The following is a 1,153,433-nucleotide window of genomic DNA, read 5'->3' as shown; positions in this document are numbered from 1 at the left end:
GGAAGCCCACATAGGACTTTCCCAGGCCTGCGGGGGAGGAGGACAGCGTTTCGCCAGCAGGACAGGACGCCGAAGCAAACCTGAACCGGCAAAGACGTCGGGGGCCCCCGCCCATGCACCCCGGTGGGAGGCCGGCTGAAGATGTTTCTCATTGAGTGGGAAAAGATCACCAGCAGCAGATGAGTGCTGGACGCTCTTGGCCAAGGACATACCCTCGGATTTCAGCACAGGTGTCCGTGGATCCCTCCGGTGGCCCATCAGGAGCAGCACATCCCTACGAAAAGGGGTGATGGAGCTAGTTCCCCAGCGACTCCGAGGCTCTGGAGTCTATTCCAGATACTTCTTTGTAAGAAAGGACGTCTGAACAAGTACCTCAAGTCTCGGAAATTCAGGATAACGTTGCACACGTGGTTGGCCAACTGGAAAGGGGGGGTTTCTTGACGTCGCTGCACCTGGAGGATGCCTACTTCCGTGTCCCCATTCACAGGAAACCCCTGAGGTTTCTACGCTTTGTAGTGCAAGTACAGCACTACCAGTTCAAGGCCCTACCCTTCGGCTTGAAGTCGCCCCCCAGAGTGTTCACGAAGTGCCTGCCACCGGTGGTGGCCCATCTGCGTCTACGGGGGATTCACGTATACCCGTGCCTCGACGACTGACTAACCCGGGCCCACTCGCGAGATTTGGCAGTCGGACACATGGAGGCGACCGTCAGGCTGCTGACGGGATCCGGGATTCTCCATCAATTATCCAAAGTCCTGCTTGACACCTTCGCAGAACACTCTGTTCCTGGGGACCAGACTCAATACAGTGTCCTGCCTAGTATCACCCTCGGAGGAGAGGGTGGCAGCGATTTAGGGGAAGGTGCAGCGGCTGTTGATGAAGATGGCCACGGGGTGGACCATCCAGTCATTGCTCGGCATGATGTTGTCCGGCATCTACCTGATCCGGCTCTGCAGGTTACAGATGCGACTTCTTCAGGAGTTCCTGGATGCTCGCTGGGTACAAGTGTCTGGAAAGTTTGTGGACAAGATCACTCTGGACGACGAGTTCCATTGGGCGAAAAAGTGGTGGGGTGTCCGTTCCAACATCGCCCAGGGCATGAGGTTCGAGAACCCTCCATTCCATGAAACGGTCACCAGGGACACTTCCCTGGAAGGCTGGGGAGCCTTGAACAAGGTACATTTGGCAGCTATCTTCCGCTACACCAGGACTCCAGGAAGGTCTTCACTTTGGTTTTATCTACTCGTCAAGGAATTCCTTAAAGGACTTGTTTGTTCATTCCCTCTGGTGAAGGCTCCTGGCCCGGCGTGGGAACTCAATGTGGTGCTGACGAGGCTCATGGGGCCCCCCTTTGGGCCTATGCATCAGGCCCCTCTCAAGTTCCTCTCATGGAAAACGACTTTCCTGCTGGCCATCACCTCTGCCAGGAGGGTGGGTGAGATACAGGCCCTATCCTGTAAGCATCCATACCCGACTTTCCACAAATCGAGGGTGGTGCTACGAACGCACCCCTCTTTCATGTCAAAGGTTCAGTCGGAATTCCACCTCAACGAACCTTTGATGTTGCCCATTTTTTTTTTACATAACCTTAGTCACTGGCTGAAAGGGACCTGCACTCTCTGGACGTTGCTCATGACATGAAGCGTTTTCAAAAGACTTCACAGCTTTTTGTGAACTTTGGTCCATTGAACCATGGGAAGGCCTTTTCCAAGGCTTCCATCTCAAGGTGGCTCTCCGGCTGCATCATGCAATGTCATTGGTTGGCGAACCGACTGCTGCCCCGCCGTCCAAGAGCCCACTCCACCAGAGCGATCGCTGCGATGAAGGCGTTCCTATGTGGCCCTGCTGGACATCTGCAGGACTACTACGTGGAAGTCCACGCACAACTCCACAAGTTTCTTCTGCGTTGACAGGGATTCCAGGGAGGAGTCCAGAGTCAGCCAAGCAGTGCTACGCAGCCTGTTCGCTTGAGGTGAGTCTTTTCCAGAGGTAAGAGTTATTTGCTTCTGTTGAGCCTTGCCACCTCACGTGGTTGTGTAATGTACTGCTGTGTATTTGTTATTCATGAGCATGTGAATACATGCCAGATCCCATGCTGGAGAAGGAACAAGTTACTTACCTGTAATTATTGTTCTCCAGCATGGGTCCGAAATGCCAGGTGGCATTTGCAGGAGATTGGGCAGGAGGCATTGTGAGGAGAGTGCGCAGGAGGCATTGTGAGGAGAGTGCGCAGGAGGCATTGTGAGGAGGATGGGCAGGAGGAATTGGGAGGAGATTGGGCAGGAGGAATTGGGAGGAGGATGGGCAGAAGGCATCGGGAGGAGGTTGGGCAGAAGGTATCGGGGGGAGGTTGGGCAGAAGGCATCGGGAGGAAGGGTTAAAACAGCAGCAGGAGATTGGTTGGAGACATTGGGAGGAGATTGGATTGGAGACATTGGGCGGAGGTTGGGTTGGAATCCAGGAGGGAGGTTGTGCTGGAGTCACCAGGGGGCAGGTTGGGTTGGAGTCACCAAGAGGAGAGTGGTTGAAGACATTAGGAGGAGATTGGGTTGTAGTCACCACGGAAGAGGTTAGGCTTGAGTCATGAGTCACCAGGAAAGAGGTTGGGTTGGAGTCACCTGGAGGGGGGGTTGCGTTGAGTCACCGGGGAGGAGGGGGGTTTGTTTTGGGGTCATCAGGAGGGAGTTTGGCTTGGAGTCACCAGGAGGAAGTTTGGCTTGGAGTCACCAGGAGGGAGTTTGGCTTGGAGTCACCATGAGGGATTTTGGCTTGGAGTCACCAATTGGGGAGGGTTGGGTTGGAGTCACCAAGGGGGAGGGCTGGCAGGAGTGAAGCCCACGGATGGAGTAGGAACAAGTATGTGGGCTGATGTTGAGGAGGTGCAGGAGTAGGGAGGTGGTGGGGAAGAGGAATTAAGGACCCAAAAGGAAGGAGGTGGGGTGGTTCCTCTTGAACCCGCCTATGTGAAAATTAAGGCAGGCAAGCCATGTTGACTCAATCACGAAGTTGAAAAGCCATATGGGGAGACCCAGGGAAGACCAGAGAAGACTGCTGCAGTAAACCCGTATACCCGAGATTTAGTACCAAGGAGAGAGAGCCTCCAGGAAGATCACAGGGAAAGGGTTCATGAACCACTTAAACATACTAGAACCAGGGATTAATGACACTAAGACCACCACAAGACTGAAAGTGAGACTCGAGAGAGAGGGGAAGACCTAGACAAGAAAGCAGAAATAGGGTGCAGGAAACCTCTTGAGCCTTTGAAGTTGAGCTTGCAGGGAGATACTGGGACGAAGGGTGCATGCCCCCCTTAGAGCCATAACCGCAGTCATGCTGTAGGTCGACCCGCAGGGATTCAAGGGCACAGGAAAACCTTAAAGCTCCCTATTAGCTTTTTGTTTTGGCCACCTTGTATTCTTTTCCTGACATAAAAGAAACTGGTTTTCACAGCTTTTTATCTTGGCATGGTTACTGATCTCTGTCACCTTCGTGAAAGGATCACTTGGGCAGCACATCAAAAGACACTACATATATGTGTCTTAGAACTGGTGTCACTAGTTCTAGCGCCGGAATCAACTCTGGCTGCATTAAATGTGCTGATGAAGACAGACAGCAGGAATGCAATTGTTGACATAAACATTATGGAACACTCTCCAGTGAGCTGCCCAAGGAAAGGCACTTCAGGCACTGCCACCTACAGGGTGTTGTCACTCTAAGAGCAGAACACACTCCAAAAGTCGCACCATTGCAGACTCAGTAAGTAGTACATTAAAGGACACATGGGAATGGGAACTAGACAGAAACTAGACACACACACACTTTAAAGAATTGTTTGAGCACTGGGATACACTGCAAATAGATTTATTTGCAACATAAAGAAACAGAAAAGACCAACGGTTTGGTTATGGAACCACAGGCACGGTCCAGGGAATTACCCTTTCATTCAGCTGTCCCGCCAATAACATTGATGCAAAAGACGCTTAACAAGATGAGGACATCCTCTGACACTAATACGCCCCACTTTGTGCGAGAACAATGTGGGGTCTTCAATTGTCAAAAATGTCTGTAGATTTGAGGGTACATAAAACCCTCTTAACATCAAATGAGAGCAATTTAGCACACATCAATTCACTGCCCATGAGCGTGGCGTACTGGTTTGAAAGTGGAAGTGGTTCTAGCTTGGATTCTACATTTGTTTCCAAGATGTATTGGAGTATTTCGGGAAGCAAGAAAACCATGTTATGCTACCAAATGGAAGAGATTTTTCAAATAGTGCAGTAGTAACAAGACTTGTTCGCTGCATTGTTCATAGACATTCTTACTTGCTTATTAAAACATATAGATAACAAATTGTCCAATAGTTTTACTAGGTTTCAACTGGAAGTGCTGAATCTGGATCATTCATCCCTTCTCCCCAGAGCGAGGCCACCCCCTGTGATACTAGGGAGGTGACCCCGATCCGCAAGACCCTCTCTAGTGGTCTGGGCAAGTGGTACCTCACTGGCAGTGACTCCCCTCTCGGGGACAAGGACTGCCAGTCTGATAAGGACCTCCCAGACCAGAATACATTGGCCCTCATCACAAGTTTGCCGGTCCTGTAGAAAGTGCTGGTAATGTGGGTTACCGGCACCTTTTCCAGACCGGCAAACTACAAATCTGCTGATAAAGGCTTTGAATTACCGGCAGGCCTGACCTGCTAGTAGTTCTGGCCCCTGCCAGCAGTTTCTTCACTAAAACACTGGCACCGTTACTAACTTAAAGTTCCTCTGCTGCCCTTTTTTCCCGGTATTACTGGGATATCGGGCGGCGGAAACAGTAGGGTGAGTCTGCCCGTAACTTGCCGATGCTACCGGCGGGTTATCAGCAGACTCATAATGAGGGACATTGTCTGCCTACATGGAACTTGTACAAGCTAATTTATTTCCTCTTTTGACTCCAACAAGCCATGACAGCCCTTCCCTCCTGTTGGCTCTAGGCAATGCTGGATTTATGAGTGCTAAAGACACAGAACAACCTTTGTTGTTCATGATGACGTACTGAAACAGGAGAGGAACTGTGAATGGAGCGAAGGAAACTCCTATGTAGGGGTGTGTGCGATCCGTGCGCAGAGGCAAGAACTCTGTAAGAGACGTCCTGAAGGGACAGAGCCATGCTATGCCACAGAGCCCACTGGAGCATGTAGAGCGAGGCCAACACTAGCCGGACTCAGGAAGGCTTGCGTTTTCTCCCTCCGACCGTGATGTCCAAGTTGGGGGAAGAGGTGGAGATGAAGCACCCATTTCCTCTGGTACCGTTACTATAGACCGGCTATGGTTGGCTCGGAGACCAGTGTCTGATTGCTGAAACCAGCTTGCTGTGGAGAGCCCGGATCCCCAAGCTCTATGCCCAAAGGACGTTGGCTGAAGACACAAGAAACCAGGAGGCCAACGCTGGCACGTAGACACTCCAAATTATAGGTACAAACATTTTGATGGAAGGCTGGGAAAACCAACGAGGTTACAGGAGCCTGAGAAACCTGAGTGGGCAAGCGTCCCTTGTGAATCAGAACGAAAGAGGTATGAACACTTCAAAACCAGGCTGCGAAAACAATTAGGCTACAGGAGCCCGAGAAACCAGAGCAGGCAAGTATGGCATGTGCATCAGAACGAGAAGGGTACAAACACTGTGAATCAAGGCTGGGAAAGCCAACAAGGTTACGTTGCCTGAGAAAACCCAAATGGGCATGTACCATGTGTGAATTACATGAATTGAGACAAACTATTCTGCCAGAATGCCGTAGGACTTTGGGGAGTCCCAGAGGCATGAAACAGTTTTAAAGAGAACTGTGTTAAAAGGGACCCTGTAGAGGTATTGAGAAAAACCCTTATTTTCCAGATGGAGAGGAAATCATAAGGAGGAACACTTATTTTGACCAACACTCTGCAAGAACACTGTGAACTTGTTTTTTTTTTATATTAATGAGCTTGAAACTATCGACAGACCATCCAAGTGATCGGGCCAGGCAGAAGCTGAGGAAAGAGTTCATTGCTTCGGTTTCTCTTTTTTAGTTCAGTTTTCCTAAGTGGTAGGGCCAGATTAGTTGGATAGGATTTTGGACCAAAGACTGTTTATTTCAACAAGCACCATTAGTTTTGGTTTTTCGTTGGGGAATTTACCTCCTAAAGATAGGGCAAGTTAGGTGTTTTCTTTTACTTTTTAATAAAGATCCTTACGGACATGTCCGTCATTGGTCCAAGTCCTTCTTCTGGTTCGCCACAGTGCACAATACAACACAACATCAACTATCATGATAGAAAATACCAGCATTGGATTATACACATATGTAACAATTACCTACTACATTTGTCAACTATTTCCTGAGTCATCCTACAACCCTGTAGCTGAAGCCAGGCTGGTGAACGCCATGGAATGCTCGAGTCTCATTAGTGATGCTATATCTGCATTGGCGAGTCTCACTAGGAACCGGAGTGAATGATAATGGAAGACCGCAATGGATCCCGATCTGGAATTGGTATGAACTGCCAAACCATTTTACACCTTTTTTTGTGTAATATTTGAACACTTTTCCTTTTGACTTTATGGAAAATCACTTGGCGATTTGTCAGTAATGGCAGTTTATTCCTCGAGCGCCTGCTTGTAGCCAAAAGGTACCTGATTAGCTTGACCTAAGAAATTGTAGGGCCTTTTTATAACTTCCCCAGGGCAACTGTTTGATAGTGTATAAAGGAGCAGTAGGACACGTTTAGAAGGGACGCTAGATATCGCTGGCTTCTCTGTAGGTTAATGTTACACTCCATAGAGTCATACGTTTACCATTCAGATCCATGGATGGTATAAATAAGTCACACTTGCAGAAGCTTCCTTACTTAATACTAATTGCGCTCCAAGAGGCAGTGAGATGCATGCATTGGCAATGAATTAAACTTTTCTTTTGATATATGCTAGGAAGGTGCCGTTAAGAACACATACTAGATATGCACCAAAAATATTAATAAAACTATTGAGCTTCCGTTTTTCATTAAAGAACCACGCTGATGCAGAACGAAGCTTACATACTTTTGTTTTCCGCAGGACAGTCATGTTTTATGCAGATGTGTTTATGAAATTGAGAAGACTAGGCAGTTTTTGTTGCAGTCAGCAGACATCAACAAGAAAATGCTATCTGTGTGGTTAGATGCACAGGGCATATTGCACATTGCAATCAAGATTCGGATCTAACTGGCCACTCGAGCATACATAAAAGGCACATTCCAAAATAGCAAAGGGTGCACTCATTGCATAGCATGTGAATTTCTCTACAGAGTGTCTGTAGAGCAGCTGCATTCCTGGGCAGTGCATTATTTTATTGCTACCTAGACACACACACACACACACACACCATTTGCATCGCATGTAACACATTATAAGATTCACAATGCTAAAGAAACGAGTACCTTACATGTAACAAACATTTTTCAAATTGTGTCTGTTATATATTTGTAAGCGGCCCACAGAAATTACCTGTAAACAGTAGGTACATATAAAATACAAGGGGGAAATGGTCAAGTTTCGAGCTACTAGCCAGGCATACAAAAGTCACACGCTACCACAATGTTATACATACATACATACAGACAGAACACCATTTCTTACTAACCAAGAGTCAGTTATATTTTGCACCCTGTAAAATGTATCACGAAAACAATGCACTCAGTGCATATATTGCCATATTGATTTCTTTATTTATTTGAATTTATGAAGCGCACATCGGCTCTGGGGCATCGTGGTGCTGTTACAGAAAACTTGCTTGGTACAGATTTGTAAGTACAATGCCGACAAAAAATGACAAACGGTAGGCGAGTAGCACGTTCACAATTATGTTACAGTGGGTCAGTGAGGTACGAACAGAGCAAGTGATGCAGGTTACAGAGGCATACGGGGCATAGTTAGTTGAACAGTTTCGTTTTCAGGCATTTGCGGAAACTTGTGTATGATTTTTCATTTCTGAGTGCCGTGGGGAGGGCATTCCAGTTTTTTGGTGCTAAGTGTTGAAAACTGGAGCCTCCTGCTTTGGCTCTTTTGAAGGAGTGGACATAGATCTGGTCGGTGAGATGAGATCTTGTGTGTCTGGATGATGAGACGATGGCAGATATTTTTGAATGTTGTAATAATAACAAAGTTAATCCAGAAACACACATTTGATATGGCATATTCACTGCATGTGAACCTACTTATTACATAGATCAAGCTGCAAACTACTGTTGTAGGTAAATGATATGTTTCTTATACTTAAATTACTTTAATTTGTTTTTTATTATTTTACCACAAAAGGAATAACGGAGAACTAATTACAAGTGGCAGGCATAAAAGAGCACCACGCTATAATGTGTATTTTTGTGATATGCTGAGGTTGTTGGAAATGTGGGTATGTGCTGAGCTCTTTCTATGTATGTCCTTTGGTGTACGTTGTTTTTAGATATTTTGTACGAAGTAGAAATATCTAAAATAATACTTTTTCGATGCTTTAATCACATTTTGAATCTGCTTTTTACAATTTGTTAAATTTTATTTTGTGTCTTTGGTTGTGATGTCGGGATATGTTGAAATATTTTACGGTACTGGCTGGTCGGGAAAGCGGTGTGTGCAGAACAATGTCCCTTTTAATTTGGCCTGTTAGCTTATGTTATGTTAAGTTGATTTATACCGCGGACCGCTACCGTTTGCATGGTCTCCACGCGCTCATGTGGCTCTGTAAGAATGTTGATGGGGTAGGTTAGTGAGGGCAGAGGGATAGGATAGAGGTTGTGCTCTTCTTTTCGTCCTTGCAGATCCAGGAGAAACAGGCATCTGGGCGTGTTGATTTTCTATGTGTGCATGGATTGAATGCACTCAGGTCATCGTGTCCGGTGGGCAACGTCCAGTGTCTGGATTATTTGTTTGGGGTAGTTTGTTCTTTTGGCGGAAGTGTGGGTTGTGTGTTTAGTGTGTAGAAATGCTAGCCCATTAGGGTGTGTGGGATACGTGGGAGGTATGCTGGAGAGGAGTAAGGAGCTGGGGTGGTTAGTAGTTAGTGTGGTTGTTTTATTGTTGGTTCCAGTATCTGTACTGTCCCCTGATTACCTTGGGTTTTTTCGGGAAAGTTTTGGGAGATGTCTGTTTTTATGCTAATCCCGCTGAGTTGAATAGCCAGGTTTTCAGTCATTTCTGAAAGTTAGGTGATCTACAGTCGTTCTTATTTCCTTCAGGATTGCGGCAATAGTTCGCTTATCAGTCTGGATTATGTGGTTTCATCAAATCACCTTTTCTCGTAGTGTTTCGTTTCGATTTGAAGGTCATTGCTCGATCTTAGATTTGTTCCTGGTTGGTAACGGTTGATTTTGGCTTGGAGGAATTTGGCGTCTTGTCTGTGTAGTGATTTCTGAACGATACAGAGGGATTTGAAGCTAGTGTAGGCTTCTCTGGGCTGGTGTGAAGTGGTCTCTTCTGTTGAGTGTCAGAGTCTTGCTGCTCTATTTTGGATGCGTTGGAGTTTTTTCGTGAGACTTTCTGGTACCCCAAGGTAGAGGCTGTTTGTGTGCCCTCGTCTTGATAATACCAAGGCTTATGTGTGGGAAGGAGAGGAAGGGGCGTATCTCTCTAATTAGTCGCAGGCGGTAGAAGCATTTCTTTGACTTGTGGTTCTAGTGAGAGTATTTTGTCCATGAGTATTCACAGGATTTTTTATCACAACGTGTGTGTGTGTGTGTGTGTGTGTGTGTGTCGTTATCCTCTGTAAGGGAGATTTCTTGCTGTTTTATGTTATGTTCCAAGGTTCGGAACGGCGAGGTGTCATGCCAGGTGTTCATTGAACAGTCCTCAGCAGTACACTCAAGGGGGAACAGGACTGGGGAGGCGTTTTCCGTTTACAGGGTCACTTATTTCCCTCGGGTCTGTTGGCAGGGAGTGGGGAGGGATGGCTGCGCGTTCAATCCCCCACGCTCAAGTAAGGTTATTAAGCCGTACCTATTGCATTAGAGTACAGATGGGGAGAAATGGCATATGTGGAGGGACACAAAGCTTGAAGGTGTTGTTTGGTTATTTACCCACCCATTGCCATGCTAATCCGTATACGGCCATTCCCACCTAGTTCCTCCCCTCCCAAATCACTCCTTAATGGGAACTCGTTGAGCTCGCTTTAATAAAGTCTTACCATCAAACTTTGCACTCAAAGTGCCTGCCAGTGTTTTCTCAAAGCAGCCTTCTGAGAGTTAATGACTTGAGTGTAGTAGCAGTTTCTTAACCAGGTCTGCCTTCAGCCGCTCGTTTTACAAGCACTATGCATGTCCTTCACGGAAGTCCTGGTAAAAACAAGCAGTTTTGGCTTGTGTATAAGTATTAGGCATTGCCCGTGTACTGCTGTTAGATGACCAGGTACTTGTACCATTTTGCAACTGCTACCATCAATAACCAGTTAATACCACTACAGCAGTGCCTGGCAAGTGCCTTTCCCATGCCCACACACAAGTTCTAACTGTTGGCATTGCCAATGCTTGCTTACTGAAGGGAGTGTGGGTAGTGCATGAGTAGCGGAGAAATCGGTTCTTACTAAAAATCCTGACTTTCTCTTTTTGAGGGAGATTAGTAAGGTGGATGCAGGTCTGTGGTGCAGGCTGCATTTCATGTCTTTTTAGGCTTAATATGAATCTTATTGTCCTAGGCCTTTTGAGACCAACCCCTCCCTTCTGAGGTTGTGCCAACTTGCTGGGAATACATTTCCAATAGCAGTTGGCCAGGAATGCCAACTGCCTTACCATAGAGCTCTGTGTATCACTTTTCTCTGGATGAGACTGGATGTTATCTATAAAGGGTCTTCTGGGAATGCTTGTTTTCCTTAGCAGCGTGCTCTGCAGTTGGCCTATCAAGCAGGACATCCTTAAAAGCTTTACATTTATTAGTGGCTTAATGTTAATGATGTGCAGATCATGGGTGATTTATAGCTCACAGGTTTAAATACCAAAGTGTTCACTCAGCCTTGGTTTTATAGCATTTTGATGCCACCAAATTGGATGCAAGTGTTCTACAAAACTGAAATATGCTCAACAGCCCTTCTTCCAAGTTCCCTTGCGTGTCATTCTGTTTAAATGCCTCGGGGTTATTCACAATTAGTTGTTTGCACAGGGCTAACATTTATGGATTTGAGTGGACACTGAATCTGAGCGCTTGAAAAACGTATTGTTTGGGTTGGTCTGCTTTTAATGTGTACAATGCTTTGAATGTACTGCATTAGACTTCTTATTTTGCTGTCCATTTGGCTTAATACCATGTAAAATGCATTTTTGGTGGGCTGTTAATGCATAGCATAATTTGTACGATTTGCACAACCTTTGCACATAAATGGCGCGGCTCCTATAGGGCAAGCATTGCCAGACCAGCTGAACCACCTTAGAAGTTCTTCACTACCGTGGGAGAAGAGACTTTTTTGTATGGTTGTGGGTAGAGAGAGTGAAGCAGAAAAAGTAGTGAGTTACGAAGCAAACAAAGTGGGCAAATATTGGAAACACTTGGCTCACCACGGCTGCAAAAGAGTGATTGTCACAAGGACGTGTAGCGCGCATGTGCATGCAGCGCGCATCGATTCCCCCGGGGTGACTGGCTGTGGCTTTTTGTTTCCAGCTCGTGAATCTATGATCTGGGAGTTGGAGGAGCATCACCTGCAGGAGCGGCACCAGCTCGACAAGCAGCAGCTGAAGGACCAGTACTTCCTCCAGAGGCATGAGCTGGTTCGCAAGCACGGAAAGGTAAGGTCGTCCCGTCCACAGAAGCCGTGTGCTTTTATGGTGCAGTGTGGTCAGGGGTCTCATTTGTGGCTGTTGCGCAGCATGGTACGGTTGGTTCAAAACCTGCTGGTAAAATTGGTGAAGCATAGAGCTGCCAATGAAACCCAGAAAGGGGGGGGGGCTTACTAAACTGCGCTGGGCACCAATTTTACACCCGGATAGCAGGCCAGGGATTCCAACACTAAATAAATAGTTATTAACAGGTATTATAGTCTCTGTTCTTGTCACTAACACTATTCCGCTATCTGCTGAAACCAGTGACATCAGCAGCACGCACCACAATGAGGAGCGCGCCCTATTACATTGACGCATCTGTACAGAGCATTGGCGCTAACAAAATACTCTTGTTAATTCAAAAGTTCCACTGTCAACTCGACCTACTCAATCAAATCCTGCTCGTCTTCGCAGAATAACCAAATGTTTAGCCAGTCAAAGCCCCTAAACTACTGCAACAGCATCTCTGTGGGCATCCCAAAATAAAAATATGAACAATTCCAAGTGTTCCAAAACCCTGTAGCCCGACCACTGCTTGTCCTAGAACATATCACTCCGGCCATGAAGGCCCTCCACTATCTCTCTGTAAGTGCTTCATGAAGGCTGCAGTGGACACGTGCCTGCAAGGAACACAAAATCAGCCAAAAAAGGTGAAGTTCAACCAAGCCTGGGGAGGAGGGAAACGTCTCAGAATGCCTGGGCTAAACCCTGGCAACCAGACGCAGAATAGTGTCCTGTTCTTAGCGGCCTTCCAAGAGTACAAGATAAACTGCATCCTTAAATGTATACAATGTTAGGAGTTTTTCATAAGGAGTCAGTCACCAGGGAAAAGCTCTAACAGGGCAGAGGCTTATCCAGAGAGTGGCACATTGTGACCTTGAAACTCTGGTCTTTAAACTGGTTCACTTAAAATTGTATTTTAGCTAACATCTTTACCACTCTTGCAAATGTTCCGACACCTTCTTTAGTCGCTTGTCATAATTCCTCTTTTAAGCAAGGCCATGTTCCTGCAGTTTTGCGATCAGCATGTTTTATCAAAAATTCCACCCTTCACCTCCAGTCCCACTTTCCTTCTCCCTGCGTTTACCTAAGCTACTGGAGTTTGCAACGACTCCTTTTCTCTACGACTTCCTGAAGGCTTGAAATGTTATGCATCCTTTCCAAGTGGGCCTTTCTCCAGCATGAGGGACCAAATCAGTCCTTATAGCTGCCCTAGATGATCTCGACTTGGTCATGATGCTGGCAGTGTCACCGCCCTGATCATGCTTAATCTGCCAGTTACTTCAAGTTGCCGATTGGCTGGCCAATGTGTGGATCCCTGGCACGTGACTGTACTGATTTTAATCCTTTTAGACTGATGTGCTCAGAGAATTGTTTTTCTGCCCAGTCTTCAGAGCTTTTTAGAAGTGGTCCTCCCTTTCCCATCAATATCAAAGCTGAGATTCTTGGTTGCAGTCCTCGTTCTAACATTACCCTGCCACTGATGGTTTCTTGCTTCAGACTGTCATGCAATGGACAAGGGAGCCTTTTCCACTTTAGCTTCCTCCTTGCCTCCCTCTGGAACCATTTAACCATCCACAGGAAATTGTTTAATAACCACCTGTTAAACAGACACTTACAGAAAACACATACATTTTCTTGGTAAGCTAGACTCTTCAGGAGAAGGTCCTATGTTCGTGACTCCTCAGTTTAGTGGCAGGGTACGTTTTGGCAGCATATAAACTAGTAAAAAGTACCCGTACTCCACACGGGATCTGTAGGCAGACACGATAACACTCTTATCAATTGTTGAAAATCAATGATGCTGTAGGTCGCTGTTCTGAGTCACTTATCGCTTTATGTGCTTTTCACTCTGCAGTAAACTGCAATGAGTATGGGTACGTGTGACTGGCTGACATAACGTGGAGCAGACGTGGAGGGGAGGCGAGAGTTTGCGTGCTGCAACATACTGGGACCTTCTGTGCGCTCTCCCCACCTGTGCCTCACCCTGGTGCATTACAGTGCATTGCGGTGCAAATATTTCAGAAACTGTGCATCCTTGGCCTTGAAATGTGGTTTTCGGGTCTTTGAGTTCTGTACCTCGCTTCAAAACGCTTAAAATTAGCTTTGTCTGGTCCTTCTATGACCTCATAGATGCTTCGCTGATTGCAGGCAACCGTCTCATCTGTGAGAATAAGTGGCAAGGCGGCAAAGTGGTGTGGAAGAGGAAGATGTAATGGAGATGGGAGGGGAGCAGAGCTGGGGGAAGCGGAATGGCCATGGAGAATGCAGGACATTGTGGCACCAGAGGCTGCAAAGAAACGCGTGCTTAAACAGTCTGTGCAAGCCCGCATTCGTAGCCTGCCTGGGTGCTTATAGTCCATCACCCGGGAAGATTCGACTCCATCACACCTTTGACAAGTCTGGATGATCACTACCTCCCTTTCCTTTCGTTTGCTTGCTCCAAACAGTCAACCTTTAGCTAGCTCTTAGCATTGTTTCCTTATCCCGTGGTGAGGGTGAACATGGCATTGACTCGCGGTCAAATGACGGGCAGTGAAGGGTGACACTTCCTAACAACAGTGAAACTGATCAGTTAAACAATGTGATAATGTCTGCATAGCACTGGAATGCCAAAATGTAGCTCATGGTGGACTGAAAAGTTTTTTTTTTCTTTCTTTTTTGTGCTGCCTTAATCAAAAGTGGCACAAATAGCCTGCAGTAATGGGGAGGGCGTTGTTGAGGTAGGCGTGGGGCTACCAAAGTAAATTGCCAAAGAAAGGAGTTCTACGAGGAGAAGAGGAATGGGTATTTATGTACGACTTTTTAGCAGGTGATTTGGCTCATTTTCTTGTTTGTGAGATATTTTAGGGCAAACAAATGAGTGACTCCATGTTATCTGAATACCATTGGGGTTTCTTATGAACATTGTTTTCTGGTATGTTAATCGAGTTGAAACAAAATACTACAATTCCCAGAAAGCATTGCTCTGTTAAACGAAAGCCTCGGACTGGAAACACGTGTTCCGGTGACATGGAATTACCTTGCCAACTATGCTCTTTGCTGGTAGGCAAAAACAGTTTCAGAAAGTATGGAAACAAGTAATGTTTGGTGCTGCCAAAGGGATCGGGAGTTGGAAAAAATCGAAGGGTTGAAGGCTGAGGCTTTTGTACTCAAGGGGATTGCTGCGATTGTTTTTTTGTTTTTTTTGTGTTTTCTTTACTGTGAAAAAAATTTGTACAAAGGTAGAAAATAAGGATTCTAGAAACAATTAATGGCAAAGCCAACAGTGTAGAGAAAAGGTTTTCAGACTCAAGCACTTCACTTCAAGGGTGTTCATTCAAACTTACAAGAGAAACGCCTATCTGTCCCTATTGCTAAGAGGGATTTCCCTTCCTATCAACTAAACTAAGCGTGCTTGTCTTTAGTCAAAATAAAAAATAGTCCTCTGTGCAAGCCCTATCAACTACCTGGCCCTACCACTTTAAGAAAAACATAGATATAAGCCAGAGCACTATGCCCGCTGCGCAGGCTTCTTTATACCAGTCTTAGTTGGATACCTCAGGATTGCTTCCCGACTCTGTGTCACAATCCCAATGTTCGTTCTTGATAGTTCATCGTAGAAAAGTTCCCCAGTCTTTCTTAGTGCACAACAAGGACAAATTAAAGTTTTTAAAGAAACCAAATGTCCCAATGTCTTTAAATGGAGGGATGATTCCCTTAATCCATCTACACCAATTTGGTTGCTTGCTTTCGTGTTCTGATGTTATACAAAGGTAGTCACCCAGTTCCCTTGGCTCCTGCTCTTGGTTTGGCTAATTGAACTCTCCAGGTTCTCTTTGCCTTATAGGTTACAATACTCCACTTATCTCAATAGGGCTCTCCAGACCCTCTCTGGCCCTCCTACTATATTAGCTCTTGGTGCCGTCCCTTGGGGCTCTGCCAATGTCCAATACTCTGGTTTTGAGAGCTCCCGTAACCCTCTGGGATATTATTTCTCTGTGGGTCGGACTGACCCATACATGGTTTTACACCACTGGCTTTTCTTTCTCCCTTCTTCTTCTGGTTGGCTTGCCTCCCTCTTCACTGGGCAACCCTCGTACCTTGTGTGCTCCAGCGGGGTGGCGTCTCTGAGGGGATGTTTCCATTCCCTGCTCTCCTCAGCGTCTCAGCTAAGTAAGTGTTTGGGTCAGGCAGTGCGTTTACTGCCCTCACTTGCTTCTTTAATAGCCTTAAGACATTTTACCCATGGGGTAGGGGAAATTTGCTCAGTTAGATCTGGGCCCTGCGGAAGTATTATAATAATGACTAGGTTAAATCTGTTATCCTTGAAGTATAGAAAGAGGTGGAGCATAAACAAATGTCTAAGATCTGCCTCTGTAATCAGGATAGCGATGAGGACTTAGTTCACTTTTTTCTGGTTTGTCCACGGTACTTAGGCTTGCACAAACGGTTTTCAACTCAGTATTTTAAAGCCCAGGATATTAGATGTTACTGTGATGCACTTCGTAATTATGGAGTACAATTATGAAGATTTTGTGTATAACTTATATAACTATGTTTTTAGAGCACTTAAGAGAAGGGCATCTATTTTAAATATTGTATAAGCTATGTCAAATTGAAATATGAAGATGTGTATATATGCATGCATTTAAATGTAACTCTTTTGTTGTTAATGGAGGCAACCAAATCTAATAAAGTATCTATCAAGTGTTCGGGCATCTTTATTCTGCCAGCTTCGGTGCTTTCTTTGGTTCTCACACTGAAAACTGAGTTTTCATTCGTCCTGGTCTCCGCGCTTGTTCGCGGGCCCCAGGCCCACCACGGCTGCAGAGTGGTCACGCCACCAGGTACGATGGGGTTTCTCTTGTCTTTGCCTGAGTGATATTGCGCTTCTAAATGCCTGCCTCCCAGCGTCTCTCTTCCGTATCTGGTCTCCACACAACAGCTAGCTCTGTAGTGGAGCATGGATACAGCCCTCCAGGACGTTGTCCTCAGAGGATTGCCAATGTCTGGTATTTCTCACCCTCCATTTATGATTGGTCATTCCTTTATTCTTACCGCCGTACTTCCAGGAGGCGTGTTGTTTCTCATCAGCTGTTGTGTTTCTGGGGAGTTCATCATTACCTTGAGGCAACGGTATGGAAGCAATGTCAGTATGTTTTGAGTTTCTAGTGCCAGCTATATCTCCCATATAGGCAGACCAGATATTTCTTTTAGGGAGTTCCTGTCAGGAATGGGAGTCCTTGTCTTGTCGAGGGCAGTCACTCCCAGTGCGGTCCCTCTTCCCAGTACTCTAGGGAGGGTTTTGCTGAGCAGGCTCAGCTCCCTAGCCCCAAAGGGTGTGGCTCCCTCCTGGGGAGGAGGGATGAATTTCCTGGATTAGTCAGTGTAGGTATTGAGATCACATGCCTATGTACCTTCACAACTTGCTTAGTGTTACAATTACATGTCCAAGTTACCATCTTTTGATCGGTTTGGCCAATATATGTTAATATAAAACCTATTACAGGTATTATCATCCTACAGTTAAGAACTCTCCTCCTTGCCAGGTATTCACACAAATGGACAGCGTTTCACATCAGACAACAGCAACTAGCAATTTACTAGGCATCTCAATATGCTGGCATTGTACTTGAATCATATAGATAAAATGTGGTGATTTGTATAGAGATTCACATAGACGGACCATTTCTAAGCTCTGTATTAATCAGTGTTATTACCCACTGGTGGTTCTCGGTTCATTGCCGTTGGAATGAAGAAGGGCCTAGTCGCTGTCACCAGGGTTTTCAAAATTGTTGCATGGCTTTGTCCCAATCCTAATAACATCACCTTGCACATGAGCTATCCATCCAGCATGCAAATATTTGACAGATGTGAACATTATAAGCCCAGGAACTCGAGCCATTGGGTAGAAGCACTCATGCCATTTGCTAGCTGTTGCTATCCTATACTCCTGAACCCTCAACATATACAGGTTTTTTCCATCAAGTGCTCTTGCACCATTTGGCAGGTATTGTTGCACTTTGTCTAGGTGCGCAGATCATATGCTAACATGACTCCTTCACCTCATACCCTACCTACTTCTCTGCTCTTCCCCTGTAGCACTTGAAGGTAGTTTCTAGGCATTCGTTGTAGCCTAACTTTATTCGATATAGCTGGGAAGAGCCTTCTTTTTCACCACCGCCTAACTCGTTGCATTGATGTCACACCCATCTCCCATTCTTTTGCTGGAGCATTTGGAACAGCCTCTGCGCGCTTTGTTCACCAACTGAATGGAGTTATTTTTAGATTTTCAATTGAGACAACATTGTGGAAAAATAGATGACAGCAGCAATAGACACCTTGGCAGCAGCAACATCTAGGAGCGTGCCTTTCATTTAGACAACAAACAAAAACATGATAGAACATGAATTTTATACGCAGTCATACATACAAATAAATAAAACATTATTTAAATTACATTGATTTCTATTTTGTAAAGGAACAGCGTGGGGGAGGAGGGCGTAGTCTGGTGTTTCGCACTAGGCGCAATATTGTCTAGAAAATGCCCTGCCATTAAACCATAGAAATCCCAAGGAGATGGCTGAAGATGTATGTGGTTCATGACCCTGCCTCCTCACCATTCCGAACGCAGCCTGTTTCATATGCTGGCTTTGACTTACAGGAATCTGAGCAGATGCAGCGCTACAACCAGCGCATGATTGAGCAGCTGAGGATCCGCCAGCAGCAGGAGAAAGGCCGGCTCCCGAAAATCCAGCGCAATGAAGGCAAGACCCGGCTGACCATGTACAAGAAGAGCCTCCACTTGACCCCAGGCCTGAGCAGCGCTGACCAGAGAGAGCGTCTGAAGCAGGTATGCTAATAATTCCATTCTCTAGTTTTTATATAGTGTTTAATTACAGATTCCTACTGCATCACTGGTGTTGCAGTGTGAGCACAGATCTCGGCAGCAAGCACCTAACCTACTTGGGTATATGACCTGTAGCTGAATGTGAGAGGTGCAGATGTGCTTTACTAGAGGCCAGCCATCTGTTTGAGGTCATGATGTTAGGATGGAGTGCCTGGAGAAAGTCACGGGTACTTTAAGTGATGTGAATAGCACACAATTGTATTGTTTTATTTCTGCTGAGTCAGCCCTTGGCTTGGCCTGATGGGGAAAGGGAGCAGTGTGATGATCACATGCACCGAGGCAGCTCGTCGAAACCAGCATGTGACCACCCCAAAGGCTTTGTGTCTACCGTGCAAACTCCCACTCTATTTAATGTGTGATTGGGGTTTCTATTGCTGTCCACTACCATTTCCATGCTCTCTTGGTGTTAAATGTCCAATAAGCTCCTGGACAGCCATAACCCCCAACCACAGGTTGGAGTTTCACAAGATTTTGGGAATTCTACCTTTGAGATTGTGTGGGGTTTATATCGCTAGTTCTGAGCAGACTTGACTCCCCCCCACCCCCTCCCTCCCACGGCTGAGAATAGCGGCACTCTTCAAGGATTCTCGCTGAAGTGCTGGTTGTCTCATTCTAAATTACCCCAAGCAGTGGCGGCTAGTACATTTTGTAAGAGGAGGGGCATACACCAATTATTTTGGGTAGTGGTATGTTACCTTTTCCCCCACCTGAACCCGAAAAACCTTGGAAATATTTTAAATAATTAGGTTAAATCATGCATTCTAAGGCACATGTTTCAGAACAATTTGGTTAAAAAAAACACACACAATCTACGATCTGTTATGTGGGCAACACATCACAAACTACAATGCTAAATCACCAACCCTGCACAAGAACATTTTGAAACATGTTTCCAAGCTGGATGTGTCTAAAAAATAAAAAAAAATAAAACTCCATGAGTCCTGTGTCAAAAATGCATGCCTGCAAAACACATTTTCATGCTCATTGTGTCCAATATATGTCAGTATTGGCACTGTAAAAATACTTACATGCTGGCTGTGCCCAGTATATGCCATAATAAGTTAAGCCCTATGTCCCAAGTCTTCTGTGCCTAGGAACACAAGCAGCACCTTAACTGATGCCCAATGAGGCCAAAGCGGGTTTGATGTGGAGTGTGTTCTTCTGCAGAAGGGATGTGACATGGCAGTTGGTGCTGGACTACCTCTTTTTGGGTGGGGCTAATCATGATTTGCATATGGTTCCGCTATTTATAGTGGCATTGCTGGCTGAAAAACAATTGCTTCACAGGTTGGAGAGTTTAAAGCCAGTGATTCAGTCAAAACCTTTCTCCCATTAGTAATGCCAAAGAATACCACTTCAACACACCTTTCTGTTCTTATTTTAGCCAGTGTATGCTTGCATGCTTTTGTAAGAGCCAAGAAATGCCAGCATGCACTTGCCAGAAAACCATGTGGGGCCAAGACCAGACAAACTTTTTTGTAAAAGATAAATAAAACACATATTAAGGGACTTCAACTAAAGGGTTGGGACAGTCGCACACTTCCTGTTTCTTGAACCTCCCATTCCACTTCTTTGTGTTAGCAAAGGCTGGCCGATTTATCAGTGACTGTCTTTTCCTGAAATCCAACAAAATGTTTGAACCCGTAGGCCCTGTAAATGAGGTAGCGCTATCTGGGATGGATGGGGATGCAGAAGCTACTCTTACACCAATAATCAGACCGCCTCAGGAAGTTGGCAAATCTTAGCTATTTTAATTGCAATTGTCTAAAACAGGGAGTACAACGGACGTCAACGGACGTCGCACAAGCATTCTCAATGTTTCACATGAAAAAACACATATTTATAACAAAAATTAATCATCAGTGATGTCATACTACGTGACAAAATAAGAAAACCTACTTGTAATAGGCTTAAGGGAACATCTAGGTATACTTTCTAAGGGGAACAGGATTGTGATTGGATCTCTAAGTCAGGTGGACAGCTATGTCCACCCCTAGTGCAAGTCTCTTTGCTGTCATGAAATACACTACGTTTCATTGGCTTTCAAACTATAGGGCTCTACACTATGTGACCCTTTATGATTGGTTGGCACGCTTGTACCCTTCTGGAAAATTCCACTCACTAGAAGCATGCAATCTGGTACCCCAGGTGCTGGACGGTTGGACTTAACCATGCCTCCCCACCGAATTAGCCCATCATCCATCACCACGCCTACTGTCTGGCATTCAAATTAGTCTTTGAAATCAGCCTTGCAAAGTATCAGTGCACCTAAGAATAGAAGGGATGCCTAAGAAGCATGGCCTTATCTTCAGGTCTCAGTGTAGCCTGCCCAAGGTCTATTTTCATCTTGACTATGTGACAGGAGACCGTGTTTGGAGCTCCTTTTCTGCATTTAACACTATTAAATTAATAAAACCTGCCACTTCTAGTGTTTTTCCATTACACCTCAACAGGGGCTCTTCCGCTTCTCACGTTCATTGTATCTTCTCAAATAGATAACCAGTTTCTTGGCTGCCTTGACACTGGGCCAGGCAGCCTTTCTCGAATCTTCCCTCGTCGTCAGCTGTTTTCTGTAGCAGTAGTGCCACACTTTCAGCCCTTCTGTTCATGGGGTTCTAGTTTGCTAAAATGCGTTGTGGAACATCCAGATTCTATATACATATATATAATGGCATCACTGCCTGCTATTCACTACGTATAGCCAGCCTCATGATTACTTAGTCTACTTGCGTTTCAGCAGCTCTACAATTCTAAAACGGCTTCCATTTTCTTCAGTGCTTTCCGCACATGCAGTCTTCATTTCGCACATGAAATATTGCTCAATTATTTTCTGCGCCATCAAATCTGTAAAGGTTTATATACTCTCTTCATTGGCATCTTCTCGGTGTGTAATTTCTGCTTCGTGTGACGTCACCAGTCTTCTTTCATTCATCTTCACACTTCTTCCGGAACCTCCTTTAAAAGACTGTAATTTCTCAGCGGGTACATTATGTAGGGCTTTCTTAATGGATACCTTGTTTCGAGGACTCTTTGCAGTATAGGGACCATTATTTGCATCGTGCATGACCTAATTTCCGGTTTCCAACATATAGTCAAAATTGGAGCAGGACTTCCGGTAGAGACACTTGGCTCCTCCTCTACAGTTTCATAAACCAAGGGCAGTTGGGTGGAATCCTTTCCCAGGCAAATCTCTCAAGCGCTCAGGCGTTTAGGGTCCCCACACTTTTGGGGGGTTTTAGTTTTGTCTCAGGTGTTCTGCTCCTCCTCCTTGGGTCCTATTTCCATAAAACGCTATGCAACAATCAAGACAATGAAGGTGGCTGGATTGCCACCAGACTGAACCCCTAAGCACCCACCATCATAGGCGCAGAGTACATGGGGGTTGACAACAGTTGCACCTGTTCTCCTTTAACCATGGGGAAAGGAGTGTCTTTTTGCCCCTGTTGTGATTTTGCAAGTATCTATGTGGGTCAAACAAACACGAAAACAAAACTAAATCTGATTGAGTGCTCTGCTTTTTTTATAACTCATCCCTCCATGGCTTCTGGCTCTCCCCATTGTTGTGCTCTGACTTGGTGAAGTGTTAGCATGGTTCTCCAGCATGGGGTCTGGCATGGATTCACATGCTCATGAATATTCCCCGTCGTCAGGCTGGGAATCCTCGGTAAAGAAAAAACCAGTATCAGTTTCGTTTCTGATCTGTCTTTCGTAGTAACAACCAATCACTGGTCTCTGCGTCATACTGACCACAGCCAATGACTGCCCTCTACCTAAGCACCGCCTCTGGCAGCCATCTTCAGATTTTTACCGCACGTTCATGTGTTGGGATCCTCGTGCTATTGCTCTCGAGCGTTAGTGCTATTTTTTTCACGTTTTTTCTCAAAAACTTCGTTTTTTCGGTCAAAAGAGCCTCAAGCTCCACCGACTCTCCATCCGATCAACGGGGACCCGTGTCGGATTCGTCTGCGCCCCTCAAGGGTGAAGATTTCGTCGAGCTACGCTTCTGGAGGACTCAAGAAGTTTCTCAGGCCCGGACATGGCCCAGGAGAAGGGAAGCTCGACGCCCGGAAAGCTGTTCAGGATCTGACATGAGGACAAGACGCACGTGGAGAAGGACTGTGCGTTTTGCGGCAATATGTCGGAACGGACCCCGCCACCAACGTCTCGCCAACTGGCTGGAAGGGAAGAGCCCGTCGGCGAGAAGAAGAGGAAGAAATCCGAGCGGTCTTCTAAGACCTTTGAGGACGCCCCGGCGACGGGGGTCCAACATAAGGCCAAGCACCGCGAGTCCGCTGGCACCGGGAGCGCCGAACGGTCGGGCTCTATGGGCGCCAGGCAGGGCGCACCCTCCCCGGCACCTTCAGCCACGAGCCAACGCTCTGGGTCGGGTAAGAGGAAGGGCGAGCACCCGGCGAAGCTCCTGGAGAGGCCCTGGTCGAGCTCGAAGGCCCCATCGGAGGGGGAGCGAGGCAGTGTCCCCCCCCCTCAAGGATAAGGCGGTGAGCGCACCTAAGGTGGTGAAGGCCTTAATCCATCCGGCCAAGCCCTCTATCGATACTGTCGCGGCGGCCCTGGCTCAGCCTGTGGAGGCTACACCAGTGGTGGCGACCTCGGGGCTCAGAGTCTCCCTGCCACCTCGGAGGGAGTCCTCTTTTGTGCCCATCGATAGGACCCCCGTGAAACCACCGGCGGGGCAGAAAAAGGGGGGGCAGGGCGTCGTCGTAGATTCGGCCTCAACCTCAGAGGAAGAGCTGATTGAGGTCTTAAGCCACGGCCTTGGTTTCCGACGCAGGTGACGACGACATCGTCGAGGGTGCCGACGGGGCTCCTGATCGCCCGTCGGATTCCCCTCTGCCAGTGCCGCAAGACAACTCGGCGGCCATTTTGTTGGCTATACAGTCCTTATGTTCAGAGATAAGGACGAGACTACCGTTGCCGACGGAGGAACCTCTCCCGTCGGGGGATCCTGAACCGGGACCTTCTGGTGTTCCCCCGCCCAAGAAAAGAAGGATTCACCCTCCACCTCCTTTTCAGCCGTCGCGCCCCGTCCAGTCCTCCTCCCCGTCCACCCGAGGGGATGATACGGGGACGACGAGGTATACGACGAGGATCTACCGTCGTCACCTCCCACCAGGGTTTCTCCGCCCGACGAGATTGGATCGTTCCACTCCATGATCGCCAGGGCATCCGAGCTTTTCCAACTCTGCCCTGAGGAGAAGAAAAAGGAAGGATTCCTTTACCAACGGCGCAAGGCCAAGAGGAAGACGGTCCTCGCGGTGCCTCTACTGGACGACATTTGGGATGAGGGCCTCGCCCTCCTCAAGAACCCTTCCACGACGCCAGCTAGAAGAGACCGGTACGAGAAGAAGTACCGGGTCCCGGACGCGGCCCCCCTGTGCCTCCGGGCGCAGCCTACCCCGGACTCTGTCGTCTCCGCGGCGGCCAGGAAAAAAGCGGGTGGGGGTGCGGCCTCCACATCGACTTCCCCACCGGACGGTGAGGGAAAGAAATTGGACGCTATGGGACGCAGGGTCATCTCGTCTGCAGCGACGACGATTAAAGCGGCCAACGCCTTGGCTATCGTGGCCCGCTACGACAGGGAGCTATGGTACAAACTGGCTCCCCTGCTGGACTTCCTACTGGACGACAAGAGGGCGGATGCCCTGGAGATCCTACAGGAAGGCGAGGTGGCGTCGGACCACGCCATCACTATTGCGACGGACATCGCCGACACTGGGTTTCGCCAGTTGGGCAACGGCGTGTGCCTTAGGCGGCGTGGATGGCTCAAGGCTACGGACTTCCGTCAAGACGTACAGACCAGAGTCCTGGACATGCCGTTCGATGGGAACAACCTGTTTGGGAAAACAGTGGACGATTCCCTTCAGGCCATTAAAGCGGACACTGAGACGGCCCGGGCCCTTGGGGTTCTGCAGCAACGACGGACGCCCTTTCGGAGCAGCGGAGGCAAGGGCGCCTCCAAAGGTTCCGGCGGCGGTTTCTCCACCTACCGTCAAGCGGCCCGCTCGTCGTCTCAGGAGGCCTACAGAGGACGAGGCAAGTCTGGCGGACCCCGCCGTCGTCGCCAAGGAGGTCAAGGCGGCAAAGCCTCGTCGAAACAGGATTGAACCGGCCGTGGGGTCGGGCCCCCACCGAAGCACCCCGGTGGGAGGCCGGCTGGCGAGCTTCGTCAGCGTGTGGGAGTCCATCTCCACCGACCGTTGGGTGCTGGACGCCTTAGCCCGGGACCACGCGCTCGAGTTTCAAAGGAGGTGCCCGCGCGTCCCCCCCATGGCCAGGAAAGAGCTTCATGTCCCTCAGCTTCTCCTGGAGGTAAAGGCGATGCTCAGGAAGGGCGTCATCGAACTCGTCCCAAAGAGGCTTCGGGGCTCCGGAGTTTACTCGAGATACTTCCTCGTGAAGAAGAAGACGGGAGGATGGCGCCCCATCCTAGACCTGCGACGTCTGAACAAGTTCATCAAGGCGCAAAAGTTCCGGATGGTCACCCTCCAGCACGTCCTGGGGCAGCTGGAGGAAGGAGACTTCCTGTCGTCGTTGGATTTGGAGGATGCCTACTTCCACATTCCCATCCTAAAGGGGCACCGAAAATTCCTCAGGTTTGTGGTCCAAGGGCGTCACTACCAGTTCAAAGCCCTCCCCTTCGGACTACGGTCGGCACCCAGGGTATTTACCAAGTGCCTTGCACCGGTGGCGGCGCAACTGCGCCGCGAGGGGATCCACGTCTACCCCTACCTGGACGACTGGCTCATCCGAGCCAAGACGAGGGAGCTCGCCGTGGAGCACACGGCAAGGACCGTCCAACTTCTCACGGACCTGGGATTCTCCGTGAACTACGCCAAGTCCCACCTGGTACCCGCGCAAAAGGCACTGTTTCTGGGAGCGAAGCTCGACACAGTGTCCCTTCTGGCCTCCCCGTCGGAGGAAAGGACCAGGTCCATCCTGGGCAAGGTACAGCGGATGTTAGTTTCCGACGCGGCCAAGGTGAGGTCCATCAAGTCCCTCCTCGGAATGATGTCTTCTTGCATCTACCTCATTCCCATGTGCAGGCTCTGGATGCGCCCGTTGCAGGAGTTCCTGGACGCGCGCTGGATCCAAACGACGGGCGGCTTCGAGGAGAAGATCACACTCGACGAGAGTTTCCGCCGAGCGGTCCGGTGGTGGGGCACCCGCGCGCATCTGACGGCGGGCATGGACTTCCAGACCCCAGACCACCAGGAGACAGTGACCACGGATGCCTCCCTGGAAGGGTGGGGAGCGCACACCGAAAATCTGCACGCGAGAGGCCTCTGGCTCCCGACGGAGAAGTCCCTCCATATCAACGTCCTGGAGCTCCGTGCAGTGTTCTGGGCCCTCAGGTCCTTCCTTCCGTCCCTCAAGGGCAAGGTGGTGAGGATCTTCACCGACAACACCACCATCATGTTTTACATCAAGAAACAGGGCGGAACCAGGTCCCCAGCACTGTCCAAGGAGGCGCAGGACCTGTGGCATTGGGCAGTCGCCCAAAGGATGTTTCTGGTGCCGTTTCATCTGGCAGGGATAAAAAAACACCATCGCCGACTCACTCAGCAGGGAGCTGCGCTCGTGCCACGAGTGGGAACTACGGCAGGATCTAGTGGATCGCCTCTTCCGACAGTGGGGCACACCCCAGATCGACCTGTTCGCGACGGCGACGAACTCCAAGTGCCGGAGGTTCGCCAGCAGGTTTCCCCAGGCGAGGAGCATGGGCGATGCTTTCTCGTTCCCCTGGGAGGGCCTGTTCCTCTATGCGTTCCCTCCTTTGCCACTGCTAATCCGGCTCGTCAACCAGCTCAAGAGGTCACGGTGCAGGATGATCCTCGTCGCACCTGCGTGGCCGAGGCAGATATGGTTCCCGGACCTTCTGGACTTCTCAGCGTCCCCGCCAATCAAGCTGCCGGTGGACGCGGATCTACTCTCCAGGGAAGGAGGCGCCATCCTCCACCACGACCCGAAATCGCTGAACTTGCAGGCCTGGCTCCTGCAGCGCTAGAGTTTGGAGGATACGACATACCGGCCGACTGCAGAGAGGTTCTTGCAAAGGCCAGGGCGTCCTCGACTCTTAAATGCTACGGACACAAATGGAAGAGGTTCTCTGTCTGGTGCCACGCACAGAAGATTAACCCTCTACGGATTACGGCTCCCCAGGTACTGCCGTACCTGCTGACGCTGGCCAAAGCTGGACTGGCACACGCGTCCATCAAGATTCATCTTGCTGCGATCTCCCGTTACACCAGAACCACGGGCCGGACGTCCCTGTGGTCTCATCGTCTGGTGAAAGAGTTCATGAAGGGACTGTTCAGATCGTTCCCGCCGGTGAAGGCGCCGGCCCCGGCGTGGGAGCTCAACGTGGTGCTGACCAAGCTCATGGGACCTCCGTTCGAGCCTCTGCACTCGGCCCCGTTGAAGTTTCTGTCGTGGAAAACAGCGTTTCTTGTGGCCATCACCTCCGCACGACGGGTGGGAGAGATCCAGGCCCTTTCCTGCAAGGCCCCGTACTTGACTTTTCACGACACGAGGGTAGTGCTCAGGACGCACCCCTCCTTCATGCCCAAGGTACCGTCGGACTTCCATCTCAACGAACCCTTGGTGTTGCCTGTGTTCTTCCCGTCGCCTTCGTCGCCTTCGTCGCCGGCTGAGAGGACTTTGCACTCGCTGGATGTGGCTAGAGCGCTGAAGTTCTACGTGGACCGCACGAAGTGTTTTCGGAAGACGTCACAACTCTTTGTGAACTTTGGACCTGTCAATCAGGGGAAGGCTCTCTCGAAGGCTTCCATTTCCAGATGGCTCTCCGGCTGTATCTTGTACTGTCATCGGTTGGCAAACCGACCGCTGCCTGGCCGTCCGAGAGCCCATTCCACCAGAGCGATCGCAGCTACCACGGCGTTCCTTTCTGGTGTGCCCCTGCTGGACATATGCAGGGCTGCTACGTGGAGGTCGACGCACACCTTCACGAAATTCTACTGCGTCGATCGGGATTCCAGGGAGGAGTCCAGGGTCGGCCAAGCAGTGCTGCGCAACCTGTTCGCCTGAGGTGAGCCTGGTGAGGAGGTAAGATGCTTAATGTTGAGTTTGATGTAATGCTTAATGTTGAGCCTTTGCCACCTCCCGTGGTTGTGCATGTGTGTACTGCTATGTATTCTTTATTCATGAGCATGTGAATCCATGCCAGACCCCATGCTGGAGAAGGAACAAGTTACTTACCTGTAACTGTTGTTCTCCAGCATGGGTCTGGCATGGATTCACATGCGAACCCTCCCGCCTACCCCTCTGCGGCTCTTCACTTGGTCATACTGCCACTTCACCTGCTTCCAAATCTGAAGATGGCTGCCAGAGGCGGTGCTTAGGTAGAGGGCAGTCATTGGCTGTGGTCAGTATGACGCAGAGACCAGTGATTGGTTGTTACTACGAAAGACAGATCAGAAACAAAACTGATACTGGTTTTTTCTTTACCGAGGATTCCCAGCCTGACGACGGGGAATATTCATGAGCATGTGAATCCATGCCAGACCCATGCTGGAGAACAACAGTTACAGGTAAGTAACTTGTTCCATCTTGCAACATTTAGCAAGTGCTGCTTGCTTCAAAGTGGGAGGCTGCCTCATCAATGGACCACCCGAACCTTGATTGTAAGGGAGATGTGTGACAGGTCAGAAATGAGAGGCGGACAATATGTTGTAATGATTTCAACAGTAGCCATTTTTATTAAAATAAGAAGGGGTTTGGATAAAGGCCCAACTCTCCCTATCCTAATGAGTGGCCCTGCCTATGAAACTAAACTAAAGCAAGCTGATCTTGTGTCCAAAAGATATCTGACCCTCACACTAACATACACAATCAACTGGTGCAATGTAAATGTCGCTGTTTCCAACTCAACAAAAATGTGCAAAAGTCCAAATGTGAAATTCCAACAAAAGCACTCCTTGTGTCCAGGGGTTGAATCCCTTACCCTGAACTAATTCAGGAAAACTCTTGAAAGTGTTTTGTTCCAACAATGTTCTGTTAAAGTCAATTAAAATGTCTACTTTCCTCAGTTTGGCAAAGCAAATGTCTCTTCCATCTCATATAAAGAGATGTGTACCACTTTTTCACTGGTCCTTCAATTCTACTTGGTTGGTATTCAAAATAATTCTCCAAGTGTTCATTAACTTGTTGGCACATCCCGGGGCGCCCACCTACTCTGGGTTGACTCACAGGTATAACATGCAGCTATGGTGAAGGTTTTTCGTTGGTAAAATTTCCCCCATCAGGCAGAGACTTTTTTTTGTTCTGGCGTCAGCATTTCACTCTTTTGCCGATGGAACCATTGCTGCTCCCCAAGACTGCGACTCCCCCGGTACCGCAGCAAATGTCCCACTTCTAGCGATCCCTCCAAAGCACCCGCTTTGACTTTACCGGAGTTCCTCTCTTTTGGTATGATACGCCTCCAGGTGGGTGCCAGTAATCGTTTTCTTCTTCCTGCACGGCTCACCTCTGTGAACCTGCCTCTGCCTTTGTTTACTCCCCGCTCTGCGCTCTCTGCTGCTCTCCTCTCCTTTCCTCTGTGCTTGCAGGTGATCTTCAAGTTTAAATGTCCCACGCAGCTGATTGTGAACCTGACAACTAGACCGCCCATTGTACTTGGTATTACTTTCATTCCATATTGACTCCTTGCTCCTTCTTCGTCTCAGTACTTGCAGGCTTTCTGGGACTTCCAAAGGAAGTTTAGACTGTTTTAAGTTACGTTGTTGGACACTTTTGTTTAAATAAGAACCATCATAAGCATTAGAATTAAAATGTGTTTGAGGTGTTATGTACATATGAAGAGTGAAAAGTGTTCTGTTTTAAATGTTTGGTAGAAGTGGGTTTCAGGGTCTTACATTTAAAGGGTTCTGAATAATGAAAATATGCCATCAGAAACTCTGGAATGATGGGGTCTTCTTCAGAGGAAAGGGAAGAATAGTGTGTCTCTCCTGTTGGAGACATCACCCCCCCCCTGATATTTATCCCCTCCTACATGATCCTTCCACCTGATACCACCCCCAGAGTCGGGATCAGGCAGCCGCTGCCTTGGCCATGTGGGAGGAAACTACCGCCGGGTGATCTGGGATGACTCTGCAGAATTCATGACAAATGCGACAGGACAAAGCTGTTTAGCGGGCATGGGAGTAGTAGAGGATCCTAAAGCCAAATGTTACAAAGCCAGTTGGGTGGCTGTTGCTGAGATTTTATATGTTTACACCTTCCTGTAAACTCAGATTCTCAAACCTTTTGACGGTGCAAGTGTTGAAATGTGCTAGCAGGGATCTGAATGTGTGTATATTAGATGCCCCCACTCAGATGCCTTGTTCACCCCTTTTCTCAAGTCAGGGCTGTTTTTGTGAATTTAAAAGTGCATTGACCAATGGTGGCCACATTTAAATGTGCAGGAATGGGGCACATTCCTCTGCGCCTTTTCGGGCAGGTGCAGAGGGAATGCGCAAATCATGGCACGCTCAAGACCACGGATTAACCGACGACTGTCACACTTGTATTTCCATCCCACATGCAGGAATGGAAAGGCTATTTTATTTTTGTTTACATTTGTCTCGTCACTGTGAAATGTGCTCCCAGCACCCCCTTAGATGATGAAAGCCAATCATGTATTAGTCTCAGGAGCAGGCTTCTGTAACTAATGTATGCAAGGAGGCTACCCAGCTGATCTTTCGCACTGCAGAGACCAGTCCCCAAGAAAGGTGCAGGTCCCCTATAAGAATAAGGGCAACTGCACATGTCTAAAACTAACGCAAATGAAAAAAGTGCATTCTCTGCGCTTTTCAGAACAATGCCGAAAGGCCGGCAATTAAATTGTGCAGACGCAACAGTTAAGGGACAGACAGGAATTTGGAATTGAATTTATGGCAACAAAGCCTATTGAGGACTAAGAGAACACAAGAACATCCTAAGCCTCAGAAGAAGAGCTTAGGCTCGAAACACGTGTCAGGCTGACTCTGTACTGAATAAACACACATGGATCTATGCATGAAAATCACAGTAATTGACGCAGTGTGTTTGTATTTGTGGCTACCATTGATTTGCACTTAATTGCTTGAAAAAGAACCTTCCTACTAGACGTTGTTCTCCCTTGAGCATTTCAGCTCCAAACATTTACAGAGACATGCTAGTGTGTTTCACTCCTCCCTCTTTACTTATGAAAGTCTCATTGGTCTTCCCTTCGTCTTCACTCAAGCCAAAGATGGGGAAAGAATTCTTCACAAACTCGACATTAAATGAAATGAGCACCAAGAGTTGATCTCAACCCGCCTGAGGCCCTCGATTTGAGAGACTGTGACAGAGAGGCTTCGAGAGACTGGCTCAGTCCTGCACACAGGGCTTGAACCTAATCCGGTCAAAAAGGCTACGAAGGCATTAATAGCAAGACAGGCTGTCTATTGCATTCCAAAGTATTAAAAGGCCAATTGCATTCCTGGCCCGTACCAAATTCATGTTCGTATTGTCAAAGCTGTCCGTGACACCTTTCAGAGACCAGAGCCTGTGTAAATAGCTTGCAAAGCTGCAAAAAGTGCCACTTGTTTGGCATTCTGTAAGTACTCGGTCTCCAGTTTCAATACAGTTTTTCACTGTTCTGCTCAGTCACTTTTCAAAATCCTATTCGTCTAATTTAGGACTCTGGTCCAACGCCCCTAGGATATTTTCCGCAAGTAAGGTAGAAAGGGGATGGAAAGTAGGAGCAAAAACGAATTAAACAAGTAACTTGACATTGTCACTACAGTATTCCTAGTCCATAGTTTGCTTTTCTCCATAAGGTCCACCCTCCATTCCTGTGTAAACATGGCTATCTGGTGGGTAGCAACGTAGTCTGGTGGAAAAGGACTGCTGGGTAAAGTCAGGGAGAAGTGACAGGCCAGACAGTGCCAGCCATGGGTCAGGCTCAAGCATGCACTTTGGCTTCACGCTTTGTATTCATATTTTGCTGTAAAAGACATTATCTGGTCTCCTGCCCTTAGGTGCTGCTCAAAGGGAATGTGATGGATAGAACTCAGTAAATGTATTCCACCTCTTGTCTCTATACCTACTCATAGCAGCTGAGGGGTGCCACAGGGCATCCGTCCTCTTGCCCATCCTCTTACATTACTATGTACAGCCTCTGGACAGATTCATCTATTCAGAAAAGTTCAGATTCTATTTGTTTTTCCGACAACACTCCAGTCCGCCTTTATAGTAAAGGCATGAATCTGTGCAGAGATGTTGAGGGCTTCCTGCAGTGAGTGGATGGGTGTAAGATGGTTGTGATTTAACTCAGACAAGATAGTCGGTACTTGTGATTGGAGGCACACCTACTGTGACAAATCAACTTCCGGGGCATCAGTGGTCCAGGGATGAATATCGGTTTCTAAACCATCAATCAAAAACACACCTCTAGTACAGCAGAAGGGATCCGAACAGATTGGAATACAAGTGAATTATAAGAGCTCCTTGTCCAATTTTGGTAACGTGGACGGAGCAGCAGGCTTATCTCTTCAAGGTCATGGATCGTTGGTTACTTGCAACATAGCGAAAATACATTTATTACCCAATGATAAAAGGGACTGTCCAATCTTGTATAGAAATATCTACTTTATTATTATTACAACAGGCGGTTCTAGCACACAACAAAATACAGCCCACTCTGTAAAGGAACACAGAGGACAGTTTCACGAAGGAAAGGTATGCACTCTGGATACTGACAGTTGGGTAGTTGGTAAAGTAATTATTCTTACAGTTAAAGGTTATTCAATTCCAGCACCAACGGGGACAAGGGTCGTAACTGTCTCTAGGGGCCTTTGGAGAAGGACCAGGGGGGCAGAACCGCAATGTATCTGGTGCTGAAGAAGTTCATGGTGCTCGACAGCAACGAGGCTGTTCCAGGATGCTTTACAGCCCTTGAGACAGAGTTAGTGGCAGGAGAGCTCTGCGGGTACCAGGCAGAAGGCAGTTTGGCAAGCAAGGGTGGGCAGAAGTCTGCAGGCTGTCTGGCGTGGCGGCTCGGGCCAAGAATGGCTGTCTCTGCTGGTTGGCAGATCTGGAATGCTGATCGAGGAATGCCGGACGGCTCTGGCGACTGCAGCGTGGCAACAGTCAGCAGTGCAGCTGGATGCAGTTCGAGGACTCAACTGTCTCGAAATTGTCCTTAAAAAGATGGACTCTGGATGATGCTTGTGTGGCACTCCTCCCAGCTTCTTTGCAGGTTTCGTGTCCTTTCAAGGTGTACGGCCCAAAGCTCAGGAGGATATTAGCAGGCAACGGCCTTGTCCTTTGTCCAGAGACTTTCTGGCACTTCACCCCTAGGAGGGCATGCTCTGTGCTGGCTGGGTGCCGGTGCTGGAGCTGCTGCATGGGTCCTCTGAGTCAGGTATCTCCCTCAGTTCCCTGCGAGATGTTTAGGGGAGGGATTGTGTTTCGCTCTTGGAACTCCTGGCCTTCCTTCACTGGTGGAAGATGTGAGGTAGACTGTACCTTCAGCTCGGGTCCAAATGAGTCCTTCTTACTCCTTTCAAAGTCTTCAGATGATCTGTCAAGTGAGGGGTTCAGCCCTCTTTGAAAGCCAAATGGATCCCACTGATTGGTGTATGCTATGCCTACCTTAATGAACCAATCCTGGGTCTCCACCAACAAACTTCTGTTATGCATGTGGTCAGGACCAGAGTGCTCTAAAACAGGACAGACAAGGAGTGACAACATATACCTACGTTCCACCCATCTTCCTGTCTGTTGTAGATGAAAGCGTCTCTCTGGGAAACTGAGCCCTCTGTGACTTTTGAATAAAGCGCAGGTTTTCCCTTGAAATATGTTCTGGGAGCAGACTTCCTGTCTCCCCCAAACCACATACTTCTCCCCTCTCAAAGAGGTCAGCTCTGCAGGGGTTTGCCTATGGTAAATGGTGGACCTAGACATGCATTTCACTGCCTTTCATACAGAGGAGTGGGAACTAGCTTCAAGTTGACACAGTGCCGCCTTCTTGTTGTCTCTCCGGCAACCAAGCCCACTCGGTCCGCTTGCCTCAATTATCTCTCATTAGTATGCACTCCCACCAGCGGGAGAACAAAGGAATGCAGATCCATGGAGCCTTTGATATTTTAATTAGGCTGCTCATGTCTGGATGAAGGTGTGCCTTCCCCCTTCTTGGAATGCTTTGATGTACCCATGCCTGTCACATTCCATGTGAATATGACAGGGGAAGATGGCGCCTATATGCTGTGTCTTCCCAGAGTACAGGTGACTGCACTCATTTCTCGGGGGTTGGTCTCTCATCATTCATTTTCATTTATCAAAAAATCAAAAAAGCCCAGGCTAGCACACTCTCCCTGTGCGGATGGTCGAATTCCTCACACCTACCATCTGTAATGATATTTTCAGGCTGCCTGAAGTAGGTATCTCTCCCACTCCTACCTTTACGATTACAAATATGGGGGTTGGTGGGTTGATCGACCAGAATCTGACACTAGCACTGCAGATACAGCCGATTACTTTTTCTGTCTCATAATTGTATGTCAGCTACTGCCTTTTCTTACGCTGCAATCCTGGACCACTGTGGTTCCAGCCATTACTACACCCTCGCTAGATTACTGCAATTCCATGTACCTGGCTTGTCCTGCCTCCCTGATAATCAGCTGCAGATGGTGCAAAATCCTTCTGCCCGCCTGCCATCTTGTGCCATAAACCTTTGACCATGTTTCTCCCGCCTTGTGTAGTCTTCATTGGCTAACTGCATCCAATTAAAATCCCTGTGTCTTGCACACCAGGCTCTAAATGGATTGGTACCTCTGTTTCTTCAGCTGGAACTACAGTCTCACTGTCCTTCCTATCCCCTTTATTTGACTGCCTGCTTCTTGCTAAAGGTCCCCCTTTCCCTCAAGAAGAGATATGGAGGCTCCTCTTTCTCTGCTTGTTCCTTTTGCCTTGATTGTCCTTTCGCCGGACCTACAGTCCAGTTCTCATCATTTATCCTTCAGGTGCAGCCTTCAGATCCATCTCTTCAGCTCATCATTTCTAAGAGCCTTTTTGCAGCCTTTCTATTTGCCGAGATTATTCTTCGGTTCCTGCTGGTGGTTTCTGCACCAGGAGACCCTAGTGTAATCGAGCGCTTTATAACAAAACCTAACATGAGTACAGACTGGGAGTGCAGTGTTCACAGCAGTGTGTAACCTATTTTCTGCTGCCGTCATGCCTCTTTATCTTTTAGTGTCTACATGTATTTTGTGCATACAGGAAAGCCTCATTGTTAAAAGTGTACCAATTTAGGATACGTGTTGATAGCTTTGTGCTGTGTATTGACTTTGTCTCTTTCTCTGATGTATGCATGTTTTATACTGTGTTTACAGACAAGTGCCCGCTGTTCTCTTGTTTGTTTTGTCGGTCGACCCAGTTTAGTATAATTTGTTTCAAATTGGTAGTTTGAAGGCAGATATGGAAGGCTACAATCTTTGGGTGTTTCCACGCCATAATAATTCTCCAGGAGGGCATTAATCTTTTTCTCTTTTATTCGAATGCAGTGGTAGTGGTTTAATTATTATGCAGATAGAATGTAAATACCCACCCTGAATTGGTGATGGAGAGGGAGCTGGCGTGTGACACCTGCACACCTTATCCAGAACAGGACTGCAAACCCAGGGATCTTATCTCTCCAGCTCTGAAATCTCTTCACTGGCTGGCTGTGGCTACAAGGATCAACTTCAAGACCCTCTGCATCATCCTCAAGGCTTTCTGGGGCCTGGGACCAATCTACCTCCAACTTTCTCTTCCAAAACATCTTCCTTCTCGAGCTCTCCGCTCATCCCCTTCCAACTCTGAGGGTCAGGCGCTTCTCCAAGCAGATAGTTGGGGGCAGATCTATCTTCTTGGCCGGGGTCTCACTTGACCAGCCTCTCTCAAACTTGAGCAGAACCATCTCCGGTTCCAGAAGCAACTCAAGACCTTCTTTTTCGCTTTCACTCTTCCTCTCCCCTGCTGATGCACCCAACTGCTCCGTGCACTGGTCACCTGGTCACCCTCTGAACTCAGGCCCAGGTATCTGCATGTCTAGTTGCCCTCACACTGCCTCTGGGCTCTCCAGCACTTAAGGGTCTGTATCTGCAACCCTACAGTCCCTTCTCTCTGCATTTATGAGCCACCCGCTGGCTGCACTGGTGAGTTAACTGCACTTTCCCATTCCCCTCCCCCTGGCACTTCTCCTCTTCCCTGCACTTGCACGATCTGAATGACACAAGACCTAGTAAGATCGTTATTTTGTCCTCCCTTTGTTTCCCCCTCCTTGTCTTGTCACGCCTAGAAACACCTTTGAACAGGTGCGTTATAAATGACACATCATATCATCTCAAATGTGGTTAAAATTGTGCGTTCTCAGCACCATTGTCGTACGAAATCTGTTTTTTTTTGTTTTAGTTTTTTAAAGCTGTATGAGTAACATGCAGTTTCAAGGGGCAATACATTCTCTGTTTCAATGCATAATATGCCAGCTCTGGAGCAGAACACAAGAGCAGCTTGCCATAGTAAACCCTGTACTGCCCATCAGAAAGCTGCATGAGTGATGGGAAGACTGCAAACTCACAGTAAATGGATATAGATTTGTCCCACATCCCTGAAGCTACGACTAATTGTGCGATACTATCCGAGTATTGCAAATACTAATGACAAATGATATGCCAGTAAAAATTCCACTATTTTAAAATATTGTGTTAGGAGATTTAATGCACATCACTGTTCCTGTGCTACATGTTGATAAAGTACAATCAAGGACCCAGTCAATAATATCCGGATGTTGCTCAAATGTTCCAGGTCATTACTAATATGTTGATGCCCAGTGTGCCTGCCTACCTCGGGTGCTGCTCAAGTACAACATGGTACACTGAAATGTTCCATCATTAAGGCAAATGTGCCATCCTGAATGTTTTGTAGCATTTATATGGCAGTTTCCACAATGAAAAGAAGCCAGTTTCAAACTGCCCCAGGTAATTCTACATTGTCAGCATCATGTCAGTTTCAACAGTGCCATATCCTAGTTAACCTCCCTATCATTCTAGATTTTAATTACCCGAGAAATGTGCTGTACCAGTTTCACATTACTCCCCAGAGAATGCTCATGCCATTTTCAATCGTGCCATGCTATGGTTGACCCAGCTAAGCACGTTGTCACAGTAGTTTTAAGGTTGCCCCAGGAAATGACCAACACTCCCACAACATTGCCATTACAGTTTCACCCTGCAGCCAGGAAATATCGGTTTCTACGGTGCCATGCCAGGTTTACATCGGGCAAGAACAATGTCATTTTGGTTTCCACATTGCTACTTGAAAAGTCGGGTGCCAGTTACATGATGCCTCTGAAGCATTCCCTGTGGAACATGTGCATTGCCCGTAGAAGAATGACCTTTGACTATGTCACATTGCTTTCAGGAATGTGTTTATTAACTTCGATATTGCACTCAGAAAATAGCTTCATGCTAGTTCCACATTGCCCCATACCACAGTTCCCCTACATTGTATAGAGTGGATTCCCTAGGTGGCCATGCTTTTTCATTTAACAGAAAATAGAGGAAGGCCGTGCATTGATGGTGTCGTATGTGCCACAGAGGGTTTCTACCGATCAATGTGAACCCGGTGTGGAACTAGCACTGCATGCTGTGACCAGGAGTGTATGTTAAAGGCACTGAGGTGGAAGTGGACATTAACATGTAAATGCATGGCATCCAGCTGTTTTCAAATAGTAAAGAGTCCGTAGCTACAACTTATCTGCAATGCCTTTATGATAAAACAGGGGGATTATTGATGAATCGAGGCCTGTGAAAGGTTGGTAGGGCTGGAGTTGATTGATAACGGCGAGGCAGTGCCCAACATATCCACTTTTCCCTGAGCTCCAATAATCAAAGCACCCAGTCCAGCCACAGACCGAGGGGTTGTCCGCTTCGAGGCTTTGTGGGCAACATTATATTCATGAAATGGAGATGATGAGCCTATTAATAACCAAGGGATTTTCTTGTTCCACCTCCCAACAGTTTAACGAGCAGGAACAGAAACGTCAGAAAGCTGAGAAGCTGCAGCAGCAGCAGAGGCACGAGCAGCAAATGAGGGACATGCAGACCGAGTGCGAGACCAATGCTCTGGAGCTAAAGCAGCTGCAGGTAAGTGCACCTGATTCTCATCATGTACTCCTCGCCACCACTTCCTGCACACACGCGTCAACACAGTTCAGAAGAGACTACTCCTTCTCTGACCATACAATACCTATCCAACGCCAAGAGGATTGCTTTCCATCGGGTTGCACAAGTTTGAGGATGCTCGGATGGGAATTTAGTCCGTTTTATTAGTGGTACCAATTAGGGCAGAACCAAAGTAATATTTTATACCCCATGTAACATTTTATCATTCACAATGTTATATAAATCCTGCTAATTTGTCACTGTGTTGTTGTGCTTTTCAGGAGTAGTTTTGGCGTGTGAATTCTGTGCTGGTCTGTCCACAATCATTCTTTTTTCCCCTTATCAACTCCATCACACATGGTATAAAATCACCACCGTAGGTGAGATGATGATTCAATGTGCACAGATGTGAAACTCCCCTCTCACGCATTTGAGCATATGGGCAGTGGGACAAAACAGCAATGATGGACAATGGCAGGTCCTTGTGTGGGGGGCAATGTGAAGTACTTGTGCTGGTTGAATCTTATGGAGTTTGCACTTTGCGTGAGTCACTCGCTGTTGGGCAGCATGAGTAGCGCGCATTGGCAGGTTGTATCACAAGCTCTCACTGGTGGGGCAGCATGAAGTATTGTCATTGGTGAGACTCGCACTCTCGGGCATCCCAAGGATCTTGGGCTGACCAGAAGTGAGAGGAACTCTCGTTGCTGTGGTTGGACTTCTGTCCTCAGTGCTCACTATCCAGCACCTTTCAACGGGCAGATCCACACTCCCACTCATCAAGGGCCCTCCAAAAAAGGGATCCAATTCACTCTGTGCTGTACAAAGATACTCCTGGAGTCACACATCTTGTCCCTAAAATCCCTACGTCTTGCGTTACTGTCTCCTCATAACTGGATGTCTCTTTTTTTTTTCTTTTCACAGAACGAGAAGTGCCACCTCCTGACCGAACATGAGTCCCAGAAGCTGAAATTGTTTGATGACAGCCATAACTGCGTCTTGCGTGAGTGGAGAGAGAAGCTTATGCCACGAAAGAAGGTACAACAGTCACTCGATGGTTCAGCTGATTAGGAAGTCCAAGGTTCTTAGGTCTTTTAGTTCACTGTTCCTTGAGGGACCATAAATTAGACTGTTAGCAGGCAGCACTGTTTCTTTACATACTGCTGTTCCTGAGCTTCCCCCCACAAGGTATTAACCAGTCACAACATTGATCTGTAGGTTCAAGAGTTCTGGCTTTGTTGTGTCATGGGACAGTCTGAGTAGCTTGGCCGAGTGTAACATTCTTCTTTTGTCTGTTAGGCACTGGAAGATGAGTTGAACCAGAAGAAGCGAGAGCAAGAGGACTTCTTCAGGATGCACATAGAGCCAGACGTTCCAACTCTGACGCTGAACAAACCTGCAAAGTTCTTCCCGTACAACTCTGCAGAAGCCTCCTAATGTTGAGCAACTCTTGGTGAGCAGACACTGCACTTGCACATCCACTGGGCTCCTCAGGACAAGCTGGCATTGTGCATGTACATGAACACGGAACTACTCAGGAAAAGATGACACTCTGTCTACACGAAACCATGAGCTCCTCAAAACTGGCAACTTTCACTCATGTACCTCTTTGCTTCCTTTGCTTTCGAGGTGCACAGCTAGCACTTTTTTCTCAATTTCTGTACAAGGCGAGGGATCTGGCAGGATTACAGATGTATTAATCTCACAGGCCAATGTTGAACATGTTCCTTTAATTGATGTGGCTTCCAGGTCTTCTTGAAAAATAAAGTTGGACTATTATATTCAATGATGCAAAACACCACAGAAGATGCCACCAACGCCTGAGGAGCAGGTGAAATGGACAACCAACATTCATATGATAGAAAAGATATGTACCATGAAGATAGAAGCTACACTCTAGACACTGTGAATGAACATGTGTGTTGTGTGAGAATTACAGATTAATCCAGTGCTTTTATTTTCGAGATGTCCATGCCAGGTTGAAAGGACAGCTGACTGTACCTCGGTGTGTCCCAAGTCCGCCAATTTTCAGATCTGGAGGTCCTTCAATGGAGGTCTTGTGGTCCGCTTTCTCTGAAGATAGGTCATGCAGACTCCATGCTTGGGAAATGGTTGTATCCACCTCAATCATAGTTGCGAAGCTGATTGTCTATGGGTGTGGGCCATCATTAAAGCACTTTTCCATAGACCAGTTTGCCAACGCCTTTGGCACTTGATTGGAACACATGTAATGTGTAACCTATGCTCGTGTATCCTCAGAGGATGCTCCTCAAATGTTAATGACCCTCCGGGGCTAGGGGCAAGAGGGAGTGACAAGATTACTGTTGCATTCAGATATGTACTAGTATGAAGACTTGGGAGAAGACGACCATGCAGTGAACTGCACTTCACATGTTTGTCAAACGTTTTAAATGCCCTATTCCATTGTTTTTCTAAACTCTGGATACACCAACCAACAATTTCAGTTGAATCATTTTGGATTGCTTGTGTTTGCAGTGGTAAGACCAGAGTGGCACCATTCCATACCTTCACTTTGCAATTCAGTTGTTTCACATGCAGTCTCTTCCGCAAGTGACAAACTGCTTAAATAATCTCTGTATGTAGTAAATGTATGCTATGGACACTTCAGGCCAGCATCCTCACCACGCCACCCTCGTGTATGTGCCATCATCCCGAACACGCCCACTTTTTCACCATAGCATACACCGCACCCCAACCTCACCGAACCATCAATTTTGCTCTTCCCGTGAAACAAGCCGTCTTCTCTATCCTACGCTGTTCCCCTCTTATGATACCACCACAATACCCCCACCCTTACAAATAGTGCACCCTCCTCACCCCACCACCATTGCATTGCTACCACAACATCAGACCTCATCCTCTTTCATGACGCTCCATCCCCTGCACAACTATATCACTCAACCCATTCCCACCACAACCTTCCTCGTACCACCACTTCACCCCATTCATACATACCACTTCCCACTGTGCTAACATCCTGTGCTGCATACCTTCCCAAGAAGTCTTACAATGCAAAGTATCAGTCACAGCCCTGAGGGAGGAAAATTCATCCTGAAATGTCAAAAGCTTCCACTCTTTGGTATTCGTTTACTGCACTATGATCTGAATATTCAAGAATCTAGGCATGTTACAGGGCCATTGTGCATGAGCAAGGTCGCTGTGTTGGGGGAATTGGGTGTTCCACTGCTGTAGCATTCAGTAAACGGGATGTGTGCAAGTCTAGATTCATGCTTGCCCCTCTTCCCCCACTTATGTCATATATGGGGTGCGTTGCTGCCAGCCCCTTCCATTGGTGTTCATGTCATCCTTGTGCGTAATGTGATTGTGCAGTTATTTTTCTGAAATTAAATAGCACTTGGCAATTTCCTGTTGAGCAAAGGTGCCCTGCCCAGGCACGGGCATTCAAAGGGGGGTGAGCGATCGATGAGCACAATAAATACTCCCTGCCATATGCCGTGTATTTAACGAGGTCACTTTCTCGGTTGCACGTTACTCGTGCGTTTTCCCCATGGTCATTTTGGTCGTTATTTTTTATATATATTTATATATATATATATGTGTGTGTGTGTTACGGGTAGGGGATTGGGCATTGGTGGGTGGCATGGTTTAGGTGTGGGTTGGGGAGAAATCCCCCCCCCCATTTAAAAAATGTGCAAATGAGTAAAGTGGCTTTGTGCAAAGCAGTATAACCCTCCCAGGTCAATACTTGTATTTCTGTCCACCAAACATGGTCAATAATTGTTTTGTAGGAGTGGAGATAGGTTCTCTAGTCCTATACAGAAGCCAATTCTGAAGCATTTACAAACTGTCATTGGCAGGGTGGATTCTTTGATAATTCTCGAACATAAATGGACAAGCAGTCACTTCTTACGGTAGGCCCTATCCTCGGTGTTTCTTGATTGAATTTGTCCAGATTCTGAAGGGGACCAACTTCCTCGTTTCACCCGACTGCACAGTAAGTGTCATTTCCTTGAAAGGCATGACACATGTTACTTCCATGGGAGGCTGCTAATGGCAACATGACTTGAGTGGCACCGTTGAGTAATCTCTGCAAACTGAATAACAACGGTGCTGTTTCTTTCCTGAACACTGAACTATAACATTTAAAAGTAAAAAAAACGATGCGACTAATACAGTAAGACCACAACAACTTCAAATCAAAATTATTTGTAAAACTTGCAAATATGCAAGTTCTATGTAAGTGCCAGGTTAATGGGAATTTCTGAATTCGTTTTAAATCCTGGTCTTTTTCAAGAACTGCTTAGTAGAAAGATTTAACTTGTAACACAATACAGTGCCTTCATCTGTCGCTCTTAGGTCGTGCGGGCACTCATTTTTATTTCATAGAGATTTTGTTCAGTCAAATCTACATGCTTGAAATAAATTTAGGTTGAACAGTGACACACTAGAATGATCTTTTGTCCTCCTTAAAAACCTAATTTGTGTTTTGTTCTTATTTTTTTTATCTCACGGATTTTAGGGTGTTCAATTTTGCGATTGCTCACTAGTTACTTGTTTGTCTATTTTTTTATGGGATCTGAGATTTACAGAATTGTCCAGTTACAACCTGTTACAGGAAGTGAAATGCGCAGTTAAAACTAATTGTAGGAAGTGACCTGATTGGTTGGAACCATATAAAAACGCACTTTTCTAGTTGACACCCACCACAGAATGCCTTTATGTCTAGCTGAAAAGTAGCACGAAGGGACATGTCTAGTCGGAACAAAGTAGAGGTCGTGTTATCACTGAATATCTTTACTGTCGAGTAATGCAATTCTCATCCCTAGCGCTTCAGGAAAGTGCAATATTTATCTTTGGGTGGTAGAAATATATTGGGAGTTTTGGGGATTGTAAAATCTCATATTATATTTTATTTTGTTGAGCTTGTGTTAGTCTATCCCACGGCTTGGGACAAGAAGCCATCCTGTTTATTTGTATTTTATGTTTCAAAGAACTTTTAAAAACCAAAAAGTGAAAACTCTTTTTTGTCCCTTCCAAACATGTCTTTTGCAGATTCATCACTCTAAATGAATATGATTTTTTGTCCCGAAAACCATGTGTTTTGTTAAAGATTATATTCAGTGCTGTTTTGTTAAGATGTTTTCTGTTCAAAAAGCCACAGTATTGTAAATAAGATGCTAATAAAATCACGGAGGAGGTTATAATAATGTATTTACTGTGAAAATACCAGATACCATTTTAAGTAATCGGTATGATTTTAAATGTTTATATTTTTGTAGAGCAAAAAACAATTACTATAAGCTTAAGAGCTGAATCTGAAGTAAACGCTGTAGCATACAATAGGAAAGTCCTGAACAATCGAGGCTTATAGTAACAAAAACACTGAGATATGTGACATTAAGAAAGTTATCCCCTCCATCCCATTTCCCTCTTCATCAATGGGATTTTTAAGGTTCTTGAGTACTCCAGCGTCCTTTTCACCTATGCCTGTGGGATATTGGTAGGGGCACTTTACATTACTGGAAAGGTTAACTTGTGATGTTCAAGTACATGTTTTTCCACCATAACCATTCAGGTCTTGCACTCTCAAGTGCCCTCCTTCAAGCTTTTATATCCATATGTTTTCCCATCTCTGAGATACTAATGTATATTTTGTTTTTTGCTCTGTGTACTTAATATGTTTACCTTTGTGCTCAGGTATTTTTTATTTGTTTTTGGTTGGTTCTTCAGCTCCCATGGGCATATTCCAAGATATTTGTGTATGTTATGTGCTTCCAAGGAATGCCTGTGCTGCAGTCATAATTTTTCTTAACCTGGTATGCTATTAGACTTGGTGGGACCATGCCAACAGCTTCTCCCAAAGAGTGGGCAAAATAATCGGTAACAAAAATAATGATCAATTATCCCAATGAGGCTTGTGTCAAGTTCTATGCTGTCATAATATTACATGATGGACTATCCCTGCCTGCATTGAGTAATTGTGGCTAAACTGTCAGCCTATATAGATGGTGCTGACAAGTAACCATTTGCAGCAAAAAGAAAATCTCTAATTCCCCAGTCATCTTGGGTTTCAATATTTACTGACGATGATCCTCCTGCCCATCAACGTCCCACTCGCCCACTCACTTCTACTTTCCACGAAGGATCAGAGGATGCCTGCGAGAGACAGGGTTCACAACCCCGTGCAGGTGGCAAAGTCCACACAGTCCCACTGGGACATTGAAACAATTAACACCTCTGTCAATTGTCGGTGTTAGGAAATGAGGTGGACATTAGCTATTTTGCATCAGAGAGGCAAAATTAATCTCCATATAAATATTCAAGCCTGGGCCTTATTTCAAGACAAAAACATTTAAACTGGCTTTCATTTCCATTATGCTTTCTTATTTTAACATGCAACGGACGGTGTGCATTTATGCAGAATTCAACATTTTCCTCACACTACACATAAATAAGGATGTCTGAGTGGGTTAACAAATAAGCAGGCAAACGTACCGCAGTAGCCTTTGTTGTGGGGCCTTAATTTTTGGGAGCACATTTGCAAAATGCAAAACTACGCTTTTAAGCTTGCATTACTTTGCATTCTGAAACGTGGATTTCTCCAAGGGGCAGGGTGAAGAAAGCTACAATTATACTGTTTTTGCGTAACATAGTTCTATAAGGATTTATTTTCGTCACCCTTTTTATTAGGATTTCTGTTCTGCTGGTCATTTTTATAAAACCGAAAATTCTTAAAAGCCAAACATTAACACATACAACTACACCTAAGAAGATATGCATTGAAGTGCTTACATTGCAGACTGGTCTGAAATCCAGGCTTCATAAAGTGTACAATCCTGGGCAAATATTTGTTCTCACTGTGCCTTATCTACACAATTTGTACTAGAAATGTGTAAACCCTGCTTTTGCCCTGAATAGATGATCTAATATTTAAACAGAACTCATTTGTGAAATTGTTTTTAATTAACAAAACCGAAATATATTTAAATGTACCCAGGTGGAAATAAATTAGAGATGCTCACAGAAAGTTGCTATTCCTGCGTTACTTTTTTTACATTGCTAATACTAAATATTCTTTTGGTATTTGTGTGTGTGCATATTTAAATACATATATATTCACACACATAAGGGTGAGGGGGTGTGTATGTATATGTATGTATGTATGTATATATATATATATATATATATATATATATGTTATGTTAAAGGTATTTATATAGCGCACCGTCACCAATGGAATTGGTCCCCAGGCGCTCTGGCGGATCTGCAAACAGGAAGGAGGGCGGGTAAGGTTAGTTGGGAGGAGGGCAGTGGGGGAAGTGGTGTGCTGTTGGCAGCTTCAGCTCGGTATACACCAAGTGCTGGGCTTTGCTGCAGGTGTCGGATAGGGAGAGACCTCTTGTGCTGTTGGTGCTGTTTGTGTTTTTTCTGTGGTGTGGTAAAGTGCGTGCGGATTGCTGGGAGAGAAATGGTTGTGTGACTTTTGTGTGGGTTAAGTATGCAGAAAGTTGAGGGTTGGGTTAGTGGGGTCTGTATTCTGATGCCAGGTTTGTTGTCAGGTACTTCTGGTTCCATTCGGGCTATATCCCTCTGGATAGGGTTGTTGCTGGTTCCTTATGGGCCGTCTCGCTGTGGTGGTGCTGCACTGATCCAGCTTTATCGTAGTGAGTATTGTATGGAGTGCCTACCATGGAGCGATAGGTGTGTCTGAACCTTTCCTTCGGGTGTGGAGCTGGGTTGGTAGTATCTATTCTCTTGCTGTCTAATGTGACCCTGGTCGTTTGAGGCTTTGAATGGTGCAGGGTATGAGTGCTGTTGATGGGGCGTCCTAGTGTATCTGTCTAGGTCAGCCTGTGTATTCAGTCGTTGGTTTCCTCCTGCCATGACTATCTTTAAGTTGGTTCTTTGGTTTCCGTGTGGTGACTTCCTTGGGCTGTTGTTTAGTTGTAGTTACTGTGTGATGGCGCATTGTGCTTCCTGCTCTATCGTTGTGAACGTGTGTGTTGTGTATATATACACACACACTCACCCTTTTTAACCTAGGGTGTGGCGAGGGCAAGGCGTTTACGCACTGTAGGTGGCAAGACTCTCGAGGTTTTTGATTTTCAATTGAAGGCAGATCTGCAAATGTCTAATCTAATCTTAAACAGTTGGCTTTCCTAATCTGTGTTTACTGGTGTTATCTACCCTTGACCTGACATGTACTTCACAACATACATTTTCTAACCTTGGTGCCACTATAGGGCGATTTGCTGCACTTAACCAACCCAATTTACATAACTTAAGTCATCTGAGGAATGCCTATGCGCCGACGACACCGCATTCACTACCAGTCACAAAAGCATCAATGGGAGCGTTTAAAACGTGATATTACAATTGCATGAGGGCAAAACAGCAGGTTAAAAGCTGACTGCTCGGTAAGCGAGACCTTTTCTTTCCAGGCCAAACTCCACAAGCCGTTTACCCCATCGCCAATCGCAAACGCACAAATGGAACACAACCTGGTTGTGCGGTAAACATTTCACCATTCAGCCCAGGACCAAGAGCACTATCAAAGATATTTGCGGAAATGCTTGGACAATTCCAGTCAAAGTGGTGTAAGAGAAGGGAAAATGGAAGCGTTTGAGGTTTCGCTGCTTTGGAAAAGAAATGCTAGTTTTAGCCATAAGAAGCCTATTGCAGAGTGGAGTTGTAGGGGTCCGTATGCACAGACGGTGCCACGGCCCTAAAAAGAGCCTTTGCTGTGTATTTGTGATGGTGCTATAGTCATTTGCAGTGAGAGCTAGGGTATGGATGGATGATGCTGCTGCTCTAGATATCTAATGTACATGTGACTGGAACGTGCTTCTTCTACATCCCATTCCGGGCTATGCACAATATTTTTTTTTTATAGGCCCCTCTTTGCTCCAGGTCACTCCTCTGTTTTGTGTATATGCTGACTGGCAACAGGTGCCCTTGCCTTACTCTAGTACTCTTTCTCACCCAGTCATTTATTTATTTATTTGCATTTTTAAAGCGCTCACACAGCCCGCGGGCATCGAGGCATTTTTAGTTCTGTAATTGTTTTTTTTTTTGTTGTCTTATTTGTGTATTTATAACACGCTTAAATACCCAGAGGTTTCTAAGCGCGGACCCGGGGATCGAACCTGTGTTGCTTCGTGTCGTCTTGCTTCCAAGGCGAACACGTTGCCGCTGAGCTATCCTTCCTCAGCTCTTCCCCACAGCCTTCCTCTGAGAGCAGCAGTTTGCCCTCTGGCTCTCATCCGCTCAGCGGCTTCTGTATTCATAATACATATAAAGGAAAATACTTCAGTCGCAGGGACATTAAGGTGAGAACTTAATGCAACAAAACCCCTGAAATTCAGCTAAAGCCAACTTACCTTCGCGCATCCTATGACCAAAATGATGACATCACAGATCACATCACTGATGACATCACTAATTACATGTTGTATTGGATCACTGATGACATTACAAATAACATGAATGATGCCATCACTGGTGACAACACTACTTGCATTTTATATAACTGATTACATCAATAATGGAATTAGTCATAACATCATTCATAAATTAGCTCATGGAAACTTTGATTGCCTTAATAACAATGTATGCAGTGGACTTGTCCATGACAAAGGCTGGGGTCACTGGCCAGCATCAAAGGCCATAGCTAGTGGTCGGTTAGTGTTCAAAAATACCAATGTGTATGGTTAAAAGCCATGCCTAGTAGCCTGTCACTGTTTTAAAATATACAGTGGGCAGCGTTGAAAGCTGTAGTCGGTGACCATGGCTAAAGGCCATAGCTAGTCAATATGTCAGAATATATAGTCGCAACAGCCAAAGGCAGTGACTATTGGCTAGTATTGTGTTGAAAACCATGGCTAGCGGCTGGGTACTGTATATAATATACAGTGGGCACGGTCGAAGGCCATAGCTAGTGGCCGGTTAATGTTGTGTAATACACAGTGGGCACAGATGAAATTTACAGTGGACATGGCCAAAAGATGTACAAACTGATCTAGGTAAAAGGCCATGGCTAGTGGCCCATTTACATGTTAGAATAAATAGTGGGCACAGTCAAAGATTGTGGCTACTGGCCAATATTGTGCTAAATCCAGGGCTAGTGCCTGTTCAGTGCATATAAAATATAGTGGAAACTGTTGAAAGCTGAATCCACTGGTAAATGCCCAAATCTATGGATGGTAGCTTGTTAGTGTTTCAAAATATTCAGTTCACATAGGTGAAAGTTGTGACCACTGTCCATAACTGAATGCCATGACTAGTACCCATTCATGTGTTAAAATATAGTTGCCCATGTACACAGACCATGGCAGAAGGCCATGCTAAATGCCAGTTACTTTTGTAATGTAATTAGTGATGTCATCAGTGATGTGATCTGTGATGATATTGTGGTCATAGTCTGCGCTACAGGGGGTGTGAAGTTAGCTGAATTTTCAGGGTTTTGTTGCATTAAGTGCTCACCTTAATGTCCCTGCAACTAAAGTTTTTTTCCTTGAATTTCAAGGGTTTTGTTATTCCATACATAATTAACATTAATAAGACAGACCTACTCCTTAGACGAAAGTGCGAAAGACAAAATAGCATTGGACTTTAAAAAAAGGTAATGAACACAAGAAAAATAACCATAGAGAAAATGTTCCGAAAAATATGCTGGCAAAGTACAAAAGGTGCTCACCTTTAAAACCCAGAAACCTGTGGTGAAATATTCCCTTGAAAATGAAAATACGAAACAAGTGCTTGTGGTCTTGTGAGTAAGGGCATGCTGGGATCGTGACAAGCTGAGTAAAATCCTTGTAGCCAAATACTTGAGTAAGCTTGCCAACCTAAAAAAAACAAGTGGTTTTGTCTACCCCCTGAAAAAAAAAGTTACACTCTTCACCCACATGTGTCCTTTATTTGTGCCCTGAAAAGCAGCCACAATCGATGGGAAATAACTGCGCCAGTGTCCAGGATTGCAAATACTCATGACTTACTTGCCCTCTCGTCATTTCGCCTCCTAAACCCCATGTCTGGCTTTCAACAATACTCTGCTTTATAAAGCTAACTTGAAAAGTACACATACCATAATGTCACTCAACTATATAAATCCGTATAGAACTGTGTTAGGCAAAAGGTGTACAATTGTGTCATTATTCCCCCTATCTTGACTGGGAGACTACAAATACCAGAATGCAATTCAGCAAAAGGCAAGAAAACTGAGTGCAAAACTTTCATGCAATGACAGTAGCTCGGTTTAAAAAATAATGCGGATGCTGTGTGTTTATGATATATTTAAAACTTTGAGAACTCGCAAAGTTTTAGGCAATGTGCAGTGAGATTAAATTATTTGCCATAGAGCACACACTTTGGTTTACGCAGTGTTCTCCGAACGGTACACCCCTTTTTGGTGCGGGCCATTTTGGCACGGGCATTCCGCTGCAGTGACCATTTTGGCGCAGCCACTTCGGCGCAAAAGCCATTCCAGCGCCGTTATTTTGGCACAAGGGATGTTTGGACGTGGCTGACATTGCAGCCACGTCTAAATGCCCTCATGCTAAATAAGATCCCAGGACTGCACTGCAACCAATCTTGCCACCTCCCACTTGCGTTGCTTTTCTTTTACTTAGAAAATACATCCTTGAACCCTGGTCTGCCAGATTTTCAGGCTCATCATTTAACCACTAGGCCACAATGGCTTGGTGCTTCATGGTGAATACATTTCATACTTAGCCTATCATTTATTATGTTAAATGATAAAAGGCTAGGTATGAAATTTGTGAAAATCCAAACAATAACTTAATTGTAGCATAATGGTTAAGTGCTGCGTCTTGAACTCCTTAAGACCAGGGTTCTCTGATAGCAGCGTTCAGCATAAATGTGATTTTTTTTTTTTTTCTTTTTATTTCCTTTTTTCTGTTTTATAGTGTTGCCCAGAGACGATGTAGTCCTCTTTTTGAATATATGTGCAGTGTAAGGGGGAATGTGTGGTGTGAGGGTGTGCATGCAATGTGTGTGTTAGATGTGAGCTTGTGTGTGTGCCCGTGTGTGTGTGTGTGTGTGTGTGTACATGGTGTGCTGTTGTTTGTGAGGAATCGTTGCATGCAGTTTATAATGTTGCAGTAATAAATGTCATGTTTAATATGTGTTCAATACTGCAATGACGTTGCAGTACATGCCGTATCCTGTTTTATAATCTTGCAGTAAATAAATCTTTTTCACGTTTAATCCATATTACAAAATGCAAAGTTCCTGCAGGTTCATGCCAATTGCGACCTCGCACCAAAACATCCTTGCGCGAGAGGTCCCTACCCCAATTGGCTGCGTCTAGCTGGGCACGCCCAAACCGAACCTGTGGCGAAACAGTCACGCCATAACAGTGTGCACCTAACTGGCCATGCCGAAATGTCCTGTCCCGTGCTCCAAGCCCCTTTGTTTTATGGCTGGTCTCTTGGTGACTGTTGTGATACATCGCACAACCTCAACTACCCGCATAAGCAGCACAGAAAGCGTAACAAATGATTGCTGCCAGAAGAACATATGACCAGGTACTTTTGCCCCCATAGCGAAAATCAAAAGCTGGCACCCATGAATATGCGTACAGTAAGTGGCCACATATTTTAAAGTGAAATATACAAATTAATTGACCTTCTCCTTAAAAGAAAGTATGCAAGACAAGATAGCATTGGACGTTTAAAAAAGTAATGAACACCAGAAAAATAACCTGACAGGAAATCTTTCAATAAATATGCTGCCAAAGTATAAAAGGTGCTCACCTTTTTTAAACCCAGCAATCTGTAGTGAAATATTCCCAGGAAAACAAATCCCAATATGAAACAAGTGCTTGTGGTTACTGGTGCCCTGAAAAGCAACCACAAACTGGGGAAAATAACTGCACCAGTGTCCAGGATTGCTAACTTTCTTGTCACATCGCGGGCAAATACTAATGACTTACTTGCCCTCATCATTTTCCTCCTCACCCGCATGTCTGGCTTTCAGCAGTACTCTGCTTTATAAAGCTAACTTGAAAGGTACACATAACATACTGTCACTCGAATATATAAATTCTTATAGAACTACGTTAGGCAAAAAGTGAACAATTGTGGCATTATTCCCCCCCATCTTGACTGTGAGACTACAAATACCAGAATGCAATTCAGAAAAAGGCAAAAAAAATTGTCTGAGTGCAAACCTTTCATGCACTGACAGTAGCATGGCTTAAAAGAAAATATTGCTGATGCCGTGTGTTATGAGATATTTAAAACTTTGAGACTGTTTTTAGACAATGCGCAGTGAGATTAAATTATTTGCCATGGAGCACACATTTTGGTTAAGCGGTATACCCCTTACGGCGCTATCATTTTGGCGCGGGCCGATTTGGCACGGGCATTCCGCTGCAGTGCCCACTTCGACGCAACAGCCATTCCAGCGCCTTTATTTTGGCACGAGGAATGTTTCGACGTGGCTGACATTGCAGCCACGTCTAAATGCTCTCATGCTAAATAAGATCACAGGATTGCACTGCAATAAACCTCGCCAGCTCCCACTTGCGCTTCTTTTCTTTTAGTTAAATTTAAAAAAAGTACAGCCTTGAACCCTGGTCTGCCAGAGTTCGAGGCCCAGCATTTAACCACATGTGTGATGGCATCTTTGAAGTCCTGAGTGTTAGTCTTAGCAGTGCAGGGGGGTGACACGAATTATGGTTCCTTAGCTTACCATAACTGGCATATTTCTGGGTGTTTTCGGTTTTACTTGTAACCATAAGGTCCCTTTAACAACATTTTTTCACTGAATTTCATAGGGCTTTTATGAGTGAAAATGTTTCATGATGTTACAAATATTATTTATGTTATAAATAATTCCTCTTTTAACATATATGAACAAACTGTAAACCTTCTTTAACAAACATATTTTTGCAACGCATACTGATGTGTGTCATAATCAGCAGCGCATGCTGGGGATGCAAGTCGTGGTTGAATTGCCTAGGGCATGAGGCTCGACCATGACCCCAGCTCACCAAACTACCCTGTTATCCACTGCACTTACCCTGCATCCTAGTTGTATCCACTATACCCACATAATGTGACCAATGGCCGGTGCCCATGGCTTGCCGCCATGGCCAGTTTCCACACTCCATGGGGCATGGGCTTCGGCCATGCTGCATTTCCCAATAGGCAAATCAGAGTGGACATTTGTCATTGCATAGGGTCAGGCACGCTGCCCAGATGTGAAAACATGTCCACTTACCATCCGGTAGTATAACGGGCAGCCAAAAGCTTCTTGTAGTTATTGGTACCATGCATTCTTTTCCCCTCTCCCATCCCTCATGCATGAAACAGACGAGGAGGAGGAGGGAAGTTATCCAGTCGCCAAGCCCGTGTGAGGGAAAAAAAGGAAAGCTTCCAGAAAAAAACCCTTGTTCTAAATGGTCAATGAGTAGAGCTGCCGGTGTCCGAGGGACAGCTGGAGAGCAGACGCTGTTTCAGGGTGAGATAACAGAGATGGAAATTGCTATTGTGAAGGAGCCGAGCCAGACAGATACGCAGCCGAGGAGCTGCAGAATGACGGAAAGGCACAAGCAGCAACAGGGGAAGAAGGAATATAGCATAGGCAGCAAGGAGGCAATGAATTAGATTTCAAAAGAGAATTCCAGGAACAAGTGTCAGCACAGGAGGGAATACCTGTTGAGACGCGATGCACCAGGGTCTCCAGGCTCTGTATAACGCTGGTTACCGGCATGAATTGCGTAGACGGCCATGTTGAACACTAGACCGCAATATCAGGAAGATCATTTCTGTGATGACACAACGTAGCATTGCCTGCGTGTGCACCAGCGGTTTCACAGGGACCAAGAGCCCAAAGTTCTGCCATTATGCCCCCCCCAGGACCCAGAAGACCAGGTTTCCACAGATTAAGCCGTTGGAACCAATGAAACAACCGTGGAGCATGTGTGTTGGATGCTGGCTCTCAAGAATGTTCAGAGGCATTATAATTGGCCCAATCAACCAGGTATTACAAACATCTTCTGTGATAACAGGAATCACATATGCGACAGACTATGTATTCAGATGATCTATTGACTAGCAGAGGAGGTGGTGCTGGTTGTTGCTTGGTTGTCTTGGTGCCTAGTACGTATGATTTTAGGTGAGAGGAATGAAAGACTGGATATATCCATCTCCATGCGATGGGCAAGGACAACTTGACAGCAACAGGATTGATAACCTGAGTAATGTGGAAAGGACCCATGTATAATGGTGAAAATGTGGAAGGAGTCAGTCTTCTTGGTAAGTGTTTGGTAGAGAACCGTACTTTGTCACCTATGTGATAGATAGGTTGCAGAGAGCAATGCTTGTCCGCATAGCATTTGGCCTGTTCTCAGGTCTGTTGTAAATTATTCAAGGCTTGATGGTGCCCTTCTTGGATGCTAGTAAGGTGAAGATCCACAGTTGGAATGGTCGTTGATGGTAGTAAGTTGAGAGGAAGAGCAGTGGGATGAAATACAGAAGCACAATGAAAAGGGGTAGTTTTGATGGATGTATGGTAGGCATTATTATAGGCGAACTCTGCTGTAGGGAGTAATGCTACCCAATCATCTTTGGCGGAACTGGAAAAACAATGTAAATACTATTGCATAGTTGGATAGATCCATTCGATGAGTCCATTTGACTGAGGATGATACCCTGAGAGTAGGGAGCGTTTGATGCCAAGGCTTGAGCCCAAACATGTCCAGAACTTCGATGTGTACTGAGATCCTTTGTATGAAAGGATAGCAGATGGTAAATCGTGAAGACGAAAAATGTCTTGGAGAAAAACAGAAGCCATCTCCTGGGCTAAAGGGAGTTTTGGAAGTGGCGTAAAATGGAATTGCTTACTGAAAGCCTCAACAGTCCCCGTTATTACAGAGAAACCTTGTACTTGGGGTAGCTCCACCACGAACTTGATGGAAATGATATCCCATGCACTTGATGGTAAAGGTGGTTGTTGCAGTTTCCCAATAACAGCCTGAGTGGGCCTTTTGTTTTGGGCACAGGAAACAGGCAGTGATGTATTGTTTGATATCGTGTTTGATGGTGGGCCACCAAAAAGATTGACATAAAAGATATAAAGTGGGTAAGACCTCGTGAGGTCCCACAGCCCTGCTGTCATGGTATAATGAGATCATTTTTTCTTATAGAGCTCTAGAGGACACACAAATGTTGTCCTGTTTAGACAGCAATTCTTCCTTCAGAGAAATACTGGGATCTATGAAAGTTGTTGGGTTCTGTTCCAGGTATAGGCTTGTTCCGTCTTGTAGGTCTTGGACCAAAGTGTTGATATGAAACAAGAAGGTCTGGCATTGCATCATTTTGCCAGAAGGTCTGGTATCGATATGATGACTGCTGTCTTTTCTAGACAGGGCATCAGCCACTATGTTGTTGATTCCGGGTATGTACGTCACAAAGAATTCGTACTGAGCAAAGAAATAAGCCTTTTGGGCTTATCAGCTATTCCTAGATTCCATGTTTTGCAGAGCACAGAGGTTCTTGTGGCCTGTTCTTATCTCGACTAAGTGTTGTGCCCCAAGGAGACGGTGTCTCCACTCTGTGAAAGTGGCCTTGGTAGTGAGCAGTTCTTCTTCAAGGACTATGTAGTTAATCTCATGTTCAGATAGAGTGTGGGGCAGATAAGCTAGGGGTTGTTCTTTGTCTTCTTTCTGTTCCTGTAGGAGGACTGCACCTAGAGCACTGTCAGATATGTCTGCCTCTATGATGAAAGGTCTGGAAGGATCAGGTTGGCACAAAACAGGAGCAGTGGAGAAAGAAGACTTCAGGTAGGAAAAGTCCTCCTCAGTAGCAGCAACAAAAGGAATGTTCCTTTTGAGTCAAAGGAAGTACTATCTATCTCAGCATAGTTATCGATGAATTTTCAATAGAAGTTGGATAAACCGAGAAACCTCTGGATGTCTTTCACTGAAGTTGGAGTAGGCCAGTGTTGGATGGCCTTTAGCTTGCGCCAATCCATTTGGATCTCATTTCTAGACAGGATGTATCCCAAATAAGGGACAAAGTTAATGAAATATGCAAGTAGAGTCCGCTTCGGAATACATAGATCATCATTTACAACCATTAGCAGCCGGACTATCTGCATTCATTAAAGATACCACTCATACCATACAGCAATTAGAAACAATACATTGGGAATCTATTGGTTTGTTACTTTAGATGTTGCAGCTTTATATACAAGCATAATACCTGAGAAAGGCATTCTCACTACCAACCATTTTTTCAAATTGAGATCAATATATTTTCAGGAACGGAACCAGATGATTCTCGAGATTCTCAACTTTACCCCAACCAGCAATATCTTTTGTTTTGGTGGCCAACTTTTCAACCAAACCCAATCTGTTTGTAAAATTGTGTGCAGATTTGTCAAATGACGCAAAATGTATAAGCCTTTCAAATATTTAGGGACCCCCCCTCTCTAATTTTGCTCCCTCTGTAATTCAGAAATAGGAATAGATATCCCCGAACATCTGAGGTGTTTGTGAACATTACAGGACTGTCCCCGAAAATCCAGACTGTTTGCGGGCTTCGTAGAAGAAAAACCGCCTGATTTTTGGCTTTTTATGGCCATATCCGAACCCATCCTCATCACCCCTCACCGCCTCAGAGATTGTTTCATTAGTTTGACAAGTTTAATGTTGTGTTTGTTAATTTGTTGTTACTGCGATGTCCGCGGACAACGTCGGCTGTCCGCGAATCCAACATTGGGACCATTTAAAAATATTTGATGCAGCTCACGTTTTTCAACATCCAATCAGCGGGCGCGTCTGATGTCCGTGGACTTCACACCGGGCCCTTATTGGTCCATTGGAGTGTTTGGGGACCAAATAGGGAAGGAAGTGAGTGTGCCGACTGGACCCAAATATCACCAATTTTTTTTACCTACTTTTTGCCTGTTTTAAAAGGAACTACTGGATGGATTTACAGCAAATTTACAAAACAATGCTTTCGTGACCAAGCTGCCGATCCTGGCACAATTTTGGTGAAAATCCATCCAGCGGTTTGGGTTGTAGGCGTGAGCAAAATTGTTTTTCCATTGCATCTATGAGGAAAACCACACGTTTTGGGACCCCCCCTCCCCTATAACTAGGCGCCCCCTGGACGAAACCTCAAAGTTTGGTGAGGATTTGTCTGGGGGGGCAAAGTTATAAGTACTCTAACTACACGACTGCTTCTGCAAGTGTGTATTATATTCAAACCTCTTTTTTCTGCATCCCCATGCCTGACTTTGTAAGGGATCCTCTGAGGAGCACACAGATCTTTGCACAGCCACAGTGAATCTGCTCATCCACCGCATGCGTGGGTCACAGTAGCTGATTCTCCGGTGGGGCCGGCAGCTGCCCACTCGTCAACATTCTAAAGATGAGGCAATCACTTTGCCAGTGTGAGTAACTTGTTTCATTAGACATACAGATGATAGGATTTCTTGTAAATCTGGGTCTGCCGGCCCCACCAGAGAAACAGCTACTGTGACCCATTTGTCTGGTCGTTGAGTAGATTCACTGTGGCTGTGCCTTGATCAGCTCCACCGTCGCCCTCATCGATTCTTTCTCCAACCTCTATCAATCCTCACTGACCTAGAACACACATGCAAAGAGTAGTATAGTTTATGGGGATTCCACACATACTATAAAGCTGCCCCCTAAAATATAAGGAATATGCAAAAAAAAACAGTAATTTCCCCATAAATACGACTGACAAGTGCCTCATTTTGGCTCCTCTCCGTGATAGTAGAGCCTTCTCTGATCTTCCTGGTATCCTGCATAGCTCCAGCAGGTAAAGGAAGAGCATCAACTACAGCTTCAGTTACCACATAGTTCCCCACACACACACCACTTGTTTATCTAGCTTGCAAACTGTGGACTAGGGCAGTTTGCAGACAAAGAAACACTTCCTGCTTAGACTGCCCATCTCTCGTTATAGTCATGCCATGAACTCCAGTTGGACCTTTTCAGCCTCTGCCTACAGGCCGTGTAACTGTCTGTAATAAATAGCCTTACTCTTTTCTGCAGATGTTTTAAAACCTCTTTTGTTTTTTTCTTTGTTTTTTTTCCATTTGGAAACGCAGTCCCCTGGATTGAGTAAAGTAGTTTGAGCTTTTCACAATTTTTAAAAATGTTCCTGGAAATTCTTTACATCCTATTTTCCCCGTTTTGTTTATCCCTATTTCAAAATGAATTTTCATTTTGTTTCCTTTTCCTTCTCATAGTTCATCTGTTTCAAAAATGTATTCCTTTCTTTTACGTGTTATCTTATGTTTTATTGTACAGTGCAATGTTACACTTTGTGTGTTGGCGTGAACTCTGTACATTTAAGTATATTTAGACATGGGTCTCACTTCTTCAGAAAGCCATTATGTGAGGTGTCCAAATGTCACTAGTGTGACCCGAAAGTGGGGAATCTGCCCGAAGAGCCAAAGAAGCAGAATTGCGGGTCTTGGTACAGCCAACAGAAGAAAAGGTTGTGTAACCTGTGTATAGATTGTATAGATCAGTCCCAACATAACCATCAGGGGTCTGCAACCTTTAGCTCGCCAGATGTTTTGGACTACGACTCCCATCAACACTCATCAGCATAGCCCAGGATGAAGAATCACGGGAGTCGTAGTTCAAAGCATTTGGAGAGCTACAGGTTGCAGACCCCCATGACGTGCAACATAGAAATCCATATTTTCAAATGCAAAAGGACTTAGTCATGGCAGTCTGTCAATCTATTGTAGGGTTTCAAATGACAGGACCCTGGACAGAATCCTCACAACACATTTGCCCGTAGTTTGGTTTCAAGCGGCTTTGTGTGAATTTTGCCTTACCTACGCTGAGTAACACACAAGTCAACATTGTACTCTTTGGGAGAATCTGTTCTATCGGATAAAAAGTGAGCTAAGAAGAAAATACGTTACAAAATCTAGGGGTCCACTGTACTGACTAGTTGGATGTCTTTTCCTGTTGTCCTTCTATGACTGCTGATCGAATGTTTATACAAGTGTGTGAATTCCCCCTGAGCCGAGTGTGAGAGTTAGGGGCCTTCAGTGGAGTGCCCGAAGATGGCTGTGGGTGGTCTCTCTCATAAATGGAACTTGTAAATACCTGTAAATAAAGAAACATGGGGGCTCCTTACAGGTATGCCGGTCCGGAAACAATGGTGCTGGTAAGCCTACTGGCACCATTGTTTCCAGACCGGCATACTACAGGCCTGCCTGCCGGAGCCACTGTGCCTGACAGGTCTGACTCTTAGCAACAGTGCCAGTGCTTCCGTGTCCCCACTCCCATGGGACTCTATGGAAATGGGGACTTACAATTTACCGGCGCCTGACTTTCCAGGCCCCCGGGGTTGTAATCTCCCGGTGGCACCGTGAAGTCAGGCACCGGTCAATATTTACGGGTCCAGCGGCAACCCCCCGGTAGCACCAGCACGGTTACTGCCGGACCCATAATGAGCCCCATGGACTTGCTTAAAAAGTGACTGACTGCAGGTCTGTGTATGCTCTCAGTCTACACTTTCTTAAAATACAACATTCAGTCAGTAGAAGTGGAAGTGTGCCAAGTGTTTATCCCGAACACCTCCCCTCATAACCGTGAAAGGATGTTGGCAATGTACCAGTGTAGGAAATAGAAGGTGATAAAGTGAGATGAAGGGGACATTTTGTTCAGTCATTTATCAGGCAATGGTCCTGCCAACTGTCCCTGTATTGCCCTATGTGCTACCCTAGTTGGGTTCAGGGAAAGAGATTGATACTTTCACCCAGAAAGAAGCTTGTGAGTTAATTGCAGAGATATTAACCATGCCCAAGAGGCTGATACTGCATGCAGTTAGTTAGCTCTGCGCTTGAGAAGAAAGTGAAGGAAAAATCTAGATGCACCCTCATCCCCTTAGCTTTTCTAATGCACTTGTGGGTAAGAGCCCGATCAGGTGAAGGAGGGCTTTAGGAATCCTTTTGTAACATAGTGTTACAGAGGAAATTGTGTTTGTATAAGTGATCGCCAGCGGGATTAAAGTAGGTATGGAACTGAAAAAAAAGGAATTAATGTCAATGCAAGTCTAAGAGGTTCATGCATTCTTTGACAGGTTTTCAAACGGCTACAAGATTATTCAGCAACATCAGGCAAGCTGGAACACTGGTGGTAGAAGAGTGATTTCTCCATTGCAGCTCAGTGATGTCACGAGGATCAGAGGACATGAACCCATTGGAGAATACACAGGGAAAGCAGCAACAGAGGGAAAAGGAGCATTGATGAGGCAGGATCTCATTAAGCAGACACCCTTATAGTGGGGTACAGTGGCAGTGTGAAGATGATCTATAGATTTAGAGGCACTAGTCATTCTAATTCTGCCCATATCCCCCCTTCAGTTATGATCCGTATGGTATCACCCACACTGTTGGGACTTCATGATGACACTTATTCTCATTTGTAACGAATCTCTGGTTTAAATAGCTGCTCACCAGGGAAATACAGCCCTGGAGACCTGGTCCTTGCCAGGGAGGATCACTGCTGGGTGAAGGAGAAGTAAATGGCTAGAAACTGAAGAGAGCAGACCAAGACCAAAGACATTATTTATTTTGAAGTGGCCGTGGGATGGGGGACAAGAGCAAGAAGGTGAGTGAATAAATTAATTGAAACAAACAGAAAACAGAATTGAAAAACAACTTGAAAACTCCACTTTGGCCATTACCACAAAATCCTGATAGTCACTCAACCTTTCCAACCCTCAAACCTAAACCATTCTCAGAAAATCTCCCTTCTAATCCAACTTTCAGTCTTCAAATTCCCATCTTTTAAACATTCTTAAAATACCCCAATCCAAAGTTTGCCTTTTTACCTTCCCCACACTCCAAACCAATTATTCATCATCCTTTTTCATCACCAATCCGAATTCTCACTGCTCACCCTCAACAATCCTCATCAACCTCTGTCACCCTACTCGCCAATCTCTCTCTCTAGCCTTCACCCAACTTACTCTCTCCTCACCAACCAATTTCCCCATTCCTTTGGACACATCACATTATACCCACTACCTCACCACCATTGTTCCCCATCAACCCACCCTATGTCTCTCCTTATCCACCAATTCCCTCAACATTACCTACTTGTCCCGCTCAGATGCACCCATCCTCTATGCCCTACAGTCACCCTGTATGCCACATTATCTCACTCCACTCCCTATTGCACTCTCTTCCCATCAATGCATATCATACATTCTACCACTCGCCCAACTTCCCCAGTCTCGTCACCCACCAATTCTCCCCGACCCACTATTCACATTACCCAGGCCCCACTCCACTTTTTGGACAGCTCCTTTTTTTACTCACCTAATGAACTTCTTTCCCCCTATGCACACAGAATCTCACTCAACCCTTCAATAAGCCTTTTAAGGGTGTAGAAGTCATAGATCGAGACACTGGTAGCATGGTTTTGGCTATTGACTTTTATTTAACAGAAAAAGAGGGTTGGGGAAATGCCTTTCTTTCCATAACACGAAGAGGGGTTTGCCTGTCTCAAAATAATAGTCTATGGGGTCTGTCAGGACGTCCAAATAATATCTGTCCACCGTTGTGTCCAAAGCCTACTTCTAGCTCTCACACTAAGAACTAAAACTAGAGTGAAAGGATTTTCTTCAAAGTATGTAACTCCCAACACAAAGTTCCAATAGACTTTTGATGTATCCACAAAATAGGTCTGTAGTTGAACTGAACAACCTTCCCTTCAAAATGGTTGTTGATTTCCTTTTAACAATAAAGTTTCAAAGTGATGTACAAAACAAACTGCCAATTTTCAGTCTTTCCCTTCTTTACTTTTGCTTCCCAGTTCTCAAAAGGTTAGTGGAAGTGTTTCCTTCCACTGGTTTCCCTGGTTTCTCAGCTAACCTGGTTTGTTTAAACCAGATACTGTGACTCTTTCGACTACTTCCTTCTAGATAAAAAAAAATCATATGAGGGAATGCTTCCCTTGCCCTAGTTTCCTTCTTCCTGCATTCACAGTCAACCTGGGTACTCCTCTTCCAGGTACTGTGGTTATGAAACTTAAATGTGCACACTTTTTAGCAAGGTAATAGTTGCTTCCCTTTTATCTTCTGCCCAGTTAATGGTTTCACTCTTCACCCAGGTATTGCGACTCGGAAGTTGAAGAACTGATGTGTGAATGTGAGTCTACAACTCGCCTGCTTCCTGTATATCTTCTTTAAGTAGACTTGATTTACTCGCCTGCCAAGTAATACTGTTGGAGCATTTTCCTTCAAACATAATCATCCTGGTTTATACTTCCTCAGGCTGTGTGGCTTATGAAGGTAGACAGCTGGCTTTTGGGCGCAAGACCCAGGCGCACTTGTTTTCTGCAAATCATCGTTCTGGTGAACTGTTCATTTGCCTGCCAAGTATTCCCATATGTGACTATTTTGTATAGTGCCGGTATGTGGGTCCCAGACCTGGTTCTTGGGGTATTCCTTGCCCCTCTGCTTGGGGTATTCATTGCCCCTCTCCCACCACGTGTTCAAGTGCCAGGACCCTCTCTGCCCAGCATTACTGCTTTCTGCTACGCGAGGGCTTCCGCTCTGTCTGTTGCTCCGTGTAGCAATATCTAAATGCGTGGTATTGTGCTGCTCTTCGCGAGGACTGCGGTGGCTCTGCCAAGCTAACTCTGCTTTGTGGAAGAGTCCTTGCTCCCCTGCTCTCAGGACCGCCTTCTGACTTTGTTCACCCACTTGCCGATTCTTTCTCCCTCTCGGGATTGGCTTTTGCAGCCCGTTTCAGATCCTGGAGCTCTCGCAGTCTCCCTGCTGCACCACGCAGGCCCCTGCGGTGCTCCAGGGAGGACGGACTCTCATATGCAGCCCTTCTTCCCTTTTTACTGCCCTATTCAAATGGGACTATCTGTGATAATCTGGAACGTTCACCTTTGGTTGATCTTCATAACTCTGCACATCTTCCTCATCCTATTATTGATCTCCAAACTCTCCATATGCTCAGTCACGCTCTCTTTTGTCCCAGAAGTCAGAGTTTAAATCAAGCGTGCAGTCCTTATTCTTCCTTGTCTCAGTACTATGTAAAGGGTCTACCTTACACAAATGCGTGGGTTGATAGGGTATCACAGATCTCTGGGGAGGGTAGGAGGTGGATGAAGCTGGGATATTGCCATGGTTATACTGCGTCTCTCCTTGGTTGTTTTGCCTCATCCCACAGGGGGTATCACTCCCATGTGATCCTCACACAGTGCACCACCCACAGGGGGACTATTGGACTTGTGGCCCCACTGCCCTGGCCCATGGGAAACGTCTTGGCGTAGGTGAGAAGGAACGACATCCGAGGATTCGTCACAACCTTCATCCACCAACCTCCTCTCTTTACCCCATCCTCTTTATCCTCCATTCTGGAGCACCACATACAATGACTCATATCCCTTACCCCCATTCACCCTATTATCCCTGTCCCTCCTCCATGCCGCATTTCTCTCTCATCCCCTTTTCTATCTCATCTTATCACATTGTCAGCCTGCACACTGTTTCTCCTGCCAAAGTTCTGCCTCCATATTTTCTGTCACTCACTCACTAATTTTCAGCCCAATAAACCTTTACATATCTCCCCACATAACCCCTTGCTTCCAACAGCCACCACCTCTCCTCCTACCTATCCACCTTGCCTTACTAGAAAGAAGAAACGGGTACAGATGCACACCAATGTATATATATTGAAGTTAAAGGTATTAGGTAAATTAGTGAGGTGTAGAGGAGAGAAACACAACATTTATACTAGATTGTGATGAACATAGTACGAAGAAAGTGTCCACGGACTGTGGATCACTCGCGTCCCCTGCACACTCAGAATATTGTACAAGGACAAACAATCATTAAATATTTTTCACTTGTGTTAAGTCGGAATAGATTGTATTACCCTCTTCTGAGTATATTCAGGATAAAAGGTAGACTAATCAGTCCGTAAAAAGACCTAACAATTATCAAATGGGATTATTATATTGGTAATTCATCTGTCATAGATATTGGCACTTACAATCAAATATAAATACAAAATTTCAGTGTTCGAGATCATTCAATCGACTGGATATTTCAACAATAAAAAACATCTTTAGAAATCCACAAACATAGTTACAACAGTGCATTCATTTTCATACAATGTTCTGCATTTGGTGATCCGTGGTAATCAAAACGTTGTCCATAAAAAACTCAACGTGTTTCGGAAATCAAGTTTCCTTCATCAGGAGTGGTTATGTGTTCATTCAAAAGGATCAAGTTCACCAGTTCTTGTGTTCTGAAATCAATCTAACTAATTACGGAAGAAAACCAGAGGATACCATTTTGGAGACAGAAGGAATCAAGAAATTTAATTGAACCTGATCCATTATTTAAATATCAAATTTTAATCGAGAATTAATCATAGCACTCAATAATTTTACATCGCAGGAAAGGAATTAAGAACACATAATTTCACATAGTTTCACATATAATCCATCTCATTCGTACACAGGCATCCAATAACCATTCATACATCCATCACAATAATACATGCAAGGTACAACTTTATCCTAAAAAAGTCATAACAATTGATTTACTTATTGTCTTCATAAAAAAGAGAGAGAAAGAGATATATAATAAATATATAGGAAAAGCCACAACAACAGATAGTTCAAGTGGTCATCAGTTTAGGATGGGTCACATCGATGTCCAAAGTTGACCTCATCACTGGTTTCTCAACCGGTTTCGGCGTATTTAACTTTAATTGAGTTACGCCTTCATCAGGAGAATAACAATTCAACTCTAAAAAGACAGGGAGATATACATATATGAGAGACCTCATCGTAGAGCCACTAGAGAAAACAAAGGGAAACCCCCAATTATCAACCAATTCATATTCATTAAAAGTGATTTAAAATCAAAACACAACCTGCCCCCTACCTTGTGCCATAACTCCAAGGGGGGTACTTTGCATGCTATAAACAGTGCTACCATGATCATTGATGCCCCAAAGTGCAGAGAGAATCAACCCCTCGTGGCCATCAAGCGGACCCATTAAGTTAGTGAGAAGATGCAAATTCCCATGTATTAAACTTGCGTGATCTATTTATACAGGCAGTGTGCTATGCGAGCGCTTATAGGTCTAATTTTTAATAACTAACCTTCATGAATGAAGAGAGAGGAGAGACAGCTGAAAATTCCTGATATGAAGAACAGGAGTACCAGCTATACCAATATGCGATGTCCCAACACGTCTGTACTGCGTAACCGTCAGCTGAAGATATGGGAATGGTTCAATCCTGCAGTGGCTGTTTTTCATGCAGGCAGCACCATTTCGGAGGAAAGGATCAATCTTCCAATATAAATTTTCATAGACTCAAGGGGTACACCCAGAGATTCACAACTCTCCCGTTCCCTAAATCAATCTAAGGCATCTGTTTAATATAAAACAAATACATATATATGACTGATATTGTCACTGACCAAGAGTTTTGACTATGTTCCTTGTTCAGGAAATTACCCTACCTCTCATTGGTGCCCCAGCTCGTGTCTGCTTATGTACCTTCCAAAATGGATGCAGTTTTTTCATAAAAGCTGTAGCTGGTCCTCAAAAATGGTCACCTAAAGTGTTAATACAAGTAAACATTTATTTTGGGGTGCAATTAGGTTGAACAAAATTAATTTTACATGTATCCTGTTGAGAATAGGACCTACCTCCTGGTGTGGAGGTGGTCACCAACTCGAAATTAGTAGCTGCAAATATGCCAAAATGGAATTGCAATCGTGGGCAAAAGCCGTTAGTTGCTGCCGTAATGTTTGGGTACACATGATCTGTAAAGAACATAGTTGTGCTTAGAATAGAATCTCACACTATGCTTATACGTGATCTGTTGTCAAGTAAGTAAATAAAGAAAGAAATCATCGCCTACCTCCTTTTGGGGAGCTGATTTATAGATTGGTTGAATCTATTGAATAGATGGAAGTGTTCATTCAACCACATAAAATTGCTGTCTTCACACAAGTAAATCAGGTCTGTAAAAAGCATTGCTGTGCTTAAAATACATTCTGCAAGTATAGCGTTACCAAAAACGATGGTGCGGAAAGTACCAAAATTATGTTACCTTAAGGTACAGGCGGGAGAATTCCAGAGGTTCAATGTCACCCTCTATCAGACAGATCTCCTAAGAGAGTGTAAATGCGTACAATCAATATGCAGCCGGTCGCAAAGCGACTTGCATTGTGTGTTGACAGTTAAGAGGCGGGAAAGACCAGAGAGGCTTACCTCTGCTATGAGTTACAATGCTTAATGGTAGGAAGTCTGTGTCAGATGAAGAAGGAACAATAACTCTGCAGGAGCCCCCGTCTAAAGGTTAAAAATATTAGAGTTCAGCTAATGGTCGTCTCTTAGTTGCTACTAAATCACTGCCTTAGTGTGGATCACTTCAACTAATGCTTACCTTCACTGTGTCCCTTCCGACCTTAGCCGCGGTCCAGTAGTCAGAAAGCCGCGGGCTGGAAGGACAAGTTGATTTAATGTTGTGACGTTTTTCGCATGAGCGTGATGACGTCGGATGTTCGCATCTTGCACATGATTCTAGTCGGAGCTAAGTAGTGAAAAGTAAAAAATGTATATAATCTGACCCAAGGTGGCATGATAATAATCATGTGAAGTGTATTAGTATACTGACAGTAAATAGAATCATGCGCTAGAAACAATGGGCAGAAATCATGTGCAGTTACCTCCTCTGATTTCTACTGAACCAATTTTATGGAGTGGATAATAAGCTCCCAATCAATGGTGTATTGTGAAAGCCATTAGTAATACTAATACAGCATCACAATAAGAATATTCGTTGGCCAAATGTTCTTGGTTAATATATTATTAAACCTTATGTACTGCAAATACAGCATAGGGCACCTTTGATCAATCACAATCTAAGTAAGGAATACAATGCAGATCCAACTTAGTGCTGTTGCCTGCATAAATCCAATATTGAATGTTGTATAAAGCGCCAGATAATGCAATCACACAACTTTCTGAGATTTCTGTATGCCTTACACATTTATTCATTCATCATCGTCACTACCCAACTAACCTTTGAACCCTCTACACTCTCTTTACCCTCTTCCCAGTCCCTCTCTACACTTGCTGTTTTTTTCTTTTTTGCCGCCTATTCCTCCCTTCTCCACTCACCTACTCCACCCTCTCTTGTACCTTAACTGCTCTCACTCCTCTCTTGTTCCACTGACACATCCCCACCCCATGGCATCCCTACACTTCACCACATCACATGCCCTCTCTGACTCCATTCTCCACCAGCCCCTACTCCTTGCTTTAGAACCCCCCCCCCCCACCGACTCCTCTGCCCATCTACATTTCCCCATGTCCCCCCCTCTCTCCACCTCCTTGGTCTTCTGCACTCCCGTTATGCCCCCTACCTCATCTTTGCTACCTCAACTCACCCATCGCCTCTCTTTCTGACCACTAACTTCGATACAACTGCCTTTCCCATACATCTTTCCACTCCCCCTCATGCTCCTGTCCCATCTTCTCCCTTGCACCCATCGCTACAGCTTAATCACCCTTATCGGAACTTCCCCCTGTTCACTATTCTCACCCCCTACATTTATCACTGTGCCCATGCCCCCCTGTCTGGTTTCTCTATCCTTATCTCGTACATCTTTCCTCAACTCCCCTCTAATGCCATTCTTCCCACTTTCCCCTTCTTCCCTTTCTCTGCCCTAGCAAGTTCCCGGCATGCCCTGCCTTTACCACTTTCAAACCATTCCCAACACCCTCTCCACATGTCCCATCTCAATTGCATACCCTTTTCCACTCCCTCTGTCCCCTTCCACACCACCCTTGACTGCCTATCCTTCAGCCTCTTCTCTGTCTCCCACCAGGACTCCCTCTCCCCCCATCAACCCTTCCCATTTCCTAAATCCCTTTCTACTGTCTCTCACCTTTTATTCCTCTCCACCATTCCTTGATACCCTCCTCTATCTCTTAACTCTCTTCTTACCCCCTCACACGGTATCGGGTAATATTATCCACACCAAAAATATCACCGTATATATGGTTGTCGGGAACGGCCATAAGCGATATTTTTAGTGGGAATAATATTAGGGTTTATTGGGAGCCCCCGCTCCTTTTAAAATAGAGGGTTTGCGGGGTGTCCCCCGCAGGTTCCATGCCTTAATATTGCCGCAGAAATAGGGTGATATTTTTGTATGGCGATATTTTTGTGGGGATATTAACAAATGGAACCCCCTCACACTGACTCCACATCTCTACCTCACTTCTTCTTGCCTTTCTTCCACCACACTTCCCTTGTTCCTTCTGTCATCTATCCATATTGGCTGGCTCCTCTCCCCTTCTCCCTTGCATGACCATCTTATTCTCCGACACCTTCCCTTAGCCTTCGCCCCTCATTGACCTCTTGTTTACCCCACCTATCTATCTTCCCACTCCTTCTCTTCCCTCCTCTAACCCCTTTTCTGCCACCCCCTTGGCTCTGCTTGCCCACTTCCTCATCAACTGTCCATTACCCTATAACCCTTCCCATCACCTTGACCTCTTCCCTTATTTTCCCCCCCTCTGCCCTCTCCACTGTAACACTGACCACTCTCCCATCTCAACCGCTCTCCCTCCTTCCTTGTTGCCCTACCACCTCAGTTTCTCCTCATCTCTCTTGCCCATCTGACTGGTCCTTTTCACGTCTTCAGCACTTACCACCTCCTTTCCCCTTGTTAACCCGCCTCTAGCTCAACCTTCAACCTTTCCCCCACCCTTTGTCCCATACACCCTCTACTCCCCTAATCTTCACCCCTCCCTTCTCCCCTCACCCCCTCTCTCCCTCATCCCACTGCTCCTTCTCTCCCCTACATCATCTACCCCTTCTTTCTCCCCCTCTCCTTCCTGTTTTCATTCTCCTTTCTGGCTCCACTTTCCGATGGTGTCATCACTCCTTTCCTGGCGGTGACCTCTCCCCATGTGGCCAGTTTATGGCAGCCGCTACTTGATCCAGGGGGTGGCTGTATGTGACGGGATCACATAGGGGCGGGGGGACAACCTCTGGGAGAGTAGCAGGGCACCTTCGGACAAGGCATGATATTCCCATTCCTCTCTTGAGGATACCCCGTCCATACCCAATGCATTAAAGGCATATTGTTACACCTCCCCTCACCTCCCTAGGACAGGTACTGAAGACATTCTAACTAGATCTATATGTGAACCATCAAGATCTGACTTACCATCCAAAACTCATGACAGTATCTCCTCCGATTCTGCCTACAAGTTATTCAGAACTAACTTGCACTTAAAGACTTCTGAGAGCACTTACCCAGTCGTTCCATGTAAAACATCAAGAATGGACCATTCCCAAAACTTCAAGGATACTGGGACGAGGAAGATGAGTGGAGTGATGTAGAAATACAGAGCAAAAGAGACCAAGAACACAAGCTACGCTCTAGTTGCTGGGAGCGTGTTCCTATAGTCGGGAGATTTAAACCACAGCAACAGCTGACTGGGGGCACTGCTGGAGATAGAAAGCTGCTTCTGTCGATGAGGACCGGGAGACTCTGGGGCTACGAGGAGTTCCGGCTCAGAGAGGAAGAAGAGGAAAGCTGACCGCGAGAGAAGATATGCTGCGAGAACGCCAGAAGCCAGTTTTATTTTGGACATTTTGCCATCTACAAAACTTAATTTTTTGTTTTAGGGAGGGAAATACCTCTAGTGCAGGGACAGAGAGGTGTTTCCCCACCCCCTTTTATTTTAATGAAAGTCTTCGACCAAAACCATGAATACCTTGTGTTCCAATCTCATTCCAGGCCCCTCACATGCCCCTTCTTTCCCTTCCATTGCCCCACTCTATTATGTGGTCTCTTTACCTCTCACCCCTTCCTGCTGACCCCTCCGCACTCCCTCTCCCCTCTCTCTGCTCTCACCCCTGCTCCCTCTCCTTTCCCCAATCTCTCCCACTGTCCCCACATCTGTTCCTTTCTCTTTCTAGTCACCCTTCTCTTCCCCCCCCTTATCTGACTTCCTCCCCATTGCCCTCTCCTTTCGGTCACCTCCCTCTCCCTCAGTACCCTCACAGACCACAGACCTCCTCCCATTGCCCTTCTCTTTCCAAGACACAACCTGTCTCCTCCTCTCCACTTCACTTTTTACTCTGCCACCACCCTCTCACCCCATCACAGCATCACCTTCTCCCTTCCCCCACCCTACCTCATCCTTTTCTCCCATCTCCCCCCCCCCACTCCCTCATCCACAACCCTCCCAGGTCCCTGCATGAACCCCCTTCCCAGTTCCGTCCCTTACTACTTCCCCACCCTCTTCCACATCTTTTTGCACTCTCCCCTCCCACCAATTCTCATGCCCCATTTTTCACCTAACCTCCTCCTTTCCCCTCCTCTTTCGTATTCACTCCCCCCTTACTCTCTAACCTATTACCTTGTCATCTTCATATCTCCAGCCAACCCCTGCCCTGGCCTCCTCCACATCCCCACCCTCCCCCCCTGAATCCTCCTCTCACCAATCACCCGGTCTCCCTCAGTTGTTTGTTCCTTCCATATTCTTTCCACTCTTCCCACTACAGCTTTGACAGACCCCGCCAAACCTCCCCCTCACACTATTTCCTTCTCACCCATCTCTACTTATCCCCTCTCCCATGTTCTCCTTTTCCATCTCTAACGCTGTCCCTTGCCAATTTACAATTCACCCTTCCCTTTCCCACTGTGTCTCCCTCTAAACCTGCATTTATTCATTGTACCTACGTTCTCCCCCCTATTCTCCCTCTCTCCTTTACTAATTCCCATCTCTCCTCCAGACTTGCTTTCATCTTCCTCTCCCCACTTAAACCATGCCCGTTTCTCTTCCTCGGTCACCTGGTGCTCTCTCTATCTCTTCATCTCCCATTTTACCCCATCCCATCTGCCAACCCATTCGAATCTCTGTGTCCTACCTCTTTCAAGTTTCCCACACCTCTCTCCTCTCATCCCCTCCACTCCCTCACAGACCTTGCCCCATGTCCCTTAAAACGCCCTTGCTCCATGTCCCTTAAAGCCCACTTGCCCATTCCATTCCTGTTCCACTCTTCACCCTCTCAACACCACTTTTTTTCCCCACACGTTCCACTTCCTCTAACATCTCACCTCTTCCCTTCATTCTCACCACTTTATCGCCACCCTTCCACTTTAACTCTCGTTCTCCCCTAACCCCACCCTCCTCAACCCCCTCACATATCACTCTCCTTTACCGTCTCCCTTTTTATTACTACCCCCTCTCCTTCAAATCTCCCACTTCTCCTTCCCATCCCCAAAATTCCCTCTTGTTGCCCCCTTCCCTCTCATTGTGTCTTTGCCTCACCCCCTTTCACTTACCTATCTTCTCCCTCTGTGCTCCCTTTATCCCCTTTCGCTTTCTTCCCCTTAGCTAGTCCTGCTCTCCACTCCCCTTTCGTGTTTCCCCGCCACCTTAATCCTCCCCTTCACCACTCCACTCTTAGCCCTCTTGTCCTTAGCTTTGTGCCACCTCTGCTTTCTTCCTCTTTACCCCTTGCTTTCCACACCTCTCTCCCTTCCAAGCTCTCTTTGTGATACCCATTTTACCACTTACCCCTTTCCTCTGCCCACTGATGCCCATCCCTTCCCCTCCCCACTCTGACCACTTTCCTCCTCCCCCTGCCTTTCTCGCTCTCATTGACTCTTCCAGTCTCCATCTCCCAAATTCCTCCTCCCCTTTCACCTTCATCTGTCCATCTCACCCTTTACCACCCTCGCACCCAGCTCCCATCACCAAGCTTGCTACTCATTCATGCATCGCCACCTCCACACCTTTTCACTCTTTCCCTTCCTCCCCTCAATCCCTCTCCCTTCTAATACTTCTGCCCTTTTCTTACATATTCCACCAAAACCCCACAGTCCACCTCTTCCCCACTTTCCCTTTCCTCTGGCTCCCTCTTCCCCATTTTCTACCCTTCAGCACCTTTCCTCCCATCCCTATTTTCTCCCTTTCCCTCCCCCCCTACTTTATCCCTTCCCCTCCCCCATTCTCTTCAGCCCCCCCTTACCCGTATACTCTGTTGAGCCCCCTAACTTCTCTTCTTCATCCCTTTTCATCATCTTCACACCTAATCGCACAATTCCTTATTACAACACACACCCCAAAATATCAGCAAGTGTTTTCCAGAAAGGGAGTGAAAGAAAATCTTACCTTTCGATAGAGCCTGCTGTCTTAGTCTCTGGGGTTTCCAAGAACTAGACGGCAACCATGATTACGCCACAACTATCTCTTGTTCATGTCTTTGAACCACTAGAAGGAGCTAAACACAAATATTGTGCGTTTTCTATGGTGTGACCATTTCCTGTATATCACAATCTTGTAATGTTTTTACATAGGGCTGGTATGGGGATGTTTGCTGCCCTAGATGAAGGTAATTTTTACACCACCCCCACTCAAAATGGTCACAAAGCGAATTGGAAATGGTTGGCAGGGTTTTTGGCATACAGAATTCACAGTCAATAACGCCACAAAGATGGAAAAAGACTGAACTGGTCTCTAGCCAGTTGGATCACCAGAGGTCCTTTTGAATCCACCAACTAAAGGCCCTAAAGGAAGACCAATGTCAGGGCTCTTGACAGCCATCAAAAACGATTTACACTGGACAACGTTACACCCCCTGAACCCAACTCCGTACCAACTGTGGTGTCAGTAGAGATATCGAAGGAAAACTGAATCAAACAGGTATTAGTAATGATCAACATATACTGAAACTTTGTGATGCGAATGAATAAAGATCTACCTGAAGACATTGTGGCTTTAGTAGACGAGCAAAGGAGGAGATGGAAAGATCCTTTCTTCATCATCTTAGGTGACCTAAATTGTACTTGCCTAGATCAACAAAATCAGGCAATTGAAGATGATTAAATACTACTAACCAAAGCAGAAAAACGAGGCTTACTCTGGAGGGAAACCATGCAATCCATAGATATTATTCTGAATTGAACAACTCAAGGTGATATCCCTGGAAAGGAAACATGGAAGGGAACAAAGGGTGGCAAAATCTTGGACTACATATGTGTCTCGTCTAACGTGACCGGAGTTGTTAAACAAACACAAGTGCAAACAATGATAACAAGCGACCATAACCTGATAAAACTCACGTGTACCAACTTGAGTAACAACAAAAGAGTGAAATATGGGAGTAACATAGAGTTGAACTCTGGCAGGAACAGGTTGAAAATACGATCTGAGAAAATTCCCAACCTTAATGAGAAATTGATGTCTAATTATGAGACTGAAGGATGAAGATAACGAGCAAGTAATAAATTGTGACTTTATTTAAAGAATACGTGATGAAAACCATAATTGGAAACACAAAAACAACAGTGTCACGCCATCACGTTTACGATAAGCAAATCATAGAAAGGATAAAAACGTTTACAAGAAGCCTTGGCTCGCTAAAGTACAACTCAACAAGTCAAAAACCATCCTTTATCCACAAGCTCAAACAACAATATCGGAACTTGTTACATTTGCACAAAAAGAAAATGTTGAACCAGGATGCAGAGCAAATGTTAAACAAGATCAGAACATAAAACACAGCAGTAATCTGGACCACTATTAACGAGATGGATGCCCCAAAGGAGGCTTTGATCATAAATCTATCAGCCAAGACTTGGACAGATCATTACGTTAAATTCCAGGACAACCATTTAGCAGTGATCCAGGGAAAGAGTGGCACAAATAACGTGGAAGAACAGCTGGTCATGGACTTCCTTGGTGATGATGTCTTCAATAGACGGTAACTATTGAAGACATCATCACCAAGGCAAATACTCGAGATCCGTGGGCCCAGACGGGTTGACAAACGAAATGATGAAACAAAACCCAGTGGAATGGGCAAGATTCCTTCATCACCTGTTTAAATATATCATGACCTCAGGAAAAGTGCCAACGTCATGGAAATCAGCGGTAATTGTGCAAATCTTTAAGAAGGGGTCAAGGATGGACCCAGACAATTACTGTCCGATATCTTTGCTAGACGTGGTTGGTAAGGTCTTTGCTGTGAAATTATTGAAAACATTAACAAGGTGCATAAATGCTGGCCGTAGAGATTTGTGGCAAGCGGGATTTTTTAAGGGGATTGGGACACCCCTGAACATCATCTTTATCAACCTCCTAAAAGTAAGGACAGAAAGGAAGAAGGGGCAGAATATGTTTCTACCATTTATAGACCTGTCAAAAGCCTTCGACACCATTAGAAGAGAAAATCTGTGGAAAAAATTGACAGATTGGAAATGCCCATGCGTGGTACTGGAAAACATCAAAGACCTATATTTGGAAACATCCATAATTATGAGGCTAGACAAATCAGGCCTATTGACCGACGCCATACCAACGAATATAGGTCTGAAGCAAGGCTGTCCGCTAGCGCAGGAGCTTTTCAATCTATTTGTGTCAGATGTGGAAGACACCTTCTCGCAAACCCGTATATTCTCGCCAAAGATCGCAGGTACATCCATCGGCAGATTACTATACGGTGATGACATTGTGCTGGTATACTAGACACCTATAGGTCTATAGCATCAACTGGAGGCATTACAAGCTTACGTAGAAACCAACGACCTAAGAATAAACCCAGCGAAATCATGACATTCGGAGTAGGAAACCAGAGGCACATAAAGAAGAAACCTACGTAGAGTCTCAATGGTGAAAAGATTGCATAGGTCTGTTCATTCAGCTACTTGCGAGTCTGTGTAACCACCAGTAAGTGCAACGCCCCGAGAGTCGAACGTATGAGAAAAAAAGCAAAAAACCTGGCTGTCCAAGGAAGTATACTGCTGAAGCGACACTGCAGATTTACGATGGTGCCACTGGTGATGTTTTATCGGATGAAGGTGGTGCCGATCTTAACTTATGGTGCAGAGACATCTTTCTCACTCCTGGAAGAAACGTGGTCCATTGTAGAAGGCATATTTTGGAAAACAGTCCTTCGATTGCCAATGAGCCTACCAATACAGATAATAAGAAGGGAACTTGCCCTAACATCTCTTAAGTCGATAGCAATGTGGAAATCTCTCTCATTTAACCGTAAATGTGCTGAGGGCGACCCCAGAGAAGGCTTTTAAGTCTTGAAGAAGGCAATAGAAGACAAGAGTGAAAAAACCTTAACAGAATGGAGGGACATCTGCCAGGCAATTGTTAACGATATGAATGAATCAGATGAGGTTCTGATAAGAGATCCTGGTAAAATCAAGAGATAATTATACACAGGAGACTGGATCGAGACCCAGCAGGACATCCAAAGGTATAAACATCATGGTGATTATTGGTCTAGAGCGTGAAGACTAAGTGTTCTACCCAGCTACTTGAATGTTTTCCCGAACTGGTTTTTTAGAACACAGTACATGCGTTTCCGACTGAATATACTACCTACGGGAGAAGTACTACATAAGAGAAAAAGTCAGAGTATGGACATCTCGTGTAGATTATGTAGGAAGAAGGACTCAACAGAATAAAACACTTGACACTCACCCGCTCGGCACTGCGAGATGAGAGAACCTCCTTATTCGGAGAGGTGATGAAAAACTATGTTGCTAGGTCAGTGGAAGACTGGTGGAAAATACTGGTGGAAGAAGAAAAAACTCACATAACCTTGGCCCTGATCAAGTTCTTGTTGGTTACATTCAGGAAAATTGACAAGTGTGATTTGATAGAAAGGACATAACTGTTAAACAAAAGACATTGAGTCATCTAAAGAACATGGACAACGAACGGAACTTTGTATTTTATTTTGATGTTTTTAATAATTGGAAGAAAGATTATGGCTAAAGGTTTCCTATGTTGTAAACCACTGTGAGCCGAATAATAAAAAAAGAAGAAAAAAAAACCTGGTATGTGTTCAGTTACCCCCCCCCCCCTGTCACCCAACTTCCAGAATGCTGCTTTCTACCTGCATGGTCAGGGAAATGGGAGACTCCTCCTTGATCCACCCCAACACCTTGGATCTTGATCTTAAGGAGGGTGTAGCTCTAACTCTCTCCAGGCAATTGGTTATGTCTCTGGCATTTTTGCTAACTCCCTCAGATTTGGTTGTTGGCTCATGGCTTGCTTGCTTCTTTTCTTTTCATTTCTTGTGCATCCAGGTTTTCTTTATTCTTGGTGGCCTTGCCAGTCCTACCAGGTCTTTGTTCTGTCTCCTAGCAAGTCAGTTACCCTGTTCCTACCAGTTATTGAGCCTACAAGGCTCTCACCTCTACTAGCCTTGGTCCCTTGACTTCTGCGCAACTTGGGCTCCACTGGTTTTACATTTTCCCTTCTCACACCCTTTCCATTTTATGACCATTGAGGCTTGAACACTGCTGGTCACTCTCAGTATGGACTTTCCTGGCTTTTACTATCCTTCACCAGTTTCTGCCACTTGCATCCTCTTTCTGGCTACGATGGGTGGATCTCTGTCTCTCTCCATCTACTCTTTTCTCTTCTTTTATACTTGCTCCTTTTTCATCCTGGTCTTGCACCGCTCCTGCAACTGCCCCACCCATCTCTTGCTTTCTCCACTCCTCCCTCTTTCCCTCTATGTCCTGCCATTCTCTAACTAATCACTCTCCCTTCTCTTGCCACCTTCCCTCTTTCTTATAATTCACATCTTTGATGCCACTGTCTCCCCATATTCTCACCTCACGGTTCTGGGCCGGGTCCCTTTTATATTCTGCCTCTGTGCTGAAGTGTCTTTTTAATTTCCTAAGTGGGAACACATGTGTACGCTTATTCTTCAGGCTTAGGGATTGGTGTCGAACCTTTGGGCTTACCCCAACCCTGAGTGCACTGTGCAGGGATTCCATTGTCAACTCGCAGCTTTGTGGCCAACCTTAAAAGGGCAGGACAACATTTTGGGGCCCTGTCATGGTAACCACTTGGTTTCTCCATGCTATCTACTTAGATGCAGGTGTGTGACTTACAACTCTCTAGCTTATTACGTATGGGGGCATCCATTGTTTGGCATACAGAGCCTCTGAAGCCTTCTGAATGGATGCTTGCCACTGGTAAGCTGGAGCATGTGGTCTACTCCGCAGGCCACATGCCTGAACATATCCTCGCTGGGAACTTGTCTCTTCTGCTCTTGAAAACTGTGAAAGATTAGTTGGTCTGACAAAAATCACTGCATTGTGCGTCTTCCTCTTTCCTCCTCAAGGGGAGTAGTACCTGGCTTACTACACAGGCTGGGAATGGAGGAGAAGTCTGAGGGATCTTATTTATCCTTAAGCCAGGGTTGACATCACAGAGCAAGTGGATTTTTCTGTCCTATAAGTCCCATCTTACCCCATTCTCCAGTCTCATGGATGTGACTGTGTTGCAATCTTCACACTGTAAAACACATTAAGGCCGTTCATCATCTGCTAACTAAAGTGGGTGATTTCTGAAGGCATTAGGCCTCATGGCAATGCATCGGACATGCTTGTGGTTTCCCCTCAGAACGTGCTGTAAGCCACGTTCTCTAGTGCAATTGTGACGATCAGGGAAGGACCTCTAATGAGCTTTAGTTCCATTTACAGGCAGGTTTTCCAATACCTTTGCTGGTGGGCATTAAAACTCAACCTCTTGATGGAGCAACCCTTTCCCTACCACTTTCACTGAAGGATTTGTTTTCCCATAAAGAAAGGAATGGGGGCATGGGCTGGGCCCTCATATGACCGGGGAAAGCAGGTCATGCCACGTCAATGTCCTGGAGCTAAAATCTATTTTACCCCTTTTCTACCCTCACCTCCAGCACTGCTGTCCTAGTTTTTTTTATTTTTTTATTTGTTCAGTTGCTGAACACAACTTTTCAAATATCATGAAGACAAAAGACAAAAAACGAAAGAGAAAGAGAGAAACAAAAAATAAAACAAAACTAGAGAAGATGTGGATAACACAATTCATACAATTCTTACATATTTTCATAAATGCTCATAATAAAATTTTATTTAACAAGAACAAGTAACACAGTACTTCATTAAAAGAAATTGAAATTTACAATACAAATTCCACATTAGCCCCCTAAAATGTTACAATAAACAGCTAAGAAGTAGAATTTCAAGTCTTGTCTAGCCAGTTTGGCTTTAATTATTTGTATCAGTTGTATCACTTCTTGTCCATTCTTATATCAGGCATTATTGCTTCCAAAAAGTGGACTATATCCACTTTTACCGCCAATCTTGGGAATGAAAAAAGTAGTTGCTAAATTTCATCAGGATTTAACTGAGTTTCCCTAACAAATACATGCTGAAATTCTTTTTTACGAGTTGATAGTAGTGAGTACATGCAACCACTTGTAGTGATTCGGACTCTTGTTCATCCGAACAATATCAACAATTCCTTTGATACTCTGGGATTCATTTCCTCCTGAATATATATCTCGAGTAGGCCACAAATTGAACCTAAACCGCATGTATTGGCTTCTGATGTGAGGTGACGGACATTTGATCAAGAATTCCACCATTATCCTATATCTTTTCCCCCCAAATAGGGCCAGATCAAAATCCCTATAACGTTCACAAGCTCTTAACATTAACTATCCAATCATATTTTGGCTCGACCGGGGTTGTTGATTAATAGATCCAGATCTATGGAAAGCCTCTGCCATAGCATTAAACACCATTTTACACCAATTATTAGAGAATGTACTAGTATTTACCAAAAGATGTTGGGCTACTGTGCTCAAAATGTTGGACATATGCACTCCCAATAAACATGTACGGAGTAATGAGCACATCTTCCGTAGAACTTGTGAGTATAGGGATAGTGATCCTAACTCATAGCGTATCATGGGTAGCGGAGTGCATTTAGGTAAGTACAAGACTTGTTTCCAAAATTTGGACTCCAGTTTATCCCATTCTTCTCGGGGTCAAAAGCTTCCATACCATAAGTCAATATGGGTGTAACTTTCATTTGGTAGAATGTTAGTACATGTTTAAATGAATATTTACCAAATCGGTGTGCCAATAGCTTGGCTTGCGAAATTAGCGCCTGCAATTTACATTGCAATTTGCGCTTGTGAGCCTTAGAGTTATTAGAGTTTGAGAATATAATCCCCAAATACTTGTATTAGGAGACCACTGTTAACTCTGTTTTGTAACCTCCAACTGTCTGTGTTTTTCATACGTTTTACATTGTTCTTACACACTACCACCTGTGATTTACTAATATTTATCACCATGTTATTATTTTTGACATGTGTCCAGGGTATGTAACACATTTTGTAAACCACTCGGAGTCTGTGATAAAATTACCAGATTATCTGCATATAAAAGATGTCTTATTTTCTGGTTTCCTAGTCTAGGTGCATCACAGATGGTGTTGACAAAGATCGCCACCATGTCAAATATAAAATAAAATGGAATAAGAAGGATGCTAATGTGCACCCCTGTTTCAGGCTCCTCTCGGTCGTTATTGGGGTCGATAGGGTGCCCTTGTGTGTCAATCGCACTTGCATCGTGGTGTTTGAATGGAGTAACATGACTAGAGCTAATACAGATGGTGGACAGTTATGTTTTCTTAACTTATTATATAGCATGACCCGATCAATTGAATCGAAACGCTGCTCGAAAGTCTATGAATGCCAAGTATAGTGTTTGACCCTGTGCAGTATACTGATTTTTGATCATGTTTAGACATATGTTTGGAACAGTCCCCATTCCTGTAACAAAGCCCGAGGATCTTTTAGGTGGTTCTCGGTGATCCATAAATTCAATTAAATTCTCTTAACAGTAGTCTCCCATAACTCTTGCCCGGGACGTCTAGCAATGAGATGGGTCGATAGCTACTAGGGGGACTGGCGATCTCCCTTCTTAAAGATTGGCAATGTTATTGAATGTGTAACTTTTTGGAAGAACAACATTTATGTCTGAAAAAATCTTAAAGTATGGAGGCCCACAAATCGGGATACAATTTTAACATGTTGTTTGACAACCCATCAGGGCCCAAAGCCCTTGAATTGCTCATCTTGTTTAAAGTTCAGATAGAATTTTTTCATACATTGTATGGAGTCCAACCTTACACTGCCCTCTGGCACATAGCATAGTTGCGTGAAGTAACTTTGTTCATTGAGTGCTTAGCTTGAATGCAGATCTGTGAGCCCACTACTAAATGATTAATAATTGTCCACATTGTTGCTGTGTTTTTGGTAGCAAGGGTGCTCAACATATTTGCTCCATCATTTTGATACATTTGAGCACAATGTTGTTATATCCAATTGACATAGTTATTTTGAATCTTTCTTGACTGAATGACCTCCAGATCAGAAGGGTATTGCGCAGCTTGCCTCAATTCAGCACAATATAATATTTTCCTGTTTTTTACGGCATAATCAAATATGTGAAAGTGGGGTATTTCCCTTTTTTTATATAGTTTGATCTTTGATTTTGGAATAGTTGCATTGTATTGCTGTACTCTATCCCTAGGTGCCCCATTGTCCCACTATTCCCACTATGATAATTGATCAAGTATTGGTTAAAATGCTGCAAACCCTCCTCAGACCATCAGCGTCGATTCAGCCCAGGATTTACAAGTACATAGCTTCCTCGTTGAGCATTTGCACACTCTGGGTCTTGGTCTTCTATCTCCCATTTCATCGCCAAAATGTTATGGTCACTTAGTTTAGACACTCGCACTTCAAAGTCCAGTACAGAGACTAACAAATTATCATTCACATAAATGGAATCAATTACGGACTGGAGATTACCTCTTTTCCATGTCAAATGGGGCGGCATATCTGACTTGGACATGCCATTTAACATGTGAAGGTTACAGTATTTAATAAACCTATTCCATTGCTGTATTCCTGCCTTATTTCCTCGTGCCTCCCCCTCACAACAATTAATATTCAAGTCACCTGCTATTATTAAAAAGGTCACAGTTGGATCAAGGTCGACCAAATTCGATAGCATGGTTAGATCTCTATAGAATACGTCATCCGCTATTGCTATTGAATTCCAATATATATTCAAAATAGCGTACCCAGATTTTTTTTTTATCATTACCTTCACCATTATCATGTGATTGTTTGGCATCGCCCATAATTCTGATGATGTTTCTTTCATGATTTTGATGGCAATTAGCAAACCAGAAGAGAGCCTGCCAGACAGAGGTTTGTGAGCAGGATTGAGATATATGGTGTGATTATCCCATACCGAAGGTGAGGTGAGCCACGTTTCTTGAAGTAATACCATATCTACTGCTCCCAAATTGCTTCTATCATTGTTGAGCAGGTGGGTAAAACCTTGTGTGTTCCAGCTCAGCAACGATAGCTCCCTTTTCTGGCTTCTTAGGACTAGTTATTGTTTCTCGTGGTTGCAGTTACATTGACATGGATTCGTTTTTAAATGTGACACTTTACCCTGCGCACTCTGAGCCGTCTTAGCCTTTTGTTGCATCTTCTGCTTCAGGTCTGTGGGATTGCTTGGCAGTGGGATTGAATCTACCGTTAAATCAAAACCCATCTCATATAAAGTGTTTTTCCTGACCAAATTACATTTTGGACGAACCGTGAGTTCAAGCAAAGTCTAACTGAATGTAGACTACCACCATTAGTGAACTCTACAGTCAATATCTGATGAACTGATGTCCTCTAACTGTGCGACATCGGAAAAGATGGCCATTACCGACCTCATGTTGAGATCGTATTGTATGCAGTGAGGTGGCCGACAGGCTAAAAGAGAATGCATTGCCAATCATCTGCACTCCTGTATGGATGGGGCAGCAGGTTGATCCCTTCTAACCACCTTGCCAGCATCACGATCTATAGATGGTTTATTTGTGCATTCAATATTTTTTAATGCTGTTTCAATTCATTGCAGCACTTCTGCTGTTATATTTGCACACTGGGTGTTTGGCACAATACTCCCTGCTTTAGGCTCCTGCGCTTTATTTGCGACTTCAGATCATTCATTAGTCGCTTTAGAGGAGAGTGATGGTGGGATATGAGTATGCGTTGCTACCTGGAATCCCCTACCTTTGTTTGTATTATTTGTTGTTTTGGTAGGAGAATTATGAGGTATACCCCTAGAAACGGCTTGGCTTTGCAAAATAGAACTTTTGCCAGATATTTCGGCCACAGAGGGCTGTACTTTAGCTTTACCCAATCTTATTAGATCTGACATCACATGACTAGCCATATAGGCATCGACGGCCTTCCGAATCTCTTGCCTATGATTTAACAGAGCTTCTTTATCTCTTTCTAGGGCATAATCCAATTTCTTCAAACCATCATTTGTCTGACACTCAAGGTCCTAAGGTAATGATGGCTGCTTATATATTTGTTTTAATCACCTGTGAGGCAATTATAGCACTCTTTTGTGGCAAAGTAATGGCTTTGAAGAACTGTTTGGATTTAGATTCCAATGAGGTTTTCACTTGCTTCTGATTTTTAGGTAATTTGCCAGGTGGAATGTTTTTGTTTTTTTTGCTTGGCCCGCTTTGCCTGTGTCAAAGATGGTATATGCCATTTTCTGTACAATGGGATGGGCCAAGTGCAGTATATCCCCTGTTAACGCATCTATAATGGGGGCGTTCTGTATGGTTGCCCCCATGTCGTAAATTACATTGTCAATTCACAGATTTTTTAACTTGTCTGGGGGCTGTATATCGCTCCACTTCAATGTTTGACCTGCTCCAATGTTATTTTTGTATTCTCTAGAGGCAACGAAATGGGAGGTCTACTGGTCAGTAGCGGCCCAACGTGTTCATGCCAACTTTGCATATTTTCCAAAAGCTATGCCTGCTTACCCAATTTAACATCTATGGTTCCATACAATTGGCATAAAGATTGTATAGCCAAATTCATGGCTTGGAGTGTAACTTCCAGCCACTGGTCATTATGAGAGCTGAAGTCTGGCTCGTTCGTGTTAGCTAGCGGGACTTGAGCTCTTCTAGGTGTTGGATGGATAAATGAGATACTCAGTGCAGAGATACATTGGGTACCATGCGGTGTGTCAAACACGACCAGAGAGTTGGACAAATTGCCCAGTAAAGTCTGTACGGAAAACACAGAACCCTCTGGGTCTAAATCAATGACAGCCACATCGATGTTGGATCGTTGTACATCCCCAGATTTCAGAGGCTTAGCAGTCGGAGGAAGGGCATTATGCTATCAGATAAGGATCCAGCTCTCGTGAGGATATTTGGATCTGAGAGAGAGTCTGTGTTCATGATTGATACAACGGCAGAGGGATTATTACTCTGCGGTCTAGATGAATCATGAGCCGCTTTCAGCGGCTTGCTGTTTACCATTCGAGGTAACGGAAGCTCCTTTTCTTTCCCGAACTTCGGTTTGCCCACCGCCAACAAAGCAACGGTTTCTAAAGCATTTCTATCACGAGCCTCTTTCCAAAACGCTCGAATGTCTTTACATTTACCTGCGTTTGGAGATGGGGCTGTCTTTTTGGAGGATGAATTTTGCGTACATGGAGTAGATCATGCTATGCTAGACGTACGTTGTCGCGCTATGGGGGTTACAAGGGTCCTTTGACCCCGCACCTTTCCGGTGCCTAATGTTAACAGCATATCTGTTTTCAGAGTACGGGGCTGCATATTTACTTACAGAGCCAAGTCGGGGGTACCGCGAATAATTTCTCTGCCTCGCCACCGCGACAAACGCGGCAAAGAGACCAAGAGTTACTTTGCAGGTATGCACGCGCACAGATGATTATGTACACTCCCAAGTGAGGGGGCATGCTTCAATGGATGACGCTGTTTAGCTGTCCAAAGCGGCGTTTTGCAGTATTATTAAACGCTCTAAACAAAACAAAACAAAAATGAATGAAATTAACACAGATTGTATAAAATACTGTGGTATTCGTTCAAAGTCCTTTGAAGCAACGTTAATAGCACGTACTTCCACAATGACAATAGTAAGTCTCTTAAGAGTCCACCAGCAGGCAAGGCCAAGAGGTCCTTCTCAGGTACTTCCGCTTGGTGCACGCGCGCTGGTGCGTGCGCACAGATGATTATGTACACTCCCAAGTGAGGGGGCGTGGCTTCAATGGATTACACTGTTTAGCTGTCCAAAACGGCGTTTTTCAGTATTATTAAATGCTTTCCACAATGACAATAAGTCTCTTAAGAGTCCACCAGCATGCGAGGCCAAGAGGTACTTCACAGGTACTTCTGCTTGGTGCGCGCCCTGTCCTAGTTTTAGATCAAACAAGCAAGGCACAACCTGCACACAACTTTCTCCCCCGATGACATTGCCCAAGAATGTCCTATTGTCTATGCATCTTTAATCTTCAGAGAACAGTCTCACCAGGCTGACTCATCCCTCCAGTGGAAATTGTTCTCCTTGTTTGCAATCTGGACATCTCCACTGATGTATGCTAATGCCAACATAAAACCTTTACTTCCCATACATGTAACTCACCCTTCTAGGAGGACTCTTTTAGATGTACGGTGTCCCTGCATTTTAGAAGGTGAGGAGGTATTACCAACCACTCGGTCTCTTCCTGCTTGGTGCATCCTGCACACATGGTGATGGGCACTGACAGGTGTGGCCTCTCCAGCCAGATCGATGGTCCTGGTCCCTCCAAAAGACAAAGGCTGGGAGATTGTGAGTGCAAAACTGCCAAGAAATAAAGTTGACCTTGGTGTTTAGGTGTGTCTACCTACAAGGCTGTACACGGGGGATGGAGCCTCTACTGTTGCTTCATCCTGAGCACTTGGATCACCTACACAGGGCTGTGCACCTCAGCTCTCCTCCACTGCAAGGGAAACCCCACTTCTTCAGAACCGCATGGCGACATGCCTCTGCCCACCTCTATTCACACCACAGCCCAGACCAACATAAGAAGCCGCGGAGCCAGGATGGCACTATGCGTGCAACAAGTCATGAATCCTGCCCACTCGTCTTTGGGATGCATACATTTCTCTTTATTTGTCATTTATACCCACTCGCAGGAAGATCCAGTAGCTCTTCATTAGTGGGCTTCGGTACCAACGGCTGAAATCATCTCACTTCTTGGGGTATGTATACAAGCTTTCTGTTTGCTTCTGTTCCCCACAAGCAGGTACCCGGTTCCTAGCATATATTGGCTTTAGCCCACCAAATATCCTATTTTAATATCTTCGGCTTCTACCTCTTAGTATGCCGTTCAATGGTTTCACCTGAAGTTCCCCAGTGCCTCTTGACTCACGCAGCGTCTCCGAGTACAGAAGAATTCTCCCTACAACATATTATCCTCGTGATCTAAGCTCATGTAGTTAGTCTTTGTTCAGAGTCTTATTTGTCTCCGTCTAAGGTCTCCTGATTTTACATCCTGAGCCTCAATGAGAGGCTGCTGACACCATTGCTCTCTTGTCTGGGTTCTGCTCGAGGACTAGAGCCATGCTTTGCATGTGTGATGCATAGGTGTGGATACAGGATGTTCGTCAGAGCAGATCAAAAAGCATGAGCTCCTGGATGCAGCCAAGACTCCAAGCAGCTCTTTCTCTTTCCATAACCCATTTCACAGCCATCATGACTGCTGCGTGTCTCTCTATGGGCTTCAACGGAAACGCCCATCTAAAAAGACTGTATCCATTTGTACGAATGGTACAAAAGACCGAAAAAGGCCTGTAGCATTCGTACAAATGGATACGTTCTTTTTGGACATTTCCATTGAGAAACCGAAAATACTGAGCATGAGGAGTGGGGGTGGCCCCCGCTCCCCATGTTTGGCCTTTTTGGATTCGGATGTTGCGGGTTGTCGCCCGCATTTGGGAATAAAGTAAGAAAAAAAAAAGGAAAGGACCCTGTGGCGCCAGTTCCCAAGCACGTAAGTGAAGGGAACCAGTGTTGCAGGGAGTCTGCGGCACACAGCGAGATGTGCCACCAAAAGCAAAAGGTAAGTGGGGGGGTGTTTGTGGGGTATGTTTGGAGAGGCATTTACTTTGGGTTGTTTGACCATAACGGTCAAGTTAGCTACGGTCTTTTCGGCCGCAAACTTTTCCATTATGGACAAACAACCCAAATCCAGCTTCAACATGTCTTTGCTTCCATCTTGGTCAGCCTGGCACTGCCACCTCGTTGTGCTCCACCCTCACTATTCTCTTACATGGCTCAGTCCACCTGAGATTTCTCACTGACGGGTCCCTCTCTCACACAGACAAGTGCTCATCTTGGCACCCACCAACACCACCAATAACACACCATGTGTGGTGTTCCGTCCTTTCAAAGAAAGGAGCGAACAACAGGAATCCATTTTATTTTTAACATTTATTTGTGTTTTCAGTACACACAGTACCATAACACATTATTACAAAACGGCAATCAAAATAGAAAATAGGATACATAATAAAACTACATACGTACATCACAATCATAATAAAATAACCATAGCAGCATTTAATCCTATTTCATATTTCCTAAAATTCAAAATAACAAGAAATCATTTATACATCATAGATCTGTCTTAAATCATATTCACCTTGCATTGCAACCTTATTCAATTCAGAAACTATTTCCATCAACAATTTTACCAGAGCCAAGATAAGACAGAGCTAGGGACTTATTTATTTAATTTTGCATTTATTGCAGCGCACAAAACCCTTGGGTATCTAGGCGCTAGTTAGATTAAGGAAAGCAGGGTGAGGGTAGGGTAAGGGTGGGAGATATAGGAGGGGAGCAGAACAAAGACGGGGGGGTAGAGTGCAGAAGGGTGCCGCTTGGGGTGGACAGTAAGCTTCATGGTGTCTTTGCATCAGGAAGAGCATCAAGTCTAAGAAGGTGCTTGATTAGGTGAACAGCCAATTCTTTACATTTTTGCGAAAGGTCCACTAGGAAGGTCCCTTTCTGAGAACCGGCGGGAGATTGTTCTACAGTTTGGCGGCCACGACCGGGAAGCTCTTGCCCCCCGACCAAGAACAGACTGAAGTTGGGGATCTTTAGGAGGTGACTGTTCGTGGATCTGAGTGTTCGGGCAGGAAAGTATTTCTCCATGCAGCGCGAGAGGTAGGTCGGGCTGTGTTGGAAAGGCATCTGTGGACTATGGATAGACTTTTGAATTTGATCCTCTTGTGGATAGATAGCCAGTGTGCATCTCTCCTGGCTTCTGAGACGTGGTCAAATTTGGAGAGACCTGTGGCAGCTCAGAGCGCATTATTCTGAATAGTTTGTAGTTTTTTCAAGTTGTGCTCGGAGCTCCCGAGAACAATGCATTGCAATAGTCAAGTGTAGCTCCTGTGGTGGTTGAGGGTGGGGAGGAAGGGTTTGCTGGCGTGAAGGAGTTTAGAGGTGTAGGCCGCTGATGAGGCGATAGAGTTCACTCGATGCGAGAGGTCAAGGGTTGAATCCAGGTCTACGCCTATGGTTTGGGCTGCAGATGAGGTGGGTATCTAGTTTCTGTCAATAGTAAACTCCTTCTAGGCTGGGTCTATATTGCGTAGCATGGAGTGGGAGCCGACGATGTGGATTTCAGTTTTATCATCGAGGCATAGTAAGTGAGATGCCATCCAGTTTTGCACGACTTCATACACACAGTTGATGGTAGCGGAGTCCTGTGCGTTGGATCCGGAGAGGGGGGTGAGGAGCTGCGTGCCATCAGCGTAGTTCATATATGAGATGCCAAGGAGGTCAAGGTGGTCAAAAAGGGGTTTCGTGGAAATGTTGTAAAGAGTAGGGGAGAGGCAGGAGCCTTGGGGTACTCCGCAGTAAAGTCAATGAATACTAGAGGTAACTGTAGAAGCGAGATGGGAGCAGAGAGTCTGGTGGTCTACCAGGTCAAATGCTGCAGAGAGTTTCAACATCATCAGAAGTGCAAGTTTGACAGTGCCCTTGATGGCATCGAGTTGATTTTTTAGGTCTAGTAGGGCAGTTTTTGTTACGTGCCTGGGCAGAAGCCTGGTGGACATCCAAGATGATGACCTTCTTGAGGTAATCTTGGACTTGGATGTAGGCTACATGATCCAGGATCTTGAGGAGGTAGGGTACCAATGTGATGGGGCGATAGTTTTTGGCTATGGTGGGGTCGAGGCAGGGCTTCTTAAGCAGTGGAAGGACCTAGGCTTCCTTCAAGGAGGTTGACACTGATTTGCAGGCGAAGGAAGTATTAACAATGCCTGAGATGATTGGAGTGAGTGACTCGGCGCAGTCTTTAAAAATCGAGTCTGGGCAGGTGTCACCTTTGCAGTGAGAAGGTTTGAGACTGTTGATGATCTTGGTGACTTTGGGGTCTGAGACCGGGTGGATGTTGAAAGGGGTGCAAGTGGGGGTCAGTAAAGCACTGGGGGCAGTGGATGGTGGTGGTTTTCGATAGCATGGCTTGTTGGGAGAGGATTTTTTCTTTGAGGGAGTTGATTTTCCCATTGAGGGCATCCTGGATTTTGTTGCACTTGATGCTGTCCACTGTCAGGTGTGGCAGGGGAGGGAGGGAGGGAGGGAGTCTCTAGCTCCTGCAGGATTGTGAACCGTTCTGAGGTATTGGATTTGGAGTTACTGATCCTGGAGTTGTAGCTGCTAGTTTTCACAGTGTGGATTTCCCTTCTATAGTTTTTGGTTTTTTCTGAAGAGGGCTTTGGAGGTGGCAGATGGGTTTTTCCCCCAGGCCAGCTCTGAGGCACAGTTTATGCCATGACATTGAAGGAGCTCAGGTGTGAGTCGAGCCTTTTTTTGGTGCATGTTTGGCTTTCCGTTGTTTCAGCGGGGCAAACTTGTCAACAGCCTGAGCAATGGTTTTGTTGTAGATGTCGACCAGTGCTACTGGGTCTGTATCTGAGGTTAGGGGGTGGGCGAGGCCAGCAAGTAGCTGGGCAGGGTTTTTCTTGTATTTTGTGCATTGTGCCAGACCTTCTGGTTTTGAAGGGTAAACCGGAGTGAGGCGTTTGCAGGGGGGGATGTCGAAGGCAATGTTGTGGTGGTCATACATGGGCAAGGAGAGGTGACTGGGTTGGTGATGTTGCAATTGAGGTCACTGATCGAGTCAAGGGTGCGACCTTGATCGTGGGTGGGCTTGAGGGATTGTTGCCTGAAGCCAGCTTGGTTAAGTGGTGTGTCTACGCTGGTGGCAAGGGTATCTGAGGGATTGTTGAGGCCTAGGTTGAGGACCCCACAAATTCAGATTTTAGAGTTAGGCATAATGGAGGAGTTGAGGCTAGGAGGTCATCCTCAAAGGAGTAGCTGGGCCCAGGGATGGGCGGTAGATGAGGAGGAGGGTGATAGAGTTGGTGGGTGATGTGGAGAGCTTGGCGAGAAGGGATTCGCAATTGGGGATGGCGTTGGTGTTCGTGGCTCTGATGGTGAGGGTGTTTTTGAAAATGAGTGCAACGCCACCTCCTTTGTTGGGGGATCTGTTGCATTTTAGGATGATGTAATCTGTTCCATAAGCTTTCTGTGAGAATCTGAGATGAGTAAATAAAGGGTCCCAGACTCAAGTTCCTTTGATTTAAAATAAAGAGGAACAATTCATCACCAAATGGCGCAGTCTCTCCAAGGATTCGGCACCACACAGTCTACACCTTCGAAGCTCCTTACGAAGTCCTAATTTGGGACCAACCACCTCAAGAGTTAATAAGTTAATAAACAAATCAATCTGAATTTCAAATACCAGTTGCGGAATTTGTAAGAGGGGAATTCGCTGATATAAATTCTTAGATCATGTTGGGGTAGGTAAAAAAAATGTCTTTCCTCTTGTAGAGGTTTAGTCTCCCCAGGTCCTGGACGTCCATCAATCCGTTTCAATATTTTATTTTCCTTTTTACCACGTCATCTGATTCAGACCCAAGAAGAACAATCCTGTCTTAGACACTTCACATTCCTTCTCAAACTTTTTCAAAAAGGGATTTGATCTCTTCACCAATAAATCATTTAGATGCTAGCTGAGAATTAAGGCATGTGACCTTGATATCCGTGATAACAGGAATCCAATGTGGTTGCTCGCAAAAGGTTCTCTAAGAGATTTGCAAAGATGTCTAAGGACACACACACACTCACACACACACACACACACACTAACACACACACACACCCACACCCACACCCCCCCCGGTGCACAGTAGACTTGTGGTATATTAAGAGCCGCGTGCCTTGCGGCTGACCCCCCCACTCTTCCTGCAGAGCCAGTGAAGGAGCCTGGCCCCTGCTTATGGTGGAGCCACAGGACCGATTACACACTTCCTCCTAACATAAAAATAGCAGGTGGGAGCTTTACACTCTCAGGTGCCTGTAGACCACCATAGCTATTATATATCTGATACTCTTGATGTTCTTGTCCCTGTCATGAGGATCTGCTTGAAGCCCAAAGCTAAGTTCAACTCCTGATACGACTCAGATCTCATCACCCTCAAACGCAAGTGATGGGTGGCTGAGAGTGGGAAATGGCATGCTTCTGGTAGATCCTCTGACAAACTGGCTTGCCGCCTGCTCCAAAGGCAATACCGTCTCTCTGTCTGCACCAAGAAGAGAGACCTCATCCAAGCCCACGTCTCTGTGGCATCCAACAACTCGGCCAAACTCTTTAAAATCTGCAAGGAGCTGGACAATCCTGCTGCAGTCTCTACCTCGCTTGTCCCCTCCCAGACCCTCTGCAAGGCCCTGGCTTCTCATTTCATCTCTAAAACTCATGACATTCTGTCATCTCTCTCTTCCTCGACTCCCTGCTCTCCCTCTGGCCCTTCTGTGGCCATCTCTCCTCCCTCATTCTATGCCTTTGCCCTGTTCTCCCCTGACAAGGTTTCTAGACAACTCTGATCTATGAAAGTCTCGTCAAAACAGCTTCTCCCCTGTTCCTCCAAAACCATCAAGGGCCACATTGACACCCTGGCTCCTGCTCTGGCTGACTTCTGCAACCACTCCTTTGCCACTGGAGTCTTCCCTTCCCCCTGAAGCAGTCCCTTGTGCACCCTCATCTTAAGAAACCCTCAGCTGACCTCTCCTGCCTGGCTAACTATCGCCCAATCTCCATCACTCCTTTCATGGGCAAACTCCTGGAAAAGTTGGCCATCTCCCAGCTTTGAAACACTTGTGTATAGGCGCGTTATAAATGTCATATCATATCGTATCTTAATCTTCACACTGAATCTGTTGGTTGTCTCCATGACCATCAGCCTGGCTTCAGAGCTGCCAGAAGTATGGAAACTGCTCTTCTGAACATCCTTGAAGACCTCCTCTCCAACCTTTATTCCAATACCCCATGTGTCCTCATCTTACTTGATCTCGCTTCTGCTTTTGACACGGTCAACCATGCCATCCTGCTCAACCATCTCCATGATAACGTGGGTATCACTGATCAGGCCCTGTCCTGGCTGACCTCTTTCCTCTCCAATCGACCCACCCAGGTCCATCTTGGGTCTTTTCTCTCCTCTATCTCTACTTGTGGTGTTCCCGAGGGGTCTAAGCCCTCTCCCTGGCTATTCAACCAATACCTGGCACTTTTTGCCCACCTCTTTGCCGCTCTCTGCTCCAACTTTATGTGCTATGCGGATGACATTCAGCTCATTTTCAGGCTCCCTTCCGCAACCTCTTTTCCTCCTCTCATTTCTGGCTGTCTGCTATCCAGGAGTGTTGTTCCACCAATTATCTCTGCCTGAATGCTACTAAGACTGAGATTCTCCTCATCGGCAAACCTGCTCCCTCCTTTCCTGTCGCTCTCTGGCCGGTCTCTCTAGGCCGTCTTCCTGCTTCAACCTGTGAGGCTTAAAACCTTGGGGTCATCTTCGACTCTACACTCTTCTTTTCTCCTCACATCTTGGACGTCTCTAAGAAGTCACACTACCAGCTGCACCTCCTTGGAAGTATTCTTCCTTTCCTCTCATTACCCCAGAAGCTCACTGTCTCCAGAGCTCTGTTTCTCTCGAGGCTGTACTACTGCAACAGTCTCTTTCTAAATATGCCTGCCTCTGCTCTGTGCCCTCTGCAACTCATCCAAAACAGGACTGCGAGACTTGTCCTGGGACTCAAGCCCAGGCATTGTATCTCTCCAGGGCTGAAATCTCTGCACTGGCTCCCAGTGGCTCCGAGGATTAAGTTCAAAACCCTCTGCGTTGTCCTCAAGGCCTTTTGGGGCCTGGGGCCCAAAATGCCTTCCACTCTCTCTTCCTAAATATGTACTGCGTCAACAAACAAAATACTACTAACCTCAGCAACTATTGGCTTTTTTCTTTATTTAACTCCAATATCACATTGTCTCATCTGGCAATTCTTATCAAGTCCATGCCTATTAGGGCACTTTGTGATTCCAACTCCTCTTTGATGTGAACAAAATGGAGGCCTATTCCCAGAGTTTCAGAAACATACAAGCTAGAACCAACGGCGGAAAAAAACCCAGAAGGGCAGAAGCGTGGGCACATCTGCTGGATCTTGCTGCACAGTAGTTGGAAAATTCATGAATATTTTAAAAGCAATAATCAAAAGTGTAGAGGTGGCGGGGAAGTGGGTCCACAGTCATCTTTTAAAGCATGTATCTGTCTGAGATGCTTTCAAGCTCACTTAAATGTGTTTCTACAGTGAGGGTTGCAAAGAGAGTTATACCAGGACTTTACAACTCTCCAGCCGTGCCATCAAGGTCAGAAGGAAAAAATAAGCTGAATGCTTCTTCAAAACAAGCCCAAAAAAAGCTGCCTCCCAACCAAATAAGCTGAAAAACAAGTGCACCTCTAAAACACTGTCGATGGGTCTCAAAAGTTGAAAAATAACTAACGCAAAGAATATATAGAGAGAACACAAACATAAAATGTTAGAAAAAAAACACTTATTAAAATCGTTATTTTTCTAACAATTAGTATCTATTTTAATTTCTTGTATGTTTGCGACTTATAAAAGCATATCATTGGCTTTTTGGATCCTTGCCTTCTCTGTTACATTGTCCAACTGGTCCTTCATTCGTTGCTCTCCTCTGGTCCTTTGCTCCCTTGCATGCATGCCAGGTAGCCCCATGTCCCTTTCTGTTAAATGCTAGGACTGGTATTTTTGTTTTCCCATTATAATTATGGGCCTACAAGGACCAGCATGCAAAGTGAAAATCCAGGACTGGCTCATGGCACCACGCATGACATGGGCCCCGCACCTGGCAGCAACGCCCTTGAGAGTTGCTTCTCTTTCTGTCGGCCCTCTGGCCCTTGACTCCCTTGTGAGTCACTCTCCTCTGGTCGGTCGCCCTTCTGGTCTTAGGGAACCTGCTGGATCACTCTCCTCTGGTCCTTGTTTCATATGGTCCCTCACCCCTCTGGTCATTGGCTCCCTCATGAGTTGCTCCTCTAGTAAATCACTCCTTACATTTTCATGTAATCATAAAATAAACGAGTGGTTACCAATGATACATTTTGGCAAAATAAGAACAAGAGTAGCCATGCAGAATATTTACAAAGCGTCCACTTGTACTCCCCCAAGTGAACTAGCCAGGTGAGGTGCTATGGCAGTACTGGTGAACAGACTCAGTCATCTGGTTCACGCTAGAGTTGGTCTGTCAAAGTAGTGAGCAAGAAGGAAAATTAAACCTACAGGAAAAATAACAACATATGAACTAAAGCACATGCGAGAAAACAGAATCATAGCTGACTGGTAGAACAAAAATGGTCAAATGCAATAGTCCTGTTTTAATAATCTGCTGTATGTAGACTTGTGTGCATGGATAGCCTATGGCAGATATTGCCTTTGTGTACTAGTTACTGGCATCTAAACCCAGCACACTGTCCAGCCACAGCCATTACATGAAGAGCTACAGCTATTATATGGTCAGATGTTCTCATCAAATGTCCAAGTGTGGCCCGTGGTTACATAAGCACAGTTACTACTGCCATATGCCATGTTACAGCGTCACATGCTCAGGGTTTGGCATCATGTGCCTGGTACTGGTTCACATGCCAGTGAAAGTTTCATATGCCTAGGTACTATCATAATGTAGCTACATCTCTCTATGTAAAGCTGTTGTCCTGACCCCCAAATCCCCATTTAGCCTCCTTGGGTTAAAAGGTGACTGTCCTTTTTAGTTCATTTATTATAAACCAAAACTATTGCATCAGAGTACAGATGGGGAGAAATCACATATAAGGGACACAAAGCTTGTAGGTGTTGTTTGGTTAATAGCCCATCCATTGACCTCCCATTGCCATACTAATCACCCACCCAGTTCCTGCCCCTCCCTGCCCAAAACACTGTCTCATGGGAACTCTTTGAGCTCTCTTTAATCAAGCCTTAACATCAAACTTTGCACTCAAAGTGCGTGCCTTCTGAGAGTTAATGGCTTAATTTGAGCTGCAAATGCTACTGGTGTAGTAAAACTGCCTTAACCTGGTCTGCCTACAGCCAGTCGAGTTATAAGCACTGTGAGTCCTTCAGTGAACTCCTGTTAAAAAAAGCATTGCCAAAGCCAACAGTTTTTGGCTTGTGTAAACGTATTCGGCATTTGCCAGGCTCTGCTATTTGGATGCTCAGGTACTCCCCCCATTTTGCACCTGCTACCGTTCATACCACTACAGCAGTGCCTGGCAAAGGCCTTTCCCATGCCTACACAAGAGCCTTAACTATTCACATTGTCAATGCTTGTTTCCATCATGTCTAAACTTTAAAAGTGTTGCCTTAAATGCCATGTGTTTATCTCTTTGCTGGGTAATGAGTCCTCAAAGGGCCATTCATACCGAAAGAGCCCATCAATGCAAAATGCCTACACACAAACCTACAAAGGGAGTGCTTGTGATGAAAGAATGGAGTGCCTCCAGGTCTTTAAGGGGCAGCAGACAGCCCCATCCACAACGCTGCAAGTGGCTTTGCATTAGAATGGCAATCAGCCCGAGCCTCACAGTGTGTGCTTAACTGGATATGGAAGGACGGGACGTTCGCCTCTCATCCATTTTTTTTTCTTTTTGTGAATGGAGCCAAGTCAGACAGGGACTGGCAGACAAGCGCAACAATACGCGCACAATTAGGGGAAAATGCAGACCAAAACCGCGACAAGCGACCTGAAAATATTATAAGCGACTTTGGGCAAAAACTAGCCCAAAGTCGCTTATAATAAGCGGACATGGCAACACTGGCGTACAACTGGGAGCAGGAGTGCAACACACCCTACATTTCAGGGGGGGAGGCTAACTGCTGATGGGCGTGGCCTCTTCAGAAACTGGACAGGGCCACTTCTGAAAGTGGGTGGAGCAAACTTAGAGGCTCCACCCCCTCTGTTCTACCCCAAATGGTTGCCTGGCAGGGGGCCCATATTTCCCATTTCCCCACCTGTCCCTCTCCTACCAACCACCCCACACCCCCACCTCCCAACCACTAGCCACCAGAATCAGCTCCTCCTCGGTCCAGCATTACACATAAGCGCGCACATATATACACACACACACACAAAATGACATTCAATCACTCATTTAAACATCCCATTGATCATACACTTGCTCGTTTACATGCACAACCAGGCTCCATACATACACATTCACCTATACATTACATACATGCATACATACATAATGAGCTGATATGCAACACAATTTAACACTTCTAGTTTCAGAAGAGGCTTCCTCACCTCTCTGCATAACAAAAAGCAAGTACTCACAATAGCCCCCCTCCCCATGTGAAAAAACACACTGCATTGTTACATGTTCGCTTGCATCTGTAGGGAGGGGGCTGAGGTGTGCATTTTATTTTTGTAAGGCAGTTCAGTGATAAAAGCCTTTCCTGATACTATCAGCTTTAAAGTATTGCTGTGTTTGTGTAAACAAATTCTTCTGCACCCCTTAAGTGCCACGGACGAGTATGCTCGTCCTTTTTGCATAAACTTGCATAGTAGCCTGGCACGTGCTGCCGTTTTTCGTAAAGGCTTCTCTCCCCTCTCTGACTAACAAAAAGCCCCACCCCTCAGCTCAAATTTCGTGGAGGGGCTGGAGGGAGGGGCTGAAGCCCAGGCAGCTCAATGGTGTTGCGCACCTGACTAGGAGAATGATTGACTGTCCGCAGCGGTTCATTTACTATGAACCCGCCCATGGTTGGCACACATGGCTCCTCACGTGCACCTGTGTGCCATGCCAGTGTTCCGGAGAGTGTCCAGATCATCCTAACGAAAGCCTTCTTTCTCCACTGCTACTTCTCTGATACTTCTCAACCAAAGCTCCTTTTTCATATTATCCCTTCTCTTTTGTATACATTGAACATGGAAAGTGCTTCATCAGGACACACTGTGCAGAGGGCACATGGATGGCTGATGCTTTACATAGACACGATAACATGCGTAGTACTTTAAACTAGATGGTGGTGGGGGAGGGGCCTGCAAACAGAAACAGCACACAGGGATGGCACCAGTTAGATAATTAACACATCCTCTGTAGTTGCAGTGGGACCCTGGGGAGGGGCGGGCCTATGGAGAGGAGTGATACCTCTCAAAGACTCTAGGGATCCCTCCTGGGGGAGAGTGTGCTCTTAAGGGCGACCTTTAAGCCAGTCAGCTTTTCATTTGGGTTTGGGAGTTTCAGTAATGGACAGCCAGGAGGGTGAAGGAGCAAAAGCCGGAGGCAGCATATGGTGGAATGCAGTGGCAGATTTAAGGCAAAGCGGCCCGATGGGCAGTGAAGTAACTTTGCTGAAAATGTTGGGGGTGACATGACATCTAAAGGAAAGGTGCCCCTGTCAAATGAATGGCGGCAAAATGGCAGGCCATGAAAGTTGGGGGGGACAAACACCCTTTCCCCTTACCTAAAATTACACCCATACCATGGGCAAACATGACAGAGGGCCCCAGGTGGGTGAGTCATGGAGGCGGAGCTTAGAGTGGACGGAGTTGCACAATGATGAACTTTAGGGAATAATGGAGTTCTAAAGAGTCAGGGAGAAATGAAGAGTGAGTGAGGGAGGGCAGGAGAAAGGGAGGCAAGGGATGCAAGTGAGTGAGGAAAGGAGTGGAAGAGGCAGCAACGTAAAAGCAACTGGTGTGTGATGTGGGAAAATTTGGGAAGGAAGAATTGATTGAAGGAAGGCAGGTGAGTATGCGAATAGCAGCAAAATGAGGACAAGAGCAATATTTTTAGAACAAAGACCCTTTGGCAGGAATGGAGATAGAAAAGGCGAGAGGATGATGAAGAAAGCGAGAAAAGAACAGGGGATGACATTGTGTTGAAAAGGAGCAGGAAAGAGTAGGATAATAGAGAGGAAATTGCTGCTAAGGAAAAAAGAGGGGGGACAAGAATGCTTTGTCAAAGAAAAAGGAAGCAGGAGGGAAAGGAGTAAAAGGGGAGCATATTTGTGATGTGAGGTGAGCAGCTTCTGCAATAGATAAATGAACAATGAAACAATTAAAATGCAGCCACTTAGATAAGGTTGCATTGAAATGGCCCCAAAAGATCCATATGTTTGATGAGAATCCCCTTTGTGCAAGTTCTACATGTTCACCTAATACCAGTTGCCAGCGGTGGAGTAACTTTGCTGAAAATGTTGGGGGGGACATGACATCTGAAGAAAAGGTGCCCCGGCCAAATGAATGGGGACAAAATGGTGTGCCATGAAAGTTGGGGGGGTGGAAACACCCCTGTCCCCCCTAAATTTACGGCCATGGTTGCCAGCTTAACAAACCCAGATACAACCCAAGGTTGGGTAACAGGACTCGGTGTGTCTGTAGGGTGGCCAACCATCCAGCATTTTGCAGGACTGTCCCACTTTCATGGGCCGTGTCTCACACACAGCCAGCTCAGACAGGAATAAGGCCTGACTTTTCTCCTCTGATGCAGGATGAGCTGTCCAAAGTCTTCCCAGCTCACACTTTTCATGTGATAGTTCAAAGGACAGCGAAGCACAGTGCCTTCCCCACTACTCCCCCACGCCAAGTTCAGCTTTGTGTTAACCTCATTTCAATAAACTGATTAGAGCTTGATGATCCAGACACAGAAACGCCTCAGTAAGGAATGTTGTCCCTTAGAAGGTGCAATTGGTGGGTGATAATAAATGGAAGGGGAGTATAACACTGCTTGCTGTGCAACATAATGGCTCAGCAGACTACCATATATTGAATTCTCTTTCATTGTGAATACCTTTTTTTTAAAAACCAAATATTTTTTTCGGTCCACATTCCTTTGCAGGTTTCTACTGCAATCATGCATTGGGGGTAGAGGGGAGGGATATAAAGCTATACATGTCTTTTTGCTTGACCTATTTCTATAACAATGTATATAATGTCAGGTTGGTTTCTTATGTGATTTGTGTACTTTTCAAGGGATTGATAGAAATAATGATTTTATTTTTGGAAACTCAACCTTAAGAAATATGTGTGACCTATCACTGGGAAGATCTGTAGTCAAGTGCCTAATCACAGCCTAAGTCCAAATACTGATTTCATCCCTTTAACGAAATGTGTAATCCTGGGCAAATCATTTAATCTCACTGTGCCTGATCAGCTGACATTGGGTGTAGCTAGAAGTGATTTAGTTTGCATTTGAAGAAAAACCCTCATGGTTTACTAAACTATTGAGTTGTTGCATATTAATAATAGTGAATATTTATATATTGCACAGCACATTATTCTCGTGGCTTACAAGTGAAAACTTCTTTTGATGTCTTTACCAATGGTGTCCTAGAGTGCTGAAGACTGAAAACACTGCTTGTAATGTTATATACTGTAATGTCGCTTCTGATCATGTCTAGTGTGCAAATTAGGGTTCTGCATAGCTTTTGCTAGACAGGTCCGAAAGACAAATTAGAACATATCAGTGGCTTGTATGCCTAACAGTCACACAGCGTTGTGATTGTGTTATGTGTATGTGTTCAAGAGCCTCGTGGAAGGGTCGGGGGGCGAGGAGCAGCTGCTGCTATTTTGTCTAATACACATCAACATATTTCTTACTTTCATGGCATTAAATGTGCACTTTGCCTTGTGTGCATGTTACAGGCTTCCCTTTGCCGGCTGCTGTTACCTTAACTGGAGACTTTAAGGGGGTAATTCATAGAATTCAGCGCACAAGTGGTGCACGCGGCTGGCGCACAGTGTGTGTGTGCGACTTTCTGCACCAGCCACGTGCGCTAAAATCCATTTCCGCGCACAACGTATTCATGGATTTTAACATCCAAAACCAGCCGTGGCGCAGCGACCCTGCAGCAGCGCCAGTTACGCCCCCAACCCCTCCCCGTGTGCCATATACAGCGCACAAATCCCGTACATGGCGCACAGGCCCACAACCATGAAAACGCCTATAAAACTCCACGCGCACCCCTCCGAATACACGTACCCTGCTGCGCGGGAAGTTTCACACGTGATTGGCCCAGTGCGAGCAGGCTACGTGGATTTGGGGGGTGCACGGGAAGTTTCAGAGGTGGTTGGGCCTGTGCGAGCGGGGTACGTGGATTACTAGGGTGCGCGGGAAGTTTCACACGCGATTGGCCCTGTGCGTGCGGGCTACGTGGATTACTGGGTTGCGCGGGAAGTTTCACACGCAATTGGCCCAGTGCAAGCGGGGTACGTGGATTTGGGGGGTGCACAGGAAGTTTAACACACGATTGGCCCAGTGCGAGCGGGGTACGTGGATTACTGGGGTGCGCAGGAAGATTCACACGCGATTGGCCCAGTGCGAGCGGGGTACATGGATTACTGGGGTGCGCGGGAGGTTTCACACGCGATTGGCCCAGTGCGAGTGGGCTATGTGGATTTGGGGGGTGCGTGGGAAGTTTCACACGCGATTGGCCCAGTGCGAGTGGGGTACATGGATTTGGGGGGTGCGCAGGAAGTTTCACACGCGATTGGCCCAGTGCGAGCGGGGTACGTGGATTTGGGGGGTGCGCGGGAAGTTTCACACGCGATTGGCCCAGTGCGAGCGGGGTACGTGGATTTGGGGGTGCGCGGGAAGCGATTGGCCCAGTGCGAGCGGGGCACGTGGATTTGGAGGGTTCGCAGGAAGTTTCACATGCGATTGGCCCTGTGCGAGCGGGGTACGTGTATAACTGGGGTGCGCGGGAAGTTTCACACGCGATTGACCCTTTGCAAGCGGGGTACGTGTACAACAAGGTACGGGGGAAGTTCCACACGTGCTTTTGCTGTCAGAGCGGGGTACGTGTATCCAGGGGGGTGCGCGGGGAGTCCCACACTGCCAATTGATGAATGCCAAATGATCAGCACCCCTGGTCATGTCCCACAGGCAGTCCATCCACCATGGGCATGCCCCCAGCCAGGCCACATGTCACCTTGCACTAGTGACCACCAACTCATGTCCCCCAGCACCCCCACCCTCAGCAGTCAGGGGCACCTGCCAGCAGGCGCTCACTCATGTCCCACTCATGTCCCCCAGCACTCCCATCCCCCAGCAGTCAGGGGCACCTGCCAGCAGGCCCCCACTCATGTCCCCCAGAACCCCCACCCCCCAGCAGTGAGGGGCACCTGCCAGCAGGCCCCCACTCATGTCCCCCAGCACCCCCAGCAGTCAGGGGCACCTGCCATCAGGCCCCCACTCATGTCCCCCTGCACCCCCATCCCCCAGCAGTCAGGGGCACCTGCCAGCAGGCTCCCACTCATGTCCCTCAGCACCCCCCCCAGCAGTCGGGCACTTGCCAGCAGGCCCCCACTCATGTCCCCCAGCACCCCCGTCCCCCAGCAGTCAGGGGCACCTGCCAGCAGGCCCCCACTCATGTCCCCCAGCACCCCCACCCCCCAGCAGTCAGGGGCACCTGCCAGCAGGCCCCCACTCATGTCCCCCAGCATCCCCACCCCCCAGCAGTGAGGGGCACCTACCAGCAGGCCCCCACTAATTTCCCCCAGCACCCCCACCCCCAGCAGTCAGGGGCACCTGCCAGCAGGCCCCGACTCACGTCCCCCATCACCCCTATCCCCCAGCAGTCAGGGGTACCTGCCAGCAGGCCCCCACTCATGTCCCCCAGCACCCCATCCCCCAGCAGTCAGGGGCACCTGCCAGAAGGCCCCAACTCATGTCCCCGAGCACCTCCACCCCCCAGCAGTCAGGGGCACCTGCCAGCAGGCCCCCACTCATGTCCCCCAGGGTGTGCAGTCATATTTTCGAATGCAATATTTTCGAAAGTCATAATGTCAAATATTTATTCGAAAAAAATAATGACAAATACAAAATATCAAATTCTTTTCTATGTTTTTTCGAAAATATTAATACATGCAAGGTATAAGGTAAGCATATGTATATATATTTTATTAAGCATGTTTTTAATGTTTAACTTTACAATCTAATTTATAAGCATTTTTTTAATGTTTAACTTTACAATATAAATTAATGTATAGTACTAACTTTTAATAATTATATGAATTAAAAAACTATTTATTTTAACTATAAATGTATTAATAAATATTAAATATTAAATAAGAAGCATGCTTTTTTCAAGTTGAACTTCAATTATAATATTGGTCCATTAGATGGCGCTATTACATTAGAAATGTTCGTATTGCTGTTTTTGTGATATTTGTTTTTGTTTTGTACGTACGTTAAGTGGGCGTACGTATACGTAGGCGCCATTTTTAAAGTTCGTTGCGAAACCGTTTCCTTTGCGTTCGTGTCTCCGTTTCTCCATTCATGGATTTTGTGGATTATTTTTTTTTTCATGGATTTTTTTGGATCTAATGGCTTTTTTTCCATCGGATTACGTGGATGTTATGGGTTTTTTTTCATATTATTTACTGTGCACCGTGGAGTGTGGATTTTTTTTTTCTGGTTTCGTTGGAGTTGCATTTAATCTTCCGTGCTGGATTTTACTGTTCGATTTCCAGATTTTGATTTTTCTTGGGCTATTTTTTGGTTATTTTTCTACGGATTGTTTCTTGTACATTCGGATTTATTGAGTTTTCAGGTCGGTGTATTTGGATACTCTTCTGTGCGGCCACATTGGATCGTAGATGCTTCGAAAACGTAAGTATTTTTAAAATTTTAAATTAAATGCAACTGAATTCAGGAAATTTTCTTTATTTTGCTCGTCAAATTCGCGTACCAGTTGTTCCAGTTTCTGGTCGTAATCTCTGTGTATTTTTCTTTTGGGTTCTGCGTTTGCCAGTGAAATTGTTTGAGATATGCAAAATTCCTGGTGTGTTTCTTCATTCTGCAATTCTTTCAAAAAATGCCATAAATTTGGGTTGTTGATATTGAAATTTTTATTTAATCGGCTATGCCATCCTTCTAATGCATTGTTGGTTTGAGGTTTTCCTTCTAAAGTTGCTTGGTAGCAATTCCACAATGTTACAGGGAATTTTGGTCTGCTTCTTGTCCCACTACGTGTTAATTGTCCTATCCAAGTGTTCTCCATATAATCTAATAAATCTGAATGTTCCTCCTCATGATTCTTATAATACTCACTGTCAATCAAATGTTTGTAAAAAATTGACAACTTGATCCTCTTTCACAAAAGCCAAAGCAAAAAGTTTTTTTATCTTCTATTGATAAGTACTGTCCTCTTTATATTTCGTGCTTAATCCTAGTTTTTGTTATTTTCTCCAAATGCTCTGTGTAAAATGAAAAAAACACCCTTGTACCCTTGTCTCTTTGTATACTGTAGAAAATGCCTTAATCTGTGCGATTTCGTAATCCATGATTATAGTAGTTTGTTGTGAATCAGGTACAGTCTCTTTAAGTTTGTTGAACACGATTTTATAAGTTTCCTCACTTTTCCTTGGCATCAAAACATAAACAAGAGGTATGATTTTGTTATTAATTGTTGCATGAACGGTAAAAAACTGTTGAAACGGTTGTGGGCACACTTTAAATGTGGCGTCACTTTGCCGTTGTTGACTTCGATTGAGATGTTCAAAGTTTGTAGCAGTTGAAAATATTATTATTTTTTCATTGTTTATTTCCATGGTGGCGTGGTGGAAATTGTCTCCTTTTGTGGTTATTTTAAAAACTTCTTGTATCGTCACATCAGTATATATCATTGGTGCCGGTGGCAGATTTTCTTTTTGTTTGGTACGGTTTATCGTACGTTGCATTCATTTTTCTCCTGGTAATTGTGCCGATATATGTAAGGGTAACTTACAAACACTTGAAATCACTGACCCACTTGCTTCACCTTGACTTTCCACTGCTTTTCGTTTCAGTTCATAAATTGTTTTTTTAATTATAATATTTGTTTGATCCGGTAGATGGTTGTGCTCATTTTTGGTCTTTACATTCGAAGCTTCAGTAATTGCTCTTGCGCTGCATTTTGTTTTGCCATACTCAGCGCACTTCCAATAGGTGCGTTCCTTTTTTTCGGCTTCTTTATAGAAAATATAACCATTCAAAAACATCTGTTTTCCTCCTTTTTATGAGGTGATATACTCCACCTTGTCTTCCATTTTTTACTCTAAAATAACGGAGAAAATAAATGTTTTACTATTCCTGTCACACATTTTTATATAGTAAGATACCTTAATATCTAGTTACATGTTAGTTATGATAATATTATCTGTTCTAGCCTGAAGTAACTCTTTTCAATTCCCTGCACTCCGATCTGAAGTGTGGATCTGTCAGGTAATGACGGTTTTCCACAACCGTTATCTGTTCCTTGGTACATAGGCAAGGTTCTTTACTCATGGTTGTCACCTATTTGCTTAACCCTTTCTACCCTTTTGTGTTGTGTATGAGGGGTGAGAGGGGGGCTGGGGGCATGGGGGGTGACTGTGGGGTGTCGGGTGAGTGGGGGTTTGGGGGAGAACCCCCCCTATTAAATGGTACTATTGATGACACTTTACATTGGTATATTACTATTGTTCGTGGACTTATTTTTCGACATTTATTTTTCGAAAAATTGACTATTTCTGTTATATGTATATATTTTCGATTTATTTATTTATTTTGACATTTTTCTCTTGACATTTTTGTAGTTCAACATTATTTTTTCGGTATTATCACTATAAACCGTCCCCCAGCACCCCCATCCCCCAGCAGTGACGGGCACCTGCCAGCAGGCAGCCCACTCATGTCCCCCTGCACCCCCAACCCCCAGCAGTCAGAGGCACCTGCCAGCAGGCCCCCACTTATGTCCCACTCATGTCCCCCAGCACCCCCACCCCCCAGCAGTCAGGGGCAACTGCCAGCTGGCCCCCACTCATGTCCCACTCATGTCCCCCAGCACCCCCCAGCAGTCAGGGGCAACTGCCAGCAAGCCCCCACTCATGTCCCCCAGCACCCCCACCCCCCCTGCAGTGAGGGGCACCTGCCAGCAGGCCCCCACTCATGTCCCCCAGCACCCCCATCCCCCAGCAGTCAGGGGCACCTCCCAGCAGGCCCCCACTCATGTCCCCCCAATACGTCAACCTGACCCACAATCATGGCCCTCATGGCCACCCAAATCCCATGCCCCCCCGGCCAAAAAAAACAACCAAACATAACATACACACCACATTGAAATGGCCATTGCATGAAACAATCCAAATGGCATGTATGTACATCAACACATGTCCGTCACACACACACACACAATGGGTGCCAGTGAATGTGAAAACCCACATCGTGACATGCATGAAACCAATGAGAGAATACCAGACATTGAAAAAATGTATTAAACCAAAAATAGTGTTGAAACAAAATTAAACACAAAACTAAGGACATAAGGAAAACGAAGCAGATTGTCACATAATGATAAAACAAGTAAATCAGGATCCAAAATATAAGAAAAAAAATGGTCTCCAAAGTCTCCCTCCAACAAAGCAAATAGCAAATCCAAACAGAAATGAAAAAGTAAAATCCATTGCTCCATGGAGAAATCCAAAAAGAAATAGTTGCCAAATCCACACTCCAACTATTTAAAAGTATCAAATCCTGGGTCCATGAGCCCAACTGTCCAAATGAAACCTACAAAAATGCACTAACTAACGAAGAACTATATACAAAAATGTGGGGTATTGTCCAAGTGCCCAAAATTTTTTTTTAAAACAAAAGGAAACCTAACCCTACTTTTGGATGTCCCGGGCCAGGGCATCATCGAACTCCCGCTCAATGTCCTGGAGGCGGTCCTCTTCCATGGCCCCGAGGGTTCGCAGGGACGACGACATGTTCACCTCCAACTCCCTGAGAATTGCCTCGAGGCACTCGGCCCGCCTCAGGGCCCTCCGCATGGAGTTCTCCGCCCTGACCATTGTGAGCCGTGCCTCGTCCGCCCGCTGCCACTCCGCATCTATGGCATGGCCCAACCGCTGCCACACGGAAGACACTAGAAATCCTGGGTCCTCCTGCCCTCCGGCCGATGCCTGCCCCTCCGATGTTGAAGGCCCCGAGCCAACATTGCTCCCACCATGTTGCTGCTGCTGCTGTGCCTGTGCCCTGGCTCTTGCTGCTTGCACGTCCTCCTCCGGCTGGGGTGCAGTTGTCGTGGTGGCCACCCCTGCTGGACGTCTGACTCCCGACTGTGGCAGGGATGTGTCCTCCAGCCTGGCCGCTGGGTCAGAGGCAGCTCCACAGGGTACCCAGGTGATACATGGGTGGGAAGATGGCATGGAGGACGACTGGTGCGTAGGGGGTTCAGGTGAGGAGGGGGGTCGCAAGAAGGTCCAGCACACAGAGGAATCCAGCACTGGAGACCCGTCCCAGCAGGTCAACGCGGTCAAAGAGGCATCTGAGATGACGTGCAGTCTCTTCACGAAAAGACCGCAGGTCACCTCGCATGCCCCTTTGACGCAACGCTATCCCAGCCAGGACAGGCTCAACATGGTCCCGGATAGCCATGTCCGCAGGGAGAGGAAGGCCAGTTGTTGTGTGCTCATCCCCTCCCTGAAAACGGGTCTGGACGTAGGCATCCCTGCTGGTGCCAGATGATGCAGTGACAGGCTCAGGGACAGGATTGCACACAGGCACCTCCGCGGCGCCCTGTGCTGCCGCGTGTCCCTGGTCCTGCACTGCACCACTAGCACCAGTGGAATCCCCACCTCCAGACCCCGGGTGTGTCCCTTCCGCAGCCTCCTCCTCCTCCACCAAACCCCCCACCAACCTGGATGACTCCGTGCCATCTTCCTCCGTCGGACCCTGTGGGGTCTCAGCTGTCCTTCTGCTGCCAAGGAGTCCACCTCCGACCTCCTCCTCTTGGACCTACCCTCGGCAGCTGCGGCCTGGAACGTGGCACCAGACTCCTCACTCCCCGACGAGATGACAATCTGGGAGGGGAGCCAGGCCTTGCGTCTCCAGCTGGTGGTGCGATCCCTGCCGCTGTGCTCCACAGCACCCTCTCCTCCCTCTTCATCAGTTGACGCTGCAGACAGAGAGAGATAAAACACAGGCATCAGGGCACTGTACAATGGACTGATACACACATGAGAGTTGTACATGAGTGGCATTGTCAAACTTCAGACATGGCATCACACTCCACAACACACATGTCATTTGTAACCCCACACGTGAGCAAATCCACAGCAATATTGCACCATGCAGCACTATCCATACACATACAACAGCATGAGCATCCGGAGCTGAGCCTGACGTCACAGGAAACACGGGGAGTGCACAACACATGCACACACGACACCACACTCACATGCATGTGTATATGTCCAACAACTGTCACAGTGAAGAGATCAACATCCATGTCACATCTGGCATTCAGCCTTCTACATGTCAGTGCCACATGCATCCATGTTGCATCACGGTTGCACACTTGTCAAATACACACACATGCACATGTACACAGTGCAGATACATGCAGCTGGAACCACCATCCATGTGTGACACCACAACCATGGCAACATACATACACAGTAATGCATACTTGTGTGCTCCCACACCGGCATTTGGCCTTCATGCTTACCAACACATACACCATCCATGTGTCTCACACATGAGAGGACTCACATGTCTCAGCCTCACGCCCCTGTACATACACATCCATACATGGCCCTACAAAAACATGTGTAACCTGCATACTACTGGCACACCACAACACGCACAGCGTCCAATCAGTATGCATGTACACTTACCGCTCAACTCCAGACGAGTCAGCTTCTCAAGGACCTGGACGTGGAGTGCTGGGCGTGTGCGTTCCAGGACCCTCATCTGGTGGTCTGACAGCTGGCCCCGGTGCCCCTTGGCATCGGCTGCCTTCAAGAGGCGCTGGGCCTTGTCGACGGTCCTGGACATGAAGTCCTCCCAGCGCTTCCGAACATGCTTGATGTCACGGACTGCCACCCCCTCTGCGTTGATGGCAGTCACAATGTCCATCCAGATCCTGGTCCGTCCTTCATAGTCGGCGCGCAAACTTCCAAAGAGGGCATCATACTGCCCCAGGACTTGCTCCACCAGGACACCAACTTCCCTGGCACTGAAACTGGTGGCCCTCCTTCTCTCTGGCTGGGGGTTGCCAGTGGTGGTAGATGGTGTAGTGCCCAACATGGCAACCCCAGAGGCAGGTGTGGGTGGGGAACTGGGTCCTGGGGCTGTGGAGCGATGTTATTCCAGTCGGGAGTCTTTGGTTCCAGCAGGGGTGGTCACAGCAAATGCACCCCCGGCTGACGTGCAGGCAGCAAATAGCAGGACACTTGGGCAGCAGGCAGGCAGCAGCAGATGGCCGGTGGGAGCATGCTCGGGGTTCTGGGGGGCAGTAATTCGACCTTATGGGCAGGAAAGTGGTCTTCCGTGTGTTGTTGCGTGGCCAGCTTGATACGGAGTGATTTGGCACGTGAAAATCTTCAACGTCTGCGTGTAATTAGAGGAAAGGCCCTTAGCGCGTAAGCGCGTCTGCGGCGTTACCTGCGCGGGTGTTTCCCTCATGACGGGTGCATAGTGAATCAGCACGTGAAGACCGAGCATGTACGCGAAATCATTGGAGCAAAGGCCCTTAGGGCGTTGTGCGCGTCTGTGACGTGACGCGCAAGGGCGTTTCACTCAACACGGGTGTATGTTCATTGTACACGTGCAAAAACTGCAGTCCGAGTGTCAGCTCGTGTAATTGGAGGAAAGGGCCTTAGCGCGTACACACGTAAGTGACGCTGTACGTGTGGGCCAGTTTAAAAGGTACGTGTAGGACGCCATTTCCTTGTACGTGCTTTTCGTGGAAAGCGAGTGTGTGAATTCTGTACTTCTTGTCGGTTCACAGGCGATTACTTCACAGCGTTTCAAGTTCGTACTCCCTGTTACCTCTGACAGCGTTCAATGTTTTTGTTGGGTCTGTTTCCTCAAACAGCGTTCACTTCTTCTGTTGTCCTGTCTCCTCAGACAGCATACAATTTTTCTTTTGGCGGGGGTGTTGCCAATGCGCACGCGCGTCTTTTTCACCTTCTTTTTCCAGGCAGACGGTGAGTCGCGCACGTATTTACCAACTGTGCTTGCCCCGTGTGTCGCGTACCTCTTCAGAGGTCATTGTAAGCTGCATGTATTATGCGTACGCTTAATTTTGTGTTTCTGGGTGCCACAGCGTAGTGCGGGTTCATTTTTCCATGCACATGGTCTACGAGAGGTTGCGTGCACGTTATTTTTTGTTTTCGGGGTGCCTGTGCGTTGCGTGACCCATCATCTTCCCCCAGGGGTCACAAACAGCCTTGCTAGAGCACTAGGGTATGAATTCCATCTAGTACCCTACCCCTTTCACCCCCAATTGCCCAGGACAATTGTTTACTGTAACTCCCATACGCACAACAACATCAGTGCCATGGTTGGTAGGCGACCAAGTGGTAAGAGAGGCAAAGGTGGCCGACCTCCAAAAGGTGGGCGTGGTGGGCGCGGTAAGGGACGTTGCCAGGATTTGCAGGGTGCCCTTAGACCCCCATGTGTGGAGGAGCAATCAGGGACACCAATGCTCCCCACCCATGGTTGTGGGAAACGTAGCTGACACCATCCCAGCTCAGCCCTTGTTGGACCAGCCCATTGTGGCACCTGAACCGGCACAGGATGACTCCCTGGCTGACTTCCAGGTCAGCAAGCCTAGGCCACGTGTGGCAGTGCAAGATGGTGTCACCAGGCCACGTGGATCTGGGGCAGCTATGTCATCTGCTGCACCAAGTAGGCAGGGTGGGGAGGCTGCAGGGGCAGCTGCAGCTCGATCCACCCCAGCTCTGAGTCTCCCAGCTGGGACAGAGTCGGTCCCGGTCCATCAAACCGACGTTGCCCCTGCCAACATCACCCTGCAGCCAATGCCTGCACCAAGACCTATGGTCATTGTGCATTCGCACACTCCTAGTACCCAGTCCACCGGCGCTTCTGCCCCTACTGGCCAGAGCGGCGTACACCACTCAGGATCCACACTACCTTTGAAAAAGAGGAAGAAGGGTGCTCTGGCACTACAGGCTGAGACCCCAGACACGGCTACACACTCTGGCACGTCAAGGAAGCCTAGCTTTAATGACGCTGAACTTGATGCACTTGTGGCCTATGTGTCTGCCTATAGCCGCAAAATGGTGGTGACTGCAGGGTGCAAGATCATACCTGGTCAACGTAAGGCACACTGGCAGACCATCGCGGACATCATTAGTGCCCTTGGATTTGTGAGGCACACAGCTGATGATTGCTACAAGCAGTGGAATGACCTGAAACGCAGAGCAAAGAACAAGCTGGCCTCAAATCATGCTTCTACTCTGGTGACTGGCGGTGGGTCTCCACAAGAGGACAACCAACTCACTGAACATGAGTCTGTTGTGGAACCTTCATCACAGATGAACAGATCCAAGGCATGGGAGACATACCAGATTACGACGCATTGTCCGGTGAGTGCCCATGCATGTGTGTGTAATCTATGTGTATGTTGTGTGGGTGACAGGTTCTGATTGAGTGCCAGGTGAGGGTGTGTGCACCTGAGTGGTATGGTCACCCATGTGCTTCCTCCAAAACATTCACTGGCCTTGGATGTGGGTATGACAGTATCCCTTCTGCGCACAGTAGCCATTTAGCGCCACATTACTGCAGTTGCCCTTGAACTGTCATCTTGCAACAACATTGTTCAGAATTTGTCAGTGTTCATTCAGGCTGATTGTTTCAATTCTCCCACTTTTGCAACGCATTTTCAGCCCTATTGTCACATATGTGACATGCCTCTGTCATTGATTACACCCCACATTGGCCCACATTTGTTACCTTGTTATGTGAATGATTAGACCATTCAGGCTGATTGAGTATTGGCCTGCTCACATTCATTTTTGGGGCCTGTTTGTATGTGGTATATGATAGTCGTTTCCTGTCAGGTTTAAGTGACCAACCATTGATGTGTACATCTGGCTGCAATCACTGTATTCTTGTACACTGGATGTGTTGCAGTGAGTGACACATGAGTATTTTGTCACACCATGTAGCATTTTTCATCTCATCATGTCCATCTCACATGGATGGCTGACAGTACTCATTCACTGACATATGGCTGTACTTGTGGAATGTACCATGGCTATGCTACATGCCATCTGTGTGATGGCATGTGTCATGTATGTGTATTGGACATGCCACTCACAGGCTAATGTGTGATGCCAGTGCTCCCCAGCATGCAGCAAATGTTTTGCTTTTCCATCTTGGTGTCATCAGTGAGTGCTTTTTGCCTCCCCTTCCAACTCATTGACAGTGCATGCATGCCAGGGTTATAGTCGTGTGGGACATGTGTAATTCATGTACTGGATCTCTGCCTTGTCAGGCCTATGTGTGTGCTATGGTGCTCATGCCTGTTTCCATTTGTTGTCTTTCATGTTTTTGCAGGTGATGACGCACTTGATGCTGTTGAGGTGGAGGAGATGGTGCAGACCCAGGAGGAATCTCAGGCACGACTGGGCACCAGTGGGGGACGTGGTGTGGTGGTGGGTGAAAACCCTTTGTTACTGCAGACCATACTGTCTCTGGGTGCACCTCCACAGACCTCTATTCAGGTGCTGAATCGGATGCTGAGACTTATGTGCTGTCTCAGGTGAGTGTTTCTGGCAGGGATTCTGTTCTGTCCAACCCACCTGCACCAGGGGTAGAACCCTCTATGGGGATGTCAGTGTTGGTTACTCCGCCTTTGGCGGTTACGGATGCAGGGTCACACTCCACAACATCTGATCCTGTTCATGGGCCAGCAGATCAGAGGGGGAATGCAGTCCTGCAGCCTCAGGCAGTGCCAGCACAGCAAGGTGCAGATCGCCTTGCCCCAAACAGGTGTGGTGCCCGCCGACACGGTGGCCATACGGCACCAGGCAATACTGTATGGGAGAACTCCATGTACGGTATGGCAACCCAACAGGCAGCATCAGTTGAAATGAAGGCTCAGGCAATGGAGAGGGTGGCCACTTCCATTATCCCCCCTGAAAGGCAGATGGAGCAACAGCAGCAGGCAACAGACTCCATTTGCCAATCGCACAGGGAAGACATGTTGGCGTCCAACAGGGACCGACGGGCGGCACTGGAGACTCTGCGGGAAACCATTTCTATAGAGTTACAGGGCCACAGGGAAGCCCTGAGGGTAGAACTCATGGCCTCAGGGAGACTCTTGTTGAACTTGAGGCTTCCACAAATTTGAGGACAGAACAGCAGCTGGAGCGGCTCACACGTTCACTCTCAGCTGAGCTTCCAGGCAACTCGGGAGGAGATCTGGGCATCACGGGAGGCCATGCGTGCAGAAATGCAGGCAACCCGTCAGGTGTTGCATGGGGATCTCCGTACTATCATCCTCCAGAACGAGACCTTCCATACCAGGGCTTTGCGTGGGCTGCCTCACATAGCACCACCACCTCCTGATGCAGCAGCAGAGGGTGATGAGAGCGACAGCAGCACTTCTCCCACAGTAGCATAGCCGTGCAGGCCATGAGCCCATGGAGGTGGTTTTTTTTCGCAACATCCACACAGGTGGGTTTTGGTGTGCACCCTGTCCTCGGACCTCCTGGGTGGCCTCCCACCCTGCCCCCTCGCCCCCATGGGCATTTTTCTTTTTTTTTTTTTATTTTTATTTTTATTTTTTATTTTTTTTACAGTCTGTGCCTTGTGTGGCTCCCGTGGGCATCCACTGTGTATTTTTCCGGATGGGAACATGCAGGCTTGTCCTGTGTTTGGGTTAGTTGCTTGGGTTTCTGACACACACACCCCTCCTGCTTCCCGTTTCCATGGGCTCGCAAAGGGTGTGACCAAGTGACAGTGACTTACACAGTGACATTGGGCTCCCATGAGCTGTGTGCGCAGTCTGCAGTCATAACTGTGTGGACATCCCTAGTGGGGTTTGTTTTTGTATTGAACACTGCATGGTGTATTGATATGTGCTTGTGCATCCATGTCTTCTTCCTTATTCGCAGGTACCGTCTTCACAAGGCCGTCTCCTTTGCAGATGCAGTTCATTTTGTATGCAGTACACTGACACGTTTGCCTGACGGCAACACTCTGGAGTTGGAAGGGGTCGATGTGCTGGCTTATTGAGGTTGTATGACTTACATTACTTTGAGCTTGTACTGTCATATTTTGGCAATGTTTCATGCTGTGTTGCTGTATTGTGTTGCTGGTAAGTATTTGGTAATGTGTGCTGTTTGTTATTGATTACTGGGAGCATATTGTCTGTGGCCTGTTTCCATTTGGGACAGTGCACTTTGTGACACTTGTGCCATGTGTTGTGCATTCCTTTGTTTGCTTTCACATTGCAGGTCATGCCATGGTGTGTTGGGTGGCGGAGATGGGGAGGGGCTGGGTGACATGGCGCTATTTCTATGTTGTATTTTGCAAGGGGGTAGTCATTCATGCAGCATAAATGTGTGTCTTTTTGTGACACAGCATTGGTTGTCTTTGGGTAGGTAGGGATGCACACAATGTAACACTTCCAGGTAACCAATCTCAGGCTGGTATGGTTGTGACAGGTGACTGTCCCTTATGTCATCATCATTGATTGTCAGCTGGTATGTGCCAGGGCTGTGTGCACTCCACAGGGGTGTGATTTTAGGTGAAGTAATTAGCCACCAGCTGCGTACGGGATGCCTCACCACGTGCCTTTTCCCCTCCCATGCGCAGTGGCCGTGCTTGTGGTTGGGGATGTGGGGGCACCACCATGTCCACCGGCAGGCCCCGGCGTGTTGCAACGTGGTGCAGGACACATGCTGCCACTATGATCCTGCACACTACTGGGGGCGCGTATAGCAGCTGCTCACCAGAGCGGTCAAGGGAGCGAAAGCGTGACTTGAGCACTCCGAATGTGCGCTCCACTATGCCCTGGGTTGCAATATGGGCTGTGTTGTATCTTATCTCGGGTGGTGTGGTGGGGTTCCGAATTGGCGTCATCATGTGGGTGCTCAGAGGGTAGGCACTGTCCCCTGGGGAGGTGATGATGGGTATCATTAGTGGGGTTGTGACATTACTCAGTATCTGACATGCATGCATGTGCAGGGGCATTTATACTCACCAAGCAGCCATGTATCGCCATGCCGCCCAGCTTCTAGGTCCCGGTTTATGGTTGACATTCTGTAAATGAAACTGTCATGGGTGGACCCTGGATAGTTGGCATATACGAAGGTGATGATTCTCTTGGCATCACATACTTCCTGCACAGTGATGGAATGCCAGTGCTTGCGGTTTCTGTAGATGTGGTCAGTTGCCCTGGGAGGACGTAGAGCCACATGGATGCAGTCAATGGCACCTAGCACTTTGGGGAAGTGTGCCACCCTGTAAAAATCCTGGACGACAGCCTGCCTTTCTGCAGGTGTTCTGGGCCGGTATATGTGCCTGCAGACTGATGGGCATGCAATCATGATGGCCAACACCTGGTGCAGGCAGCGTAACACTGTGGCCTGTGACACCCCCCCACTATGGCACTTGTCCGCTGAAATTAACCAGTGGCCAAGAAGTGCAGTACATTGAGCACCTTTTCCAAGGGGCTCAGTGCTTGGGAGCACAGGGTGGGTGATGTGAGGTCATCCTCCCACTCACTCACCAGGTCGAGTATTATGTGAGGTGGAAACCTGTACCTCCCATACACCTGGTCATCAGGCATCCCAAAAAGGCTGGTTCTGGGTGTAACAATTCTGGCCCTGACTATCCTCCTCCTACTCCTGCGGTATCCCACGACCACTGCTGCAATGAACGGTATATTCATCTTAGCGTATGAGCTTGTTTGCTGTTTGTGTGCACTTTTATGCTGCGTGGGTCCACGTACTCCTGCTTCCTGCTGGCGTACATGTTTCCGGATTAGCGCGTCTTTTTTGGCGCACGCGTTAGCCCCGTTCGATTCCATGAATACGTGTTGTAGGCGCGCGTGTGGGAGTTCCGCGCATTTGCCTCCTGTACTTCCCCCGTGACGCCCACATTTTCACGCGTTGTTCCCCATTCCGCGTGTTACTCCCCGTGTTACGCCTACTTTTGTTGTGTGCGCTGCGCTATGTGTGCTTTTGCTGTGCACGTAGCGCACGCTGTTTGAAGACGTGTGCCCCAGCATGCGCCACGCAGGATTTTAGCGCACACCCATGGATTTACACGTGCATGGACTTCCATGTATCGCTGTGTGCGGGTTTCGCTGCGATTTTCGCACTTGCGCTGCGATTAGCACGCTTTCGCACGCTTGCGCGGAAATTTTCAGCGCACATTAATTCCATGAATCGGCCTGTAAATGTGCGCTATGCAGCAAATTACAGACTGGCTTTTGATAGCACCCAACACACAGCAGTGTTATCACCTCTTTTGTTCTGATTTCATCTACTTAAGTGCCTTGCTGACAGAGCAATTACTAACTTTATTTGGGGGAGTTTAGTGTTTGAGCTCCACTCTGCCTACCTGCCCCTTCAGATCAAAAAGCATTCGTATTTAAGGAGCCCAAGGGTGCCACAGAGTGTGTCCACCCCCCCTAACTGTAAGCAAGGGAGGCACATTCATATTGAAATGTGCCCCCACCAGCCCTATATATTTGCTTTTCATTCCCATGTTCCCTCCCTGTTGCCTTGTGGGCGGTTTGAAACACAATTTACTTGATGTACAAGCGCCTTACAAATGCACAATAAAATAAAGATGAAAAAAATGACAAATGTTTAGCCAAGTCATGTGCTCTTTGTTGTTCCACTTCACCTGACTGCCAGCAAGGAGGGATGAGGGTGTGTTTGTTGTGGCTGGTGTGAAGAGATTTTGAAGGTGTCACCAGGACAAGGCAGGGCCTGCTCGCTCTTTGACCATAAAATAAGTGCTAAATCTGCCTCTGGTAGAATTTCGGGCGATCAGGTTTAGAAGCATTTGGGAGAGTGGATCAAGGGGGTGGGTAGCGGGCGAAATATTCAACCAGATTGGCGGTGCTATCCCTTAAATAGATTTAAATACAAGAAGAACAAGCATGATGCAACTTTGTGTGTTGCTTATTGCAAGGCCCGAGAATCGTGAGGAGATGTAGAGGGGCCGGATAGCAAAGTTCAGCACTTAGTTGAGAGGACCAAAGGAGAACAGTGAAAGACCAGCCTGTTGAATACCATGTGGTGATGAGTGCTTCGGTTGACTGAAAGGTGAGGCAGGCATGCAGTTTACAGATCTTCAGGAGGTTGAGCCTGGCAACCACAGAGGAAGAGGTGCTGAACTTCTGACATGTCAGGTTGCTATTAAAGTGAACCCCCAGATTCCATTCCTTGCCGGGTGGGGTAAGATGTCATGAGGAAAGGATGTAGAGAAGGTTGTTAGGGGGGATGGAAAGAGGACTGCAATGTTTGGTTCTCCAGAAGTTGTGGACTATAACTCCCATCAACACTTGTCAGAATAGTCAATGGAAAGGGATCATGGGAATAGTTGTCCAAAACATCTGGCGAGCCACAGGTTGTGAACCCCTTGCACAGAGGCAGTTGGTGATAAAAGAGCACAGCCCAGCTGTGAAGGAGAATACAGAGCAGGAGATTTGAGCATCACCAATTAAAGAGATGATACGGTAGAGTTTGCTGGGAGTGGAGGTATAGAGTGTGAAGCGACGGGTACCAAGGGCAGACCCTTGTGGTTCCCTTACCTGGAGCGCTGTTAGAGGCGGCCCTGGTGTTCCAAGAGGTGAACATCTAGGAGGCCACCCAAGAAAGGACAGGGTGCCCCGCAACCGAGATGTGACAGAGGCTGAGGGACGATCAGGTGGGCCACAGGTTGTAGAGAAATTCAGGAGAATGTGGGCAGGTGACAAGTGCTCATCCAAAGTGAGTAGGCGATGGGTGTGTATACTCCGAAGCGCAGACTGGATGGTGTCCTTGACGCTCTAATCCTCCACCTGCTGTTGAGTAGATGACTGAAATAATTCAGGGATTGCTGTCATACATTTCATATACCCCTGTTATACATTTCATATAAACTAAAAAGAATTGCTTAAAGGAGGAGCTGTTTGCATATGGATCTGAACAAGCTTTAATAAACAGCTGAGTTAAGTTGCACGCAAAGAATGCACAGTGTGGTCTGCTTACATTTTATACCCATAGCAGTAAATTAGTCCAAAGGTTCACATTTCTTAGTAGTAGTGGTAGTTTGTCATTTACATAGTGCCTTTATCCCATTAACTTGTGGGTGAACGCCTTCAGGGGACCAGAGTCCAAGTATGTAGATTTGTTGGAATGAGTAGAATGCAGGTGCGCATTAGGCTAAGATAGGAGGTTCGGTGAGCTGGCCGTGCTCCACTAAGCAACCCAAGATGGTCAGGCATATGGATGGGTGCTGGGGGAGGTCAGGAGAATTAAAGAGTGCGAGAGATTTGCTATTTGACAAGCTTAACTGAAATGTGTCACAGGTCGTAGCTGCAGTCTGATGGCTGTTGTGCTTTGTGTATTCGGGTGGGGTGTGGATTTGTTTGCATGTGGGTGGGTTGCCGTGGTGTCCAGACATTTGGTCGACCCAAAACTGTTCGAATTACATTTGATCAATGCAATTTGGTCGAAAACCAAATGGTCGAATTTTTCTTTTTAATTATATATTTATTTTTCGGGTTTTCGTTTTTTACAAAAATGGGTTTTTAGAAAAAAAAGGGGGTTGGAGGCGGAAACCCCCCCCCCAAAAAAAAAGGTGAAAATAAAAAAAAAAAAAATTCAACCATTTGGTTTTCGACCAAATTGTTTCGACCATTTGTCTGGTCGACCAATTTTTTTCGACCAAATGTCTGGTAACCGGTTGCCGTACCTGCGGATAGTGTCCACATAGTGTTGTTGGACTACATAACTTGATGCTTTGCTTGGCGCGGAGTGTTGCTGAGAGAATCTGAGTCATTCCAACAGTTCTGAGGGTTGTACTTTAACTTGCAGTGTGAAATATTCTGAATGTAAAAGAAACTGTGACAAAGGCGTATGGTGCCAAGAAGAGAGAGAGAGGGGCAGGGAAGAAACTTCAGGTTGCCGAAGGGAGTTACCATGTTTTGAGGGCCTTTCTGAAGGAGAGGTAATTTTCATTGTGGCGGATTTGTAGTGGAAGGGAGTTCTAGAGTTCTTCTTGGACGGAGAAGGCGGAACCTCCCATTCTGGTGTAGTTGTAAGGGGGGGGTCATGAGGAGCACTGAAGGACCAGATCTAAGGTTTGTGGTGGGTTGGTAGCATGTGAGCTTGTCCTGGAGGAATTCTGGGCCAATGTTATGGAGGGTGTAGTGTGTGATGTACATGGCCTTAAAGGTCATCTGTGGGCTAAGAAGCCAGTACTTTAAGGGCAGTGGTAATGTGTTCTCTGGGTGAGAGGGCAAGGAGGAGTCTGGCTGCAGAGTTTTGGATTTGTTGGATTTTCCTGAGTTGATATGCTGGGGCGCCGAGATAGAGGGAGCCGGGCATACTCCAAGTATGAGAGGATGATGGCAAGAGACTCAGCGTGGGTAGGAGAGGTACGTGAAGATTCGCTTGAGGATGCGTAGGTGTAAGTGGCAAGTTCTGGACACTGAGTTGTTGTGGTGAGAGAGTCTGAGTCCAGCATGCATCCAAGATTCTTTACAGAGGTGGATTCTGCGGTTGAGGCTCCTAGGGAGTGTGGCCAAGGGGTTGGTTGGGGAAGCAGAGGCTTTTTACCGCATATTAGAATTTCATTTTTGCCAGGGTTGAGGAGGAGGAGGTTAGTCGTCATCCAGTGGTCTATTTCAGCGAGGTCAGGGCGGTCGGATGCCCGCAACTTGGGAATCTTGAAAATGACTTGGGTGTCATCCACGTTGTTCTAGTAGGTAAGGTTATGAGAGTGGACGAGTGCTGTTAGGGGACTAAGGAAGAGATCGAAGAGGAGAGGGGACAGGGAGGCTTCATGTGAGACCCCTTCGGGTGCAGGGCAAGAGGAGGAGAAAGGGAGAGGAGCATTATTTGCAAATGGATCTACCTTAGAGCGCAGTCTCTGATGCCTCGGGAGTGGAGTCTGTGAGTTTGGTGTGGTCAATACTGTCAAAGGCAGCTGACAGGTCAAGGAGGACGAGTCCAACACAGCCTTCCAAGTCTACTGTCCTTTGTAAATCAAATGGACACACGAGAGGATTCTGTTCCTCAGAGGGGTCTGAATCCTGATTTGGCTGGGTCAAGAAGGCAGTTGGATTCTGTAAAGAGGCAGAGCAGAGCTGCTTTAAGCTGTGCCGTCTAAGAGTTTGGCAATGAAGCAGGTGTTTAAGACAGGACAGTAGTTGGAAGGAAGGGGGGTGGGTTAAGAGAGGGTTTTTTAAGAAGTGGCTTAATGTATGAGGTGTTGAAGGCCTCCGGGAAGAAGCCAGAAGAAAGAGAATGGTCAATTATGGACCATGCAACGCTGCCAGCACAGGCGGTAGCTAGGATGTTCTTAAGGAGTGACGGGGGTGGGGGGTGCATGGATCTCCAGAAGAACCGGAAAGGCAGCTTTGTTCTAGAAGTTTCAGGAATTCAGGGTAGGAAATAGTGAAAGAGAAGAGGACCGGCAGTGGGCATAGGAGGGGTGGGGGGGCTAGGTAGAGGAGGAGAAGAGTGGGGGTGGCCAAAGCTAGTTTGGAGATGATGGAACGATGTCTATCAATTGCAAAGTTGTGAAAGTGGTCAGACGCTGAAACGTACAGTGATTGGGAATGAGGAGAGGGAGGAGTTGAACATTGTGGCGTCTTGAATTCTGCGATGATCATGTAGTTCCCTGCTCGGGGTATGGGAGTGGGAGATTCGGTTTCCATAGAAGATAACTGCTTACTACCGATACAGGTCTGGATTACATAGGGGTGATTTAGCCTTCTAATCTACCATGGATGGAGGTAGAGCAATAAAAACGTCTGTTACTTTCAGATGTTAGAATCTGCACAGCAAGAAAAACCGTTTGTAAAACGTTACCCAACAGCGCCACTTTGTGGTTGGATATAAAAATGAACTGACAATTTCTTTTTCTACAAGAAAATGTTCAAAAGGAATCAGTAAATTATTGGGAAAAATCAAACTTTAAAAAAAAAAAAAAACTGTTTCTCTGCGATAGCTGCCTGTATGCCAACGGCACTGGTTACCTGGTTCTTTGAAGCTTAGAAGTTACCCCCTCCACACAAGTATAGGGAGGACAATCAGGAGGGCATCACATAAGTCATGTTGCTTTTCCAAGAACATAAGTGCCTCCCTGCCAAGTTTCCCAGCTCTATGTGGGACACCTCGAGCCAGTCCTGCTTTTTGGTTCCGATGGCATGCTGGAACTTGTAGTTTCGTTTTTCCCATTGCACAGGTGGGCCTGCAAACCCCAGAATGCAGTGCGTAAAAAAAACAAACCGGACTGGCCCCAAGATTCTGCATGGAAGTGGGACACTTGCAGCTATGCAGTGTGTGTATTTAGTATGACGGCCCTTCACGTTGTGGGTGGAGCTCACGCTATGGGTATACGTCATTTATAACAAAAATACGTTTCAAAGAGGCAGGCCCTTTCAAGTGCAAGAAAGAGCCTCCCACCCCAGTGGACCTTGGCCAGGGACAGTCAGCTTTTTAATTCCTAAACACAGCCTTCTTTTGACATTTACATTTTTTTGCCTCATATGTTGGCAGATGGTTTTGCGAATGCGCTTAATTTAACTCCAGGCCAGTGTGAAGTGGGAGTAAATAAAGATATACGTGAGAACGCTTTCTTCTGCGGTCAGTAAATACAAATGAAAAAGTACACCAGTACCTGCATGGCTTTAAATGAACAGGGGCTGCGTTCCTGGAGTGACTCTGGGGCTGGAACGGGTTCCTGTTTAAATGGCTTCATGTCAGGAGGGCGCTAGAGGGCCATCCAAGATGGCCGCTTAAGTCTCAGCTCCCGTGTAGCCCCGCATCAATCCTGCCTGATCCTGCGGTTCCTGGCGTTGCTGTGTCCCAGAACCCCTGTCCCTGAAGTGCTGGCCTCCTTAACAACACTCTCCCAAAATTTGAAGGAAAATCGGCGCTCCCTGCCCGAAAATCGGCCCAAGTGGCCCGACTGCCGAACAGCGCAGGGCCGGCCTACTCGACTCCACGCTCCCAGGGCCGGCCACTCTAACTACAAGGCATCGAGCACCTCCTGTGCTGTCTACGGAGAGTGTGCCCAGAGTGAGGGAGAAAGATCAGCAGCGGTCCGAAGAACACGCCCCGGCCAGTGACGAACCATTGGGTGATCCTGACTCCCCTCTCTCCCCCCCGCCTGGTGTCGGCGCCGAGGGGAAAGGTGCAGCCACGAGACGCCCAGGGGGGCAACGGCACGTGCAGCGGAGACAGCAGTCGGTGGATTGGGCTGCTTTACTGACCCCTCTTCCCCCCCCACGGCCTGCGTCCGCCCCCATCTGCTCCGGCAGCCGGCTTCCCAGCCGTGGGCCGTGGAGCGTTGTCTCACCCCCCCGCTCCCACTCCCCCCCGCGGAGGCGGTGAAAGAACCAGAGGGAGCAGCAGCGACGCGAGGAGCCGGCATGCGGCTGCGCGTCCAGCGGCCTCTTCATCTGAGCCCGGCCTCCTCCAACGAGCCCGTCCGGCGATCGGAGCCCAATCAGGAGAAGCTTTAGGAGAGAGTACCCTGTGCGAATCGAGCGCAGTTGGTGGCGTCCCAGGGCTGCCGGGAGGTAAGGAGGGGTGGAGAGACTGCGACTCTCCCCAGGAGCTGCCCCGAGGGGTGGGGACCCACTCCCCCAGCAAAACTCACACACCAGCCCCCGCCAGTCAAGGATTGTTGCGACACCCGTGCGCGCGGAGCGCTTGAGGAACCCTTCAAAGCTGGGGCAACCTGCACCACCAGTGGCTGGGGGGATCCAGCCACACCTTGTTGTGCAACCACCTTTCTGCGGGAAACCTCTCTTCCATGTACTACTACACAGGTGTACGGACATTAGACTATCCCTCCTCCTCCTCCTGCTTTAGATTCACCCGAAAGGCCCAATGTTAAACATCCCGGATATCTATCAATGGCGCACCATTACAGTCGGCTCCTCATTCTAAGAAGCCCATAGGGCGGGTAGCCCTCGTCACACATCACTCCTGCAGCGAAACTTACCGTGGAATCTGCGCTATCCGAGGAGGGCTCCATATACGACGAGAACCGACCCCCCCCATCCTACTCCTGTACTGCCGCTAAATCTCCTATTATGGCGAGCTACGCTTAACCTAGCCCGAAGGTGGACCCAAGAGGGGTGAAAGGGCACAGCAAGACCTCCCGCATCCCAAATTAAGCTGTTTCGATCCCGCAGCCACGATGGGGAAAAACGATAAATCTCAGAGGAAGCTGAACTTCGAAAGTGGCACGGCCCCAGGGCTCTGCCCCACCAAGAAGACCAAGCTTCTTCGTCTGTCTGCCCGCAGCAGGAAGCAGTCGTGGAGAACCCCTTTGAAATAAAAGAAATCCTTCTCGACCTGAAAGCAGGCATTGGCAGTTTGAGTAACAAAATGGACGGCCTCGCGTCCAAGGTCGATCTCCTACAACATCGCATGGATTCCCAATGCCGAACGCATGAACGAGATGGAGCAAAGGGTGTCGGGTCTCGATGATAGTTTGACAACCCTAACCAACGGAGTCTCTCAGCTGGAAACACAGATGAAACTAACCACTGCCAAGTGTGAGGACTTAGAGGGTCGATCGAGGCAGAACAACCTGCGGATAGTCGGAGTGAGAGAACAGCAAACGCAGGAGAAAATGGAAGACTTTGTGGAATCTCTATGCACCAATCTATTTGGCCGTGAAGCCTTGTCCCACGTATTCATAATTGAGAGCGCCCACAGGATTCCCACGACGAGACCAGCACCAGGCGCTCCTCCCAGGCCAATAATAGCGTGGTTGCTGAATTACAGAGATCGCGACTCCCTGCTCCGTCTCGCCAGGGAAAAGGGCGAGCTAAGCCACAACGGGGACATAATCCACCTCTATCCCGACTTTTCCCCAGCAGTACAGTTGCAAAGGAAAACATTTGCTAGTGTCAAACAGAGACTCCGTAACAGCCAACTGCCGTATTCAATGCTCTATCCAGCACGCTTAAGAATCCAGCACGAGGGGAGGGTCCAGTTCTTCCAAACCCCAGACGAAGCTAATCTGTTCCTGGATCGCCTATGTCTCCCAGATCAGAACCAGGCTCGCCCCAGACCTCAAAGAGACAGGAACCCCAGGAATCCTCCTTAAAAGGCACTTCAAAGCTACGTACAAATGCGGCACAGCAGCGCAAAGTAAACCAGTTCATTTACAGCAGTACGAGTCAGGGCAAGGTCACTTGGGAGGCCCCAGGTGCCCCCAGCACAACTACTGTTCAGTTACTGTTTGCCTACGTTGAGTCGGTACATTCGAGGTGTGATCTAACGCCTCGGCATGGCGACTCCATGGGCCTTCTTGGTTATGTGTTGGGTAATTTAGAACCTCCCGGCGGGCCAGTTTGGGGTTGCCCGCCCAGGGGAGAGTTACGTCTGGGGCCTGTTGAGGTTAGCCCGTAGTTCGAGCCCCTCGAAGTTAAGGGGAAAGTTAAGCACCACCGGGTCATGACTGTCCTGCTCCTCGCCAGCCTCCTACCCGCTGCCGAACCCGTCACCGCACCGGGGCTCACAGCCCGTGAGCGAAGAACCCGGCGTAAGCTCAAATACAACCAGGCTACCGCAGCCCATGAAACCGGAAACACAGCACGATATAAAATTTAAGTCGCCCCATTCAATGTTCTAACGTGGAATATAAGAGGCGGCAACATCCCGGCTAAATCTAGGAAAATTCTGCAATACCTAAGACGCCACGAAGTGGACGTGAAATTGATTCAAGAGACTCATTTTACTCAAGGGAAGGACCATCAGTGGGCCAAAAGCTGGGGCTGCCACAGATACTTTTCATCTTACTCCACATACTCGAGAGGAGTCGCCATGCTCATACACAGGCGGCTCAGTTTCCGGCTACTACACATGGCAAAAGACGATGAAGGCAGAGCACTATTGGTGAGCGGCATCATCGCAGGTCAGAAAGTGACCTTTGTTAATTCTTATGCTCCGAATATAGATGGCCCCGACAACTTTGGCTGGGTGTTAACACAGCTCTCTTTGCTCAATCCGGCAACAATTGTCTGGGGCGGAGACATGAACACGGCGATGGATCCTGTAAGAGACAGATCGACGACCGCACAATATCCACCCTCCAAGGCCAGTCTCCAGATAAAAGAAATTTGTAGAGCGTTTGATTTACAAGACACGTGGAGAGTCTCCAATGGGGAACGGCATGAATACACCTTTCATTCGACAGTCCACAATACAAGCTCCAGGATTGACTACTTCTTCACCTCAACAAACGCCCCCCTGTCATGCGGCCGGTGCTGCATCCACCCGAGAACACTTTCAGACCACTCACCAATCCTCCTTAAGCTCAAACCAGCCAACCCCGCTCCGCCATTACAGCGTTGGCGCTTTAAACAGGGATCACTTCGGGACAAGGTCTTTGCATCCGAACTAAGAGAGGAGATCGACGTGTTCCTGGAGGCCAACCTGGGGTCGGTCCCCTCAGCAGGTACAATATGGGAAGCCTTAAAAAGCTTCATCAGAGGAATCTGCCTCGCCAAAGCAAATGGAATTCTCAAGCTTATTAGGAGCGAGCTTACAACCAGCGAAAAAAAATTGAAGCAACTCGAGATCCAGAATCCGAACAAAACCAACCCGCAGTCTGCAGTCGCTTTAAAAACGGAACTACAGAAATTCAACGCAGCAGCGGAGCGCGAGGTTAAGTTTCTATACCGCACCAGCCAAGTCCGTCAATATGGTGAGGGCCAGAAACTAGGTGCTCTACTGGCAAATCTAATCAGAGCCGACAACAAGCAGTCCCAAATTGAAAGGATCAGAACCAGGCAGGGAGAGGAAGTCCACACGGATGAAAAGGTAGCAGAAGTATTTAGGCTTTTTTACCAAGATCTCTACAGCGCCAAGCTCCCGAAAGACTCGAACCTCCCTCTGAAATACTTAAAAGACACTGAACTCTATTGGGTCGAGCATCAGTTACGCGAACCCCTGAATGAACTGATTACACAGGAAGAGATCAGAGCAGCTATAAAAACCCTACCAGCTTCCAAGGCACCAGGCCCTGACGGCCTAACGTGTGAATTTAACAAAGCCTTTGCAGAAACCCTGGCTCCCCTGTTGGCAGCAGTATATGAGGAAGCGTTGGAGCGTGGGTCCCTTCCTCACTCCTCCCGCGAAGCCAATGTCATTCTATTACACAAATCGGGAAAACCACTGGAAGAATGCGCCTCGTATCTCCCGATCTCTTTGCTTAACCTGGACAGTAAAATTCTTGCCAAGATCCTAGCGAATAGATTGATGCCCCTGATGCCTGCCCTGGTGCTAGCTGATCAAGCAGGCTTTATACCAGGCCGCAATATGACCTTTGGCATTCGAAGAATGTTTGGAATCATCGAGGCTCTGGATCCAGCAGACCAAGCAATTGCAGTCCTGTTAGACGCAGAAAAAGGCGTTCGATTCGGTGGAGTGGCCGTTTATGTTCCTGGTCCTCACCAGGATGGGGTTGGGGGCCCGCTTCATCAAGCTCGTCTCCCTCCTATACACCAATCCACAAGCTAATATTGTATTGGGCATGGCAAAATCATCCTCAATAAACCTACAGCGTGGTACAAGACAAGGGTGCCCTCTTTCAGCATTAATATTCGCTCTGGTGATGGAGCCACTAGCCTCCAATCTGCGGGAACTCTGTCAACAGAGGGGTCTCATCATCGGCCCACACAAGCTCATAGTATCCTTATACGCCGATGATGTGGCCCTATATATACGTGACCCGGAGGTTAATCTGAACCCGGTCATGCGAGAAGTCATCAAATTTGGGGCGGCCTCCGGATTGAAAATCAATCATTCAAAATCAGTCGTCTTCCCACTGACCCGAGACACAAAACAGTTTGCCGATGACTTCGGACTCACGTGGAGAACCGCCGGGGTTCAATATCTGGGGATCCAGCTGTCACTAGACCATCAAGTAGTGTTCCGGGATAACTACCAAGAGGTGCTCAAGTCCCTGCACGACAAGGTTTCTCGCTGGAAGACGCTGCCACTGACACTTTGGGGCAGAACCTCCTTAGTCAAAATGGTAGTGTTGCCAAAATTACTGTACCTCTTCAACAATATACCGCTGTTACTACCACAATCCTTCTTGAAAAGGCTGAAAAGCTTGGTCCTTTAGTTACTTTGGGCTGGCAAACCAGCTAGAGTGGCGTATACAATACTGACACTCCCCGTGTCCAATGGCGGACTGGCCCTCCCTGACTTTGAAAAATATTTCTGGGCAGCCCAAGCTCAGTACCTCAGCCACTGGTATGCAACGCAAACAATCCGTCCTCATGTACAGGTGGAACGAGCCCTGGCGACTCCAACTTCCTGACTGCAGTGGTCTTCGCCCAGCTCCCCGTTCCCAATCGCACGATGAACGTGATGCTCATGACATACAAGGTCTGGAGGACTGTGGCAAAGAAGCTGGGGGTGCACACAAGGTACTCTCCCCTCTTGCCAGTCAAATTTATTCCTGGAATCCCTCTTACATCAGAGAAAGTGTTTCACCAGTGGGTTGATAAGCTGCACATACAATCCCTAGGGGATCTATTCACAGAAGAGGGTTTCATGACACCAGACCAAGCCAAACAGAAAGGGGGCAACACTGCGCTAGACGTCGTGTTCCTCTACTTCCGAACTCGCTACACCCTGCAGACCCATCTGCCAGACTTCCCGCGTCAACCACCTACGTGGCAATTGCTGCACGATGTCATTCAAGCACAAGGGGACGGCAGGTTGGTCTCGCAAATATACAAAACTCTAACCGCTGGAACACCCCCCGTCAACACTGGGGCAAAAACCAGATGGGAAAAAGCGCTAAATACAAATATAACAGATGCAGATTGGAGCTACATATTGAATCAGACTCAGAAAATTGCACTTAATTCCCGGCTCAAACTTATTCATTTCAATTTCCTCCACCAAACATACCACACACCAGAAAAAGCTAACAAACATCATCCCGACATCCAGGCAGAGTGCAAGAGATGCGGAACCATATCCGCGAGCTTTATACACTTGGCATGGAAATGCCCTGAGGTAGCCCCCTTCTGGAACAGGGTGCTAGATACGTCAACGGCAATCGTGGGAGAAGCAATACAACCGAGATGCACGGCAGCCCTGCTGGGGATGACTAGACTGCTATCCGCTCCTTCGAGAAAACTGGCCGGAGTCCTACTAACACTGGCCCGCAGGAGAGTCGCCCTGGCATGGGGCCGCGGCCCCCCTCCTTCCTACACTGCCTAGCGAAAGGACCTACTCTACTACCAAGATGTAGAGGCAGACTTCATTAAACTTCTCCCTCAGCACGCGCGCCCGCCCGACATCTGGGACCCGCTGATAACTTTTCTGATAAATGAAGAAGAAGCCTCCTCAACGGGCACTTCGGAGTCAGGCAACGCACCATGATACAGTCTGAACTCAGGCCAATAACCCCTGGTACGAGGACTCAGTGGGGCGAACTGTTGCCCACCAGCATATCTGCTTTGTGGCGGCGGGGGGGCGGGCGGAGAGCCCGGGGTGGGGGATGGAAAGGGTCCAAGTTGACGGCGCAAAGTTAATAATCCACCCTAATGTGGGTGTGTATTTGTTTGGTGTGTTAAATACCAAAAATAAAGGTTTTAAAAATGGCTTCATGTCAATGCTGCTTACTAACTGCTCCTTTTACCAAAGAGTTCCATCCCGTCAAGAGAGCACAGCACGTGTGCCAAGCAGCTTCCGGGAGGTGTGCAGGAGGGGAGTGGTGTTGGGAGGAGGATGAGCAGGCATGTAATGCCATTGAGCTAACCGGGCTTTAGGCTCCGCGCCCCCATCCACCTGATCCCCCCCCCACTACCCTCTGTGGAAATGTGACGTTAGTGGCAGGGCTTCCTTCGACGTCATGAGCCTTTCCTGAAACTGGTGGGGTTAAAGTTTTACTGTGTTTGTGCAGAAAAATGTAATTGCACAAACGCAGTGAAACTTTAAAGCTGTCACTTTCAAGAAAGGCTTCCATCACCTCTCTGCATATTGTGCTTTAAAATATACTATTTGATAGTTGGTCCCCACACCAGACCTTTGGGGTAGAACAGTACGGGCGGAGACTCCCAGTTTCTGAAGTGGCTCCTCCCACTACCAATTAGCCCTCTGCCCTGAAATGTAGGTTTCAGTGCACCCCTGAGGGTGAGGCGTATTGAAACAGCTGCCCCATGCTGCTGCTTCCAGCACTGTCTTGTAAGAAGTCGGTCGGAAAGGAGGGGTCGCATACAATGCCTTTGTTCTGGCACAATTCTCCCGTTCCCACCTGAATTTTTTTATCTTGATGTTGCTCCTGCTCCCTTCCTCCCCCTATTTCCTAGTCTTCAGCTCCGAAAGACCCATGTAAGTTACTAGCTCTGATGGCAGAGAGTAAGAACAACATAGAACTTACTCACGAGATTCCACTGGTGTCTTTTAACAACATCCAAGTAGTATTGTTTTGGACGGCTGCGTGGCAAAGCAGACTGTTCATAAATCCCAGGGAGATTTAAAGAAGCCTACTGGTGGTCATGCCTAAAGTCCTTGATGCCACAGCATAGACAACCCAGCATTGATAGTCAAAGAAGTTTACAAGAATACCTGGTTCGACTTTTGTTAGCAAGACTGAATCTTCAGTCGGTCCTCTGAAGTTGGTGGTTAGGTTGGCTCAGATTGTGTCAAGGCTCATGGTACAATCAAAACAAATTAAGTTTTACTCTCCATAGGTTATTCACTATTACCTGAAGGAAATATCACACAAATCAACTCAAACCAAACTCCTTAAATATAACACACTTGAATAGAATAGATGTAGATGTTCTTAACACAATAACAAAATATATTTGAATACAAAGCACAAGTACACTTTACTCAGAGGGCGACTGCAAAGGATGTTTCTAAGGCATTAAGAGCCTCGCCAGGACACACGCAGGTGCAAACAGTTATGATCTAATGGCTCAAGTCACATTAGACGTCCTGCTTCATGTCAGGGCACTTCTAGGCTGCCTGTGGCAAAACCAGTTGCTATATAGTTTAAAATGTTTACTTTGCTGAACACGGACAGGAGGCTAGGCTTCTTAAGCACATGACCTAGACACAGCCAGGAAGAGAGATGTGCTCCCTCAAGGTGCTAAAAAGAGGCTACTGGTCTCAAACAACATGTAAAGGGGGTGCTCTGCAGAGTTAGCACTTGCACGTATTAAGTGCTTCACAGAGTTACGGTTCTTTAAGACGCTTTGCACAATGGCACTACCAGGTAGTCATAGGGGGCACCGATTTTTCACCAAGTCAAGTACCCTGACATCTTAGGGGCAAATGGCTACTCATAACTAAGTCTGTCAATAGAAGGAACAGGACTGGGTTTTTTAAACACCTAATTTATTGTTACTTCATATTATACAATTAGTCTAAAACAAAATCATGTTACCATTAAAGAGGAAGTTCTCTCAGAAACGTTATTGGCCCAATCGATCAGGCATTTATTTTTGAGCATACATTGATCGACCTTAAGATCTTAAAAAAAATTCCAATGCATCTTACCTTAGTTTTTATCACATTTACTTATACGAAAACGATGCCTACCGCCATCTTGTGCCAACCTTATCCATTGATCCATCGCCCTAGGTTCAAGTGCACTCGTGGCAATAATTGAAATCTGCCGCCCTAAAGCTGACATCACTTGAATCTCACGCCCCTTTTCACAACAACAATGCCTGTCTCATGTCAATATTCTCTGGGCCTGATCACAAGATGGGCGGTAGCCCTTAAATGCAGCAGTAATGGTGGTGCTGTCACATTTAAGGGTCCGCCCAATCTCGAGTCTGGCGTGTTCACCTCCAGGGTATACACGTCAGAAGAATGTCCATTTTCGGTTCAATTACTGCCGGCGGTATTGCCGCACAGTAATTGCGCTGAAAATGGGGACTAACAGTTAGGGCCCAACCTGTGATCCGCTGGAAATACCTCCGGACGGGTGGGCACTAACGCTAATAAAGATGGACGGTATCCCAGACGGGATATTGCCCAACTCGTGATCAGGCCCACTGTGCGCAATCTATTGATGTGTCTCCATGGAAATGCCAAGACACTTCTGTCCTCGACAAGTATAAACAAACCCTTTCTGATCAAACAGCGTTGGTGTTTCTTTTTCCTTTGTGTCATTGTATTTCATTTTGAGCCTCCCTGACTTGTTTCTGCTCTGTCCAACTATCTTCCAAGTACGACACACTGAGATCAGGTACTTACATTGCCTAAAATGGATTAACCGAGTAGTTACTTTTTATTTAAACATTTCTTATATTATGTACAATTGTCTTACCAAACCATATTTAAATTCTACTTTAACATGACATGTTCTTTACATGTGTCTTTGCGAATTTTCAAAGTTTGAGCCTACTAATCTTGTTTTAGCATGATGGGTTTTTGTAACCTGGCTGTTTCTTCTCTTGTTTTTCTTTAACATTGAATTTTAATGTAAAACCTTGTTACTGTATACAAACAAAAACATTTTTACTTTTCTCACTGTTGATTTTGTACTTCTTCAATATTCAGGAACTATGGCAACAATTCAGCCCTACCTGTATGAGCCTGAATATTCGGAAGAGGAAATGCTTGAAAGAGAAAGAAGCTGAGACGATGGGGAATCAGATGAAAGTCGTGATTATCAACCACCAGAGCCTGAACCCAGTCGAATGGAAGATGTTTCCACCTGGTGTACCTGCCCCATTGTGAGGTTATGCCAACTGTGGGGGAGAACTTTGGTTGCAGAGAAAACTCTGGGTGCTTCGCCTACATTGCTGAAGAAGACACACCAGCGCGTTGCGTTACCGAGCTGCATGACTTCAGGGTAGCCTGCCTTACAAGATGCGTATTGCGAATGATGATGGTCCTTATGCGGGAACCAGTTCACCGTCGTAATCCAAGTAACAAATAAGTTTACTCTATATATGTTGTTTGTTTGACAACCGAGTCGGCTAACATTTTATGTTGTTTTCCTACATCATTATAACTTCGATGGATCGCTGACGAAAGATGTTTTCTGTAAATTGACTACTTTTCTCTTTCGAATCTCAAACCAAAGTATTCCTCATTAGATTTAACGTCCAAACAATTATGTTTCTTTCACTTTGGAGGTTACCAACAATATGGGCCTGTGTCCCAAACTGTTTTTGCTGGAATGGGCGTTCACAGTACTTTGCTCGAAATGTACTTTTTAAAGCAGCACCCAATGCCTTACATTTTAGAAGGTAGTGCAAACAAAATAAATGCAATTATTGGGTTCATTCAAGTAAACTATTTCTGTATCTCTTATACAGGTGGTAAAGGTTTGTGGTCTATCATGCGTTTACATGGTGGATTCATGTAAGACTGGGATCTCACGTTCGACGAGTAATACCTGCCTTTGTGGTTCAAGCCGTTTGTGAGAAAGTCCCCAGTGACTTCGCACAATACCAGGGATTTATACAGACAGTACCTCAACCGCAGCAGTACAATTTGTAGTTTGTCATTCCCATCCACTTTACCAAACTAAATTTAAAAAAAATGGTTCGGAATTTCCACAACACGTCAAAACATGTAAGAGGATCATGAAAGATGGATGTGCTTTAACAAGTTTTCTAGCATATTGCGTTCACCTCATCCACATGCATCCCCCTCTGATATGAATGGCAGTTCGCGCCTGTGGCCGTACGCTCGCAAGGGTGCTGGGTGGATGGGAATGCTGACGGTGCCAAATACCAGGTACACCTCAAAGGGTTCTTACGCACAGGGACCATTGTCCCCATGGCCACCTCAGACCTGGTGCCTCCAAGCTTGCTTTTGAAGACCCTGTCCCGGCAATCTACATTATCTCTGTGTCCTTTGATTATGTTGCGGGCCTATTATGATCCCCTCATGCACATCCATCTCCCCTCCGGTATCAATGGCAGTTTGCACCTGTGGTCATGCGCTCGCAAGGGAGCTGCACTGGCAGGATTGAGGTCACACGTCACAGAGGCCTGGTGGGTGTGAACAAACACGTGAGACTGTCACATACAGACCCACTTCTGTAAACCTTTATAAACACCATGAAAGTTACCAAGAAAACATCTCTGAAATCTACAATCTACAACAGAAGTGGTCTCTATCCACTTTTTACCTTGCTTGCAGAATCAGCTCATCTGTTCTTCCAAGTAACGGTTAGTCAACTATTGGTTTCTGGGGTGTCATCGTTTCCTCCTTGGGCAACTTTCTATTGCTTTATACTCAATGTACACTGTAGTCTCATTTTAATTTATCTGAAAGACTTCACCATTATCAACTGTTTCATGTATTTTTATCTCTGGAATTAGTACATAACATTACAGAGTATTGTTTCCAAATGTAATGTTCTGTAATGCATGTTGTCAATGCATGTTTGTTTTAGGTGGAATTTATTTTTAAATGTAAAAGAAATGTAATATCAAAGCTATGTTATGGTTGATTTACCCCCTGTGATACTTAAAAAAATGTAATTATTTTTTTAACAGATCTTAAGTACAATCGAACAATGACTTCATGTATCGTTTTGGGTTGCCCTAATATCAGCCATGTCAAAAGCCATGGTGCCATAGTACAGTGATGCATGTATTTCAAAAAGATTTACATTTAATAAGGACATGGCTGTTGAACTGTGAATTTCGAGTGGCCGAGATTGAAAGCAGAGCCAAGGATGTCTTGGATGACATGAGGGGCAATCGATTCCGCATCTGCAGAATTCACTTCTCAGAACATATGTACAAACCATCAAAATTCACTAAAAAGCATCACCCCAGACTCCTTCACAAATTACTTCCCAATGCAGTTCCAACTGAATTTCAACACTTTCTGACCCAGGTGAGTAGCGAATAATGAATGTTGTATGCATGTTGCTATGTACTAAATTGGTCTGTATACATATGTATTTGAAATGATCACTCATACCAATTGAAATAGTGTGTGAAATGCTGACATGATGAACAGTTTTGAGTTTTTGGGGAATATTTTCATCATTATTTTATTGCACAAGTTTCCTTCATGACACGATGTACTGTAGTTTAAACATGTTTCACTTTAGATTACTTTGTGTACCCCTACATTAGGGATACACTAATAGTTTGGTGCAATAGGAGCCTTTATAAATACTTACATAGCGTCCTTTAAAAATAGGTTATTTTGTAAAATGTGTTAATTACCAATTACCCTATAAATACAATTAATACATTTAGCAGAAAAAACAGGACTATCACATTGTCCATCACCAGAAAGCCTGAGCCTTTTGCCAGTGAGAGCATTGTCCATTGATATCTGTTTGAGATTGCAGGCCTGGTTAATAATCGGGAACAAGAAATGTTTCTGATATTTGTAGTATTGATTTTAGAAAGGAAATCAAGTCCCACAAATTTACAGAAAATTGACATTTTACTGAACGGTTATCCACTAAACAACAAAGCAGATGAACAAAGTAAATTTCCAGCAGAAACTTTTCCAAGCATCGGTTGAGCAGACCATGAAAATGTGCCATGATTGTGGGCACAGCTATACATGATCTTTAGGTTAGTGCCTTTGAATACACAGTAAACTTCACCAATGGCCCCCCACAAATCCTCCAACATAACTTATGATCACATTTAATAATGGGGGCCCATAGTTAATGAAGGCCCCGGGGGCATTACCATAGGCGGTAAGGGCCTGCCATCGAGGGGCTTATTGCCATTAGTTCCCCGGCCCGTTAGACCAGGGTACTAATGTATTAACGCATTGCTTTTCGCAGCCAGAAAAAAAAAGTTTTAAAAAGTTACAAAAAAATGTCTACAGCAGACTGAAAACACAGTCCATTTTCTCTTTCTGCTGCAGCCATGGTAAACAAAGAAAATGGGCACCATGGAAGGGGAGAAGGGAGTCCCTTCTCACCTTCCATGGTGGCCATTCACTACTATTACATCCTTCTATACGTGTTATTGAACTGTGCTCAAAAGTGAGTACTATGCAATCTATCATAATTTTATTATGCAAGGTTATAACCGGGGGTGCTACCAAACTCTTTTTTCTAATGAACTCACAAGAGTTCAATTATCTCATCAGAACGGTGGAGAAGCAGTCATACAGAATGAAAGCAAGAAAAAATTGTTAAGGTATGCAGTCTAACTTTGTTGGCAAGATGGAATCATGTTAAGTGGCTGCAGATTGCAATAGATGAAAGGTTCATGGGCCACAGTGTTAGCCAACATTAAAATAACGGGTGATAGAATGTGTCATTTAAATGCATACTTTGCCGATGTGCCCTATGAACATGTGCCTGTGGACTGCTTGTTTTCATATTACTGTGGAGGCCCACATGTGGAGGACACCCAGGCACGCCTGCAACATTGCAGAAATCAGGATGATTGCTGGACTACACAGAAGCCAATAAGCCTTTCAAAACTCAGCTCATTCTAGGCATGCTGGAATGTTAGTGATTTAATCATGTTTTGTTATCTTTGTGTGCACTTTGCACATATTGCGCTGGGAGCAACAGTCCACCCAGCATGGTGGGCAATTGCCCCTTTGGCCCCCTTCCCGGTCCGCCTATACCGTCTCTATATCTATTAACTCACTGCTTTTTGTCCATCTATATCCATGCATCTGTATTTCGCGCTGTAACCATCTATATATGTCCAATATGATTTCTGACATGTGTTTGTGCATTTTTAATCTGCACTGAAGGTGGATAGTGAATAGCTAGCTTGCTAACTGCAAAACATACTTATCAGGTGTTGGGAAGTAGGTGCATTGAGTAATGTTGCAATAGGTTGCTCAGTCCCAACTGTGCAATTATTTAACCAATGGACAGATGTTCAGAAGTTGTAATGGGGTCAGGGTGAAAAGCATGTTTTCATGGTGTGGTCAGAGAGGTGGGTTCTATAAAAGCCTTTGCGCACGACCTGCTAACATTTTTTAAATGTATCTGTCAAATACACCAAGGTGGTTAAGTTTGTAACCAAAAAAACTCTTTATTGTAAAAAATTAGATCAAAAATATTACATCAATGTGTCAATATGTATAGATTAATACTGTATACATTGGTGCCATCAATCTCTGCTAGGAAGCATGTGCATGCTTTTCACCCCTACTTGGGCTTTTTCAAGGCACAGTTTTGATACTTCTTTATACTTTAAGTATTTAAATATTATTCCAATTTCAGCATCATTTCAAATCTACATTAATTTCATCACCTGTTGCATATTCAAGTGTTGGTTAAGATAGAAACAAATCAATGACTAAATGTGGAGTGGACAAGCTTAGAGGTTCTTTGAATATAAGCTAAGTTCGATTTTTGTCCAGTGAGTTCCTTCTCAGGGTATGCCCCTGCAAGCTCAAGGTTCCGCCTTTTGTAGTCAACTCTCTATGGTTGCGCTTACATTTCGCTTTTCAATTAGTAATTGTTTAGCATGTTGGTCCTTAGTCTGTTAGTTTGGAGTTTCAGTCATTACGAGTGGTTTCTTTTCAGAGCGAAGGCATTCTGTGAAGAGTGGATACCAGTCTTTATGAGGCCATGCAGCAAAGGCTTTGTTGCTTAGATTTAAACAAGCTTTATTCATTGTAATGTCTGAAATTAACCAATAACATAGGTAGAGCCACTGACTAATATTCACTATATCAAATTAACCTTTGTGTTAGTGTGGCAATGATTGACTAGAGAGCACTACCCATAACCAAACTACAAGCACCAACATTATGCTTTAGAAATAATGGTTCAGTAAAGCTTGGTGACAATGAAGGATGTAAACGCATTATGGATTTACAAGGTATGAAAGTTGGCACAGCTGTACTAATGGACCGTTACTGGGCCTGTGGTACAAGAGCTTATATGCAGCTTCCACCCAACTGGGGTGACATATTTACAATAGTGCTACTAAATGGACCAGCATTAATAATACCACAAAGTGAGGTTGACATTGGGACTTTTCCTTCAATGGCAAACAGCAGGAAGAAAATATCCCTATGCCTAAAACACACAAAAAGAACAAACTATTTTTCCAAAGAAGCCAATGCTGCATTTAATGAAATACCAGAGAGTCATAGGTTGTTTGGTAAAACAACAACCTTCTTCACATCCTTTCTAATGCCTGGCCTGCAAGCAGCAGGAAATGCACAATGGAACTAGATAGCTAGGTGGGAACTGTAACAAACTATTACTCCACAATAAAAGGCTTCAATTCCATCAAGGGGGAGTTAAGAGCGGTCAGATTGATGACCCTACAGAACTGGACCTCCTCACAGCCATGCAGGGAGTAGTGTGCACAAAGATAAGGCCAAGTTTCTGTACGTATGTACCCACCCGTGATGAGGAGAATGGGACCTTGACAGAGGCATAGACTCCCTGAAAGAGCTGCACAATAAAATGGAGGAGGAAGTGGATGACATTGAAGACAATAGCTGGTTCCGATATCTATTCTCCTGGATGCCTACCTGGCTGACACATGCATTAGAATGTCTGTTGGCAATTTTGGTAATGGTCCTAATGGCTTTTCGCATCTTGAGAATAGCAATAAGCCAATGTAAAAAGACTGCCAAGAAGGCGCTTCAAATGACAGCAATGGTTAATGAATGTGGCTGACACCGTACATCAGTGCACTCAAACTGATGATGAAGTTCACTGTCCCATGTACCCATTGGGCAGCCAGCTAGACAACCTGGAGCATTGTTTACATGCCCAAAAGATACCCATAATTAAAATGAGCACTGGATGACATGTGACGACAATGGTGAGTGATGGCTTTTGACATGCAGTCCAGCAGAATACGTAGCACTTGGAGGTAACTTGAGGGGGGTCACCAGAGTGTGCCTGCCCAAGGTTGGCTATAATATGATGAGACAAAATGGAGTGGTCGATGACTTGACCAGAGGGGGAAATGTAGTGGGGCAATTGAGTAGAGAGCATGATAAGGCTCTGCCCTCCTACCCCTCAGAAAAAACAAAATTATAAGATAAGAAAGGACACATGTGTAACTGCACTTTAAATTCTTCTGGAAATGCGGCTGGCACAAAGAATAGTTTGTTTCTCTACACAAGTAGGGGACAGATAAGGCATAAGCTTGCACAATTAGTGTGTTTTAAAATACAATAGATTAGGTGACAGAAAGGTGTGTACACAAGATAGAAGCTCACTGCACAAGTAGGGCAGAACAACTGTAGGCAGGATCAGGTTGCGGCTACCCATATGTAGGAGATCATGTGACAGGCATGCACCAGGACTCGGTAGACAGCAAAATAAATGCAAAATAAATGCAAAATAAATGCGTTCTGCAGAGGAAAACACGTGACAAGCAGCTGTAATTTTAAAACTGCACCAAACACAGAGAATTAAACTCTGCAGCTTTATGATATGGCCTTTGTAAAACACCTATACACAAGTGTTTCAAGACGCGACAAGGCAAGGAAGGGGGAACAGAGGGAGGACAGAGACCAATCTTACTAGGCCAAGTGACATTGAGATCGTGCAATTGCAGGGGAGGGGAAAACGGTCAGGGGAAAGGGGAGGGTTCAGTGCTGTACATGGGATCAAAGCAATAAAAAGAAGTGCGGCCAGCAGGTGGCAGGTGCAAGGGTAAGTGCAGACAGCAGGTGTCCAAAAGTGCAGGAAGGGGACTGTAGGGTTACAGATACAGACCCAAGTGCAAGGGTTGCCATGAGGCAGTGCGGGTGTGCAACTGGGTGGGCAGGGACCTGGGCCCGAAATCAGAGGGTAGGCAGGAGACCAGTGCAGTATCAGACAGGAAATCAGCAGGGGAGAGAAAAAGAGAAGCAAAGAGGAAGGTCTTGAGGTGCTTCTGGAACTGGATATGGTTCTTCTCAAGTTTCAGAGCAGCAGGGAGGCTGTTCCAGACGGTTGCCCCAGCTGAAGAAAGGGATCTACCACCAACTTGTTGCTTGGAGAAGCGACTGACCCTGAGGGAGTTGGAGGTGGAGGAGTGAAGAGCTTGAGTAAGAAGGTATTTATGAAGAGAGAGTTGGAGGTTTCGAGGCCCCAGGCCCCAGAAGGCCTTGTGGATAATGCAGAGGGTCTTAAACTTAATCCTTGCAGCCACTGGGAGCCTATGCAGAGATTTCAGTGCTGGAGAGATACGATCCCTGGGCTTGAGGCCAAGGACAAGTCTTGCAGTCCTGTTTTGGGTGAGTTGCAGAGGGCGGAGAGTAGAAGCAGGCAGATTTAGAAAGAGTCTGTTGCAGTAGTCCAGCCTAGAGAGATCCAAAGCTCTAGAGACTGTGAACTTCTGGGGGAAGGAGAGGAAAGGAAGAATACCTCTGAGGAGGTGCAGTTGGTAGTTTGATTTCTTAGAGACGGCAGGGATGTGAGGAGAGAAGGAGAGTGTGGAGTCAAAGATGACCTCAAGGTTCTTAGCCTCACAGGTGGGAGCAGGTAAATGGCCAAGGGAGGCTGGCCAGAGAGCGACAGTAAAGGAGGGTGCAGGTGTGCCGATGAGGAGAATCTCTGTCTTACTGGAATTAAGCCAGATATCGTTGCTGGCACACCAATCCTGGATCCTGGATAGCAGACAGACAGTCATAAATGAGAGAAGGAGAAGAGGTGGCAGAGAGGAGCCTGAAAACGAGCTGAGTGTCATCTGCATAGCACTGAAAGTTGGAGCAGAGAGCAGTAATCCGGTTAAGAAAAGGCCCCAGTTGAACATGCTATTTGAACAAATACATTTAATTCAGGGAAATGCTGTAATAGCTGGATATAGCTGCTTCCAAGGAATATGAAAACCCAAAGCTTCATAGGGGAGGGTTACATGGCGGAACAAGATACCATTGTGTGCATCCAGCTGTCAAGGTAAATTAAGTTACGATAACACTGCAGACCATTTCAAGTCTATGGGATGGACGGAACATCCCAGGAAGTTCATAAGTAGTTGACAGATTATTGTCTCTGCGATTGGCTAGGCGTGATAGAGAAAATCGATGCGACTAAAACGACAAGTAATAACCGCCCACATGGTGAAAGCAGAATGATTCATAGTCATTCATAAATGTGTCAAGACCAGGATGACGCGGTTGCAAGAACAGGTCCTTGAGACTCGAGACATCATAGCAGGGACAATATGGGCTGTTTCCTTTAATTAAGAACAAAGGCGATACGCTTGTCTTCTTCTCCCATCCACATAAAACATGTCATCGTGCAGCCAGTTCATGGAGAGTGTGACCGCATGCTAACTGATGAGCACATGTCTTTTTTCACTGCAGAAGTAATTTAGAGCCTACTAATAATTTTTAAGCATGATGAGGTAGCACATTTTTATGGGATGGTTTATGGGTGGGATCTTAGATAAGAATTGTCCAATCATTAGTTGTGGACATATAGAATTATATATGTAGCTTAGTAGAGGGAGCCAATGACCAGGAGCGCTTGGTTTTTATAACTGTGACATCAAAATGCCTATAAAAGCTGCTCTTTCCTGTTAAGAAGTTGAGAAATATTTGAGTGAGAGCTTGGCTGTAAATCTTGTTTCCCCCCAGTTTATATTGCAATTACCACAATCACTCTGTGTTGTCTCTTTTTTTGGCAAGTACCAGTTGGACGGCTATTTGACCTCTGGTTTTCATCTGTTTTTATGGTGTGTATTTGAGTTCTGTTTTTCGAGAAGTGAGGAGATGACTTGGACATGTACAGGCGTAATACAATTAGGTTTCATTGTGATATTGTTGCTTGACTTTACATTGAAGAAAGACTGCCACTTGTTTGTAAACACTCTTTCGACAGTAATGCAGTAACCACATACCCCGATCTGAACCGTATGGGCAGACAGATCTGCAACCCAACCACAGTGCTGCCAGTTGGCCTCCATTCTGTGCATCCATATCAAACAATAGATACATTTTGAGGGCTGAAATGCGTGTCTGTAAACACTAGCAAACAGCAATGTGTGGTGTACGTGTTATGCTCTCAGGGTCAGACTGGGGCATCAAATTGTGTCGGGCAAAAGGAAAAAGTGGTCCACATTTGTAAATGGCAATAGCAATGGCAAAATGTTGAATAGTACCCGACGGGGATATTTTTAATAAAAAATGAATACATATTGCGAAATTTAAAGAATTTTTACTCAGCAAAAATGGTCAAAACGACTAGCCACATCGTGAAGTAACTCATGTAAGTGACCCACATTGGCCAAAAAAAGTGGCCCAATTTGACTAAAAAACTGCCCCACACTAGCATTTTGCGTTCTTGTTTTGGGCTTTGTCCTATTGCCGTATAGGCTTGTCCGGGCCTCTCTGCATCTCGTCCAGGCGCATCTGTGAAACAATATGTAAATGTTGGTGGACCAGGTGCCTTAATACCGTTAAAATGGAAGTACATATTTTGCTATGTGGAACACTTGAGATCTTTCAATGTGTTTCATTGCATAGCTTCCCATTGAAAGAAGATAATAATATTGTTCATTTTTTGCCATGTTTCCCCTAAACTAAACCAACCCGTGGCTGGCTGAGAACACACAATAAAGGCTCTCATTGTTATTTGTCCTTGAATCAACCATGCTAACAATTTGGAGGGTACAATGTGTCGACATTCCACAAACAATAAGATTGCCTTTACTGAAAGCGGACATAATTAAGTAAAGTTTCTATTACTGAGATCTGTCATTTGAAGCGGTTGGTCACTGTCACATAGAGAGAATGGAAACTCAACAAAAAATGTAAGCATACTTTGACATAATATTTAGGTGACTGAGGATGGCATGTGTGCTGTATTCTTGATGATTAATGATGTGACGAATGTTAAATTTCACGCAAAGAATAGACATTGTACATGTTAATTTGAACTTAAATTGTTAACATATTTATGTGCTGTGTATATTCTATTATAAAATGGGTACTGAAATATATTTTCGCATTCTCTAATTTGCGTAGCTGCGTTCTACCAATGTGCACTTGCCATGGGTTCAATCTTCCAATTGACCCTTCTTCAAACGGAATTGGACAAAAATCATCAGCAATGCATCTGTGGTAACCATTATCTGGGACCATCAGCATACATCAATCTGTCTTTTTGCGGTAGCAGTAATAAGGAGCAACATGGCAGCCATTAGGGTGTGCAAATGTGAAAATGTTGCATTTGAAAGTGAAACTACTTCTTTCTTCTCACTAAAGGAACAACATGTGCGTCGATCAAATATCGGTGATGGAACATAAGCGCGTTGATCAACGCAGTCAGTGTTATAAGATGAACGTTCACAGCTATAGAAAAAATGCAAAGTACGCAATATTTGCTAGCTATAACCTCTATTGGCAAAAGTTATCAATGTTTTCGTGGACATAATCTTCTCTTTTAAGCGTTATGTCACAAATAAAAGTTCTTGTTACATTCCCGACCATTGCTGTTTTCTTCAAAATATACGTTTTTTTTCTCCTTTTTGTGAAAATAAATAAAACGTTTGCATTATGTGTGGATGTGTTTGTATAGGTTTCTGGCTCTGCATTAGGTAACGTTATGACGTGAGTAATGACAGGGTACGTTTGGTTACGCTGCCCATGAACTTCATGACAATAGGTGCAGCATATTGTTTTGACTAGTGATGTCAGCTTTAGGGGTGGGTGATCTGAATTACTGCCGGAAGGGCACTTAAATTTAGGGCGAATGATCAACGGATATGATTAGCACGAGATGGCCGTACACGACCCATCATTTTTGCATGTGTAAATGTGAGAAAAACTGAGGTAAAATACATTGGACTTTTTTTTTTAAAGATCGGTCGTTGTAGGTTCAAAAATACATTCCGATCCAATTGGGCCAATACAATTTCTGACCCAACTTCCCCTTTAAATATCATTCAAGTCAGACATGACAAAGCTACAAACAACTCATAATGTTTATGAATATGTTAAATTCCCTTGCCCGGTCTCCTTAACTTGGCATTAGAACATCAGTATTCTATAGCAGATAGAGGACAGTTGTGTAGCACTACAGGGCAATGCAACACAACACATTCAAGTAACGGCCCAAGGCAGTGTTGTGTTAGATTGCATGTCAGTGGATGGTATCTTCATCCCCAGAGGAGTATGAGTAGGTAAGCAATCCAGTCCAAATACCACTTGGGCAGAATGTTGGAAAGTAAAAGCAGCAGAGGTCAACTTCAGTTCAATTAACTAACCCCTTTCTTGGGGGAGAGTTTCTCCCTCTAGCGCATGAGCACCTTTCATCTTGCAAATATCAATCCCAACTTCACAAATGTATAAGCCCTCAGCAATCTGTGCAGAGCCCCTGCAGGCAGGCCATTGGTGAAAGGGACATCACACTATTAATAATGTCCCCAGTTTCATGTCCTTCCAGGAGTTTTATATCCAATCACAGGTCCAGGCCACATAGAATAAGCTACTGGTTGAGCCTCGCATCTAGGGCATGTTTGGCCTAGTGGGGTCCATCACATACAATTTGGCGGGGGTGTAATATATAAAGCATTTACATGCATAATGCATCAAGCATAGCTTCCGGCTAAGTAAAACATTTCTCATTAGTAAACAAATCTGCTCCTCTTCAAGTGGAGTCTGAAGATCCACTCGCTCTCCGTTTATCTAGGACTGCATGCACAAGATTAGGCCTCACATCTTGCAACTGAAAGTACTTTCTTGAAATCAATATTGTGCTTGCACGCATTGTGACCAGTTTGTACAAAGTTGTTGTAGGAACATCTATCTGGCCAGTGTCATTTTAGAGAAGCCCACAACCTATGATATGGGGGGTGGGCCAGTGGTCCTCCCAACCAACCAGGGGGCTCAGAACGCAGGCTTTACCTCATGGTACTTACACCCTCCTCCCACAAACCTTGCTCCACCTACCTGAAGTGGCCTGGCGCAATGCTGGCACTTGCAACACTTAGTTTTTTCTGGAGCTTCTCCGCCACTGCAATGTCCACCATGGAAAGGGAGAAGGGACTACATGTAGTTAGTTCCCTTCTCCTTTGACCATGGCAGCCATCTTGGTTTGTAGGTCTTTTCTAAGTTAAGAAAAGGCAGGGGTTTTACCATCTCTGGTAAGGCCCTGGGGTTCACATGAAGGCTCTCACTTTCCTCCAGCCTGTAACTGGGCCCAGGGCATTACCTGATCCAGTAAAGCACCCCCCCAGGGGTTTATTGCTCAATTAGGGATAATCAGTGTATTGCAGTTTGAGAGCCTAGTGGTTCCGCATTGGGGAATATGCAACATACAGCAGCGAAGCTATTGTGGGTTTAAAAACGCTTGGAAAAAAACTTCCACCTTAAATGTGAAAGTAGAATGGGCCATTTGAGCCAAGTCACATATGCCACGGAGCCACCACAGTAGCCATAACTGGAAGTTCACATCAAATTCACAGGCACATGAGCAAAGGATTGGGAGTATGCAAATGAGCCCAAGTGACAGCCTTGTATGTGTGTGTGTGAGAGGTAAACACATTTTCTCCTTTGGCTGAGCGGGTGACTGCAGGCAATGCTTCCTGCCCGTGGTAAGACCCTCCTTGGGCCCTTTTTACATTTTTGGGGCTGTTTCTTGTATCCCTCTGCCCCCTCGTTCCACTCTCCCCTTCCGTGTTCCTTGTTTGTCTCCCCTCCCTCCCTCCCGCCTGCCTCCCAGCACGCCCACCACCCTGATTGGCTGCACCCTCCTTCATTACTGGCCTTCCCAGAGAAGCCCCTGCCCGGCCACCCCTCCTCTGCAACGGGCCCCTAGGCAAAGGGCGGCTCCCATTGAGGCGGCTCCTGGCTGTGTCTGCAGGTCTCCGCAGGGGAAGCCAGTGTCCAGCCATCCACCTGGGGTGACCCGCATGCTACCTTTCCTACTCCTATCCACCTAGCAGACTCTCAAACCTAGGACTCTCAAACTTAGGTATGTTTTTCTCATGTTTTAAAATTGCATTGTGAAACCTAGTCCTTTTTTCCCCTCTATTAGGACTCTCAAACTTAGGTTTGTTTTTCTCATGTTTTAAAATTGCATTTGTGAAAGTATTAAAAAAAAAAAGTAAGTGTCTGTCGTCTTTCTTGTCCAATTGCTCACTTGTGTCACCTCTGTCTCCTCTGCTTGCACCCTGCCTTGTGTCCTTCCCTAGCGCTCTCCCCTTCCCTCTCCCTTCCTGTTCTCTCCTGTCCCTACCTACTCTATGGTGCTCTCTGTCTCTCCTATTTTCTCTAACTGCTTCTCTATCGACTATCCTGCTCTACTTACTAAGACCTGCACCCCTCTCTGCCATCTGGACATACTGTATTCACATGTGTTAACCTGTATATATTCCTTTGCTACTATCATTTTTGTGTATATGTGTATGTATATATCATTATTGTCGCAACTAAGCCTCGCAAATTCCTGTAACTACTGCGCCTTGTTACCCCAGGGTATTATGGCGCATTACCAATAATAAACAAACAAACTAAATCTGGTAGCAAGAAGTTAAAAAGGACATCCTGGTCTCCAACCCAGGCCTCCCTATCACTGACACCTATACCAGTGCCTCCTCCAGGCAAACGTTCACCGACATCCTCTTTGTCGTTCCCTCACCAGACCTATGGACCCTACATATGGTCTCTGTGCTCTCTCCTTTCTTTTCCTCTCCCATTAATGGTGGCACCCGGTGGGAGGCCCTCCTGGCCTCGTTCCACTCATCTAAGGTCATCATTAATATTTATGTGAATGGTACTGTCTTGGTCCAAAGCCCTCAGGCCAACCTTCTCCTCTTCGATAGACGCTTCCTGCGCCTCATCAATTTCCTTTCTTCTCCTGCTTCTCCTGCTGTCCCCTGTCCCCCTCCACGGTTTCCTCGCCTCCCTCTGCTCCCTCCACCTTGACTACCTTGCCCTCTCCTCCTTCCCTTTCTGCCCCCCCCCAGGCTTCTTCTACACCTCCACAGGGCGTACCTCTGATTTGTAGCCCTCCCCAGAAGTCTTTCAAGGAAGGCAACCTTCTCCATATTGCCACTCTTAAGTCTCGCTCAGCTGTCAAACACTCCTCTGACATCTGCCGCCTTCTGGAGGAACTTACTGTGGCTACTATCTACCGGCCACCTGGTCAGATCTGGCAGACCTTTCCTCTTCCCTCCTTGTCTCGACCACTCAACTCCTCCTTCTTGGAGACTTCAACATCCACCTGGATGCATCCTGTCCTTCCTCTGGACTCTTTAGCAACTTTTGCGACTTACTCTCACTCTATATTCTCCCCTCTGTCCCGACTCACTCTGCAGGGCATACTCTGGATGTTCTGATCTCCTCAGACCTTTCCCTTTCTATCTCTCTCACCACTCCTCTCTCCTGGAGTGATCACTTTCTCCTTTCCTCCCAGTTCACCCTCTCTACCCGACAGGCCAATCCACTTCCATCACTGCCACCCATCTTCTCGGTCATCCGACCCATGATGCGCGTGTCAGTTGAGGCTTTCACTGCCACTTTCTCACCCCCTCTTCCCTTTGGCTGACTCACACCCTGACACAGCCCTCTCCATCCTCCACTCTGCTATATCTGATACTCTCGATCTTCTTGCCCGTGTCATGAGGATCCGCCTGAATCCCAAAGCCAAATGCAACTCCTGGTATGACTCAGACCTCGTCACCCTTAAACGCAAGTGCAGGGTGACTGAGAGGAAATGGCGTGCTTCATGTGAATCCTCTGACAAACTAGCCTGCTGCCTGCTCCAAAGGCAATACCGGCTCTCTGTCCACACCAAGAAGAGAGCTCAAATCCAAGCCTGCGTCTCTGCGGCATCTAACAACTCGGCTGAACTCTTTAAAATCTGCAAGGAACTGGCCAATCCTACTGCAGTCTCGACCTATCCTTTCCCTTCCCAGGCCCTCTGCTCGGCACTGGCTCCTCATTTAATTTCCAGAACTCAGGACATCCTCTCCTCTCTCTCCTCCTCTCCCCCTCCTCCCTCCACTCCCTGCTCTTCCTCTAGCCCTTCCTCGGCCACCTCTCCTCCCTCCTTCTCTGCCTTTCCCCTGTTCTCCCCAAATGAGGTTTCTAGACAAGTCCGATCTATGAAAGTCTCTTCAAAACCGGTTCATCCCTGTTCCTCCAAAACCATCAAGGACCACATTGACTCCCTGGCTCCTGCCTTGTCCAACTTCTGCAACCACTCCTTCACCACTGGAGTCTTCCCTTCCCCCCTGAAGCACTCCCTTGTGCACCCTCTTCTTAAGAAACCCTCTGCCGACCCCTCCTGCCCGACTATCGCTAACTATCTAACTATCGCCCAATCTCCATCACTCCTTTCCTGGGCAAACTCTTGGAAAAGCTGGCCATCTCCCAGCTCAATCTTCACACTGAATCTGTTGGTTGTCTCCATGATCATCAGTCTGGCTTCAGAGCTGCCAGAAGCACGGAAACTGCTCTCCTGAACATCCGTGAAAACCTGCCCTCCAACCTCGATTCCAACCCCCCCGGTGTCCTCATCTTACTTGATCTCTCTTCTGCCTTTGACACGGTCAACCATGCCATCCTGCTCAACCATCTGCATGATGACCTGGGGATCACCGGTCAGGCCCTAGCGTGGCTGACTTCTTTCCTCTCTGATCGACCCTCCCAAGTTCAACTTGGGTCCTTCCTCTCCTCTTTCGACATCTCTACCTGTGGCGTTCCCCAGGGGTCTAACCTCTCTCCCTGGCTGTTCAACCAATACCTGGCACTTCTTGCCCACCGCATTGCCACTCTCTGTCCTAATTTTCAGTGCTATGCGGATGACACTCAGCTCATTTTCAGGCTACCCTCTGCCACCTCTGACTGTCCGCCATCCAGGAGTGGATTGGCACCAATGACGTCTGCCTTAACGCCAGTAAGACTGAGATTTCCTCATCGGCACACCCACACCCTCCTTTCCCATCATTCTCTGGCCGGCCTCTCTTGTCCCTCTTCCTGCTTCCACCTGTGAGGCTAAAAACCTTGGGGTCATCTTCGACTCCACACTCTCCTTCTCTCCTCACATCTCTGACGTCTGTCTCTAAGAAGTCACACTACCAACTGCACCTCCTCAGAGGTATTCTTCCTTTCCTCTCCTTCCCCCAGAAGCTCACTGTTTCCAGAGCTCTGGTTCTCTCTAGGCTGGACTATTGCAGCAGCCCCTTTCTAAATCAGCCTGCTTCTACTCTCTGTCCTCTTCAACTCATCCAGAACAGGACTGCGAGACTTGTCCTTGACCTCAAGCCCAGGGATCGTATCTCTCCAGGACTGAAATCGCTGCACTGGCTCCCAGTGGCTGTGAGGATTAAGTTCAAAACCATCTGCATTGTCCACAAGGCCTTCTGGGGCCTCAATACCTTAAACTCTCTCTTCCTAAATATCTTCCTTCTCGTGCTCTTCGCTCCTCCGCCTCCAACTCCCTCAAGGTCAGTCGCTTCTCCAAGCAATGAGTTGGTGGTGGATCTCTTTCTTCGGCGGGGGCCTCCCTCTGGGACACCCTCCCTGCCTCCCTGAAACTTGAGGAGGATCATCTCCGGTTCCAGAAGCACCTCAAAACCTTTCTCTTTGCTTCTGCTTTTTCTCCTCCTCTCCCCTGCTGACTTCCTGGCTGAAACTGCACTGGTTACTTGGCCACCCTCTGATCTGGAGCCCAGGACCCCTCCCACGCCAGTTGCTGTCTGCACTGCCTTCCTGGCAACCCCTGCACTTGGGGACTGTTTTCTGTTTCCCTGCAGCCCCACTACCAGCTCTTGACACCTGATGTCTGCATTTGCACTTGCCACCTGCTGCCCTTACTTTTTACTTATTGTTATTTATTCTATTATCCCATGTACTGCACTTTCCCCCTTCGCCCCATCCAATGCACTTGCGCAATCTGAATGACACCTGGCCTAGTAAGATCGTTGTCTGTCTTCCCTCTGTTTCCCCCTCCCTTGCCTCGTCGTGTCTTAAAAATACTTATATCATATCGTATCATTTTTTAAAGATTACTATCTATAATAAAATAAAATCTAATGGAAATACTAATGTTAAGGTTCCTATAAACAATGTATATTAAATATTCATACACATAAATATGGTCTCCCCGGCTACAAATGAAACCTTGACTCTCACTACACCAATTCCTGAAAACACCCACTTTAACTATGGTCTACTCGTGATGTTCATTATCTCATTATTAAGGCGATTGTTGTGAATTAGTGGCAGTTAGTAACCCTGACTAAATACTGATTTCTAATTTTCTGTAGGTTACAGTGTAGATGCATATGAGCGTATTAGGGAGGAGGGTATTGCTTGACATTCAAAACTGTGTTCCTTTGTCAATGTACAAGTACAAATGCAAAAAGTACACGACCCCATGGCGTAAACTGGAGCCATTAATGACGCATATTTACGCCAAATGCATGTTTCAAGGTGAATCTAGCGCTCCACCTTGGAAAGCCGTAAGGAATGCATGCATGATTGTATTAAAGCGCTGAATACGACAGGGGCTCGTTTGGGAGCACCTGGCCTGTATTTAGCTTTAAGATATGTTATGATGAAGACTCGGTGGTAAAATGGTTAAGACTTACCAGTGCCTGCTGCTGATGCCGGTAGCGGAGATGTATTTTGCATTACTTTATCAACATTGAGTTATTACTATTTTAAGAAATTGTTTATATGTGATGTGAGGGTATTAGATCAGAATTTAACTTACCCTCCCGTCCGCAGCACCTCACCTCACCCCTAAACCAGCCTTCTCCAGCCCAGGCCAGGAACATTAATAAGGGAGGAGAGTGGAGGGGTGCTTGAAACGTGCACCTTTAAGACAGTAGAACGATAGAGTTGCTTTGTTCTTCCACTAGATGGCACTCCAAGCCAAAATACTCACTGGCTTTACACATCTCAAAAAAAGAATGTCTGAAAAAAATTTTTTTTTCTCTAATGAGGACAATGTTTGAATCATTCAAAAGGGTATCCAAGCTTCAACCCTAGCATCGTCCAAGGGACACGAGTATGATCTGAAGCAGAGATTTACAGTAAGCCCCCATAACCTTTAGTACTTCACTTAAGGTAATGAGTGCAATCCCCACCCAGTCTGTGGCCACCCCTCATTTGGCCATTCCCTGGTCCTTTTTGCACACAGTGTACAATGCATCTGCTCAAGGGATTAAAAGAGACGGAGAGACGGTGAGAGAGGGAACGAGGGAGAACGTCTGAGAATGGAAAGAGGAGGCTTGACAGCGGCAAAGTGTAAACGTGGCTTAGGAGCTGTCTGCACAGGCCAATACTACCAGTGCAGGGAGAAGGCCAGGCGTTTTGCAACGTTAGGACTTTTTACGCTTTGCTATGATGTCTGAGGCGTGTTCTGCCTTGCATGTCTTGCTGCGCCATGTTAAGCCTTGCAATATGTATCTTGATTGCTTAGGCTCTTAAGTAACCTGCTCACATTTCTTCTACCTTATCCTACACTGCTCCCAGGTATCCTACTGTGATCTCTGCTTGCTGGGATTTGCTCCCATTTGTCCCACTGCAATGATTCTGTGTGTCCCACTATAATTGTGCCCCACTGAAATTTTGCTCCTTGTATTTCTACTGTGATTTTGACTCTGTTGAGTTTTGCTCCTACGTGTCCCACTCAACTATTGCACAGCTGAGATTGTGCTCAGAGTTGTCCCCACTGGAATACTGCCCCACTGTGGTTTTTTCTCCCAGCTGCCCCACTGCGATTCTGCTGCTAGGCTTCCCTGCATGGCTTTTCCCCTGGAGCGATGTACTCCTCTGATGACTTGGAAGCGACTGTTGCCTGCTTCAGCATGCACTCCAAATGTGATTAAGGAGGAAGAGCTGGATGCTGGCTGCTGCTGGGAACACCGCCCATTCCAGGTTGCCTTAGGACTTCGCCTCCTAATGACCCTATCAGATATAACTCACTAAAAGGAAGTGGGCACAACCAAACCAGATGGATGCCCAAAATCCCATCAAGGTCTCAACAGACGGATGTACCGAATCCGAAAAGCTCAGATTATACCATTGCAAAGCCCACTTGCTTGCATTTTGTAATTCAAGCTTTTTGGATTTTTGTTTTTTGTCCCCCGTGCCTTCAGTGTATGCGAGGACACCCCTTCAACTCCCACAGCCCATAATACCGAACTAGGATGGCCGGGGACACCCCCACAACCCCCGCTCACCTAGTTAGCCATTTTGGGATTCGTAAAACATGCATACGGCATTTTTGATACATTTTGGGGGAGTACCCAAGGGAAGGTCCCATGCAATGGGAAAGGGTTTGCAACGCACTATCTTACCTTTGCAGTTTGCTTTTGTAACCACCTTACTTCTGGTTACATGTGGTGTGTACGCCACCATACTGGCAAAGGCACATGGCACACGTGCGTGCAACATGGCTCTGCCATCTTGAAGTTGGCCCGCACTTCCTCCAATGTTGCCATAGCGACCACGACAGGGGCCAGCAGCGGTGAATCACAATAAGTAAAAGCGGTCCATTGAAAAGCGAGTGGTGGTCGCTACGAGCATGGCAGTGATGTAAAAAGTGGCAGTAAAGGAATTATCGTCATTTTTACCACACTGACATGCTAAGATTTTGGTGGTGATGTGGATGAGGGAGGTATCTCCTCCACATTAGTGCCATAATCTGATAGGAATTGTTGCTGAACAATTACCACCCTTTGTAATTCCTCCAACATCACCCTGAAGTCCTATGGACTCTGAAAATGGGGATTAACAAACAGCCATTCTGCCTCTTGTCATCAGGTGGATTTTGCCTGACTGCAAGTGGTGGTAGCGGTAATCAAGTTTGGTAGTAATTTCTTCAGAATTACGGCCAAAGACATAATGAATTTGAGGGTATGTTTTGTTAATGTGCTTTTATGCTGCTCCAAAAAGTAGTATTAGAGTGCCTGAGCTTGCCTGTGGAGTAGCGTCCTTTGCCCTGCGCGGAGTGTACTGACCTTAGGTTGCCACAAGAAAGAAAATGAGCAAGGGGACGAGGATGAGAAAGCCGACAGTAGATGCTGGGAGATGCTGCAGGGTGGGGGGGGAGGGAGAATGTTTAGTGATAGCATGGGTCCTGCTAGGTGGACCATGTTTCTGCAAAAGGGAAGAGTTGGACATGTCCTAAAGTTTTATGATAATTGGGGTTCTTTCTCCAAGGCTGATTTGGAGAATTGTAAGTACACAGTGCAGGATGCATGAGATGTTCTTAAGTATGCTTTGGCAATCCTGGAAGTTTGGTGGCTTATTTGCCCGGGCATCTCTATACTTTGTATTCCAGGTAAAACTCCAGAATGTTGATTATGTGACTGTGAAGTCTGAACCAAAAGTTGAGTGGTATAGAATACACTGTGTATGGTCTAGGTGAAGGGAACAGAGTGTTCAGTCTGGTAAAGTTAAAGAAAACCTTGCACCTTGATGTCAGAAAAAGTTATTATTAAGAGTGTGTTCCACCTCATGCCAATTTTTATTTTAATTCGCAGTGACACAGAGTGGTGGCGTACTTGCAAGTAAGCAAGCAAAGTGTAATAGCACTCGGGGCAGATCGTGGCATTCAGCCCACATTCCGAGCAAAGCCTGCGTTCCGAGCAAGCTGTAAGTTGCTTGCATGCACCCCACTATCTCCTCCTCTGCTCCTCACCGCCCCCCGGTTCTTTTAGCCTCTATCGCTTTCACCCTCTTGTGCATTCACTCCCACTTACTTGTTCGCCCAGCGAGCTGCCGTCTGCTACTGACCAGCCCGCGTGCCACCATGGAAGTGTAGGAGGAGCTCTGTCTGGAGCCATGCCTTCCATTTGCATGGTGGCCATCTTTGATGACTATTTGTTTGAACAAACTGATCGTGGTGAGCAACACTTTCATTCAAACAAATACCTTGCTATCAGCACCCTGGTTTTAACCCCCCCCCCCCTCCACCCACCTTCAGGCTTCTCAGGCCCGTAATGGCTTCTCTCAGATCTATACCAGTCCATGAAGCACACAGGCAGATGTATTATTGCTATAATAATACTAAGCTTTCTATGGTGAGAAAATATAACCCGAGCTCCCCATGCAAGATCTGTTCATTAGAGTATGTTAATGTCATTGTACTGCTCCCTAAAAACTAGGGAACCACGCGTGAGAATGACCAGTTCTGCCCAATTATAGTACAGCAACGCTGATATAAAATAGTGGCAAAGCCCCATTAAAGTTTAGCCGTCCTGCTGAGAAGTTTGGAGAGGACTGTATGAACGTACATCACCCTTGTTCAGGAGTAAATGGGTCAGTGGGCCTCATTACAAGTTACGGTGCTACCGGCGAGTTGCCGCTGGACTTGCAATGTTTATCGGTGCCTGGCTTGCCGGTAACACCGGGGGATTAAAACCCCAGGGTTCCAGGAAGTCAGGCGCTGGTAATTGTAAATCCACATTCCCATGGGAATGGGGACCACAGGTGCACCGGCACCATTAATAACGGTGCCGGTGCTTCAATGACACTCTGCGGGCGGTGTTGCTCTGCCCACCAGGTCTGACCCTGGCGGGCAAGACGGCACCCTCCCGCAGAGTCGTACTGTGCCGGTCCGGAAATAACGGTGCTGGTAGGCTTACTGGCAGAGTTCTTATCAGACCGGCACAGTCAGAATGAGGCCAAGTGTCTGAAAATTCATTGCTAGAGCAAGACAGAGTATCTGGCTTGGCTCTACAAGCTAATCATGAGTCGAGCTAAGTCCTTCTTCCACAAAACAAGACCCATGCCTGGCATTCTTTCTCTCCACAACATCAGACTCGTACCTGGCTTCCAGCCTCCCAACACACCCTGCAACACCTGTTGTCCTTCCTCCAAACGCCCCACAATACAAAACACATGCCAACAACTCAATTGTGGCAGCTATGACACAGTGATTTGAAAAGATGTGACAAGATCACACGCTTTAGTTTAAAGTTGAAGCCGGGATTTAAGCACAGTCTTCATTTAAGACACTTGGCAACATATCTTGTAGCTGGTTTATAGTGATATTTTCGAATTCAATAATTTTGAATGCATTAATTTCGAATCAATAATGTTGAAAAAAAAAGTTGTATTTATTTATTTATTTATTTTTAATGGGGGGATCCACACCAACCCCCCGTTTTTTTAATAACCCTTTTTTTACTAGCCAACCCCCCAAAAAAACATATAAAATAAAAAAAAAAATATTCAACATTTTATTTCTACATTTTTTTTCTCGATATTAATGCATCGAAATTATTCATTCGACATTTTAACTGCACACCCTTGTAGCTCTATCTGATATCAATATTTGTTTAAGGATGCTGTCACAGAGAAGATTTCAAAATAGTCCACGAATGAAACCTGACAAATATACCAATCCTTATCTCAAGAAAACAGTTAATCATTGTAGCTTTGTTTTTCCAATCCTGAAAGTAGGCAAGTACCAGAATACAAAGTATTGTCAGTTTAAACAATATCCTTGGGGGTTTTGCAACAATAGTTGCAAGGCTTAGACAAAAAAACTAAACGCTGGGAAAAGGGCATTGTAGTCATTGCAAGACACTACTATGCAGCTTGCTAGCACGCATGATTTTAAGAAAATGTGAAGTTAAGCTAAAAGCTAGCCCTGTTTGTGCGTTTCAAGCCACCAGATATCATGAAAATACACTGGCCATTTTATAAAGGAGGGTTCATCTTGTGACTCAGTTTATTTGCCTGCGATGGCCTTACTGGGGTAGAGAACTGAGGTGAATGGTTTCTTTTGGGTGCCCATCCATTTCTTAGGACCTAATGGTCACACTAGGACCATTCCCTGCTCCTCCTGCGGCCATCCACATGCACGGCTTCTCAGTTAAAAGTACTGCTGTAAGCAGATGTGTTGAAAAGAATGTGCAGGCCCCAATGCCACGTCCAGCTCTGTGCAGACTCCATCAATTCTAGACGTTAACGGGGGATGCAAGGACTGCTAAGCCCCCAGAGCAACTGTCCATGCTGCAGGTGGGGAGCGGGACAGGTCATCAGTAAGACACCCCGGGCTAGGCAAGACCGGTTTTTCTCTTTGTTTCCCTACGACGGGCGGGTAGGGTTAGGCTCAAGTTTAAAGTGGCTTGAAACTAAAGTCTCGCTAAAGGAAGCAACTTGGCCCAAGCTGGTTGAAGCCTTGTGTAGAGGGTTTCTAATGTGCGCTGCACAGCAGGTGTGCATATGTCTCGCGGCCCCCGGGGAAACAGCTATCGCTCGCACGCAGCGCGTCACACAAGAGCATTCAAACCCTCTACACACCTCCCCCCTTAACCAAATATCCTCAGCACAAAGTCCTTGAATTTGCTCGGTAAGCGTTGCAACCACATCCCCCCCTTCCAGGGTAGCGACCTGAGCTGACCGTTCACCAACCACTCACAATTCTCTAGCACCCACAGCATGATGACCACCATCCACACTCTCAGGACCAACACACATTTCTGTTCTCGTACTATTCCCTTCATCCAACCCAGATTCTTCATCCCTCTCCAAGGTGTGAAACGGAATACAATCAAAAGGCAAATCTTGCAGCGTGACCCTAGTTCCTTCTCTTCCCTTGCTCTCAACGTCATGACACCTCTCTGGTTGTTTCATGCTCCATTTGGTGACATCGTCCAACAACACTACAGTGCCCATAACCCTCACCACCTTCTTTGGGGTAGACAAATATGGATCCTCTGCACCCCTCGCCCTCCGGTTCTTTACCCTGACCCAACTGTCCATGCACATCAGTTTCCTATCCACACACTTCTTACTGTCAAACCACTTCTAATATTTCTCTTGACACTTCTCTGCCCTGCTGATTAACTTCTCCATATTCACTTTAATTGGACCGGAGGTTCCGAGCCATTACGGAGTTAGCTCATCAATTGGATTCCACCCCTTGAGTGCCACAAAAGGCGTTACTCCCGTAGTGGGGTGGGGAGTGGTCCGTTACACCCAAAGCATTCCCCTAATCAGTCCTTCAGTGCTCAAGTTGGACATTTTTGCCAGTTGCAGAGTTCCCGTCACCACTCTATTAAACCTTTCCACCATGCCATTTTGGCAAGGACAAATGTGGTTTCATGATGGACAGCTGTTCCCTTGAGATAATCAGGCACCAAGTTAGACCCATCAAATTATATATGAGACAGAGCTCAGACAGGTTGCACACCTGAGTAGATTCCTAAAAACACTGTATATAAACTTTAATTTGATACACATTAAGAATTAATAAAACACACAATTAACAACAATCATCACCAGACTATTAAGTACAATACAAAAAGGATCAAAATTGATCATCACATAAAAGAACATAGGATTTCGGTAATAACAATCAAATGGTTGGTCAACATAAAGTGAGCAATACATTCAACATATAGCTGATACTGTATCAGTTTCTGATCACTAATAGATAACACACGTTTTTGTTTCCCTGTATAAATCCAGGAAAAAGTCTCGACATGTTTCTGTTCTTGGGCAGTTATTCAAAGAACATTCATCAGGAGGGTTGTCATAGTCACGAAAATCCCAATTAAAAATTCAAGTGCTTCATTAGAAGAATGATATAGTGTGCACGTGCAACCTGTAGATTAAAAGAGAATGGAACAGATACGGAGCTAGTTCTATAGCTAGGTAGATCTGTTATATTCCCTAAAAGGTGAATAGAAGAACCACACAAAGGGAAATTATTACCTTGTGGGGGCTCACAACATCAAACAGTGTATGTTGCGGAGGGCTGTCAAGTAGCTCTCAACCTGTAACTAATACATGAAAAACCTGAACGCCTTAGAGATACAGGACCAGCTGTATGCGGCCGAGCAAGTTGTGTACCGCACGGACGCTTTGATGTGCATAACTGAGGTATGTTAATGAAAAGCTTTTTTGATCTGCCCTACTCCGTGTTCACCCATCGGATCTCCGTTTGCTTTTGGCAAACGCATCCTGACAAAACTTCTCTATTTTAGATTAAGACTCGTGGTGTTAACTCCCGCTGATGTGCTATGCCAGCAATTTCTGAATTCAGCATTATGAATTACAAGTTCCGTCTAATGATTATTAAGGAAAAGAGGTTCACCTCGACCTACGGTTTCCTAATAGATGGACACCTAGCTAAGTACACTGGTATTAGTTACTAAACGTATCTGGTCCCTTTTTCTGAACACGGGACTATTTTCTACAGTCTGACCCTACACCTCGCCTATTTATTTAGACATAGCATTGCTATAGCACTGTCCGGTGTTAGATCTAAATGGTTACACTATCCGATCCCAACCCTTTGGGTACCCATGCCAAACGCAGTAATTGTGTCTTTGTCTAGTGGACCAAAATCAATGGTCCCATCCTATATCTCTCTCGCCCCGTCCATTGACTGCTTACTTGGAGATACACATCCGCTATTACGGGTCCCCACTCTGAAGCACAGCCACATTAAAGGACCTTCTCCGTCCTTCTTTCTGAGTCAAATCTTTAACAGAAGACACACTCAGGTGAGATTGAGGTTAAGTATTACTGATGTTTACACATATACATCTGCTTATTAGCCCTCTTTGACTTATCTATTGAACTGTTTGTTTTTCAAATGAGCTAGAAAACGCTGTACAATCATCAAGGTTTTTCATGTATTAGTTACAGGTTAAGAGCTACTTGACAGCCCTCCTCAACCTACACTGTTTGATGTTGTGAGCCCCCACAAGCACCACGCAAGGTAATAATTACCCTTTGTGTGGTTCTTCTATTACCTTTTAGGGAATATAACAGATCTACCTAGCTATAGAACTAGGTCCTTATCTGTTCCATTCTCTTTGAATCTACAGGTTGCACGTGCACACTATATCATTCTTCTAATGAAGCACTTGAATTTTTAATTGGGATTTTCGTGACTATGACAACCCTCCTGATGAATGTTCTTTGAATAACTGCCCAAGAACAGAAACATGTCGAGACTTTTTCCTGGATTTATACAGGGAAACAAAAATGTGTGTCATCTATTAGTGATCAGAAACTGATACAGTATCAGCTATATGCTGAATGTATTGCTCACTTTATGTTGACCAACCATTTGATTGTTATTACCGAAATCCTATGTTCTTTTATGTGATGATCAATTTTGATCCTTTTTGTATTGTACTTAATAGTCTGGTGATGATTGTTTTTAATTGTGTGTTTTATTAATTCTTAATGTGTATCAAATTAAATTTTATATACAGTGTTTTTAGGAATCTACTCAGGTGTGCAACCTGTCTTTGAGCTCTGTCTCATATATAACTTGATGTGCTTCCCCCTCCCAGGCATAGACAGAGTAGACACTATTTCCACCTAGTAGTGGACTAGCGACTACCGGAATTCCTTCCTTATTAATAGACCAAGTTAGACCCAAACTGTACTCCAATTTCGGTGAGAAGCACAGCGGCAAACCCTCCTACCCTGAAGATTGAATCAAGAAAATCTGTGACAGGCCTGGCGGTCGTCTCTTCGTCACTAGGTGTCCCCTTATGAGGTATTTCAAAAATGCAAGCCTTCATCCCGTTTGGGGTACATTTCTTTCTCCCATGCAGAAGACATCACCCACAATTATGTCTTGACCTATTCAAATTGGGCCCGACACCGGTGGCCCTTCAGGACCAGCCAGGCTCTAGTAGATGAAGAACCCTGACCAACTCAGCATCAACTACACACTCTTCAGACCATCTTCCCATGTCCAAAATTCCTTCTTGGCCCACTTGCGTGATCATACACCACTCTGCCTCCTTAATTGTCTGCCCTTTTAAGGGTAGCCTAGACAAGCAGTCAGCTACTACATTGCATCGGCCTGGGACATAAACCAGGGACAAATTGAATTCTTGCAAAGCAAGAGCCCATTTATTGATCCTGTGAGAACCTCCCACACTTTTCCCACACAAAGCATGGACCAGCGGTGTGTGGTCCGTCTTGACAGTGAAAGGCACACCCAAAGGAAAAACCTAAAATGAATGATGGCCCAGAAACAAGCTAATGCTTCTCTCTCAATGGCGGAGTACCCTGCAAAGCCTTGGAGGCAAAAGCAACTACACATGCCTTGCCCTCTTGTATCTGTATCAATGCAGGACCTAATCCTACAATGCTAACATCAGCCATGAGGAATGTCTTGCAGCAGGGGTTAAACATGCAGAGTATGTGTGCCCCACAATACTCTTCTTTGTTAAGGTGAACACTTTTTGATACTCCTCATCCCAGACAAATTTGACCCATTTTTTTAACAACCCTCTTAAGGCAGCACACATAGAGGCAAACCCCTAGATACATTTGGGGTAGTACTCCCCCAGCCCTAGGAATGCCTGCAAAGCTTCCTTGCTGTGTGGTGCTGGGGCCCACAACACAACATCCAGTAAACTTAATTTGGGCCTGTTTCTTCTTTGGTATATGACATGTCCTATATAAAACACTTCTGTAAATCCAAATGTGCACTTTTCCTTTTTTACAGTTAATCCCACCCAATGCAGGATGTTCAGCACTTCATGAACATAGCGTTCATGACACTCAGGACCTGATCCCGAGCTGGGCTGTATCCCAGCTGTAATACCGCCCAACTGTAATAGCCTTAGCACCCAGTGTCCGGTGGCATTACTGCCGGATCACGGGTTGGGTGTTAACGGTAAATCCCCATTCGGCATTGGGTCCATTGAATCCAATGGGGCATTTTTGGCACTAATACTGCAGGCTTATACAGCCGGCGGCAATACAGTCGAAAGCAGGGCGCTGAATGGGATTTTCACCTACAGAAAAAAGCTTGAAGTAAATCAGCCCATTTAGAGCCCAGCTCGTGATAGGGTCAGCACTTAAATGTGGCAGTAATGCAGTTACCGCTGTACTTAAGGACTACAGCCCAATTTGTGATGAGGCCCTCAGAATCTGGTGCAAACAACAGAATATCATCCTGAAAGCCTTTGATAAATTCAAATCCACTAAAGAGTTTCTCTATTACCCGCTGAAACACAGCGGCAGCAGAGGCAAGCCCAAAAGGCATCCTCTTAAATCGGTACACCCCAAAAGGCATGACAAAAGAAGTCAGTGCCCTTGAGTCTGGGTGCAAAACAATTTGGTGTTATGCACTGGTAAGATCAATAGTAGAAAAGTACTTGTCACCACCTAACAATGAAATTATTTCTTGCACCTTAGGGAGGGGGTGTCTGTCTACCCAGATGTTGTTGTTAAAGGACCTGAGGTCTACACACATTCTTATGTTACCATCCCCCTTCCTTGCCATGACCATGGGGGACAACCACTCTGCTGCCTATATGGGCTCAATCACATCATTCTTACAGAGTTTGTCAAGCTCGACCTTAAGCTTCTCTCTCAACAATAAGGGTATAGAACTAACCTTGCAGACCACAGGTTTAGCCCCCTGTTCAAAATAATTCTGTGGCAGAATCCCTTCGAGCACCCCAGATGGTTATAGAACACCTTAGGAAACTGTTGGCACACATCCTGTCCTACAAACATGACTGGTTCTGGAGCATTGGGGTTCAAAATTATTTGCAGCTCTTTCTGGTGCTTCCAACTACATAGCAACACTCTCTTATCCACCACTTACAATACGCCTCTGTTTGTCCTAGCCTTGAAAGCAATCTCAACACTCTTTGAACCCACAATTTTTAATTGGACACTTCCATATCCCATGGGGCATTTGTTGGGGGTATCCAAATCATCTGCTGCAATCCCTAAGGTTTATAGGGCATCCCTGCCCAGAACAGTGTATTTGGAGCCAGAATCTGCTATCATTCTTAGTACGTGACCATCAACTCGCACCTCACACCATGGGTCATCGACATCGCCCCCATCAATGTTAGCAATTAGTAAATCATTCAATCCCTGCTGAAATATATTTTCTTCCTCTACATATCTCACATCACTGCCAGCCCTGCATACTTTAGACAGGTGCACTTTCTTTTTACAATTCTTGCACACAGCATTTCTAGCAGGGCAGCGACCGCTGGTTGAGAATTGGTTGCCATCCCCTCATGCATAGGATGCAATGTTCACCCTCGCCCCTTGCATGTGAGGTCCTTGTGGGGGACCAGACTTGTTCTGAGCCCTTGCTGCAGAGGGGGTGAGGGGCCTGCGCTCTGAAGTTACTCTAGGGTCTGCTGCTGACAGATTTCACCTCACGCTTGGGGGTGTTCAAGGTTGTTGAGAAGGTCACAGATTGCTCTGCCAGCTTGGCCATTGCAATGGCCTGGTCGAGGGAGAGGTCTTTTATCATTAGTAGCCGTTCCTGCAGTTTCTTTTCCATGGTGCATCTGACTATTTGAGTATGCAGAAGACTGTCAGCGAGGATATCAAATTCACAATTTTTCATCAGACCACAAAAGGGCTGCTAGGAATACTCCTATTTCCTCGCCAGGTTGTTGCATGCGGGAAAAGAACAAATGTCTCTCCATGACAACACTGATGCAGGGACCAACTTGGCCTAGCAGAGGCTGCTCAGTGGCTTGGTAGACATATGTGGCATCCCCTGCTCTTGACCAACGGGGACTACAGGCAAGGTCTCGAAGTTTCTGCATCCCTCTACTCCCAGGTGGTTGGGTAGGATGGCCTGCTTCCTTTCTGTATCAAACTGCTTCCCTCCAATTGCAATGAGGTAAGTGTCAAGGTGGTTCATGAACGGTCAGCTCAGGAAGCAACCCTGGAGCGTGGAATGAGGTTGAAATGCGTAACAAGTAAATTCAAGGACTTTGAGCTAAGGATATTTGGTTAAGGAGGAGGTGTGTACAGGGTTTCGGAAGTGTGTTGTGCTGCATGTGTGCATATGTCTTGCGGTCCCTGGGTGACAGCTGTCTCTCATGCAGCAAGTCACCAGTAGCATCCTTTGAATGCTCCTGTGTGACACGCTGCGTGCGGGAGAGCATCCAGCAGTTACTCAGGGACCGAAGAAGATGGTGCGGCTTTCATGTCGGTAACACCTGTGTTCCGAATAAACCTCAGTGGAACCACCTCTCTGCCTCTGTGGTCGTTTGCTTCTCTGTGGGGGGTGGAACCCAACCACAACAACTTGCTTGCTCCACCCACCTATTTTTAGAGGTATAGCTACTGTTCTATTTCAAGTATAGCAGTGCAGGTTCTGTCCCATTAACAGTCCTACTGAGATGTGACTGTACTGCTCCTGTAAAGCTTTCTGAGCACTGTTGAGAGGTGGCCATGCTATCCCATCAAATGTATAGTATGGCAGCTCTGTTTAGAAGGGCTGTTTTGCCCAGAGGTGGATTTGCCTCAAGTGAAATCATAAGATTTCTAAGCAGGCACTGGAAGAGACGGGGAGCTCAGTCACAAGTAATAAGCGATGGGCTTGTGACTGTACTTCGTAGTAAATTTAGTCATGGCCGGCAGCATTTACCGTGGACTTTCTATGGAATTCACCTAGTAGTTGTAAACAGCAGTCGGATTCCATAGAAATCCATAGGAATCCAATGCATTAATGCCAGCATGAAAATTAGATGCTGTCGGTGGGGACTTCTGCGGCAGAGCGGAAGAAGGTGGCGGAGGCGGTAAATTCCCTCACTGCCCAAGCCCTGTCATACAAATCAATGAATGCAGGATAGCACCTTAAAAGCATGGCATAAATGTTTTACTCCTGCCTTTTAATCATGCTTTTTACGCTACACCCTAACAGAAATTACCTGCAATGCGTAAAGGTGGTTTGGCCTGCACATGATGAAAATTGCACAGAGGGGACCGTTCTGCATTTAAGTGCAAATGCAGCAGGCCCCACCTGCAACTTATTAGGTCTTAGAAAGTGACATCCTCTCTGATCAGGGTCAGGTTTGACTTTCCTTGAGGAGCTAAGCCAGAGATTGTACTAGATTGTGATTGCAGAATGAAGCACTGCGGAAATGCTATTTTAGGTTTCTTCACACCTGTGATGCAAATCAAGCACAAGACCATTAGGATACATATTAAAAATAATATCGTTTCTTTTATTGAGCAGCCTAATGAAGTTACCGATAAACTGCAAACCACCTCCTCGTGAGCGGGGGCCAAAGAGGCCTTACAGAATTTATCTGAACACCTTTCATGAAATGTTCAACTTTCTTTTTTAACCTGTCATTATGGAAGATGCTGGAAACGCATCAGACTACGAGCGCTCTTTCTGAATCAATCTGTCACGCACCTGGAGGCACATGAGTGAGCGCAGAGGCTGACAGCTGAGCCGGGCCCGAAGATGGAAGCCACAGCTGTGACAGGTAAGTGTTTGTGTGACTGTTGTGGTAAACCTTTATAACATGGGGGGAGTATTTGGAAGATGGCGTTTGTGTCTGTTTGGGGGGTTGAGCGGGAGTGTTTGTGGAGGGAATGAGAGGGGGCGGAGGAGCGAGTAAGTGTGTGTGTCTGTGTGTGTGTATGTCTGGTGGGTACTGGAGGAGGACTGTATTTGTGTGGAAATGGAGGGGTGAGGAGGACTGTATTTGTGTGGAAATGGAGGGGGAAGGGGCTTTGTGAGTTCGGGGGTGAAACCCACCCCGGTTTAAACTAAACCCCAGCCATCCCGGGAGAGTCGTGATATTTGCGATTATTGAAGGCTTCATAAAATCGAATCGAAAGAATTCAAAGGGTAATTCATAGAATTTCGCAGAAAAGTGTCGCAAGCGGCTGGCGCAGAGTGTCCGCGTGCGATTGACTGCGCCAGGCACGTGCGCTAAAACCGATTTCCGCGCACAGCGTATTCATGGATTTCAGGCTTCCAAACCAGCCGTGGCGCAGAGAATCGCAGCGACCCTGCAGCAGCGCCAGTAACGCCCCCAAGAACGCCCTCGCGCAAGGAAAAGCCATCAAAATCGCTAAATCATCGCAAAGGGCTGCGCTAACCCTGGACCAGTTCACCGGGCTGGCAAACAGCAAACGCCAAGCGGGGAACGTGTATTGCAGGGGTGCGCGGGAAGTTCCACACGCGACTGGCCCCGTGCAAGCAGGGTACGTGAATTTCAGGTGTGCGCGGGAAGTTGCACACGCGATTCCATCAGGGTACGTGTATTTCAGGGGTGCGCGGGAAGTTACACACGCGAATGGGCCAGTGCGAGCAGGGTACGTGTATTCCATGGGTGCGCGGGAAGTTCCACACGCGATTTCATCAGGGTACGTGTATTTCAGGGGTGCGCGGGAAGTTCCACACGCGATTGGCCCAGTGCGAGCAGGGTACGTGTATTTCAGGGGTGCGCGGGAAGTTCCACACGCGATAGTCCCAGTGCGAGCAGGGTACGTGTATTTCAGGGGTGCGTGGGAAGTTCCACACGCGATTGTCCCAGTGCGAGCAGGGTACGTGTATTTCAGGGGTGCGCGGGAAGTTGCACACGCGATACCAGCAGGGAATGTGTATTTCAGGGGTTCTGGGGAGTACTACACGTGAATTGGCCGTGTGGGTCCTCCCAGGTGTACGCTCCACAACCTCCACGGCCCCTGCAGGCAGCCCACACCACGGGGGACTACCCTGCACCCCTGCTCATGTCCCGCAGGCAGCCCATCCACCATGGGCATGCCCCCCAGCCAACCCACATGTCAGCTTGCACTACTGATCAACAATGCATGTCTACCACCACCCCCACCCCCCAGCAGTGCAGGGGCACCCTCCACCAGGCCCCCACTCATGTCTCCCACCACCCCCATCCCCCTGCCACAATGGGCAGCCCCCACCAGGCCCCCACTCATGTCTCCCACCACCCCCACTCCCCAGCAGTGCAGGGGCAGCCTCCACCAGGCCCCCACTCATGTCTCCCACCACCCCCACCACCCAGCAGTGCAGGGGCAGCCTCCACCAGGCCCCCACTCATGTCTCCCACCACCCCACCCCCCTGCCACCATGGGCAGCCTCCACCACGCCCCCACTCATGTCTCCCACCACCCCCACCCCCCAGCAGTGCAGGGGCAGCCTCCACCAGGCCCCCACTCATGTCTCCCACCACCCCCACCCCCCAGCAGTGCAGGGGCAGCCTCCACCAGGCCCCCACTCATGTCTCCCACCACCCCCACCCCCCAGCAGTGCAGGGGCAGCCTCCGTCAGGCCCCCACTCATGTCTCCCACCACCCCCACCCCCCAGCAGTGCAGGGGCAGCCTCCACCAGGCCCCCACTCATGTCTCACACCACCCCCACCCCCCAGCAGTGCAGGGGCAGCCTCCACCAGGCCTCCACTCATGTCTCCCACCACCCCCACCCCCCAGCATCCAGGGTCACCCTCCACCAGGCACCCACTCATGTCTCCCACCACCCCCACCCCCCAGCAGTGCAGGGGCAGCCTCCACCAGGCCCCCACTCATGTCTCACACCACCCCCACCCCCCAGCATCCAGGGTCACCCTCCACCAGGCCCCCACTCATGTCCCCCTGCACAACCACCCCCCAGCAGTGCAGGGGCACCCTCCACCAGGCCCTCACTCATGTCTCCCACCACCCCCACCCCCCTGCCACCATGGGCAGCCTCCACCAGGCCCCCACCCATGTCTCCCACCACCCCCACCCCCCAGCAGTGCAGGGGCAGCCTCCACCAGGCCCCCACTCATGTCTCCCACCACCCCCAACCCCCAGCCACCAGGGGCAGCCCCCACCAGGCCCCCACCCAGGTCTCCCACCACCCCCACCCCCCAGCATCCAGGGTCACCCTCAACCAGGCCCCCACTCATGTCTCCCACCACCCCCACCCCCCAGCAGTGCAGGGTCACCCTCCACCAGGCCCCCACCCATGTCTCCCACCACCCCCACCCCCCAGCAGTGCAGGGGCAGCCTCCACCAGGCCCCCACTCATGTCTCCCACCACCCCCACCCCCCAGCAGTGCAGGGGCAGCCTCCACCAGGCCCCCATTCATGTCTCCCACCACCCCCACCCCCAGCAGTGCAGGGGCAGCCTCCACCAGGCCCCCACTCATGTCTCCCACCACCCCCACCCCCCAGCAGTGCAGGGGCAGCCTCCACCAGGCCCCCACTCATGTCTCCCACCACCCCCACCCCCCAGCAGTGCAGGGGCAGCCTCCACCAGGCCCCCACTCATGTCTCACACCACCCCCACCCCCCAGCATCCAGGGTCACCCTCCACCAGGCCCCCACTCATGTCCCCCTGCACCCCCACCCCCCAGCAGTCCAGGGTCACCCTCCACCAGGCACCCACTCATGTCTCCCACCACCCCCCAGCAGTGCAGGGGCAGCCTCCACCAGGCCCCCACTCATGTCTCACACCACCCCCACCCCCCAGCATCCAGGGTCACCCTCCACCAGGCCCCCACTCATGTCCCCCTGCACCCCCACCCCCCAGCAGTGCAGGGGCACCCTCCACCAGGCCCCCACTCATGTCTCCCACCACCCCCCTGCCACCATGGGCAGCCCCCACCAGGCCCCCACTCATGTCTCCCACCACCCCCCAGCAGTGCAGGGGCAGCCTCCACCAGGCCCCCACTCATGTCTCACACCACCCCCACCCCCCAGCATCCAGGGTCACCCTCCACCAGGCCCCCACTCATGTCCCCCTGCACCCCCACCCCCCAGCAGTGCAGGGTCACCCTCCACCAGGCCCCCACCCATGTCTCCCACCACCCCCACCCCCCAGCAGTGCAGGGGCAGCCTCCACCAGGCCCCCACTCATGTCTCCCACCACCCCCACCCCCCAGCCACCAGGGGCAGCCCCCACCAGGCCCCCACTCATGTCCCCCTGCACCCCCACCCCCCAGCAGTGCAGGGGCACCCTCCACCAGGCCCCCACTCATGTCTCCCACCACCCCCACCCCCCTGCCACCATGGGCAGCCCCCACCAGGCCCCCACTCATGTCTCCCACCACCCCCACCCCCCAGCAGTGCAGGGGCAGCCTCCACCAGGCCCCCACTCATGTCTCCCACCACCCCCACCCCCCAGCAGTGCAGGGGCAGCCTCCACCAGGCCCCCACTCATGTCTCCCACCACCCCCACCCCCCTGCCACCATGGGCAGCCCCCACCAGGTCCTCACAATCCCCAATCATGTGCGTAATGGTCAGCCTCCACAGCCAAAAAGCCCTACCAAGTAACCCATTCACCCAAATGGAAATGGAAATCACATGTTACACCCCCAATGTTCATGAAGCTAATGAACCCATGTCCGTCACACACAATGGTTGCAATTGAATGGGAAAACACACAACATGACATGCATGAAACCAATGAGATGATACCACACAGTGAAGTATGGAAACAAAATTGTATTGAAAAAAATAAAGAATGCTAAAGAAAGAAAACAAACTACAATGTGAATGAGAAAAAAAAAGCTGCATGTCCGTATAAAAACACAAAACTGCAAATCCGAATCCCAAAAAATGTTGTCCAAAGTCAAATGTAAAAAAATCTCCATGCAATAAAGAACTATGTACAAAACTACCAAGGGTCCATGAGCCCAACTGAACAAAGGAAACCTACTAAAAAACCTACCTAAAAATCAACTATATACAAAAAGTGGAGCAGTGTCCGTCGACTCCAAATCATAATAAGAAAGAAAGGAAACCTAAAACTAAAGAACTATATACAAAGGCGGCGGGCAAGTCCAGCGGCTCACTCCGTGGTGTCCCGGGCCAGGGCATCATCGAACTCCTGTTCGATGTCCCGGAGGCGGTCCAGTTCCATGGCCCCGAGGGTCCGCAGGGACGACGCTGTGTCCTCCTCCAACCCCTTGCGGATTGCCTCGAGGCACTCGGCCCGCCTCAGGGCCCTCCGCATGGAGTTCTCTGCCCTGACCATTGTGAGCCGCGCCTCTTCCGCCCGCCGCCGCTCCGCACCTATGGCGTGGCCCAACCGCTGCCACACGGAAGACACTCTCTGTCCTGGGTCCCCCTGCCCTCCGGCCGATGCCTGCCCCTCCGATGTCGAAAGCCCCGAGCCTTCATGTCTCCCACCATGTTGCTGCTGCTGCTGCTCTGCCTCTGCCCGTGCACTGCCTCCTGCTGCCTGCACATCCTCCACCGGCTGGGGTGCAGTTGTTGATGTGGCCACCCCTGCTGGACCTCCGACTCCCGACTGTGGCAGGGATGCCTCCTCCACCAGCCTGGCCGCACCGTCAGAGGCAGCTCCACAGGGCACCCAGGTGACTGATGGGTGGGAAGATGGCACAGAGGACGACTGGCGCGTAGGGGGTCCAGTTGAGGAGGGGGTCGATGCAAGCCCCATCAGACAGCGGAATCCGGCCTGGGTGACCTGTCCCAGCAGGCTGACGTGGTCAACGAGCCATTCGAGATGACGTGCAGTCTCTCCATGAAAAGACTGCAGGTCACCTCGCATGGCCTGTTGACGCAACGCCACACCAGCCAGGACAGGCTCAACCCGGACCTGGATGGCCACGTCCGCAGGCAGAGGAAGGCAGTTGACGTCAGCTCATCCCCTGCCTGAAAACAGGTCTGGACGTAGGCATCCCTGCTGGTACAAGATGATGCAGGGACAGGATCGGGGACAGGATTGCACACAGGCACCTCCGCGGCCGTCTGTGCTTCCTCCTGTCCCTGGTCCTGCACTGCACCACTAGCACCAGTGGGATCCCCACCTCCAGACCCCGTCTCTGGTGCTTGCACGGCCTCCTCCTCCACCAAACCCCCCACCAACCTGGATGACTCCGTGCCATCTTCCCCTGTTGTGCCCTGTGGGGTCCCAGCTGCCCCTTCTGCTGCCGAGGAGTCCAACTGCAACCTCCGCCTCTTGGACCTCCCCCCGGCAGCTGCGGCCTGGGACGCGGCACCGGACTCCTCACTCCCCGACGAGATGACAACACGGGAGGGGAGCCGGGCCTTGCATCTCCGGCTGGCGGTCGGATCCCCGCCGCTGTGCTCCACAGCATCTTCTCCGCCCTCTTCATCAGTTGACGCTGCAGACAGGGAGAAACAAAACACAGGCATCAGGGCACTGTACAATGGACACATACACGCATGACAGTTGCACATGAGTGGCATTGTCAAACCTCAGACATGTCATCACAATCCCCAACACACATGTCATTGCAACTCGCACACATGAGCCATACCACAGCCATATCGCAACTGCCACCACCATCCATACACATACAACAGCATCAGCAGCCTAAGGGGAGCCAGACATCACATGCAACACAGGAAGTGCACCACACATGTACACACACCACCACACTTGCATGCATGTCTACACCTCTGCCAAGTGTCGCACTGTTCAGACGGGCATCCATGTCACATCTGCCAATCAGGCTTCCACATACCACTGTCACATGCATCCATGTTGCATCACTGTTGCACCCTTGACAAATACACACACATGCACATGTACACAGTGCTCATACATGCAGCCGAAAACAACATACATGCCTGACATGACGGACATGTCTACTTACATACACATTCATCCAAACATGTGTGCACGCACAACTGCATTTGCCATGCAAGCCCACACACACAAGCACCATCCATGTCTCACACATTACAGCCCTCGCATGTGTCAGCCCCACGTCCCTGTACACCCCCACCCATACTCGACCCCATACAAACAGATGCACAACCGGCACAATGCCGAATAATCACCATACGCACTGCTCACAATCAGGATGCATGTACACTCACCGCTCGACTCCAGACGGGTCTGCTTCTCTAGGACCTGGACGTGGAGCGCTGGGGATATGCGTTCCAGGACCCCCATCTGTTCTTCCGACAAGTGGTCCCGGCGCCCCTTGGCATCCGCTGCCTTCAAGAGGCGCCGGGCCTTGTTCAGGGTCCTGGACCTGAAGTCCTCCCAGCGCTTCCTGACATGTTGTAAGTCCCGGACTGCCACCCCCTCCGCGTTGATGGCAGTCACGATGTCAGTCCAGATCCGAGTCCGTCCTTCCTTGTCGGCGCGGGAACTTCCGAAGAGGGCATCATACTGCCCCCGGACTTGCTCCACCAGGACACCAACTTCGGTGGCACTGAAGCTGGTGCCCCTCTGCCTCTCTGGCCGGGGGTTGTCAGTGGTCACAGATGGTGTTTGCCCCGACATGACAACCCCAGAGGCAGGAGTGGGTGGGCAACTGGGTCCTGGGGCTGGGCTGTGAAGCGATGGAATTCCAGTCGGGAGTCTTCGGTTCCAGCAGGGGTGGTCACAGCAACAGCACCCCTGGCTGATGTGCAGGCAGCAAATGGCAGTGCACGTGGGCAGCAGGCAGTCAGGCAGCAGCAGATGGCAGGTGGGAGCGTGCTCGGGGCTCTGGGGGGCAGTAGTTCGGCCTTCTGGGCAGGAGCGTGGTCTTCCGTGTGCTTACGCGTGGCCAGCTTGGTACGGAGTGATTTGGCACGTGAAAATCCTGCACGTCAGCGTGAAAACTGAGGAAAGGCCCTTAGCGCGTAAGCGCGTCAGCACGCATACGTGATTCTATTGGACCAAAGGCCCTCAGCGCGTAAGCGCGTCTGTGACGTGACCCGCACGGGTGTTTCCCACACAGCACGTGATGACAGAGCACACGTGGAAAGACTGCACGTCAGAGTGTCATCGCGTGTGATTGGTGGAAATGGCCCTACACGCAGAAGTGACAAAGCGTGTAATTGGTGGAAATGGCCCTACACGCATAAGTGACAAAGCGTGTAATTGGTGGAAATGGCCCTACACGCATAAGTGACAAAGCGTGTAATTGGTGGAAATGGCCCTAGCGTGTACACGCCGCGTAAGTGACGCTGGACGTGTGGGCCTGTATAAAAGGTACGCGTAGAACACCATTTCCTTGTACGTGCTTTTCGTGGAGAGCGAGTGGGTGAATTCTGTACTTCGTCGTTTCACACGCGATTTACTTCACGGCGTTTCAAGTTCGTATTCCCTGTTACCTCTGACAGCTTTTTCTCTTTTTTCTCTTTTACTGGTTTACCTGGGCCTGTTCCCTCAAACAGTGTTCCCTTCTACTGTTGTCCTGTCTCCTCAGACAGCGTACAAATCTTCTTTTGGCGGGGGTGTTGCCAACCAAACGCGCTCCTTTTTCACGCTCTTTTACCTGGCAGACGGTGAGTCACGCACGTATCTAACATCTGTGCTTGCCCCGTGTGTAGCCTACCCCTTCAGAGGTCATTCTAGGCTGCGTGTGACACGCATACGTTCATTCTTGTGTTACTGGGTGCCACAGCGTAGTGCAGGTTTTTCTTTCTGCACACGTGGTCTAGGAGGGGTTGCGTGCACGTCATCTCCCTTTTTTGGGGCTCCTGTGCGTAGCGTGACCCGTCATCTTTCCCCAGGGGTTACAATCAGCCTTGCAAGAGCACTAGGGTACAATTACCATCTGGTACCCAACCCCTTTGACCCCCAATTGCCCAGGACAATATTTTACAGCCACTCCCATACGCACATTAACATCAGTGCCATGGCTGGGAGGCGAGGATTCCGTAAGGGTGGCAAAGGTGGAAGAGCCACAAGTGGTGGCCGTGGTGGATCCGGTAGGGGACGTGGTCGTTACTTGCAGGGTGAGCCTGTCCCCCCATGTGTGGAGGACCAGTCAAGGGCACCCATAATCCCCCCACCCCCCCCCTCCCGTTGAGGCTGATGTGGCTGACACCATCCATGCTCAGCCCTTGTTGGACCAGCCCATTGTGGCACCAGACCTGGCTGACTCCATGGCTGACTTCCAGGTCAGCAGGCCTATGACACGTGCGCTGGTGCACGTTGATGTCACCATGCCACGTGCATCTGGGGCAGCAAGGTCATCTGCTGCACCAAGTAGGCAGGGCGGAGAGGCTGCAGGGGCAGCTGCGGCTCCATCCACCCCAGCCCTCACACACCCAGCCCGGACAGTGTCGGTCCTAGTCCATGCTGTTGACATTCCCCCTGACACCATCACACTAGAGCCAATGCCTGCACTAACTCCCATGCTGAGTGTGCAATCCCACACTCCTGATACAGAGTCCACCAGGGCTCCTGCCCCTAGTGTCCAGAGCGGCGCAGGACACTCAGGATCACCACCACCTTCCAAGCGGAAGAGGAAGAGTGCTCGTCCGGCACAGGCTGATGCCCCAGACACGGCTACACAGTCCGGCCCATCCAGGAAGCCCAGCTTCACGGATGACGAACTGAATGCACTTGTCCAGTATGTGTCCGCACATGACAACGAGATGGTCATTGTTGCAGGATCCAAGACCACACCTGCACAACGCCAGGCACACTGGCAGACCGTTGCGGACATCGTAAGTGCCCTTGGAATCGTGAGGCGCACAGCCAAGGATTGCTATAAGTGCTGGAATGACCTAAAGCGCAGGGCAAAGAGTAAGCTGGCCTCAAGTCATGCCGTAACTCTAGTGACTGGAGGTGGGTCTCCAGTAGTAGACATGGAACTCAATCCACATGAGTCAGTCGCTGGGACCTACGTCACGGAGGAACAGATCCAAGGCGTGGGAGATTTGGCTGATTACGAGGCATTGTCCGGTGAGTGCACATGCATGTGTGTGTCATCCATGTGCGCCTGAGTCGTATGGGTCAGCCATGTGCTTCATGCAATACATCCTGCGCAGCTGCATTTGGCCATAGCAGTATCCCTTCTGCCAACAGTAGACATCTAGCCCAACTGCACGCCAGTTGCCCTTGAAGTGTCACCTTGCCACAACATTGTTGCTTAATTTTTCACTGTTCATTTAGTCAGATTGTTTGCATTCCACCACTTTTACTAGGCATGTCACAGTCCTCTAGTCACATGTCTGACATGGCTATGGTAAAGTGGAGTGACTTTGTTACCTGGATATCATTTGTTCAAACATGTCCCTGTGCAATTGCACCATTTCGGACTGGCAGCTCCAGGTGAAGAATCTGACCTGTTTGAATTAGAAAAGCTATTACATGCGGGAACTGGACTGAATGAATAGGTGCTGCCCTCCTCTCCTTCTTCACTCAATAGCAATGGTACATGCCATCTGTGTGATGGCATGTGTGTTTCACCTGCCAATCACAGGCCAATGTGTGATGCCACTGCCAGGCAGCATGCAGAAAATGTGTTCATCTTCCATCTTGGTGTCATCAGTGTGTGCCATTTGCCTGCCCTTCATACGCAGTGAGGGTGCATGCATGGGAGGGTTTTAGTCATGTGGGACATGTGTCAAACAAGTACTGGTTCTCTTGCTTCTCAGCCCTCATTGTGTGCCATGGTGCTAATGCCTGTTTCCATTTCTTTGTTTTTATGTCTTTGCAGGGGAAGACGCACCTGATACTGCTGGGGTTGTGGAGATGGTGCAGACCCAGGAGGGGTCAGAGGGCCGACCAACCACCAGTGAGGGACGTGGTGTGGTGGTGGGTGAGAACCCACAAGTGCTGCAGGTCCTGCTCTCAAGGGGTGTCTCTGGCTGCACCTCCCCCGAGCTGTACTCAGGTGTTGATTCGGATGAGACCTACGTGCCGTCGCAGGTGAGTGTTCCAGGGAGGGATTCTGTTCTGTCTCACCCACCTGCACCAGGGTCAGAACCCTCAATGGGGATGTCAGTGTTGGCAGCTACGCCTTTGGTGGTTACGGATGCAGGGTCACACTCCGCGACATCTGATCCTGTTCCTGGGCCAGCAGATCAGAGGGGGAATGCAGTCCTGCAGCCTCAGGCAGTGCCGGCACAGCAAGGCGCAGTTCGCCTTGCCCCAGACAGGTGTGGTGCCCGCCGACGTGGTGGCCGTACGCCACCTGGCAATACCGCATGGGAGCAATCCATTTACGGTATGGCAACCCAACAGGCAGCATCATCCGAGATGATGGCTCAGGCCATGGATAGGGTGGCCACTTCCATTGTCCCCCCTGAAAGGCTGATGGAGCGACTAGAGCAGGCAACCGACTCCATCTGCCAGTCACACAGGGAGGACATGTTGGGGTCCAACAGGGACAGGCGGGTGGCACTGGCGACTCTGCAGGAGGCCATCTCCATTGAGTCCCAGGGCCACAGGGAAGCCCTGAGGCAGGAACTCCTTCACCTCAGGACGACTCTTGTTGAGCTTGAGGCTTCAACACACCAAAGGACAGAACAGCAGCTGGAGCGTCTCACCCGTACGCTCTCAGCTGAGATGCAGGCAACGAGGGCAGAGGTCCGGGCATCCCGTGAGTTGTTGCATGGGGACCTCCGCACACTCATCCTCCAGAACCAGACCTACCACACCTGCATGCTTGCAGCCATGGAGGAGCAGACTAGGGCCTTGCGTGGGCTGCCTCCCATAGTGCAACCACCTCCGGATGCAGCTGCACAGGGTGATAATAGCGACAGCAGTGATACTCCCACAATAGGGTAGCCGTGTGGGCCATGAGCCCATGGAGGTGTTTTTTTTTCCCTGGATCCACGCAGGTGGGTTCTGGTGTGCATCCTGTCCTCGGACCTCCTGGGTGGCCTCCCCAACCCCCCCCCCCCCCCCCTGGGCCCTTCAATGGCCATTTTTTATTTTTTTTTATTTTTATTTTTATTTATTTTATTCCCAATTTTTTTGGGACGATTTGTTGGCTTCCGTGGTTCCTGTGGGCATACGCTGCATTGTGGCTGGGCACATGCAGGCTTGTAATGTATTTGGTTCAGATGCTTGGGTTTGAGTCACACACACCCCTCCTGCTTCCCGTTTCCATGGGCTTGCAAAGGGTGTGCCCAAGTGACAGTGAATTACACAGTGACGTTGGACTCCCATGAGCTGTGTGGGCAGTCTGTAGTCAATACTGTGTATACATTCCTAGTGCATATTGCTGTTGTGTTGTACACTGCATGTTGCATTGATGTGTAACTCATCTTCTGTGTCTACCTCCCAATTTGCAGGTCCCTTCCTCATGTCTACACAAGGACCTCTAGTCTGGAGATGTGGTCCATGTTGGCAGCAGTGCACCTACAACTCTACATGGCGCCAACACTGCACAGTTGGTAGTGGTGGGAGTGCAGGCATTTCCAGGTGGTGAGACTACTAATATTTAACATTAGTGATGTCATGTTAATGGTAGTACGTGCTCAAGTTTGTTGTTGGTCCGGCATTACTGTGAGCATTTCAGGTGTTGCAAGTTTCTAATAGGGACACTGTACATTGTGACACTAGTGTCATGTTGTGGGGATTACTTTGTTTACCTGCAAATAGCACGACATGGCACGGTGTGTCGTGTGGCGGTGCTGGGGTTGGGTTGGCTGACATGGCACTGTCCTCTTGTTGCATTTTGCAAGTGGGTATTCATTTTAGCTGCTTGAATGTGTAACTTCACAAAACTGCATTGGTGGTGTCTGTGTGGGTAGTGATGCACACATTGTGACACTTCCAGGTGAACAATCTCAGGCTGATATGGTTTTCACGGTTCTTTCTCCAGACATTCAGGATCAGTGTCAGGTTGAGTCATCATTGATTGTCAGATGGAATGTGCCAGGGCAGTGTGCACTCCACAGGGGTGTGATTTCTATGTGAAGTAATTAGCCACTAGCTGTGTACGGCTTGCCTCCCCCGTGCCCTTTCCCCTTCCATGCGCAGTGGCTGTGCATGTGGTTGGGGATGGGGGGGCACCACCATGTCCACGGCCAGGCCCCGGCGTGTTGCAACGTTGTGCAGGACACATGCTGCCACTATGATCCTGCACACTACTGGGGGAGCGTACAACAGCTGCCCGCCAGAACGGTCAAGGGAGCGAAAGCGTGACTTCAGCACTCCGAATGTGCGCTCCACTATGCCCCGGGTTGTAATGTGGGCTGCGTTATATCTTACCTGGGGTGGCGTGGTGGGGTTCCGAATTGGCGTCATCATGTGGGGGCTGAGAGTGTAGGCACTGTCCCCTGTGGAGGTGGTGATTGGTATCATTGGTGGGGTTGTGACCTTGCTCAGTATCTGACATGCATGCATGTGCAGTGGCATTCATACTCACCAAGCAGCCATGTATCGCCATGCCGCCCAGCTTCTAGGTCCCGGCTTAGGGTGGACATTCGGTAAATGAAGCTGTCGTGGGTTGACCCGGGATAGTTGGCATATACTGAGGTGATGATTCCCTTGGCATTACATACTACCTGCACGTTGATGGAATGCCAGTGCTTGCGGTTCCTATAGATGTGCTCAGATGCCCTGGGGGGACGTAGAGCCACATGGGTGCAGTCGATGGCACCTAGCACTTTGGGGAATCGTGCCACAGCGTAAAAATCCAGGGCGGCAGCATGCCTTTCTGCAGGGGTTCTGGGCAGGTATATGTGCCTGCGGACTGATGGGCGTGCAGTGATGATGTTCAAGACCTGGTGTAGGCAGCGTGACTGGGTGGCCTGTGATACACCACCCACAATGGCACTTGTCCGCTGAAATGATCCAGTGGCTAAGAAGTGCAGTACATTGAGGACCTTCTCCAGGGGGCTGAGTGCTTGGGAGCACAGGGTGGGTGATGTGAGGTCATCCTCCCACTCACTCACCAGGTCCAGTATGATGTGTGGTGGAAACCTGTACCTCCCATGCACCTGGTCATCAGGCATCCTGAAAAGGCTGGTTCTGGGTGTGAATATTCTGGCCCTGACTATCCTCCTCCTCCTCCTTTGGTAGGCCACGCCCACTGCTGCTAGGAACGGTATGTTCATCCTGGGTCTGAGCTTGTTATTTTGTTAGCGCGCAAATTAATGCGTTGCGCGTGTTGTAGGCGAGCGTGTGACCCGCACACCCCTGAAATCCAGTACCCAGTACCCAGCCGGTCAAGTGGCACAGCGAGTAGAGCGCTCGCTTTGACATTAGTGCAGAGCCTGCGAACGCAGGTTCGAATCCCGGCAGCGCCAAACTCAGCGTTTCATCCTTCCGAGGTCGATAAATGAGCACCACACACCGTGGGTAATAATAAGCAGCGCTCAGATACCTAAGGGTTCGTAGCGCTATATAAATGCCAAATTATTATTATTATTATTATTATTATTAATAGCGTGTGGAAATTCCCGCGCACACCGGGATACAGGTGCGCTGACGTACTTGCGTGTGTAAGTGTCCGCGCACACCTGATATACACGTACATAGGCCAATCGCGTGTACGTGCACTTTTGTCCAATTACACGCGATGACACCCTGACGTGCTGTCCAATTACACGCGATGAGACTCTGCCGTGCTGTCCAATTACACGCGATGAGACTCTGACTTGCAGTCTTTCCACGTGTGCTCTGTCATCACGTGCTGTGTGGGAAACACCCGTGCGGGTCACGTCACAGACGCGCTTACGCGCTGAGGGCCTTTGGTCCAATAGATTCGTGTATGCGTGCTGACGCGCTTACGCGCTAAGGGCCTTTCCTCGATTTTCACGCTGACATGCAGGATTTTCACGTGCCAAATCACTCCGTACCAAGCTGGCCACGCGTAAGCACACGGAAGACCACGCTCCTGCCCAGAAGGCCGAACTACTGCCCCCCAGAGCCCCGAGCACGCTCCCACCTGCCATCTGCTGCTGCCTGACTGCCTGCTGCCCACGTGCACTGCCATTTGCTGCCTGCACATCAGCCAGGGGTGCTGTTGCTGTGACCACCCCTGCTGGAACCGAAGACTCCCGACTGGAATTCCATCGCTCCACAGCCCAGCCCCAGGACCCAGTTGCCCACCCACTCCTGCCTCTGGGGTTGTCATGTCGGGGCAAACACCATCTGTGACCACTGACAACCCCCGGCCAGAGAGGCAGAGGGGCACCAGCTTCAGTGCCACCGAAGTTGGTGTCCTGGTGGAGCAAGTCCGGGGGCAGTATGATGCCCTCTTCGGAAGTTCCCGCGCCGACAAGGAAGGACGGACTCGGATCTGGACTGACATCGTGACTGCCATCAACGCGGAGGGGGTGGCAGTCCGGGACTTACAACATGTCAGGAAGCGCTGGGAGGACTTCAGGTCCAGGACCCTGAACAAGGCCCGGCGCCTCTTGAAGGCAGCGGATGCCAAGGGGCGCCGGGGCCACTTGTCGGAAGAACAGATGGGGGTCCTGGAACGCATATCCCCAGCGCTCCACGTCCAGGTCCTAGAGAAGCAGACCCATCTGGAGTCGAGCGGTGAGTGTACATGCATCCTGATTGTGAGCAGTGCGTGTGGTGATTATTCGGTATTGTGCCGGTTGCACATCTGTTTGTATGGGGTCGAGTATGGGTGGGGGTGTACAGGGCCGTGGGTCTGACACATGCGAGGGCTGTAATGTGTGAGACATGGATGGTGCTTGTGTGTGTGGGCTTGCATGGCAAATGCAGTTGTGCGTGCACACATGTTTGGATGAATGTGTATGTAAGTAGACATGTCCGTCATGTCAGGCATGTATGTTGTTTTCGGCTGCATGTATGAGCACTGTGTACATGTGCATGTGTGTGTATTTGTCAAGGGTGCAACAGTGATGCAACATGGATGCATGTGACAGCGGTATGTGGAAGCCTGATTGGCAGATGTGACATGGATGCCCGTCTGAACAGTGCGACACTTGGCAGAGGTGTAGACATGCATGCAAGTGTGGTGGTGTGTGTACATGTGTGGTGCACTTCCTGTGTTGCATGTGATGTCTGGCTCCCCTTTGGCTGCTGATGCTGTTGTATGTGTAGGGATGGTGGTGGCAGTTGCGATATGGCTGTGGTATGGCTCATGTGTGCGAGTTGCAATGACATGTGTGTTGGGGATTGTGATGACATGTCTGAGGTTTGCCAATGCCACTCATGTGCAACTGTCATGCGTGTATGTGTACATTGTACAGTGCCCTGATGCCTGTGTTTTGTTTCTCCCTGTCTGCAGCGTCAACTGATGAAGAGGGCAGAGAAGGTGCTGTGGAGCACAGCGGCGGGGATCCGACCGCCAGCCGGAGACGCAAGGCCCGGCTCCCCTCCCGTGTTGTCATCTCGTCAGGGAGTGAGGAGTCCGGTGCCGCGTCCCAGGCCGCAGCTGCCGGGAGGAGGTCCAAGAGGCGGAGGTTGCAGTTGGACTCCTCGGCAGCAGAAGGGGCAGCTGGGACCCCACAGGGCCCAACAGGGGAAGATGGCACGGAGTCATCCAGGTTGGTGGGGGGTTTGGTGGAGGAGGGGGCCGTGCAAGCACCAGAGACGGGGTCTGAAGGTGGGGATCCCACTGGTGCTAGTGGTGCAGTGCAGGACCAGGGACAGGAGGCAGCACAGACGGCCGCGGAGGTGCCTGTGTGCAATCCTGTCCCCGATCCTGTCCCTGCATCATCTTGCACCAGCAGGGATGCCTACGTCCAGACCCGTTTTCAGGCAGGGGATGAGCTGATGTCAACTGGCCTTCCTCTGCCTGCGGACGTGGCCATCCAGGTCCGGGTTGAGCCTGTCCTGGCTGGTGTGGCGTTGCGTCAACGGGCCATGCGAGGTGACCTGCAGTCTTTTCATGGAGAGACTGCACGTCATCTCGAATGGCTCGTTGACCACGTCAGCCTGCTGGGACAGGTCACCCAGGCCAGATTCCTCCGTCTGATGGGGCTTGCTCCGACCCCCTGCTCAACTGGACCCCCTACGCGCCAGTCGTCCTCTGTGCCATCTTCCCACCCATCAGTCACCTGGGTGCCCTGTGGAGCTGCCTCTGACGGTGCGGCCAGGCTGGTGGAGGAGGCATCCCTGCCACAGTCGGGAGTCGGAGGTCCAGCAGGGGTGGCCACATCAACAACTGCACCCCAGCCGGCGGAGGATGTGCAGGCAGCAGGAGGCAGTGAACGGGCAGAGGCAGAGCAGCAGCAAGATGGTGAAGACATGAAGGCTCGGGGCTTTTGACATCGGAGGGGCAGGCATCGGCCGGAGGGCAGGGGGACCCAGGATAGAGAGTGTTTTCCGTGTGGCAGCGGTTGGGCCACGCCATAGGTGCGGAGCGGCGGCGGGCGGAAGAGGCGCGGCTCACAATGGTCAGGGCGGAGAGGGCCCTGAGGCGGGCCGAGTGCCTCGAGGCAATCCGCAGGGGGTTGGAGGAGGACACGGCGTCGTCCCTGCGGACCCTCGGGGCCATGGAACTGGACCGCCTCCAGGACATCGAACAGGAGTTCGATGATGCCCTGGCCCGGGACACCACGGAGTGAGCCGCTGGACTTGCCCGCCGCCTTTGTATATAGTTCTTTAGTTTTAGGTTTCCTTTCTTTCTTATTATCGAGACACTGCTTTCTTATTGTCGACGGACACTGCTCCACTTTTTGTATATAGTTGATTTTTAGGTCGTTTTTTTAGTAGGTTTCCTTTGTTCAGTTGGGCTCATGGACCCTTGGTAGTTTTTTACATCGTTCTTTATTGCATGGAGATTTTTTTACTTTTGACTTTGGCCAAATATTTTTTGGATTCTGATTTGCAGTTTTGTGTTTTTATACGGACATGCAGCTTTTTTTTTCTCATTCACATTGTAGTTTGTTTTCTTTCTTTAGCATTCTTTATTTTTTTCAATACAATTTTGTTTCCATACTTCACTGTGTGGTATCATCTCATTGGTTTCATGCATGTCATGTTGTGTGTTTTCCCATTCAATTGCAACCATTGTGTGTGACGGACATGGGTTCATTAGCTACATGAACATTGGGGGTGTAACATGTGATTTCCATTTCCATGTGGGTGAATGGGTTACTTGGTAGGGCTTTTTGGCTGTGGAGGCTGTCCATTACGCACATGATTGGGGATTGTGAGGACCTGCTGGGGGCTGCACATGGTGGCAGGGGGGTGGGGGTGGTGGGAGACATGAGTGGGGGCCTGGTGGAGGGTGACCCTGGATGCTGGGGGGTGGGGGTGGTGGGAGACATGAGTGGGGGCCTGGTGGAGGGTGACCCTGGATGCTGGGGGGTGGGGGTGGTGGTAGACATGAGTGGGGGCCTGGTGGAGGCTGCCCATGCACTGCTGGGGGGTGGGGGTGGTGGGAGACATGAGTGGGGGCCTGGTGGAGGCTGCCCCTGCACTGCTGGGGGGGTGGGGGGGTGGGAGACATGAGTGGGGGCCTGGTGGAGGGTGACCCTGGATGCTGGGGGGTGGGGGTGGTGGGAGACATGAGTGGGGGCCTGGTGGAGGGTGACCCTGGATGCTGGGGGGTGGGGGTGGTGGTGGTACACATGAGTGGGGGCCTGGTGGAGGCTGCCCCTGCACTGCTGGGGGGTGGGGGTGGTGGGAGACATGAATGGGGGCCTGGTGGAGGGTGACCCTGGATGCTGGGGGGTGGGGGTGGTGGTAGACATGAGTGGGGGCCTGGTGGAGGCTGCCCCTGCACTGCTGGGGGTGGGGGTGGTGGGAGACATGAGTGGGGGCCTGGTGGAGGGTGACCCTGGATGCTGGGGGGTGGTGGTAGACATGAGTGGGGGCCTGGTGGAGGCTGCCCCTGCACTGCTGGGGGGTGGGGGTGGTGGGAGACATGAGTGGGGGCCTGGTGGAGGGTGACCCTGGATGCTGGGGGGTGGGGGTGGTGGTAGACATGAGTGGGGGCCTGGTGGAGGCTGCCCCTGCACTGCTGGGGGGTGGGGGTGGTGGGAGACATGAGTGGGGGCCTGGTGGAGGTTGACCCTGGATGCTGGGGGGTGGGGGTGGTGGTAGACATGAGTGGGGGCCTGGTGGAGGGTGACCCTGGATGCTGGGGGGTGGGGGTGGTGGGAGACATGAGTGGGGGCCTGGTGGAGGGTGACCCTGGATGCTGGGGGGTGGGGGTGGTGGGAGACATGGGTGGGGGCCTGGTGGGGACTGCCCCTGGTGGCTGGGTGGTGGGGGTGGTGGGAGACATGAGTGGGGGCCTGGTGGAGGGTGACCCTGGATGCTGGGGTGTGGGGGTGCAGGGGGACATGAGTGGGGGCCTGGTGGAGGGTGGCCATGGTGGCAGGGGGGTGGGGGTGCAGGGGGACATGAGTGGGGGCCTGGTGGAGGGTGGCCATGGTGGCAGGGGGGCGGGGGTGGTGGTAGACATGAGTGGGGGCCTGGTGGAGGCTGCCCCTGGTGGCTGGGGGGTGGGGGTGGTGGGAGACATGAGTGGGGGCCTGGTGGAGGCTGCCCATGGTGGCAGGGGGGTGGGGGTGGTGGGAGACATGAGTGGGGGCCTGGTGGAGGATGCCCATGGTGGCAGGGGGATGGGGGTGGTGGTAGACATGCATTGTTGATCAGTAGTGCAAGGTGACATGTGGGTTGGCTGGGGGGCATGCCCATGGTGGATGGGCTGCCTGCGGGACATGAGCATGGGTGCAGGGTAGTCCCCCGTGGTGTGGGCTGCCTGCAGGGTCCGTGGAGGTTGTGGAGCGTACACCTGGGAGGGCCCACACGGCCAATTCACGTCTGGTACTCCCCAGAACCCCTGAAATACACATACCCTGCTGAAATCGTGTGTGGAACTTCCCGCGCACCCCTGAAATACACATACCTTGCTGAAATCGCGTGTGGAAATTCCCGCGCACCCCTGAAATACACGTACCCTGCTCGCACTGGGCCAATCGCGTGTGGAACTTCCCGCGCACCCCTGAAATACACGTACCCTGCTGAAATCGCGTGTGGAACTTCCCGCGCACCCCTGAAATACACATACCTTGCTCGCACTGGGCCAATCGCGTGTGGAACTTCCCGCGCACCCCTGAAATACACGTACCCTGCTGAAATCGCGTGTGGAACTTCCCGCGCACCCCTGAAATACACATGCCTTGCTGACATCGCGTGTGGAACTTCCCGCGCACCCCTGAAATACACGTACCCTGCTCGCACTGGGCCAATCGCGTGTGGAACTTCCCGCGCACCCCTGCAATACACGTATCCTGATGAAATCGCGTGTGGAACTTCCCGCGCACCCCTGAAATACACGTACCCTGCTGAAATCGTGTGTGGAACTTCCCGCGCACCCCTGAAATACACATACCTTGCTGAAATCGCGTGTGGAACTTCCCGCGCACCCCTGAAATACACGTACCCTGCTCGCACTGGGCCAATCGCGTGTGGAACTTCCCGCTCACCCCTGCAATACACGTACCCTGATGAAATCGCGTGTGGAACTTCCCGAGCACCCCTGAAATACACATACCTTGCTGAAATCGCGTGTGGAAATTCCCGCGCACCCCTGAAATACACGTACCCTGCTCGCACTGGGCCAATCGCGTGTGGAACTTCCCGCGCACCCCTGAAATACACATACCTTGCTGAAATCGCGTGTGGAAATTCCCGCGCACCCCTGAAATACACGTACCCTGCTCGCACTGGGCCAATCGCGTGTGGAACTTCCCGCGCACCCCTGAAATACACATACCCTGATGAAATCGCGTGTGGAACTTCCCGCGCACCCCTGAAATACACGTACCCTGCTGAAATCGCGTGTGGAAATTCCCGCGCACTCCTGAAATACACGTACCCTGATGAAATCGCGTGTGGAAATTCCCGCGCACCCCTGAAATACACGTACCCTGCTCGCACTGGGCCAATCGCGTGTGGAACTTCCCGCGCACCCCTGAAATACACGTACCCTGCTGAAATCGCGTGTGGAACTTCCCGCGCACCCCTGAAATACACATACCTTGCTCGCACTGGGCCAATCGCGTGTGGAACTTCCCGCGCACCCCTGAAATACACGTACCCTGCTGAAATCGCGTGTGGAACTTCCCGCGCACCCCTGAAATACACATGCCTTGCTGAAATCGCGTGTGGAACTTCCCGCGCACCCCTGAAATACACGTACCCTGCTCGCACTGGGCCAATCGCGTGTGGAACTTCCCGCGCACCCCTGCAATACACGTACCCTGATGAAATCGCGTGTGGAACTTCCCGCGCACCCCTGAAATACACATACTTTGCTCGCACTGGGCCAATCGCGTGTGGAACTTCCCGCGCACCCCTGAAATACACGTACCCTGCTGAAATCGCGTGTGGAACTTCCCGCGCACCCCTGAAATACACATATCTTGCTGAAATCGCGTGTGGAACTTCCCGCGCACCCCTGAAATACACGTACCCTGCTCGCACTGGGCCAATCGCGTGTGGAACTTCCCGCGCACCCCTGCAATACACGTACCCTGATGAAATCGCGTGTGGAACTTCCCGAGCACCCCTGAAATACACATACCTTGCTGAAATCGCGTGTGGAAATTCCCGCGCACCCCTGAAATACACGTACCCTGCTCGCACTGGGCCAATCGCGTGTGGAACTTCCCGCGCACCCCTGAAATACACATACCTTGCTGAAATCGCGTGTGTAAATTCCCGCGCACCCCTGAAATACACGTACCCTGCTCGCAGTGGGCCAATCGCGTGTGGAACGTCCCGCGCACCCCTGAAATACACGTACCCTGATGAAATCGCGTGTGGAACTTCCCGCGCACCCCTGAAATACACGTACCCTGCTGAAATCGCGTGTGGAAATTCCTGCGCACCCCTGAAATACACGTACCCTGATGAAATCGCGTGTGGAAATTCCCGCGCACCCCTGAAATACACGTACCCTGCTCGCACTGGGCCAATCGCGTGTGGAACTTCCCGCGCACCCCTGAAATACACGTACCCTGATGAAATCGCGTGTGGAAATTCCCGCGCACCCCTGAAATACACGTACACTGCTCGCACTGGGCCAATCGCGTGTGGAACTTCCCGGGCACCCCTGAAATACACATACCTTGCTGAAATCGCGTGTGGAAATTCCCGCGCACCCCTGAAATACACGTACCCTGCTCGCACTGGGCCAATCGCGTGTGGAACTTCCCGCGCACCCCTGAAATACACGTACCCTGATGAAATCGCGTGTGGAACTTCCCGCGCACCCCTGAAATACACGTACCCTGCTGAAATCGCGTGTGGAAATTCCCGCGCACCCCTGAAATACACGTACCCTGATGAAATCGCGTGTGGAACTTCCCGCGCACCCCTGAAATACACGTACCCTGCTGAAATTGCGTGTGGAACTTCCCGCGCACCCCTGAAATCCACGTACCCGGCCAAATCGCGTGTGAGACTTCCCGCGCACCCCGGTATACACGCACACGTATTTTTTGTCAGCGGGTGTCCGTGTTTGTGGGTACCCCTTTGCACGTCATTTGTCCTGGAGGGCCACAGTATAGGACATTCATCATGGCAGTATATAGGTGCTATTTGTTGGCGCACCTTTTGGCGCACATTTCTTACAGCCGCAGAGACGCTACCGCCTGCTTTCTTGTGGCAGTCGTGTTTGTGCCTGTGCGCTGGTTTGAGCGTGCGCTTTTTTGCCCTATTCTATTCCATGAATACGTGTTGTAGGCGAGCGTGTGGGCGTTCCGCGCACTTGTGCCCTGTACTTCCCCCGTGACGCCCACGTTTTGGCAAGTTGTTCCCCATTCCGAGTGTTACGCCCGTGTTCCGCCTACTTTTGTTGCGTGCGCCGCGCTATGTGCGAATTTCGCTGTGGCCTGTGCGATTTTCGCTGTGACCTGGCGCACGCTGTTAGATGGCCTGTGCGCCAACGTGCGCTGCACACTTTTTTATCGCACATCCGCTGGTTTTCTCGCGCACGGACTTCCATGAATCGATGTGCACTGCTTTTCGTGCGATTTTCGCACTTGCACTGCAATTTTCGCTATTCCACTGCAATTCGCACGTTTTTGCCCACTTGCCCCGCGCTAATTATTCCATGAATCGGCCTGTCAGTCTTTTTGCATGCAGCCTTCAATATTCAGAAATATCGCATAGAACCTTTAGTATTGGATTTGGGGGAAGTGATGCCATGACACGCTGCCAGGAATGCCTCCCACCTGTCAGGCTCACCAGTGCTCGATAAAAGGCAGTCACAGAATGGTAAACAAGCCACAAAAAGCGTAACATTGCATGAACATGGATTAAAAAGCAAGCCATGGCCTACTCTTTATGCTCTTCCATCTTGCCTCTGCACACAGCTAACATTCTCTCTCTCTCCCCCACCCTCTCTCTCTCTTGCTTTCTCCAAGATACATCGTAAACAGCCTGAGGGTGCTCCGAGGAATTCGACCATCCAAATGGTTGGTGTGCGCTCGCTAGGGCTTTTTTAAATTTTAAATAACATTGAATGATGGTAGATCAACCTCCTGAAAATGTGTGGGGCTAATCCACACGTATTTTCCTATGCTCAGCGCACGACATACACATAGGCCCATTTTTAGACTTTGAGCTCACCTGTTGTTTGCTGGCGGTCTTGCTTTTTGTATCATGCAAATAAGGACCGTCCTCTCTGGCTGCCAGGACTCCCTCTGGTGATACAGGGTGAACCTGCGACCAGAGAGTCCAGTCCCCTGAGGTGAAAAAACCCCGCCATGGGGTAAAGAACCTTTTGCCTGGTGGTAGGTGTAACTGGAGATAACACTGATGATGTGGAGACTGGAGTTGTAGCAGGAATCAAAGGGAGCTGAGTGATGTAATGGTAGCAGAATCCAATGGTGTACAAACAAGATGGAAGACGAGGGAAACTCAAGGCAGAGCAGCCACGGGTAAACACACAGGAAGAAGGCAGAGTTGAGCTGAGTAACATTTAGAAGGAATTCGGAGCAAAGAGCTCCAAGGAACAGAGTGGGCAAGGAAACAGCAGTACGCACGTAGAACTAGCGTTTTCACAGCAACTAAGTTGAAATGCGTAGAGCCAGCATTTCATCTCTATATTTGTTTGGAATGATTAGGCCCCTCCTTCCAATGAGTACGTGGTAGCCCTCTTGGGATTAACCGATTCAACTCTGGAGGAATGTAGGCAGCCATGGAAAGGTTGGCAAGGCTTCTCAAAGAGTTCTGCAAGCGCTGATTCCTATTCCTATGGCGAAGAAAGGACCATATGGGACGCCGAGACGTTACACCTGTGTACTCTGGGTGGACACAGCCTACAGGCGCCATCACCCCTGTCATAGTTATTTGGAATATGACAGACAAGAGCCAGCCAAGAGACAGCCAAGAGTACATCAAGGCATCTCAGAACGGGAAAGGCAAAACCTTTCTCCTGGCATGGCCAGCGTAATTAACTAACTAAGGCTCCGTGGATGCGCCCTGTCTTCTGTTAGCTGCTGGTGGCAGCTTTTCATACAAATCGGAGTTAATTCAAGCATGCCCAAGGGAGGCCTGGTCACAGGACTAAAAAGAAAGACAGGAAAACCCCAACAATCTTTGATATGCACTCAGTCCACCTGAAGCTAGCTCGGTATCAAGGTCAGTGACCTGTCATGTCTGGGACTATGTGTTTAAAGTAGGTAACCCCCACAGGTGGACCTCATTCAGAAGGTACGAGTATGTGTATTGATGGGGACAGAAAGTCTGTTCTCGACACAGCTTCAAGGGAGACCTGTCCCTTTAGTGAGGAACCACAGAGAGCTCCATTAACTAGAGTGACCCTTTGATCCACAACAGGCAGGAAGATGAGTTGGACTTAGTATTACATGTTTTCACCCCTTTACCTTTTCTGTTGCAAAGCACTCTGGTTATGATCTCATGCACACAGGAGATTGTTGGTGTGTACCCAGGATTGGTTCATTAAGGTCGGCTTAACCTACACCAATCACTGTGGCCCAATTGGCTTTAAAAGAGGGTGAATCTGCTCTTTTGGCAGATCATCTGAGGACTTTGCAAGGAATAAAAAGAACTAATTTGGACCCTGGCTGAAGGTACAGTCTGCCTTACAGCTTCCACCAGTGAAGGAAGGCCAGGATTTCCAAGAGGGAAGCAAGATTCCCCCCTAAACATCTCCCAAGGAACAGGGGAAATAGTGACTAAAGAGAACCCTCCAGCAGCTCTAAAACCAGTACCCAGCCAGCACACAGCGTGCCCTGCTAGGCTCTGCAAGCAGGCTTCTTAGGTGGGAAGTGCCAAATTAAGGACAAGGCAGTTGCCTGCAACACTCTCCACAGCTTTGGGCAGTCCGCTTAAAGGCAGAAATGAGCCCAGTAAAGAAGCTAGAGGGTGTGCATCGACCAGCATCAACCCGGGTCCGCCTTAAAGGACATTTTTGAGCCAGTTGAGCCCCTCAAGTTGCAACCGACTGGACCACTGACTGTTGTCACGCTGAAGTCACTAAGGTCGTCCAAGACGCCTCGACCAGTGCTTCAGACCCGTCAACCAGCACTGAGACAATGATTCCTGACTCCGAGCTGCTTTGTAGGCCAGCCTGCAGCCATCTTTCCAGCTTTGCTCGCCGAACTGCCAGCCGCCTGAAACTTGCAGCTGTCTCCCGTCTTGAACTCTGTCGCAGGAGGTGCAAAGCGCCTGAAAACCAACTTGGCCCTGTCGAGCACCAAGAACTTCTAAAAGCACAAGGTACATTGCGGGTCTGTCCCCATGGTCCTTCTCCGAAGGCACCTAGTGACAGTTTATGACCCATTGCTCCCTTTGTGTTCAAACCAAGTATGCTTGAACTATTGCGATTAATTACTTTACCAAGTACCCTCCTGCAAGTATCGAGAGTGCATCCCTTTTCCTTCTTGAAACTGTCTGTCCTCTACATTCCTTTACAGGGTGGGTTGTATTTTGTAGTGTGCTAGAACTGTCTGTTGTGATAATAATGAAGTAGATATTTGTATACAACCTTGACTGAACAGTCCCTTTTATCATTGGGTAACAATTGTATTTTCGCTGTGTTGCAACTAACCAACGATCCACGACCTTGCGGAGAAAAGCCTGAAGTTCCGTCCACTTTACCAAAATTGGACAAAGAGGTTTATAATTTGCTTGTGTTTCCATTCTGTGAGGATCCCTTCTGGTGCACTAGGGGCGTGGGGCTGATTGATGGTATAGAATCCAATATTTATCCCTGGACCATTGGTGCCCTGGAAGTTGATTTGTCACAGTTGCCTCTCCTTTCCCCAACCGCAGATCTAGGGCTTCTGGGAAACACGAAGTTTTGCCATGAGAAAAATGCACCCAAAATAAAAAACACATGTGTAAATGCTTTCTTGGTATGCTGGGCGTTAGGTTGTGAAATGTCTCAGACTTTACCCTACCTCGCACAGGTGCTGTGCTCAGTGGGGCATCTGCTTATCAGAAAAACCATCAGTTGTGCAACGAACAGCACTTGACAGGCATTGAAGGAGGCAGGGAGACAACAACATATCTGCTTGTTTCTCCCAGAAATCTGCCCCAGTATTTCTAAGTGGCCTCAAAGTCTTCAGAACGCAGCTGAATCCATGGAGAGGGTTCTGCTAGGGGATTTTGCTGAGATGTAGAGCAGAAAAGATGAACGATGAACAAAATGTTCCACAAAGCAGGGTGCACCACCCTCGGCCTAGAGGGCACTCCACAGCTTCAGGAAGATGATGGATATCAGGTTCATGGTGACAGCAGGGCGGTGGGGGTGAACGGGAGCGGGCCTGCCACTCTCACACCACTGCAACCATGCATCCCTGGTATCTCTCACCCCTCCTCCCCTCCCCCCCTTACTAGGCACAGATCACACAGTAGCAAAGCTCAGCTCTAGAGCAAAAGAACACAGTGGCGGCTGGTGAATGTTTTCATTGGAAGGGCATGGACATTTCCTATGAATGAATGCGAGCGACCAAGCATAGTAGGGGAGACCCATATAACCAAAAAGGATTTTGAGGATTTCCCCATGTAACCCTCTTTAAATAAGAGTTTAAAATGAGGCATTTAGCAGCTCACACCCTTGTGAACATTTGGGTAAAAAACAAACACCCTACAATCAGTTCGGTAGGGTAACACATGAGGAAATTCCAATAGATGCCAGGTCACCAACAAAACAAAGTATTATTTTCCATCACATTTTCACAATGCTTTTGCACACAATATATGCCAGTATTCTACCAGTGTTCGAAGACATTTTCATGCTGGTGTGCCCAATAATGCCATTATTGTCACTGTAAGAAGGCAAGTTCATGTTGTCTGTGCCAATATATGCCAGTATTCACATTTAAGAAGTCATGTTATTGTTGCCCATAAGGGTAATCAAGGCAGGTTGTGTCTATATGTGCCAGCATTGCCACGTAAAAAGAACACTCTAATGTTGGATTCGCACATAGTGCTAGTATACAACATGCTCATGCTAATTCTGCTCATATATGCTAGCATTCCCAAATGCCATTTTTTCCATGTAGGAGTACTCCAATGTTGGCTTTGCCCATAATGCCAGTAATGCAAGTGTTACAAAACATGTGCATGCTGGCTTTTCCCTTATATACCAGTACCACATGTAAGAGCACTCACATTGTGTTTGCCCATGAAAACATGTCTATGCAGGCTGTGCCAATATAGGTCAGTATCAAATAAAACCACTAACTTTGGATTTACCCATAATGCTGGTAATAATGCCATGCACTACAAGAAAACACATCCATAGTAGCAGTGCCATAATAGACCAAGAGCTCCTGTGATCAGCGTTTTAGTCTTGGAATGGGCTAACCCACATTGGTTGTTGTTGTGTATGTCTGCACAGTACCATGTATACATTCCTGCAACCCCAACGTACGCAGAAGAAAACTCCAGGCGGTTCCACGCCTTTCCCAACCCCTGCCATTCCCCGCCACCCCCCGGATGAGTAGGCCACTTGCCTCACACACAATGAGAGCACCCCAGGCCCTACCTGACTCCCAAATATACTTCTTTGCCAGAAAACGCCTCTCGCAAATCCTCAAACAAGCTGTTTTGCATCACGTAGAAATCCTGGCTTATATCTTCCTGTTCACAAACAGACCAGAGCACACGAACCTCCCAGGATGTTGCAGAGTGGGCCGAGCATGGGGAAAGCTGAGCACAGGCATCCTGGCAAGCCTGGGGAGCCTGTTTCAATTGACCCAGATAAATCAATCTTTGCTGCTGCATTGCTAAACAACAGCATCATTCAGAGTGATTAACGGGAATGGCTCTTCATTTAATCAGCAGTGAAGCAGTCCTTAAAATGAAAGAGAGAAAGAACATGGGCCGATGCGGCCATATCAAAGATGCACCCTCACACAGACACACGCCAGCTCGCGCATAAGCACACACATGCGCTCACAGCACACAGACACACAATACTTTAAGACACACGCTTCATGTGTTTTAGCTTCCTTGATCCTGAAGGTTAGTAGCTTAGTCCCAGGCCTTGCTCCAGCACTGCCCATAGAGCGGCATGGGGAACCGTACCAGCGGCATAGACTTTTGGTTTCCCCAACAGGGGCTGGGGAGAGCCGGTGGCAAACAAATAAATAATGTCCCATTGTAAGTATAGGACTTTAGCGAAATTGGCCTTTCTGGGGGGGTCGGCTCCCTGGAGCACCCACGTACTCAGCGCCGCTGGACCGTACAAATTATTACACACCCTCGTGGCTTCCTATGGACCGACCCTCCTCGCTGCCATCTATTGGTTGCTGGGACAGAATCCTTACAGGCCTCCATTTGGGACACTGCTCGAAATATGTTTCTGCATATAATACCAAATATTTCCAAGCCTGGCTACAGGAGTTTTCATCTGGGTGGGCCCTGTTTGTGATCAGGGCGGGCCCAATTTCCATTGGGCGTGGTTTTAGTAGCACTGTAAACACATTGCGCCAGATTTCCCAGATCCATGATCCAGTAAAAAATGTCTTCCTGGATCCGGATCAATCCATTAGCATCCTTCAATTGGTTTAGTCTGTTGGACTGCTTGAAGCAGCCTGGATTAAAACCCAGGTTGTTTGGACCAGGGGCGAGACACTTACCCCTAAAACTGCTTGAATGTCTGATCAGGCTGCTTTTTAGGATTGCGCACATTGGCAGAATTTAGGGAAAAGGATTAATGGGCAAGACTGCCAGAGGGCCCTGGGTAGGCTAGGTATGGGAGTAGAGTTTAGGGTGGGAGTAGCGAATGGCTTTCATTATCGCAACACATGTTCCATGCTTTTAAGTGGTTTCACTGACAAAGTGATTTCCCCAAGATCACTACATTTTTTCAAGTGGGAAATCAGCTCTCCCCCTCCATCCGTGCATCCTTTCCAAAATCAAATTCTCCCCTGTTTCCCTTTCTGAGGTTTTCTGCTCTCCTCTCCCCCTCCACTCCTTTGTTCCCTTCCATAAACTCCCACACTACTTTTACTTTCCATTCGCTACTCACTTCAGCTTCCCTCCTTTCCCCCTTTTCCATAAGGAAAGCTACTGTCAAAGCATGAAAAACGAAGTGCAGACCCCTGAACAAGAGTCTGAAAGGTGAAACGCAATTAATGATGCCCTAAGAACAAATGGTATTTATAGCTTAAAAATTAAAAGTTATAAAAGTAGTACAGAGAGAAGGAGAAGCAAGCAGAATAGTGTGGCAACATCAATTTATCTATCTTCCCTTTCTTTCCCATCTGCTCTTGCCTTTCTATTATATCCACTCTTCCTTCACCTTTTACCCTCAGTCACCTTCAATGAGCTCCCCTGACCGCCATTCCCAACTACTGCTACTCCCACCTTCTCCCACCATTCCTTCCTGGCCTGGCTCAGAGTACCGAGGATGATACCACCTCCTCAGGGATGTCATTTCACAATAATGCGTGGGGTAGCGGACGTGAGATCACATGAACCTTGACCTTTGATGACATCACAGGAATTGATGTCCGGTGACCCACCCCAAAGTGACATCACGGCAAGCGATGGTACACAACCTTTCACCCCTTGACAAAATAGGAAGTGGCATCACATAGCATTGTTTCTAAGTACACTATGAAAAATATGGTTACGGTATCACTGTAAAGCGATATACATTTATACAAGAATGGATCACCATATGTATCATTAATATCAGCGCGTCTAGGCCCATATTACCAAATTACTGTGAATGCAAGCAGACTTCCATGGCCAAACGAAAATGATGTGTTATTATATAGCACTTACATTAAGCACTTCATATAGAACAAATATACATACAATATTACTCAACGTGTGTTGGTACTCATTTATCAACCTCAGCAGGATGAAAGGCTGAGTTGGCTTTTCCGGGAGTCAAACCTGCATACCAGCTATGGCTATCAGAAAACCAGCCACTCCAGAAGCAAAAAACCACATTCTGCTGGCCATAGCCCAGGAGCCTCAATTTAGGAAGAAGAAAAAAGATGAAACAATAGTTTTTTATTTATTTTATTTTGTTTTTATGGGTAGCAAGGAAGACCACATGGGGTAGTAAAGGGGACCTCAGGGGTTGCAGGTGGAACCACTGGCGGCCCCTAAATGACGTCCCTACTCCTCCTCCTCCTCTGTGATGGCCGAGCAATGAAGCTCCTAGTACTAATTCAATCTCTGATGGTATTTGCTCAGCAATGCCTCCCTTAACTCTGTGCCTACTACCAGCATGCCACAGAGGAGGTGTGTGTGGTCCTGACATCTTTTGTGAAACACAGAACCCCCTCCAGAATACTGAAGTAAGGAATAGGACATTTTATTTCTTACAAAATGACATTTTGCAGCACACATTTTAATTTTTTGTTACATTTTTGCAACACATTTTAATTGAGTTGAGGGTTTCAGGGAGGGCTAGCATGCATGAGAGAGAGCCAGGGCAGGTGCGGGTGCAGGCGGTAGATGGTGTAGGTTGAGGAGTTTCTGGCCTCCTGGTATAGCTCCAGGTGTGGCGTGGCAGGGAGGAGGGGGCCTATATGTCATTGTCTGGTACATACCGCTTATAATATGCTATTGTACATGATGACTTCTGGTTGGACGTATTTGCTTTGATTTTCTGTTGAATGTCACAATTTTGTTCAATAAATGCAGCATTATATTTTCCAAAGAAAGATGTGTGCGTGTCTCCTTTGTGGCCCCTGACACCTGTACTGCCCATCTATTAAACCACAGTGAGGCGGTTTTGGAATAGATTTGCCAGGTAAGGCACAGTGACATTGAATGATTTGGCCATGATCATACACTTTTGCTAAGTGGTAGCGCCAGGATTTGAGCACAGTGTTAAATATGAAACCAGTGGCCCCACCAATCCATAGAAACAACACCATGCCCAGACCTATCACCAGAACCACACCCTGTGAAGCATGCACCCATAAGTACTGGTGCCCCTGAAGACAAGTCAATCCCAAGAGATCACACGCAGTGCAAAACTCCCAGCCAAACACCACACAAATGTCTGAAAATGTCACTCACTTACCTGCACAGGGTACCCTCCTGCCTTGCATACGATGCACCCCATTGGGAGACGCATCCCCTGAATGCAAATAAATGCATAGAAACAACAGAAAGAACATACACATCCATGACAACACATGAATTGATCCTGAAAATATTCAGAGAGCACCCACTGCAAAAGCAAGAGGGTGACAGGACATAGATTGTGATCTGCCCATGAGTACAGCATACCAAAACAGAGAGAGGGGGAGAGAGTGACAGTGGGAGGTAATGCAAGTAAAACACATATCAAGGAGTACACTGCCTGGATTGGAGATGGGCAATGACACAGTAGATGTGGCCATAGATGAATTCACTGAGGGAGGTAACACAGTGACATGAGTACCACTTAAATAACCATCTTGGCATGGTAGCATGCAAAGCACATATAAGTCAAGTTACACATGCAGCAAACATGGTGACCAATGACGCATGCTCAACATGCAAGGCAATGCTCATTCTTACCTGCTAACTGCGCCGGAATGGTGTGAATCCCGCATCACCTTCACCAGGAACTTTTTCTCCAATGTAGGAACCGGTGGGACAGTGCCTGGTCGGAGGGCATGGGGAGCATGGACGTCAAAGGGTGCAGGGTGTCTCCCCTGGGACAGCAGTCACTGCCAGATCACGGATTACTACCATTCACACAGCACACATGTGCGAGGAAACACTGAACCCATAGTTACCTGCATATGCCATCCTGTGCACCACCATGCAAACATGCAAGTTGACCACACTATGCATGCCTGCAGGTCCACCACTGCAAACGTCATGGCCTTCAGAGGTTAAATGCACAACTCACTCAAGAAAATAAATAAATAAATGTCCACCAGGGGGGATGGGCAGGGTGCACCTCAAAAATTAATACAAAAAAAAAGTCCCCTCCATGGGCTCACAAACTGCACGGCTACGGTGGACAGGGAGGCATGTCTCTGCTGGCACCACCATCCTGCATTGAATCAGAAGGTGGAAGTGGTGTTGGAGGCTCACCATGCAGTGCCCTGGCCTGGTCCTCAATGGCAGTGACCATGCGTGACACTGATGAATGCACCAGCATACTGAGGGCTTGGAGGTCACTATGCAGAACCTCACAGGTTGCACAGAGTTCCTCCGTGATAGTCTACCTCAATGACAGCATCTCCTGGCGGAACAGTCTTCTGGTGGCTGCCTCTTCCTCCCAGATTGCAGCTCTGTGGGCCAACAACTCTTGCCTCAGGGCTTCCCTGTGTGCCCGACCCTCTGCAAGCAGGGATGACTGTAGACACTGCAGATCTGACCATCGGCCCCTGATGTTGGCTTCCATGTGCAGCCTGTGGGAGCGACATGTGGACCGCATGACCTGCAGCTGTTGCTCCACCTGTGTTGCTAGTCGGATCATGGAACTGGCCACCCTACCCATGCCCTCAGCCAAACTCTCATAGGCAGCACCCTGTCTGGCCCATGCCTGCCTGATCCAAGGGAGCATGGCCCTTGCTGTGATGCCACTGTCTCTGACTGCACTGACCTGGACATCTGCCACAGGACCAGAAACCAATACATGGGAGTGTGGCCTTGCAGTCGTAACCACTACAGATGGGTGTGACACCACTGACTGGCCTCGTGAAGGCACCTGACCCCCTGCAGACTCATGGGCCCCAACTGCTCAACCCATTGGTGCACTCAACTTCAGCAGCATTGAGAACTGCACATCCGGTTCAGCATCAGAGCTACTTGAGTCCAAAGAGTCAGAATTGTCTGCAGCACAGCTCAGGATGGTCTGTAGCACCAGTGGATTCTCACAGCATGCCACGCCACATCCTCCACTGGTGGTCTGAAGCGCCACAGACTCTTCTCCCTCATCTTCCTCCTCCTTTGTATCTGGTGCATCCTCACCTGCACATGGACAGGAAAAGACATGCGGAGTCATGTGAAACGTATATACAGGAAACATGTGTATCGCATTGCTGTCATGCAACAAAATGCAGGGCATGTCACCATAAGAAATACAGCATCCACACACTATGTACAACAGCATGCATGGCATGTTCAAACTGGTAACAACATTCCCTGCTTAAGGCCATGCTGCCAGTGGACACATTGCCAACAAACAGGGTAGTTACGAAGCACATTATGGCCCAGGGCACAGCTAACTGTTGACTAATACCTGTGAAATGGGCATGGTCATGTGGCCCTGTGACATGCATTTACATCACATGGCAAAATGCAGACACACATATCCACATCCAAGTCTGCATTCATCACATGCCACACCAGTGTTGACCTTGTACAGGGACTGTAGACAATGGGAACATGCTGTAAGTGTGTGAAAAAGGAAACAGTCGCAGTTGATATATGGCTGTAAGGGTACCACCTAGCCAAAGTCCGTGAAGTGGAGAGAGTAAGTCATTGGAGTTGTATATAGGAACAGGGTACAGTGACCCACAATAGTGAGCGGGGCATGGACCCATGAAGTGTGGGCTGAGTGTGGGAGGGTAACAGGGATCAGGCCTCAAAATGATTTGCCTCAGGAGTCATTGCCATTGGGGCAGCGGGGATGTGCACAGTCTAGACATATGCACACTCACTCATGGCACACCGTAAGGCATGTTGGTCTAGAATATCTAGTATCTAGTGGTCATCTAGTATATTCTATGTAGCATGGAAGTACCTATATACATGTGTGAAAAGAGATTCTATACCCTGTAGGGCATGAAAGGTAACTCGTATTTCAGACACAAGCGCATGTCTAGAAGAGCAGATTCACTGACGTCAAGGATGCAGCTAACAAGAGTGCACATTGTGGTATCATGTTGCAGATGTTGTGGGAGTATGCTAGTGAGGGGTGAGTACTGTCACACGGCCATGTTCAACTGATGTACAACACATGGGTTGTATGCACTCTTGTGTACACTGGACAGGAGTCAGCACACCACAACATGGTTCACCCGGGGCAGTCATTCAAATGCAGTCAGATGTGCACCACAATCCTACATCTTGGTGATGCTTCAATACACATACTCAGGATGCACAATCTTGGTCACTCACCGGACGTGTCCTCATCATTTTCCAGGCCTCCCATGCCTTGAATCTGCTCCAGTAGAATGAATTGGCTCATAGCCGCTTCATGCTCGGTCAGCTCCTCCTCCTCTGGTGACCCCCTTCCAGTTGTCAGAGCAGAGGTGAGGTTGGCACCCAGCTTGGACTTGGCATGACAGGTGAGGTCATTCCAGCACTTCACTACCTGTGCAGCAGTGCGCTTTTCAAACCCTAAGGCATTGATATCATTCGTGACATGCTGCCAATGCACTATACAATGAGCTGGTGTATGTGTGCTCCCCGGTTGCTGGCACATGTCACGATGGTGAATGGGCACGTAGTCCATGAGGATCTGGAGTTCTTCATGATGGAAGTTCTTCTTCCTCAATGTGCCAGTGTCCTGTGCCGTGCCATGGGGTTGAGCCTGTTCCTGCTGTGCAGGTTTTGCCTTCTTTCCACCAGGTGTTGATGTTGTCGCTGCGCGGCTTCGACCACTCTGCGGTCCAGAAGCCGGATAACTAGTGGCCTGAGGCATGGCATTACCCCCTGGGGCTGGGGAAGCTGCTTCTGCTGCACGTCCCTTACCCTTTCGGTCTGGGACAACTGCTTCTGCTGCACGTCCCTTACCATTTTGAGCTGGGACAGCTGCTTCTGCTGCACATCCCATACCCTTTCGGACTGGGGTGGCAGCTTCCGCAGGAGGTCCCTGAACCCCTGGGCCTGGGACAGCTGCTTCCGCATTAGGTCCCTGAACCTCTGGGGCTGGCACAGCTGCTTACACAGGACAACCCTGACCCCTGCCACATCTGACCCCTTTTCCTCTGGTTGCCTTTCCACTCATGTTCCAGGTGTAAGTGAAAAATGGAAAGCACACCAAGCAATTGTCCTGGGCAATTAGAGTGAGGGGGTAGTCTACGTGATGTAAGATGTAGTTCTGTGGACCAGCAAAGCTCAAAAGTATCCCAGGTGTGACAAATACAGTATGCGTAATGGACAGGCATGCCAAAAATAGAAATAAACGCAAGACCAGGATAGCTTCCGGAAAAAGAAAAGCAGTACGCGATATGCAGCGGCACCCAGCAACACAAGAAATGCATACACAAATGCCGGAAAGCTACCCGAAACGTAAGAATAGAGGTACGTGATACACAGGGGCACCCAGAGTTGGACAAATGCGTACGTGACTCACCGTTTGCCTTGCAAAAATCAAAAGTAGATGCCCATATGCGCAGAGGCAAATCCCCCACCAAAATAAGAAGTTTGTATGATCCCTGAAGTGAACGGAATGCGTGGCACCCCAAAATAGGCAGTATTCCACTCGTCCGTATGCTCCCCTTTTGCCCACAAGTTTGTAGTTGCTTCCTCACATACTAATGTATCCCCAAATATGGCATGCCCAATGCCTGCGCACAGCGTGTGTCACGTATGTTACGCTATGAGGGCCTTTCCTCGTATTTCACATGTCCTCGGTCATTTTTTAGGGGCAAAGTCCTGTCACTTTGTTTACGGCTGCCATCATAGATATACATGGAAGACCCATGCTTCTGCTTCTGTGACTTTTTACCTGCCTCCTACTGCCCTGTGCTGCCTCCAACTTAGCCATCTGCTGCTGCCTGTTCAGTGTGTGTGCCTGCTGCCCACCTACACTGCATTTGGAGCGTCTGCTGTTCAGCCATTGCCTATGCTCCTGTCTTTGGTCCTGTGACCACCTCAGCTGCTTACTTGGACTCCCACCATGCCATTCCACCACCACCGATCCACAGCCAAACTCCAGGACCACCTTGTCCACCCACGCCTGCCTCGGGGTTGCCATGTCTGCACATCATCATCAGACCAGAGAGGCAACCCCACAGTAGCGAGACAGAGGGCTGTCAACTTCGGCGCTAGTGAAGTTGATATCCTGGTGGAGAAGGTCCTGCAGCATTATGATGCCCTCTTCAACCCTGCAATGCAATTCGTCAAGGAAGGACGTCGGCAGATCTGGGATGGGATCATGGATGTCATCAATGCAGAGGGGGTGGCAGTCCGCTGGTTCAAGATTGTGCACAAGCGATGTGAGGATCTTAAATCCAGGACCCACGGCAAGGCCCTGCGCTTCATCCAGGCCGGTGCTACCATGAGGGGCACTGTGCGTGCAGGTGCTGGATGTCGGGGAACAACATGCAGGTCCTGGAGAGGTTTTACCCGGCGCTGCACACCCAGGTCTGCCCATTACGGAAACATCTGGAGTCGAATACTGAGTAGCCAATGTGATGCACTGCTGTATGGTGCATGTGTGTTGTGCATGTGGCAGCATTTTGGCAGTGCCCGCCTTAGGCTTGTAGCAAGTATGCTTCTGAGACAGATGTCTGCATGCATGCCCCAGACATTGCTCTCCATGTGTGCCTTGAGTCATCTTTGGAATTTAAAAGTGTTCTTACTTGCATTGTGTGTTGTACTGCAGTCTAGTAGACCGTGCACATGCAATGTTAATTGTGTCTGCGACATTCCAGGATGGCAAGTGTGCTAGTTGAGGTTGTCTTGTCCACGTCATGTGCATGCATGATGCCCATGTGTATGCATGCAAAATGGAAATGTGTGACTGTGCATTACTCACGCTTGGATGCAACACATGCATGTGTAGGTCTGGCTTAGTCACGTTGGGGCATCGCAGTTCAGCGGATTCTGATGTGATTGGTCATGGCACATGCTCACATGTCCATGTGAAATTATGTGTGCGTGGCATATACAATAGATTGGTTGTTACAGTGCAATGTATCTTGATATGATTATGTGGAGTGATGGCCAAGCAGGTGCCAGCATGTATGTGGGTTGCATGTCAATTTGTGTGGGTGTGAAGGTATATGGTTGTTCCCTTGACAAGTCATGTTCCTGTGAATGTTGGCTGGCTTTGGTGCATTACACTGATGCTGATGTTCCATGTCTCCTTTTCCACAGTTGCATCGGATGAAGAGGGCAGAAGCCGTGTAGTGGAGCAGGCATGCAGGGATGCCTCCACCAGGCAGAGGCGCAAGCCACAGCAACGCCCCAGTGACACCTCCTCTTCGGAGAGCGATGTGGCTGGGGCAGCATCGGGGACGTTGGGTATGGCTGCTGTGGGTAAGTCCGAGAAGGTGACGGTGGGAGTGGACTCCTCAGCAGCGGTGGGGCCATCCATGGGGGAAGATGCCCTGGAGTCATCCAGGTTGACGGAGGGGGACTTGGAGGAGGTGGCCATTGCAGCCCAGCCCATGGGGTCAGGTGGGGGTGTTGAGGTGGGCGTGCCTTCTGCAGTCCTGTCCCAGGGGCATGAGGCTGTGCAGGCCACCGTGGAGGTGCCTGTGCAAAATCCTGTCCCTGGGCCATCGGATGCAGCAGTGTGCACCTGCTGGCATGCCTCCACCCAGACCCATCACCCGGTGTGAGCCGATTTGTCAACCCAGACCGACACCCCCTTACCATGTGATGTGTTCATCTGGGATTATGTGCTACCCCTGATGGCTGGATTGACGAGGCGTACAGGTGTGATTCGGGATGATGCGGAGGCAACTCATTTTATGCTTGCCCATCATCACACTGAGCTGTACGGTCTTGTCAACTGTCTTGCAACATGCCTGTTCCGTGTTATCCTCCATGGGTGGTTCACTGCTGCATCTCCCTCCTCATCGTACTCCTCTGTATGCCAGTCATCCTCCAGGGTGCCTTCCGGCCCAGATACTAACAGGGCCTACTGTGCACCACAGCCACCCACATTGCCGAGTCTGGTAGAGCCGACATCCCTGCCCGAGTTGGGAGTCCAAGGCAGGTCACCATTAGGGTCACCGACAATGGAGGGACAGCAGGCACCCAGAAGCAGTGCACGTGCCATACGCCCCCGGGTACTGTCATCAGCTCAGAGGGTGTACACACATAGCAGGCACTGGGCACTGTAGCAGCAGGTGGCGACAAGGAGGAGGCCATCTTTTCCAGGGCAGACCATCCAAAGGAGGCAAGTGTGAGGCGGGGGGCACACGTGGACCTGTGGGACAGGATGTCTTCTGTGTTCAGAGGATATGGAGAGCAAATCGGGACAGAGAGGCAGCGTGCTCAGGAAGAGAGGGTTGTGATGGCCAGGGCTGAGATTGCGGTGTGTCAGGTGAGGAGGTGGGCTGCCATCCTGGAGGCCAATTGCAGGGAGGTCGAAGTGATAGAGACACAAATGCTGAAGACCCTACAAGCCCTCCAGGCAAGAACAGAGGCCCACATGAGGGGTGATGACGTGGCGCTGGACTCAGCCTGGTGGAAAGGATCAATGAGATTGGAGAGGAGGAGGAGGAGGAGGACTAGCCCACTGCCTGTGTACATAGTTCTTTAGGTGTAGGTTTCCTTTTTTATTTATTATTTTCCCCAGACTTTGAAGACATTCCTTCCCCGTTTTTATTGTATATAGTTGTTTAGGCATAGGATATTCATTTTATTTCATATTTCCCCGGGACTACTTATGAGCTTCATCCCCCGTTTATTTTTTTACATATTTATGTCCAATACATCGTTCTGTTTGTTAAATTCCACGCTTCATGCAGTTCATTTGTGTCTATGCCTCTTTGATAGTTCTATTTTCAGCCAGTGCACCTCTCCATTGCATGCTTGTGTGTTGTTGTTGCTGGGATGGTTGCGGATGGAAGGATGCAATTGTGCCTGACATGTGGGGGTGGGTCCATCAGACGACTGGGTCTGCACTGTATGTTTTCATTAGCATTTACCCCTGTGCAGCAACACTGTGTGTTTAGCATTGATGTGGTTGTGGTGGAGGGAGGTGGGCTCACTGTGCGAGTGTTCCACGGTCACGTTCATAGCACATTAATTTGTCATTGCTGTGTAAAACCCATGTCGTGCAGACACGTTCACCAGCATGTGCAGTCACCCAATGCCTTCTCTCATGTGTTGCTCAAACTCTACCACTGGAATGCAGTAGTGAGCCATGTTTGCTCTTCTGGAGTGGCAGCACAATTCTCCAGTCTATGCGATTCATGCTCTCTCTTACTGCCCTACCATCACCCTTGCATGGGCCTGTCATGTGATTGCTCCCCGACAGGTATTTTGCCACCCAGGTAACTCATGCTCAGGTTGTGGCAAACCTGGCCATTGTTTGTGGATCTTGCAACAACCTTGGGTAGGTTTGCTTCTGTCGTGGGCACACATTCAGTCACTGTGCTTTGATGCCTCAATAATATTATCCACCTGGGCGCTATGGAGACTTCAGAGACTGACCAGTTAGTTCAGTTGTTGGGACAATTATGCGCTGAAGTACATTCAGCCATGCAAGAAACCAACGCTCTTAGGAGGGATTTGATTGTTACTAAGGATCGTACCGACGAAATAAGTAGACAACTGCCTCAATCACAGGCAGGACAGACCCCATTGCCTGGTAACATTCCACCAGCACCTGTACCAACTTCTTGCACCAATCCAGTACACATAACCCTTCATAGGGCAGTTCCTTTAGCTCCACCTGAACGATTTACAGGGGACACCAAGAAGTACGCAACGTTCATGAACCAGTGTCGTCTTCATTTCCTTTGCATACCTGGGGCTTTTCCTAATGACCAAGCGCGGGTTGCTTTTGTCTTGTCATATCTGAGTGGCAGTGCTGCGGATTGGTTGGTACCATTGGTAAGTCGGGATAACCCATTGTTACATGACTTTGGGGGTTTCAAGATGGAAAGGGAAAAACTCTTTGCTCATCATACCCAAGGCCAAGCATTAGACAACAAACTTTTGTCACTCCGTCAAGGAAGTCAAGACTTGCTTACATATATAGCAACATTTAACAGACTAGTCGTTGAAGCTTGGTGACCTAAGGAAAAAAGGACCACACTATTTCATCGGGGTCTACGAGGGGAACTGAAGGATGTCCTTGCTCAAGTGGTTAACCCACCTAAAGACTGTGGAGAATTCATCAACCATGTGGTGCAATTAGATCACAGATTACAAGACCGAAAAGCTGACCGGGTAAGGTTAGACACTCGAGCTGTGTATGTCCGGTCAAAGGATAATGTTCCGTGTACATTGGAAAACAAGGTAGAACCCATGCAAATCAGAGGTGTACAGCCCCCTTTAACTAAAACTGAAAGAGAAAAGAGAAGGCAACAGCAATTATGCTAATATTGCAGAAGATCAGGCCACTTCCTCAAAGAATGTCCAGTGAAACGACCAAGGAGAACTGTTGGAGCCACAGAGAAGGAAGATAATAACAAGGAGTCGGAAAACTACCAAGCCCGGCAAGCGTACAGGTCCGCTTGTCGAGCGAGAAGGATGAGACACAGACCTCACACTTTGCATTACCAGTAATTTTGATCAATCACCAACAACCGTCTCGGATGCATGCTGTCGAAGCATACATAGACAACGGAGCAGTTGGGACTTATGTAGACCAAGATCTGGCAGCAGAGATGGGGCTTCCCTTATGCTCTAAGTCGACTACTGAAAATGTTACTACTGTTGATGGGACAGAAATAGCTTCAGGACCAGTAACCAAATGTACAGCAGCACTAACCCTACTGTGCCAGGATGGAAACCGAGAATCTATTGCATTCAATCTCATCAAAGCTCCGCAGTTTCGACTAATCTTAGGGATGCCATGGTTGGTAGCTCACAACCCTCTAATAGATTGGCGTTCCAAGAAGTTGGCCTTTTCCGATGGTTGTGTTCGCACCTGTTATTACCAAGAAAAGGGGAAAACAGACTTATGTACATCTGCTACTCCCAGTACGGCGGCGATTGTACTAGGGGTGACTAGTACTCTACCAAATGAATTCCAAGATTTATAAGACGTGATCCAGAAAGAACAAGCCAATACTCTAACACTGCACAGGCCCTACGATTGTCAGATCGACCTCATACCTGGTGCGCAAATTCCTTGTGGTCGAATCTATGCACTTACTGAACCAGAAAACCTCCATTTGAAATCCTATCCTGATCAGTACCTGGCAAATCGATTTATCCGCCCATCTAAATCACCGGCAGCCAGACCCTTATTCTTCGTACCAAAGAAGGAAGGAGATTTGAGGACTTGCAGCGACTATCGCACATTAAACCAGATCACTGTAAAAAACCGTTATCAACTGCTCCTTATTCCCGAATTATTGGATCAAGTCAAAGACGCCCTAATCTATAACAAACTGGACCTTAGAGGGGCGTGCCATCTTGTTCGAGTGAAGAAAGTAGACGAATGGAAAACCGCCTTTCGTACCAAATACGGCTTGTATGAATACCAGGTAATGCCTTTTGGACTTCGCAACACTCCTGCTGCATTCCAGTACTTTATGAATGATGCTTTGTGGGAGTTAATCGAAGTTTGCACCCTGGTTTACATTGATGACATCTTAGTGTATTCTGCTACAAAAGAAGACAATGTCAGGCATGTCCGCTCCGTCCTTACTAAACTCTGCCAACATAAACTGTATGCTAAACTCGAAAAATTCTCTTTTCATGTCACTGAAGTTATCCAGTATCCTGTCTTCAATCCATCGCTGACTTCAGTTCCACTCACCTCAAGGTACAAACGCCATCATCCGGCACCGCATGCATCCTGGAATACCATATCCTGGAAAGAGGAGAAAGAATGACAGCATTAGTAAGCATTTACTCACGTTTCATCCCGACGAAGAAAGCCATACATTTCTTACCTGTGTAGTCATCTCCTGGCCAGTATCAGTGCTGGAACATTACGGCGCTCGGCGAGGAACATTGCAACCTTCAAGGAGAGAAAAGAGACAGGTTAGCAATACAAAAAGGTGAAACAGCGCCACGCATCGCGCATTACTCACCGGACAGCATCGCGCACACCGCGCTTTCGTCTACCGGCCCATACTCATCTTCAAACTGCATGACAACACCAAAATACCTTTCTATACCTAAAATGAAAGAAGCAAGACATTATTATTCGAACTAAACGGAACATAAGAACTGCATATAAAGACTGTAAAGAAGCAAACCTACGGAGTCGCAGCAGGCCTGGATTCCCACAGGGGGGCTTGCACCAGTGAAGTAACTTGGTCACTGCTCACCCCCATATCTACAGGCCCCTGCCACGAGAAGCAGGACGGAGAATCCACTTTTTACAGTATTAAGGTGAGGAGAAGGCCCAAGAGGGAGGAAGGAGTTGAGGCCAAGGCAGGTGGAAAAACAAAGACAATCTGGTATTGAATCCAGCTCTCCTATATTGCAGACCCATCTTTAAACCGAGGCATTACCAAGGGACCGGGAGAGGGTTCGAGAGTGCAAGGCTGGGTGGCATCCCCGTGGATACCAGGTGAGCGTAACAATACCCTTATGGCATCCATGAGTGGCGGTACAACCCGGTGCCCTTAGTGTATGTTTTTGCACACCTGTGCGTGCCCCACAGAGCAGGGTATGGGCTGGTGGCAGCTCCATGTTGAATTTGACAGGTGCTCTGAGTATCCTCCATTTTGGGATACCCAGGCCTTGCCATAGGAATCAGTGGATTCCTGATAGGAGACAAGATTGCCCATGTGGCCTCTTGGTTTCTATTACCTGTTACCTTGATTTCCCAAAGTCCTGGGAAGCCCTGACTCTGTCCCTTTCCCTGACTGGCTGTTGGGTGGAAGACCCATTTATGGTATTGTGGGGAAGTCCAGGCTAGACTGTCTGGAGCCTTCCCAGTGACAGTATGTTGTGAGTACACACTTGGGATGGGACCTGGGTGAATGGAGTGTGTGACTAATATGCATGCTATGTTATGGGTGTCTGGTATATGTGTGTGTGACACAAAGAATGTGACAGCCCTTCCAGAAACTGACATGAATGCAGTGTGGTGTGCTGAAAGGCTGGGTGTTTGCCCCAATCCACATTCCTTGTTGTGAGTGTCTGGGTGGAAGTGAATGGCCTGAATGCACTGTGAGCCTGATTGGCTGCCTGCCTGCATGAATGCCCTTCTGGATGATTGGCTGCCTGAGCATGGCTCAACAGTGTGAATTAGAGACAGAACTGTATATCTGGGGACCTCTCACTTATCAGAATTCTTCAGAAGTTGAAGTTGAAACTTGAAGCAGCTTTTCCTTGAAGCACAGCTGGAAGAAGAAGAATTGCGGCTGCTTTCCTTCGACCTGATCCGAAAGCTGTCGAGTCTGCCTAGGACTGATCTGAGAGAGGACCTGGCTAGGAGACCTCTCCCCGAGCTACGAGGGAACATCGTGCAGAGGCTGACCTTCATCGAGGCATCCTGCAAGCCAGTCCTAAAAGGCTGTCGACCGTAGACGGGTCCGCTGAGAAATCTGAAGTAAAGCACCGGACATCGAGTCTGTGAAAGTCCATTGCCGTCGACCGGGGTTTGGAGGATTTCTGTAACTGCTGGAAGCCAGTCGAGTCGTGTTGCCCAGAACCAGGGACAGCTTGACGCTGTGCTAATCGATGACCAGAGCCGCAACACTCTACCTTTTGCCTAAAATAATTTAAACCAAGGATTACCTTGTCATCACCGTCGACCGCTTTGTCCCGCTGGAGAAAGTCGAGGTTGTCGACGAACCGATCAGAATCTGTCAGTGGGTTTCCCGCCACTCGAAGTCCACAAAGACACTGACAAGGAAGATCCGAAGCCAGCCATGGTCGAGTCACGATCGCTGACACCCGACGCCCTGTGACTCCGTGTCATGACCTTATGCCATGACCCAGACAATCTGGCTACTGCCCACGGCCACAGGCTATACCTCAGTCACCAAAGGTATATGACTATTTTTTGCACCTACATTATTACACTTTTCAAAAAATAAAACACGGCACATTTGCAAAACCATGCTTTAATGTCCTTACCAATGCTCCTCACGAGTTTGCTTGAAATCCGCCCATGTTTAATTTTTGTAAAAGTGTCAAAATGTATGTACATACAATAGTCATATAACTTAGCCCCCACGTGACAAAATCCATTCAGTCTTTACACAAACATTGAAGGTTGGGTCTATAATCTTTCTCAAAACTTTTGTCCACATTCGTCAAATAGCAACAAAGTTATAAGCCACCTAAAAATGTTAAGACCCCACCTCTAATTTTGCCACCTCTTGAGAAAATCTCACCAAACGTTAGAAAACCATTTATATCTAGATCCAAAATCGTTTTGCCAAATGTGCAGATTCGTCAAATGACACCACATTTATATGCCTTTACAATATTTTGGGACCCCCTCCTCTAATTTTGCCCCCTCTTGACACAGAATCCCAAAAACCATTCAGATTAGTTCTAGAATAAAATTGCAAAATTACATGCAGTTTCATTAGATGGCACAAAAGTTATGAGCCATCCAAAAACTGCAAAAAGTGTCCACGAACACCACTGCACTGCACCAGGACATCCGGAGTGTTCACGGACATAGATATCACTACTTATTTTGCCTCACGTTTTGGTCATTTAAAAAAAAACTACTGGACGGATGTACACCAAATTAACAAAAGCACACTTTCGGGACCAAGCTGCCACTCCTGCCGCTTTTGGTGAAAATCCGTCCAGCGCTTTGGGCTGTAGGCGTGAGCAAAGGTTTTTCCCATTATGTGTATGGGAAAAAAGGGAATGTTGAGACCCTCCTATAACTTTGCCCCCCCGGACCAAATCTCACCAAACTTTGCAATGACATTCAGAGTGGGCCATATACTTTTTTTGAAGTTTGGTGAGGATTCGTCCTGGGGGAGAGAAGTTATAAGCCGCCCAAAAAGTGCTCTTCCTATGAGATGAGCAACTTAACCATAACTACATGGCCGCTAACGCAGGCCATGTAATATATTAGTGCTCCAAGAGAAGTGTTAACACTGGGATATGATGATGACCCCTATTTGGAAAGATTCTGGGTGAGTGTAATATATCTCAGTTTATATCAAGATCGGGTCAGGGAACTAACTACAGGGCTATTTGAAATAGTTAGCAACAAACATATAGCACATTCCAGCATATACCTAGGTATAACAACCCTGATATCAACACTGTGGTTATAGACTATGAATTCAATAAGCTCTCATAGGCATCACAACATATGCAACAGTGTCTTGGCAAACCATATTTCCATAGGGCAGAACCCCCAATATTAAAGGTCAAAGAGACAGATGTTTCTTCTGCAATACTTAAACCTGCATTTCAATACATGTTCCCTGATAATGTGTCAGCAATCCTATAGGTAGCTGCAGTCTACCACACACGAACATTAATATCACACATAGACAGATGTACGGGAAATATGTTTGGATGTGTCCCAGCGTTCCTTACACATCTCACTGTAATCCCGGAGGCCAATACGGTCGCAGTGAATTTGCTTACTGAAAGAGCACCAAAATTACCCAAATCTGGGACACCCTGGCTTGGAATGAGGGAGGAGGGAGGAAAGAAGAAAAACAGGAGCCAACCGCATAGACACAATGCAACCTCTGGGGAATTTGCAATGTTGGCTCTAATCGTGCAGTGCCAAGCAGAGGCAGGACTAAACAATTCCCTCCACACATGCGACAAACCTACTTTTGTTCTTGCTTTATTTTTTCTCTGAGACCCAAAACAGCCAAAGTTGACCCAAACACTATAATATTCTCGTCACCTACCCAAACACCACAGGACCACCTTGGCACAGACCTGTGGTGCTAATCGCTAAACTGTCCAAACCACCAGGGTCAATAAACCAGGAAAGCTACCCTAAGCGTTCCTTAGTCTGTGAGGGGAGCTGAGGCGCGTGTGTAAAAGCGTAGTCATACATCTTACGGCTGTCCTACATGTCTCACTAATATAATTCCAACCTGTGCAGAAACCAAAATCCAGACGTGGACTTGTGCTGAGGAGTCTTGGAAAACCACGGGAGCCTGAGGTCTCATTTTCATAAAAACCCAAGCGCTTCGGTGTTCCAAGTAAATAACCCGTGTCTCCCTCCTCTTAGGTATGGCAAATGGCACTGCTCTGAGTGGGCTTTGTTCTTACATTCAGAGTAATGATTTTACTTCACACGAGGCCCTGGACACGGCCAAAAGGAAAGCCAGTGTAAACATGATTACACACTGCTGCCAGATAGTGACCCAAATATAAATATGTCATGAAACAAAAAGTAGTTTTGTTTTAGTTCTTTTTTTTTTCTTCACTCAGCCCTCGGGCGAGGTCAATACCCAAATGCACTCCCAAACCAAAATGGCATGAAGCGCCTCCACTTTCGACAGAAATGTGGAACTAACAGTATCAAACAAACTTTGCTTACCTTCACCTGGGGAATGGATACAATTACCCCAGGGCTCACTGCATCATTTTCTTGTCTCTGCTGACCACCAGGCAGTCCTAAATTGGCAAAACTCACCAACCGCGACGAACTGTCAGGAGCTGGAAAACCTGCCAAAGCCAGCAAGCACCGAATCCGTTAGTGATCGCCTTACGCAATGGGAAAGCAGCCACAATACAGAACAAAAAGGCCTGCCAGGAAGAAAAAAAACACAGGATCTAGCTTAGAGTGAGGTCAGACCTCTGCCTGTGAAGGGTGGGAGCCAGCTTCCTCACGCAACTTTGCCGTAAAAATGGTACACATAGACAAGGCTCGGAAACAACCCTCCTCTGTCTCTCTCCACTCCGTGTAGGAGAGCAAACAGAAAAAACCGTGAAGGCCCAAAAAAAAACCTTCTGTCATTCTGCCAGCACCAATACCAAGATCCCTCGCAACGCAATGTTGTTTATTTCGTTCTCTCCCCTTTGACTCTCGCCTCCCGGGCTTTTTTCAGCCCCGGGTACATACCACCACATCACTCCCAGAGGGGGAGCAGCTGTCAGTCACTAAACTTTTCTCCTAAGGAACGCACGTGTTCCCCTGGCGGTGGAAGGAAGCAACGCCCACCATTTCGTGAAGGCATGACACCGACCCCAGATAAAACGAGATGAAAGAAACAGGTGCTTTATTTACTTGACAGAGAATGGTAATAAACCCAGACAACACGGAATACACAAGGAAACCAATACACAGATGACCTTGTTGCTTCGCGCAGGCTATGGAAAGGAGGACGCGCACAACGGAGATTATGGGATGCTTCTTTATTAACCAACTTCTTAACACGAACTGGTGCTTAGCGCGCCTTCCCCAGAAACCCCTTGTTTCCCTGTCCTCCCGCCGTAGGATGGCTCCGCCCCCACAACGGTAGGGGCAGCACTCCTTAACCCCTGAGTGCTTGGCAACAGACCTGCTAATAACATAGACAACTACCACACGTGAGAACTTCCATATATTAAAAGAGACATGTTTTTTTTCTGAACAATCATGTCGTTGTTGGCTAAATGAGAAAAGTCCAAATGGTGAAAATGACACCTTGTTAAATGTACCTGTGGCCCGGGTTAACATTTAAACCAGGAATTTAGTGGAGGGTTACACGTACCTCTTTTTCTATGTATTCTTAATGGTACCAGGCACTTTAACAGTTTTACAGTTGCTTCAATTTAAACACCAGCTTCTACAATGATAACATTCCAACATGATGCAAGTGCATTTAAAACATTTGATTTACTCCAGTTTTAAGACAAGATGGTATGGGAGAAAGGTACTTGAGCAATTTATTTAGAATACATTTACAATAGATTGTACTTCCCTACACAGGTATGATGTAGTGAATGTATAGGCTATGTGTACGCCACTTTACTGTAGACAATGGCCAGCTTATATTTGTCTCCTGTGGGTTTGAATTCAAAGTAATGCTCTCAGCGATATTATCACTCTATTCTGTACTCCGTTCTATACTGTGTTCTCCAAATACCTGAGTGCAGATTTCTTGCAATACGTGTGTGCAACTTTCACTAAGCATGAGTGTGTTACTTTCAGTCTGCACTTGTGTATGTGTGTAACTTTGAATACATCTTAAGTATGCAGTTTTAAATTCCCTTGTGTGCATGTACTGTTTTCAATCTGTGTCCGTGAGACTGACAATCTATAGATATATGCACAGCTTTTAGTATGTCTGCATATGTTGTAACCTTCTCCGGTAGCATGTATATTGTCAACCCTCCCTCCTCTTCCACATCACATGTGAGTCTATTTAAAAAATAAGGGACTGCAGGGGTTTAAAACTTCCCACAATTCTTATTAAATAAAATGTATTCCCTATAGTCATTTGTTGCGCAAGCACCTAATCTATGACTTTGGCCTACCTTGGCTGCATTAATGCACAGTATCATCCAAGGCAATAGTATTTTTCAATGAAATTATAGACCAAAATTACACTAGATGGGCTTAAGCCACTAATTACATTTAAAATAGTACTTAGTTTTACAAAGGCAATCTCACATTAAGGTGGCAACAAAAGTAATTCAGTTTTAAATTTCTTTTCCCTATACAAAGTACATTGGGCTTTAAAGACTGTGCCCCATGTAACTGGGAAGAAACAGGGCATGTAAAATATCAGCAGCTGTGTTCCTGTTCTCAAATTGCATTTCCCTAAGACCTCTGCCTTATACCTTCCCAGATTTATCCTAGTCAACATATATGGACAGTTTCGGGTTAATTGGGGTTTCATTTACCTTCTGAAATGTGACTTCCGGTTTTCTAGACTCAACTGGGACTCAGCAGCCTGGAATCATTTCTTTGCTAAACCTCTCTTCAGTTGGCTGTCTGGAAACCAAATTCCAAACATAGACTGGCCATCCTTCTCTCAATAGACTGGTCTCCAGCCTGCTAGGAGTCAATCCCTTCAAATATCATCTTTGATCTCCCATCTCCACTTCATTCCTCAGTGTTCATCTCCCTATATTCCATAATAATAATTGTTGTCCTGTGTGCATGCAATTATATATCTTTCTGACTCCTCCCATGTGTGATGGATCCAATGGAGTCATCACAGATCCCCCAGTGGTTACCATGTGGCCAGGGGACACCAGTTGCTACCTGATCCTGACCCTGGGGACGACTGTGTGAGAAAGGATCACATGGCAGGAGACAACTATCGGGGAGACATGGTATCACCCATTTGCCCATGGAAAAGATCCCCTGATACCCAATAGCCTAATGGCCTAGTGCCATGCATCTGTTCCTCCTTTAGGGAAAGTAGAGAAAACGTTTCCCAACACCCTTCAGACCAGTCTCCCATTTTTGGTCTAAAAAGTAAAAGCTCCAAGAATACTCTTTTTAAAAACTCAAAGAATACCGTGTTCAGTTGTAGTTCCCCTTCATATAGAACTGATTTTTCAAATGGAATCATTGAGAGAGATCTTCCAAATGCTATGCATCAATTGTCATCAATGGACTTCAATTACCACAACCACCTAAGTACTGGGATGAGGAGGATGAAGGAAATCATGCCAAGCAGAAATAGCCTCAAGCTCAATGAGCGTGCTAGTTTTCCAAAAGCCCCGTTGTGCAGGACATTTAAAGATGGAAACAAAACTATGAGCGCTGGTTCAGGAGAAGACGTTGCATCTCCCTCAGAGGCGTGTGGAAGCGGGAGGCATGAACTGGTGTGGCAAAGCCAAGGGGCTCACCAGCAGAGACGAAAGTAATGTTGCGAGAGCAGGAGATGCCATGGAGATGCCAGGAACGTGAGAGGATCCTTGGGTGTTCAGCTGTTGGAAGAAGCAGCGTTAGTTACCCTCACCAGAGCCTGAAGAGAATCAGGCATGCAGGAGTGTAGCCGCAAGATATGCCGGATAGATGTCAGAGTAACCAGGGTGGGAAGCAAGCGGCAAAGCAAAGCCACGTAACCGCAAATGGGATCAAAGATGCTACAAAGAGCCGGTGAGTCAGCCCAAGCGAAGTGGGGACCCTGGGGCGTTCCAGCGACCGCACCAAACACAGTTTGAACATTGTGAAGCTTGTTTGCTAGTCAAAAAGACAGAATACAAACGCAACCCCCAATAACATATGAGTGCATGGAGTGCAGATGTGGGGAAATTTTAAAAGGGACATTGAAGCAGATATATATATTGAATCAAGACCAGTATAAACAGGTTGGGATATAAAGTGGAACTGTAATAAATGTATGGAAACAAGAGATGTCCTGGCAGGGGAGTATACCTGGCAGTTGGAAGTAGAAGTATCAGAGAAGTCCAGGCAGGAGGGTATACCGGGCACTTGGAAGTATAAGAGAAGTCCTGGCAGGGGAGTATACCAGGAAGTTTAAAGTGCATGAAGAATCCTGGAAGTGGAGAATGCCAGGACCACTGCAAACGTACAAGAAGGAACTTTTGTTGACAGTGTTTTTCTTTTAACAAAGAAGGGACTTGTGTTAACGAGGACACCACAAGGCTAAACAGCTTTGTTCCTAGCAGGATTGTTGTGGGCCAAGAAAGACACAAAGAACTTTTAGACCAAGAGACATTGCTACACCATTGAGGAATCCCTGGGAAGGGAATCACCCTCTGGAACCAAGGTCTTTTTGGGGAACATTTACGTTGGAGCTGTTCTATTTTTATTTATGAACACTTTTACAAACATCAGGTTAAAGACATTTTCCCTTCTCACTTCATTATTTTGTTTGTAGTGTGAGGGTCAGGATAGAACGTTTTGACACAAGGACGGCTTTTGATTTCTGACATCCTGATAAAGACAGATCCTTAGTTTTTTAGTTACAGGTAGGTAAACTCCTCTTAGAGCAGGATCAGAGAGGCATTTTCCCAACCCATTTACGTCAATAAAAGTCTTTAACCAAAAACATGACAACTTTGTGTCCGGCTTTCATTTCTGACCCATCGCACCTGCCAGTGGTGTGGGTTTTCTAATGGTGGCAGTCAATTGGCGAAGAAGGACTAGTAGCCTCAAAGCAACAATGTCAGAATCCAAGTTAGAACTCAACTTGTACCCGTAGTGTAGCTGTTGAGTTCTTTTTACCAATGTAACCCTCTGAACACACAAGGTAAATTACAGAGGGATCAATTAGTCAAAAGATGGGAACACCACACGAAGACCAGGCACTGCAGAGGGGAAAACAAAGAAATGATCACTTGATAAAGCCAGGCAATAAGTCAAGACAACAACAGTGGAACAAGAAAGTAACACTAACCAGGAGATGTTTCCTTATAGCAGATAGATCTTCTTTAACTTGACAATTGGACCGAGATGCGATCTATAATACATAGGAAACCACATGAGCCAATGATAAGTGAGGAATCAAAAGAATGGAATAGCCAGAATCAATACTTACCACTTCTTGGGTTGGGGGACTTTCTAGCTTCACCAGACACCCAGTGTATCCTAACCCTAACCCGACGGCACGAGGATGCCTAGACGGAGAATGGCAGTCTCTAGTCCAAGACTATCCCGCCCGCACAAGGACGCCTAATGACCTCAGAGCTATATGTGGACAGTCTGAAGTTCAGGGCTCTTGGATAGTACACTGGGTGTAGCGAACACCCCAACAAAGAGTTCAGTAATGTTCCCAACCCAAGCCCCGAAGGATAAGGCAAGAAGATTCACAATGTTCCCGGAGGGAATCTGGTTCGGTACACGGGTAAGCAGTCCGAGTTGAATCGACAGGCAAGAGGAGTCCGGAGAGCAAGCTGGTTCGGTGCACAGGTAAGCAATCCGAGTTGAAACGGCACAGAAGAGGAGTCCGAAGAGCAAGCTGGCTTGGTACACGGGTAAGCAGGCCGAGTTGAATCGGCAGGCAAGAGGAGTCTGGAGAGCAAGCTGGTTTGGTGCACAGGTAAGCAATCCGAGTTGAAACGGCAGGCAAGAGGAGTCCGGAGAGCAAGCTGGTTCGCCACACAGGTAAGCAGTCCGAGTTGAAATCAGTAGACAAAGAATAACCAAAGGACAGTCCGGGTCAACAGGTAATTACAAGATGAGGGTACAGGATCAAAACAGGTTTCCAAGAAAGCAGGACAAAACAACGTGGAGCCGTGATTCATTCAAAATCAGAAGCGCTGAGTCGAAGAACCCAGAAGTTTAAATAGGTTGCCATGGAACCCACGTCCCCTCTCTCAGGATTACGCTACGTATGGAGAGCGTAATGGCCGCAATAGTCACCACGGCAACCGATGTCCGCTATTCCTAAGGAAACGCTTATGGCGAGGACTTAAAGAAACAGCAGGCAAATGCTGATATAAGGTAGCTTTGTTCTTTGTACCATCTCTAGCTGGTTTCACTGATGATGGTACAGTTAACATAGAAGGGATCCTGACAAACAACTAATCTGTTGCCCCCATTCCCTTTTTGCATAGCCCCATGAGGGAAGGACAGCATATATGAAAGGTTTGTTTTCCTTTTTTCCTATATGGAGTACGAATCATAGAGACACAGCAACCCAATAATAAAATCCCTTGAAGAATTTCCCCCGAACGAATCACAACCTGCTTTGTAATATGGGAAAGAAACATGTTGCGTCTGAATAGAGCACTAGTATATTGCTCTTCTTAAATTGCTTTTCTAAAATTGCACATTTTATTAGTTATATGTTTAAAGTTTGTGATAGTATTTTTGTGGTACAATTGTTACGTCGTGTTTTTCATTCTGCACTGTTTTATTCGAGTATGATTTACCTCTCAGTTATTAGGTAGCAATTAATTGTATCATACTTTTAAATCTGTTGTTGTCTCTTGTGTTTACTAAGATTCATTCACATTGTGTTTTTCTATTTTTCAACAAGGTTTTTAGAACTAGATATTACATTTTTGATTCAAGCTCCCGGAGAAGCTCAAGTGTTTAAATAAACTTTTCTAAATATTATGTTAACTTTTAGCGCGATTATTGAATTGTTAGTCAGTTATAACCATCCTGTCCCCCCGACGTGTTAGCTCTGCAGATCGGATTGGTTAACGAGCAACCAGTCCATTTGTGTGTTTGGCATTCAAAACCACTCCTGTTAATTAAATGGCAATTTCATTTCATTTTTTGAAAGCAAATGTTTGATTAAAATGTGCTAGCTAATTAAAACCTTTATCACTATAATCTAAATGGCAATGCACACAATTAGACACTTCAATGATCGTGTTGTGATAAGATTTGGTGAAGTTATACATTTAAATTTCTTTTCACCTTGCGTGGCCTGATATATATTTTTTAAATTTTTTAACATGATTTGGTTTACAAGGTCTAGCTACAGAAAGCTATCTGTTTTGTTTGGAACCCGAGCTTACATCGTAATGCAGTGATTACTTTAATGATTAAATATTCAATTTTAGATTTACCTCATGTTGCTGCCTATTCATGCTGCTTGTGTGGAGTTTGTAGACTATTTCCTGCAGGTGGCAGTGGTGGTGCCTCCCCCTACATACTCCTTTTGCATCATATCAATATGTGTCCAGAGTAGTTATCTTTTGTTGTACAAAGAGTTGAATAACCTTTCTCTTGACCTGGGCTAATGGAGTTTGTTATAGGGGGCCTTGACTTGGATAAGTTATGACAAGCCCTTTGAAGCAAAGAGCCCAAATCCATTAGTGATATCTGGCAGAGGATGTATTTGTACAGACCACCAAGGCCTTTGTATGTGCTCTTCATGTTTTGTTATTGTGAATTCCTGATCTGGGTTATGCCTGATAAGTAAAATATTTGAAGAGTTTGTAATTCCCATGTAAGCAGTTTTGAACTCCTCCTTCAATCACAAAACACAGGCAGGCCACTTTGAATCTCGAATACAAGCATTCTGAGTGAAATATATATGTATGGCAGAATGAAATGACATTTTTATGCTAGTTCCTCTACGCCTCTATTTCACATTATTTTGGGTTAATGACACATCTGCAAATACAGTCATTGAATACTAATCACATTTTGATTGTAAATATACTTTCTCTACACATGATATCCAAATTATTAGTACATGTTAAGGAATGTACTTATTTTCAAGCTTCAAGTTGTGAGAATGAATGTTTTAGGACCCAAGATGGGTTCTTATGTTGATAACATAATTCATATGCTTTGGCCAGAATAAACCACTCATATGATTTACTTGTATTTTGTGGCCTAGTGTATTTCTTGGGAAATAAATGCACTTAAATTAGAGGACTTCCAATTGGTTTAAGCTCATAGTTATCAGGTGCGTGCCTTTAGTTGGATATTGTATTTACTGGGGTGCCCTTTCAGCTTGGCTCCAAGCAAAATGCACAATCCAACGCAAAGCAAACTTCTTCCGTCAATGCCTCTCTTGGCCTATATCATTGCTCTCCAGATGTTTTGCACTACTACTCTAATCAGCCCTACCCGGGACAGTCAATGGTGTGGGATCTTGAGAGCTCTAGTCTAAATCATCTGGAGACCCGCACGTTGCAGACCCTTTACCTATACATATGGAAGTAATCATGACGCTCTTAGTGTATTCCATTGACATAACATTTGGTTAAAAAATTACTGACATCAGTGTCTGTTGATCCTGGGAAAAGGTGATGGGGTTGAGGCGTGCACAGCAGTAACGGGGCCACCCAGAAGTCTGTACTGAAGCCGGTGATGTTCCTTAGGATCCATAAGTCCTGCGTGAAGTGCTCTCCAGAAGAAAACCTGTTCGTGCCTGCAGGCAGCAATGAAGGCACAGGTGGACTCACCTGCGAGGTCTTGTCTACAACCATGTATCTGTGGGTGCAGTTGTCCTTGGGTCTGGCCTCTTCCATGGTTGTAGGATCCTTGCTGTGGAACATTTCCTCACTTACTTGAAATTACTGGAGCCAGTTGAGCCTCTATCACCAAACTCAGGTCTAGGGAAAAGTTGACCTCTGCCTCAGCCCGGATTGAGAAAAAAACATGGGCAGGCATGGCGAAGACCCTGAGCATGGTCCCCTGAACCTGCCCAAGAGCCATAATGGTGCCCAGTTACTTGCAGCAAAATAGATGCACTCCACCTCCCTTCAGCCATCACAGTGGTGAAGTGTGCAGCACACACCAGAGGTACAGATTGGATTTCTCGTGGCAATTTGGCTGCCGACCTTGAAGCAAAAAGAGCAACATATTTTTCTGAAATATCTGACATTGCGACTGCACCGAACTAATACACAAGTGCACGCAACATGGAGATGATGGAGAGTTTTAACCCCATAACTGCTGAGTTTTAATCAAGTCTATGCAAAAAGGACAAACATACTCGTCCTTAGCACTTAAGGGGTTAATACACTAACCTTAGCACAAATAAGTGAATTACAGGGAAGAGCACGACCAGAAGAGCAAGAGTTATGGAAACAAAGGGGGTGCGTATTTTCTCCCACAGATATAATGTGGCGGCAGGACAGCACCAGGAAACCAGTCATGCCTATAGGGCTGCTTAAAGTAGCATTACACCAATTGCATCATCCAGCACACACATCAAGAGAGCGTCTTGCAATTCTTATTTCGGAGGAGATGTCTGTCACAGATGTCTGTCACAAATTTTGGCAGAACACGTTGCAAGTTTTGTTGTAAATTCTAAGACGCGCCAGGAGTTTATAGCTGGCCATGCTTTGCGACAGTCAGAGGAGCAATACCCCATTCTACTGGCCCATTTCAGCATTTGCATATTGACTATGTAGATATGCTCCAAATGTGCAACATCTATAGATATATGCTAGTAGTCGTATGTGCCTTTTCCCAACATATCAACGCAGTTCCATGCACACATCCACATGCTACATGTGCTGTGAAAGTCCCTGTTCATGAGGTATTTCCAAGTGGTATGAGGGATCAGTAATGCAAGGCAGACAACTGTTTGAAGCTTTATCAACATATGCCATCTTATTAATGAAAATATAATCAAAACATGCCTCACTCTCCCAACTCTGCTGTGGATTTCCCTGCCTAACCAAAGCTAAGAAGAAACACTCTAACACAGGATTGCAGGCCCGCCCACAAAGCAACAAATACACAAAGTAAATATATGGCAATATGACATAACAAACACCATTCAGTCTTTGAATAACCTTGTAATATCCTGGGTGATTTCCCTCCCCCAGAATTCAAAGTCAGTTCTGCTGATATTCAAACAAAGAAAGAAATGTCTCAAATCAGTTCTTGATGTTTCAAAGCCAATGGAAACGTGTGTTAACCAAAGTTCCAATGATAGCAAATTGCTTCTTCTTGATGAAATATCCACTTTCCACTTCTAACAAATAGCACCAATGGTAATCCCAGCAACAATGTTTTGTCACCCATTTTTCAGTGCTGCTGCTTTCACTTTAACAACCTCACTTCTACTTGATTCAATATGAGAACATTCACCTTTGGTCTCACAGTATTCCATTTGGTTTGGACTACTACAATGTTGCATCCACTGACATCTAGATATACCACCACTGCTTCAGTATTTTGAACTACCACCACAGCTTCAGTGATTTGTATGTCTAGATAGGCCCAACAATATACACTTTAAAGTACTTCAATCACTTCAGGTAGTCAAAGCACACTTCCACTGAATATCTGTCTTTCAAAAGGGGCAGCCTCTTTGCCTCTCTTGTCTGTCTGCCACAATGAAAACCTGCGTGTACCTTTAAGACTCCCTTTTCTCTGGTCTCCACAGTCTCTGACCCTACAGGTTGTGTCACCTTCAAGGGAAGTCAACTTCAGAATAGTCTTTACAAGCAGCCAGTGTCCCTTCCCCAACTTCACCTACACCTTTCTGCCAGTTGTTAGCTCAAGTAATTACTCAGAAGCCTTGACGTCCCTCTCTTAGCTTTGGGTAATGCTTGCACACTTGTATCCCAGGCCAATGAACTGTTGTTAACTTCACAGTATAGTTAGATTGCTTTTCAACTCTGGGAAAGGATAGGTTACAGACTCTTGGCTTGGGCAATGCTTGTTCTCCTCTTCAATAGTGTGTACACTTTCACTTCTTTAGAAATTAAAGGTATGGTCTGTTAAAGGAAAGAATAGAGTTCAGGCTTTCCTTAAAAATCACAATTAGGCACACGCAACCACTTCTTAATGTAGCTTTCAAGGTTTAAAGACTTGTAATAGGTTAAGAGTTCAGTCCTTCTTTTGGGAATCACAATTGGGCTCACACAACCTCTCCTTCATACAGTTTGTTTTATCAAGTTAAAGGTTTCAATAATTGTACTGTCAGAGTTAGGTATTCGGTAATGGTTTTCAAAGTGTTCCCTCTCCTTACTTAGGGGCATGCGACCACTCTGTAAAGTAGTAACTGTCTTTTAAGTGTGAACAATGGGGTTAAACAATGTTAGCTTCTCACATGGTTAAAAGATCTTTCACATTATATGCAAGTGCTACATTTCCATTGTTGAGGCATTTCATTTTCAACAAACCAGTTCTACGAGCTTAAACTCTTACGCGAGTTAACAGGGAGCTGGATACTGTTGTTGGCAATACATGCGCAAGGTATTAAAACACTGTGCTTCACTCACTGGCTTCGTTGACACTTGCTCTACACGCCGCACTGATTTCCTGACTTCTGCCACAACTTCTACTTCTTCTGTGTTCTTAGGGACCCACACCCTTCCTCTGCAAAGGTGTATCTGGTGCGGCCACAAGTTTCAGGAACCCCTCTGACTCCTGAGTCCCATGACTTGACAACTGTTCCACACCTGGTCTCCAGCACATTCTCTGCACGGCAACCATGGCAATCAGGCTCACATGGGGAAAGACAGCTGGGGAAATCTCTGGTGCTATCTGTCAAATTAAACCAGCAGCCCTAGCTGTCTCGATCCCTTTGGAAGTATTGAAGGATATTTCTCCTGATTTACTAAGTGAGATCACAGCAGTCATAAAGGCCTCCTGTCGGATGGGCCCTATTCCTCAGGAATTGAAGGTGGCGACTGTAATTCCCCTTCTCAAAAAGCCTTCTCTTGATCTGGCACTCCCTTCTAATTTCCGTCCTATCTCACTCCTGCTACCTTTTATGAACCTTTTGGAGTCCTTGATTTTAACTCTTTTGTCATCATTTATGGAGTCATCTGGCACCATTGACCCCGCCCAATTGGGCTTCAGGCTCGGACGAGGTACGGAAAGTGTGCTGGTGTCAGTGCAGGATGACATGGCGAGGCTGGTAGATGCAGGAAGGGGGTGGCTGCCCTGATTTTACTTGATCTGTCAGCGGTTTTTGATACCGTGAACCACCCTACCCTGCTGGCTCATCTCGCCCAGGTCGGAATCTCTGGCAAAGTATTGGCCTGGTTCACCTCTTTTCTGACGGACAGATCTCAAAGGCTCTCACTTCCCCCCTTTCTCTCTCGTTTCTGTTTTCATGGCTGTGGGATTCCCCAAGGCTGTGCCTTGTCACCCATCCTTTTTAACATCTATATTTGGCCACTTGTGTGTCTCATCTGCTTCTTCGTCATCAGGTGCTATTCATATGCCGATGACACTCAGATCCTGATCCAGCTTGATCTTGATCAGGCTGAGGTGTTGTTCTTTTTTCGGTGCCTGTCTACTGTGGGGGACTGGATGAACCACAATCGACTGAAGTTGAATGGAGACAAGACTGAGGTACTGGTGGTGGGTTCTCCCCCTGATCCTGCACCCAGGGTGTCTTCTTTTTGTCGTCTTCCTTTGCCTCCTCCGTTTTACAGCATAAACATTGTAAACTGCCGTTAGAGCAAGCACGATCCACGCATTTCTCACCAGCTCCATTGACAACCGTCTTCCTGCAGGCTTAACCACAGCGCCCTCCATTTGTGCGAGACAATCATGAACACCAGGACAATCCAGACAAAGCATGTGTCCATCCATAGCATGTGTCCCAATATTATTCCTGTGCACCTCGGAACAATCTCTTCCTAATCCAGCGCCGGCAAGACACTCACAAACAACGTCGCGTTCCAAGGGGACGTTGCGTTCCAACAGGTAGTTGCGCTCCAGCTGGGCCTGCTGTAATGCCAGTCCTCCGCCCACTGATGCTGGCCCAGCCCTTGCCGACGTCACCCGACATCCTGAGAAAAAAAAAAAAATCTCTAAAGCATTTCCAGGTGCTCTCCGTCCCCTGATGGCCGCGCACCACAGCGCCACCTAGCGTTTGCAGGGGAAGTTAACACCCTGCACTCTGACGAAAACAATTCCAAAAACAGACGACCTCCGGCTCTGGACCAAGGACCCTGCCACCCCGTCTGACAGCAAAATCCTCGGACCCAGGGGCTTGCACACCCCCGCCTCCACAACGACAGTCCAGCAGACCAACGGCTGCAACCTCTGGCCCCCTCGATCAGGGCCTCCTGCCAGCAGGCTCCTCAGCACCCTTCAGGCTAAATTAAAAGCCAATACAGCTGGACATACACAGAGGTATAACAGCGCCACCAGCTGCACCTCCTCCACTGGGACATCTGTTACGGGCCACCCGAATCCTTCAATGCCCCAGCACTTGCACAGCTCCAGCCCGCAGGGCACCTCTGCTTCAGCTGGACCCCGACCTGGACCTCCACTGCACCGCCCGGCCTGCAGCTCCTCTGACAGCAAAATCCTCGGACTCAGGGGCTTGCACACCCCCGCTGCAACGACGGCAGTCCAGCAGTCCAACCGCTGCAACCTCTGGCCCCTGGCACAGAACTCTGCACCACCCGACCTGCTGACAGAGCCGCCTGGCAATTCCTCCTTGTGCCACTGGTTGTGTACTCCGCCAAAATAGGTTCCCAGCCTTGGACCTTCACTGCACCGCCTGGACTCTGGGCCACCTCAGCCCAGGCGCAGGCTGGAATCCGAACCTTCCAGGCGCTGGGCCACCTCCCCTGGCTCCGCCTGGACTCTGGACCTTCCGGGTCCCCGACCTGGACCAATGTACTGGACCCCCACTGCACCGCCCGGCATACAGCTCCTTGGTGCTGGATGGATGTCACCCTGGAAGGCAGCGCTCCTCACCGACTGCCCCTTCCCAGCAATCCCATCCTCGTCGCCAGTGATATAATCTAAGACTCCTTCTCAATCATGGAACTCCAGAAGGTAATTAGTTACATGTAAGTTTATTCTTTAAGATCATAAGTAGAGAAAGCACTGGGACATCCATCTGGTCCAGTATGTTAGGTCCAACTGCCATCAGTAGAACCTTCCACACCAAACCTCACCAACATTCCACCTAGAGTCCCAGTGACATCACCACATAAACATTCCACCTAGAATGTTAGTGACATCACCACCCTTCACCACCACACTCATAGCCATAATCAAACCCACACAGATTATGACAGCCTACTTCCTGTTCCAGCTCGATGGTTAGAAATGTGGTTAACTCTTCTACTCTGGCGATGGATGCACAAGTGTCTGCTGTCTGTAAAGCCGGCTACTAACATCTTAGAATACAACGTAGGTACTCCCTTTTCTACCTTTGGAGCTTAGGCCCCCGGTGGTAATTCATTATACATGGCCCAGCCTAAGGGCCTTGTCCAGCAGCTCCAGCACCTCCAAATTCTGGCTGCACGAGGGGCGAGGGGATCCCCTTATGGGGCACATATCACACCCGTTCTACGCTCTCCCCACTGGTTACCTGTGGACCAACGTATCAAATTCAAGGCACTCTGCTTGGTTCACCGTGCCTTGAATAATGTAGGTGCAGAATATCTGCAGGCCAAATGTACCCGCTACTTCCCAAACCGTACATTGTGATCTGCTTCTGCTGGTCTGCTCTGCGTGCCGCCTTTCCGCCGTCCCGCATAGCTCACCAAGACATTTCTGTGACCGCAGCCTATATATGGAATAATCTGCTGCTCTCGCTAAAAAATCTGCCTAATCATTTTGTGTTCAGAAGATCTCTGAAGACTTATTTGTTTTAGATAGAGCCTGCCAAATGTTTTCCTCCCTCTAGCACCATGATGTCCTCGGGTGACAGTGCGCTTTATAAATTATCTTAACATAACCTAACAGCTCTCATGCATGCCTTCCACTGCGCTGTCTCTCGTAAGAAACTCATGGGGGCAACAGTAAAGACAGACACAAGTGATTACAGTTCAAGGGTGTTTATTAAACTGTATGCGGGTTGGAAAAATGCCTAATCTAAACCTAAATCTAAGATGGGAGCAAGCGTCAACCATCATATGTAAAATAATGCAGTCCTAGTGGTGTGGTGTCCAAATAAAGGCCTATGCTAAAAGAAAAACTATGGCCAAATCCTTACAACTAAATATAGAATGCGTGTGGGATAGGATTTTCAAGAAAGAAAGTGTGTTCATAAATAATAACTCAGGATGCAAGCTGCCAGGGGTCTCCCTACCCCACATTTTCAGCATGGGATAAGGTGGGACTTCTGAGCACAGCACACTTCTTGAGTTTTTCCCAGCATGAGACATCAGTTCCGGTTTCAACTTCTCAGAAGCCTCGACGGCCAAGTCTCCTTTCAACTAAAGTCTATTGCCTTCAAGGGTCAGTAAAATAACAAACAAATGAAAGTTCTTTTCAACTTGTATTTGGAATGATGATTCTTCGTCCCTGGGTCCCCCTCTTACGAGCGCAAACTCCTTTCGATTCTCAGCCTCCCTCCGCTGGGTTCACTATGGCTTTCCTCACTTTTGTGAATCTCAATGTCCTTTTAAAAAGTTCTCGTGGACATCTCTCTGCCAGGTTCACCACTATCAACACACTGTTTCTTGGGACTTTAGACTTTGCCCACTTTTATCAGCTTCACTCCTCCGGGTTCACTCTTGCCACTATTGCTAAACAGATCACTGTGGACCACCCTCGATCGGGTTCATTTCTGTCAACACACTGTTCTTAGGGACTTCAGGCTTTTCCCCTCTTTGCTGGAATCTCTGCGCCGGGTTAACTCTTGTCACTTCACAATTTCCTTTTGCTTTCAATGATTGCATGATTCACTTCCCTTGCTTTCTCACAGTGCAAGATTCACTTCTCTTTCTTTCTCAAAATACAGTATTCTCTTCCCTTGCGTTCTCTACAGTTCATAGGTCAAAGGCTTTCGACTGTACGGTGATTTTGCTAGACCTCCTGTATGACCACTTTGACCTGTTTTAGTGGCTGTCCTATGGCCTTCTGGTATCTGTAGTTTCATCAATATGGGGTAAACCAGGGTTTCTCGAGAGAGCACCCATGTGGTGCTGGTCCCCTCTGCAGCTGGTCTTCCTTTAACAATTTTACAGTTCTTCGAGCTTCTCTCAATATGCCACTTCGTGACTTTCATTCAATACAGCCCGGTTCTTATCGGTTCTCCCTTCGACTCACCGGCTTTGATGAACTGCTTGGCTTTCATTCTATCTGGAGTCAAGGCTGGTTCCATGGTAGCTGGAGTCTCCTTCACTCCGGCTTATTGGCATAGGCATGCCCCGTGTACCGTTGACATCTGCTGCAAGACTGTATAGCTATTGTTCTCAGGTTTACGTTTGCTTCCTTGAAGGACTTGTGGGTTTGGGCCGGAAGGGGCAAGGTCGCTTCTCTCCTTGTCACAATCTCGATTCTCGACGCCTTTCTCCTTCTCTTGAACTGCCGGTTTTGATTCGCTGTCTCGTTGTGCGGTCTGCCTTGCTTATACTGTGCTCTCTTGCTCCACCTTTTATCCCTGTGGGGAAAGGAAAGGGCCGTCAGGTGTGTGTGATTTTGGTAAATTGCCTGACAGGTAAACAGGTTTCACAGTAGTCTGTTGTCTTTGGTGTGAAAAAGTGTTTGTGACGGAAAAGGTTGAGTTGGAATGTCAGAGTATCCTACGGTGTAGGATGGGGAAGAGGTGTTATAGGGAATTATAACCCTCATATCAGGAGCGTTCATAGTTGAAGTGGTTACACAGACAGCAGTGAAGCTCCAAGGAAGGCGTACCTGCATCTCAGCAACGTCAAACTCTACAAAGGAGAAACCCTCCTGCCTGCCAACATCAAGAACAAAGGTTTAGAAGACGTAGGAAGAGTCCAAACAAAATTGATAAGGACCAATCAGCAGCAAGAAGAATAAAACACATTGGGCCTCATTACAAGTTTGGCGGTAGCCTTGCCGATAAAACCGGCAGACTGCCGCCAAACTTGCAATTCTTTCTGGCACACAAAAATGGGCAATTACCAGGTCATTACGCCCCTGCTCGACCTGGTAATTGCCCATTTGCAGGCGCCGGTAAAATGATGCTCCCATTCCCATTTGGCCGCATAGGGCTGAATTGGAATGGGGAGGTCGGATGCACAGGCACCGTTTATATCGGTGCTGGTGCATCCAACATGCTGTGCTCGCGGGTGCCTTTCTGCCCGCCAGTAAAACCTGGTGGGCAGAAAGATACCCGCGAATACAACTCGTAGTTTGCTGGTCCGGGAACTACGGTACCGGCATGCTTACCGGTATCGTAGTTCCAGGACCGGCAAACTTATGAGGCCCATTGTTTCCCTATAGATATACAGGCAAGACAGTTCAATGTCTTTTCAATCCAGAAGTGATACCTCATGGAACAATATTGTTTTCACTCAATTTTACCCTAATGGGAAAAGGATCATCAAACATTTAGGAATCCAAAAGATGGGGATCGGTGTTGGTTAATCATATAATCACATAAAATAGTGTCAAAATTCTTTATTAAATGAATACATATTCTTTTTTTAAAAACAACTACATATACATAATTTATACATTTGATGTGTCTAAATTCAATCTCATTCAAGTTCATTTCAACATATATCAAAGTAATCTAATATACGAAAAATTGACTGTTAACTAGTGCACAATTTGCATGTGCAATACCCACAACTAGTGAGCAACGCACAATAACTATAAAGATGTCAGAATTCAAAACATTTATACCTCACTAGACAGAGTTGTTCCTCTAAAAACTGGATCGTTCAAGTAATAGCCTACTATAGGTGTTTAAGGAGGGCATAGCAAACATTCCTCCTATTGTAATTTACAAAACTTCCCTTATCTATACTTTCAACTACATATTATCTAGATGCCCATTGTTGGGCACTGATGCTCCTCTTCTTCAGGACTTGTAAAGAGGGTAGCCCATATTCTTCCAATGTATTGCGCAGCCAATGGTCCATACTGGTAGAGAGGGATGACACCCTTCTCAGTAATTTTCAGGGATTAGAAGATGAGCTAGAACAAACTGTTTGCACGAAAAGCACATGCACAGACTTTGGACAACCAACTTCTATCTCTATGGCAAGGGTCGCAGGATCTTTTAGCATACATCACCATGTTCAATAGACTGATTGCAGGAACCAATTAGCCAGAAGAAAGCCGAACATCATTGTTTCATAGAGGACTCCTTGTGGAGTTAAAAGATGTCCTAGTTCAAGTCGTCAATCCACCGACTCTCTGCTCAGAGTTCATCAAACGTGTGGTGCAATTGGATCACCACATTCAGGAATGGAAGACAGACTGATAAAGATCCGACCTGCATCCAATGTATGTCCAGCTAAGGGACAATACACCTTGCCATGCTGAACCCATACCAGAACCTATGCAATTAGGAAGAGTTCATGGACCCGTGACAAAGAAGAAAGAACCCGAAGGAGGCAACTGCAATTATGTTTGTATTGAGCCAAATCTGGTCACTTTTTATAAGACTGACACCTCCTCAGTTGGAAAACAAACAAGCCCGGCAGGTGTCAAGACCCAGCTGTCAATCGTTGAAAGAGATTTACAGGTCTCACATTTTGCTATCCCGGTCATTTGAATCAGTGCATGTGATCCCTGAAACTACATACCTTGGAAGCGTATCTAGATTCCAGAGCAATCAGTAATTACATGGACCAGAAGCAGGCAACTCGGATAGGTGGGTTTACTCAATAGAAGGACGTAGTGGAAAGTGTGGTGGCCGTAGGTGGCACTGCCTTGTCTTCCAGTCCAGTGTCAAAACATACTAAGACTGAACGTTTATTGTGTCTAGAAGGACACCGGGAGTTAATTAACTTTGATCTCATAGACGCACCGCAGATGCAAGTCATCTTGGGTTTACCCTGGTTAGAGGCGCACAATCCCCTGGAAGGCTTGAGAGCAAAACAACTGACCTTTCCAGAAGAATGTTTGCAGACTTGCTACAATCAACTCTCCATACAAAAGAATCCTGCACCAGCAATTGCCTTGCATTCAAAAGAAAAAGTGGTGGGTCTCATTGGAGAAATTCCTGCTATCTAAAGAGAATTTGAGGATGTGTTAAAAAAAAGATCAAGCCGAAACCCTACCTCTCCATCGACAGTACGACTTCCAGGTGGACCTGATACCCGGTGCTCAAGTGCCATGCAGCGGTTTAAACACTCACAGAGAAAGAAAACTATCATCTGCATAATTATCTGGATCAGTACATGGCCAATGGCTTTATCGGCCCTTCAAAATCACCAGCAGCATCCCTGCTCTTCTTTGTTCTTAAGAAGGAGGGGGACCTCTGCACATGCATCAATTATAGGAAATTAAATGAAGTCACTGTGAAAAACAGATATCGCTTACTGTCGGCAGCCTTCCACACTAAATATGGCCTCTTTGAGTACCAAGCAATGCCATTTGTCTTATACAATGCGCCTTCCACATTCCAATATTTCATGAATTACAATTTTGCGTGAGCTACTGGACGCGTGTGTTATTGTGTACATTGATGACATTGGGCCTCATTACAAGTACTCCGGTCCGGAATTAACACTGCCGTTAAAACCATACCGGCACCGTTTCCATGTCCGCCCAATCATGACCCGCGGCCCCGGTAATAGCACCACCCTAAACCGCCACCGCGGAAATAGGGGTCCCGTTAAGTCCGTCTGCACGGAAACCCCTCAGTTACCGTCAACACGAAACACCATGAGCATCACAACTAGCGCGGACACGGAAATACCAGAAAAAAAATGGCGTAAATACCGTGATCACGGTGGCAGAACCGCCGCCACCGCGATCATGGCGTTATACACTGCCTGCTGAACTGAATAAGGGCACAGGTGCACCAAATCAGCCTAGCTGGACCTAGCAGGCCACTGGGAGCCTACAAAAGTGCCACACCCAGCACAACACAACACCGAACCATGCAGGCAGCAGGTCTAGTAGCACTGGGACTGGGCCTACTCAACCAACAGGCAGCACTGCACATGATGGCAGTAATGGCGCAGAAGAGGAGGCGTAGGCGGAGGATGCTCAGGCGGCATCCAGCCAACCCTGCAGCTATGACAAACCCCATTGCCCAGCCAGCCCGACCCCGCCGCCAGCCAGCAATACCACGCATCAGGGCCTCACCCTGGAACCTCACCCCAGGACAGATCCACACACTATACCGGCTGGACCGTGCAACAATCCTGCACATCACCGCCATGATTGAGGACAACATCAGCAGCCTAATTGACACCCCCACCGCCACCCCCCCCCCTCTTGAAGGTTGTCTCAGTACTGCATTTCCTTGGCACTGGCACCTATCAACACACGGTTGGTGAGCTGCACGGCATATCACAACCCTGTTTCTCCAAAATCCTGGTACAGGTACTGGGTGCCCTGTTGCGCCATGTGTCGGAACACATAGCCCTACCCCACACCCTCCCCGAGGTCATTGCCACCAAGTTGGCCTTCCATGCCATAGCAGGCATGCCAAATTGCATAGGGGCAGTTGACTGCACCCACGTTGAGCTGACAGTACCACGTGCAATTGAGGCGGTGTTCCGCAATAGGAAACAGTATCACTCTTTGAATGTCCAGATGGTTTGTGATGCCATGCAACTGATTACACACTGCTGCGCACGTTTCCCAGGCTCATCACATGACTCAATGGTACTGCGGAATTCCACGTTGCCACGGTACATGGAACGCTATGCCGGACAAAGCACATGACTATTGGGTGAGTACAGCTGACGATGCTACAACCCTGTCGAAGTGGTGTGTGTGTGTCCAGGCCAATGAGCATTGTGAGTGTGCCGCTGTGACCGCACATGCATCACCCCCCTTCCATCTACCAAATACACAGCGGATGCCAAACATCATGAAGGAAGACATGACAGGGCACCACAATGTGCCCGTGCACACGCTGGCACAGCCAATCCCGTCACTGTCCCATGAACCTTGTGCCACTGCAGACACCCACCCTCAATTGAAACACTGCCTCAAAAGGCACGAGAGGCGTGTAAATGAGACAACGTGAATTTACTTCTTCCGTACAGTGGAGTCACTCTGCCATGTGTGGACAGCACTGCACCGTAACATGCACACAATCAAATGTCACTCGCAGGGCACAGTAAACATGCAAGTTAATCTGTAGGCACATATCCAGTTAGCGACATACATCGTGATGCCCAAAACATACCTCCATACACTGCATGGTACATATGCATGAATGAATGATTATACAAGAATGCACAGCAGCAGATGAGGACATGATGCCACAAACACTGACATGTTCCCCCATCTACATCCCATGTAGGTGATGCGGGATATGCACTCACGCCATGGATGATGACACCTGTACGGTGACCAAGGAACAGGCATGAAGAGGCATACAATAGGGCACATATCCGCACACGTGGAATGATTGAGAGGACATTTGGACTGCTGAAGGCCCGTTTCCGCTGTCTGAGCAGATCTGGCAGATCACTGCTGTACAGCCCAGTGAAGACGGGTAAAATCACGCTCGTATGTGCCATGCTGAACAATATATGCCTGCGCAGGAACATCCCAATGCCACCAGACGCAGATGAGGAAGATGGGGATGGGGATGGGGATGGGGATGGGGATGGAGATGGGGATGGGGATGGGGATGGAGATGGGGATGAGATGGCACCGCCTCCCCCTGGGGGTCCACATGATGGCCAGAGAGCACGGGATGCCCTGATTCGCATTTACTTTTGAGTCACAGCACATTCACAGAAATGCACGAACATGGTGACGACAATGAATTAATAGTTGCACTGCAAAATAAATGATCAATGTCCACACATGTATGTCTTGATACGAAATGGTGATGTATTGATGTAATAACAGGGAAGGAGGTGCATTGGTTAGGGAAGCTGTACACCCGGGGCCACTCACCAACGTGCCCACCCCCACCCAGACCCCATTGTTCAAACCCCCAAAACTACCTACCCCACCACCCAAACGTGCCCACCCCCACCCAGACCCCATTGTTCAAACCCCCAAAACTACCTACCCCACCACCCAAACGTGCCCACCCCCACCCAGACCCCATTGTTCAAACCCCCAAAACTACCTACCCCACCACCCAAACGTGCCCACCCCCACCCAGACCCCATTGTTCAAACCCCCAAAACTACCTACCCCACCACCCAAATGTGCCCACCCCTCTCACACCCTTGTAGTCCACATGTGTCCTGCACTGCCCCACACACATGCCATCACTTCCGTGTGCGCTTCTGTGCAACCTTGCCCGAGGGACCCGTTAGCCTACTCGAGCACCTCCTTGGACTTGCAGTAGTGGAGCTGGATGGGGTGGTTGTGTTTGATTGGGCAGAATCTGGGATTGAGGGCATCCATGCCAGATTTGCCTGTTGGCCAACCAACATGACCTCTACAAGCCTGGAGGTGTGGTCGTTGCCCTCCCGCACATGGCGTGCAAGGGTCATTATAGTGCTCGCAAAGCATCCGATGGACCTCGACAGGCGACGCACTGAGGCGCTGTAGCTCTCCCTCTGCAGCCTGGATTCCTCTAGCTGCCTCTCCACCAGCTGGGTGAGGGTAGCCTGCTGGTCCTCCATCCGCTGCATGCGGGCATTCAGTTCAGCCATGGATGGGGTGGGAGACCTCATGGGACTCCCCAGTGATGTGGGGCTGAACTCCAGCTCATGGAAGGAGCCCAGGTCTTCCAATGTGGGCATCTCCCCCTGTGGCCCCGTTTCCAAGTGCTCTTGTGGGGCACTGTTATCACTGCAGGCCGCCCCCTCTGCAGTGCTGCTGCCTTCGGTGTTGTGTTGGGTGGCCATGATAGGTTCCCGTGGCACCTGTCTAGACTCAGGCCGTGTGGAGACGGTGGGGATGTCGGTGGTGGTGGTGGGCCGCACATCTGTAGTGGCTGGTAATGTGGCCAGAGGTGCAGAACTGCCGGCAGCACCCTCCTGTGTGGTGACGGTGGCTTGTGTACTTGCCGGTGCAGATTGGCTGGCCTGTTGTGCAGTATCACTGTCACTTGAAATGGCTGTGGGGACACAAAGGGCATGCAATTAGTGTTGTTGTGGTGGTAGATGGGTGCATCACATGCGTCATTAAGATTGTACATTGAATAGTGTTAGTCACATGCATCTGATTGCTGGTGTATACATTCTGTGATATTGGTTGCCATACGGATCATGATGGGTCCTTTGGCCCACACATGCACTGCCTGGGGGAGGGGTTGTTAATGGGTCCTTTGGCCCACACATGCACTGCCTGGGGGGGGGGTTGTTAATGGGTCCTTTGGCCCACACATGCACTGCCTGGGGGGGGGTTGTTAATGGGTCCTTTGGCCCACACATGCACTTCCTGGGGGGGGGGGGGGGGGGGTTGTTAATGGGTCCTTTGGCCCAGTACTCACAACTGCATATTTTCATGTGGCATTCATGTTAGGGCACTTACCGGCATCTGCAGGTGGGCTCACTCCTGCCTCAACCTCCCCAATCCCATGGATTCCCTCTAGGTGGAGGACGCTACTGCAACGCTCCTCCCATGCTTGCAGCCTCAGTGGGGAAGGGGGTCCTCCGCCTGTCCCACTGCTGCGTTGGCGGTGCATGGAAATGAGGTTGCGTACCCTCAGCCTCAGGTCGTCCCACCGCTTGTGGCAGTCCTTCACGCTCCTCGCCGTCACGCCCACAGCGGTGCACTTGCATGCAGCTTCGGCCCACACCTCCTTCCTCTGCTGCTGTGTGGCACGCCGTTGGTCGGCGCTGAACAGCATCTCCGCATTGTCCACAATGTGCTCCACCAAGACGGTTAGCTCTGCCTCGCTGAAGCGCTGTTTGCGCTGCCTCTGAGCAGGAATCCTGGCAGACATGCTGGTGGTCCCTTTTGGCTTCTCAGAGTTAGGATTGTGCTTGTGCTGGCTCTGGATGTCAATGGATTGTGCTTTTATATGATGGCCGCCTCTCTGTTTCCTGTTTTGGCGATCATGGTATTTCCGGTTCCGTGTCCGTGGCGGCGGAGGCGGACACGGGTTTTGCACCACTTGTGGCTGCGTTATTTCCATTTCCGTGGGGTTTTCCGTGACGGCGGTAACAACGTTTCCGAGTCCGTGTGGTGCGCGCGACCGACAGCGTGTAATCGGATGGTTTTTCCGCAACCGTGCGGACACGGAAACGTTTTTACCGCCGTCACGGATTTTGCACGGTCCCGGACTGGCAGGTTGTAATGAGGCCCATTATGGTATAATCGTTAAATCTGGAGGATCAAGTCGCACATGTCAGGGTGGTTCTTGAGCAACTTAGGCAACACTGCTTGTTTGCAAAGGTGGAAAAGTGCTCTTTCACGTGACCAAAGTGGAGTTCTTGGTGTTTGTCCTTACCCTGCAGGGAGTACGCATGAACACCCGGAAGATGGAAGCGATTCTTCAATGGCCGCCTCCTACATCAGTAACTATGGTGCAGAGTTACCTCGCCTTTGCCAATTTTTACAGACGCTTCATTCCAGACTTTTCAGTGGTGGTTCCTCCCATTACCTCATTGTTGCGAAAGAATAGAACATTCCAGTGGAGCACCAAAGCAGAACAAGCTTTTCAAATTCTGAAGGAGAGATTTATACCTGCACCAATATTGGGATATCCAAACCCAGAACTATCATTTATCGTGGAAGAAGTAGCATCCAGTGTAGTGATGGGTGCAGTGTCATCACAGAAAGATCCGCAAAAAGGGGGGTTGCAACAAAAAGCCTTTGGGTCGAAGAAAATTCACACCTGCAGAAAAAACTATGCCATAACCGACAAGGAGCTGTTGTCCATCAAGGCTGCATTCACTGGATGAAGGCATCACTTCTAGCAGCTGAACACCAGGTTACAGTCTTCACTGACCACTGAAACCTTCATTATCTGGAATTAAGACAACTACGCTGGCCACTCTTTTTTGCTGAGTACGACCTGGAAGCCACAACCTGCGTCTAGGTGAACTAAAGGCCTCAATGCTTCACAAGAACTCGAAATGCTGGAATCATAAAAATATAGATCTGTGCAGAGTTCATACAGGAGCTGGCAGCCACAGCCAAAGTTACTGTGACCTAAGGGATGGTCAGAACGTTGCAGTCAAAGTATGACATAGCTATTCCCAGAACGCAAAAAGAAAATTCCCAGATTAATTAAGGTTTTATAAAAGAACAATCAGCCTTTGGAAGCCAGATGCCGGACAACTATAAGTCAAAAGACTCCATGAAGAATAAGTCAAGAGTGTCCCCAACGGCAAGAAAAACATAACATTTGCATCAATATTCTCATTAAATGAAGGGTGAAATAATTCCAAACACGGTCCTATCCCACGTGGCATGCCGGTAATAGGAGGACATCACAACCCACGCGGACATGCAAATACCGGCATCCCAAAGGCGGTAATCAGGGGCTGGACGATGCCAGCCATACAGGCATCGCGGACCACTCACAAACAGCAATCAGCAATGAAGCCAACTGCCACAGGTGCACACAATCACCACAGGTGGACACGATGGAGTCTGTCCCAGTATAAAAGGAGTAAACCCACACACCACACCCCTTCCTACACCAAAATGCTACCACTAGCTGTTGCATTCATGGCGCTGGAGGACATGCCTATATTGCTACAACTATAGCAACAACAGCAAATACAACAATAACAGCAGCAGCAACAACAGGCAGCACAGAGGAGACGCAGGAGGAGAAGGAGAGTGAGACAGGCCCAGCAATTACCACCAGTGCAGGCAGTAGTCCCTCATAGGCATGTGCCAATCCCTTGCATCAGACCCAGTCCATTCAATCTAACCCCTGAGCAGATCCACACCCTGTACCGTTGGACCGGGACACCATCACCACCATAGTGGACATGATAGGCAACAACATTGCCAGCCTCATAGAAATACGCACTGCCATCCCCCGCTACTAAAGGTGGTGTCTGTGCTCCACTTCCTGGCCACAGGCACCTACCAGCACACAGTGGGCCAGCTGCATGGCATTTCACAACCACTATTTTCACGCATGCTGACCCAAGTGCTGGATGCCCTCCTGAAGCACGCTAGCACACAAATATCCCTACCACAGACTGCCCAGGAGATAGCCGACACCAAAGTAGGCTTCCATGCACTGGCAGGCATGCCCAATTGTGTTGGTGCCCTGGACTGCGCCCATGTTGAATTGGTTGTCCCCCGTGCCGTAGAGGCAGTGTGCCGCAATCGCAAGCAATACCACTCCATCAATGTGCAGATGGTATGTGACTCCAGCAAGATCATCACACATTGCTGCGCCCGATTTCCCGGATCAACACATGATGCTACGGTACTGTGCAACTCCACGCTACCCCGTCACATGGAGCCTGGCTGCTTGGTGAGTTGCGTGAGTGGGCCATGGCAGTGCATTGGTGTAGGGATGTGTTGCGATGCATACCATACCCCACCTGGGTGGGAATGGGGGGATGCATACCCCACCTGGGTGGGAATGGGGCAGGGGAATGCATACCCCACCTGGGTGGGAATGGGGGGGATGCATACCCCACCTGGGTGGGAATGGACGGTGAGTGGAGAATGCACGCAGAACTAATGACACCTGACCTGAACCCACCAACCCCAACAGGACACATCATTGGCACACATCTGACCATTAACGCATATCAATGACCACATGTAAGACGCACAACCTGACCACCATGTGTATGTCAAGTAATGCATGACTAAACAGGATTTCAACTGTGCCAATGTGGCTACTGTGTAGTATACACAGCATAAATGGGAGGCTAAACATTGTTGTACAACCACAGTACATCCCCCTCAGCATGCATCATTTGACCCTGCATCATCTATTGAACGCCATCCAGACTACCACACCTCATATTAGTATAGTATGCATCTAGATGACATTCGTGCATACGTACAGGGACATGTGCATGTCCTCACCAAATAGCTGCGGTCATGACTGTGATTCCTGAAGGTGGCAGCTCAGAGTGACACACACCTATTTGTATTTGCTTGCAGGTGATGGAGGATATCCCTTGAGGCCGTGGCTACTTACCCCTGTGCGGAACCCGCAGAACAGCCATGAAGAGGAGTACAATCGGGTACACAATCGTACCCGTGTTGTGATTGAGCAGACCTTTGGCCTGTTGAAGGTGCGGTTCCGCTGCCTAAGCAGGTCTGGTGGAGCACTCCTTTATAGGTCTGAGAAGGTGGAAAAGATCACCATGGCCTGTGTCATGCTGCACAACATGTGCGTCCAGAGAAATGTACCACTGCCACCTGACATTGACATGCATGCACCAGGTGAGGATAATGTGGATGGAGACGGAGGTAAAGCAGCATCCCTGCCAGTATGTGATGCACAGGATGGCCATGCAGTACGCATTCACAAATACTTCTGAACCACAGGAACTTTGACAGACATGTGTCAGTGACACACAGGGTCCATGTGGACATGCACACAAGGAATGTTGGGAATTGGGCACTGAACACCATCATACAATAAGTGGATACACACCAAATTACCAATGTCCAGCCATTATGTTTTTTTCTCACAACGGGTGTATTGGATCAAACTACAACAATGTGACAACCGCCCCCCTAAGCCCCAGTGAACTCCCAAACCCCCCCAGTCAACTCCCAAACCCCCCCGGTCAACTCCCAAACCCCCCCAATAAACTCCACCAAATGCTCCCATTCACCCCCAACCATGTGTCCCACTCCCATTGTCCGCCCACACTACTTGCGGGACTTTTTGCTGTCCGGGGGCAGCATTTCGGTGTGCCTTGCACTCCTTCTGGTAGGACACACAGGGCTGGTGGGACTGAGGAAGCAGGTGTGGTGACTGATGAGTCGGTGGCAGGTTCCACGGCTGCTGCAAGGCATGGCTGCTGCATATAGAGCTGGATAGATGTAAGTACCTGTGTTATTGCCCCCAGACAGTCCCTCGACAGCACTGCCAAAGCATTCACTGTGGCTGTGTTGGCGGTAATAGCGGCAGTGGTCCACGCTATGGCAGTGGCTATTTTCCGCCTGGGTTCCTCGCCATCTGCTATGTATTGCTGCAGGAGCTCCAACATGGACTCCTGTCGGCCCTCCACCCTCGCCAGATGTGACTCGAGGGTGTTGGTGGGAGCAGGAGTGGTGGGTGGTGCACTCACCAGGCCTGCATTTTCTGTGCTGTCCTCCAGGAAGGGGCCTAGGTCCGAATCATTGAGGCAGGTATCAGCACCGCTGTACGTGGGTGAGGGCTGACTTTGGTGTGGGGGGGTGGACATGGGGCTTGGGGTGGGTGGACATGTCACTTCTGTGACCCCCCTCCTGGTCCACATTCTCCTCCAAGTCATCCTCAGTGGTGGCCAGTGCTTGTAGGGACCCCCCTTCCACTGGTGTGGGTGTGGGCTGCTGGGTCTCGAGTGTGTCAGGCACACTGGCAGTTGGTGTTGTCAGCTGTGTCTCAGCTGTGTCAGGCACACTGGCTGTAGGTGGGGCCTGCTTGGCTGCCCCGGAGGTGGTGGTGGCGGTAGCCCTTTTCTTTGGGCGGGATGTGGATGCCCTTGCGGTGGTGTCTTGGCTGGCATCTTCTCCATTAGTGCCTGGGGGGGTAGAAGAGATGCAGGGCATCATTGATGGTGTTACATGCCAGAAGCATACTGTGGTGCTGTTCATTATTCATTTAATCATTCATTCATGTCTTACAGGTGTGTCACACAGGGTAGTCTGAGGGGGCATTTTGGCATTCGCTGCATGGCAGGTGGCATGCCGTTGAATTGGGGTTTGTGTGATGTATTACATGGGCACGGTCCAGGTGTGTTGGCTGTGTGTTGGTTATGGGATTGGCACTCAGCATGAATTTTTGTCTGGCAGGGTTTGGCCCGCCATCTGGACTTGGATAAGTTCATATGTGTGTTGGGACATGCATTGCCTTGCCTAGACTCTCTTCCACAACACTTGTGCTACGTCATGGTTTCCCCTACAGGGATCTGCAGGGTCACTCACCTCCTTCTGGTGATGATGCCGCACCCGTCTCCAACTCCCCAAATCCCTCGATGGACTCTGGATTTAATGAAGGTGCTTGTGGTCCCCTCCCGTGTGGTCATTTTGGTAGGAGAGTGGGGACCCCCGCCTGTGGCCATGGCCTCCCTCCTGTCGCTTGCAATGATGTTACGCACCCTCAGGCGGAGGTTGTCCCACCTCTTCCTGCAATCCTTGACACTACGTGGGGTGGTTCCCACAGCGGAAACCTTGCGGGCTACCTCCTGCCAGATGTCCTTCTTCTGCTGCTGCACCTCACGCTTCAGGTTCTGGGACTTGATGACATCAGCGTGTGCAGCAAGGGTGTCCGGTAGCATATTTAATTTGGCATCGGAAAAGCGCTGTTTCCTCAGCCGGGAGGTGGTCTTCCTTGTAGTCTTAGACATTCTCGAAGTATTGCCACAGAGCTCTCCAGGAAACAACTGGTGGTTTGGGAGGATTGCAATGGATTGTGTTTTTAAAGATGGCGGCCGGCCCATTTCCTGTTCTGACGCAATGATGTTATTTCCGGGTCCGGTATTATGAGCCCGGTATTAGCATGTTGGTATTACCGGGTCGGTATTTCGGGGTTGCTCCTAGGCGGTGGCAGTATCAGCGGGTCCCTTGATGGCGCTATCGGGGGGTTGGAGGGCCTTGAGCGGCATGCCGGTATGGCCATTATTGGCATGAAGGTTCGCGTGTGCTTGCGCACTCGTAATCACCCGCTATAGCGGCGTCATACGAGAACGGACCCGCTCGTTCCTCCATGCCGGTAATGACTCCGTTATTACCGCGCTACTCGTAATGAGGCCCTATGTCTTTTAACTATTATCAATTTAGAGGTGGTTGAAGGAGGAGCCATCAGACAAGCGTTACTCAATTAGAAATGTAACCCCAATAGAATGTAAATGTAGTCACCACTATTAACCAATCCCCGCACCGTGCAGGTTTAGTATGATGTCAGTTAAGACAAATGCTGAATATATAAACCATTGAGTTTTTTATGTAACCAGCGAGAGCGCCAAGAATTCTATGCTTGTATACTCTCCCTGATTTCCTTTGATAATAATATAGCTGCGTTTTGCCTTGCACTATGTCTATTTCCTTTATTGAGTCTAGTTTGAACTGGCTCCAGAATCTCTGTGTAAATTGGGACGTCCCAGGCCGTCCTAACACAATTTTCAACCACTGGAATATTTTTGACAGCTGCAGCAGTGCATTCTTGCTAGCAGTCTAGTAAATTTGACATCAGCCTGTCCACATTTGCTACATAAGAGGGGTGTGCAGGATAGAGTCAATGCAACCATAAGCATACTCCCACTTACTTTGGGTCTGTGCCGGGTTAAACAATACAGAGCATATTGTGAACCTCCCAAGCAAATTCAGGTAGACATACTATCAATAATAGATTCATCAAGTTTTTGTATCTGCTAGTGTCTCTATTTCAGCAGCAAATGGGGATATATTAATGGATAGAATTGAGACTTTTAGCTTTAATCCTGAAGATGAAATGGAAGAGTTGCAGGACATGGCCAAACGTGTCTGTATTGTAAGATTATTTGACTGATTTGGGTTTCACAAAATATGCCACTACTGTATATTAACAAACCCCACTGGGAACATTGTGCAGTTCCATTTTCAGATTCACCTCCCACCCCCCGAATTAAAAGTACAATTTCACAATATAACGCTTGGACCTTATTAGAAGGGTGGATACAATTATAACAATGAATATAATTTCACCACTAAATGATGACAGCTTCTACTATTGTTTTACAAACACTGTGGTATTTGACAGAGTGTTTTACGCTAACATGACATGATTCCTGGTGAGAATCAGTCTCTTTGAACACAAGATGGTGGGATTCTTGGCAAGTGCATGGAGATGACACTGTAGATCTATCATGTTGGTTTCCTCATCTCGTGTATTTTATTTTAAATTATACCAATTTTCATACAATCTGTAGCAAACACAGCATATCATTTGGCCCAGATTGGGAAAACAACTAAGGCAAATTGAGGGGTGAAATAAAAGTGATGGAATCCATGCTTAGTGGTAGAAGTTACTTCACATATGTTTCAGGCATGTTGGTGTTGGGGACGGACCCCCAGGTATGCCAGAGGGACACTGGAAGTCTGCGGACTTGGAAAGCCCAACTCCATCCTTCCAAAGATACACAGAGGACTCAGTCAACGGCAAGTTCAAACTGTGGTTTATTACAGGCAAAACCAACAGGGACCAGCACAGGAACAGAGAAAATCCATGCACATCTCACTCTTCCTCGGCTCGCAGGCTGGTTTTACTATACAATTACGTCAGAGTGATGTCACAACCTTGGCCCTTCTCCAGAAAACCTATCGGGCCCACAATTGGGTATTGAGTATTTTACCAACTATAGTGGACTATATAGATGTTATTCTACTGGCTCTCGCATGTCATGTGGGTGGCCGCGTCCATCCCCAAGTTACTATATATAACAATGTTGCATTGTAGTGGATTTACCATTGGTTCTTTGCCCCCTGCTACCCACCACTAGGGTACTAAACTGTGATTGGCTAGAGCTGACGTCCCCAGGCCTGGGACATGCAAGATTTCTCAGCTCTCTGTGTACCTCTTCAAGGTAACAAGAATGACTATGTGTCTGCATTATAACTTGTGTACACCACCTTAGCTCATATGAGTGCTCGGCGGAACACTTGTAACATTTGTTGCAGACTCGTGGCAGTCTGTGTCTAGCAGCCTGGGACCAGTGCTTCTTTCCCACCGCTGATCGCTGTCCATGGTCTGCTTCGGCCACGTCACATGTTCAGAGACCATGAATTTGAGCTGTGCAGCTCTGAATTATGAGGATTTAATAGCTGTCTCTGCAGCTGGTCCCCTTCTCGTTTGTGGATTGGAATGTCATCTGTATCTCTTGGCCTTGGCAGCAGGTCCTGTCCCACACATCTTGCTCTCTGTGCAGTCTGAATTTCAGCTCAGCTCGTCTCTCGCTGAGGGGCCTGTGGCATGTCGTATTTTCCCTAAACCTTGCGGTTTCCAGTGTGTCAATACTATGCTACATTTCCATAGGTTAGTCACACTTGGTTCTGTCAGATCCAAGAGGTGCTCCTGCAGTTCCATAGGGTTAATTACGCGCAGGATCTCTTGTCTCTTGCGGTTTCTGCGTTGCTGTATTTGGCTAATGGCAAAAATAATAAAATCAATGGCAGTATGTGTGTGTATCTGTCCACTAACTATAGAACTGCATGCTCGTGTTCTTCATGTATTCGAGTGCGTGCTTGTGTCCCGATGTGCGGATGGCACGTGTGCTTCATGTCTAATGCTGCTATGTCGTGGTGTCTCTATTAACGTCAGCAACTTGGTGTCTTGGTGCTTAGTCCAGGCTGTCAATAGAGGTCTATTTGATCATGGCCTGTGACTCTTCATCCACGCTGGTGTAAATTCGTACTGCTCCTGTTCTGTAGGGCTGGTTGAGGGGATATGGTTGGCTGACGGGGTATCTCTCGACATACTTGTCAATCATTGGACCACTGGGAATTGGTCAGAAATAGAGTGGGTGATTGCTGTGTTCCCTGGCCTTCTTCCGTGTCAAGAATTTCATATAAGGGGAAGGGGGTGGTAGGCTCCCCATCTCTATTCAGTCCCCACTCTGGCCGACCTGTCAACCACATCCTTATCCGACAGTCCTTTTGCTCTTGGCTGCCATATCTTCGTTATTCCTCCGAGGTGCCCATAGTAGTTTGTGTGGTCATCGAACGACCAGTGCATGTAACAGCACACTCCTTCGGATTTGCACCAAACCCACTTCCCCTCATAGTACTTGGGATCGAATGGGTGGTCACCTCCATCAGGATCTGCATTCTGATAGCCTCTTCTGATGTTTTCTTGCATTTGGCCATGCAGATTGTGATCCCACACATTGATGTTGCTGCCAGTACAAGAGCTCACATTATCACCTTTAGTCCGTCTGACAGCCATGATGGCATCCATGACCATATGTACGCTATCCAGCTTTGGTCCTTCCCTGTGCCCCTTGCTTCATCTTGGCATTGTAACGCTCACCTGGTCTCTGCTGAGGCATTGGGGCACGGTTGCAGCCCTGCCTGAACTTGAATCACCCCCTTCAGGCCTCTCCCTCAGTAGAAAAGCTGTGAGCGGTGGTACGTGGTGATACTGCACCTGCGTGGAGATAACAGTGTGTGAGTGTGCCAATCTGTGATTGTTGTACCTCTCGAACCCTTCACCTTAAAGTACGGTTTCTGTGAGCATACGCCAGCCCATAAAGCTCACCTGTAAATTATGGAAGATAAGCTCTTTGTCCTGCTACTTCTGGCAGGGGCGCGTCAAATGGGATCTAGTTCCTTCACTGATCCCTGATAAGGATTAGTCCAGTCCAGCTCCGACTATGCTTCTCCTTATGATTGGTAAGTCTTTCTTGAGCTCAAACATCCAGTAGTTCACGGAGTACATCATTCATAAAGAATTGGAACGCCACTGGGGCATTGCATAGCCCGAAGGGCATGACCTGGTATTCAAAGAGGCCGTACTTCGTGCAGAAGGCCGTTTTCCACTCGTCTCACTCTTTTACTCTTACAAGATGGTATGCTGCTCTTAAATCCAGTTTTGTGTAGATTTCAGCATGTTTCACTTGGTCCAGGAGCTCTGGTATAAGTGGTAAAGGATATTGATTTTTTTTACTGTGATCTGATTGATGGCTCTGTAGTTGATGCAAGTTCTTAAGTCCCCTCCTTTTTAGGCACGAAGAATAAGGGCGAGGAGGCAGGTGACTTGGACGGGTGAATGAAACCGTTCGCCAGGTACTGATCCCAGTAATTTCTAAGATGCTGATTTTCCTGTTCTGTCAGAGCGTAAATTCGGCTGCAGGGGATCTGGGCTCCGGGTAGAAGATCTATTTTACAATCATACGGTCTGTGCGGGGGAAGAACATTGGCTTGCTCTTTTTGAAGACATCCTGGCAATTTTGGTATTCAAGGGGTAAGGAGCTGATGAGGCCCAACACGATTCCTTTCTTCGGTTTCAGATTGGTGTCATCTTTTTTGTAACATGTGTCTGCACAATCTTGTTACTGCACAGTCAGAACTCGTTTTCGCCAGTCGATCCTAGGATTGTGGGTCTCCAGCCAGAGCATTCCTTATATCATCTGGAAATGAGGAGCACCGATGAGATCGAAAGTAATGTCCTCTTGATGCCGTCCTGACACAGAAGCTTGACTTTCTCGGTGTATTGTGTCAGCGGGCCGGATGATAGCTGAGAACCATCCACAGCAGTGACGTTTTCGGATTTCTGCTTGTGTCGGAGAGGAAGGCCTGTTCGGAGAGCCACATCTTGGTCAATGTAGTTACCCATAGCTCCACAATCAATATATGCCTCCAAGGCATGTATTTTTGATGGTTGGTTGTGATTCACCAAAAGCACTGGAAGGACTAGATGTGAGGTCTGTATGGATTCCTTTTTCATGCTCGACAAGCGGACCCCTACACTTGCCGGGCATTGGCGTTTCCCGAGTTCTGTTCTTCTTCTTCATCAGTTTTGTCTGTTGCCCCAACCGTTTTCTTGGGTGGATTTACCGGGCAGTCACAGAGGAAGTGACCTGCTTGTCCACAATAAAAACAGACTGTTCATGTGGTTTAGTCTGATTCTCACGAGGTCGTACATAAACTGACCATCCCTCTGATCTAGCTCGATCCATTTTCCGATTCTGCAACCTATGATCAAGTTGTACCGTCAGGTCTATGTAGTCCGCACACCTCTCAGAGGGATTAACCACTTGCGCCAATACATCCTAAGTTCTCCACGTAACCCTCTGTAAAAGAGTGTAGTCCTCTACTCTTCTGGCCAGTTGGTCTGGGCTATGAGACGATTGAAGGTTGCAATATAGGTTAATAGATCTTGACTCCCTTGTCTGAGTGACAACAACTCGTTGTCCAGAGCTTGTCCTTGAGTATGACGGGCAAACAATTTTTCCATCTCATGTTGGAAATCCCCAAAGTTCCGGAGTAAAGGGTCATCTTGATTTACCAAAGGCATAGACCAGTCCGCCGCTCTACCTCCTCAATACGAGAGTACAAACGCCACTTTGGCTTGGTCATTAGGAAAGGCTCCTGGTCTGCACAAGAAATGAAGGTGATATTGGTTTATAAAGACAGCAAACTTGTTTGGGTCGCTGATGAAGCATTTGGGAGGGGCTAGAGGCACTGCTCCTGGAAGAACCACCTGAACCAGTGTTGATTGTTGTGGTCTAGAAGAATGAGAAGAATGGGTCACTCCACGCAGTGGAACCTGCGCTGCTTGTGCTTGTAGCTTTTGTCTTGCCAATTTGTCAGTTCTTTCTCAAGTTACAATAAGATCCCTCTGTAATGCATTGGTTTCCTGTCTTGAAGCATGTACTTCTGCCCGTAATTCCCCTAGTAAGAGGGCTAACTGATCTGTTTCTGAAGTTTCCATAACGCCCAGGCATAGAGTATTAGAGGCTTCGCATTCTGTTACACTCACCTGGTCTCTGCGGAGGCGTGGGGGCACGGTTGCAGCCTTCCCTGAACTTGAATCACCCCCTTCAGGCCTCTCCCTCAGTAGAAAAGCTGTGAGCGGTGGTCCGTGGTTATACTGCTCCTGCGTAGAGATAACAGTGTGTGAGTGCGCCAATCTGTGATTGTTGTATCTCTGAAACCCTTCACCCCAAAGTACGGTTTCTGTGAGCATACGCCGGCCCATAAAGCTCACCTGTGAATTATGGAAGATAAGCTCTCCATCCTGCTACTTCTGGGAGGGGCACGTCAAATGGGATCTAGTTCCTTCACTGATCCCTGATAAGGATTAGTACAGTCCAGCTGCGACTATGCTTCTCCTTATGATTGGTAAGTCTTTCTTGCGCTCTTGTGATGCTGTTCGTTATTTTTAATTTCTTTATATGTTGCTCCTATTTATGCACGCAATAATGTCTCTCTTCTGTTTTCTTCCCTTAGATGGAAATGCGACCTCAATGCAGCTGTGAGACGCAAGACGCGGCCAGATGGAAGATGGATGCTACCGCAATGTTCGACATCAAGTAAGTGATGGTTTAAGGAAAAGCGCCAAGTATGGCGAAGCGCAACCTTAAACTGACTGTTTTTTCAATGTCTAACCTTGTCTTCGGTTTTTCCTTGCAAGCGCTGCTGTAGACGATGGAGCGTGTCATGCTGCGGTGCCAAGATGGAGATTTCGGCGTTCCGGAAAGTGTAAAGATGAATACTTGGTTCGCCGAAGAGATGTACAGGTAAGAACAGCTTTCCCCAGTTGGTAAGTATGCTGGCAGGAAGCATGATGTCCAGGAAGCAAGATCTTCAAAGGTAAGTCTGACCTCAGGCGACGGTGAGCGTTACGCTGCTTGCAAGTGCAGAATAACGCGAAGCGTCTGTCTTGAGGATCGGGGTAGCTTATATAGCTGAGATCGTCGTGGGCATGCCCATTAGGGCTGGCTCCCCAGCCACACCCTGCCACTCCTAGAGAGTGAGCATGTGCAAAGGCAATCCATTAGCAGCCACACCAAAGAATACACTTAGGGCTGCTTAATGGATGGAATGTTCAAGGTTAATGCATCTGAAGTGCTATGTCCATAATAAAAGCTTTTTGGTGTTAAATGTATGTTCTTGTTTACTTTTGTTCATGAGCCTGGCACCAAAGGCGCCAGGACAGTGTCCACCCAGGTCTTCTGTACATGCGACGCCTGCATGCCTGTGCCCCTGACTTCATGACCATGACAGGCATGCTTTTGTGCCAGTTGTGCCACTGCATCTGATAGGGTCCCATTATCTTTGTAGTTGGCCGGTATGAATGTGCAACAGGAACTCCCCATCTTTGTGTAAACTCCTCCTTCCATAGCTGTGAGGAGGTCCATAACGTACCTTTTCTGGAGTGCCACCAACCTTATCGCTCTGAGCTCTACCTTTATGGCGTTGAACACATTCACAGTAAAGTTAATCGTTACCATCAGCTCCCAGTGAGTGATCTGTAACCACTTGGCATTTGTGTACATCTGCACAGAGATTATTATTGTTGCAAAGAACATCTGTGTCCTGCTGAAAAGCCTGGGTTCTACTGGGATCTCATCTAGTACCCTTTCTGATGCTTCTGAGAAGTAATTCCCTCTTCTCATTACTCTGCTCAATTCTGCTTGCTTCTCTGCCGTCTCTGTCTTGGCAGTTGGTGCCACTCAATCGATCTCTTCTTTCTTTTGTTGTTGTCCATTTTCTTTTGTTTGTACCACATTTTATTAGACACTCGAACAGTATCGGTGAGACACATGTCAACCCCTTTCATGTCTGTGTCAACACTGCACTTACCTCGCCTTACCTTGTCAGCAGTGTTCTCCCGTCCACCTGACATGGTCGTTCCACCTGCTTGGGTGGGGGGAATGTTAGTAGAGGGTACAGCAGTAGCATTAACAACAATATGTAATTGCCTGAAAACAAATCCTGCCAACACACTTGGGAATAACAGACACAACATGATAATAATGTTCTTTATTGTTTCCCTCATTTTCACTTACTCTGCTCGATCCTTGCAGCCTGAAGATATAGTTGCCTGCCTGAAATGCGCAAAGGAATGTGTTACTTTGTTAGTATTGTAAAATACTCTTAAGCCCCGCGAACCAAATAATCACTGATGGCAACGGCAAATATTTCCTCCCACACCTTTCTTACTGAGGGGTCTCTTAACATGGCAAGCACTGGGGGATCGCTGTGCTCAAACTGAGGGTACGTTTGGGCTAGATACACTATAAAGGAAAGAGTGTATACTCTGAGGGATCAGGCTCGGAATCTGTTGGGTCTCCTTACAGCGTGAACAAATTGTTTGGATAAAGTAACAGGGTGTCTGGTAGAAGGCAGCATGGATGTAAACAAACAGTAAAGTCACCTCGGCTTTCACGTAGGCTGTGTGTGTGCGGAAGAGAAAAATAACAAAAAGACAGTGTGTCCTTAATCGATGTCCACAAGTGTTCCAGTTGCCACTTCTGCTGCTTGGGAGCTTGTGACCATGGAATGTCCTGGTCTCCCTAGTTGTGTAAGTTCAGAACGCACTTGTGGCTCTCCTAGGTGCTGAACGTTGGCCCTGTCGGTCACATAGACTTTTGTAGAGGAGCAGCTGCATGCCTCTTCAGGAAATCCCGCCCCTTATCTCCTGTATGTTGGAAGACTGAGATTGTGCTTTGCTTGACACCAGCAGTTGTGACCATACCACGGCGAATATTCGAAAGAAGGTACCCTCTGAGAAAACTTTATCAAATGTATTCCCGAAGAGTTGACCATCTGAGGGGGGAACTCCCTGAAGGAATATGAAAAATGAGAGAAAGAGGAGCTGGTGACATCACAAGAGGTGAACATGATGGCCTGAGAAGACTGGCTGAAGAGGATGCATGGACCTTAAAGAAACTGATGACAAAGTAAAGAACATAGTAAACTTTCATATGCGAAAAGAAGATTGCACATGTGTGACGCACTGCAGAAAATGCAAGCCGTTCAATAACTGTACAGATGGCACAACGCAAGTAGATTAAGTAATCTTGGAAGCTCGCTATATGTTGTGATTAGACTGCAGGTGGAGCCGCCGTTGTATAGAAGCTGGACATCGCTGTCATGAATTAAGTAAGCCTGGACCCATGGAGAGGAAAGGGCGAGAACTGTGTCGCAGCAAGAATTAACTGAGATCGTGGATACCAATGGCGAGGCTGTTTGGCCTAGGGTCAAAGTGAAAGCAGCCAAGGCCGTTTATCTATTCTTAAAGGAGGTGAACGTGAGAAGCTGAATCATCCCTTGTTAAAGTGCAAAGAAAGAACACCAAGCGTGCCAAGTTTTATTCATTTAAGACATTTAAATGCTGCAAAATCGTCTGGATCGTAGTCTCCTGTCACATGAGCCAAGGATGGAAATAGAATTGAGCTTGGAGTTCTAGAACAGCCATAGTGCATGCTCAGACTCCCTTATATTCCCAGAGACAAGAATACTTTGCAAGGCCAAGTTCAAAAGTCAATCTTCATGGCAGAAGGCATGGGTGATGAGAGACGTTGGGCTAATTGGGTGGGGAGGTAAAGACAAGTACACCTCCTGGCACCTGCGTAAGAGCTTACGTGCTGCTAAGTGAATTGAATGTTCCAGACATGGCACGAGCGTGCCAACCAATTATAGACGGCCATATAACGAAGGGCCTTATTGTTTGAGAGCCAATGATATACCGTGTACTTAATAGTGTTGAAGATGACACGTTTTAGAGGTGGGCAAAAGTTGTCCACCTGACAGTAGATATCCAACCACAATCCCACCCGTTATAGAAAGTATATTTAGATGTTCCCCTATAACAACTCTTCGTAGGTGTTCCTCATTTGCCACGTAGTATGATGTCATGTATGACACATTTTTAGTATATAAAAGTGTTTTTATGTGAAATGAACCGAGAACTCGAGCGAACATCCGTTCATGTCCATTGTAACTCCCTGTTTTAGACAATTGATAAAAAAACATCAAACTTTGCCATCTTCCTGAGTTGGTTCGATTATTTGGTGTCAGAGTTATTCTGCATTCCCATCCATTGCATGCATGTTACCCAAAGGGCTCTAAGCTCACGTGGTGGCACTGCGGAGGGTTCAAGATCAAAACTAGTTTGTCTCCAGAGTTTTGGAGGATCGGGCGTCCTTGGCCATTTGCCGGAAGATCGTGGGGTTTACTGTGGAGAGCGGCCAATAGAAATAAACTTGCAAGAAGAACCGAGACGGTGGGCAGGTCCCTCTTTGATGAAATCTCTGCCCGGTTTCCACAGGCGCTCTGCGGGCAGAAGGGCGAAGGGGTCGATTGGAGGAGGAGTCGATATCAAAGGCCTTGAGTCTTTTAACGAACAAATGGTGAGTAGACTAAGGGCAATGGCAAATTAAGAGGATGGGGTTATGATAATGTTTGTCTAACAGGAAATATTGTGTGAAGAGAAGAATAGCGCCTAGAGTCCTAGCTCAAGGGAGCTCAGAAGGAGACGTCTCAAACTTCAATGGCAGTAGAGTGAAATATATAACTTGTAAACAGGTTTACGTAAGGTGACGTCTCAAACCCTATATACGGTATTAAGTAAAGGCGAGAGAGAGAAATGTGATCACAGTGTTTATTAATGTGTAAAGTCGACTCGTCTGTATATTGTCTATTGAGTAAAAATATCGAATAGCGATAAAAGTTGTGAAGGAATTGGGAAAAGTTGAGGAGCTATAGTGACTACCTAGTGAAGTGGTTGGTACCAATCCAAAGGTGGAGATAGCTAACTGAGAAATTAGAGGCTTGAGCTGCGATATTTGTTGTTTTAAAGAGTTGAAAAAGTGGTGATTTACGCTAAAATATACAGGTTATTTTAGAAGTCTGGTAAGTATTGACAGTCAGTTGAGACTTGTAATTATAGGAGATCCACCTTTGATGCACTTATGCAAGACACTCCCAAAGCACATGCCCAAGCTCAAACAGTATAGTGCGGAATGGGTGAAAGGCACGGCAGATAAGATGTTCATGCCGTGGCCACAAGGGGGATTGCTGTCAAAGTGGTATTGCAACACATGACCACATACTTGCATGCTGCATACACGAGTAAAGAATTTGAGAAAAGACGAACAATTCTAGAGCTCTGGAAAATGTACCAGTAAGAGAGGGAGGATCCACCACCTAAGGAGTGGATGCTTAGTCAGAGAAAGGAGGAAGTTGTTGTGCCCTCAGCTCCTCTTACCTCGCCTGAAGAAAAAAGCGCTAGCACAGAAGAAATAAGATTGTATCCTTTAAAGGAGTTGAAAGCAGCGACGGGGTATAGTAACCCAATGTAGGAACCTCCCACTTATAGCAGCGATGATAGTTCAGAGGAGAATAAGAGAAAAGAAGAGATCTGTAAGATCATACAAGACAAAGAAGAAAAGAGTGAGCGGTGGAATCTGTCAACAGAAATAGAAAGAGATATTAAAAGATGGAAAGGAGAGAAGGGTAAAGCTGACGAGGTAACGCTTGTGCAGAACAAATGGATGGGAGGACAGATATTACTTAAAAACGATGGGAAAAGCATTGAGGAAGATAGGCAAAGAGAAGATAAGGACAAACAAGAAAAAAGAGACAAAGAACGTGAGAAGATATTGAAAGAAGATGAGCAGAAAAGAACGAACAGGGAGCGACGAGAGCAGATGTATCAAGGGGAGCAAGAGAGAAAAGTAGAAGGGGCAGAAGAGCAAAGAAAATATGACATATACAGAGAGCGATAGAAGACACGGATAGAAGAGAAAGGAAGAGAGAAAAGGAGGAAGTGCAAAGGCTAAGAGACAAAAGAATACAGAGACAAAGGGAAGAAGAAGAAAGAAGGGAAGGAGTAAGGAGAGAAGAATGAAGGCAAGCAGAAGAAAGAGTTAGAAGAGAGGTGAGAAAGCAAAGCGAATTAGATGAAGAAATAGAACAAAATTGAAGACAGCGGGGTCTTGATACTAGTCTCATTTGCAAGGAAGCAGTAGGGCCAAGTACAGCAATATGATGGGGTAGAACAGAAGAGTTCCTTCCAATGAAGAAAGCAATGTCAGGGAATCTAGAGTAGTATTAAAAGAAGAAATCTTTGATGAGGGAAGCATCGGGGAGGGAAAGGATTGATAAGGTCTATCAAGAATTAAAAGAACGTGGCAACTATGGAAGTCGAGGGAAGAGGGATCAATCCCTAGCATTTCAGTTACTTTGGAGCAAAGATGAAATTCCGTTCAGTCACGAACATAGAGCATTGTCCTTAAGCAGACTGAACCTAGACAAAGGTGAAGGGGATGATAGTCACATTAGTTGGGGACAAGACATGTCAGACGAGGAAAGTCCATCCTGTAGGTAGGAGGAGGGCGCGAGTGCGCCTCCGAAGAAAGCCTGCAATTAGATAAAGGAGTAAGATGGTCCGGTCTGGAACAACCTAAGGTTAGGATGCCACATTCCATAGCATATCCAAAGTGTCCCCGAGGATGATCGTATTGTGAGAAGGGAGAATCGCTGCCATATGCAAGCAGATTAAGGTCACTTACGGCAAGGAGGCGGAAGGGACAAACGTTCCTGCCATGGAAAGACTAACAATGGAAACCAACTGTTGGTTGGGGTTTACAGATTTTCCCTTATTGGAAAAAGGGGGAGCAAGACCACAGTATATTCCATGGCCGCAGATGGATAAGGATAGTTTAAGGTGTAAGCTCCCGAGTTTGACTTCACGCACAGGGAAATGGATATACGAGTTAGAAAAAATGACAGGAGAAAAAACTCTGGCAATAGGGGTCATAAAAGGTCTCCTGGCAGCTATCCTCGGAGAAAGGGCTGATGACATATGGAGGAGAGCAGGGTATTCAAGTGTGACAGCACAAAACACAGTGCATGACAAACCACCGTTTTACAATTTTAGAGCGGATGTATGGAGGGCTCTCAGGGTACAGTATCCTGACACATCCGATATCGGTGCAATTATGACACATAAGATGAAGGAAGGTGACAAACCTATTGCTTACATTCAGGAGAAATGGCAACTTGAAACTTGCAAGCTGTGGGAAAAAACAGTGGCATTATTTTACCACATTTTTTATCAGGGGTTGCCTGAGCCAGTACAGAGACAAATGAAGATACAAGTGGGAATGGAAGAAACCCTGTGGGCTGAGATACAGCTGATGATAATGCATCACTGTCGGTTGCTACAAGAGACAAATAGGAAGAAAGATAAGACTAGAAAATTCGAGGAAGCCAAGTTAGTTCAGAAAAAGTGAAAACATTTGCCATAAAAGGGGCGGTTTTGACAAGCGGAAAAGGATTGGGAATGCAGGAAGCAATGGGTACATTGCAGGTGAATAATCAGCGCCCAATGACCCAAGGTGGATATTGGTTCATGCCCAGAGGCAGAGGTATGGGCTATAGAAGAAGAGGAGGAGGATTCCAAAATAATCAAGGTGTGTTTCAGAATACAAAGAATGAGACTCAGAGTACCCATGCAGGATTAAACCAAGGGGGACTTGTCAGACGGGCACCCCCAGTATGTTGGACTTGTGGGATGACAGGGCACATTGCACGTGTATGTGGGAGCCAAGGGAATGTACAAAATGGCCAATTTCCAAGAGGGAGACAGCTTATCCTCCACCATATAGCACACAAACTAGGGAAGGGTTCGCCCAAGATCACACAGTTTATCAGATACAAGCGCCATAGGTGCAGCAGGTACAGCAGTAAGACCGAGTGCAAATGAATCCACCACAAGGGCAGTCGCAACAAGCCCACATCGAGACATTGCAGTATGCAAACACAGGACAAGTGCTGACACCCACAATAGGAGGTGTGACTGTGGTAGGAGGAAATCCTTTCACAGTGACGGGGATGAGCCTGTAGTCACAATAGGACAGCTCACTGGATGACTTGTTGTACTCAGTACTATCTGTGACACCAGATCCCCAAGAGGAGCCAAGGGTCGATGTGACGATACGAGGCAAATCTTTTTCTTTTCTAGTAGACACTGTGGCTACTCATTCATGTACACAACAGGGAAAATATCCAATGTCGGGGATTGTCATGAATGCGCAATGGTTCTCTAGAGCTATGAATCGAGTTCCTTCTACTGATGAATTACCAGTCTCTATAGGAGAGTGTGACATGTCTGTTCCTTTGTTATATTCACGACATACACAAGTTAACATTTTGGGAAGAGATTTGATGACAAAACTTAACATGACGATTTCATCCACTGATCAAGGAATAGTGTGTTCCAGACCAGGAATACACTATTTAAACATGGGAGAATTCATACTGGCATTCACAGTGCAAGTAGCTCTGTGAGGCATTCCAGTATGTCCATACGTTTTTCTATATGGGGTGCACATTCTACTGACATGGCTACCTGGCTTTGGCGGTACAATTTTGAGGATACCTGATGAGTTTTTGTTTAGAGTGCGAATACCTATGGACGAAGAGGGGGGACAGACTATCCCTATGGAATAAGAAGCAGTCATAGTACGAAGGGAAATGGCAATTGCTTGAAGGAGTCGATGGTGAGGGTAGACCATGGAGAACAGTAATAGCTCTCGAGGAAGGGTACAGATTTACTGACATAACTGATGAAGACATGTTTAGAGAGGACAGAACAGATGATGAAGTGGTCTTCTTTATGAGCATCACATACTGGATAAGAATAGAAAAGAGGGAAGTTCCACAGTGAATAGTGATTATGCGTCAGCGTCCAGCACATTTTCAGGAAGACTTGGAGAAGGTGCCAAGTGTCCTTTGGACCACAGGCCCTTATGATGTAGGTTTACTAAAGGGAATAGGAGAAGTTAAAATAACGCTGAAGCCAGGAGCGATTTTACCTCGAGCAAGACAGTACCCCATGTCTCGAGAGTCTGATGAAGGTATATTTCAGACTATTTCAGCACCGATGAAACAAGGAATTCTGGTGCCATCGGAATCGTTGTGTAACACTGCAGTGTATCCGATCAAAAAATCTAAAGGAGGGTCGTGGAAATGTATAGAAGATATGAGACTGATTAACCAGATCGTAGATGCAGTTTCCTTTAATTCTTAATCCGGCGATGAAACTAAATAGTATCCTAGTGCAAGCTCGATATTTCAAGGTGATCAATTTGAGAAATTTGTTTTTTTTATCCCGTTGTATAAGGACTTGCAAGTCTAGAGTTCTTTTAGGTTTCGCCAAACTCGACTGAAACATACCTGTTTGCCCCAGGTGTACTGTGAGTCCCCATCAATCTTTAACTGAATCCTAAAGATGGATTTAGGCAATATTGATCTTAAGAGTGCAGTGATACAATACGTAGATGACATTCTAATTTGTAGCACCGCGGAAGATGAGTGCAGACAAGATTCTATTCAGTTGATGACTATTCTAGCAGACAAGGGATATAAGGTAGAGTAGGAGAAGTTACAATACTGCCAAGAAGAGGTGTTCTACACAAGGCAGTTGATTTCACTCAAAGGAAAGAAGGTGACAACTGAAAGAGCTGAGGCGATTATGAAAACCTCAAAGCCAAAAACAGTAAAACAGATGCAACAGTTTTTCGGGCTATGCAACTATGTTTGAGCCTCGGTGTTTGATTACAGTCCATACACAAGACCCCTTCTGCAAGCTTTAAAGAAAGCACAAGTGGATAAAGTAAAAATAGAAAGGACTGAAGACATGGAGGAATTGTTTGAGGAGCTGAGAAAAGCAATTTGTACAGCCCGTTTTAGGAATTCTGAGGAATTGTATCTGTTTTCGCACACAAATGGGACATTTATGGAAGCAGTGCTTACACAGAGGACTAAACTGGGGTACAAGCCTTTAGCATATTACAGTGGGATTTTGGACCCAGTTATGAGAGGACACTTCCCTTGCGAACAGTCATTGGCAACTACCGCATTCGCAATTGAGAAGGCTACAAGAATTGTGATGGGCTGCTCTATGACTCTCTTCGTGGAGCATGCTCTATTTGCCATTTCAGAGAAACCCAAAGGCACGTTGACATCCCAAAGAGCTTCAGTTTATGAGGTAATGATTTCAAATCCAACCATTAAGATAGTAAGATGTAAAATAGTGAATCCTGCCACGTTTATAACAGAGCCAGTGAAAGAAGGCGAACATCTGGATGACTGTGCTAATTGTGTTGAATTTTATGATGATATACCCAGAGTGAAGGAAAATGCTTTAGCATGAGGGGAAATTCTCTTTATTGATGGTTTTTCGAAAATTGATCAGACTAGTGGAGAAAGGCATTCAGGCGCAGCGGTGTTGAGGCAAATATTTAATGGAGAGTTTGAAGTTGTAGCAGGCGCAAGGCTACGTCTCACTTTTCAGCCCAAGCAGCAGAATTGGTAGCATGTATTGTTGCACTCGAGAAACACGAAGGGCAGGAAGTGTCGGTATACAGTGACTCGACTTACATGACATCAACCATACAAGCAGGACTAGCATGTTGGAAAATGAGGGGCTACCTCCGTGCGGACCGCACTCCATTGCAGCACGCATCCTCATTTGACAGGCGTATTAAGGCACTACAACTCCCAGTAGCCTTAGCGTTCGTAAAATTTGCAGCTCACACTAAGCAAACAGATTGGGGGTCATTACAAGGTAGGCAGTAAGGGGTTAACGGCGCCGGTAATGGTGGCGGTGCTGTTTACCCCTTACCGCCGCATTACGAGGTCCTTTAGCGGGTCCCGCTAAGGGTGGCTGGTTTTACCAGGCGCCCTAAGTGGGAGCCGCTAAAGGACCAGCATGCTAACAACGGGCCCGTTAGCATGGTTCCCATTCCCATTGAGCCCTATGGGGGCTCGAATGGGAATGGGGATGGGTTCCCTGAATGGGGAAATAGTGGGTCCTCCAAGGTTGGAATGGCCCGGTAATTCCCCATTCAGGAAACCCGGACCCGGTATGCGGTAAGTGGGTAGCCATGGCGCTAATAGCGCCATGGCTACCTCCAAGCTCGTAATGACCCCCATTGTATCTCTTGTGTGAACGAAGCCGCAGACGAAGAAGCCAAAAGGGTTGCATATTCTCCAGATAGTTTGAGTTTTGATACTAAGAATTTTTTTTTTTTAAACTCTTTTTATTAGTGGCAACATAGGAACACATAGCACCTCATCGTCAACAGCATACATTTTCAAAGCAAGTATAAGTGTCATGGTCACAGTATTTACACAAAATTATATAGATTCATCATCATCGGAGGCCAGGGTACATAAGTAAGTTCTGAAAGGGCCACATATATCTTTAGGCCTGCAAGCTGTGGGCCGGGACATTACATACTGTTCTTCTGATTCATTTATATAGGTCAGTTAACGAAGAAATTGGTTCATATTGGGTGGGTTCGCAACTTTTCCATTTCACCATTTTAGCAATTGCACATGCAACATTAAACAATCTTCTAGTTTTCTCGGAACACTTGCCTATATCACCAAATAAATATTTTTGAGGTTTCAGATCTGGTGGGATCTGTGTGATATCTTCAAGCATTACAGCAACATCTTTCCAAAACTTCATCACCACCCGACAATCTCAATACATATGAAAGTCCCCTGCCTGCGGCATATTACACTTCGGGCATGAATCCGATGCATTGGGGGTAAATTTCGCTATTTTAGTTGGGGTGTAATGCATCCTGTTCAGTATCTTAAATTGGATTAACCGCAGGCCAGCATTTAGGGAGACCTTCTTAGTCAAGGAACAATATCTATGCCATTTCTCATCTTCAATGGGTGTCTGTAGGTCTTTTTCCCATTTATCTTTTACATGGTTTATCGTGGGGGTTTGGGCTTGTACCTCCACGTATAGCCTAGATATTCCCAGGCCTCCCGTAGAAGTCACCATCTGTACACATGGGTGTGGCTGGGGTTCTCCTGGAAATAGCGGCCATTTTTTTTTTAATTCAGACTGCATGCGGTAATACTGAAGTGTCGTGAGTGGCCCCCTTCCGAACACTCTAGTTATTTCCCCCAGGGTCGCAAATTTGCCATTTATGAACATATCCCCTATTTTCATTTCCCTATTAGGGTCCCAAGACTCTTGTATAGTGCTATCATGCGTGGGGGGGGGTATACCTTGGTAGTTCCAAAGAGGTATCTCAGGATTATATGCCATTTCTATTTGCAATCTTTTATATATGGCTTCCCATGCTTTAACCGTACAGCTAACTGGGTTATATTCGCACGTATCCTTGTATTGTGTATCAAATATGACTGATTGAATATTCGTGGGGTGTGTGGTAAATTCTTCTATTAGTGCATGGGGCGTCTCCTGTGCGGTATCATACCAATGCTTTGCAAACGGTGCTTGGGCCACATGGTAGTAGAGTTCAACGTCCGGGGCCGCTATACCGCCCGTAGAGTATGGCTCATTCCTCTTTTCCCAGCTTATCCTGGCAGTTTTCCCATTCCAAAGGAACGTCACTACTGTGGAACGGAGCTTGGCGAAGAAGGTTCTACCCGGCCATATGGGAATATTGACAAACAGGTAGAGTAGCTTAGGCAGGATTATCATTTTAAGAACCGCTACTCTACCATGTAAAGATATTGGTAAGCGCCCCCATATCTGAAGCTTAGTGGTGATGGACTGCAGTGCAGCCTAATGATTGTTCAGATACAGTGTGTTCCTATCTCTAGACACCAGGATTCCAAGATATCTGATCTGCAGGTCCGACCACCTAAGCCTGTGCAGCTCCTCAGGGCACTCAGTGGATGGCGTGAGTGGAAATATTTCAGACTTGGCTCTGTTAACCGTGTATCCCGAGTAGTCAGCAAAATTTTGTATTTCCGCCATTATGGGTGCTATATTTGCGTTAGGCTCACGAATATACAATAAGCTGTCATCAGCATATAATGAAATCAATTGGACGGATCCCTTTATATTTATGCCTTTATCAGAGTGTTTCAGCCTCACCGCAGCTGCCATAGGCTCTATGGTTAACGCAAACAACAGGGGCGAGAACGGGCAGCTCTGCCTGGTGCCTCTACCCAGCAAGAAGAGTTCCGAGATGGACCTATTGGTCAGAACTCGAGCACCAGGCTCAGTGTATAATAGCTTAACATATCTAATGAAGTTCGGTCCAATCCCAAATGCCTCCAGCACTTTTAGAAGGTAGACCCAGGAAACCGAATCAAAAGCTTTCTCAGCATCTAGGGATATTGCAGCAGCGTTCCTCTCGGGGTCAATCTGTGCCATTAGCCCGAAGAGTCTACAGAGATTCAGGGAGGTGGGTCTGGCGGGAATAAACCCATTTTGATCAGGGTGGACCAGGACGGGGACCGCTGGTAAGAGTCTATTGGCCATTACTTTTGCAAATATTTTAGCATCAGTATTTATAAGTGATAGAGGCCTGTAGGTGCTCTGTAATCACTGCCTCCCTCATAGTTGGGGGCAGTATATTGTATTCAAGGGATTCCTCCCACACTTGGAGGAGTATCGGGACAAAGTTCAGCATGGAATTCTTTATAAAATTCTGCCCCTATCCCGTCAGACCCTGGTGCCTTACCCGATGTTAATGTTTGGATAGCTTTTGTAACCTCTTCCGCCGATATCGGCTGATCTAGCGCTAAACGCTCTGCCTCTGCGAGTTGGGGAAGGTTGAGGGTTGCCAGATAATTTTCAATGTCTGCGGACGATTTTTTATCTTGATTCGAGTATAGTTTGGTATAAAACTTGACAAATTCTTGGTTTAGAGATTAGAGAGAGTCCTGCCGGCCTTGTTGCCTTCTCCGTACCTGCGTGCACGCATGGGGGCAGCCATATACTGCATTTCCTTCGCGGCCAGTTTATCAAATTCCTTTAAGTGTGTATGTATATCCGCTAGTAGTTCCCTATTCTGCGTTTGGGTATACCTTCCCTCCAATACCTCCAGTTTACATTCAATGTCTGCCAGTTCAGCCCGCACTTTCTTCAACATGCCAACCGATTTGGACAGCAACACCCCCCTGATCCAAACTTTAAATGATTCCCAGACAGTGGAATATCTGCTTACCGAGCCCACGTTGTTATGAGGTATTCTGCTATCTCAACATGTAGTGTTTCCACCACCCCGGAGTCACCCAGCATTCCGCTTGGCATTCTCCATCTCTTAGCAGGACAAGGGGTGTCCTGAATCTCGAGTTCTATCATCACTGGGGAGTGGTCAGAGAGCATACGGGTCAAAATTGCACAAATCTGCAGCGCAGGGGACATGCTAGATGTAACAAATCAGTAGTCAATCCTGGACTCAGAGTCATGGACTGAGGAGTAATAAGTATATCTCCTGTCCCCAGGGTGTATCAGACGCCAGGCATCTATCATGGACAGCTGTGGGAGAATGCTACTCAGGGTGGAAGCTGTTTTGCTAGGGGCTCTAGTAACCCTGGAGGACCTGTCCAATGCAGGGTCAAGTGCCACATTGAAGTCCCGCCCCATATCACATTTGATAAACCATAGGCATTGATCAGTTGGTATATATTCATATAAAATGAAGGGTCGTCTATATTAGGGCCATATGTGTTAACTAGAAGCATTTGCCGCCCCGCAAGCATGCCCCACACAACCACATATCTGCCATGTTGATCCACCTTATGCCCCTCCACTCCGAACCCCAATTTTGGGTGAATAAGAGTAATTACCCCTCTGGCCTGAGTAGAGTAGTCAGTATAGAAACGCTGCGTTCCCCATTTGGGTAGTATGTGTAAGTTGCTGTTCCCCATTGTGTACGTCTCTTGCAGCTTTAGTATCAGAGGGCCATGTCTAGTAACATAATTAGCAATTTTCTTGACCTTCACTTGGTTATTTAGACCCCTTACATTCCAAGTAAGTAGCTTTATTCTCATCATGTCACCAGAATCGAGCAATAATAGATCTTTCCGAATCTTTGACCATAAGAGTTGTGCCGTATGTACCAAACGACCGGCGCCGTTCCCGATGCAGCCACTTTTTTTAACATAGAGCAAACTGCTAACCATAAACAAACTGTAACCAGGGTCACTCCTCTCCTGGTGACCAAAAATTCTGCCTTCAGTGGACTTTTTCCCACCAAAGATCAACCAACTCCCCCCTCCACCCCATGCACTCCCACCTCCATCATCAACCCCAACTCGACGATGTACCCAAAATAACTCTTGGATCTTTCCGGGGGTAGCCATGTTGCATCACGTGGCCGCCCAATCGTGTCCACATCTCCGTAAATCAAATGGAGTGGAGCCGCCATAATCGAGGCAAGGCCAGGGCCGTAGCCCTAATGGTGTAGCAGAGCAGACAGCGGCAGGCTAAACAAGAAGAGTACCTTAATCTCCTGGTCTGGGTCTATTATTTGGAGCCGGTCCATCTTCCCTGGGTGGAAGGGGTATAGAAGCCTCAATGTATTGCATGGCCTCAGCTGGGGTCTCAAAGAAATGCGCCCTGCCCGCGTGCTGAATCCTCATCTTGGCGGGGAACATTAGGGTGTATGGTATTTTTCGTTCTCTAAGGAGTCTTTTGACTGGTTCATAGGATCTTCTATTTGCTTGGAAACCGGCAGAGAAGTCCGGGTATATGTGTATCCGGTTTCCATCGTGTTGTAACGTTCCAGCCTCTCTAGCCAGGCACAGGATTAAGTTTCTGTCTCTGTAATTAAGGAGCCTGGCAATTATTGTGCGTGGCGGTGCTCCTGGTTTAGGGGCCGGAGCCAGCGTGCGGCGCGCCCTCTCAGTCAGGAAATGTTCAGAAAATGCTTCCTGGCCAAATATTGTTTTAAGAAGCTGTTCAAGTTGTTTTTCCATTTGGCCTCTTCTGAATGTTTCCGCGAAGCCCACCACTCGGATGTTGTTGCGTCTCGACCTGGATTCTAAATCTTCATACTTATTTTGCATTTTGGACATAGCCACTTTTAGTTGGGTGATATCATGATCATGATGTGCGATTGCATCTTCATTGGTGCTTATTCTATGTTCTGCTTCAGTTACACGTGCACTCTCTTTGTCCACCCTAGGGAGCCAATGGTGGACACTATGCCATCCAACTTTGTATTGACTGCTCGAAACCCATCTTGGACAATTGTTGTTAATCTGTCTTCCTTATCGCTGTTCTCCGGGTTCTGAGTTTCCATATTATTGGTTAGTGTATCTGCACTATTAGGTTGTGTTTGGCTGGCCGTGTATACATCCATAGGGCCTTTCTTCTTGCTGCTAGGGGTTTTTGTCCCCCTACCCGATTTTTGGGGTTCACCCATGTCACTAGTCGCAGTGTGCTGTGCCACAATCTCTTTTTCTGGCCGCGGCCTGTGTTCACCTTCTCCGGGTCCTAGCACAGCGTTCTGCTCTGTCACAGAGCTCCTGGCGTGTCCACTCAGGTGGACTGTGTCCTCCCACGTATTGTCTCAGGCTTAACAGCGTCCAGGGCAGCCAACTAGCCAGTGGGGGTCCACTCCCCGCCCCGCCCTTGTCTTCAAAGCTGTGTCCTGGCTGGTGAACACCTCCCGAGAAGTCAATGGAGGACCGAAGTATGGTGTGCAGCTCGGGGAGGATCGGCACACCCGGCACCGCAATCGTGGACCAGGCCAGTACGATGCTATCTGGTTAAGCGGGAGCACCAGCCCCCCATCTGCCCGCAGCCCACCACACCAGCCCCGTCTCACGGGGCATGCAGGCCAGGTGTGGGACACAGGCACAGTTCTAAATATGGGCTGGGAGCCAGCTCAGTCTCATCTGTAGGGTGCACAAAAGTATGGCGCTCTGGGCCGCAGGATTGATAATCGGGTTGCGTGTGATCTCGAGCATCAATTTCCGCCTGTTTCACCCCCCCGGCGACATGGGAGGGCGAAGGCGGCCGCAGGCTCGAACCGCCGGTATGCCGCAGCTCGGATATTTAATGTGTTCACGAGCAGCGAACCACAGGGCATTATTACCCGCTGCCGGCATATTGGTTCTGCTCCCCCGGGCGAGGGACGGGTCGAGTCGCCGCTTCTCTTGACCAAGCGTCACACGCGGCGCCGCCGAACCACCACCCACCAGCGGGGCGCCGCAGGACAAGCGGGGTCCCCGAGGCTCCGCTGTAGCAGCGCCGCTCCAGCATCGGCGCCGTCTCTCCCCCACGGCCGGGGCCTCTCCAGGACAATGTTTCTGGCCACAGGGCGTGGGCTGAGTCAACAGGCCCTGCCCCCCTCACGGCCCGGTGCTGGATTGCGACCGCGGCCTCAAGCTGTATCTTCGTGGAGCCCTTAGGCGGCTCGCGTCTGCAATAGAGGCCGGCCAAACTTCTGGTCCTCACAGCTCCGGTGTCTCTCAGCACGGCGATACTAAGAATTTTAAAGAGTAAGTAGTCACAACCATGTTAGCGCAAGAAGGGTTTAATAAATTGTCAATAAGCCAACTAAGGGAGATTCAAGGGAGTGCCCTGCAGGAAGAGAAGGATTTATGGAAGCTAAGGGGATGTTCTTTATCCCCCACAGACGCATTATGGTGACAAGACAGCACTGGAAAGCCGGTGATGCCAGTAGCATTATTAAAGGTCGTGCTTGAACAGCTGCATTACCCTGCGCATGTAACTACAGAGAGTCTTGCTGCTACAATTGCAGAAGACTGGTTAATTCTGAATTTGTTGGAATACGTTGCACTATGTATAGTGAACTGCATCGTGTGTCAAAGGTTTACTGCTGGGCATACACTGAGAACAATTAGAGGGGTAATACCTCGACCGAATGGTCAGTTTCAGCATTTACATATTGATTATGTTTATATGCTGCAAGTATGTAATGGATATAGTTATCTATTAGTGGTGGTGTGTCCCTTCTCTAGGTGGATTGAGGCAGGTCTGTGTACACACCCATGCCACTTGTGCAGCAAAGTGTTTTGGCATGCAAAGTTTTCCCGAGATTGGGGTGTGTGTGAAGTGCTGAGATCCGACAATGGGCCACATTTTGTGAATGAGGTGTTTGAACAAATAGGACATCTATTGAACATTAAACATAAGTTTTCTTCTGCGTATCCCCTGAAAGCGAATGGGATATGTGAGAGACTCAACGGTCTCCTTAAAGAAAGGATTGTCTAGATTTAAGTGACTTCGAAGAAGGGATGGCTATACTACCTACCCGTAGCTTTATATTCCCTTCGGAATCAGCCTGGATCAGACCATCACCTCACCCCTCATGAGTTAGTGACAGAGCAGCGAATGAGAATGCCTCTTAGTCCTCTTTCTAGAAGCAGAAGTGATGCCTAGAGTGTAGCTAAAACTTTAGGTGATGAACTGCATGATTATTTGACATGTATGACCTCTAGCATCTCTCTCATTTCAGATCAACTCAACCGCCAGGGGGAGGGTCGGTCTCAGAACACAGATGTAGACAATTCAACAACCAGTTCAACTTAACTTTTATTGGCACCCAAGTTGTATGTTGGTGATTTAATGTTCATTAAGAATTTTACTAGAAAGTGACATGAACCATGTTTTAATGGCCCCTTTTGCATTGAAATATAACTCCTTCAGCTGTAAAGGTCCAAGGAAGGCGAGCTTGGCTTCACTTGGGTGATGTGAAAGTCTACAAAGGTGAGACCCTCCCGCTGTCATGATGCCTACCCCCGGGCATCCAGACCAAGTCCAGCAACCCCGGAAGCAGGCATCATGTTACCCAGAGAAAACTCAGCAACCCTTGTTAGGGACTATATGGGTACAGTGCTGGCGTCTATGGTGCCAGGCTCATATGGGGGAACAGTCCTGGTGCCATAGGCGCCAGGCTCATATGTTAAAACTTACCTGATGCAGACCATGCTGCAAGAGATCCAAGCCCATGTGAGGCTTGGAAGGGACTACTTTACCTAGGGACTATTTTGTTACTCGGGTGTGGTTGTGGAGGAATACTTACCTGGGACTACTTTGGAGGCTATTTAAACCACGCCCGAAGGGGAGCACACACTTCGCATTATTCTTCATCCAGCAGCGTAACGCTCACCGTGCCTGCAGTCAGCATCCAGCCTCGGGCCACGCCCGCCTCGAGTCCAGAGCTCCTAGAAAGAAGAGAAAGAAGAAGAAAGGTTAGAACAAGAACATTATTGGGTTTCTTACCTGATTCCGGATTCATCGCATCTTTGCACGAGGAAAATACTTTATTTTAAACACGGCGCATCGCCAGCAGCAGCGCAGCGCCATACTCACTGTTCCTAGCAACATCTCTACGATCCGGCGCTGTCTCCATCATTAAGTTGCCGCATTCCAGCACCTAAGGGGGACAAGAAAACAACAAGGTGAGCCGAGGGGAAACAAATAAGGACAATCTCTTGCCACCATATACTTACCTGATTTTACCGCCGGAGATATTATTCATCAGCACGCCAAATCTTCTTACGCCGCACCTGTAAGAAAAGAGACAGCAGTGAGTTAAACTTTGGCATAATTTAACGGACAGTGTGGAATAGCACAGAACGCTTTCAGCTGCCACAGAACTATCTTCATTTGGGTCTAAGCTGCAAGATAAACAAAGGAATTGGATAAGAGTGATTATTCAGACATTTTTTAACTCTTTAGAACTATATACTTACGGCCCTTCGCCAGGAGTTTTGGAGCCAAGATTGTCTAGAACTCTTCCAATATCCTCAAGCCAGTGAAGTAACTGGCCATCAACGCGCCCCTGCGTTCCTCGCAGGATGGAGAGCTCATCATTCAAAACTATAAGGTGAGCTTGGTGAAAGGGAATATCAGAGGTGATAAATGGGGACGCAGTGAGGGGCTATTACTCAACTCCACGAGTGGCTAATTCCCTTTCTCCGCCTTTAGGAGACTACTTCTATGGGTCAATCAGACGAAGCTAGGTAGGCCAGTCCAGTCAGTCATCTCTGCACTACGCATCACGTTGGTTTAGACCGCGGCTGTCCAGTTCCTCCCGACACCCCTGTGGGAACCAGGTGAGCGTAACACCCGCCCACCATTGCCGATCCAAAAGCAAGAAAAGAAGAAGAATGTCAGCGTGTGCAGACTCGATCGATGACGGAGAAGAAGGACAACAAAGCAAAGATTTGTGAATGATACAGATTTAGCTTGGACTAAAACTCAGGTGATACTACTTATAGATATTTTGGAAGGAGTACAAAGACTTGCAGCGAGTTTTAGTAGGCCAGAAAATGAACTCTACAAACACAATGAATCATCAAAAGTATGCCTAAACATCAGTTCTTGATCAGAAATTTGAAATGAGATCAGTATCCAGATTTATTTCGTGGTGCATACCTGTTCTAAGAAGTTAACCCTATGGTACTCATTGATATTGATGTGCATAGGCTTGTGATTGATGTTTTTGTATTTATTTCTATGCTTATCCTGCTCTTGTCAGAAGAGACGTTGATATTCACACTTTTTTACAGAAGGCTGCTAATTGCAATCATTGAACAGATTTTACAATTGCAAGTGTAAAGAAATTAGACAAATTGTATTTAAGATGAGATATTTGGAAGCTGGTATGGTTCTAGAGGATGAACAACAAATACTAGGATGGTGCAAAAGGTGGTTGTCTATGTTTTGGTGTATAATGTTTGCCTGCACGATTACACTCTTTGCCTTTCTATTTCTCCTCTTTCACAGTCTCTATTATACTAGTACACCCACTGAGGCAGACGCCCTTATAGTTCCCCCCACTATCGGAGCTGCTTTACATTTGAGAGACATAAGAGAGGTGAGGAGGAAGATAGTGAAGGGATAAATACCTATCTAGACAATGCAGCACACTGGTATCAGCACATAGAAAATGTGGGATAAATGACAACTAGGGAGAATTGCTACATCTGCACTCTCATATCCTATGCCATGAATGCAGTGTAAACTTTCATCTCTAGAGAAGTTCCAGAACACGATGCCAGGTGCTTTGTTCATCTTGCAGCATGCATGACCAGAGGACATTTCCAGGGACGTTAGGCTACTTTGCAAAGGAGATCAAAATGGTCATTACCATTTCAGGATGATTATATCAAGACTTCACAGATGGAAAAGCAACCTGGTTGGGAGAGCAAGATGCTTGTGTATCCTGCAGAAGGACAGGAAAAGATGGTCATGAAAGACATGAAGAGCACGGAATGCCCTGATATAACCGAGACAGCTGGAACGCCTGGATGTTGTGAACAAACTCAAGGCTTTGTGACGTACAAGAAGGGATGGAAAGGAGGACTGCTGTCCTGTGCAGCTCATCTACTGAACATTAGAATATGTGCAAGAGGTACAGAGAGTAAATGACGGATGTTTGAAGTCATGGACGAAGCATGCCAAACTGCTGACATGGGTTGAAAATGAATCAGGTCCAATGATTGTGATCCCATTGGCGAATGCGACACTGTGCTTTTGAAGAGAAGGAAGAAATCATGTGGGAGATAACAAAGGCTGCAAAACTACAGTTGACGTTTCCAGATTGGGAGCAGGGACAGCTGTTCTGATGGATCGATATTGGGCTTGTGGGCCTAGTGCCTACATGACGCTGCCCAAGGATTGGGGAGGAACGTGTTCCTTGGTGTTCATTCATGTTCCAGCATTAGTGATTCCTGAGAGTGACCTGAACATTGGAGAATTTCCAAAAGTAGAAATGGCCATTTGAGAAAGAGAAGAGCGCTTGAATTTCTCAATCAAACCAGAAGAAAAAACTACTTCTCAGCCAAGTCAATAGAAGCCTTTGAATCCATTCTGTATGAACACAGGTTGTTCAGCAAGACTGCTTCAATTTTCACAACTATCGTCATGCCTGGGATCCAGACGATGGACAATGCCAAATGGTTGCAAATTACGAGATGGGAGCTCCTGCAGATGACACGTGTTTCGGCTTGTCTTGGAAGCCTTTTTCAAATCAGGGCCTTCTGGTATGTGTCCCCATTGTGCTGTGAAATAGTTGCTCAGCCAATAGCAGGGTTCAATCCCGTAGCTCCACGCACGTCGAACAACTATTTCACAGCACAATGGGGACACATACCAGAAGGCCCTGATTTGAAAAAGGCTTCCAAGACAAGCCAAAACACATGTCCTCACTAAGGGCAATCATTTCATTACTAAGGGCAATCATTTTGAAAAAATGTATGCTTTGAGCACCAATGTTGGCGCTGTCTGACTTCTGAGTATATTTGTAACGCTCACCTGATTCTCGCAGAGGCGCCGGTCTTGACTGGGCGACTACCGTATCTTCAAAGGTGATGTGTAGCACCCGGTTGGCTCTTTGGGCTGGACCTCTGTGCACTGTATGCCTGACGTGTAGAGTAAGATGTCTTAGGTAAGTGAATGCCGAGCTCTCCATCTGCCTCGGGGCAGGGTGCTGTAACCAGTTTCTTCACTGGATAGTTAGCGCAGGCCTCTTGACTTCAGAGGACTGCTGTCCGTCGTTTACTGCACGAACGGTAAGTTTTGAGTCATTCAAATGTCTTTAAAGTCTTTAGTAATGATGTCTCTTGTTTTGCAGGGTTCCGGCGATGGCGGATGACGGGCTGAAGTGAGTTGAAGATGGAGCCCGTGTGATGAATAGAAGCGCCTGGAAGCACGTAAGTAAGCGCTTGTTGCCTGCTTCACTATGCGCTCTAACTGTCTTTTTATTTTGCAGGTACGAGTTCGGAGCGGCTGCAGGGTGCCGGAATACCCACTGGATTAGATGTGGAAAGGAGTAATGGCACGTGAGTATTAAAGTTCCCCAATGTCTTTAAACGCACCTTGTTTTGTCTTTCAGATGCGGGATGCAGCGCCGAAGGCCTCCGGAGCGTGCAAAGAGTTGGTAAACTTTTGTCTTTCAGATGCCGGAATGCAGTGTGAAGACCTCCGGAGCGCATGAAGAGTAGGTAAGCCTTTGCCTTTCAGATGCCGGAATGCTAACCTGTTCTTTCTTGTCTTTATAGGTGTTGCTGAAGACTGGATTCAGGATGGTAAGCCTTTGCCTTTCAGATGCCGGAATGCTAACCTGTTCTTTCTTGTCTTTATAGGTGTTGCTGAAGACTGGATTCAGGATGGTAAGCCTTTTTCCTTAGGCCCAGGACCGGATGCAGAAGACACGATGAGCGTTCTGCTGCAGAGGTTGCAGAATAACGCAAAGCAAGATTCATTCACCGGGTGTGGTTTAAATAGCCTCCTGTAGTGCTTAGGTGTCTCCTTCCACAGCCACGCCTAAGTAAGAAAAGAGTTCCTGGTAAGAAAAGAGTTCCTGCCTTCCAGAAGAGTTCCAGTGTTCTGAATCTAGGGAGTGGCTCCAGCCCCACCCAACAGGAAAAGTAGTTCCAAACAGAAGAGGATCAGAGGCTCAACTGGCAGGCAAGTAAGCAGCATGGTCTGCTGAAGGTAAGTCCACCCAAGCATTATGAGCCCGGCGCTTCCAGCGCTGGGACTGGGCATATTTATGAGCCTGGTGCCACTGGCGCCAGGACTGGGTCCAAAAGGTCCCAATTGGGACTGGTTGGCACTCGGAACCTGGGTTATGGATCTGCTTCCAAGGGAGTTGGGAAAACCCTGACCTTTTGGAAGCAGAGATCATGACAATATTTGACTCATACTTACATATATATTTACAAGTGGTTTATTTGGCCTTGTAACCACAACTCGGGAAGACGCGACAAAAGGTACAATATTCCTCTGTTAATAGATCAATATCTATTTTTGCATAAATTACTTTGGGCCTCATTAGGACCCTGGCGGTTGCTGTGCCCTTATTAAGGGCACGGCTGCCGCCGGTAATTAATTTTTACTGGTTCCATGGAATGGGCAATGACCAGGTTATGCCAACCTTGGCGGACCCAGTAATTGCCCATTCCATGGACCCGGTAAAAATGAAACCCCATTCCCCTTTGTGCCCCGTAGGGCTCAATGGGAATGGGGATGATGCTAACAACGGGCCCGTTAATAACGGGCCCGTTGTTAGCATGCTTGTCCCCTCGCGGGATCGGCAAAGGACGTCTGGTAAAACCAGACATCCAGAGCGGGTCCCGCTAGGGGACCTCATAATAGGGCGGTACGGGGTTAACGGCACCAGCACCTTTACCGGTGCCGTTAACCCCATACCACCCTCCTCGTAAGGAGGCCCTTTGTGTCGCTTTGGCAGACCGGACCCTCCAAGCCAAAACGTTTTCTGTATTGTAAAATAGGTTGTTTGTTCCGTGACATGTTGTGCTGGCAGAAGATGGGGGAAAAGACATTTCAAATGGTTTTGGGCCCCATTGTCTACAGCTAGGAATCCTTCCTGTATATGTTAACAACAATCCATTGATCTGGTATAATTTAAGGTTTTCAAACGCAGAAGCATAGTTTAAACATGTATAGCTATGTTTTGGGGGCACACGCAGTTGTGTGTCCCAAAGCAGATATTTCATCACCCAATTAGTCTAAGCAATGGGAATAATGCATTCAGTGAAACCTAGGCAAAGGACTATGAGGGGGAAAGGAGGATTAGCTGCATTTTGTTTTGCTTATCTTAGAGATTATGTTCCCTAATACAAATTGTATAGGTTGTTTCCCATGATGTTGTCATTGAGGGTGTGTAACATGAGTCACACCTTGAACTTTATTAATCTCCTAATAGACTCACTGCTTCAAGGTAAGAGGTGAAGCAGTATAAATCATATCTGTGATTCTTGAACACTTTTTGTAGAGGTCTGTCTTTGGTCAGCAAATGCACACTTAAAGTGACAGAGTTTTTAGTTTGTGAGACAGATGGTTCATTATGGAATATGTGCAGGCTTTCAGCCCCACTGTATGACTTTGTAAAGTCTTATGTAAAGCAATGGAGGAGGCAGGTGGGAGAGTGAATGATCAAGGAACAGGTCTGGTAGCCTCTGTGAGGCAGAACAAAGAAAGGTACCTGTAGGCTAGCTAACAACGAATTAACAACTTAAGAGAAGCTATTAAGCTTATGTTGTCAATGTCACAGGGAGGGACATTTAAAATAAGATGAAAGGGCCTAACATGGCCCTAGTGATATAAGTGCCTTTTAAGGAGTGTAACCTCCAGGTAGCATGTTTGACTCCCTGCAAGTCTCACTCGGCCTTTAATCCTTCAGAAAGTACTCTCTAAATAGCAGATCATGGATAATCAATTGCACATCTTCTAGTGTCTAAGCCCCACCCACTTTTCTTATCAAGATTTAAACCAATGAAATGGCTGGAGGGTCAGTCAGAGCAGCAAAATCTATGTAGCAGTCTTACGTTAGACCATGAGGTACCACATACATTCCAACATTCTCCAGGTGCATTCATATTACCCAATTTATGGTGCTCAACTATATTAATCTCAAAGCATAAAGGGCTCAGTTAGGTCTGCTGGAATTCAAACCTCTATTGGCAGATTCCACAAACATGCTTTGCTCACTGAGACATGACGTTTACAGACAATATGGTTATATTTCCATTTATCTGAATCATGATCATTTGAAATATATCGTTGCATAAGTCAGAGAAATCCCCCACCCTAAGCCTCTCTAGAGGTTTTGGGCTTGATCGTGGCGTGCGCTCAAAGGAACATTTGGGGGCAAGCATTTATGCCCCACCACTTTACAGAGTCATCTGCCGCAACTGCTGCAGGAGGAGCTGCCGTTGTATAGAAGCTGGGCATCAGTGTCATGAATTAAGTAAGCTCGGACCCATGGAGAGGAAAGGCCGAGAACTGTGTCGCAGCAAGAATTAGCTGAGATTGTGGATACGAATGGTGAGGCTGTTTGGCCTGGTGTCAAAGTCAAAGCAGCCAAGACTGGTTATCTATTCTCAAAGACAGTGAACGTGAGAAGCTGAATCAGCCCCTGTTAAGGTGCAAAGAAAGAACACCAAGTGTGCCAGGTTTTTATCCATTTAAGACATTTACATGCTGCAAAATGGTCCAAATCGCGGTCTCCTGTCACATGAGCCAAGGATGGACATAGAGTTGAGCTTGGAGTTCTAGAACAGTGATAGTGCGTACTCGCACTCCCTTATATTCCCAGAGACAAGAATACTTTGCAAGGCCAACTTCAAAGACAATCTTCATGGCAGAAGGCATGGGTGATGAGAGACATTGGGCTAAGGGGGTGGGGAGGTAAAGTCAAGTCCACCGCCTGGCACCTGGGTATGAGCTGACGTGCTGCTAAGTGAACCGAATGTTCCAGACATGGCACAAGCGTGCCAACCAATTATAAAGGATCATATAACAAAGGGCCTTATAGTTTCAGAGCCAATGATGTACCATGTACTTTATAGTGTTGAAGATTACACATTTTAGAGGTGGGCATAAATTGTCCACCTGTCAGTAGATATCCAACTACAATACCACCCCTTATAGAAAATATACTTAGATGTTCCACTTGTGCCTATCACAACGCTTCGTAGGTTTTTCTCATTTGCCACATAGTATGACGTCGGGTATGACATATTTTTAGTATATAAATGTATTTTTATGTGAAGTGAACCGAGAACCCGAGTGAACATCCGTTGATGTCTGTTGTAACTCCCTATTTTAGACAGCTAATGATAAAACAGCAAACTTTGCCATCTTCCTGAGTTGGTTCGATTATTTGGTGTCAGAGTTATTCTGAATCCCCATCCATTGCATGCACGTTACCCAAAGGGCTCTAAGCTCACTTTGTTGCCAGGTGTTGCCTGCTTTGTAGGGCTTGACGTCTGACAAATGGTTCCAGACTGTCTTACCCTCTAATTTGACAGCCCGGCCGGCCACCTTCTCCACAATATGTGGGCCGGTGAACCTAGGCGCATTCCAGCTCCTCACAAGGTTACGCAGGAGGACAATGTCACCCATGTTCACACTGTTTTTGAGTCCAGAGTTTTTAGGTGTGCTGTCTTCATTGTGCTCTTCGCTGTCTTCTGGGCTTCCCCAGTGTCGTATCTGGCGAGAGATAAAAGAATCACTAGCTACCAGTGAAGTAATGTATTCATTCATTTCCTGACCTAACACATCTGCACTATTCTCACAATCTTTCAGTGCTCTTGTGGGAGGAGCCAAGGGAAGATGCATGCGCCGTCGAGTCAGCGCAATGCAAATAGTGCGAGAGGTAAACAGTGCAGCCAATTTGTCTTGGTGCTCTGCTGTGTCTTGGCTATGCACTCTTTGAGAAGGCCATTCAGGTGTTCACACATCCCGTTCGCTTGCGGGTGGTACCCACAGGCAAATTTGTGTTGGATACCTAACAATGATGTGATATGCTGAAACACTTTGTTGGCGAAGTGAGGCCCATTGTCGGACCGCAGGACCTCACACATGCCCCATCTTGGGAAAACCTCTCTAAAAAGGAATTTGGCTGCCCTGAGGGCATAGGCATGTGAACAGGGCCCAGCCTCAATCTATCTGGAGAAAGGGCATACAACCACTATCATGTAGCAGTACCCTTGGCAGACTTGGTTCATGTCTACATAATCCACGCATAAATGTTGGAATGGACCTCCAGGTCTTTGTATGGCTCCTCTAACCACTCTCAAAGTATGCCCTGCTGTAAATTGTTGGCAGGTCAAGCAGTTACTCACAAATTCATCCACATGTTCATTTAAATTGGGACAGAACCAGGTTTCTCTGATGCTTGTAGCAGTGACCTCTTTCCCTGTGTGTGTTGGATAGTGCAATTGTGTCAATGTTGTGTTTAATAATGCTAGTGGCATGACCACTTTCCCTTTGTTATCTTGTCTCAATAATGCATCTGTCGGGGGCATTGAACACCCTCTCCTCACCCATAGCTCCTTCTCACCTTGGAAGCAGCTCCCTGTAATTCTGTAATCTGTGCTTCTGGAAGCACATTGTACCCTTCCTTGAGTACCATGTTTCTGGTGCATTCTTTATTTATTTTATTTATTTATGACATTTATTGTACGCCCAAACCCTGAGGTATCACGGCGTGGTTACAGACAGTTTGGTTATTACAATCTTACAAATTAGCGGTAAAAAGACATAAGTGCAGCACAGTACATGTAAATAAAAGAGGAACCGAGGCAACTATGGTGGTGAGGAGAGGGCGAGTAGGGGGAGCGGAGTCAGTTAGAATTGGTTGAAAAGCCAGGTTTTCAGAGATTTTTTTAAATAGTTGGAAGGATGCTTCATTCTTGATATTTATCGGGAGATAAATTCACATTTGATGTCCCTCCTAGCTCCTACTGTTCTCCAAAATATGCTGCACACTGTGCCTCAAAATCTGCTGCTTCATTTCCCCTTGAGATAGGATCTTCCCCTTTCGTGCCCTTTCGTGTGTGCTTGACACTTCACTATTGCTACCTGTGTTGGATAAGCAATTACTTCGATCAGTCAGCAGAGTAAAAGTGCATGCTGTACTGGAGTCCTGTCTGCTCTCCTGAACCCTCTCCTCAGCCATCATGCCAGTCCTGGGTGTTTGTTTGTTTGTTTATTTATTTGTAATGCGCGCCAGACCCAGGGGTAACCGGGCGCAGTGAGGAGAATATGCAAAGCTTACAATGTTAACATAGAATTACAGTGTTACATAGAATTGCAATGTTACAAATTTACAGTGGTAGAGGGATAGGTATGTACAGACTTAGCAGGAGGCAGATCTGATCAGGAGATTGAGGAATTGCTATACAGCGAGGCAATCGGTTATATACAGTGTTACTATAATTATTTACATTTGTGGTATATCTCTAATAATACATATATACATTCAGATGAAGTAGCATAGCACAAGTGTCTAGCAGTACATTACATATTTTTGTCATTGAGGTGTTTAATAAGATTCGATCTAAAGTGTGATAAAGAAGGTTGGTCTGTTCTCAGATTGTGTGGCAGGGCATTCCACCATTTAGCAGCTAGTACGGGGAAACTGGTGCTGCCAATTTTAGCAAGTTTAAATCTAGGGATTACCAAGCATTTGGAGTTGGGGGTTCTTGTAGGCCTACTATAGATTTTTCTTTTTATTTTGTCCATCAGATAGCTGGGAGCAGCGTTATTAAGAGCTTTGTACGTCAAGGAGATCATTTTTAGATGGATTTTATTGTCGGTGGAGAGCCATTTGTATTGGTGTCTGATAGAAGAAATATGTTCCCTTTTATTTATGCCTAGAACAGCTCTTAAGTCATTATTTTGTAAGATTTGTAGCCTTTTGGTGATAGTTTTGTTGGCACCACTATAAAGGGCATTACAGTAATCAAGTTGGGATAATATTAAGGCTCTCGCTAGGATCATGCAACTATTGTTAGATAAGAAGGGTTTGCCTGCTCTTATTAATTTACAGGTATAGGCTGTAGTGGAAGCTAAGGAGTTAACTTGTTTGGTGAAAGACATAATGGAATCAAGATAGAAACCTAGTGTTTTTACTTCTCTCGAGACCTTAATGCTATTGCCATCTATGTTGAACATAGGTGTACTTTTGATGTTACGTCGGCGGATTCAGAATAGATTGTCACTTTCTTCTCTATGCTGTTTTCCAGTGCTAGTTTGTGGGCCACTAGTTCTGCTGCTTGTGCTGAATAATGAGATGGTAGGTGTGCACTTGTTACCACTTCACTTGTCCTGTCCTCCTTCAGCCTCACCACTGCATTCCCAGTATGTCTGACCCCATCTGTCTGGTCGATTGTCAAAGAACCATCAATATAGAGCATGTCTCCCCCCTCAAGTGCATCCTCCTCTACCTTGCGAGTGCCACTGAACATCTCTATGTTTGCTGTCCAGTCGTGTGCGTAGTCTCCTACTTGTAGAACGTCTGCTATGAATGTGGCTTGGTTGACAACTCTCCATCTCACTATTTTCTGAACTAAATTGGATAGTATCACCTCATATCCTGATGATCTCTGTGTGGTCAAAGTGCTCTTTGGCTTCTGCAGTAATGCAAAGAGGGCGTGCTCCACAAAAAGAGTGGTGGTGCAATCCATCGGCTGTCAGGGGCAGAACAGGGAATGGGCTAAGGACCATTGGGATTGTGGGGGGTTCAGCGTTAAAAGGACCTTTGTTTGTGGGTTTACAGCCCTATAGACGATTGCTGTGTCCTATGTGCAGGCAGAAGGGACTCAAAGACTACAGGATCCAGCAAAAGGCACGCCAGGACTACATTTCCCAGCATTCCTTGTGGGCCCGCAAGCCAATGAGAAGCCGTGTCGGGTGTGGCATGCGAACGCTCACACGCAAGCCCCAAGGCATGGGGCTTGTGCTTGAGAAACCAGAGGGAGAGGACGTGTGCCCAGCAGCTCCAGGAATACCATATGCGAGGTGCTCAGCGCCTCAGGAACGATCTACCAGCCCCTCGCCTACAAAAGATAAGTACCGCTTGGCCCTGGGAGTTGGTGGGACAGAGGGGAAAAGCGCAGGGGGCATGTCCAGCCTCTCCAGAGCCCCTGCGCAGCCGAACACAGATAAGTGGGCGGGATTGTTCGGGAAAATGTTGTTCATGCTCAGAACAAGTGGAAGCAAGGCAGCTTGGGGATGATTGCAGTTCCGCATGCTTTCGTCCAGGGAAAACAACACCTAGCGGGCACATGAAGCGAAAGCACGCTGTCTTTGTATAGTCGGTCTGAAGGAAGACCGTGATGGGCAGCACCCATTGGTGTTAGAAGCCACGTGCGGCGGCGCACACCAATGGGATCTGGACACCTAACGCACGTCGAGTGCAGGATGTGTGTGTTTTGAACGTGTTGTGAGGAGTGAGTGATTACCTAAACTCCAAGGCATACGCTAATGCTTGTCTTTGTTTTTCTTTTAGTCTGAACTGGTCCCAAGGACTTCAGAGACGTGGCACAGGACTAGACAGCTCTTGCAGGACTGGACTAGAACATTGAAAAAAGCTAAGTGTGCAAGTGCATGTTAACTGACTTTGTGCTATGTATTTGGGCTCAAACCTGTGATTGATACTCATCTGTGGCAGTGAAGTTAACCCATGTGTTGAGGCTAGCAAGTTCATGCTGCCTATAGATTTGGTAAAAACGTGTGAAGGGGGAACACCTTTACATGTAAAGGTGTTGGATAATCAACCCTCTCTAAAATGTCAGTTAAAACACAGTTGGTGTCAAAAGTGTGCATTCGTCATATTTACCCTGAATTCCCCAGTCCCATCCATAACCTCTTCCTATCCCTCAATCCGGTTATCCTACAACCCCCCTACCCATCCAGCCATCGAGATCCTAACCCTCCTTCCCTGTTCTGGTTGAGGAGGTCTGTGTAAGCTTTGACTTGCAGGCACCAAGACCTTTTGAGGGGGTGGTTGGTTCTGCATCGCTCCTGCGCCTAGGACCAGGGCAGACCTGACAGTCACTGCTGCTGATTTCTCCACTGCAAATGTGGCAGCTGCCAAAGCTTGTCCGCATGGCTAGTGTCCTCTCATAACTGGGTTTAGTTGGCCACTGTAGTAGGCTACTGGCTTATGGCCCATGCTTGTCTTTTGTGTCAGTACTGCCTTCATCACTGCGTTGTCTGTATGAGAAAATAGGAAGAATTCCTTTTTGTAGTCTGGGATCACTAGCACTGGTTCTGTGTGTATTGCTTCCTTCAGTTCCTCAAAGGCCTCAGTCATCTCGAGGTCCATGTCAGTGTCTTTGTTCCCTTCTGTGCTTCCTTCAGGGCACCTAGCAGTGGTTTCATGTATGTGCTGTAGTCAAAAGCTCATGCTCTGCTGTAGTTATATAACCCTAAGAACTGTTGCATTTCCCTCACCGTTGTGGGCTTAGGTTTCTTGCTTACTGTCTCTACTTTCTTTGGGGTGATCTGTTGGCCACTTTGTGATATTGTCTGTCCAATGTATAGCACCTCCTTCTGACAGTACTGCAGTTTGGGCTTGTCCACCCTGTATCCCTTGTCAGCTAACACAGTCGGCATGTGCACTGAGTCTTCCCTACACTGATTTTCTGTCGTGCTTATCAAAATGTCTTCTACATATCGCAAGACTGTGCCCTGCATCTGTATGTTTCTTAAGTCCATCTGTATCACTCTGTTGAAGATAGATGGTGACTCGCAATACCCCTGTGGAAGATGAGTATGTTTCCACTTCTAGTTTATATACATAAAGCTGGTCAAGTCTTGTGAGTCTGGGTGTAATGGCACTGAGAAGAATGCATTCTTCAAATCAATGACTGTGAAGAAGGTAGCTTCCGCCGGAATGCTGCACAAAACTGTTGCAGGATTTGCACCTAAAGGATACTCTGCTTCTACAATGTGGTTAAGAGGCCTTCATTTCTGTATGAAACCCCATGACCCCGTGGCCTTTCGCACTGGATACACTGCAGTGTTACATGGGGATTCTGATGGTAGAAGAATGCCTCTCTCAATCAGGGATGTGATTGTCTCATAAATGCCCTCATCTGCCTCTTTGGTTAGGAGATACTGCTTTACTCTTGGTTAAATTGCTCTTGGCTCTAGCTTGATCTTTACTCCCCTATGCTCTTTATGCAACCCTTGTCACAGGGACTTGTAGTCCATAGTGTGCTGGGTACCTTGGCCATGTCCTCCTCCCAAAATGCTGGTGCCGCCTCCCCTGCCAGTGTCTTTCGCTGTGGCACTTCTCTGTAATGTACTTGTAACCAATAGGTCACACTCATTTTGAACACCATTGCGATGTGTAGCCTTTCTTTCATGAAAAGCTCTTCATCTGTCACTCTGGTCAACCTGCATCCCTCTGCCACTGCGATCGCTGCTCTCCGTGCTCTCCCTGTGTCGTCCATCCCATGTACTGCTATCCAATCCTCCCTCGCAGCCACTGCCTCTATATCTATGGGCACTGGTGTTCCTTCTGGCTTGTCCAATGGTAACTCAGGCCTGAATAGGTACTCGTTTGGTACTCGCCACACATTCCCTGCAATCCCTGGAAGCCATGCAATGGCAATGTCTGATCCGTACTTGAGCATCTCTGGGTCCACTGGTACACCCCTCTGTACCTTGCGTCCACAATAAGCTTGAATAATCTGTCTTAAATTAAGCATATGTATTCCTGGTGTGGAGCACACTATTCCCTTGTCTGTGAATGTGATGGACATGTTCAGTCTGCTCATAATGTTTCATCCCAGAATGTTTACAGGTGTCTGTCGAGAGTAAAGCAAAGGTAGTGATAGATCGTGATCTCCTATAGATAGTGAGATATTGTCTGTGAAAGGAACCACTTCCCAAGCCCCAGAGAATCCTTGAGTGTTCATGGCATCACCTGACAATGTAAATGCTCCTTCCCTAATGCAGGACCTAGTAGCGCCTGTGTCAATGAGAAATGAAAAAGTCTTGTCATCTATAGCCACCCCTATATGAGGTTCCTCCGCAGGGTTGGGTGTGATCAACAGGATGGGAGACATCAAGTTCGTCTGTGGGCTGTCCTATTGAGGTATAGGGACATCCCAATCCCGGTAAAGGGGCTGTTCCCTACCATGGTCACTCCCCTCAATTGTCTGATAGGTACTGTCGCCACTGTGTCCACGTGTGCTGGTGCATCAACGTTCTGTATCTGTGCTAATTGCTGTGTGTTCCCTCGACCTGCGGTGCTTGTAAATACTATGGTACTGGTGCTAGCCTTTGCGGTACCTGCATATGGGCTGGTGGTGCTGGTGCTTGTAGCGTCTGCTGATATGTGCCCTGCATCTGTCCTTGCTGTTGCTGATCCTGTGCATAATAATCATCCTGGTCTCCTTGATAGGGCTGCTGGCCTTGCCCTCCCCAATTCTGCTGCATCCCCATATATATCTGCACACTCTGGAGATGTGTCCTGTCTGCCCACAGGTCCAACACTGTGGTGGCTCCTTCCCTTGCTCCTACAAACCCCCTGAAAAATCCCCTGGATTCTGCTGCATCTGCTGCCCATACCCTCAAACCCCCCTGGTAAACCTCCTTGCTTATGACGCATCTGTGGTCTGAATCCACGCATTCGCTGTTGAGCTCCCCTCCCTCTGAACCCTTGTTGTGGGCCACCCACCCCATGTACCCTCCTCTCATGAGTGGTGCAAACTGCTGTGGTTGTGGCTGTTGCTGCGGCTGCAGCACCTGTGGAGTGGGGCTGGTTATTACCGCCCCCTCCATCGCATATTTCAATCATTTTTTCTGCACTAGTTTTGCTTCATCTACCTTCCTGTCCTCTGCCTTTTTCTTAACCTTCTCCTGCCACAGCCTCCAATGATGAACTATAGTGAACTGTATTTCTGGCCACCCTTTCGCCTCCATCCCTACTAACTTCCTTAAACTCTTCTGAACTTGCTCTGGTAGTCCTTGCAGTATGTGGTAGAATATTGCTAGGGTTTTGTCCCTTGGCTCTCAAGTTTCAAGGCACCGAAGCCCTTGAATCTCCTGAATGTACTGCACAGGGTCTTCATCTTCCCTCATCTTGCATGACGTAATGGCCCCAATGTCTGACGTGTCTGGGTATTGTGTCCTTAGTGCTTGCTATACTGCTGCCCTGAAGTTTGCAAATGGTGAACCGTTGTGTGCTTTGTTCTGTCTTGTCACTACCAGGAACCCCGCCCTTTTCCATACATCATCAGCGCCATCTCCTAAGATTGATATTAGTAGTCCCTTTATGTCTCCCACTGCTAGCCTATGGCCAGCTGTCATTTTCTCCATCTCATAAATCCACTTCCCGGCCCCTGCACTCCACATTGGGAACCTATACTTCACATGCTCCTTGTCCGTGTGCTTCCATGGTACATACTGAAGTTGCACCCCTCCTCTCTCGAATAAGGGCATCTACATGAATCCTGCCTCCTCCTCGTGCGTCCTCCTAGTCATTCTGACTTGATGGTCCCCCTCTCACTCTCGATGCCTGCACATGTGTCTGTCGGCTCTAGTGTGGGTACTCTCTTGCTGTCGTCATCCCTCCTTGTTAACCGTTCCCTTGAACAAGCCATGACTGTCTCCCCCTTCCTTCGTCCTGGGAGGTCTCTGAGTCTATCGATGTATGTAGTGGTGTCATGCATGGTGCAAATGTCCTTTGCCCGCTGTAACTTCTCCTCTGAGCAGCCCCCTCCTTCTCCCTGTGTGTGCGTCCTAAACTCCCAGGACACCCGTTTGACTTCCCCTCAGACTGGGATTGAAAATGCTCCCCTCTCTCTTCCCCGCTATTCCTGTCCTCGGTGTCAGATCCTGTGTCCATGTTACTGCGAAGTTCAGTCTCCTCGATGTCAAGTCTGTGTTGGGTGTCATACTGAGGTCGATGTCCCTCAAATTGTACCTGCTTCCTCCTGTCCAAGACCCAAGGCCCGCTCCTTCCCTATCTGCTGTGCTCCTGCCTCGTGAGCTGGAGCTGTCTGGTTCTGTTTGTCTGTCCTCCTCGAAGCTGTTCCCCCTCTACCTGGTGCTACTTGTGTCCTCCTGCCCTTTGTTAGGGTAATTTCTGGGGTCAGCAGAGCTGTATCTAGGGTCCGTGGACCTCCAGCTCTCGGAAAGGCCCTAACTCCTTGCAATGTCCCAAAGAAGTCGAGGTCCACACAAGGAGCAAAGGGTTACTCCTGATTTATTATAGCAAACGGACAGGGATAACATGCATGGAGCAAAATGCAGTCCAGGCACATCTCATCGATTTTGGGCTTGCAGGCCACTTTTGTGCACTTGTGACATCACACTCCGCGTCACTTACCACAAATCCGTCCCCGGACTTAGCGCTACTGCGCGTTGGCTCCCAGAGTGGTAGGTCCAGTATAGGGACATATAGAGCATAAGATTATCGGTGGCCACTGTGTCAAGTGGTGTACTTGGATCGTCCCTAAAAATTGCTACCTGAGAAATGTTACATTAGAAACCCTGATGATTGACTGGAGATTCCAGCCAACAGACCCTATCCCCCAGGGTCCTCATTGGTCAGGCCACGGGCCCTCAAGCCTGGGACTACCGTTGTTCCCAGACCGGGAGACACCTGCTTCCATATGATGTGTATCAAAAAGGTGTGACTATGTGACAATGTGTAACAATGGGGGTTTTACTAATGCCATGAGAGCGCTCCAGTCCCAGAGCATATTGTAGGTGGGTTGTTGCAAGCCGGCGTGAGACGGCTGCAGCTTCCCAGCTTCTCGTCCTTGGCATCATGACAGGTCGGCTGGATCAAGTGTGAGGAGACCGCTAGTGAGGCCGAATTACTTTGATTTGATTTGTATTTTAGCTTGGAGTACTCACTCCTGTAGATGGGCTCATCGTGGCACAATGAGTGAGGAATGTCACTTGCAACATCGTGGCCTTTGCGGTGGCAGTATCCGTAAGGGCCATTTTGCTTGCTCAGCAGCTTGCAGCTTCGGGATTTCTGGGAGATGATTCTCATGTGCTGGATTTGTCTGAGGCCTAGTTCAGCTCTGGTTATTCATGTGATATATTTGTCCATAGGTTAGGGCATGGTTGGTCAGGTCTCTTGAGTGCTCCTGTCCAGCCATAGGGTTAGTGGTATGTAGCAACTGCAAGCATATTCACAAGCTCTTCTAGCTTCTTGCGTTTCTGCAGTGTGGTAGCGAACCTACGTGGCAAAATAACAAACGTGCAGACAGTATGTACATGTCACTGTCCTCTAGCTCATCGAACTGTATGCGTATGTTCTTTGTGTGGATTTGTGTGTGAGTGTCCCGACTGTGCAGGTTGCACGTGTTCTTACTGTCTAATGCAGCTATGTCATCATGGAGTCCCTAACGACCTGCAACAAGGCTTTGTGGGAGAGTTAATCGATTCAATCCATATAATCATCTCCAGCTAGGTCTCGGTTGTTGTTGCTTGGGCTGGATAGAGTTTGTACCACAGCGGGGTTGTATCGTCGAGTGGCTGGGTACTCTTCGTGATGTGTGCCATATGCTGGGAGCGGTGTTACCGGTGACAATCTCGTATGGTCGATGATTATTTTGCCGCGGGTGCTTCTTCCGGTTGGGGGTCCCATCGAGAGGGAAGGGACTCTCAGATTTTCCCTCTTCACCTTATTGCTCGCTCGTCCTCCTCTCTGCACGCATTTTCTCTTGCTTGTCTATCCAGCTGCAACTTCCTCTTCTCCCACTCTGCTAACTTGAGTTTTTCCTGCTCTGCTGCCTCTCTTCGTCTTTCAATCTTCTCCAGCTCCCTCTCCCCTTTCTCCCTCATCTCCCTTTCCGCTATCGTCCTTTCCTTAAGATCTCTCTCGATCCTCCCTTTCCGTTCTGTCTCCACGTGTTCCTTCTCCTCCTTCATTCCCTCTCCAACTTCTTTTCTCTCCTTCTTTCCCTGTCCTCCCGCGCCACTCTCTCTTCCCTGTCCTTTTCCCTCCTGGCCTCTTCATCCATTATTTCTGCTCAGTCGTTTGCCTTGCTGCTTCTCTTCAGGCTCTCCATTGCCTTAGTTGCTCCTTCTGCCTCTCCATCTGTCTTCCCCTGCAAATTCAATAGTATCTGCCCTCCTGTCCACTAATTTGTGACTATGACCTCAAGCCCCTCCTTCGCACCCTGCGCCTCCTTTCTCCCTACTCACCTCTTGATCAGTAGCTGGCTGCCCTGCGCCTTTCGGCTTAGCCTCTTTAGTGTATGGTGGTGACTTATATGTCTGATTTGAGTGCCCTTCTGCTGCCCTTAATTCTCGCATCGGGTGCATTCCCTGCTCGTCATCAGTGTCATCGGATGCTACGCTTGGAGGAACCGAAGGGGTAGTGGAGGGATAAGTACCTGGGTCCTTCACCTCCTGCTGGCTCAGCATCCACTGATGCCTCACGGCATCCCCCTCGCCTTCCTGAAACATGCGCCACAACTCGAATATGGCCATGCATTTAGTTAATTTCATCCCCTTATAGCTACCCTGTTTGTGGGTCAGTAGTGATTGCTGTATGTCTTTGGAAAAACTTCCACAGGGTGACCATGGTTTAGTTAACTTCCCCTCGGTACCTTTAGACTATTCTATGCTATACTTACAAATCTTTTCTCGATAAGGTGGCAATGTCTTACACAAGTGCTGGAGGGGCGTGTTTCCCCCCCGCATTTTCCCATATACATTATTTGGTACCTTTAACTGACCTCAAGTTGAGGGTTTCAATAGTCCCCTGTTAAAGGAAAAAAGGCACAATATAGTGGCAATACTTTTCAGTTTCTACAAGCACCTCCTGTCCACAACTTATCAGGTGTGCTCCGCGCACTGCTCCTCCTTCACACTCGTTGCCCCCTCAGGCACACCCACAATCTTGTGCATGCACCTTCTGCACACTGCTGCTCGTTCACCTCATCTGCCAATCCCATTTCCAATGCTAGCTCCTCACCCTCTCACGTTCTCTGTGTCCTATGTGCAAACTTAAGGGTGACGTCACCAGTTCTAGACAAGGTAATACACAAACAAATACTGTGCACACACCATAGTAGCCTGTTACTCCCAAACCATACAAAAAACCCACAGCTGTCTTCCCGCACTCCAGGCGTAGTATACCAATATTCTCTTGTGATCGAAATGCACCCGCTGCATCGCCTAGCGTGCGAAACGTCTCACTCCAGGAGACTTAACCAGTCAACTCACCTTCCGCAATCTAGGCCAGCTCGCTTGCTAACCCTTACGGGGATACCGTCATCTATGACCCAAGCTAAAACGCCGAACCCACAGGAATACCTTTATTTACATATCTTCTGTCATCCAACCCCTTCAGTCAATAGTCTAGGTTATTGACCAGAACCTTTTACCTCTAAAACAGAATGTGCCCTAAAAATAGAAAATAGACTTCTACCTCCGCTCCTGTCCCTACTACTTTGACAATGCTAGAAAATACTTTGACAATACTCAGTACTACTAAACATTACTGCACAATACTCAATACCCTGCCAAACCCACAGTTGCTGTTAGACTGGGTCAATACTTACACTCCGTGGTCTGCTGGCATTGCTCGGTTGCCGACTCTTCTTCAAGGCGATCAACTACCCGTCCTGTTCTGCTCAGACTACTCATTGACTTCCGACAGGATGATTAACAAGGGGCTCCTGACGGCCTTTCCACATGCACATGATTGCCTGTCTTCTCGAAATATGTGAGGGTCCTGCAGCCTCTCAGGTTCAGTGGTGAAGGAGACAGCCTGGTGCCGAGCTGGCGCAGCCAACCATCCACTCTGCTACCAACTTGTTGGGGACAGACCCCAAGGTATGCCAGAGGGACACTGGAAGTCTGCAGACTTGGAGAGCCCAACTCCCTCCTTCCCAATATACACAGAGGACTCAGTCAATGGCAAGTTCAAACTGTGGTTTATTACAGGCAAAACCAACAGGGATCCACACAGGAACAGAGAAAATCCATACACATCTCGCTCTTCCTCAGCTTGTAGGCTGGTTTTACTATACAATTACATCAGAGTGACGTCACAACCTGGGCCCTTCTCCAGAAAACCTATCGGGCCCCACGATTAGGTATTGAGTATTTTACCACCTATAGTGGACTATATGGATGTTATTCTACTGGCTCTCGCATGTCATGTGGCTGGTCTGGTCCATCCCCAAGTTACTATCTATAACAATGTTGCAGTGTGGTGGACTTAACATTGCTTCTTTGCCTGCTGCTACCCACCCCTAGGGTACTAAACTGTTATTAGCCAGAGCTGACATCCCCAGGCCTGGGACTCGCAAGATTTCTCAGCTCTCGGTGTACCTCTTCAAGGTAACAAGAATGACTATTTGTCTGCATTGTAACTTGTGTACACCACCTTAGCTCATGTGTGTGCTCTCCTGCTTGGTGCAACACTTGTAGCATTTGTTGCAGTCTTGTCGCGGTCTGTGTCTAGCAGCCTGTGACCAGTGCTTCTTTCCCACCGCTGATTGCTGTCCATGGTCTGCTTCGGCAGAGTCACGTGTTCAGAGACCACAAATTTGAGCTGTGCAGATTTGAATTATGAGGATTTAATAGCTGTCTCTGCAGCTGGTCCCCTTCTCATTTGTGGATTGGAATGCCACACGTATCTCTTGGTCTTGGCAGCGTGTCCTGTCTCACAGTTCTTGTTCTCTGTGCAGTCTGAATTTCAGCTCAGCTCGTCTTTCGCTGAGGGGCCTGTGGCCTGTTGTATTTTCCCTAAACCTTAAAATGGGGTTTCCACAGTGTCAATACTATGCTACATTTCCATAGGTTAGTCACACTTGGTTCTGTCAGGTCCCATAGGTGCGCCTGTAGTTCCATAGTGTTAATTACATGTCAGCATCTGCAAGCTGTTTTCAGGATCTCTCGTCTCTTGCGGTTTCTGCGTTGCTGCATTTGGCTAATGGAAAGAATAATAAAAGCAATGGCAGTATGTATGTGTATCTGTCCACTAACTATAGAACTGTACGCTCGTGTTCTTCATGTATTAGAGTGCGTGTTTGGATCCCGAAGTGCGAATAGCACGTGTGCTTCATGTCTAACACTGCTATGTTGTGGTGTCTCTAACGACGTCAGCAACATGGCTTCTTGGTGCTTAGTCCAGGCTGTCAATAAAGGTGTCTTTGATCATGGTCTGTGGCTCTTCATCCACGTTCGGGTAAATCCGTACCGCTCTTGGTCTGTAGGGCTGGTTTAGGGGATATGGTTGGCTGAGGGGGTATCTCTCGACATACTTGTCAATCATTGGACCACTGGGAATTGGTCTGAAATAGAATGGATGATTCAGTGTTTCCTGGCCTTCTTCCTTGTCGTGAATTTCGTAGGAGGGGGTTATAGACTTCCCCATCCCTCTTCATTGGCATCATGGTGTACACAATCCAACAAGTGCATTAAAAGGTGCTGTGGATCCAATGTAGGTCCTCACAGAGCCTGGGCTTCACACAAAACTTCAGAAACATTTGCATTCTCAATTGGGAAGCTATGTTGGTCAGTCAATAGTTGATTAAGCATGTTAAATCCTGCTGTGCCATACATTTATTTTTTATTCATTTATTTTTTTCATTTATAAAGTTCACAGCAGCCCAAAGGCATCCCAGGGCTGTTATAGAGAATAGTTTTGAAATTCTATGCACGGTTACATTATGCGTCAAGTTAGGTACGTTTATGCAAGGTTAGAGCTTTGAATGCCGCTTAGAAATGCACTTTGTTCTGATTAGTTGAATAGAAGGGTTTTAGGGCTTTGCGGAATGCCCTGTAGGAGGGTTCTGCTCAGAGGCTGGGAGGGAGTTCCACTGTTGGGCGGCAATGAATGGGAAGCTCACCCCTCTGGCTTTGGCACACTTGACTTTGGATGGTCTGAGGCGGTGGTCGTAGTGGGTTCTTATGGGCCTCGATAGCCCATGACATACACACATAAACACATTGAGATTGTCCAGCAGTTGGACTGAAATCACACAAATAGTTACACAACTAGGAATGCCTAAATATAGGTACTCCAGGGAACAGACAAAGTCCTTACTGTCCTGGCTGGATGCTGTCTCAGCTACACAGCATCTTGAAGATCATACCATAGAGAGAGATAATACCACACGCAGAGGCTTCTTTGCTATAGATGACAACTCCAGTGTGCTCCAGCCAGGCGCTTGCTTTTTTAGAAACGTAATTGTGGATAGGATTGTCACAATACACCAAAACAAGAATTGACCAATAGGCCTGAGCAAACTTTTTTAAATTGCCTGCCCTGCAACTCACTGACTTTTCCCATTAAAATATGGAGAGTAATCTGTCTACACACGTGAAAAGGCACACTGCTAAGCGTAGTGAGCAAACACTTTTTTGCACCCTCGACTTGGGCTTGAGATGTAACATCTTGGATAATCCATGGGGTCATGAACATTCCAGTCCCCTTTTTGTATTTGTATTGTTTGCACCTTAAGCCTGGGCTACAGGACCATCTTGGATAATCAATGGGGTTTTCAACATACCAATACCTTTTTTGTATTTGCATTTTTTGGACCCTCAACCTGGGCTACAGATGTAACATCTTGGATAATCCATGGGGTCATGAACATTCCAGTAGCCTTTTTGTATTTGTATTGTTTGCACCTTAAGCCTGGGCCACAGGACCATCTTGGATAATCAATGGGGTTTTCAACATACCAATACCTTTTTTGTATTTGCATTTTTTGGACCCTCATCCTGGGCTACAGATGTAACATCTTGGATAATCCATGGGGTCATGAACATTCCAGTCCCCTTTTTTCTATTTGTATTTTTGTATTTGTATTTATATTTTTTGCACCTTAGGCCAGGGCTCCAGATGTAACATCTTGGATAATCTCACAGGTGAACATGGCAGAAGAGTAACCGGGTTTCCTTCTGAAAGGCCAGGAGGGCTGGGGAAGGCGCTGTCACATGCAATGAAAGGTTGAATGTTTCATTGGTGATAGTTTTAGTCATCACGTTATGGATATGGAGCACAATGATCACAGTTGTGAGCCCACTTCCTTTCCCAATACCTCTAACTTCTGAAAGCAGGCTATTTTGCATTGAGGCGCTTTACAAGTTAAACATTAAAAAAATACAATAAATAAATGGGAACACGCGCAATAGATCTGACGTTTTTGTGAAGTGCTAGTTCACACATATTATGTTTTAAAACTGACTTCAATTGAACAGGAAGATGCTTAAATATTCGCGTCCTTTGCAGAAAGTTTCAGAGAACAATGTTGCGTTTTCGTTTGGTTGTGAGGTCAGAACTAAAGATTGCAAGAGTAATGAAGGGCTGCTGCTTTAAAAGCAGGAATGCCAGGAGTATGAGGTCACGCGGCACGTCCTGGCACGTTCGGGTGTATGTATGTTTAACTTAGAAAATGAGCAGGCACGGCCAGTCTTTGCATACGCGCATTACACTTTGAAGGGACGACACTGCTCAGCAAGGCTGCAATGGATTAACTGGCCAGTGCCAAGACTCTGCATGGCGCTACACTCGTGGGAGAGTGGCCCAGCCCCTTCCCTTCAGCCAGACTCGGCAGAGAGTCTGAATGACCACAATACTGAATGCAACCACTGTCTCGAGGACCCCTGCTTGCGGGCTACCGTTGCCAGGAAGCCTCTGTAACTATGGAAGGGGCGTCAGGCCCATGGACCACTGCTGCTGCGAAGGGCTCGTGCATAAATAGACAACCCGCCGCGGCAGAGGGAGTTCACGGGAGCAGGCACTATTCTCCAATATAGTGAATAAGACCATAGGAAAAGGAAAACCTTGGAGGCAAATTCTAGGCTCTCAACAACTATTAGGAAATCTCAGATATGGCCAAGGTACTGAAAGAAAACCAAGGAAGTCTCTGTTCTGAAAGTCGTCAAGCTGTAACCAGGTGACCGCCGCGGCTGTCAGCCATGATGAGGTCAGGCGAGAAGTGTGGGTCAAGAAGAGCAGCGTTTTTCCTAATTCCTCCGTGCTCTGTTGCTAAGGGATTCTGAAACCACTTCACCAGAATCCCTTGAAGAGAGGGGAACATAATTGCTAAGTGTCTGCCTTTTCATGCCATGTCTCCTTGCACAGCTTTAGATTAGGAATTGCCCTCTGTTTGGGGTGCATTTACTATTCGAGTAACTTTAGAGACAGTACTGCAAAGAATTGCTTCACTGCAGTGCAAACACGACGATTCTTAATGTGTAAGTCTTCTAGTATGTAAACTCAAAAATGAAGTGTGATCAAATAAAACATCAGGCTAAACCTTGGTACAGGCACGTTCTCAAATGTCACACTGGTTGAACCGAAATTGGAGGGCGGTTCTGCTATGCTGTGAAGGCTTGGTGCATGAGTAGGTCTGGAGCTGAAAGCAACGCCCTCAATCAATACCTACTGCCCACAGTGGCGGCTGGCGAACTTCAGAAGTGCCAGGGTGTAAATATTGGCTCAGAGTTTCTCGAGGTATGCAGGCTGGACTTTGGGACGCATTTCGCAGATCCAATCTGGCAAAAAAGTCTCCCTGAAACTCTCATCTGGGAAAAATTAAACTGCAGCCTTCAAATGGTTAATTATTTTAGGGTTTTCAGACTTAAGCTATTATGCAAGTCTATTAAAAAAGAACGAGCATACTCGTCCTTGGAAATAAAGGGGTTAAACAGTGGTGAAGCACAGAGCCCATTCGAAGCCAGGTTGTTGGGACCAAAGGAGAGAGCAACAGTTAATACACAAGGCCACTCAAATCTATAATCAAGAATTTGGTGAAATCACTTTTTAGGATTGTAGTCCGCAATATTTTAAGACAACATATTAGGTTTAAAAGGTCTCATCCTTTTATACGTTGCCAGCAACATTACAGCAAACACTCCTCTCAGATTATTTTCCAGGTATTCTCGATTCATCTTCTGAGAGACAAATGTTTATGGGGGTGTGTGGGTAGCAAGAACAAATCCCAACCCCTCCCTCATCACCCCCACGTTGCTAATTGGATCGCAGAGTAAATTCTTTCCATTTCTAGTAGCGCTGAAATCACGGGTGAAAATGGTGCATTTTACTGCACAAAATATCTCTAAAAACCAACTATGTTTCGCATATTAGCAGGTTAGAAACAGAATTATTCGTGAAAAATAATAAACATTACGTTAATTAGTTGTTTGTAAGCACCTCTGTCTGCAAGCCATACAAGAATGGAGATGCTTCAGCAAAAACATGCCTTTACCCCTGCAATGCATTTGCAAACACTTATTGCCCCATTTGCCTGCAAAATAAACTAAGCAAGGGCACCATCGCCTTGATTTCAGCTGAAGTGTCAATATGGCACGAAGCTGTGAGAGTACCTCAGCCAGTTGAGCTATTGTTGCTGAGCTCAGCGTGTGACACATTTTATTAAAAGTTGAGGGAGGCACAGCGTCGTAACCGTAACACAGCAGCTCACGTGACTGCAGCTGAGAGCCATGTGCTCAGAACTGCCGTTTGATCGTATGCCTTGGCCCTTATCTAGTCTGAGCAATGTACTTTCCTATGCACAGCCGCGTGTTTATATTTAAGGGAGGGTGATGGAATAGACACAATGCTGAAATAAGAATAAAGTTTGGCTTTGGAGAAAGCTGCTCCGTAGGGCGACACCTTTTGATCCCAATTTGTAGGCAATGGAGAATCTGGTTTAGTACAATTGTATTTATAAATAACAGGGTGTCGCAGGTCTCTGGGTTAAGACGGTTGTAAAGCCTAACTGTCACCAAAAAGTAACGTAGAAAAAAGTAAAGAGACTCAGGACTCAGCGCCACCAGTGTTAAACTTCATTTACTTGTGTTGTATTGTTACACAGTAAAATGGTTTGATTGAGCCCATGAACGATAACATGTTTCGGCTCCTTCAAAGCCTTTTTCAAATCAGGGCCGAATTTCCAGTTAATCAACGCGTGTGATTTTCTTAGCGCACCATACTTAGATTTAGTTCTGGGGATCTGACCCCTTTACAATACCCATTTAACATTTAGTCTTACGGATTGATTAACTAGAAATTCGGCCCTGATTTGAAAAAGGCTCTGAAGGAGCCGAAACATGTTATCGTTCATTGGCTCAATCAAACCATTTTACTGTGTAACAATACAACACAAGTAAATGAAGTTTAACACTGGTGGCGCTGAGTCCTGAGTCTCTTTACTTTTTTCTAGACACAATGCTGGCCTGTGGTGAATTGTGCATTCTTTGCGGAGTGCTCAGGGAACTATCTATCATTTCCCTTAACACCTGTACCTGGCAGCCGTTTGTGAAAGTTTACTTTGTGTGTTACTTGCATAGCAATGCGTCCAGTGTCCAAATGACAGATCACAGACTGCCAGGCTTCACACCAACCACCCCATGTGCACATAACGTGCCTATGGACATAGTTGCAAACAGCTCTGCCCACAGGTGTGCCGAAAGCTTGCCGTGTAATCTACCTAACAGTGTTTTTGCCTTAAATTACATGGTGTTTGTTCTCCTGGCACCTGAACATACATCTAGGAAATGCGAGTTCCAGTGAATGAGTCATGTGGGTATATATGCCTTGTGTGTACCTCAGCACTCAGCTAGAGAGTACATAGAAGAAATATGATACAAAAAGAGGTTAAGTGTTAGGATTCATTCCGCAGATGGCCTCCACAGCATCACGCTGTAGCGTGACAATTACGCTGTACACCTCCGATCACGTGCCTTAACTACCTGTTCTGCTCACTTTTGGTGGAAACAGACTCTTGGCTTACATTTGGTAGTTGAACTTTTTATTGTTCGCTCACCATTTATTTTTCGAACATGAGTCGCTGTGCAAGAGTTTCACTATTGAGGTACACATTTTTCTGGCCTAGGGCTGGAATCCAACATATTTCATGCAGATCATGAGGTTAATGTTATGTAGGGAATCTTCCTAAAATTCCATTGTTTACGTAGTGCTTGAATGGTTCTGGAATACACACATACTCCAGAACCATTCAGTGTTTTTCTGTTTCCCTGGTGGCTGCCGCTCCGGGGGCTTATTCCAAGTAAACTCATGAAATCAAGTATATCACGCGTGATGTGCATTTATTAACTTATTATACCACTGGTGATGAAGGAACTGCACTCACACGCGGTTAGTAGCCTGTGGAGAGAAGGAAGATGGAGCACCTGCATCAACGTCGGTGTCCTGGATGAGCAGCTTCTGACCCCGAGCAGAGTACAGCGTCAAGCACCGCACAGGAAAGTGTATTCAGCCAGTGTCCCTCGATGCAGGAAGAGATCGGAGCAAAACACAAATTGAATGGTGACTCCAGGTAGCAGCGGAGAAGTGCGTCTTACAAACTCCCCAACCGACGCATTAGAGAAAAGGACCCTCGTACGTGCTTAGCTTGGAGGCTATTTTCAGGGAGATGTTTGTTGTTGCCATAGCAGCCACCGCAGGATTCATGATACGAACGGCTGAGGCAGTAAACATACGGTTTCCCATGCTGCAGTTTGTTTGTACACATTTTGACTGCATTGAGAGACATAAGAGTGAATTCTCACAAGTTACCAGAAGAATTGTGTACATAAGTGCCTGAAAGTTAAAAAAAAAAAAAGTAAAGGAATAAAGAGTGAGTGAAAAGATGGAACACTCTGTGTTGCAGGTGCAGCCAGTAAAGATTCTGGCCAGGAGTGAATGGTGCCTTGGCACAGCACTGTAGCTACACAGACCACAAATGCAATTTTATGAAGCATTTCAAAACTACACCAATGTCTGCATCAAGTTTCCTTTGACTGTTTTAAGTGACATTGCTATTGCATAGTCTGCCCAATGTAGCAAGATGGCTATGCAACATGTAACTGCTCCAATTCAATTCCTGCCACAACCTGGGAATCCCATATGTCTGTGGGAACAATGGGTGGACGGATTCCAGGTATACTTAAGAGCCATTGGTGGGGCCAAGTACAGTGAAGATCTAAAAGAAGCAACCCTATTAAATTGGATAGGAGCGGAAGGACTAAGGATATTTAGGGCTCTTCCGGATTTAGATGATACTGATGGGAGTTCTGGTGACAACAATCGCACATTTGAGAGCGCCTTGGGGAAGTTAGCAAAACATTTTGGCAACAAAATCAATATTGTTCGTCAAAAACACAGGAACAATGGCCAACATAATGCTGTTAAGTACTCTCCAGGCAAAGGTCCTAGAGGGAAGTCCGAAAATCCATCTGGCTTTCATTGACACCTCCCAGGCTTTCGACACAGTCAATAGAGACAAGCTCTGGAGCAAACTGAGGAAATGGAACTGCCCCCCATCAATTCTTAACCCAATCATTGAACTATACTCCGGAACATCCATGAGGGTTCGACTAAACGGATTAGCCAACTCTCAGAGGCGATCAACACTCACAGAGGCGTCAAGCAAGGATGTCTTTTGGCTCCTGCACTGTACAACGCATTCATGGGAGATTACCAAAACTGGGAACCCACCGTAAGATCCTTCCCACCCAATGCAGGGAACGAGAAAATAAGCAGACTCCTCTACGCCAACGACATCTTAGTACTGGATCAAACTGCCATGGGTCTCCAAAGAAAACTTGACTCCCTGTCATCATATCTCCTGACTAATGACTTGAAACTCAATCCAACAAAAACAAAAGTGATGACACTTGAAAAAACAACTGCATGGAGAGAAAAATCAAAATGGTCCTTAGCAGGAGAAAGACTGGAAAAAATAAAATCCTTCAGATATTTGGGAGCCACAATTAACTCTAACCGCTTTGAAATCCCAATGCAGGAAACGATGATCGCAAAGACCAAAATCATGCTAACTCAAGCACGAATAATGGACAAAAATTTCAGGAGATTTACCCTGAAGCCAGCACTGAATTTTTACACAGCAAAAGCAGTACCAGCCATCATCTACGGAGCTGAAGCCATGCCTCTGATACCCCAGAGCATCTGGGCAGAACTAGAAGGCCTATCCTGGAGGAAATTACTGATGCTTCCGCAATCAACACTGATGGCATCTATACGCACAGAAATCAATGTGCTATCATTAAGGGGGAGAGTGAATTTGAACACCTTGATGCTGCACAGGAAAATAAGGCTATCCTCTCAAAAGATCTTCAGGATAATCCGAGAAGAGCTAAACAAAGGCTCAAACAAAATTATCTCCGTGTGGGATCAAAGAAACTCACAGATACTTGAAGAAATAGTAGGCTCTTGGGAAGAACTGGAATGCAATCCAAACAAAACATCAAAAAAATTCAAAGAAATGGACTGGATCAAAACCCTAGAAGATGCCTCCAAAAACAAATTAACTCTCGACTTACCAACCAACCACCAAAAACAAAACGAGCCTATGAGCTATCTCTTAAAAGGCCCTAGCAAACAAATCAGAAACACATACCTAAGGGCAAGGCTGAATCTCCTAAACATCAAAGAAATACTGTCAATCAGAGGCATCGTCACAAACAAAATCTGCTGATTTTGCAATAAATCGGAGACTGTCGAAACCCTGAGGCACTTTCTATTGTCCTGCCCTGTACTGTCCACAAAGAGAATGTTCCACACGTGTTACCTCCTCAAAAACAGAAGGTGCATGGAAGAGGAACATTGGTGGAACATCCTGATGTCAGGTGGAAACACTAAAGTAGTCATCGCGGTCGCCCAGTTCCTTCAGAACATAAACTAAACGATTTGAGAAATGACCTAAAAGCAACAGCAAACGGAAGTAATATGACACAAACCATGACTATGCAATAATCATTCAAGGAACAGTGATCTCACTCTTTGTAAAAACTGTTAAAAACAGTTAAACCAAATAATTAAAAAAATATATATATATTGTTTTGGAAAGATATAGATTCTTTTCGAGGTGTCAACTGAAAAACGAATCCATAGATACTTATATGGCTGCCTGGAGGAACCCAACGTTCACGTGCAAGTTTACAGGTGTCGCTGATGAGTATTTTAGGGATCAATTGGACCTCAACGTGGCTGACTCCCGCATACAACAAAGTCTATGGCAAGCTAGGGATCCGTCTCTAGAGCAAGCATTGGAAATTGCCAGGACAATGGAAATGGGAGAGATGCATGAAAGAGAGGTTTGAGAGCAATGACATAAAAGAGGTGAAGTCCATCCAAGAAGAAAAGAGGGAAAAAGAGGACAGTGATGAATCGTTAGTAGCATTGATAAGAAGGATGACCACCAGTAATTCCAAAACATACCCCAGGAGAGAAAGAGAGACTGGTTATAGAGGTCAGTTCCAAAATCAGTGCCAAAGGTGTGGATGGTACAAACATGCTAATGCAGAGAAAGTGTGTCCTGCAGCTGCAATTGAATGCTACAAGTGTGGTCACCTTGGACATTTTGCCAAAGTGTGTAGGAATACTCGAGGCAGAGGAAGGTACATGTAATCTCAACAAGGGATGAATAGACTTCAACAGAGCGCAGTCAAGTTGATTGAAGAGAGCAAAGGACATAACAGTATATTATCCATCATTGATGATGATGTTCAACATGTGCAAATCCTCACGGTTGGAACAAAAAAGATTAACAAAGGACCTTGGGTGACCATGCATATTAATAAAGTGTCTGTACCCATTATGGTGGATACTGGATCACCATATACAATGGTGAACATAGATGTGTTCACTGGAGTGTTAAAGGGCAACACTGAAGAACATCTGTGTACGAGAATGAAGGCAAATTGTACATGGCAAGAAATGGATTGTCTGTGGTTTGGTGGGATGAACAGGCCACCCTTCGAGTTAGAATCCACCCAGGTGAGGAAGTGCCCATCTTGAGCGTGCTGAAGGAGGAAGGTGACATCAAGAGTGCTCTGGCTAAGCAATTTCCCAAGGTATTTAACAGCTCCGTTGGACTTCTGAATGGGTTTCAGCATAGAATAATACTCAAAAAGGGAGCAAAACCCATAACACACAATGTAAGGGGAATTCCAATTGGAACAAAAGAAGCTCTGCTTTGGAACTTACCAGGCTATGTGAGCAAGGAATAATAGAACACATAGAAAGTTCTGAATGGCTGTCCCCTTTTGTGCTGGTGAAGAAACCTGATGGATCCATAAGGATGTGTGTGGTGGGTAGATAGACATCCTCTACCAAACACAGGGGAGTTGCTACCAACAATGGCTACAGCAAAATACTTCACCACTTTGGATCTTTCCTCGGCATACCATTAAATAGAACTGGAAGAGGAATCTAAACATTTAACATCAGTTGTCACTCCTATTGGCGCTTTCATGTTCAGGAGGATGCCCTTTGGCCTTGCTTCGGCTGCAGCTGTCTTTCAAAGATTCATGTCACACTTGTTTGGGGGTCTAAAGGGAGTGTATTGCTTCCAAGATGACATTCTGGTTCCTGCAGACTCCGAAGAAGAACATGATGCCAAATTAGTAGGGGTGCTGCAAGTAATTCAGGAGAGGGGACTGACATTGAAGTTAGAAAAGGGCAAAATAAAGGAGGAAGTAGCGTATTTAGGCCACTTGATAAATGCCAAGGGAATAAGTCCAAAGAAAGATTTAGTTAATTCTATAATGAATATACCAGAGCTAAGCAACAAGGACCAGTTAGACATTTTTTAGGCATGACTGAATACTATTCAAAATTTTTACCCAATTATACAGAAAAAACTAAACACATGAGAGGGGTGATGTAGAAATGTGCGAAATTTGTGTGGTCAGATGAACGCAAACTTGAATTTGGAAATTTGAAGGCATAGATGAACGATGCTCCCACATTGGGCATGTTTGACTGTAAAGCGAAAGCAGTGAAATCGGTGGATGCCAGTCAGATTGGTCTGGGGGGAGCTTTGGAACAAGTTCAGGCAACAGGGACAATTCCCATCACTTTCGCGTCAAGGACTTTGAGGGATGCACAGTTAAAGTACTCAACGATTGAGAGGGAGGCACTTGGAGTAAAATGGATACTGGAACATTTCAGAAACCTAGTGTGGGGATTACCTATAGTGCTGAAGACTGATCACAAACCTCGTGTGCATGTGTTGCAATCTAAGACACTGCATCTCATTTTGCCAAGGATTCGATGCTGGATTCTGGACATTATGCAACACAACATAAGCATAAATCATACCCCTGGAAAACTCAACATGGTAGCCGATTGTTTTTCAAAGTTACCATGGGACTCGGCACACTGTCAGGATGCATCCAGTAGTGACTCGGATGACATTGTGACCATGGTGAACCCAGGTATATATAAGGAGGAGTGGTGTAAAGCTGGAGATGACGCGGAACAAGAGAATCTGAGAAGAGCAATAAGTAACAAGTGGAATGATTGTGATCTGAAGGAAGGAGTACTTGCAAGTGAAGGATGAGATTTCGATGGATGCATCACATGTATACAGAGGTGATTGAATCATTCCTCCTGTCAGTCTCAGAGAAAGGATAATCTCTTTAGCTCATGAGGGACATGTGGGCAGAGATCTTACGAAAAGAAGGGTAAGAAACAGTTATTGGTGGCCAGGAATGTGGATGGACATGGAGGAAGTTGTCAAGAATTGCATTACCTGTGCTGCAAGTGACAAAGCAAAGAGGGTAAGGAAAACTCCCCTACAGCCTGTGATGATACCTGAGCAAGTCTGTTCCAAGTTGGCGATTGATGTCATGGGACCGTACGAGAATCTGGACAGTGTCAAGATATACAATGTTTGTGTGAAATATTCAACAGAGAAGGTGATCCGAGGGAAATTGTTTATGACAATGGAGCTCAATTTACCTCTGTTGAATTTCAAGCATTTTTAAGGGAAAAGGCAATAGAGCACATAACGACCCCACTATACCATCCTATGGCTAATGGCCTTGATGAGAGAATGAACAGTTTTGTGAAAAGTATTATCCAGTTATATTTGGTGAATGCAATTCCATGGAGAGATACTTTGAAAGAAGCCCTTGTCACTTACAGGACCACTCCACACTCCATGACTGAGGTGGAACCATTCACGATGATGCGAGGCAGACTAGCTTCAAACAGATTGAGGCTGTTTGCAAACAATAGTGGAGGCCATATTGATGTCGGTGAGATCATTAAAAGAGTGAAAGACAAACAAGCCAAGTATAAAAAATACTATGATTGGAAGAATGGTGTTGTGGAGAGTAAAGTCAAGGCTGGAGGTTTGGGGTGTGTTAAAGAACCAAAGAAAGTGTTGAAGGGGGAGTCCAAATTCATATTTCCACAGAGAGTGACATGTTGTTCGGGAAAATCGGTGTTACTTGAAGATGGCAAGAAATGGTCCTGTGATGATGTGGCAAGGGTTGGTGAATCCATGTGCCAACCTGAATCACAGGAACCGGCTGATGGGGGAAGGGTGAGTACAACGGATCAGGAGAGTTGTGGGAAAGCTCATGATCCAAGAATAGAGACCAATGTGCCAAGAGACCGTTTTTCACTGAGAAATCGCAGAGTGATTCAGAACTTCGATAAGGATTTCATCTATTACTGATGCTGCATATCTTGTATACCCTGCTGAAATTTTATATCCTTCTGGTGTTGAAATCTCGCTTTATTTTTTTTCCTTTTGTTCTTTCCCTTTTCCTCTTTTGCCTATCCGTTTGTTTCCTTCATAAATGTAAGGGGGGAGATGTTATGTAGGGAATCTTCCTAAGATTCCATTGTTTACATAGTGCTTGAATGGCTCTGGAATACACATGTACTCCAGAACCATTCAGTGTTTTTCTGTTTCCCTGGTGGCTACCGCTCCAGGGGTTTATTCCAAGTAAACTCATGAAATCAAGTATATCACGCATAATGTGCATTTATTAACTTATTATAACAGCTAAGCCCAATAAATGTGTTAGCAGTTTTTCAAGCTTGCTAACATCTCTCTCACACAATTAAGAATGTGGTTAGGAAACTAACCTAAACAACGGTAAGCCCATGGATTTTACAATTTCCTGGAAGCAGCAGCAGGGGGAAAAGGTTCGGACGGAGCCGCCAGGTGCTGTTTGGATGTTCCCGTGATACCAATGTTTTACTTAATGTGTATGAAGTTCCCTGCCTGTGGAGTGTTGCTCAATATGGGGGCAGAGGTGGCAAGTTAGTGTTGGTGCAGGACAGAGGTTTGGAAAAGGGCAGGGCAAATGATTGCTTACCTGCACAATTCTTGTCTCTTGTAATTCTTCCGACTCTGCACATTCTATGAGTTTTTCCTGTCCTTGGTCTTCTGGAACGTTTCCATCTGGTCAGTCCCTCACGAGGTGAGGAGAGGTTGGCACAAGTTGAGGGAGGCTCCAGGCGAGACCAGAGAGCCAGATCCCACCTCGGCCCTCCCTCAGATTTAGACATCTTGACCCCACCCACTATCGTTTCGCTACAATGGCTGGGGGTGGGGTCAAACTGTCATCACCCCACCCCAGGCGCTTTGAAATGCAGCATAAGGGACGAGGTTAAGGCAAATTTATGCTTTGGGGGCGTTTTGATTTTAGCCCCCGGGCATCTATTTGAGGATGGCTTGGGGGCCTTATCTCCCCAGCCAAACTCAATTGAGCATGTGCAGTGGGGATAGCTCAGAAGAGCGCTCCCCACAGCACACACTGCAACCCACATGAAAGCCATGTCCATGAATGAGGCAATGTACTGCCTCCCACTCATTGATGTAGTGGGAGGGGGCACTGTCCCTAACGCTCCAATGTACAAACCGCTTCTGAGTGCCCATACAGGTGTTCTTGTATGGTGTGCCCGTGTAGGGTGGCCAACCGTCGTGTGGTTTGCGGCACTGTGCCAGTTTAATGGGCTTTGTTCAGCATCATGCAGAGACCCTGTCCTGATGAGTAAACGTCATGCATTGCTCCTCTGAAGCAGTATTAGCTGTCAAATGCCTTCCTAGCTTAGCAGGGAAGGGAAGCGGCTGTCCCCGAGGTGCTTTAAAGCATTACAATAAGAGCGACGAGGGGTTGATGAGCCAATACAGGCGTGCCTGCTGATTGATTATTGTCCCTCAACAGGTGGAAATGGTGGGTACTTTTTTTCCACTTCCTCCTTTGGAGGCTGCTACTGTAATCTTGCATTCAGGATGGAAAAAATAAAACTGTACTCCTTCGTTTTGCTCGACATGTTTCAATAACATTAACAAGTTAGTTTAGTTTCTTATGAGATTTTTTGTACTTTTCAAGGCATTGCCATAAAACTGAAACCTGAAAAAATACTTACAAGAACAATAGCTGTGAAGATATGTGGCCAAGTACTTAAATCGCAGACTCAGCCCAGTTCATGGTTTCACCAATTAAGCAATGTGTGTGTGATTCTGGGAAAATCATTTAATCCCACCTTGCCCGATTGCCAAAATTAGGAGTCCCTTTAAGTAATTTAGTGTGTAACCTTTGATATTAGAACATCCCCTCTCATGGTTTAATAAAGTTTAGAGTTGCTACAAATTATCAATAATAAGCATTCACATATTGCATACTAGAAAGTTATTTGTCGCTTGGCTTATACATGGAAACGTCTATTAATGTCACTACCATTGATGCTCTAGGATTTCAAAGACTGACACTCCTTGTAATGTTATTTTCATGATGTCACTTCCGATGTCAATACAGATTCAAAGTATTGGGTCTGCCGCAGTGGCGTAACACAAAATGTGGGGGCCCCCCTGCGAGCCATGCTGAGGGGGCCCCCCAACTCGGCAACAAATCACGGGTTGCGCCACACTCTGGGCCGGCCTAGACTGTCACGCTTGCACAATACGCATGAACGTGCTGCTGAAGGGGTATGCCTAAGAAAAAGATATAAATATGTGTTTTAATGCAATATACAGCACACTTTCTGAGATAAATTGGCTATAAAGCCAGAGTGTTTGCAATTGTTTTGTAGGGTAACACAATCCAATACATGCAAGTCACCAACAGTGCACAGGAACATTAATGCTTCCAACTGGCTGCACAATGTAGACCAGTGTAAACACGTAATAACATTATAGTACAGAATGCCAGGCCACATTTAGACATACCTAGACTGTTTTCAGCAAAATGCCAGTCAAAGCAATAACACTCATCAAGAAGAGAGCACACAATAAAGCATGTGTCTCCATGGCCTCGAACAACACGGCCAAACTCTTTAAAATCTGCAAGGAACTGGTCAATCCTGTTGTGGTCTATACCTCTTCTGTTCCCTCCCATGCCCTCTGTACAGCTCTGGCCTCTCATTTCTCTGCTAAATCTCAGGACATCCTGTCCTCTATGTCCTCTTCCTCTCTCGGCCCATTTTGGCCATCTCTTCTCTCCTCCTCCTTTTTCCTCTTTCTCTCTGACAACACCTGACGAGGTTTCTAGACAAGTCCGATCTATGAAAGTGTCGTCCAAACAGGTGCTCCGCTGCTCCTCCAGAACCATCAAAGCCCATATTGACACCCTCGCTCCAGCCTTGGCCGATTTCTGTAATCACTCTTTCGCCACTGCAATGTTCCCCTCTCCCTTTGAGCACTCCCTTGTGCACCCACTCCTCAAGAAGCAGTCTGCTTATCCTACCTGCTGGAAAACTATCGCTCAATCTCCACCTTTCCTGAGCAAACTCTTGGAAAAGCTTGCCATCTCCCAGCTTACTCTCCACACTGAATCTGTTGGTTGTCTCCATGACCATCAGTCTGGCTTCAGAGCTGCCAGAGGCATGGAAACTGCTCTCCTTAACACCTGTGCTGCTCTCTAACCTTGATTCCAGCATTCCTTCTATTCTCATCCTTCACCTTTCCTCTGCTTTCGACAGGGTCAACATCGCCATCCTGATCAATCGACTCTGTGAGAACCTGGGCATCACAGATCAGACCCTAGAGTGACTGACCTACTTCCACTTGGACCACCACTCCGCTCCCAGGTCGATCGTGGTCCCATTCTCTCCGCGACCTCTCTCTACCTGTGGCATTCCCCAGGGCTCTATCCTCTCATGCTGGTTTTTCAACCTCTACTTGGCCACTTTGGCCTCCCTGATCTCTACCTTATCCTCTAACTTTCAGTGTTGTGCGGATGACTCAGCTTTCCTTCAGGCTCCCCTCAACCTCCTCTCCTCTCTTGCTCATTCCTGACTGTCTATCCACGATTCAGGATTGGTGCGCCTCCAACAATCTCTGCCTTAATGCCAGTAAGACAGAGATCCTTCTCATTGGGACCCTTGCCACTGTGTTTCCTCTCTCACTATAGCAGACCACCTTGGGCCCTCTTCCTTTGCCTTCCTGCGAGGCAAAAAACCTTGGTGTCATCTTCAACGCCACACTCTCTTTCTCTCCTAACATCTCGGACATCACCAAGAAGTCCCACTACCAGCTGCTCCTCCTCAAAGTGACTCTTCCCTTTCTCACTCTCCACCAGAAGCTCACTGTCTCTAAGCTGGACTACTGCAACAGCCACTTTCTCAATCTGTCTTCCTCTAGTCTCCTTCATCTGCAAATAATCCAGAACAGGACTGCAAGACTTAGCCTTGGCCTCATGCCCTGGGATTGTATTTCTCCAGCCCTGAAATCTCTCCACTGGCTGCAAGGATCAAGTTCAAGAACCTTTGCATTGCCCACAAGGCTTTCTGGGGCCAGTGCCAACACTAAATCCAATGCTCTCTTCCAAAATACCTTCTTTCTCTAACCCTTCACTCAGCTACCTCCAACTCTCTAAGGCTTAGACATTTCTCCAGGCAGAGAGTGGGGGTAGACCTCTCTCCTCTGCTGGTGCCTCCAACTGGAATGGCCTCCCTGCCCCTCTCAAACTTGAGGCGGACAACCTGAAGTTTCGGAAGCAGCTAAAAGCTTTCCTCTTCTCTGCTGCTTTCGCTTTCTCTCCCCCCCTGCTGACCTACCTGACCTACATGTCTGCTGTACTGACTGGCTGCTTGGCTACCCTCAGAGTCTCTCTGAGTCCAGGCTCTTTCTTGATTGGTCACCCTTGCACTGCCTCCGGGCCTACCATGCTCTTAGGGGCTGTAACTGTAACCCTGCATTCCATTGTTCTCCTTGCATAACCAATAGCTGCTCTGCCCTGGCTGCACTTACTGAGAGCATTGCTGCCCTGTTTTCCCCTCCCCTCTCACTTGCTCTTCCCTGCTCCCTTTTCCCTTGCACTTCTCGTTCTCACAATGACACAAGGCCTAGTGAGATCGTTTGTCTTGTCCTCCCTCTATCATCCCTCCCTTGTGTACACTTGTGTACAGGCGCATTATAAATGACTTGAATCACATCATATCATTTTATCACAGATGCCCAGAAAAATATACAATGCCGCAGTAAGAAATGGCTAGACTGGCAGCACCCAAATGCCAATCTAGCCAGGTAATTAAAGTTAGCAGGACTACTTTATCAGAAATGTCCAGTTAAAAGAAAGTCATACCAAACTGAGGAATGACTAGACTGGCTAAATCAAAATGCCTCTCTAGCCACTAATACCACATATCATGCCTGCTTAGCCTGGACATGGACAACCATTATGATTTATCACACAATCCTGCCCCCCCACACATCCACTCTCCCTCCCACCCACCACCCCAACCTCCACAATCAGCTCCTTGGCCCAGAATTACCTCTGCGTCCCTCTTCCTTGTCCCAGAGCTTTCGTATGAGGCTCCTTGCCTCATAGGTAAGTACTGGGATGAGGAACAGTGGGACTAGGAGTGATGAAGATTACAGGTAGCTAAATCAGGCATTACCTCCATGTACCTCTACCTCTTCCCAGTACTTTTGTATGAGGCAGAGTGCCTCAAACACACGTACTGCCTCGTATATAAGTACTGGGACGAGGAAGAATAGGGCTAGGAGTAAGCAAGGCATTAAACACAAGTAGTAGCGCAACACCATTGAGTTGACTGGGCTTCAGCACTACCCCCCTTGACATTTTGGGCTATATTGACTCAACTTGGCTAACCTTTAGAGCAGTTGCTAGACCGAACAGGACACAGATTTTAAACGGCACCTGGTTTTTGCTGTTAACAAGAACCCAGCAATTACCAACGTAAAGCATTTCACTTTTAGTACCTGCATTCAAATTCCACATTGTTTAGGCGATTGAAATCGTGATGTGGGTTTAGTACTTGCATGCCAGGGGAGTGATTGGAAGGGTAGAGAGGGAACAGGAGACTTATAGGAGAGAGTTAACTGCTTGTAACATTGAATCTGCACTAGAATAGTCTCATTAAAATGCGTATATAATTTGGATGCGCACACACAAATAAGTTTCCCCCTCCCCACCGCATGTGAAGTTAGCGCCTCTCCCAACATTTGAAGGGTTAGCCCCCCCGAAATGAAGGTTTTCTTGTGCCCCTGTACACAAGCACACACACCATTCACCTTATACACACCCAGTCATCCACACATTTGAGTGTGCACCCTTTCACCATAGACTCATACACGCACACCTCATGGAGTTGAGGGGGGCCCTATTACTTAAAAAAGAAATTGGGGCTCATTACGGGTCCAGCGGTAACCGTGCCGGTGCTACCGGCGGGTTGCCGCCAGACCCATAAAAAATTACTATGGCCTGACTTCCCGGTGCCACCGTGCTATTTCAAGTCCAGCGGCTGGGAAATCAGGTGCCGGTAATTTCGTTAAACCCCAGACTCCACGGGAATGGGGACACAGAAGCACCGGCACCATTGTTAACGGTGCCGGTGCTTCCGTGACAGGTCTGCCTACCGTGGCTGCTGTGCCTGGCAGGGTCAGACCTGTCGGGCACGGCAGCCCCACCAGGCAGACCTGTAATATGCCGGTCCGGAAACAACAGTGCCTGTAAGCTTACCAGCACCGTTGTTTCCGGACCGGCATGGTCAGAATGAGCCCCATTGTTTCTTTTTTAGGTCACTATAACTTCATTAAGAAATTATTTCAGTTAAGGACCGAACCATAATCAAAATAATTTCTTTATGATGGCTGAGTGGCTTCAAAAACAAACAATTTCTTTTTGAAGGCATAGGGTTCCCCACCCCCCCCCCCACCCCATGACATGGAGGCCTCCAGCCTAGGGTCTTCCATGTCATGGGGTACGGGGGCCCTCAGACTTCAAAAAGAAAGTTTCTTTTTGTAGTCACTCTGCCTTCATAAAGAAATTATTTCTGTTACAGAAATGTTCTTTATGAATGCAGAGTGAATTTCAAAAGAAACTTTTTTTTTTTTAGAATTTTTTTTTTTTTTTTTTTTTTACTGGGGCCCCCTCCCAGCCATGTGCTGGTGGGGCCCCCCACACCGCGGGCCCCCCCGCACCGCGGGGGCTGCGGGGGCCCCTGTTACGCCAGTGGTCTGCCGGTCTTTTGTTACATAGGGCCTCGGAAATCCCAAGACATGCTCAGAAGGGCAATCTAAATGGTCGGACCCATCACGCATAACAGTTCTATAGTCTTTTAATTTTTTATGCTGTGCTTGTGTTAAAAGGACTTTTGCAACTAAAGTTATCATAAAAAGTGGTTTGGGCCATAGGAAAAGGGGGTGAAAATGATGCTGCCTAGAACAACATGCACCAGAAACTGCTTTTGATGCGCCATCGCATGTAAAGTGTCCTGAAAAACCATTTTGTAAAGTTGCCCACCCTAGTGCCCCACTCATAGGCGGGAGCTTCCTTTTATTTCGGGCTGTGTGTCCAGGCCTGGCCAGATTCACAGTGGCATCGATTGTCATCAGGATTAGAAGGCTCCAATCATCACATTATCTTACATTCCTCCCAAAATGTAGCAATCGTATATTGTTTTGGTTTGATTTAGTTTACGGTTTCAGTATCATTGTCCTGCAGACACTGAGAGGGTCTCACATTTCTCCAGAGATGATATCACCCCTTGGGCTTCTTCCTCGATTGATGATGGGGACACCTCACCTCCTCTGTTTGTGGGAGTATTCACCGAGCTTCCCCAAGCTCCCTTTTGTACAAGGAGTCCTCATCAGGGTAATTTCATAGTGCCTCAGGCTCAATCCCCTTGATATTAGGTTCTACCATCAATTTCTTCAACCATGAAATGTTCCTTGCTATGGTAGTCTGTCGGACAGTTATCATGGTTCCTTTCCGTTCTGTAACTTGACACGGATCAACTTCAAACGATGTGTTGAATTTTCCTCTCGGATGTGGTCCTTAATGAGAATCCAATATCCCATCTGCATGGTCTTGGCTTCTTCTTTTTTTTTTTGAAAATCAATTTTATTAAGTTTCCTTGGTGCATAACGAGGTTACATTCTTGCATTGCATTTATTAATGTGAGTTAACATAAAGAGAAAACCAGACGAAACACACCCCATGCCCCCCCCCCTCCCTCTCCCTCCCCCCACCCCCCTTCAGTTCGCGCTTACATAGCCTTGATAAACACTTGCACAACGGGCTCTCTTAATGATGGAGGCGTCAATACAATATGCGTGTGGCACGCCAAAGTCATATGGGCCAAACGAGTTCAGTTCTCAGCCGGGTCCTTGGCCCATGGTCCCACATCCGTGGGGAGGAGGGGAATCCCTCAGCTCAGTCTTCAGGACCTAGACCACTCGGCCGTACTTATCAAAGAAGGGGAGCCAAATTTCCTCGATACTGGACTTAGACTCATCGAGCAGGTGTGTGAGGAACTCCATGTCGTAGATGGCCCTTACTTTGGTCACCCAGGTTTTTTCCCCTGGCATTCTCGGGTGTTTCCATTTCTGCGCTAGACAGCATCTAGCTGCTACCAGCATCACCTGGAGCATGTGATCATGAGTGTTACCCCGGTCCTCTTCGTTACTAATCCCGAAGAGGAAGAGCCACGGGCAGGATACTCGTTCTATCCCATCTACCCCTTTGATCCAGGTCCGCACCTTGTCCCAGTATTTCTGGACCACTGGGCATCCCCACCACATGTGGATATAGTCACCTCTCTCTGTCCTACATTTCCAACAGTGTGGGTCATATCCTGGACGCATTTTGGCTATTCTTTGCGGGGGGTAGTGCCATCTATGTAATATCTTGAGGGCCTGATGGCGATATTGGAGGGAGGATGTGGATCGATTGGCCCGTCTACACATCTCTGTCCATCTCTCGTCATCAATTTCCTCGCCCAGGTCCCTACCCCATTGTATGCGTGCTGGTGGCGGGTCTCGGGGGATGGAGAACAGAAAGAGCTTGTATAGGCGGGAGATTATCCCCTTGGAGCCCCTTGCGGTCAGAAGGAGTTTTTCAAAGTCTGTGAGTTCCCTCCTGAGGGTATCACCCCAAGATGGTTCCGTGAGGGCACCCTTAAGCTGAAGATATCGGAACGGGGAAAGCGTGCCTATTCCCAGGGCTTCCTCAAGGTCCTTCAAGGGGAGGAAGGAGCCCCCCACCCACAACTGGCCGGTCCTACTAAGGCCCGCCTCGAACCATGTCTGGTAGGCTGCTGGTTCCGCTATTTTGGCCAGGAAAGGAGGGGCCCAGATGCAGCTCAAGGGGGAGGGCCATGTCGTGAGCCATCTATAGTAACCTCCCTCTCTCCACAGGGACCACAGTACTCTTAGAATCGGGTGGTTCAAGACTGATCTGGGGATCGTTCTCCTTGGGACCCAGAGCCATTCCTCTAGTGTGACGGGCGCCAGGGGCCTATTGTCCATGGCTACCCACTGTTTTTTCGGTCCCGGTGAGAAGTGATCGACCAGGATCCTCAACTGGGAAGCCCTATAATACGTCTCGAGATCAGGGTAGCCCACCCCTCCATCTTCCTTGGTCCTAGTCAGAACCTCGTATGAAATCCTGTGTTTTTTGCCCTGCCAGAGGAATCTAAGGAGGATGCGTTTTGTCTCGTCAAAAAAGGCCTTGGGGACTTGGCCCGGGAGCATTTGAAAGAGAAACAGAAATTTTGGGAGGATAACCATTTTTATAAGGTTAAGGCGTGCCATCCATGAGAGACCCGTTCCCGCCCACCTTTCTATGTCTCTCCTGATTGCTGACCAGAGGGGGGGGAAGTTGGCCCCATACAGGTCCTCAAGGTTACGTGTGATTTGGACTCCCAAGTAACGGAACCCCTCATCGCTCCGCTTGAAGGGGAGACCCTCCACAAAGGTCACCTCCGTGTCTGGCAGGTTCCCACCCATGAATGCGACCGATTTGTCCAAATTAACCTTATACCCCGATAGTTCTCCATATCTTGCGAGGCCCTGCAGAACCCGAGGGATTGTTTGGGACGGTCTGGTGACATAGAGCAGGGCGTCATCCGCAAAGAGGCAGATCTTGCAGTGCATATCCCCCATCTGTACACCACTGATGTCCGCATCATTGCGGATCGAGATTGCCCACGGTTCCATCACCAATGCGTAGATTAACGGAGACAGGGGGCATCCCTGCCTCGTGCCACGTTCAAGGGGGAATTCCCTAGACTCAATCCCGTTAGCCACCACTCTGGCCGAGGGGGAGGAGTAGAGCGCGGATATCCATCCCAACCACCTTGGACCCATCCCCACTGACAAGAGAACCTCCCTCATGAAAGCCCAGCTGACCCTGTCAAAGGCCTTCTCCGCGTCAAGAGCCAGTAGGAGAGCGCCTTCATTCCTGGCCTCGGTCGTGGCCAATACATGGAGGGTCTTCCTTAAATTATCGGAACCCTGTCTATTGAGGACGAATCCCGCCTGATCAGGATGTATCAGGCGTGGGAGGGAGTTTTCCAATCTGGAGGCCAGGATCCTAGCAAAGATCTTGGCATCTAAGTTGAGAAGTGAAATGGGTCTGTAAGACCCACAAGCTGCCCGGTCTTTACCAGGTTTAGGTATGACGGTGATGAGGGCCTGTAGGAAAGTCGGGGGGATCGTGTCGTTGCCTCTAATTTGGTTGAACAATTTGGTCAGGGGCTTCACTAAGGTGGACTGGGTCTGTTTATAGAAATCCGCTGTGTAGCCGTCAAGGCCAGGAGCCTTTCCGGCCTTCAGTCTCTTGATGGCACCCTCCACCTCCTCTTCTGAAATTTCCCCCTCGAGGGCCTCCAAGTCCTGGTCGGTCAGTTTGGGGAGGGGGTGTTCTGCCAGGTAGGAGGCAATGTCCTCCCGAGATTCGCCCGCTTGCCTAGAATAGAGTTTGCTGTAGTACTCAGCAAAGCATTCCGTCACTTCATGCCGGTTCCCATGAACCCTGCCCTCTTCGTCGGTCAACCGGGTAATCCCTCTCTCCACTCTACACCCCCTCGACCTCTGAGCCAGCAGAGTGCCTACCCTGTCGCCCTGTTCGTAGTATCTCTGTTTGGTATATCGCATCCTCTTAACCACCTCCCCTATGAGAACCGTATGGAGCTCCTGTCTTTTGCCCTGCATCTCGTCCAATAGTGCCCTCCGGTCCACTCCCGGGACTCCCAGTCTGGCCCGCAAGATCTGCAGCTCCCCTCGGAGTCTGCTCTCGATCAGGCCCCTCTCTCTTTTACGCCTCGAGCCCTCCGCTATGAGGAGGCCTCTGAAGGTGGCCTTCCCCGCTTCCCATACCATGGACATGTCCGTCTCCCCCGTGTCATTTGTCTCGAAGTAGGCCAGCATTTCCTGCTTCATGAACTCACGGAATACTGGATCCCTAAGGAGCGTGTCGTTGCACCGCCATCGAGCCGATCTCGGGGCGATGGGCAGGGACCAGTTAGCTATAAGTAGTTCATGGTCCGACCACGTTATGGTCTCGACTTTTGGTTGGGTCATCGCCCCATCTCCCTCCTCTGAGGCCAACAGAAGGTCGATTCTGGTGTAGGTGCAGTGCGGGGGAGAAAAGAATGTGTAACCACCCTGGGCCGGGTACGCCTTGCGCCAAACATCTACCCAGTAGTGATCCTTCAAGAGGTTCTGCAAGGCCAGGTTATCCCTCGTGATCCCCTTGGGTACCCCACCTCTGGCGGACCACCAGTCCAGTTGGGGGTCGGCTATGAGATTAAAATCACCCCCGAGAATCATGGCCCCCTCGGCCCATTCATCCATGACACCAAAGATCCGTGTGAGGAACTCCACCTGGCCCGTGTTGGGCGCGTATACGGTGGCGAGAGTAACTCGCTGCCCCTCGCAAAGCCCCTTGACACCCAGAAATCGACCCCCAAACCCCCTCTTGGTTTCCACCCCCGTTAGTTGGAGAGCCCTTCCCAGGAGAATGCCCACCCCCTCCTTCTTCGAGGTCGGGTGTGAAGCCCAATAGTTGCTACCGATGTCTTTCCCCTTGATTCTGGATTCCCTCCCGCGCTTATAATGTGTTTCCTGTAGAAATAGGACCGTCAGGTGTTGTTTTCGGAACATGTTGCCCGTGAGGGATCTTTTATTTTGAGAGTTTAGACCCTTGACATTTAACGTGCCCACCTTCCCTTCAATCGTTGTCATCATACCGTGTGCGTATTCTGAACCCCTCGTGGTGATTGAATTTTAGTGCCCCTTGCCAAGCGTATTCTTGCGGTCTGAACTGAATTTCCCCCTGAGTCCCCCAAACTACCCCGTTATCCCCCCCATCCCCTCCCCCCTTGCAACTGACCCCCCTCCCCGTGTCTTCCCTCCCCCCTCCCCACCCTTGTACCTTGAGGCGTCCGTCCACTCTCCCCAACATGTGTTGGGGCCGGTCAACGAACCACCAAGGACTCCAACCCCAGCCCCGGGGTTTTCGTGTGTCTGGAGAGTCCCAGATCGCAAGTCCGATTCAGGTCGGCCCCCGCAGGCCTTCGGTGCACTTAACCGAGACAAAAACCAGAGACCCCGCCCGGGCCCTCAACCCACAACCAGAAACCCAAACGCGGGGCAACACAAATAAACAGTTAACTTTTTAACATAATGGTCTGCCGACCCAAGGTCCGGTGGGCCAAACGCGACACCGCCGCGGTGTCCGTTCAAGGCAGTTCGTGGGCCCGGGGCCTCCTGCGTCCGTACCCTGAATCGTCTCTCACCTCATGATTTTCTCTCCTTCCAATCGAACGTCATTTTCATGAGTCAGTGTGATTTTCCGGGTTCATCGACGGGTGTCTGGTTTTCCGAAACTTTCGGGCCCCCTTGACCTTAGATTTCCCACTGTGATTTCCTGGGCCGTCGGGACCCCTAGGGGGGTCCCGTGGTCCTCCCTCCTGGGCGCCCGAATGGCCCGCCTGGTCGTTCACCAGATCGTCCGTGGCTCTTCGTATGTCCTCCTCCGACACCAGGTGGTGTTTCTCACCTAGCCACTCAAACTCCAAATAGAAGGGGTGACCCCACCGATATCGGACTCCTTTTCCCTGCAACCATCTTGTGAGTGTGCCGCATTTCCTCCTCATTGACAGGGTTAGGGCCGAGAGGTCTTGGAAGATGGATACCTTTGAATCACCGTACTGTATGGTGCCAAGATGTCTCGCCTTTTCCAGGATTCTGATCTTGTCCCTGTAGTAGTGCAGCCGAACCAGAACCGAGCGTGGGCCTCTGCCTCCCCCCCCCGCTCGGTGCACCCTGTCGAAGTTGGTCGCCCCCACGTCTTCCGTTCCCAGGGCGATCCTCACGATATCGTGCACTTTGCCTTCAAGTCCTTGTACGGATTCGCCCTCAGATTCCATCAGGCCAAAGATTCGAAGGTTGTTCCTCCTCTCCCTATTTTCCATGTCGTCAACCTTGAACCGAAGCTCTTCCTCGCGCCTTTCCATGTCTCGGAGTCTCATGTCCATTTGGGTTTCGAGGAGTGTCGCCGAAAGTTGGTTATTCTCGACGCCCTCCACGCGGTCTTCTAGGGTGGCGACCTTGGTGGTGAGGTCGGCCAGTTTGGCCCCCATGTCTGTCCTCATACCTCGTATCTCCTCCAGAATCGTTTGGATGTTGTTCTGGATAGCCCCCAGATCCGGGGGTGGGACGGTGGGGCTACCGGCGGCCATGGTCCTTTCTTTGGGAACAAACTGATATTTCAGCAAGTTCTCTCTCCAGTTCATGAGGGGTTCGTGTCGGCCAGTTTACGACGGACGCCGCCTTTCTCCGGGTCAGGCCGGGCCTCGGGCACCAGAGGCGCCGGGCGTGCGTTCCCTGTGTGGGTGGACGGTTTTCTTCAAGTCGGAGGATGCCCAGGGGAGGAAGCGCCGCGGGCTCACCCTCTCGGGCCTATTCGTGGGCGGCGCGGCTCGTGCTGTCTCCTGCGCCACTCCGCGCCAGGTCGTGGGGGAGGGGCAGCCGATATCGCCTTGGTCCGTGTAACTCCGCACAGGAGCGTCGGATCGGAACCAAAGTTGGACCCAGGTGGGGGCCACAGGCTTCCACGTCTTTTGGGGGGGGTCGCGTAGTATATGGGACCCTCGTTTCGCCGATAAATCGTGATTCACCCGGGGCTGGGTGCGGAGCTCGACGTTCAGGCGTCCATCCTGCCCGCGCCCCCTGGTGGCCTCCGGCTTCTTCTTTTGACTCACCTTTTCTTTTTATCTACCTTTTATTGTGCTCTACTTCAGTCGGCAGGAGAAGCGACGATCGCCAGCTGGCATGACTTGGAAGGGTACCAGTGATGGGTTGACCAGAAAGCACTGAAGCAGGTGAGCATCCAGATAAAGAATGCAGTGCCAGTCAATATTCCCTCAGGAATTAATATAATGCTTGGTCTGGATTATTTCCTTGATGTATTTCTATCTACAAGGCCTTCTTGAAAGTCCTCGTGAATCTTTTGATTTAGCCATTGGCCTGCAGCCGCTGAGGTGTAATCTTCAGATGATTACTTCCCAACGCTTTTAAATGTACTTGAAGAATAGTCCCACGCAGTTTCCAGTGAGATAAAATAACCTTTATTACAGGTCATGAAGGACAGACCCTGAGCTCAACCTTACACCTGGGCTGGCTAGTGAAAGTAGTAGAAGCACAATTAAGAGTAAACATTCTCTGGCTACAGCCAGGCTATGACACCCTGCTCAGAACGGTATTACACTGTGAAATTCCACATAGAACTATACTACATCATACACAATTAACACTCTGCTCTCTGTGAATAGCTAGCATGGCCATAACTATTTACATTCAGTGAGACAACTTCATAACATATCTCCCTCTCTTATTACCCACACGATCTTCCGACCACAGTGATTCTATTTTTATTCCAGACTTGTCCTCCACTCACCCTCACAGCACCCCTCAACACTGCTACCACACGTACAAGATCCGAATACAATAGATCTCCCTTCCTCTTGATCACCTCCTTCCTGATCCTCACATAATCTCCACATTCCACTCTGAGTTCCTTATTCCCTCTTCTCCGGTTCTCCCTCATAACAAACTGCTCTTTCATATTTCTGAGATCTTTTCTCAACTTTTCAAACTCACAATCTGATTGCACTCCCCTTTCCATCCAAGGGGGACACACCAAAGAATATCCTTTGAGCGCTCTCATCAATTCAAATGGTGAAACTCCTGTAACAGAATGCGGTGCCATTCTGAACACACCCATTCTTTCTTCTACTGCCAAACTCCTACTCAAACAACACGCTTTCGCCAATCAAACACCCTCCATTACACATCTGTTCATTCTTTCCACCAACCCATTCCCTTCGGGATGGTACAATGCAGCCTTCTGGTGTATTATGCCACAATTCCTCACATATTCTTTAAAGCATCCTGCCGTAAACTGAAGAGCATTATCCGTCAGAATATACTTGGGAAATCCATCTCTCGCAAAAACCTTGTGTAAAAACTTAACAATACTACCTCATTTATGTCTCTATCTTATATTCGCACCAGTGGGAGAATGCATCAACCATTACCAATATGAACCTTCATTTCCCACGGCCCATTTCCACGGTACCCAAAACATCAAATGCCACCGCCTTCCACACACTTCCCAGGATATCGTTAAAGATTATGGGCTGTTTCTTTGCTACCAAACCTTCACCGCTCTCAGCACATTCTTACAATCTTTCAATCTCTTTTCCACCTACTTGTCCAATCCGGGCCACCAATAACCAACCCTCAAAACTGCTTTTGTTTTGCTGATCCCCATGTGAACTTTATGGGCTATATCAATCATCCTGTTGCGGATCTACTCGGGCACCGCAGCTTTGCCCCACCGAAACACAATGCCGTCTTCAATACTCAATTCCTCTCCAACTTCCCAAAATGGCCTTTCCTTCACCCCAAATTCACTTTTTCTGGGCCAATAACTTCAAATATACATTTTCACTTTTGACAGCAATTCATCATTATCTACTACTCTAACCCATTCCTCCTTACATACCACATTATCATTGTTGGCAAAAGCCATTTCTATTTCCTCATCTTGAGTCTCTTTATTCTCCTTCATCGCTAATCTGGACAAACAATCCGCAAATACATTTTCCTTTCCTGATATGACCGCCACCTCAAAGCTATGACACTGTAATCTGGTAACCCATCCTGCAACTCTACGGGATAGTGGAGAGGGAAAATGGGACGATCCCTTCCCCCGATTCTCACCCAGACCATGGCCTAGGACGTCACGACCCAAGCACCCACTACGAGAGGAATTCAACCCGCTCACGGCCGCCCTAAATGCCAAGATCCACTGTGGCCACACCCCACACAGCCAGGGAAGCTGCCCGTCAATGAAACTACATGCCGGAGCCTCAGGTGAAGCTGATACCGACCGTATGGATCAACTCGACAGCAACCACAAAATACCGCCATCGTTAGAGATGCCATGATGACATAGCCAGCGGACACGAACACACGTGCCACCAAGCACATTGGTCACACACACACACACCAATCCACATGAAGAACATACGTAGTGCTATGACTGTAAGTGACTTCAATCCAGCACTCTAACTAAATCAATGCCTAGTCTGGGATGCCCAATGGAAGCCCTTATTTATATCTTTTTATGTCAAAGTTCTTTAAATCTGGATGATGAACCCTTATATAACGCCCCTCTCTTTGGATCTCCCCGACCTCACTGAGCCAAGAAGTAGGTTTGTTTTGCAATTTAAAAGGTTTATTTGAAGAATTGAACAATATATATCACACTTTTATGAATAGAATAATATCTGAATAGCACACTTATGAATATGAACGGCAATCAGCAATGGGTAATATTACAAACTCAACAATCTCTTTAATCAGGGAGGAGTAGGAATAGGAAGGATAAGGTAGCAGAGAATACGTTTATGGTTCAAGGAAATGCAAGATGGAAAGAATGCAACACAGAAATAAACTTGATATGATTTCAACAAAAGACCATATGATCACTTTTTCCTCTGTGACTACTCACTCTCCCCACTATGCAATATGAAGAAATGGAAATGAGGGCATACAGGTTTCAGGAATACAATTAATAATGCAGTTCAATCCCAGTTACCCCAGCACGCTTAGAGAAAACAGGTATGATTTTAAAACAGACAAAAATACTTTTGAATGTGATTGCAATGAATGTGAAAACTATGCTAAAATTATTTTAATTCACTAAAGGAGATTCAGGATAAGTGATACTTTGGATTGGTTCAGGTCAACACTAGCAATGATTCATGAATGATTATCAGATTGAAAACGAATCTCAGCAGTTGCAAACAAGAAACAGCTATTTTGGCATGTGTTGAAATAGGGCTAAATTGCAATTCACTGCAACTTTTCTGTGTGTGTGAAACGTGATTACGGGAAGATGGAATGTAGTCGGAAAGCTTAGGATCGTAGCTTCAAAATGACAGTTAAATTTCGGTTCTAGGACGTGCGGTTCAAAAGTTACGGATGTTTTTGTGAAGGTAGATTTTTCAGAAATAAAGTCAAGATTTCAAAATGACAGATCGCGCTTTAAAGATTTACCAACAAGGATAAGCTTAAACTGTCACGCTCACCTGATTCCCACGGAGGCGCAGGTCTGGCTTCGAGTGCTGATGCTTCTTCAATGGTGAAGCGCAGGACTCTGAAGATGGACTCACTGGCTCGCAGGAATATTCCCCTGTGCGTGAAAAGGGAGTATTATCTACTGACGGAATAATGCTCAAGCCTCCCACTCCCTTCCAACCCTCCACGATACCCTTCCTCGATTCCCCGTGAAGTCTCACCTTAGGGTCTGGAAGGATGAGTTCTCCATCCTGCTTCTGATGCAGGGGCGCGTTGAAACCCAGTTACTTCACTGGATTGAGGTTTGATGGGAGTTCAAATAAGCTTGACTATTCAGGTAAGGCGCTGTAAGAGTTCTGTAGCAAGTTCAAAAGTTCAAGCTTAATAATAATGTTCATTGTCTTATTGCAGCAAGCGCTAACGCTTATGTCTTTTTCCCCTTAGGGGCCGGGGTTCGGAATGCCGGAGATATGGCGCTGACCCGAAGTGAAACGTGCAGTTCCAGTAAATGACAGGTAAGTTCTGGATGAGCGTTCGGGTAATGTCTTTGCATTCGCTCATTCAATGTCTTTGTCTTTTTTCCCCATAGGGGCCGGGGTCCGGAATGCCAGGAAGCGGCAGGACCCGAAATGAAATGGGAATGACCCAACAGGTAAGTCTTAGAAGGAAACTGAGCTTTTCCTATTCCCTTCCTTCTCTCACCTTGTGTTCTTGTCTTTTTCTCTCTAGGCTCTGGGAAGTGGCTGCAGATCTGGATGATCGCTGCTGAAGATGGAGGTGCCCAGGAAAGGTGAGTGAAATGCAGCGCTGCAGCGATCGAAGCGAAATGCTTTTAAAATGATGTCTTCCCTTTCAGGATTGTCGGTGTGATGTCTCCGTGATGCAGCTTTAGCAGGTAAGGTCTTCTTTCTCTCCAATTCTCTCTTAGCAGGTGACCCAGGATGCTGACAGGCGTGGCTGAAGTCCAGATGCAGGAGCTGACACGGTGAGCGTCCAGCTGCGAGGAGCAGAACAACGCGAAGCGTGAGTTGCTGATCGGGCGTGGTTTAAATAGCTTTGGAAGGAGTTCCAGGTATGTATCCTTCCACCGATCAGGTATGTATCCTTCCCCGACCACACCCAGGGAAAGTAGTCCCACAGGTAAAGTAGTTCCATTCAGGCCTCAAGAGGGCCTGGATGTAGCAGCATGGTCTGCATCAGGTAAGTGCACATTAAAACACTTGAACACATGTCTAGCTTTATGAGCCTGGTGCCTAAGGCGCCAGGACAGGGGTCCAACATGAGCCTGGCGCCTAAGGCGCCAGGACTGTGTCCAAAGGGCCCCAGCTTGGGCCCGCTGGCACTTCCCTGGGGGAAATGATGCCTGTCTCTGGGGTTGCTGGGTCGGACCTGGCTCCTTGGAGGTAGGCATCATGACATAAACTAAGGAGCTATGAAGAAGCAAGACACTCAACAGGCAGACACCAGAACAGCGGCGCCTCCGCTCTGATCTCTGTCCGTCAAAACACTTGTCCCTCTTCAGAAATATCAGCGCAAAGATGATTATTGCTACAATTATCACAGACTTATGTGGAGGAGAGGAGAATTTAGGATAGACAAAAGAGGTTCTGTACTGCAGTTCTAGACAGGTTGAAATGGAATAAGATTACTTTAAACTAATAGATGACTATGGACAGTTCTAGACTAAATACTCATTCCTAGGCTTTGGAATGGAATGGGCCCGTCAAGATCTGGTCAAGGGTTTGGACTTCACTCGCCACCGGACAAGTCTCAGGCACTCTGGGTTCTGCTCTCAGCACTGCACGGCGGTCTGGGTGGCCTCTTAGACTGGATCTGACGGGCTCTGGATACAGCTCTGCTTTCTGGGTCTGGACCTTGGTTCTAGCACAGGGACCTTGGCTAGAACAGCAAAACAGCTCAGCCAGGCTGTTGGATTTTGAGATGCCCAGTGGAAGTTTAGGGGTTAGAATCAGGTTGCTAGATTCTGCAGGCCTGCTGAGAAGGGTTCAGCTTGTGAATTAGGCCTCTCTGCTTCAAAGTTCTAGAGTTTGGTTCTAGAGTCTGGTCTCTGGATCTATTTGGAGTCTGGTGTCTTCTTGCAGAGTGCTTCGCCAAGAATAGTTGAGTAGTGGAAAAGTGTGTGTCCTATCTGTCCTAAGCAGTCTCTATTTATGTATTTTCAAAGTGAAGTGGGTGGGGAGGCTGATTCTACATGCCCAACCCTCTAAGGATTTGATAGGTTAGAGGATTCCCTGTCCCCTTATTGGAGAAAGGATCAGAGTGTCATCCTGTGTCATCTTCATGGCTTAGGAAAAAAACCTCGCCTTTATGTCTGTACAGGATATCCTATTTTCCATAAAACACATATTTACAATATATACCACTTGTTAATATTAAATAAATTACATGCCAGATTAATTAAGATCCATTTCTGTTTAACTCTCCTCTTCCTCAGAACTTGGGTTCAGAAATGACCACTTTTTGCGCTTTTGGTGGGTTTCCCAATATTCTTTCTGCACCAAATTTTAGACATGCCTGCACACCCTCTCTGGGCATATTACTGTAATTTCTTATGTTCATAGCAATAACACAGCAGCTATAATATGAATACATTCCGGGGTTTGGTCTCAGAACATCACACGGCGTCCAGCGTAGTCTTAAATCGTGAGGGAATTTTTCATTTTAAGAACCTCAAAGTTTCCCATTTTTGTCAGCTTGCTTGATACAATTTGTTATAAGCATTTTTATAAAACATACATTTGCTTTCAATTCAATTCACATCTCAGTCTGGACCGCCTCCTAGAGCTGGGCTGACTCAGAGTGTCACATGTCTTGTTTCCTGCCAACAGTTTGTGGTCAGTTACACCCCAAATTAGCATTCCCATTCAGTCCAAGGAATCGATTGTTCCTTTCTCCGGGGCTGCACAGAAAATCTCCTCCCTTTTTGATTAGCATGCCAATGCGACATCCTCCTTCTGGTGGGAATGACAAGGTGTGAAAGGTTCTCAGGGGAAGCAAGCCTTTTGGAGTTTTAACTGCATCAGGTTACTTTCTGATCAATTGTAACATAGTTCCTTGTGAAAAAAAATACATTTATAAACTTAAAATAAGCAACATACCTATAAATCAAGTCTTTTTCAACATGAAATCACTGTGTGGAACTCTATATGGCATTTTGATGGAATTCTCTTCTTGGGCATATTTAACTTCTGAAACACCAGTTCTCCTGTCAGAATTATAAATCACCAGCACCTGACAGAGGCGAGTAACGGTACTACACCCATTTTGACAGCTGTCTTTCCATCAAGTATCTTTAAAATAGGATTTTGTTCTGAGGACATATGATTTTTGCTGACATGGTATTTGTGTGTATTCTTGCAGTAAATGATGTGGAAGAGGTTGGATCTTTTAGGTGCTTTGTGATCCCTGATTTTAGCAATTTTTGACAATAAAGAAAACGGATTTTCAAACAGCTCTGTGTTTCTTTTTCAATCAGCATTGCTATTTCCAAGTGGTTTCAGGCTACTTTCTGGGTAGCCCAATGGTGGTTTTTGGCAGTGATCTCCTGTGCTCACTAAGATAGGCAAAAGTAGATGGTGGCCTATTTTTCAGGTTTTCACTGCGCAATTTCTGGTGATTTGTGGCGAGCAGCATGCTTTCCAGTGGTCATTATGATGTTTCTGCTGCCAGCAATGCACAGTGATGTTGCAGGGCTTGAATGAGTGGGTTGATACATCCCACATGATGTAGAGGACCACTCACACTCACACATACATCATTGCTTTTTCACATAGGCCAACTACAGCACTGCAGAAACGCAAGACGCCAGAAGAGCTCGAGTACATGCTTGCAGACGCTTCCTCGCCACTAAAACCATGAAGATGTAACCCTTTATATGGACTAATGCATATTAGTCGTTGTCGCCCCTCGCGACCCCCATAACACGGACTATGTACCACCACCCATAAACCAGGCCAAGGTAGGCCGCAAAGCCAGAGTCCCCAGGCCGGCGCAGCTCAGACAAAGCTGCAAGGTGCTGATCACGCAGAACGAGCCCCGACAAGAGCCCACAGCCAAGGTCGCAATGTTCCAATCTGCATACCGCGCTCCCGGCGTCAAGGTTACACCTGCCACTGCTAAACGCTCCCAGAGCCGAAATACAAATCAAATGCTCATAATTCTGCTCCAGCCACGGTCTCACAACACTTGACCAGGCCGACCTGATAAGATGCCAAGCCCCATGGACCAGAGAAGCGCTGGGGTCTCAAGTCTGGGACACAGACTGCAACAATGAAGTGACAAATTGGACACCGACAACGATGGGAAAGGCACGCACACCAGCTAATAGTCAGACCTGTCCATTGTCTACCACTGACACATAGTCATACTTTGTTGTCAGCACCAGGTACACCGCGAGCTGGGAACAACATGGTCCCATGCTTGGGGGCTCGCGGGTGACCAATCAGAATAGGAGGAGCCCACCACTGATGCCATTATAGTTTAGCCAATCACTAATTGTCCCCTTGTAACAATTCTCTTGTAGCAATTATTAGGGATGGCCCAAGCGTACCACCTGACCCTTCCTACACCACTAACAATCTTTCTTATATGTATCGATACTGACCCCACCACTCGGGAGCCAACCCGAGGTGGTGTTAGGTTTGGGGCTAGTTCTCCCAGGTGACACACATAGCCGCGTCATACAGCTAGAAAAAGGGCCTGCAAGCCCACCATGATCGAGAGGTCTGCCGGATGCCCGTGACCTGAGAGCTCATCCCTGCCTGTTTTATTAATAAACAGCAGTAACTCATTGCTCTTGTGTGTGCCTCATACTCCTTTTTTTCCCCCCGGGAAATTACCCCAACAAGTTGAAGGCACCGCTGAGATCTGCTGAGACTGAGTGAGATCACAGTGAGGCCGCTTGTGTCAAGGTGGTTGGTAACGCGGCCCCCTCTGCCGTTGCCCCCTTTGGAGGACTACAGGACCATCGCGGAACTGCGAGATGACCGGACACCACAATCCAGAGATTGGCTGTCCGGAGCCGAATTGAGAAGTATCCCTCCCGCTGTTGGCGAGTGTCCAGGCGTGGTCCAGATGAGGGGAGGCGGCAAGCTGATTGGGAGGGGTGCCTGCAGTCGAGCAGCACCGGCAGGCAAAAACTCGATGTGAGTATGGCACACACAACCAGCAATACAATGTCGTACAGGAGGTGGGAGGAACTGTAAACAGGGTGGCTCTTACAGGGTGTTAAGAAAATATTTTGGCCATCGAGTGATGATCGGTGTGTAAGGTGTAGCGGGGACTGGCACGAGGGCTGTCCCCCCTAGTGTCACAGAGCAGACTAGGTGGGGCTTAAGCACCCACGTGTGACTGGCGGATCGCGCTGATTGGTCGAGATCGCGGACACCTGTATAAGGAGGTGTGGCATTCCTATGAGTTGGCATTGTAGATCAATGAATAGATGAAGACTCCTATTGATTGAGTGTTTTAGCTCTGTGAATAGATGACGTATTCCTGCAGGAGGTAGCTAGATTGTTTCTCAGTGCGCAAGATAATTGGCTGGTTAAGGTCCCCTAGAGAGGGGGCGTATCACACGTGAGGTGACGCAGTGCGTGCAGTCCGGTTATAATAACAAAGTAATTGACGAATAGACCACTCCAGGTGTGGTGGGAAGAGAGCTGTGGGTATAACGGGGAACAAGATTGTCAAATATGGCGCGCATTCATTTTTGCTGTAATTGTACGTACCAGTAACCCCCTGTAGTAGTTGGTGATGTCAGCCATAGGGCTTGCACAGGATACCACGGTCTTCTTCCTCCAAGAGTGATCGGGGCAGGGACATGCTGTAAGGGAGGGGTCAAGGGGGAGAGGCGGCTGCGCATGGAGAACGCCGGCATGCGCTCAACAACAGGGGTCGCACCGGAGGGGCACGGTGGGAGGGGCACCAGAAGAGCATACACTGCGCAGGCAGTGTGGCAGAGGAGGAGTTAGAAGTACTTGTAACACTCACCTTGTATCCACAGGGACACCTCTGGACTGGTCTGGGACACCTCCGGCCTCTCTGCACTTTCCCCGGACTTTGTTCTGCCAGGAATCAGTTCTGGAAGATAGGAGGGGGGGCTTAGCGACTTCTCCTTCTCCCACGCGGCCCACCTCCCTGTGTTTCCCTTGTGGTTTCCCCTTGGGGCTTTGCTCACCTTGATTTTTGAAATTCCGCACTCTCCGTCCTGCCATACTAGGCAGGGGCGCGTCGTTGTTGGCTTGAGCCGCCGAGTTACTTCACTGGCGTTCGCCTGGAGTCCATACCGGCTGCGACTCCACCTTTCAGGTAAGTCTTTTTAGTGTTTTCGAATAAAGTTTATATTGATGAATGTCCAAGTAACCTTCTTTTCTTGTCTTGCAGAGGCCGATGGATATTGCAGAGGCCGACAACTGAGTTTGTGAAGGTAAGGATGCACTAGATGTGGCGCTGGAAGAGTTCTTCAAGTTGACTGATCAGTGCTTGGTTTCTTTGCAGGTCGCGGAGAATTCCTGGAAGCAATGATGTATGGGGACAGAACGCCAATGGTGATGTTCGAAAAAGGCAGAGGCTTTCCAGGTAAGATGGTAAGTAGTTTCTAGTACTTACCTCTTTCGTCCTGAAGATGTATCTGGGGACCGCTGGAAGAGTCCTCAAAGGCTCCTACTGGATGGAAGAGCTGGAGCTGAACAGGTAAGGATAGCGATGTTCTTCCAAGTTGTTCGCCCGAGTAGGCCAGGATACAGAGCAGGACCCAGTGAACGTCACGCTGCTAAAGCAGAATAACGCGAAGCGCTTGCCTCGGGTCGGGTGTGGTTTAAATACCCAGCAGGTATCCCAGGTGCATTTGGGGCGGACCCCGCCCTGAAGCTAGCCTGCTTGTTGCAGTTCCCCGGTAATCCTCGTGGGGGCAGCCATGTTCACCCATTGTCGATTGGAAACCATACTTGCCAAGTGAACCTGGTGCCAACAGTGCCAGGATTGCGTCCAAGGCCCCCACAGGGGGCTAGTGTGGGTCTTTATGGCCTTGGGACAGTACTGAGGTGGGGCCCATGGTGCCCAAGACCCATAGTCTGGGTTCGAGGTCATGACAGCACTCCCCACCCAAAATCCCCCTCATGGTGACCCTCTTGCCCGGACCTGGCTTTTCTGGGTGCTCTTGATGGAAACGTTGAAGCAGGCGCGGAGCATGGATTTACTCACTGGGCACCCATGTTCTGTCCTGCGGACCATAGCCTTTCCAGTCCACCAAATAGTAGAGCTTTGTCCTCACATACTTAGAATCCAGGATGTCCTTAACTTCATACTCTGGTTCTCCATGAGTGATTACGGGCCCTGGTGGGGTAGTAAGCCGAGTTCCCAACTTTACTGGCTTTAGAAGTGACACGTGGAACACCGGGTGTTTCTTCATGTGGTCAGGTAATGACAACCTTACAGAAGCTGAGTTAATGATGGATTCCACTGGGTACGGTCCCAGAAACCGCGGGCGGAATGTCCGCTTCCCCTTAATAGGTATGTCTTTTGAGGCTAGCCACACCTGATCCCCTACTTGGTAGTCCGGAGCCTTGGTGTGATGTTGATCTGCATATTTTTTCTGGCATGCCTTGGCTAGTTGCAGATGTTCTTGAGCTCTCTTGAAGGCCTGTGTGATGGTCGTGTGGAGGATGGTGAAGGCTGGCATCTCCAGAGTCGTCGGGATGTCTAGCTCGGATGTGCGCGGGTGTCTTCCGTAGACTGTAAAGAACAGCGTTTGTCCAGTGCTGCTGTGCAATGAGTAGGCATATTTGTCGATCCATAAGAGGTCTTTCTAATCCCCTTCCGTTTGGTGGAGCATGCAGCGTAGGTACTGTTCGAGGGTCTGATTCGTTCTCTCCGTTTGCCGCCTGTTTGGGGGTGGTGACTAGTGGACAGTCGGATGTCTATCTGGGCTAGAGAGCAGCATTTTCTCCAAAAGTTGGACACAAACTGAGTTCCTCGATCCGATATTAGGGCCAAAGGGAATCGGTGCAAACGCACTACCTGCTCGAGGAAGATCCGGGCGAGGCCTGAGGCATTAGGCAAACCCTTGAATGGAAAGAAGTGAGCCATTTTGCAGAATAGGTCCACGACTACCAGGATTGTGTCATAGCCGTGACAAGAAGGGAGGTCTGTAATCAAGTCTAGGGACAGTGTGTGCCACGGAGCCGGTGGAATGTCCAAAGGTTGAAGGAGTCTTGCGGGTCTTTGGTTGGGGGACTTGTTCTGGGCACAGATTCCAGAAGACGTGATGAATTCGATTACATCTTTGCGCCACGTTGGCCACCAGTAACTCCTCTCCACCTTAGCCAATGTCTTTGCGATTCCCGGGTGTCCCTCTCTGAGAGAGTCATTGTACTCAGATATAACTTGTTCTTGCAGTTCCTTCACCGGCACGAACAACCGGTTCCTGGTATACGGCAGTTGGTCCTTAACACAGAGGTGCTCACCACTGGAACCCCATTCTTGTAGTTGCTCTTGAGTTAGCACTTGCCGAACTTCATATAAGAGCTTGTTGTGGGTCATGGTGGTGGTGATACCCAGGATTCTGTCATTAGGGATAATGGCCATGGGATTTGGAGGCACACGTGCCATTTCCTCGGTGCCCATGCGCGAAAGGGTGTCCGCTTTGCCATTCTTAACTCCAGGTCGATACGTGATTACAAAATCGTATTCTGCAACAAAAAAAAAAGGCCCAACTTAACTGCCGAGATGACTGGGCTTTTGCATCCTTCAAATGGTGAAGATTTCGGTTATCTGTTTATTCCTGCCAACGATGAGGACAACAGCACGCTATCTGAGGCAGTATCACAGCTGGCCAAGAAGCACGCCAAGATGGAAGAAGAAGCAAAGGGAGTGAAGAAAGATGGTACCTGGTTCTCTTACATCTGGTCCTGGATGCCATCTTGGCGCTCAGATGGTCTTAAGGTTATGGCAGGATGCATAATTCTAGGAATGGCTTTTGTGATGGGGATAACGGTATGGTAGGAAAGGTCCAAACGTACTGCTGAAGAAATGATTGGTATACACGTCCTAATGCCAGCTGAAGATGACCAACACACAGATGTCATTATTAAGGAACGTGAACGGCTGAGCCAGCAGATAGTAGAAGCAGAATTGTACCCACCATCAATAAAGGTTGAGAACCCAAGGAACCCGAAAAGCTACGTTGGGAAATAGGTTTATTGCAAACCCAGTGGCTGATTTGTTTATATCTACTGGTCATTTGAAGATCATGTGGACAGGTATGGGCACTTGGCCGGAATAACAAAGGTATGGCGAGTACGAGGAGACAAGAGAGTGGATAATTTTGTGGTTGACAAGTCGACCAGAGGGGGGACTGAAGAGGGAAAATGGGACGATCCCTTCCCCCAATTCTCATCCAGACCATGGACTAGGACGTCACGACCCAAGCACCCACCGCAAGAGGAATTTGACCTGCTCACGGCCACCCCGAATGTCAAGATCCACTGTGGCCACGCCCCACAAAGCCAGGGAAGCTGCCCGTCAATCAAACCACATGCCGGAGCCTCAGGTGAAGCTGATACCGACATTATGGATCAACTCGACTAGACAGCAACCACAAAATACCGCCATCGTTAGAGATGCCATGACAACATAGCCAGCGGACACGAACACACGTGCCACCAAGCACATTGCTCACACACACACACCAATCCACACGAAGAACATACTCAGTGCTATGACGAAGAGGACCACTCACACTCACAGATACATGGTTGCTTTTTCACATAGGCCAACTAGAGCACCGCAGAAACGCAAGATGCCAGAAGAGCTCGTGTACATGCTTGCAGATGCTTCCTCGCCACTAAAACCATGAAGATGTAACCCTGTATTTGGACTAATGCATATGAGCGTCTGTCGCCCCTCGCGACCCCCATAACACGGACTATGTACCGCCACCCATAAACCAGACCAAGGTAGGCCGCAAAGCCAGAGTCCCCAGGCCAGCTTAGCTCAGACAAAGCTGCAATGTGCTGATCACGCAGAACGAGCCCCAACCAAAGCCCACAGCAAAGGTCGCAATGTTGCAATGTACATGCCGCGCTCCCCGCGTCAAGGTTACACCTGCTACTGCTAAACGTTCCCAGAGCCGAAATACAAATCAAATGCTCATAATTCTCCTCCAGCTATGGTCTCACAACACGTGACCAGGCCGACCTGATACGATGCCAAGCCCCATGGACCAGAGAAGCGCTGGGGTCTCACGTATGGGATACAGTCTGCAACGATGAAGTGACAAATTGGACACTGACAGCGATGGGAAAGGCACGCGCACCAGCTAATAGTCAGACCTGTCCATTGTCTACCACAGACACATAGTCATACTTTGTTGCCAGCACCAGGTACACCGTGAGCTGGGAACAACATGGTCCCCGGCTTGGGGGCTCGCGGGTGAACCAATCAGAATACGAGGGGCCACCACTGACGCCATTATAGTTTAGCCAATCACTAATTGTCCCCTTGTAACAATTCTCTTGTAGCAATTATTAGGGATGGCCCAAGTGTACCACCTGACCCTTCCTCCACCACTAACAATCTTTCCTATATGTATCTATACTGACCCCACCACTCGGGAATCCAACCCGAGGTGGTGTTAGGTTTGGGGCTAGTTCTTCCTGGTGACACACGTAGCCGCGTCATACAGCTATAAAAAGGGGCTGCGAGCCCACCATGATCGAGAGGTCTCCCGGATGCCCGTGACCTAAAAGCTCGTACCTGCCTGTTTTATGTAATAAACAGCAGTAACTCATTGCTCTTGTGTGTGCCTCATACTCCTTTGGGATGCAGGAGGAGTTGGGGCCTCCCCAACCGCAGAGGTCCACGGACGGCCCTGCCGGCCCCCAGAGAAATTACCCCGACAAACCCTAATCTAATCCTTTGTTTTCAAAAATCGACTTTAATGGTTGTGGTTGGTTCTAATCACAAAATGTTTGCTCCATACAAACGTTTGAACTTCTCAATTGCCCATAAACAACCTAAGGCTTCCTTTTCCAGGACTGAGTGCCTTAATTCCACAACTCTCAACGCTCTAGAGGCATGCGCTATTGTTTCTTCACCTCCCTCTTCCTTAATTTGGGACAAAACTGCACCTAAACCCACATCGCTCGCATCAACAGTGAGCACACACTTTCTTCTTGTGTCAAATTTCTTTAAAGGTTCAGCCAGATTTATTTCCTCCTTAATCTTCTTTAATTCCATCTGGCATGCATCGTTCCACACAAACTCTTCACTTTTCCTCAATTACTTTCTCATCTCAGTGACCTTTTCTGCATCATTTTTTATACATTTTTGATAAAACTCTAACATTCCAAGGAAAAATTGTAATCCCCTTTGTTTTTGGGATCTGCAACCTCTTTCATAGCAGTGACCATTGAGTCTTTCGGCTTTATACCCTGGGCAGATATTACATGTCCCAGTTACTCTACCTTGTCACCACGAAATACACACTTTTCTTTCCTTAGAGTTATGCCACTCTCACTCAAAAATGTCAACACTTCACTTAACCTCTGATCATGTTACTCCACATTCTCTCCAGATACTAGAATGTCATCTTGAAAGCAAAATATACCACTTATTTTGGCAAACAACCTATCCATAATTTTCACAAAAACAGAGGATGCAGATACCAGCCCAAATTTCATACGCTTACACTGAAATACACCTTAATGAGTGATGAAAGCCGTTAACGTTTCTGCACTTCTCTTCAAGTTCAACCTGATGGTACGCAGATGCCACATCAAGTTTGGAAAAGATTTTTCCCTGCCCAACCATTGATAACATTTTGCTCATATTGGGCAATGGATTTCTATCGACCATAATCGCTTTATTTACCTCCCTTAAATCCACACACAATCTCAAATCTCCAGATGGATTTTTTACAATCACTAGTGGTGACATCCATTCCATATCAGCAGCTCTTTCAATCACACCCATTCTTGTCAATTTCTCCAGTTCTTTCTTTACTTCCTCTCTAAAAGCGAAAGGAACAGATCTCAACTTTGCTATCACAGGAACACATCCATTCTTCACCACAATCTGATGCTGAATACCTCTCACTTTACCAATCTCTTTTCTAAACAGAATATCTTTCACTTTACCAATCTCTTTTCTAAACACTTTTTCATACTTATCTTCCACACACTGAGAAGTATTTATCTGCATCACCTATTCATTTTCATTGGGATCCCATTTTACCATTAGTCTTTCTGGTTCCTCCAACCAAACAAAGTTTTCCCCTTTTTAGTGATGTAAACTTTTCCTTTGGCATACCTTCCCTTAAATTCAAAATCTGTGATGAAGTATCCTGAAAGTTCAATCCGGTCCTCGTTATACCCGCCAGAATTAATGTCTGGCTCGAGTACATTTCTAACATCCCTATTCATTTCCTCTTCAAACACCTTCTTGGACATCAATGAAATTTTAGATCCTGAATCTGCCATCATCCTAACATCACAACCACTAAGTTTTACAATAGCACATGGATGCTCGCACTCCATTTCATCATCATCATTTATCACATTAACCATAATCTTTTCCACATTTGGATTTTCCTCTTCCTCTGAATACCCAATGCTCTCCTCACCATTTACTACAAAAACACTTCTTCGGAAAGATTGGTAATTTTTACTACAGTTTGCAAAATGGCCACGTCTTTTGCACTTGGCACATATTGCCCTCCTCCCAGGACATACTCATGCTGTCGCAAAATGTGAATTACTCGCACATCTGAAACATAGATGCTACTTTTCTTCCCTTATTTCCACTTTCCATGCTTCCTTTTTGAATTCAGGCTTCTTCTTCACTTCTTTATACAATTTTTCCTTCACCTTTTTCTTCTGTTTTGACTCTACTAAATTGAGTACTTCAATTTTTCCTTCATTGCCATCCTTTTCTGACAACTTTGCAACACATGCTAAGGAGTGTTCTGCTCTTTTTGCTATGTTGAGTACCTCATCCAATGAAGGTTCAGCTCGCAACCATAGTTCTTCACAGATTTTGTTACTTCGGCAGTTGATTATAAATTGATCCCTTATCCGTTCATCAAATGAGCCTCTGAATTAAATGACAAAGCTAGATGTCTAACGCTGCTTTCACTGGGTTCTTGAACCCTCACCCCAAAATTGTATCTTTTAAGAATAGTACTTGTTTTAGGTTCAAAATGAATATCCAACTTCTTTACTGCAATATCCAACTCTGTCATGTCATCTCCGTCTCCCGCTCCTGTTATATCTGGAAGGCTGTCACATATCCTCTGCACCTCATAACCTAAAAAATGCATGAGCAGTGCTACCTTGCTTTCCATTGAGTATGAATTACTGCAATCCGCCCTAATCTAGTGTTGAAACCCTTTTTTCCATTGAGGCCACTTCACCTTTGGATTTCCTGGGCATGCCATAAACAGTGAAGGTCCCGGCACACCTGTCATGACCATGTTCTCCTCTGCACTTGTTTAGTTGCTCTGTATACATAGGTAAAACTTCTATTTAGTTCTTTCACTTTGCGTTTTGCAATACGTTTTGCTTGCTGATATTTCTTACTTTTTGTGCATTTCTCCTTAAAGATAAGTGCTGTCTACTTTGCACCTCTTTAATTTATTTTGTATATGTAAATGAGGTGATCATTCAGTTCTTTCTCCTTGTTTTCTGCATTATTTGTTTTACTTGCTGATGCGTTTAGTGTATACTTAATATTTCGATTTTGCAGCCCAATATCGTTTCGCAAGGTAAATGCAAACTTCCTTGATCTTTTCAATTCGCTCATGCGCACACTGTCACTGTTGCTATACTTTCCCAATGTTGGCCGCTACGAACGCCTTAATTAGGGAATATAAGGCAGAGCGGCTTGTTGCTTTTCTCAGTCTGGAGGTGAATATGTCAAGGCGAGTCACAGCTTGTAGCACCCACGTCGGCCGCTGCAAACGCCGGATGGCAGAGCAGCTTCAAGGTTGTAACTGCAGAGCAAATAGGTTGCTAATCCATTAGTCTGCAGTGCCAGGGGTATATGAAGAATAGTCCCACGCGGTTTCCAGTGGTTTCCAGTGAGATAAAATAACCTTTATTACAGGTCATGAAGTACAGATCCCCAGCTCAACCTTACACCTGGCTGGCTAGTGCAAACAGTAATAGAAGCAACATTAAGAGTAAACATTCTCTGGTCACAGGCAGGCTACGACACCCTGCTCAGAACCATATTACACGGTGACATTCCACATAGTACTATACCACATCATACAAAATGGACACCCTGCTCTCTATGAATAGCAAGCATGGCCATAACTATTTACATACAGTGAGACAACTTCATAACATAACTTGCTGTTCTTGGCCTTGAAATGGGATACTGTGGTTTGTCTTGGTTATTTTTGGGGGGCTGTGGACCGCCAAGATTTTTTCTAGCTTGGGTATCACCATGCTGGCAGTGATCAAAGTGAGCGAGAACGGTCGGGAGCAGTGTTCCACTACTTTTATTTCTTATCTGTTTACCATCCCTCTTCTTTTTACAACCATATTCACCATTCTATCTAGAGGTTTTGTCCATCTAGGTCCCTGAGCAGGTGTAAAGTTGTAATAGGAGCCTTAGTTACTAGTGAACTAGACTAATGCAATGCCCCGGCTGCAACACCTTGTCACATGTTGCACTATGCTTCTGCCTACCCTGTCCCCTGCCCAGAATACAGTTCCACAATTTTGTTTGGTACACTTCTACCACTGCATTCTGGTCATGAGTGATGAGATAATTTCTCCCACTGGATATCACAAACATTTGTTCATTAGAATGAGTAAGTGCTACCCTTTTGGGTATGCACAAAATTTGTCATCGATGACTTCCCACAGCATTTTACTTAAAGTTTCTGAGCAGAGTGGAGCTCAGGAATCACCTGACCCCGTGACTGGACACACCAAGTATTCTTTGCCCCCTGTCTCAACCATGGCGTGGATCCCCTGCAGCCAGGTTTTCGTTCAGATTCTAAGCTTGGTCTTTACTATTCCTTGATGCCTCATGTGAGTGAGTCATCCAGCTCTGGTTCGTAGTGACTGCAGTATCACGATGTGGCAGTCTCACAGAAGAATTCCTTCCAGGGATCAAGAGAGTGCCTGCCTTACTTTCATCTGTGCTTGTAGTTGGGCCCTCATAGATGGTGTGAAATGGCAATTTTCTGCCGGTAGATTCTCCCCCCCCCCCAGGTTCATTGGACTTGTATAACCAACTGTACACCGGGTCCTCTTGAGTTGTTGTTTGCATTTCTTGCATTGAAAGGGTGATCACTCGGGCACTTTCTACTGACAGTTTGGCTTGTTCTTTGACTTGACAAGCTTGTTCAATGTATTACTGGGTAGCCATTCTGGGGTGCCTGGACAAAAGGTCTGCTGGATATGTCATCCCAGTCCTGTGCCCCAAACTGTAGAGATAGTCTTGCAATTGGAGAGGCTCTGTTTGGGTCCTTGGTGGGGGATGAGTCGTTACCTTAATGCGTTGGGCCATTATCAGATGGTGCAGCCTCCCGCTGGATGCCATTATCGCCACAGTAGCACAGTGCTTCATTACAGCAGGAAACTCCAAGGAGGCTGATCATTCACATTAATGACAACCGGATTTTGGAACACAAGGCACAGATGCTGAAGGACCACCTTGCATTCAGCACAGCACTCATGATCTGGCTCTTCACCAGGCCCTATAATGTCACACATCCCTTGGAAGATGTAAAGATCAATTTGACCATAGTATGTGCAATATCCACATGCAGATACTTTGCAAACCACTTAGGGAATAATGTACTTCCTGCACATATGAATATACAGCCAGGAATACACTGAACAGATCCTAAAGAGCCTTGTGCAACCAAACACACTGGAGAACGAACAGCAGACCAGACTGCGGAAATGTTTACGGCCAAATAACCATAAAGAGAAAGTGTGCAGCAGATACGCTAAGCAAGTCCACCTCCAGGAGCACCAATTCACCAGGGCCCCATCAGTGGACTAGATAAATAGAAGGCAACCATGGCATAACTGTTCCAAAAGCTAAAACGAACTACCAACAAACGTTGACACCTGCCCACCCTAACCATCATTGCATCCATCCGCACAACCCTACCAGTGAAAACACATAACATGAACCACCCTTTACCACTACTTCAAAGCGCGCCACAGAACTTCCCACCCACCTGATGCCAAATATACCCAAGGTAATCCCAACCCAGGTCTCATCAGGCACTGTGTCCCGAAATCCTTACAGACTTGCCTACACACATGATCTGATGTCTTCCAATCTGCACGCGTCAATACAGCAGCAACAGCAACCATGCTCTCTTCCCACCTCTCCTACTAAGCTCCCACCCAGACCAACCTGACCCCAACCCGGCCCTTGCAGGCTCCCAAGTGCCAAGGGGGCATGCAAATGACAGATGTTGCGCTGCGCATGGCCGAAAGTCATAACTAAAAAAGCCAGGGGATGAAATGCGTGAAATCTGTTAAGAGCACATATTTCCACAATGGTTTCATTTAATCAGTCAAAAGGAAAAAATGAGGACAATACATCACAAATACGTAATAATCTGCCTACTTTTTCACTAGAGGGCATAGGCAAAGCAAGGTACAAAGCAGGGCCTTCACGCTTGCTGCAAAGGCTGGGGAGAAGTCAGAGAACAACAGGCTGGCGGCCTAAAATACAGTTCCGTTCTTCAGAACTCGTTGTCTTCTGTTATGTTATGATTTTAGTATGTTATACTGTGCGTATCACCACCATAGTGGTCTTAATGTGCAGAGCCATGTTTTTGTAACGGCGAATTGTAACCCCACCCAGGGTGGCAACCAGACTGTGGTCTGTGGGGTGAAAAGAAAGGGGCCAAGGAAAGGGGAAGAGTGGGAAACGTCACTGAGACACAAAAACGTACAGACCTCACAACATATGGGGAAGTCAAAATATATGGGTGAGTGAATGTATCGTTTTTAGTATTTTGTCCACAATTCAATGTAATCAAGTAGAGGGGATGCGAGCTTCCCTTACTGGCCAGCAGAAGTTTCATGCAGACAGTACTAGTTGGGTGTTGATATTAAATTAAGTCGTGCTGTGAGTGCACGATGGCTTTGAAGGGCGTTCAAGAGTGCATATGAGTTGTTGGGGCAGCTAACGAGATAATCATATTTCATTCCCTGTGGCTGATACCCCAGTGAGTTCTGATAAGTGGTATCAGAGCTGGCAATTGGCTGTGTTCAGAATGAGGGCCGAGGGACACAAAAGAAGAGTGTGACCGAGGATCTTCCCTACATCAAGTCAGACTGGACTGGCCCCGGATGGAGAAGAGAGAAGAAGTATCGCCCTTGTATGTAGTCAGTTGGTAAATGCAGAATGAGGGAGATCAAGCTTGTAAAATGATGCATGTCAGGCTAGCAGTTTCAAAGGAGGCATTCACATTAAAGACAATACACTAGGAGGGCAAATGTCCATTATAATGCCTGATTGTAGAGGCTGCCTGACGCCTTAGGCACATGCTATGGGGCCTTCCTGTACTGTCTAGATTGCCAAGTGATGCCCAAGGGAACAGGACAGCACATGCTGTTCTGCAGGTTTTATGTGATTTGGTCGAGTTTTTTTGTCGAATTGGATTTTGTTGGATTTTGTTTTCTTTTTTAAATGTGGGCACAAATCTATACAGGGGAGCCCCCCCCCTGCCCCCTGCAGTTCCCCCCCCCCCCCCGACATCCCCCTTGCTTTATTATCACAATTACCCACCCTCCCACATATATTTGCGGCCAAAGTAGTCTAAGAATTTGATTGATTCTGCCGCAATGTAATCTCCCGTCTCCCGTTCTACATATTCCCTATGCCCCGATTGGCCACAAGCATCTAGGACAGAGAAGATGGGAGGAAGTTTGGGTATTCTTAATGGAGGGTGGGTTTTGATCGGTGGCTACTCTGGGAGCTGGCTGCATAGACCTTCTTTAGGCATGCTGGACGTTTTTTGGGGATGTGAATGGTGGTGCAGGAGGCTGGATTCCTTTCGGCTGTGACTGGTATCTTCTGGAAGTTAGTCTGCATGATCCAGCCTTGTCTACCCTCCCCAACCCAGACTTCAGTTTCTCTGTCATATTAATAGAGAAAAGCGAAGGATTTTAGTTTTAGAAGCATTGTAGAGCCTGTTCACCAGCTTAAATTTATAGATGTACATAGGGGGACTGGCTCTTTTCCGGAACTCAGTGCCACTAATGTGTATTATTTCATTATTTGAGTGTTTGTGGGGTGCTACATGTCAACTTCCAGCTGCTTAACAGCCCTTGTAAAAAAGATAACTACCTAAAGACTGCTAATACTCTTACAGAAAAATTAATCCAACAGGAATATCCTGCAGATTTAGCTAAACACAGAGCCAAAAGGATACCATCAGAGAAACCCTTTTATCCACACACAAAGCATGCAACAATGGTAGTATACTTTAAAAGAAAATGTTTATTTATTTATTTGCAAATTTAGCTTACACATAAACCTTTAGCAATGCGGACACTGTTCAGTTTGCCATCTCACTTAAATAAATTACAAAACGTACAATGGGGAACTAACATTTTACGTGGAAATGTAAAAAAAATAATTCTACTTGTCAATTTAAAAACATCATCAATGGAATGTGTGGCCTGTGCAGCACATTCTGTTACATTAATATCACAAGTAGGGACAGCCTCTATCAGAATTACAGAGCTTTGTTCTAAAATGTTTACCGCCCATGCACAAGCTCAGCTGGCGAGGCGCTATCTAGATCTACAACGCAATGAGGAAGATATTGAATGGTTTTCAATGGTACACTATTGATTCCATACAGCCAGATGCAAATAACGTTTTAACCGCCAACAGACTTTTTAAACTTGAACAACTTTGGATCCAAAGGTTGAGGACCCATCAACGGGGGCTAAATGACCAAATCCTTCCCCTTTTTACATATTATTTTTAAATAAAATTCTTCCTTTTTAGTTAGGGCTATTCAGTGGCATTTGTGCCTCTTATACGCTGAAACTATTGCATTAGGGCACAGATAGGGAGAAATTGCATTTGAGGAGGAATTCAAAGCTTGCAGGTGTTGTTTGGTTATAGCGATGCACGGTATAAATCAACATAACATTTGCCAGTCCATTGACTGCCCATGGCTATGCTAATTCCTATTGCAATTCCCACCCAGTTCCTGCCCCCCTGCCCCAGCCCAAAACACCTCCTCCTGGGATCTCTTTGAGCTCACTTTGATTAAGCCTTACTATCAAAATTTGCTTTCGAAGTGCCTATCAGTGTTTTTTCAAAGCAGTCTTCTGAGAGTGAATGACTACATTGGAGTTATAAACCTACTTGTATAGTAAAAATGTCTCAACCAGGCCTGCCTTCAGCCACTCGATTTATAAGCACCATGTGCTTTACTAACGTCCTGTTCAAAACAAGCATTGGCAAAGCCAACAGTGTGGGCTTGTGTATAAGTATTAGTTAAGTGCCCTTCCTTTGCCTACACAATAGCCCAAACTGTTGGCATTGCCAATGCTTGCTGTCAATTCCCCTATATTTTTGTGTTCTGCTGTTTTTCTCAAAATTGCGGCTCTTTTTCCTTCAATCACATTCAACGTAGTTGCCACACTAGCCATAGCCATTGGCAGCAGGCGCAACTTGAAAAGATACGGCAGCGAGACACAGGTAAGATGGCCGGTTCTACATTGATTGGGACTGACTCCACCTGTCTGCCCTCTTGTTCTGTTTTATAGTGATCTTCGCTCATAATTGTCTTATTTTCAGTGTAATAAATATTGCCTTTCGTGTGAGACAATAGCACACTATTATGAAGCAAATGTTGACGTGTGACAACTTATCAAATCCCCAATGCCAGGGTATGCCTGATTAACCCACCTGGATGTCATACTGGGCAGTGGGGTTCAGTCTCTAGCCACTTCTCAAAATACAGTTTGTCTTTTGCTTTTAGATGGGCGCAGATGAAGACTAAGTTTGATAGGTTATTGCAACATGATTGATGCATCTATTGTCAGCATTCGTTTTACAGTATTCTCTTTCCAATATGTTTTGACATTAAGCTGAAAGCTGCTTGAAACAACTAAATATTATTTGCTGTACTAAAGGAACAACTTAACTGTCATTACACATGAGTCCATACCCTAAGGTTTGGAGTCCTGAAGAAGGCTTGGCTCAAAACAGATGGTCTCCATAGCCGAAACCTAAGTGTACCTAAGTCGACACTCAAGATATTTGTGTACACAATTCTGTTTATATTAACAAGCTGGGCTTTCAATAGGTCCATTTTGTTCCTCATTTTGCTTTATCACAACAGAAGGTTCGGTCTTGAAATTTAAATTGTGGACCCTCTTATGCATGCCCTTGAGGAGGGTCACAGTCTTTTCCTGTTTTTCCTCCCCCCTTTTTCACACACTGGCAGACGTTTTTCCTGAGAATGTTTCCCCCTTTCTTTGTGCATCACCATTTTCGTTGTTGGTCTTGCTATGTTGCATGCTCTCTAATGTTAAGTAATTTATGCATTGACCTACTTATTTACCTGGTTTATAAAAAATAATTTGAAAGAAAGAAAGAAAGAAAGAAAGAAAGAAAGAAAGAAAGAAGGAAAGAAAGAAAGAAAGAAAGAAAGAAGGAAAGAAAGAAAGAAAGGTAGGTAGGTCTCGGGGTACCAGCTGCCAGAAAGAAGCTGTACACTAAAAACAACCATATCATGTAAACGCTTCCGGCAAGATGCATTGCTTCAAAAGCATCTTGCTTAACACAACAACGTTGCATATCGTGTCCCAGGGAAAGTAATTGCGAAGAATAAAATGTCCTCAGATTTGAAGATGACTAGAAAGAATACTCAGCGGCTCTGGGATTCTGCAGAACGTGAGTCAGTCAGCATGTTATTGGTAAAAAGTGGAGCCTATTCAACACTGAAAGTGTTTTCAGACTCCACTAACAACCCACAGAATCCTGGGCAACACTTGCTAGGCGCGAGCATGAACATCGTCCCTGCCACTGCTCTCCCAGTGTGACCGTGAGCCTTGGCGAGTACTTGTTCAGGAGAACACAAACGGAAAACCAACTTGGATCAAATGATTGCCGTTACTAGTTGATTTTGTTCTGTGTACACTTTCCACAGGATGTTTGCATATTGTAAAGGTATGTTATCAATGTACAGTTTTATATTGAATGATAATCGACAATGAAAATGTTTTAATCAACTCATTATAGCTTCACATTTTTACCTGGTATGAAATCCTTCAATGGTCGGTTTTGAGAGGCTCTATGTGCGGTGCAGTATACACACACTATCATGAGCTGGGCTTACGTTCAAACGCGCATAACAAATGTCTTTTCCCGGTTTGTGATCACTCGCCATATACTCGTGCGGCTTTGTAGCCTTGGTGCACATGGGAACGTATAGAACAAAGTTGGTAAACTGATGTTTTGTGGTAAAGATTACATAGGCCCCCAAGGGTGGTAAGTGGGTGTCATTGGGTGCTAGGGAAAGAGGTTTGGATATGTAAATGAAAGGCCATGACATCACGTGATTTGGAGAGACACTAATTCACTAAAATATTTCTATGTTTTGAGAAGGCCCCTTCTGGACCACCCTGATTGATCCCGGGCTTGCTAAAGGAGGCCACGAGCTACCAAAGCCACGTGACACTGGACCATGGGTGTGATTTTAGGGAGGGGACAAGGGTGTTTATCCCCCCAACTGCCACACCATTTTCTACCCCTCATTTGGCAGGATCCATGAAAGCTAGGCTGAGGGGACAAAGGTGCTAGAGGCATGATAGGTCAACTCCAAGTCCAAAAGGGGGACATCGAGGAAAGGAGAAACAAACAAGTGGTGGAGAGTTGAGGTGGTGCAGGTGAAGTCAGTTGGAGGAGGAAATAGAAGAAGGCCTCGTAGGTACAAGCATGTCGCAAAACATCAACGAGGAGTGACAGGGTCAGGAACCAAGACCTTCGAGCCTAAAGGGGGATCGGGCAGGAGCCCAGGAGAAAGCCAGTGGGAGTGCAGGGGCCGTCTCCTCTCTGCCTGTTACTCTGGGCTTTTGTTGGAGACCTGCTCCTGGGCAAACATTTTGGACCAGATAGTGACCTAAAACCACATTATGGACATGCAGGTCTGAGTAAAGGTTCCCAGTATATTCAACTTTCCCACACACAAAGCCAAGAAAGCAGAGAGACCAAAAAGGACCCCAAGAACCAAAGAGTGCGATTAATGAGACAAGGTCACGGGAGATGACAAGAGGGACATTTGGATTTAAATTCTCGTTTTCTCTCAATACCCAGCATAGCTGAAACATGTACATTGCCTGAATACATCTTACATAATGATATTTCTGGGGCTGTGTCTTTGTGCGAGACCCACTCGGTTTCATAGCAATGTGTATGACCCATTTGAAGTGGGGGTACATTAAGCAGCATCCACCCCATAGGTATTCCACCATATTGTACAGATGCAGGATATTACTTTAATTTTGTCATCTTTGATTATTTCACTGCACTTCTGCCAACATCTTTTTTGCACAATGTGTACATCTTCTGTGAAAAATATTTTAGCAGGAACACAATTCAAAAGAGGGATGGTGAGAAAATTAACATAGGATAAGAAATTGTGAGTATAAAGGGTTTTGTGCAATTCTATAACAAAAGAAAACCTTGAAGGTATACAGGGACGTTTTCTGCCCCTACTGCTTCTTGTGTATCTTTAGAGTCTATAAACATGTTGGTACTAAGAGAAAAATAAGGTTTCTATCAACAAGGGGGAACAAAGTGGTAATTTACATGTCAGGTGTAGACAGAAAAGTAATTATCAACAGCCGGTTCATTTTATCCATTGATAGGCAGCATCACTATTACTAAACAGAGAGGATGCTGCCCTATGTGCTGACAAATTCAATAAATGTGTTTCAGAAAACGCATACTGAGGACCAGAGAGTGTGTTCTTATTAAAAATATATAATTTTATTCTATTACAATTTCATAAAATACATCATTTTTGAACAGTTATAAGTCAACAATTCATTTCCAATCAACATATCTTTTTGAGAACAAACTTTTTTTGTGTAAATAGCACATTTTTGGCGTAAACATTTCTCCTATGTGTATATCACTAACATACCATTCTACCATTCATCTTCACAATCAAATCTAGTTTGTATAGGATTTCCAAAGAGGGAAGCAAGATCCCTCCCCTAAACATCTCCCAGAGAATAGAGGGAGATGCTGAATCCAGAGGACCCTCCAGCAGCTCCAGAACCGGTATCCAGCCAGCACACAGCGTCTCCCGCTTGGCTCTGCAAGCAAGCTTCCTACTTGGGAAGTGCCAGAGAGTCTCTGAATGAAAACAAGGACAAGGCTGTTGCCTGCAACACTCTCCTCAAGGACGACAAGAACCCAGTGAAGAAGCTAGGAGGAGTGCATCGACAAGCATCTACCAGCATCCACCCTGAAGGACATTTTCTAGCCAGTCAAGCCACTCGAGCAGCAACCGACTCCACTGCTGATTCTTGTCACACTGCAGTCGCTAACGTCGTCCAAGACGCCTCGACCAGTGCTTCAGACCCACCAACCAGCACTGACAGCAATTCCTGACCCTGAGTCGCTGTGTAGCCAAGACTGCAGCCATCGATCCAGCCTCACTTGCCGAATTGCCTGCCGCCTGGTACCGGCTCCTGTCTCCCATGTTGCACTCTATCGCAGGAGCTGCAAAGCACCATGAAACCGGCTCGACCTTGTTGAACACCAAGAACTTCTACAAGGTACATTGTGGTTCTGTCCTCCTGGTCCTTCTCTAAAGGCCTTTTGTGACATTTTACAGCCCATAGCTCCCTTTGTGCTGAAAACAAGTATCCTTGAACTATTGAGATTAATTACCTTACCGACTATCCTACTGTCAGTATCTAGAGTGCATCCCTTTTCCTTCTTGAAACTGTCTGTCCTTTGCATTCCTTTACAGGGTGGGTTGTGTTTCTGTAGTGTGCTCGAACTGTCTGTTGAATAATAATAAAGTAGATATTTTTATATAACCTTGACTGGACTGTCCCTTTTATCATTGGGTAATAATTGTATTTTCGCTGTGTTGCAGCTTACCAAGGATCCATGACTTTACGGAGATAAGCCTGCTGTTCTGTTCACATTACCAAAATTGCACAAGGAGGCTTATCATTTTCTTGTGTTTTCAATCTGTTCAGATCCCTTCTGGTGTACTAGCGGTGTGGGGCTGATTGAGGGTTTAGAAACTGATATTCATCCCTGGACCACTGCTGCCCCGGAAGTTGATTTGTCACACGTGGATATAATTTTGCTGACTTGCCTCCCCCTGCTGTCTCCCCCTTGGCTACCTTGCCCTCTGCTCCTTCCCTTTCTGCACCCCCTCGGCTTCTTATACACCTCCGCAGGGCATACCTCTGATTTGTACCCCTCCCTGGAAGTCTTTCAAGGACGGCAACCTTCTCCATATTGCCACTCTTAACTCTCGCTCAGCTGTCAAACTCTCTTCCGACATCTGCCGCCTTCTGGAGGAACTTGACCTCGATCTCACCGAGACATGGTTCACGGCCAGCTCTGCCACAAGCTTTGACACACTCCTCCCTGATGACTACAAGATCCTCTCCGCTCCCAGGTCCAACCGTGCAAGAGGTGGTGTAGCCCGGATCTTCCCAGAGTGGATTCCTGCCTCTGTGATTCCTACACAGGGCTACTCCTCCTTTGAATGCGTCTGCAGACTCTCGCTCTCTCTTAACCATTCCCTTGCTGTGGCTACTATCTACCGGCCACCTGGTCAGATCTCCTCCTTCCTCTCTGAGTGGGTGGACCTCTCCTCTTCCCTCCTAGTCTCGACCACTCAACTCCTCCTTCTTGGAGAATTCAACATCCACCTGGATGCGTCCAATCCTTCCTCTGGACTCTTTTGCGACCTCTGCGACTCTCTCTTACTCTCTATTCTCCCCTCTGGCCTGACTAACTCTGCAGGGCACACTCTGGATGTTCTGATCTCCTCAGACCTTCCCCTTTCGAACCCTCTCACCACTCCTCTCTCCTGGAGGGATCACTTTTTCCTTTCCTCCAAGCTCACCCTCTCTACCCCTCAGGCCAAGCCAACTCCATCATTGCCACCCACCTTCTCGGTCATCGACCCATGAAGCGCGTGTCAGTTGAGGCTTTGGCTGCCACTTTCTCATCTCCCCTCCTCCTTTGGCTGACTCACACCCTGACACAGCCCTTTCTATGCTCCACTCTGCCATATCTGATACTCTGGATGTTCTTGCCTCTGCCATGAGGATCCATCTGAAGCCCAAAGCCAAGTGCGACTCCTGGTACGACTCAGACCTCGTCACCCCTAAACGCAAGTGCAGGGTGGCTGAGAGGAAATGGCAGGCTTCATGTACATCCTTTGACATACTGGCCTGCTGCCTGCTCCAAATGCAATACCGGATCTCGATCCGCACCAAGATGAGGGCTCACATCCAAGTATGTGTCTCTGCAGCATCTAACAACTCGGCTGAACTCCTCAAAATCTGCAAGCAACTGGCCAATCCTGCCGCAGTCTCTACGTCTCCTGTCCCTTCCCAGGCCCTTTGCACTGGCTTCTCATTTCATCTCTAAAACTCAGGACATCCTGTTCTCTCTCTCTCCTCCTCTCCCCTAACCCACTCTACTCTCTGCTCTTCATAAGGCCCTTCTTCTGCCACCTCTCCCCCTCCTTCTCTGCCTTTCCCCAGTTATCCCCAGACAATGTCTCTAGACAAGTCCGATCTATGAAAGTCTTGTCAAAACAGGTTCATCCCTGTTCCTCCAAAACCATCAAGGACCACATTGACTGCCTGGCTCCTGCCCTGGCTGACTTCTGCAACCACTCATCACCACTGGAGTCTTCCCCTCCTCCTGAAGCACTCTCTTGTGTACCCTCTCCTTAAGAAACCCTCTGCCGCCCCTTCCTGCCTGGCTAACTATCACCCAATCTCCATCACGCCTTTCCTGGGCTAACTCTTGGAAAAGCTGGCCATCTCCCAGCTAAACCTTCACACTGAAACTGTTGGCTGTCTCCATGATCACCAGTCTAGCTTCAGAGCTGCCATAAACATGGAAACTGCTCTCCTGAACATCCAGGAAGACCTGCTCTCCAACCTTGATTCCTTGATTCCAACACCCCCTGTGTCCTTATCTTACTTGATCTCTCTTCAACTTTTGACACAGTCACGCATGCCATCCTGCTCGGCCGTCTCCGGGATAACCTGGGAATCACCAGTCAGGCCCTGGCTTGGCTGACTTCTTTCCTCTCCGATCGACCCTCCCAGGTTCAATGTGGTTCCTTCCTCTCCTCTATCTCTACCTGTGGTGTTCCCCAGGGGTCTAACCTCTCTCCCTGGCTGTTCAACTAATACCTGGCACTTCTTGCCCACCGCATTGCCACACTCTGCCCCAACCTCCAGTACTATGCGGATGGCACTCAGCTCATTTTCAGGCTACCCTCAGCCTTCTCTTCTCCCTCTCTCATCTCTGACTGTCTGTCTGCCATCCAGGAGTGGTGTGCTGTCAATGACCTATGCCTTAATGCCAGTAAGACCAAGATTCTCCTCATCGGCACACCCGCTCCCTCCTTTCCTGTCACTCTATGTCCGGCCTCTCTTGGCCCTCCTCCTGCTCCCCACCTGTGAGGCCAAAGATCTTGGGGTCATCTTTGACTCCACACTCTCCTTCTCTCCTCTTATCTCTGACATCTCTAAGAAGTCTCACTACCAGCTGCACCTCCTCAGAGGTATTTTCCTTTCATCTCCTTCCCCCAGAAGCTCACTGTCTCCAAAGCTCTGGTTCTCTCTTGGCTGGACCATTGCAACAGCCACTTTCTAAATCTTCCTGCTTGTACTCTCCGCCCTCTGAAACTCATCGAGAACAGGACTGCAAGACTTGTCCTTGGCCCCAAGCCCTGGGATCTTATCCCTCCAGGACTGAAATCTCTGCATTGGCTCTCAGTGGCTACAAGGATTAAGTTCAACACCCTCTGCATTGTCCACAAGGCCTTCTGGGACCTGGGTCCTCAATACCTTCAACTCTCTCTTACTAAATATCTTCCTTCTCGAGCTCTTCGCTCATCCGCCTCCAACTCCCTGTGGGTCAGACGCTTCTCCAAGCAACGAGTTGGTGGTAGATCTCTTTTTTCGGCTTGGGCCTCCCTCTGGAACATCCTCCCTGCCTCCCTGAAACTAGAGGAGAATCATCTCTGGTTCCGGGAAGCACCTCAAAACCTTTCTCTTTGCTTCTGCTTTTTCTCCTCCGCTCCCCTGCTTCCTGGCTGATACTGAAACTGCACTGGTTACCTGGCCACCCTCTGATCTCTGGCCCAGCTCCCCTGCCCCACCAGTCGCACTCCTGTACTGCCTTCCTGGCAACCCCTGCATTTGGGGACTGTTGTTCTGTATCCCTACAGTCCCACTACCAGCACTTGACACCTGTTGTCTGCACTTACCCTTGCACTTGCCACCTGCTGGCCGTACTTTTACATTATCTATCTTATTATCCCATGTACTGCACTGTCCCCTCCATCCCCCCTCACACACTTTCCTCCTCCCCTCCCCATGCACTTGCGCGATCTGAATGACACCTGGCCTAGTAGGATCGTTGTCTGTCCTCCCTCTGTTCCCCCTCCCTTACCTTGTTGTGCCTTGAAACACTTGTGTATAGGTGCGTTATAAATGCCATATCATATCATATCTCCCCTCACACTTTTAACAGTTCCTTTAAAGTTAATTAGCTTTAGTTCAAAACTTGCCACTTTGCGATTCTCACACAACACCACCCGGTGCTTATCGATTCTCCCTTTGACTCACCGGCTGTGATGAACCGCTTAACTTTTCAGCTTCTCTGGAGTCAAGGCCGGTACTAAAGGCGCGGGAGTCTCCTCTGCTCCACCTTATCAACATAGGCGTGCCCTGTGTACCATTCACATCTGCTGCAGGAGACTTGTGCTATTGTTCACGGTCCTAGGCTTTCCTCTACAATGGTTACGGCGGCCTGGGACGAAAAATGAAAGGTCACTTCTCTCCCCGCCACCCTCTCAATTCCCACCACCTTCCTCCTTTGTTTGAACTGCCGCGTGATAGTCATCTTGCAGAGGTATCTGCTGTACTCGCCTTGCTCGTCTTGTGCTTTCCTGCTCCACCTTTTATTCCTGTGGGGAAAGGGAAGGCCCGTCAGGTGTGTGCAATTTAAGTAAATTGCCTGACTTTTCCTGACCCTGGCATTAGGACATATCATGTAAACTGTTTCATCATCAAACCATTTTCTATCACATTAACAAAACATATTTGTATTGCAAAAAGAGGGGGTTAGAGGTTTCAAGTGTCCTACGCGGTAGCATGGGGAAGAAATGTCACAAGAAAGAAAATGGTCATGTAATTCAAAAAGGTTGGGTTTGCAGAAGTTGTGTAACAAACGGGAAGGACCAGTATTCTTATCGGAATCTAAACAAGGAGAATTGTGGGAACGGTGATCTGAGTAAATTGGGAGTGTGGAAAATATTAATCAGAGGGACGTGCAAAAGTAGGATGACCGGAAGAATTGTCGTGAACTAGACAGGGGGGTTTGTGGGAATGATAGTTGGTTTTCCCAGTACGTTGTGAGTGCAGAAAATAATAATCAGTGGACCGTGAAGTAGAATGACAGGGAGTGCACGGGTAGGCAACAGGAAAACAGGGATTCTGGGAGTTATGGGTTTTGAGTGAAACATGATTTGGTCTTCTAAGGGATTTAGACAGGAGAGATCTTATTGGAGGAAACATGACAGAGGTATTATAGCCCAGAAAGGCCTCAGGGATGTAGTACGCATCTGCATAGTACCGCGTCTCATCTGGGGCAATTCCCTGAGCATAACCCTGGCTTCCCCTACTCAGGTGATCCTCCCCCACTGGTCCACCCTCAGAAACTGGATCCAACAGTGATGGCCGTGTCCTGGCCACCTGAATAAGGGATTCCTGGGCTCATCATCGAGATAACACCCTCAGGTTTCTCTTCTCACACTGGGGACAGAGTAGGATGGATGACAACCGCATCTCCTGCTGACTCATCTCCCTAATTCATGTGGAAACCAAAGTTTTAACTAAAATTCTGGCTGACTGCCTATCCAAGATTATCTGAGAGCTGATCCACAGGGATAAATGTGGATTCATTCCCAATAATAAGGCAACTAGGTTGAAAATCAGAAGCCTTCATAATGCTTTTCAGACAATAAAAAACATCTTGGACCACCTGGCGGTTGCTAGGAAAACTTTCATAATTGTATGTAATGTTCCCTCCATGTGTCAACCCCCAAACTTTTTGCTGCTGTTTAGACACCATTGACTGACTTTGCCAGAGAAGAACAGCCTTCAGCTGCACTCCTCTGGGCTTTCGCTTTCTTTTTATGGGGAAACTGACATGCCCTTAAAACATTCAGTACTGGGAGACTTTGTTTCCCTTAGTCCTTTCCTCATGTTGCAACTTTTGTGTAACATGTAACAAGTGTGCAATGTATCTTACTATAGAGCACACTTGAGTCTATAGTAATTTCCAAAGGCACTAGATACTCTCGCTGGACTTTTTATGAACTGTGCAGATGTGTCATGGACAGCACTGGTGGCAGCTATCTTTTCGCATTATTTTTAACCTTGCCCTGCCATATTAACCGCGTTAACCACTTTGGCACGAATAGGTGGCCTGGCTCCAAAATGGCCATGCCACAAGGGTGTTTGTCCTGTCCTTTGGCCATCTTGCCCCTTCACCTTCCCCAGGTCGAGTCGATCTGGGTCAGTCCTTTTTTGGTCATGCACTTTCCCGCGAATCCCAATGCTTTTGCGGGCTTCTGCATGCCTTGTGTGTGTGCCTCCAGCATGTGGGCTGGAACGTCTGGTTCCAATACACATCCTGGGTGCCAGAGAGTCTTGAGTGCCATGAATGACTGGGACCCAGTTACTCCTACACCGCGGAATCGATGGTATTTGAAAGACAAGTCCTAGCAGAAGTTCAAAAGTTGGAGTCTTGTGAAAAGTCTCAACTCTAATTTCAGTAATCTTAAAAAAACTTCCACTTCGAAGCTAGCGAAAGATAAGAATCTCATCATCAGACAAGCAGATAAAGGGGGTGCGATTGTACTGATGAATCGGTGTGACTATGTGAAAGAATGTGAGAGACTTCTGTCTGATGACATCAGTTATTTCAAATTCACTAGCGACCCCTCAGCCAGGCTGATGAAGATTATCCAAGAGAAAGTGTCCTCAGCGATGCCAGTGTGATGTTAATTCGGGTCTGATACAGAGAATGTTGTCTCTGTCTGTGGTTTGTCTCTTTAGGTGTTGTGATACTTCGGCGGACTGTGACGCCCATTGATTTATTGGTTTCCCATTGGCGAGAGACTGGCAATTCGTCATCTTTAGACGCTCCCAGAATGTTCACCATTTGAAGGTAAATCTCTGTGTTCCATCTTTTGGAACCTTTAGAGGTTGGCCCATTTAAAGGCCACCCATCTCTCCACTTGTTGTAGTATTCTGTCCCCCCCCTGGTGTTTAATAGTGTCCTCTGTCCGTCCTCCACAGGCCCTGGTATTTTGGCCATTGAGGTTGCCAGAAACAAACAACCCAGTCACCAGGGTGTTGAGGAGATTTTTGGATGTTTTAGATTATCCCCTGAAGAATGTTCGCCCTAGATGGGTAGTGAAGAACAGAAACATGTTGGGATTGAGATTTTAATGACACATTGAGATTTTTGTGTTTTGTTATGTGATATCTTCTGTGTCTTGTAAAACTGTATGAATTGTGTTTTATGTGTCAGAGTTTGTTTTGTCTATTATCAGAAACTGCACTGTGTCATGCAAGAGTTGTTTTTACGCTTTAATATTTGTTGAAACATATTGATTAAATATTTTGTAAATTAATCAAAGCACGCAGTCCATTTTTTGAGGACTTGTAGTGCCGGAAGATCCAACAGAGGTTTTAAATCTTGGTGGGATGATGTGAGTGGAGAGAAAGAATCATCTTACTCTTTATCTTATGTGTATGTACTGATTCATAGAGACCAGGAGGATTTGGAGGATGTAATGTCTAATGTTTCCTCTGCCAGTGCTGAAGGTGAGGCCATACTTGAACTGCTGCTTAGGCAGAAGGAGCTGGAATTTAACATGGGCAAACTGAATATGGAGCAGGCAGAAAAAGAGAAAAACGGGGATCACCAGTTGGAACTGGCCAAGCTTCAGGTTGCCAATGGATCCAAGGGTCCTGGACATGGGTCTGGGTCCTCCTCTCATCCAAGGTTTCCTAAGGATCTGCTCAGTGTGTATGAGAAAAAGAATGACATTATGGACTGGCTGAATACATTTGAGTATGCCTGTGAAGTTCAACAAGTTGACAATGCTGATAAAATTGCCTGGTTACTGAGCAGACTGCCCCATTCTGGCTGCCGTGCCATTATGGAAATGTCAACAGCTGAGAGTTGAAGCAAACTCTCATCTTAAAGTTTGGAAAGACCCCTACCCAATACTTAAAAAGATTCAGAGAGTACAAAAAGAAAGAAGGTGGTACTTGGGTATCTTATGTAACTGAATCCTAAAAAAACTTGACTTGCTGGGTTGAAGGTTATAAGGTCTCTACTTTTGAAGGTATGATATGTCTTGTCATGCTTGAACATATTTTTGCATCTTCTTCCCCTGAGCTTAAGCAGCACTTGCAAGATTCAAAGGAGATAGATCCTAAGAAACCTGCCATAGCAGCAGATTTATGGGTGTCACAGAGTGTCCCATAAGGACAAGACTCATCCTGGTAAGCAGGAGAAGGGGAAAATGTCCAAAGATAAGGAGGGTGGCAAATCTGATAAAACTTCCTCCCAGAAGGGCCACAAAAGGAAAAATAAGGGTAAGACACAATAGACCTCACAGGGTAGTACAGGTCAGCCTCCAAAACAGAACTCTGGTTATAGTAAGCCTCCCTATGTAAACAAACCCAGCGGATCTTTTTTTGCTTGTGGAGCAACTGACCATGTGAAGGAGGAACCCAAATGTAACTTCAAAACCTTGGGGTCCACTCTGCTAATATGGCAATCTCCTCCTATGTGGAAGAAGAGATTACAGGGGCATCCTTCTCCTCAGACTCCTTCCCCAGTGGGATAGAAGCTGAGGTAATTTTAGTTTCCCTGGGTTCCTGTGAGCCTAAAGTCTCAGAGGCGTATGCTAGGATTCCAGATAATACCAAGCACTACATTACAGGCAGTGTGCTGATCAATGGAGTAGATACTCCAGCTCTTAGGGATAGTGGGTGTAATTGAACTGTAGTGGATTCTACCTTGGTAGACCCAGAGGAAGTTGCCAGAGCTCCCCCGGTACCCACTAAGTTGGTTCATGGCCCACCTCTCATGATCCCAGTAATACCTGTACATCTTACTATACATGGTACAGCAGTCAGAATTCCAGTGAGCATACAGAGGAGTGTCCCAGGAAAAGTCTTGCTGGGAAATGATCTCAGAGCTTTAGGGCTTGTGGGAGATACAGCTGAAAGACCCTGCATAAGGTCTCAAAAAAGGGCAGCACTGGCCAAGACCGCTGCAATGCCCCAGCTAAAGGGGAAACCCATGGCTAAAGGAGAAAGAAAATCCAAAAGAGGGAAAGAAAACATTTCCCCTAACTCACTTACTACTGAGGTGGAGGTAGTTGGTCAATTACCAATTGCTGCACTGCTGTTGGCTTCAGATGTTGAAGAAGAGGAGTCAGAACCTCTTCCTGACCTGTTCCAAAGCAGTCCTTCAGACAGCTCTGTTGAGGGTGTCCAAGTGGCCCCTCACCTAACTTCTGATCAACAGGCTGAGATGAAAAGTTTGCTTAGGCAATTTTCCCCCTTGCTTTCACATTCCCCTGGTTTGACACCTTGGTGCAAACATAACATTGACAAGAGCCAGTGTACCTACCAAAAGTAGGGGATACAGAATGCCAGACAAAGTAAGGTCTTACATTAAGACAGAGGTCAATAAAATGTTGGATCTTGGGGTGATTGAACCCTCCAGCAGTCCTTGGTCAAGCCCAGTGGTTTTGGTTCCAAAGGCAGGTACTTCTGAATTGAGGTTCTGTGTGGATTACAGGGCTCTGAATGCTGTCACCAAGACAGATGCACACCCCTTGCCTAGAACAGATGAGCTGGTGGATACTTTGGGTGCCTCCAAGTACCTCAGCATGTTTGACCTCACTGCAGGCTATTGGCAAATAGCCCTTGCAGAACATGCCAAGGAGAAGACAGCTTTCCCAACTCCAGAGGGTCTTTACCAGTTCAGGGTAATGCCTTTTGGGTTGAAGAATGCCCCTGCCACTTTACAGAGGCTTGTGAATCATGTGCTGAATGGGTTGGATGAATTCTGTCTTGCATATCTGGATGATATAGCAGTTTTCAAGTCCCACCTGGGAAGACCATGTGAAACACCTTGGGATTGTGTTACAGGCTCTTCAGAAGGCCCACTTGACCATAAAGGCAAGTAAGTACCAGATTGGACAAGGATCAGTGGTCTACCTTGGACATGAAGTAGGTGGAGGGAGGATACAGCCTCTACCCAGTAAAGTACAAGCAGTACAAGACCGGCCTACCCCACTACACAGACCTAAGTGAGAGCCTTTTTGGGACTCACTGGGTACTACCGAAATTTCACGGCAGACTATGGTACCATAGCTGCCCCTCTGACTGCTCCCACTACTCCAAAGAAACCCAAGAAGGTAACTTGGTCTGAAGTGTGTGGGAAGACCTTCAATTGCTTAAAAGACTCCCTGTGCCAGGCCCCTGTTCTCAGGGCCCCTGATTACCAAATACCTTTTATTGTGCAGACAGATGCCTCTGACACTGGGATAGGATCTGTACTATCACAAGTACATGAGAAGGGTAAGGAACACTCTATTGGATTCATTAGTCGCCCGCTTAAGGAGAGAGAGCTCAGATGAACCACAGTAGAGAAAGAATGTTTCTCAGTTGTGTGGGCCCTAAGGAAGCTGAGGCCCTACCTCTATGGGACCCACTTCACTGTGCAAACTGACCATAAGCCCTTAAAGTGGCTAATGAACATGAAGGGAGAGAATCCAAAGTTGCTTAGGTGGTCCATAAGTCTGCAAGGCTTTGACTTCACTATTGAGCATAGGCCAGGTGTCCAACATAGCAATGCTGATGGGTTGTCCAGAATGTTTAACCGACCTGAACAAGAAACTCATCCAGGGGTGGATTAGTTCCCCCTGTCCTTAGTCTGGGAGGGGCGAGTGTTAGGAAAGATTTCATAATTGTATGTAAATTTCCCTCCATGTGTCAACCCCCAAACCTTTTGCTGCTGTTTAGACACCATTGACTGACTTTGCCAGAGAAGCACAATCTTCAGCTGCACTCCTCTGGGCTTTCGCTCACTTTTTATGGGGAAACTTACATGCCCTTAAGACAGCCAGTACTGGGAGCCTTTGTTTCCCTTAGTCCTTGCCTCGTGTTGCAACTGTTGTGCAACATGTAACAAGTGTGCAATGTATTTTACCATACAGCACACTTGGGTCTATAGTAATTTCTAAAGGCCCTAGATACTCTCGCTGGACTTTTTATTAACTGTGCAGATGTGTCATGGACAGGACTGGTGGCAGCTATCTTTTTGCATTATTTTTTTTACCCTTTCCTGCCATGTTAACCGCTTTAACCGCGTTTGGCATGAATAGGTGGCCTGGCTCCAAAATGGCCATGCCACAAGGTTCTTTGTCCTGTCCTTTGGCCAACTTACCCCTTCACCTTCCCCAGGTCGAGTCGACCTGGGTCAGTCTTTATTTGGTCATGAATTTTCCCGCAAATCCCAATGCTTTTGCAGGCTTCTGCATGCCTTGTGTGTGTGCCTCCAGGATGTGGGCTGGATCGTCTGGTTCCAATACACATCTTGGGTGCCAGAGAGTCTGGAGTGCCATGAATGACTGGGATCACCGTGTTCCATGATTGGTCCATGTATGGAGTGTGTGTTTGTGAGCAGATCTATCATTGGGTCATCTCTGTTTTGGCGCAAAGGGAACTTTGGATAAGAGGAGGCTGAAACCACCACTACCATGTCGATCTCCTGAGTTCTCACTGAACAAAGGATAGAATTCAAGTATCCTGCAACATGAAGCCGCGTCAAGGAACTGCTGGTGACCGGCTCGAAGGTTTGGCACCCTAAGCCCGCTGTCGCCCCGTGGGACCCCTCTGCATCTGGTGATCCTAGAAGGTCTGCGAAGATGCTTCAACCCATTGGAATAGTGGAACCAACTATTCTCGGCACCTTCATCAAACCCTGCAAGTAAGCTTTCTCTGAAGTGTCCCTGATACAACCAGTGGAATGACCAGCTTACCTAGTTGCTTTGCTCTGTCACCGCCGCTGTTTCGAGGAGGCCCTTGAAACTTGCTATACTGCTAGCTCTGTGTCCCCGGCACCCTCACACCGAATTTCGTACACTTGGCATTCCCAGGTCTGAAGTGAGACGGGTGCGCCAGGAACAGAGTGAACGCGGTTACCGTGTTTCCCTGCCGCGGCAATGTCCTTTGCAAGTCCACTGCATTTGTGACCCTCTTGCCCCTGGAGCCTGCTGCAGTGACACTGGGTCAATTCATCCACCCAAAGCGGAGAAATCGCCACTGTCCCATTTCGGAATCATCGCTGTATCTCAGGAACTGAAAGGTGCCAAGACGTCCTTTTTGCCGCATTCGAACCTGCAAGTGAAGTGGACTGAGCTGGCGAAGTTTGGGTCTGCTTGCGTCGGGGACCGGTGAGTACTCCATACCGAAACTGGTGGCCCCTAGCACAAGGGCCCATATTTACACATGAGTGGGCCCTGGGGGGCCCTCTCCTTTCCAGTGCTATTGCGAAATAGCGACTCCATCTGGAACTCTTGAACTGCCTCTGCCTTCAAGTGGAGGTCCTTCTTGAATAGTGGGAACTTGTTCTGACTCGCCTCATCCACCTTTCCGAGCTGCTAGAGACCCCTGAAGAGACCCTATTTGGCCCATTAGAACAACCGTATGCGCTTGCATTGCATGTACTATTGAGCACAAGACTCCCCTCTTCTTAGGGCTTGGACTGCCTCTTAGTTAGGTGTATTTTCAATGTCGAACTGGGCCTAAAGAATATCTGCACTGCCTATTTCCTTCCCATCTAGGTTGTCGACATATTTCATGCATTTAACCCTTCAGGCCCCAATGGTCTTGTGTATACATTGTATTGATAGAGATGTGTTGGTTTACTTAGTGTCACTGTGATTCTTTTGCTGTGTTCTATGTTACAAAGGCCTTGTAATACATGTGTCTATATTTTTGATACAACACCTGTCTGGAGTAATGTGTAAGTGCCCTTGCTTTGTGTGCTCATTGAGGTCCTTCAGCCACCCTCACCCCTCCTGAGTCTTAGTTTTGACCGCCTGCCATAGCTACCCTGATTGGTCTGGCTTGTACAGAGGTTACCCTGTTCCAAGAAACTAGGCTGGCCTTCTGAGCCTCTGCCCCCGCCCCTGGTCAGAGTTCAGAAATCCATCTTAACAGCGGTCATGCCAATCGTCTAAGAAAAAGCCTTTGACTCTTTATTTATTTATTTGCATTTTAAAGCTCTCACACAACCCGCGGGCATCGAGGCGCTGTTACAGGAATGGTTGTGTAATAGTTTTCAGTTTTTTGTCTTAGTTGCGTATTTATAATGCGTAAGCATGGACCCATGGATCGAACCTTTGTTGCTTCATGTCGTCTTGCTTCCAAGGTGAACACGTTGCCGCTGAGGTATCCTCCCGGGACTCTGTTTGCTGTATCTGTGGGAAATCATTGACAAGATGGGATTTGGCAGGACCTTGATGTCACAGGTGAAGTTGCTTTATACAGGGCCAGCAGCTAGCATTTTTTGTAATGGGGTGACCTCCTACCAATTTACTTTATTAAAAGGCACTAGGAGGGGATGCTCTTTCTCCCAACTGCTGTTCGCTCTGGTAATGGAGACATTGGTGGAGTGGTTGAGGTGGGATAACACATCCAAGGGCTAGTGGACATGAGGATTAGGTAGCATTGTGCACCGATGATCTATTCATCTTTTTAGGAGACCCTCAAACATCAGGACCCACAATCATGGATATCATGGCACGATTCTGAAAATATAGCGGCCTTAAGGTGAACTGGGCTATTACTATGGTATTTATCCTACATAGATAAATAGATTCTGCTGCAGGTGCCAGGAGGAGTAGATGCTATCCCTGCTGGCTCTAAATGAATAATTGTGAATAAGATGTCTAAGTATGTTGGCATAAATATTAACATCTTTGTGTTGAACATTCCAAAATGTTTGTGTTCTGCGAACTCTCCTCTTTTAATTCCAAAGAAAACTGTGAAACCATTCCTAACAGCCTCCCACTTTCGAATATTAGTGTGATCTTTAGTATTGGCACGTATCGGTTTCCGGAATTCATTGCTAATAGGACTGCCGAAATCTTCTCTGGCCCCTGTGAAGGATACTTGTAATGCTTTTGTCCGTATAGTAGGCGGCGCTAGAAATTTGGACCATGTGTTTCCGATTTTGAAAATATTTCATCGGCTTCCTTTTGAGAAGAGAATTTTCTTCAAAATACTTTGTGTCACTTAGAGGCAGTTCATTTCTAGTCTCCTAGGCATCTTTACGATAAATTGAGAATTTCTGGTGGCACTCGAGCTCTCTGCAGCCAAGAGTTGCTTAGACTTGAAGTGCCAAGGTTTAAACGATCATCAACCCTGAAACAGTTTTTTTCTTGTGCTGCAGTGAAATGCGGAGTGTGTGGGAGTGTTCATGTTGTTGGACTCTGCTGCAAAAACAGTGTTTTTTTTCCCCTTTCTGTCCCTGGAGGAGGAGCATTACACACAAGAACTCACTACCGGACGTGGAGCATCACAGAGTGTGTGGGAGTGTTCTTGGTGTTCCTGGTGGTCTGTGGGGGACCGTGTTACGAACTTGTTTCGGATGGATGTGATTCGAGCACAGCGCCTAGCTAGGGTGGCCAACTCTTTTATAGTATTTCGCGGGACACTTGCCCACAAGGCTGTGATCGCGTCACAACGTCATTCACGTTTGGCCCGCCCCTTTTTAAATTTACATTTTTTTAAAGGCTCTTAATTCCTGGCTTAATTGAAATGCAAATGGTTTGTCCTTGGGAGGTGATGGTCACGTTTTTTTAACCACAAACATGACCACCACGACCCCAGGAACAATCCATTAGCATTTGAATGAAGCCAGGTGTGGAGCGTTACAGCTAGACCTGCAGGCTCAAAAGGAGCCAGGGCTGCAGAGCCGCCCTCGGAAAGAAAGCAGCAGGTAGCAGCGCCGTGCTGTGTAAATGCCCACTTCAGTTTGCAGAGTGGCTGTGCTGGGGGAAGGTTGTCCTGACGAAAGTCGGGACAACCTGCGTCCCACACAGCCACACTGCAAACGGCCGGACAGGTTCCCTAATTGCGGAACAATACCTAATCCCCCACACTAGCGTGAGATGGGGGTTTAGATTCTATAAAAGACAAGGAGGCAAGTATTATGCATTACAATCTTTACTCTGAACCACAACAGCAAAGAATAAAAAAAACTTTGTAAAACGAAATTTTTTCTCCAATAAACATAACGTTATAACAATGCAATGGGAAACAATCCCAGTCCAACATGGTGGGCAGGTCAGGCCCTGGAGGTAGCCAATAGGAAGCGAGCCAGTCCCCATATAGGTCCATTCCTTTAGCAACTCCCCCTCTTTCTGACGCTGATCCTTTTCACACGACCACCGAACATTTTCTCCACGCAGAACGAAGAACAAACTCCCATGGAGACGCCGGAGCTGAAACCTTCTGCAACTTGGAGCTGAATCTCCCGCTTCTTCCTGTGTCGAAGCCATCAACTGAAAGCTGAAACAACAACCAACACCAATAAGGGTGGGTGGGTGGGATAATAATCGCCTCCTTGTCTTTTATAGAATCTAAACCCCCATCTCACGCTAGTGTGGGGGATTAGGTATTCTATGGCAAGACAGGAGGCTCATATTATGCAAGTTCAAAGCCCTTGCATTACATTCACAGCTACATGAGCAATACGTTTATGGTAAAATGTCTTAAAAAGTTGATTCCCTTGACCAGTCAGCTGCTTTTAAAATCTGTTCCAAACTACCCCCCAGAAAGGCTGCTTTAGAGGCCATAGCGCCTCGGACTGAGTGGGGGCCAAAAGAGGAAGTGTCAACCCCCGCCCCCCGCATAACCCATTTGATCCATCTGGCCAAAGTAGAAGGGGAGACCGGTTTATGGGGTTTCCTGTAGGGAATCAGCAGCTGAGAGGTATTGGGAGGTCTAAAACCTTGAGTTTTAAACTCAAAACATTTCAAACAGTTGACCACACATAATTTACAATCTTCAGGAAAAGCTGGATAGGATATTGAGGAAGTCATGCATTTAGTCCTTCGTGAGATAAAGAAAGTAACCCCCTGAGGGGTGAACATCTTATTATCCACATCCAGAGCTCTGATATCAGAGACCCTTTTAATAGACACCAGACATAGTAACATAGCAAGCTTGGCAAATAACTGCTACAGGGACAGATCTCCATTAAGAGGCCAGGACCTGAAGAGCTGCAGTACCATATTAACGTCCCAAAGAACCAAATACTTTGGTTGTGGTGGAACCTTAATACGAATAGATTTGAGGGCCCTTCGCACCAAAAAGTGCCTACCCACTGGTTCCCCTTTTACTAAAAGGTGACCGGCTGAAATAGCTGAACGAAACCCATTAACAGTCCTGTAGGCTTTCCCTTCCTTAAACAACTCTACTAGAAAATTAACCACTTCTACAGGAGGGGCAGAAACGGGATTGAGGTGCCTAGCCACACACCAGCTAACCCAGCGGTTCCATGCTGAGGAATACCCAGACTTAGTAGAGGGCGCCCAGGAGTCCCTGATGACCGCCATAGAGTCTTGCGAAAGTCCTTTGAAGCACCAGGAAGAGCTGAAATCTTCCAAGCCATAAGGGCAAAGTGCCCCTGCAGGACCAACTCGTGAGGGAGACCCTCCGGATCCACCAGCAACTGGGGATCGAGAGGGAGAAGACGGGGAATATCTATTGCCAATTCCAGAAGGGCCGGGAACCAAACCTGAGAGGGCCAAAAGGGGGCAACCAGAACCAGAGACACCGCTTCTCTGCGAACTTGGACCAGAACCCGAGCTATCATGGCAAAGGGAGGAAAGGCATACCCCAACTGACCTGACCAATCCTGGAGGAAAGCGTTGGTGGCCAGAGCTAACGGATCTGGTCTCCAACTGTAAAATCTGGGAACTTGACAATTTAGTCTCGAGGCAAACAAGTCTATCATCAGGCGACCCCAGAGGGACGCTATGCGGGCAAAAGAGACCTGTTCAACATCCAATCGCTCCTGTCCTGCAGGTGCCTGGAGTTCCAATCTGCAACCTCGTTGTTGACTCCTGGGAGGTATTCCGCTTTCAATAGACTATCCCTGTCGAGGCAAAAATGCCAAAACTGTCTTGCCAAATCCGCCAGGGCTTTGGACCTGGTACCCCCCAGGTGATTGATGTACCTCACCGCAGAGATGTTGTCCATGCGGAGGAGAACACAACAATTCCCCTGATCCTTGAGGAGAATTCGAACAGCACAGGATCCCGCTAACAACTCTAGGCAATTGATATGTAGTTGTTTCTCTGACTCCGACCATTTCCCACCTGTGGAAACCTGACCCAATCTGACTCCCCAACCCGATCTGCTTGCATCTGACTCTAGAATGACATCCGGAGATGGGCCAAATATTGCCTTGCCATTCCAGGCCTCCATGTGCCTGAGCCACCACAGGAGTTCCAACCTGGCCTCTGGAGGCAATTCCACCATTTGGGAGTAAGAGAGACATTTGCGCAAATGCTTGGCTTTTAGGCGTTGCAGCGCTCTGTAATGTAGGGGAGTAGGGAAGATAGCCTGAATGGATGCCGACATCATCCCCACAACTCTGGCTAACTGCCTGAGCGAGATCCTCCCTCTCCTGAGGAGCAGACGAATTTCCTTCTTTATCTTGGAAAGTCTGTTGTCTGGGAGAAAAAGGATGCAAAGCTTTGAATCTATATTGAAGCCCAGAAATTGGATACATTGAGTAGGCTTCAATATGGATTTTTTTACATTTATCACAAAATCTAGAGCCTGTAAGAGGGTCACAGTGAACTTCAGATGAGAACACAGAGTTTGATAATTCTGGGCTAGCAACAGCATGTCGTCCAGATAAATTATGATCCGAATCCCCCTGGATCTGAGGAGAGCCATCACAGGCCGCATGAGCTTGGTGAAACACCATGGGGCCGAGGACAGGCCAAACGGAAGGGATGCAAACTGCCACACTCAACCCCCCCATTGAAACTAAAGGAACTCCTGATGCGGGGGAAAGACGGGAACCACTTGGTAAGCGTCCTTGAGGTCTAATTTGACCATCCAGTCTGCTGGGAGAAGGGTGTCCCTGAGCAAATGAATCCCTTCCATCTTGAAGTGGTGATATACCACAAACGAGTTGAGGGCTTTCAGATTGATTACTGGGAGAAACCCCTGGTCCGGTTTCGGGACTAGGAAAATGGTACTCAGAAACTGAGCCTTACAGACAACCTCCACATCTATGAGGGACTGTTTGACCTCGTCGAAAACCAAAGGAAGGGGAAAGGACAACTGGCAAGGAGGGGCATAAAATTCTATCTGATAACCTTGAACAGTTTGTAACACCCAAGGATCCGAAGTGAGGGCCTCCCACTGTGGAAGAAACCTGGCTAGTCTGCCCCCTAGACTTTTGAGGGAAAAAACTTTTAGCACCTGAGAAAGTACCTGCTGGCCCTCTTGATCTTCCGGTGCCTCTGCCGGCACGTCCTCTCCAACTCGAGTTTTATTAAGGGTAAAACTGGTTATGTGCTCCTCGAGCAGAGGAGGGATGGTATGCGCCACGAGGCGCAAACTGGCGGGGACGGGAGGAGCCCTGGGAAAAGCAGCCGGAGGAGCGGGCCCTACCTCGTCCAGCCTTGTTAAAAACCTTTGGGGCAAAAACCTTTTTTATATTAACCTGTGCCTTGTCCAGCGCCGTAAATGTGTGAACATATGCTGACAAATCTTTCAGGAAAGAATCACCAAATAAATGACCCTGTGCCGAAGGGCCCCCTTCCCTCTCTGACATGCCCGCCAGTTTGGAATCCAACCTCATTAATAATGATTTTCTCCTCTCTCTACATATGGAGGCATTAGCGTTGCCGAGCAGGCATACCGTTCATTGGATCCACCCCCTTAATGCGTCAACATCTATTGGGGTATTAGAGGACGCCACCTCTTCTGCTATTTCAAAAATCTGCGTGACTCGACCCAGGATGTCCAACAGTCTGTCTTGACAACTACGCCATGCTTTATCGACCCCCTTCTTGGGGTCTTTCCCCTTCTGGGAAAGAAAAGCCGCCATAGACTGGTCTATTTCTGGTGCTAGAGTCACCTTATCGGCGAGCAGAGGTCTGGGACATTCCAACCGTAATTTATTACGTTCCTCCTTGGCCATAGGGCGCCTGATCCAGAACTTGAGGAAAGAGGAATCCTCCTCAGAGGGTTGCCACTCGGCTGACCTGGGGTGTTGTATCAGGGCTGGATCAAAGAAAGGTACTCCACTAACATCCAGTAGGGGACCCTCCTGAGGGGCTACTGATGTAACCTTTCTTTTTCGCCTCTTAGGGGGCGAATCAGAATCATCTGAACTGTCTGAGGATGAGACATCAATAGGGGGGTCCACCGGCGCGAAAGGCGCAGGGGCCGGCCAGGGGGTGGAAGAGATAGGTTGACGGGATTCTTCCCACCCGCGTTTTAAGTTACTCTTAGGGGAAGATATAGGAGAAATGGCTACTAGAGGACTGAGTTGTCCCTGGATATGTTTAGTTTTGTCCTTACATTTTTTTGGGGCCTGAGATGCAACAGACGGGGAAGCATCTTCGGAGGGATGAAAATCCGCAATGCGGGTAATTAACCTGTCAAAGGCTGACGCCAAGGTGTTATTCAAATCAGTTAAAGCTGAGTCCAAAGAGGACTGAATAGCTTGCGCCACTAGAGGCTGGGAATGACAGGCTTGATCCCCCATGTTTTCAACCAATTTATCACTTTTTTTGGCAGTGCGTACTTGAGTGCTGGCATCTGCAGAGGAGGGAAGCACTCCTTTATCCATGACAGCACCAATTTTACTTGGTAGATATATATATATATATACCAACGGTATATTAATAAACAGCAGGGTCAATGATGTACTAACACAAGCCGAGCAGGCTGTAACTTCTCAGTTCGTGAGGTTGCAACAAACCTTAGGGAAGGGCCACCCAGGCAGTACATATACAATATCTGTATTCCCACAGACAAACACGCGAGCAGCATGCGAGGGCAAGGAAAGGCGAATTTTTACACACAAAAACAACTGTAATAATTATTAATGAAACAGAAAAGAAATGAGAACATATTCTGAAAAAAAATAAAAAATAAATATTAGGCGGAGAGCAGGCTTGAACCGCCAACCCTGTCCTTACAAAGCAGCACGCTTACCACGTGCGCCAGAGAGCTTCCTAGCACACGCGTGTCGCCAGTCAGAAAGTAACTGTTCTGGACGCGCACAACAAAGAAAAACCCTGCGGCCTTACAGCAGGCGCACGTGTAAATTGAACGCTGTAGCGTTCGCAACAAGGAAAGGTCAATGATAGTTCAGCAAACACAGCATGAAGCCTCCAGGCTGCATGCAACACCTCTGTAATACAGAGCGGGCCTACAAGCTAACGCCACGCTCGAAGAAATCACCTCAGGAGGCGAACGCGGGCGAAAATAAACAAACGCTCCGCTTGCCTGCCTGAGGAAATTCACAATATATACAATGTAACAAGAGAAAAGAAATACTTTCTCTCGAATGTTGCTTCCTGAAAGCAAGTGTTACAAGTAACGCTTCCAATACACAGTCTAAGAAAAACCAGAGGTGTGACTTAGCTGTGGGCCAGCAGCAAAGAAAGAGGGTGAGTTGCTAAAGGAATGGACCTATATGGGGACTGGCTCGCTCTATTGGCTACCTCCAGGGCATGACCATGATTCGTTTTACAAAGTTTTTTTCATTCTTTGCTGCTGTGGTTCAGAGTAAAGATTGTAATGCATAATATGAGCCTCCTGTCTTGCCATAGAATCCCACGAAATCCGGGACAGTTGACCACCCTACGCCTAGCTGGCCCTCCGTTTGCAAAATCTCCACCTCAGACTTGTTCCCAAGTCCGGCGCTGCAATTCGGTTCCCTTGCAGCCGTTGCAGCCGGAACTAACTGAAAGAAAGAGAAACGAGCAAGTAAGGGGCGGGGAGAGTTTGAGGGAATATGTATGAACATGACCATCTGCCACTCGAACAATAACAAATGCACGCCAGGACGTGAATGCATTTGTACAGATGCAACGTACTTCAACTGCTCCACCACATTCCCTATCTAAAATCAATCTCATCAAATGACATTAAGACGCTAGAGTTTATACAAGAGTCAACATTGGATCGAGTGTTACTCCATGTATACTCAAAGGGCCTCATTACGGTCCGGCGGTAGCTGTGCCGGAAAAACCGCCAGGCTGCCGCCGGACCCGAAATACCATTCCGCCTCCGTGATTGCCGGAATCACCGGGGCATTTCAACCCCAGTGACCCGTTAATTCCGGAGGCGGGATTCTGTAAATCATCATTTCCATGGAGTCCTATAGTCCTATAGGACTCCATGGGGATGGGGACAATGGGAACACCGGTTCTGTCTATGACGGAGCCAGTGTTTCCATTTCTGCCTGCAGGCGGGGGGCGTTACTCCTGCCAAGTGTGACCTGGCTGGAGTGACACCTCCCGCCTGCAGAACTCAGAATCTGCCAGTCCAGAAACAACGGTGGCAGCGGATTTACCGCCACCATTGTTTCCGGCCCGGCGGGTCATAATGAGGCCCAAAGACAATATGTGACATAATGCTGGACGGTCTAGAAGACATGAACTTGTTGGGCTTTGACTTGAAAGAAATCAAATATACAGAGAACCCATCCAAAACTTCTGAAAAGAATTGGAAAAGTAATGGATCCAAGGATAAACATATTTATTTATTTATTTGCATTTTTAAAGCCCTCACACAGCCCACGGGCATCGAGGTGCTGTTACAGGAATTCTTTGTTTTTAGTTGCGTAGTTGTTTGTCTCAGTTGCGTATTTAAAACACTCTTTAAATATCCAGAGGTTTCTAAGCGCATACCAGGGGATTGAACCTGTGTTGCTTGGTTTCGTCCTGCTTCCAAGGCGAGCACGTTCCCCCATCCTCCCGGGACGTAGAAGAATATATGATGGACCAATTAAAAAGCCTGAAGGGCAGAAAAATGTAACTAATCAGGATGAAGATTCGGAAGCAAACTTTGAAGAAGTAAGCCCAACAAAACGAATAAAAATAACATTCCCATGTGATAGGCCTAACACCAAAGGAATAAAGCCTCTCAAAGGAGAAATGAATAAAGAAAGGGATTCCGACAGCTGGAATTGGTTGACAGGAGCATTGTCCCTGAAAGGATCCAGCTGATGCCCAGTATCCCGTTCGACCACATTACAGATGGGCTCCTGGATTATGCGAGGCCATGCTCAACAAATCCTCAGAAATATTAGAAATATTGGACCTTGTCTGTTTACAGGAAACGTGGCTGGTAAATCCTCCATGTGTGGAAGGATATGAACTTGAGATAAATCCAGCAATCAACCCATTAAAAGGACCCCCAATGGCGGGTCTAATTACTCTTGTTAAGTTGGAAAGTGGCTTTCGTATAATGAACTCATGTACTCCATCATCCTACATACAAGTAGCTACCATCGAGCTACAACATAAAACCAATAAGGACACTTCAAAAATTAACATCATTAACGTCTATTGGCAGCATCAGGCTGCAGGCGAAATGGTATTTATTGATGAAATCTGTGAGCTGATGGATGACATAATGGCCAACGATCCGCAATCGAAAATTATTCTATGTGGAGACTTGAACATGGAGATTGTAAGTGTGGAGAGCAATAACAAAGCCAGAGAAACGAAAAACAATACCAAGACTGCTTTAAAAAGTAGATGGCTAGAAGAAATGGACACTGGATGTATGCTTCTGATGAACGGAAACATACAGGGTGATACTCCAGTGAAAGCAACTTGGGAAAGAGACACCCAAAGCTCGATATTAGACTATTTTTTCATTTCGGAAAACATGTCCAGAAATGTCAGCACCTTCGAGGTAATTAAAACATCACAAAGCGATCATAATCTTGTGAAGATGACCATTAAAAGACAAAAGATTGTCTCGCCTACACCGTGGAAACATTCTCTGAACCTGGTACTGGGTCAAATTTGACTAAGAATGAATAGTGCAAAAATTATGAACCTGACAAAGGGGGTCATTACGACCCAGGCGGTAATTACGCCAACTTTACCACCATGGTGTAAACTATGTTTACACCATGGTGGATGGCGGATTTACCGCCCCATTCCAAGGTGAGTGGGGCGGTAAATCCCCATTTCCCATTTTCCCTTCCCCATTCCCATTTTTACCCCATAGGGCATAATGGGAGTGGGGAAGGCGTTAATTACGCCACCGTAAATTACGGTGGCGTAATTAGCATCATGGCGGGTTAGCGCCATGGATTTTAACGGCTGCTAAAAGTAGCCGTTAAAATCTGAATCAGGCGTTAAGGGTTAACGACAGCGTTAACCCTTAACGCCTGAGTTGTAATGAGGCCCAAAGAATCTAAATTATAACAAAATGAGGAAAGAGGGTGAGCATACAGAGTATAGCTCCCTCCTTCAAAAGTATATGGAAGGAAGCAACGGTCGCGAAAAACCAGGGTTCAAGAGGCATGAGTATGATCCAGAAATCGTCGCAAAAAAGTGAGAATTACGCAAGAAAATAAGAGCATTAGCAAAATGCCAGAATATAAATCGAGGTGAGGAGAAAAGGAGACTAAAGATGAAGGGTGTGAAGTTATATAATCGCGGAAAAGGTATCGCCTGTAAAAAGAATTGCGGCAAAAATGCTGTAGTTTGACCCCTTAAAGGTGTACCCCAATACATCATTTAAAGGGAGCGGGGGCGTCCCCCGCTCCACTTAAATGGTATAATGGGTCCAGGGGTTGCGGGGGGTGTCCCCCGCATCCTTTACATGGATTGCAGCATCAAAACCACAGCATTTTTGCCGCAATATTTTGTGTTCACAGCCATTTTTGCTGCCATTTTAACACATGGAACCAGATGAAGTACAAGAACTGGATATGTGGGCATAAAATCAGCATGGAGCAGTATGACGCTGAAAGGATGATGGAAACCTTAGCACAAAGAAATTCTAGAGACCCTTATCAATGACATGGAGGCTCTGCAAAGCTCAAGCCAGAGCAATATGGTAACGGAGGAACAATGGATTCTCCATTACACAAATGTATTTAAAAAACAAGGTTCAATTAGTGAACCGGATCCTCCATGCCAGGAAAATTGGAACATCGAGATCTCGAGGGACGACATACTTTTGAACATCAAGCGCATCAGTTCGTCGAGGGCCCCTGGCCCTGATGGTCTTACAAACCAAATGCTAAAAGAAAATCCAAATGATTGGGCAGACTTATGTGAAACCCTCTTCAAGATGATATCGAAGGTCAGCAGGATCTCATCATCATGGATGAAAACTATAATCGTGCCCATTTTCAAAAAGGGACAAATAGAGCCCAAAAATTATTGGGCCATAGCACTCCTGAATGTGGTTGGAAAGATCTTTGCCACACAAATGCTGAACCAACCAACATCATGGATTAAATTATCTGGTGCTTTTGACCCCTGGCAAATGGGTTTTGTCATGGGCATAGGATGTTGGCTTAATTTACGAATGCTCAATGTGGTGAAGACAGAAGCGATAAGGAAGGGACCAACAGTATATCTCACGTTTGTAGATCGAGCTCATGCATTTGATGGTGTCGACAGGGAGCTGTTATTGGCAAAGATGGCAAAAAAGGGATGCCCTGCAACCTGTTTATGGCCATCAAAGAATTGCACTCCAACACAAATATTCAAATCCGGTGGGACAAAAATTGATAATTAAAGTCCCAATAAAAACATTGCAAGGCATAAAACAGGGATGCCCGTTGGGCTCAACATTTTTTAACCTATTCATAGCGGACGTTGGCAGCACCCTAGAAGAAGTATCATCGTTCCCGCCTAAAGTCAATGGAAACCATTTTAGCTGGATGATCTATGCTGATGATATTGTGATCTTGGATATGACTCCAATTGGCCTCCAGCGTAAATTGACAGCATTAAAAGCATACATTGATAATAATGGGCTGATGATAAAGGTGGCAAAAACGGAGATCATGCGCCTAAAAAATCTAAAATGCTGCAAGGGGAAAACCAAGAGTACATTTCAATGAAAGCTCGGGAATGACATTTTGAATTGTGTAACTCAGACTCCGTACCTGGGAATTCTAATCAATTCCAACATCACTGATGAGCCAATGACGAGAAAAATCAGGTCGGAATGCAAAACACTGGCAGCCCAGGGAGCCCTGCTACACAAGAACTTTGGAAAAGTCTCCTTAAAGCCGGTTGTAAGCGTCTATAAATCCAAAGTTATCCTGCCGTTGATTCATGGGGCAGAGGCTCTGCCTGCATTCGAAATGAAATGGGCTTGACGTCAATCAACGCAAGAGTTATGTGGAACACCCTGACCTTGTATAGGAAGGCAATTGGTGTGGACAAGCTCCCACAGTTTAAGATCCTGAATTTTCCGACACCATACAACCCTGATAGTGTATTGGGCAAGTGGATGCAAAGCTGTGAAAGGATTCTTATGCAACTTAACACCAATAAAGACACCTGCTAACCAACCCAAATGCAGTGAAAAAAAAGCTTTGGGAGCTCGATTGGACAGAAATATGTGATCCGAGAGTCCAACATACATGTATGCGGAAGCATGCTTCAGAGTCTAAAGCGCTTAAAAAGTTGCCAAAATATATGGAGAGCTTTCCATGCAAATACCGAAGAAAGATCTTCTTAAAGTTCAGATTGAACCTGTTTCAAACAAAAGAAGACCACAATATGAGAATAAAAAAGGAGGAATAAGATACCAACTGTAGATTCTGCTTAAACGCAGAAGAAACCTTGAAACATCTCATGATCTCTTGTCCCAAACTAAAGCTGCTAAAAACTAAACATCTGGGTAACAAAATTACAAAATATGCATCACTGGGCGGAGAGGACTGGTGGAATAAAATGCTGAGAGGAGACGATAACAAATTGGTCTTTGCACTGACATTCTTTCTTGAGAAAGTTAATAAGTTGCTGGATAACCAGGAACAAGGAAATGATTTCTCCAAAAATATGGCACTGAGAAGCATGGAGTAGTGCCATTACAACATAGAGTTCACAGCGTAATTTCATAACTTTTAGTGTTGTCCTGTTTGAAATGACACATTTACTTCTCTCTGCGAAGAAGCAGTTATATGATGTATTGTATTATTTTCTTTTTTTAAGTTTGTAATTGTAATGAGTAACTTTCAGCCTTCTTAGGATAACTTGTAAGATGTATTACTAGCTTTTCAAGTACCTTTAAAGGTAGTTTCATAAGTTAAATGCAAGTTACATGAATAGGACAAACACTGGCAGCCCATCACCCAGGCAAGGGGGCTTACCAACTGCCTGGGTTAGAACCCTCACCCATACATTCTCACATTCAGGAATCAACACTCCACATGACATCACAACATTCCTTCTTGCCTAGGCAGGCAATACATAACAGTAATAAACAGTAATAAAATAAAAAAATAGAAAAATAAAAAATGCTGCAATGTCCTTCCAGCTAATATTCGTGCGACACCAGAGTATTTGAAATTTCAGAAAGTGATAAAAACTTGGCTCTGGAAATCTGTTTGCTATGTATTAGGTGGTTTAATAGTTGCCTAATATGCTTTGGCTGCTCCGTCCATTTTTGTGTCTGATATTTTAAGATTCTACTTTTATTGGACCTGCACTTAGGCACATTGTCATTCATTTTCGTGTTTATTTCTCTGGGAGTATTTCTGATTCTGGTATTTAGGACTGTGGTTTTAATAGTGCACTTATTGGTCATTTTAGGATTTTATAAACAATTCTTTATATTTGCTTTTATGGCTGTATTTTACTTGTATCAACAATAAGGGTACCTGTATACCAAAATGGTCCTTCAGGTAAATAACATCTATATAATCAAAACAATAGACCTTGGTAACAAGGCGGGATTAATCCAATGCTAATTCAAAGATCATTACCAAGAAGTTTATTTTACAAAAAAATCATAAAATGTGTGAATACCGTACAAAACTAATTTACTTTCACACATCCGCATGTCTGAAGTGAAGGGCAATCGAAGAAAAGGGCAACGTCTGTTTGGTCCTCTTACGGCCAAGAAAGGGCCAAAGGCCAGTTACTCTGCCCGTGCTACACGAGGTAAATATTACCATGTGTCTACACTCAGCACAACCCATTCCCATCCTGTCCAGGGATCACACATCCAAACGCTGGAAGCAGCTCCGGACAGTTAACCTGACTAACCTCATCATTATCCCCCATACCCTCCCTATAACATGCACCTTCTTTTCACGTCCTCCCGCTGATGATGGTTAATGGCCACTCAGCAGTTGTACATGGTGCTATCTACAACCTCGTAACCAACAATGATCTCAATGCCCTTTTCATTAATGAAACATGGTTTACTCCCTCCTCCTCCTACATCTTTGATGTCCTCCTACTCCATAGTTACAGTATCCAACATAATGTCCACAAAGGGAATACTGGAGGTGGGGTGGCAGTCATTCATAAGGTCGACCGGCCCTGCATGGTCATTTCAACCCCTGCCCACTGCTCCTTTGAATCCCTCCCATGTCAGTTTTCCATCTGAAGCAATAGATCAATTACATTCCACCTTACTTAAAGACCGGCTCAAGGGAATGGTAACTTCATTGATGACATTTCTAGCTTTCTCTCCTCTGCAACAGTTTCTTACTCTAATAATATCCTCTTCTGAGATTTTAACATCCCTGAGTCCCAACTAGCAAAACAACGATGTTACTCCCTATTCTCTATGACTGACTTTATGAACCTTAAACAGAGTCTCCCCCATGCATTTCAACAATCACATGCTCGACCTAATCTGCACCTCCTGTCCGATACTCTAATGTTCAAACCCCCACCCCCTCAACTGGACTGGCCACGCTGCAATCCTCCTTCCCATATCACACTTGCCAATCTTTGAAGAATGTCCCACTAGACACACTAAAGGCAATGTCCGCAACATTCTGCAGCAAAGGAAATGCCTCAGCCCTTCCCGGATACATTTAGCTACCTTGCCAAAGAACTAGTAGATTTTGACACACCTCTAAAATATAGTCAAGGTTTTAGCATCCTGGTGCACACCCAAGCTTGCCGTAAACAAGTGCTCCATCAGATCCCATGAAAAGCAGTGGCGCACGAATTGCAACAAGATAAATGCAATGGTATAAACACCTTTTTTATTAACAAAATTGATAAAGTCAGAGGGCACATTGATGCCACAAAGCCAGACAGAGCCCTGCTATCCATCTCCCCCGGGCACTGCCTTCCTGCACCGACTTCACCCTCCTCTCTCCTAATGATCTCTCAGACACACTTGCTTCACTCAAACCCACTACTTACACAGATGACTTCCTCCCAGCGCCCCTCATTAAACGACTCAATGGCACAGCACTCAATGCACTCCTCAGTATTGTGAATGCCTCCATCATTGAAGGTGCATCTACCCAAATTGTTGAAGATGGGTCTCATACGACCCTTCTCAAAAAGCCCTTGCTTGACCCAGAAGATGTAGCCAACTATAGACCCATCACTTACCTCCCATTCATGGAGAAGCTTATCGAGAATGTAGGTGTGACCCAACTACTTGCCAAAAAAGACCAGCTTGACCTCTTCCACGTTTACCAGTCAAGCTTCAGCCCAATCACAGTACTGAGACTGCAACCATCCAAGTGGTGAAAAATGAGCTCAGAATCACTGACACTAGGGACTTGTGTCTCCTAGTCCTCTTAGACCTCTCAGCTGCCTTTCACATAGTTGGTCATCAAATACTCCTCTCCCTCCTCAGCAACAGGATGGGCTTCTGTGAAACCATTCTAAAATGGTTTGGATCTTACTTATCCAGTAGGCACCAGGTCATACTGATGGCCTCATTCAGATCCCACTGACTCCCAGTCATGTGTGCGGTCTCCCAATGTTCCATTCTCTCCCAATCATCTTCAATATATACATGCAACCCTTTGGAACTCTCTAAAATGACCCCAACATAGCTATCCAGCAGAAAACTGATGACACTCAGGTGTACCTTACGGTCAGTAGCCCCAGGACGTTTCTTACCTCTGTAGATGTCTGGTGTGGCGAACCAGAAGAACGAGCCAGACTAATGACTGACATGTTTCAAAGGTGTTTATATAAAATAGAAGTGCCGGGAGGATAGCTCAGGGGCAATGCGTTTCTCTTGGAAGCAAGACAGCGCATAGCAACACAGGTTTAAATCGTGGTCTTGTTCTTTGAAAATGGTCTCCGGCATTAAGCGCAGTATAAAAGACCAATTATAATTATAAGATAAACCCCAGTCTAGTGTATAAACCCGAGCCTAAAGTTCCTCCCATGTGGCCAGAAGAAATCAGCTGCTACCTCATCCTAACCCCGGGGGTGGTATCAGAGGGAAGGATCACATGGGAGGAGACGGCTATTATAGGAAAACGGTGACTCCACTAGGAGAGACGCAGTATCATCATCTGTAGAGGAAATCGTTCCAAGATATTTAATGGCATACTATCAGTACTCCAATCCTTCTAACTTCAAGGTTCCTGAAACCTGTTACAAAAAAACAGTTAAACAGAGTCAAATTGGTCCATTAGAGGCTCAGGAGTTAAAAAGGCGATCATTTGAATTTAGTGATTCTATCCTAAAGAGAAAGTATCCCTCTAATGTGAAATTGCAGTCTCTTTGTCATAAAAGTGCTTTCTCTGGTAATTCTCAGTCTATAGAACAAGCTAATGTAATTGAAAATAAAAGAGAACAACTTAATATCATTCGTTCTCTTAAGAACTCCATTTCCCATAATGCCAAAAGTACTGGTACGAAGAAGAGGAACTCGGAGGCCATGGGGACTCATAAGCATGAGTATCTAAAGGGGCGGTCTAGTCACTATCAATTAGAGCACCTAAGCAAGATATTGAAATCTTCTCTATGTATATAAAAGGGAAATGTGAGGATATGTGTGTGTGCTACAAACCTGAAATTCGGCATATGGGTAGGTTCCATGGTGTAGACAATGTAAAACATATCAAATAAACATATTTCTAAAATAAAGTATGCTTTTTTGTAAGCAGTCTGCAATGCTTGGCTATGTGTGTGTGTCTGTTAAAAATGTTCAGCATACATCCGAACATGCTACATACCTGAAATCTGGCATGCAGGTAGGTTCCATGTGTAGACAATGTAACAAGTATAAAATATACCTTTTTTTTTTTTAAGCGGTCTGCAATGCCATCTGGCTCTTCGCACCATAGTTCTGCTGTATTTTTACCTTCATTGTTCCTAAAGTTCAGCAGTTCATGAAAACTTCAGCTGTTCATTTTTTCTAAACTTTCACGCTATCAGCATTCTAGTTGACATTAGCGGCACTCACTTTTGAAGTCCTGCAGGTGACACAATACAGTGCTTTTGTAGTAATGCCGGTGACAGGAAACAGTACCTGTCTCTTCAATAGTGTCTGCAATGATGTTGTCCATCACATTGTGGCAAATCTCTCATGATAATTACAGAGCTTCATTTCCCATGGAAGGTGATGAATGTATGCCATCTCAACAGTACAAAGCTTACATGCTTCAGCCATACACATATGGCGTACAGCACTTCAAGCTTACATGCTTCAGGCCTGCATGTATGGTACTTATGTTGAGGTCGCTGCTGCCTCGGCTGTAGATCGGGACACCAATAATGTTGCTGTGTAATCTCAATGCTCCAACTCAAAGTAGCTAGAACTGTTTTACGGGATTCATGCTTTTCTCATGCTCAGCTTTATGTGGGTTGTTCCACAGTTGGAAAGAAAGACAATGTGTTCACACTAGCTCCTGTAGGAAAGACTAGCAATATTGTCTACAAAGAAGCATTGGTTTAGTTCATTAAATAAACATCAAACTAGGACTGAAGTAGGAATTTTCATGTGAAGCACGGGTACACCTGCTAGTCCCAAGATAAGATCCAGCTGGAAAAGTCATGGTTGTGCTGCGATAAAGTTGAAGCAGGGGAAGAAGCAGTCCGGATCTGTGCGGGTGGTGTAGCAGAGAAAGCTCGAGCCGTCCTCACTGTAGGTGTCACCCAGGAGAGGAGCCTGCCAGCAGAAGTCACCCCAGCATGTGAAAATCCGAAGAACTGCAGAGTACATGCAGCGCAAGACGGCATACTCAAGAGAAGCTCTGCTGCGAGGAACTTGTGTTACCGAAGCAACATGAAGCAGAATGGAGAAGTCGCAGAAGATCAACAGAGCTTCTATTGCTCCCGGTGACTGCTACACTGTTTGCCTGAAGCTTGCCGAGACGGGAGAAAGGACAAAGTGATGTCTGAAGCACTGCCGTGAGGTCACACAACTGAAGGGAGGTGCTGCGAAGAGCCAGTGAGTGTTCAGAGAGAGTGTACTGACACCGGAGCGCACCATGAAAGAAAGTTGTTACAACATAAGGTTTTGAATACCAAACATTTAATCAATATTTATTAAATATCAATTAATTAAAACAAACTAAAATAAATGGCAACAAAGAAAGTCTTTGGATAAAACCCCAGAGATGAAACGTTGGAATCAGTATTGCCGGCTGTTATAAGACTTTATGCAAACCCCAGAGAAGAGGAAGGTTCTAATCAGTATTGCTTACAGGCACAGAACTGCTGTAAGACTTTGTGCAAACATCCAGAAGGTTAAGGTTGTAACCAGTATTGACTACAGCCAAGAGACTGCCAAGAGGTTTGGACAAAGTGCCAGTGGGGGTAGTTCCTAACCATCATTACCTGACACCAAGAAACTACAGGTCTAGTAAATCAAGACAAACTCTGGGAAATGTTCATATGCAGCATTGCGAACAGCCAAGAGGTTATGAGAGACCTTAAATATTCTTTTTATTTTTTATTTTTAGTACATTTGGTTAAACAAGAAAAACCTTTAGCACATAGAAAAAGAAATCACAAATAACTTATTACATTACATTAATACCTACATGCATCATAATTACATACCATTAATACTCAAATTCATGAAAGGAATACTCCTCTTTTTTATAGCATTAATATTCCATTTCCTAACAATAAATATGATTCAATTTGTTAAAAAATGATATAACTAATTAAAACATTAAAATACAATTACAATAAAACCAACCTCATCCCATAATAGTTAAACTTATTTCATTGGTTCAATAGTAAACTGAGATAACAATAATGCTTTCTTCCAAACATACAAAGGGCCTGATGTCATCACTATGGACTCTGCTTCATAGATACAGCTCCAAAACTGATCGGTTTCAATGAATTTGATTGAGGATGTTAGAGATGCATCGCCCTGCAAATATGCATTCATTAGTTTAGGACAGGAGGTCGTGAAGTTTCTACTCTGAGAAAGCTAACAGTATTCTCCCACCCACTCCCCCGGGATCTTCCATTCAGGTGGCCCAAGTAGGGCCATCGCTTTTGGATCACAAACCTGGGGGTGGACAAGTGAGGGAGGATCACCTGAGTGGAGGGTCATGAGGGATTGGGAGGAGGACAACCAAGGGTGAGACATGGTATTTCCTCAGTCCCCAAAATACCCCTACCTACTCTCCCTCAATGTTTATGCAGTATTTCCAATCTCACCCTATCCCCCTGCCCATTTCCAACAAATACTGATACGAGGTAGAGGCAACTAAGATCAATAAAGATTACCCATAGGAATAACATGGGGAAAATAAGGGAAACCTACGCTGGAAAGTACTCAAGTTGTCCCACTAATAGAGTCAGGCAGGGTCAGGCCTTTAATAGTAACCATTCCCACCTGACTCCACTTAACTGATCTTTTCACTATAAAAAGCTGTGGTCTCATACAAAGAGTGCAAGTTGGGAGGAGAGTCGAGACACCAGAGCTGTACAGAACGAGAGGCAAGAGACCGGGATGACGAGATGCTGAGAAGCTGCAGTTCGAAACAGCAAAATCAGGGCGAGGGAACCGTGTCTCCAGGGAGCCAAGAAGGGTCTGTGTGTGGGAGCCGAGAGACGTGCTTGTCCTCTTCCGAAACCTGTGAATCTGAATGTTCATTCCCCTGGGCTGATGAGACACCCCAAGAGTGTCTGAGGTGCAGGCAGTGAGACCCTGAGCCGTTGTGAGGCTGAAGCGCAGAGGTCAGCCTGGTGAGCCTGAAAGCATTGCCGAACCGGGTTGTGAAGAGCGCGATACAAAGTAACATGAGAAACACGTAAGAAAGAGGACCGCATGCGTGTGAGTGTTCCATTGAAGCGAAAGGGATGACTTCAAAGGTGAAAAAGATACAAGTAACAGTTTAAGTGCAAAACTAGGGATACACACGTGTGTGAATCAATGAATGGATCGAAGTTCGACATTGAAGCAATATGAATAAAAAGAGGGCCAGTAAAAAAGGTGCAAGAGGCATGAAAGGAAAGGACAGTGGAAAAAGGGTGCGAGAGACCCAAAAAGACAGAAACAATTATAGAGATACACAGAAGAGTGAGAGAAGCGTGCAAGAGGCACATGAACCATAACACATAGAAGACAATGCAAGTGTGCATGATAAAGGGAAAGGAATACATGAAAGTGGTGCAGGAACCACCGGAAGATAAAAAGTGCAAAGGAAAGCAAGAGTAAGAAATCAAGAGAGACGAAAAGGGTCAGGGGGGTCGCGCTGAGGAAAAGCAAAGAGCCTGGGATTTCTGAAAGTCTGCGATTCTACCCCTTTGTTTTTTATTGTGAAAGCTGGAAAAGTCTTGAGCTTGGGGAAGGGAACACTGAGAGAACACTTCAGGAAAGTAAATTGAACAAGCTGAAGCTTGGAGAAGGGAACCCCAAGGAGCTCAAAGACACTTAAGGTATTTGAACTCACCACAAGGGCCCTGTGGAGAAGGTGTAATGATGAACCCTGGTGAGTGAACCCATCTTTGGGACATTTACCAAATTGCACCTGGTGAGAAGACCAACCGAAACCAACTTTGGTTTTGCCATTATTTTGTTAAACTACAGTTTTTCCTTTTCAAAAGACTTCCTATGACATTTTTGCAGAACGTGAGGGCAAGCATGGGTTTAGACACAGACTGACTTTTGTTTTGAACTATTAGAAAACGACAACCATTAGAAACATCAGTTAAGGGAATCATTCCTTTAGAGTTAGGGCCAGTCAGGCATTCCACCAACCCAGGAACCTTAATAAATAAAGGTTTTAACACAAATACTTTGGAGTCTGTGTCTCTCTTGATGCCATGACTGTCTCACACTACTGACAGATTACATAGTAGGCACTTTCTGTCCTTGTATGCCGCCCCTACCCAACTACCAATGAGCTCCATTGTGGGAAATATATTGTATTGCACATAAGGTATAAGTCTTCTGAATTGCTTACTGCACATTTTTGTAAGATAGGTACAAGCTAAATTAGGACGAAAACCTTGAGTGCTACAAATGGCGTAATTTTATTTTTCTGTAGATTGAAGTTAAATCATTATCTAGATCCCAGGCCTTAGTTTTATTTTCCAATATTGTCATTGCATTCAGGAGATCCACCGAATACACCAATGTATTCAAATTCGTTGTCACCGAATCCCAAAGCTCCATCTGGAAATTGTTAGTTTGTTCACGACAATAGGCCTTTGAATCCCAATAATACTTTAGTCGTTACTTGTGGTGAATATAGGGAGAGTATACATTTACAATGAGATAATAACCACAAAGATCTCAGGGAGGAAAGTCTGAGCTCTAGTCTTAGTGCCTGCACCGGGACTGAAGATGGAACTCCAAGTATAGAGCAGAGAAGCTTACCTTCCAGCTTTTCCAGCCACCTCGTTTTTAAGTCAGGTAGTACCAAGAGGCCATATTAGATTCCTGGGACAATACTTGTCCTATAGATGTTAATATGTCCCTCAATATTGTATCCTCCCTTATTACTAACAAACTTTTTTATCACCAACCATTTCCTCAAGACCTTTGAGGTGACAATGTCACCATAAATATTCCATTTCAGGGAGGATTTAATCAGAACCCCTAGATAAATATATGCATCTACCACTTCAGGTGGGTTCTGATTAATCCTCCATGTAAAAGAGGACAGTTTCCTGTGTCTCCCTCCAATTATTACAACATTGGTTTTGCAAGTATTTCTTCTGAGATTATTTATTTGTGTATATAAAAACAAAGAGTCTATTGAATGTTGAAGCACTATAGGGGTATGATCCAGCAAAGCTGTATCATCAGCGTAGCTTAGCCACACCATTGGCTCACCGCTAATTGAGGGACAAAAGTTATGAGCTGCTCCAAGACTCCAAGAGTGATGTCCACATCGGAAATATATACATTAAAAAGCATGGGGGCAAGGGCACACCCCTGCTTTAAACCTTGATTTGTCGGTATAAGTTGTGTTTACTATTCCATCCTTGTTAATGCGCACAGTGACCAATGTATCAGAATACAGTGCTTTACGCAGAAATAATAATCTGGCATCAATTCCTCATTTGCACCATTTGTCCCATAATAATGGGCGTGAGACTTTTTTGAAAGCTTTGGAAAAATCCACAATGCATAGATATCATTTCTTAGGTCTAGCACCCACAGTCTTAGCCATGGCGCAATGCAGAGCACAAATATTGTGTAGGATTCTGTAGTTTTTTTTCCGAAACCCGTTTGGAATTTGTGTAACAGGCCTTTACTCTCTGCCCATTTATTCAACTGTTTAAATAATAAAGTGGAGTATATCTTTTGACTGGTGTCAATCATTGCAAGTAACCTATAGTTAGCTTGACCACACACCTTACCTTTCTTGAAAACTGTCACTAGGATGGACTCCCGCCAACTGGTCAGTTAACATAATCTCACGAAAAAGACATTCTAGGACGTATGCCCAAAAAGTGGGATTTGCCTTGATAACAAAGTTAGTGATACCATCAGGGATGAGGACCCCTGAGCTCTTTAATCTTTGAATGATGTCCAGAATATCGTTATTCTCAATGACAAAATCCTCATTCAAGGAAGGGGGACACTTTTCGGGTGTCGAATGGGGTAATTCGGGGTTGTATTGTAACTCTCTATTAGCTCTTATCCAATGGCCTCTGGTATTGAATTTAACTCCTGAGGTGTCTGGGCTGTGGTGAAATTTCTGATTAATGCCGAGAATATCTTGTTTTTGTTGGCCCTTAACAGTTTATATAGCAATTTCCAATTGGCATTAGTTCTAGAAAATGTATAGGCCCTAAGCCAGTTCTTATATTGGGTGGAAATCCTAGCCAATGTTGTTGATATATCATCACTGGATATCAAACTGTTCTTTTTAATCAGGACAACAAACTGGCGATAGGCCCTTTTCTCCTTGTGTATTATTATATCAAAGGGGCCCTTGTGAACATTGTTTTTAATACCAGTTTTATGGTTCAAACCTAGTTGTATTCCCAAAAAACACATCCTACTCCCAACATCCCAATTACTAGTTTCCAGCCATTTCGCCAGCCATTTCGCAAGAGGCAAGCAATTTACACTTGTATACCTGGTCAACTTTTTAGTTTCAGTCCATATAATTTGATTCCCCTGAACATTGGGGGTTACTGAAGTATCTATATAATTCATTCTATGGGATGTTAAGTTTGCGACCACAATATAACAGTGTGGTCACTTACCTCTGTTTGTTGGCTCTCCATCTCACTACTTCTGGACTAAAGTTCAGCATCCATAAAGACATAGGGCTTCATTACAAGTAGGGTGGTATCCCAGTGGTAAATCTGCGCTGATACTGCCCAACGCAAATAGCATTACTGCAACTCGGTCTGGTGCTGTTACCGTCAGATCCTGAGTTGTGGTAATGCTGTAAGGCTCCATTTTTTTAAGAGTCCATAAGACTCTATGGGGCATGTTGGGCGCTAATAGCGCCGCAGTAATAGTGCCGCAAATGGCCAGAAAGTGGTAAGAAAGCTGGAGGTAAATCTGCAACTTTCCACCCAAACTCGGGATAGGCCAGAACGGCATGTGGCAGTAACAGTGTTACCGCTGCATTTTTACCACTCTGCCCAACCCCTGATGAGGCTCATAGTCTAGACATGATGATACACAACCATTTGCCCAAGTCATACGTTGTGAATCAGTTGCTTGACCCTTGGCATTCAAACAATTCAAATCCTAAATATTAATTAATGTGTCCCAATTCAACTCTCTGGCATTATGTGTGTGATTCAAGTCGGCTCCTACTTGGATGTGACAAGAATGTGACAAGGATTGGTAAGGATGTGACAAGGATTGGTGAATACGAGTATAGACTAGATGCATTAAAGTCCCTGGCTATGATCACATTCCCCGCTGGACATGCATCCACCCATTTAGCCAACAGTTTACCAATCATTTCTGAATTATTTTAGTCAAGGTACCACCAGGGGGGGCATACATATTTACAATCAGAGTTGATAATTTCATACATTTAGGATCATGGAGGTTAGCTGACAGAACATTCAAAGTGGCAATACCCATTTAAGGGGGCCTTAACTCAAATTGTACACGAGCACCAATGGCCAGGCCTCCAAACGCCCGGCCTTTTGCTTTCTGACTGGCTGGACGAAATAAAATGCAGTACCCAACAATGTTACATTCTTTAGTTGCCCATGTTTGTTTCAACAAGAAAACATTGCTGTTAATATTATAAGAATGACCTTGTGGATGTGGCAAGAACGGTCTGAAACCTCTGGTGGCCCAACACATCCACTTTATAGTATTTATTTGAAAGACACATCAATTACCTTTTATACTCAGGGTGTCAGAGATCCATTGTACTACTTCCTTATTTGGCCCTATTGCCTCCCTACTTCTGGCCAATGAAGCCCGTAGGCTGGATCTTTTGGTGGTCAAGATATTGGACGGATCTGAGCATTTTATGTCTGTAGTATTTATAATGTATCAACAACTACCATCATTCCTGTACCTCTGTAACTAAGCTCCTACAAGTAACAGCGCCTCAATGCCCTTGGGCTGTCTGCGTGCTATATAAATATAAATAAATAAATACATTTTAAACCAGCACACTGTAAGTGCAAGGACGTGTTCTCCATCACCTTGGTGGTATGTTTTCAACATACAGTAAGCTGATATCCCAAATTATTGAGCTCCCTTAAACAGAAACTCAATAGTAATACTACAACAGGGGATATAAATTCTTCTGGGTAGCAATTAGTAGGACTGCCCATAACTGGCAACTCAATATGAAGCATGCCCTCTGAACTAATTGTGGACAGGCATTGTATTTTTCTCATTAGGTCCAATACAAATGTTTGATTTAAAAATGGGCCATCTATTCTGGGGTTTAATTCCTCAATTTTCACCCACTTCCGAATCGGTAATGGACGTCCAAATTCATATTGTGTTATATTGCCCAGAAGAGTTTGTTCCGGCAATATAGATGTATAAGCCAAGTTATTAGAAATTATTATGTGTGTGGGCTCTGTTGGGTCATTCATTCGCCCATGTCCCTGGGAATGGTTGAATTGTGACGTAATAAGAAGGGCCAGTAATTTGCCATTCATTTCTGTCTGTTTATGTGCGTGTAGAAATGGCACACTGGTGGTACAACTCATGGGTAATGCCATTCCCGCGTTCAATGTCAGAGGAATGGTAGGTGGCCGTTCTGGACCGGGATGCAGCCATTTATCTAGAGGACCCTGTAAATACACCGGTCTAACAGTCCAGTCACCTTGTACTCTGCTGGTGAATTTATGATCTCTGTTCGGCTAGTGTGCTGCCTCCTGCTGGGGACTATACTGGATCATCTCAGTATTTCCTTCTGTCAGCAGCACCATGCGTTTGTTCAATGGATTCACTTTATGTGTGCAACGCAGCGCTCACTTCTTTCTTCTGATCCTGCAAGGGTGTCAAGGTGTAACATGTCCTCTACACTATGTATAGTCTTCGTTTTCACAGTCTCGGACTCAAGCAGTGTGTAAGTGGTGGAGATGACTGTGGAGTCGTCATTTGTCGAGCAGGAGATAACAGTGAGATGGAAGATTCCTGCTCATGATACCCCTCCACTGCAGCTGCTTCATGGGTGGTCTGGACCGCTTCCAAATGGTCCTCCCACCTCTGATCCGAGTAACACACAAGGATGGCATCAATCATTTTTGCCAGGACAAATTTCAATACACACTGTTCCTCTGTCATTCCAGTACAAAGAGTGAACAGCGAGTCAAGCTCCGCAGACATAGTTTTGAATTCAATGGATGAAGATGTTTCCTTCTTGACTACTAAAAAAAGATGTCCAGGCTGACAACCTGACAGCTAAGAGCTTTCATCTTCACTTTCGTACTCCAATGAGGACTCAGATGAGGAAATCAGTCTTTGTAAATCGGGGTTTACAGATATGTTTGTGCCTATAATATTCTCATGCCCGTCTGATGCGTTTAAATGGACATCTGTCCCACCCATTGTGTTTTTCTGCAAAAAAGCACATATTTAACAGCGAGTTATCATTGTCAATGGTAGGAGAATCAAAAGGCTGTTTTGCCAGTGTGACTTCCGGACTATATCTGCAAGATGGTAGATCATTGGGATTGCTTCCACCAGGCGTTTCAGAGTTATTTATTGGAAAAAAAACTGTAATCTTGAGTTCTTTTTCAATCATCATTTCCTGTTTATCTTTTTTAATACAGGGCCCTTCATTGATTGTTTCACTAATCATAACTGGGCTACGGTTCCGGTTCTCTGCTCGGTGAACCATAAAATGTGAGGTGTGCTTTCGTTGTTTGATAGTTTTCATGGTGTTGACCAAAAAAATAAAGGTTAAAGACAATATTCAATGTAATCCACTCACTGGCGTTCTGTGAAAGTGATCCACTGATTCAAAACTCTGAATCTGAGGGTTGGGGGAGCCAACTAATTAGCTAACACAGGCCCTCACAAGCAAACTATGCACAGCTGGTGACGCCTCCACACCCCGACCACAGCCGAACACACTGAACACTTCTGCCGCACTTTGCGGCACTTCACGCTCTTGTGAGGTATGTGTGCGATTGGTTTAAAGAAACAGGCACAATTTTTCACAATGAATCCAATCTGGCACTGGTGGTGAAACAGGTCTTGCTTGGACGACACTGAGGCCACACTGAACACTTCTGCCGCACGTCACCAATACAATAATACAACCAATGCATAAGTTCCCTTCTAAGAGATATAGGCCTGGAAAAGCTTGTATCTCCCATTGCCATCAGTCAAGAAATTGTGAAATCATGTTAGAAAACTGGTGTGGAGAATACTGAAATAAAACCAACAAGCTGCAAGTTAGTGGTAGGTGTTTTCTTCCTGGCAGGCGAGTATACCAGGGAAGGGCCTTTATTAGTAAGTCCTGGCGGGCAAGTGGACCAGGAGAAGAAGTTGTTGATTTGCTAATCTTGTGGTAGAAAGAGTTGTGGAAAGAATCGTCATCGAATGAAAAGGATTTATATGCTTTATTCAATGTTGAACAATCATAGCATCAATTAAACAAGTTGTTTGCTATCCTAACAAAAGAATGTTATTTTCAAAAATAAGTATTGAGAAAGAATAACGTGTTATTTTGCCAAGAATTTATTTTCTATGATAACAGAAGAATTGCATTTAGAGTTTGTAACTTGTGTCTTGGAAGAAACTCAAACATCCTTGAAAAAGAGATATTGTGAAATACATTGGGCATCATTACGAGCTTGCCGGTCCGGATACAACGTTACCCGTAAACTTGCCAGTACCATTGTATCCGGACCGGCAAACGCCGAGTTGTATTCGCGGGTGCCTTTCATTCCACCAGGTCTGACCTGGCGGAATGAAAGGCACCCGCGAGCACAGCATTTCGGATGCACAGGCACCGTCGATAACGGTGCCTGTGCATCTGGCTCCCCCATTCCCATTGAGCCCTTTAGGGCTCAATGGGAATGGGGGAGAATTTTTTCCGCCACCAAGGAATGAGCAAATACCGGGTGTGGCAAGACCATAATGACCCAGTAATTGCCCATTTCTGGGCGCCGGAAAAAATGCAACTCTGGCGGCAGCCATGCCTGTTTTACAGGCACAGCTACCGCCAGGGTTGTAATGAGGCCCATTGTATTGCTTGAACTATTAAGCAGTTGTGGTGAAAAGGACATTTATTATTTCTTCAAGGAAGAAGGTTGGAAAAGACTTTTCTGTTTCTTTGAACGGAATTTTGTTGGAACAGAATTACACTTTCAGTATTCCTTTGAGTATTCCTCAGTTGATACAGGGTAAGGGAATACAACCCTGGTCACAAGGAGTGCTTCCAAGACATATTCAAATTTGAATTGCAAAACTGTCTTTTTGTTGAATTCGAAGTCAGCCATATGTCCCTTGTATACTTTTATTGTATGTATACATGTGAGGGCCAGAAGGATTTTGGACACTAGTTCAGTTTTCGGTAGTTATCATTTCCTAGGTAGGGATCTCTCTGTTAGGTTAGGGAAAGTGAGGCATTTAACAGGATCCGTTTTACTTTTAATAAATGGCAACCTTTAAGAAAACATTGTCAGTGGGATTGCATTTAGTTAATATAAAGTAAGAACCTAAAAGTGCTCTTGTGAAACTTGTTATACAACCTTCAGTGAGAGATGAAATTACTCTTGAAGTTAATCCACATGATACGATTTTGAAACTCAAACAAAGAATAGTTACCAATTCTGTGTTTCCCTTACACCAGAAGAAACGTTTTTTCCACCAAAGGCTATTGTCTGATTTAAAAAGAGTACAAGATTATAAATTAAAACAATAAGGTAAAGTCATCTTAATCTTAAAAATCGATACAGACTCAAACCTCTCCCTTTCTTGTATTAGACCGAGTCTTAAGAATATTTCCAAAGTCCTTCCCAAACTGACAGAATCACCTGAACCAATAGAGGTATTAGAGGCATTAGAGAGTGAAGAAGAAAGTTATTCAGAAATTAAAGAATTGGCCACCCAGGAAAATCTCCTCATCCAGGTGACTGCCCATCCCTCACAAAGACCTATATAAAGAAGGGGAAGACCTAGGAAATAGTGTTTTCAAATTTGAAATTTTACTGCACCAATAATGGTGGGCAGCTGAGTTAAATTTAGCTACATTATTGAAGGGAGAGATTCACAATTCTTATCATTTATAGAATGCTGTAGGGGTTAACCCCATTTGAAGAGATTAAGGAGGGATTCCTGAAAAAAGTCGGTCAAACAGAACATTTCCATCAACAAAGACTTAGAAACATCAAATTGAATCCAGATGAAGCTCCCATAGAATTAGCCGCTCAAATACAGAATACCTTATCCCTGTGGATAGGAAAGAAACCTTTACACAAAGTGTTAGATATGTCGACTATATTTATAAATTCAGTGGTGCCTTACTTACTTACAAAAGGATATATTACAGTTAAACATGTCTAACTTGTCTCTGGTTGGTGACACCACCCAAAACTCCATGGAAGCCAATTGCCATGTGAGAAACCTTAAAAGAGGAGAGGAGTCCAAGAAAGATTTCAAAAGATCTTCTCACCCCTCTATGTAAGCAAATAAGGTTAAAACTACAGGAAATCGCCCAAAGGTATTAATATGAGAAACTTGTAGTGGGGAAAAATGATTTAACTTTATGAAAGAAAGCAATGATCCAAAAACTGAAGAAGGGCACGGTCCCAGACATACACCTACCCTGTTTGTTTCGTGTGGTCAGTCAGGTAATTTTTCCCGACATTGTCTCTCCAATAAAAAGGAGGAGCCAGTGGAAATTGGTTATTTCGGGGGACACAATTGGGAAGAAGAAGAGTTGGATGTAGTTCAAGTGGAGTATGCTAACAATTTGGTCCTTAGTAGAAAGTCTTTTAAAACGCACAATTTGGCTATAGTAAATGGGGTTCCGGTTAAAGCTCTAATTGATTCCAGAACTAAACAAAAGGCTGTAAGATCCTATTTAATACCTTTAAACGGATGGAAAAGGGGACTTTAAAAAGGGGACGAAAAAGGTACCTCACATGTGTGGGTGCACCTATCGCGGGCGCAAAAGGAAAAGGGTAACCCGCTGGTAACCCCAAACCTTTCGCCACAGCACAATTTGTTCATGTGGGCAACCTACAGATTTGGGCCTAGGGTGTCGAAGCCAGCAAGGAAAACAGGGAACCCCATGCATTTCGCAAAAGAGAACACTCGTGCGAATGCACCGAGGTCTGACTTGCGCGAAGCGGCCCAGAATTTATTACCCAGAACCCCAGACAAAGTGAACATTGTGTTTTTTCCCCACCAAATATCACACTTTGTCAGTGATTGTGGCTAATAAAAACTGGGGCAATTTGCGCAAGGCAGACCTCTGTGGATTCCCACGGGTGTCCTCTTTTGGAAAATGCATGGGGTTCCCTGTTTTCCTTGCTGGCTTCGACACCCTAGGCCCAAATCTGTAGGTTGCCCACATGAACAAAATGGGCAGTGGCGAAAGGCTTGGGGTTACCAGTGGGTTACCCTTTTCCTTTTGCGCCCCCGGTAGGTGCACCCACACCTGTGAGGTACCGTTTTCATCGGGACATGTGTGGGGACGTGGGACGGTAGGCCATGTGTTGTTGGGGGCATGTTTCGATGGGTGAGCCGAGCTAAATGTGCGGAAAATGCGTTTTTTCCCTACATTTCGGACTTTGCGGGGGTGTCTGGGTAATACATTCTGGGGCGATTTGGGCATATCATACCTCTGTGGATTCCCATGGGTGTCTTCTTTTTGGAAATGCATGGGGTTCCCTGTTTTCCGTGGTGGCTTGTACACCCGAGACCGATATCTGTATGTTGTGCCGGTCGGCAGAGCGTCTCAAATTCCGGTCTGAAAACAGACTTGGGGTTACTTGTGCTTTAGGCTTTCCCCTTGGCGGCCAGGTAGGTGCACCCACACATGTGAGGTACTGTTTTCATCGGGACACCTGTGGGAAGGCGGGACGGTAGGCCATGTGTTGTTGGGGGTGTGTTTCGATGGGTGAGCCGAGCGAAATGTGCGGAAAATGCATTTATTTTCCCACATTTCGGACTTTGCGGGGGTGTCTGGGTAATAAATTCTGGGGCGATTTGGGCATATCATACCTCTGCGGATTCCCACGGGTGTCCTCTTTTCGGAAATGCATGGGGTTCCCTGTTTTCCCTGGTGGCTTGGACACCCGAGGCCCATATCTGTATGTTGTGCCGGTCGGTAGAGCTTTTTTAAATTCCGGTCTGAAAACAGACTTGGGGTTACTTGTGTTTTAGGCTTTACCCTTGGTGGCCAGGTAGGTGCACCCACACATGTGAGGTACCGTTTTCATCGGGACACCTGTGGGAATGCGGGACGGTAGGCCATGTGTTGTTGGGGGCGTGTTTCGATGGGTGAGCCGAGCGGAAAATGCGTTTTTTTCCTACAAATCGGACTTTGCGGGGGTGTCTGGGTAGTACATTCTGGGGCGATTTGGGCATATCATACCTCTGCGGATTCCCACGGGTGTCCTCCTTTCGGAAATGCATGGGGTTCCCTGTTTTCCCTGGTGGCTTGGACACCCAAGGCCCATATCTGTATGTTGTGCCGGTCGGTAGAGCTTTTCTAAATTCCGGTCTGAAAACAGACTTGGGGTTACTTGTGTTTTAGGCTTTACCCTTGGTGGCCAGGTAGGTGCACCCACACATGTGAGGTACTGTTTTCATCGGGACACCTGTGGGAAGGCGGGACGGTAGGCCATGTGTTGTTGGGGGCGTGTTTCGATGGGTGAGCCGCGCAAAATGTGCGGAAAATGCATTTTTTCCCACATTTCGGACGTTGCGGGGGTGTCTGGGTAATAAATTCTGGGGCGATTTGGGCATATCATACCTCTGCGGATTCCCACGGGTGTCCTCTTTTCGGAAATTCATGGGGTTCCCTGTTTTCCCTGGTGGCTTGGACACCCGAGGCCCATATCTGTATGTTGTGCCGGTCGGTAGAGCTTTTTTAAATTCCGGTCTGAAAACAGACTTGGGGTTACTTGTGTTTTAGGCTTTACCCTTGGTGGCCAGGTAGGTGCACCCACACATGTGAGGTACTGTTTTCATCGGGACACCTGTGGGAAGGCGGGACGGTAGGCCATGTGTTGTTGGGGGTGTGTTTCGATGGGTGAGCCGAGCGAAATGTGCGGAAAATGCGTTTATTTTCCCACATTTCGGACTTTGCGGGGGTGTCTGGGTAATAAATTCTGGGGTGATTTGGGCCTATCATACCTCTGCGGATTCCCACGGGTGTCCTCTTTTCGGAAATGCATGGGGTTCCCCGTTTTCCCTGGTGGCTTGGACACCCGAGGCCCATATCTGTATGTTGTGCCGGTCGGCAGAGCGTCTCAAATTCGCGTCTGAAAACAGACTTGGGGTTACTTGTGTTTTAGGCTTTCCCCTTGGCGGCCAGGTAGGTGCACCCACACATGTGAGGTACCGTTTTCATTGGGACACCTGTGGGAACGCGGGACGGTAGGCCATGTGTTGTTGGGGGCGTGTTTCGATGGGTGAGCCGAGCAAAATGTGCGGAAAATGCATTTTTTCCCACATTTCGGACGTTGCGGGGGTGTCTGGGTAATAAATTCTGGGGCGATTTGGGCATATCATACCTCTGCGGATTCCCACGGGTGTCCTCTTTTTGGAAATGCATGGGGTTCCAAGTTTTCCCTGGTGGCTTGGACACCCGAGGCCCATATCTGTATGTTGTGCCGGTCGGCAGAGCGTCTCAAATTCCGGTCTGAAAACAGACTTGGGGTTACTTGTGTTTTAGGCTTTCCCCTTGGCGGCCAGGTAGGTGCACCCACACATGTGAGATACCATTTTCATCGGGACACCTGTGGGACAGTAGGCCATGTGTTGTGTTTGTGTGGTTTTCATAACGTTTTGACCCATTTGCTGGTGGCCTTTGTCACACAACCCTTTCATTTCCTAAATGTGACCTACATTTAGTCGCTGCTTTAGGCACCATACACTTTTGTAACCTGCACAAGTCACCTACCCTTGAAAAGGTCTGCCTGTGCTCTTTCAAAAAATGTATGCTTGCCATTCCTCACCACATTGGTTTTCCCGATATACACATGCTAAGTGCGTCTGTTACGGCCGTGAGAGTAAAACTCCTGTGTATCATGGCTCAGTGTTTGGCTTGTGGTATTGCTTGTTTTGTAAAACACTACAAAAAATGTGTGCACTCCTAACTGCAAGAGTCGGGGGAATGTAGTGGAGCATTGCTTTTCTCAAAATTCATAGAAGCCATTGCCGTACCAAGCCAACCATGTCCAACACATACCTTTTTTTTCAGTCATGTTCCCACTTTTCCCCCAATCTATGGCAGTTTCCCCAACCTAGTTGTTGCCTGACCTACGCAAATCACCCCTTCCGAAACTTGGAATTTTGTCTACTTTTCAAAAATACTTGCCTTCCTGTCTTCCAATTCGGCTTTCCTACCCTGTTCTTCCATTCTGTCCATGCATGTCCAATTGGCAAAAATGGCCAAAATCACCTACCTCTCACAAAACGGTTGATAACCACATCAAAATATTTTTTTTTCGTTTTCCACTCAACCTGTTCTTGAAAGCCAGGAAATTGGGGAAAGAACAGCAAACCATTTGTTCCTAGCTCTTATAAGGAAAAAACCACAGGCTTCTTTGTACATCATTTTATTGGCATTTTTTTAAAAAACCCAACATTTTCGCACTTTTTGCTTATTTTCTCTCACCCTCCTACAGCAACGTAGGATTCCTGGGTGGCGTTACGACCGCCTGCATGTAGGAAAAAAAGGAGCCACATCTGGCCAAGATACCTCATGTAACAAAAAAGTTACAAGCCATTGAATGGCCACATACCGAAATCACCAAAAAAGGCCCTGGCACTGGGGAGAAATACCCATGGCACTTAAGGGGTTAATTGGCCCTAAGCTAATCAATTTCTGTGATCAAAACCCGGTTTTCTTGCAAGATTTAAAAAGGGTACATTTGTCAATTTCACCAAATGAACCAACATAGAAATGTACTTGTGGCCTTTTTCCCATCTAGTCCCTGCAAAACATGTTGCTGTTGAAAAAACTGGATCTGTGCAGAAAAGTGTGTTTCTGGTATCTTGGCCCTTGTTGATGCAACCTAGGTTAAATAACATAAAGACGCGCCCTCCTATCTAGCAGGGAAAGAAAACCTTGTTTCAACATAGCCCATTCTGTGGGTTAATGCTATGTAAAGGCTGACCGGGTTAAACAAAGTTTAGTTAAACACTGAATTGTTGTGCTCAGCCTTCTCTGTTTTATCAAATCCATGAAAGACAGCCTTTGAAGCCTGCATGGAAAGGATTACTAGTGTTGATGCTAAAGGCAGATGGGGTTATGTTTCAATGACTTCAAACATGAGTCACTGACCATGAAGTGGTGGAAAGAATATACGATTGAGCCATGAGTAAATTGAAGATTCTTGACATAGCAGGAACATCTGCAAAAAACATAGTTTGTCATACCCACTTGAGATTAGATAAGCATTGGTGAAATTGTGGATATATATATGCTAAACATGTATGTATTTTATAATCTTTTGTAAATGAATGATGAACCAACGGTGTTGGTGCAGGCTCAAGTTGAATAAAAGGAGAGACGATGTATCATTCAGGTACTTCACTTTTGCACTCGCCATAAATTGGTAGAGGTTTGAACTGAAGACTGCTCGAGTGTTTTTATTTTTATGTATATTGTATATTAGATTTGTCCTGCAATCTTGAAACCCAGTCTCAGATGTTATATTTTGTTCGCGTTATAGTGCTTAGAAGTCTCAAATGGTGCCCAGGAACATGGGACCCCACCGAGGATTGGTTTTGGGAATTCCCTACTATTATGGAGATTTGATTTCTCACAGCTGACACTGGCCTGAATTTGGTCAGCCTGCAACCCCAGAAGGTACCCCAGTGTACGAGATGTATGTCAAATATGGGTTAGGGGTGATAGTATTCAACAGTTCATGGCACAAACAGACTAAAAATACACCTAGTTTTAGATGGCCAGAACATGGCTCCTTTGATGTATATGTAATTCAGCATTTAGAAACTGTTTTATTAACTCCGCCTTTGATGTTATCTACGATTGGCGCAAGGAAAACCCACAGAAGATCAAACGCGAACAGAAATTTGCTCGAACACATATATCACAGGCTGATAAAGTTTTAGTTCATGATCAGCAAAAACACCAACAAAATAATAGAGAGATAGACAGAGCTTGTCAATTACAAAGAACAGGAATTTACTGCATTATACTAACTACTACCCCGTAGTAGATCCCGTAATAGAAGAGATTCTCAATAACCCTCACCAAAATATTCTTCCCTCTGCACCTCCTCCTCCGTATGGTCAATCACAGAGCTCATTAGTATTAGGGCCCCTGGGCCCTGAACTCCCTCCCAGTTTTTCCGATCCCCAAAATCCACCCCACTAGTAGAACATGGCATATCAGATGACAGCATAGATCCGCCCAGTGAATATATACATGGCCCATTTACTAAAGAAAAGGCAAGGAAACCAGAACCCTTTATTAGGAATACACAAGCTGCTCCAATGCCTACCCAACAAAGGAAATTGAGGGAGCAGTCTATTCGGTTAGTATTGAGCAGAGTCAGACAGAATGTGGTTGGGGAAGTACTTGAAAACCAAGGTCCTGAGCAACTAATTTTATTAGAATGTTTGGGTGACGAGATTCGAATCAAGTGGGAACAAAAATTGCCTTTGGCAGTTCCTAGGGGATTGCAAGATTTACATTTAGCTGCCTTCTCTTGTCATACGGTGGAGGATGCGTTTTCACCTGTTAAAGGACTTTGGGAGATATCTGATGAAATTAAAGGACTAGAGAAAGCTTGATTGGAATGAGAAGCTGAAACTAATACTTCTGAATATGTCCAACAGCCCGCTATCATCACAGCATGTACAGAATCTTGTGTGTAAGATGAGGAATTACAGTTAATTACACATACTGCTCTTAGATGGGCCACCACTTTGACCCCTCTTTCGGTTCTTTGCAGTATCTTTTGTCACTATGCCCCCCAGATGCAGATGCATGCCATGAAAGCTCTGACCTATAGCTATGGGCACCTGGGCATTACCTGACTCAGTAATGCCCCCGCTGCTCGGGGCATATTGCTTAATTAGAGGCCGTTTTGAATACTTCTATCTTCACTACTAGAGACCTAGAAACCCTATTTTTGTGCCATCAGATATTTGGACACCAATCAGAAATATGACTGACCCTACAATTTTGGGGAGGATATGGGGCAAACTTCTTCGGCTTGACGCTAATAGGACAGCTGGCGAAAGGTCCGCTCTCGCAGTGCTTAACCTTCCCACTATGATAGTTGCACAACTTAAAAAGGGTGGTACTCATGAATTAAATCAATTGGGACAAGCTTGCTGCATGTGTCCAAAATAAAACTGAAGGTGTAACAGAGTATGTTAATATGTTTCAGCAAGTATTTATTGATTTATCAGGACAGGAAATTACTATGCCAGCAGGGAAACAGTTATTTGTCGATACATTTGTTCGGCAATTATTACCAGAAATGTGCGTTCTTATAATGCAATCAGAAAGTGCCTGGCAGACTAAAACACCATCGGATATTTTACATGTGGCTCAATATTATGAAAACAGAGTGAATGAAGAAAAAGAAAAGGCAGAAAAGACAAGAGTTTTAATATGGCAGGTACAATAGGGAACTGGGGGAGGGTCATTTATTGGCACAAGAGGAAGAGGTGTTGGTCCATTTGTACCATTTGCACCGCCAGGGCCCAATCAGTGTGTATATTGCGAACAGGAGGACCATTGGAGGGTGCAGTGCCCAGCCTTGTTGAATAAGGGCAATGGAATGTATCAAAGAAGGGAAAGAGGACGTCAGGGAGGGCAGGTAGGTGGTCAGGCAGATGGGTACCACCTTAGCCTACGGCTGGCCTGGCTGCAACTACAATAGCCCCAGTTAGCTCCAACATTTTTGAAAGTCTGAGTGATTCTTTTGTCACTAAACAATACAACACTGAGGATATGTATTGGGATTCTTCAGAATAGGACAGCCCTCAAATGAAAATGGAACCAATCCCCATTCCTGTGGATCGGGCAGGACCCTATGTCCACATGAGAGTTGGGAGACAGGAGCATTGATTTCTAGTAGCCACGGGGGCGCAGAAGAGCTCTATAGATCATGCTAAGGTTCCAGACATTCCTTTGAGTGGGCATACCAATTTTTCAGTAGGGTTTGCTGGAACATCAATAGCTAGTAAGGTGTCAGCAGCAGTACCGGTTCTCTTAGGACCAGCAGCTAGTGAAATATCATTTTTGTTAACTACACAGTATGGAGAAAATGTATTCGGTTTGAATTTATTGAAGAAATGATATGCTACTATTTATTGCACACCTGATGGGGTACATATTACAGTATGCCCTTAAAAAAATGATCAATATTTAGCAAAACTACCACCTCCAGAGTTTGAAAAAATTCCTGATGTATTATCAGTGGTTTCCGATGATAATGTTGGCCTTATGGATATAGCCCCAGTAAAAATACAAATTTGTCAGAGAGCAATTTTTCAGCGTATTCCTCAGTACAAAGTATCTCCTAAAGGTTATTCAGCACTTGAAACTATTGTTTCCGACCTAGTAAAACAAGGGATTGTAGAAGAAATCAAGGGCAGTGTATGTAATAGCCTCATTTTACCAGTTTATAAAAAGGGGGATATGAATTTGTCGTACGTCTTGTAAGTGATTTGAGAGCAGTAAGTGCTTTGAGAATATTAAATGGGCCCAGGGTTCAGGACTAATGGAGGAAACCTCTGTCAACATCAAAGAAATACAAGAAATGGCTACTGATGAAAAAAGCAGGCACTGGAGAGATAGCCTTGCTATACAGGATAAGGGGTGTTGGGTCACAGGATCTAAAAAACAATGGATGTTGCCTAATGCTTATGTACTCTTGGTTGTGCGTATGACCCATGGACCGGCCCACATAAATGCTGAAGCTATTTGCAAACAATTGGAACATGTTTGGTGTAATTCATTGATCACTACAACAGCTGAGAATGTGGTTAACAACTGTATGATATGCATACATAATAATGTAGCCAGGGGGACTACGGTCTCCGCAGGAACTTTTTACCCTCCTGCTTTCCCATTTGAGGACTTGCATTTTGATTTTATTGAATTAAAAATATGTTATAATTTGAGCTATGTGCTAGTAGCGATTTGTGCCTTTAGCAAATGGGTAGAGGCTTTTCCCCTAAAATATAAGACACCCATCTCCACTGCAAAAAATATGTTAAGAATATATCCTCAGATTTGGATTACCCAGGGTAATCTGGTCTGATAATGGCCCCTACTTTATTGCAGAACAAAGCGTGTGTAATGGATTGCAGATTAAAGAGAAATTTGCATGGTTAATTAAGCGTCACAGTGATATTTTGAAAAATAAATTAGTTAAAATGTGTGCGCACACAGGACTTAAATGGCCAGATGCTCTACCTTTAGCATTGCTCTCTATGGGAACTACAGTCATGAAATAGTCATGGGTAGATCAGTGGATGTTTGGGGTGCTCCTAGACCACGAACATTGAAGGGCATTGAGCACCCACTTCTTGTTTATTATTGTAAACAATTGACTGAACAATTGTGTTATAGTCACCAGCAGGTGAAGGATAATTCACCAGACAAGAATCTACGAGAAGGTCATCGGGTGAAATCTGGCAAGTTTGCTATGGTGAAAAGTTTCCAGAGGAGCATAACACTGGAACACGCTGGACAGGGTCACACCAGGTCTTGCTAGCCACCCAGACTGCTGTTCGGGTGGAAGGAGAAAAACAATGAATTCATGCTGCTCATATGAATTGGTTCCCTTACCCTCACCTTCTCCAATATAAAGTCTTCAGTACAGATACCCACCTTGTTCGAATATCATTCTATTCCAGAGTGACCAGAAACAATCTGAGACCCAGGAAAGAATAGGGTTGGGCTTATGGAATCTACAAAGGCAGATCTGGTACTAATGTCAGTTCTGTGCCCACAAGAAACCTACAAGTGCGGGTATGATATTGAGGTCAGCCCTGCAACTATGAGAAATCAATGCGTCCTGATCCCTGTGCACACCAGGAGGTAACGGGGTATCCAAGGACTGAAGAAATTTGCATTATGGAGCTACACCCACTCAGCGATCAAATTCGAATGAAAGACAATGAAGTGACTCTACCTTCTCGCTCACAAAACTATGGACAAAAGGGGACCGAATCGCAATATTGACATTTTGTACGATTGTAGTGATAAGACTTTCTGCTTTCTACTGGTTCCTTGAACATGATTCTGTACATCTTTTAAAGACACTTCTTCCCAATGACAATGAAGCCACTACCAAGCTCCTTTTTACCCCCAATGTTTTAACCCATACTCATCATCCTTTAGATGTGTTTCAAAGATATGGTTAGCGGAATAAATCATATATATGTATCTTAGACAAGCTTCAAAGAGCTATTAATAGAACTGACTTTTGCCTTTGTTCACATGTCCCGCGAAGTGGTGATGGAACAGGAATACTTTACTATGCCGTTCTGGTTAACTGATCAATATTATGTGCAGTACTTTCTCTGTCTCATAGTAGGTTGATAAATGATTGGGATAGAGCACGTTCCCCGCCTGAAAGGATAATGCTTAACACTTCTATTAAAAACCCTGAAAAATGTAATAACACCCTTAATAGCGATCGTTCAAGTTTTAGTATGGTCTCTAAACTTTCATGGAGATCCCAAACCTCTTATAAGAATGTTACCTATCCTTTATTCCACGTAACTCATAGGATAGGAGAGCCCCTGTTTGCTATAGGAAGGTATAAATAATAATATTTGCAATCCTTTGATTCTATTGTTGACTATACCAGTTATACTAATTCATTCTTACTTATAAGAATTGGTATTATGTTTGTGAGGACGGGAAAGCATATAAGTGGTTGAAGAAGGGTTGGAGGGGCATTAGTTACCTTGCTAATGTATTTCCCTGCGTTTATGTGGCCTCCACAGATAACATCCACTTGAGTGTAAAATTATAAAGAGGGAAAAGAGAAGTGGATCAGACTAATACTGATGCCCATGTGGCAGCAGATTTTGGGAAAGGAATAATACCATTGTTAGAGGTTGCCCTTAACTCCAGAAGCATTCGCAGACTTAGTAGAGTGGTAGAAAGTATGCTGAATGAGACTGCAGATATATTTGTAAATGTGACAACTGAACAGAACACTATTAAATTGGTGGTACTTCAGAATAGGCTGGTGTTAAACATCTTTACAGTTGCAAAAGGAGGGGTATGTAAAATAGTGTGTTCTTCTTGCTTTATCTATATACCTGATAGATCTAGAGATATCTTTGAGGCTATTGAACGAGTACATGTTTTGGGAGAAGCAGTATACTATGAGGTAGGATGAGAAAATGATTGGTCCCAATGGTTCTGGTACTGGACTATTGGGGATGGAAATTGCTGTCCATATTGTCAGTGGTGTTAGGACTAATGTTGGGTTGCTGTTGTTGTATCCAGTGCCTTCCTACATGTTGTTCCCTTTTGTCCCAGAGCTGTGTCAGAGTAGTACAAAAAATGACCCCCCCCCCTCATGGATAGCCATGAAGCCAATGCCATGATGATGAATGAAATGCAAATTCAGGATTTAATGAACATAGATATTGAAGGCCTAACCGATTCAGATTGTTAGTCAGGAAAAATGAATTAGCTTAGGCTAAAAGGAGGGTTTGTTAGAGTATAATAATAAATCTATGTAGTGAATTAGCCCTAAGATAATCAATTTCTGTGAACCAAACCCTGTTTGTTGCAAGGTTTTAAAGGGGGTACATTTGTCAGTTTCACCAAATGAACCAAAATAGAATTATACTCATGGCCTTTTCCCCCTCTACTCATTGCAAGACATGTTGGTGTTGAAAAAACTGGATCTGTGCAGAAAGGTGTGTTTCTGGTCTCTTGGCCCTTCTTGATACAATCTAGGTTAAATAAGATAAATGCACATTCTCTTATCTAGCAGGGAAAGAAACCCTTGTTTCAACATAGCGCATTCTGTGGGTTAATGCTATGTAAAGGCTGACCGGGTTTAACAAAGTCTAGTTAAACACTGAATTGTAGTGCTCAGCCTTCACTGTCTTATCAAATCCATGAAAGACAGCCTTTGAAGCCTGCTTGAAAAAGATTATTAGTGTTGATGCAAAAGACAGATGGGTTTATGTTTCAATGACTTCAAACATGGGCCCCTGACCATAAACTGGTGGAAAGAATATACGATTGAGCCATGAGTCAATTGAAGATTCTTGACATAGCAGGAACATCTGCGAAAAACATAGTTTCTCATACCCACTTGAGATTAGATAAGCATTGGTCATATTGTGGAGTATATATGCTAAACATGTTTGTATTTTATAAATGAATGATGAACCAACTGTGTTGGTGCAGGCTCAATTTGCATAAAAAGAGAGACGATGTACCATTTTCTTTGAATTAGATTGCTTAGATATCACAGGGCCATGGTCGGCCGTGAGAGAGTCTTGCAGTCCTGTTACCCTCCTGAGTGGATCTGCACCGCAGCAGCATTGGAACTCCCCTTGACCCCAGCCGCCGCCACAGGAAACCAGGAGAGCGAGCGGGGCTCTCTGTGCATGCTGCGAGTGAGAGACGGAGTCTGGGGAAGCCGGGAAGCTGAAAACAGGGTTGGCCCTAAGATTTATGGGGCCAAGTGCGGGACATTAAGTGTGGGCCCCTTCATTTGCATGGAGTGACATCACAGGATAATGACCACTGTGTATATATCATCTATTGTCAAGTTTCATTAATGTAAATGGTGCATTAGTAACTTCTAATAGTTTTCCACAGTTGGGGATTATGGGATTGGTGGGTGAATGCCTACTTGGGTTGCCCACATTGCTAAAAGCATGTTATCCTGAAGGTTTTGGAAGGGTGACATGCCTGCAATGTTGGTTGGAGCCGATGATCACCCCAACAAGTGCTAGGGCTAGTTGGGGTACTGTCCCAGTGTATTTATATTCTATTATGTTCCAAGCAGTTAACTCTTCTTCAAAACTGAAACTACACACTTAAGAACTGCTGTGAGAATGAACTGCCTTCTGTCCCCCTCTACCCTTCCATTCACTCCCCTGACATGCAAGTACTAACCCCACATCACGATTTCAATTGCCTAAAAACATATGCATATGAATGCTTTTGGGAGTCTGCACTCTGATTAAAAAAACAAAGAAATTAACATGTGCTGGAGGAGGGCACATATTTTAGGCAACTAGCTGGCGCTTTGCATGTGCTTTCAAAATAAAAATGCCAATTTGCACTTCTTAACACGCTAAGAACATGTTGTCCAAAACAATGGGTCTTTTAAATAGGCCATCAACCGCTTTAAATTATCTGCTTTAAGAAAACGTTATCAGCCATGCTTACAAGGCCAACAGCACCTATTGGGCTGTTAGGAGGGGGTATTTGTCTCTCCAGACTCACAGCAGGAGTTTGAGATGTGACACATTGCTTCACAGGACAAACAATAAGGGTGATTAGCCTCGAGGTAGAACAGCCGCATTTGAAAAAGATATTCCACAACACCGGCAAGCTTACCCATCATTCATGCTGAAGTGTAGGCCGCTTGTGTGCTCAGAGTGCACTACAGCAAGTTTAGCTACTCTGAGCACAAGGTCCACGCTGCAGCCTGCAAAAAGAGGAAGCCAAGAGCACCCTCTGAGCAGGGCCCCATCAACATAGGGCCAAGTGCAGCCGCACTGCCTGGAGAAGCCCACCCCAAAGGACGCCAACTGGAAAGAAGCTGCTGTGTGCGACCAGTTAGTATAAAGCAGGGACACACTCATACCGGGGCTCTATGGTAACACACAACAAAGTCCTTTTTCAATGCTGAATGAACTGAAAGTAATTGCAAGTACTTTTAGAATATCGAGTGAACTGAAAATTATTGAAAGCACTTTGAATGTTGCATAGAGTAAAAAGCACGTTGAATGCTCATGAATGGATTGAATGCAAAGTATTACATGTGGCAGATATTACGGAATTTATTGCATGAAACAAGTATTGGCAAAGACAAGAAAATACCAAGAAGGGTATGAAAAGGAGAAGTCAAGTATTGGCCAAAAGCTAAGTTGGGCCCTGGAATTGCAGGCTTAGAGGAAATCTATGTTTGCAAGAGCCAGAGGAATACAGCAAAGTATAACAAAGTGTATAGAAATGGTGTTGGTTGTGTTACCTGTAATGGGTGGACGGTGTGGTCCGACAACTGCTCATAGACCAAGTGCCCTGTTTGAAAGAAGCCCATTAACATTTGTGTAAAGAAGCATGTGTTTTGCAACAAATTTATATGGGAATTTGAAGTTAAGAAACAGAACTGTCTAAGTGAACTGGAACAAAGTATTGATATTAAAGGAGCTCAGAAGTGTCCCCAAGAAGAGTGTTCATTTTGAAAGCTGGAAGAATTGAGCTCTTGGAGAAGGGGATCCCGAGCTGGAAAGTGTCCCATGGAACTGTTATTTTTGAAAGCTGGAAGAATTGAACTCTTGGAGAAGGGAGCCCCGATATTTTGTGAACTGTTTTGAACTTGGGGAAGGGTAAGCTGATCATAAGCAGAGAGCTGGAAGAGGCTGTGAACTTTCCTTTGAACACTTTCATTTTGATGCTGACATCCCTACACATTGCATACAGTTAGTTATGAGGACAAGTATAGGTTTTGGACACAGACAGACATTTGATTTGGACTTCCTGACACCGATTATTCTTAGTTTTCTTTAGGTAGGGAAATCCGATTTAGCATAGGGCAGATTGGGCCTTTCTCCATCCTGCATTTTAACTTAAATAAAATGTTTAAAACCTATTTGAATCTGTTGTCTGTGTCTACTCCATGATGCCTACACAAATGGTGTCAGGGTGGGATGTGGCTCACTGATTGATACAAGTTGGGAATGCCTACGATTTTAAAAGTGAAGTCCCAGATTATCAGACCCCTCAGTAGCTCTATTGGGTTTGATATCTGTAGCAGTAGGGAGAAGACCATTCCCACAGGTGAAAGAAGACTAATATCCACTGATTTGATTCTGATTGCATCTCCTGATACTTATATTAGACTGGCTCCCAAATCAGGTCTAGCATGGAGGTTTAGAATTGATGTACTCACTGGGGTTGTAGACACAGACTTCAGAGGTGACATCAAAGTGTTATTACATAATCTTGGAAAGGATCCCTTCCAAATCCATCAGGGAGACACAATTACACAAGGGGTGCTCGAGAGACCAGTGTTCCCTAGGATAAAGGAAGAGGCTGGGAAGGAGGTAATGGATTGAGGTACCTGATGCTTTGGGGAGACTGATGATACACCTGACACCCCGCCAGACCCCAAACCCAGAAGGGTTAATGAAGAAGAGAAAGAAACTCTTCCTGACCTTACCTTTGCCCAAATAAACAACCCATTATTGGCTGAAGCCTTTTTACCAGAGCAGGAGGGGTGTGGCAGAGAAGGACCTTTTTTCTTTTTGAGACATGGGATAATGTACCAAGGAGACACCACTTCTGAGGGCCAAGTAAAAACCCAACTAGTTATCCCTTAGAGCCATGAGCAAGTAGTCCTGGATATAGCTCATTCCCATTTACAGGAGGTCATCTAGGACAGACAAAGACTCAGGCCAAAATCCTTAATAAATTCTATGGGCCAGGAATTCATGCTGACTTTAGAAACTTCATTCAGTCATGTGCAATCTGCCAAAAGACCAGTACCCATATACCACCACCAGTTCCCTTACAGCCGTTCCCCATCATTGAAATTCCATTCTCAAGAATTGGTATGGACATTGTAGGCCCCCTGAAAACATCAACATTAGGGAACAAGTACATCTTGGTAATGGTGGATTATGCCACTCGCTATCCCAAAGCCTTTCCCCTGAGAGCCAATACCACCCAACAGATCTTGAAACACCTACTCCCTTTCTTTTCACAAGTGGGGTTTCCCAAAGAAATCTTAACAGATCATTGCTCTACATTTATGAGCAAACTCATGGGGGAAGTAAAACTTTGGAAAAAGACGATGTACCTGAGAAGCAATATCAGGACTCCTTCTGTTTGCATTTATCTCTCCAGACTTTTTCATTGGGAACACTGAGGACTCACCTCCCAATCATAGCAGCACAACACAATGTTGACCGTTTCGATTTGTTCCTGAAATTGTGTTAGGACAGGCAGACATACCCCTGTCCTACTGTGTGCTGCTAATTTTCACTGTATATTTTCCTCTTATATTTTCAGCCTACCACCCTTTACCTCTCTCTTTTCTGCATCTCTGTCGTTTCCCGGACACCACCGCTTTGATTTAAACACATGTTTTTCTGTGATTAGATAACAGATACTTTTCAGGTGTGTGCCACATTACACCAAACCATTTCATGTGATTTGAGACTTATGTTGTTATTTTTCTTTTTTCATTTCTTGTTGATTGTTTCTTTATTTCTTTACATATATTAAAAATATGTTTTTATGACACTTGCCTCCTTTTGGTATCTTGCCTTTCTTGTCAAGAGGATTAGATTTAAAACAAAATATTGCAGCATTCGTTGCTTTAACATTGGGTTGACCAGGGGAGTTTCAGGAATCAAATAACCCCCATCTCTGTTGAAAACCCACGGCACAGCGACACCCCTTTTTCTTCATGATTTATACTCACTATCCCAAAGCCTTTCCCCTGAGAGCCAATACCACCTAACATATCTTGAAACACCTACTTCCTTTCTTTTCACAAGTGGGGTTTCCCAAAGAAATCTTAACAGATCATGGTTCTACATTTATGAGCAAACTCATGGGGGAAGTAAAACAACTGTTACATATCCCTACTTTAAGAACCTCAGTTTATCACCCACAGACAGATGGCCTTTTAGAAAGGTTTAACAAGACCTTTAAAACCATGTTGCAGAAATTAGTAGAACCGGATGGAAATAACTTGGGTCAAACGATACCTTGGGCTTTATTTGCTGTTAGGAAGACATCCCAGGCTTCTACAGGATTCTCCCCGTCCAAGTTACTCTATGGATGGGAGCCTCGAGATATCTTGGATATGTTGAGAGAGACCTGGGAACAAAGGGAAGAAGCCCCAATTCCACTCTCCCAAACTGCCAACTGACTTAAAGAACACATGACTGTATTTAGGTATTTTGTACAAACCCATGTGGCCAAGGCACAGGAACAACAAAAGCCTCATATGATAAAAAAGAGCTGCTTTGAGATGTTTCTCAGTAGGCCAGGAGGTATACGTATTGCTACCCACATCAGAAAACAAAACTAAGATGTAAATGGCATGGACCATGTGAGGTGTTGGAACAGACAGGACCCCGTAACTACAATGTTTCCCAACCAGATTGTCGTTTACAAACACAAATATATCACACTAACCTTTTAAAGGAGTGGAGGGACGATCCCTCAGAGTCTAATGCCACCATTTTGTCCTGTTTGTTTCCTGAGGATTCTGATAACAAAGTTCTGATTCCACCCAAATGTAGTAATCATTGGAAGCAAGATCTATATGACCTCATAGTCACCAGTTTACTGATGTGTTCGGAGAGAAACCAGGAAGAGTGAAGGATATTTACCATCATATCTGTACTCCAGAAGGCAAAGTGGTCAATTTAAAACCATATAGATTACCTGAAACTAGTAAAGAGACAATCATCCAGGAAGTCAAACAGATGCTTGAGGCCAATATTATTGATCTATCTACTACCCCCGGGTCTTCTTCCATTGTGTTGGTGGTAAAACCTGATGGGAGTTGGAGATTGTGTATTGACGTCTGAAAGTCAATGCCATATCTGCCGTCAATGCATACCCCATGCCACTTATTGATGACCTTATTGACTGGCTCGGTAATGATGTCTATCTCTCTACAATAGACCTTACGAAAGGCTATTGGCAGGTTCCGTTATATGGTCCTGACAAGGAACAAACTGCCTTTGCCAAACCTATAGCTCTGTTCCATTTTAAAGTCCTTCCATTTGGACTACATGAGGTGCCCACAACATTTCAGAAGTTAATGGATAAGATCTTACAACCCTACTCTGATTTTTTTAGAACCTATATAGCCGATATTGTAGTACAAATCAAAGTGTGGGAGGATCATGTATATCACCTTCACACCATTATGAGATTACTGAGAAAAGTAGGCCCAACAGCCAATCCAAAAAAAATGCAAGTTGGCTCAATCCGCAGCCAAATATCTGGGATTTTTCATGAGTACAGCACCAGAAGGAAAAAGTTAAGGCTGTCCTTGTTACCCCCAAAATAAAGTCCAAGAAAGATCTTACAGCCTTTTTAGGATTGATCGCCTACTACTGCTGATTTATCCCAAACTTCTCTGGTAAAACCACAAGACTCACAGATAAACTGAAAAAAGCTGACCCCCAAAAGATCAGGTGGGTTATATCACGTTAAAACAGACCCTTTGTCAGAGCCCCATTTTAAAGGTAGCTGACTTCTCTGAAGAGTTCATTTTGCAAACAGATGCTTCTTTTAATGGGACTGGGAGAAGTCCTCTCTCAAGATCATGACAGACTAGAACACCCCATACTCTACACCAGTAGGAAGTTGTTTGCCAGGAAGAAGAATTATTCAGTTATTGAGCTTGAGGACCTGGCAATCAAGTGGGCCATACTCCATCTAAAATATTACCTATTGAGTCGCAAATTCAGACTTGTTACAGATCACTCTCCTTTAGTATGGATCAGCCAATGCAAAGAAACCAACCCTAGAGTTATGCAATGGTTCCTGGACCTTCAGACATATTATTTCACAGTAGAACACCGGAAGGGTCGAGATCAGGGCAATGCCGACTTTCTCTCCTGGTTTCGCTGTGAAACATCTAGGTCCGGCCCGCATAGGACAAGGGTATGTGAGGGACCTGTGGGCATCATCACTTCTTTTACCCCTGGATCCTCCTCTCAGGTGGCCTGGGAAAGGCCATCGCTTTTGGATCCCGACAATGGGGTGGATTTGTGAGGGGGGATCACCTGGGTGGAGGGAATTTCGGGAGTGGGGAGAGGGCGTCCTTAGGTAAAACATGGTATTCCCCCTTTCCCTTTTCACAATGAACCCACTATCCCTAAAGCCTTTATAGGGTATTGTCAACCCTTGCCCTTTATTACCTTCCAAACCGTTCCACAGAAACACCACCATAGTACTGGGACGAGGAAGAGACCAACTAGGAAGACACATCCTCATTTGACTAATACACACATATATAAGAGACAAAACAGTGTTGTAAATTCTCCTTCTATTAAATCAGACAGTTCCAAACACCACTCTCGTACTAAGACGAAGAAGAGGGCTATGGAGGCATACCAGTGGAACAACCAGGCATGTATGCCTAATGGAGTTCTCCATAATCAGGCAATTGAACTCATTGACCTACAACTGGGTTCACTTACCACACCTGATGGATATAAAAATGCGTGCTGCATTGAGAGTGTGAGACCCGGCTGGAGAGAGAGACCCGGCTGGAGAGAGGGAACCGGCTGGAGAGGGAGAGCGGGCTGGATGCAAAGAAGCTGAAGAATCAGGCACCAGGACCAGTATTGTGCAAGATAAAGAGATGGCGGGCCACGGTCGGACGTGAGAGGGTCTGGAGGTCCTGTTACACTCCTAAGCGGGTCTACCATAGCCGCCACCACGGGAAACCAGGAGAACGAGCAGGGCTTGCTGTGCAAGCCGTGAGGGAGAGGCGGAATTTGGGGAAGCTAAAAAAGCCTGGAGAAGCCTGGTCACGAAGGACGCCAAGTGGAAAGAAGCTGCTGTGTGTGACAGGTGAGTGTAAAGCAGGGACACACTCATACCGGGGCACTCCGGTAACGCAAAAGAAAATCCTTTTTGAATGCTGAACTAACTGAAAGTAATTGAAAGTACTTTTAGAAGCCGAAAGCAAGTACTTTTAGAATACTGAGTGAACTGAAACTTATTGAAAGCACTTTTGACTGCCGCACAGAGTAAAAAGAAAAATGAATACTCATGAACGGAATTAAAGCAAAGTATTACATGTGGCAGATATCACAAAATGCATTGCATGAAACAAGTATTGACAAAGTCAAGAGAATACAAGAAGAGTATGAAAAGGAGAAATCAAGTATTGGACCAAAGCTAAGAGGGACCCAAGAATTGCAGGCTAACAGGCTGAGAGGAAACCTGTGTTGGCAAGAGCGAGAGAAATACAGCAAAGTATAACAAAGTGCATAGAAGGGGTATTGGTCGCCTGACCTGTAATGGGTGGACCGTGTGGTCCGCCAACTGCACCTAGATCAAGTGCCCTGCTTGAAAGAAGCCAATGAAAGTTTGTATAAAGAAGCGTGTGTTTAGCAAAAGCCTTAGATGGGAATTTGAAGTTAAGAAACCAAACTGTCTTAGTGAACTGGTACAAAGTATTGATATTAAAGGAGCTCAGAAGTGTCCCCAAGAGAACTGTGTTAATTCGGAAAGCTGGAAAAAATTGAACTCTTGGGGAAGGGAACCCTGAGCTGGGAAGTTTCCCCAGGAACTATGGTATTTTTTAAAGCTGTAAGAATTGAACACTTGGGGAGAGGAGCCCCGATATTTTGTGAACTGTTTTGAACTTAGGGAAGGGAAAACTGATCATAAGCAGAGAGCTGGAAGAGGCTCAGAACTTTCCTTTGAACACTATAATGCTTTATGCTGACATCCCCACTCATTGCATACAATTAGTTGTGAGGGCAAGTATAGGTTTTGGACACAGGCAGACATTTGATTTGGACTTCTTGATACAGAGTATATTTAGTTTTCTTTAGGTAGGGAAATCCCACATTAGCATAGGCCAAGTAAGGCCTCACTCATCCTGCATTTTAAGTTACATTTTGAAGCATACATGAATCTGTTGTCTGTGTCTACTCCATGAAGCCTTCAAACAGGATATGAACCAGCAGGAAAAGTCATGGTCATGCTGTAATGAAGTTAAAGCAGATGAAGAAGCAGTCCGGATCCATGTGGGAGGCATAGCAGAGAAATCTCAAGCCATCTTTGGTGCAGGTGTCGCCCAGGAGAGGGGCCCGCCAGCAGAAGTCACCCCAACAGGTGACAATCCAAAGAATTGCAGAGTACGCACAGCAGAAGATGGCGTACTGAAGAGAAGCCCAGCTGCAAGGAAGACACGTTACCGAAGCAACATGAAGTAGACTGGAGAAGCCGCGGAAAATCAACAGAGCTTTTATTGCTCCCAGGGATGGCTGTACCATTCACCTGAAGCTCTCACAGATGGGAGAACTGACAGAGTGATGTCCAGAACAATGCCTCAAGGTCAGACAACCAAAGGGAACCACTGTGAAGAGCTGGTGAGTGTTCAGAGAGAATATACTGACACTGGAGCACTCCATGAAAGAACGTTGTTACTACTTTAGTTTTCTGAGTACCAAACATTTAATGAATTCAAGCAGAATATATTTAATGAATATCAATTAATGAAAACAAACAAAGATAAGTGGCAACAAAGAAAGCCTTTGGATAAAACCCCAGAGAGGAAAAGTTGGAACCAGTATTAACAACTGCCAAAAGGATGTCATATGATTTTGTGCAAGCACCCAGAAGGGAAAGGTTGTAACCAGTATTGCCTACAGACAAGAGGCTGCCACGAGACTGCCAAGAGACTTTGGGCAAAGTACCAGTGGGGGTAGTTTCTCACCATCATTGCCTGTCACAAAGAAACTACAGGTCTAACAAGTCAAGACAAACCCTGGGAAATGTTCATATCCAGCATTGTCAACAGCCAAGAGGTTATGAGAGACTCTTAATAATACAACCAAGGATGCGTTCCCCCTCAAAGAGATATAGTTCTAGAAAAGCATCTATCTCCCATTGCCAACAGTCAAGAAATTGGAAGTGGCAGGAGTGTTCTTCATGGCAGGTGAATATACCAGTAAAGGGCCTTTGGTAGCTAGACCTGGCAGGCGAGTGGACCAGGAAAGAAGTTGGTGATTTGATAATCTTGTGGCAGAAAGAGTTGTGGAAAGAATCTTTGTTGAATGAAACTAACATATATGCTTTATTCAATGTTGAACAATCATAGTATCGATAAAACAAGTTGCTATTTGCTTTCCTGACAAAACAATATCATTTTAAAGAAAATGTATTGAGAAAAAATAACATGTTATTTTGCCAAGAACACGTTTTCTATGATAGCAGAACAATTGTATTTAGAGTTTGAAACTTGTGTGTTGGAAGAAAGTCAAACATCCTTGAAAAGAGATATTGTGAAAGACATTGTGCCGATTGAATTATTTACCAGTTGTGGTAAAAAAGACATTTGTTATTTCTTCAAGGACGACTGTGTGGTTGGAACAGAATTTTCTATTTCTTTGAACAGAATTTGTTGGAACAGAATTATACTTTGAATATTCCTGAATTGATTCAGGGGAAGGGAATACAGCCCTGGTCACAAGGAGTGCTTCCAAGACATATTTACCTTTGAATTGCAAAACATTTTTTTTTAAATTAGAAGTCAGCCTTATTTTCCTTGTATAATTTGATTGTATGTATAAGTATCAGGGCAGAGGGATTTTTGGACACTAGGTGGGTTTTCCTTAGTTTTAGTTTGGTAGGTTGGGCTCTCTCTGTTGGGTTAGGGAAAGTGTGGCATTTACCAGAACCCTTTTTACTTTAAATAAATGGCAAGCTTTGAGAAACCTTTACCTTTGTGTCTGTCAACTAATGGTGCTCAAAGGGAACTGTCCTTAGTCCAAATCCTATTCCTCTAACAGGCCCTACCACTTAAGAAAATTTAACAAAAAGAAGGAGGCCGGAGCAATAGCCTCTGTGCTTGGCCTCTGCCTGGCCCAACACTTGGATCTCTTCTCGAAGAAGCAACAGGTTTAAAATTGCGTCTAATTCTGGATTCCTCTCTAACAACGGTTTTAAAGTAAAGTTAGTCAAATACTGTTTTTCTTTCCAACAATGGTTTTAAAGAAAAGTTAGTCCAAGTTCATCCATTGCTTGTAGCACAGTCCCCAGTTTATCTGCAGGTTCTGTACGCCACCTTTTGAAGCATTACGATATACTTCATATGATTTCCGTTCCCTCAGAAAAAACAAGGTTTTCTTTATATAACTCTACCCTTTCGAACTTGGTGCTTGAATGTGTCCTTGTCTTGTTTTCAAACAAATGAACCCTCCATGTTCTCTCTCATTCCAGTTCTGTTCACTGGGTTTCTTGTTTCCATGATTCCCCAAAGTCCCCTGGCCCACTATCAGGCTTGTATTAGTAGGTCCTCAGTACAGTGTCTGCCTATTTGGTTTTCCCAGGCCCCCGTAACCATTGTGGTTTCTCCAGCCTTGAGTTTCAATGTTATTCAGTTTCCCAGGGCTCCCCAAACCCCTCCGGCCCTCTGATAGGCCAGCCATATCTCTATTTGGTTATATCTGGCTCCCGCAATCCTTGTGGCTTTCCCAGCCTCGGATATTCAAGTTTTTCAGTTTCTCAGGGTTCTGCTAAACCCTCTAGCCCTCTGATAGGCTTACTTTGTCTCTATTCAGGATTATCTGGTTCACATAACTCTTGTGGCTCTCCCATCCTTGATCCACACCGTTTGCCCCTATCCACAGTGTTACTTTTCGCTGCTCGTCTCGGCAGCTAATGCACTTTTCATGCGGAACTCTGATCCGGGCTCCCCTCTGCAATCTTGTCTCGGCATTGGTAACCGAGCCCCAGGCTTACCCCGGCTTCAGTGTTGTCCCACCACCTGGTGTCAAGGGTGAGTACTTGTCCAGATAGCCCCAGTCACCGAAGCCCGATGACAGAGGTTTCCTTTCAGAGGGAGACTTTTCTGCCCCAAGAGCGCAGCCTGCAGGACTCAAAGATATTCTGATAGGCTAGGGGCTCAGGTGAAAAGGCAGGAGCAACCGTCAGCTAAAGGAAAAAAACAAACACAAAGAAAAGCAAGCAAGTCAGCATTATGAAAGACATGACTGACGTTAGAACATCACCACCCTCTCTCCCCTGTCCCCGGCTCCTTCCTAGTTAACAGTGTGAAATTCAGATGAACCTAAGGATATGTTAACTGCTCCTACCGATGATGCTTTGTCCATAGACCAGCTAACCGGCCTGACGACAGTAGCCAACAGATGCCAAGGTCCTCAAGGAATACGCATAGGCCTGACGCGTACGACACGAGGAAGCAATCTAAATGGAGAAGCAAGCAAGGATAATGTATATCCTGTTCCAGGCACCAGTACAAAACAAGGAAGTCTAATATCTCTGAATAAAAACATGGATAGTCCATTCACAATCCAATAGCCAATGGCAGAAAACTCCAGAAAAGGAGAAAATACCAAAATTAACCAGGCAAACGTGCAAACAAAGAAAATTTCAAAGAAAACAAGATCCAGGGCAAAAACTGTAGAAAAAACGGAAAAACAAACCAGGCAGCAAAAATATCCAGGCGTCACAACAGAGAGGGGAACAGCAAAGCAGTCCAGGAGGCAGAAGAGTTCTAAGCGTCACAACTGAGAAGAGCAAAGCAGAAGCAGTGCAGGAGGCTATAGAGATTCAAGCATCACAACAGAGAAGGGCACCGCAAACCAACCCAGGAGGCAGAAGTATGGATTGAAATGTCAAAACTGGAGTTTAAAAAAAACACACAATAACTGCTCACTGTCCAGAATAAACACTTGAAGAGCACTGCATGGCTCTTTCTGGCTGCTTATGTACAAGTCGCAGTAGATCCCTAGGGATTCCCGGGTTGCATTTGTGACCGTGATGACGTCACCTGCTCTGGAGCCCATTATTTTGGGAATTGAAGACTTGAATACTTTTGTGTGCTGCGCTGTAAATGACGCTGCACACCCTGGTGTGAGAGGCACTATGGGACGGGCCACTGTAGCGGGTGTGGCAGAGGCCGGTTTGAAGGCTGAGCCCGGGCCAGTGGCAGGTGAGTCATGACACCAGGTCAGACCATTGCTTTTCTATCTCCATGTCTTTCCTGATCTTGGCTCCTCAGTTTGTCAGGACACCAGCCTTTCTCTGTTTTCCAAGAGTTTTGTTTGCTCACCCAAAATCTAGGTCCTTTGTCCTCTGTGACGCTCCATGTAGATCGGTAGAATGCTATTCCAAAGGACCATTGCTGGCTCTGAGGTCTGCCCTCCAGTATGTCTTCGCTTCAGAGGCTCGCCTCTGCATAGGATTCTCTCTCTTTGATTCCAAGTTTCTCGTTGTTTTATGTATGTTGTCACAAACAAAAGGGGGTGTGTCTTTCCAATTCCCATGAAGGTGAATAATGTACACTCGACTGGGAATTCCTTATTGGAATGTGAGACCTTGTCTCCGAGGAAGGAGATCCCACTTGCCCTGACACCTACGGAGGGTCTTGCTCAGCAGGCTCACCAAGTTTGTCCTCAATGGTCACCCCACCAAACACCAACATGTGTAACAATGGCTGGATGGCATGTGCCTGGAATGATTCACCCCTCAGCTGTCAACCTCAGCCACATTTCTGGGATTCATTGTTGATAGTAGCTTTTACTTCCAAAAGCACATAGTCAAAAAAGGCACAAACTGCATGGTTATGGATTGACACACTCTGCAAAATCAAACCCTTCATTCCCCTAATGAATTCCGTATGGTGGTCAAACCCCTTGTTATCTCACACATCGATGGAGGAAATGCCCTCCTTACTGGGTGTCCAGTCGCACACCTGCCCATTCAAAGCAACTCACCCGCTGTCTCCCGCCTCACTACAGGTGCCTGAAAATTCGACCGAATCTCTCCAACACTGTGTCCACTTAACTGGCTCCCCGCTGCCTGAATCAAATTCAACACTCCATATATTACCTGCAAACCAGTTCATTTTTTTTATTTAATTAAACATGTTATGGTTAATACAAACCTTTCATCAAAAACAATCCCTCCCACCATTCCCAACACAAAATCAAACACATTATTACATAAAATCCCTTTATCGCCCCGCTTTCCTTCCAAGTCCCTCCCTTTTGTTCTTAGTTAGTAACAAAAACAAGAGCCTAGCCTTGACCTTTTGTCTTATTTAAGATCTAGCACCTCTATGAAAAATGTGCAATTGCCAAAATCACTTTTACTTTTTCTTCACCATGGAACCCTCCCACCATTCCTCTTTTGTTAAGGTCCTGGACTCTTGACCAACCTCAGTTAGAAACCTACTTCTTGTTTCCTCTAGAGCATCACACTCCAAGAGTAGATGCTTGGTTGTTTTGTGGTGGATCTTACAGTACCTACACATAGAAGAATCAACCATCTTGTCCCTCCTGTACCATAGAATGTCTTTAGTCAGGAGAATATTCAACCTTAATCTCATTACACATTCCTATGTCTATTCAAATGGAATGTTACCAGGTACTTGGGACTTGGTTAATAGCTCTCTGTTCCCTCTTTATGATAATGCCGTTCTTACCTCTAGGGTCTAAAACCAGTCAAGTCTTTTTAATTTTATTTTGATCTTGTCGGGATGTTGATCAATGTTTCCTCTTCCGAACCCAGGTCCTCCAATACTGCTCAGCATTTAAGTTTCCATGCATCTGCAATTCCATCTTTTGCTATTTCCATGCCATTATCTCACTTTTCAGAATATCTAGGACCACAGTGGTTTTTTCCAGGATTGTTTTCCTATATAGGGATAATGTCCGCCATCTCGCCAGAAATCTAAGTGATTGCAACCCCAGCTCGAATCTGATCAGCGACACTGGCAGGCTATTTGGGAGGTCCAACACTCTCCTCCAAAAAATCCCTTCTAAGAGATTCCAGAAAGACGGTGGAATATTAAGTGCAGTTTCAGTTCCATATAATAGAATTGGAGACATATTTTGCTTATAAAAGGTTAGAACAGGCACCAGTGTGTATCTCTCAAATTTCTATAATATTTGCTTTGTCTGCATCGCTAACCTGGTGCATTTCCACCTTAGCTCTTCCGTCCAGGCATTCTCCTTTACGTTATTGTTTACCCTAATACCCAAATAAGTGGTAGATTCTGTACACTCGATCTTTTGTATGCCCCTAAATCAAGCAAGTTTAGAATTAGCCTTTCTTCTGGTTTTAGTGATCACCATGATTTTAGTTTTGCCAGTTCACAGCTCGTTTATATGGGTTAGTCTTCTTTGCAGGCCCATTGGGGTACGATCTATTACTACCAGGTCATCTGCGTACATTACCCCAGGGATGTTTTGCCTGTACAGTTGCAGAGGAAATGCCCTGACCCCCTCTTGACTTAGAGACATATCCGAAGAGAATAAGTTGAATATAGTGGGAGACAAGGGGCATCCCTATTTCAACCCTCTACTGGTTGGGATCGAGGCGGAAAGAATCCCCCTGGCCATCAGTCTCACTTGAATTGATGTGCCTGAATACAAACTCTTTACTGCGTCCAACAGATCTGGCAGACAATCCCATCTCGAAATCTTTCCCCATAGTATGTCCCTATTGACACTGTCGAAGGCTTGTGCCAGATCAATAAACGCCATATAGATGTTTTTCTGAGACTCAATGGCTCTCATCTTCAAGATGTTAAGAATGAAGAGGTTCAGACTAGTACCCACCCCTACCACAAACCCTGCTTGCCTAGGATCAAAATGCCCTGACTCCTGGACCCATAGGTTTAGATGTTTTAATAGGATTGTTAAAGTTAATGTTAAAGGATATTTTTACTGCGCACCCGGAGTGGTCCCCTGGCGCTCTGGCAGCTCTGAAAGGAAAAGGGAAGGGGGGTGAGTTAGTGGGGATAAGCTGGAAAAGTGCAAGAGAGCAGTGATGTGCTGCTGGCGGCCTCAACCCGGTTAACTCTGTTGGCTGGGCTTGGGATGTTTTTCAGTCAGTAGTCATGGTGTGCTGTTGTGCGAGCCTATGTGTGGTTTATTTTGTTGTTGCGGAGTAGTGAAGTTTGTGCAGGTTGTTGTGTTACAGGCTTGTGGTTGTGTTTGGTTAGAGGTTGAGAAGTGTATGCAGAGGGTGAAATTGTTAGTGGATTGGTTAAATGGCATTGCTGTCTGGAAGCGAGGCACTAAACTTTCTTATTCTCTCCAGGTGATGTGCGCGAGCATCTCCATCCAGATCTAGGACGGCCAACACTCACAGTCCCTTCCACACATGACGCCCATTCACATTCCTAACCTTGTCCAAATACGGCCGCAGCCATCTCGGTCCAACATGTCTGTATGCGGGGCAAGCAGGCGTTTGGGAGTCCATCCAAAAACAGGCCTGCATAGCATTCCCAATCCAGTCAATACGCAGTATCGGTCAGCCAACGCTACTCCATCGATATCTGGGAGTGGTTGGCATTCATCCTCTTATCCCGCTGCTCATTCAGGCTACCGTTCAGAGCCCCTTTGAAGCTCGACACATGCAAACTCTTGCATTCAAGTCCAGGGGCGGCACCTGTCATCATTCACAACTACATCCGGGCTCGGCCCATGCCGATGTCCAGAACTTAGTTCAAGTGTGGGAACTGCTAACATTCACACAAATTGCATGTAAAAAAGAGGGGGTGAGGCGCGCACTTCAATTCCTGGCCAATATACTACCTGAAGAAAGAAAAAATATATAACTGGGTTAAATCCGAAAAGTGTCGAATTCACTGGGTTAGATCCCAATTGTTGCCAAAATGTTCACAGGGTTGGATCCCTTCTGCTGCATTTGTGCTGCTGTTCTCCTTCTCCTAGCGCTTTCGTGTCCCAACACTCTTCAGGGAGGCTGCGTTGCCTTGCTTTTCAGGTGAATCAAATTAAATTGCTAATGCAGTCTCTAAGGATTATGGGAGCTGAAGTGAAAAAATATTGTTCAGTTCAGGTGACCAAAGAAAGACTCCCCTCCAGGAGCACACATCTTACCCTTAGCAGGGGGAAGGGGATAAACCATAACTATGGTTCTCCACTGTAGGGCAAAATATCCCCGGTGCTGCAGCCTCTGGAGTCCGGATCTCCACAAATTGCATGTAAAAAAGAGGGGGTGTGGCAACTGCTAACATTCACACAACTCTTATTCAAATGTGATACCTGGTAGTGATTATGGAACCATTGGGGTTATTGGCTGGAGTTGGCTAGGGATGCTTATTCTGCCCTCATGGGGTGTTGCATGTGTCTTGTTCGACCTAGCGTCGTCTGTCTAGTTATAGTACAAGTTTCCTTAATCAGTTCTTTACTTTACTTTACTTTATTACATTTGTATGGCGCACCATAAACCCATATGTGTGGGGGCACAGACAACAAAAAAACATCGTCGTTCTGGATGTTTGTCAGTGTCGTCCTAAATTCTGTCATCCAGTTATTGTGTTTCCCATTTGAGTGTTTAGTTTTTTCAATTTGGATCTGTGATGTTGAAGAGCCTGGTTTTTAGTAATTTCCTGAATTGTAGGTGGTCTTTAAGTTTCTTATTTCTTTTGGGTTGTTGTTCCAGGTTTTTGAGGCTAAGTGGGAGAAGGAAGTGCCCCCTAGTTTTTTTCTTAAGGTGTGGTGTTTGTTCCAGGCAGATTTCGTTGCTTGATCTGAGGAGCCTCGTTGGCTTGTAGAATGTTATTTTCTTTTGTAGGAATTTGGCTCCCTGTCCGCTGATTTCCCTGTGTGTTATCCACATTGTTTTGATGGTGATGCAAGGTTTGACTGGGAGCCAATGCAGTGTTTTTAATGCTGGAGTGATGTGGTCTCTAGTTTGAGGAGGAGTCAGGCTGCTGTATTTTGGATGTGTTGCAGTTTCTTCAGGAGGTGTTCTGGCATCCCGAGATAGAGGCTGTTTGCGTAGTCGATTCTTGACATGATGAGGGTGATTATTGTGAGTGTTTTGTGGGTGAAGGAGAGGAAAGGTAAGATTCTTCTTGTGTGGGGGAGGAAGAAGCATTTCTTGATTATTGCATTTATTTGTGGTTCTAAGTTTAGGGTGTTTTCCATCAGATTTTTTACTACCTTAGATGGTGTTGGTGCGGTTCCCATTTACGTTGACCTTGGAATGTAGGTGTTGTTTTCTTGGTTATTTGATATAATCATGATTTCTGTCTTTCCTGGGTTGATTTTCAAGTTGTTGGCATTCAACCAGTTGAAGACATCTTTTAGACACTCGATTAGGGTCGAGTGATCGGTTTGAGTGTCTTCGATTTTGTAGATGATTTGGGTGTCATCTGCGTAGTTGTAGCATGTAATTTTGTCGTTTTTGAAGATTCTGATTACAGGAGTGTGGTAGATGTTGATGTACAGTGGTAATAGTGAGGACCCTTGTGGTACTCCTCAGTCGTTAACTTGTGGGGTGGATTTGTAGGGTTTTATCCATAGAGTTTCTGTTGTGTCTGATGATTTAATCCAGCGCAGTGCCATGTCTGTTATGCCTATGTCTTCCAGTCTTTTGGTTAGTGTGTCATGGCTAACTGTGCCGAAGGCTGCAGAGAGGTCGAGCAGAATCAGAGCTGAGGTTGTGTTGGAGTCTGCGTTCATTTTTAGGTCGTCCCAGATGGATAGTAATGTTGTTTCTGTTCCTCTTGCGGGTCTGAAACCGACTTGTGCTTGGTCTAGCAGGTAGTGTTTTTACTTGTTTTTGGGTTAATTTGTATATGTACATTTCAAGGGATTTTGCCGGGTAGGGAATGTTTGAAATCGGTCTGTAGTTGGAGAGGTCTGCCACGTCACCACTTGTTTTTTTTTTAAAAGTGGTTTGATATATGCTGATTTGAAGGATCTTGGTACTGTTCCTGTTGTGGGTGAGAGATTTGGTAGGCTTCTGTAGTATTTTGATGGTGTTCCTTGTGCAAGGATTGATTTGTAGATGTCAGGGGGGCAGGGGTCCATGGGTGATCCTGCTTTCTTGCTTTGTTTTACCAGCAAGACAAATGCCTCTGCTGATATTTCAGGAAAGTTTTGGTGTTTGTGCTGTGGCTCTGTGTTAGGTCTGGCTGGTTGGATGTTATGGTCGGTTGGTCTGTTTTGTATGATTTGTCAGATGTCGTTGATTTTGTTCTTGAAGTGGTCTGCCAAGATGTTGCAAAGTTTCTCTGAGGGGGTTGGAGCATTGTCACAGCCGGGTGGGTTTCTCATTTCTTTAATGATGTTGAACATTTCTTTTGTGTGTTTGTGGCATTGGTGATTCTGTCATCATAATTCCTTCTCTTCACCTTTTGTATTTCCTTCTTGTATGCACAGATTTGTTTTTGGAAGGAACAAGTTACTTACCTGTAACTGTTGTTCTCCAGCATGGGTCTGGCATGGATTCACATGCTCATGAATATTCCCCGTCGTCAGGCTGGGAATCCTCGGTAAAGAAAAAATCAGTATCAGTTTTGTTTCTGATCTGTCTTTCGTAGTAGTAACCAATCACTGATCTGTGTCATACTGACCACAGCCAATGACTGCCCTCTACCTAAGCCCCGCCTCTGGCAGCCATCTTCAGATTTGGTAGCATGTGAAGTGGCAGTAGGACTAAGTGAAGAGCCACAGAGGGGTAGGCGGGTGGGTTCGCATGTGAATTCATGCCAGACCCATGCTGGAGAACAACAGTTACAGGTAAGTAACTTGTTCCTTCTCCAGCATGGGGTCTGGCATGGATTCACATGCTCATGAATAAAGAATACAAAGCGGTACACACATGCACAACCACGGGAGGTGGCAAAGGCTCAACATTAAGCATTACATCAAACTCAACATTAAGCAATTCTTACCTCCTCACCAGGCTCACCTTAGGCGAACAGATTGCGCAGCACTGCTTGGCCGACCCTGGACTCCTCCCTGGAATCCCGATCGACGCAGTAGAATTTCGTGAAGGTGTGCGTCGACCTCCACTTAGCAGCCCTGCAGATGTCCAGCAAGAGCACACCAGATAGGAACGCCGTGGTAGCTGCGATCGCTCTGGTGGAATGGGCTCTCGGACGGCCAGGCAGCGGTCGGTTTGCCAACCGATGACAGTACATGATACAGCCGGAGAGCCATCTGGAAATGGAGGCCTTTGAGAGAGCCTTCCCCTGATTGACAGGTCCAAAGTTCACAAAAAGTTGTGACGTCTTCCGAAAACACTTCGTGCGGTCCACGTAAAACTTCAGCGCTCTAGCCACATCCAGCGAGTGCAAAGTCCTTTCGGCCGGCGACGAAGGCGACGGGAAGAAAACAGGCAACACCAAGGGTTCGTTGAGGTGGATGTCCGACGGCACCTTGGGCATGAAGGAGGGGTGCGTCCTGAGCACTACCCTCGTGTCGTGAAAAGTCAAGTACGGTGGTTTGCAGGAAAGGGCCTGGATCTCTCCCACTCTTCGTGCGGAGGTGATGGCCACAAGAAACGCTGTTTTCCACGACAAGAACTTCAACGGGGCCGAGGGCAGAGGCTCGAACGGAGGTCCCATGAGCTTGGTCAGCACCACGTTGAGCTCCCACGCCGGGGCTGGAGCCTTCACCGGCGGGAACGATCTGAACAGTCCCTTCATGAATTCTTTCACCAGACGATGAGACCACAAGGACGTCTGCCCCGTGGTTCTGGTGTATCGGGAGATCGCAGCAAGATGAATCTTGATGGACGCGTGCGCCAGTCCAGCCTTGGCCAGCGTCAGAAGGTACAGCAGTACCTGGGGAGCCGTAATCCGTAGAGGGTTAATTTTCTGTGCGTGGCACCAGACAGAGAACCTCTTCCATTTGTGTCCATAGCATTTAAGAGTTGAGGACGCCCTGGCCTTTGCAAGAACCTCTCTGCAGTCGGCCGGTATGTCGTATCCTCCAAACTCTAACGCTGCAGGAGCCAGGCCTGCAAGTTCAGCGACTTCGGGTCGTGATGGAGGATGGCGCCTCCTTCCCTGGAGAGAAGATCCGCGTCCACTGGCAGCTTGATTGACGGGGACGCCGACAAGTCCAGAAGGTCCGGGAACCATATCTGCCTCGGCCACGCAGGTGCGACGAGGATCATCCTGCACCGTGACCTCTTGAGCTGGTTGATGAGCCGGATCAGCAATGGCAATGGAGGGAACGCATATAGAAACAGGCCCTCCCAGGGGAACGAGAAAGCATCGCCCATGCTCCTCGGCTGGGGAAACCTGCTGGCGAACCTCCGGCACTTGGAGTTCGTCGCCGTCGCGAACAGATCGATCTGGGGTGTGCCCCACCGTCGGAAGAGGCAGTCCACTAGATCCTGTCGTAGTTCCCACTCGTGGCACGAGCGCAGCTCTCTGCTGAGCGAGTCGGCGATGGTGTTTTTTTATCCCTGCCAGATGAAACGGCACCAGAAACATCCCTTGGGCGACGGCCCAATGCCACAGATCCTGCGCCTCCTTGGACAGGGCTGGGGATCCGGTACCGCCCTGCTTCCTGATGTAGAACATGGTGGTGTGTTGTCGGTGAAGATCCTTACCACCTTGTCCTTGAGGGACGGAAGAAAGGATCTGAGCTGAGGGCCAACACTGCACGGGGCTCCAGGACGTTGATATGGAGGGACTTCTCCGTCGGAAGCCAAAGGCCTCTCGTGTGCAGATTTTCGGTGTGCGCTCCCCACCCTTCCAGGGAGGCATCCGTGGTCACTGTCTCCTGGTGGCCGGGGGTCTGGAAGTCCATGCCCGCCGTCAGATGCGTGCGGGTGCCCCACCACCGGATCGCTCGTCGGAAACTCTCATCGAGTATGATCCTCGCCTTGAAGCTGCACGTCGTCTGGATCCAGCGCGCGTGCAGGAATTCCTTAGACGGGCGCATCCGGAGCCTGCACAGGCGGATGAGATTTGATGAATTTGTTCAGTCGTCATAGGTCCAGGATGGGACGCCATCCTCCCGTCTTCTTCTTCACGAGGAAGTATCTTGAGTAAACTCCGGAGCCCCGAAGCCTCTTTGGCACGAGCTCGATGGTGCCCTTCTTGAGCATCGCCTTTACCTCCAAGAGAAGTTGAGGGACGTGATGTTCTTTCCTGGCCACAGGAGGGACGCGCGGGCACCTCTTTAGAAACTCGAGCGCGCGACCCTGAGCTAGGGCGTCCAGCACCCAACGGTCGGTGGAGATGGACTCCCACACGCTGACGAAGCTCGCCAGCCGGCCTCCCACCGGGGTGCTTCGGTGGGGGCCCGACCCCACGGCCGGTTCAGTCCTGCTTCGACGAGGCTTTGCCGCCTTGTCCTCCTTGGCGACGACAGTGGGGTCCGCCTGACTTGCCTCGTCCCCTGTAAGCTTCCTGTGACGACGAACGGGCCGCTTGACGGTAGGTGGAAAATCCGCCGCTGGAACCTTTGGAGGCACCCTGTTTGCCTCCGTCACTCCGAAAGGACGGCCGCCGTTGCTGGAGAACCCCAAGAGCCCAGGCCGTCTCTGTGTCCGCCTTGATGGCTTGAAGGGAATCGTCCACTGTTTTCCCAAACAGGTTGTTTCCGTCGAAAGGCATGTCCAAGACTCTGGTTTGCACGTCCTGACGGAAGTCAGTAGCCTTGAGCCATCCACGCCGCCTAAGGCACACGCCGTTGCCCAACTGGCGAAATCCAGTGTCAGCGATGTCCATCGCAATCGTAATGGCGTGGTCCGACGCCACCTCTCCTTCCTGCAAGATCTCTAGGGCTTCCGCCCTCTTGTCGTCTGGTAGGAAGTCCAGCAGGTGGGCCAGTTTGTACCACAACTCCCTGTCGTAGTGGGCTACTCTGCGTCCCATCGTGTCTAATTTCTTTCCCTCGCCGTCCGGCAGGGAGGTTGACGTAGAGGCCGCGCCCCCCCCGCGCTTTCTTCCTGGCCGCCGCGGAGCCGACCGAGTCCGGGGTCGGCTGTGCCCAAAGGCACAAGGGGGCCGCGTCCGGGACCCGGTACTTCTTCTCGTACCGATCCCTTCTAGCCGGCGTCGTGGATGGGTTCTTGAGGAGGACGAGGCCCTCATCCCAAATATCGTCTAGTAGAGGTACAGCGAGGACCGTCTTCCTCTTGGTCTCGCGCCGTTGATAAAGGAAACCTTCCTTCTTCTTCTCTTCCGGGCAGAGCTGGAAAAGCTTGGATGCCCTGGCGATCATGGAGTGAAACGGTCCAATCTCGTCGGGCGGGGAAGCCGGGTGGGAGGTGACGACAGGAGATCCTCGTCGTAAACCTCATTGTCCGTACCCGTTGCGGCCGTGTCAGTCCCCGTATCATCCCCACGTGTCGTGGACGGGGAGGAGGGCTGAACAGGGCGCGATGGCTGAAAAGGAGGTGGAGGATGAATCCTTCTTCTCTTAGGGGGAGGGCTCCCAGAAGGGCCTGGCTCCGGGTCCTCCGTCGGGAGCGGTTCCTTCGTTGGTGGTAACGGCAGTCTCGTCCTTAACTCCGAGCATAAGGACTGTATAGCCAACAAAATGGCCGCCGAGTTGTCTTGCGGCACTGGTTGAGGGAGATCCGACGGGCGATCAGGAGCCCCGTCGGCATCCTCGACGCCCTCGTCGTCTTCTACGTCGGGGTCCCTCCCGACAGGATGGCCTTCTTCCACGCCAGAGCCATGGCCTAAGACTTCGATCAGCTCCTCCTCAGAGGTTGAGGCCGAGTCCATGACGACCTGCTGCCCCCCCTTTTTCTTCTCCGTCAGAGGTTTCACGGGGGTCCTGTCGATGGGCATGAAAGAGGACTCCCTCCGCGGTGGCAGGGAGATTCTGGGCCCCGGGGTCGCCACCACTGGTGTAGCCTCCACAGGCTGAGCCAGGGCCGCCGCGACTGTCTCGATAGAGGCCTTGGCCGGATGGATCAAGGCTTTCACCACCTTAGGTGCGCTCACCGCCTTCTCCCTGGGGGGAGGGTCACCACCTCGCTCCCCCTCCGATGGGGCCTTAGGGCACGACCGGGGTCTCTCCAGGAGTTTCGCCGGGTGCTCGGCCTTCCTCTTACCTGAGCCAGAGCGTTGGCTCGTGGTTGATGGCGCCGGGGAGGATGCGCCCTGCCTGGCGCCCGTAGAGCCCGACTGTTCGGCACTCCCGGTGCCAGCGGACTCGCGGTGCTTGGCCTTCTGTTGGACCCCTGTCGCCGGGGCGCCCTCAAAGGTCTTAGAAGACCGCTCAGACTTCTTCTTCTTCTTCTCGCCTGACGGGCTCTTTCCTTCCAGCCAGTTGGCGAGACGTTGATGGCGGTCCTTCATGGTCCGCTCCGACATATTGCCGCAAAACGCACAGTCCTTCTCCACGTGCGTCTTGTCCTCATGTAGGCAGTAAAGGCAAAGGGAGTGTTCGTCCTCCTTAAACACATTCTGAAGCTGGCATCCAGGGCAGACCCTGAACAGCTTTCCGGGCGTCGAGCTTCCCTTCTCCTGGGCCATGTTCGAGATGTGCCTGAGAAACTTCTGGAGTCCTCCAAAAGCGCGGCTCGACAAAATCTTCACCCTTGAGGGGCGTAGACGAATCCGACACGGGTCCCCGTTGATCGGATGAAGAAACGGTGGAGCTTGAGGCTCTTTTGACCGAAAAAAGAGAATTTTTTCTGAGAAAAAACGTGAAAAATAGCACTAAAGCTCGAGAGCAATAGCAGGAGGATCCCAACACTTGAACGTGCGGTAAAAATCTGAAGATGGCTGCCAGAGGCGGGGCTTAGGTAGAGGGCAGTCATTGGCTGTGGTCAGTATGATGCAGAGATCAGTGATTGGTTACTACTACGAAAGACAGATCAGAAACGAAACTGATACTGATTTTTTCTTTACCGAGGATTCCCAGCCTGACGACGGGGAATATTCATGAGCATGTGAATCCATGCCAGACCCCATGCTGGAGAACAGTATTTTCTTGTCTAGGTTGTATTCCTTCCTCACTTCCAGTTCCATCTTTTTGTTTTTCTTTTTCATGGTGCTTAGTAATGGAGTGAACCATTCTTCTGTTGCTCTTTTTTTTGTGGGGGTGAATGGTTTTTCCGTGGCGATGTTTCCAATTATGTCAGCAATCCATTTGTGCAGTAGCTCTGCTTTCCCTTCTAGGTCAGCCAGCTCTAGTTCTGGAGTTGAGGGTTTGGTCATGTCCTGTTGTTCGAAAAGGTTGCTTGCTTTGGCGGTTTTCCAGTTTCTTTTTGTGACAGTTGTGAGCATGGGGGGCTAGAAGCGAGCTTGAGTTGGTAGTCTGATCACAAATGGGATGATGAGATCGTTGCTCCACAGTATTTGTATCAGTGGTGCTGTGGTGATAGGTTTTTCCTTGGTGAAGATTGCATCGAGGGTGTGTCCTGCCAAGTGTGTTGCCCCTTGGACCAGCTGTTGTAGTTTCATGGTTCTAACCTGTCCAATGAGTGAGTTTTGGGAGTTGGCCTGCCTTTTTTCAAATCAGGTGTTCAAGTCCCCCAGGATAATTAGATGTTCGTGCTGGATGGCTATGTTGGTGATGGCTTCTATGAAGTTATCGACAAAGGTTGCATCATATGTCGGTGGTCTGTACACCAGAATGAATGTGATGTTGGTTTTTGGGTTCGCTGATAGGTGTCTGACCATGGTTTCGCAGTTGATTATGTTGAGGGGATCGCCTGTTTTTATTTTCAGGTGTCCTTTGAATGCTATTGCAAGGCATCCTCCTTTTTATTTTTCATGTTTATCTGAAGCCATTTGAAGTTGGTTGGGAGGCTTTGGAGTGTGATTTTGTAGTTGTCATCCAGCCATGTTTCTGTGATGAATAGGATGTTGATGCCATTGTCACAGAGAAGGTCAAAGATCTCTGTTGAGTGTTTTGACATGGATCTTGAGTTTATTAGGTTGCAGTGGAGTTTGAAGGTGCAGTTTGGTTTGGGCTTTATTGTTGGGGTTGTCTTCTGATCAGTGTTCAGGTTTCCTTCCAGGCCGATCTCTAGTTGAGGCGTTGGTACAGGTGCGTCTGTGTTGTTGAAAACTTCTTCTAGGTGCCGTCTTGGGTTTTTGTTTTCATCAGGTTCTTCTTCAAAAGGTTGTGGGTGTTGGGTGGTAGTTCCTCTTGTTTTGGTGATGTAAGGTGTTATTGCGTCGACTATGTTTTTGCTATTTCTAGCATTCTCCGTTCTTCTTCTGCGTGGTAGTGTTTGTCTGCTGCTGTTGATTCGTGCGTTGGGTTGGTTCATTCTGGTGACTGGTTATTTGCAATTTATGGAGTTAAGTAGAGGGATTTCGCTCTTCCCACGGTGTTGCTTTGGTTGTTGTTCCTCTCTGTAGGAGTATGTTCTGCAGTTGTGAGCCTTCAGTGGTGTTTAGTTGCATTTGTTCTTTCTGCTCTTTTTCTTTCCCTCGGTTCAGGTCGTTTGCGCAGCATTTTTAGCTTGAGAGTTTTTGCTGGTCTTTATATTGTTTGTTGGTGCCAAGTTGATTTTGGTTTTTGGTCCAGCTGTCTTGTGGTATAGTACTGGGTGTAGGGAATTGTCCGGTACAGGTTGGGTTGTGTCTGTAGGTGGTCTTGTCAGCTGATATTGCTGGCTTGTTCAGTCGCTGTCTTGAGTATAGTAGGGGATCAGGTAGGAGCATCAGATAGGTTATATCGTTGGGTAATTTCAGTGGCTGACCTTAATGCAAGACTCCCTGGAGGAGGTTCACTGCAGCGAGCCAACTGTGTGGTGTTAGGAAGGGTGTAGCTGGTAGCAACAGAAATGTCATAATGGGCGTAGATGACAGTCACTGTGTCATTTCATGGACGCGACCCAATAGTCACACTATTACTCCACAATAATCAGCCAGTGATCACTTTATCACGGGAGAGGGCCTATAGCTAACAATACAATTTGACTGGCAGAACATGCAGTTTGAGATAGGGCTTAGCTGGAACTCGAGATATCTGTGCAGTGGGAGAGAGGCTCACGCCTGACAGAGCAAGTGGATACAGTACTAAACAAAGCTACGTTGGAAACACAGTTGAGCAACTGACTGCAATGCTAAACACGGCCAAATCCGAGAGTCCTGTATAGTGGGAGGGAGACCCACGCCCGACAGAGCAATTGAGTGGAGTCCCAAGTACAGTTAGGTTTGAGACACAACTGACCAGGTGACTGTAATGCTAAACAAAGCTAGATTTGAGAGAACTGTATAGTGGGAGAAAGGCCTACGCCTAATAGAACAATTGAGTGGAGTCCTAAGCACAGCTAGGTTAGCTTGTGAAAGGTTAGAACTGAAATCAACTCTAGAAAAGCAGCTACTGCAAGTCTCAACTGAGAAGACCAAGCTACAGACAATGAGGTAAGTACCCCATATGAGAACTGTACCTTTGGGTAGAAGAAGAGGGTCCAGCCGGCTTCTGTCTGGTTGCAGCGATGCAGATCCTGTGTTCGTGGGCCTCAGTCGTGGGGACAAGATGGAGGCCGTCTGGGGGCTCCGGCAGCAGCCATTCTATGGTCGGCGGCAGCTACAGGCTCTTCCAGGATCAGTTGCACCTCACAGCCTCATTGCTCATCAAACAGCACCACCGCAGATCTCCGACACCGCAAAGATTTTCCCGTAGGAGTCAAGCAGAGCGAGGGGCCTATAGTTCTGTGGTTTATCCCTTTCCCCTTTTTGTAGATGGGGACCACTATGGCGGTCTTCCAGAAAACTGGCACCTTTCTAGCAACCAGTACTCGAGTGAACAGGATCATACAAAGGTCTGCCCATTCCTCTGGGTTCTGATTGATGATAGAATTAGTTAGACCATACGACGGGCATGCCGCCCTCGACGGGTTTAGATGTTTTATACGATTAAGTATGTCCTCTGTGTTGAAAGTTATTACCCTGTGTGGCAGGCCCTTTTTGGGGGCTAGATGTTGCTGTTTACCTGATATTGAAAAGAGTTCTGTGAAGAACCTAATCCAAACCTTCTTTGGCAGTGCTGATGTTATGGCCGCCAGTTGGAAGGTGGCATTATTATTAAGAAGCGACCAGAGATTCTGTGTGTTTCTATTGGACAATGCTTTCATCATGGCTTCAGCATCCGCCTGAAACTGCTGAGCCCTAGAGTCCAGCAACCAATTTCTTTAATGCTGTTTTCTCTTCTTTTTCTGGGTCGCTTTATCTTCTAGGTTCTGACATTCAATCCCTCTCAGGTCAGATCTTAACTCTCTTCTTCTGAATTACTTCCCAGTTTGTAGCATGTAGCCTTTCTCAACCTGTTTAGCCCCCATTGTCGTTTTCTGCTGGAAAGCTAGAAGGGCCGCAGTGTATTCACCCCCAACCCTCGCTGCTACTCTGCATAACGCCTCACAATCTGGCCGAGATTTTAGTGACCTCTTTCTGTGGGATTTTTTTTCGATTACAGCCTTGGTTAACCTGTAGTGGCGCTTCGAATGGAGCGGTTAGCCCTTCTACTTCACCCTTAAAGTTTGTTTTAATACAGCTTGTTGACTACTTGCCATCTGTATCAACCTAAGGGAATCCAACACCTCAAAGACATCCTTGGATACAAAAATGTAATCAAGCCCGCCGATGGTCTTCCATGGACTTTCATCAGCGCAGGAGAAAATCAAACATCAAACCCCTCACACGGGGCTTAGTGGTCAACCAGGTTTCTTGCATGCAAATTAAATCCAAGTGTTCCAGATCTAAACCCCCCTCATTGAATAGATGCCTAAAACCCCTGGAATTCTAGGAGATCAATGAGGCTGAAGATCTTCTTGTTTTAGAGATTTAGAGGTCCACTTTGTGAGCCAAAGCAGCGGCTAGCCAATTCCAGTCATCTCCCAAATTTGATCTTCTTTCCTTTCTCCCCGATTGCTTGGGACTATATCCTTTTCCCTCGACAGTCAAAGGTGACCCTCAGGCAAAATTTCCCCTCATTACCTCTAGGGTTGTGGGTCTTGCCAGACTGATCGATATAACTTTCTAAGTCCAAGATTGTCTCCCCCTCCTCGTGGAATGTCGCCATCCTACCCTGGGGATCACATTTCCTCTGTCAAAGGTTGTGACATCTCCCCTCCGACAACTTGAAGCCTAGGGGCAGGAAGTCCATTGTCATCTCCAATAGAATGTTTTTAATCAAGGATGAAGACAAATGGAGCATCACCCAATCCAGGCGGTCCTCCTCACAAACCCTACTATGTTTATGTCTTCCTGAGTGATAAACCTCCGTTTTGGTGAGTAGTGTAGGAGCTTTAGGACATTGGCTCTGTTCAGTATTAGGCCATCCTTTTCCTGGATTAGTCCTTCAATGGTTATGAACGCCTTTCCCAGGTTTTTTGTTTCAGCCGACAAGGGGACTTTTTGATCCTTCTGTCTACCGAAGTTCCGTACCCATTCTTTCTCCCTCATCCTTAAGTCACTTTTCCTCTTAACAACTGAGCCTCTCTTTTGTTCCATTGTACAAAAAATTGGTGACCTCAACCGTGCTTCACCCTTTGGGTTGCGTTGATCTTTTTTGCTGCAGTGCCTGATTCGTTGTTCCTTTCTTGGTGTCATTACCTTAGGGACACTAGCCTCCAAGTCAAAAGTCACGTTCGCCAAGCCCATTGCCCCATTAATGAGTTCTCAGAATTGGTTGAGAGGTTTAATAACAACTGGATGTCTTCCTCCGGGACTTTGATAGTTTCTGAATTTCCCTTCTCACCACGCTCCTCCAGTATAGACCCTCGTCCAACCTTCTTATAACTTGTCCCCTCTTTACTAGCTTTCGGGAGTGAAATATTTCTTTAAAAAGCTCTTGAGCCATATGGGCATCCCCTTCTGTTAGCCACCTGATTTTTAGGGGTTTTTTTGCTGATGGGAAGATCCTGCTTTATCTTTCTCCTGTGTGCTTTCCATGTTTCCAAACACTGAAAAACTTTCTGTTTCGTCCCTTGCGCATCCTCTTTGTCTTGTCACTTGTCCCTGATTTTCCCATTCCCCATTCCTGAGATTATCTGTATGGAATCAATGTCATAAAATGGCTTTAATGGCTTTAATTGCCCCTCACACCTCCTCTGGCCTCCCGCTTTCCTCACTTCTAGAGACCCCGCAGGCTCTCTCTGGCCCAAAGCGTCCGTGACTTGGGCCTAGGCTTCTGCAGGTCATTGTCTTTCTTCTGCTGGGTTGGGTTAGCAATTAAAGGGATTAGACATGAGTTGGTCAGGCTGTAACTGTCTCTCTTGCATTTCCTTCTGGTGCCTCTGCCATTTCATTAGCTCCATTATGGCCGACATCATTGTTGTTTTTTCATTGTTTTCTCCTCTTGCTAAATCGAATAGCCTCGCCTGCCATTGAGCAGCCAATTTGGCTTCTTTGTCGAGCCTTAGATGAACAGTGTTTACAAATGACTGCAGGAACAGAGTTGCTTGATCTTTGCTGGTAGTTTGCATGGTTTTGTAGAGTTCCATAAATAGATTCATGGACACCGCCAAAGATGCCATGATCAAGTTTTGCATTTGGGCCATATTCAGACTTCCCCCCATTGGCCTGGAGTCGTTAGCTTCATGATTGCGAAGTGGTAACGAGTGATTGGATTGCGAGTTAGTGTAAGTTGAAGATTCTGATGACGTTTTACATGGGGAGACTAGAACGGGGATATCCCCTGGTCTGATACGGCATCTTCCATGGGATTGACTGTAAGGGGCTGCAATTTAGGGGGTTTGATTACTTCCTCCCCTTTCTGTGACTCACCTGCCTTCCTCCATCAGAGGGGTCATGTCTGTATTAGCCAGAGGTTCCAGCGAATTACCAGCCCCCATTCCCCCAAGTCTTGCTGGTCCCTCCAGCACAGATGTTACCACCTCATTACATACACTCAATCTTCTTTGCAGAGAGCGTGTTATATTAAGCTGCTCTGCATCCTTGGCAAATCTATTGGCCAGGGCTAGATGTTGCTGTTCTAGATTTGAAAGCACCAGCATGGAGACTGTGGGGCCATGGAGGTAAAAGCACATGGTTTTCTCCATGCTTCATAATCCAGTGAGTCCGGTCTATTAAATACAGCTTCAAGGTAGGAGAAGTCATATATACACACTGAGTCCATCTTGGAGTGGGATATCTTACTTATCACCTCCTTATTTCGATCAGTCACACTCCTAGTTTGAGGGAGCACCTTTGGTGTAGAGGCTAAAATAGCACTCTTTTTAAAGAAGTCTTAATTCGGAACCCCCCCATTTAGGGGTCTTCCTCCTACCACAATTGTAGCCACCTCTTCGGCTTCTGCTGATATGGAAGGAAGTTTATCCATCCCTGGCTTAAGTGGAGATCTCCTCCACCCCTTGTCCCGCGGGGTTAACAACTCACTGCCCACCAACTGAGTTCACCTTTTAATGGCCCCATCTGTATTTAAGTCAGAGAAGGCCCCAATTTACAGGCCAGGGCAGGTTTAGCCAAGGGTGTCATTGGGATGGCATTAGAGGTTGAGGCTGTGCCCAGTATTTGGGGAGGGGGCATCTCCATTTCGGTTGGCTCTTGTGAAATCAGATCTTCGCCCGCTTCCTTGCCGTCTTGTGCGGGATAGCATTGGAGGCATATTTCATATACAGTATCAGTGGGGAATACTGGGACACTAATCCTGGGACACTATCAGGGGTCCCTCATAAGCAAAATGCTGTTTGAATATCTTGGTGTCTCGGATTCTCAAGGATTGCTAATACGTGCAAAATTGCTTGACCTTTTTCTCCGTTTATATCCCTCCGTGCTCCTCAGTGTTCCATACCAAAACAACACAAAAAGAACAGAGTTCAGAGAGGGACCTGTCCTCTTGTCTCTTATCTCTCTTGTCTCTCCGTTCCATTGAGCACAAGACCCAACCTATGTACCTGCGGTCTGAGGTCGCCTCGCCTCACCTCTGCCTCCACATCACTGCCACGGCGGTCACAGCAGTCACGGCAGTCACGGCAGTCCCCGTGGATTTTCGCGGAGCCTGTGTTCCAAAAAAAAAAAAACCTCCTGGGCCAGCTAAGCTCAAGCGAGTCCGCTGTTCACCCCTGCACAACACACCACACCGGCTCCGCTCCGCCACTTCAGCTCCTGTTCCGCTGAACAGATTTCGAGGAAAGGACCTTGCGTAACGTGTGTGATCGTCAAGCCGCACTGAAACTCCACCACTATGTCAGCCGCTTCCGACAATCAACCTCCTCACACTTCAAAGCAGTTCAAACGGAACACCAACCTACTTGGTGGCTAAACTCCACACCTCTGGAGGCTCTTGCACCTCATGTAGCTATACCATGAAAAGGTTAGAGTCAAAGCTAGCCCACAAAATAAAGACTTGCAATCAGTCCTTCTTCTACCGCGCCCTAACCATATGTTCTTCAATCTTGGTAGAGGCTTGACATGTCTGCACCATTCTCCAGTTCTGCAAAAACACTAAAAAAAGTGTCTCTTTCAACAATAACTGCCAGAGGAATACAAATCCCTTTGCCTCTACCAACAGAACTGCGTTACTGCATAAAATGCCAATGCCAATTCTGCCACCCTCCTTTTGTGATGCGCTCCACTCCTCTTGAGCTAGGTTTGCGTTTCAAGCAATAAAATATAAAATAAATGACATGCAGGATTACGAAGGCAAATGGTTGAAGAGTTTTTGTCAGCTCAAAGACAGCTGCTATTGAGGAAGAAACGTTTAATTAATATAAAATGTGATTCTTTTAATTAATATCAAAAAATTAAATTTTGATTTTGTAGTGCATTAACGTGCAACGTTGAGATAGTATCAATCATGAACACAATAGCAAATAAGAAACATACAACAGTAACAAGCTAACCTTTTAACATACATGGGAAAAAGACATGTGCGATTAAGAAACCTTTGGTGAAAATTGAATGAGTGACAAATGGCAGTATTAAGAAAAACAGGATGAATGCATACGATTTGCAAGCGGTTTAGATTTCGACAAGTTGAGTGCATCAAACTGTGCACTACAGAATACTTATTTTTTAATATTAATTAGAAGAATCAAATGTGATATTTATTAACAATAGATATACGGATCGATTTGACAATGATTGCCTTAAACAATACATGTGTGTTTTATTTAACTATTATTAGATTAAAATCCTAACTTCCCATTGGGAACAACGTGTGTACGCTATGTAATATCAGAGTCCCCATGTGAGATGGGGTTCCTCCCATGTGTACTACCTGTTATTGAGGAAGAGGTAGAGCTGATAAAGTGACGGGGGTTGAGCCACTTTCCTTGTTCACTGTCTTTTCCCTTCACAGTGCAATGTTTGGGGCCATGCATGAGAAGTCCATCCAGTCCTGTTTTTCCCTTGGATTATGGGACTTGCAGTTTTTATTTCCCTTTCCCCTTTGCAAGATTGGAATATTACAAATCCCAGAACTCCAATCAAAAACGTGACTGGACGGCCTTCTCAAAATGGCCCCAAACTTGAGAGCTCAATAAATCCTGCAGCTTTTTGTGTTTGTTATCCCTCAAGGCCAGACAGGTGTTAAAGTGTTTCTTGCAAAATTGTGTTTTTTTTTAATTGAGTTAGCTGAAATTAATCAACTTTTTCAATCATTACACAAATTCATCAAAAAGGATAAAACACAACAGAACAATGCACATACTAAGAAAAAAGTAATTAATACAAAATATATTCTTTCAAAACAACACATTTGAAAGAAAAGAAAAATGTACCCTTAAAACCACAGAAGGAAATATCATGAATGAGAGAAAAAAGGTGCTATAACTTCAAATAGATGTACCCAAAAAACTATTTACAACAATGTTAAGGACTATTTAAGAAAACAGAGATGAATAAAATATAATTTATTTAACCCTAGATTATCAACATCTAACATAAAATCACCTCAAATCACATTAATTTACATATTTATTTCAATGCAAAAAATCTTAAAATGACAACTCAATCTATTGTTAACACTATTATCAAATGTATATTTATGCTTTCGTTTTAATCAATGTCAATTAAAGACTACTCCACCTAATTCAAGGCATTAAAAAATGTACAGTCGCTATTCGAATGCTCATAATCTTTGTAGCAACTATTGCTAGCCATCTATTTTCCGGCTATGTTTGTGTAGTTTAAGATTTCCGGTGTGGATGGAGCGAGTTTCTGAAATACCCTGTTATTATCGCTAACCTTTAAGCCAGCTCTGTGCAAGTGTACACTGCACCACCACTTCTTTCAATGAATCTGAGATGTGTGGTGGTCTTTCTTTAAAGGGACTCGTGGGGGTGGTGGGGAGCAAGCGTGGGGTGTCCCAGCCAAAGGCAGCGTTGAAGGAAGCACTTACTGTGTCTTTTGATGAACGTGGGGAACAGTTCAGCTGACAAATGAAACCCTCATCCTGCCAGTGCAGCCCGTTGCATTCTGGGGCTTGTGGTATTGCTTTTGCCATTATAGTAAATCAAGAGCCCACAAGCCACAAATCCGGAGTGGCTGAAGGAGCAACGCATGACGTGGGACCACTTAGCAGCTCGGTAAATGGCCCGCATCTCTGCTGCTTTAAGGGGGGGGAGCCGTGGGGTGGGTCTGCGGGGAAGGGCCGCCTCTGTATGCGCTGGGGGAGGGGCCAAGTCCCTGCTCAGCCTGCGCCAGCTCGAATAGTCGAATCTAGGAGAGAAAGGGGAGCTGGCGCAGCAGCCCAGGGGTGAAAGGACCCGCAGCCGCCTTCCCCGACGAGGCCTCCAGTCCCACACCCCGTAAAAGCAGCGCTGGATTTACCCGCGGCGAACAAAACTGCATGACATCGGCCCCCGCGCGCAGAGGAGGACCTCGCCCGAGCGGGACAGGCTGAGCCGGGAGAGGAGCTCACCCCGAAGGGGGGCAGGCTGAGCCATGCCCCGGAGGAGCGTCGTGGAGGTGAAGGTCCAGGATGTGCAGAAGAGGCGCAACCCCAACAAGCACTATGTGAGTGCGCCCCCTTCACAGCGCGGGCGTGGGCTTTCTGGGATGCACGTTGGTTATCAATGCTGTGAGTAGGGGCTCCGTGGCCCACCAGGGTGAACTGTTGCATTTTTCGGGGTTCGGCGTGCACGCTGGTGGTAGCGGGAGAGGGGTGCCCTGAGATCCGTACCGAGCGGTACGGTGCATCCCTTGTTCTAAGTATTGAATTGACTGAAAGCGGAGCAGCCTCCCGTGACGCTACTCTGAAGGACTTTTTTACCATCTGTTGTTGCGGTGAGGGAAGCGGGCGTCGATACATGCGCAGATATGCAAACTTTCTGGGGAGCGCAGAAACGTGCACCCAGTTCACACGTGTAGACGGAGTAGAGCGCAGACGCGTACCCCTAAGGTGTCGTTTTTTTTGTTATTCCTGTGAGAGATGTGTGGGGCATATCTGCAGCCAGACGCATAGAACAGTGTGACCGGGCCATCACAAGATGCACGGGGAAGATGCCCACCCCAGGAGGGGGGGATCCTGCCCACATCAGGCTCTTGCACATCTGCATGCATCAGAAGTGGGACCTGGTTTGCGGGTGCAGCCTTTGCTGCAAGGGTGTTGCTAGGTCTGGAACAGATCCAGGGCTATGCTAATGCAGGGACTGATGGAACTCGGGGGCTAGGTTAGCCTTTTGGTTGTAGCTCCTGAGCCTCTATCCAGGGCTACAACCAAAAGATCCGGGGCTATAGCCCCCTCCCACACCCCAGAAACGCCTCTGCTTTGCTGACATCTGTACACGTTATGATTTGGAGAATTACGCAAACATCCGACATTGGATAAGAGTTGCAGACGTCCTGCTCGCATCCAAAGTTTGGAAAGATGTGTGTACCTGTTAAGGGACCTAATAGTATATTTGAACGCATAAGAAGTGTCTCTGGGGGATAGGAGGCAGTATGTGCATAAGGACCCAGGTCTTAAAAAAGTGGGGAGACTCGGATATAGGCAACGGGAAGATCACAGGTTGTCACCATACCCTAAAGTGAAATATGCACATTCCATTCAGTTAGTATTTACCAAATCAATAAAGTGCCCAGGACAAATCAGTGTTTACTGAGAGACCAGGCTATCCGTTCTTTTTTTTTTTTTGTTTTAATAAAAGGTGTAACACGGGCCTCTATAGCGGAACATCAATATGAAACATGTTAGAGCCAATAGATTACTTTGGTGTGGTATTGTGGGTAAATGTCTGCCCTCAGAGCCACGCCACCGGGGTTTGAAACCCGGCCAGTCCTGTTTACTTCCAGTGGATGCAGCAAATTACCTGTTTTTAAAAAATCCTTAACTTCTGGGTTTTGGGGGCTGAATCCAGGTCAATTTGAGTTTTCCCAATGAGGAATGTTCTCCCCTAAACGCCCTCCGCGTCCTTTCTGTAATAAACTAGCCCAAAACAGGGTCTCGAGAGTGGTATGGACTCAATGTATTTAAAAAAAAAAAAAAACATTTTTTCAATGAACCTTTCCGATATGATGGCGGTCCGCTCTAGGGTGCGGTGCTGGGAACAAACGTGTGGGTTGTGCCCACAGAACTCCCATCTCCCTGTCACGGTATCCGTACTGCAGTGTTCACATCTGGATTACTCGTCGTTAGTACAAAGGACCCTCGGTGTGCAGCTGCGCTGTTTTTACCGTCTTACTCCGGGCAGCCTTGCCGGCCCTGGACGGTCTCCCCTCGAGTCCGTTTGCCTTTCCGCACGCTGCCTAGCGCGTAGTCTCTCACCGTCCCTTCCAGTGCCACGCTTGCATCCAGGCTGCCTGTCTGTTAGGCAGGGTTATCAAAGGTTTGGTAGACATTTTTTTTTGTTGGTCTCTCACAAAAGTGACGCACATCTTGAAGTGATGACATTGTCTTAATTGTACCTTTTCACCAGCTAGACCTGGGCCTCCCTCTCCTGTGGCATTAAACGAGATTGAGATTTGAGAGCCGCCGGGTTTCGGAGCTAGAACTCCAGGGCTTCCTCCCGGCTTCCGTAGCCTTCCTCCTAGGCAGCGTTTACCAGGCGACAGTTAACCGACTTACCATTTGCAACCCATCCCCCGACTTACCATTTACAACCACCCCCCCCCATTGCCTTTTTCTTGGGAGCTCAAAACATTTGCGATATAATTAAAATATGAGGTTCTTAATATAAAACTCAGCAGCACCCCTGCTGCTACTTTAAATTGTTCTAATGCAGGTGTCTGAAAACATTTGCTCTCCAGGTGTTGGTCTAAAACTCCCATGATCCCTCACCATTGAGTATTATGGCTAGGGTGGTTGGGAGTTGTAGTCCAACATATCTGGAGGGACAAAGTCCCTTGGTTAGCATAAATGCGCAATGCCTTTCCTCTACTAACTAACCCTGTGTGATCCTGCACACTCTTCTCCCACCTTGTTACAGTTCTGGTTACTAGATGCCACTACAGTGCCACATACAAGCTAACACTATTGTATTGCAGTACAGAAAGAAGTGATATGTGAATGTGAGGGACACGCAGCTTGTGGATGTTTTGGGGGTTTGGTTATTTCCCACTCATTGACTGCGCATAGCAGGCCATTCTCTATGGCTGTTTTCACCCACTGCCTGCCCCTCCTCATTGAGATGGCTTTATCAAACAGTAACATTAAACCGTGCTGTCTGCAATTGCTATTTCAAAGCCGTGTTCAGAGAGTGAATGGCTTAGGACGAAGCACTCTGTTGGTCAAGGCTAATAGCGGGCGACAAGACCTCATGGCTGTTAGCATCCTACAACATCTTACGCAACTTACAGGAAATCCTGCAGGCTCCTCCAAATGTAGTGGTGTTTTGCTCTCCACAAACGTCTTCTCCACATTAAAACAAAAGTGTCTTCGCTGATAGTTTCATAGAGACTCAGGACACGAAGTTAGACAAACATTACCATGTGGTAACGAAAAATCATTCCTTCTTTTGTAAAAATCTTAGATTAAAAAAAAAAAATGGCTTAGTTGCAACTGTAAATGTGTTACTGTGCGATTTAAAATCGTCTTATCAGTGTTCCTCCAGCCACTCGATTTATAAACAGCCTGTCCTGTTAAAAACGAGCATTGGCAAAGCCATCAGTTTTGACTTGCGTGTAATTATTGGAGAGGCACTGGCCAGGCACAGCTGTCATATATATGCCCAGGTACTTGCACCATTTTGTAGCTGTTACCATTTTATGGGCACGTTATACCATTATGACCGGACCTGGCAAATTCCTTTCCGCTGCCTCCACAAAAGCCAAAACTGTTGGCTTTGCCAATGCCTGTATTTTTTAGAATTTGCCCTCCAACATTCATTACTTTTGTGGTTTGAAAGGTATTAAAAGCGGAGAAAACAGCCACATAAAAGACATTGACTCTTATCTGTGACTTCTTTTTGGCATGGCCTTCACCTTCACATCTGGTTAACCCTATAAGTGCCCATTGCTAAACACTCAGTGCTATTTTCGGATTTTTTTAGTTATTTCTTTTTGCTGTTTCATCTCAAACTGCTGTAGCTCACTAGAAACCGATAATACTATGGGATTTCAGTATATTTTTCTCTATAAAATGAGCCAAAAGCGCACGTTGGTGTCACACCCTGAGGTCATATGACAGAATTCAATATGGTGGACAAATATCACTGTGAACAGCATGTTTCATTGACAACAAAGGCAGCTCTTCCTGAAAACTTAGGTAGATGGCTAACTTTCAAGTATATTATGTTTGCTGCTCAGACAAAACAAAAAAACGGAATTTCATGTTTTATTTTTTGGGGCAAAGCATAAGTGCATCCCATTAGTGTAAAAACTTTTTTTTTCCAACCTACACATTATGAAAAATGCAACGGGAAAAGACCAATAGTTTAGAAGCGTCATTCGAGAAAGCAGGCTTTACTTGGTGGCAATATGATGCAAAGGAAAATAAATATTCTCAGGTTCTGGGTAGTGTTAGATAAATACATTTCACAATGGCTGACATTGTTTATTTCCCTTGCTGTTTCCCCTGCAAGAATCCCTATTGCAGAACTGAAATTCAATAAAGTCTAGCAAATGGATTGTTTGGTATGTATGTTTAGTCATCAATTTTTTCAGATGACTTGTTATCGCTATATGTGCGCCAATGGGTCACAGTCTTTGTATCTGACCTTAAAATGCACTACATGAAATGTTTTTGCCGTCATATCTTTGTAACCCTAGATCTGTTTGTCCTAATTGTGGTGTCTTTTGAAAAAAGTTAATGACATGCCATGTCCAAATAAAGGGAATATCCAATCAAGGATCTATATGTATATACACTTCAAGGCTGTTGTGCAGAAAATCTATATATCTATTTAAATTATATGTTAGAAAATCGTACTAAAATTTCTTGCATCACTTTATCTGTGGCGCAACACAAACTTCAGAATATAGGCACAACATTTTTACAACAAACTGGCACAGATTACATTTAAATTTCTACAGATCACAGGTTAATTATATTTTAGCACAAATCGTACATGGCCAGGACAGCGCTAGAGTTATGGGGTTGCACTGGACACGTATACTTTCAGTTTTGAAGACACCAAAACTTTTTAAATTGCATAGCGGTGTACACCTTCGACCCTTGAATCAGTGCCACCCCCCTGATCGAGGTAGGGAAGTGCCCATCTTGACATGTGGATCCATTTGTTCAACTCCCTCAGGTCTGCACATAGTCTCCATTGGCCGTTTGGTTTGAGTATCTCCAGTACGGACGGACCTTGAACCATCATCTCTCTGCTACCACGTGAACCCAGTGACCTTGGGCCCTTTAAGACGAGGTAGCAATACTTTGAGATGAATGAGGATGAAGAAGTCACTCAAACATTAATAATCAAACCGACTGAATGGATGTGTGTCCACAGTACTATGAGTCCACTGAAAGATAACTTGGAATTCCAGGAAGACCTGTTTCAGGTTTTCTTTGCTCCTTGGTCTCACAGGCATCAGCAAGATTGATCCTTTCCTCAACCATCTGCTTGAACCCTGGAAGAGCTTGTGCTTGGCAATTTCAGCAGTAACGTCCAGTTGGGTGGAGTGGTCTCTTTTTGATGGTGTTGAACTGGGCAGGAGGATCCAGGGATTCGTGGTACCCTACCCCCTCCCTCCTAATTTCACTGGTCACCTCTTCCACCCTGCAGGGGCAGGAAGAGTACATCATGACATTTCCCCCATGCCTAGTAAGAATCTTTTCTGGAGGAATACCGTTGCTGATGTCGAACAGTCGTTTGAGATTGGTCCCATGATTTCATTACATAAATCAGTAGAATGTCAGGCATCAACTGTCATTCCAATAAAGGTGTCTGCACCCAAAGTGATACTTCAAGGGTCGCTATTATCCACCAATATTCAAATGGTGTTGTGTTCTAGATCCACTAGGAGTGTCGGATTCAGAGACAAACCTTGTTGTTGGAGATGGGGAGTTGAAATGTATACAGGCGTCCTGATATTTGAGATCGCCCCCTCGCTTAATTTTGATGGGTATTGTGATTTGTCACCTGTCCTGGGATGGTAGCCTCTTCTCACACTTTACCGGTTAATCAATTGCATAAGGCAGCAATTGAGTTGACCAGAATGCTTTTTCAGAATTGTCAAAGTCCATGGGGTTACCCCCCAATCGTAACCAGGCTTTATTATTAATTGGGTCCAAATTTATTGCGAACCGATTGAGCATGTCACCTAAATAAAAGGCGGAAGGGACATCTCTCAAGACCCTACAATTATGCTCTATGCTTTTGTCACCAATAGAAATTCTTAGCATACACCTGCTAGGCAGAAGATGTTTGGAGTTTCCAGACCTACTTCCCATTTGTCAATCAACTTAAATGTGGGAATGGTCTGATCTTTTGGAAGTTTCCTGAATAATCCTTCGCTGATGAAGCTCCTTTCATTGTTCAAGCATACTCTGGTGAGCACCGGCTCCCCTCCCCCCCCTCACCCTCCTCCTTTAACTGAATTGGAAAAAACAATAGTTTGCCCTTTTTCTGAATGTCTGTCAGACTTTGAGCAGGTTCTTCCTTGTCTGGCTTCACTGGATGGAAGACTTCTTCTGATTTTGCAATGGTTTAAAATGGTAGGGTGTTTCCTTCCAGCGTCGATTGCCACTTAAAACTGGGAGGAAGATCGATTTTCAAGAATGGAGGATTCCCATCACCAGTTGGTTTTCCCACAGAAATGACAGTTATGTCTGGGACTTGGTTATTCTTGAAATGGAAATCTACTTTACCAACTTAGTGGTGCCCATTTTCAATGTTATAGGTCGATTAGTCTGGATCCAGAGGACCTTGTTTACACAATCGATCAGAGGTCATCACCTTCTCAGGAGATCTTTCCCCAGTAAATAAGGCTTGACACCTGGAGTCACGACTAACACCAGATGTTTTTAAGCAATGTCACCCATTTGATTTGCAGATCGGCAGTCCCTTCGATGGAAATGTCATTCCCGTTGACATTTTGCAATTCAGGAAGTGTTGTGAGGGGAATTTGGTGGCGCTCTTCTGTCCCCCACCCCAGTTTTATATGGTCAAAGGCCATTTTGGATAGGAGGGTGGCTTGGGATAGGTTATCCACCAGAGCTGATAATTCACATGGACCCTGCACCTTGACCAGTGCATACAAATGGCCTTCTTTCTCCTCCAGGTTGCAAAGAAAGTGTGAGTGCATTGCCATCCCGGTGGTCATTTTCTTAATATTGAACTCTGACACTGTGTGATCTTGGGCGATTTTCTGAGTCGTAGATTGGGAATCCTTCTCCCCTGATTATTTGCTGTCCCCATTTTCCCTGGGGGCAGTTCCCAGAAACTGTTTGGTGGAAGGACACCTCCATTTCTACTTTGTGGCTTCCATTTTTGGAATGGAATAGTTTCTTCATATGCATTGGTTACTTACCCTGTCTCACTCCGGGTCTTTTGGAGCCCCTATTTTCTTTGGGAGGGGCGTTTCTGAAAGAGAAGGTCTTTTTACCTGAGTCCACCAGAGGCTCTTCTCTTTCAAAGGGGATCATCTTAAGCTCCTCCCCAAAGTGGGTTCTTCTTTGGCATCTCCTACTTAATTGGGTGGGGTCAAACTGGTTAACGCTAAAGGGTGATAGAACTGAGGGCCCTGTTGTGGGGCCTTCTTCTGTGCCCCCGCCGTGGACCTCCGATTGTTGGACATCTGTATTGGGTCCACGACCTGCTCCTTCTAAAGAAATGAAAAATCTTGGCGGGCAAATCTTAGCCTCTTTATCACTAGACGTTCATATCAGTTCCACTTGCAGTATAGGTCTTTTTAAATTGAAAACTCTGAAAAAGGTGCTAACCTTTATCCCTTCTTGCCACCATGCCTTCATAATTGCTGCCATGATTAATGGGAGGCTCGATACTGCAATGCAGTATTACTTGCCCCACCCGTGCACCTACTTGATTGGTTACAGGTGCTACAAAACGCTGCAGTCCGCCTGGCCAAGAGCATTCTTTTTTGCATGTCGGTCTCATCAGCCAGGCAGGGATCTACACTGGTTACTAGTCAAGGTTTGTATTATTCATTGTGCCTACCATGGTAGAGGTTGTTTGGCACTGCAGGAAAACATTGTCCCCTACTGGCCTGGTCGGTCACTGTGCTCTGCCTGATTAGGCTTGCTTAAAGTCCCTAAATATCGTTGGGGAATGGTGAGGGGGCAGGGCTTTTTATGTGGCTGTCCCTAAACTATGGAACTCGCTCCGCCTCCTCTTCGTATGATCTATGACTTTGATATTTTTAAGAAACTTCTGAAGACTTCTCTTTTGCCTAATCCCTTCTTCCTTTCGGTCTTTCCATCTGCATCTAGCGCTTTGATGCCATCGGTGGTGATTGGCGCTTTATAAAACATCTTCAATCTGCATTCTTGTGGAGAAACGCATGGAAAAGGCCCCGCTATTTATCCGCCATCCCCCATAATTTTAATACACTTTTCGGCAACAAAGTCCTGGAGTAATTCGCAATTCAACTTTAAGGATTAGGAGTTTGTTGCCAACCCGGAATGTACAGGTCTTTTGCAGACTGTTGGGCTACTCAGGATTTACTAGGGTTTTAAAAGACAGGATTATACTGGGATTGTGCAAATTCTTTGATGGACAACCCCAGTATATTGTCACTTTACACAAACTATCAACATACTATGTTTTATACTGCTGTTTTGCAAAACTGGGGATGAATGCCTGGGTTGAACACCACACTCGCAATATACTGTGGTTGGATAAACTGGGCCTATGCTGGATTTGTACCAAGTGTGAAATGCAGGTTTGCAAGTTGATCTATGCTGTGGCTGGTGGACCACTATAAATATAGAGGTATTGCCACAATGGCAACATATCGTGGCTATTCCTTCTTGAATGTACGAAGGCTCATTGAAAACTAATCACAGGATAACCTAACGCCCAGAGAGGAGTCTGTCTTCGGATGGAGTAACTTTGCTGAAAATGTTGGGGGGAGGGGGCATGACATCTGAAGAAAAGGTGCCCAAGCCAAATGAATGGGGACAAAATGGTGTGCCATGAAAGTTGGGGGGGGGGGGGGGGGAGGACAAACACCCCTGCCCCCCCCCCCTTAAAATTACGCCCATGCTGTCTTCTATGTCAGGCAAAGAGAATGGATGTGGCTGAGAGTCCTTGGCATGACCCCCTACAACCAGAAACTAAGCAGTCTTCCTTTCCGGTTTCAGAATATCTATTTGGATCATCTATGTTCAAGTTCAAGGTGTGATGTTGGGAGTAATAACTAGATGAACTTACGGTATTTTAGGTGGTGAGTTTTTTTCCTGCACGGCAGTTGATAACTGGAAACGTGTTGTACATGGTCTGCGTATGCTGTTGTAAACGCGTTTGCATTATATTGCGATGAGAACTTAAATTAGATTTCTGGACCTGTGCATGAAAAAGAATTTAATCCGAATTCTCAACCATGATTAGCTGCTTTGAAGAGTGGCCCTTTGTTAGCCCAATGTGGTCTGAGTATTTTCAATCCTTTGTTCCACTCGTCGTCTTAATATACTGGTTGTCCGACTTAGACTACATGGGGTTTGTGGAGACATGGTTTTCAGGGCTAAGACCAGCCCCTGGTCATTGTGCTGATGCTACAACCAGCAAGTCCGGATTCGTGCTTACGTTTGTGCCGCTGTTCACACGAGTGCTACAAGTGCATGTTTGGTGATTGTGCTGTTGGTTTCACCCATGCAATGCTGACCCTGAGGTCCTGGAGTAAAGGCAACTGGACCACAAACCTATGCCTCACCACCATCTTAATTCATCACACCGTAAACTCTTGACCTTAGCACTTTCTCAGCTGTAACACAAGGGTGGGCCCTCTCCATGGTCCTACCTCAATTTTGGAACATTCTGCCTCCTGTCATTAAGTCCATCCCTAATCGCCTCTTTCGAGCGGCCCAAATTCATGCTTCTCACCTGCCCAAGCAGCCTGCTCTAGTGCCAGGCTGCCAAATGGTGAACCTGCTCTCTACAGAAATGTGCCCATTATCTGGTCACTGCCAGGGTCGGACTAGGCCATAAAAGTGGCCCACAATTGCGAATGGCTTTTCCTTCCTTTTGTGACAGTTTCAATAGTAACCATGGGGTCGTTTTTTGATAGTATAGTGCATTTTAAAGAATATGTATTCAGCAACACTGGTCAGAACTACTAGCCGCAGAGTAAATTAACTCCTCAAATTGGCCCACAGCATCATTTTGTGTTTTTGGTTCGGCCCTGGACCTATTGCCCTATAAGCCAGTCCGAGCCTGGTCATTGCATCTTCCTGTAAAGAAATTAGTTAATTGTCCCGGTACTAGGACAATCTACTTGTGCCAAAAATAATTTCTCTGAGGGAAGTGGTGCCTGCTAGACATGCATGCTAATAGGAGTAGCAGAAATTAAGTGCAAAATGGAAACAATGTGCCAGCTGGGCATAATGGAAAATAGCACTGATCTGCTACGTGGGCTTAGTGTAATTTGATAACTTGACATAATGGAAACGGATTCCCACTTGCCACATCATAACCCAAAACAAGGGATATCGCAAAATGGTGATTAGAATTTAGCAGACAAGTTTAGATTGATAAAACGAGAATATAGTATTCATGAAAACATTTGCTAACTTGCCACTTGGATTTGTATTAGTGGGGCGAATTATATAGAATTTTATTTTTTGTGTGTTCTTCTATTTAGTACGGGTCTTGGCTATTGCTTCTCTCTGCCTGCAAAGAACCGTTTGTAACCTCTTGACATCCAATTTTAAGTCTTGCCTTGATTCTTTGGGATGTACCTACCTCCTAGTTTTCACTGGCGCATACGAGATGCCCTCTAATTCAGGAAGGGCTGATTTTCACACGCACTGGCACATATGCCCTTTGGATATTGTGCAACACAGTACACAGCAGTTCCTCTCCATGGGTCTGGACTTACTAAATTTATGACACCTATGTCCAGCTTGTATACAATGGCAGATTCGCCTGCAGTCTAGTCACTACATATAGCCAGATTCTAAGATTACTTAGTCTACTTGCGTTGCTGCATCTGTACAGTTATTGAACGGCTTGCATTTTCTGCAGTGCGTCGCACACGTGCAACCTTTTTGCATATGAAAGTTTACTCTATTCTTAACTTCATGAGTTTCTATAAGGTCCATGCATTCTCTCGTGACGTCACCAGCTCCTCCTTTTTCATATTCCTTCAGGGAGTTCATCCCTCAGATTATTGTCTTTTTGGGAAAACATTTGGTAGGGTTTTCTCAGTGGGTAGCTTCTTTCGAATGTTTGCTGTGGTGTGGTCACAACAGCTGGTGTTAAGCATGGACGATCTCAGGCTTCCAACATACAGGATTTAGGGGTGGGGGCGGGATTTCCTGCAAAGGTATGCCGCTGTTCCTCTACACATACGCAGAGGTGTAGCCAGGATTGTCTAACAAGTGGGGCCTGAAGCTAATGTAGCTGGGCCCACCGCAGTGACGTTAACATCTGTAAATGCCCACACAGCGCTGCAGAGTGGGCATTTACAGATTTTGGATGGGCCTTGCCTGCTCACGCCCTACCCTGCTTATACCTCCTGCGCGTAAGACACCCGCTTATTTCTGCAGCAGATAAACCTATATGTGCAGTCTGATTCCTCCCCTCCCTCCCCCCCACTGCTGCCGTAGTCCGACAAGAGCACAGCAACAGTGTGTGTTGTGTGTGAAATATCTCGATCTCTGCCCCAGGGCGATTTGATAGCTGGTGGCTGTTTTCTGTAATCATTTTTAGCATCTTTTCTGTGCGCTTGAAGTAAAATGTTCTCAACAAATTTTCAAGGTCCATTTGTTGATTTGGATCCCCACCAGTGTCCATCACTTGGTGTGCGCTTTCTTTCTCCTGCTCCTGTTCTCCCTTCTCTTCGTCCTACCATGTGCGATTTCCAGCTCTCCTACTAATGCGGTGTGTGTACCGTTGGCTGCCTCATTAAAATTCGTAGTATCTGCTCAGCCTTTAAGGATGACTGCACTTTTATTCCAGGGAAATGTCCTCTTGTGGTGGTGTAATGGCTCAGCAGGCCACGTTATGGGTAATATTTCACATAGAGTGAACTTCTGGGACCCAATCTACTACAACTGATTAGATATGAGTTTATTTTAATTTGTTCATGGGTACTCTCGGGTCTAATTGCAAGTTGACTTGTTTATAGTTTTTCGGGCTCTGTGCAGAAGATACCTGTGCCATGAGTCTCGTTTTGTGTAGACTGTCAAGTCTTTATTCATGATGTGAAGACTGTCAAGTCTTTTATTCCAATTTAAGAAGTCTGGTTTCTTGTGATTTCGAAATTGGAAATCTTATTCTAAACTAGGGAACGTTTGACCACGTTTCAAAGCAGATCATGGTTCATAAAAGGTGAAACTGGGAAAATTAAGCCGGCGGGGCCAGGGACAATAAAGAATTGCTGCTCTAAAATGAATGTGTCATAACAGGAAAACCGTAAATTAGTAAATAAAGGATTTTACTAAACAGCCGAGGTCACAACACACAACTTTAAAAAGAGAACTTAAAATGTCATCTTTAGAGTAACTTTTAAATTCCAAAAGTGATCGTAAAATCAATACTAAGTGCTCGATTCATAGTTGAGATAAAAGGTGGACAATGAAGAAATCGATAAACACCTAGCCCATCCCTCATTTAACCTCTCACACCGATGTCCTTCCCACAACTCCCTCCTCACCGCCCCCTTCTCTGCCCCCTCTTACCTGGGACATTGACCACAGCCAAATACTCTGTCCTCCTGTGCCCCTGGCTCTAATGGCAAGATGACACCCCAACTTTTTAGTGAGGGAGAAGTCTCTAACGCATAGAGTTGACTGTTGGCATGTGGAGACCTCTTGAAAGCTATTCCTGCTTTGTATGCAGGATTTGCAGGAAATGTTTTTCCTTGTTCGCACTTACCATGGACAAAGAGAAATGCTTGCTTAACCTTTCTCAAACACTTGCCAAGCTCTTATCAAGTAGTTGCAATGTTTTCCAAGCACGAAATAAGCATGTCTCGTCTACAAACAGTTCACACGACTGTTTATCTAGAAAATTGAAGTTTTTCGTGCCCTCTACGTGCCTATGCCTGTGTGTGTGGTTTGATAAATGTTTTAATAAGGCATTTTGGAAGCAAATTGCTTGCTTAGTTAATGCTTCAGAAATGCTTTTCATTTTGATTTGGTGTCTTAGAGGTAGTCGCAGGTCAAAAGTGCTTATGAGAGGCAGGGAGATGGGGGTGGTGGGGGTCAGATCACAGGCCGTGTCTGGCACTCCCAACATCTGACAACTTTGCCCTTTTAATAGTGGCATAATGGCTGTGCCGTGACTTCCGGGTTCTGGCTGAAGATCCATTCCTTCTAGTTTTTGTCGTACTAAAGAGATCACGAGTACTGCCTGTTGATGGACTGGGTGGTGACCAAGGTGGTATTACTGCCCACGTTACACTGCATGTGGCATTCTGGCTCTTAGTCCTCTGGTGGCTGGCGGGGTGTCCTTCCCATCCTCGGGCCCTTGTGGCTTCTGGGAAAGCGAGAACCCAGCGATGTCTCTGCAAACCACTGTCTGTAGACTATTTTCAAAGACCACAAGCACAACACTGATGACATAAACCCCGCCCCCACCCCCCTCCAGCTTTCAGCCTTGTACTTTAGTGTTTGTAGAGGGGAGAGGGGTGAACCTATTTCAGCAGCAGAGTGGCGCAGCTGCCTCTGTGGGATTTTAGCAGAAATAAGCATTTTTCCATGCTGACTGGCCCAGAGGGATTTTGAAGAGTGAATTGTGAAGCCAGATGTTGGAGTGTATGGTGAGTAATGCACAGCAAATGTACAATAAGGAAAATAAAATGGTGATCTCATCCCCGACGTGTGGATGAGAGGGATGGCATGTTGGCTCGTAGTGGTTAAGTTATCCGAAATGGAAAATGGCAATGTGGGATCTAATCAAACTGTCTTCGTCGCGTGTACAAATTCTCACCCTGAGAAAACCGCGTTCTCTACCATATTTTCTTTTCTGCCCTGATTGGAAGAGGTCAGAAAAAGCCAACTTTTATCATTGAACTTGATTTAAAACAAAGGGGTCTTTCGAGGCCAGAGGCCGAAAGTATGTTGGGTTTTAGTTCTCTTCAGAAAGTCAGGGGTTTGCACTGGAAAGACCCTTCTCTTCGCCTCAAAAAACAAAATATCCGACAGATTAACCTGATTTATAATGCAATCGCAACCTGTGTGGTGTCCTTAAGAATTATCACTTGCCACAAATTTCTTTGATTCCCAAGCCAGATGGGAGCAGCTGATGCAGCACTGGTTGGCCATCTCATGATTGTCCCGCCCTCATAGGCACTACACCGCATTCCTGCTTATTGGGCAAACAAATCAATTTGGAGACCACTACCTCGGAGATTATATACTTTTATGTTTACCATCTCATTTTCATTTTGTGAAGAGGAGAGACATTTGGAAACAATTATAGCCTAATAAAGTGGTGAAAACGATCAATTCCCATTCCCCACCCCCTATTTCCACCTTTCATTAATGACGCATAAAGAAATCTGCTTCCAGCAGTGTTTTCTTTCTAGTTACCGGTTCAGTTAGTGATTCATCGGGGGGAAATGACACTCCAGGAAGTGGTCAAATGTGCTCCTATTCAGCCAGGGCCAGTGGTAGCTAACCGGAGGCAATAACCAGGTGGGTGAGGACAGAGGGTGCACAAGCAGTCATCCATCATACCCATCTCATGGTCATACAGTGCTTGCTCGGAAAGTGTTGTAAAGCATGGCAACAGCTGTTACCCGAAAGTCTCCTTGCTCACCCTACCCCTACACATCATTTTTGTTTGTAGTTTGCAATGTCAACAGAACAAGAAACTTGTCCTCCCTCCCACGATCACCGAATGTCCTGTCCCCTGCCCCCCTTATAAACATTTTAGCGTTACTCGACCTTTTCACATAATGTCCAATATTCGGGGTCTATGTGCACCATTAGGCCATAAAGTCACTCTGAAGGTAGGCTAAAACTGTCCCTCAGTCCTTTTTGAAGGTCGTCTGCTCTCCTTGCAAGCCATATGTCACCCATTCCAAGGCTATACAAATTCCATAGTTTTTGAAGCTAGTCTAGTTCTGTTGGGGTGCTTTCCTGCTTCCATTGCTGCGCTATTGCTAGCCATGCTATTATGACACTTACCATGAATGCCTTCAGTTGTTCTTCGGATAGTGTTTTGTTAGCCGGATCCCATAACCCACACCTTTTTCCATTTCTCCAGCTACTGTGCTAAACATCCCCTTCAGTTGAGCAGTAACCCCTGCCCAGAGAACCCCCACCATATGTGAGCCCAATCTCCAGTTCCTGCACATTGGGGAGTGTAGAGTGCAGTACTTCCTGTGTGTAATGCCATTGCATCATTACCTTGTACCACATTTCCCTGAGCAGGATGCAGTGCGTCAACCTCGGAATATTACTCCACAGATATTCCCACATGTCTACCGGGATGGGGCATCCAATGGACTCTTCCCATTTACGCATGTAAGACCGTTGGGGCTGCTCTGAGCATTTGTTAGGAGGTTCTATAGGGCTGATATCAACTTCTTCAAGCGTTGGTGTGTTGTAATGAATTTTTTCATCGGGGGTGGATTCCTGGTCGCAGCACTCTTTTTATCCTAGTTTGGGCTACCCGGTATTGCAGTTGGTATTATATCATCCTCTCCCCTTCATCCAAAGCCATGTGTTGCCAGCACGTCTCTAGTCCTGCCCGTGGACTGGGTCTCTGATTTTGAGGCATCCTGCCTTTTGCCATTTCGTAAATGCACCCGGCTCCTGCACCGGAGAGAATTGTGGGTTGTTAAATAAAGGTGTGAAAGGGGATGGTTTGGACGATAGGTCCCCTCGTGCTAATAGTGAATCCCATAGGGCCATTAGGCCAGCTATCAAGCTGACGTGCACCCTTGCTGGCCTGTGTGGTATTTTTTTTTTCTTTCTTCCAACCAGAGTACTCGCCTCTCTTCCCCCCCCACCCCCCACCCTCCCCTTCCTGACCTCCAACACGCTTCCATCCTCTCCCATATCCTCTAGGTGTCCCCCAAGAACCATTCCCATATCGCCTGTAGTTGTGCTGCCTTCCATTATTTACAAAGGTTTGGTAATCCTAGCACCCTTTGATGATGGGCACCAATAGGATTTTAATTGCTATCCAGGGTTGTTTTTATTTTTGCCATATGAAGGTCCCCAACAGTTTGTGTTTTTTTTTTTTAAGCAGTAAAAAAAGGCTGGGATATGGGAGATGGCTAATGCCTGAAAAAAGTAGAGAATCCTCAGTTGGACTACCATTTTTATCGTGGCGATCCTCCCCATCCAAGAGATGGATAGAAGGCACCATTTCTGCAGGTCGGTCTTGATTTTGTGTGTGTTCTTTTTGCCTCTTACAGTAGATCCAGATTATGGGTTAGTGTGACTCCCAGGTACCTACGACCCCCCCCCCCCCCTTGCACCCATCTGGATCCGTGGAACCTGCCTGGATCTGCTTTATTTGTTCCCAATGGGTCCATAAATTTAAAATTTCAAACTTTTGCTTGCATATTAATTGTGAACCCTGATATCTCTCCAAATTTCCCTTATTAATCCATCTTGCGACTTCACCAGGTCTGTTAACATCAGTAACATATCATCTGCGAACACCATTATTTTGTGTTCCTCATCCTAAAAGGTATCCCTTTGATTGTATCTATGCTGCAGACCCTAGCCAGGAAGGGCTCTAATTACAATGCAAAAATGAGTGGAGAGAGGGAACAGCCCTGTTACGTTCCCCGCGCTATGATAATCTGCTTGGAAAGGTTCCCATTAATTGATAGTTGTATGGCAGGGATCTATAGTTGGTCCTTTTACGCATTTAGACCCAAACCCTTAATGTAGCAGTACTCTGAACAGGAATGACCATTCCACCCGGTCAAATCCCTTTTCGGCATCTAATGACCTCGTTAGTATCTCGTGCAAACTATCTTCTCTATGCAGTGGCAGACTCCTCTGATGTTATCACATGTCTGTGTCTTGGGAGTTAATCCAGACTGATATGGGCCTGTCTTGGGAGGACTGTGGACAACCTTTTCGCACATATTTTAGTATAAATCGTACCATCAATATTTATCTATGCAATTGGTCTGTATGAACCACAGATATCCGGGTACTTGTTGGGTTTTGGGAAAACTACTATTTTCGCCTCCTCCATCGATGCATTGATCCTCCCTGTGGACCCAAAGGGGTTATATCATTTGTTAGCCTGGGTACCAGTTTGGACTTGTATTTCTTCTAAATGATGGCAGGGTATCCATCCTGGTGCTTGGTTACGCGGTAGGTCTTTAATGATGCCAGTAACTCATCCTTCCTAATCTCTCCCTCTTTTCACTTTCCATACTCGTAGTTTTTGGAAGTGGGACATTTCTCAGATAAGCCCCTTGCAGGGCCACATCTGGACCCTGTGAGGCTTATAACTTGCTGTAATATTCTATGAAGACCTCCCTAATAGTGTCTGTGTGCATGACGTCTTTGCCCGGCTGTTTTATTTATTTTTTAATTCAGAGGATAGTCTGCAATTGTCGCTAGGATGTCTCTTCCACTACCTCCTGCAGAGCTTTTTCTGTCATGTCCATTCCCTCCTCCAGCTTGGCGAGGTCCACTTTCAATTTCTGCAGGGGCATTTTTAGGTCTGCCTTCATCAAGTTGACCTAGGTCTGAAATTACTCCCTAATCTTGTCCTGAAAGTCGTTGATGCACTCCTGTAGGTCTCCCCAGAAAGTGCAATCAGTAAACAGGTGTGTGCACCCTTCTCTTCTTCCAGATCTAGTTCTATCTTCTTGCCGGGCCTCTTGTTCCCAGAGTTGCCCAAGATCTTCTCCTTGGGGATTGCTTGAAAGTTTGTACTTGGCCGCCGGACCCTTGCCCCTTCCTTTAGGCATTAGGTGCTCATTGCCAACTCCACACGCCCTGCAAGGGCCTAATATTAGCCTCCTCCTCCTCATCTGATCTTTTTTACTTCTGGCTGCCCCCTGATCTGCACACTGCCACAGGCCGAACAGTCGGTTGTCCCAGTTTGCCTATGAATGGCTTGTTTCATGGGCTCTGGTTGGGGACGGGTCTCCTTTCCCGACTCCCCCTTTCTTCAGGCCCTTGCTGCTCTGCTGTTCTTCTCCTGGCCTCTACCACCATAAGGGTGGGGTGCGGGTTCGCCTCACCTCCCGGACCTGTAGCAGCTCTTATCTCAGCTACATGATTTGATTCGCTCCACCTCCTTTCTATGGTCCTCCTCATCTGCCAGTTCTAGGACCGTGGGTCCATGCACCTCTCCCCGCACTGGGCCATTCTCTGCCCTCATGCGACGCTCATCTGCTTCCACCTCCTCTGTGTGGCATCCTCCTACTTTTTCTGTTCTGTGAGTCTGTATACCTTTTTCAGTGCCAGGAGACCCTGCGCCTCTCTGAGCCTCTTGGCCGCTCCCCAGCCCACTGATTGCCGCACCTCACTCCTGCACTCCCTCTGGCTCTCTACCACGGGTCTCTGCTGCCCCGTCTATGGAAGCCATGATATCCACAGTAAGGCAGGCATAAGTGACTACAGTTCAAGAGTGTGATTAACTCCTAAACCTAAATCTACAGATGGGAGCAAGCTACGACCATCAAATAATATTGTAGTCCTAGTGGAGTTTTGTTAAAATAAAAATGGCCTATACTAAAAAGAAACTATTGCCAATCCTTACTATTAATTTACATATGTGGGGTAATGCTCATGAAAGAAGTGTTCACAAAATAATGTGTCGGGATGCTCGGGCCGTTGGGCTCCCTTCCCTACGTTTTCAGCACCTGGCAAGGCAGGTCACTCGAGCAAAGCACACTCTGGCTTCTGCGGCTTGAGGATACAGTACCATTCTCTGAGTATTCAGTTTGGGTGTTCAACCTGGATCTGCCTCTGCCGGGCTCAGATTCCTTTCTTTTGTTCAATTAGCCTCACTCAGCCTGGCTCGGACCAATTGTGATGTACATTAAGCTATCAAAGACTGTTGAATGTGCAGTGGGTTTAGCTTGACCCGTTGCATAACCACTTCGATCTCAATATTTCTTCTCTCACACTGGACATCAGTTGGATACCTAACAGAGACTTTCGAATGAGCACCCACGTGGTGCCGGACTGCTCTGTGTATGGTATCTTTTCTTGGCCTCCCAAAGTTCCCCTACTTCTGTTGGCTTCCAATTGTACTTGCGTCGCTCATCCCAAATGCCTTGCACACTGTTCTCTTTATACAATGTTGCCACCTGCAACCTTGATTCAAAATCGCAAGCAGGTTTGGTATCAGTCTCGCTGACTCACCGGCTGTGCTGTCGTTTCTGAAGCTGCTTTGTTGTAGGAGCCAAGGACATTACCACGGCGGCAATCGCTCCTCCCCTCCTTGGTTATCGACGCCGGAGAGCACGGGGTACATTTGACACTGTGCAGGTTTGATTAGCTTTTGTTCCTGGTCTTCGGTTTCTTACTTTCCAAGGCTCACAAAAGTAACAGACTTTACAGGTCAAATGTACTTCCTCATTGCAACCCTCTCTGGTCTTACCGTCTTTCTCCTTGTACTAAACTGCCATCTTGAAACTGCTGTTTCCTTGTGTGTTTTGCCTCGCTCGAAGTGTGCTTTCGTGCTCCACCTTTTATCCATGTGGGGGAAGTGTGATGAAGTTGGGTGTGTGCAATGATCTGTAATTGCCTGAACCATGGTGTTGGGACATGTCAGGTATACGGCTCTGGTGTTAGTCCGTTGTCGCTCCAGTGTGAACTGTCCACGAGAAAGTGTTTGTGTCTGGAAAGTTGGGGGTGGGGTGTTGAGTTACCAGGTATCTTACCTGGTAGGATGGGGGGAAAAGGTGTTACAGGGAAGTGGATACCATATTTCACCCTCCGGTGTCCCACTTCCACTGCCCGAAGACCGCTCATTCAGGTAATCCTCCTGCACTGGTTCACCCCCAGAAACTGTATCCCAAAGCTATGGCAGTGTCCTGGTCACCTGGATGACAGATCCCTGGGGACTAGCGGGTGAGACACATTTAGGTTTTTCACACCTGCCCTGCTCTGATCCCACTCTGCTTTCGCCAGCCCTGCCTCTCCTCCACCGCTGCCTACATCGCGTTACAGAGCCTCTCTTTGCCTTCTCTCCAGATCGGTCTTTAAACCCATGTTGCAGGGTGCGTCTCTTCGCTTCCTCCGTTGTCTTAATTTGGACGCGCCCGAGCCGCCTAGTTACCGAAGGTCTTCCAAGCCTTGTGTGCACGAGCAGACCTTATTTATCAATTTTATGGCACTGCTGTATGTTTTATGCTTATTTTGATGCCATGTGGATGAAGTTCCTTCCCTCACTCCCGTCTCACATTGGCCGCCAATGGAATGCTCCAAAGGCTTTTTTATATTTCATTTAAATGTATGTCGAAAACCCGTATCTTTCATTTAACAAGAACTGAAAATGCATTAACAGTTGTGCATACTCAAACGACTCCGCACACAAAACGGATGCAATTACCCGCCTCCCCTACCCCAATTTATAACCTGCTTCCTCAAGAAGACAGTGCCAGACTCTACCATACAAACGCCACACAAGCAGAGCACACTTGAGCACAAAATCCTGTCTGTTAACCTAGATCATGAAACACAAGTACTCCACAAAAGATGTCCAACCACTGCACAAGTGATGCACACAGGTGAGCACATACATGAGGCAGTGCAATTGCCAGGTTTGTGCCGAGGTCAGTGCAGACCTGCCTACATTTTAAAAAGAAAAACCTGGAGAGGTACGTTGCCTTGATTTGCCCCACCCTTATGTATAAAAAAAAATGCAAACACCACGATGTGAGGCCAGAAAAGGCGACGGATTTGCTCTCAATGCTATGTATCTGCCCACACCTCCATGTGATTGGCTACAAAGATCCTGCTAGTGGCCAATTGCATGAAGGTGTGCTGGTGAGAGATTTGCTGGCACTGCCGAAAACCCAGAGACTCCACGCCCTTCCCCCGAGAAGAGCCTGGAACCCCAGAGACTAGGTAGGGCTTGGTCGGTGTGCAAGCAGAGGGTTCACCCTCCATGTTTTAGTATCTGATCGTGCTGAGAGGCCTGGCAGGAGGCCGCTGTACACAGAGCAGCGCCTGCTCCCTGAGAGCCAGCTAGGCCACAATACCGCGAGAAAGGCATGGGCGGGACAGGCGGGCGCACCCCTGGCCTCAGTGCTGAGTGGTATCTGCACCCTCCGTGAGGACCAGACGGCGAGGAATCCCTCGGCCAGGGCTGATCTCTTCTGGCAGCCGTCCAGTTCCCTGCAAGTTCTGGCAGGCTCTGCTTTTTCCAGAGCTGTTGACATCTCCCAATGAAGCTGGTTGGAGTTCTGGGGAAAAAAAACATTCTTGCACAAGGCAAAGGCTGGAGGGAAGGTGGACTAGATTATGATGAAATTGGGTAGAATTCGCCTTGCAAACCGGTATGCGTGGACGGCTTTTAGGAGTGAGACCAAGCCACTCACGTGTCGGGTATCCCATGGGAACCTCGCACTGTACTCGGTGTAATTCGATACCTGCTATAGCAGAGTTCCTAATGGTCTTGCTCAAATAGTTGATGCAAATGCATTAGCAACCTGGTCGCTTGCACTATCCAATCAGGTTGCAGGGATTGCGGGTAGTGCTGGAAAAGGAAAGCTGTATTCCGTGATGTGATCAGTCCCACCCCGCCCCCCCCCCGATTTCCCCCCTATTATTGTGTGTGGGGAGGAGAAGAGAAAGGGTAATGTGTGGGCAGGGAACAGCCCCGTCCGGAGATGCTCAGCACCCTCTATCTTAAGGGAAACAAATCTTAGCGGTTTGCTTAAAAGCAAAGGGCATTTTGGGAACATGAGAATGACCACGTTTTACACTGGAACTATCTCTGTGATGCTGATTAGCATGAAACCCTTTTGATCAAGTAATGCAAATGGAGTTCTGAGCTTTTGGTTTATCTCAATATTCGCCCCGACAGACCAATGTCTGTAAATCTCAAGGGATATATACCCAATTGTACACCGTATTCACTGGCTGAGGGCCTGTTCTGCATGGCCTCGTCCTAAATTAAACCTTCACTCAGCTTCCCCAAGTCTTCTGAAGCTACCTTGTAGGTGAGCGTGGGTAAGTGCTTCCGCCATGGCGCTCATTTTGGGACTGCTTCTTGGCTAGCTCGTGTTTGATCCTCTGGCTGGAACGGTGCGTCGCTAGACAAACTTTGTCGTAGCTCCTGACTGTGGGCTGAATCCACCATGTTGCCTGCTTTCCTTCTGGTGCTGGTTGCCATGTTAATTCTCTTCGTCGACTTGACGAGTGCCTCACTTCTGGTGGCAATTGGGTGCTGGGAGTGCTCATGACAGCCTTGTGAACCTGACCCTATATGTTTCTCGGGTGATCCGTTTCAGTGCCTACTTGCACTGCTTTACATCACACCTTTTGCCTGGCCTTTGTTTTTTTTTTATATACAAGAGGAACAATGCTCTTTTGATCACAAAAGAACGTACAATAGATGAGATTTTATTTGAAGGGAAGCAGTGACCTTCTTACAATGGAGTGAGTTTGAGGGACGTTCTGGCCAGGTTGTAGAGGGGAATAAATGGAACAGTCACCGGGGACAATACCTAAGTGGACATATATAGATTAAGGACAACCAACATTGGACATTTTTGAGTGCAGGCAGGTGGTACGGCCAGCTGTGCTCGGGACACGAACATGATGGGTGAAGTGTTATAATATTGAAGACCGTGGATGTGAGAGACTGAGGCAGGTTAGAGGCGAGCGGAAAAATGTTAGGTAGCAGGCAGAAGATAGGCAGGTTACAAGGGTAACTCGACGGCGAAGAGGTAGGCTTTTAGTTTGGTTTTGAACACCTCCCTGTGGACTGTGTCCAGGGGTAGAGAATTCCATCCAAGTGGAGCAAGAAGAGAAAGGGCGGAAGTGAGAGGAAGCACAGGGAGGGCGAGGGCCCACAAGGGTAGTTGAGGACAAGGGTAGTCGAGGAGGCAGAGCAGAGATCATGAGAAGGCTTCTAGAGGAGGATAGATACAGTGGTGCCTTAGCGTGGATAGATTGAGCATTCCTCTGGCACCTCCACCCACCCGGATCCTATTGGGGGCTAATTGTAGTTATTGACCCGTGCAGTTTGCAGTGGACTGGCCAGGCCGGTAATGTCCCTACAGTCAAGTTCGAGGACCAGTGCGCAAGTTGTTAAAGCTGGTTATACCGACGGTGGTGGCCATTAATACCTTGGTCAACATGGAGTCCTGATGAGCTATTTACTGTTAAGCCCAGCATATGAGGCAGTGTCATTTTAACATTCACCCTAATTGTGAGTCTCGCGCCACTATGATTCGCAAAACTGAGGCAGTCTGTCTTGCAGGTGTTCTTCCTCTGTCCCCATTTATAGTGGTTCTATGACTATTTGTCTGCCCAGCTCTCAGGGCGTTACCTTATGGTACTCCTTTTATTGATCTCAGTAGGATGAGGGGCCTAGTAGGCCCTGTGAGTAGTCAAATCTGTGACCTGTAGGTTGCACACACCGGTCTGTGGGTGGTTGTGCTGCACCAACCCCTCTGACTCCATGCCTGGGGAATACTATAACCTTTTCACCTCCTTTACAATGGCGGTAAATTGCAGATGGTGCAGCAGGAGGGCCAGGGACCCATCCCACATACCTTCACAGGATTGGTTGGCCACTGAGGTTTTCTTTTTTTCCTTCTTTCCATGAAGGATGTTTTATCCTCCTGGTGTAAAGAAATGCATGTGGTATGCTCTGTAACCGAGGTTGCACTGTTCCTGTACCCTGCATAGGCATGTTCCTAGGATCAGCAAGATTGTCTGGGGACTTGCACAGTTATTGCTATGTGAATTTTCTGTGTTTTTATTTATTGATCTGCAGGGAGGAACAATGCTCTTTTGATCACAAAAGAACGTACAATAGATGAGAAATCAGATTTGACGGGAAGAAGTGAGCTTCTTACAATGGGGTTAGGTCGAGTGACACTCTGAACAGGTTGTACATAAGTGGCCATACATGGATTAAGGACAACCACCGCTAGACACTTTTTCTTTTTAGAGTAAGTGGGTATGTCGTCTAGCTATTGCTGCACTGTGGTCTGACACTGTTGAAGCTCTGCACGAGCAGTGAGAAGTACATGCTTGAGCACTTCAGGCCAGTTCACCACTCGCAATTCTAATCGATTGCCACAGTTTCTGGGGTTGTGGCTGATGGCAGTGTTTCCTCTTGGACTGAAAGTAAAGGGTTAAGTTGCGCAGGAAGGCGTTATCTCAGTATATTTCAAGAAGGTGGTCCAAAACGTCATTGCACTGGAAGAGATCTGCTCCTCTCGCAGAATCCGGGGTGCCTGAAATTGCTTACATTTCTGATGAAGGCTAATGCCATCTCCAGGGTTTTCATACCCTTGTGCAAAATACTTAAAAGTTTGGTGGTGGGGGGGGGGTCACGCCTTTGTTTGGGGGGGTATGCTCATTGGTATGTTTCTGATGGTTTTGGAATCCTGAAAGGTGCGGTTAATGCTCTTAACTTTGGTGTCTTGATCATCCCAGTTGTCCCCAACTCCCTATCCTAAACGAAATTCCCCTTTTGTGTGCTGGGAGTGGAGTTGGAAGAAACCCTGTCAAACATGAGATTATTTTATTTGTAAATGTTTGTTTTTTGATCCGCATGGTCACATAAATGTTTTGTATAATCCTCTGTGATTTTGGATTTGTGTGCCTCGTGACGCCACATGTTGCCATCCACTGCGCTTCTTACCTTGGTGGCCCACCACACCTCATAATTCCCGATTGCATTACTCTTTCTGTGCAGAAGGCCAAGCAACCCTAAGTATCTTTGTGCTGCGCTACTTCTGACGTTGGCTGTCCTTTTTTCTTTTTCTGGACATCGGAATGGTAAGAACATGCACCATTCACTCCTGGAGCACCTCTATTACACGTAATGACCATCAACCAGAGGCGTTGCTAGGGGGGGCTAACGGGGCTATAGCCCCTGGTCTTTTGGTTGTAGCCCCGGATAGAATCTCAGGAGCTACAGCCAAAAGACTAGCTAGCCCCCAGTCCCAACAGTACCAACATCAGCGTAGCCACGGGTCTTTTCCAGACCTAGCAACATCCCTGCTATCAATGTATGCATGAACTAGTTAACGGTATCCCAGAATACTTCAGACCCATAAGGTGGAGGACCCCATGCACAAATGGTTGAGTGCCGATTCAAAACGCTGGCACTGGCGGTGGGGGCAGGTTGTCTGCTTTAAGCATGATCTTAGTAAATAAATAGTTATCGAGGAGCTCCATAAATGCACTATGGCAATTGATAGTACAGGTGTCGCTAAACTGAAAGCAAGTTAGTGAAGGTCCGAAGGAGCACATTGGATGGATTTACTCTATCGCATAGGTGTTGTATTGCACACTTGGACCCAAATGTTCTGTCTAGGGCAGTTCATCTGTCGCGCTCTCTTGGACCCTTATCACAGTGGATCTCTGAGCACAAAGATGTCCCTTTTTTTTCCCCTCTATTTAAAGTAATGCTATCCTTTGCCCTTTTTTTCTAATCCCATACGATTGAAAATGTCCCTTACTGGTTTGACACTACCCACGCAGGCGGGTGGAGGATTTATAAAGTTATAGCATAACCAAAGCAGGATATCCGGTTACATGGGGGAAGAGGGGGGGGGTTTGAAATTGTGTCTAAACTCAAGGTCATCTTCTAAAGATCACAGCGATGATGGTAGCAATTTCAGTTTTGATGCCTGGCCCATGAAGTAACAGCCACCCCATTTATGATATTCGAATTTAGCAGCAGAGGCTGATCTTAATTATCTGAGTGGAGTATTTTGGAGAAAACGGGTGTTCAGTAGAGAGCAACCTTTTTCTACAGTAAGACTGTTGTAGTGAGCACAAGACTTTCAACTCCACTAATTTCCTGACCGGCAAAAAAGTTCCTCCAGGGTTGGAGAGCTAGGATTGTGGCATGGAAGAATCTGCACCCACGAGGCCGCATTTTCAATGTAGAAGAGCTGGGCTAATTCATTTTTAGGCAAATATATATCGCATTGTAGTAGTCAAGACAATTGGCTATGAGAGCGTTAATCAATTGAACCTTGGTTGTAAAAGTGAAAAAATGAAGACCTCTTTTGACTGTTCTTAATTGAAAGAAACAGCTGCTGGTTAGCTTACGGATCTGACAGCTCACTGACCAAACTGTCAAGCCATGCCCCCAAATTGCAGACTGTCTTTGATGGTGAAGTACAAGGCCCTGACACTGGGGGCCAATAACGTTTACACCAAGCCTGCATTCTGTTGGGACTGCTTGAGATGTCTATTTGTTTGGCAAGCCTACTCTTGAAGATCAGGATTTCAGTTTTCTTCGCATTGAGCTCGGGGCGATGCACTTCGAGATCAAGGCTCAACGATCATCTGCATATGTGTAAAAGATCGTTCCAAAACCACCATTTAAATCGGCCAATGGCATCACATGAAGATGGAAGAGTAAAGGGCAGAATGACGATTCCTGTGCTACTCCACAAGTGAAATACCTCTGTTTCGATCCAAAAGGTGGCAGGACAGCTATTTGGGCCCGATTGGTCAAAAAAGGTTTTGACACACTACAGCTTTCCATCGCACACCAAAGTTCAAGAGTCACCTCAATAGAATATCATTGTCCACTGTTTCAAAAGCCACGGACGGGTCAGAGAGAATAAGAGTACCTTTTCCACCAGAGTCTAACCACAGCTTTAATGCTGCTAATACCACTATTTTTGTGTTATGCTGGCCCGAAAGCCTGCCAGTGCTTCATCTAACCATCCAGTAGATTTTGCAGATGTATTCAACTGGGACGTCACCACCCCGGCCAACAGTCTTCCCGGGTATGACAGTTGTGAAATGGGATGGTAGTTTACCGGAATGGTGAGCTCTAAGTTCGTTTTATTATTTTAAGTAAAGGAGTTGCTACTGCTACTTTAAAAAACGTCGTGGATCTTCCCAGCTAGGGAAGAACATTTAATGGTTAAACTATCACACTCTAATCAACATTCTTTAAGGAACCTGGATGGACCAAGACGAAGATCGCGGAGAGAACAGGAAGGGCCTCTATTCCCCTATCAGCTTTAGTAAAGAAGACTTGTCGCTTTTGCGAGTCCTAACATTTTGCTGGAATGGAAACGCACTGACCAGAGATGAAAGGATTTTCACGGTCCCCTGCAAGCTCTAATGGAAGATTGTGATTGTGCCAATACCCCACGCCGCCCCGCTTCTCCTCAAAGAATTGGGTTAACCTTTCACAAAATGCCTGGGAAGAAACTGCTTTGCTGTTTGAAGGAAAAAGCACCTAGAATAGTTATTTGCCACTATTGGAGCTAGTAATTATTTGCTCTGTGATGTAGGATTTTGTTGCCCACTTTATCGGGTGTTTATAGTTGTGCAGATGCCTCAAAGATCTGGTTCATGATTTTTCATCCACCGTCATCCTAGTTCTAGCCTTTTTAAAAGGCCTCCGGTTTATAGTCTATCAAGATTTACTATGTCCTGCACTTTGTTCATCAGTTTTTCTTTTTAGCACAGACAAATGGATTCACTACATCCTGATATTTTATCATTAAACCTTACAAGCAGAAATGCTGAATCCTAATTATTCCAAATCATCAGCCATTCATTTTTGATTATCAGAAAATGTTGCTGAATTGTTTTCTTCAGTTCGATATCCCCCAATTTTTGTACTGGGTGTTTTAATTGATCTATTGCGGGCAGCCATGGTATCCGTGGGGTATAAGAAGGAATAAGTGCATTAATGAAGGGCCATTCAAACGGAGCCTGGTCTAGCCCTGGAGGCCCAAATGCTCCTCAAATCTCCCTAAACGAACAATCCCGATGGCCTGCCAGTAGGATTTTAATATTTTAGTCATTCAATCCGTTGGCTTGGTTGCAAAAAAAAGTGTCTTGACTGGAGGCTTTCACTGGAAAGCCTCTCTGGTATGAAATGTCCTCTAAATACTATGACGTGTTACAGAGAAACTGTTTCATCACCCTTCTAACTATAGCCTTCTACCATAACTTTTTCTTGCATTTCAATCTAAATTTCAGTTGCTGGGGAGGGGGTGGGGGTGTCTCAAGTTGTTTTCTTATTTGTTTAATGCTACCTGCGTCTATTGCAATTTTTCCGCTTTCGTCACACAGTAGTTTTGTGGCTCTTGACTTGTAACTTGGCTTAGACTTGTGCGTCTTTCTCTCAAACTTTCTTAAGGCAACATGGTGGATATTAAATGGGAGTTTTCAACTAGGATGTCTCTTTGGCTCCTATACCAATAGGTTAGTTTGAAAACTCTGTATGTCTAGCATCTTTGCCAACATATTTTGTCCTTCATTATGTTACTAGGCAATCGTCTTGCTTTGAAGAGGTAATGATTGTCATACAAACTTTGATGGTCTTATATTCTCCCAACACATTACTTTTGCATCTTGAAAAGGATATTGAAAGGAATGGGCCTTGTCTCGCACACCCTTTACAATTTTTTATTTTTGGCCACATCTCCTTTAGGTACAATTCTGGTAGGTGGGACTGCCCTCTAAGATCTGACAGTCAGGAACTTGTCTTTCTTTAGCCATCATGTAGTGTTAGGTTGGTGTTGACATTCGGGTGTAGAGCTCAAACTCCTATTTAATCAGTTCCTCATCTGCAGGTAAAAGGTCCAGTGAGTCCTCCAGCAGAGTTCTATAGTGACTCCACTCCCGACCCGCAACTCACCCGTTGGAATGGATAGAGGCCAATGCTATTTTTGGTACCACTGTACTCTGGTACTCTTACTTATTGTAACTGGTTATCTGCGGCTCGCTTTGGCTTCAACAAGCCATATTGACTTTTCTTAAAATGTAAGATGTCTCCTCCGCATCGATGTGGCGAATCTTTGTCCTCTCTCCACTGTTGTAAATGTACCTCTATTTGGTGTCCTCTTTCTGTTGTCTTTACAGAGGACAGAACGACGAGATGGCTATTTATCTTTTAGCTGCAGTTCAACATGTAATACAAAAAAATGCATGTTCGCTTGTGACAACTATAGATGTGTTTCTGTGCTCTATAAAACCCTAAAAAATTAAGGAGATCTTGAAGAACCAAACCTTACTTTGTGGGATCTCTTGGGCTTTTTGGGATCTGACTAGATATTACTGCTTGATGGATTTTCTTCCTTCCACCAATAAGTCTGATTTGGTCGAGGTGGCACATGCATCATAAGTGCTTGTTCTAGCCGTTCAACCCACATGTTGTCAAGGGAGTCTTTTGGAATACCTTGACGCATGGGTCAAATTTCAAGTTGCAAGCTACTAGCCAGCTGTAAAAATGCACTTGCCATTTCAATCTTACATAAACACACAGCACACCATTATTTTCTTTTTTCTTTTTACTCTTAAAGAGTCCATTATCACTATGGACTGGCTACTGGCGAGTGCAAATTGTGCACCCTGCACAAGGATTGCTCCATGTCCGTGAAGGCAATTCATAAATACCATTGGCCAACATCTTGCAAAGTGAGTATGAGAACACGGCCCCTCTTGGAAACTTACACTGGCCTAAATGCAAACGCCCGACCCGCTCCAAATATCATTCATGTTACAGTAGCGTCACTTGCAACTGATAGACTAGGTTTGCCCTATGGAGTGCACGGGAACAGGTAGAGCACTAGGACTACATTTTGAAGCTACAGCACCGCATCACCACTTTCTGGTACATGAACCTCCCTGAGAGGTTTGGGGGTTTACACCTGTGTCCAGTATGGCTTCTGTAGACCATGGAAAAGTAAATGATTACAGAGGTACAAGACTAATGTTGCTGCAGTGAGTGCTGAAGACCAGAACCTTTGCAACCGACAGCAGGCACATCGAAGACCGAAACCTTTAGTGCTCCTGTGCAACCTACCAAAGAAAATGGTGATCTAGGGCACACCGGGCAAATAATAACATGAACGGGACATGAGTGCCAACTAAATGGTAGAATGGACTTTCAAAGAGTAGATTTTGTGGGCGGGTTGGGGGTGCAACTAGTATGAAAACTACAAGAGCAACTGCTGAAACTTCTTGCAAAAGGGCTTTGTGAATCTTGGGAGCCTAGCGGGTGGTTGAAGATGGCGAACCAAGATGGCACTTGGAAATGTAATCCATTCCAAATAAGGATGTGAAACTACAGAATCCTGTGTGGACAGCCTCTTTCTTTAGTACAAGGAAAGAGGCTGCAGACACTAGTTGCAAAGCAGAGTACAGGAAGTTGGAAAGCTGGGCATGGCTACCTATTTCTGAAGCCTAAAGGATCGCACCCATGTGTGACCAGAGCTGCCTTCAAAAATGGAGCTTTGTCTTTTAACCTAGGCATCAATTTAAAGGTGTGGCCTCTGCAGCTAGCACTTCCGCTGGACGGGGCGATTGGTCCGTGTTTTGGGAAAGCAGGAGGTTGATGGACACTGAAGGTACAAGTCATTATGGGAAAGACTGGCCCTCTTGAGTCCAAGCTGGGCAGGGACCATGAACTCCAGCAAGGAAGCAGTCTTTGAAATCTGCTGGTCAATGGATGAAGTATGAACAAGGGATCTATGTGATCACTGCATGTCCCGAAATTTCCACGGCAAAAATGTCGATCCCAAAAATGGAGCTGCGCTGCGCAGTAATCGCAGCACTTTTTCCTGGATCCACCTTTACCCCCAACCCCTTTACCCCTACTTACCTTTCTGCAGCACTCTTCTTTCTGGTGCCTCAACTCGCCCCCACTCCCACTACGACGTCAGTTCCCTATTCCCAACGTGGATGGGAACTGCCGCCGCAGGGTTATTTTTTTTTATTTATTTTTTTATTTTGTCCCAGGCAATCCATTTAATGGAAGCGGGGAACACTCCCATCATTTGGTAAAATGCGATTCTGTATTTTTGTAACTGCCGAAAGCGCAGTAATGTATTTGGCAGTTACTGCCGTCCCCAGACAATTACATTATTCTAAGAGCTGACAGAACTGAGCTAGAAGCAGAGGTTTTGCCATTATTTCTAAAGCCAACCTAGCCATGAGAATAGTTCCCTCTCCTGATGGTAAATCCTGCGAACTCCTATCCATTATACCTACCTCTAAGACTCTACTATCCACCTAATTTACAGACCTCCCGAACCAATAGGATCTTTCGAAGAGGACATCTCTTCATTCTATCGGAGAATACCAAAGTCTCATCCCAAATGCTTCTATTTGGGGACTTCAATCTAGGATTCAATGATCCACATGCCCTATCTGTCGCCAACATACTTACCGAGCTTGGCTTTACCCAAAGAGTGACACGGGCTACCCATGACAAAGGTAGAATCCACGTTTGGGTAGCAACCTTAACTGTGCTGCATCTACCACTTCCATCTTGCCACAAACTTGGACAGATCACTTCTTTTTGACCTTCTCCCTTCCAACCAACTCTACCACCTCCAAAGCTAACAGAATAGCGCCAACACACCCAACCCGCAATAAAAAATCACAGTAGACAAGATCTTACCACTCATTATCCCCGCCCGCAATGCATTGCCAGAATCCTCAGACCCAGACACCCTTGTAAATGTCTACAATACCTTTTTATAGCGCCTCTCAAATTGCGTAAGTAAACCAAATGCGCACCTGAACTCATGGTTCACGCCTGATATAAAATCCTTGAGAACTGAAAAAGGAAGTTAAAATCCACCTGGAGACTCCTACCCTCAGAAGAAAACAAAACGAACCTGGTTAACTGTATTACACTCTATAAAAATGAAATAATATGAACCAAACAAGAAACCTACAACAGTAGGATTCACAAGGCCAGCTCCAGTTCAAAAGAACTCTTCACGCTCTTAAAAGAATTAGAAGCCCCCATACCGCAGATGGACGACTGTATAAAAGACAAATTATGGTGTACTAACATCCAAAATGCCCTAACTAATAATCTCTGTTCTACAGAAAATAATTGTGGATAAAAAAGCCACCTTACCCACCACAGACAATGCAGCCCTAATGGATCCAGCTACTAAACCTACCCAAAGCTTTAGCTTCTCTAAAGTCTTTATCCTTGAGGTTGAAAAAACTATCCTTAAACCATCTAGGTGCCAGGGAGATGGCTGCCCAGCCCAACTAATCAAGGATGCCGCCAGGGACCTAGCACCTTGCATATCCAAACTCATTAATGCTTTGTTTTCATCACGGACTGTCCCTAGTAACTTAAAATAATCATGGGTACTCCCCCTTCTAAAAAAACAATCCTTGGATCCAACTATCCCGACCAACTACAGGCCAATTACTACTGTACCATTTCTCCTCAAAATACTTAACAAAGTGGCCTACATCTCGGCCGCTTTCGACTTGGTTGACCACAAAGTATTGTGTCAACACCTCGCCACTGCTGCCTACTTCTCACAGGATCCGATCACATGGATCAAATCCTTCCTGAACAACAGGACTATGAGAGTCTTCTCTACCACATTCCAATTACCTGTGGCGTGCCGGCAATGTACAATATTTTCACAAAGCCACAGTTTGACAAGTTGACTATCTGGGCGTCGCCTACACAAATTATGCAGATGACACCCAGATCCTCATTCCCCTCACAGGCGACTACAGTAAGGACATGGCTTTGGTGAACAAAATGTATCTAATCATTCAGGCATGGATGGATGCCCACAGCCTATGCCTGAAAGATGATAATACAGAACTCCTGATACTTGGCTTGGCAGCTAACCTAAGCAAACTTAACCCAAACTACTCCTTGTTCAATAATGACGATAATGCCATCTAATTAGTGAAAGAGGTCAAAACACTAGGTTTTTACCTCGCCTCAACTTTCACACTAAATAAAGTGCCATGTCATCCTCCACAGCATATACTTGCAAGCTGATGAGTGCTTGTAAACCTTTTCTATCCCTTTTCTATCTGAAGAAAGTTGCCTGATTTTGGCAAGGGCCCTTATTTTGTCTAAACTGGATTACTGCAATGCACTTTACCTAGGAGCAAATAAGTGCATTGTCAAGAAAATCCAGATTCTACAAAATAATGTGCTCAGATCAGCTTGCGGTATCCCCCGGAGAGAGCATATGTCAAACGTTAGGAGACAGAATAAATGGCTCTCCACCAGTGATAAAATCACCCTCAAAACACTCCCCCTTACCCACAAATGTCTGAATGGTGCGGCCCCACGATACCTTGCAGAAAAAAATTGTGAAGCAATCTTATACTCGTCCAACTAGAACAGCCAACTCTGCCCGATTGGTTGTGCCAAGATTCAAACTTAAAAAGGCTGGGGGGGGGGGGGAGGAGTAGCTTCCCGGTCATGGTTGCCCAACTCTGGATCAACCTTCCTCCGTCATTGAGAGATAATCAACCCTTCTTGCACTTCAGGCGCAACATCATAAACTGGCTTGTTTCCAAAGACTCTTGACTTAACCACATCTGGTCACTTACATCAATCGCTTTGACGTCGATACCTTACTAACGTCCCGTATGATTTTCTTTGCTCTTACCTACCCTCCCATCTGTTTCCTTTTCTCACTTACAACCTGCTGTAATGTAATCCTCTTTGTAACGCCTTTTGTACATACCGTGCTTCCGCTTTTTACACACAACCTACTGCAATGTAACTCCTCCTTGTAACATTCTTTGTATATACTATGTCTAACTTGCACAGATATAGCAATGTAATTTGCTACATCAACTGTAACTTAAGCCTAACATATACTTGTTTTCATGTGCCTTTGTGCAAAGATACCTCTAGGTTTGGCGCACATTACAAATCCACAAACAAATGCGGATTCAGCATTTTTTACATTTTTATTTATTATTTTTTTCTTTGATATTTTCTCAGAATACCTAAACAAGCAGACTGTATTCATTACTTGCCACTGGCAGACCTACTGTTCAGTCTGATGGGTGCCTCCTTTGTGCCCAGCTTTGGGGCGGGGGATCCCAGTAAATGCTCTCGCAATGGAGGTTTTGTGCTGGTCTAATGACCCACCCCGACCCTCCAACTACAAATGTAGCCTTTTGGAAATCTGTTATGTTGCCTAGTCCCTCTTTGTTACATGTTGCTGCCATCTGCAATAGCCACGGACCTTGACCTGTCCCCAGATGGCTCTTTCGGGGCGTGGGGGGGGGGAGGGGAAATTGGATTGCCAAGCCAGGGTTTAATTTAGCAGATCTGTGCAACAAGCCTTTCATGCAATGACTCCTGGGGTTTCTCATCCTGCAGACAGTGTAAATCTTGTGCTAGCACTTGAAGACAAGGAGTTGGATGTCTTTCAACAACTTGCGCCTCGATGTGTCCGAAGTGCTGTTTGCACAAGTCACGGGCGCTGTCGGATACCTCCGACACCGTTTGGCCAATACTGCTAGTCTTTAAAGATCACAAGACGTGTTGTGGTGGGTTCCTGGCCAAGAATGACTCCGACATCCGCGTAGGAGCATGTAACATCTTTACTGTTTTCAGGCTCCAGGTACAGCGTACAAGGCACATCAGGTAAGTACATAGGGAGAGGAATATCCACCGGCATCCTCCCGTCACCCCATCTTCTCAACTGACATTCACCAAACTACTCCTAACATTCTCTCAGGTCAGTCACTCGCAGCGTTCCACCCATGCTAAGCAGGGTGCAGGGACAGCTAAATCGCAGCAACTTGTACATCACTGTCAACAATACAGCTCTTCCCTTGGCTATTGGGTTGCAATGGTTCTTGTACTCCTCCTCCCCTTCATTGTTTAGCACGTCGCTGTCAGCAACTTGTACCTACTTGTTGGCCTCTTTTCTGGGCTGTGGAATATATCCTATCTATCGGTCTGTCATGCTGAGGTTGAAACACCAATCGGGGGAGGAATTGGGGCAGAACAAGACGGTGCTGTGCACTGGCAAAAACTGTCTTGCCGGAGTGCCCTTCCGTGTAGCCACGACGCCAAAACCGCCTCCAAGTTGAGGAAACTCTCTGCCCCGGACTACCGTGAGTCTCCTGACTGCTGTCGAGACACTGCATTCAGGAAACTGCGGGGGTCTTGCCTGTCTCGCACAGCGTCAGGAAACTGCCGCGAGCAGTGGGGGAGAGAGGGGGGAGGCAGAGAGCTTCCTCAACTTGGGTGGTGTAGGGCGAGGTTGCGGCACTTGCTGCACAGCTGCATGCATAGGGACAGTGTCAGACAGTGTTTCTATACGTGCAGCTGAGCCGCGATCTTCGACTTCAAACTGCATCCGAAAGTCGTAGCACAGGTCTGTTTGATAAATTAGGCATTCTTTTGTTCCCAAAGTGCACTTTGTTTTTATGCAAAGCATCCAGCATCCTATATATTTAGGGCACGTAAATCATTTAAAACTTGGCTTCGGCCCCATTTCCGCCCACACCAGTGACACTTTCCACCCGCCCCCGCACCCCGCCAGTAAATGGTGTCCATTTACAGCACTGAACACTATTACGTCTGCCATGCACGCAGCTTTCCTGCGGTCTTACTAATTCTCTCATTTCCAGGAGAAGGAAGCTGACGAATTGTGTTGCAATGGCTCTGAAAAGCCAAAAACACTATTCCTTAAATGTATGCTTTCTGAGCGTTTGGAAGTCTTGTTACAGATGGGCTTTATTGCAACGTTCGTCCGACTGCACATTAAAAGAAGATTATGGTCGGTACTTCTTGCCAGATTCCGAGCCTGGGCGGCTTGAATAATCAATCCTGCAATTTTGATAGTCTTAGTTGAGCCAGCATTTTGGATGTTCTGATTGGTGCATGTGCTTTGCTGTAAAGGGTCATAGAGTTTGGAGTTGACTGTTTCTTGCTTGACCCACATCTTTGTATTCGGGACTAGAGTTGGGCTGCTGGCTGCTGTAAATAAAGAAGAAATCTAGAATGGCTTCTCAGTTTGTGCTGGAATCGCCGCCGCAGGGACACTAGTCAAAAATCCCTGACATTATTAGGAGGCCAATCCTGCCCTCCTGCACCAAGAGCTGTGTTTTTAAAAAATAAATAAATATATTTTATTCAATGTTTTTCCCCTTGCTGTCTAAATGCCCTTCCAAATGCTTTAATGAGAAGAGTTTGTCCCTTGGTCTATAGTTCTGCCCCTCAAAAAACCTGCATTGTTCATAATTCACCTTTGAACCTGGTTCCTCCTTTGCACCCTCTAATCCCACGTTTTTGTCCTTGCTTCTGCTTCTCAACCACAGACCAGTGAATTTAGGGCCGTCCGCACTAGATGTTTCACTAAATCATGAAGGGGTTTAGTCCCAAAAATGAAAGTTGGGGGGTGGGGGGGGGACTCCTAAAAAACGCAATGGGATGTGACGTCACCAGAAAGTGGCATTTGAAGGTGAAATCTGCACATTTCATTAAATTGGCTTTGCATAACCACCGACATTGCACAGGACGAATGGCATTTGCCTTTCATAAAATCAACACACACACGAAACCAAGAGGATATTTTCTTCCGATAGTGTTTTTGAAAACATTAAAGGGTCTGCATGTTTCAAATTCCAAGAACCAATACAAATGTTTTTCCTGGAATTTGCAGTACTGAAATGGGACATTTTATCTTTAGTTTATTTTTCATCCGGTTAGATAGTGCAGAGGTGAAGTGTCGGCCTCAAAACTGACGACTGTGGTTCAGTCCTGAGGTTGGCTTTAATTCATAAATTCAAAGGCAACATTCAATTCAATGTTTCTCATTTTAGCTGGGGTGGGGGGGGGAGGGGCTGAGTCCACTCTCTGAAAAAAGTGTGTGGACTCCATCACACCCCCCTCCTATCCCCCGCGTGTACCCTCGACTTGAGCTCTGAAATCAGGGATCACCCTGATTAACCAACCCCTGGAGCAGTGGATGGCCACTTTCCTTGCATGCCTCACCCCATCTGCTCCCAGCCCCAAACACACTGAACTGTAGCCCAACCCAGAGTTGGGATGTTTTTGAAATATCTAAACGAGAGACCGAGAGCCGTGTAAGACGGGCTTCTCCCAGCAATTCTGAAACACACTTACCAGGGACAGCCACGGGAAGCCCCCTGTTGGGGGTCGGCTGCCATTGACATCCGGCAGGCACCCCTGGGTGCTGCTACCTTCAGCACATGACGGGCCCAGTGCCTGTGGGGGTTGGGGGCCTGGACATCCGGCAGGCCCCATGGTACTTTGGGACACCAGCACCATCGGGGAGGGTGGTGGCACAGCCTGCCAGGCCCCTGACCATGCAGACCTCTGCCACCATCCTAGCACGAAGGTCCCACGGCATCGGGGCCTGCAGGCCTGTACCTCCCACGGGTAGGCCTGTGGCCTACATCATTAAATGAGACACGGACTCGGACCATCCGCTTCTGGAGTCTGCAGCCGTTCTGTTTCACGTGCCTTTAGGGGCTCCATTTATTAACTTGGGCCATGACTGGCCCATCTTAAAGTGGCAACACACGTGCGAGGGACACATCCCCCTTAAAGGGGCAATACTTTGAGTGGGTCGCCCTCCCCCTCCACCCCCCCACACAAGGACAGCTATGAAGATTCCCGGGGTGCTTAAGCGAACATGCAAGCGAGCAAGCCAGGGCCCCCGTCAGGTAATTGCTAGATGCCCCTCCCCTGGAGTCTAGCGGTTGCCAGGCAGTCCAGTAAATCCGTCTCGTTCCTCTTCCTGTAACATTGGTCCAGGGCTGCTCAGCGGTATCTGGACACTGAGTCACCGGAGGCTGCCTCTGATGGCCCACATCCGGTCCACATAAATCAGAGGCTGGTTCTGGGCCAGGCGTGTCGTCTGGCCCACTTGACTTTAGCGTGTGAAATGAGAAGTGTTGGCATCAGAAGGCCCCGGCCGGCACATTGCTGACGGATAATATTGTCACTTGTCGGACTTTGTAAACCTGCACTCTGTGTGAACTTGCAAGAGGCTGGAACTTGGACGGATGCATGCAGGAATCCAAGCTGCCATCGGATGCCCTCACCGGTATAAGATGGCATAGCGGCTCCTATTCGCCAGCATGTGGGTGTTCACATTGAAAACCTGGGCGATGGGAAGGTAGGATCACTAGAATGTTATGTGGTGCTTCAAGTGGCATGTTCGAACCCCCCACGCCTCGATTTCACAAGAGTGGCCAAAGAGCTGGGTGTGGGCTGCAGGAGAGACGGGTGGCTTGTACAATGGCTGCCACCTTAAACGGCACATCAGATCCTGAAAATGGTTGGAGTACTGGGTCTTGTCTCGGGTGATTTTGTTTGCATCTAGACTGCATACTGTTAAATCTCTGGCCCAGTTTGTAAGCAAATCACTCGGGCTAGCATAATAAATGGGCATTTACGATTGTTCTGCTGTGCAGAGGCCAATACATCTGTCACATGCTAATCTGTACCCACCCCTCAATTTTATGTAGTATGCCACAGAATTGAGACCCCAAAGGGGAGCGGATGGTATGCACATATTTTAGGAGGCATCCGTGTTCGCAAACAAAAGGCTGTCTCACTTTAAATGTGAATTTACTAGTCGAAGACAGACCTATCTCTTTAAAAAAATGGTTGGGATGTTTTCTCCTGCTTTTAGCTCTTTGGTGTGGGGCAGGGAATATGCTTGAGGTGAATAATGAAGTTCAAGGTGAGGCTCATGGGAAAGAGGGCGGGCTGGGGGAAATTGCACCAATGTAAACCTGCTGCTTTGCATAAAATGAAATCACATTTTGGGAACATAAGAATGCAAGTCAATTCTTGTATTTGACCAATATGTCTGTAGAGCACACAAAGCGGCTGTGCTGCTCATTTCTTGATAACATCCTAACAGTAAAATCTGTGCAATCCCGAGGGGATGCTCAGCGGGCCCTGTGGAGGGTAACCCTGCGATACAAGCCACAGGAGGCGTGGCTGGCAACACAGAGCAAACGCCAGTATCTGGGTGCCGAGCCGGGACACACTAACGGTGCGCATCGGGACGAAGAGACTCGAAGGCTCTCTGAAAAGCACTGCTGCAGGAGGTCCGGTAGGTGGTTGCTCTACGGCACGTAGCAGCCCCCTGGTGAGAGCAGGACCGAGAGGCTGTGAGAGAGAGTGAGAATGAATTTCTGTCACACTTAGGAAATATCTTACCAGGTGCAGCAACTTTTTTTCGTGTTGGCAATAAAAAGGCTGTGGCTTTTTATTAAACCTAATACTAATACAACATAACTGAGTATAAGGTGCGCAGTGTTTTCTTAGTCCCGTACTTTTGGGCACTTGGTCTAGGAACTGGAAGTTGCCCGTCTTTGCTCAGAGTGCTCCCCGGGTGAGCTGCCAGGTCCGTGTTTTGGGGACCTATAAACTGGGTGTTGAGCACTCCTGTGCCTGCTGGCAGATTCCTTCCAGGCCCATACTGCCACACATGTAATTCTGGCAATATTGTAGTTTTGCCTTGCCTTCCTTGTAACCTTTCTCTGCTAATATTGTCAGCAAGTGTACTGAGTCATTTCGACACTGCTCTTCAGATTTGCTCCAAATCAAAATGTCTACATACTGAATGACGGTACTATCCATCTGTATGTTGCAAATTGAATGACGCTGTATGTTGCAAATTGAATGATGCTATTAAAGATGGAGGGTGACTCGCAGTACCCATCTGGTAATCTTGTGTGTTTCCGCTTCCAGTTTCTATATAGGAAGTCCGTCCAGTCCTGTGACTCTTGGTGGAGTGGTATAGAAAAGAAGGCGTTCTTCAAATCGATTACTGTGGAATGGGTAGCTTTTGGTGGAACGCTACATAGAATTGTCGCTGGATTGGGAACTAATGGAAATTCTGTCTCAACAATTTGGGTCAAAGGATGTAAACTGAGAATAAAACCTCATTAATTCCCCCACACCCGCTGCCTTATTCAGAATACACAGCTGTGTTACACTGTGACTCCAAACAGACTAAAATGCCCTGCTTTACTAAAGCAGCGATTGTTTCATAAATGCCTTTTGTATGCCTCTCTTGATTGGGGATAGTGCCTTTCCCTTGGTGAAATAGCTCCTGGCTAGAGATTTATTTTGGCAGCTCCCAGCCCTTTTAACATGCCCACGACATATGGATGGCTAGTCCATGGGACAATGGGTACTCGCCCCAAGTCTTGCTGAAGAAATGGCGGTGGTGCCTTTTGCAGCAGAACCATTCTCGTTGGTATTTCCCTGTAATTTATCCTCACCCAATGTGTAATGCTCGTGAAAAAATATGATCTGAGCGGTTGTCTCGAAACACTTCCTCATCTGTCATGTCAATCAGCCTGTGCCCTTCACCTACTGCCACATGCAATACTACTTTCATCCTTCACTATAACTGCATCTAGTTCCATCCGTATCACCTGTCCTTCCTTCTCTAGGGAAACCTCTAGTCTGAACAAGAACTCGTTGGGTATGCGTAACAATTTGCCTTGTATCCCTGGAAGCCATGCTATTGGCACATCCACTCCATATTGGAAAAAGCTCAAGATTTGCTGGCACCCCCTCTGTACAGTATGCCTGTAATATGCCTGGATGAGTCACTTGATGATCTTGTAGTGAATTCCTGTGTCGAGCACACCATCCCTTGGTCAGTGAATGAAATGGACATGTGAGCCCTACCTGTAGTTGTGTTCTCCTACAGAAATCGGAAGTTGGTCAGTAAAAGGAACCAATCTGTAGACCCAAAGAATCCCTGCACGTTCTTGGCAATGCCTGACATTGAGTATCTTCCCTCCCCACTACAGGATTGAGTTGCTTGCTTTGTCTGATGTGTTGGCTGATGCAGCATCATCCCGTTTATTTGCATTCCACCACTGCTTCAGCACGTTCCAGCTATGCCAGCATTGTATTGGAGCCCCCATTTGGCTTCAGCTGTCCCCTCCCCATTCAATCCATCTCCACCCTGCTGCATTGAGCATCCGAAACCTCTTCCCCGGTGCACTCCTCCCTGTCCCCTTGTCCAGTGGTTTCCGTTGCCCCTTCCTACAAGACTTCCTTCTATTGCCTGTGGTCCGTTTTGTATATTCAGAGTACTGCTCCCTCTCCACTCGTCATCATCGTCCCTTCCATTGTTTACTTCAATAGCTTCTTCTGCATGAACTTCGCTTCTTTCTTGCATTAACAGACAATAGTGCACTATAGTTGGTCGGATTTCCAACCGTGGCTCAGCCTCCATCCCCACTAACTTCAGCTGTTTCTGTACCTGTTCTGGCAACCCTTGACATAATGTGATAAAATAACCCCACTGTTTTATCCCACCGCTCTCTTGGCTTGATACACCAATGTTCTTGAATCTCCTGAATGTATTGAAATGGGTCTTCATGCTCTTGCATTTTGCGTACCATGATTGTGTTTGTCAGATGTATCTGGGTACTGTACTCTTAGAACTTGCCATACGGCTGCTCAGCAGTTGAATGGGGCGCTATCGTGCGCCATGTTCTTTGCTGTCACTCCGGGGTACCATGCTCTTTTCCAAACATAATCCCCTACATCCCGAGAGTGGCTGAAAGTAGGCACTTCATGTTACCCACTTACAGTGTGATCCCTGCTGTCAGACTTTCAATCTCATGAATCCATTGCCCAGCCCCTTCAGTCAAGGAAGGTAGCTTGCACTTTAAACAATCTGTATCCATCTGTTGCCACAGTATTTACTCGGGTCGTCTTCCACTCTTCTCTAGTAACAGAAACCGTGCTAGTCTCATTCCTCCGTCACATCTTACTATGTTTTTAGTGGCTGTAAATGCACTTGTCATCTCTGCTTGTTTCTGTCCTTAAAGGACTCTAAGCCTCTGTGCATAAGGGGTAATTTCGTCTGCACTATGTGGTCTGTTCTGTGAGACAGGCATGGTATCAAGAGACAGACTCAAAGGTGTTTGTTCCAAAACCTTTATTTAGGTTCCTGGGTTGGTGTAATGCCTGACTGGCCCAAACTCTGAAGGGATGGTTCCCTTAACTAAAGGCCGTCAATGTCCAATAGTCGAAAATAAGTCTGTCCGTGTCTAAACCTATGCTTGCCCTCACGCTTTACAAAAATGTGATGGGAAGCCTTTAAAAAACGGAACATAGTGGTTCAACAGAAAATTGGAAACCATTGGTTTCAGGTTGTCTTCTCACCAGGTGTAGTTTAGTCCATGTCACACAAATGAGCTAAATCAAAAAGGGCTCTTCGTAACACCTTCTCCACCAAGCCTTTGCAGTGGTCTTCACTACCTTCAGTGTCTCCTGTGTTTCATTTGGTTTCCCTTCCCCAAGAGTCTTTCCTTTTTCACTACAAAACAAGAAGTCTCCAACTTGGTTGGGCCTCTTCCCCAAGCTCAGGCCCCTTCTTGGTTTCAAACACAAGTTCAACTTGTCAGGATGTACTTTTTTTTTTTTGTTTTGTTTTCACACACACTTCACTTTTATGGGGTACAATCTGACTTTTGAAACTGCCTGGTTCTTTGCTCCTCCTAGGCTAGATCGCTCTGATCTGCAACCCCTCCCTTTATTCCTTGCTTTTGCTTTTAAACCTTTCACCTTCCGGTGCTTCCTGCACCTATTCTTGTTTTCCTTGGCTTCTTGCACATGCACACTTGCACTCTCCTCACTTTCTTATTGTGCCTTTGGCGCACCTCACATCCTTTTGCTTCATTGTGCACTCTTGCCCATGTGCGTTTCTTTCTCATGCTTCCTGCACGCCTAACACTCTGCTCTACCGTGTACGCTTTGCACTTCTCTTTATTTTACACGCTTTGCACTCTTTGCATTCCTTTCTTTCAATATTCTCTTCCTTCCTTGGATTTCTCTTCTGCTTATTTCTTTTACTTTCGGTCCTTTGCACACTTTCAAACCCTTCTGCTCTGTGCCACTTTAAAACTGTCTCTCCCTCTATTCTTCAGTCAAACGCACCCTCCCCGAGTTTCTTTCACTCACCAGGTAGCGTCGCGTTGACAAGCGGTTCCTCTGGATACACAAGGTTGAGGTCAGGGTCTCGCCACCTACCCATCAGATGGACCGGCACACATCCCAAAGGGGACAAGCATGTTCTCAAATGCCAACAGCCACCCCCAGCTACAGGCTGCCATATTCTGGCTCCTTGGAGGCACAGCTCCCTAAACACTGGGCCAGCTTCTCAGCACGCCATTCTCCTCTAGACTTTTACTCCTGCTGCTCTCTGCTCCATAGCTTCAGTTGTTGACGGCATCCCCAGCTCGCTTTCTTCTCTGTGAAAAACCACACCTTTTTATAGTTGGAAAAAAGTCAAGTGGAGTCGGGTGTGTTTGGTCATTATTAAATGCCTGTGTGTTTCCTCGCACACATTGGTTGAGACACAGGCTCTGCTCATGCGATGGGCTTAGTTTCACCCTTCTACGATTACTATGGTCACTGTCTGTGCTGGTGTTAATGCGCATGCAATAACCGGATTATGACCATGCGAATCTGAAACAGCACGTGGCTCTGCGTTGTAATTCGTACTGTTCCCTATGAGTTGCAGCATCCGGCGCTGCCTGCCACCTGTGGCAAGTGTTTTGTGCCTTTGGTCGTCAGTGACAAGTTGCGGATGTGTTAAGAGCCGCACATGACTAATCGCGTCTGCACAGTGAGCTGCTACACGTGGCTAATTAACATGCAAAGTATATGCTCTGCTTGAGCTCTAATGCTCAAAGTAGTGTCTGCGTATGAATCTGGTTCGCCACCCAAAGTGCTATGGCAAAGGAACTTTGCACTTAGCTTTGTAGGAGCAGGGGGACCTGGAACCCTGGGCATTACCCCCTGCGCATGCCCCTTGCCTGCGGCTATGAATCTGCCTTTCTTACTCTGCGCCGCGGCTTTATGCTGTTTCCCCGCCCATGCGGCGTTGACTCCCCTGGGCAGGCGGTACTTAGCTTTTGCAGGCTAGGGGCCTGTGTTCAGATCCTTTGGGGCATGGCTCCTCGTGCAGCATGGCTCCTCGTGCTGATCCCTGTGCTCAGAGCTCCCTTGAACACGTCCTCTCGGGTCGAGTGTCTAAGCACAAGCCCCGTGCTTTTGGACATGTGCGCATGTGTGCCTCGCCCAATGTGGGCCTGAGAAAGTAGTTCTTGGCCCAGGGGTGCCTGGGTAATGTAGTTTGTAGGTTGTTTTTTCTGTAATAAGGACACATAGGCCTTTTATAAGGCCAAATTCTTTTGCTTTTAGTTGGGTTCCATTTGTTGTAGATGGACACTGTCTGTGTGCCCTGATAGGGTCCTGTGCACATCACAAGCTCTGCCTCCTGACAGAAACAGCAAAGTAAAATTCCATCCTTGGATCGTCTCTTTTCAGCCCTAATAGTCTTCAATGGTTACATTGCCCAGTTAGTAGCTGTTCCTTACAGGAAGGAATTCCTTTTCTCCATTTACAGATCCGCTTCCAGCTTCCTGGATATTGTGAATCCTTTGTTGATCCAGAATTCTTTTGAAGAACAGAAATGATGCAAATGTCCATTGTCGCAGCAGAAGGGGTACTTTTTTAGTAATGGACATATCAGGCAACGGTGTGGGCAGAAGGATGAAGCTTGCTTTCAAACATAAGCATGGATCCAAAATATTTTCTCTGCCATCTGAGTGGTAAGCAATGCCTGTGATGCCCTTTTTTCAAGTGGGCTGCAGTCCTGATTCTGACAAATACCAATTCACCAGCCTGGATGCCGTGTCCTGTCCCATTCCAATGGTATTTTAGAACCTGTTTGCAGAGAATAGAGAAGTGATTAGTTAACTCTTACAGTAGTTAACAAAACACATGTTTTTGTACCCATGCGGCCCAGGACTACCTCATAAAGAGAAACTCCAAAACATGAATGCCAGCATGTTTACATTGCTGTTGCTCCATACAGTATAAGGCAGGCCAAATCGGGCTAAATACTCTGTGTTTTTAACAATGCTTGCTGTAGCACTGTTCTATCGGGCAAATACTTTTGGTTATTTGCTAAACATACTATCATGATCATACTATTACTTACATATTTCTCTTTGACAGGGAGGCAACTTTAATAATTTCTTGACTGTAATGCCTCAAACGAAATTCAGGTACCTAAATGCCTTTTTTTTTTTACTTTGACATTTTATATAGCGCGGCCATAGACCCTAAGGCGTGAGGGCGCTACAAGACACAAACACATAACAAAAATCATAGAGGAACATGTATGAATTCTAAAAGAGGCATATTACTTAGCTAAAAACTATAAATAGGTTAATGAAAAAGGTGGGTCTTCAGCCTTTTCTTAAAAATTTCCAGTGACTCGATGCATCTCATGTCCAAGGGGAGAGAATTCCATACCTTCGGTCCAATAGAGAAGAAAGCTGAATTGGCCACTTTATTAGTACATCACGAATAGTGGGTACTGATTATTAGACCTTAATACTAGAATAAGGAGCTGTTGTAGATACTCGGGCATGTTGCCAAGTCTAAATTTTTGTACTCGGGTTAGAGTTCTAAACAGGATTCTAGGCTCTACGGGCAACCAGTGGAGCTCTCGTCTTGCAGTCGTGATGATCTCTATATTTGAGTTTCATAACTGTTCTGATTGCTCCATATTGGCAAACTTGCAGTCTGTTGCAGTCGGTCTTATTAAGTCTCATGAGGAGACTAGAGCAATAATCTATTTTTGATCCTATCATAGTTCTCGCGATTCTTTCCGCATTATCTTGGGATATAAGGGGCCTTAAATGCACTAAAAGATTAATATAATAAGCACATGATGATACCAAGCTGCTGACATGTTGCTTCATAGTCGGGTGTTGGTCAAAGGTCACACCCAGTGTTTTCACCTTTTTTAATGGCATGATGGATTCTTCTCCCAGTTGAAAACCATCATAATGTTAGCTAGGTTTATTTAATGTGTGAGTATCCTATGACGAGCAACTCGGTTTTTGATTTGTTCAAAGCCAGTTTATTATGGACCAACCACGTTTCAATTAAGGCAAAAACTCTATTGATGGCAAGCTCATCTATGCGATGAGAACCAGAGAGCGGGAGCACACATTGAGTGTCATCCGCGTAGTTGGTGAATATTATATTCTCATGGTCAAGCATTGCGAATAAAGGAGCTGTGAAAATATTATAAAAACGGGGAGGTACAGGCACCCTGAGGAACACCGCAGGAGATTGTGATGGATTCAGATTCTGCCGTGCCGCAAAAGACCCTGCTATCGCGGTTGTTAAGAAATGATGAGACCCATTTACATGCAAGGGGAGAGAAGTTAGCGACTTCACACAACCTGGTGGCCATGATATCCTGGTCCACCAGGTTGAAAGCCGCCGAGAGATCGAGTTGCATGAGTAGTGAGGCTTCATTACGATCCATGCGGAACATTAGCTTGCACTGAGTTCTAAGAGCACGGTCTCTGTTCCAAAGCCAACCCGGAACCCAGACTGATGGTCGTTTAACCCTTTAAGTGCCATGGGTATTTCCCCCCCCAGTGCCAATGCCTTTTTTGGCGATTTCGGTATGTGGCCATTCAATGCCTTGTAACTTTTTTGTTAAATGAGATATCTTGGCCAATTTGGCCCCTTATTTTCCCACATGTAGGCGGTCCTAACACCACCCAGGAATCCTAGGTTGCTATAGGTGAGAGAAAATAACCAAAAAGTGCGAAAATGTTTTTTTTCAAAAAATGCCAATAAAATGATGTACAAAGAAGCCTGTGGCGTTTTTCATTGTAAGAGCTAGGAACAAATGGTTTGCTGTGCTGAGTTCCCCAATGTCCTGGCTTTCAAGAACAGGTTGAGTGAAAACGAAAAAAAAATATTTTGATGTGGTTATCAACTATTTTGTGAGAGGTAGGTGATTTTGGCCATTTATGCCAATTGGACATGCATGAACGGAATGGAAGAAAAGGGTAGGAAAGCCGAATTGGAGGGCAGAAAGGCATATATTTCTGAAAAGAAGATAAAATTCCAAGTTTAGGAAGGGGTGATTTGCGCATGTCAGGCAACAACTAGGTAGGGGAAAATGCCATAGATTGGGGGGCATAGGAGGGGAGCAGGAATATGACAGAAAAAAGGTATGTGATGGACATGGTCGGCTTGGTACGACAATGGCTTCTATGAATTTTGAGAAAAACAATGCTCTGCTACATTCCCACCACTCTTGCAGTTATGAAAGCATGCATTAGTGTTTCACAAAACAAGCAATACCACAAGCCGAACACTGAGCCATGGTACACAGGAGTTTTATGCTTACGGCCTGAACAGACGTACTTGGCATGTGTAAATCGGCAAAACCAATGTGGTGAGGAACGGCAGCCATACATTTTTTGAAAGAGTACAGGCAGACCTTTTCAAGGGTAGGTGACTTGTGCAAGTTAAAGTGTATGGTGCCTAAAGCAGCAAATAAATGTAGGGCACATTTGGGAAATGAAAGTGTTGTGTGACAAAGGGCACCAGCAAATGGGTCAAAATGTTATGAAAAACACAACAAATGTCATAGATTCCTGCATTTCCACACATGTCCCGATTGAAAACGGTACCTCTCATGTGTGGGTGCACCTACTTGGGCGCCATGGGGAAAGCCGAACACACCCCTAATCCCAAGTCTTTTCTGACATCTGAATTTCACGATTTTTCTAGACGGGCACACCATATAGATATGGGCCTCTGGTGTCCAAGCCACCAAGGAAAACTGGGGACCCCATGCATTTCCGAAAAGAGGACACCGGTGGGAATCCGCAGAGGTCTGACTTGCGCAAATCAGGCCAGAATGTATTACCCAGAACCCCAGACAAAGTGAACATTGGGTTTTTTCCCCACCAAATATCACTTTGTCGGGGATTGTGGCTAATAATTTCGGGGCTGATTTGCGCAAGGCAGACCTCTGTGGATTCCCACGGATGTCTTCTTTTGGGAAATGCATGGGGTTCCCTCTTTTATTTGCTGGCTTCGACACCCTAGGCCCAAATCTGTAGGTTGCCCACATTAACAAAATGTGCTGTGCCGAAAGGCTTGGGGTTACCAGTAGGTTACCCTTTTCCTTTTGCGCACCGGTAGGCGCACCCATACATGTGAGGTACCGTTTTCGCCAGCACAGCTGTGGGCACGCGGGAAGGTATGACATCTGTTGTTGGTGACGTGTTTCAGTGATGGACAGAGGGAAATGTCTCTGAAATTGGCTGGAAATAAAGACCATCCTCAGATTTCGCTCTGGCCACCCACTGAAACACACTGCCAACAACACATGGCCTCTTTTTCTTTGACACAGGCTGCCGAAGCCAGCAAGGAAAACGGGGAAGTCCATGCATTTCCCAAAAGAGGACACCAGTGGGAATCCACCAAGGTCTGACCTTCGCAAATCGGCCTAGAATATATTACCCAGAACCCCTGGTAAAGACCCACATGAGAGAAGGGTGCTGTTATAACTTATGAATAAGGGTACAAATTTCAACAACATAGATCTTTTGGCATTTACAATTGGCACCCACCTCTACACGGTTCTTCACGGATCAGCAGTTTGAAGAAGGATGATAGTGGGTTTCACCTAGAAACCCTCCGCTGCCCAGTCAAAAAGGCTAGGTAGTAGTGGAGCTTCCAGGGAAAAACCCCTAAGGGGGAAAAACCCTGTGGTGCGCTGCTAGGGTACGTGGAATCCTGGAGGCAGCTGTGGTCTCTCCTTTGTGATAGGCGGAACCTCTATTGAAGACCGAGGTCCTCTCGTGAAGTCTAGTAAAGACAGAATGAAATAATGAATGGAAAGAGCAACGTTGAAGATAGTGTGAAACTGATGGTAGAAGGAGGGGCTTACCCTGGAGTTACAGATAATTTCCTGATTAGTACCAGCCACGGGGAGAGTGACTGCAACCCTATAGCGTGAGTGACCTAATGAAGTAAAGGGGTGAAAAGATTATGCCCAATTGTGTTTTACACAGTCAGAATAAAAGAAGATGACCCTGAGGCAAGGGATAATGTCGCCTACCAAAGTAACTGTCACTCTGTTGACATGAAGAGGAAAGATTGTTCAGGAGCGTTCGAGTGGAAGGCTGCAAAATGCCCCTACTGCAGGTTCCTAACACTTGGGGAGAAAGATAACAAAAGGTAAATAGAATGCGCGCTAAATGGGGAGCGCAAACTAAAGATGAATCTCTATAAACGGGAGACTACGCACTGGATGGTTGATGCGGAAAGGTGGACTGTAAATTGAGGTCCCAATTAGCCTCGCGTGTAGAGGAAGTAATCAGAAGTAACTAGTAACACGGATGAACGGAAACAGAGAAAGATTAGTTTAAGTGATTTCAGGAAAGAAGGTCTATAGAACTTAGAATTCAAGCATTTGTTAGAAAAGGAAGCAAGTAAGCGAATTTATGGAGTGCAACTCGACTCTGAATAGAGAAGCAACGCGCCAATCCGAGTGCTGGGTATCCGGATATACGATCCCGGAAGTCAGGGGCGTGGCTACCCGCTCGCACTGAGAAGCGAGAAACGCTGGAGCGCTGACGATCATTCTAGGCTCCTCCATGCTGGGGGAGTCCTGTTTCAGTAAAACCGAGTGTATGGATGTCTGCAAAGGTGGGGTTGGAGACTCTGCCAGAAGAGTTGTAACAGGTGCCCAAGGCCAGGAATATTACCGCCGACTTTGCTGGAACCCTGGCTTCCCTGCGCTACAGCTTCTCCCCACCAGGGAGACCCGACAGTTTGCCAATACCTCCCCGAAGGGAAAAGCTGTAATGCAGCCCAGCCGCAACTCCAGGACGGTTGGAGGTGATGTCCCTGGCCTTGGACATCCATGTACCATGTGGGTGTACCATCCCCTTAGCACCGCAGCAGCTCCAGGGAGCCACGTCAGGATCCCCATTCATCCCCGGAGGTGACATCTGTAACGTAGCATAGCCAGAGGTGGAACCTGGGCTTGCAGACGGACAACCCACATGGGAGGGATCCGCTCCCAGGGAAACAACCATGTTCTGTTGGCATGGGGGGACAATTTGTGGCCTGCCCTTGCAATTGTGTCCCAGCCCACCAACATATCTGCCCAGATGGCCCATTCCCACCCACACCACCAACAATCCAGCCCATCTCACACACCCCACTGACAGTCTGCCCTAACCATAAAATAATAAAAAACAGTACTCGCATAACGTTGTAGCCGCTCACGTAGAAAAATTTGTAAACAAAAAACATGTTACCTACGGTCACACCAGCAAAAACAAATCCATAATTTTCAAGCATGCCCCCTACCCCCCCTTGCAAGGCATCCCTGGTGGTCTACTGAACCTCCCCCACTGAAAACCCATGTGTCCCTTCTTACGGGGAGATGTCTGCCTCCAAGGAGGCCTTCATGAGGTACCCCTGCCACCTATTTTGGGAGAGGGGGGAGAGGGCCCCCAGAAATTGTGGGACTGGCCCCCCAGTGGGTGGGGCAGTAAGGTTTGGGCACCCTGGGGCCAGATTGGCACACCAATGTGCCCCTCTGCGCCAAGGCAAGTTTGGTAAACAAAGAAAAAAATTGAAAACGGCAGGCTGACATTTAGGGGGGAGGGGGCTGAGGGGCACCCTACACCGCTGGGGACTTTTCTAATGTGAAGGGGTGCACCGCTCCACCTCCACCCCAATTGGAGGGGTGGCGCATCTCATGTACCCCTCCCTGGGGGCAGATAAGGGGGGGGCCTGTCCTGCACTCCTCCCTGGGCTCAGGCGTCCCTTCCTAGGAGCAGATATCTGGTCCCAGGGAGGGCTGAATGACATGGCCCCCCACTCCATTGTGGGCCGGTGGGGGGGGGTCACTGCCCTGTCCATTAGAAAATTCCCCATCCTTTTGGGGTGCCCCACAGCCCCCCCAGAATGCATTCCACCATTTTCACTTTTTTCCTTTGGTAACCCATCTCCCCATGGCGCAGAGAGGCACATCGGTGTGCCATCTGGCCCTGGGGAGCCCAAACCTTACTGCCCCACCCACTGGGGTGCCTGTACCACAATTATTGGGGGCCCTATCCCCCTTACACCAAATGGGTTGCACGGACACCTCATGCAGGCCTCCCTGGGCCTCCTACAAATGGCTGCATGAGGTACACCCCCCTCCATTTGGGGTGGGGGGAGAGGGCCCCCATAAATTGTGGGACAGGCCCCCCAGTGGGTGGGACAGTAAGGTTTGGGCACCCGGGGGCCAGATTGGCACACCAATGTGACCCTCTGCGCCAAGGCGAGTTTTGTAAACAAAGAAAATAATTCAAAATGGCAGGCTGCCCTTTATCCTATCCTACACCGTCAGATAATTTTCTAATGTACTGGGGGTTGACCCTCTTTTCCCCCCCTCCCCCCCACACCAAATGCAGGAGGGGGGCATCTCATTCAGCCCTCCCTGGGGGCAGATAAGAGGGGGGGTTCTCATGCCGCCCTCCCTGGGGTTACATGCCCCTTCCTAAGAGCAGATAACTGCCCCCAGGGAGGGCTGCATGACATGACCCCCAAGCCCATTTTGGGTTGGGGGGGAGACAACCCATCCACCCCCAGGGGTTTCCATACATGTGGCCCCATGATTTGGGGCCACGGGGGGGGAGGAGGGCACTTGCCTTGTAAGCTACCCCCCCCCCACTGTAAACATATCCCTGGTGTCTAGTGTGCATTGCTGCACACGGATCGAGCATCCTTCCCTTTCTCCCCTTTCCAACGATACCTGCCTCGATCTCTGCCTTGAAATACAGCCGGAAATAGAGGCGGAGAGAGAAGGGCACTCACCTTCTCTCTTCACCGCGGTAGATGAAAATGGCTGCCGCAGTGAATTTACTTTGTTTCATGCCGCTGATGTGAAACTGAAGGTAATCCAGCCCCCTGGCAGTAAGAGGGGACCTCCCCCTCACATAGCCCAGAGGTTGGATTACAGTTTTGACTGAGTGCTAAAAAGGACAAGCGCTAAAGCGGACAAGCTATCTCGTTCTTGGCACTACAGAGGTAATGTCAAGGACGAGATAGCTCGTCCTTGGCACTAAAGAGGTTAAGACGGATATTTCTTTAGGTGGTCTGCAATTTGTATGTAGGTCACGCAATCGAGGATCTTGAGAAGGAACGCTGTATTAGTAACAGGCCGATAGTTATTTGGGATGTCGACTGAAGGCCAGGCTTTTTCAGGGTAGGCATGACCCAGGCCTCCTTGAGATCCTGTGAGACTGTACCAGAGATTATAGAAGCATTAACACATGTGCAGATGGATGAGGGGGCACAGGTTTTAATCAACATGGTGGTGTAGATATCATTTTTACATTTCATCGGCTTAAGTTGATTAATGATGATTTCTGGTTCCTTTTCAGTAACGGGGGATAGATTAAAATTATGAATGAGCGTAGATCTTTGAAAGGACCAATCCGCCGACTTGGATTCAATACTTTTTAGGTTGTTACTCTTTTCCAGAATGTTTTTCTTGATAGTATCAAGTTTCTTATGCATAGCTTGTTGCATTACATTACACCAGGATACATCATCCGTAATGGAGCTCTCTGGGGTTGTGTGATTAGGTCTTCCTTGGTCTTTCAATATGCAAAAAGGCTATTTTGTGTTATGCTGGGCATTTTGGATCCTACTATTGAAACATTTATATTTCTGGGCTTCCTCACTCTCACCAATGTTCCAAGACCCACGTACTAAACAGTTATACAATACGCAACCATGGTTTATTTTAGGATTTAGTGTTAATCCCCACTTGTAGTGAGCAACCCTACACATTCTTTCTGCACCTACATGATATGAGCCCTGAGCATATAACATTAAAGGTAAATGCATATGTAGTCGTCTACATTTTTTTTCATCCTGCATTTCAAAGCCAATAACCATTTCTCAGTCTGTTTCCATTCCTGAAGCTCTTGCTCAGCCGCTTCAGCCTAAATAGTTGCACTATCTCAAGAATATTTATCAACATCGAATTCCTCTGGCTGCTGCATCTTGTGTGTAATGTGTAATACAAGGGACTGTATGGTTGCTTTTGCAATTTGGTCAAGAAAAACAATACTTTTAATTAATCTTATGGAAGGGCTAGCCAGGTAGCATGATTTAGAGTTTCAAAACACTACATGGTAATGTTTGAAGCTAACACAGTCCACTCATATTCTTTTAACCTGACATTTTTCATGTGCTGTGTTTTCATTTCATTCAATAATATATCAATTGCGTGTGACACAAACAATGTAACTTGGTATCTTAATATGATAGCATCAGCCTGTTTCATTGAAAGGGATGCAGCCGCTACACCCCACAACAATTCGAAGTGTTTTTGTCACTGTGTTCGATCTAGAAGGAAAAATATGCACAGTCTGCCCCCCACCCCACACCCTGGTTGTTGAGTTGGTACAGATAATGCACAGCCTTGCTTTTCACACGCAAACATCATAAATCGGGCGTGCCTAAAAAGAGGTCTATTACATAAAACGGATATTAAAACATCACATTTTTCTTGCAGAGCAGCATTCCATGGCAATGGAAATGGGGTGAGTTGCATGCAAATGTTTTAGCAAATCCATTCCCAACACATTTAAAGCACATTTATTAGTGACAACAAGCTGAGCCATGCACGATATAGGATATATACTGAACTGTACAGGATTAGATATTATTTTGACCAGCCCTATGCTGTGCAGTCTTTTGTGCTATGGTCCTCTTCATAATGATGCACACTGCTGGCCTTGCCTAGAGTGAAAATGCGTATGCCGTTGCATTAGTGCTGTGGTTTTTCATTTCTTAATGACCTTTTCCTTTCATCTTTTGCATGGTGATTGCCATAATACCTAGCCATAGTCAAAATCTGGGCAGCAGCTTCAGTCGGCCATGTAGACTCATACGTTTGTATGTCATTATTTAGGTGAGGCAATAATCCCTCTACGAAATGTGAACAAAAAGCTTTCTGTCCATTCCACTAAACGAGGTAAAAGCTTCTTTTTGTCCAAAATATTTTTCAACTGACTCCCCTTCTTCCTGTTTGCAGTCAATTTATCCCAATTGATTTTCTTGCAAGGATCCACTTGGTGGATACGTGTTATTAGCAGTGATGGAAGAGCTATTATTTCTTTGGACAGTTCCCCCAGTCTTCCCCCCTTCCATTTGCTTCCTCTGTCAGCTCATCCTACTCTGACAGGATCTAAACTCTCTTGCATTCTGCATTGGCCCCATATATCTGCTGGCAGATTACATGAAAACAACTGATCTATATATATATGCCAATGTAAGTGGACCTGTTATAAGTACCCTGTCTGTCTGGGTGTACCACTGTTCTGGATTTTGTCTAATATCTGGATAATCTTTGGTAAAAGAGTGTAATTCCGTACGGTTCTAAGGGACATGAACCTGGTGAATCAGGTTCTCTATCAAACCCAGGCACCTCTCTCATTGGAAATGCTTGAGTTACCATGGACTTTGGGCATTAACTGCTTAGTGTATGTCCTCATAATTATCTGGCATTGGATACACTTCTTCCATATCGTTTAACCTTTCATGCAGCTCCCACCTGTTTGCCCAGCCTTTTTTCTATTGCAAATACAAGTGTATCTCGTTCTTGGGGCATGTACACTTTAGCCAGTTACACTCCTAGTAGCCCTTTATTTTATTTATTCGTGCTAGCACTACCTTTTCTGCAGTTTCTGTGTCACGGGCAGGAATGCTCCAGGCATGATGTGGTGAGGATCACCTCATCACCAGGTACCCGGTGGGGCGGTGGGTGGAGGAGGAGGCCTTTATACCATTAAACATTCTAACCATTGATCCGTTTTATTCTCTAAGATCTTTCTGGGCTAAGGAGTAAGCCCTGCCTACATGCCCTTCTTTGTTATTAAATCTTCAGTCTCCCTCTTCATAATTCTTTTGTTTTCTCATGATCAAATGCTCGCGTTTCATCTCTTTCAGAATGTTTTTTTTTATTATAATTTTTTTAATCCGTGCTTATCTCCTAGATTTTTGCTTTGGAAAATCTTTCCATTGCTTATATTCTTCCCATTGCTGGGGTCTAATGGCCTTGTCACCCATAGCGGCTAACACTTCCGTTTAATATTTGTATTTGGTTATTTATATAGTGCTCTTTTTCCATTTGTATGGCCTCAATGCGCTCAATGTCCTATTTTACCTAGGTCAAAAGAGCCATGCACTGGCAATTGCAAATCAGGGTTGTTTGCAGTGTATTCATGCCATTTTTGCAAAAACACTACCCTCAAAGCCTTTTTTAATAATTAGCTTCCACCCTGGTGTTCCTTCCTTCCAGTGGAGTAGACGCATGTGCTTTCTATTTCCTGTTGACTCTTAAGGCATTTTAATCCCATCTATTTATCGATTACTTTGGTTCCCCTTTTCTTTTGTGATCACAAAAGTTGCTTTGATAATGTACCACTTTAGATGCAGTGTGGCCACAATCAATGCCGTCTACATACTAATTTCACAAGTCCTCTGTCCCATGGTTTCAACTGTGTACACAGTGTATTTCCCTACATTAAGGTTCCATAAGAACACATTACATTTCTAAGCATATTTCCCTATAGCTCATCCAGTCTGCTTCCCACAGGGAACACAGCATTACATATTCAAGTGCATTTCTCTATGGTTCATTAACAATATGTGACCACATGAAATACATTTCATTTTCAAAATATCAAACCCTTGAGTATCATTCTAGAATGGTCTCCCCTAATTTTCTGCAGTATTATGCGCCAGTACTTCACCAGGGATGTAAATCCCTTTTCCTCACACCGACAGGTATCCTCCGTTGCAGGGATCAATTGTGTCGAAAGGAGTCTGCTGGTGAGTGACGGTGTGGCGACAAAAATTTTGTCCGACTGCCACCTTTGCCTGCTCTCCAACCATGGCATGTTTAGCCCAACTAGGTCTTGACTACAATGAGGTCTCATCCGGTGGCGCCAATAGTGGGGAAAATACTTATTTGTATTCCTGTCTGTCTTAAAACATTTTTTTAGGCAAAATTAAACACTGGAACATAATTTTATCTTAGTCTCAGAGAAACTGGTTTTTATTATAGCTGCAGCTAACACTGCAAAGTAATTTGCCATGTGATCCACCTGCCCTTTCAATATCTGTCTGCTCTCCCCCGTTCACAAGCAGAGCATTTATACATTGTACAGTTCGTGAAATCTTTCAAAGGTCTTTGACCCTGGCTAAATCTGCACTCCGTCCAGGGCATCAACTTACTCTCTTGCAGCTGGTCCTCAGCTATAGGACATGCTAAAATTGTTCTGTAAGTATAAGTGGGCAGCTGCATCCATGCATTCACTGTAATTGCAAGCTCAAGATTTCTAAAGCAAAACATGTTCACAGTTTTAGAGAACCCTGTTAAAACGGCTACTAAAGCCTACAATATTTACTAAACGGCTCGCACCTTTCCCTGGCCACCTGAATGGAAGATCCCGAGGGAGGAGTGAGGCCTCTTCTTCCCCCCCCCCCCCAACACCCCTCATCATCTTCGCTTTCCTGTTGATCTTCATCTGGCCCCATTGTCCCAAAGCTATAGTGACTGTTTTCTTCTCTTTTGTCCTTGGAACTAAGCCTCCTTAACATTGGTTTCACCTGCTGTTTCCCTTTTGCTTGATCTGAAAAACTGCATCCACCCTCCCACAACGAGGACCTTGTTGTACCCCTACTCGTCTTTGGGGCTGCCGAACTGTCTCTCCTGCTCCTATAAAGTTCCCATAGTCATCTTCGTATCCCTTCCCTGTCATCGTCATTCTGACGTGTGAAGTCTCTTATGACCACTGCTTTCTTAGAATTTCTTTCCCGCTCACGTCTCCTATCCTCCACTTTTCTGCGTCAGTGCTCTTCTAGCTGTCCCCGGCCACACATTGCTGTGGCTCAGTCTGGTTAAATGGAAAAGAAAGAAAAGAGCGCACGTTTAATTTCACAATGCTTGTGGGTAGTTTTTAATGGCTCTGGCGGTTCTCCAAGTTGAGGCAGTTTAATTTTCCTGGCGGCGCAACACATTCTTTTAGTTTCTCCATTGAATTTCATAGCCTTGCATTAAGGGCACACTTCAGTCATGGTGCCGATGAGAACACACTGGCTCAAACTATAATCATCAGCTGGGTTGTAACGGAATGCAAGGCGATTGTAATCGCATGATTGCTGAGCACGGAGTCTTGTTTGACGCTGATCTGCTGTTTCTCGTTGACTTCTCTCAGCCTGTCGCGTTCATTCTGTTGAGAACTAAGCAGATCTGAAGCTGCAGAATGAAGTCTGGCTGCACATCGCTTTGCTGCTTCTTCGGCACCTGTTTGAACCATTCTAAATCGGAAACATTGAAATGGAATCGTAAAATATTTAGTATAGCGTGATTTGCTTTTACGTCCAACAGATGGCGCTGTTTTTCAGAAAAACCATGTTTTTACCCGTCGCAGGTGTGACATCTATGTATAGTAGGTTCATGAAAAAACGTGCCTATTGAAATGCAATGTTGTGTCAACATTTCAAAGCAATCGGTGAAGAACTTTCAGAGATTTAAGATTTTGAACAAACTAACATTTACATTTTTATAGATTGTCTCTCCTGCTCTTCAGCCTTCCTCTTTGCTGTCTCCTCTAGCTCTTTGCTTTTTCTTCTCTCCTCTCCTGCTCATTCTTTTCTCAACCTGTCGTATTCTTCCTTCTGTTCCCTTTCTTTTCTCTGTGCCTCCTCCATTATCTCTCCCCATTCCCATTCTTTAGCTTCTTCCTTCGTATCTTTACAATTTGGAACTTCCTCTCCCGTATGTCGAATCTCACCTGTGGGCTTCTTGTCCAGTTTAAGCAAGATCTGTCCACCTACCCATTCATTTGTTGGGACTATCGCCTCACGATCTGTGCCACGTCCTGCCTTTGCTACTTTATCTTCCCTCAGTTTCGCCTGCATTTGCTGCTGTTAATGTGCGCTTTTTTTATTCACCTGCATTGCGCCACTAAGTGTGCATTTGCTGCTATACGCTGGAGGTGCAAACCTAAGCTTAGAATTACCTGCTGCTTTCAACTGCCTTAAGGGGTAAAATCTGCAGTTGGGCCTACATCTGCAGTTTGAGGAGGAGGGAGCCCACGGCAGTTCGCCTTCCATATCGCGTTGACTCGGAAGCCTTTGCTTTTGGATGGAGTCCCTGCCATGTCCTGAAACATTTTCCATAGCTCTGATATAGCCAACCAGTTACTTAATTTTTCTCCCTCTTATAAACTGCATGTAAGTACGTGGTCATATGTTGCTGCTCACATTTGGAAAAGCTTCAGTCTTCGGGCTTTGCCAATTTGCCCTCTGTATCGCGAGTCCATTCTGTGTTCTACTTGCATATTTTGTCTTGATATCGTGGGAGGGACTTGCACAAATGTTGAATGGGTGTATCCCTCATTTTGGCAGGTTATTTTGTATTCATCAATACTTAATTGACCACAAATCGGGATTTCGACATGTTCAGTTTACATAACCATTTTTAATCCCTTTCTCCAAACCCTGAAAATACAAAAATCTTTTCAGCAGCCTCTCCATCTCACCGCCATCAACAAGAGTGTGCTCCGCGTACAGTCCACTCTGATTTTTCTGCCCTTAAGGCTCAAACCAAGACTCAACTCATATGCTCCTTGAGCTCTCCCCTCATGGCAGAACACTTTCTATCAATTCAAGCAACAGTTCAATCAAATGAACTCCACTACCGTCTACACACCTTGAGTCCTAATCAACAACCTCACAGGCGACGGCACCAACCGCCTAGAGGAAAAGCCCTTAATATTTCACTTTATATGTCCTCTTTCAACAACATAAACATGACCTAATGCACGGCCATCTTCCTGCCTAACCTGGTATCCACAAAAATCATGTGGTCCCTCTTCTTTTTTTATACCGCTGCATATAGGAACACATCTCAAAGAGATGAACCACCTTCCGTGATGTAGCTAGCTTTTCCTGCTAATACCTATACACAGGTAACCATACATAATCATCCATGAACCAAGCTAAACTGCTTGACTCGTAGGCAACACTTTTTTTTAAAATTATTTTTTGTCTTTTTTTAACGTTTTCATCCATAAACCAAGTTAACACCTCGAATATAGGTAACCATTTTATCATATTTTTCTTTTTCATCTGTAATCCAAGGTGACTGTTTAAGCTGACTGCCTGGACTGACCGCCTAAGAACGGGTAACCAAGTGGAACTTTACCCTTCCCCCATGTTTGCCATATAGTTGAGTCTATACTTGCACTCTGTGTTATGTTGAAGCCCCTCGGACACCTATTCTCCCACAATCTGCCACTCTGCCGCCTGGTCTGCTTTGCAGGAATTGCCTCCAAGGCGGCTCCTGTCGACCTCTTCAGGTGTTTCCATGCGTGGTATTCGGGGTCAGTCCTCGTGGGTCACTGTACAGCCCTTCAGGCATCGGGCGGTACGAGGCGGGCTTAATGCCAAAGGTCTTAGTTACCATCTGCTGATGCAACTTGTAAAAGAGCAGCAGGGTCACTCTTGGCAACTACTCTGATTACCAGCAAGAGGATACTTGGGGCCCCACCAAAATCCCTGCCACAAGAACAGAAGACTCGACTATAGGGCAAGTTTACTGTCTTTATTATCCAACAAGAATGCCAGGGATCACAGAATGTTGTTTCCAGAACTCTTGTCCTCCAAATGTGTGTTACACCATTTTAGCCACAAGTGACTTCACAAGAACACGTCCTCAAGCCTATCGGGGATGGGGATTGATCAGTTTAGAGAAACTACATATGATATATAGAGGTTAGTTTGGTTATTGGATTGCCATATCTTGTGGCTCCTCCTAGGACCGCCTACAGGTTACAAATACGAAGTTGCAAGAAAGTAGAGAAACTATTGGCCGCTGCAACATAATGTCTTAACGTTGGACAGCTACAGGACTGAGTGGACCGTTTCAAGGCAATGGGAACGAACACGAAGGTGCTGTGTGTCCCCATCTGAGCGAGTCATAAGCATCTGTGTAGTTTATCGCAGATAAACACAAATGTATATTTGTGTAGCTTCATGCAGGGATGCCTATATGCTTCATGTCTACCACCTCAAAGGATCCTGTGCACCATCTGGGGCTGATGGGCAAATAAGCTTATTTTATGGCCCAATCTGCTGTGTCGCTGCCTATTTCAGCCACACTCCCCCAACAGGCTGGATTATCCCCTTAATCTGAGAAAAGGGTATCGTTCCAACTACCACGTTTTCTAATTTGCCAAGATTTTAGGTAGCATCGACGTTTGATGTGTCAGTTCAATTGGAGACTGATTCTCAGTTTATGATTTGGTGGCATCTCCTAAATGCCAAAATGGACTAGGAAAATGAAGATTATCAACCTTCAATGAAGTAGCTATGGTAACGTAGAAGCAGCTCTATATGCTTCAGGACAAGACCCACGAAACATTACAGAACTCGCCAGGTCCCCAATGAAATGACGGTTGATCAAATTCCAAAACAAGTCACTGGAAGAAAGTTTTTTGGATTTACGAAATTTGTGAAAAGTGTTTATTTTTCTCAAGAGGGAGATTCAGTACCACTCTTTTTTTAATTCATTTTTTTGTATTAAAAATGTTTTTCTCATCGGGCTGTGTTGGATATATTGAACCATTAGTTTGTAAATGCATTGTTTTTCAGCACAATTTGTTAGCCTATGTTTTCTTCAGAAAATTGGTCACGCTTGCTGTGTACTATAACATTTTAAGTAGTCTTGATTGTGACCGTCTCTAAAACTATCCATACATGACCTGGCCTTCCACAACTCGTCATTTAAGATGGACGTGCACCAGTGTTTCTCGGGTTTCACTCTTAGGACTTCACGCTTCCATGTTGGGACCTCTGTTGTGAAATGGGTTCTGGGCCACATTTTTCTGGAGGTCGCTTCTGTAGCATGTCTAGGCTAGAAAGCTGAGCTCTGGTGGGATGCTGTCAGAAAAGGATCTGCATGGAGTGCTCATAGAAGCCTTTTCCACTCGGTATGACGCACAACTTTGCACGCCTTTGCCTCAAGCAGTGTGTGAGGTTTTTCCTACTGAAAGCAAATGATGGTGTGTGGGAAGTAATTCCTGGAAGGGAGTGTACTTGGTGGGAGCATGAAAGGTTTACCCGTAAGAAAATGTAAATTGAATTAATTTTGGCAGTCGAAGAAAATGATCTGTGGATTTTTTGGCTCCTACTAATTCCCCCCCACCCCCAAGCATAATTATGCAACCCTTGCAGTCGTCCAACCAGAGTTTCTTGAGAAGAACAAAGTACAGAGTTGTAATAATCGCAGCTTTCTTACATTCCATCGATATGTTGCTTAGTTTGGACTGTATGTGTGCCTATAGAAGTGGCTGATAAGCTAGTCAGCAATAAAAACCACTGCAAGACACTGAGTGGGTATCCGGGATGAGCCCTGCTTCGTATCTGCCGAATCCCAGTTGCATAGTGCAAGCGTCCTTCAAATGTCCTTTTGCTCAAGGAAGCTGTCCTGGTTTCTTGTTTGACTCGCGCATCTCCATCACAAACCTAAATGTTGTGGCTAGGGTGCTGTTTCTTTCCCCCTTAAGTTCGTTTGTCCCTTTCACAACTTTGATTGGTCTGCAACATGAGTTATCTCACTAGCCATTCTTGGAGCAGGATATTACCATGTATTTTGTTCTGCCAACCAGACTCTGGCTACTTGAATACCAGTGTTGGAGAAGAAACACAAACCTCGGTTTCCCTATCAGTCTTGTATGTTGCTAACAGGTTGCCACCCATCTCTTGTCCACAGGGCTTGCCAATTGGGATCTGTGGAACATGGGCTGAAGCTTGTGGTTCGAGTTTACATTCTATCCTGAGGCTGACACCTTCCTCCAAGAGCGTTGCTGGGTCTGGAACACATCCTTGGCTACACTAATGTCAGGACTCGGGCTAGCTAGCTTTTTGGTTGTAGCCCCTGAGCTTCTATCCTGAGATGCAACCAAAAGACCCAGTGCTATAGCATCTCTCAGCCCCCCTCCACTGCACCCTCTCCCCAGCAACACCTCTGCCTTCCTCCCAGAATACACAGGAATCCCTGAGTGCTCTGGCGCCCCTGATGCCTGCCCCATCCCCCAAACACTTCCCCCTTCAATTCCCGCACTCCCTTACTCCTGCCCCAGCGCTGCTTCTGCCTTGGGGAACGCCTCCTGTCGCTTCATTGAAATGGAAGATTGGCTCCTCTTGGGCCAGTCTTCAATTCCTATGACTATATCGACTCCAGGGGTCAAGGCTTAAAAATAAAACAAAGTGCGGGTATTCATTAACATTCACAATCAGATGTGACGGTCACCAGAAATTAGCAGATCAAGGTGAAATGCAGATTTCCGTCCATTGGCTTTATAACCGTACAGCTTGCACAGTACAAAATGGGCATTTGCCATTCATAAAATCCACATGTACAAAAAAACAAGCGAGGATATTTTGTTCTAACAGGGTTTATAAATGTTAGTGTATGCACGTTTTAAATCCAAAAATTGGGTTTAAACCCAAGAATCGATGCCAATGTTTTCCTTGGACAGAGCAGTCCCGAAATGCGAGGTTTCACCTTTAGTTGTTTGGTGCTTTTCACCAGGTTTTGTGGTGTAGTGTCCCGAGCTGTGAACATGGCAACTGCGGTTCGAATCACCAGGGCTCATTAAAATCGTAATATTAAAAAAGACGTTAAAGTGTCTTCATTTGCACAAAGTCTTTAAAATACCCTGGGTGGGTGTCGCGGACCCTCGATTTGATCTGTAAAGGAACAGACGCTGCGACTCCTTTTTGAAGGGAAAAAGAAACGCATGGCAAAGTCCTAAAACTTGGGATATAACCTTTCAAGCCATGCTTGGGTACAATTGATAAATTCGCTTTCCAACAAAACCACACACAACCGATATTCATTTAAGTGTGGACTAAAGTGTGCCTGCTGCAAAAAAACCCTTTGCCTTCTGTGACTGACTTGTTGGACGCACTTGTGCTTAAGCCATAGTGGTCCCTAATTCGTGTGAATTTTCTTGGTAAAAACAATTGCACAATGCGAAGCCACTAAGTGGATTTTCAGCCATTTTTGCTGAAATATACAAGCTGCACGCAGGGTCGGACTGGGCCATAAAATTGTCTCGGGCACCAATGATGCCTGGATCCACTCGGCCTCGCCAGCGCCAAGAGCAGGAGCTCTCCGGACCAGCCCCCGCCCTTGCAGGAGCAACGGGCACCCAGCGGGCACCGTGCAGAATGACCACATTATTTACAGGCCAATAAGGTAAGCGCTAAATTCGTAGCGCTGTTCACCCGAAATCGCCCTCTAAATTACTGAACTGGCAATCCCCATCGACCAGCAGCAAAGGCAAAGCTTTTGTCCAGCCCATTTCATGGAAACGAAGCTTTAATACAGTGGCTGTATTAAAATCGCCATTCAAGTACACAAGGTACTTGCACCCTCCAAAATGGCCGTCTGCCTTCCCTCTGCCTAACCACAGGGCCCATTGAGGCCACAACGCCCGCATCCGATAGGCTGCCGTGCCTATCTGTTCCCCCATTGGCCGCTGGCAGGCGAAGCCGGCCCACAGCAACAAGGCCAGCACCTGTTTGGTTCCTGTTTGTGCCTGTGTCTGCCGTCTGCCAGACCCCCTACAGGCCACATACAAGGTAACACAAGCACCTGCAGCCATGACTTTGCCATATATATCAGACTCACAAATGCATTTAGAATATCAAGTTTGCTTTTTGACCAGACAAACTAATGCTGTTACTACATGATAAATCAACATTAGGCTGCCTCTCGGCTACTGGATCTAAACCGCCTAAGTAGCATGTCCACTGCCTCTCTACTGCATACTATCACCTGTATCCCTGATTGCTAAAATCGAATTTAGGTGCCCCATTGCCTATGCACCCTGCTAGTGACCTATGCTTTTTGTGCCTGATTGCTAAAATCGAATTTAGGTGCCCCATTGCCTATGCACCCTGCTAGTGACACAGGCGTTGTCTGCCTGCGCTGGACTATTGTACCCAGCCCATGGCATACATAGTTCATCGAACCCTATCTCTGACTACTCGGCCCCCAACAATATAATGCTGGCGCTCCTTACCAGTATCGTGTTCCCTTATTGTATAGTCCCTAATGCTACACCTTGCACAAGAGGTCATTTCATCAAGGTTGGCGAAGGACTAGTTAGACCAGGCTGTCCACGCCACTTCCCCATCCCCTGCCCCATCCCTTTCCTCCCCACACACCCCCCTTTCCCCATACCATCTCCTCAGTCCCACATTACACCCACCACCATCAAAAATGGAGCAACCTCAGACTTCCCGTGTCTCAGTCCCAACCCGTCCTTATACAATCACACCATACCTATCAGCATTAATGGTACGACCACACCCATCCTGGGTATTGAAAGACTCAATAGACTCATGTCTAGAACTAAAATGTCCCTACTAGCTACCCCACTTACCACCACACCCAATAGCCCGACCAAACTAAACACCACGCCCATTAATCTCCAACACAAAAGTCTCCACAACGCACCACTCAAACACCTAACCAATAACAAAAGCACTGACTCTTCCACCACTTTAGACAACACACCACCCCATGCCCCTACCTCCACCCTCAAAATTGCACTCATCAATGCCTGTTCACTAGGTGCCCATGCTATAGACATCCATGACCTTATTGAGGACCAACACCTTGACATGCTGGTGGTCACTGAATCCTGGCTTCACCCAGCAGCAGGACCATCTCTAGCCCTTGCCATTCCCCTAGGATTCAGTATCTTTAGAACAAACAGGACAAATACCGAAGGAGGTGGAGTTACATAATAGCCAAAACCACTCTGGAAATTAGAGCTAGCCCAATAGAACAGATACAAGGTTACAAACTCCTTCTAGTGAAGTACACCTCCAACCCCAAAACCACTACTAATTTACTAGTGGTATACAGATCACCCAACAAAAATACCCACCCTGACTTGGACATACCGCTACTCCTAACGTCCCTCATCAAGCCTAAAACTAAATGCATTGTCCTCAGTGACTTTAACCTAGGATACAATGACCCCCTGGACTCAGAAGCATCTACATTCTATACAGCCATTTCAGAAATGCAATTCGTACAACTGATAGATCCACCCACCCACTCAAAGGGAAGAACCCTAGACTGGCTTCTCACTCTCAACTCTCTAATAACCATTGACTCCATCCTCCCAGTCAATTGGTCAGACCACTATGTAATTAACTTCACCATAGACGATGCCAGTACAGAGCACATCACCCCTAAAAAAACAAACATTTGAAACTAGAAATATCAATAAACTCTCCCCCGACAAACTCACGCCAGCCCTGAGTGCTGCCTTTGCCCTTACCGTTCCAGGCACCAACAACCCCTCCTATCTAGCAGAACAATACCAACAATGCCTTACCCAAACTATTGACCTACTTGCTCCCATCACCACTAAAACCCGTAGACCTGACAAACGCTCCTGTTTTTGGTTTAATGAGGAACTTGTAGCCTTAAGACGCACAAAAAGATCACTCGAACACCTCTACAAGAAAAACAATACCCTAGAATCGGCACTAGCTTTCGCTGAAGCCAACAAAACGTATAAATCAGCAATAATCACCCAAAAAGCCAATGCCTTCAACATCCGCATCACTAATGCATCCTCCGACAGCAAAGAATTTACCATCCTTAGAGAGCTCGAAAACCCCTGTCAGACTTCAGCACCTTCTAATGCTAGCAAAGACTGGTGCACCACCATACAAAACGCACTCATCTAAAATTCTCCTACTGCAAAATAAAATCGATAATAAAAAAACCCTCCTAGCCGACAAAACGCCACCCACCATATCAACAACCATACCAAATGCCACTATTGGCCCCCCATTTCAATTTACACCAGTGTCTAACAAAGAAGTATTTGACACCATAATGAAACTCAAAGCTTCCAACTGTAAAGAAGACCAATTCCCCTCCCATCTAGTGAAACTCTGTGCCCCCACTCTCACACCCATAATCACCGAATTCATCAATGCCTCTTTCCTCACAAACACAGTCCCCACCAATATCAAAAAAGCCTGGGTGACACCACTCCTAAAAAAAACATCCCTGGACCCATCAATACCCACTAACTACCGACCTATTACAACGGTCCCATTTCTCCTAAAAATAATTGACAAAATAGCCTACTGCCCAATTCAGAACCATTTGGAACAACATCAACTATTGGGAGACAGTCAGGATTCCGTCCCAACCATAGTACAAAGACAGCCCTCCTTGACCTGAAGATCCAAATGGATGCCACTAAAGAAGCAGGTAAACTCTGTCTGCTGATGCTCCTGGACCTCTCAGCGGCCTTCGATCTGGTTGACCATGACAAACTCTGCAACACTCTAGCAAACAATTTCAACCTAGCTCAGAGCGCTACCAACTGTATCAAATCATTCTTGGCTGATAGGACTTCCAGAGTGTCCATCGGCAAAGAATCAGCAGACCCAATGCCTGTCCCAGCAGGTGTGCCGCAAGGCTCTTGCCTATCCCCCACCCTGTATAATGCCTATACTAAGCTATTATTCGCAGCATTGGATGCCATGGGTGTCATCTATACTAGCTTCGCCAATGACGCCCAAATCCTCATTCCTCTCTCAGGCAATCATGATCAAGACTCCCTCCTGGTTAACCAAATCTACTCACTCATCCAAAACTGGATGGCTAATAACAGCCTCTGTCTCAACGACGACAAAACAGAGCTCCTCATACAAGGCTCCTCCAGCAAAATCAACACCCATGAGCCCGCCTTCAAATCATTCACCATTGATGGAACCACAATCCCTGTTCTTAAACAAGTCAAGACCCTTGGCGTCTACTTAGACGCAACACTATCCATGTCTAAATAAGTAAACACATTAGCCTCGTCCACTTCCTACACCTCCAAACTCATCTCCCTCAGCCGTAAATTCCTCTCAGCCAACAACTGTTACTCTAGCCAGAGCACTCATACTGTCTAAGCTAGACTATTGTAATATCCTCTTCCTGGGCACTTCCAAAGCCAACATAGCCAAACTCCAACTCACGCAGAACAAAGCCCTCAGAGCAGCTTTAGGCATCAAAAAATCTGAACATATCTCTAACACCAGAAGAGACCACCACTGGCTCCCCATCCAAGCCAGAATTCTATTTAAAACCCTGAGCATCACCCACAAATGCAGGGCTAACAAAGCTCCCAAATACCTCAATAACACAGTCACGATGAAGTCCCAGACTAGACTTCTCAGGTCCAACAAACGCATACCTTGAAACCCCCAGAGAAAAGAGAAAGCAGGGGGCAGTAGCTTCAAAACACTGGCACCTAGACACTGGAACGCGCTACCTACCCACATTCTGAACGAAACCTCCATCCCTAAATTCAAAAGCTTCCTGAAGACTTGGCTCTTCAATAAGTTCTAACTGAACTAGAGCACTAATATTAACTGTACATATCTGACTGCTTCGCATATTATTGTATATTATTGACTGCCTTGCATATTATTGTATATTATTGACTGCTTTTCCTGTGTGCCTTTGTGTACTTTCTAAGATTGCATTCTCCCATTGTCTGTAACTACGCCGTGTTACCCCCGGGTCTGGGCGTGTAACAAATGTAATAAAATAAATAAAAATAAAATAATGTAAATGTGGCCCACATTTGCAAATGGCTATTCATTCCTTTTGCGACACTGTTTGAATAGCAACCAATAGGGAGTGTTTGGATGAAGTGTGATGCAAATTGTGCATTTTCAAGAATATTTATTCTGCAATACTGGTCAAAATTACTACCCGCAGATTGAATTAACAATCAAACTGGCCCCAATTGGCAAGAAAAGTGGCCTAGTTTGACCAAAATAAACTGGCCCACACCAGCCTTTTGTGTTTTTGGTTCAGCCATGGGCCTATTGCCCTACAGGCCAGTCCGAGCCTGGCTGCACGCGCTGGGTCCGTGTAAGGGGAATACAGGGTTGCCGCCAAACAATATGAAGTGGGTATGGTTGTTTCCGAGGGTCATATTTTCTAACCCTACGCGGTGCTTTGTGGGATAAGAAATCGAGGGCAGGGGGCTCTGTGTTGTGAGGCAAAATTTGGCGCCACGCCTTAAACGTGTCTTGCGCAGCCACAAATCCCAAGTAGCTAATAAATCTTTTAAAAGGGGAGTGGCCTGTGTAATAAAAGGAGTGACCTAACGGAGCCAATAGGGTATACATATGTGCAGTTAAAAAAGGGAAACCATTCTGGTTTAAAAGATGGAATTAAATATGGTTAATGTTTGTTAACATTTTGACCAAAATGAGTATATTCAAATATGAAACAGAAAATCAAATCAAAAGGGGTCGGTACACCATGCAATCCCACAGTTCTTCTGGAATGCATCCATTATTTGTAAATACTATTTAAAGGCCTTCGGATGATAATATTTTAATGTGTGGCAAAAATGTCCCTTTCGTGTTTGAAAAGTCCCTAATTTCAAACTCTTTAACTGATGTAATTCCACATTCTAAACATTACTGAAGGTGATATCTACTGGCAAAGGGCAGAATCGCCTCTCATATTTTTAAAGACATTTGGAAAGGGAGGTCAGTTCAGAGAGCCCTGGCTCCAGGGCAGTATATGGAACCTGCCAGGACTAAACCCTAGCCCACTTAATTCCTCATCCTACATAATACATGGCGGAGCATGTAACCGTGGCCAGGGCAAGCTATAGTCAGTCAGGACTAAAATGGGGTTGGTGGTGGGGTGCCAGAATATATCCCCTTTGTCTAGGGTGGCCAAATTCCTTGCATGAGCCTTGGGTACGGTATATGGGTTGAACATAATCTGAAGATGATACCCTGCCAAGGGTTAATCGCCTCTGTTCCATCCCCCGTCCAGATAATCTGCTGCTCCTTGAAAATATCCACTTGAGTTCACGGGCTATTGGACATTGTTGCTGAGTTGTGGTCTGCTTGTTTTGTATGTGGTAAGCTGGCACCATGTTGCTGGGTCTCACGGTACGGAGGGTGGCTGTCTCGGGCCCTCGCATGAGGAATCGCTCACTTTTTGTGCAGTCAAAACAAATTAATGTGCTTTTGTGAAATGTTCAGTTCTTGATGATTGCAGCGGTCCACCCAGGCCAATTTCATGCAAAAGCTGGCTAATTCCTCGGATTTCTGTGCAGTCAAGTCTGCCAGTTAACTTATTTGGCAAGTCTTTTCCAAGGGAACAAATACCGAAATAGATCGCACCGCACTCCTGATGAAGCATAGAATTTCCATTAAAGGCCACAATTTTCTCATTGTCGGAATCTGGGCCAAAAAATGTGGGAGGAAAAATCCTTGTGTTTGTTTTTTCTTATTTATTTCACAAAGTGAAGAAAAACAAACTAATTTCAAACTGTCAAATTAAAGCAAATCATGCATAGGACCTTTCTAACTAATAGGTACTTTGCTCTTTCAATGAGACTTTCGCGAACATACCTAAAGGAATATTGCTCTTCTGGAGGAGGACTTGCGGTAATCTGCCAAAAATCCTAAATAAAAACCATTGACGGTGAACAAGGGTGATCTGTTGTGGTCGTGAATATCAAGTAAAATGAAAGAAGAGCATACAAACAGCTCCTTGACACAGATTACTACCTTGAATTTATTGATACCACCACAGCGTACAAAATAGTCCTCCAACAAATCCACTCCATGCACAACATTGGCAAGCATCTCCCAGCCTTGAACCACACAAACCAGCAATACATTAACCAAAGCAATATCGGCATACAATAGATTCATCTTGAAACCTTTTTTAATGGACTCCAAAAGCTTTGTACAGTGCACAACACATAGCTCAATGCAGATTCAAGAGATTTAGGGGGCGGGGGGGAGGGGTTGTTATACCATCTATTGAAATACTGGCAGCATTGAATCTCATTTCACTGTAGTCCAACAATGCACACGAATTATGGAATAGCTACTTTCCAGGGATTCCTCCTACAAGATAGACTCCCCAATAAGTGTGATTCCCAGAGCTTGTGCTCATACCCAAGGACATATTGTTGTAATTGTGAGAAACCAAAGGGTGTCTCACCCGCTAGTCCCTTGGGATCTCTCTCAGGTGGCCAAGGCACAGCTGTTGCCTTTGGATCCAGATCCTGGGGGTGGACCAGAGCAGGAGGATCACCAGGGGGAGGGGTCTTCGTGGGGTGGGAGTGAGGCAGCCAATGGTGAGATGCAGTATTTCCCCCCCTTTTTTTTGTTCATCTACACCATCCTTTTTTGTAGGATTTTCCGAAGTCCCATCTAGCCACCCCCTCTTTTTACAAACACTGGGTCGAGGAAGAGGGTGACTGAGATTAACTAGACTAAATCTCTCACTTTGTACTGGACATGTCCTGTTAGTCAGGTCAGGCAAAGGCAGGCACTTTACCCTGTGCATTAGCGCTCCTAACACGAATAAAAGGGAACACCTCAAGACACACCCTGAGCAAGGCAGAACTTAAGTATAAGCAGAACTTCTGGGACAAGAGCACACCTACTGGAGCAGAATAACGAACCCAACGACAAGAGCAGCAGGCCGAAAACCCCAAGGGTTCCCTAGTGGAGGTTGTTGCCTCCAGACCGCGAAAGACACGTGGAGAAAGCCAGAACCCACAAGTGAAGATTACATTTTGTTTCAAGGACGTCCGCGACCCTCCAGGATGAACGGCAGAGTTGGGGAGGTGAGGCCAAACCTGTGGTACTAACCTTGACTCCTGAATTGGAAATGGCAAAACAAGGAAGAAGTGTACACAGCTGGTGAGTTGGCAACCGACCTGAGAGACTAGTGTGTGTGCCAAAGCGAATGAAGTAGCAACATCATATTGCAAGTGAAGTCTTCACTTGTGTGGATGAGATGCGAAGAAAGGCAGACCTGTGAATGAACTTTGAAGTAAAAGGCAGATGTGACATCAGCGATACTAAGTAACAGTGATCTGGCTAAGGAAAGTAGCCCATTCAAAAGTCTCTGTGAAAGGTACACAGTTTGAAGCTATAAAGCAAAAGTAAATTAAGCAAGAGTAAACGTGAACTTTGAATCAAAGTGGCCCTGCCGTGGTCTGGAAGCCACGCACATTCGAAAGTCTTTGACATCCGAAATGGGTATGAGCCCGATTTAAGGGAGACACGAATTACGAAAAGCTTGGGGAAGGGAGCCCCTTCATGTTGATCTTGAATTGTGGTGCGAGAGGTCTGAGCCCGGCAGAGGGGGACCTTTGTGAACTTTGAGTCGAGAACAAGACTTTAACGTGGGAGGCCTCGATCCACAGTTTGGAACTGCTTAGACTGTTAGAAACCGAACCAGAGTGGGGTCATCCTGCCTTCAAGAACAACCTTGCTCCATAAGGTTTAACGTGAGGAGGAGAGCTGGTTCAGATACCATTTTATTCTTTTGAACACTGATTTTTTTCCTTTGCATACAGTTCTCCATTCTACACTCTTTTTGTACAAGAGATTGGGCAGGCATTAGGTTTTGTTAGCATAGGCCATTTTAATTTGACAAGATTCCACTAGGACAGTTTTGTTTATCGTTTGATGGTAGAGACTACTCCCATCTTTGTTATAGGGCAGAATAGGGGTTTCTCCAACTCCCAACATTTTCAATAAAGGATTTACAAATTGTATCAATTGTGTCATTGTCATACTTGTGATACCATGCCTTCCCTACATAATGGAGACACAATCTATAAAACAGATAAGCGCCACAGGTATAAAATATGAACCTTTTATGCAAGATCTCGGCTGAGTTCCTACAGCAATTGAACGACTAACATACCCTGCGCTACATCATCATTTAAGACTCTCCTAAACCATTCCATCAATCAGTCCATAGCTTTCACCATCACATTAAATTCTCCATACACTATTCCAAGATGAGCATACATTCTGGATTCTTTTTTTCTGTGGCAAGGAATGGCCAGCTGGAAACGGCTGTATACAAGAAATCAACAGACAAAAATGCCTGCACAGGACAAGTTTTCACTGAGGAACACAAAATGATCTGTCATCTACAGCCAGGTAATCTGTACCAACGAATTTGCTACAACAAATGAACCAGGGATGAGCAACTCTTCGTACTCCACATACCCATTCTGCAAAAGGGACACTCCACCAGTCTGACAGGAAGTTTGATTGTGCAGTGATAATTCCAAGAAAACCTACTACAAACCGAGAAATCTGAACAAATAAATGAGTACCACTAGTTGGCACCAATCGCGCAGAGTTATTACAATTTAACACCTACAGCAAATATTCAGCAGGGATGAAGAACCGAAAAACCTTTTCAATGAACCCCTCCCTGCTGCATATAAAAAAACAAAACCTAGTCCCTGTCCAGAATCCCATTTCCAATGGCTCAAGAACAAATGAGCCTTCGAACGTACACATTTACCACAAGGTGTTGCAAACCCTGGCAACACTTGCAGTAAATCTTCTATAACGATACAATTTCAAGGGACTTGCTAATGCAGATCGTCCGATATTGTGTACCTCATCAGTTCAAGGCATGCCAGCAAGGGCGGTACGTAGGTGAAACTTGCCAGGAACTACATGAAAGAATGACCCTACACTGTCCGACGATAGCAACCCATAAAACAGAAAAACAAATTGGGCATCAATGCATGAGGAATGCGCACACACCAGACGTTCTGTTGGTTTTGGGATATCCCCCAAAGATATTGAATTGAGAACGACACAGGTACTCTCATGTTTAGACTCTCGACCTAAAGAACAGAGACCTGGCTTTCAAGCCTGACTAGGGTGAACTCTGAAGTGTAGCCCATCTTGCAATATGCCAGAATAAAGAATAAAGAATAATTCTTCCAAAAGAACATGAGTAATTTGTTCGCAAATACTGTTAACATCTGCCTTCGTTTCGTTTAGGCAGTAGCAATTATTCTCCATTCATTTGATATTTATTGAGCGCACATTCACCCGGAGGCACCTTGGTGACCTGGAAACAGCAAGACCGAGCCCATCAGCTGACCTCAACTAAAAATGAAGGGTCTTTACGGCTCGACGAAAAGCTAGATGAGTCTCCATAACCCGCAGCCCACAAAGCAGCCAGTTCCAGAACTTGATGACCACCAACACATGGAAGTCGCATGGTATTTTCCTATGCCTTTTTTAAAAAAACTGATGCTTTGTTTAGCAGTTTAGCAGTGTAAAATCAGTATTCAGGCCGCTGCTGTGAGTCCGCACTGGGCCTTGAGAATAAGCAGCCAAGATTTGAAAATGTTCATTATGATGTATATTTTCTTCAGCAAACCAGTTTCACCTTTTGAAAAGAATACATTAGAACACCTGCTTACCCTGCCTTTTTTTAATCCCCCATAATTCGAGCCCTTTTCAACTTTCAAATTCACTAGGCCCCCATTTAAGAAGGCACTTCTCAGAGGCATGGAGATGCACAATAAACGGGACTTTGTCAAATGTTCTGTCTGCAACTGATGGCTCTGTAGTGTAGATTTACAACTGTTAGAAAGACATCAGAGCACTGAATTCCTTGCTTGCAGTCTTGGATGTTAAACTCTCAGAACGCTGTCTCTCTCAATGTATTTTGCCTGAAATCCAGTAAAGGACGACTTTGGGACTTTGACAGCTGATGCATCTTGCCATCGCAGCGTAATATTTTCAGTTGGTCCATATCAATGCTCGAACTTTGATAATCAACCACATACTTGAGCCTCAATCTTCTTAAAATCAAAAATTTGTAAAAGTCGCTTGATGGTGGCTATAGGTGCCTCTTTTCCCCACACCTTTGAGACTTCTAAGCGCTATAATTCAAACTAAGTAGAGCATCTGGAACTGTGTCAAAATTGCAAGGTAAGATTTATTTTGCGCATATCATACACTTGAGCGGACTTGATGTTTGTCCATGATCAGTATTTCATGGAGCGTGCAGAAGTAGTGCCTGAATGTTTCACCATGGCACTTGTGTATACAAAACAGTGTCTGCATCAACATAGGTAATTTGTTATTAATTTGCAAAAGATAATGATGTAAATATGGTTAAACTGCATACACAATAATATGCCTAAACCCTAGAGGGCAAGACAAGTTGCATTTTCAACAGAGTTTATTTGCTATGTCAAGAACCTCTGCTTTGCTATTATCCTAACCATCTACTTTATCCCCAGTTCACGGATGGTGACTTATGTTTGAGGTCTTAAACACAGAATCCACCTGCCCTTTGTTCCAACAATGGTCCCCCTATTTGCTCAACCTTTTAAAAAAAATAGCTTTTGTGCATTTAACAAACGTGGAAGGGCTGAACACTAGGACTTGGTGTGTAACTAACCTCTGCTTAGTGCAGCCTTTACATAGCATTTTGGTTAAGAGAATGGAACCATATTGGAACAGCTTTTCTTACTTCACTGAATGGGAGGACCTGTCCTGAATGTTGTTTAACCTAAGTTTATCAGTGAAGGCCAGGCGGCTAAAACATGCCCTGTACACGGACCCAGTATTTTCTTGTAATGACTGACAGAAAAGCCACAAACACATTTCCATTTTGTTTTTACTCAATGACTGACAAATGCAACACCTTTTGAACATTAAAAGAAAGGGATTTTGGTCACAAAAAAGGAATTGGTTTAGGGCTAAGAAAGATGCATATTATTTTTATATTCTATCACCTTGTTGAGGCAAGAATACTCTCGCCCGTAGGATCTTATTTAGATCCTACTCAAAATAAATCCCAAACCGGTATCTACATTCACGATGGAAACAGAATAAACTCCTGGGTCTCACCCAATGTATCTAATCATTGTTACACAGACTCCTCTCATACAACAACATGGATTTTATTCAAGCTGTGACATCACTTGCATTCAATGATTTATTTCAAATTTTTTTGTGCCATGTAGTCCACCAAATGTACATCTTGTGTCCAAAGAAGATCATCAAAAATGTACCGTGGCTATTGTTTTTTTCAATCATTTTTATTGATTTTAACAACCTATACAACCAAAATAAACCAAACAATAACAGTCATAGGTACAACAATAGTATGATATGTCCATAGCCTCCCTGTTATCCCGCCCACCCCCTCCCTCCTGAGCTTACGCCACTTCACCAGTCTCTATTGTATCCTATAAGGGGGTACTCGCTTCTGCGCCTGTCGGAGTCCTCTTCTCCAGAGCCGGTCTGGGCCGACTCAAACAGTGTGGTCACTAAGGGCCTCCAAGCCATCAATGACTCTCCTAGGTCATCCCCAACCCCTCTGTTAACTGCTTCACCCACACCACTGTCTCCGTTTTCACCCATTTCTGAAGGTTGCACCACCACACCCTCGGACTATTAGCTTTCCAGCCCATGGCAATTCTGCGCTTGGCCAATATGTAGGCCAAGTCCTTAAGGTTACTCGCATGTTTCATCTTGCGTGGCCTGGGAAACCCTCCCACCATGCACGCCCACAAAGATTCCACTTCTAGTTTAATCCCTTTCTCATTCAAGTGGTGGGCCACCTTCCACCAAAATCTCCCTATTTCAGGGCATGCACAGAACATGTGTATCATGCCTGCATTTACTTCTCCACATTTAGGACATGTTTGTATCCCCGCATTCTTGAATTGAGTAATCCTGAGTCGTCGTGTACGCCCTATGAGTAATATACAACTGGATGTGATGCAATCTCACATTTCTAGAAACTTTTTTGTGATACCTCTGGGCTCTTACCCACAACCCATGCCCCCTGGGTTCCCCGGTGTTAGGAAAGATTTCGTTATTGTAGGGAATTTTCCTTCCATGTGGCAACCCCTAAACTTTTTGCTATTGTTTTTAACCGTGTTCTTGACTTTGCCAGAGAAGTACAGCCTTCTGCCGCACTTCTCTGGGCTTTCGCTCCTTTCTTACGGGGAAACTGACATGCCCTTAAGACAGTCAGTACCGGGGAACGTGGTTTCCCGTAGTTTCTTCTATCGTGTCGCAGCTTTAGTGCAACACGACACAAGAGGGCACTGTAAGCTAAGTTACAGCTCTCTTGGGTCTCTAGCCTTCTACAGGCCCTAGATACTCTTTTAGGAATGTATTTGATCGGTGCAAGTCATTCAGGGACTGGAATGGTGGCAGTGATCGTATTGTTTATTTTGAGCTCCTTTTGGCGTTCTGAGCACGTTTTTGCACTGAACCCAAAATGGTGGCCTGGCTCCCAAAATGGCCAGGCCGCGAGGCTCCTTTGTCCTGTCCACTGTCCGTCTTGCTCCCTTCACCTTCCCCAGGTCCGGCGACCCGGGGCCTTCCTTATTTGGGCATGTACTTTCCCGCAAAACGTGGTTGCTTTCGCGGGCTTCTACATGTCGTTTGTGTGCCTCCAGGGTGTGGGCTGGGATGTCTGGTCCCAATACACATCCTGGGTGCCAGAGAGTCTAGGGTGGTGTGAATGCCTGGGACCACCGTGGTCCGTGATTGGTCCACGTATGGTATGTGTTTTGATGAGCGGATCTCCCATTGGCTCCCCTCCGTTTTGGCGCGAAGGGAACCGTGGATAAGAGGGGGCTGGAAACACCACTACCATGTCGATCTCCTGAGTTCTCACGAACGAAGGAATACAGGAGCCAAGTATCCTGCAACTACGAGGCTGGACCGAGGAATCGCTGGTGACCCGCTGAAGGAATCCTCCTTTGCACTGCTGTCGTCCGGAGAGCCCCTGTCCTCCTTTGATCGAACCAGAAGGCCTGTACTGGTGCTTCGACCTTTGGAATAGCAGGAACAGCTATTCCCGGCATCTTCAACCATCTCCTGCCAAGTAAGCCTTCGGAAGCGTCTCTGGGCCATCCAGTTGACTGACCAGCTTACCAAGGAGTTTGGCTCTGCAACCGCCGCCAGGTTGTGTTGTATTGCGAGTCCTTGACCCTCTCCCACGCTTCGTACGCTTGGCGTTCCCAGGTCTGAAGGGAGGAGGGTTCATTTGGCTCGAATACACACGGCCGCTCCGTTGTCCTGTGCGGCAACAAAACTGTGCTGGTTTCGTCGATTGGGACGTCTTTTTGCTCTACACGACTACAAAGCGTCTCCTGCTCTTCTGAACCTGCCAGCTGCTGAAACTATCGTGGAGAAGCCTGGGTCTGCTTGCTTCGGGGACCGGTGAGTAGTATATCTAGGATCTGGTCGCCCTCCTGCAGTATCCCATTGCTTTTCCCTGCTGTGTAAAAACAGCACCCTTTTGCCGCGCTCGCGCTCTGCTTCTGCCCGCTGTGGAGGCTGCGCTTGAGTTGCGGAACCTGTTCTTCTTCTGCTGTGCACTAACCCGAACTGCCTGACTTCCTCCGAAGAGCTTCCCCTTGTGCCCGTTGGCACTGGCGTGGCAGGTACTTTGAGCACAAGGCTCCACTCTTCGCAGGGCTCAGACTTCCATCTAGTTAGGTGCCTATGAAGGCGAACTGAGTCGAAAGCATTATCGCACTGCCTGTTTTCTTTCCCTGGCAGGTGGACTACATATTTCGTGCTTTAAACGCTTGCGACTGTGTATTTGTATATATATTTTGTTGATATGGTATGTGTTGGTTTAATATTGTGATATTGTGATTTTCTCGCTACGGTCATTATTTTAAAGGCCTTAAAATAAATGTGTATCTATTTTTGATATAACAACTGTTTGGAGTAGTTTGTAAGCGCTCTTGCTTTGTGTGCTCATTGCGGGCTTTCAGTCACCCTCACCCCTCTTGAGACCTAGTCTTGACCGCCGCGATCGCTACCTTGATTGGTCTGGCTTGTCCAGAGGTTACCCTGTTCCAAGTAATTAGGTTGGCCTTCTGAACTTCTGCGCCACCAGGACAGAGTTCAGAAATCTGTCTTAACACCCGGCTTCCTCTTCCCAGTTCCATCTCAGCTGTAACACCTCTTTACCCACCCTGGACATGAGCAGTTCATAAATCCGGGAGACCTTGTGGCCCCCGTCTGACAAATCATAGATTGTTTCTATGGCCGTGTCGGGTTGACCCTCCAGCACTGTATCTGCCCATGTATCTTTTACCATCCACAGCCTGGTGTAAGTGATATATTGTCTACTAGCGTGTTGAATTCCACCGCCTTCCCATCCTGCCATATATCTCCTAACGCTGCAATGTCATTTGGTTCCCAATGTCTCTGGATTATCTTCTGCAGTTGCTCATCCACCCCAGTCAATGCCACTAACGGTATCTGTGGGGAACACGGGCAGGGTTCTCCATAGCCTGGCAAGCTCTCTGCCATACCCACCCCCAACTCTAACATTCTCGTGCACTCCCTTTGTCGTGATTTTGGCAACCAAATCCATTCTTTCAGAAAAAACGTGGCACATTCCGCCTTCAGTAATCTAGACTCCAGTGTTGAGTCATATGATAACCACTTGGCCACATATTGTAATTGACTAGTTAGGAAATCTCAAAGTTTGGCAATTTAGTACCCCCCCCAATCATATGTGTTTTGCAGTTTCCATGGTGCTATCCTATTTCTGGTGTTGTGCCATATGAATCCCCTGCACAAGCTTTGAAGCTTGACAAAGAATCGCTTGGGTATCATGTAAGGTATGTTCCCGAAGAAGTGCAACAACCTAGGCAAAACCACCATCTTCAACAATGCCACTCTCCCCATCATGGTCAAGGGGAGCTTGGCCCAGAACTTCATACTGCGTTCAATATTAGTCACCGACTTCTGTGTTATGTTTATATTCGACCTTGGTCGTATGATATACATCAATCCCCAGGTCACAGTCTCCCATTGTATTTGGAGTACCGGCAGCTCCTCAGGTGGTATCCCTTTATATCTACCCAGGGGAAATATACATGACTTCTTGGGATTCACTCTGATCCTGGAAAATGCTGCGTATCTATCCATCACTTCCAATATGTATTCTAGGTTCTCCGCTGGGTATCTTGGATATAACAGCATATCATCAGCATACATTGATATCGGATGTAGCCCTCCCTTCGTGGGGATTCCCACTTCTCTGTAATGTTGCTTCAAATAAATTGCCAGGGTCTCTAGAGCAAGAAATAACAGCATCCGGGACCACGGGCATCCCTGTCTGGTGCCCCTACCAAGTTGCCACTGATCAGAGATTATTGCACCCGTCTTAACTCGAGCCAGTGGCACGCTATTTAGCAGTCACGACCTCTGCGACTCTCTCTCACTCACCATTCTCCCCTCTGGCCCGACTCATTCTGGAGGGCACACTCTCGATGTTCTGATCTCTTCAGACCTTCCCCTCTCTGTCCCTCTCTCCACTCCTCTCTCCTGGAGTGATCACTTTCTCCTCTCCTCCCACCTCACCTTCCCTACCCCTCAGGCAAAGCCACCTTCATCACTGCCACCCCCCTTCTCGGTCATCCGACACATGAAACGCGTGTCAGTTGAGGCTTTTGCCGCCACCTTCTCACCCCCCCCCCCCATTGGCTGACTCCCACCCTGACACAGCCCTCTCCACTCTCCACTCTGCTATATCTGATACTCTTGATATCCTTGCCCCTGTCATGAGAATCCGCCTGAAGCCCAAAGCCAAATTTATCTCCTGGTATGACTCGGATCTCGTCACCCTAAAACGCAAGTGCAGGGTGGCTGAGAGGAAATGGCGTGCTTCATGTTCATCCTCTGACAAACTGGCCTGCCGCCTGCTCCAAAGGCAATACCGGCTCTCCGTTCTCACCAAGAAGACAGCCCTTATCCAAGCCCGCATCTCTGCGGCATCTAATAGCGTCTGGAGAGATTAAGCTGGATGCAGCGATGGTGGCGCTCAGGACCTCGCTGGAAACTAAGATGGGTGCAGTGCAGATAAACGTTAACCTGCTCCGACAAGATGGGACGCGCTGGAAGAGCGCACGACTGAACTCGAGACAGAGGTGAAAGCCAATACGTTCACCTGCACAGCAAATGCCATGGAGGTCTGGACAGTCAACATTTTTACAAAGACCCGCTTTATTCAACAAAAGCCATATAAAACGGGGACAACATGAACAATAAGTACATTTCTGTGACTCTACTCATGCCAGGCTTGACATTGGCTTAAAAATGGAGATTACTTCACAACTGACGTACCGTCAAATTCATAATCTCAGAATCCTAAAGTGGGAAGGGATTGGTTGGGGGGAATAAACTAGGTATACATTCTATAGGGGTTAGTACGTTCATTGGCTGCTCCATCTGGTGCTGTGCCTGAGACCACCTAATAAAATGATACAAGTGAAGCATGTCATCGTAATACAAATTGGCCACTGCAACATTGATAGGGCAGTGTCAAAGGTGGCCAGGGATTGGTCAGTGGTACCTTTTCTCAGCTTTGGCAATTTGGAAGGTTACTAGCACATGAGCGGCACTAGGGGTTGGTGAGAACGGCACCAAGGTTCTTCTTTCCCAATAAGGTTATCATTTCTGGTTCTCTAGGCAACGAGCCAGAACGCTTAGCTTTCAACTTTGCATAATCTTGTATCTTTTCGTCCTGAGAACTAGATGGGACCGATGGCCTCAACCGGTCCATCCCTGAATGCAATGAATAGACACTTTCCTCCAAGGGTAGGTCACGTGTGTGGAGACCACAGTAGACATTATTCTGCTCAGAATTTGCTAGGATTTTTAGCCCTTATTAATGTGCGTGTCTTACCCTTCCCAGCCTCTAGAGACTTATTCCGGCTACTTTCTTCCCATTAATTAAGCCTTAATTGGTGGGTATCTTACCTTGTTTCTTTGCTCGATCTAAGAAATGTGTCTCAAGCCTGGGAACTGTTCTCGCCTGTTCTCTTGGGTGCCGATCCAAACCTTCCCTGTGCACAATAACCTTGGCAGAGGTTTGCGCGATTGTCTGGTCTGCTCAGGGCTGAATGTTCTGCTAACTCAGCAAGCCAGGTCCCCCTGCAGCTTTGAGGTTTCTTGATGTCTCCATTAACTAACTTGGCTGCACCGTCTATCTTGTTGACCATAGCAACTCATTCTTGTTGCGTTTCTGCGTTAAGCAAGCTTTTATGTGTTGTCTTGCATTTCTGCATGTATATGGAGCATGTGTAATTTGTCCTATTTTCATGGTGCATGCATATCTGCTTCATGTCAAGTACACTTGTGTGTCTTCAGTGATGTCATCTAGGTCTTTGATTACATAGTTTGCAAATGTATCTCTTCTCGGACCAGGATAAAGTCAGAAGGGTTGCATCATCGAGTAACGTCGCTCCTGCGATGTGGCGGTGGAGAGTCGATATACTTGATGTGCACTGCCTGTTTCTGTAACCTCGAAATAGGTGAGGGCCCGACTTAATGAATTACGCATTCCTTTGCCTGTTTCATCAAACTGCAAGCCCTGCTTCTGCTCCCCGGTTGCCGGATCCTGAGTGGGTGTTTGGAAACGCACTACCGTGCAACATCCAGACAAGTAGCACAGTGGGAAGAAGGCGAGATCAGGTGACCTGGCAGCGCCCATCTTTGAGAGCAAATTGAATCATTGTGCTGGGGCTGCTTGCAATTTCATTGCTCTGGAAGCCTTTGCTCCTCCAGAAAACAGTCCGTTGATGGCGTTTACCGCTTGCTAAGTCAGAGACCCTCCAACGACTGTCCATTTAGCACTGGTCATTAGTAACTGGAGAATTCCTTGGGGGAGGAGAAGATTGAATAATGCGTGTTTGGCTGCAGTGGTGTTCTCTGTTGCTTCGCTATCCTCAAAGCTGACTCCCAAGAAATGTCAGTGAAAGACCGCCATTTTGTTTTGGAGGCAGAGAGACGGGGCTGCTTTGTTCCATCTGTCGGTGTAGATGGGTGAGGCAGCTCAGGATTTGATGTCCTCTCCTTGCCTCCCCCCACCACCCGCCTAGTGCGGTTACAGTGGGTGCAATTAGACATTGGATGCAGGCCTAGGGGTACGCTCTGACCTCTTCAGAACAAGATTCGCCTAAATCTGGTTGCATCAAGACCCTACCAATACCAGATGTAAGCGCTTTGCACCGCCTAAGCGTGCTTCTGGTCCCAGCGGTCCATGTTTTCATTGCTGTGGACAGCCTAAAATGTTATCTTTATCCAATCTGAAAGGCGCCAATGCTATGCCCACTTGAACATGGTGCCCCAGTGTCAGATATAGCTGCCACTTCACCTGGGACAACAAGAAAACACTGGCCGGAGGCTCTTCCAGCAGTGATTGGATCTAGCCTTGGACTTCGCCACTGAAAAACCTTAAGCTCCTGCGACTCAAAGCAACTCGTATTTATAAAGAGTTTTTATCCTATGGTGCGTTGGGCAGGGGATGAAGGTTTTGTACGCATCCTGGTCTGCATGGCATCTGCTCTTGTGGCAATACACATGTACGGTTGCCTCCTAGGCATTTGCAGTGGAATGTCCGCATAGCACTTGCCTTGGTTTGTCCCTGCATAGCCTCCGAGTGACCGCTAACCCAGAACTGCCATGCACGGGACCTATTTCTATCCAGCAGCTGTTCACGCATTCCTGTTGACAAAGTAAAGCGGGCACCAGATACTGGGTTTGAGTGGGAGAATAAAGATACTCTTTAGCCAACCAGCCTCGGTTAGGCCGGGGCACAAAGCAGAGCCCTGGCTTCTGCACTTTTACCCTGGAAGTGGGCCACAAGCAGGTGCTGTGCTTTTACTGTACTTTCTGAGAGGAGCAACAACAAAGTGATGGTGTGCCCCACTGTGCACAGATACATACAATTCTATTTCAAGACAGGGGGGGGGGGGTTCATATTATGCAATAATTCTTTGCTACTTGACATCAGCAGCAAAGAAAACGAAATAAATGTAGTTTGGTTTTTAAAATAAAGTTCTGTTTGTTAACTAACTTAAGGGGATTAACCCCATAACTAGATGGAGGACAATAGGCATAGATCCCTCTTTATACAAGTCCTTTCCTCTAAGATGACATCCTCTTTCTTTGCTGCCGATCCCACAAAGTTAAGTCACTCCCTCATTGTTCATGATACTTTGTATCTTTTCCTGACTGCGCAGTTACTGTGTCATTAGCTGACCTTCGTGGTAGTGTGAATATTTAGCTAGCAAGCGGTGCGTGTCACTGCCCTCAATGGTGCTTTGGCCCATGTCTGTGTCGCAGTTGCTCTGTGGCCTCGGGGTGGGGCACAGGGGTGAGGGAGGTTTTTTCCCTGTGCCCGCCCTTCCTCTCCATTTTCTCGCACCGCAGCGACTAGGAAACCCAGCAGGGGATTATCTGTAGCTGCACGCTTTATTCCTCGGGGCATGCTCTTGTGTTACTTTAAGTTGCTGCGCCTGCTCGGCAAGCGGTTTCCCTCTGCCTATTAAGTCGTGCGTTTTCCCCTCCTACTGCTCCAGTGCGCGGCCTAATTGGGCCTGCTTTTAGTGCGCACTGTCGCACATGCCCACCTATACTCCGCCTTCTGGGCTTTCAGGATCAGCCGGTTTGTGTGATGGCTGGGTGTTCTCCTCACACGCTTGCTCTGAAGGCAATCTCGTATCGCTTCAGGCGTTCTGGTCTTTACACCCAGCCCGTGTTGTGCAGTCTGTTTTTTACAAAACCTTTCACTACAACATTGTGGTTTTCTGTACACAATATGGTGGCTAGGTAAAGGGGGCGAGGGTTCTTTGACAGCCGATGCTAGTACCCAAGTTAGTCCGTCTACAAAAATAAAAATACTGAAAAAAGTGATGAGGAATTAGGAGCTGAGGATGGTCCTAGGAGGGGGTCGGGTGAGGTATCTTTATCTGCCCCAGGGGTAGCCACAACGGTGATCCAGGATGCTATGGACTAAGCTCTGCAGGAGCTCAATTCTATGCTGGCCTCTGCATTTGATACTCCTAAGAAAAATTGCAGACCTTCATCCTCAGCATGTCCCTGAGGCTGTGCTGGACCCTCCCCCCTCCCCACCCCCTCAAAATCGACACATTTGGAAAGTCAGGATGGTCCTGGCCCTAGATCCTCTCCCCAGAAGACTCCCCTAGAATAGCTTTAATAAAAGGAAGGTAGCTAAACCCTGCAATTTCCCTTCCTTCTTGGGCCGGTCACAAGTGGGTTGTTGCAACTCCCAGGGATCTGTCCATGTCATCTCGGGATAGTTCTTCCTCCCCTAAACGGTGCAAAAAGAAGCTGCCCCATTCAGACCTATCCCAGAGGGCTCCTGTTCAGTTGTTAGACGATAGACTGGTCAAAGAAAGGTACCCCACTATCATTCAGTATCCCAGGTCAGCTGAATGTCATCCATCGGTTCCGGTGTCTGTTTTCTTGAACTATTTGGTCAGAGGGCCTCTACCAAAGGAGGATAGGAATAAGCTCCGCTCAGTGTGTCCCAAGCCAATTCTTCCTGATAAGGTAGCCCTTACCCCAGATATTGACCAACACATGGTTTCTTTCCTGTCCCAGAAAGGGAAAATCTCTGAAAAAAGGGGTGGTTAAGACTTTGGGGGCTGCAAATACAGGCTTTTAGATATTTTAGGGCCCCTTAATCAAAGATTTGACATGGTAGAGGATGCTGCTCTCGAATTCCCCTCCGAGGGTGGGTGTGAAGAGCCATCTGCCTGCTTGGCAATGCTAATACTGCAATTCCTAACCCATGCCGCAGGGTGCTACTTATGAGAATTGACTCGGAATTAGCAGGTGTGGCTGAGGGCGATGCAGGCCAGAAGGCCCAAGGAAATCTCATGAGAAGGATTCATTAAAGATTTGTTCAGACTATGTCCATACCTTTATGGCTTTAGACAGCACAGGTGAAAATCTGCAACCTTTTTTCCCCCAAACATTGTTGACGAGGCTAGAAGAGGCAGAGCATTCTCCTCTGGCTGCCCCTCACAGGGCTCATCCCGTTCCAGACAATACGCAGCCAGGGTTGCGTATCATTCATCCTCTGCACGAGGAGCCTAACCAGCTTTCTATCCCCCGATGGGGTACCAGTGGAGAGGAGGTGTATGCAGAGGAGTTGGTAGAGCAAGGACTTCATGGTTTAAGAGTTTTCTTCCCACAAGGGTTTGTGGGGGGAGGAGGGGGAAGGTTGGCCAGGTTTGTTCCCCAATGGGAGGAGCTCACGTCTGACCCTTGGATACTCCAAACGGTGAAATGTTTTCAAATGGAATTCAACTCACCCGAAGTCCCCTTGTCAGTTGGGGCACCCGGTTCCCCTTTTGGACCGAGCCAAGCAGAAAGAAGTCCATGCAGCGCTCCAAGACCTCATCCACAATGGTGCAGTGGTTCTGGGTACCTTCATCGCCTCTCCATTCCTGAGCACTATTTTCTTGTTTCCCAAGCCAGAGAAGGGTTTCTGACCTGTTGTAAACCTAAGGGAACTAAATTCCTTTCTGGTTTACCAACATTTCAAGATGGAGGCCATTCACCTCCTCGGGTATTCTTTTCTCCCTTCAGATTTGAATGGTCAAAGATGCTTTTTTTAGTGGTTCCTGTTTATCCTCCACATCAGGAGTTTTTCCCGTGGAGGTCTTACAGTTGGCAGTTTGTGTCTCTCCCGTTTGGGCGCTCCTCATCCCTGTTGCTTCACCAAGCTGATGTGGCCGGTGATAGCTCATCTCAGGGCCAAGGGTATCAGAGGGATAGTCTATTTGGTTGACCGGCTGCTTATGGCACAGGGGTTGACTCTTCAGGATCATCTAGCAATGGCGGTCTCTCTCCTGCAGGCATTGGGTTGTGTATTTTCCAGCCTACATAATGTATCCAATTTCTGGGCTTCAGTATAGATTCCAACCAGTGCATCCTCCTGCTTCCGGACAGCAAGCTGGTCAGGATCCACAAGGAAATCTGCTTTCTGTTAAAGAAGGGGACTGTTGACAGTTGGCCAGGGTAGTGGGGATGCATTCAGGCTGTATTTCCAGCCCCCCTTCATTACATGGCTTTACAGTGTCTAAAAGCCAGAAAGCTCCCCAAAAATCTGTTTTACTCTCAGCTAGTCAAACTGTCTCCAGAAGCCAGGATAGACCTTTTGCTGGCTCAGACACGAACTCCGAGAATGGCAAGTCAATTTTTGGTCCATCTACAGATGTTGTCCTGGAGTTGGATACCAGCAGGGGAGGCTTGGGGGTGGGGGGGAACGGCTGGATAGGATGCGTGTTAATTCGAGGAAAGTGATGAGATTGGGAAAGGTTTCTACAGATCAGCTGTATAGAACATTTAGCACGTTCTTTTGCAGTCAAGAGTCGCCTCAAAGATCAGAGGAATTGATGCGTCCTCCTTCAGATCGACAATATCTCAGTCCGTTACATCATCCATCTGAGAGGTACTCATTCGAAGGCCTTGGCGAGAGATTTGGCATTACTGTCTGGACAGGAGCATTCTGTTAAAGGCAGAAATACCTTCTGGGGTCCCGCACTGCAGTAGCAGACTGGAATTTCAGGTGCCTGCAAGACGGGAGCGACTGTGTTGAACAGGGGAGTCTTTGCCCTGTGGGGTCGGTTCAGTTGCCAGGTGCCACCCTTTTACAGTTTGAGGCCAGACCCCAACCCATTTGCAACCGATGTATTCCGTCAGAATTGTGCGGATGACATGTCATATGCCTGTCCCCTCTTTGCTATGATAGTGTGGGTCCTAGTTCAGGTACACAGACAAGGAGCGACGCTAGCAATAGTTAATTTTGACGCTCTTTTGGCCCTTTAAAGTGTGGTTCCAGCCCTCTTAGAGTTGGCAGTCTATGTTCCTCTCCTTCTTCCTCTTCACCCGCTCATAATAACCGACCCAGTGGGGTCACCCTCACTACCTGGTCCTTCAGGAGCATCTCTCCCTTATGTCCTGGAAGATTTCAGCTCTTCCTGGTGCTTCTGATGGCATTCAAAGGACACGTTGTGTGCCAAGGACTCATGGGCAGCTTCCACCAGGTCTGGTTACTCCTCAGTTGGGTCGCTGGGTTGGCTGTTGCGTAGCTCAACGCATTGATCACGTTTCTGCTCCTTCTGTAGAGATCACTTAGTGGAATTGCTTAAGAAAGGTAAAGCTAACAGAACGATTAATGGGTTCAGACCAGCCATCTCTGTGGGTAATTTGTTGGTGAAAGGCTAGCAAGTGGGAAGGCACTTTTTGGTCCGTAAGGCTCTCAAATCCATTCGTATCAAGGTGCCACCTATGCCAATTCATTTTTGCGTGATGTTAATTTGGTGCTTCAGTTGTTTCAGTCCTGGCCTGATGATGAGCAACTCGCTTTGCAGCAACTTCTCTCCAAATTAGCCATGTTGTTGTGCCTCCTCTCCATTAAGTGTCTCGGCTGTCGGAGCATTGGATGTTGATAATACAATGCACTCTCCACAAGGGGGGATAGCCTTCTTTGTTTCTAGGACGACTAAATGTATGATTTCATCAGTGTCGTATCCTTCTTTTCAGGAAGATTGTAAACTCTGCGTGGTGCAACGTCTAAAATGTTTTGAATAAAAAGACTGTAGGGCTTAGAGCTCTGGGCTCCTCTCAGCTGCTAATTTCTTACAGTAAACCCCATAAACTGGTGTCTCCGGCCACTAGAGCCAGATTGTTATAGTGGGTCATGAGGGAGAATGGCGTAGATATCTCCTTTTTCGAGCACCATTCAGTTAGGTGCTCCATGGCCTCTAAGGCGGCTTTCTGAGGAGGAAGCCTGGTGCATACTTTAAAAACAGCTGATTGATGCCAAGAGTCGACGTTCAAGACAAACTTATTGAGCATGTGGCTATTGATGTAGTGCATGGCCTTTAAACTTGCATAATGTGAAGCCTCCTGTCTTGCAATAGAATGAATATTTCCCCACACTAACTTGAGAGGGCATTTAGATTCTATTGAAGACCAGGAGGTGAGCATTTTCCCACCCACCCTTGTTTTTTGTCTTTGGCAGCTTCAGGGTGAGGTGCGATCCACTCAAAATGAGCCAGGAGAACTCGGAGAGCATAGTTGTGCAAGCGATCTCTGAATTTGGCCCTCTGTTCAAGAGTTCATATTGCAGTAATTTGTTCCTTATGAGTCTACTGTGCGGGCAGCTACGAAAGACTGTCCTCTTGGAGGAAAGGACATATATAAGGAGGGATCTCAGCCCATTGGGTGTTGCCAGGGTATGACTTGTCCTCCATCTTGTTTTGGTGGTTAATCCCCTTACGTCAGTTAACAAATAGAACTTTATTTTAAAAACCAAACTTGTTTAGTGCTGAAGTTTGCATGTTTTCTTTGCTGCTGTGGTGTCAAGTGGTAAAGAGTGATTTCATAACACTAACCTCCTTGTCTTTAATGTAATCTAAACCAGCTCTCACTTTGGTGAGGGGGATTATTCATCAACTGCCCACTGTACAAAGAAAAATTATGGTGAACATTTAAATGAAGTATGATGCTCATTACCCAGAAATAACAAAAGGTTCCTTGTGCTTTGCTGAGGCAGAGAAACACAGTAACATGTCCAAGATCACACCATGTATCCGCGAGGATTTCTGATTCCGTGCGCTCCACTGCTGGCACAGAATCCACGGTCTTCGTCAGCTGTACACAATGCTGAATGTTTATATTTAATAATAACAGCTGCACCCCATCTTGTTGGGATCTCACTGTGGAACCTAAAAGGGCCTGGTCTTTGCCGGCGCATGTCCCCCGTTCGGGATTCCTTTTCGACAGGAGTATGGGATTCTTTCCAAAAGCACCATATGTTTTCTGTCTCTTTGAAGGCATGGAACCAAGGCCGAGCTGGACACTACAGCGGGCCACATGGAGGATTTTCTTGAAAAATTGCGTCCCTGGAAGGCCAGGAGGACCACATGTAACGGTGTCAAGCGATAACCTACGCCCCCCGACAGAGATCTCCCAAAATCCGTGGGCCTCCGTCCATCTCTTCAATCAAAATGGCCTTTCTAGAATGTTCCAAGGTAAGCGGGATTTGCGAAGCTTGGACGCTCAGCAGTTTTTTGTGCTGGCGTTGTTTCTGCAGCTCAGTCCAAGTCCTTTTTTTTTTTTTCTCCTGTGCGAGAGAAGCGCTTTGTCATCTGCTTGCTCTCTGGAAAAAGAGTGCGTTTTTCTTTTCCCAACCTAGAGCTCGTGCAACGGAAGGCCAGCGGGTTTGGCACGTCCTGGGAGGCTGTGCGCTCTACAGGATTGGTAGTCGGGAGGCAATTCGGCGTGCAACAGGGCAGTGACCATGCGTACAACAGAATTGCTGAGCGCTTGCCTTTATTTGCTCTTCACAGGCCTTTGCAAGAATAGGCTTGTTGCTCAACAGCTCTGCTTATTTTGCCTTCTTTTTTTAATTTTGGCTTTTAGGTGGTGCTGAAAAGTGATCTACAACCCACAACTATTGCATTGTAGAATAGATGGGAGGACGATGGGGCTGTAGGGGCCACACAACCTGTAGGCATTGTTTGGTATTTACCCACCCGTTGACTGCCCATGGCTGTTCTAAACCCTGGGGCAATCCCTACCAGCTCAAACCCTGCCATCCAGGGATCTCTTTGAGCTAGCGCTATCATGCAGTAATTACAAACTTGGTGCTGTACAGGGCCTGCCAGTGTTACTTCTAACTAGTCTTCTGAATGGCTTTGCTGCAGCTGCAAATGAGCTGCTGGATGACATGTCTTAACAAAGTGTGCCTTTGGCAACTTGATTGATGAGCAATGTGTGTCCTTGGATCTATCCCTGGCACCAAAGGTCGAAAAGCACAACGTGTTGGCTTGTGCCAGAATTGCAAAGCCAACAGTTTTGGCTTCTGTATAGGCATTTGTCAGGCACTGATCCTATTATTAGATACTTGCACCGTTTTCCGGCTGTTGCTTATTGATGGCCATGCCTACCCAGTAGCCAAAACTATTGGCTTTGCCAATTCTTATTTTTTTTCTTTGATTCATTTTCTGTTTCTGTCCTGTCATCCCTATGCAAACTGGTGCAGGATTCCAAAAATGCTGCTCCTGCTCCCAGTCCTAATCCACCTGTGATCTGCATGCTCTGCAGCCATTGTGCCTACGAGCTGACCATTGCCAGCTGCTCTGTGATGCATGGTCTTTAAGGCTGCTTCAGTCAAGGTCGCCACTTATGAAGGCATCCTTCACGCTCGCGCAGAAGAGGTTTAAGGAGGAAGTAGTTGGCTGTGAATATCTCTAGTTTTCATTGGCACCTTAACCAGGCGATGTTTCCATGTCCGAGTGCTCAGAGTAATCCTCCAAACCGTCAACCTTTTGGGAACTGAATCCGAGCTACCGCCTAAGCACACAGTTTCCCAGGATCCAGCTTGTGGTGCGGTAATCTGCACCAGTAACAGGACTCTGCTTGCTGATGTAACCAGGAAATGACTTCAGGTACCTAATCTAGGCATGAACACAGTGAGATATCCTCTGTGCTTCCACACACAGGTGGATGGAGGATCTCCCGGTATACACACACCATAGGACCCTCTATGGGTCTGAATAGAAACCACTCCTTTTTAGAGGTGTGTGTGTGTGTGTATAATGTCTCAATTCTAATTGTTCAAAGTATGCGATTGGGACAGGATTCCAAAAGTGACATCACACTTGGGGCCTGATTCACAGAATGTTTTCCTATGGGATTGCGCCATTATAAAACACTTCCATGAATCGGGCCCTAAACCACCTCTTCCTACTCACTGGGCATATTATTGTGGAGGGCAGTCTGATGCAAGTAACTTACAAATTCATTTTCCTGCCCATTTGATGTGATGTCATCTTAGAGATGTCTACATTAAACAATTGTAACCTTATAAAACCTCATATTCCTCACATGTAATCATGTTACTAATATGTTCATCAGTTTGATCTCAGGCAAATCAAATAATGCAATTTCCATCTTGACATAACCTATGGTCGGTGTGCTACAAATTCTGGCTTTAATCAATAATACTTTTAAACAAAAATCTCATTTCCATCTCAGAATGATGGGCTCGCTGGCACGGATGCCAGGATATATACATCACTGGTGTGTGTGCAGTTTTTGTGTGTAGATTTCCACATTCAGCTAATTTACATAATATCACATGTATATTGTTTTGCAGGCAGCAGATGGCTTTTCCCCCTGAACATTTAAAAAAAGGCTCCACAACCTTCTCTTCAATAGTTGCAAGCAAATCTATGATTCCCTATGTAGATTTGACATAGTGCATTATTTTATATTATGGGATGTATTGCAATCTGAAATGGCATACCCGTTCCTGGCTGCTACAGCCGTATGGTGTTTGTGCTTCTTAGAGCTGAGGAATGGGGCATTTATGACTCCTGTTAATTGTGGCAAACCAGAAGAAGGAAATCATACTGCTATGTGGCAAGTTCCCTACCTAACAAACTAAAAATAAGGATGCTTGCTGAAGTACAAAAATAAATAGTCCTTAGCCTGAATCCTATTGGCTTACTAGTCCCTACCACTTATGAAAAATCTAACAGAAAAAAGAGCAATAACCTCTTTGTCTTCGGCCTAGTCCAATCATTTGGATTTCTTTATCCAATTCAGTCTTTAAAGGTTGTTCACAATGCAGTTCCATACAGTTCTCAACACTTCAAGGTTTATACTCTAAGTCTTAATTTCACACGGTTCCCTCTGTTCAGGATGAAAAGGTTTTCTTAATACGATACCAATTTTTCCTACTTGGTACTTTACAATCCTCTGGTTTGGTACTTGATGATTGGAACCCTCTAGGTTATATATATATATATATATCTCTCCCTCTCCCCCGACTAGTTCAACTCCTCTTTCATGCTTCCTTGGCTTGCCAAAGTCTTCTAGCCCTCAGACAGGCTTACTTCAGCAGGGCCTCGGTAGGGCGTCTGCTTATTAGGGGTTTCCAGGTGTCATGATCTCTGCTTCCAAAAGATCAGGACTTGCCCGACTCCCTTGGAAGCAGACCCATAACCCCGGTTCCGAGTGCCAGCCAGTCCCAATTGGGACCTTTTGGACCCTGTCCTGGCGCCAGTGGCACCAGGCTCATAAAGATGCCCAGTCCCAGCGCTGGAAGCGCCGGGCTCATAATGCTTGGGTGGACTTACCTGCAGCAGACCATGCTGCTTACTTACCTGCCAGTTGAACCCCTGATCCTCTTCTGTTTGGGACTACTTTTCCTGTTGGGTGGGGCAGGAGCCACTCCCTAGGTTCAGAACACTGGAACTCTTCTGGAAAGCAGGAACTCTTTTCTTACCTAGGCGTGGCTGTGGAAGGAGACACCTAAGCACTACAGGAGGCTATTTAAACCACACCCGATGGATGAATCTTGCTTTGTGTTATTCTGCATTCTCTGCAGCAGAACGCTCATCGTGTCTTCTGCTTCTGATCCTGGGCCTAAGGGAACAAAGGCTTACCATCCTGGAATCCAGTCTTCAGCAGCACCTGTAAAGACAAAGAAAGAACAGGTTAGCACTACGGTCTTCAGTGGCAGCGCAACTCTTACCTGGTCCATCGGCTGTCACCAACGCCTCGCGCTGCATTCCGGCATCTGAAGACAAAGGCTTACCTACTCTTCGCATGCTCCGGAGGTCTTCGCACTGCATTCCGGCATCTGAAAGACAAAAGCTTACCAGCTCTTCGCACGCTCCGGAGGCCTTCGGCGCTGCATCCCGCATCTGAAAGACAAAAGAAGGTGCGTTTAAAGACATTGGGCAACTTTATTACTCACGTGCCATTACTCCTTCCCACGCCGAATCCAGTGGGTATTCCAGCACCCTTCAGCTTCTCTAAAGCTCCGAACTTGTACCTGCAAGATAAAAGGGACAGTTAGTGCGCATCGTGAAGCAGGCTACAAGCGCTTACTTACGTGCTTCCAGGCGCTTCTATTCCTCACGCGGGTTCGATCCTCAACTCTCATCAGCCCGCCATCCGCCATCGCCGGAACCCTGCAAAACAAGAGATATCATTACAAAAGACTTTTAAGACATTTGAAGTGCCCAGAACTTACCGTTCGTGCAGTTAACGACAGACAGCAGTCCTCTGAGGTCAAGAGGCCTGCACCCTTATCCAGTGAAGAAACTGGTTACGGCACCCTGCCCCGAGGCAGATGGAGAGCTCGGCGTTCACTTACCTAAGGTGAGGGCGTTAACCTTTGGGGTTCTACAGAAGAAGAGAAAGGGAAGAGGAGAGAGGCACCCAATAACCCCAGTTCATTAATCCCATATTTTCTATCTGCAGACATCTTACTCTTCGAGTCAGACATACAGTGCACAGAGGTCCAGCCCAAAGAGCCAACCGTGTGTTACACATCACCTTTGAAGATACGGCATTCACCCAGTCAAGACCGGCGCCTCTGCGGGAATCGGGTGAGCGTTACACCAGGCTCCCATAACCCTTTGTTCCCAGACTTTAATATTACCGTCTCTTTTTCTAAGGGCTCTCCAAAGACCTATGGCCTTCTGATAAGCTTGCTTTATTCGGGTTTATCGTGCTCCTATAACCCTTGTAACTTTTCCAGCATCAAAGTCTGTTCTGCCCTCTCAACATAGTAACCTATTTGGGAGCGTTCCCCTCCCTTCCGCTAGTTGGCTCGGCAGCCAATGCACATCTCATGGAAAGCTCGGATTGGGTTTCTCCGCTGCAGTCTGGTCTTGACATCGGTTGATTGGCCCCAGGCCCATCACGGCATCCCTGTGGTCACCCAACCAGGTGTGGTGGTTGCTTTATTTATATTAAATGTTTCTATAGCGCGAACATGGCCAACAAGAGCATTTGAGCACTTTACAAGAAACTGTTACAATGTTAAAAACCAGACACAATCCAACAATCCTTCTAAAACAATGAACCTATATTAACGACAACCTAAACCCTAAAATCCTATGTAAATGACCAATACGAACATTGCATGACTATCAAGTTTCTTAAACGTTCATAAAACATATGATTGAATCCTATTCCATTAAAAGGCCTGTCAACAGATCAATGCTTTTACTTTTTTCCTAAATTTAAATGTCAAATCTTCTGGGAAAGGGCTCCAGAGTTTAATGGGTGCTCCTGAAAAAAATATTTTCTGGGTGAACGAGCACTTAAACCTCAAAAAGCATAAACTCTTGGCTCCTAAGCCCTGGTTGACCTCAAGAAATTATTTTTGGTGTTGAATACTGGGGGGGGGGGAGGTGAGGGGGGGATCATACATAAAGTGCTTTGTCTGCAATCCAGAACCATTTAAAATGAATCCTGAAGTTAATGGGGAAGACTATGTTTAATTAAAATCAGAGACACATGGGCAAATGTATGTGCTCCGCTGACTAAGTGGGCCGCAGCATTGAAAACTGCTTTTAGAGGAAGCAAGATATTTTTGGGAAGTCCAGTCCACAAAGTTGCCGGTATCAATTCTAGAAATGACCAATGACTGGACTAAAGTGCAAAGGTGAGACTCCGGATAAAAGGCTTCACAGCTCTTAATGAAAATAGCTGAAAGTTATCAGATTTTATTATGGCATTAATATGGGTGTTAAAAGAAAGATGAGTGTCCAAATAAAAAGCACTCCATGCTACTGCTGGCTCCACGATAGAGTATAGCTCTGCCCTGCCAGGATGTCTTCTCATCAGAGGCTTGCCCCTGTAGGTCTCTCTCTTTGTCTTTCTCATGTCCATCATCTCAAACAAAAGGGATTGGTCATTTTTCTTTGACTGGTGTTGAGGTAAAATCCAGTGTTTCCTGGCGTCAAAGAGATTGAAGAAATGTCACTATTGGGAGAGTCCAAAATGGGGTTAACCAGTCGTTCGGATTCCCATGTAGGTAGATGGTGTGTTCTGAACAGGGAGTTGCCCATAGAAAATGAGAGACAGTAATTTTCAAGTCTTGTCCCCGAAAGGGGAATCACGGCCAGTGTACTACCACTTGCCCAGACCCCTAGGGAGAGTCTTGCTGACCGGGCTCTCCTCCCTAGCATCAAAGGGGATGGCTACCCTCAGAGAGGAGTGGGGGGGTTGCCGGGCAGAAAGGATGAATAGTCAAGATTTGTGACAGAATGCTTTTGTCATGGTGTAAGTTCTTTGAAGAAGTTGGGCTGCTGGCAAGCCACTTACAACTTCAGACAACCCCCGCCCCCCGACCCCGCAAATGAGTTTTCCAGGGTCTGGCTGTACCTTTTTGGCAGACGTCGAACCTCCAAGGGTGTCACATTTCCTTCTCCTTGCTGATTGGGGGGCTTTTGAGGGATCAGATTATTTGAGGGGACTGCTGCAGGGGGACCATTTCTTGTATATTTAAGGTTTTTAGCCTAATGCCCGAGACCAATGGAAGTTGTAAATGAATGACATTTGTTCTGCTTTGCAGGGCCTGGATCCCTTAATCAACTCCAGGCCGAGTTATCGGCTTTCGTGGTCTGCTTCAAAGCCTGAAAGCCTGCCATCACCCACCCCTCCCTCCCAACCCACAACAGGTGGGTGAATACCATTTACCCAAAGTGGCTTTATTAATCAATGCAGCCTTTACAGCAATTTCTTTTACGCGCAGCTTCTACATTTTAAATGAAACATTTTAGTATGAACCAAACTCTTTCACAACTTAATTGCAATATCTCTGTAGGTTTCTTGATAGAAAGCTGATTTTTAGTCCTGTAAAGGAAAATCTACGCAAGGCCCAAATTCATTTTTTTGCCTCATCTGGCATACTGTTTCATCTCCGATTGGATAGTTCCTCATTTTAATACAAGTTGCTGGATACTTCTGTGTGACAAAAAAAAATCCTTATTTTAGCCTGTCGTTTAATGTTGGACATATAAATTCTCATTACGAGTTTGGTGGTGCAGGGGAAAAAGTGCACGTAATTCCGTTTTCCCCTACTCCCCCATCGCCAAATTACAAGTTTTGGTGGAATTACCACTGGCAGTATTATAAGTGGTAATTCTACTGTTTTTTTTTTTCTTTTTTAGAAAAAGTGGAGGATGTATGTCCAGCATGATGCAGGAGATGAATCCTCCTATTTTCCTCCCAAAAATAGGCGGAATTATGGCTCGTAATTCTGCTAAAAATCCCTAATGCAGAAAATGGGTATTTACACCGCTTACCACCACTTGTAATCCTGTGGTAAATCACGGGACCAAGTGGTGGTAACTATAAATCCGTTTGGTGCTGTCTCGAAGGATTTACCTCCTGAAATTCCTCCAAATTCAAAATTATGCCCATAATCAATTTTTTTTTTTTTACTTGTTTATTAAACAGCGCACAGGAGAGCATACATGGTAATATTGCATATATTTCAGACAACATGCGAAACTTGAAATCCCATTCTCCCCCCACCCCCAGCGTCCCCGGAGGTCATTGTTCCTGGGCCTCATTCAGTTTGGCAAGGCGGCGAGGCATCCCTCATATAGTGGAGAGCTCTCGCGATAAAGCGTGGCTTAAAGGTCAGCGCCAGGTGGTTCTGGTTATAGTCTAGGACTGGGGCCCAGGAGTCGGTGAATCGGTGGAGTCGGCCTGCTTTGGCTGCCGTGACCTTTTCGGCTATCAATATGTCCAAGAGTTTAATCCACCATAGGGACATTAGCGGACCTTCTACAGTTTTCCAGGTGCGGGCCACCGTGATTTTGGCGGCCAACAAGAATTGAGTTATCAGCGTGGCTCCCCCCCCCCCCCCCTGTTCTTGGGTAAGCGTCTGGGTGCGACATCCCCAGGAGGACCTGCTCGGGTGTCGGCGGGATAACCACTTGGGTAATGTCTTTTATGGTAGCGGGACATTGGGTCCAAAACTCCCTTACCTTAGGGCAGGTCCACCACATGTGGAAGTAGGATCCTGAGTGGCCACAAAGACACCAGCAATGAGGGTCCAGGGCCTGTTGGAAATGGAGGCGCAGGGGGGGGTATTACCATCGCAAGAGCATTTATGGGCGCATTCCCGGTTGGTAATGCAGTCGGATGCCATGTGCGTCCTAGTCCAGATGTCCACCCAAGTGTGGTCCTCTATGGCATGACCCAGATCTGCCTCCCATTGGGACATGTAGGAAGATTTAGTGTGGAGGGGGTCTTCTTGTAGCAGTTTGTAGAGGGCTGAGATCTTTCCCCGGGCAGGCAGGTCTGTCGCTGTGAGCTCTAGGGTGGGTAAGGGGTTGGATTGCAGCCATTCGAGTCTGGGGGTTGGAGCACAAGTGTCTAAGTTGGGCGTAGGCAAATCTGTCTGTCTCCGCTAGCTGGAAGGTGGTTTTACATTGTTCGAAGGTGAGGGGGTGGGGGAGTCCCCTGCAAAGAGTTGTCCCAGCGTTTTGGGGCCTCCTGAGACCCAGTTCCTGAAGTTCGCTGGATGAGCTCCTGGGGAGAAGGCTGGGTTGTGAAAAATTGGGGAGAGTGCACTCAAGTCACCTGGGACACCTCTATAACTGCGGGCCCACTTCCATGCCTTTATGCCTTTATCGATTGTTTCGTGGCCGTCGGAACATCTGGCCAGTTCCGGCGTAAGGCGTTGGGGAGAAAGGGAAGAGGAAGGGGAAGGCGGGATTGTTCGATCTCTACCCATTTTGGGCGACCTAAGGCCAGTCTCCATGCTTGGAGGTGGGCCAGATGTGCTGCTATATGGTATTTGCGAAGATCCGGAACTCCCAGCCCCTCCAGTCTTGCGCTGGTCACCATAATTTTCTGACGAATCCTCGCTTTCTTACCCTTCCATATAAAGTCGATCATTTTCCGTTGGAGCTTCTGTATAGGGGGAAGAGGGAATGAGATGGGAAGGGAGGCACAGGTGTCCAAAAAGCGGGGGAGAAGGTTAATTTTGCATGTCGTTATGCGGCCCAACAAGGAGATTTCCTGCGATCCCAGCGAGTGAGGTCTCTTTCCAATTCCTCAAAGAGTGGGGGAAAGTTAGCTTGGTAAACTTTTGTTGGCTGAGCGGGGATATGAAACCTCAGGTATGGAATTGCTAGGGTGCTCCATTGGAACAGGCTTTGCTTCTCCTGGGCGTCCCTCTCATCTGGGCTCAGGCCCACTCCGAGGGCTATTGATTTTGGGCAATTGATGGTGAATCCCGCTACCTCTTCGAAGCTCCGGAACTCCGTCAGGGCCGCCCTCATGGAGGTTTTGATGTTTGAGATGGTTAGCAATACATTATCCGTGTAGAGGGCAATCTTGTGTTGTGTGGCGCCTATCCTCGGGCCGCTGATCTGAGGGTTTTCCCGAATTCGTTGGGCCAAAGGCTCCATAGCCAGGGCGAAGAGCAGGTGGGGATAGTGGACATCCCTGTCTCATTCCGCATGTAAGAGGGATAGGGTCCGACAGGCGGCCGTTAATTCTGAGCTGGGTTTTGGGGGCTTGATAGTTTGCTAGAATCATTTTCCTGACGGTTGGACCAAAGCTAAAGGCCTCGAGGGTAAGAGTCGGATATGCCCAGTCAACCTTGTCGGAGGCTTTGATCGCGTCCAAGGCGAGCAGGGCCAGCTGTTGAGACTTCTGCGTGGCTACCTCTATAAGGTCCAGTGCCCTGCGGATGTTGTCTTTCGTCGAGCGGTGGCTAATGAAGCCCGTTTGGTCTGGGTCTATGATCTTCGGAAGGACAGGTGCGAGGCGGTTAGCCAGGATCCTGGAATAAATGTTAGCGTCAAAGTTTAGCAGAGAGATGGGTCTGTACGAGCTGTTTTCCTGGGGGTCCTTACCAGGCTTAAGGATGAGGACAGTGATGGATTCCTGCATGGTTGGAGTGACCGTTCCGGTAGCCGCAAATGAATTAAAGGGGCGGGCCAAGGGCACCACCAGTTGGGGGCGGAAGAGTTTATAGAAGCTGGTGGTGGATCCGTCCTGCCCGGGGTGCTCTAGGCTTCAGGCTTTTTATAGCTTCTTCCACCTCCTCTTTCGTGATGGGCGTTTCAAGCTCTTGTCTAACCTCTGGGGTCAGGCGCAGGAGAGCCGCCTTTTGGATGTGGAGTGCTGCTCGTCTAGGTCCCTCGGGACCGCCATCATAATTTCAGACTGGTGGGCGACTGCTAGCCGTATTTTCTCTTGGTCCGCGTAGTGGACCGTCCCCTGCGGGTCGCGAAGCCCTAGGATGCATTTTCAGGTCTTCTCCCTAGCCAGCTTACTGACCAGAAGCTTGTTAGCTTTATTATTGTGGACATAATACCATTGTTTGGTTCTGGTAAGCAGGTTTGCAGTGGTGTCGGCGTAGTGCGCCTCAAGCCTCTTCCTCACCATCTGTAAGATTTTGTAAGATTTCGGGGACGAGCCCTTTCGCTTGTGGATAGTTTCAGCTGCACAGACTTCGGCCTCCAGGGTAGCTCGAATCGCCTTCTTTTGTTTGTGAAACGCAGCACCTTGGGCAATCCGTTCCCCTCTAAGCACGGCTTTCATGGCGTCCCAGGTATTAGCCAGGGAGGTATCCTCGTTGGTATTTTCAACAAAGGTTTTTAATTGTCCTGGCAATAGCATCTCTCACTGTCATGGCCCCCAGGATAGGGTCATACAGACTCCACTGGCGGCGAGGAGGGGGGTCCGGGTCATGAGCTCAGAGGAAGCGTGAGACTGGGGCATGGTCCAAGAGGATCCGGGGGCCAATCGTGACGTCATCCATGAAGGCCAGGATCTGGGGAGAGGCCAGCACCAGGTCGATTCTGGAGAAGGTGAGGTGTATGTATGAATAGAAGGTGAAGTCTTTCTCTTCTGGGTACAGTACCCTCCAGGTATCGACTATGTTAAGCTTGCGAAATGGGTGGAGCAGGGCCGCTGCCAGCTTCTGATCCTTGGAAGTTGGGGAGTGGGATCTGTCTTTGAGAGGGTCCAGGGCCCCGTTGAAATCACCCCCTGATGACGAGTTGCTGCTCGGTGAACGGGAGGAGGACCTCTTCCAGGTCTTGATAGAACCCTTCTTGGAGCTCATTCGGGGCGTAAGCTGAGACGAGGGTGTAGAGTTGGCCCAAGATGGTGCATTTGACTGTCACAAAATGACCCTCTTGACATCGCAGCACGTCGCGGATCTGGGGGTTCAGGTCTGCAGCGAAGAGAATGGCGGTACCTCACTTTTTTGTACCATTGAATGCCAAGAATTTTGTGGGGACGAGGCGGGAGAAGTCCGCTGGGATTAGGTGTGCTTCCTGTAGGGAAGCGATTGATGTTCCGTCGGTTTGCAGCCTGTGTAAGATAGATTTCCTCTTCGGGGGGGAGGGGGGTTCAAACCCCTGACATTTAGAGTAGTGAATTTCATTTTTAGGTGCGAGGGCTGGCCTTCCGAGGTTGTTTGCTGTGGGGGGAGGGTTTAGGGGGAGCTAGGTTAGCCATAGCTGCGAGGTGTCAACGATTATGGTGCTCCTGTGGTTGATGATTTTTAGAAATAATCTCCAACGGAAGATCTGAACTTCCAACCTCGTCCTCCAATGGGAGGTCCTAACTGTGGCCGGGGGGACCGATTGAGAACTGTTGGTGGTTCCCCCATCTGCCCAGGCCGTCAATGGGCAACCTGGCCAACATGGTTGAAGTTTTCTCCAAGGGTAATATGATGACATCCACCTTGGAGGAGGGTATAGGCCGCATGGGGTCTGCGGCGGGCTTGAGGGAATATGGATGGTTCCAGCGCTATGCGATATTCAGAGGAGTCCTGAGTCGTCATCTGGGTTTGCAGGCTCACTGCACCCGTGACCAGGGGGCCCGTCTCGGTTTAGGGGAGCCCGTCTCCAAGGCAAGACCCGCCTGGGGCAGGAGTGATGGCTCTGTGCCCCCCGGGGGAGTCCGGCCACAGGATGGTGATCGAGGTGGTTGATGGTGCAAGGGGTGCCTTTGTATGAGAATTGTAGCGCCATAGGAAACAGCCATCGATCACGAATCTGCTGGCCTCGGACAAAGAGAGTGAGGGGACGGAGCATTCAGCATTTTTGGAGGGTTAGAGGGGATAGATCCTGGAAGATTTGGAGTGGGGATCCCTGGAAGGAGAGATCGTCCTTTGAGCGGCCTATCGCGGAGATGGCCTCCTTGGTGGTGAAGAAGTGGACTCTCGTGATGACGTCTGGTGGGGGGGGGGTCTGTGTCGGATCACCGACGGGGACGCATCCTGTGGGTGCGGTCAAGTAGGAGTTGCGTTTCATCCAAGTCCGGCAGCAGAGTCTGAAAAAGGGAGCTTATGTATTCAGGGAGCTCCTTATCAGAGATTGATGAGGGCACTCCTCAGATGCGTAGATTGTTGCGCCAGGAGCGTTTTTTTAAAAAGAAATTTAATTTTTTTTCCATATCTTCCTGCTTGAATTCGAGGATTTCGGTTCTATCCATTAATGTCTGGATGGTGCGTTGCATCTCCGTCAGCGAGTTAGAGTGATACACTGCTAATTCTTCAACCTCCTCTATTCTATGTTCAATGTTGCCAACACGTTGTTCTGTTTGCTCCAGCTTGGCCATGAGTTCTGTCATGCAGGTCCGAAAAAATTATGCCCATAATCTTGTTATAGGTGGGCTGCCAACATTGCCATTTAGTATTCCAGGGTTTTTAGCCCTGGGATACTAATGTTATATTTCTTTATGATCTTTTGTTTTTACCATGAATGTGTAGGCTACAGAGTCCCTACACATTCATTGTAAAAAGAAGTAAAAGATCATAAAGGAATGTCTCACCCTCCAGTGTTTTTGTGTGATATAATAACTCGTCCTCCCCAATCAGATGCCCTGATTGTTTATGTATATTTTTCAATCGGCAATTGTTTTGCCGTTTGAAAAGGCAGCAGCTGTAGTACGCATTAGTTCTAGAAAGACTAGAATCCACGTACTGCTTTATTACGGATCTTGGGCCAAGTTGATCCGTAATAATGAATGGGGAGGTGAATGAGGAGGCTGAGACCCAGCGCGAGATGCACACAGATGCGTAAACGGGATTACACTGCGGTAAGGCTTGCAATTGAGCCAATCAATGTTCAGTGATGTACGTAGCTTTGGCGTGCCGGGTACTAATGCGCAATGCTTATGTTTTACACTGGGACTACCCCTGGAAAACAAACCTATTGGGCTTCAAGTATCCACTGGATTGTGTCATATATTTTGGAGAGCTTTGCAGTGAACACCCCCCCCCCCCCATTCACCTTACGACCCACCTCGGAAAAGCACTTACATGCATGTTGTCTGAGGTCGGTGGCGTATCAGAGGCACGTTCCTCTAGACCTTATCAGCAAGGCACTTGATGCAGAGTGCTCGCCTTTTACAAGCACTTTGTATCCTTCCCTGCCTGTGTTTTGTAGACTACACGTTGTCAAATCCTGCCCTGGCTAATTTTCTTTCCTCCAGCAGACTTGGGCACAATACACCACTCTACGAATAGGCCTACTCTAGCCCTTGGTTTTATGACCCTGGCCCAGAGGCTTATCAGGAATGTCTAACAAGGGGGGCCTGAAGCTAAAGCAGCCGGGCCTACCACAGTGGCATTAATATCTGCACATGCCTACACTGTGCTGATGAGTGGGTATTTACAGATTTTGGATGGGCCTTGCCCTCTCGGCCCTACCCTGTCTATGCCTTTGCCCTGGCCCAGGGGGTGAGGGGGACACACAATTCTAAACTTACTTGGGCCACACGGGAACCAACCTACCTTCCCAGACCAGCTATTCAGTGAGACGCTGAGCAACCTGCGATTATAAAGGTGTTCATACAGGACATGGGCCACAATACTTTCACTGCTTATATATCCTGATATTGATTAAGGCACAGTACACTGGATATGACGTTTTGTGACCCATACAGGCGTTTAGATGAACAAAATTCTAAACCTATTAAACAGGTACATGTATAAATTTTTTTCTGAGCAATACATGCCCCGGTTGATTCCCATTCTGTGTTTTTAGATGCATGTATACGAGTAGTAGATACCCTTTGCACAAACCCCTCTGTGGCATCTTTACGCAGGCTCCTAACTGCACCTTCTTTGGGTGCCACACTCTCATTCCCAAGCTCCGACTCCTTTCCCACTACACATTTCATTATATTCGCCTCAATACTTTTGGCAGCTGCAGTCTGACCTCAGTGGTTAATTTCCCACTATCAGTCAAGTACAGTACCTTATTACAGTACCTTATTGCCCGGTATCTTCCTGTCTGTTCTGGTCCTTTTGCACGTTGCATTTGCCCCACTCTGTTGCGGGTGGTGGGTGGCTGGCACGGGATAGCAAAACGCCCATGCCATGAATAAACTTGGGTTTTCCTCTGTGGCGGTGTATTAACTCAATAGGGCTTCTGGAACCCTGTCCCTGTTTTATTTCCTCCATGGCGGTGCATGTATTTGCTGGGTTTATGAAGCCATTGTCTTTCCTTCGTGGCAGTGCATATGTTAATTCTTCTCTGTGGCGGCGCATTCATGGGGCTTGATGAGCCCTTTTCTTGTCCTCTGTGCCGGTAAAATGATTTTTTTTTCTCTCTAGCCCTTTGCTGATCCCAGTGGGTGTTGTCTTTATTGGGCTATGCCCAGGGGTTCCCCCCTTCCCCCTCCCCCCGACCTTGGTACTTGCAGCAACGAGTCGCCACAATTCTTGCTGAGTCTGTGTCGTTCGCAGTGGCTGGGGCCCCGGGTAATTGCTGCTTGGTGTCACCCTCCCTGCCTGGCCCCCTGGCGGTGCTCTTGGCCCCGCAGATGCTGCTGGTACACTCAGGGTAATTCTCCTCTTCACGACCGCCACATCTCATCCTGGGGTGGGTGGGCTTCCCGCACTGGCCACGCTGGAAGCTTCGCCCGGGCGCACTTCGCCCAGGTAAACCCACCACAGGACCCTGGGCTTTGATCTTCTACGGTCCACCCATTCTGGCCCTCGGGTGGAGCATTCCCTCTCAGGCTCCGCCCTGCTCACAGACATCCTCACCTGTTCCCCGGGCTGGGGTGCTTTTTTGAAAAGGGCCTCAATATGCGGCCCAACTTGAGATAATTCCAAGCCCGTCTGGTCTGGCACTCAGGCGGGCCGTGCCTCCCAGGCCACAGTCATGTCTCAGGGTCAACCAGTGCTTTAAGTGGGCCGGGCCCCGCCAGTCTCCAAAGAGTGGGGCTGAGCCGGGGCCCTGCCGGGGCCCCAGCCCCGCCAGTCTCCAAAGAGTGGGGCTGAGCCGGGGCCCTGCTGGGGCCCCCGGTCCCACCACGGCATGGCAGGACGCATTATCCCGCCGCAGCCGCGACAGGAGATGCGCCCGCCAGTTTAACATTAAGCAAGTGGACAGAAGTGCCAGCCAGCCACAGCGTTGCTGAGGCTGGCTGGCACTTCTCTCAGTCACTGTAACTTCCCTGATGAAACCCCATCTGAGGGGTCATCGGGGAAGTTACAGTTCCTTTGTTTTCCCTCGCCAGGTCACTGACCCTCTGTGAACCCGCAGGCTCCATGATCTAATATGTAGATTAGATCAGAGCCCGCGGGTTCCCACAGGGCGAAAGACGCCTTGGGCACTGTGATCTGTTTTTCGAATTGGGTATCAACACTATCAAAATTCAGCTATCGGATGCATATTGCGAGATCAACACTGGCAGTACTTTTTCACAATTTTGGTTGGTGCATAAGACTATCCCTCCCTTACTAGTACTAATATAACTTGACATGCATACCAGCTCCATGGCTATCAAGTCTGTGCTAAGGAACACTTGATATAAATGTAGCCCCCAAACTCCCTGCCCTTATGGATGCTGAGAAGTCTCCGAAACCAATGGAACAAAGGGGATGGGACTGGATACACGAGTAAAGGCGAAGTCACTCGCGATAGTTCAGGGGTCAAGTCCTAAAAATTGAAGTGGGGGTACTCCTCAACAAACGCAATAGGATGTGATGTTGCCAGAACTTAACATATCAAGGTGAAATATGGACATTTCATTAAATTGGCTTTGCATAACCCCTCAAATTGAACAGGACAAATGGCATTTGCCTTTCATAAAATCAACACACACAAAACCAAGACGGGATATTTTCTTCTAATAGTGTTTTTGAAAACGTTAAAATGTGTGCATGTTTTAAACTCCCAATACAGATGTTTTCCCTGGGACTTGCAGTACCGAAATGGGATATTTCACCTTTTAGTTGTTTCTTTTTGATCAGGTTATATAGTCAGTGGTGAAGTGTCCGGCTGCGGTTTGATCCCCGAGGTCTGCTTTAATTCATAAATTCAAAGAGGACATCCAATGTTTCTCTTTTAGCTGCGGGAGACCAAGTCCACCCTCTGAATAAAGTGGGGGGACTCCGTCCCCCCGCGTTCCCCATGACTTGAGCCCTGGTAGCGCTACTGCTCCTAGTTCATAGTTCCCTTTCCTCCATAATAACCCAATACATGTTTATTCCATGGAGTGGAGGGCTTGCGACATGAGGCTCAGGGCAATTGGCCGAGCACAGGGGTGGCCTCCTTTTGGGAAGCTAATGATCCTTTGTAGATCGCTTTGGTGCTTCCGTCCCCATTTGCGTAGTTTGACACTTGTTGGGCAGATCTCAAGTGCGCTACTGTTTGGGATTCGGGGATCATAGTGCAAGTTTGTCTCGTGTCGGACGCGATTGGCTAAAAGGGTAACGGATGTCGCTTCTGCTGGCCCTTTGATTTTGTAGAACTCATGCCGGGGAACACCTGCTTTAATGGCAAACGGGCGCGGAATGTCTCCTGTGGCACAGATGTGCTGGGTCTTGCTACAATGCAGCTCTTGGCGTGCACACGCCCACTTAGCCCTTCAAGTCGTGCACGTGAAAAGGTGGAGTGGGGTTGTGGGAGCCGAGCTGTAATGTAGGGGTGGTGTGGTTTGTGTGCGGTATGTGACACAGGTTTGGCCGGGTGCTGGTGTTCAGCAAGCCGGCACCCTGTCACCTGCATGCAGATTAGTCTTAAGGTGGAGATCCAGGTGAAATGGCATCGAGAAGCTCCCGGACTAAATTCCCAAGTGGGGGCGGGTCACAGCGTGCACAGGAAGTGAACTGCCATAACCGACTGACTAGGTCCAACTCGATGCTTGCTGCTTCCGCGTTTAGGAAGCATTGCCTAGCAGATGACCATCCATAAAGCCATTCCCTAATTATTTCGCTATGCCTATTAACGGCCCGCCTGGTTAATCCCCCTCCCCCTCTCACTTTTGAGCCTGAACAATCGAGCTGAGCAATCCATCCCGCCACGGTGATTGGAGAAGCAGAAACACTTAATAAGTGCCCTGGATGGAACCCAAATAGAACTCCCTTCAAACCAGGCAGGGCCGTCTAGTTACGTTAATATTCAACGTTTGTGTATGTGGAAACCAATCTAAAATGTGTACTTGTTTTGTGTTGCATGTTGAAAATGACCTGTGATGAGAGTCGTGTACTTCATTCCACACACTTTAATTCCAATCATGAGCGCTCGCGCAGCTTCCGGTCGCCGTCTGCACCCATCTTTTCCCAGACAGTCCTAGCCCCACAATGCGCTGGCACGTAACAGTGGCGGGCATGACGCCACGGCGGATAGATAGCACGAGCTGGTGATGGAAGAGGACGAAAGAGCATGAGAGTGACCTTCCTTCTCTCCAAGTCTGCGTTGACGGAGGACTGCCCCTGACCAAGTCAGGATTTCCTGGGAAAACAGATAATTTCCTGCCCCTTTTGTCCAACCTTGTGCTGTATGTTGAAAATAGAACCCAAATCTGTCGCCAAAGATGGCACTCTGTAGAGTCGGCCAACAACGAGTCCTGAAAATCCTGACCTCGATTCAACTGTGGGGTTCTCGGCGTTCTCGCACAGCCTTCGTTCTGCATGCTCCTTGCTAAACCAGGTGTTCTTTCAAATGCTGCGTGCATATACACACGCGTGCAGGAAGTATACATATGGTATGGTCTGGGATACCGAACGGGGAGCATTGTCTTTTATGTGCATCCGTCCTTAATTTTGATTTCACAATGTTTCTTTTGTTGGTGTTATCCAGCGGTGGAAATGGAAAAAATGTGGTGCGGGATCCCACAACACAAGGGCCGGGGTGGGGGAGGCGTTTGGAGGTGGTGGTGCCCGATGAGGCGTGGTCTAGAGGGGGCGGGGCTCGTAGTGGACGTCCAAGTGCCCGCAATGGCTGCATTGCCTTTTACCGCCAGCTTTGGCACTGGTGTGTAATGCACAATGCTCGCTACATGTACAACTGAAAGGAATCAGTTGTACATGTAGAGAGCATTGTGCGTTACACACCAGTGCCAAGGGTGCAGTAAAAAGCAATAATGTCGTCGCAGGAGCTTTTTATCTTTTTATTTTTATTCTTTTTTTTTTACGTATTCCATCATGGTTCATGGGCTTGGGCGGCTGACTTTGGCCGGATCCCGAGATCCGGCTCCATATCTGGTGCCGGATCTCGGATCCGTGAGAGCCGGCCCAATGACCAGCACTGGTGTTATCTAAACCCGCAAAACAATGGTGAATGGGCTGTTTTTTTACTTGCCCCGGAATATACCACTATGTTATGCTGCCCTGTTGCATCAAAGTTCTGATGGTAGAACTTTTTTAATCGACCACTAGGCAGGTGGCGAGACATGGTTTGGAAGAAGTGGCCACAATATCCTAATCTGCTCTGGCCACCACTAGATGAAAGCTAGTTTTAGGAAGAAAGCCCACTTTTTACCATGCAAGGTAGCAACCTGAACCCTTTGTTTTTCTGGGTTTGGAACTTCGTTTTTCTCCAAGCCAGGCTTATTATATTTTTTTTTTATTATTTATTTATTTACAAGTATATACAAAAATAACACCAAAGTACAGAGGAACAACAAGGAATATAAAAAAAACGGATCAAATAAAATCATTGAACATGTTCCAAATCTTTTCATATGTGGACAACTTACATTTCAATCTGTAGATCATTTTTTCTGTACGAGACAGGCTATGCATTTCTTGAACCCACTCCTCAAATGACGGACGGACCTGACCTTTCCATCCTCGAAGGATCAACCTTTTAGCAACAATGGTTGCTCTGAAAAGCCATTTCTTAAGGGAAGAGTTGACTTCAGCCTGCTCGGAATCCTCCCCTATGATCATTGTCTTAAAGTCCAGGACACACTCTTCACCCAAAATTCTGACACACACATCACAAATGTCTATCCAGAAAGCCCTGACCCTCTCGCAGGCCCACAGCATGTGTTCCAATGTTCCCACTTCCTGAGCACAACCCCAACAGTCAGCATTGTCAGTCATGCCCCTTTTATGTAACGTTTCCGGACACCAATACACACGGTTCAGGATCTTAATTTGTCCACACCTTTCGCCCAGATTCAGTGAACAGAATGAGACATTTCCGCATATATTCTGCCAGGCCTCAAGATCAATATCAGACCCAATCCTCTCACTCCAGACCTCCCGTAAATTGTCATTGTTCCGAAAATACGACATGAAAAGTTTGTATAACCTACTGGCTAAACCACCTCCCTGTCCATTAGAATCCGTCAGAAAAATAGTCAAGTCAAAGGAGTCAGACCAGTCCACCTCACCGATAGACCTCTTGAGTCGTCTATAAGCTGAGTCCGACAAGTCCTCAAAGCTCCATCTCTCTCTCTGCTCAGCTGCAGTCAGCCACCGATCATCGTTCCCCAGGTCGGAGACCTTTTTAACATTCATTAGGAACCAATCGGGCCAAAAAATTGTCCTGGAGTTATCTCTAATCCTAGGATTCAGCCATATAGAGGCATTCTTACACTTAAAAGCGTCCCTCCCTATCAAAGTCAAGACCTCAATCCAAGAGTTGCGCAAAAAGGACGTGGTTAACAGACTTCCCCCCGTGATCTTTGTGTTAGTGGTCAACAGTGCTTCCGGGCCCAATGGCCCATATGCATTCGACTCCGCCACCGCCCATCCGTCCAGTTTACCATCTAAAAACGGAACAAAAGAATGAGCAGAAAATGCTAAATGGTAGGCCTTAAACTCCTAGACCACCCAAATAAATTGGACGCTGCAATTTCCATAGACTAAGTCTGGGCGGCTTCCTGTCCCATAAAAATTCTTGCATAAGGCGGTCTAGATCTTTCCAATAACTACACTTTATTCTCAGTGGAAGCATGCTGGTAATAAAGTTAATCTTGGGAGCCAAATTCATTTTCAAGGCATTGACTTTACCCCATAGTGAAAGTTTAAGTAAAGACCACCTTTCCAAAATCAATTTGCAATCTCGTACTACCACACTCATGTTTTCATCAACCATACGGGAGACTGGAGCTGTCCACCATACCCCTAGGTAGCGTAAGCGCCTATCACACCAAGTAAACCCCAGACCCTCAACCAGGGATTTATCACATCTATTGGACAGAGGCAACACTTCTGACTTCTGGCGGTTAACCTTGTATCCAGAACAATCATGAAAATTCGACAAAATCCTCATCAGACATGGCAGGGATATGTCCAAACTCTGCAACACCAACAAGAGGTCATCAGCATAAAGCCATGCCTTTTGCACCATACCCCAACATTCAATGCCCTGTAAATTCGGTTCATTCTTTATGTAAATAGCTAGGGGTTCAATCGCCAAAATAAATAACAGAGGAGAAAAAGGGCAACCCTGCCTCGTGCCCCGCTTCAAACAAAACGATTCCGACACCACTCCATTAGTCTTAACGTCAGCCGTCGGACTGGCATATAAAAGAGCTACCCAGGAAATAAAATCCTCCCCCAGATTAATTTCCCTCAATACCGAGTATAAATAATTCCAATTAACTCTGTCAAAAGCTTTTTCAGCATCTAAGGACAGGATGGCTGCATCACCTACCAGTCTGTCCGCCATTTCCATGGTTAATAACAATTTCCTGATATTGCTGGACGTACGCCGACTCTTCATGAAACCAGATTGTTCCTCCCCTATCAAGACCGGCATGAACTGTCCTAAGCGTAAAGCAAGAACCTTGGCCAAGATCTTGTTATCTGTATTGATAAGGCTGATTGGACGATAACTAGCTGGTTGATTGCAATCCTTATCCTTTTTTAAAAAGACCGAAATCGACGCATGGCTAGTACTCTTAGGTAACGACCCAACAATTCTGCTCGACACAAACATATCTCTCAGGAGTTCCAAGGCCGAGTTCGGGAGGACCCTGTAAAATTCACATGGAAGGCCATCCGGTCCCGGAGATTTGCCCACATTCAGCCCGGATATTGCGCCTTTAATCTCCTCTATTGTTATCATTTCACCTAGAATATCACGCTCAGCATTCTGGATCTTAGGTAAATTCAAATCACCAAAAAATCTCTCACCCCTACCTGTGATACCAGCCTCATCGCCATACAGATTCTCATAAAAATCGCGGAATATTGAGTTGATTTTAATCGGATCAAAAGTGATTCTACCCTCCTTGTCAAACATAGAAGCTATAGCCGAATCGGAGATCCTTTTCCGCAACCTGTATGCCAGCCACCTGTCACAACGCTCCCCTTTCTCAAAATATGTACACCTAGAGTAGAACAAACTACGTTCGGACCTCATAGACCAATCTTCCATTTCTTTTTTGAGTTTTTTTAAGTCCGCATGTTTCACTGAATCAGACGGATCAAGCATCAGATCACGAGAAATTTCACTAATACGTGAGTCAAGCTCACGCCTCTTACCCTCTTCTCTCTTCCGTTTACCACTAGACAGTCCCAGACACACACCACGCATACAGCACTTAAAGGCCTCCCATGTATTTGCCACACTGATCTCCTCTGAACGATTCTCCCTTACAAAGAAATCAGCTTCGGAAACGATCCGGTCCAAAATATCATCATCTAATAGAATAGAGGTATTCATTTTCCATGAGAAGCTCCTTTTACACTGAAATTTAAGTCTTAATTGCAACACAACAGGGGCATGGTCACTCAATACAATATTACCGATATCAGAAGAAACCCGACTGTCTGAAACAGTCCCACCAGTGAAAAACATGTCCAGTCTAGAAAACACTGCATGTGCACTGGAATAAAAACTGTATTGCCGCGTATCTGGATGCTCAAGACGCCATATGTCATTCAATCTATGTTCCTCTAAAAGCGACCTAAGTGCCCGGTGATGATAATCGCAACAAAGTATACGGCCATTCTGACTCTTATCCATCTTTGGATCAATCACTGTATTAAAATCACCACCAAGCAGAACATTAGAATTATTCAACTCTAAAAGAGTCTGTGCCACCATTCTGAAAAAGGATCCATCATCCACCGTAGGAGCATAGACATTGCAAAGAGTTAATAATTCCCCCTGAATCTCGATCAACAACGCAATCATTCGACCTTCTTTGTCTGCAATTCTGCGTATAACTTTCATAGGCAATTTCTTTCTAAACAAAATGACCACCCCCCTTGATCTTGAAGTAAAGGAAGAGCCAGCAGCTACGCCAACCCATTCCCTTTCCAACCCAGATATCTCATCCTCCAATATGTGAGTCTCCTGTAAGAAACAGATGTCTGCATGCATGTCCTGCAACATTTGAAACACTTTCTTTTTCTTGAGCAGGTTATTGATCCCATTCACATTCCAGGAGATAATACGCAGGTCATCCGAAGTCCCACCTGAGTGGGAAGTCATCATGACACTATGAATATCAAAAAACTCAAAAGTAAAAGAAACACACAAAAAATGAAAAACAATAAGCAAAAAATAAAAAGAACGAACAAGATAGTGAAGTCTATTCAGCCCAACAAGAAAATTGAACAACATTGAGAACCATCCCCAGGACCCCTCCCAATGATGCAATAAAAGACATCTATGTGGTCAGAAAACCCAACCCAGAAGATAACAACATTTAGTAATGAATGAAATACCTGAACCCCAGTCATCCCCCCCAAAAAGAAGAAACCCCACCACCGAGAATCACGTTGAAAACACAGAATAGGTATATCAAACAATCACTACTTCAAAACATACAGTTGAACCCCACCCCACACAATTGCACCTATCCACAACCTCTAAAGAGCTATGCTAAAACAGTGAGGCTAGACAAGGCAACTTCAAATGTATATACACTGTGGCCATACCATTCATATATATCATTCATAAATATCTAAATAGAGTCCTGGAAAAAAAAAACGTCAATGGCAACTTCTCAATAAAAGTTAAAAGGTAATGAGTAAAGGCAGATATGGACATCCCCATACAATACGTGAAGGATAACACAGAAAAGGGAGTGCCTCCTGGTGGTTAATCTAGCCAAAAATGACCAGAAGTCTGATCCACAGTTCCCTTGATAAACAAGGGTAGGCTAGGGACCGGAGATTGCCGGAGTTAAAATAACACTAGCTTCCCAACTTCAAGAGCAGTGAAGGCATTCCAATGTGACCGTAGCGGAGGAAAAGGAAGAACTGCATCCTGGGCACCGCTGTAGTCATGGCCATGAAGATCATTATACCGTCCAGTGAGGAGCAGATGACTGCATGCTCATAAGATGACTGCACTGGCTCTGAACCAACTAAAAGACCAGGCAGTCAAGCAATCCCCCAAAAAGTCCTCCGAAAAAGGCGCTAGATTGCAGTTGGTGGGATGTGAATAGCATATGCCCCAGTAGCGCCGAGCTGCAAGGGAATCCTGTGCAGCCCGGAGCGCCCCCACGGCATCCACAGCCCCCGACACGAGGGAAACAGTCCCGACAGTACCGAGCTCCACATGGGCATCTCATACCTCAAGCGGGAGACAATGATGCTGTTCTCTGTGACCGGGGGCGCCGCTGGAGAGTCCGGACACTGCCCTCCAGGGGGAATCCGCCCAGCACCTACCGGGGAAGAAGAAGAGTGCAGTCGAAGCAGGGCCGCATACGCAAGTCCCCGAACCATCACTCCCGAAGTCGAAGTTGAAGCGAGCGGCATTTCCGTATTCAACTGCCGTGACGACGACGTCTACACGCACACGTCTCACGCAGATGCTGTAAGGTCCTTTCTTCATGTCGCATATCACAGTGAGCCTGGATTCAGAGGCATTCCATCGAATGGCACAGTGCGGGGTTCCACAATAATTTCAAACAATGCAAACTGCCAAAATCTGGCGGCGCCATTAAAAAAAAACGAATATGAAAAACATACTAAAAATAAAAATATATACAGACATGGTGGGGCGGGGGGACACTAACAATGTCACTCACTGTTCATGGGAGGCGCTGGAAGGCTCCTCTTGTATGTTTCTAGCCAGTCTAAAGCCAATGCAGGATCAGATGTGTTTCTGTCCCCATCAGGAAACACAACAGTAAGAACATTATTTCTGCTAAGAAAAGCTTTTAAAGTTAGTTGACTAGCCAGTTCTTTAGCACTCTGGAAAGATCTTCTTTTATGTAGGATCTCCTTAGGATAATCAGGATAGACATAAACCAATCTACCTTTGAATAAGGCTTTCCCAACCTGTCTGGCAGCTTTCATCAAACGCTCCTTAGATCTTATATGTAAAAAGGTGACCAAAATATGCCGAGCTCTGTTCCCCAGATGTTTACCAATCCGAAAGATATTATCTATGTCTTCATTCCTGATTGTAGAGCACTGGAAACTGTCTTTAAAAATCTGTAGGACCAGGGATGGCAGATCCTCCATCTCCATCTGACTCCTCTACACCAACCAATCTGATGTTTCTTGCTCTAATTCTCATCTCCAAATCCAAGCGTTGTTCCCTTTCAGTCTTCAAGTCCGATTGTAGGTTTTTGTATGCCTGGAAGCTGCCAGCGATCTCAGAGCTCATAGTTGAAGAGGATTTTTCTAGTGCTGTGACTCTGCCATCCAGCTGACCGGTTTTCAGATTGAGTTCAGCCATTGTCAGTTTAATATCACTGACATCCTGGGCCACCTGAAGAATGGTTTTGTAGACATCTCCAAGGCTAGGGGTTTCTTCCATCTCAGGAATTTGTTTAGATTTCTTGGAGGCTGGGTTTTCTGCTTCCCCAATCTTTTTCTTGGAGCTCATTATAATTTCAATATAAATAGCTTCAGGGAGTGATCCAGAGCAGTTAAGTTAAGCTGCTACTCCACCGCCAGCCATTCTAGAATCAGCCAGGCTTATTATAAAGACTTATAGCGTGGCTCTGTTATTCGTACTATGCATTAGGAGTACTCTGACTCCTATGGTGGGGGTTACTATCCCAAAGATAACAAACACATGGTGCCCCTGAGAAGGTTCCCCTTTAGTTTTCATGTTGCTAGGCTGGTGGTGGCTTTTTTTTTTGCCTGTGTAGTATGGCGAGGTCATCACTTTTTTGTTAACAGTAAAAAAAACAATTTTATTTGTCATCGTACACTCTAAAAAAACCTGTATTCAGGCTTGGCACTAGAACATAAACCACATTTGTTCTATGCATTCAGTTTGGAGCCACTGCAGACACAACATATTGACATTCATATGGTGCATGGCAGCAAGCTCTTTGACCATGCGGTAAGGCTGTGAGGGGTTAGTAGACAGTGACTTTGTCTTGTCCTTCTTTCAATACATATTACAAGTCGACACTGTTGGTGTTTCCAGCATGAGATGTCTTTACGGTTGTTAATGTAGCTTTTCTCAGGCTTTCCTCAGGACTGACATTTTCGAGGGGATGTCGTCCTATCCCAAAAGGACCCCTGGGTTTATTTAATCTATGAATAATGAAAAATATGACATTTAATAAAAGGGTGTATCTGCATATGTTTGATTCATCAAACGTAAAATGGCTGCTACTCATACCTGTACTTAGGCTTTCGGTGTATTGGGCTGTGTTTCTTATCGTAGTCTCATGTACACCAGTACCGCTATTTTAAATGGTTTAGCTCCTTACCATAGGTTTAGATCTCTTGATGGCGCTGTTTCTTACGTCATCTAGTTGGTTCTGTAAAAAATAAACTGTGTTCTCACTATCTGCTACATGCAATAACAGACAGGCTTAAAAACGTTCAGTGTAGTGGGGCTGTAACGTGCCTGTTCTATATATAGAGGCTTTGTCATGTTAACTAATGAATTGCAAATGGAAAAAAATGACGGAGTCTATGTCAAACCTGTCAAACTGTTGTTGTCCATGCTGTGGCAAAGAAATATGAATGATCGCTTGGTAGCATGTTATGGATCTGCGTATGATTATGCTGAGATCCACACTGTGTGCGACTAGCTGTCTTAAAAGTTTGTAGGGGCGGGGGGGCTGTAACTTACTTGTATCCTGTTTTCTGATTGTGAGACGGATGCCTTCTATCTCCGTTTCCGAGTGCTGCGCATGCGTACTCTGCTTTGAGGGCTCGTAATTATTACTAGTTGCTAATTGGATGTACTACGTTGCCCTGGAAACTGGCTGCCATGACACCTTGCGGCGTTGCCTGTTGCTAGAGCTATGCTAAGTGTATTGGCTTCTATTGAGTAAGGCAAGGTGGGACGAGCCAGCGAAGCTAGAGTGTGTACGTGTAGCTGAATGCTGGCATCATCGCTCGATCGGACCCTAGGAAAGCATTGGTACACAGTTGGTGAACCACTAATGATAGAATGAAATGAGTAATGAAGAACAATATTCAATCTAAAAGTTTGAGACCCGCGCATGCGTACTCCAGGCGGGGGCGCAAACCTGTGATTGGACATTGATTTTGTGCCAAGCAAAAATCCTGAACTGCTTGTTACCATACTTGTGATGGCAAAATGTGACACTTTTTAAAAGGATCACGTGGCTTCACATGCAACAATCACCCGTGATATTGAGCAAATGTAACAATGCATCAACACACATAGCAGGAGGCTGCTGTTTAACATATCTACAGGAAAAACAGTCTGCATTGGGGAATAAATTGAAGCCAAATGACTCGTGAACAACAACCCTCTTTTGGTATCACATTAGTTTCCCATGAAACACCTTTTACTTTTGGACTTTGACCACAATCGTCTTTGGTATTTATAAGCCTTTCTATAATCTGTTTTGCACATTTATACATAGAGCCTGACTCTTTTGATTCCCTTGGTTGAACTAGTGCTGTGTAGGAGGGAAATGTATGTTGTGACTAAAGACTCAAGAGACTAAAACACTCCAAACACAGCACAAAACAGGGGGGACCTATTTTGTAAAGGGATGAGACCATTCTGTGTTTTTAGAAAAACAGGTTCCACTCAATTGCGACGTTGAGGCCTTTTTTTACTGTGTCCAGATGGTGAATCCATTTTTGCTCTAATTTTCTAAGGGCCAAGACTCTATCTCCTCCTCTTGGTTTGCTGTTTACAGTTTGTATAATGAACCAGCGTAGTTCTGTATGTTGGTGTTTCTTTCTACGTTTTACAGTGAGATACACAGGGGAGTTGCTAGGTCTGGAGAAGACCCGGGGCTAAGCTGGTGTCGGAACTGTTGGTACTGGGGGCTAGCTAGTCTTTTGGCTGTAGCTCCTGAGATTCTATCCGGGGCTACAACCAAAAGATCAGGGGCTACAGCCCCGTTAGCCCCCCCCCCTAGCAACGCCCCTGGAGATACATTTGAAAGTGTTCTGTTGACAATGCAGCCAACAAGTCCGAAATTGAAGGCAAACGCTAGGTCCTTTGTACACATTAGAGGAACACAAACATTCCATGTGTATGTAAACCTGTGGATACTGCAATATCCTGCATTTCATTTCAAATGTTTGCTTACGGTGTAGGTATTATTTTAAGTGGGTAAAACTCTCTACATAGAAGGTTTCATGACTGCCTCCTAAAATAGCTATTTTCAAATGCTAAAGTGAAAACGTGAGCAATTGCGATGAATTGTAACTATTGATGTCTGAGGTGAAGCGTTGAGCCCTTTTGCAAGCTGGTCCCAGAGCTCCGTGTGTTGCAAGTGTTAAAGTCCTGTGCTCCAAGGAGGGACAATGTTGCCAGCCAAAGGAAGTCCTGTGGCAGCAGGGGAGGGTAACCGACCCAGCAGAGTCCTGATGGCATTACCACAGGGAGGCAGGGGGGGGGACATTTGGGTTTCTGCCCCTTTTGCTGAACAGGGGTGTGGGGGGGGCAGTTGTGTCCCCACCCCCTTCGCACTCCGCTTTGCCCCTAGCGTCTATGCCAGGCAGGCAGTGCTCAACTACTTGGGTCGGCTCCCAACCACGTGCACCATGCTGACTTTCAGAATCGAGCAGGGTCTGGTGGTGCCATGGAACCTGCACAGGTGCTTGCACTGACTCAGTGGAAAGTGAACTTTGGGATGATGATCACTATGCCTAGTGCCCACCCTGAGGATTTGGAACAAATGAGTGCCCTTAAAGAAACGAAGTCTAGAAACTCGAGAACTGTATTGAATTCTAGGTCTGGGTTGCTTCTAAAAGGCAATTGGCCAGTTTTCCTGATTAGCCAGTACAAAGGGATACTTGTGGTTCAAGTTTTGTGATTGCACACAACTACTAGTAGCACACTTGGGAGGATCAGAAGGCAGTGCAGGGTTCTAATTTGAGGGGAGCTGGGAGCGATTTAGCTCCTGCTTGTAGCCTAGAAGAGCCTGGTTCGCCTGACACCAATCACTACCAGCCAGAAGCTACCTTTGGCTCCCCAGGCAAACTGATGGAGAACAAACACACCTATATGAATTTAACTCTCTGCTTTTGGGACAATCTATCAAAGATTCAGAAACAATTATACTACATTTTTAAAGCAGAAGCTATGTACTAGCTCTTTGTTCCCCAGTGGTATCTCCTGCTTTTCCTATCTTAATTTCGAGGCCTGAGGCAGGCTCCCTCTCCCCTGTGCATTACGTCTGTACAGGGCTGAGCTTCGCAGCTGCAGTAATCTCGAGAGGGGCTGGCCAGGCTGATGCAGGAGTGGGTGGGGCTAGGGGGACAGGGGGGGGGAGGGGTTGGTTGGCCCACTAGAACAAGCTTCTGGTGGGCTGGTGCACCTTCTCCTAGAGTGTTCCTGCTCTTATGCATCACATAGGAAGTTGTGCCTTGACAAGATGGCAGAGAGTAGTTCTTCTCACCCCAGAACTAAGTGAAGAAAAGTCCCCCTGAATGTCAAAAACAGGGGTCAACACTAGCCGATAAAATCTGGTGTTTCCCTGCGACTAAACTGCCAGGATTAAATATATTTTCGTGTGACCGCATGTCCATTCTTTCTAAATGATCCCTATTGTAGTGACTGGGCTTCACTCAAATGATTAATACTTGGCTTCGAGTGAAGGCACTTCTAAAACCCAACACCGCAAATCGAATGGCATCAAGTCTGAATAGATTAGCCCCTACACCTTAATGTTGCTGTTCCACCTGCTTTCAATCATTCATTATTTGGTTGGCATGGTGGATGAAGTTTTTTGGGGGATTATTCTGTAGATTTGGTCAAGTGGGGGGGAAAACCCAAACTAGGTATTTGGTCAATTTTGCAAGAGGCGCCTTAGCCGTAGTCTTGAAGAATATTATTCTCAAGGCTACAAAAGCAGAGCACCTTCGGACCAGGTCTCTGTGTGGAAAAAGCATGCTTTATGCAATTCTTTTATTTATTTGATTTTGAACACCTGGCCTGTATTTATACAATTAACGTGGGTGAAATTACAATCCCTGCCTCTTGGTGTCCTGAAGAAGCCTCAGTCTCACAGGATACAAAGCAAATGAATACCTGCTTAAGCGGCTACCACGCACATGCTGCTGTCGGGAGCGCTAGAGGCAAAATGGTTCGGGGGGGCATGGGGGTTCGAAGCCACGTAATTGTGTATGTTTAAGGGAACCTTTCACATGAGGAAACGTATATCCCTCAAGGCAAGAGCTCTCCCTCCTGTGCCCAGGCCATCATCATCATGGATGGTGGGGCTGTTTGGTCAGTGTTTTCTTTCTTTCTTAAATTCTTTTTTATTTATTGCCAGAAGTGTACAGCAAACACATACATCAGAGCATAAAACAGGATATGCATATATACAGCTCAGAGTTCATACAGAGCAGGGTAAAGCATTGCTTGAGGGCTGATGGATATAGCACACTTTGGCATTACAGATTACACTTTCAGGACCTTGGGTGAGGACGTTCCAGAAGCGGACCACACATTCCTAGGACGGGAGTTCAGTGGCGTCGTGTTGATATATTCTTCCTCACAGGTCTGGCACCAAGTGAGCGCCTTAAGCCACTTTTGAAAGGTTGGGGGAGATGGGCTCTACCAACTTCGAAGCACACATTTTTTGGCCACCATGCAACTTCAATTGAACAATTTGGCCATCTTTCTGGTGTCATCTGTGTTCCATATTCCGAACAGCACCCCCAGCGGGTTTGGACTGACCACAGCACCAATGATATCTGCGAGAGCCCAGATAATCTCATCCCAAAAGCCTCCCAGCTCCCGACACGCCCATAACATGTGCAAATGATCAGCCCCCTCCATTCGGCACCTAGCACAGGTGTGTACACTATATTTCTAGTAAACTTAGCAAAGTGTGTAGTATAGTCTATTCAGCAGTTTATATTGCATACATCTAAACTGGAAGTTGAGGGGAAACCCTGTTCGTGTGGGAGAACACTTTCCACCGCAATTCATCTGAGACCTCAGGGCCCAATTAATCGGCCCATTCGTTCCGAGCTATAGGGGATTGGTCTGGGGCTTTTGCTAATAGCATTTTATATAAGGAAGAGACCAACCCCCAGGCACCGCTAGAGTTGGCTATGTAGATGACTGCAGGGGCATCAGGAGGTTCATCCAGGCAAGAGGGCCACATTTCGCCGTAGGAAGCTGGAGCCTATAGTACTGTAGCATCTCAAGCGCTGACCCGGAGTGGCCCTGGCGCCACGTCATTGGGGTCATCCATTTCCCGTTAGGGTATAGGTCGGTCAGTGCCCAGTACCCCAGTGCTGGGCTAGCAGTTTATCATGTGGGGGTTGAAGCACAGGAAATCCCCAGATAGGGAGCCACTTGTAGTAAGGGCAAGACTCTTTCATTGGGCGTAGTAGTCGGTTCCATGCTAGCAGCGTGGCTTCAACGGGCTCGGCCGGGGCTCGGCCGCATAGTCCCGGCAGAATATTAGTGTCCTAATGTTTACCTCGGTCGCGGCAAGCGTTTCCAGTTTGACATGCGGTGGGGCCGTTGGACTTGGGCACCAGTATGTGGCATATTGGGCTTGAGCAGCTATCCAGTACAGTGTTAGTTTGGGGGCGGTGAAACCCCCTCTTCTCATACGGTAGTCATATGTGAGCATGCCACAAACTGTGCACATAATTTGTGTAGACTTTCGAAATATTGCTTCCCTGGCCAAATAGGTACATTCCAGAAGATGTAAAGCAGCTTATGTCATGATGCCTACCCCCAGGCATCCGGACCAAGCCCATCAGCCCCGGGAGCAGGTATCTAGACATTTAGTAAAACCTCAGCAGCCCCGGCTAGGGGCTATCTGGGTTCAGTCCTGGCGCCTTGGGCGCCAGGCTCATAGTCATTACTTACCTCAGGCAGACCATGCTGCAAATGACTCCAATCCAACATGAAGCCTGAAACGGACTATTTTTCTACAGGGACTATTTTTTACTCGGGTGTGGTTCTAGGGACTTCTTACCTGGGACTACTTTTGATGCTATTTAAACCATGCCCGACCAGCAACACACGCTTCGCGTTATTCTGCATCCAGCAGCGTAACACTCACCGTGCCTGCAGCCTGCATCCAGTCTTCTGCCACGCCCACCTCGAATCAGGAGCTCCTAAAACAAAGAGGAAAGAAAGGGACAAGGTTAGAAAACGAACTTCTTTCTATTCCACACCTGATTCTGGATCCATCTCATCTCCGGACCTGTAAAGAACATCATTTCTGCACGCGCCGCACCACCAGCTGCAGCGCCGCGCCATACTCGCCAGTCTTCACAGCATTCTTCGTGTCGGCGCTGCCTCCATCATTTCTTCGCCAAACTTCGGCACCTAGGAGACAAAAGAAAACCACAAGGTGAGCCGAGGGAACCAACAAATATAATTCTTGCCACCATAGACTTACCTGATTTACCACCGGAGGCATCCTTTTGTGACTCTCCATATTTTCACGTGCCGCATCTGTAAAGCGAGACAAAACACGTTTTCCACATGCAACATTTACCGGACAGCGCCGGGTATTACAGACTCTTACCTGAGCGCCACAAGAGCATCTTTTCATGAGCCAGTTGCAAGACAAGAAAGGAAGGGGGGAGCAAGAGTGAACATCGGACATATTGAACTCTATGAACTTAATACTTACTGGTCCTCACCAGGAACCTCCGAGTCAATACTCTCCGGAACTCTCCTGAGCCGGGGACCAGCGTAGAGGGTACTCCTATGCAGGTTGTTGGGTTGCATATATGAGAGGCAATATCTCAGACTTAGAATAGTTGATTATAAAGCCTGAGAAGATGCCTATGCGTGTCCCATCTCGCAAAATAGGGTCCAGGTGTGTTGCAGGATTCCTAATATACCCTAGCACATCATTGGCGTATAAGGATAGTATTTCCGGCGTGTCTTTCAGGCGTATTCTTCTGTGGACATGTCATGCTCTGATGTGGTCCGCCATTGGTTCGATGACCAACGCAAAGATAATCTGGGAGAATGGGCAGCCCTGCCGGGTGTGTGTGTAGAGTGAGAATAATGTAGATGTGAGTTGACTCTGACCCTAGCTGCAGGGGCCGTATATAACAATTTGATCTACCCAATCATATTGGGGCCTACCCCATCGTCTCCAGGACCAACCATGTATACTGCCATGAGACCATATCAAAAGCTTTTTGGGCATCCAGTGTAACCACTATCAAATCTGAGTTCTGATCGATCCTGGACATGACATTGAAAAGCCGTCTGACATTGTGGGAAGTGTGGATCTCCCAGGTATAAACCCACCCTGCTCGTCATGCACCAGATAGGGCAGAATCGGAAGGAACTGGTTTGCTATAATCTTAGGGAATATTTTGGTGTTGATATACATGAGTGAGAGGGGCCTGTAAGAGCTGCAGTCGTTGCCAGGTTTACCAGGCTTGAGTAGCACCGTTATGACTGCTTCGCGCATGGAAGGAGGGAGGATTGAGTTACAGAGGGATTCAGTCCAAATTTTAACAGTTTGGGGGCAAGTATCGCTACATGTTCCTGGCAGAATTTGGACGTGAGCCCGTCGGGAGGTCCGTGATGGCCTTACCAATTTTGTCAACCGTGATCGGGGATTCGAGCGGGTCCTTGGTCTACCGGGAAATTTATGTCATAGATATCTGCTCAAGAAGATATTGTATATGTTGTGTACTATATTCTCGGGGTGACGTGTAAAGATTTGCATAGAACTGAGTAAAGACCTCTAGTATCTTCTGGCCCGTCCAGTGTGCGACACCTTGTGCATCCCTAATGGACTCTATCTGGGTCTGACCCCATTCCCCCCCGAACCAGTTTAGCTAGACTTCCTCCCCGGCCTCTCGCCTTCTCGGCACTTCCTGGCAGCCTGTGGGCGACTGAAGTAGTGAATTCCCCGCAAGGCATGCAACTCGAAGACCTCCAGTTCCTCCCTTATCTGCGCAAGTTTAGCAGGGTCGGTTGCTGTTACGCATTCTCGCTCCAGTTCTTGTAGTCTGGTCTCAGAGCGGCACAGGTAATTTCTTATTGCTTTCAGAATATCCACCACCCTTGAGATGGACATCCCCCTGTGGTCGGTGTCCTGTTCTCTTCATTTATCAAGGGTGACTGGTAGTGTTTTTGCTCGCATGCAACATAGAAGTCCCATTTTATGTGCATTTTGAAGCTAGATTGGGGGTGGGGCATTATCTTATGTAACTTTAGACTGTCGCAGTATGCGGCCCCTTCCTGGGACTTGGGGAGCTGTATGTTCCTTGAATGTATGCCTTTTCAATTACTTTCTGACATGATTGTACTTTTTTCCGTCACTTGATCAGTAAGGAGGTGGCTTTCAGGACGCTCATTATTGACCAATGTGGCATCTTAACATTTACATTGAGGGCATTGCGTAGCGCCGGACTGTGCCATAAAATTGTCTCGGGCACCAATGAAAAAGTGGCCCTCCATTGCAAATGGCTACTCATTCCTTTTGTGACCCTGTTTGAATAGTAACCAAGGTGGACTTTTTTGCTAATGTGTGATGCAAATTGTGCCTTTTTTAAAGAATATTTATTCAGCATCACTGGTCAAAACTGTTAGCCGCTGAGTGAATTAACTCATCGACTGGGCCAAATTGGCCCAAAAAACGGGCCCACAACAGCATTTTGTGCTTTTGGTGTCAGCCATTAGCCTATTGACCTGTAAGCCAGTCCGTGCCTGGCATTGCTCCCTTACATGCGTACAAGGGTGTGTGCTTGACTGGGGGGGTTTGGGAATGTAAATCTAGATAGAATGGTTGGGTGCTGTTTGAATTTGTTTACTTGTATGGCACTTATACAATAAGAATATACGGTTTCAAATTGAGCACAGGGCAGGGCGGAAGGGATGGGAAATATATGGGAATTATACAGGAAATAAAATTCCAACACAACATTAAGAGGGGAGGGACGAACCTACTATGCCTTGTGAGTTTTCAGAACGTGAAGGTGCAGAAAGGAAGAGGGCTAAGTGCTGGGAGGTCCGAGCTCGCAGGAGAGACATGGACAAAAGTGCTAGGAATGATTGAGAGCTACACAACCAGAGCCCCGAGAGGTGTACGTGTGAGTCTCCAGTGCGGATGTTGTGCAGATGCAAAATGCTGCTGTGGAAGACAGCAACTGGGGAAAATTGGTGTGGGTAGTTAAGTCCCTGAAGATGCAACAGTGCCAAGGACACCAATAAAGCACCTCTGAGATTAGCAGAGGACAGAAGGAGGGAAAGAGGGAAGGAGGAGGAAACGAGAGGCATCTGGAATTTGAGAAGATCCTGCGCATGGTGTAGAGGAGGTGTTATTTGGGAAATGTGAAACGCGTAGTGTCCAGTCTATGGACCCTTCCGTCCCCTGCACACCTTAATGCTGATATCAGACAAATGTATATTTTCAATTGGCAAAATGAAAGTCAATACAAAATAATCCAGTTATCAGAGTTCCATTTGTATCTTCCCATTTTTCTTTATTCATTGTTCGTTTAAATGTTCAAGCAACAGCTATTGGTACTCATGCATTTTGGGGAGGTGTTCCCTTTCTTTGGGAGAAAATAACTGCAGCCAAAAACACGCAGACCCAATCTCTTACCTTTCTAATGAACATATTATTACATATCACCATGATTATAGTCATACCTCATTATAAATCCACGTGGTCCATATGCCAAGAGGTTATAAGTCCTGTGGAATACCATGAGTATGCATCAAGATTTGTAAGTGTATGTGAAAAACCAAATGTCTATAAAGAATGAAAAAGCAACTTGCAGTCGTCTATAATGTGCCCCCAGAGTATTTGGAACCTTCTACTGTTCACCACCCAAGTCAGTGCGGTGGAGCGGCAGAACTGTTTGAGCCTACTTGGCCTAATCTACTGTTTTCAGCCAGTCCTGATATTCGATAAAAGCAAACTAAAGAATGAAAAATGTGAGCAAATGGTCAACCACAGCAGTGACACCGGAGTAGTGTTCAAAAGTACAGTATTAATAGTGAACGCTCACCTGAGCCTTCAAAGAAGTTCATTTAAACTCTGAATGTAAAATGCTCTAGAGTCTCTATCCCGGAGTCCTCAATAATCCCAGCACACAGATAAATTACCTGAGATGTGAATTCTACAACAACAAAATGTACTGTTTTAGAGTTCTGATCCAAGCCTACTAGCCTTGCGTCGTACAACTCCCACAGTTTATGGATGTCAAATCATGATCGTTCCATAATGACCTATATTCTCACCCTCTCACCTTGGATCATAAGCTCCGAAGTGAATATTGCTGCCGCTACTCTTGTCTCAATGACGCCTGGGTTCCGCTGCTGCTTACAAAGAAAGTACTTCCTAGAGCAATCACGTGAGCCTACACGCATCATGGGAGTATCATTTTAATCGTTTTCTCCATCCTTTACCAATGTGGCAGCCATTTTTAAACAAAGTAATCCATTGTTAAATTTCAACTAAACTGAAGCGCATTCTAAATATTATGTATTGTACAACCAAATTTATGCAGAGTGCATCGAATATCAAGGTGAAATAGGTGTAAAGATGTATTCAAATTCCGACGCCAGAGCCCAAAAAAAACCGTAACCTCAATTTTCAAAAGTAGTCTATCCGAAATAAAGTGCATACACATGAACTACAAACAGTATATCCCACATAGTAGGTGGTAATGGACTAGCTACTCCCCGAGGGGATTAAACTCTGGCCCATGCAGTGTAGAGGTAACGATCACAATGCTCCCAGTATACGGTACTTTCAATCCATGTCATGACAAATAAAAATCGCCTCAACATGCTGCTTCAGTAAACCATAATGCACATCGGAGGGGACCTCCTGAGGTTCCCAATTCTTTACAGACAATGTTTTTGGGCAATTTGTCAAATACATAAGCAGTCAACACTCTATTGCAAGTGAAATATGCATAGATAAATCATGCTGATCTTTAATGTATTGACTGGAATCCTGTTAATCATAATTCTTACTGGGAGGAAACCCTCACATAGTGGCAACTTGACGCTAGAGAATGTCACTTACACATTTCAATTTCATACATTTATCAATCTGTATAAATCTTCCCATAGGATAGGTAATCCTGTATAATGTTAACACATTACAGGTAATATTGATCTAACATTTTCAATATGTAGACTGATCAGTGTGATCTATATTCGACTACAGATTAAACAGTTTAAACAAAATTCTTCGTTCATCCCCTCAGGTTATACAGTATCTAACAGATGAATAGGGTGCTATTTGGGCTCAAGAATTGTTGCCAAGAGCATTGTACAGTCTATTTTAGGAAGCTTGGAAAAAGATTTTTTTTTTTAAGGAAGGGAAAACGTTATTCACATTCCTTTGGGTGGGGGTATATATATATCAACACTTTTCTTGTAAAATCAACTTTCTTTGTAGCTTGTGGTTCTCATACATTCAAAGGGGCACTTGTTTTCTATAGGACGTCTTCCCATCGGGCAACACTATAGCAGACAGGCAACACTGTAGCAGACACCCCCTTTGCGTAACGTTGCGCTCATGACACCAACTTTTGGAATAAAGGGGCACAGACTGCTAACTCCCTAATTTTCTTTATTGAGGTGATATTACACGAGGCAGCGGTGCCATTACAGACGGGGTCTGCCCGCCGAAGAGTGTAATTTCGGCATTCGTACCTGCGTAGTTATCTATGTGGGTGCTAATGGTTAAAAAAAAATTACATCTTTATCCCGTGGCACAGTGATGTCATCCAGGAAGTCTGTTTTCAATGTTGATATCTGCCTGGATGAAAGCACTGCACAGCGTCCAGCCACGGGATAAACGTACGTTTCTTTTTTTCATTCAACCACACCATTAACAACCATGTAGGGTGCTACAGTGGTGCTAATGTGAGGGGGGGGGGCAGTAAAGGGAACCGCCCAACATCAATGAAAATGCTTTGAATGCAGGCTTTCCTCGGTGAATGCAGCCCGTGTTCCGAGCATGCTCATTAGTTGACGGTGCCGCACAGGGTGCTGATGGAAATTCTAGCCTGATTGTAGAGTCCTAAGTTTGAACACTCCACATATCTGGAACCCTGGCTGTACGTTTCCTTCCCTCACAAGCTGCTGCGGCACTGGTTCTGATGCAGGAGGTGAGGCTGGGGCCATTATATCCATCTGTTGCAGCCCCGCAGAACCCCGTTATGTCTGAAGGTCTTCCACAGCTCAGCCTGTTTAAGTCTACTGTTAAGCCTCCTGCAGACATGGAATTCAGACTGTTATGGCTGGGGGTGGGGGGATGGATCGACGGACAAACTCTGGGCTTAAAACTGGGGTATAAACAGATTTGTTTTCAACTTATTTACAATACAAAAAGGATCCAGACTCTGGTGGGACTGGGTTAATGAACAAAGTGTTCTGATTTCTCTAAAAAAATAAGATGCAAAATTCCAGTTGGCTTAAGGACCATACTTTGTCAATTCATCTCCCTTCCATTTCATTCTGCCTCCTGCTGGTCAGAGGAAAGTCTGTCAGTGGGATTTTAGTGTCCCATGCACCTTTTTCTCTATTTGGTTGAGTTTTTCTCTTTTGCCAGGTCGCTGAGGTCTTGGGTGGTCCCTTCAATCTGTCGAGGATCACGGGACTTGCTTGAGGTGATGCAGCTGCTGGTGCAGTCTTTGCCTGATTTCACTGGGCCAAGTAGCTTCTATTGTGAGCCCCAGAATATTGGTGATTGACGTTTTTCACAGTCTCTGCCAGTAGAGGGCTATCAGGTGCCTCTGCCACTGGATACCTGAATATCCCTCCTCATCCTGTCTTGTTTACTTTTGATCTTCTCTATTTTCCTGCCCAATGCCCATAAGGACGCCTGCTTCACTTCCCTCTGGTAACTCTGCCTTCCTGACCTTTCTTACTCTATGCCTGCTTCTCCTAGTTTCTCCCACTTTTCTTACATTCTGGTTCTTCTTGGTTGATTATGATCTTTCACCTTTTTATTTACTCTTTCCTCCTTCTCTTCTTGATCCTCTTGTGTTCTCTTGTCCCGCTCTTCCTCCTCCTTATTTTATAAATCACTACACTGCCTGCTTCCTCAGCTCCTACTCCGCTCTCCAGGTATTTCCACTCTCCTCCTGCCTCTTTCCACTTCTGCACCTTCGCCCCCCTCTTGCTTGCCCTTTTCTTCTCACTTACCCCAACTCCTCGCTTCTTGCTACAGCTGCTTCCTTCGTTCCTGCACACAGACGAGACCATTGACTGGAGGCTGCTTTTCTACTGGTTCCAGCTCACCTATCCACAAACTCTGAAGCACACTTCTGTGGCCCTGTAGCTGATGAAGGTAGGCTGTCCGATTTATGAAATGCCTGTCACATCTGTGCTGAATTGCTCCACATTCTAGGGTGCAGCTCCCTGGCCGATCCCTTGAGAGGTTTGACTGCCATCTTTTTATTTATTTGCATTTGTATAGCGCACCTACAGCCCAGAGGCATCGTGGCGCTTGTTACAAGAACACACATTTTTAAAAGCATTTTCAGTAGGCCGGGTTACATGTGACTGAGAGGTCTCTTAGTTACAGGTACATTACTCCTACATTTCTCATCACAAATTTTAGTAACGCATAAGAAAACAGTGGATTAGTTAGATGAAGAGTTGTGTTTTGAGTGCTTTGCGGAAGGAACTCGCTTTGTTCTACAATTTGCTGTCACTGGTCTCCTCTTCTCTGGCAGCTAGTCTGTTGTTCCGGTGCTCGTTATTCCCCTGTGAGCAATTTCCCTACAATTTTGTGGTTTGTCAGAGGAAAGTACATGGAGGTTCTCCTTGGATGGAAACCACTGTTGTATATTTGTTGTTTTGGCGGTAGAGGGACCTCTTAGTTGCTGACTCCTTTGGAGATACTGCTGTTCCAGCTTTGAGTTTCTTAACAACCTGGATAACCGCTTGGCTAAGGGTGTTCAATGCAAGTTTGCTGTTTTCCAGTGCTCGATATCCAGGCACTTTAATTCTAACAGATGATGTGTAGTGGGGTTTTGGGATGGCAGGGGGTTCCAACATTGGTTTGCATGTACAGGCGATAGGTGATGCAATGATGTAGAAGGGTCGGGGTGACTGGGTGAGCATCACAATTTGGAGATGGGCTCCCCCCCCCACCCCTTTACCTCCTTTGGCCCTGTATAACATAGCAGGTGGTAGCACCTGCTACTGTGGTCGCTCCAGCCTCATCTAGTAGTTTGGAGCCTGTGATGTAGATGCAAAGCAAGATATCAGAATTCAACTTCCAGGGTACAGTGCAAGCATTAGCCACTCATTTTGGATGAAGGAGGTGGCGTCCTGTACATCGCAATGCTTAGGTACCCCCCACACCTCCTGTATGTTTTACTGGCCACTGCTTCTGTCTCCCCTGTGCCCTTATTCTTACTCTCCTGTATTCCATTGATCCTGTTTCTCCTTCTTGGACTTTTCCTTCAGTGCCTGTCCTTAGCCTCTCCAGCCATTCCTCTGCACGCCCTGTATTCCACCTTCACCTCTTGATGCCATTGTGTTCCTCTTTTGCTCCCACCACCGTTCCAGAGGTCCCTCATCCCACTGCTAATTGAGCTACCATTTGGAAAGCTTGGTCACGAAAGGGAATTGTCTGATTCCTCTCCTCCTCGCACCAAGAAGCATCCACACATGCAGGCCAGTCACTGACGTACTTATGAGGTGGCGGAGGAAGAGGACGATGACTACGACGATGATGATGATGATGATGATGAGGAGGAGGAGCTTATGCAGGGCAACTGTGTTTTTTTTAATTTTTTTAAAAAAATTTTTTTTGGGACCGCAAATGCACTACATTTGATAGTTGGCCTTGATACGGGAGGGCATTCATTCAAAAGTGCAAGGTACTCTACTTGATTTAGGAGCGCAAGTCACATCCGCAATGGTCAAAGTGTACGAAAATAAGTAGTAGAAATATGTTCCCTACTGGTCTGCGTCCACTCCGCACAAAACCCATCACCATGCCTTCTCCAACGCGCCATACAAACCCCTAAACAAATGCACCCGCTGTTTAAGAGAACGTTCAGTGCATTGTACTGAAGTTTCAATTGCTTCCTATACTTTTATTTTAAAACAAAATGATTCCGGAACAGTCTTTTTAAAATCAAAGTATAGGAACAGTAAAACTTTTTAAAAATTAGAGGAGCACTGCTCACGCCCACTGCACATCAGCGGTATCAATTTGGTAGTTTGGCCAATTGCAGTCTGATGAGTAAACATGACTTTGCGTTTGAGGGCAATTGTGATGTGAATTACGTATGCTTCATGTCATGTTGAAATGTTAACTTGTGTTTAGGTGTTTAAGAAAGGTCCCCAGGAGCACGAGGGGTTCATGTTGCATGCACCATACTGATGACTGTGGGTGTGGCAAACTGGGCCCAATGTTTACATTTAATTTCATATGTATCCAGTGTAGTTAATTATGGATTGGATGCAATTTTTAGTGTTACTTTTTCTTTAGAATTGATTCATAGCCGATTTTCACATCTGTAGAAAGATAAAATGTTAAATACAGCCAAAAGCACCAAGAACCCAATCATACACTGGGTGCCTTGAAGTACGTAGACACTGGGAGATGGAGAGGGTTTTAATGCAGGTGCGAAGAGGAGGCTTGTCCTGAAACTCCATGATAAAAGGGGAAATAATATTGATTGGATCTGCACACTGAGAAAACACACAAATGGATTTGTAAATCTACATGTAGTGGGCTCTTTTATAAACAGATTAAAACACGGCAGTCAGGGTTTGACTTTGAGAAACTGGTTCTGCAGAGTTTCAAAGGCCAGAGGATGGGTGAATAAGTAACTGCGACCTTAGCAACGGTGAGCTCAGCTGAAGGAGCTGGCCATGGTTTTTATGTTCTGATAAGTATTGCAGAAAGCAGATGTAATCTCTTGAATGCATGGGCGCTTGACAGAGGATGCTTTGCTTTTTGTTTTGGACCAGCAGTAAAACATGGGGTGACTCAATTCCCGAGGCTGAAGTAATTGAAACCCTAGAGTTTCAATTTTATTCTCAGGATGTGCTTTATGCGATGAAATGCAGTTATTTAGATTAGAATGCTCCTTTGGAGACTGGGAACCGCGGGATGAGATAGTTATCGCTAGTTCAGAGAATCTGTTTACTCATCCTTCTTCGTAGTATTGCTTGAAGGATTTATGCGAACCACGAGTTCAGGTTAGAAGGGCTCAGGACAGTTATTAGTAATAAACGTTTCCTAATTCAACTGGTTGATGTCATGACCTATGACAGACCAATCCTAGAAGGAAGTGTGTTGCACATGAGCTGAAGATGGTAGTCAAGATAACTGATACCAATTGGAGTGTAGGAATTGGAGAAAGATGGGATTTCTTTGTAGAGGTTTTGTTCAATCGCATGTGGGGGTGGATTGTAATAAAATGGTGTTTTATTTGTTGCAAAAATGTACATAATTCATCATCTTATGTGGTTCAATGATACTTGCTCCCGGGACGATTGTACAATAAACTTGCTTTACGTACAAAACATGCACTTCTTCAGGAGGTGGGCCCACTTGGCTTGAGGTAAATAGGGGTCCACCCCCACACTTGATTCCATTGAATGGCCACTTCACTAAAGTTTAACTGAACTTCACACTATACCAGGGTTCAGCAGCTCCCGTGTGCTTGCTGAGCAGCTGCTTTTGCTTTTATTTCTATTGCCACATTTTCAGGCACACAATAACCAAACGCTTTTGAATATTCAACAGAAAGACCCACTAACTTTGTTTTGGTTTTATTGCTGTTGTCGTTGAGCCTACAATGGGCTAATGCAAAAGCTGCCTTGTTGATTGTGAATGTTTGGCAGTATTAGAACCACCTCTTGGCAACCCCAGTTGTGGTTGCAGGCACCATTTAAAAATGGTTTTATATTGCACTTGGGGCATCTGTCTTTGACTTGCAAAAACCTATTATACCAGACCAATGACGTACAAGCGCTTGCTTCTGTCCTGTGACCTATTCATCTCTCTGCATAGGTATACTGCCCTCCTAGTACGTCTGCATGAGTCTTGAAATCTGTCCCCACTAGCTTGGATCAGACTGCTTTGCTGCAATTGTTGACATGTGGGTCCTGCGTAAATGTTGGATCTCAGTTGCCTGTGATGGATGTTTGTGCTTTTCTTTTCTTTTTCGTGTTTCCCGTATAATGAGACATTGTGCTACTTGACAAAATATAACCTTGCGCTGCAAGTAGGGTTCATTGCGTGGGCGTTTACTGTGCAGACTGCAAGTACATCCTCCCGCACAGACCCAAATTGTGCAGCATTTTTCACTGCGCCAACCTGTCTGCGGGTGTAGGCATCCTTCCTTCCTAGAAGCTGGCTTGTTTTCGCCCTCCCTCTTGGCATTCAGTCGCTGTGTGGGAGGATTGGTCACTGCATCTGACCTGACCCTCCTAGGTGGGCATTGAGTCACATCTGGGCCTTTCATCCAGTGCAGTTCTGCCTGGCGACTCTGCTGAAGCGGCTGCCCACCCCTTCCTGTGGGAAGCAAGGCCATTGGGAAATAGACATGGATTATGTTTAGGTTGTTGGTGTGTGGTGTGGGGGAGGGGAGGGAGGGAGGGAGGTCTTCATGTGGGTCCTCAGGAAGAGGTTCCATTCAAATATTTGGAAGCACATATATATCCATGTGATGAAATTGGGATTTGGTGAGCGGGAGCTAGAAGCAGCTCCTGGATATTGGGCATCACCCGGTAGGGAGCAGAACTATGAGCTAGTCTACAGCGCACTGGAAATCTAACTTGCACATGAGGAGAAAACCCTACGTTTCTGTCCATGATGGTCCATTCTCCTTTAAATGCCCCTTGGCGGTGTCCTCTAAACACATGTATTCATATTACCAAACATACAGAGTGAATATTGCATATGTTTGCTTGTAAGGCGCCAATTGGTCTAGGGGCGGGGGGGTGGAGCATAGGTAGCTCCTGATGGTTTTAAGCTATCCAGGCTCTCGTAGGGCAGAAGCAGGAGCTAAATAGCTCCTAGCAATTTGGAACCCTACATGAGAGTCATTTATAATTGAACAAAGGCCCAATGCACACATTCATAATGCACACTTGAGATCGCCACTTGCAGTGAATGACTCTACAGCACTTCCTTTGTTCCTGGTATTTACAGGGCTACCCTGCCATGTACCCGCTCGAACTCCTCCTTTGCCCCACTTTGCTATGTCTGATGGTGTGCCATGGTGGTTTCTTGGTATCTTGGGTTCTTCTGTAGCATTGCATCTCTGAATGCTTCACTGCCACCAAAAGGCAGCCTGGCTTCATGTGTTCCAGTTTCTGAAGGACCTTTTTTCAATAGTGCTTTTTTATTTTTTTATTTTTTTGCTCTAATGCACTGGGTGGGTTGATTTCCCCAAAATAGTACATCAGCTCTACAAATAAATCATGAGTATGACCCCTTCTAGTAGGCACTGGCTATGATAATGAGCGGCTTTTGCACACATAGTCGGTGCATTCACAATCTTTCTACCTTACTCGCTGGATCCTTGCAGCTAATAATTTTGCAAACTGTAGTGTTCCAAAAGCTTTAAAAAAAATGTGGAAGCATGTGTCTGCAACATATGGGCACTATGTTCCTGCACACTGTACTATGAGTTTCTCGGAACTGAATAATTACCAGATGCAGTGGCGGAAATGTGTTTTTTGTTTAAACTTTTTTTACTCTCGTGCACTGCCCACAACTGTGGGGGTGATGGGGTGAGTCAGGAGGTGGGCTTGAGGGGGGAGGGGGCAGAGGAGGGAGTGGGCATGGAGGAGGGACAGCCCGCACAGCGCTGCAAGGCCCACTCAGCACCGCTGTGTGGGCCGTTACAGATGTTAATGGCACTGCAGCGGGACCAACCACATTAGCTTCAGGCCTCACTTGTTAGACAATCTTGGCTTCGCCCCTGGTGCTTCCCAGGCGCTAGGAGAGCAGCCAGCATGATGCAATGCATTTTCTGCAGGGATTTTGGGAGGGGACCTTGGAAAGCCCACCTAGGAGAATGACATCACCTGGCTCCATACGGAGTGCATGTGGGACGCAATATCCACATATACTGATCCCGGCCAGATGCATAGGATCATTGCGTGCTGAATCAAACTTCATCAAGCCTGGGCGGGAACTGTGGGGTGGGATTGAGGCTGTTATGAGTGTGGGATGATGTGGCGCAGGCTGGAATCATGAGGTCGAGCTGTGCGTGAGGAATTAAGGCTGGAAATACATGGTAAAAATGGGGGTGTGGCTGGGAGAGTATAATGGGCTCAGGCTGTTGGGATATGATTTAATTGATGGGATGGGACTAGGGCATAGTGGATACGGTAGGGTTCCTGGCTTTAGAATGCGTTTTGGGAGGGTGGGGATATATGGCAAAGATAGGATGGTTGCTGGGAGGGTGTGGCAAGGGATCAGGTTGTCAGGAATAGGATTTCATTTATGAAAATGGATAGAAATCGCGGGATGGAATTTAGGCAGAGCGGATTAGATCGATGTCATGGCTTGGTAATTTTGTGTTGTCAAGCTAGGCACATGACAACACCACAGAGCCTACTCCTCCCAGAGTCGGCTTTTACTTGGGTTTTTTATAGGCAAAATATGGGGATTAACATGGGTCCATGAATAACTATTTTGGAATACCTACCAAGTGTTCTTGCATCTTTTGATGGAAAAAATATTGGTAAATAGGCATTTTTTGGAACTACTAAAATATTAAACCCATATGGATGGGATGTTCTGAGTCACAGAACAAAACTACCAGGATTGCGTTTTTTGCACAAGTATGAGTGGTTTTTTGTATGCATGGGGATGAGAGTATGGAAGGTAATGATATGGGAGATGTGAGCTTTCTTTATTGATTTTGAAGGAACTTTTGGTTTGATATCACTTAGAACCCCCGCGACCTGATAATGCAAACATTTGCACTGTCGCATTGGTGTGCCTTAGAACGGAGACTTCGAGTTCCTCAACTCCATTTGTATAATTAGGAAACCAGGCTGCTGTGGTCACACCTTATTACTGCGCCAGAAAAAAAATTATGCTGGAGACTAAGTCCAATTGCTGTTGTGTGATAAGAAAGTTTAATTGATCTCCCCTATGGATTACACGTGTTTCGGCAAGGTGATTTTCTCAAATCAGGGCTTATCCAACTTTACTTCTCTTGATCATTACTGGAAGTGTAATAACGGGGATCAATCCCAACTGCAAATATCATTGCCGCGTCCCGCGTTCAAGCGAAGTGTTGCCAACATAAGGTGTGACCACAGCAGCCTGGTTTCCTTTCTTTTGTAAAGTTTTTTACAATTAAAAAATGATTAAATAAACCTGCAACAAATGAGTTCTGGCATGCTTTCTTGTGTCTAAAACACACACTCTTTAAATAGGGTTGTTGTCTTGGAGGGGACTATGCAGCGTTTTTACGCACAAATTTACATGAATCAAGTATAGGAGGTTGTGCAGTTTATCCACGGGTAACTGCAGCTTTTGTTTAAGCTAGGCACATGCAACAGGGCCTGGCAGACTGGCATGGTGCCTCGGAGAATGGGCATGCAGGTTGTGAGAATAAATTGGCACTCTGCGGAAGAACGGCAAATGCTCCCGGAGCAAGGGGGTTTTAATGCTTTTGTGTTTAGCATTCAGGTCTCTTCGTGGCCACCGCTGGTTGTGGTGTGGGGGAAGGGTGAAGGTAAGTCGGGTGGATACAGCTCTTATAGAAAACGGCTGTGTTTGAAATGGAGAAGAGATTATGCACTTTTCCCTATGCTAAGTGAAACCTATTTGTATAAGGTCTGGTACTTTTAGGAGGAGGAGGGATTCACATAGAATCGCAATGTATGGGTTAAGGCAATCGCACCCAATGATCCTGGGATCTTGGTGAGTAGCGCGAGAACCTATGACAGGAACTTTACCATGGGCTGAACATCAGGGCCATTGAACGGGGGACAGGATGATGGGGCGAGTGGGGGCTATGCTGATGAGTCAACTGCCATGACTTATTGCTCCGGTCACCTGACTAAACCCATGATTTTGTTTCTCCCCTGCCCCTTCTATCTCCAATCTACAGGTGTACATCATCAGAGTTACGTGGTCCAATGGCAACGTCGAAGTCATTTACAGGCGGTACAGCAAGTTCTTCGACTTGCAGGTAAGCCGGGGCCATGGGTGCTGTTGGGGACAGTGACGATAGTGGTTCTCTTGGGCATGGTCTTTGCATGTTTGCTGCATGACTTCTATATAAGAGCTTTAAAAGCACTTCATTGGGGGGGCTCATGTGGAGCAGGGTTGCTTGGCTGCTTGGGCACACTCCTTGTTCCATGTTCAAAGATTGACTTCCATGAGAGTTGGCATACAATGAGGATACTTAAAGATGACATTCTAAAGGCAGACTTAATTTTAGTTTTTAGGATTATTCTAAAACGTTAGACTTTTCAATGTTTGACTCTTTTGAAGTTTACCTTTTTTTAAAAAATGTATTTTGTTTCTTTAATGTGACAGGGTGTCTTGCGAAGCACTAATTTCATCTTCACTACAACCTTTCCCTATGTCTCATGAACTTGTTTTTATTTATTTTTGTTTTTAAATACTTTTTTGATCATTTTATTAGTTTTTAAAGTAACATTGCATAATGAACATCTGGAAACTAAACAAATGCAGATCCAGCACTTGCAAGTATTACAGTACAGTGTGCCTTACCCACAGCATATATTCTTCCCACCATCAATACATGTACAGAGTTTGTTTAATTATTGTGCATCTTCCCACTTCTGACAGATTTTCCTTGCTTACCCGGGGCACCCTCTGGATGTTTAGATACGCTGTTCCATCAACAAACAAATGTTCACATTTGTTACCCATTGTGTGAAGTGTGGGGCTATATTACGTTTAATCAGCCTTGTGGTTGTGGAAAAACAGTATTTCACAGCGTGTCATATCACTTTCTTCCTCAATACCCAGTAGCATCATCTTAGGATCTCTAGGGATACTGCCGGCCAGGACCACGGACAGTTTATCACAGCAGTGTTGCCAGTATTCCTGAATACGGGGACATTCCCACAGTATATGAAAAAGGTACCCTCTTCCTGTAAACGGCGTAAGCAATTAGGGTCAGTGGCTCGGTTCCAGCGATTTAGCTACTCATGGATAGTACGCTCTGTGTAAGATTTTTAGTTGTATCAATCGGAGTCTAACAGAAATCGCAGTCTCTCGTGGATACATCAACACTGTGACCCAGTCTTCAGGCAGTAGCAGGCCAACATCCCTGTCCCGTTTGAGTTTCAGGTTGCAGAGTTCAGGTGTAGCAAAGGAGGATATAGCATTGTTCATGACCGAAGTAACTTTAGTAGCAATATGATCAAGTACTATATTCCTTTCTATTGGTGTGCACTCTGGCATGTCAGACAGCAATGGGAGGTGAGTTTGCAAAGCATGCTTTAGCCAGAGGTAGCGGTATTGTTCAGTGTCGGGAAGGCCAAATTGTGTAGTTAAATCCTCAAAGGGTACTATTCTGCCATTTACAATGACATCCTCAATTTTTGTTATTCCCGTTGATGTCCACCTTTGCCATATCGGCAGTTTATTCAGTTCGGGCAGAATACTATTTCCCCATAGTGCCTGCACTGGGGTGATGTGTGTTTGGGGTTTTTTTGTGTTTTTTTTTTGTTTTTTATCCAGCCAATATGTTTGTGAGAATCTTTCCATATCGCCGCAATGTGTGTTGTCATTGCACAAGGGGACAGGGGGTTTCAGTTTCTGATAGAGACATCCCAGTGGGGACATCTCCTGCATCACAGCAATCTCTGCTCGGATATGTGGTAGGTCTCCGTTTCCATGCAGCACATCATTTACCACCGCCATCTGGCTGGCCCAGTAGTAGGCTTTCAGGTGTGGCAGCCCAATACCGCCCTCCCAGATGGAGCGTTCAAGTGTTTGCAAGGCTATCCGTGGGTGCCCTCCGCCCCACAAAAGCGTTCTAAGAGTGCTATCAATTTTGTGAAATTCCGGAGCTGGTATAAGGAGAGTGGGGCGTTCTGCAGGACATGGAAAACGAGGTAGGGCCAGCAACTTAAATATCACTGCTCTCTCCAATAGAGTCAACGGGAGTAATATCCAGTGTAACATCCCTCATGAACCTCAATAATCGGATGTAGACTCCTGGCCACGTATTCTGAGAGATTAATAGTGACCTGAATTCCCAGATGGAGGAAGTGCTCCATTTCGATTCGGTATGGACAATTATCCGGGTTAACATGTACTGCACGTTTATCGGGAATAGGATGGATTTAGACCAGCTTACACTCAGACCACTGAAGGACCCATACTGTTCCAGTAATGCTGTGACCACTGAACAGGAGTGGATCAGATCTCCCAAGTACACTAGGAGATCATCTGCATATAGGGAGACCCTGTCATCCGTGCCCTCCTGCCAGCAAAAGCCTTTCCACAGCGGCATGTCTCTCAGTAGTATAGCCTATGGGGTTCAATAATAAGTGCAGAGAGCAGCGCTGACAGGGGGCAACCCTGTCTTGTCCCTTTCCCCAGTTGGAATACTCTCGAGGGCCATCTATTCACTCTGACCTCTGCTTCAGGAGAACTATAGAGAAGCTGGACCCATCCCTTAAAGGACTCCCCAAACCCCAGCCGGAGCATAATTTCCCAGAGAGCCTCCCAGAAGACCGAATCAAAGGCCTTTTCGAAGTCGACAGCCAGGTCTGCTAGGGTTCCCTGGAGGGTGGGGGCTCTTTCCAGTGCCAGGTGAAGCCTGCAGAGATTCATGCGTGTCGACCTTTGCAGCATGAACCCACATTGGTCCGGATGGATCAGTGAGGTTATCACTCTTTGTAGTCTATTTGCTAATACCTTTGCCAGGATTTTGGTTTCACCATTGATCAGAGAGACCGGCCTGTACGACCTACATCTCTCTGGGGGTTTGCCTGGTTTCAGGGTGACAATTATGCTAGCTTTCCGAAGATCAGGGGGCAGGGTTCCCTGCTGTCTGAAGTGTAAAAACATCTTGAGTAGGTGCGGGCCACTTCATTCCCCCCCCCCCAGCCTTTTCCATATGTCAATTGGGAAACCATTGGGTCCTGGTATTTTCCCCGACTGCAGTTGTGATATGGCCAACACGATATCATCCTCAGTGATGTCCCTGTCAAGGAGCACTTTTTGTGTGGCGTCCAAGTGGGGGGAGTGTGATCCCATTGAGCACTGTGGTATTTTTCCGGCTCTTCTGGGGGTTTGTACAGATCAGCATAATAAGTGGCGAAACCTCCCGTGATGTCGCAGACAGTTTGTAATAGCTCTGAGTCTTCTGTTTTAATTTCCCTGTCCTGCCGGTGGCTATCGTTCCTATGTTCCAGCCACTTGAGAATTTTACTAGCTTTATCTCCCGATTTGTATAGCCTTGTGTGCATCTCTGAATGGGCCTGTTTGGCGTTTTATCTAGAGCTATGTTGCAGAGACATTCTTTAGCTAGTAAAAGGGAGTAGTGTGCATCAGGTGACCCAGTAGCTATATGTACTGCTTCTTTCTGCAGCATTTCTTGTTCGGCTTCTACTATTGTCTGCTGGTGTGTTTTCTTTTATGTTGATGTCCAGGAGAAAATCTCACCCCGGAGAACCGACTTGTATGCTTCCCACAGTGTCGCTGGGTTATCCACCAACCCTGTGTTAGCGCAAAATAAATGGTCATGGTCCTTTGGATGTGTTAGATGAGTTCTGGGAAGCTGAGATAGTAGCCATTCAGGCACCACGAGAGGGGGTGGGGGGTGGAGTGGTATAACTTTTGTGAGTTCCTTCATGAGGGGGGAATGTCTGAGATGCCACGTGGGAGCAGAGTTGCCCCAATTGCTCTGTGTGTCCGTTGCCGGGAGAAAAAAGTCCAGTTTTGAAAGAGGCGTGGACTCCAGAGTGGTAGGAGTATCAACATTCCTCCGGGTGTAGGTCTCGCCATATGTCCTTCAGACCGAATGCAGAGGTGAAGGTGGCAAGTTTAGTGTTTCTAGGATTCCTCCCCCGCAGATGTGTGCGGCCCACCTCTACGTCCATAACCTCATTGAAGTCCCTTCCCATCACCCAGATATCTGCTGTGTGGTTTGTGATTATAGGTGTGACATCTCGGATCAGATCGGTAATGAGCGAAGGCGGGGAGTACACTGCTAGGGCGGCAAGAGTTTAATTCCATATTGTGCCCTGTATTAAGATAAATCTACCTCTCATGTCCTGTATGACCTTAGACCGCTTAAAGGGGAGTCTTTTGTGTATTAGTATCAAGACCCCTACCGAGCCCTTGGAGAAGCCGGTGTGCAGTGCTGTGCGATAATTAGTGCGTCGGAATAGATTGCATGTTGTGCCTGCCAGGTGTGTTTTGGTGAGGAGCACAATATCAGGTGAATGTCTGTTTAGAAATTGTGTGACTAGACGCAGTTTGATCCCACTGCCTACGCCGTTGACGTTCCATGTCAGTAATCTTAAGGTTTTGATATTGTTCCTTGCCGTCGCCATATCTGGTATGTAGAGTGTAGGTGTGTGTGCAGCCATATCTAGAAGGTGGTCTATGCATAGGTCTCGACTTTATGGGCTGTACCCATCAGGCATATGTGTATTTTGACTGGTGGATCTGTAAACAAAAATATAGTACTCAACTTCCCTTACCCCCTCCCTATACTTCATCCCAACCTGAAGCATCTGTTGCCCAAAGTTAAAGATAGACGAAACTGTCGACTATCCCAACAATAAAATAAGAAACACAAACTGGCTGTTTACTAATCCCAGAAGCGTGCCCCAGTCTCCAGCATCACTGGAATGACATTTCCAGGGTTGGGGGACCGGGTGGAAAGGGAGGTGGTTTCCACTCTGGGCCGCCTATCTGTGGTTCTATGTGTGGCCATTGCAGGCGTTCACGTTCCACCATGCCAAGTCGGAATGCCCGTATTCAGGCCATTGATAAGTAGGCTGTACTTCGGCTCCAGAGGCTCAGTCATTAATCATCCCCCTCCTGTGGTGGTTGCTTGGGCACTTGTGGCAGCGGGGCTGGCAGCCCCCGACCAGGTGGGGCCCAGATATTTCTGTTTCTGCTGGTCCTCAACTCCAATCCCCTTCAATGTGGTGTTATGTCCTATTTCATGCGTCTTTGGGATCTGTAAAGTGTACTGTCGTATCCCTGTGATATATTTTGAGTTGGGCCGGGAACAAAAGGCCATCTTTCACCTTCAGGGTCTGTAGCTGTTTTTTGAGTTGGTTGAAGGATTGCCTGGCCTTTTGGACTTCCTTGGTATAATCTGGGAAGAAGGCAATTCGTGATCCATTATAAGTTATCGTACCTTTGGTGCAGGCCATCTGGAGCAGCACATTGCGATCCCTATAATTCAGTAACTTTGCAATCCCTGTACGTGGTGGCGTACCAGGGATTGGTCATCCGGCTGGCATTCGGTGGGCTTGTTCAATTGAGAAAAATGTGGACAATGTCTTTGATTCAATCATGTCTGCCAGCCATTGTTCCAGAAACGGCTCCATGTTAGCCCTTCTGCTTTCTCTGGTAGGTCCAGCATTTGGACATTGTTACGTCGCAACCTTCCTTCTCCCTCGGCCACCCTTTCCTCCATCGATTTCAAGTGTGTCATGACTCTGGACAGATGTTTCACATTTCGTAGCCCATCCTCCGCCCCAGATATGCGATGTTCTGCCTCTCCCGTCCGGGAGGTTAGTTTCTGCAGCTCATGTCGAAGGAGCGAAACGTCAATGCTAATTCCATCCGTTTTCTGCTACATGGAGGTACATGAATTGGTGTTCGCAGTCATGAAATCTTTTAAAGATATGGTGTTTTCTGTTTCTGCCATAGTGTCTGGTTGTCCTTGTTCAGAGGTGCTTGTCGCTGGTGTGGTATATTGGTCAATTCTGCATTGATTGATCACCTTGTTAGATTTGTCCTTGACCATGGTGAGCTTGGTGACCGGTGGGCTGTTGTGCAATGACACTTTTCCCAGAGTAGCGTGGGCGGTCGTAGTGGAGGCGTTTTGGTACCAGGTGTGGTCCAGTATGTAGATCAGTCCTATGCTGGCTATTTCAGCAGGTAGTTATCATAAGATCTCTATCATGAGACTGTTGAGGTGCGCCAATGCCAGTCGGGTCCAGAGCACCTGGTGCGGTGCCTATCAACGTCCCCCTTACTGCCTATTTATCGTGGCCTTTCCGTCACCAGCCACAGGATTGATGGAGGCGGGTCTGCACGCCTACACCAGAGCGTGTTGTAAGATGGCTATGCAGTGCGCTGGTTACAAGTGCCAGTGCTCCCAGCCATGGATTCAACCGCAGCAGCCGTTACCCACCAGATTTTCAGCATCCGTCATGACCTTCCTGTGCAGAGAGGGGCCTCGCTGCAGTACCTTGGGCCTCAGCCCCCATCAGTGCGGTGCCAGGTGTTCCATTATGTACTGCTTCAGTGTTTAGTCTCTGGGGTGGGCGTCCCAGTCTCTCTGTCAACCGCTATTCTGTTTGGAGCCCAATTTGTATACTTTGTTCAGATCAGTGTGTTGAGCCAGAATTGCTCATGGGATCTGTTTTTTTTTTTTTTTTTTTTTTTCTCAAATCAGGCGTTCCAATTGGTGGCTTAGAAGAAACGTGATGTTCCAGTTGGTTCTCCCCACCTCCGTCCAGGCAGGTCTAGTTCCTCCGTCCTAGCCCCTATCCACACAGCCCTCCACTAGTTCCAAAGGATTTGTGATCAGGTTCTGGCCAGTGAATCCTATCTCGGTGTTTGGTAATTTGAGGTCCCAGTCCTATTGTCTCCTCCTTTGATCACGGCAGGGGCCCAGTCTTATGGCCTGTTGTTAAGGTAGTGTGGTATTCAGAGCTATGTCCTCACTGCGGGTGGCCGCCCCGGGTGTGCGCTGGCCAGTCCCGCCTTGCGCCAGCTCCCACGTGTCACCACTGCACAGCCCCAGGCGGGGCGCCGGCTGGCACAGAACAGGGTACCCTGCACACATCGGGACCGTGGATCACGCTACCAGCCAGCACAGTCAGCTCGTCAAAAGGGGGGAGAAGGGGATTCTCCAGCCGGCACCTGCATCTAGGCAGTAGCACCCCACGAGATACCAATATTGGTACTGGAACCCCAATGTCAGGGGGGTCAACAGGGTGTGTGATGGACTCTCCGTCCGCTGCCCACACACCACAGCGCAGCTGTTTCTGTCGGGCTCAGCTCGGCCACATTCACTACCAGGCCGTGCAGGGTACCGGTGGATGCAGGATAGAGCTGGCAGTCACAAGCCAGTGGCTCCTGTATGTTTCCCCCACTTGGGAAGGTACTCTGGGTATTCAGGCAGGACCCCGGCAGCCAAGGCCCAGCAATCTCCAGTAAGGGTCGGCACATCAAACCCGGCGACACAGCTCATTCATCGTGCACGCCCTACAGTGTGGATCCTGCCAGTGCGGAGCACCACCGTGCCCCCGCGCCATCTAATCGGGCGAGCCCCAGGGCCAAGCAGTCTATCCACTATCGATTGTAGTCCTCTCAGAGGAGTCGGAAGCGTGCGTTGTTGCATCCCGGTGTTCCCACAGCAATCCTCATGGAGGAGAGGGCCTGTGGCGGACTCGGAGCTCTCAGGGCCACGACCCTACTTCAGTGTTACAGGGTCTGGGCCGGAGGGCGGGCTGGGCACCGGCACCCGCAATCCAAGATCAAGCAGCTGGTTTGGATATTAGTCCATGCTCAAACACGTCAGACGGGTGGTGTTTAAGTACAGGTATCATTTGCAGTGTAGCAACATGGGACACTCCGCAGTTTGCTGCTCCCCACCGGCGGCCCACACATCCGGTGCAGGGCAGTGCCACATCGCAGGAGTACCTGGCAATCGGCCTCCTGGACCACTGGCACTGTTGCGCTGGTTGATAGTTGGCGCTGGTTGTGTGCTCACAGGTCAGGATGTCGGGGGTCCATGCTTGGCACCACGTGGCTGGTTCTCTGTCTTTCTCCTGCCTTTAGCTCACAGCCATCTTGGACGCCTCTTCCTTTGCACGCATGGGTTCCGTTCAGTTGCTTGCCACTCAAGTCGGGAGCTCGTTTTCAGGGTTTGTCGCCCAGTGACTCTATGTAGTTGCCTCTCAGCAGGAGTATTTTTGTTGACTTCTGCCACGCATAGCAGGATATAATACAGGATATTTTTGGCAGCCGCGGGAGCTTCAGGGATTCACGTACCCATCGCCCTCCCGTTGGCCGTGCCCCTTGTATTTTAAATACTTGATGTGAGCCGTTTTCATTCCACTAACCCGTATCCATTTACTTAACTTTTTTTTTAAAGACCATAGCCAACATTACAAAACGGCGATAGACCTTATTAACGGATGACCAATCGGGCTTCCTTTGTGTTGCCTACCTTTTGGAAGTCGCACTTTGAACCTGCAATCCACGTCCCCACTTAATGCCAGGACGGCTTAGTGCATAGATGGATGAAGGGTAGTTCACTGTGGCCCTTTAAGGCTAGAGTTGTGGAGTGTACGTATACTCCTGTGTCTTCCTTGGTGTTTGTATGGAAATGTCTTTTCTGGGTCCTTCATGCTACCAAGGGAGAAATGGTCATGTACTAGGGTGTCTGTCATGCTCTCTGAATTTCTATACTTGTGTACTCTTTGCAGTGCCTGATCCAGCACCACTATTAATTGCCCATCTTTTGGGGAATTTCACACACACCAGATTGGGTTTATGACCTTGCTAGAGGCACAGTCCCGTTAGCCTAGCGTTTATGCAGCTCCGCATGTGGTGTCTTGATGCGAGTGTACGGTAACAACCCAATGCTTTTGCCAAGCATAGTTCAGTGTTGCCTGACGAGGTCTTGTCCCCATCTTTCAGCTGAGATTCAGTGAATCTCTGAAAGCAAAGCAGGGTATTTCACGGCATACCTACCCCATCCTCGGGTCTTCTTCCTTAGTAGGTTTGTTCTTGGACAGTCTTGTGTAGGGCTGCTAGCTGTAGAAAGTGTTTGACTTGTGGACACGAGTTTGGTCTTGGAAGCCTTTTCTTATAGGGCTAGTGTTAACTTAGAAAAGGGATATCTGCTCGCAGTTTGGAGAGGGCAGGATATATTGCAGTTCTTTTTTCTATGGGCGCCATCTTTTTTAATTTTTTTATTATTTATTTTTTAGGGTAGATTTCGATTTTTGTGTGATCTTAAAACGTCGAGCGCTCTCTTGAGAAGTTTAGTGCTCAGGGGCCTACATCAGAGTTGTATGCATATCGCTGATTCTGTGCTTTCATCCATGGTTACAGATGTTGGCTTCCTAGGCTTTCATTGGTTCCATATTTGGCAAGCATATACAGATGCAAAGTATGTCTGTGGAGCCAGTTAGGTGGAAATGTAGGACTGGCCTTTGACCTTTAGCTTGTTCTGTTCATTCTGTTGTGCTTGCATCAATTTTAAGAGCAACATTGGCTAGAAGCAACAACTTCTATCGGATTCTCTGTTGCATTTTCAACATTTACCTGCCTATATAAAGGGGAATGAACTTTGGGAATCTGGCTCTGCCAGAGTAGGCTGCGGCATAAGGAAGAAAAAGAAAGTATCTTGATAAAGTAAGGTCCAATGCGTATAGAAATGCTGTTGGGCCCTGATCGGAAGATCTGGCCCAGGTCTTGAACGGCGACTGACTGTATTTCATAGGAATAAAGAGAATGGTCTTAATTTGGGTCGGCTCCTTTTTGGAATAGTCTAGTACCTGCCTGAAAACCTGTGATTATATAGGAATTGTGCTAGGGACCGGTAGAGCTACACTTTCACCCCTCTATCCCAGATGAAGGGCACCATTTCCTTTTTAATATACTTAAATTCAACCCTTGCAAAACGTTCTTCTCAGTAGCAATGTGTGAGCTCAGGTCACATGCCGGTAACCCGAGGTCAAAGGATGCACAAAGCAGCTCCTTATGCATGGTTTGCGGATGATCTATGCCCTCCTTATGTTCCACTGACAATAAGGTATGAATATGTTTCTTTTGCTGCAACTTTGGACACATTTCCTAGGCTGTTCAACTTGGCTTGACGAGTACATTTTTAAGTTACTAAAAGTTCAAATCTATCCAGCTCGCACTGATGAAACCTGTTTAACTTGCATACGTTCCATTACACCACTTTTGCGCTCTGACTTTATATTATGGGAACTGGTTCTCTGTTCTGGTTCTCTGTTTTTATGTCCATGTTCTGATGGAAAGTTTGTGCTCTGTGCCAAATCACCACTGTTGTAGTCGGATTGACAAGCCTTGCTCAAAGAGGTTGGCTGTGCTCCTGCCAGGGGGGGTTACCAGACCATAGTCTTTGAAGAAGGGGAAAGGTAAAGGGGTAGAGAGAAAGAAAGAGGATACAAGATAAAGAATGAATAGAGTAAGACCAACCAATAAAATAAAGGAGGGTGGTTTGTAGAAGCTTGGATCCGTGGAACTGCAATAAGGATTGTAACGGTTTGAGAGGCCACCCTCAGCCCAGAGTTCCTTCCCTCCCCAATCAAGGTGTCGCACAACAAACTGTTTAATGGACTCTTTGTTCAGCTCAATTCAGACTTCTATCATGCCACTTGGATCCCTCCCGCCTGTGCCACAAATGAGCCAAGAACCTGGCCGGTGAACAGAAAATAGTTTTTGATTTATAGGTAATGGAGACCACACTTAAATGACACACGTCACCTTCTCTGTGGCTCAAAATTCAACTTCTTTTTACATAAATTGCACAAGTTGGCTTGCAGAACAAAATTCACACTACTTTATGCAGATTTCAAGTGAAGGAGTAATCGACACTGGTCAGTGAACAAAATCAATTTACATATGCAGTGCTGTGCACATTTCCTGCATGCTCAAAAAGGCAAGCAGTTTGGTTTACAGATTTGTACAAATGCATATGACCATGACTATTTCACCCAAAACTACTTCAAATGCGAGACATAGATCACATTAAATTAAAATTAATATTCAGTAAAATGGGATAAGGCTCTACAGCCCAAGCCCCCCCACCCCCCGGACTCCCACAAATGGAAAAGAACACACCAATGAAAGGGAATGGGCTGATTAAATATATACCCCATGTTGACCTTTTGTTGGACTACTTCCTTTTGGAAATCTCTGGGCTTTGCACTCAGGGACTGAGCAGAGCTTGAATGGCAACACAGGATTCTAGCAAGCACTTCAGTCATTTGGATCCCACAGTATTTCTCTCTCTGGCTCCAGTGAAGAATCACAGCCTGTGTGTTCTATATCACCCCAGGAATAGAAATCCCCAGCACTCTTCCAATATTTCCCCCAGATGAAATTTCAGTATATCTCCTTTGATTCTTGGCATCTGTCCCCTGGTAATCTCTCTGCAGCTCCCCCTCTCATAGTGCATCCACTTTATATGCCAATGATGAGACAATCAAAATTTCAATATTGCGTAGTGCCCTGCTAGAATTCTCGCACAAATGATTGTTCCTTCACTCCCCCCCCCAACCCCCCACCCTAGAAGTCTGCCCTCTCTCTAAGGATAGGTTTAGGAGTCTAGAAGAAAATAATTGCAACTCACATTTGAAATCAAAACTTTTTTTTCCTATGCTCATTTTAGACAGAGTAGCTACATGGCAAACACCCAATTTTACAAATAAATGCCATGATGTATCTATAGCTAATCATGGGTGATTTAATAAAAATGACAACCATGTTGCACAGGGGTGTTACGATATTTCTGCGGTTTATACAAAAAGTATAATGGTTATAAACATGTAAACCTGTCAGTTACTCTCCAGATACCCAATTTTACACTCCATCGGCTCACTAATTCTTTATTTTGGGAATCAAGAAAAACATTTACTTAGCTATTGCAATTCCATAAGTCACACAATTGCCTTGAAATTATCTTTAAAATGACATCTTTCACAAGTCTAACTATAACCATTCATCAATTGCTAAATAAAATCAAATGTCCAATGTAATCTACAGCCACTGCATTAAAATATATAATGTTTAGTTTCACATGACAGGACACATTTCTCTGCAAGCATGTGACCAGAGCCTCCTGGGCTGAGGAGTACAACTCATTAGTCTTTGTTCTCAAGGGTTGATGGGTTGAGGAGATCCTTATCAGGCAACAGACTGTTCACCTCTGCCCTGGAATGCCATTAGCCATGATCTTGCATTCTTCCCCATTCAGGGCTTGGGTCTGTGTTGATCTGGCCCTGTCCTTAATACTTGGAGTGTACATCAACTTTGAGATGCCCCTTCCAGATAAAGAGCCAGGCCAGCACTAAAATCTGCCCAACAACGGGAGATCGGATCTGCAATACAGCACTCTCTTCAATTGAAGCCCTCTTTTCTCAATGCTGCATCTTACTGATTTAAGCAGTTTGCATTTCTCTGTTATGGTGAAATACATTTTTTGAATCAAGGTATTTTCTTTGTGTTGCACTTGCAGTATTTTTCTTACTGTGGCAAAACTGAAAGTGAAGGGCTTCTGTATTGGCAGTTGGGCCTTGTGTTGCTTTAAATGAAAATGTTACTTGTCTTTAACTCTCATGCGAGTCCCAGCTTCCCTTGTTTTCCAGTGTGCACAGCATTTCAATGTGTGGCAGGTTCTGTGAAAATGCCTCATTTATCTCTCAGCCAGCCATTGATGTGCCTTTATCTGCATTCGGATTACATTTCTATTCAGCTTTCTCTGGATTTCAACTGCAGAAAGACGCAAACTTTCTTAATCCACTGTTCCTTGTGTTCTCTTCAGCAAGACACATGGGTTCATTCACAAGGCCCTTTGGCTGTATTACGGTTTTTCTTCGGCCTGTCATTTTCTTTAGTGTGCCTTGCCATTTGATGCCATGTAACTCGCAGCAGAGGCCTACCTGTCCTTTCAGTTCATGTTATGTGCGGCTGTCATTTAACCCCACAAGTAAGAAGTTCCAAGATGTTTTTGGATAAAGCCTAGTTTACTTAACGGAAGTTTAATATTATAAATTGTAGTACTTGGCTGCAATTGTAGTGTGATGGATTCAAGATGTGCTCCAATATCCCCTTGAAGCATGGGGACTGCTATTGCAGTTCAGAAGGCATTTAATGTTTCAGACAAAAAAAAAATTACCATCGGCACTATGCCAAATGCCCAAGAGTGGCATGATCCAGGATGAACTGTGTGATATGTGAACAAATGTGGGGTAAGCCTGGTATAAGGAGGTTTAACCTGGAGGGATCTGTGCAGGTCTAGGCACCCTACTTGTATGAAATGTTTTATGGCACATAATTGTGTGGGCCTTGTGGTGGAAACCCATGTCATATAAAGTTTAATAAAGTGTACCTTAAAACTTGCATGCGCCTGTGGTCCAAGAGCCCTGGAGGTTGGCCACAGAGTGGTGTATTGGGCCCTTCTCCCTAAGGGGGAGCCCTTGTCAATGAAGCTAGGGAGGTGCAGACACTACCCAATAGTCTGCCCTAGGGGTGGTTTAATGTGGGAGGTACTCATGGGGAGGGACTCCATCACCCCCATGCCTCCCTCCCCTCTGGGGACAAGGACGATCGCCTAGGGCACAGACCATTGAGTAATGCCACTACCCAATATTTCCTAGCCCCCCTGTCCAGTCAAAGCCATTTCATTGAGAGTAAACCCATGTATGTTTGTGATGCATGGAATATAGCTAACGTACTAGGACTGAGGAGCACAGAAGACCTGCAGGTCACAGACTGTGCTGGTACTGGTACGAGGAGGCATGAAGATAAAGTTGTCAACGGAAACAAAGGACTTCGACAATCTGCCAGGACGGGGCTGTCAACATTGTATAAAAGACGAGGGACTGACAAACCTGTCAAGCCCAGCTGAGCGAAGCAGCAGACTTGGAAACCAGCGGGAGTGTAAAATGCGGTTGGCAGCCTGGAGTCTCAGAAGAGAGTTCTCCGTGGGGTCCAACAGGAGCAGACCCAAACGCGAAGCAGGAAAGAAGAGCCAAACAGCAGAGTGCAGAGCCACTGTGATGCTGTTAACGCCGGAGAGAGAAGTCTGAAGAATCTGAGAGAAACCCCAGTACCAGGAACTCCCAGTGGCATAACACAGTCCCTCAGAAGGTAACTGAGGTAACTGGAGGTATGAGAGGCAGAGAGGACTGGGAGGAAGGGACGAAAGGGTAGGGTGGGGTGGGGTGGGGTGGGTGTGGTTCAGAGACCATTGTGTACCTAACATCCGAGAAGTGCTTCCTTGTAGCAGTGGCAACAATAAGCCCACTGACCACCAGAGATGAGTCGGGGGACCCCAACATAAGTGAACTGGGCATCCAAGGAGAACTACCTTGCTGGAGTGACCAAATAAGCCGATTGAACACCAGCAAAGGTTCTGGGACTTTTTGCCACCTTGTCTTGGTGTTGGCAGTGTATATCAAGCTGAAGGCTGTGAGAAAGAGCTTTTTATACACCACGAGAAGGGAGTTATTTTCCTGGAGAAGGGGCTAAAACCATGTAACATACTCTAGTGACGTCTGGGGAAGCAAATCATTCCCCCTGGTCTTATTGTGAACTGTACAGACCAATACCAGGAGAAGGGAGTCATTCTCCTGGCCTAGGTCAAGGGGTTGTGTAAAGGCTGTGTGGGAACCGGAAGTCAGGGGAAGGGAGTCATTCCCTCTGGCATTCTTGTTTCAAGAGAACATTCTTTTAAACTCTACCCGAGTATCGGTACAAGGGAGACCTTATCTTGGAGAATGAACTTTCTGTTGGATTATTCTTTAGTTGTAGTGTAAGGGATAGAAGTAGGTTGTGACACAGGACGGTGGAGTTCGGTTTTGAAGGACATTCTTATGGATCCTTTAGTTTTTATTTTTGAGGCAGGGAAAACCCTCTTAGAAGACAGAGATAGTGAGGATCTTTTTTTTCTGAACAAATAAGTGTATAACCACCACCATGCCATCTTTGTGTCTGCTTCCTTCGACACGCAGCCCCCACCAGGTGTATCCAGACACTGGTCTGCAAGGGGATATATAGGACAGCAGAGGATGGTAAAAAGGAGAAGGGGTGAACACATTTGTACAGGCAAGAAAGGGAATGAGGGGTAGGGATCGAGTTTGATTGTATGTCTCTGAAGAACCCTCAAAGCAGTGTTGATCAGAAAAGGGTAACCTAATGGGCAGTGCTTTAAATAGAAAGAGTGCAGGTACTCGCCAAGCTACAAAGTGGGACATTCCAGCACTGTGCTTTCGGCACTGGCCGTTCAGTGCGGTGCCTTGGGCAGAGGTATCTTTTAGGCGCACCCTGTTTGCAGGCAAAGCCCAGTGAGATTGAATTATGTGCTAAAGATCACACACTGTGGTAAAGCAGTGTATCTGGGATCCTTTCACACAAACTTGCAGTAGTTTGGATATGCACAGCACATGACTGACTTTTTTTTGCCTATCAAACTAGCAGATATAGCTGTAAGCTAAGCTTTAGAGGGGGACTTTTATTATTGCTCGCTTTCATTGCCCAATAGGAAATTCAGTAGGTGACTGCATCTGTGTGCACGTTTTCAGTCAAACGTTTCATCACCACTCCAATTGCCTGAAAATATTTCCCTATTAGAATATACGGTGCTAATAACAAAGAAACAACTTTAAAGTAATTTCCTAGTCTTTCGAAATCCATCATTGCTCCATCAAGAAAAAGGTGAAGCCAAGTTAGCGAATGTGTTGCATGCCTAGTGTGCTCAGAGTAGCTGCATGTTTGTCTCTCCTTTTGTTCTGGAGAGTGGGCCCTGGAGGAGACCTTATGGGCACTGCGCGTGGTGGAGAGGAGGAGGGAGAGAGCGCTGCTTTCCCCCTTAAAAGGCTGCAGAAGCGTATTCCTTTAAGTTGTGATGAAATGAAAAGCTTTAATTTTCACCTCGCTGCATAGTTGAGTACTGGTACTCTTTCAAGCATTGAGAAAAGTGCAGGTACTCCAATGCTCAAAAATAGTGCAGGTACTGAAGACCGGGTAGGACCGGCGCATTTAAAGCGCTGCTAACATGAATTAATAATTTTAGCTCCATGTTTTATAAATTATTCAGCCTGCAAATAATGTCATTTACGTATGCTATAAAATAATGAGGGTACACATTTAATGCTACTGCAAACAAATGCATATTTGTGTGGCCAGTTTCAAGTTTTTATTGGTAAGTACTGAAAAAAGTTAGTGTGAGGAGTTCGAGATGGGGCAGCAAACCCTTTAAGAGCATCCTAGCCTGACAGTCCCCAGGGAGAAATACTGACCTGCCCAGCTGATTGCTAGGAGTGACGGATCCCAGGGAAAATATGTGCAAGGTGAATGAGGTGGACACACCGGGGAAGACCAATCAGCTGTGTGACCATCCCTCAGAGTGCTGTACTAGCTTGGCCACATACTGAGGACTGGTGCACGGGAATGGAATACTGCAGTAGTCAGATACAATATTATCAGAGAATGTAGCTGCTGCACAGCTCGGAGTTCCAGTACTGGGGAGGGGGCGTGGATATATCCACACTTGTCACCATATACATTAATGAGACTCTTGCTCGTTGTATAGCACATTATTCCCACAGTAGGACACATCACAGAACGGGGAGTGAGTAGGGAGCCAACAATATAAGCACCAGTGTTGCCAAAAGTCTGCATAAATTGATAATGGAAATCGAACTTAAAATGCAACACAGAATGACTACTACAGTTTTGCAATATCCTTACATTAAATATGGTTTTCTGTATGTTTTTTTTTTAACTTAGAAACCGTCCCTGAAGATGGTCCTAATTGACCGAAATGCATTGGACGTAATTTGCCACAGGCCTTTTTCTCCCCACCCTCCTTTTTTTTTTTTTGGGGGGGGGGGGATAAAGCACTTTATTCAACAAATGGTTTAGAGATTTTCGTTAATAATTTTTTCTATATTTGCAAAGACCACCACAACAGAAATTGGAGAACAAATTAAGTGGATATCCACGCAGGTCCTTCCAGCTGTCTGGGATTCTACCCCCAGACAAATACTTAGCAAATGTCTGCACTGGCAATCTCCTCTGCCCCGAGCGTGTCCTCTTAGCAAGGGTAAGTGTGTGACACTGTGGCCCTAAGTTTGTGCGTTCCCTGCTAAGGGAACAGAAACGAAGGCCGCTGACCAAGTGGCCATTGGTCCCCGCCAACAAACCTATGAAGCTATCTGCCGTGTTGAGACTGGGATCCTGTTTGGCATTTGCTGGGCTCCTCTGGGAATAATCTGCATACATGCCAACCCTTTCGAACCACTTCCCTGAGCTGTAGTTTCCTAGTTTGATTAACGAGTGGCACTAGCGGAATACAGCTCCATTTACTGGAAAACCTGCTCATTTTACAGCCATGAACTAGACCAAGAAAATGGCATGTGAGCAGGGAAATGGGAGGGTAAAGTATGGGCAAGGGTGGGTGGGGGGGCGGGAATCCATACGTCAAACTTAGTAGACTACCATTGGAAAATAGGCTCCACCCAGGAGTGGTTTGGATTTGTTCCACTGAATCACAGGGAAATGAACGCTCTTTGTGTGGCGGTGTTCCGAGTGCTGGGATGGGCGAGGAGCAGGACAGTGTTTAGACCAAAAGTAGATCGAATGGGATGAAACACAAAGGAATGTGCTTGAAAATTGATCCCTAGCAAGATAAATGGTTAGCTGGGCAGCTAGTATACTTGGAAGAAACCTACATTTTAGGCAGAAGAGCATTAAAACCTGTTGACTACAAATGCATTTGCTCCAAAGCAGACTCCCAGGTGTAAGCACCTTGATAACAGCGGGTGAAATAGGTATTTGGGCAGTGGGTAGCCCAGGAAACTCCTCACAAACCCTTTTAAAACCGAGGTGGAATTGCCTTAAAACCTGTGGAAACGCAAATTAATTCTACAGCAGGAGGGTAGGATGCTATGTAGTATTTGTAAAGTGCTTAACTAGCATGGCTACGTACTGTGGCCGTCTGGGAGGGGGCGGGGGGACATTGCATTACACAATCAAGCAGCGCGTGTCATAATATGGGTGAGGAGTTGCACATGGCCTACTCATTTGGGATAACAAAAGCTGTGCATAAGAGACTCGTGGCAATTTCATATTGTGGTTTTTTTTTTTTTTTTTTTTTTTTTTTTTTAGTAATCCAGGTGCAGCAGCAGTGGTGTACCGAGTGGGTGGTGAGGGGGGCAATCTGACGCCCCCACCCTCCCCTTACAAACTCCACCGTGGCTCTTTTGAAAGCCAGAACTGGACATTTGTCAGTGGGACGCCTTTCCGTTTCGGCACCCCCAGGACAATGTCCCAATGAGCTCCGGGCAGAAGAGGGGCGCTCACTTAACACAGAGCATTACAATGTGAGCCATTGGGCACTGATGGGAGGAAGTGGGGTAATTAGCAGGGACTTTTGTCCCTTTTAGAAATGTAAATGGGAGGGAGTGATCAGAAGTGAGAAGGGTGCATAATGTTGAATGCTTTGAGATATTGACTATAGCTTTAAATCCCAAGGGGATTTGTTAGGCTCACATTAATCTAAATGATGCGATTGTGACTTTGCATGCATGATGGGGAGAATAAAACTAAAACCATACTTATGTATACTCTTATGTATATTTCTATGACCATGTGTGTAGTCTATAGTTAGTTTACTATGAAAGGCTAGTTAATTATGTAATGTGGTTTGCTTCCAAGGCATTGCTATAAATTAAGTATTATTTAATCACATGAAATGCACAGCAAAACCTTAAAAAATATCTCAAACCTGGGAAGATGTGCTCAGTTGCTTAAATTGTCCACATCCTGGTTTCACCATTTACTCAGTGTGTGATCCTGGGCAAATCATTTAATTGTGCTCGGTCTTATCTGCTGCTCTGTGATTCGGGTTCAGTTTATAGTTTGTCACTACATCATGCTATTCTAAAAAAGGCTAATGGCTATAGAGTTTCACCATATACAATAAAAGTGCAAATTAGGTATTTTTGCACCTCAGTTATTTGCCACTTGGCTTACTTATGGCAACTTATTCTAAAGTCACTTCCATGGTGTCTCCAAGTATCAAAGACTGGTGATGCTCCTTGCAATGTCCTTTTCTGTGAAGTCACTTCTGTTGGTTCAGCCATATGCAAATTCGGATGTTTGCATGGATTTTGCCCCATAGTGCCTCGACAGAGCTCTAACAGGCGAGTTTCCTGCATCTGCAACGATCCTGCAGTTTTATTTATTTGTGTTCGAATGCCATCTGCCACTATTATCAAAAAAGTACATTGGGGCAGGGGTGGGTGGTTTGGGGTGTGAATTGGACCCTGGCTGGGGGGAAAGTAGCAGGACCTTTTTCGTGGCTCACCCCGCCCCCACCCCACCCCACCCTTGCAATGCTGGATACTCCCCTGTGCAGCTGTGCTCTGTAAAAATAAAATGTATTTTGGGTCATTTTAAAAAACAAAATCCAATACTTGTTTTGGTTTTAAGAGATTGGCAACGAGAGCCAGTGGGACCCATGTGTTGGACCTCAGGCTGGACTTTCCACTCCTCTCAAGAAACCCCTTCAGGTTTCTGTTTTATTTCATATGGACTAGAATGGGAGGAACCACCACAGGCTGGAATCTATTGCATACACCTTGGGCAGCGTAAGTGGTGGGAGCTGGTTACTCCTGCCTGCCTTTACACAGCACATGCCCACTGTGACTGACTGTTTGGCGCGTCAGATTGAGTATTCCTAGTGAAACAAAGGTCCCTTTTTAAAAAAAAAAAGTTTTATTTTCAGTGAAACCACTATAATGGAAGGGACGTGGAGGTATAGGTAGAAAAAATGGGGCAGTGGTGCCTTCTTTTTTGTTAAAGGGGGGCGGCTTGACTCAGGAAGGCGGTTTATGCATAGGGACAGAAAGAGAGTCGGAAGCTACCCCAGGTCAACCATATATAGTAGGTAGGTCTAGGTTAGCCGCAAACTAGTGTTTAATAACTAGTTAGTCAGGGTCACTTGTAGTCGTAAAAAACAAATTCAATTTTATTTTACAAAAGAAAACACAAGAAAAACGAAACATTTAGAAATCATGTAGCTTATAATGGACGGTGAAACAAGTAAAAGGTAAAAAAACTGTTAACATCACAGTTGAATTAGGTGAGGGTTAGTAGCATAAAGTGTATCGTATTTTATTTCAAATACTACTGTCAGACTTGGTAGTATGATATTAGTTATTACCTACTATATACGGTTGACCTGAGGTAGCTTCCGACTCTTTCTGTCCCTAGGGACGTGAAGGTGCCAGATTTATGGAACACAACCTCAAATTCAGCAGTAGGTGGAAGCTAGGCCACATTAACTCCAAGCCCCCTGTTGCGCGACCTTTGAGCACACTGATGACGTCACGTGTGACATAATCAGTGACATCACTTGAAACTAAAGCCGACTGATCATATCGTCGATGACCTCACTGGCAGAACATCACCTATCCGAAGTGAGAAGCTTTATTATTTGAATAAAAATGACTACCGCACTTAGATCAAATGAGTAAAAAGTATACTGAGTCCAGTGCATTTTTTTAACTTCACATTTAATTGCTCATAAATCCTCACTTTTCATACCTAGCATGGCGGAGTATTTGTAAACCGATCTTGCAGGCCATTTGATGTGAACCCCCCTCATTCCTTAAATTCGTACCTTTTTCATTAACGTTCTAACGGGGACAGGGCGGCGTTCAGGTTCTGTTGAAAGGCGGACTGTATGCATGTAGTCGAGTATTTTAGAAGCCCACACTACAGTCTAGCGGAGCACAAGAATAAGTGTTTTAACTGCTATAATGTCATGGCTACACTATGAGTAGATTCAATTTCCCCTCAATTGTTTTTTCATATCACATCAAGGTAATTGTCAGCTCAAGCAAGGAGACCGTAGGCATCAATCATGCATGGCTTTCTAAAATGACCTGCACAATATATATGAGGGCAATATGGTTCTATACTGCAAGGCAACATGCCAGGGTTTGAAATTGAGGGCAGATATGTGGCTCCTGCTTCTAGCCTAGGAGAGCCTGGTTAGCTTTAAAGCAACCGCTACCAGGAGCTACTTTTGGCTCCCCAGGAAATTAGTGCTTTACAAACATGCATATGTTACATTAACTAAGTATTTGAAAATGCTAATAAAGAATTATGACACATTTAGTGCACATTTAAACATAATGAAAGTCACAGTGGACAAAAGGTTAGTGTGCATCCCATGAGCAAGTTCGATTTGCGGTGTGCTGGGTATTGGCTGCTGGCTCCCCAGCGATAGCTCCTGGCTGATGCCAGACACCCTGGAGCTGGTTTTAGCTCCTGCTCATTGAATGTCAGACACTGACATTCTATACGCTGCTGCATAGCGGTAGGGAAACTGTAGAGTTTAAACTACGGTTGGAAATGTGTATCGTTCATTTTATAACTTTCTTGCATTCAAGAATACATGCAACATGTAATGAGGGTACGTTACCCGTTGACACTTTTTAAATGTAAATCTATGCAATATATACCTTGGATTTTAAAACATTTTTCACTCCTATTTCCAGGGAAGCCATTGTTGGGGATCTGTGCTGTCATCAGTGTGCTCTAGTTTCCAGTGAGGCCATCAATATGGTCATCTGTGTTTATTAGCTATGCAACATGTGGGATGTATTGACCCACTTTTGCTCTGCTATGCTGCATCAATGTTATGATGGTGCCAGAAATTGCAAAATGGCCGCCAAACCGTTGTGCGCGCCAAAACCTCTGAAAATCGCGCTTGGCAACGCACAAAAAGATGGCTGCCCAATCTGCCACGCATGTTGTCAGTAGTGGAACAGAGCTCTCACTCCTGAAATGTCACTGGGCGCCACAGCAAGTGAAAATGGAGTACAGAAGGAAAAAGCAGTGTTTTGCTAAAGGAAACCCCAAATCTTGCTTTAAATTCCTTTTTCTTTATTGCTGAAACTTCAGAATGCCGGTACAGAACACCCTCAAACATCCAAAATTCTTGCTGGGTGCTACACTTCACTTAGTGTAAGAGATCATTGTGAACTTACAATGTCATGAAAGGCTGAGAGCATAAAGGGATTTCCACAGCAAAAGTGGCCTGTCTGTGGATCTGTCAAAATCTGGGTGCAGTACCCTGGGCCGCCTGAATGACAGCTGTCAGGGGCCTGACTGTTTAAACTTTAACATGTATAAACTGATTTCAAATGTTTGCAATCTAAGAGGCCTGTTACTAATAGTAACCCATGTTGTAATTGTTTTGATCCCATGGCACTCTGTAAGCTGACTCCCGGCGCTGCCTCATCTGACTTGTATCCGCTACCTTACAGACTCCTTATGCCCTGCATCCCAATGCTAACTGCCGTATCCCCAGCCTGTCTAACTGTTAAGACGGATTTCTGAACTCTGTCCTGGTGGCGCAGAAGTTCAGAAGGCCAACCTAATTACTTGGAACAGGGTAACCTCTGGACGAGCCAGACCAATCAAGGTAGCGATCGCGGCGGTCAAGACTAGGTCTCAAGAGGGGTGAGGGTGACTGAAAGCCCGCAATGAGCACACAAAGCAAGAGCGCTTACAAACTACTCCAAACAGTTGTTATATCAAAAATATATACACATTTATTTTAAGGCCTTTAATGACCGTAGCGAGAAAATCACAATATCACAATATTAAGCCAATACATACCATATCAACACAATATATATACAAATACGACAGTCGCAAGCGTTATATGCACGAAATGTGTAGTCCACCTGAAAGGGAAGGAAAACAGGCAGTGCGATAATGCTTTAGACTCAGTTCGCCTTCAGAGGCACCTAACTAGATGGAAGTCCGAGCCCTGCGAAGAGTGGAGCCTTGTGCTCAAAGTACCTGCACACGCTGGTGCCAACAGGCAAAAGGAGAAGCTCTTCGGAGGAAGTCAGGCAGTTCGGGTTAGTGCACAACAGAAGAAGAACAGGTTCCGCGACTCAAGCGCAGCCTCCACAGTGAGCAGAAGCAGAGCGCGAGTACGGACAAAAGGGTGCTGTTTTTACACAGCGGGGAAAAGCAATGGGCTACTGCAGGAGGGCGACCAGATCCTAGCTATACTACTCACCGGTCCCCGATGCAAGTAGACCCAGGCTTCTCCACGTTAGTTTCAGCAGCTGGCAGGTTCAGAAGAGCCGGGAATGCCTCGTCGTCGTGTAGAGAAAAAAGACGTCCCAATCGAAGAAACCTGCACAGTTTTGTCACCACAGCAGGGCAACAGAGCGGCCGTGTGTATCTGAGCCAAATGTACACTACTCACTTCAGACTTGGGAACGCCAAGTGTACGAAGCGTGTGAGAGTGACCAGGACTCGAAATACAACACAACGTGGCGGCGGTTGCAGAGCAGGACTCCCGTGTAAGCTGGTCAGTCAACTGGATGGCCCAGAGACGCTTCCGAAGGCTTACTGGCAGGAGATGATGAAGTCGCCGAGAATAGCTGTTCCTGCTATTCCAAAGGTCGAAGCACCAGTACAGGCCTTCTGGTTCGATCAAAGGAGGAAAGGGTTTCACAGGACGACAGCAGTGCAAAGGAGGAGTCCTTCAGCGGGTCACCAGCGATTCCTCGGTCCAGCCTCTTGGTTGCAGGATACTTGGCTCCTGTATTCCTTCGTTTGTGAGAACTCAGGAGATCGACATGGTAGTGGCGTTTCCAGCCCCCTCTTATCCACGGTTCCCTTCGCGGATCTCCCAATGGGAGATCCGCTCATCGACACACACACCATTCGTGGACCAATCACGGACCACGGTGGTCCCAGGCATTCACACTACCCTAGACTCTCTGGCACCCAGGATGTGTATTGGGACCAGACATCCCAGCCCACACTCTGGAGGCACACAAAAGACATGTAGAAGCCCGCGAAAGCATCCGTGTTTCGCGGGAAAGTACATGCCCAAATAAGGAAGGCCCCGGGTCGCTCGACCTGGGGAAGGTGAAGGGAGCAAGACGGTCAGTGGACAGGACAAAGGAGCCTCGTGGTCTGGCCATTTTGGGAGCCAGGCCACCATTTTGGGTTCAGCGCGAAAAATGCGCTCAGAACGCCAAAAGGAGCTCAAAATATACAAAACGATCGCTGCCACCATTCCAATCCCTGAATGACTTGCACTGATCAAATACAATCCTAAACGAGTATCTAGGGCCTGTAGAAGGCTAGAGACCCAAGAGAGCTGTAACTTAGCTTACAGTGCCCTCTTGTGTCATGTTGCACTAAAGCCGCAACATGATAAAAGAAACTACGGGAAACAGCGTTTCCCGGTACTGACTGTCTTAAGGGCATGTCCGTTTCCCCGTAAGAAAAGGAGCGAAAGCCCAGAGGAGTGCAGCAGAAGGCTGCACTTCTCTGGCAAAGTCAAGAACAAGGTGAAAAACAACAGCAAAAAGTTTAGGGGTTGCCACATGGAAGGAAAATTACCTACAATTACGAAATCTTTTCTAACACTAACATCCTGAGGCAACGCTGCACAACGCGTGCCATATAATTTGCCCAAACTACATTGTAATGAATGTATAAGCAAATGTTTTTAAAATGCATCTAGCCTAACCAAAACACTGCCACCCTTGCACACTATTGCTACGAATTGACCCATTATTAAGCTATTCGCAGTTGTTAGATTCAACCTGTGCATGCTAACTTGCTGCCTATCTGCCACAACTGTGCTGACCCAACCACTTGCAATTGATGGATTCAATATGTGTTTGCGAACTTTTCTGCCTATCTGCCAAGACCGTAGCATGCACTATACTATATCACCGGTACTATGCTTAGCATAGCCTATTATACATAGTATAGACCAGATATCATAAACACCGAGATAATTAAATACAGGCCCCTCCGCCTATAGCACCTATACCAACAATGCACACACCCCTGAGCCTCCTGGCCCCCACCTCCTTCACAACAAGTATCATACACACCCTGCTCTTAGTATTAGCGTATCAATACCACACCGCTCACAACCACACCATGACACTACCTCTCAACCACGCAAACAAACCTTGGCCAAGTGATTGCCATTTGCAATGCCCAACACAAAACACTCTACCTTGCAACACCCTCGAGAGAAATGGCAGACTCTCCTCAAGACTTGCTAAACTTTATGAACCACTAGCTAGAACCCTGGCATCCACAAACAAAAGATCCAACCCCCTCCTCAACAAAACACTGTCCCATTCCGACCACCGCCAACAGCGCTCCCACCAAGACCCAAACTACAACTAGCCCAACCCTACCTAAGACAGACAAACCCAGCCTCAAGGGCGGCCTAATAAACTCTAGATCGCTAGTTGCACACGCTACAGAGATTAATTTATTATTATTAATTATTTTGCATTTATATAGCGCTACGAACCCTCGGGTATCTGAGCGCTGCTTATTATTACCCATGGTGTGTGGTGCTCATTTATCGACCTCGGAAGGATGAAAGGCTGAGTTTGGCCCCGCCGGGATTTGAACTTGCGTTAGCAGGCTCTGCACTGATGTCAAAACGAGCGCTCTACTCACTGTGCCACTTGACCGGCGATAGCAGACATCATCCACTCTGAACACCTAGACCTCCTAGCAGTCACTGAATCTTGGCTACACGCTGCAGCAGGACCAGCCCTCTCACTGGCCATACCTAACGGATATACCATATTGCGATCAGACGGAACTGATACTCGGGGTGGAGGTATTGCACTCATAGCGAGGAACAATCTACCATGCAGGCTTGTGCCATCCCCGGCCATCAACTCATGTGTGATCATGACAGCCAAACTAAACATAAACAGCACCCAAACTCTCACGATATACCTGATCTATAGACCTCCACGCCCCATTGGGACTTTTGAAGATGACATATCAAATATCATCTTGAATAATCTAAAGAACTCCTCTCGTCCTACTACTTGGGGACTTGAACCTGGGCTATAACGACCCAAAGACACACATGCATCTAATGTGGCCAATATCCTTGCGGAACAAGGATTTACCCAAAGAGTGCTCACCCCCTCGCATAACAAAGGCAGAACCCTGGACTTGGTAGCAGACTACAACTGCAACGCCTTGATATCCTCCATATCCCCCCAGATTTGGACAGATCATCACCTCATAACATTTACCCTGACTACTGCCAAACCTACCTTGGCACCTATACCTCTAGCTCCTGCCATTCCTACCTGGAACACAAATTCACCTGTGAAAAACTGCTACCCCTCATCCTCCCTACACTTAACGGTATCCCGGAAAATCTGGACCCCGAAGCTATGGTTAAGGAATTTAACCACATCATGACCACAGCTCTAGAATCTATTGCACCACTCAAACTTAGACAAGGCAAACCCAAAGCCCATCTCAATACCTGGTACACCCCACACCTATAATCATTACGTAACAAAAAAAGGCATTGTGAGACATCCTGGCGAGCACAACCATCTGATGAAAATAAAGCCAACCTCAGCGCCATCACAGCCTTCTACAAAAAAGAAATCGTCCTAGCTAAACGCGAAACCTACAATGCTAGAATTGCCCAAGCCAACTCTAGCACGAAAGAACTCTGTCATCCTCACAGAGCTAGAAGCCCCCATCCGTGTGCCAGACAACTGCAAAAGACCAACTCTGGTGCTCCAACATACAGCAAGCTCTAGCCAACAAAGTCACAACCCTACAAACAAAAGTTGCCAGGAAAAAAGCCACACTCTCCGGCAACAAGCCCATTAGCATCAACCTAGAGCAAACAAGTAACTCTACCAATCACCCCAGATTTAAGTTCTCCATAGTCACCATAAAAGACACAAAGCACTATACTATCACTTAACCCCACCAACTGTCAAGGCAACCTATGCCCTGCTCAACTTCTAAAGGATGCAGCCAGAGACCTGGCCCCCTTTATCACAAAACGTATCAACTCTTCTTTCTCCACCAATACCATCCCATCCAACCTCAAAGAATCATGGGTACTTGCTCTATTGAAGAAGCAGTCCCTAGACCCACTAATACCCACCAACTACTGCCCGATTACTACAGTGCCTTTTCTCTTGAAGATCTTAGACAAAATGGCATGCTCCCAGATTCAAAAATATCTGGAAACTAACTCTCTACTAGGAACTAGGCAATCAGGCTTTCAGCCCCAACATGGGACAGAAACCGCCTTTAATAGACCTCAAGTCACAGATAGATGAACTCGGGGCTAAGGGGAAATCGGCCCTCCTTTTACTCCTGGATTTATCAGCTGCCTTTGACCTGGTCGACCACAGGGTCCTATGTAACCACCTGGACTCGGCAGCTCACTTCTCTACAGAAGCCATAGCGTGGTTACAATCTTTCTTAAATAACAGGACTATGAGAGTTTCTCACCTATGGCAGCGGCCAACCCCATCCCCATCACATGTGGAGTGTCCCAGGATCTTGCGTCTCACCCACCCTCTACAATATCTTTACCAAGCCCCTTTTCAATGATCTGGACCTTCTGGGTTTCACCTACACTAACTATGCAGATGACACACAGATTCTCCTACCACTTACCGGTGATTACGACAAGGATATGGCCTTGGTGAACAGGATATATCTCATCATCCAGGCATGGATGGCCACCCACGGTCTATGCCTGAATGATGACAAAACAGAGATCATCCTGGGTACTCCCTCAACCCTCAAATTCAGCCCTGAATACTCAGCCTTCAACATAGACAATAACATTATTACTGTTGCCAAGGAGGATAAAACTCTGGGTTTCTATTTGGATTCCATGCTCTCCTTCAACAAGCAGGTCCGTGCCTTGGCCTCGGCATATACATGCAAGTTGATTAGAGCAGGCAAAGCCTTCCTGTCACACGACAGTTGCATTACCCTAGCCAGAGCGCTCATCTTATCCAAGCTTGACTACAGCAACGCTCTATAAATGGGAGCAAACAAACTATCCAAAAAATCCAACTCCTACAAAATAATGCGCTGAGCGCAGCCCCAGGAATCCACAAGAGAGAACATAGCTCTAATACTAGAAGAGCCAACAACTGGCTCTCCACACACGATAAAATAAAACGAAAAGTTGCCTCCCTCACCCACAAATGCTTGAATAATGCAGCACCCCGCTACCTATCTGACAGACTCACTCGGAAGCCTGCCACAAGAATCACTAGACTTGCCAATACCAACTACCTCTGGGTCCCCAGATACAAGCTTGCCAAAATTGTAGGCAGCAGCTTCCAGGTCTAGGCAGCCCTCTCGCTACCATCCACTCTAAGAATCGATCAAACCTATCAAAATTTCCGCCAGAACATTACCAGTTGGCTCAAAGATGCTGACATCTAGGCCTGTCCCTCTGCCAAACGATCGAGAAACCAACTGACTCTTCTGCACACAGTCACCCACCAGACATCTTGCTGAATATGCCCGGCACCTCTCTACAATACATGTACCAACCTACCTGCGAAATTATGCATGTACACATCTCCTGCTTTCAATGCGCCTGCCTGTATATATCTTAATCTCAATGTACCTACATGTAACCAATTGGCACCTGCACCTAAATGTATTTTACATGTTGTAACCAAGCTGTGAGTATCCTTATGCCTTGCGCCTGAATAACCTTGGGCCTGGCGCGCAATACAAGTAATAAACAAACCTGGGCTTAAAATCTTGAATGAGGATTCTAGCTGCTATTTGATCCAACAAGTTTGTGCTAAGGAAAAGTCAACAGAGTTAATAATTAATTTAAACCTGGCTGAAGCTGCAGAACTTGAATAACAGGTTTTTCTCACAGAAGGAAGGTCTTTGCTAGGTTGGGAAAGAATCTGGTCTACAGAGGCAAGAGGAACAATGACCAGCTGCAGTTAAGGAAATGCGAGGTGTGAGGACAGTCATAAATGGCCTCTGCCAGGAGCAAACAGGGAGGAGACTGCTCTTGGACTGCAGGGAGACAAAAAAAGGCAGAACCAAACAACCATTTGTTGCTTAACATGGACAAACACGTTTTAAGAGGTGGCAAAATCGTGTGACATGTTCTGGAAAGAAATGGCAAGAAATGTGATTTTACGCAAAATGTATTTCTGCTAGAATTGTGAAACTTTATACACTTATGCCCACATTAAACGCGCACATTTGTAGAAATTTGTTTAAGAATTGGGCATTGTGTTCCTAGTGAAAAAGGCAAAATTCTGTGAAAAGCAGAGACAAGATCCCACAGCTACGGGATTTTGAGGAGTGGCTGCTATGTAAAATATGTAATCTTTATATGTCATTGTTATAGAGATTGCACATGTGTAAATATGTATTGTGCCAAAAGTAGATTTTGTGTTCTAGGGGCTAGGGGTGGATTCTCGGCCTCTTAAAATCACACCATAAAGGTGACGCTCTGTTTCTCTCCTATCAAGGCAGAGAGTAGACTCTGACCCAATCACATGTAAAAGGGGCAAGCTTAGGCTAAACCAGCCCACAAACTCCATTTATGACATCTGTCCATAGCATAAATAGACACAGCTCACCACACAAAAAGACGGACCGATTCACTCACTATCCTGATGCTGGCAGAGCACCCTGCTGCTGATCTCTAAATCTTCCTTGCTCCAGACTCCAGAAACTTGGCAAAGCAGAAACCCATTGCATAGCTGAACCATTTTCAGCTAGGCCTCAAATTCCAGAACCAGAACCCCACAAACCTAAGGGGAAGCATCATACTACAGCCGGGCTGCGCTGCACTGCTTGCCTGCTGAAAATAATTATCATCAGAACCAAGAAGGGCAGATCCAATCCAGTCCCATGCCATGCTGTGATCAGAATGCCTTGCAGATCCAGTCCAATCATGTGCCGTGCTATGACCAGAGCGCCTTGCGGATCCTGCCCAGTCCGATGTGCCCAGCCATCTGTCCTAAACCAGATCCCATTTCCTGACCAGAACCGACTGTTCCATTTAAAAACCTATCCAGTGAGTATTTATAGGAAGAACTGCGTCACTAGCATATGTACCTTGCATAGTCCAATCCCCATCTTAAACCCATCCTATCTTGTATTCAGCACCTGTATTGTTAGGAGTATTTTGAATTGTTTGAACTCTCTATCCAAACCATCCTATCTTCCTCCACTACAAGTATTGTTAAAACTATCTCGAAAAAATGACCTCTACCAAAACGCGTATAACTCCCTCCGTTTTTGTGCTAGAAACGAAATTTCAACTTCTGCCTAACATCCACAGCTTTAAATCACATTCCAAATCAATACGGTTCTCCCGTTGTCATGAATATCGCGCAGTGAAACGTTTGCTGCGAATTTTCGTTTTGGGAAATTCTTAAACGTGTAAAACAGCTTTTAATTTCCTCCGACCCGAGTTTTAAGATTTCAAATTGTGTCTTGGTATTAAATCATTGCTTGTGTTTGTGTGCAACTATCCAAAGCGGCTCCCATAAGCATTTGTAATAATTTCAGCAATTTTGACCACATTTAGTGTGTTTACCCAGTCCATTCTAAAGAACTTCAAAAGCCATTCTGACAGCTTGAGTCAATTCCGTCTTCTCTTGTGTTTGAAAGGGGGAAAGTGGGATTGATATTCTGTTTGAATTCGAACATTCATGAAAACCTGCTCTCTTCTCCTATCTCTTTACATTGCCTATTGGGTTGGTTGAGGGGTGTGCAGGGGGAACCTTTTAACCACAGTGCTATCCGATCTGAAACCACACACAAGTATTATTTTCTGTGCTGAATTGTTTTGCTCACTACTTCCTCCTTGTGTTTAAAGAGATTATTCAGTGTTACATCACCCCATTGGTGATTGTTGTGTACCTATTAAGACTTATTTTGAGAAAATTTTAAATACATAAATAAATCTATACCTTTGCAAACCAGCCCGATTCCTGGTTCAGTGTGAGCAGGGGGGGGTGGTTCCAGGAGAAGGGTGTGATATGAGTGGTATATCGGTCAGAATAAAGAACTTTTTAGACAAAAACAAATAAGGATTTCAGTTGTGCACTACATGCTAGGCGTTGACTTGGGTGTATGCCGGATTGAAATCACTTACAAACAGGGGGATCAATTTACACACGGGCACGGCGGACCATCGATGCACTATAGAATGCAGCTACGGCAATGCAAATCCAGTCCAGCAGCTCGCATAGCCGTCCACACTGAAACACCCGGCGTGCCTGAACACCTCTGCCATTAGTATACAGCGACAACCTATGGAAAATGTCGGTCTAGCTGGGCACACATCAAGTCTCGTGCACTAGCCTTCTATCCTAAACCACCAACAGCATCCGCCCACGTGTCTGACCTCCATGCTGCTTAATGGAGCCTAGCCAGCCCTCCTAAAACCCAACCTGGCAGAATGCACAGACACACACATGTTAACTCTTCGACTTTCCCATACATGGACTTCGGTCCCCTAGGGTGTTCAAACCATAAAGCGCATTGAGGCCATACAAATGGGGAAGTGGAGCTACATGAATGATGTATATAATACTGAATTTCAATGATTTAGTAATTCTGTAGTTCACTTCCTGCACTAGTGCTATTTTTTTTTCATTTGACATTTGATCTCAACCGTCTATGCATAATCTAAGCACCATAGGGTTTTGGGGAAGGGCTGGGTAAGCTTTTTCATTTTACTTGGGGTGAGTTTTTTTTAATTTTGTTCTCTATATGTGGGGCATTCAGATCCACCCGAAAGGGAGGCAACTACAGAGTCTGCCATGCACTATCTGCCCAGAGGGGTGCAAGGGTAAGGTCTTGTTGAGAGCTCTGTTGGGCAGATTGGGTAGAAACAAAATGCACAGTCTCGGGCTAGTGGCAATCCTTGTACTTATTGATTTTGTTTAATCAAAATTACCGCGGCCACCTACATGTGAGGGAAGTAAAGGGAGTCTGCCATTAACCAGCCACACAGTGGGGTGCAAGGAGGAGCTTTTGCCACCGCCAGCTACTCTGATGCACAGGTCGGATGCCGGCCAACTTGGAGGGATCTGTAAAGCCACAAAGGTTAAACATGTCATCGGGATTCCTGGATAGTATATCATGCCGATTCAGAAATCACTCGTGGTGCCACCATGGGTTAGGCATACCTATCTTGTCTCCGACTTGGGTGAAAGATTACTTGAAAGTCCCCACCTCATTTCTGCACGACTATCTGGTGGTGTCGTCCTCTGGAGCCACCATTTTCAGCGAAGTCTCCAGCATCACATTTACGGGAAACCTCAAAAGCCCCTGTCGTAATTGCAGGACCGCTGCCTCCTGCACTTCTAATCCTTTCCACACTCCTGTTCGTTTGATTTCGGATATCAGCAGGGCGACTGCATAATGAGTTGCCCATGCAGGATGTTTAATTTTATGACGGTATTTCCAATTAAGAGCACATCCTCTCCCCAGATTGCCTCACCCAAACCTACCACTTGCATTTGGCGGTAAGAATTTGGTCAAAAGGGCAGTAAGAATATATTCTGTGATTACTTTCCTGCAGTCAAATGTATTTATTTTTTGTTTTGTTTTTAATAACAGTTAATTCCGAAGAGGTTTCTAAGCGTAGACCTGGGATTCGAACCTGTGTAGCTTTGCGTCGTCTTGCTTCCAAGACGAGCGTGTTGCCACTGAGCTATACTACTTGTGTCATAGCATTTAAGTAGCCATACACGAGAACGCCCTTTTCTTTACAGTTCTAAATCATGCCCTTGAGGCAGCCCCCCCTCCCCCCCGTAGGTCATCATGCTGACTTTTATGCACATGTATGATGCTGGACTGCTAAATTATTGGTCACCCATCGATTCATATGGGTAGGTGGAATTTATTCACGTCTGCGGAACTGCGCTAGGCCAGGTTTTCTGCCCATCCTTGTCCTGATGAGTTCCAATGGCAGCAGTGAAATTGCTCTCTAGATGGGTACCTAATTTGCATTGAATGTTTTCTGTTCTCCTTCTGGTGTACCAACATAAACATACCTTCAACCATTATTTTTAGCGTGTTTTATGGAACACCACCAAGATATTGCCTTACAAATCACTTATAAGTAAATGCCACCAAGCATGCTTGCCTTGTGGCCACTACTAAAATCCTTTTTTCTGCTGATCGTAAGCACTGTGTGGGGAAATTGCTTACTTTAGGGTAGATCACGTCCTGTGCATTGTGATTTTGATCCTGTTGAGTCAGTCGGGATCCATTTATTGTAATCTGCCTTGCCACTGTGCCTGTGGACCGGATTGTGCTATTCAGTTAAAGCTGGGCAATTGGTGGGGAAGCCCCCACACCCCATCCATCCATCCATCCATCCATCCATCCATCCTTCCAGATTTCATTCAAAGGCTTGCTTGAAGCATTTGCTATTGTGTGGATTTGGTTTGGTTTTACTCTTTCTGCTGGCTTGAGTATGTTCCAAAGTCTTGAGGCGGGACTTGTCACCTGCCTTTGGTGACTGAACTTTAGTTGGTGGGTTGCATGTGGGTTGGTGGAAATGCATACCTTTAAGGCCTATGCACCCTGCTGAAATTGACTCTTTGCCTGGCTCAAGCTAGTAGGCCTTAAACTCGGTGGCCCACAGGGAGCCAACATGGTTTTTCAGTGCTCTTGTGCATATCGAGAGCCGTTCCAGTCGACCCCAGCTGGCTGCATCAAGTGCAGGAGGGGTGGAGTATTTGGGGGTTCCTGTTTCAATAATATAAACAACCTCTCGGCTGCACTATGCAGTGGCAGAAGTGAGAAGATATTTCATTTCAAGGAAAGCTTTTAGCTGGTGTCCCGAACACTTGTTTACTGGCTGAGGTGTGGAGAGCAACTCCAAGTCCTGGATAGGTCCGCTTGCTTTCCTTTTGACATTGATGCTTGCAGGTCCACGTGTTGACTGGAATGGCCTACTGGCCTGTCTCACTAGAACCCGAATTTCTCTTTTTGCCACCATTTTAGGCTGGGGTTTTTTGTTATCCAGGATGTATGGGAAGCTGTCTTACTTGTTGGGCTCTGTGTCGACTTGCGTGCATCAATGGGTTTGGTGTCATCAAGCTGCACCCTTTGCAATTATAGCGGTATGCCGAAGTTCCCCAATGGGTGCATGTTGATGATCTGCACCGGTCATGGGAGGGCCATGAGGCATGCTGCATGGAAAGCTGACCCTGGAGTGTTCTAATGGCTCGCTCGCTGCTTATCGATCAGAGGATTACCGATATCGAGGAAAATGTGGATGCACGCTAATGCAGTGATCTCTGGTTCGCATCCCTTTTGTCAGTGATTTCAGCCAATCTCATGGTTTGCTTTGCTAGGCTGCTGACTGGCCAACTAGGGTCAATGCTGCTTTATTGATTCCCCCTTCTTACCTCCCAGGTTACCCCCCCCCCCCCAGGGGCATGTACATCACTCTCTTGCTTACTAGCTAGGGTTTGCATTATAGAAAACCCAAATGCAAAAAATAGATTGGCTTCCTTCGGGGGGAGATAAGGAGGACCTTTCTGTTTGCTAGAGCAGAATGTGCTCCTTGTGTGCTTTTGCATCCTGACAGGGTGGGATGGAGGGGAGGCAGATTGTGGTGTTCCTCGAACTCCTAAAGTTGTATGGTCGCGGCCATTTTCAAGGATTTTGATAGGTTAGAGGAGGTTTGGGGATGGGTCGCAGTTGACTTTGGATTTGCGGGCAGCAGTGGGCATCTTCACAAGTGAGGTGATGGTATGTTTTTCAGCAGGCTAATGGTCCTGTTCAGGTGTTCTGATGTCAGTGGCAAGAGTTTGAAAGATCATGCTGCTGCAGTGGCGTGAAGCGGCTGCACTAGGTGGAAGATGGTAAGCTTTTCAATCGGATCTTAAACCTAAAAATAGAAATAAGTGGGCTGACCCCTAGCCCACACATGTTCCAGCCGCCATTATGTACGTTCATTAACATTATTATGCACATGGCAGTAGCTTTGGCTCGGTGCAGACGCAAGCGCGGCCATGCACTGCTTGGGCAGCTACTTTTGAACAGATAGTCGCTATTCAAGACGCGACCGGATTAACTTTATTGGGAATCTGAGAAATGATGAGCCGGGTGCAATATGGCAGCCCGATGGGGCATCCAACTTGTAAGGTACACCTTTAGTGACTGCGGCACCTTTCTCCTGAATTCTGTACCTCCAATTTATTTTCAAGGCACGGTTTTCCAAGAACAGCCTTGGAACAGACCATTGGGAGTTACTTTAGGACTAGAATAAAATGTGTGGACCACAATGAATACCACCGTTCCAGTCCTGATGAAAACTATCGCCTCAAAGGGTACAAGGTTCAAACTAGCGTAGGGTTTACCACGAAAAGACCCTCTTGGAGCTCTTTACTGAAGACAAACCTTGCAGTTGTCTCTTCTAGTAGACTGTTTTTGAATGCAAGATTTGAGCATAACAAATGTTATGGACCTACAACTGTAATTATTCAGTTGGATGAGTACCTACCATTGATATTCTGGACGAAACAAGAACCAGATTTTTTTTTTTTTGTATTGTCATGTTTTTGTGTTTCCTCCTTGATTGAATAAGGGGAGCACTCGGCATTTACAAACTGTGTTTGATATTTTGGTATTCACATTGCTTGTACCCATTGATTTGCACATGTATGCAGTTATTGTTCTGGGGCATTTCCAATCTTTGGAAATGAAGAATAAGCTTGTTTTGAAATATACATTATTTTGAGCCAGCTTTTAATGTCGTGGGGAGGGGGTGGGAGGGTTGAACAACTTCTGAGGGGGCGAAATGGGTTAAAAGTCACACAATTTATAATTGGTTCTGCCTGCAAAAAAATGTGCAGTACACAGGGGCATATAATGCCATATCACCAAAAGTACACAGGGGCATTTGATGCCATATCGCCAGCAGTGCACAGGGGTATTTAATGCCATATCGCCAGCAGTGCACAGGGGCATTTGACAACCTCTTCATGATTCTGGAGTTCACAACCTATGCCAGCATTGTCATTATAAGTCCTGTTTAGGCAGCTGTGCTCGCGATCAATCGTTTCATGAAGCTGAGCCCATAATAAATGCAAGCAGTCCTAGTCATTTTGGGGCCTCAATATATGCCATTATGGTCAGTCTAAGTAACCTTTATGAAGCTACACAGATAATCTAGGCTTGTAAGGTCTCTGTAAATCACATTGATGAAGCCACAGTCGCAATCTATTCCAAAATGATCAATATAACCAATTGGATGATGTTGCACAAACACTAGAAGCCAGCGTTGTCCCTTCCATAATGCATCCCTCTGCCATCAACACATGGACGCATTGCACGCACTCTCACACAATAAATCAGGAGCAAGAACCAAGGACCTGTGCAGACTTGAAATCTGTGGGTCCAGGAAAGAAAGCACCAGAAGACTGGCCTTCCGTTTATATGCTCTGGGATTTTGGAAAACCTCCTCCCCGTCAAAACCAGACCTGCCGGCTCACGTTTACATTTCGGCACTGAGGTCTTAAGCTCTCAAGAGTATCCAGTGATTTACTGAGGATTTTTTGTTCGTTTTTTGTACAAAAACAATTTTACTGAAAAAATGCAAATAATAAAGCCATCTGTATTTTTCAGTAAAAAATCCCTCTAATAAAAAATCCTCAGTAAAATCACTGAATAGATTTAAAAAAATGGCTCGACTAAAAAAAAAAATAAAAAAAAAAATTATTCTGTAATGCATAAGTCCTGCCACCCTCCACCTAACCCGAGACTGGGCGATCTGCTACCCCTGGTTGCTTGTAGATCCCTTGATGTCAAATTGTTCACCATACCCCTCCCCTGTTAGCTCGCCACTCCCTTCTATTGATCCCTTGTGATCTGCTTCTCTCGCCTTGTGCTTTCCCCATGGACATGTTCGATTGCTTCCCAATACTAGATGCATGCTCCATAACACTGTATTAGTGATGATAATGATAATCGAGACACTGCAGACATGCATTTTGGGTCACTGAGCATGATTTCGGGTGGTCTTTTCTTTGTGTCCATTCTTTATATTGTAAATACATTTCTCTGGCTCATCAAGTTAATAAAATATTCTGTCCGTATATAAGTGAGTAAATCGCCTTCATTCTGTAAATAAATCTCCTGTAGGAAAGGGTAGGGCGATAAATGGCACAATAGTTCCTGGCTGCTTTACATGAAATCAAAGAGCATTTTGGGAACATAAACATTGACAGATATTTATATTTTAACACTTATCTGTCATAATGATGTAATCATGAAAACATTTTGAGCGCACAATGCATAGTGGGCTTGTTTTCATTTGTCACAATACTCAACCTAACACGAAAATGGCTGCAAAATATATTGCAATGTAGGCATGCTTTACTTTTGGTGTGCGGCTTTCGCAAACCATGTCTCTGGTGATGGTAGTGGTGAAAAGCAGCTTTGCTTCTGTGGTCTTTTAGCCCACTCCTGGCTCTGGGGGCACCCACACCACAGCAGCCCCTCTACAACGGTGGTCTTGTGATCCTACTGAGACGGTGTTGTATGAATTTCAAAATTCAGTTTTGCCTACTTTTTTTTGGTATAGCTGCGGCTTGTTTTGTGAGAGCGGGTAGTTGGAAAGCAGAAGGGTGGCCAGTGAATAGTCGACCTTAACTGGGGTGGCACTGTAGCGACTGTAAAATGTTCCAGCAATCGTGTGTGGGAGGGCTGACTGGCATCCCCTCCAGACCCCGGACTAAGGCTAATCAAGTCAGTGAGGGCTGATTTTGAACTTTCCCTCAGCTTGCCACCAGGCTTTTCTTTATTTCTACTAATCCTACTCCTACGCGGGGGTGGTGTTGCAAGCTAAACCGAGAATTAAGCGTTGTTCTTCCTTGTAGATCCACCCATGCTAGAACTATTTGCTTCGAATAAGGGCCTCGCATTAGACTGGGTAGAAATGCAATTTCTTTATATCTAGAAGGCTGCCAGCATGTGCTGTAAATGGACAAAGTATACTATTTCTTATATGCTGTTTGCATGCAGCCAGAACAGCACTCTGTGGCAGGCGCAGGAAGGAAGAGTGACTGAATCGTGAATTAGTCTCCTACCTTAAAAAAATCAGTAGTGCTGATGTCATTGAAGCCCCTAAATCCCAGAGTGTGGTGTTTCAGAGACCTCCAGAGACTCTCAGGTCATCAAGATTTGCAGGCCAATTTTCCAAGCTTCAGGAAGGACTGATCCGGAGTAGATCGATTGCCACAGCCATTCTTTTATGTGTTGCAGACCGTGACCCATGTACAGGGTGTGGCCTTTTGCCACTGGGGTTTGGTATCCTCCTGATAAGGATTCTCATGTTCTTTGGGTCTTCTTGCGGTTTGCTATTGCATCTCGTGTTGATACCACTGCACACTGAGGACATTTGCTGTTCCTGCCCGCTGCAGTGGCAACCTATGTTCTGTGGCATGCCATTGGGTGATTGTTTTATTGTCCTGCTCTAAAGTGTTGTATGTGCTACCCCCTCTTCCCAAGCCCACGTTAATTTCAAGGTAATGATGGTGGGCGAGGAGTGATAACTGAGGCTCTGGCCCGCTCCAGTGCATCATCTCATATACTCATGTGTGCAGTTTGGGCACTGAGGGACATTGGTTGGCCAACGGTTGAACTCCCTGACCCTTCAAAAACACTCCTAATAGCAGTAGAGTATTTCTATTAATAATTGATTAATAATCCCTTTTTATAATGGGTTGTGGCCAATTATGTGGCACATGAGACAAAAGGAATTCTTTGTGCTTCCATTGATCATGTGTTACAATTGGTCAGCTCAATATTTCTCGTGTTATCGACATAGCAAGGATGAACCCCGCCTCCCAAGGCTGGATTACGGACAGATCAATACACCAGCGTTTCAGCACTCCGAGCTCTCATTGGTGGACGGGCAAGTAAGTAAACCAATTCTCCGGTGCAAGGTTTGGCACTGGGGATGAAAAGAAAGTGATCATATTGGGTTTGGGTTGGTGGCCTTTCAATGGTCCATTGCTATAGGGCGGGTCAGAGGTTTGGGAGGTTTATCTAGCCATGTGCCGCATGTCATCACATCTTTCGACGGCAATGACAATGGACTACAATCATCTTCTTGGAACCAAGGGGTCGGTTCTTGCCAGTCACCTGTTCAGATCTGCCCTTCCCTTTTCCTGCCGCCTGTCTGAAAGATGCACAGAGGATCTCTGGCCAATCAGAATGCGTGTTTGTAGCCAGTCTCCAACTTCAGAATAGATTCTAGGAGCCCAAATTCACCCTGTCCCCCAACAGGGCCCCAATGCTAGAGACCACCTCACCAGAAGCGCGCATTTCAGGTCCATCTTCTACTCGAAGGCCCCTTAAATGTGCGGCCTAGCTTTGCCGTAGGGGAGCATACTCTTATGTGAAGTGTGCAATGGAGTATTCATTTCAAGCCAATTATAGCAATCCCTTTGTGCTTTTTCCCCCGCTGAGGCAGATTTACTATTTCCTGTTCATCTTTGCATACTGCCATTACCCTATAGCTAACTGTGTGTATGTGTAAATAAATATAATATATGCACATAATCTTGAAGTTGGCGTTCTTTGTGAGGCCTATGACGCAGTTTCAGGAAACTTCACAAAACTCTGAATTTTTAGAAAGTTTCGTCCGTGTGGGACATACTCTTTTGGAGTGGGCAAGTGGCACCAGTGCAAATTCTGATGAGACCGTTTTTGCAAAAACGCTCCATGGATTTGCACAAAATCTTCAGAAGAAACTTGTCTTATCAGACTCTTGATCTGTCTGTTCCATTATTATTTTAAATTAACACTGAAATTCCCGAAGTGATGTTGGTGACATCTTGGCCTGCACACCCACGGGGACATTTTTGGGGAACTGATTAGCACCTTTGTAGGGGTGGGCCATGCACCCAAGAGTCTAGTGACTGACCACAACCACCACAGCATAATACGGCATAATGCACCCAAGAATCAGCCCACAAGCATTGTAATGTGTAGAGAAATGGAATTTGGCCATTGGAAAGAAGTATTACAATAATTTGTGTATTCATTATACATACTGTATAGGCAGTGTATACTTTTTGGAACATAGTGACACAATACTATTGAAGTGGAAATGGTACTTTTCATTGATGTACCATTGTGTGCACAGATTGAGTTTGTTGTACATGGTAATGCAGGAGAAATATTTGCTTCTTTCCCTGTGAAAAAAACAGCATTATGTTAGGTAAGGTACTTCACAATGTCGCACTGCGCACAATCTCACATATTCATGTACTTTTTAGACACTCATAATTAGTACATTACAAGTGCTATTCTTCAAACAACATTGCTGTGCGTTTTGCACAGTTGTTTGGTTGCATAATCATTGGGTCTGTGGGGGGAAAAAACCATGTAGGATTAAAAAAAAACACCTAGTACATTTATTTCATGGGAAGTGTCACACTGTTTGAAGTGTGCACTACTGTTTAAGGTGAACAAATAAGTGCTTTAGCTGTTAGAAGCACCGTTCAAGTAGGAGGAATTGAAATGGTGTTTGTGTTTTGCTTTTTGAAAGTGATGGTGTAATGGCTGCAGTTACATACCAGTTGGCATATTCTAACTGTTTTGCAATTTTTAAGAATATCCTTTGATGCAGTTTGATTCCTGTTGGTGCATTGTAAGTACTTTACGATTCAAAACTAATATTGTAGTACTGTGGGTGCAGTTAGATACCAGTTGGCGTATTCTAACTATTGATAGCAGTTTTAATGTTTTCAAAGGTATGTTTCGATGAACTTTCATTCATGATGGTGGATTTTGGCTATTTCACTATTGGAAAGTAACATTGCAGTGGTATGGGCGCAGTTAGAAAGCAGTTGGCATATTCTAACGGTTGATAGTTTTACAGGTTAGTGACTACAGTTTGTACATCATAATCAGTACATTTTAAGTACTACGGGTGAAACAATGTTAGTGCATGTTTGGCACAGTTGTTGTTTCTGTGTTCATAATCATTGAGTCATTTGGGGAAAAAACTGTATAGCATTATCAAAAATTTACAATATGTACATCTGTTGGCATATTGAAACAGTTTTCCATTTCACAAAACGGCATTGTAGCGCTATGGATGTGTTCACATACCAGTTGGTGTATACTAAGTTTTGATAGTTTTACAGTTCAGAAGGCTATATTTCTTTAGAACTTACATACCTGTTGCTTCTTCGCTCAATTACGGCTTAAGGACCTCAAGCAGCCGCAACGAACAAACGCCTGCAGAACCCTATCATATACAGATTGATCCACCCACCCGTTATTTCGATGTTCTACATGAACCATCTCCATGGCTGTAACCACTCAAACTTGCAGAGTTAACTTAGAGACATAAACTCAGGTTCCCGAGTATGCTTAACCGACACTGAAAAACGGTTGACACTGGATCCACTTTTCTGTATTCAACACAAACAAAGTGGGACTGGTACTTTACTTAAGTGCCGAATGGGATAAACGATCCGAGACCTCACACTTTTACGCCATTTTCAACTCTTCAATTGTCTACTAGATACCACCATAAACTGGGCGAAGGGTGCCCCTTGACCCTGGCTTAAAAATTCCCCTGAAGAAGTTCCTATTACTAGCTTGAATTATGGAAGGAATGAAACATGCTGGGTTTATATAGATACAACTGAGCAGTATCTAAACTAGCACTAACCAATCTAGATGCACTTTAGGTACACGCCGACTGAGGCATCAGGATCAGAGACACTATCCAAGGATGGTCTCTGAATTGCAACTATTGTGTGGTTTAATGCTCAGTAAATAGCAAATTTAACAAGTGTTTTCAACTGTTTACATGCTGTTTTGTACACTTGATGCTATCAGAATATCTGACAGAAGAGATACAGATTTGCGAATTTTGCACAAAACAAGTTATTTCAATGATGAACACTTAACACTGTCTGTGAAGCACTTGTCACTTTTTGATAGTTTTGTATGGTAATTTTTATGTGCTTTTATGAAATTTCTATTTATATTAAAATTTGTTTTTTAACAGAATTTATGGAGTCAGGTTGTATTCTCCTAGCACTTCTGCCATCTAAACTTGCATTGTTTTTATAAGTGTGAGAATCCCATTAGCATCCAGTTAATTGTATGCTTACAACCTAAAATAGCGTTTGGGCCTCTTTTCTGTTGAAGGTTTATATATGTTAGGTTAAAACCCCCCCTGCTATTCTCATCTATACCTGATTTCCCTCCTTTTGTTTATAGGGGTCTGTCGTGCAACAGAAAAAGGCTCTTTTCAGAGCCACCACTTTCTCATGCAAAAGAGTGCAATGGTTTAGATGCTGCCACCACCTACATTTATTTGTATGTCTGTGGACTTCACAAGCTGCGTAGGGGTTTGCACCTTTTTTGTTTATTTTTTATTTATTTTTTTATTTTATTTTTTCGTATTTCTATTTTTGAACTGTGAATGGTGGCTCTGAAAAGAACAGTTTTTACTCGTTTATTTTTTATGTCTGATTTTTTTGGGGGCATTTTTACATAGGACACATAAGGAAGGGAAGGGAGGGTAGGGAAGTGACACCAACCACAGGGACGAAGTGGCAGGTGAAGCGAGGAAGATGTTGGATGGACCTCACTTGGGTAAGGGGGGCCACTGTTTCTTGTGCTCTTGGACCGTAGCCTCCAAAGCACTTCAAAATGGCTCCCCCTGCAGAGTACTGCATCACAGTACATACATAGTACAGTGACCCTAGAAAGGCAAGGGTCCGCTGAGTTATGTTGTGGCCTGTGAGGCATGTTAGGGGATCCGCTGCCCCACAGGAGTGTCTCTTGTGGTGACGGCAGCAGATGTCAAGGATGTGACAGAGGAACTCAGCCTGATACCACCTTTGAAAGGGACGACCCTCCGAACTGCTGCCTTGTGGTTTAACCTTAGGTGTCGCTGCATAGAGGTGGTCCCATAGGTATACAGTCCAGGCTTTCTTCGTCTGAGTACCATATTCACTCAGTGCATTGAACCTTGGCTGCATGTGCCTAGGGCACCCCCCCTGCCCCCAATGGTGGTAAATAGCCTCCACACCCAAGACTCAGGCTGGTAGTAGGGACTTCCACTACCTCATCCTCTTCGTCATCTTGATCCCCCTCTGCATCACCACACCTGTTCCCCTCTCGAGGCCCTTCGGATGGTGATCATGGTGGTGGTGCTGAGGCAGCAGCCATGGATGCCATAGCAGATGAACAGCAGCACACCTAAAGTAGCCCACCAGAAACAGCAATACAGGCAATGCTCTGGCCTGGTCAGCCAAAAACACAATGAGGAGCAGCAGTGGGGTGTGGCCTTTAATAGGGGTGTGCTCCGCGGACAGTCGCGCACTCCGCGGACACTTAAAGTCCCAGGCAGGGCTTAGAAAGTTACAAAGTCTCTAGATCGACCAGGGCATGTTCTGGGACCTCTGCAAGTGTGAGGTTTCAGCTTAAAACACCCTGGATGGGCCAAAAATGCACTTTTTAAGTGTCCGAGGGTAACGACAGTGTCCGTGGATAGGCCCGATGCTCAGTGTGGGTGCGGTCACATGGTGACCTCCCCGGATAGGACAGCTGTCCGTAGAACGCCTATAGCGCGGGATGTGATGTGCACCTGTTCCTAGGTGTCCGTACGACAGGGGCGGGAACCCCAAACTAATTAAGTGCATCATGACTTTACGGACCTCTCCAGACAGACGAGGTATTCCGTGGGCACAGGGGATCAGATGTGCATGCGCACAGGTGTCTGTAGGACAGGGGTGGGACCACCAACTATATAAAGGTGCGTCCTAACTTTGCAGACATGTCCAGACCGGCACGCTGTTCGGGGATACCTCCATTTTGATTACGAACAGGCCAGACTGTCTAGCTGGGCGTGGACTCCAAACAGGGCTTTTTAAAAAAGAACATGCACACAGCAACAGTAAACACATATTAACACACACAAATACACTCAATTAGGAAAGGGGTAGCAGAATGGGAAACCTATATAAGGGATATGGGGGAATTGGGGTTTTCCACAGACTGTTAATCAGGGGAGGAAGGGATTGGGGTTTCATCATAGCGTTGTTGATTAAAGGAATTTGGTGGGGATGATTGGCTGGCACAGGGGGAAGGGGCACAGGGGGGAGGGGCACAGGTATCAGTGGGGCAGTGGCATTTAACATTGTAATATGCCTTTCCACAAATGTCATTAACTGTGCAAACTTGGTGTTGAGCTGATCCAGTTTCATTATTTTACTATGCAACATTGCAAGATTATAAATGGTCTACCTCCATGGTGCATACTGCAGCCATTGCCTATGTTTGTCTGATACGTTCATGTACTAAGGACAACCCTGCAATAGAATGTTGTTTAGAGCAGTACATTCTTTAATAGATTAAGTAGTTTATGATACATCTCCCGATCACCCCTGACATCTTTTTACCAATATTGTAATCCCAACCCCTTGTAGGGACTTTTATCAAAATGTATTTCACACGTGATTTCCTCAGTGATGTCATCAATGACATTTGTGATGTCATCTTTGTTGTACTGGCTGTTAGTCTTAGCAGTGCACCGTGGTGGCACGAGTTATGGATGCTTAGCTTACCAGAATTGGCGATTTCCTGGGGGTTTTCGATTTTACTTATAACCATAATATCCCTTTAACACAGTTTTTGCACTGAATTTGGGGCCATCCCAGATGTTTGCAATATGCCAATTTTCAAATACTTTATAGCATAAAATTAGCCTGTCTCTTTGCAAAGTGCTCCCATCTGGTGGCTTGGCGCTGCCAGTTCAGTTGGCTAAAGGAGACGCTTACCGGCAAAGTGGCCACTGGACATTGCTCCAGGCCTGGTCCAGTGGGCACATTAGATGCATGATATGATAGTTTATGTATAGCGCCTATACACAATGTGTTTCAAAGCACTTCAAGGCAAGGGAGGGAACAAGGGGAAAATAAAATGACATTCTTACAGGCCACGAACAGTAAGCATGTGAAATTAACTATCGTATTCGGCCTGATGACATTTCAGATAGTGCAAGAGCTAAGACATAGATAAGGAAGGGAGGGGGAGAGTGGGAAGGAAATGGAAACAGACAGGCAACTACCGTACTAGGCCTGATGACATTTCTGGTAGAGCCGGAGAAAACAAAAACTGAGAGAGAGGGGTGCAGAAAGGGAGGGGAGTAACAAAATGAGCGACTATTCTACTTTGCCTGATGACACTTCAGCTAGTGCTGGAGGGGTGGTGAAAGGAAGCGCCCCCAATTCAGCACGATCCTCCCCGCAATGAGAGACAATAAGGGACTCTCCCGTAGTGGGAATAAGACCAAGACAGAGTGCGGGTGAGCGTAAGTGGGAGTTTATCCAAGGATAAGGCATGCAAAGAACTCTGCAACCTACGAGAGCGCTCTGTCTGACAATAGCAAAGACAGGCGTATTTCTAATACAAAAACGTCATCAACACCTAAACACTATAGGGGGCACAAGTCGATTGGGATTGGGTGGCGTCGACTAACTATAGGTGTTGCTGCCGCGGGGTTGGTCCTGGCGTGACGACGTCACTGGTCAGCCTCGTGGGTTGGGTTGGGCCTGGCAGGCCGGCTTGAGGTCATCTGTACGGTGTTGATGTGCTGGGGCAGCCTGTGACAATGACGAATACCTTTCCTGTCTCATTTGCCCTAGGCCATGCACACTGCAGTTATTCAGAAAATGACATTTAAGTTCATTAATAAATCGCTTCAACAGCTTATCTTATAAAATAAACACAACACATGAGGAATGCACCTCGTGAGAGGTCTGGTGGTTGTCGGTTGGGGTGAGATTTACCTGTGTCTTATTGACCGGTATTTTAGGTCACGGGACGGGGCTCTGGGGCCTGGGCCGAGTGATACATGTCTGTCTGCTGCGTTAGAAGTTATTATATAGATGGGTCTCTGTGTCCTGTCCCAATGATGGGGGTCGTCCTTACACGGGGTCAGGATTCTTGGGGGGTTCGTGGGATTTATGAGAGGGTGCTGGTAGATCAGTGGGTTCAACCGTGGGTTTATTACCGTGCTGTAAATAACACAGGTGGCGGGCTGTGGCCTTGGTTGCGGTGCCGGGGCCTCTGACTCTCTGAAGTAACGCCAGCTTGGTTGGGGGAGGTGAGGGAGCGCGGCACAAGTCTTAGCTTTTTTATCTGGCAGGCTTGGTGGGGTGGGAGAGGGAATGGCCTTGCATGTATCCACAAAGGTATTTTCCTCGTGCGTTGCTGATCAGTGAATGCAGAAGTTCTATACTGTTCTGCCTTATTTTGACGTTATTTAGACACACATATATATTTCAATTTCGTTACACATTTCTTTAATACAGTCGGTTCCAGTACCTTTTCATTACCTAACATTATATTCACTACATTGTGTGCGTATTGTATGTACATTAGACGTTATACGAGGAATATCTAGGTTATGGCCTACAGAGATTGATGCTCGCCGCTTTGGGTGATTCAAAAACATATATGAGTTCAAGTTTCTACATACTATTGAAAAACACTTTTACAAAATAGAGGTTACACGTTTAGTCAACATCTTTCTCCGTGGTTATAGCAGCATTAGTCCAGACCTGGAGGGATATCATATAACGTTACATTTTTATGGTTTATTCACATTTTAAACAGAGGTAGTTCATTAATACCAATACTTGAATTATTTTCCACCTTCTTCAGATAGTGATGCTTCAGCTTTTTCCCCGTTACCCCGGCCTTGCGGTCCGGGTCATACGGGGTGCAATATCACATTGTTACTAATATAATGTTGCCGTGTAGGCATCTCGGGTTTAGCTCATCTCCGACTTTCTCATGGGAACGCGCTTGCAGCGGATCTGCCAGGGCTGCTGAGGCGGCAGAGATGCATGAAAGGCCCTCCAAAGGTGGGGGCCTCGTTACAGTGTGCTGAACTCACACCATGTTTGCTATGCAAGATGGCGTCTAGGCCTAACTTAATTTTTGGTAACTGCAAAGACAGGGTGCGTGTGGGCAATGTCGTCGGCGGGTGAACCCTCCTCCACCTGGGCCCGGGTGGCATGAGGGTGCGCCCACCGAGCCATGGTCCTCACCTGGGGAGGGAGCTGTAGGTGAGGAGGGCCTCGTGGCCATTCCTCCCCTACAGTGGGGGGGGGCAAATAAGGGGGACGGGGAGGTGACGGACGAGGTTGCTATCATACTAGGTCCAGGGACAATTCTGATGGAGTAATTGCATAGAAGAAAGTAAGGGGAGGAGATAGGAAAAGGGAGAAAGGGAGAGGAGGAGAGAACAGAGTAAGCAGTCAAAAAGAGTGGAGAAGCAAGAGGGGAGAGTGAATACAATTGCAGAAGTCAGTAGTAACAGATAATGTTCCAAGCCTGGATACAAGATGAAGATGGGAACTTCATGATTCAGGGCCAACATGAGAAAGGGTGACGCACCGTGTGATCAATGAAGTCCATACAAGTCAAAACCAGCATTGGCCACAAGACTGTGATGGTGAAACCAGAATGTATCAGGACAGACTCCTGCAGAAGTAGACTGGAGGGCGGTGCGGTGGAGCAGGGTAGAAGAATCAAGCAAAACAGGCAACACCTGTGTGCGCCAAGGGGGTCACAAGGGAACATCACAGGGGGACCAGAGGGGTGGGGATGGCCTGTGGGGACAGAGTTTGTGCATGCTTACCTGCTGTCTAACAAATTGCCCTTTTGTTCGACTGCCCTTCACTTTGGACGCCCGGGCGAGAGACGCCCTTCATCTAAGAGTTAAGAGCAGGAAGGAAGAAGCAGGGCTAAGAAGGTGGGCGGGGCTTAGGCCAGGTGACTTAGATCCACTTACACCTGCTCCTCATCTGCAAAGGAAAAGAGGCTGGAGGGCTCCTTAAGTAGGGAAAACGAGTGGCAACCAGGAAGGCACCAGGTGGGTGGGGCTTGCTAATTGTGGGGGAAAAGAGCCCATTCACAAGGCATGTCGCCAAGCTCTGGACAAAGTGGTAACTGGGTATAGCCACATGCCATGGTCAGTGGGCACATCGGGTGGCTTCGTGCCTCACCGGTGCATGGTCAAAGACCATACTCCAGCCAAGTGCACATTGGGCATAGCCGTAGTCTATATCCAGTGGCCATATGGGTGTGTAGGGGGTGCCCTGGGTATGGGCTCTGTGGAGATTTTGTTGTTCCAAGTGCCTTGGTTCATTGCTGTTCCATTGTTTCATCTGGAACCTGCCTACTTCAAAGATGGCCGACTCCCTTTTACCATCTGGTGGCTCTTCCGAGAGCCTGCTGCCGGGCCCCTTGTGATTGGGCACTGACTTTCCATCTTAACCCAATCGGGGTCACCGGGAGGTGGGAGCCGGCACCAGCAAACTAAGGCCCACTACGAAAGCCCTGTCTACCCCGGTATGCCACCATGCTGCTCCCCTTGATGGTGTGTGCGCGCCCCTCACGCACCCCAAAGCCCCCTCCGTGATGGGCTTGTTTACCCCCCATCACCTCCTGCCACCTGTGTTGGATGTATGTGTCCCCTTGAATGGTTTTTGTCCCCTCTCCTATCCCTTGCAGCTGCGATGGTAGTTTGTGGTATCCCACCCGCCCTCTTGTTGCCCCCTAGTATGGGTATGTGTGCCCCCCATGAAGGCTTTGTGTGCCCCCTCCACCCCTATGATGATTGTGTGCGCCCCCTCCACCCCCATGATGGTTGTGTGCGCCCCACCCCCTCGTGTCTCCCTTGATGTGATGTTGCCCCCCTTATCCCCCTCTCCGTTCTCTAGCACTTTGCTATTTCATACTTGCCTCCTGACCAGTATAATTGCCTGTCTGTGTCCCCCATCTGTTGTTGTTCTCCCCCCCCCCCTCCAGCACTACTCTGAAAGGTCATCTGGCCTAGTATGTTGGTTACTTGTTCTGTCATTCTCCTCCTCCTTCACCCTTATTCCTCCTCCCTTCCTCTTGCTAAATTCCAAAACTACCTCAATTGCCATCAGGCATAGTCATTTGTAGCCGCCTGTCTTTCTCATCCTCCTGCCCTCTCCTTCTTCCCATCCCCATCCCGCCCCTCCTCTTGTTAAATTCTGCTACTACCTCAATTGCCGTCAGGCATAGTAATTGTAGCTGCCTGTCTTTCTCATCCACCTTCCCTCTCCTCTCCCTCCCTATTAATGTCCATTAGCACTTACTCTATCATTTGTCTCGTGAGTGTCATGATTCCTGCCCCTCATGTCCTCAGCCCTCCAAGATGTCAGGCTGGAGCCAGGCCACGAAAACCTACAAGGCCCTCAAGGGCCTCTCCATACCTCCAAAGACCCACTTGGAGTCAGACTTGGCGCTTGTGGCACCAGACTCACTCACTCCCATAGGATAACATTGGGGATTGGACTTGTAGTGCTTTGATGGGGACAAGCTGGATGCCCCCACATATTTTGATTCCCAGAACTGCATTTGCAGTCTAGTCTTTTCTGGGTGTGGTTCAGCCCAGAGACACCTGGGATTACCCAGGGACTATTTAAGCCACGCCCAGGCTGAGAAACCTGCTTTCTGTCTTCTGCACCTGCAGCGTGACACTCAGTGTACGGATCGGTCTCCAGTAGGCCTGAATTTTTCTTCTGCGCTCAGCTCCTGCAAGAACACTGTTAGGAACAGCCTTACCTTGCGGCACTTCTGCCCATCATTCATCGCTTCTTCTGTTCTGCGGGCATCTTCGGCGGTGTCATTCCCATCCCGGCACGCCGCTTCCTAAGGAAAAGGGAAAAGAACAGAAAAAAGGCATTAGTAAGCATTCAGCAAATCTTTGCTTATTTTAAAGACTGTACGATCTTCAAACGCTTTGTAAAGCGGCAAACGTTAATGCCAAATTGATGCATGGATCCAAGAAATGAGTGATTCCTATTGGCTATGAAGGTTATGACTGGGCTTTTTGGAGGAAGAAAGATGCATAATCTATTAACTGTGGCACACTCAAATACTCAGACTCCTCCCCCTGGAGGTTCCCACCATCCCTCCACACTATGTCCCAAGATGATCAGAATTGATAACCCTAGCATTGAAAAGCTTTCAGATTTGCTGCCCTCAAGGTGGCCTCCTATGACGGCTATGTCCTCCACACCTCCATGTTGAACAGCAAAGGCAGTGCAGGCCCTCTTTTCCTCCGCGTTAATGACTTGCTTACTCAACTCATCGTACCTGATGGCTTTGAATCAGCCCGATCTTCAGCTTACTACAAATAAGGCCAGGCAACCCCAGGCAACCTAGCAAACTATTGCCCAATAACCCATATGCCCTTTTTAGGAAAGATTGAGAAGACACTCGCCATTCTAACTACAAGATTGCCACTCCAGCTTTGAACCCCAATTCAGTGCACGCTGTCATGAGGAGTGTCTGTCGAGGACTTGGTAGGAGGCGAAGGGGACCCCTGCCTTCTGGTCCTGCGTAACTCCTCTTACATTTGGCACGTCTTTTAGGAAGCATATTAGATATTGGCGATTCTCGTACGCAAGTACTGCAAAACATCAGGAACCAGATCAGAGGTTGGGTTCAATTATGTGCTTGGGCTATGGTTGTTAAAATGTCCTTTTATTTTTTTACTTCAACACTCTGGTTCTTTAAATGGGTTATTCTGCCCTAAGTCGCTACTCGCTCCTTTTCATGTCTATCCTCCTCATACTTTTCAGCAGATCGCCTCAAAGCGAGATAGTGGCACCCTCCACTTGGAAGGCGCCATTGTATGAAATGTCTAAGCAGAGAGCTGAAGATTGCATGAGTGCTGTTGCCTTGATTGTCTATTGCCCTTCACCACTTTCTGCAGAAGCAGGTGGATGCGAGCCATTCAAGCCTCCACTTTAAAGCTGCTAGTACCCACAACTGAAGCTCTGCAAGTATCTCTTCATCAAAGACATTTCCCAGAAGACTAGAAAATGTCTTCCCTTTTTGACATTCGGTGGTATTTTGAAGCAAAGGAGCCCCTGTGGTGATTTGACTTCATGACCTTCCACCTTCGACCAGAAAGTACTGCTGAACACCTTTTAAACCCACATCGGTGTAGATGACTCGGCCCGAAGGCAGCCTGTGGGTTGCTGCAATGATCCATCCCCACGGTAATCTTCAACTGCCACTTGGAGCCTTTGTACATGCTCTGGGCCACTCTTAAAACTTCATGCTCTTCCAGTATGCTGGTTACAGTCGGCTCTTCCTGAGTTACAACTACGTTGACTAAATCTGTTTGACTAATCAACTTCCGGGCACCAGTGGCCCAGGGATGAATATTTGTTTCTAAACCATCAATCGGCCCCACACCGCTAGTACACCAGAAGGGATCCGAACCGATTGAAAACACAAGAAATTGTAAACCTCCTTGTCCAATTTTGGTAATGTTGAATGGACGGCAGGCTTATCTGCGAAAGATCGTTGGTTGGTTGCAACACAGCAAAAATACAATTATTACCCATAGATGAAAGGGACTGTTACGTCAAGGTTGTGTAAAAAAATATCTATTATATTTATATCACAACAGACAGTTCTAGCAACACCATGAAATACCACTCACCCTGTAAAGGAATACAGAGGACAGGCGGTTTCAAAGAAGGAAAAGGGATGCACTCTTGATACTGACAGGAGGGTAGTCGGTATCAATATTAACCACAACAGATTATGGTTACTTGGCTTCAGCACAAAGGGATCAATGGGTCTTAATGTTTCTAGGGGCAGACCAGGGGGACCGAACCACAATGTACTTTGTGCTGTAGGTTTTCTTGGTGCTCGACCGGGTTGGCTTCAGGGCTCTTTGGAGGCTCCTGGGACAGAGTTGAAGATGGGAGTCAGCTGTGTGGGTATCAGGCGGCAAGATGGTTCGGCGAGTGAAGATGGACGAACGGCTGCAGGCTGGCCTACACAGTGGCTCGGGGTCAGGAATTTTTGTCTCTGTGCTGATCGGCGGTTCTGAAGCACTGGTTGAGACATCTGTCTTTAAGCGACTGCAGCTTGACAATGGTCAGCACTGCAGTTGGTTACAGCTCGAGGAACTTCACTGGCTCAGCAATGTCCTTTAAGGTGGACGTCGGTAGATGCTCGTCAAGGCACTGCTCCCAGCTTCTTCATTGGGCTTGTGTTTTCCTCCAAGGTGGACGGCTCAAGCTGAGGAGTATTGCAGGCAGTTGCCTTGTCCCTGGTTTTGGGCTCAGAGACCTACCGGCACTTCCTATCTAGGAAGCTTGCTGCAGAGCCTAGCAGGTCATGCTGTGTGCTGGCTGGGTAAAAGCTCTGGAGCTGCTGGAGGGTCCTCTGGATTTGGTATCTGCCTCTGTTCCCTGGGAGATGTCTAGGGAAGGGATCTTGCTTCCCTCTTTGGAGGTCCTGGCCTTCCTTCCCTGGCAGAAGATGTAAGGTAGGCTGCACCTTCAGCCAGGGTCCAATGGGGAGTTCTTCTTGCTACTGCTTGCAAAGTCTTGATCTGCCGAAACGGGGGTTTGGCCCTCTTTTAAACCCAAATGGACTACAGGGGTTGGTGTAGGCTAAAGCCTACCTTAATGATCCAATCCTGGGTCCCCACCAGCAATCTCTAGTATGCATGAGGTCATAACCAAAGTGCTTTGCAACAGAAAAGGTAAAGGGGTGAAAACATGTAATACCAGGTTCCACCCATAGTCCTGTCTGTGGATCAAATGGGGTCCCTGGTTAATGGAGGTCTCTGTGGTTACTGATTAAAGTAGCAGGTCCCCCTTGAAGTTGAGGCAACAAGGTGATGACACTTCTGTACACCTCTAAGGAAGTGACAGCCAGAATGGATCCAGCCAATGCAGATTTTAGGCAAGCGCTTCAAAGTGCATTTTTAAAGTCCCAGAACTAAATCTGTAATGGAATATATTGCTCGGTTAGACTGCTGACTGCCAACATGGGGGCAGCTCCAGTCATGCCCCCCCTGCACAGCTCGAGGCCCCTTTAATTTGAAAGTCTGTGATGCTGTCCTTGGGTGGGGGAGTTTCCCTGGAGTATGGGTCTCTAAAAATGATATGCAGTATCCTGCCCACAGGTCAAACAAAGGTATGCCAATTGTTTCTCTTCAGTTGGCTAAATACATATTTGTGTGGGATTCTTGGTAGGGTTTCACAGTATAACCATTCATTTTTCTGTCCAACTTTAGGTGCTGGTTTATAGTTTGTAAACGGGAGAGATGAATTCACCAAAATTGTTCGGTCCTGGGCAGATCACTGCCTCTCTCTGTGCCTCAGTCCACTTAGCTGCTAAAACTGGGAGTATATGAAACATTGGCCACATTATTGAGTCCTATTGGAAAATTAAACAAACATTGGCAAACCCTTTTAGTTTTGCTTTGCAATTGACTTTTCCAAAAAGGTCTGAAGTAAAGAGGGATGAAGAGAAGTGTGAAGGAGGGAAAGGGGGGGGATAGTGCTTGGCGAGGGACAGAATGGAGCTTTCATGGCGCTGTCTACAGATGTTGTCGGGGAGAGGATGGGTCGTGCAGTGCACAGGATAACAACATAACGTGAGGAAGGCCAGACATCTGGCCCTTCTCACATTAACTGCCCTGTTTGGTTCCATATCCCCCTCCGCCTTTCACATAGTCTAATATACACATCTGGTATAGGGGGCTCAAGACATATTTGATCACCCTGGAAGGCTGAGTATTAACATACTCTGAAAGCCTCACTCCAAGTTAGGCACCACCCAACCTAACCTTGAGCTAAAGTAAAGCTTAGCATGTGACGTAGAACAAGCTCTTAATTGATGACCTTTCTTACATCCATGTGCCAGACCTATTTGGTCTCTCCATTCCCATACCTTCTTTTGCCAACAACATTCACCTGCATGCACCCACTAGCCTTTGAATAGGCCACTCTTGGCTCAGACTTGGCATTCAGATTTAACATTTTGGAGTTTAACCAGGGTTACTAAGTATAGAGACAGCTAGGCATTTAAGCCACCAAACATCTAGGTTTGTCTGAGAGCACTCTCGAGCCACTTGTGCATCTAGCATTACAATTCCTAAAATCCGCCTTGGAAACACAATCGACCTATTGCAAAACGTTTAGACCTATTGGTCTTCCGTTGGCAGACCATGGTCCACTGAACAGGACTGACCTGCATCCCTGATGTCACAAAATGTTCTTTCTTCACTGCATCTCTCCCTTCCTGTGTTTGCAGTGACCTGTTTTCCACTTTCCCATCCTCTTATCGCCCTTGCATTCATTGTTTTTATTCCAGCAGGCTAAGGTCTGCTAATGCTGGCAGAACGCCTTGGCCTGTGAATTAAAGGAGGAAGGCTAGCTCGGGGGCAACACGTTTGTCTTGGAAGCAAGACAATGCAGCGCAACACAGGTTGGAATCCTGATCCCTCATTTAGAAACCACTCCCGGTATTCGGCGAGTTATAAATGAGCAATTACAATGCAGTCACGTACTGTGCTTGGAGACTACTGCGGCAGTGGTTTGGTGCAGTAGAAAAGCCCAGTACCCGAACGTAGACCAACGTCACTACTAAAACTTCAAAGTGGAATCAGGAGATTTATAAAACCTCGTCGTTCCAGGCCGGCTGCAAACGGCTCATCCTAGTAAACTTCGTATTGACATTTTAAGAAATGGTTTCTACTGTATCCAGTTGAAGTACATGGGTCACATTGGAAACTCTTTAGACAATATTATCTGGGATATATACCAGGACACCATACTTTCAAATGAAAAGCAGGAGACCGCCCACTTTGCTGTAAATTGATTAGGCTGTCATTTGACTTCTACAGGATCCAGTTTCTAGCATATACTTTGACAATCTGATAACCTGTAGAAGTGGCAGGAAATAAATAGGCACCCTTGTGATGCACTGTCACAAATGAATTGGATTGCAGTATGAAACAGTCATACTTTAAGCACAGGGCAGGCGTATGGGCCTTTCCATAACCGGACTTCCCCAATAAAAGGCTTTGCTGTTAACCTACTTGCTATAAATGAGCATGATTTCAATTTCCATGCACTGTCCATTTGCGGTTTTTTTTTATTTACTTTTACAAAGGACCTAACATTGAGCTTTGTTTGGATATGATTTTCTAGCTTGCAGTGTTTAAATCAAGTAGTCTTGCAGGTATCTAACAATAATAAAAGCCCAGATGTATGTTTGTCCGATGCCGTCATGCGCAGTAGAGGCTGCCCAAACTCACAAAATGTTCGGCTAGAGGGAGTTGTTGGCTTAGGATATACAGTGGTCCAATGTGCATAGCTTTGCCGGTTGTGACCGCTAGAGATGGCTGTAGGCTTAGGATATGTAGTAGTTCTACTGTGTGAATAAAAACCTGCACTTTAGCCTGTCTACACGGGCCTAGACACTAGTTTCTCTAGTCGGACAAATCGTGGTGCAACCTGTTGCTGCTGCATGTAGATGTGTATGTTTTTTCCGTTTGTATTATTTAATAAGTAGGATCCAGTAGAAACACATTACAACTGAAATGGTCACCGAGGGTGTATCAAATTCAGGAAGGTGTCCGTTTCTGAATGACTAGGGGTCAATTGACTCCATTTCTGGAAGGTTTGTCAACAACACTAGGGTCACAGAACTGGTTGGAGAACCAGGGACTCCTCGGCTTGCCTGGTTCTGTGCACCAGATGTGCCTGCCTTGTGCTTTCACTCTGCCAGCACAGATTGAGCACAGACCATGTGTTGACATAAAGCATGAGTCCAAGTCCACCAGGGTGTCTTGCACAAGATGTTCCCGCCTCTGATTCTGGCAGAGTCCGCACACGTCCATCAGAGTGCGTTCCTTGGGCTCTACTGGGCCATTTCTTGGTCTCGGCTAACGCAGGGTCAGCCACGTCCGAGGGTTCTAACGGCCCCCCATGATCTCCCAGTCTCGTCTCGAAGGGCTCCCCCTTCCTGACTCCGAGGTGGCCCTTGCCACGGCAGGCGGCCTGCTCATCCTCCCTCACTTGGGACAGCTTTTCTAGGCTTGCTGCCAAGCATAACTTGTTGTGTCACGCGCTTACTCCCGTTAACCCCTAAAGCTGTGCGCGTGAAGGGCGCCCTGCGCAGTCCTCGAGGGCCTGAAATGAACTCGCGGGTGTGGGGGCGGCGGCTCTCTCCCTGGTCTAAAATATGACCGGTCCTGCCCTGGCGCGATTGACTGCTCAGGCTCTCTCCGGTCAAGTTACAGGCTCTGACGGCGGGCCGACGGATTGGCGGGGGCACCCGTTGCAATGGGTGGTGCAAGTTAGCACTGTTGGTGTTAAATCGCGTTTCTGGCTTATAGTTCATCATTAGTGCTAAATTGTACCGTGGAGGTTGCACACACACCATGCGTGTCCACTTCTTCCACTTCACTTCCCCCTTACTTTGCCCTTGGACCAGGGGGCATAGTCAACCTGTCCTGTACGCGCCCTGTTTTCCTGTGTGGTTGGAGGCACCCGATACACAGTCGCTATGTGTAGCAGGTGCGCTTTCTCCAATTCTGGGGTGCTGAAAACTCACTAACATAAAATGCGCATAGACCATGCCACCGACCAGGGTCATTCTTGGATTCTTGACGTGCTTTTGGGCCCAAAGGCTGGTTTATAGTTTCCTTTTGGGCAAGATGGCCATGTTGGGGTTAATATGTGGATGACGCTTCTGGAGTGCTTATTATGAAATATGTATTTCTTGGTGTTTGCGGAGGATGGTTGACATGAAGGTTCCCACTAGCCCTGGTTTTTTTTTCATGTTTTTTTTCCCATCTTCTATTGCTTGGTTGTGTGCCATTCTCTTGCCCTTCTGGTTTTAGTCCAGGTTCCAGACTGGGATCACTCTCTCGGGGGCGGGAGAAGGGGGGAGGGGCGGCGGGTCGGTGAGGTCACAAGGAATTGGCTCTCAATTCCTGGAAGTGGCTGAGGCTGCACCATTGCCCATGGCTATTAAGCCGAAGCCTTCGCTGCCCGCGTCTCGTGCCAACCCTCCGTGCCATGCTTGCTGACTTGCGGTATTTCTGGGTCAGGTTTTCCTTTTTGTAGCTATGCCAGGAAGAAACCTGAATTTAAATGTTATAAGCGGAGCATTAACATATAATAAAAAGACTATTCTTTTAAAGGTGGGCTGTAAGAAAAGCAATGGCTTGGCAAAGTCTTGGGGATGCCAGTGGTCACGTCGCTGCTTTTGAAGTGCTTGTGCCATTAGGACGAGTCCTCTACTTTGCCTGCTTAAAATCGCTTTGGCAGATATTGGCGCTATGCACTGCTTGCACGGGGAGGGGGTTTTGGGGGAGGGCGTTATAGTATGGGTTAGTCTAACTGTAGTGTGTGTGTGTGTGTGTGCGTGTGTGTGTGTGTGTGTGAGGGGGAATAAGTCTTGCGACGTAAGTGGCTCTGGACCGGCTAGTTTAGCTCAGCCGTACTATGCCTACTATGCAGCTACGGAAAGAGCTGTACTACCCTTGATACACAGTCGCTATGTGTAGCAGGTGCGCTTTCTCCAATTCTGGGAGTGTTAGCCTGGGAAATGGCGGTGTAGCAAGTTCTCCCTTCCCCCCAAGACTGGGTGGCGATGAGCATTAATAGCTATCCATAGTTTCTTACTCAGTTCGTAATGCGGGGGTGTCTGTTTGGAGAGGGCTGGTGTGGCTCCAGCTGTGTGGAGTAGGGGGAAGGTGGTGAGGTCTGTTGCGGGGCAGGGTCCTTCTGCCCGGGGCAGTATCCATAGTAATATGGCTCCTCTGCGGTTTTGCTCCCTGCTGCCCAGTGTAATTACTGCCTAGCTGTGACTTTGCTTCACGATGCCCATGTCATGCAAATGACTGGGCACTACTCATCGTACCATAACCGTGAGCCATGCATCCAGAGACCCCCACCTGGAGTCTGCCCTCTCTGCAATTCTTACTCTGAACTCTGGAAAATATACTTCTCTGTACCCCCTGCAAGCACCACCTAATAGCCCAAACTAAAAACCCGGACTGGCCAACAACGTACACGTAGGATTAACGTTTGACAGTGGCTGCCAGGACTATACTTTAGTAGTGGAGTTGAGGGATTGGGGGGGGGGGTATCCGAACATTGCCTGTGTGCATCCCCTGAGATGTTCCCTTCACTCCATTGGAGCTTCAGCTGCGATATTCCAGGCATGTGGTGAACGATTTCCAAAGCAGTTGCTGTCACACAGGCAGTGCTCCAGACAAGATTTTGGTGCAAGTGTTTTACTCCCTATTTTTTTTTTTTTTAAGTTGGGCGTAAAAATGTAAGTCCAATTCCCTATGAGTATTTTATAAGCGAGTACCTGAGAAACGGAAATATTTTTGTAATAATTCTTTCTTTGCACCGAGTTATGAATACAAATTATAAATGCATGTTTGCTTCTTCCGATCACGACGTACTAGCCGTTTCTTCCTGTGGTACTACATGCAATGCTGGTACTAACATATCCATGGAGCTGTGTGAGTGAAAGTGGTGACACATGGTCATGTGTCTGTTTCCCATTTTTTTGTTGGGAGTAGTTTTGCTCTCTATTTTCATTTTTTGTATTTGCCCATTTTTGGGGAGTTAAAGTGGTCGATACACCCTTTATCTGTAGGGCTGGGCACAGGAGGTTAGTGGTATGGTGGTTATCTGAAAGGGTGGGGATTTGCAACCCATTTCTTTTCGAGATCATGCTTTTTTCAAATGGAAAAACTCTCGGTAGGGGGGCCTGGGGGGGACCCTGAACTCCCAATTCCAGGACAGTCCTACAACACCGGGATGTTCGGTCTCCCTAACAGTTCATGATGCATGTTTTTGCTGGACCGACTCCTGTGATTCCTATTATCCCTAAAGGCTGCCCCAAACGGAGGAGGCTTCCTGGACAGCATGGAAAGGGGAAGCTTCTCTGAAGTCCTTGGGCCTTCCCACTCCATGTGAATGACACCTGTCCTGCCCTACCTGCTTCATTGTTGGGAAGATGTATCCTTTTCTTTATAGGTCAGTCCTTTTTAAGGATCTGCCTCCGAAATAAACTCCATGGCCTAATGTCCTGTGGCAACCTCTAGCACACACGTTTGCAACCTTTTGCTCTCCAGATGTTTTGCACTCCAACTGCCATTAGCCATAGACCACATAACTAATGGTGAGGGATCATGGGAGTCCTAGTCCAAAACATCTGCAGAGACACACGCTGCAGACCCCTGCTATAGCACATAATCCCTCAAAATTGCTTCAACAAGAATATGGGTGCAAAGAAGTTCAGAACCAAAGTTGGAAAGCAAAACTTGTACAGTCAAAAGGGGTTCGGAGGGGGGGAGGTGGGCAATGAAGAGGCGGCAGTAAAGCTGCCGAGCACACCAGGCCAGTGTATTAAGAAAAGGCCGGCAATATGCAGTCAGGATGGGCCTGCAATTAGTTAGGCGCGGTCAAGATGGGCCCCAGGGAGGGCCTGCCTGTCATAAGACAGAAAATGACCAGGAAACCAAAAGGAACCCCCATAATGAAACCCGGGTATGTTTGTAGCTTTTGGAACAAGCTTCAAAAGTAAGCAAGCTCCATATTTGACACTCATCCCACAAATTATGCCAACTTGTGCTAAAGTTTAAATATTGGGCACAAACTTCTTGCTCTAAAAAAGCCGACCAGTCTCCCCTAATCACCCGTTGCCGGTGCAAATCGCTTTTGACGGTTGAGGTGGTTCCTTCCTGACTGCGGGTAAATCTCGGTAGGGGCAGATCAAATCTTGTGCATGTGGTGATCTCTTAACTTCTCCCTAGCTTTGGAAACGCAGCTCCTAATAATATATCAGTCAAAAAATGTCATGGGCGCCCCTCTGAGAACGAACACGGCAAAAAGGGCCTGTTCTATGGGATGGTACCCACTCTAGAGTCTGCAGCCACAATTTAGCTCACTGTACCTTTCACAGATAGGAATTGCCCATTTGCATATCAATCTTTGCCCCGCCCACATGGGCAGTCCAGTACCGAAATGCTATGGCAAAGACTGATCAGCAAATGGATATTTCCCTTCTGTGAAAGGTACAGTGAGCTAAAGTGTGGCTGCAGACTCTCGAGTGGGTACTTCCCAAAGAACAGGTCATTTAGCAGTGGTCGTTCTTGCAGAGGGGCGCCTATGGACTAATCTTTAATAAGAGATTAGTTCCTAGAGAGCTTTGCTTGTTTAAATAAATTCATGTTGGGCTTTTCTTTTCCGACATTGGTTTTACCCCCCTCCTTCTCTGCGCCCTGATGGCTACGGGCTCCGGTGCATTACAGATAAATAAATAGGAGCACAGAGCAGTGCCAAGTAAGGGGCAGGAGACACTGCAGTGGTACTGGTCCACTCATCCAATTCCCCCACCTAACCCATCTTTTTCTCAATCAACATGCTTCTCTTCAATCTTCCTGCAGCCATTGCACCCCATTAGGCCATAGGGATGAGGCACCCAGCTTCATGGGGCACTTTAAGGAATCCAGACTCCTTTTTTTTTTTCTGCTCCTCAATCCAGCATCAAGACATGTCTGCATTATTCTGAGTTATGGAATGGCTGCAAAGCCAGGTGATGGGTGACTGGTGGCAGGGATTCCATTTTGACCTGGACTTGTGTTGATTGTTTGAGAGGAGTTTGATGATTGTGGGAGACACTGGGGAAGACTTGAGAGAGCGAGAGAGAAACAAACAGGAATTCTGCCCCCGCCCAGTCTGACAGTGACTGTGTAATGCACTGATGGGCAAAATTCCCAGCTGGCCAATAAGCAATTTAATGAGTTTTGAGATGGCATTCAGCCTGCCAACTCAAACACTAAGTAAGTTGAAAGGGGTTCTGGGGGGGAGAGGGCCTTCATATTTCAAGAAGCTATTTCTCTGAACCACAAGTTCTTGCCTCGCATGACTTGTTGGTATCTAGCCTACGGCAGTAAGTGGAGTCTCCAGGCTTCCCTCTTCCCGCACCTGCCAATTCCCAGATCCCTGTGGCAGGAATGTTAAAATGTATGTGACCACGACAACCAACAAAGGTGAGACCTCAGACTGCGAAATGGGATGCCTCTGCAAGATGTTAGTCCTACGAGCATGGTGAGGACATTCTGATTCTGTAACTTCTAATGCATTGTGATGACTTCCATGTCCTTTTTGTATACCTTGCTCTGCCCTGTTATGATCTGCTGTAGGTAGTTCCAGGGTAGCCTGTCCATCGAGGTCTCTCATTGTCCCTGCACTAACCCAAGAAATCAAATTCCACATTACAACCCAAAATACCAACTAAGACACACACACATAGCAATTGAATGCCCCTCACAACAGACATCAAATATCAGAACACTACACCCCTACAACCAACTTCCACACCACACCCCAGGACCATGCACCCTGGGCACACAAGGCTTCCCTTCGGACATGCATGCCTCTGTGATCCTGGTACGGAACACAAAGGGTGCAGAAGGAGGAGACTGACACACAGGTGGCATAGTGATTGCTATAGACTTTTTACTAGTTAAGGAAATAGAGAAAACCTACCTTTCTCCATCTCTAAGATGGGTTTCCCTGCCTCAACGCAAGTACTAACGAGGTTGTCAGATTGTCCTTATAATGTGGAGTCCACCGTCCTGTGTCAAAAAGTCCCATCTCTGCACCTCCAGGGATGGCTTGACAAGTGGTGTTGTCCTTCACTTTTTATACTGCTTTGTCTATTGGCCTCACGTCGAGAACTAGTATGCTTGCGTATGTTTCTGTTCCCAGTCTTTATAGTTCTGTGTCTCCTCCTCACATCAGTCTGTCATACGAGTCTCACTCTAGTAGTCTGGACACTTAGTCGCAGTGTCTGCTAGACTGATGGCATTACACGCATACATGGGGTAGCGAGGCATTGAGGTGGAATAAAATGTGTGGGGGCCCATGAGGGATAGATTGCAGGTGATCATCCATGTTCTCACTAGATGTTTGTCCCTGTCAAATCTCTCCATGAATGTGCACCACCCCCAGGGGGACTATCGGGTAGTGGCCTCACTTCTCTGGCCTCGTTGAAAGAGAATCCCTCTCGGGGAGAAGTGACAACATAGAAACTGCCCCACAACCCCACAGAGCTCGGGCTTCTTTGACCTGCTTGCATCAACACATCAGCAAAGCTATCTGTCCCCACTAACCTGAGGCATTTCCCCCCGCCTTACAGAACTGACAAGAGCACATGGAGACCTTGCAATTGGCGGTGGAGTGTGGTATAAATTTCAATAACCTAACCCTTCCACAGCTGAGGTCTCCGGCCACGATCTAAACCATTCTGGAGGGCCTTCAAGGAAATTGCAAACTTTCCAAGCAAGTACCAGTCCTTGGACAATCCATTACTGTGCATTTGTACAGCTTTCTGGCTGCAATCAGACTCCTTGAACAGGTCACTTGGGGTTGCTGAGCTATTTGGGTCAGCATTGTGTACACCTTCTCCACTGGCTTTATTGTCTTATTTAGGAACCATCTTGCGGCAACTGCAGGAAAGACTGGAGTCCTGGCAATTTGCACAAATGCAAACTACATTTTAGGGACGGAAGAATTGTCACAAATGTGCATTTGAAATATTTCTGCGATAGTGATTCAATCATGAAAGCCATCTGAGCAAGGAATGCAAACTGGGCTCTCTGCTTATACTTGTCACACTACTCACGCTAACAGAAAAATGTCTGGAAACCATGAGACTTAGTTACACATTTGGGCAATGTCGGTCTATGGATGTGGGGCTCGGGCAGTTCCCGCACAGAGCTCGTTCGTTTTTCACTAGGTCCCTCCCTTACCATGAGTACCCAGAGTGCTGCTTATGGATGACGAGGAGCCACTGGCCCGGGAGCTCATCTCGGAGACTTCTGGGCTCACTAACCCAGGGTTTTGGGCAATGGACCTCCTTGGAATGCAAATCGGAAAAAGACCAAATTTGCTGATGCAGAGCTTCGTTTTGTTCCAGCCCAGTACCTCCCCTGGTCGGGTTCGGACTTAAATAACTGTCCTCCGGTGAGGGGTTTCATGAAAAAACTATCTTCCAGAACAAGTGGAATCCCTTCCAATGACAGACTTGCCCAGTCCAACCCTCGTGGGCCTCTGAAAAGCATCAACATTTTAAAGGTCCTCTTGATATAATATTCCGAGGTGGAACAATTGTTGGTTCTTACTTCAAAACAATACAACACCAGTTTATAAACTAGCACTTCAGCGGCCAGATTACAGAAACTTTGCGCCAAGGCAAGGGCAAAGTTGCACGGTATTAGCACTAGGGCAGAGTTTGCTCTATTTGTAAAAAACAGTGGCAAACACTAGAAAACTAATGCACCGTGACAAGGGCAGTATCACATATTAAAAGCACCAGGGCAAAAATTGCCCTAGTGCAAAATAGATACATTTTTGCTCCATTTTTGCATCAGGGCAAAGTTTGCCCTAGTGCTAATACCATTCCGTATTAGCACTAGGGCAAACGTTGCCCTGTTGCAAAAACACAATAGAAATGCATCTTTTTTGTAATAGGGCAATTTTTGCCCTGGTGCTTTTTAATATGCCAAGTTGCCCTGGTCCTAGTGCAGTAGTTTTCTAGTGTGTGCCACTGTTTTAAAAAATAGGGCAAACTCTGCCCTAGTGCTAATACCGTGCAACGTTGCCCTTGCCTTGGCGCAAAGTTTCTGTAATCTGGCCCCATATCTGCTAAGGCGTCATTGTCTGTTACTAAATACCCAGTTTTTAGGTTTCGGCTGAGCAGTGTGCTTTAGCAACATATTGTGGAAGAAAAACTATGATCGAATTACTGGTAGATGGCAAATGCATAGGACTAAACCTTGTCCCCGGTGATGTGTCCTTATTACCACCTTTGGAATAGTTCTGGCATTGTGATTGGCTAAATGGTGAACATTCTGTGGATTGCTTCTCTGGGATTGGTTGCCTCTGCTCTCTATTGGAAAGAAACCCAGATGTCGGAGGCTTGACGGAATGTTAATTTGTGTCCTGCTCGTTTGTTTGAAGTGTCTGTTTGGTGCATTTTAATGATTATCTCTTAACAGTTTAACTTAATTGCTGTCGTTTTAGTAATGGAATGAAGTTTAATGCCGAATTTGAGACTCTACTTGGCATGCGACTGACTAAACTATTGGCATTGTCAGTGTTTGTGTATGTAGTCCGCGAGAAACCTTTAGTTGATATACAGTTAAGATCTTTTGCAACAAAACCCATAAAATTCTGCAGATGTGGGGAACTAATGTCAATTTTAACTCTGACGCCCGCCCCGACCCCCCTGTAGATCTTGCCCATGATATCTCATTGTTGATCCCTGCTGTGATGTTATGTATGTGTTAGTGGGCTGAATAATGGCACAGACTGAGTTAAGATCTTCACTTCCCATACCAACACTAAACGTCATGGGTTTCATTCAGATCAATCGGAGCCACTTCTGTGTACGAACTAAAGTGCTTTCACTGAATTTTAAGTGTTGTATGTTGTATATCCCACAGGTCCCACTGGCACTGTCCTTTTGCACCAATTATTATAAAAGACTGAGGCGCACTGGCCGTGGCATTCCGCCATGGCCTATCGCCTACACCCCCCCCCTCTTAGTAAGTAACCCCACTACCTAGTAAGTAACCAGATCCCACTGGCCACGGATGGCAGCCATGTGTTTGAGCTGTGTATACGGTCCAAATTGCAACAAAAAGGCAGAAATACTGAGGCCTGTGACCTACGACCACAATCTATATCCCTCCCCATGCGCAGTAAGTCGGTGCACCTACTGTGGCCCATATCCACCTGCCTAGTGAGGTACAATATTCCACTGGCAACGGCCTTCGGCTGTGTCCACTGTTTACATTGCACCAAATAGACTAAACTAACGTGGCCATGGTCAGCGGGCCAGGCCTGCAGCTGAGGCCCATACCCCCTCACAATTAAATGATCACATCTCACCAACTTATTTTGGGGATGTGCCCATATATTACCATACATTTAGAAGTTTTTTATTTATTTTATATTTGTTAGACCCTCCCTTGGTTCCTGCCTAAATGTACAGTGGGATTACGGGATTTTTTTTTATCACTGTGACACTCCCCCCTTTCAAATTCCCCCTTCCCCATTTGTACATTTTCACGGACACTCCCATTACCTACTTTTCCCTTAACGGTTCACCCGACGTTCTTCAGTGCATGTTGCAACATTTCTGTGGGATTCCATTGAACAGTCTGGGGAAAAAACAGGGTCCCCAGTGCACCCATAACTCTGCCACTACACGCGTGCTCCTCTTTCCTCCTCCCCACCTCTACCCTGATATGAAACCATCCTTTACCCTCCTCCAAGTTTCATTTGGAGCCCTTTTCTTTACGTCTTCACAAGAGGTTACCGCGGGAATGGCTCGAACCAGGAAAAACAAAATGGTGTCTTCATGTCTGAAAATCCACACTGATGCGCTGCCCCATTTCAAGCTATATAACCGATTGTTGGCACTGGGGCGCACCCCCCCCCCCTTCTGAGTTATTTGCAAAGTACTGCACAATTTTAGCCCAAACCAACAAAAGGCACATCTAAAGTGCTGTGTGCCAAAACTGTTCCTAATTTGGTGCATATCCGTCCTGTGGGTTTCACACTGCGCGCGTTCAATGGAAAACCCGTTTTTCTCTATGGGGGGAAAAAGAAAGGGAGTAGTCGTCGATTTTTTTTTTCTTTTCTTTTCTTATACATATTTTAACCGAGTTGGCGTAGCAGGCGTGCTCCTTGGACATTTTGACTGAAATCCATCCAGTGAGCCACATTCCTCTGCAGTGGAACTGCATGGTCTTCCTAAATAGTAAGGTTATTGCAGCACAGGCTGGCACTGCCTTTCCTATTCTTGCCCGGGTGGGTGGGTGGATGGATGGATGGATGGATGGGTGGATGGGTGGGTGGGTGGGTGGGTGGGTGGGTGGATGGATGGACACCACGTTGGCATCATGGCCTAGTCGGGCGTGACCCTCTCAGTCCTTTACAGGTTTGGGAAATCGAAGCGTGCCGAAAGGCTGTGCAAGCTTGTGGTGGAGACCTAGTTGTGCAATGGTCACGTGCAGAATCGGGAAACCCGAGTTCTAAGCCCAGCTTCCCCACTTGACCGCGTTGTTTGATCCTCGGCCAAATCTCTTTACCGCCGTGTGTGTCTCGCTTTCCTTATTTGCCAACAGTAAGAGTGCTTCGACATGAACCTATGCGTTCTTATGCGCTAGATTAAAGCCAGCGACTTTTACATACGTATATTTCGTACAATGGTGACAATTTTCCTTTACTCTTGTATGCATTTCTTTTGTATGCACTCTACAAAGGGCGATTTTTAGCTTCGTGGATTCCCTTGCCAAATTACATTTATAACAAAGAACGTAAAGTGTTGCAAGACAGATATTAAAACGCCTTCTAATACAGAAAAGCAACATGTGGTTCCAATATCCTGGTGAAAGCTGGGCTGTTCGGTGCCAAGGTTCCCCAAATCTAGCTTTGCAGTGCTTTGAAGAGGGCTGTGGGAGACGCAAGCGCTATTTAAATGCTATAAAATTCCCTATTTGCACAAGGCAAGAACAGGGTAGAGTGATGTGCTCCTAGAAGGGAGCAGCAAAAGACCACCGAGTTTGTAAATGTTGCCAATTATTCTCCCATGCATTTGCAACAGAGGGAAGGAATGCAACTAGACTTTTTGTTTGTTGGTGAGAGGGTTGATAATGCGTCTAATGTTGGGTAGGGGGATACCTTCAGAGACTATTTGTGGGCAAAGCAAACTTGTCTGAGGCCCTCTTCTCATTCTCCCTAAGCAATGTTGACAGGAATGAGTGTCAAGGTGGCTGCAAATGGTGCATTATAAAGCACTTTGGACCAGTGACGTTGCCCACAAACATATTTAAAAACCAAAGTCCCATTTTTAATTGTACTTGCCAGCATGGTAATGCTTGGGTGCATTTATTTATTTTGCATTTTTAAAGCGCTCACACAGCCCGTGGGCATCGAGGCGCTGTTACAGGAATTTTGTTTTAGTTGCGTAATTTTTAAAAATGTATATTTTATTTTCTTAGTTCGTATTTATAACGCACTTAAATACCCAGAGGTTTCTTAGCGCGTACCCGGGGATAGAACCTGTGTTGCTTCGTGTCGTCTTGCTTCAAATGCGAGAACGTTGCCGCTGAGCTATCCTCCCGGGACATGCATGGTTGCCTTTGTCAGCTGGTCGTTCATGGTGCAGGTCAGCTGCATTGTACCATGATCCCCATCCCTACAGCTGTGTCTTTAAGGTGTCTGTGGGTAGGTCCCGGGCAACTTGCTGGAAAATGTGGGCCCTGAATTTGTGTGGTTGCAAGTCGTCTCCTGACCTGCCATCTCTTGGCCTAACCTCACATACCATTATAATAAGGCGTCACAGCCAGACCGAGGATGCTTTGCATGGATATACGCAAGTAACTGGGATCAACTGTGATGTTTCCAAATTAAAAAAAAAAAGAATGTCCACAGTGGTAGTGGGTGGTCTGTTGGCGAAGTATGGTAACGTTAAACGCCTCACAATCATTTTACCTCCCACTCTAACTGGCATCGCATCTCGACACAGACCTCCAACACTGCACAACACAGGCTACACAATGGAGCGCACACCACCAGAAGACATGGATTTATACTCAATTTCCCTAAACGCCACACTAATCCACCAACACTGCAGACCACCACACAACTTACAATAGCAACCTGGGGCTCTTGTTGGCTACCTTCAGAGAAGATCGGAGAAGATCTAGAACGTGCACATCCCAAAGAGCTCCATCTATTCCCATGTTCACACATCTGCTTGCAAGAATGCAAGCTTGGCCTACTCCCACTGGCCTACACTCTCCTGCTATCCCACCTTTTGCAGTCCCTAATGACAGATGGTATGCGATACAAGGCTCAAATACGGCATCACAGCACACCGCAAAGTGGGGCGGAACTGTGGACCACACAAGCAACTTCGGTGACGGGGAACAAGAGAGGACATTCATTGCAACGACTGATGGGTCACAAAGTCATCTGGAACTGCAGCAGGGCCGTTTGGTCCCTAAAGTCATTAAATCGCTCCATTGTATTCTGATGGTGTGTAATGAATCCCTTTCAAAGACTGATCTCTTTTTTACAGTTTAGTCACGGAGCATACATTTGCCTAGGACCAAACACTTTTATTAAGCAGAAAAGCTGGTTTTGCAACCCTCTGTGCAATGTACGCACTTGGCCGTGCTTTCTGAGCTCTACATGGCACACATTTAAGCTTTGGCTTTCGTTTACTATCTGATAGATTTTACTTGCAAAATCACAAATCAAATGGTAAAGCAACCTGAATGTAGGTCAATCATTTAAGAAACATTTTAAACCAAAATAATAGAATTGTAGCTTTTAGTTTTGGCATCTTGAATGGAAAACTACGAGTCCCAGAATGCTAAATCTCCGGTTTTACACTGCTGTACTTCCAGCACTTTAAGGTCACCTGGAATGTTTGTCACATGCATCCTTCTTGCTGTTAGGCATAATGTTAAGAACAATTGGCTATCCACATAAAAGCAACCTCCTGATTGCATGGTAAGTTACTATACCTTATGGAAATAAACTAATCTTTAACTGGGAGCATTGTTGTGCTACTCAATTGTATGGTCTTGGGAAAGGACAGGGCTTTAATGCGTAACTAGAGCCATGCGGGGGTCTTTCCTTTGGACATGTCACATCAAAGCGGCCATTGCCTAAACATTCAGGCATAAGAAAGTTGCTGTTGATAACAACAACAATGTGTGTGGCAAAATATTGAATCGGTATATTGTCCCGTCAATGGCTGTGCCGAAGGCAAGCGGGACCGTTCCCTAACGGACCAGCATTTTGAGGAGATGCGTGGTAGATCCTAATTAGCCCAACAGTGTTGCGTGCCTGACTGAGGGCACTACTTAGCCTCCATCTTTGCCTTGCCTACTTTTCAGTTATTGATTTTTTCGAATCACTGCTTTTTCAGTGTTTCTTCACCATCGTCAGTTGCATATGTTCAGGGTGAATCCTGCACGCTAGTGAGGGGTTCTGGGGAGGGAAGGAGGGAGGGGGGGGGGCGGTCATTGAAGGTAGAACTGTGTTCTGTCAATATTTGGTTAAACAAGGTGACAAGACATTACAAGTCATCTACATGAGCTTCCCCTCAGAGAATGCCACCAGAGACTAAAGCCATTGCAGCAGTTGAGTTTGTAAAAGTGCAAGGGTGTAAAGGTTTTCGCTGAACGGACTCAAGCGAGCCGAGCACCCATTCACTAATCTACTAAGGGTTTGAATGATGCTCCTTAAAAACCCTTTTAAATTATGGGTTCAAATTGGGCATTTTGCAGGAAAAAATTGAACAATGGAGAACCTCTACTCTGTTCTGAATGTAACATATCTCTTCAATAGATGCCAGGTCACCAGCAAGTCCACTGGAGCAGTTAGCAACAGGTGTTGACGCTGGCGGCCCTCAAGGAGCAAGACTGAGGCGCCTCATCAACGTAGGCAGCATGGGCATGGTTTTAAGCACTTTTTGGCCAAATGGTATGGTATTGTTTATTGATATAGCGCCTATACACAGGCAAGTGTTTCAAAGCGCTCAAGGAGGGTGGGAACATGGGTGAAAAAAGTCGCTCAGAGCCCTTGAAATTCTGAGACGGTAATAGTCTGCACAGGCAGAGGTAGTGCAGGAAGAAATTGGATCATGAGGTCTTCCCTACCTTTCATGCTTTTTGTGGCCAGAGATAATGACGTTGGTCTTAACGCTATATGCCAGCATTGCCACTGCAAAACATTGTTTTCTTCCTGCTTGTACCAACATGAAACCTGAGACATGTCTCAACAAGGTTTGCTCGCTTTGCCCACCTTTTATGTTGCTAGTGCCTGGAAAAAATACTGCAGTCCGTTTCAATCTATGCTTACGCTGTCCCCAGTTTTACATCCTGTTGCTCGGTGACTACAAGTTACGCTCCTGCTACATCCAAACACTTGCATGTGCACACACTGTTGCGTCTTGCACACTGGGCCTGCGACCAATAACGCACAGACGGGGGTTTAACGTCTAACTCGTTTATTCTTGTACATCAACTGCCCTTCCCCTGTTCGTTCCCTCCTTGTTTAATAGTGTCTGTTAGGAAAGATTTCGTTATTGTAGGGAACTTTCCTTCCATGTGGCAACCCCTAAACTTTTTGCTATTGTTTTCAACCTGTTTTCTTGACTTTGCCAGAGAAGTGCAGCCTTCTGCTGTACTCCTCTGGGCTTTCGCTCCTTTCTTACGGGGAAACTGACATGCCCTTAAGACAGTCAGTACCGGGGAACGCTGTTTCCCGTAGTTTCTTTTATCGTGTCGCCATTTTAGTGCAACACGACACAAGAGGGCACTGTAAGCTAAGTTACAGCTCTCTTGGGTCTCTAGCCTTCTACAGACCCTAGACACTCTTATAGGATGGTTTTTGGATCGGTGCAAGTCATTCAGGGACTGGGCTGGTGGCAGCGATCATTTGGTTTATTTTGAGCTCCTTTTGCCGTTCTGAGCACCTTTTTGCCGCGAACACAAAAGGGTGGCCCGGCTACCCAAAATGGCCGGACCACGAGGCTCCTTTGTCTCGTCCACTGTCCGTCTTGCTCCCTTTACCTTCCCCCGGGTCAGGCGACCCGGGGCCTTCCTTATTTGGGCATGTAGTTTCCCGCGAAACACGGTTGCTTTCGCGGGCTTCTACATGTCGTTTGAGTGCCCCCAGGATGTGGGCTGGGCTGTCTGGTCCCAATACACATCCTGGGTGCCAGAGAGTCTAGGGTGGTGTGAATGCCTGGGACCACTGTGGTCCGTGATTGGTCCACGTATGGTATGTGTGTTGATGAGCGGATCTCCCATTGGCTCCCCTCCGTTTTGGCGCGAAGGGAACCGTGGATAAGAGGGAGCTGGAAACACCACTACCATGTCGATCTCCTGAGTTCTTACGAACCCAGGGATACAGGAGCCAAGTATCCTGCGAACACGAGGCTGGACCGAGGAATCGCTGGTGACCCCCTGAAGAACTTCTGCTCCTCATTGCTGTCGTCCGGTGAAGCCCTTTCCACCTAAGATCGAACAAGAAGGCCTGTACTGGCGCTTCGACCTATTGGAATAGCAGGACCAGCTATTCCCGGCACCTTCATCAACTCCTGCTGTAAGCCTTCGGAAGTGTCTCTGGGCCATCCAGTTGACTGACCAGCTTACTAAGGAGGCCTGCTCTGTAATCGCCGACAGGTTGGGTGGTATTCTGAGTCCGGGGCATGCTCACACGCTTCGTTTGCTTAGCAGTCCTAAGCTAGAGGTGAGCAGTGCTCGTTTGGCTTGAATACACCCGGCCGTTCCGTTGCCCTGCTGTGGCGACAAAACTGTGCTTGTTTCTTCGATCGGGACGTCTTTTTACTCTGCACGACGACGAGACGTTCCCTGCTCTTCAGAACCTGCCAGAAGCTGTATCTATCGAGGAGAAGCTCGGGCCTGCTTGCTTCGGGGACCGGTGAGTAGATTAGCTAGGATCTGGTCGCCCTCCTGCAGTGCCCCTTGCTTTTCCCCGCTGTAAATACAGCACCCCTTGTCCGTACTCACGCCCTGCTTCTGCCTCACAGTGGAGGCTGCGCTAGAGTCGCGGACCGTGTTCTCCTTCATTAGAGCTCCCTACAGAGCTGTTCAACGTCCTCCGAAGAGCTTCACCTTCTGCCCATTGGCACCGGCGTGTGCAGGTACTTTTGAGCGCTAGGCTCCACTCTTCGTAGGGATTGGACTACCATCCAGTTAGGGGCCTCAGAAGGCGGACATATCACTCGCATTGGTTCGCACTGCCTGTTTTCCTTCCCCTGCAGGTGGATAACATATTTCGTGCTGCTAATGCTGTGAAACTGTGTATTCTGTATATATATTGGGTGGATAGTGTATGTGTTGGTTTAATATCGTTGTATATTGCTGCTTTTACTGTGGTTATTAGTTTCAAGGCCTTATAATAAATGTGTATCTATTTTTGATATAAACAACTGTTTGGAGTAGTTTGTAAGCGCTCTTGCTTTGTGTGCTCACTGTGGGCTTTCAGTCACACTCACCCCTCTTGAGACCTAGTCTTGACCGCCGCGATCGCTACCTTGATTGGTCTGGCTTGTCCAGAGGTTACCCTGTTCCAAGTAATTAGGTTGGCCTTCTGAACTTCTGCGCCACCAGGACAGAGTTCAGAAATCCGTCTTAACAAATTGGTGTACAGCGGTGGGATACGACTGAAGGTATCCAGTGTTGCGCACGAGCTAGGGCGTTTTCAGGTTATTCCAACCAGGACACGCAGTAAAGTATTGAATATAACGTTAAAAAGGCCATAGTCCTATCGACAGTATGGAAACGAATACTTTATTAACCTTAAATGCTTCGAAATCTGAAACATTGAAGAAGATGTGTGCGGAGAGAGGGGTTTCCTCTCAAGGCACTAAATTGGAAATGATCCAGAGAATCGTGGCGTGGCAAGAAGCGCAGCTTGACGCTATAACTTCCGAGGACAGTGCAGAAGGTGGTGGGGCTGCTCTCACTGGCAGAACCGACGGTTCTGCCGCTGCACTGATCCATCACGACCACGAGGACAGGGAGGATGTAATGTCTAACGTTTCCTCTGCCAGTGTTGATGGGGAGGCTATGCTTGAATTCAAGAAGCAAGAGCTGCGGTTTAGGCAGCAGGAGCTTGAATTCAGCATAGCCAAACTGAAAATCGACCAGGCAGAAAAACAAAAAGACAGGGATCACCAGTTGGAACTGGCCAAGCTTCAGTTCGCAAATGGGTCCAAGGGTCCTGGACATGGTTCTGGGGCTTCCTCTCATCCACGGTTTCCAAAAGATCTGCTCAGTGTGTATGAGGAACGAAATGACATTATGGACTGGTTAAATGCGTTTGAGTATGCATGCGAGGTTCAAGAGGTTGATAATGCGGATAAGATTGCATGGTTACTCAGCAGACTGCCCCATTCTGGTTGCAGTGCCATTATGGAAATGTCGAAGGCTGAGCGCGCTGATTTTGCAATGTTGAAGCAGACTCTCATTTTAAAGTTTGGGAAGACTCCGACCCAATATTTGAAAAGGTTTAGAGAGTATAAGAAAAAGGAAGGTGGTACTTGGGTGTCGTATGTAGCTGAGTCCCTGAAAAACTTGACTGGCTGGGTTGAAGGTTATAAGGTTTCTACCTTCGAAGGCATGATCAATCTGGTCATGCTGGAACACATTTTTGCTTCTTCTTCCCCGGAGCTTAAGCAGCATTTGGCCGATTCGAAGGAGATAGATCCTAAGAAGCTGGCCATTGCAGCAGATTTATGGGTGTCACATCGAGTGTCCCATAAGGACAAAACTCATCCTGGTAAGCAGGAGGAAGGGAAAAAGTCCAAAGATGTGGAGGGTGGGGAATCTGCTAAATCTTCTTCCCATAAGGGCCACAAAAAGAAAAATAAGGGTAAGCCATCCGAGAACTCACAGGGTAGTGGAGGTTCGCCTCCGAAACAGAACTCTGGTTATAATAAGCCTCCCTACGTAAACAGACCCAATGGGGCTTGTTTTTCTTGTGGAGCAACTGACCATGTGAAGGGGGATCCCCGTTGTAAGGTTAGACCTTTGGGGGTCCACTCCGCTAATCTGGCCTTCTCCTCCTACGAGGAAGAAGAGATTACAGGAGCATCCTTCTCCTCAGACTCATTTCCCAGCGGAATAGAGGCTGAGGTAGTTTTAGTGTCCCTGGGGTCCTGGGAGCCTAAAGTCGCAGAGGCGTATGCTAGGATTCCGGATAATACCAAGCACTACTTTAAAGACAGTGTGCTGATCAATGGAGTGGATACTCCGGCTCTTAGGGATAGTGGGTGCAGTCGAACTGTAGTGGATTCTACCTTGGTAGACTCAGAGGAAGTTGCCAGAGCTACTCTGATGCCCACTAAGTTGGCTGACGGCCCCCTCCGTATGTTTCCCGTGATCCCTGTTAATCTAACTTTAAATGGTACAGCAGTTAGGATTCCAGTGAGCATTCAGAGAAACGTCCCGGGAAAGGTCTTGTTGGGCAATGATCTCAGAGCTCTAGGGCTCGTAGGAGACACTGCCGAAAGACCCTACACACGGTCTCAAGCACGGGCAGCATTGGCCAAGTCCAATACGCCGCCCCAGCCGAAGGGGAAACCCAAGGCGAAAGGAGTCAACAAGTCCCGACGGGGGAAAGAGAATATTCCCCCGAGCTCGCCTACCACTGCGGTGGAGGGAGTTGGTCAATCGCCCGAGCCTGACGAGGAGGTGGCGATGCCTGAAGTGTTCGACCCCAACGACCATCCTGAACTAAAAGACTTGTTAGTTGAAGGAGGTCCTGATAGGGACGACTTCAGTAAGGGCCAACGTGAGTGCCCATCTCTGGAAGGCCTAAGGAGACAGGCCTGCTCCCAGCTTGAGGGTGAACCTCCTGGGAAGCATCGGATTTATTGGGAAGGTGGACTCCTGTACAGTGAGCCCACAGAGTCTACAGAAGGAGACCATAGGAGGTTGGTGGTTCCCCTTTCTGTTAGACCCTTCCTCCTGCAGTTGGCGCATGAAGTTCCCCTTGCTGGTCACCTTGGTATGAAGAGGACCAAGCAAAGGTTATCCATGCACTTCTACTGGCCCAAGATGGGGGTGCAAGTAGAAAGTCACTGCAGGAGTTGTGCCTCCTGCCAGTTGTCTGGTAAGGTTGGCGCGACAATCCAAGCTCCGTTGGTACCGCTCCCAGTTGTGGGGGTACCATTTGAAAGGGTAGGGATCGACATCGTTGGTCCCCTTGACCCGCAAACATCCTCAGGCAATAGGTTTATCCTGGTGCTGGTCGACCATGCAACCAGGTATCCTGAGGCCATCCCATTAAAGACTGTAACTGCCAAGTCAGTTGCAAAAGCTTTACTCGGCATATTTACTAGGGTTGGCTTCCCTAAAGAAGTTGTGTCAGATCGTGGCAGCAACTTTATGTCGAAGTATATGCAGGCTATGTGGAAAGAATGTGGGGTCACCTACAAGTTCTCTTCTGCATACCACCCCCAGACCAATGGTCTGGTGGAGCGTTTCAACAGAACGCTAAAGAGCATGATTGGGGCTCTGGAGGAGCCCCAGAGGAGGAAATGGGACCTTCTTTTACCATGCTTGTTGTTTGCCTACAGAGAGGTACCACAGGAGGGTGTTGGCTTCAGCCCCTTCGAACTTCTGTTCGGTCATCCCGTACGGGGACCCTTAGCCATCGTCAAAGAGGGATGGGAAATGCCCACTCCCCCTGTTACTACCAATGTAGTTGACTATGTGCTAGGGCTCAGAAAACGGATGGTACTCCTGATGGGCTTGGCTAGTGAAAAGTTGAAGGCCGGACAAGCGCTGGTGAAACATTGGTACGACCAGAAAGCTTCCTTAATTCACTTTACCCCTGGTCAGCAAGTCCTGATCATGAACCCTATAAGGCCTCGCGCTTTACAGGACAAATGGTCAGGCCCTTACACAGTGGTGGAGCCCCTGGGTGAGGTGAACTATTTAGTGGACCTTGGAAGGCCTGGACAGGCTCCAAAAGTGTTCCACGTAAATAGGCTGAAGGCTTTCGTCCCAAGAGTCGAAATCGCAGCACTGCTACTGGCGTCAGACGTTGAGGAAGAGGAGTCAGAACCTCTTCCCGACCTGTTCCAAAGCGGTCCTTCAGATAGCTCCGTTGAGGGTGTCCGAGTGGCCCCTCACCTGACTTCTGATCAGCAGGCTGAGGTGAAAAGTTTGCTTAGGCAGTTTTCCCCCCTGTTTTCACAGTCGCCTGGTTTGACACCTTGGTGCAAACATAACATTGACACAGGAGACAGTGTACCTACCAAAAGTAGGGGATACAGGATGTCGGATAAAGTACGGTCTTATATTAAGACCGAGGTCAACAAGATGTTAGACCTTGGGGTGATTGAACCCTCTAGTAGTCCTTGGTCCAGTCCTGTGGTTCTGGTTCCAAAAGCAGGCACTTCTGAATTGAGGTTCTGCGTGGATTACAGGGCTCTGAATGCTGTCACCAAGACAGACGCTCACCCCTTGCCTCGAACTGACGAGCTGGTGGATACCTTGGGTGCCTCCAAGTACCTCAGCACGTTTGACCTGACTGCGGGCTATTGGCAAGTAGCTTTAGCAGAACATGCCAAGGAGAAGACAGCATTTTCAACTCCCGACGGGCTTTACCAATTCCGGGTAATGCCGTTCGGATTGAAGAATGCACCTGCCACTTTCCAGAGGCTTGTGAATCATGTGTTGAATGGGTTGGACGAATTCTGTCTTGCATATCTGGACGATATAGCAGTTTTCAGTGCCACCTGGGAAGACCATGTGAAACACCTCGGGATTGTGCTCCAGGCTCTTCAGAAAGCCCACTTGACCATAAAGGCGAGTAAATGCCAGATTGGACAAGGCTCAGTGGTTTACCTTGGGCATGAAGTAGGTGGAGGAAGGATACAGCCTCTCCCCAGTAAAGTACAAGCAGTACAAGACTGGCCTACCCCCACTACACAAACCCAAGTGAGAGCCTTCTTAGGACTCACGGGTTATTACCGCAATTTTATGGCAGACTATGGCACCATAGCTGCTCCTCTGACTGCCCTCACAACTCCGAAGAAACCCAAGAAGGTAACTTGGACTGACGAGTGTGAGAAGGCCTTCAATGGCTTGAAAGACTCCTTGTGCCAGGCCCCTGTGCTCAGGGCCCCTGATTATCAAAGACCTTTTATCGTGCAGACGGATGCCTCTGACACTGGGATAGGAGCTGTACTATCACAAGTAGATGAGAAGGGTAAGGAACACCCTATCGGTTTTATTAGTCGCCAGCTTAAGGACAGAGAGCTCAGATGGTCCACGGTAGAGAAAGAATGTTTCTCTGTTGTGTGGGCCCTAAGGAAGCTGCGGCCCTACCTCTATGGGACCCACTTCACTGTGCAGACTGACCATAAGCCGTTAAAGTGGCTAATGAACATGAAGGGGGAGAATCCAAAGTTGCTTAGGTGGTCCATAAGTCTACAAGGCTTCGACTTCACTATTGAGCATAGGCCAGGTGTCCAACATAGCAATGCTGATGGGTTGTCCAGAATGTTTTACCGACCTGAACAAGAGACTCATCCAGGGGTGGATTAGTTCCCCCTGTCCATAGTCTGGGAGGGGCGAGTGTTAGGAAAGATTTCGTTATTGTAGGGAACTTTCCTTCCATGTGGCAACCCCTAAACTTTTTGCTATTGTTTTCAACCTGTTTTCTTGACTTTGCCAGAGAAGTGCAGCCTTCTGCTGTACTCCTCTGGGCTTTCGCTCCTTTCTTACGGGGAAACTGACATGCCCTTAAGACAGTCAGTACCGGGGAACGCTGTTTCCCGTAGTTTCTTTTATCGTGTCGCCATTTTAGTGCAACACGACACAAGAGGGCACTGTAAGCTAAGTTACAGCTCTCTTGGGTCTCTAGCCTTCTACAGACCCTAGACACTCTTATAGGATGGTTTTTGGATCGGTGCAAGTCATTCAGGGACTGGGCTGGTGGCAGCGATCATTTGGTTTATTTTGAGCTCCTTTTGCCGTTCTGAGCACCTTTTTGCCGCGAACACAAAAGGGTGGCCCGGCTACCCAAAATGGCCGGACCACGAGGCTCCTTTGTCTCGTCCACTGTCCGTCTTGCTCCCTTTACCTTCCCCCGGGTCAGGCGACCCGGGGCCTTCCTTATTTGGGCATGTAGTTTCCCGCGAAACACGGTTGCTTTCGCGGGCTTCTACATGTCGTTTGAGTGCCCCCAGGATGTGGGCTGGGCTGTCTGGTCCCAATACACATCCTGGGTGCCAGAGAGTCTAGGGTGGTGTGAATGCCTGGGACCACTGTGGTCCGTGATTGGTCCACGTATGGTATGTGTGTTGATGAGCGGATCTCCCATTGGCTCCCCTCCGTTTTGGCGCGAAGGGAACCGTGGATAAGAGGGAGCTGGAAACACCACTACCATGTCGATCTCCTGAGTTCTTACGAACCCAGGGATACAGGAGCCAAGTATCCTGCGAACACGAGGCTGGACCGAGGAATCGCTGGTGACCCCCTGAAGAACTTCTGCTCCTCATTGCTGTCGTCCGGTGAAGCCCTTTCCACCTAAGATCGAACAAGAAGGCCTGTACTGGCGCTTCGACCTATTGGAATAGCAGGACCAGCTATTCCCGGCACCTTCATCAACTCCTGCTGTAAGCCTTCGGAAGTGTCTCTGGGCCATCCAGTTGACTGACCAGCTTACTAAGGAGGCCTGCTCTGTAATCGCCGACAGGTTGGGTGGTATTCTGAGTCCGGGGCATGCTCACACGCTTCGTTTGCTTAGCAGTCCTAAGCTAGAGGTGAGCAGTGCTCGTTTGGCTTGAATACACCCGGCCGTTCCGTTGCCCTGCTGTGGCGACAAAACTGTGCTTGTTTCTTCGATCGGGACGTCTTTTTACTCTGCACGACGACGAGACGTTCCCTGCTCTTCAGAACCTGCCAGAAGCTGTATCTATCGAGGAGAAGCTCGGGCCTGCTTGCTTCGGGGACCGGTGAGTAGATTAGCTAGGATCTGGTCGCCCTCCTGCAGTGCCCCTTGCTTTTCCCCGCTGTAAATACAGCACCCCTTGTCCGTACTCACGCCCTGCTTCTGCCTCACAGTGGAGGCTGCGCTAGAGTCGCGGACCGTGTTCTCCTTCATTAGAGCTCCCTACAGAGCTGTTCAACGTCCTCCGAAGAGCTTCACCTTCTGCCCATTGGCACCGGCGTGTGCAGGTACTTTTGAGCGCTAGGCTCCACTCTTCGTAGGGATTGGACTACCATCCAGTTAGGGGCCTCAGAAGGCGGACATATCACTCGCATTGGTTCGCACTGCCTGTTTTCCTTCCCCTGCAGGTGGATAACATATTTCGTGCTGCTAATGCTGTGAAACTGTGTATTCTGTATATATATTGGGTGGATAGTGTATGTGTTGGTTTAATATCGTTGTATATTGCTGCTTTTACTGTGGTTATTAGTTTCAAGGCCTTATAATAAATGTGTATCTATTTTTGATATAAACAACTGTTTGGAGTAGTTTGTAAGCGCTCTTGCTTTGTGTGCTCACTGTGGGCTTTCAGTCACACTCACCCCTCTTGAGACCTAGTCTTGACCGCCGCGATCGCTACCTTGATTGGTCTGGCTTGTCCAGAGGTTACCCTGTTCCAAGTAATTAGGTTGGCCTTCTGAACTTCTGCGCCACCAGGACAGAGTTCAGAAATCCGTCTTAACAGTGTCGCAGACGTAGCATCACCTAGCCTAACCTCCCATAATATGGGCTAACCAGTCGTAAAAGCGGGAGAAAAAAAACCCAATAAATGCAAACAGCTGTGATTTTTACAAAGGGAAAAGGTTGCCCCACCCCAGTTATTGGGTGGAATGTTGGGCAAGACACGTTAACAATAACCTCCAAAATAATTCTACCTCCCACCGCAACCATGAACACATCTCGACACAACTCTGGCACTGAAACACAGGTTACACAATGGAACGTACACTACCCAAAGACGCGTGCCTAATGTAAATGTCCCTATTCACCACACTACTCCAGCACAGATAGACCCCACTCATTAAACACCACTCTGACAGATGCCACAGGCAACCACACAAAAAATGTACATTTGCAACCTGCTGCTTAGAATAACCACTACTCTAGACAACCCACAATCTAAAACGTATTCACCACAGAAAGCCTGAAGCCTGATCTTTTCAGATCTGCACACTTCAACACTGCAACAAAGTAACCTCGCCCTGCTGTGCCTGCTTCTGTGCTGGTCCTCTGCCCCCATCTTTTGCGGAGCATAAAACTCAAACGAACCTGTGAGAATGGCTGGTTTGCTACACAAGACTTAGAACAGCCTAGCATAGCCTGGCATATCCAAGAGTTTCTTGTGTTCTGTGCATCACTTCCAAGCAACTTCAGTGATTGACAGCAACCAGGGAGGACATTAATGCTAGTCTGCTGCAGTCACCCCAATATACTAGTCTCCGGTGCCCTGACTGACTGGCTGGTGAGTATATTTAGCTGCTGGTTTAATCAAGTGATATTGATTGGAACGAGGAAGGGCCTGTTGAACAATAACTCAATTATAGGTGACTCTCCCCCCCGCCCCAAAATCATTAAATCTGGCTCATTGTTGGGAAGTATCTTTTTCAAATTGTGTGACTTTAATCAACTCTGATGTTTGCAGTAAAGTCACAGTGAGAATACATTTGCGCAGGGTCACCCACTTTGGGTAAGCAGCGAAGCCAGGATTTGATCCCACTCTACAATTTAGGCCCCTGCCCACATACATTCTGAGCTTTACATTGTACACATATTTTTGTTCTTTCAAGGATTAAAATATGGTTAACTTGGTATTACTTGGTAGACTATACAACCTAGTAAAGCAACTTTACATAGGTAAACCCTTACAGAAACTCGGTAAGCCAAAAAAAATATCATTTTGGCTTTACTGACACAGCCTGCGTGGAAAACTACAAAGCCCAGAATGCAACATAATGCGAATGTAACATTCTCCTGTTTTACACCACTGTACTTTGATCACTTTAAGACGCACACGAAAGAGAATTGTGTAGTGATAGCTTGGGAAATTGCCCAGACTGCCTGAACATAGTCTGCTTTTCTGCATGGTGAGGGGAAATAGGAGTTGCAGTTCAAATATTCTGCTGGGTCTCAATTTGGAGGCTGCTTCATTAAATGTTTTATCATTCAGACATGGACAATAAACATACCCTGCGTATGCATTTTCAATTGTTTTAAACCCATCAACAGGTGACATATGCGGTCAGTCGGGCATTCTTTACAATCTTGACCTGATTAGTGCTAGTGCCATACTCATAATTGCAAACCAAATTTCGATCCTTTTCAGAAATGCGTACTCATTAGGGTAGCCCTTCACAAAGTATCTCAGTTAGCATCTTGACTTTTGTCCCAGTTAACCAACGCTCTGCTCTGAATGCTTCTACAGAGTTCAGTGAGCTTTTATTGCCCACCCAAAAGTTGTTCATGTCACTTACTTTGCTTTAAATGGGAATCTCTCCCCCCCCCAGACATTTGTACCCCTTTTTCGATCTATGCGATCACTACAAATTTGTAATGTTGAAAAGAAAAATGGAGAATATTTATAGTCTAACATTTTGCAGCAGCTATTTCCAGGGGGGAGACCCCTGCAGCCCCCATGCTCTCCTTATATTTATTTTCAACCCTAAACCCCACTAGCCGCACCCCTAGCCCCCCCTCACACACAGGTCGACCTTTTACATTTTCGTTTTCAGAAATTTCCAGTTCGCAGTGATGACCCGATATGCCCCAATTACCCTACAGCGACAGTCAAGTAGTTCTATTGAACACGAGAAATGTCTGAGCTAAGCTCCACCTCTCACAAGCTACACAGGTTATTTCTTGTTTTATTATAAAAAAAGGGCTAATCTGAGGATTTTTTCGGTTGAGTTAAATAATTCTCCTCCATACAATGACTACTTCTAGCCCTGCCCTGAGTGGATGTGTAGGGACGTTGCAGGAGTACGTGCAACGGCAAAGCTCGCAAGACTTCGTGCATGAACCAGCGTGCCAGGAACAGTTGTGAAGGCGCCAATGCTATGGTGCAGTTTGTGCTCCTGGCGCTCCTCCTAATGGGACACTGAAGACTGCCTCAAGACTACAGAACAGCCCAGGACACCTTTGTCCTGCATTCTTACTTCATCTATGGTCGTATAAGGAACCCTTGTTAACATTACTTGCTGATTGTTACCACACCAAATAAAGTTGTTTAATCCTGCTGGCTCATCCCCTCTTATTATACTACATATTTGGGGACAAGGATCAAGACTGGAACCTGCACATCATCGTGCAAGGAGCAACACCGCCTCTGCGATTTCTGCAAACACCAGGTAGGCCTGCAATTCCATGGCCACAATGGCATCCCCTGTTCACAACTTACCTGGAAGCACTAAGAGGTGCGGGTACACCGCTGCAGGGCACAGAGACATGTTATTAAGTGTGCTGGGGTGGAAGGTCAAAGAGTGTTTGCAGGCCTTATGCCCGAAACAGGGGTGTATGAAAATGACAACATATACAAAGAGGCCGTCGGAAGAATTACTAAGTGCTTTTCCAGCAAAGAAAATACTGTACTGCACAGGATACGTTTCTACAATCGCAAACAAGAAGTGTCAGAACACATTGACTACGTTACCAAGCAGAGCGAATTAGCGGCACTGTGCAACTTAGGCAATAATGCAGAAGGATTGATCTGCGATATATGTTCTGTCCACACCAACAGCAGAAAAGTGCAAGACACATTTATTTTAAAGAAGGAACTCAAATTGGAAAAGGCCATAGATTGTGAGAGCAGTGGCTGAAACTGCAGGGCGACAGAAAGAGTATGCAGAATGCTCCGGCCCAGCAGAGGTCCAAGCGATCACCTTTAGGAATAAGGGGAAACAAGTGGCTGACGCAATAGAACAGAAGTGGGGACGGAAGGAACCATTGAAGTGTCACAGATGAACCAGCACCAAACACTTAAGCAAAGTCCGAGAATGTCCAGCAAGAGCCAAGTAATGCTGTGTGCAAGAAAAGTTGACACTTTTCACTGGTATGCAGGTGGCAGAATCGAAAAGTCACAAACATTAATGCAGAATACTGCACAGATGGGGAAATCCTCATCTGAAGAAGGGAGACCCACAGCCAGGAGGGAAAATCTGCACTGCGCAATTAGAGTGAATGGCATGGAGACGAGTCATGGCTGATTTAGGCTCAGATCTGACAACACTGCCCTTACGTAAATACAAATAAATGATGGGCACCCCGAAACAGTTGAAATCCTCTGCACGTGCCACAAACCCAGTTATTGGAGGTGTCAGTAAACCTACTAGTGTATATCAATGGAATGGTGGAGTTCAATGGGAAAGAGAGACCACCACAAGAGTATACTTCACACAAGAAGGCTCAGCAGTCCTAGGATGGGACGACCAAGCCAAGCTCAAGATGAAATTGGATCCCAGCACCGAAGATCAAGTGTTGACAGTCAATACAGGAAGAGTGCCGGTGGTAAAAGAGAACTTTCTCAAACTGTTTTCGGAAGGACCAGGGAAAATCAAGAACTTTGTACATAAGATAATGCTCAAGGCAAACGCAGTCGCCGTAAAGCATAAAGTACGGCCGGTGTCGGCAACCGCCAGAGACAAACTCGGAACAAAGCTCAACAAAAATGTCAGAGGGCACCATTGAACAGGTAGTAGCCTCGGAGTGGCTGAGCCCCAGTGTCCTGCTTAATAAGCAAAACTCACAAGACTTGAGGGTGTACATAGACCTCTGCAGCCTTAACTTATAATTCATTTCTGATAGCTACCCCTTCCACAGCGCAGCATAAACAAACTCCTCCTCATGATGAAGGAAACCAGAGTGTTCTCCAAGCTGGATATGAGGGATGCATATCATCAGATTCATCTTTACAAAGAATCCAAGCCACTCACAGCGTTTATCACCCCATATTGGTTCATCAAGATGCCTTTCGGTTTGTCGTTCGCAGCTCCAGCGTTTCAGCGCATGATGGACTTACTACTGCGTGACATAGGAAATGTGTCCTACTTCCAGGACGATATATTGCTCTATGCCGCGGATGAATACACGCATGATGTCACTCTCAAGAGTCCTTACCAAATTACAGGATGCCAGAGTAAAGTTGAGATCTGAAAAGTGCGTCCTAAGGGCACCAGAGTTTGAATATTTGGGGTACAAAATTTCTTCTCGAGGTATAAGCCCCAAACAAAACCTGGTGCAAGCCATTGTCAAGGCTCCAGAGCAAGCCAGCAAGGATGAAGTGAGGTTGTTTCTGGGACTTGCCGAATACTATGCCAAGTTCATCCCCAATTTTTCAGAAATCTTGACGCCCCTGAGAAACCTATTGAAAAAAGTTGCTGAGTTCACATGGCAGGAGCCCCAGAAGGAGGCTGTAGAGAATATAAAAGGACAGATTGTGGAAGCTCCGTGCCTACAGCTGTTCAATCCACCGTGGCATACAGTCAACTCCATGGATGCCATTGCATGTGGGTTAGGTGCCATACTCGCCCAGAAGAAAGGGATACCGAACACGTTGTGGCATTCGCCTCTAAAGCCCTGTCCACGGCTGAGAAGAATTACTCCACAGTGGAGAAAGATGTTGGCCTGTGCATGGGCTGTTGAGCACTTCAGAACTTCCGTATGGGGCACCAAGTTCAAACTGGTCACCGACCATAAGCCCCTCATTCATATGCTCAGTCCAGGTGGGACAGTCATCAACACCCCGGTTGGCACGCACCCCGGGAAACTGCAGGAATACACATTTGAAATAACTCACATAGCCGGGTGGAGAAATGCCCTGGAGCACTGCATGTCAAGGTTACCAGGAAATGAAGAAAAAACCACCACGTTTCTGCAAGATGAATGCATTGTAGTGTCCATCCAAGACCTTGGGGGCCCAGAAGTCCTAGAGTTAAGTGGCGGACATTGGAACTAGGACAGTGAAGACCCCATCATGGTGAGACTTGGAGAGTGGGTTGGGAACGGATGGCCAGAAGGGCATACCTTCAGGCACAAGGCCGTATTGGAAAGTGGCCGAAGAAATCGAAGAGGTGGAAGGATTGCTCATTAAGGGAGATCAAGTAATACCGCCAGTGGGAATGAGAAAAGTCATTCTGTGCAGGGCCCACTCGGGGCATTTAGGAAACAGCATGACACGACGAAGGGTGAGAGCCGTACTTGTGGCCTGCCATGGACCAGGAAATATGCTCCTTGGTTGAGAGATGACACGAGGGTCTCAACAGTGACAAACGCTCGAAGACCCGACGGGCACCCATGATTCCCACAGAGATCCCAGAAGTGGTGTGGCACAAAGTGGGGTTGGATTTCATAGATTCATTGGAGGTAATGGTTCCCAAGCATTGGTTCAGCTAGTGATGGTGGACTACATGTCTAAATGGGTGGAAGCAGAATTTGTCCCTAACATTACTACAGCTACTGTTATACAAGTCCTCGTATCCATTTTTCAGAGGCAAGGTCTCCCCCAAAGATTTAGTCACGGAGTACAGCTCGTGTCATGGGGAATTTAGTAATTCCTGTACAAATACAACATACAGCAGAGGAAGGTTGTGCGTTATCATCCCAAAGCCAATGGACTAGTCGAGAGGGCAAGTAGGTTTATCAAAGGAGCCATCCAGTTAGCAACTGCTTCTGGCATGGATCCACTCAAAACAGTCTAGGAGGGTGTTGCGGCCCACAGATTAGCCCCCATTGGAATCACCCAAGTGTAGACGTTTCGAATGCTGAGGGGGAGGAGAGCAGCATCCACACTGGTGCACCGTGGTTGACCAGAGTAAAAAAATATGAAGTAGATGTGGCAGAAGTGGTGTGGAGGCTGGAAAACAGCAAAGCGTGCATGAAGAGATGGAGTTATCAGAGAAGAAAGACCCAAGGCCGCGAAGTCGAGGAAGGTGACTGGATCAAAATAGAACTACTGAGCAAAAGACCAAACGACAGGTTCAAAGTTCAGTCAACCAGTAAATCATCCACAGAGGGACAAATCACATTCGCACAGAGGATGGCCGCACATGGAACATGGAGCCTGTGGCAATGTTTGAGAAGCATCGCACAGGGGAAAGAAACCAGGAGGAATTCACCTCTTGTAAGAGCCTAGACAGAGATGCCACAAGAGAGCAAGAATTGGAAACCTCCATGAGAGAAATCAGAGCGAGAGACAGAAAAAGAGGCGTCTAACATCCCAAGAAGCAAGTCAAGGACATGACTCCGGTGATAGGAAGGAAGATCGTCCTAGAGGAGAGCACAGAAGACCAGTGAAGTATGATGACATTGTAATGTAATAAACTTTGCTTGGTTAACGAAGGGAGGTGTGTAGGGACCTCATGAGATTACACACTACAGCAAAATCTCACGAGAGCTGGCAAAGCGCGCCAGGAACAGTTGTGAAGACGCCAATGCTAGAGAGCAGGTCACACTCCTGGTGCTCCTAATGACGGACTGAAGACTGCCTTAGGATTGCAGAGCAGCCCAGGACACCTCTGGCCTGCATAATTACCTCCTTATACATGGACATATAAGGAACCCTTGTTAAGATTACTTGCTGATTGTTACCACAGCAAATAGTTGTTTAATCCTGCTGGCTCATCCCCTCTTATTGTACTACAGGAGGCTCTCGACTCATAGCCTGGCTTTGGAAATCTTTGTGAGTGATAGGTCTGCTCTGTCGCTTCTGGCAGTCCAGCGCAATGCGCGGTTTCCAGCATTTGGAAGGGTGGAAAGGCAAAGTTCGAAGTTTCGTAGTAGTTCGCCAGAGTGCCTCTTGGGGGAAGCAGTTTGCGCATGCTTAGTATCCTGTACTACAACCTTAGAATCTATAAAAGTGGATGGACTGTCTTCCGGTCTTCCAGCAGCACAGCGCATCTTTGGAGTTGCGGTTTCTAGCGGCATGCTATCCAGCATGACCGCATGAGGAAGGCTGCAAAATGCCATATCGTTTTTTTGGGGGCTAGAATCTGTAAAGCATCTTGTTTTTAGAATGTTTGAGTTTAGAATCGTTGAGACCCCAGTTTTGGGTGCAATGAGGTTGAAAAAATGTTTGTTTTGTGGGAACAGTTTGTGCATTAGAATGATTTTAATCTGGTGTACTGTGTGGGGATAATGTTAGAGACATTTTAATTATTTTTTTTATTTAAAATTTTATTCCAACATTACAATATACAAACGTCATAAGTGAGCACAGATATACACTATCTAGGCAAATAACTAACAGCGTATATAAAAACCAATTCTGAAATGAAAGAAAAACAAAAGGGTAAAAGAAAGTCAGAAATCAGGAAAGGACAGAGAACCAGAAAGCAATTGGTTAGCCAATGGAACTATCAATGCAAAATAATGAAACGTTGAACATAAATTACAAGTAATAATTAACCCAACAAGAGCATTTTCCAGTTACAGAAAATGAAATTCAACTGTAGACCTCCAGGAACCTGTTCCAAATGTCCCAGAATCTCTCAATATCATCCGCATTCTTGTAAATTGCCTTCTCATAAGTTGAAACAGTCAAGTTCATCCACCCAATCATCAATGTTAAAGGAGCTGTTCGACTTCCATGATCTCAATATCATCCTCTTAGCGACCATACTGGCACGGAGTATCCAAGTCGCCTGCCCAAAAGAGATATCATCAATCTTTGATATGGCCTCTAGAATCAGCAAGGTAGCTGAAAGGGGAATCGTACAACTCAAAACCAGTCCCAACCTCTCACATATGTACTCCCAGAATTTCTTTGTTTTAGGACAAAACCATATCAGATGACTGAGGGAACCTCTAGCACCCTTGCATTTCCAACAGAGTTCATTGTCCATGAGTTGGCTCTTATACAGCCTGACTGGTGTCCAGTAGGACCTAAAGAGCAGTTTCATTTGTGATGCTCTAAGACCCCAATCCAGACTTACCAATCGGGTATTCTTACAGCAGCGCTGCCAACAGACATCAATTTCTTCTCCTAACTCCTCTGCACAGATCACTAGCAGCCAATCTTCCTTCCTGAATGATTTCAGAAATCCGTACATCGTAGCAGAAGGATGAGCAGCACTTCCGCACAACTGCAACATAGACTCCAACAAATCATCACCACCAAGGTAAGCACTGACAATGCCTTTCAATTTTCTGTACTCAAAAAGCTGTGCATACAGGATCCAATTTGCTCCATCTATTAGATCACGGAGGTACTTTATTCCCGCCAGGAACCACTCTGGCCAGAAAAAACCCTTCCCTTGACATTTCAGGGCTGGATTCAGCCAAATGGAGGCATCCAGATGCAGGTAGGCGTCTGCCTTCATGTGCTTTGAGATATCACACCAGCGTTCTTGTAGAAAACCGGTCAAAGTATTTGCTCCCTTTGAGTTATTTTTCTTTGAAGTCAGCAGAGCTCTGGGTTCCAACTGGGATATAGTGCCACATTCCCACGTCACACACTGTGAACATACGTCATTCGGATCAAGGAATTTACAGAGATGTTGGGTTGAAAATGAAAGATGGTATTCACTGAAGTTGGGTAAAACAATCCCACATTTTTTCAATGGGAGTTGTCATTTCCAAATAGCTAATCTTGATGGCTTTCCATTCCAAATAAACTTTTGCATAAGTTTGTCTATTGCTCTGAAAATAAGACCAGGAACTTTGATAGGCAACATAGATAGAAGATAGTTCACTCGAGGAGCTAGGTTCATTTTTATGGAATCAATTTTTCCCTACGTGGACAGATGTAAGAGCTCCCACCTGTCTATGTCAGACGGTTAATTTTTGGATGAGCATTCCAAAGTTCAACGCTGGCAATTTCACCAATCCAGATGCCCAAATATTTGGTTCGATCACTACACCATCTGAATTGGAAAAGTGCACAAGCACTATGCAGACACAGATTATTAAGTGGTAAAATTTCAGACTTGCCTCAATTGATTTTATAGCCAGATACAATTGGGAATTCATGAATGTCTTGCATCAAGTGGGGTATGCCATTAACTGGATCTTGGAGTGCGACCAATAGATCGTCAGCGTACAACCAAAGCAAATTGTCACGGTCGCTGCCAATTATTGGCTTAAGGTTAACATCCGCTCTCAGAGCGCCAGCGGTTCCATAGACAGGGTAAACCACAGCGGGGAAAGGACAACACTGTCTCGTGCCCCTGTGGAGTGTAAATGCATCAGAAATGAGACCATTGGTGAGTACACTAGCTGATGGGCATCTGTACAAAAGCTGTACCCACTGCTGATATTTTTCACCAAAGCGCATCCTCTTCAGGCAAGAGAACAAGAAGGATCACTCCACCTGATCAGCAGTAGACGGCGCATATTATCAGCCACAGCCCTACTTGTAGCAAATCTGACCTGGTTTTTGTGAATTAGAGTTGTAATCACTGGTTCCAGTCGCATTGCCAGCATTTTCGCAAGTATTTTACAATCGCAATTAATCGGCCTGTAGTTTTCACAGCTTGTGGGACACTTGTCTTTTTTCTTTAGAACAGTTATCAATGCATGGCACATCGTTCCAGGAAACAAACCTGAATCAACGGCCTCCTTGTAGACATCACACAAGAGTTGTATAGAAAACTCTAGTAGGATTCTGTAAAACTCGCCTGGAAGGCCATCCATACCAGGCGGCTTACCCCCGGTAAGTTTTGAAATAGCCAATTTTATATCTTCCACTGTAAATTCTTCTTCAAGACTTGCCGATTTGATCATCTGAGAGTTGGGGTATGTCATAAGAATTAAGAAAATGTTCAATACCGTCTCATCACAGATCAGGTCTGATTCATAAAGCTTTGTATAAAAGTCATGAAACAATTTGTTTGTTTGTCTCTGCTTAGTCTCCATTCCACCGCTTTGATTTGCAATTGCTGAAATGAAACGATCACCCTCTGCTATTTTCAGTCTGTATGGCAGCAACTTTCCAGCCTTTTCACTGTTCTCAAATTAATTTATTTTTTGTCTGAATAGGGCATAGTCCACTTGACTTGATATTATTTTATTTAGTTCAAACTTGGCTCTCCTCAGATCATTCTTAAAACCTTCATCTCTGCTGCTCGCAAATAATTTATCCAGTCTTCTTGCCTCATTGGAGAGTGTCTGGATTACCTTTGCCATCATTTTCCTTTGCTTACCGGTCCTATTAATCAGACCACGGGCAAAGCACTTTAGTGCCTCCCATACGGAAGAGATTTTGACATAATCAGTCTTGTTGATCTGGATAAAGTTCTCAAGTTCATCCTTGATTTCTTCCCTGATAAGTTCATTTTTAAGAATGTTATAGTTCATCCTCCATCGTGGTGACTTTATCAAAGTGTGTTGTAAAGAGAGGTTCAGAGACACAGGAGCGTGATCCGACAGTGCAATAAGCCCAATTTTAGAATCACAACAACTGGAAGTTACCTGTCCTGAGGTTAAGATGAAGTCAATGCGGGAGTACGTGTTATGACACTGAGAATGAAACGTATAGTCCCTTTCACACGGGTGTTGCAGTCTCCGTATATCAGCCAGGTTAAACTCCTTCATTAGATCATCCAATGATCTCTTGCTTTTTTGGGGGGGGGGGGGTTTCCTGAGCAGCCCCCATTTGAGCGATCCAGTGCAGGATCTAGCAGCAAGTTGAAATCACCAGCCAGTACAATTGAATCCACATCAAAGCTTTGAAGCAGTGCCACAAGTTCATGAAAGAAAACTGGCTCATCTAGGTTTGGTGCATACACATTACAAACAAGCAAATTTGAATCCTGGACTTTGAGCAAGACACAGATGACTCTCCCCTCTTCATCCGATTTGCTAGAGAAGATGGATATTGGCAGATTTCTCTTGATCAGTAGAGAAACTCCCCTTTTGCTGGACGTGTAAGCTGAAAAAAAAAGGTTTCACCAACCCAACCTCGCTTCAGTTTCTCACTCAATGTGTCTCTTGGAGGAGGGCAATATCACAAGAATTTGCGCGTAAGTAAGACAACACTTTAGTTCTCTTAGTGACAGTCTTAAGTACATTTACATTCCACGAGATTATGTTGAGATGATCCACAATTTTAGTATTCATATCAACAAATCTATTCTATTCTCTGAAATACGTTTTCTGGTTAGTCAAGAGCAATAAAGCAAGTGGAAATAAAAGAAAGTAAAAGAAAAAGTAAAAGAAAAGGCGGTAACCCATGTCCCGAGAGGACAAAAGGCAAACAGAAAAGTTAGATATAGGCCACAAATAGATGACACACTGTAAAGAGACAGCAACAAATCAGCACTTTTAAAAAGAAATACCAAAGAAACTCTAGAGCAAAAATGCAAAAGATCTTAAATTTCCCCCCACCACCCTGTAAGCATATAGCCTTAATGGCAAACGAAGTGCATAAAACCGAAGTATTTTCACTTTCTGCCATAGGCAAACGACTAAATATGTACAACACCCCTAATCAATTAATCGCACAAGCAACAAGGACACACTAATAAAGTCTAGTATAGAGATCCAAACAGCAAATGCAATGCCATAACAGCCAAAGAGCGAAAACAAGACCCCATCCAAACTCAAGAAGATGTCGCAGATCTGCACTCTATAGGAAGGGACCACCCATCAGTCATGACAAAGTAAGACCTGGCCCAAGACACATTAGTTTAAAAATAGAAGCGGATAGGTGGCAAATAGCCCAATTAACCTTGCCATTACAGCAGAGTGAACTTGCCTCAAAGAGGAAAATCAAATAGACCCCCTGCTAAAAAATAACATAGCAATACACCTGGACAACATATATCCTTCACGTAGTACCCACATGCGCATTTGAAAAAAGCACACACCAATAATAATGGCAAACAACTCATAAAGTTTTGTAGAACAGATTGGAATACACTTATAATCCCCCATAAGTAAAGACATGACACAAGTTTTCCCAGACCATCTCGGATATGCCACCCCAGATTGCACTGTTCATATTACATTTCCGATTAGGCAAGGCGTTCTTAATGCACATTCCAGCCACACATGCATCTTACACATCTAACATGACAGGTATATAAATTGAAAGTCATTTCACACCTGTGGAAAAACGCCATGAGAACAAACATCACATATGAAACTCCATAGGTTATCACAAAATCATGAATTACTATCGCAAAACAAAGTAACACCCAACACACAGCTAGTGATTCCCGCAATGTAACTACAAAAGGGGTAATTCAGGTTCAATGGAAGAAAGCACATGGCTAATAACTCAACATGATATGATTGCAATAAGATAAGGAATCACTGAATGCAATAAAGCAGCACCTGGATAATGAGTCGCCGCTCCCCCACACATGCCACCAGGAAGATCACAAAATACAGCACAACAATAGACCAAAACACAGTCTCTACAATCCTATTGCAAGCGGAATGGAATAAAACTAAAGGTTGGGCGGTTTAATCAATAGCAATTGTGCCGCCACTCGCCAATCCCCTGTTCGACATAACCGGCTGAGACATCAATTTAGAAACAACCACATGGAACATCAGCAACAGTGAGCATAAAGGCCAGGTCAGCTGCGATTTTCAGAACCAGTATTGCTCTAACTCGGAGGCCTCCGTTGGGGCATCACAATCACACATGACTGGACACAACCCCATATTCCTATCAGCCCAACCTCTTTAATACATGTCCTTCTGGACGGACCAAGTACAGTCAACAATAAACTTGAGATTCTCCCAGTAGCATGAGATGTGATATCTCAATGCTTCTAATACCAAACCTGAGACCCCACTTATAATATGAGATGTCATATCCAACTCCTTCCCAAACCTGAGACCCCTCCTATAGCGTGAGATGCGACATCCAACTCCTTCTCATTCCAAACAACTACACGCTGATTGAGCTTACACATTGAAACATCAAGCAAATACGGACAGGCGTATCCGAGTCTGATGATACACACTGTAATGCTATGTCATTTAATGTCATTTCTGATGATGTGGAACATATATGTACATTAAGAGGTCTGCAGTAAATGAGGGGCCCCCCAAGAATCTTTTGTAAACCAGCGACCCGTAAATCTAACATGTTCAATAACTTCTGCAAAATGTTCACAACTGTGCCCTAATATAAAGGTTCCCTTTCTTGATCTGGCTAGAGAACACAGAACTTGGCAACACTTCCCAACCACTGCTGCTTAGGAAATAACCTTCCCAAATAAATTCTGAATTAACAGTGCTATGCTAAACCACTGACTCGCCTGTTGCAGATGGACTCCTAATATGCAATAACCTATGCATAATTCTCATACCTCCTGGCCTAATGTAATGACTCCTTCGCTCAAACTGGCTTCAGGACACATAACTTAGCAACTAGTGCTTTAACCAACTGAACCATATTTTACCTTCTTGTCCAGAGCCCTGCAGATGTTGCGCAAAGCACCGCCCACAAGATCACTAAAGTCTTAGAACTTGGGTCCTGTAAACAAGCCCACACGCCCATCTAACACTACTCAAGCCACTAGTGATTAATATGCATCGCCTCAATTCCAGCGACCAGTTACTTTAAACTGTGCTCCCTGCCCGCATACACAGCTCCCTTGAACTTTTAACTGCAGCACTAAATTCCTTAAATTCGCAACGTCTTGTATTCGCAATGTTTACAAACCATCCAAAATAAAGGTGCAGACCTGTTATTGCAATCCCTCCTTCAGATAGAAGTTAGTTTCTCTTTGCAGGACTGGTGTAAACATAATACAATCCTATCCTCCTATGTTCATAACGGTTTTGGCAGGCGAGTGTGACTCCATTAAACTCGTTTCGAATACAACCATGCACCCAAACTGGAGCAAAATCATATACCTTTCCACTGAGCAACAGTCAAATACATTAAGCTGTTGAATGTCCGACACAGACTCTCGCATGATGTAAACACATTACGCGTAGCCTATCCGCGACACGGTGGACGCATGCAGGGACACGTTGGTGAGGCACTGGGGGATTACCACAGCAACAATAAGGCAAGATAGTATTAACATACAATGAAACAAGGAACTAACCTTTCGCTCCGTCATCCCAATGGACCATCATTCTCTAACAAACAGCACGGAATTGGGTAGTGACTGCCATATAGGGGTGTCACGGTATTAGTTTTATGACGGTATGATAACCTTCTTGCCCAATGACGGTATATCATGGTTATCGCGGTATAGCAGGTGGAGTTAACTAATCTTAACAAATATTTTCTAAAAGGTCATACATTGACAGATTTATCATCACAAACAAAACCATGCACCCAGGGCCAGAATTGGGCTTTTCAACATACTTTCCACTGAAATTACTTGCTTCCACCAAACACACACGTGTGGAGAGGGGGAGGGGGCCCTGCTGCAACTGGCAAAGCAAACTAAATAGCTTTTCTTAAGTGGTCATTTAGACTTTTTGCTCCCCTACTGGCTACTGGTGAAGATGAACATGTTGCCATCTTGATAACCTGCATGCCACAGATCAATGGAGGCTGATGGTAGTATACGCTTGTATGTATATTTATATACACACACACACACACACACACACACACACACACACGTGAATTTCGCAGTGTGACTTATTATATGTAAATTCAATGATAGAACCAGGGAAATCCCCCATTGCCATATGTTTAGAGAACATTATCTATTATAAATATATAAACCACAAAGCCGCCACCCCAAAGTAAACCCTTTTCCTTCTTGGCACTGTATCTATTCTTCCTATTGCTAACATATTGATTTTGTGTCAGGCACGTGTGGTTTATGGAATGGCATTAAAAACTGCTCCAACTGAAACTACTTGGCAGCCGGCAGATCCAACAGTGCAAGACCAAGTCTGCACAGCACTTGCTTACTGCAGCCTTTACAAATCAGATTGAAAAGCACACTTAACGGTATGAACGGTATAACGGTATAAACAATGTGACGGTTATTATTGTTCAATTAAGTGGTTCACAGTATCTTTAACGGTATACCGTTATACCGTTACATCCCTACTGCCATACCGTATCGAGTCTCCAGAAGATAACTGCAACCCGGGGGACTTTTGCGGCCACTCCTACAACAGGCTATTCATAATGAAGCGCAGCCAATCCACTCGCACGCACAAGCAAACAGACGTCCACGCATGTAAGGACACGTTCATGGTTACCTTACTCTAATGATCGTAATGAGCATACGGAGGTCGAAAGAAAACGTTCAAATGCACGCGCATCATGGCAGTTAAACGGTACAAATAAAACAAGCTTTTTTATATAATAAAAATGTTATACCAAACAAAGCATTAAAATGTTATTACAGCAAAAAGATAATTTAAACCTAAAATCTTAAATCCAAAAGCATAGAAACCCCAAACTATAACGAGCAAGCAAAGCAAGCCCTATTGAGGCAAAGGTTTCTTAGATGGAAAGTGTCGAAGCCAAACATGTGCTTGTTCAGGGTTATCAGTTATTTTCCCACCATCTGGAAGGAATAGTTTCAGAGTTGCTGGCTTCATCAAGGTACTTTTTAGGCCACACTCACTAGCCAGGGGCTTGGCTTCAGTGAATGCCTTCCTTTTAAGTGCTACATCCTTTGGGAAATCGGGGTAAATATGAAATTGTTTCACTTGCCATATCAAAGAATCTTGCTGCCTTGCCATGTATAACACTTTTTCCTTTATAGATGTCCGTGCAAATTTCACAATTTGTCTGGGCTTCCCTTCCTCAAGTTTGCCAGCTCTAAAAGTTAAATCCAGATCATTTGGTTGAATACTGCAACCAGGTAAACTCCCTTGCAGCACATCAATCACCAAAGCAGACAGAAGTTGTTCTGGTTTCTCAGGAATGCCAATCGGCGAGCATTGTTGATCCTAGCCTGTATTTCCAACTTCATATTTGTTAACTGTAGCTTTGACATGTCCTCCTGCAATTCCTGATAAGCTCTAACTTCCAGAGGCTTCCCTTTCAAGTCCAGATGCCCTGTTCTCAACATCCACCATACGAGTTTCTAAGACTTTACCAGACAAGTCATTCAGTGTAGCCTTTACTTCGCTCATGTCACTGGCCACCTGTTTCAATAGTTTAAAAATATCAGCAATGCTAGGAATATCTTTCTCTGAATCATCATTGACTTGATTTGGTTTTTTGGAAAGAGGATTGTCCATTGCTTCAGTTTTCTTTTTGGTTGACATTGTCAGTTAGGCCTCAGATGTTTGCCAGGGTGGAGGCAAGGAGCTGCTTCCTTAAGCTGCTGCTCTCCGAGGCCATTCTAGAATCTCCAATGTTGGAGATTATAAATGGTATTGCATGGTAATGCTGTTATGATGCTAACCTTATGGTATTTTATTGATCTATGTTTATATGTAATGAAGTGATGTATAAAGTCTTTATTTTTTTTGTAATTAATTTATAACGTGCTTAATACCAGCAAGTAGTTTCTAAACTCTGGATTCAAACCTGTGTTGCGCTGCGTTGCCTTTCTTCCAAGAGACTGTCTATGCTTAATAAATAAAAAATGCTATTTCTAGTACCACGACTCATTCATGTAGCTCAACACTGTTTTTTTTGGGAGATGTAGTCCTTTGTTACCCTGTGCTTCTTAAAATAGCATTGTTTGCTGATAATGTGGAGATACCCCCTTTCATTACTCATCCCTTTAGGTACTTTCCTCAATGTGTAGTACTGTGAACTGCCACCGGTGCAACCCTTGCTGCTCTGCTTCTAAGCCCACCATACCAAACTCCCATTGGTGGAGGCAGAGGCATTGCCAGGGTGCGGGCTGAGGGAGCTATAGCCCCGATTCTTTTGGTTATAGACCCGGATAAAAGCACAGGGGCTACAACCAAAAGGCTAGCTAGTCCCCAGTTCCGACATTAGCGTAGCCCCAGATCTTTTTTCCAGACCTAGCAGCACCCTATTAGGGGACTGGGGTCTCCGGCCCCCACTAGGCTCTGCTTTACTTGGTGACTACTGAGTGGAAGCCCGCTCGATACTTTCATTGGTGCATGTGACCCATAACCTGTAATTAGGCATGAGCCTGTAGCCTACGTCATTAGAACCCATGCTTAGGGTGAAAATAAATAATTCATACAATAACCTATGGGTCACAATATCCGCTCAAAACTCACTGACCTCATGGGTCATTTTGACACGCTACTATGCAAATTATCTATGAGGGTATTCTACCAGAGGTTGGGTGGTTCCGATTTTCCTCGTGAGTGATGATGGTAAACGCTTGTCCTACTTAGTTCCGGCCAAAACTGATGACATGACATGTTATTTTATTCAGGGCCTACATTAAACGTATCGTAGCATTTTAAACCGGCCTCACTGTCATGGTACGAATTTGCATGCATATATACATTGGTAGTTCGCACACCTTTGAAGATCTACCAGTGCAAACCTTATTGGACCACACGAAAGAGGTGATCGCCCGACAGGCTGGAAAAGCTGCACCGGGATACCGGGGCCACATCAGCAGATGGTCACAGGGCAATCACTCTGCTCACCCACGATGGAATGCGCATCACTAGCTGGCAAAGCTGTGCCCGGTAATGCCGGGGGCCACATCGGCTGTTGGCTTTCTGGCAAATCCCTGCCACTTCTGGACTGAGTGTGCAGGCCACTGCTCCAGATGCTGTTGGATGGTTATTCAAGCAGGGCCTGGATGGTCCTCCCTTGCGGCAGATTGTAGCTTGGAGACTTTTGCACCCCCTTACCTCCATGAGGATAGGGGAAAAGGGTGGACACTCTCCTTTGAGTCCCCCCCACTAGGTGGGACCAGGTGACGGCAGAGGTCAGGGCCACACCCGGGTCACTCTAGGCAGGAGTTTATTCTCGCTACCACAGTGGTGGCAGCCCCACCACATTGAGGTTCTCTGCTGCAGAAGCTGTCACGGGCAGCGGTCAGGGCCCACCACGTCTTCTCTCTCATTCGCAGTTAAAACTCATGTTGAAGCTGTATCGGCAATGGTAGTGCCGTTGCCAGGCTCCCCCAGGCAGGAGTTGACGGCAGCGCACTTGGGCTGTGCCGGTTTTCCTGATTTGCCTTTGGCCTGGCCACGCTCTCAGGGGAGAGACGCAGATGGGCCAAGGCTGTTGCTTGCTTTGTTGCCTCCCCTCCAGGCGAGAGTTTGCTGTGGTCCATGTCGTGCCAATTGCGGGCTTTCCCAAACGGAAGGTCACTGTCATGGGCTCTGGGGTACAGCCACTGTGGCGATGGTTATTGCTGCGCTGCTCTTATCCCGTTGAGTGATGGGGATGTACCCCGAGGCATGACCTGCTCCTGGCACTTTGGCCGCAAGGATAGATGGTCACGGTTGTGTCTTCCTGTGTAAGCCGCTGTGGTATTGGTTATTGCCGAGACGTTGTTCTCCCACAGACGGGAGTGTTTGTCATTTGTAGTGGCATGGTCCACTCGCTTCCCCAGCCTCTTTTTGGCAGTGCACCTCTCCCCCAGACAGGAGTCTGTATAAGTGTCCAGAGGGGCAGGGTGCTCCTGTCTTCCACCCCTGGCAGGGGTCTTTTTAATGCAGGACAGCGGTAGCAGTCCTGCCGCACCACTATCATACACTTGAGTGGTAGTGTGCTACTTCTCCTCTCCCCCATTCAGGAGTTGTACTGTTCACTACTTGTGGTGGCTGCGGCAGAGGCCACAACACTCACTATCCCCCATGCAGAAGTACTCGGTTACTGTAACAGCATGGGCACCTGCTTGCCCCAGGTATGAGCACTAAATTTTACTGTGGCGGCACTGACCACCCTTCTCTGGCACAATGATGGGTACTGTAATTCTTTGTGTGCTGTCACTGAACAACGGCCACTACACTGCTCAGCCCCCCACCCCCAGTGGGAGATCAACATGTACATTGTCTTCCATTGCGGCGGTGGCAGGGGACACACCTTTTTCCCCCCTCATCCCCACCACATGCGGGAGTACCTTCTCAATCATACTTTAAAAAATATAATCTGTGTCAGCAAGGGGTACGCTGCCCGCTCCACCTCAACTGGGAACTTGCATATTATGAGGCTGCTCTTCACCATGCTCTTTCCGGATAGCGAGGAACCTGCCACATTATCTCCACCAGTCGGGAGATTTAACATTTTCTTTTTTCATTACACTGCTGCGCTGGCAAGGGCTGCAACCTGCGTTCTCCCTCCCCGGGTGGGAGCAAGATTCTGTTGGTGTGGTATGGCAGAGGTCTGGGAGTTGCTATGAGCTTACCTATTCAGCTCCCAGGGCCCATCAACCCTTCCCCCAGAAGAAACCGAGGACTCGGCCAAGGCCAAGTTAGACCTGTCGTTTTATTTTAAAAAACGACGGGGATCATACAGCACATTCAAAAATCTCCAGAGTCGCTGCTCCCAAACCTATGTGAAGCCTTTTTGTGGCAAAGTAACGTCACAAGATGGGACCTTTCCGGAAAAACATATCCCACTTTTTGATTGGGTGATCGGAGTGGTATACTGTATAGATTGCCCTTATAGCTCTTAGTTAATTGGCCTTGTGTCGGGTGGCTGGTCTGCCCCTCCCCCCAAGAAACTATTACATTGTTGCAGGGTCACAGGATTACCATTGGCCCTTGCCTTATGCCATCCACTCCTGGATTTCTATCCCCTAATTGGCTGGAGCTGGTCTCCCCAGGCCTGGCACCCAGCTCTGTTCTCAGCGCTCTGTGAACCTCTCCAAGGTGATGAGAATGACTGTGTTCCCAATGTATCTGTTAGCAGTACCACTTTTGCCTGTGAGAGTACTCTCCACGTTGCAACGTTGTTGACCAATTCATGTGTCCCTTTATGTCTGTGTTGCTGAGAACTGTTTGTCTTCCCACCGTGGGTTAATAACCATTGTCCAGCTTGGCCGCATCACATGGTTGAGGACCACAAAATCGAGCCCTTCTGGTTTGCTTGCAATTTGAGGATTTGTGTTTTTCTGCATATGGCCTCTTGTCGTTTTTGGTTTGTAATTTGTTGCTTGCCTCTGACCTTGGCTAAGAGCCTTGGCCTACTGTTCTGTGCACCCTGGTTCTGCTTTCCCTTGTCACTCGCCCTGTGGCTTGTGGTCTTATGTGATCCTAATTATACTAATACTATGATTTCTACACATCTATATTGTGCTATGTTTCCTATAGGTTAGTCGTATCTAGTCCTTCCAGGTTCCTTATGTGATAATCTAGTCCCATAGAGTTTGTTCCCATAATTAACTGCAAGCTTGCTCTGCATCTCTTCGTTACCTTGCATTCAGCATTTCTGCACTTGGCTAATGAGGAAAATAATAAAAGCTTTTGATAGTATGTATATGTACCTGTCCTCTACCTACAGAACTGTGTATGTTCGTTCTTTGTGTATTCATGAGTGTTTGTGGAACATTGTGCATGGCTGTGAGTGTACTTTGTGACTAACGTGGTTATGTCGTGGTGTCACTAATGATGTCAGCACAGTGGTTTCTCTGCATTGGTCAACGTCATCCATTGAGGCATTTGGGTCATGACCGTTGTGGAAGCACCTGTATCCATAAAGGCATTGAATGGATAAGGTTTGAATGGCTGTCTGAGAGAATCTTTCTGCATACATGGCAATTGGTCCTTCTGTCGACTGGCTGAATAGTGAGTGACTGCATGAGTTTTTGACTCTTTGGCCTGTCATGTTCATGGGGGTTGAGGAGGGGCATTCCCGGGACACTCTTCAATCCTTTGTCAGCTTGCGGCAGCGGTCCTCGCAGGACAGCATCCCTCCACCAGGCAGGAGCTCTACTGTATCCTTGCTAGTACAGGACCCCCAGGGGCAGCAGCTCACAGCCTGCGCTGGGCATGGCCCAGCTTCCCATGCAGGACGTATGGAAAAGCACTCTGGCAGCAACGCGCTGGGCCAGAGATCACATCGTTGTGCGGGGCGGCCTTCCAGGCACATGATCTGAGCACAGCGCGGCAGTAACCGCACACACTGCTTTACTTAGTGACTGCCGAACGGAAGCCCGTTCGACACGTTTATTGGTGCAATTCACTTGCATGTGACTATGCACGAGCCCGGTTGCTTGTAGCCTACGGCACAACACACCCCTGGGTGGAAGTTTTGCGGGGTACCTTAGGATGAGCGCTACGAGGGCTTCAGAGGAGCTGACTTTTCCAGAGAAAGCCAGAAGAGGGATACTGCCTGATGAAGTGGTAACACACTGAACATTTTAGAGGGCTTTGGCAATAGGCGTCTTTGGGGAAAAATGTGGCACATAGCGCGCTCTAGTTCAAAGTTCTTTCGAAAAATTTCCAAACTGTATATCAGAGAAGCCGTTGATGGTGAAAAATTGAAATAGTTTCCTAATTTTTCCAGAGCACTAGCAGAATATACTTGATAGCACTGTCTGCCACACAGTTTGTATATGTATGTAGTACTCATTAGTTGATAGCACTGGCCCCCTTATGTTAAGAAGTACTGTTTTCTTACACACTTTTGTGCGTTTGTCCCCGGTTCTTTTGCCACATTGTTACCCTCATACACTGGCTCACCACTTACTCTCATCTTTATGCTATTTTACAGGCACCCTGTCGGGGAATACCTCCACCATATGTAAATGTGTTATTGGAAGTCCATTTTGATCGAAATTGGCATCCCTGCTCTTTAAATAAATATAAAATACGTCTGCAGATGTAAGTGGTCCTTGGCACCAGAGCGAATCATTTTCCCCTTCTGTGGTGAAGCGATTTCGAATCTGGAGGCGGCTGCCGACCACACGGAGGCCACTGGCTAACCTGTACTCCGGCCTTCTCAATCTGCAGCACTGACTGCTTCTTGGAAGGCAGCACACTGACCCACCTGTGCCACTAGATGGGGCGTTTTTGGAGGTTTTTATCCAGGTACAATAGCTGTCGCTAAAGTTCTGTTCAGCCAGACCTAAAAACCAGACGTTCCAGAGCTAGCTTTTCTCTCTGCCAGAGATATTCTGCCAGTGTGTTTTTTTATTTATTTATTTTTGAATGCCAAGGCTTTCGCCAAATGACTCCAATTTAACTGGTTGAGGTTTTAAGTCACGTTTAGGAATACATCTTGGTCTGCATTACATCGCTAGGCAGTGGGAATGCAGTAGTTCACAAGTTCAATGCTGCAATGCGTTCCGGAGCCGACACCAGATTTCTCGATGCCGATGTTCTTCTCATCCAAAGCATGGGGTGTTCAATCTGGGATGTTGCTGTTTTGTACATCTGGAGACCTTACTTTTGACCCCACAATTCCGGCAACAGCCAGAACTTTACATGATTCCTCCAGAAAATGATTGCAATGACTCCACAGTTCCATTATCTGCTTGCAAACATTGAACACACCAAAAGCAGCCTGGGTTGAATAATGCATTATCCGCCCTCGGTAGCGTTCCTCCACAAGATACGTTTCCCTCCCATATACGATGGTTGCATATAGGCACATTACCCGCAGCAGCTGACCAGGAAATTCCCCAACAGCTGAAAGTAGCTGCTATTGTGGCATAGAGGGTCTAAATCTGCCTTTGCTTCCTGTTTTATTGAAGGAGACTTTTACAGTGATGTGATTTATGTCCAATTCGCCCTGGTCCCGAAGCACTCCCCCACCCCCTGCTGTGAGTTGTGTAAGGTATTACCCCCTTTTTTTTTTTTTTTAGTAAATTACATTTTGCTGCATTTGTACCATTTTAGTTACTGCGAAACAGATAGATGGGGCAGGGGTTGTTTTAAGTATATGGAAATGGGAGGTGATGGGGCAGATTCGGGGCTGAGCAGGATGCCAAAGTTTTCCCACCACTTTTTGCAGCAAATCAACAGTAAAATGGTGCGGGGGGACCGGGATGAATGAACGTTATACCGCTGGTATTGTCTTGCAATGTAGAGAAATGATTTTTCTTGGGTTGAGTAGCGTGACCAATTATAACTGCAGAGCCCAGCTTCCATTATTCGCTCATACGGGGTTCTTACCGAATTACAGTAAGACTTGTTTCAAATTTAAAATTCTGGACATACTTGTGTTCCCATTATGCTCTTTGTTTTTATGCAAATCCTCAGGATTCGGTTCTATGAAGAGATACTGTATTCATGACCTGGCCTGGGACCACACCCTTCCAACGATGAGAGGATCTCCCAGTAAATTGTTCCAGTTTCCAGCACTGCAGGCTTGCCACCACTCAGGCCTAGATTAATTTACTAAACCCATATGTTCTTGGTGAACTTCACTTGCACAAATTAGATATGTGGACTTACTCCAAAGCACCCAAGATATGTAAGGGGTGAGTGACCCTGAGTCTGCCTTTCCTCCAGTCACTTCCTGCTGCGTAAAATGTGCATTTAATGACTTTGTCGCATGATCTAGCACAGTTCCTCTGACTGTCACCCTTGTTACTTAACTTATTACCTTATCAGTAGACTGTGTGAAGCAGTGAAAGCTGCCAAGCCAGACCAGAAGGGTGAAACGTTTTAAGAGCACTATGGTTAAATATATAACCCCTTCAGCACTATAATATATCCTAAAGTATACATTCAATATTTCAAGAATTGGCAAAATGATATAAAAAAATCAAGGTCAAACTCAACATGATCAAAAACGTAATCAAAACATTGGAATCAAAATCGAGCATTTTCATAATTTTACACTAATGCATGTAAATATAAAATTATCTGTTCTTTATTGGTTAAACATTACTATTTCTCCAAGTGAAGGGGGAATAAGGTAATCATTTTCTAATCTATTATTTCTCTATGATCTTGTTTAGCGCCTTCCAAATATGAAAGGCTGCTGTAGTGATTGCCAGTGACTTTCCTTCTTAGAGGGTGCTCCAAAATTGATGTGAGTCAAATCCAATCGTAGCATGTACAAATTACCCATACTTCATACATATTTTTCTTGCTATAGATACGTAGTGAGTCGATGTCTACCAGCCTCAATTGAAAGGCCAGACAGTCTTTCTATTTTTCTGTACCTCTCCATGCTCCAGTGTAGTCTGTTGAGACCTAGGGAACTAATCAATCATCTCAAATCATTTGTGCAAGGTTCCAATGGGTAAGTGGGTAAGAGCATGGCACCTCTAGAGGGAAGCCTGCTTATTATACTCTTTTCTTAAGAGCCAATTTACCTAGGTTTTCTGCATGATCCCATACCAAATTTTTCTTTTTCAATTCTTTGAAGAATGTAGGGAATGAGATTTCGTGCGGCAAGGCAGGGTCAATAGTTTCTGAATGAGTCATCGCCAACTTCTTTAGTTCATTATATAACAAATTATGCTTAATTGTTAGTTTCATTTTTTGCGAAGAAGTATAATGCATTACTCTTCTAGCCTGGCAGAGTACAACATAAAACTCAACTCAGTGTATCGGCCATGAATCTTGTAATGAAGGCATTCCTAGTGTGCCTCTACTGGCACCGCCTGGGGAACCCCAGTATAAGAATGTCACAATTTGCCTTAAAGACGATCAAGCCATGTTATCATTTTTCGAAGGAAGGGACTCCAGGCCATAGAGAATACACGGAACAATGCCAGTCCTGTATGTCTAAAAGAACCTTCAATGTTTTGACCTCCTTTTATGATAATAGAATTTCTAATCACTGTCCATTTCTTCATTAATTTCAAACAGGCATACGTTCCCACAATAGTGGAATTGGGGGTAGATCTAATCAGTATTGCAATATATATGTTTGTAGGACTTTCAAATTTCTACTAAATAGTCTCCAGCAAAAAGGTGCTTGTCTGCTACCAGTTTTGCTGATCAACATTACCGATTTCTTTGTTATATTTATCTTCATATTTTTGATTGCCTAGTTGGCTAATGCCTCGATGGAATGTTGTAGACCTATAGGCGTTCGGTCCAATAGGATAGTGTCGGCATATGCCAACCATCGGACCACCACATCTCCAACATGAGGTGGGACATTTTGGGCTGCTCTTACTGCCATGTCCACGTCTGCCGTATTGAGGTTGAATAGCAGGGATGATGAAACTCAACCCTGCTGCAGCCTCAGATTGGTTTTAATGGGCAGAGAAGACCTTCTGAATGAAGTCGGACAGACAGTGCTGTTTAGTGTATTGCAATTTCATTAAATCAAGCAGGTTAGTGTCCATGCCCCAGCTACTAAGCGTCTGCTAAAATTGTGGACAGGAGATGTGATCAAATGTTATGTTAAGCATATTTATAGAGCGCACATTCACTGTGAGGCACCATGGCACTAGTATACTAAAGTCAGCTACCTGCTCGTCAAGTTTAGAAAAGGAGCGTTTTTAAAAGGCGACGATATTGCAGATTTTCAGTGCTGCATGGCCTTGGGTGTAGATCATTTCAGAGCGTTCCTGCTATCACAGAGAATGCCCTGCCTCCCACCCTTGCTCTCTGAAAAATCGGGAGAACCGCCAGATTGGCAGTTGCAAAGCGCAGCTGGCGGGCTGGAATGTAAGGTCAAAACTTTGCCTAGTACATAGAGCCTTCTCGGGTCAAGGTGCAAAATTCCTATAAGCAAAGTGCCTTAAACTGAATCCTTTTGGCCACTGGGATCTAGTCAAAGGAACGAAGCACTGGTCTGAGGTGAGCTCCATACGGAGAGCCCATGGCCACCCTTGCTGTCATGTTATGTAGCCATTGCTGCCTCAAAATGAGGCCTTACGGCTGAGCCAGGTATAGTGCATTACAATAATTAATGCGGCTGGTAATCTGGGACGCCACTACCTGAGGACGCAGATTGACAGGGAGGGAGGAACAGAAGCACCCTCTGGCTGAAAAAGCCCAACTTAAAGATCCCACTCACCTGGATGGCCATGGACAGAGAGGAAGCTAAATGGACACCCAGATTCTTAACTGAGGACGGCAGTTTTGGAAAATCCCCAAGTGCAGGCGGCCCTGCAGGAGGCAACCCAAGGAGTGACCTTGGGGGAACCCACCACCAGTACCTCTGTCTTGTCTCCATTCAGTTTTAACCAGTTGCAATCCATCTAGCTCCTCGCGGTCACCAGTCACTCGCCAAGCCGACACCTGCGGTTAGTCTTGGTCAAGTCTTAATAAGATTTGAGTGTCGTCGGCATTGGCGTAGCATCTGAAGCCGTAGGAGCGGATAGGAGCAACTAGTGGCTGAACATAAAGATTAAACGGCATGGGGGACAGGGCTGATCCTTGAGGGACACCACAAGATAGGGAGTGAGAGCCAGAGAGAAAGGGTGCCAAAGAGATTAACTAGGAGTGATCAGACAGAAAAGTGTTGCCCGAAATGGCCGCCTCCATGAGCCGTGCCAGGAGGATGGAGTGGCCAGTAGTATCAAAAGCTACCGATAAGTCGAACAATATCAAGACCCCACATGCCCTTGATCAACAAGCATAGTAAGGTCGTCTTGTACCGAGACTAGAACACTCTTGGTACCTCGACACGGACAGAACCCAGATTGAAAAGGATCAAGACCAGAGGATTGCTCCAGAAAAGATGACGGAAGAGGCGCCACCAGAGACTCCAGAGGTTTCATAAAGAAAAGGAGCAACGAGATCGGTCTGTAATTAGCAGGGTCAAGGGAAGGCTTTTTCAAAAGCGGCAGGACCATGGCCGGTTTGAGTTCCGGCGGAATGATACCAGATCGACAGGAGTTGTTTATGGCCGTGGTCACCAGTTTGGTAACTGCCGGGAGAATCTCCTGCAGAACTACCAATAGGATTGGGCCAGAGGGGCAGCCCATTTCAGCCGGCTAATTTCCCTAGCGTCTTCCGCCACAGACCATTCCGGAAAGCTGGACCAGAGCTGCTTGTTAGGTTTACTGGGGTTATCACTGACCTGTGCACTACCAGCCAGGGCATTAGTTTGTATATGGTCACGGATGTTCCTGACCTTGGTCATAAATAAGATAGCAAGCAAGTTCCACAAGATTTGAGTGGGTCCTATACTGGGAGATTTGAGCTGTAGAGGAAAAGGACTTAACTACTGAAAACAGCTCTTTTGACTTAAGTGAAAACATAACCCTTCTAGTGAAGAATTCCTGATTTACCGGATCAATAGAGGCATGGTAGGAATGAGACACCTTACGAAAGATGCCTTTTTCTAGTTGGCCATATGTGTGCTGTGGGATGTTTTTACCCACGCATCCAAGCCCTACCACAGAACTGTGCATTACTGGCATTGAAAACATCATGATGGCCAGAACTCACCAGAAAATGCACAGGGAAAACATGAAAAATAGGTTGCCATCCATTTTTGCCTCTGTCAATGTTAATACAAGAGACCATTGTCAGGCCCTATCCTTTGGCTACACACAGAGCAAAAACCAGTGCAAAGAAAGATGGTTCTGTTCAAAATCTGTTTTTATTAATGTCAAAAATTGCTTAGATCATGGGCACGGAACCACCAAACAAAAATCCAACTCTGGTTGAGCGTTCTACTTTACTCTACTGCAGATCCACATCAATGCCATGTTAAGCGGGGATCATGTTCTATCAAGTAAAACCCCCTTTTTGAAATGGATTAATTCAAGACAGCTCCCAAAAAATGGGTGCAGTAACGGTGCTCGACACTAACTGGCGCTAGCGGTCTAAACTCTGACTGGGGTCCTGTATTTCAGAAGCTAAACAGCATCCTGAGCTAGCTGGGACTTCAAAGGCTTGCTGATTAATGAGAATTCTCAACACCTACTGTTCTCAGGCCCTATACTAGAAGGCAGTCTGATTCAATTAACAGTTCAAGAGGCCTCTGTTCATGGGAAGTTTTCACACCTGCTCTTACCACCAACAGTACAGGATATTGCCTTGACATGTAAATTAGGAGGGGAGAAGAGCTTCCTGCAGCCTGGAAGAAAGGAACAATAGCCTCTTTCAATTGAACAGGATATGCTGATTTGAGGTAATTGTCAACAGTTGCTCTGCAGGAAAGCATGTGACATCTGACTCAGCCAGCTAGAGGCGGGCCAGACTGGGTTGTGGATTTCATATTGCACCAAATGTATGTTTTATCAAATTGCTTATAAAATATTGTATTAAGCTGACAGAAATGTACAATTTGGAGATTCTTAATATGAAAAACGTAACCTACAATTTGAGACTAAACTCCACTCTGTGTGACGCTCTAAGACCAAACCCCGAGATTTATTAATATTGCAGACACTGTGCTTACACTAGAGAATTGAAAACTTATTGTAATGTGCTCAGGGAGGGGGTGTACCTCCTGTGTAAATTTTGAGGAAAAACCAATGTTGCAAAAGCTACTAAAAAGCGCAAAATGTTGTCATTTCTGAACCCAAGCTCGCAGGAACATGGGGTTTGATCAGAGACCTGTCTTAATTCATCCATCATGTATACATGTATTTTCAACAACTTGTGTATCTGGGAAATGTGTTTTGGGTAAAATTGATTTTCTCAGTAAAAGCAAAGGGGCGTTTCTTCAATAGATTGTAAAATGGTAGCACTGGATGACTCACAACTCCAGTGAGAGCACAGAAAATCCTATAGCCTATCAGGATCCTCAGAGGGTTGGGCATAGAAAGTTAGCCTTCCCACCCACTTTCTAAAGACATGAAAGGAGTCATTGAGACCCAGGTAGACACTCACTTCCCACTTCAAACTGATTTCTTGCGAAGCGCTTTGCCGGGAGACTCCAGACTTCAAATCCAGAAGACTCCAGAACCAGAACTTAGAATCCAGACTTCAGAACTTTTAGCAGAGAGGCCCAGTCCACAAGCTGAATCCTTCAGAGGCCTCAGAATCCAGCAACCTAACCAAACTATTCAACTATTCCTGTGCCAGGAACACCCAGAAAGCAGAGCTGTATCCAGAACCCAGACCAGACCGCTGTGCAGTGCCGAGACCGGAACCAGAGATCCAGAACTGAGACCAGACCAGATTGCTGTGAGCAGAACCAGTGCCAGAGACCGTCCCGTGGCGAGAGAACCACAGCCAACCTGACCAGATCTTGACGGCCTATTTCATATTTATAGTGTGAGTACCCAGACAGAACTGTGCATAGTCATCTATTAGTTTAAAATAAGCTTATCCCACCCAATTCAACCTGCCTAGAACTGCATTAGAAATCGTGTTCATTCTGTGACTTTAAAGCTGTGAAAGTGTAATTTGCCATTCTGAATCATTATTTCATTTCTGAAAATCTACCTCCACGAAATCGTCTGTATCTTACATGCTAACAATCTAAGCTTTCCAACAAGCCCAAAACCGACTTTCTATTCCTTCTAGTCTTTCCGTAATTGCGCTCGACGCACTCAGGAAAAGTGCCGCGAATTGCAAATTTGACTCCATTCCTTCACCTGTCAAAAATAGCTAATTCTTGCTGTCCATTGCTGAGATTCGTTTTCAACCTAATAATCCCTCATGAATAATTGGTAGTGTTGACCTGAACCAATCTTAAGTAGCTATCACCTGCCCTGAATCTCCTATAGGGAATTCAAATCATTTTTAGCATATTTTCACTTCTTTGCAAATCACATTTAAAGTATTTTTGCCTGCGTTTTAAAATCATCCCTGTTGATCTAAGCTTGCTAGGGGGGAACTGAATTGGTATTGCATTTGATTGGATTCCTGAAAATTGTGTGTTCTCCTTCCATCTCCTTATATTGCATAGAGGGGGGGGGGGAGTGAATTGTCAAAAGAAAAAGTGATCATATTATCTCTTGTGGAAACCATCTGTTATTTCTGTGCTGCATTCTTTTCCATCATTGCATTTCCTTGAAACCATAAAAGCATTCTGAGCTACTTTATCCTCTATACCAACCCCTAAGTAATTAAAAAAGTGTGCTAGTGTAATATTATCCATTGTTGATCACTGTCATATTCATTAGTGTGCTATCGAATATAAATTTATTTATAGTGATATATATCGCGTTTAATTTTTCAAATAAATCTTTTAATTTGCAAAACCAACCTACTTCTTGGCTCAGTGAGGTCAGGGGGATTCAAAGAGAGGGGCGTTATACAAGGGTTTATCATCCAGATATATGAACTTGTCATAAAAATAATTAAGGGCTTCCCTTGGGCATCCCAGACTCGGCATTGACTTAGTTGGAGTGCTGAATTGAAGTCACTTAACAGTGCCGCCAATTGCGTACTACCTGCCTGACTTTCAGGTGAGTGACTTTAAGCTCCAACGAGAACCAGGTGCAGCGGGGCGATTGCGGAGCCAAGGGAGCTTTAGCGGAGCAGCCACACCGGCTGCTCGTTCCAGAACCCGCCCTAGGAGTAGTAGTGCTGCAGATTAAGGCTTTCCAGTCCGCTGTTCATCAGTTACGACGGTACATAGCGTCCGGAGACGGTTTTAAATTAGTGCTGCTGGTCAGCAGTTTGAATGAGACCATGTAATGATCGAACCAGATCACTGGGTAGATGGCTTTGACCTGCACAGTCCTCTCTGTGGAGAAAATAAGGTCCAAAATGCCTCTAACGATGCGTGGGCTCAGCTACTTGCTAGGTCTGCAAGAGCCTCTAAGAACGGAGTACAGCCTGGGGCAGATTTTGCCTGATGTTAAAGTCACCAGGACTAGTAAATTATGGAAATTCAATTGTAAACCAGCAAAAGATTGCATAAAACCATGGCATTGCCCTGGGGGATGATACACAATTAAGTGCTTAGTATGAGAGGCGGATAACCTACCAGGAGAGCTTCCATATTCAGAGTATGAACAGAAGGAATCTGAGACCAGTAACTGAGATTTAATGATTGCGAGCCTACTGCCCTGGTGAAGGGCTTCGCTATCGAGAGGGATGACCTTATAACCCGTAGGTACAGCTGCACGGATGTTCAGAAACCACTTCTCAATCTAGCTTGGAAGTTGGGCAATCGACCTTGTGTTTTTTTTTTTTTTAAATTTTTTATTTTTTTTAACCAAATGATTTAATTAACGCAAGATTAACCCGGCAAAGATTTTATAGCTTGAGTAAATCCTATCCAAGTATATGTCGTGGATCTGTCCTACATCCCTTCTTAAATACTGGGATGATTATTCATTCTTCCCAGCTGGAAGGAGTGGTTCCCGTTTCTAACGTTCTGGCAAAGAACACTGCTAAAACCCGAGCCCAGTATGTTGGATTGTTTTTTAAGACATTAGCTAGGCGATCAGGCCCAGGTGCGTGGGATTCCTTAATTTTTCCAATAGCCAATAAAATATCTATTTCCTTGAAACCCTATGTGCTCAGTTTACCTTGATTTAGCTGTCTCTATCGCAAAGAGGAACAAACTAATTATTGATGTAATTTACCCATGCAGCTTCCAAAATGGGATTGAGAACCAAGGCAGTATCGCCTGACAAGTGTATTTGATAGCTATGCTAGAATTTCCGGCTATCGTTTTGTCTTTAATAAAATTTTAAACATAATCTCCAGTTGGCATTATTCAGACATTTTTATGATTTCGTAACCTGTTTTTGCAGAGTGGAAATGTATTAGTTTTCCCCTCCTAACATCAACTTGTAGTTGCGTTGTATGGTTGGGAGTGCCTTACGGGGTGTTCTTTTCCTTTCAGCTAGATGCACATCGTATAGACTCAGTGCCTGTTCTTTTGTTGAAGTCTGTTATTACCCAAGAAGATTTGAGAAATTGCTGCTTTTCTAATTTACCAACAATATCCCAGTCATGTATTTCCAACTCTGAGGTAATAGAATGTGTATCTGCTGTTAAATACGCATTACGTTTGTCGACATTGCGCGAGTTCCTGATCAATCTATTTCCCTGTGAGTTTACCTCCACTTTAGTGTGGGGCATGGAGTTTCTTTATCCTTTTGAGTAAGATTCAGCGGCCAAGTGAGCTTTGCATGAACAGAGTCCATTATTGCCCATTGCCAAAGTTAAGGATGGTCTTCTGATCAGAGGGCTGGCAAACACGTAGGCCAAATGGAAGTGCACTTAACCATTACTCTCCTCCTTTTCCATTTCCATTATTCCTAGGTCCTGCTTGGTTAGTAACTCTACCATGTCATTGAGTTCCCTATTGGATTTACCTCTTCATTTGCCTTCACCATATTCTCGTGATATTACTTGAGATTTCTCATCTATTATTCGGTGATCAATAATTTGCAAAGTCTCCCATTACAATTAGGTTGTTAAATGTATACCGGAAACTGCACTCTGATAATAGGGCATTAACTTTATGCTGTGTTCCTAGTGTTATTGCCTCCTGGTGGATCGTAGAGATGGATGATAAAAAGATTTTTTAATGGGAAGGGTAGCCCTTCTACTGCGGCACTCCGCACATAGCCACAAGCGCTACCTATGGTTAACCTAGTCAAACTCCGATACTTTTTCGCACCACATTCGGTTTCACTCTTTCTTGTGAAATCGCCAATTGATGAATGACATTGTAGCCTTCAATCATGAACTCTCCGGTAGAGAATGTTTCCTGAAACGCAAATATATGTCCTTTTCTATCAGTTCCTTTAGCCCCCTTTCATTACACAAGAAAGATTGATAGCTATGTGTTCCGTGATGACAAATTACATTTCTTCTAATAGTTCAGGCATCCACCTTTTAAACGTAGCAAGATATCCATTTCTGAGGTGGTGGCTTAGCAATACAGGATAACAAACCGTGGTTCTCTGGGGCTTTGTGGAGCTTTGGTTGTAAAATCTATGGGTTGCAACTCCAGATAATGCTTGGGACCTATAAATTAAACCCCATGTTGCGTTTTAGCATGAAATTTATAGCTCCACCATTAAGGGAGACTCAAAATCTACCAATGCACAATTTATGATAGCTATCCGCAGAGTTTATTTACTTCAATGATGGAATTTGTTTCAACAGATTGAGCAGGAAGCTGTGATTCACAAAAAGGCTTTCCGCCGTTGACTTTACCTCCAGAAAGAACAGAGGATAAAAAGTGGTGTCTCCTGTAAGGAGACAAAAGAAGGGAGGGGGGGGGACACCAGAAATTCCTGATCACGTTCAGCTGTTTTTTGAACCCTGGCAACCCAGTTTGCATTTAAAACCAATGGTCCTGACGAAGATGGCATAACCTCTAACGCCATTGAAACCGGTCGACCCCTTTCGGTCATGAGGGCTCTTATGACCCACCTCTGATCTCTTGCATACCGACAGAGATTTTTTCCTGAATTACTTGTTGTAGCACGCTCATCACCACCGAGTGAGCTTAACATTTTTACCAGAGACACCTTTTAGCCCCCCAGCCTTCCTCCGGCTGTGTTTTACCTCTCCACCCACCAGTGGTTTCTCCAGACAAATTGTTTTCTATCCCAACCTTAGTGACCCACGGGCACCAGTAAAGTTATACACTTTGGAAGGAAAAAAACAGTTGACCTGCTTAGCAGGTTGTACCCCCAAACTAGATCAAGCAGCCCAAGATCTAATCCATACCTTGTTGAACTTTGCTCAACCGTCTGGAGAATACCACTTTTTATCCTGTTCTTTTTGGACGATATGTGTCTGTCACTGGACACAGCCACCACTATAGAAGGTTGAGGGACAGCTCTCTCCTCTATATCTATTTAGTAGGCGATACACCACGCGCTACCCAGGGATAGACACCCCCGCCAGGGCTAGGGTGTTCTTCCTTAGGGCTAGGTACGCCGAGTTGGGTGGCCCCTTCTTTCTCTGTGTTTGAGTGTGAGCACTCCAATTGATCAATTTGTTAGCATACTCCTGATGCACCTAGAATATCTACCTTCCCAATATAACCGTTGTTGTTGTGTTACCATAAGTTTTCCTTGTTAACGGTCAAAAGGACGATCACGGTTTTACCGTGCACTTTAGCTTTCCAAGCTTTCCCTGTTGTTTTCAAGACTTTACCTCCACACATTTTACCCATTTTCCCACCTGATTTAAGGTGTCCTTGTGAATTGATACTATTCAGAGTTAACTCACAATGTGTGCCCAATGCATTCGACCCGCCCCCCCCCCCCCCCAACCCGACATTCACACCCCGTGTATACAATGAACTTGATTGTTAATGGTATTTAGCGTGGAAAGTAGAGCATTTCAACTATCGCACACATTTTTCTTTTAAAAAGGCACTCAAATAGTAAAGGAGCTGTTGCTCTGTTTCACATGAGATGCGTCCCTACTTACTTGCTTCTCAGCCGGTCTCTGTGACACAAGCAGTTGATGCAGACAGCTGGTACGTGGACGGCGATCTAATGTTTATTGAAAAGCGGGGACAGCTTTTTAAAATGTTAAATCTCTCGGGAGAGCGGGGCAAAACTGGGATGTTTGGACACCCTATTATAAAGGTATTCAGGGCCCAGCCTCCACCTATTTGAGAAAGATCGACTGGTGGTACCACCCATATTCAAGATCAAAACAAAAAGCCCGGGTCAACATATTTAGGAAGCAATGGCGCGTGATCTCGGATGTTAGGAGCACCTTGTGACCTGCAGGAAGAGTTTGAAGACTTGCCATGTGTTGACTTCAGCTCGATTCTCGCTAATCAAAGTCTGGCCTCAAAGCGGTGCCATTTTACAATGTATTCTAGTCATCGCTCAGACTAGACGGGAGCACTCGCGACTTGGAGAGTCAGTCATCCAATAAAGGGGCTCGTCATTGCCCCTCTCTCCCTCAACCCCCACGCCCAGGCTGCCCTCTATCCAGCACACAGAACTGAATGCCCGAAGCCACATCAAATATTGTGTGCGACTCGGGCAGCACACACAAATGTACAACTGTTCAGGAGCAGGAACTCTTTGGCGATCTGATGGTGTCAAAAGTTTATGAAGCCAAAAGTGGTGAGAGCGAGCATGTTCGCGCCGGTGGAGGTTGAGGGGGCCAGACAGGCCCTGCATTGTCGCCTGCATTACGGTATCGGACACAGTCCATATTGTGATGGCCGGTGGCCAGGACCAGACAGGGCCTGTATTGTGGCTCCCACCCGCCTCCTCTCCCGAACACTGCTATGCTTTCTGCCATGAGCGAACGGACGAAGCTGTCCTTATGGTACAGAGGCAAGGGCGGGACCTAATACAACTCTAGGCTGGCAGTGGTGCAGGTAGGCTCAGATTTTCATTTTGTAGGGAGGCAACCCTCCAATTGTTGGGAAAGGGGTTAACTTCAGAGACTGTGGGGAAGAGGCAAACTTGTGTGAGGGCATCTCACTTCTTAACACATTCGAAGGAGACTTTTTTTGCTGCAGCTTCAATGTTGTACTACAGCCTATCACGATTTCAATTGCCTAAAAGGTATGCATATGAATGCAGTTGCTAAGAATTACATGCTTTACATTGGTAATTGCCAGGGCTCAGCTGTCTTTGCGGCAGGGGCGTAGGAGACGCATAAAATCTGGGGGGGACAGGGGACACCTTGGGGACTTTGCTACAGACACAAACCAATCCGTATTCAAACTAACATAAGGCAAGGCCAGACGACTGCTGAAGCCTTACAGCTCTGATGAACACACTTACATTTGAAAAGAAAACCCCTGCAATAAGGGCAGTTTTAAAAACGGTCACGCTTCGATCAAGTTGCAGATTTCTCAACTATGCCACAAAATGTAAAGCTGATTGTAAACACGTTTTCATCAAAACAGTGTTAGACAAAAACATACACTCGCCAATGAGCACAGAGGGGTTGATCCATTTCTTTTAGGGCCATAAACATCTAGTATGTCAGTGTGTGTTATGTGTGAGTGGGTTCCCAGAAAGATGTGGTTTCTATGTCCCTGCACGTAGGAGCCTTCCTAGGATTTGTGGGGGCAAGTGCAGCAATTCAAGTGTGGGACCCATCTAATGTGTATATGATGACACCACAGGAAATTACATCATGGGAAATGACATCACTAGAAAAATAAATTACCTCTGTAAACAGTTTTTAATAACATGTTTTGAATATTGCTATTCCTCAATGTGGAAACATGTAGAAACATAAAATAAACATGCACAGAAGTGAAACCTCAATGCTAAAAATAACTAAAGTGTCTAGAAGTGATTTAATTAGTAGTGTGAGCTATACAAGAACATGTATGTGTGAAACAAAGAAATGTGGTAGCTAATGGAAGACTGGATTCTATACAGTCTCAGGGAATAAATACTGCCTTTAGAGTAGAGAAATATGAGATTATATCTGGAATAAAGGTTTGGTTTCTTGCTCATTGCCTGGAACTCAGTATTGTGCTGGAGTTATCAGAGTAAAATGTCAGTGAATACTAAATATATTTTAAATGCATGTCCTTAGCTGGCAAAGTAATAACCAGGTGTCTGCAACCTGAATAGTCCATGGCGAGGAATCATGGGAGTTATGGTACAAAACATCTGTGGATCCACAGGTTGCACACCCTGACACCGTCTTAATACAGACAATTGGATGCTGAACTTTACAAATTGTAAAACATTGTCTATGCCAAATTGAGAATTGAATTATCATTTTATCTGTGTAAAGTCAAGACTATTGCCATACCAGTACAGAAATCAGGGCATGGAATGTGAGGAAGGACAAAAAAGTTAGTACATTTTGTGCAACTCTTTACCCACCTATTGACCACCATGCAAATGCTAATCCCTGAAGGCAAGTTCCTGTTTATGCTCACACCAGAATGAATACAACCCTCTAGGGAAAGAAGGCCAAGAAATGGCTTGCAAGGATGACGGGGTTTAATTGTACAGAATGGAAAGTTATCAGCAAAGGACTCTGCTGCTCGAGAATGTTCTGGCTTCACTTAGTACGAGCAGTGGTTTAAAAGGGGAGAAAACATCATTTGTATACATTAAAAACTAGCATCACTGATTGGCAAGACCATATACACGGACCTGCGCCGTCTCAGTCCCCACGTGGGTCAGCTGGGCACATCTCTGCGCAGAGTGAATGTGAGGCTTCTCATAAGTTACATTATCAAAAGCTGCTATGATACACTAAGCCTACTACATCATCACTGTGGCATGCACCTGGTAGCCGCGAGGACTAGTGCCAGGGGGAAGGGAGGAAGAAATAGTCATACTGACCCACACATTCTGTGCTTTGTTGATACCGTACCCCTTGCACCCAAGTCCTCCACCCTCGTTTTGATCTATAATGTATCCTTCCCTGTACCTCGTGCTACAAAGGACGCATTTATGTGGAGAGGTGAAACAGTCACACATGCTTGGATCTTTTATGGCCATTTGGTTTATGACTGGGGTCACTCACTATAATAGGATGCAGGGGTGTGGGGATCGGGTCAGTGGTGTGGGCTATGGCTCGGAGTAGGTTTGGAAGTGGGTTAGAGGGCTGTTGGCAGCTTGGCTGTGATGAAGGGGCACTGCAAGGAGCCTGGTGTTGTCTCACGGCGGTGCAGGGCGCATTCCTCCCAGTGATACTAAGTAATTGCAACAATGAAGGGACCAGGGGAAGCTTCCGTGAGAACTGGCTATGCAGACTCATCTCATCTTAATGGTATAGGCCTAGTCGAGTCCTTCCAGGGAGCTAAAGTTGTGATTCGCGGCCCTGCCAGGCTATGCATCCACCACAACTACAAAATGGTGTTTCTTTCTATGCGCACACTGAGTCTATGCAGCTATCGTTCTCACAATATTATACTCTGCTGAGTGTCACAGCGTGGTTCTCTCCCACCTTGTACAGTACATGACTTCATACAGGATGTGCCTCACCTTAAAGTGCCTAGGGAGTGGGATAGACTCATTTCCATCCCAACATCCCTCTGGTCATTCCCACTGACTATACTCCCTTCACTGCGCAAAACACATCCTGCCAGGATCACTTTGAGCTATCTCTATTGCTCAGTAAAATCAAACTATGGGCTTTTACTGGGCTGCCGTTGTTTAATCCAAGCAGTCCTCTGAGAGCTACTGGCATAACGGGATCTGTACATTGGATATCAATGTAATACAAATGCCTTAACCAAATGTGCCTGCAGTCACTTGATTTTATAAACAAATGGGCACATCCTTTCATCTATTCCAGGCACTAAATCCCTGTTAAACAAGCTCTGGGAAAACCACCAACTTTGGCTCTTTTATAGGCATTAGCTAGCCGTTTGCCAGACACTCTAATATGTCCAGGTACTGACACCATTTGCCAGCTGTTGCTGTGTTAATGATGGGTATTACCAGTATGGCTATTCTTGGCAAATGCATATGCAATCCCTATAAATATGCCAAAACTGTTGTCATTGCCACTGCTTGCTCTTTATTGATGATGGTGGGGGGGGGGGGGCGATCGCCAGTAAAGGGCTGCATGCAGGCAGTTGTATGAGTTAAGATTGTTACGAGTGAATGCATCTTTTCCATCGCTTGTGAAAGTGTATGGCAGGGTCTTTTATTTTACCTGCCACATCAGTTGAGCTTCATTACTTCTCCAGCATGGGTCTGGCATGTATTCACATGCTCATGAATATTCCCCGTCAGGCTGGGAATCCTCGGTAAAGAAAAAATCAGTTTCAGTTTCGTTTCTGAACTGTCTTTCTGCTAGTAACCAATCACTGATCTATGGGTCATATTGCCCCCAGCCAATGACTGCCCTGTACCTAAGCCCCTCCTCTGGCAGCCACCTTCAGATTTTTACCGCATTTTCAAGTGTTGGGAGTCCTCGTGCTTTAGCTGTCAAGCGTTTACTGCGTTTTTTCAAAGAGTTTGCTTTTATATTTTCGGTCAATCGAGCCTCAAACTCCACCGATTCTATTTCCGATCAATGGGGACGCGTGTTCGGAACTTTCTATGCCCCTCAAGGGCATCTTTTCGTCGAGTGTCAACTTCTCTGAGGATTCCAGAAGATCTTTGAGGCCTACCCCGCGTGGTCATGGCCCAGGACAAATGAAGCATGATGCCTTTTGGACCCAAGCTGTTCAGGAGCTGCCCTGGATGCGGGCTACAGAACGTCTTTGAGGATGAGCACTCCCGGTGCCTCTACTGCCTTCACAATGACAAATCGCACGTGGAAAAGGACTGTGTAAGAACATGTCCGAACGGACAATGAGGGACCGTCTTACTCGACTCGCCAACTGCCGGAAGGGAAGAGCCCAGCAGCAGGTGAGAAGAAGTCGGGGCAGTCTTCTAAGACCTTTGAGGGCGCTCCGGCAATAGGGGCCCAACAAAAGGCAAAGCACCACGAGTCCACGGGCGATGATTGGTCGGGCTCCTCGGCTGCCAGGCAGGACGCATCATCACCGATGCCATCAAACACAAGCCAACGCTCTGGCTCGGGGGAAGAGGAAATCTGAGAACCCGGGTAAGCTTCGGAACAAGTCCCGGTCGATCCCGACGGAGACAGTTGAGGGGGAGTGAGGCGGTGACCCCTCCCCCTCCACTCCCCCCAGGTGAAGGCCTCCGGGACGCCCAAAGTCGCAAAGGCCTTGATTCACCCAGCTAAGGCCTCCATCGAGGGAGTCATGGCGACCCTGGTGAAGCCTGTGGAGGCTACCCCAGAGGAGACTACCTTTGGGCCTAATTTCCCTGCCACCACGGAGGGAATTCTCTTTTCATCCCATCAATGAAACCCCAGGCAGAGAAAGAGGGGGGGGGGGGGCGGTGGCCCTTACGGACACAGATACCTCCTCTGAAGAAGAGGTGGCTGGTGTCGCAAAGATCCTGAACAAGAAGTTCGAGGAGGTCCGTTCCTACGGGAGGGATCCCGACGAGGCGGACGAAAAAAGCGACGGCGGTGCTGACGAGGAACCGCGGGCCGTGTAGGGGACGGAGATCCTAATCCCCAACCGTCGCTCCCGTTGCAACCGGTGCCTATGCCACAAGACAACTCGGGGGCAGTCTTGATGGCTATTCAGGCCTTGTGTACTGAGAAAAGGACAAGGTTGCCCTTACCCCCAGTGGACGATCCATCGGAGCCTGGACCGTCGGGAAGCCCGCTGAGCAAGCGGAGGAGAACTCATCCCCCTCCTCCTTTACAGCCTTCACCTCTTCCGAGGGATGAGATGGGAACCGAGACGGCGACGACGGGGGTGGATGACGATGGTGGTGACGACGGAATGGACCTTCCATCACCACCCGCTCGGGCCTCCCCTCCCGACGAAATTGGCTCCTTCCACACCATGATCGCCAGGGCATCTGAGCTCTTCCAGCTCTGCCCCGAAGAGCAGAAGAAGGAGGGTTTCCTCTACCAACAGCGGGAGGCCAAGAGGAAGACTCATCTCCGTTCCATTACTGGACAACATCTCCAGCTCCTGCTAAGAGGGACTGGTACGAGAAGTAGTACTGGGTCCCGGACTCCGCCCCATTGTGCCTTAAGGCACAGCCGTCCCCGGATTCAGTCGTCTTCGCGGTGGCCAAGAAGAAAGCGGTGGGGGTGACGCCTTCAATCTCAACTTCCCCGCCGGACGGCGAGGGGAAGAAACTGGACGCCATGGGATGACGGGTCATCTCGTCGGTGGCAATGACTATTAAAGCAGCCAACGCCCTAGCGATTTTGGCTCGCTACGACACGGAGCTGTGGTTTAAGATCGCTCCCCTGCTGAACTTCCTCCTGGACGACAAGAGGGCTGAGGACCAGGAAATCCTACGGCAAGGGGAGGTGGCTTCGGACCACGCCATTACGGTGGCCACAGACATCGCTGACACCGGCTTTCGCCAGATGGGCAACAGCGTTTGCCTTCGCCGACGCGGCTGGCTCAAGGCAACCGACTTCCGCCAGGATGTGCAGACCAGAATTCTGGACATGCCCTTTGACGGGAACTACCTGTTCGGCAAGACAGTGGACGAGTCACTGCAGGCCATCAAGGCGGACACAGATGGCTCGGGCCTTGGGTGGTCAACAAGGACGGCCGTTCTTTCAGAACTCCGGAGGCAAGCAAGGTGCCTCCAAAGGATTCGGTGGCGGTTCATCGTCGTATCGCCAAGCGGCCCGCTCCTCATCGCAGGAAGCCTAAAGAGGACGCAGCAAGACAGGAGGATCTCGTCATCGTCGCCAAGGAGGGCAAGGCCGCAGCCAAGCAGGACTGAACCCGCCCGTGGCGTCTGGCCCCCACCCAAGCACCCTGGTGGGAGGCCGCCTGGAGAAATTAATCGGCGTGTGGGAGTCAATCTCCATCGACAGTTGGGTGCTAGATGCCCTGGCCCGCGCGCATCCCCATTGTAAACCCTCCCCTTCGGATTTGAAGTCGGCGCCCAGGGTATTCAAGTGCCTGGCACCAGTGGCAGCGTGGCTGCGCCTGCAGGGGATTCAAGTCTACCCCTACCTGGACGACTGGCTCATCCGAGCAAAGTCAAAGGAACTTGTCGTCGATCACACAGCAAAGACCGTCCAACTCCTCACGGACCTGGGATTCTCGATGAACTTCGCAAAATCCCTCTTGGTACTGTCGCAAGTCACCCTGTTCCTGGGAGCCAGACTCGACACAGTGGCACGATTGGCCTCCCCGTCGGAGGAAAGGACGAAGGCCATCCTGGGCAAGGTGCAACGGCTGTCGACCATGGAGGTGACCAGGGTGATGTCCATCAAGTCCCTACTCAGCATGATGTCGCTGTGCGCCTATGCAGACTGCGGATGCGACCACTGCAGGAGTTCCTCGACGCCCATTGGATGCAAGCAGCGGGCGGTTTCGAGGACAGGATCTCACTCAACGAGACTTTCCGCCAAGCGATCCGGTGGTGGGGCCCCCGCACGCATTTGGTGGTGGGCATGGACTTCCAGACCCCAGCACGTCAGGAAACAGTGATGACGGATGCTTCCCTGGAAGGATGGGGAGTGCACACTGGAGATCTCCATGCAAGAGGCCTTTGGCTCCCGGAGGAGAGGTCCCTGCACATCAATGTCCTGGAGCTCCGAGCCGTGTTCTGGGCCCTAAGGTCATTCCTTCTGTCCCTCAAGGGCAAGGTGATGATCTTCACCGACAACACCACCACAATGTTTTACATACGGAAGCATGGGGCACCAGATCCCCAGCCCTATCCAAGGAAGTGCAGGATCTGTGGCACTGGGCCGTCGCCCAGGGGATGTTTCTGGTGCCCTTCCATCTGGCAGGAATAAAGAACACCGTTGCCGACTCACTCAGCAGGGAGCTGCGCTCGTGCCACGAGTGGAAGCTGCAGCAGGATCAAGTGGATCTCCTATTTCGACGATGGGGCAATCCCCAGACCGACCTATTCGCGATGAACGCCAAGTGCTGGAGGTTTGCCAGAAGGTTTCCCCAGCCAGGGAGCATGGGCGAAGCCTTCTCATTCCCTTGGGATGGCCCATTCCTGTATGCGTTCCCGCCATTGCTGCTCCGACTCATCAGTCAACTCAGACGGTCCCGGTGCAGGATGATCCTCGTCGCACCAGCGTGGCTGAGGCAGATTTGGTTCCCGGAACTTCTGGACATGTCAGCGTACACCCTCCCCCCCGTCAAACTGCCGACAGACTCGGATCTTCTCGCCAGAGAAGGAGGCGCCATCCTCCACCACGACCCGGGGTCACTGAACCTGCAGGCCTGGCTCCCGCAGAACTAGAGTTCAGAGGGTACAATATCCCGGCGGACTGCAAGGAGGTGCTTGCAAAGGCCAGGGCGTCCTCGACTCTCAAGTGCTATGGACACAAATGGAAGAGGTTCTCTGTATGGTGCTGTGCACAGAAGATTAACCCTCTGTGGATTACGGCCCCTCAAGTGCTGCCATACTTGGTATCGCTGGCCAAGGCGGGGCTGGCGCATGCCTCAATCAAGATCCATCTGGCGGCTATCGCCCGCTAAACCAGAACTCCGGGACACTCGTCGCTATGGTCCCATTGCCTGGTGAAGGAGTTCGTAAAAGGACTGTTCCGATCGTTCCCACCGGTGTGGGAGCTCAAAGTGGTGCTGACCACGCTCATGGGGCCACAATTCAAGCTGCTGCATTTGGCACCGTTGAAGTTCCTGTCATGGAAGACAGCGTTTCTTGTGGCCATCACCTGCGCACGACGAGTGGGAGAGATCCAGGCCCTCTCCTGTAAAACTCCATACCTGACTTTCCACGAGACGAGGGTGGTGCTGAGGACGCACCCCTCCTTCATGCCCAAGGTGCCGTCGGACTTCCATCTCAATGAGCCCTTGGTGTTACCTGTTTTCTTCCCGTAACCTTCGTCGCCGGCTGAGAGGACTTCCACGCGCTGGATATAGCTAGAGCGCTGAAGTTCTATGTTGACCGCACAAAGAGCCTTCGGAAGACATCACAACTGTTTGTGCACTTTGGACCTGTGAACCAATGGAAGGCCCTCTTGAAAGCTTCCATTTCCAGATGGCTCTCCGGCTGCATAATGCACTGTCATTGGCAAACTGACCGTTGCCCGGCCGTCCGAGAGCCCATTCCACCAGAGCGATCGCTGCTACCACAGCATTTTTGTCTGGTGTACCCCTGCTGGACATCTGCAGGGCTGCTACGTGGAGGTCGACGCACACCTTCACGAGATTCTACTGCTTCAACCGGGATTCCAGGGAGGAGTCCAGGGTCGGCCAGGCAGTGCTGCGCAACCTGTTCGCCTGAAGGTGGGCCTGGTGAGGAGGTAAGAGTTGCTTAATGTTGAGTTGATGAAATGTTTAATGTTGAGCCTTGCCACCTCCCGTGGTTGTGCATGTGTGTACTGCTATGTATTCTTATATTCATGAGCATGTGAATCCATTCCAGACCCCATGCTGGAGAAGGAACAAGTTACTTACCTGTAACTGTTGTTCTCCAGCATGGGTCTGCCAGGGATTCACATGCGAACCCTCCCTCCTTGAACATGCGGTAAAAATCTGAAGATGGCTGCCAGAGGAGGGGCTTAGGTAGAGGGCAGTCATTGGCTGGGGGCAGTATGACCCAGAGACCAGTGATTGGTTACTTGTAGAAAGACAGTTTAGAAACAAAACTGATTTTTTCTTTACCGAGGATTCCCAGCCTGACGGGGAATATTCACGAGCATGTGAATTCATGCCAGACCCATGCTGGAGAACAGTTACAGGTAAGTAACTTGTTCCTTTTAAAGCATGTCAGCTGCATCACACTGACAAAAGCAAAACAGGACAATGCATTTGTGACAGAGGTCTTTTGCTGTATATAAAACGTTTCGTAATGTTACAGATATACACTAACTGCGCTACACTGTCATGTGCATGAACTCTGTGGACCCACTATCTTTTGAACATGACATTTTTCCCTGTAGTTTAGATGTATACAATTTTACTATCCAGCCTACAAACGTGTGTTTTGTTTGCATTGTTTGTGCTGGTCCCAGCTGTGGCTACTTTGAGTCCCCTACATATCTGAAGGCAGGCACATCTGCCCAGGGCTTACAGAGTTTGCTGATTGACAACAATTGCCCTGTGGGAGTAGTAAATTGGCCATGATCACAGAACCAGGCAAGAATAAGCTGTTAACAGGTGCATAAGTAACTTTATGTAATCTGAGGGGGCTGATTTGATTCAGTAAACTGGGACAGTTGATGTCCAGATGCAGACGTAACATGTAGAAGAGGCACTGCAAACATGTTGTGTTCATCACATGTGGCATGTTGAGTTTATCAAGGTTTTAGAAGAATTGAAATGTGGTATTTGTAGCGTAGACATGTTTTAAACAATGTGGACTGTTACTTGGAATGTTGTTATCAGATGTCACCAAGTATTAAGGTGCTAAGCAGGCTAAACGTGTGACCATTTCGCAAACGTTAACTTTTTAACTTTCAGATTACCCTTTCAAATTACCATATTGTGCTACTACCTATTTAATTTGTTTGGGCGATGGACACCCACCCCTACTCGACAGTAGCACTCTTTAAAATGAATCATGCAACACTCCAAACATCTAAATATTTCAAAGAAGTTTGTTAACTATCTGAAAGAAAATATTAACGTTACCTGCTATAGACTTTAACTTCCTAACGACTCCACAAGAGCCTTGCTCGCCATGGACACTCGCCTGCATAATCAAGCACCTCATAATAACCAGACATCTGATGACATTTTGCAATTTTCTGCCCGTGTTTGTGGGAGAGTGCTATACACACACATTGCCTGCAACTGTCTCGCTGGTCTTGAACTTCCACAGTTGACAAAAGCAGAATTACACATTTTTATTTTTTTGAACTGCAGGCCAGTTACTACGTTTTATTAAAAATAAGCACTTTGAGAACCAAAACTAAATGGCTTAGACGTTTGAAACTTTCAGAGTTTGAATGTATTGCGCAGGCAGCAACCATTTTTTTTTAGATCTGCTTCACACAGACGGAATAGATGACAGCTATATGTCACCTGACACCTCAATCTTTCATCGCTGGGAAAAGCTCTCCTTCCACTAATCCTATGCCTCTGCTACCTGTCGCATTTGTATCGTCTCGAGAAGGCTGCAGTTCATGGGCCAAGAGCAGCGCCTGAGCATTGTTAGAACAGTCAGCCATGGCACGTGCATCCAACTGCTCCAATGCACTGCTTAGGTGTTGACATAACGACACCCTGTCCAGAGCAAGCGTTTTTGTGCAGGCCTGAATAAGCTTAAGAGAGTGAGCCGAGAAAATCACTGCCCTCCGTTTCAGCAACAGAAGCGAATTTTACAGCGTTTGGTCCCCATTTTTAGACTATGTGCAGAAATTCCCCAGAGTAGCCAGACAGCCACCATCTCTCCGCTGGTTGACGAAAATGGACTAGACCTCCCCCGACTGTGATAATAGCTGTCTAACCTACCGCCATCATATAACTTGTCCGCTGTAACATTGTCCCGAGATTGCTGCAATTCCCCCATCCGGTCTACCCCGGTGAATTTCCCCCCAGTCCCTGTTCACCTCAGTTGAGGCTAAGTTGATTTTTGTTTGTTATAACTCAGCAATATGTCATTAAAGAATGGTGAAGCTCTAGTTTACAAATGCCAATAAAAAGTCTTGTTGAAAAAAGAGTAAGTGAGGAAGTGGTCTGGGCAAGTCAAGGCCATTAGTTGAATGTTTATTATTCAATTAGACCACACGAGCAACAACAAGAAAAATGTGATCACAGGATGCAGGTGCAGCCAACCATAGCTCATTCATGTATCCTTCGTTACAAAAAGAAGCCCCATACAGTGGCATACCACAAAATGGGGGGGCACCCCCAACTCGGCCACAAATCACGGGTCGCACCACACTCTGGGCCGGCCTAGATTACCACGCATGCGCAATACGCACAAACGTGCTGCTGAAGGGATATGCCGCACACTGCACTAGGCGAAAGATATAAATGTGTTTGAATGCAATATACAGCACACTTTCTGAGGAAAATTGGCTAACCGTGCACAGGAACATTAATGCTTTTCTATTAAAAATGCCATGCCACAATGAAAACATGTACAACTGGCTGCACAATGTAGACAAGTCTAGACATGTAATTAACATATTACAGTAAACATGCCAGGCCACATTTAGACATAACTAGACTGGTTGCACCAAAATGCCAGTCGAAGTAATAACACACATCAGGAAGAGAGCACACATTGTAGCCTGTGCCTCTGCAGTCTCTAACACATGGCCAAACTCTGGAGTAGCTGACCTCCTTCCTCTTGGACCGCCCCTCCTAGGTCGAACTTGGTCCATTTCTCTCTGCCACCTCTCTACCTGTGGCGTTCCACAGGGCTTTATCTGCTCACCCTGGTTTTTCAACCTCTACTTAGCCCCTTTGGCCCACCTGATCTCTACCTTCTCCTCTAACTTTCAGTGTTATGCAGATGAATCAGCTTTCCTTCAGGCTCCCCTCAGCCTCCTCTCCTCTCTCGCTCATTCCTGACTGTCTACTCACGATTCAGCATTGGTGCGCCTCCAGTGACCTCTGCCTTAATGCCAGTAAGACGGAGGTTGTGGGACCCATATCCCTATTTTCCCCTCTCACTCTGGCCACCCGCATTGGGCCCTCTTCCTTCACCTTCCTGCGAGGCAAATATCCTTGGTGTCATCATCAACTTCACTCTTTCTCTCCTCAAATCTTGGACGTCGCCAAGAAGTCCCACTACCAACTGCACTTCCTCAAAGGGACTCTTACCTTTGTTACTTCCCCCAGAAGCTCACTGTCTCAAGAGCCCTTGTTCTCTCTAGGCTGGACTACTGCAACAGCCCCTTTCTCAATCTGCCTTCCTCTACTCTCTGCCCTCTGCTACTAATCCAGAACCTGACTGCAAGACTTATCCTTGGCTTCAATCCCAGGGATTGTATCTCTCCAGCCATGAAATCTCTCCACTGGCTCCCGGTGGCTGCAAGGATCAAGTTCAAGACCCTTTGCATTGTCCACAAAGTTTTCTGGGGCCGGGACTCGCACTACATCCAACGCTCGCTTCCAAAATACCTTCTTTCTGGAGCCCTAAGGTTTAGATGCTTCTCCAGGCCGACAGTGGCGGGTAGATCTCTCTCTCTCTCCTCTGCAGGTGCCTCCCTCTGTAATGGCTGCCCTGCCCCTCTCATACTTGAGCCAGACAGCCTCAAGTTCCGGAAGCAGCTCAAAATGTTCCTCTTCTGCTCTGTTTTCTCTCTCTCTCCCTCCCCTGCTGACCTACCTGTCTGCTGTACCAACTGGTTGCTTGGCTACCCTCAGTCTCACTGAGTGCAGGCTCTTTCTTGATCAGTCACCCTTGCACTGCCTCCGGGCATACCATGCATTTAGGGGCTGTAACTGTAACCCTACAGTCCCTTGTTCTCCTTGCACTACCCAGAGCCGCGCTGCACTTACTCAGAGCATTGCTGCCCTGTTTTCCTCTCCCCTCTCCCTTGCACTGCCCCGCCCCCCTTTCCTCTTGCACTTCTCGTTCTTGCACTTGCACAATCTGAATAACACAAGGCCTTGTAAGATCATTTGTCTTGGCCTCCCTCTGTTTTCGCTCCCTTGTCTTGTCACGCCTAAAAACACTTGTGTACAGGTGCATTATTTATGACTTATTATATAATTTTATCCAAGATGCCCAGAAAATATACAATGCCGCAGTAAAACGGGTAGACTGGCAGAACCCAAATGCCATTCTATCCAGGTAATTGCACTTAGCAGTACTGCTTTATCAGAAATGGCCAGTTAAAAAAAAGTCATACCAAACTGGGGAATGACTAGACTGGCTGCACCAAAATGCCTCTCTAGCCACTAATACCACATATAATGCCTGCTTAGCCTGGACATGGACGACCATTATGTTTTATTGCACAATCGCGCCCCTCTTCACATCCCCTCCCCTCTCCATCCCAGCCCCTTCCCCAACCTCCAAAATCAGCTCCTTGGCCAATAATTACCTCCACGTCCCCCTTCTTTGTCACAGTGCTTATGCAGGAGGCTCCTTGCCTCATAGGTAAGTACTGGGATGAGGAAGAGTGAGACTAGGAATAATGAAGATTACACGCAGCTAAGTCAGGTATTACCTCCGTGTACTTCTACATCATCCCAGTACTTGTGTATGAGGCAGAGGTCACAAGTACTGCCTCATACACAAGTACTGGGACGAGGAAGAATAGGGCTATGAGTAATGAAGGCATTAAACGCAAGTAGTGGCGCAACCCCATTGAGCTGACTGGGCTTCAGCGCTCCCCCTCCCTGAAATTGTGGGCTATGTTGACTCGACCTGGCTGACCCACAGAGCAGTTGCGGGACAGAAAAGGACAGCTGTTTAACATCACCTGGGTTTCGCTGTTAACAAGGGCCCGGCCTAGCAATTACTAACATCCAGCATTTCACTGTTAGTACATGCATTCAAATGCCACATTATTTAGGCAATTGAAATCATGATGTGGGTTTGGTACTTGGATGCCAGGGGAGTGATTGGAACGGTAGAGATGGAACAGGAGACCTGTCATTCTCACTCACAGCAGTCCATAAGTGGGTGCTTTCATACTTAAAGGAGAGAGTTAACTGCATGTAACATTGAAGCTGCACTAGAATAGTCTCATTAAAATGCGTCAAGAAGTTCGATGCCCCCAAACAAATACGTTTACTCCTCCCCACAGCACGTGAAGTTTGCGCCTCTCCCAACATTTGAACGGTTATTCCCCCGAAATGTAGGTTTTGTTGCGCCCCTGAACACAAGCACACACACTATTCACCATATATACACATCCACACCCAGACATCCATACATTTGTGTGCACCCTTTCACCATACTCACACACAGGCAGCCACCCGTACATTTAAGTGCAGACCCTTATACCATACACTCACACAGGCAGCAACCTATACATTTAAGTGTGCACCCTTTCACCGTACACGCACACCCAGCCACCTATACACTTGTGTGCACCCTTTCACCATACTCTCACACAGGCAGCCACCTATACATTTAAGTGTACACCCTTACACCATACTCTCAGACGCACACGTCATGGGGTTGAGGGGAGCCATAATACTTCAAAAAGAAATTGTTTTTTTTTTTAAAAAAAATTATTTTTTATTTACTTGAATTTTAATCAAAGTTTTTTTTTATTTTTACAAGAATCGTTGAATTCTCATGTAATCAATTTTTTTCGTTTTCATAGATCGTCTCCCTCTGTAGTAGAGTTGGCGATAGATTTCAAGGCTAGTTCTATTAGCTTCACCATGGTTAAAGTCCATCTCGTTGTCTCTCCTGACATTAGCCTGTTCCAGACTGTCGCTTCATCTAGCGTCACTGCCCCTTGTAGACATGATTGAAGATATTTATCTCTGTTTTGCTGTGTCTTAGGGCACCTTAACACTAGATGTTTTAGTGTTTCAACTTGCTCTTTCTCTTCACATAGGCGACGGCTGTTATCTGATTTCGTTGCCCGGATTGCCAGGATTTCATGTGTCATCAGCAGATTTAGTCTGGCTTTCAAAAATGTTGATTGCATGTTTTTATTTGGGAATTTTGTACAGTAGTTCAAGGGTTTCTTGACTTTGTTGAAAGTCGGTGGACGATGGGTTAGTAGCTTACACACAGCCAGTGCAAATATCGTCTTGATCCAGTCCATAAGCTCCATTTTTCTTTTTTCCCGGTCTGGGTTGGTCTTTAGACCTTCTTCCGAACATGATATTTCTCCGAGAGTTTCCTGAAGGGTTAATGCCCACTTGTTGAGTGCTTTGCACGTTCCACTTTTGAGCTCTTCTGCGATTATGGAGTAAATTGGGAGGGTGACCGCCAAGATGATTTTTCTATATAGTCTCATTTTACTCTGGTCTACTAAAGATGACAGAGACTAGACCCAGTTCTCGCCTAATCGCTGGCATGGAGGTTGACTTTGGCAGGCCTAGGATCACTTTCCAAACAAGTATTTCCAGCTTTTGCCATATCTCTCTCGGAGTATTCAGTGAGGTTTCCATGCCGTAGATGATTGTTGGGACGACCTTTGCTTTATAGAAATTTATCGCCGGAAGGAGGGAAAATTTTCCAATTTTTTTTTTTTGTCTATTAATCTAGTTTGCGCAGTTAGTCTTTTCGCCTTTACCCATAATTGAGCTTGCATTGACTTGTCTGTGGGCGAGCTGTCAATATGCACCCCTAGATATTTGAACTGTTGATGACTTCAAGTTTGGTTCCCTCAAGAAACCATTTTGGGTGTCTTACTGTCCTCTTAGTTGCGTTCTCTAAGACCAGTATTTTCGTTTTCGCTATATTGATTTCCAAATTGTTTTCTTTGGTATATCTTGCCAGATTTGATAATTTCCTTTGCAGGCCAATTTGGGTTTGGTCGATTATAATGGCGTCTGCGTAAAGGAGTCGCGAGATCGGCACCTTCCCAATTTTAGGTGGAAATGCTCTTATTTTTTCCTCATGACGTCGGTAATCACCAAGAAAGGCGATGAAGAGAGCTGCCGCTAAAGGACAGCCTTGTTTGACTCCTCTCTTTACTGGAATTTCCTCGGACAAGACTCCTTGTTTACTCAATTTCACTCTGATTTTGGTATTGGCGTGAAGAGCTTTTATGGGATCCAAAATTGACGTTGGGCATTTCCAGTTGTGTAGTTTGGACCATAGTTTCTCCCGGTCTATTTTATCAAATGCTTTTGATAAGTCTACAAATGCAAGGTATGCTTTTGGTGCGCCTTCTCTGATTTTTGCCTTTAAGATGTTTAGCATCAAGATGTTTATTGCAGTGCCTCAATTTTTTTGAAACCAGGTTTGGAAGGTGTCTGTACAGGGCGCATTTTTTGCCCAAGTTCTAAAATGATGTAGCAATTGTATAGCGTAAATTTTCCCCACAATGTCCAAGAGCGCTATGGGCCTAAAGCTTTCTGGATCTTCTCTTCCACCTTTTTTATACACCGGAACAATTATGACCTTTAGCCACGTTTCAGGAACCATTTTTGACTGACTGCAGTGGATGAATATTTTACTGGGGATCCCCGCCCATGCTTCCGGAGATTGTTTCAAGTCCAAATTGGTAGGCCATCTGGTCCCGGTGCTCTCGATGTTTTCAGGTTATTGATAGTAGTTCCGATGTCAAATGTATTTGATACATCGACCCATGTGGACTTGGTATCCAGTTCTACTTCCGATCGATTTGATTGCGGCAAAGCAAATTGAGCCGCTAAGTATGTTTGCCATTTTTCCTCTGGGACCGCGTTCAAAAGTTCTGATGTTTTTGTGGAGTTTGAAGATTTAATTAATGCCCAAAAATCTGATGGTTTTTTTTGTGCTTGGACATCTCAACATGTTTTCAACGTATTTGAGATATAGGAGCAATCTATGGTGTTTTAACCAATGGTTATACACCTTTTTTTCGCTTTGCCATTTCTCCCATGCTTCATGTGTGCATTTTTATTTTGCATTTTTCTTCCATTTTCAAACTATTTTCCTTTTTTCCACCACCAATTTGTCGTAGACATGGTTTGTATCCTCCTTCTTATTTGGGTGGTTTATATCCGGTCTTCTATAAGGAGTTGGTAATGGTAAGTAATTCGGTCGCACTACGGGCTCTTGTTTGTCATTGGGATCTGGGAGATCATATTTCGCCGTTAGCTTTAGAACTTCTTCTTCTTCGTTAGGCGGACCCTAGATTGTTGGTTGTTTAGCTCGACGTAAACTTATGACTCTTTCTGTAGTTGAAGACCTTGCCATGTGCAGATCAAAAGATTATGGTCGCTGTAAATTGTTCTTTGAACTTTGTATTCTAGGATCTTGGGAAGAAGGCTGCTGGTCATGTTCTTTTTGAAGTTACTCTGAGTTCATAAAGAAATTATTTCCGTAAAGGACTGAACCATAACGGAAATGTCTTTATGAAGGCAGAGTGACTTAAAAAATAAACTATTTCTTTTTGAAGTCAAAGGGCTCTCACAACCCCATGACATGGAGGCCTCCAGCCTACGGTCTTCATGTCATGGGGTGGGGGTTTCTTCTTTTTTTTTTTTTTTTTATTCTCTCTGCCTTCACAAAGAAAGTATTTCTGTACAGAAGGAACCTTCTCAACCTGAGGCTGAAGGCTCACCAAGACAAAAATACAGAAATAATTTCTTTATGTATGCAGAGTGAAAAAAAAGCAACATTTTTAAAAAAAATGTCAATTTTTTAAAGGGGCCCATGCACTGTGGGGGCTGCAGGGGCCCCTGTTATGCCAGTGGCCCCATATCAAGAGGCTTAGCCCCAAGGAAGTCCAGTCCTGATTTTACTTAAGATAGTACGCTGCCCTGCTTCACTAGGAACAATAAAACCCCTGCTTTACCCTCACTTTTAATTGTGGAAAGATTGTGGGGGTGGGGAATACATGACATTATATCCCCCTTGCTTAAAATTGTGGGGGGGGGGAATTTGCCCCCCCCCTTAGGGCCATGCTTTGCGGCATTCGACTTTAGGATCCCTACCTCTCCCATGCCCTCAAACAGACTTGGACTGCCGCCCTCCTTTTACTCCCCCAGCCCCAAACCTGATATTTATTTATTGAGCATGTTGCATTCATTTGCTGTACTTTGCTTGACCGCATTCCCAACGAAGTTTACCTTTCTGACATGTGGGCGAGGCATGTGGACCGAGCCTTGTGCAGTTGGGAGGAGTCTCGTGTGACTATGGGTGGCGCATAAATCTCAGGGTTTTTGTTTTTCAAATGTAGGCAGGTTGGGTCACGGCTCTTAACGTCAGCCAGGTCAAGTTAACTGAACCTAAAATTTGGTGAAGAGGCTGTTGTGCCACTGAGCGCAGGGTGCTTAGTATTCACAGGGCGTTGGTAGTGGCTGTCTGGTGCAAAGGATATGCGTGTGCGTTACACCTGCACCAGATGTGCGTTTTCGGCATCCTTGAAAATGAAGTTCACCCACCCAACCCTACGCATGTATGTCACGTCGTTTTTCTCCCCATAATCTCGCTCCCCACACCCCACCCCGCCTTGTTCTCCTACATTTCGCTCTAGTCTGCTGCACTGGCTTTTGTCTGATCACAAATTCCCGTTCTCCCCATGTATTTTCATCAGTGGCGACTCTAGCACTTCTTGACGACTTCAACAGAGAAACAAAGGAAAGAATGGACATCGAGTTGGGCTCTCTTCTCGTTAGCCGGCTGGCCAGATAAATGCTCACTGGTGGGCAGTATTGTGGCCCGCTTCCGGTGCACCAGAGCTGGCCTCCGCAGATGCCACGACCACCCGGCATGCACATTTGCCACCGCGCTCACGCAGTGTAAAGACCACAGGGGACACCCCGCATACTCCGGAGCGGTTTTGTATGTGCTGGAGTCGGCCTCCAGCCTTCACACACGCATACAGCCACACGCACCCATGCATGCAAGGACGACACGCCGGAGACGTGTGATGGCTCCGGTCTCCGGCGCGAACTGCCGGGCACCGCCTTTATTTAACTAACGCGCATGCGCGAGCCCCGTAGCTGCTCGTGCATCCCTCCTTTTCCCCGGAAATAAACAATTAACACTTCCTTGCAGAAACAACAACAATTAACAATGGACTGCAGAAGTACAACCTGGTTCCTCCTTCGGATTTGCAACAACACCTTTCCCCGCCTATGGTGCAGGGTCCATGATGAAGTCTCTGAACCTCTGGGGAAGTCGTCTTCTGGCCCTGCTCGGGTACCGTGGTGCCCCTTCACCAGGGGCCTCCGATGTCTCGTGATCTGCAGTTGGTGTGGCTTCTTCCACCCTTGTCTCTTCCCCTTGTTCCGGGACTTGTTCTGCTGTTGCCTCGTCACTCGCGGCCTTGATGCGCTTGAAAAACGACACGTTTCTGGTGACGGTTCCTCTGGCATTGGCCGCAGTGACCATGGTACCTTTCACATGTGTTACCCCCAGTAGTTGGGTCTCGTACGTTGTCGACCGCTTTCCTTCTGCTCTTCTATTTCGTACCATCACGGTATCCCCGACCGCAATCTGCTTTTCTGGCAGTCTCCTCCGCGCTATTTCATTCTCGTTTCTCCATGACCTTTCTAGTTGTACTTGGTCATTGTCGATCACTCCTGGTTGTCTTCCCTCAGACTCCGGTATGAGTCCCCTTGGGATCCTCTTGAAAAGTGCCTCAGCAGGGGCTATTCCAGTTGATCGATGCAGTGTTGTGCGATACTCCCGGAGAAAGTCGAACAAATTCCGTCGGAGGTCTTCACCATCATTTTCGGATATGCGAAACACCTTGTTTAGTGTCCGCATGAAGCGCTCCACTTCTCCATTGGCTCTTGACCATAGTGGGGTGACCTTTCGGTGTTTTATGCCTCTCTCTTCGCCGTATCGAGCAAACGATTGTCCCTGGAACGGTGACCTATTGTCGGAACATAACTCGAGGGGAAACCCATGGGTAGCAAATATCTTGTCCAAGGCCAGGGTTGTGTGGTCAGTGGCCTGGGACTCGACCAGTTCCACCTCTGGATATCGGGACCATTGGTCCGTCACTGCTAGGAAGTGTAGTCCTTTCCGGTCGAGCCAAAATCGGTATGTACTGTCCCCCAGGGTGAATCGCTCCTTGTAAGGACTGAATCGGGGGTCCCTTTTCCGCCGGGCTCGTTGCTTGGCACGGGATGCAGGCCCTTACATACTCTTCCACTCTCTTTTCCAATTCGGGGAACCAAACTTTGAGTCTGAGACGTGCCTTCATTCTGGTCATCCCTTGGTGTCCGTTGTGTGCCAACTGAAGGACCTTCGGCACGAGTGACCTGGGGATCACAATCCGGTGCCCTCTCAGCAGGAGACCATCGGCAGTCACTGACAGTTCCTGTCGTGCACCCCAGGGCAATTGCAAGTCCCTTTGCGTTTCTGCGTTTCTTCGGGCATTGTTCAGAAGGAGTTCCCGCCATGCTCCTGTGGCTACCGCACCTTTCACTCTCAGAAACGCCTCATCCGAGTTCGTTTCGTTGGCAATTTCCTGTCTTGTCAGGGCAATGGGAAGCGCCGACTCGACGACCATGTGAATGGTGTCCATACAGTTTGCAACCTCCGTAGTGTCTCTGGGTCTTCCTGCGCCGGGGTGGCGAGACAAATAGTCTGCAGGGTTGTGCGTACCTGGGCGGTATACCAGCTTCACCCCGTACTCCATGAGGGATAGCATCCACCTCTCTATCCGAGGTGGCGGTTTGGACGAAGCGCCAGCCAGAATGGGCAGTAGGGGCTTGTGGTCCGTCACCACAACAACAGGTTTCCCCAGAATATATAATCTAAAATGTTTACAGCCCCATAGTATTGCGAGGGCTTCGCGTTCAATTTGAGAATATCTTCTCTCTGTATCTGTAAGAGCCTTGCTGGCGTATGCAACGGGTCGCATGGATCCCTGTTGATCCGCCTGCACGAGAACCGCCCCAAGTCCCACTGGACTGGCGTCCACTATGATTTCGGACTCCCGGGCTGGGTTGAAATACGCCATGGTGTCTTGTTCAGACAGGGCATCCTTGATGGCCGTGAATGCTCTCTGTTCCTTGCCAGTCCACGTCCATGCCACTTCGTTCCTCGTGAGTGCTCTCAGGGGTTCAGAGAGAGATGCTAAGTCTCGAATAAACCGCCCACAGTAGTTCACCATCCCTAAGAAACTGCGTACTTCTGCCGGGGACGTGGGAGGCGACGCCTCTCGAATGTCTCACCTTCTCAGGATCAGGGGATATGCCTCCCGCATGGAAGACAAATCCAAAAAATTCCAGGCTGTCCTTGAGGAATTCGCACTTTTCTTGGTGCAGCGTCAGGCCGAGGTTGTGGAGCCTTTGAAAAGTGTTTTCCAGACGCTTCATATGCTCTGCTTCAGATTTGGCAAAGACTAGGATATCGTCTGACATGTTTATTACTCCTTTTAGTCCGGACAGAGCCCCCCTGATGGCATTTCGGAAGACTTCTGCCGCCGAGGAAATTAAAAAACTGAGCCTTTTATATTGATACAGTCCTTCGTGTGTAGTAAAGGTTGTAATATATCTACACTCTGGGTGGAGCTCCAACTGGTGATAACCCGCTCTCAGGTCTAGTTTCGAGAAAAATTTCGCACCCTCAAGTTCTCCAACGATGTCGTCCAGAGTGGGAGTGAGATGACGTTCTCTTTTTATGGCCAGATTAGGAAATCTCAAGTCTACGCAAATGCGTACAGCCCCAGGCTGTTTGGGCTTTGGGGCCACTACAATAGGAGAGACCCACGGGGTGGGCCCTTCCACCTTTTCAATGATATCTCGTTCCACTAGGTCTTGCAGCTCCTTTTCCACCTGAGCCCTCAGATGAAACGGTATGCGACGATGTTTCAGCGCCGTTGGTCGGACCGACTCGTCAATGTGGAGCCTTATTGGCTCAGCCTTCAGTTTCCCTATGCCCCTGAAGAGCTTCTCAAAGCGTGTCAGCAGGCTGTCCAGATCTGTGTGATACACAGCAAAAGTGAAATGAACCAGGTCGAGTGCTTCAGATGCTGCGCAGCTTAAAAGAGAGTGCGGACTGACGTTGGTTACAAAGAACCTCGCTTTGATGCTGTTCTGGCCATGGGTCACCGGGGCTACAAATACCCCTTGGATGGGTAGCGGAGTATCTTCACCAAAAGCGTATATCTGGGCTTTGGAGGGCGACAGGGTTGGTGGGCCTGCCAGTGCGTTGTAATACCTGTCTGCCAGTACACAGACTGAAGCTCCTGTGTCAATGAGGACTGGGGTGGGAATCTCTCCAATGTCCACAGTACATATGGGCCTTCGTCTAGTACCAGGGCCATTTGCGATGCTGGAAATGAAGAAAACTTCTTCCTCCTCTTCTTCCTCTTCTTCGGCAATGTGTAGGTCGTGCACGTCCTGTTCAAGGGAGGATATGCCCCTTGCCGTGCAAGCGCCACCTCTACCGGCCCTCTCTGGTCCTCTGTTTGCTGCTACGGGCATGGCGGCCCTACACATCCTTGCGTAATGCCCCGGTATCCCACACCTGCCGCATGTTCGTGATTTGGCTGAGCATTCGCCCCTGTGTGGGAGGTCATATCCACAGTAGGAGCACGACTGAGGGGTACCTGAAGTCGTGGGTCCTTCTCCCTTCTTCGGTGTCCATCTGGCCTTCCCAGGTGTGAACCGTCCGAATGCTAGAGCCTCCTTCTCATTCTTGGGATGCGTGGCCGCGTCCATTTTCGATCCTCTGGCCTCCGCCAGCTCATACGCTCTTCCCATGTCCAGGATTTGCCGGAGGGTCAGCCCTGGTTCCCTCAGGACTTGCCTCCTCAGTTTTCCTGAGCAGCAACCTTGCAGCAGTTGGTTGCGGACCATTTCCTCTTCGTTGACCCACCTGCAGGAGCTCGCTAGGTGTCTCAACCGGGCACAAAACTGGTCCAGTGACTCTTCGCTTCGTTGTTTTTCTGCCCCCATGACAAACCTGTCGAAATCAACATTGGCTAATGGTAGGAAGTGATCCCGAAGTGCTTGCTTGACAGCGTCATACGTTGCCACTGGAATGTCGAGGGAGTCATATATTAAAATTGCTGCAACTGCTTGCAGCGGGCAGATGGCGCACGAGCACCCGCAACGGGCCGCAACCACTGCGTGTGTCGTAGTGAGTGAGCACTCAAAATGGTCGCCGGCTGTTAGAGCGGGTCCGCGACTGCGGAATTGTGCTTCGTTTCGCCGGTGTCGTCGGAAACAGGAAGAACAGCTCCGATCCCACCTCGTCGCCAATTTTGTATGTACAGCCACACGCACCCATGCATGCAAGGACGACACGACGGAGACGTGTGATGGCTCCGGTCTCCGGCGCGAACTGCCGGGCACCGCCTTTATTTAACTAACGCGCATGCGGTAGCCCCGTAGCTGCTCGTGCATGCGTACTTTGTGTACGCAGTACACAACAAGCGGGACGTCGGGGCTGGGAGCACCAGCATACAGCAGCCTCGGCCATGGGGGCACCCAGACCGAGGCTGCAACCATAGCCGTAATCACACAGCACCATAGAGCTGCGCCCATGCAGCAGGGAGCACCCTGCTTGCTCCGGATCACCAGAGGGGAGCACATGGGCTGGGAGCACAACCATATCAAAGCGAGTGTGACCGTCATGAAGAGGGAGGACCTGGCTGGCATTGACCTCTGCTGTAATGCTTGCCGAGGATCCCCGGCCTGAGGGGATCCTGGGCCCAGCGCTGCTCCCACCACTGCCCATGGCACTTCCTGCAGCATGGAGCCTCAGCATGGTGGGGCTGAAGCCAACGTAGTAGCAAGAAAACTCCCCCCTGGAGGGGGAAGACAAAGGAGTGGCCCTGCCTGCTGCTGTCAGCTGTTCCTCACCTGGTGGGGGACTCATGGAGAGCATCCTCACATTGTCCCCTTCCTCATGTCGGGGAGGGGGCTCAAGACTCCAAACTGTCTGCCGCAAGGAGAGGACCACCCAGACCTGCCGGAAGGACCATCCTGCAGCAATGGGGGCAGATGGGGACTGCGAAGACCTTCGACCGGCTGTGTATCAGCAGCTTGCACGCTCAGCCCAGATGGGGAAGAGACTTGCTGGCGAGATGACTGCTGATGTGGCCCTGTTATCCCTGGCGCGGTTTTGCTGGCTAGCGGGCCGCACTCCATCTTGGGCAAGTGCCCTGAGATGCCCTGCTGATGTGGCCCAGTATCCCATGCCACTTTTCGGGCCAGTGGTGCGATCCGCACTTTCCGGTGGACTGAGAATGGGGTCTGCCCCTTGACCATTCTGCCGATGTGTCCCAAGGGCGGTTTTTCCTGGCTGGTCGAGCGCCATCTATTTTGCTGGACTAATAGTTTGCAGTGGTCAGGGTTTGAAGGTGTGTGGCACGCCAATGTATATCTGTGTAAATGTATACCATGACAACGCGGTGTGTTTATAATGCAGCGATACCGCAAACCTGCTACGCTTAAAGTGGACTCAGTAGTTATGTGTACTATAAACTGTGATCCTGTGTATGACTTTCCGGCTTAAAGGAGGTGCAGTAAAATAGTATGTCATCAATGCTGGCCAGAACTGCAAGTGCGTCAATTATTCACCACCATTTCTTACGAGATAATAAACTGAACTGCCCAAACGTTAGTAGGGGAACCCATGTAAGAGTGTGTATATAGGTATATAGTAGTGGGTGTAAATAAGGGCATGTAGAGCGTTTCCAGTTAAACCACGAGTGCAGTGTGAGTTTTAGCGGTCACTATAACGCATGCCGTTTGTTGTGTGAATTATTTGTTTTACCCTTGGCATGGGATGTTGTGACGTAGGCAATGAGCCACGAGGCTCCTGCCGAGTCACATGTTTATGGCCACATGCAGGAGCATGTGACCCACGCCAATAAAGGTGCCGAACGGGCTTCCTCTCTGCAGTTGGCGCCGAGACCTGTGTGGTCATGGCCGCCACGCGTGGCGTATTAACAATAGGCCTACCAGGCTGCCCTTACCGACAGGGCTTCCTCACATGGTGGGGGGGCCGGGGTTTTCGGCCCTCTAACACGAGGTAGAAAATATCGCATTTTTAACGATTTTATGTGAAAATATAAATGGGGATTTGTGTTGGGGGTATTAAAGTGGGTGGATGTGGGGATCACCCCACACATGGATTTTCGCATAAAATCATTGTAAAAAATGTGATGTTTACGCATCCGCAGTCTGGATGCGTTGTTTTAACGTAGATCCGTAGTAAAGGAGCCAATGGTGAGGGGGCCAGACAGCTGTGCTGTAGTGTTTGGCAGGCCCTGGGGTCAGGGGCAGAAATTTAAATCGGTGTCTCCTCAGTACCACGTAACCCACATAACTATGCATGCATGTGCGTTTTTGCAGGGTTTCATATACAGCCTAGCTTTGAAGTGACGGAGCGTTGTACAACAAGGGGGATACAGTAATGCCAGAAAGGAATTTGGAAACAATGCAACATAACATCCATTTGTGCCAGGAATAAAACTAATAACGGCCCTACTGGCTGGGCCAGTATCTGTTTTTATCGACTGTTAGGCGGACCACCTGGAAGCCCCAACAATTGAACTGCACTGCATTGCATTGCGTTGCAGTACAGCTAGGAGGGTGAGTGGTTATGAGAAGGCACGACATGCTTGTAGAGGTTTCGCTATTTACCCCAACTATTGACTGTCTATGGCCTTGCTAATGTCTGTGGCATTTCCCAACCTCTTCTGCTCTTTCCCGCCCAATTGTGTCCTCCTGGGAATTCCGTGTACAAGATACCGCTCAAAAAGTTGGCTCAAAGGTTATTTCTCAGCAGTCTGTGGATAGTTAATTGCTTAATTGGAGCTGACCATGCACTACTGGTGTAATAAGTCTGAACGAAGTGTGCCTCTTGCTTTATAAGCGATAGGTGCGTCTCTCACTGAAGCCCTGTTCAAAACAAGAATTGGCAAAGCCAGCCATTTTGGCTTTTTAATAGTTTTTGTAAAGGCATGTGCCATGTACTGTTATTGTATTTCCAGGCACTCTGATTTTAGTTTAAGCAGGTGCATGCATATTTCAAACCTGTGGCGAACAGATCTATTTTTGTCTGGGTGTTGCTGTCGCAAACATGCTGCTCCGAGTATTGCGTCTGCTGAATAACCACTGCAATATACGCACAGTTGCCGCGCCCGCTAGAATTTTACTGGTTGGGTGTGTGGCGGGTATCTTTAAATAACAAAGAGATCAGGAGTTACGTGACTTGCTGATTTATTTGTGCACTTGATGTAATAGTTCCTCTACACGTGTTCACCACTGAAATAAAGTGGCTCGTCAGGAGGAAAACAGTGCAATTTGTGCATCGCTAGGTTGACTTAAACCTACATTTCCATAATTTAAGGACTGTTGATATCGCCTTTGTTGCAATGGTTAAAAAGTAAAGGAGGCACACCTGCGTGCAGCATGGGAAACCCTTCATCAGGGGTATTGTCAGGGGGGCATATCCTTCGTGTAGGATGCCCAGAAAGATGCTGCCCGACTGAAAATGTTGAAGTCTCCTCGCGCTGCTATTGTAATTCCAGGCATTCGAATTATTTTGCAGCTTCTACCATTGACGGACAGTTGCAGCGCCTGGCAAATAAATAACTATCCTTTCCCATTCCTACACAAGAGCCAAATCTGTTGCCATTGACATTGCTTGTTTACATCATGTTCACTTTGCCATCATTGCCTGTCGTAAAACTCAAAACCCACCTCTACATTTAACCCACTGTATGTACTGCTGTCTTTTCATGCTTGTATACATTAATGGAATTGTTCACCCTTTCTGTAACTAAGTAAACTGTCTGTAACAAGCGCCACGATGCCTCCGGGGCTGCTGCGCGCTTCACAAATGTGAATAAATAAATAATAAATGTTTCACCCTCTCCCGTCAGGTTTTACATTGTTGTTGGTGCTGTCAAGAAGGGAGGCCAATGCTCCTCCGTGTAATCCGGGCCCTCGCTGTGTAGCCAGACTGTAAGCAAGGGTGGGCACAGCAGCACGGACTGTGCCCACGGGCACTGTCTGCTGTTGGCTTGCAGGCTGGCTGAGGTGTTATGAAATGCCAGTCCCCGTCACCCTCACTTAGTCTGCTGGTTGACTGTTCTAGGTGCCTCCAACCCGAACACTTCCCTGTGGAATCTTTATTTATGCGACATGCACATATGCTTGTGGCATCACCAGAGCAATGACAAATGTTGTACTGGTCCCAGCACTGGCAAAGCGACCGGTTTTGTGCTGGTTGCAGTGCCAGTGCAGTGGTTATCGGTGGGCTTCGCACTGGCGCAAGGCCAGAATTTGCATTCTCCAAGCACCTGCACAATTCCTGGCTGTCCCGCCAGTGCCAGACGGCACAGGTGTCATTTCACCTGCATGGCTAAGAGTAGATCCAACACTATGACCAGGTGCGACTGCTCTTGGCCCTGGGTCAATGGCCTTTGCACCACCATTCCCACTGGACCCAAAACTAGCATAGATGTTACGGCGCCATCCCGAACACTCATGCAAATCGTCTTTTTGTGCCAGACTTAATCTGGCTGTTGCGCTCACACCTCAACCATCAACTCAGACTTGCCATGAAACTAAGGAATCCTAGACGCAAACTTCTGATCTGATCCCAGTTAGCCCAGAACAGGTAATAATAATAATGTCACATTTTTAAAAAATGTAGTGCTAAATGCCAGATTCCTCGCAATTCTAAGCGCTTTTACGATTACACCATATAATGGCACTCAATTTTTCCAGTCTTTGAAGGATGATGGGTTGCCAGGACTCCAACTTGTAGGGCAGTGACTTTTCCTGTGCTGGAGGCACTAAAACTGTGAGCGATCACTGGCCCCCTTTCCACTCCATCCTCCCACCCCACCCTGATGTAACATTATAGGTGCCATCTTGATGTCCTGGCATACCATCATGTTAAAAAAAAAATGGCATGCATGCAGAGTCGATTAGACCATGGCATGGCCAGTTAACACCCAGTTTGACGCTCCTTGCTTCACATTCCCAGTAAGCTCCCAGTTCATATAATTCCAGTTTACTACCCTGCATCACAAATCCACCTCACGTCTTGTGTGAGCTGCTGCTGGAGATGGAGAAACCCTGCTTGTGCATCTCAAACTGAAAAGGCAGAACACCTATACCTCGACCCTACAGAACACCAATCGCTGTGGTAAGGCTTTCCAGATGCTCAGGACACGAGTAGCTACAATCCCATGATGATTTGAAAACCCCTTCATTGTTGATGCCCGAAGACCACGGATCCAGCGCTTCACCTTAGAAGAAAGGCTCTCCTGTGCTCCACTGAGGCGTTGTAAGTGATTTCACTTCCGGCACACACCCAAGTCAAAGCCCAGCATGTAGTGCACAATTTATTTTTGTCTATAAGTTCAATATTCTGAACGATATACCACTCATATCACACCCTTCTCCTGAGACCCCCGGTCACACTGAACCAGGAATCAGACTAGTTTTCAAAGGTAAATATTTATTTATGTATTGAAAATATAATCACAATGTTTTAATAGATAAGCAACAATCACCAATGGGGTGAGGGAACACTGAATAATATCTTTAATACACGAGGAATAAGCAATGGGCAAAACAAAGGCAGAACAGAAAATAATACTTTTGTGTTGGTTCAGATCAGATGACACTATGGTTGGAGGTTCCCCCTGCAACACCCCTCAACCCCAATATGCAATGTAAAGAGATGGGAGGAGAGAGGAGGTATTCAGGAATAGCACAATCAAACAGAATATCAGTCCCCTTCCCCCCCCTTCAAACACAATAGAAAAACCGAATGGACTTTTCCGCTGTCAGACTGGCTTTTACAATTGTCTTTAGAATTGACTGAGCAAAAACACCAAATGTGGTCAAAAGTACTTAAATTGTTATAAATTCTTATGGGAGCCACTTTGAATAGGTGCAAACAATCGCAAACGATGATTAAGTCAGCAGAAAACATTTGAAATCTTAAGATCCAAGTTGGAAGCAGTTTAGAGCTATTTTACATGTGTAAACTTTTCAGATATTTAAAATTGCTGCAAACTTTTCATTGCGCGATATTCGCGATAACTGGAGAATCGCACTGAATCGTAGTGCGGTTTTGAGTTTTATGGATAGCTATGGATGTTAGGTACAAGTAGGGGTTGTGATTTCATTTCTATCACAAAGTTATAGAGGTTTTAGTAAAGGTCATTTTTGCAAGATCGGCGCGATAACGGAAAACAGAAATGCACTTTTAAAAATGACAAATGGGTTGGTTACACTAGAGGATGACTATGAAAAAGTGAATACCACACAGGGATCTTACAGTCACGTGATCAGTGCGACCTGCCTGCTAAGGAAACTCGACTTCTTCAGATGAGAAAAGGGTCAGCGCAAAGATAGTTCTAACAATACTGGTTCTGAAGGAAAGATAGGATGGGTTTGAGATAGGGATGAGGCAAAGTAAATATACTATGGGTCACAGTTCTTCCTATTAATACTCACAGGATAAGTTCAGATGGGACGTCAGCTATTGTCCTAGGATTGGGTCTGGTCTAGGAAAAGACGGCACATCTGGCACGGTACAGGATCAGTGAGGCCGGTCGTCGGATTTGCACACGATCTGCTCTCCTAGTCTGTGGGTATTTGAATCTGCTGGATAGCACGCTCCTCAAGCAAGCCTAGTGGTGGCAAGCCAGAGAATTTCAGGATACTGGTTTAAAAGGCATTCTCACACCACACAGTGCTTTACTGGGTGGAGAGAATATATTTGAGGATTTGGGCCTTGCTGGAAATCAATAGCTCTCTATTGCTGGGAAGAGATTTGGCATCTGGATCTGGAAGAATGTTAAAGTTGGATGTAGAATGCTGGATCTGAGTGCTTCGCCGGAATCCGGAAAGTGGCTGGATCAGTGAGTCCCTATGTGTTGTCAGCTTTCTCTATTTATCCTTTAAAATTACATCACAAAGGGGGTGTATGGGCTGGCTTGGCTAAGCTTTCCCCTGTGAGCTTGGATAGGACCACACTTCATCTCAGCCTTGCAATTTGAGTGATTGGATCAAGGCCGGATGATGTCACATTTTATGATTTGCTTTACAGTCCTCAGAGACCTCCCTTTAGCCACTGGTCTCAAAATCGGATTTGATACTAAATGTACATTTCTACATTGGTTACCTTTCTACAAATTGCACACAAAGATGCCATATTTTATGTAGCAGCTATTCCTCAAAACCCTGTAGCAGTTGGATCTTGTCTCAACTTTCTACAGAATTTTGTCCTTTTTGCTATGAAGACAATTTCCAAATTTTATGCAAATTTCCACAAATGTGTGTTTTTAACATAGAGATGTGCGTGTACATTTTCACTATTCTAACATAATACATTTCACATAAAGCCACATATATTGCCATTCCTGTCCAGAACATGTCACACAGTTCTACCGCCTCTTCGCACGTTCAGCCAAAAATTAAATTAACATCTGTCCTTTTTTATATTTTTCATCATTTTGAACAGCAAGTTGAGTCTTTTAAAAATTCTTCTTTGATCATGTTTAGCAACAGATGTTCCGCCCCTTTTTGTCTCCCTGCAGTCCAGGGCATCCCCCTCCTTGTTTGTTCCTTCCAGAAGCCATTTACGATCCCCTTCACACCTCCAGTTTCCTGGGCTGAAGCTCTGTCATTGTTCCTTCGCTTTCCATAGACAACAGTCTGTTCTAACCCGTAATTAACACTTCTCAGTGAGTTTCTGCTGAGAGGAAGGCCCTCCTTCTGGGAGAAAAATCTGCTTTTCCAGTTCTTGTGACTCAGCCAAGCTAATTAACTTCTTAACTCGAGCAAAACCAACTTTGTTGCATCAAACATGAATACATTTCTTTCTTAGCCTTAAATCTGTGGGATCAAAAACCCAACTAAAATCTGTATTCCTTTTTGGCAACAATCCTTTTTATGTTTGCTAATCCAGCAAATTTTAGTTTTAGGTCATTTTAAAGTTTCATCAGTACTCCTCTGATTGCTGTCATTCAGGTAGCCCCGGGTACTGCACCCAGTTTGTCTGAAGAATATTTTGCTCTTCACATTACAACTCTGTATGTTCACAATGTTTCATTAGATACATGAATTTTAGCACCAGGCAAGATTTTGAATGTTGAAGAGTGTTGTGTTATAGGCATTTAGGAGTTTTTTTAGCAACAAAGCAAATCATGTGCGGGCACATTTTGGGGTTTCACTTGCAGTGCTGCTTCTCTCTATGCACCCTTTTTGCTACTCATGGCGCCCCTGGCACATTTCTGCAGGGTGTGCTCTATTCCAACGCACATGCACCATGGGTGACGGGTTGTGCATCCCTCTTTTTGTGCCCTGAAGCCCGGGGTTTTTGGCGCGCACAAGGGTTTTGCCGCCATTGTTAGTTTCTTTCACCATAACTTGCAGGGTGATGCCGCATAGCACAGTGGAGTGGGTCAATACATCCCACAGCGTGCAATTGATAGATCTGTGTGCCCCATGTTTAAAGGACAACATCAACTGTGCTTGGCTGGTACTACAACCCAAGTGACACATGCTTAAGACGGAGAGCAACCAAACAGTCCATATGGAAAGGCTAGTAGACTTGGGGCCGCTTGGCCACTTGAGGCAGAAGTCGGGCCCTACCAATCTTTCACAGCTATTGACCTCCTTGAGAAATGTACTTTGTTCTCTGGACTCGAGCAAGACTCTACTTCACGGCAGACTATGTTGTCTAGGGATTTAATTGATCTCGGACAACTTAAGTTCTAACCGGGACCTGCCCACTCTGTGTAACCCTGGGCAAATCATTTTACTGCAGACCTGCATGAAAGTTCCTTTGCTTTTCAAAAGTAGCAGCTCTTAAAACCAGCCTATTTTACATTCATAGGAATGTAAGAAATACATTATGAAATCTGTCTCAGTGGTGCATGTAGCATATTTAACAGCTTGGTTCTCTGAGGAACTTAACAAACTTGCATGCCCCAATTCTAGCCATGGCGTTCCCACTTGACACAATGTGTAATTCTGGGAAATTACTTTTCCTCCTTGCGCCCACGCTTCCTTATTTGCCGAAAATAACTAGTACCTTGATGAGGTCTTCCAGTCTTCTGGTCTCTATGCAAATTGAACTTATAAGTTCAACTTGCTGAGTAAGTTGTAGAAAGTGGTGCTTCTTTCCAACAATATTAGAACATAACCATGTTTTAATAATAATAATAATTTAATAATAATTTGGCATTTATATAGCGCTACAAACCCTCAGGTATCTGAGCGCTGCTTATTATTACCCACGGTGTGTGGTGCTCATTTATCGACCTCGGAAGGATGAAACGCTGAGTTTGGCACTGCCGGGATTCGAACCTGCGTTGGCAGGCTCTGCACTGATGTCAAAGCGAGCCCTCTACTCGCTGTGCCACTTGACTGGCTAGGTTTTCCTAGGAGTTCCTCGCAAGGAGCTGGCAAATATATTTCAGGTACCTTCATCAGAGGCAAAAATGGAAGTAACCTTTAGACACCAATTAAAGGCTTGTGTTTTTAGCAACGAGGTGAATGGCTAATGGGATCCTGTGGCTTAAAGCGCACGCAATGACTTGTATCCATATAGCCAGCAAGAGTGGGTTTGTATTCTAGATGTGTTATTACCTCTGGGTATAAATGAATAAGAGCCCAGTAGATTTTGCATGAGTTTAGCACCACAATACTCCGGGTGCGTTACCCCTGAGGTCAGGCCCGTAAGCAAAGGAGACCCTAGACTAACCTACTGACGTTCTTCATGAAAAACTTTGTGAAAAGCTTAACTTACTTTAAGCACGCGTCAGGGGAGCTTGGTGGTTGGGCAGAAGTAAATGAATAACCAAAATCAAATAGTGCTTGGTGAAAACAAGTGAGTAATCTCAGTGTGAGCACAAAAGTGCTGGGGACGGATACCTTTATTAGCAATTTGATCATCAGTTGTAAAATATGCTCTTACAGCATTTCTTGTCACATAATATTCAAAGATGTGGGGGTATTGTAGCATGAAATACCACAAGCACTAAGTACATTTTAATCAGAGTTTCCAATGGTGATGTCAAAAGTTCACCAACCCCCATTCTTTCATACCACATAGTACCTGAAAGGTTAGGAGTAAACTTGGGCTTTGTTGTACTTTATTTCTTAATTTATTTTTGGAACTTTTTAAAAAATGTTTTACTCTAGTCTTGATGGCAAACTTGTAATACTGAGGAATTGTCGAACCTTCACATTTTGTGGGTACATTGATTTGACTTTATGGCAATACAGCGTGTTACTTCCGAGTTGTGAGGGCATGGTAGGGTTAAATGTAGCAGGTAGAGAATTGGGCAGCTTTGAAGTCATCAATATCTGTTTGCATAAGTTACTTGCCAGGATGAGAGAAGGGGTCCCATCTGTGGTGAGCCGCCACCATCTGGTGCCCATGCATGCACGCATTGTGTCCCTCACTTGCCATGGTTCCTTCTTCCTCATTATTTGTCCTCTTATACATAAGCGCATGCTCTTTCCTTTCTAATCCACATCTGGCTCATCCTCTTTATCTTTGTGTACCATTTTACAGATGCAGATGTTGGACAAGTTTCCCATGGAAGGAGGACAGAAGGACCCCAAACAGAGAATCATCCCCTTTCTGCCAGGTGGGTGAATGGTGGGAGGATGCGTGCAAAATGTCCTCATGCCTTTTGAGGACTGTGGGTCTTCTCTTTGCAGATCCAGTCTACACTATGAGGGGGTTACCAACACATCAGCGTATCAAGAGTCCTAGTAGGAAGAGTGAAATCCAGGGTTCATATTGCTCGGAAGCATCCGAGGTCTCAATCTACCCCTGATTGTTCGGCTGGCACTACTTCATGGTATTGCTACAAGTCAACTGTTAATATAAGCCACCATTGGGGGTGGGGCCGCTAGAGCGCAGCAACTGGATGAAATCGATGGTTGCTGGAGCTCCTTGCAAATATCCTGAATTTCGATGACCACCAAAGTTTTGTTTCTCTCCAGAAACTGAGTTGCCCGCTGCAGTGCGGTAACTAAGCACAGCTTGCAGCTCAAGAGTGGAGCACATCCCACTGGTGGAAGTGGAGGAATAGCATCCCCACAGAGGGTTGCCTGGAAGACACTGCGGCTAGTATGGGCTGACGCTGCAGCAAGCATGAACAGAGCGACAGTCACCATAGGCAACTTGTGATATGTTGTAGGTGTGGGCCACTGTGGCGGTGACCAGCCTTGGAAGATTGCCAGCAGATCAGCTGGCTGGGGGAGGCCACGTTACTCTGTGCTGTTTTGGGTCATCACACAGTGCTCTGCGGCGGCAGTCTTTTCTCCCCCTCCTCTGAGATCGAAGGGTGTGGCCCAGTGCAGGCAGAGTATTGAGGGCACATGGACCGTGGCCGACCCGATCCTTTGGCCTGTTGGTAGATTACTTGACGGTGGAGTGAAGGAGATCAGTGCTGAGCCATTTTTAGATCTTTTTGGAATGAAGATAACTGGCGGCAGCTTCTGGCCCCAGGGCTAGGCCCCCACCAAGTGGGAATGTGAAGGTATGGGGGATGGCCCGGTGGGCCCCAGCCCCCTTCGTAGCCCTGCTCAGGTTCATGTTCTGTTGGATTTCGTGACGTCTTGAGGCCCCAACTCCACAAAGATAATGGTGCAAAATAAGCCATCCAAGCAGTTTAAAGAGCAAGATGGAGGCTTGTACCTTTCTGCCTGTCCCCAGGGACAGTCCTGGTGGGAGGGGGGACATCGACTATGGGCACACAGGAGGCAATTGGTACAGCTTCCATGCTGGATATTATGCAGGCCATAAATGACTCTAGGTCATTGATGGAGAGCAAAATGGATTCTCTCGGGATGGCTGTCATCCTACTGCGGCAAGACCTTCATAAGATCTCAGGCCGGATGGGCAAAGTGTACGACAGGGTGTTGGATGTGGAGGATGTTCTCACTACTGTCCGCTATCGGAGGTGAAGTGGAGATCTCGACTGAGTAACGTCTGTACGTTGTGCCTCCTAGAGAGGTTGGAGGGTCCCTCTGCTGAACTGAGTTCAAAGATCTAGTGGGACCCATCGGACTATCGAACATTTTCTCCTGTACTGGGTCCAGGCTAAGTCCCTGCCACCTGGAGACCCACCCAGAGCAATCGTGGCAAAATTCCTTAGCTACGCAGACTCCAAAGTGACCCGACAGGCAGCAAGACAGAAGGGCACCATTGAAGGGCACAGAGCCAGGGTAGCAATATTCCCCGATTTCACCCAGGTGGTGCAAAAGGCCAGACAGTCATTCAACGCTATAAAAGAAAATAGTGACAATGGATATAAAATCTGCTCTCTATTATCTGGCCAATTTAAGTCTATCATGAGGGCTGATCACTGTTCTTCACGGACCCCGAGAAAGCATGGGACTGGCTGGAGATGAGGCAGGGCATACGATGGAACGTCAATGTGGGAGAAAACAGGCTCCTAGTGCTAAAAGATCCTTTGCCGCTTCCATGGACCAGAGACTCAAAACAGATGAAGACCCAATGATCCCCATCACAGTGAACAAGGGTGTGTTGAATCTGTGTGTGTGTGTGTGTGTGTGTGTGGGGGGGGGGGGGGTGTGGGTGTGGGTGTGGTTATCATCCAAGGCAGGGTTTGGTGTCCATTTTATCACTCTGCGATTGTACTGATGTGATCTATGCTCTTAGGTCAGTTGATGTTTATGGGGGTATGCAGTTGTACTTTGCAAGTTCGCTTATCACTCTGCTTTCTGCCTCCACCGAAATTGGAAACTGGTTAGTTGGTTGACAGAATCACTGAGTTGTAGGATGGGGAGAAAGTATTAGGATGTATGCGGTTGCCCATTGGAATCAGCATGAATACAATGTTCATTTTCTGTGTTTTAGGCATATTTTTCAATGCAAAGATTTGGTCCCGGTTAAAGAAGTTGAAATGGACTGTGAGAATAAGTTTGTGTAAGTCCTGGAATGTTGATGGTCTCTGTAACAAAATAAAGCAGGGCACAGTTTTGTAACACCTTAATAACCTCACATTTGTATTTCACCAAGAGATGCACCTGGCCAGTAAAGACTGTAAATTCATTTTGAGAAATTACTAAGGCAGTTCCGTTCATGCTGGATTCACAAGCCGTTTCAGGGGGGTCATGATTATGATACGGAAGGGGGTCCCATTTGAGATCACAGTGGTGGTGCCAGTGAAGCTGCATAGTGGTGATTGGACAATATCGTGGGGAGATGCTGGGGCTTCTCAAAGTGTATGCCTCCCCTTGCCGCTGGGATGGGATCTCCTACTTGAACTTCAATGGTTGCTAGCAGGACATGTGGTGCACCTTTTGGATTGTGGGAGGGGATTTCAGTGATGTCCTCAAAAGAGCTCTTGATCGGTTACCCAACACTGTGGGTGGGACCCGCATTAATACTGTGCTTAAGACTTTTGGGGATGCTTCAGGCCTAGCTGATTTTATAGCAGGTGCTCCATCCTCACCAACAAGATTATGCATTCCATTCCGGGGTACATCTTTCCATATCCTGAAAATACTGTTTTATGCCAAATAATGAGATCTCTCAGGCTGCCACTATGCAGCATCTGCCATGTGGTATTTTGGGAATAGGTTACCCATGCGGGATGGGCCAGTTCTCCTGGAGATTGAACACATATTTGGGGGTTCTGGAGGTCACAAAGACTTGAGGATAAAACTGAAGAATGTTTTCAGTTAAATTCACTGTCATGTGTTGACCCCAGGAGGGGTATGAAGCAGTGCTCCAAACTTTTTCAGTTCTCGTGACTAATGAACGAGAAAGGGTGGGGAACCTCCTACAATTGGAGACAGACCTCTGAAGACTAGAGCATCATTTAATCTCTAACTGCTCCCTAGAGACAGACGATTGATGCAAACTCTCTGCAGGCAGATCTGGTTTACGGGCCACGATATGCGAAACCGGCGTTAAACCTGGGAAACAATTAGTCTGGTTAGAAAGGAGCAGATCTTTCCTAAGACATCTATGGGTTGTCACAAAGTATACTGGCTAAATAGCCACAATGAATGCTGAAATCGGTGAGACCTTTGCAGATTACTCAAAAATGTATGGGGCACCTGAGGAGTAAACTGATCTGCAATTTGCGTACCTTTTAGACTAACTCCCTGGCCCCACCATTACGGACGCCTAGAAAAACCTCTTAGTCGAATATTATGGAAGTTGAGGTGGTGGAAACAATGTCACTCCAATCGGGTAAATCCCTTGGGCCCAATGGCTTCCTGTGAGGTTGTGGAAATTACTACATGTAGAGTATCTAAGCCTGTGCTGTCCATGTTTCTGGGCAGCAGAGACAAGGGAAGATCCTCCTGCCCTCCTGATTTATGCCGGGCTAATATCTTGGTCCTCACCAAAAAAGTAAACCTCTGGAAAAATTCATCAGCCAATATCGCTCCTCAACATTGAAGTTAAAGAGGTGGCCAAAATCTTTGCTTGAATGTTGTCTAATGTTTTACAGTCACTGATCCACCCAGACCAGGATGGATTTCTGCCGGACAGGGCTAAACCTATGAACTTACGCAGACTGCATACTGCTATGTACCAAGCGGGGTACATTCTGAGCCCTCTCGCGATAGTAGCCATTGTCTCCAAGAAGGCACTAGATAGGGTATGTTGGGAATTAATCTGGGCAGTGTTAAATGGGAGTGGAACCAGTGACTTTCTACAATGGGTTCAATTGTTATACAAACCTCCTATGGCTGTGATCTGAGTCAATGGAAGGACCTCTCGCTACTTCCCATGGAGTCAGGGAATGCTTTTATTTCTAGCCATAGAGCCACTGGCAATCTGGTTACGCAGAGACCCTCTCATGAAAGAGTTTTGTTTGGCCGGGAGAACAGCAAACTGTTCTCCAGTGCACCCCGGTTGCAATACCATGGCATTGTCTCTCTTGCCCCTGCACTTGCTGATTTCTGCAACCTCTCCTTTGCCACTGGACCTTCAGCTGATCCCACCTGTGCAGCCAACTATCGCCCTATTTCTATCACTCCCTTCTTAGGGAAAACTCACAGAGATTGCGAGCATCCAGAGGCATGGAAACTGATCTTTGGAACACTTGTTCGGCTTGCAGCTCTTGATTCTAACTCCGCAGCTGTCCTCATTCTACTCCATCTTCCTCTGCCTTTGGCACAGTCAACAACGCCATCGTCCTAAAACGGCCCCATGATACCCTGGGTATCTCGGAGCAGGCACTGAATTGGCTGACCTCCTTGCTGGCTGACCATCCCATGTTATTCTGGGCAGCTTCTCTTCACCTACCTCTTTCTCCACCTGTGGGGTCCTCCGTGACTCCAATCTCTCCCCCTTGCTCTTTAACACTTACCTTGCTCAGCTGACAATCCTCATTTCCTCCTTCTCCCCCAACTTCTAGTGTTCTCTTCAAACTTCCTGCAGACCCTCTGGTATCTTCCATCATCCCAGACTGTGTCATGGTGCGTGCTCCAAAACCCCTGGAGCTGTTGGGCCCATCCCAATCCCCGCCAACCAGAAGGACTTGGCAGGCCCCAAGGAAGGGCCCCAGAGTCTCATGGACTCAGTCCTGGCGCCGTTGGTGCCAGGCTCATGAAATGGGCTGAATTTATGGAACTATTTAAACTGCCTGTGAGGCTGAGTCTTCTGTTTAATCCAGGGTGTGGCAGAGGGACTATTTTTCTTCAGAGACAGGGTGTGGTAAAGGGACTACTTTACCTAGAACTACTTGCAAGGCTATATTAGCCACACCGTGCAAGCAGAACACACTTCGCGTTATCTGCACTCCTGCAGCGTAATGCTCACCATGTCTGCTCTGCCCTCGAGCTTCTTCAGCCATGCCCGTTGGTGCTTTCCATCCATCGGTGCCTGGAACAAGATAAGGAGAAGAACAGCAGTTACTACAGCGACAAGCCCTTGCCTGCAAAACCGGCCATCGGTCTCTTGTCCGGCTGGTTCTCTGATCGCCGCCCCTGTTGGAAAAGGACTCCCACACAGATTCCGATACTCACCTGGGATTCTGCATCCTCTGGGTTTCTTCAGAGCGGTTCTTCCATTCTTCATTTTGGGGCCGCGTCGTGCCTGCAAAAGGGGAACAGAAAAACAGCCGGTTAGTCACGCACCATACAAACTAACATTTACTCTGTCATCCGGCGCCACTCATTTCGCACCTATACTCACCTGGAGGCAACCAGCGCAGCATCCGAGGAGGACTGAATCTTCACCCGGATGACGCACGAAACTGCATCTGCAAGAAAGACAAACCCGTTTAAAGCCTTGGGACAATATGAGCATCTATACCAGGCTGTTATTGAGATAGAGACTCACCTGATTATACAAGCATTCCGAAAAAGGAGCAACAGCACTCTGGAACAGTGAAGTAACTGCGCCCAGAGAAAGACTGAGCCCACCGCGCCCCTGCTGAAGGTCAAGCAGGACGGAGCGCCAGCCTCACCAAACTCGTAGGTGAGCAGGGGAGGAGTCTGGCATCAGGAGGTGGCAGGTAGTGGGGCCAATCCAGCCCACTCATAGCTAACGTCTTGTTTCAACATTACAGGCTAACGCCTTCTGGGGAGATAACCAGGGAGAGGACACCGCTATACCATCAAAACTACACCAGTGCAGTTCCCGGTCATACAACTACGTGCTATGCCCCTGTGGAGACCAGGTGAGCGTGACAGACTGCCTATCTGCCACCCAGTCCTGGTGCACTTCCAACGATCTCTGCCTCAATGCCAGCAACACTGAGATCCTTCCAAATTGGACCCCTGCTCCCTCTTTCTTCCCCTCACTGACCATCCTCTATGGGCTCTCCCCCTTCTCCTTTATCTGAAGCCAGAAACCTTGGAGTCATCTTGGACTCCTCTTTCCTTCCTCCCTCACATTCAGGACATTGCCAAGAAGTCCAACTCTCAACTCTTCCTTCTAAAAGGAATTCTCCCTTTTCTCACTTTCCCCAGAAGCTGTTACCAGAGGTCTGATTCTCTCTAGGCTGTACTACTGCAATAGCCTTCTCTTGAATCTACCCTCTTCCTCTCTGCGACCCCTCCAGCTAATCCAGAGTAGTGCAGCAAGGCTTCCCTTGACCTCAAGCCCAGGGCCTGCATCTCTCCTGACCTAAAATCTCTTCACTGGCTACCGGTTTCTGCAAGGATCAAGTTCAAATCCCTCTGCATCATCCATAAGGTTATCTGGTGCCAGGGACCACACCATCTGCAACTTGCTCTGATCAAATACTCTCCCTCTAAACCTCTACGTTCCTCTGGTACCAACTCTGTGTGTCAAGCGCTTTGCTAAACAGAGGGCCGGAGGTCGATCTTTCCTCAGCTGGCTCGCTCTAATGGAACAGCCTCCTCCTTCCTCTTCATCTTGAGCTTTACCTCCTCAAATTGCAGAAGATCCTCAAGACTTTTTTTTTTTACCCCTCCCTCCCTTCTTCCCACCTCGGCTAATCTCATGGTCGCTTTGATTGGTGACCAGGGCCCTGATGTGTTTTTTTCGGGGCGTTGGCCTCCCAAACTCGATTGCCTTCAACCTCTGCCTACACACAGCACTTGCCGTGGAACTTACTGGCCTTTGCCACTGTAGGCCTGCACTTACCCATTTATTTTCTACAGATAAAAGCACTTCCTACTCTGGGCACTTACACCTGCTGCTCATTCACAAGCATGGGCACTCCAGCACTTATCCCTCCTCTCTCTGCACTTACGCGCTCTGAATGCTCACAAGGCCTAGTAGGTTCGGCTTTATCTTCTAGTGTATTGTTTTCTATCTCATGGTCACCATCTAGTATTGCACTGCATCACCTTTACAGTGCAGTGTGTGAAGGGGAATAGGTGTCCCTGATCTCCAGAAATGAGCCGCCCAGCTGACAGTTGCTAATACATGGTAACACATCACAGCGGCATTGAAATCGAATGGTTGTCAGACACCAATCCCTGCCCCCTTCCCGGCACTTTACAACTACACTCAGATGGGGAGAGTGCCAATGGCATCATAGGCAGTCATCCAGGTCCATAAGACTGCCACTAGGGCAGTGGGATGGGCGAGGAGGGTCACCCTGAAAACTCCCCATGGAACAATGGTAATCTACTAGACCTCCATAAACTGGGTTTCGCCAACTCATGGTGGCGGGAAAGTATACGTCTTGCCGGGATGTGCTGTCTGAGGGACGGATGCTAACCTGTGCGAATATGCAACGCAGATTTGGATTAACTAGATTAATTCCGCAATCTCTGGTTCAAACACGCCATCCAATTACAACTTGACGAAACCTATGACTGCCCTGATCAGAATTCGCTAGAGTCCCATTGAATATGGACTGATGCTGAAAAATGCTATTGCAGCACTATATCAGGTGGTTGTTAATTTTAGCCGCCAACCAGTAGGAATCGGGAGTGAATGTCGCCCCATTGAAACAAAAGACTGGCAGGAGCCTCTGCTGGCACCAAGTGAAACTGCGATCTCCGCCAGATTCCGGCTTGTCCTGTTCAATGTACTGCATGATTTATTATACTCATGATATGATGATTAGATGTGGGCGAGCCGGGAACCCCAACGGCTTACGCTGCCATGTTGCAGCTGGCACCTTCTACCCACACGGTCCGGCTATGTCCGAAAATCCATAGGTTCTGGCTTGCCGTTCAAAGGAAAATATCCCGAACGACTGGCTCTGTTGGGCATATGGGGAGAGACGGCTTATTCCCGGTCCGAAAAATGTTTAATCTCTAATGTGTTGATTGTGGCCAAATGTAATGTTGCCATGGGTTAGGGGTCGAAAGAAACACCTAATGTTTCTAGATGGCGAAAGGGATTAGGATAATTGCATGTCGATAGAGGGAAGGATATAGGTCATGTAGATGTCCACATACATTTGCCAGATGAGGATGTTGACCAAATGGGGGGGGGGGGGGGGGGATTACGCTGAATTGAGCTGTGTGATTGTACTGAAGTGTTTGTGCTCTGTACGTTCCTTTTGTGTCGCTGAGCTGAGTGCACTGTTATGCTGCAGATCAATGTGTTTTTATCTGGTACTTTTAATAACTCTTAAATCCATTAAAACAGATTTAGAATCTGCCCATTATTCTTTCTCCCTGCTCACGAGGGCGCAAAACGAGAACTTCCAAATTCGAAGGGATAAAGCTGTAAAAAAAAAAAGTGACGATGATAGGACAAAGCTTTTTAAAGCCCTAAAAAAACTGCAGTGATGACTGGAAGTGTTACTCGAGGGTCTCCTCCAGTAAGAGGAATTGGGGCTAAATCTTCTACAGAAAAGAAATGGCCTTGGCACAAAACGCTATACAAAGTCAGTACTCCGAAACCTCTGTGGTAGGTACATTTTGCCTAGAGGAGCAGAGCCATTTAGTAAAGACACCTTAAAAAAAAAAAGAAAACACTCTTAATTGGAAATATTAATTAATGGCGGTTCAACTTGCGTGGTACAGCCAAATACATTGTTTTTTTTGTGTGTGCGCTGGTAGTCGAAGCTTGCGTGCTGCGTAGTTCGATCCTTTCCTCGTCGAGCGGCAGCACAAGTATACAGGTGCCTTTTTTAAAAGGCTCTCGTTCCTGCTCCTGGAATTGCAGAATAACCCAACTCAATACTACCAGGAGAGGTTTGTGTGAGAGATCTTGTGCAATCATTAAAGATTGTTGCAAAGGAAAATCCATCATCCCTAACGAACAAACCAACCAAAAGAAAAGGCAGCCAACAGCAGGCAGATGCCTCGCACTGCTAATACTGGCTGAGAAATGGCATGCATGCAATGCATCTTTATTCAGTTAATTGCTTGGTTTGTCTCCTGCTTTTGACTGTGTAGCCCATAGACAAGTTATGACTGAAGCGATCTAATTAGGGCCTTGCATCTCTCCTGTCCTTTAATTGCATAAGGCAACTATACAGAGACGGGTGTGTCCCCGGACATCTGGATACGGTTGGTCATGCTGCCAAACAATGAATACATTGCAGGGATGTATTCTTGCACCCCTCCAGTGGCGCGTCCAGGGAGTGGCCTGCGATGGCACGTGCTACCAATGGAATCTGATAGCCCCCCATTCCACTAATCTGTGATCATTGTGTGCGCGCATGCTCATACTTCATGCCACCGCACCATAAGTCAGTGCCTCACTTGGGCCACCCCAGTCAAGAGTCTGCACACGCCACTGCACCGCTCTTGTCTTGCCTCTGCTTGTCGTGTCTGCAAGAAACCCTATCACCAGTCCTTTGATGTTCTCCCGTCCTTATGAATAGAACCTCTACAGTTGTCGTTTGCTGAGGACCTTGTTTTAGTGACGAGGATTTCCATCGTTTCGTTGACTTGATGCAACCTACGCTGAAGTGATCAAATCTAACAATTCATACCAGAAACTGCAATAGTTTGCACAGTCGAAATCCTCGCTAGTGGCTTGTTTTGAAGAGGATGAAGGCTACTGTGCCAGCAAACCAGTATTAGAAGGTGTAACCAAGACAACAAGTCGGAATACGATGGAAACATCACGCCTACATGCTCCCTGTGCCCCTTTAGAGTGATGACAGGATATTGTAGGGAAAATATACTGAAAATCAATATACTCAAAACGTAAATGTTTTTTCCCAGCCACAGATGAGCAAGATGTACCATTGGAAAATCAGTTGTGTACATCTCGAGTTAGTTCTGATCACAGCTTTGTTTCGAACAAACACTTACGGGAGACCCCTTATCGCTGCACAATTAAGTGGGGGCTAAAGAAATCCTCTTTGCATTATGCTTCCAGGGGACTTCCTCCTTTGAAAAAATGCCCACAGGACTAAAGCCACTTCATCCTAATAAGGAAGGCACATAACATGTTGTAGTGGAAGTATTTTGCCCCTTTTTTCTGAAGTTGAGGGGTGTGGGGGGGAGAATTCACTTTTCAGTAGTAAAAATGTAATTAGTATAACTAGGGGTCTTTTTTTTGTTTTTTTCGGCAACTGCTATTTTTTTTAACTCTAAAGCAGATGTCTTTTTTGCATATCATACTACCTAGAAATTCATGCAAATGATGAGATGCATTTTTATTATAAATACCATAATGTTCTTCTTTAGATCAGGTAGTAATAATATTCGAGCTTCTCCGCGTGACCCTGCTCTGCTGGTGCCACGGATTCACATGTGTGGAGTTGTGTGGGTGGAAGCAGAGGGGGCTGGCTCATTTACCCATTGCTTCCTGTTTGTGTGCATTTTTACTTGTTTTTTTTCTGGGAGTATTTGCCTATTTTTTCAGGGTATAACTGGCTGGTAGGTCATTGATCTTCTGGGCTGGTCCTTATTCATAGGAGATTACATGAAATTAACCCAATCTTTTTCAAAGAACATTGCCCCAAATATATGTGGGGGTGGCGTATAGTTGAAAAACTAATGTGGGGGTGACGTTATGGATGGGCTTTGAGGGTCTCCCCCTGGACATATTTATGTCAGTCTATCACAAAAAATCCCCACATAGAACCCTTATTAATTACCTGCTGCCCTTCGAAGACCTTGCAAGCCTTGGCCAAAAGGGTGACAGAAATCATGAAAAATGTGCTACAAAGAAGGCCCACACCTACGATTCTGGAATATGCAAAGTGTAGTCTGCAATTGAACGGCTTTGGTGCACAATTTCTCGGGTTGCACCAAACGCAGCTGGGAAGCTATGGTGAATGAAATTCAGTCTTAGTGAAAAGTTGACCCATCACTTCATTGACTTGGTGGAATTGCACTGTTTAAACCTGGACCCAAGAGATAAAGTCTAACAGAATTAAGAACAGAAATGGAAATTCAGCCCACACTATTGAAGTCCTCGTTGACGGCTTGCTTTAGAGAGGCTCCAGAGTACAGGTAACCACAGACTAGAAAGTTTAAGACAAGAACTCAGAATTTGATGGCAACTTATCTTTGACACTCGAGTCACTTGATTTCCTTTACACTGCATATCTTACCACTCAAAGATGCAGAAGGGGCTTGATGGAGTATTTCCTACAATGAAAAACTGTCAATTATGTAAATCGGAGGGATAGAGAATTGAGTTTCTAGGCCAATTTGACCTATTGGCAAATTAGGTATTTATCATTCAAACTGATATTCCTACTCCTAAAGGTATGTGGGATACACAATAGAGCACCAAAGGATAATGTTTACTTGATTATATTCAGTTAAGTCAAATGCCTAAAGAAATATGTAGAGAATGTTATGAATGGAATGCTGGGCCACGGGAACCAATCTCCTTGTTTTCTTACGGAGCTTGGTTCGCGTGACCCAGTGAACCGTTGGAGGAGTTGAGGTGTAGGTGGGCACGGCAGGCCCCTTTTGAGAATAAACTTGCCTGTTCCTCGATCCATCCTGCCTCCGGCGACAAGGACGAGGGGGCCCGCCACGGCACACAGACGGTCCGCGGCCTGCGGTGAGCGAGAAGTAAACTCGCTGTCGCTGTAAGGGGCCGCCCGCAGCACCACCCCAGCCCCTCCCTGCTTACAGGGCCTCGCCAGCGCGGAAGGCTGGAGGCCCAGGGCTGGGTGGAGCAGCAGCGCTGGTGAGGCCGCCGGAGCCGCATCTGGGACCACGCAGGGCCGTTTGATCAGCTGCGCCCCTCCCCCCCCCCTGGCAGTACACAGAGGTGAGGAGGTGGGCAGGCAGAACCGGATCCATAGGGGAAAAAAAAGGGGATTTGAAGCCAGGGAGCGTTATGTGAAACTTTCACAGCACATGAACGTGGAAGCTGCTCACAGCTGGGAAGTGCACACAGAGACAGTGTTGCGTTTAAGTATCAGAAAGCCGTGGTGAAGGCATTTAGAGACAATTACAAAATACTTTGGTGGGACAGTCGAGCAAGGTTGTCCGGCTAGGTGGAGGAAGTGACAACCTATATTCATTATGGCTTCAGCTATCCGGCTTTTCTTACAAAATACATGAATTGAAGATGTAGCACGCTAAAAGAAAAAGCACCATTTAAACCATGAGATAAATCTCCCTGAGCCCCTGTGCCGGATAGTTGATTAACATTCGTAGTCCGTTGCCAAACTTTGCCAAGATAGTTCCTCATGGCAAGAATTCCCCGAATTTCATGCAGTTCCTTGATCATTGACATATCTTGCAATGTGTATACACTCAATTGAACGGGCAACAGTCCTTCTTTGCCCATCAATACGAATGTCAGAAAAGGTAGAAATGAGTTGCTTTTTCACTCTGGCAGGTCCCATAGTGGAATAAGAACTCTTCATCCCCTTAAGAGGGCAACGATGATTGGTGCAAGCAAAAGCGTGCCAGACCAGTGGACCATGAGAAGCCTCGACATCGCCAAATTGCAAGCCAAGAACTGCAACGCTGAAAGACCAGCAAGCAAGCTTTGCCTATCTACGTGCCAAGAATATGGAACAACCGACATCAAACTGCCCCTTCGCTCCTGAAATTCAGTAAAGGGCAAACCAGCTATCTCTTAGAAATCATCTAATGTAAAGATGGACTGCAGAACCTCTTCCACATTTCCCTCCCAGCTTGTAACGCTTGCCTGCCCACTTTCTATTCCTTGTCTCCATGGCCTCTAGACTCTACACATAATGGCTATTTTTCTTATTGTGGATTCTGTGAAGTATTGTACAATTTCAGGCAACTTCTTTGATTGCTTTGTGTTAAGTGTGGGCAGAGTATGGCATACTCGTCAGAGCCATATCCAGAAAACGTTCCAGTGAGCTGTTGTATGGATATTGGACACATCAAACTGGCATATGTGCCGTTTCATATGAGAGCACCACATGGACGCCATTAACCGACAGAGTGGTGACTTGTGCAGCGCAGTGTTATGAAGGGAAAAAGGATGCAGGGCCCTTTAAGGCCAAACGAAAGGAGAAGACGGAAGAGGGGCGGGGCGGGAGGGGGGAGGCGGGAAGGAGAGACAGCAGTTGGTAATTAATAAAGAAGGAGTTAAGACGTATCTGGAGTCTGCGTCTCATTTCAGGCCCACGCGGGCCCATAACTGGTGACGAGTAAGGAGGAACCCATCGTCGAGGAGGCGAATGACGCAAGCAGAAAGCAGCCGCAGTCCCGGTGGGACCCGGCACCGCCAGCAGTAAGTGGTGGGTGGACGCCTATGAGGAGGTCCGGCAACACACGCCAGAAGGTAGCAGGGGGAGATGGAGGAGTGCGGCGAGCAGTGGAGTCACAGAGGGACCCAGCGCCACCCCACAGCAGCGATACCAGCGCCAGAGAGGAGATCCAGCACTCCAGCCAGAAGGGAAAGGAGGACAGGAGGCATGCAGTGAGGCACTGGAGTCAAGGAGCGACTCAGCGCTCCAGTGAGGAGACGAGCAGCAGCGCCGGCAAGGAGGCCCGACAGGCCCGTCAGAAAACAGAGGAGAGTAGAGGTTGCCGCCACAGGAGAACAATGGAAACCCGCAAAGCATCGGTGGAGGAGGCCCAGCAGCACGAGAGGACGGCAGCAAGCCACGGGCGCATAGGTACGGAGTCTGGGTGGACCTGGCACGTGGGGAAAGGGGCACAGAGCAACCGCAGCAGCCCAGCCATAAGACACGCAACAGCGAGGAAGCAAAGGCACATGCCAGTGCCAACCATAAGCCACTTGAAAGCGAGGAAGCACAGGGACGCGCTAGTGCCAACCAAAAGACACTTGAACACAAGGATTGTGGCTGCGGCGCCACATCCATGCCCAGACACCACCAACCAGGTCGCACTCAGGGGGCGCAGCTGTAGACACAACAGCACCCGCCACGCCCGGAGTGACACCCACCAACCCGGTATCCTTCCTTTGCCACCTAAACCCGTTCTCACACGAACCCCAGGAGAATCAAGGACAGAGATGGCAGGAGTGGATGGACGAGTTCGAAGAATTTGAGGGTTGTAGGAAACCAAGACGCACCAAACAAGCTAGACATCTTGACAAACCTGGTGGGAAAAGACATAAAGCGCGTCAAGACCATCCCGCCAGCAGAGAAGACAACATACCAAAACCTCATCGAAGCCATCAATAGCTGCCTAGTAGTCGTTCCAAATAGGGACTATGAACGATACATCTTCAATCGGTGCACCCAGATGCCGCAAGAAACCATCAGACAATTCATATTATGCTTGCAAAGGAAAATCATGTACTGCGACTTCGCTAACTTCAATGACGACAAAGCCATCCGCTTAAGGGTCATTGAAGGATGTCTCATCAATATTCCGCAAACACCTACTGAAGAAGCCACTACCCCTGAAAGAGATAGCTGAGTTAGCCATAGTGTACGAGAGGGTGGACATCCAGGCCGCCCACATGGAGAACCAGAAGAAGCTGGACTCCATTGCGGCCATCACCAGCAGCCAATCAGGCCGCCAACCTGGCAACACATACAGACAAGACCAGTGGAACACCACAAGAGGTACACCACCAGAAAGACAATGTTACCGGTGCAGCTGTGAGTTTCCACACAAGGGCCAGTGCCCCGCCATAGGCCAAATGTGTATGAGGTGTGGCCAAGAGAATCACTTCCAGAGCATGTGCCGGGAAAAGGCACCCCTACTATCAGCATACCGGCTGCCCAGCCAACAAGCAGTGGGGCGCTTTGAGGCACCAAGACCTTTTAACCCACGACCATACCCTGAACAAGAGTACACCAAGACCGCCACCAACCCCAGACCCGCTGCCAACGCCGGGTTCATAAGAGCGGTAGAGAACTTACAATTAGAACAGGCGAATGAGACTTAGGCCAACCAAGAACAAATATACCACATGCAATCCTACCCGGAGGAAGAACCCCAGAGGGAGAGTGTCACCAGGGACCCCTATGAGAACCCACCACTCGAAGAACAACCAGCAGAACAGGAACAATACGCAGAATATAACCGATACAGCAGAGAGTACGTCCGCCTCATCTCTGAAGCCTCTGACGACAGCACTGCAACACGGATGACAGTCCACATAGGGGGAATCGACACCCCGTTCCTGGTAGAAACTGGTGCCACTGTCAATGTCATGAGCCACCTCACATACGAACACCTGGCAGATATGTTCCCACTACAACAATCCTACACCCACATCTTCCAATTGAGCGAAATGCAACCACTGACTTCCAAAGGACAGTTCGCGTGTGACCTCATCCACAGGGGTAAGAGTCCAGGCGATGATGCAAGTCATCCACAGCCCAGCTACAGGAAGGTGTCTACTCAGCCACAAAACCCCTGTCGCCTTACACCTTATCGACATCCACTATGACGAATCGGAAGCGATTCAAGGGCTCCTGCCCAACGCCCAACTCATACAGGCCATCGACCAGAAAGCCCTGGACATTGAAATACTAAAAACCACCTATCTGGCCCTATTTGAAGGAGTGGGCATGCTGAAGGACAATGTAATCCAGCTACACATTGACCCATTGGTACGACCTGTGCCACAACACCCCTGGCGGATAGGGTTTCACCTACAAGAAAGTCACCTTTGAACTGCAGACACTACTAAATAATGACATCCTAGAGAGAGTGGCAGGGCCTACACCGTGGGTATCCCCACTTGTAGTCATCCCCAAAGCAGACAGACGCCTCCGCCTCTCTGTTGACATGAGGATCCCCAATACAGCTATTCAACGGGAGAGACATCCAGGCCCGAACATTGAAGACATGTTAATAAGGCTCAACCAAGCCACCAAATTCTCAGTTAGATCTCAACCAAGGCTACCACCAGCTAGTCATCGATCCCGAGTCGAGACCCATCACAACATTCACTACTCACAAAGGTCTATTATTTCGCTACAAATGGCTGAACATCGGCATCTCATCCTCTGCCGAATTTTCCAGTAAACAATCCAGATTAATCAGTCCGGTCACCAACGCATTCCATTACAGCTATGACATCCTCATATTTGGTGTCACCCAAGACCAACACGATGCAGCTTTACACCATGTCTGCCACATCCTCCAAGACGCTAGTCTCCCTCCTAATAGTCAGAAATGCGAGAGTAATACACGCACCTTGTGTTTCTTCGGCCACATTTTCTCAGACCAAGGCATCAAAGCCGATCCGGACAAAATCCGCGCCATAGCAAACCTACCCAACCCAAAGGATGCATCTGAACTCCGGTCATCCTGGGCATGGCAGGGTACTGCGCCCGCTCTCTCCCACAATACGCCTAACTCACGTGCCCGCTCCGACAATTGCTGAATAAAGATCAACCTTTCACATGGACAGACCAGTGCCAACAAGCATTCTCCTCCATAAAACGAGAACTGGCAACCAATCGCCAACTAGCATACTTCAACCCGCAATGGCATACCGAAATCACCGTAGATGCCAGTCCGGTAGGGGTAGGGACAATACTGGCTCAGACCGACCCACAGCACGACGCCACAACCCACATTGTAGCTTACGCTAGTCGCGCATTGAACGCCACCGAGCAAGCCTACTCGCAGGCGGAGCGCGAGAGCTTAGCTGCCGCGTGGGCGTGTGAAAAAGTCACCATTTCATCATCGGACACACGTTAACACTTATAACGGACCACCAGGCCCTGCTGGCCCTCTTCGGCAACCCAAAAATAAAAATGCCACTGCGCATTGGACGATGGGGCATTCGCCTCCATGAATAAGTCTATACAATCATCCACAAACCTGGGGGCGATGCCAACCCCGCAGACTATCTGTCGTGACACCCGAACGGGGCGGCCGACAACACAATGCAAGGAGAAGCCGACGGATACGTTGCATACCTGTCACTGAATGCCCTTCCCCCAGCTATCACAGTACAACAGTTTGCGGAAAAGAGCAGAGCAGACCCCACCATCAGGACAGTAGTACACCTCACCAACATGAACAAGTGGTGACAGGCGGCCAATGAACACTTTGAGCTGGGGGAAGGGGAAGTAGACAGAAGAGACCTAGCCAGGATGGAGAAAATGCACAACGAACTGGCCACAACAAGCCAAGGCACACTACTCGGAGGGAATCGCCTTGTAGCACGCAAAAGCCTAAGGAAGCCACTGGTCATGATCACACACGAAGGCCATCGAGGCGTGGCCAACACGAAAAAGATATTGCGGAACCAGGTGTGGTTCCCCCACATGGACAACGTAGTGGACGACATACTAAGACACTGCAACTCTTGCCAAGTCAATGCAGACGGCTCACCACCTTGCCCACTGCAGATGGTTCCACTACTGGAGGGACCATGGCAGCGCGTAGCACTCGACTTTTACGGCCCACTGTAAGAGGGAAGCCACCTGCTAGTGACGAGTACTCCCTATTCCCACTGGTGAAGCACGTGCAATCAACAGTCTTCCACCACGTTGTAGGCATAGTAGATGAACTGTTTAGCTAGTTTGGCATCCAAAACACGGTGAGAACGGACAACGGGTCCCTGTTTCAAGGACATGAATTTAAGAAATTTGCAGCACTTCTAGGGTTCCACCACCAAAGAATCACACCCCTATGGCCCCAGGCCAACGGGATGGTGGAATGCTTCAGGGGGAATATCAAGCGCATGCGCCAGAAGGCGGCGACAGACCAAACCTCAATGCCACAAGCCATCTCACAGATGCTACGAAGCTATCTGCACACCCGACACGAGGTGACGGGCCGCACCACGGCTGAACTCATGATCAAGTACAAGCCACGGTCCCGGCTGCCCCAACTTGAGGATTATACACCAGAGGTGGATGGCGAGATATGACCGCAAGATGTGGAGTAAGACAAAAGGCCAAAGAATGGGCCGACAGGAAACGGAAAGCCAGAGTACCACTAATCCCAGTAGGGGAGACCGTACTGGTCCGGCAAACCCAGCACCGGAAGACAGACTTGAGACATCAGCCCAAGCCGATGATGGTGACCGGAGTAAAAGGACCCATGATCACAGCAACAGGAAACCAAGGCGAGGTAACCGGAAACGCATCTTATTTTAGTAGATTGTTCCAAGAAGATCAGATTGAGGACATGCCTCTAGAGGAGGAGCACGAGGACCCAAAGACTCCCCCCAGATCTGCCCGAGGCGCCCATGCCGGCGCACCCGGACGACGGAGACGATCAGCCCCATAGGTCGACCAGAAGGCCCACCCGGCTCATCGAAGAAATGTAGAACATGGACTCAGTCGATAAGTAAGGGGGGGGGGTGTTGTGCAGGGAAAAAGGATGCAGGGCCCTTTAAGGCCAAACGAAAGGAGAAGAGGGAAGAGGGGCGGGGCAGGAGGAGGGGAGGCGGGAAGGAGAGACGGCAGTTGGTAATTAATGAAGGAGTTAAGACGTATCTGGAGTCTTCGTCTCATTTCAGGCCCACGCAGGCCCATAACACGCACAAAACATTGCTGCACACATCACTGCATTGATTTGCCATGGACTACTGTCTGCATGGTGACACACAATTAACGCTGCACACAATTAACGCTGCTTTCCTGATTAGAGCCAAGTTGCATTGAGGAGCCATCTGGTGTGCGCTAGGCAGTGGCTTGTTAGGAAATTGACAATATCTTTGCTGCTGAGCAGATGCAATTAGTTAATGTTCCAAAGCAGCCACTAGAATACTTGAGGAAAAGAATTAGTTAATTTTGCCAGGCCTGCGCCATATGTAGCTAAAAAGTAAAATCACTCCTAAATTGCCACCACTTTAAAGACTGTCAACGCAAAGGGCGAGGGCGCAGGGTGTGTGCCTCCAGAGCAGTACAGAACAAAGGCATGCCTATCCCGTATTTCTCTGGAGAGACAAACCCTGTGCCTGCAGAGCTTTTTCTCAGTGGCAAGCTTATGGGATCCAACCTGCGCCCCACCCCCATGATCTAATGAGCACTGCTCCCCGTGCAGCCGCCCCCTCCAGAAACTGGTCTGTCAGCAACATTGGGCCTCATTATGAGTCCAGCGGTAACTCTGCCTGTGCTAACTGAATGAATTACTGCACCTGACTTCCGGTGCCGCAGGCTTTTCCAAGTCCAGCGGCCGGGAAGTCAGGCACTGGCAGTTTAGTTAATCCCCATCCCCATAGTCTTATGGCACTCAATGGGAATGGGGACACGGGAGCACCAGCACCGTTAACGGTGACGATGCTCTCGTGACAAGTTTGCCTACTGTAGCCGCTGCGCCCAGAAGGGTCAATGCTGTCGGGCAAAGCAGATCTGGCAGGCAGACTTGTAGTTTGCCGGTCTGGAAACAATGGCGCCGGTAGATTTACCGGCGCTATTGTTTCCGGGCCAGCAAACGTATAATGAGGCCCTTTGTGTTTTTCATCCTCTTACTGTATAACATTAAGGAGCCCCATCCCGTCATTTTGCTCATTCTGGAGCTCTGCTCCCAAAGCACTGGGAATACTAGGGGATTTTTTGGGTATCCTTTTCTGTTGGGTCTTTATTCCACCCATGGATGGTGCCGCTAGAACATGGTGAATACTGGGCTCAAAACCTCCCAAGTTGAACCTTAGGCAACATTTGAGGGGCCCACCCAGTTAGAAGCAAACTGGATGGGAGGAGAGTTCTTTCTCTCACTTCGATGAGCCAAACTTCATCTAATCGGAAGCATGTGGCGCGATTGTGCCCTCAGATCGCCTACTCTGCGAGTGCTCATTGGCACCCTTGATGGCACATGCATGCCAACTCTCCCTTGTACTGGAGGAGACTCCGTCTTCTTTCTTTTTTGAAGGCAAATGTAGAAGTCCCTCAAGCAAAAATAAATGAAAAATATATGAACACAAGTTTACATCTTCCTGCCACAAATCCTCTCTTGGGTGTTCCCAGATGTTAGCATGTGTGGAAGTGCTCAATTTGGCATGGTTTGCGTCGGCCTTCTATAAAAGGCGGGCGATTGGCTCCAGGAGTTGTATACAATGTATGGGTCTGTAACGCTGCCTCTTGCCCTTCCTCTACCCACATACAGACAACTTCTAATGGTGGAAGAGGTTCTGATGTGCTGTAACCACTCTTGTCCTTCATTCTTGGAGGGATGAGCGGTCAATGGGTAGGTTGGTCTACTCTGACAGTGGCCCCACCCCATTTGGAGTTTGGAAACGACTTACTTAAGCGCAGACTGCACATATGCTTGGCCCACAGTGGTCTTCCTGGCTATTGAGATGAAACGTGACATAGAATCACTGCAGCCCTCCTGCCCCAATATGGTTTTGGACTGTTCCTTGCTTGATGACCGTTATTCTACAATCCAGAATAAGTGGTGGTCTCCACTGAGTATTTGTACGCATTGCTATTGATGGTCTGATCCATCAAAAATCTGGGGGAAACCTGGGTTACAGTCTACCCAGTTTTGATGCTAGTCAATCGTTATTCTTTTTCAAATGCCACGGATTCTTTTCTTGGTGCTTTGCCAGCCAGTCTTGTTCCCTGGAGGAAAGCTTTGGAGAAGACCTGCTCTCTCTGACACCACATCGTGTTGGCATGCTTGCTTAGAAATTACGTTCCTGTGCCTGGCAGATAGTACCCCAGTGCTTTTGAGGCGACTGATTGAGGCGTGTCTCCATACCCATGACCTGTACTCCAAGTGGGCCGATTGTGGTCCACAGATCCCTCAGGTACTCCAGGGAGGAGGATACTCTTCCAGCGGCGGTACCCTGCCATATTATGCCCTTTAAGCCCGCAGCTTCGGTGGGCTTGTGTCATGGCACAATTCTACTTTATGAGCTGCACTAGTCGAGTCGCTGAGCGTGTATCATGTGTTTCCAGTCAGAGCTCGGCTTTGCTCCAGAACGATGCTTGCCTCTGCGGTTCCAGCAGCCATTGATTAATGTTATTACATGAACTGATCTTTGTCTGTTTCAAGTATTAACTAACTTAACTTCTCACAAATCTAGCCATAGTTATTTAAACTTTTTAGCGGTAAATGTACGATGTGTCAGTAAAAGGTTTAGTGGAGCACACGCTCAAATAAAATAAAATGAGCATAAATGTGTATTGGCCGTGCAAAACAACAAAAATAAAACTGCTGCGCTTCAGCGTATTTTTTTATTTTAAATGTTAGACTTGTGTAAAAGTTCATTTCGTCTCCTTATTTACTTTTCTCTCAAAGTTCACAGTGCTCACGCATAATCAATGTCTCGTATGGATCCATGTCTTCCCTTTCCCGCTTTCCCTCTGGATTTGAATCGGCAGAGGGAGCGTGTTTTATAGCAGCATTTTACAAGTACACTTTAATTTGCTTGTTCTAATAGCCCAATGCTGACTGACCTCTGTTTTAACACCAACCACTACTGTAAAGGCTTTACACTGGTATGCATAGTTATTGATCAGTTGTTTAAGTCTGGGCACATGCTGTGTGACATTTGCCTTGGCAACTGAGTTTAATTGTTGACACCCACATTAAATTAAAGGGTGTATTGCCAAGTGTTGCCTGATAGACCAGGCTTCAAAGTTCACCGTAGTGAGACATGAAACCCAAGTCTCCGTTCTTTAGGTTGAGCATCTTCAAATGCTTGAGTTGCGCGGTCTTCTGTCCAACCTCGTATTTAGGAGATCTCCATTCAGTACCAAGCTAGCCGGGTCCTCTAGTGATTGCCCATCTTCTGTGAAGTGGCATTTTATGGTATGTGTGTTTGGGCCCATTCTTTCACACTGCTCCTGGTGTTTTTCACCCATGTACTTTCCTTATGGCCTTTCTTGCATTGGATAAGAGACAATGCTGGCCAGTTCATTCGTATTGTTTGGTTCTGTGGGTTGTTGAAGCAGATTCAGTGCTGATGTGTTGCAAGGTGTTGCATCTCCTCCTATCACACGAGTACGTTCCAGGTCTCGCTTGTTCTTGATCCATAGGCAATGCCCATAGAGCAGGGGACTGTGCAGACTGAGGTTTAACTCTTACGCCTCTCCCCAGTGCATGCCCCCACAAACACAAAAAGCGAAATAGAAATGTGAGGAACAGAATTTAAGTAAACTCCTGGGAATTTGGCATCGGCCAGTAAGCGGAAGCTGTCTCTAGCAAACCTGGAGCCAATACATACCATAAAGTTCCAAATGGATAATATTATGTAACTTAGTGTCTTTTATACATGACTGATTATGCCTAATAGTGCATAGGTCGATTTGGCAACCTGTGAAAAAGTCACCATCAAAAAAGTTGTCAGGTGAAATATTTCTCAAAATCAAGTTCCTGTGCGAATACTCAGCAGAAAAGTCATCATCTGGATGACCTGCTGTCCAGGAGGGAACTTGGGTGCGTAATTGCAGCTGGTGTAGTGTGGTCACTGCAGTGACAATGGTGCTTATTGCAAGTGCATACGAGAAATGTCCTTAAATCGAACATCGAACCAAGATATCTGTCGGTGTTCAGGGCATGCAGGCACAACCTTTGACCAGTTGGGACTGCAGCAGACGCCTCCCTTTTAAGTTTTGTGAAATGGACGAAAGACGTCCACTCATCTGAAAGACTCATTGAAAGACTTCCAAGTGCTTTAGCCACAGAGGCTTATCTGCTTCGATTTCTTTAGGCACACTGTGAAGGCATCCTGAAGCAAGACTGACAACGGATTCAAAGTTGAAACAAACATTATTTATTAACTTAAATGTCAGGATGGTTGAAGGTGGGATTTCCCTATACAATTAAGGATGGTCTGAGTCAGTAAATTCAAATTAAGTCTGTGTCCAAAACCTACACTACCCTCACAGCTAAAGCTAAACAATGTGTAGGGATGTCAGCATCCAAAAGAACGTGTTCCAAATAAAGTTCTGAGCTTCTTCCAGCTCTGGGCTTACTCTCAAGCTCCCCTTCCCCAAGTTCAAGACAGTTCAACAAAGTCTCAGGGTTCCCTTCCCCACTAAGGCAACACAGTTCAAAATTGGTCTCAATATTCTATATTCAAAACCAGTTCCAGGTCAATTTTGTACTCCTAGTTATTGATAGTTTATACAGATTGCTTTCTTCTGCTTCACTTGAGCAATCTTTCAGACACTTGTAATTGCTCTCTGTGTATTTCTTTCGCTTCCACAGATAGGGTGTACCTGATCTAGGTGCAGTTGACGGACCACACGGTCCACCCATTACAGGTCATGCAACCGGTCGCCCTAGGCTTGCTTGGCCAGACAGGTGCTCTTTTGACTTCACCTGTGTTCTGGTTCACACTCACTTGGCTCTTCTTGCCAGCCTTTTGGCTTTGCCACAACATGTTTCACTCTTAACCAGTCTCTGGACTTTGCCACCATGTGTTTTATTACACCGTTCACATTGTGGTGTCGTTTTCACTTCACTACATTGCTCTCGCACGCCTCAGCAATGTTATATACTTGCTTTACCTTGCATTTCATCTGATTCACTCTTAACTTTAAATATATGGTATTCGATCTTCACACCAACTTGTTGTTTGTACATTGGTTTATTAAAAGCTTTCATATCCTCACCAAAAGCTTTCATTCAGTTCGGTATTCAATAGTTTCTGTTCTTATTTGCTCACACTTTACAAAACCATTTACTTTGTTTCAATGTGTCTTGCACATTACTTGTCGCTCCTTCGGCATTCTGTATTGCTGCGTAACAGCCCCAGGAGTACCTCTGTTAGATTGATCCTTTTTCCTCACTCGACTGTCTCCAGCGTCTCCTGCAGGCAGCTGTCACCACCTGCTCTGTGTACACGTCCTTGTTGGTCAGTGAGCTGTGCTCACAATTCGCTTCTGTGTTGCTGGCAGCTCAGTCGCATTCTGCAGACTCTGCCGGTGACTTACGATTGAATTTCTGCTCTGTCCCGCAGCTCCTGATGAAGGCACCGACCAGTGATGCTGCCAATACTGTGGCCTTCCTGGCCCCGGTGCCACCGTTACTTCCAGCTTTCGCCGGTGTCCTGGTTTCCTGACTGGATCACCCTTGGCTGCCTCGTAGTCCACAGGCTTTCTCCCACTGCATGCCACCTTGCTGGTCTTTCCAACTCCACCTTTCATACACTTGCAACCTTTTAACAGGTTGCAGGTGTGAGTCTTCAGGTCCAATTGGCTGACCACAATTAGTGAAGCACTCTGGACATGCCTGACCCTTATGCCAGTCTGTAGATATAGTCTCCTTAATACAGTGGTGATCTGTTGGTGTGCATTACTCCTACTCACGTCTTCCTCGTCTCAGTACTATAGTGAAACGAATGAAAGGAAATTAAGGGAGAGGGTTTACAACAGCCTGTAAAGGCAAAGGAAGGGTGATGTTGGATCTCATATGGAAAAGGGATACCATGTCTCTCTTGTGGATATCGTCTCGACCCAGGTGATCCTCCCTCGCATCTCCAGCCCCAGGGTCAGGATCCAAAAGCAATGGCCTTTCCCTGCCCACCTGAGAAGCGGATCCAAGGGGAGAGTTGTGAGGATACCCTCTGGTTTCTCAACACTTGATAAGTATTTTTTTCAACTTTTTTTAATTGGGTTTGTCACAAAGATATAATGCTCCCCCCTTACGGAAGACTGGAAACCTGCATTGGTCTACGCTGTATAAACTCTGGATGATCCTCCGACATCAGGAACAGCGAGTTAGAGACCGGGACCCTTTAAGGATTTAATACTTCTGACATGCCAAAAACCATGGGACAAGAAAATTGCCTTCTCAGCTCAGGCTCTTTTAACTTTAGAATTAAAACTTGATATTGCATGTAGGGCAGTTGTAATCAATATACTGAGCCCCCGCCTCTCTAGCATAAATATTGTTTTTTGTACCCCAAAAGCTGAAACTGCTTATTTTCGATTAAAAGCAGTCCTTGTAATCCCATTTTAAAGAGCCTTGCGCCCCTCCTGGACATGGTTTGGACCCGGGACTCTCAGCATTGTTTGTTATCCAAGCTAATCTGGTTGGATGACATCATCTTATCATGCAATGCTCATTTATTTGCCGGACTTTCACTGTGTTCTGCTTTTTGGTTCACTGTCATTTTCTTGCAGGTTTGGTTTTTAATCTTGTTCTGGATTTTCTGTGATCTTTTGTTACCACCATCTCATTCATTTTGCAAAGCCCTTTGCTGCATAGCGCTATAAGAGAAAATAAAACTAGCCTAACTGACCTACAATACCCCACCGACCCACCACCGTTTTATAGAAGGAAAAAGGGAAGCCTGATGAAACAGGGGGGGGGGGCTAAATGGAGGTAGAATAATGGGCACAGCACTGTAAGGTGGGGAAGCATAGAACACCAAGCTATAGCCGCATAAAGAAATAAACACGCTATGTAGAAAAACAATCTGTTCCACCATACCCTTATATTGCCTAATGGAAAGCAAAACCTAAACCAGCCTATGTGAAAACCTTTGCTATGCACAGCTGCTGGCTGGGGAGGGTACAGGCAGCACACCATGCCAGTGGATCCCAACTCTTTCTGCACCCTTTCCACAAATTCCTAACCCACTAATGGTTCAGTAAATATCATACTACTTTTTTGAAGCACCACAGTAATGTTCGCTGGATACCATCATGAGGGTGGAACTGAAAACAGCAGCTGGAACTGAAGACCCGCCAAGAGCTACTTTGTTGCCAACAGTCTGCGTCACCTATTCATTGTGCCCATACAATTCGGGGAGCATATGCTATCTCCACCCCTCCAAAATCTCCCACAAACTTCCCCAAAAGCTTTTCTTTACAATCCACATATTGAAGTTTCGAGGGGATTGTCCTCCGACGTATTTCACATCTTTGACTTTGATTACCACAGCTGTGCTGCTTTGGAAAACTTTTTCAGAGTAGGCGTCCTGCGTCGATGACATCAATATGCTCCTTCGAGGACCTCCTCCGATGGTCAACGTCACCGGATGTTATATGTAGGACGCACGACGCCCGTAGCCTCCGTTCCGTTTTTTCTGCAAATGTGTTTGCTTCGAAATCTCAGCGCACCTCAGTTCTCTCTTGTTGAATTGGTTCTTCTATTGTTGTTACAAGAAAGATGTCTTCGTCTTCTGCTACCCCAAAGTCGGGCTTCAAGAAGTGTCGGGACTGTGGTTCCAAGATGTCACTTACGGATCTGCACAACGTCTGCCTCTGGTGCCTTGGCGAGAGCCACGCCACCGATGACCGCGACGAATGCCAGTCTCTGATGTCAAAGGCCTTGCGGGAGCGGAAGAAGCTGTCGGAATGTAGGCTTTCCAAACCCCTTAAGTCTAAATCCACTGGACTTTCAACCGACGATTCGTGGGGTAACATTCTGCATTGGTGTAAGTCCAGGGGGTCTCATTCTAGGAGTGGGTCCCGCCATTCCTCTGCCTCTTCGAGGCATTCCCGGAAGCAACATCACCAGTCGCCTTCCCTGTCCTCGTCAGAGGACTCTGCCAGATGGCGGGTGGCTTGTCCCACAAAACACTCGCTGGCCGAATTGGATGAATTCCGCCAGCAGATCATGGCAATTTTCGAATCGCAGGGCACCGTTCCGTCCGCGCCTTTGAGTGATGCCGGCAGGGAATGCGCTACAGCCACTGCTCGCACGCCTTTGGGCTCAGCCGGTCGGCGCTTGTCATCGGGAGCCATCGAGGTCCCGATCGGACAAGGATGATCGCCACCATGCCCGATCCTGTTCCTCGACGCCGTTGAGACCGTTGGAGCCTATGAGACCTTCGAAGAAGGCATCAATGCTGTCGGTGCCATGTCTGTCAAGGGACTTGCTCGAGGCTCCGGCTCCGAGGAAGTCATTGGCACCGAGGCCGTCGAAGGACACACTCGGGGCTCCGGCCTCAAAGACTTTGCCGAAGTAGTCAGCACCTCGCACGACGTTGACTCCCATCGGTGCCCTCGACGCCTTTTGAGGAAAATTTGCCAGAGGTTCCCCGGAGAGCTATGGAAGCTTCGAGAAAGGTGCTCAGCAAGTCTGTGCGGCCTATTTTTGACCCATACTCTGTTCCTCCTCACTGGGTGGACTTGTTCCAAACCTTGGAGTACATTTCAGAAGTAGAGGAAGGGCCTGATGAAGAGGGGGTTGTGCCTCCTGGGGTTCCTGATGACCTGTTGTCTGCTCATAGCCAGTTGGAAGACCTTCGTCAATCTTTACATGACTCAAGTGGTCTTGATACCTCCCCAGAGATTGAGTTTGGCAGGCCTGAGCCTGCTACACATGCTGACTCCTCGTACAGGCGCCTCATGTCAAGGGTGATGGAGTATCTGGGGTGGTCTGCGCCACCTGTGGATTTTCTGCAGGATGACCTGACGGATATCTTGGACCAGGGTCCACCCACTGACCCAATGTTGCCATTTCATATGGCCTTACAAAGAAGAGTGGCAGCGGCTTGGACTACTCCGGAGAGTCTCCCGGCAGTGAATAAGTTGTTGCCGAAATAATACCGCCCAGCGAGTGGTGGCCCCTGCTACATGTCTATGCACCCTACTACGGAGAGTTTGGTGGTGCAGGCGGCTATGGCCTCAATGAAGCAGGCTGCATACCCTACAATCCCTCCTGATAGGGACGACAAACGCTTTGAGGGTTGGGCGAAGAAGGTATTTTCTTCTGGGGGTATGGCTTTAAAGGCAGCCAACTCCGTTTGTGCCCTTGCAAGATTCACGCACACTCTGTGGAATTGTGTCGTTGGCAGCTGAACATATTCCCAACGGGGAGGAAGGGGATGGTTTTCTTGCCCTCGTTCAGGATGGCAGGATGCCATGTGTGAAACCGTTCAGTCGGGTCTGGACGTGGCAGACTGTGTCAACCGGTCCATGGCGGTGAGCACTGTGATGCGCAGATTTGTGTGGTTGCGGAAGTCGGGGTTTGCTCCTGATGTACAGTCCCAACTTCTGAACATGCCCTTTGATGGGGTCCATCTTTTTGTCAGCAAGGCTGACGAGAGCCTTGAGAGGTGGACGACCGCCAAAGCTGCAGCAAAGTCTTTGAACGCTGCAGTGTGTCAACCTCTGCCTTTTTGGCCTAAGGGACAGCAATGGAGGCAAGGTTCCTTTCGATACTACTCTTCCTTTGGTAGGTCAAGGGGAACTGCCAGTCAAGGGGGACACTGTAGGAGTACCAGAGGTGGAAAGCATGGTACTCGAGGTGCCAAAGCCGCTCGGGCAGTTGCAGGCACTGCCGCAGCTGCTTCCACTCAGTCATGAGGCCATGTCCCATGGTTCGCCGATTGGGGGGGGGAAGGCTGGCGCAGCATCTTGTAGAATGGCATGCCATTACTTCAGATGTGTGGGTTCTAGAGATCATAGCCCACGGCTACTGTCTTCCTTTCCGGCAGAGGCCTCACGACAATCCACTGGGGAAGCTCTTTGAAGCGTCCAGATCCACTCCTTGCGCAGGTAATCCTATCCCTGCTAGAGAAAGGTGCCATAGAACTGGTGCCTGTAGCAGAGAGGAACAAGGGATGGTATTCCCCATATTTTTTGATCCCGAAACAAGATGCAGGATTGAGACCCATCATAGACCTACGTGGTTTGAACAAGCTTCTCAGGAAGGACAAGTTCAAGATGGTTACTCTTTCTCAAGTCCTCCAGTCCCTTCAACTTCAGGATTGGTTGGTGTCTCTCGACCTCAAGGATGCTTACTTTCATGTGCCGATTCTTCCCGAGCACAGGAAGTACCTGAGGTTCGCAGCTGGCGACTCGCATTTTCAGTTTCGGGTCCTGCCGTTCGGATTGACCTCTGCCACGAGGGTCTTCACCAAGCTGATGGTGGTGGTGACAGTGCACCTCAGGAAAGTGGGGATTCAAGTTTACCCCTACCTGGACGATTGGTTGATCAGGGCGCGCTTGCCCGAGCAAGTCTTGGATCATCTGTACGTCACCTGCCACTCCCTTCACAAGCTGGGCTTCTCCTTCAACTTAAAGAAGTCTCATGTGACACCTACCCAGCGGCTCCAGTACATCAGGGCAGTGCTAGACACATCCCTGGTGAAGTGTTCACCTGCCCAGGTGAGGGCTCACCACATTCTGCAGATGGTGGACATGTTTCAACATGCCCGAAGTCTCCTGGCATTTGAGTTCTTGAGATTGCTCAGCCTCATGGCATCCTGCATTTTACTGGTGCCAGAGGCCAGGCTGTGGGTGAGATCTCTGCAGTGGGCACACAAGATGCAGTGGTCACAGTTCTCTGGCAGGATGTCGGACCCCGTTCAGATCCCGCCGTTGGTTGCCCAGGACCTTTTGTGGTGGGCCGTCGAAGGAAATCTGTTCAAAGAGGCTCCGTTTTGGCAACCGTGGCTGGAGGTGACAATCGTGACGGACGCATCCCTTACGGGTTGGGGAGCTCATGCCAACGAGCTGACAGCCAGCGTCGTTGGTCTCCATCAGAGTCCAGACTCCACATCAATCCGTTAGAGCTGCGGGCTGTCAGGCTAGCCCTGAAGGCTTTTATGCTGTCTGTGCAGGGGAACAATGTCCTGATTAACACGGACAATACAGTGGCCATGCACTACCTCAACAAAAAGGGGGGCAGGGTCACTCCCACTGTGCAGCGAGGCAATGCAGCTCCGGTTCTTGGCCATCCAGCAGGAAATTTCAGTCTCGGCAGTTCATCTGGCCGAAGATGAAAACGCGGCGGCGGACGCTCTGAGCAGGCAGAGCACGGTCTCTCAAGAATGGGAGCTGGCTCGGGAAGTTCTGTTGGAGATCTTCGCTGTTTGGGGAACCCCACAAGTTGATTTCTTCGCCACCTGTGTAAACCAGAAGTGCGAAAGATTCTGCCTGTGGGAATTAGCCTTAGGGGACACGTTCGTAGTGGAGTGGTCCTTCCCACTGCTGTACGTGTTCCCTCCAGTCCCCGTCATTCCGCAGGTGTTGCAGAGGTTCGGTTCCTGGATGATCCTCATTGCTCCGGCACGGGCCAGGAGAGCGTGGTGCCTAGACATGTCCATCTGCCCTCCACGTCGTCTTCCCTACTGAGACGATCTGCTCTCATGGGAGGGGGGGGTAGAGTTATCCATCCAGAGGTCAAGTCTCTCAGCCTTCATGTTTGGTATCAGAAAGGCTGAGATATAAGGATTGGGACCTCCCTGAAGACGTGATGGAGGTGTTGCTTTCGTCCAGAAGGCCCGCAACGAAATCCCTGTACCATTGCCGTTCGAAGAAGTTCTGCGACTGGTGCAGGGTACAGAATGTGGATCCTTTCCAATGTTCCATTCCTTTGGTTTTGTCTTTTTTGCTTTCTTTAGCCCACAAAGGCCTACATGTGGGTACCATTAAGGGTTACCTGGTGGCGCTGTCCGTATTTAAGCGCTCGTCTGAGGAATGTTCTTAATTAAAAATCCCTTTGATTTCTCAGTTCCTAAAATGGCTAACTCGTGTTTCCACCGTCACCTTTCCAGGTGCCGGGATGGGATTTGAACTTGGTTTTATAGTTCCTAATGGGAGCTTCATTTGAGGCCTTGCATTCTTGTTAGTTGAGTAGTTGAGACTATTGTCCTTTAAAACAGTATTTTTAGTTGCGGTTACTTCCGCCCGCAGAGTGAGTGAATTGCAGGAACTTTCCGCCAAAACCACCCTTCACTGTGTTCCATAAGGACAGGGTTGTCCTTAGGGTACGGCCTTCCTTTCTTCCGAAGGTTGTGTCAGAATTCCATCTGAGCCAGAAGGTAATTCTTCCAGCATTCTATCCGCCTCAACATCCTGGTAAGGAAGAGGAGAGACTCCATAGGTTGTACCCTAGGAGAGCATTCAGTTTCTATCTCTCACGGATGTCCCGGGTCAGAGTGGACGATCAGCTCTTTATTGGTTACGCTGGAACGCATTTAGGTCAGGCTGTTTCCAAGCAGATCTTGTCTAGATGGATCATTTTGATGATCTCTGAATGTTATCGTTTGGCGGGAAAGGACCCTCCAGTGGGTTTATGGGCTCATTCTACTAGGGGTATGGCTGCCGCCACGGCACTACAGAGTGGTGTTGCGATTCGCAATATTTGCGAAGCAGCCACATGGGCCTCTGTCCATACTTTTGTGAAACGTTATTCCCTTCACTATATACATGGGCAAGATTTGGCCTTTGGCAAGGCAGTCCTCTATTCTGCAATTTGATTGGGCATTCTAAAAAATTCTAAAGTCTTTCCCCACCTCCTTACATTGGTACTGCTTTGGTAGTCTGTCAAAGATGTGGAATACGTCGGAGGACACGATCCCCTCGAAGAACAAGTTACTTTCTTACCTGGTAACGTTCTTTCGATGGGATGTTCCTCCGACGTATTCCACATCATACCGTCCCTACCTGCCCCGCTACAGATTTTCTTATGCGATTGAAGCTTCCGTTTCCGCAAGGCTTTCTGTAGTAATACTGGCAGAAGATTGGTGCCACACGTTCTGGGGGGAAAAACTACAACTGAGGCTACTGGCGTTGTGCGTCGTACATATAACATCCGGTGACGTTGACCGTCAGAGGAGGTCCTCGAAGGAGCGTATCGACGTCATCGACACAGGATGCCTACGGCGAAAGTTTTCCGAAGCAGCACAGCTGTGGTAATCCATGTCAAAGATGTGGAATACGTTGGAGGAACATCCCATCGAAAGAACTTTACCAGGCAAGAAAGTAACTTGTTCATCAACATCACTATCCCACACCCATGGATTGTTTCCACAACAATGGGTTTGATATAGAATCTGTGCGCTCAGGACCACTTTAGATTTGAACAATGTTAGCGTTCTGGGCTGGCAACGAACGCCCTATTCCCCAAACCCACCCACTGCTAGCTGTGTTCTACCTCCCTTCTTCTACATATGTCCTGACTCTTTAGCTCTTTCTCCTCTTCCTTCACCTTCCCTGCTGCACTCCTGTTTTCCTCTATTCCTCAGATGAGTTTCTCTCCTTGTTCCATCCTTCATCCTTAGGTCTCTCCTTCCTCACTGTTCTCTTCCCCTTCATGTGCTCGCCTTCCCACCAAGTCTTTTTTTAATGTATAAATATTATTGTATTTATTGAGCGCAGACGTACCTTCAGGAAGCAATGGAACGCTTTACAATCATGGGGGGGAAGAACACAGTGAGAAGCAGAGAAAAAGGGAGCACGGCACGAACTGGGAAGGGTGAGGATGGGCAGTTGGCATCAAGGAATCACAAACAAAAGAAGAAGACAGTGACTAGCAGATCGAGTCTCAGGTAGGGTGGGGACTGCAGTGTGTGTGGAAATAGGTTTACGGAAGGAGCCATTCTTTGAAGGGGAAGGTCCTGAACTCTTCTCTGTCAATCTTCTCTCATCCATCCCCCAATCCTGTCTGTTCCCTTCTCCCTCTATCTCTCGTGCTCTCTTAATTGTCTGTGTATATCCCCCTCCTCTCCCACTCTTGCGGTCTTTCTCCTGCTTTCTTGCTATATCTCTTGCTCTGTCATTACCGCTTCTCCCCCTCCAACGTGTCTCACCCTATTATGTCTCTCCCTTCCATTTCCTCCCTTGTAATCTGTCTCTTCTTTTCTGGTCACACGCTCTTATTAACCCCTTCCATTCTCTAGCACCATTTCTTCCCCCTATTATCTCTCTCTCTCGTCCCCCTTTCACTTTGTGTCTCTCAGGACTGTTCTCTTGCACTTTTTTTTATCCTCATTTGATCTTTTACTCACTTGATTGTCACACACCTGCTCTCTTGTTCCCTCTTTTCTTCTATTCTTTCTGCTCTCATACCCACCTTTTCACCTCCTTTCTGGCCACACCTGTCTTTGGCATGGTTAAAGGAGCCAAGGGCCACCGTACCAGACTCCTTATCATAGTGCAAACACGGCATGAAGTATCTTCCATGCCTCTTTCGTTTCATGAAATGAGCACTTCCCGCTTACCACTGTCTCCCTTGTAGGCGCGGTGACTGAACTGCTCATGGTTTACTCACGCCGTGGGACTCACCTGCCTTTGAATCCTGTGTTGATTTGTTGTGTTTTTGTATTGTTGCGAAAGCCATTGAAGACCGCTTGGTGAGTAGTAATTTAATCCCAGAAAATGTTTCCTTAATGTTGCTTGTCTTTATGAAGGCAAGATGTATTCCAGGTGATATCCCGTTTGTTAGGACTAGTGATTCTCATAGCATGACAGGTGGTAGTCTTAAATAAGCAATTTAGTCAATAGTTCGATACATTCAGAGCAATGGCGTAGAACTAGTCTCTATATTGCAAGCTCAGTGGCTCTTTATTGTTATATAACACTAAATGGGGAATAGTCGACCGCATTCACTGTTTATTTGCCGCTTTCTCCTATAGGATGGTTGGGTCAGTCTGTAAGATGAGGTACTGTGGAGAGGCCGAACCCATTGGAGTGGTCCTTCAGCCAGAAAGCTCTGTGAATGATGCACGCGGCCTTGGAGTCTATGCATTACTGGACTGAGAGCCCATGCAAGGTTTGAAGTGCCTTGGAGGTATAGACGGGTTGGCAGAGACCGGGGATCTGTTTTGCTACGCTTTTGGATGACGTGCCATTTTTGGAGTTTTTTTGTAAGGTGCGCTGGTGTACATGCTGCTGAGAGCGCATTTTTGGACATACTAACACGGGAGTTATTTCAACTTTATGGTCGAGATCGATGAAAGGGAGAAGTTTACAAAGTGCAATTTGGAATGGACATTTGCTACTTGCTGGTTACATTTTTGAGATGCAATAAGAATCGCAGTCCAAGAAAATGCAGTATTTAGTTATTAATACTCGTTCAGGAGGGTGGGCCTGACAAGGGTGGCCAAGTATGCCAACTCAGTGGTCCCATGAGCATTCTGCATGAGATCCCCTGTTTTTTTAACCATTTTCCAACTGTCAGCTATACATTTCTAAGTTGATTTCCCGCAGCTGAATAATTTCAATATGTATGCGCCGTCAGCCATATGAATCGGGCGTTTTTAGCATCATTGGCATAGAGGAGGTAAGATGGGTCAGAGTCCTTGATCAACATTGCCAAGGGCATCAAGTAAGCATTCAATTGCCATGATCACGGGTGTGTTCTAGGGGACCACACAAGTCTATCATTGGGATCGATCAGCGAATCCCCCATATGCATGAAGGCTGATCAGCCTTTCAAGAACAATGTGATCCACTTTGGTGCAGTTCCCAGGAGGCCCATATGATGTCAAAGCCTATGTGGCTGACGGAATCATCATGTATGTTGGTGGTTTGACTTTTAGTGTCTCTATAATGTTTTTCCTCTTATGCTAGTTTATTTGATAGTTTAGTTATATAGCGCCTATAGACAATGTGTTTTGCCTGAAGGCAGATTGTCTACCATGGCAGTGTCTTTGAGTTCATTAATGTGGTCCCACACAGTAGATTTGCAAATGGGTTTGTAGTTCGACATGTCTGGCAGATGAGCTTTGATGCGTCTTGTTTTTTTTTTTTTTTTTTTTTTTAAACAGAGGTGATGGCAGTTTTCATGGCAGGGTAGCAACCCCTTTCCAAGGAGACATTACAGAGTTTGAGATTAGGAGTCTGGGTGGAGATCAGCTCTTGGATTGGGTGAGCTGAACACGGGGAGCCGTGTTCCGGATACTTTCATGTTCCGAACAATTTTCATGTGCTCTTTAGCGTTAATGGTACTGACTTCAACGGGAGTAGGTAACGGGCTACCCTCACTCGGAACTACAATGAGGGTTGGACTAGGCATAGATATTTCGATTGTGAAGAAGTGAGCAAGTTTGTGCACCAGTTTTTGTAGCTGAGGGGTGGGAGCTTCTGGCAAGATTGAGAGACCTTTTGCAAATGTTAGCTTTCAGGTTTACTGGGCACTTTATACAGTCTCTGATGGAAATACTCTGTCCTTTGTGTGGTTGCCCGTTAACCTCTGGAGTAGATAATGGAAGCCATTTTGAGATGTTGGCCTCCAGATTGCTTCCATGCATGCTACACACTTCCGCCATTTACTTTAAGATCTGCAAGTTGGTCGTCAAACCCTTTCTTACCTTCTTTGGTGGCTGATATAGGTGTCTTGGTTATGTTGGGGTCAGGCACAAACTTTCTATTTTTTGAAGGGCCAGGGGGCGATGGAAATGGATGTCTTGAGTTTAGTAAGAACGATCTCAAAGGCCCAGATCGATGAGCCAACTTGAAAAGCTTTGAAAATATGTCAATTGAGAACTTTTTTTACAGTACTAAGAGATCCATTTTGGGAGTGGGAATTATGGTCTTGACAATGGGGAGTAACATGAATAATTTACCCAGGACCAGACATTGTTCCATCTCGAAAAATGGATCACGGTGGAGGTCTTATCACGTGATCTGTATAGCTGCCGTTAGTGAAGTATTGGCATATACAAGACATGTAATGATTAAATGTTAAAAGAATTTGTAGCCGTTGCTTCTGGCAACGTTTCATTAGACGATTCCTGTGTGAGGCGTTGGCGTTGATTGGAGCCAGATGGCTTGAACATGAATGACCGGTTCGGTTGAAAAACTAAAGGCTGGACCCTTCACGGGTCTCCTGGCCCTTTCAAACTGTCTCAAGAACCCAGCCAAGCAAGGAGAACGTGAGCTTGTGAGCAATGGGATACACCGGTGTGCGTCCCGGGCACTGACCGCCACGCACAACAAACTCCTTTGTGAGTCTGCGTGCAAGGAGCGTGAAGGGCCTTTCTGTTTGCCGAGTGCCTTAGTCAACCGTCCAAATCGGGCATCCGGACTTTGCGAATTTCATTCAGTTTCATTCATTGAGATGGAGGGAACATGACATGCTGTCGGGAGTCTTTCAGACCCTCTCAGCCCCCCGCACCCCACGCTCTGCGGATGCTGTCAACATAAGAACACAGCACGCCCAAAAGGCTGATCACAATGTTTCAACATTGCCAGTCCTTTGTTCCTAGTGTTTAGTCAGTTTCCGGTTATTCGTTTCAGTGTTGATTTATCACTCCCTGCATTGTGTCTTGAAACTTAAACATGTGTTGTAGAATCCTCGAGCACTGGTTGATCCTTGTGATTTCCTTGCCATCATTCCTTGTCGGAAATCGGGATGCTTGCGACATTGGGCAGCCTGTAACTCACTACAGGAGAGTACCTCCTGCCAGAGCTGCCCCTAAGCAGTGGCAATTCATATTTGATAAAGCGGGGCTGCAGCGTCCCATTTTGAGCTTCCTTTCGTTTTACCTTTGCTTACCTGTCATTAACAGACGTGCGATTTGTATGTGGAAAGGGTCTTGCACCCGGGATGTACGGCATTCCAGTATTAAAGGTGAGGGGGGTTGGGTTGGCGCGCACACCCGCCATGATTGCTGAGAATCTACCAACTCGCCGTGTTCCCTTATACTGGCATTATTTCTTGGCCTTCCTATCGTACAGAAGTGGGTACTTTTTCCACCATTTAAACTGGAAAAAAAGACAGAAACCGTTCAGCAATTAAAGTAGGTCTGTTGTTGCTCACCTTATGATCTTGGGTGTTTTCCTGGATGTTGGATACCCACATTTCATTAACCTTCTATGCCCAGTGCATTGTTTTTGGCCTTTCCTCCACCTGCCATCATGGGACATAAATGGGGTGGTTACAATAGAATATAAAAAACAGCAAGGATTCAGTAGAAACATGAAGGTTCTGCAGTGTTGCACCCTAGTTGGATAGGAAGTCTCAAGCCACACCACTTTTGGGGCGGAGGAGGTTGCAGAAAACTTAAAAGGGGTTCTGAATGATCACCCATTTTCTATTCAGAGTACACACCTACACTTAGACATTTTACATTAATTGTACTATATACTTTTGCCAACAAACGTGCCAGGAACACATTCACTGACCCGGGATTACTCATCCTTGGTACCATAAGTACTGGTTTAACCATCATAGGCCCAGGCATTTCCTTGTAGGCCAACATGCTCCCAAGATGTGCTGGAACATCTTCATGCATCCAGGTTCCTCCTCGCCGGTTGCGCCTCACCTGCAAGCGCACCGCCTGCAATACCAGGATCCGGTGGACATGGCTAGATTCAGCTTCACATGCACAGCTGAAACCTCATATTTGCAAGTACTGACTGGTATAACCATGTAACGATTCACATGCCAGACGTCGCTTGTGTGATGTGGCATGTTAAGCAATGTTGTTCTGTCCAAGATCAATGTATTTAGGTACTTTGTACCCATGCAGCTTTGACAGAAATGTTAACGTGTTCTTTTTAATATCCACTTTTCTGACTCCTTAGGGGTACCCTCCACACACTCCACGCACACACGCACCTGTTGGACTTCCACTACTTACCATCCTTGTGTTTTCTTTGAATTCTTACTTTTCAATTGTGCATGTTATGGGGGGCTGTTTTTCAGTTTTATTCGTTTACTTACGCATCTCCTCTTTCTTCCTCATTTTTTGTGTGTACGCGTGCTGGGGCAGACTTTCTTCCTGGTCTGAAATGTGAAAATCTGACCTTCCTAACAGTCACACTTTCTCTGAACACCCCCGTCCCCACCCCCACCACCCCCCCCACCCGCTGCACTTCCTCTTCTTCTCGTGCTAGTGGTTTTATTTTAATACTTCCTTCCAAATGTCAGTTGTAATGGATCACCATTTTTCATTTTATTTATGTGCACGTATTTTGCCTCCTGCCTTTAGTTTCTTAGGAAGTAATGGTCATTTTGTTACATTTGCACTTGGTAAGCAGACGCTACAAACACCTCTTGAACCAGAGGTTCCCCTGCTGCCCTCTGTGAATAGGACACAGTAAATGCAGCCCAGACTGAAAAGGGTAGGAAAGTCTGGATTCCTCTCCACTGTCCTATCATTAAAACCTGCAACTTGGGGTCCAGGGAATAAGTAGTGTGTGTGCGCTTATGTCAAGAAATTACAACTGCTCTGCAGGAGTACAGGGATGGGTAGTGGCTAAACCGCCTACTCGGCCCCACACTTCTACTAAAGCAGCAGGGATCCCAATCCTAAAAGTGAGCAAGGCTCAACCTGAAGGGTATGCCTCCTTTGCCTCTTTTGGTAGCGCGGGCCGAGAGCAAGCTAGATCTTCCGCTGGTGTATGAGTGGATAGCATTGGCAAACCAAAATGTGTTGGTGCAACGGTTCCACAATAAATGAATGCCCAGTTAAGGTTCTATAAAAATATAGGTACTTAAATCAAACTATTAAAATGCAAACAACCTAGATAAGTACACCATAAACTCAATCCTGTTGAGAATGTAGAGCCTTGTGTGAAAGGGCACTGTTGGTTGATAAGCAGGATTGTACACTTCAGGATTAGTGCAACTGCCAATCTTCAAGAATATGTTCTTGACCATGACAGGGGTGACCCAAGACACTGGCGGCAGATACACACTTATTACAGGAACACTATGGAACCAGACGATGGCCCTACTCGGGATCTACTCGCCGCCGACTCTGCTCACCACCCTGCTACAGGACATTACACCTCTGATCTCGGGAGATAACTCGGACCTACTGATAATTGGGGGTGACTTCAACGAAGTCATGGAGGTGGGGATGGACCGCTCACACTTAAGAGGAAGAAACCCCACTGTCCGAACCAAACTAGCAGCGTTCACCACAGCAATGGGACTGCGGGATGTGTGGCGTGACCTACACCCAGACACGAGGGAATACTCCTTCCACTCGGGGGTACACGCCTCTTTATCGCGATTAGATTACTTCTTTCTGCCTGGGCCAGAGACTCACAGGGCCACAAAGGCAACTCTACTGCCGCGCGGCATATCAGATCGCTCCCCCCTGCTAATTGAGTTTAACATGGCTAGACCACGTCCGCCCCCCTCCTGGCGCTTAAATAACTATTACCTAGGCCTCCCAGATTTTCTGGAGCAAATACGACAAAAACTTACATTGAGTTAAACACGGGATTAGTGGATGATCCGGGGATCCTGTGGGAGGCACTCAAACCGGTGCTGAGGGGTAAGATTTTGTCATGGTCTGCTGCACACCGAAAGAAACACCAACAGAAATTGGTAGAAGCCGAAGAGCAAGTGACCAAGGCCGAACTAAACCACCTGGCACTAGACCAACCGGAAACAAATCGAGCACTAACACTTGCCCAAAAACGCTTACAGAACGTTGCGCTAGACAACGCTAGGCAGGCACATATGACGATGAGAGCTAGAATATATGAGACCGGTGATAAAGCTGGCAAAATGCTGGCATGGTTAGAAAAACGCGAAATAGGCAGCGGCCAGGTCAGAGCGATAAGATCAGAAGGAGCTGAACCCTTACTGATCGACCGCGACATAGCCGAGGGCTTCGCAGCTTACTATGCAGAGCTCTATAGGTCACCCACATCGCCTATCAATAGATCGGTACTAAACGACATAACCCTCCCCACTCTAAGCGCTGAACAACAGGCTCTACTTGAGAAAGATATCACAGAGGAGGAACTGATAGCGGCCATGTCGGAACTCCAGACGGGAAAGACACCAGGGCCAAACAGCTTCCCGATTGAGATGTGGCGTAAACTTGGTACGAATGAAATTGCCCCCCACTTACTGTGAATGTTCCTACAGTCCAAGGAGAGAGGACGCCTACCGGCAGACCTCCGGAAAGCCACGTTGATAGTGATTCCCAAAGCAGACAAACCTCCAGACCTCTGTAGTTCATATCGACCAATTTCACGTATTAATAGTGAGACCAAAATACTAGCAAAAGTACTGGCCAACCGCTTACAAAAGGTCATCACAACATTAATTCACCCCGAACAGTGCGGATTTATGCCGAAACGGTCGACTCACATGAACATTCATAGGCTACATACTGTAATAGAGAATGCACCCACCACCCGAGGCCCCCTGGCTGTACTGGCGATTGATTTTGAAAAGGCTTTCGACTCGGTGTACTGGGAGGCAATTTGGGAAATAATGCGTCGGATGGGGTTTGGTCCCCAGTTTCTGAGCTGGGTGCAACTCTTACATGAATCCCCTGAGGCACAAATGAGAGTGAATGGGTGGCCATCGCAAACCTTGAAGCTTGGGAAGGGAACTAGACAGGGGTGCCCATTATCCGCCATGATATTTGCCCTGGCTGTGGAACCATTAGCAGAGGCATTGAGAACGTCATCGGCCTGGTGTGGTATTCAGTGGGAAGACGGGCGAGCGGATAGTCTCCCTGTACGCGGATGACTTGCTTCTTTACTTAAAAGACCCACACCACGCCTGCTCCACGATTGTAGACATACTGGACAGCTACGTACTTTCAGCGGGCTAAGAGTAAACTGGGCCAAATCAATACTGTTCCCAATAGGCACCACAACTTTTATACCGCCATACCGCCAGCTAAATGTCCCTTTCGCTTAGAAACTGAGCAGTTTAAATACCTTGGAATACAAATTACTAACGACTTGAGTAAATATGTGACCTATAACCTCCACCCGATGACAACCAGATTCACAGAAGATGCCAGGCACTGGGTCTCTCTCCCATTGACCCTACTAGGAAGGGCAGCATTATTCAAAATGATGGCTCTTCCACGCTTCTTATACATACTGCAAAACGCCCCACTACACATTCCAGCGAAAGAATTCAGAAAGATAGACAACGCACTAAGGAAACTCCTCTGGTACAACAGACATCCACGTATTGCGCTGGGCACTCTGTAGCGCTCCATTTGGGAGGGAGGGATAGGGCTCCCCTGCCTACAGTCCTACTACTGGGCTAGCCAAATGACAGTCGTCAACGACTTGCTGCATGGGGACACCACATTGCCACGCAATAGACTGGGGAGTGCCAGAGGACGCGCTAGACCTCAAACTGAACTCCTTTACAAAGCGATTCGTAACTCAACCCCACAGTCTATGCTATCACACATTGCCCGAGCATGGAACGACACACACAAGTTCCTGGGATGGGAAGGGAAAATCACCCCACTACAACCACTGTGGAACAACGGGAATCTACCTGAGGTAAACAAGCTTCCGAGATGGCGTACATGGTTACAACATGATATCAGTACAGTGGGCGATATCGTAGAATGGGGCAGACTGGTGTCCTTTGAAACCCTGGAGTCCAGATTTCACCTCCCAGGCACTGAACGGTTCCAATATGCGCAGATGCAGCATGCCCTACAAGCCCACCTCCCAGCACTTGAAGACATGGCCGAAAGCACTCCCCTCGAAAGAAACATAGTTGAGGCAAACATACAGACTAAAGTAATGTCCACCATGTATAATGTAATCCCTTCCTTTGCCACCACTGAACTAACCAGCCTAAAGGGCAAATGTGAAAGAGACATGGGACTTATACAACTGGAGGTCTGGGTGTGGGCCCTCATGTACCCTCGGGAGGTGGCCATTTCGGCCAGACTTGGACTTATCCAGCTTAAACTACTGCACAGGATTTACTACCCAAGAGTGGCATTATATCGCTGGGGGAAAACATCTGACCCACACTGTCTTCGGTGCAAGAGGGAGGAGGGAACTTTCTTCCACATACTGTGGGACTGCAACCATATACAACAGTACTGGCAAAAATGTTGCGGTGAACTCTCACGGGTACTCGGGAGAACGATACACAGAGACCCGAAGCTACTCCTGCTTGGGATAGAGGAGGAGGGAGAAGCATCTAAATACGAGAAGCTGCTTCTATCGACGACCTCGGCAATAATTAAAAGGAACATTGCACAATTATGAGGTTCGGAAACACTGCAGTACGAACAATGGGTGACGGATGTCAACATATGCATTGCAATGGAACGGAGAGTATATACAGCCAGGGGGTGTCCGAGGAAAGCAGACAAAATATGGAACACATGGGAGGAAGCCCAATGACTGTACCAACCTGAACAATGGATGATAAGGCACAATGTGCAAAAGTAATCCAATCTGGCATATAGCGTGAGAAATAACAGACACTGCAAGACCCTTTTCTTTCCTTTCCTTTTTTTTCTTCTTTTCTTTCTTGTTTTCTTTTCAACTGACCAGGGACTGTTCCACTGGTCATATAGGTTGAATGTTTATATGAAGAATGTATGTTTTGTGATGTTAAGATGGAAAAAACAATAAAATGTGTTATTAAAAAAAATATATATATGTTCTTGTCTAAAAAGTTGAGAAGGGGGGGCTTAAAGGTCACTATGGTCCCAAGCAGTGGACTAGGGGGACTTTTAGGTCTTGTCACTGGTTATTGAGGGCACCAAGCCTGGCTTTTAGGTGTGCCAATGTCCAGAGAGTTAATGCGAGCCACACGTGTGGTTGGCGTCAAGTCACTTTGAAGATGCAGGCTCTTAAAGGGGCCGAGTCAGTGCTCGATATGGTGAGACGATGGCTCCAAATGTTTCAGGTCAGCGCTCTAGTCATCGAGACAATGGTCCTGCTGGGTCATGTCGGTGTGCAAGACTGACGAGGCCATTGGCTCCCAGCAGTATAGTCGGTGCTACAGCCCATTTCACACATGTGTACCCACAATCAAGTTTGTCGCTTTACTGAGTCGAGACAGTGTCTGGATGGCTCTAAGTGCAGCAAGTGGTTCAAAGTGGCACAGCTAGTGTGGCGGCTTGAAGGGCATCAAGTATGATCTATCCTGCTCAAAGATGTCTCGAGGCGGTGAAACAGGATTCCAGCTACTTCTGGGATCCAGGGTTGCTGGGAGGCCCAATCCAAGATCTTCAGGACAAGGTGAGTGATTCAGGTCTGCGCTTCCACTCCAGGAAGTTGGCTGGCACACCCAGGGGTTCCCTCACACCCAGCTGAGGAAACTTGGTCCACAGCAGTTCACCCCATGGTTAGGGGTCAGAGCTTGCCTCTGCTTTGGATGCCTTCTGTATTCACATCCCTGGCAGAGAACTTTGTCATAGGCTGTAAACCCTATGAAGTTCCATTGAATCCTTCTTGTCTTGAGTCCAAAGATGAATCGAAGGAGGGGGAACCCCCCCCCTCCCTTCTAAAGTCTAAATGATGATGGTCAATCGTCTATTGGTTGACTAGTGTGACGTGCGGTCTTCACCGAGGGGAGAGTAAAAACAGAGGTAAGGATTTTGAAGTCTGATTAAATATAAATGCACAGGTTTTATACAGTGCTTACTAGTAGGGTTTCTCGGCAAAGCCCATTTTGAAGGGCAAGTCCTCTGAGGAACTGGGAGATTGCCCAGGATCAAGCAACTTGTTCACTGGGGTACCCGAGAATAGATTATGGGTCACCCGGTTCCGCAGCAGAGACAGTCAACACTCGATCTCATCTTCTCCCTTTCTGTAGACCCGTTAGGAGGGATTTTTTGAGGGTCCATGGATTGCATTTGACTCTACCTTTCCCAAGGGTGTTGCTGTGAGTTCTAGAGTGAATGTGTCTTATGGAGCTTTTCAGTTGTGTCCTTTGTACAGCCGATTGTTGTATGCTCAGAATGTATGCAAGAGCTTGTGGGAACATATCTCCTACAAGAGCCTGGTGTTTAGGAACCTACCTTACCCAACTGTTCAGGCATTTCTTGGTTATCTTGTTTGTGCTTTCATGTTTTAAAGTGGGTTTTGTAGATTTTTGTTTTGTTTGCTTTCTACACTGTCTTTAATCCGGTCTGTTGCAGTTTCAGATCTCCAAATCTGTATTTTTCAGAATATCTGATCTCTAGTTCAGCGGTTATGTCTCTCACCATGCTTGGAACCTCAAGGCGGAGCGGTCCTTGCCCATGTCAATGGGTTCTCAACCATGAGTTGATGGTTACAAATGCCATAGGTTGGCATCTAGAGACTTCTTGTTGGATGTGTCCTACTCCATGCTATGGAGTTGTCTGGCACCTATCCCTGCATGCATGGTTGTTGTTTTTTCTTCATCACAAGTCCACCAGGATGGGGGAGGGTGACATTTTACCCCCACTACTCCTTGGAGTTGTTCTAGTCGCCTGTGTTTAAAATTGTCCTTCATCTAAACCAGTTTTGTACCAAATGTTAACCCCCTCACACCCAGAATGAGCAATTCAACAATTCTAGGCACCTCTTACTAGTGTGAAGCACTTGGGGCTATACAGCCTTTCCCCACTACAGGAGTCAAATGTATAGTTTCTGCCATGTGACCAAGTGGAATGTGGTCGGGGACTTTAATGCCCAGCAAAAAAAGAAACGTGTCTCTCCAATGGACACACTTGGGTCAGGTCAACTTCAAATGTGTCCTTTCCCATGTCCGGGATGTCTGAAAGTGCCCTAACCCAGTATAGAACATAGCATGGATTTCAGCCCTGTCTACCCTGGTCCCATCTGCTGCAGGCACGTACACACACATCTGCTGCATGTTTGTCTGGGATATCTGCTAGTTTATAGAAAATTAGCGGAATGCTTGTGCCAAGCAATGACTAAAAGCAGGTTACTTTCTCACTCGACTCGAACGTTATGTGGCTACATCCTTGAAGGTAGTGCGACCTACAGGACTGTATAGAGATCTCGAATTGTCCTGTGCTTGGTGGAAGATGACCCAGTCCTGACTTTAAGGGTCAACTAACATTCGCATTGTAAATATGGACTGCAAATCCTGTATGAGGAGAATGCATGTTAACCTGTATTGAAAAAGCCAGGATTTGCAGAAGTTGACTTGAGCTCCAGCTTTGCCTATTTTAGGAGTACAGTGTCCTAAACGAGTGATATTACGTGGGAGGAAGAGTCCGTGGTTTGGCCGCGTTTGTATCTTTCTCTGGCTTTGGAAATGTTTGTCTCGCGGGGGGTGGGGGGGGGGGGGGTCTCATCTGCAGTAAATATTTATACATGTGAAATGTTTGTTGTGTCTGCAGTTTGGCCTCAAATGGTGAACGGTATAGGGTCCGCCTTTTTAATGGAATACGGTCCAGATCTATTGACGATCGTTCTTTGAATTTGTACCGTGTGTAAGGAAAAGTGTCCCAGGTAAATGGTTGCCATACATTATAACTGAATACCAAATAGTTGCAAACTATCACTACATACACCCCTACGCCTCATTGCCTTTTTACTTGTGCAAATCTTTCATGTGCATTTAACTTTTGTCCTCCTTTGCCACATGCCCTCCTCTGATGCCCTTTACCCATTCCTTCACAGACCAAGGTCTGGGCACCCCTGGCCGGGCAGCATATGCCACTCCCCTGACCTGCATCAGCACTTAGTGCGCTGTGCTGGTGACTGGCTCAGTATAAAAACACTCTGAACATAGCATTTTGCCAGACTAGGTGGAGAAAATTGTAATTTGGATGCACTTGGTGGTCTATGCTGCCATCACAATATGTTTGTCTCATGTTCTCACCAATACCAACATAAGTTCGGAGATGGAGTAAAATCTCTCTTCTCATTAAGGTTACCTGATGAGTCTTCGTGTCCAAGTCTTTTTATTTCTCCATCAGTTGCATTATGGGAGTTCTAGTCTTTTGTCAGTTCAATTGAATCCGATAGATTGGATGTTGCCCCTGGTGACATGGTGTCAGCTGCTAAGCGTATTCTAATGAATCGGGCGGGAGACCCGGACCCTTTTAGGAGGACTCTCCAGGGCTGGTGCGTGTGAGGCCAATATTCTTGCTTTCCCCGTGGGTGCCTATCCCTCTCAGCTTCTGTCCAAGTGACCTCATGGAAGAAAGTGCAACCGGGCTCCAGGCAGCGCTCCCGTTCTTTTAGTGTGTGGGCTTGCTGTTGACATTGCCTGTATTTCAGTTGTCGGGTCAGCCAAGGACACCGAGGCCTTTGCTTGTAAGCACTACAAATAATCCACGATACTTCTGTGTAAAATGGCGTGTTCTGAACTTATTTTCACATACCCGCTGCCCCCAACAATCTGGAACAGGAAGGAGGAGCTGGGTCAACAAACCTAATGCCAGAAGCTGTGACTAGAAACACACATGCAGCTCTGAGCCCATTGCAGACCTGCCCTCTAACCCCTTTCTGAAAAAGGAAGACCTCAATGGAACACATTGCCCTGGCACAGGGGCAACAAGTAATGCCCTGGCACAGGGGCCGCAAGTAAGCCTGTGGCCTGGGGAATCGTATAGAACATGGAATCATCTCGGAAAAAAGGAGTATTCCTATTCCTATTCCTATTCCTATTCCTATTCAAATTGGGACGCCTCTTAGAACAAGTACTGGATCAGCAAGCAAACTTGCTAGCCCTGCTCGTCTTAGTTTCCGCTTCCTTTTCTTCTGTCTGGGCTTGAAGCCGATGCTAGACTCTAAGCGTTTGTTGCCTCTTTTACTCCCCAGTTGTCTGTTAGACTCTGCTTTTGTCAGACTGACCCGTTTTCTGTGGTCTTCCTATTAGTACCCTCATTTCACCATCACTGTGTCCCAATTGGTGAAACTCGTAGCTTTTCCTAGTGGCAGAGCTGAGTTTCACCATTCTCCAATTTGTCACATCCTCCCTTCACAAATCTGCGCTCGCGTGGTGGCCCCTTCCCTTACTGCTCACCCCCAGAGACGTACCTGCTTCACCCCTTCACTCCACTGGTCCCCAAAGCCCTTACCTTGGTCAACGGCCTTCTTCGACCCCGTTCTGCTGCTCTTTCCACCAGCCTGATGCGGACTGGTGCTCTGCGGAGTCTTTATTTTAATTATTTGTAAAGCACTTCTACACAAGTGTAGTGAAGTGCTTCAAGGCGGGAAGGGATTAAGGGAAATAGTCTTTCTTAGGCCTTTAAGATTCCGAATGATCCAACAATAACTAGCATACTAGGCAGAGGCATTTCTACTAGTGTAAGTGTGTGACAAAGAGTAGGGAGAAGGGGGGCGGGTGGAGAGGGAAAAAGATATACAGAACCAATAAACTACCGTACTAGGCCCGGCGACATTTCAGATTGATTGGTGGTTGGTCATCGTGCGCCTATGCATGATTGGTGGTTGGTCATCGTGCGCCTATGCACGAGTATTTCAGGCACAACCCAGCTGGCAGGGGAGACAGAGGGCGGACAGGACAGACACATTTTCTAGGGCTAGTACATTCAAGGTCATGCAATTGCGCAGACAGGAAGTGAGAGGGAGGGGGGCAGAGGGGACAAGTGCACCCAGGGGCCTGGTTTAAGTGCAGAGTGGTTGACCCTCTCATGGAACGTATTCCGAGTGCAGTAGTGCCAAGCAGAGTGCAGAGGCCCGTGGGCAAGTGCTGGACTGCTGGGGGGAGCCTGGGACCTGTGAGATCTGGAGGTGCGCCAGGCGACCCTTCAGCGAACTCAACAAGTTGGGAGAACAAAGGAGGCGAGAAGTAGAAGAGTAGGTTAGAAGGGGAGTGAGGAAGAGAAGAGGAGTTTCCGGAACTTACGGAGGTCCGGCTCAAGACTGAGAGGCGGGCAGGCTGTTCCAGAGGGAGGCACCTGCAGAATATAAGGATCTACCCCTAAATCTGTTTGGCAAAACGGCTCACCTGCAGAGAGTTGGAGGAGGCTGAGGGGAGGGCTCTAGCAGGTATTTAGGAAGAGTGTTGTAGATAGTAAGGGCCCCTGGGCCCCGAAGGTCTTGTGGACTATGCAGAGGGACTTCAACTTGATCCTTGCAGCCACGGGGAGCCACTGGAGTGATTTCAGAGCCTGAGGGATGTAGTCCCTGGGCTTAAGGCCAAGGATAAGTCTTGCCGTTCTATTCTGGATAAGTTGCAGAGGTCGGAGAGTAGAAGTAGAAAGATTGAGAAAGAGACTGTTGAAGTAGTCCAGTCTGGAGAGAACCAGGGTTCTGGAGACGGTGAGCCTCTAGGGGAAGGTGAGAAAGGGTATAATACCTCTGAGGAGGTGCGGCTGGCAGTGGGGCCCTGGGACTTTTTGGACATGTCCGAGATGTGAGAAGAGGAGAGAGTAGAGTCAAAGATGACCCCCAGATTTTTTGCTTCACTGGTGGGTGTGGCTGCAGGACCAAGGGAGGCTGGCCAGAGTAAAAGCGGGAGCAGGGGTCCTAATGAGGATGATCTGTCTTACTTGCGTTAAGGCAGAGATCATTATCAGCACACTAGGACTGAATTGCGGACACAATCGGGAATGAGGGAGGAGGAAGAGGGCGAGGGTAGCCTGAAAGAGAGCTGTGTGTCATCTGCATAACACAAAGTTGGAGGTGAAGGCAGACATTATTGGTGGGAATTCATTTTGTGTTTCTCAGTGTTATAAGTATACCGGGGGACATAGTAGGCAGAAAGGGAGCACCGTGCAACACAAGGGTTGCAGCCATACTGACTGACGGCCAATTGAGTTGAAACGGATTTCAGTATAGCTGGAACTGGCATGAAGTGAGCTTTAACTTCACAAAGAACAGTTCCGGAATGGTGTAATTGGTTGCAAAAAGTAGTGGAAATGTGAACAGTAATAAATAAAAGTAGTAGAACGCCGAACCCGGCCATTCCCGCTCACTTGGACCACTGGCGTTACTACTATTCCTGCTGATGGATTTTCCAGATGAGTGAGTTCATGCCACATATAGATCGTCCCTAAATCCACTAGCCCCTGCCTAGTAAAAATAAAGTAGCACTAAAAAAGCGAATGGGTTTGTTTTGGTCTTTTGTTGGGATTGGTAACAGATGCCTAATCTAGGCACTTTAGACCTGACTCTATCACATGCTCTTAGTGAAATGGAGGGGGTGATCCATCTGCCAAACGTTTCCTTTCAGCACGTATGCCTTCTAGAGCCCGTTATGTGGGTCTCCATTCTGGTCACCTCAACAATAGATTTTCTGAAGGAGGTAAACCTTCAAGCTGCATTCGAAGAAGTGCTTGTTAGAAATTTTGTCTGGGACGTTGCTAATGCTGTACATTGGCTGCTTGCAATGTGTAAGATGGTTCTACAATACTAACTCCTGCCAAAGTATGATCACTTTGGCTATAGTCGTAGCTCAGTTAAGGATTGAACCAGTACAGAAAACTGTAAACCATCTAAGAAGTTTAAAAAGAACTGGTAACCCTAACAATTCAGTGTGGACTACTGTTTACTACTGTTTACCAAAAGGACAATCAGTTGGATAACCCTAGGTAACTTAGGGTGACCAACCCCATGTTCCTTTTACATACAAAAAGGGGTAAGGGCACCTCTGTGCAAGAAAGAACACGGTATGATGACCTGTTCTGTGGGAATTTACCCACTCAGTCTGCAGCCACGTGTTTGAGCTCAGTGTACCTTTCACAAAGGAGTTGCCTAGTGCTATTCAGACGTGGACCCCTTGCTCAGTGTGCTCAGAGAGGCACAGCTTAACCTACCTGAGGAGACCCGACAAGGCCGAAACGCATGTCTGGGGTTGCTGGTGGTACTCTTGTTCAAAGGAGGATTGCCATAGCATCTCAGTGCTGCACTGCTCAAGTGGCGGGACACAGAGTGATATGCAAAGGTATGTTTCCTCCTTTGTGAAAGGTACAGAGAACTAAAACGTGGCTGCGGACTCTGAGTGGGCACATTCCCACAGAACAGTTTATCATGCTGTGTTCTTTCTTGCAGAACGACGCACTGACCCCTTTTTGGACTAACTATATTATGTGCAGATGGTACAATACATTAGCCTTTGAAAGCCCTTCGCCACCACCCGGTTGTGTTCACAGAATAAAAAGAATGGAAAAACTGTGCTGGACTTTACTTTGACATTGTTGCGTACTAACGATTGCTAACAATTGCCTCACCTCCCTAGCACTGCTCCAGATATATACCCCCCTATCTGTGCCCACATGACTGTATTATGTATATGTAACTATTGCACCACGCCCTCAATGTAACCTTGGTACTCATTGGTTGTAACTAAGCTTTAAGTATACTTGTCCTGTTTGCGCCCACCTACCTAAGGGTTTGGTGCGCATTACCAAATAAACACACAAACATAGCAGAAGGCAGGAGAAAATATCCACTGTAAACCCTATTGGATGCATTTAGTGTGACGTGCAGTCCTCGGACACCTACCTTACCCGCAGTCCAGAAATCGTGACACTCATAACTGTTCACATGAAAAACCATTCCTAATTCTAGCAGCGCTCATAAAAATGACATTTAACCAGGCACAATTACTCTCATATTAGTTGCACATAATGTTTCCAAAGTTAGGTGCACGTTGTCTTAAAGTGGGAACCATTAAGTTTGCAAGACTTGAAACCCACGACCTGAAAGGAACATTAGTTTGTGCTTACCTCGCAGAGCCTAAAGATGTTTGTGGCTAGGCTTAAAATTCCATTGATGCAGAAAACTGTTTTTGTAATGTCTGCATCTTCCTACTGATATTATCTGCAGTGCCCAATTAGGTTTAGGAATGGCACTTGGCACCATTGTGCACACATATCATGACAGACGTGTCAATGTTTGGCCGCCACTGTTATGGTTACACAATATGGGTTGCCCCTCCTCCAAATACTTTGGGCTTCCAAACCCATGACCCCTACTGTGACCGAATGACCTCTGTGAAGCTTCAAGAACCTGAGCTTTTTTGATTTTTCATAATAAAATGATGCAGGTACCTCTTTCTCCGAGTTACCCAGGACTGCTAATGAGACCCCCACCTCTTTCACATGGCTCCATGGTTGAAAGGCATAGTGCAGACATGTGACTTTACTGAGTGCATCTACTGTTACATCTCAGCAGCTGTCTTGTGTTTGTGATTTCGGGCTGAAGTAATGTGACCTAGCAGTTTGGAAGTTCGGGCTGGACTGCCCTGTTGGAGATGGTACCAAGCCTGATTTGCGAATGGTCTGTTCCCCTTTCTGTAATGGCTTAGCAGGTGAAGAACAATTGTCTGGAGGGTTGCCCAGAGCAATTGCCAGAGGTTGAAGATTCATTCTGAACCTTCCAGCCATCACGTCTTTGTTTTGCGTTGTCACCCGGAGTGGGGGCGCATATTCCCAGATGCAGATCCATTGCTGCTGAGCCTAGAAACCCAAGCTACTCCTCACTGATGACCACCAATGAGTCAAACATGCCTGGGGTTGCTTGTGGTCTCTTTCAGAAGGGGTGTGAACTAGCAGTTTGGGCTGGACTGCCCTTTGGGGATGGGACAAAGATTGATATGCAAATGGGTATTTCTCCTCTGTGAAGGGTGCAGTGAGCTAAAACGTGGTTGTAGACCCTCCTGAGTGGAAGAAATGCCATAGACCAGGGCACTTGACCCATGTTTGCTCTCAGTAGAGATGCTACCGGGCTCTTTTGTAACTTTGTAAAACTTGGTTTCACCCGAAGTAACCCAGGGTAATCCAGATATCCAGGTAATCCAGTGGACACCTTCTTATAGAGGCTCAGCTTCACATCACTGATGAGGCCCCACTAGGTGGAAACATGTGTCTGGGTTGCTGATACTTTTCTTCAGAGATTTGTCTAGCATTTCGGTGCTGGGCTGCCCTTGTGGGTGGGACAAAGACTGATATGCAAATGGCTATTTCTCCTCTGTGATGGTTGCCGTGAGCTGAAACGCGGTTGTAGGCCATAGAACAGGGTATTTGATCCATTTTCGTTCTCAGTAGAGGGGCTCCCAAACTCCTTTGAAACTGATTTGCATATGGCCTTTCGCTTTTCTGTAATGGCTTGGCAGGTGAAGAACAATGGTCTGGAGGGTTGCCCAGAGCAATGCCAGTGGTTTAAGATTAATTCTAAACCTTCCAGCCATCTCCTTTTTGTTTTGCTTTAGCAACATGGCAGTCACAAAGGGACACATGAGATCTATACGATTACTGCGACCCACCCCCCATCAATGCGACCCCAAAATTGCAAACTTTTAATTTTATTTTTACATATATACGTGGGGGGTAATGCTATATAATGCAAGTAGGGGGAGATGCGGGATGCAGTGTAAAGGGGGTTGAAGTAAAAAGTTGACCTTTTTGGAGGTCGCAGTGATGAGGCGCACTAATGGTGTAATTCCGGACGCATGCATTCCTGACAGCAACTGTTGGAACCAAAAGTCCAGCAGCCAGGATCTGCCTTCAAATCTGCCGAGTCCTAGATCTCAATTAAAATATATCGTTTTGGGGCCTCCAGGGTCTGGTGGACACATCTAAATATAAGCCATTTATGATTTTGACCTGCTGGTCTTTGGGACTCCACTCCTATTAATGTCCTTTTATCATCCAGTTTGTTAATTGTGGCCTTCCTGTCCTGGTCAGGGGCACCTGTGTGTTTGGTGCCTGGAACTATTTCTTGCCCAGAACAAGCTATATGGGGTCAGCCATGCTGAAAGCCTTTGTCTTCCTTGGGACATCGTTGTCCACCCAGTAACACAGGAACTGTCTCCGGGGGGGGGGGGGGGCAGGGAGAGGTCCAGTGCTTCGAGGGTAGGCTCTGCCAGGCTAAAGGAAATCACACCAGGGTGTTAATTAACTGAGACCCTTTGGCGTAGGCAGACACAGGAAGAGAGCAGAGCAAAGTAACTGAGAAGACGACGTTTTGGTGAAGATTTCCACCATCTAGGATTTTCTGTCCCAAACTTCCTGTTCCCTTCCACCCCCTCACACATTTCCTGTGGAAAAATCACACTGGGTATGACATCACCAGGCAGATGATTATGAACACGGAAGTCTGGATTGGACTTTGCAGAGAAGGCTAGAAGCAGTGGTTGAAGTGGGCGGGAGCGATCGGGAGCGGTGCTCCTCTACTTCTTTTTATTAAGTGTTACCGTTCCTATAATTTTATTTTAAAAATAAACCGTTCCGGAACGGTTTCGTTTGAAAATAAGTCTAGGAAGAAGTTGAAACTTGCACTTTCACTGCAATGCACAGGCTGCTTTCTTAAAGAGCAGGCACATGTGTTCAGGGAGTTTTATTGTGCGTGGGACGGGGCGCAGTGATGGTGTCTGTGGGGAGCGTTGCAGGCCAGTAGGGAACATAGTTCCACTACTTCTTTTCGTACACTTCAACCACTGGCTAGAAAGGAACCAATCAGTGGTGGACTCTTGCCTACATAAGGGGTGGGGGTGGGTAACCTCCCCCTAGTTTATTCATCTTTTGCCACTTTAGACAAAGTCTGCTTCAAGGTCCTCTACTAGAGTTAAACAAGATTTCCAAGGGGGAGGGAAGCTCCCCCACCACCTGTCCCAACTGAACATTTGGGGTAACTAACTGTTGTACAAAGTCTGCTTGCAACCTGAACACTGGTACCCAGGGTCCTGCTCAATGGCGGTAGCTGGTTTGGGCACCGTGGATGCCGTCCAAGCTGCTGCAAGCAAACAGTCAGATTCATCTTCAATGCAAAACCTCCTCATACAGTTCCTTTCCACTCCTCAGCTCAGATGTCTCTGCATTCACGACCTGCAGTATCTTCTATGGTACCCAACCCGACACCGCCTGCCTAGTTATCAGCCTCTTGGAAAGCCTAGCCATTGGCACTGCAGTACTACAACAATGTTTTAACCAATTGAGCCCGCTTCCAGTTGAAGGCAAATCTTTGCTTCTCTGCACCTGGGTTCGCCGAGCATTCAACAGCGCTGACTCAACACTGCTTGCTGTCCCCCAGCACCTTCAACCAGCAAGCTGCTGCTTCTGGCTAACCGCATCACATCATTGGATCCAGTCTAAACTACTCTCCGTTTCTACCGCCACTTGGCACCAAATGTACTTAGACTACCTATTCGATGACAAAACCCTGTAACGGTAGAATAAAGGTACCGATACTGTTTCTGTCACCCTGTCCTGCTTTAAAGGGCCCTTGTGACTAGAAGACGACACTCTGTGTCTTTTTTTTTTTATAGACCTCTTCAGCGACTCTGGCATTGCTGCCTAAAATATTGCCAGTGCAACCCGGTCTTCTGACCCAGAGTGTCCCTTTTTTCCATGTCTGATTCTGGTTTCCCTTGCCGGGATGGGTTGTTGTGTTAGTGTATTTGCATTTTTTGTTTAATGCAAGTATTGTACTTTTTTGGTAACTTGGTTGGGCATTTTTATTTTGGTACCGCGGTACTATTTTTGGATGCCTTCTTGCTGGCTCACACCTCTCCTTAATGCCCCCGGCCCATGCTACTTTAAAGAAGCAAAAGGGGCATACTAGTCTGGCTGTGCCGTTTCCCCTTTATTGTGTGGGATGACTAACGGTTTAGTAGTAAGTTGGGTTGAGCGGGAGTTTTATCCTCTAGTGCTCTACCGGAGTACAGGGATGAGTAGTCATGTCACACCTAGCCAGCATACTCTGTTCTGAAGACTCATTGGAGTTTCCGTCCAAAACATCAAGAGGGCCACGTAAAGAGCTACCATGTTCTCTCTAATATGCAGTGGGAAGTTATTTATGCTTACTAGCATGCATATTATGGGTATCTGGTCACTTTATCTAAAACATTACCATCGAATGCCATTCCATCGACAAAATTGCATTGAAAAAATGTACATCAAATGCATGTTTTTTCAAGGTAAAGGGTTTGGTGTTATTTATTATGGGGTTTAAAGGGTAAAAAACGGGGGTTTGGGCGGGACCCACTACTTAAAACAAAAAAAGAAGCATTTGATGGTAATTTTTTTTAATGCATTTTTTTAGATGAAATTGTCATTCTATGGTAACAATTTGATGCAATGACCATAAACCATGTTATATGATAATTTAGGCACCTAAGATTGCCTTTGTTTGTGTCTTGTGCTCTAATACACAAATAGCCCAGCGATGTAATGCATTGGTATAGGGTACTCATAGCTGCATAGTATTCATGTTTCTGCACTGTGAGATTTTCTGCTCTCTAGCAGAGTATTGCAACAAAACTACAGGAGTCGGAGAAATCTTCCTTGCTTGGGTTGCCATAAGTTCACATTCTTCACTGGATATTTTAGGGTTGTGCCTTTTTAATTTTAAAGACATGAGTATTTTTGTTGTAACACATACTTTCTTCATGCCCAGAAATGTCCTAAAACTATATTTTTCTTGTTTTTTTTTTCTTCTAAGCCCTCATCAGATCGGACCATAATCTAACCCTCCCCCCGCCAGCTGCACGCCTGCACTGCCTCCCGGGAAACTCCTGCACTTGGTGGGGGTGATGGGGAAATGTTTCTGTATCCCTACAGTCCCTACCAGCTCTTGATACTTGATGTCTGCACTTACCCCTGCACTTGCCACTAGCTGGCCGCACGTTTCCCTACTGTTTTTATTTTATTTATTTTACTGTTGATCCTATGTATTGCACTGCCTCCTACCCTCTCCTGCATCCCCTTGCACAATCTCAATGTCACCGGACCTAGTACGATTGTCTGTCTTCCCTCTGTTCCCCCTTCCTTGCCTCGTTGTGCTTTGAAACACTTATAGGCGCATTATAAGTGCCATATCATATCATTGCTGAATGGCAAGGACCATATGAAAATCAGGATTGGGCGCATCATGTTAGGGCTTGCTTGTGATCGTGCGCAGAAGGGATGTGTCCAAGCCGTTCAGGCTGCGCTACCCCTTTTTGTTTTTTTGGGTGTGGCCAATCAATTTGAATCTGCATATGGTCTTTCCCCTTTCTGACAGGCCGAATAACAATGTCCTGAGGCGTTCCCCAGAGCTGTGCCCATGATTGATTGATTCCAAACCTTCCAGCCCCCGTTCCTTTTGTTTTGCTTGACCACATCAACAGCAGTTTAGGTAGCAACAAGAGGCAGACTCCTACTAATGTGTTGCCCCCTATTTATTTTTTTGGGGGGCTATGTATTTATTACATAAGACTTACATGATGCTCCTCTGGAGGGCTGTTGACCCTGCTTAATTAACAAATGGCAGATATTTGCTCAGTCTGGTCACTGCTCGCTAAAAGGAGATGTAATGGCAGTCAGGGGACTAACAGCCTCCTGGGGTTATGTCTGGCAGACCTCCAACGCACACACGTAGAAAAATACAACCCAATAGGGAAAAACGCCCAAGACCTCTTTTGCAAGGAGGACAAGGTTTAATCACACCCAAGAAAAATACATGCCAGCAAAAAACTCTAACACAAAGGGCACTGACGAAACCGCATAAGCAACTAGTTATAAAGGCACACAGCATCATAAAGAGTGACGTAGATTACATAGTGCAACCCTATACATATATCGCCTGCTCCATAAGGAATGCCAGGCCATTGGTCCCAGCTTCTCCTGCTAGTCTTCCTCCGCGTGGGGTTCTTCTTTGTATGTCATCAGGCGAAAAGCTCCTATTTGGCAATTACCAACACAAATCATTGCATTCCCTATCTGTCACCTAATGTGCACCTGGTACTGCAGAGATGGGTGCAGAGGATACTTTCGAGGTCACTGTAATTTACAAATCCCAGCTCAATCCGAGACGCATCAGTGCCTTCGAAAATCTTCCCTTCCTAGTTTTAGGATTGTAACTCACTCGCCCCCACGAGCCCCCCCCCTGGCACCTCGCAGCATAAATCACAGGGATCCAGGATGTATTGTACCCGCCTTTCTGTTGTGATCTTCCTGATAGCTTGACCATCTTACAGTTTTATGGTTGGTTGCCTGGGGCTGGCTGGTACACTGGAATGCTGGGGTCTTGGGATGGGTGTATCTGGGCACTATAACTTGGGGTTTGGACTGGTGAAGGTCAGAGGCTGGTGCCCTCCTTCTCGTGGGATAACGTTTCACAAGGAGCTCTCAGCCCCCTCGTGTCCTTTCGGGGCGCATTCCTTCTGGAACACAAGTGCTAATAGTATGAAACAATGACAGGTTTATGAATCTCTGTATTTGGTCTTTCTCACTTCTGGCTATGCTGCAACCCGACCCCGCATGAACAGTTATCTCTGTTCTCGGCCCGGCTTACTGCCCCCTATAACCTCCCCAAGCACCTATTACACTCGTATGCCTTTGCCTCATCCGGTGCCTCTTTGGGGGGCCTGGGACGATGGTTCCCGCTCCCCAACAGTTACACGCAAGAGGAACTGGGCCTTGGAAATCCCCTGCCCTAAGAACGGAAGGTCCACCCATAAGACGGAGATAAACTGTCAAATGGCAGGGATTTCAGCATGAACATGTTAACTGTCTTCACATGCTGTCTAGGCAGTTGTCAGCCGGTTTTGTTAGCCAAGGACGTTGCTAAAGTGAAGTTACATCCCAAAAACCTAATTGGGAGAGGGAATGGTTAGTGAGGCAAAATACATATAGATCAAATACTGGGTTAGTACATTTATTGGACAAACCATATCTGGTGGCCCCTCCTGAGACCACCGCTCAAAGTATCAAATGTAGTGGTACAAGTTAGTGGAAACTGGTTGGCTACTGCAACATAGTAGAAGTTCATCAGACCAGGTGAACAGGGATTGGACAGACAGGGTCATCTCAGCCTTTGACAGACGCCAGGTTGAGTGCAACACTCAAGGTAATGGGAACGACTCTGAAGGTGCTGCATGTTCCCATTAAGTTACCTTCTCCAATCTCCTAGGCAGTGAGACAGAACATTTTGTCTTTGAACCTGTTATATTTGAAGACAAAGGTCCAAGTGTGGCCCTTGTGACCCCTACCCAACTTGCAGCTCGAAGACAAAGAAATGACAGATGCACATCACTTCTAGGCCCTTTATCGCCATCATCTCTATCGCAGATGTGAGAAACGCTACTCTTAGACAGCCATTCAAACCATACCCAACTGACGATATGGAGGAGGTGGAGTTATCAATCGAACAGGTAGTATGACTAGAACTCAAAGTTAATGATGTCATCACTGACAACACGATGTAGGTGCAAGAAGGACGTGGGCATCCACGCATGAAGCTACACGAACATGCATTAGATTATCGCAGATGGACATGAAACAAATGCTTATGACTCAAGCAGATAGATGATGGAGAGATATATATCCTCCTTCGCAGAAACCAGAATGCTTATTTGCAACTAACATGGCAAGCCATAAGAACAAGGATGGAAACTATACACTGGAGTAAATGAGGAAGGCGATACGGACTTAGAATACATGAGCGAATTTACAGCCTGATTCAGCTAAAGGCAGACTGAGTGTCCAGCACAGACATGGTGCACAACCTATCCAAGGTTGAGCAGCGTTGGAAGGTTTCCAAGTTCACCAAGGCAACCAGACACCTAAAAGGAATATGGCTAAAATCCTCAAAATTACAAGCAGCAGACTCCCATTTTGTGGTTTCTACACATGACCAGGGAGAACAGGGCAATGCCTATTCGCTCAAGGTAGATGGGGCGAAGCTGTTCCCATCGAAGTAGAGGTTGAAAGATACAAGTGTTGCTCAAAGGTTAACAGCTTAATGTACTCTCTCAGGCTTAGGTGAACAGAGATGGCAACATGATGGAACACACAGCATCTCCGTATTGGTTTCCATCACCTTGGGGCTACCCAGCCTGGTAGCTGTCCAAGGTTCCAAGGCTGGGAAGACCTGTTCTATCCAATCTTCAGTTACCTTTCACGTTACGACATATAATGTTGCAGGAGCCAATAGCTTCCTTACTTTCCTGCAACTTTGTATTTGTTGTAGGTAGAGGTGGTCCTATAAGTAGCCACCAGATATGGTGAGCCTATAATCATACCAACACCAATACATTGCATATATAGTTTCCCTAAACTGACCAATCAGCATCCCTGATAGGTTATGGGGATGCAACTTGTATTTGTGATGTCACTCATGATTAAAATAGTGCGACACGCGTTTGGAGGACGAGCGCTCTGGAAATGCTATGCTATTCTAGTGTGATCCCCATCATATTTTGTTGGATAATGAAGATAGTAAATGTTGCCCTATGGTTGTCTTCCATTCCTGCAGTGGGGATTTTGTTGGGGGCAGAGTATCCTTTTGCTGGTAATTGGACTAACAGCTAGAGAGCCCCTTTACCTCTTTTGCACATGTGTATCCCTTTACCTTCAGCTCCATGGGAATAGCATCCCTATCTAGCTGAAGGAATAGGCACTATCTGGCAGATGCCAGTCACATGAGTAGGGACCACAAAATGGAGCCTTACGGCCTGTAATTATGTGGATTTTAGCTTGGTGTTCTTGCAAGTGCTTTGTCCCTCTGTTTATCTGGAAACTTCCCTTCTCTGTGTCCTTTGCTATCTGTGCACATTGATTGCACTGTAAGCTAGCCCTGTCAGCCTGGATAGGCCTGTTTGATCTCCCTGCATCTCGAACTCTCAACGCTTCTCCCGGTCCCTCCAATGTATCTGTGGCTTCCATTGTGATTTGCATGGGTGTTCAGGTTAAATGCATTAACCGTCAGCAATCTGTATATATGTATTCTTGTGCATCTTGCGGTTTCATGCTTCGCAGGAGAGTATATGTGCATGTTGGTTGTCTAGGTATGTGAGTCATAAGCTTACACTTTGTGTCTAACTGCGATATGTCATGAGGTCAGGCATGATGTCATCTGCTTCTTGTAACTGCAGCCAGTCGACTTGCTCTATAGATTGCAGGCTAGTCTCTTCTGTAACATCTGGGTATGGTCTGAATGTCTGGCTGAGTGAATAACGTCTCACACCTGCAATACATCAACGATGGAGAGGGGGCTATGAGGAATGTACATCTTTTGTTTCTCTGCTGACCGGCTGGAATCTGGATGGGTGTAACAAGGGCGTTGTTTAGGTCCCTCTCTTCAGAGCTTTTTCTGCTCTGGCAGCTGCTGTTTGTCTATTCAAGTCGCTGCAGGGCTGAGATGGGACCCTTGACACAAGTATTATTGAGGTGCACACAAACGACGTAATTTGCAACACCCATGCCGTATGGAGACCTTGATGGTTCAACTGAGTAATGAGGTGACCAAGGGGACATGTCAATGTGGGGGGCAAAGGAAGGAACAATAGAGGGGTAAGAGAATTGAGGCTATAGGTGAACAAGGGGAGAGTCAAAGAAAGTGGTTAATCTTTTATTACGCACTTAATACTGGAGACCAGTCTCCAAGTGTGGGGCCAGGATTCAAACCTTGCTTCCAAGACAGTGCCCTTGAGCTATTCGCCCTGGTTTAATGTAGAGGAAGTAGAGAGATGCGACTGATGGACTGGCGATGTGGTAGAACACTCTAATCGTGAGTGAAGACACTCCCATTTTCATCTTTTACAATAATTATGCTTTTTACTGTATTTATTTCTCAGACTCCTGGATGTTACTGGAGATCCGAGCTTTAAAATTCTTTAGGGGTGTCTCGATGTCAGGTTTGCCAGGACTGTCCTGGAATTGGGCTGTATGCCCCAGGTTCCAATAGGTTTTTTTTGAAGAGAGAAGATGTGCTCTTCAGAAATTAAAAGGATGGCGGCACTGGAATCCCATTGGAGTGACAGATGTTTCTCAACGTTCATTTAAGCTGTGCTAGATCGTGCCTTTTCAAAGTTCCCCTTCTAATAATCGGTCTCAAGAGTCAAGACTAGAAGCGTACATGATGTATTCTTTAGACCCTTTGCTTGTGAAAGGAAAAGATCATAAAAATATATACTCCCTCGTCTTCGTCACTGTCTGATGTAGTAGTATCTTGGGAGGCTGGTGTTCTTCTCCATGAGGTGGCTCCTGGAAAGAGGTGCTCTCCTTTATAGCAGCACAGGACTCTCTAGCGGGCTTGGGTCCCTGGAAGGAAACCATGCAACACTGTCTGGCTCTGCAATACCGATTCTTGTGGTGCCAGGGGGAATCGGGCTCCCCAGCTCTGTAGCCAAGTGTTGTCCCATAAGAGATGTCACACTATCATCTGATGTGTGCACTCTGGTAGATCTTGTAGCAGTTGAAGCCTCTCGCCTCGCTGGCAGTCTGGACTGCCATCTAGGAAATGTCTTTGTGTGGGTTGGCCAGTCTGCCTGATGTGATGCTCTCCCACAATATCGTGTTCTTTTGCCAACAGTAATTACTTAATGGTACTTTAGGGAATAGTTTGGTAAGGTGTAAAAACAAGGGTGTTGAGGGGTTTGGGGCAGGGGCAGTAACTAACAAGGGAGGGCCTGGAGAGGGACCCCGCCCGGCCCCCCAAATTGAAGAAATTAACCTTTGCACTATGACGAGTGAGATACATTTTCAATGCTTTTATTGCACCAGGGTACAATTTGCCCTAGAGCTAAAACGAAATGGTATTAGCACTAGGGCACACTTTACTTTGAAAGGGTCTTTTACGACATAGGGCAAAAAAAACTGGTGCTTAGACCATGCCAAACTGCACCTGTCATGGTGCAAAGTTTTTTGTTTGTTTTAAGTATCCCAGGGTTGCTAGAAATGGGCCAAATTCTGCCTAGTGCTAACACCGTGCAAACGTGCACTTGCACAAAGTTTCTGTAATCTGACCCTGTGTGTCTGCCCCCCCCCCCCCCCATGCTACTGAAGTTCAATCCTACTATTCTGCTGATAGCTGCTGCCAAATTGTTGGTAGACTGTCTTGCTTTAGAGTTTGACCATCGGCTCACCCTTCAACAGGGGTTCTCCACGTTTTGAAGTACGATTTTGTAAGTGGATGTCTGGACCAATTTCAAAACTGCCCTTTAAATGTAGAGGTCTTGTTCGCTTCATAACCAATCAAACGAGATAACCATACCCTCCACATAAAAACCAAATATTGAGCATTGTTAAAACTGGGCATGACAACTACCCAGGGAAAGTTTGAAAAAGCAAGTCTTGCGTAAAATTCCCAAAGCAGTTCTACTTTGAGAGGAGAGCAGGTGCGGCACTCTTCAAACATGCCCTACCCACTTACTGACTTAAACCTACATTTGACTCTTTGATAGCTTAAAAACTCCAACGAATTGGGTAACGTAGCAGGGAGGGGACTCTGGGGAAGTGGAACATCAACGTGAAATATGCACATTTAATTAAGGCTTGCTTTTCACTATTGAAGCAAAAATAAAACACACACACACCCCAAAAAACATTTGCCAAGGCAACAGATTTTCATATTACCTTGACCCGCCGTTTAAACCTGAACTGTAACAAAATATCTCCATATAGAAAAATGTTCTGTTCTGCAATCAAAGAATACCGTAGTGTCTGGTTTCAGAGGCAGGAGGCCAGGGTTTGATTGCCATCCCGAGTTCGAAACCCGGCCAGCAATTTTCGGGCAGTTATTTTTTATTTATTTATTTTTTATTTCTTAAACACACAAGCAGACAGCATCTGACCTCTCAAGCAATTGGTCGGACAGCGTCCACCCGCATGGTATCTTGTGGGGCCTTATCTCACCCACGGTTTGTCCTTTAGGCTCAAGGGATAGGCATCCATTTTATGCTGGTAGTGGTGAGTTCAGCTGCGTTTCTTTTAATGTATTTATTTTACCTCCAACCTTTTGCTGACATTACATGACAAGCATTGTCAGGAAGAATTTCACCTCCTAATCTTGTATGCGGAATTGATCCGAATAATGTTTGGTCAATACTTCAAAAGTTATTAGGTGGTTTGTGCTATATGAATAACTCCTGGTGTTATGATTTGTTCCAAACTTGCAAAAGGGGCCATGGTGTTGGCGAGGAGCCGTCAATCCACCCGTACCTGCGTTCTACCCAATAAAGTGTTCCGAAAATGCCACACCCCAATTAAAGCTGGTTTAAAATCTGGAGGTTTGGCTGTTCACAGTAGGGTGGCCAACTTTTTGATATCCTTTTAGGGGACACTTGCCCACAAGGGGGTGATGACGTCAAAGCGTAATTTGCGTTTGGCACGCCCCATTTGTAATTTTAATTTGTTAATGGCTCTTAATACCTGGCTTAATTGCAATGCAAATGGTTTGTCCTTGGGAGGTGATGGTCGCGTTTTTTAACTGGAAACATGCCCATCACGACCCCAGGAACAAAGCATTAGCATTTGAATGAAGACAGTTGTCAGAGCAGTAGCAGCTTGACCTGCAGTCTCAATAGGTGCCAGGGCTGTGGAGCCACCCAGAGAAAGAAAGCAGCAGGTGGCAGCGCCATGGTGTGTAGACGGCCACTTCTTTTTGCAGAGTGGCTGTGCTGGACGCAGGTTGTCCGACTTGCTATCTCCCGAGAGTCACACTTCAGGGAAAAAAGCAAGTTCGGACAACCTGTGTCACGCACAGCCACTCTGCAAACTGCGGAAAAACAGAGCCCCCAATTACGGGACAATCCTGCAAAATACGGGACAGTTGGCCACCCTAGTCCACAGCCTTGCTGCTAGATTGCGGTTACGGTTTGCAGAGGGCTGCCAAGTGGAACAACGTGCCCATTGCACAGTGCACCATTTGCCCATCTATTAGGCATGGTTGCCCTCTTTCATATGTAGGGTTATCCAGTCGTCCCCAGTGCTGGTCATCGAGCTGTAGTTTTCCCGGATCTGGGATCCTGCAAAAGTCTCCCCAGATCCTCGAAATCCATTTGCACTCTCGTATTCCAGTGTACTTGACCTGTACATTACTGAGGAGGCTTCGAACCGACGACGCCAGGACCAGTGTCCAGTCACTTAACCACAAGACCACTTTAACCCAGTCAGGGTGCCTGTGAAATTACTTGTTAGTATAGTAACCTGCAGAAAATATATAACTCTGGTGTTTGTTTGGTTTAAAAGTGTGCACCGTTTAAATTGCATACATGCCAACATTCTGTGACCAAACATCTGTAGGAATCTTAAAGTTGCAAAAATGTAGAAAAAAACGGTATTTGTAGCCACTAAATCGGTAGGCGGTAGGAATGCTTAAAAAGCGGTATCCTACCGCCTAAATCAGTAGGGTTGGCAAGTATGAAATTGTGCTTGCAGTATTATAGGAAATGGCACGCTCCTCGCAAGGGTTATTTTCCTGGGGCTCGTGTTTAACCTCTAATAGCAAATTTACATTTTGGGTGGGGATTGAGAAAAATCTGCCCGTCCCCCTCTGCTTCCGTCACAGCCTCCCCCACCCCAACCTACGTCACTGGTGGTATCCCCCAAGTAATGTCCCCTGTAAGAATGAACTTAGCAACGTTATCAAAGCGGCACCTTGCCTGCTATTTAGAGCAATGCGTCGAGTGTGAGGCGAGAGCGTCAGTTTTCCCCGCTCTGGCCTGAAGCATGCTGGGAATAAGGACGCCCAGTGCATCCAGTCTCGGAGGCATTCTTGAAGGCTTCAAAGGGAAAGGAGAGAACCGCAAGTGGGAAGAGCCAGGAAGTCCACCCGCTAAGCCATGCCTTGAAAGGAGAATGGAAAATAAACAGCAGACCGGAAGGAAAGCCTATAGGCACAGCAGCAGACGATTTATGCGTGGGCCAGCCGGAAATATCCACACACGTCGCTGAACCCCTGCACAGGAGGTGCTGCGTGTGGACCGCCCTATGAGAGGCCCCGGAGAAGGAACAATTCGCTTGTCCTGTGTACACTGGAAACTCCCAGTGTGCTTCTTTTGGGGTTTAATCTGTGTTCACTGTGTCTTAACCGCATAAGTGCTAAAGACGAGTATGTTTGTCCAGTTTACATAGGCGCACAGTAGCCCATCACCTGGGGATCTGTGTGCGTCTCTTGGAACACTAGTCTTGGCATAGGCCAGTTTGTTGCGCCGAGGACCCAGTTATCCCAAGCCGTGTGTGGGTAGCTCTTACACTGGCATCGTATTATTTCTAGGGATTCACACTTCTATAACAACCAGCCAAGCAGGGCCACTGTGGGTGCTCCTATTGAGGTGCATGTGTTCAGTTGAAAGCAACGGTAAATGGCATATAACATGACCTAGTGTATGTAAAGAATGAAACCATGCAGTCTACAGATCAAGATATAAGGTGTAGGCTTCTAGTAATGGCTAATGCCATTACCATGACCAAGCACTGTTCCCCACCCTTGGGAGATAATGCAGCATGTAAGTGTCTGCGATCAACTCAACTACTTAAAATAGCCCCCCCACCCCCCAAAATAAGGGATTAAAACTAGCAACAAAAAAATAGGAAACCCTGGACACATATGAACATTCCCCTGTGTTTCGCCGAAACGGGGCGACCGATATTGGGATTATCCTTCATCGCATGAGTGGGGGGGGGTCGAGCTACGAAAAAAGACCTGCTACATCCCCCCCACACCCCTGCACCAATGCAGTGCAATATTTCCATACTGTGTCATTCGCTCCTGCCCAATGAACTTTGTTGGTAACCTTAGTGGCAGATGGCATTTTAACACATACACAACAAATAAATAAAACTACAGGACTATTACAGATGTGGTGAACTCATCGATGAAACGGATACAGTAGATGGGACGGAACGGATGGAGTTTTTGGCAACGGATGGAGTTTTTGGCAACGGATGGAGCGGGTGGAACGGACGGAGCGGGTGGAACACATAGAGCGGATCGAATAAATAGGAAGGATAGAATGGATGAGAAGGACGAAATGGGTCTACGGAATGGATGAAATGGACCATATGGATGATGGGTCGAGTGGATGAAAGGGATAGAATGGACTATTAGATTAAATAGATGTAACAGACGAAATGGATGAACAGACGAAGTGGAATGAACAGACGGAGTAAATAAAACGGATAGAATATATGGCACAGATGGAGTACTCGATCTCAAGCGCTTTACTGATAACCACCATATCACACTACCACACTTACTCTCTCCTATACACCACCACTCAACTAGAACACAGCGATACTATGACACATTCAGTATAGCTGTTCTCATACTAACACCCGCCACATACACCTCATCATCCTAATTAAACACAGCTAGCACACACTGCTAGCTTATGCGTCTCCTCAGGCGTAGCGCAGCCAGAAATCAATCTGGGTGTCCATCCTCCAGTATTGAACACATAGACCTGACTGCCCCACCACCACATCTACTGCTAAGAAGCAGCTATCATGCAACTGCCACACCGGTTGCACACATCGGGTGCACCCACGCACCCTATGACTCTCTCTACTGACTTGAACTACGGTTCCTGGGGGCGTTCAACCTACCAGCGCTTTGAGATTATACCAATGATGCATAAGACGCTATATAAATGCCAAATAACAGCAGAACATAACATATTAGAGCTCAGTAAACCTAATTTGCATATGGATTGCACCAACAGAAGTGACTTTACAGAAAAGGTCATTGCAGGGAGCATCATCAGTTTCTGATACTGGGTGGCACCATGAAAGTGAGTTTAGAATAAGTTGCCATAAGTAAGCCAGGTGGCAAATAACTTTGTGCTGCAAAATACCTAAATTGTACGATTATATATAGAGCTACTCTATAGTCCTAAAGCTTTTATGATGTAGCTTTTTGAATGCCATTCCAGCCTCATATTACACCTCAAAACATAATTAACAAACTAAAATGTGACATTCCTAGAAATAACACCGTTCAATAATAACGCTTTTGAACATCTTTATACTGACAAGTTGGCCAGGCTAACCATGGCTCCAGCACCCCGGGGTGGCACATGGTGGTGAGGGCCTGTCCCCTACCCACCATGACCTTCTCTGGGGGTGAGGGGCAATACCTGGAGGCAGCCCCTCCGTCACTCTGATGGCTGTATACCCATTACAATGGGGGGGGGACACCCTGTGCCCTCCTCTCAGCATTATTCCAGCCCATGTGTCCCCATGGTCCTCACCCACCTTACACAGGGGCGCAGACCGCCCCCCCCCGGTCCATGACACCCCTCTACTGTACCAATTTTCCTATTCTGGCCTAGAGCAATAGTTTGGTACTTAGTTGGGATAAGTGTACCCCGTCTTGATGACCTGTCCTATGGCCCCTCAATGGGCTATTTTTCACAATCCACAGGTGCCTGTGGCATGCCGCCAGCCGAGTGAGTTCATTGTTCAACTTCCAAGCCGAAAATGTTCAATTGGCGAGCCAGACCTGTACCTGGCTTTCGTTCCAACCTTGGAATGATCTAAGACCAAGCGAGCAAAGCCCCATGGCAGAAATGTCCAAACCAAGAGAAGAGAGACAATAGGCATTCTATCAGGTCCTTTCTTCCCAACTGCGCCGTCATCCCACCAACCACCGAACCCTCCCATGTGTAAAATCATCAACTCAGGGTTCAGCAACCCCTTCTTTCTTTTCTGAGACTGCACCAGCGAGTGCACCTGGCACACCTGCAAACCCCCAGAACCAATCCAATCCAGTGTATGTCGAAGCCTGACTGATGACGACCCTGGGACTTCCGGACCCTCTGCTCCATTCTCAGCATGAACGAGTGACCCACGACCCATACCACTGGCCTTGTCATTTTTGTCCTGCATGGAACGACCTAAAGAAAGTATGTTGGAGACATCTTGGTACAAACAGCCAGGGGGATGGAGGGGTCCATAACAATAATACACTAGTTTCTGCTCCCATCTACCCCTTTATCCTTCCTCCTCTTGCCACTGCCGTATCATTAACATAGATGTGGCTTAATATACCCTTTTGTAGGCGCAGGACTTTGATCTGCCTTTCCTCGCACCCATACCCTGCGGCCGTGGTGACTGCCCCAATTCGAAAGGAATGTGGAGTGCACCCTAACCCTACCACCCCCCCAACCCCCGAGCCCTGCACCTTCCAACGATCTCTGAAAGGTCTTCCTTAACGGAAACCTAGATGGGCATGAGCCATCCTTATGCAGAAATAGTAGCAGGCCGCCGCCTCACCTCTATGTACCAAAGAATGCTCTCAACAGCCTCACTGGGCAGATATTCATCATGCCAGGAACTGTTAGTGGAACCCTTACCCTCCTGATCAGTTTTTGAACACCTCAAGTGCGCCACACAATCCCCCTTGATGGAGAGGTCTCCCCTGGGCAAAGCCCCCGCCCCCTGTCCGATCGGTTGTGGAAGAACCCACCAGTTCCTCTATCCTAAAGGCGCCAAAGAAAGCAGTAGCGAATGCTGCCCTGAACAATACCTGCCGCTCCTCCCTACGTATTCCTCCTAACACCCTGGATCGAGACCACTTTTTCAGGGTCCAGGGGTGCCTGTTTTCCCCCCTGGGAAACCACCCACGTCCTCCAGCCAGTCGGCGCCTTCTTTATTGCAAAATCACCGAAGGGTGGGGGACCTAGCCTGCAAAAAAACGAATGGTGGCCATCTTTGTTCTGGCCAACCCTCGCCCCCCTCAGAGACCCTCTCTGCCTGTTGCAGACACAGACCTTTAATCATAGTGTCCCTGTGAAATGTATCAATCTGGCATTGAGCCCCATAGAATTCCCTGAAAACGCTGAAGGATTTTTCTTAAGCCTTCTTTGTCTTCCTTGACACTGAAACCTCAGTGAGGCCAAATCTGGGCACCAAACCCCCCAGAGTATCCGGGAAAGGACATAGTCGCCGGGTCCACACTCAGTAGGCACAGCTGTAACTCTAGTTTGAAATAGGACAACGCATCAGCAGCATTGTTATAAATGCCAGGTGCGTGTTTCACCTGAAACCGTACATTCCCACAGACACAACAGCACCAATTTCTTCAACAACCTTGGTACCACTGGGCAAGCGGTTGTTTGGCTATTAATGGAGCAGACCACTGACCTGCTGTCTGACCAGAACATCACATCCATGCCTTTCAATTCCTCTGCAATATCGTTAATTCCACCACTATTGGAAAAAACGTCACCACTATTGGAAAAAGCTCCAAAAAGGTTGTTCTTGATCAACCAGCTGTCTGCCGAGCTGGAAGGCCACCTCTGCCCACACCAGGTCCTATTTCAACTCTTTAGACAACCTTGTGTGGTGATGTGCCTTAGTTATCCTTGGTTATCACCAACATGGCACCCGCAGTTGCTTGTGAGAAAGTCCTCCCAATGGGGATTATCCTGAGTGCAAAGGTCAGCTGCCCCACACAGCTCTGAAGCTGCCCCAAAGTCACTTTATAGCCCATAGACGGTATTGCCCCAAAACAACAAAAAGGAATGCTGAATGCACGTTTTCTGCGCATTCAGCATATTAGAAAATGATGAATCCCAAATTGACGAACTAGCTGAGCGGGGGTGTCTCCTGCTTCACTAGTCTGGCCTTATGGGCTTCAGGGGTTGCGGGTGTGTCCCCCACATACTTTAAATGCAAATTGGGGGACAATGGAACAGAATCCCAAAAGCTTGAGTTTCAAAATGCAACCAAGTTTCAAAATGCAACTTGGCAATTTTGAAACTCGAGGACTATTTTCCTCGGGAGCACTGTGAGACCGTGAGAGGCAAATGGCAGTTGCGGGGGACATTTGCATCGGCCGACTGCCCTGCTAGTGGTATCCCTTGAGGGTTTCTGGCTCATGGAAGGGAGGAGGAGGCATTGAGCAGCGGCCCGGTGCCTGATGCCATGGCCGTTGCTCCACAGGAATTGTACAGGCATGTGATAGCCTGCCTGGAACAGAACAGCCTGGCCCCAATGAGGTAAGCAGACACTCTGGAGCTCGCCAGCGACAAGACTATTGCAGGACATCTGGAAACATAATCATAACTGCAACACCAGTAAGCCAGCCAAAGTTCTGGGGCACCCAGAGTTTAAGGCTCAAATTCATGTTTGAGTGCCAAAATTGGACCTTAGATTTTGCTGCTTTGCGCTGATATGCGATACTACACTTTGCTTTCGGGCCCTATCATAGGCTTGGTCTCTTAAGGGACTCCTTTGTTTCACTTTCCTATTGGCCACATCACCAAATGACCACCTTTTTGAATGTCCCAGGAGAGCGACAACTGTTCTTTACCTGTGGTACTTACCAAATGGTCTGTCGCCCCCTAGATCTTGCCCCGCCCCCCCCCTGTTCTCCCGGGTTAGGCACAATGGTGCAGCCAAAATCCCCCCCCTCACTGAAACCCCACCCCAGACCTCCTTAATTTGCAAAACCCACCAAAATATTCAGGAGAGCCTGTGGGGGACTACTGATCAGAACTGATGTCGCAAAGCTGTCAAGATGAGCTTACCGAAGGCCTCCACTAGTTCCTTGCTCTGGCTGTTCTGCAATTTAGGTCATGGAGGAGACCTTGGTTGGGTCAACACTTTAGAGGGGAGCAGTTAAGACTGCACCCGCCACACCCATACAGCAGATCGTGCAGTTTGTGGGCATTATGCCCTCACCACCTCTTGTTGTTGTGGTGACCAAGACCTTTAAGTGGCAGATCTGACATTAGCACCTGGGCGGGGGAGCCAGCCAATCAGGTTTCTAGGAATGCAGGCTTGAACCGCTTGTGTAAGGCCACATTCCAAGCTGCCTGACGACTGGATCCCCCGCTGCCATCTTCCCCGTCCCTGTTTTATTTTGACCCTCGTCTTACGTTAATGCAGCTGCGGCGGAACTTGCCGCTGCACCTTCCTCTCTGCACAGAACGGCCGCCATGGAAAGGGAAGACCCCTGCCTTCACTTTCCATGGCGGCCATGTTGGTAAAGGATTTGCCTTCATACAACGGGATGCAGCGCACGTCCCATTATAGGAAGGAAAATACTTTAAAAAAAACATTTGGTTACATTTTTGTAAAAAAAAAAAAGTAGCACCCCGGTTTGCCACATTGGGGTGCTATATGGCCTTCACACCTGATCCAGCCTGCCAGATCGGTGTTAACGCCACAGAAAGACAACCTGTCAACTTAGTCCTATGGTTTGGCTGGAAGGAACAGAACAGACCGAAAACTAGATGGAAGAAGTCCACTGAAGCCCTGGGTAGCAGTGTTCCTCGTGGGCCGGGCTGAAGAGCTGTGAGGTGAAGTGCCATCGGACCCTCAGCCCACTATTTCCCACTGCTATCTCTTCCTGCTGCATCCTTTTGGGTCCCATAGCGATTTGTGTCGTGCACACACAGCTGCCACGTTGTGCACTACGGTGCGCATATATAAAGGGAGCGCTGCTAGTTTGTCCCAATGTAACCCGTAGTCCAAGAACCGAGGAATGCTCTACAGGCGATGTGACCCGTCTCCATCACTGTTGGTGCATCAGTGAATCTGCGTTTGGAGCAGACTTGCCACCAGGGCAGTTTCTAGGCAACTTGCTGCCCAGGGCAAAGCATCAGAATGCATACCTTCCCGTCCCCCTGACTGGCACACGTCACTCCAAAACTACACCGCTGTCATGCTACAAAACCCCTCCTCAATATGAATAAGGAATTGCTATATAAATGAAGCAGGTTTCATTACATTGTAATTCAAGTACTTTACAGAAGAAATCTTATGTGCAAACACAGCTGTTGCTGCCCAAGTAAATGATTTTTCTGTCACCTGCTCTTGGGGAAGGCCTTGCCTGAATGCAGATTCAAACTGTCCGTACTGGCACACTATAGTGTGACCAGCCTACCGGGGTCTGAGGGCCCACTGTGTTGCAGGTGTTCTGTTCATACCACCTCACTTGTATTTCGCAAGGGGCAATACTAGACTAACCGTATGAATTATATTCAGATGGAAGGTTATCATTCCAAGATGGACCGTATGGTACACTCTTATTGTACTCTTTCAAAATACCTGTGAGTGGAAAAGGTGACAAATGGCACCGATGAGGATTCCTGTAAGCTTTGCATTAAATCACAGAGCATTTCAGGACTTTAACTTATAAACAAGTTTGTGATAACATGATTGTATGTGTGAATGTCTAAATTCATAACCAATGCATGGCATGGTGCTCACATCACGGTTCACAATACTCACCCTGACATTAGAATGTTTGTAACCATGACCCACGCATGCTAATTTTGACAGCATAAGTTTTTGGATGGGAGTATAAAATGGCTGCAATACCAGCCACTCAAATGGGGTACAAGGGCTCTTTTGCTTCTTGTTTCTGAAGAAATTTAGAGGGCGTGCTGATTCTCGGTGTGAGCATGCCCAACCCCAATACATAAACCTCTTTAGGGAATTATATCTGTCTCAGGAGGATAGCTCAGCGGTAACATGCTCACCTTGGCAACACGAGGACACGACGCAACACAGGTTCGATACCCGGATCCGCGCTTAGAAACCTCTCGGTATTAAGAGCGTTATAAATACGCAACTAAGACATATTCCTGTAACAGCGCCTTGATGCCCCTGGCTGTGTGAGTGCTTTAAAAATGCAAATAAATAAATATCTACAGACAGGATAGGATACCGCACTGGAGAGACCCAATAAACAATGCACAGAAAGGCTACACAGAAAGGACTGTACCTCTTACAAACTTTAGCCTGACCAGTAATAAGCTGATTAAGCTTACAAACAAAACCGGCTTCTAATGCATGCTAAAGGCACCACAGTTCCTCAGCCACTACCTCACTCTTACACAGGCCTCTGGTTATTTCGGCAAAAAGAGCAGGCCCATGCTTTATCTAATGACCTGGCAGTACCATCTCTTATTAGTGCTGGCCTACACCTAGTGAAAACCATTGTGTGGCTGTGTAGGAAGGGCATTTGGCCTAGTGGATGTACAATTTGAGGCAACTTCTTTGATTGCTTTATGTGTTTAAATGTGGGTACAGTATGGCATGCTCGTCAGAGCCACATATACAAAACATGCCAGTGTGCTATTGTATGGACATTGGGCACATCAGCCAAAAACAGATATATGTTCTGTTACATAAGGGTGCACCACATAGCCGCCATTAACCAACAGGGTGGTGACTTGTGCAGCGCACAAATCATTGCTGTAAACATATCGCTGCATTGATTTGCCATGGACCACTGCCTGCATGGTGACACACCATGAACTCCCCTTTCCTAATTAAGGTGCCAAGTCACATTGAGATGCCATCTGGTATGCGCGCTAGGCAGTGGTTGGCTTGTTTAGAAAATTAAAAGCCCGTTGATGCTAAGCTGATGGATTTAGCCCATGTCCCAAAGCAGCCACTAGAATACTTAAGCAAGAGAATTGGAGTTAACCTTCCCAGGGATGCGCCATATGTAACTAAAAAGTAATATTTTAAAAAATGCGTCGGATGTGAAAATCAAGAGAATAGTTTAAAACATTTCTGTGTGGCATGTTAATTCTCTTTGAAGAATGCCTAGGTTTGGTCAGCTGACTGATGCTTGTGCTGGCCTGGTAAGTAAAAATGTCCCTTGTTCATTTCTTAAAACTGATATTTTAAGCACATACTGTGTAAAGACAATGGCTTGTGAGCCATCACTTTTAAATTGCCCCACTTCAAAGGCTGTCAGCATAAAGAATGAGGGGCACAGGTAAGTGACTCCAGAGCATCTCACATGCTGCGTTTGGAATATGCATTCCTTTGTTTACATATCCCTAATGCATCAGCCATCTACAAGTCGGAAGAGAGCAGTCAGCAGCATATCGCAGAGGAGCACCAAACGGCACAGCAGGCTTTCCGACAAGCCCAGGAGCAGCTTTCTGGGTGGGCCCCTTACTCCGCCCTCCTCCTTAGCTATTTAGCTCTGCACTCCGGGCCATCACCTGCTCCGCCTGGGCCAAGAAACGGGGCTGCGTCCCACTTCTTACATGTTCCTTATTTACTTGCTGAGATGACTCCTAAGAGAACCCCCACTCCAAGTTGGCCCTTGGCACGACGCTTTAAGGAACGGAGGTTTGCATATGCATTAGGAACACCGTTATTTTGCCAGCTGCAGATCACCAATGCATAATCCATTTCCAGAGCGTTGCGACTTGTAGGACTGTTCATAACTGCATATCCTCCCTGCACTCCTAATGCTTGCTCCCCCACTCCCTGTTAATCCTGGAATCGTGGGATACAGAGCATCTGAAACCTCTGCTCCTCCGCGGCCCAGGAACTTGAATTTATTTAGTAACGATATCCTCCGAAAGGATTTGGCCAAGGAAGGAGTCTTTTCTTTTTTGCGGAATTGATTTTTTCATTTTAAATGACACCATTTGGCGTGCTAACAATATGCATTGGCGTAATGGGAAGCACTGGCAAACTGTCCAGGAAGGCAATTTGGCGACTGTCTCTCCTATACCCCAGCTTGAAGGCAGAAGAATGTGCGGCCAGTAGGCTGCTCCTGGTCGCAGCCCTACTATTTAAAGGCCCGATTTAAATATATGTATTGAAGCATCAATCCCTTAATAAAAATGTCGTCCTTTGTATTATCGGCCAATTCGAGGGAGGAGGTCCTGGCATTAAGCAGGATTGGTAAAACTGTGGCGGATGGTGATTAGATTGCCGGTGTGACAAATCAACTTCCGGGCCACCAGTGGTCCAGGGATGAATTATCAGTTTCTAAACCATCAATCAGCCCCCATACCTCTAGTACACCAGAAGGGATCCAAACAGATTGTAAATGCAAGCAAATTTTTAACCTCCTTGTCCAATTTTGGTAACGTGGACAGAACAGCAGACATCTCCACAAGGTCGTGATTAGTTTAGTTAGTTGCAACACAGCTAAAATACAATTATTACCCAATGATAAAAGGGACTGTCCAGTCAAGGTTGTATAACATTATCTACTTTATTATTATTATAACAGTTATAGCACACTACAAAATAAAACCCATCCTGTAAAGGAATGCAGAGGACAGACGGCATCCAGATTGCAACCCTTTCATTCTTGAAACTGATGGGAGGGAGTAATTAATCGCAATAGTTCAAGGATACCTGGTTTCAACACAAAGGGAGCAATGGGTAGTAAAATGTCACTAGGGGTCTTTGGAGAAAGACCAGGGTGACAGAACCACAATGTACCTTGTGCTTGTAGAAATTCTTGGTGCTTGACAGGGTTTAGTCAGTTTCTGGGTGCTTTGCAGCTCCTGCGACAGAATTCAAGATGGGAGACAGCTGTGGGTATCGGGCGGTAGACAGTTCAGCGAGGCTGGACGGATGGCTGCAGGCTGGCCTACATGGCAGCGTGGGGTCAGGAATCGTTCTCTGTGCTGGTTGGCGGGTCTGAAGCACTGGCCGAAGCATCTCGGATGACGTTGGAGACTGCGGAGGGACAACAGTCAGCAGTGCAGTCTGTTGCATCTCAAGGAGCTGGACTGGCTCGAAAATGTCCTTTAAGGTGGACGCTGGTTGATGCTTGTTGATGCACACCTCCTAGCTTCTTCACTGGGCTTGTCGTCCTTTAAGGTGGATGCCCCAAACCTGAGGAGAGTGTTGCAGGCAACAGTGTTGTTCTTGGTTTGGTTCAGAGACTCTCTGGCACTTCCCACCTAGGTGCTACAAGCAAGCTTCCTAGCAGGGCACGCGGTGTGCTGACTCAGTACCGGCTTTGGTGCTGCTGGAGGGTCCTTTGGATTCAGCGTTTCCTGGGAGATGCTTAGGGGAGGGATCTTGCGTCCTCTTTGGAAATCCTGGATTTCCTTCACTGGCAGAGGCTGGAAGGCAAACTGTACCTTCAGCCGAGGTCCAAATGAGTCCTCCTTGTTACTCCTTACAAAGTCTTCAGATCTTCCAAAAGAGGGCGCTCTGCCCACTTTTTTAAAGCCAAATGGGCCGCAGTGATTGGTGTAGGCCAGTGGTCTTTAAACGTTTTAGGCCTGGGCCCCCCGCCCCAAGTAAAATGTGGATGGGCCGGGCCCCCCCAGAATGTCATATGGACAGTAAGTCCAAATGGCTATGAACTATTGTGCGCCTTCACTGCACCCTTCTCCCAGTATAGTACCTGGACTACCCCACCTGCTCCCATCAGTCTCTGGGCTCCCTCATTCCACTCCTACCCAGTCCCTTGGCTCTCCCCATCTCCCACAGACCTTGGGCTCTTCCCACCAATGTCCCAGGGTCCGTGGCGGCTGGTGAATTTTTAAAGTGGAGGGGCATAAATATTTGACCCCATATATGCCATTGTGACCGAGCGTAGCAAGGGCGCCTGAACCACTCAAGGGAGGTTCCGTGGTCCTCACGACGCCCCGCAGGAATTATCTTTAAAGTATGCTCTAAAATGCAACCTTTTAACCCATTATTTAAACAAAAATTGTGTAAAAAGCCAAAAAGTTTGCAATTGGCGCTGCTGGGGGCCCAGAGGGAAGGCATGATGCATGATTTTTTTTTAAAAAAATTTTTTTACTGGACATGTATGACAGATGTCCAGTAAAAATTACCATCCCTGGGCTCCGCCGCACCTCGGAAGGAAAGCGGATTTTGGCAGGTGGTTGGGGGGGGGGGGGGTAGGGGGGGGAATAGTGCAACAAAGGCATTTTTTAAATGCCTTTCTTGTACAACCTCCTCCCTCATACCCCCACCCCTCACTCGCCAAAATCAGCTCAATGGGCCAAAACACTCACACACTCATAGCAATCACACTCATTCACACGAGCACCCATCATCCGCTCATAACACCAAGCATACACTCATCCATACATCTTTAAATAGAAAATAAAAGAACATACACTTACCTTCTGCCCTGGTCATGAAGTTTCCTCCCCAGTGCTCCAGCTCCTGCATCATGAACAGGAATCGGGAAGCAAGAGTTTCTTGGTTACTGCACATGCATGCAGGGGCCTCTGCATGGGTGCTGAAAATCCCGCTCCAGGCTGCCCTCTCCGTATGTGCAAGGAGGCGCAGGAGCTTCCCCTCACGCATACAGGCATGCAGTCGCCCAGCCAGAATTTCCAATGAGCTATGCAAGGCTGGCGAAGCAAAACACTACCAGCCTTGCATGGCTCAGTGAGCATGTGTGGCTGGGGAACTGAACTGTCAAAGGGAATCACTGTTTCCTTTTGACAGTTCAGCCAGTCATGAGAACCTCCTCAGCTGGAAAAAGCAGCTGAGGGAGTGCTCAGTGTTTCACTCGGATGGCTCCTCCATAATGGGTGAGGGGGCCTCTGGGTCGATGCCCCCTCGCCCATTATGGATGAGAAACCAGGCTCAGATTGACCTATTGGGCATTGCCCGAACTAGAACCAGAAAATGCTAGTGTGGACCAGTTTCCTGGGTCAAAATGGGCCACTTTTCTAGCCAATGTGGGGTATTTTGAGTTACTTCACTATGCAGCTATTAGTTTTGACCATTGTTGCTGTATAAGTAAACTTAAATATCACAATTTGCTTAAATTTTAACAAAAAACACCCCCCTTCGGTACTATTCAAATAGTCTGTCACTAAAGGAATTAATTGTCATTTGCAACTGTGGGCCACTTTTTAATTGGTGCGATTGACAGTTTTAAGCTTCAGTCCAACCCTGTGAGCCACCCATGGCCATTTCCTCCATTCTTTTTTGTGTACATTTTTTTTTTAATTTTCTTTACATTTCAGGCTGGGGTCTCGAGCCCCACAGTTTGAAGACCTCTGGTGTAGGCTAAGCCTACCTTTAATGAACCAAGCCTGGGTACCCACCAACAATCTCCTGTATGCGTGAGGTCATAACCAGAGTGCTCTTCAACAGAAAAGGTAAAGTGGTGAAAACATGCAATACTAAGTCCCGCCCATCTTCCTGTCTGTTGTAGGTCAAAGGGTCTCTCTAATTAAGGGAGCTCTCTGTGGTTCAATCTACTGCTAAAAATATTCAGATCTTCAAGGTCTGCCATTATAATTTGCTCTTTAAATGCAAGAGGAGCAGCTTGAAATCTGTCAATCGGATTACCCTGTTGGTAATTGCCTGATGCTGTCGGAAGACCTAAAGGTGCAAAGTGGGGGTACTTGGTAGGAGGGTCCAGATGGACAATACTGACAGCCGCCGGCAAGGAGCGAAGAAGACAAAGTTAAGGTCAAGAAAGAAGTGCTGAACACTATAAATACAATGGGCTGTGACTGGTTTCTGCCTTGAATGGGAACCTGATCAATGGGAGGGGGGGCTGAGTGAGGTCCAGGAACCTTAAAGGAAGGATAACCAAGTTGTTTAAAACTAATTTCCACCCCGTTGGGCGCAATCAAACCATAAACCCATTGTGTGTTTAATACTCCAATAAGGATGAAATGTGAACACACATCAGTCTGTTGATGCCACAGCTTTGAAACCAGATTAAAGCCAATCTTGTTTGACGCCATCCAAGTCTGGATACAGGCAGTGTGTGATGTTGTCGTTGGACTCACTGTTGTGTACCTTGAACGACAGTTGTCCTCTGCATAGTTATATGCCCGAGCGATTCCCCACCAGGGTTAAACCTCTAGCCCACATGTTGCAAATGGTTTTCTGCAGCAGGGGCATTCTACGACTGAGCCATCTTCATAGCTAGTATCCCTTGTATACATTTAGAGATGCACCTGATCTGGTTTGGTTCAAAGTATTGACAATGCGGGTGGTGCTCCAAACATTGCCTGGTGAAGTGCAGAGAGAATGATTTTGCGGGATCACATACTCTGGATAATTACTTGAACTTTTTGTTACTGTCCCGAGGTCCAAGCCACCAAGTCCTGCAGTATCACCGTGGTTGTTCCTTCGACATCCAACTCTATCCCCCACCTCCCAAAAATCCATTCCTCCGATCCAGCCTATACGACCTTCACTGAACCAGAGTTCAAAGACCTCCCTGCTTGAGGCAGGTTTGTTGGCTGCTTTTGGGCGATAAGAGATTGAAGAACAATGTAGTAATACTGCCCATTTGTAGAAGTGCACATCACAAACTGAATATGCACTTGGATCACATAGAGGTTTCCGTGGCTCCATTAACGGCACTCAGAAAGATGATGCGCCAAGTCCTCTTAGCTGGGATTCAAACCTGCAACCTCCCGATTGCATGCACATCTTTGCATCTTGCATCATTAATCCACTGACCCCTCTTACCAGCTGATTATTCTCACCATGTTGGAGGTTTGCCTTGGAGATGAGATCTAGTGTTGGCTTATTGAGGAGCAGCCTTGCAGGCACTCAGTCGGGTGAGTTCTATGCTTCCACCAGTGTAGCAATTTTCCATTAACCAGGTTTGCAGCTTGGTGGGTGGAGGTGTTTTGAATAGTCTAATCCCCTTGATCTGCGTTTAAGCACAGTCTCATGACATGTTTTGGGTTCTTTTGGAGATTCCGCAGGTAGATACATCAGTATGGGAAGTGAAGTCATTAATTGTGGAACCCCAAAAAAAATTTCACTTTTCCCCTGTAACATTTTGTGATCTTGAGCAAATCGCTGAATTGCTCCCTGCCTCAGTGCTCCGGTTCCTTTATTTAAAACCAAAAAAATGATTGGTGGAAGGTTTCTAATTAATCAGAACCACTGGCATTGCTCTGGGCAACCTTCCAGACCACCGTTTTTTAGCCCGCCTGTGCCATTGCAAAAGGGCTCCAGCCATATGCAAACCAGTCTGGTACTGCAACCAATGGTAGCAGCCCTGCCCAAACTGCTATGCCAGGTTCCCTCTGCACAGAAGCACAAGCAACCCCAGGCATGTTTGGCCTTGTTGGTTCTCCTCTGTGGGGTGCAGCTTGGGTTCCTATGGCACAGCGAGCAAGGGACCCACGTCTGGGCATACCCTCTCACATAGGGAGACAAACTAAAACCACAAAAGAGATGTGTGGAAGTTTTCAAATTAATCTGAAGCCCTTGTTGAGATTAATTCTAAACCTTCCAACATCACACTTTTTGTTTTGCTTTAGTCCCCACGAGTGGGACAGGGATGCCAAGACGTGGGTCCCATGCCTGCTGCCAAGCTGCTCCTCATTGATGAGACCCAACAAGGCCGAAACAACATGTTTGGGGATGCTTGTGGTCTCTTGCAGAAGGGATGCGACCAAGCAGTTCAGGCTGGACTACCCCTTTTGGGATAGGACCAAGCCTGATTTGCATTTGCTCTTTCCTCTTCTTCTGTAATGGGTTGGCAGTCGAAGAACGATGGTCTGGAGTCTTGCCCAGAGAGGTTGAGATTAAATCTAAACATTTTGTTTTGCATTGGTTCCCTTATTTGCCAGCACTGGGACTGCTTAACACGGTCAAGTTTCATATTAAAACAACCTTCCTTTATTATTCAGGGTCACAATAGGTTGCTTTAGTAGCCGCAATATTTTGAGAACTCTTTTAAACCCTGCCATACATCACAACTTTTACAAGCTTTGGCCGGGTCTCCTAAACGTTCTCGAAGAGTTCAGTCATTCAGATCCTAAAATATTACCCTACGTTTCCTCGCCCGACTTGATTTGCAAGGAGTCACATGCACAGTATGTATTTAATCGTGCTGAGAAAATAGTTGCATGGAAAATGTAATACCATGCTCCATGTAAGGCTTCCCAGTCTAGCAGTTGCCAGAGATCTTGGGTGGTTGCAGGCAAATAGCCACCGGGTGAAAGAGCCTGCTTGGTCTAAAAGTTTCCGTTCCACTTATCGAGGGCTTTATTTATTTGTATAGTGCACAACAGCCCGTGGGCGTCGCTTTGCTGTTACAGAGGTAGGTAAGCTCCTTAGTTACAGTGGTACATACAATGAATATCAAAGATATTACAGCGGTGGGTAAATTGGTTCCCTTTCCGAAGAAAAAAGGAATTGGTGCTGGAACCCCATCTATTGCACGGATATGGCCTCCGTTGTGGATCCCCAAACCAGTGCGAACTTTACTCGTGCTTTGAAAAAATCTAAACTATGAGCACAAGCAAACCAGAACTAAATTCAGCAGCTTAAATCCTCTTCCCAACTATAGGAACACGGCTCTTGAAAAAACAATTCAAGAAAACAAAAGGTACTTCCTTGTTTGGAGTACAGCGAGAAAAAGACCTATGTGGAATGGTGTAGAGTGTTTTTTGGAAATAACTAATTTATTTGTTAAAGTTGCATTGTGTTTGGTACTGTGCACAGTGGTTAATTATAAGCAGATGCTCCTCATTCACTCATCGGGTGTTGCTATGAATTGGCTCTAAAGATAATCCTAAAGTCGATGCTGGTCCTGAACTCTCGATGGTTACATATGCCAGTCTACCTGTGCCTGCTTTGTTTGTGGGTCTTCCTGCTTTCTGCTGTCTTGCTTGTTCTCCCTGCTTTTCATCCAGCCTTCACTGTTTCCTTCTTTACTATTGCAGGAAAAATCCTGTTTCGAAGAAGCCACATCCGGGACGTGGCCGTCCGCCGGCTGGTACCTATTGACGAGTACTGCAAGGTGAGCAACACACGGGTTAGTGATTTTCTGCTCTGAAGCAAAGACTGCGTGGTCAGGCTTTACCAGATCCTTATTGTTATATGGAAATCCGGAGGTTTTGTGGGAGGCTGGAGTAGAGTCGGGCACAGGCCATGCAAAAAACGTGGCAAGTTTCTTTGTTGAAGTGGTGGAGATCCTGACTAAAGAGGAGCACTGAGGCAGAGGGGTTCAGGCGAATTGGGGGGAAAGCCGATTGATGCATTTTCCAATGTAGGCCGAAGTGCTTGCATTTCTAGCTAAGGGGGGTGGGGGGGGAATCCTGGGTCAGGGAATCAAAAAAGAGAAGGGCTGTGGCCGAGGCCCTTGCACCGCACGAGTAACCACAGGTAGGTTCTCCAGCTGCTTTAGTCCGTAGGGGTGGCTGGCCCATTTGGGTGGAAGCGTTCAATTGCCCCCTTACTTTTTAAGCTTCTTAGGACCTGCGCTGGTCCCAGCACTCTGCAAGTGGCAGCTATCAAGGCCAACATTTCTTACCACGCTCCCCTGCTTCGCCACAGTACCTTGCTTCTTCTCCTGAAGCCTGTAGATACCAGTTATCTGGGCCTCAACACTCATACCTTTCTGTTGGTCCCTCCCTATTCCAATATATGTTTTGGTTTATCACACCTATTGCTGTACTGTATTGTCATTCCACCTGCACTTCCCCCTTCCCGCCTCTTATGGACACTTGACTGTTCTTGAAAGGTCTTCTGTTCGCAGGTCCTCCCCTTCCACCTCCTTTGTTTGCCCTCTCGTCTGCCTGGGGGTGCTACCAAGCCACTTTTGCTGCACCTTGAGAAATGTGGGCATTAACCTGAATGTAGCATGGGGCCATCTTTTCGGGGTGGGAGGGTGAATTCTGAAACCCATCCTGACTGTGTGCTTCATTCTGGCAAACCTGGGATGACGTGAAACCGACAATTCTTTTTCTAGTGGTGGGCTGACATTAGCATAGCTATTTTGTAGGTGTCCACTAACATGGCATTATACTTGTGCCACATTGGCCTGGCACTGCTGAAAATGGCATGGTCATGGTCTACAAACCTAGTATGGCACTTCTCTGAAGGCAATGAAGAAGCTAGCACTGTGCTTAACTCTGGCAAAACTGGTGTCACCGGTGAAACTGGCATGAGGCAATGTTCTATGGCAATGAAGAAATTGGAAGAAGCAAAAACCTAAGACAATTTGTTGGTGGCATAAGGCAATCTTCTGGTGGCAATGTAGAAGTGGCATGGACCAATCTCAAAATCATATTGGGCCATGGATTTCGTTTTTAGGAACAATGCGGTAACCAGCCTTACCATGTGATTAGCTTTAGAAAGATGGACAGGGCACTGTTAAAGGTTGGTCGTCATTTTCTGGAGGCACTCTTTGGTACAGTATAGAATCTACGACGACAATGTGAATGTAACTGCAGTAAAATTTGAATGTAACTGCAGTAAAATTGTCATGCCACTGTTAATGCTACCATGGTCTTGGTCTGCTGGAAATGTATATCTGGCATGGGTATTTTCTTGGAGCGGTGTGAAATTGGCATACGCCATCTGGGGGTGAAGGAGGAACTCGCTTCACAGTGCGCCTGACCAAGGCAAACTTGGCATCAGAGTTGAACACAAAGACTGTTTTCTGGATGCATTGTAAAATTGGTATTTTTGGGTGAGACAATTTGTAGTTGGTATAGGCATTTTACTTGGGTCAGTGCTTAATTTGTTAAAAAAAAGTGCCAGAGCCCAAATATTTTCTAGCGAACCTGACACATTGGGCGAGTAACTCCTGGCCCCCTCCGGCCAACACCCGTGATTGTCCCACCAATGTGCCTCTATAACGCTGGAACTCCCACTGGCTATTTTGGGTGATGGATGGACTAGATGAGCAATTTACAGGTGCCAAACAACAACATAACATACTAGTTTAAGACAAATGTTTAAGTGCTTCTTTAAACACATCGTCATTCACATTTTGCTCGGATTGCATAGGTGCCATTGAAACATGCTGACCTATTTACCGAAAAAACGAGCAAACCTGCTTTCGTACTAAGTTTAATTGACAAATTCAGAAAGAATAATTACCGAACTGTTAAACTTGTCTGCCAAACATTGCAGTAAAACCTGTGTGTAATGGTTCACTTTCATAAACGGCACTCTTGGGCAGTGACATTTCCCTGGCCTTTAACCTGTGTTGGTGCTTCTGTCTGGTGACTGTCCTCTTGTTGCCAAGCCACACTAATGTTGTAGTGCTTCTGCGTGTTGCAGCATTGTCAGACCCCCAGTGTTGTGCAGGGGGACTGGAGTGTGTGGGCGTGGCCAACACAAGCACCCAGCAATGTCACCTTCCAACTCGTTGTTATCCATGAAAATGGATAACGCCCACGCTGCTGTCTACGTGGGCCATCAAGTTCATGAATGATGAGCTGACACGGGGTGGCGAGAATGTGGCCAGTGCACAATGTTGCTGCTTGTTGTGTGAGAACTGCTGAATGAGATTTAATAACAAACCACAACATCCGAATTAAGGCTTCCAGTTTTCAGTTTTTACTGATTTTTTACACCTAAATACAGACTGAAATCAATCTGGTTTTTTTCTATTAATATAAATAGGAAAAAACAGAGAAACCGGTCTTTCTGTCTTGTTCGCTATGATGTCACTCCTACATTGCAGGCCCATCGCATTGCAGATTAGCAGCATGGAGAGTGCAAAAGTTGTATAAAAATAGCACTGAAATTCTTCAAATTGCTGATGGCAAATGTCTTAAGGGAGCAGCAGTCCCCGGAGCAACCATTTGTTATGAGGAGAAAAAGGAGCTGACATTTCTTTCCTACATGGCTGTATGTGTGCTTTAATAAATGGATTTTTATTATAGAACAAATGCAGAATAATACTGTTTGCAAATTATCTTTATATAACAACAATTAAATGTGGATGCATACAGAAAAAAAGATCAAAAAATAAATATTGCTAAATACAGACGGAAATGACAGAAAAATAAATAAATTCCATAAAACCAGGAGCCTTAATCATAATTAGCCTGAGAAAATGTGCCGATGCTCAGAAATAAGTCCCGGGGCTGAGCTCTGGCAAACACCCCCACAAATGAAGCACTGCTTGGGGTGTGTTGAAGTGGCATAGAAATGTTTTGGTAGCCCTGTTGTAGAGACTGGAACACCAGTGTACTAATGGGGTGCATCTGGCATGACAATGTGATTAACTGTTTCAATCTTGCACTTTGGAACTTTTGTATGTAGAGAGTACCCTGTTGTGTTTGTGCAGCACCCATAGCAGGTTGGCAACACTGAGTATCCTGTTATTGGCAGAACCCTTCAATATTTTACCCATGCCCTGATATTAAGCACCCTGGAATGTTGAGCAGATGTGCATTGAGTGACATGGGATGTGGTGGCAGCAGCCCTACATGTACCGGGATTAGGCTATTTGACCTAAAACAATTCACCTAATGACCAATTTGATCGAATTTTGCATGGGTGATTTGGAATTCGGGGCAATTTGGTCGCATATATTGCAGAATACCAACCCTGGAGAATGGGGATTGCCGGGTGTCCCCCGCTCTCCATGTTTGATATGTTGCAATTTTGTGGGTATAGGGTGCCCCCCGCTTCCTTAAAATTGGAGGCGGGGCACAAACATATTTTTACAAAAAGTGCATGTGCGTTTAAATTGGGCCCTGAGCAGATAAGTTGGGGTCAGTGTGCCGCAATCAAAAGAAATTTGGCCAAATACACCCAAACCTATGTACCAGAAGCTCTGGTTTTACTTTATTTTCTGCCAATTCGGCTTTTGTTTTATTAGCTAGCACAGGAACACAGTTGTATATTGTGCTTCCTGGCACGGTTTATGGAACTTGCTAAATGATATACAGACATACAATTTATGACCAGCGTTCTTCCAGTAAGGAAGCTGCCCTCCCTATAAACACTAATATTAGTGAAGTTGCACAATTATTTGTGTACTCCATTTAGTGTTTTTTATGCAGTGCACCATTTTCTAGTTACCACGTGCAGGATTGGCTGATCAGATATGCTCACTATACTGTGGCAGACACTGAAGCATTTGAATAGCAACCTGGTCACATGGCTATTGATCAGACTGCTTCAGACATTTCTGTGCTTCAAAACACAGCTGTTCCAGTCGACCTGTTATTTGAAAGATTTTCTTGGATTTCAACCTCATCTCAAGCCCCTCACAGGGGACGTTTGGCCTGACTCCTTTCTTCCGCTAGTTCCTATTTGGGCTGGTCGTTTAGGTTCCACCGCTTCACCAGCTGCCACTTGAGGAGCAGTGGGTTCGAGGGTTTGGGTGATGGTAGTTTAGATCATGACTAAACTGGGGATCCAAGGGGTCTAAGTGTTACCAAAAGGTATTGTACAAAAACATCGAACCATTTTACTGCAAATTCCATAACACAGGAGTTTTAACTTCGAATTTAACTGAAATTATAGATGAGGGTGGTCTAAATTAGGGTGAAGGTGATGCAGGGGGAATCCCCCCATATATTGCTGCAGACATGGGTTAAAAGAAATAAGTTGGATGTTTTGAGTTATATCCATACCAAAGCGACAATGGGCATTGGCTAAAGCAGGGAACGTATTGTCATGACCGTTGGTAGCCAGCGTGACTAAAGGGGGTGGTGTGGGGTTGGAAACCGACAACCAGACTGGTTCAAGCAAAGGGAACTTGACTAAAAGGGAGAAGTAGATGCTGATGCCGCGGCTGACGTGGGCAAGTGAAATGGAGATCTTGGTTAATGCAGAAACTGGGAAAGATCCCCTTAGTCAAGTGGGAGCAGAGCACTTACTGAAGAGCGGCTTGGAGACCGCCACCAGTTTACGGTGTAAGCAAGGCAGAAACCTGAAATTAACTAACCACGCGTTAATTTCTAACTATGACCCTAAATCCTGTGCCCCTTCTCCTTTGCTAACAGCCTGCCAGCTGCTAGTGCTTCATAAAAAGTATGTTAAATATAGGAAGGGACGTGGACAGAAACACTGACTGCAAGGGGCAGAGCCTTGTGGTAAAGATGGCAGTGGAGGGGATAGTGGAGCAGGAACAGTGTTCATAGCAGGGAGAGACCATGCTAACGAAGAGTGGTTAGCATTGCTTATACAGACTTATTTTTGCCAGTCTAGTTTCTCATGGCGCGTGAATTGGGAGAGAGCGCGCACCTAGGTTTTTGACCCAGTTGGTGTTTATTGAATGTATCAAACAGGCTGCGAACTATAGAAGTCTGTCATTCATGAATTAGTGTTAAACTGAGGTTCTTGGCACTGAGCAGAACAGGTGCAGTTTCCTAATGCACTCCCTGCTATCCTCAGATTGAGGGAGAGGAGACCTCATTATGGGCCACATGTTTGCAACTTCACATCGCTTTATCGAAAAGATGCTCTTATTACCCAAATCGGCGGCACATGTTTCATGGATTGTGACAGACTAGTGAAAGACTGAGTGGATCCAGCTGGGATCAAGCCAATGAGCCTCAGATTGCACAATGGATTAACTGATCATCCTATCGGATACCGATTGACTAGGCGATCAAGTAATTAGTTCATGTGGCGTCACATCTGAACTCCCTTGGGGTATCCAGCCCAGGGAGTCCTGGTTAAGGATGCAACAGTAAAGGGCGAAGACAAGCCGTTGACCTGCCTATGAGCCTTTGCATTTGCCTTCCTACCTGCGAGTACTCCATGCTTGCTAATTGCTGTGCTGTCTCTCTACACTGCAGTACTTGCCTATAATGCATTTGCTCCTGCTGCTCTTCCTCTTCACCTCTCCCTACGCTTCCTGCTTTCTAAAACCTGCATCCCAAAACTCCCACTACTCTATCCCTCTTGCACCTCCTACTTGCAACAAAGCAGGCCGATGAGCAAACCATGCTTTCCCTAACACCTATCCACTTTGCCCCTCTTCCTCTGAGACTCGCCTGTTCTACTGTTCCTTACTGCATCAACTGAACATTGCACTTTGGACTGCTCAGTCTATATGCAACAAATTCCTTTATCACTGAAAACGCTCACCCCAGCTCTCCTACCATATATCTTCTTTCTAGCACTGAGACCTGAATTCTTCATCAGACTTGTCTACACTGGCGTCCCTACATGACTCCAAACTATCCTTCATTCACTCTCCTTGTCAGACTGATTGTAACTCCTACTTTCTTTCCACCTCATTGCCTCACAAATCTCCAATGTCATGCCCTATCTCTTTTGAATTTACCATCTCTTCTATTGTTCGACCTTATCAGTTCATATAATCTCCATCTATTGCCTTCCTTGTCCCATTGGACCATTTTTTGATGACCTTGGGCAACCCATTGATTCTTTTTTCACTAAACATCGCCTCGTTCTCGAAGGTGATTTCAACATTCCCTCTGCAATCCCTTCTAAGAAATCGAAAATTCAGTCTTTTTTAGTGACCGCACTCTCTGCTCTATTCATAACCTTCCAACCCACAACAGGGGTAACCCCTTACATCTTCTCTCCACCTCTCTCTCAGCAACTAATAGTACTGTCACATCATCCTTATCTGATCTCTCTATTGTTTCCACCACCATCCCCTTTCCAGCCTGTGAGTTGTCCTCCCTATTTGTCTCACCTATTACTAAAAGGAAATGTAAACCATCTGCCACCCCTCCCTTTCTCTTCTTACTCTCCTCCTTCACATCTGATGCCTTTTGAACTATCGCTGCCTTCAGCTCCCAATCGCTTCTATATTACTCAGTCTCGTCTGACTTTCTGCTGCTAACTTTCACCCCTAAGTTTACACGTCCTCAACCATGGGTCACCCCATTCATACACAGTCTCTGCTCAGACCTGCATCGACTGCGGTACAAATGGAGGTGTGCCCACTTGCATTAGGACCTGCAACTCTACCTCTGTGGCTTGAACTCTCTCAAGTTCCCTTTTGGTAGAGCAAAAAGGGAATTCTACCCAACCCTCATTGACTCTCACACCAACCATGCGTGCCAGCTTCAGGGCACTCTAAACTCACTCCTAAACCTAGGACTATCAACTCCACTCACAGCAAAGGGCCTGGCTGAATACTTTGCTGCAAACATTTACAACATTAGAGAATCTCTCCTGACCGCCCTCACACTCACTCCGCCTAGTCTACCATCATCTGCCTCGATCTCCCACTTTAGTCCAACTGATACTAAAGTCCTATCTCTACTGACAATGGCCAACGCCTCTTGTGCCCCATAAGACCCCCTTGCTCCTCGGCCAGTCAAGCCTATTGCCCCTTTGTGTCCTCTCACCTCACTACATTATTTTAACCTGTCCTTTGACTGTTTGCTTTCCCTGTTTTTTTCAAAACGGCCACAGTCATCGCTCTCTTAAAAAAGCAAGGGGCTGATCTGAATTGGTTTGCAAGCTTTTTCCACACTACTCGAAAGTGCTGGAAATGGTTATGTTTAACTGTGCTACCCATTTCTTAGACATCCACAAGCTTTGAGACCTTCTACTAGCAGGATTCTGCACCTGTCACTCCACTGAAACTGCTCTCATGAATGTCTGTCATTGCCTCTGCTAAGCACGCCAACCTACCCTCTATCCTAATTCTGCCTGACCTATCTGCTGCCTTTGACACTGTCGATCACTCTGATCTCCTTGATACTCTTTTTTTCTTGGGATTTGTGATCACACCCTTGCCTGAATCCTACCTGGCAACTTGCCAATTCTGTCTCCTGCAGCAACACCACCTCTCATCTCACTCTCTAATTGTTGTTGGTGCGGTAAGGCTGTTTTGGTTCCTCTCCTCTTTACACTCTAAACCTCTGCTCTTTGCGGACGACACCCAAATCCTCTTCTTTTCCTGAACTCTCCTTTGATTTCTCTAGCAAGATTTCCAAATGTCTTTGTCATTTAATATTGGATTGCTTCACACTCTTTGATGTTGGACTCTACCAAAACATAGGTGCTCTTCTTCCCTGCCAAATACTCGCATCTCCTCCCTTGCCTATCCAGTTCCCACCTGACACGCTCCGTTACTCCTCAACGCGAAACCACAGCATCATCTATGACACTTCTCGTACCGTCTCTACTTTAGTCTCCAAAACTGAAACTGTGGTTCACCTCAACCTCCTAAATTTTAGGACATTCGTGCACCTCCTTCCTTTAAACGCTGCCAAGCATCTCTTAACCACACTTGCTTTCTCTAAACTGGATTACTGTGCCAGCGTACTCTATCTCCCCAACAATGCTTTCTGTCCTCTCAACAAGATCATTAGTTTTGCTGCCAGGACTCTTTGTATTCTCTCACTTCACACATACTTCCTCTTACCATCACCAGGCTGGATGGCTGATGATTCAAAATTGGGGCCAGATTAAAATGTCTTCTACTGGTTCACAAATCTATGCATGGTAAGACACCACTCCATCCTCCTCTATCCAACTCTACAAGCCTTCTTGCAGTCTCTGCTCTACCTCCTCCACTGCCCTTGTGGAACCTCGCCCTCCCCGTGCTTCCTCTCGCGTCTGCTCTTTGTCTTCTTGCTCCACTTGCATGGAATACTCTTCCCCCTCACATCCAAGAAAAATTCCACACCAATTTATTCAAGCCCAAATTGAAAGCTTTCCGCCTTTCCTCCAAGTTATCCTATTAACCTACCTCTCATCTATCTGCCTTCAAGCTAACATTTTTCCCCTCTCCTCGAAGCTGCCTCAATCCCTCACTTTCTCTGCCTCCACTCTAACATCTCTTCCATGATGGTCACATCCCTAACATAGCTCGCAGGAACGCCTACCTGCACTTAAATATTTCTAATGTTGATTGTCCTTAATGTATGCAAGTGTATACCTGTATTGTCCCCAGTAACTGTTCCATTTACTCCCCACCAGAGCCAGGTCAGAATGTCACTCAAACTCATCCCATTGTAAGAAGCTCACTGCTTCCTGTCAAATCTGATCATATCTATTGTGCATTCTTTTGCGATCAAGACCATTGTTCTTTCCTGTGCATAAATATAAAATAAATACTGGATTTAGGTCCACTTGATCAAAAATATTTGACCTTTTCCAATTTGACTTATTTTGTTTGGTCAAAATGCGGGGGCTGGTGTGGACCCCCAAACCCATTTTCCCCCCACCTTAACCTATTCCCTTATCCCTCCCCATATAGTTATTTAATTTAATTTGACCAAAAAACGATCAAAGAAATTTGCTCAAATGGAAAAGGTCAAATGTTTTTCAATCAAGTATGCTAATGCCTAAATACTGAGCTGGTACTGGGATATCGGGGAGCTGGTAGTGGGGGAGGCGGTCTGTGAGGATTCTGGATTCCATTGTCTGTTATCTGATCCACTGTTGGCTTGTTTCTGCAGGCTCTGATCCAGCTCCCACGGTACATTTCTCAGTGTGAAGATGTCCTCCAGTTCTTCGAGGCCAGACCTGAAGATCTGAATCCACCCAAAGAGTAAGTCCTCTCTTGAGCTCTTCTGTATGAAACAGATGCCTTCTGCCTTTGTGGTTATATCACTAGTTTGATGAGAGCATCTCCCAGGTTTATGGCCAGCTACCTTCTTGATGCCATGCTTGAAAATCTGCACAACATACGTCATCTCTGGTTATGGTGTGCTGACTTGGGGCCCTTCACAGAGAGTTGAGAACCTTGCACAAGATATTGTGAGTTGCAGATGTTGCACCTTTCTCCACAAACCGAGGCACGTCACGAAAAAGTCTGTTTTTGATTATCATTCCCCACTTGTGTTTGCCACCCATAATCCAATTCTACACATGGTGGCATGAATTATGCTATTTGGTACATTTTATAAATCAATACTTGTGCACCATTGCAAACCTGCTCTATAGAGGAATGCTTCTAATGAGTATGGGTTGTGGGCAGTGACCAGTGATTGCACCAACACAAAAAAAGGCTAGTAAATTCAGTTGGGTGTGATGAAGTAGATTTGGGGTTTCTTCCTGGGGGCCAGGTGGTTTGCTCCATTGTGCGGTGCCAAACCACAAAATAAAGGGGTGGGGGCTGCTGAGGGCCCCCTATTGACCTTTTCCCTAGGTAAAAGATGTAAGGTTTTGAATCAAATCGTACACCTAACATAGAAACTAGGGGGAGGTGCCTGGCTCTCAAATGTTCCAGCCGCCATTATGTGGCTGGTAACATTATTTGCACATGGCAGTAGCGGATGCAGCTTTTGGTGCCAGGGGGTCGGGCACCTCCTGAGGGGCACTGGCATTGTAAATGGTTCAAGGTCTGTGGCAGGGAAATTAAAATCGTGCACAAATTAGTGCGAGCAAGCATAGTAAGAGCCATAATTAATGTAAGGGATATCTGGTGTTTATCCCTAAAAATGTTGTGTTAAATAATATGTTGACATTGTGCATTTACCAGCATGTTTTTTCAGAAAACTGGTGAAAAGGTCTTATAATTTACAGTTTGGGGGTATGCATGCAAAAATTCTAGTAGATGCCATGTCACCGAGAGTACACAAACATTTAACAATATTTCATGATGGGGAGTTCACAACATATTCCAGCATTGCCATTGTAAGTCATTTTTATGCCGCTGCACCCACAATATATACCAGCATTGCTAGTATAAATCATTTAAAGAAGCGGAGTACATTAATAAAGGCCAGCATTTCGAGTATAAAGCACTTTGATTTTGTGGCCACAATCTATGCCATTATGATTACTGTAAATTACTTTTATGAACCTGAAAACACAATCTTGATCTGAATGCTTACTGTAAACCACTTTCTTGAAGCTGCAGCCACAGTCCATTCCAGTATGGTCAATGTAAATCATGCTTATGGAAGCTGCAGCCATTCTATTCCAAAATTCTCAATATAGCAAATTGGATGATGTTGGACAAACACTATCAGACATCATTGCCACAATCAATACCTTCCATGATGCTAAGATATAACAGCCCTTTGCTGCCAAACAAATGGTCTCACTGTGCACACCCACACATCATCCACACCACCGCCTCCACACAAACATCCCTCACAATAAATCCAAAGCAAGGACATGTCCAGACTTGAACTCCACTGGTGCAGGAAGGAAACCACCAGAAGACCGGCTTTTTCGGTCTACACTCCCAGACTGTGACATCTTCCCCCATCAACAATCATAAACATCTTGCACTCTCGCTTTTACATTTCAGGATGGGGCTGAAGACCCTCCTCTTCAAGAAAAGTCTTCCCCATTACACCTATGCTCAAAACCCTCCACTCTACAACTAAATCAGAGACTGGGTGTTCTGCTCCCTCCTGCCCCCGCCCACCATTTCCTCCCTACTTTACTTGCTCATAGATCCCTACATGCCAGATCGCCTGGCCTCCACCATGCCTCCCCCTTGTTAGCGCCTTACTCCCTTGTATTGCTCTCTTACAATCAGCTCCCCTCACGTAGTAGTTCCCCTTAAGTGTTCTAAAGCATTCCATTGCTTCCCAAAGTTAGTTCCATGCGCAAATATAATATAATGTATAATGATAATCGACATCATAAGACTTTGCAGTCATGTATTTTGGGTCACTGCATGATCTTGGGTGGTCTTGTTTGTATCGATTCTGCATATTGCAAATACATTTCTCTGGCTGCGTTTTTAAATAAATCTTGGTTTAAAATTAAAATATTCCACACGCTCAGCAATTAAACAATAAAATAAGTGAGTAAATCTCCCTCATTCTGTAAACCATTTAATCACATGAGCTATGGCCATGGTTATGAGCGATTCCAACCTTCCAGTCCTCACCTTTGAAATGGGTGGCAGAACTGTGTTTAGCCTGGAGACAGGATGCAACATAACGTTGGAAGACCCGCCCCACAGGAAACCTCCCCACCCACCAAACCTTGTAGCCTATAATTTGTTGACTTTTCTATGAAATATGCAGGACTCCTACATGAAATTCACCATATACGAGGATATGGAAACATGTAAAGCAAAACCCAGTATAGGTCACTTTTAGAGGAGAAATTAGAACAGCATAGTATACTGAGCTTCCAAAATCAATTAACTAAAATAGAAATAGGTGGATGAAAACGTTAGAAATACATGTGGTGCTCTACAAAGTGGAATGTTAAATTCAAAAAAGGAAACGCAATAGATTAAGATTTGAAAAGGTGACAAATTTGCATCAAAATATACTACTGCATAACAATTGAGGGGATGAGCTGCTATGTTTTAAACACAAGACCACTCCGCCTGGGCCCAAGCGTTGGCATATGTGGCTGTAGATGTTCGTTGACACTTGGCAGCTTCACTCAATTGAAATGTGCTCCCCAGTTTGATATTCCAGAGGTAGAGGAGGGGGAGGGGGGGTTCTGTCCCACCAAACATCCAATCTCTTGCCTGTTTTCCGTCCGAGTGCTAATACTTTCTGCTCATAGGCAGTGCTTTCTCCTCATAGGCAGTGCTTACAGCACCACCTAATAGCCAAAGGAGAAAATGCATGTTTTGCAGTGACCTGGTGTCCTGAAATCGGAGCTCCGCCCTGTTTATACTGCATGGCCTGCAGCAAATGACCCCTTGTGAAGGCCCTGGCTGATCAATGTAGTTGTCATTTTTATAGCGCCTTTCACCATTGGTATGGTCACAACACACTGTAGGTTGAACTCCCTGGGGTTGGGGCATGGGTGGGGACTGAAGTCTAGGTAAGGGAAAGCCGTTGGAGTTCTGATGCGTATGCAGGGATCGAAATTAAGATTGGATAAGCGGGAGCTAAAAAACAGCACATGGGTATCGAGCATTAATCAGTGACCAGGAGCTACCATGCCAGGACCAGGAGCTTAGTAAATAGCATTCCGCAAATGTAACTGCAGCATATGCAAAAATATAACTTTGTCCATTATTTATGACCCCTTGGGCTTTAAATGTTGAATAGATGTGTCCTAATGTTGATTCATTTTTGTACCAAGAGAACAGAGTTAAATTCACATAGGCATATTGGTTTGGCATTATTTGGCATGGGGAGTGAAGAGTAGCTCCTGCTACCCGTTCGTGTCAAGCTAACCAGGCTCTTCTAGGCGACAAGCGGGAGCTAAATAGCTCCCAGCTCCCCTACATTTGGAACCCTGCGTGTGTGCATTTTGGCCGATATGAAGATGGGGAGGGGTGGCCAAGTCCCTGCTAGCCACCCATGTCGAGCTGGGGTGTGCATGGGTGCTGAGGTACCTCAGGGGCATGCGATATGAGAGACACTTTGTGCAGCAAGACGGAATTTCTATCGTCTGGATAGCTGCATGCTTCTGGCAGAGCGGGGTGTTTGTGTATTTGTATATATAGAGGTAGTCTGGAGAGCAGGAGTATAACGAAAATAATGTTCCCTTTTGGCCTTAAAGACTTGGGCATGTTTGTGAAAGCATGTGTGTGACGCAGCGTTTGGTCACGTGAAGGGTGCCATTGGCGACCCAGACTGGCCTCGAAACAGCCTACATGTGATGGAAACAACAAAAGCGTTGATTACAAGTCTGGCTCTCCCGCCTGCGGTCCCCTCTATTTATACATTGCGGTGCAACCCACGACCAAGGCGTGCAGGGCCTGGCAGCCGTGGCCAGCAAGCACTTTTTCCTCCCTCCGTCTGGGAGTTTCCAGGCCACGCCTTGGCCTCCACGGCCCTTGGTCAGCACAGCTCTTTCTGTTCTTTCGGCGATCAAGAGCAAGGCTGGGTCTTCCAGGCCTACAGAAGGAAAACAACTTGTTTGTGTTGTCGATGTGAGGCCAATGGCGCAACACCATTGATCTGACCGGGCTTCAGATCCCCTTCCCCGCCCCCACCAACCCCGGAATTTGTGGGCTCTGTTGACTCGACTTGGCTCACCTACAGAGCCGTGATCCAATAGACATTTTTAGGCATTTGAAATTGTCATGTGGGGTTAGTACTTGCATGCCAGGAGAGTGATTCGAAAGGTAGAGGAGACGCGAGACCACTCCTTCTGACATCAGTCCTTATGGGGGTGCTTTCAGACTTAAACGAGAGTTAACTGCTTGTAACATTGAAGCTGCACTAGAATAGTCTCATTTGGAATGTATAAAGAGGTTGGGTGCCCCCAAACAAGTGAGTTTGCCCCTCCGTCGCGTCTCTGAAGGAAGCGCCTCTCACCGAACATGTCAAGGGGTAGCCCTATGAACCCCAAAACCTAGGGTTCGTTGCACCCCTGGTTATGGCTTATGTCAACAGGGCCTCGCGCTGACGGTGAACACACGAGTCTAACTGATGAGTGTAACAATCACGCGGGTGTTTGAGAAAGGTGTTTGAGAAAGTAATTATTTGTGCCCACCAGATTGTCAGTACAGAAACCGTTTGAGCTTGTAAAGACTGCACGTACAGCCAGTTAAGCTTGTAACACTGATCACCTTAAGCCAAAATGGCGTCGTCCAGGAAAGTGTTGACTTCTAAAATGTAGCTTTCTTTTTATTAAGTGCTGCGTTCCACGCTGGGTCTGGTCTTGAGCAAACCATACATACATTAGACACGGCACCCTCCGTCCTATTTCCTCCCCTTGTGGCACTGTCTCTTCCCGCCTCTTGACTCCCGTCCTTCGATGGCGATTGTAGGGACTTCTTGAAATGTCGAAAATACGGTGCCTCGGCGAGAGCAGTGGAAAGGCAGCGCTTCTGTCTTGTCATGGAGCGCGTGTCTGGAACTCCGCCAGTCCCCCACCCCTCCCGCCTTGGCCGCTCTTCCGCTGTCGCTATTCCTCTCCTCGTCTCCGTGCTCGGCCTCTTTCATTAGCCTGAGTGCCTCTGCCCCAGAACTTCATTCATTACTAAGAGCTTAATTTGTCATCTGCCTTTCATCCATCCCGCACTCTGTACACTGCTTGACGCATGACCTTTGCCCCCCGCCCCCCTCCACCCATCCACCCCACTGCAGATTCGCTCTTTAACTTGAGTTAGGATTCCTAGTGAGTGTGCAGTGCGGCTGCCCTTGCATACTTAAGGGGAAAGTGAGGCTCAGGGATCCGAAAGCACGTGCGACAGGTCTACTTTACTGGGTTATAAATGGATGAGGAGGGGGCATACATGATGTAGACTTTTAAATGCATCATAGGTAAATGTAGAACGCAGGAGGGAGATGAGTGATGTTATCTGCACATTGTAATGCCCTAGGGGCTGTCGGTGTGGTGTTGTGACCCTCCCACGTGTGTTGCCCCTTTTTAATGCGATGTGTCCCTCCCATGTGTATTGCTCTTTTAAGATGGGCTATGACTGACTGTGTCAGGAGACCCTTCGCCCGAACGGCTGCAGACTATCCAAGGGGAACGACTGAGGCCATCTCTCATTTAGGCCTGCAGGCCCACCACGTGAGAGCACGGGCCGTAGGGTCAGCCGTGCCCCCATCTAAGACCAGGTGTGTCCTGGCAACCCCCTGAGGCACTGGGCCTCCATGGTGCTGGTGTCCATATCACCCATGGGGGGCTGGCTTGATGCCAGTGGTCGGCCCCCACATCAATGGCGACTAGGAAGAAGCCCTGTGAGGTTCCTTGTTCCCGCTGTCCCTCAAACATTTTGTTTATATTCTCTAAGAAGAGAGGAGGGGGAAAGGTGGAATCGGCTTCCATCCCCGCGAGAAAGGAGGAAAGGAGCTGTCTCCGTTGGGGGGGTGAGGGGGAGAGGAGCGGCACCCATTGCTGTGGAGACGGGTGCCCTGCCAGCAGATCCTCCCTGGCCATCTGTGAAGACGGTGCTCGTGCAGCCAGGGGAGGGGCAGCAGGCAGCCCCGGCGGCAATCGCATAACTGGGCCACCATGTGGTGATACACGAAGGAGCCCTGCCACAATGAAATGGGTGATCACTGACGTGGCCTTAAAAGAAGATAAGGGTTGGGGTGCAGCACGCACACTAATAAATCTCCAGTCGGAGAACAAAATGGCGGTGAGTGTGCGCCAGGTGAAGGAAAGTGCTTGCTTGCTCTGGGGAGCGAGCCGAAGAGGAGTGCGCCCGGCCCGGTGGCCGCAATTTGCCCTGCTGCCAGTTTCCAGGCCTCTGTGCCAGCAGCCCCAGGAGAGATCCGGACCCAACCGGTGGCAAGTGATCTGCACTCAACAGTCCAAGCGGGGAAGGCTGAGGCGCTGTGCTCCCAGTGGGTATTCAGACATTGCTGCCCATGCAGGACGTTAAGTCTCCCGCTTGGGGGAGGAAGAGCGGTTGTGGCCGCATCGGCACTGCCGCACAGAACCTTCTCCCACAAGAGGAGAGAAAAGGAAAACCAGATTCTCTGTGCGAGGGTGGCAGGGGAAAGAAGGAATGAATGAGCGGGACTTCTCCTGTGAGGCACGGTGAGCCTGCACATGGCTAAACACAGGCCAAGCGCCCCCTGCTGATACCCCAGCCCAGTCAGCGGTGAGCAGGCGGCTCGCAGCTGAGCCCCGGAGCCTTCCCAGCCCGTGGGTAGTGAAGTGGCTCCATGCCGCCCCTGAAGGCAGTCCCAGGCCGGCGAGGGTGAAGAAGGAAGAGGGTTTGCCAGCCTGCCTACACCACCCCCCCCCACACCCCCCCCTCCAAGCACCTGCTGCGGTAAGGGGAGTGCAGTGGATGACGCAGAAGAAGAAATAAATACTCCCGCCTGGGTGAGAGAGCCGCATTGCTGTGCTCCTTTGCCAGCACCCCTGCAAGTCCTTTCCAGGCTGCTGGCGGCGGAATCAGGAAGTGGTCCGGGGTGGTGCACCAATAATGGCCTATATGGCCCTGCAGACCCCCGGGCCATGAAGGCTGGGATTTCCCTGTGAGGCTGCATTGCAGGAGTTTTCCACAGGAAAGCCCCAATAATTACCCGGACCGGAGGATCAGTGGTCTGATGTTGGAGCTGTGAGCACAAAAGCCCCCAGCAAGATCCCGGGCCATGAGGCAGTGAATGGGAAAGTGCTCCACGTCTGAGTATGTACAAGAAGAACATGGTCCTCTTAGAGCCCTGGGCCATTAGCAGTGAAAGAAACACAAGGAGGCACCTGCCGCGTGGGTGTGTAGGCTCCCGAGATTGGAGCTCTTCAATAAAAACAGCAGAGTGACATGTGCCTTTTGTACCCTCCCGGCACCAGAGTGTTAGGAGTACAAAGCAAAGTGAACATTTGCATTGGAAAACCTGCTGGGTTGAGAGTTTCTTGCCAGCATCCCAACACTGCCCAGTGTTTAATAGCTGCGCAACATGCACGGCCATTGCACAGATTTGTGGGGAGCGTTGCTGGTTGGCGAGTAAAAAGTAAGGTGAACCACGTCGGAGCAGGACAAGATGCGAAGACAATCCCGGTGCAGAGTAACGATCCAGGGGCACACTGCAGTGAACTGTGGGAGCTCATGCAATATGAGCTCCGCGGGAATAAGGCGTTGAGTTTGAAATCCCCGGTCCATGCCTCAACTGCATACTGTGCTTCTCATTCAGGCACTCTACAGTGTGTACGATTGGCTTCTTTTCTGCAGACCCCGTGAAATGACCAGGACAGTAAAGGTAAGCAGCTAGCTCCAGATCTTTAGTACCTGCATTGCTGTGTGCACAATCCATTGGAAGTGATGCCTGCCACCTCACCTCCACAAGCATGAACACTGACGGCACGTGTCCCAGATATGGAGAGACCGAAGCAGCAAGTGTCCCTAACGCCGTGCCACTAGTGTCGCGCTGCCTGCCCTGCAAGTGGTCCAGACACCCTACCACGAGTGTCACCTGACCTGGCCCACCATCCATGGCCTAGGGGAGTAAAAGGAATCACCCAGACACCCCGTCACCTGTGTCTGGGTGACCAAAGTCACGCAGCCCTGATACCCACCCCCAAGGAAGAGCGTGACAAGCAAGTGACATTTGCAGCTCTTCAAGAGTGCTTGTGTGCCCTCCTTTGCCACTGCAGAAAGTGACACTCCCGTCTGCGGGAGCGTGACCAAGGAAAAGATGGGTGCATAACATGCTGTTGCCCCATTCCCCGCCAACATCAGGTGGCAAAGCCTAGATGTCCTGCTACCTACGTCTTGCTGCCTGCCCCAATAGCATGGGACTAAGCCGATGTGTCCCCAGGTACCCCCAGGAGCGGCCTTGCTGGTTTGTGAACTGTACCATCACCGGACCGAGACCCGTGGTAAGGATGATCCTGAACGGACACTGAAGCCATGTGAACAGGTCTCCTGCAAGTGTTTGGAGAAGACAAAGTAAACATGTGTTTAGATGCTGTGAGCCTGCGGGTAAATTATGTGCTTAAAGTGGTCCCAGTTAAATGGATGTGAAGCTGTTCTCCCGTAGTTTGTAGGCATTCTCTAAATGGTGCCAGCAGCTAGCGATGACGCCATTCAGTGGTGGAAGTCCCACTTAATCCCAGGTTAAGAAAGGGTTTTGTGAGAGGTGGTTTAACTGCCAACATTTCCACTGGTGGTTTGCCAACCTCGACTGTAACCGGGTGATTATATTTAGATGTTTTGATATGTGTTTTGTGTCAGCAACTACCAGAGTCCCTATGTTTGTATCAGTGGCATATCCTACTAGTTTTATACCCTGCAATTCCCAACTGGCTATAGTGTTGTTCTGTAATGGGGGGGGGGGGTGGGAGGATGTCATTTTTGGATCAGCAACATTTGTTTGTTATGAAAAAGGAGTGTTGTGACCCTCCCACGTGTGTGGCCCTTTTAATGTGCTGTGTCCCTCCCATGTGTATTGCCCTTTTAAAATGGGTCATGGCCCAAGCTAATAAAAGTAGCCTCTGCAGGCACATGCATTAGAACGGCTGCAGACTCCCAAAGAGGAGCGACTGAGTCCGTCTCTCATTTATGTCTGCAGGCCCACCACGGGCCTGCAGGCCATGTTGCCATGTGGCCCTCTCGCCAGCAAGGTGGCATGGGTCTGCATGTAATCGGTAGTGTCAGCCCTGCCTCCCCCCATCTAAGACCGGGTATTCCGCGGCAACCGCCTGAGGCACTGAGCCTCCATGGTACTCGTGTCCCATAGCTCCCACAGGGGGCCGGCTTGAGGCCAACGGCCGGTTCCTACAACCATCGGTACAATAAAACATGTAGGAAGAGGGCTAAGGTGCTTCTTCATCATGGAATGCGTGATACTTTACAGATACTCACTGTCCTCAGAGTGTTGCATGCATACGTGCCAACGTTATCCATGCCATTCCAGTACAGGCTTTAACATTGTATTTTGTGACTCCTGGACTGCCCGCAATATAAACCGGTGATACAGATGCGAGAATGCAACGTTAAAAAAAGAACTGAATTGGTGTTTTCTGAATGGAAAGGATAATGTTGGCAAATATGGTTCCATGTTGGATATGCCATGTTTGGCAGCTGCAGGTATCCAGTGCAACACCTTAACTGAGCTTCCACACGCAGAACTTTTTCTTCTTTGGAAGTAAACCAAGATTTTCCTATTTTATTTAATGTCTCCTTTTCATTGGTCCACCGTCTTGGTGATGGGCTTAAATACCCTGTTTGCTAGCACTATACAAGTATTGGATGCACGCATGAATTGGCCTTGCTGCAGGGATGCACGCATGAATTGGCCTTGCTGCAGGGATGCACGCATGACTCGGCCTGGCTGCAGGGATGCACGCATGACTCGGCCTTGCTGCAGGGATGCACGCATGACTCGGCCTTGCTGCAGGGATGCATGCATGACTCGGCCTTGCTGCAGAGATGCACGCATGAATCGGCCTTGCTGCTGAGATGCACGCATGGCTCGGCCTTGCTGCAGGAATGCATGCATGGCTCGGCCTTGCTGCAGGAATGCATGCATGACTCGGCCTTGCTGCTGAGATGCACGCATGAATCGGCCTTGCTGCTGGATTAGTGAATGCAGCAACTGTACAATCCATGTTCTTGCATATCTATGAGCTAACTCTGCTGCCCCAAGCATCGCCTTAAGATCTGCCAAGCCCGATCGAAAACTTGGCTGTCTAAGTCATTCACAAGATTGAGGTGAAGTTGAAAAAGGCAATTACACAGAATACAAAGTTAAACATTTTGGGGAGGAGGGGGGCTGCGTTGATTAAGAATGGTACAGTCCAGCCAGAAAGCGGAGCCCTTTAATCATTCCTTCCGTCCATCCATCGTGAGTTGCTCTATTCCACGTCTCTTAGGTGACTGTGAATACCCATCATTGGGCCTAGTGCCCCCCCCATGTACCCCGAAAAGGGCCCTACTCCTTCACCAGAGCATTCCAGAGATTGATGCCCACAGCCGAAGCCCTGTGTTACTTAGCATTCTGCTCCTGGCACCGCAGCGGGGACATGGCAAGGACGCGCATCTCGCATGCAGCTGGAGCACGCTGGTGAGGGGGGCAGGGGGGAGAGGGGGTGGGTGGTGTTTGTCTGCAATCCCATCATCTTAATTATTAAAAGTCCTTGATACTCCTCTGTCAGGGCTGGCTTTGCCTGCTTGCTCTTTCTTGTGTCTTGGTACCCTGCCAGGCTTTCGGGAAGAGAGGGCATGGCGGCTCCAAGAGGGCGCCTGATGTATGGCACTCGACTCGAAAGGTTGTAGGAGACAATGTACTGGGCCTAGAAGGAAATGAGAGGTTTTTGATTTGCCCCCAAAAAAGTCTGGTCTATTTGTTGCGGTGTCTGTAGCGCGCACCTTGTCAGTATAATCTCCATGCGCAGTGTGGTGTGCATTCACATTGGGCCGCAACCTCACTGGGGAGATAGTGATGCACCTGCCAGTGTTACTTCATGCAATGGACCATCAAGAGCTTTGCTTAGCCCAGGTTATGTATCACTTATTGGTCTCCCACCAGATATCCTGCCTTCTATCCACTATGAGCAATTTTACTGATGAAGGTTGCACATTGCATGTTTTAAAGATGATGGTGACAGCCTCGTTGGTCAAAATAAGCTTCTATTTAATGATACTGTCACAAGAACGGCATAACTCATCAATAATGGTACGAGACCAACAATCAGTCTGGAAATCCCTGGGAGAATTGGAGCAGGTCCGAAGGTTGGGCCTAGCCTGATGTTTTAACATCTGCCACTCTTAAGTCAGACTGGTGCTTGCTTTAAAAGGGCTTATCTCACCACCAGCTTGGCACATGGATGCACTCCCGGTAAATGGGTTATTCTAAAAAAACTTTTTTTACTCACAATTTTTTCTTCATATTTGCAGAAAAAATGATAGATCCATTGTAGTGTAAAGTGTAGATTCATTGGCATAGGTGCATTGACCCACTGAGCTAACCATTGGCGTAGGTACATTGACCCACTGAGCTAATCATTGGTTAGCTCAGTGGGTCAATGTACCTACGCCAATGCATCTACGCTTTATACAACATTCATACACCAGCATTTGAGAAAGGGAAAAAAAGCTACAACTATTCTTAAAACAAAGGCAGTTGAATTTCTTCTCCTGAACTCTCTAGTCTGAACTCAAACTGGTGTTTTTGCAATGGGCCAAGAAACCACCCGGCAGTACACTTGCACTTATGGTTACTCCCAAAGCAAGCTGGTTGGTATCCTAGCGAAACTGGCCTATCTTGCAGTCCATCGGTCCACACAGCAAGGCAATTCATGCAAAGGTCAGGTGTTGTCGTGGGGCCTTGGTTTTACTTGACAATGATTCTGTGGAACCATAAACCTCAATGGGTCCAATGCGATGACCCTCAAAAAGAGACAAGGTCCATGCATGGCCTGAACTCCAGAATAAGGAAGAGTTTGTTAGCTGATGAACATAACTGATCCATTCGAAAAGGCGTGTTGTGACTCCTTGGTGACAGTAAGCTCTGCATGATCAAGTGGGGATGCCTGGCATGCTGCAGCAGCATGCACTGTGCGGCACCAAATGATTGTGCTGCAGTGTCCTTAGATCTTTTATTCACCACAATGACAGCGTGCAGGTATGGCGCAGCCACATTTTGAGCAACATTGCGTGTGCAATACTGTCAAGGCTCCACAGGACCCAGATCCCAAGCCATGTGTGAGAATGGGTGCTGGGCCTTTGACCAGAGGAGCGGTTTGCAAACTCCCTAATCTTGAAGGGGGACCTACAGGATCAGCACTTCAGGTGGTGCTCCAACAGAAAGAGGACTTCACTTCAAAGTATGTAGGCAGTCTACTGGGGGTCCAGAAGGCCCCTGAGGCAAGAGCCCAATCCATCAGTAGGGTTGGCGTATCAGAAATCTAGTGAGTGGGCAGCAGCTGTGGTTCTTGAAAGGTAAGTGGCTATGAGTAAATATCTAGCCCTCCCTCTACAATGAACCTATTGATGGGCTGCCAACACTGCTTGAAGAACCATTCCATCACTTCAAGTGAAGAAGAGCGGAGACACCCCAAACTAACTTCGAAGTCTGAAACTTCCAGGCCTATGCTTTTCTTATTGGTGTAAAAAGGGAACATCGTCCATGCAGGGTACACGTCCTTTCATCGTGGGATGTTTTTTTGCGGGGTTTTTTACTCTGAATCTTTTAAGAAAAAAAAACCCCTCGAATTTTTTGGAGGGGGGGTTAGAAATTTTTTTATATATATATATATATATGTGTGTGTATGTGTTTGGGAATAGATAAAAAATGTAAAGGAATTGGGGGGTTTGGGCGGACCCCCCAAAAATTATTTAAAAAAAAATTTGATGGTTTTTTTTTCGTAAAAAAATTCTCTGTAAAAAAACTCGCAAAAAAACATCCCGCGATGAAATGACATGGAACCCCATGCAGATATCCAATCGCCCCAATGCTACTCTGACATTACATCATACAAGGGGGTTTTCACAAATGGCAAATGCTCACCAGTGTCCATCTGCCCCCTCATTCACGCTGTACTCTAGCTGAAGTGATAAATGATCATAGGGGAGCTTCCAATTACGTCCCCCAAACACAAGTCTCTCAACAGCCCTTCCTGTTCAGATTGGCAGAAAAAAGTGGGCTCTTTAGGTGTGAAACCTTCAGCACCTTGCTAGGTATTCCTTCGTAATGCCTGCCCTATAGGTTTATTTTGCCATTTGCCCTTTGTTGGTTTCCCAAAAGTAAATTCCTGGCCGTGACTCTGTGCACACGCGCTTCTGCTAGGCTTGGCAGCTTTCAAAGGAAAATGCAATTTGAAAACGCTTTGGGGCCTTTTTTGCAAGGTCCTTGCAGGGGAGTGTTGCAACATTTCTTGAATAAATGTGTTCTCTTAGCTATCCACTGTCTGCTCATTGCAGAGGCGCCACAAAGGGCTATTTACACACTCAAGAAACTAGATACATTGTGCCCATCTGAACTGCGGCGCCAAATGGAAAACTCTCCGTCCCCACATGGAGATGTAGCCACTGTGACGAGCAGGGCCATCCTCCTGCCAAAACACCAGGAAAGCAAGCGGGGGACACAGCAGTGGCTTCATTCAGTCTCTCAAAAGGCCATTTTGGCCAGTGACCTGGTCAGTACCTTTTAGAAGTGTTGGCAAAGAATATAGGTTTACAGCTTTCAGATTTAGTGAGACTTGGGACATTCTTGAATTGTCCACAATTAATCTTCCTTAGACATCCAAAAAATAAACTTTTTCGGGTATACCTAAAGATGCGACTAAAGTGGGTGTGGTGACTTCACAATGAAGGTTATCTTGAGAGCTGTACATACATGGTATTGTGTGTTGAGAACTTGAACAGATTGATTCACTAGTTATCGTCACTTCTCTCCCAGTGGGAGTCCTTTCCTATAAGGCTAGGGGGGTGCGGCCACTGCCCAATAGTCCCCCTAGGGGTGGTTTAATGTTGGAGGACCTCATGGGGAGGGGCTCCACTCCTCCACCCCTTCTCCCCGATGGGGATAAGGACGATCACTTGGGGGTACAACCTGGTTAACATCACACCCACAATTTCCTTACCCCCCCCGCTTTTCAAACCACCATTTTGAGAGTAGACCAATGTATTTCTGTAGTACCTGAGGTACAACCACGACATGAAGAAGAGCACAGAAAGCATGAGGATTACAGACTGTGCTTGTACTGAGATGGGGTGGCTCACAGGAGGCATCAGTAGTACCAAAGGACCATTGACAACAGGTGTTCACGTTGCGTTGTGGTGTCCCTACAAAGAGGAAACGGAAGAAGGATTTGGTGTCTTCCTTCCAATCTCATGGGTTCTCCAACAAGTAAGTGTGCACTCAACCCGAGGAAAGGGCTCTGCAGAGGACAACGGCAAAAGGCTGAGGGAAGTCAGTGATGGGTCTTGTGTTTGCAGGACCGAGCCCAGCTGAAAGCGGGCGAGGCAGTGGCACGACCTCCAGGAGGAGGTTGAATCACAGCACGCAGAATTGCTGCAGAAGCGGTAATGAAGCAGACCGCTGCAGGGAGGAGACCGACCGCAGTCTGTGGAGAGACCAGCGCTGTGCAGGCAAGACCCAGAAGGTAACTGGAAGTATGGGCAGACTGGTATGGATGTGGGGAGAGTAGAGGACTCTGCTTCATGCCAGAGGAAGCGTAAAGCTTATCCGAGGGCCATCAAGTGTGGGAGACCCAAAACAGAGCGAAGAGTGCATGGATAAAGGCGTAGCCCGATAGCCGGCACATGCACCTCTGTTAACATTAAGAGATTAAAACACATATTCATTTTGGTTCACTGTTCTGGATGTGCTTATTCCTATGACGAAAGCTCAAATTGACAGCCATCTCCCGCTGCGCCTACTATCTACACTAGGTGCATGGGAGGTGGTGTAGCGGCGAAGTTGTTGACAAGGGAACAGGAGGCAACGTGGCTACTACTCCCATTGTCCCTCTTCACCAAATGTAAATGATTCTGGCCAGTTGGCTTTAGAATGCTTTGCTAGGTGATGGATTGTGGTGGGGTACTAGTATTAAGCAATGTAACACTCTGTCTACTAAGCCACTGTTTGAATTTTGGACCCCATCTGAGAGCCTGTCAATTCGAGTCCCAAAGCTGCATGGACTGCCTTTGGAAAAAGTGTGCCTGTTTTCAGGTGATTTAATGCATTGTATGCTTGAATCGTCTGTTTGGTGGTTATGTCCTAAAAATAGGTTTATGGTCTTTGCATTTTGTTTTTTGTTGCATCCAATGCATTTTTTTTTAATGGGGGCTCCCCTCAGACCTCCCTCTCCCCGTTTCTTACCCTTAAAACCGAGAAAAAAAGTTACCCTTTCTATAGAAAGGCATTTGATGCAAAGTCCAGATACCCTAAATATATACACGCCTCCATGCAGCATTCTACTCGTTATTTCGGAGGGTGGGCTAAGATTCCAACAAGGCTGGTTTATTAACTTCTGAACATAACATGAAATAAAATCATTAAACGTTCACCTTCAGTGTGTATAGATTTGAGAGATTTTACATCTGTATAGGTGGGAACCTTAAGTTTACTGGAAGATGTGCTTCATTTACCACTTGCGTGAGTTTATACGCATACTCGGCATAGTAATTATAAGTGCACAGCAATCTGGATATTTTTTTTGTAGGCCGCTGCTATGAGTTATAACAATGTCTCCATAAAAACTGGTTTTTATTCCGCTTCAACAAATATATTTCAGTACGTTATGCCACTATGTTAACTTACTTATGGACGGAAGTTCTGATGCTTTGGTAAATATTCAGTGTTTGTTAGTTGCACTTATATATCGTATATATTTGTGTATAGATGTGTTCAAATCCCTAAAAATGCATGAGGACCCATATTCATCTCTTCTAAAATTGAGTGAGGCTCCTGTTTTGGGAAAACCAAACCATAGAGTGGTGTATGCTTCAGCCATTTCCTCCTCCTGTCCAAATCCTAAGGCTATCTTAGTATATATGGTGCATGGTTACAAAGACTTTAATGTCGGGGAGAGTGTTTAACTATAAACACTCTCAGTGTTCATTATTGAATGAATCCAGCTCAGTGTGCATTATTGAATTTGTGATACTAGAGTTGCTTGCTGGAAACGCTCTTAAAAAAAAAAAAAAGAAGAAAATACAAATCTGTGGTCCTGTTTATGCTCACCAAATGCTCTGATTTTATGCAAAGCAGCCACAAATACTCATTTGTACTATTTATCCCTTCCTCTTTCCCAATGAGGTATTAAGTAGTAAATTAGAAAATAATTGACATGGTTATTTGAGGTTTTGATATTGTGCTTTCCTAAGTAAGACAAATGTAACATTTCTTATGAGTACAATATGCACTGGCAGCCGTCATTAGAAATGAACTTTCTGTTTTTTTAAATGTCAAAATAATAAAAACGAGTTTACAGTGTTACTACAATTTCATAATGTACCCTTTTATTGCTCCTTTTGCAGATCTTGCACAACCTGTCTCCCAAAACCGTCCTTTCTTGGAAAGGGTCATGCTCAGAATAAACTCCATTATGTTACTTCTGTGAGCACCAGGGCAGTATTCATTTTTCAGCTGGCTGCTGTATGGTTGGTAGTGCTGCTAAACTCTCACATTTGATAAAGCATGCAGAAACACTCATTCCCAAAAAATAGAAAATTACAAGCCGTTGTGGACTCTGCAGCCTGGTCGCCTGTACCCTTACGAGGTCTGTCAGAATCCTAGAATCCCCGCAAAGCCTATCCACTCCCCCCCCCCAACACCACACATACTGACAGTGTGATGGTGACATTCCTGCAGGATCCCCATGATCATGAATCCCTCCAAATACCAGGCTGGTTCCCACATAAGGGGATTCCTCTGTCACTGCTGTGCGCATTCTACTATAAAGTCTCTAAAACACAACACATTGCACCCCTCCCAAGATGTGCTCCATATAACCTCTGCTAGCACTGCGGCCCGCAACAGGTGGAGGGGGTCATTCTACAAACCGGGACCAAGCTATGTGCTAGGGAAGCCGTGAGGTGCAGGGGATCTGCAGATCCATCTTAGCAGGGTGCTTTCTGCCTGCACATCGCCCCAGAATAACAAGACCACAAATCCTGCATAATCAGATTTTATATTTAATTCGGAGCATTAACGCCTTAATGGCATAACTTGCAGATGGGCAAATAGTATATTTCGAGCTTAGGTGTCCTCAGTACGCTCTCCAATGTATGCAATCTTGCCAAAGTTATGTCATTACAAACATTACTACATTTGTGAAAAAAGAGCAAGGCGGAGGAAAGACTTGTGCATTAGGAGGGGTGTTGGTTCCTGGTCACCTGATTTGGTAACATGTTAACACTACAGCTACCAGAATCCTTAGAGATTGAAAGAGCAACTAATTAGTAATGCCTGCATATAAGTACAGCCTCGCTGATGATTGTTTATGACAAGGAAGAACCGAGCAACTGAACTGCAGCAGATGGGATTCAACCCTGTTAATACTTGTTCAATTTTTGGGATTCAACTCTGTTAATACTTGTTCATATTTTGGGGGATTTAACCCAGTTAAGTTTTGCATCAGGTATATTTTGACTCGGAACTGGAGAGCACGCCTCTCCATCCCCTTTTTTTTTTTTACTATACTTTGTCCGACTTTTGTCCCCTGCTACTCTACTGAAGTGTAGTGCTACTTTTGTGTTAGCAGCCATTGTCAAATTGTAGTGCTTCTTTTATGTTGATGGCCAGGCCGTATTTTTTATTTTGTTTTTGAAGACGTTACCCTACGTGTACAGCCCCACCTCCTTCTCCAAGCCCATCCTTTCCAAAAGTCCAAACGGGACATTACCTCACTTCCAGCGCCACAAACCATTATTGAATATGGCAAGGCTCTCCGAACAGATCAAGCTCTGCTCCTCCTTCAAACTCCAGCCTTCCCTGCCATGCAAAAATGACTTTAGATGAAGAGGGTGTCTCCGTAAGGATCTTGAACTAAAGCACAAAGATGACGAGGAAGACCTAAGCACACACAGAGAGTACTAGATTGGCATATGAAAGGGGTCTGCAAACTTTGGCTATCCAGATGTTTTGAACTACAACTCCCATCATCCCTAACCATCATAGTCAATAGCCAGATCCTTGGAATTGTAGTCGAAAACGTCTAGATAGCCAAAGATTGCAGACCCCTGTCATATGATGCAGCTGGTATGGTCCGCTAGCATTACTGCAAGTTAGTATTATTGCACAGTTATTTTACAGTTTGGTTGTGCTTAGTTATGTGGCATTGAGAGGGTGAACAGCCTATGTTTTAATTTTAGATCAAATATATCTTTTTGGTTACATGTTTTAATGGACTTACCTAGGTCGATGTTGGTAGAGACTTTATTTGCAACCCATGTTTTCTGAAATGTTGACATTTTCCACAGAATGTAGGATATTTTCTGTTCGTGGATTTCTACAGAGGGGGGGGGTTTGGTTTTGCTTTTGTGTGCTGTAATGAGCGTTGTCTGTGGCTTAACCCATTGTGTGTGTGTTTCCACATTTTCAAAGAAGTGTGAATCTATTTGGATGGTTGTTTAGAATCTTCTGCTAGTGGGTGAAACTATACTGTGTTGCCTGGGTTTATGGCTTTAATTGTTGTCTGCTGCTTTCTGTTTGAGAAGTTGTTGTGCCGCCATTGTGGTGTCTCGCATGCATGCAGGGCTCGAGATTAAGATTGGATAAGCAGGAGCTAAAAGTATCTGCTGGGTGTCCAGCATCAGACTGTGACTCAACATGCATCTCTTGAAGACATTGGTTGTGTTCAGGTTTCTCAGTCCATTTTAGGTTGTGTTGACGTTTTCTCACTAGGTCTCTAGTAAATCCTGTATGTGCCAATGTTTCCCAATAGCATTGCGGTTTCACAACAGGCCTATTCTGGATCTTGGCCTTCTAGGCTTTCAAAATGAATCGCTCCTAGGCACTGATGTGTGTAGGCTTAGCCAGAGATCCCTCTTGAACCATAGTTTTCTCGGATTTCCCCAATAGGTGCTTCCTTTGCTCTGTTTCATGACGGGTCCTGGTTGGGCCGTGGCTTGAGGTTTACCGTCGGTTCTTCCCTGCACATTGGCTTTCTCTGGTTTCCCCAAGCGGTCTCTCCTAGACCTAGGCTTTCTTGGCATCACAGAAGCTCGTGTGGGTGTTTCACATTCCAGCAACTTAAGGGTCTTTGTCGGGAAGCTGGTATTGGGTCTCCCTACTGCCCCGGGCTAGTGTATGCTCCTCTTGTAGGGGGTATCTGGTGGTAAGCCTTGGGTTGTGGTATTCCAATTCCCCTAGGGTCTGGTTCGTGTTGGAGTTAATCACTCAGGCAAGTCCCTGATTATCGCCTGGTCTTCAGGGGCTGTACCATCCTCTTCCAGACCATGGTTTCCTTGAACATTTCCCAGAGTTCAGCCTCCCCGCCCCCCCCCCCCCCCCATGTGCTGCAGCTTTGCTGTAATTCTTCATCCACTATTCTCCCCCTATGTCAAGAGAGTCATGTTACACATGTAGGCTTTCACTGGGATTCTCTCACCAAATCACTCCCTGGGCTGGGGGCAGGGTTTCCTGTGCCTTTGCCGGATTGGTTATCCACCATACTTTTAAATCCTTCTTGCAATTAATTATTAATTTGGGGATATATGATTACCCTCATTAATCTATTTGTCAAAGTGAAGCATTGGATTGCCTGATGAATTAATGGTTGATTAATCCTGGGGAGGCGCTGGAGGGGGATCTACGAGGCTTGAAAGGTGTCCGCGGCCTGCAGTGCCACCTTGGCATATGTGAATTCCAAGACCGCGCCAAAATATGCTGGTGTACAGATCGCTTGTGGTCGTTTCTCGGTCGGCAAAGCCGTGAATGCGTTTTTTTTTGGGGGGGGGGTTACCGTGTTTTTAAAATTCGGCTGACTGTTCTCGGTGTCCCGAGTTTTGTCAGTGTTCAGCAATTTTACTTGTGGAGCGGTGCTCTCTGCTCCGTGCGGTCTGGTATTTTGAATCCCAACCATCAGTAGCGGATATGTTAAATTGCGCGAAGTCGTCCTTAGTTTATTGAGCGTTTGCTAGGCCACCTGGTGGTTGTTTAGCAGTTCAGATTTTGGGGCAGTTTTGTCTCTAAGCTCTTTATGCTGGTGACTTGAGTTGCTATAATCTGTAGACTGTAGGGCTTCCTTGGAGAAAGGTGCCATGTCGCGAGAGGGATCGCTCAAAATGGGAAGCTGTGAAAACTCGCCACAGTATATCGTTGAAAGTCACGTGTGCATGTGGTGATGGCGTGCAGCTGTGTTTTGGTGGGTGGGTGTCTTTGACGCAATGTAGACTGCTCAAGATGGCATGGCCCTGCAGTACTTTAACAGTGGAGGTCTTATTGCACTTTTTGTTGTTGTGACCTGTTCCTTTTTTGTTGCAGGATTATACTCCTCATTTCGTTGTCCCTCCATATGGTGCGGAATATATTTATTAATTTGTTTGCCCACTGTTACTCAGTTGCTGTTAGTGGTGCGAATTGTGATGGCTTATTTTGGGGGCAAGGGGGGGGGTCTGGCATCTGAAGTATCCGCATAGTTCACAGGTTCACCTGGTGAACTGCTTGTAAATTCCTTTGTATTTCAAAAATCTAATTCCACTTATCAGTTGAGCTGTAAAATTCACCATTTTGAGCCCGTTTTTGAAAAATATTAGGCGGGAATTGCCCCCACGTCACTTAAAGCAGACAATAATCACGCCCCAACACTTGATAGATTGATCACCCGCCACTGCCCCGGGGCACCTAGGCTTGGAGCCATGCCTCGATCTCTTTGCCCACCATTAGGCCGATTGCTCCCATGTTTGTGCATTACCCGCAAGGCAGATCTTCATGTGAACAGCAGCACCAAGAGGACATACCGTTCAAACGGCCGGCACCGGTGCCCCAACTGTTAGTCCTCCTGCCGTCACGTTTTGGAAGTGAAACGCAAGGGCTCTTTTCAGCAGTCTCCTCTGTTTTTTTTCCTTTAAGTGATATTATGTTTTGGACTTTGTCCATCGCCTGTACAGTCCCAGTGATGTCATCGTCCTGGGCGCCATACCAGAGCGTAAAGAGAAACATCTGTTGCCTCCTGGAACCTAAACGCATCTTCCAACTGAGGCTTAGAGGCAGGGGCGTTGCTAAGGGGGGGGCTAAGAGGGTTATAGCCCCTGATCTTTTGGTTGTAGCCCCGGATAGAATCTCAGGAGCTACAGCCAAAAGGCTAGCTAGCCCCCAGTCCCAACAGTTCTGACATCAGCGTAGCCCCGGGTCTTTTCCAGACCTAGCAACTCTCCTGCTTAGAGGCCTAGTGATAGTCCAGCATTAGGGGTGGACTGGCCTGCGGCCATAGCGAGGGACCTCTAGACCAGCGAGGGCCTCTTCAAAGATGCAGGAAGAGTAGAGTCGGTCACAGAAAGGAAGATGGCTCTGACATGTGGCTGTGACCGCATCGATGGGCAGGTGGTGATTGGGTGTGTTGTAAATGGATCTTCCACTGGCCTTCTGGAAGCCTGCTCTATGGGTTCTGCGATGTATAGGGCAGGGGTTCCATTATGCACTGTCGGATACTTTATCAAGGTTGCTGGCAAAGCATTAATGGGTGGCATTGTTCATAACTTTTGCACAAAGAGTACATGTGTTTAAGTGAGGAAAAGGGAGGGCAAGATAACGGTGTTGAATTTGATACTGGGAGGTTGACCTGTGAGCCCCAGGGAGATTTTTGGAAGTCTGAAGTTGGTCCCTGTTTAGTTTCCTAATTCCCCAGAACATATATACCCTGTAATCTAAAGATATGCACAGTTTCTTTTAGGAATACCCAGCTCCTGTTTTTATGGCAGGACTGCATGCTCCATCTTTAGGAACTAATTCAGCGGACTTTAATTGCAGCATCATCCAAGAACACAATCACAATGAATAAGTAAGGTCTCTGGCAAAGACACCTGCCTGGCTCTGCGGATCCCAATGGGGGTGGGGGGAGATGACTAAGGGAGAGGGAGGGCGACCAAAGAGGCTGCATGCCTCCCCAAAGATGATGGGTATGGGCAGGATTCCCTTTCCACCCTCCCTTGGTCCCAGATATATGGCAAGGGACATTCACAGGAGTGGTCTATAAGAACTTGGTTTGAGAGCCTGAAGGTCACACTAGCCAGACCCAAAGTCCTGAGAAGAAAAGCAAACCTACAAATTCAACGACAGCCAGATTTGAATGCAAAATACTTTTAAAATCCACACTGGTACTATTGCCAATTAGTACCCAGCGTGCCAACAGAAAATGAAATCTACTCTCCGATTGGAGTGATTGCAAGCCTTACGTCGCCTATAAACCCGATCACCTTGAGGCACGTCAGATTCCTTTCTCCCGTCAAGCCGCCATGGAAAGGGGGAAGGGGCTACATGTAGTCCCTTCCCCCTTTCCATGGCGGCCATTTTTTTTTTTACTTTTTACCATTTCACTAAATGGCCATCCTTTCTCCCGATCTGGTAGGCCAATTATTTTTATTTTTTTTCCTCGACTTCCTCGAATCGAGAAAAATTGCAATTAGTACCCCGGTACAATGTGCCGCGGTACTAATGGCAAAATGACGCTCAGATGGGGGGGCATTACCGGTCATGTAATCTTCCCTCCTCCTCGGGTGATATTGCCTAAGTATTCTATGGTAGAGGATGAACCACTTGAGTGGCCCAAAGATTCTCCATGAGCCCAGTGTTCCTTTACAGGGTAAAATGCTGCAAGTTAACAATTATTCTGGCAGCATTTCCCTATGCAAATGATTACAATCTCACAACTCATTGTCTACTGGTAGCATTTCTTTGTGATACAAAGTTGTAATTTTCAAGACTGTCAAAGGTTTTGCCAGCATTCGGGTTCAGACACTGGGGAAGCAGCAGCTTTGTAGTAACGGGAAGTGGATTGCTAAATGGCGTTCAGGTCAGCTAAAGGTTTGGTCTGGCGCCTATAACTCAGAGCAAGCTCAGGGGGACCTGTGAGGGGAAGCCAACCCCTGGCACCCCATATCAATTTCAGGACACTGGTGCAAACCCTCATAAAGAGCATAGCCTTCAGGGTAGGAACATGCAGCTATACAATTCCACAAGCTCATTATTGGGGTCTGTGGGAGTTTGGAGAAAGGGGGTTGATTTGGTGGTTGGAACAGGAAAGAGACTGTTACATGGGTTGATGAGAGCAGTTTGGAGGTTGTTTAGAAGCCAGAAGGAGGTGGTTGGAGGAGTTAGAGGTGGCCGAAAAACATCATAAACTGGTAAGAGGGTAAAGCGGAAACTGGGGAAGTACATGAGGAGGTTGGTGCTAACTGGAGAAAGTGGGCAAAGGTCAGGAGGGGAGGGTAAGACACCAAATGGAATCTTTGTCTAGGGACCTGGTAGTCTGATGTAGCGGGATGGTAGGAGGAGGCCTGGTTTGTCCAAACAAACTAGTGGAAGGAGGAACGAGCTTGCGGCCTGGAGTTGAGGAGAGTTATAGAAGGGGTCTCCGAGGGGAGTTGTCTGATCCAGGGAGTGGGGGGTTACGACCAGGCCCTGACTAGATTCCTCAGGGTGGAAGAAATGGGGCAAGAGTCCTGGCTCCACCAATCTCTGCTGAGAAGCTGTTATACCACAGACTTGTTGTGGCCAGGTCAGGTGCCATGCCAAAGAGATTGAGCTGTGGATCGGCATTGGGTTGGGGGAACCCCTGTAAACCCACAACGAACACTTGTGAAGGAGAAGCGTGTGGGAAACGCACAAACCCAGAACAGAAACCCAAGAGACGGCGTTCAGGAACCCCTGAAAATCGCAATGAAAGTAGGGGGTGAGGAACTAGAACAGAAGACTTTTGGTTGAGTTGTTTCGATTTTCTCAACTTGTTTTCCTTTTTAAAACAATTGCAGCGTGGATATCTGATGCAAAGCACCCAGGCTGCCCACTCTTGCGGCCTACACCACCAATGGGTAATAGTTCCTGCTGAGGTTCAGGTTCAGTGTATGCGCGTGCTCTGTGGGCCGGCTTAGGAACATTCAAGTGCAAGGAGAAATTGGGGATGATACTGGTCAGAAGGGTGACATTTCCTTGCCAGAGGCCACGGTCTGCAAATACAGGACTGTTCATTGAAAAGTCGGGCATTTGTATAGCTGGGCTTGCTGTTTTTTGGGGAGCTTTGCAGTATTACTGAAATCTCTTCATCGATGCAGTCAAAAGCGATGCACATATTATAGGGTGTCTTCTTGACTGCTGTGAGAGTCACAGACAATTCTTAAGTACTAGTCCAGGTATTCTGTATTGTAGCTTCTCAGTCATGGAGCAGGCAGTGTTGCACAAGGGGGGTCTTATAGGCGCAACGAATGGCAACACTGGATGTAGTACCAAACCTTCACCTTGCCAGGCGGCACATGCTATCCAGCTGGTGATGAACGCCCTACATTGATGGATCTCTGAAAACCACACTTGAGGCAACAGCCTGAGTGGTGCAATTACCCCTCCCTGGCGCAGTAAAATATATCCTGTACCAGAGGGGGTGCTCCACAAGGAGTGCCCTTGAGGAGACTCCCTGTTCTTGAAGGGTCTCGCACTGGTTGTTTGCGTTAATTCTTGAAGCCATCAATGGGAGGGGCCAAACTGTAGTAGGCAGACATCCTTCCCAGGGGGTTCCAACAAGCAGAGGACAGTGCCCACCTCTGTGTGACGAGGGCTGGCACCGGTTGGCCTGAGTTAATGAGGCAATGTAGAACTTGAGGCTAATACACATTGAATGCAACGGTTTCTAGTCTTAGTCATTTCTAATGTTAGGATTCTGGTACTTGTTAGATTCATGCACCCTCCCGGATCTCGCGCCAGCCATCCTGGTTACGTTCTCTTCTAGGACCTGCTGTCGCCAGCCCTGCTTGCAGGGCTGGGATTTCTTTTTGTCAGGACGGCTTCTACCCTCTCTTTAACTGTCTCATCTTCTCAGCATCTGCTCTACGGTGCCAAAGCCGTAGCGGTCTCAGCGTAGTTACCAGACTGCACAATACCCCACTCGTGGGTAACGCACACTCACAACTGACTCCTTTCTTTGGAGTTTCTTTCTCCTGCTTCCAGCTCCCTCTGTGCTTCCTGGCTGGTTGCCTCCTCAGCACGCAGGACTTTCGATTTTGATTATCTTCCACGACAATGCTGTTTGAAACTCACAGGCCTCTCTACTCTTTGCTAACAATCCTTTGCTTTTTATGGCACATGGCTGGGGCCTCCCCAGCTGAGTATTGTAGTCCTCTTTCTCTTTCAGTTGAGCAGTCTCTGTCACTTGCTCATTCTTCTTCACAGTATTGCCATTTAATGAAAGTTGCATGATCTGTATCACTCGTTCACTGATATGATACAATATGATATTTTATTTGTATTGCGCTATTTGTATTGCGCTCGTACACCAGTGTTTCAGAGCGTGGCAAGGCAAGGGAGGAGAACCGGGGAGAACAAAACGATCTTACTAGGCCCAATGACATTGAGAACGTTCAAGTGCATGGAAAAGGGAAAGGGTAAAAGTGCATGGAAGGGGAGAGTAGAAAGTGTGGCACAGAGCATAAACAGATAAATAATAATAAATCCAAATAAAATAGATAATGGAGCAATAAGCAGGGATAGTGCAGCCAGCAAGTGGCAAGTGCTGTGTTTACCAGAAGAACTGGATAAGTCTGATAAGTGCATAAAAAGAACATGGGGGAGGGTGTGGGGGACTGTATGGTTACAGATACAGTCCCCAGTGCAAGGGGTGGCTGGGAGGCAGTGCAGAAGGGTGTCAAGGTGAGCAGGTACCTGGGCCAAGAGGACAGAGGGTGGCCAGGTGCACAGTGCCAATAGAGAGCAGATCAGCAAGGGAAAGGGGAAGCAAAGGCAGATGCAAAGAGGAAGGTCTTGAGGTGCTTCCAGAACCGGAGATGGTTCTCCTCAAGTTTTAGAGTGCCAGGGAGGCTGTTCCAGAGTGAGGCCCCAGCCGAAGACCGAGATCTACCCCTAGCTCGTTTCTTTGAGAAACGACTGACCCTGGCGGAGTTGGAGGTAGAGGAGCGAAGAGCTCGAGAGGGGAGGTATTTGCGGAGGGATAGCTGAAGCTATTTTTCACCCAGGCCCCAGAAAGCTTTGTGGACAATGCAGAGGGTTTTAAAAGTAATCCTTGCATCCACTGGGAGCCAATGGAGAGATTTCAGAGCTGGAGAGATACGATCCCAGGGCTTGAGGCGACCAAGGACCAGTCTCGCAGTCCTGTTCTGGATTAGTTGCAGAGAAGGAAGAGTAGAGGCAGGTAGATTTAGAAAGAGGCTGTTAAAATAGTCCAACCCAGAGAGAACCAGAGCTTGGGAGACAGTGAGCTTCTGGGGGAAGGAGGGGAAAGGAAGAGTACCTCTGAGGTGGTGCAGTAGGAGGTTTGACTTTTTAGAGACCTCAGAGATGTGGGCGGAGAAGGAAAGTGTGGAGTCAAAGATGACCCCGAGGTTCTTGGCATCACAGGTGGGGATAGGAGGAGGGCTAAGCGAGGCCGGCCAAAGAGAGGGGAAAGGATGGAGAAGGGTTGCCGATGAAGAGGATCTCTCTTGCTGGCATTCAGACAAAGATCATTGGCGGCACACCAATCCTGAATGGGAGTTAGGAAATCAGAGATGAGGGAGGGTGAGGAGGTGGCCGAGGGCAGCCTGAAAATGAGTTGTCAGCGTAGCACTGGAAATCTGAGCATAGAATGGCAATGCAGTGGCGAGAGTTGCCAGGTATTGGTTGAAAAACCAGGACGAGAGGTTAGACCCCTGGGGAACACCAGAGGTCGAGAGGAAGATGGAGGATAGGAAGGTCCTAACCAGTGGTCGAAGTAAGCGGGAGCGGTCTGGAGCGGCGCTCCTCTACTTTTTCCAATTACCTTTCACAGCACCTATACTTTTATTTTAAAAAGAAACTGTTCCGGAATGGTTCCGTTTTAAAATAAGTGTAGGAAGACATTGCAGCTTGCACTTTCAGTGCACTCACTGAAAGTTCCCTTAAACAGCAGGTGCAACAGTTTGGGGTTTGTATTGTGTGCGGGAGGGGGCGTGGTGATGGGGTTTGTGGGGAGGTGGTGCAGGCCAGCAGGGAACATAGTTCCACTACTTCTTTCTGTATACTTCGACCACTGGTCCTAACTGGTCTTAACTGGTCTTTATAGTATTATTACAATGCATTTCTTCAGGTTTAATATTGGGTCTTAATGCACAGTAATAGTGGCTTGATCTTCTTGGCCCTTACAAAGCCTTGGTGGTGTTGAGGGTCAGAGTTAGTAACTTAGGGAGTTCCTCTGCGCAACGGAAGTCCTTGTCCCCAAGGAGGCGGGGTCTCTCCTGGTGAGGTCCCACTTGCCTCTACCCCTATGGAGGGTATCACGTAGCAGGCTCACCTCCCTAGCCTCACAAGGAAAGGTCGCCCCTGGGAAGAAGTGACTGAATCTCGCAATGTACACCACCCAGGGAACAAAGTCAGGAAAGTGCTCAAAGGTTGTGACTATGTGAAGTCCATCTACTCAGGGTAAGCCTGTAGAGGTGACGAGAACTGCTCAGTGTTCTTGTCTCACCTGAGGGCCAAGCTCAAAGTGTAGTGCGAGGGATGTGCTGGGGTTTCAAAGGAACAATCACTCAAATAACCACAGACACTTGCAAAAAATAAATGTAAAATAAAAACGAAGTTCATAATAACTAAGGGACCTCTATTTGTCAATTGCTAGAAAAATATATAATAAAAAAACAAATGGGTGACGTAAAATAAAATATTGTAGTGTATAGAAATCAATGGCTTTGAAACAATACGTTTGCAGATGAAGGCAACAACACAATGGTTCATGAATCGGTGTGATCAGTAGAGGGTCTTGCTGTGTCGTGTTTGTCTGTGCAGGCCCGCTTAGCTGCTGTAAAAAGCACAGCTGAAGTTTTTGTACAAATTACCTCCTGGCTCTGTTTGTTGTTGTGAGGTGAAATCTAGTTTGCGGTCTGTCTATTAGCACACCTCAGGTCAATGAGTTCCTAAGGATTCCTTTTCTCCCAGGTCCCACACGTAGAACTCCAATGCAAACCTCCCTCTTTACAGTTGGGTGCATGGCTTGGTGATGAAAGTTAACAAAGTAAGTTTCTTTAGGTCCGCAGACCTCATCCACTTCAGAGCTAGTGTGGACTTCCAGCTCCTCTCCCCAAGTAGCTCAGAGGTATCGGGTGCACACACTTAAGCACACCAAGTCGTACAATGCATAGAACGATTGCATATCTATATGTACTACAGGCTTCTGACCATTGTTCTCTAGGCTCTCCAAGCTTTCAGAGAGGCACAAAGACTGTTAGGCACGTGGGGATCCAAGCAGGCAGACCCGGGCGCAGGCACAAACAGACTTTCATGGTCTGCGTGTCTGTTATGAAACTGGTCAGACAAATCCTGGTAGCCCAGTCTCTTTTGCAGCAAGGAGTGAACTGATACTCTAGTGTCTTTAAGTGGGATACAGGCTTCTCTGAGATGGTACACAGGCTCTGTGGGCTCATCATGGAAGTTTGTAGCAGAAAGCCATACGGTGTACATTTCAAACCTGTCTCAATCTTGAGGATCCCTTCTCCGGCCTATACCCTCCAACCCTTTTGCATCACTAAATCGTGCAAGAATTTGTTTGGGCAGCACACATCAGACACTGTACTCCTTGTCAATTGAAAAGGATGTTTTCCTGGCACATATGCTGTGCTCCTCTATGGTGAACCCCCTTTACTACAAAGATCAGACTACAGATGCACCACAACAGTGAGGGCGCCCCAAATGATAGTCTTCGAGATGGCAGTCTTGTGCGGTCCCTTTTCGCGACCATGGCGAGTTCTTGACTTAATTTACAGCAAGATCGCTTTGCCTTGACAGTTACAGTAAATGCAGGGGTTCAAACATGGGCGCATTAGCCTAGAAAAGACTCAACGTTTTGTATATTGGACAAACGAAATTAACGTATTTGTCAAGGTTTAATTTAGGAATAACATTTCACCAAACTAATTTCAAATGTGAGCAGTTACTTGAAGACGACATATTCCTTTCATGTTTTCTTATGTTTGGAGTCTACCAACATGAAGATCTGGAATTAATATGCTAAGAGTTTTATTTCACCAAGCCAGTGTATGCAAGCTTGCTAGAAGAGCATTTACATAATTGTTAATGCTTTTGGGAAGAAAGGGCCAGGTCTTCTTCACATGTGTACTTCTGAAGTACTTGGAGCTGTGCATAGGGTTGGCAAATGTGCACAAAGATGTTTTCCACAGTGCACTTTTATTAAAACAGAAGCCACGTGAACAGGGGTGGCTACTGTGAGCCAGTTTAACAGTGAGGCCTCAAAGAGGCTGACATTTTGGTCCGTTTTTCTTAAACCTGCGACACCAAGGTGAAAGTGGTCATCCCTTCACAGTGGAGATTAAAAAAACAATGCAATACTTGCTGAAGACGGAGGTCCATGTATGGCCCTAATGACCCCCACTCGACACTCAGCCTGAAGACTGAGACACAACAGATGCACCTCACTCTTAGGCCCTTCATCAATCATCATCAATGTATCACAGATGTGAGAAACGTTACTCTTTGACAGCCATTCAGACCATAACCAATCAATGGTCTGGAGGAGGTGGAGATGCCATCAATCGAACAAGTGGACTGGCTGCATCGAGAACTTCATGACATCATTGACATCACGATGTAGCCGCACTTAGACATGAAGTACATAGCTATTCATTCACAAAGTTACACGAACATGCATTAGTTGGTTTCATATAGACACGAAAAATCATGCTTATGACCCACAGAGGTAGATGACGGACACACATAAATATCTCTATATCCTTCACCAAAGCTGAACCGCAAGATGCCAAAGTATGCATATACCTAGCTTGCACATGCTTAATTGCCACTTAAATGGAAAGCCATAAGGATAAATATGGAAGCTGTATAGGCCCACTGAAATGAATGACATAAGAGAGACAGACTTGGAGTACGTGGAAGGGCTGGCACGATCGCTGCAGCCAGAGGCAAGTCGAAATGATGCACCCCAGTCAAGAACAAGTGGAGACGTAAAGTTCCTGGTTACCAGGACGATACGCCACTTGCAAGAAATTCAGGGTAAAATCCTCCTGATTTCAGGCAGAACAACATTTCGTGGTCTCAACACATGTGACCTAGCAGGACAAGCCAATGCCCATTCAGTCAAGGTAGACGGAGATGATGTTCCCATTGAACCAGAGTTGGAAGGATACAAGTGTTGCTCATGAACTAACAACTGAATGTACTCTCTCAGGCTTAGATGATCAGAGATGGCAATATTGGGGAACACAGCCCATCCATGTTCATTCTCATTTCCTTGAGAAGGTACACTCAGCCTGATAACCATCCAGGGCTGGGAGGCCCCACTCTTTCCAATACAGAGTAACCTTTCAGTTGCAGGTATAATATATTGCACAAGCCAATAGTCTTGCTACGGTCCTGCAACTTTGGATTTTGTAGAGTTTAGAGGTGGTCCTGGGAGCCACTAGATATGGCTACCCAGTAGGAGAACTAACACAGAGAATGTGTATATAGATCGCCTATATTGACCAATCTGAACTCCGATGGGTCTTGGGCATGGAGCCTGGTGGTGTCACGCCCTACCTGTATAAAACTGGGTGACACACTCAGAAGACGAGAGCTCTGGAGAATATGTTTTTGTAGTGTGATCCCTGTCATTTTGTTAGATAATAAAGACAGTAAACTTTGCCCTATGGCTGAGTCTTCCGTTCTTGCAGCAGGGAGTTTTGGATGGGCCATAGTGTCTCTGCTGGTAGTTTGGGTGACTGCTATAGAGCCCCTGCCGCTCATTGGCAATGCAAAAAGTTCAGGAGTTTGCTTCAAGCTAGCTGGGATTCTTAAGCTTAATTATTAGTCAATGGGATAGGTAGCATCAGTAAGACTGCCAGTTCTCTCCCCATGCACCGTTTTAGAAGTGCTAGGGCTCCTCTTTATCTAGCATTCAGCAGCTGCTCCCCCCCCCTACAGAGCGCTCAGTCAACCAACATTCACACTTGCCGGAGCTTGGAAGAACCCTCTAGTCGAGCACCTAACTAAACACCCTAGCCAAGCACCACTGTGATGGCATCTCTGCACTGCTCTGGAAATCGACAGTCCATTGACCTTTCTTCATTTCACAATCCCCACAGGGCTGTGATATGCCAGAGCTCATAAATATTTGTGCCTCTATTTAGTTTGAGTGAATTTATGTGAAATGGCTTAATTTCAACTCCTCAAATTCATTTGATTTACACAATTGCTTTAACCATAAAATGTGTTTGTTGGGACTCGGGTCACCGCTCTTCCCCCACCCCCTCCTTTTTCATATTCCTAACCCCAGCTCACCAAATACTTATTTGCGGTAATGATATGGTCACTCTTAGCCAAATGGTGTAACCTTACTCCTCAATAAGAAGCTTTTCAACAGTCATCTATCCTCTTAAGGTTATCAGCGTGATTGGCCCTTTTGGGAGCTGGGGAGCTGGGGGCAGGGGGGTGAGGCGAGGACATATTGGTTCTGCCATCAGGAAAAAACAAGAGACACTTGCACCTCTCTGCAAACAATACCAAGCTAGCACAGTGGTTCTGGCATTTCTTCCAAAGCCAATAAAAATGTAACAATCTAGGGTGACGAAGTTGAGGCTCTATGGGCCTCTCCCAACAATTGGGAACTTTCTAGCCGAACTAGTGGAGGAAAATGGATTGGAACCAATGGATTTTTGGGAGGTCGTCATTTGCCTCTGTGCCAGTGAACGCAGGGAGTCAATCACACTCTGTATCTTCCATTTGAGCTGCAGTGTATTGTGTATTGTTCAGTAGATGGTGTTTGGGAGAAGAGAGGGGCGTATTCTGGGCATAGTGTCCTACTTTACTGTGCAGATATTTGGGCCATTTCCATGTACCCACCTATGGGCGAGGGAATGGATCTTGACGGTGACTTCAGACGGTGACTTCAGCATGTAACGGGGGATGGGGGGACTTGTGATGTGCGATTAGGGAGGTTTGATATTTTCTTTAAGAACTTTGAGACCGACCATTTAATACTTAACGGATATCCAGAATATCACCCTCTACATCTGTCTGCGAGATTGTATGAACTACTTGTACCCAGTATGAACTACTTGTACCCATTTCTATTGTGGCTGGAGGTACTAGACCAAGCATAATTGAAGACGACATTATTGGTGGTAGACATTGACCGGTGGTCCTATGTCTTATGCCGTAGTTGAGTCCAAGGTGGCCGGGCTGTTCCCCCTTCTGTTGTTGCATGCCGGAATGAAGCGGGATGATCGGGAAGGGTTGCCCAGACCATAGCCAGTGGTTGATGCATTAAAAAAACCTTTCAGCCACAATCCTTCAGTTTTACATGAGTCACCCGGAGTGTAACTGGTAAGCTGAAACCTGGGTCCATAACTTGCTGTGCCCAGAGTCTCAAGACACACCTCAACGATGATGCCCAAAGAGGCCTAAACATGTTTGTGGTTTGCTTGTGGCCGGGTATGACCTTTCGGTTTTATGTTGAAATACCCTATGAAAATTCCCATCTGTTAAAAAAAAAAAAAGAAACTATTCTGCCATTTAAAATATTGAATGAAGCAAAAATGTTGCCTTTAACCCTAATGCCTCAGTTTAAAAGATTAGCATATCCCTTGTAAACCAGCATGTAAAATGGGGTGGGAAAAGGTTTGAAAGTCCCAGGAGCTGGGAGCTATTTTGCAACTTCTAGCCTAGAAGAGCCTGGTTCGTATGACACGAAGCACAATCTTTGAATCCCCAGGTCAACCAGAGCCATATGCGACATTAATTCTGGTTGTTAGGGAATGTGTATAAAGGAGCATTAGGACACATCTAGAAGACATTTGAATCATAATGGTTCATGTAAAATGGACAAAAGAACATATTGTAACTTGCATCTGGACATTAGAGTTGCGCCTTGCTAGCTCCTTGTTACCCAGCCATACATCCTTCCTGGGTGATGACGGATAAACAGGGGATGGTTTTAGCTCCTGCTCAACAGATCCTTGTTTCGATCCCTGGACTGACCCCATACCACACCCTAAATCTGTGCCTTAAGCATCTTGCTTTCTAGATTATAGTATTTCTCAGAATAATTTGGGGTCCAGTGGGTCATCTAATGTTGAATTGCCATCCTTGAGGCTAGAGACCCAGTGGAGGAAATCGAAAACGTACGATTGTGTGACATGAAAAACATGTATTTTATAGGACTGCAAGATTTAATTTACCTGAAGTAGCATAACTAATAATAAAACTGGAATCAACGTAACAGTTCAATGCATTCTCACGTATGTATTTGCTTGAGTTTTTGCATTAGATTTGGAAGGGCATGCCTGTGTCTGGTGATGAACATTGTTATTCAAAACTGAAGAGAAAGAGAACGGCAAACACTTCGTGTCTTTACACTGCCAATCATGGCGTGGCCCAGATATTCAGTATGAAATGCATGCACAGCCCCGAGGTCTATGGTCCAGTTTAGTTTTAGTCCAACCCCAAGTTCTCCTCTATTGTATGCCTGGCAGGTTGTTTAAGAAGCTACACACTATAAATCTACTTGTCATTCACTAATCGAAAGGTATGTTGGCTTCAAAGAAGACATTTCACATAAATAGTTCCCATAAGCTTGTCAAAGATGTGCTAGCTAGAAGTGGCCAACTGAAAGGTGATTGACATTCAGATGCCTGCACCAGACATCTGCTTTGAATTAGTCAAGGTGAAGGTCATTGAATATATGCAAATCAAGAAAATTATGCTTTGGTGGCTGGTAACATGGAAAGAGAATATTTGTGATTCATCGTCTCTCCCTCTGGTGGAGAACAGTGTCAATGGCACCATTGAAGAAACAAATGCATTTACCTGATGAGACCGTACATTAAAATGTGTAATCCCGAAATGAATCGGTACATTGCCATACAAGCTCCGATTAATCGGAACTTTGGGTATGTTTTAGATGGAAGTAATACCTATTGGATTGTGTAACATGAAATTGGGGTCGTCATGTTTCAAATTGCCAGAACATTGTGAAATTGTCAAATTTCATCAATATCCCCAAATGTTCACCCCCACTTGCAGAATCTTAAAATGTTTTGTCAAGGTTGCACAAATGAGTCCTAAATTAAGTTTAAAATGAAATCTGTATCTCTTCAAAAGAGGGCAATGTCCAGCCAAACTATAATGGCATGCACATGGGACAAGGATCGTCCTATGGCAATATTGGGCAAGGAGAAGGGGACCAAACTGAAGATTGGAGAGCAGAAGGACCAATTCTACCCAGAAATAAGACTTGTCCATTGACAGAAGGTAGCCAGAACATTCCATCAAATGAAGATCATTCTGCGTATGGGGTTTGATTTCCAAATGAGCCACCTGAATTGACGGTTTGCTGTAGGAATGACGTCTGGCTGACTGAGTTCCCTGATGGTCGTCCCAAAACAGGAACTTGCATCTGGAAAGGTTAAAACCACCTGAATCCCCAAATGTATCCGTTTTGATCAGTGTAAAGTCTGGTGAGATAAAAGGACCGAGAATGCAGGGAGGTGCAATTTGATTTGAAAACAGTGGCTAATATCCAAATGTTCTGTCTTCTTTATATATGTATATCAAACAAAGTGAGATGTGGTTTCTTTACGGCCCAGTCCACTTTGAAGTGAAAAACGAAATGCAAATCTGAAAAGCATTTTGGCTGCCATTTTAAATGGGTTTGCCTTTGTAAAGTTAAGTATTATTTGCAAATCTAGTTAGTGGTTGAAGCTGGTGGAGTCATTTAGGTCCTAGTATAATCACGATCCACTATATCCTAAGCGACCTCATGCAGTTAATGCCACTGGTGGAGACTGTAGTGTAGATGAGATGTGTGCACAATAAAATGTATGATAAAATTATTATTTTCTAAAAACTGTGTGGTGCAAATTCTCTGCAGTCCCAGGCTTTCAATACATAGGCAGTCAGGTGTAGTCTTGGGGGGGGGGGGGGGGGGGGAACTCCAACTATAACTTTTACTGTAGAATAATACAGCCCCAGTCCAGAAATATAAAGAGATTGAAAGCATTACATCTAAGCCCCTTTAACACTGTGCATGGATCTGGATGAAAGGAATACATTCAGGTTCAAGGAAAGACACACCCACATACATACTGATGGCCGAAAGAACAAATCCACGTTTTAATGAAATCCACTTGTATATAGAGCTGCACCCACACATTCAGAAAGTGTGGACTCAGAACAGAACAGGTAGATTCCCAAGAAGATTACCTGTGAATTCGAACGTACATGAGCCAATGAAAACAAGTCACTGTTTGCACGTAAGCGGCTTAACACACTCTTATGTTAGCCGGTCAGTATATTTGTCAAGTGGCCTCTGCGGAGCTAATACATTCACCCTCATTAACATTGTTTACATTATCCTTGTCTTGATGCTGGAGGAAATCAAATCTTTAATCCTACGTGCCTTATGTGAAATGGTTTTCGTTCTGTTCTAAACCAGCCAATGCCAAGCAGATATGTTAGCATGCCTAGTGCCTTTTTAGATTAGCTTATTTAGGGGAGTACTTTGTGATCGTAAGTGGGTGCCTTTTGTGGACGTCTAGTAGAAAGATTCATATAGTCAGGTAACCATTGTTTTATTTGTTTTGGATATATACCCTGATGCAGGGGTCTCCAGGGTAAATCTGGAGACAGTTTGTTGAAACTTTTCTTGTTTTAAATAAATTGGATTTTTGAATACCTCACTGTCTGTTCTTTGCCCTGAATTGTGGGGTGGGATTGCAGAAATGGGACTACTAGATTGGCGTGTCATGACAGAGCGAACCCCTAGCCAAAAATGTAACGATACTCTACAGAACAAATTAAGAATGGTAAAGTGAAACAAGTGTGAGCGGGATGGAGGGAAGGTAGAGGGAATGAGCTTTGTGGAGAGCGAGGAGGCAAAAGAGAATATAGAGCCAAGGAGGGGGAGGGGCTGAGGAGAGAAGGGTCAAGAGTGCCCAAATCCTTGATCTTCAGTAAAGTGAGTGTTGGAAAGGTCTCAGCGGAGTGCCACCATGCACGAGTGACAGCCCACCGCTGCCAGAGGGATGTGGGGGGGGGGGGTCAGTGGGGCCGGCGGGGGAAGTGGTGATGGATGTGCATTGCTGAAAGCGAAGGCCTGAGGCCAGTGTTTTTGTGGGTGTTAGGAAGTTTTATCTCCTGAATAGAAAGGAGAGCAATTATTTAATGTAAATGGAATCTGCTTACATTGTACGTGGGCGAGATCAACCTGAAGGTAATTAAGAAATCGCGGCAACCACCTCAGGATGATAAAAAAAGAGAAACATGTTGTGGTTGACATTATAAAAACAGCTTCATCCGTTGATGCATTTCAAATTAATAAATGCATATTTATTCAAAAATTACAACAAACTGTTTGCTATTGGAAAAAGAAAGGTAGTTTGTTACTCTTTATGATCCCTGAGTGGGGCCAATGTGGGGCCAATAAACCCATTGCGCTGTCAGTCTCCCGACTGAGGGTTGGTGTCTGGGTCTTTCACCGTTTGTAGTTGAAATGAGCCCCTAAGCAGCTGCCCCCATGCTGGCAGTCTTATGACACAGAAACCTACTGAAACTCTGCAGCTTTTAACCACCTTGCTGCATTATTTTGACTTAATCATTGACTTAAGCACTCCACAGGTGCCTTGGTCTATTTTTCCAATCTGTAAGGCTAGGGGAGCCCCCCAAACATCACAACGAAATGGGCCCACCCCAGCCCTGACAGGTCTTTAAACAGCCCTGCTCCCACTTCCCTAAGCCCCGCTGGGAAGGTGAATAGCTATTTCACCTTCCCTTTGACCATCTGTCGTACCTTCCACCCTAATTCAGAGGCTGTTTACTTTCATAGTGCTATGCTAATCTCTGGAGAGGTGGGCCATCTAAAAGCTGAGACCAAAAGTTAAGACTGTGGCTTTATCAAAGTTAGATTGTTGATATAGCATGAGTAGGCTTTTGTGCTTTGCATGTTTGCTGCTGCTGCTGCCGCTCCGTAACGAATGCTATGAGCTGGGGACACACCAAAAGAGGCCTTCTACCTCAAAGGCCCTCCCTAGTCAGGGGCTGGCACTGCCCATGCAGCCAGGTCGAGTCAACAACGCCCAGAATTTCTTGAGGGGGCTATAGCCTGATCTGCTCAATGGTGTTGTCCTGTTAAACATTGGCAAATCCAACAGTTTTGGCTTGTGCATAAGTATTAAGCATGTGCCAGGCAATGCTATTAGATGCTCAGGTACTCAAACCAGTTTGCACCTGCTACCATCAACGGCCAGTTAATACCACTACAGCAGTGCCTTTCCCATGCCTACATGAAAGCCCAAACTGTTAGCATTGTCAATGCTTGTTTTGCTTTACCCTTGATGCACAGGACTATGCATCAAGTTTAAAGCAATCATACTAATCTTAATTGGCCCACATTGAATTTAGGCCAATCTAGCCAGTAATAACATGTATGGTGCTCAGTCAGCCTGGACATACTTTCTGTGGCATTGCATTTTTACTGGCTGGGAGTGTGTACATGGTAATAATGGCATATATTGATGCAGCCTGCATGGACATACATGGGAACAACCAGTATGAATATATTTTTATACTAGCATATGGTGTGTGCAACGGCGGCATGTATTAGAAAATGTTCCTGTGCATGGTTGGTGACTTGCAACTATTGGGTTTTTCCATATGCTTCCATACAAAACCAATTGCAAATTGCATGGATTTCTACCCAATTTTAAAAAGAAAGTGCTCTAAAATGCATAATTATAACCCAATGTTTCCGAAATGTTCTTGGGATTGAGAAAACCCCTCACCAAACCCTTGTTTGGTTTGGGCTCCATTACTGTGCTCTGTTGATCCTGCCTAATTGGCACAAACATTTAAGCCTGTTCAGTTCAGAAATTCACCAGCCTCCACCGTACATCTATCCGTCACAGTGTATGATGTGTGTTTTAATGTTCACAAAAGGGCCAAGGTGCTCCTTGATGCTGGCATCACGCCCCATATGCTGTCATGCCAGCCTATGGATATTAATGCATATGATACAAAAGTTAGTCTGGCATAATACCTTGCTTCAGTAGAGAAAATGTAACCTTGCTGTAGGTGATTTGCAGTTGTAGTAATAAACCATATTTGGGTTCCTCCACACAAACTCAAGGGGGGAATTTCTCGAGTCTCCTGTTTGCGGAGGTGCCGCCGCTGGCCCAGTGCAGAAACTCCTAAGGGGGCCTCACCAAATGTTTTGCCCCAGGCCGCACATCTTGTGACAGCCCTGGGCACTGAGCTCATATTTCGGCTTCAAGCTGTCTGCCGATCTTTGTCTGTCATAGTCCATATTAACAAATGGACACTTCCTTTGTTTCTGACTTTTTGAGTTTAAAATGAATTCGTGTCTTTGAAACTACTGCATTTCTTTTGTATCTGGTTAAGAGACCCTCATGCGCTTTTCCCTGACACTTATGCATGTTTCTTACACTTTTGCAAATGTCAGATTATTTGTAAGTACTGTTATTTATGACCTTTTTTAAAATTAGTATCGTCACTTCATTAAACTGGTATTGTCTCTTATTGTGTTGGTTTTACGTGAAAGTCAGAGCATATTCCACTCTTTTTTTTGTTGCCGTGGGATTATTTTAACTTTGTCCTAACCTTCCAGTTCTAGCTCCACGGTCTTTTTAGGGGGGTGGAGGGGGTGCATGCCTGGTTTGCACACGGCTGCTCCCTTCTTTATAGTTGGTGCAGGCTGAAAAACGAAGGCCTGCAGAGCTGCCCAGGGCAATGCCATTGGCTAGAATTCATTCAAAACCTTCTAGCCTTTTTGCGTGGGTCTAGGACTTTTGGCTCCAAAGATCAGAGGCAAAGGTCATCCTTATATGGGGTCAAAGGCAGGCGTTGGGTTTTGTTAGACACTAATGGCAGCTTTCCAAAACCTGATGTTTGCCTTGGACAGCAATGCACAGGTAGAGATGTGACCCCTCAGCAGAGGAGAGCGACAGACCGTCCTTACTGGTGGTTGCCTGGCATTATGGCTCCTTGTAGGCCAATCCGTGCCTGTCTGTGCCACTTCTTTCTCTTCTCTTCGCTGAGCAGGGGGGGTATTTCTTTTCTTTTTCAGCCTGGCATGCTTGTCCAAAGCAACATGCTTTTGCAGGAAACCTTAGAACATGTTGTTGCCATGTCCTTGCAGAGCCAGGAATATCGTCCGCACAATCTAATGCAAGCAAAAGCAGTCTGTTTTCTCACGGCCACACTGTGCCCTTGTTCTCTCGTATTCTGTGTATTCACGCATGCCTGTCTCCTGTCTTTTCCAGGGATCTCATTGGAAAGAAGAGATCAGGTAAGCTTATCTTTTGTCATGCATTTAAACCTTTGTAAAGTCTTGGTGTGGTATAGATCCAACACTCGCTCGGCCGCAGGATCCAGTAGACCCTGCTCACGTCAGAACAACCGGCGTGCCACATGGAAGCTGGATCCTGACCGAATTTGGTAACTAGACTGGATTCAATTTTCCCCTGCAGTTTCCACCATCCTGGCCATGCAATTGTCTGTTACTCATGGTGTTTTGGCAGTAGAAGGTATATTCCCTGCCATCGAATGGGTGACGTTTCCATAGATTGATGAGACGGGGCCTATGTGAGCCCTCCCACTGTGTATTGCGCAGCAGTGTTGCATCTACCCCGTGCCCCTCCTGCATGGATGGCCTTTCGGAAAGTCTACTGGGTCCCATCCTAGATGCAGGCACTGCCTGAGGGTCGACTTGGAGTTTCGCCGTGGGGTTGCAGTGCTTCGTTGCCCCTTGGAACTGCTTGAGACCAATTATGTTACTTGTTGCCCACCAAACCAGTCACCAGTGTGACCTTAGCAGCGGCCTGTGACTCGCCCCAATGTAAGTAAACTTTGACCTAGAAGGGAGCCGACATCTGACCCTGGGGGGTGCAGCAGGTCCTAGTGCCCCGGGGGGGGTGGGGGGGGGTCAAGCCCCATGCTTGGAGAAGCAGATTTCGCCCCATGACCCCTCTCCTCACAAATGTCCCTCCAAGAAGTCCCTTATGGGCGTTTGGGACGTTGGAGGCAGCCATGGGGGCAATGCAGGCCTTGTTGCCCCAGTTGCCCCACGCTTGAAGGGCAGATTACGCCCGATGACCCTCTCCTGGTGAATTACCCTCCAAGCGGTCCATATGGGTTTCTAGAATGTGTGGCGCAGGGCTGGTTCCCTGCAAAGGGCATTTATGCGGCACAATGCTTCTCAGCTCCTCCCTGTTGTGAGATCTGCCTTCAGGACTGAAAGCAAATGCAATGCGTGGGCCTCTCTGCAACAAACCCCTGGAGTTACATCACACCGCCTTCTGCTTCAGGTGCTCCTTCACCACTAGTTCTTATTCATCGCCCCATTCTGCACCTGGTTTTATAGATCCCTTTGTGTGGGTGTGTGATTTTTATTTTTGCATCGTGGTGTTTTGCATGCTTTTGTGGGCCTGTTTTTTGTGCACCCCTACTGCACCTTGGGTTTATTTAGCATAAATAAACTCCGTTGGACGTGATGGTATATAAGCCCCGCCCCCGCGGGTCCCTTCAGATTTCGACCCCTCCAAGATAACGGGGGGAAAACTTGCTTACATACCAATCTTCCACATTGCAGTCCGGGGAGGCCGGAGGGCGCATGTGAATCCATGAAAGATACCAATGCTGGAGAAATGGAGTTACAGGTAAGAAACTACTCCCTTCTCCAGCATTGGATCTTTCATGGATTCACATGCTTAGAATAGATTGTAAAGCAGTAACATCAAGAAGGAGGTGAGAGTGCAATGTAACTTACATTCGTAGAGACACCCCCAAACACTACCGTTTACACCATGTATGTAAGCAACAACTTATTATACTGATACGAAACGGATTTCCGCCATACAATGCTATGTCATATGACTCAGTATGCACCCCTTGCGCACATATCTACCCAACCACTTATGTTTAGGTCAATAAACTATGCACATTCATGTATACACTCTGAAAAACCAGCTGAGGCCAAATAATAATAGGCAGCATTCTTCTTGAAACTTTGGCTTACCTCATTGAAAAAGGTGGCGAAGCACTGCCCTTCCCATTTGTACCTCATCCGCGTGCTGCTTTTCCAGGCAGTAGTGGCGCGTAAACGTGTGCGGAACAGACCATGCCGCCGCCTGGCAGATGTCCGTCAGCGGAATTCCTGCCCATAGAGCCACGGAGGAAGATGTCGATCTCGTGGAATGGGCTCTGGGACGATGTAGTAGAGGTCTCCCGGCCTTGGAATGACACAGGGTAATCGCCGAGGAGACCCAGCGAGCCAGACCTTGTTTGGAGATAGCCTTACCCCTAGCCGAGGGGCCGTAGGCGACGAATAGCTGTCTGGTGGCTCTGATATCTTGCGTTTTTTGCAGGTAAAATTTTAGCGCCCTTTTGACGTCCAGAGTGTGAAGAGCCTTCTCCGCCGTCGACGAAGGAGATGCAAAGAAAGTAGGGAGTACCAGGGTCGAGTGCTTATGATAGACCGACGGTACTTTTGGGATGAATGAAGGGTTAGTTGATAAAATAACTTTGTCCTTAAAGAACCTCAGATATGGAGGGTCTATGACCAGTGCCTGTAGTTCCGACATTCTTCTAGCCGAAGTGATGGCAACTAGGAACGCGAGTTTCCAAGATAGAAATTGTAGAGATGAAGAGGACATTGGCTCAAAGGGAGGCTTCATTAAGGCAGCTAGAACCGTGTTCAGACTCCACGACGGTGGGAACCGTTTTTCCGGAGGGAAGGTTCTAAACAGACCCTTCATGAAATGCTTCACTAGCCTGTCACTGAATAGTGGAGGGGACTGTCTTCTTCTGGTAAATCTCGAAACAGCCGCCAGGTGTACTTTGATTGACGATGATGACAGTCCGCTCTCCGCAAGATGAAGAAGATACGGGAGGATTTGCTCCGGAGTTACTTCCAAAGGTTGTATATTTTGTTGTGTTTGACACCATATACAGAACCTTTTCCATTTGCTTACATATGATTTGTTAGTGGACGGGGCTCTGGCCGCCTGCAGAATCCTTCGGCAATCAGTCGAGACTTTTAGGTTCCCGAACTCCGAGAAGTCAGGAGCCATGCAGTTAAGTTCAGGCTGTCCGGATTGTGGTGCCACACGGTCCCCTCGTCCCTGGACAGGAGGTTCGGTACTTTCCTGAATGGTATCGGCTGATCCAGCGACAGATGAAGGAGGTCTGAGAACCATGGTTGCCTCGGCCAGCGCGGGGCCACTAGGATGACCCGGCAATTGTACCTGTGGATCCCCTGGATCGTCCTCCGTATGAGGGGAAATGGAGGGAAGGCGTAGAGGAACTTGCCTGTCCACGGAAACGAGAACGCTTCCCCCAGGGAGCCTGTTTGGGGCCATCTGCTCGCGAACTGAGCACATTTTCGGTTTCTTTCCGTGGCGAAGAGATCGATCGACGGGGTCCCCCATCTTTCGAAGATTTCCCCGAGTTGAGTGGAGTCCAGCTCCCACTCGTGTATTTGTGACATAGTCCTGCCCAGGGAATCCGCCTGTAAGTTCTTCGCTCCCGGTAGGTGGTATGCCACTAGGGAGATGTGGTGTTTTAAAGCCCAATGCCAGATCTTTTGAGCTTCCTTCGAGAGGGTCCTGGATCTGGTGCCACCCTGTTTTATCAGGTAGAACATAGCTGTCGTATTGTCCGTGAGCACTCTTACTTTTGACCCCTTGATGTGTGGGAGGAAAGATTTCAGGGCCCATCTCACCGCCCTTAGCTCCAGGACGTTGATATGTAGGCGAGATTCGGTCGACGACCACCTGCCTTGGGTTTGGTGACGTGACATGTGTGCTCCCCAGCCCGACAGAGAGGCGTCTGTAATGATGGTGTTCTGAAATTCCGGCTCCTGCAGGGGGACCCCTCTGTCCAGGTTGCGCGCCACTTTCCACCATCGGATGGCTTTGATAACTCGTTCGTCGTCGACTATTATCTTGTCCGACCAGCGGCCTGTGGCCTGCTTCCATCTGTCTGATAGGAACTCCTGTAGAGGTCTCATGAACAACCGGCAGTTCGCGACTAGGTGGATGCACGATGCCATGGAGCCGAGGAGAGCCGCATATTTTCTTACTGACAACCTTCTCTGTAAACGAAGTTGGCTTGTCAGGTGTTTGATCTTCAACAACCTTTCCAGGGATGGTTTCACTAGTCCCGTGTGGGTGTCGAATTGAGCACCTAGGAACTTCAAGCTCTTCGAGGGCTTTAGTGAAGACTTTTCGTAGTTCACTGCAAATCCCAGACGCTGTAGCAGTCGCAAGGTGGTCAATAGGCTGTCGTTGGTCGACGCTGGGGAGGATCCCCTCACGAGCCAGTCGTCGAGGTACGGGTAAACGTGATGCCCTTCCTTCCGCAGCCAGGCTGCTACGGGTGCTAGGCACTTTGTAAAGGTTCTTGGGGAGGACTTCAGGCCGAAAGGGAGCACAGTAAATTGGTAGTGTGTTTGGCCGACTAGGAACCTCAGGAACCTCCTGTGGTGAGTGCGCACCGGAATGTGAAAATACGCATCTTGGAGGTCCAGAGACGCCAGGAAATCGTTCTTTTGGACCGATCTGATTACCTCCTGTAGAGTAAGCATCTTGAACTTTTGACTCAGCAGGGTTTTGTTGAGGTCCCGTAGGTCGAGGATGGGGCGCCACTTCCCGTTTGGTTTCTTTACTACGAAGCAGCGTGAGTAAACCCCTAAGCCTCTCTGTGAAGCAGGGACTAACTCGATGGCGCCTTTTTTTAGCATGAGCGCAACCTCTCGACGCAAGACGCTTAGGTGTGGTTGAGACAGGCGTATCGGTGGACGTCTTGGAGGTCTGGATTTGAATCTTAGGGAATGTCCCAGTCTCACCGTGTCCAGAACCCACCGATCTGTCGTAATTGACTCCCATTCCTCGACGCAACTTGACACTCTCCCTCCTAGAACGTCATTGTTGATCTTTTTGTTTTCCCGTCGACGACGAGTAAGTGGGACGTCTCTTAGAGGCCTGGAAATTTCTGCGTCGGGTCGAGGACTGTGAGGCGCGTCTATAGCCTTGGGACGGATATGAAGACCTCCCGAATGCTCTATCCCTGGATCCCGCAAATCGTGCGTTTCCCGTAGCTCCTCTAAAGGGGCGAAAGGAACGAAAGGGCTTACCGCTTTGGAGAGAGCCCAGCGAGCGCGCCGTCTCAGAGTCCTCCTTCATTCCTTTCAAGGCCTCATCCACCTTTTCGCCAAACAGGTGGTCACCTTCGAAAGGCATGTCGACGACCTTATATTGCACCTCGGGTCTAAAGTTGGTGCACTTGAGCCAGGCCTGGCGTCGTAGAACCACTCCGTTGTTAATTTGTTTGAACCCCGAGTCTGCCAGGTCCACCGCTATATTGATAGCATGGTTCGAGGCTTCTTCTCCTTCACGAACCAGGGACATAGCTGATTTTCTGTGTTCTTCTGGGAGGTGGTCCAAAATGGGTGCCAGTCTGTGCCACATCTCCCTGTCATACCTGGCCATGATTGCCAGGGAGTTCGCTGCTTTCACTGTTGACGCTCCCACTGACAGGATCTTCTTACCGAAAGCGTCTTGGCGTCTAGCTTCGGAGTCCGGCGGGGTAGAGCACTTATGCTGGGCCTTTGCCTTTCTCGTCGCCGCCGCCGATACCACCGAGTCAGGCGTGGGTTGCGCAGAGAGGCATTTTGGTGTCGAATCTGGAACTTTAAATTTTTTCTCTACGCGGCCTTTGACCGCAGGTTCCGAGAATGGATGCCGCATGGTTTGGACGCCCTCTTTCCATACGTGGTCCAGTATCGGTATCGAAAAAACGGAACGCCTATTCTTGCCCATGTGGTCAAAGAGGAAGCAGTCCTTCTTTTCTTCTTGTTGGGTCAAACCGAACTCCTTGCAGGCCTTTTCCATCATGGAATGGAAGGCCCCTATGTCATCCGGTGGAGATGGGTGAATGGGACTTTTCGGAGGATCCACCTCCACATCCGAAACCCATGACGGGTCTCTCGACGGCGAGAGGGAGATATCAGAAGCTGACCCCTGTTCAGAGAGGGAGTCCGAGAGCTCACCTTCTTCCTGGACTGTTGGAGCAGTTGGGCCCACGACCGATCTAGTCGGGCGGTGTGAAGGTCCGGGCTCGTCGACGAGGGGAGTCGTCGGAACAGGTGGGAGCCTTTCGTCCAGGGACTTCAAGAGCGAGTGTAAGGAGGAAAGTACCTCCATGGAGAGAGTAGCCTGGGCGTTTGGAGGCTGGGTGAAAACTTGAGAGCAGGTTGCACCAGAAGGAAATCTGGGCCGTAGCCCCAGGTCTTCCGGGCTCACTATTCTGAAGCCGTCGTCTTCTTTGGAGGCGATCGAAACTGCCTGTTCTTGTAGCAGTGTGTCGGGTAGCCCCATGTCGAACGCTTCTGGCCTCCAGGCCTGGAACTCCGTCGACGAGGGAATCGTCGTCGACGATGAGCCCGTTTGAAAGGCGGGGGACTGTGACGGAGTGGGCACTTGGATCGTCGCCGTCGTCGTCGTCGACGGAGGGCCTGCAGGTGGCTTAGGCGGTCCCGCCTTCGCGGAGCTCTCCCTGCGTTTATCCGCCTCTCTACTCGTAGCTGATCTTTTCTGATCGCTCGAGGAGGATTTTGGCCTGTCCTTATCTTTCTTCGACGAAGAAGAAGAGGAAGATGATTTCTTCGTCGATTCTTTCGATGAGGCCTTAGAGGAATGACTTCGAGGCACGTCCTTCTCCGTAGGTCGTGATTTTTTGGCCGGAGGTTCCGACGGATGTGAGCGTCGGGAGGCTTCTGATGTTTTCGCTGAGGCGATACTGCGCACCGATCCTACCTCCGACTGAGGGTACGCTCCAGCGCCGTCGTTCAGCCACGAGACCAGTCGCCGATTCCGGTCCTTCAGGGTTTTTTGGGAAAACCCCTTGCAGATATCACATTGGTCCGCCGAGTGGTGGGGGTGAAGGCAGTAGATGCAGTCAAGATGGCCATCCCCTTCATAAACCTTCTTTAGACCGCACGTGGCACACGGGCGGAAAAGAGGCTTACCCGACATTATTGCCAGACCAACTAACAAAACTCGTAGGAGTTAGAAGCGGACCAAACAGACAAACTCGCAGGAGTTAGAAACAATCGATAAGTATTTGAAGAAAATACACGAGGAGATCCCACTATCTTTGGAGACGGTTGAAATCTGAAGGGACCCGCGGGGGCGGGGCTTATATACCATCACGTCCAACGGAGCGTACGTGGGCGGCCCCGTAGAGGACGCAGACGGGGATAGGGCAGAAGTTTTTCCTATTGGAAATGACTATATATATGTGTACCGAGGGTTCCCAGTCTGACGACGGGGAATATTCTAAGCATGTGAATCCATGAAAGATACCAATGCTGGAGAAATGGAGTTACAGGTAAGAAACTACTCCCTTGCATCGTGGTGTTTTGCATGCTTTTGTGGGCCTGTTTTTTGTGCACCCCTACTGCACCTTGGGTTTATTTAGCATACTGTAAGGCGCTATATATATATATATCTTTTCTGCAGCTTCGATTTCTCTTAACCCTTTATTGCGCATCTTTGGCACTTTATTTTTCTGCGCTTATTTTTTCTTGCGCCTTACACCGAACCTGATATAAATAAGGCTTTAGCTTAACGCTAGGAAAGGTCCATTCGTGCTTCTTCGGTTCGGGAAGCACTGACCTGCGCGCCCTGGAGTGGCACAGTGGGAACTACAAGGAAAGCGAACTGGTGACGCAGCTTGGCATGCTCTGCCATCTAGTGGTTTGTCCTCCGGAAAACAAAGCCGATGGGTATCAGAAAGGGGGTGTTCAAATTGCGGACCCTGACGCTTGCAAGATCCAGGACTATTTTCTCAGAGGGTAAGGGGGGAAAAAAACGAATTATTTATAGACTGGTGCTACCGCACTCGTGGCAGCGAAACAAGCATTGGCAAAGCCAGCAGTTTGGACTTTTGTGTGGGCATGGGGATGAGTGTTTGCCAGGAGCTGCCTTATTTGTACTACCTGGCTATAAAATGGCAACAGTTTCTAAGGCGTTTGATTACCTGCCTGGCAAACGGCCATCTAATACTGATACACAAGAGCAAACTGTTGTCTTTGTCATTGCTTCTCTTTAACCAGACTTTAGTGCGAAGGACAGACATATGTCAAGTGGCTGACGCCGCACTTGAGATTATTAGACCAGTAGATCATTTACAGCTGCAACTAAGCCGTCAACTCCTGGCAGACTGCTTAGAACTGACACTGCCAGGCCAGCGTTTCATGTTACGGCTTCATAGAGCTAGCTAGCTCAAACCGATCCCAGGAGGAAGTGTTTTGGGCGAGGAGGTGCAGGTAGTGGGTGGGAGTGGCCTTATGGATCAGAATGGATATGGGCAGTCATTGGGTGGATAAATAAACAAACGTACAGGAGTTTTGTCCTGCCTCCTAGGGTCATTTTCCTCCTAGCTACGGGACAGTGCAGTAGTTTCCGTTCATAGTGGTGCTTAAGCACTACTTGTAGCCAAAACTAAAGAGGATACAGGAAAAGATCTCGGATAACCTATGTTGCCCTTGCTACGAAGCAATGGGGTTGGGGCATTGGCATAGTTTTATGGGGGGACAGGGGTTTTTGTCCCCCCCCCTCCCAACTTTCATGGCACACCATTTTGGCCCCATTCATTTGGCTGGGACACATTTTCTTCAGATGTCATGCCCCCCCCTTACATTTTCAGCAAAGTTACTCCACTGGGTTGGGGGTTCTTCAGCGATCACTTTGGAGCATAAGACTCTGAAATGATCCCTTCATTCTGTGTGTTCAGGAGATCTGGTAAGTGCAGTTGCGAGAAGGTAACATCCTTGGGTGGCCTTCTCCCCCCACCCATAATATCCAGATTTAATTTGATTTGGAGCAGTGCATGTTGCTTCGGGCGTGGACGGGGTCTGTAAATGCCCACCCGGCAGCATTGCTTGGGTATTTACAAATGTTACTGTCACTGCGGTGGGCCCAACTACTTTAGCTCCAGGCCCCACTTGTTAGACAATCCTGGCTACGCCTCCATCTAAGATTGAAAAAAAGCAGGCTCTACAGCCACCTGGCAGTGTTATGAAACCACACAGTTTATAACAGCCTCCACTGCCCGCTGCTCCGTACAGCCGTAGCTGTATCCATGCTGAACGTGGCCTGCACTGCCAGCTGTGCCGTACAGCCACAGGCTGTTAATAGGGGTATTTATTCATACAATGTTTGTCGGATAACTGTATATTTATTTATGCAATATACAGGTATCTGACAAACATTCCATAAATACATCGGGTCGTCGCTGAGGACTGTAACCACCTTGTGACCTCTTGCATGAGGTTACCAGAGGAAGGGTAGTTTGCTCGTGGGCATATTTTTCGAATTTCTTTTTTCTCCCCAGCGCAGAGCAAGGTTTTGGGGCAGCTGACTCTGGCCGGATCCCTAGATCCGGTTACGCATCTAGTACCGGATCTCGGATCCGGCGAGAGCCGACCCAATGACCAGCACTGAGGGTGACGAGATTTAAAAAGTAAAAAACCGGGACAGGGAAACTTAAAAGTAGGACCAACTCTTGAAAGTGGCTATCAAGGCACTACACTTAGTAGCGTTTGGAGGAGAAGGAGGTGTAAGTGTTACTGTTCAAAGATACACATTATAATGAATGTATCACAAACTAAAAGTATTGAAATGCAGCATTTTTTCTGTGCAAGATTGTGCATTCCTGCCTGCCAGCTATGAAGAACTACTACCAAAAACTGGTACCACTGCAGTCCCCAATGGGAACATAATCTTGAGAAAGGGGGGGGGACAGAGCTGCAAAAATCGTGACAGTCCCGGCAAAGCCGTGACGTCTGGTCACCCTATGCATGGACATCGCTACTGGCCCCCAATCCTAGATTGGCAGCCTGCTCTTATAGATTGAAGTGTGTTGTGCAATCCCCAAAATGGGTTCCTCTAGATTTCATAAGGTCGGTCGCGACTGTCAATGCTTGCAGGTATTTTGAAGTATTCCAGGACGAACCACCAGATTCAGGAGCAGGTAAAGCATGCCAGTTGGGAAAAGTTACCAAGCTGCATAACGAACGTCGCCTGTACTAACCAGAGCCCATCAATTCTGCTAAATGGGGGCCAGAGGATTCTGTGTCATTGGATGGCACTAGCAGCTGTGTGTGATGTTTGGGCGGAACCTGCTTGTGGTTTTTGTGTGTGTGGGAGGCCTTCTTTTATTACAATCTTGTCAACTCATTAGTTCACTCATTTTGGCCTCGTTTTTCCTCACCCCTGCTTTCCTTGGTTTTTTTTTTCCTTCATCAGGCTTTATCCAGCGAGCATCATCTTTCCTTAAGAGAGGTAGTAACCCATGCGCACTCCCCCCTGATACCCCACCACCCCGCTCTTTGCTTTGCTATTGCTTTCTCTTGTTGTGCTGTCAATAGTTCTGCGTAGCTTCTGGCCCCACGCCAAGAGGCGATCACCAAACACCTAAAGGAAGAGTTGCCTCCAGGGGTAGACGAGACCTGTAGAGAAATGGTGAGATTTCCCAAATTGCTGGCATCGCTGAAAGGATGGTGTTAAGGCACGTGAAGTCGCGTGCCTGTTGCGCCACCTTGTAACTTGACTCTGCTCTTCGCTTAACAATCTTTCAAAGAGAGCAAAGCCTGTTGGGAAATCTCACGCTTTCATGGCCTGACAGTTCTCGGGTCCAACCATCTGATTTTGTCCATGTATTCACCCAATGAAGGGCGTCCTTTTTGTGGGGGAATGGTCTGCACGGTGATGGTGCTCATGCAGGGTGTTGCCTCTGGTTTAAGCAGACATGCACTATAGGTACTCGGGGGACAGGTGTTCACTCCAACACCGAACATTAATTTATCTACACACACTCAATTTAGGTCCTTTTGGGGCAATTGTTTCCACTAACATTAACGGACCAGGGCACGGCTCGCCAGTTCTAGTCCTGGATGGGTTGTGGCTGCATGCTTCTGTTTAGAAGTAGTGAGATTGGGGGGGCAGGAATCCTTCTGTACAAAACTTTGAAAATGGGCATGGTGCCCAAGAACAGAGGTGTTAACTACCAGTCTCTACCTCACCACTCCCTACCCCCAAATATCTCGGGTTGTTTGTGGTCCGGCAAGAAAGGATCACCAAGTACTTTTTTTTCTTTTTTCTTTCATTGTGGTATTTGTAGTTTTGCTTTTATCGTTATCACTGTCGGGCACACGGCTGGTAACTAGTGCCTGGGGACTTGCGATGCCCATCAAGGCCAAACTACGCTGTCCATGCTGGTGTTGAAGCCTCTGCAACGGGGCCTCACCAGCGTTCAGTATATGCCACAGGTAGATGTTGCCCTAGTTAGATTTCTAGTCTTATCCTCCTTTTTTGCATTGCATTATTTCATCAGGGGTGGACGGTCCCTACAAACAAAAAATCTGGACTCCTCCACCTTCAGACAGTCATGCTAGCTTAGTGAGTACAGTGCGTAAGTGCGTTAGTGTGTGTTCAGTCGGAGTCATTAACCTCAATAGAGCTGCCATTTATTATGTTTGTTTGTTCATATATTTTGAAGCTTGTCCTAATTTGTAATGAGGTTGGTGGGGTTGGAGTAAGAAAATAGTTTCAGAATGCTCTTAAAACTCGGCTGTTTAAAAAAAGTCTACTCTTTCTCTGTCAATGGATTTCTGGTCTCAATTAAACACATGGAGTTCTGGAACTATCTGCGCCCAGATGCAGTTAATCCTGCCCGGTCAATCCACCAGACCTAGCTGTCTCATCCTTCTCGGGCACCAATTCCCGCTCGTCATTTTGAAGAAACCCCATGATCCCTGCCCATTCCCCCTGAAATCCTTGCTAATCGCCTTGCACAGAGTAGGTAACCCATTCAAGTAAAGCAAAGTTCCACACTTTTCCCACCGGTTCCTTGTGTTAATATCCCTGCAAAAATATCGCCATACAAAAATATTGCCATGTTTTTGTGGCGATATTAAGGCATGGAACCTATGGGGGACACCCCCACAATCCTTGTATTTTAAAATGGGTGGGGGACACCCCTGCAAACCCCGCTCCCAAAAAGCCCTAATATTATCCTCACTAAAAATATCACATATGGCCGTTCCCGACAACCATCTATACGGCAATATTTTTGGTGGGGATAATTTTACCTGATACCTTCCCATCAACTCACATCCGGATGGCAGGTTCTTTGATTTCCACTTTTGCGCCACCCCCAGAACCCCTGCCATCATCAAGATCACTTATATCTTGCGTTCAGCTCTGGATGATTACTCTTGCAGCAGTCCCTCCCACCCCCTACCCCAAAATATTCCCTCTATTCCCTCTTCCCTTCAGCCCCAGATCCTCTCCTATCGCTTCCCCTATTACCTTCCAGCATTCCTGGATGTGAGGGCAATCCCACCAAATGTGGTTCCAGGGTCCCACCATTCTGCATTGCCTCCAGCAAAGATTTGACACGTAGGGGTAGAATGTGTGTAATTTCTCTGGGGTTGGTGCCATTGTAGCATACATTTTATCCATATCTCTTGGATTTGTAAGGATTTTGTTAATTTTAGGAATATTCTCCCACAACTGTTGCCAATCCCTTGCCCCTGTCTCTTGGCCAGTAACCCTCATGCAGAGTGTCATGTATTTCCTTTCCCCTCGTGTTTCCCTTTGTTTGATGAATACATAGATTGCCCCCACTATATGTTTCTCCCGAATCAGACGTGTGGTATTTCCTGCGCGTTGTTGCCTCTTTAATAGTTGTCTGCATGACCCAGTGTCTTATTTGGAAGTATCGGAATCTCTGTCTTGCCCACTGCAAATCCCTCTTTACATTGGGAGAAAGAGCTGATCTCTGCTCCCCTGAACACATCCTGAATCTTTCGGCAAAGCCCCTTTGCCCATGACCTGGGGTGAAGCTTGGGTTGTCAAAAATTGGAGTGAATGGAGAGGGAAATGTGATTATCACTTCATCCCAGTCCTCCCCTCCCACCAACAATATCTTACTATGATGCATGTTTTTGTGTCGGTCCTTTCGGTTTTCACAAGACTTCATCAATGTTATCCTCTTACTGCCCTATCCATTGCCCTCCATATCTTTTCCCGATTGCCACTCCACCAATCCCTCAGAATCCTTATCTGCGCTGCCATGAAGTATATTTTCAGATCCAGTTCTCCCATCCCTCCTAATTTTCTCGGCATCATCCTCCTCCTTCTGGCTATCCTTGTTTTTTTTTGTTGTTCCCGATAAATCTTCCTGTGTGCTTTTGGAGTGCTCGATGGGGAGAGTCATGAAATAATACTGAAGCTGTGGAAGTATTACCATCTTTAACACGTTAATCCTGCCTATCCAGGATATCATAAGTGGACCCCAGTCCACCAACTTGTTTCTGATTGCTTCTAACAGGGACGTGTAGTTGGCCCCACATAGTTCCTCCGCTGTTTTAGTTTTATACCCAGGTAAGTTACCTACTTCTTCACCCACTTATATGGAAGGTGCCCTTGAGCTCCTCCTCAGTCTCTCTTGGTAGTGTAAGGTTCAATATTTCAGTCTTTTGGGGTTTTATTTTTAGCCCTGCTAGGCTCCCGAAGCTTTTAGTCTCCCTCTCCTTTGCTCTCAAGGAGGTCTCAACATCAGAAGCATATCGTCCGTGAAAGTGGCTACCTTGTGCTCCATTCCCCCGAAAGTTATCCCCACTATCTGTCCATTTTCTCTAATTGCCTCCAATACTAGCTCCGAATAAATAGTGTAAAGCAAGGGGGGGCAGCCCTGCTTCTTGCCCCTTTGGAGCTTAATGGTCTCAGATAGCTGGCCATTAATCACCAACCTTAACAATGGATTCTGACAGTTGGCCCTGACCAATGTTAGGACTTTCTCTCCAAAGCCTATTTGCCTCATTGTTGTGAACAAGAACCCCCACTCCGTCCTATCGAAAGCCTTTTCCGCATCAAAGGCTACTAGGATCACTTAGATGCTTTTTTATATTGATCTTTTCTGTAAGGTGAGCTATCCTCCTGGTGTTATCACTTGTATGCCTGGCCCTGATAATCCCCGACTGATCTGGACTGACTATACTGCGAAGAATTTGATCTAGGAGATTCGCCAGGACTTTTGTAAAGATTTTTGCATCCCTGTTTATTAGAGCTATTGGTTTGTAAGAGCCACACTCCATCAGATATTTGCCTGCCTTGGGGAGGAGGGCTAACTTTGCTTCTTCCATGCTTGCCGTATTCTTCCCTCTCCCCCAATTTCATTAAAAAGTGGGACCAAGTATGGGATCAATGTTTCCCAAATTGTTTTATAAAATACCGTGGTAAAACCATCCAGTCCCAGAAGACTTAAATTTGGGCAGTGCCATAATGACCCTCCGGACTTCATCCGAAGTAATGTCGAGATCTAGTATTTCCTTTTTTTCTTGAGCTGTAATTTGAGCCACGCCCCTCCCTTTTAGATATTCCTGTTGACTCTGTTCTGTAGGGTTTGCTGAACTGTATAGATCTCTGTAGAATCTCGGGAAGTCCTGGACAGCATCATTGGTGTGTCTGCTAATTCTCCCCCCTTCTATCTCCACTTTAACAATTATTTAGGCTTTCTCTTCCCTCCTCAACATTCTGGCCAGAAGTTGATTGGCTTTATTGGGGTTGATATAACATTTCTGTTTTAAATGTCAATGCTTTTTCTGCTGCCCTCGTCTGTATAATTTCCAATTGGGACTTTATTGCTCTGTATTCCTTTCTCGGTTCACCACTAGCTCCCATGCCCATCTTGGCCATTACTCTCTTGAAGTCTTCTTCTAGGTTTCTCTCACTCAGCCTTATCTCCCTGTCCCTCTGGGCCTTGAGAGTGATGAATCTCTCCCTTCTCGTTGCCTTAAAGGCGTCCCACCCGACTTGCCTTGATGTCTCTACCAGTTTGTCGTCCCCAAAATAGCTCACGTGCTCCTCGTTCAATTCCTTTCTCATAGTCTCATCCTTAAACAGGTTTGCTGGATACCTCCACTTCCAAAGCACTGGGGAACCTGGCCTTCTGCCTATCTTCACCACTAACGGAGCGTGGTCGGACAAGTTTATTGCCCCCACCTTTGGGCTCCAGTGCTCACCCACCCTAGACGTTTCCTGGAAGCCCACACTTAGTCTATACGTGATGATGACTGGCGAACGTGTGAGTAGAATGTGAAACCTTCCTTGTGCCCTTGTTTCTCACTCCACACATCTATTAAATCTAGCCTCTCCTCCTTTTCTGCTAATTATTTTGAGGGTTTTCCTTGGGTCCCTTTTAGTTTTTGACGACCTGCCTTTTTCCGTGTTCCATGCCATGTTAAAATCCACTGCCAATTTTATGTGGCTTTCAGTGAATTTCTCTAATCTACGCAAGGACTGTTCAATAAAGGAATCCTGTCCCGTATTTGTGGCATAGATAGTTGCCAGCATATATCCCTCCCTTCTCCCCTTCAGGTTTATCGCTATATATCTCACTTGGGAGTCTTTGTCCATATCCTTTACAATGAGGTCAATTGAGTTCCGTTCCGCTATCTGCACCGCTGCTCTCTTGTTCTTTTCTGTGGACTGATAGATTGTGGGGTATCCTAACAGCCTCAGGTGGTCCCTGTCCTGTGTCCGTACATGCGTTTCCAGCAGTGTTATTAAATCTGGTCCCTCCCTCTCCAAGTATCTCTCCAGTTGTTTCCTCTTTACCGGCAAATTCAAACCCTTTGTTCAGGGATACAATGCTTATTCTCTTAATGCTATACATTTTCGTAGATTTTTCCTGCACCCTTAAATTCCCTTCCCCAACTTTGGTTGGACTAACCCCACCCCCCTTTCCCGCCACCCTCCTCTCCCTGTTGCTGGTGGAGCTCAATCGACATCTAGCCCACCTCGGCAATTGAGCCCCGCACGCACCCCAGCGAGTATCCCCCAACCCATTGTGAATTCCTTCCCCACCGCCCCCTCCTCTTGGGTCCTCCTGTGTTTGCCCTCCCCAGGCACAATGCTTGTTTAGCCCTTCATATCTCCCTGCCCTAAACCCATAAATCTGGACCTCTTCAAATGGGGTTTCCTCCCACATTGTCTCAGCTGGCTGGGCCTTTCAGTTGGGGTTGGTATCCGCCCTTCTTATTTCTTGTTTCACCACTGTTGCCCATTCCCGGCTCTTGTACACCAGTCGATCCTATGCTTGAGGAGCCTTCGCCTCTCGGCCGTCCTCTTCCTTGATCCCCAAAATCTTCATTCCTTCTTCACATGAAGGGATCCAATGTTGCTGGCCCTGCCATTCAAACACCATGCCAAAAACTGAAAAGTCCATCTGTAACAAATGTCTTTCTCACTGAGCGCTTGGGCGACCAATGCCATTTTCCTCCTTTGGGCCAAAGTCATCTGGAATAAATCTTGGAAAAGTGACAATTCTAACCCATTGTGGGTTATTTGCTTATATCTCTTCGACATCTGTAGAATCTGTTCCTTAATTCTATAATCTTGCTCTGCCGCCAAAACTTCTCTGGAGCGAGCCCCTGGTTCCCCTCTACAGGGATCGACTCTATGAATCCTGTACAGTCTCACCTCTGGTGTCTCCTTGGCGTCTAGCAGGTCTTCAAAGATGCCCTTCACCCCTGCTTCAAGGTCGTTATCAGACAATTATTCGTGCATGTTTTTAATCCGAATATTTGACAACCTCGATCTGTTTTCTAAATCTTCAGTTTGCTGCAGCTCTAAGTTATGGGTGCCTATTGCCATTTGCTCTACCCAGGTTTCTATCTCCCTTGAATATTCTGTGAGTTCTTGTATCGCTTTCTCGTTTGTGTCAACCCTTTCCCCCATTTTGTTTACGTCTTTTTTAATCTCCCGAGTCCTGCAGCGAGGTCCTCCCTCATTAGTAATTTGTTTTTGTACTGTGTCCACTATTCTGTCCCCAAAATCAGTCAAATATTGTTTAAGGAGAGAGTGCGTCACCTGTTGATCTTGACCTTTCTCCATGCGGGGGTTCCCTTTACTCTTGGGCTACTTGAGTTCCCTGTGGAGAGATCCCTTCTTTAATCCACAATTTCTGGATATTGTTCTCAAGGGGTTTCCTGGGGCCTTTCGATTTGAAAGACAGGTCTTTACCCCTGGTCCTGGACATTGTCTCCTATCCCAGTCTTTCCTGTGGGGTTATTCGCTCTCCGTGTGCAGCGCCCTAACCCCTGGAGTCTTCTCTCCTGTTGTGTAGGCCCTTCCTTGTGTCTCGCCTTATGATTTCCAGACGACCGTATGAAAGCTGGGGATGCTTCCCGGCCTGGAGGGCTCCAGTAAACTATATCCAGGAAACTTGTTGCCTGCACTTCCCTATGTGGTCAACGCTGCTGTTCACTGGGGTGATACCCCTCTGATCTCTGCCTTTGGCCGTGTGGCATGCAGTCCTTAGACCCCCTGAGTTAATGTGCTATTTGCACCCAGGGGGAGCAAATATTCCCCTGCTGCACCTGGCGCGGGGAGTGGGCCTCTCACCTTTTATTTATCCCCCTATAGGTTTGGTGCTCCCATGCTTGTAACACTGGTCTCTTTCACCGGCCACGCCCTGTTCAAGCCTTTTCTTCAGTGTAGGCCATATTCCTTGCAGAAACAGTAAACCCAGAATGCGGATTATGTCTTCTGATTCACAGCAGACTGGACTAAGGATTTAGGATCCGGGCACCAATGCGCCATAAATCCACAGGGATCACTGTCACCTGCTCGTCCGTCATGGGTCACAGTCCTCAACATGCTGACATCTGAAAGCCAGACAAAGCACTAGCTGCATTATTCCTTACTCCAGGGCATGAGAAGCCAGAAATATAATATCCCCGTGCAAACTGTATAATACTAGCTTCTTCCATAATCGGAGACTAAACCTGCAATTAGAAGTCTGTCTATTAATGACCTCAACAACAGACCTACTGTCCGACAAAGGCAATACTTTTTGCACTGAGGGATTTGCCCCAAACCATAAGGCCACCATGATGAGAAATAACTGCAGAAATGTCACGTCACGCATTAGCCCCGCCTTTGCCCATTCCCTTGAATAAAACTGCATGCGCCCAGAGATTGCCCTGACGCCCGCTGAGTCAGCAGCATCTGTAAACAAAGAAAGCTGGCCACAACACCCGGCCATTCAAGCTTGAGAGGACCTCTAGCCAAGTAGCCATAACTGCAAGTATTCCTTTCCTTTCTTAGACCCTCGTGTGTGGTACGTTGGTCCTTTAAACCTGACATTCCCCCAGCTCTGCTACGAGAGGAAGCCCTCCCAATTGGAATAGCCCTTAAAGCAAAATGTAACTGACCTACTAACACGTGTAACTGGCACAGGGTTACTTTCTCAGAATTTAGACTTACATTTAGAGAATTTTAAAATTCAAAACGTTGTCCTGTCGGGCCCTCGATTTCCCCTGCCACACAGTCAAGCTCTATACCCAAAAATGGTCAGAAAAGTTTTTGGGCTGTAAATGCCTTATCTTTGAGAAATGATGTATTCTCTAAAAATGTTAATGTTCTGTGTCAGCTTATACGTTCATTTGATATTTTGTGTATATGAATTGGTAACCTGATATATTAAGTCTTGTTGCTTTTTCTTTTTGGTACAAATTTCCGTATGTTGCAATAAGGCAAACCTCCAAATTGCTTTTTTATTTCTTATTTTGTATATAACAAACTGATGTATTCTGAAATGTTTGTTTTTCTTTGTGATGAGGTGATGTTATTGCTTTGTAAATTTCTGTAAAGGTGTGTAAGCACCAAAAAAAATAAAACAATTTAAAAAAAAGTTGTCGGCCTGCTGTTATTTCCTTTGTCGGCGGCACTTCTAATGCTGAAGTCCTGTCCTTTTAAAGCTGGCAAGATCCTGCCCCGAAGGAAAGAAAATCCTCAATGTGGCGAATAACTCCTCCCAATGATGATGATGCAACCACTAAGCCCACTTCCAAGAACCTGCGGAACAGCTCGAAGTATGAACAGGAAACGGAACAGCCCATCGGCATGGATTTGTCAAAATAAGTCACCCTGGAACTGAAACCCCTGGAAGTGTAAATCAGCCGGGTGCACGCGCAACAATCTAAATGCTGATTCAATATCGGCCTTCGCTATAGGCGACATCTCGACTGTGACACATTCAGTGAATTAGGAGGACTACCCTGCTCCCACGAAGGGACAATCCTGCCGGGAGTAAGGTTGCGCCCTTCTCATTACATTTTCAGACCGCGTTATAACTGACTCTCTCGCTTCAGGGTGTGTGTGTGTGTGTGTGCGTGGTGTGATGCGTCATGGTCTCCTTTAAGCCTCAGTGCCCTTTATCGGTCATCACTGAGAGCACGGCCACTCACTTTGTTGAGGATTCCTGTGCACCCAGCTCTTCCTGTACTAACCATATGCATGTTTGTGGGGATCAAGAGGCATCACCCACCTCTTGGCTCCTTCCCACCCAGTGACTGTTGTGCGCCCACAGGCTAGACTGCTTGCTAGCCCCTAGGGCATGGCCCCTCTGGGACTGCAGGCTCACAAGAGAAGGTGCAGAATTCTGATGCACTACTGGGACTTAGCCTATTACAGCAGATTGGCCAGCCTGAGCCCTTGCCTCTGCCAGCATGGATTGCTAACCGGATCAATCATTAAACGCCATGTCTCTGTACCTCTCCGGCGGAGATGGAGTTCCCCGAGGCAATAAGTCTGACCAGTGAGCAATGTCCACTCCTTACTGTGAGATGAACATTATCTTACACTCCTTCCTTTAAAAGGCTTGTTGGGTTACTGCAATGATATCAAATCTCACCTGAAAGCGCTATCACTCTTTACTGCTTTCATCCTTTTTGCTATTTTTTCTCATTCTTCTACTATATACATGCTGCTAGCCTTTTCCCATGCAGTAACACTCTAGCCCTTCCCAAAAGTGCTATGTCTAGGCCGTCCGGCTCCTGCGCCTCCCTCCCGGCCGTATCTGGGCTGCACCTAGAGTTAGCCAATACTCACTGTCCCGAGCCGAGTCTGTAGTCAAAAAACACACCTAAAGACCAGTCTTTAATCACCAGCTCATATGCAATCCTTTGTTGATCTCCAAGCCTATCGAATGTGGAGTCAATCTTCATTCTAATGCCTGGTGCCCGCCCATCCTTTCCCGGTTCACTTTCTCAGGCTTAATGCCAGCCTAAAGACATGTTTTTTCATCTTCTCAGTAAAGTGCTTAAGTCATGCATTGCAGATGCAATGCCTGGGTCTGATGAGCCAACCTTGAAGAGTTGGTCTCCATAGCGCTCAAGATCCCCCCCCGCTATAGTCTGAGCAATAGGCAACAATTGCCCCATTCCCCATCCAATAGATTGATTACATAAAGTGTACACACTTGTCTTCAGCTCCATTCTTTTCCCCTCTTTTCCTCTCTGCAGTGCTACCAGACAGTGCACCCTCTTCTGCATCTCCTCCCCTTTAATAGAGAGCAGTACGCATATTGTATGTCTACGTTGGGTAAATTCAGTTCTGTTGGACACCCGTGATGCTGAATGTGATGCCAGGAGCCGTAAATGGGGAGAATGCAGTGCCCTATGACCCCAATTCCCTGTTTGGCACACATTCGGAATTCTGCTTTGGAATGCTTAAACTTTCTGTGAATGTTCAGTCCTGCTGAATACCCCCAAGGCCTCTGACTTCAAGTGCTGCAGGGATTGGAAGATGTACATTTCTGTTACGGACCCTGGCTTCTATCTGTCAGATACCTTCTCTTTGAGTGGTCCTTCTTTCCATCACTTTCCTACCCACATAAGTGAACATTATTTGGGGTTTGCTGTTACTGCAGTCGCCCCAAGAAGAAAAGCAGGCGTTTCCTCCTTCGAAAGTCTTGGGTCCTCACGGTTTCTACGCTGGACTATTCTATGGCCCTCTGGTCATCACTCAGGCCCCTACTGTCTTTCTGGGCACTCTTCATTTGGCATTGCAGTGTCTGGGTGAATAATAGGTATGCAGTGATAAAATTGCGGCAACAATTTCTCCTGTACAAATAATCGCAGCAAAAATGCTGTGGTTTGACCAGTTAAAGGTGTACCCCATTACACCACTTAAGGGGAGCGGGAGTTGCGGGGGTGTCCCCCGCTCTCCTTAAATGGTATAATGGGTCCAGGAGTTGCGGGGGTATCCCCCGCATCCTTTACATGGATAGCGGTGGCAAAACACAGCTTTTTTGCCGTGATATTTTGTGTCCGCAGCCATTTCTGCCAAGATTTTAACACATGGAACCAAAAACTGACTGCATCAGTTGGATCCCCATCTCTGCATCAGAAAGGCATGGCTGTTGTTCCTGCCTGAGGAGCCCATTTTCCGTTCCACTGCTGTAGAGAAGCACCAAGGAAGGCATCCGTCGTCTTTGCCTCACTGCCTGTGATCGCAGAGACCACATTGCCAGAACATCCTAGGCTGACCCTATGCAAACCATACCAATCGATAAACTGAATTGCACACAATTTAAACCTCCCCAGTCTTTCCAGGTAACTCCTAGATGGATTACAAATCAACACAATAGCAAAGTAGCAGCATCAGAGCAACCGAGTCCGCATCACAACCCCACACCAGCCAACTGATTTGAATATACCATTGGTGACCGTCTAGGAACAGTATTTTGGTTCTCCTGTGTAGCTGCAGTTTTTAGTTACATAAACCTTTCGTCGGGTCCTGAAGAAGGCTTAATGGAATAAGCAGACTGTAGAAACATTCTTATTTTTTCTTTGAAATGATCTGTAGACAACCCTTTTGTTACTGCATTCGCTCTGTATACACAAAGACCCTTGAATATGCTCATCACCATGGGTCACATTTAGCTGCAAGCTCCCTTTCCAGTGCGTTCCCTCCAACAGTACAATTTTCTTTTTTTTGCTACTCTTTCCTAATTATAGATAATATAACTCCTTGTGGGCAGGGCTCTAGGCGATGTCGCTACATATTAGAATTCAACTGGTACTTTGCCACTTAACCTCCTGGAGAAAAAAAAACACCAAGAGAGTCAATTGGCCCATGATTAATCTGGATTCACTTTAGAATCCCTGTAAATGGATTCTTTCCACAAACATTTTGCTTTAAGGCACTTAGGCTTATTCGACTAGGCACAGGTGTGTTGGGCGGGGAAAGGAGGGAGGAGCGAGGGGCCAGTTGTTTGTTCTCGTGACGTGGGTGTGTTTATGCAGGTGGTGCATTTAGAGTGGCTTAGTGTTGGGTTGCAGCTTTAGAGATGCCAAATGATAAAGTATCAGTATTCGCAATGTTGGAAAGCGTGGTGACTTGCACAGCATTGAGTGCGTACTCGCATGGACATTTGTTCTGACACCCCTAGGTTTCCTTTTGCCATTTTACGTGGAACCACCTCCCTGCCTCCCCCTCCACCCCCTACTCACTGTTGCTGGGTGTGGGCTGCCGGCTTGCTTGAGGCACTGGGACAGAGGTGACAGCGCATACCTAGATGTAAGGGGATGCAAGGTGGGATGGCTGGGGCCTGCGCTCTGCTGCTGCAATCTGACGCTGGCTCTTGTGGGGGGTTGCTCTGTTTCCATCTAGGTGGTGACTTCGCCTCGTCTGATGCCCTTGTCCTCGATCAGTATGTTGCTGTAGCACCCTACGAGAAACAGGAGAGCTCGGAAATCAGCCTACGCGTGGGACAGCTCGTGGACATCATTGAGAAGAATGAGTCTGGTGAGGAGGTTGGGTGTGGGCAAAGATCATATATACATATAATGACCCCACTTTGCCTCCCTATGTTTATTTGGGGATTGTGTTGCCTATAGAGGTGGCTCCTGTAGTTTCTATGAGTTTCTGGAAACTTTCAACCCGCAACAAGTCTTGGTATGCTTTTCTTCAGTCCGTCTTCGTTGGCTCATACCATTAGCCCCCCTGATCAAGACATTTCCTAACTCAAGAAACCGTGTCCTAGGGTGCTCGTGCTAATTATGCAGGGTCAAGTGATTTGAAAGAAGTGGTTGGCTGAGGACTAGTGCTGGGACAAATGAGTCCCCTGAGTGAAGGAGGTGGTGGAGCAGGGTGGCATGTATTGTTGTGTTCATGGAGATTGAGTGTTGTAGATGTTGCAGTTTCCTTGAGCGAGACTTACATTTTACGGATGTATGCAACCCGTTGTTTATGCTAATCTGAGTGGCTAAGTGATAGTCTTAAAGGATGAAGCCTGCTTCTGAAGGGCTGGGTTCCACACACTACATATGCACGCTAGACCGAGCCGGTCAGAAAAGCAGCATACAGAGTACCGCCACTCTGGAAATGTAGGTTTCAACTGGAGAGAATGCTAGGAATTCGGTTTGGCTAGTTGGAATGGGATGAGTTGTATCATTCGTTTCTTCAGAATGTCCACCAATCGCTAACCTTACTGGCTTGTTCTCCTCAGGTTGGTGGTTTGTCAGCACAGCAGACGAGCAGGGCTGGGTGCCCGCCACCTGCCTCGAAGCACAGGATGGAACACAGGACGACTTCACCATGCAGCCAGAGGAAGGTAAGGGGGGAATTGGCAATATGTTTGTGCCTACTCTTTGGCTCGATAGACCATGGAAGTTGTGGTTTCATCTCGGACCACACATTGACCACACAATGGTTCCTGTGTTAGTCTACATCAGCAGGTCATGTAGGCGTTAACAGATTACTGGGGCATGCCATATGTATCGAATAAGAGCACAGGATGCCGGTGAGATAACCAGATATAAAAATATTCTGGCAACCCCCTGCACTCCAGGAAATATATTGTAGGACCAAGTTCCAAATGATCAATAAAGGTCAGTAAGGCTGGACTCTGGTTTTCAGTGCACCAATCGTTGAATCAGGTCTACTGGCATTTATGGAAATACTACCATTTAGAGGGAAATCTTTGCTTTGCTGAAGTAGCCCTCTTCTCTGGTGATCCCCTGCTCTTTGAAAGATGTGCCTCTTGACCCATTCAGTCCTTCTCAAATGTTCCTGCAGGGCATATTGAGAAAGGAACATATTGCTGTACAAATTAACCACGTCATTAGGATATTGATACTGATTCTGAAGTTTTACTAACATCTATTTTAGCTTTCATATTTATGGAGAAATGTGAGCCAGCACTTGCATAGACTTTCTCTCGAGACAGACATATATACTCACTAACATTTCTTCAATTTTTCTATCCTTTTCTGTCTCTTACCATTAGCTGTTTTTACATTTTCTTGCCAATTTTCATTTAGGCTTTCATTCACACTTTCCTTCCTCCATTCTTCATTCTGTTCATAACTCTACACTCCGTTTCCCATTCATCCACACGATAGCGCCCTCTACTTACCTTAATTCCACTTTGTGACTGTCTACCTTTCTTCAGTGCCCTTTCTTCCTCTCCTTTACTTACATCCTTTCATCCCCTCCCTCACTTCCTTTCTTTGACTCCCTTCTTGCTCTTCTGCACCATCCCTTTCTTTCTCCAGCATGGGGGTCTGGCATAGATTCACATGCTAATGAATATTCCCAATCATCAGGATGGGAATTCTGTGTAAATTAAAAGCAGTTTAAGCTAAAGAAAAAATGAATTGCTCACCTCCTCTAACTTTTCAGTGTCACGTTGGGTCATACTGCCCCAGCTAATGACTTTCTCCTAAGCTCCACCCCTGGAAGCCATCTTCAGATTTTTGCTGCACGTTTCTTGTGTTGGGAGTCCTTGTGCTTTGTGCCTCATAGTTTGCTTTTAGCAGTTAATGTTTGCCTATTTGGAGAAATGTCTTAATCTCTTCATCTACCGTCACGTTGTGACTACTGGCAACGAGGGACCCATTGCCGTAGAAGAAGATCCTGTGGCGCCAGTGCAGCTTATGGCGCCACAGGCCAAGGACCTGTGAAATGTGTGGCCTGAAGACCATCTTCATCAAGCATCGGCACCTCTAGTGCATTTCCTATCTTCGTCCTGACCGTGATACGGAAGCATGTCCAATTTGCCAGTCATTTTCTTCAAAGACACAGAAGGACTGCCATTGGAGGTTAGTGGCATGGATCGAAGAGGGGGGAAGGATGCGGCCTGTGGGCCTAGTCGTACCGATCCTAGGGCCAGCAGGTCCAAAGAGCATGTGCCTTAAAGTTAAAAGAGCCTGATGTCCTTTGAGGATGCTTCTTTGGTGAAGATCCGAAAGAAGGTTAAATCGCACACCCTATCTTCCTCGCCTACCAGCAGGTGGTCTACCTATGTCCGCAAGAAAGTCCCTGGCATCAGAGGCCAAGCACAGGTCTTTGTCAAAGATCAACTCATCTAAGAACCTGTCACCAGCTCCACCATAGTCGACACAAGCATAGTCGATGACTTAGTCTACCCAGATTGTCACACCATTGACTAAAGTCCCGTCGACTACTCCATCTACGGAGTCTACCTTTTCCCCTTCTGCAGGCTACAGATGAGAGCTCTTCAAGAATTTCTGGATGCCAGGTGGCAACAAGTAACTGGCTTCTGTCAAGCCCTGCAATTGTGGTCAGTTTGTCCACACCACTCGCAGGGTGCTCCCTTTCAGATCTCTCCTTCAGGCTACAGTCATGACCGAGGCCTCTCTGGAGAGTTGGGGAGCTCACACAGGACATTCTCATGCCAGAGGCCTCTAGCTGCTGGAGGAAAAGGAGTTTCACATCAACGTCCTCAAACTGCGGGCATTGTTCTGGGCCCTCAAGTCTCGTCAGCCTCTGCTCCAGGAAAGGGGGGTGCGGGTCTTCACGGACAACACCACTACCATGCTTTATATCAGGAAACCAGGTGGGTCACGCTCTACCTGGAAGCAAATAATCTGTGGCGTTGACGTGGCCATTGCTCAGCGCATGTTCCTCGTCCCATTTCACCTGGCAGGCGTCAAGAACCCTGTCGCTGACTCTCCCAGCAGGAAGCTGTGATCCTACCACGAGTGGGAGCTTCAGCAGGTCAAGTGTCTTGTCTCCAATGAGTGGGCTCAGATTGACCTCCTCACCATGGCTGCCAACGCCAAATGTCAGATGTTTGCCAGCAGATCTGCTCGGATGAGGAGTCTGGGGAATGCCTGCTCGTACCCGTTGCCCGTGGTTGGGCCTCTTCCTGTATGCTTTCCTTCCAATGCCGCTGTTGCTACGAGTGATCAACACACTCAGACATTGCCACTGCAAGATGATTCCCATTGCACTGGCGTGGCCCAGGCAGATCAGGTACTCGGACCTTCACCTGTCTGTGGACCCGGCCATCAAAATGCCTCTACTTTGGAGAAGAGGATGATCAATACTGCAACACGACAGTGTCTCTGAGCCTCATGGCCTGGCTCCTGCAGCCTTAGAATTTGGACATTTGCTCCCTTTGGAATGCAGTAAGATCTTAGCTAAAGCCAGGGCCCTGCCTACATTGGCTTGCTACAAGCGCAAGCGCTTTATGATGTGGTGCTGACCGTGGAAGAGGTCACTGCGGCATGGGACTGCTCCACAAGTCCTTTCTGTACCTGCTCTCGCTGGCCAAGGCTGGCCTCACCCATGCCTCTATCAAGGCTCACCTGGCCACCATATCCCGTTAAACATTGCCCCCAGGCAAGCTCTCCCTGTGGTCGCACAGGACCGTTATGGAGTTCCCAAAGGGCCCCTTCAGAACATTCCCTCCGGTGAAGGCGTCTGCACCGGCGTGGGAGCTCAACATGGTACTGTCTAAACTGATGGAGCCTCGTTTGAACCTATGCATCGAGCCCCTTTGAAGTTTTTGTCATGGAGGACTGCCTTCCTGGTGGCGATCACCTTGGCCAGGCAATACAGGCCCTCTCCTGTAAGCCTCTGTATGTTTCCTTCACGCTGCTAAAGTGGTTGTACATACATGCTCATCCTTCCTTCCTTCATGCCAAAGGTTCTGTTGGACTTCCATCTCAATGAACCTTTGGTGCTACCAGTTTTCTTCATTAATCCTTCTTCGCCTGCTGAAAGGGTGTTGCATTTGCTGGACGTTGCGCATGCCCTGAAGTTCTATGTTGCACGCACAAAGTACATTCGAAAAACCTCTCAGCTTTTTGTCACTTTTGGACTGCTGGGACATGGCAAGGCCCTGTCAAAGGCTTCCATCTCCAGGTGGCTCCCTGGGTGCAGCATGCATTGCCATCATCTGGCCAACAGACAGCTTCCAGACCAGCTGAGAGCCCATTCTACCAGAGCCATTGCTGCAACAACAGCATTTCTCTCTGGTGTTCCCCTGCTCGACATCTGCAGGGCTGCTACGTGAAGGTCTACCCACATCTTCACAAGAGTCTACTGCGTCGACAGGGATTCTAGGCAGTAATACGCAGCCTGTATGCTTGATGCGAGTCTCTTCCAGGGTTAAGTGTATTGCTTCTGTAAGCCTTGCCACTTCACATGGTTGTGCATATGTACTGCTGTGTAATCGTATTCATGAACATGTGAATCCATGCAAGACCCCGATCTGGAGAAGTAGCGAGCTGCTTACCTGTAACTCTTGTTCTCCAGCGTGGGTCTTGCATGGATTCACATGCCAGCCCTCCCTCCTTCCCCTCTTTGACTCTTCTTGGTTCATACTACCACCTTCTGGTTGTTACCAAATCTGAAGATGGCTTCAATGGTGTAGTTTAGGAGGAAAAGTCTCATTGGCTGGGGCAGTATGACCCACAGTGACAATGAAGCACTATAGAAATGACTAGCAGTTGTTTAGCTTAATATTAAACTGCTTTAAATTTGAAGGATTCCCAGGCTGATGACGGGGAATATTCATGAGCATGTGAATCCATGCCAGACCCATGCTGAAGAACAGGAGTTGCAGGTAAGTAACCTGTTCCTGCTCATCCTTTCCTCTCACCCCCTTTAATGCTCATTCCCTCGCTCTCTTTATCTTCCCATATATGATGTGTCTGTTTATGCTCTGCCTGTAGGCCCCATCTGTGGCCAGTTTCCATTGTGGGTGGTTTCCACGTTCATGCTGGTGATGGAGTTCTGCTCCTCTTACGCTCTTTCTGCCTTTGCTTTTTCAACATGCTCCAAGCCCCATGGAGGTACTGGTCCTTGCCCCGGCACGTGGGCCGCCGCCGGACCCTGGGGGACTTGTACACCAGCGGATGGGGTCCAGGTGGATAGAGCTTTGTCTTCCTTGGCTTGGTGTCTGGAGATATGCGATGAGTGGCCTGCCTGCTCATGCTCTGTGAATCAATTCCTGCCTCTGTGTGCATGCTAAGTTTGTCTACCCTTGCATGCTCTGCTGTGTTTTAATGTTTCGCATGTGATCAGCATCACAGATGCTGGAAACCACCAGGAAAAGGGCAGTCTCTCCTGTTTAAACCAATAACACGCCATGCATTGAAAACCACAAACTCCCACAGTTCCAGAAACATTGATCTGAAGTCCTGAAAGGCCCATCTAATATTGTAGTTGGCTATCAATACCACGCCTTGATGTGTTTCCATGTTTTTTAACGAAGGATAGCAACGTTGTTGAGCTTTCCTGAGATCCCAAGTGCCAACATCTACCCTAACTGGATGCCTGGTTGTCTGGATTAAATTTCCCTAAGATTGAATATTGCTTCCATCAGCTGCATACTATCCTCCTGTGAAAAGAAGTTGTTTTCAAACCTGGATAAATCTGCCAGGGTCCCATCTCGGATAGTAAGCTTCAACGGTGCACACATTTGGAACCCAGCAATAGGGAAGGCCCCCACCCCCCCAACCCCCACACATCAGAGAGGGTTCTGGTTCTTCAGGAAACCTCGATGATGCTCATGCTACCCTAGCAAGCGTCTGCTTGGTGGTGACCCTCATGGCCTCTTCTACTCGGGTGTTCCCATTGCCAGGCTGTGCATATGAGCCACTCGGTTTCACTTGATAGCATACTGGAGGCAGGAATAATACCCTCAAGCTTTGATTGTAGTCTTGAGGAGTTCTAACGTGTCATTGGGGAACAATGTGCCCATAAATTACTTGATCTTGTCGCATCAGATTACCAATACAACAGATTTTTTTGGGGTAGCAATTTTGTTCGTGGCCTACAATCTGAAGAAGACAATCGTCACATTGGAGTCAATTTTTTTTTCTCTGTCCCGGTTTTTCTCCCATCACACCCCCACCCCCTAACGCCACCTCTGGAGATAAAAATGGTGCAGGTCCCTAGTGCGCATAAACAGAGCCACCGTGATGTGTCCTCTCAAGAAGCACAGAGAACTTGCTCCTCCTGCTTTCTTGGCTTGGTTTGTTGCTCTGAATCTTCTCTAAGAACCCCACTCTGGACAGACATCAACAACACTTTGTTTCACTTGCCCATCAGGTTTGGTTATTCCGTGCACAAATACATGTTCCTTGCCTTTTAGGGGTATTCACATTGCATGGGGAGATCTTTGCCTCGGCTTCTTTTAGGAAGTGTTGACAGATGGCATTCTGGGCAGGCAGGAATAGTAGTTCTGTGGGAAATAATGCGACCTTCCATAAGTCAAAGCTGGTTCTTCTGCTGCTACTGGACCTCTCGTCTCCATGGAGATGCGGAAGAGTGGGTAATATACCATCATTTTCGTGTAGGTGACAACTGGGTTCTGCTTCTCTGACTTTTTGGATTTAAGCCAATGTGTGTCTCAATCCCTGCCACTCTGTTTGGGGGAATGCTCTCAGCCATTTGTGGACTTGTGACTTGCTTGATTTCCGAAGGTGGTTGTCTGACACCTGAGGAGCTAGTAAGTGGTGATCCAGGTGCTCTCTGGGAAACGTATGGACTTCTTAAGAGTGTCTAAACATATTCTGCACAAACAATAGAAAATGAGAGGTTTGAGTAAAATATGCCATTTCGTCTCATCAGCCACATATCTAAAGTATGCATAAAATACTGCTGTCCTATAAACCGATGACCATTACCTTGAGTGGAGCGAGCATGCAAGCAATTCTGCTTATCGTGGTTTTCTCTGGTGGCTCTGAATTGGAGGTGATCTTACGGGGATGGCTATTAGATGGCACTGTGACATGTGTGGCCCTTTCCCTGAAATGACCTATTTTCCTCCCATAACCAGTGGTGGTTTTATTTTTTGCATTTAAAAAAAATCACCATAATTTTAGTTTAGCAAGGATAAGACGGTAATTTAGACTCTGCTTATGCCAAAGTCCTCTAGTATTTTCATATTAATCGGGATATTTACATCCCTACCTTCTTTCGGTCTCCATTGACTGATGCAGGAAGGACCTTTCAAAATCTGGTTGCAAATAGAGCCCTCAAACTTTGATATGATGGGTAATTTATTACGCGCTTAATACCCAGAGGTTTGAGTGCGGACCCGGCGATCAAACCTGAGTTGCTTCGTGTCGTCATGCTAGCAAGGCGATCACGTTGCCGCTGAGCTATCCTCCCTTTAACTACTGCAAACGAGACATTTGCGCCTCGGACCATCTTTTATGTCAGATCTGATGTGCTCTTCCTCAGGAGAGCAACCAGAAAATAAATCTATAGTTCTAGTTTGCTTCCTGTGCTTGGTAATTCAGGTTAACTAAAGGGGTAGGCGACCTCCATTTATAAGCATCATGCAGATCAAGTCTCTGGTCTGGTGGCATCTAAAGCCTTAGCAGTTCCCATTGGAAGCCTTCTGTGGAGCTTCCATTTGATGTTCCTAATGCCTGCTCCCCAGCTGGCCAACAATTCATTTTGATCCATCTATTAGTCTGGAGGAATGAGATCAGGAAGTGGAGAGAAGTTGCTCATCATTCTAACTTCTACTATATAACATCATTCCACTCCTCCGTACGAACTATTCGTCCCGGCTCCGTCTGTATAGATTTATTTTTAGCAGAGGAGAGGTCATTTTCTGTAGACCAGAGTGGCTTGTTTGGATAGAACCAAGCAGACCTACGCCTACCTCTGTGCCAAATTTAAATTAAAGCAGAAGAACTGAGCTGTTAAAAGGTACGCCGGTCTGCTAACCTAGTGGAAGGTAGATCTCATTATATTAGAGATAGAGGGGGGACTACAGACATGTATGCACTGTAGACACTGTGCTGCATAACTCCTACGCTTTAGTCCAGTTGTCTTTTTCCTTTTGCTTTTTGTCCTCCCTGGTTTTATTCGGAAGATCATTTTGCCGCCCCCCCCGAAAACCCTCTCCCCCAAACGCCCCCATCCACCACACGCTTCAGAAGTGCTCGTTTTGGTTTACTTGTTTCATGGGGTGGAAGTTGTCCTAAGTGCTACCCCCGCATCAAGGAGCCATTGCTGCGGGGGGGGCGGGAAACAATCCCTGGGAGGCGGAAGTGATGAGCTTACTGCCACTTGCTTTCACTCCAGTGTGACTGTCGAGGATAGACGCTGAGACAGTAAAGCAAAATCTGATACAAAGAACCCGTGAACAAAATGGCCGACTGAATCCTCCCTGGTGGGAAAAGCCACCAAGATAAAAATAGGGAATACGTAGATCCACTTTAAAAATGATTCATTGTCAGACCTGACCATTATTTCTTGGTGATTGTTACTATGGGTTAAGCATGTTGGGAGGAACTGGCGGGGGGGGGGGGGCGGTGTCGTTCTTCTCGGGATCTGACTGTCCGCTGTTGGTACTAGTGAATAATTCAACTTCTAGACCCTTAAGGGCCGAGCGACTGTGGAATACACCTTGGCCAGGACAGGGTCGCATCTGATGAAGTCTTCAAATCCATTAAGTTATTTAATGTCTTCCTGGCCCTCTGCTTTATTAGAAATCGTCACATTTTATTAAACCTCCGACACTGATAATGAGTCTTGGGTTCAATTGCTTGGCTTTCAACTCCATTAGGTCTCACTGGTGAGGTAATCGGAGTGTCTCTAGCGTTTCTCTTTTTTTGGTTTTGTTGCACAAATGAAGCAGCACCAATGTCCTTTCTGTTTTGCTCAATGTACATGTGGGTGTATAGGACATTTCCCAGCGCCCTTTTTGAAGTATTAGCGGGTTAGGAGATGCCACCCAGACCTGCTATTTTTACTTAAGGGTGATGATGGTACAGCTTGGACACGGTCACTTGTGCAGTTTCGCAAAAAGTCACATTTATAATTAAAACATGTCAAACTCCAGTAGGTTTTCTGAATTGTATGCCTGCTTGTAACAAGTAGACCTTTGGTGCATATGCAGACAATTAACGGATTGCACTGTACTCCCTGCATTGACTTTTTTGCGACTATGTGCTTAATCTCTGTATTGGTGGATAGTGGCATTATGCTGCTTGGTTGTGGTTTCTGGAGCCAACAGACTGGAGTTCGAATCCCTCCCTCCCTCCCGCCCCCCCTTACCCACTTGACCGCATTGTTTGAAACGGTGGCCATCAGTTGCCCTCCCATTTGGAAGCATTTATTAGCCAGCTGAATGCCACTACAGATCAATACCTACTGTTCAGAAGTGAAGTGCCTGCTCATGTGTTGCTTACTTGTTCAGCCTGCTTTAGTACTACATTGCACACTAGATCCTCATGACTCTTCCCACACGATGGGGATGTGTGGCTGCGCGTGGTGTGTGATTCGAGTGGATAAATGCATCCTGGGCATTGTAGCCTCACCCCTCATGAACCCTTCTTGTAGGAAGGGAGTAGCAAAGCCATGTGTTTGGTTGCAATCGCCATGCGCATAGGGGAAGCTGAAGATATCGCGACAGAACCCAAGCTGCCAGTAAAGCCATCTGTCGGGCTGGGCGTGCATCTACCAAGCATTACCAGCAGCTGAAAGGCTCTGCACTGTTGTGAAATCTCCCAATTTTCCCTATGATCCAGCGCATTTCTGTCACCCATCTGGCTCCCAGAAGCCCAATCTGCGATTGACCTTTGCTGAGTTCACGGTGCAATGATGACGTTTCATGTGCTTGTGTTGAACAGAGACGTACAGCGTCATTTACCCGTATGCTGCCAGGGACCCTGACGAGATCAGCCTGGAGAAGGGAGCTGTGGTGGAAGTTCTGCAGAAAAACCTGGAGGGCTGGTGGAAAATCAGGTGAGGAGTCTGGACTGTGCTGCCCAGAAAGTGATAGTGCCATATGATACTAGGACAGCGCCTTGAGGCGCTGACCGGAGAGCAGCCAGGACAGTGTTCCCTAGTGACTGACCCAGGTATTGGGGGGGGGGGCATTTCTGCATGGAGAATTCTGTTTTTATGATGTTTAGCACGATTTAACGATTATTTGTATATTGTCTTTATAAAATTACGTGAGAAGTCTAGTAGCTCAAACATCCCGTTATGCACAGACCCACACTTAGCCTTTTTTTGCATGTGTTGTCCTTGAAGTCGAAGATGACCGATTTTTTGGGAAAGTAGCAATCACGCGATTTTCTCTGAGAGGGCAATGACTCTGGGGGCATAGTCTGCAACCATCAGCAGTAATGTGGCAGGCTCCCATCCGCCCCCACTCCGACCCCCAACTCCCCAGGCATACCGGCCTTTGCTATTTCCCCATAGGCCTGTAAACCTCTCATTGCCTCCTTGGGGCCGTGTAGTTTGATAGAAAGATGTCCCATCCAAAAAGCATTTGTCAACCTTCTCCAGCAAGGGTGGGGTTTTCTTTCAGGCTGGGTGTATGTGATACTGCAAACTCATTGTACAGGTAACGAGTGCTTCACCTCACGAATGCTGCACTCCTAATTCAGCAATTTAGCACAAAATAACTGAAGGGTGGAACAGTGCGTCACCGCAAACATGTACCAGCTTAGCCTGCAGGATTGGGTGAATGTGTACGTGGAAAAACTTTAGCAACTGTTGCTGCCTTTCTCAAAATGCCATGAAAGCAGTGGGTGGTATGCCCCAATAATGGTATTCATTGAGCTGCTCAGGAAAGGAGAAGCCTGACCTTTGGAGTAGAAGTTAATGCCTAGATGGTTTTCACCATCCATGACCTTGTGCTTGGGTGTCAAGAAACCTAAGGGCGCACGCTGCCACGCACCCCATTTTAAAGGGCTTGATCCCATACAAAGTAAAGCTATCAGTGATGCCAAGTGGTACGTGAAGCCACTGAGAAATACTGCCAGACCAAGCAATGTGATGGAAAGATAGGATGTTTATTAAGGTTCTTCTACAATTATTTGGGATTGGTGACATAACTGAAGGAGATGCTGCACTGATAATTACCTAACAGGAGAGTTTTTCAGAGCTAGCTCATGCCCCTTCCCTCCTGGTCTTTTCAAGTGCTTTATTTATTAAACCTTCTTCCTAGTAACACCCCGGCGGGCATGCCCAGTCTGTAGTTGGCATGTCATGGTCACTGATGCTGTCCATATGCTCCAAAGAGCAATACTGTCTCTATTAAACTCGCATCCGTTCTCCTCAGGATGTCTTGAAACCTCTTCCTGGGAATAGTCCAAACTGGAATTGGTTCCTTCGTAGTGCACAAAGTCTGTTCAAAATAGTGTTTGTTTACATGTTTCCCCCAACATCTTTCAAGGCCCCTATTCATAAGGGAAATGTCTCTAGTTCAGATAGTCTCTGCTTTGGTCTCCTTCTGTCTCTTCCCCCTCCTTCTGTCACCCCCCTTCCGTATCCCTCCCTTCTGTCTCCCCCCCCTCCTTGTGTCTGTCTCTCTCTCCCTCCCAGTCTGTCTCTCTCTCCCTCCCAGTCTGTCTCTCTCTCCCTCCCAGTCTGTCTCTCTCTCCCTCCCAGTCTGTCTCTCTCTCCCTCCCAGTCTGTCTCTCTCTCCCTCCCAGTCTCTCTCTCCCAGTCTCTCTCTCTCTCCCAGTCTCTCTCTCCCAGTCTCTCTCTCTCCCAGTCTCTCTCTCTCCCAGTCTCTCTCTCTCCCAGTCTCTCTCTCCCTGTGTCTCTCTCTCTCTCTCTCCCAGTCTGTCTCTCTCTCCCAGTCTGTCTCTCTCTCTCCCAGTCTGTCTCTCTCTCCCAGTCTGTCTCTCTCTCTCTCCCAGTCTGTCTCTCTCTCTCTCCCAGTCTGTCTCTCTCTCCCCCAGTCTGTGTCTCTCTGTCTCTCTCTCTCTCCCAGTCTGTGTCGCTCTCTCCCAGTCTGTGTCGCTCTCTCCCAGTCTGTGTCGCTCTCTCCCAGTCTGTGTCGCTCTCTCCCAGTCTGTGTCGCTCTCTCCCAGTCTGTGTCGCTCTCTCCCAGTCTGTGTCGCTCTCTCCCAGTCTGTGTCGCTCTCTGTGTTGCTCTGTCTCTCTCTCTCTCCCAGTCTCTCTCTCCCACTCTCTCTCTCCCAGTCTCTCTCTCTCCCAGTCTCTCTCTCTCTCTCCCAGTCTGTCTCTCTCTCTCTCCCAGTCTGTCTCTCTCTCCCAGTCTGTCTCTCTCTCCCAGTCTGTCTCTCTCTCCCAGTCTGTCTCTCTCTCTCTCCCAGTCTGTCTCTCTCTCTCTCCCAGTCTGTCTCTCTCTCTCTCCCAGTCTGTCTCTCTCTCTCCCAGTCTGTCTCTCTCTCTCCCAGTCTGTCTCTCTCTCCTTCCCATTCTGTCTCTCTCTCCTTCCCAGTCTGTCTCTCTCTCCTTCCCAGTCTGTCTCTCTCTCCTTCCCAGTCTGTCTCTCTCTCCTTCCCAGTCTGTCTCTCTCTCCTTCCCAGTCTGTCTCTCTCTCCTTCCCAGTCTGTCTCTCTCTCGTCTCTCTCTCTCCCAGTCTGTCTCTCTCTCCCAGTCTGTCTCTCTCTCTCCCAGTCTGTCTCTCTCTCTCCCAGTCTGTGTCTCTCTCTCTCCCAGTCTGTGTCTCTCTCTCCCAGTCTCTCTCACTCTCTCCCAGTCTGTGTCGCTCTCTCTGGCTCTCTCCCAGTCTGTGTCGCTCTCTCCCAGTCTGTGTCGCCCTCTGTGTCGCTCTGTCTCTTTCCCAGTCTCTCTCTCCCAGTCTGTCTGTCTCTCCCAGTCTGTCTCTCCCAGTCTGTCTGTCTCTCTCTCCCAGTCTGTCTCCCTCTCCCAGTCTGTCTCTCTCTCCCAGTCTCTCTCTCTCTCTCTCTCTCTCTCTCTCCCAGCCTCTCTCTCTCTCTCTCTCTCCCTCCCCCAGTCTGTCTCTCTCTCTCCCTCTCTCCCAGTCTGTGTCGCTCTCTCTCCCAGTCTGTGTCGCTCTCTCTCCCAGTCTGTGTCGCTCTCTCTCCCAGTCTGTGTCGCTCTCTCTCCCAGTCTGTGTCGCTCTCTCTCCCAGTCTGTAATCACCTCTCTGACTGCCTGCCCGAGTTGTCTACTCTTAGTCATTTTTCTTTGCAACCTCTTCCTCCTGTACCTCCAACTCGTACTATACCTCCATCCCCACCAATTTCCCCAATTCCTCCCGCACCCACTCCTCAGAATGCTGCTCAGCTTCTCCAAACTCCCATATCCTGATGTTCCCTGTGTGAGTTTGTACTGTGATGTCTTCCCCAACCCTGGGCAGGGCTTCCAACATTCTCACTGGATACTGTGGTGGCCTTTCGTTGAGTGTAACTTTTCCTGTTGGGGGATTGGTTGGTTCGCCCCAGCCACTTGCTCTCGGGTGCGTCTATTCGGGCTCTGATGGGCTCTCTTAACATGAGCCAAGCCTTTGTAATGCTTGCCTGCCAATTTGGATATGACAAAATGGCGCATGCGCGCTTGCCGCAGATGCAGAAATCCATGGGTGGAGACCCTGGTCTGCTGCTCCTTCGCCATTGGCACAGCGACCATTTTCCACCAGTGGAATCTGCCTTGGTAAGCACTACAGAAGAAGGACAACTGGGAAAATACTGTACTACTGGTTTACAGGGATTGCAGGTGTCAAAACATTATGCAGAGCCCCCATGTCTCTATTGTTGTGGGAGAGAATGAAATCCTGCCCATACAACCCCTGGACCCCACATGTCGTAGCAGTACTCCACCGCACCCCTTAAGAGCTAGGCCAGGGACATTGTCACAGGTACTGAATATGGACGGTAGTGCCGTCTAAAACCTGCACTTTGCTGGGTTCCCTCTTGCTTGCCATTCGCTGGCACTGGCAATATGTTTAACCAAATCCTTTGCCAGAAGCCGCAGGCCTAATTGGCACTGTACCTTGCTTTTCCCATGGAACATTTTTAAATTACTGGGGATTCCCAGTCTGACAGGAAAATATTCAAGCATGTGAATCTATGAAAGATGCCAATGCTTACGAAATACAGGTAAGACTTTCTATGACAGGGAGACGTTGAACTGCATTTCGTTTGCAGCCGCCCTGCTTAGGCCAAATCAAAACAGGGCTTCCACATTTCGGAAAGTTTTGCTTTGAGGCCAATTTTTATGTTAATAGGGCCACACCTATCGGATTTCAGTAGTAGAATGACGAGGTGTGCATAGCAAATCTGACTGTGGAAGTCCCCACATTTGTTTATGCCCCAGATGGTCGCCCCAGTTAGATCTTCCATGAAAGTCTTCTCTATGCAGTTCTTTCCAATTGCATTCCTCTATTTGCGTACACAGGTTGTCATCAGTTTACAGGGAGGAGTCCCATGCTTGATATCTTTACTTGACGAGGCGGCTGCGCTGAGGCAGAATCTCTGGGAAGGAGGCAAAACTTGGGGTACCGAGAAAGTGAGGAGTGCAGAAGAACTTTATCATTCCTGCTTCGGGGATTGGGGCGAGGTCAGATCCTGCAACAGGGTCAAAAAGTGAAGGCCAGGCGTAAAACACTTTAGACTGATTGGAAGCAGTCTAATGGATTCGAATAGTATGGCTTATGGCTGACCGTGTTGAACACTGCCAACAAGTTATGGAGTAGCTGGGGCCATGTTCACTCTGTTCAGCAAACCATTGGCAATCCTAGTGGATAACCAGCAGCGCTGTGGCTACGCAACTTCTTGGTCTGTTGGGCACAAGTTATGGAGTAGGCGGGGTGGCTGTCACTCTTCTCGACACACCATTGGTAGTCACAGCGGATATCCAGCGGCATTGTGGCTATGCAATGTCTCAGTCTGATGGCCAGAAGTTATGGAGTAGGCGGGATGGTTGTCACGCTTCTCGACACACTGTTGGGAGTCGCATCAGATATCCGACAGCACTGTGGCTGTGCAATGTCTGGGTCTGAATTGATCTGAAGCGGTCACAGCTTCTCACAAAGTCCCCTTTGAGCTGCCACGCTGGGATTTTTGCTTGACCTGGAAGATTTCTGATGCCTGCTCCTGGCAGTGGCAAATCCAGAATGAAGGAGCCTACATGCAAAACCTAGCAAAGGCACCGTAGGCCTTCAGCCGCCACCCAGCGACCTGCACACAAGAGTATTTCTTCCTAGCCCTTTTTCCTCTGATCACCCATTTCCAATGTTTCAATTCTTTGTTTCTTACCTAGCTGGGTCTGTTCGAAATTGTGTGAACAGTGGGAAAGCATACCACTCTCAGACGAGGTGCCCAACTCTGCCTTGTTGATTTCTGGTGGATGCCCCATGCACCCACTGGTCCCTTTTCTCGAACCTGCCCGGGTACCCTCTTTTCCGCTCGCTCCGCCTGCTTCTTTCCCTGCGTGATTGGTAGGGAAAGAAAACCCTCAAGTTACTCGCCAACCCCCCCATTCCTTCAGTCTTCATTCAATGAAGCCTCAGCTGGCTACCTCCCTCCCTCAGCTTGTCGGATTCCCCCTTGTGCTTCTATCATTGTCTCAACTCCACACAATGCACCCTTCGCACTTCCTTCTCGACCCTTGTGCGCCACCTCACAGTGCCCACTACGCATGCCTCCCACCCAGAGTCTTTCTCGGGGGGGATCCTGAAAGATTATCCTGAATTCCTACTATGTTCCTGCTGAAATGTGGACAATCGTTCACTTTGTAAACGACTGTTTTAAAGTTTGCTTTGTAAACCTCCAGCTGGAAGTAACGGTACATTTCCAGCATGGGCACACCTTGCGACGGTCCAGGGACTCATTAGTGGGGACCCCACTTGAGCTACAGAGGTGTTCATTATGCCCCCGCCTCAAAGGGACCAGTACAGTTCACCCATAGACCCAGGCACTGGAGCACTACACGGGCTCCCTGGACGCTGCCCCAGCCTGCAAGATGATGCAATGGGCCAATGTGTCGGACACAGCCATGCTTGGGTGGGCTGGAGATGTGCTGTCCTGTGGTTAGGGAACCGTGCATGTTCGTGAAATCTGGTGGTGCTAGTTGGGTCTTTTATTTCGGTATTGTGTGAAGATTGCCATTTTGAGCATGTCTGGGGACGCAAGTACCTTGCTGGAAAGACTTATTGATTCGTATGGTATCATAGCACAGCATAAAGACAGCATCTGCCTTTGAGGCCCCTGTACTGCAGTGTTTTGACCGCCACTGCGTGAGCCCGGGCCTGCATTTGAGGCCTCTTCATGAAGTTCTGCACAATGGTCCAAAACACTCCAACCTCTGTGCGTGGCGGTGTGGCCTGCACATGGGCATGTCGCGTTTAATGAAATTGCACACTGGCAATGCAGGTGGGCCTTACACCGCAGAGTGTGGCACTACATGTAAAAACTGACGTGCATCCTGCAGCTTGCGTCTAGCCTTTGTGGTGTCCCGGAACGCGTGCAGTCTATTTACACTCCATTTGCTGAATCTCCATCTGATCACCATTTTGGCGGACCATTTGTTAAACAAAATACAAATGTGCACTTCTGTTCAAATCAAAATCGCAAATCTGGAATAGGTTTGGTAAGATCTTGCTGACGTATTGGTTCTTAGACCAAATTCAGCTCGCGCGATCAGAAAAAGATCTGGAGCTGATCAGAATTGTGGCCTTTCCAAGCGTCTGAGTTTGCTGGGGTGAGCTTTGCTAAGCCCACCCCATGAAAGACAATATATATTTTAATGAAGCCATCTACTTGTTATTTAGGCCACAAAGTGTGGCCGTTGCTCTTGTGCATTCCGAGCGGGATGGCTGGTTCTAAGCCCAGCGTGAGTCGTCCTCCTGTATTGACTCCTCCCTCAGTAGCTTTCCCTTTAATGCAAGAAGGTAAGGGGCGCAAAAAAAAAAGGCTCTTGTCATGGAACGTCAACCGCCATCTTGGAATCTGGGCTAAAGGGAACGATAAATTGGCAATATGTCATGTCATAATCAAGGTCAGTTTAAGGGGAAGCTTTGGATTAATGCCTTTTTGGAATCTGCAGCCCCGTTGCAGTTAAGTAAATTGTCTTTCCTGGTTTAGCCTAGGATGTTGGGATTGCTGGTTGGCAGAGTGAACCGCTCTGCATATTCGTTGAGGCTGGAGTTGGGGCCCTTGATCTGGCCTAGGATCACGCAGCCTGAATGCCGTGCAGGTCTAATGTGGGTGCTGCTTAGCGGCCAGACCGCTCTCTGCTGTTTCGCTCCTGGTGAAGTTGCGGGTTTGCTCTTCCACTGATTGGCATACTGGATGCTGTAGTCCAACAGATCGGTCAGAGACTGGGTACCATTGTGGAGCCAGGCATGGAGCAAGAAAAGCTGGATCTTAAATCATGCAAGCGGGCACAAGTGAAGGGACAGGGGCCCTCCCAGTTCCTACAGCCCGCCTCCGGACCAGGATTGACTTTGGTGAAAATCCTGGTAGGCCTCCCACCCCAGGCTGAGGGAGACCCTATCCCCGCTTGACAGGGTCAGGTTTTACTCTGTAGTTCAAGGTCATCTGGACACCAAATGGACTTTCTGATAACCCTACATTTGAATATGCTTTACTCTCATTGTGTTGCTTTTTCTGCCTTTTCCCTTTATGGTTTCCATAAAACATTTTGGGAATTAGAAAATATTTTCCTTGTTTTTCAAAATACTTGCACTATTTTTTAAACTGTGTTCATTTGTGCACATCCCGAAATTTCTCTTGGAGTAAGCTTTAAAGTTGGCTAACGCTACATGCTTTCTTTGTGATTTCTAAACAGATTGTTTTGTGATGTTAACCGTGGCAAGTGCCAAGTCTTTATCAACTCTACTCTGTCGGCCTGCAGTGTAAAGTCCTCAAACAGATTTTCTGATACTTTTTGTTCTTCATTTAAAAATTATTTCTTGAAGCTTCTCTCCATTCTCCTAGAAAAATACTTGTTAGAGTATCCTGGACAAGGCATACCATCCATGCCGCACCATGGAAAGCCCAAGTATCACCACGGTTTGCTAACGAGCTTGAAATGCGGCGGGAGTCCACATTAATTCAGAGCAGTAAAACGACCTCAGAGTGCCTTTCTATCGCTTACCAGTACTATACATGCTGCAAATCCGTCTCTCTGACTTCCAGTGGCCAGCCCAGGTGCCTGGGCTCCTATTTAATCTCTCCAGGGAAAGGTGATCAACTAAACAACCTAAACTACCTATTGCTAGGCAGTAAGCCCAAATGCACTCCTACCGAATCTTCGTTCGGGAGTTAAATGTTGACTCTTAGTTGATCAATTGATACTCTCATGTGGAAAGAGTGTTAATTGAGTCTTGACTTTAACAAATTACAAAATAGAAAATACATAACATCAATAAAGGGTAAATCGGGCATGTAAGATCACTTATGTAACCAATTATACAGATCTGGTGCTGACCAATACTTTTTGATACTTTTTAATAGACCTCTCAAGGTCTGTTTTTTCAAACAAATGAACAATGTACAAAAGAATTATTCAGACAATGGTGAAGCATCCAGGAATTCTCATTCCAATTAACAAACAGAGTATATCCTGGTTTGTAAAGGTACATAAATGCAACAAAAGCAGAAAGCAAGTAGCTCAAAGCCTAGCATTATTATTCACATCCTGTAAATGTTCAAAGGGACATGTATACATTTCATTAACCAATTGTAAACCAGCGATATAAATTTAACAAACAGCAATAAGTTCACTCTTGGGGTTTTGTATTGTGAAGTAACACCATTCAGGGAAGCCCCTTTTAATAGGTGACATAGGTAACCAACGCGTTTCGGATCGAATGATCCATCTTCAGGGTGGGGACTTCACTGTTCCTGTATGTAGTAGGGTAGTGATTGTTAAATGCGTTCTAAAAGCCTTTCCTGCGGGGAATTCAAAAGAATAAACATTACCATTTAAGCTAATCAGTGAGGTTAACTGATATAATTTTGAACCGAAATAAGTAGAGAGGTAATGGGTACTAACCTCAATCTGAGGCTGATAAAGTTCCAATTCAGACCCAGTCAACAGCTGTAATGCGCCGGAGGCCGGGAAGTGACAGAATGCGGCCGGGACACCCTATAAGGAATAGTAACAGAGTAATGATCAGACCAAACAGTCGTGAGTCATCTAGATGGTCATAACAAAGTTTTCTCAACGAGCTATGTCTAAGCTATCCACCGAGGGGATAGAAACAGATATTAAATGTATATAGGAGCGCCAGCCTGGTATCTCGCTACGAGATGCATGAAGTTCAATGCATCACGCCAAGTGTAAAAAGGCGGGTGCAAAAAAGTGCAGACGCAGGTGCGCCGTCCAAACGGAGTCTAAAGACCTACCTAGGTTGCAGATAAACACCGAGTGAGCCGACCGCTGTAAGCGTAGCGGCTCCACTACGGTAGGCATTAGTTGTTGTCCCGGTAACCCCACGCATGCGCGTTGGGCCAGCCGGGAAATCCGCCATATTGGTGTGGGCCACTCATCGCAGAGAGAGGAGCTCCATAGAGTAATAGGTAAGAGCACCTTGGAATCAATGTAACCCATGTAGCGGGGTCTCTATATTAAATATGTAGAGGAAAGCACTCAAACAGAAATTGATTACTCTGGGATGCGAGTGGGGGCACCACCGCGAAACCAAAAGGATTCGCGGGGTGCCCCCATCTCGCATCAATATAAATGACAATTCCATGGGGGGGTATCTCAGGTGGCCGCATCTCTGTACTAAAAAGAGGTATTGAACTGGCGAGTCAAGCCAATATAGCTATGTGCATTCCTAATCTACTAATCACCAAGTGACAAAGTCATAGAGTAAATGTATCGACAAGTCCATGGTGACGAATCGAGTGGACAAAGAGGGGAATATGTGATATCACACAATCTAGTTGTTAAGGACACAGGCTCTAGGTATTTGAGAACGAAAACCTAATAAGGAATATAGAGAGTGGAAATATGAGCTCAGAGTCACAATGGCGTGGGGACAACCCTATTTACCGCTTGGGGTGAGGCATTGTAGTCCATGAAACAATCATATGTCAGTTACCCTTGCAGCTGGGCGGACATTGTGGCGATTCAGGCTAATTTATACAAAGCACATTAAATCAAATTCAACATTCATCCCCCGAGGGTGCAGTGAGTCTCGGAAAGCGAAAACAAGATGGACTGAGCATAAGTCCAATATTCGGAACAAGAGTCCCAAATCACCTGTTTCATTGCACTTTACAGAGGCACGCCACACGGTGGCGCAGTTAAAATGTGTTATTTTAGAACAAGTGACATCAGGTACCAGGGGGGGAGATATACAACGGAAATTAGCACAACGTGAAATACTATGGATTGATCTTCTAGACTCACTGCACCCTCGGGGGATGAATGTTGAATTTGATTTAATGTGCTTTGTGAGAGTATCAATTGATCAACTAAGAGTCAACATTTAACTCCATTTAACAACATTTAACTCCCGAACGAAGATTCGGTAGGAGTGCATTTGGGCTTACTGCCTAGCAATAGGTAGTTTAGGTTGTTTAGATATTTTGTCCCAAGTGGTCTTGTGACGTTAGCCCGCCTGCACCTGAAATTTCACCATAAAATTCATTGACATTATTTCTTTATTTAATAGTGTGAACTAACACCTTTGGTGTGCTTCTACTCCACATCAATTATCCTGATTTACATTAGCTGTGCATTCCCACCCCATAGTTCTAAAGGTGATCAACTAGCCATCCTGGTACCCAGTGCACGGTTAGTATAGCGCGGTGGCAACGCGCTCGTCTTGGAAGCAAGACGAGGCAGAGCAGCACAGGTTCGAACCTCGGGTCCCTGATTAGACACCTCTTCGATATTACGCACGTTATAAAAAAAAAACGATTTGAAATGCTCCTCGTATTCTATTTTTGGAGAGTGCTCACCCTTGGAGACAAAGTCATTCTGCCATGTTCAAATGCACACCCCGAGTACTCCGAGCAGGCATGCGCAATTTGTGAGTGTGGCACTTCTGTTTTTGGCAACCGTTATAAACGTGTGGAAAGATTCTTTACAGCTTATGACAGGTCGCCCTCGGAGAACACGCGCTCCCTCAACCCTGGGGCGGATCTGCATCCTGTTAGTATTTAATGACGGGCCTTGTCATGCAAGAACATATTGGTTTGTAAAAGAAATGGTTTGGGTATGTCTTGCACCAGGTTATATATGTCCCAAAAATAATGCCTCCATTATAAGCAGAAATGCCTGAGGCAGTGAGCAAAACAAGGGGATCATGGCAGCCTCTCTGAGGATGAGGCGGCCAGGGAACGCGCGCCTGAAAAGCACTTTCCTCAATAACGTCCAGTATTGGAAACATTGGAATTGAGGGGAGACTGAAGACTGGAATCGTCAAGTCTTTCTGTCCATCTCCAGTTTCAAGTGTCCCTTCAATGCACAAAGCTTCGATGTACTCTTGTGCTTTGAGATTGGAGGCGCCGGTCAAGCAAGCTTGGAGTCAGTTTCAAACAGTCTGGCCCGGCTCCAGTGCTTTAAGTGGCCTGACAAATCGAGCCAGAGCGGTTAGTGGTGGCAAGGGGGGTGGAGTGCGGGTGGGGGAGGGTAGAGGGGCGAAAAGGGGCATGGCCTGCAAGTGGAATGGGAGGGTGGGTGGGGGAAATCGGCGGCATAATTAAAAGGCAACGCTTGGCTCTGCTGAATGCCTCCTGTTAGGCCATGCCCTATATGGGCGTGGCCTGGCCTCACGTGAGTCATTCAAATCGGGTAAGTGGTGCCACCTAAATGTAGCACCACACCTCCCTGCCTGGTACCACTTTGCATCGATCAGCACCTCCGCAGCTGGGGCGCGAGGCTGATGATCCCAGCATTTCTAATGAAAGGGGTGCCTTGCAGGAGGCCTGTGCCACAGTGAAAAGGCAGGCATGGCTTGTTTTCTAAAACCTGAAGCTCTCGCATATACATGAGAGCTTCAGGCTTTAGGGGGTAAAAAAGCCTTTGCTTCTAGCGGGAGGAGGTTAGCAGAGGACATCAGGGAGCCCTGACACAGGCCCGTCTGAGACAGTTGTTGGAGCCTGTCTGGGCGCTGCCACGACTACCCCCGGCATCCTTAAAGCCCTGCTCGGCTCCAAGTCTTGTGTGACTGGAGAGCCATCCTAGTGCTGTAGCAAGAATATAGTGTCCTAACCCCACTCCACCCTCTCCTCTCGTGGCCCCTCAGCTGTACAGTGCTTTGCCAGTAGCTCAAATCCCTCCAAGGTCGTTAAGCTGTCCAATTCCTAATGAGGTTCAGCTGACCATTGACTCCAGTAAACCTCATTTAGTAGGTTGGATCAGCATTTTGAACCTCCACACGGCTGGAGGCTTCCATCGTCCCCCACCGGGGCCCCAGGTACTTTTATTTTATTTTTTCTGGTTTTTTTTCCCCCCTTCCCCTCTCTTCCGCCCTCCCAACCGCACTTACCTTCTTTTTTTTTTCAGAAGCGGACAAACTGGAAACGCTTCAGTTTCCAGTGCATCCGCTCCCGATGGCCGCCATGGAAAGGGAAAACGGACTCTGTTTTCCCTTTCCCGGCGGCCATTTTCTTTGTCGTTTTTTTTTTCTTTTTCTCCCGAAACACTGCAGCGTTTCGGGACAGAAAAAAAGGTTTTAGTGCCCCGGTCATGCAGTTTTTGCGGGCAGGGGTACTAATAGCTATATGCCCCGAGCGGCGGGGGCATTACCTGATTCGTTAATGCCCCTCCCCCCCCGCTCGGGGAATATTGCTTTAATGTATACTTTTTGGACAGCCATGCAATAGAAACACCTTTGAAGATACTCTAGAAAACAAACACGTTATATATACATTTTAATTTCTGCCAGCACTTAGGAATGTCCAGGAGCCCGTCTTTAAATTGAGTTTTCTAGAATGCTGTTCGGAATACTAACATGTCTATTGAGTAAAAGAGAGGCGTTAATTTATCAACAAATGAGAAATGGAGAGATTTCGATAGGCTGGGACGTTTCGATTTAGTTTTGTTTTATTAAAAATGAAAGCTTTATCCTGAATCCTCATTCACATTTCACACTATATTTTAGCTTTGTATGTGGGTTTGGAGTGCAATCAATGGCATGAGGTTGGCGCATACGTTATGATCGTGCTTTAGGGGACATTGCGCCTGGGTCCTGTTGGGGGCTGTCCCGGATCACCGGGCAGCCCCGTACTCGGTCGGGTAGCACCCGACGACACTCGCTGCAGTGCGGCGATCACGCCGCTTGATGAAGGGTGGGGGGTTCATCCCACCCGCTCCGGGACACCGGAGCTCCACACACGTGGCCAGGTCCACCTGGCCACCGCGGCCCCGGCTCTGGGGGCACCCAGGCCGGGGTCGCACCCCAACCCGCCTCACATGGTTGGGGGACCCACAGGGACGGCGTTGCCCGGCAGGGGCACCGTCCGGACGGCGTTGCCCGGCAGGGGCACCGTCCTCCAGCTGGGCCCCGACCTTGGGCCCAGCACACGTGGCGAGGCACCCCCCCCAGGCACCAACACAACACACCACGCGGAGTCAGGTTCACTCGTGACTGCCGAGCCGGAAGCGGCTCGGACCTTTTATTAGGTTGGTCACATGGGTAACCATGTGACCACATAACTCCATGGAACGTACCATGGCCCCTCACAGGGGTGCCATGCAACACTCCTCCTTTTTCATAACACAATGCAAAAACTCCAAAATTCCACCACGACTACCACTACTACTACTGGAGCCACTCTGCTACTTTACACACCCTTTATGAACGGCACCAGTGAGGGCTACTGGCACCACATAAAGCACTCGGAGCCTACAGGTGCGCACCACACAGCATTGCCCACTAACTGGACCATTTTAAGCAAGTCCATGTCTGCCGGCTCACAGTCTTCCGGGGAATGTCACTTATGATGTCCATCTTCAGTATGGAGTCGCCGGAAACCAGCTCGCACCCTCACCAGAGTTCATTTAGGACAGTTACTACACAATTACACAAAACACCGGCAAAGCCGCACCTGGGGAGGCCCAGGGGCCACATCGGCTAAGTCCACTTGCACGGAGAGGAGATCGTGGCAGGGTGGCAGAAAAACCCTGTTCCTCCTTGCAGGGGCCTGGGGGCCTGCATTCTCGTTTCCCCTTTTCTTTGCACGGCAGGCCCATGCTCTTGAAGGGCACTGCCGCATGCTTTCCTCCAGTTGGGGGGGCAGACAGCCCACCTCACGGTGCTGCGACGCCGCAGGATCACCCCACACGGGGCGGGCAGCTTCCTTGCGAGCCCAGCTGGTGTTGGGCCCGCTGCCTTTTTTTTTTTTCCGGCGGCGATGTTTGCCGCGGCCTGCGGGTGGGGGGGGGGCAGGCAGCTCTCCGCCCGCTCCTCGGGGCGAGCACTCTATTGTGCTTGCGAGCCCAGCTGGTGCTGGGCCCGCCTCCTTCGTTCCTTTTTTTTTTTTTTTTCCACGCGGGCCCAGCTGGTTTTGGGCCCGCCTCATGTCTCCCTCTACCGCGGGCCGATGGGGGCAGCCACGCTGTGGTGGGCGGCCAGCTGGCATGCTGGGGGAGGGGCCGCTCACCTCTCCATCCGGCCCACCGCGTGTGCTAGTCCTCGCTGCCTCCGCCAGCCCGGTGCGGCCGACGCCGCTAGCAATTCCCTTCCCGATGGTGGTGGGGGAAGGGCGCAGTCACCCACGCGGCCGATGCCGCGAACATCTTCCGTCTCCCTCAGGGGACGGGCGGGCCGCTCGCCCACCCTGATATCCTTGCGGGCCCCGCTGGTGTTGGGCCCGCCTCCTTCATGCGGCGTCCCTCGCCGCTCCCATTTCGGCCCGCGGATCGCGGGCGTGGCGTCGCCTCCTCACTGTGGCCGACGCCGCAGATCGTACCTCCCCCAGATGGGAGGGGGGGCAGCCCGCGCGGCCACCGCCGCACCCATCTGCATTGTGGGCCCAGTTGATGATGGGCCCACCCGTGCACTCGATCCTCGGGGCACGCAGGGCCGACCTCGTCGCCATTGTTGGGGGCTGTCCCGGATCACCGGGCAGCCCCGTACTCGGTCGGGTAGCACCCGACGACACTCGCTGCAGTGCGGCGATCACGCCGCTTGATGAAGGGTGGGGGGTTCATCCCACCCGCTCCGGGACACCGGAGCTCCACACACGTGGCCAGGTCCACCTGGCCACCGCGGCCCCGGCTCTGGGGGCACCCAGGCCGGGGTCGCACCCCAACCCGCCTCACATGGTTGGGGGACCCACAGGGACGGCGTTGCCCGGCAGGGGCACCGTCCGGACGGCGTTGCCCGGCAGGGGCACCGTCCTCCAGCTGGGCCCCGACCTTGGGCCCAGCACACGTGGCGAGGCACCCCCCCAGGCACCAACACAACACACCACGCGGAGTCAGGTTCACTCGTGACTGCCGAGCCGGAAGCGGCTCGGACCTTTTATTAGGTTGGTCACATGGGTAACCATGTGACCACATAACTCCATGGAACGTACCATGGCCCCTCACAGGGGTGCCATGCAACAGGTCCTACCCTTAGTGCAGCTGGAGGGTGGGCACAGCATAACGTTTAGATCCCACTTCCTTAATGTGTTTCGCATTCGCTTAAGCTGCAGGACTTTGTTTTTGCCTTGACGCAGGAGCTATAATCCTGCCTGAAATTGACTTGCACTTCCCTAGCCTTTCACACATAGTGGCTTGTTGGCTATGCCCCACAACTTCCTGATTGGACAGTCTTTGTTTCTTTTATGCTTGTTTGAAATAAGTATCCATTCTTGGAGCCCTGGCCGCCATAGGCAAAGCGCAAGCCGCCTGCTTCCTGCCCCGTCAGCAGGGATCGCAGCCAGACCTGGCCTCTGATGTGGTGGCGGAGACTGCGGGCGACCAAGAACCTTCTGGAATGCAGCCTGGGGAAGGCCACGGCTTGTTCTTTTTCATATAGATAAACTTGCAGTCAGCCCACAGTGCTGACACAAGCACAAACTGTAAATATCTGCATGGCCGTCCTGATGGAAAGCATGTGTGTGGAGTTGGAAGGCAGCGGCACAGCTGAAGGATAAGGATGTTGTTTTAATAAACTGACTTCATTGCAGCTGGCCATGAGTGACCCTTTGCCTGGGCAGTCTGCTTGTCTCAGCACTGGTGGTTACTGGGGCAACTGGCAATTGTTGGTGGGATACATTCATTCAGGGCCGGCCTTAGCCGCAGCAGCGCCCCAGGCTGTTCAAAAATAAATGTGGAGCCCCTGGTGAATGGGGTTTGGGGAGTGAGGGGGGCGGGGTAATTCTTTCCGGCGCCTGGCAGGGAGTTAATCACTGGAATAGGGCACTCATGCTAGTGCTTGAGCGCCCTATTCCAATGAAAACCACCTTGCACCTGCGTCGGAGCGGGGAGGTAGCCATCTCAATAGAGTGCTGATGCAAAGCATCAACACCCCACAACACCCTATTGTTGTTAAATGCGCACGCAGGGCGAATTTTAAAAACAAAAGGGCACCTGCTCTCACTACTTCAGCTCAGGGAGCCCTTGAAAGACTCCCCCAAGCTGAGGTGGCGGGGGGCTAATGGTGCCCTGGGCGGTAGCCCGGCCCACTCTGCCTGAAAGCTGGCCCTGCATTCATTTCTCCACAGCCAGCGCCTGTCCATTGTTTCACATTTCTATAGCGCTAGACTCCTAAGCACTTTCGGCCCATTTCCCAATAACGAATGCAAATGAATAAAGCACGGAGGGTGTGCTTTGTTGGCATAGGCATTAGAAATGCACAGATAACCTTGTTCTAAAAGGTGATCTATGCATCTGGGGAGGCGGGGGTCTGGGCAGCAGGGTGGACTGCAGCACAAAAGCCCCTTTCCATTCATTAATATTGAAGCAAACTCCTGCCCCAAATGTATGACTGGCTCCAGCAACCACGTGGCTGCTGGTAGTGCATTTCACAGAACCGCCCCTTAAAGTGACAGTCGCTGTGAAATGCAAAAGAAATAATAATAGTGTGTGTCCCTATTTGAAGGAAAGAAATGTAAGTGGAACAGCAGCGCTTCCTTCAACGCAGGGAAATGCCTTTTGTTTTCTGCGCATCCCATTGTTGAATTCATGATGTGCTTTAACATGCTTACAAATGGGCCCTGCTAATTTCCTATCTGATCTTTCCACTCTGGGGTCCAATGTGCAGTTAAAATCCCCCCCCCATATGATCGCCCCTCCTAGGTGCGGGCTTACTTTGCAATACAGGGCCTTGAAGTAGGCCACTGTGTCCTCATTTGGGGTGTCTGTATTGATTATTCACAACTGTTTTCTAGCATTCCCCGTATCACCACCATTCTCCCATCTGGCTCAGCTGTGTACTACAATAGCTTGAAGGGTACGTGTGGCGCGATCCAAGTGATTACCCCCCCCCCTAGCGTATGCCGAATACGTTGCTCCAGTAGTGGTTCCCTTCCATTTTTTTCTTTATTAGCTCTTGTTTTTCTTTTGTGAGGTGAGTTTCCTGTAATAAGAATGTATATTTTTTGTCTCCTCGGGTACATCATGATCGTGTTCCTTTTCAAGTAGCTATTAAGTCTCTGACATTCCAGGTTGCAATCCTAAGGTCTCCCATCTTCATCCGTATTCCTTCCCGCCTCTGTCCTCCCTTGTCCTCTGCCTGATACGCGGCGGCTCATGGATGTAAGCTTGTTCTCCAACAGTGAACACTATAATCCCCCCCAACTCCCCCATTACAAACTAACCCTTGCACATTTAACTCCCTCTCCCCCCCATTACCCCCACTCCATCCTCCTCTAACTGAAACTGCCCCCCCCTTAGCCCCAACTGATGCCCAGCTCCATCCCTAGATCTCGGGCTACCCCGCATCTAGCCCTTTTCTTGGCTGTTGCCTGTACTCTGGACTCAGCGGGGGGCATCACCCTACTGGCGATTCAACTATTCTAAATACTGGGGGTAGGCTGTGCTCCGCCTATGTCTTTCCCATTAGACTATGGTATGCCGCTTATTTTCTATGCCTGACTGGCGTCACACATCTCTATATTCCAGTCCAAATTAGTCCACATATTGAGTTTACACATACACTAGTATCTACACCTACTGACATGCCCCATGCAACTCCTCTGGGTACCTTTTTATTACAGTCGCCCTTAATCTTAGCAGTCAATAATGCGGCATTAGTTCACTTATCCTGTACGCCTCGTTCCGGTCCGACCGCATCTTCGGGGCAACCCTGGGCGTTCAACCAGTTCGTGGCCTCCTCTGGCTCCTCGAAAAAAATATGCCCTGCCCTTGTGTAGGACCTTTTAGCTTTGCTGGGTACAACAGCATATATTTGAAGCCTGCTGCTCTCAATCATCTCTTCACTGCCACGTAGCTGAATCGTTGTCTCTGCACCAGCATAGTGTAATCCGGGTATACGGTGACAGTCGCTGACGCCTGGGTTATCGTACCTCCCTTCTGAAAATATTGTGGCTTCCTCGTTAGGGCCCTATGTGTCCGTTCTATCGCAAATCCCTGGGAGAGCTTCCCGGCTCCTATTTCCTGGATCAGCATATTTTACACATATTCTGTGGGGTCCATGCCCTCTTCCCCTTTGGGCAGCCCTACCACGCGGATGTTGCGTCTCGCTCGCCCTTCTGCCTCCTCCGCTCGGTTTTCCAGGTTGCGCACTTGTTTCAATATGTCGATCTCCTTGGCTTTGGCAGTGCTGACTTCTGTATTTGTTTTCACCGCACTTTTCAGTCCGCTTGTATGTTCTGCCAGTGCCCTCACATCCTGTGTCAGGAGGTTGACATCCACGCCCACCGCATCTATCTTGAACTCCAGGGCCGCTTTCAGTTCCGCTATCGTGGTACCCCACCAGGATTTCAACTCTGTTATGGCCTCTAGTATTAGGTGGACTTCCCGTGGCATGGTCGCGTGTCTTGTGGACAGGTTTTAGCCTGTGCGAGTGTATTCGGAGATTGCGGTGGTTTGGCAAAAATGTCCATTGTTGGCTGTTTACCTTTGCCTCCCTTGAGAGCCATTGTCCCTATCGTTGCTAGCCAGCTTGTTTGCTTCTCGGGGTCGCATGCCGATTCTACGTTGAGGTTATGTTGGGTTCCTACCCCCTGTCAGTGGGCGTGTGAGACCTCCGGTAGCACAATGTCCTATATGGTATTCTTCAAGGGGGAGGGGTCCACTCTGCACAGGGGTCCACGTCTCTCTTCAGTGGTCTACTGGTCCATGCAGCTGTGTATTCACTAGTGGGGGGGGGGGCTCCTGTTCTTTTATTGACCATTTCCTTTCCGTTGCCCCAGTAGTAATGGGGCACTGCTCATATGCACTTCTCTGAGCTTGTGCGTGTCCTGGCAGTGCTGTCGGTCCAACGAGGCCCAGATAGGCCTGATTGGGCGGGGTGCTCCTGTATCTGCCGTACCATGTCTTGGCCTAGTCCCTGGCCCGGTGCTTGTAGGGCTCACTTGCTGGTGCTTCATGTTCAGTCTCAAGGGCTTGGTCGTACCTTGTTTGTTGAGACAAGCCTCGGGCCTGAACTTGGTGGTGCTCACCTGCGGGCCACCTTTAACGTGCACAAAGCCCCCTGCAGTGTCAATCACTCCCCTCTGGGTAACGATTCATTCAGTTTACATCACCGTTCTTGTGCTGCCTTGGCTTCTGGCTGGTATGTCAACAGCCCACAGAATGGTGATTCCAGGCGCTTCTGTCCAGTGCTAATGTGCCTCAGCACTGGTTGGCGCTATCCTGCGTCTGTTCTGTTAGGGTGCTCTTCGCAGCACATCCCCAGCATCCGCTGGTCCCTTCTCACCATCTGTGGATTCCGATGTGCCCGTGTCCCCAGTACTCCCTACGTGCCATGGCAGGCTTCCTGCAGGGCTGCCTTGTCGTACAACATGTGTCAGTGCTTGGTTCCAAGGCACCGCACAGTTTCGTTCAGACGCGCTTCAAACACGCAACAAAGTGTCCCATGGGCCTTCAGCGTGAATGTTCCTTGGAGTCAGTCTGTCCTTCCCTTTGTGGGTACAGCAGTGTCCCAGCAGCTGGCTCCTACTGCTCTGCAGTATGTTGCTGCTTCAACGAGGGGCCCGTTCAGTTTCACCACGTCCTCCTTTGTTTAGGGGTCCACCATTTTATCTTGACGCCGCTGGGCCGTTCCGCTTTTCACATCCTCCTAACTTCCACACTCGCGTTTTTTCTCGAGCCGGCCCGCTATCGGCAGGAACTTCACATGTTCTATCAGCTGGTGGCAATATCCAATTTCATAACGCTGTGGTTATTGTTTCTTTGTTGCAGACAGAGCACACGAAGTATCCCCTTGGGCTATTCAGCACATTTGCTCGTTGAGGCAGTCCGCTCCTTCCTCCGTGGGCACAGCGATGTCCCTGCAGCCAGCTTCTTCTGCTCTAGGGCAAGTCGCATCTTCAGCGGCTATCACGTCCCGTTTCACCCCGTCCTTTGTTCAGGGGTCCGCCATCTTGTCCTCATATCACTGGACCCTTCTGCATTTTGGGTCTGACTATCTTCAGTGAATTTGCTTCTTTTTGAGCAGGTAGGCTTCTCGGCAGGTGCTCTGCATATTCCGACATCTGTCATGCAGGATTTGGCTTCCAAGCGCTATTTTAATGCATTGCGTGCATCAGGATCCCCTCAGGATCAAACTGAGCTCACTTGCAACACAGCCTACTCCATGGCTGCCAAGCCACGCCCCCACAAATGGGCCCTGCTGTGTGGAAATGTGCAAATGGAGTAATAGAAGGAACTTAAATATGCACATCTGATATGCGCACATGCAGATTTCCTTTCAGAATACGGTGCATCTTTTTTGGCACACATGAGATGCACTAATACAGAACATCACATCATTTTCAACAAAAATCTTTAGTGGGAAATTGCCTCTTTATATATTCAGCAATATACAGTAACGTAATCGGAGCAATTATTGCAAGTGTTGAAATAGACAACATAGAGCAAAGGTTTTTGCTGATGCGGATTAAGATACTACATTTGTCTCCGATGTTTTACTCTATGCTTGTGATCTTGGGCACATTAACCTCTGGCAACAGTGTGCTAGCTTGCCTTTTGCAATAGAGTTATGAAGCAATATAAATCTCTTTGGTGTAGGATATTGGTATGTGTGCACCCCCACTCCCGCCCCCCCACCCACTCCCATGTGTACATCTCTGCGTCGAATAAATAGAACACACAAATGTGTAACTACTTTAATGTGGGTGTGTTCTCCATGGGATCAATAAAGAACCCAGAAATCCGTAAAGGGTTGTCCACAGGGACCGTGAGTACCAAAGGAGCTTGCTACATGTGAGCGCACAGGGTCTGCAGGCGTGCACAACCTGCCCTTCCAGGACCGCTAACCAGTACATCCTGCAGCTCAACCGAGCAAAAAACCTTCGTCCTTGACCCGTCCTTCGGGGGTGCACCATGTGCGCCCTCACACACATGCTCCCACTTGCTCAGATTCTTCCTGGTACACCCCAAAGCCATAGGATGAAGTGACTTGGACATGGAGGTTCTGCAGGGCGCCCCCTCGAACTCCCGCCTCCAAGAGAATGTCCCTGGCTCTAGAGCACCCTCATCCATAACCTTCCACTCCGCGATCTCCCTAGCTTTGCAGGCAGACTGGGACTTGAAGATGCCCTCTAGTTGGGACAGCTGGAGCATGGCGCTGCCCCTGTTATCCCCAGTGGGCAGACTAGGTGTCAGAAGCTGTGATGGTTTCCTGATGTGGCTGCCTTACTTCCCCAGGGTTCTGGCTAAGAACCTTGGGTCCTTATACACCACTCCCCTGCAGGCCCACCTAGGCTCTCACTACTCGCCGAACCTGATCCGCAAGTCTTGTGTCCCACACAAGGTCCTCACTGGCCAGGGACTGAACTCCTGAGCTTGCTGGTCTTTTTTATTTATTGAACATTTGTATCGCGCCTATACATCAAGAAGTGTTTCCAGGCGCCACAAGACCAAACGGTGGGGCGGTAGAGGAGAAAGAACAAAAATGGTCCTACTGGGCCTTGTGACATTTGGATCATGCAAGTGCAGTGACAAGAAGTGCAAGGGGAGGGGGCAGGGCAGGTCAGGGCGGAAGGGATGGGATAAGGGAAGGGGGAAGGAAGGGGGCCCCAGGGGCTGGGCAAGTGCTAAGGGTAGCCCAGAAGGGCAAGCTCCTGGGAAACAAGGGGTAAGCAATGGTCTAAGTGGGCGGGAGCGGTGCTCTTCTATTTTTTTAAATTATGCTTTTCTATTCCTATAATTTTATTTTAAAAAGAAACCATTCCGGAATGGTTTTGTTTTAAAATAAGTGTAGGAAGAAGTTGAAACTTGCACTGCACTAACATTCCCTTAAACAGCAGGCACATTTTTTTAGGAATAAAGTAAAAGGAATTCTGCACACATCAGTTACTGCGCCACAAAGGTGTTCAAGTACCAAGCCAAACTGCGTTTCTCATTTGTTGCATAAATTTAATGGTGGCCCATAACGATGTGAGTCATAAAAAAAGCTCCCCAAGTCTCACATTTATTTAGGGGTTTGTATGATGCGTGGCGATGGGGTTTGTGGGGTGCGGTGACAGGCCAGCAGAGAACATAGTTCCACTACTTCTTTTCGTACACTTTGACCACTAGGATCAACTAGTGCGAGGACAGGAGTGGACCAGACTCAGTGGCTAGTCGGGGAAGAGTGCCCGAGGGCAAGTGCTGGTTGTAAGGGTGCTGGGGTCGACTGAGCAAGAAGGGCCTGGCCCCTGTGAGACTCGGGACCAGGCAACCAGTTGCAGCACCTGGGGGGACATTACCAAGGGAGGGGGGGAGGGAAAGAAAAGGATCGTCTTGAGAAGCTTCTCTGCCATTGTGGTGCTCCAACTGGACATACTGCCCCTTTAGCCCACCTCTCAGGCAACCATGGTTAGGCATTGCCCATCCTGATCGGACTGCCCGAATTGAGACCCTTTTCCCCCACCCCACCAGGTGCCATGAAGCCTTAACGCAAGTAGCCGCGCATCACGCAGATGTCCACTTGCTTGGAGCAGTGTGGCTTGAGCTTGTCCCATGTGTGCACACTAGGAGAATCCAGCCACAGTGGTCTGTCAACCTGCAGAGCCTTGTTGGCTGGTAGCTGGGAACCAGGGCCATGTACCTGCACTGGAGCTTTAGGTCTGGACCAGCCAATCGGGGAGCAAAGTATTCTCCAGGATTTCTTGGTCAGTTCATGAAAATCTTGAAATTGGAAGTGCGTGCCCGTTTATTTTATTTTTACATTTCTTAAGTGCACCAAAACCGTCCGTTAGTCATCAAGGGGCTGTTACAACCAGTTACACTGAAATAATGAAAAAGACGCAGCATACATCGACTGTTGTATTTGTATATAGATGTATTGGTTATATGTGAAAATGTCCCCAGGAAAATATAGTCTGCAAACACTTGTTTTATAAAATGTAGGCAAATCAATTCAAAGTGTGAAAATGTTGCCAATAATAAGGTCGCCAAAAAAGCTATTTTTAAATGCACAACAGTACGAGACTATAACCCCAAATATGACCTGAACCTCTAACGAAACACCCACAATCACCCTAACTCATACCTAAACCTTCCCCCCCTTAACTCCCTATCCCTACCCGAACTCTTAGAACACAAAACTCTTCAGCACGCTAATGCATTCTATGTAAATGTTACTAAATACAAACTAAATGGTGAACTTGGCTCCAACCCCATCACTAGCTCGCCACAAATTGCATAGCCCTTGCCCTAATCCAAACCCTTGCTCCAAATCTGAATGTAGCCATACCCTAACTGCAACTCTACCACTTGCACTAATGCTTTCTGCACCCTAACCAATAGCTTTACCCCCAACTGCTATCCTACGTCACCAATCCTCTCCAACCTCCCCAGCCCTTTCTTTAACACTTACCCAAACCATTACTCTAGTAGCCCTAACCTTACCATAGTCCCTACCCTAAAACCTATACTAGCGTAACGACTAATCCAACCCCAACATCTTTACTCTAACCCAGATCCTTACCCTATCCTAGCCCTAAACCAGGCAATCACAACCCCACTAACCCTCCCCAATCTTAACAAGTACCCTAGCCACACTACATTTTTGCCAACTGAATTGACTACATTTTGCTTGACAACTTTTTCACTGCAGAGGTATGACTCCATGACTTTTTCACGGACTTCATTCTCACTGGATATCGAGTTCTTGTATAGCGCTTAGAGCCACCATTTAGGCCACTTCAAAGCACTGTGCAAAAGGAGAAAGGAAACGTGGGAGGAGGGGAGTACAAGTGCAGGAAGAGGTTGGAAGAGAAATCTACGGGCTACTGTAAGAAGAATTAGAAAAGAGAATTCAAGCTTGGAGAAGGAGCACGGTAATGATGGGGATGGAAGAGAGATTCTGGCCACACTGTCCTCCCTCTTCCCCCAACGCAAGGGTCTGTAACCTGTGGTTTTGTAGATATGTTGTATTCACTGCACCACTGACTATGCTGGCAAGGGCTGATGAGAGTTGTAGTCCCGAGCATCTGTTCAGGCAAAGTTTCAGAGTCTCTGCAGCAAATGATAATTATTATAATAGTTTTTTTATACCGTGCTTAATACCGTAGAGGTTTCTAAGCGCGGACCTGGGATTCGAACCTGTGTTGCTCTGCATAGTCTTGCTTCCAGGACGAGCGCGTTTCACCCGAGCTATCGTCCCGGCAAAGTCTTTTCTATTCATGGCCTCTCGCCCCGATTGGTGCATAGATCTTGGAGTCCCAGATCCACCACAGTGAGACGGAGGGCGAGGGGAGGGCACTACCAGGTGTCCACCCCTTCATTTCCCCCCCACACAGATGGGGCTTCTTGTACAACATAGAACTCAAGGTTTGATGGAGGTCAGCCGGGGGTTGCATTAGTGACTGGCTAATGAAGCCCCTGCCGTGTAGAGGGCTTTACGCTGTGCAGTTTGTGGCCGCATTTAATGTTTAGAAGACGGCAAAAGATCCATTGGACAGTTTCCGAATTGACAACCGGAGGGTTGTGTGCAAGTTTAGCCTGTGCCGAGCTCTTTCTATCCCGACTTGCATTTTTGAAGAAACAAGGCGCACTGGTGCCCACTAGTGGACAGTCAGAAGTGTTGCAACTATTTTGTATTAACATATCCTGGAATATGCGAGGACCAATGGGAATGATCAGGAAGGGAGCAAAGCACGGAGAGCCCATTTTATGCAAGTGAGAAAGTCAGGATTAGATTGTGAGCAGGCTCACCCTATGGTTCCATGTCTCTCCTGCAACCTTACTGTCAGACTTTCCTTTTACAAAGTAATGAATTCTGATGGCTGTAGTTCTCTGGTCCAATTGAACAAATTACGCCGAAGTAGCGAATTATATTTGCTTCTGTTGGAATGCCAGGACTGCAATACTCGCTTCCCAGTAACTGAGCCCGATTTCGTCCCTGGCAGCAAGGAACGTTTTTGAGGAAGAGAATTGGAGAGCGGGAGCAGCCCAACGAATGAGCGGACGTACTGTTCAGTTTTATACTGTGCTCTGCTGTCAGTGTCGTTTGCAGTGGCGGCTGCTATCATGGGGCGGCCGGGCGCCGCCCCCCCCGAAAAGAAAGAGGAAGCTAAAAGAGATTCAATCAGAGAACTTCTCCGATTGAATCTCTTTTAGCTTAGAAAATGTCTGCATTTCCTTTGCCAACAGCGCGGGGGCGCTGTGGCAAGGTAATCGTGTAACAGGCGGGGGCCCGGTTTAACAGCGGGGCGCGTCCCAATTTAGTTTATTTTTTTCTATAGTAGAGTGCGTGGAGCTCCTAGCCCCACGCACTCTACGTAGCCCCTTTAATTGGAAGCCTGGCGGGGCGCTTCAGGGGTGGCCCCGCCAGTATAAAATGTGCGCAAACAGCGCACTTAAATTCTGATTCCCTCCCCTGCCATGGATACAGTAATGTCATTGGCTGGCAAACAGCCAATGACATTACTGTATCTATGATGACTCACTGGCGGCGCAGGGTGTGTACGTGCGCCTGCGCCGCCTTCACACGTCTGTTGACTGTTTCTTTTTCTCCGACATCGAGTGAGAGGAGTGAACAACACACCAAACACGAGTGCTGCTGCAGCGGCGCCGTGGTAAGTACCCCATGATCCGGCCATCCCCATGTTTGTTTAACTTTTATTCTTCTCTGTTTGGGACCGGGGACTGGGGAGTGTTACTTACACTCCCCTCCCTGGGCCCAAACTATGTGGTCCACCACGGCCCAGGCCCAGTCAACACTGAACGACGTGTAGGCCTTGGCCTACACGTCGTTCAGTGTTGCTGCCGAGCTGTGAGCCTTGGTGGTAGCGGGCCACCCGCTACCACCAAGGCGAGGGCCGCCTGGGCCTATTTGTTTTAACCCGTCCCCGGTCCGTGCCCCAAGGGCCTTGCCTTGGGCCATGCCAGCCGGACCGGTGCGCAAGGCCCAGGGCAGGCACTGGCAGGCGTGCATGGTCGCGGACCGCGGCTGCTCCGTGTTGTCCTGCTTCCAACTTCGTGCAGCTGTCCTTGCTGCTGTCGCCGTCAGATAGAGTGGAGAAAAAATGAGTAGGGCAACCTTGCCCCTGCAAGATAAAGGCGAGGTGGGGGCTTGGGCCACAAGTAGTTGGGAAAAGGTATTTGGTGGGGTTCAATATTTGCACTTCATATGAGGAGGGCGCACGTCCGCTTTATTTGTTGCTTCACGTACCAAGACACTGCGGTTACCGCTGGAGATGCAAGTGAACGCAATGCGCTCGTGGATGTGGTTATTTTGAATAGAAGGTGATTTTGATTTCCATTATTTTACAACCATTATTCATTAGAAGGGCTCTACAGGATGGGTAGTCAGTGCTCTGGGGTGAGCACCAAGGGGGTAGCAGTTGTGGGGGGAGGACACGAGGGACAGCATTGCAGTTAAACTGCATATCCCAGAATGCAATGCAACGTCGCGGGGGATTGAAAAGCTCGAAGGTGGGGGGTGCTGCAGGGCATCATAGAAAATTAGCCCACATTCACGAATGGCATTTTATCCGTCTGGGACAGTTTCATGCATGCTCTGGTATTGAGCGTTAAAGTTTGGGTTTGCTGTCAAACTCTCTGAAGTATTAACGTACCGTTCCGCAGCATTTGATTTATGGGACACCCCCACTCTGGTTCGGATATGTTATGCCCCGTATGAATCCTCACTTGTTATAACAATGGATATTGAAACCGTGCCCACGCCTTGCTCCCAGTGGGTGTAGCTTTCAAGGGAGCAGCGTTTTCAGGAGGGCTTCCAGGGGGGGTTGGGGAGGGGGCAGGCATTTAAGGTTCTTTGTTGTACAGTGCATGGGAAACAGCCCCCCCCCGTTTTGCTTCATTCATCAGAGCTTGAACACCAATGAACCTTTCGTGGTGTGTGTATCCATGGCTGGAGGATATGAATGCACCCTGGAGTCGTTTCTAAAGAATAGCTGCATTGGGGTCACTATGAAGCTGATTGGGTGGTTAGAGCTCTGTGGGGGGATGTGACGATGACTAGCATAAATCGCTGGTGAGTTACATTACACATGCACAAGATATTTTTCTTGTGCTGTTGCTTAGATCCCGAGCATGGCCCTATACCTTGGCTCCTCAAGTACTGGATGCTCCTAGGTTCTTTAGAAGTGCCGGGGGTGCATTTGGCGGCGGCACGCAGCCTCAAGGTCATCCCGAATGCCAGTTTATGCGCTCTCGTCATTAGCACGGAGTGCAGTGCAATTAGGCAAGACAGCGCTTCCTGCTCCGGCAGCAGGGCACGTCAGCAGGCCGAATGCCAGGAAGGCCGCATGCCAGGAAGGCCGCATACAAACATTGGTACTGCCGGGCCCGCGCCACTTTTACAATGACGCCATGCTTAACGCCACTCATTCGATCCCCAGCGACATTAGTGCTCTCATCAGAAATTACCCGAGAGTGTAGAGCAGCAGATGGCCTAAAACGTGAGCAGAAGTTCTGCAGAACTCGAGGCACTGCCAGTCTGCTTTTGCAGGGTTGCTTGGTTCACCCATCGAAGGCACAACATTCAATTTGCAAAGTAAAGTCAACCACCAGTAAATGTGCGGCAGAGTGTGAGCTCATGCCTTCTGCCGTCTGCACCAGTTAGTTCGGTCGTTCAGACGATGGGCAGGTCATTTTATTCCAATGCATACATTGAACTGAGAGGATCTGTTACATTTGCACTTCTGTGCAAACTGGTTCTCCATGCAGTTAGTCATTCGCACTACACAGTCCAAAAAAGGTGTAATTGCGTGTACGCCTTTGTTTTCGCACTTCGTAGTACAAATTGCACAAATGCACCTGCCATTTACGCATGCTAGGCAGCGTTTAAAATGGATTCCTTTGGAATACTTCTGATTTCACACGACCAGCAGGCCGGTTCCAGGGGAATACAAAGCATTTGCGCCAGCTTGTACATGTCATGCTGGCGTAAATGCTTGAGCATGTGTATGACAAAGAGGATGGGGGGTTTATGGCAATCTCAATTATGTCTCATGCCCCCTCCCCGCCATGACTATGTAGAGATAAAAAGGATGTGTTCAATTTGTATGCATGCGTTTTTCGCACGCTTTTTAGTCTACGCCACATAGAATACGAACCCCAAAATGACTGGGAATAGTATGGTACCTTACAATAATCACACTGAATCCGCAGTACAACTTTCGTTTTGGACATCCTCATTCTTCCCCCACACTCCCACTCCTAGCCTCATTATTTGCACTCACACACACCGAATCACAGAACTGGGAATGCATAGTCATCCACTCTAATAATTGCCAATACTTTGGGTATACCATGGAACAGAAAAGGTGGGTTGGCAAGAGGAAGGACTTTAAAAATGGGTTAATAATAACACCTATTACAGCTCTTACAAGCGGGAGGAATCCGGTATGAAGCACTATATAAAAGAAAAACAAACAAGAGATGTAGCAATGGTCATCGGTCTGGGGGAGATCACAAGAGCAGGCCAGCAGCTGTTGTAATGTTAGGCATGGGAGTGAAGCAGGCTTGGCCAGTACAGAGAAGTTCGGCCAAGCTGTGCCAGAAGCTGTACTAGAGTGGTCATGACAGATGCAGTCCTGGATGAGGGTCCCTTTATAATGTGCAGGAATACGTGGGCCATCGATACGCATGGCGATGGTGGGGTTTGGATCAAACTAGGAACATAGACCAGGAACATTAACAAGGGGACATACATAAATAGGATTCAACATGCAGGGCCTGCTGACAATGTGTTCATTTAAGGAACATACATATGAACATACATTTTCCTGAGTGACATCATGTCCGAAGTGTTGTAGGTGTCCGTTGAGTAGTGGTGGGGGGAAGCACAGGAGGCGCTAGCCCGCAAGCTAGCAGGGTATGATAGAAAAACCGAGTACTAGTAAGCTTTAACTGTAGCATCTCCAATACTCCAAACAGTACAACCACTTCTTCCTCCAGGTTCACGGGATGTCACGTCAGGAATGAGAGAGAACCAGAGCACAGCAAAACATTATTATTATTATTTTTTAAACTGTGGCTCTTCAGGCACGTAAGCTTGTCACAGTTGCACCTGGTGCTTCCCATCACTTTAACTTCATACTAAGCAGTCTAAAGCAATCGCAAGTTATAAGTTGTGTGCATGAAAAAAAACGTCTAAATAAACAAATACATTCTAAAGTTAAAGAAATACAAAGACACATGTGACTGGTAAGTGGGTTGTCTAATGGAAGTGTGGCTGTAACACTAGTAGTACATGTGTTACAATACAAAGGTTATGAGACTTACCTGTCGCATTAATTAAGTGGTTACAAACTAAAGTAATATTTTAGCTTCCTTTCCCCCTTTCAGAAAATGCCTAAAATCCCACCTTAGTAAGAGGATGAGTGCATGTGAATGCCAGTAACAGCATGACAAACATGTTTCTATCATTACTGACTATATAATGAATTTCTTTATGCATACACCATAGTACCAGCTATTCTCAATACAAGCTGCTGTAAAATACACCATCACACTTGCACACGTAAGAATAGTGTACCACCATTAATATGTAAAACCGAATGCTTTTTTTCATATTTCGGTGGGTTTTTTGGACAGTAAATTGCACATTTTGTAGGCCATTTTTCCAAAATTTTCGCGGGGGGAGTGGGCTCGCACGCTGCGCGTGCTCGCTACTAAATTCGCCCTGGAAATTTTACGCCCCACCAACTTTCAAACTCACCAGCCGCCACTGGTCGTTTGCATGGTCTCTTGGTGCTGTGGGAATCTGAAAGCGGGACTGATCATGCTTAGATGGACAGATGGAAAATGCAGGATCGCGTTACTGTTATGTTGGCGCGTGCGGTTCGGGAGTAGCTGCGTACTACCTGTGGGTCTGTTTCTCGGTGCTCTGTGTTAAGAGCACTTGAGTACAGTCTCCAGCGGGGAATCTTGCATGCTTGTTCTGCAAAGGTGCGCTGATTGGGGCTTTCGTTCTAAAACTTGGTGCGAGACGTAGAGTTTTGTGCTGTGTGTTCACAAGCGATGTTAACATGCTGTGTATGCAGGGGAGGACTGGCAACATTTGGCCTGGGGGGTAGGGGAGGAGATGGGAGAAAGTTTACTTTTCTGGCCCATAGTTAGGGTGACCAGATTTTCAAGACAAAAAAATGGGACAGCCAACAACATAAAAGGAGGACTCCCTCCTGCCCCCCTTCCCACAGTATAGGCATAAAAATTGTGCGGCTTTGAGTGTTGATAAATGCACATAAATACCAAGCATGATACTGAGTGAATGATGTATTTGAATGTTATATTTGTACAATAAACTTGACTGTTATTGGTATTTTGTGTCAAAATGTTGAGCATCTCCACTATAACACACAAAAAACATGCACACGTTAATAACAAGGGTGCTTTTGCTCCGCTTCACATCACATATCTTGCTATGTACTTTCCTCTCAGCCTGTCTCTGTGGTGCAAGCAGTTAATACTTGTATCTGGAACGCTGGGGGTTCGAACTCCTCCTAAAATGACAACATTTTTAACATCGAATACTGTTTATATAGTTGATAATTGTTTGCGATTAAAAATAAAATGGGACTGTCCCTCTCCCCTTGCCCAAAACAGGTCCCAATCCCGGGACTGTCCTGGCAAGACTGGGACGTCTGGTCACCCTACCCATAATGCAATGGCCCAAACCCGCAGTGCAGCAGCCTCACCTTCTAGAACAAGTCAACTCAATATAATGTCTTCCCCTCCCACACATTCTCAAGTACATATAGTAGACCTTATTGATATTACTTTCCTTTTATGCAACATATTTTTCAGTTATTCTTTTTTTTCTTATAGACCCTGGCCCCCCTGGAAATTCTCCTACTTGCAAAAAACACCAGGATAGCATAATTGGTGAAATGGGAAGCTTGAATTTGAGCTCCGGTTTCATTGTGTTGCAGTTTGTCATCTGGCAGCAGGCTACATCTCCTCCCATCACAACCCAGGTTTAGTTTTGGAAGAATGTAAAGAGGTGGTGAAGCTATGGAATTCACTGGCGGAGCAGAGCCATTGCTGAACCTGGTAGGCCTGGGTTTGCCCTCTGAGTCCAACATGAGCTGGCATTGCAAAAGACCCATGCCTGGCGTCGTGCTTCGCCCAGTGGCCAAAGTGTTCAAAAAGAAGTAGTGGAACAATGCTCTCTGCTGGCCTGCCCCGGCTTCCCACAAACTCCTTCACCACGTCCCTCACATGTGCAAACCAAACCCTCAAACAAACACCCTTGCTGTTTAAGGGAAGGTTCAGTGCAGTGCACTGAAGTGCAAGTTTCAACTGCTTCCTATACTTTTATTTTAAAACTAAACCATTTCGAAACGGTTTCCTTTTAAAATAACTGTGTAGGAACAGTAAAACCTAAAACCAAAAAAAAAAGTAGAGGAGCACCGCTCTCGACCACTGGCCTCGCCAGCCCACAACACAGACCCCATACCTGCACCCTGTGTGCCCACCCCCACAACATAAGAACATAAAAAAAGTAGTGGAACTATGTTCCCTATTGGCCTAACACCGCTCCCCACAAACCCCATCGCCACGCCGCCTCCCATGCACAACACAAACCCCCAAACACATGTGCCTGCCATTTAAGGGAACGTTCAGTGCAATGCACTGAAGATGCACATTTCAACTTTTTCCTACACTTTTTATTTTAAAACAAAACCATTCAGGAACAGTTTCTTTTTTAATTAAAAGGATAGGAAAACGTAATTTATAAAAGTAGAGGAGCACCGCTCCCGTGCACTTCAACCACTGAAAATAAGGCACAGTGATGAAAAGTGATTGGCTCAGGATCCCGCAATGTATCAAGTGGAGGTTGAGCCCTGTATTCCTGGTTCCACGACTTCCAATTCAGAAAGCAGGGGAGACTTCATCTTCTCGTATTCCATCTTCAATAGTAGAAACAAAAATGTGCTTTCTGCAAAGTTGTTATTCAAGGGCTAAGCTAGTATACTGTTCAATACATATGTATCTACGGGGGTTGAGGGGGTATCAATCATCTGTTTCCTGAGGCAGATGCATCTGAGAAACAGACTAAGATTATAACTATACTGTACATTTAATATAATTTATAATATTAGTCTGCACAATTGTATACTTTTATAACACCAAGTCACATGATAGAGCAACCTGAAAAATATTAGACAATTAGTAATTGAAACATATGCTACTAAAGCAAATATGATCCAATCCGGTGCAGTGGCAAGCAGGTCAGACATAGATTTCAGCAAAAGTCAACATGCTGAATTACCAATCCAGATGTGTATCTGTTATCCCATTTTTCTTACCCATCATCCTCCGGTGTCCTTCCCTTGCACCACATTCTCAATGCCCCCCGGTTTTGTACAATTGGCTTCAGACCTCTGTTCCACTTTTGCCTCATCCTTTAACTATTAATCGATGCCCTTCCCTTGCATGCACCTTCTTCCCTTGCCCACATAGCCCAGACACCAGTTCCTTGCCACTCACGCCTTTTAATTGCTTATCGCAACAAGCCCATTCCTTGCCCCTTACCACCTTTTATTGCCTCGGCTTTCAGATAGGCAGTAGCCAACCTTGATTTGCCCATCAGCATCTGCCAGACCGACAAGAAGCTGTGGTCGGGATCTTGCTGGTAATTGTGGCTATGGGGCCTGCACTTGGGCAATGAAGAGTGAAATCCGGCGAGGGGGATGTGGCTTTGTTTGTGGTGCCAAGTTGCACTTTTTTGGCAATTCGGCTGCATATTTCAACTCACGGAAGCAGGGTGAGCAGCAAGGGAAGAATATGCCTTGGGCCTGGTGATGGTGATGGTGATGGAGAGGGAGCAAGAGCGGCCTATTATATTTGTGTATTTTCAAATCAGGTGGAGTGTGTGTTTTCAGTTTCTGTGACTGGGTTAACGTGACTGAGTGTATATGTGACAGTGTAAAGTGTAGGTGAAAGGATGTATCTGTGTTAATGTGACTTTGTATCTATATATCTGAATCTGGTGTTGATTTGCATGTATGTCTTTTGTTGGTCATATAAGAGAAGTGTTCTGGACAAGACAATGGAAAATGATCGAAGATTTAGTGGGTCAATCAGAGTTGGTTGGTAACAGTAAAATTGTCAGTACTTGGCAAATACCATTGATTTTACTGTCCACCCAATTCAGGGTTTGATGAAATGCCACTGGTGGTATTCCGTCGGAATACCAGCAGTATTATTTTAGGCAGACTTTTTTCACAACATCCATTAAGGTGGATGCAAAAAATCCAAACGGGCCCCAATTTCTTTAAAGCTTTCTTTTTACTGTGCAGAATGGAAGCACAGGTGCTTCCTTCAATAGAGTGCTCTGGGGGTAAAAAGGTGAGCATCTCGGATTGCCTCCTCCTCACCACCATAGCCATATAATGCATAAAAGGGCCAGAATGTACACTTTTTTGCATAAAGAAAATCCACAGTAGTGATATGAGCCACGACTGTACATAATCCATTTCTCGCTTCACATTGATGCTGAAAATGGCTGAGAAAAAATGTTAAACCCTTTTTACATTCCGACCTTGAGAGATCTATCTAAAATAGCACTGGAGGTATTCCAGAAATACCACCTCTGCCGGTTTGAGCAGGGTGGATTTTGACATTCCACCGGTGGAGGGAGTAACTTTCTTCAGCTGTATTAAAAAATCCGCCCAACTCTGCATGGCCCCCTTAGTTTATAGTCTTCTAATAACTAATGCCTGAATATTACATCTGTCTGTGTGCATTTCAACTATGCCCAAAAGTAAGTACCACAAACAGTCCAACTCCATGTCTAAAACCATTATATACTTAACATTCACAGGTGCTATTCAGGGTGCTGTTCAACTCTTTTTGTATGAACACACTTGTGATTAAATAAATTAATCTGAAGCATTTGTACAGAATCAAACCGAGGACACTCTAATTTGATATGGACCCTTCCTTGGCAAGCAGGCGTTGTGATAAACAGCTGTGGATTGTAACATATCAATGGTGTATGGGGAGCAGTGGTGCCCACATTACCATCCAGGGTCACATCATCTGTTATATAAATGCATACATTGCCACTGTGTGGTATGAACGGGCCTCTGCAGCCAAGACTACCCTCCATTTCACTCACTGTGTAGAACCATGTGTGGGGGCCACCAAGGGACATCTGCAATTCTAGAGAAATCAAGATGAATGACTCGCCCGATTTACATAGAATCTGAGCAGGCTTTGCAGCACTCAGTTACTTCGTGGCAGGCTATATTCTCAAGGATTTCGTCTTTTTCAATTAATATTTGTTTCATTTTGGAGCTCTGGCCCCACAGGGCAACATTCCAGCCAGCCTGGGGGGCAATTGCCCCCCTGGCCAGTCCGTCCCTGTGTGTGCGTGGTCATGGAATTTAGAACATCAGACAGTGGTAACCTCTGGGCATTTGGATCATCGTCTCTAGTGGAGTCAGTCCAAAATCCTGGTAGTAATGCATCTCTGGTTGTGCCAGTGGGCTGGTATCCTTGGAAATAGATGGCATGCCGGTCTTGGGACTAAACCAAATTGGAGCAAAACCAGGGGTGGACATCTAAATATAGAGACCTGGCACTCTTTCTAAAGTTGTACTTGCGCTCCTATTTCCTTGTTTTCAACATTCTTTTTAAGCACCCCTTATTCCCAAAATCAAGGAGTCCTTAAAAAAATTACAACATCCTGATGCTTGAAACCTTGTAACCTGCACAAGACAACCAGACATCTGTGTATTGCCCTACTTGTCTTTACATCACAGAAATATTTAGTATCTTCTGAATAAAATGTGCATGTGTGTATGCATTATTACCTCAATGTATTCATGTCAACTTGGACACATCACAGGCTAGCTAGAAGAACATCTGGCTTATGTGGTACAGGCATTTGCTGTGGCATTTACACAAAATAAGGGGGTTTGGAATGCTAATGGCTCCTTCCCAGTGACTTGTCAGGGAAAGGGGCCATTAGCACTTTCAATTTCATGCTTGTCTGCCCCAGCCCAGTAATGAAAGATAAGACTTTAAAAGAAATATGCAACAAACAAAAAACCACTAAAGAGAGGGTCCCTGGAAAGTCCCTCACCCCCATGAACATGATGGCCTGAAGAGTCAAAAACAGTCACTCCCTATTCGGCCAGGCCCCCGAGGACCAGTGACTGACACGTATGCAGAAATATATTCTCTCAGCCATTGAAAATGTATCCAGTGTATGTCTTTATGGATACAGGTGCTTCAACATTGGTCGTAAACCCAAATGCCTCGATGGATGACATTGACTAATGCCGAGAAACCACTGTGCTGATGTCCTTAGTGACACCACGACATAGCCACGTTAGTCATGGAGTACACTCGCAACCATGCACAACGTTACACAAACACACACTCCTATACACGAAGAACATGCTTACACAGTTCTGTAGCTAGAGAACAAATGCATATACATACTATCAAAAGCTTTTATTATTTTTCTCATTAGCCAAGTGCCGAAACGCTGAATGCAAGGCAACAAAGATGCAGAGCAAGCTTGCAGATGCTTATGGCAACTAACACTATCGAACTACAGGATCACGTAAGGGGCCTGACAGGACCAAATATAACTAACCTATAGGAAACCGAGCACAATATAGATGTGTAGAAATCATAGTATAGGTATAACGAGGATCACATAAGGCCACAGGACGAGAGAGGAGGGAAATCGGAACCAGGCTGCACAGAGCAGGAAGGCCAAGGCTCTTGGCCAAGATCTGAGACAAGCAACATATTCCAAACCTAAAACGACAAGGGGGCATCTGCAGAAAAACAGAATAAATCCTCCTAAATTGCAGACCAGAAGAGCTTGATTTTTGTGGTCCTCAACCAAGCTAGACAAGGAGAATAACCCCATGGTGGGAAGACTAACAGTTCCCAGCACAGTGAAACATGAACAAGTTAACATTGCAACATGGAGAGCACTCTCACAGGCAAAAGTGGTAGCACTAACTGTTACATTCAGGACACATAGTCATTCCCATCACATGGAAGAGGTGCACACAGTGCTGAGAACTGAGCTGGGTCCCAGGCCTGGAGAGATCAGTTCCAGCCAATCAGGGGACAGAAATCCAGGGGTGGCTAGCAGAGAGCAAGGGCTAATGGTAGACCTACAACCCTGCAACAATGTAATAGTTTCTTGGGGAAGGTGCAGGTCAGCCACCCATGGCTCATCTTGTGACGACACCCTACAACAAAAAGGTTTGACGCAGGTCTGGGAGCAGTGACTTGAGATTTTTGAATGTCCTGTATGATCCCTGTCTGTTTTTGTAACAAACTACAGTTTAACTTGCCCTTACCGGAGTCCTCTGTTGGTTCTGGGAGGCAGCTCCCAGAACCAACAGAGGACTCTGGTAAGGGCAAGTTAAACTGTAGTGGTGGTTTGGCCCTGGAAGCTGAACGGGTGAGCTTGTAGTAACCCCAGACCTCTGGCATACCAGACTTCAACAACCTTTATCAGAATTTCACAGAGGCTAACCTCTGTGTTTTACACATCAAAAAGAACCCTATTCCTCGTTTCCAGGAACGAGGATGCGTACTACACAATAATTTAAGTGCCACCACCAGGGGTAGACCATAGTGGAAACCATGTCACAGTGGGGCCAAATAAGCAGTAGAAGTGAGACACTGCACACAATGGGCCCGACACCCGGGGAGCAGAAGGGACTGCCCCACCCACTCAAATTGTGAAGTGTCGCATTATCTCTCTGAAACTGGCTGCAGGTAAGTGTCCAACACAGCCGCATAGTCCACCCCACTGAAGGTGATTACATGCATTAGATTACAGAAGTGCTGCTAGAAACAAAACGTTCCAATGTTAAGCAGCACTTTCTCCCTGTGGCCCTAGAAGAGCAAAGGTTTTCATTTGTTTGAGCAGGCACAGAGTGGTAGACGCATTGGCAAACGTTGGATTTGCGCTCTTCGTTGTGATCAAGGTGTGGACGACCAGTTTCTACCTCAATACTCCCATACAAGGGGGCATAGCTTATGGCAGACGTGCATTGTGGGGACTCTGCACGGGTCCCTGAACTAGTATGGCGAAACAGAAAAGGCTTCAGGTGTAAATATGTTGTAAGAGTATCTTACTCTGGGTCTTGTAAAGTTGGAAGTAAAACATGGCCAATTCCCGACTGCTGCATTTTAAGCCAATTGAAAATGCGCAGCCGTCATTTATCTCTTGTGGGGTTCACATGAGGCCGCAGTCCCAATTACAGGAAGTGCTGCTCATCTGAATGTGGTGGCATAAAGGGTCCAGCACATGTCACCCGTTACTCCTTTACGGTCTTTTTTGGGAGTGAAATAGGCACTTACCTGGAGCCCTGGCAGCAGGACCGCACAGAAGTACGTGTAGAGGGCACCCCTTATTTCCTGGCATTGAGATATTAGTTCATACCGTTTCTTTTGGACGCAAAAGAAACCTGGACAGCAGAAAAGCCAAATCCAAGACCTTAATGGAGAATTGCTATTGGCAAAGTTGAGGGTGCGCTATGGCCTTGCATCCTCAGAGATGTGCATATGTGTACAGCTGAAAGGACTGTTGCCGCCCATGCTGGACTCCCAATGCCTGGTTGGGTCGAGTGACGCTGGTCTGCCTCGTCTTCATCCACCTGGAAAATTAGCCTAAAGCGAAGTCTTCCAAAGGCTGCGATTCTGATAAATTAATGGAATGTAATGCCTCCTTACAGGGTCCTACCTACATCCTGAATGCAGGAGTAATTGTGTGGTAAATTCTCATTGACGTATGGAAATTTGACGTTAAAATGGCAGTGCGGCAGATTCACAATCAGTGCATGGGATTGGCTGGAAGCCATAAAGTGGGAGGGGTGACATGCAGTCTGAATTTCCGAGTTTGTTTGTCTTTGTAAAGGTCCTTGGTGCAGGTCATCCAGAGGCCAGGGAAGAGGAATGCTTTAACCCACTTAAGCGTCATGAACTGTCAGCATTTGGAGTAAATTATCTTAGGACCAACAGCTGCCTAAAGAGTCTGTTTCATAGAACTGTTATTGACGTATTTTCCTTCACCAGGTACCAGGACCAGGAGGGCTGGGCCCCCGCGTCCTACTTGAAGAAGGGAGGTGTGGACCAGCTGCCACAGAAGCTGGGGTCCGGCCCCACTGCCCATTCCTGCTCTCTGGACTTGGATGGCATGTCCAAGCCCCAGAACTCTGCCAGCAGAGAGAAGGAAGGGCTCAACCAGCTGAGGGATGGCCGGGTTGACAGCCGTCCGGCACTCTTCGCTGACGTGAGACGGAGTAAGTGAAGGAGGGAGTGGGCACTGATTGGCAGCTTACTAATCAAATGCCCATTAAAGAGTCCACCCCATAGAAATAGCCACAGTTCACTCTTATAGATGAAGCTCCCGTTACCCTAATGATAGTGCTCGCGCGTGGAACGAGTGTCAAGCGGTTCAGTTGCCTCTGTCTGGTGTCATTGTGAGAAGAAATGTGTGTTGCCATACAAACTCCACCATTAGTTGGCAACAGCGATTAGCAAACCTTGGAATTCTTCCCTTTCTAAATATAAAAGGTAGATGTCGAGGGCATTACTGACATTTATTTTATGTATTTATTCAAGTGTTTTTTCAGTGCCTGCCCTACTTGGGTCTCGGAGCGCCATACAAGGTTCAAAGGTTGGAGTTGAAACAGAAGTTACAAAATTATTTCAGGACAAGAGGATTAGAGTAGATCTAAATTGGAACAGGCTCACAAAATTATACTCTAAAAGTCCCATCGACTCTAAAAGCACCAAACGCACCTGCCAAAAAAGCGACCCAATGTTCCAGTGGAGCAACAGTGCTGCAACATTTACTTGATGGTGCGGGATTGAACATGTGGATTGTGCGAGTTGGGTGGACTTCTCGTTGACAAATTAGTTTGCGTGGCCAAAACTGCAATGTACGATGTTCTTTTGTTTAATCATTGGCATTTCTTTCACTTGTGTCACCGTTGATGGGTTACTATGTCACTCTGTTTACCAGCATTTGTCATGCAAACTCTGAGGGCCCATGGACACAGGGGTTGCCACAGGAAAGTGTTGTGGAGGGATTGGGGACGTCCTTTTTTTAAAAGAAATCTCGTCCTCATACACTGCTCCAGCATCTAAAGTGCTCTTTATTTGGGCACAGTCCATTCCTCTCCCATGTTGGAGTTTTGGATTACCTAATGGGACAGTGGCAGAGTACTAACCCCAGCCCCCTACGCATACACCCCCAGCCCCTGTCCTGGGCCACCTGAGTCTGGATCTAGTCTGAGCAGATCCTAGTTTTCTGCTGCAGAATGCCTGATGGAGCTCCTGTCCTCCCTAGATAATGATATCGGACGATTGGGCAGAGTATGTCATTCCCTGCACACCCCAGTCCATTCAAGCCTTAGCGGCGTCTTAGGGAAGCCTTATGGACGTTTTGAATGAGTTATATAAAGACCCCTTCTAACTCTTAGGGAAGGTGTGGAGAAGCCCCTCTGAAACTTTATTGAATGTGTAGGGAAGCTTTAGATGAGCTGCATGAAGAGAAGGGGACAGGAAATCTTTAGGGAAGTCCTGGGAAATGGGACGCAAAGCACTAAGAGATTCCATAGCCAAGTCTAAAAGTAGACTTATTCCACATCTTGGATAAACCTATGTGGTTGTCTTATCAAGATATTTAAAAAATGGTCTTAGACTTTAAGGAAGTCTTAGGAAACTCTATCATAGTTTTGTGAACGTATTCGAGAAGGAGAGCTCTACAGAAACCTTATGGAAGCTTTAGAAATTATTTTGAAAATCCTCAGGGAAGCCGTTGAGAAAGCAGGAAAAATGACATTCGCAGATCCTAAGAGAGAGCCTTACTGCCTCCCCCGGCAAGCCTTAGTGGGAGCCTTGCAGCGAGCTATAAAGGCAATCTTAGAGATGCGCTGATGGAAGAATGTATAGACTGTTCGATTTGCATTGATGGCCCCTTAATAGAAGACTTAGATAAGCAGCAAGGAAGCCTTAATGAAGACTTTTATGGGCCTACATGAAGGATGCTTTAGATGAAACGTTTGTAAGTGTTCATGACATTTTAGGGCTTCTTGTCCTGTTCCCATTTGCAAAATGCTGTATGGTCAAGGTCCCATGTATGGCCCATCAATCATGGTCCAGAGTTCATCATACACAAATGCCAGCACTACCAAACTCGTCGAGCCCGCGATACAGGTCCATTCCCTTACTTCATGCACATTGTTTTCTGCAAACGTTGTTTCAGTGGATAAATGGTGACAACTCAAATTATTGACTTGTGTGAATGCCTTTTGAAAGCCAGTTGTGATTGCAAAATCCCCATCTCAAGTTTAGCAATGGCCCTGAAAATCGGACTCTTTTGCATCTGAACTTAAACACTTAGCCTTTCTCCATTTTCTCTGAGCCCTGTCTCCATTTCCACCCTTAGATGGAATTCTTAACCTTAGCCTGCGTCACATCTAGATAGGATTGTGAATGCTAGCCTGTGCTACACTTAAATGGAAGTCTTAACTTTAGCCTGCATCGCATCTAGATTGAAATGTGAATGTTGGCATATGCCACACTTAAATGAAACTGTCAATGTTACCAAGTGCCACACTTGGAGGGAATCGTGATCACTAGCCTGCCTCACATCTTGATGGGATATTGAAGATTAGCAAGTGCCACACTCAGATGGAATAGTGAATGATAGCAAGCATCACATCAAGACATAACTGCAAGGACAGCAATGCCAATTAACCAATCCACTAACAATTTCACCCCTCTGCATACACCTCTCAAACTCTAACCAGACACAACCACAAGCCTACAACACAACAATCCGCACAAACTTCACTACACTGCAACAACAAAACAAACCACACATAGACTTGCACAACAGCACACGACTACCGACCGTAAAACACCCCAAGCCCAGTCAACAGACCCACCGCGCTGAGGCTGCCAACAGCACATCACTGCTCTCTTGCACTTTTCCGGCTTATTCCCACTAACTCGCCCTGTTCCCTTTTTCAGAGCTGCCAGAGTGCCAGGGAACCACTCCGGTGGTGATAGTGCATGGTACAAATATCCTTTAACATTAACATTTCTCTGACTGAAATATAAGCATATAGGAAGCGTTCCAGTGACAGACGTTGCCCTCTGCAAATGGCGAGACATGTGAGCTATATATACGAACAAGATGACTCTTTACTCGCATGACAATTGTGTAAACCTTGAGTATTGTTTTTCTTTCATCCCAACAGACTCGCCTAAAATGAGACAGCGGCCTCCTCCGCGCCGAGATCTTACAATAGTAAGTGGTTACTGTTTCCATTTTTGCAAGGAATCAAATTTTCTTCTCATTCTGCCGTTGGAAGTTCATCAACTGTTGCTTTTAGGGTCATCAAAGGTGGGTGACCTGCACAGAAAATTTGTGGCAGATATGACTACTCTTCTTTATAAATGTCTATACAGCAGGAGGGGTGGCTACAATGTTGGAAGAATGTGTATTCATTTTTTATCATAATGTTTTAATGCCAATCCTTAGACTGTTCCCCATCACCAACAAGGTTGTAAAGCCACACAACAGAGTAATTGGGAATTCATGCATTTGCCCAGAATGAGACAATTTGCTTGAGGAAAGTATTCACAATTAATCCGTCCCCTCGTATCAATTGCCGCAAACCTAGCTAAGCAAGAGGCGGCGCCTGAAGCCTGCGTAACTGTGTGGTGCCAATGCTTTAACGAGAGAGTTTAGCAGCACTGGGGCGTAGAAAAGAAAGGAGGTTTGCAATCTGCTAGAGGTGGTCTACCTTCTGTAGTGGCTGGAAGAGCACTCCTTTCCCCTTTTTGTGATTGATTAAATTCAACTAGTAGTTATTTTGGTTTAGCGCCCCAATTAAGTGTTTGGGAAAGATGAGAAGGTTTTGTAAGATTGTATCCCTGCCAAATGTAGCATGTGTTTTCTCCATATATTGGTAACTTGTATATCCCCCGTTTGCCTTCCGTAGCCTCGCGGCTTGAATCTGCCGAAGCCTCCCACTCCCCCTCAGGTGGAGGAGGAGTATTACACAATCGCTGATTTCCAGACCACCATTCCAGATGGCATCAGCTTCCAGGCGGGCCTCAAAGTCGAGGTAAGTTCCTCCTCATCTGACCTCTCTGGTGAAATGCCATCATGCTATGCAAGTTCCAGCCAGGGTTGGGCCCCCAAACCACTGTAAGCAGCAATTTTCCCTTTGTACACATGACTCTCGTACTACTTTGGGTTGGGTGTTTTTGTGGGAGTAATAATGTGTGTGTTAAGTGGGTTTGTGCCTGAGATTGTTTGCCTGTTGGTGGGCATGCTTGTAATGGAATGCAGGCTTGTACAATGCAACATCAGCAGTTTTGATGGCCTTCTGATACATGCTTGTGTGATGGTTGGTGTGCTAGGTGCTGCTGGCATGGAAAACAGTATTTTTGGGTGCTTTTTTTGTGGCGGGGGGGCCGCTACGACTTGGTTATGGCATGATCTCCTATGTAATATAGCAAGACCATGAAACCTATTGCCTCAGCAGCTCTCAGTACTTTGACTTGACCGAAGAAAGGTTTTGCAAGTTTTCTATAGGCAGAAGCAGACACATAACCAGGCACACACGTGCACACTGACAATTTCCACATATACAGATGCAAGCGCTGCTGACTAGCAGGAAAACACAGGCGCAATCACTATGAATTATCAAGACTGTACAGATGCACTCCTCCAAGATGAATGGGAATCACACTCATTAAAATGAATAGCGCAGCTGACAGACACCAGGACAGGTATACATACAAGCACTTGCTACAGGCAATCCCAAACCATCAAAGGCACTTTCCAGATCCTTCAAAACCCTCATCCCAGACAAAGAAATCCCTGCCAACCCTGGAAGTTACCTTATTCGTAGTCTGGATGCCAATCTCATGCCCTGCAACTAGAGTCAAATGTTTAGCACATCTTCAAAAGTCATCCATCCCCCAAACTGAAGTCCGTCAAACAAAAAGGGTGCAGAAAGATGGTTAACGTATGTGCTTTTCTAAAACCTTGCCAATAAGGAAAAGCCTTGCGCAACATGAGATCTTGTCTGGCTCAAGTAGTCTTGCACTCCATGAAAGCAACAAGATGTTTGTGTCGCCAAAGCCAATTGCTACGTAAGCAATACTAACAAAGGCAACACTTGTGTATAGGCGCGTTACAAATACCATATCATATCATATCAAAGTAGAGGTCCCGGTAAAGCGTATTTGGCATACTAGCAATCCCAAAAATAAGACCTTACATTGAGATGAGCCCCCAGCAGTGCCCACCTGACACATTCCACTGGGATTTCCTCACCATCCAAATGGAGTGCCCTGTCCCCTATGATCCCTGAAGATCTTGTTGTGATTTTGACCTCACTCAAAGCCACCAACTACATAGGTTCCTTGCCTGCTTCTATCAAAAATACATTGCCCTTTGTGTTCCCTGCAGTATAGATTCAGTGCTTTGCTAATGTAGTCACTTCCCTTTTTGTAATGACAAATCCTACCCTCAAAGTCTAACTCAACCCAATTAAACTCATAAACTATTGCCTCATCACCTCACCTTCTTTGAAAGAATCATTACAAGAGCAGCAGCCCTCCAACTTCCTTCTCACCTAATAACCTCAACCACGACTGACAATCCTGTAAACCACACAGCAATGGTCTACCTACACTATGCAAGTATTAGTAGAGTTGCCCTTCTAGTCACAAAGTGGCACAGCTTGCCTACTCATTCTACTCAACCTCTAGCAGCTTTCAGTTGGTTAATCACCTTCACACAGTGAGTTTGGTTTGGGCCTCTGTCCTTTTCTCCTGGATGGATACTAAATCATACAAATAAACAAACCAATCTGAATTTCCAGTGGATTTGGGTCTGCCTTGTCCTAAACTTAAGGTGCTCTAAGGAATGATTTTATGCAATGAAATGTCAACAATAAAGATTTTAATCTTTCCCATTTGCCCTCTCCATCTTTATTCAGGTCATCGAAAAGAACTTAAGTGGCTGGTGGTACATTCAGATTGAAGAGAAAGAGGGGTGGGCCCCGGCTAATTTCATCGACAAGTACAAGAAGACAAGCAGTGCCTCGAGACCCAACTTCTTGGCTCCCTTACCAAATGAGATGGCCCAACTTCAGCTTGAGGATGCAATGGTGGAAAACCACTCGAGAGAAGAAGTCACTGGGCCCTGTAGACCCCTTCCGGACCCCCCACAGAATGGCACTGATTTTGGTGGAAAGTGGTCCAAAGACTGGAAGGCCAAAGACCAAGCCCTTAAAAACTTTGCTGTGGACAGTCGTGATGTCATGGTGCACACAGGGTTTGATGACATTGCTGCTCAAGAAACAGAGGTCAAACCACTTCTACCACCAAGAAAAGAATCCATGCTCAAATTAGATGGGGAGTTGACAGAACGGAATAGAACTGAGAACTTACGGCCTCCTCCCTCTAAGCCACCAATTGGACTCTTACCAGTGGTTCCACCAAAGCAGGCTGCACCCAAGGACATTAAGAAAACTGACCCAAAAACGGACAAGTCAAAACTGTTTCAACTAAAGAATGAAATGGGCCTTGACTGTGGCCACAATCTCTCCGCCAAAGAGTTAAAGAAACCCAACCTTCGGCCCATTGCCAAACCTGTCAAGACAAAGCCTGAGCAGCCTGATGAGAAGCCAGACCCACCGGCTCTAAATCCCTTTTTAAAGGCAAAGCCTCAGGTCCGGCCTAAGCCACTTCCTGCCCCTAGGACTGATCCTACGATCGAAGATAAGGTTGATATTTCAAACCTCCGAAGCAGGCTCCGGCCTGCTGCAAAGTCATTGGATTCATATGCTGAGCAGGATGGCTTCTCAAGCACAGCACCCATTGAGAACTCCCTTACCAGCATACCTCCAGTGGAATCTTCTGGCAAGCCTCTAGATCGACCTAGTGTTGAGTCTAGATATCCTCCAAAGCTTGACAGCCAGTCGCATAGAGAGGCTCCATCAAAAGTTCTTCCTGATCTATCTAGAGTTGTAGACATGGAGCCGAAGACCAACTCTGCGCTTCCCACGGAACCACCTCAAAGACCAGTTGTTCCACCCAGAAGACCGCCTCCGCCCAAAAAAATATCCTCAACTTGCAACCCTCCAGAGGCAAATATGCAGCCAAAGGAATTTGAAGAAGTGAAACGAAACCCGGTGCTAGGTAGACCTGCATTGGTTCCCCCAAGGGCCAAACCCTTCCTGCCACCTCCATGCCAAGATGAACCCAAAGTACGAAACAGCTTTGTGCCAAAGATCCCACCCAAACTGCCAGAGAGAAATGATAATTTTGAAGTGCCTTCATCGTCCAAGGAAGGCCTTTATGTAGCTATTGCTGATTTTGAAGGGGATGAGGAAACCAGCAGTTTCAAGGAAGGGACGGTCTTCGATGTTCACGAGAAGAGCGGCAGTGGTTGGTGGTTTTGCAAGGTCCTGAGTGGAGGACCCTTCTGGGAGGGCTGGATCCCTTCCAACTACCTACAGAAGAAGCCATAGCCGTGTCTAATGGCCCAAACCCTGTAGTTCACTTGAGTATTTAACTAGTATTTCTTTTTTTATTTATAGGTTTTACATAAAGGCTAGCTTCAAAAAAGAAACCAAAAAAGACATTCCTATACCAGTAAGTCCCTTCAAAAGTGGGACGGTAAGAGCATTTGAATATGTACACCGAGTCTTCTCATCAACCATCGACAACGTTGAAAAAGGTTTCTTGCCAGTCATCATAAGTTGCGATTCCATCTGGTTGGCCATGTTATGGTCCTGCTCACTCCTTGCATCTGTGAGATGGCACCATTCAGGAATGGTGCTTTTTCCCAGTGGATATGGCTTCCAAATGTGTGTTCATCACAGAGGAAATGGTTCCGAAATAGTGATCTTTCCTGCTGATGCTTTGCTGTTTTTCAACTCCCTCAGGAGCTTTTAACACGCCTGAAGGGACAACCCACCAACCCCCCCAAACCATGGAGCTCTTGTGCTTTAGTAGTTGTGGTATACATATATCTCTTGAGCTGAAGCACCCGCTGGTTAGGGCAAACCTTGACAGACCTTGAAGACCAATTATCCTCATGCAGAAGCATACCGTCTACAGTCCACGGTTCACACACGGTTTCTTTGTGTATGGAAACTGCAGATTACCATTGGAGCTTCTGCCCATTGAATGCCTGTGCCTCGTCAACCAAGGGCCGAAGGGTGCTGGAGGACTGTCCTACAGACAGATGTGCAACAGGCCCAGCCATTGATTACACCAAAGCACAGGCATCAATTCAAGGTGAACAGGTTGTGTTCAGGAGGAACTTTGAGCCGAGAGGTCAAGAAAGCGTCCTTATCCTATTGCCATTGCCGTTCAATTTACAGGTGTAAGGAATCTGTTGGTTTGAGTGCTTAGGTCAAGCTAACCCATGAAGTATGTTTCTCTATCATTCATTGCTATAGGTATTCCATAGGTATGTAGTTGGCAAAGGTACTTGTAATGGTGAATTATAAGCAAAGCGGTTGCAGGGGCCAAAAGTGAGAATCTGAAAGTTTGGCCAATATTACACTTTAGGTGTAGCCATATGGTCTGCTCTCTATCCTGTAGCTGGCAGAGGCAAGTGGAAATGTGGAGGGTCCCCTTCATTATTAGCTGGGAACTTGCAGGTGAAGGCTAGCTGTCCCTTGGAACGATGTTGAGCAAAATCCTGAGGCTGCTATGGCACGACACCCTCCATCAATTGCAACCCTGATCCCTTTAAGGGATAGGAGTCTCTGTGAACCTTGTTTTCCTGAGGCTTGCAAAGGCCGGGAGGCCTGCACTCCATGAGGACAGCCCTGCATGGAATGTTGCAGCTGACATGTGAATGTTCGGCTTACCTTGGTAGCGCTTTGCTAGGCTTTGGTGGACACGGTGGCTGTGTAAGAAAAGTACATATATAAGGCTGCATTACCTTACACCTGCTTGCCCTAGGACACTTGGCTTACCAAAGCCAACTGACCTATAGCAACACTGAACACATCTGTAGCCCTCTAGTGTCCCTGAAGGGCTGGTGAAGTAGAAGAATGGTCAGTCACGGCTCAAGCAATGGCTGACATGAACTAAATTGACCGCAGTCCCACCAGCCTTTCAGGGACATTGGCCTCCTTCAAAATCTTCCCATGTCTCTAAAGGCTGATGTGCATCTGTGCATTTCAGGATACACGCGTGGTCATGTGATATGTGCATTTCCTCAAACATTTCTTTCATGAACAAAAATAAGTGCAGCCTGCTTTGGTGGAACCACTCGTTTTTGTCAGTGCAAGCACTATTGGCCTCGGCATTGCACCCTAATTTTGGTGCTACCCACAATAGGACATGCAGCGTTTACTGGGCAGAGCTTGTCGAGGCATGTTCATTCCCCTGGAAGTCATGTGAAAAACCCTTCTTAAGTGTTCAGCTGTGCCCTCAAGTTGCCAGGTGCCTTGCAATTCTTTGCTATTCCTGCACCTGGCACCTCTGGTTTTCTCCCCCACTTCCATTGATAAGGAGTGGGGCCTAAAGCCTCTTAAAACCATGTGAACAGTCTTCCTGTACAGTATGCTAACAAATTTGAAGAGCCCCCAGGCCTATGGTACCTGCTATTGAGCACCGTAGGAGATGCACAATGAGTGAGTCAGGAGGTCCTTGGAGGACACCCCCAGGCCATACCTCTTGTTGAGGAACAGTTCAGATGCCCCCCCCCCCCTGCATGTTAGTCTATGCAATATTGGTCTTCAGGAGGACATTTTGATCTCAGAAGAGGGTGACCCTATTCGGCTGGCATGTGTCAGTTGATGCCACAACCCAGGGCATCGTATTGTGAATATCCAGACTTCAGACTGGCTAGGTTGCACTGGACAATATTTAGTGACCCTATGGTTGTAACTGTTGCTCTTCCTTTAGAAAATGACTGGAGAGTTGGTGATGGCAAAGGACGTGTCATCGGGAGAGAGACCCTCCCTGTAGGAAGTGGCCATATTAGTCTGGGGATCAGCCATGGTGGAACAGTGATCAGGAAAGAAGAATCCAGTCTTCAACCCAACATTCATGGTGTTCCTGCCCACCTGAGTTTGCACCCATCCCCCAGAGTTGATCTTGGGGTAGTCTGAGCAGTCTAAATTAAGTCAGAAGCATTGGATGGAGAAGCAGGGAAGAGAGAGGACAGATACATTAAATTCATTCGAACTCTAAAAGCGGAACCCATCGCTAGTCGACTGTAAAACAAAATGAGCCATTTAGCTCTGCAATCCTCTTTAAGCTTTGGATGCAGAGTCCTTGTTGAGAGCTTTCAATTGCCAGAATGTGTGCACACTCTTGTTGCCTGTTCTTCATACGCCAAGGGATTTCTGAAAAATTTGCTAGCAAGCTAGTTCCACGCACTTTCGCTACAGTTTTGCAATGTCCGTCACTCCCCTGACCCGGGGGTCGCACTACTGCCGAGCCCTGATTCTATCACAGTGCCGTCTCCCTCTTTTGGTAAACCCTTTCACTGCGCACTGACCAGTTTAAATTTTTTTATTGGTAAATAAAAAGGGGAAAATGTGGGGGGTTGTGCACATTGGAAAGAAGGCAATCTCATGAGATGTGAGGAGATGTGTTATTTGATGTTCACCAGCGTGTTGACAGATACTCTAAATTCATAGGTCAGCTTTCCCATCCTCCCAGTTCCCCCTCCTCCCTGGGATAGTGGTGTGGCATATGCCCTACTTGCACCCACAGCTGCTTCTTTCAAGAATTGACTGTTTACAGGGGATTAAAAGTCAATTGTTCCTCAAACCCATTTTCCTTCACCTACTATTCAGACCTACCGAATTGAGCTCATTATCCCTTTCACAATGGGGTAGGGACAGAGGGCGGCAGGATAGTGGTAATTCACGGACTCATGTTAGCTAAACTTTGTACAAGTCTTTTAAGAAATCCTAGTGGATGTTGTGGGTTTCTTTGGAGTGCAAGGTTGTTTAGACCTCAAGAAGAACCTTTAAGTGGATGGTTTCACCAGAAAGAGAATTGCCTGCTCAAGTTGTTATGGACGGGCAGCGAGTGAGAACCACTCCTAGTACGTTTCTACAATCCTTCCGGCTGAACTCTACGAATGGTGACAAAGTTCTGTATTCAGTATTTGACCTTTTTAGAGGGGGCAGGGTGGCCATGCTGTTTATCCCATGTGCTTAAAATGTGTGTCCAGTGGGTAGGTCTCTTATGCCAGGGCGCACAGAGTGATTTAAATATGGTGTTGGAATCCACCATTCCCAGGCGAGGGCCTGAATCTTCTTTTTTTTCCACTATGGGGTTGACTGCTCTCCTTGGCACTGTACCCAACTCTTCTCCTCAACTGTGGGCATCACGAATCTGTGATCACTGCCCTGCCTGTAACTGCGCTGACTAAAATGTCGACTCCAATTATGGTGCAGTGATCAGATTACTTTCGCCTGCATGCCCAGGGCCGCACCCCACTCACCCCCCCAACTTACCTTTACAGCAATGCGATTGTGTGCACCGCTGAGTGCCTTGTATCCCTGCTGCATCAGTTCCTCCCACTCGCGTAAATCGATACTGATGCTGCAGGGTCCTTTTTTTTTTTTTATAGTTTTTTTTATCACTTATCCCCCACTTACCATAATGGTAAGGGGGAGACACCCCCCACACCCCTTGACTACTGTTACTATGCCCCAAGAGGAGCGGGTGACACCCCCGCAACCACCTCTCTGCTTGGGCTCAGTAATGGGAGTCGGAAATGTGTTAATACGAAAAGACGCAGTAACCTGATGGTTGCAGTAATGGAGGTGACATTTTGGTACGATTCCATGCATCACTGCTCTCCTCCACAGCGGTGGTCCTCACCAGTCTACTCAGATGTGTTTGACCACTCTGGGCCTGCCCACTCTCCTCCCCATCACTTGGATTGACCCCTCTCCTTTCTTGTGTGCCGGGTCACTTTCCCTACAAATGGCCATGCAATCTTTCCTCCTCCCAACAGTGTGCCTTCTTTAATAGCGACATCAGTGGGGTTCACCAGTCTCCTTTCCTGAACAATGACCCCCTACTCTTGCCCCTCTTCACAAGCAAGACAAATGTCTCCCCTCACCTTTGGGACTAATCCTTTTCCTTTTGTCCAAAGTGGGCCTGCTCTTTCAACTCGTGTCTCCCTGACCCCCTTCACCCTCTTCAGCGGTGTCCTGGGCCTCTCATCACCGACAATGAGCCTGACCTATTCTTATCAGCAAACCTGTTCCCTCTCCTTGCCAATACATCTGCACCCTCCTCTAACCAGCGAGACCGTTCTTTCTCCTGTTCATTTTCCCACTCTGTCTGCCCCAACCGATCCGGTGTTGGTGTTTTTATAATTATTTACACCGGTTGTGAGCAAGTAGTGTGTCAAATAGCCCCTGCTAAGAACATCTATGAACACCCACCTGAAAGGTCAAGTACATATATGTGCAGCTCCTGGAGCCCTTGGTACCACCTCCTTATTCAACGCCTTCGTTACAAACTCTTGCGTTGAGCACTTTAGAGCTCCCAGCAATGCCCACTACGTGGCACCTGTCCTCGCTCTTACTGTCTAGACCTGTGGTGTATGTTTCTGTTCTTTTTTCTAAAAGAAATGATAATAAAAATGAAAATGAATTCTGTGCCTTTACCCGTCTGTCCCAAGGTGTCCTCCAGCTGCAATGTCTCTGCAAGGCTTTCCAAGGAGTGGGCCCGTTTTGCAATGTTTCTGCTCTTCTGACGCCTCAGTTCCTTGGTGATTACCCGCTCCTCTGCTCTTTGCGCACTCTGTACTTTTGCAATGATGTTCCCTGTTTGTGTACGCTGCCAATAAAAGCCTTTTGTTTTATACTCTCTGGAGGAACATCCTCGTGCTTGAACTGGAATTGTTAAACTGTCCTAAGGAGTTGCAGGCATCCACTCTTGTTTGCAGGAGATACTGAATTGCACATCTTGTATTACAGAGACCACGATTCAGCTTAAAGAATATGAATGATATAGAGCATGGGTGCAAACATACGGCCCGCGGGCCAGTTGCGGCTCGCCATGCTCTTTTGTCCAGCCCGCGAGGCACAAAGACTTTCCTAATGGAGGGCGGCCCGCAAGCAGCATCGGCCGCCCTCCATTAGGAAAGTCTTTGTTGTCATCCGGGCCGGACAAAACACTGGCCCTCATTGGCTCAGCACACACACACCACGTCGCTCCTACGAGCCACGTAGTACGTGTGTGCTGCACCAATGGAGTGCCAGCACTACGGCTGGCGTGGTCCATAAGGCTTGATGCTGGAAGGCATTTCAGCCTTGGACCACCCCAGCCGTAGCACGATTCCAGTTACCTTGCCAGCGTTCCAGCTTACCTGCCTTCCTGCACGTCTCCGGTAAGTGGTCTGTTTGTGTTTGTGTGTCGGGGCTGTTTCTCTGTATGTTTGTGTTGTGTATGTTGGGGTGGGGGGGGGGTGTCGGGTGTGTATGAATGTTGGTTTTGGATGTGTTTTTGTGTATGTTGAGATGCGGGGGTGGAGGGGGTGTCGGATGTGTATGAATGTTTGGTTTTGAATGTGTTTTTGTGTATGTTGAGATGCGGGGGTGGGGGGTGTCGGATGTGTATGAATGTTTGGTTTTGAATGTTTGTGTTGTGTATGTTGAGATGCGGGGGTGGGGGGGTGTCGGATGTGTAAATGTTTGGTTTTGAATGTTTTTGGGTCTGTATGTTTGCATGTTTGAGAGTATGCTGATGTGGGGGGGTTCAGAGGTGGGGGGTTTGGGTCTGGGTCTGTATGGGTGCTTGTTTGAGAGTGTGCTGATTTGGGGGGTTTGGGTCTGTATGGGTGCATGCTTGAGTGTGTGCTGAGTTGGGGTGGGGGGTTCGGGTCTGTATGGGTGCTTGTTTGAGAGTGTGCTGAGTTGGGGGGTGGGGGTTTGGGTCTGTATGGGTGCTTGTTTGAGAGTGTGCTGATTTGGGGGGTAGGGGGGTTTGGAGTTGGGGTGTGGGGAGTTTGGGTCTGTATGGGTGCTTGTTTGTGTGTGTGCCTCTATCGATCTATCTATTTATTTAATCATTTATATTGCACCCTAGGCCCATAGGCAAATGGGCACAGATACAAACAATATTGACCAACAAATAATTGCTTTGGATTAAGGCGCTGTATAAATAACACATCATTCAGTTTCTGATGCATGACCAATTACAAACCACAGCCCATTTAAAACATAAAAACGTAAAACATATACATTGGTCATAACGTCATTTTGTACATAGTAAGATCATGGCCTTAAAATTAAGAAAGCATGCACCCAGTGTGGAATGTTACTGGTTCATTAACTCCTAACCAACTCCCCCTGTCTTGCCTATGCATCCTCTGCATAGTCGAGCACGGTTTTCAGGTTGGATTGCACATTCAAAAAGCTTTTGCATACACTCATTGGGAAAGGTTACTTTTGCCACATCCCACTACTATGCAATCTCTATTACCAAAGGAGGGCCAATCAATCCGTACCCTACAAAGGACTCGAGTCATATGATCTTATACATTGCGCCCTACTTTCTGGTGCAGCCAGGAGAGAACATTATTTCTTGGGGCTTCTCTTGGTTCATTGTCCATTGGCTTCTCCACACGTGTAATGATTATATTCCTCTCATCCAGGATTCAGCCGTGTAAGTTTCTGTCTGAGGTTTTTCCTATACGGATGTCCCTTGAAATAGGAGACTAAGTGTCCTATGTGTTGGTCTTACAAATCTGGTTGGCGATTGATGAAACAATGCGGCTCCGCGAGGAGTTTCTGCTAAAGCTGGCCATGTAATAGATATGGGGAATGAACATGGATGAGTACAGTTCAGTAACATGGATGCCATGGGGCATAGTGTTTGGTTGGGGGTGAGGGGGCCCTGGGGCATAGTGTTTGGTTGGGGGTGAAGGGGACATGGGGCATAGTGTTGCACTCCAAGAGTGAACCCAATAATAAAGCTAAAATGGGCACAGTTAGGAGATGTACATCCTTTGCTTTTTGAAGAAACCTGACTCAACGAAGGCCTTACTCCTCTTGGGCAACCCAAACAGCAAACTATAGCAGTCCAAAATAACGGAATGTCCAATCTAGGGTCAATAAAATGTATGTAATTTAATTAAACCGACGAAATACAATAACTAAATAGAAATAAATAATAACAATGGAAAATGTGTAGTACAAAATAAGTTTGAAATGCAAATAAAAATCGTTACCCCTCAAAAACATATTCTTTTTCCATGTGTTTAATGCAAATTGGGGGTTGAAAAAGCCTCCTGCCATGCCCCGCCTACCGCCCCCATTTACTTTTAGGCCCACTATAGCCCTCATGTAAGGTACTTTCGGCCCTCTGTCAAAATCAGTTGTGCACCCCCGATATAGAGGCTAAGCAAAGCCTCCTGCATCCTGGATCCTTGTGGAGGCCACCCTACAACTGGAGAGAAGTCCTCATTAGTGTTGCCTATAACCATGGCAAAATGTGTGTGTGTGTGTGTGTATATATATATATATATATATATATATTCTTGTCGAATCTGCTTAGATCACATGCTGTGCATAGCCCGACATCTAGTGGATGCTGCATAGTATTACAGTTGTTTTCGAAATTCAAAAAGGGACGTCGACAGGATGTGCCAGTAATACTATCCCTAGTGTGATGTCCACTGTACCCATGATCCCTCACGCGTCGAGGTCCCTCAGATTGTTTTTTTCCGCCATGCTAGACGGACGCGTATAGCGAGTTCCTTTTGGCAAATTAGCCATTGACTTTGTTAATTGAGATAGTTTCTCTTTCTATCCTTTCTTCGGCTTCGTAATACCACGCCGAAGAATCAGAAAGAATACTACCGTCAAAGACCATCGCGACGGACCGTACAGCCTTGGAAGGCCGTCCTGGGCCTTGGCACCCAAACAGTAGGGAGAGAGGGGGGAGGCCATTATTAGGAGGCCATTTGTAGAATGCATATTCTCCCCTTCCTAAACTTTGTTTGCCCAGCTGCAATCCAGCTGCAATCACCTTCACCCAGTATTATGGAGAACACCCTATTTAAGTTTGCCTTAAGTGCAATCATAAGTTCCCCTGGGTAGACCAACAACTCGTTTGCAACTTGTGTCTCCTGAGAGATCACGTCGAGACGTCTTGTCGAGCCTGTAGGCTCTTCAAGCCGAAGATGTTGAAGGACCGTTCCACTAAGCGCTGGGCCCACCACGCCAGGAAACTCTAGGCCATGGAGGTGGAGGGAGCCTTTAGTGATGGCAGCAATACTGCACAGTCAGACGGCAAGGGCACCGGAGTAGCTGTAGCTAGCCAAGCGCAAGCCTCTGACCCAGTAGGACAGGCCAGTGGCCATGATGTGGGGACTGCACCTGGCGGCGGTAGCGCTCCAAGTACACACACCACAAAACACACAACCCCCAGTCGACACTAGACAGATGAGTCAAGTACTCGACAACGCTCGGCACCCCGTGAACGGTCCACTGAATCCCGGTCCTCTGGGTAATCTCGTTCCAGATTGCTGCATGACTAGGCGAAGACGTCGAAAGACAGTAAAACGTCGAAAGACGGCAAGGGTGCCTCGCGAAAAACAACATCCGAGGGTCATTCGTCCACAGATGAAACCTCGGCCCCCCAACCTGAAATTCGAAGTTCTTCAGCAAGCAAGACGTCAGGCCCCAAAAAGTCAGTTTCACACTCCTCTGGCACCCAGGGTGGGGATAAACACCATAAGACACACTCTAAAACCTCCCATACAGAAGACATCCTATCGAATGGGAGACCTAAGGACTCTAGGCCTTAGCCTATCCCACCCACAAATGAAGACATGGGTCTTCCCTACTCCGAGCCCGAAGTTGTAATTCCAAGCTCGAAACATTGGTCCGCAGAGGACATCGACAGGGTTATTGGCAGTATGTCCTTTATGGCAAATTTCTTTGAAAATAATCCTGCCCAGCTTCTAAACCTTCAGACCACCCCACCCATCTCAGCCCCTTCAAGCTCCTGACCCCCTGTCTCTCAACCCCCTTCTAAGAGGGTTTGTACTGATGTCCCACCTCAGAGCAGAGTTTTAGATCTGTATGACCCTGAAGTTCATCCAGAAGAACAGGAGTATCTTTTGTTTGATGCATCTGATTTTCAACTTTTGGATGAGGACTTAGATGAATTCTATGACGGGGACGATGAATACCCAGACCAGGAGGCAAACATTTACTCCTTGGATTCACCCATTAATCTGGATCCTCCATTAGTAGACTCCCCTATGGACAACCAACCCCTACTCAACGAAGTTCTAACTAAAGCGGCAGAACACTCCCGCATAGATACCCAAGAGGTGGTAGAAGACCGACTTCGCAGAGCAATTTTTGGGAGATAAAAAAAAAACAGTAGGCCAATTTATTCCAATACTAAAGTCTGTGCAACGCAGAATCCAACCTTCCTTGGAAGCACCCAACCACACACAGGCTGTTAACCCGCGTGTAGAATTTTTTCAGACCTGCACTTTCTGACCCCCTTTATATAAGAGGCCAGTTAAAACCAGACTCCCTGGTGGTTACCACCACATGGAAAAGAGCAGGCACTCCCCTTGCTTCCTCCGAGGCTCCTCCGGACAAGGAGAGCACAAAGATTTGTGCAATGGGCAGGAAAGTAGCCTGTTCTGCAGCCTACCAGACTCTCATTGCAAATAATGCTACACTTCTGGCAAGTTACATCTGCCACAAGTGGGAGGAGGTTTCCGCATTACTCTCTTCTGCAACTGAGCCACTTAAGTCCCAATTAGCCCAGGTGGCAGCAGACAGCAGAGCGGTGCCTACCTCTCTCCTAAAGTCAAACTTTGACGTAGCAGACAATGCAGGTAGAGTCATCGCAGAGGGCACTATCATTAAAAGGCATGCATGGCTTTGCCAATCTGGCTTCAGGCCAGAAACACAGGCCACCTTAATTAATATGCCGGTGGAAAAAGATGTGCTCTTTGGCAAGGCGATAGAAGATGCACTAAAAACTGCTAAAGAAGAGTACGACACACTTAAGTCTTTGGGCCAGCTCATGAACAAACCCACGGGTCAGAGGGGCAACAGCCAAAATTCTCAGAGGGGATCTGGATACAACCAGGGCCAGGGTTCCTATGCCAACCACCAAGGACAATCCTTTCAAGGCTATCCACGAGGACAACGAAGAGGTCGTGGTACTCTGGGCAGAGTAGCAATATTTCATATCAACAAACAAGGGGGGACACGTTCTCCAAATCTATCCAGACTTGCCCAGAAAATCTGGAGATGGGCATTCAGACGGAAGATGTTCCTGGCATCTCAACATGTTCCAGGGGAACTCAACGCTCTAGCAGACTCACTGAGCAGAGAGCTCCTGCCAGAAGAAAACGAGTGGCATCTACACAAAGAGGTCGTAGAACACCTTTTCCCTGTGGGGTTTTCCAACTATAGACCTATTCGCCACAAGCGAAAATAGTCACTTCCCAGTCTTCGCGTCCAGGTTCCCCTAGCCAGGCTCCAAGGGGAACGCCCTATGGATGAATTGGTCAGGTATGTTTGCCTACGCTTTTCCACCAACCCCTCTGATGAGGAAGGTGGTGAACAGGATCCACAGGGAACCGATGACGCTCATCCTAGTTGCTCCTGCGTGGGCGAGACAACCATGGTATCCACACCTACGCAAACTGGTGGTGTGCAACCCCATCAAACTCCTGTGCCGCTACAACCTACTCTCCCAGCACGAGGGGATAACCGTGCATCCTCAGCCCAACTGAATGAACCGCATGGCTCTTGAAGTCATAGAGTTCGGACATCTCAATTTACCCCTGAGATGTATGGATATCTTTAAAGATTCAAGAAAACCTAACACAAGGCACTGTTACTATGACAAATGGAAACAATTCGTTATTTGGTGCCAGAATAAGCAAATCAACCCAGTTGATTGCACTCCTTCTAATATCGTCACCTATGTGCTCCACCTATTGGATGCAGGGTTCTTTTTTAGCTCACTTAAAGTGCACCTGGCAGCGTTATCAGCCTACACCACTTCCCATAACAAAGTGTCATGGTGGAAAGTGCCAGTTGTGAAAGCATTTATGGAAGGGGACCGTAATGTGGTACTTGCTAAGCTCATGCCCCCCTTTTTGAGCCCATGCACAAATCTAGTCTCAAACATTTGACTTATAAAACTGCCTTCTTAGTAGCCATCACTTCCATAGGAAGGGTCAGTGAAATCCAAGCTCTGTCAGTGCAGGATCCTTTCTTTACTATACATAGGACAAACTGGTTTTATGAACTCACCATAGGTTCTCACCTAAGTTCTTTTCAAAATTCCATGTTAACCAGTCTATTGAGCTACTGGCTTTCTTCCAAGAACCCAAAAGCTCTGCTGAGGTAAAACTCCACACACTAGATGTGAGAAGGGCGGTCCTCTACTACGTAGACAAGACCAGACCGCTAAAAAAAACAGATCAGCTGTTTGTCTCCATAGCGCCAGGCAGAGAAGGAGATCGCGTCTCTAAGAACGCCATCTCAAGGTGGATAGTCACATGTATCCAACTGTGCTATTCCTTTTCAAATAAGACACAGCCTTTTACACCCAGGGCCCAGGGCCCACTCCACAAGAGGTACTGGAGTCACGCTGGCTTTCATTGCAAATGTTCCTTTAGACAGTATTTGCAAAGCAGCTACATGGAGCTCCATGCATACTTTCACTCAGCACTTCTGCATTGACACCCATTCCAAGACGGATATACAAGTGGGACAAGTGGTTCTAAGACACTTATTCGCTCATGAACCTTCTCACGTCCCACCTCCTCCTTCTTCCACTGCTCGCTAATCTATGCACAGCATGTGATCTAAGCAGATTCTGCAAGCCTCAGGAGGGATACATTACTCACCATAATCGTATTTCTGATGCTTGTATCTGCTTAGATTCACATGCGACCTACCGTTCCTCCCCTTGGAGAGAAGGCGCATGGATGCTTACGAGCTTGTCTGATAGGTATCTGCTTGGATATAACTACTCGCGCTACACCATGTCAGAAAAAATAACAATCTGAGGGACCCCCACGCGTGAGGGATCATGGGTACAGTGGATGTCGCACTAGGGATAGTATTACTGGCGCGACCTGTCGACGTCCCTTTTCGAATTTCGAAAACCACAACTGTAATACTCTGCAGCTTCCACTAGATGTTGGGCTATGCACAGCATGTGAATCCAAGCAGATACAAGCATCAGAAATACGATTACGGTGAGTAGTGTATTATATATACACATGTACAATCACATTTCATTCAGATTTTGCTGGAACCTGGACAACTCTGTAGTTCATGGCAAGTCAATTTTCAGAATCCCTGACAACGTTCCCTCACATATTTTGTTTTGTTTCAGGTGCCTAAGTGAGAAAAGCCTTTCAAATTCTATTGCTGCTGTTCATTAAAAATGGCCATTTCAGAAGTGCCTAGGCTGTGTTTTCTCTTACTGTGCTCCATAAGAGTAATGATACTTGACTTGATGTATTTCTATCGCGCTCCACGCAGAATGAACTGCATCCACACACAAGTGTTTAGGTGTTTTCCCGACCAGCACGTATAGTCCTTGAACTTTACTAAATTGAAGAAAAGAAGAGCAACATAACATTATTTAGCAGAAAAGGTGAGTTTTTTTAGGCCTTCCAATAAGGGACAAGTGAAGTCCAGCTCCAGCTTGACAACGGTAATGAATTCCAGAGCCTATGTCTGTAGATTGATAAACGTATATCAGCCCTATGGACAGACCGAGATGAAGGTACATCAACCAAATGCTTGTCAGCTGATTGAAGGAGACGTGTATGATGATCGAGGACCATTCCTTTAGACAAGTAGGTTGGTGCCAGATTGTTTAGACATTTAAATACCAGGCAGCGTATCTTAGTCGATCCTCTGCTTGACTAGCAACCAAGTTAATGCTCTGTGCAGTGCAGAAAAGGACGCTGTTTTCGGTGCCCTAAATACAAGGTGAAACTGCTGCTTTTTGAGCCCTCTGCAGGAGGTTGATTTGCCGAACCGGAACACCAGAGAGAGTACAATTTCCAGTGTCTAGTCTGTTAATTAGCTTGACACGTTGATAGCAGTTGGACAGGAATGATCGAATTTAAATGGAATCCCTATTTAAATATTTCCAACATGGCTGACCTTTCCACGTGCTCCTGGGGCTGTAAGGTGACCAGCTTCTCAAGAATCTTTGCCAGCCGTTGAGTCTCTCCTTACAGCTCTGGTGCAAAGGTTGATTCCTCCTGTCCCCAGTGTTCACTGCCTACACGGACTCTACTGACCCTGACCACAGCTCTCGACACAGCTAAATCCTCCTAGTACAGTAATCTTGTTTCCTCTCTACCTGCACCCTCAAACGATCCATGACTTTCCAGGGCATGCTTTCCCCCAGGCCAAAGAACTGTGCCGTTTACTCCTCTTGCCACTGATAACTTTGCCTCCTCCTTGAAGATTACCCAAATACAGGATACCTTTGTCTTGATATTGGGCAAATCATCCTCGGGACCAGCCCTTGGGAGCAGAAATTACCCAATTCAGCCCAAAATACAGGTTCTATTGTGCCGAGCAGTGAACTCATGCTAGTGACAAATGACACCTTCAATAAGTTTTAGTATTTTATTCTAAACAGTGAATTTCAGCAACATCTTGGGATTCAAGTTAGAGAAGATTACAAAGCACAAAACCTCGAGAAATGCAAAATATAGAGAAACATAGAACTTAGAAAAACATAGAGAAACACAGTCTTACGCCCCTTCAATCAGCACTGGGAGACCCTGGCCCTCATAAGCTAGCTGTAACAAGCCCCGCTCAGAGGACAGCGCTGCAGGGTGCCGACAGAGCCATACATTCCGGACACTTGATCTTGCTCGAACCAAGTCCACAGATCGATCTCCCACCTGAGTCATGTGGGCATGCATTTTTATAATCTCGTGCTGTCACTCCATGACGCACAGTTCCAGAACTTTCCCTGTGCAAAATATAGGCTTGCTCATGGAAAAACCCAACTCTGTGAATTTCCACTGTGCTCCTTTTCTGTGCCCCTCCCTGCTTGGAGCCCATCTGCGCGAAAGCTCAGGAATGTCTTATCAGTGCCTTCTCAGAGAAAGAGGATTTGTTTACGAAGCCATGCAGGGCTACCGTTAGAAAGGCAGAATATTCTAAGAGAAGCCGAGATGAATTAACCCCATGTGAGCAAGCTCTAAAAGGCATGCACTCATCGCTTAGTGTTCATAGCACTTAAGACTGGCTATCTAAGCGCTATATAGGTGCCATAATGTTCCAAACACTCCAATAATGTCTATTAGCTACAGAGCTGGGGCCTTCGCCCTGCCTGTTTATTTACAATGCATAATGTGACCTACCACCCCTACTAGGCCTGCATATTCCTTGTAGCTCACTACTGCATAATGGAAGTGCTACAACAGACTACTGTCAGCATTTTTGGCACATACTTTGAATAAAGTATTGGCTTTCAGCGGCTAATGCTGTCATCTAAAGCCCTGATTGGCAAATTTGCAATTTTGTGTATCACTCCACTCCACCCCTATTCAAAGTGTGTGCGACAATGCTGACTAATACCCATCAACATAGCATGTAGTGCAGTGATAAAAGACCTTGGGGCTTTGCAAGAGGTTTAAGCAAACTATCTTCTAGCGGTTAGTCAGCGTGGCATGCAAGGTTAGTAAAAACACTACCTAAACAAAAATGTACACAAAGTGAACAGTGACATATACCCTTGCCAAAACCTGGCCTACACAAAAAAATACCTACACAAAGTGAACATGGACATTTACTCTAGCCAAAACCTGGCCTACACAAAAATACCTAAATAATTATTGTATAACTGATTGTCAGTTAAAAAGCAGCATGCAGTTAGAATGTCAAGGCAATCCGGTGTAGTCTAATCTACAATGCACTATTGCATTTATGTATGGTTACCAATTCTAAACCTGGCAGCCTTTCACTCTAAGGGCCTACCCTCCCCCTGATCCCAGGGCATTCAAACGTGACTATGGGCTGTGTGATTAGACACTTCCCCCATGTATGTGGAACCCAACCAAAAACCATCTAATTTCATGAGCAAGGTGAACCCATGGGCACCAGGTTATCAAAATAAAAACAATTCTACTAATTTGCATTAAAGCATGGCATGTGTTATTCATGCAATCAAAAGCAAGCGATTTGATCCATATGTTTGCTGGTAACTGTAGCTCTGTGTGCCAGTGGGTTGAGGATGGTCGCCCCCACTCGGAGCGAAAAGCCAACACCTGCTGATTTAACAATGTTTGCCATAAAATGCATTGTGTGTATTTAGCAGTCTTGTTGACCTGCCCTATGGCAGAAAAAATGTCTTCATACCTAAAATTCTGCCATCTCCAGTGGTTGCCAATACTTGTAGCAGTGTTGGGCATATCAATGGGCCCCACTAGGCCAGAGGTTTTGTAGCAGAGCTGGCATCAGAACCCATAGTGGCTAGCTTATTGTGCACAGTTTCTATGTCAAAATCGTTTAAAGCTCCTGTTACCCGTGCTGCTCCCGCAATTAATGAATCAAGCTCCCTAGCTACGTGCACTCTGGTGATGGGCCATAGAAATGGACTCCATTTGTAGCAGCTTGGTAGTACTAAGGAAACATTGCCTCATGATAAATCTATGTCTAAGTGTATCACTGTAATAATAGAGGTGTGCATTACCAGCCTACAATTTAAATGTTGCCTTACTACTGGAAAATCTAATATGTTCACAGTTTCTACCTTGTGTGACTTGGAGAATACCCTTCTCCAAGTGGGATGCCTACCATATACAATATTAGTTTTAGCTACAAACACCATACTACCATCCGGCAGTGGCTGTTTCATCACACCATTGTGTGAAATGCATTTAGTCAAATTATAGTCCATAAAATCTTGGCGAGAACACTCGCTGCAGTTCTTGGTCAGAAAAAACATAAAACAAACAAATTGTTGGATCCATTCACTGAAACATTTGGGCTGAGGATTTCATAGGCACCAGTCATATGAGTCAGTGATAAAAGATGCCCGACAATGTGCCAGGCCAGTACGCTAGCAATTCCATGTGGATACTCATTTGTAGCGCTTTTCCAAAGAATTATTCTACATGTCTACAATCAAAAGGTGACTCTTTGCATTAGTGTGCTGGAGACAACTGTCCCCACAAAAACATGAAACTGGTTGGTTTAACAAAAACCGTGTCACACACTGTCATAAAATCAAATATCAAGTCAGTCATGGTTTCATTTACCCACCTTAAGGCTGGCTGTAAAAGTATCCAGTGTTTCGAAGGATACCATCTCAAATTAGAGCTCGCACACTTGGCAGCATTACTACAAATTAAGAACCTTAACCAACGCACAGCTGACTTTGGTGTGCGCACTCATTTTATCTCAAAATAAATTACGCTCCTGCTTGCATAATCCTGCTGCCCACACAATTCATAAATCATTTTCCTGCCTACGTGCAACGTAGTAGTTTTAGAAAAGGCAAAATATCGCTGGTTAAAGCAATTCAGTTGGAAGAGCAAAACATTTTGTTTTTTCAGATTCATCTCAAAAAGTGCATTTAAAAACCATTTTTCAATGTGTTAGCATTCAAGTGCTGTGTCACACAGCTGTGTGTGGTGCATGATGTCATAGTCCACAACCCATTGTCCACAGTCCTTTAAACAAGAAAGGCAAAACATATCAACCAGGTTATTTCCAGCAACTGAATCATTTGAATGTGCAGCATCAAATGTTTGATAACTAGCCAAGTCTGCACCGTGCCAGTTCAGCAAACGTTATTACTCTGTTGGACACCTTTCGCAGGTTGCAGAACAAATGTCCTCATACGTCATGCATGTTAGTAGCTCATTGAGTGCGGTGCAGGACAGGTTCAAAGTTCACATATCTCGCAGTGACTTGCTTTCTCTGAGAATGCGTCTGCTTGACTGATCAGTGTCACCCGCAAATTGCACACATCTACCCCAATCATGGCATGCAACTGTCTTGGTTTTTTGCCTAGGCAAAATACAAACAGAAATGTTAGGATTTCATCAAAAGTACAATGGCATTGTTATTCACGTTAGGATGTCATCAAAACTACAATATCAGCGTTATCCACCCCTTCCCTTAACACCACCCCCGCCTTCAGAAGTCTCATCAGGTAACTACACACTTTATCATTGCTACCACAATTATTTGTCACCCTTCTGCATGTTACTGGGGGCTTATTTGCACTCAACCATACGGGGTGTAACTGCCTAATCATAAACTCATTTGTGCAATGCGATCATAGTTGGTCAATGGTACTTCAGACTGATCTGTGATTTTACAAAAGCCATATAATAAGTACCCAGGTCGCACTTCTCAATGGATCAATGCTTTTCTTTTTCACCAAAGCGATCACGAATGCCAGGCACCAACTTGCTTCCAGTGTTTCATGATCTTGATTTAGGTTGCCCTGCTGGCATCACTCCATATTTCAAAGGTAAAGTATTTCAGTCCAATACCGCCTGCAGTTAGTTGCACAATCAGCTTTGTTTATTTTTCTCCATACAGCTAGTGTCTTTCAAGCCTCTGGTTTTCCACGTGTCATTTTCCCAAAGGGTGTCTGCTGATTTCTTGGCCCACCCCTTTGAGAGCGGTCTGAATCAGTTCCTTTTATTTGCTTCAACAAATCATTCATTCTTGCACTAAGCCGTGAGGCTTCTGGATCATGGCTAATGTACAGTGTTCATGTTATACTCCAAAGCCCCGCTCTGCATGTTGTCTCTTGCAAAACGGCTACCTTTGTCAGTTTTGCTTCCATCTGGAACGCCATAATGTCTTTGTCAGTTACTCCAGCCCTGGCAATGTAGCTTGCATTTTTGCCAGCTGTGTATTTTCACTTCTCAAAGCGCCTAGAGGTTTCTTCTCCAGTGCACAGCGCTTTACTTCAGTTCACATCACATGGAGCACTGGGATGCAGCTTGCACGGCAATGTCGCTTTACTTCACATCACATCACATGGCGCATGGGGATGCAGCTTGCACGGCAATGTCTCTTGAAATGGGCAGCTGTCTTTTCTTAGCCCATTCACAGATGCACAGGTTCCCCAAATGTTCAGATGCGATGTGCCCGTCTGCCATCCTGCATGCAGCATTTGTTTTCCTTCCAGTGTTGTTACTGGGCAAATTCTTTACTTCTGATCAGCTCTGTTTTTGCATGCCGGTGTTAGAAAGCATGCGTACATCAGCATGTAAGGTAGATTGCACTCTTTTTCAATTTCTCACTCACAGCAATTATTGCCTTCAGTTCTGTTTCAGCATTCTGTCTGTGCACCCCCCCCTCCTCAGTTTTTGCTCACACTGACGGTGTCTCTCACAGGGGATGGAATGCAGGAATGTCATTGTTTATCTTTCATGTGCACATGGCAGCGCCATGAGCACGCAGCAAACTTATCTCTTTGCCTATAACTCTTAAATTGGGGCGGCTTCAATGAAAGGCACTCGTTTCAGACAGTTCATCCAGATTAACTGTTTCCTGCCTTCCTCCAACAGTTTTTTTTTTTCCTTGCGCACCTCGCCCAAGACAGTGCAAGTTATCTTCAAGGCACAAGCTCTACACAGCAAGACTCTTATTTTCAAAAGAGGCACTTTTTCTTGTCATCAGATTCTACTCCATGTAATTTTGCAAAATGTCAAAGCGTCTTTTAGCCTGTTTTGAAACTGATCAATGTTCCATTTAAAGGCATACATTTTTTTTTTCTTTTTCCTCATAACCTTGTAGTTTGGCTTCACAAACTCACTCCAATGCAATGTGCGATCTTTAAAAAGAACCCGCAACCCACTAAATCTTTGTGCTGTCTTATCACACACAGATTTTTCATTCTGTTGTACCATTGCCAAAATATAACCACTTATTTCAGTGCATTTAAAACATGCCATGTGTAGTGCAGCTCCCTGCACGTTTTTTTTCTCTGCAAGAGAAACCCACACGCTATATTGCTTGTGGGCTGTTAATGTGTCAACAACATTTTTCACCATGTACCTCAGTCAACAGGTCACTATTTCCAAAACATACATCACTTATAACGCAACAGTACAAATCCATGGCATAGCGTGGGAACAGTCAAAAATACTCCAGGGGCAATTTAGAAAAATATAAATTGTCTTTTCCCCCCAAACCATTGCAAACTGATTCTGCAATTCCAAATCAATACACAAAAATCGAAAATCCAAATACCATTCACTCACTTTATTTTTTAAGTGAGTCTCTCACCCATTGTAAGCATGGCACAGCTAAAATGCAATGTAGCCATTTTAGTGTGTTTCCTTAAAACAGAATGCACCACCAGCACATGGAATTTACAGTTGCCAAAAGAAAAACAAACCCTTTAGGCTCTCAACACAGATGTTACTCTTTCTCCTAAACACGGCTCCTTCCCACGTTATCTTCAGGAATATGAGCACTTCAAAAGCATACATTTAAAAAGCGAACCTTCACCTCCGTACATTACAGCCCCCCACTCGCTAGCACACTGGGGCTGAATCAATGGTTAGAATTACTATTCACAATTTGCATGTCAAATCCTCGCAACTATTTTCCTGCCCTCATGACAGAATAGAGTTGAGAACTCCGTCTCACTTTGCATTTCAAATTACAACTTTAAACTTGGGGAAACCGCATGATAAAATTCTTTCCTAATTGAACATAAATCTTTCTTGACCATTCATCGGAGCGCTTTAAACACAGCCATTTCCCGCTTGTTTATCGCTATGTGCTCCCTGGCTCCATTCCCAAACAATAAGTCAGTCACGACTGATTTACTGAAGGGATTCTTAACCACACAAGCTATCGGCCACGGCAAGCCGACACAACGTTGCTGTCTTTTGTGTCTCAGAGCTGCAGTGAGACCACCAAGGAAATGCGACAGCCTGCTCCTCACTCTGCACTGGGAGCAAAAATTACCCAATTCAGCCCAAAATACAGGTTCTATTGTGCCGAGCAGTGAACTCATGCTAGTGACAAATGACACCTTCAATAAGTTTTAGTATTTTATTCTAAACAGTGAATTTCAGCAACATCTTGGGATTCAAGTTAGAGAAGATTACAAAGCACAAAACTTCGAGAAATGCAAAATATAGAGAAACATAGAACTTAGAAAAACATAGAGAAACACAGTCTTACGCCCCTTCAATCAGCACTGGGAGACCCTGGCCCTCATAAGGTAGCTGTAACAAGCCCCGCTCAGAGGACAGCGCTGCAGGGTGCCGACAGAGCCATAAATTCCGGACACTTGATCTTGCTCGAACCAAGTCCACAGATCGATCTCCCACCTGAGTCATGTGGGCATGCATTTTTATAATCTCGTGCTGTCACTCCATGACGCACAGTTCCAGAACTTTCCCTGTGCAAAATATAGGCTTGCTCATGGAAAAACCCAACTCTGTGAATTTCCACTGTGCCCCTTTTCTGTGCCCCTCCCTGCTTGGAGCCCATCTGCGCGAAAGCTCAGGAATGTCTTATCAGTGCCTTCTCAGAGAAAGAGGATTTGTTTACGAAGCCATGCAGGGCTACCGTTGGAAAGGCAGAATATTCTAAGAGAAGCCGAGATGAATTAACCCCATGTGAGCAAGCTCTAAAAGGCATGCACTCATCGCTTAGTGTTCATAGCGCTTAAGACTGGCTATCTAAGCGCTATATAGGTGCCATAATGTTCCAAACACTCCAATAATGTCTATTAGCTACAGAGCGGGCCTTCGCCCTGCCTGTTTATTTACAATGCATAATGTGACCTACCACCCCTACTAGGCCTGCATATTCCTTGTAGCTCACTACTGCATAATGGAAGTGCTACAACAGACTACTGTCAGCATTTTTGGCACATACTTTGAATAAACTATTGGCTTTCAGCGGCTAATGCTGTCATCTAAAGCCCTGATTGGCAAATTTGCAATTTTGTGTATCACTACAACCTTGTCCACTCTTCTATCTCTCCCATCCCCTCCCTCATTCTCTCCTCCTGCAATTTCCCCCACTCTCCTCTGTATCTTACTTATCTCTCGCTTCTCCCATTGACCTGCCCATCCTTGAATCTGCCAATCTATTCTGCACTCCAGTGGACACTTTTGCATCCCACATTAAAGAGCTTGCCCCTGTCACCTTCAGTCCCCGCTCTGCCATAGTCAAACTCTCTCTCAAATGGTATCATCCCAGCCTGTTACAAAACAGCCACATGCATACTCCTAGAGAAATCAAGTGCGCCCCCCCCAAAGAGCCTAGTTCTACAGACCGTTCAGGCTCCTTTCCTACCCCTCCTTAAATCATCCAGCGTGTTAATGTCAACTGCATAGTTGGCTCTCTCAAGGTACGCTGTCTTGCTGGCCCTCTCTAATCTGAATTAGTCCAAACACTCCTCCTTTGTTCATCTAGGTTGCCAATTCTCTTACCATTGCCCGATGCCCTCACTTTTCCTTTTAGAGCTTTCCACTACCTATGATGCTATGGATTATCACTCCCCCTTTCCTTGACTTCGATGAAACCATACTCTAGGTGTTCCCCTTTGTCTCTGATGATCCTTCTGCATCTCATGGGGCTCCAGCACCTCCACTCTGACATCCTTTTTCATGTTTGGTCCTCAAGGATCAGTCCTAGGCTTTCTTCTCTTCATCCTTATGCACCTTCTCCCTCAGTCAACTAATATTCTGCTCTAGTTATAACTATCGCCTCTTTGTTGACAATCCTATGATATTTTTTTCCTTGCCCTCCTTTGTGCCTGCACTCTGAGTGCATAAGCAACCGCCTTACCAACTTCTGCAACTGGTTGGCTTTATACTGCCTCATGCTAAATTCTTCAAAAACAGAAGTCTTCTTTCTCCAGGATTCCTTGGCCAGCCCTGCTCTCCAGGCTCTTTCCCCCAGACCCTCTTCACCTCCTACCCCATGGTTCAAAAACAGGATTCTCTTAAATGGTGACCGGAACATCTTCCAGTTTATTATGGCCACTTCCACCACAGCCAGACTCAACCTTGTAAAGATTAGAAATGTATCCCTATGCCCCAAACACCACTTAAATAAAACTCTTATCTCTACTTTTGTGCTAAGCAAATTGGAAATCTGCACTTCCGTTCTTGGTCTGCGTTTCTACACTTTTGCTCCTCTCAACAAAGTCCTCAACTTTGCAACACACACCCTTCTCAACTGCCCCCCCCCACTTCTCCCTACCACCACCATGCTGGAAGGCTTGCGTGCAAAATCGCTCTTTAAATTCATTGTACTTGTGTATACATCAGTCTATGTCCCCCTCCCCTCTTCGCTGAATGCATCTCATTGTACTTTCCTTCTTGAACACACTGCCTCTTCACCTGCCTCATCTGTAACTTCTCCTGCTTTCGCTCCCTTTCCCTACTTGACTTGCTGCACTGGAATACTATCCCATTGGTCATCAAAGCCATCCCTACAACAAGATTGCAAAATGGTTGAAACCTCCACTTCCAAAGCTTCATCTGTTTAATGGAACTCTCCAAAATGAGGCTCAAACCCCTGCTAGCGATGGAAGGAGCCCCACAAGCCCTGCACCCTCCTAAACCCCAAACGCACCTCTACATTCTGCCTCCCAGACTTCTTTATGAAATTTGTAAATATTGTCCTGAGGCCCTAATTGCTAAATGTATTGATCTATAGAGTCTCTGTCCCTTGTACATGTTTCTACTCTTACCCGATCCCCCTGTATGACATTGAATTCAGCAATGCTCTTCTGTTAAGGCATGTTACCCTAGGGCTGCCTTTTCTCTCTGATGTTGCATACTTTGGATGTCAATTCTGTCCGAAATAACACTCTGGTAAGGCTATATTGTTACGGTCCTACCTTTTTAAGATCCTGATTTTTGCTTGAATCATTGATGATTTTTAATTTTAACTTGCCAAGGCTTCTAACATTTCTTATGACTGTTTTGCAAATGTACTGATGATTTATGTTTAATGCTTATGCATTATGTGTATCTTTTATGCTGGTTTTTGCCGAAATAGAGTGATTGAAAAAGATTGTTCTATTTTTATTTAAGAACGGGGTGTCAATCACCTCTGAGTCTTAATCCAATTTTCTCCAATCCCTTTCAACTTCGTTATTTTGGATTGAGATAAAGTATAAGGAGGTCTGGGAATGGAATGTATCAGACTGTTGGTAGGGTTTGTATCTTTTTGTAAGGTTGTGGTAATTCAACTTGAATGATCTAGTGCCTTTTGTTCGCCTGGCTCTGTGGGTTTAGGAAGAACTCCATCCAGTGTAAGTTAAAGGAGCTTATGATTTCCAGTTTCATTATCTAACTCTGCAGTTATTAATTAGCTGTATGCTGTGCACAGGGAAGATGCATGTAGCAACTCCATAGATACCAACAATTTGCCTCACATAATATTTTAAAAAAATCCCTTTAGGAAAGGTTTATTTCTTTATGCTATATGCATACATTTTGGCAATACCTTATCCATAATGTGTTTCAATTCCAAAGTTATCCTCCATAGTGGAAGGTCTTAACCTTTGCATTTTACTTGCCAAGCATATCTGCAGATAATGTAAAGCCCCTTCTGAATCCATTAGACATTGGACTGATTCCCACTATAAAAAGGTCTGTTCAACACAAGCTCTCTTAATGTAAGCCAATGTTCATAAGGCATTCTTTTTTTTATTAAAATATAACACAGTTTACAGAAAGAATCCTTTAACAGGTTGTTCCAGAAGAAATCCATTGGTAAATCTTTTTTTCAAATCACAAATATGCCAAATATACGTCTACATATTTGATGAAGACTAGCACATTCAATGTAAAGATGTTTTAGGGTTTCAGTCTCTGCAGTTTCATTATGGCAGCACTTCACATTACGTGGGACTCTGCGCCTACCCCTAGGGCTAAATTGATTGAAACTAAATAACAAGAGAATTTGATAATGAGTCTGCTACTTCTAATGTTACCCAAAGCCAATCTGCTCATGATTTATTGTGCTGAGGCTTCTGGACCACATAGAATGATTCTCCCCCAGGCCCAAAGCCTATATATTTTCATTTGGGACCCCTAGAAACTAGATTGAAGGACTGTCCTGCGTAGAGGATCATGATGTTAAGTGACCTATTTTTACAAGGGGAGACACAAGGTACCATTGCCATCATATGGGTCTAGGGTGGCTTTTCTTTCCCTGTGTCTTATGCACATAGGTATCTACACAGAGCCACCGTGATGTAAAAGTTGGCCCAATTTTCTAGCTCTGTGGCATAATTCTTGGTGCCTTCACTGAGGGGTGGTCTTCTTCAAGCGCCGGATGGCAAAGGTGTTTTTTATAATGACTATTAAAGAAGAGCTTCGGCGTTTCATGAAAAAGACTTGCATGAAAACCATCTCCTCCAGAGTACATTTTTGCCAGTCTGGTGTAAATTCTGGACAAAACTGTAAGGCCTTTAATATGGCTTTCCACCCCTTAGACATGGGGCAGACCTGGACGGTAATGGGCCACCAGCCCGCGATATGGTAGGCGCGAGTGAAGCAAGGATCTCGGCTCGGGTTATGGGCTGTTTTCGGCTGTGTCTGCACCAGCTGCGATGGGGGTGAAAGCCATTCGCACCCTGCGATTTATCCGGGGTGCGTAAGGGGGGTATTTTTGTTCATTTATTTCATTGGGTGTTGAGCTCTGCGCAGTGCATGTGAGACATCTCCTGAGGAAAAGAAAAAAAAATGGCCACTGCCATTAAAATGTAAAACGGGAATAAGGCCCTTTTTGGATGAGGGGGGCCATAAGTAAAATGTTTGCCGTCATAAAAAGGGATCAAGTCCCTTTTCTGTGTTATGCCACTGGTGCGGGTGGTGATTACAGCAACACGCCCGGGAAACAAAGATTCTGTTTGGATAATCTGTCTTTCCTGGGTGCAAATGGCGCATAACCCCTTGGATTGGTTTTGGCAACCCGGCTAACCATTGTTTTTCAGCCTGACTTTACTGTTGCAGAAGGGGAAAGTCAATACACGTATCGGGCGTGGTTCCTCGCCAGCCTCAAGGGGGCTTTCTCATCCAAACTGCTTCAATTCATAGCTCTGTAGCTGAGCAAAAAGTTGCCCTAGATTGGTAAATTGTAACCTTGACCCAGTTTGTTAAACGAGGGGGAACTGTGCACATGTATGTATGGCTTTGAATGTACAGAGCCTCAAAGGATGGCGTTTGAGGTTGTGTTTCACACTGTACTTTTACCTATACAGACCAAGAAGTAATGCTGTTGTGTTTCACATGTTATCTCACACTTTTTCCAAGGCTGCGCTGTTGCGCCTTTAATCATCTCAACCCAAACAGTTTATTGTACAAAGTTCCAGGGAGTGGTTGGATGGTGTTGCAGTACCAAACTAACCAGAGACTAAAAAACAAACCACATTGACATCTTATATACCTTTTTGCAACAATTAAAACACTTCCATATACTCTATTACAATCCACCCGACACATATGATTGGAGAAAATCCTCTTCAAAGAAATCCCATCTTTCCCAATTATTCCATCTTCATTGGCCAGTCTTATCCTGATGGTCAACTTCAGTTCATATTCAGAACACATTTTAGGATTAATCTGTAGTAGGCTATGATGTCAGTATGTGGTTAAACATTGGTATTAAAAGCATAATTCATTACTAGCAAGAACTGGCCTAACGCCTTTAACTTCAAATGTGATTGCACAGGGTCCACTTGCATATTTTAGCAAATAGAGGAAGGCCTGAATAAACAGGATCTTCTTTGAACTGCTCATTCGATCTCAACTACCCCAGACTCCAGGCGCTTCGGAACACCTACTAATTTATGCTACCACAACTCCAGAACATACAGCCTCTGATGACCTGCAAAAACAATTAACTGCCGGATACCCTGGCCTCGGGCCTTATTTTTATTACCAGCCCAAACAAATGGCCAACCCACTCTATGCAACTTCAATACAATGAGCGAGATGACATCTGTACCCTTGCGGCATTGTTACATCATAAGCATTGTCCTGTTTGCAAGCTGACCTTCTTAGTAGATGACTCTTTCTTCTTTCAATCAATGAATGTCCCTGCTACTTAAAATTCACGTGCACCAGCTAACCACAGATATTAAAATTACTGATTTACTAATTTTCTGCTGTTTGAAAAACTGAGTCAGTTTAAAAGTCAACATGCATTTTGTAAGAGTACCATCTGCCATGTTTTTACAAAGCACCCCGGTGTGTAGATTGTGTTCATGTTGCATTTGTAGTTTATATATTGTATTTTTCTACCTGTGTGAAGATCTAATATGTATGAATTCTAAACAGTTGTAACACTAAAAGTAACAAATCCCATCCATAATTAACTGAACTCGATACATATGGATTTTGCGACATTGCACCCAGTTTGCTGCCATTCCCCTGTCATCAATACGGTGCACTCAGCATGAATCCCTCACAATGATGGGGACCCTTCCTGACCACCCCAAAAAGGCAACATGCAATTTTAATTTGAGCAACCTACGCTGGTACCAAAATAGCAAAGTAACCTGTTGTAGCTGGCATTGGCATTGGTACAAGCCTGCTGCTGCCCCTTGCCTGTGCCGCAAACTCTCAAGAACACAGTTACCTTTGCTTCAGAGACTACTCATAAAGGTTTGTCAGTGAAATCACCCCCCTTTGTGTTTCATCCACAACTCCAGTTCTTCCGCTGGATTATCTCGAATCGTGATAAAGCCACTTTTTTTTTAAAATGTGTTTTAAAAATATCTTTGACAACCGCAACAATAAGAGCAGAAGTTCTAAAAACTAGTATTTGGGAGTGACTGCCCAATTTATAGAACCCCAGCTCTGGCTCAACACTGCCACCAGAGCAAGTACATTGATAAATGATGAAGGAGGGTGTTGCCTTGTGCATAGAGCTTTTACAGCTGCTTTTACAACAATGGCTGATTTACTGGCCCCCGTTAAGTCATGTAAACAAAGAAGCCGCCCTCCAGAACCTTGGTTTTCTAAGGATCCCGGAGCAAGTGAACTTCAGTGTAGGCAGGCTGAGGGAAAGTGTTGTATCACTTACTCAAGTGAAGCAAAAACCATCTTTTGCAGTGTTCTCACTGCTTATCATAAAGCAGTTATTAATGCTAAGAACGTTTACTTTAGCCACATGGTAGAGGGGGCCTTGAGCAAACCGAAGGCCCTATTTGACCTGGTCCAGTCGCTTTCTACCCCTGAGACAGGTCGTGCTCTGGAGCCTCCCTTGCAAGATCTGTGTGATTCCTTCATCATTTGTGGTGGCTAAAATGTCCACTATTAGAGATACTATAAAGGATGAGGCGGAATCATCTACTGGTGATGGGGCTTTTGTTGAGCCCTCCGCCCCCCTTTGCTATGGGGTTGTGGTCTACATTCCCCCTCTTTTCCAATTCTGATGTACCGCTAGCTATTCAGCATTTGAAATCAGCCTCCCCTGTGGATGCTATACCTCTGGCCCTCCTAAAGGAAGCATCATCATTTACTATGGGTGTGATCCCGCCCTCACTTAAGCATGCCTTAGTCATTCCTCTGCTTAAATAAACGTCCCTGGATCCCGAAATGCTGGCCAATTACCAGCCCAGCTCGCTCTTTTCGTTTATGATGAAAGTTCTGGAAGCTCTGGTCTCCCCCCGCCCCCCTTTTTGTCCAACTTTCTAGAGACCTCCTGGTACCGTGATGTGTTTCAATCTGGCTTTCGGCTGGGGAGAGGCTCTGAATCTGTTCTGAATTCAGTGCTTGACGATCTGGTGTGTTTGGTGGCCTAGGGTGGTGTCGGAGCTGTCCTGCTATTAGACCTGTCGGCGGCTTTCAACACGGTTGATCACTCCACCCTGGTCTCTCGTCTGGCTGCGGCTGGCCTGTCTGGCCAAGTCCTTGATTGGGAGTAGTCTGCCAGAAAGACCGAAAACCAGTCGGTCTCTCTTCCTCCCTTTCGCTCTGCTCCTGTCTCACTCTTATGTGGGGTTCCTCAAGGATCGGCGTTGTCCCCCTTTTTGTTTAATGTTTATATTAGGTTTCTCCTGGTCCTTCTTCAGTCACATGGGTTCTACTATTATTCATATATGGATGACACCCAGATTTGGTCCGATTGGACCTTACTCAATCTGAGACAGCTGTTCAGATGAGCAATTGTCTTGAGGAGTTAGGGGTATGGATGACATCCAATTGGCTAAAGCTTAATAGGAGTAAAATCAAGATCTTGGTCGTAGGTACCACTTCTCCCGACTTGTTCTGGACTGCTGACTTCTGGCCCCCTTCTCTTGGCCCTCTCCCCATACCTGTCTGTCGGTTAGGAGTTTGGGGATTAAAATCACTGCCTCCCTGGCCATGGATGAGCAGGTGGCAGTGGTCTGTAAGACTGGCCATTTTAAGCTTTGTGTCCAGCGGACGGTCCTTCCTTTTATCCCCAGAGCATGCCAAGCCCCGGTGGTCGCTGCTCTGGTATTGAATTTACTAGATTATTGTAATTCACTCTACTTGGTGCAGCCTCGCTACTTGATCAAGCGGTTACAACTACTCCAGAATGCAGCTGCTAGATCTATCCTTCGACCCCCGTTCGGAGCGCATATGTCTCTGCTGCGGAGGCAACTGCATTGGCTCCCCGTCGCAGCTTGGATCATGTTTAAGTCCATGTGCATTGCTGCCCCTCACCCGGGATCCCTTTAGCTAAGAGATGCAGCAATCGCACTCTGGTTGATTGAGCAGGAGCTTCAGGAAAAAAAAGGCCTCAACTTCCAGCAGTCTCACCTTTTCTTCTATAATGGTGGTACTGGCCCATGGGCATCTCGATTAAAGGGGTGCCTCACAGGTGCCAGCGCCACCATTATGGAGAAAAGGCATTTCTCTATGAAGCCTGAAGCTCTTGCACATGAGCAAAAGCTTCAGGCATTAGAGAAAAAGCCTTGTCCTTTATTGGCCGGGGCTGCCAGGGGACATTAGTGAGCCCCAGCAGGGGCCTGCCTCAGAGCCATATTTATGAGCCTGCCACAGCTTGGCCCCAGCTAGCCCCGCCCAACTTAAAGCCCTGAGTGGGAGTGCTTTGTGATTTGATGGGTGCCAGTGCAGTCACTGGGTGTGTGGGGGAGGGGGGTAGGGAGGGGCAGAGGAGGAAAACCCAGGCCTCACACTTGGGAGGGGCACCCCCCCCTCGCCTGAGTGGAAGGCAGCACTGTCCACCCTGTTCTTTATTCACACGGGGGACAGTGCTGCCTGCCTCTCAACAGGGGCACATCCCCTGCAATGATTGTTTTTATGCAGAGCAGTGTGGCTCCACATACAAACTGCAAGGTAATGAGAGGCTTGTGGAGCTCAGAAGTGAGCTCTTCCACCTCACATTATTGTACTGACAACGTAGACAGACTGAATGACGGGAGAGGAGGCCTGATGTGTATGTTGGTGTCAATGGTGTTTGTTTTTATGTATGCGTGCATGCAAGAAATGATGTGACTGGTGAGTGAATGTTTGGGTGAAAGTGTTGTATGTATCAGCCCCACCCCATAATTTTGCAGACCAGGGGGCCACTAAATTTAAGGGTCGGGACTGCTGGGTTGCTTTACCCTTGATACACAGAACCATGCGTCAAGGGTAAAGCAAGTCTATGGTTAGAGCCAGGGACAGCGTTGGTGCATTTTAGTCCTTTCAGTTGAAAAGGGGCAGCAACTGAACCCATGCTGGCAGTCGCCAGTCTTGTAACACAGCAATATATTCCTTATTACTTTCGTTCTGGGGCTTGAAATGAGCGCTTTGAAGTGCTTACATCACAAGCTGTGTTTGCTGGAGCTATTCAAGCTGTCACTTCCCTGAGGTATACAGAAGTGTTATCACCTTGTTGCCTTTTAACACTGGTTCCTCCTCATCAGCCGCTTGCTGACAAAGAAGGATTTAAAGCTGTTCAGTGGGAATTCAATGTTTCAGCTCCCTGTTGGCTGGGGGTCTCTTGATAATCGGCAGCTATTAACACCTGACTGTATTTCTTGTATTTCTTGATCTCCATTATAATGTCTTTATTTCCATTATAATGTATACACCCCATGGGTGCCTCAGACGGGTTTCCTTTCTAAGCAATGTGGGTCCCTCAACCATCATGTTGAAATGGGGCCCCACTAATCTTCAACCAGGCCTGGGTGAAGAAAACCTAGATGTTGTTAGGTGGCTAGACTGGTGACATTGAATGTTGGCCCATATAGCCAATAATAACACTTATGGTGCACAGCCAGTCTGGATATACTTTCTGTGGCATATTTTTTTAACTGGCTTTGAGTCCTTCCTTTAAGTAATACTGGCATATATTGGTGCAGCCTGCATGGACATGCACGGCAACAGCCAGCATGAAAAACATTTTTATACGGGCATATGTTGTCAGCAAAGGCGGCATGAAATGCATTGGGAAATGCTCATGTGCATGGTTGGTGACTTGCACATATTGGGGTTTTCCATGTGCTATCATACAAAACCAATTGCAAACGGTATGGCTTTTGTCCCAGGTTTTCAAGAAAGTTCTGTAATATGCACCATTTTAATCCATTGTTTCAAAAATGTTCTTGGGGTGAGAAACCCTCACAAGCACCCCTTGGTTGGTTAGGGCCCCCTCACTGCTCTGTCGATGCCACATAATTGGTGCAAACATTTAAGCGACTCCAGTTCAAAAATTCATCAGCTGCCAGTGAACATCAGCTACACGTCTGTGTGTATGATCTGTGTTTCAATGCGCACACAGTGGCAGTGCGCTCCTTAATGCTGGCATCATGCACCACACAATCATGTCATCCTACATATATTGAAGCATATGATCGAAAGGTTAGTCTGTAATAAACCTTTCTTCAGTGGAGAAACTTAACTTTGCTGTAGGTGATTTTCTCTCATAATAAAACCTTATTTGGGTTCCTCCACACCAGAGGCGCAGACAGGGTCGGGGCCTGAGCGGGCAAGGCCCAACCAAAATCTGTAAATTCCCACTCAGCAGCTCTGTGTGGGCATTTACAGATGTTAATGTCAACGCAGTGGGCCCAATTACATTATCTTCAGGCCCCCCTTGTTAGGCAATCCTGGCTACGCCTCTGCTCCACACAAACTCCAAGGGAGATTTCACGCGTCTCCTGTTTGTGGCACTGCCCCTGCTGGCACGCTGTTTAAAAAAAAAATAAAAAAAAAAATTGGCCAAATGTTTTTCCCCGGACCTCACCCCACCTTGTGACAACCCTGGGTAGTACCTGAAAATTGTGGGAATACCTAATCTATAATAGGAACATGTGGGCAGAGGGTCATCCCCAAAAGTACAAACACTGTATTTTGTTGCGGTGGAGAGCCTTATTTCCCTGATCACATGTGGTCTCTGTTCTGCAGATAGAAGGGTTGGTTCACTTAAAGGTGCCTGGTCCCTATTTGGACCCATGTGACTAAGTGGTGGTGATTTCGGGGGGGGGGGGGATACACCTGGTCCCATAGGGAGGTGAGCATACCTGTTGGCCACCCCCACTGGATGTCCTCAGAACACGACAGGGGACCTTCATCACTGTGTGTGTGTGTTTATGTATGTATGTGTGTATACACTCCGTTGCACACACCCGTCTGGCCTCTTTGCAAAATCCAGCCCCAGACACACTGTTGTCTCTTGAATTCATTGCTCTTCTGCCCTCTCTGTGAGATAGGGTTTCCATGCATTTCTCAGCACTTTCTAATTTTATTTTGAGTTGGGTGTGGAAGAAAGAATGGAACGTGATGATGGGCATACCTCTTTTTGGTGCCACAGAGATTAATCTATATACATGCAGTTCTAGGTCATTCCATCGCCAGGGTTTTATACATTCAATTTTTGCTACCTATTTTTGGTGGAAAAAAACTCATCTAATTATTTTGTTTTTTTTCCCCCCATCCAATTTTCCCCCAGTTTTTAACTACCTATTCCCTGCCCTCTACCCCACATATCGCTTTATCCACCCCAAAATTTCAGACAGTTTTTTCAGCCGGCAGCAAAGAACGTCACGAGAAAAAAAAAACATGGCAATGATTGAACGTTGTGCCATATAAGATGCACCAAGTTACCTATTTTATTTGCATGTTCCATGTTTTTTGGGAATACATATAATTTCTGAGGCTTGTAGAACTTCTGAGATTCTCATGCTTGCGTAGGCCGCCATCAAGTGGCTAGTTTGTAGTATTTCTTTGGAATTCAATAATACGGAGTCACTGTGGGCATTCCTGTTACAGCATCCCGACTCTGTGTGCTGGTGCCCACGAACCCTCACATGTCTGTCCTCCGATTTCACCCCCCCCCCCCCAACAGCGCATGCAAGAGAATTGGAGACCAAGGCAATTTTTCACTGCCTTTTTTTCATACTGAAACTGCTGTAGAGTCTTCTCGAAGGACTCCGCTGCTGACGAGGTGTACTTTACAGAGAGCGGGTGAGGGTTAATACGAGCCTCCACTAGAGTGCCTCTCAACTCCATTAGTTTCGGCTATTAGGGGCAGAGCCACCTATCAGCTGAAACTATTGCATTAGAGTACAGATGGAGAGAAATAACATATGAGTGGTACATCGCATGTGGCTTTTTAGTTATTTGCCTGCCCATGGCCTTGCTAATCCCTATAGCCACTCCCACCCAGTTCCTGCCAAAAAACCCGCCTCATGGGAACTCTTTCAGCTTGCTTTAATCGAGCCTTGCCATAAAACTTTGCACTTACCTGCCAGTGTCTTTTGAAAGCAGTCTTCTGAGATTTAATAACCTAATTGGAGCAATACACATGCTACTGGCATAATAAAAATATCTATAGCACGTCTGCCTTCAACCATTCAATTCAGAAGTACTGTGTGTGTGTGTGTGTCCCTAATTGTAGTCCTTTTCAAAACAAGCATTGGCAAAGCCAACAGTGTTGGCTTGTATAAGTGTTAGGCATTTGTCAGGCAGTGCTATTAGATGCCCAGGTACTTGTGCCATTTTGCACTTGCATCAATGGACAGTACCACTATGGGTGTGCCTAGCAAGGACCGTTCCCATGCTGTGAGGAATTGGACCATCCACACAGTGGGTGTGCGCTCACCTGGGCTTTTTTGAAATTTTAAATGAAATTGAATGATGGTAGAGCAACCTCGAGAAAATGTGGGGGGCTAATCCGCACATATTTTCCTATGCTCCCTGCACGAAATACGCTCCATGGATATGCCCTGTCCCTTTGAGCCTGGTAGCTGATTGCAGCATTTGCGTACTAATCAGAGCTTAATTCAAACAGGCCCATATGGGGCCTGGCTGCAGAGGCTAATAATGGAGACAGGAGACCCCACCACCCTGTCATATGCACTGTGTCAAACTGACGCCAGCTCTCGCCCTCAGTATCGATTGACAGGTAAATGGCATGTATGGGACTGTGTGTTTACAGTAGTACTCCCAGCCATGAGACGCCATTCAGAAGGTACGAGTATGCGGTTTGAGAGAGCCAGAAAGTCTGGTCTTGATGCAGCTTCAAGGGAGACCTGCTGCTTTAAACAGGAACCACAAAGAGATCCATTAACCAGAGGGACCCTTTGATCCCCAACAGACAGGAAGATGGGTGGAATTTAGTGTTACCTGTTGTCGCCCCTTTACCTTTTCTGTTGCAAAGCGCTCTGGTTATGACCTCACGCATACATGAGATTGTTGGTGGGAGACCAGATTTGATTCATTAAGGTAGGAGTAGCCTACACCAATCAATGTGGTCCAATTGGCTTTAAAAGAGGGCCGAGCCCCTCTTTTGGCAGATCTGAAGTCTTCATCAGAAGGAAAAACTATTCATTGGCCCCTGGCTGAAGGTAGAGCATCTTCTACCAGTGAAGGAAGGTCAGAACCTCCAAGAGGGAAACCCGATCCCTCCCCATAACATCTCCCAGGGAGCAGGGGGAGATGCTGAATCCAGAGGACCCATCCACAGCCCCAGAACCCGTACCCATCCAACTCACAGCGTGCCCTGCTATGCTCTGCATCAAGCTTCCTGGTTGGGAAGTACCAGAGAGTCTCTGAACCAAACCAAGGACAAGGGAGTTGCCTGCAACTCTCTCCTCAGCTTTGGGCCATCTGCGTTAAAGGACAACGCAAGCCCAGTGAAGAAGCTAGGAGTGCATCGACAAGCATCTACCAATGCCTGCCTCAAAGGACCTTTTTGAGCCAGTCAAACCCCTTGAGCTGCAACCAACTGCACCGCTGACTGTTACGCTGCAGTCGATAAAGCCGTCTGAGATGCCTCAACCAGTGTTTCAGAAACGCTGAGAAGCACTGAGAGCCGCCGTGTAGGCCAGCCTGCAGCCGTCCATCCACCTTTGCTCCCCGAAATGCCTGCTGCCTGATACCCGCAACTGTCTAACATCTTGAACTCTGTTGCAGAAGCTGCAAAGCGCCATGAAACAGACTCGACCCTGTTGAGCACCAAGAACTCCTGCAGCATAAGGTACATTGTGGTTCTGTCCCCCTGGTCCTCCTCCAAAGGCCCCTAGGGACATTTTACAACCCATTGCTACTTTTGTGTTGAAAACCAAGTGTCCTTGAACTATTGCAATTAATTATTATACTGACTACCCTCCTGTCAGTATCCAGAGTGCATCCATTGTCCTACTTTGAAACATTTTTTATCCTCTACATTCCTTTACAGGGTGGGTTGTATTTTGTAGTGTGCTAGGACTGTCTGTTGTGATAATTATAAAGCAGAAATGTTTTTACAACCTTGACTGGACCGTCCCTTTTATCTTTGGGTAATAATTGTAGTTTCGCTGTGTTGCAACTAACCGACAATCCACAACCTTTTCGGAGAAAAGCCTGCCGTTCTGTCCACGTCAACAAAATTGGACAAGGTGGTTTATAATTTGCTTGCGATTCCAATTTGTTTGGATCCCGTCTGGTGTACTAGATGTGTGGGGCTGATTGATGGTGGTTTAGAAATAGATATTCATCCCTAGACCACTGCACTGGTGCCCCGGAAGTTAATTCATCACACATGCTTACACAAAAGCCCATCTATTGCCATTCCCAATGCTTTATTTTTTATTTTATTTTTTTGAATACTTGCTGCTGCCCTTGATTTTAAGACCACTTATGGTGAACACTCAAGTTTTGCTCTGAATGTAACGCGACATTCCCTTGGAAGGATACACACAGGGAGCGTAACAATTTCTTTCAAAGGGATCAGGCTGAAGACAAATGTCCAGTGTGTAAGTGCTTGATGTCGAATAAGTGTAAGGAGCACAGTGTAGAGCAGAGAGTAGCCTACGCTGTGCAGGCATTCAGTTAGCGATGTGGGGTCTCAGAAGTTATTTTCCTACAAAAACTCCGTCTTGAACACTTTTTTAGTGAGCTGGGCTCCCCCACCTTTCCAAAAGGCAACATGTGGGCCTCTTGCAGGTCTCATCAGAGGAGTAATAGGAAGAGGGCAATGGAGAGGAAACACAAGGGAACATACATGACACACTCGGTCAGGCAAGTATGTGTGGGATAATGCCCACTCTCCAGATACCCTAACAGAAATATCATTAAAAAAAAAGAAATCCGGAATACGAGATGAAAGGTAGGAAGGGAGTGGATTCAGCAGATGCATCCCCAGCGAAAAAGGTTTCCCAAGAATCCCCTGTAAGATTCAGACCCCCTTCAAGAAGGTTCACAAGACTATGAGACTCTTGATGAGGAAGAGGAACATCCACAAGAAGGAGAGGATGGAGACCATTCGGGAGAATACCCACCGGACTCTCCAGTGGGGGACAGATCTTCCAATTACAATTTCCCCTACAGAGGATCTTTAGGAATATACCAAGCTATTAAAGAAGGCAGCGGGTTGGTTTGGAATCGAGACCCAGGATATGGATTTGATATAGCTTTATAGACCTGCAGCGAGGGCCGTACCGGGCGTTATGGGCCATGAAGACAGAGTTAACGAGGTATGAGGGACTATAACGCCTAGTACGGCCCTCGCTGCAGGTCTATAAAGCTATTGGAACACACTCCGGGCCTGATTCTGAACTTGGCACAGTGAATGTGCTAGAGAGCATGATTCACTGCGTCAAATCAGTACTCGGAGGACGCCCAGGAAAATACTGGTAGAGCCTAAGCGTCCTCGTAGTACACGATGGTGCACCGTCAGGATTAACAGGCGCAATCCTGAAATCTCAGCAGCATTTTTGTAAAATAACAATATATTCGTTATTTTACAAAAATGCTGCGGAGAACACGGGTGTATATAAACACTTTCATACACACCAAAGTAAGCAGCTTTAACATTGCAGAGTACAGAGAATGAAAGTAAAATGATTGAATCTGTCAGAAAATACCCACTTCTGTGGCTTATCGCAGTGGCATTGGAAATGTGACTGCTCTAATGGTGCTATGTAAAAGTGCTCAATGGGAAGAACTGAAGTCGCTCCTGAGAGGCACTGGACTCCTTAATAATAAATAATAAATTACAGACAGAATGCCTAAAAATCATGCACAAAGCTGGAGCAGCAGTCATAAAATGCCACACATGGCTTCAGAGCACAGGGTTCTGTCAAAAGGCAGATGAATGCCTTGTCCAGGGCGCTGGCCCCTCCCTCACCTCTATATCGAAGCAATGAGAGAAGTGTATCGGTCACCATACTACAGACACGAAAGGTGTTAATCACGAAGAAGACCCCATCAGCCTTACCTTGGAATGATCAAAGAAGAGATGAACGTACAGGATCTGGCATACATGGACATGCTGTAGCCAGGGAATGACCAGATCAAGTGACGTCATACCTCTGATACATGTAGATGCACGAGACACAAAGCCACAAGAACAATAGGTCAACCTACATTTATACATGAAGAACAAACATTCTCCAGCATGGGTTCTGGCATGAATCTTCCCTGTCGTCAGACTGGGAATCCTTGGTAAAAAGAAAGCAGTCTTGCTTTAAAGCTTAATACTGCCTTTCTCCTATCAAAAAATCACTGACGTTTGGGTCGTACTGCACCCATCTAATGATGATAGTATCCCTAAGCCTCAGCCCCATTGGCCATCTTCAGATTTTTTACCACACACTTCGGTGCTGGGAGTTCGCTTTAGTTGCTCCTCAAGCTACTTCTTGATTTTGCAAATTTTTGGCAAAGAATCATTCTATTTATTGTACAAATGGTCTGTTGGACTGACCGCTAATCAGGACCGGCGACGGGGACCCGTTGCTGGTGCAGATCAGACCACTACACCATCTGATCTCAGTGTCAGGTTGGAGGGCCTAGTCGGGGCCTACTTTGCGCCTCGCTATGTCCAAAGAAGTCAAGAGGAGACTGTTCAAGCTCTGCATCAGATGTGGTTTGAGGAACATCTTTGTGGAAGACAGGGACACGAAGTGCCTTTAGTGTCTACATTCTGAACACGAGGACCAATGTGAAATCGGCTGAGGTTTCCTCGCCAAGACAAACCACTGACCGTTAGGTTGGTAGCTTTGCTGAAGGAGGAGAGGGTGACGGGTGTGACCCTTGGGGGTGCACAGGCTGCATCCAGGTCAAGACGACTGTTGGAACGTTCTCACTCTGGGAACAGCTCAAGATCCACTGGGGGTGCTCCCTCACAGAAGATCCATAAGAAGGCGAAGCACCATGCTGACCCTGCAGCGACAGTGGGTCCCAGTTCTGAGTACACTCACTGACCCCTTCACCATCCACGGTAAGCCTACCAGTGAGTGGTATGTCTGAAAGGCTACCTTCCTCTTCGAAACATGGTTTTTCACCAAAACATAAGCCAACGATAGACACTCACAAAGAAGACGCATTGACGCCTGCATCCAGGCCCTCGTCAACGGCAGAGCCGTCGAAGAGTCACAAACTAAAGTCCCCGTCAACTCCTACTCTGTCCACGGCTTCCTCGTCGACTGCAGCTCTACAATGGAGGCTTTCGATGGCCCCATCTATGGTCCTGTGGACGACCATCTCTTCACCGAAATCTTCAACAAGGGTTAACCTTACATTTCTGGCCAGTCGCTACTACCGTTCCAGCCACGACTATGATCACCTCGACCAGGACTACTTAGACGGTAAAGGCTCCAATCCTGTCTTCTCTTCTAGTAGCTGGATCTGAAGGGAGCGCAAGGGAGCCCATCATGCAGCTCTACAGTTTGGAGGAGGAGTTGCAAGGATGCTGCTCCTCGGACCAGGAAGGCGATGACCCTGTAGGTGAGGCATACCCGCTGAGGGAATTTTTTGTGTCTGAGACCAATGGGAAGTGTGGGCCCGTCTGTGCCCATGTCAGTGGTTCCGACAGACTTATCTCAAGATATTCTTACTACTCTGCACACCCTAGTGTGCGAAATGCAACAATGTCTCCCTCCACAGATGGCTCCGGTGGAAACCACCCCTGAGCAGAGCCCGCCAAGGCCGAGGCCTCGCCCATGCCCACCAGTGCTGAGGCAACCAACACCACCCTCCACAGCACCAGTGGATGACCTGCCCCTAAAAGACATGGCAGCTAAGGATACAGGAATGGACTCGGATGAGTTTGATGACTTCATAACAGTGGACGGACTGCCGCTGGGTGCAGATGACGCCCCCAGACCATCACCTACTGATGAACTGCTCAATGTTGTCAAGGGAGTCTACCCTGTTCAACTTGGTACCCGAGAAGAAGTAGGGTTTCTTGTATGGGATGGGCATCATCCAGGAGGAACGTGACTTCTATTCCACTACTGGCTGACATATGGGAAGAGGGCTTGGCCCTTATGAAGACCCCGAATTTGGCCCAGCCGAGACGTGACAGAATGGAGAAGTATAAGGTCCCAGACTTGGCAACTGAATGCCCAAAATCACAATTGTCCCCGGAATCTGTAGTTCCGGCCACAGCAAGTAAACGGTCGGCCAACCCATCCTCCAAATCCTTGGTTCCTCCCGACCAGGAAGGGAAGAATCTGGACTCAATGGGAGAATGTGTATTCTCTATATGGCCACTTCGACAGTGAAAGCTGCCAATGCCCTGGCCATCCTAGCTCACTATGATGGGGAGTTATGGTATAAGCTTGGTCCAATCCTCGATTTCCTCCCGGAAGACAAGAAGACAGAGTCCTTAGCCCTGTTTCGGGAAAGGGAGGTAGCTTCTGATCACACCATTACTGTGGCTTTGTAGGTGGTGAATTCAGGTTGTTGCCAGATGGGCAATGGAGTGGTGCTAAGATGACGGGGATGGTGTAAGGCCACCATTTTCCAGCCGGATGTGCAATCGAAGGTGGTTGATATGCTCTTTGATGGAGAAAAACATTTTAGCAGGGTGGTGGATGAGACGCTGCAAGCAATAAAAACAGACACTACGACTGCTAGGTCACTGGGGACCTTACAGTAATGGCAATCAACGTCCTTTTGGTTATTCAGAGGAAAGTTCAGATCTTCTAAGGGCTATGCAACCACCTCCAACATTCCCACTCCTCGTCACACGAGTCATACAGAGATTGATCACAGGCCTTTGGCGGTGGAGCTCAGCATCAATGTCATCTGCATACTAAGGTGCAAACGCTGAATAAAGCCTGACCTGGCCAAGGGCCAGGACCCCCACTTTGCACGCCAGTGGGATGCCCCCTAACACAGTTCGCGAAACAGTGGGAAAAGATCACCACCCACAAATGGGTGCTGGACGTAATACCCGAAGGAAATAATCTGGAATTCAAACACAGGTTTCCACACATCCCTCCAGTGGCAAGAAACAAACTACACATGGACCAACTGTTTCGAGAGCTACAGGCAATGTTAAATGAAAGTGGCAATAGAAACCGTCCCTCCATGCCTCTGGGGTTCCCGAGTGAATTCCAGATACTTTCTAGTCTGGAAGAAGTCAGGAGGTTGGTGCCCAGGCTTGGATTTGCAACGCCTCAACGAATATCTGAAGTCTCATTAGTTCAGGATAGTCACGTTGCAGCAAGTGCTCGGCCAACTGGAAGAAAGGGATTTCCTTGCTACACTAGACCTGGAGTATGCCTATTTTCATGTCCCTATACACCCAAAGCATCGTCAGAAGTTCTTACGCTTTGTGGTTCTAGGATGTCCTTCTCTGTTCAATGCTCTACCCTTTGGCCTGAAGTCGGCTCTGAGGGTGTTCACAAAATGCCTGGTGCTGGTGGCAGCCCACCCAGGGCTTTAAGTGGGGTAAGAAATCGAGGGGGGGCCCTCATTTGGGGGCGTGGCTTGTGGGGGGCGTGGCCTAACCCGTACGCAAATCGTAAGGTATGCACACACATATATATGCATGTTATATATCTGTGTGCGTACCTTACTATGGTTTGTGTACTTTGCAAGCCATCTTTTCTAAACATAGAAATATGTATTTCTATGTTTAGAAAAGATGGCTTGCAAAGAACACAAACCATAGTAAGGTACGCACACAGATATATAACATGCATATATATCTATGTGTACATACCTTACGGTTTGCCTACTTTTCAGGCCATTTTTTTAAAAAAACATTTCGGTTTTATAAAAGATGGCTTTAAAAGTACACAATTCAAGCCATCTTTTATAAAGCTTTGACTACGGACAAAATTGTCCGTCGGCAAAGCTTTATAAAAGATGGCTTGAATTGTGTACTTTTCAAGCCATCTTTCATAAACCTCGAAAAATATCAAGGAATCCCCAGGTCCGCCGAGGGTTAAAGACGCCTCGGCGACCTGGGGAAACAAAGGGACAGTAACTGCCTCTGGTGACCCCTCGCGCGAGAGGTCACCAGAGGCAGTTACTATGATTTACAGAAGTGGCAGCCAGGCACAGCATTGCTGTGGCTGTCTGCCACTTCTGTCAGATCGCCTGACTTCATGGCAGGCGCATATCCCGTCGCGGCTGCCGCCGCGACGGGATAATGCATCCCACCAATGTTGCGTGTGGTGGGACGGGGGCCCCGGCAGGGCCCCGGCTCAGTCCCACTTTTTGGAGACTGCCGGGGCCCGGCCCCGGCCCACTTAAAGCCCTGAGCCCACCTGCACCTCAAGGGCATACACATTTATCCATACCTGGATGACTGATTCATCTGGCCCCCTCTCAAGCTCTGGCAGTGCAGCACACCAGCAAGACCATACGCCTACTGACATAGCTCAGATTTTCGATCATTTATCTGAAATCCTGCATAGTGCCATCGCAGAATGTGCTGTATCTGGGCACCCGTCTCGACACAGTGGCATCGCTGGCATTCCCCTCAGAGAGAGTGGCAGCCGTATTGTGGAAGGTATGCCAACTCACCGCACCAGGAGTCACAGAGACACCTCAAGTAACTTATGGGTATGATGTCATCCTGTATTCACCTGGTTCCGTTCTGCAGGCTGAATATGAGACTTCTACAGGAGTTCCAGAATGCCAGATGGATCCAGATCACAGGCAAGTGGACAGACAAGATCACCCTCAACCAGGAGTTCAGGCAATCCATCCGTTGGTGGGGACTACACAAGCACCTTGCACAAGGAGCCCTGTTTCAAGTCCCCCCTGTTTCAGGCAACAGTCACCATGGATGCCTCTCTAGACGGGTGGGGATCCCACACCGGACAGTCTCACACCAGAGAACTCTGTCTTCCAGAGGTGAAGGCTCTGCACATCAATGTCCTGGAGCTGTGGGCCATGTTTTGGGCTCTCAAGTCTTTCCTACCTCTCCTACAGGGACAAGTGCTAAGGATCTTCACAGTCAATACTACCACTATGTTGTACATAGGGAAACTGGGCAGGACCCGCTCCCTCGCACTCGCCATGGAGGCACAAGCACTTTGGCATTCTTCAGGACAGGATTCTTATCCCATTTCACCTGGCGGGCAACAAGAACACTATCGCGGACTCCCTCAGCAGGAACCTACTATCCTGCCACGTATGGGAACTCCAGCAAATGCAGATGTTGCATCTTTTCTGCATATGGGGTCACACCCAGATTGACCCGTTTGCCACAGCAGTGAATTCAAAGTGCTAGACCTTCTCCAGCAGATTTCCCCCCACCGGGGAGCCTGGGAGATGCGTTCTCTTTCACATAGAGGGTCTCTTCCTCTACACGTTTCCCCTGCTGTTGCATGTGATGAACACACAGAAAGGTGCAAGCACTTGATGATTCTCATCGCACCGGCGTGGCCTTGCCAGATCCGGTAACCAGAGATTCTCTGAATGGTGACCGCACTGGCCATCAGGCTGCCTCCTCTTTTCGACATCTCCAGAGAAGGAGGAACGATATTGCACCACAATCAAGCATCGCTGAACCTCATGGCTTGGCTCCTGCAGCAATAGAAGTTGGACACTGTGACATTTCCCTGGCATGCAGGAAGGTCCTGGCCACAGCTAGAGCATCCTCTGTGCTTTCATGTTTTGGCCATAAATGGAAAAGATTCACTATATGGTGCAGGACTCAAGGGATCGCACCTCTAAGCCTCACTGCTCCTGCCATTCCTGTTGTTCTTGGCCAAGGCGGCTCTGGCCCACGCATCCCTCAAGGTGCATCTCGGGGGCCATTTCCTGACACACAAGACCATTAGACAGAACCTCTCTGTGGTCTCAGGCTCATCAAGGAATGTCAAAGTCCTCTTCAGGACTTTTCCGCCAGTCAAGGCTCCTGCGCCAGCTCGGGAGCTCAATGTTGTTTTTACTATGCTCATGGGACCTCCATTCAAGCTCCTCTCATGGAAGACCGCTTTCCTGGTGGACATCACCTTGGCCAGGCGGGTTGGGGAGATTCAGGCTCTATCCCGCAAATGCTCATACTTGTCCGTCCATCCTACTAGGGTGGTATTACGGACCCACTCCTCCTTCATGCCGAAGGTTCCTTCTGAGTTCCATCTCAACGAACCCTTGGTACTGTCAGTTGTTTTTTACGTTTCCTCCTTCACCCGCTGAGAAGTCGCCTCATATGCTGAACGTTGCGCATACCTTGAAGTTCTATGTTGCACGCACAAAGGCTTTCCAGAAGATATCTCAACTCATTGGTAAATTCTGGGCCTGTGAACCATGGAAAGGCCATGTCGAAGGCTTCCATATCCAGGTGGCTCTCTGGCTGCATCATGCACGGTCATCAACTGGCCAACAGACTCCTGCCAGGCCTGCCAAAAGCCCCTTCCACCAGAGCCATCGCTGCTACTATGGCTTTTCTCTGTAGTGTTCCCCTGTTGGACATTCGCAGGGCTGCTACGTGGAGGTCCGCAGACATCACAAAATTCTACTGTGTCGACATGGATTCCAGGGAGGAGTCCATGGTTGGCCAAGGAGTGCTGTGCAACCTGTCTGAGGTGAGTGCATTCCAGGGGTAAGTGCTGTACTTCTCTTGAGCCTTGTCAACCTCCCTTGGTTGTGTTTCTGTACTGCTATGAAATTGTATTTATGAGCATGTAAATCCATGCCAGAACCCATGCTGGAGAATGAACAAGTTACTAACCTTTAACTGTTGTTCTCCAGCATGGGTCTGGCATGCATTCCCATACAAACCCTCCTGCCTTCCCCTCTGTGGCTCTTCTTGGTTCATACTGTCACTTCAGGTGCTAGGTGAGCCGATAGTCATTGGATGTGTGCAGTAGGACCCAAACCTCTGTGGTTGGTTAATAGGAGAAAGGCAGTTTTAAGCTTTGAAGCAAGATTGCTTTCTTTTTACTGAGGATTCCAGTCTGACAAGGAATATTCATGAGCACGTGACTCCATACCAGATGCATGCTGGAGAACAACAGTTAAGTAACTTGTTCCTTACATGCAATAGACTCTAGAAAACATATACTCAAATATATCTGCTGTAACGCAAGATGCATAAGAACATGCATAATGCTTGCTTAACGCAATAAATGCAACAACAAAGGTCAGACATTTTGGATAAAATGGACATTGCTGCCATGCCCAGATGAACGGGGAAGCTTGAAGAAACATCTAAGTTGCAAGAAAAACAAACTCTGCTTAATTAGCTAAAAGGAATAAAGATGAATGAGTCAGACGGCAGCTGCATCAGCTCGCTAAGATTATTATGGTAATGGGAGGCCTGGAATGATGCAGAGAAATGCATGAGATAAACAGTTCCCAAGTGCAAGACATGTTTCTTTTAGATTAAGTAAAATAAACGACAACTTGCCAGGAGCAGGCGCTCAATAATTAAGGTTAATACTGAGAGAAAAATAGCTAAAAAAAGTCTCCAGTGGGCAGAAAGGGTAATGACGCCCATAGCAAAATAGGTTAAAGTCCTGTTAAAAGCTGTGTACAATAACTCAAAACGTGGTCTCCTCACACGTGAATCACAGTTGAAGGACAAGGGCTATTCATTAGTGCCAGAATTGGAGGAGCCAAGACCTTCACTCCCTCTGAATTCCCAGAATAAAAGACACAAGATGGAACCTAGTTCAAAGCTGAATCACTGCCCTGTGTCCTAGGACAATAATGATGATCTCTGATCTCAGAGATGGTGTGTTATAATTGGGAGAAGCAGCACCTGAATGTCGATTTTTCCCTCTGACATAAATTGTTGCTCATGTGCTGATCACCCGCCAAGCAATTGAGGTTGGCAAAGCCAGTGTCAACCAATCAGTATTCTCAAAAGATGTTGTTTTGCATTTTTCTGGCCTTAAAGGACTTTAACTGCTCAGCGCATCCCATGCATTCCCACCTGACTCCCTTTTCCATTTCCTGGTCTCATCCTGCCTCCCGTGCCGGCCCACTTGCCATGATTGGTTCATTTATAGTGTCCACAACAACAAGGGCCTTAACCCTCTGTAAGATGCTTACCTATGCTATTTAGCTTCCAGGCATCAGGTAAGCATTGCAGCCCTGGTGCCCCTGAGCCATTGTCTGGCCTTTAATGGACTTTGCCTGCCCAGGGCGTCCCTTGTGCTCTCACCCAACTCCCTTTTCCATTACTCTGTCTCCTCACGCCTCAGGGCCCGGATTGGTCTGTTGCTTCTTTAATCTACACCTGACCTGGGCAGCCCTCTGCCCAGAAACCCCTGTGACTAAGGGCTCCTCCTAAAGAAGCAGGTCTAGGAAGTGTCTGCAGGTGTCACCAGGGGAAGGAGGCTGCTGTCAACCAGCAGCAACTGACAAGGTAGGCACCAGCCAACACTGTTCCCTAACGATCAACCCCAACCTTCACACTAGCCCATAACCTTTAAATTATATCTAATAATCTCTCAGCGCAAAGACCAGGGATTTATTACACATAGCACACCGTATAACACATCCATATATGCACACTAGGAAATTTGTAGAAGAAACATTACTCTGCATGGGTTTCACCAACTACTGTACTTTGAAACTTAGGCCTTTTTTCCCCACCATCCAGGTAACTCGAATCTAGGTGTGTTCTCGTTGAGTGCTTTGCATTGAAACCGAAGACTTTTTCCCACTATGCAGTTAACTCAAATCTAGGTGTTCTCATTGACTACTGTACTTTGAAACTTCGAAACCCTCTACCGAGTTAGCCAGACACCCCCTACAACAAATCTAGAATCATATCAAGCCTGGGACCCTCCCACTTACACAACCCGAGATAATCTAGCTGTAGGGTAAGGACTCCATAGTAACTCATTCTCCCATCTATGTTCGACCTCCACTCAATAACCACCCCACATATCAAGCCATAAAACCACTCAGCGCACACTGTTATAGCTATAATCACAAATGCAAGGAAGTAAAGAACTGTCACAACACCAACTCTGCAAGGGGTTGCACGTGGGCTACTGCCCCTGCAACCTAAAAACAAACTTCTAAACCAATGTGCTCCTAAGGACCGCAATATGCCACAAAACGGACAGTACTATGCAGAAGAAAAACAGTTGAAGGAATAAACCAAACTGCATCACACCCCATCTCGCATCCACTAGACAGTCACAAGTGCAGAACACACCCCCACAAACATGTTGGACGAAAGTCTTTATACCCAAAACCATGCCTCGCAACTGACTGACCACCAGATCAACTCAATACCACCAGTGATGCCAGAAATACTAATAACATACTGGAACCATGCAGGAAAAGACAATCACCCGGAACGATTAAAACAAAATCAATGGTCTCACCCCATACTTCACAAAAACATTGGGCCACCTCCATCAATTACAACACAATATAGAAGAAGAATCGGAAGAGATCACCTAGCAGACCTACTCAACGAAGAAACAGACTCCACTGAACAACCATCATGCCATGAGAGCAGACCAAGGCGACAACCACAAGACAAAGCTGCTATTAATGAAAAAACGAAAAAAATCCCAAAAAATCCACTGCAACCAAATCAATGCAAGATTGATGTCCAAGCTAGCCACAGAGATCTACGACCTTCTATGTGATGGTGGCACTGACATCCTATTCATCACAGAAACATGGTTAGACGACCACTACAAAATCATACTCCAAAGCTGCCTACCTGACAACTTCAAGTGCTCACAAATAAACAGGGGAAAGAAAGAGGAGGACTTGCAGTAGCATACTGGAACCAATACCATACACAAGAAAAAGACTTGGAAGTTCTTCATTCTCCCACCTGGCAGCAACAACATGAAACACCCTTCCGAAAGAAATACGTAATACAAAGGATCACCACTTAAAGCTTGGCTCTTCAGCTCACAATCAGATGGGAATGAATAGAAACATAAAGACACCACTGAAAATAACACAGGCCACAACGAGTGTGCATGGAAGGAAGAAGGAGGGAGCCCAGGACATAACCACCTCTAAGCCGACCCCTACTTTAGGCATTGCTTAAGGGACAGACACCCCTGCTTTAGATGAGGGAGCATTAACCAATAACAACTCCCCCAGGTAGATGGGGAGCACCTGCAATTCAGGGTGAGGGAACCTGCCCTAGAAGCTCAGGGAGGCGATGGCAGGCACCCCCATCCTGATTGATGACCAATGAGCAAACGCTAGTACCATGCCCAATACAAAGGTGGAGGGGAGCCTCTGCCACCTTCCTGCCTGCAGACCACTAAACTGTTAGAGACCCAACACCACTATGTGCAGATCATGGCGAGTGACTCAGCGAGAGATGGTTGTCTGAAGCAATAAGGTAATAAAATCCCCACTAACCAATGGCTAAACCACAACTCTCCTCTCTGCATATACTTCTCAAACGCTAAGCAAACACAAACCCAGAAATCTGCATGCACTTTACTACACTGCAACAACAAATAGTCCCCCGACAACAGCACATGGAAGTCTACCAATACATAAACCACACCCATGCTCAGCAAATGGTGCTAACCGAACTGAAGCTGACAACAGTACATCCGAACTTCTCACTCTACCTTTTGTCCCACTATACCCCACTAAACCACCCTACCCTCTTACTTTTCAGAGCCTACAGGGACCCACTCTAGTGGCGATAGTGCACGGTGTAAATATCCTTTATCATAAACAGTTGCACAAACCAATGAAAAAACTTGACCTACGACTGCCATTATCAATTTAGAGGTGGTCTTAGGTGGAGCCAAGAGATGTAATGAAACCAATCAGAATGGTGACCCATATAGATTGTCTAGGTATATGATACAACTAACCCAATCCCACCTTCCAGTGGGTTTTACTAACCAAGATAACATTGCGACATCAGAAGTGATGTGTTTTTGCCTTTTAAATCATTGTTTTGCATTATGAAGTTGGGGAGCTTTTGAGACTTGTGTGCTTCCCTTGTTTATACAATTGTTAAATAAAAACAGGCCTTTGTCATTTACTCTGACTATTCTGTTTTTGGGCGCCGGATTTCCCAGCCTACCTGGTCTGCATAGGGCTGGAATTTTGGCCACTTCATTACATAATGGTAGTAGAGCCAGATGGTTGACCAGGGCCATAGGATGGTCCACTCTTTCCCATCACGAGCATGAGGACTGCAGAGTAACCTGTGGAGACCAGACAATCACGTGTGAACCTTGAGATGGTCGTCGGGAGTCCCCTTGGTGAAAATTCTGCCCGATCCCAACAAAGGTGCCCCGCAGGGCGAAGGCAAGCGACCTGTTGAGGGAGCAGTGATACGGGAGGCCTCGGTCAATCCACAGATAATAGTATGTATGAGAGAATTGTAGTGACCAAGGAATGTGGGAAGGAATTGGTTGAATAGAGTGGGATATTGTGATAAAGTGCTGTATTTATGAGAAGATTCCCCCTGACAAGGGTTGTGGAAGGTGACACATTAACCCTCGGAACAAGGTATTGAAGTAGTGACTGATAAAAGGATATCCGTAGCCAAGGTGTTAGGAAGAATGTTTAGCACACCTCACATTGGTGTATAAAGTAAGTGACGATTCCTTTGCTGTGACAACAAGACAGCTGTGAGAATATTGATTGTAGGGTTTTGAAGGTGCACCTATGTAGATGTGTGTACACATGTTGGGGATTGCTGGCCAGCAGTAGGGGTGAAATTATTTTAGCGTGCAGGAAACGAGGTTATGTTAAAATTGGTGTACATTATAGGACATGAAGAGGTTTTGGTTGTGACGTAGATGGGGGAGGAGGTGTGAAGCACAGACGTGGTTTTCTGGTGAGGACCAATATGATTGTTGGCGAAGCCGATAGGCTTGGAAGCAAATACAGAAAACGCAGAATACAGAAAAGTGACAGAAGTGAAGTAAAGCATTGTTAATAGGAAAGATTGTAAACCACATGGGAGATATTGGATTTGAAAATGAAATGTTGTGGTTTTAAGTCTGGTAAGTATTGGCAGTCAATAATGTGATGTGCCATTATAGGAGGAGATAATGCAAATCCTTGCCAAGATACCAGGATAAAATCCAAAAGTTCACGCGCACTGGGTTCGAGCGACAGCAGATGAGATATTTTTGCCTCGGCCCAAGAGAGAACCCTTTCAAAATCAGTGTTGCAACACATTACCACATTTTGACATGCTGCATATAAGGGAAAACAGTTGCAGAAAAAATAAGCTATTCTGCAATTGTGGGAAATGTTCAGAGACGAGGTGTAAGACCCACCCCTGAAGGCGTGGATGCTAAATCTGCATGAAGGGGATGACATAGTGCCTTCGACGACTCCTCTCCAGAGCATTGATCCACCAGCCGATACACAAGCATTTTATCCATTAAAAGCAGCCGCAGGGTACACTTACGCCACATATGCGTCACCCGATTACAGTAAGGTAAAGGAAGCGGAATGGAAACGAGTGAGGGGAAATAAAAAAGGGCAGAGAAAGACAGAGCGGAGTCGAGAAAGATGGCAAAGGGAAGTTGAAAACATTGTGGCAGAATATGAACATAGCAGGAAAGAGGAATGAAGAACAGGAGCGGCAGAGAGAAGAGTCTAGAAAGCCGCTTTAAGGAAATCGAGGAGCTGATGAAAAACAACACTCTTCCAGGTGAAAATGAGAGAGCAGCGATACGAAGGAGGATTGGTAATAAGGAGAGTTAGTGGTGCTACCATAAAGATAACCCAAAACCTATTGAGATCACTGCAGAGAGAACGGAGTATACTAGAGAGAGCCTTAAGGTGAATATCCAAGGTAGAACCTCTGGCGAGGCTAGACATTGAAGACACGATGGGCAAAGGGAGTGATGATAATTGTGGAATGGTGTGTTCAGATGAGGAAAGGTACGGAAGTTAAGCTGAGGGACAGAAAGGCACTGCTCTAGGCTCCTCCATAAATATAAACCCAGAAAGGGACAGTGGTCTGATGTGTAAGAATTGGAAGAGGAAAGACCCAAGCCAATACCAGCCCCCAAGCGCTTAAAGAAACGTACACCGGACATGGAAGAGAATTCCATATACAACCAGGTTGAGGACATTACAGGGGAAGGAATCTGAGGAATAATTCTCCTTCTGCAACAGCTTTCCCCACTTACTCCATGCCTCGTCGTAGCTTCTTGGAGGGGGCCCAGTCATCTGAAATGAACTGGGCAGTGTGGCCTGATATGCCAGACATCACCCATCTTCTCCCGACACCCTGTAGGCCATCAGCGGCAGCGCATTCCTCACTCTGAGGATGACACTGCCTAGCTGGGTCCATGAGTAGTCAGACGTCCAATGGGAGAATCCACAGGAAATTCAAGGAAAGTTCCAATCGAGCTGGAAACCATATTTGTGATTTCCAGACGGGTGCTACAATCCCCACTGTTGCATTCTCCTCCTGCACCTTCGCTCGTACCCTGCTCAACATCATGAAGGGAGGAAATGCATAATGGACCCCCCCCCCTGCTTCAGCCTTGCAGGAACGCGTCCATGCCTCATGTGCCGGGGGCCAATCTCCAGCTGAAGAATCTGAGTGTCTGAGCATTCAGCCTGATGAGAAATGGTCTGCATCGAGCAAATCCCATAGCAGATCCAGTTGCTGAAAGCCTCTCAAGTCGAGCTTCCAGTCACCAGAATCCATCAGGTAACGGGAGTTCCAATCCACTACGATTTTGAGAGACCCCGGGAGATGCTCATCCCTCACTGAAATTCCAGGCCATAGACAGTACCAAAAATTCTTTGCCAGCTCCACTAGGAGTCTGGACCCCATGACCCCCCCCCCCCCCCAGGTCATTTATGTACCCGACTGCTGATATATTGTCCATCTTCAAAAAGATGCAGCAGTTTGCTCTGTCCTTTGTAAAAGTATTGATCGCGAAAGACCCAGCTGCTGGTTCTAGACAGTTTATATGTAGCTCCAGCTCCCTGGGCGCCCATTTGCCTCCTGTCTCCAGGAGACTGCATTGTGCGTCCCAACCAGCTCTGCTGGCATCTGACTCTATGGCTAGGTCTGGGCTTTCCCCGAAGATAGCTTGTCAGTTCCATGCTTCCATGTTCTGGAGCCACCAACGCAGTGCTGGGCTGCATTCTTGGTCTATGTGGCCCATCTGGTGATATCTGAGACCTTGCTGTAGATGCTTGATCTTCAACCTCTGCAAGGCTCTGTAATGCAGCGGCCGCGGAAATATTGCTTGGATGGAGGACGCTAACAGTCCCATCACTCTCACTAGCGAGCAGAGAGAGAGGAGCTCCTTGTCCAGACAGGCTTTGAGCTCCTGTTTGATATCGCTCATCTTCTTTGCTGGAAGCTCCAGAGTTGCCATTGTTGTGCCCATCATGAAGCCTAGGAAGTCTATCCTTATTGTTGGGGACATATTTGACTCATCCTGATTCACCATGAGACCTTAGGGATGCTAGGAGATCCTTGACCCAGCTTGTCTGGTATACTAACATTTCCCGTTTGTCTGCCATAAGGATATCATCTAGATAAAATATTGCACCAATCCCTTTCTCTTTGATAGCCACTGCCACCAGCATTATCAGCTCGGTAAACACCCAAGAGGCGGATGTGAGCCCCAACAAAAGCATCTTGAATTGCCCTTCTCACCAGAATGCTAGAAACGGGCGGTACCCCAGTGCCACTGGGACCCTCAGAAAGGCATTTTTCAAGTCTATCCTGGCTAGCCAGTCTTTCCTGAGAAGATCTCTTAGCTGGTGAAGGCCTTCCATCTTAAAGTGCCTGTATATCACGAAGCCATTTAGCTCTTTGAGATTCATTACCGGTCGGACCTTCTCCTTCCTGTGAACCAGGAACATATTGCTGAAGAAACAGGGACCCTATCTTTCGATTGAGCTGTGTGAGCTCACTGCAGAGGAGCTCTTCCTCCGCTTGAGACCAGACCATGGGGCTTGGCTGCGCCACTTGAGATGGGGGCTGCACAAATTCTAGGTGATAACTGCTGAACTCATATGCATGCATTAGTATTGGCCGACCCCTAATCCACACCCGTAATAATTGGCTCACAACTTTATAAAGTGTTGGCAATAAAAGGGCATAGGATTTTATTGTACAGATATGGTTATGGAGATAACAATAATCACATATAATAGTATCATACTTTTGGATACCGGGTCCTGAGGTTACCCCCTCTGGCCCGTGCCCGCCTTCTCGTGTCCCACGACTTGTTGTGGGCACCGTACAGTGCCTTGTATCTCTTTTCCTTTGTTCTTCTCCCTTTTTTTGTAGGGTGGGAGGGTTATGTGGTAAAGAAGCAAAAAGGTTGGAAGACACTGAATAAACAGTGAACCTCCTGTTGGTTTGGGTCCCCGTCCAGGGTCCACAACCAGATTGTGTTTACTCAGAGCATGCTGATCTTAAGTCCCAGGGGAGCCCTGAGTCTTTGTTATGTATAGTAGTAGGGGCTGCTGTTCTCACAGCCCCCGGCCGGATAGCCGACTGTCTAGCCCCCTGGGGGGGGGGGGGCAGGTCTTGCTGTTTGGAGGAAGGGTGAGGTGACTGTTCACACCTCACCCTTCCTTGGCTTTGTGTTACAGAGACTGTGTGTCTCTGCAGCTGGGGGGAGGAGAGGAGCAGAAACAGGGAAGGGGTTGGGCTGCCCCTCTCCTGGGCTGCTGATGGTAACAGCAGTTACCCTGCCTCGCTTTGGGCGGCCTTGCAACATTGCCCAAAACCATGGGTGGTTTGCAGCACCCATGCATCGCTGGACCAGCACCAATTGCATCAAAACTGCAATGTCCTCACTCCTACTGGAGGATACGTATAAGGAGTCTCTCTTACCACAGATCGGTCCTTGTGAGTGACCTGCTTATCTTCGTCTGACCTCTCGTGCTCCTCCCACTGGAGCGGAAGAAGCAGCCTTGTTGTCTCGACTCCCAGCAGTAGGACCTGCCACCCTGGGGTGTATGTGAGGATGAGAAGCAACTGGCTGCTTGACCCTGATAGTGACCGGTCCCAGCAAAAACTTGGCCTGGGAAGATTTTCTTTATGGAGGCTTGTGCCTTCTCCAGGGAGGGATATGTGCCCACAGACCTCCCGATATCCTGCCAAAAGCTTCACCAAATAGGAGACTTTGCACTGCTTTGCCTTCTTCATACGTGGTGAGGTCGCTCAGTTTTTGGGTCAATTTTTTTTTTTTTTTTTAACCTCTCTGAAGAAATGGCACAGTTAGCATTGCCTAGGAGGCACCAGGGGCGTTGCTAGGCGGAGGGGCCTAAGGGGGCTATAGCCCCTGATCTTTTGGTTGTAGCCCCGGATAGAATCTCAGGAGCTACAGCCAAAAGACTAGCTAGCCCCCAGTCCCAACAGTTCCGACATCAGCTTAGCCCCGGGTCTTTTCCAGACCTAGCAATTCCCCTGGGAGGCACACTGCTCGCTGTGCAAAGCTTGCCAAAGTCTCCACCTGCACCTCCTCTCCAGTGTCTGTAGCACGCTCCTACAGCTCTATTATTTTTGCCAGAGGGCGATGATGTCTAGCAACTTCTCTTGGCAGCTTCTCCAGGACCTGTCCATACCTTTCCTAAGGTCTTTAGAGGCTTTCCTGACAAAGGTCAGCATTTTAGGGTCGAGTTCGGGCACTTTGGCCACTTTCCCTGCCAGGTCTGGACGTGGGTATTCAGTCTTGATGCAAGCCCTAGTATCCTTATCCAAGGCTTTCCTGATCTTATGTGACATGTAATTGGAGGCTCTTGGCGAGGGCTGCCAGTCCGATGACCTAGGATTCCAGATTGAAGATGTCCGACATGTCGGGCTCCTGCACTTCGAGGTGCTTCTCCTTCTGGCTTTCTTGCCTTCCCCTGGGGGCTGGATCCTGCTTGCCCTCATCCTGGGAGTATACAGACACTTCTGGCATTTCCCTGCTAGCATCCTCGCCTGTGCTGCCCTTATTGTTTTCCCCTGGGAGGGGGTAAGGAGGCTCGGCACTGCTGCCCTTTGGAGGAAAGCTTTCTTCAGCTTACCAAAGGCATCAGCTGCCTCTTGGGTCTGTTGGTCTACCTCATGACCTGGACCCAGGGAAGTAGAAGAGGATTTCCTCTTCCTGGTCATGTTACTCCCCTGAAGGCTCTATTTCATGGTGGTGGTCTTCACGGATGTGCTTTCTTTAAAACCATGGGTGCTTTTACTTTTCTGCCCTAGGATACTCTAGGGTGGCTAGTGTTTCTTGTATAGGCCTCACTCCTTCTGCCACAGCTTTCACTAATGAGTCCCCAAGCACCTGCTTGAAACTGAGCACCAGGTCGCGCTCTGTCTGCTCCTCTTCAGTCCACTCGTATCCTGACATACTGGCGGCTGGAGGACTACTGGCTGGTGTTGCGTGCCTGTGCCTGAACCAGAGCAGGCTGCTATGCACATCTGCTGGTATCAAACCTAGTGTCAGCGTGGTCTGCACCCCCAGCTACAAGCTGGCATTATCTGGTGTTGTACACAAACACCTCTTCTGTTATTCTCGTGACTCTGCACACTATCATATGTGCCATTTAACTCTGTCTCACGCGTGGTGGGTGAGGAAAACGCTCAATCTGAGATCGGGCGGGTTAACTTTGCGGCCAGACACACTTTTAATTTGGAGCCGTGATGCACACGTGACTCCACTCCTACTCCTCCCCAAGCGAGTCCCTGCGCATGCACATGTTGCACGGGAAGCGCTCAGCGTACTGCTGTGATGGCAATATTCGCCCATGAGGCCACAGAACGAATGGGTTTGCAGAACAAGCAAAATCTATTGCTCTATCACTAAATACGGGTGAAGCTCATAGGAAAGAGCTGAAATCACTTGCCGTCATTGTCACACGCACTATCACACACGTACTATTTAATAAAGTCACTTTCACATATTAAACACGTGTAACTCAATGCATGGCTCTACAGCAAAGGAAAAGATCACTTATCTAGCTGAAGAGTTGCAAAGAGCTGGAGCCTGAGGCACGAAGTAGGTAGTGGGCTACAGACAGGAAATAAGATGGACTACAGAAATGCTCTAGAAAGAAGGGAAATGTAGTTTTCAAAAGAAAATTTAAAAAAGAAAACATGGAGATTTAAAGTTTGTTTTTGTTTTCTGTTTGAAGTGTTGAAACTGCTGAAGAGTAGATTAAAGAAGTTGAAGCATAATGCTCTCCTAGGTTTGACATAGAATGTAATAGAGAAGAAGCAACCGAATGGTTAAGCCTTGTAGTGATTATAAGAAGGAATGGATCTGACAAACGGAGAATGTGCATTGACCCCAGGGGCACTGAATCTAGAAGTATTGTGTGACAAGTTTCTGTTGCCAAACATAACAGAGATGATGCAATCAGTACAAGGAGTAGAAAGGTTTTGAAAACTTGACCTAACCAGTGCATATCAGCAAATTAAACTACACTTGAAATCAAACACCCGATGCATTTTTGAAATGTTATTGTACGTAGCAATGCATGAGCCTGCTATTAGGCCTATGCTCGGCAGCATTGTTATTTCAAAGAATCCTGACTAAAACACTCCACGGAATAGATATTGTCAAACTCGTAGAAGATGACATATTGATCCATGAAACCATGAAGGAAGAGCTTGATGCAGCACTAGGAAGACTAAAGGAAAAGGAATTTGGATTGAAGAGTGACAAATGTGAACTATACAAGGACAAGTTGGACTTCCTGGGGTATACAATCTCATCAGCAGGGTTGGAACCCAAAGAGAGCCTGTGACAGGAAATAGCACTAGCCCTGGAGCCACAGAATAAAGAACTAACATCCTTAGTGGGTGTGGCAGAGGATTAAGCCAATTGTGTAAGGGACGTTTCCAACAAAACAGAATGTTTGAGAAAATTGCTGAGAAGAGGATAAAAAAGATCAATTCAAAGAAGACTTTGAAAGAATAAAAGAAAAGACATAAGCTCCAAGTCTTTACCAATTCAATACATGAGCGAGCCGATACATGCAGTCGATGCCGGCGCATGTGGCTTGGGAGCAGCACCAATGCAACACACGGAAAAAGAAACCTGCAGTGGCATTCGCTTGCAAAGCATCCACCACTGATGGAAAAAGAAATGCTAGCATGCACGTGGACAGTAAACCACTTTCTGAAGTATCTCTGGGGACCCCCAAGCCTCTAGTCAATATGCTCGTACCCAGAAACACAGGAAATCGACTCCAAGGTTGGTCAGATTAGCTTCCAAGATGCAGGCATACCATTTCCATAATGAGCATATGCCTGGATGGAAGAATAGACCAGCTGACTATCAAGATCACCTGAAGCCAAAGACGATAAGGAAGCGCACCTCATCGAAGAACGCCTAGTGACTTCAATAAGAGAATGCGTGGAAAGAGGAAATCGAGCCATAACACCGAAAGGATGGCGCTACGAGCTAAGCCAAGGTGCAACTCTACAGAAACCCATGGACTATACAAAGAAAGTGTGGCTAGTAGAGAGAACCCTGGCATCAGAGTTGCAAAGCTATTGCAAAATGCAATCCGAAATACCCGAGCATATTCCCATGAGAGGAAATGTGTTGCTTCCTCCCCTCAATCTCAGGAACCTAATAATATGGCAAGGTCCTTTGGGGGCACACAGGAAGCACACTTGCACAAAGAAGAATATGAGAGCAGCACTGGTGGCCCCAAATTGACACAGACACGGAAAGAACATGAATGAACTGTAGGAAGAGTGATCCAAAGATCAGCACCACAGGGAAATGAGGAGTGGCCAAGAAAAGCATGGAACCAACTCCCAGCGGACTTTCTAGGTCACATGGAAGACCTGTCTGACGACCACGGATATTCCACCTTCATAGTTTATGCTTCAAAGTGGTCCGAAGTACATTTAATGATAGAAATTACAACCAAGTCCGAGCGAACGTGCGTCAAAAAGTATTCAGGAGGGAAAGATATTCAAAGTATATAGTCCCAGACAGCGTGGTCTGCTTCATCTAAATGAGAAAATACTTATAATAAAACGACGTAAGAAATCTCTGTCATATAACCTGCAAGGAAATGGCCAAGTGGAGAGAATGAATGGATGGATGCATGAAGGGTATCCTACAAGCGGTCTTCTATGGGGGACTGGCCTGCAGAGAAGCAGCGAGCAAAAGCATAGCAGCTCCCAAGGTGACACCCAATAGCATCCCAGTAGTATCGCCTTTCTATGTGGCGAGAAAACAGCTAGCGGGTACGCGCTTATCCCCTTAATGGATAAAGAGAAAACGACGGGCAGGCGGAACAGAGGATGAAAGAATCAGAAGTACACGATGCAAGGAGAGTGGTTAATACAAGACATCAGTTGAGGAGATTGGGGAAACGATCTGCATGCCTCACAAAGACACACGGACAATGTCCTGATACAGCGCTCCCATACAAGTGTGCAAGGTGCAGGACTACTATACACACATTACCGATGGTACAAATAGAACTGTTTAGTCGAAAAGATATGAAGAGCACTCCAAAACATGTTGAAAGAAAGGAAGGAGGGATACAGAGACAGAGAGAAGAGTCAGAGAAACACAAGACTATATTTAGGAAGAACCTGAAACAGAGACACTAGAACAAAGAGTGCAGCTGAGGACACCAGAGAGGGAAGATACCACAACAGAAAACATTGCTTCCCAGAGAGCATACAGAACAAGGAGACCACCTGAAAGTTACAAACACTTTATAATGAACTGAAGATTGCATATTTCTGAAACAGGATAATGTGATGTGCGTAGCATGCGCCGTCATGGTGCAATGGCGCAGAGTGCAATGAGTGGTGGAGGGCACGGCAGAAAGGAGCGCACTGATCAAGGACAATGAGCACAAACTAGTACTCCTAAATTGTGTGCGGCCGTTGCACAAACTTGCATAGGTTATTAATGTACAAGAAAATAAAGTAACTACCAACACTTACAAGTGTTTGTTTGTGAAGCACAAGAACACTATAGGGAGCCTCTTCCCTCAAAATACAGCAGACTTGCACACAGAAACTATCAGAGGAGTTTCGCGGTGCAGGTGTTGGTGCACGCAAGTTCGCTTTGTGCAGCGGCGCCAAATCGGAATTTAACTAAGCTCCGCATCAGAGGTACGTCGTGTCTAGGTCGCCGAGCACTATAGGCAAGTGCATGCACCATGAGCTGTAGCAGATTATGTGGGACAATTTGGCGGCCATTATGAGAGAACATGTGCTCTATTCACAATGTGACTGGCTGGTCATGTCAAAGATAAAGCAGTCTAGGTGAAACATTTTAAATGCTCTACAAGTAAATACATTGTTAACATTACTCACCAGACAGTTAATACACAGAGCAATGCAAAAAGTATCATATCCTCCTGCCAGTACCTGGTTAGCCAACCATACCCTGGGAACAGTAGTTGAAATAATTCCAGATGTATTTGCGTGCGTATGGCATGACAGTGGGCAGTCAATGGGTGGGTAATCTCTCTCCTAGCTCTAGTCTAAAGTAATATATTCAGTTTATAGGTGGCACTTAGCTGTTACTTAATAGTCAAAAGCAAAAACGGATGGTAGCACAACAGAAAAAGGGGCTGTTACAACATTTTGAAATGACAGTGAAAATTCTAATGTCTTAATCAATGTGTGTGGAATGGATATTGTGCCTGGCAGTGAAGTGTGAATCGCATATGAAGACTTCTGTGTACCATTTATTTGCAATGCAATTGTATAGCTCTGCAATAAACTATGAACTCTGGTTCATTTGAAATGTCCTACATGTGACCTCAAAAGGCTCTTTGCATAAAAGCGTAAGGAATCGGATAAGTGCAGAGTGGTGGAGGGAGACTAGGGATTACACTGTGAGAATGAAATAGTACATTGGGTATCTAGAAAAAAGAAAATGGCTTATTTGGTGTGTCGTGTGGCTGCGTGCTACTTATGCTGGGGGACCTTACACCATGGTTACTTGTGATGTCTATGCATGTGATCTTAGTGGGAATGTGCCTTTCTGGTAAAAGAGTGAGATGTTTGGAAAAAAGTGCTGTATCCTTGCATTACGATATAAATGGGTTAAAGCTCAGTATACAGTGACTTTGCTAATTGCAATGATACTGTATGTGATGGAGAACACATTTTTTTCTCGGGTTGGAAGGATTATAGTGCCCTGAAAATAGACATGAGATATGAAGAATTGATGAATTCTATGTATTGATGAGAATCTCTCCAAAAAAAAGTCTTCCAAGTTTGTAGGAATGTTTACTAAATGTTCATGATTGTTGATAGGGTTTTCCTACAAAATTGTCTTGAAACTGAGTGCATCGCCTAAAGAACACAGTGGAGAACATACATTTAGGAAAGAATTGGACAAGTTATGTGAGATTAGCATTATCGTAGTTATTGATGCGTTGTATTGGCTTTCATTGATGGTTATGACAAGTAAACCAGAAAGATCTTTGCGTATGTGTATGGATCTTGGAGATCTAAATAGAAGTATTTGGGTAGCTAGTCATCCTTATGCCACTGTCATTGAAATGGTAGAATGTATGGATTCTGCAAATCCTGGATTTGTCCCTAGTTTATCACCAGTTTAGAAGAGAATCACAAACCTATTACCTCTTTTGTATTTTCTTTGAGGCTAACCAATAGTGTTGCCCTTTGTGTTGCCAGTATCATCACTAGTCTTCAAGTGATTCATGGAGGAACGATGTGACCTGATTCTAGGATTGGAATAATTTCAATATGACCTTTTTCATGCAAATTGGAACATGGAGGCACCACTGAAATAAGTGACAATATCCTCATCCAGTGTCAATATCACAAGGAATCCAACAAAAAAAATCTTTCCTTCCAACCCCATGGGGCCACAGGAGCTTTGTCCCGCAGAAACCCCGGAACGGCAGCAGGTGGCATCATAGAACTACTATACTGATCAGCACCGGGATCCGTATTTCCATCAAGTTCCCCTCTTCTTCGCAATGTGAATTGCCTTTGATTCTTTTGCATCCAATGGTTATTTAACGAGTCCAGAAGAGGAGAAAAGCATGAACCGTGCCTGCACAAAGAAGATAGACCATGACCCTGTGCAGTGCGATGGTGGACTTAGTATGTACAGAGATTAAATGTTATTTGACCAATGCATGGATTTGTCTACACATTCTTCATCCTGACTACCTCTATCCTCTTCTGAATTACGTTGTCTCCAACCCTGATGTGTAGTATCACACTACCACTTGGTTTTCCATGTCCCTGAATACTAATGTGCTGACATGTTCCCAGGTAAGCATCTGCAAAATGAGCTGTGCTTTTACAAAGGACACTTCTACCACTTCTTTATGACTCTTCTTCCTTTCCGTTGTTCTCTTTTCAGTCCAGTGTTTCTCTTCTTAGTTGCCCTTTTATCTTTATATTTTTCTCATTCAAAGCTTTATTTCCACTCTGAATACTTTCTTCTCTCATCCCTCAGAAATAGATGGGGCCCTCCTTTGGCTCCATCAAAACTTTTGAAAGGTGGGCATGCCCCCCTGTTTCCGGTCTTAGTCCTGCCCCTCTTTTGATATGCTTTGTTACACATTTAATATAAATGTGATATAACAATGATATCATTTTTGTATATCAATTTTATATCAAATGTGTAGTTGATATAAAGTGTCTATACATTTTATATGATTTGATAAAAGTGAATATACATTTTATATAAAATCAATATAAAGATTGGAGCAGCGCTTGGTCGAGAGCAGAGAGCAAAGTGAGCTCTGAAGACAGGCACTGTGAATCTAGAGTTTTGCAGTGTGACAGAGTGATGCCAGAGCACAGTGATGTCAGAGGGGCTCTTCCCTGATGTGATAGGAAGCGGAAAATGATATCAAACAATATTATCATTTTAAAATAGTGTATAAAAAAGTATATCAATCATATTTTTATATAGAAATGTATATACAAATTAATGTTTTGATATAAAATTAATATAACATTTGTATATAAAGTTCCCCAAAATGTTCATATAAAATGTTTGATATCAATTTTGATATAAAAATGTACATCAATGTTATATAGATGAGCTTTGATATAGAGTGTAAATGATGAAAAGCAGTTCAATTTATAAGTAAAGTGTACATAACAAAGCTTGTACAAAAGTTCAAGCTGAATGGCTTTGACAAGGCGTGATTCTTTTTCAATAATGAAAACCATTCACGTTCTAAGTAAACAGTGCTTCTTAGAGCCCGTACAAAAGTCAAAGTATTCAATTTGAATTTACAGCATCGCACGTGCAGCCTAATTTGCGGAGTATGCATGACATAAAATGCTGTGTTTTGTTGATAAAACAAGTGTCTATGGGCCTCTGGCCGCTTCACCCTCTTCTCCTCCTTTCTCCTCTTTCTCTCAGATACCACCTGACAATGTTTCTAGACATGTCTGATCTATGAAGTGTCGTCCAAACAGGTGCTCCCCTGCTCCTCCAGAACCATCAAGGACCGCATTGACACCTTCGCTCCAGCCTTGGCTGATTTCTGCACACACTCTTTCGCCACTGGATATTTCTGTCACGACCCCCAACCCTGTAACACTCGCTTCCACCAATTCCGCTTTCCATACACACATGTTTGCCCCAAAACCCCCCGTTGGGTTCAGCATCCATTAAGACCTCTCTATCATACCATCCACAGAACTTGGAATGAGCTCAGCTGGACCCAAGCATGGGGTAGGTGGTGCCAAATACTATAGATCCATTGGATTGGGCACTCAACATGGAGGGGAATTAGCCCAAATGCTATTGAGAGCTGTAGTCTAGCCTTCTGGGTGTGGCCCCTATATAAGCCATGCCCAGGCTTGATCTCACGCTTTGTGTTGATCTTCCAGCCGGCAGCCGGAACGCTCACCGTGATCCCCTGAAGCCGTCCTCAGCTCCGTGGAACCAACCATTGACTTTCACGGAGGGGAGTCGCCCTTCATGCTTCCCGAAAGGCTTCTTCTGCTACACTTACCTGTTTTTTCACCGCAGCCCCTCCGCAGCTCGGCTCTCCTCATCAGCTGTCATTCGGGTCCGCGGCTTCACAGCAACACGCCCTTGCAGGCCCGGCTCCATGCGTCAGCTGTTATCATCGGGTCCGTGGCCTCTCTGCAAACATTCCCTCGCAGGCCCGGCTCCGCTCATCAGCGGTCTGCAATCATCAGGTCCGCGGCCCTGCGCAAGGCGCCAGCTGCTACGGAACTTCATTACAGCCGCTTTCAAGAATCCGACTCCATCAGGAAACCTGTAAGGAGAAAAAGAACTGTGAGTTTAGAAAGGAGGAAGAGCACAGAGTGTAAAGACTCATACCAGCGCACACCAATTCTTCGTATGCATGCATAATTAACTACCACCAAAAGGCTTGCCAGCAAAAGACATTACCAGACAAAGCAAGAAGCAAGCCAGCTATATAGCAACCATCACGGTCCAAAGCACAGCAAAATCCAAGCCACAGCGGGCCTGGGCAGGACTCATCAGTGAAGTAACTGGTGGGATTGAACTTTGCCCCCCTGCTATGGATAAAAGCAGGATGGAGAGCTAATCTTCTTTATACATAAGGTGAGCACACGCATGCATATAGGGAGGCGGTCATGGGAAGGCTAAGGGGATAGGGTGGGAACCACGATTACCACTAGACCTTTAACCCACTACCACCTGTCTTCTTGGTTTCCAATAGATGTGGTCAATCCAGTGAGCAAGACAGAATATCAAGCTGTGGTTCCTGATACTCCCGCAGAGCCAAGGTGAGCGTGACAGAACGCGAAGACCGCTTTGAAACCTCTGCCCGAGTATCATGGAGACCTCCGATACTGACCAATTAGCGCAACTGTTAGGGGAATTATGGGCTGATGTCCATGCCGCTCAGCAGGAGACAAATGCCTTGCGGCGGAAGTTGGTTGTAAATAGGGACCGTACAGAGGAATTGGTGCGGCAAATGCTGCGGAACCAGGCTGGACAGGCACGGTTACCTGGCAGTCAGTCCTCTGCTGCCCCACCTACAACCCTGGTGCAGGTGGTCCTCCCTGGATCGGTCCCACTAGCCCCACCCGAACGATTCTCTGGAGATCCTAATAAATTTGCAGTGTTTATGATTCAGTGCTGTCTGCATTTCTTGTGCAGACCAGGGGCGTTCCCCAATGAACAGTCATGAGTTGCCTTTGTTTTGTCATATCTGGGAGGAAGTGCAGCAGACTGATCCATTCCATTGGTGAATTTGGATGACCCATTGTTATGTAACTTTGAGAGTTTCCAACGAGAACAGAAGAAGTTGTTTGCCCGGCACACTAGGGGCCAGACCCTGGATAACGAGCTCCTGTCACTGCGACAGGGGAGTCAGGACCTGCTGACTTATATAGCCACGTTTAAAAGACTAGTGGTCGAGACCAACTGGCCTGAAGAAAAAAGAACCACCCTCTTCCATCGCGGGCTACAGGGGGAATTAAAGGATGTTCTTGCCCAAGTCGTGAATCCTCCCAAGGATTGTGCCGAATTCATTGATCTCGTGATGCGGCTTGATCATAGGCTGCAAGATCGGAAAACCGATCGAGCTCAATCAGAAGGAAGAACCATGTTTGTACGACCTCGGGAATCCCAGCCTCGTCAACCAGAGAACCAACATGAACCCATGCAGATCGGTGGTGTTCGGGCCCCCTGACGAAGATCGAACGGGAGAAAAGATGGGAGAAACAGCTGTGTTTCGACTGCAGAAAGGCGGGGCATTTCCTGCGGAACTGCCCGGTGAAACCACCTAGATGAATGCTAGGATAAATGGAAACCGATGAAACCAAATCTGACTCGGAAAACTCCAACGCCCGGCAAACGTAAAGGTCCGTTTGTCAAGCAAGGAGAAGGATCTACAGACCTCTCATCTCGTGATTCCAGTGATCTTGGTTAGCCCGCAGCAGCCCTCTTGCATACATGCCCTTGAGGCATATATAGATAGTGGGGCGATAGGCAACTACATAGATCAAGGCCTAGCGGGCCAAATTGGTCTTCTCACTCATTCAAAACCTAAGCAGGAAAACGTCACGGCAGTGGATGGGACCCAACTCTCTTCGGGGCCAGTAACTCATCACACAGAAACCGTTACACTCCTCTGTCAGGATGGCCATAGGGAAGACATCGCCTTTTACCTGATAAGCGCTCCTCGGTTTCATATGATTCTGGGAATTCCATGGTTGGAGGCCCATAACCCGCTGATCGATTGGCGAGCGAGGGTGTTAACCTTCTCCAAGGAGTGTTCTCGTTCCTGTTACAAAAATCCGGGGTCGCAGGAAGAACCAAGACAGAGTGTCCCAAGAAGAAATGAAGTACTCAGTCTCCTAGGCGTTTTGCCATCCGCATATGTCGATTACCAAGACGTGTTTCAGAAGGAACAGGCCAACACGCTACCGCTGCACCGGGCATATGATTGTCAGATAGATCTTATCCCTGATGCCCAGGTTCCATGCAGCCGTATTTATGCCTTGACGGAGCAAGAAAACACCCACCTGAAGGCGTACCTAGAACAGTATTTAGCGAATGGCTTTATCCGACCATCCAAATCTCCGGCAGCTTCACCCCTTTTCTTCGTCCCGAAAAAAGAGGGGGACCTTAGTGCTTGCATAGATTACTGCCTACTAAATCAGATAACAATCAAAAACTGGTACCCCTTACCGCTCATTCTGGAGCTACTGGATCAGGTGAGAGGCACCCGAATCTACACCAAGTTGGACCTACGAGGGGCATATCACCTGGTACGGGTCAAAAGTGGGGATGAATGGAAGGCAGCATTCCGGACAAAATACGGTCTATATGAGTACCAGGTAATGCCCTTCGGGCTATGCAACGCCCCGGCCGCCTTTCAAAACTTCATGAACGAAGTGCTGAGAGACTTATTGGATATCTGTGCCATGGTTTACATCGACAACATCCTGGTGTATTCTACCACTGAACAGGAACACGTTAACCACGTGCGGGCAGTCCTTCACAGGCTCAGAAGACATCAACTAAACTAAACGCAAAGCTCGAAAAATGTTTCTTCCATGTGTCTGAAGTGGAGTTTTTAGGATTTATCCTAACCCCTCAGGGAATCGGGATGGACAACAGGAAGGTTGAGGCAATCTTGAACTGGCCATCTCCCACCTCCATCAAAGGGATTCAGAGCTTTTTAGGCTTTGCGAATTTTTATCGTCGCTTCATACCGGGCTTCTCTCACATCGTCCATCCAATCACCTCTCTGCTACGAAAAAATAAGCACTTTGACTGGCCCACAGCGGCTGAAACTGCTTTCCAGACCTGGAAATAAAAGTTCACCCCAGCACTGATCTTACGCCACCCTAGACCAGACCTACCTTACATTGTCAAAACCGATGCTTCCAGTACTGCAATGGGTGCAGTTATTTCGCAAAAAGACCCAGACACCGGTCAGTTACATCCGGTCGCATTTTGGTCAAGGAAGTTTTCTCCAGCTGAAATAAACTATGCAATCACCGATAAAGAGCTCCTTGCAATCATAGCCGCCTTCAAAGAATGGAGGCATTACCTTATAGGAGCCCGACACACGGTCACCGTCATCACTGACCATCGCAATCTGCAATACCTGAAGACAGCAAAAGCGCAATAATCTCGCCAGCTCTGATGGGCATTATTCTTTGCGGAATATGACTATGTCATCACATATCGCCCAGGGCTGCACAATGGACACGCTGTCGCGATTGGGCGAGGAAGACAAAACCTATGAAAAGATCAAACCAATCGCCATAATCCCTGAAGACAAGATATTGGGAGTTACTGCACTCGAATCACTGGATGATATGAAGGCTGACATACTGCACCACACGAGTAAGTAAGAACTCCAGGCGTGGAACAACAAGAGCAGTCAACACACGCTAAGTAGTGGTTTACTGTGTTTTCGAGAACATATATACCTTCCGACGGAAGCTCAATGAGAAAAGGTAATTACCACATATCATGATGCATTGCTGGAAGGTCATCCTGGAATTGCCAAGACCATGGCCAAGATACAAAGAACTTACTGGTGGCCGACGTTGCGAAAGGATGTCATGCACTTTGTGCTTTCATGCGGCATCTGTGCGCAGAACAAATCCCAAAAGGAGAGACCAGCAGGCCTATTGCGCCCATTAACCATTCCACCGACAGCTTGGCACACGCTATCCTTGGATTTATTTCATTACCGAACTTCCTCCTTGCGATGGCTACAATACTATCCTGGTTGTTGTGGATCTGTTCTCAAAGATGGCCCATTTTATCCCCCTGAAAGGTCTGCCCACAGCACTCATTACGGCTAAGATCTTCTTGGAACATATAGTCAGACTACACGGATTTCCAACCTTTGTAATTTCAGACCACGGCAGCCAATTTGTCTCCAAATTTTGGAGAAAATGTTGTGCATTGGCCCAGGTGGAAGTACGTCTATCAACCAGTCACCCCCCTCAAACCGACGGCCAAACGGAACACACTCATCAGACACTTGAGCAATACCTCAGGTGTTTACTCCACCAATCAGAAAATACTTGGAAAGATGTCCTATGGATTGCGGAATATGCTTACAACAATTCGCAACATTCCACTACGGGACAAAGCCCATTCTACGTTATGTATGGATGACATCCACAAACATCAGCGCTTGATCCGCCTGAAGAGTTAGAAATGCCAGCGGTTACAACTTTGCACTCAACCATTAAACAATCCTTTAAGAAGGCAACGTAAATGATGACACAAGCCAAAGAAAGACAAAGGAAAAATGCAGATCGACATCGAAGGGCAGCCCCAGAATATCAAATTGGAGATGGGGTATGGTTAGCCTCGAAACATGTTCCACTGACAGGACCCTGAACATTTCGTCCAAGGTATTTGGGCCCATACGTCATCGAGTCAATCAATCCGGTGGCAGTTAAATTAACCCTACCGGCGAACATGCAAATCCACCCAGTGTTCCACGTTTCCCTCCTGAAACCTGTTTGACGAAACACACAAATATAAGCACCCCCGGCACCTACAATCATAGATGGGGGGCTGGAATATGAGCTCAAAAACATACTAGATTCCAAGATTGTTAAATGTAGACTATACTACTTAATTGAGTGGAAGGGTTATGGTCCGCAAGACACATCCTGGGAGCCCAGCGAAAACGTACATGCGCCCCAATTGGTTGCAAGGTTCCATTGCACATATCCAGAGAAACCCAGGCCTCGGGCTTCCATTCTGAAAGGGGTCTCGGGAGGGTTGGGGGGGGAGTACTGTCACAACCCCCAACCCTGCAACACTCGCTTCCACCAATTCTGCTTTCCATACACACGTTTGCCCCAAACCCCCCTCCCCCCCCCATTGGGTTCATCATCCATTAAGACCTCTCTATCGTACCATCCACAGAACTTGGAATGAGCCCAGCTGGACCCAAGCATGGGGTAGGTGGCGCCAAATACTACAGATCCATTGGATTGGGCACTCAACATGGAGGGGAATCGGCCCAAACGCTATTGAGAGCTGTAATCTAGCCTCCTGGGTGTGGCCCCTATATAAGCCACGCCCATGCTTGATCTCACGCTTCGCGTTGATCTGCCAGCCGGCAGCAGGAACGCTCACTGTGATCCCCTGAAGCCGTCCTCAGCTCTGTGGAACCAACCATTGACTTTCACCGAGGGGAGTTGCCCTTCATGCTTCCCGAAAGGCTTCTTCTGCTTCACTTACCTGTTTTTTCACCGCGGCCCCTCCACAGCTCGGCTCTCCTCATCAGCTGTCATTTTGGTCCGCAGCTTCACAGCAACACGCCCTTGCAGGCCCGGCTCTGCACATCAGCTGTTGTTGTCATCTGTCCGCAGCCTCTCTGCAAACACGCCCTCGCAGGCCCGGCTCCGCTCATCAGCGGTCTGCAATCATCAGGTCCGTGGCCCTGTGCAAGATGCCAGATTCTACGGAACTTCGTTACAGCCGCTTTCAAGTGTCCGACTCCATCAGGAAACCTGTAAGGAGGAAAAGAACTCTGAGATTAGAAAGGAGGAAGAGCACAGAGTGTAAAGACTCATACCAGCGCACACCAATTCTTCTTATGCATGCATAATTAACAACCACCAAAAGGCTTGCCAGCAAAAGACATCACCAAACAAAGCAAGAAGCAAGCCGGCTATATAGCAACCATCACGTTCCAAAGCGCAGCAAAATCCAATCCGTGGCAGGCCTGGGCAGGACTCTCATCAGTGAAGTAACTGGTGGGATTGAACTTTGCGCCCCTGCTATGGATAAAAGCAGGATGGAGAGCTAATCTTCTTTATACATAAGGTGAGCACACGCATGCATAGAGGGAGGCGGTCATGGGAAGGCTTGGGGGATAGGGTGGGAACCACGATTACCACTAGACCTTTAACCCACTACCACCTGTCTTCTTGGTTTCCACTAGATGCGGTCAGTCCACTGAGCAAGACAGAATATCAAGCTGAGGTTCCTGATACTCCCGCAGAGCCAAGGTGAGCGTGACAATTTCCCCTGTCTCCTCAAGCACTCCCTTATGCACCCCCTCCTTAAAAAGCCTTCTGCCAATCCTACCTGTCCGGCAAACTATCGGATGATCTCTAGCGCTCCTTTCCTGGGCAAACTCCAGGAAGCAATGGCCATCTCCCAGCTTACTCTCCACACAAAATCTGTTGGTTGCCTCCGTGACCATCAATCTGGCTTCAGAGTAGCCAGAGACACGAAAACTGCTCTCCGTTACACCCGTGAAGATCTGCTCTCTAATCATGACTCCAGCTTTCCTTCTGTCCTCATCCTCCTTGACCTTTTCTCTGCTTTTGACATGGTCAGTCACGCCATCCTGATCAATCGACTTTGTGAGAACCTGTGCATCACGGATTGGGTCCTGCAGTGGTTGTCTTTCCTCCTGGACCGCCCCACCCAGGTCTAACTTGGGTTCTTTCTCTCCACCACCTCTCTCTCCACATATGGTGCTCTATCCTTTCACCCTGGCTGTTCAATGTCTACTTGGTCCACCTGATTTCTACCATCTCCTTCAACTTTCAGTGTTATACAGATGACACTCGGCTCTCTTTCAGGCTCCCCTCAGCCTCCTCTCATTTCTCTCTCATTCCTGACTGTCTATCCGTGATTCAGGATTGGTGCGCATCCAACGATCTCTTCCTTAATGCCAGAAAGACGGAGATGTTTCTCATTGGGACCTCTGCTCTCGCTTTATCTCTCTCACTCTGGCTGTCTTCCGTGGGCCCTCTTCCTTCGCCTTCCTGTGACGCAAATAACCTTGGTGTCCTCTTCGACTCCATTCTCTCCTTCTCTCCTCACATCATAGACTTTGCCAAGAAGGCCCAGTACCAGCTGCACCTCCTTCTTCCTTTCCTCACTTTCCCCCAGAAGCTCACTGTCTCCAGAGCCCTGGTTTTCTCTAGGCTGGACTACTGCAACAGTCTCTTTCTCAATCCACATTTCTCGACTCCCCGTGCTCTGCAACTAATCCAGAAGTGGACTGCAAGACTTATCCTTGGACTCAAGCCCAAGGACTGTATCTCTCCAGCCCTGAAATCTCTCCACTGGCTCCCAGTAGCTGCAAGGATCAAGTTCAAGACCCTCTGCATCATCCACAAGGCTTTCTGGGGCCGGGGCCCGCACAACATCCAACTCTCTCTTCCAAAATACCTGCCTTCTCGAGCCCTTCGCTCATCTACCTCCAACTCTCTGAGGCTCAGACGCTTCTCCAGGCAGGGAATGGGAGTAGATCTCTCTCCTCTGCAGATGCCTCCCTCTGGAATGGCCTCCATGCCCCTCTCAATCCTGAGCCGGACCACCTGAAGTCCCGAAGAAGCTCAAGACCTTCCTTTTCTCATCTGCTTTCTCTCTCTCCCTCCCCTGCTGACCTACATGTCTGCTGCACTGACTGGTTGTTTGGCTTCCCTAAGAGTCTCACTGGGTACCAGGCTTTTCCATGATCAGTCTCCTCTGCACTGCTTCCAGGCCTACCGCGCACTTAGGGGCTGTAACTGTAACCTTTACAGTCCCCTGCCTCCTTGCACTTACCCAGAGCAGTGCTGCCCTGGTTGCACTTATTCAGAGAATTGATGCCCTGATCGCACTTCCCCTTCCCTCTCCCTGATGCTTCCCCATCGCCCTTCCCCCTGCACTTTGCATTGTTGCACTGATTCAATCTGAATGACACAAGGCCTAGTAAGATAGTTTGTCTTGTACTCCCTCTGTCTTCCCTCCCTTTTATTGCCGTGGTTAGAAATACTTGTGTACAGGTGTGTTATAAATTACATTTATTATATTCTGTATTAATAAAAATAAAAAAAGCCAGGGCTTTGCACTCTTGCCAGAAGTGCCTCACAGTACCCACTCACCGATGGTGAATTTTTAAAATTGGAGTAAAAAATATTTCGCCAAAATAGACCTGAACAACCGATTAAGCAGGGGTCCAGGGGTGTGGGGGAGTTCTCCCAACAAGAAATCTTTTTGAATAATGGGTCCAAATAGTGCATTTTACAGAAAACTGTAATTGAAAAATTGTGTAAAAAGCCAGACCGTTTCCAATTGGCTTTGTATGGTAATTCATGACAAAATCCAAAAGATACAAGTCGCCAAAATGCACAGGAACATTTCCCAATGCATTTTCATGATGCATTAGCCCACAGTATATGCCAGTATAAAAACATTTTCACACTGGCTGTGCGCATACATTTCCATCCTGGCTGCACACATATATGCCAGTATTTCCATATAAGAATACTCATGTTTGCTTTGCTCATAATGCCAGTAAAGATACTATAAGAAAACATGTCCATGCTAGTGTCCCCACGTAAGAACATACTCCAGTTGGCTTTGCCATTAACAATGCCATGCCTCAATATGAAATGATGCCGAAACTGACTGCACCAAAATAGTCATTTAACAACACATCATGCTTGATTTATCATACATACCCAGTATCAAATGCCATGTCACAGTAAGAAATGGCTGGACTGGCTGCACCAAAATGCCAGTCTAGCCAATAACACTTATCATGCTTGCCTTGTCAAAGATGCCCTGTAAAGACAAATCATTTTTTCCTAAGCATCTTTGATATTGAGGCATCCCCCCCAGAACCCAGCCCCCCCCACCTCCTCAAATCAGCAGGCCGGCTTGGCGCACAGAAATGCAGGCATCCACCCAACATTCACTCGCTTACTCACACAGCTTTCTACACGCTTCCCCATAAACCTCACACTCACTCATTCATATGTGCACCCAGCAGCCACCCATGTATTAAACATTCAATTGTTCATTCATGCACACATACATAGAAACATAACGCATCAGACCTGAATCCGCTACTCTCCACACACTGTCAGCAACATGGAAGCCCTTTGTCTCCCACAGCACAAGAACAGGAACCAAGAAGCAAATAGTGTTTCCGGCGCATCTGAGCAAGAGCCTGAGCCCTACCTTGTCAATGCACAAGACCCTTAGAATGTGCAGTGAGGCATTGGAGCACCACCATGCACATTCACAGGTGTGGTTCCTCAGCCTGCATCCCCAATAGATCATGGTGGGCTTGGGAAGTAAAATGCAGTTGGCACTGCATAGCTCATTGAGCATGTGCACTGAGAGCACAAACTGTCAGGGGGAGACCGTGTTTCCCTTTGACACTTTAAGCCAGCCCAAGTGTGCTGCCTCAGTGATTACACTGGGCTGGCTCAGCTCCTCCATAATGGGTGCGAGATCTGGTGGGTCAGTGCCCCCTCGCCTATTAGGGAAGAGCCCCCACTAATATTAGTAAAAGACCAGAGCAAATGTCAACAAAATGGATGCTTCATACACTCAGTCCATTAAGCACCTTCGGGAGCAGTATCGTGTGCTAACAGTGGGTTACACAACACTTTCCTAATGGCTCGAGTACAAGCGTATGGATAGCATACGTTCCGCAAAAGTTATTACATTGAGTTTTAACTTGAAACACGTGGAACATTAAGCCTCAAAAGCCCTGAAGATAGATACTAAATCCGAAACGCTTTGGCTATAGTTGTTGCCTTTACACCATTTTGAGCTTTTGGACATTAATACTCTCTGATTTGCATAATATAAATGATACAAACAACAGATTTTGTTGTTAATGCTGATTGAGGCTCTCGGTGAATTCAACTATGATACCTGATTGTGATAAATTGTTACGTCACCATTTGATTTGTACAAACACTTTTTTCCTTGAATATTGTCATTTTATAATTGTTTGACCAATTGGTCATACGCTTGATGTGAATTGAGGGTGAACTATTCATCCCAATAATATTAAACTTCATTGCCCTGAATTTCTACTTTAATCATTTCTGTCACGTTTTCTACTTTTAAGCAAATTAATTTTATGGTGTAGCGCTTTTCTGCACCAAAAATGTCATTGGACTTTGGTCCCCCAAGAGTGCACATAGGGTTTCCTGTTGGCAACAACAGGCTTCGCTTGTTTTGAAAGTGCACAAAACCTCTCGCGTGCTGACATTTACCAGTTACGAAAACGGTAGGTCTGGAAAAGACCCGGGGCTAAGCTGATGTCGGAACTGTTGGGACTGGGGGCTGACTAGTCTTTTGGCTGTAGCTCCTCCGATTCTATCCGGGGCTATAACCAAAAGATCAGGGGCTATAGCCCCCTTAGCCCCCCCCCCCCCTAGCAACGCCCCTAGTCTACGTCAAGCAGCTTCCGCCTGCACAACTTGAACTCACTCCAAAGGGGGCTTTTCTTCCCTTCTATTATTAATGGACGTTTTTTTATGGGATACATGTTGCCATCTCTTGCTTGACCTGTTCACACCATTAAGAAAGTGCATGCCGTGTTTCGGTAAAGGATTAGTTCAGGAGGGTGGGGGGTGGGGACAGGTGTTCAGTGAGAAGCCATTGTGGCAGGAGTCTGCAACCAGTGCTTCTCCAGATATGTTGTGCTATTACTTCCATGATCCCTCACCATTGAGTATGCTGGCTAGGGCTGATGGGTGTCTAAAACATCTGGAAATTCAAAGAGTGCAGAACTCTCCATTATAAAAGTACTTCAGAATGGACGACTAACACATCTGGCAGCAGTTTGCTGAAAACCATTTTTTTGGAGTGAAAAGGTGAAATTACTTTTAAGGGTGAAAACATTTGATTATAAATATATTTCTTAGGCTTTTAAATCTGCTTAGATTCACATGCTTTGCATAGGCTGCCATCTAGTGGTTGGATTAAAATATTACGTGTTTCGAATTTTAAAAAAAGGGCATACACAGGGCCATTCCTGTCCCACTATCCAAATCCTACTTGTAGATGAACACATGCTACTTCACATCTCAACATCAAAAGATAGTTGTTTTTTTCCCCACCATTGGCTTTGACCTATGTTTCACAGCTTTCAGAATGTGTTGAACGTTTTGTCCCAGTGCCGAATACCCAAAGACCCTGTGGAGGTTTCTACAACGAGCAAGTGGAAAATCGGAGGTTTTGAGGACTTTGCTTGACGAATCCTTGCTGGAAAAAGGATGATAGGGAGAGTTGGGGTTTCTTAGACAAATGCACATTGGTATTTTAGACTGTGTTTAATCTCCCTTAAATGTATTCCCATTACCTTGCTTGATCTGTTCAATCTCAATAGAAAATAACTCCCTTGCAATTTGCCCGAGGTGCAACACTAAGTTCTCTTGGAAGGACATGCAATGCATGAGCCATAACCTGCCTTCAGAGGGGCCACAACGAGGGTCAGTGGAAGGTATGGCCACATTTGAAAGCAAAACCCCCAAAGGAGTGCCCTACCAAGCACTGGGCTGCAATGCAATGCAATCCAGGCTGAGCAAATCCAGGTCGAGACTGCTGCTACTGTGGAGAAACCCGACACAGAGGAGCCTGGCATTGGGTTCAAAGGTGACCCTGAGGAGCAAATAAAGGAGAGGCCAGCTGGCAAACCATCGCAGACGGCCCCCAGCACTGTAAGCACACGTCAGGTCATCCAGTGCAGACAGCCGCTGGTGTCCAGAAGACTGCGCGATCCGAACAAAGCCCAAGCCAAATGAAACCGACTTAATGTGGAACACTGAATGTTCTGCATGGGGCCAGAAACATACAGTATCCAATCTAAACGTGGGGACCCCCTTCTTCATGGGCATCTGGGGTTAGAACTGTCAAATGTAAGCCTAGGATGATGCCGCATGGAACAAAAATTATTTTACCTCATTTACTTACTTTCTTCATAATAGAAGAGTTCCATACAGGAGTGCTTGGGTTGAGGTCAGTGTATGGCAGATAAAACATAAACCATTTTATCAACAACTTTTTTCCATTTTTTTAAACATATTCTAATGTCAAAACATCAAATATTCACATATGATTTAATATAGCATAGTTCCAGCATAAAAAAGTATTAAATATACATTCAAAAACTTCTATTTTCACTTAATTTTCATGTAAACATAATACATTTGTCTAGGCCTCAAATCATCTAGCATTCAAACAACATAGAGAACCATCTAATTCTGCAAAATGTCCATGTGCAAAATAACGCAAACAGTGCAAAATATGCTAAAGTGTTGAGCACCTATTAAGAATATAAGAAGCACAAACTTCAGTTCCGTGCTGCAGGAGGTAGGTCCACTAGGGCAAACCACTCAATCAAGAGTCTACTAAAGGTGTCTATAGAGGATAACACCTAGGTCCCTCTCTTTCTTCTTGTGATGTGTAATCTAGCTATCCCCTACTGGGCGCTGATATCCGTCTTCTTCAAGACTTTGAAAACATTGGCTGCTTGTTCTCTCCGTATTGCAGCTTGGAAGTTTATTATTTCTTGCTCTACTCACACATATGGGCGGATCTTTATTTATTTCAATTCATCTTCATCCGTGCAATATCCGTGTAAATTGGTTAATATTCAACAGGAACCTTCTAATCTAATTCCATATAGAGATGCAACTCCTCTCGTAAGGAAACGTGAAATAAACGTCATAAGCCTTTCTTGTTTTTACTCCTAGGGAGCGACTTCCTTCGTCCTCATGTGAAAAACTTTCCAGCTGCAATTCGGAGAGAAGTTCAAGCGGCCAATGTTTTCAAAGTCCGGGGAGACTGTTCCTGCTCAAAATATCTGGCGCTGGCGTCTCAAAACAAACCTTTACATACAATCACAACATGTGCAAGATCATGAGTGTCAACTCCACACAAACACACCCAAACAGATCTTTGCCAGTCACCAGTAGATCGCCTTGTAACAGCATGAATCACAAAATGCCCGTGCTTTGCGTAGTAATACCCACAACAGGGGTCCGAAGGCAGCACACTATGGATGAGTGGATGTGGGATATTTTCATCCGCTTCCGGACCCTCCAACTCTGCTACTCCACAGAGTGGTGCACTCAGCACTTCAGGAGCAATTGACCATTATTCTCATTGCACTAATGTTAGTGAGGCGGGAGCGGCGCACTCACATCCTAACCATGCCGCTATGTCCATCAAGGAAACCCAGCCCTGCCCACTGCCTGTGCACTCAGCAGCGGCAGCAAATAACACATCCAAGTCCACATACAACCAAATTGTCAGCCTGGCTCCTGAAATCCTAGTGTTTGGCCGTTTGCAATTGCCCACCCGATGCATAAATATCTTATGGGAAACCCGAAAACCCAACAGTAGACACTGCTAATTTAAAAACTGGAAATGCTTTGTTGTCTGGTATACACAGGCATATCAGCACCATTAACTGCTCCTCAGCAGATAACGTTATCTGCCTGCTTTATTTGCTAGCTTTCTGGGTGCACTGAGCGCCACTAGCATAAATTACTTCCTGACAGTAGTTGGCATGGTGGAAAGTACTGGTGGTCAAGGCATGTACATTCATACATCATATCAGAACACAAACATTCTGCGGATTTCTGTGTGAAGGACCATAGATAGGCATAGTGTGACAACAGCACAGATGTCGACAACTCTTTTTTGAATTCGAAATTCGAAAAAATATGTAGTACTCTAAGCCAACCGCTAGATGGAAGCCTATGCAAAGGATTTGGTTCTCTCCAGAAAGATTATTACTGTGTGAGTAATGTTTGTCTTACATTCTTGAAATGCCTTGGTCTTAATTATTATCCCAAGCTGAGAATCTGATTGGTTAGAGCTGGAGAAAAGGCTACTGAAGAAACGTCATGTTACATTCTTGGATCAGTGACCACACCAATGAATATGGCAGTGGACACATTAATCAAAGTTGTATGAAACACACGCAATTAACATCCCTGACATGGCGCACACCCTACTGACAAAGCATTTTGAATGAGCAGAACATCTTAAGAAAAAGTGATAAAATATTTCCACACTAACAGTAGTATGCACATTCAATTGTTGCAAGTGGTGTCTATCCCACACTTGTCAAACATATAATTTGCAATGAGCCGAGGATGGGTTAAGGATGAGGGTCATGCTCATGATTGTATGCTATTTTTCACATTTAGCATCTAAATCCGAATATCCCTTTAATATAATTATTTTATGGAATTGTCACGATATTGATTAACATGGGAAGAGCAGTACTTGGTAGGAAACCCAAAGGCCCAATCAAATGGGCATTCGGAAGTATCCTACATGCAAGTGGCATGATACGCAAGGGCGGGACAACTACTCCGACTCCACACCCAACACCAGCTCTTAGAGCAATCCACTGGCTACCAATCAAAAAAGAATCCAACTCAAGGCGCTCTGCATCTCCCACAGAGCCATGCAGCGGCAAGGAGCAAACTTTCTTCCAATCAAAATCACACCCACTACCAACCACCTAGAGACCGAAGATCAAGAAACCCTGTAAACCTAGAAAGTAGAACATGATGGAGGCAAAGATACGTCAGCTCTTGGTTGCCAGACTCTGGAAAACACTACCAAGGAGAATCCGCCCACTGCAGGACCTCCTTGAATTCAGGAAAAATCTAAAATCCCTGGCACTTCAGTTTATAATAGACGGAAATGCAACCTACACCCAACCAGCAGAGGAGCAGCATCACTCAATAGACACCACTCACATGCATGCACAGTCTGGCATGCATGCACAGTCTGGCATGCATGCACAGTCTGGCATGCATACACAGTCCCGGATGCATGCACAGTCTTGCATGCATACACAGTCTCGCATGCATGCACAGTCTCACATGCATACACAGTCTCACATGCATGCACAGTCTAAAGGAACGCCTCACTGGCTCCGGAATGTCTGCCTACAACCCAATGCTTGGCACTCGGAGAAAAACAAGGACTAGAAAATGACAAGACTTCAAGGCACCAACAACACCCACAGAGAAGGCCTTCCCCGTCGCTGCAGCATCAAAACTGCACACAGGACACCCCCTCCTGCTTCAATTATTGAAAGAAAAACGCACTCACCCGAGCACAACCAAGATTTGGGGCGGGATTATTTGCAACCCAAAAGAACACCCTGCCCTTCATGACCAACTCTCAATTTTTATTTACTGCACTCACCATTTACAAACTCTAATGTTCCACTGGTACACAGCATTTAAAAAAAGACCCTCTTCCCAGACTCTGTCTGACACGAATCTACACCTCCAAACGGCGGTGACGTAACCAACCCATAGCCAAAGCACCCCCAAACTATAAACATGGATACTCTGGATACAAGGGCTTCCAAACTTATAGCACATCACACCTAGACAGCTTTCATGTAGGCAGAACTCAGGGTACTTTCAGTCTGAAACCTCCACACAAAGCACAGCAATGTCGCCTCTTCCCTTTCCCCCTAACTAAACAACCCCCCCATCCCCTGACCGCCTCTCTTTAAGATCCATCAGAGTGATGGGAGACCAGGCAAATGGCCGGGGGTGTACAGTACAAATTCGAATAAACTAACATAACCCCACATTTATCAAAATAAATAAATCTAAGCATATGTTGTTGTCATCATTGTTACATAGTGTGGTGAAGTCTCCGGCCTGGCTCTGCTGGACACCTCCAAATTGGTGACGCGGGTGGGGTGGGGGCAAGGTTCTACCACTAGTCAGTGGATGTTGCGCCCATTGCTGGTATGGAGAAGATCACCGGGTCCTACGTAGGGGAAGGGGGGAACTCGGTATAAAAGCACCAAACTCCAGTTGCTCAATGTGGGTTCCAGGTGCAGGCAGTTTGCACTTGGAGAAGGCAAGAGAGGTGATGAGCAGTGGAAGTAGCAGCGACTGAAGAGACTGAGGAGATAGTGAAGCGACTACAGTGAAGAACTGGAGAAAGTGACGAGAGCTCAGAGGGTGGAGGTGGCAATGTCAGAGGGAGAGGATGAACAGCAGGAGGAGATGGGAGCTGAGTAGGAAAAAGGGATGACATCCTAAAGGGAGGCAAGAGAGGACAGGAGGAGGAAGAAGAGTTAAAGGTTGTCAATGAAGGTTATAACCTCAGAAGGATAGAGGTTGCAGGAGGATGCAATAACCTTAAGAGAGGAGGACAGGAGGGGATAGCATAGGGGGGAAGAGGCTGATTTGGGGGAGGTGGCGTAAAGGACACCATGAATGGTCGTGTTGAGGAAGGTGCTAGTGAAGGTGATGCTGAGGAGGTAGGAAGTGTAACATCAGCAAAATAAGTGAATACCCCAAAAAATGTAACACCCAAAGAAGAAGGTGTCTTAGAGGTAACAGCTGGAGACCATCGCAGACCAGGGGATAACATCGAGAGAGGTGGAAGCAGAGAAGAGAACATTGGGTGGTCAGGAAGGGGCCAGAGTGAAGAGAGAGACGCAGCATAGAGAGCCAGATGAGGGATTCTGGCGGGCCTGGTAGGGCCAAATAAGATGAGACAGCGGGAGGAGGATCAAGATTGGGTCTGAGAGATTACCATAGTATTTGCTGTGGACAGGAAAGCAGCTGAGAGGTAGGCGGACCTAAAGGGACTCCTCTCCATCTCTCCCAGCGTCCTTTGCTGACAGCCAGCCCAATTGCCTCACCTGTGGGGTGGACTCCAATACTGAGTTGATCTTTGCTTTTCAGGGACCCGGGAGCTCAATAAAGCAACCAAAAGATGAAAAGTTCAGGAACGTTCACATCTTCAAATTGAGGGGGGGGGGCAATCCAACCAGCCATGAAATTTACAAACTGCAACATTTACTCCAGATGCGAGGGGGGGATGGCCTATGAACACACATCCCAAGACGCTGGACGAGGGGAGGTTTTCTGAAGGAAAGGGATTCGATTCCACTTATGAGAGAGTCATCCTGCCTTGTTTTTTGTTTTGGAAGATCCCATTATTTGAGTTGCCTACATGTTGTGACACATCTTCTAATAAACACAGTGAACTTTAACCTATGGTCTTGGTGTCCTACTTGGTCTCCGGTAGTGCCCGTGACACTAGGTCAGATTGTTTTGATTTCCATTGACTTTGGAAATGAGCTAAACCTGGTGGTCTGGATGCCTGCAACTCTGCACACCCAAACAAAGAAATAGCGTAAACAGCCAAGCTGTGCTACAAGAAACATTGCTATGCTTTGGTCTCAACCCTTGTCATAAAGCACTCCTTGAGGTCTTATGCCCTCATAGCATCTGTATACCCAACGCCTACCTCTCACCTGACCTAAAAAGGCATGACGGGGGCAGGGAATTCCAGATCCCCCCCTCACCAAAAAGGAACCGCTCGGGCGCCATGATGTCCTCCAAGCAAACAATTAGGATGAGGGTCCCTAGGTTCTGATGAGCAAGAGGAGGAGAATGGAGAGAAAGATCCACATTAAAAAGGCACACTATATCTCCAGGGAAACACATCCAGAAATCCTGATTCATGTTTTGAAGAATTTAGATTATCCTTCCTCCCAAGAGACTTGTATTTATTTATTTATTCAGTGTTTTTAATGTGCCCTGATTTGTACACCAGGGCACCCAGGAATAGTCCGAGGGGTGTGGGCGGGGGGTTCGGGGTGCACAGGGTGGGGGGAAGCTTCAGTAGGAGTTGTCAGGGGGTGGTGAAACCCCAGATGGACAAGCAGGTAGCAGATGCTGAAGCCTGCGGCATGTTCGATCCAACAAAAAAACAGCACAGTATTCCAAAACTGCATGTGCTAAATTAATGGACTATTCCAGTCCCGGTTTACATCAAGGTTTGGAGGGTTATTGGTGGATAAGTGGACTACAGTACTCGGGGAATGAAGCAGAGGCGCTTCGGATGATTTAGCGATGATATGGGAGAACCTTCCCGATTAATAGGGTCTGAGGGCAGCTCTCGGGGGCGAGGGTCATAGCTCCAAGCACGCCGATGCAAATCTTCTTTTCCTATATTGCTTGGGTATCTATGTTGCTAGGGGCAGGTTGTTGGATCCCTGGTTGCGCGCACAGGCATCTTCGTGAGAAGGATGACGAGAAAGGGGTTGGCCAGGCATTTCATGAGCAGATACAAGGTCATATAAATAATGATCGTGGGATGGTGATGTTGGCACATCCTGCACCTGTAGTCTCTATGGTGTCAGATCCCTCCAGTGCCTTGCCTAATTCCATGCTTAGCAGCTGAGGCTAAGGCACCTACTGATGCCATGGATAGGAGATTAGAGTTTGCCTTGGTGGGGGCATAGAGGCCTGTGAGGCATAGAGCCCTGGCTTGGGCGAGGAGACTGGCTTAGCCCTGGGTGGCTGGGTGCTGCCTCCTGCTCTGTGATTCAGACCCTATAAGAGGTACACAAAGGATTCCCCAGTCCATCAGCAGACTAGGTCCTAACCACCATAACATGCGTCAGAATCCTTTCTCTATATAATGCCACTTCTTTCCCCTGATAGGGAGAAGTTGGTACCCCCATAACCCAAACAGCCTGTATAACCCCCCCTGAGACAGCCCAGGATAAGAGGGAAAACTAGGAGTTCCCTGCTGGCTAGTCATGACCCTAATGGACTGGTGTAATGCCAGCTTGGCCCCTGAGATTTCACGGCTACTCTTAAGACTGCTGGATCCAGAACTAGAGGCCCACAGCTTCAGTTAAATGCCCAGATTGTCTAATTTCAGAATCCCTGAATCCACATAAGCTACTGGCTCCAGTTCATGTGCTGAGAGATTACCCCTTTGAGAGATCTAGTGCCGTAAGGTGGAGAAATCAAGTGTGAAAAACGTCCCCGCAAAAGAACGTGCGCATGAAGATCACCGAGGTAGAGTGGAGTCGCCATCCCGTGAGAGCGGGAACCTGCAAATACCAGATATTGCTTCCATTAAAGACCTAGTCCACGTGCATTGCCCTCACTTCCTCCGATCATCAAACCCAACAGTGGGAGAGACTTGATGCTGCAAGGCAGCACAGATGAGCACATAGCGGGCCTGCACTGCTGAACGGACTGCGATTAGAAACTCCTGTCAAACAAGAAATCCTGCAGGCCAATTTGAATTCTTGGTGGCCACGGAATCCCTGCTGCTGGCAATTCAGCCATTAGAGAAACAGGCGTGGAGGGCTGGCCATATGAAAAGGACTGCACACCTTTGGCAAGTGCCGGAGTCATGAGTTGGTGTCATGAGTCGGAGTGAGCAGGAGGGCGATATGCTGTAGAGTGACATTGAGGACAGAGGCAGGAGCGAGAGAGATTAGAGACTTGTGTGTTGGAGTGGTGAGAAGGAAAGGAGGGGAAATAAGTACAAAGGATGCTCAGAAAAGAGATGAGGTGGAGAAGCAAAATCGTAGGAGTGAAGAAGAGGTACAGAAAGAGGAAAAAGATAAGGACATTTTAGCAGCGTTGAAGGAAAAGAGAGTGAGACTAATGGAAGAGAGCGAAGGAGACCAGAGGGACAGGACCTCCCCATTCCAATCCCCCCGGGTAAAGTGGGAGGCTTGAGTGAAGAATGCAAGCTGCAAATCAAGTGAAAAAGGACGAAGAGAGCAAAGTGAAAGAACAAGGAGGGACAAGGAAAGGAGTTAGGAAAGCCTCAAGAGGGAGAGAGCAAGAAGGTGTAAGTGGGGCGGAGGTGTAAAAGACCACAGAAGAGGCAGCAAAAAGAAGCCTGGACAGAGGGAGGGGGGAATAAAATACCCACTTGAAGGTAGAGGTAAGGGACAGAAAGGTCTAAGTGGGAAGAAGAGAGGAAAAAAAAGGAGGGAACCCCTCAATGGTAAAGAAATAACAGGGTGTAGAGGAAGGCCGGGATTAAGAAGAGGTGCATGCCAGCATCACCGCTGAAGATGAGGATGGTTGAGAAGGGTAAAGTGTAAGAGAGAGTGGTGGACAAGCTACAAAGAAGCCAGAGATACTGTAAAAGAGAGGCTCAACAAAAAGCGAACAATGGTGTTGGCACGGCCCAACAAAGTGGATAGACCTAGGAGTCGGGGGTGAGTGGACCTTGTCCATTCCAAAAAGGGCTCGGCTAAAAATCCCACTGTCACCAAATCTGCCAGTTATCCACAAAGGTGCCAAATCACCATGTTGAGAAGAAAATGTATGACATTGAGAATTTCTTTATTATAATTTTATTTATAAGGATGAGAAGCAGATGTACGTCATCGCGACTAGAAATGTACAACCACCAAGTAAGTGTGGAGCACGTAAAACCCGGCGAAGATTGGCCAGTACCAAAGCAAGGTGAACTCTGCGGGCAGAGAGGCAAGGACTGAAGGCCTACGGTCCAACAATGGAAGCTAGAGTTCACTTTTAATTGCTAACCCTAGCCACTGTGCCAGCCTTGACTAAACCCCTAGACTTGCATCCTTTCTTAAATGCCTGTGGACCCGCTTTCCTGGCTGTGACTTGTCTGGTGATTCCTCGACTCGCAACAGGTCTCAAATCTAAACCGGAGCAGGGATTTGTGAGGTTTTTCTTGCTCAATAGGTTCTCTAGTGTTCCCAGGCATTATGGGACAACAGCCATAATGAATCAGTGATGCAGCCGTCGGCCTGTATCCTGGCTGTCACTCTTACGGGCAGTGCATCCGGAGAAACTGCACGCAGGAATATAGATGTAAGGAAGTGGTAGTCAAACTCTTTCATGCTGAGCCATATTGCTGCTGGCGGCCCCCCCTATATGTCATTTCTGCTTATATTTTCTATTAAAATCAGTCATCGCCCCTCCCCTGGGGGACCAGCCCCACGGTTTGAAGACCACTGATGTAAAGTATTTCTTCATATATCATTTGAAAGAGATGAACTCTTAGATACGGAACGGTTCCATGTGTTAATATCACAGCAAAAATATCGCCATACAAGAATGGCAATATTACCCCATGGAACCTTTGGGTGACACCCCTGCAACCCCCATATTTTTTTTAAGGGAGCGGGGGACACCCGCCCGCAACTCCCGCTCTAATTTAAATCTAATTATTAACCCCATCAAAAATATTGCCTATGCCGTTTCCCGACGACTATATCTATGGCGATATTATTACTGGGGATAACATTACCTAATACCTACGTAACTGGATGACGTGGTAAACCTCTATGAGAATAGGAAGTTCTCTTACCCTTTTCTAGGTAAACAAGCTTTATATCCGGGAGAACAAGCATACAACATCATTTCCAGCAAAGGGGCTGCAGAGACCACGCAGAGAATCAGGACCACGGGATTGCCCACACTCATCTGCTGCCAAAGCCACAATATGACCTCTTCCTCCTCCAGCAACAACAAAACAATTAATGGCCCTGGCGGTTACAAGCTTTCTAGCAAATTCCTACCTGTGGGTAGCTTCTCCAGCTGTTCAAGCAGCTGTTCAACTCTTTCCATTTCTATCTTGATTAAGGTAGAAATGGAAAGAGTTGACTCCCAACAGATGGGTATTTCAGACCATAAGCTAGAGCGGTCCCCTTGTGCTTTCCTTGCTACCCCCATATTCAGGGGTATAATTTACAAGAAACACTGACCAGAGCAAAGGGGCTTCCTAAGAAAGAATCACATATCTTCCAAAGAAAAGAACCAATTCCCCAGCGAGTCCCAGAGAGAGGGGGTTAGGTTTCTACTCAGTACTGTTTCTTATCAGGTAAGCAGCAGGATGTTATCATTCCGGGGCCTCGGGGGGATAAACAAGTGATCCCTACCAACTCAGTCCAGAAAGATGAAGCCTCAGCAAGGTGTACCAGGCCTCAAGCTGGGAGAATACCAGACTTCCATCAAATCCTCTCGGGGGCAACGTGCTCGCCTTGGATGCACGACGACACGGAGCAACATAGGTCCGATCCCCGGGTCCGCGCTTAGAAACTTCTGGGTATTACGTGCGTTATAAAAAACTTATCATATCATATCATATCTTCAGCAGGTCTATTTTAACATCCCCATTTGGCAAGAGCATTAGCAATTTGATGGGTTCATTGCTCTGTGTTGATGTTCTTTACGAAGTCTGCCATTTTCCTACAAGTCTGACCCTGGGATTTTCACCAAGATGGTAGCTTCAGTGGTAGAGGTTCACTGTTCAGAATGCATCAGCCCGGGGGCGCTGTTGAGCAGCCAAGCAAGATGGCCGCTTAGTCCCGGAGCTCCGTCACAGCACACCCAATCCTTGCTGCACCAGCACGAATCCGGTCCACTGCTACACGAAAAGCTAGCGATTCGACTAGCGGCGCTGCCAGCTTACGCTCCTGCGACTCCGAGGCGAAACGGAGCCCGGGACCCGACCTTTTGCAGCCTGAGGCCGTCCGGGGCCTCCCGGATCCACCGCGGACCGATCACCGCCGGAGGAAAACAGAGACGCCGCGGGCCCCCGCGCCGCGGATTGCGAGCCCGCTGCCCACGAGGCCGACTTCACTGCACAGGATCGGGAGGGGCTGTGGTTCCCGCTCCTCCCGCGCCACTGCCTGCTGCCGCCGCCGGGGAGAGGCCTCCGCGAGGGAGACCGGCCCCGCCTTGGCCGCGTGGGGCTCCGCACGGCCGTGGCTTGCGGCGGCCGCTGGGCCCCGCGCCGGGCGGAGCGCCGACCCGCTGCCTCCGGGGGCTGGAGAGAGAGGCCGACCTGACTACACAAGATCGGGAGGGGCTGTGGCTCCTGCTCCTCCCGCGCCACTGCCTGCTGCCGCCGCCGAGGAGAGGCATCCGCGGGGGAGACCGGCCCCGCCTCGGCCGCGTGGGGCTCCGCACGGCTGTGAATTGCGACGCCCGCTGGGCCCGCGCCAGACAGGGCACCGACCCGCTGCCTCCGGGGGCTGGAGAGGGAACCGGGCGCTGGCAGCTGAGGGGGCTGCGAGCTGCATCCTGGGGACACCGCTGCTGGGCCCCCCTACCTCCCCGAGCCGGCCACGCGGATCGCCTTAGAACACTGCTGCAGCTGCGGGCCGACGCCGGACGCAGCATTCCCGGCGGCCTTGAGGTGGGTGCTGTCCTCCCCGACCCCTCCAGGAGGGGACCTTAGCCAACCCCGCTGGGGGGTCTCCCTCACTTACTACTGGGCCCGGGCCCCACCTGCCATCTCCGCTTTGAGCTCTGGGCCTGGCCTGGCGCCTGGCAGCTGCATAAGATGCGCGGGGCCCTTGGGCTCCCGGGATGATCGGGGCCTCTGCCCTCCTGCCGGAACTTCACCGCCCGTGACCGCGCACTCCCCCTTACCAACCCACACCACCTCGGTGGCCACTCTGTCACCCCCCCTCCATCCAACGGACGCACGGGTGGCCCCCTGAGCCTACAGTCCTGCCCTTGCCTCATCCGCCGACTCCACAACCGTTGCCCATCTTCAACCCGGCCGGAGCCGCTGGAGACCCCCGCCACAACAATGTCCAGCAGGGCGCGGGGCGCCAACAAAACGGGTGCTATGGACAAATTCACCAAACCAGCCCATAGGGCTTACCAGGCGTCCCCCTCCGCGGCACAGGAGGATGGCGAAGCACTCCCGGACCCCCCACAACCTGACCTCACTATCATGATGGAGTCCATGGCCAAAAACTTTGCTTCCTTCCATGAAAAGCTAGACGATATTAATGCTAATGTCGCCTCCCTACGCGCCCAAATTGACCAACATGGGTCCAGGCTCACGGAAACAGAACAGCGGATAGGGACCAACGAGGACCACATCCACACCCTCCAGACCACGGTCTCAGAGCTCGTCCGCGACATGAGACAGGTCAAGGCCAAGAACGACGACCTCGAATCGAGATCACGGCGAAACAACATCCGAATAGTGGGGGTTCCCGAATCCGCACTCGAGGGCCGCATGGAGACCGCGGTTGAGCAGCTCATCAAAGACCTCCTGGGCAACCCTGAGCTCTCCCCGTTCTTCACTGTTGAAAGAGCACACCGCTCTCTAGCACCCCGCCCCAGGCCCGGTGACTTCCCCAGGCCCATCATCGCTAAACTACTCAGCTATAAAGACAGGGACCACATCCTCCGCTTGGCCAGAGAAAGGGGTGAACTGCGGTTGGAATCCCAAGTCATCAGAATTTTCCCTGATTTTTCGGTGGGAGTTCAGATGGAGCGACGCCGGTTCAGCGGGGTCAAGAAGATGTTGAGAGACAGAAAAGTCGAATACTCTATGCTCTTCCCGGCACGCCTGAAATTCATCCACCGCAATAAGAGCTATTTCTTCACGGTCCCTGACGAGGCCGTCAAGTTCATCGAGGCTCAGGTCCCCCTGGTGGACCCGCCTGAGGAACAGATGGATGGCGACTGACGCTGTAAATTCTGGGCTCCTTCCCTGACCCTGGGTGGTAGACGAGGCCCTGCTGTGGCTACTACATGCTTCCACGACCAACACAGGTCACTACCCCAGGGTCGGGCCGCACCGCAGCCCACAGATCCACGATAGACTCCACGTCGTCCTTGCTATACTGAAAACTGTGATTATCCGCTATTTGTAACCTCCACTCAAATTGTTTAATGATGCTGGTAAGAATATATAAGCTGACATTCACTCAAAGCTCCATTATGGGTGTGCTTGACGGCAGCAGCAGCCCCCACTGCAGCTGCAAGGCCGTTGATGGCAGTTAAGTTGTGTTCGAGCCCCCATTGGGCTCCCTTCCAGGCGTTGCCGAGTTGGGGATGGCACGCAGTTTCGATTCAGGGTGGTTGCTTATACACTGCTGGGTACCGCTGGGCAATGAGGGTGGGGGGTGGGAAAGTTGGGGTTTGCTGTTCTAAAAAAGGCGGGTCGGTCGGGACCGGTGCGACAGGGCGGCAGGCCTACTGCACCACAGAGCTCCATTTCAGGCTCAAAATGAGAATACACAGCTGGGATGTCCCTTAGCTCATTATCATGGCTATTAGAATACTGACATGGAATGTAAGGGGGCTGACCAACTTCACCAAATCTCGCAGAATTACGGCTTATGCGCAAAGGCACGGAGTCAAGGTACTCCTGCTACAGGAGACTCATGCCAAGAAACTCCTGGCCTCAAACCTTGCACAGTCCTGGGGCCCCAACAGGTACTATACCCAGTACTCCACTCAGTCCAGAGGCGTCCTCACTCTCATCCACAAATCAATTAGATTCACGCTTCACACATCCCATATTGATCCCGAGGGCAGGTTTGTGATCCTACACTGCTCATTGGCTGGCGAGGAATGCCTGCTGGTGAACTCGTACGCTCCCAACATTGATTCTCCCGACTTCATGGACACGCTGCACGGCATTCTCATGAAATATGTTGAGGTCCCCATTGTATGGGGGGGGCGACATGAATCTCATTCTCGACACAACCCTAGACAGGACAACCATGGCCAAGAGACCGGTAGCCCGAGCGGCCAAGCGGCTGCTGACCCACATGAGCTCACTGAAACTATATGATGTGTGGAGAACACTCCACCCCCAGGAAAGGGACTACACCTTTTACTCCACAGTACACGACAGCTCCTCAAGAATAGACCTATTCCTCCTGTCGAGCAGTCGGATGGGTAGGGTATCCGAGGTCAAGATTCTAGCGCGCACACTCTCCGATCATTCCCCCGTGCTGCTCCAGATCCAGCTGGGTTTCACTGCAGGGGCCCGCCCCGCTTGGCGTTTTAAGTCTGACGCCCTATCAGACATCGTTTTTAGAGCAGAAATACTGGCTGACATAAACCTATTCTTCGAAACCAACAAGGCCCCCGACACGTCCGCAGGGACCCGCTGGGAGGCCTTCAAAGTCTACATCAGAGGAATGTGCATTGCCAAAGAAGCGGGCGTCCTCAAGTCCATAAGACAAGCCTTAAGTCGCTCCGAATCTAAACTCAAAACACTGGAGCGAGATTATGCTTCCGAGCCAGTGCCTGCCACCTTAGCGAAAATTAGGACGGAATTGGAACTATTTGAAACACATGCCCGCAGCGAAGTGAGATACCATACCCGCCCCGCAGCCGCCCGCAGATATGGCGAGGGAGACAGACCTGGCAGAACTCTGGCCAGGCTGGCCCGGGCCGAGAGAGGCGGGACTCGTATAGATAGCATTATCGATAATAATGGGTCCAGACATTGGGCAGACCAGGCTATCCTTGACACTTTCGCCAACTTTTATGCCACCCTGTACGGTCCCCAGCCAGAGCACACGACCCGCGACCTAGACGACCTGTTGGAATCCATCCCTATGACCCTGATCTCCCAGGATACCAGGGAACTCCTAGACGCCCCGTTCTCACTAGAAGAGATAGTCCAGGTGATCTCAGATCTCCCCAAAGGCAAAGCCCCTGGCCCCGATGGACTCACTGCTGAGTTTTACCAGGAGCATGTGGCCATACTAGCGCCACCACTACACAGGGTCTGGACCGAATCACTCCGCTCACACTCCCTCCCCCCCCTCCCTAAGAGAAGCACTAATCACTGTTCTCCCCAAATCAGGGAAACCCCCAGACGAATGTGGCTCCTACAGACCCCTATCCCTCATCAATACTGATATGAAGATCTTTGCCAAAGTAATCACCAACAGATTCCTCCCACTTATGCCCCACTTGGTCCACGCCGACCAGAGTGGATTTGTCCCGGGCCGCTCCACAGCTCTCAACATCCGGCGCTTATTCAACGTGATGTCGAGAATTGACCCGAAGGCGGACGCTGTGGCAGTCACACTGGACGCCCAAAAGGCGTTCGATATGGTCTCGTGGCAATACTTGTGGGCCGTCTTGGAGAAAATGGGAATTGGGCCGAACATGATCGCCTACATACAGCTGTTATACACGGGCCCGTCGGCAAGGGTACTAGTCAACTCCGTCCCCTCTCCCCCCTTCGCGCTGCATAGGGGCACCCGACAAGGCTGCCCATTCTCCCCCATCCTCTTTGCACTCGCCATCGAACCTATGGCCGATCATGTCAGGAACCGTCACACTAACAAGGGCGTCCGCCTGCTGGACACACCGGAAATCATCTCGCTGTACGCGGACGATGTCCTCCTCTACGTCAGACAACCCTCCACATACCTGGACCCTATCATTCGAGACATAACAAAAATAGGCAGCTATTCAGGCTTCACTATTAACTACTCAAAATCCGAAATTTTCCCCCTCACCACGACAACCCAGCAGCCGACCTGCGAGTTCCCGCTGCGCTGGTCCCCGTCTGGGATTAAATATCTCGGGGTTCAGGTGTCAAGGGCGAGAGTCTCCCTGCTGGCGGATAACTATGAAGCAACGGCGCTGCTCATTGAAACCAAGATGCTCAGGTGGCGCAACCTCCCCCTGTCCCTCGCTGGGAGACTCTCCCTCATAAAAATGATTGCGGTACCCAAGCTACTCTATATATTTGTAAATGTGCCGATTTGGCCCGGCAAGCAGTATTTTAAGAAGCTCCATGCGTCGTTCGCCCAGTTCCTTTGGCACTCGGGGGCGGTCCGTAAGAAGTGGCAACACATGACCCTCCCGTACGAGAAGGGAGGCTTTACTGCCCCCGACTTAGCTTTCTACTGGAACGCAGCGCAGGCCCAGCATGCTACCCATTGGTACACACACCCCGACCCGCCCCCACATGTCAGGTTGGAAAGAATGGCGGGAGATGGCATCCACATTATGACCCTGCTACTGCACCATGGTTACCGCGCGGATGCCCCATGGGACCCGGTAGCATCCACGATTAGGGCATGGAACAATATACTCTCCCCCAGTCCAATACGGCGCCCATACTATAAGTGGCTTCCCTTATGGCAATTCCCTGGCCTAACCCCCACACATGACCAACACCTCTCCCAGCGTTGGGAGAGCCTGGGGTACCGCGCCCTGACTGACCTGTACCATGAAGGCTCATTCATTACACCTCTAACACTGCACCCCGGGCACTCCGGCTCCGCACTCGACCTATTACAGTATTATAGACTGAGGGCAGCGGTACGGACAATGTGGCCCTCCTTTCCAATACAAGCTACTCAACAGACTCTACTACACCCCGTACAGAGTGGCAAAATTTACGCTTAGCTCGACACATAAATGCCCGAAATGCGAATCGAACGTAGCAGATCACGCCCATATGTTTTGGTCCTGTGTAGCGCTGCGCAGGTTCTGGAGGGAGGTGACACAGGCGCTTACTGAGATAATAGATGCCCCGGTCGAGATGGACCCGCTGGCCTTGCTATTTGGCATGTGGACGGGGGAAAATGTGACGAAAATGTCGAGGTTCTTGAATGTCAGTGTTATGGTTGCCAAACGATGCATATTACAATGCTGGAAGCGCCGCACTCCCCCCACCCTTGGCATGTGGCTGAACGCCCTTACGTGGGTACAAACATGTGAGGAGGAGTACATCGGCACCCTGCCAGCTCCATCCCGACCTGAAAATGTATGGACTGAATTCCGTAGCTACCTCAACAGCAAGGACGGTGCCGAACAGACATTAGCCCCCTCCCCGGCACCACTTAACTCCTCCTGACACGCACCATAGGAGTACGAATCTGCTTTTTCTGATGTATGCCTGCCCCACTGCAATGTAAACCTGCCGCTATCATGGTAGCAATGTATATGGATGCTGTAATACTGTTTCCTCTTTTGTTCTCACTTACACGATAAATGTACTGTACCTGTCTTGACCACCTGCCAATAAACAGAAGTTTAAAAAAAAAAAAGAATGCATCAGCCCACAGTCATTCTTAGATGACCCGTGCATGACACCTTGCCTTGACATCCCTGGACAATGGAACCCACCACAATGGTTCGTCATCTGAACCGTCTGTTTGGATTTCTCATACATTCCCTAAAGCCACATCTACAGCCTTCACATGATTTGGAGATAAATCTAGGCCTGCTTCTAAAGGATCTAGCTGTGGCCTTCCTCATAGGGCAAAGGATCCAGAAACTGCAACTGAGTCTCTCAAACCTTGGAGCATCAGCAGGACTTGCCTAATAGTACAGGGAGACCTGGTAGCTTCAGTGCTTCTTGTTTCCGGGACTTGTCTGAAACCCCTGGCCAAAGACTTGTTCTCTAGATCCTGCATCATAGAATTCCAAAGCAATTGGTTCCGGTGTTGCGTGTGATCAGGGAGCGGCTGAGATGGCGGCTACTTTCTGGGAACCTCAGGAAAGGTGTCCCTCTCTGCCTTTTGGTTCCTGAGGTTATACCAGATATTAGTGGACTGAGTTGGGGAGCAATTTAGTGGCACCATTCAGTGCAGTGTATGTGGTTGGCAATCTAGTCTCAGATGTCCTCTGATTGGAGGGAGTGGCGGGTATCTGTAATGAGGTGTTTTTATTTGCTCATCTAATCAAAGGGTATTAATCTGGAAGAACAATATGGGTTCAAAGCCATATTTCACTCACTGGTGCAGGCAGGGGTTTAAAAACCAGGTCCCAAATTCAACTGGCAGGTCAGGTTGTCTCCTGGGCCGAGCAAAATATCCCCTCCCTGATGGCAGTGCACACCGGGGAACTTGAGAAGAAGGTGGCAGATCCTCTCAATCTGGGTTTGCATCTTCTCTGGAGTTTTGTTCTTATCAGCACGCTTGCCAGCAGATTGGCTTGAGACTTGATGTTAAATTACGAGTTCTCTTGGGCACTTTAGAGTATGTGTAACTTCCCTGTGGCCCCCGGATTCCCTAGAATGGTTGGTGGATGCACTTTCAATCTGATATCCACGGGGTCTGGTATACACCTCTCCTTCCGTCCGTCTAACCACAGGCTCTGGTATATGCTAATCCACCCATCCTTCTGGCCATGGGCTTTGGTACCCGCCTATCCTCCCACCCCTCTAAGCACGGGCTCTGGTATCCACCTATCCTCTGTTCCTTCTGAGCACGGGCTCTGGTATCCACCTATCCTCTGTTCCTTCTGAGCACGGGCTCTGGTATCCACCTATCCTCTGTTCCCTCTGAGCACGGGCTCCGGTATCCACCTATCCTCTGTTCCCTCTGAGCACGGGTTCCGGTATCCACCTATCCTCTGTTCCCTCTGAGCACGGGCTCCGGTATCCACCTATCCTCTGTTCCCTCTGAGCACGGGCTCCGGTATCCACCTATCCTCTGTTCCCTCTGAGCACGGGCTCCGGTATCCACCTATCCTCTGTTCCCTCTGAGCACGGGCTCCGGTATCCACCTATCCTCTGTTCCCTCTGAGCACGGGCTCCGATATCCACCTATCCTCTGTTCCTTCTGAGCACGGGCTCCGGTATCCACCTATCCTCTGTTCCTTCTGAGCACGGGCTCCGGTATCCACCTATCCTCTGTTCCCTCTGAGCACGGGCTCCGTTATCCACCTATCCTCTGTTCCCTCTGAGCACGGGTTCCGGTATCCACCTATCCTCTGTTCCCTCTGAGCACGGGCTCCGGTATCCACCTATCCTCTGTTCCCTCTGAGCACGGGCTCCGGTATCCTATCCTACCATAGCTCTGAGCACGGGCTCTGGTACCCGCCTATCCTCCGTTCCCTCTGAGCATCGGCTCTGGTATCCGCCTATCCTCTGTTCTATCTGAGCATGGGCTCTGGTATCCGCCTATCTTCGCATCCTCCTCTCCCTATGAGCACGGGCTCTGCTATACCCCTAACCTCCCGTCTCTCTGATTCCTAGTGTTCTGGTAAAACTAATCAAGGAGAAGGCAGATTTGATTTTTTGCTGCACCATTTTGTTTCAGGGCTATGTTTTCCGATACTCGAGGTTTTGCTGATTGGCCTAGCTGTAATTAGCGATTATCTCCCACTGCTTCCAGGGTTCTCAGGAAGTCATTTCAGATACTGTCATAGCTCAGGTTCCAGGCTTTGAAGTTGAAAAGCAGAGACTCGGGGAATTGACACTTCCAAGGAGGCTGCAGAGGCAGTACCAGCTGTCCAAGAGGCATTCCTTTCGGAAGGCCTTCACTCAACCTGAGCCAGTATTATGAACACGATGCCGAAATTAAAGGGTATGCTTAAACAAAGGTGTATTGGAGCTACATCCAGGCTTCCTGCCTATTAAACATCTTCAACATAGAACAGGATGGCCTCTCCTTGGGTTCACACTTCAGACCTATTCTGAGCCGGAGTCCAGGTCTTCTCACCAAATTATATTGGCTTATTTGAGGTGTTTCGTAGGGTGCCATATGCAGAACACTTTTGAGCTCATGGGGGCTATCAGGGAGATGGGTGGCAGGTGGAGGAAGCAGAACAGGGGACTGTGGGGGGACGTTGGAGGGCTAACTCACAGTGGGACCGCGGCCACACTACCGGAGGGCCTGTGCTGTAGATTTTAAGTGCATCAAAGGGGTAAAGTAGTGTGGGCTGAGATTCCAGGATGTCTGATCCTGGTACATCTTCAGGTGAGGGCAGGTCAGGAAAGTGGGGCACTGATCCTGGGATTGAGAGCAAGAGATCAGGTGGGGAACGCTTTGCTGAATCGAAATGCATCCAAGGCATTGTTGTTGAGCAGATAGTTTTCCATGACTCTGAGATATTCCGGGAGGGTGTTTCCAGTGCTTTGACCCAATTAAAACCAACCTTCTTCCTCTGATGCACGCATTATTTGAGACCACAAGCTGGATGCCCCCACTCTTTGCTGACCCGCGATTCTATGTCGGGAGGTGCCCAGGAAAACTACGTCCAGATTGCACCGTGGACATGTTTATTTATTTCAAGCAATATGTTGTTTCGTCCACCTTGTGCCGCTCTCCTGCGTCTTCCAAAGAGATTTTCTTTGATGGGTTTAGTTATTCTGTGAACAATGAAATTCACTCACGAGGTTGTTTAACTTGGGGCTCTGTAGCCTTTGGCTCTCCAGATGTTTTGCACCACCACTCCCATGATCCTTCACCATTGACTAGGCTGGCTAGTACTAATGGGACGTGTAGTCCAAAACATCTGGAGAGCCAAAGGCTGGAGACCCCTGCAATCAAGCTAACACGGGTGTGCATCATTTCACCTTGTGTGCTATTTTTCTCTAGGGTGAGTGCTGTGACCTAGAGGTAATGGTGGGGTTACACTGTCTAACCTCTATTACCCAGGATAATCCTAGCATTTTGGATGGTTTGGCCCTTTGAGAACGTGTGTTTCATCACTCTTGTGTCCAGGTCTGGGGTCTTAGGTGCCTCCAACTCCACAAGGAGGCTACTGGTCTGGCACACCGAGGCTGAATTCTCCGTCTTGCACGAACCACTGGTAAATCACAGCAGACACTGCATATTCCATATGCCAAGGCAATGTCTACTGGTGAGATGGCCATTTTGTGCTCCAGGGCGCCATCTTCTTGCATCTCATATCTCCTACTGCTCTCGTACTAGGCCGCTGACCTATTGTTTGCATGCCCCTCTGATTTGTTTGCATGCCCCTCTGATTTGTTTGCATGCCCCTCTGATTTGTTTGCATGCCCCTCTGATCTGTTTACATGTCCCTTTGATTTGTTTGCATTCCCCTCTGATTTGTTTGCATGCGCCTCTGATTTGTTTACATGCCCCTCTGATTTGTTTGCATTCCCCTCTGATTTGTTTGCATGCGCCTCTGATTTAGTTGCATGCCCCTCTGATTTGTTTACATAACCCTCAGATTTGTTTGCATGCCCCTCTGATTAGTTTGCATGCCCCTCTGATTTGTTTACATAACCCTCAAATTTGTTTGCATGCCCCTCTGATGTGTTTGCATGCCCCTCTGATGTGTTTGCATGCCCCTCTGATTTGTTTGCATGTCACTCGGATTAGCCCAAGAGCAAACGGGGCCGGTTCAAGAATTAGGGGGACTCTGTGCAGTAAACAAGTGTGGGGGCCTTTAATTTGCATATATAATGACATCACCGGGATATACAGTACAGAAAAGGCCACCACAGATAGTGACATCGGTCGTTGATGGTACAGGGATCATGGGAATTTAGATTATAAAAATTTTAAAAGCCACAGACAAACCGCTTTGAGATGTCCTTATTATCAATAATGGAGCAACACTATAGTCATTTAAACTATATATATATATTTTTTTTAAAGCATTCACTATAAAGTGGAACACTTCTATGAACTCTGCATTTTGACAGATAAGCTGCAGTCAGAGAAAATGATTAACCCCGGATCGCACCCTTGGAATTAAGTGGTGACCCTGGGATTTGAGCCCAGTTTGCAATTCGAGTCCTTTACAGGCCACACATCTTCACAGCCCTGGTTTAAAAATATATAATATTAATAAACCAACCTGAAAAACATGTAAATCCCTATGGAAAAACGTTAAGCAAAGAATCTGAATTTGTATCTTTATTTTCGCTATTGTAATAGGAGCAGACAAGCAATACAATGGAAAGAAACAAATAAAACTGCTTAAACATGTTACAGGTGATTTTGTGTGATTATGCGTCATTGTGCTGAGAGAAGAGAGATTTGGGGAGCCTGCTGGCGCTGTGTGGGTTGTTTCAGGTGCAAAAGCCCCCATCCGTTCAGATCACGCAAACAACGCTAAACTAGGGTACTTGCTGCCACGCACCACTGGCCAAGAGCCACACTTTCAAATATGCAGTGAATTGTTAAGACATTTCAAAGTACCTAAGCGCCAGGCAATCGGCAGCCGTGCAGACAGCCCGTGTCTTCTGCCTGCCCTTTGTGGAAAGGCCTGGATAGCAATGGTGCTTGCTCAGTGAGGTCTCTATGGCAATGCTGCTCCTCTAGGTGTGTAGCACCTGTTTTTCGTGTATTCTCCCTGTAGGTCACCACACCATAAATAACAAGGACTGATAAAGCCAACAGATGTAGCTTTTGTGTAGGCACGGGATAGGCATTTTCTAGGCAGTGCCATAACTGCCTGGCCATAAGATGGCACGTGGGCATATGATAGCAAATGCCTATCTTATACCTACACATAAACCAAAACTGTTGCTTTTGTCAATGCTTGGTTTTAACAGATTATCAGTGCAATGAACATCTATGAATCGAGGAGCTGATGGCACACTTGGTTAAGACGTTTTATTAGACCAGGAGCACATTTGTAGCTGCAATGAAGCCATTAACTCTCAACAGACTGCTTGGAAATAACACTGTCACGCCGATGGTTTGATGTTAATGCTTGATAGAGCTAGCTCAAAGAGATCCCAGGAGCATGTGCTTTGGCCAGGGAAGGGTGGTAATGGCAGTCTATGGGTGGGTAAATAACCAAACACCCCCCAAAGCTTGTGTATCCCTCTTCTCATCATCTCCTTCCTAATATATACACGTTTTGGTTTATTGTTGCCACTTAAGCGTCACCTATTAGCCAGAGAACTAAACATGCTCATTGCTTTGCAACCTCTTGGATAGGGAGAGAACATGTCACCAGGACAGCATGTTACCAGCCCCGGGGCCTTCTGGGAGTTTCTGTCTTGGATTGATTGAAATGAAGCAATTGGACAGAAGGACGCGATAACCGAGATTAAATAAAAATGTTAAGATAAGAAAAATGATGCTGTTGGCATGGCACCTCTGGTCGCCCACTTTAAGCACCTGGATCCTGCTACACAACTTTCCTTTCAAAAATAGAACATGCGAAGAAGTTAAGCCGTGTCAAAGATTTCTTAAACAAACCCTAGCACGAATGAAAGCCAGTCAAGGGCCGGGTCTGTAGAGAAGCAGCCTGTCCGCGAGAGTTATTCAGACAGCATCCAGAGAGGGCGGCCCTAAGCTGAGCAGAAGACGGGGAGGGGGTGGAGTCTAAACGCAAAGGGCCCGAGTGACATATCGGGGCCCAAGTCTATTATCAGCTGAACTCTGGTTGCCAAGTAGTGGGTCTTTTTAAGACGTTTTGTTTTTGTAATAATCTCGTGTAACTTTTTTACGAAGTGAAATCTGATCACACTCCCAGAAAGGAAGAGCAGGAACGTTCATAGAAAACATAATGTTTCCAAACCACGAATAATCCCTTAACCCCTTAAGTGCCAGGCCATTATGCAAGTCTATGCAAAAAGGACGAGTATACTCATCCTTGGCACTTAATTAAAATAGCATTATTGGACAGTCGCATTAGCTTCGTAGCGCTGTGAAAAACATGTGCCTGTACCCAGTCCTGCCAATCGTATTAATTACTAAACACATCGGAAGGATAATAGACTAGCCTATTACAATCCAAACCTATAACCTTCAGGATACATGTATCCGTTTAATCTACTGAAAAGGTATTTAGTTGCGAATGCATTGTGATCACTGTTTTTCTGTGTTTTACTAAGGGATGGCATGGCAGCGTATGGGCAACTGCGTGCAACCCTAAAAACTATTGGGCCATTCGTGCAGTGCCCGCGATGAGCTGGTGTAACACTGGCGATTCGACACCAGATGGCAGCAACTGCTCATCTGTGCATATTCTTGTAAACGATCTGGCCACTCTTCCACTTGAGCATAATGAAAGAAGACTGCCAGCCCCCACGGGGCGCTAGAGAGACAGCCTGCATAGCTGGCCTCCACTGGGGCCACCCCCCCACAGGGGTACTCAACACTTCGCCTCTCCTGAGGGAGGTGGAAGGGGCGTTCGCTTGGGACGGCCAAAACCGGCTCTGGGCCGAGGAGGATGGTTATTGTTACGATCAGAGGGCCCACTGTGGTGGAGTGCGGGGCCCTCCTAGATCTGGGCCCTGCGCGCAGGTGGATCGCGCAAGAACAGACACTGGAGACGTCCGCCTGTTCCGGCGCTCCGGCACGAACTGCCGCCGGGCGTCGCCTTTATTAACTACCGCGCATGCGCCGGCTCGCGGGCCGCTCATGCGCGTTGCGTGCACCACGTACACAACATCCCTCCTTTTTCCCCTCAAACAACAAAACACTAAACATGGGGAGCCAACGTGGCTCAAAACATTTTATACTTAACAGACTCGATTGCTCAGGCTGCTGAGTCCATAATGAAGTCTTGGAACCTTTGTGGGGGGCGGCGCCCTTCCCTGCGGAGCTATCTGGGCGGGCCCCTTTCGAGGTCCTCTGGCCTTCCAGGATCTCCGGGCAGTTCAACGTTTTCCGGCGGCGCTTCTGCCGCCAGCCCTTGGCCGGGGCTCCGTTCTTCTTCTGAAGTTGTTGGTCCTATGCGTTTGAAGAAGGACACATTTCTGGTCACCGTCCCACGCGCGTTTGCCGCCGTGACCATGGATCCTTTGACGTGGGTTACTCCCATCGGTTGTGTTTCATAAGTCATTGAGAGTTTCCCCTCCGGCTTCCTGTTTCGGACAAGGACAGTGTCTCCTACTGCTATCTCTTTCTCCGGCAGCTTCCGCCTCATTGTCTCACTCTCGTTTCTCGCGGCCCTGTCTGCTGCCACCTGTGCGTCGTCGATCACCCCAGGGCATCGTTCACCCGCTTCCGGTATCAGCCCTCTGGGTATTCGCTTGAACAGTGCCTCGGCGGGCGCGATTCCGGTGGACTGATGTGGGGTGGACCGGTACTCACGGAGAAAGTCAATAAGGTTGTGGCGCAGGTCTTCTCCCCCATTGACCGAGATGCGAAAAATTTTGTTAAGCGTCCGCATGAAACGCTCAACCTCTCCATTGGCCCTCGGCCACAGCGGGGTCACCTTGCGGTGCTTGATGCCTCGTTCTGCGCAGTATCTGGCAAAACGCTGCCCTTGGAACGGGGCTCCATTGTCCGAGCAGATCTCGAGTGGGAAGCCGTGGGTGGCGAGGATTTTGTCCATGGCCAGGATGGTGTGGTCGCTGGCGGTGGATTCCACGAGTTCCACCTCCGGGTACCTTGACCACTGGTCTGTCACTACTAAGAAGTATAGGCCTCTACCGGTCGAGCCGAAGTCAGCGTGAACGGTCCCCCATGGCACGCCGCTCCGTTCCATGGCTCGAATGGGCGGGCTCTTTTCCGCCGGACTCGCGGCTTGGCAGGGGATGCAGGTCCTTACGAATTCGGCCACCCTGTGCTCCAGGTCGGGGAACCAGACCTTCAGCCTTAGGCGCGCCTTCATCTTAGCCATGCCTTGATGCCCTGTGTGGGCTAGCTGGAGGACTCTCGTGACCAGGGACCTGGGGATCACGATCTGGTCTCCCCGCAGTAGCAGGCCATCCGTGGACACCGAGAGCTCGTGTCTAGCTTTCCACAGTAGTTGTAGGTCTCTCTGCACCTCTGTGTTTCTTCTGGCGTTGTTCTGGAGGACGTCACGCCATTCCCCCGTGGCTACCGCTCTTTTCACTCGCAGGAATGCCTCGTCAGAGTTCGAGTCATCCGCAATGTCCTCCCTCGACAGGGCCACTGGCAGGGCCGATTCAACGACAAGATGCACTGCGTCCCCAGCGTCAGACAGCTCCACGGGACCCTGGGCGTTCCTCGTGCCGGGATGGCGGGACAGGTAGTCCGCGGGATTATGGGTGCCTGGGCGGTACACCAGCTTGACGCAGTATTCGATGAGCGACAGCATCCATCTTTCGATACGGGGAGGCGGCTTGGAAGATGTGCCAGACAGGATGGGAATCAGGGGTTTATGGTCTGTGACCACGACAACCGGTTTGCCGAGGATGTATATCCTGAAGTGTTTGCACCCCCACAGGATGGCGAGGGCCTCTCTCTCAATTTGTGAGTAGCGTCTTTCCGTGTCGGTGAGGGCCTTGCTGGCGTACGCTATGGGTCTCATGGCCCCCCGTTCGTCGGCCTGCATGAGGACTGCCCCTAGTCCTACAGGGCTGGCGTCAACTACGATCTCCGATTCCCGGCTGGGGTGGAAGTAAGCCATTGTCTCCTGCTCTGACAGGGCCTCTTTGATGGCATTGAAAGATCTTTGTTCAGTCGCTGTCCATTGCCACGGCACGTCATTTCTGGTAAGCGCCCTCAGTGGTTCTGATAGGGAGGCTAGGTCTTTGATGAATCGGCCGCAGTAGTTGACCATCCCCAGGAAGCTCCGAACTTCTGCTGGAGATGTGGGTGGGGGCGCATCTCTTATGTCTTTTACCTTCCCAGGGTCTGGGGAAATGCCGCCTGCATGAAAAATGAACCCGAAGAACTCCAGCCGGTCTTTAAGGAACTCGCATTTTTCGCGGTGCAGGGTTAGTCCTACCGCCTGGAGCCTCTCAAACGTGCGCTCAAGCCTTTTAAGGTGTTCGCTCTCTGACTTGGCGAAGACTAAAATGTCGTCGGACATGTTGATGACACCCTTCAGACCGGACAGTGCTCCTCTTATGGCGTTCTGGAAGACCTCAGCCGCGGATGAGATCCCAAAGTTAAGCCTCTTGTATTGGTACAACCCCTCGTGCGTCGTGAATGTCGTAATGTACCTCGACTCGGGGTGCAGTTCCAGTTGATGGTAGCCGGATCTGAGGTCCAGTTTGGAGAAGACTTTAGTTCCTTGGAGTTCACCGACGATATCATCCAGGGTGGGTGTGAGGTGGCGTTCCCTTTTGATGGCGGCATTCGGGAGCCTCATGTCCACGCAGATGCGCACGGCCCCTGGTTGTTTCGGCTTTGGGGCTACTACGATGGGCGAAACCCAAGGGGTGGGGCCTTCTACCCGTTCGATGATGTCTCGGTCAATCAGTTGTTGCAACTCCTCTTCCACTTGGGCCCTCAGGTGAAAGGGTATTCGGCGGTGTTTGAGGGCTGTTGGCCTTACAGACTTGTCGATGTGCAGGCGAATCGGGTCTGCGTTCAGTTTGCCGATGCCCTTGAAGAGACTCTCGAACTTGTGTAACATGCTTTTCAGATCAGCGTGGTATACCCCGAATGTGAAATGGACAATATCGAGCGCTTCCGACGCCGCACAGCTCAGCAAGGAATGTGGGCTGACGTCGGTGACGAAGAACCTTGCTTTGATGGAGTTTCGCCCGTGAGAGACCGGGGCAACAAACGCACCCTGGATGGGTAAAGGGGTGTCCCCACCGAATGCATATATCCTTGCTGTGGATGTCGACAGTTCTGGTGGGCCTGGCAGGGCTACATAGTGTTTGGTGGCTAGCACGCAGACTGAAGCTCCGGTGTCAATGAGGATGGGGGTAGGAATATTATTGATGTTGACAGTGCACGTCGGTTGGCGCCTCGTGCTGGGACCTTCCGCGATGCTGGAGATGAAGAAGACTTCTTCCTCCTCCTCTTCTTCTTCCGCGAGGTCTAAGTCTTGCAGGCCCTGATCAATCGAGGAGATGCCTCTCACTCTGCGGGTACCTCCTCGCCCCACTCTCTCTGGTCCTCTCACTGCTGCAACCGGGGAAGCCGCACGGCACACTCTGGCAAAATGACCCGGTGTACCGTACCGGGCGCATGTCTTTGACTTCGCCGGGCAGTCACCACTGTGGGGGAGGTCGTACCCACAGTTCGAGCACGATGGGGCGTTGCTTGGTGTGGACGTGGTGTCAGGCCTTTTCGGCGCCCATCTCGACCTACCAGCAGCCGACCGTCCTACTGCGAACGCCTCTTCGTTGGGTCCTGGTCGCGATGCAGCGTCCATTTTCGCGCCTCTGGCCTCTGCCAGCTCATGTGCTCTGCCCAGGTCTAGAATCTGTTGGAGGGTCAGGCCAGGCTCCCTCAATACTTGCCTCCGAAGTTTTCCGGAGCTGCACCCCTGTAGTAGTTGGTTGCGGACCATTTCCTCCTCATCGGCCCATCTGCAGGAGGTCGCCAGGTGTCTCAGGTGGGCGCAGAATTTGTCTAGGGGCTCATCGTCCAGTTGTCTCTCGGCGCCCATGACAAACCTGTCAAAGTCTATATTGGCCATGGGTAGGAAGTGGTCTTTGAGTGCCTCCTTGACCGCGTCGTATGTGACCGCGGGGATGACGAGGGAGTCGTAGATCTTGTGGACTTCTGTGCCTGCCGAATAGATCATGGTTGCAATCTTTTCGTCATCATCGACTACCCCAGCTGCCCTAAAGAACATGTCCAGTCTCTTGACCCACAATAGCCACCTCGGGCCTAGTTTGGAAGGGGGGCCAGTGGCATCGAATTCCGGCATGGGGGCCAGGGAGCTGCGAGCTCTGCGGGGGATTGGGGCTGCAGCACCCTCATCTTCGGCACCTTCACCCATTTCGGTGCCCCGTACTCACGGTTGGCCGTCTCTGGAGAAGATGGCTTGTTTCGGCCTCGTGGTAGGGTTGGGTGCGAAATCCCCTTCTTTCTTCTTCGTTGCCACAGTCTTGCGCCTGCAGGACTGTGGGCGTTTCAAAAATTGTCCACTGGAGACTTCTGACGCCGTTGGCGAGTGGCGCACGAGCACCCTGTCGGGCCGCAACCACTGTCGCCACGTGTGACGGGGAGCGGGTGGAAGAGAAAATGGCCGCCGGTGCTCCGTGGGTCCGTGACACGGTAGATTTCCGTCGCTCCGTGGTTGTCGGGTACGGAAATAGACCGTACCTCCTCGTCGCCAGTGTTACGATCAGAGGGCCCACTGTGGTGGAGTGCGGGGCCCTCCTAGATCTGGGCCCTGCGCGCAGGTGGATCACGCAAGAACAGACACTGGAGACGTCCGCCTGTTCCGGCGCTCCGGCACGAACTGCCGCCGGGCGTCGCCTTTATTAACTACCGCGCATGCGCCGGCTCGCGGGCCGCGCATGCGCGTTGCGTGCACCACGTACACAACAGTTATAGGTCTGGGAGCTGCTGAAACAACTCCACTTTTCTCAGCCCTGGTGGAAGTCACTTGGGGACAATGAATATTGTTGCAAGCCTGGGAAATCAAAAGGGCTACCTTGAAAGGTGCTGTAGGACATTGTGCTAAAGAAGGCTGGGACTGCTCCCCAATTTGTTTGCTTGACTCGAATAAATGTGATCTTTTGCTTCCAAAAAGAATATATTGTCCCTGTGGTTATTATTGAGAAGGTAAGTATTGCCTTTGTGTCTGGGGTGGGGGAGCGGTGAGGGGGGGGCGGGAGTAGGGGATAGCCCCGCTCTGGATCATCACATGCATCCTGTTCTGATAAGCGGCAGCATGCAGAGCTTAGAATTCCAGGGCCATGCTCAAGCAAGGAGTCAGCACGAGGAATCCAAGAGCAAGAACAGTCCTAAAAAGAATTAGAAATACGCGTGCAACAAGACTTAGGCCCTCATTACAACCCAGGCGTTAAGGGTTTAACGTCGCCGTCGGCGCCGTTAACCCTTAACGCCTGATTCCCATTTTAACGCCTGCTTTTAGCAGGCGTTAAAATGCAAGGCGCTAAGCCGCCTTGGTGCTAATTACGGCACCGTAATTTACGGTGCGGGAATGGGGAAGGGGCCATGGTGAATGGGGATTTACCGCCCCGCCAAGCTTGGAATGGGGCGGTAAATCCGCCATGGCATTAACGTAAATTACGCCTTGGCGGTAAAGTTGAAAACTTACCGCCAAGGTTGTAATGAGGGCCTTAGAACAAAAGCTTCCAACGTTGACTTGGCATGTTTGGCTTATTGCACACTGCGGTGAAACGAACATCGTCACTGATACTGATACGTCACCCCTTCCTGACCGGCTGCTACTGTGGAATGGGGCGGGACTCGGCCCCATCACCTGCTCCATGTCCCCGAGCCCCGCCGCCAGAACGAAGGTTGCAGGGGAGCAATGCAACCCCTGTGCCTGGCTGTGGTTGGCTGCCTGCGCGGCGTCTATTTCAGGACATCCTCAGCTCTGAGGGCAAGGACTGATGACTGAGGGCAAGGACCGATGACTGAGGGCAAGCACTGATGACTGGCGAGTAGGACTGATGAGTGAGGGCAAAGACTGATGACTGAGAGCAAGGACTGATGAGTGAGGGCAAGGACTGATGACTGAGAGCAAGGACTGATGAGTGAGGGCAAGGACTGATGACTGGCGAGTAGGACTGATGACTCAGAACAAAGACTAGTGGTCTGTGTGGGAAGGGGAGGGCTGAGGATGTCCTCAAATGGATAGTGTGTAACTAATTGGTGCAACTAGGGAGTCGGGCCTTCACAGCTGGGACCTGGGCCCTGGGATCGCCTTCCCAGTAGTGCTCACTCCAGCCTCCAAGTCACCCTAGCGGTCCTACCCCCGAAACTACTCCTGCTACCCCCCCTCTCCCTCCCAACCCATATGGGAAAGCAGGAGGAACTTGTGAATCTTTCATTCGTCTTATTCGCACTGCAGACAGGTACCAACAGTTATGCTCTTTCTTTTCCTTCTTTTTCTCCCTTGGTTACTGTGCAAACCATGCATGAAACTTCTGTGCTGCACCCTTCCGGTGCTTCCTGAGCGCATCTGGGCGCCCTGGCACTGCCGTTCTTCCCATATTTGTAGTGCTTCTTCCAAGATACTAAAAACCGCCATCACTGGAAAAGGCTCGTTACCACGGGTTTTCTAATTTTGTCTCTTTCGGCAGTCGGTCAGAATTCTGTCTAACCGACTGCATCACATTACGCCCCCCTCTCTCCCCCCCCCCCCCCCCCGCGTATACAAGCATATTTCCTCTACGGCAGGCCCATCTTCCCAAAGTGTTAGCTATGTTGCGTCTGTTTCTTAGGCACGCTTCCCCTTGCCACCACTTTTTGCCCTCATTTCCAGACTTTTTCCTCCACAGACTTTGATCTGGTTATCCCCGGTGGGGTGACAATAGGCCATGTTTGCAAACATGCTAACTGCGCCCTAAAACAACGAAGCTGCTGATTGCTGATGTATAAAAGCTTTATAGCATAACATAACATACTTTCTACATATTTCTTTTCCCACAAGCAGAAAGCCCTTCCACACAAGTGCTTGCTAAACACCCGGATTTCCAGGCCCAGATCCTACTTCTGCCTCCTAATCTACTGTCCAGGGCTGCAGCTAAAGTTCCTCAATCCTCCTTGACCCATGCAAAGTCCCCCCCCCCCATCCAGGGAAATGCACCCCAAGATCCGCTGCACAGTCTTCACTATAAGCAGAATGCACAATCCTTCTTTGGACTCACATGAAATACTGACATCTTCCTCCAGCTGGGCAGTGGTCGAAGTGTAGGAAAAGAAGTAGTGGTACAATGTTTCTTGCTGGCCCGTCCCCGCTCCCTACAAACCCCCAAGCAAATGCACAGTGCAGTGCACTGAAGTGCATGTTTCAACACGAAACCAATGGTTTCTTTTTTAAAATAAAAGTATAGCAACAGTGAAACCTCATTTAAAAAAAAAGTAGAGGAGCACCTCTCCCAACCACTCCTGCCACTTCGACCATGACAACTGAGTTGTTCCCCAAACTAACATTTGGGAGTACAATGTTTTCACAAGGTGCTATGGGTCTCTCTCATAAGTAATTGTTACCATCATGGAGACCATAGGACCCAATCCCTCAGTCAGACCCCAAGCCACCATGGAACCTCATCCTAGCTGTTTCATATCTACAGGGAAAAGAACCAGAAATACTGAACAACATATCACAAACCTCTGAAAAAAGAGGTCAAAAAGCCAAAACAGCCCTCTAACTGGTATTTGCCAAATGCAAGGTAACCCCGGATTATTGCCATAGACTAGTGCAAAACGCAAGATTTAAAGCCAAGCTCTCACTCCAGCATTTTCCAACTTTTGAACAGACAACAGGAGTTTATATGGTACAAATGAGTCATTCTGATGTCATCATGATCACCGAGTTATGAAAACCTATTGCTCCAGGTCATTGGCCCCCTCTACTAAGCTACATATGGAACCTTTATGTGTACAACTATGGATTGGACAATCATTATCTGAGAACCCGCCCATGAACCTTCCCACAAAACTGTGTCACTCATCATATTTGAATATCAGTGGTAGGCCCTAAATTACTTCTGCAGTGAAAAAAGAAACATGTGGTCATCGGTCAGAATGTGGTCACAATATCCATTAACTGGCTGCATGATGACATGTTCATGTAGATAAGAGAGGGAGAGACAAGTGTATCTCCTTATTTTAATTAAATCAAATAGCCAATATTATCTCCTCTGTCATGAGTCGCCAGTCTCAAGGACATGTTTCTCGCAACGGTGATCACCATCCTGCTCTTGACACTTTTATGAATAATTATTTCATGAGTCATCCTGCTTTTACCCTGCTAAGATTTTATTGCAGCATTTAGTTGTTTTTTCTTTAGTCGCATCTTGAGTCCTTCTGCCACGCCTAGCCGATTGCAGAAACATTAATCTGTCAACTTCTTCTGACTTCTGGGATGCCCAGTTCGTCCCATAAGCTTGAAAGAGTCTGCCGTGTCCTTGTAACTCAATTTATCTTGTCAGCTGAATGCACACAGTAATATCTTGTAACGCCATGCAACCCTCCCTATGAAGTCTTTGGGCCTTCACATTTATTGGGGGCAGTTCCCATCTAGCTGGCTACAGTATTTTCCCTGAATTAACTGTATTTGTTGGAGCATGCTTAACTGGGCTTTTCTGAAAGCGGCAGAGCTGAATTCTCTGCTGGTGCAAAACATGGCAACTGCTTGCCATGTTTCTGTTCTTCTGCAGGACACATTTGTTCTGCATTTATTTGCTATCTACCGAGTCCCGGTGCATGCATGGCGCATAACATTTTTACATATGGGTATGCTGCAACCTCATCCCTACCTATTTGCCATGCTGCCTGACATGTGTAGTGAAGGCTCACTTCCCGACTCAAACGTGCAAACACAAATGAATATGAAACACTCCAATGTGGAATGAGACTATGAGAACAGGTTGCAAGAGTTCAGTTTTTCTATATAAAGAATTGGCATCCAGAGAACTCTGCTGCCCCGAGAGCACTCTGGCAAACAATACAAAGACATTGGCTTAAGAAGGCAAAAAGTGTCATCACTGACATCACAATATATGGGACTACAAATGCTTGGGATTGGGTAAATAACACAGTCACATATGTGACTATGGGTGCTGTTTCATCTGGATTGGTTGCTCCATTGGCGGGAGGGTGAGTGCCACATGGTCCGGCTGCCAGCGTCCCAGAGGAGTGAGGGTCAGGTCTCGTCGAGGCAGGGCAGACACTAACTAAGATAGCATAACAAATTACCACTAGACATATAATAAACAATGATCATCAATATAGGCTTTAGTAAATCTTTTTTGAACCTATAAATTGCATGCATAAAAATCTGAGCATCATTCATCATGACTTATATGGAGTTACCAGGCTTAGGGGTCTTGGTCTGCATGGTAACATCGATCATGGGGTGGGTCTGCGTACATCAAAGCAATCATGGGGCATGCTGACATTTGTTAGTTCTAAGGTGCAATATACTGTGACAGAGGTCTGATTTTAGTTGGGGACACACTGGGGTGGGCTTCACAGCAGGGTCACACGTCTGGTACATCAAGAGAATACCTTACGAGGGCACAGGGTTATAGTGGCAGTAATTTTACAACAAGGGGGATAAGAGGGCACAGGCAGGTTTGTGGAGATGAATGAGCTACACGTCAGAGTTCGGGCCGGTTCACACACAGGACAGTGATCTCAGAGGAAGAGTGAGATGTTACATACTTATGTTTGTTTCAGTTGTCCCTGGCGCATCCGTGAGAAATGGAGCTGCAAGACTTTCAGACACAGTGAGGAAAGGTGTGGGTCAGGAGCGCGGTGCGCGCTGCGCTGCAGAGGGGAGAGAAGCTTCTTTGTATTATCGCAGTGAGGCCTAGTCCAAAGATGGAGTCGAGGGTACACAAAATGGAAGCCCAAGTGTCCCGCACAACAACCCCGCATCTGCCACTGTTAGCATGCATGCGAGCAATGGAGGCGTCCCCCATTATTGTGCAAGCAAGTGGTTTACATCGTGCTGAATGTATGAGGGGGGCCTAAATGACCCCTCGCTTCCACACAGTAGTGAGACCCTATCTTGGTACACGGCTACCTGTCACCTAGTCTATTCTATTTAGAAACAAACTAATTGTGCAAGCTAATGCTTCACCTGTCCCTACATGTGTAGCAAAACTAACTATTCTTTGTGGCAGCTGCATGTCCAGGAGAATGTAACGTGCAGTTTCAAAAGTGTTTTTTCTGATTTTGTAATTCAGTTTTCTGTGGGGAAGCTAGGGGGGCACCTGTTCTCTAGTCAACAATTGCCCCACTACACTTCCTTTGAGATACAAATTGGTCCAATATATGATATGATATGATAGGTTATTTATAACGTACTTAATACCCAGAGGTTTCTAAGCACGGACCCGGGGATCGAACATGTGTTGCTCTGTGTCGTCTTGCTTCCAAGGCAAGCACGTTAGCCCTGAGATATCCCCCTGAGACAATTTGCAGAACACATTACAAGGACACACCCCATCGTAGTGCAATAAGAGCACTGTCAGTGGTCCCCCCAACTTTATCATGACTGCAGCTCAAATGTGTAAATGTAGTCGTGATCTGATCTCTGTCCTGCTCCAAGCACGGTACTCTGGCAGTGACGTCATTGAAGCAGGACATGTGAGAATGGAAACAAAAGTATCACTACTTTAGGAAGGAGAGAGGGTCTTCCCACCCCCACAGGCGATACCGAATGAGAACTAAACGCTTAGAAAGCACATCTAGGGAGCAGGGGGTGCGACCACCTTAGTGCATGCATTAGAAAGTATATGGTAGATGCGGGTGCAAACTCCATCTTGTTCAACGGTGGCCATCTTAGAAGCTAGGCCCATGCGTGGCGAACAGTATTTTGTGTGTTAGTATCAGGCCCCTTGCATGAGCGTGTACACCATCCCCACCCTGGCCAGGTCTGAGGCACCCACAACCTCCTGCATTGTTCAGAAAGTTACAGGCCCTGTGCCTCGGAAGAATGCTCTCTGCAAGGTCATGAGAAGAGACCAGAGCACCTATTGGCAGTACCCTCCCACGGAACAGATAGCAAGGCCCTCCTGCACCCAACAATCCCTGCATGAAAAATACAGCCTTGCCATGCTTTCATCCCATGATCCCCACATGCAATAGCACCATCCAAACCCAGATAACTGACCATAACACCTTTACACCCCTCGACTGATCACTAAGAGCAGAAGGCAAGGCTATTGCGCCTTCAGAAATGGGTCACGTAATGTGTGCTGCGAGGTGCAGGGTAGCATCAGAATCCTAGCCTAAAACTAAGGTGGAGGACCTTGGGGGTTGCTGATCTGTCTGGGACCGAGTGAAGTGTGTATGAGTTAGTGTGACTTCCGCTCTACCCCAAGCCCATCCCTGTATCTGCCACGTCCATTGTTACAATCAGAAGAATAACATTGTGTGTCAAAGTAGCTAATTAATTGTTAGGTCAACTCACCGCGGTGATGAGCCCATCAGCACCCACGTGAACGAAGATGAACAGATGAAGATGGACCAATGACCTGGCATCCCATATGCAGCAGGCCCTACAGCTATAGGCCTCCGCCAATCTGCATGGTAGAATTGTATTATATTTGGTGACATCACTAGTGACGCTGTTTGTCCTTATAATGTACCGCAGAACGTTCTGCGGCAACAGAGTTCTTTGCTGATGCATACCTATTTTTGTAGAGATAAATACTTGCAAGGATAACAAGAGTGTCATTTGGTGACCCCGATGTGATTCCAGCAATCCCCGCTCTGACTGAGGCTTCCAGGCTGGTTCTCCATGGGTGCAGTGTCCACCTGCAGCAACCAGTCCCAAACGCGTAAATCCCAGAGGTTTGCAGGAGCCCTCTTTGCAGAATTCCTGTCTGCTCTTTGAAGTGGGTCGCAGCTTGGAGAGAGTGCAGGCCAGTGTTGAAACCCCGTGACAGAGCAGGTCGGGTGAACACGCTAATGTGGGTATACCCTTGCAAGGGATAACGAGTAGGGAAAGGGTATTTGCGGAAGAATGTGGGTTGTGAGCAAGTGGAGAACGAGGTTGGTTGTATAGTGTGAGTGTTTTGTGTTTTTTATTATTATTGAATTTTTATGGAGTATATTACAGAAAAGAAAACAGGAGTGTAGGAAGCCCCCCCAAGTGAGGGAAGATGGTGGTACCACTTTTATTGTGTAACGGAAGAAAAAGGAGATAAATAGGAGACCTACCAAATTAGTGGGCTCGGGAATAGTAGTGGTTGTTATTTTAGCTCATTATTTTAACTTATTGTTTTATGTTTTTTATTGTGTAGGGCGGGGGCCCGAGAAGGGGCATTGTGCATATAGTGGTGTGTTTTTGGGTGTGTGTGAGGTGGAGGGGAAGTAACAAGGGCTGACGGGGATGGGGAACGTCAAATTGATTTTTTGCTTGTGATTTTTGCAGCATGCGCAGCACATTATTAGAAGCATATGGGTGCCTACAGCACATATATCTTTGCAATGGGGGGAGACACCTTTAGAGTACATGTACAATGCCTTGCCCTTGTACCGGGGGAAAATCGAGAAGTATCACAAACAGTGGGTGACAGAAACACAAGGGGGAATGCCACACCCCTGGCCACAGCAAGACACCCATAATGAAGGAATACTGGAACACATGACTACATTACGAGCAGCGAAATACAAGGGTAAACGGTTGCAGAACTGGAGGGACATTCTAGACTTATGGAAGATGATTGAGGACGTGGAAGACTCTGATAAGGGAGGGGCACGGAACACCCATGAAGGGGTCAAGCAACCAGAGGTGGGCGGGACACGAGCAGAGAAGAAAGGAGTATATCACTTGGCAGCGCTCCCAGCAATGGAGTACAGTAACCCTACCTATGTGTCCACACGGGCAATGGTCTTGCTGCCCTCATATACCCCCATTTCAGCTACCGCTCCACTGCAAGAGTACACAGGACAGAAGGAATTAGAAGAGGCACTAGAGTCAGTACAAGAAGAGCTAGAGCGACTGCGAACAGCAGAGAGCGAGACAATAGGGAGCAGCTTAGATTAGTGGAGAGCAGGGGACATTTTGTTTCGACAGCACAGCAATAAAGGATGAGCATCTAGAGAAGATAGAAGCTGTACAAGCACATTGCACAGGGTACAGAACTATAAGGTCCGACAGACACTTAGGTGGAGACCATGGAGAGGATGGGTGGAGTGCAGTGGACGAGTTTGAGGATGATGCTCAAGAGGAAGCGCATCGCATAACAACTTGAGTGGAAAGTTTGTGGGACGAAAGGGTAAGGAGGTTTGGCCAAATGGCAGTAGCAAGGAAAAAGGGAAGTGTTGGTAGGAAAGAAGGGAAAAGGTCGGTTTCCCAGGCTGCACAGTGACAGGAGATAATTTGCGAGGGGAGGGGGGGCTGAATTTCCGACAGCCTAGGGGCTTTCACAGGGTTTAATCCAGCACTGATCTGATGGTAAGCATTAAATAAATCTAATGTTGAAAAATACGTCTAATAGTGTAATAATTATTTGGACTCGAGGTAATGGGTGGTGGTTTACCCAGATGTTATCATTTAGGGACCTGAAATCTATACACATGTGCATGTTGCCATCGAGTTTGCAGGATATCACTGTTGGAAAGATCCATTCATCTGCTTCATTTGCTTCAATAATATCATTATTATGCGATGTGTCTAGCTCCCCTTTGACTAAGTCCCTCAGTTTAAGTGGTATAGTTCTGACACAATGAGCTACCGGGCCACCCCTTTCTTCAAAATGGTCCTGTGTTTAAAATCCTTGAGACAACCTAGGATGGGGCTGAAGACTTCTGGATAGTTATATACTTCACCGCTCAATTGCATTACAGGGTCTGGAGTATTACGATCCAAGGACACTCTCAGATCTCTTTGGTGAGACCAACTAAGGTGAGAAATTCAATTTTTTGTCACATGCAGCTTCTGTCTGGTTTTCCTGCCTTTGAACTCAATGTCTACTTCACGTAAACCCAAAAGATCTATACTTGCACCATCATATGCCTTAGGTTTAATGTCAGAGCCCTCCAGATCTTGGTTGTTCCACCACATTTTGCTGAAAGTTTCAGCTCCCATCACAGTGTATTTAGACCCAGAATCAGCCATCGTACACACTACTCTGCCATCAATGAGCACATCACACCAAGGTGCATCACTACCACCCCTGTCTATGGCAGCACCTGCCAGGTCACCTAAATCCTATTTCACCATGTACAATGTTTCCTCCAGTGTCCTTATAGCATGACATTGCATGCAAGAAGCCCTCACCAGGTGTTCTCTCTTCCCACAGTTGTGGCAGGTAGCACCTCTGCCAGGACAATTTGGATGCCACTCTGTATAATAAGTGTTGCCACAAGCAAAACATGCAAACCTTCTCTTAGGGCTTGTAGATTTACAGTCAAGATACTTGTTTCCTTGATGTGTCTAATTCGCCTTATGGATAGGCATTGCGTTACCCATGGCTCAATTTTATTCTCCTTCCGAAATATTTTGAAAAAAATAAGACCCAAAAAATGTGGTCATTTTGCAGCAGGTATTTTATTTTCGATAATTTCATGGTAATCCGTCCATAAGGGGCTCAAACTCGCAGTTCTTTGCTAACACTCGCAAGGATGTGACATATGTGCTTATTTTTTCTGGGATTAATTAATTACATGAGAAGAAGAGATGTGTCTCCAATATAACATTTTTGCATGGACCAAATTGTTCTTCTAGGGTTCAAAACTGTGGCCTCATATTCATCTCTAGCATCTTCAGACATTTCTCCAAAATGTACAGGAGGAAGATTGTCATGTACTCTGAGACCGTCCCGGGAGCGGCAAAGTGCTCGCCTTGTAAGCAAGACAACCTGAAGCAACACAAGTTTGATCTCCGGGTCTGCGCTTGGAAACCTCTGGGTATTTGAGCACGTTATAAATACGCAACTAAAACAAACAACTATGCAACTAAAACAAACAATTCCTGTAACAGCGCCTCGATGCCCGTGGGCTGTGTGAGCACTTTAAAAATGCAACCAAAAAAAAAACATCTACGCCATTACTGTTCAGTAGCAGAAACCTGTTTGTATTCAGTGTTGTATTTCTTTCCACCAATTGCTATGATGTGTATATCAAATAGTGTTTTCCAGTGGTTCCATGCTATGGCATGTTCATTGGGGGCGGGGGGATGGGCTGTAAAGCAGGCACTGCCTGGACAGTGGCTTCCATAGTGTTTCACAACAACTTGCTAAAATAATAAATTAGGGATTTTACTTTTTTTGCTTTCAGCTGCACATAAACTAATGTGCGTAACTAATGCGTAAACTAATGTGCGTAACTAATGTGCGTAAGAAGCTAAAATAATTACTCAGAGCACTGCGGTGGAACTTTTCTTATTGCTGCAGTTGCTTTAATGGCCAGCATGGGGCCAATGCTCACTACTTCTACAAGGGTGGCAGTTCCTGTCATGGTCAGTAGGGGAAGTCGGCGGACCAGCAATGCCAGCGGTAGGTGCTCCTTGAGCATAAGTCTGAACTGCTTGTCGACAGTTTGTTAAAACTTGCAGAGGCTGTTACATGGCCCCACAGTGGGCCTATCATCATGGTTGCCCCGGACCCACAGAGGACACAGGAGGCAATGCTTTACGTCGGGGCTCTGCTCGCAAACTGGCATGCTGTCGCAGGAACACCACGTTTATACCACGCGACGGAATTGCGTCACTCTGTTGTGTGTTCCTTAAAGCCACACACCACACTCCTCCTTTTTCATAACAACAACGAGAAGCAAGTTATACCTTTACAATATCAATAACAGTTATAACATGTGTATTACCAACTGGGTAATGTCCCATCTCTGTTATGCGTCCAGCACATAGTCACTTAGATGGGAAGACCTGTTTCAAACGGTGCTTTGTGAGTATTGCTGGCCCCCTTCCCAGCTTTGCCTTTCTTCCCCAACATCTCCTCGGTCCGCCAGCTCTTGGGGGCTGACATCACCTCCTCCCTCATCGGGCTCTTCCTCACACCCACTCCATGGTATGCTGCGCGTCTGACCGCCCTCACCTACTTTCTTGAAGAAGCTGGCGTACCTTGGGACTGCTCCTCTCCCATTAGCGGTAATCACCTTGGAGCCTTTCACCTCAACTACGTCCATGGGGATGGGTTTATACAGCAGTGTTAGATTCCCTTGCAGGTGACAGTTCCTCACAAGCATCTCATTACCTGGAGCCAACTGATGTGTCCGGAGGCCTCTCCAAAGGTTCTTACTCTATTCAGCAACCTGCTCCTCATAGATCACAGCAGGTTCCCTCACTCCTCTTTCTGGCAGCAGTCCTCTAGGGCATGTTTTGAATAGGATCTCTGCAGGCACCACACGAGCAATGGGGAGTCCCTCAGAAACTGGTATAAGGTTTTCCATCGTCCATGAAAACGGCATCTGCATCGGATGCAGCCGTCTGGTGGCGGTGTGGCTTGACACAGACATAGATTCTAGGTCCTTTCTTCTACTGTGTTAGGTTGGATCCTAGCAACTAAGCACAGAAAGCCTCTTGTTTGTGATCAACGCTCTTTGTTCGGTTTAGAGGAACCGCTCCACCAGCTAGCCCCCCGAGTTGTCCGTGAGCTGTTGCCATGCTGGGCTGGTCCGCTGTGGGGTTCCGTGTGGAGTTTGCCAGCCAGAAGGAATGGCAGAGTTATTGGCTGCTCCTCTGCCTGGTGTCGGTGGAAACCCGCCTTCATATGCCCTGATATTCCTGTGGTGGAGGCATTGTATTGTGTATGGTGAGTGTGGCGCTGACTTTTTATGCTGTCTGGCTGCCGATAATACGGTTGCTTTGCCTAAAACGTTTTGCACTTTTTACCATGGGGTGTGTGGCCTTATCACAAGGAGAGGCTTCTTTACACTCACGGCTGGGTTGGCAATCTGTATTACCCTATACTTACGCCCCTGATATGGACCTGACTAGACCGGGCACTACGGGTGAAATGTTAAACCCCCCAGATAGAATTCAGTTAACCGAGCTGCAAGCTGTTAGTGCTCGTAGGGGAAGACGTCTCCGTAAAACCAAGCTAAGTTTCTCTGAGCATGTTTCTGGAGGAATATCACCAGATGAGGCTATTAAGCAGGATGAGGATTCGGGGAACACCAGCCAAATTGTGGCTGAGTCATCCACTGTCCCGGTTGTTAGTAATGAGTTGCCATCCCTGAGATAGTTATGCCATCTCAGACTCTTTCCACCAATGGTGAGGAAAGTAGTACTCTCCCTAGGGAAAGTCTGGGATCAAATAAGGATCACTCTCCTAAACTGGAGCTGTTTTCTGCCCAATGCAGGTAGTGAAGGAAATAATTGCTGCTGACCCTTTTTTTGTAGAAATTACCATGATTTTGATATATGGCTTTGTAGAGGAGGAGCTACATGCCTCTGCAGGAAATCCCACCCCCCTTCCGCCTATATGTTGGAAGCCTGAGATAATGCCATGCTTAGCACCAGCGGTTTTGCCAATTCCGTAGCAAGTGTTCGAACGAATGTACCCACTAAGAAAACCCTGTCAAAAGAGATGACAATCTGAGGGAGGAACTCTCCCAAGGAATATGAAAAAGGAGCAAAAAGAGGAACTGGTGACGTCACGAAATGAGAGCGACGCCCTGAGAATACTGGCTGAAGAGAATGTATGGACCCTATACAAACTGATGACGAAGTTAGGAATCAAGTAAACTTTCATATGCTAAATGAAGATTGTAGGTGTGTGAAGCACTGCAGAAAATGCAACCGTGCAATAACCTGTACAGATGCAGTAACACAAGTAGACTAAGTGATCATAGAAGCTGGCTATATGTAGTGAATAGACGGCAGGCGAAGTCGCCATTGTATAGAAACTGGACATCAGTGTCATGAATTTAGTGAGCAAGGACCCATGGAGAGAAACTGCGAGAACTGTGTTGCAGCAAAAATTTGCTGAGATTGTGGAAGAGCCTGAAAAGGGCTGTCTGGCCTGGTGTCAATTTTGAAGCAGCCAAGGCTGGTTTCTACACTTAAAGGCAGTGAAGATGAGATGCTGAATCATAAGGAGCAAGGCAACAAACCAAGTGTGCCAAGTTTTATTCATTCAAGACATTTAAATGCTGCAACATTTGACCAAATTGTGGTCTCCTGTCACGTGAGACAAAAATGCAAATAGAGTTAAAGTGTGGAGTCCGAGAACAACGATAGTGAAAGCCTGTACTCCCTTATATTAGAGACAAGGATATTTTGCAAGGCCAAGTTCAAAGACAATCTTCATGGCAGAAGGCATGGGTGATGTTGGGCTAATTGGGTGGGGAGGTAAAGTCAAGTCCACCTCCTGGCACCTGGGTCTGAGCTGACGTGCTGCTATTTGAATCGAATGTTCCAGAACGACATGAGCATGCCAACCAATTATAGAGGGCCGAATAATGAAGGTTTTCATACTTTGAGAGCCAATGATATACCGTTTACTTAACAGTGTTAAAGATGACATGTTTTAGAGGTAAGCATGAGTTGTCCACCTGATAGTAGACAGTCAAACACAATCCTAACCCTTACAGAAGATATATTTAGATGATTCCCCTTAGTTACACATAGGCTCCGTGCCGTTCTTTCTAGACCTAAGCCTTTCTCTTATAAAGTACGAATTTGCATCGGACTTCCCCGTTGTGGCAGCGTTGACGGTTGCTGGGGAAACCAAGGCATTAAAGGCACGTCACGTGACACATCACTGGATTCTTATCCTACGGCAAAAAAACTCGGTATCACTAGCCATGCCTCCTTCCGTATAAATGGTTCTGGGGAAATGAGTTCTGCGCTTCTAATTAGCGTTCTTTCATCACCCGCACCCGCTTTCTGTTTACTGATTGATCTTACGAAAACTCGACCTCGGACTTCCTAACCTGACCATTCTTTTGAATTATCCTTGTCTGCCCTTGGCGCTGCCAGTTTGTTACCGACCTGGAACGCTTCACTTTCCTCCGTGGCTTCCTTCCTGGATTCCGCTCTGTTTTTGGACCCAATCCAATCTGTGCATCCCGCTGCACCAATTCCTGAGAGCTGTCTCCATAGCCCACGGCTGCTGCATGCAGAGGTTTCAGTCTTTCCGCATATCCAGTGGGAACTCACCTTGCTCTTCAACAACAGTTGACAGCCAACAAGCCAACGCGACGGCTCTTCCTACAGTCACAGTTTCTTACCCAAGCTACACTATCTTCAATGCATGATGGTATGCAGTTTCACTTATTATTTCTATTGTGAACCACGTCACCTGTTCTCTGAATTTTATACCCAAACCTCCTGGCTATCGTTTATTTGAAATCTGGAACTACTATTTAACTTGGAACTATTGGGATTGGATACCTGTGCAATTATGAACGCTCTGCTGCCTATTGCACCACCCTGGACCTAGTCGCGTCACTCGTGCCGCCCAGGGAGTTACCCCATACTAACCATTCCTCGTTATTATTTTCTCCTGTCATTGCTGTTCTTTTTGGGAGTTTTGCACTACTCTTCCTGAAGGGTAAGGCATGCTACACTTACTATCATTAGAGCCCTTAATAGAATACACAGTTAGCTAAGTTGTTTTTCCTTTTCCTTAGGGTTCCTCCTTAGTCAAATCGTCACTCACCTCCAGGTAGTTAATGCATCTTTAGTTCTGCTTAATACTATTTTGCGTACATTTGTACTAAACTCCTTGTATTTCCCTTTCAGATTGGTGTGGCGGTGTGGGTATCCCCGCTCATTTGGGTAATTTACCACCCTGCCTGTCTTGTATACACAACAGGGTGGTCCATTGGCAAAAAGAGCTACCTCAGTTAGAGGGAGTCCGGTCTGAGTTACCCCTTTATTACGGGGTTGTCTCAGCAGTGATTGAAGAGTCCTGAATAGCTTCTTCTGATCATCGCCCCGGCATGTCTGCACGGTGGTGAGTAACACCCTTGAACCTATCACAAACCCTCATAGGTTGTTCTTATTTGCCACATAGTATGACATCACATCTGACATATTTTCTGAATATAAGGATATTTTTGGTGAAATGTATTGCGAGCTCCAGCGAATGTCCGTTGATGTCTGTTGTAAACCCCCTGTTGTAGATAATTGTTAATAAAACAGCACCTTTGCCATCATCCTGAGTTGGTTCAATTATTTGGTGTTTAAGTTATTCTGCATCCCCATCCATTGAATGCACAATACCCAAAAGGTCCTACCCTCACGTGGTAGTGGTGCGGATGGTTCAAAGATCCAAACTGGTTTGTGTCCAGAGTTTCAGACGATCGAGAATCCTCCACCGTTAGCCAGAAGATCCCAGGGATTCCTGTGGAGAGCGGCCAATAGAAATAAACTTGCAAGAAGAACCGAGATGGTGGCCAGGCCCCCCTCTGACAAAATCGCAGCCTGGATTCCACGGGCGCTCTGTGGACGAAAGACGAAATGATCAGATTGGAGGAGTCGTCGATACTGAAGGCCTCAAGTTGATTAACAAACTAATGATGAGTAGACTAAGGGGAATGGCAAATGAAGGGGATGGGGTTGTGATCATTTTAAGTAATGGGAAATATTGAGTGAAGAGGAGATAGCGCGGCTTGAGTCCTGACTCAAGGGAGTCCACAAGGAGACGTTTCAAACTCTGATGGGAGTAGTGTTAAACATATGACGCGTAAACAGGTTCACGTAAGGTGTCGTCTTAAACCCTGTATAGGGTATAAGTAAAGGCGAGAGAGAAAAAGGTGATCAGAGCGTTTAATAATGTGTAATGTCGACTAGTCTGTATGTTGTTTGGTGAGTAAAAATATCGAAGAGGGATAGAAGTTGTGAGATAAGTGAAGACGTTGTGAAGCAATAGCGACTGAACCTAGCGAAATGGTTTGTAGTAATCCAAAGGTTGACATAGCTAATTAATACATTGGAGGCTTGAGTAGCCATTGATGGCGCATGCTCATATTTGTTGTTTTAAAGACATTGAAAAAGTGGTGATTTAAGCAAAAGTATAAAGGTTATTTTATAAGTCTGGTAAGTATTGACAGTGAATTGAGACTGGTAATTATTGGAGATACTCCTCTATTACACTTATGTAAAGCATTGCCAAAGCATATGCCTAAGCTCAAACAGTATGGTGCAGAATGGGTGAAAGGCACGGCAGATGAAATGTTCATGCTGTGGCCGCAAGGGGGATAATTGTCAAAAGCGGTATTGCAACACATGACTACATACTTGCACGCTTCGTACACAGGGAAGAAATTAGTGAAAAAGTTACCGATTCTAGAGCTCTGGAAAATGTACCAGGAAGAAAGGGAAGATCTGCTACCTGAGGAGTGGATGCTTAGTCAGCAAAAGGAGGAAGGTGTAGAGGATTCAGCTCCCATTGCCTCGCCCGAAGTAAAAGGCACTAGTACGGACGAAATAGGGCTATATCCTTTAAAGGAGATGAAATATACGAACCTCCCACTTATAGTAGTGATGATAGTCCAGAGGAGAGTAAGAGAAAAGAAGAGCTTTGTAAGATCAAGCAAGATAAAGAAGAAAGGAGTGAGTAGTCGAATCTGTCGACCGAAAAAGACAGGGAGATTAAGGGATGGAAAGGAGAGAAGGATAAAGCTGTCGAGATAGCGCTCGTGCAGAACGAATGGATGGGAGGACAGATATTACTTAAAATAGATGGGAAAAGTATCAAGGAAGTTAGGCAAAGAGAAGATAAGGACAAACAAGAAAGAAAAGACAAGGAACGAAAGAAGAGATTGAAAGAAGACGAGCAGAAAAGAAAGATCAGGGAGCAACAAGAACAGATGCATCAGGAGGAGCAAGAGAAAAACGAAGAACAGGCAGAAGAACAAAGGAAGTATGACACTAGACCGAGAGCAATCGAAGAATGGGACAGAAGAGAAAGAAAGAGAGAAGAGGAAGAACCGAAAAGACTAAGGGACAAACAAATACAGAGGCTAAGGGCAGAAGAGGAGAGAAGGGAAGGAATAAGGAAAGAAGAACAAGGGCAAGAGGAAGAAAGAATTAGGAGGGATTCGCGAAAGCGAAGCGAACTAGATGAGGAAATGGAACGAAGAAGAAGGCAGCAGGGTCTTCATACCAGTCTCATTCGTAAAGAACCAGTAGGGCCAAGCCCACAAATACGATGGGATAGAATAGAAGAGTTTCTTCCGATAAAGAAAGTAACCCCAGGGGCATCTAGGGTTGCGTTAGACGATGGAAGCTTTGATGCGGAAAGCATCTGAGAAAAGATTGATAAGCATATAAGAATTAAAGGAAGGTAGTGAGTGTGGGAGTCGAGGGAAGAGGGATCAATCCTTAGCATTTCAATCACGAAGCAAAGAAGAAATTCTGTTGAGTCATGAATGTAGAGCCTTGTCCTTAAGCGGACTGAACTTAGACGAAGGTGAGGAAGATAATATTTTCACTAGTTGGGTATTAGACATGTCGGAAGAGGAAAGAGAGTCCGATCTTGGGGTAGAAGGAGGGAACGTGTGTGCCCCTGAAGGAAGCCTGCAATTGGATAAAGAAGTAACATGGACAATCGTATAGTGAGAATGGATAATCACTGCCATATGTGAGCAGGTTAAGGTTGTTACCGACAAGGTAGATAGACAGGGATGATCGTCCCTGCCATGGATAGACTAATGATGGGAACCGACTGGTTTGGGGTTCACACAGTTTTCCTTATTGGAAAAAGGGGAAGCAAGGCCACAGTATATCCCATGGCTGCAAAAGGATAAGGATAATTTAAGGTGTAAGCTCTTGAGTTTGACTTCTGGTGCTGGGAAATGGATATATATGAGATAGAAAAAATGACAGGAGTAAACACGCTAGCCATAGGGGACATAAAAGGTCTCCTGGCAGATATTCTTGGAAAGGTAGCTGACTACATATGGAGAAGAGCGGGGTATTCAAGTGTGACTGCACAGAATACAGTGCATGATGGAGCGCTGTTTAACAATTGTAGAACAGACGTGTGGTGAGCTATCAGGGTACAATATCCTGATAAATCAGATATGGGGGCAATCATGACACGTAAGATGAAGGAATATTAAGACCCTATTGCTTACATTCAGAACATTCAGGAGAAATGGCAACTTGAGACTCGCGAGGCGTCGGAAAAGACAGTGAAATTATTTTACCACATTTTATGTCAGGGGTTGCCTGAGCCAGAACAGAGGCAGACGAAGAAACGAGTGGGGATGGAAGCGAAGCCGTGGGATGAGATACAGCTGATGATAGTACCCCAATGTCGGTTATTACAGGAGAAAAATAAGAAGAAAGATGGGACTATGAAAATCGAGAAAGAGTTAGACCAGAAAAAATTGTGAAAATTTGCCAGAGAAGGAGCAGTATTGACAAGCGGAGAAGGAGTGGGAATGGAGGAAGCAGTGGGTATATCACAGGTGAGTAATCAACGTCTGATGGATCAAGGTGGATATGGGTTTCTGCCACGAGGCACAGGCATGGGCTCTAGAGGAAGAGGAGGCGGATTCCAAAATAAACAAGGTGGGTTTCAGAATATACAGAATGAGAATCAGAGTGTACAGGAGGGCGGGGCAACCTCTGACGGGCCCATGGGATCAGAGCTCACCCTCGAGTACTTTAAGACGAGATAGCTGCACCTTGAGGTGGATGGGGTGCGGGATTCTCTTACTCCAACACCAATCAATAAGGACAACTCAATGGTTTGGCAAAGGGAAGTCTGTTTAATGACAAGTACAAAAAACAGGGAAACAATATGAAATCAACAGTGATGCGATCACCCGTCTCGCTTCAACTCCTGAATTCTTCATTCAGACAGCAATGGTTATGGCAACTTCTCGTCATTATTGACGTGTAACACTCAAAATTTTGTCATGCAATTCTTCTTGGTTAAAAAGATAACTTAAGTATAGGTGCTATATCTGTATATGGTAACGGAGTATGAGTATTGGATAACTCTTATCGGGTGGGCGTCTACGCCCATCCCTCTACATCACTCATGCATCACTCATGCTAGATATCACTACAAGTACGACGTCTCATTGGTTCTACTAGCTATAGGACCCTAGATTATTTGGTCCATTGTGATGGGTCAGTTACACCCCTAGACATAAATCTCCACTTTAATTAGCAGCATGCAGAATGTTCACCCAGATGCAGTGTGCCCCACGATTCACCCTGCCTCCCTTCCATCAATCAGTACCTTTAGGGTTATGTGTCAATTAGTTGGCTGAGGTTGGCCTCGAAACTGTAGCTTCTTATCAGGAAAAGTTATTGCATCCTCTGGTTTTGGGTGACATCAGACGTTGGTACCTCTTCGCGCCTGGCTGGTCACGTGTTAGTACACCGTGAATCTGCTTCATTTTCCCTCTATTTGCATACTTGATTCTCCCTTCGGCCTCGCCACCTGCCTGGGCCTCCTTATCTCGACCTTCACAGGGCAGGCTGCTATGCTCTTAAGTTTCGATTCTTCGAAGTTGCCACTCTCCTCCCTTCCTTGGGTTGACCTCAAATTCCCAGGCATGAGCTGCTTCTTGCTAAGTTTCGATTCGGCTGTTTCTTCTAGCTTTGCTGGAGTATGAATCTTGGCCTGTTTGACCCCTACTATCCTGGGCTTAATTCTGCTTTTTGTAAAATGGAGTCATTGAGGTAGATATATAGTTGGCGCTTGCCTCTCTATTCTTCTACTAAGCATAGCAAACCACACTGTTTTCTTAGCTTCTTTCGTTCAAAGCCTATTCACAGGCGTTAGCTAGTTGCATATTTTCATCCTACCTCATGGTTACGTTTCTTTATATTTCAAGATTGTTTCTTCTTCTAAGTCCATTACATCATTATTCCTTACATTTTGTCTTTGCGTGTCATCTTTTGATTGTCGTTTCGTTCATCTGTACGTCTGTCCGGGCCCTTGTGTCGTCATCATTTGCCTTCAATTAAGGCCCTTTGGGTCTGTTCGGGGATAGTTTGTAAGTAGTCTTCATTTCGTATCAACTCCTGGTACGGTTGTCTCAATGGGAACCGTGCTGCCCATGGTTGTCTGGTTATTGGCACTTCAACAAGTATTGCTCTTCTGATGGGCAGTGGGCAGAGCCCTAGTGCTGCTCTCTGTTGGTTTATTTGCTCCTCATACCTCACATATCTTGGTGAGTATGTTCCTGGTATTTCAAAATGGGTGGCTGGAGTGCAGGCCATATCTGGGACCTCCTCTATACTCCCCCCTCTGGTCGGTTCATCGACCACTTCTGCTTCCTCCTTTGGATTCGTCTTGCTTGGTTCTTGTGTATCCATTTCTTAGTCTTCTGGGTTTGTACATGATGGTGTAAAGGAGGGTCTCTTTGGAGTCCAAATTTTTATCACTCCTTTCAAACTTCCTGCTGTTTTAACATGTTCGTCTTTGTTCCAGGCCATTAGCTGGCACTCTCCATTTGGGCTGCAATAGATCCATTTTCCTTCATACTTTCTTTGTTTTCTGGGCTACACAAACTTTGTTCCTTCTGGCGCATATTCGCTGGCCTTCACTAAGTTTCTTATTTCTTCATCAGTCAGGTCTCTGGGCTTCCATCCTGGTTTGACATCGATCATGATCTTCATCCCTATGGCTTTCTTCGCAATTTTCTGGCATTGTGAGATGATTATCTTGATAACACAAAATCCTAATAGTATCATCAATAGCAGGGCTCACAGGAACTTGAATATGTCTGCCATCCATTGTGTGTCTATATTTAGGTCACATTTTGGGATCACTAGTCCAGGAACGTGGACGTTCAATATTGTGCATATGAATCCCCAGTTTTTCGGCAGTCTTATGTATGATTTGGATCCACACGCCCAGTAATGATCCATAATTACTGCGGTTCCGTGAGTCATTCCGGGAGCTTCAAAAATGTGTCCGCATTTCTGATTTTCTAGCATCTTCCTCGTGCCATTGTTCCTGAAGCACAATTTTGGGCTTTCTAGTGGCACTATCTGCAAGGGTCCTCCCCTGTCTTCGACCCACGTCAGTAATCTTGTGAGTTTTGGCCATAGAGGTTTGCACAACCTCTGTGAGCTTTCTATTGCTTCTTTGCAGGCTCCAAGGACCATCCATGCACAGAAGATCACCACTCCTTCTTCCCATCCATTTGGTGAAACCACTGTTCCCCAAATCTGCATTTGGCCTTTGTTTTTCCAAATTTGAGCTTCTTCTGGAGTTTTTGCCTGGACGTTCAGTCTCAGGTTTATTTCCCATCTTATTCCTGTTCCTTTAACTTCAGGTTTTTCATACCTGATCACGTGATTCCTAGTATGAGCTCTATTTCTCGTCTTAATGTCCTGGACGTAGCCATCTTCATCAGGGTAATCCGTTTCAGTTGCCCATATCAATGAGGCATCCCTCCCCTTAAACTGTCCTCTGGTTTTGCACATTGCTACGTGTGACAAACAGTGTGCTGTCGGGACATCAATTTCTACAGCCACGAAGATCTTAGATTTCCCCATGCTGTACGGTAGAAGTGCGCAAACGAAGCATTCTCCTTCTGATTTCCTTCTTCCGACTTCTTTTGTGTGTTGGTACCAAATGTTGTTTCCTAGAGCTGCTGTGCTGTCCAGGTAGTCGTTCAGTACATTGGTATCTTCATGTGGGCTTCTCTTGATTCTTAGTGTCTTCCTGTAGTTAGCTATAACTACATCTCTAAACGCGTCTGTGTGACTTTTCCTTGCTGGAGGACTCTCGGGCATTCTGGTCCATGGTGCAGGTCTCTTTATCTGCGCTGATGTGGTAGGTGGAGGTTTTGCAATTCTCTCCTTCTCTTCTTGCATTCTTTTCCTGCCCTCTATATGTGCCTTTATCAACCACCAGCCTGTCACCGGCCCAGTGTATGGCTGCATCGTGGGCCTGGTACTTGTTCCTTGTGTTGGAACTTGTGTGTTTGTCAATACAGTCTCTGCTGTTTTATTTTTCAGTTCCTCTTGCCGTTTCTTCGTTCTAGCTATAAACTGGAATAAATGATCTATCAACATTTGTGTCCTTGCAGTGAATTCTCCCGTAGCCGCTTCTGTCTTCTTGAGGGCTTTTGCTATGCCTGCTTTAGTTGGCCTTTCACTTGATTCTTTTCGGTCTCTCTCATTATTTAATGGGACGGGTTGTTCGGTAGGCAGTCTTGTGCTCTCTGTTGCCTTTGCTTGAGGTTCTGTGGCCATTGACACTCGCCCTGGTTCATGTGCATTCAGTGTGTGGGTGCGAGTAGTTGTCTGTGCTATGTTTTCATTCATTCTGTGCTGACCCTGTTTCCAGCTTTTCTCTTCATTCGTTACCACAAGGGTGTATGTATCATGGCTAATTACATTAATTTTCAGTTCATTTGCCATCAGATTTCCTCGGGACTGGGATAACTATGTAGGGTCTGGTTGCTTTTGTGGGATTCATGCGTACTCCATCAGGTGGGTGCACTGAAATTGGAACGCTTCGTGCACCAATAAAAAATGTAGTTCTGATCGTTAAAGATAGCAAGATAATGATAAATACAACGCATAAATACATAGTGCGGTAGGTCAGACAGCAGCATTTCCTTCCACAGAAGCGAGGGCGCCCCTCTGCTTGTGGGAGGACCAGGTTACTGTTCTGGGCCCCCATCTTGATTATTTTCTCAATGTCAATGTTATTGTTTTCCCCCAATTCGATATTGTTCTCGAACAGTTTGTGTCATAACATGTCTGGTGCTTCACAAGTGTCCCCCCTCTGGCGGGTGCGTTCTCTTGATACAGGATACAGTCCTCTTGCTAGACTATGGAAAAAATAGATTAGACTAATACTTTGGTGAGTCACTTTTACTGTGCATGCTCAAAGTAGGAGAGTTCCCAGTCCACCCCCCGAATCTGCTTCAGTCCTGAGGACATGCTGTACACTGGTCACTGTGAAGAAATGGGAAAATGGCAATCAAACAACAAAATGTGAAGTTCTTGTCTCTGCTCCCTCGGTCTGTCCCTTGGCGGAATGATGACGTGCTTGACTCTGCTTCCTCAGTCTGCCCCTCAGTGGAAAGATTCACTGGAATCTCCTCAGATACTCTCTCTGAAAGTTGGACAGTTCCACTTGCAGCATGATACCATGGAGGAGCGTTCCCATCTGTGCAACGTTAGCTGGATCTCTGATGAATGTGAGGACGTCAACCTTGATAGGTCTCCCCACCATTTCTGGAAAGTCAGTGACTAGTCGAAAAAGGACATTATGTGCCAGTCGGCTATCTTCGGGTGATAGGGACATTTGTCCTTCCTTGCTGGGTTCAGGATTACTGGCTCTTCCGATGACGTGAACAATGCTTGCACTTTCCTGATGCGTGGAGTGCGACTAAGTAGCTAGGTTTGTTCCACAGCTGGCTCAAATGTTCAGAGTTTGCTGGATCTCGAATAAAAGTTAGTGTGTCTGTGGTTCTTCCCACAATAGCTGGGCACTCTTTGATTATGCGAAAGAAAAGCGTATTGATGAATTCATCTATAATCGCCTGTGGTGAAAGCATTTGTGTCCTTATCACTGTATTCAGGTAGTACAATGAAGGCTTCCACAATGAAGGTAAGTAGTTGCCAGATTACTTTCTTGTTGCCAGGATCTTGGATAAGGTCTGTGACACTGGTGACCCTCCCTAGCAGCGACGGATATGATACCAATACTAAATGGGAGTAGTTAAGCACATCCTTTGTGATGTCTCTACTGGGGGACACCATAAGTGCTGCCAAACAAAGTCTTGGTATTGGATGATTCAGGATACTGTATTTTGCTCTTAAAGTAAAAGTCCTTGATCACTGTCTGTTAGTCTTGTTTCTCAACAATGCTTAAGTGTGGCTTGGTTCACAAGTTCGTGTCAACAAAAGTGTTGTGGCTTACATGCACAATTTTCTTCTTCACCCTGCAACTAGGATGCACAGAGTGTCCGTTTTATATCCTTATCCCCTTTTTGCTTAGAGGAAATGTCCAATTTGAGCCACAACTTGCACAAGGGTTCTTTTTGTCTTTGCTTTGCTGCTCATGTGTCCTTCTTCCTCGTCATGGATCTCATCTGCACATGCTGTGGTTCTTCCCCGTTGTCTGTAGTTTCTTCGCAGCGGAGTGCAGCTAGAGGGCTTTCTCTGATATAGGGCTTAATGTCATTGAGAAAAATCCATGCTCTCCTGCCCTGCAGTTTCACAGCTGAAGGAGTGCAGTCCTCCATGTTGAAAGGACCATTGAATCTCGGCTCGTCCCACTTTTTCCTCGTATGGTTTTTCACCAACACGGCATCTCTAAGGAAGATGAGTGGAACATATAGACCTTGAACTGCATCTGTTTCAGAGTCTCCTGCTGTGTTTTGTGCTGCGCTGCACCTTTTTCGTTGTCGCTGCAGTTGTTCTGAAATTACAGTAAGGCTGGATGTCATGCAGTTCAAATATTTTTGCATTTCGGTTCCCAGGACCTCTTGGGTTATCTGGGCATCACATATAGCTCTGTCTTGAGGGGTTAGGGGAGTATTCATTCTCCTTCCTGTGACTATCTCGTGCAGCGTAAGATGATGGTCGGAGCCTGGTTGGTTCCGAAGAGCATACAATGCCAATGGAAGGCAGTGCAATCATCTCCTCTTTAGTGTAAGCTTCAACTTGGCTATCCATTCCTTTAACAAGCCGTTGAGCCTCTCACAAACACCAATACCGTCCAGATGATACGCCGACAAGAACTTGTGCTTTATACCAAGCAACAAGCTAATCTGTTCAAAGACTGCATTTACAAAATGAGCCTCATTATCTGATCTCATCACTTCACACACCCCCCATCTAGGGAACACTTCCCTCACTAGGAAATGGGCCGCACAAGTAGAGTCTGGGTGTGTACATGGCCCTGCTTCTATCCATCTAGAGAATGGACACACTACTACAATTAAGTATCTGTACCCGTTACACACTTGAATCATGTCGACATAGTCGATATGTAAGTGCTGAAATGGCCCATTTGGCCGGGGGATGACTCCTCGCACTACTTTTAATGTGTGCCCAGCGGGTGCTGGCAGATTGTGCAGTTCACCGTAAAGAATGTAACATGCTCTGCTAAATTCGTTATAAACCAGTCTTCTGCGAGCGTTGCTGCTAGATTCTCTTTTGACATGTGTAATGGTTAATACAATTGCTTCAATGCTATTTTTAGTCGGGCTACAGGCATTACTGGTTTACCAGTGCTGATTTGCCGCCACAATCCATCAGAGGGGTTTAAAGAACACCCATGACATTTCCAAAGGTTCTTTTCGTCCTGCAGTGCCTCCCCTTGAAGCTCCATTAGTTGCGTCTGCCCCAGATGACTATAGGCTTCGGGCGTGGTACATGCCACCATCATTCTTTCATGGGTACATGTCACTTCCACTTCCATGATCATCTCACTTTTGGAGGCCATACGCTTGGCTTCCGTGTCTGCTGCATGGTTTCCGTGTGACACGAAATCTGTCCCTTTGGTGTGGGCGGTGCATTTCACGACCGCTATGCCCACTGGGAGCTATAGTGCCTTAATCAGTCTGTCCAATAAGGCTGCATGCTGCACTGGCGTGCCGTCTGCTCAGAGGTTGCCCCTCCTTTTCCAGCGTGCTAGTCCTGCATGCACTGTGGACGTCACATAGGCGGAGTCACTGTACACCATAACTTCCTGGTCTGCGTGATTCTCAATGGCGAGAATCAACGCCAATAATTCTGCAGCCTGTGCTGAATAATGAGATGGTATTTGTGCACTGACGAGTACTCGAAATTCTCTGTTTGCTATGTGTTTCATTACAGCAACGCCTGTATATCTTTGTCCGTCTTCTTGGTCGATTCTCGAAGATCCATCAATAAAAATGATCTCTCCTCCTGCCAAGGCATTTTCTTTCACCCTGGGGATTTCATCATAGAATTCTTCATAGTTTGCATAGTCATGTATCGGCTCTCCTTCAGTGACTGGCTCGGCTATGAATGTAGCTGGGTTCGCTGTTTTCCATCAAACTATTTTGATCGATGGATTAGATATAATCACTTCATAGGCAGAAGCCCTTTGAGATGTCAATGTGCCCTTTGGTTTCTCTAAAATGGCGAATAATGAGTGCTCGACGTATAACGTCATAGAACATCCCATCACAATGGTTGTCGCTTTTTCTATGGCGAATCCTTCGGCAACTAAGCTTTGTTCGCATGGGAAGTGGCCGCTCATTACTGGGTCCAGGTTCCCACTGTAATATGCCAGGGGCTTGTACCCCAACGAGGTTCTTTGAACGAGCACTGCCATCATAACGCAGCCATCTGTGCGAGAACAGGTAGAATTCCTCTGCATAATTAGGAATCCCGAGCCCTGGAGCCGTGCAAATAGCTTTCTTGAGTTCTGCAAACCCCTTTTCCATTGCCTCAGTCCATTCAATCTTTTCCTTTGTCTCCCGGGCCTTCTTCAGCGCCTGGAGCAAGGGCTTGGTATACAAGCTGTAATCGAAGATCCATGCTCTAACATAATTGCACAGGCCTAAAAAGCTCTGCATTTGCTTTATCGTGAGTGGCTTAGCAGTGTTCATGATGGCTTCAGCCCTTTCTGGGGTCACATTTTTACCTTCATGTGAAATTAGCTGGCCTATGTACAGCACCTTCTGTTGACAGTATTGTTGCTTTTCCTTGTCAACCTTATTTCCTTTCTCAGCCAGTATAGTCAGTAGCTGAACAGAATCACGCCTGCATTGTTCTTCTGTGGTGCTGCAGATTAAGATGTCATCCACATACTTCAAGACAACACTTTCTAATGCAATATTGCTTAGGTCCATCTGTAGGACTCTGTTGAAAATGGACGGGGACTCGCAGTACCCCTGTGGCAACCTCGTGCTTTTCAGACGCATTTGTCTGAATGTGAATGACGTCAGATCTTGAGAGTCACGGTGCAACTGGATTGAGAAAAAGGCATTTTTCAAGTCAATCACTGTGAAATATTTTGCCTCGATCGGTATGTTACATAGGATTTTAGCTGGATTAGGGACTAGAGGGAACTCGGCTTCAACAATATCGTTTAATGCTCTTAAATCTTGGATTAATCGCCAAGACCCTCCTTTTGATTTCTTGACGGGATAAATCACTGTATTACAGAGTGACTCTGACGTCACTAGGATGCCCTGGTCCATCATGGCAGAAATTGTCTTTGCGATCTCTTCATCTGCCTCTCTGGACATGGGATACTGTCACACTCTCAGTAAAATTGCTCCTGGTTTCAGTTTAATTTTCACTTCTCCCACCCCCTTCAGGAGGCCTACGTCATATGGTCCTTTAGTCCATACTGAGACAGGCACCTGGGCCATGTCATCATCAAAGTATTCCGGACGTATCAGCGCCAACATCATTCTCTGAGGCACTTCTCTTTTGATCATTTTTACCCAAAATATGAGACTCACTTCCACCCTTGTCTCTTCTGAGTCTGGTTGTTCTTCAAACAGATCATCATCGGTGACGTCAGGCACTCGATACCCTTCTTCAATGGCGATAATCGCGCGCCATTGTCTGCCTTCATCATCGTAGCCTTTGACCAATGCTACTTTCCCTCGCACTGCTGCAGCATGTATCATCAAGGGAAATACTTGTCCCCCCTCTTCATGCATAGGTATTCTTTGTCTGAATAAAAACTCCTCAGGGGTTCTCATGGTTCTGTCTGCGAGGCCTGGGAATCCTGCCATAAGCATACACATGCCATTTGCGAAAACCTCTGGATCTAATGGTATAGCTCTCATGGCTATGTGTCCTGAGTATGCCCTGATCATTTTGCACACTTTTGAATAATGCATTCCTGGAGTGGAGCATACTATGCCCTCCTCCGTGAACAAGATTGTCCTGTTCAATTTTGTCATTAAGTCTCAAACCAAAATGTTTACTGGGGTCTGACGTGAATATAATAAAGGTACATTCATCTTGCACTCTCCTATGGAGACTGGGAGTGCGTCTGTATAGGGAACTCGACTGTGAGCTCCTGTAAAACTCAGAGTATCTATGGCCTCGCCGGACAAGGAAAACTTGCCTTCTCTTACGCACGAGCGTGTTGCACCCGTGTCAACTAAGAAGGAATATTCTTTACCCCTTATGACGACATTCACCCTCGGTTCCCTATTAGGGTCTGGTGTCACTGATAGGATAGAGCACATCAGGGTTCCCAGTGAGCTGTCTTAGTTCATGTATACGTTCGTTCCACTGTACACTTGTGGATTCTCTCCATTCCCTGGGTTGCCTCCCCTTCCGGAGTTTGTGCCCTGAGACGTTTGCGGTGGTACCTGTTGGAATTGCCCTTGTGGAAAATTCCCCTTGTTCGGGGGTTGAACCCCTTGTTGCGCACCTTGCTGCACGTCTGGTGCTTGCTGCTGCACTGTGTGATTCTGTGCACCGCCCTGTTGTGAGATTGCAGGTGGATTCACCGTGCCTGCTCCCATTCCTTGGCCATTTTGCCACGCGCCTTGACTTCTGCAAGTGCGCGCTAAATGCCCCGTCATTCCACACAGCCAACATACTGGCGGTGGTTGGATTATTTGTCCGTTTGACATATCTGGGCTGCCCGTTTGCACGTTTTAAAAGCCTCCTTGATTGCTTTGGAAACCTCCTTGATTACTCTGCCATCCTCTTCCTCTAAATCCTCTTTCCCTTGGGTACTGTCCTACGTTACCCTGGTTGTTCTGCTATGGGTTAGCCACCTGTTGTATGTTCTGTTCAGCTGGGGTTAGTTAGCATGGCTCCTTCAAGAGCATACTTTGATCATTTCCTTTGCACCAGCTTCGCTTCTTCACCCTTTCAAGTTGCCTTCTTTTTTCGATTCTTTTCTTGCAACAATCTACAGTAATGTGCGACAGTTAACTGCATTTCAGCCCAAGGTTTAGCCTCAACCCGTACCAATTTCTTGAGCTGTTTCTGCACTGGTTCAGGCAACCCTTGGCACAATATGTGGTAAAATACTGGTATAGATTTCGTCCAAGATTCATGCGTTTCGAGCACCCACCTGTCTTGGAAATTCTGGATATAAATCAACAGATCTTCTGACTCCTTCATTTTTCGAGTCATTATAGCTCTCCTATGGGAAGTGTCCAGGTAAAGCACTCGTAGCGCTTTCCATACTGCTGCTCTGCAATTATTAAATGGCGCTCCATCGTGTGCAGTGTTAATTATGGTTACACCAGGGTACCCTGCCCGTGTCCACACATCGTCTGCTCTCTCACCAAGTATGGTAATCAGGAGACCTTTAATGTCCCCTATAGCTAACATGACACCCCCTGTCATTTTTTCTAACTTGTGTATCCACTTCCCGGCTCCGAATTTCAGCATTGGAAGCGTGTTTTTCAGGTTTTCTCGATCCATGTGTGGCCATGGAATATATTGCGGTCTTGCTCCCCCTTTTCTAATAGCAGAAATTGGAATGTGCAGCCTTCTTTCTCTTCCCCCATAGCTCTCCTGTCTATCGCTGGGGTAACATTCTCACATCGCCATCTGCCAGGCAATGTCCTCAACCTGTCTACATAGGCCAGTGCTGACACCTTCCTCTGACCCTGGGGTGTTCCTTCATGCTGGTCAGACTGCGCGGCATACTCTGAAGTCCTCGGTGCGGACTCACTAGCGTCTGACTATAGTACCCCTTGTCCCTTGGGAGCCGCTTTTCGCGCCGTCTCCCTTTTTTATTTGTCTCGCACTCCGTTTCCTCTCCGGAGTCGGACATTGATTGTTCCCAATTCACGCAACTCCTTGTGTCATCATCATTTTGACTGATTTCTAGTCTGTCCAGGGACAGTGTCCTGCTCCCACTACTTTGGGTGACATCCACAGTCTCATACAGCTGACTGCTTTCCAAGCGCTCGTGTTCCCTTTCCCTTTGGTATATTTGTTCTAGCCCCATTTCATCATATATTTTATCGATCGTTTCCCTGATGCTTCTGGTGTCGAAGTCATCTTGAATATTTGCCCCAGTCGTGCCTAGTACTGAGTCGTACGCAGGAAATAATTCTTCAATGTCTTCCCATTCTACAACAGGAACGGGTTTTTTAACTTCCCACTCGAGATATTCGAGATTGCGTGCCCTCTCTCTACGCTTATGTTCGATATCATCATCAAATTCTTTGCGCTTCCTCGCCTCTTCTCTGACCTTATCTGACTTCTCTTTAGGTCTCACATCATCACTTCCTTTTCCATCGAGTTTCAACAATATCTGTCCTCCCATCCATTCGTCTTTTGTGAATGCTATCTCATCAGTTCTGCTTTCACCTCCTTTTCATTTCTTTCCCTCTCTCTCTTTATCGAGAGATGCACTAATCTGTGCCTGATCCTTCCTCTCATCATCGCGTCTCTCCTTGTCCCTCGGGACTGCGTAGGTAAGATTCTTATCCTGATCCTTCCCTTTATTTTCATCACTACTGTACGTAAGTGACTCATATGAGGGGTTGCTATACCCTGTGGCTGCCTTAAGCTCTCTTAATGGGTAGAGTCCCCCAGGCTTACTTCCCTCGGTTTCTGTTTCATGCGGGGTAGGTGGTGCGGTAGGCCTGTCACTCCCCTCCGTGCATACGTTTAATATCCAGTCTGCAGGTGACTCTTCCTCCTTCGACTGTTCGAAAATTGTCCAAAGTTCTAGAACAGCAAGGCATTTCTCTAGTTTCTTGCCTGTATATGTGGCATGCAAGTTCACAACGTCTTTAAACGTACCCCTATTATGTGGGCTCTGAGTTCACGTTTCTTCTGACCGCTATATTAAAGCACAGGAATAAGGTGTATCCTCTCTCTTTATCTCAGGTGTCCGCCCTGGTATCCTCTCTCTTCTCAGGTGTCTGCCCTGGTAATCTCTGTTTTCTCGGGTGTCTACCCCGGTAACCAATTATTCTCAAGTTATTATCCACTTATATGTATATATACACTCTTTTCTACTTCTGTTTATTTTGTTTTTTCCACCTCCCTCCGTTACCTTTTTCCATTACTTGTTCTAATGCCTATGACATTTGCCAAAGCATTCAATTTTTGTTTCACTCACCGCTCGCATCGTTCCTCTTTGGACCCTCGGGATCACCGCCTCCGTTAACGCCTCCTTCAGACTTTTGCCTGATCCGCCGCACGTAGGATTGGAAGGGTTTATGTTTTTTAAAAGGTGTGCCTTCAGACCCACTGCAGTTTTGGATAAATTTAAACTATCATTGTCCACGGGAAGCTTCACAGTCTACTCGGCCAAATGGCAAAGGACTTGTGATATTGCCAAAGACCTAGAGTTAGTTTGTGTCAACGGTCAATAGGTGTCTTATTTTAATCAATAATTGATGGTCAAAACCATCCTCTCTGCTACCAAGTGTAAAGGAGGGCGGAGCGACCTCTGACGGGCCCATGGGATCAGAGCTCACCCTCGAGTACTTTAAGACGAGATAGCTGCACCTTGAGGTGGATGGGGTGCGGGATTCTCTTACTCCAACACCAATCAATAAAGACAACTCAATGGTTTGGCAAAGGGAAGTCTGTTTAATGACAAGTACAAAAAACGGGGAAACAATCAGAAATCAACAGTGATGCGATCACCCGTCTTGCTTCAATTCCCAAATTCTTCATTCAGACAGCAATAGTTATAGCAAATTCTCGTCATTATTGACGTGTAACACTCAAATGTTTGTCATGCAATTCTACTGGTTAACAAGATAACTTAAGTATAGGTGCTATATCTGTATATGATAATGGAGTGTGAGGATTGGATAACTCTTATCGGGTGGGCATCTATTCCCATCCCTCTATATCACTCGTGCTAGACGTCACTACAAGTACGACGTCTCATTGGTTCTACTAGCCATAGGACCCTAGATTATTTGGTCCATTGTGATTGGGTCAGTTACACCCTTAGGCATAAATCTCCACTTTAATTAGCAACATGCAGAATGTTCACCCAGATGCAGTGTGCCCCACGATTCACCCTGCCTCCCTTCCATCAATCAGTACCTTTAGGGCTATGTGTCAATTAGTTGGCTGAGGTTGGCCTCGAAACTGTAGCTTCTTATCAGGAAAAGTTATTGCATCCTCTGGTTTTGGGTGACATCAGACGTTGGTACCTCTTCGCGCCTGGCTGGTCACGTGTTAGTTCACTGTGAATCTGCTTCATTTTCCCCTCTATTTGCGTATTTGATTCTCCCTTTGGCCTCGCCACCTGCCTCGGCCTCCTTATCTCGACCTTCACGGGGCAGGCTGCTATGCTCTTATGTTTCGATTCTTTGAAGTTGCCGCTCTCCTCCCTTCCTTGGGTTGACCTCGAATCCCCAGGCATGAGCTGCTTCTTGCTAACTTTCGATTCCGCTGTTTCTTCTAGCTTTGCTGGAGTATGAATCTTGGCCTGTTTGACCCCTACTATCCTGGCTTAATTCTGCTTTTCGTAAAATGGAGTCGCACTTGTATAATGTGCTTCATTGAGGTAGATATTTAGTTGGTGCTTGCCGCTCTATTCTTCTACTAAGCATAGCAAGCCACACTGTTTTCTTAGCTTCTTGCGTTCCAAGCCTATTTACAGACATTAGCTAGTTGCATATTTTTATCCTACTTCATGGTTACGTTTCTTTATATTTCAACATTGTTTCTTCTTATAAGTCCATCACATCATTATTCCTTACATTTCGTCTTTGCGTGTCATCTTTTGATTGTTGTTTCGTTCATCTGTGCGTCTGTCAGGGCCCTTGTGTCGTCACCATTCGCCTTCAATTAAGGCCCTTTGGGTCTCTTCGGGAACAGTTTATAAGTAGCCTTCATTTCGTGTTAGCTGCTAGTATGGTTGTCTCAATGGGTACCGTGCTGCCCATGGTTGTCTGGTTATTGGCACTTCAACAGGTATTGCTCTTCTGATGGGCACTGGGCAGAGCCCTAGTGCTGCTCTCTGTTGGTTTATTTGCTCCTCATACATCACATATCTCGGTGAGTATGTTCCTGGTATTTCCAAATGGGAGGCTGGAGTGCAGGCCATACCTGGGACCTCCTCTACAAGAGTACCCAGGGTGGATATAAGCAAGGAGGACTTGTAAAACGGGCACCCTGAGTATGTTGGACTTGTGGGCTCGCAGGGCATATTGCACGCGTATGTGGAAGTCAAGGAAATTTACAAAATGGTCAATTTTCAAGAGGGGGAGGGCTTATCCTCCACCATATAGTACACAAACTAGAGAAGGGTTCGCCCAAGATCTCACATTTTATCAGACACAAGCGCTGCGAGTACCGCAGGTACAGCAACAAGAGCAAGTGCAAATGAATCCACCACAAGGGCAGTCACATCAAACCCTCATGCAGACACAACAGTATTCAAACACAGGACAAGTGCTGACACCCAGAATAGGAGGTGCCACTGTGGTAAGAGGAAATCCTTTTGCAGCGACAGGGATGAGCCTGTATCCACAATTGGACAGCTCACAGGGTGACGTGATGTGTTCATTACTATCTGTGACACCAGACCCCCTAGAGGAACCAAGGGTCTATGTGATGATAGGAGTTAAATCATTTTCTTTTGTAGAAGACACTGGAGCTACTTGTTCATGTATACGAGAGGGAAAATATCCAATGTCGGGAATTGCTGTGAATGCTCAAGGGTTCTCTGGAGCTATGAGCCGAGTTCCTTTTACTGATGAATTACCAGTCTCTATAGGAGAGAGTGTGACATGTCTGTTCCTTTATTATATTCACGACAGACACCGGTTAACATTTTGGGAAGAGATTTGATGACAAAACTAAACATGACGATTTCATTCACTGATCAAGGAATAGTGTGCTCCACTCCAGGAATACACTATTTAAATGTGGGCACATTTAGAATGGCGTTCACAGGACAAGTTGCTCTGCTAGGCGTTCCAGCAGATCCAGAGATTTTTCTGTATGGAGTGAGCATTCTGCTGATATGGCTACCTGTCTTAGTGTGAAAAATTGTTAGGATACCTGATGAGTTGTTTTTTAGAACACGAATAACCATGGACGAAGAGGGCAGACAGACTATCCCTATAGAATTGGAAGCAACCATAGTACAAAGGGAAATGGCAATGCTTGAAGGATTAGATGATGAGGGTAGACCACGGAGAACAGCAATAGCTCTAGAGCAGTGGTCTTCAAACTTTTTGACCCCGACCCCCCCCCTTAGAAAAATGTCTCCGGCCCAGGCCCCCCTACACACATGGACTCCAAAATAGTACTCGGTTGCGAACGGTTATCGCGCGCTGGAGTAGAATGTAGCCCCTAACGAAGGAGTGAATGCTAAACACCACGTTGTTTCAAAATCATTGCTTGCAATTATTCAAATCAGATTAGAGGACAATTATTTGTGAACAAAGCATTCTGATTATTTTGCTATAATACAGAGGACTCGACTAAAAATAGTGTTGGATATTTATTACATACAAACGAAAACACCCAATATTGCTGTCCTGTAGTAAAATGTGCTATGCAAGTGCTGTAGCAATTTGTTTCTCAAGTACAACAACGTACTGTCAATGCTGTCACTTGCAAGTTGGACAGTGGCATACTGGAGAACTAGTGTGAAGGGTGGGCCTGCCTTTCACCAGCCAGCCTGTCAATATTGGGTTCAATTTTTGCAATAGCCAACCGCAGGCTTTCTTCCACCTCCAGCTTTGACCGATATTTTGTCTTTAGGGCTGCAAGTGCAGAGAACCCAATTTCACACAGGTATGAGGTGCTGAAAGGTAACAGTACATTGACTGCACATTTCGATAAAGTTGGAAATTCTGCAGACACATGTTGCCAAAATGCACCCAAAGACAATTTTTGAATTGGCTCTCTAGTAGGCGGTCACTTTGGAGCTCCATTAGTTCCTCCTGGAGTTGTATTGGGAGATGGGCTCCTACGTCAGCTAGGAAAGGCTGAACCACCCAGTCATTCATGTTGCAATTGTCGTCAGGAAAGTACTTTTTGAGACTGGTGCTGAGAGCATTTAAATGGTTTCCAACTACTTCAGAAACACATGAAAGATCATACTCCGTCTCCTCAAGAGCATCTTCTAATAATGGGAATACATCGGCTATGCCAATATCAACCCTCCTCCTCCAAAGCTCCAGCTTCTTCTTGAATGCCGATATTTTTGCATTCATGGCAAATGATGTGGTTTCTGTGTCTTGCAGGCAAAGGTTTAGAAAATGTAGTTTTTCAAAGATGTCGCCAAGGTAAGCCAACAGTATAAGCCAGCGTGGATCACACAGAGGCTCTGCTTTTGTCTGATCTAACTCCAGGAGAAAGTGTCTCACTTCGTTTCTGAGTTCATAGATGCGATGTATCACCTTTCCCCTGGATAGCCACCTGACCTCTGTGTGAAACAGCAAAGCATCATGGTCAGCTCCCATTTCTGCACATAAGGTGGCAAACAGACAGGGTCTTGTGGGGTGCATCTTAATAAAATTTACGATCTTTACAACAGAAGTCAAAACCTGTGTCAGTTCATGCCCCATATTGCGCACAGCCAAAGCTTCTCGGTGTATCATGCAGTGTGTCCACACAATATGTGGAGCTACTGCCAATACTTTTGCTTTTAGCCCAGCTCTAGCACCACACATGGAAGAAGCACCATCCGTGCAAATACCAGCACACGCCCCCACTTCAGGCAGTTGGAACTTACAAAGTTGTTTAAAATTTCAAACAGTTCAGGTGCAGTTGCTCTGCCCTTAATTGGCTTACAAAACAAGAAGTCCTCCAACATCTCCTTTCCATGGCAGTACCTCACATAGGCAATCAAGTGAGCTTCTTTTGATATGTCAGTGGCCTCATCCAACTGTAGGACGAACTGGCTGTCTTTCAAGCGCGATATCAATTCTGTACTGATATCAGAGGACAGGTCAGCAATACGGCGGCAAATTGTTGTGTCTGACATAGGGATACTTTTGCATTTGTATGCGGCACTTTCACCAAGCATTACCCGGTTGACAGCGAGAATGGTTGGGAGAATCACTTTCCCAGCATCTGTAAAAGGCTTCTTGTTTTTGCCAAGAATGTATGCAATGTGGTAAGATGCTTTCAAAGCATTTGCAGGTACAGATGCCACACTTTTAACAGTCTCCTTTTGCTTTTTCATGCCTTGCAGCTGCCGTACAAAGAAATCCCTAGTCTTTTTTGCTAAATCGGCATGTTTGGTTTCCAAATGCTGCCTTAATTTTGTTGGCTTCAGGCTGTCATTGCTAATGTAGCACCACAAATCACACACTGCGGCTTCACTTCCCCAGCGACTGTGATGCATGTGAACCCAAAGTCCAAATAAGAGTGATCATATTTCCGTGTTTTTGCATTTCTTTTGTCTGTTCCCACCTCTCCTTCCGCTTTACGTTTCAGATCCCTACCATCTTTGGGCACTAGAAAATGATCCATCGAGAAAAGGAGCCTGATCCTGTCGAAACATTGCAAACGGTTTTAAAAAAGTAAAAATGCACCCCAAAAAAAGCATAAACATGGCAAACACCACATGCAAAGTGTTAAACTGAGCCATGTGAAAAGGTTGGGGTTGGTGGGAAACACCCCATGCAAAAAAGGGTCAGAAATATTGGGTGGGGAAAAGGAGAGGAGATTTTAAAAAAGCAAAAATTCAACAAAAAACGGTCTGAAAAGCTTGGGAGTGGGGGAGGGAAGCCCCACACAAAAATGGGTCAGAAACACTGGTTGGATTAAAATACATTGGTACAAGTCTCAGAAGAATTACTATTCAGATCATGCAGGCCTATCTCTAATTTCTTTTTGCAGTGTGACCCCGGACTAGGTTGCAGGTGCAACCTTGCACAGGGTGGATATAAAACATCAGCATATTTACTCATCCAATGGCACACAGGGAAAATAAATCCTTACCTGCGTGACTGGGGCAAGTGCTTCACTGGGTTTTTCTTGCCGGAACACAGGTAGTTTGGTTGATAGACTGACGCTTGGAGCAATGCTGCTGCAATGAAAACAGAACAGTTAGACAAGGATATATGGGTCTTCCTGAGACTTCAAATTAGGATTAGATGAGCAGGAGCTAAACCCAGCTCTTGGGTAAAATGCATCAAAGATAGGTACAGCCCCTGAAATAGATAGGGTTGAAATCCCTGATTCAAATACATGACCCGCATGGCGCTGCCACCTCTGTCCCCCAGACGCCCTTCCTACCTAATCTCAAACGGCACTGGCACCTACCAGGGAAATACGAAGATCGGATGACGGGCAGGAAAGATCCGTCAAAGTATGGGAAGGCGAAGGTCTTCTGGCGCAAGTGCTGCCGGTCTGGGGGGAGGACAGAAGGTGTTAGAGCAGAGGTGGGGAGGCATCACTGTTAAAGACAGGCTTTCAACATGCAAACAGAACACCGGCAGATCCGAGGAGTGACTAGTAAACAGTATATGTTGGTAGCAAGACAGTGAAGGTGCTTCTGTGAGAAGCAGACCTAGCACTATGCTGCTTCGATTGACAGCTGTGCAGAGAGGGGCAATGGCCAGTTGGGAATAGCATTGCAGTTCAGAGCAATACATGAAAAGGTCCCTGTGTATAGCGTAGGCTCGTGCCATCGACATATTAAAAATTAAATGGCTTTCACATACAGCACGTAACTGAGGCAGAGGCGAGGGTAACACAGGCAGAGGCGAGGGTAACACAGGCAGAGGCGAGAGCAGAGCAGTTTCAGTCCTCCGCTTGCCTCCATGGGTGTAATTTTAGGGGGGACAGGGGTGTTTGTCCCCCCCAACTTTCATGGCACACCATTTTATCCCCATTCATTTAGCTGGGGAAACCTTTCATAAGATGTTATGTCCCCCCCAACATTTTCAGAAAAGGTACTCCACTGCTTGCCTCCTCTCCTCCATGCCCCCTAATGTGGGGGTCGCAAAGGGACAGGGGCGCAGGGAGGACCTGTGCTGTATTAATAACGCAGCTCCCCCATGGCAGATTGCTGGAGCCCAGCAATCTTCCATGAGGGAGCTGCGTTGTAAACACAACACCGGCAGAGCAGTTCCAGACCCCCGCTTGCCTCCATGGGTGTAATTTTAGGTGGGACAGGGGTGTTTCATGGCACACCATTTTATCCCCATTCATTTAGCTGGGGAAACTTCATCAGATGGAATGTCCCCCCCAACATTTTCAGCAAAGGTACTCCACTGCTTGCCTCCTCTCCTCCATGCCCCCTAATGTGGGGGTCGCAGAGGGAGGGGGCGCAGGGGGGACCGGTGCTGTATTAGTAACGCAGCTCCCCCATGGCAGATTGCTGGAGCCCAGCAATCTGCCATGGGGGAGCCGCGTTGTAAACAAAACACCGGCAGAGCAGTTCCAGACCCCCGCTTGCCTCCATGGGCGTAATTTTAGGGGGGACAGGGGTGTTTGTCCCCCCCAACTTTCATGGCACAACATTTTATCCCCATTCATTTAGCTGGGGAAACCTTTCATCAGATGGCATGTCCCCCCAACATTTTCAGCAAAGGTACTCCACTGCTTGCCTCCTCTCCTCCATGCCCCCTAATGTGGGGGTCGCAGAGGGAGAGGGGCGCAGGGAGGACCGGTGATGTATTAATAACACAGCTCCCCCATGGCAGATTGCTGGAGCCCAGCAATCTTGCATGGGGTAGCCGTGTTGTTAACACAACACCGGCAGAGCAGTTCCAGACCCCCGCTTGCCTCCATGGGCGTAATTTTAGGGGGGGCAGGGGTGTTTGTCCCCCCCCAACTTTCATGGCACACCATTTTATCCCCATTCATTTAGCTGGGGAAACTTTTCATCAGATGTCATGTCCCCCCCCCAACATTTTCAGCAAAGGTACTCCACTGCTTGCCTCCAATCCTCCATGCCCCCTAATGTGGGGGTCGCAGAGGGAGAGGGGCGCAGAGAGGACCGGTGCTGCATTAATTACACGGCTCCCCCGTGGCAGATTGCCACGGGGAAGCCAAGTTAAAAATAAAGTGGAAGGGATGACTTACCTCTCACATGCGTCAGCGGCAGCAGCAGCAGCAGGGAACACACCACAACGCAGCCTGGACGCGCGATCCAAATGCAGGAAAGCGCACGTCCAGGCTGCGTTTATTTCCTGTTTCATGGCCACGGCCCCACCACATCGCACTGGCTGAGCATGTGCATGGGAGCCTGTGTATCCCCATTGCACATGCTCGGTTCAGTACAGCGAAAAAAAAAAGAAAAAGAAATTTGTTTTCTTCTGCAAGCCATCACGCGCCGCCCCAGGCATGGTGACACACCCCCCAAGGGGCCGCGCCCCACAGATTAAAGACCTCTGCTCTAGAGGAAGGGTACAGATTGACTGACGTAACTGATGGCAACATTTTCAGGGAAGACCAAACAGATGATGAAGTGGTGTTCTTTATGAGCATCACATATTGGATAAGAAAAGAAAAACAGAAGTCCCACAGCGAATGGCGATAATGCGGCAGCATCCAGCATTTTTTCAGGAACACTTGGAGAACGTGCCAAGCATCCTTTGGACTACGGGCCCTTATGACATAGGTTTATTAAAGGGAATAGGGGAAGATAAAATAAAGTTGAAGCCAGGGGCAATTTTACCTCAAGCAAAACAGTACCCCATGTCTCGAGAGGCTGATGAAGGTATATTTCAGATCATTTCAATACACTGATGAAAAAAGGGATTTTGGTACCATCGAAATCGTTGTCTAAAACCGCGGTGTATCTGATCAAAAAATGTAAAAGAGGGTTGTGGAGATTTATACAAGATATGAGACTGATTAACCAGATTGTAGATGTAGAGTTTCTGTTAGTTCCTAATCTGGTGACAATACTATGTAGTATCCTGGTGGAAGCTCGATATTGTAAAGTGATCGATTTGAAAAATGCATTTTTCTCGATCCTGTTGCACAAAGATTCACAAGACTTGACTTCCTTTACGTTCCGCCAAACTCAACTGAAGCATACTTTTTTGACCCAGGGCTACTGTGAGTCCCCATTGATCTTTAACAGAGTCCTACAGATGGATTTAGGCAATATTGATCTTAAGAGTGTGGTGATACTATACGTAGATGACAATGTTAGAGCCTGGGTGTTTGATTACAGTACATACACAAGACCACTTTTGCAAGCTTTAAAGAAAGTACAAGTGGATAAAGTGAAAATAGAATGGACTGAAGAAATGGAAGAATGGTTTTAGGAACTGAAAAAAGCTATTTGTACAGCCCTTGTTTCAGGAATTCCCAATTATGCGGAAGAATTTTATTTGTTTTCGCACACAAATGGGACAGTCATGCCAGCAGTGCTTATGTAGAGAACTACATTAGGGTACAAGCCTTTAGCTTATTACAGTGGGATTTTAGACCCCATTATGAGAGGACACTTTCATTGCAAAGTCTTTGGCAGCTGCCGTGTTCACAATTGACAAAACTACAAGTATTGTCATGAGCTGCTCTATGACTCTTTTCGTGGCGCATGCTTTGTTTGCCATTTTAGAGAAACCTAAGGGCACATTGCCATCCCAAACAGCTTCATCCTATGAGGTAATGATTTCGAACCCAGCAATTAAGATTGGAAGATGTAAAATAGTGAATCCTGCCATGTTTGTAGCTGAGCCAGTAGAAGAAGGCGATCATGTGCATGACCGTGCTAATTATATTGAATTTTATGATGAAGTACCCCGTGTGAAGACGAATGCTTTGATGGGAGGGGACATTCTTTTTATTGATGGTTATTCAAAAATGTATCAGACTAGTGGGGAAAGGCATTCAGGCGCAGCGATAGTGAGACACAGATTACATGGGGAATTTGAAGTTGTAGCAAGTTCAACGCTCCCGTCTCACTTTTCAGTGGAAAGCACCAAGGGCAGGAAGTAATGGTGTACAGTGACTCCAGGTATGTGACATCAACCATACATGCAGGGTTAGCGCGATGGAAAAGGATGGGCTACCTCCATGCCGATGGCACTCCAGTGCAGCACGCATCCTTATTGGACAAACTTATTAAGGCACTACAACGCCCGGTAGCCATAGCGATCGTTAAATGCGCAGTGCATACTAAGATAACAGATTTTCCAATGGGGTTTTCCCATTATAAAATGCTTCTGTGAATTAGGCCCTTAATCTCTTGCGGGAACGAAGCCCCAGACAAAGAAGACAAAAGGGTTGCATATTCCCCAGATATTTCGAGTTTTGATACTGAGAGGATTGAAGAAAAAGTAGTTACAACCATGCTAATGCAAGAAGGGTTTAATAAGTTATTGCTAACCCTGCTAATGGAGATTCAAGGGAGTGCACCGCAGGAAGAGCAGGAATTATGGAAGTGGAGGTGGTGTTCTTTATCCCCCATCGAAGCATTATGGTGACAAGACAGCACTGGAAAGACGGTGATGCCAGTAGCAGTATTATAGGTTGCACTTGAACAGCTGCATTACCCCACGCATGTAATGAGGGAGAGTCTTGCTGCAACGAATGCAGAAGACTGGTTAATTCCCAATTTGTTGGAGCACATTGCACTATTAATGGTAAACTGCATCGTGTGTGAAATGTTTACTGCTGGGCATACACTGAGAACAATTAGAGGGGTAATACCTTGACCAAATGGTCCATTTCAGCATTTACATATCGACTTTGTCGATATGCTGCAAGTATGTAATGGATATAGGTATCTATTAGTGGTGGTGTGTCCCTTCTCTAGGTGCATCGAGGCCGGCCTGTGTACACACCCTGATGCCACTTGCACAGCAAAGTTTTTAGTACATGAAGTCTTTCTGAGATGGGGTGTGTGTGTGTGTGAAGTGCTGAGATCCGACAATGGGCCACATTTTGTTAATGAACTATTTGAGCAAATAGGATTTATATTGAATATTAAACATAAGTTTTCTCCTGCTTGTCACCCGCAAGCGAACAGCATTTTTGGGAGAGACTCAACGGCCTCCTTAAAGAAAGGATTGCCAAGATTAAATTGACTTTGAAGAAGGGGTGGCTATATTGCCTTCCCCTAGCTTTATATGCCCTTCGGAATCAGCCAGCATCAGACCATCACCTCACCCCTCATGAACTAGTGACAGGGCGTCGAATGAGAATGCCCCTCACTCCTCCAGCTAGAAGTAAAGGTGATGCCCAGAGTGTAGCTAAAACTTTAGGTGAAGAAATGCATGATTATTTGACATCTATGACCTCTAGCATCGCTCTCATTTCAGATCAATTCAAGGGCCAAGGGGTTGGTCTCAGAACACAGAAGAAGGCAATTCAACAACCGGCCCACTACAACTACTATCAGCACTTAAGTTATATGTTGGAGACCTAGTGCTTATTAAAAACGTTACTAGAAAGTGGCATGAGCCACGATTCAATTGCGTTCAGGATATATCCCCTTCAGCTGTAAATGTCCAAGGAAGATGAGCTCGGCTTCACTTAGGAGAAGTAAAAGCCTATAAAGGTGAGATCCGCCCTTCCACCATTGGTGGTGCTGAAGCAAGGCAAGAAGAAGAATCTCAGTGTGTGCAGGCTCCATCAATGATGAAGAAGAAGAATGATAAAGCAGCCAGCTAATGATACAGATGTATCTTGAACAAACATTTTGTGGACCCTCCTTATAGATATTCTAGCAGTAGTGCAAAGACTTTTTTTAGGAATTTTGAAAAAGTACTTTTGAAATACACATTGAAGTGTCAACTTCATGCCTAAATGCCAGTTCATTATCAGAAATTGGAAACCAGATCAGTATCCAGATTAATTTCTTGGCGAATACCTGTTCATCGGCTTGTGCCTGATATTTTTGTATTTATACTTCAAGCTTATCCTGCTCTTGTCAGAAGAGATGTTGATTTTCGCACTTTTTACAGGATCCTAAAAATGGCCCAGTGATAAGAAGGCTTCTCACTGCGATTATTGATCAACGTTTTCATTTTCAAGTATAAAGAAATTTGATGATTGAATTAAAAATGAGAAAGGTAGAAGCTGGCACAGTTCTAGAGAATGATAAAGTGCGACAAGTACCAGGATGGCGCAAAAGGTGGAGGTCTACGTTTTTGTGCATAATGTATACTGGTACGATTACTCTTTTTGTCTTTCTTTTTCTTATGTTTCACAGTGTCTATCATGTTAGTACTCCTGCTGAGGCAGAGGCCCCTGTGGTTCTTCCCACTATGAGAACTGCTTTTGATTTACTTCATGATTATTACACAACCTTTGCATTTGGGAGACAAAAAAGAAATGTAGAGGAAGATAGTGAGGGGGTTAATACCTAGCTAGACAATGCAGCACCCTTGGATAATAACATGTACTATCAGCACATGTGAAAGGTGGGAGAGAGAACATCTAAGAAGAGTTGCTACGTCTGCGCTCTCATACCCTATGCCATGAATATAGTGCAAACTTTAATTTCCAGAGAAGTTCCAGAACACAATGCCAGATGCCTCATTCACCTTGCAGCATGTATGACCAGAGGACAATTTCAGGGAAGTTGGGCCACTTTACTATGGAGATCCAAATGGTTGTTTCTATACCAGGATGACTATATAAAGACCACACAAATGGAAAAGAAACCTGGAGGGAAGAGCAAGGTGCTTGTGTACCCTGCAGCAGGACAGGACGGGGGGGGGGGTCATTGAAGAGATGAGGAAAATGAACTGTCCTGATATAACAGAAATAGCTGGATCGCCTGGATGTTGGGAACAAACTCAAGTCTTAGTCTATGGATGAGTAAAGTCCAAGAAGGGATGGGAAGAAGTACTGATTTCCTGTGCAGCTCGTCTATTGAAGCCAGAACATGTGCAATAGGTACAGAGAGTGAACAATGGATGTTTGAAGTCATGGGCTAAACATGCCAAACTACTGACATGGGTAGAAGTTTATTAAAGTCCAATGGTTGTGATTCCATTGGCAAATGTGACATTGTGCTTCCGAAGAGATGGAAGGAAGCATGTGGGAGATAGCAAGATAGCAACTACAGTTGATGTTTCCAGATGAGATCAGGAACAGCTGTCCTGATGGGTCGATATTAGGCTTCTGAGCCTAGGGCCTACATGAAGCTGCCCAAGGATTGAGGAGGAACGTGTTCCTTGGTGTTTATTCATTTTCCAGCATTAGTTCTTCCTTAGAGTGACCTGAACATTGGAGAATTTTCAAAAGTAGAGGCCCATTTGAGGAAGAGAAGATCGCTTGAGTTTCTCAATTGAACTAGATGAGATAATTATTTTTCTGCCAAGTCAACAGAAGCATATGATGCCATTCCTTATGAACACAGGTTGTTCAGCAAGACTGCTTCAATAGTTATGACTATATTCATGCCTGGGATCCAGACAATGGCCAATGCCAAGTAGTTGCAGATTAAGAGATTAGAGCTTCTGCAGACAATCAACACCACCATAAAGGGATTCAATGCTATGAAGGAAGAGCTGAGGGTCATACGATTAATGACCCTGCAGAACAGATATGTCCTTGATATGATCACAGCGATGGAAGGAGGTGTTTGCATCAAAATTGGGCCATCATGTTGCACATCCATACCTTCTCACAATGACGAGAATGGGACCTTGACAGACACCATAACGTTGCTGACGAACTTACATAACCAGATGCAAGTCGAGACAGAAGACATTGAGGATGACAGTTGGTTTGCCTCCGTATTCTCATGGGTTCCACAGTGGATGACAAGCATCTTCAAGTTTCTTGGAGCATATTGGTGATGGTGATGTTTGGATTCTGTGTAATCAGGAGAATAATTGCACAATGTAAGAAGACGGCAAAGAAGGCAGTGGGAATGAGGATCATGATCAATGTCGAGTCATGGTTTGGACCCAAGGAATTGACTGATGACGATGTCAGAAAATACATTGAGGCCGGCATTGTAGCACCTCAAGGAACGAAGTTCCTGTATCCGAAGAATCACAAGAAATACATAGGACGATGGGTCTATTGTAATCCGAATGGACAGTGCAACTACATGACCTGGAGTGTGGATAAACATGTTAAATCATCCGGCACCCTGAGGGGGGGTGATGAAGATGTGGACTCCGAAGAAGCACTTCTTCAAAAGAAAATATCAGAATGTGGAAACTGGTGAAGAGGTGGTCGATGACTCGACCAGAGGGGGGAATGTAGAGGAGGAGCTACATGCCTCTGCAGGAAATCCCACCGCCTATCTCCCATATGTTGGAAGCCTGAGATTGTGCCATGTTTAGCACCAGCGTTTTTGCCAATTCCGCAGAAAGTGTTCGAAAGAAGGTACCCACTAAGAAAACCCTATCAAATGTATTCCCGAAGAGATGACAATCTGAGGGAGGAACTCCCCGAAGGAATATGAAAAAAGAGCAAAACGAAGAGCTGGTGATGTCACGAAAAGACGAGCGTGATGCCCCGAGAATACTGGCTGAAGAGAATGTATGAACCTTGATAAACTTTCATATGCAAAAAGAAGATTGTATGTGTGCGAAACACTGCAGAAAATGCAACCGTTCAATAACCTGTACAGATGCTGTAACACAAGTAGACTAAGTGATCATAGAAGCAGACATTATGTAGTGAATAGTCTGCAGGAAAAGCCAACCAATTTATTGAAACTGGACATCAGTGTCATGAATTTAGTCAGCAAGTACCCATGGAGAGAAACGGCGAGAACTGTGTCGCAGCAAAAATTAGCTGAGATTGTGGAAGATCCTGGAAAGGGCTGTCTGGCCTGGTGTCAGTGCTGAAGCAGCCAAGGCCGGTTGTCTATTCTTAAAGGCAGTGAACGTGAGATGCTGAATCGTTCCTTGTTAAGGTGCAAGATTATAACACCAAGTGTGCCAACTTTTATTCATCTAAGACATTTAAATGCTGCAAAATGGACCAAATTCTGGTCTCTTTTCACATGAGCCAAAAATGGAAATAGAGTCGAGGTGTGGAGTTCGAGAACAACGATAGTGAAAACCTGTACTCCCATATCTTCCCAGAGACAAGGATACTTTGCAAGGCCAAGTTCAAAGACAATCTTCATGGCAGGAGGCATGGATGATGAGAGATGTTGGGCTAATTGGGTCAGTAGGTAAAGTCAAGTCCACCTCCTGGCACCTGATTCTGAGCTGACATGCTGCTAAGTGAACCAGATGTTCCAGAATGGCACTAGCATGCCAACCAATTATAGAGGGCCGTATAATGAAGGGCCTTATAGTTTGAGAGCCAATAATATACTGTGTACTTAATAGTGTTAAAGATGCCAAATTTTAGAGGTAGGCATGAGTTGTCCACCTGACAGTAGGCAGCCCATCGCAATAACACCCCTTATAGAAGGTATACTAAGATGATTCCCCTTGACCCTATCACACGCCCTCATAGGTCTTTCTTATTTGCCACGAAGTATGATGTCACATCTGATGTATGTTCTGAATATAAGGATATTTTTTGAGAAATGTATTGAGAGCTCCAGAGAACGTCCGTTGATGTCCGTTGTAAACTCCCTGTTTTTGATAATTTTTGATAAAACAGCACCTTTGCCACCTTCCTGAGTTGGTTCGATTGTTTGGTGTTGGAGTTATTCTGCATCCCCATCCATTGCATGCACGATACCCAAAGGGGCCTACGCTCAGCTTGACATGTTGGACAAAGTTGCAACTCTGGTACGCCCCATTATGATGGATAACTTTTGTCAGAGAGATACATCTGGGCCCGCTGACATGGTTAATGCTGACTGCCAAACCTCCTTGCAGGACCTTGACAAAGCAGTTACCGACAAAAAAAGTAGTCAATCTGAGCCTGATGTTTTGAATAATCTGAAGCTGTTGTGCTGTGAAAACTAAATGTAGCATTATTCCATCTCTATTCCTTCGCCTTCAGCTATACTCATTGATGAATATGTTCCTGGAAGGTCGCTTGGAGAGGTTTTGGACTTGGGCCCGTCCTTATCCTCTGAAGTCCTTAAAGTTTGCATTCAACTAAAATTAGCCCCTTTGGGACTGCTCATTTTTGTAAATTTGACATGCCATATATTGCAGATAAGTAATCGAGAGAATTAGTTATGGACTCAAGAAATCGTATTACTAACGTCACTTCACCTTCCAGCTCGGAACCCAGAGAGGCCCTTAGAAATAAGGTGATGGCCTGGCTTCACAATAGAACTGGACCAAGGATTGTTAGGTGTTCAGACCTGAAATGTGTGTGTAGGATCAAGTTGGACAAATGGTGTACAGAATCTAACATAGATTGTGTAGTCATTGCCTGTGGCCACAGTAATCTCCCTTTTTGCTTGGCAAACTTTAATAACCTTCTTAATATGCCTTCTGAATAGAAACTGACTGTGGATCATAGATAATTTCTCTTTGTATATGTGTTCCTTTATGCTATTTCTTGTTGTTATGTTCTGTGTTTGTACCAGTGAGCACTGAGAACTATGGGCGTGTTGCGCAATATAAGAATTTAAATTAAATAAATAAATATGTTTTCAGGCATTGGCCTTGTCCATTGCAAATGCAGAACACTTTGTTCAGAATCCACATGAAACGTTCAGCCTCGCCATTCGCCCTGGGTCATACTGGTGATATCTTTCAGTGGTTATTTCCAGACTCCCGCATGAACTGTCCACATGAACTGTCCAAACGTTCTCCCTGAAAAGGTGTCCCGTTGCCTGAACACATCACTCGCGGAAACCCATGCATAGCAAATACTTTTTCCAGTGCTGTTGCCACATGGTCGAAAGCCACCGACTCGCAAAACTCCATTTCGGGGTACCTTGTCCATTGGTCGATCACCACCACAAAATGCATGTCTCTTCCTGCTGACTCAAAATCCCTGTGGACATTCTCCCAGGGCTGCAAACTTCAGGGCATGGATTCAATGGCTGGTTCACATTGCACTGGGTCACCCTGAGGGGTGCTTAAGCCTTTGCTGTCCCTTGATGCCCTTGGTGGGCGAGTTCTATCACCTCCTGGATTTTGCTTGCAGGAATGGCCATCCTCTGACCCCAAAGAATCAGTCCAGAGTCTGTGAATGCCAGCTCTTCCCTGATCTTCCACAGCTGTTCTACCACAGCGTGGGCATCCTGAGTCTTTTTGTTCAGCCCTTCCAATACGCCCTTACTCTCTTCCTTTTGCAGTGAAGGCCGAAGGAAGGCCGAAGCTCTTGTCTTGCGATGCTATTGCTATTTCCTGGATGGCCATTGAGTTTAGAGTGGACGACTCCATGAGGACTTCAATGTATCCTTCTGCTTCCTCAGCAGTATCTTCTCCGCCTGCGTGTCCCTTCTGCGGATGCCTCCAGAGATGGTCCACTGCACTGTTGGCCCCAGGCCTGTACACTAGGCATACTTCATGCTCCAACAGTGCAAGCATCCACCTCTCAATCCTGGCCGGTGGCTTGGAAGATGACCCTGCCATTATTGGAATAAGAGGCTTGTGGTCGGTGACCACCTTCACAGGTCTCCCCAAGATGTACAGTCGGAAATGTCGGCACCCCCCCAGCACTGCTAAAGCCTTGCACTTAATTTGAGAGTACCGCTGTTCTGTCTCTGAGAGGCTGTGGCTGGCGAACGCCACTCGTCTCACCTATCCGCTAGGGTTGTGCTGAGTCGGCACTGTGCCCAGACCAAATGGGTTGGCATCGACCACGATCTCCGATGACAAGGACGGGTCAAAGAAAGCCATGCTTTGGATTGCCCTGAGAGCCTCCTTGACGTTGTTGAATGCAGTCTGTTTCAATGGACCCCACTGCCAGACAGTGGGCCTCATTACGAGGATGGCGTTAATAACAGTCCCGTTACTACCATCATGTTCTGCTCGCAGGTGCCGGTATGGCCCCCAGGTCAGAGGGCACCCGCGAGCAAAACTCCTAGTATGACAGTAAGGTAGCAACAGTGCCTGTAGCGATACCGGCGCCATTGTTGCCTTACCGCCATACTTGTAATGAGGCCCAGTGTCTTTCTTGGTGAGATTTCTCAGCGTTTCAGATAATGTGGCCAGATTCCTGATGAAACCATGCCCAGGAAGCTGTGTACCTCCATCTCAGTTTCTGGGGGTTTGGCCGCTTTAATGTCTCTCACTTTCCCCGGGTCTGGTGACACACCTCCCTCCTGAAACACGAACCCGAAAAAGTCAATGCTGCTCTTGAAAAACTCAATTTTTTCTTTATGCAGGGTGAAACCCAACAATTGTATACCTTCAAGTGTTTCAACCAGTCTCTCCATGTGGTCAACCTCATTGCCGGCAAACACCAGAATATCGTCACTTGTGTTTAGCACACCTTCTAAATCCACCAGGGTATCTCGGATTATGTTTTGAAATACTTCGGCAGCCGAGGACACTCCAAAGCTGAGGCGCTTGTAGCGATATAGGCCTCTGTCCAGTTTAGAGAATAACCGGGCCCCTTAAAGTTCTGCAACAATGTCATCAATAGTGGGCTCAGGTGACATTCCCTCTTTATAGCCTTGTTGGGTAATGAATAATGTCCACGCAGATTTGGAGTCTGTTTGTTTAGGCTTTCCTGCCACAACTATGGGGGACACCCACAGAGTCGGACCCTCCACCTTCTCAATGACATCAAGCTGGTGCAGATTATCCAATTCCTCGTCCACCAGTTCCCATAGATGAAAAGGGATCCTTCTGTGCTTCAGGACGACTGGGCGTATGGATTGGTCTGTATGATTCTGAAGGGGTCACCCACCATCTTTCCAATGCTGACAAATACCTTGCCAAACCTTGCTAGTACAGCCTGGACATCTTCAACATAAAACCCATACACAAAGCTAACGATCTGCAGTGCTTCCGCCGCTGCACAACTCAGCAAAGTGTTGCCACTGAAATAAGTGACGAAGAATCGGGCTTGGATCGATCTAGATCCATGCTCCATATGAGACACAAAATCCCCTAACCGTGATATTGGCTTGTCCAAATGTAAAGATGCACGCCCTGGGATCACTTATCGGCACAGGGTCTGCCAGCAACTCATTGTGCCTCAGTACCATAACAATCATGGATGCTCCAGTTTCCACCAACACCGGGACTTCAGAACCGTTGATCCTGACCATACATTTTGGTTGTCGTCTTGCTCTGCCAGCCAACATGCTCACATTGGAAATAAAGAAAATGTTCTCATCTTCCTCTGCAATGTCTTGTCCCCATACCTCATTCTCCTGGTTCATCAGGGCCCTATTCTGTTGATGTCTCTGTGCAAATGGCCCATCCTCACTGGTCCTCTCTGTACCACCACCGGGACCAGTACGCGACAGATGCGTGCATAGTGGTCAGGATCTCCTGCACGCACAACCCTACGCAGGACACTCAATCGCATGTGGAAGGTCATACCCACACTGCATGCACAGTGTAGGTGTCGGTGGATTTACCCCTCTCTCTCTCTCATGGGCGCTGTATGACTCCACATCCCTCGTGACCCCTGAAGGCACCCCACCGCACAGACGTCCTCAATTTTTAACATGCGTTTGGCAGCGTCCATTTTGGAGGCCTGAGTATCAGTCAGTTTGTGTGGACTTCCAAGTACAGGGACCCACACCAGGGTTAAAGCAGGCTCTCTCAACACCTGGCAGCACAATTTTCCTGAAGAACAGCCCTGAATCAGCTGATTGCGTATCAGACCTTCATCATTGCACGACGCACAGGTGGCTGAAAGGCGTCGCTGTCTACCATGGAAGGAATACAGTGGCTCATTGTTTTTCTGTCTTGTCTGGCACATTGCAAACTGCTCATAATCCAGATTGGCAAGTGGCATGAACTGTTCTCTCAGTGCATATTTCGCTGCGGCATATGCTTCATCAACCGCCTGCAATGTTTTGAAGATACAGTGTACAGCAGGTCCTGTCACATTAATGAGGGTCGACACGTTGGCTTCATTATTCGTCTCCCTCGTGGCCCTGAAGTACATCTCCAGGCATTCGATTCACAAAATCCACCTCGGCCCCAGGCTGTACAGGACACGAGAGACATCAAAGTCCAGCATCGGGGTGAGGGACTCTTGTCGAGGTATCGGTGCACCCGGAGGAGCAGCTACGGCAGCCACATTTCCTTGACCCCCATCCATTACACACTCTTCACACTACGAGCTGTTCCCAATGGGCCCACATGCACCCCCATTCTGTCCAGGGGCAGCAACCCAGTGGTACTCGTGGATGTGTGCAGAAAGGATGGCACAAAACCTCTGGCTAATGTCTGATGAATCCAGGGGGAACATTTTTTGCCCCCCCCCACCACCACAAACATTTTTGTTTTTGTATTTATTTGTGAAAAACTTAAGTGGAGTCCAACGCATCCGTAGATGCCCCAAACATTAGTTTTGGAGGTGCAAGTGCACTCCCCTAGGTAGCCACTCCCCTGTTACAGTCGGTCAGATAGCACAGCGAGTAGAGCACTCGCTTTGACATCCGTGCAGAGCCTGGCAATGCAGGCTCGAATCCCGGCAGGGCCAAACTCAGCCTTTCATACTTCCGAGGTCGATAAATGAGCGAAGCAGCGCTCAGATGCCTGAGGGTTTGTAGCACTATATAAATGCAAAAACAAACAAACCTCCTTGATGTGAAATCGAAAATGCAACTCCTCACTGTCATGCGCCGAGTCAGCTCGGCAGCCGGCGAATATCACACAGCATCACAGCTGCCTAGCCCAAACTTGAGGACCATTGCTAAAACCCCTTTGTCGCCATTGTAACATGGGCCCCCAGTGGGCCTACCACAATGGGAGCACCAGACCTACAAAGGACACAGGCGGTTTCCGTCCGGGCTTCACTCGTGCACTGGCGTGCCGTAGCAGGAACGCCCAATTTATTCCACGCGACTGAGTTGCGTCACTCCGTTCCGTGTTCCTTAAAGCCACACACCACAGAGGCAATCCTGTCACTCAGTAACTTTATTTTAAGGTAAGTTGCATAACCGGACCTAGCCGCCCAAAGCGCCTACTCTTTCCGTCCATCTGTCCTTTTGCCACCTGCCTCCCACTGCTCCCAAGCACTCACCTGCAACGGTCTCAGCGTTCAACGGACGTCGAGGCTGTCACATGCCAAGTGCGAAGAGTACAGAAGGCAGCCGATAACCCTGGTATCTGTCCATTGGTAACCAACATACTCAAAGCTCATTTCCTTTTCCCCCCAGAAAAGTGTAAAACGAGACCTGTTTATTTATTGGCATAAAGAGCCGCAGATTTATTCCACAAGAACACCAAACAGAAATCACACTGCACACATTTGTGGAAAATGACTCATAAGATGCGGGGACTGCTCCATGTCCAAAAAATGACCCCTTCCCCGTTTCCTTCCCCTAGTGTTCCGAGTAGGCCCAACTCTCCCCACCTTTGCGTCCGAGCCTCTCCTGCCCCTGCAGGTGCTCCTCGGCGGGGAGAGTGCCGTTTCCTTGGGGGAAGCTGAGCCTTAGTTGTTCCTCCCCAACGCCCCTGCCGCTTAGGCTCCCAAGGGGTGCTGGGTCTAAGAAGAGGGAAGACCCTTCTTGCTTTCTCCTGGCTCCTCCGGAGTCTGTCTCATGTGTTTGTCCAGCCAAACACCGCCAAACACCGCCACATCGCCTTGTCGTCCTGCGACGTCGACGACCAGGCATGTCTGCTTGTCTTGTTCGTAGGGTTGGTGGGTGGGAACGAAAAAACTCCTTTGCGAATCTTCCGGGTGCGAATCCTCTGCGACGAGTCTGGAGGCTGCTTCCTTTGCAGATGCCACTTGTTATAAAGGGGGAGACCCCTCCCACTTTCCTTTGTCTGCCCTTTTGCAGGCTTTGCTAGCGCTTTGCCACGCTTGCCAGATTCGCTGGCTTTTCCTCCTTTTGCCGCGCTGTGCCCAGCGCCTCCCTCTTCCCCAGAGAGGGGGGAGGACGTGTGGGAGACACTGCCCGGGTTATCGGGGGTGCCTCCTCCATTTTGGTGGCGCTCTCGTCGTCACCTTCATAACCCTGGCATCTGTCCATTGGTAACCAACATACGCAAAGCTCATTTCCATTTCCCCCCCAGAAAAGTGTAAAATGAGACCTGTTTGTTTTTTGGCATAAAGAGCCGCAGATTTATTCCACAAGAACACCGAACAAAAATCACACTGCACACATTTGTGGAAAATGACTCATAAAATGCGGCGACTGCTCCGTGTCCAAAAAATTACCGCTTCCCCCTTTCCCCTTTCCTTCCCCAAGTGTTCCGAGTAGGCCCAACTCTCCCCACCTTTGCATCCGAGCCTCTCCTGCCCCTGCAGGTGCTCCTGGGCGGGGAGAGTGCCGTTTCCCTTGGGGGAAGCTGAGCCTTAGTTGTTCCTCCCCAACGGCCCTGCCGCTTAGGCTCCCAAGGGGTGCTGGGTCTAAGAAGAGCGAAGACCCTTCTTGCTTTCTCCTGGCTCCTCCGGAGTCTGTCTCATGTGTTTGTCCGGCCAAACACCGCCACGCCACGAGTGGGTTACCGCCCACCGTGGCTCCCCCTTCCCCCTATAGCTCCAATAGTTTTGTGCAGATATTCCAAAAGAACAGTTCCATGCCCAGAGGGGCCAAATGCACCCCATCCTTGTAAAAGTACTCCGGGGATTTCAGGTTGATCAGGCCATGCCTAATCTGCCCAAAGCCCCTGCCTTTGCAGAACTTCGCCATTGCGCAGTTCAGTTTTCTCCTGGATCTTTCCATAGCTGCGTGCTTCTCTGCTCCTCACCATACCAGCCTCGGAATGATTTCAGACCAAACAATTTCTGTTTCCCCCAATTGACCCGCTAGTTTCTGTAATGAAGACATTATTTCACGCATCAAAGCCCCTCTCCCCAAGTTTGTGAGTTCATTGCCCCCTAAATGAATAACCAATATCTCTGGTTTTTCTTCGTTTCTCAGCAAATTGTGCACCTGCCCGTGCAATTGAGCCCATTTCATCCCCGGCACCCCGTGCCAACCTATCCTGAATTCACCTGCCGTCAGTTTCTCTTGCTCCTCTGTCCAGCTTGCCCCAGCTCTAGACACAAAAGAGTGTCCTACCACCTATACAGATCTCTTCCTTCTCTGGGCAGGCGCTGGTGAAAAAGAAGGAGAAAAACGCTGAAACCTCAAATTTTTTCAGGCCTGACATATCTTCTGAAACAGCCAGATCTCCACCCCCCAATCTGCTTGATCACCACTTCACCCATGCCCATTGCCGCCACTGAGGTGGCTGCTCGTATCCAAAAGGAATGTGTCCCAAAGACCCCTACTGTCTCCCCGATTCCCTCTAAAGCCAACTCTATCACCCTTTTAAACTGAAAGCGACTTAGGGCTGAGCCATCCTGGTGGATGAGTAGTGGGGCTTCCTTGCCCGATGGGGGTCTTTGTTTGAGATAACCCGACACTGCTTGGACTGGACATATCACGCTCCCTGGAATGAGCTGCAATGATATCGTGCACCCTTTGCCTTCCTGATCAGTCTTTGAGCTTTTCAGCCATAAGGTCACCTGTTGCTCTGAACATTGTACATCCTGTATTTGTATAAACCTTGTCCCCTTCGCACCTTTGTTCTCTGGTACCAGTTCCCCTACCCTGAACGCCCCAAAGAAGGCTAAGGTAAAGGCAGCTCTAAATAATGCTGCTTCGTAATCGCCATGGCAAACTTGACCCAGACACACCACCACCTTCTGTAGCTTGACCACATCAATGGGCCTCCTTACATCCCCTTTAGATGTTCCTTGCTTAGCCCATCCTTTCATCGCCATACAAATATAGTGTTCTTTAGTAGGGTCACTCTCCCCGTTTAGTTTACAGAAGTGGGCGATAGACGAAAGATGATGAGCCATCCAAGACCTGAATCTCCCTTCGCGCCAGCCCCAGCCCACAAAGGCCCTTACTGGCGATTCCTGCTGGTACCCACCCAGTACCTCTCGTTTGAAATTCAGGTACCGTTCCCAGCAGGCCTTATATCTTCTTGTAGTGCTAGGTGCAAGAGCCGTCTGGATGAGGGTACTCAGATTACCCCAATCATGTCCCACCACTGAGCCTTGAATGGGGACATCACCTTCTCCGCTCCCGGGCAACTCTCTCGGAATTTTCCCCACTGTAAACGAGAGAGAGCATCAGCCGCTGTGTTCAGTACCCCCGGAATGTGCCTGGCTCGCACCTCTATATTCCTTGCCAACATGCATCGCTGTAGCTCCCTCAACAGACGCAAAACCCTGTTGCCACTGGCGGAACCTTGGTTAATGGTTTGGACCACCGCTAAATTGTCCGACCAGAGCATGATTCTACTGTTTGCCAATTGCTCCCCCCATAGTTTAAAAGCTACCACAATGGGGAAGAGTTCCAAGAGCGTGATGTCCTTATTGACACCTTTCGTCTGCCATACCTTTGGCCATGCCACCCCACACCACTTTTTGTCCAGGATTGCCCCGAACCCCCATGCTCCTGATGAGTCCGTAAACAATTTGCGCCTGCCCTCACTGCCTTCTGTGTTACGCCATATTAACACCCCATTAAAATCGTCCAAAAAAGAGTCCCACATATCCAGGTCCCCCCGTACCTCCGCCCCTAGCCTTACGTGCTGGCTTGCGTGCTGCAAACCTACTGCTTTCAGCTCCACACTCCTGGCGAAAGTCTTGCCCACCGGGATGACTTTCCCTGTGAAATTGAGGGAGCCTGCCAGGACCTGGAGTTCCCTCAAGGTCGCCTTCTTCTTCCCCCTTAGCTCCTTGATAATCCCCTTCAGTTTCGCCACTTTGTCCTGTGGCAACCTGCAGTCCCCTTTCACAGAGTCAATCTCAATTCCCAGAAAGGTAAGGCAAGTGACTGGGCCCGCCGTTTTCTCTTTTGCCAGTGGGACCCCCATTTCCTCCATCAACCTCTCAAATGAGCCCATAAGGTTTTTACACTCTGCCGACCCCTCCTTCCCGATAAACAGGAAATCGTCGAGGTAATGTACCACTGACCCTGCGGGGCAATCCCGCTTCACTGCAAACTCCAAAAAAGAGCTAAACGCTTCAAAATAGGAACAGGAGATGGCACAGCCCATTGGTAGACACTTGTCATAGTAGTAAAGATTCCCCACTTTAAAACCCAACAAGTGTTGGCTTTCAGCATGAATGGGTAGTAACCGAAATGCTGACTCAATGTCAGACTTTCCCATAAGGGCTCCCTTCCCAGCCGCTTTAACCATTTCCACAGCATCCTCAAAGGAAGTATACTGCACCCTGACCCTTTCCTCACTAATCCCGTCATTGACTGAATCCCCTTCGGGAAAGGAGAGATGATGGATCAAGCGGTGCTGCCCTCATCTTTTTTGGGCACCAAGCCCAGTGGAGATATCACCAAGTTTGGCATTGGTGTTTGCCTGAAAGGCCCTGTCACCCTGCCCAAGAGCACCTCCTTGGCCACCTTCTGAGCCACCATTTCAGGCATCCGTAGTGGCGAGCGCAGGTTGCGCGCCTCCACGCCCTTTTTTACCCCTGCGCATGGGATCTTGAACCCCCACCTGAAACCTTCCCACAGCATTCTGGCGTCACACAAGTTATGATAAACATTTAACCAAGGAGTCATTGCTTACAAATTGATCGGGGTTGGTAGCCCGATTTTAATCAAACCATTACATCTTCTTTTGAGGGCCGGTTCAAAACTACTTAACCCCCCATCATTCTTTTTTGACTTTGTCTTTCCCTTTCGGGCTGCTCTTGCGCTTCCCCTCGCTGTAAGTGGTGCTGCGCTCTTTGCCACCGCTTCCGCGGGGGTGCCTAAATTTACAGGATTTACCAAACGGGCAACCTTCCTCTGAATTGACCCTCCAGCATTCCGCTTGCTCCCCCTGGTAGCTGCCTCTGCTGTTCCAGGAGGAGTGCCCACGAAAAGACGCCCTCCCACGCCGGGTGAACCTCCACCTGCCCCTCCAAGTTTGGGGCTTTTCCACTTTGGCTTTCTCGCTCCCCTCTCCTGTGAGTACCAATTTATCCACAATACCACCCACATCCATTTCATCCCAAGATAGGGCTGGCCATACTTGCATCTTCAACCGGAATGTCCGATCATACTGCAGCCACCCTTCACCTCCCCGCTTTAAGTAAATATCCTGAATGTAATGACCATAGGCTAGTATTGCTAAGGCATCCTGCGGGTATTTCTCCAACATTATCGAAGTGTAAACTAAAAACGCTTTCAACCAGTTGTGCATGGTAGCCTCTGTCTTGGGTGTTTCCTTGTCCCGCTATTCCTTCTCTTTTTCTGACAGTTCCTTTAACCCGTTTCCCAGAGGCTCCATCCCCACCAGTTCCAAAATGTCCATGAATTCCTTCCTCTATACCCTTTCCTTGATTGACAATGGTATGTGCCAAGATAAGGAATTAACAGCCACCCTAACCGGTGCAAACCCAGGCATTGTCCTCCCATATTGTGTCATTGTACCCCACACTCCATCTTGGTTGACCACTGGACTAGGCCCCGGAGGTACCCCTGTGTTAGCCATACCCTGCCCCCACCATGTGGCGGGCTGCACTGCCCCCCCTGCAGCTAAACCGAACTGAATCCCCGGGCCCCCGCCAACCACTGAAACTGGGCCAGTTGCCGATATGGGCTGTTGCATCTGCGCCACCTGCGCGGCCAATGGAGCCTCCAGTACTATTATTCACCACCAAGCCGCCCCCTGTACCCGGCTGCTGTACTCCAGCATTTGCCGCTGCTGGTATAGGCCCCAAACCCAGCCCTTGGCTCCCTAGCCCTGGCACCCCAATGGTAGAAAGACACGCCGGTGCTGGCCAGACCCCCCGCACTTGGTTCCCTGGCCCCAGAACCCCCGTTAGAAGGGTCCCCTGGTTGCTGGTACCTCCCTGGGCCCCCAGACCCCGTCCCCGTTGCCACACCATCTTCCTGTAATACAGCCGCCCATTTCCCAACAGGTTAAATGCATTGATATTCCCGCTTAACACTTGACCATTAGCCCCACTCCCCCAGGCTTGCATACATTGCATCACCATACCTTTTACCGCCTCCATGGACGTGGGACCTTCCTCCCTCGCAGCCACCGGTCTGGTTACAGGCCTGCTGGGTGTTACCTGCTTCCTTGGTGCTTCCACAGGTTCAGGCGCCGGTACGGCCACAACCTCCTGTGTCCTTCCTTTGCCTTTCGCCCCAGTCACTTTGGCTTTCTTGTTTCTGGCTGCCTGTTCCTTACTTGCCAAAGCCCTTTGGGTCATCACTCGCCTCCTTTTTCCAGATGGCTCCTCTTCTTCCTCCTCTTGTCCTTCTCCTTCAAGTTCCTGAATGTCTTCCTCTAGAAACACACACATGACAATGTGACCGTCGGTCAGCGAGAGGGAGCACGAGAGAGAGATAGAGACAGGGTGACACAGAGGAAGGCAGAGAGAGAGAGAGAAAGAGAGCTCAGACAGACAGAGAGGGAATGTGGGAGGTAGACTGATCGAGAAAGAGTGAGACAGAGAGGGGGTGCCTGATCAGTATGTGATATGCCGGTTACATTTGCTGGTTACATATATGTATGTATTTTTACTCTTCTCCCCCCCTTCTCTCCCCACTCTTTGTCATGCACTTGCACTATCTGACAAGTCGTTAGGCATAGTACAGTAGTTCATTGATTGTATGCTCTTCTCCTCCTTCTCGCCCCCCCGCCCCTCTCTAATTCCTTCCTATCATGCACTTGCACTAGTAGAAATGCTTCTGGCCTAGTATGCTAGTTATTTTTGTTAGATCATTCGGAATATCCAAGGCCTAAGAATGACGACTGTATTCTCTTGTTCCCTTCCCGCCTCGAAGCGCTTTGAAGCACTTCACTTTTGTATGCATGTGGCAGTTGTCATTATCTTCTCTGTAGGTGTGCTGTCACCTGCTCGGTTGCAGGCTTTATCTGTTCTTCTGCTAGGTGAACCCCTCGTATACTGCTGGTTCCACACCCTGCTAGGGTGAGCGGTTGAGGTGCACTTGCTCAGTGTACTCTTTTGCTAAACCATATGTTTAAGTGATGCCTGGAACACATTTGCGTTTTCAGAATTGTCAGTAGCCCAGATAGCTCAGTAGGTATCCGCTTCTATAAGGGCCGGGGTTTGGACCTCTGTGAGGGCGTAACCCCTCTTCCTTGGATATTTTATATTTTATATTATTTTATTTATTTATTAAGTACTTTAAAGAAAAGAGTGTGTGGAGGTAGTTGTAAACAGACCACTGTGGGGGGTTGTACCTTCCTCTCTAGCCATCACTCTGGTGTTAACCTTCGTCTTTTAGTTAAAATTCTGTCGCCTTTTACCTTAGTTAGTTTCAGGACAACTCAGTCCTTTCCTTAGGTTTTGCTTTCCCCAATAACAATTGCTCCACCCAATACCCGTGCTGATTAAGCTGCAGAATTTTCTCTCGACATGAGGAAGAACAAATGGGGCGTTATGCCCCTATTGAGGTCTGCAGGGCTTGATGCTTCCTTTAGTGGGTGGCGTGTTTCCCTTACTATTTCTCCCATTGTGACATTCATTATACTATTTGGACTATTGGTGGAGACAAGGTCAGCTCGGGGGTATCTGTTCAGTTTTGTTGCAAGGCAAGTTGGGCAACCATGTTCTAATTGGATGGAGTGTTTGGAAACACTTGTTGGTATCAGAAGGACGAATTGCCAAATAATAACTTTCTGGCGCCTGCCCCATGGTTTTCCTCCCAAGGCTTGGCCTGTTTTCAGCTATCCATCTAGCAGTATATTACAATTTCTCCTCTGCTCGAGGAGTACAAGCAGGTGTCTGTACCTTCAAGAGAGTTGTTTAGCCTCTTTCTTTATATATATATATATTTTTCTACAGTGCAGCGAATAGAGTGCTGGCTTTCAGATCTGTGCTGAGCCTACTGATGCAGGTTCCTAATTTGGGAGGGTCTAAATCAGTCTTTTATCCTGCTGACATCGATAAGTGAACACCTCACACCACACACCGTTGGTAGTAGTGATGAGCAACACTAGTATACCTGAGGGTTTGTAGCACTATATAAGTGCTATTTTGCTATGGTAATGTGCTTAATTTTTTCCTTCCCCTGATCCCCATAGTAGCCAGTCAGCCTCAAATGCATACCGAGACTCAGACCTCAGTGTTTGAAGGGACAGTGGTCCCAGTATTCTTTCACAGCCTTTCATTTACGGGGCATGATAATTATCCCAAAGTCATTTTCCCCCTCATTCCCCTTCCCGCCATCCTTGGGGGAGATTGCATCATAAAACTACACCTCTTTGGAGTAACACCTGATGGTTTCCGTTTTTCGTTTTACAGGAGTTCTGGCTCAAGACCAGTGCAGGCTCGCACTGAGCATTTCCCTCCCGTCAGTTTACTTTCCTTTGTGCTACTTCCTGGTATTTCACTAAGTTAAGCGGAGCCCCCTTCCACTGTCAGGGGTTGGTTAGAAATGTAAGAGTGTATTTATTTTAAGGGTGTAAAGCGGGGCTTTAGTGTGGTCCTCAGGGTAGCCTTCATCTGGGTTGCAAGGTTTTTCCTTAGATAAGTGGGGGAGGTTTTCCCCTCCTTTGGGAAGGCACAATATCCCTTGGTGGGATAGAGGGGTCTGGGAGTGCTACTCATCTTCCATCCAAGTTAATACGGCCCTCTATCACAAGGCGCTCCAAAATCTCTACGTTATCTATCTCAGAAGGTGTCTGTCAGAGCGATCTCCAGAGGGCTGGGATATATATTTAGTTATTGACTTGTTTCTCCTAGTCACCTGCATGGCAGGTAGGCCTTTTGGGTTTTCACAGGAGATTGTTTTGCAATAAGGTGCCGGCACAGGGTGCTGGGGGCTTCAAGGTTCTTCAGATTGGCTAAGGTAGAGGTTAGTCTTCTTCATTTTAACTGTTTAGTGATCAGTTCTTTGCAGTTTATAGTCTTTGCTAAGACTATGGAATGTAGTGGTCCCCCTTCAGTTAGTTTATGATCCTCTAAGGGATTTATCAACCATCGAGGAGGGAACAAGGTCCAAGCACCTGGCACATCTACAAAGGGGTTCAGATATCACTATAATGGTAGCGATTGGATGCAAGATACATTTTTTCTCCTTACCAAGTTCGGTCTCTTAAGGGTCAGGGTTTTGTAAATATCTTCCTTTTGTCAGGGTAGCAGAGTCCTTCTTCAAGAGCTCGGGAGATCTGTTGGTCTCCGTCTTGGTGGTTTGGCAGGTTTATGATATGATATGATATGATATGGTATTTGTAACGCGCCTATACACAGGTGTTTCAAGGCGCGACGAGGCAGGGAGGGGAGGAACAAGGGGAGACATAACAAAACGATCCTACTAGGCCAGGTGTCATTCAGATCACGCAAGTGCAGGAGTGGGGGAGGGGGAAAAAGTGCAAGGGGAAGGGGAGGGGGGGAAGTGCAGTTAGGTAAGTGGCGTAAAGTAATAAATAAGAAAAAAAGGGCCAGCTGGTGGCAAGTGCAAGGTAAGTGCAGAACAAGTGCTGGGGAAGGGGGGGGGGCTGTAGGGATACAGAGACAGTCCCGCAGTGCAGAGGGGTTCCAGGGGATCAGTGGCTGGGCCCAGGACCGAAGGCCGTTTAGAGTGGTCCAGTTGCAGGATCAGTGCAGTTTAGTGAAGAATTAATTAGCTGTTCAGCAGGGGAGAGGGAGAGAGAAAGCAGAAGCAAAGAGGAAGGTTTTGAGGTGCTTCCGGAACCGGAGGTGGTTCTCCTCAAGTTTCAGGGAGGCAGGAAGGCTGTTCCAGAGGGAGGCCCCTGCCGCGGAGAGAGATCTACCCCCAGCTCGTTGCTTCGAGAAACGGCTGACCATGAGGGAGTTGGAGGCGGATGAGCGAAGGGCTCGGGGAGGAAGATATTTGGGAAGAGAGAGTTGAAGGTATTTAGGACCCAGGCCCCAGAAGGCCTTGTGGACAATGCAGAGGGTTTTGAACTTTATCCTCGCAGCCACTGGGAGCCAGTGTAGAGATTTCAGTCCTGGAGAGATACGGTCCCTGGGCTTGAGGCCAAGGACAAGTCTCGCAGTTCTGTTCTGGATGAGTTGCAGAGGGCGGAGAGTGGAGGCAGGCAGATTAAGATAGAGGCTGTTACAGTAATCCAGCTTCGAGAGAACCAGGGCTCGGGAGACAGTGAGCTTCTGGGGGAAGGAGAGGAAGGGAAGAATACCTCTGAGGAGGTGCAGTTGGTAGTGTGACCTCTTGGCGACGTCAGAAATATGGGGAGAGAAGGAGAGTGTGGAGTCGAAGATGACCCCAAGGTTTTTTGCCTTGCAGGTAGGAGCAGGGAGGGGGCCAAGGGAGGCAGGCCAGAGAGCTGGAGGGAAGGAGGGAGTGGGAGTACCGATGAGTAGAATCTCAGTCTTACTGGCATTAAGGCAGAGGTCATTGGCGGCACACCATTCTTGGATAGCAGACAGACAGTCAGAGATGAGGGAAGGAGAGGGGGAGGCTGAGGGTAGCCTGAAAATGAGCTGGGTATCGTCCGCATAGCACTGGAAATTAGGGCAGAGAGCGGCGATGCGGTGGGCAAGGAGTGCCAGATACTGGTTGAACAGCCAGGGAGAGAGATTAGATCCCTGGGGGACACCACAGGTGGAGAAAAAGATGTCGGAGAGGAAGGACCCCAGTTGGACCTGGGAGGGTCGATTTGAAAGGAAAGAGGTCAGCCACGCCAGAGCCTGACCAGTGATACCCAGGTTTTCCCGGAGACGGTTGAGCAGGATGGCATGGTTGACAGTGTCAAAGGCAGAGGAGAGATCGAGCAGAATGAGAACACACGGAGTGTTGGAATCGAGGTTCAAGAGCAGGTCTTCACGGATGTTCAGGAGAGCAGTTTCCGTCCTTCTGGCAGCTCTGAAGCCAGATTGATGGTCATGAAGACTACCAACAGATTCAGCATGGAGGTTAAGCTGGGAGATGGCCAGTTTCTCCAGGAGCTTGCCCAGGAAGGGAGTGATGGAGATAGGGCGATAGTTAGCCGGGCAGGAGGGGTCGGAAGAGGGTTTCTTGAGAAGAGGGTGCACAAGGGAGTGCTTGAGGGGGGAAGGGAAGACTCCAGAGGCGAAGGAGTGGTTGCAAAAGTCAGCCAGGGCAGGAGCCAGGGAGTCGATGTGGTCCTTGATAGTTTTGGAGGAACAGGGGTGAATCTGTTTAGACGAGACTTTCATTGATCGGACTTGTCTGGAAACCTCGTCAGCAGAGAAGGGTGGAAAGGCAGAGAAAGAGGGAGGAGGGTTGACCGCAGATGGGCCAGAGGAAGAACAGGGTAGGGAGGGAGGGAGGTGAAAGGAGGAGAGCGAGGACAGGATGTCCTGAGTTTTAGAGATGAAGTGAGAGGCCAGTGCAGTGCAGAGGGCCTGGGAGGGGACAGGAGAGGTAGAGACTGCAACAGGGTTGGCCAGCTCCTTGCAGATTTTAAAGAGTTCGGCGGAGTTGTTTGATGCCGCAGAGATGTGGGCTTGGATAAGGGCTCTCTTCTTGGTGAGAACAGAGAGCCGGTACTGCCTTTGAAGCAGGCGGCAGGCCAGTTTGTCAGAGGATGAACATGAAGCACGCCATTTCCTCTCGGCAACCCTGCACTTGCGTTTTAGGGTGACGAGATCCGAGTCATACCAGGATTTACATTTGGCTTTGGGCTTCAGGCGGATTCTCATGACGGGGGCAAGGATATCAAGAGTATCAGATATAGCAGAGTGGAGCATGGAGAGGGCTGTGTCAGGGTGCGAGTCAGCCGAAGAGGCAGGGGGGGGAGAGAAGGTAGCAGCAAAAGCCTCAACTGACACACGCTTCATGGGTCGGATGACCGAGAAGGTGGGTGGCAGTGAAGAGGGTGGCTTTGCCTGTGGGGTAGGGAGGGTGAGGTGGGAGGATAGGAGAAAGTGATCACTCCAGGAGAGAGGAGTGGAGAGAGGGACGGAGAGGGGAAGGTCAGAAGAGATCAGAGCATCAAGAGTGTGCCCAGCAGAGTGAGTAGGCCCAGACGGGAGAATAGAGAGTGAGAGAGAGTCGCAGAGGTCACGAAAGAGACCAGTGGGGGGACTGGAGGCATCAAGGTGGATGTTGAAGTCGCCAAGAAAGAGGAGTTGAGTGGTTGAGGACAGGAGTGAGGAGGAGAGGTCAGCCCACTCAGAGAGGAAGGAGGAAATTTGACCAGGTGGCCGATAGATAGTAGCCACGGTAAGGGAATGGCTAGGAGAGAGAGAGAGTCGGCAGACAAGACATTCAAAAGAGGAGTAGGTCTGTGTAGGAGTGACAGTGGCAGGAATCCACTCAGGGAAGATAAGGGCAACACCACCCCCTGCACGGTTAGGCCTGGGCATGGAGAGGATCTTGTAACCGTCAGGTAGGAGTGTGTCAAAGCTGGTGGCAGAGCTGGCTGTGAACCATGTCTCAGTGAGACAGAGGACGTCGAGGTCCAGTTCCTCAAGAAGGTGACAGATATCGGAGGAGTGCTTGATGGCAGAGCGAGTGTTTAGAGTGGCAATGTGGAGAAGGCTGCCATCCTTGAAGCACTTCCGGGGACGGGTACAGATCAAAGGTACGCCCTGCGGAGGTATTGAGGAAGGAGGTGAAGAAGGAGCACGAGAGGGGGCAGGGAGGGAGGGTAGAGGCAAGGTAGCCAAGGATAGAGGAGGGGGGACAGCAGGAGAGGAGAGGAAGTTGATGAGGTGTGGGAAGCGTCTATCGAAGAGATGAAGGTTGGCCTGGGGGCCTTGGACCAAGATGGTCCCATTAGCATAGACATTAATGATGGCCTTAGAGGAGCGGAAGGGGGCCAATAGGACATCCCAACGGGTGCCACCATTAATGGGAGAGGAGGAGAAAGGAGAGAGCACAGAGACCATATGAAGGGTCCATAGGTCGGGCGAAGGCACGAAAAAGAGGATGTCAGTGAGAGTTTCCTTAGAGCAGGCATTAGTGTAGGTGTCAGTGATAGGGAGGCCTGGGTTGGAGACCAGGATGTCCTTTTTAAACCTTTTCCTACCAGATTTAGTGAGGAGAGCAGGATAGTCGATGGAGAAGCAGTTAGAGAAGATAGGTGAGACAGAGAGCACCATGGAGTAGGAGGGAGGGGGGGGTGACAGACGAAACGAGAGCACGCAGACAGGGAGTGAGCGGCAAGCCCAAGTTACCACAATTAGAGCAAACAAACAGTAGAGCGTATTAGGTACCGGGCCACCTAAGTTTGAGAATCCTGCGAGGGGAGAAAAAGCACCCTAGTATACCACAGTTCAGAGCAAACAGTAATGCGTGTTAGGTACCGGGCCACCTAAGTTTGAGAATCCTGCGAGGGGAGAAAAAGCACCCTAGTATACCACAGTTCAGAGCAAACAGTAATGCGTGTTAGGTACCGGGCCACCTAAGTTTGAGAATCCTGCGAGGGGAGAAAAAGCACCCTAGTATACCACAGTTCAGAGCAAACAGTAATGCGTGTTAGGTACTGGGCCACCTAAGTTTGAGAATCCTGCGAGGGGAGAAAAAGCACCCTAGTATACCACAGTTCAGAGCAAACAGTAATGCGTGTTAGGTACCGGGCCACCTAAGTTTGAGAATCCTGCGAGGGGAGAAAAAGCACCATAGCTTACCTCAACTGTGTGTACAGTGAGGCAAGGCCCCGTGAGGATGAACCAGGAGTGGAGGGGTGGGCAGGGAACAGGAACAGGTGGAACTGGCGATTGGCATCCCCTGCGGACACCTGCAGACACACAGGGAGCCGCACTATAGGAGTCGCCCTTGGCCTGGGGCCCTTAGCCGCGTGGGCTGCCGGGCAGAGGGCTGCCCAGGAGGGGGGAGGTTATAGTCAGAGGGAGAGGAAGGGGGGGGGTGTGGGCGGGCAGGGAGGCGGGGAGGGAGAGGAAGAACCAGGAAGTGGGAGGGGGGAGCAGGAGCAGGCCAAAAACACCGCGCTAGGAGCGCGACAACAATTTAAAAAACAAATAAATAATATAATTAACCACTCACGGAGGCCCAGGCAGGGCTTCCAGGCCTGCAGTACCCCTCAGGCCACCGGCGACCGCTCTCCGCGCTCAGCTGGGGAAAAGAAGCGAGCAGGGGAACGGCTGTCGAGTAGGCCAGAGGGGAGGCAGGCAACAGCCAATCAGAGGGGGGGGTGGGCGGGCAGGGAGGCGGGGAGGGAGAGGAAGAACCAGGAAGTGGGAGGGGGGAGCAGGAGCAGGCCAAAAACACCGCGCTAGGAGCGCGACAACAATTTAAAAAACAAATAAATAATATAATTAACCACTCACGGAGGCCCAGGCAGGGCTTCCAGGCCTGCAGTACCCCTCAGGCCACCGGCGACCGCTCTCCGCGCTCAGCTGGGGAAAAGAAGCGAGCGGGGGAACGGCCGTCGAGTAGGTGGGATCTTTTCAGGTGGGATCCCTCTCTTCCATTCCGCTTCTGCCTCCAGAAGACATACCTTTCTTAGTCTGGGGACAATTGTGTGTTAAGTCTATTGCTTCAGCTCCGCTCAGGATAGGTCATCCTATTACAGATTAATAGAATGACCTTTTACTCCCATTTTCCCTTTTATGAAGATTTGTCTTTCCCACTTGGTTCCCCAGTGTAGTTATGTGACATGTCCTGTTTCTAATACAATATCTTCCTTTAACGCATGGGATGGAACCTACAAAGCTTTCACCCCCTACGGGGTATTTTTCTTTATCTCCAGGAGAGCTAAGTGTTTATTTTCTTTTGCTTGCTATCTAGGTTCCCAAAGATAGTATGAATTTAAGTGTTTTAAATGTTTGATTGGACAACAGGGGAGTTTATTACTCCGATGGGTTTTTTCCTAACCTATTAGTATAGGAAAACTTTGTTCAGTGTTTTTCCCCTCTCTTTTTAACCAGTTGGTTTTGGTGGCCTATAAGGAACGGTGGAATTGGTACATCTTCCAGTTGTTTTTCTTGCAGTGTATTTGGCTATGCCTTATAAGACAGTTATTCGGCCAGCATAGCTTTGGGCAATACTCTTGCAGTCAGCTGATTGATCAAGTGAAAACATTTTAAAACATTTCTTCTCCTATTTTTTTTATTATATTGTCACTATTGTATAGATCATGTTGTACTAATGGGATGCAAGGGCTTCAAACTTGCATACTATGAGCCTCATGTCTTGTCATAGAATGGCCAATCCCCCACACTAACGTGAGATGGGGGTTTAGATTCTATTAAAGACAAGGAGGTGAGTATTATCCCACCCACCCACCCTTGATATATGATATGATAGGGAAGTTATGACACGCATATACACAGGTGTTTCAAGAGAACATTCTTTGGTTTGTTGTTCTTCCCATCCACCCGCCCTTCTCGCTTGTTGTTCTTACAGCTACGAGTTGAGGTTCTGATCAGGAGTGTGGATCACAGTTACAAGATGTGGAGAGCGCGGTACGAGGGTTTCGCTGGATTTGTCATCATTGTTTATCATCTGATCTATGCCGTCTGGTTCAAGACAGTTACAGAAAGAGGAGTTGGGTTTAGAGTAATGGACTTATAAAAGGAAGGGTCCTGGCTCATTGGTCTCCTGCAGGGCATAACCTGTCCTCCATGATGGATTGGGAAGCTCCCTTACATTGACATTGAACTCTATTTAGTTCTGTTCTTTACAACTTTTTTTGTTTGTAAAAGTTTTTTCTTTGCTGCTGTGGTTTCAGAGTAAAGATTGTAATGCATAATACTCGCCTCCTTGTCTTTATTCAAATCTAAACCCCCATCTCACGTTAGTGTGGGGGATTAGCCATTATTTAGTGTCCCATGAACCGCGTTAAATGTTTTATTATCGACTATCCAACGTTGACAGGGACAGTGATATCCAGGATTTTGAACACTGCTGCACATTAGACTACACAGGTGCTAGTGCGCATAGTGCATTTTCTTCCAATATACTGTAGGAGCTTTGTGTCCTGTTCTGTTGTGGCATTGTCATGTTGTGTTGGTTGATGTTGTTTTTGGGAATCATTGTGTTTTCATCGTATCCTTGTGGTTGCTTTGTTGTGTTGTGGTGTTGGCTGTTTCGTCTTGTATGATTTATAAAGCAATCAGGGAATCCCTTTTTGATTAGCTGCTCCAGGAAGTCAGAAGGAGCTCTTCAGCACAGAGGCACATTTCACAATCCGTAGACTCTGATTTGAACATGGTCGAGCAATACAACCGATGTTGTTGGGACCCGTATTAGACCCTGTGCCCATCTAACTTAGTCTGTTTTTGGTGTCGGCGCTTCCAAGTGTTATGAGCAGCAGACATGGAATGTTGGGTGTGTCTCCATCAATCGACGCTACTGGATTGTGGGCCAACATTGCTGGCATGTTTCTCCTTCTTCAGTGAAGCGAGCGGGATACATAAACCAAACACAAACTTGAGATTGCTACGCGTTTTCCTCTGGCTGTTGCTCACATCTTTGATCTACACTCTGCCCACATTGCAGGTGACTCTCTCTCTCACGTGTGTTAGGCCTGCAATGTGCCACACTCATGCACATACCACATTAAAGAGACGGAGCCTGATATCCTACGAACTTGCTTTATTCAGTCTCTCACCCTTACTGCCTTCCTTCCCCCTGTCCCCTCCCCTTCCGCTTTCCTCCCGCTCCTTCTGCCTTGGTCCTCTTAAAGGGGCCATGTCCTTTTCCATGTACAACACCTCCCCCGTGCTTAACATGAAAGTCCAATTACATCTGTTTGATGAGTCTCATTGGCTTCTTTATTGTCCGAGGGGGTCTCCCTGGTGATTCACGGCTCTCGCCGGTTGATTCCACTGGGGGCTCTGTTTCTTCTTCCTCACTAATGTTCTCATTAGGTGTTTCTTGTGTTTCGGGTTCCTCTAGATACAATTTCTTGAAGAATGAGTAGTTGCGGGTGATGTCTCCTAGGTCTCCGGTCGCTGTGACCATGGGTCCCTTAATGGCCGTGATGATTCGCGGTTCGGGACTGTACCGGGTGTCTGTTTTCTTGCGCTGCGTTTGCCGCACTAGGACAGTTTGTCCGATCTCTAGCTGTTGTTCTTTCGCTCTCCTTCTCATGTCGGCCCATTGCTTTGCTTTCCTCTTCTTTTCGGCGTCTCGTTCTCTGATGGCTAGGTCTTCTTCAGGTGTATAATCCTCCCATCGGGCAATGCGCGTTCTGGGTTGGTATCTCACCATGAGTTCGGCTGGTGGCTTTCCTGTCGCGTCATGTTGGGTATTCCGATAGCTCCGGAGCATGCTGCAGATGGCCTTCAAATGGGGCTTCTGCTCCGCCACTGCCTTTTGTCTTGTCAGTTTGATGGTAGCCATAAATCGTTCCACCATCCCGTTGGCTTGGGGCCACAGTGGTGTGATCTTTTGGTGGTGGAATCCTAGGTGGCTTGCAAAGTTTGCGAATTCCCTTCCTTGGAATGGGGATCCGTTGTCGGTTTTGACAACGTTGGGGATGCCCCATTCGCTGAACAGTTCGTCCACTATGGGTGCGGTTTCCTCGAATGATGTTGACATCATTTGTTTGACAAAGGGGAATCTCGAATACTCATCTATTATCACTAATAGATAACCCCCTTCTTCTAGGGGTCCATAGAAGTCCATTGCGACTTTTTGCCAAGGTCTTGTCGGGAGCGTTGTTAGCTGCAGAGGGTTTGGGTTCGGTCCTTGCGCTGCTAGTTGGCAGGGTCTGCAGTGTTTGAGCATGTCCTCCACTATCACGTCCTTATACGGGAACCAGACGTAGTTCCTGAGGAATCGTTTGGTGTTGTCTATGCCTCTGTGGCCTTCATGAGCTAGCGTTGCCAGGGTCTTTCTCAGGTCTCTTGGTGCTACAAATTTCTTCCCCCGTAGTAGGAGTCCTTGGTCTTTGGCTATGAGTTCGTTGTGTATCTTGGTCAGCCGGTCAAGTTCTTTCTGGTCTACCTCCTCCATTTCCGTTTCTCTTGTGCGACGCTCTCTCCATTTGTTGGAGCGGGTGAGAGAGACAGCGGCTCTGATTGTCGGGTCCGCTTTGCTTCTTTCCTCAAATGTTGTTATGGAGATGGTGGGTGGCGTGGCATTTGCTGACAGGTATGAGATATATTCAGTGGCTTCATGTTCTAGTGTGTCATTTTTGTCCCTTAGGGGTGCCTGGATAGGTAGTCCGCTGGATTGGCGTCACCCCCTGGTTTGTGGATAATGGAGTAATCGTACTCTTGCAGTCTTATTCCCCACCGTTCAATGCGGGGCGGCATTTTTGTCCTGGGGTTTCCAAAGATTGATAGCAGGGCTTGGTGGTCCGTGACCAGGGTAAATTTCCGACCGATGATGAAATGGTGGTATTTTTTGCATGCCCATACAGCGGCTAGGCTTTCTCTCTCCGCTTGAGAGTAAGCTTTTTCAGTGTGTGACAGGGCACGGCTAGCGTATGCAACTATTGCGTGATGAGTACTGTCCGAGGGGTCGGTCTGGGCTAGGATGGCTCCTAGTCCTACCGGGCTTGCATCGACTGTAATAATGGTATGCCAGTCTGGACGAAAGTACGCTAGTTGCCGGTTGTTGGAGAGGCCTTCCTTTATTGCCATGAACGCTTCCTGGCAAGGTGCGTCCCAAGTGAATGGTGTATTTTTCTTCAGGAGGTTGCGGAGCGGGTCAGTTATTGAGGCATAGTTTGGGAGGTAACGCGCACAGTATCCTGCCATTCCTAACAGGGAGCATAGTTCTGCAGTGCTCGTAGGTGCTTGGAGTTCGGTTATTGCCTTAATTTTGTCCGGGTCGGCTGTTATGCCCCTGTTCGAGAATGTGTGTCCGAAGAATTTTACGCTTGTCTTGTTGATGTCGCACTTGGGCTCGTTGAGGGTCAGTCCCGCATCTTGTAGGATGGAGCAGATGGTTCTTAGGGCTCTGTCGTGTTGGTCCTGATCTCTCCCGAATATCAAGATATCGTCACTATAGTTTAATGCATTCATCTCCGATGCTATGAGCCGTCTGATGGTCTCTTGAAAGATCTCTGCGGCGGACGATATGCCGAAATTTAACCTTTTATATCGGAATAAACCATTGTGCGTTGCAAATGTGGTGATGGGCCGTGATTCTGGGTCCAGGACAAGTTGATGGTATCCTTGGTTGAGGTCAAGCTTCGAAAAGAACCTGGCTTGGTTTAACCTGATCAGCATGTCTTCCAAGCTTGGGCCTGGGTGTCTTTCCCTTTGGATAGCGGTGTTTGGGATGCGCATGTCAACGCATATGCGGAGACGACCATTGTCTTTGGGGACAATGACTATTGGCGATACCCACGGTGTTGGTCCATCTGCTTTCTCTATGATATCATTGGAGAGAAGAAGTTGTATTTCCTTTGATACTTGTTCCTGAAGGTGAAAACCCACTTTGCGCGGGTGTTGTGGGACCGGCCTGATGTTGTTGTCAATGTGCAGCTTGATGCATGAGTCTTTTAACATGCCCACCCCTTCGAATAGCCTGGGGAATTGGCGTTTGAGATCTTCTTTCGATAGGGGCCTGTCTGTTATTGACCCGATGAGTCCGTGTGGCAGTGGTAGCCCTTCTATTTCTTCTGACTGGTCGTAGTGTAGGTCAATTAGGGCAAGGGCCTTTGCTGTTCGGTAGCTGAGGTGGCAGCGGCCGACGGACGGGCTCCTTATGACATGTATCATGGCTGGTATTGTGATATTTCTATGCCGTAGATTACATTGAAACTTTCCTTTGGAAGACATGGGTTGGGTCGCTCCCCATTGAAAAATGTGTGTCCTGGATTCTTGCAGGGGGTATGATGAGGCTATGTTACGGTAGATGTCTTCATTCATGACATTTACTGTCGCTCCTGTGTCAATGATGAATCTGTTTCTGATGTTGCCCATCTGGACCGTCACTCTGGGGGCCGAAGTGTCTTCATCTTCAACACTGAGGAGACATACGTACTCTCTGTCGTAGCCATCTTGCAAGTATTGAGTGTGGTCATTCCCTCCTGGGTGATGTTGGGGTGGGAAGCTGAGGTATGGGTCTCTGTCTTGCTCACACGAGCTTGTGGTTTCTCCCTTGTAGGTCACTTCATACTCCACGTTTTGCATGACGTTACTGCTGTGAGTGTCATATAGTTCATGATCTTTTTTGTCTGACTCGATCTGGAGACCTTCAAGGGCTCTTACAGTGTTCGGGCATTGATAAGCATTCGCGGAGGTTGAAGTGTTTCTATCCGTCTGGCGAGGTTGGTCTGTGTGAGTTTCCATCATGCGAGTGGCAGGTCGCGGGCGTGATGATCCTCCTTCCGGTAGCAGTTCTTTACACATCACTTGGAAGTGATTTTCCATGCCGCATCTCATGCAGCGTTGGCCGATGGAAGGACAGGGACCTCTGTGTGGGTATTCAAATCCACAGCGATAGCATTGGCGGTCACTTTGTGTCCGTTGTGATGGGTACCTCGTGTTCATCCTTGTTTGGTGTGCTGTGTTTCGGGCATAGGGATGTACTGCTGCTATTACCTCTCCCTTCTTGGGGTTCTCAATGGCCGCTGCTTGGATGTCCACTCTCTCGTAGACTCTGGCTAGGTCTAATACTTCCTTTAGGGATAGGGGCTTCTTTAGGAGGTGTTTCCGGAACATCGACGATACGCAGCCTTCTATTATACATAGCCTGATGGCTTCCTCATCATTAAAGTTGGCGAAGTCGCACTTCGATATTTTTCTTTGAAGGCGAATGACAAATTCCCCTATCGATTCGTGGGGTAGTTGACTACATTGGTTGAACGTGTATCTCTCTTAGTCGCGATTGGGTGAGATGACAATTTTGTCATTGATGGCTTGTCGGAGTTTTGCATACGTGGAACGGTCCTGTAGTGGGATCGTGCGTATGATGTTCTTAATTTCTCTTCCTGCTACGTTTGCGAAGATGCTTGGGATGTTGGGGGGTTGTTGTGTGCCTATGGCACCTACAAAGTCCTCAAATTCTTCCATCCACTCTTCCCATCGTTGGCCCTGGTCATGGTGTGGGTTTAGAGTGAACGGAGCGGGTCTCCTCATTAGGCTGGCGTATGAGGATGGTATCTCTAGTGGTGCTAGTGGTGCTGGCTGTGCATTGGGGTCTGCGGCGTCTGGAGCCGACATGATGGTGCCACTGGAATTCCTTTTGTTGGCTAGGTGGCACTTAGGTGCATATAGTGGTTAACTGTGGTGTTATGGTCCTTTGTGCAGCTTTCACGTGGGGCGCAGACTTTCCTTTCTCCAGTGTGGTGTGGTGATAGTGTTTTTCTTTTTTTCACATGTGTGGAAGCACAGGGTTTCCCTCCTGTATCGTTATTCTCCCTTAATGATTGCAAATGTCACGTGGGAAGACACGGGGATTCCTTTGTGTTAGCTTTCTCGTATAAATTGCAAATGTCACGTGAGGAGACACGGGGATTTCTTTTGTGTTATCTTTCTCCTGTAAATCGTAAATGTCACGTGGAGACACGGGGTTCTTATTCTCCCGTAATATTTGCAAGTGTCACGTGGGGGGACACGGGGTTTCTTTCCGTGTTATGGTCTTCCAGATTGTTTTAAACTGTCACAATCGGGAGACGCGAGGTTTCCTTTCCCCCCCCACCTTACTTGAAGCGGTCGTTGTGGCGTGCCGTTCTCCTCGTTGGTGTCGGTACTTCTTTTCTGGGCGCACGGGCCCACTCCGGTACTCCGGTGCTCTCTCTCTGCTCGCCGAGGCACACGGGCCTCGTTTCCCCACGGCACACTGGCCTCCGATAATCTATGGGCGCACGGGCCCTCTGGCGAGATGCAGGGCGCACGGGCCACTGCTGGGGTATAGGGTCTCCAAGCCCACCTCCGATCCCCGGGCACACGGGCCCCTCATGTGGGTCTGCGGGCACACGGGCCCCTCTTGTGGGTCTGCTGGGGCACACAGACCTCTCCCTCTTGAGGTACACAGACCTCACCTGCACGCACTCAGCCACACCTTCCTGAGGCACACGGTCCTCTGATCAGCTGCGGGCTTTCTTAAACTGCTGGGCACACCGCCCACCTGTAGTTGCTGCCGGCGCACGGGCCACCTCGTCCCGAGGCGCACAGGCCTCCTATTAGCTGAGGCACACGGGCCCTCCGAAACTGCTGGGCACACCGCCCTCCTGCTGTTGCTGCCGGCAAGCGGGATTCCGCATCGGCTTCGTCGCCAGTGTTAGGCCTGCAATGTGCCTCACTCATGCACATACCACATTAAAGAGACGGAGCCTGATATCCTACGAACTTGCTTTATTCAGTCTCTCACCCTTACTGCCTTCCTTCCCCCTGTCCCCTCCCCTTCCGCTTTCCTCCCGCTCCTTCTGCCTTGGTCCTCTTAAAGGGGCCATGTCCTTTTCCATGTACAACACCGTGCTTCCTTTGCATGTTACTGTTCTCTCCTACACGCACAGCATTCACTCCTCTCCGCCATTGTCTCGTCATTTCTCCATTCAAGCTCTGCTCAAACTCTCGCTGTCTTCCATTCTGTCTCTTTTGCTCCATTTCTACATCTTCCTTTGTGAACGCGCTGATCTTCTCTTGCTTGGTGCACTGCAGTGTTGTTAGCAGGGCCGGCCTTAGGACACTGGTTACCCCGGGCGCCAATAGCCCCCACAACACCAGCTCAGGGGAGTCTTTGAAGGCACGCTCTCGGGAGCAGGCACATTTAATAACAATAGGGCGCTGATGGTTTTGCATTGGCGCACATTGAAAAATGTTTCCCCTCCTCCCCAAGGGTGCATGGGGGCAGTGGAGGTGCAATATTTTTGTTATGCTACCTGTGGCGCCGCCTCAGCTAAGGCCAGCCCTGGATGATCACTTACAAAACAAACCCCAGAACATTTTGCTTTTATACCTCTGTAAGTGGGAACCTTTTTCCACACTACCAGAATCATTTACTCTTTTTATGGGTGTCATTTTTAGACTCTCCATAGTGTCTTTTTAAAGTTATCCTCTTTAACAACTTACTGGCAATAAGTGCCTGTTGTTGCTGGGTTGCCCTAGGTGCTCCCCTTTTAACTTTCTCTGCTAACCTTGAGCGAACTGCAGTTCCCAAGGGTAGAAAGGATCTTTGGATCCCTTTTACATTTTGTTAGGTGAAACCAGAACACCCCACCTTATGTGGAGTGCTGGGGAGATGCAATGTATCCCCTTTCACACTAAAACTGTAAAAATTCTGTTACAGGGACAAGCTTATATTCATGTGGTGGACCTTTACAGTGGGCTGTGTTCAAGCTGCGGTAAAGGCACCGAAGGGTGCTCATTTTACCACAATGGCCCCTGTCTACTTTTTCTTGCTATTTTAGTGTTTCTTTTCCTTTCTTGTTCCTTTCCCTGACATCCATGGTGGGAAATACATTTGTGTGATTTTCACCTTCGGCGGGAGTCCCCTGGACTCCTCGCTGAGGCTCCAGTCTGTCTGTGAAGGCAGGAAGTGAGCGAGGTGTCAAAATCTCTGCAGCCCTTTGTATTCCTCCTTGCCTGAATGGGGACAAATCCCAGTGGGGGGCTGGCTGTCCTGATTGGACAATAAGACTGGAGGGAGATAATGCAGAGGTTGTGCTGTAGTTCCTGTTAAATACTGCGAACCTGGAAGATGAAGACAAGTTGATCACTGGAGCTAAAACTGAAGAGGATGATGAAGGAAAAGTGGCTGAAACAGTTTCCAGTGACCGGAGAGCCTGCTATGTAACCAGAGCCTGCTTTAGCCCTTCCTTCCAAAAGACCTGGGGACTCTGAAAACGAGGACCCTGACCCAGAGCCTGGTGAGACCCACTAGATTCAAGAAGACTTGCATTTTGAGCCAGCCCGCGCGTTGCTGCGACCTTGCAGGCTTCAATACTGGCAATGCCCAGTACCCTGGGACCTCGAGCCATTGTGGGGTGCATGGTCTTCCGAATTCCGAATCCCACTGAAACTTCGTGGACATCCTGGTGTATCTCCAGAGACATGATTCGAGTCTGAAAAGTTCCCTCAACAGAGTGCTGGATCTTTGTAATGACAAGAATTCAACTGTGATTTTCTGTCTTCATCTGTGTTCCTGTAAAAGCCGCCACATCTGCAGAACTGCATTCAGCCAAGAGGAAACCCTGCCTAGAGCCTACTCCATTGATCCCCACTACAAAGTTTCTTCTGAAGTCTTGTTTTCAGTCACCACGACAAGGAACACACTGACAGGATATTTGGCTGTAGATCCTGCAAAATCTTCTTCAATTCTGAGGTACTGTGTTGACTTGGGTATGTACTTACCTTGAGTCTGTTAGGATTTCTGTGTAGCTGTGGGTGTTTTCTGTGATTGAGAGGCCTCTCGTCCAGTTTACTCAGGCTCACTGCTAGAATCCTGCTAGAGTGTCTTTTGTGAAGCCCCTGGACCCTCTTCTAACTCTAGAAGTAAAGTACTTGCCTGTTTGCTCAGTCTTCCTAAGGAACTCTGACATTTGCTACTTAAGAACCTATCCTGACACTGTATGTTGGTCACTAGATCCTAGTGACCCCCCTTCTGCCACTGTGAACACTCATGCTCCAAGAATAAGGAGAATACTTTTATGGGATTGGGTTTGCAAAGGTAGCGGGCGCCCCTCTCGAAAGAATAGACTTGATAACCTGTTCAGTGGTTATTAACCACTTGAGAGCTCGCAGCCACTGCTTTTACTCACTGTGCCTTTCACAGATGGAAAATATCCATTTGCATATCAGTCTTTGTCCTGCCCAGGGGCAGTCCAGCACCGAAATGCAATGGCAATTCCAACCTGAACGAGAGTACCACCAGCAACCCCATACACGTGTTTCACCCTTTTTGGGGATCATCAGTGAGGTGAAGCTGATGCCTCTCTAAGCACAGTGAGAGGGAGACCACGTCTGGTTGCCCCCAGGAGACCTAGGGTTACCAATCCCAGGTTCCTTGAAAAATAGTTTTCCAAAGGTAGCGGGCGCCCCTCTCTCAAAAGAACAGACTTGATAACCTGTTCAGTGGTTATTAACCACTTGAGAGTTCGCAGCCACTGCTTTTACTCACTGTGCCTTTCACAGATGGGAAATATCCATTTGCATATCAGTCTTTGTCCTGCCCAGGGGAAGTCCAGCACCGAAATGCAATGGCAATTCCAACCTGAACGAGAGTACCACCAGCAACCCCATACACGTGTTTCACCCTTGTTGGGGATCATCAGTGAGGTGAAGCTGATGGCTCTCTAAGCACAGTGAGAGGGAGACCACGTCTGGTTGCCCCCAGGAGACCTAGAGTTACCAATCCCAGGTTCCTTGAAAAATAGTTTTGCAAAGGTAGCGGGCGCCCCTCTCTCGAAAGAACAGACTTGATAACCTGTTCAGTGGTTATTAACCACTTGAGAGTTCACAGCCACTGCTTTTACTCACTGTGCCTTTCACAGATGGGAAATACCCATTTGCATATCAGTCTTTGTCCAGCCCAGGGGCAGTCCAGCACCGAAATGCAATGGCAATTCCAACCTGAACGAGAGTACCACCAGCAACCCCATGTTGGGGATTTTATGGGATTGGGCCCTTTGCCTAGAAAATAAAATAAGTGTTTAAAAGTGACTTATTTGTAAAAGAGCGGGTTGGTAACAGTTACAAAAGTTCTTACATCCCTTGGATGTGTGCTGCACTATTCTTAAAAGTATGGTTAACATCTTTCTTTCTTTAGAAACTGTTTTGCCATTCTAATAGAAAGTTGGTGTGAAGGTATGTTACTCAGCTGTGATTAGGTTGTGCCTCTTCCCAAATGTAATGTGTTGGTATCACCAGATAATCCCTGTTAGGATAATTGTATAAGTGTCCCCTAACTGGATCTTGCTTGCACTGACTTGCTATTAGCTTGTCCAGAATAAGTCTGCCTTAGTTTTTACCTATCTAGGATAACTTTTAGTCATTCAGTAAAGTGTAACATTGGGTTTTTGCTTTCCCTGTGCAGACTTTGTAGACAGACACAAACAGAGTCTTTGGTTCTAACTGTCCCTCATAAATCATACATAGGGTACTTGTATAGCTGGGAAAGATCTAACCTGGACTTCATTGTGAGGTAAACAAATGTATATGGGTTTTACTTAACTTGAGTTAGCTGTGTACCATCCAAAAATAAGTTACAAGAGTTACTGCTTATCTCAATCTGTGTTTCACTGTTCTCGAATATTACATCCTTAGGTTTTACTCACCTATTATAACTGTGTGTTATCACAAACATAGTTATAGGTTTTTACTGTATCTGGAATAAGTGTTCCACTTTTCACAAAATGTATATTGTCCAGTTGACTGATTATGTGATTTGTTACTGAGAGTCATTGTACAACTGATAGGGTCTATTGCCCTTGCATAACTGAATGTAATTGTGAAAGTAACCATTGGTATTTACTCCCCAAGAATAGGTGTGACCTAAACTGAGTGTGTATGAAAAGGTTTGACTATGCTAGAACTACTTTTAGGTGTTCCAAATAAGGTTTATGCTTTGGTCTGTGCTCCTTCAAGCATTGTGCCTAGTAAAACATAAAGGAAACACAATTAATCTTCAATGGAATTACTTTTAAAAATTAACAACCGAACTGCTTTGAACATTTAACTTTAAACTCAGATTGGAACAAAAAAGCTCTCTCTAAAAGGAAGGAACAATTTACCTACAAGTCACTTATGAACCAACCATTGGACAATTGAAACTATCAGGCTAAATCAAGCATGACATCACCAAACAGCAAAAATATTGATACTTGATCAGCACTTTCTGACTTATTGAAGAAATAATATATTAAAATGTATGTTGAACCAAAACACATTGTGGTAATAGATTTCTTTATTCAAAAGTGGCAAAAGAGCTAACCAGGGCTATAACCCTCTTATCTATTGAAAGTCCCATATATGGTATTGTGGGAAAGGCCAGGCCAAACTAGCTGGAGCCTTCCCAATGACTGTATGTTGCGGGTACGTCCGTGGGGTGGGACCTGGGTGAATGGAGTGGCTGACGAATACGCATTTCTTGTTATGGGTGTCTAGGATCTGGTGTTTAACACAATGACTGAGATAGCCCTGCCCGAAACTGGTATGAATGCAGTGTGGAGTGTTGAATGGCTGGGTGCTTGTCCGAATCCACATTACGTGTTGTAAGTGTCTGGATGGAGAAGAATGGCCTGAATATACTGTGAGCCTGATTGGCTGCCTGACTGCCTGAAAGCCCTTCTGGATGATTGGTTGCCTGAGTGTGACCCAGCAGAGTACATGAGAGACCAAACAGTATATCTGGGAGCCTCTCACTGATGGAAATCGTTTAGAAGCTGAAGTTGATACTTGATGCTTAACCTTGAAGCCCACTGGAAGACAAAGAATTTCTGCTTCTGTCTTTCGCCAATCTGAAAGCTGCTGTGACTTCTAGGAACTTATCCAAGAGAGGACCTGGCTAGGAGACCTCTTCCCGAGCTACGAGGGACCATCGTGCACCGAGTGATCTTTGCCAAAGCTCCCCGGGTGTCAGACCCTCAAAAGGCTGTCGACCGGAGTCAGGGACTGCCACAGAATCACAAAGCAAAGCGCCAGGACATTGGAGCCCATCACCGTTGACAAATGCCGTCGCCAACCAGAGCCACAGTGCTCCTTTGCCTAAGAAACTTTGTACAAAGGACTCCCTCGCTCAACACAGAAGAGCGCTTTGTCCCGCCGGAGAAAGGTAAGGACGTCGACGCGCCAAGGAGAATCCACCGGTGGGTTTACTGCCAACCGAACACCACAGAGACGCTGACGACTCAATGCCCTTGCTGGGCCAAAGTTCTTCAGTAACTCTTTGTGGCAACAAACTATCGTCGTCGAGGCACACCGCACGCCTCATCTTCGCAGGACATCCACGACCGATCGTCGACGAGCACTGCCAGGACTGCAGATTTGCTTCAACACCTTTGTTCACCATTTCCTCGTGGGAACTCGATGATCCATGGCTCCTGCCTTAAAGTGAGCCGCTCAAGAAGGATCCGTTGACGACCCAACGTCGAACTCTGCTATTCCAGGTACATTGGGGTGTAGAGCTGTTATAGAAGGAAATGAGACTCATATAAACAATATATGGACTGGGCTTGTAGTATATCTTCATTTACAGGTTGCCCAGGTGGGGGATCCTCATACAGAACTGTGTCTAGGTAACAGGGCCAGTATTCTGCCTATTGTTATAACCAACCTGCTTTCCTCCTATGTCGTTTGTTGGTTCACTTTATTAACTGATTTGTATGACATTTGAACTGAGTACAGGTGATGCATTTTAATGGAATCAAGAGTAATTGTGGTACCACATTGAGACTGTATATATTTACCATTTTAGAATTGTCGGAGCACAAAGGGTGTTAATATATGTGTACATAATCAAAGCCTTATTTATATAAAGACTATGTTTTCACTAACATAGTGTGTGGACATTCCTTTGTGGGTGCTTGGGGACTACGCTGTACTTAACAACCAGCCTGCATCACCTCTTGAGAGCTTAAGCTTTGATTGCTGTCCACGATAACAAATAGAGAATCTTGGCTCAGGGCTCTGTGTCTCTGCTCTGCCATATAGAGAGCAGGAGTACAGATACACCCCCCCAGACTTTAAAAGAATGTGCAAAGAGAAGGGCCCCAATTGTTAAGGCAGTAAGCTTGAATTCTTACAAAGGTTATTGGACCATATGCATGGTTTCAGTGAACCTAGGTCCACTTCTAACAATATTGATGGGAGTGAGGATGGTGAGGGCTCAAACAGCTTTCCAAGCTCCTCAGAGGAGGAATATGAGGGTTGTGATGAGGAGGATGTTAGCTCACCCCCCTCTCATTCTCCTGCTTCTACCTTACATCATACCATGAGTTATGAAATATCTGAGGAACTGGATACAAGACAATACCTGTGGGAAGACAATTTGGAGACCTGGGAAATTGGGAAAAAATGTAACATGTCATGGCAGAGTGTTTGCTGAGTGTTTGGATCTTACTGGATCTACCCACTGCCTCTCTGTTTGCTGCCTCCTGGGAACTTTGTTGGTCCTTCTTCACTTGCTGCTATTTGCTGCAGTGCTCAGCTTTAAAACCATACTTCCGGACCTGGAGCGTCACAGAGTGTTTGCTGATTGTTTGGACCTTACTGGACCTACCCATTGCCTCTTTGTTTGCTGCCTCCTGGTAACTTTGTTGGTCCTTCTTTACTTGCTGTTATTTTCTGCAGTCCTCAGCTTTAAAACCACACTTCTGGACGCAGAGCCTCGCGGAGTGTTTGCTGAGTGTTCGCGTGGTGGGCACGACATCAGCTAAGGGTAAGATAACTTTGCAAGACTAGAAAACGCCTTGTCATAAGCTCGAACTCGGACATAAATGACCATCAGCTGCAACGTACAAAGAGTCGGGTACGTTTGACTGATGCTAATGTCAAATCACATGCAATAACTATGTCATTAGCACAAAGTATCTGTTGCGAAAGAATATTGTCACCAAAAACGCATAGCGCATGCTTGGATATCGAACGTTAAATAGATGCAGAGAACAACTCTCTGATATGACTCCCATAAGCTGGCAGTTCCCCCGTGTTTCCCGCACCAATCGCCTTATGTGATCTGACCCCACGTTCCACTCCTCCAGCTGCAGGCGCTGCCGTGGAGCACGCTGTTCTTACCTGCAATCCAACTCCAATGCCGAGATTGGATACGGAGATGCAAATGGCAGTTGCCAGAGCGGCAGCAGCGGCTGACCTCACGAAGGACAGGGGCGAGTGTCCTTCTGCCGATTGGGACGTGGTTGCCGCGAGCAAGCCTGTGGAGAATAACGAAAAAGAAATGGGACAAACCTCTGATCCCACTGCATTCAGTACGGCCCGCGGCTCTCACATTGTAATGCTTCGGACAGGAAAACTGCAAAAAAAAGTGTGCCACCAAGAGGACCCTCTCGAGCTCGGACATCGGGTTGCTAAAATGGATTTTAAAGCGTAAGTGCCTCATAATGCCATTGATCCACTTCAAAAAGAAAATTTAAACAATAAAGAGAGCCTGAGTGAAAAAAATATAATTTTACCTGAAGTAACAGACAAAGATCTACTTGCTAGTCTTTTGGCTGGTAGCAAAATAGAAGTATTAAAAACTTTGAACCAATGCTCACCTGAGAATGAACCACTACCGACACAACCAAATGCTCACCTAGTTGATCGTCTTCTTCATATGATGTCGAACGTTGGGCCCCAAAGCGACCAAGAATTCAGAGTATCTGCAGTAATGAAATGGGAGTCAATTCCCGCACAAGAAAAGCTGATGCAGGGGGGAATAATGTAAATCACAGCGAAAACAAGAATCTCACCCAGGAAGATAACATCAGTCAGCCTGTACCTGAGTTGTCACAGGCCCTGGAACCAACAGAAATTATAAAAGCTAACACAAGAGTACATGAAGGAAAAAATAATCAAAATAAAACAGATGCAAATGACAACCCATCGGCTGAAGTCTCTGACATAGCCTCGCACAAGAATGATCCTGATGATATAAGCAACCTCAATGACGTTCCTGTTTTCCCAACACGTGGGAAAATCAGTGAACGATTATAGTGAGAGTTCACGATGGGAAAAAGCCTCAAGATGAAATTCTAGGCAACCACCTATCTATAGACGCTCATGCAGGGCAAGAAATCCATGCCCAGACCCGACTGAGCATATGTTAAATGTTAATGTTAAATGTTAAAGGTATTTGTACCGTGCACCGTTACCAACGGAGTTGGTCCCCAGGCGCTCTGGCGGATCTGCAAATGAGAAGGTGGCATGGGTTAGTAGGTGAAGCAGGAGTAGGATATTGAGAGTAGTGGTGTTCTGTTGGCAGCTTCAACTCGGTATACACGGGGTGCTGAGCTTCGGTGCGAGTATCGGATCGATGTCAGTCCTCGTGTGCTGTTGGTGTTGCTTATGTGTTGTTCCGGGCAACAGAGATGCAAGAATCTGTCACTTCTGCAGTGACAATAACTCTGGCGTCATTTCTCAAATTATATGAAAATTTGAGTGTTAACTATAAATATTATTCTACATTAATAGCTTTAATGAACACCAAGATAACATAACATATGTTGAATCTGTAATGGAGGCGATAAGAGAAAAAAGAGGAAGAGAAAAAGAAATGGACGGGGTGATTCTTAAATCCCTCATTGACTTAATGCAAGATGCAAAATCCGACAAGCGGATCTTCTCAGAGGGAGTAAGAGAAATTGTATCATGCAGCAAAATTGACACAAATGAAGTAATCATAATTCCACCAAAACCATGTGCAAAGAAGGTGGACACAATGGAAATTACTTGTCAAACTGACCAAATGGAGTCTACAAAAAAAGTAAATCCTAATTGATCGTCAGATCGACATAATGAGGAAGTTGACGGAATGAGAAATATTCCCTCCACCAGCTACACTGAAATGTTTCCACCAATTTAAAAAAGTGACACTCTGGTTGATCTTGGAGACATAAGGCAAGCCGCATCAAAAGAAATCAGCGGATTGACCCGACAGAAAGAAAAACTGACTAATGAACCTAGCTTGAATAACCCATTTTCTATTTTCGACTCTAAGAGACCTGATGCAAAAATTGACAAAACATGTGGAGGTAAACACCATTGTAAGCCAAAAAATGTGAGAAAACAGGGTTCAGAGAGATTTTGCGGCTCTAGAAGCTTTCTTAGGAAAATCTCATTACCCCCATCAGTAAAGAATTGCAGGCCTGCACAGACCATTGAGAAAGCATTCCCTGGAAATGAAAACAAAGAAACGCCAATACAAAGTCCATCAAGAATATCGCTAGCCTCCGAAGAGGATTTTAGCGAAATTAACAAAAGTATGCGTGAACTACTGGATTTGTCAGTTTATGAAGAAACAAGACAATTTGAAAATTCTGAGCCTGAGAGGATAATACATTATTTTAACAAAGACGAACAAAGAAAAAGATCCTGTGCCTCTAAAATCAGACCAAGAGGAATATACAAACTTTACGACTCTGAGTGATAAGAGAGCCAAGTTTACCTCTAAAGTCCGCACTGAGACATTATCTCATGATTCCATAATGAATCCTCTTCTTATGAAACCAAAATAGGATGCCAGACCTCAAAAATCAAACTATCAGGCCTCAGCAAAATCAAATGCAGAGAGAAATACAAAATGGAATGCAAAAAACTATGAAAAGGAAAATAGAAAGATCAATGAAGAACGGGATAGCATACTATCCCTAGAAAGAACCTTCAGAACACGGGACGGTCTCATTTTAATTAGATCTACGGTTATAACATTATTGCAACGATATGATATGATATGGTATTTGTAATGCGCCTATACACAAGTGTTTCAAGGCGCGACGAGGCGAGGGGGGCGGGGGAACAAGGAGGGACAGACAACGATCCTACTAGGCCAAGTGTCATTCAGATCGCACAAGTGCAAGGGTAGAAGGGAAAGGAAAAATGCAAGGGGAAAGGGAGATGGGAAAGTGCAGTACAGGGTTAGTAGAATACAAGATAAATAATAAGGGCCAGCTAGTGGCAAGTGCAAGGTAAGTGCCGGGAGGAGGGGCTGTAGGGATACAGAGACAGTCCCGCAGTGCAGGGGTTGCCAGGGAGGCAGTGCAATGAAGAGTGAGCTGGGCCAAGGATCGAGATCAGTGACTGGGCCAGTTGCAGATTTAGTGCAGGCTAAGTGATTTTAGCAGGGGAGAGGGGGAGAGAAAGCGGAGGCAAAGAGGAAGGTTTTGAGGTGCTTCTGGAACTGGAGATGGTTCTCCTCATGTTTCAGGGAGGCAGGAAGGCTGTTCCAGGGGGAGGCCCCTGCTGCGGAGAGAGATCTACCCCCAACTCGTTGCTTGGAGAAGCGGCTGACCCTGAGGGAGTTGGAGGCGGAGGAGCGAAGAGCTCGGGAAGGAAGATATTTAGGAAGAGAGAGTTGAAGGTATTTTGGCCCAAGGCCCCAGAAGGCCTTGTGGACAATGCAGAGGGTTTTTAACTTAATCCTCGCAGCCACTGGGAACCAGTGTAACGATTTCAGTCCTGGAGAGATACGGTCCCTGGACTTGAGGCCAAGGACAAGTCTCGCAGTCCTGTTCTGGATGAGTTGCAAAGGGCGGAGGGTAGAGGCAGGCAGATTTAGGTAGAGGCTGTTACAGTAGTCCAGCTTCGAGAGAACCAGGGCTCTAGAGACAGTGAGCTTCTGGGGGAAGGAGAGGAAAGGAAGGATACCACTGAGGAGGTGTAGCTGGTAGTGTGACTTCTTAGAGACGTCAGAGATGTGAGGAGAGAAAGAGAGTGTGGAGTCGAAGATGACCCTGAGGTTTTTTGCCATGCAGGTAGGAGCAGGAAGAGGGCCAAGAGAGTCTGGCCAGAGAACACATTCCTCAGTTGAGAGTTATATGGTCTGACGACCTAAAGACCGTGAGTTTCCCAGACAAAAACATAAATGATGCAGTCGAATTGACTGTTAATTCCTCTGTCTTGGCTGGAATAATGATCGAAGCAGAGGAAGACTTTCGATCGCTGGGATTTAACATTAAAAAAGTAACACAGAAGCCATAACCAGCACAGAAGCTGAGTACTGAAAACGGAACAACTTCTGAATGGAGACAAGGCACAGTTGAAACAATCAAAATGCCGTCTATAAACTGAACTATGGCTACCTCTTCAGAAAAGAGCCCCTGCTTCATCAGTGAGAACAACCACTTCAAAAGGCTGCTTAAAGAGAAAGATATTTTAAATAAAATCCAGATTACCATTAAAGGTAGACCACATGGTGAAGTTCAAAATGGAGCGAAAGCAGAAATCACGGAAGACACAGCTCCATGGAATTGGAAAGGTAGATTGCTAGCTATAAAAACCCAAAAATAGGATGCAAATCCACCAATTACAGCAAGTTGGAAAATAGGGAGATGGAACACAAGGGGCTTCCGGCATCTCTTTAATGAAAAACTAAAAGTGATAAGTCATCTGGAAGTTATATGTATCCAAGAATCTTGGCTGAAAGAACCTCCAATTTTAGACGGATACATAGTGTTATTAAATCTAGCCAAGGGAGGACAGTGTGGTTATCCTTCATCAGGATTGCTAACAATGGTAAAAATGGGATGGATATGATGGTAATTGATACCATAAATCCACACCCATATATTAAAATAACTTTAATAAAACTTACAAGTCTTACACCAAAAAATGATGACCTTCTTCTTCTAATGAATCTTTATTGGAATCGCACAAGCGCAGAAGGAGTTAGCTTTCCGGATCTGGTAACTGACTGGATAGACAATATAGTAGAGAAGCATCCCAATATCAAAATATTAATTTGCGGTGACCTTAATGCAACATGTTTTGAAGAAGATCCATTAGATCAAAAAAACTCTTCAAGGAAAGCTGTGGATGGAAGAAATGGAGCAGCGGGCTATCCATCGACTAAACGGTAATGTCTTTGGTGATATGCCCTAGCTCCTATGTGGTCAAATGGGAAAATCAAAGTGACACTTGACTATATGTTTGTGTCAGAAAATGTGTTGCCAAGAGTTTTACAGCTAAACGTGATATTTGATGCTCACAGTGATCATGACTTGGTTATGGCCATGATATTGGAAAGAAAAAAAAGCAAAAAAACCTGTTACCTCAGAGAGTTAGAAGCAGAAAACGGCTGAAACCGCCTAAGGATAAAATCAAAAGATATTTGTACACTTGTAAAAGCCTTAAAAAAGTGGCAATCTGATGATCCAAACTCAGTAGAATATAAACAGACGCTAATGGCTATAAAGAAATCTATATGCAGTCGTCAAAGCCAGAATTTAAACCAATTCACGTATTCGATCCTTATGTGGCTAAACAATTGAGGAAAGATCTCTCTGCTCTAAAAAACATTAAAACAACAGAATACCAAAGAACTAATACGTAAAATGAAACAGCAATATAAGAACTGGCAAAAGTGACATAAAGCATTATTACTCCAAATAGATGCTGAACACATGATGAGTGCCTTGGGCACTACAAACAGTAGAAATGTATGGCAATTAATAAATGAAAGACACTGCAATAAAAACGCGTGCTTCATCATTGTAGAAAGTATGTGGATAGATCATTTTAAGAACCTATTCAACAACGAGACAGTTACTCATGAACAAAACAACAAAGATCAAAATGTAGCGGAGCCCTGGAATCTGCAGTTCAAACAAGAAGACAGCAGAATTCTTATTAGCAAAGCAAGTACACCAAGAGCAGCAGGGTATCCCGGATAGCCTCTTCAATGCAGTCATAAAAGCAAATCCAGAAACGTGGGCTGAATACTGTGCAACGCTATTGCAGAGAATAATGAAACAAGGCACAATAACAAAATCACGGAAAAAAGCGATTATAGTGCCCATCTTTAAAAAAGGGGATAGATCTTAACCATTAAACTATCGACCCATTGTGTTACTCGACTGCATTGGAAAAATATTTGCTACGCTTTTGTTAAAACTATTAAAGACTTGGATTGAAGAAACTAGATTGTATGACATCCGACAGACAGTATTTGTCGAACAAGTCGGCTGTAGTCTAAATCTAGGCCTGTTGAAAAAAGAGCTCTAAGTAAGAAGCACAGAATCTATATGGCCAGTACCGACATACAGCAGGCCTTCGATAGTTTCGACCGGAGCCTGTTATGGGAAAAAATTAAGTCTAAAGGATGTCCACCTGATTTAGTAAAAGGTATAAAAGCGCTTTATTCTTGCACATCAATGCAAGTGAAACTTGATCACTGCTGGAATCTTTCAAGCAAAATTGCGACAAAAAAGGCTTAAAGTCTGAAAGACTGAAAATAAGCTATCCTTCCCTGTGAAAATTTATGACAATGAGGTCGGCAGACTACTCTAGGCGATGATTTGATTCTGTGAGATCAGACAAAGAAAGGCCTACAGAGGTCTTTAAACAAGCTTGAAAAATATATATCCGGCAAACGTCTGAAAATAAATACCGCAAAATCTGTCATCATGGTGCTGGGTGACAATAGATGAAAGAAAAACAAAAAAGAAACTTGGCACCTTAATGGAAACAAATTAGAACCAGTTGAAGAGCTAAAATACCTAGGCGTTCAACTAAATACATCGAAAAATGAAAGAGCCTGGATGGATGCCCTGATAATGAAAGTAAAAAGATTAATTGCACAAGGGAAAACCATACCCTGAAGATTTGTCACATTTTCACTACAACCAGTTATTGTCTTCTACAAACAGAAAGTGTCTGCAGCGCTTATATATGGAGGATAGACTTGTTTTGAAATAAAACCAGAGTTCTGAAACATTCTTGAAGGTAACTTTTGGAAAACAGTTTTACTATTATCAAAATCTATTCCAATGGCGGTACTCCGACAAGAATTGGGGTTGATCTTCCTCAATGTACACATTTCATGGAATAAGCTAATGCTGTATAGAAAGGCAAAGCTTGTTAGCTGCCCGCCGCAATTTGAGGTTCTTGGTATGAATAAACTTGGAAATAAAGAACAGGTACTAAATGAATGGAAAAGTGCCTGTGAACAAATTATGACCAATCTTCGAACTGCCCTAGATAATTAAACTGGAAAATCTATGCTGGTAAAGAAGATCCTCTGGGGGGACGATTGGATGAAATCTGAAGAAGTAAGAGCGAAATCCCAGACACGTACTCTTCCGAAATCTAACTGGAGAATGATGAACATAACACCAGGTTATTTAAAAAGATTCCCTCTTCATAAACAACAAGACCTGTTACTAAGATTCAGAATAAGGCCCTGATTCAGGGAATTATTTGCGTGTAAAACAGGGATTTGTGTGCCATTCTGCCCGCAAATCCCTGTTTTACAAATGGGGGTTTCGAGGCAGAATGGCACACAAATCCCTGTTTTACACGCACATAATTCCATGAATTAGGGCCTAAATGTTTTGCACAATGAAACCACACTGCAAATATCTGGAAGAACTCAAGAAGGTGCAGAGTGTGGTCTCTGGAACCTCGAGAGTGAAACTCTAAAACATTTGATCTTATTTTGCCCGAAATTGAAAGACCTTAGGACGACCTACTTGTACGATCAAATAATAGACCTATGTGGTCTAGAAGCTAAGAAATGGAGGGAACTCATTTATGAATGTCGAAACAAAAGCTTGAACTTTGCAACAGTAAAAATCTTGGAAGCAGCACTAAAGAAATTAATGGACAAAGGTGACAGTGAACCAGTTGGATAATGACAATGATAAAGAAAATGAAGAGCAAAGGAATAGGTATAAGTTTTACCTTTAAATGCTAAATGAAATAGTGAAACGTTTGTAATAAACTATTTACAATGTAATAAAAAATAAAAATAAAAATAAATAACATGTCTGTAACAGACAGGTTTCGGGACCTTTCTGCTTTTCCAGGGTCTTCTGAGTCTGCAGCATCCAGGATTCCAGAATTGGTGAGTCAATATAATATGAAGTTTGACATTGTGGTATGGCTGAAAACCTTTGACCTCACTTGTAAAAAGTCTGGTCTGTGTGAGAGTGATAGAATACCCTGTTTTTTTTTAATTTTAGGCTTCCTAAGAAAGCGCTCTTGGATTTGCATGACGTAGAAAGAAGTAACTGGTATAGGGTAAAAGACGCTCTCATAAATAGATATAAGAAGAAGGCTTCTCAATGTCTAAACCCTTAACGGACTCTGAGAATAAAGATAGGTCTAAAAGTGCTATCTCCTCATCCCTTAAGAAATCTGTCAATAGTGGGTATAGCAGAAAAGCTGGAGCTGTTGGCTCAGCTGAGTTCTTGTTTAAAATGACTGTGGCTCTTAACCTTGAAGTAAGAGAGGTCCCTTTAGGAGACCCCTCCTTAGAGATAAAAGGCATTAACTGCCACTCTGTAGCACCCATAGCTTCAAATAGGGACCAAGCCCCTAGACCCACAAAACTAGAGGTCACTCCTGTCACCCCACCTTCAGTTAACACTGAGGTGAAATAACCTCTTGGAAACTCACCTAGAGTGGAAGTGGTTCACCCTGTGGATAGGAACTTAAGTGTCCCTGTCCAATCTATAACACTGTGTAAAAACTGTGTTGAAGTCACTTATCTGACTGTGCCTTCAGCTGAGCCTGAGGTAGAAAGTCCCTCTGAAACCTCACAGACAGTGGATTCTCGATCCACTGCTCAGGAGGCAATTCCTAGGGCTGACTAAAACCTTGGTGTTCATGTCACACACCCTGTGTGGCGTATGTCCTTTGGAATAAAGGCTCCTTCAGTTGCACCTGTAGTGGCTGAACCCCCCTGAAAACCCACCTACAGTGGAAGTGATTCCAAAAACGCTAAACCTGGATACACCTGAAAACCCACTTAGAGTGGAGGTGATCCAGATTGATGTAAAAAGCTTAAGTGTTTTTAACAAACATAAGAGGGCAAGGAGTTTCTTTGACCCAAAGGTAGGAATTAAGTTTCCTCCTTTAGTTCAGAGTGGCCAGAATGAAGCTTCCAGGCCTGAAAAACTGAAAACCAAAATGACTTCTAAGAAACCTAAGAATAGCTTTCTTACTAGGCCTTCTAATAAAAAGTCTGTGACTCCAACTACTCCTACAGAAGAGATGGATAGTTGTTCTGACAAGGCTGGTGTCTCTGTTTCAAGAGACCACTGTAAACCTTTGGGATCCTCTACAGGGATTCCTACTGTAAATCCTAATGTTAGCAGGGAAACCTCTAACAAAGGCAAATCTAAAACTAGAATATTAGGGAAATGGAAGCCTGAACCATGTTCCACCATTTCAGTTCCAATTCTAAAGTCTTTGACACACACTGCTTCTGGAGGAAGGGGTGGAGAGACACAATGGAAACCTATCTAGGCCTTTTGAGAACTGGTAAACCTCAAAGCTGGTGGAAATCCAGAAAATACCTTGACGCTGTGGGATCTTCTGCTGAAGGCCCCTTGTAAATCCTAGTGTTAGAAAGGAAACCCCTAACTAAGGTAAAATAAGATCTAAGAGGAAGTGGAAGCATGTACAATGCTTTGCCACAAACCCTCCAACTAGGATACCTGAGACCCAACCTGTTCCTATGAGAGAGGTGGTGAGGAATCATGGAGACCCCTCTAGGTCTAAGGGACTTTTTTTATAAGAACCCCTTTAAAAAGCCTATTGGTGGTTCAGAAGTTGTCACAACTTCTGAGGGACTGTTAAATAGGATCCCCTATACATTAGACAAGAGCAAAGTGCCCAACACTACTTGAAGGTCATATAGTTTGCAAATGATAACTAATATTAAAAAAGTATCACAGCAAGGGTTACAAAAAGATTGCTGGTGGACTCAGCAAACAGTTAAACCAACTTGAAACATGAGGTCCATCCTGGTGCGGATTAGATCCTCCTGTTCCTTAGTCTGGGAGGGACGAGTGTTAGGTAAGATATTCATAGAAATGGTAAATCTTCCTGACCTGCGTCAACCCCAGAACATTTTGTTTTTATACCTCTGTGAGTGGGAATCTTTTTCCACACTCACAGAATCTTTTACTCTTTTTATGGTTGTCATTTTGTAGACTCTCCATAGTGTCTTTTTAAAGTTATCCTCTTTAACAACTTATTGGCAATAAGTGCCTGTTGTGGCTGGGTGGCCCTAGGGGCTCTCCTTTTAACTTCCTCTGGCTAACCTTGAGAGAAATACAGTTCCCAATGGTAGAAAGGATCGTTGAATCTCTTATACATTTTGTTAGATGAAACCAACACACCCCACCTTATGTGGAGTGCTGGGGAGATACAATGAATCCCTTTTCACACTAAAATTGTAACAATTCTGTTACAGGGACAAGCTTACCTTCAGTGGCTGGTGGCAGTGATACCTTGTATTAATTTGGTGCACCTTTACCACGGGCTGTGTTCGCAGCTGCAGTAAAGGCACCTAAGGTTGCTCATTTTACCAAAATGGCCCCTATCTTCTTTTTTTGCCCTTTTAGTGTTTCTTGTCCTTTCTTGTTCCTTCCCCTGACATCTAGGGTGGGACATTCCTTTGTGTGTTTACCTTTGGCAGGAGTCCCCTGGAGTCTCTGCTCAGGCTCCAGTCTGTCTGTGACGACAGGAAGCGAAGGAGGAGTTCAAATATCTGCTGCCCTTTGTCTTCCTCCTTGCCTGAACGGGGACAAATCCCAGTGGGGGGCTGGCTGTCATGATTGGACAATCAGACTGCCCCTTGCTGTAAAATGCAGGGAGAAAATGCAGACATTGTGCTGTAGTTCCTGTTAAATACTGCAAACCTGGAAGCTGAAGACAAGCTGACCACTGGAATGGAAACCAAAGAGGATGATGAAGGGAAATTGGCTGAAACGATTTCCAACGAGCCTGCTGTGTAACCGCAGCCTGCTATAGCCCTTCCTTCCAATCTACCTGAGGATTCTGAAAATGACGACCCTGACCCAGAGCCTGGTGAGACCCACTAGATTCAAGAAGAAATGCATTTTGAGCCATGCCACGCATTGCTGCGACCTTGCAGGGCTGCAATACCCCAATAACCTGGTACCTCAAGCCATTGTGTGCTGCATAGACTTCCAAATTCTGAATCTCGCTGAAACTTTGTGGGCATCCTGGTGTAGCTCCAGAGACATGAATAGAGTCCAAAAAGTCCCCTCAACCGAGTACTGAACCTTTGTAACAACAAGAACTCAACTGCAAATTTCTGTCTTCTTCTGTGCTCCTGTAAAAGGTGCCAAATCTGCAGAACCACATTCAGCCATGAGGAAAACCTTGCCTAGAGCCTTCTCCATTGATCCCTGCTGAAAAGTTCCTTCTGAGGTCTTGTTTTCAGTCACCAGGACAAGGAATCCACTGACCGGGTATTTGGCTGCAGATCCTGAAGTCCTCCTGCTGCAAATTCTTCTTCAATGCTGAGGTACTGAGTTGACTTGCGTATGTACTTACCTTAAGTCTTTTAGGATTTCTGTGCAGCTATGTAGTGTTTCCTGTGATTGGGAGGCCTCTTGTCCAGTGAACCCAGTCCCAGTGCTAGAATCCTGCTCTGGTGTCTTCTGTGAGGCCCCTGGATCCTCTTCTAACTCCAGAAGTAAAGTAACCACCTGTTTGCCCAGTCTTCCTGAGGAACGGCTACTTAAGAACCTATTCTGACACTGTCTGTCGGTCACTAGATCCTAGTTATCCCCCCAAACCTCCTTCTACCACTGAGAACACTCATGCTCCATGAATAAGGGAAAGACTTTTAAGGGATTGGGCCTTTTGCCTAAAAAAGAAAATAAGTGTTTAAAAGTTACTTACTTGTAAAGGAGTTGGTTGGTAACTGTAACTCTAAGAGTTAACAGTTACAAAAGTTCTTACATCCATTGGATGTGTGATGCACTATTCTTAAAAATTTGGTTAACATCTTTCTTTCCTTACAAATCGTTTTTTGCCATTCTAATAGAAAGTAGATCTGAAGGTATATTACTCACATGTGATTGGGTTGTACCTCTTCTCAAAAGTAATGTGTTGGTGTCACCAGATTATTCCTGTTAGGATAATTGTATGAGTGTTCCCCAACTGTTGGTATCACCAGATTATGCCTGTTAGGATTGTTGTATGAGTGTCCCCCAGCTGGGTCTTGCTTCCCCAGACTTGCAATTAGCTTGTCCAGAATAAGCCTGCCTTATGTTTTACCTACCTAGAATAACTTTTAGTCATTCAGTAAAGTGTAACATTGGGTTGTTGCTTTCCCTATGCTGTTGTAGACAGGCACAGAAAAGAGTATTTGGTTCTAACTGTCCCTCGTAGGCCATAAATAAGGTACTTGTATAGCTGGGAAAGATCTAACCTGGACTTCATTGTGAGGTTATAAAAATTATATGGGTTTTTTTCCCTTGATTTAGCTGTCTGCCATCCAAAAATAAGTTAAGAGTTACTGCTTATCTCAATCTGTGTTTCACTGATCTCAAAAGCACCTGTAATTGAATATTACAGCCTCAGGTTTTACTCACCTAGTATAACCTTTGGTTATCACAAAAGTAGTTGTAGGTTTTTACTGTATCTCGAACGAAAAAGTGTTCCACTATTCACAAAATTCATACTGTCCAGTTGAATGATTATGTGATTTGTTACTGAGAGTCACTGTACAACTGATAGGGTCTACGTCCCTTGCATTACTGAATGTAATTGTGAAAGTAACCATTGGTTTTTACTCCCCATGAATAGGTGTGACCTATACTGAATGTGTATGAAAAGGTTTGACTTCCCTACAACTACTGTTAGGTGTTCCAAATAAGGTTTATGCGTGGTTCTGTGCACCTTCAAGCATAGTGTTGTGTTTTGATAATTGTGATTACATGTAATGTTTGATAGTACTTATTTACCCCTAGATTTATCTGGGCCTACCTGTACTTAAATAAATCCTTTATTTTTACAATGCATAGTGTTTCAGTGTTTCGTTGGACCATTTGTATAATCCAATTTCGTTTGTTCTGATTCTCCAGCCCTCTCTCCCTCCTAGGATACGTCTGGCTTCTCTGTCTATGCTACCATGAACTCAGGTGGTACAGCCTTATACTAAGAGTGGAGTCTTGTGCTGGCTCAGTTGAATGGTTTTGGACTTCAGAAAAACTGTCCTAACAGTTGTGAGAACTGCTTTTCTTGTTCATCACCAAACTGGCATTGTAAGCTGTGTGGTTTTGAACAATTGTACCCAGCCCTCACATCGCCCCAGGGCCCGGTTCTAACAGTGTTGATTCCCCAAAGTGGCCTTAATCTGCATTAACGGTCCTCGCTTTGCTCAGGACCATTAATAATAATAATAATAATAATAATAATATTAATAATAATATTATTGTATTTGAGTGCAGACTTAACTTCGAGAAGCAACAGAGTGCTTTACAGAGGTATATACCAATACAGTTACATAATTGAGCACTTTACAGAGGTGTACTGCATTACAGATGCATAACAGAGCCCTTTTCATTGGTAAAAATAGAACATATATACAGCAGGGATAGGATACAGAGGGGCACAGTGGAGGGGTACAGATGCTCCAGGTGGCAGGGAGGAGAGGGGCTGACGGCATCTAGCAAGTCAGGTGGCACGAGGGATGACGTGAAGGCCTAGGTATTGAGAAGAGACTCCTTAAATAGGTAGGTCTAGAGTTCGTTTTGAGTGTAATGCTGACAGGTAGAAGGATCCATAGTCTTGGGGCGAAGGCAGAGAAGGCTTGTTTTCTAGTCCTTTCCTTTTTGCAGTGGTGGATTTCAATTCTGCACGTGTCCTGGTTTCTGGTGGTGCGATGTCCGCTGGAGATGCTGAGTTTATCCATTTTTTTTTATTTTTTAAGTATTTTATTGGCATTTATATAAGTACATAACAACCATCAAACGGTAACCTAACAAACGAACAACAACCAATTAGCTTCCACAGTCTTCATAGCTCAACGTATTGTTCTTAGTTGTGGTGAGGGGGAGGGGAGCTGATGGTCGGTGTACCCAGGGTCATGATGGTTGAGTTTCCAGGTTGTCGATTCTTGGGGGTAAACCCCAGGCAAGTCACTGGTAGGGGAGAGAACTCAGGGGGGTTTGTGATCCAAAACGTATTGGATGTCGTGCAACAGGGCCCTCCATGATTCTAGGGTGTCGTTGGAGTTATCATCGCTTCAGTTGATTCCATCTTGCCAGGCTCTGGTCTCTGCCTCTGTCCATTTTTCCTGGTCCTTAAGCCAACGTCCATGCCTCGGGCCCTCTGGTGATTTCCATGCCATAGCTATGGACCTTTTTGCGAGGATGCAGGCTAGGTCCATTAGTTTGACCAGGTGTTTGTATTTGCTCAGTCTGGGATGGGCTCCCAGTAAGCATTGCTTTGGGTTATATTCATATCTTGTGAGTCCCGCTTTGGTGCAGGTGCTTTCTACCATGGACTAGAATTTCGCCATTTTGGTGCAGGTCCAGAACATGTGGATCATGTCTGCATTATCATTTCCGCAACAGGGGCAGTTCGGAGATGCTTGTTTGTTAAAGGTAGCAACTCTTAGTGGGGTCATGTATGTTCTGTATAGCACATTTAGTTGAACTTGTTTAAATCTAATGTTCCTCAACACCTCTTTGTGGTATAGTAATATTCGCTCCCATTCGCTGTCAGATAGTGTGATCCCCAATTCGGTTTCCCATTTTTGTCTCAGGGTTACTGTGATGCTGGAAATGCATCAGAGGGACAGGGCCTCTGAATCCTTGTCCTTTACTGTTTTTTATCGTGTGTTCTGTCGTGTTTTCTGCCCAGGAGTCCATGTGGGACTCCTGGCAGTGCAGCTCTCTTTTGGTTTGGTGAACAGACCCATGGGATACCCTTATGGCACCCATGGGTAAGGGTACAACCCTGTGCCCCTAGTGTATGTTTTTGGGCACCTGTGGGTAGCCCACAGAGCAGGGTATGGGCTGGTGGCAGCTCCATGCTGAAATTGACAGGTGCTCTGGGTGTCCTCCATTTTGGGATACCCAGGCCCTGCCATTGGAATCAGTTGATTCCTGATGGAAAACAAGATGGCCCCTGTGGCCTCTTGCTTTCTATTGCCTCTTACCTTGTTTTCCCAAAGTCCTGGGAAGCCCTGACTCTGTTCCTTCCCCCTGACTGGCTGTTGGGTGGAAGTTCCATATATGGTGTTGTTGTGAAGGCCCAGCTAGACTGACTGGAGCCTTCCCATTGACTGTATGTTGTGGGTACCTCCTGTGGGTGGGACCTGGGTGAATGGAGTGGGTGACCAATATACACTCCTTGTTGTGGTTGTCTGGTTTCTGGCATGTGAGACAAAGACTGAGACAGCCCTGCCCGAAACTGGCCTGAATGCAGTGTGTAGTGTTGAATGGCTGGGTACTTGTCCCAATCCACATTCCTTGTTGTAAGTGTCTGAAAGGGAGGAGTGTGGCCTGAATGCACTGTGTGCCTGATTGGCTGACTGACTGCATGAATGCCCTTCTGTGTGATTGGCTGCTGTGTGTGTGCCAGCAGTGTGGATGAGAGACAGAATAGTATATCTGGGGACCTCTCACCACTGGAAATTGTTCAGAAGCGTTCAGAAGCTGAGTCTCCACTCAAGAGTAACTGGAACTGCTGACCCTCGACGCCCAGCTGGAAGAAGAAGACTTGCTGCTGCATTTGCTTCGACCGATCCGAAGGCTGCCGTGTTCGTCGAGGACTGACCCGAGAGAGGACCTGGTAAGGCGCCCTCTTCCCGTGCTCCGAGGGACCATCGAGCACCGCTGAATCTTCGCCGAAGCTCCCTGGACGCCAGACCATCGAAAGGTTGCCGACCGGAGAAGGGGACTGCCGAGGAGACCGAAGTAAAGCACCCGGACCTCGACGCTGTCGAAGTCCATTGCCGTCGACCAGGGTTCGCAGGTCTGTGTAACCGCTGGAGGCCCGTCGAAGTTGTGTTGCCCAGCCGTGGGAACCACTTGACGGCGTGCCGCCGACGACCGGAGCCGTCCGCTCCTTGCCTAAGAACATTCGAATCGAAGGACTCCCTCGTCTGCACCGTCGACCGCTTTATCCTGCCGGAGAAAGTCGAGGACGACCAACGCGACGAGGAGAATCCGCCGGTGGGTTTCCCGCCACCTCACGACCCCAAAGCCTCGAGCGACTCGACGCCCTTGCTGGGCCACCGTCATTCACAATCTTTGCGGTCCAGAACTAGTGTCGCCGAGGTGCCCCGCACGCCTCTTCCTCGCAGGACGCCGACGTCTCGACGCCGACGAGCACCGCTCGGATCGAAGCCTGCCGCCTCATCGACGCCGTTCTACCCTGTTTGTTGTCGGACGTTCGACGCCCGTGTCTCCCGCTTGAAAGGGAAGGCATTCAAGAAGGGCCGTCGATTCCCCGACACCGAACACCGAGTTCCTCGACGCTTCTCGACGCCTCTCGACGATCCGTGACTCCTGCTTTAAAGGGGGTCATTCAAGAAGGATCTGTCGACGCCTCTTCGAAGAACTCGACTCCACCAGGTACATTGGGGGGGTAAAAACATTGTAGGAGAGAATAAGACTATTGAACAATATATGGACTGGGCTTGTGTTATATCTCTTTATTTTACAAGTTGCCCAGGTGGGGGGATCTCCACACAGAACTGTGTCCAGTAGCAAGGGCCAGTCTTCTGCCTATTGTTTCAACCCTCTGGTATCTCTCCTCTCTCTATTGCTGGTTTCCTTCTTATTGATCTGCGTGCCATTTCTACAGTATTGTGAATGCACTGTTATGAGGTCTAATATTAGTGGTACCACTTTAGAATTGTAGATATTTACCATTATTGATTTTCCTGAGCACAAAGTGCGTTGTTGTGATAAGTGTACATAACCCTTGAATATTAATTTTATAAAGACTGTGTTTTCAGTAATACAGTGTGTGGACATTCCTTTGTGGGGGCTTGGGGGTACACTGTACTTAAGAACCAGCCTACATCACCTCCTGAGAAGCTAGGCCTTGATTGCTCGTCCATCGCTACCGTAATAGAGAATCTTGGCTGGGGTCCTCTGTGCCTCTCCTCTACCATATAGAGAGCGGAAGTACAGACCCCCCCACCGGTCTTGACAAGCTGGTGGCAGCGGTGGGATGCTTATGGTTTTAAGACTCAGTGTATAACCGTGCCACTTACAAAATATCCGCACTTTATTAGATTAAGGTTTGGGTGTGTTCCAAATAACTGCATTACAAGCAATGGAGCCCATTGCGAATGGTAAATTGACTAGGATGAGCTTAGAGGCTCTCCAGAGTGCTTGTGAAGCCAGGGAGTTAGACTTTGTGGATAAGTCTAGGGCTGAGCTGATAGCTGTCCTGGTGGACTACCAGACTGATGGTGAAACACTTGATGAAGGGGGAGATGCAACCAGTGAGGACTCTGCCCCTGGGGTTGTCGCTGAATCTGTTTCTGGGAATGCCACCATTCCTGCTGCCTCTGTTCCAAACCCCAGCAATTCCATGGAACTTGAGTTATTAAGGATGAAATTGGCCTTTGAATATCGCAAGTTGGAAATAGAAGCTGAGCTTAAGAAAGAGGAGCTGGCACAGCAAGTGGAACTCAAGAATAGGGATCTTGCGCTCAAAGACAAGGACACTGAATGTCAGAGAATCCAGCTAGAGAAAGCTAGAGTGGAGACTTCAGCTAAAACCAGTGAGAGTGTCAGGTCCCCAGCCACCAAGTTTATGAAAGACTTGGTTGGTGTGTTTTTGGAGGGTTCAGATATCCTCCAATGGATTGAAGCGTTTGAAATGGCTTGTGCAATTCATGATGTGGATAAAAGAGATTGGGCTAAGTGTTTGTTAAGCAGAGTGCCTCAAACTGGATATGACTGTATTCTGAAGCTGAGTGTGGAAGAAAGGGGTCAGTATGAGTGTATGAAGTCTGCTTTAATTGCCAAGTTTGGCAAGACACCTACCCAATACCTTAAAAGGTTCAGGGATTTTAAGAAAAGAGAGAATATGTCTTGGGTTGACTGGGTGAGTGCTGCACACATGAACATGATGGGGTGGATTGATGGTTACAAGGTGAAAACTTTTGCTGAATTATCCCACCTGTTGTTTTTTGAGCATTTTTCTGAAGCCTGTTCACCAGAGCTGCGTCAGTATGTGGCTGACCAGAACATTTTGGACCCCTTTAAGCTGGCTAGGTTGGCTGACAAGTGGGACTCCCACCGGGTGTCCCCTAAGGACTCCAGTGGGAAGGACAAGGACAAAGAAAAGGGGACCTCTCAGAAAGCTGAGGAGTCCCAAAAGCCATCACAGTCGGGTAAACCAAAACCTTCCTCTCCTAAGACCCAAAAACCTAGTGGGGATAAGTCATCTGTGGGTGGGAATAAGAGTAGTGGTCCACCTGCTGCAAAGCAGGCTCCCAGTGGTTCCAGTACCGTACCCGCACTCCTGGCACTTGTTGGGACTGTGGGGCCCTGGATCACAAAAGGGGTGACTCCAAGTGTAAAGGTAAGGCACTTGGAGTACAGGCTGTCAGCCTGAGCTACCCTTACCCCATGCCTGAGGTGGAGGCCACTGTCCTCCCCTCCTCTACAGGAATCACCTTTGGTGCTCCTGTAGAGATTTCCTTAGTGTCCCTTGGGGCCTGGGACCAGTACGCAGAAGTACTGGCGACTATCCCGCAGAACACCCGTAGGTTTTTGAGAAGTGTCCTCTTGAATGGCCAGCCTTCTACTGGCTTGAGAGACACTGGGGCAAGCATGACAGTGGTGGACAGGACCCTGCTCAAGCCAGAGGACTATGCAAGTGCTCCTCTGAGAACCACCAGGTTAGCTGGTGGGCCTCCCAAATTATCGCCTGTAGCCTTAGTCACACTCATGATTGGAGACAAGACAGCAAAGCTTCCTGTCCTGGTTCAGGACAAGGTCCCTGCTAACATTCTGTTAGGAAATGATCTAGTAGAGTTGGGGTTGATCTCGGATGGTCTTCCCATGACTGCGGCTGCGGTCACTAGGTCACAGGTGACACCGGGTCTGGCTGTGAGTCAGGTACCCGAGCCAAAGGCGAGGCCTAAGGCAAGACGAAGGAAGACCAAGAAGGCCACCTCTGTGGGGGGAACACCTTCTCTTCCTGCTGTTCCGACAGCACCCATTGGGATCCATGCTCCGGACGGGATGGGTCCAGTGAAAAACCCAAACTCAACTCCTGAGGGAGACGAGACAGAAGACTCTCCTATGGGAGAGGTTCTCAACCCGGAGGATCATCCCGACCTTCAATGCTTGTTAGCTGAAGGGGGACCCTCCCGGGCAGACTTCTGTAAAGGACAGAGAGAGTGCCACTCTCTCGAGGGTCTGAGGAAACAGGCCCTGTCCCAGGCACAAGGTGAAGTGCCTAGGACATTCAAGATTTATTGGGAGGGTGAGCTCCTTTTTAGTGAGCCCACTAAGCCTGAACCTGGTGCCCTCAAGAGGTTGGTGGTACCCCAGGTTTACCGGCCCTTCCTGCTGCAGTTGGCGCATGAGGTGCCCTTGGCTGGTCATCTTGGTACCAAGAAGACTAAGCAGCGGCTCTCTGCCCACTTCTACTGTCCCCGGATGGGAGTAGAAGTGGAGTCCCACTGCAGGACCTGCCCAACTTGTCAGTTGTCTGGCAAGACTCGAGGCAGGGTCATTGCCCCACTGCAGCCATTGCCAGTGGTTGGCACACCGTTCGAGAGGGTGGGCATCGACATTGTCGGTCCCCTGGACCCTCCCACTTCCGGTGGACATCGGTTCATCCTGGTCTTGGTTGATCATGCCACCAGGTACCCTGAGGCTATACCCCTTCGGACTATTACTGCCAAGGTGGTTGCCAGGGCTCTCCTGGGCATTTTTACCCGTGTTGGATTCCCCAAGGAGGTTGTCTCTGACAGAGGATCCAACTTCATGTCTAGTTACATGAAGACCATGTGGAAAGAGTGCGGGGTAACCTACAAGTTCTCCACCTCTTACCACCCCCAGACCAATGGTCTGGTTGAGAGATTTAACAAAACTCTCAAGGGCATGCTAGGTGCTTTGGAAGAGCCCCTAAGGAGGAAATGGGATCTCCTCCTGCCATGCCTGCTGTTTGCTTACAGAGAGGTACCTCAAGAGGGTGTTGGTTTCAGCCCCTTTGAGTTACTCTTTGGACATCCCGTGAGGGGGCCCCTCGCCTTGATCAGAGAAGGCTTGGAAGCCACCCCTCCCGGTCCCGCCAAGCAAGTGGGGGACTATGTGTTAGGCCTCAGGCGGAGGATGACACAAATGATGGGTCAGGCAACAGCAAATCTCAAGGCCAGCCAGGAATTGAATAAGTACTGGCATGACCTTAAAGCTTCGCAAGTGGATTGGACTCCGGGGCAGGAAATCCTTGTGATGGAGCCTACAAAGCCTAGAGCTTTGGCCGATAAATGGACTGGACCCTTCCGGATAATCTCCAAGATGGGCGAAGTCAATTATCTGGTTGACATGGGTGCCTCTGGGGTAGCCCCTCAGGTATTCCATGTCAACAGGCTCAAGCCTTTCCACAGGCGAGCAGAGGTCTCATGTCTCTTGCTAGCTTCCGGGCAAGAAGAGGATGAGAGTGAGCCCCTTCCTGATTTGCTGCATAGCAACCCTCAGGATGGCTCAGTGGAGGGAGTGCGTCTCTCTCCAGATTTGACAACAGAGCAGCAGAGGGCCTGCAGGGCTTTGCTCCAGCAGTATGCCTCTCTGTTTTCACTGACACCGGGCCTTACACCGTGGTGTAAGCACGAAATCGACACTGGTGACAGTGTGCCTGTCAAAAGCAGGTGCTACCGTATGTCAGATACCGTCAAGAACCACATCCAGGCTGAGGTCGCCAAGATGTTGGATCTGGGTGTTATTGAACCCTCAACCAGTCCCTGGTCCAGTCCAGTGGTCCTTGTCCCTAAGGCAAGTTCCCAGGCGGGTACCAAGGATTGGAGGTTCTGTGTGGACTACAGAGGAGTCAATGCCGTCACCAAAACTGACGCGCACCCATTGCCCAGGGCTGATGAGCTCGTGGACACCATAGGTGCTGCCAAATTTGTGAGCACCTTTGACCTTACCTCAGGCTATTGGCAAATAGCTCTGACGGACCATGCCAAGGAAAAGACGGCATTCTCCACCCCTGAGGGACTCTACCAGTTTAGGGTCATGCCTTTTGGGTTGAAGAATGCCCCTGCCACCTTCCAGAGATTGGTCAACCATGCGCTCAGTGGGCTGGAAGCCTTTTGTGTGGCTTACTTAGACGACATTGCCGTCTACAGTTCCACCTGGGAAGAGCATTTGACACATCTGGATAAGGTGTTGCAGGCCTTGAAAAGGGCTAATCTCACTATCAAGGCCACCAAGTGCCAGATAGCTCAGGGGAAAGTTACCTATCTTGGTCATGAGGTAGGAGGGGGTCAAATCCAGCCTCTCTCCAGTAAGGTACAGGACGTACAGAACTGGGAGACTCCCACTACTCAAACCCAGGTGAGAGCCTTTTTGGGCCTCACTGGGTACTATCGCAATTTCATGGCAGACTATGGAACCATAGCTGCACCCCTGACAGCTCTAACTTCGCCCAAACAGCCTAGGAAGGTTAATTGGACCGAAGACTGTCAGAGGGCCTTTGAGGGCTTGAAAGAAAGTCTGTGTAGGGCACCTGTGTTGTGTGCGCCTGACTACAGCCGACCCTTTATCGTCCAGACGGATGCCTGCGACACCGGAATTGGAGCTGTCTTGTCCCAGTTAGATGACAAAGGGAGAGAACATCCTATCATATTCATCAGTAGACAACTCAAGGGTAGAGAACTTAAGTGGGCTACTGTTGAAAAGGAGTGTTTTAGCATAGTTTGGAGCCTTAGGCGTTTTAGGCCCTACCTTACGGGGTCCACCTTCAAGGTCCAAACAGATCATAAGCCCCTGAAGTGGCTTATGCAGATGAAGGGTGAGAATCCGAAATTGCTCAGGTGGTCCATTAGCCTGCAAGGGCTAGACTTCACCATAGAGCACAGACCAGGGAAGAGTCACGATAATGCGGATGGCCTTTCCAGAAGGTATGTTGACCGTCTGGATGAGGGTGTCTATCCCGTGGGAGATTAGGCACCCTCCACCTCAGTCTGGGGGGGGCGACTGTGATGCTGGAAATGCATCAGAGGGACAGGGCCTCTGAATCCTTGTCCTTTACTGTTTTTTATCGTGTGTTCTGTCGTGTTTTCTGCCCAGGAGTCCATGTGGGACTCCTGGCAGTGCAGCTCTCTTTTGGTTTGGTGAACAGACCCATGGGATACCCTTATGGCACCCATGGGTAGGGGTACAACCCTGTGCCCCTAGTGTATGTTTTTGGGCACCTGTGGGTAGCCCACAGAGCAGGGTATGGGCTGGTGGCAGCTCCATGCTGAAATTGACAGGTGCTCTGGGTGTCCTCCATTTTGGGATACCCAGGCCCTGCCATTGGAATCAGTTGATTCCTGATGGAAAACAAGATGGCCCCTGTGGCCTCTTGCTTTCTATTGCCTCTTACCTTGTTTTCCCAAAGTCCTGGGAAGCCCTGACTCTGTCCCTTCCCCCTGACTGGCTGTTGGGTGGAAGTTCCATATATGGTGTTGTTGTGAAGGCCCAGCTAGACTGACTGGAGCCTTCCCATTGACTGTATGTTGTGGGTACCTCCTGTGGGTGGGACCTGGGTGAATGGAGTGGGTGACCAATATACACTCCTTGTTGTGGTTGTCTGGTTTCTGGCATGTGAGACAAAGACTGAGACAGCCCTGCCCGAAACTGGCCTGAATGCAGTGTGTAGTGTTGAATGGCTGGGTACTTGTCCCAATCCACATTCCTTGTTGTAAGTGTCTGAAAGGGAGGAGTGTGGCCTGAAAGCACTGTGTGCCTGATTGGCTGACTGACTGCATGAATGCCCTTCTGTGTGATTGGCTGCTGTGTGTGTGCCAGCAGTGTGGATGAGAGACAGAATAGTATATCTGGGGACCTCTCACCACTGGAAATTGTTCAGAAGCGTTCAGAAGCTGAGTCTCCACTCAAGAGTAACTGGAACTGCTGACCCTCGACGCCCAGCTGGAAGAAGAAGACTTGCTGCTGCATTTGCTTCGACCGATCCGAAGGCTGCCGTGTTCGTCGAGGACTGACTCGAGAGAGGACCTGGTAAGGCGCCCTCTTCCCGTGCTCCGAGGGACCATCGAGCACCGCTGAATCTTCGCCGAAGCTCCCTGGACGCCAGACCATCGAAAGGTTGCCGACCGGAGAAGGGGACTGCCGAGGAGACCGAAGTAAAGCACCCGGACCTCGACGCTGTCGAAGTCCATTGCCGTCGACCAGGGTTCGCAGGTCTGTGTAACCGCTGGAGGCCCGTCGAAGTTGTGTTGCCCAGCCGTGGGAACCACTTGACGCTGTGCCGCCGACGACCGGAGCCGTCCGCTCCTTGCCTAAGAACATTCGAATCGAAGGACTCCCTCGTCCGCACCGTCGACCGCTTTATCCTGCCGGAGAAAGTCGAGGACGACCAACGCGCCGACGAGAATCCGCCGGTGGGTTTCCCGCCACCTCACGACCCCAAAGCCTCGAGCGACTCGACGCCCTTGCTGGGCCACCGTCATTCACAATCTTTGCGGTCCAGAACTAGTGTCGCCGAGGTGCCCCGCACGCCTCTTCCTCGCAGGACGCCGACGTCTCGACGCCGACGAGCACCGCTCGGATCGAAGCCTGCCGCCTCATCGACGCCGTTCTACCCTGTTTGTTGTCGGACGTTCGACGCCCCGTGTCTCCCGCTTGAAAGGGAAGGCATTCAAGAAGGGCCGTCGATTCCCCGACACCGAACACCGAGTTCCTCGACGCTTCTCGACGCCTCTCGACGATCCGTGACTCCTGCTTTAAAGGGGGTCATTCAAGAAGGATCTGTCGACGCCTCTTCGAAGAACTCGACTCCACCAGGTACATTGGGGGGGTAAAAACATTGTAGGAGAGAATAAGACTATTGAACAATATATGGACTGGGCTTGTGTTATATCTCTTTATTTTACAAGTTGCCCAGGTGGGGGGATCTCCACACAGAACTGTGTCCAGTAGCAAGGGCCAGTCTTCTGCCTATTGTTTCAACCCTCTGGTATCTCTCCTCTCTCTATTGCTGGTTTCCTTCTTATTGATCTGCGTGCCATTTCTACAGTATTGTGAATGCACTGTTATGAGGTCTAATATTAGTGGTACCACTTTAGAATTGTAGATATTTACCATTATTGATTTTCCTGAGCACAAAGTGCGTTGTTGTGATAAGTGTACATAACCCTTGAATATTAATTATATAAAGACTGTGTTTTCAGTAATACAGTGTGTGGACATTCCTTTGTGGGGGATTGGGGGTACACTGTACTTAAGAACCAGCCTGCATCACCTCCTGAGAAGCTAGGCCTTGATTGCTCGTCCATCGCTACCGTAATAGAGAATCTTGGCTGGGGTCCTCTGTGCCTCTCCTCTACCATATAGAGAGCGGAAGTACAGACCCCCCCACCGGTCTTTACAGTTACGCTTTTTGGATTGGGTCTATCGTTCAGTTTGATGTATAAGCGAGAGACCGGCTTCCAACCATCTGCTAGGTCGTACATTTCCTGGAGGAGGGGGTCCGTGGGGGTTCCTCTGGCCAGACAGGCCATTGTACCCTAGCTATCCCCTTGAGGCGGTGGTACCACAGGAATTGGGTGTTCGAGATGCCTTCATTAGCTTGTAGCGATTCAAGTTCTCTGAACATGCCGTCTTCAAACAAGTCTCCCCATGTGTAGATTCTGGATCTCTCCCATTTCCTGGCTGTCGCTAGGTCCGCCTGAGTTTTGCATACATCGGCCATAATGGGGGTGTTGGGATTGTAGGGATGTTTTAATTGTCGAAGGAAGCCAGTTCTGGCCCATATCTGCCTGCCCAGGGTAACAATCATGGGAACTTCAGATGTTTGTTTCATCGGGTTCCAAAGCATTTCCTTAGGGAATAGCTTGGAGGCCGCATGTCGCAGGAGCCCCACTTCAGCTGACGGGTCATCGGAGAGCCATTTCGTCACATGGCTGAGCTGTGCAGCTAGATAGTACCTTTGCAGATCGGGTAGTTGTATCCCTCCTTCCTTGTACGAGAGCGTAAGTGTAGGTAAAGAGAGCTTGTGTCTGGATGACCCCCATATGAAGTCCTTGATTAGAGAGTCCAGTTTTCTGAAGGAGGGAGGTCTGATGTAGAAGCAAACGTTTGTGAAGTGATATAAAAAACGGGGGAGAACTATAATCTTGACTATTGCCGCTCTGCCCATCACTGCCAGTGGTAGCTTCGACCAAAAGTTCATGGATTTGCGGAGGGCACCCACTGCTTTTTCAGTGTTGTGTTCATGCGTGAGTGCAGGGGTATGACACACATCGACTCCTAGGTACTTAAACTTCTCTAATTGCCATTGTATCCCGACGTCTGGTAGGTCGGACTTATCCAGACCCCTGAGTCTGGCCAGTGGAAACGCACATGACTTTAGCTTGCTAGCCCAGAGTATCGGGCATAGTTGTCTAGGATGTCCAACGCGACTTGTGCATTGAGCTGAGGGTTATTTAAATACAGGAGGACGTCATCCGCGTAAATGGATATTATGGAATGGTCATTGCCCAGCTCAATGCCCGCGTCAAAGTGTTGTTTCCTGAAACAGGCGGCTACTGGCTCCAGGCCCAGTAAGTATAACATCGGGGACAGCGGGCATCCTTGCCTCGTGCCCCGCTGTATCGCCCAAGCTTTGGACACCGTCCCTCCAGTCTTCACTCTCGCTGCCGGTGAATTATACAGTACCTTGACCCATTTTACAAAGCCCTCGCCAAAGCCGAATTCCCTTAGTACTTCGATCAGCCACTCCCAGTAGATGGAATCGAAGGCTTTTATGGCGTCTAGCGATAGCCAGATCATCCCGATCATAGGTCTCTGCCATGATGTGCTGGAGCCTCCTCAGGTTTGCGGTAGTATTGCGTCCTGGAACGAAACCATTCTGGTCCTCGTGAATCAGGGTTCCTACCACCCTCGCCAGCCTCTTAGCCAGTATTGTGGTCAGGATCTTGCAGTCTTAATTTAGCATGGCGATTGGGCGGTATGATTCACAGTTGTCGACAGGTTTGTTGGGTTTAAGTATAGGGATGATAATTGTTTCTTTCATGGAGTTGGGTAGGATTCCGTTTTCGTATGCCTCCATATACACCTTGTGTAGTATCGGGGTGAGGGTCGCTTCATACGCTTTATAGCATTCCGGCAGAAGCCCATCACTCCCGGGGGTCTTGCTAGTGGCTAGCGATCTAATCGCCTCCGTCACGTCCTCTGGAGTGATTTCCGCATCCAGCAGCTCGCTTTGGGCCTCCGTCAGTCTTGGGAGCTCAATCTCTGCCGGTGTAGCCCTTATGTCCTCCACTGGTATTTTGGTGTCGTGGGCATACAGTTTGGAGTAGAAGGCCGCAAACGCAGAGTTAATATCTTGTTGCGTCTTGTGGGTTGTCCCCCTTTCATCAGTTATTTCGGTTGGGAGGTGTCTTGGGAACTCGTGTTTACAGAGCCAGGCCAACATTCTACCAGGTTTATCTGCTTCCTTGTGCACCCTGGCTACGTAGGTCGTGTAGTCGAATTTAGACAGTCTATTCCAGGCCAAAAGGCATTCCTTCCGGGTGTCTTTTAGTTCTGTTTCAGCATCCGGCATGATGTCGATTTCGGATTCCAGGTGTGTAATCTTATTCTCCAGATCCTCTAGTTCCGACTTCAGATGCTTGCGGATTCCACCAGCTCCGGATATGACTTCTCCCCGTGTCACAACCTTCATGGCCTCCCATAGTGTGCTCCAATTTGACACTGAGCCTGTGTTGATGTCTAGGTATTCTTCGAGTTTAGCACCAAGTTCCTCCTTAAATGCGTGGTCAGTGAGTGCTGCCGGTGGCATTCTCCATAATGGGATTGGCGGTCTAGGTCCTCTAGGAGCCCATTACATAATCAGCGGAGAGTGATCGGATATGGTTCTGCCTAGATACATTGTGGAGTCTACTTGTTGAGCCAGCTCACGATCTATGAACAAATAGTCTATCCTCGTATGGACCTTGTGCGGGGCCGAGTAATAAGAATAGCTCCTCTCGGTACGATGTTGTTCCCTCCAGATGTCCACTAGGTCGAGTAGCTCTACTGTGGTGTTTAGCACGTTTGATGCAGGGCTATTTGAAAGACGGGGGGGATCTGATCTGTCCATAGCTCTGTTCCTGATGCAATTGAAATCACCACCCCATATGAACGCACTCGCTCTTCGAAGAATCATTTTAGCACCAAGCATTTTGAGGTGTGAGGGTATTCCGTGTTGTGGTAAGTATGAGTTCACCAGGCACACTGGCGTGGATTCGATAGTTCCCCATAGTATTAGATATCTGCCCTCTTTGTCGGCTTCATAGTCCAGTAGCCGGAAGGGCACTGTCGGGTTTACCCACGTGAACACTCCTCTAGCAAATTTGGAGTATGGCACCCCTTTTCCGATCCCACCGGGTGTCAGGCACAAGTGAGGTCGGTCAGGCAACTGGCCTGTCCTGAACTGTTCGTGGGGGTAGGGCTCTGTGCCTGGCGTGGGCCGAGCGAGGGCCGCATCTATGTAGCTGACTGTTGGGTGATTTTGCTTTCTCTTTGGTTATTTGCCTTGTATCTGAGTTAGCTTTGTGAGTCATGGATCCGTCCATGTCTCAAGCACAGGTGATTCTTTAGTTTTCTGTGGGTTGAGGATCCTTATCTGCAGCTAGGTTGTTGTCTTCCAGCCACATGTTGGCAGCTGCTGGGGATTCCAGGAAAATCGCCCTCCCCTGGTGGATCACTTTCAGTCTGGAGGGGTATAATAGCATTTACTTCAGGTTCAGTTGCCTGAGCCGGGCTTTAATCGGCACAAATGAGTTCCTCTCTCGCTGGACCTTCAGGGTGTAATCGGGGTAGATTGTTATCCTGGAGCTCCCACGTTCAATGGGGCCCTCTTCTCTGGAGTGCCGGAGGATGGTCTCTCTATCCTGGAAGTTGAGTACTTTAGCGATTATAGGGGGAGGATGCGAGCCCGGCGTGGGTCTCTTCTAAAGAGATCTATGTGCCCTTTCGATCGAGAATCCTTGCGTTAGTCTTCCAGCACCCACCTCCTGTTGTATCAGGGATTGTATATAGGCTGTCGGATTTGAGCCCTCGCTTCCTTCCAGGATCCCAAGTATTCTGATGTTGGAGCATCTGGCCCGGCCCTCAGCTTCCTCAGCTCTGGCCTCAAGTGTGAACACCTTTCGTTCCAGCTCCAGCACCTTAGCTTTCAGCTCCGCTGTGTCGTCTGATGTTTCTTTTATGGTCGTTTCGGCAGTGGTCACTCTTTCTGTTAAGTTGCGGGCATCCTGGCGCATGAGTTGTAGCTCGGATTTGAACTCCCCGATTCTGGAATCTATAAATGACCGCAGTGATGCAATTTCCTCCAGTACCTGGGCTTGATTTTCGGGGGAGTCCGCCGGTTTTGCTTGCGGAAGTTCGGGGGTGGAAGTGCGTGGCTGCGGAGGAGTTTTCCCCCATGTTCAGGGGGGGGGAGGTGCTTGACTTTTTGCAGGAGGGAGAGCTAATACCAAGCTTTCTGAGTTTTCTTAGCTATGTTTGTCTTTAAGGAGAGGTGTTTGTCGATGTGAAACCCCAGGGGCTTGGCGCAGGCGTTGAGCTCTGGTGTGAAGTTCTCAGAGTTCATGGTTGATAGCCAGGTGTGTATGTCTGGGTGTTCAGTGTTTTTGGTGAGGAGCAGGAATTCGATCTTGGAGGGGTTGAGCTTCAAGTATCCACTAGACATCCAAGACTGGATCAGCGAGAGGCAGATTTTGAGCCTTTGGATGTCCTTGATGGAGTCAATCGTGAGGGATAGCTGTGTGTTGTCTGCATATTGGTGGATGTGGATGTTGTGTGTGGCTAGGAGCACTCCCAGCGGCTCCATGTATAGATTGAAGATCAATGGGGAGAAGATGGAACCCTGCGGGATTCCACAGGTGAAGGGTAGCATTGGCGATCTAATGGAGTCCAACTGAACAAACTGCTTGCGGTTGGCGAGGTAGGACTTGAACCAGCGTAGGACAAGGTAGCTGACCATTAACTTGTGCTGAGGGCAAGAAAGTGCTGCTATTGCCTGCATCCTCCAGCACTAGCAGTAAACACAACATGTACTTCTAGGATTGATCATTAACCCATTCTTATGGTTTGTTACAATTCTGCCAAAGGGCCACTATTATGAACTAGTAGGCGTTGTGGCGTTAAGGAGCAACAGGACCAGTCAAAGTAAAACTGGATAATAAATCGGAAGAGGGACGATTATTGTGGAGCTGCAATTGGGAGAACTACTCTCCGCAACCTAATGTATGATCTGGCTGGGAGCCAATGTAGGTAAGAGAAGGTTGACGAGATGCTGTTGGTCTCTCAACATCATTGCATCATAATGTAGCCACCATTTGCACTATGGGTAAATGATCTGAAGAGAAAGTGGGAGCTTTACCTAGATGCTGGTGCCTCTGAGCTATCATTATGTTTAAGGCCGAAGATACATGTGGCTGACTTAGCCCCACCCTATCAGAAACGAGCCGAAATATATAATATGGGCAAGATGTTGAGTTGTTTGGAGACTCTGCAGTAGGACGATTACAGGGATAAACACACACACCACTTGACTTGTGTTAGGTTTTTGACAGCAAAAATATATGTGAATTTGCTTAACTAGTATGGGCCTCATTTCGAGTGTGGCTGATTCTGAAATATGCTTTGTTTTTTCCAGTGTAATGAAGGCTATTTAAAGGTAGCACTCCACCAGCTTTACACTGCGTTTCCACTGGCGGAATGGTGGCAGAAAATATTCCAGTATCCACGTCTTTAAGTAGCCTTCCTATCGCCAGTGGTGAACGTCGTGATTCTCCTCAGCGGCAAGTAGCCAGCATTCATTTATGGAAGGGATGCTAGAGTTCATGCCCGTCCAGGGGCCAAATATTATGCCTGAAACCAGGCTCTCCCGCTTCCTTGGCTCACCATTGGTAGGTGCACGTCAGCAATCTAAACACAGCCCCAATGGGTGGAGTGCACAGGGTGGCACCAGCTGCAGTCCATTGTATTGTTTGTTTGCTTATGTAGTGCCTTACGCAAAGGTGATTTTAAATAATTAAGAAGCTGTACTATTGTGTTATGTGCTCTAATGAAGGCCTGTAAAATAAGAATACTTATTTTATGCTCGAAATTACTGGGTACAAAGGAATCATGTGCTATATCCTACTTTTTACAATTGCAAATGTATTACTATTTGCCTGAAATACAGCATTCACCAATGAGAGCTACTGTATACAAAAAAACAAAATGTTTGCCAACATACCAAATAGAGATGGGGCTAATCTAAACGGGTAGAGGACAAGGAGGATATCATGTGGTCTGGGGACGGTGGGCCTTTCTGAGGTGCTGGGGACTGAGGTCACAAGGCACCTAAACAAAATGGGGGCACCTGGGTAAGAGGCACGGGTGGCTTTTGGAATAAGTAGGACACTGGCAGTTCTTGCCCACTTTTCCAGCCATCTGATTGGCTCAGCTCCCTTCCAAGGAAGCGAATGCACGATCTAGAATGAAAGCATTACAGTTGTGTTCCAAATGTCCCTGGGAAACACTAGTACTGAGCTACTGTGCTGAAAGGACTGGGCAGCAATGGATTCAATTGTAGTCGAGGTCAGAGACACACGAACATCTGTGGGCAAATGCACCTTTCTATATGTACCAGTGCATCAAAGTGTGCAGTCCAATACACGCACACACATGTTCCAGGGGCCAGGTCTTCCCTGAGCAGCTCTGGCTCAAGGAATCTACTCTGGAATGTAGCTGGTTCTGGGTAAGATGTGCAACTCCATGAAATGCCCAACCCAACCACGTGGGCAAAAAATCACAACCCCTTGTGGCGTTGCCCCGTAAGGGAGACGCGCACGCGGCGACGTGACGTTGCACGTCGCCGCGTGCGCCTTAAATAAACGGGGCGTTCCCGGCCGCAGCAGAGCGACCGGGGAGCCCGAAGCACACAGACGTGTCCAGTCTGAGTCTGTGGGTGGAGGGGCTCACGGGCACGCGTGGGGGCACCCAGAGACCCCCAACAGTGGCGACGAGTGTTGGATGCCCGGGCCCGGCGGTGAGAGCGATCCCGGATAATTTTTTTCTTCGATGACGAAACATCCGCGGATGTCTTCGTCTCACGCTGTGGCCGCGGACCATACACGCGGCTGGTGGCCATCTTGCGCACGTGGCTGAGAAACTTCCGAAAGCTCCGGTTTGGAGTAGGAAGGCCATCCAAGCCCAATTTTTGGATTTGCTGACTGCGGGCAGCATAACCCGCAGGCCCATGCCTGAATTTTGATGTTTTAGCCAATTTTCAGTCTGTAACGTCGTGTGGTAGCTGGAAGATGGACTGAGGTGGCTGGGCCTTCTCAGCCCACTCCATTTTTGAAGCTCAATTTTTGGAACATTTGGTTCAAGGACCTTCTTCAACCCCTTCATCATCACGAGGGTGGTGGCAGTGTGGGGAATGGTGCAAGTTGCGGCCCTCAGGACTAGTACGAGGGTGCCTGTGCGCTTGGGCCCATGAGTGATTTCGGCGCCCTGGAGGGTGCGACTGCCACAGCATCGGAGGATTCGCAGGACGAAAGCCTGGCAGATTTGTTTCAACAGAATCCCCCACAGCCAACCCCACATCCTGCGACGTCTGGGCTGCCTACACCCACGGTTGGTGCCGCTCTTCCCCCAAACCAACCACCACCACCCCTGGCCATGGCCCAAGCCAGGGCGCAAGCGGCCTTGCAGCCCATTCCGGAGTTTGACGCTACGGGTCCTCCGTCCAGCCTGGGCCCCCGATGGAGAAGATGGATTGGACGGCTGGACATGTACTTTCGGGCCGCCCAGGTCACGGACAATGACAGCAAGGTGGCTACGATGCTGTATTCGGCCGGAGCAGCTGTACAGGAGATATTTGAGTCGTTAACTCCGGTGGACAACTCGTATGACCAAGCCAAAGCCGCCCTCCTCGCGCATTTCATTCCCCTTGCCAACGTGGACTATGAGAGGTTCGTCATGCTCTCGGCCAGACAAAAGGAGGATGAAATGCTCGACACCTTCTATGGCCGCCTGCGCCGCCTATCCCAAGGGTGTGCGTGGGGGGATGCGGAGGATATGATGAGGACAATGCTAATCCAGGCATGTTCGTCTGGCAAGCTGAGGCGACAGGTCCTGAGAGAGCCCGCACTCACCCTGCCCAGAATCCTGGAGCTCGGGCGGTGCCATGAGGTGGCGGAGGCCCGTGCCAACAAGATGGAGGCCGGATCCCGCGCAGCGAGGCCGGAAGAGGTGTGCGCTGTCCACTGCACTGACAAAAATATCTGTAAATACCCACACAGCACTGCTGAGTGGGCATTAACAGATTTTCGGTGGGCCTTGCCCCTCAGGCCCTACCCTGCCTATGCCTCTGCTCTCTCCCTCAGGGCAAAGAGTGGGAAAGGCTCGCTACAGCAAGAGTCTTTCAAATCTTTCACTTTTGAGAGCAGATTGTTTACATTTAAAAATCTTGAACAAGCAGCAATACCAAAGAATACAGTAGCACTGGACAGAAGACTGCCCTGCGCATATCAGTACACCCCAATGACAAAGGCAAACATTTAACTGACCTGCGTAGCTATTGGTGGCTCACAACTCACAATGAGTATCATCTCCCCGTGAAGCAAAACATCCTCTGAATTGGGTTGAAAGATAGATCTAATGTGCCAAAGGAAGGCAACATGGAAATTCAGTTTCCTGCTCTCAGAGGAAGGAGGGTCGACAGCCCAATGGGTTAATGCACCTACTGCAGCCTCCTATGTGTAGCCTGCAGGCGACACATTCAGTTGCTGGTGAGATGCTGATACAGGTTAGCTTGCTATGCAGGGGGTGGTGGTCACCTCACAGCACCTCAAGAAGGTGTCCTATTTGAGTCCCAGGACAATTATTGTATCAATCATGACCCGTAGATTACACCTTTTCCCCTCGTTTTTTTCCAGTCAATTGGGGCCAGAGAGACACACTTTTGTATGGGCGTTACCTAGGCCAGAGTGCAGAAAACAAAGGCTCTGAATTGTGGAGGGTGGGGGGGGGGTGTGTAAAGGAGGGTCCTAATGTGGGGAAAGGGGCCATTGAGGGTGGGGGGAAAAAGGGTGCCCAGTGCAGGATGGATTTTATTCTCATCCGGCACTACCCTTTAACCCAACCTGCCTCCTCCTCCTTTATACCCTGCACTTCCTGGTCTCCTCTATGCTTTCTTACTCCCTACCTTTTACTAGGGAGCCTACCCCAGGACCTTCTAGACCTACCCCGACTCAGCCAGCCCCACCTCCTCTCCACAGGGACCCATGCATCCGCCCCTACCTCTCCCTTTAGCCTGCCTTACTTCCTCCTTTAGCCTGCACTCCCAGAGTCCCTCTTTTCTGCTATGTTCCACAGCAACTATACAATTGGATTACCCCACTATTCCTTTTAAGTGCCGAAAGCAGGACTCAAACCCAGGCCCCCAGCGCTGTAACACAACCATATTTGCTGGAGCTGGGGGGCCAGATGTTCTATCCTCATTTTCTTCAGTGAACATGTTTCACAATGCAAATGGGTATGCTCACAGGGGCATGCAGAAGAAAGATATGTACACCCAAAAGCTATTCTCAGCAATGAGCGAAGGAGAAGGAAAGATGCCTCAGGCATGTAGCTCTCTGAATCTTCCCCACCGTGCCCGCAGAAAGAGCCTTCCTATTCCTAGCTCTATCCCGAATGGATACATTTGCCTGGAGAGCCCAGATCTAATTTCAGATAGCCAGAGGGTAAACAGAGGCCAGTGAGAGGTGCACGCCCCTTCATTTCACTAGGCTTCTGGGGCTTCTGGGAGGAAAAAAGGCATCAGTATTCCTGCAAGATCATCGTCACCAAGGCCACCATCACTAGGGGATTACAGAGCATGCTGTGACACTCTCCGGGGCCTGGTTGGCCAGGCTTATGTCGAAGAGCACATATCCTAACCCTAAGCTACCTGGGTGGCTGCACCATAGAGGCTGCACTGGACATAGGGCTGTGGTCGCGTTTGGGAGCGTTAGGGACGCGTGGAGGACGCAGGGCGCAGACCTCTGCCCGTTTCCGACCAGGATTAGTCCCTCATTCAGAGTGGTGGAGCCAGCCACTCCAAAATTGAGGGTGTTAAAGACAGAAAGCCACCCTCTCACCCCCAGGGCAAAGAGTGGGATATGCTTGTTGCATCAAGAGTCTTTCAAATCTTTCACTTTTGAGATCAGAGTGTTTACATTTAGGAATCATGAACAAGCAGCAATAAGAAAGCAAACAGCAGCAGACGACAAAAGACTGCCCTGCGCATATCAGTACAACCCAATGGCAAAGTCAAAGATTTAACTGACCTGCTTAGCTATTGGTGCCTGACACCTCACAATGATTATCATCTCCCCGTGAAGCAAAACATCCTCTGAATTGGGTTGAAAGATAGATCTAATGTGCCAAAGGAAGGCAACATGGAAATTCAGTTTCCTGCTCTCAGAGGAAGGAGGGTCGACAGCCCAATGGGTTAATGCACCTACTGCAGCCTCCTATGTGTAGCCTGCAGGCGACACATTCAGTTGCTGGTGAGATGCTGATACAGGTTAGCTTGCTATGCAGGGGGTGGTGGTCACCTCACAGCACCTCAAGAAGGTGTCCTATTTGAGTCCCAGGGCAATTATTGTATCAACCATGACCCGTAGATTACACCTTTTCCCCTCGTTTTTTTCCAGTCAATTGGGGCCAGAGAGACACAATTTTGTATGGGCGTTACCTAGGCCAGAGTGCAGAAAACAAAGGCATAATTGTTAGTACGAATGCAGGTATTGAAGGGGCATTAGCTGTTGGCTGATCGCGCAGGACAATGCATACCCATTTTCAATGAAAAAAAATATTTTTTAATTAAATAAAAACATGCCCAGGAGATTGCGGACATTGGAGTAGAACTCAGGTCTCCAGCATTCCAAGACCAAGCACTTACCACTTGAGCCACCAGCAGCTGCAGTTTTGAGAGTAGCTTTTGGGCTTATATATTTTTCTCCAAGGGTGCCCAGTGCAGGATGGATTTTATTCTCATCCGGCACTACCCTTTAACCCAACCTGCCTCCTCCTCCTTTATACCCTGCACTTCCTGGTCTCCTCTATGCTTTCTTACTCCCTACCTTTTACTAGGGAGCCTACCCCAGGCCCTTCTAGACCTACCCCGACTCAGCCAGCCCCACCTCCTCTCCACAGGGACCCATGCATCCGCCCCTACCTCTCCCTTTAGCCTGCCCTACCTCCTCCTTTAGCCTGCACTCCCAGAGTCCCTCTTCTCTGCTATGTTCCACAGCAACTATACAATTGGATTACCCCACTATTCCTTTTGAGTGCCAAAAGCAGGACTCGAACCCAGGCCCCCAGCGCTGTAACACAACCATATTTGCTGGAGCTGGGGGGCCAGATGTTCTATCCTCATTTTCTTCAGTGAACATGTTTCACAATGCAAATGGGTATGCTCACAGGGGCATGCAGAAGAAAGATATGTACACCCAAAAGCTATTCTCAGCAGCACAACCACCAGTGGCTCAAGTGGTAAGTGCTTGGTCTTGGAAGGCTGGAGACCCGAGTTCTAGTCCAATGTCTGGAATCTGCTGGGCATGTTTTTTTTTTAAAAAAATGTTTTTCTTTTGAAAATGGGTATGCAGTGCCCTGTGCGATCAGCCAACAGCTAATGCCCCTTCAATACCTGCATTCCTACTTACAGTTGTGCCTTTGGTTTCTGTACTCTGGCCTTGGTAACACCCATACAAAAGCTTGTCTTTCTGGCCCCAACTGACCGGAAAAAACGAGGGGGAAAAAGTGTAACCTATGGGTCATGATTGATAAGATATTTGCACGGGGACTCAAACAGGACACCTTCTCGAGGCGCTGCGAGGTGACCCCCGGTCCCTGCATAGCAAGCAAACCTGTATCAGCATCTCACCAGCAACTGAATGTGTCACCTGCAGGCTACACATAGGAGGCTGCAGTAGGTGCATTAACCCATTGGGCTGTCGACCCTCCTTCCTCTGAGAGCAGAAAACTGAATTTCCATGTTGCCTTCCTTTGGCACATTAGATCTATCTTTCACCCCAATTCAGAGGATGTTTTGCTTCACGGAGAGATGATACTCATTGTGAGTTGTGAGCCACCAATAGCTAAGCAGGTCAGTTAAATGTTTGCCTTTGTCATTGGGGTGTACTGATATGCGCAGGGCAGTCTTCTGTCCAGTGCTACTGTATTCTTTGGTATTGCTGCTTGTTCAAGATTTTTAAATGTAAACAATCTGCTCTCAAAAGTGAAAGATTTGAAAGACTCTTGCTGTAGCGAGCCTTTCCCACTCTTTGCCCTGAGGGAGAGAGCAGAGGCATAGGCAGGGTAGGGCCTGAGGGGCAAGGCCCACCGAAAATCTGTTAATGCCCACTCAGCAGTGCTGTGTGGGTATTTACAGATATTTTTGTCAGTGCAGTGGGCCCAACTACATTAGCATCAGGCCCCATTTGCTAGACAATCCTGGCTACGCCTTTGGTGCTTCCCGACTCAACAACCCAATCACCCCTTCAGCCCGTCTTACTCGTCTCACAGCACCTCCCATAAGCGAGGAATGCATCTTTTGTTGGTAGATTTCCTTCATGAGGCTTAGCTAGGCCTGCATTCTTTTTCAAAGGGCCATAGAAGAGAGCAAAAAAGGAGAAGGCATAATAGAGCGGGAAGTAGGTGGAAGACGAGGGGTCAGGGGGGTTGGCAGTAAAAGAAACAGGGCCTGGCCAGGCAGAGAGTTAGAAGTTAGGGAACACAATGAGCGAAGGAGAAGGAAAGATGCCTCAGGCATGTAGCTCTCTGACTCTTCCCCACCGTGCCTGCAGAAAGAGCCTTCCTATTCCTAGCTCTATCCCGAATGGATACATTTGCCTGGAGAGCCCAGATCTCATTTCAGTTAGCCAGAGGGTAAACAGAGGCCAGTGAGAGGTGCACGCCCCTTCATTTCACTGGGCTTCTGGGGCTTCTGGGAGGAAAAAAGGCATCAGTATTCCTGCAAGATCATCGTCACCAAGGCCACCATCACTAGGGGATTACAGAGCATGCTGTGACACTCTCCGGGGCCTGGTTGGCCAGGCTTATGTTGAAGAGCACATATCCTAACCCTAAGCTACCTGGGTGGCTGCACCATAGAGGCTGCACTGGACATAGGGCTGTGCCCGTAAGGGCTGTGGTCGCGTTTGGGAGCGTTAAGGACGCAGGGCGCAGACCTCTGCCCGTTTCCGACCAGGATTAGTCCCTCATTCAGAGTGGTGGAGCCAGCCACTCCAAAATTGAGGGTGTTAAAGACAGAAAGCCACCCTCTCACCCCCAGGGCAAAGAGTGGGATATGCTTGTTGCATCAAGAGTCTTTCAAATCTTTCACTTTTGAGATCAGAGTGTTTACATTTAGGAATCATGAACAAGCAGCAATAAGAAAGCAAACAGCAGCAGACGACAAAAGACTGCCCTGCGCATATCAGTACAACCCAATGGCAAAGTCAAAGATTTAACTGACCTGCTTAGCTATTGGTGTCTGACACCTCACAATGATTATCATCTCCCCGTGAAGCAAAACATCCTCTGAATTGGGTTGAAAGATAGATCTAATGTGCCAAAGGAAGGCAACATGGAAATTCAGTTTCCTGCTCTCAGAGGAAGGAGGGTCGACAGCCCAATGGGTTAATGCACCTACTGCAGCCTCCTATGTGTAGCCTGCAGGCGACACATTCAGTTGCTGGTGAGATGCTGATACAGGTTAGCTTGCTATGCAGTGGGTGGTGGTCACCTCACAGCACCTCAAGAAGGTGTCCTATTTGAGTCCCAGGGCAATTATTGTATCAACCATGACCCGTAGATTACACCTTTTCCCCTCGTTTTTTTCCAGTCAATTGGGGCCAGAGAGACACACTTTTGTATGGGCGTTACCTAGGCCAGAGTGCAGAAAACAAAGGCATAACTGTTAGTACGAATGCAGGTATTGAAGGGGCATTAGCTGTTGGCTGATCGCGCAGGACAATGCATACCCATTTTCAATGAAAAAAAATATTTTTTAATTAAATAAAAACATGCCCAGGAGATTGCGGACATTGGAGTAGAACTCAGGTCTCCAGCATTCCAAGACCAAGCACTTACCACTTGAGCCACCAGCGGCTGCGGTTTTGAGAGTAGCTTTTGGGCTTATATATCTTTCTCCAAGGGTGCCCAGTGCAGGATGGATTTTATTCTCATCCGGCACTACCCTTTAACCCAACCTGCCTCCTCCTCCTTTATACCCTGCACTTCCTGGTCTCCTCTATGCTTTCTTACTCCCTACCTTTTACTAGGGAGCCTACCCCAGGCCCTTCTAGACCTACCCAGACTCAGCCAGCCCCACCTCCTCTCCACAGGGACCCATGCAACCTCCCCTACCTCTCCCTTTAGCCTGCCCTACCTCCTCCTTTAGCCTGCACTCCCAGAGTCCCTCTTTTCTGCTATGTTCCGCAGCAACTATACAATTGGATTACCCCACTATTCCTTTTAAGTGCCGAAAGCAGGACTCGAGCCCAGGCCCCCAGCGCTGTAACACAACCACTTAACCTCTAGGCCACTGCAGTTAGCTGGTATTTGCTGGAGCTGGGGGGCCAGATGTTCTATCCTCATTTTCTTCAGTGAACATGTTTCACAATGCAAATGGGTATGCTCACAGGGGCATGCAGAAGAAAGATATGTACACCCAAAAGCTATTCTCAGCAGCACAACCACCAGTGGCTCAAGTGGTAAGTGCTTGGTCTTGGAAGGCTGGAGACCCGAGTTCTAGTCCAATGTCTGGAATCTGCTGGGCATGTTTTTTTTAAAAAAAAATGTTTTTCTTTTGAAAATGGGTATGCAGTGCCCTGTGCGGTCAGCCAACAGCTAATGCCCCTTCAATACCTGCATTCCTACTTACAGTTGTGCCTTTGGTTTCTGTACTCTGGCCTTGGTAACACCCATACAAAAGCTTGTCTTTCTGGCCCCAACTGACCGGAAAAAACGAGGGGGAAAAAGTGTAACCTATGGGTCATGATTGATAAGATATTTGCACGGGGACTCAAACAGGACACCTTCTCGAGGCGCTGCGAGGTGACCCCCGGTCCCTGCATAGCAAGCAAACCTGTATCAGCATCTCACCAGCAACTGAATGTGTCACCTGCAGGCTACACATAGGAGGCTGCAGTAGGTGCATTAACCCATTGGGCTGTCGACCCTCTTTCCTCTGAGAGCAGAAAACTGAATTTCCATGTTGCCTTCCTTTGGCACATTAGATCTATCTTTCACCCCAATTCAGAGGATGTTTTGCTTCACGGAGAGATGATACTCATTGTGAGTTGTGAGCCACCAATAGCTAAGCAGGTCAGTTAAATGTTTGCCTTTGTCATTGGGGTGTACTGATATGCGCAGGGCAGTCTTCTGTCCAGTGCTACTGTATTCTTTGGTATTGCTGCTTGTTCAAGATTTTTAAATGTAAACAATCTGCTCTCAAAAGTGAAAGATTTGAAAGACTCTTGCTGTAGCGAGCCTTTCCCACTCTTTGCCCTGAGGGAGAGAGCAGAGGCATAGGCAGGGTAGGGCCTGAGGGGCAAGGCCCACCGAAAATCTGTTAATGCCCACTCAGCAGTGCTGTGTGGGTATTTACAGATATTTTTGTCAGTGCAGTGGGCCCAACTACATTAGCATCAGGCCCCATTTGCTAGACAATCCTGGCTACGCCTTTGGTGCTTCCCGACTCAACAACCCAATCACCCCTTCAGCCCGTCTTACTCGTCTCACAGCACCTCCCATAAGCGAGGAATGCATCTTTTGTTGGTAGATTTCCTTCATGAGGCTTAGCTAGGCCTGCATTCTTTTTCAAAGGGCCATAGAAGAGAGCAAAAAAGGAGAAGGCATAATAGAGCGGGAAGTAGGTGGAAGACGAGGGGTCAGGGGGGTTGGCAGTAAAAGAAACAGGGCCTGGCCAGGCAGAGAGTTAGAAGTTAGGGAACACAATGAGCGAAGGAGAAGGAAAGATGCCTCAGGCATGTAGCTCTCTGACTCTTCCCCACCGTGCCTGCAGAAAGAGCCTTCCTATTCCTAGCTCTATGCCGAATGGATACATTTGCCTGGAGAGCCCAGATCTCATTTCAGTTAGCCAGAGGGTAAACAGAGGCCAGTGAGAGGTGCACGCCCCTTCATTTCACTAGGCTTCTGGGGCTTCTGGGAGGAAAAAAGGCATCAGTATTCCTGCAAGATCATCGTCACCAAGGCCACCATCACTAGGGGATTACAGAGCATGCTGTGACACTCTCCGGGGCCTGGTTGGCCAGGCTTATGTTGAAGAGCACATATCCTAACCCTAAGCTACCTGGGTGGCTGCACCATAGAGGCTGCACTGGACATAGGGCTGTGCCCGTAAGGGCTGTGGTCGCGTTTGGGAGCGTTAGGGACGCGTGGAGGACGCAGGGCGCAGACCTCTGCCCGTTTCCGACCAGGATTAGTCCCTCATTCAGAGTGGTGGAGCCAGCCACTCCAAAATTGAGGGTGTTAAAGACAGAAAGCCACCCTCTCACCCCCAGGGCAAAGAGTGGGATATGCTTGTTGCATCAAGAGTCTTTCAAATCTTTCACTTTTGAGATCAGAGTGTTTACATTTAGGAATCATGAACAAGCAGCAATAAGAAAGCAAACAGCAGCAGACGACAAAAGACTGCCCTGCGCATATCAGTACAACCCAATGGCAAAGTCAAAGATTTAACTGACCTGCTTAGCTATTGGTGTCTGACACCTCACAATGATTATCATCTCCCCGTGAAGCAAAACATCCTCTGAATTGGGTTGAAAGATAGATCTAATGTGCCAAAGGAAGGCAACATGGAAATTCAGTTTCCTGCTCTCAGAGGAAGGAGGGTCGACAGCCCAATGGGTTAATGTACCTACTGCAGCCTCCTATGTGTAGCCTGCAGGCGACACATTCAGTTGCTGGTGAGATGCTGATACAGGTTAGCTTGCTATGCAGGGGGTGGTGGTCACCTCACAGCACCTCAAGAAGGTGTCCTATTTGAGTCCCAGGGCAATTATTGTATCAACCATGACCCGTAGATTACACCTTTTCCCCTCGTTTTTTTCCAGTCAATTGGGGCCAGAGAGACACACTTTTGTATGGGCGTTACCTAGGCCAGAGTGCAGAAAACAAAGGCATAACTGTTAGTACGAATGCAGGTATTGAAGGGGCATTAGCTGTTGGCTGATCGCGCAGGACAATGCATACCCATTTTCAATGAAAAAAAATATTTTTTAATTAAATAAAAACATGCCCAGGAGATTGCGGACATTGGAGTAGAACTCAGGTCTCCAGCATTCCAAGACCAAGCACTTACCACTTGAGCCACCAGCGGCTGCGGTTTTCAGAGTAGCTTTTGGGCTTATATATCTTTCTCCAAGGGTGCCCAGTGCAGGATGGATTTTATTCTCATCCGGCACTACCCTTTAACCCAATCTGCCTCCTCCTCCTTTATACCCTGCATTTCCTGGTCTCCTCTATGCTTTCTTACTCCCTACCTTTTACTAGGGAGCCTACCCCAGGCCCTTCTAGACCTACCCCGACTCAGCCAGCCCCACCTCCTCTCCACAGGGACCCATGCATCCGCCCCTACCTCTCCCTTTAGCCTGCCCTACCTCCTCCTTTAGCCTGCACTCCCAGAGTCCCTCTTTTCTGCTATGTTCCGCAGCAACTATACAATTGGATTACCCCACTATTCCTTTTAAGTGCCGAAAGCAGGACTCGAGCCCAGGCCCCCAGCGCTGTAACATGCAGTTAGCTGGTATTTGCTGGAGCTGGGGGGCCAGATGTTCTATCCTCATTTTCTTCAGTGAACATGTTTCACAATGCAAATGGGTATGCTCACAGGGGCATGCAGAAGAAAGATATGTACACCCAAAAGCTATTCTCAGCAGCACAACCACCAGTGGCTCAAGTGGTAAGTGCTTGGTCTTGGAAGGCTGGAGACCCGAGTTCTAGTCCAATGTCTGGAATCTGCTGAGCATGTTTTTTTTTAAAAAAAATGTTTTTCTTTTGAAAATGGGTATGCAGTGCCCTGTGCGATCAGCCAACAGCTAATGCCCCTTCAATACCTGCATTCCTACTTACAGTTGTGCCTTTGGTTTCTGTACTCTGGCCTTGGTAACACCCATACAAAAGCTTGTCTTTCTGGCCCCAACTGACCGGAAAAAACGAGGGGGAAAAAGTGTAACCTATGGGTCATGATTGATAAGATATTTGCACGGGGACTCAAACAGGACACCTTCTCGAGGCGCTGCGAGGTGACCCCCGGTCCCTGCATAGCAAGCAAACCTGTATCAGCATCTCACCAGCAACTGAATGTGTCACCTGCAGGCTACACATAGGAGGCTGCAGTAGGTGCATTAACCCATTGGGCTGTCGACCCTCCTTCCTCTGAGAGCAGAAAACTGAATTTCCATGTTGCCTTCCTTTGGCACATTAGATCTATCTTTCACCCCAATTCAGAGGATGTTTTGCTTCACGGAGAGATGATACTCATTGTGAGTTGTGAGCCACCAATAGCTAAGCAGGTCAGTTAAATGTTTGCCTTTGTCATTGGGGTGTACTGATATGCGCAGGGCAGTCTTCTGTCCAGTGCTACTGTATTCTTTGGTATTGCTGCTTGTTCAAGATTTTTAAATGTAAACAATCTGCTCTCAAAAGTGAAAGATTTGAAAGACTCTTGCTGTAGCGAGCCTTTCCCACTCTTTGCCCTGAGGGAGAGAGCAGAGGCATAGGCAGGGTAGGGCCTGAGGGGCAAGGCCCACCGAAAATCTGTTAATGCCCACTCAGCAGTGCTGTGTGGGTATTTACAGATATTTTTGTCAGTGCAGTGGGCCCAACTACATTAGCATCAGGCCCCATTTGCTAGACAATCCTGGCTACGCCTTTGGTGCTTCCCGACTCAACAACCCAATCACCCCTTCAGCCCGTCTTACTCATCTCACAGCACCTCCCATAAGCGAGGAATGCATCTTTTGTTGGTAGATTTCCTTCATGAGGCTTAGCTAGGCCTGCATTCTTTTTCAAAGGGCCATAGAAGAGAGCAAAAAAGGAGAAGGCATAATAGAGCGGGAAGTAGGTGGAAGACGAGGGGTCAGGGGGGTTGGCAGTAAAAGAAACAGGGCCTGGCCAGGCAGAGAGTTAGAAGTTAGGGAACACAATGAGCGAAGGAGAAGGAAAGATGCCTCAGGCATGTAGCTCTCTGACTCTTCCCCACCGTGCCTGCAGAAAGAGCCTTCCTATTCCTAGCTCTATCCCGAATGGATACATTTGCCTGGAGAGCCCAGATCTCATTTCAGTTAGCCAGAGGGTAAACAGAGGCCAGTGAGAGGTGCACGCCCCTTCATTTCACTAGGCTTCTGGGGCTTCTGGGAGGAAAAAAGGCATCAGTATTCCTGCAAGATCATCGTCACCAAGGCCACCATCACTAGGGGATTACAGAGCATGCTGTGACACTCTCCAGGGCCTGGTTGGCCAGGCTTATGTTGAAGAGTACATATCCTAACCCTAAGCTACCTGGGTGGCTGCACCATAGAGGCTGCACTGGACATAGGGCTGTGCCCGTAAGGGCTGTGGTCGCGTTTGGGAGCGTTAGGGACGCGTGGAGGACGCAGGGCGCAGACCTCTGCCCGTTTCCGACCAGGATTAGTCCCTCATTCAGAGTGGTGGAGCCAGCCACTCCAAAATTGAGGGTGTTAAAGACAGAAAGCCACCCTCTCACCCCCAGGGCAAAGAGTGGGATATGCTTGTTGCATCAAGAGTCTTTCAAATCTTTCACTTTTGAGATCAGAGGGTTTACATTTAGGAATCATGAACAAGCAGCAATAAGAAAGCAAACAGCAGCAGACGACAAAAGACTACCCTGCGCATATCAGTACAACCCAATGGCAAAGTCAAAGATTTAACTGACCTGCTTAGCTATTGGTGTCTGACACCTCACAATGATTATCATCTCCCCGTGAAGCAAAACATCCTCTGAATTGGGCTGAAAGATAGATCTAATGTGCCAAAGGAAGGCAACATGGAAATTCAGTTTCCTGCTCTCAGAGGAAGGAGGGTCGACAGCCCAATGGGTTAATGCACCTACTGCAGCCTCCTATGTGTAGCCTGCAGGCGACACATTCAATTGCTGGTGAGATGCTGATACAGGTTAGCTTGCTATGCAGGGGGTGGTGGTCACCTCACAGCACCTCAAGAAGGTGTCCTATTTGAGTCCCAGGGCAATTATTGTATCAACCATGACCCGTAGATTACACCTTTTCCCCTCGTTTTTTTCCAGTCAATTGGGGCCAGAGAGACACACTTTTGTATGGGCGTTACCTAGGCCAGAGTGCAGAAAACAAAGGCATAACTGTTAGTACGAATGCAGGCATTGAAGGGGCATTAGCTGTTGGCTGATCGCGCAGGACAATGCATACCCATTTTCAAAAGAAAAACATTTTTTTTAAAAAAAAAACATGCCCAGCAGATTCCAGACATTAAACTAGAAGTGCTTGGTCTTGGAATGCTGGAGACCTGAGTTCTACTCCAATGTGGCCTTGGTGACGATGATCTTGCAGGAATACTGATGCCTTTTTTCCTCCCAGAAGCCCCAGAAGCCTAGTGAAATGAAGGGGCGTGCACCTCTCACTGGCCTCTGTTTACCCTCTGGCTAACTGAAATGAGATCTGGGCTCTCCAGGCAAATGTATCCATTCGGGATAGAGCTAGGAATAGGAAGGCTCTTTCTGCAGGCACGGTGGGGAAGAGTCAGAGAGCTACATGCCTGAGGCATCTTTCCTTCTCCTTCGCTCATTGTGTTCCCTAACTTCTAACTCTCTGCCTGGCCAGGCCCTGTTTCTTTTACTGCCAACCCCCCTGACCCCTCGTCTTCCACCTACTTCCCGCTCTATTATGCCTTCTCCTTTTTTGCTCTCTTCTATGGCCCTTTGAAAAAGAATGCAGGCCTAGCTAAGCCTCATGAAGGAAATCTACCAACAAAAGATGCATTCCTCGCTTATGGGAGGTGCTGTGAGACGAGTAAGACGGGCTGAAGGGGTGATTGGGTTGTTGAGTCGGGAAGCACCAAAGGCGTAGCCAGGATTGTCTAGCAAATGGGGCCTGATTCTAATGTAGTTGGGCCCACTGCACTGACAAAAATATCTGTAAATACCCACACAGCACTGCTGAGTGGGCATTAACAGATTTTCGGTGGGCCTTGCCCCTCAGGCCCTACCCTGCCTATGCCTCTGCTCTCTCCCTCAGGGCAAAGAGTGGGAAAGGCTCGCTACTTACCACTTGAGCCACCAGCGGCTGCGGTTTTGAGAGTAGCTTTTGGGCTTATATATCTTTCTCCAAGGGTGCCCAGTGCAGGATGGATTTTATTCTCATCCGGCACTACCCTTTAACCCAACCTGCCTCCTCCTCCTTTATACCCTGCACTTCCTGGTCTCCTCTATGCTTTCTTACTCCCTACCTTTTACTAGGGAGCCTACCCCAGGCCCTTCTAGACCTACCCCGACTCAGCCAGCCCCACCTCCTCTCCACAGGGACCCATGCATCCGCCCCTACCTCTCCCTTTAGCCTGCCCTACCTCCTCCTTTAGCCTGCACTCCCAGAGTCCCTCTTTTCTGCTATGTTCCGCAGCAACTATACAATTGGATTACCCCACTATTCCTTTTAAGTGCCGAAAGCAGGACTCGAGCCCAGGCCCCCAGCGCTGTAACATGCAGTTAGCTGGTATTTGCTGGAGCTGGGGGGCCAGATGTTCTATCCTCATTTTCTTCAGTGAACATGTTTCACAATGCAAATGGGTATGCTCACAGGGGCATGCAGAAGAAAGATATGTACACCCAAAAGCTATTCTCAGCAGCACAACCACCAGTGGCTCAAGTGGTAAGTGCTTGGTCTTGGAAGGCTGGAGACCGGAGTTCTAGTCCAATGTCTGGAATCTGCTGGGCATGTTTTTTTTTAAAAAAAATGTTTTTCTTTTGAAAATGGGTATGCAGTGCCCTGTGCGATCAGCCAACAGCTAATGCCCCTTCAATACCTGCATTCCTACTTACAGTTGTGCCTTTGGTTTCTGTACTCTGGCCTTGGTAACACCCATACAAAAGCTTGTCTTTCTGGCCCCAACTGACCGGAAAAAACGAGGGGGAAAAAGTGTAACCTATGGGTCATGATTGATAAGATATTTGCACGGGGACTCAAACAGGACACCTTCTCGAGGCGCTGCGAGGTGACCCCCGGTCCCTGCATAGCAAGCAAACCTGTATCAGCATCTCACCAGCAACTGAATGTGTCACCTGCAGGCTACACATAGGAGGCTGCAGTAGGTGCATTAACCCATTGGGCTGTCGACCCTCCTTCCTCTGAGAGCAGAAAACTGAATTTCCATGTTGCCTTCCTTTGGCACATTAGATCTATCTTTCACCCCAATTCAGAGGATGTTTTGCTTCACGGAGAGATGATACTCATTGTGAGTTGTGAGCCACCAATAGCTAAGCAGGTCAGTTAAATGTTTGCCTTTGTCATTGGGGTGTACTGATATGCGCAGGGCAGTCTTCTGTCCAGTGCTACTGTATTCTTTGGTATTGCTGCTTGTTCAAGATTTTTAAATGTAAACAATCTGCTCTCAAAAGTGAAAGATTTGAAAGACTCTTGCTGTAGCGAGCCTTTCCCACTCTTTGCCCTGAGGGAGAGAGCAGAGGCATAGGCAGGGTAGGGCCTGAGGGGCAAGGCCCACCGAAAATCTGTTAATGCCCACTCAGCAGTGCTGTGTGGGTATTTACAGATATTTTTGTCAGTGCAGTGGGCCCAACTACATTAGCATCAGGCCCCATTTGCTAGACAATCCTGGCTACGCCTTTGGTGCTTCCCGACTCAACAACCCAATCACCCCTTCAGCCCGTCTTACTCGTCTCACAGCACCTCCCATAAGCGAGGAATGCATCTTTTGTTGGTAGATTTCCTTCATGAGGCTTAGCTAGGCCTGCATTCTTTTTCAAAGGGCCATAGAAGAGAGCAAAAAAGGAGAAGGCATAATAGAGCGGGAAGTAGGTGGAAGACGAGGGGTCAGGGGGGTTGGCAGTAAAAGAAACAGGGCCTGGCCAGGCAGAGAGTTAGAAGTTAGGGAACACAATGAGCGAAGGAGAAGGAAAGATGCCTCAGGCATGTAGCTCTCTGACTCTTCCCCACCGTGCCTGCAGAAAGAGCCTTCCTATTCCTAGCTCTATCCCGAATGGATACATTTGCCTGGAGAGCCCAGATCTCATTTCAGTTAGCCAGAGGGTAAACAGAGGCCAGTGAGAGGTGCACGCCCCTTCATTTCACTAGGCTTCTGGGGCTTCTGGGAGGAAAAAAGGCATCAGTATTCCTGCAAGATCATCGTCACCAAGGCCACCATCACTAGGGGATTACAGAGCATGCTGTGACACTCTCCGGGGCCTGGTTGGCCAGGCTTATGTTGAAGAGCACATATCCTAACCCTAAGCTACCTGGGTGGCTGCACCATAGAGGCTGCACTGGACATAGGGCTGTGCCCGTAAGGGCTGTGGTCGCGTTTGGGAGCATTAGGGACGCGTGGAGGACGCAGGGCGCAGACCTCTGCCCGTTTCCGACCAGGATTAGTCCCTCATTCAGAGTGGTGGAGCCAGCCACTCCAAAATTGAGGGTGTTAAAGACAGAAAGCCACCCTCTCACCCCCAGGGCAAAGAGTGGGATATGCTTGTTGCATCAAGAGTCTTTCAAATCTTTCACTTTTGAGATCAGAGGGTTTACATTTAGGAATCATGAACAAGCAGCAATAAGAAAGCAAACAGCAGCAGACGACAAAAGACTGCCCTGCGCATATCAGTACAACCCAATGGCAAAGTCAAAGATTTAACTGACCTGCTTAGCTATTGGTGTCTGACACCTCACAATGATTATCATCTCCCCGTGAAGCAAAACATCCTCTGAATTGGGTTGAAAGATAGATCTAATGTGCCAAAGGAAGGCAACATGGAAATTCAGTTTCCTGCTCTCAGAGGAAGGAGGGTCGACAGCCCAATGGGTTAATGCACCTACTGCAGCCTCCTATGTGTAGCCTGCAGGCGACACATTCAGTTGCTGGTGAGATGCTGATACAGGTTAGCTTGCTATGCAGGGGGTGGTGGTCACCTCACAGCACCTCAAGAAGGTGTCCTATTTGAGTCCCAGGGCAATTATTGTATCAACCATGACCCGTAGATTACACCTTTTCCCCTCGTTTTTTTCCAGTCAATTGGGGCCAGAGAGACACACTTTTGTATGGGCGTTACCTAGGCCAGAGTGCAGAAAACAAAGGCATAACTGTTAGTACGAATGCAGGTATTGAAGGGGCATTAGCTGTTGGCTGATCGCGCAGGACAATGCATACCCATTTTCAATGAAAAAAAATATTTTTTAATTAAATAAAAACATGCCCAGGAGATTGCGGACATTGGAGTAGAACTCAGGTCTCCAGCATTCCAAGACCAAGCACTTACCACTTGAGCCACCAGCGGCTGCGGTTTTGAGAGTAGCTTTTGGGCTTATATATCTTTCTCCAAGGGTGCCCAGTGCAGGATGGATTTTATTCTCATCCGGCACTACCCTTTAACCCAACCTGCCTCCTCCTCCTTTATACCCTGCACTTCCTGGTCTCCTCTATGCTTTCTTACTGCCTACCTTTTACTAGGGAGCCTACCCCAGGCCCTTCTAGACCTACCCCGACTCAGCCAGCCCCACCTCCTCTCCACAGGGACCCATGCATCCGCCCCTACCTCTCCCTTTAGCCTGCCCTACCTCCTCCTTTAGCCTGCACTCCCAGAGTCCCTCTTTTCTGCTATGTTCCGCAGCAACTATACAATTGGATTACCCCACTATTCCTTTTAAGTGCCGAAAGCAGGACTCGAGCCCAGGCCCCCAGCGCTGTAACACAACCACTTAACCTCTAGGCCACTGCAGTTAGCTGGTATTTGCTGGAGCTGGGGGGCCAGATGTTCTATCCTCATTTTCTTCATTGAACATGTTTCACAATGCAAATGGGTATGCTCACAGGGACATGCAGAAGAAAGATATGTACACCCAAAAGCTATTCTCAGCAGCACAACCACCAGTGGCTCAAGTGGTAAGTGCTTGGTCTTGGAAGGCTGGAGACCCGAGTTCTAGTCCAATGTCTGGAATCTGCTGGGCATGTTTTTTTAAAAAAAAAATGTTTTTCTTTTGAAAATGGGTATGCAGTGCCCTGTGCGATCAGCCAACAGCTAATGCCCCTTCAATACCTGCATTCCTACTTACAGTTGTGCCTTTGGTTTCTGTACTCTGGCCTTGGTAACACCCATACAAAAGCTTGTCTTTCTGGCCCCAACTGACGGGAAAAAACGAGGGGGAAAAAGTGTAACCTATGGGTCATGATTGATAAGATATTTGCACGGGGACTCAAACAGGACACCTTCTCGAGGCGCTGCGAGGTGACCCCCGGTCCCTGCATAGCAAGCAAACCTGTATCAGCATCTCACCAGCAACTGAATGTGTCACCTGCAGGCTACACATAGGAGGCTGCAGTAGGTGCATTAACCCATTGGGCTGTCGACCCTCCTTCCTCTGAGAGCAGAAAACTGAATTTCCATGTTGCCTTCCTTTGGCACATTAGATCTATCTTTCACCCCAATTCAGAGGATGTTTTTCTTCACGGAGAGATGATACTCATTGTGAGTTGTGAGCCACCAATAGCTAAGCAGGTCAGTTAAATGTTTGCCTTTGTCATTGGGGTGTACTGATATGCGCAGGGCAGTCTTCTGTCCAGTGCTACTGTATTCTTTGGTATTGCTGCTTGCTTGTTCAAGATTTTTAAATGTAAACAATCTGCTCTCAAAAGTGAAAGATTTGAAAGACTCTTGCTGTAGCGAGCCTTTCCCACTCTTTGCCCTGAGGGAGAGAGCAGAGGCATAGGCAGGGTAGGGCCTGAGGGGCAAGGCCCACCGAAAATCTGTTAATGCCCACTCAGCAGTGCTGTGTGGGTATTTACAGATATTTTTGTCAGTGCAGTGGGCCCAACTACATTAGCATCAGGCCCCATTTGCTAGACAATCCTGGCTACGCCTTTGGTGCTTCCCGACTCAACAACCCAATCACCCCTTCAGCCCGTCTTACTCGTCTCACAGCACCTCCCATAAGCGAGGAATGCATCTTTTGTTGGTAGATTTCCTTCATGAGGCTTAGCTAGGCCTGCATTCTTTTTCAAAGGGCCATAGAAGAGAGCAAAAAAGGAGAAGGCATAATAGAGCGGGAAGTAGGTGGAAGACGAGGGGTCAGGGGGGTTGGCAGTAAAAGAAACAGGGCCTGGCCAGGCAGAGAGTTAGAAGTTAGGGAACACAATGAGCGAAGGAGAAGGAAAGATGCCTCAGGCATGTAGCTCTCTGACTCTTCCCCACCGTGCCTGCAGAAAGAGCCTTCCTATTCCTAGCTCTATCCCGAATGGATACATTTGCCTGGAGAGCCCAGATCTCATTTCAGTTAGCCAGAGGGTAAACAGAGGCCAGTGAGAGGTGCACGCCCCTTCATTTCACTAGGCTTCTGGGGCTTCTGGGAGGAAAAAAGGCATCAGTATTCCTGCAAGATCATCGTCACCAAGGCCACCATCACTAGGGGATTACAGAGCATGCTGTGACACTCTCCGGGGCCTGGTTGGCCAGGCTTATGTTGAAGAGCACATATCCTAATCCTAAGCTACCTGGGTGGCTGCACCATAGAGGCTGCACTGGACATAGGGCTGTGCCCGTAAGGGCTGTGGTCGCATTTGGGAGCGTTAGGGACGCGTGGAGGACGCAGGGCGCAGACCTCTGCCTGTTTCCGACCAGGATTAGTCCCTCATTCAGAGTGGTGGAGCCAGCCACTCCAAAATTGAGGGTGTTAAAGACAGAAAGCCACCCTCTCACCCCCAGGGCAAAGAGTGGGATATGCTTGTTGCATCAAGAGTCTTTCAAATCTTTCACTTTTGAGATCAGAGTGTTTACATTTAGGAATCATGAACAAGCAGCAATAAGAAAGCAAACAGCAGCAGACGACAAAAGACTGCCCTGCGCATATCAGTACAACCCAATGGCAAAGTCAAAGATTTAACTGACCTGCTTAGCTATTGGTGTCTGACACCTCACAATGATTATCATCTCCCCGTGAAGCAAAACATCCTCTGAATTGGGTTGAAAGATAGATCTAATGTGCCAAAGGAAGGCAACATGGAAATTCAGTTTCCTGCTCTCAGAGGAAGGAGGGTCGACAGCCCAATGGGTTAATGCACCTACTGCAGCCTCCTATGTGTAGCCTGCAGGCGACACATTCAGTTGCTGGTGAGATGCTGATACAGGTTAGCTTGCTATGCAGGGGGTGGTGGTCACCTCACAGCACCTCAAGAAGGTGTCCTATTTGAGTCCCAGGGCAATTATTGTATCAACCATGACCCGTAGATTACACCTTTTCCCCTCGTTTTTTTCCAGTCAATTGGGGCCAGAGAGACACACTTTTGTATGGGCGTTACCTAGGCCAGAGTGCAGAAAACAAAGGCATAACTGTTAGTACGAATGCAGGTATTGAAGGGGCATTAGCTGTTGGCTGATCGCGCTGGACAATGCATACCCATTTTCAATGAAAAGAAATATTTTTTAATTAAATAAAAACATGCCCAGGAGATTGCGGACATTGGAGTAGAACTCAGGTCTCCAGCATTCCAAGACCAAGCACTTACCACTTGAGCAACCAGCGGCTGCGGTTTTGAGAGTAGCTTTTGGGCTTATATATCTTTCTCCAAGGGTGCCCAGTGCAGGATGGATTTTATTCTCATCCGGCACTACCCTTTAACCCAACCTGCCTCCTCCTCCTTTATACCCTGCACTTCCTGGTCTCCTCTATGCTTTCTTACTCCCTACCTTTTTACTAGGGAGCCTACCCCAGGCCCTTCTAGACCTACCCCGACTCAGCCAGCCCCACCTCCTCTCCACAGGGACCCATGCATCCGCCCCTACCTCTCCCTTTAGCCTGCCCTACCTCCTCCTTTAGCCTGCACTCCCAGAGTCCCTCTTTTCTGCTATGTTCCGCAGCAACTATACAATTGGATTACCCCACTATTCCTTTTAAGTGCCGAAAGCAGGACTCGAGCCCAGGCCCCCAGCGCTGTAACACAACCACTTAACCTCTAGGCCACTGCAGTTAGTTGGTATTTGCTGGAGCTGGGGGGCCAGATGTTCTATCCTCATTTTCTTCAGTGAACATGTTTCACAATGCAAATGGGTATGCTCACAGGGGCATGCAGAAGAAAGATATGTACACCCAAAAGCTATTCTCAGCAGCACAACCACCAGTGGCTCAAGTGGTAAGTGCTTGGTCTTGGAAGGCTGGAGACCCGAGTTCTAGTCCAATGTCTGGAATCTGCTAGGCATGTTTTTTTAAAAAAAAAATGTTTTTCTTTTGAAAATGGGTATGCAGTGCCCTGTGCGATCAGCCAACAGCTAATGCCCCTTCAATACCTGCATTCCTACTTACAGTTGTGCCTTTGGTTTCTGTACTCTGGCCTTGGTAACACCCATACAAAAGCTTGTCTTTCTGGCCCCAACTGACGGGAAAAAACGAGGGGGAAAAAGTGTAACCTATGGGTCATGATTGATAAGATATTTGCACGGGGACTCAAACAGGACACCTTCTCGAGGCGCTGCGAGGTGACCCCCGGTCCCTGCATAGCAAGCAAACCTGTATCAGCATCTCACCAGCAACTGAATGTGTCACCTGCAGGCTACACATAGGAGGCTGCAGTAGGTGCATTAACCCATTGGGCTGTCGACCCTCCTTCCTCTGAGAGCAGAAAACTGAATTTCCATGTTGCCTTCCTTTGGCACATTAGATCTATCTTTCACCCCAATTCAGAGGATGTTTTGCTTCACGGAGAGATGATACTCATTGTGAGTTGTGAGCCACCAATAGCTAAGCAGGTCAGTTAAATGTTTGCCTTTGTCATTGGGGTGTACTGATATGCGCAGGGCAGTCTTCTGTCCAGTGCTACTGTATTCTTTGGTATTGCTGCTTGTTCAAGATTTTTAAATGTAAACAATCTGCTCTCAAAAGTGAAAGATTTGAAAGACTCTTGCTGTAGCGAGCCTTTCCCACTCTTTGCCCTGAGGGAGAGAGCAGAGGCATAGGCAGGGTAGGGCCTGAGGGGCAAGGCCCACCGAAAATCTGTTAATGCCCACTCAGCAGTGCTGTGTGGGTATTTACAGATATTTTTGTCAGTGCAGTGGGCCCAACTACATTAGCATCAGGCCCCATTTGCTAGACAATCCTGGCTACGCCTTTGGTGCTTCCCGACTCAACAACCCAATCACCCCTTCAGCCCGTCTTACTCGTCTCACAGCACCTCCCATAAGCGAGGAATGCATCTTTTGTTGGTAGATTTCCTTCATGAGGCTTAGCTAGGCCTGCATTCTTTTTCAAAGGGCCATAGAAGAGAGCAAAAAAGGAGAAGGCATAATAGAGCGGGAAGTAGGTGGAAGACGAGGGGTCAGGGGGGTTGGCAGTAAAAGAAACAGGGCCTGGCCAGGCAGAGAGTTAGAAGTTAGGGAACACAATGAGCGAAGGAGAAGGAAAGATGCCTCAGGCATGTAGCTCTCTGACTCTTCCCCACCGTGCCTGCAGAAAGAGCCTTCCTATTCCTAGCTCTATCCCGAATGGATACATTTGCCTGGAGAGCCCAGATCTCATTTCAGTTAGCCAGAGGGTAAACAGAGGCCAGTGAGAGGTGCACGCCCCTTCATTTCACTAGGCTTCTGGGGCTTCTGGGAGGAAAAAAGGCATCAGTATTCCTGCAAGATCATCGTCACCAAGGCCACCATCACTAGGGGATTACAGAGCATGCTGTGACACTCTCCGGGGCCTGGTTGGCCAGGCTTATGTTGAAGAGCACATATCCTAACCCTAAGCTACCTGGGTGGCTGCACCATAGAGGCTGCACTGGACATAGGGCTGTGCCCGTAAGGGCTGTGGTCGCGTTTGGGAGCGTTAGGGACGCGTGGAGGACGCAGGGCGCAGACCTCTGCCCTTTTCCGACCAGGATTAGTCCCTCATTCAGAGTGGTGGAGCCAGCCACTCCAAAATTGAGGGTGTTAAAGACAGAAAGCCACCCTCTCACCCCCAGGGCAAAGAGTGGGATATGCTTGTTGCATCAAGAGTCTTTCAAATCTTTCACTTTTGAGATCAGAGGGTTTACATTTTGGAATCATGAACAAGCAGCAATAAGAAAGCAAACAGCAGCAGACGACAAAAGACTGCCCTGCGCATATCAGTACAACCCAATGGCAAAGTCAAAGATTTAACTGACCTGCTTAGCTATTGGTGTCTGACACCTCACAATGATTATCATCTCCCCGTGAAGCAAAACATCCTCTGAATTGGGTTGAAAGATAGATCTAATGTGCCAAAGGAAGGCAACATGGAAATTCAGTTTCCTGCTCTCAGAGGAAGGAGGGTCGACAGCCCAATGGGTTAATGCACCTACTGCAGCCTCCTATGTGTAGCCTGCAGGCGACACATTCAGTTGCTGGTGAGATGCTGATACAGGTTAGCTTGCTATGCAGGGGGTGGTGGTCACCTCACAGCACCTCAAGAAGGTGTCCTATTTGAGTCCCAGGGCAATTATTGTATCAACCATGACCCGTAGATTACACCTTTTCCCCTCGTTTTTTTCCAGTCAATTGGGGCCAGAGAGACACACTTTTGTATGGGCGTTACCTAGGCCAGAGTGCAGAAAACAAAGGCATAACTGTTAGTACGAATGCAGGTATTGAAGGGGCATTAGCTGTTGGCTGATCGCGCAGGACAATGCATACCCATTTTCAATGAAAAAAAATATTTTTTAATTAAATAAAAACATGCCCAGGAGATTGCAGACATTGGAGTAGAACTCAGGTCTCCAGCATTCCAAGACCAAGCACTTACCACTTGAGCCACCAGCGGCTGCGGTTTTGAGAGTAGCTTTTGGGCTTATATATCTTTCTCCAAGGGTGCCCAGTGCAGGATGGATTTTATTCTCATCCGGCACTACCCTTTAACCCAACCTGCCTCCTCCTCCTTTATACCCTGCACTTCCTGGTCTCCTCTATGCTTTCTTACTCCCTACCTTTTACTAGGGAGCCTACCCCAGGCCCTTCTAGACCTACCCCGACTCAGCCAGCCCCACCTCCTCTCCACAGGGACCCATGCATCCGCCCCTACCTCTCCCTTTAGCCTGCCCTACCTCCTCCTTTAGCCTGCACTCCCAGAGTCCCTCTTTTCTGCTATGTTCCGCAGCAACTATACAATTGGATTACCCCACTATTCCTTTTAAGTGCCGAAAGCAGGACTCGAGCCCAGGCCCCCAGCGCTGTAACACAACCACTTAACCTCTAGGCCACTGCAGTTAGCTGGTATTTGCTGGAGCTGGGGGGCCAGATGTTCTATCCTCATTTTCTTCAGTGAACATGTTTCACAATGCAAATGGGTATGCTCACAGGGGCATGCAGAAGAAAGATATGTACACCCAAAAGCTATTCTCAGCAGCACAACCACCAGTGGCTCAAGTGGTAAGTGCTTGGTCTTGGAAGGCTGGAGACCCGAGTTCTAGTCCAATGTCTGGAATCTGCTGGGCATGTTTTTAAAAATGTTTTTCTTTTGAAAATGGGTATGCAGTGCCCTGTGCGATCAGCCAACAGCTAATGCCCCTTCAATACCTGCATTCCTACTTACAGTTGTGCCTTTGGTTTCTGTACTCTGGCCTTGGTAACACCCATACAAAAGCTTGTCTTTCTGGCCCCAACTGACCGGAAAAAACGAGGGGGAAAAAGTGTAACCTATGGGTCATGATTGATAAGATATTTGCACGGGGACTCAAACAGGACACCTTCTCGAGGCGCTGCGAGGTGACCCCCGGTCCCTGCATAGCAAGCAAACCTGTATCAGCATCTCACCAGCAACTGAATGTGTCACCTGCAGGCTACACATAGGAGGCTGCAGTAGGTGCATTAACCCATTGGGCTGTCGACCCTCCTTCCTCTGAGAGCAGAAAACTGAATTTCCATGTTGCCTTCCTTTGGCACATTAGATCTATCTTTCACCCCAATTCAGAGGATGTTTTGCTTCACGGAGAGATGATACTCATTGTGAGTTGTGAGCCACCAATAGCTAAGCAGGTCAGTTAAATGTTTGCCTTTGTCATTGGGGTGTACTGATATGCGCAGGGCAGTCTTCTGTCCAGTGCTACTGTATTCTTTGGTATTGCTGCTTGTTCAAGATTTTTAAATGTAAACAATCTGCTCTCAAAAGTGAGAGATTTGAAAGACTCTTGCTGTAGTGAGCCTTTCCCACTCTTTGCCCTGAGGGAGAGAGCAGAGGCATAGGCAGGGTAGGGCCTGAGGGGCAAGGCCCACCGAAAATCTGTTAATGCCCACTCAGCAGTGCTGTGTGGGTATTTACAGATATTTTTGTCAGTGCAGTGGGCCCAACTACATTAGCATCAGGCCCCATTTGCTAGACAATCCTGGCTACGCCTTTGGTGCTTCCCGACTCAACAACCCAATCACCCCTTCAGCCCGTCTTACTCGTCTCACAGCACCTCCCATAAGCGAGGAATGCATCTTTTGTTGGTAGATTTCCTTCATGAGGCTTAGCTAGGCCTGCATTCTTTTTCAAAGGGCCATAGAAGAGAGCAAAAAAGGAGAAGGCATAATAGAGCGGG

The 1,153,433-nt window shown here is 47.1% G+C and overlaps 2 protein-coding genes and 1 long non-coding RNA gene across 5 annotated transcripts in view; 2 read left to right on the top strand and 1 right to left on the bottom strand.

Moving 5' to 3' along the window:
- Nucleotides 1-44,871, top strand: part of STK10 (serine/threonine kinase 10) — a 967,310-nt gene extending 922,439 nt beyond the window's left edge. Inside the window, exons 15-19 of the mRNA XM_069651382.1 lie at nt 11,632-11,756; nt 18,436-18,624; nt 37,722-37,847; nt 38,787-38,900; nt 39,162-44,871. Of these exons, the coding sequence (XP_069507483.1) occupies nt 11,632-11,756; nt 18,436-18,624; nt 37,722-37,847; nt 38,787-38,900; nt 39,162-39,299 (692 nt within the window). The 3' untranslated portion in view covers nt 39,300-44,871. The remainder of the gene's footprint in view (nt 1-11,631; nt 11,757-18,435; nt 18,625-37,721; nt 37,848-38,786; nt 38,901-39,161) is intronic.
- Nucleotides 44,872-422,338: 377,467 nt separating this feature from the next.
- Nucleotides 422,339-918,070, top strand: SH3PXD2B (SH3 and PX domains 2B). Of its 3 annotated transcripts, XM_069651378.1 has the most exons (15): nt 422,339-422,676; nt 557,203-557,283; nt 704,440-704,515; nt 784,947-785,023; nt 794,370-794,461; nt 834,101-834,126; nt 844,148-844,183; nt 856,367-856,501; nt 857,205-857,309; nt 861,792-861,875; nt 866,605-866,719; nt 905,246-905,472; nt 908,443-908,492; nt 909,190-909,315; nt 911,203-918,070. In XM_069651378.1, exons 1-15 carry the CDS (start codon nt 422,605-422,607, stop codon nt 912,736-912,738), a joined length of 2,838 nt encoding a protein of 945 aa, XP_069507479.1. In that variant the 5' UTR covers nt 422,339-422,604; the 3' UTR covers nt 912,739-918,070. The 3 variants fall into 3 exon arrangements, with proteins under 3 accessions (XP_069507479.1, XP_069507480.1, XP_069507481.1); XM_069651379.1 differs by lacking the exon at nt 844,148-844,183 and having other exon boundaries at nt 422,340-422,676; XM_069651380.1 differs by lacking the exon at nt 861,792-861,875 and having other exon boundaries at nt 422,340-422,676.
- Nucleotides 875,138-876,236, bottom strand: LOC138580663 (uncharacterized). Its single transcript, XR_011304315.1, has 2 exons — nt 875,702-876,236; nt 875,138-875,598 (listed from the first exon to the last, which is right to left on the bottom strand). It is a non-coding gene; the product is annotated as an uncharacterized lncRNA (long non-coding RNA).
- Nucleotides 918,071-1,153,433: the final 235,363 nt, after the last annotated feature.

The sequence above is a fragment of the Ambystoma mexicanum genome, chromosome 3p, assembly GCF_040938575.1.
Source record: "Ambystoma mexicanum isolate Mex_15411 chromosome 3p, UKY_AmexF1_1, whole genome shotgun sequence".
In the NCBI taxonomy this organism is placed as follows: domain Eukaryota; kingdom Metazoa; phylum Chordata; class Amphibia; order Caudata; family Ambystomatidae; genus Ambystoma; species Ambystoma mexicanum.
The sequence above is the reverse complement of the archived record's forward strand: the minus strand, read 5'-3'. Positions and strand labels throughout refer to the sequence as shown.

What these genes read in the sequence shown, in the direction of transcription:
- SH3PXD2B (XM_069651378.1), top strand. Translation starts at nt 422,605, where the DNA reads ATGCCCCGGAGGAGCGTCGTGGAGGTGAAGGTCCAGGATGTGCAGAAG. An exon ending in CACCAGCGGATGGGGTCCAG is followed by an intron (nt 861,876 to 866,604) that starts GTGGATAGAGCT and finishes TGTGTTGAACAG; the next exon opens with AGACGTACAGCGTCATTTAC. An exon ending in CGCGCCGAGATCTTACAATA is followed by an intron (nt 908,493 to 909,189) that starts GTAAGTGGTTAC and finishes TGCCTTCCGTAG; the next exon opens with CCTCGCGGCTTGAATCTGCC.